Source organism: Cydia fagiglandana, chromosome 9 (assembly GCF_963556715.1).
Source record: "Cydia fagiglandana chromosome 9, ilCydFagi1.1, whole genome shotgun sequence".
NCBI lineage: Eukaryota > Metazoa > Arthropoda > Insecta > Lepidoptera > Tortricidae > Cydia > Cydia fagiglandana.
In genome coordinates, this window is record NC_085940.1 from 18,631,308 (window position 1) to 19,662,919 (window position 1,031,612).

Here is a 1,031,612-nt window from a genome sequence, read left to right on the forward strand (position 1 = left end):
GCAGGCGTGTCATCAGCCCCGAACCAAGTTTTGCGCCCCACCGATTTACATACATCTATCCCAATATTTATTTGCATTTGAACGAAAACATCTCGAGCGTCCAACGTCCCTTGGGACCAATTTCCAAAGTTAACAAGTCAAAGTTTCTGAGAAAGCCTGTCGTAGGAATTTATATGAAACCCTCCAAGTGCTTACCGAGTTGGGGCTATTACGGAGTTCCCAGAAATAAATGTACTGGGAATACCCTTATCCACTTAAGTATATCATCATGCTTGGCCTTATCGTCTATTGCAGACGATTTATTGAAACACCGGAGAGACACCTTTTTGATAGCTTTTCAACTAGAGACAAGAAAGACCGATGCGAGATCGACATGATTGGTCTAAGATCCCACGATCCCGTTTCTATGGTCGACCTTCACCAATCCGTCTGACGGATAAAACTATGAAAATATGAAAGAAAATATCTGTGGCCCTAGTGAAAAAGGGTACAAGTCTCACGCAGCTTAGGAGTAAAACGGCATAGGTGTTACTTGGAACTTATACCCATTTACAACCGCGCTGCCCGAGACTTATACCTTTTTTCACTAGGGACACAGATATGTTCCAGAACATAAATAAATAGGGTTGCCCAAAGAAATATGGTCAAGACTATTTTGAATAAATTTTTGAAAAAAAATTTTTTTCGCCAATTTTCACCGATTTGTCTGACGATCGAAATAAGTTTTAATGGAAAGCATACAACTTGTACAACATAAATCATCTAGGTTGCCTATCTTTTTCCGGTCACTATTATGTGGTTGCCGTGTTTAAAGAGGTGATTTTATATCGATATTTGCACTCATCTGTCTGACGCTTGAATTATAATTTTATTGCAAATACAATGGTATAGGGTTGCCTGCGAAAATCCGGTCACAAATAAGGGTTGCCAGGCTTTTAATTAAAATAAGAAGGGAAGACTTTTAGCGATAACTCATAAACGGCTGCACTAATCAAGTTTAATTTTATTTTGTTTGATTGAGTTTTTTAAGCACTATTTTCATGATTTTTTTTATATTTTTTGGACAGATGTTTCAAAAGTTAGAAAGAAAAACCTTTTTTTTTCTAAATGATTATTTCCGAAATGATTCACTTTGTCAAGAAATGTTGTTTAAAGACCCCTATTTATTTTAAAAGGCCTATCCAACGACACCCCACACTATGAGATTGAAACGATAAGAAAATTGTCACACACAATTTGTTTCTTTCAAAGCGATTATTTCCGATAATATTCACTTTATCAAAAAAAATTCTTCTAAAACCCCTATTCATTTTGAAAGACCTTTCCAATAACATCCCACAACACAGGGTTGTCACGAAAAAAAAAATTCTCACATACATTTTGTTTCTTTCGAGGCGATTATTTCCTAAAATATTCACATATTTTTGCGGCCTTCAAAGTCACATATTATTGCAGGTGACTACAACATTTACCTGCCTAGATATTCTGCCCCGACTTTTGAATACCATGTCGAAGACCTTGAGCTTTATTTTTCGGCGTCCAAGTCCCAAGGGCGCTATTAGGTACTTTAATGTAAACATCAGCTATTTGGTGAACCACGGCAAGCGTGTCATTTGCAATCTGTTCGTTATCTACTATTATATTCTGATACCCGTAATGATAGAGCCACAAAATTGTATATTGTAGTTGGATGCAAAACCGAAGGAATGATACATACAATCGTAGACACCTTTGTCAGCAGAGATGTGACTTATTTGAAATACTTGTATTTAAAATGCAAATACAAAATGCAAAATACCTATTTTGTATTTAAATACCTTTTGAAGAAAACTATTTTGTATTTTATTTGAAATAGTTTTTGGGACCTATTTTCTATTTTCAAAATACAAAATACTTTATAGTAGGTAGGTAATGTAGGTAGGAGTTACAATCTCTTCTGATGTTACAATCCTGGCAACTCTCTCATTCTCTCATTCTTTTAACATGGGACTGTTGAATCTGTTTAGTAACATCGCACATGACCACAAGCGTAGCGAGTGGTTAAAAAAGTGGAATCTTGAGTGTTGCGAGGGTTTCAAGGCACGAGAGGAGAACAAACTTTTCTGCCCTGGTGAAACACAAACGAGACGTTTTCATCACACTAACGAGAGGTATTATACTAGCTGTAAAACATTACAAATTAATGCTTTAAAAGTTGGCCGTTAAAAACCATCACCCATACCTACATCCTACCGGTTAATATGAGCAAACAACTAGAAATTTGCACTTAAAGGCTTGGCCACATACAAAGCGCGACGCAGCGCCGCGTCCGCGCCGCGTCCACGCCGCGCGACCGCGGCACATGCTAACAGGTTACCGACGTCAAACAGACTGCGTCCCGCCGGTATCACGCCCCGCTTCTGTCGCGCCCCGCGCCGCGCGGCCCCTTGCGTCCGCGCGGCGCGTGCGCAGCGCTGCGCCGAGTGAACGCGGCGGCCCGCCGTGTCGCGCAAGGTCACATCAGTAGGATCGGACGTTAGGCAGCGAGCGGTGCGCCGCGTTCCCGCGCGGCCGCGCCGCGTTCACGCGCGCCTTGAGGGCGTGTTGAGAGCGTGAGGCCGGCGCGATCGGCGCGCGCCCTGTTTGACCAGGCTTCGCGTCGGCATCACGCGGCGCTGCGTCGCGCTCTGTGTGTGGCCAAGCCTTTAGATAGAGGATTGATTTCAAAGAATAAAGAGAGTCCTTTCAGCTCGGAAATTCCGAGTAATACTTTTTAATTCAGACTAGGTATTCACTACTCAGAGTACATTTTATCGCAAAGTATTTTGTATTTTAAAAAGTATTTTGAAAATACCTATTTCGTATTTTGTATTTAAATACAAATTCAAAAACTATTTTGTATTTTGCATTTGAAACAGTATTATCAAGGAAGTATTTGTATTTTGTATTTAAATACTTTTTATAAAGTATTTTTCACATCTCTGTTTGTCAGTAACTGCCCGAAAAAAGCACAACTCCCGCCGTTGTGGAATTCAAAAAAGAGGAACGGCCCAGCAGTGACGAGACACTATAACGGACTAAGAAAAAAAATACACTAGTCTGACTATTAGTAATAAACTTTTATAACTTTTCAGTTGGTTAAGCATTACTATCATTGATGTGCCGTTGAAAACTTTCCAAAATCGCGAGATTACTTTAATCACCACATGATAAAATTTCCGAAATTTGTCATATTTGTCTGAAGACTCTGAAGCAATCGAAATTTTTCTCACATATTTTTGTAACGGCAACGAAATTTTTCATTTCCAAACGGAAACTTCCCTTGCTTCCTGAAATTTTTGGAAAGTTTTCGCCACTAGCACATCTGCACGGATATGATGATCGTTCTTGTCTACGTGACAGCATGATAAAACGATGTACGTCACTTTCGATCCCGCGATGTTAAAAAGTGACGGTTATTTCATCACGTGGATAAAACCCTCCATAATACGCAGGCTTTAGTTCTTATAGTACTCACTCACTTGTTCAACATGCGGCCCACTAACGATTCAACTAGTCCTACCAGCAGTGGCGTGCAGTGGAGATAAGACTTAAATCGGGCTCTAGAAGAGTCATTCTTGAAGGAATGTAACGCAAACTATAAAAATCGGCAACTTTTTTTTTGGTCATTTTGTATGGACTGCCTACCCTAGTGCCTACCTTTTTTTGTATGCACTGCACGCCACTGCCTACCAGATCACTTTTAGGAATCACACACACTGGTTCACAAGCAGTGAATGTGGATTTATTGAAACACTTGTAGTAAGACCGGTTGCATCGTTTAAGAGTTCCTTTTGAATTCCTGGCAGTTTTAAGGCATCACTAACTAATACTTGAGTGTCGCTTCAGTAGGTCATTCAGTCTTTGTATCAGGTTGGACGTCGTTGCTGTCTTCATCATCATTCACTATACATTCTTGTTTTATAACAATTGCTTCAGCATTTTCACTCACGTTTTTTCTATCATTAGTAGTAATAACTTCTTTTGGTGAATTATTAGCAACTACAATCGAATTTATTTCACTTGCAACTTGTTTTTGCACTTCAGTTCTTACAGTATGATGTTGAGTTTCTTTGTCAACTATAACATTGGCTAATTCATTATCTTCTTCTTTAACAACCAGGGTTTCAATGTCTTCCGTCGCAATGTTCAATGAATAACCTGCAAATCTGACTGCAGAAATATCTTTTCTTGCAGATTCTTGATAAATTACAAAAACAGGATTAGTTTTACTTGCCACTTTGATTCGTGTCTCACTAGATGAAGTAGTAGTATTTTGTTGTTTTTCAGTATGTTGTATTGCATTTTCGGTAGCAAACAGCTCTTCTTTATCAGCTCTATCTCCAGGACTTTCAATAATTTCTTTTTTTATAGTCACAGATTCGTAGACTTCCCTTGTAGTTTCTTTAGAAGCATCTGTTTCATTGCAATTCAGATACATGTTATTGCTCCCATTAATATCGTCACAAAATGATGACATGGAATTTAAGTCGACAGAAACTCCAAATTTCTTCCTAGATGCTAGAACTTCTTCCTTATTATTCTTTCTTTTACGAGCAGATACTGTTTTATTTGTAAATTCCTTATCAGCGATTGATAGGGAGTCGTATATAACAAGTCCCTTATCGTCATCACCGTCACTAGTCGACATATAAGATGGATTTTCATTTGGGATTACTGGGTTTTCTCTTAAAGCATCAATATTATTTACAATACTATACTTGTCTTGAGCTTTTTTGACAAGTTTGACAAATTCATACATCTCTTGCAATTTTGTATCACAACTTTGGCAAAGAGATTGTGGTGTGGTATCTTTTCTGGAATCTACTTCTACATTGATATCATTGATGGTAAGTATAATTTTGTCGGTTGTTACGTAAGGCTTATCGTGGGTGAGCTGGTGGCAGTCGTTCCTGATCTCCCAACAAAAGCAGCACCGGCCTAAGACAATCTCGATGCCTTGCAGGATGACGGGGGGCGCGGAATATTCACGAAGGTTGACCAACCGCTCAGCATCTATAAAAACGACATTTTATTTTATTAATTTGTAAAATAATATATTTTTTTTATATATTTTTTCGAGTGGAGACCACGGACTAGCAAACGCAGCGTAGGACGTCCACCCACAAGATGGACGGACGATCTTGTTAAAGCCGCCGGAAGACGCTGGATGCGGGTGGCTTCCAACCGGTACGAATGGAGGTCCAAGGGGGAGGCCTATGTTCAGCAGTGGACGTCTTATGGCTGAGATGATGATGATGATGATGATATTTTTTACGATGCAATAGATATTTGTACGACTATTCAAAAGTGCTTGTTGCTTACTTGAATAATATTACCTAGCCACGACTTTAACGGCTTCCTTGCCTAGGCGGTAGCGACCTTGTCTACAAAGCAGGAGGTCCGAATGGGTTCGATTCTATCATAATTGAGAAATTTATATTTTTAGAAATATAAATAGTTTATTCGTGGCAAAGAAATAAATAATTTTATTTATTATTGTTATTTTGAACCCATAACCCAAGCTTTATGGAGCTTACTGTGGGGCCATGTTTATCTATACCTGAGCTGTGTTCTGTAGTCAAATTGTCAGATGTCTGCTGTTGAGGCCTTGAGCTACTTTCTCCCGTCTCCGGTCCACGGCCTTCCCACATTCTCTTCCCCTTGTCCTTCCACGAGTTCGTTTCCTTTAAAAGGATGTTAATATACAACACCTGTTTTAATGTTTCCATCATTTTTTTCTTGCCACCGTCTCGGCGCAGGAGTTGGCAGGGCGGCACTAGAAAACCCACGCTAATATTATAGGTACATGCGAAAGTAACTCTTGTCTGTCTGTTTACGCTTAAACCGCCGAATCGATTTACATGAAATTTGGTATCCTGGCGAAGAATAAATATTTATCCTAACAAAAACATTTTCATGTAAAATCTACATGCTCTAACTTCACCAACTCTGTCATTTAGGGCTTGTAAAGTTACTAGAGTTACGGCGTGTAGAGTTAGAAGCTTGCTACTTGCACTGCCGCATCCCTACATAGCTACTTTTCCGTTATCTTTATGACGAATACTATCAGAAAAACAAAATTTGCCTATCTTTAAAAAAAATTACCTACCCAATAAAATTATAAACAGTATTCATGAAACATACGTACATTCTCATCATATGTTTTGGTGTATATAAAATTTGCAGTATTTTTCAAGCGTAACTTGCCAGATTTGCTTCTATAGCAATCTTCTTCAATCTGAAAAAAAAATAAAAATAAAATTTCATATAATTTCCCAAATGAAGTTTTCGTATAGTATAATGGACGAGTGGAAGGAGAGGGGGGAGGCCTTTGCCCAGCAGTGGGACACAACAGGCTCATAATAATAATAATAAGTACCTAGACTTAGCTCACGAGATAACCGCCATGTGGGATGTTGACTCGACGATCATTGTTCCTATAGTCGTGTCAGCGAACGGTCTCATAGCGAGGAGTCTCGACCAACACCTAGAGAGACTCTCGCTAGGTGGTTGGATCAAGGGTCAGATGCAGAAGGCGGTAATTTTGGACACGGCGCGTATAGTACGTCGATTCCTCACTCTGCGGCCCTGACCACCGGCAGCTTGGGCCCTGCCCCGCTGCCGGCGGCACCCTAGGTTAGGTTTTTTATAATGTGTTCATAATTTTTTTTTATTGTTTTGTAAGTGTTTTTATATTTTACTTTTATATTCATATTATAATTAACCTAACTTAAGAAGAAAAATAAATAAAGAAATAATAATAATAATTTATGTTTAAATGTGAATTTACCCTCTAGCACTAGATAAACTAATATGTAGCTGCAGTCCAATTGGGTGATTAATATAGATGGATGTAAAAAAATCTAACTAGGTATATCACAAACGATGCTGTAATGTTAGTTCAACTACACTAAAATAAAGTAAAAAATAAATAAAGTACCGACATACAAACAGTACCTACTGTATGTAATTGCATGAATTCTATAAGTAGTAATTTAAATTGTATTTTTTTATTTACTCATAATGCATGTTAACTATGTATAAGTTTTAATATTTTGAAAATATACCCTCCTCCAATAGGGAATATTAGGCAAAGCTCTGCCCAGGTGGCATTACTAGCACATACAGTATACAAACCTCATTAACATTATCAATGACACATCATGCATCACTAGGTCGATCACATGGCCTACCATGAAACACTACAATTAAAATCATCAACGTCATATAGTGAAAACTTGTGAAAATATGAATATAAACTATCTTTTTCTTAAGATAAATACTGTCACTAACACAAAATGATCCGAGTTGGTTGGGAATAAATGAATTACACAAGCCTTAAAGAACTTCTTTAAAGTGATTTTAAGTTATTAAACATCATTCCTTAACAGTTCTGATATTAGACAGTATAAATATATACAGTAGCTATGGGTAAAAAATATGTAAGTAATATCAAACAAATGAAGAATAATGATGTTAGCAAAAGAACACGCCGACTTGGTAGCCAAAAACGACCTACATTAAAGACCACAATATTATCATCATCATCATTAAGAGGGCCTGGCCCTCTGTCGCTGCAGCATTTTCCATTCCAGCCTATTCTGGGCTTTCGTTTTTACTTCCTGATATGAGTGGCTACAGCACCATTCTTTTATCTGTGTCATGTATGATATTCTGGGTCTTCCTCTTCCTCTTTTTTCCTCAATTCTGCCCTCCAGTATGATTTTGTTTAACCCTTCGTGTCGGAGTATGTTATTCGTGTATATTATGTAGATTATTATAAACAATAGGTACTTACATTGATATGGTCCTCACAGACATATAAATTTCGTTTTGGGCAATAGATCTCCAATGCTTTGCACCAAATCGCTTGTAAAGACTTTGGTACGCTTAAAAAAGCTGACGTTCTAAAGTCTCGTCTGTGCTTCTTACACGACGGTACAAAGCACAGGCAGCCATCCCTGTAATATTGTATGTCCTTTCGAACGTTTCCCGGTACTGGTTTCATGGTGTATGTGATCTTAATTTAGTCGTTTATCAGTCATCGCAGGGCTCGTCGTGAAGGCAAGAAAACGTTGACCAATATTCAGTGCCAAGTTGTCGAAAGGTGACTAAATTTTGTCCAAAAATGTCGTGGGGAATCAGAAGTCGTGCTGAGGTCGTCGAAAACTCATGACATGGATAACACTAAATCGCAAGGTAACAAAAAAGTTTCGGACGTTATTTTTCGGCAACATAGAAGGTAGCCTCCTTTATTGTACCTCAATTTTATGGAAGGTAGAGGCACTTCTACACTCCATAACCTCTATGTTCGGCAATGACAGCTAAGTGACACTGACAAATGACATCGGCTTTTTTTTCTATCTCATCACGAAATCACGAGCAAAGGCATTAGTGCCTGATCTGCCATTAAATTTCACTAACGTCATCACGGTCACATGAAAAATATACTTAATAATAAAAAATAAGTTCAAAAACTAAAACCCGACTACTGCAAATCGCGCTCTAAAAAGTATGAAACAAGATAGAATTCTTATCTAAAATTATCAAGCAGGAAATATTATAAATGTTACCATTTTTTTTATATAAATTACAACGTAATATAATTTACTGATTTTTTTATATATTTACAGAAATTCAGAGGATCGCCGTGGTCGTATGCCACGATTATAAACTTAAAAGTAATGTGGCATACGACCACGGCTATCCTCTGAATCTCTGTAAATATATAAAAAAATCAGTAAATTATATTACGTTGTAATTTATATAAAAAAAATGGTAACATTTATAATATTTCCTGCTTGATAATTTTAGATAAGAATTCTATCTTGTTTCATACTTTTTAGAGCGCGATTTGCAGTAGTCGGGTTTTAGTTTTTGAACTTATTTTTTATTTAATTAATTTTGGGGTCATGATTTCGTTACTAACTTTTTGAAGTCACTTTATATTACTTTTGCGAGGGCGTCCTCAGTACAGAAATGCACGCAGAGCGTGCCGCCTATATCGGGCTACGCCCGACTCCTTTAGTGCCTATGAGGGCGCCGATGGCGGCCGTCTTTGGAACGCGTACGTCGGGCTACGCCCAATTCATTTAATATGAGGGCGCCGAAGGCGCCCGGCTTTGGAACGCGTACGTCGGGTTACGCTCGACACTTTTAGTATGAGGGCGCCGAAGGCGCCCGTCTTTGGAATGCGTGCGTCGGGCTACGCCCGACTCTTTTAGTATGAGGGCGCCGAAGGCGCCCGGCTTTGCAACGCGTACGTCGGGCTCCGCCCGACTCTTTTAGTATGAGGGCGCCGAAGGCACCCGGCTTTGGAACGCGTACGTCGGGCTCCGCCCGACTCTTTTAGTATGAGGGCGCCGAAGGCGCCCGGCTTTGGAACGCTCGCCCGACTCTTTTAGTAAGGGGGCGCCGAAGGTGCTCGGCTTTGCAACGCGTACGTCGGGCTACGCCCGACACTTTTAGTATGAGGGCGCCGAAGGCGCCCGACTTTGCAACGCGTACGTCGGGCTCCGCCCGACACATTTGACTTTGCAACGCGTACGTCGGGCTCCGCCCGACTCTTTTAGTATGAGGGCGCCGAAGGCACCCGGCTTTGGAACGCGTACGTCGGGCTACGCCCGACTCTTTTATTATGAGGGCGCCGAAGGCGCCCGGCTTTGGAACGCGTATGTCGGGCTACGCCCGACTCTTTTAGTATGTGGGCGCCGAAGGCGCCCGGCATTGGAACGCGTACGTATCTTGTAAAAAAATTGACTGTTTCATACATTTTGGCTGATCAGTGGCCCATTTTATAAAGCTACAAGTTACAATTTACAAGCGGAAGTCTCTTTCTAACCCTATGTGTTAGAACGAGACTTCCGCTTGTAAATTGTAACTTGTAGCTTTATAAAATAGGCCACAGGACTTCTATACCTATTCACGTTATAAAATGTTGCAGGACATTAAAAAAAACACCATGTATAGCGGCCAAATTTCTTTTGCAAAAACCTTCTTGTATCGCCGTAGTCGCGTAACACACGGATAGAATCCAGAGCGCTTGTAGATTCATAGTTCGAATCACCTAACCGAAAATTTAATGTTTTATCTGGCGCATGCAAGCAAAGCCAGGTGCAAACGCTAACAATATTTATATATTTGAAATGTGCTAATTGAGCTCTTTCCAATGATGTATAACACATCATCATTACTTAATTTTAGTTTTTTGGTTCGTGACTTTATGACCTCTAGAGGGCGCAGTGTTCATTTTTTTGTGACGCCATATAGCCTATAACCAGCGGACGATTAAGACGATTCGAATGACACATCGTTTATTAAATTATAATAAGTACTTTAGAAGTTATGAGGGAACAGATGAACATACATACATACATACATACATACATACCCACATACATACCGGTCAAAATCATAACCCTCCTTTTGCGTTGCCGTAGTCGGGTAAAAATAAAGGAGCTTCATTTCCGTGATCATTATGACGAATACTATTGGATAAAAATATAGTTTGACTATCTTCTAACCCCCTTTAACTAAAGTTGACAAGCCGGTAATAATCGATTGTCCCTTTCCGACGTATAGGTATGATGGAAAGGGACAAACGATTATCGGCTTGTCAACTTTAGTAAACTTTTATGAATAAGGGAGTTAAACAACGGAGTGATTTAATTATGTTTGGGTTAAACTACAGAATAAATAATAGTACTGCCTTACAGAAAGGAAACTTCCTACAAAACCGAAGTTTGACAGCGGTTCAGGGTCGAATCATGCTCTCCATTTCTAATATATGGCACTATCTCTTTCGGCTATTTAGGGCTGTCAAAATTCAAGCCATTATCTTACCTGTGGTCGTGCACGCAAAGAGACGTCAAGTTGTGTCAAGCCTAATAAATGCTCGGAGCAATGCTAAGCCGACCGAGCGGAGCCGAGTTTGGCCGAAGTCAGGAGTTTCGCACCCCTGTTTAAACTTCATGTAATTGTACAGAATAAATAATAATATTACCGAGAAAGGAAACCCTACAAAACCAAAGTTTGACAGCGGTTCAGGGTCGAATCTTGCTGTCCCTTTCAAGCCATTATCTTATCCTTATCTTTGGACGTCAGGTTGTGTCAACCCTAATAATTGCTCGGAGCAATGCTGAGCCGAACGGAGCCGAGTTTGCAAGAAGGGAGGCCTATTTTATAAAGCTACAACTTGTAGCCTACAAGTTACAATTTACAAGCGGAAGTCTCTTTCTAACCCTATGTGTTAGAACGAGACTTCCGCTTGTAAATTGTAGCTTGTAGCTCTATAAAATAGGCCACTAGTATTGGGTTGGGCCCAGAGTATATAAATTGGCCCCATCCATTACACGATTCTTTCTTATTACGTATGTTCTGATAATCGTAATTATAGTCACGTTATTGTAATATTGTAGTTAGACGCAAAACCGGAGAAATTCAATGGTACCTACCCATATTTTTAAATATAAGGTGAATCGGTGTCAACAGGCGACATAGGGGCTATAGTAAAAAAAGAGTGTAAGGAAAAGAGTATTCTGAACATTATTAATTATTATAAATCATATATTCAAAGGACATAACATTGTTAACACTTACAAATTGATTCACAACACCTGACACGAACATTGACTTATTATGACTTCGTAAAGACGGGCCCTTATTAACACTAAGAATTGGGCCAGCGGGCCTACGGCAAAAACCGAAATTCGCAAATTGCGGGAATCTTTCCCTTTTACTCCAATGAAGGCGTAACTAGAGTAACAGAGAAAGATGGCTGTACTTTGAGAACTAACTTCGATTTTCGCGGTTATAATATCCCAGTTCAAACGTGCACAAATGGCGCTTGTGCGCATTTTCGTTGCACATACTCGCTCGCCATTATAACTGTATGAAAGGGCCTATCTTTGGACACTTATCTAACTTCTGAACTTTTGAAATCTTTGGACACGAAACTTTCATTGTATTTGTGACACTTGTATTGGTAACAGTCAGACAGATATTTTTCATATTTTCATTCACTCATTCATTTCATTCGAGCCAGTTCTCTTGTGGATCAGTACAATTTTTAAAAATAGTTCACTCTGCCTCTCTTCATCTAAGTTTCAGGCCTTTCAACCTGAAAGTTTCAGGTAAAACGTGAATAAATTATATATTTATTAATAATTCTTAAACCTTAGCTGCTAATTGTACTTATAGTCCTTAAAGATAATTGGTAGGTACATTCATGTTTCAATTTTACCTAATATTTGAGCATTTGACTTGAACATAGTGTTCCGTTCCGTTATCGGATTTTTTCCGAATTGGCCCGTCAAAAATTATTGGCTAAATAATACTAATAGGCTCTGTGAGCGAACCCCACATCTGTAGTTCTTATAGTATACACTTATGGTATAGTGTATAGTGTGTGTGTGTATTGTGTGTATAGTGTATTCACTTGTTCAACATGCGGCCCACAATCGATTCAACTAGTGCTACCAGGTCAATTTTAGGTATCACACACACTGGTTCACTACTTGGTTGATTCACTGAAACACTTGAACTATTAGGGCCGATTGTATCGTTTAAGAGTTCCTTTTGAGTTCCTGACAGCTTTGAGGTATCACTAACTAATACTTGAGTGTTTTGTACTTCAGTAGGTTCTAATTTAGTCTTTGTAGTAGGTTGGACGTCATTATTGTCCTCATCATCAGTATCATCACTCAAAACTATACATTCTTGTTTTATAATAGTTTCAGCATTGTCACTCCCTTTTTTTCTATCCTCAGCAGTATTAGCCTTTGGTAAATCCTTATTAGTAACTAAAATTGAATTTATTTCACTTGTAACTTGTTTTTGTACTTCAGATGACCGCATTTGAGTTCTTATAGTATGATGTTCAATTTCTTTTTCAAAATCATGGGTAAATTCATTATCATTTACGCCCCGGGTTTTAACATCTTCAGTCGCAATGTTCAACGAATAACCTGCAAATGTAACTGCAGAAATACTTTCTCTTGCAGTTTCTTCGTCAAGAACAGAATTAGTTTCGCTTGCCAGTAGTTTTCGTAACACACTATATGAAGTAGTAGTATTTTGTTGTTTTTCAGTTCGTTGTATTGCATTTTCTGTATCAGACAGCTCTTCTTTATCAGCTATAGCTCCAGCACAACTAGCACTTTCAATAAATTCTTTTTTTATAGTGACAGATTCATTGACTTCATTTACTTCCCTTGTAGTTTCTTTAGAAGCATCTACTGAAGCATCCATTTCTTCATCACAATTCAGATTCATGTAATTACTCCCATTACTATCGTCACAAAATGATGACATGGAATTTAAATCGACAGAAACTCTAAATTTCTTCCTAGGTGTAGCAGTTTCTTCCTTATTATTCTTTCTTTTACTAGCTGATACTGCTTTATTTATGAATTCCGTATCAGAGATTGATAGGGACTCGTATATGACATGTGCCTTATCGTCATCATCATCATCATCACCGTCACTATTCGACATATAAGGTGGATTCTCATTTGGGATTACTGGGTTTTCTCTAAAATCATCAATATTACTTACATTACTAAACTTGTCTTGAGTTTTTTTGACAAGTTTGACAAATTCATACACCTCTTGCAATTTTTTGTCACAACTCCGGCAAACAGTCTGTGGTGCAGTATCTTTCTTGAAATCTACTTCTACATTGATGTCATTCATGGTAAGTATAATTTTGTCGGTTGTTACGTAAGGTTTGTCGTGGGTGAGCTGGTGACAGTCGTTCCTGATCTCGCCACAAAAGCAGCACCAGTTGAAGACAATCTCGATGCCTTGCAGGATGACGCGGTCCGCGGAATCTTCCTGAAGACTGCCCAACGGGTCAGCATCTAGAAAAACAACAATTTATTTGATTGATTTGTAAAATAACATCTTTTTTTACCTGTAAAGCAGCGGTCGGCAACAGGCGGCCCGCGAACCTCTCACTTGCGGCCCGCGAGCCTACCTGGCTATTTTGTATGTAATCATGACAAACGACAATGTCTGATAAAGTCATAAATATTAACATAGTGTGGCCCGCGTCGACCCGTTTGTGTACAATACAAATTAAATATGTGTACAAAACGCGAGAGTTTTAAGTGTTATAGATCGATTTGTGTTAGATTTCCCTTTATTCGTACCTGAGCTGTTTTCTATTGTCAAATCGTAAGAAGTCTGCTGTTGAGGGCTCGAGCTACTCTCTCCAGTCTCCGATTCACGGCCTTTCCCCTTATCTTTCCATGAGCTCCTTCCCTTTAAAAGTAAGTTAACATACAACACCTGTTTTAATGTTTCCATCATTATTAAAGCATAGTTTTAGAAAATCCATACTAAACAAAGTTAAACATGAAACAATTCGGTCTTTAGGGTAACCTCAACTTTAACGCCCAGAAATAAAAACCAAAATATTTAGTCAGTACAGTCCTAAAAATATACCAACTTTTTTGCGAGACTCCTGACACGATTTTAGACGCTTCCGCATATTATACAATTTGTTCTGAAGACGTATAACGGTTATTTGCGATTTTAACTCTTTGTTATATTTTTCTAGCAGCTGCTTATAGCCACGCCTCCTCAACTTTGCATCCCTGTAATTCAAGTGTTCACTATCCCACAGGTATGGGAACTCTTGTGCCAATTCCAGTATTGGGTCTTCTTTTGGCCGTGATGGGCGAGCAAACTGAAACAATAAAATATATATTGGTTACTGAACAACTGAGATTTTTACTAAAAATAAATACTTAAATAAATATCAACAGTATTATCACAGAATAAGTAATAGGACTACCATACAGAAAAGACACTTCCTACAAACCCGAAGTTTGACAGCGGTTCAGGGTCGAATCATGCTATCCCTTTCTAATATAAAGCACTATCCCTTTTGGCAAAGATCCGGCTACCCGCCCCGACGACGACTGGCCCTGGTAACACACAACATACGCACTATGAGGACTGACGAAAAGATCTGCGAGCTGGAAGAGGAACTGAGCAGGTTACACTGGGACATTGTAGGGTTATGCGAAGTCCGTAGAGAGGGGGAGGACACGACAACCCTGAAGTCTGGTAACTTGCTCTACCACCGGGAGGGCGACCAACAGTCCCAAGGTGGTGTCGGGTTTCTCGTTCACAAGTCCCTCGTAAACAACATAATACCCATCGACAGTGTGTCGAGCAGGGTGGTATACCTAATACTCAGAATATCCAAAAGATATTCGCTGAAGGTCATTCAGGTATACGCACCGACCTCGTCACACTCCGATGATGAAGTAGAAGCTATGTATGAGGACGTAAGTAGGGCCATACATACTTCTAAAACCTACTTTACTGTTGTTATGGGGGACTTCAACGCAAAGTTGGGCAAGAGAAGCGGGGATGAGTTGAGAGTGGGGCAATTTGGGTATGGGCAACGGAACCCTAGGGGTCAGAGGCTGGCCGACTTTCTGGAGAGAGAGGAACTCTTCATGATGAACTCTTTCTTCCAGAAGCCGCCTCACAGGAAATGGACCTGGATGAGTCCTGACGGTTCCACGAGAAACGAGATAGACTTCATCATGACCGACAAGAAACGGATATTCAGTGATGTCTCTGTGATCAACAGGGTAAAGACCGGTAGTGATCACCGAATCGTAAGAGGCACACTGAATATCAATATTAAACTTGAAAGGTCCAGCCTGATGAAGTCTACGCTCCGACCTACTCGAGCCCATGTTCAAAACCCCGAAAGCTTTCAACTCGAGCTCTCTAACCGCTTTGCTTGCCTAGAGAACTTGGCTTCAGTGGACGAAATCAACGACGGGCTAGTGGAAACTGTCCACACAGTAGGGTATAAGTTTTTTAGACCCCGCCGTAAAGATAGACCTCAGAAATTGACCGAGCAAACCTTAAACCTCATGGCTGAACGACGCTCGCTACAGTTGCAGTCTCCCGATGACGCGGAGTCATATAGGCAGCTCAATAGACGTATATCTAAGTCCTTGAGACATGATCTGCGTCTCTTTAATACTAACCGTATTAAAGAGACTATTGAGCGAAACCAAGGCTCCAAAGTGTTCGCAAAGGACAAGTCTATTGGGCAAAGCCAGCTGACAAAGCTGAAACGGGAAGATGGCAGCATAGCGTCGAGCAAAGCGGAGGTTTTAGGTGAGATCGAGAGGTTCTATGGACAGTTATACACTTCGATCGCAAAGCCCGTTGACAGCTTGGTAGGAGATCCAAGAGCCAAGCTGTCCCGACATTATACCGAAGATATCCCGGACATCAGTCTGTACGAGATTAGGATGGCCCTGAAGCAGCTTAAGAACAACAAGGCGCCGGGCAAAGACGGAATCACTTCAGAGCTTCTGAGAGCGGGTGGAACACCGGTACTTAAAGTCCTCCAGAAGCTCTTTAATTCCGTCTTGTCCGAGGGCATAACGCCTGAAACATGGAATAGAGGCGAGGTGGTGCTGTTCTTCAAAAAAGGTGATAACAACCTATTGAAGAACTACAGACCCATCACGCTTCTGAGCCATGTCTATAAGCTGTTTTCAAGGGTCATCACGAACCGTCTCGAACACAGACTTGATGACTTCCAGCCTCCCGAACAAGCCGGTTTCCGAAAAGGCTATAGTACCATAGACCACATCCATACGCTGCGGCAAGTTATACAGAAGACCGAAGAGTATAACTTGCCATTATGCTTAGTGTTTGTGGACTATGAGAAAGCCTTCGATTCGGTGGAAACATGGGCGGTGCTTGAGTCTCTTCAGCGATGCCATATTGACTATCGGTACATCGAAGTGTTGAAGTGTTTGTATAGTAACGCCACCATGTCGGTCCGAGTACAGGAGCAGAGCACGAGGGCGATTCCATTGCGAAGAGGCGTAAGGCAGGGAGACGTTATCTCTCCGAAACTGTTTACTGCCGTAATGGAAGACGCCTTCAAGCTCCTGGAATGGGAAGGACTTGGCATCAACATCAACGGCGAATACATCACTCACCTTCGGTTTGCCGACGATATCGTAGTCATGGCAAAGTCGATGGAGGAACTCAGCATGATGCTCGATGACCTCAACCGAGTTTCACAACGGGTGGGCTTGAAAATGAACATGGACAAGACGAAACTTATGTCAAATGCCAATGTTGTGCCCATCCCAGTCTCTGTTGGGAACTCGGTACTCGAAGTTGTTGACTCGTACATCTACCTAGGACAAGTAGGCCAATTGGGTAGGTCCAACTTCGAGAAAGAGGTCAACCGCCGAATCCAACTCGGTTGGGCAGCGTTCGGGAAACTACGTAATGTCTTTTCGTCCGACATACCTCAGTGCCTCAAGACGAAAGTCTTTAATTAATGTGTGTTACCAGTGATGACTTACGGCTCCGAAACGTGGTCTTTCACTATCGGCCTCATCTCAAAACTCAAAGTCGCTCAACGAGCTATGGAGAGGGCTATGCTCGGAGTTTCTCTACGTGATCGAATCAGAAATGAGGAGATCCGTAGACGAACTAAAGTCACCGACATAGCCCACCGGATTAGCAAGCTGAAGTGGCAATGGGCAGGCCACATTGCACGCAGAGAAGATGGCCGATGGGGTCGTAAAGTGCTCGAGTGGAGACCACGGACTAGCAAGCGCAGCGTAGGACGTCCACCCACAAGATGGACAGACGATCTTGTTAAGGTCGCCGGAAGACGCTGGATGCGGGTCGCTTCCAACCGGCACGTATGGAGGTCCAAGGGGGAGGCCTATGTTCAGCAGTGGACGTCTTATGGCTGAGATGATGATGATGATGATCCCTTTTGGCTATTTAGGGTTGTCAAAATTCAAGTGATTATCTTATTTGTGATCGTGCACGCAAAAGGAAGTCAAGTGGTGCCAATCCTAATAATTGCTCAGAGCAATGCTGAGAACCGAACGGAGCCGAGTTCGACCGAAGTGAGGAGTGTCTCCCCACTGGTATTATTAAATACTTAAATAATACTATTAGGTTATGGAACCTGAAGTCGATCCGCTTGAAGTAAAGCTAGCTGTGGCTAAAATGAAAAACAGAAAAGCCCCGGGCCCAGATGAGGTACCAGCTGATTTATGGAAACGACTTGGCCCAGTAGCAGTCAACTGGCTGACCAGACTGTTTAACAGCATCATGACTTCAAGGAGAATTCCAGAATCCTGGCGCCAGAGCTATCTGTTACCATTCTATAAAAACAAGGGAGATGTGGCTGAGTGCGAAAACTACAGAGGAATTAAACTGACTTCACATGTACATATTCGTTCACATATATCTACCACTGCTCTCCAGGCCTCTCGATTTTCGGCCATCTACATAGCAACAAGCCAATCTAGGTACGTAGGTGGTAATATTAATGAATATACCAGTATTACACTGATTTAAACTTTCACGATTATTAAACATCATCAAACTGCACAACGGGACTTAATCGCGTATTTAAGTTTTAAGATTTACCTCCGACGTTTCGAGAAGATGTTGATGTCAACTTGAGCCAGTCTTCTCCGAGACCACGGGGACAACGCCGTCCTCGAAACGTCGGAGGTAAATCTTAAAACTTAAATACGCGATTATACCAGTATTGATTAAAAAATATTAGAACGGATGTGCGAATAATATAATAATTAGCATTCACTGACAGGGGGCGTGGCCTAGGAACAAACTTGTATGACGGTGGACGCACATGTGCGTCGGGGGCAGTGAATGTGTTAAAAAACAAAAATACCAACCTGACCGGCATACGCCACATCGTGCTTCATACGCCTGGTCAAATTGTAAAAACTCCTCTTGAGACCCCCCATGGTCAGTGGCACTGACGACTCCCTGTTGTATTTCTCTAAGAACTGCTTATAGCACTGCTTTCTTACACTTTCAATTCTGAAGTTCAAGTCTCGACGGTCCCACAGACATGGGAACTCTCGGGCCATTTCCAGAAATCGGTCTGTTACTGGCTCCGAGGTTACTGGCAATTGGCGACTTACTGCCTTATTGGTTCCAATCTGGAATAATAAAATAACCTATATTAGTTGCTGAACGATTGATATTTTTATTCAAGACAATGTTTTGTACGGAGCTCTAATCATGAGTCTGCTTGATCACTTTTCCTTTAGTGTATGCCATTATAATTTCGACACTACAGTATTAATTGCCACTTATTAATTTCTACTCTTTTTGTAAGACTAAAGCGTTTTCTTTGAGAGATAAGTATCTGTTCGTAAGAATTATTACATAATCAGTGGCTGTGACTATACTGTCGGATATACTAGTCTTTACCATAAGGGCACACAAGGCCCGGGCCCGAGGCCCCCATCCTATCGGGGCCACGAAGGGCAGACAGTAACAGTATATTTGATTATAGTCTTACTGGTTATGAAGCTTTTTTGCCCGAAAGCTGCACTTTGGGAGGAAAGCAAGCCGCTTTGCACGATGATAGTAGAGGCCCATTAAAACATTTTTTTTCGAAGAACCCGTCATTTCGTCCTTTAGGAGCCGAGGTGGAGCGAGGTCCCTTAAAAACAGAAAAAAAATCTACAAGTTTCCCGAATCATCCGATTTCACTAAATTTGGCGTCAATTGTAAGAAAATGACTTGCTTCATCGTAAAAAAAATTAAAACAAAATATGTCAACACAAAGATAATGTAAAAAAAATTGAAAACCTATTTTTTCAGTTTACACTTTATTTTTGCAAATAGTGTGTTCCATATAGAAATAAGTCTACAAAAAAGCACTAAATGATAAAATCAAATATATTTCTTATCGTATATTGAAAACCGTATCAAAATCGGTTAAGCCGTTTATGAGATTCAAGTTTTAGAATTTGGCTAAGTTTTATTTACTAGGCGATAGTACTGTCATATTCCTTAGTCGAGACTTTTGCTTCTATTAATGACCAAGTTTATGCACTGTAGGTTGTTAGGATAAGCAAGGATACACATGTTGATGTGTTTGAGTTTTGATGCCAGTGGAAGATGGCCCTTCGTGGACCAAAAACTCTTCCAGGCTTTTTCGATGCGTCGATCGATTTCCTTGGACTGCTTATTATCGAAGGATGTCATCTCGCCCAAGCAGGTGTATTCGTCAACGAAATTGTATATCCTGCCCATCTAACGTGACCCAACGTTTCACGCCATTGACCATTAACTGGGTTTTTGTCCTGTTCATTTCGAATCCGACTTCAAGACTTGGCTGGTCTAAGGCCTTCTAACATTTTCTCACATTTTCTCAGTGTGGGGGAAAAGAAGACTATGTCGTCGGAAAAACGCAGGTTTGTCAATGTCAACCTTATTTCGCCGACGTCAATGCCCATTGTTTACCATTTAGCCACCAGCTTCTGGACGATTTCCTGTAGGCAAGAGGTAAACAGCTTTGGAGATAGTGGGTCGATCATCCTGTCTGACTCCTTTTTGGATGCAGAATTAGGGCCGGGAACTTGCAGTATTTTTGCGGTAGATGGTTCAGATGAACTCTGCCTGCCTATAACACTGCTCGCGTTGCTTCGCTGTGTGACTAAAGATGCGCCGACCCTGGGGTCACCCCTTTTTTCACGTAGGCATCATTGTCCTAACTTATTGATAGTTTTTTTGCCTCAGCACACTAAGAACCGCTTGTCTCTTCGGCTACTGGTACCTACTCGTACTATGTACAAATTCGTAGGCAGGCTCCAACTTTGAATATTTCGCTCGTTTAAGTTTTGCTGCTTTTTCGGCGGCTGCTCCGACACGCCCTGTGGCCTGAGGTGTCCTCACACAAGGGCAAGTGTGCTTACACACGTCGCATCCCAAATGAGGCTGTGTTTTCGCGCTCACGGAAGCAGTTGTATATTTAGGCCCTGATATTCCAACACGCCTGTCGGATGTCCAGCGTCCAGTAGCATCCTGAAGTACCTGCCTTTATAAGCTTATTTGTTCCCCTAGAAACCATTTCATTAAATTGTATGACGCACATGCAGAGCACTGAACGGTTTTTTACAGTAAAGAACAAATTTGTAACTAACCTTCCCTCAACTCAAGCTGCACTTCACAAACATACCTTGCATGCAGCGTACCATGTGAGCCAAGTACGAATGACGGCGAATAGACCTTTTCAGGATTCCGTACCCAAAGGTTAAAAACGGGACTAAAACTCCGCTGTCCGTCTGTACGTCCGTCTGTTCAAACGTACAGATCTGGTAAACACCAGGCTGTATTTCATGAACCGTGATAGATAGGCAGTTGAAATTTTCACAGATGATGTATTTCTGTTGCCGCTATAATAATAAATACTAAAAACAGACTAAAATAAATATTTAGACTAAATTAAACAAACGCAATTTTTTTGCCGTTTTTTGCGTAATGGTACGGAACCTTTCGTGCGCGTGTCCGACTCGCACTTGGCCGGTTTTTTTGTGAATATATACGCATATTTTTAAAATAGATAAAGGAAATACCCACAAGATACTTAAAATTTCCTATGATTTACGTGCTTCTTGGTCTATAAAATAAATAAATAAAATTAGGCCAAGTTCTGAAACAATGATCTCTTAAACTGCTTAGCCGATTTTGATATGGTTTTCAGTATACGATAATCAATATGTTAATTTTTTTCATTTAGTGCTTTTTTGTAGACTTTTTCCTATATGGAACACACTATTTACAAAAATAAAGTGTAAAAGGAAAAAATAGGTTTTAATTTTTTTTTACATTATTTTTGTATTGACATATTTTGTTTCATTTATTTTTACGATGAAGCAAGTCATTTTCTTACACTCGACACCAAATTTAACGAAATCGGATGATCCGTGAAACTTGTAGATTTTTTTTTCTGTTTTTAAGAGACCTCGCTTCACCTCGGCTCCTAAAGTACGAAATGACGGGTTCTTCGAAAAAAAATGTTTTAATGGGCCTCCACTATCATCGTGCAAAACGGCTTGTTTTCCTCCTAAAGTGCAGCTTTTTTTTTCATAACAAGCATGACTATTACTCATAATAAATAGAAGATCATAGTAGAAAAATGTTAGTTTAATTGGCTTTCTTTGCTTTCCAAAAGGGCCCCAAATTCTTACGTGCTCAAGGGCCGCCGCATAGTGTAAAGGCGCGTCTCGATATTGCGCGGCGGCCGCGCGAGCAATGTTCGACCGCGGCACACCTGCATTTTGGCGCGCGAGCCAATTTCGACACCATCTTGAACTTATGCGCGGCGGCCGCGCGCGGCAGGCGATCCAACGATCGACCACATTATATCACAAAAATTAATTATTCGGAACGAAGTATAGCCAAATAGAAAAATGATCTGTTGCGATAATCACTACATTTACTGTTCCATAGAAACCGTTTAGTGCCATATAATTCAATTAAAGTACGACACTTTTCATTATCCATGTATGCTGCCGCGCGAGCCAACTGAAATATATACACTCCCGTCCCAACTGCGCGCGAACATTCCTTTGCCGCGCGTCGAAACACCGACAGTGAATGGTTCGTCGCGCGGCACGTTCGAGCGCGCCAATGTTCGATAGCTTGCCGCGCAATATGGAGACGCGGCTTAAAACGGGACTGTCCAAGAGGGAGGCTTACCAATCTTACCATCAGGCTATTTGTCTGATTTTTTGCCTCTTAAATAACAATACCAACCTCTTGAAATAAGGACTGTATCGTTTATTATAAATCCCACCAAAAACATAAATGTAAAAAAGGAGAGCCAAGTTCAATACAAAAATTATGCTTGGCTGTGGGGCTCGCCGCAAAAATAATGGAGATTTAAATGAGTGCCACTGCCAAGTTCTATGCAAAATCCAAATATGTATTTATAGGAACAAAATAACATTATAAACAAGTATTAAACTCTATTTCTTTGCTTTATTGGATACCTATAACAATTGCTGTTATTTAAAAAAATGTGAGATCTTAAAGTAGGTTAGATTTGACTTGGCCAGTTTTCATTATATCAATCATTTTATATATATTGTAATTCTGATAAAACCTGGCCAAGCCAAATCTAACCTACTTTAAGATCTCACATTTTTTTAAATAACAGCAATTGTTATAGGTATCCAATAAAGCAAAGAAATAGAGTTTAATACTTGTTTATAATGTTATTTTGTTCCTATAAATACATATTTGGATTTTGCATAGAACTTGGCAGTGGCACTCATTTAAATCTCCATTATTTTTGCGGCGAGCCCCACAGCCAAGCATAATTTTTGTATTGAACTTGGCTCTCCTTTTTTACATTTATGTTTTTGGTGGGATATCAGTACTTTTTGTAAAGAAAACTAGGCAGGTATTGAGATTTAATGTTTTTTCTTGTGTTTCCGCTGTATGGTTTTTACTTCTGTTCTTTGTATAATTATGTGGTGCCGCGCGCCGCCGACGACACACCGTTGGCCGGTTGTTTAGAGCGTATTACAAGTTTTTTGTATGGGGACACCACTTATTTTTTAACTAAACTTTATTTTAATATAGCAAATATAATAATACATATATTGGGGTAGTTTCAAATATCTGCTTGTAACGGTTCTTGGTTCTTGCTCTTGTAAATATTTTTTTGTATGGGGACCCCCCCTATTTTTTAACTTTTTTTTTATTTTTAGATTTTTTCCTACGCTTACACACAATAACCAAGCTGGATTCCAAATTTCATCCTTCTAGGTCATCTGGAAGTAGGTTAGGTTTAGGTACTTATATGTCAGTCCCAATAAAAAATGGTTTTTTTGTATGGGGACCCCCCCTATTTTTAAACTTTATTTTATTTTTAGATTTTTTCCTACGGTTACACACAATAACCGAGCTGGATTCCAAATTTCATCTTTCTAGGTCATCTGGAAGTAGGTTAGGTTTAGGTACTTATATGTCAGTCCCAATAAAAAGTGGTTTTTTTGTATGGGGACCCCCCCTATTTTTTAACTTTATTTTATTTTTAGATTTTTTCCTACGGTTACACACAATAACCAAGCTGGATTCCAAATTTCATCCTTCTAGGTCATCTGGAAGTAGGTTAGGTTTAGGTACTATAAGTCATAAGTCAGTCTTAAAATTTACGACTTTTTGACCTTCATACCTTTATAACCGTTTGAGCTAGCTTCATGAAATTTGGGCTTCTAGATATCCTTATGGATATAATTAAACACACGTAGTTTTATGTGTTTACGTCAAAGATGTTTTGAGTTATAGAAGGGTCAAAAGTGGCACCAAGTGGTTCGTGTAATATTACACTCGGCGCTGGCTAGCCAGTTCCTTTGCTTGAACTTGGCTTGACACGCTGCCGCGTGTCTAGATACAGATAAAACCTGGTCTAACTGTTGACCTGTGTATTATTTTGTATTACTATGTTCTTAAGGTATAATCTGGAGGTATTTTTAAGCCATATCTGATATAAGAAGGTTTTACATTTATTTTATTTTAGGGACTTTATGATGATTTTAATACCCTCTAGCAAATGTAATTCGGACAAGCCTATCGAGCTTAATTTGAGACTATTTCACCGATTCCTTGGTCCGATTTAAAGAAACAAAAGGTTAATATGCTGCCAAAATATGCCATCTAAGTGTCCTTTTCATGATTGCTCAATTGAACATCCACAGAATAAATGTGGTGCATTTTTATCTTTACATGAAAACGACTTTTTATGCAACATTTTGGATTCCCGTCAATTTCTGACGCCAGCGAAATGAGGGAAACAGCTAAAAGAATCTACGGAAATCCAAAGCCTAACGGACATTCATGGCGTTGAACCATGGCTAGAACAGGTCGATAGAAACGCTCCATGATGGTTATATTGTATACCAAAGTCGGGGTTGTCGTAAGTAACATGCCATATTCTCTAAAAGGCCACCAAGCACAGATCCAAAACTTTTTTTCCAACTAAAAGAAATGATTAGACTATGCCCAGATGTTTCGCTTTACGATTCATATGTAATTGCTGTTTACATAGTACGATTTTTTTTGTGTAATATCTCGTCTTGTTCGTAAACCGTAAATTTTCTTGTAGTATTTGTCCAAAATCGTTGTAGTTAATCGGGAGGATTGGGTAAATATTGTCTAAACCATATGCTTTACGTGATCTCCCAGGACGAAATGTTACTTATTATTAAAGCACAAATTAAACTATATGTGTAATTTTTTAATAAAAATATAATACCAGGAAAAACGGCTAAGTAAAGTTGTATTCATAACAAACGATACAGTCCTTAATACCCATTGTCATAACGGGTCATGGACTTTTTAACAAACATCTTTTTATAACAGGTGTCACAGACAGTCCCCTATGCCGTGGGTGCATGGAGAAAGAAGAAACAGCCTCTCACGTGGTGCTGGAGTGCAGCGGATTGGCCCCATACAGGGCAAAACATCTCGGATCCCCGAGAGACCTCCCCGAGGTCCTACTCAACATCAAAGGTCTGATAGGATTCCTCGAGGAGCTGGGCTGGCAAGACTAGCCCACCCCATATCACGCAAAATAGGCGCAAGACGTCGAGTTGCGGAAAATCGCCCGTACTACAATACAATACAATACAATACCCATTGAAGACAATATTATGGCTCCTCTACACCGGCGGTCGGCAACCTTTTAGCAGCCAAGGGCCACATAGTAGTTAACGGAGGTGACGCGGGCCGTACTTTGTTAATATTTATGACTTTATGAGACATTGTCTTTTGTCACTATTACATACAAAATAGCCAAGGCGGCACTCGGACCGCAAGTGACCGGTTCACGGCTCGGGCCGCAGGTTGCCGACCGCTGCTCTACACGATGGGCCAACGCCGGCCACTCCAAGGGACGCAGCCATGCGGTAGAATGAGATAGCAATATCACTTGCACCTTCTAACGCATGCGTTCCTTGGAGTGACCGGCGTTGGCCCATCGTGTATAGGAGCCATTAAATACCAACCTCACCAGCATTTACCAAATAGTACTTCATGTGATTGAGCATATTGTAAAATGTCTTCTTCAGATCCTCCATTAATTATCAAAACAAAAATACCAACCTCACTGGCATGCGCCAAACGCCTGGTCAAGTTGTAAATATTCTTCCTGAGATCCTCCGTGGTCATTTTTACTGGCGATACTCTGTTGTATTTCTCTAAGAGCTTCTCATAGCTGAGCCTTCTTACATATCCATTTCTGTAGTTCAAGTCTCGAGGGTCCCACAGACTTGGGAACTCTTGGGCCATTTCCAGAAATCTGTCTGTTTTTGCATTATTGGCTACAATCTGAAATAATAAAATATATCCTATATTGGTTACTGAAGAATATAGATTTTTAATAGTGGGAAGCCCCCAATAGTTCCACTGGTTCCATAGTAATAGTAGAATATAATATTTATATCTCTCTCTGTGGTTGCTCCCTCATGACTGAGGATTGTGGTCATTGGTGGATGTGGATGCTCCACACCTGGTCTTTATGATCTGCCTCCAACGGTGCCTGTTCATCGCGTCTCTGACAACTAGGGTTGCCAGATGGTCGGGATTTGGCGGGATTCTCCCGATTTTTAGCATGTGTTCCCGATTCCCGACAAAGTGTGAACTGTCCCGAAAAACAGCTTCACGTTATAAAACAATAATTTCAAGTTCCGAACTGTCGTCGAGCGAGCGAACTGACGTAGTGCCAATAATGTAAAATATCGTTGTTTTTAATACAATTAGGTACTTTCATTTGAATGTATTTTTTTTTTCCCGACTTAAGTCCCAAAATCCCGAAAAATTGATATTGTTTCCCGATAATAGCGCCTTTTGATCTGGCAACCCTACTGACAACCGAGCAAAAGTTAGTTGAGGATGGGGCCCCTTTTGCAGTGGCGGGACTTCCATACAAGCCCAAAAGCCGGGCTTGCCCTAAGGCAACTAATTGCCTTACCGAAATTACGTAGTGATAAGATCAATAAAGATTATTTTGAAAATCGCGCGCCAAACGAACCCGTATTATTAAATTCAAGCCACAGCGGCCTCGAACCGCGGCACGAGCGTGTTGCAAAATTATGCCGCGGCGTGGCGCCTCGTCCGCGCGAACTAAATCAGGCGGAGGATGTTCTAGCTATCCTGCTCGAACTCGCACTCGTTGGCTTGCAACCGTGCTTGCTTTTTCGTCCCGCTCTGGGCACTATCAGCCTACAAACCGTCAAAGAACGATGTAACTATTTGTTGGTATGTATAGCAATTTTATAAGACGATTTATGCTTGGATTTTGTGTGAAGTTAGCTGCATAAGTTCGCACAGCGCGCGTTCGCGTTTACTTCAAGTGTATTATTATTTAGTTGAGCCGAGTCAGTGGTCGAGTCGAAAGTAACGAAAGTTTGTTTAAGTGAATTTGATTAAATAGTGAATGTGAATTTGTTCATTGTTGTGGCGCTTAGTTTAATAAGTGTTAACAATGGATCAAGAAGTGGTTCCTTGTGACGGTTTGAAATGCGTCCACGTTTTAGTCAACCAAAACAAGGTAAAGTCTTTGACCTTTGTCGAAAAACGGGACCTAATTTCCGCGGCAAAACCAACACCCGACTTGTGTATTTCTCAGTCAAGTCAGTCGCGTAAGAGAAATTTCTGTAGGGCCGTCTACAAAACTCATTGGATTGTTGGTTGTTCCCATACAAATAAGATGTATTGCTGGTGTTGCATATTTTTTTCGAACGATATTAACGTTTGGAATACTTCTGGCTATAACGATTTGAATAATTTATCTGGAGCAATAAAGAGGCACATGAATTCCGGTAAACATATGTGTGCAGTGATTTCTTTTAGCATTTTGGGAAACAAAGGATCGAGGCCTCTTTGTCGCGACAATTATCAGAAGAAATATCAAAACATAACATGCGTGTTGACAACAATCGTAGTGTTTTTCAGAGGTTAGTCGATATTGTGTGCCATTTAGCACAGCAAGAACTTCCTTTCAGAGGACACGATGAGTCAAACACTTCATTAAATAGGGGCAATTTTTTGGAACTTGTATCGTTGCTATCAAAATATGACGGCATTCTAGAAAAACATGTTCAAAGCGACAAACCAAGCTCGAGCTATTTGTCTAACAAAATACAAAATGACATTATTCATTCCGTAGCAGACGTGCGCTATGATTAGCTCGCCTCGTCACGCTAGCAGATGCATTTGACCCCGAAGAGTGAAGATTGGACAGTTATTACGAAAACATATCTTTCGGCTTGCCCTACTCCAAAACCCTAGGCACGCTACTGCCCTTTTGTGGTTCATATATGTGAGAAAAATAAGCCATGATCAACTCCACAGCCTCAAAATTGCATATAAACGAACTGCTCTAGACGAACTATAATGAGAATGAGGTATTACTTATTCTGTGCTTTTGGGAAACTCTCTGATACTCCCACATCTGTCGCCGCGTTTATAAATTCGATGACAAGACTAACAGTTGGTATTGAAGAAAATATCTGGGTTGAAGATACATAGAATAAATAAAATAAATAAATAAATATTATAGGACATTCTTACACAGATTGACTAAGTCCCACAGTAAACTCAAGAAGGCTTGTGTTGTGGGTACTCAGACAACGATATATAGTATAGGTATACATACTTATATACATAGAAAACAGCCATGACTCAGGAACAAATATCTGTGTCTTCACACAAATAAATGCCCTTACTGGGATTCGAACCCAGGACCATCAGCTTCACAGGCAGGGTCACTATCCACTAGGCCAGACCGGTCGTCATAATTATAATTAATTTGTTGTAATGCCAAATGTATAATCAATTTGTTGTGCGACTTACCAACTGCCGCCTACTCGAGGATGTTATAAGCCCGGACACCCTTTGCTTCAGCGTTTCCATGTCCATTTCGTCACCTTCTTTGTTGCACATCTCTAAAAGCTGTTCAAGACAGCGCGCCTTCAACTCCTCATCCAAGAAATGAGGGTTATTTGGGTCATATAGACACGGGAAGTTTTTTACCAAGACCTTCCACTGGTCAGAGTGCGCCATGGCGTTATAATTTTGCTATAATTCCTCAGGCCTATTGACTCAGGTAGAAACTTGTGGACAGAACGTTAATAAATGAACATAGACCATTTGGTTTAACAGAATATTTGATATTAAAAACAGCATAAACAAATTAACTGACATAACAACATTAACAACAACAGTGAACCATCAGTGAACACGAACATGACAGACATGACCATAGATTTATAATATATAGAGATGGTGTCTCAGCGAGCTGTCACTGTTGCCACTTGTTTAATGTATGATTAACAATGATACCCACCTTGCTGTAGCCATGTCGATAAAGTCATATCGATAAACTATCGACATTTCTTGCAATTTTAATTTTACTTCAAAGGCTTAACGATACCTAAAATGAACAAAAACGCTTTTATTCTTTATTGTGGTTATCAGATCACTATTTTATAGTCACGCCCCAGCAGGGAACCAAGGGAAAGTTCAGATATTTAATTAAAATACATAAATACCTCCTAAAATAGGTGTTCCGCAATAATTGAATTATATTATTATATTATAATATATTCATTATCCATTATCATTTCAATTATGTTTATGTTTAACGAAGATATTGAAGCTTCAATTAATCGCTATTTCGTTCCGCTGTGTAGCCTTTATCGATATATAACATGATTAAAATCGACTTTTTACATCCCTAAAAGAGCACACATGTACGCTTTTACGCACACATACACAGCCTGGGCGCGTCAAGAAAGGCAACACTTGATTTGAAGTCCATCTTGTCAACAGTATGGTTGTCTTTTTTTGACAAACGGCATTTTTAAAAGAGCGAGGAGAGAGAAATGATACTAGTTGCTGCGCCGTGAAAGAGAACAGAAAACGTTGGGCCCTTGGACATGACAGTATTAGCAATGTTGCCAACGAGCGATGTGAGGTCGTGGTCTTTGAAATTATGACGTCTAAATAACACTTGCACTGCGTGGGCTATCAAATCCACTGCAGACTTTTCTTGGTGCGACTCTATTATATTATATATAATTAAAATTTAATAACGAATGCAATCGTTTGTGTGAACGCATTCAAACTTGAACGCACCATTTAGAATTGTAGTGTTGCCAACATCCACAGATTTTAAAATCGAGAGTTCTGCAGAAATTACGACCACCGTGCACATACAAATTTACACATATTATTAATTAAATTTATATTCAACACTTTAATTAAAAGTGCCTTATTGAACCATTCAGTTACTAATTTAATTACCGTTACTCATTTATTTCATATTGTATTTATAGATCAATTTCATCACGAATAATGAGCACTTCGAATAATATACTCAACGAGCACACTTTTTATATCATAGATAAGGTATTCTGATAGGTTTCTATATATTTACCAAAATAAGAAATTGTGTAAAAATATTATTTATTTCGATTTGTTAAAAACTCAAGGTAATTTTGACGTAAACAGTTGGCAACCCTGTCCAGTTCTTTTTCTCCTCAAAGTTGTTGGAGACACGTGCGTCTTTAACGCCGAAATATCTAAAATAAGCCAAAATGAGTGAAGGAACCGCGACAATTCGCACCCGCAAGTTCATGACCAACAGGTAAAACTGTAAAACATTGAACTCTATCGGAAACAATGTGAAAAACGAGGTGAAAACTCATTGCCTCGCCATGACAGGTTATGTCTGACAACGTTTGTGATTTTGCAGGTTGTTGGCGCGGAAGCAGATGGTCTGCGATGTGCTGCACCCTGGAAAGCCTACGGTCAGCAAGACCGAGATCCGTGAGAAACTCGCCAAAATGTACAAGGTGACGCCTGATGTCGTGTTCGTGTTTGGTTTCAAAACGAACTTTGGCGGTGGCAAATCCACTGGGTTCGCGCTGATCTACGACACACTGGACTTGGCTAAGAAGTTCGAACCCAAGCACAGGCTAGCGCGCCACGGCCTGTACGAGAAGAAGAGGCCTACCCGCAAGCAGCGCAAGGAACGCAAGAACAGGATGAAGAAGGTCCGTGGTACCAAGAAATCCAAGGTCGGCGCGGCCGCCAAGAAGTGATGTGACGGTTAGGCTGTAAGGTAAATAAAAATCACAAAAAAATAGTGTTGTGTTTTCTTGTTGACCTGTCATAGTTAAAGTTAACCTCAAAATGTGGACAAATTGCCTTGGTTCTTCACTTTTTTAACTAAGTGGGTATCAAATCTTTTGACATAAATGGATTACCTTTCCTTATTTTCAAAAGAAAATATATATTTTTAAGATAAGATAAAAGATAGTTTATTCAAGTAGTTTTTTCTGTTTGCATATCGGATTATGCCTCTCCAGCTATATACAATAATTGATAGAGTTCACATTTTCTTTTCATTCTTAACATTTGTCAGTATTTTTATTCAAAACTACACTTTAATGACCAATTCTAGGGTGTTAGTGTTTTTCCAGTATAGATGGAGATTCATCTTCGCTATTCGTTTTGGATTAACACTGACTACCGAGAACCCGCCTGGTAGGCACTCGTAATGTTTGCTCAGATGCCGATGTCACCAAAGTGACAGGTGCGACAATACGACAAGTCTCATTATTGCTGACGTCACAGGCACCCATGGGCTATGGTTATCGCTTACCATCGAGCGGGCCGTATTCCTGTTTGTCACTATCATTGTATTATTTTAAAAAACTTTATTATATCTCCAAAAAACAGGTATTTCTCTTGCGATGTTTATGATGATAATGATGACAATTGTCACAAGATTTCAAAGAACTTTCGGTAATTCTTGACTGCAAATGAGTTGTGTCGGAATTTCGTGACAATTGTCATATTTCTTGTGACAATTGTCATTAGCTTCGCAAAATAAGTACTTATTTACTGGCGATATAGTGGAGTTTTTTTTTTATTAACATGTTGGTGGCAAACAACCACACCGCCCGTCTGATGGTAAGCGGTTACTGTAGCCTATGGAGGCCTGTGACGTCAGTAACAGTGATGTCGACAAATGCGACATTTGTCACGTTGGTGAAATAGGGCCCTGGTTACACTTAACAATAACATGCTGTATAGATATCTATTTATATATTTCGAGGATCTCGGAAACAACTCTAATGATTTCGATGAAATTTGCTATATGGTGGTTTACGGGGGCGCATTTAGAGTTTTTATGTTTTCCGAACAAAGCTCAGTCTTCCAAATATTTTTGTTGTAATAAGAGGAATTACATGAATACACTACAGCAATTATAGTTTGTCCAGCAAAATAAAAAGAAGATTTTTTATTAGGTCAACAACTTTAATCAGTCTTAATAACTACATATGTAAACATTTTTTATTACATGAAAACAGACACTTTACACACTTAGTTGCCTGATGCCTCTAACGCCCTTTAGTTTGTAACCAACGGATGGGTTGTCTATTGTAGATTTTATACTACCACATTTCCACCCATATTATTCATTGTAGAAAACGTCGGGTGACAAGGAAATGTCACTAAGTACTATCAAAAAATTAAAGTAACAATGCACTTTATTACACTTGTAACACAGTTTATTGTCCAATAATTTCAATGGTGTTAGTGACTTGCTTGTCACCCGACGAAAATATCTATCAATCGGAAATTACAACTACTAGAATTAATTAAACTTAGGGGTATTAGGGCTCATTTTATAGATTTCAGTTAGGTACATTGCAGATTACTGTCACATCTAGAGATGGACCGTATAAGGACTTTGCCAAACTTCTATGAAATTATGATGTTTGAATAACACTTGCACCGTTTGAGGGCCTACCGCGAACCACGTTTGACGTGCTGCCTCCTTGTCACACTTACGTACGAATTTACAAGTGCGACAGAGAGGGAACTCGTCTAACGTGGTTCACGGTAGGCCCTCTGGGCTATCAAAATCGCTGCCAACATAGCTTGGTCTAATTCTATTTGAGTTATTAGTAATTGTTTTCAATTAAGGCCACAAGGTGGCTAACTCGCAGTCCTTAGAGCCGGTACAGACGGACTGCACACTGACGTTGCAGTTGGCGTGCAGTTCCCATACTAATTGCAGTCCGTCTGCATCGCCCCTTATACTTCAGTTGAGATTATTTACAAAAAAAATAAAAAATAAAAATTTATAAAGAAAATTAGCAAGTCTATTTTTTAACCCACTTTGATCTCGATTGTCTTGTTTCACATTCAAGTAGCAGGTTTGTGATTTGTCTGGGTGCTTAAGTATCTATTACGTATCATCTATTTTTACTGTTTGTATTGTTAGCAGCCATCCTAGATAAGTTATGAGTTCTATAAATTAAGTGTCTTTATTTTTTGATATATTGTAAATGTATAAAACGTGATTAGCATGTGTGAAATTGCGCGCAAAATTTGATATATTGTCTACTTCATTTCTATCTGTGAGTACCTGTAATTGGCTTTGTATTGTTACCTAAATCTATATAATGTTTTTGCAGCTGTTGGTACTCCTTACAAAATAAAATAAAATAAAATAAAAGGGCTTATATCTCTATGAACACCATAAAAAAATAAGCTTTTTGAAAAGACTCCTCAGGTATCTTCCTGTATTCGCATGTAGCTCGGAAGGATTCCAGAGCGCATTTTGGGGCGATTGTGCGCTTTCAACTCGTGACGGAGGATCATCTTCCTGCAACATGGTAAATAATATTCTGTTAGAGTTAAGACCATGAAAAGTCTGCAACGATTTTGATAGCACACGCTGTGCAAGTGTTATTTTATTTTTAACCCCAAACTTCTATGAAATTACGACGCATAAATAACTGCGTGTGCTACACAGACCAACTCTTAGGCGGTTTTCTGTGGTGCTATCAAAATCGTTGCAGAGTTGTCTTGGTCTAACATGTGGGTCCACATAACATATTGGTTAGAGGTTGTGCACAAATCACGCGAAGTGTTTTCGGCTACTTTTTGACCCCTCTTCCCCCTTGGGTGATATTTGGTGAGGTTTTTGGCTACCCCCGTCCCCCACATAACCTGACGTGTATTTTTTTGAAATTTTTCTATCCTACTGGTCAAGGCCGCGCGCACGAATATGAGTATCGTAAACTTGAGTGAGTGAGAACGATTTAATATATCATATTTAATACGCATAGCGTTGTCTCGCTCAAACATTAAGGCATAGGGGCATTTATTTACTAACTGCTAATTTCCATGGTGACCCACCTTGTAGAAAAAGCTTTCGCACATATATTGCAATTGTAGGGCTTCGCGTTACTGTGCTGAGACGCCATGTGGTTCTGGAGGGCCTGAAACAACCAATAGACAGGATAAGATAACATAAGACCACAGATGAATAGCTGCCAGACGCCTGTATATAGTGCAATACAATTTAAAAAAAACCTGTTTTTCCTTAGCCCCCTTGGGCATAGACTAAGAATCCTCTAGAGTCTCTAGACCGAGTTTAGAGCAATTATTTCATGAAACCGATGATGCCAAAAATGCGGGGGTGCGCGGGACGAGGTGAGCGAAGTCCCGTGCCGTGATTGGTCCGTTCAAAGACACGGACGTCACACAAAGACACTTTCGACTCGAACATGGAGTAAAATTACCGTATGCGTGGCAGAGGGGGTAGCGCGACTATGGTCAGTCTGGAGGATGTCTTGTCTGTGACCCTAACTGGATTGTCGCTTAGTTTCGTAAGCGACTTCCATTCTACGTCCATCGCCATATACTTATGAAGAGATTTGCTATGCGGCCGAATATAAACTCGCAAGATTTGTTTAAGATCTGGTTTCCCAGGATAGCGGTGCCGTCAATTATAGCGGCCGTCTCCATACAAAATACTACACCATCCATATTTAGCCGTATTATTTTGTATGGAGACGACCGCTATCCTAGGAAAACAGCTTTACAGACAGTCAGACACACAGCACCTCTCAGATAGACATCGGCGGGACTGGTGAAAGTAAAAAGCTTGTAATAAATTTTATTAAACTTCGGCAACGTATCAATGGATACGTTTACAAAAATTTTAAAAAACAATTATTTTTACTTCCAGTGGAATGTCGCTTCAGATTTGTGTATTAGTGGAAACCAGGAACACACACCGTTAGCGACTTATATTCGACGTCCAGCGCCATCTATGGAGAGATTCGAGTACTAAAGTACTTTGTTGTAGTTCGTGTTTAGAATCGCAATCGCATAATGAATTTGTGTCGTGTTTAGAGTAGAGATGCCACTATTATTCTTTGAAATATATTCTTGGGAAGTTGTTAATTAACCGATTCGTTGCTTGTTCTATTTTCGAAAACTTTTGGCTGTGGCGTGGAACAATCATTTCATGACACGGCAGTAATGCCATGCGCCATAGAATATAAGAATAAGAATAAATTTTATTATCAATAAAAACACATAACAGAATGTTGCAGGGGTCTCCGCACTAGGCTACGCCTGTATCGCGGGGAACCAGTTACAATTAAAATTATTGAATTAGTTACATAATAAAGTTACATTTACAAGTAACAAATTTAAAGAAAGACACTTAAATACAAGTGAGAGAAAAAAAATACAGTCTTATTGCAAGGCATGGAAACTAAACTTAAAGTATTTTAACTATAATATCTTCTGTCTCGGCATAAGTAAGTGAATGTAAAAATTTAAATAAGAGTATTTTAGCTTCTACGTTGGTACAATCTTTAAGGTTGCAGTGTTTAAGCAAAGCGTTGTAAGTAGTTACTCTGACTCTTTCCCCAAAACGTTTCCCAAAGGCGGAACGGACTTCTGGAATTGGTAAGTTAAAGACGCGTTTATTGATTAAAGAACTATAGCAAGGCAACAATTTTGAGAATTTGTGTGTGTGTAAAGCGATTTTCATTAAAAATAGCTGACGTACAGTTAAGACCTTGGCTTGGGCATAAAGATCTATGGTTGGATATCGAAAGGGTTTTTTAAGCATCACCTTTAAAACTGAGCGTTGAGCCCTTTCAATTTCCAGCATAGAGGTCTTTGCCGCACTTCCCCAAACTGTGATGCAGTAGCTAATCACAGACTGACAGAGCGCGGTGTAAACTAATTTAAGCACAGAATCATCGGCAGTGTTACGAAGCTTTTTGAATATAAATATGGATTTTCTTATTCTAGCAGAGTTTATGAATGTGGTTTTTGAAGTTCAGTTTTTCATCTACTAATATACCAAGATATTTTATTACATCAGTATTCTGTATTGAATCACAGTTACAGGAGTTAGAAGTAGGGTAGTCTGTGCATGAATGGATTTTTATAATGGGAGGAAAGGATGGTTTTGACAAGGTGGTTTTATAGAAACAAAGAAATTTCGTTTTGTTACAGTTCAGAGTTAGAAGGTTGGAGCGGAACCAGTCCGATGCAACTTTCATGCCCCTTTCTGTAGTAGCAACGGTGTCTTCCCAGCTTGCCCCATTAAAAAGTATGACGGTATCATCTGCGTAACAGAGAATTTCAGAGTTAGGTATTTTTAGATTTAGGACATCATTCATGTAAATCGTGAAAAGTGTGGGGCCAAGAATACTTCCTTGCGGAACGCCGAAATTAATATTTTCCACAGAACTTGTAAAGGAACCCACTTTGACAAGTTGCCTTCTATCTGTCAAGTAACTTGCGAACCACGACAAAGGGACGCCGTGTATTCCCAGATTTTGAAGCTTACGCAGCAAAATCGGGGTCGATACGGTATCAAAGGCTTTAGCCAGATCCAGAAACACCCAATACATTTAAGATTTTTATCTAAATAGGATGAAATTAGGTTGACGAGAGTTGAGGTGGCATCTTCAGATTTATTCCGCCTAAACCCAAACTGACGGTCCGATAAGAGGTTGTAGCTCTCAAGGTACTTGACCAGTCGAGTGTTGACTAATTTTTCTAAAATTTTCGAAAATACACTTAGCAGCGATATCGGCCTATAATTACTGGGAATGCTTTTTGGCCCGTCTTTATGTATCGGAGTGACAGATGCTGTTTTCCATTGGTCCGGAAAGCAACCAGAACCAAGGCTTAGGTTGTAGATATGGGTTAGGGGCACAATAATAGTATTTTTGACACATTTTAAAAGCTTGTTAGTAACGCCGTCTAGGCCTGGTGCACTGTCAAGTTTTAGCTGCATGATAATGGTTTCGACTTCACTAAAGTCAGCCGGCTGCATAAAGAAGGACTTATCAGTGCAAACGCTTAGTTTAAGATTATTGGCTAAATGTTCTTCTGACTTTCCGGATTGTGAAATGATATTATTAGCTAGGTTTTGACCCACGGAGGAAAAAAATCTATTACAGTTATTGAGAGATTGTTCGGCATTAGTTGTAGATATGAGTTCTGTAGGTATAGTGTTTTCTTTGTTTATATTACATATACTTTTGACGACCTTCCAGAGTTTCTTTGTGTTATGATTATTATCGAAAAGCTCATTTTTTTCGTATTGTTCTTTCAGTTTTTTAAGGAGATTGTTACAAAAGTTTTTGTATCGGTTATATGTTAGTTGAAGCACTGTATCATGTGGATATTGTTTAGATTTTGAATGTAGTTTATCACGATGTTGAACACAGCGGAGGAGTCCTGGCGTCATCCAGGGTTTCAGCGTGAATTTGGATCGGGGAATCTTTACATTCTTTGAGTTAATTTCTATAGCCTTCTTGATAATACTCATAAAGGTGTTAGTAGCGATGTTCACATTAGATTCACATAACACTTCGCTCCAATCTGTCGCTGAAAGCTCCTGTGCGACGCCTTCGTAATCAGTTACAATTTTAAAACGATCTCGCTTTTTAGGTAACGATATTTGAGAAGAGATTTCGATAGCGGCTGCTTTGTGATCTGTGATATTAAGTTCACACACCAGACCAATTACTGACCGTTGAGTTCTTACGAATACATGATCCAAACAGGCTCGTTCACGCGTAGGCAAAGTTATCGCGGGTGCGAGACCGTGTTCAGCGAGTAGACAGAGGTATTCTGTTGCGTTAGTGTGTTGAGTATGAGAAGGTAGTATGTCAATATTTATGTCACCTGTAATAATTAATTGCGTTACTTGTTGGAGTGTATCAAGAGTGTGTTCTAGGTCAAGAAGGAAATTTGAAGTAGATCTAAAAGATGGAGATCTGTAAAAACCAAGAATGGTGGCCTGATTTGGAATTTCTACTAATAGACAGCAAGCTTCACTAAAACGGGGTTCAGAAACAGACACGTTAAAATGGTCCCTGACATACACTATGACTCCGCCATTTTGATTTATATTGTGTGTGGTATGAAACGAGGAATATCCTGGAATTTGATCTATCATTGCAGAGTCCTGTAGTCTGCACTCGGTTAAAACTAAGACATCAAATTCAACTTGTGTTCTATATAGATTTAGGAGGAAAAAGTCAAAATTTTTATTAATACTCCTAATATTATAGGTCAAGACTTTAAAATTCCGTTTTAGCTTAAAAATAGTTTTACAGTGGTCCGGGCTTAGGATTTCATAACAAGGTATATTAATCACAGAGTCTTAATCTTCTGCAATTTCGGCACTATTCATAATCGAAAAAGAGGAAATGTCTGTCCTTGTTGAAAGAAAAGATTTCAGTGTTCTGATTATTTTTACATGATGACACTCCTCCCGTGTCATACGCCACACACACCAGGCGTGGCTCACTCCGCGATTTCGTCGCTTTGCTATAGTATTTAGCCCGATTTAGCATAGCTCACGATGCTAAATCGGGATTTATTCGAGCGTCATACATACCTATTGGAATCGAAATATTAGATGATAAGAAGAAAAAAAAGTTACCTATCTAAAGTTTTTTTTTCCAGCGAGCCGGAAAGCGTCTACGATTTCTTTTAAATTTCGGGAGGTTGGTGGAGGGTTCAAAAATCGTTAACCAGTTTGTGGGTTTGGTCATTTTTGCCCACGTTAATGCTATATTTTTTCTATAACTTAATATAACACTTATTTGTAGGCATTTTCTTAATCTGACGAACACAAGTTTGACGCCTAATTTTTACATTGTAACCGTCAGATTAAGGAAATGCTTGTAAATAATTATCAGATTTAGTAATAGCACAATTATAGCGTTAATTTGGACTAATATGACCAAATCCACAATCTGCTTAACAATTTGTTGAACCACCCACCAACCCCCCACCAACCAAGGGCTCAACATAGATGGCTAAAAGGGGTAAAGGTAGGCTACACGGGGTAGCAAGATGTCATTCATATCTTAATCTGACGCGCTCGAGTAAACACAAAAATCCCCTCTTGGGCTCCCCTACCACTACAAGTAGCTAAAAGTCCATTCGTTCGACCCAATTTTGGGGTTTGCCATAACCCGCGCGTGGCGCTGTCGCCACCTAGCGGCCATATCTGTGCTGATCGTGATAGACGCGTTTTGTTAGAGTGAGTCTTCTGTACCTATAGTTCGTTTTTTTAGCATTAGAAAGAACTTGCAAGAAGGTAAGCGATCTTGACATGTCTTTTAATTGAAAAACGCTTTATAAAAATATAAAACTATTACTTATGAAAGCAGAAGAATATGAATGCATGATCGTATTAGATTCATAATTGTTACATATTTGCCGTAACTTATTTTTAAAATGTGTTTTTCAATTAAAAGACACATCAAGATTGTTTACCTAATTTCTAATGCTAAAAAAAACGAAGTATAGTACTATTATTTTCTCAAACATGCAATGAAATATTGATGTTATGTTCCTTATAATAGGCTGCGAAGTATGACGTTTCAGGTGCGGCTAGGACAAAAGGTCGTTAATGGAATTTCATACACATCTTGCAGGCCTAGGCCGGCAAAGTCCTCTTTTTTAATTTTCATTTTACATATATTTGTGACACAGCATCGTGGCATTCATCCATTAAAAAAAACTAGAGGCAGTATTTGCTTTATGGTTCGTAATGACGGTTTACCCTTGAATTGCCGACAGACATTTCATCGAATGTTATTTCGAAGACAACGTTTCAAGTATTTTCATTTCATCGACAAGTTATTGCGTCGAAGAATCGATACTAGTAAATTTAAATCGGGGACTTTTAATTGGTACTTGAGTTATTTTGTATATTGTTTATATCGTGGTATTTCTTTACGGGTTTTCTTATTTCATTTTGTATTGTATTTAATACAATTTATTACGCGTAAAATGACTTCAATTTGTAATATTTCGTTATCGAAACGCAGTCATGTCAGTCGGCTCACTCTGCGCGATTATAGCTATGTTATGTGGGTAGTTTAAGATATAAAATTGTTTATCTGGACAGACATAATTTTGAGAAAGCGGTTATTTTAAGTTTGCATTCTAATTTTGAAGATAATTATAATTTTACAAGGCTGCCATTTTCATTTTGGGCAAATTATAAATAGGTTGGTAACAATAATTAAGGCCGTTCATTTCTGTGTAGGATCGCAGTTCTAACCTAACCTAAACCTACTTTGAAAGCCGTTCGTTTATGTGTGGGGTCGCAATTCTAACCTAACCTAAACCTACTTTAAAAACCGTTCGATTCTGTGTGGGGTCGCAGTTCTAACCTAACCTAAACCTACTTTGAAAGCCGTTCGTTTATGTGTGGGGTCGCAATTCTAACCTAACCTAAACCTACTTTAAAAACCGTTCGGTTCTGTGTGGGGTCGCAGTTCTAACCTAACCTAAACCTACTTTGAAAGCCGTTCGTTTATGTGTGGGGTCGCAATTCTAACCTAACCTAAACCTACTTTAAAAACCGTTCGATTCTGTGTGGGGTCGCAGTTCTAACCTAACCTAAACCTAGTTTGAAAGCCGTTCGTTTCTGCGTGGGGTCGCAGTTCTAACCTAACCTAAACTGACTTTGATAGCCGTTCGTTTCTGTGTGGGGCGCAGTTCTAACCTAACCTAAATCTAAAATTCTTACAATACAACAGAAAAATGTATAAATGTATAGTACGACATATAAAAATGTATTAAAGTAATACGTCGAACAAATGAATTGCAATGTTTAGTAGTTGTGCCAACTAAAATAATTTGAAACGAATTAGCGATTAAGTAATATTCGTTGAATAGTATTTCTACACAGTAATAAAAATTGAAGTAAATAGTATATGAAACAAAATAACGCCAAACAATATTACTAGTACTAACGTTTCGATGAATCGTTGTCGATGAAATAATATTCGATGAAAAGATTGTCGGCAAAACAAGGGTACACCCGTAATGACACTCTGCCACTACGCCTATAAAAAAAAAAACAAAAAACAATGTTTGCTATAATTTGCAGTTTTATTTGTATAAAATCAACATGAACTTAATAAATAATACATTCTATAATTTTAAATTATAAATTTAACTACACAAATAAAAACATTTAAAATATTTCATCTAAACGTTAGCGGTAAAAAGGTCTACTCAAACACGCGTAGTGTTTTTTTTTTAATTGTTATGGAGGTAAAGTTGAAAAATATTCATTCTGTTTTATTGGATTTATGGTGCGTTGTTGATTTTTTGACTTTAATATGAGTTCCGACGAAATAATGAAATTAATATTAATTGTAATCGTAGGTGTTGGAATTGGCAGCGTATGCAGAATTGATTTTAAATAACTTGCTGCCTTTGCCGCCAAGTCAAAGACGAAATATGTATATGGTTGCTTATGGCAATTTTATTATTTTAGAAAGTAAGAAACATGGCTTACAGTTTATTAGAAACAGTTTTGTGGCATATTTTAAATGAATGTAACTACAAATTCGTCAACACTGGAAATTATACTTATTTACTCCATGCATAAAGCAACGATGTATGTGAACATGATATCAATATGAAAGACTATGTAAACTTTTGTGACGAAAACGACAGTCAGACGGGTACAAGGCGAAAAAATCAAAGATACATGAAAATATACGGGTAGTAAAAATACACGACTCGTGTAAAACATACGCGTGATAATGATATAGGTACGTGTTGGTTATATTTTGGGTGTAGTTTACTTTTATTTTATTTATTTCATTGCATATTTGAGAAAAGCACTATACATACCTCGGCGGGAAATGGGGTTGCCCGCGCTCAGACCTATGTCAGACCCATGTCTATATGTCTTCGGCCGGCAACCCCTTTCGTCCCGGCCTCTGTAGTAATGTACTATTATTCTGTGGCCACACGTAAAAAACATTGATGACACGGCAGGCGTGTCATCAGCACTGAATCGGTGGAGATTTTAGCTTGCAAATGACTTTATTTCACTAGTAGTGGAACTTTACTATCAGTATCCCTACTTGACACCAGACGTCACAAGTGTAGCTACTGACGAAAAATGTACGAAAGACGCGCCAGTATAAAGTGGCAATATTGTCTTACTTTTTTTGGAATTTAATTACGATTTTCAGTTTAATACAATTAACACATCAAAATGGATGCCACTTAGCATATGCCGATGACTAATGTCCACCTATCCTTAGCTATGGCGCTGGTTTTGGCTTTTTTTTAGGGATGTACCGACTAGTCGCCGACTAGTCGGGAAAGCAGACTATCCGGCCACATTTGTAGTCGGCGATTAGTCGGCGACTAGTCGGCAAAAATGGCCGATTAGTCGGCACTTTATTAGTGAAAGAAAAACGGAAAGTAAGAAACCAACAGTCAATATTTACCATATGTTTTATGTCTATTTTACCAAAATACCTATTCAAGATGGGAAAACTTTTGTTCATATAATTGACCGTTTAATCGTTATCGTATGGTGGTGGGCTGGTGTTTTCCTCTACAGGTCGATCTCAACTGATTCTCGTGTAATTTCATGGCTAAGTTCTATACTTAAAGGATTTTATTATAATTCAGTTTTTTTTTGTAATGGTGGAGCCATAACCATGGGAAACTATTAATTTTATTGTAAAATTTAGAGACATATAAACAGGCCATGTTGCTCGTAAAGACGCTGCCCACATGGGATAGGTTCTTAACTGGCGACTACGTACGAGAAATAGAGCCTTGGAAATACCTCCTACAAGTTGTACCTACCTGCTCAGGATCGCAAAATAAAAAAAAGACAGAAATTGAACGAGGATTCTTGTGATAGGTCTTTGAACCTGTAGAGAACACCTTTTAGCCAAGCTAATATATGAATAGCGCAACCAAAAGAGCAAAACTATTGTTTTTCACCTGAACTTATACGAAAGTAATGATCTGGCCGACTAGTCGGCCGACTAATCGGCCATTCGAGCGCCGATTAGTCGGCTAGTCGGCTAGTCGGCCAAATCAATAGTCGGCACATCACTACTTTTTTTTTATGGGTCCGTGTATAGTTCGTTTTTTTTAGCATTAGAAAGAACTTCGCAGAAGTAAGCTTGTGGTTCCAAATCCGGTACTTTTAGCGGTAATAATTTGAAGTAAATTATATGTATTGACCGTGCTACATTAGATAATTCAATAATTATTAACAATTAAAGAGCCTAATAAAAACTGTACGCTTACTTCTGTGGAGTTCTTTCTAATGCTAAAAAAAACGAACTATAGAGTACTCTAGTGAACATACCGCTCTGAACTTGAACCCCCGGCCGCAGAGCTGGCAGACGAAGGCGGGCGGCAGGTGCGTGCGGCGGTGCGAGGCGAGGTTGGAGGCGGAGGCGAAGGCGGCGCCGCACGCGCAGCGCGCCGGCCGCGCGCCCGAGTGCGCGCGCGCGTGCACCGCCAGCGCGTGCCGAGTGCGCGCGCGGTACGGGCACACGGTGCACAGGTGGGGGAGGGCGTTTGTGTGGGTCAGCCTGGATAATAAGTCTCGTTTGAATATTTCTCATGAATCTAGTATTAAACTGGATTGGGCATGAGTGGTGGGGATAACTGACAGAACGGGATAGTCTTATGTGTCTTTCAGTAGGAGTAACAGCGAAAACGCTATTATTGTTTATCCTTGTCACGGTCTCACATATTTTTTGTTCCCCACCCTAAATTTAGTATGGATTATGGTGGGCAATAAATAAATTCGACCAATCATAGTGTCGCATTGCGTATGTTTTCTCCCTCACGGAGGCACGCGGATACCACTTCTATAGGATGCTACCTTCTATGATATTTCTAGATAACATGACATATAGGCCCCGTGCATGAACTAGGGGGCAGCATATAGGAGCCGTCAGATTTTTGGCGCGAGGCGTAAATGTGTCGTTTATGCTTCCGATGTAGCCCACTAGATGGCAGAACCTACTATGTATATGCACAAGGAAACGTACCGACAAGAACGGTAGATGGTAGCACTTGCTTTGGCAATGTACATGTGCACATGTTTCGTCCGATTCAGGCCACAAGATGGTAGACCCTCCAACGCGCACGGTCCCTATAGAACAGGGCTATAACCGCGAAAATCTAAGCTCGCAAATTGAGGTTATTTTCTTCTGACACTCTAATTACGCCTTAACTGGAGTAAAAGAGAAAATTGCCCGCAATTTGCGAACTGCGGTGTTCGCGGTAGGCCCTTAGGGTTAAAAGATTTCGAATAGATTTCTCGTGACTTTATTAAGAAAAATGATTAGATGAAGTGGTTTAAGGTTTCAACGTTTATTCAATTTGTTTTCTCTGCTACCTAATGACATAAGAGTCTATACGCAAATTTTAAGCGAACACCTACGTCCGAAGGGTTTTTTTAAGCGCTTAAAAAGCCAAATGGCTTTTTAAGCTTAAAGGTAAATTTGTGGCTGTGCAATGAACAACTAAGTTTACTCTATAGTACATTGTAGGAGAGGACGGAAAACCGCTAAAAGATGGACGAGTGCGTTTCCTCCTCTAACGTGTCGGCCCTCAACCCTCAATTAATACGAGTACATCTTTACTTTTTTTATCACTTTTAAGAGGCGTTTTTCTGTTATTTGCTTCAAACGAACTCTAAACTTAGAAGCGTTTTTGCTAAAAAAAAAACCACAAACAGCTACAAAAGTAAAAAACGCCTTAAGCTTGAACTGAATGGATAATTGGGTAGGTAAAGTTTTTTGAAGATAGGCAAATTATATTTTTTCCCGATAGTATTCATTATAGCGATCACGGAAATGCAGCTCTTTTATTTTTATATCATTTTATTGATTAAATATAATTTTTTAAATGATCGATATGACGTTTGTGAGGTGAAATGGCAGATTCCAGTAATTAATTCCTTGGCGCGTAGTAAATGGGACGAGATAGAAAAAAAATCGATGTCAACTGTCAGTGTCATTCTTGGAAAATAACTTGCAAATAATTGGAAAATAATGGTCGGACGAAACATTTGTGTTTTCTTGTAATTGGATGTCGGTGTGATTTCTAGAATAAGTATTTTTAACGTCCCTAGCTCGATCAACACGGATATTTTGATAATGATAACGATTGCTTTCGACTACTTGGCACTGCTTCTTGGAGAACATTTTCATTAACGCCTCCACCGCGACTCTTGGACTGCTACACGAGTCATTTTGGATCTCAGTATCAACACAATAGATGGAGACGATCCCGGAAACGTTCGAATGGAAATAGAATATTACAGAGATGAACTCAAAGTGCGTCGTACCGTCTTGTAGGAAGTACAGATACGTTACTTTCCAAATTCAGCGTATTTGAGCACACCAAAGTCTTTAACAGCGATTCGGTGCCAAGCTTTGAAGATATATTGGCCAAAATGGTAACTTATACGTTTGTGAGGACTATATAAACGTGATTGTTGTATTATACATACATAATGATTAAGATTGTAATAGTCTTATAACTAGGTCGTTATTGGCTATTATATATGGGCTCGGCAAGGTGTTCACAATATCTGAACACGCACGCCCTGATAATAGAGGCGTGTTCAGATATTTATGAGCACCCTAGCTGCACCAATATATCTGATGGCGACTGTACTTTAGAAAACTTATAATATAAATTCTTCTATATGTGAGTACCTGTAATTGGCTTTGTATTGTTACCTAAATCTATATAATGTTTTTGCAGCTGTTGGTACTCCTTACAAAATAAAATAAAATAAAATAAAAATAAAATAAATCCAAAATAATATAATATAAATCCAGTAAATTTCGTTTCGTTTTATTTTAAAATCCACAAATTATTATCCTTAAGCATTAACATTACAACAGTATATAGAATCACGCTGTGTGGCGTGCCCTTGAAGAGAGTTGAGCGGTTCAAATATGGTCAATATGGATAAGTATGTCTGTAGGGTAAATGTGCTTCACGTTGGGGCCTGTTTACATATTGATTAGTGTTGATTGCGGCAAGTGTATCAACTCGCAAAAATACTTCATTTTTGCTTCCATTGAGGTATACATAGTAAGCACTATTCTCAAATTATGTAAGGAAATAAAACAAATTCAATTTAGTAAAGCGTATTTAATAGGGGTAAAGTGACGCGAATACAATTAAAAAAACAACGCATATTCTTAGTTTATATTAAATGTATATGGCTTTTTAGTTTTCACTTGGTCACAGAAATACGCTAAAAACCACATTCAGAGTAGGTGTTTCTTGCGTTTTGGCTGTCCTTCTTGTGTCCTTCCACAGCATGAGCATGTCGTAAGTCCTGTTGTATTTGTCCCAGGACTTAGCAGGAAGCTAGTTATTCATTATTAAGTTTGCTTCTGCTTTCAAATGAGGCGGTGCATGCCGTCTATTCCAGGTCGTTTTCGTCACTTGAACTCATTTTGTTTATTACGAGTATTAAAATAACAAGCGGTAACTTATTGAGTATTGCACAACGAATAAACTTTGCCGCCTTTTATTTGCATATTTTTTAAAATTATATTACCATAGATACAAAGCATACGGTACGCGCATGCGTCAATCCGCGCGCACCGCGCAGCGCCCTTTCGCGGTGCTAAAGCGGTATCCAGACGGGACTGATCAAATCGGTCGATCTGATCAGAAATGAAATTGGCGTCAATCTCCAATTTTAGATTTATGGTGATATTAGACCCATTTAAGTTGAAAAAATGCCCCATAACGAAAATACTAGCCTCACAAATTGGTGTTCTTGTGTCCGCACCTCATTTTATTGGTCATTATCGGCGGTTGAATTCGGCGAGCCAAATTGGCGTTTGCGTCCATACGTCCCGATTCGATCGGGCAATTTAATCAGATTGGCGAAAAATTGACTAATCTGGATACGCCTTAAGCAACATCGAGTTCACGATAATTTGACATATAATAATAATAGATTTTTAGCATAAGTTGCATTTCATAAAACTTAACCCAAATCATTTGTACATTTTCAAGTCAAAGATAAAGACATGTTGGTTTTAAAATTTTAATAAGTATAGACCATAACATTGTCATGATCTTGTAACATTGTTAAAATAAGAGAGTCTCCCATTTTCATTTTATTGCATTTTTTATAAAATGTCTTTAGATTCTCGGGATATCTTGGTCCTAATTCGATTGCTCTTTTTTATGGAAATAATTATATCCTTCAGATTCACAGGATGCTCGGAGAGGCTTAGCCGAATAACACTGCAAGGAAGTATGTCATGGCTCAATGGTTCTAATTAGCCATCAGTATAATACCGCCAATGAATGTTTACATCCACCTGAAAATAAGAACAACATTCATAAAATGAGGATAACCACACAAAACTAACAGATGGTTGAAATTGTTAGAAAAAATTAGACCGATTTCTTGTTTACGAACTTAACAGCTCATGGCAATTTAATAATAAAAATCAAAACACAAGTGAAGAAAGTTTTATGTACCTATGTATTTCACGGATACGTACTCCTGTACGGCCATTGCTCCTCTAATTCAACGGCATTGTGCCTATCACTGTTATGATAATAATTTCAAATTTGTAGAATCTGCTCGCAATCTCGTATGAACTCGCTTATTTTTCTTGCAAAACTCTGTCCAAGGGTCAGCGTAGGGGCCGTCGTGTAGGGGTGGGGAAGAAAACGTTGTCCAATAATTTATGCAGTGCCAAGTTATCGAAAGTAAATTCAATCTTTGTCCAAATACGCGCAGATGTCGTGGGGAATCAGAAGTCCGTGGGTCGTGCTGAGGTCGCCGAAAATCTCAATGATAACATTAATAGCAATTCGCAAGGTAACATGAGGCTTGTCCGTTATTTTTCGGGAATGAGAGCTAAGTGACACTGACAGTTGACATCGTTTTTTTTTTCTATCCCGTCCCATTTACTACGCGCCAAGGAATTAATTACTGGAATCTGCCATTTCACCTCACAAACGTCATATCGATCATTTAAAAAATTATATTTAATCAATAAAATGATATAAAAATAAAAGAGCTGCATTTCCGTGATCGCTATAATGAATACTTTCGGGAAAAAATATAATTTGCCTATCTTCAAAAAACTTTACCTACCCAATTGTTAAAAAAAAATATCTGAATGGTTTTGACATTTCTTTTTTTGTAACATGAAATTGGTCCTACAAATAACCTAATTTAATTTTTGAAGGAAACAGTTGCGCCAAAAAAGACTTTTTCACCTCAGCAGGGATTATTGACTAGGGATTGCAGAACCGGTACTGTTTAAAAGAACCGGGATTTTCGGTACCAGGCAAAAATGGAACCGGGATTTTCGGTACTTTCGGGACTGCCTTAAAAAAATAGTTTTTACCTAAATTTTCAGTACAAAAAGCGTAAAACAACCATGAATCTTTCTCTAAACGTTGGTACAATAATAAAAAGTACCATAGTGAAGGTACACACACTTGTTTTTTATGACGTTGACGTGTCTTTAAGCCACACAATCACGCATTAACTCTGATTTGGACTGCCTCTGCGTAGTATAACTACTGCTAAATGATATCATTTGGTTTGAACCTAAACTATATTTGGTCAAGAAAAAGGCGCGAATTTCAAATTTTCTATGTTTACATTTTTTTAAATTTGCTTGACCAACTTTACATGTGAAATGTTTACTATCTTTGTTGAAAAACATCGGCAGAAACTGAATTGTGGCTCAGTAATATCACCATTTATTTTAAAATTTGTAAGCTGTTTCGTGAAAAAGGACAAAAAAAAACATTTTCGCATTTCTTCAAAATGGGACATATATAATAACAGAACTATTAATACGAAGAATGAAGAAATTATTCAGTCATAATTAAGAATTTACCAAGTACGGGCATGTCACTGTAATATTGAGAGTGTATTTTATACAGTGTTCGAATTCGTATTAAAAGGAGTAGGTATTTCATTCGTCACAAATTTCTTTTTAGTGTTTGCTCGTATTTAGTATACAAATAACTAATAATTATTCGTGTAAAATTATTTACTGTAGAAACACTTATGCCCTTAAAGTTTCAAATTACGCAATTTTATACTGCCGGCATTGTCAAACCCATTTACTATTTTTGTTTTGATTTTAATATGTAGTCAGCCGTAAAAGTATTAGCATCAGCCTTTAGATTGATAATAGTTATTTACGATACAATTGCGGAAAAGAGGAAATTCGAAACGAGTGGCGATAAATTATAACACGACTGAAGGGAGTGTTTAAAATCGACACGAGTTGCAAATTACCTATTCGCACGTGTATCGTATAACGTTTTACAGTACATATGGCCCTTTAAACTTTTGACATACGCACGAAAAGTGCTATTTTACGCACCAGTGCGGGAAATAGGACCGTATGTACTGAAAAAAAATATTTCTTTAAAAACATGATATTTCATGCTAACTAACAAAATATATAAATCTTTACGAAGAATAAAAACAGAAAACAGTCAAATATTGTACCGGAAATGTTAGTCCCGAAAATCCCGAAAGTACCGGGATTTATATATTGAAATCCCGGTTCTTTGCTTGGCTCAAAATCCCGGGAATTCCCGGTACTTTCGGTTTCGGTATTTCCCGGGAGCAAACCCTACCAATGACAGATGATGATAACAATGAAACATTGTAGTAGTGGTGGTTCAGGGGCTACAGTTATTGCCTACTTTCCAGCTTGGTTTTAGACCATCGATTGCCACATTTCCGAACAGTGGCGTGAAAAACATTTTCTTTCTAGCCTAGTCAACGGATTCCTGATATACAATTAGGTATTTACGATATAAGTGCAAAAAATAGGAAATGCAAACAAAAAACAAACAAATTTTAGGTCGTGTTTTAAAATTCGCCATTCGTTGCGAATTACATATTCGCACGTGTATCGTACGTTTTACAGTACATATCGCCCTTAAAATTTTTGATGTAGTTACGTAATGTGCTTATCATAGCACCGGTGTAATATAGCACCAGATGCACTGTAAAATAATAAGTAGTATCTTCCCCATACTTGTGTCTCTTGAGCCGCGACATAGACTTCATCTCCAAGCCGCACGTCTCGCACACATAGCCCCTGGCCTGTGTTCTGCACGACGGCAGTTTCTCGTGTTCGGTGAACTCCTATAAACAGTATCTTCCCATACCTATGTCTCTTGAGCCGCGACATAGACTTCAGCTCCAAGCCGCACGTCTCACACACATAGCCCCTGGCCTGTGTTCTGCACGACGGCAGTTTCTCGTGTTCGGTGAACTCCTATAAACAGTATCTTCCCATACCTATGTCTCTTGAGCCGCGACATAGACTTCATCTCCAAGCCGCACGTCTCACACACATAGCCCCTGGCCTGTGTTCTGCACGACGGCAGTTTCTCGTGTTCGGTAAATTCCTATAAACAGTATCTTCCCATACCTATGTCTCTTGAGCCGCGACATAGACTTCATCTCCAAGCCGCACGTCTCGCACACATAGCCCCTGGCCTGTGTTCTGCACGACGGCAGTTTCTCGTGTTCGGTGAACTCCTCCTGCAAGTGATATTACCATTAAATCATTTAAAAACATATAAGATACATATTAAAACTTACAAAATCAGGTGTCACCCAAATAACAGTTTTCTTTTCAGAGGGTCCCAAATAATGTTGAAATAATCGAGTCTTTGGATTAAATTCATGTTACCAAATTTTTTACTTTTTAATTATGTACCTAAACATATCGCACATAACGTTGTCTGATCACTACCCATAACATAAACTTTCTTGAGTTAACTGCCGAGCTTAGTTAGGTAATTTGAGTAAGAATATCCCAATGATATTTATTTCTTTCTTTTATTACCTGCGTATTAAAGGACGAACGACACTTGCCACAGATCCACTCCCGCGCAATATCCGCGTCGCCTGCCTTAAAGTAGCCGCCGTGCTGCTCCGGCACATCGCTCCAGTCTGACGCCGCGTCATCACCCACTGTAAATAATATACATGATTTTAAATTTATACAGATCAAACCTTCGAGTAACACCGGCTTCCGACACGTCGGAGGCCCAAGCGATATCTTACCATATAGGTAGTTGTTCGATTTGTAGCTGACCCCGAACGGTTAATCCTTTGTCTATTGTTAAGTAAAACCGCACGTGCTACTTACCTGCATAAAAAAAGGTTGGGTCGCTTTAACCGGTTATTGAATTACGACTCTATGGTAATTGGAATAAGATTCAAAACGAACTAATGGAAAAATATTTTGCGAGGCCGTGTGTGGTCCCTCTACGGTTATTGAGTGGCGCGTTTTCGGAGAGCGCACGTACATTGTTTTTTTGAGCGTTGGACTAGCCCGCGCTCAGGTGCCAATTAGAATTATGTATACGCCAATGACCAACCCTTTTTTTGCAGGTGGTAGCACGTGCAGTTTTTACTTACAATAGACAAAGAGATATCCGTAAAGGGCTAGCTTGAACGCTACGAGTGACGACTACTAGTATACTTAGTGCAATTTTTAGAATGTCATTCAATAGGCACGCAGAAGGAGCCGCCTCGCGAGGAATTGGCGCGAGGAGCAGCAATCTCGATGGAGGCGTGCCTCGCCCGAGGCATTACGGCCGCAAGTGCGTTTGCTTTGCTCGATGTTCCAGCGTTTTGTGTAGACCCCCACACAGAATGACTCTTATTATTTATTTTTAATTTCTTATTTTTGTTCACTAGACATGTTCCTAACATGAAAAAAGGCATATTCACCCATCTCTAATTCTTGTTGCAATCGCCATTGCGTGGTCTCCGCTGTCTGCTTGAGTCGCGATGCCTGTCGCACTGTGTGTTCACAATCACCGCAGATATGTTGTGGCTTGCCATCATCTTCTGTAATCTATGAATACAGCAGAAATATAACAAAGGTTCCTATAAAATGAATGGATGTAGCAATAGAAATATTCATCACAAGCAGGTAAGCTTTGGAGGCTCAGTTAGCAGAGCATTGGTATGAAATTTGGAAAAGGGGTAGTTGATGTAGTGTAGGGACGCCTGGCCGGAAGCAGGCGGGCTGTCAATCACGTGTCACATTCATTCAGCCCATGGCAAAGGGGTAACTTATACTTATAACTGACCTACAGTTGCAATTACTTGGATAATATGTGGCAAAAATGACCACCCTATAACACCATGTTTTTGTATTTTTTCCTTTTATATTTTAGGACATTAAGGAGGCGATGAGGCTGGAATAATGTATTTATTTATCCGGACCAAGGGTTAATGACCTTTGCAGACATAGTCTAACAAAATATACTAACCTCTATACCTAAGATGTATCTAATGTTGAGAGCAACATCAAACTCCTGATCTCCTTGGAATATATTCCTTCCATCAGACCTTAGGCACAGTCTGCATGTTTTATTAGAGGACTGATTCTCTAGAATTTCTTTTAATGAACTGAAAAATAAATATACAATTTCTTGACTCTTTTGTTAGCCCTAGGGCAAAACTGCACAGACTTTCTTTCTTTTCCACATACATGTAGACTGGGTGTGACTACCTTTGATTATAATATTTTGTTACTTGAATATGTAACATCTTACAATACAGTTATAGTTACAGTCACAGAATAAATAATAGTACTACCGTACAGAAAGGAAGCTTCCTACAAAACCGAAGTTTGACAGCGGTTCAGGGTCGAATCATGCTATCCCTTTCTAATACATGGCACTATCCCTTTCGGCTAATTAGGGTTGTCAAAATTCAAGTGATTATCTTATCTGTGGTCGTGCACGCAAAAGGAAGTCAAGTGGTGCCAACCCTAATAATTGCTCGGAGCAATGCTGAGCCGAGCGGAGCCGAGTTTGGCCGAAGTCAGGAGCTTCGCACCCCTGTTACAGTACAGCTTTATGAATACTGTAGTATAGCAAGCAACACAAAAATGTCACCACATGATGAGCTAAAAATACATCAATAGTTAAATTACACTCCTAAATAAATAGTTTGTTAGTAGTGTAAAACACCAAAGACAATAGTACAGATGGCATAGTTTGTTTTCCATCGTATTTTCTCGGAAACGTTCGTATATGCCAACCTCAGTACTTTTTGTACTGAAACTGACTGAAATAACAAGACACGTTCGTACGTTTCCGTGAAAATACGATGGAAAATTATTATGCACTACACCTAGGGTTGCCAACCGTACTATATAATATAGTATTGTACTATATTTCGGCCTTGCGTACTATATATTTTTAGGATACTATATAGTACGCAAAAATACTATATTTCGATGGGTCCTTACGCTGTGCTTTTTTTTTCATAAATATGAAATAACAACATAACTCAAAGTTCTTAAACTGAACAAGCGCGAGTGTTGCATACTTGAACGTGAACCTACATGTCAATGTTACTGTCAAGACAAGAGTGATATGTCAAAAGTGACACCATCAGTGTCACTGTCACGTCCTCATATACAACGCTCAGCCAACTGTCAACGGTTTTTTCATCTTGTGATATAAAGTTTCAGAATTTTGTAACTTTGCATTGACAAAATAAATTGAAATAATATTTCAAACTACTTAATTGAAATGGATGACCAAAATGATAATCTGATAATGATCAAAGTAATAAGGATTATAATAGGAACAATGGGTCGGCCTAAAGCAAAGGGGGTGCAAAAAAAGAAAATTTTAGACCAAAAGTGCAAAATGTATAGGAATCTTTGAAAAATTTCAATCAAAACGCTAAAATAAGCATGTTATGTAGGAAAAACTTTTCTCTAAAATCGAAAATGGCCAAGATATTTGACCCAAAAGTTGGGAAAAGTCTAGGCCTTGGAAAATTTCGATGGATGATCAGTGGCGGATTTGCAGTCTTTGCCGCCCTAGGCCCCAAGCCTAGTAGCCGCCCCTTTCTCAGCATCAGCACTCATCATATTGACTACATTTAGATCAGGCAACGGAAAGATATATTATAAAGGGAAATGCTTGGGACACATTTTTTACTTAGTAACTTTTTTGGACTCGTTATGAGGTGAACATATCAAAAGTTGGGGGGTTTGGTTTGAAGGTCACATTTTTCGGTTTTTCGCTTATTATATCTTAGAAACTATACGTCCGTGACATGATCATAGGAACATGAGCTCTTTGATTTGATATGTAACACGATATACAGTAGAATCCGGTTAGTACGACTCCGCATATAACAACCAACCGCTTATAGCGACGTAAGTATAGGCACTTGTTTGGTTTTAGTACAAGCTACTATGAAAGCACAACCGTTTATAACGACTCCGCTTATAACGACCGATCGCTTTTAACGACGGAAATTGACTCAAAATCCGTCCGTCAAGTCCGGTTACAACGACGAGCGACGTAGTTTTTACAAATAAATTGTTGGTAAGAAGCTTACTCCGTCCCGCGCACCCAACTCTCCTCCCCCTTTTACATATAGGGAGCAAGATGAAACTTTTCGTAATCTTGCAAACTAAATAAAACAATTCCCATTATTCGATTGAGCTTAAACTTCACACACATAATTAAAAAAATAAGATAAATAAGATATAATTATGTAAGTTGGGTGACAATGCAATATTTTGGTAGGTACCTTCGAGCTGATCTGTCCATGGACACAGGAGGTGGTCACAGGAACTATGTGATAAAACAACGTCATCTTGATTAGATTCCCAAGAATTACGACTTTTTATTTTACGGGATTCGAGTAATTTGCGGATGACGAGTGAGTACGCGTACCTTGATGAAAAGTGGCTTCTTCTAAACACACAAGTCTCTCCATTTAAGACAAGGTGTCGTAATACTAACGAAAATATATATTTTAAAAGAAATGTTTTATTTCTTTGATTGTCGCATAAGTATTAATAAATACAAAATGATGTAATTATTTTGATTAAAAAATATATTAAAATTGGCGGCTCGTTTTGTACGACGTCCGGTTAGTACGACGTAATATCAGCGGTCCCTTGAGTGTCGTTATAACCGGACTCTACTGTAGTTTGAAAAACTTTAGTTTTAAATTTTCTCATTTACCCCCCAAAATATGGAGGCCATATTTAAAATTCATTTTCATCACACTCGCTCAGTAAATGTGGAATTGCACGTAGGCGTAGCGGGAGTTATAGAAAATTCGTTTTCCCTAGGGAGTTATGAAGTTTCTAGTGCCATAATTAACAGTTTTTTGTCTTTAAACTTATTTTTTGTATCGCAAGTGTGAGGAAAAACATTGTGTGTATCTCGGGGCGTAATAATATTGCAAACTCGAGCCTATAAATCGCTCCGGCAAGCCGTCGCGATTTAACTTACTCTCGTTTGCAATATTCAACTTACGCCCCATGTTGCACAAAGTATTATTATTTACGTTACACGTCCATCTTTGGGTCACAAACTTACATATGTGTGCCAAATTTCAACTTAATTGGTCCGGCAGTTTCGTCATTTTTATTTGAACTATCTAGGAGGTGAACATATCGACTTTTGATATGTTCACCTCCTAGATAGTTCAAATAAAAATAGGTACAAAGTCAAAAATTTTGTTGCAAGCATTTCCCTCTATAGGTACTTTTTTGGGAATTTGTTGCCAGGAGGCCGATTTTTGAAATTCGACCACTCCATTTCGTGTATTTCGTTAAATAATATCTCCAATACTAGGCACTTAAATTCTACTACATAATAGAATTGAAATCGAGTGGTTAATAGCACTAGATTCTAAATTTCGATTGCTCGTATTTCAAAAATTAGCATTTCTCCGTTTTCCACCGACTTTCGAGTGACGAAATCGTGCGATCGAAATTCAAAAATCGGCCCCCTGGTCTAATTTTGAGTTATTTTTTGTTATCATCAGCGAATTTTTTGTCACAATTTGCCGCCCCTAATATCTTGCCGCCCTAGGCCCGGGCCTACTGTGCCTTATGGGAAATCCGCCACTGTGGATGATGTGTCATTATAACACTTATTTTTTTATGTGTTATCGTAGAGAATACGCTAAAATATGCATGTTTTGTAGGAAAGATAAGTCAAAAATGGCCGAGATATTTGACCCGAAAGTTGGGATATTCACACGAAAGTTGCTGTGTGATGTGTGCTATTACGTTTTTTGGGTTGTCGAAAAAAATTACGTCGAAGACTAAGCTTTGCTCCCGCCTTAGTCTTCTAACCTAACCATATCCAAGTCGGCTCTGCCCAGGAAGGTCTTACGCGCTCGTTTCGCTCGCTCGTTGCCACTGGCTTCAAATATTAAAATATAAAGTCCAACAACTCGGCCTTTTTTGATTTTAAAGAAAAGTTTTTCCTACAAAACATGCTTATTTTAGCGTATTCTCTAGAATAACACAACAAAAAATAGGTATTATGATGACACAACATCCATCGTAATTTTAATGTCCTAGATTTTTCTCAACTTCCGGGTTAAATATCTCGGCCATTTTTGATTTTAGAGAAAAGTTTCAAATAAAAGATGCTTATTTTAACGTATTTCTACGATAACGCCATGAAAAATAGGTGTCGTAATAACATCACTCGCATGATTTTTTTTCTAAGTGCTGCAACCCCTTTGCTAGTCCAAGCCATGATTTTACACACGCCTACTGACACGCGCGAGATTTGGTATACTTTTCATTTATTTTAAACCATCTCCTTGACTGTACTATATTTTCTTTCAGTGTACTATATATTTCATATGTAATTTTGCAAAATACTATATTTCACTCAAAAAAAGTTGGCAACCCTAACTACACCGTACTTAAATGTTATAGTATACATACAATGTAACATTTTTTGCTTACCTCAGTACTTTTTGCTTCTTTTGCTTTATATTCGCTTGCTGCAGTTTAATTCTGTCAAATTCTGCCTTGTTTAGTTTCATGGCTAACAGTTTTTTCATTAAAATGATACTGGTCATAGCGAAAATGCCATAGAGGTAGATATTACTCCAAATCCATTACTGATAACATGTTTGAGAGACACGTATGACTGACACAAAGGCTACGCCTTCTCAAAAAAACTAGTAGCAAGAACGCTACAATTTAATATATTACCTAAAATAACAAACGAAATGGGCCCAAATCACTCTTTGGCCCAAATGTACCAAAAATACCAAAATAAACGATAACAATGACATGCCAGACTGACATGAGTCCATGACAGTGACAGTACGTTATTAAACCATTCGAGCTTTAGAAATACCTGCTGGTATAAATTTACGGCGTATTCACACGATATTAGTGAAGATTCCAATAATTATAAATAGATGTCGCTACCAAGACATAGTCTACATAAGTTGAAAAGAAACTTAACTATTCCTCGCGCATTGAAGGATGATCCCTATAATATTTCCTATGTATTTTATGTCTCTCTATATACTACTACTTATAGCCTATGACAAAGACTGTAGGTTTTTTAATTAAAAAAAAATGTCAGGAAAAAACCACGCAAGACATTATAATCTCTTATTTATTGAAGAAAAATTTTAAACATCATTATTCATCATTTTATTGATCTGAACATATAGGTACTTGCATTATACACATACGGATTATATTGTATAGTAAGAACCGAACATGTTTTCTAAGCGGTAAAAAGGGTCTAGCAGTATGGAAGGTAGAGATACACTTACTTCTACACTCCATATCTAGCAGGCTAAGCGAACAAGAAGTGCCCCCAACTCGGAGTCCAACGACGGATTTGGTCATTCTTTCAGGTGGTGTACTGGCAGGTTCTAAGAACTCTCTATGCTTAATATCAGTCCTCGATCTTCTTTAGTTTTCGAGTTATTCAGGATAATGTAAAATCATCAGTGTATCATTGAAAGGGTCATATTTTGTAAACCGTTCAAGTTAGATTAACCAAACAAAATTATATTTTACAACAATAAAATAGACTACAAAATTAATATGTTTAACCTGCATCATGTCCTTATACTTCATTATAAAAAAAAAACATTTTATTTTTCTTGTCATTATTTTTTATACTATTCGCGGAGGTACACCTACAAAAAAATATGCATGAGTAGCCACTAATACCCACTATATACACATATAAAAACATTTGCATAAATCTTCGTGCGTCATGTCAAAAAAAAAACATTATCGAACAAGGATCTCGAAAACGGCTCTAACGATTTCGATGAAATTTGCTATATGGGTGTTTTCGGGGGCGATAAATTGATTTAGCTAGGACTTATCTCTGGGAAAACGCGCATTTTTGAGTTTTTTTATGTTTAGAGCCGTTTCCGAGATCCTTGTTCGATAATGTTTTTTTTTTTGACATGACGCACGAAGATTTATGCAAATATTTTTTTTTATATTTTAGTCAGCCTTATTACCAACCACCAAAAGTATTATGCTGATGGCCTCCTGCGAACACCTAAGTTCGCAAATTGCGGGCATCTTTCTCTCTAATTACGCCTTATTTGGAGTAAATGAGCAAGATGCCCGCAATTTGTGAACTTCTGTGTTTGCGGTTTGCGAACTCTGAGGGTCAAAATTGCGTTGCTTTTCTTGGCACATTTTACGAAACTATTAACCCATGGAGCGCCCTACTATCACATGTGTGCTGGTAACTAGTATAGGAGTTCCATACTACGGTAATTTTGGGACGCTCCATGGGTTAATAGGACAACTTTTACTTTAGAATAAACTGTAAGTACCTGCGTTTTTAGTTTGTATCGGTTGAGTATACCTACGTCGCTTTTCCGGTTATTTGCCGGATTGGTGTATACATGTATAAAGTTGGTCAAGCAGATCTTGTGAGTAGAAAAAGGCGGCAAATTTGAAAATTATCGGCGCGAAGGGATATCGTCACATAGAAAATTTGAATTTCGCGCCTCTTTCTACTGACACGATTTGCTTGACCAACTATAATTAGATAAATATGGTTTCAAGCGCGGTGATAAATTGGCGAAAAGACAACGCAGTAAGGAGCAACCATAGTAATAATCTAGTACATAAAAAAAAAGACAAATAAAAATTTGCTGTTTATTATTTACTAAAAAAGAATACCAAAACAACTCTTCCCCTACAAATCATCATAAAAATACTCAGAGCCCGCGCACGGCTACAGTGTGCGTTTTAAAGTTGGTCAAGCAGATCTTGTCAGTAGAAAAAGGCGGCAAATTTGAAAAATATAGCCGCGAAGGGATATCGTCTCAAAGAAAATTTGAATTTCGCGCCTTTTTCTACTGATGACTGACAGTGACAAGATTTGCTTGACCATCTATATTTATAAAGGAGCTACCTACCTCAGCGCTCAGCGCAACATAAAATAGTAGAAAATAAATGAGGGCGCCACATTCTTCGTAACTGTCACATTTTTGACGTAAAATCATAAACTTCGTAAAATGCTTACACATGGCAACAATTTTGTATCGAAATTAAATAAAATGGAACTAAACCCATTTTATTTAATTTATACTATTTTATGTCGCACTATATACATTGTAAATTACGCAAAACTCTAAGGGCATACTGCGAACACCAGCGAACACCGAAGTTCGAACGCGAACCACAGAGCTCAAGCCGGTCCCTCATCTGTATGCGCGGGGTCTATATGTAATTTAACTCACAATCTCAATATTAGCTCAGTATCTTTGGTCCAACTTGCATTTAAATGCTTAAGTTTTTATGTTGTCGATAAACCATCATTACCAATATACAACGTCCACAGCACAAGATGGTCTGAGTTCTTCTGAGTACAGTTTACGCTAGCATATTGTATCAAACATTAATCAGTGGCGGATTTGCAGTGTTGGCCGGCCTAGACCCCAGAGGGCCTACCGCGAACCACGTTCGACGTCTTGCCTCTCTGTCGCACTTGTAAATACGTACGTAAGTGTGACAGGGAGGCAACACGTCGAACGTGGTTCGCGGTAGACCCTCAGGCCCTGTAGTAACTTACTATCCGCCCCTTTCTCAGCACCCATCTATAGACTGCCTTGCGGCCGCCCCTAAGGGCTCCTCTACACGATGGGCCAACGCCGGCCACTCCAAGGGACGCATGTATGCGTTAGAGGGAGCAAGTGATATTGCTATCTCATTCTACCGCATGGCTGTGTCCCTTGGAGTGGCCGGCGCTGGCCCATCGTGTAGAGGAGCCATAAGAAGTATCTTGCCGCTCTAGGCCCAGGTCTACTGGGCCTAACGGCTCGGCCACAACATTGCGCGACTGGCGACGACGGCAACCATTGGTGGGAACGAAAGGTCCGATCGCTGTGTCTCGCTCCAACCTATGGTTGCCGCCGCCGCCGTCGCTAGTCGCGCAATGTCGTGGCCGAGCCGTTAGGCCAAATCCGCCCGCCACTCCATTAAACATGGGATAAATAACTGGAGAGTTACTTGTATATACCCTATATTTTCTAACATATCTCGTAGATCCCTAAATATCATTATAGCTATAAAACATTTTCCGATATTGCTTAAAAATCTGTAGTAGTGTAACATTCATATTTTATGTACATACTTATAAAACTCTATTTGTACCATGTAAGTATATGTACAAAGAAATGACGAATGTCAGAAAAAGAAGCGGCATGATTGAATATAATTCTACCTTCCCACTTGAGCCAAGAATTCAAAACCTTCCGTTTTAAGCCTTATTGGGATTGGCAACTACATATTTTAAACTAGGTATACAATATTAGTCACATTTCTTTCTTATATCCCACTAATAAAAAGTCACACTCAATGTATCATTATCATGTTACTTAAAGGGGCCCACTGATTCAGTTCGCCGGACGATATCTGCCTGTCAATTTAACGCAAAATTTGACAGCTCCGAACAACTGACAGGCTGATTTCGTCCGGCGAACTGCATGGTAATGCGTGTGCCCCGTAATACTCTTTAGCACAATAGTTTTACCTTCTTAATAATACCTACCTAAGTAATTTAACCTTTCAGGACTGTGGTGCTTGACATGATTATTATAAGACGCCGATTTATGATTATAAATGGTGTGCCAAACCATAGTCTGTCAAGCCATTTTCGTCAGTAGAAAAAAGCGGCAAGTTCCCCGTTCGAACGAGGCACAAACCAATACGTAGACGTTTCCGATCTACTTTTCGCAAAAAAAAATTAAAAAGTTTGGAAAAAAAGGTGTAAAAAATTAGAGCAATGCATACACACCAGGTGGTTCGGCAATCACGGCTTTACGTGGGATTTGCGAACTATAGCTGGTCAAGCAAATCTTGTCAGTAAAAAAAGGCGCGAAATTCAAATTTTCTATGAGACGATATCCCTTCGCGCCTACATTTTTCAAATTTGCCGCCTTTTTCTACTGACAAGATCTGCTTGACCAAGTATATGTCTGGAGTGGATTTCTATGTTATAGTTGGTCAAGCAAATCTTGTCAGTAGAAAAAGGCGCGAAATTCAAATTTTCTATGAGACGATATCCCTGCGCGCCTAGATGCCGCCTTTTTCTACTGACAAGATCTGCTTGACCAAGTATAAATCCATATATCTATGTGACTGTAAAAATTAAGTTAAGTTTGGTTAAGTGTAGCAGTTTAAGTATGTGTCAATTTCCATACTTTCGTACATGATTAGGTATCTAATCTAATCTACCCCGTATACCTAAGTAAATTTTCGGTAGGTATATCTACCTACCGAAAATTACGTTATCATTGATAGGTAAGTAAACGGAAAATTTATCTATTGGGACTTGAATATCCTCAGTTTAGATAAGCCAATACTGATATGGTAGTCCTAAGAATTTATCTGTTTAATGTGTAAAAGGTAATTTTAAATGAAATAATCTCGCAAGCTAGATAAATAAATCATGTCATTTGTATTATTACCTAATCTTTATATTAAAATATAAAAAAATATAATGAATATCTTTTAATGATCATGAAAGGCAGAACTAATGAAATTCAATATCTTTTGTAAGCTTTTAATCCTGTAAAGAGACGAGTATGCCGAGTATAGAGATAGAGAGTCAGTCGAAGTGGTATCATAAACGTCATACTTCTATGAAATTATCGCTTTTAAAATAACACTTGCACAGTCTGTGCTAGCAAAATCACTGTCAAGTTACCTTGGTCTAACTCTAACACCTTAGATTCACGGTTACTTCTGAACAGGTAGTATAAAGTCTTTGCCATATAAATTATAAATGCTGGGACAGTATTTCCTTGCCAATTTAGCATAAGGAGAGTCCTTATGTACTGCGAGGTGACCTGTCAGTTTGTTCCACACGTGGAAAATGTAAGCGGTGTCTTCTAATTTAATTTCGCCCGGCTCGAAGTATTCCCAGCCTTTCCAGTATTCCACCGGGTAGAAGAACTGGGGACCGTACACCTCGAAACCTGGAAAAAAAAGTAAGTCTTAAAAACAACTGTTTAAGGTTGGTATTCCACTGTCCAATTTCTTGGTCCTAATTGCTTTGCGTCTTGCTCTCTCACTAAGCTAAATGTGAGACGCAAATACACATTGGACAGGTGTAGTATAGGCAATGACGTATCATTGGCTCGTTGTTTATACAGAAAAGAAACGTCCCTTAGCAATAACATTGACTTATTGCACCGGCCAAACAACTTTTCATGGCATTTTTGCTAGTGCGATCTTAGTAATAGCTCCTAGTCCCGAGTTTTACGACCACTGTTCTAAGTGTTGCAAATATGGACACGGTGAAATATAACTCCCCAGTCATCTTATTGAGCCGGTTTCCATGCATTGTGGTTACATTCTACGAACTGATCGACGCGACGCTTGGTGTTGCCCTTGTGAATCTCGTACCCTGAGGGCCTACCGCGAACCACGTTCGACGTATTGCCTCTCTGTCGCACTTGTGAATTCGTAAGTAAGTGCGACAGGGAGGCAACACGTCAACCTCTAAACCTATTGTAGTCGGAGCTTATGTCTTACCGTTGCAAGTAGCGGCGGACATTTGGCTGAGGTTGCTGGTCGAGCACTGCTGCTTGAGGATGCGCGTGATCACGCCAGGCCCGTTGTAGCCCCACACGTCGCCTCTGTAGTTGTTCTTCATATCCCTGAAACCGAATACATTTCATATGAATAATTAAATAATTCAGCCTATATACGTCCCACTAATGGGCACAGGCCTCCTCTCATGCCCGACCGGGCTTGGTCTTTAGTCCCCACGCTAGCCCAATGTGGATTGGGGACTTCACATACACTTTTTGAATTTCTTCGCAAATGTATTCAGGTATTCAGGATCTTTTCCTTCACCTATAAGCTAGTGGTAAATATCGAATGATATCTCGTACATAAGTTCCGAAAAACTCATAGGTACGAGCCAGGATTTGAACCCGCGATCTCCGGATTGAATGTCGGACGTCATATTCACTCAGCCACTACCGCTTTTTAATATATTAAACCATTAAAATTATCGTCCATTGCTGGTCCATCAAGTATTAAACATTGACAATGACGATCAAAAATGTCCGCGAAGGAAATTTCCTAGCTGTGTAGCCGGGTCACGATATCGCTGTCGTGTAAACTCATCACTGACAAGAAATCGATAGCCCACCTGCCGGTAATTGGTTATGGAGTTCATATTGGTCGCGTGCGGCAATATCGACCCGGCACGCTCCCGTCATACCGTAGTGCACTTTTATAATTTCATTCATTCCCAAGTAGCACAGATAGCTCTATAACTACTCACTTTTAGTTCTATCTAACGCTCTGTGCGTATTAAGACACTTATAACAGCACACTCGTGGTCCTACAGCTGTATAATAGATTTCAGTGATATTTATATAGCTTAGGGCTGATTAAAAGCTGCATTACGGCTCTGAAAACTACCATTAATACGCAAAGAGTGATATAAAGGTATATTTGCTACGAACCTATACAGCTTTAAGGGTTATGAAATGCTTTAACCGTTATAAGGTCTGTTTAGTGGATAAAATTACGCCATGTGCTGTATAAGGAGGTAATTGTGGACTTTTATTACGTTGACTTATTAAGGGAGCACAAGTGAACTATTATGAAGCTAATAGATGTATAATGGAAAACATGTGGCACATTATACAGCTTTTCGCTTAACATGTTTACCGCTAAGCAGCTTTTATTACGCTGACTTTTAAGGGACCACGAGTGAACTAATATGAAGCCAATAGACGCATAATGGAACACCTGTGGCGCATAATACAGCTTATCGCTGAACGTGTTTACCGCTAAGCAGCTTTTATTACGCTGACTTTTTAAGGAAGCACGAATGAACTATTATGAAGCCAATAGACGTATAATGGAACATACGTGGCGCATAATACAGCTTATCGCTGAACATGTTTACCGCTAAGCAGCTTTTATTACGCTGACTTTTAAGGGAGCACGAGTGAACTAATATGAAGCCAATAGACCTATAAATGAAACACATGTGGCGCATAATACTGCTTATGACTGAAGATGTTTACCGCTAAAGCAGCTTTTATTTTGCTGACTTATTATAAGGGAGAACGAGTGAACTGTTATGAAACCAATAGACGTATAATCGAACACATGTGGCGCATAATACGGCTTAGCGCTGAACATGTTTACCGCTAAGCAGCCTATTTTACTACCATTGAGACTGTGTGTATAGCGGCTATTTAAACGTTCACAAGACGCCTTATAACTGTTTAGAGGTTCACTAGTGTATCGAAAGAACGACTTGGACTTTATAGTGGTTCACTTAAGTATCTTAATCAGATATATAACAGTCGTATGCTGCATATTAGAATTTTAACGGTTCACGTTGCTTTTTAACATTGACCGCCATTTTATTGTATATAACCTACAAAATTTAAATTACTTTTCCAACTTTTAAGGGCAACAATAACGTTTTGTGCATGAGTTCTTAACCTAAATCACTAGTTTAGCACTTCCTATAACGTATTATTAACTTTTTATCTCATAATTCCGTCCAAACCACTAAAGTAGTTTTTACACAATAGCTTATTTATATCATTAATTTAAATAAATCCTGATTATTCTCGTGGCGCATTGAAATTTTCTTAGATAATGTATATATATAATGTCAATAAACTTGCATTCCCAAACATCTTTCTCACATTAATATATAAAAGATCATGTACTAACATTTAACTACTTAAACACTTTAACAAAATGACTTATGGTGTTGTTGCGCTAAAGGTTTTTGCTTCAATATAAATATGTTTTTTAAGGCAGAGGTGTAAAAGTATGTTAATAATTATCTTTTATTCAGCCCAACGTCAATCTTTCCCGGTATTAGGGCGCACATGTGACATATTAACTGAATAAAGGGTAACTGGTGGTCTCTTACCCAGTCAATATACACCTCTTATAACTCCTGTTACCCCTTATAATTCCATTAAATTGCCGCTACAATGCTCTTAAACAGCTATGTGAACTTAAGGCTGCATAATTTGTGCCCATTTAAGAGTTATAAAAGCTGAAAAGAGGCTTATACAGCTCTTATGCAGCTTTTTTATTCCAGCTTCAAGCGTATTCGTACTTCATTATGCGGCTGCTATATAGCTAATTTGTGCTACTTGGGATTACAGTGCAGACTCTCATAAACGGATTATATTAGGTCAGTGGGGCGAGTGCGTCTTTTCTTACATCGCCCAACGGTAAATAAAAGGTTAAAGACGCTTCGACCATGATCAACATGGTTCTTTAATAAAAATCTACCTAAGTTTCTAATTCAGACGGAACAGCAACCTAATTTCATAATAAAAGTAGGTTCAGTAGGTACATTCGCCATCAGATCGGAGCGGCCAAGGTGCTCACAAATCTGATGTCTGATCTGAATGTCTGTATATCTGAGCTCTAGGTCTCTCTGCAATGAATACCTACCTAATACCTATACTAACAAAACTACTAATATTTTACTTTAATTATCGCCATTTATTTATATTGCACCCTATTACGACTAAACAATACACCATTTCATTAGCATAACGCACTTACGAGTATCATTAGAATGTGGAGCGCTCCGTCATGGAGTCATGATATCACGAAACATCTATTTAACAGAGCCAGATTCAGATTTAAACATTTTGTTACGGTTTTGATCTTACTTTAATTTGACCTTGAAGATCTCTTACAGTCTGACAAAAAAGACTAGAAATTAAAAAGTGGCAATACTGTATAGTGTCGTCCCGTTTTCTTATATAAATTTATTTGAAAGGGACGACACTACAGTATTGCTTTTTTTAATTTATACTCTTTTTTGTCAGACTATACGCTGGTGCATGTGAAATGAAGTCAAAGACGTGCGTGCGCGGCAATCAACAAGGTCCAAGATAATCGTCGCGGTCGTGTCAAAACCAGTTCAAAAGCATAACAAATTGAATCGGAGTCCAATTCAGCGCTAATCACTACAATTTTTCGTTACTTACCTATTAAGCTTCTACCTCTTAGTATTTTCGTTACAGGAGCACGTTTTATCACTACTAAGCTACGGTTAAAGCGATACGTTGGAGCCCAAATAGTGTATAGTTTTCTTAGTATATGTAGCGAATGATTCATAGGGGCAACACAACAATGGATGTAAGATGTAATTGACCCTTATAGGTAGTGCAATTTACTTAATGCAAACAATTAGGCGAGAGTTTAAAATGGTCTCAATTGAAGTTATCTTTAGTTTATGATGATTCATTTATTATGATATGACAAACTGACATATTATTATTTAAACAAAAGCTTAAAGGGGCCCTATTGTTCTTAGACAAGTGAACACACAGAATAGATAACAGAACCTACTTATTAGGATTATGTAGGTATACAGAAATGTGGTTTTTCATCAGAGAAGGGTCCCTACTCTATTAGAAAGCCACAAATGTATTTAATAAAACCGAAAAAGATTGAGCGATACAGGACTGGGGGCCCAGACTAGATGTAATTTGTCATCGACAAAAACGTAATGGCTCCTCTACACGATGGGCCAACGCCGGCCACTCCAAGGGACGCAGCTATGCGTTAGAGGGAGCAACTGATATTGCTATCTCATTCTACCGCATGGCTGCGTCCCTTGGAGTGGCCGGCGTTGGCCCATCGTGTATGAGGAGCCATAAAAGGGGCCCACAGATTACCAGTTCGCCGGACGATATCAGCCTGTCAGTTGTTCGGAGCTGTCAAATTTTGCGTTTAACTGACAGGCTGATATCGTCCGGCGAATGGTAATCAGTGGACTCCTAAACGAAAAGTAACAATACACTCCTTTTTTGGACGGTCGTGTAAAATTCTATATTTGGATGCATACCTACATTATTTCAGTTTCAAATTGCGTTTTCTATCTACAACTGGCATCTTGGCTAGGTCTCCTGGAAAGACATACTCGTCTAAGTACTTAATTTCTTTTTCTATATTATTCAATTATTTAGTAACTAAGTAGGTACTTAGTAAATAACTAATGTTCGATTCCTCCTTGGCCTGCCTACTATGATATGTATGATCGATATTTCTATTAGAAACGATTATGTTCAATTCAAGGCTCCTGTCAATTAAATTAATTTTATAATCGTCCACTCTAGAAGGTTCCATACTTACAAACTAAATACTATACATATAGGTAATACCTATAGGTACAGTCACCTGCAATAATATGTTACACAACGAAGACCGTAAAAAGATCTGGCGCGATCATATTTGTAGAGCCATAAGCGTGTCACATATTTTTGCGGCCTTAGAAAAGTAACATATATTGCATTGATTGTACCAGGGTTGCAACTACATTGTTGAAATACATGATCTCAATGACTGTGCCAGCGTATTGCAATGTCGTCACAGAAATGCGACCATAATAGACGCAACTCCTAGTCACAACCGCCTAATGGCTCATAAGCTGCACTAGTATATTTTGACCCCTGAATTCGCAACAACTATTTGTTAACAGAGGTTTAGTTATATTGGTTCTATGACAGTAGCCTGTCAAACAAAAGTTAATGACAGTATTGTGTTCATCTAACCATCAGTGAACTCGTTTTTCTCTATCCATCAATATAAGTTATAACTTATAACGTACGGTTGTCATACCTACTATTTGTATAGAAAAGTGGATACTTATGTTAGGGGACCGACTGTACATATAACTCTTTGCTTTTTTACCTTTTCACGGTAAAAATAATCTCTAAATTAAATTTGACATATAGATAAGCTGCCCCGGCGATAGGTAGGCGGAGCCACGTGCAAAGACTGCAAAGTAAGGTTATAGGTTCAATTCGGGATGCGCTTTTCGTGTTTATATTCTCCAGTTAGCAGTAACCTAGTCCAAATAGGTACTTGAAATACATACAATTGTTCAAATATGAGAAGGATCGGCCTGGAGGTTAAGGGAATTAAAACGGATCAAATCAAAATACTTTTACTTAATATGTCGCGAGGTCTCTGTACGGGGCGAACTACATACCTCCTAGTTTCTATATCTACCTAATGGTCAGTTGATGACAGTTGGTCAGGGCTGCGTGATGAATTGATGATCGATGACTAATCACGTAGTAAACGCCATGACCTTGTCTTGTTGCATGCCATGTACGTTTCTGAAGGAGTTTTACCACACTTTTATCGTTTTTAAAATTACAGGGTGTAAGGCTGCATTTCGACCACAGATGTGCGAGGATGTGTTTAGAGCGATGTGTTTGTTAAGAATCACTTCATTTGTTTTCCTCGCTCAGCGTATGCGTGATTCTATTGGCCCCTAAATCACATCCCTCGCAACGCACCCTTAACAAGTCAAAACTTTACTGACATTTGTAGAATCTTAAAAAAAAAGCTAAGTCCGATTTTTTCAGATACGTAGGTACCTATTCTATTTCACCATCTGTGAGTAGGTATTTCAAGCTGACTTTTGATTAAGTTATTTAGTCCATTGATTGACCGGAATAGGAAAGTACCTAATAATTTATCATAGTTCGAGTAAATAAGTACCGTGGTCTACCTACTTCAATCAACCCAAATGTTTTTCCCATTATCATTAATTATAAATAATTTCATGTTTGGCATTATTGGAACTCGTATAAAGGATGACTCACGCTAGACCGGGCCGTGGCCGGACCGGAGCGGGCCGGAGCGAGCCGACACATTAGCTGTCAGGAGCGCCACCGTGACCGGGCCGTTCCGGGGCCGGGGCGTCATCAGGGCCACCCGACACTAGTTTATTACTTTAACACTAGTGCTGTCCGAGCAATGTCATTTATTCATTGCATCCATGGTATTTTACAAAGGTTTTTAAGTTTAGTGGGCACTGATTACCAGTTCGCCGGACGATATCAACCTGTCAGTTAAACGCAAAATTTGACAGCTCCGAACAACTGACAGGCTGATATCGTCCGGCGAACTTGTACTTAAAGGGGCCCACTGATTATCAGTTCGCCGGACGATATCAGCCTGTCAGTTAAACGCAAAATTTGACAGCTCCGAACAACTGACAGGCTGATATCGTCCGGCGAACTGGTAATCCTTTTAATCTGTGGGCCCCTTTTGTTAAATAGTTTTCCTACTAACTAAATATTATAAAACGTGTAGGTACTAATATGTCAGTACGAGTGATATGCATATAAAGTACCAGACAGTTCCGTTTCACAAGTCGAGCATTGTCCTGTTATCTCAGGATGTGATGGTATACCAAACCCACTTACGCAAACAAGATAACGAATGACCGGGCTTACTTATGCCGTTTAATAATCTAATACTTTAACTGTTGGGATTATGCATAACTGATAAGTTGATAACACAACGCTAGGGTTGACAGTTATCGGAGTTTAACTAGCCTCCGCTCACCACCTTACCACAGAAGAAATAATAGTACTACCGTACAGAAAGGACACTTCCTACAAACCCGAAGTTTGACAGCGATTCAGGGTCGAATCATGCTATCCCTTTCTAATATATAGCACTATCCCTTTCGGCTATTTAGGGTTGACAAAATTCTAGTGATTATCGTATCTGTGGTCGTGCACGCACAAGGAAGTCAAGTGGTGCCAACCCTAATAATTGCTCGGAGCTATGCTGAGCCGAATGGTGCCGAGTTCGACCGAAGTCAGGAGTGTCTCCCCACTGACCTTACTTGACCACATCCGTTAACACCTACGTCCGTGGTAGTTTTAATTTTAAAGTCGGACCTTTGCCCGAAAAATTAACCGAAGGGTGACTCCGATGCCTTGGACGCGTCATGCGCCAGGAATCCGAACACAAGACACGTAAGGTGCTGGTTACATATTAGAATCCCGAAAATCGATTTCTATGGAAGCACCATACGTGATCAGTACGGTTACCATCAGTTTGTCACTGACATAAACGCCGTCGAGAACGTAATTTACTTTCTATACATCTCTCTCGCACTCGCATATTAGTGCAAACGGGATGTATAGAAAGTAAATTACGTTCTAGACGGCGTTTTATGTCAGTGACAAACTGATGGTAACCGTACAGTTGATCACCGATCAGCCGTTATAGGAAACGAGATTGCGTACGCCTCGGCCCGGGCTCGGCTAGGTCTGTTAGAGTGAAGTATTAAGAATGACTCACCTAGACCGGGCCGGAGCTTCCGGAGCTTCGTTTTCTATGGAGAGCATCACGTGATCACCGGGGCTCGGGTGTGGCACGGTGCGGGCCCGGCCCGGTCATAGTCCTGACGTCCCGGAGGCTCCTGACAACCCGGGGACTCAATTTTTAGGGTTCCGTACCCAAAGGGTAAAACGGGACCCTAGCTATTACTAAGACTACGCTGTCCGTCCGTCCGTCTGTCACCAGGCTGTATCTCACGAACCGTTATAGCTAGACAGTTGAAATTTTCACAGACGATGTATTTCTGTTGCCGCTATAACAACAAATACTAAAAACTTTATAAAATAAAGATTTAAGTGGGGCTCCCATACAACAAACGTGATTTTTGACCAAAGTTAAGCAACGTCGGGCGTGGTAAGTACTTGGACCGTTTTTTTTTTGCATTATGGTACGGAACCATTCGTGCGCGAGTCCGACTCGCACTTGCCCGGTTTTTACCACCCGTAGGTGGTATTCCTTGTTTGAGATCTTTGTCCAATATGCATTGCGTCTAGCGGGAGTCATCCTTTAGTCCTTAAAGACCTTAAAGTGCGTGCGTGCGGTTAGTTATGGTACTTACTGTGCACTTTTAAGAACTTGCAATTGCAATGGTAGTAATAACTGTGGCTTGCAGTAAATAAATCGTTTTTCAACCAATTTTCTTTATGGTTATAAACAATGAAGGCAAATATATGGCTTTCCTTAGGGGCTATTCATAAATTACGTCATTTCAAATTAGGGGGGGGGGGGTCTGGACATCGGATGACGGTAGCATGAAGTAGGAGGAAATGGGGTCATTTGAAGCATGATTTTTGGATGATTATAGGGGGGGGGGGGGTCAAAAATCCTCAAAAATCGATGACGTAATTTATGGACAGCCCCTTTATGTGATGAGTTGATGACAAGTAGGTAGTTAAATTAAATATATGACATAAACCACCACTACTCTGCACTACTCTATCATCATCATTGGCCTATAACATCAATAAGATGATGGTTTAAACAGCGTCCATAAGAGTGCGCACATAGGTTGATTTGCCCGATTTAGGCGGCCAAAATTATTTTATTGTCTAAATCATGTCTAAATAGGATATAAAATACGGAAAAATGTTTTTTTCTTAAAAGGACTTTATATTATCTTAATTAAATAAAAAAAAATGTACAAAAATTAAAAAATAAAATTAAATAAATTATAAAAGAATATATTAAAAATGTACATTTAATCTGACATGCATTTAAATTACTTATAATAAACAAAAATCAAAAAATAGTTTATATTTTCTTAAAATAATCTTAAAAATATGCTACAAAACAACAAGAACAAAACAACAAATTACATTTATCTACATACCTACATAAAAATAAACAAAATGCGTTAAGTATCAGCATAATAGAGGGACAACAAAACAATACAACTAAAGATAACTTTGTTTTCCGCTTACTGCTCCTACACTTAGATTAAAAATTGTTTTATTAAGGTAGGGCACTCAAGGTCTATTAACACATATAATATTATTATATTATTTTTGTACAAGACTGTTTGTTGCCTAAATAAATAAAAAAAGATAGTTAAACATATTCATTTTCCTCACTTTCAAAACATTCCTGATTCGGCATATATGGTTCGGCAGACATCAAAAGTTCGATTGTCTCCGGCAGAAATGCTTTGCGTGAGGAATTGAGGATGAAGTATGTTGCATTGGTTTCGTACAACTAATGAATGGATCTGATGTCAGTAAAAGTCTATTATATACATCTAAATTACACTGATTCCTTAACACCACAAACATACATCACAAAGACTGTGACTTCAGGTAAACTATCCGTACCTAGAATTAATAATTACTACGGGGATAGAACCCTTAAGAAAAGAATTCCATACTTACTTAATAGTTTGCCTGAAGCCATAAGACGTGAAAATAATAAGCCTAAATTTAAAACTATTAAAAAACACTACCATAATATATTGTAATAATTTAAACTTTAAGTACATACCATTTTATATGTTATTAAGTTAATAACTAGAGACTGATGACCCCGCAGTCAACCTCACTGATGAGTTTTGCGGGGCTATGCCTATCTTTAAGAATATCTTGTGTTTTATTAAATAAATAAATAAACTGCTCCCTCGAAAATTTCCTCGCTAAGTTTAGCCGGTACGCCCTGAAATGTTTATTGCGGGCTTCTGCTGCTTCTTCAGACAACTGTCCAATGGGTACTCGTAAAAGAGCGTTTTCAATGATTCGTCCTCCATGCATTAAAATTTTGTGCATGGTTGGAGTCATTGGGTGCCATCCATATAATTCGACGTATAATTTAGCCGTGTCATAAGCGTATTTGTCATATTTTTCAATATTTATCCTATAACCACTTGATATGGTTTCTCAGATACAGTTAGTTAGTACTTACAAACTAAACACACACATGTTACTAACTAAACATTGCTGCCGCTCCTAAACGCTTCCGGTGCAAAAGTGCCCATAATACTCGCGGCATTGCCGCGCTGGATGGCTATGGATAGCCTTTGCACCAGAAACGACTCGGAGCGGGGGTCCTCTCCCTTCTGCCTAAGTCGACGGCCTATGTCGCGCACCATGTTTTTTCGCGTCCGCCCCCCAGTAGCCCGCCGTTTCTACCGCGAAAGGGACAAAAATGTAACCTGCTCCCAAGGGGGCATACTTCTGCTGGTTCACTGCAGCCTGAGATTCGGCCGCCGCTCCAGCCGCGCGCACCGTGCGACTGATATGCGAGGCGGCGAAGGTGCTGACACACGTAGCGTCCCACACCAAGCACCGCCCTCTCTCCCACGGTACGAGCGTTAGCCCATCAGGCCTTTGGCCATCCGTGCGACTAAGGCCTGGAGGCTCGAGTACCGGCGGAATGCCCGCCGACCTGAGAGCCCTCTGAACTATATCGTTGAGGGCATGGTGACGCGGGTGCCTGCCAGCACAACGCCGGCAACTCAGAGCGTGGTGACCGTTGGCCCCCACCATGGTACCGCAAATGCAAATATGTGGTTCACATACCTTGCAGCCCGGCGGAGAGCAACGGACACCCGCAATGAGTCACTATCCAGCAGGGTGCCTAATTGTGGAGAAGGCAGCGCATGCAACCATGCCCCGGATTCTGACTGCGATACAGCCAGAAGTCTTGCGTGATCCGTGCCCACAGCATTCCCAATAAGTCTGTTCAGCGTGGCCTTACACCCCACGTCATCCCACGCCCGCTGAACCTTCGGGTTTTCCGGCACGTTTGCTCCAAGATTGAGAGCCAACCACTCCCTCAGCGCATCGGCCATGAAATGTATGCGATGCATGTATGCTCGCCCTGTCGCCGTTCAAGGATAAAATATCAGCAACAAGGTCCGCCACCCCATGGGCCGACGCCAAGAAGGCCGGCAGACTAACGTCCTGGATACGTCGCACCCCAATGCCCCCATGCCGGACCGGCAAAGCCGCCTGCCTCCATTGGTCATCGCTGAGAGAGACGTTGACAACCGCCTCAAACGTGGCTTTAATGGTGTCGTCGAAGGAAGTTATTTCGCCCGGGAACTGCCAAATTGGGGATTTACGTAGCAGGTACGTCATTTTCGGGACGGCAAAGCACTTTTGCATTAGGACCAAAGCTATATGCGGACTTATTTCTTTGAGACGCTCGCCAGCGAGCTGAAGAAGATCTCTGCTCACCCGTAGCGCTTCAGGAACTGCGGACGGAAATATCGGAGTCCCCAATAAATAAAAAGAGTTGGTGTCTAGCTGCCTGAGGCCAGGAAGTAAGGAAGAGAAACGAGGGAAAAGACAAGAAGACTCTGGCCCACAGGGGAAGAACTCACATTTAGAGGTATTCACCTCCAGCCCCAAATCCCTTAGATGCGGCAAAAGGATAAGTAAGTAGGTTTCTCAGATTACTTTCAGTCTAAAAATTAATTCGTAGCTTATTTGTGTGATTGAGATCACACAGCTAATTCTGGATTCTCGAAAAACCTTCTGCTGGTATTACCATCGTTAGTATTCCCAAAGTTAGCCTTTGGCATATCAATTAATAATCCAGTCTCAATTCTGAACCTCTGTTGTATTTCTTTTTTTCTCTCTTCCTCTAACTTTTTTCCTCTTGTGTTCTCTTCTGTCTATATTTTTATACAGGCAATTTATAGGCCATATGTAAAATACTTTCTAAAAACCGAATCCTTGCATGTAACACTGACAACCCGAAATCCAAAGCTTCAGGACACACCACATTCTTCTTGCTCAAATCATTGAAGTCCTTTGATTGAGCTCCACATGTGTAACACTTAGTCGTACATTTTGTATCTGTTGCAGCGTTACAGACCTTTCCATCAACCATGGTCATTTTTAAAATGTGACGAAATGAATATTCGTTTTCGTGTACGTTAACAGTTGATTAATTCAATAGAGCAACAGCATTTTGCAGATAATCAATCTCTTCTTTTGTCACATCTGTAGTCTCCTTTACGTAACGAAATCTAATTGGACGGCAAAATCGCGTAGAAGACGGTGTCGGGTTTGTCCAGTCCATATGACTTTTTTGTAATCTTCTCCGCAAACTATTTGTAGAGGCACAAAAGAACTCATAAATATATTACTATCAGAATCATGCTCGTTATCAAATCTCTTAAACTTCGACTGCTGAGAGCCATCACAACCCCATTTACTAATTAACTTTAACGACTTTCTCTCAATCTCATTAAGTGTTATCAGCACTTCTTCCAAAAACATTGATAAGCGCGTAACAGTTAAGTCAATCAGGGATTGCAAACTTGTCTTTGCGCAGGTAGCCGTTACCCGTAAGGATTCTTTTGGCGTATAGCATTCTTGTTTTGCTTTCAGCAAGAGATTATAACAAGGAAAGTGTTTTTTGTTTGTTGACCTTATTATATCATATTGACGTTTAGTGAGATCGGCTTCTACAAACATCTGAAGCGCTTGTCGAGGTGTCAGTGCATCGGTTGTTTCATTCACTTTCGAGGTCGAGGCAGCTCTTCTGTATCTAGCGCATGTTGGGGAATTGGTAATATCCTTGAGAGCCTTTGAGGCATCCCTTTTCCCACTTGCTTGGAGAACCGATTGCGCAGCATGAACAATGACATCATCAGATATAATGGCACGGACTTTTATATCTGATGATGACGAAAGTTTAAATCAGTGTCGAGATGGTATTTTTAGACCAGAGTTATCACATTGTTACGTAAATACTTTATTCTCATTCTAACAACTGTACCATACCATCTCACTAAATTCCTATCCCCCCTAAACCCGACTACGGGGTTCCTAATCTAATCCTACTATATTGAGTGTGTCGTTGAATCTATGAAATTAATCGACAGATTATCATTGAAAAACTAAAGTTCATATTACCTTTTCAAGTATATAAATCAACGTACCACACATATAAAAATAAACTTTTTATGAGGTTTGAACTTCGGATTTGTCCCAACTCGCCTCATTTTACGGTACTTACCTACTTTAATAAACAAACAGTCACTGAGGCCGAAATTGGTCAAGACAAATCATCATCATTCATAGACTAGGAATCCTCTAGACCGAGTTTAGAGCAATTATTTCATGCAACCGATGATGCCAAAAATGCGGGGGTGCGCGGGACGAGGTGAGTGAAATCCCGTGCCGTGATTGGTCCGTTCAAAGACACTTTCGACTCGAACATGGAGTAAAATTACCGAATGCGTGGCAGAGGGGGTAGCGCGACTATGCTCAGTCTGGAGGATGTTTTGTCTGTGTCTGCTCTGACTAACCATACCTACTGAGACTGAGTGACTAAAGGATTAGTAGGTATTAAGTGAACCCGACGAAACGACTTAAGTGCATTATTGATAAGCCCCCTCCAGACTATGCGCGTGAATCGCGGCCGCGGGCGAAGCCGCGAACGCGAGTGTGGAGTCGATTTCGCCACACTCGCGTTCGCGGCTTCGCGCCGCGATTCGCGCACGAGTGTGGTGTGGAGGAGGCTTTATAATTATACTTTTAACGGAGTCACTATCAAGCTAAGTAGGTATCAGTATGCAGGATATTTTTTTTGTTATTTTCGCAATGAACGTAGTATATATATGAATCATATTTTTTAATCGCGGTGTGATTAAGTAGATACCTACAATGCTTTATCAAATATCAGATACCGATACGTGAATGTAGGTACTTTAAGTACATTGAGTTATTATTAACTATATGTGACATTCCACGGCAAAAGGTACCTTATGGTGGCTGGCGCTTACGTCGCATAGCGCCGCAATAATATTGGTGCGACGTTAATAATAGCGTAAGCGCCAACCGCCATAAGGTACCTTTACCCGTGGAACGTCACATATATAGTATAGACTACTATAGAGTAGCCATTACATTACATACCAAGCAACGAAATTGTCGCAATCGCAAATCGCAACATGTAGCACGCGACCTTACGTCGTAAGCACCGTAAAATGTCGCCGTGACCGTAAAACCATACGTCGTAAGTGCCATTTTGACAGGAAAGTGATCGACAGTTAGGTATGACTTAAACACAACTGAAGTCATGCTTTAAAGTAAGTACAAATTAAGATGCGCCAGAATCTTTGTGAGCTGTCATACTCGAATGGCTTATTAATACTTCCCAGCAAACATTTTAAGTATTTTTTCCTAGGCTTGAAGAAGATTTTACCAATTTAAGTAAATATTACGTCCTAAGTCACCAATTATTTTACGTATTGTACACTTTTACTTCCAAGTCAAAATATAGGGACAATAAAACGTAAATTTCACTTCATAAATACACCATGAAGTCAGGGACTTAGGGGTTGAAAATAAGGCGAAATATTAGGTAAAATTAACCTTAAACCCTGACCAATTGGTCAAATCTACTAATAAGGTATTTTAGGTGTATTTGCGACGTAATTATTACTTATACGGGGACTATGAAGTCACGGACTTAATGGTTGAAAATAAGTCGAATTACTAGGTAAAATTAACTTCGTACCCTGACCAATAGGTCAAATTTACTAATAAGGCCTTTTAGGTGTATATGCGACGTAATTATTTCTTATACGGAGACCATAAAGTCAGGGACTTAATGCTTGAAAATCAGTCGAAATATTAGGTAAAATTAACTTCGAATCCTGACCAATAGGTCAAATGTACTAATAAGGCATTTTAGGTGTATATGCGACGTAATTATTTCTTATACGGGGACCATAGAGACAGGGACTTAATGGTTGAAAATCAGTCGAAATATTAGGTAAAATTAACTGCAAAGTCTGACCAATAGGTCAAATGTACTATTAAGATATTTTAGGTGTATTTGCGACGTAATTATTTCTTAAACGTAATTATTCCTTTAGGTCGTCGATTTTATGTCGATTTAGCTACAAATTTTAGGTAAATGTTACTTCAAATAGATACCAAATTGCGACCATATAGTTAAAATCACTTGTAAAGTACTATCAATACCATAAGGTTGTGCCGCCATTTTCTTTCATTATAACGAGATGCTAAATATGAAATTACATAATTTAACTTGTTATATCTTGAATGGTGCATCTGGGTTGGAAGGTCAGATGGCAGTCGCTTTCGTAAAAACTAGTGCCTGCGTCAAATCATGGGATTAGTTGTCAAGCGGACCCCAGGCTCTCATGAGCCGTGGCGAAATGCCGGGATAACGCGAGGAAGAAGAAGAAGATATGCATTTTGATTTTATAAAATGTTGAAAACTTAAATATTTCAAAAGCCCATCGATAGTTTTGTATGTAAACCTAAAATACTGCACGAAAAAATTTTTTGTGCACTAGATTTCATCGTTCTTCATCTGCGTAATCGGCCTAAATTATTTTACATGACTTAGTGTCCGCCATTATCATTGCACAACTTAAAGTTGTTTTCTTGTTAGACATTTTTGTTTCTGAGTGAAAAGAATATATGTATAAGCGTAATGTTTGTGTCTCTTTTTCTCCTCATCGCGTCTCATCTAAATATTGCATCGCAGAGTAATTATATGGATAAAAATATGTCACAATCACGTCTAAAGGTGGTAAATATTACCAAATTAGTACATTTCAACTACGCGGCAGGTCGTGGTGACGTCGAATCCACGTCGGAAACATGACCTAGTGTTGACCTAATGGTTGTAATCACTAATTTACCGTCAATAAATACGTCGCCGGCACGTGCGTTTTTTCCCCATTTATGTCGACTCGACGTGCCGACGACGTCGATTCGACGTGCCTCATTTTGGTCCCCTAAATTGAGCGACCTAGAATAGGTGCCTTTTTCGGAATATTGACCAAAAATGTTTGCTGGGTTATTATAGACCGACCGCTTAACTCAGTCCTCGCCTGCGCGGTGCGGGCGCCCCGTCGCCCCCGCACCTAGGGTTGCCATACGTCCGGATTTGTCCGGACATGTCCGGATTTTTGACCCTTTGTCCGGATTGCGGCCGGACTTGGCATGTATTTTTAGGAATGACCTTATAAAACTATAATGCGCGCCCAGGGAGGGGGCTACGATACAGTACACCGCAGAGAGCAGCGCGTCGCCGGGGCGTCGTTCAATCTAATACGCCAAATCTCTGCTACATTACGCTATGTATGGCATTACGCTACCGCCTACTTCTTTTTTATGGACTATCGGAAAATACGAGGGTTTTTGTGGAACAAATCGTTCGACACTCGTATTTTATCCCACACGTTCGACTAACGCCCACGCGATTGGGCCGCCGGTACCAGCGCTATGACCATCATTTTTCTTTCCTTCATTACGTACTTAGACCCCAGACGAACCGCCATACTGGTACAAATGACCCAGTAAAATGTGTCACTATCTCCCGGTCTAATTAGGTTTAATGTGGGTTTAATCGAGGCACAATAAGTAACGACATTTAATCTATTTTCGTCCGAAATGCAACAGTCGCATGAGGCCGGGGTTGTTTATTTGCACATCCCTAAATATAGATGAACGTTCAAAGTTCGCGCGTCAGACCCCTTATCTGTTCCCTTGAGAGTAATTAATTAAGTAAATAAATGTTCTCAAATAAATATGTTTTACTTAGCATTAGTAACTTGCCGACTACACTGCGTAATTTATCAATTATCATACATTTAAAAGAATAAGCGCCATCCATAATAGTTGGGGAGCCGACGATGCTAATTAAATGTGTATACTTGGTCAAGCAGATCTTGTCAGTAGAAAAAGGCGGCAAATTTGAAAAATGTAGGCGCGTGGGGATATCGTCCCATAGAAAATTTGAATTTCGCGCCTTTTTTTACTGACAAGATTTGCTTGACCAGCTATAGTTACTCGAGCGTTGTACAGACTTATTGGAATCGAAATATCAGATGATAAGAAGAAACAAAAGTTAAAAGTTATGTAGTTTTTTTACTTTTTTTTCCAGCGAGCCGGAAAGCGTCTACAATTTTTTTTATATCGGGTTGGTGGAGGGTTAAATCATTGTTTAACCTTTTGGAAGCTAATGACCGATATATCCGCACCGCAGGTCTAACGGTAAAGACTGATTAATCAGTTACAGACCACAGATCAACATAGACCTACGTGCATAGCGACCATAGCGTGCATATGCATAAAGTTCAAGTTTTGACACTTCGGTGACGTGGCGTCCGAGTGACAGCTTTTGACACGGCGTCGAAAAGGCTAAAAATAAATAAAGGTTTGAACCTGCCAGTGCCAATATCAGTACTGCATGAAATATTGGCTCGTAAAGTCCATTTATTTTATGATTAATAGGTATTTGAATCATTTCACTAACTTACCTGATGGCCGCCTCAGCAACGCTCCTCCCAAGCTCGTCCCTCGAGAACGCCAGGGCCCCAGCAGCCACCGCCGTGTCCGTCTCCCTCGCCGCCCAGTTCCTCACCAGCGGGTCCAGCGCCTTCGCCACCACCACATCCAAGTCCAAATACACCCCCCCAAACTTGTACAAAGACAGATACCGAAGCACGTCCGATGTATGCGATATACGCCACCGTGTCCGGTTCAAAGCACCACCCGAAACCATACTCTCCAAAGGAGTTCTTTTAGCGTAATTTGTTATATGCACTCTAGATAATCTAATATTTGTAAAGTTACTTAATACTGATAGACTTCCGTTTTTCAAAGTGTTTTTATGCACAGGAGCAGCGAATAGAACGTTTATCTGCCATCCAGGGTGAGCGCGGGCCGCGGATTCTACGGCACATGCTTGCCGTGAATCCAAGTCTCCTTTACAAGACGTTTCGTGAAAGAATATTGAACGGGATGGCGGTTGAAACTCCTCGCTCTCGGCTCGTGGTAAACTATTGTCTAGGTCTATGTAATGGCACGATATATCTTCTAAAGGATCCCAGTGAATAAAGTAAAGGTCTGGGGACAGTGTCTGTAACACTATGTAGCCACAGAGAATCACCAAGACGACGCATGTTAATATCCGCCGGCGTCTTAGTTTGATTATTATTTTGTTAATCATTCTAGCTATCTTATATGTATATAATACACTGTTTTCATACATTAGAGCTGGCAGTCCAGCATTTATATAATCTGTTTAATCCGATCAGCTGTCGGTCATTGGCCTCTTTGAATTTGTATTTACGATTGTTCCAGTATCTCTGCTGCGACACCATCATTCTCTGCAGTACATGTTGAGAGAATCTCGAAAGAAAATCCCGTAGTATTTCATAAATGCGCACACAGCACTATCTTCTTTTTCTTTTGTTTTAATGGCGGTCTAGTCTGGCCATATTTTGGTTGGCTGTATGTTTACGTTTTACGTTCACTTATCACTGCGTTAGTGTCACTGTCGATATTTGAGGAGGGGGACACGATGCGCGCGAACCGCGACCCGGCGCCTACTGGTCTCTTAGACTACGGGTTGCATTTGTTGGTTGTTCGCCGCTGGCTCAAATCATAAGTGATAACGATAAGATAAATAAATAATGATTTATTATTAATGACCTCTACTTCACCGATAATCGCGTGCGATTGGTTATGCATTGCAGAGTTACACCAAGATAAGTCTGCTATTTTGATAGCACACGCAGTGCAGGTATTATTTATACGCCATAATTTTATTGAAGTTTGACGTTTAAAATAACACGTGCACTGCGTGTGCTACAGGGACAGGAACCGGTTAACCGATTAACCGGGGTTTTTCATAGGGTTATTTTAGAAGCGGTTGTAAAAACCCCTACCATAACGGTAACCGTATGATAAGGTAACACTTTGATTCGGTAACCGTATCAGATACGGTTAACCTCTGTTACCGGTAACCGAAATAAAAACCCAGTCTATTCAGTTACCTCTTTATAAGGTTTTTGACTAGTTCAAACGATTGCAATCTTTACGCCCACTTAAATTCAACTTGTTATTGAATAACCGAGGTTGGCATGGGCGATCTATGAAGCCTCCAGCACAAACAAGTTTTTTTGCCGTTCCTTTGCTTATCTTTATACCTACCCCCTACCCGTGTGGTGTGTTCTTATTTTAAATCTTATTATATTATAAATAAAATAATTAAAATAAATAAAGTAAAAGAAATAAATAATGTTAATAAATAAATAATTTAAATAAATAAAATAAATAAAGTAAATAAAGTAAATAAAGTAAATAAAGTAAACAAAATAAATAAAATAAATAAAATAAATAAAATAAATAAAATAAATAAAATAAATAAAATAAATAAAATAAATAAAATAAATAAAATAAATAAAATAAATAAAATAAATAAAATAAATAAAATAAATAAAATAAATAAAATAAATAAAATAAATAAAATAAATAAAATAAATAAAATAAATAAAATAAATAAAATAAATAAAATAAATAAAATAAATAAAATAAATAAAATAAATAAAATAAATAAAATAAATAAAATAAATAAAATAAATAAAATAAATACTTCCGGTCCAGTAATAATAAAATTATAGGTCGTCCGTTTAAAACGAATCCTCAGCCCGCAAGTAGCTACTTCCGAGCCTCGACAATAATGTACTAAAAATGTAGCCAACCAATAAGCAACGGATAATAAAGGTTACCATAACTGAATGAAAACCTGTTAAAAACCCTTAACAATGTTAGGGTTACCGTTTCAATAAACTTACCATTACAATCAGGTAACCGTATGATAGGGTTACCGAATGATAAGGTAACCGAAACGATTGGGTTACCGAATTGATAGGATTAAACGTAGAGGGGTTTTCCGGTCCTTGGTGTGCTATCAAAATCGTTGCAGACTTATCTTGGTCTAACTATAGACATCTCTTAGGCAGGCGTGCTCCATCACAGAGAGCATCGCCCCATGGGCACTTTAGAGAGTGAGATTATGGTCAACGTGGTCAAATGAATAGAATAGAAATAATTTTATTCGTGAGCACAAACACAAAATAAAAACTTATACATAACAGACAAACATAAAAAAGAGAAAATGCCACGAAATGGTCTCACCTCAGCATGTTACTGGCGACTTCCAGCGCTGCAATGCATGCAATGAAGAATTTAAGAATACGAGTTGAACGCCCGCTCATCGCTCGTGATTAGCACCGCGTGAGGGGCAGCACAGCGCATGCGAAGTTTACGTTTGTACCTCAGCAGCCGTTCTCCCCTATCTTTATCTGACAGCGCGCGAGGGTGTTTCGGGGCCATTGCCCATTTAACGTAGACACGTGATTTTTTTGTCGCACACCTGGCCTTTTGGGGTTTTGATAATAGCACATTGAGCGCCCCGGAAACACGCTCGGCGGGTTCTCTGGTCGTAGTAGCTTTCCTCTACAATGCGGGAAAACGCTGAGATCAGCTACGAGCGTAGTTACGTTGGTTTGGTAGTGCATGAGTCAATATGGTACAGTCACATCCTATAGGTACATATACCGGGTGTGGCCTGTAACATGAGCAAATAATTAAAACATAGATTGTACTCCTCAAACGGTGACACTTTTGTTCTACAACTTTTAACAATTATGAATTATTTAGACTCCCTATTTTTAATACAAAATAAATATTATCTTCAATGGACGCCATTGCCACGCCATATCATTGTGATTGACGTTGCTTGTCACGCCTTAAACAAAACAAAATTCTAATTCGCGTCTAATTTTTTGCTCATATTACAGGTCACACCCTATATATGATGATGATATCCTGTTATCCCTCATCAGGGACATAGGGCTCTCAGAAGGGATTTCCATTCTTCGCGGTCCAGCGCGGCCTCTTCCAGCTCCGCCCAGCCGAGGCAGAGGCGTAGCAAGAGGATATGGCGCCCGGGGCAGGCACCGAATTTGCGCCCCCCCCTCCCTCCTAACGAAAGGTCTTGTGCATTTTGGCGCCCCCCCCGTTGGACGGCGCCCGGGGCACGTGCCCCCTCCAACCCCCCCCTAGTTACGCCACTGCCGAGGCCAACTGATGCCGCCTCTTTTTCCACTGTGCGCCTCCAGGTGGTACGTGGGCGACCTTGTCCTCTTTTTCCGGGAATTTTCCAGGTCAGCCCTTGCTTGGATAGGTGATTGTTTGGCCTTCGTAAAACATGTCCTATCCAGCGCCATTTCCGCAGAAGTATCTCCTTAGCTAAAGGGTTTTGGCCAGTCAGTTCCCATAGTTTAACATTGGAGATGGTCCGTGGCCAGTAGACTCCTACGATAGTAGACTCCCTATATATAACCTCTATATATCGAAATTATTTATCAACAAACCTCTGTAATTCGAGGAAATAATAAGTCCGTACTTTATGCTAATATATGTATTAATTAGGTACCTCCCTACTACGAATTTTTCATTCATTTTACCTCTGTAACTTAATACCACTTTAAGACGAATAAGAAATATAAGAACCTCTCTAAGTCCATAACCTCGAAAACTCGTTAACGCGAACTTTTTGGCATTTCCCTTCAGATTCGTGCTATCGAGGTTCCACTGTATTTATGAATGTGTCAACTGTAAATACCTACGTTTATAGCCTGGACAGATAGAAAGTGTAAATAATGTTAACAAAACCATTTTATAACTTTGTAATCTCGTACTTTTTACATTTTCAATGAACTGCACCACTGATAACACGAACATTGCTATAAAAATTATATAAAATACGTGGAGGAGGCTATAACGAAAAACCCTAAATTATTTTGGACGTTCATGAAAGACAAAAGAAGACATGGCGCGCTACCTGCCACGATGACCTACCAGGATCAATCAAGTAGTGACGGGGCGGGAATAAGTGAGCTATTTAACTCGTTCTTTTCCTCTACATTTCTGAAACCCTCACAGAGCTGTTCCAGCGTGCCAGGTAATGTCCCAGATAGTTGTTTACCCACTCCCTGTGACATTTCTTCTATTGAAGTAGATAGCAACCAGGTTTATAAATTACTAAAGTCACTTGACCCTAACAAATCGGCAGGACCTGACACAATCCCGGCTACATTCCTTATTAACTGTGCGTGTGAACTTTCAACCCCAGTATCAATCATCTTCGGTCGTTCCCTTTCTGACGGGGCAATTCCAGTTATATGGAAATCTGCATATGTTACACCAATTCACAAATCAGGTTCAAAAAATAATATAGAAAACTATAGACCCGTTTCCAAATTATGTATCTTGGCTAAAGTTTTCGAGCGTATTGTTTATAATCAAGTTTATGTCAATATCAAGTCTATATTCATTCCTCAGCAACACGGCTTTGTCGGTGGAAAATCTACCGTCACGAATTTAGTGTCTTTTAACGATTTTGTTTCATACAATATGGGGAAAGGTAACCAAATTGATGTGATATATACCGATTATAGCAAATGTTTTGATCGAATAGATCATAACATATTATTATTCAAATTACAGACTCTGGGTATCCGTGGTGATCTTTTCAGGTGGTTCTCGGCCTACGTATTAAATAGAACTCAGGCTGTTGTTCTTAATGGCTTCAAGTCGTCCTGGATAAGGGTACCCTCCGGAGTTCCCCAGGGATCATTGTTAGGGCCACTTTTATTTGTGATCTTTATCAACGATATTGGTTCAATTTTTATCAATAGTATGTTTCTGCTTTATGCGGACGATATGAAAATCTTCAAAATAGTTAATAGTGAATTTGAGGCAAAATTATTGCAAGACGATTTAGATAGACTGGATTTGTATTGTAAAAACAACAATTTAGATTTAAATGTTTCAAAATGCTTTAGTATGAGTTTTACTTGAAAAAGAAATGTTTATAAAAGTGTGTACAAAATTAAATCACATAACCTTATAACTAAAAAGTCCTGCCGGGATCTAGGTGTCATTTATGATGATAAACTTACTTTTAATGAGCATGTAGAAAGTATTACTGACAAAGCCTATAAAGCTCTTGGCTTTCTGATTCGATCTGCTGGTGACTTTAAAAAAATGAAAACAATTAAAATCATATACTGTGCCTATGTAAGATCTCAACTCGAATATGCTTCTCAAATATGGAACCCGTTCTATAAGGTGTATGCAGAAAATATTGAAAAAATTCAGAAGAAGTTTGTTAGATTCCTCTCCTTTAAATTTAAGCTATCTATGGACAACTATCTTATGTCATGCAAAAAATTCCATCTTGTCCCTTTATTTAAGAGACGATTGGCAAATGACGTAAGTTTATTAATGAAAATTGCCCAAGGTACAGTCGATTCCCCGGATCTTGTGAGCAAAGTACAATTTTACATACCTGTCTCGCAACTGCGCAGAAGACCCTTGCTTCGCCTCCCTCTTTCTCGCAATAACATTCGTAAAAAATGTTTCTTCCCTCGTACAATTAGGTTATTTAATGAACTTAATGATATGCCCGATGTAGATTTGTTTCACAGCAAGATTAATAATGTTAAAAATATTATTTTCAATAGATAGTTAACGATACCTGACTTAAGTTTGCGTTCATAGTTAGTTTATCAGGAATATTCCTATATAGTGTAATACTCTGCTAATTTGAGACCTTTATATTTATGTTATTTAGCATTATATATGTGGAAGCTTGTAATTTGCATATAGTAGATAAGTCTATTAACCTATGTATATTAGGCAGTAAGCATCCCGAATAAAATAAAATAAAATAAAATAAAAAATAACGGAGTTTACTGTTAAATGACAATTCATAAACTTTATTACAAAGACCAAAGACATAAGGTCCACGTTAGTACATCACCGATTGGCCTTTTCGGCCGTCTTTTGATTATTCAGCGCCCTATTACGCGTCCACGGCTTCTACACGCGCTCGCTCGCGTCGCATTTGCTCCCCTGCGCTTATCTGAGGTTTATACATATATATGTACTTACAACTAAAGTATTGTCCACGCTGATAACTGACAATTCATAAACTTTATTACAAAGACATAAGGTCCACGTTAGTACATCACCGATTGGCCTTTTCGGCCGCCTTTTGTTTCTTCAGCGCCCTATACGCGTCCACGGCTTCTAAACGCGCTCGTTCGCGTCGCATTTGCTCCGCTGCGCTTATCTGAGGTTTCGCTTGAGTTTTCTTTGACGGTTGAGTCTTCGGTTGAGTTTGTTGAGCGCTCGGCTTGAGCATGCCTGCTAGGAGGAGGTCGCGGCGGCCCGGCTGAAATATGTCGATACTTATACATAGAATTCATAGACTTGATAGAATCGATAGAATATTAAGTCTACTATGCATGGCTATTGCCACACACACCACAGTGTAAACATACACCGCATTATGAAGCTTTTATGAAGATCGCGTTAGCACACACAGTCGGAAAGAACTATAGAAAAACCGGACAAGTGCGAGTCAGACTCGCCCAGTGAGTATTCCGTACAATTTTAACTATTTTTTTATTATTTACAAATAGTTTTCAGATTTTTCCCAGTACTTGTAGTAAGTATAGGACGATATTACTTGCTAAATTTCATAGTTCTAGGTCAACGGATAGTACCCGAGTGTCGAAATAATTATAAGTTTTTTGCGGCATAAACGGCCGTATCTTTTTTAGGGTTCTGTGCCCAAAGGGTAAAAACGAGACCCTATTACTAAGCTCCACTGTCCGTCTGTCCGTCCGTCCGTCTCTCTGTCACTTGGCTGTAACTCATGAACCGTGATAGCTAGACAGTTGAAATTTTCACAGATGATATATTTCTGTTGCCGCTAAAACAACAAATTCTAAAAACAAAATAAAATAAACATTTGACTGGGGCCATACCTCAAACATGATTTTCTGGCCGTTTTATGCGTAATGGTACGGAACGCTTCGTGCGCGAGTCCGACTCGCACTTGGCCGGTTTTACGTTAACTTTGGAGTTTGATGATGCGATATACTGACCCTGGGTGCTCCCTGGTGCAGCTGCGCGCGGCGCGGCGCGGGCAGCGCGGGCGGCGCGTGCGCAACATCTCCGAAGGCGACTCGCTCGTAAGTCAGCTCACGTGCCGCTAGCTCGCGCGCTGTTTTCGTCTAAAAAATAAACGCTACATTGAATTTTATCAATTTAGAGGCTTGCTCAAATGATACTCTTCCTATGTCCCCTTTTGCCTCAAAAGGCCTGTACAGTCTTATCACTGTACATGCATTTCGGAATCTACTTAATTAGCTGCAATGTCGTACATGCTATTACGTGATTATAATCCGTATTAGACTCGCATGTTCTTCACGTCTTGTCGAACAGCAACTCTAGTGGCGGAAACAAGATAGTCAACGATATAAAAAGCGGCCAAGTGCGAGTCGGACTCGCCCATGAAGGGTTCCGTAACAGCAAGTAACATAATAAAATTCCGGTTTACGGTTTATGACTTATTAAAAAAAACTACTTACCAAATCTTGTTCAAACCAATTTTCTGTGAAAGTTTGCATGGTAATGTACATCATATATTTTTTTTAGTTTTATCATACTCTTATTTTAGAAGTTACAGGGGGGGGACCCACATTTTACCACTTTGGAAGTGTCTCTCGCGTAAACTATTCAGTTTAGAAGAAAATGATATTAGAAACCTCAATATCATTTTTGAAGACCTATCCATAGATACCCCACACGTATGGTTTTGACGAAAAAAAAATTTTTGAGTTCCAGTTCTATGTATGGGGAACCCTAAAATTTTATTGTTTTTTTTCTATTTTTATATGAAAATCTTAATGCGGTTCACAGAATACATCTACTTACCAAGTTTCAACAGTATAGTGCTTATAGTTTCGGAACAAAGCGGCTGTGACATACGGACGGACAGACAGACAGACAGACAGACAGACAGACATGACGAATCTATAAGGGTTCCGTTTTTTGCCATTTGGCTACGGAACCCTAAAAACTGCTGTACAGGCAAGAGAGATAGACGCATAATAGATTCCTGAGAAGGAGGGTCACCTTCTTAACTTTACAATATATCTACATTCTCACTACAACTGCTGTTTGCCGTGCTGCTCACCAACAACCCACATGAAGCTACTACTACTAGTGTACCGGCTAACTGGCTGCTACAAGGCCAAAAAAGTGGAGAATAGAAGGCCTGGGACACACGAAGCAAAATAGTTCGGGGAAATCAGCCGAAGCAGCAAGTACTCAACACGGCTCCCGAGATTCGGTCTGTACGGTGCGAGCCAGGAAAGACCATGAAGACTACTTTAGTACATTATTGTCGAGGCTCGGAAGTAGCTACTTGCAGGCTGAGGATTCGTTTTAAACGGACGACCTTGGGAGTCCGTTTAATTGAATCCGAAGCCAGCAAGTAGCCTTCCAGCCGAGTCATATATAGTGCTTTTCTCAAAAATGGTGCAACTTGCAAGACATATAAATATTATAGAAATATTTTACAAAAGCAACGTTCTTACGTATATATTTTCACAGAAAAAAGCCCTTGCCGCCTTTTTATTTTTTTAATAAAAAAATAGAAGTGTATTTTTCTGCCGGAAATGCGCCAACCTATTTGAGACACTTAAATAGTCGCGGTACTAATCATCTGTTTGGCTGTTTAACGGGCCTGTGCCTTCATTTGATATGGCCATTTCAACTTTTAAAAAGTTTGGAACTCGACAAATATGCGACAAATAATGGAATTTGTATGCAACATTGCAGTCCCAAAATCGAGACTGCAATGTTTTTAACTTTTTAATTTTTGACTGACCATAAACTACGCGCTTCGCGACCTATTTTTTAGACGGCAAAGTCGACTTTGCCGTCCATTTTTGAGAAAACTTACTTACTTACTTGGTTGGCGCGGTGACCCAAAACGAGCCTTGGCCTCCAACACAAGAGCATGGAGAAAAGAAAGACCATGGAGAGGTGGAGGGAAATGCCCCCTTTGTCCCCCTATATCTATATCTATCTATATCTTTCTATATCTTTGGCGACGGCCTGATAATGCTTCTCCTGTCACATGCCATTTGTAATTTGTAACTGACAATTTGTAAACCATATTGCAAGGATATAAGGCTGTGTTTAGACCAGCGATGAGAGAAGATGCGTAATGAAGGATGTGTTTGTTAAGAACCAATAGAATATGTCCATGAAAGCTGCGCTGGACGAGGATAGGTAAATAAACTTATTCTATTGGTCCCTAACAAAAACATCACTTGCCCAACACTATACTCTGTATCTTTAGGTATTTAAATAAAAGTAAACAGAATCTAATCAAATGGCTTCTTAAGCCTCTCCTTATAGATGAAAACATTACATGATCAAATAATGTAGGTTAAAGTCAGGTCGTTCAGTGACTGATCCAGGCAGTTTTGTAATTGGTCGGTTAACCAATAAATGTTATAACTACCCGAAAATGTACAAATTGTTTGTTTACTTTTATTAAAGGTGTCGTCGTCGTCGTATCGTGGTGATAAAAGTCACTAAGTACCACCACAAGTTCACAGCCATAGTGAACCATATTAGTACTAAAAGAAGGTAGATTTTTGTTTGATTTGTTTTTTAATAATTAGTGACTTTTACTTGTCACCTGACAATATAGACTACTAAGGTTTACCAATGGTCTTTCACCTCAGCCTCCTTAGCTTTTTGCTGCTCCTTCCTCTTAAGCGCGCGTCGCTGTGCTTTGCTCAAACGCTCCTCTCCCTTTGCCCCCTTTTGCCCCCCCAGCCCCTTTTCCTTGCCTACGGCCTGACGATGCTTCTTCTGCCGTCGCTCGCGCTGCGATGCTATGTATTCGCCTCTGGTATCCGTTTCTTCAAGGTCTAACTGGAAAAGACAAGGAGGATGTTGTTTATACTTCAAGTTGTAAATGCCAAAACTATTTCATAATGATAAAGTAGAATTTAACACATTCATTGCCCCTAAGTACTGTGTGTTACCCTCGTAGCGCGTAGTCACGTCTTTGCCGTATGTAGCGCATAGTCGCTACGAACACTATACCCGACAGTCTGTTTATTGTCCCTGAATGTGTTAAGTATGTATGTATATACTATTTATTGTACAAAACACAAATTTATGGCACACGATAGGCAGTACAAAGGCGAACTTATCCCTTTAAGAGATTTCTTCCAGTTAACCTAATAGACCGGGAGATAGTGACACATTTTACTGGGTCATTTGTACCAGTATGGCGGTTCGTCAGGGGTCTAAGTACGTAATGAACGAAATAAAATGATGGTCATAGCGCTGGTACCGGCGGCCCAATCGCGTGGGCGTTAGTCGAACGTGTCGGATAAAATACGAGTGTCGAACGATTTGTTCCACAAAAATCCTCGTATTTTCCGATAGTCCATAAAAAAGAAGTAGGCGGTAGCGTAATGCCATACTTCTCCGGTGTGACTTACAGCCCGCCATACTGAGGCGAACACATTAATTAAAAAAAAAACAATTCAATCATTTGTACCAAGCTAATTTTTGTACAGGTGATCATCGTCGAGCAGCCATTCATGGACATCACCATGCCATACTTTTTGGATGGTTCCAAATGGCCGCCATACCGCCGCAAGGGAGTACATTTTTTTTTTATTTCTAAACGATTTGTACCAACTTGAAATTATTTTTCAAGACTTTCTGTGTGATCATAAATGGAAATCTCATAATGCCATACCTGTAGGAGGTGGCAAATGTGTACTATATTTTTTTTTTATTTCAAGTATGGTGCCCCTTTTTCCCCCTATTAGAAGTATGGCAAATATAATAATGGTCACATTGCATCATATAATTTCCAAAAATCCAAATGCCATACTGGTACAAATCGTCAAAATTTTTTTTGTTTGTTTTAAGTCTTGGCTTAAGTCTCACAGTCGTCCGCCTCGTAGTTATAATCTGGAATATTTTTTTTTAGGTATAATTGTATCCAAACAAACAGAATATGATGATGCCATGCTGTAAAAAAATATTTTACGTATACATAGTCGTATTTTTGAAACGTGTCGATTAAATAAGTTTTTCAAGTATGGCAGCACTTTTTCCCCCTACTATAAGTATGGCAATTATAATAACGGTCACATTTTATCAAATACTTTCCAAAAATTTAAATGCAATACTGGTACAAATCGTTTAGCAAAACAAAAAAAATAACTCCCTTGCGGCGGTATCGGTATGGCGGCCATTTGGAACCGTCCGAAGAGTATGGCATGGTGATGTCCATGAATGGCTGTTTGACGATGATCACCTGTGCAAAAATTAGCTTGGCACAAATGGTTGAATTGTTTTTTTTAAATTAATGTGTTCGCCTCAGTATGGCGGGCTGTAAGTCACACCGGAGAAGTATGGCATTATGCTACCGCCTACTTCTTTTTTATGGACTATCGGAAAATACGAGGATTTTTGTGGAACAAATCGTTTGACACTCGTATTTTATCCGACACGTTCGACTAACGCCCACGCGATTGGGCGGCCGGTACCAGCGCTATGATCATCATTTTTCTTTCCTTCATTACATACTTAGACCCCTGACGAACCGCCATACTGGTACAAATGATCCAGTAAAATGTGTCACTATCTCCCGGTCTATAAGTTAAGGCTGATGCTTGTTATTAATATGGTTGAGAAATTACTACTTAGATGATGAAAAAAGATTTGTTTCAGAGGGCACACTGCAAACATCGAAAATAGAAGTTTTGGTATTCTGCCTCTTTATCGCTCAAACATGAGAATGTGAGGAACAAGGAAATCTAGATTTTTAATGATTGCAGTAGGCATAACCAACCTTTTTTTTTTCTTTCATTTTTTTTTGTCTTTGTTCTATTTGCATTAAGCTTTGAGCCATATTTGAAATGGTTTGAATAATACTGTTCAGAACTGCAACACAGCAGCAGATATTCCAAGCCCTAGTAACTTACAGGATAGTCCTCCTGATCGGTGTTATGCAGCGCCCGCACGGCACTATTGATGCGCATGGAGAAGGCGCGGCCTGCCTCGCCGGGCATTCGCTTAAGTGCTGCCACTGGGTTATCATCGTGCTTGGCATGAGCTGCAACATAGCATACATATATTTAAAAACAGTCAGCTACCCCTAAATCTAATTGGCGCTGTTCTGTGGAGCCAGGGCTGGGTGTATTTAGGGTTGCCATATGTCCGGATTTGTCCGGATTTTTGACCCTTAGTCCAGATTGCGGCCGGACTTGGCATGTGTCCAGATTTTTAGGAATTACCTTAAAAAAATAAAATGCGCGCCCGAGGAGGGCGATAGGGCGAAGGGAAAGGGAAAAGTACATCCACGATACAGTACACCGCAGAGAGCAGCGCGCTGCCTAGGCGTCGTTCAAGCTACGCCAAATCTCTACTACAAGAAATGTCCGGATTTTTAGGGTGATGTCCGGATTTTTATCAGGACATTTAATTCTTCCATATGGGAACTCTAGGTGTATTATGAATGGGGTGGGAAGAGGCTACCCAAGCTACCCAGGATCGGAGTCAGTGGAGGAAAAAGTTTCGAGCTCTAAGACTGTAGGGTCTTTTCCAGTGTAGCCCAGAAGGGGGTAACAGGATGGAAAATAGAAGAAGAGACAGACAGCAGTTCCCCTGCATAGAAGGCAGCGGGCCGGATAAAATCCATTCATGGGCCGGAGCTGGCCCGCGGGCCATACTTTGCGCACCTAATCTAGCTAGTAGTTTTAAGATCAGATCATAGCTACGTTTGTATTCCAAGCCCCCTTAAGTTACGACTTGTTAAATCAGAGTTTCTGCCGCGAACCATGTTCGACGTGTTGCCTCCCTGTCACACTTACGTACGAATTTACAAGTGCGACAGAGGCAACACGTCGAACGTGGTTCGCGGTAGGCCCTCAGCTTGTAGAGTGACCATAAACTCCACTTGCCTGCTATTGAGCGCGACTTCTTTTTCTTCACAATAGATGCGGGTGTCCGGGGCTCTTTGAAGGCAAAAAGACGCTGCAGCGACTTCGGTATGGGCTGCTCATCCGGATCAGTTGGTGGAGCATTTATTTTGTCTTTTATGCTGAAAATAACCCAAGAAAATATACTCCCAAAAAATCTTTGGAAACACGCACACCCTTCCAACGTCGTAATACGCAAATTAGTTATTAGTCGTTAATTTTTACCTCTGAAATCGTTGTTCTTGCTGTTTCAAAGGATCTTTCACGCCACGATGTTTTTTTGCTGGAATTTTACGGCCCATTTTTGTGTAATTTCATAAAAATATAACCTATATTATGAGTGTTTACATGTCAAACCAGTGGCACATCAGTGGCATGTGTTTGACACATGTTTGACATGTTTGACATTGACGTTGTCGAAAAATTATTACCACATTCATAAAATAATTTAAAAAGAAATTTTGTGAAATGGAAAACATTGTTGAAAGAAGAAGAGATAGAAGAAGTAATTTATAACCAAATTTGTACCCCTAACCCATCCATAACCTGTTAAATATGGCATACTGCACGACCTTTAAACTAGAAAGCAAGTAAATCGAAAATGTTTATTTTAGGCTTGTAACATAATTTTTTATTTTGACATCAACCACAGACTATATAGGATGCGTTCAGTAGAACAGTGCTTAATGAATTACTAATCACAGTGTATCTATGGCAATAAAAATAATTATTATAATTATGGAATAAATTCATTACCTTTATGATGAGATGCTTCTCGTGAACTCTTTAACAAACGAACAAATTTACAAAGAGAAGCGTGTAAACAGTAATCAATCGATTTCCTTGACAAGAATGAAATCGTTCTCGGAAATGTCAGTGACAGGCGCATCCACCAATCGGAAGCAATCAGATGATTGTGCTGCGTTTGGAGGGGCGATTGAAGGCGACTGCCATCCATCGCAAGCGGAGGGAGGGGGCTTGTTTTTAGCAGCAAGGTCGTTCTTTGTGTCAAAAAATTCTTAGTTCTGTTGTGACGATACTCAGTTTATAATAATACAGTGAGTGTTTGTGTTCCGTCGCAAAGGTCGTTGCGCGCGTATGTCGTCCGTAGTCGATAGTAATTAAATAGACCCGTACACTTCTAACGTTCCAATGAGTTTGGGAGGAGGACAAAACACAGATGGATCAAACGCAGGAGGAATATTTGTTCAATTTAACCAGGATTGCACGTAAGTGTGTAGCATACGTTAGGTGGTGGAGGCGGAAGAAGGAAGGTTGAGGTGTAGACGCCTAGGGCGCTGGCGCTGATGCTCGAGTAGCCCTTCGGGCGCGCGCACTGTTGCGGTGATGCAATATGTCATTGCCAACTGTGTCGCAACAGCGCAGCGTCCTCTCCCATAACAAACGTAGTAAACAAATATGGCGTCTAACGGGCCGCGAATTTGCGTTCGCGAGTGGGTCAAGGAAGCGCTTGGGCCTCCGCCGCGCCCGCAGCGGCGGCGCTCGGGCCGCGGGCGCTCCCCCCGCGGGGCTGCCCAAACAGCTGATGCTTGTTTTGAAAACTCCCTTATCAGTAGATCAGTTCAATGTCAAAATGAATTATTGATAGAGATGTGAATCATGTGAATGTCCTATACATTGTAGAATATGAGTGACCAGTTGCTCTGCTTGCCCTTGTGATTGCTGGTTGTTATGAAACTTGTGATAACATTAGCATTTCATTGTTCAAGTGTGACAAAGCCTTATGCACTTGTGCTTCGCTATGATTGTAGTGCATGTCTGCATTCTTGTGTTTGTTCATTAGTAGATCATTGTTAAGGTTTCAAAACTAAAACTTTTAAAGTACATTTTCAGTCAGGTTTACTCAATTAGCATTTCAGGAAGTTGGATAGACAAAATTCAGAATTTGCACAGGGTTTCCATGAGATACAATATTATTTGTTTATTGTGATTTCTCCACAGTAACTGTAACTAATTTAAATTTTGACTTACATAGTTACTGCCAGAGGCGTATTTAGCCTAGGGCCATCCGGGCCATGGCAGGGGTGGCACATGCCTCTCCTGGTGGATTGCATTTTGTTCATCTTGCTTGACTTCTGGGGTGGCAAAACGTATTGGCCCGGGGCGCCAAATTTCAATTTACGCCCTTGGTTACTGCTGCACAGTTGCTCCACAAAAGTTAACTGAGTGTGGATGTACCATTGTACCTTAAAGACTATCAGTTATCAATCAATAATGAATTAAGGAAATGTATTTGGCCATTGATATCTAATTTAAAATCACCTGATGTCTTTTAGCCAATTTAAACTAATGTTAATGATATTAAGGTAATACCTTTCATAATTACACAAACTGCATTTGTACTTAGAGAATAAAAATAAGTATTTTTCTATTTAACTTCTATATTACTATACCTAACTATATGTCTATACCTAAATAAAATGGTTTAATTGAATAAAAAGATCCTTATTTCTTCAAACATTTCAGTAATAGCAGTATTGTTCAATATTTTAGTTTCTACTTTTGCTTTCAACTAATTTAACTGCAACTTGAATTTCATTCTACTCTAAGGATTCTATTTTTAATCCCCTACTAGACTAACAATGGATTAACAGTGAAATGAATACCCTTCAGCATGGAGATTAACCTTCACTGCACTTTTGATTCCAATTACCGCTGTCATCTTTAATCTAGTGTTAGCGCCACTTGCACCATTCCACTAGCCCTGGGTTAATCGGTTAAACCTGGAGTCACCATGGTTACCAGTACAATTTGACACTAGGTTAACGGTTTAACCGCTTAACCCCAGGTTAGTGGGATGGTGCAAGTGGCCCTTAGGGTTACCGGCCCTTAGATAGTTAAGGTGACCTTAGTCTTTGTGATTTTTTCGCAGTAGTTTAGGATTAAAAACTTGTAGCAATTAGTGGTGTAATATTTTTAGAAGCAAGGATTCAAAGAATTTATTTTGACATTAAGCCACATAATTAAATACATTTCATTTCTGTAATTTCATTATGTCTTGCAGTATCTGTAAAAATAACACACAAATTGTCAAACATATTTATTATTCTAGCTAGGACCTAGCCTGTTCACATCACATGCACTTGAGACTCTAATCTAACAATTATATATCAAACATAACTTTCTCCATCATCTAAAGTAAGGACGCCAAGCATGAAGAATTTCGTACATTCTACCGCCATTTCCTATCTCTATCGCACGCACATAATTGTATTGCTGTTCCACTGGCACAGTGTCATCATTAATAACCATCCATTGTCTTCCAGATCACTGGTGGCCGGCAGCAGCCAAGGCTACCACCTGTTCGCGCTGACCCCCGACGATGGGGTCGAGGAAATATATGCGTCCCGCTCTGGCCAGGACACCTGTCTCGTCGACCGGCTCTTCAGCTCCAGCCTCGTTGCCGTGGTCACCGTCGCTGCGCCCAGGTAAGCAACTCTTTAACTATAGTAGATGCAAACCAAACTGAGGACCTCTCGCTCTCTGTTTACAGTCTTTACCTACAACCACGCGAGTGTGAATGAGAAGTCCTGTCAAGATGTTATGATGTTTGGTGTGCGGATAGTAACAGCGGTAGACCTTATGTGTTTGATATAAGTTTCACGAATTGTCAGTTAACTAGACGATAGTAGATAGTAGTAACCTTTTATCTGCTTAATTTCTGACTAGACCAATGGATAATCTTCCCTGTTAGTAACGATTAGACAGCCATTTTGATGACGTCATTACGCGGGCTTTGATTTTTTGCGTCACTGTCTCCCGTCATTATGGCTCCTCTACACGTTGGGCCAACGCCGGCCACTCCAAGGGACGCATTTATGCGTTAGAGGGAGCTAGTGATATTGCTATCTCATTCTACCGCATAAATGCGTCCCTTGGAGTGGCCGGCGTTGGCCCATCGTGTAGAGGAGCCATTACCTATACGTGAAGGCGGTGAGAGTTTTCAGATTTCTTCGACCATTGTCATAAGTTGTCTCTATATTATATTCTATGATAATAGCAGTTTCTATATTTTCTAGGATAAATGCATGCCTTTGAAAAACATTGTGGGAGTACAATATGGACTCTATAAGTTTAATTCCAATGGGTTCTACTTTTTTTGATGTCAGGACCCTGAAAAAGGATTAGTCAAGTAAAGGGTTTATGGCCTCTAAATACACCAATTCACTTTGAAATTGACGATATTGTGTTATTGTATACTTAATTATTAACAAATAACATCACAAAAAAAAAGTATGTATAAACAAATAACATATAAACAAGTTTTGATGACATGTAACTTCTTATCTAATAGGTATAATCACATTGTTTACATAGGTACATAACAAATATGTTACCTGCAAGTAAACCGAATTTTCTCTAATACCAAGTTCAATTTAAATTTACATTCAAAATGTTACCTACTATGCTTCGGCGAATATCTTAAATTTAAATTGTGTATATTTTTGGGTTACATGAACAGGCAACGGTAACCACTTATCATCAGGTTATAGGCTTTTTGACCAGTTTACCAAGATAAATTGTTGTCTAAGTCTAAACTTACCAAGATAAATCATTGTCTAATCTCTAAACTAAAACTTACTATGAGAAATCGTTGTCTAATCTCTAAACTAAAACTTACCAAGAGAAATCATTGTCCAATCTCTAAACTAAAACATACCAAGAGAAATCATTGTCCAATCTCTAAACTAAAACATACCAAGAGAAATCATTGTCTAATCTCTAACCTAAAACATACCAAGAGAAATCATTGTCCAATCTCTAAACTAAAACATACCAAGAGAAATAATTGTCTAATCTCTAAACTAAAACATACCAAGAGAAATCATTGTCTAATCTCTAACCTAAAACATACCAAGAGAAATCATTGTCTAATCTATAAACTAAAACATACCAAGAGAAATCATTGTCTAATCTCTAACCTAAAACATACCAAGAGAAATCATTGTCTAATCTATAAACTAAAACATACCAAGAGAAATCATTGTCCAATCTCTAAACTAAAACATACCAAGAGAAATCATTGTCTAATCTCTAAACTAAAACATACCAAGAGAAATCATTGTCTAATCTCTAAACTAAAACATACCAAGAGAAATCATTGTCTAATCTCTAACCTAAAACATACCAAGAGAAATCATTGTCTAATCTATAAACTAAAACATACCAAGAGAAATCATTGTCTAATCTCTAACCTAAAACATACCAAGAGAAATCATTGTCTAATCTCTAACCTAAAACATACCAAGAGAAATCATTGTCTAATCTCTAAACTAAAACTTACTAAGAGAAATCGTTGTCTAAACTAAAGATTACATTATGTTTACATAACAAATGTTTGTTTAGCATCAGCCGGGCGTAGGAACAGTAGTTTTCAAAGTTGGCAAGTCAGCAATATCGTCATTTCCACTTATAATAGTTATTTCTCAACACTGACGGCATTTTGGCATACCGCTGGACATGAAGAGAGGAATGCTGAATGAAATCTGATGTAATCGTACGGGGGTTTTGTTTTCATAACTGTTATTTATCATGGGGGATATTTTGAGATGAGGGCCGTTTCCAACCCTTGAACTAGAAATATGCGGAAAAAGCTGGAAAAGTACGACACAATATTAATTTAGGAAACGGATAATTTTAATCGAAAAACCAAATTAAATAAATTAATCACGAGTGTTAGTCCCGACTGCTTTGTACTATAGAGTTATAGACTCTACAGAGTATAGGTAAATCGGTAATCCGTGAAAGAAATTTGACCCTAGTGTAACGCTTGGCGCGCTGTTCAAAATCTCATACAAAAACAGACATAACGCAAACGCGACCTGACGAACGACGTTGTAAAATTTCTCATTCACACTTGCATAGTTGTAGCAGGAGTGAAAGAGATGGTAATGGGATCTCGGTCGTCATTTTGGTTTGCGGATAGTACAGTTGCTGTAGGCAGCGGGTTAGTAAACTCTGCATCCCCTCAAGTCATTCGACCATTGTCCTTGGCGGTATCGGACTAGAGTTCAGTGTATAAATACTAGTGATGTACCGACTATTGATTTGGCCGACTAGCCGACTAGCCGACTAATCGGCGCGCGGACGGCCGATTAGTCGGCCGACTAGTCGGCTAGTCGGCCAAATCATTAGTTTGGTCTAAGTTCGGTTCAAATGCACTAAAAAAACCGGACAAGTGCGAGTCGGACTCGCCCACCGAGGGTTCCGTACTTTTTAGTATTTGTTGTTATAGCGGCAACAGAAATACATCATCTGTGAAAATTTCAACTGTCTAGCTATCACGGTTCGTGAGATAGAGCCTGGTGACAGACGGACGGACGGAGGTCTTAGTAATAAGATCACGTTTTACCCAAAGGTACGGAACCCTAAAAACAATCGTAATAGTAACGCTAAAAAATTTAATAAAAAAATCCTACGGTTATATTTCACACGGCGACCGGACAATCGGACATAAAAAAGCGACCACAAGGTCAATAATTTCGCACAAAAGTTTTCGTGAGCACCCTACATAAAAATTTTGGTAGAATAGGTATAAAGCTTATGAAAATATGTACAGTTTATTTCTTTTTGCCCTGTTTTTCTGTCACTTATAAAAAGCCGACTAATCGGCCATTTTTGCCGACTAGTCGCCGACTAATCGCCGACTACAAATGAGGCCGGATAGTCGGCTTTCCCGACTAGTCGGCGACTAGTCGGTACATCCCTAATAAATACCTACATGTCTAGCAGTAAACAAACAACGAGTCAATGTGACCGCAATTAATCTGTCTAGAATACACATTTCAAATATATTATTTTTCGTGGCATTTCAAATAGGGTTGGTGCGAAATCGAGTCTTGTGCATCGAAATTTAAAGAACACTAATCGTTTTTCCGAGACTGCGTTAAAAAACTTCAGAGTTTTTTAAAGTCCAGAGTCCTCTTCATCCTCGCGTTATCCCGGCATTTCACCACGGCTCATGAGAGCGTGGGGTCCGCTTGGCAACTAATCCCATGGTTTGACGTAGGCACTAGTTCAAAAAGTCCAAAAAAAAGTCCAGAAAGTCCAGAGTCCTAATTGAGTTTTTTTTAGCGCAACTCGAAAGGACTCGAATCTCCGAATAAAGGCTCCGTCATCATCATCAATTTTGCAGATTGTAGATAAAATATAAATATTAGTAATTAAAATCGTCTCATTTTCAAACCCTCACATCTTCGTCCCAGATAAGATGGGAAACATATGAAAAGTCGGCCAAGCCACAAATTTTAAACCACGGTTATATAGATTATTAATTATTATTAGTCCGACCCCGATTTTTTCTTGAACATACACTTTTGACAAGAAAATATTGATTTAAATTTTCAGATCAGAAGCGTTAGGTCAGCTGCTGTGCGATTAATTATTTAATTAATATTCCAATTAGATATTCCTCGGCCGCGGCTAGCTACTGACGCGCTGTATGCGTACACGCAGCTTGCGTCACGCATTAATACGCAATTTGCTATCTACTGCAGCGATAACGATACTATCAGGGCAATTCTCACGTACACTGATATCAGCATGACATCTAACTGCATGATGGTGATGTCATTCAGATATCTTGCATTTCGCTCGTACTTCTCCGTACATGCATTGGCGCGGGCGAGACGCACGATAAGGGTCTCCCCAAATATATCGACGCGCATTCGGCAAAAGCCGATAGGAAAAAGCTTTATGTCCGCGCAATAAGAGCGAAAAACCGGTCGACGCGTCCGGCGTCGTCGGCCGTCGCGAGCCGAGCCAAACGACGACTTTTTCGCTCTTATTGCGCGGACATAAAGCTTTTTCCTATCGTATTTTGCCGATTCCGCGTCGACATATCTAGGGGAACCCTAACAAAATAACATGACTCAAATATCATTCTGATGCTAGTATACGTTCGAATTGGCCTGCAAGCCACTGACTCCATTTCGGTTCATTCGTTCTATAAGTACGTTGATTTTCGGGTGTTCCCGTTTTTAGGTTTCCGTACCCGAACCCGAAGGGTAAAAACGGGACCCTATTACTACACTGTCCGTCTGTCTGTCACCACGCTGTATCTCATGAACGGTGCAGATAGCTACACAGTTGAAATTTTCACAGATGGTGTATTTCTGTTGCCGCTATTACAACAAATACTAAAAAGTAGGACGAAACCCTCGGTGGGCGATTCCGAATCGCACTTGTCCGGTTTTATTTAGCTGTGATGGTGCGCAACATAAGAGACACCTTACATACTAAATACATATCAAAAGGCTAATAGGCGTCGACTGAGGGGATCGGGATGTTCTACATTTGATAGACATTACAATTGCCCTTATCTTTACTAGTAACAGTGTAGGATTGTACGTAATCACTAATGTCCTAATGCCCTTGGCCTGATAAGCCAGATGTTGGCAGAATCTGGGCTTTTAGGCGGTTATCAAACTAGTGCGGACGCCCCGGTGTGATTGTGGCGGGTCACACGGTTATTGTATTACGGGTACGGCTAATTGAATAAACTGCTCAATGATTGGTATATTAGGTAAATCAAAAATAATTTATTGTCAGGCATCAAAGGCCTAGTAGTAGTGTAGTCATTCGGCACCCTTTTGAAGGGGTGCGAGAGGCCTCTTCCGCCTTCCGGCTGCGGAGGCTGTCTCCGGTCGCGCCCCACCTTGTGGGGCGGTCAGTCGCTCGTCATTTTGGGGACGGCTGTGTGTCCATTGTGGGCCAGCTTTCTCGCTACCGGCCGTTTATCCAACCCCACGACCCCTAGCCCGGTGATACCGACAAAGGCCTAACACATACCTAAAGGCGTGTCTCCATATTGCGCGGCAAACTATCGAACATTGGCTCGCGAGGCAGCCGCGCGCAATGGGTACCGGGTTGGCTCGCGAGCCAACGCGATCTGATCGCTAATCGCTTACAGGTTAACATACATACAATAATTATTATAATCTTAAAACCTATGAATAATTTTGGCGAGACAGTTTTTCTGCTGCGTCTGCACCTTCATCTGTTCTTGTATAGGATTCGGCAGATTCCCACAGAACAGAACTCTATATGAAGTACTAGTCAATGCTAGCTCCTATCTTTTTGACCGAAAAAGAAAATAAAAAACTGGGCAAGTGCGAGTCGGACTCGCGCACGAAGGGTTCCGTACCATAATGCAAAAAAAAAATAAAAAATAAAAAGCAAAACAAAACGGTCACCCATCCAAGTACTGACCCCTCCCGACGTTGCTTAACTTTGGTCAAAAATCACGTTTGTTGTATGGGAGCCCCATTTAAATCTTTATTTTATTCTGTTTTTAGTATTTGTTGTTATAGCGGCAACAGAAATACATCATCTGTGAAAATTTCAACTGTCTAGCTATCACGGTTCGTGAGATACAGCCTGGTGACAGACGGACGGACGGACGGACGGACGGACGGACAGCGAAGTCTTAGTAATAGGGTCCCGTTTTACCCTTTGGGTACGGAACCCTAAAAATATAAGGAGAGAATGTCCTAAAATAAAACCCCAAAGAGACGAAAAGAGTCCATCTTCATTACTCTTGAGTTACGATTAGTATTATTATTAGATTAGGGGCCTTCAGGAGTTCACGCATCAAATTCACTTTGAAATGTGTATATTTTTCTAACCTTGCGTTGATTGACACTGACACCTACACATTTTATACTGTAGTAAAATTAATTGTCAACTTTTCAAAATTTTTCCAACTCACGCTCTTACACTGTCGTAATAAGATCGTGGTTAGGTTAACTGCACAAATTTTCACGCGATATGAAATTACATTTTCAACATCGTAAATGCCACTGTATGCCCTCGTAATAAGGTCTCGGGTTGACTGCACGCTTGTCAGCCTGTCGCGGTGTGTACCGGCCGTCTATTTCTGTGCGGTCGCGACGTGAACTTGGCCCTGGCTCTTACACAACACCGTCCCGATTCGGACAACGTCCGTAAATATTGGCAATACTTCTAGATCGATGGTAGGCTTTATGTCTTGGAAATAAGGTTCATGTACTGTCAGTTAATTATAGATGTAGATGGTATAACATGTCTCTTGCTCTGTCTGCACTGCACACAAATGTTTACTATCTCACTCTAACAGTTAGCGACTATTTCGCGTCTTCCCCATCGTTTGATGGCTCCTCTACACGATGGGCCAGCGCCGGCCACTCCAAGGGACGCATTTATGCGTTAGAGGGAGCAAGTGATATTGCTATCTCATTCTACTGCATGGCTGCGTCCCTTGGATTGGCCGGCGCTGGCCCATCGTGTAGAGGAGCCATGACATTCCGCCCTTGCCGAGTGGACTAAGGATACTTAGCAACACTCTGGCCATCGCTGGATCCTATATTTTTTCAATGAAATTCGTATACGAATTTTCAACAAACCAGTACATTGCCATGGACCATGGTAGATTAATAGCGAGGCTATAGACCATATCCGTATGCCAATCCGGAGTTAGAGTTAGACCACGAGAAGTCTGCAACGGTTTTGATAGCACACGCAGTGCAAGTGTTATTTATATAGGTACGTCATAATTTCATAGAAATTTGTCGTTTAAAATAATAATTGCATTGCGTGTGTTATCAGAATTGTTGCAGATTTCTCCTGGTCTAACTCTAGTTGGCAATGGGGCTCAAACGTAAGAAATATGCAAACCGGTGTGAATCGAAAAGGTCAACTATGAAATGAAATCATCCATAGATTTAATGCTCAGTAAAAGGGGTTTAGCACACAAACCACTGCTTCCAGTAATATTTCTTTTATTACAGCGACATACAGGATTATTTATAAGATTACAAAAGAACAAATCCAACATAACCTCGGGCCATGAAGCGCCGCCAAAATCTGACAGTTCTCCCTCAACAAACATGACCATAGATACAATAACCAAAAAGTATAAAGTCAGGTGCATACTACATGTGATTATTATCAGTATAAAGTAACATACAGGATATCAACTATTGTGATGCTTACAACTCGGCCGTCCTTTTATTTATAGTGAGTCCTCTCACTAAAAACAATTGTACATTAATAACAACAGCAATATATCATAACAATTTTATCGATATCAAACAAACATTCTTAAGAACAGTTTTTGTAAACTTCTGACTATAGACTTTTATTAGTCAACCAATGACTAGTTGCATATATTAACCTTATTGAGAAATCAGTCTTCACACTTCACAATCTTCACATGCTATAACCTGAGATCATATAAACACTAAACAGTAATTTAATACAACCAGCACCTGGTAGCATTAATAGCCTTCTTTCAATAAACTTTCAATACATATGAACTAACTTACAGTTTTGGTCTGGTCTAGACATCTGCCAAAGTATAAGCCAACATTAACATTCACAATCTGCCCTCAAGGCCTGCTCTAAACAGTATGGCAAAGTATAAAACGTCATAAACAATGACAGTCTACCCTTATAAGGCCTGCTCTAAATAGTTTAGCAAAACATAATTCATCATAAACAATCACAGTATTAAGACCATTTAGGCCTGCTCTAAATAGTTTGGCAAAACATAATTCATCATAAACAATCACAGTATTAAGACCTGCTTTAAATTATTTGCAAAACATAATTCATCAAAACAATCAGTCTGCCATTTAGGCCTGCTCTAAATAGTTTGGCAAAGTATAATTTATCATAAACAATCACAGTCTGCCATTTAGGCTTACTCTATAGTTTGACAAAGTACTTATAATTCATCATAAACATTCACAGTCTGCCCTTTAGGCCTGCTCTAGATATCATTCCAAAGTATAAATTGTTATGGCCTGCTCTAGACTTGAGTTGTCTAGACAGTCTGCCATCACGGCCTGCTCTAGAAGACAGTCTGCTATCAAAGCCTGTTCTAGACAGTCTGCACATTCATACCTAATTAATTATTTGAATTAATTTGTTTTGGCCTGCTCTAGAAGACAGGCTGTTATCAAAGCTTGCTCTAGACAGTCTGCACATTCATACCTAATTAATTATTTGAATTAATTTGTTTTGGCCTGCTCTAGAAGACAGGCTGTTATCAAAGCTTGCTCTAGACAGTCTGCACATTCATACCTAATTAATTATTTGAATTAATTTGTTTTGGCCTGCTCTAGAAGACAGGCTGTTATCAAAGCTTGCTCTAGACAGTCTGCACATTCATACCTAATTAATTATTTTAATTAATTTGTTATGGCCTGCTCTAGAAGACAGGCTACTATCAAAGCCTGTTCTAGACAGTCTGCCTAAGTATAAGTCATCATAAACAATCACGACCTGCCCCAGACAGTCTGCCTTCAAGGCCTGCGCTGGACAGTTTGTTAAAGTACTATGTATATATATTTATTTGGATCAGACAACAAGGCCCATATTACAAGAACCTAACTTTGCCAAAGCCTAAACTAACATAATAAATAGTCATGGCCTGCTCTAGACAGTCTGCCATTACGGCCTGCACTAGACAGTCTGCCAAAACTCAACGGTTATATTCTAGATTCATAATATTAATATAATAGCAATCTTGTCAGCTAAGAGTCCAAAACAACACCTGTAGATACTCTCGCTGGTCGCTGGATCAAGGATCAGATGCAGAAGGCAGTAATCTTGGACACGGCACGTATGTATGTCGGTTCCTCGCTCTGTGGCCCTGTCCATCGGCAGCTTGGGCCCTGCCCACTGCTAGCAGCACCGTCTTAACAGTTTAACCTCCTTTACTTCAGTCAGCTCTTGCTGCGAAGCCCTCGCTCATTATCAACTTCATCCATTCAGCCAGGTTACCAGCGTTGTAACATAAAAAAAATAAAAACAAATGTTATAATTATTGGCAGTAGCAACGATCATTTTAGTCTCAGTCCTCGTCAACAATTTAATTATTGTTTATACACATGGAATCAGTCAATCATTACCATCATCAATTAATCTTACTATAAGCGTCATCTATATATCGTCATCAAAGTGGTCAGTCAAGCTTTATCGCCGACATTGTCATCGAAATCATCCAGCTCCGTTTTTATCATCGATATGGCCAGTTATTGACCCTGTCATAGTCATGGAGCAAACATTGTCGCCGACATCGACACTTACTTAACTAGTAGACATGTTCAGTCATATACCTACATCATCATCATTATCGGACCTCTGTTACCTAAGATCTTCCTTAGCGTTATAAATAAAGTATTTGTATTAGACACCTACTCATCGTTACTAAAATTGTAATTAGACGTCAATGTCGTCATGGATATCAATCATTATCTTCATCAAAAATCCTCAACATTAATAAAATAAAATAATAAATATTCATCAATTTATCAACTTTGAGAAGATGACATTTAAATCATGTTTTATTTTGTTGAATTTATATAAACAGATATTTATTCAATAACCTGATGGTCCTGATGTTTCGTAGTAAACTTCGTGCAACATTTCACCATAGTAATATTCAGCCACAGGGATGGTAAAAAACGCAATACTAAACCTCGGGGTCACATGCACCCGGAAAGAAAAGGCTCCAAATAGGTACAAGCGTATACTACACCGAGTACACCGTAGCAAATACTAGCGTCATTACCCCACCTACTAAATTATTGTAACTATTGGAAGTAATTAAATTCCAATATATTTATACACCTTTTTTTTTAATAGTTAGAGCCAATCGGCTATGGCTGTAAAACTGCAACCATAAATGTTGTGTTTATGAATCATGGTTCACATGGTTAATATCACCAACCTATTTCTCTTGTCATCACTGTGTCTTCGTCATAAAATCATAAATGTACCATGTGTTAAACCTAACAATAAACCAAATTTTAAGGATACTTTCAAAGTTTAATGAATTGAAAAGAAATGTAAAATAAAAATTAACTCCAAGTTACTTCTACACAGCCTACTTTATAAGGCTTCTTTAAATTTGAATGTTATATACTTTTAGATTCGTTCATTCAACTTACCCTGGTGTTGAGTCTTTTGTTTAAGTCAGTCACAGACTTTTGCACAAAACCATACTAAAACCCTGCACTAAAACTTGTGACATTATTTGTACCCACTCATCGACCTTACTCTTTAAGTCAATTTTCAATGAGAATTCTTTAAGTCTTGTCTTTTCAAACAGGCACTGCTCTTGCCAACATTTTAATTTTATAAATGGACCCTCTTATAATTGATAATGTATACACAAGTAATCTGCTTTTGTAATTACATTCGACCGACACTATTCCTGACCATTACCCACCTCTTAGCAACCCAAATTCCACAATTTATGACCTCTAGGATCCGTCCATTTGATTAACTTAATTAGGCATCACCAGCTGTTAAGTTTTTATGCAAATGAAACCATAAAGCCACAAATAAATTGTATTTCATAGCAACAATAATTCATAGTTTCATTTGTGGTTTATTACTGGATTGTAATCATATTCATTTTTCATCGCAATCCATGGTATTACAGATGTATAACTGTACTATTTCAACTTCGCATACCTAGTCAAATTTTAAAAATATAACTGAATACTATGCAATATTATTAGACAATAAATATTGTGTCAACACCGAAAAGTAATCTGTTCTTGTTTAGCCAATCCCGTGCAACAAACGCTTTCACTAGAGTCATTATACAAGACCTGCATTAAATTTATAAATTTAGAAAAACAAATTTGAACACTGGTGTATACCTATTTTGTGCAATAAGGTTTAAATATAAATACCACTTGTCAACAATTCGAAGGTATGAAGTAGATATTCAAGAATTCCAAATTTAGTGAACTTATTCACTTTCTTTTAAATACCTACAAGGAGATCTTAACCCTTTAATTTTAATATGCAATGTCAGTATCCACAATGCGACCATGCATCATGTTCCCTGGATGATAATAATGATGCTTTGTAATTGTTACTTATATTTTCAAACTTAATTCTTTGGTAAATTGATGTAAAATAATTGTGACACCATTAATAGTACAAGTCTCTTTTACATTTTGAAATATTAATATCATTAATGTAAACTTCCTTGATTTGTATGTGAAGCGTGAGGTAAGCCTGGACAATTTCCAAAAATTCTGCACATCGTGTTTTTCATTTTTAAATTATATAAACCTTGCTCATATACAAAATTCAGGCTTCAGAATGAATTACATAATCTAATGAATTGGATTGTTGAGATGCATGACCTTTAAATAAATGTTATGAAATAGATGTGAAACTACCTGTGTCATTTCAAATTTCGAATTTATACTGTGTGTAATTTCATTCATTCATTATTGTTTGTATGTGCTTCTCTCTAAGTATCCAGATTGATAATTTCCAATATAACAATGATATGAAACTAAATGCATGTACCTAGAATATACCATTCAATATCTTCAATTAACATTTTTTTTTATATACAAAAGTTTATAAATAATTTGTTTGTTGTCAAATCAAAAACTAACTTCAGTCTTTTATCTAAAATAATTTATATGCACATCCACCTATTATAAATTACCACCTATTCTGAATTAGAGACCGGAATATAGAAATAGAGCTATATCTCAATAAGTGTGGTGCTTGGTAAAAGCCTCTTTTAACTCTTTCCACTGATAACCGTCATGGGCCAATCTACAATTCTAGCCCGCTATCAGTTTCTTCCTCTCATCTTCGCTATCCTATCAATTCATCATGGCAATAACCTTTATGATACCAATCCATAACATTTTATTGTTATCTCTTGCCATATATAGGCATTATATACTCATACATCATTAGAAATAAATACCTTTTAGTGTCATTAGACTATCCAAAATAGTAATAATACCTAGTATATATTCACCTAATGTCATTATACAACTCAGTGTTAATAACTAACTTCACTAAGCACCTATATTGTACCTGAATACTGCACAATGTCATCCTTACCCTTTTGACTTCGTTCGTAACCATGTTGGCTCTGTGTCTCACCAATCTCACTGTGATGAAGCTGATGGTTGCTTGCTTGAGTTTTCGTCGAGATCTATTCTCATTGTATTCCAACGTGTCATCTCTCAGACCAAAAACAAACAATGACAAAAAAAACAGGGGTTAGTAACTAGATCAATACATAGCAAACGTCAAGTACTTACATTGCAAATTTAAAACACCTTTTATGGTAAGCAAATGAAACCAATTGTCAATCAAACAAACTCAAACTTTTTTTTTTTTAAAACCAAGCAACATACATTGCTACGCACCTCTGATCATCCTGTCCTAGCCGGTTTCGGCCTCGGCGACTGAGTATTCACTGGCTAGTGAGAACGATGATCGTGACCTCTCAGGTGGCTGACGTAGCCTATTTTTGCAGTGAATGAACATCCACATTCACCGCAGGTCTGCACACTTCCGACAAAATTGTAGTTTATGACCGCAGGTGGTCGGGCCTTTAACTCATCTTGCGTCGAGTTCGACTCGCCTCTGCTCTTCAAAGGCTTGCACTTTTTATTCACTGTAAACCTCTACTTCTGCCGATCTTGTGCCGAAATCTCCCAGTGCGATTCTTCAATATAGCACCTCTATACAGGTGAAAACAATTAACCAATTTCTATGTGGGCATTTGAATTCACAATCCCGCTTTCTGAGTTGAAATCATCCATAGATTTAATGCTCAGTAAAAGGGGTTTAGCACACAAACCACTGCTTCCAGTAATATTTCTTTTATTACAGCGACATACAGGATTATTTATAAGATTACAAAAGAACAAATCCAACATAACCTCGGGCCATGAAGCGCCGCCAAAATCTGACAGTTCTCCCTCAACAAACATGACCATAGATACAATAACCAAAAAGTATAAAGTCAGGTGCATACTACATGTGATTATTATCAGTATAAAGTAACATACAGGATATCAACTATTGTGATGCTTACAGAAAATAGATACAAATTTGAGAGAGAATAGAAGCGAAATACTACATAACAATGTATCAGACAAGGACAAAGTCGCTCTCGTCTTTTAGATTTGGTCTAGGAAAGCACGAGCGACATTCAATGCGACCTAGAGACGAATTTAATTCGAAAACGTCGTATGTAACTATGGGGTTCATACACAGTTAAGACGTTTTTATTACGTTCGAGATACGTTAATTAATGTACAAGTTATGAACCTTATTTCTATGGATTAAGGTTCAAATTTTAACAGCGTTTTTGTCTTTTACGCGTGTAGGTGTAGATTAGACTTGCATTCTTAATAGTTTGTTATTTTAGTAGGATTACGAGTGACAACATCGATCGGTTCGCGAACTGTTTATTTTTATGAAAACGCGTATTTTTAGTTTCTCTTAAAATACTTTGGAGGACATTTCGCTGGTCGATGAAAGTACACTCAGTGATAATGATAAGCCGCATTTAGACGGTTTATGAACTTTCATGCAATAATATGCTAAGGGGCTATTCATAAATTACGTCATTTCAAATTAGGGGGGGGGGGGGTCTGGACATCGGATGATGGTAGCATAGCCTAGGAGGAAACGTGGTCATTCGAAGCATGATTTTTGGATGATTTTAGGGTCAAAAATCGTCAAAAATCGATGACGTAATTTATGGACAGCCCGTGGACAGCAATTGTGCGTAAGTAACTAAGCGCAGTTAAGAAGATGTGATTAGAGTTACGACGTAGCACAGTTGCAATTTTATCGCTTGTCACCATGCCTGTCACGTTCTAACAAGTATGTAAGTGCGAAAGTGACGGGCATAGTGACAGGCGATAAAAATGGAACCATGCTGTGCCTGTGCGACAATTTTATTGTTTGGTATGGCTTCTCTATAATAATAAGTCAATACTCAATGAATCTAAATTGGTTATATCCTGTAGAGTGTGCAAGTTAAAATGTAACATTGTTTTAGTATTAGAGAAATAAACAATGTTAATTTTGTTTATAATAATTAGCTACATACCAACAGCAATAGCAAACAGCACGTGTTACTAACATAGATAAAAACAATTCTGTAGATAAGCGTTTTCCGGTTCGTTAACACCATAAATAATGAAAACATACATATTTATAATCAAAGAGCGTCAACGGTCAGCTCTATGGAAAATGGCGTCGCTGCGCAGATGCGCCAACGCTGTGTCGCGCAGCAGCCATATGGCTCCTCTACACGATGGGCCAACGCCGGCCACTCCAAGGGACGCTTTTGTGCGTTAGAGAGAGCAAGTGATATTGCTATCTCATTCTACCGCATGGCTGCGTCCCTTGAAGTGGCCGGCGTTGGCCCATCGTGTAGAGGAGCCAATAGAGTTGACTAGACGCCGACGTGACTCTGACGCTCGCTCGGGAGACGCTAGGGCATTTTCGCGACAAGAGATCAAATGTGACGTCCCACGGATAAAGGTACCTTATGGCGGTTGGCGCTTACGCTATTATTAACGTCGCTTCAATATTATTGCGGCGCTATGCGACGTAAGCGTCAGCCGCCATAAGGTACCTTTTGTCGTGGAACGTCACAAATCGACTTTTTTCTAAAATAGGTAAATTTAATGTTTTTTCTACTCATAATCACGAGCTCTTTCCATCCTATCAGAAGAAAAAAAGCGTCCCAAATTTTGTTTTTCCAATCTGTATCTGTAACCATTTTTCAAACACTTCGTACGGCGGTTACAAAATATGGGAGTAGGTAAGTAAAATTACATTAGGGGTCATCCATTAATTACGTCACACGAATTTCTAGGTTTTTTGACCCCTCCCCCCCTCCTTGTCACACTTGGTCACATTTGGCAAACCCCCTCCCCCCTAGTGTGACGTCACATTTTGTCTACGAAATCGCCAAATCGAATTAAGTAAGTACCTCAGTATTATTAATATTTTATCAAAATATTATTATTATTAGTAATTTTATAACCCAAAACTGCTTAGGATAGAAAATTAAACGAATAAGAACGATTATCGTTTTAAAAACTTGTTATTTAAATGTACAGCGAATAAAATAATTTAAATAAATTTTCGGTTACTGATGAAGTTAAAGTGACGTCACAAAGTTTGTGTCTCCCCCCTCCCCCATGTCACAATATGTCACATTTTGTTGACCCCCTCCCTCCCCCTAAACGTGTGATGTAATTAATGGATGACCCCTATGGGGCATCTTTTTCCTCCTAGATCTAAAGAGCTCGTTATTCTGAGTAGCAAAAATATTAAATTTACCTACCTTAGAAAAAAAAGTTGATTGAATCTCTTCTCGCGAAAATGCCCGCTAGTGTGGAGTGGCCCTTACATTAGGTAACATCATATAAGATAAGTGATAATGCATAACATTGCCGCGACCCAAATACCTGGGCAAATATACTACAGAGGACGTATTTATTTACAGAGATGAGGGTCTGCAAGGTCCTTTAGATTACAATTTGCAGTATGCTTCATTTTAATTTAAAATAAATATTTAAATGGGTCTCCCATATAACAAACGTGTTTCTTTTTGCGTAATGGTACGGAACCCTTTGTGTGCGAGTCCGACTCTCACTTGGCCGGTTTTTTATTATTTAACGAAAAATGGATGAAGATGGTATTCGACCTGTCCAATTTCTTAGTCACATGTGTATTTCTCACATTGATAGTGTGAAACGCAATGCACATTGGAGCACGATTCGAACTTCCGAAAGGTCACAAGTTCGAATCTGCGCGGTGAATTTTTCCATTTTCCACAAAATATAACTCCACGCTTTAAACTGTTCAAACAATACGGAAATTCGCAAATCCGTAATTGTTATTCCAATACCATAATAAAAACATGCATGTTTATGACCTTGACTGCGATATCACAGTTTATTTGTTCCCCTTGAAATGCGTAACGATCAAAATATTGCGTATATGTATGTAGGTATACCACACCTACCATTTTAGTACCAAAACTTCCGTGAGATGAGACCTTGGAGGATATACCCAAATGGAGACGCCTTGTCTGTAATTTTCTGTACAAAGTTTCGACAGAGGGGCCTGTTAATGGCTACTCCGTTTGGTTATATCCTCCAAGCGTGAGACAGACATATTGAATATATTATAATAGGTCACTCACGTATCTACTTGTGCCGGTCCGCCAACGCAAGCTCCTGGTGATGCTACTCGATATAAAGTAGAACATGTCGAGAAATTTATGACTTCAAAATCTTAAAATACCTGAATGACCTGTTAAAACAGGTCACTCAGGTTAACACTTTCGGTGCCGGGCGCCCCGTTTCCAGTACAATATTAACATACATATGTGTTCTTGGCAGTGAATGTGTTAATCTATTTAAAACATCTACCATTACATTATCAACGCCGTGAACTGACGTAGCTCTTATTACAATTACTTAAAGTCTACCAATGGTCTGTTGAGAATGTTGTCATACTTGAGAGTTGGTAACGTGATGATGTCATACATGACTATTTGCAAAAAACGCCTTCTACTCGAGAGCGGCCAAGGTGCTCGCAAATATCTAAAACACATCTGAACACACCTCTATTTTCAAGGCGTTGCGTGTTCAGATATTTTAGAGCTTTACGGCTGCTCCTATATAGGGTGATTCAGGAGACGTGAGCAGGACTAACACTGCGCATTTTGTAAATTATAAGCAACTGTTTCGTATCAGTATTAGTGAGATTAACGTTAATTTTCTACTCGTGTTGAAAAAATAATCATAAATTTATTTTCTTCGTAATCAAAATGCTGTCATTACGGTTAAAGAGGTTTTATGTTTATTAATTAGGTCTTGTAGGGTAACCATGATTGTAGAGAGTTAAATTTGCCCTCAAAAAAGTTAAAAAATAGGAAAAAGTGTCGTTGTTTCACCTAAATACGACGGTGATCGATCAATTATCAGTAACTGAGTGTGCAGGATTAGTCCTGCTCACGTCTCATGAATCACCCTGTATATGTAATGGCGACTGTACTATGGGCAATAAAAGATATAGTCTAGCTAAATTGACCTTACAAATAAAAATTGTAACTTCAAGAAAGCCTGCTTAGTTTTTGCTGGTTCTAGATTTATTTAGATTATTTTAAAATGTCATCATGCAAGTTTTGTAAATGTTGTTATCATGCCTACAAAATGTTCTCACAATTACAAGATCTTACGATTCTAAGAAAATAAGTGTCCCACTCGAACATTTCTTTACATTTCTATATTCCTTCTGTTAACTTTATCTATTTATACATAAACCTATTTTTAAAAAAAAAGGTATCGATTGGTATCGATTTTTTCCTGCTAGGATTTGAATCATTTTTTGTTATTTGTATAAGGAAAGGACAATATTATGACTTCAATACAAATATTTGCTTGTATGCGGGAAATTTAGACTAAAATGGACCTTAGTGCTAAGGTAAAAAGGTTAGAACAACACTGTCGTATCACAGTGGAAATGTTTGGATTCATCAGCTGTTCGTCTGTTGTTGCGAGCTCTGAGTCACTGCTATTGGTCGCGCGTTCTGCGACTTCTGCGTAGGCGCCGCGTCACGCTCAACTACGCATATATGTATAAACATAATGAGTAATGACTTAGCACAGGAGAAAATATACTTTCTTGAAACGAGAAAAAACATTGGAAAATTCAAATTGAAATGGTTTTTTTCCGATTTTTAGGGTTCCGTACCCAAAGGGTAAAACGGGACCCTATTACTAAGACTTCGCTGTCCGTCCGTCCGTCCGTCTGTCCGTCCGTCCGTCCGTCTGTCACCAGGCTGTATCTCACGAATCGTGATACCTAGACAGTTGAAATTTTCACAGATGATGTATTTCTGTTGCCGCTATAACAACAATTTAGTATTTGTTGTTATAGCAGAATAAAATAAAGATTTAAGTGGGGCTCCGATACAACAAACGTGATTTTTGACCAAATTTAAGCAACGTCGGGCGGGGTCAGTACTTGGATGGGTGACCGTTTTATTTGCCGTTTTTTGCATTATGGTACGGAACCCTTCGTGCGCGAGTCCGACTCGCACTTGCCCGGTTTTTATACATGTTTTTGAAGAGGATGATAGAGGAAGAAGAGGAGATAGCTAATCGCTAAATACCCAAAAATTATCCCCAATAACGCACGTTTTCTAATCGTAGACTTTAACAAAAGAAAAATTAGTATTGTTATGTACAGTGGAAACTGGATAAGTGGAACCTGGGTTAGTGGAAAACCTCTTTAAGTGGACCGAAGTTCTCGGTTCCAGTCCCTAGGCAACGAATTACCTCTATAAGTGGCATTTTGGGACCTCTATAAGCGGAATCCATTTTTTCGAAAATTTCTTATTTTTACCTCTGTAACTGGAAGCAGCCGTCTTCGAAACCTCTATGAGTGGAATAGCTCGGCGTTATAAAATTTGTCTTTTTAATAAACCATCACAAGGAGGGTAGTTTGTTTCGTTAACATTATGGTTCGTGTTTTAACTACGTATTTTGTATGAGTATATACTGGTTGCTCTTGCATAAATAAATATTAGGAGTGATTTTGTTTAATTGATTTTATTTTTGAAATTATTAAAATTGTATACGAGTACTACTTAACTGTGCATTATTTACAGTATTGCTTTTTTGAAGTCAGAATTACATACCTATTTTTTGTTAAATACATACATATTTAATAAAAGATGATTATTTAAGTCTTGGTCTTTTATTTGACCATACTATACGTGACCTCTATAAGCGACATTACTAGCATTCAGAACCTCTGTTAGCGAGAGCCTCTGTAAGTGAGAAACGTTTTATTTGAACCTGGTTAAGTGGAAAACTGGATAAATGGAAAACCTGGATAAGCGGAACTAAACAGCCGGTCCCTTGCGATTCCACTTATCCAGTTTCCACTGTATCTAAAACGATAATTGTTGATAAATACGGCCAAGGAAAGCAAAAGTTCGTGCCCTTTCTTCACTCTCTGTTCTGTCACATTCAGGACAACTTTGCAGGTTCAACTTGGCATTGTCCTGAAAAGTCCGTTGTACAGGCGTAAGAAATATTACTATATCATCATCCAAGTAACTTCTGCAAATATAAAAAAGTATATAATAATATAATATGTATATGACTTCATCTTTGCTACATAAATTATGTAACATAATACATAACGTCACTCTGACGTCACAGCCCCACCGCCAATGCGGATATGCAGATGACAAACCCCAATTGATTTTAAACTCTATTTCAATAGTTTTTAGTCGCTTTTAGCGTAACAGATACTACCGTCTACATTGCTAAATACCTCTCTTCTTTTACCATTCGACTTTTAACTTAATCTTAAGGTAATAAAGTCGTATTTCGCTTGGAATGGAAAGTGTGACGCTCTTATATTATGTGCACGCGCAATAATCGCTGATAACGCTTCAGCCGCGCCCGCGCTACATTTGCCTTGTTTGCAAACATACCCCCTCCCCCCTTCCATTCCCCCCTCGTTCGCCACACGACACGTGTATTAATAATCACTACTGTTATGCATTTATCCAAGAAATCAACCACGGTTTTTGTGATGTCAATTCAATATGCGGTCGTAAATAATACTAACGTCAATTACAAAATGCATAACATTCTTTTGCATTTGTATTTTTAATCAAATTTCCGATACATATGCGTGTTGGCGAGATCAAAGCCACACGACTCTGCTGGCTTGGTCACCTGGATAGGATGGGGGAGGATCGTGCTGATGTGAGAAGAGCGTATGTGGGGCGGAAACGTCCGCCTGGGCGTCCCAGATACCGCCCTCGGAATACCCAACTGGCGTGAAGTGGCGCAGAATAGAATAGTGGCGCTCTCTTGTATCAGCGGCCAAGATCCTTTTTGGTTCACTGAGCCAGTGATATATGTATGTGCGGTGCGGTTTCGAAATTTCCTTCGGCGGACGTTCCGGCTCTTGAACTTCCTGCCGAGGTTATCTTGAGGGACTACAGTATAGGGTTCTTTAAAAATCTCCAAAGGTTCTATTACGACACATTGTTACACTTGTGGAGTTGCAAGCGTCTATCTATATCCTTTCAAGTGGCATACGTCATTTATGAGTTGTTGGAATTTCGATTATCAAATTTCAAATTTAAATGTCCGGGAGCCGGTTCCTGCCACTTCAAGGGCTATGCTACTGCATAGCTACTGTAACTTAATATCAAGTGGGCAGTGTGCTTGTTTGCCGTCGGTGGTATAAAAAAATAAAGTTAGAGAAAGTTGCATTAACAATAAAGTCAACGAATTTCCTGTAGAACAAAGAAAAATATCTAAGAGCATTGACCAAGAATGAGTCACATTTGTGAAAAGAATGGACAGTATAATATTGATAAAATAATAATGTCCTGTTCTTTCTTTCTTTCTTTCCTTTGATTGTATAAATATATGGATAATGTTTTAGAGGTACATAACCTTTAAAATACGATATGCTTGTTATATGATATCTCTGTGTCATTGCTCTTTAGGTTTTTAATTTCTGACACAGCTCAGAACTTTAACGTTACTTCGAGACGCTGAATTACACACAATACTTGTGTTAAATGCATTGTTCTAAATATATTAGTATGTTTAACAAAAGCATTTTTTTTATTTGTATAGGTTTACTCCGAATTTGCATCAAAGTGCCTAATAATAATCACTTTAAAAATTAGCTATATTCAAATTTAGAACTATTGTTATTCCACAAAAATATAGTTTGAATGTACGAGTATTTGATATGAAATGATCACTAAGAGTAATGTAGTTTGGGTCTCCACCTTTTTATCATTGCGTCATTTAAATAAAACAAATATTTTTAAGTACCATTTTACTCTTACTAAAAGGGTATTTGACTACTAGTCAAATCAGTTTCTTTTTTCGAACTGTTAAAACGATTGAAACTCTAGCATGTGACGTCACGATTAAACGTCACTCTTTGTAGTTTTATAGGAGTTTTAAAATATAAATTGTGTCTAAAAATGACTGCTGTCTACGTTTCTATATAAATTTTCTGGTGCTTTATATCTTGCTTGGTGTAAAATAATTTATTTTTCACCTCAGCAGCTCGAACAAGGGTACTTTGCTTCTTAAAAACAGTGAGCAAAATGCGATTTTGCTCACTGATTCATTTTGTCTCACTCAGTGAGCAAAGTCGCATTTTGCTCACTGAGTGAGACAAAATAAGTGAGCAAAATCGCAATTTGCTCACTGAGTGAGACTAAATGTCATTCAAGTGACCTTTATAGTCAAATGTCATTTCAACATGCGGGGTCTAATACAAGTTCGATATACTTGGGTTCTATTATCTCTGTCCCTCTAGGTATGTTCTCACTGCTTAGGGTGAAAAATTTTGTGTACTACACGAGATCAAAGTTATTTACACCTCGTGCGCGTTTGAATCCCTTACTACGCTCAAGATTCTAAATTATAGAATCTTTCGCTTGCACGGGACTCAAAATAAGCACTCGAAGAAATATCGAACTTTGATCTCTTGTTGTACAAATAACTATTAAGTACAGTCATATACCCTAATATGAGTAAAGTAACAGTATGATTTGTTTGTTTGCAGGAAGCTGATAGTGTGCCACTACAAGAAGGGCACGGAAATATGCAACTACAGCTATAGCAACACCATTCTTGCCGTCAAGCTCAACCGCTCGGTATGTCTCCTTCGCCATTCTTTATAATTTAAGAGCATGGCTCTTGTCGGTGGAGTATGGGCCAGTTTTCGCGGTCCTCGGCCAGGTTCTTTAGGTCCCTGTAAGCCACGACATTTGTTTTTCCTTTTAGTTGTTGTGTTTAACTTGCTCGTGGTTTTCCTCTACCTCTCCTAGCTTCGATCTTGCCTTATAATATAGTTTTAAAGAAAGCGTCGTATCTTATTAAGTGACCTATCATTTTGACCTATCATATGTCTCCTTCACAATTCTTTATTTCGTCTTGCGGGCGCAGCATGGTTCCATTTTTATCGCCTGTCACTATGCCCGTCACTTCGCACTTACTTGTTAGAACGTGACAGGCATGGTGACAAGCGATAAAAATTCGACCGTGCCCGCCGTTGGTCTCGCTACTGACACAGCTAATACTAAAAGGCAAAAGGTCCACCGATGTACAGTCAGCAGCAGAAGTTGCTAAGCGGGCCAGCTGTTCAAAAAGATATTACCGCGACTTTATTATTAAAAGAATATGAGCGTGTCAATAGTAATTTTAAACACCTCGCCCACTTAGCAACTTCTGCTGCTGACTGTACAGTTAACAGGGCTATAACCGCAAAAATAGAAGTTCGCAAATTGCGGGCATTTTTCTCTGTCACTCTAATTACGCCTTCATTAGAGTAAAAGAGAAAGATCCCCGCAATTTGCGAATTTCGGTTTTCGTGGTAGCCCCTGTGGGCTATGGTACTATGCTATGTTAATTAAGCAGACAGAGTTATTGGTATCGCGGGAGTGTTGTAGACGGCCTTAAATTCACTAACGGGCATCAAGTTACATGTCCGATGCGACGGTATAAAAATATGTAAATTATATAAAATGACTAGACGGCGTAAAGGCGTAATGTTACGTCAAGGATGATACAACCACATCCGAGCAAATATAACTTGACTGATATTATACAGTGATAGTTACAAGTTTGTGTTGTATAATTTACAAAGAGAGATGAATTATCAGTATCAAAGATTTATGTATTTGTTTTATCATGATTTATGTCTCAATAATCAAGTGAAAATATAAATAAATAGCAAAGATATCAGCTTCCAGATGTATGTTTTTATCGTATTTCTTGATATTATAATGTTGATGCTTGACCCACGTAATTAAACGTGTATATGTCACTGTTCCGCTTGAACTTTTAAAAACCTTTTATTTGTAAGGCATAGGCAATGCAAAAATACTTCTGCCGCACACTGGTGAAATCCCGCCTTTTAGGCTCCATATTTAAAAAAATCGATTATAAAGCTATGACTGTGGTAGACTCCCTAACAAGCAAAAAATTGTTTGCGTATTCCGTTACTTCATTGAAGAAATGAAATCCTTAACACTTCTGCCGTCTTTTGTCTAACCATATGAACCCAACGTTCCGCAGCGGCTGGTGGTATGCCTTGAAGAGTCGCTGCACATCCACAACATCCGCGACATGAAGATCCTCCACACGATCCGGGATACCCCGCCCAACCCGCGCGGGCTGTGCGCGCTGGCCCCGGCCGCGGACCGCTGCTACCTCGCCTACCCGGGCTCAAGCGCCGTAGGCGAAGTACAGATCTTCGACGCGGTGCACTTAAACGCCAAATGCGTGCTTAGCGCGCATGATTCCGGACTAGCTGCCTTAGCTTGGAGCTCATGTGGGCGGCGGCTAGCGACCGCGTCAGAACGCGGAACAGTTATAAGAGTATTCGCAGTGCCTGAGCGAGTACGCCTGTTTGAGTTCAGGCGTGGAGTGAAGAGATGCGTGTCGATCTCGTGCCTGGCGTTCAGCGCGTGCGGGACGTTCCTGGCGGCGTCGTCCAACACGGAGACGGTGCACGTGTTCCGCCTGGCGGAGCCGCCGACGCCGCCCACGCCGCAGCCCGGCGCGGAGCCCCCAGGTAACTAGCGTGCCGAGTGTAGCGAGCTGTGTGAGAAGCGGAGCCTTTAGGCATTAATTTTTCTATTAAGGCCTCATTCGAAACAAATTTGACAAATTCAGAGTGATTTTTCTTGCATATTTTCTAGCTTACTTTATATATACACTACGACATTATAATTATCAGAATCACAAAATTATTATACCAAAAAATTTTTTTTTTATCAATTCTAAGATGATCAAAAAAATCAAATAAACGCCGCCGTCTTTTTAATTAGGCGCCAAATTGCTGTCAAAAACTACTACTATTCACTAAACTATTCGGTGCAATGCACCTTAACACGTTTTAAGCCTCGTGCGGCGCGTGCGTCTAGTCAGCAAAAGATGCATTACCTCAATAATTTACAGTAAAATTACTTTTAGTGTACTTTTCGGGACCATCGCGACCGGGTGCATTCGAAACATTAACATTCACTATTTTTACTAACATTATAACATTCTAGACTTAACATTATTTAACATTTTAAACTCTAACATTGAACATTGTAATACAATAAACCCCTTTTGCTACTACTCTCCGGACGTTTTAACATCACCGCCAACCCGCAACCCGCACAATAAGTATGGAAGAAACTTGCACATAACTAATTTCCAACATAACCTGTTACCTAATATTATACCAATACTGAAAGGTAATTTCATTGCAATATCCATGAAACAATGAGGATCTAGACATATCTTCAAATATCTGGCGTATCAGGAATTTCGTCGATGTGGTGTCAGTTACCGGGCATTGGTTACTTTTCGACAGAGAAATCGACACCAACATCACTAAAAGAAACGGTTCGCAGCTTTAGTTTAATAATGCGGATTTCCAATATTACTTTGATAATATTTGGAGATGATCCACGATGTTTATGAGGCAATCAGCATGCTTAAGCCAGTACCCTCGAAATCGGACCAAAAAACTTGATTCAACAAAGTCCCACAGTATTGACCTATTGAACGGTATGGAGTGGAGTGTCCAAGGAATTAGTTCGTTAAAACAACAAAAACTATATGCAATATAATATTTCAAAATAAACATTGTTCTTGATAGGACTCAAACTAAGAAACTGTCAAAAAACACTGTCGGATGTATGATGGAGGGCATACAACAAAACTAACGACAGGAGCGGGAAGAAATGGAAAATGATGAATTTACTTATAAATAACAATTTTTAAACAAATTTTCAATAAATTATGGAAAAACAAATCTTGATTCAGCTAGCTTCAGTACCATTAATAGGGTTTTCAATTTGGCAGATTGAATTCGAATCAGGCCTTAAATAAGATAATATTTGTTATTTTTATTTGCTTTCCTAGCAGTTTTAAAGAAACGTATCGATGACGATCAGCCCAACTATGGCTTCATTTTATGTTACCTTATTAGTTAATATTATGATCTTGTTCTCTGCCAAATTTTATCTGAGATTGTAACTAAAGTTCGCCTATCACCGGAAAAAAGTGGTTTAGCTTGGCCACCTATTGAAAAAAAATCTACCTATTGATTCTAAATTTAGTCTCGATTGATAGTCTCAAATGGTCGCGGCTTGTCCTTTTTTTTGCGATGATAATAAGTATGGGATAAAATGACTTTGAGCCGGTAAAAATGTTCAATATTTTATGAGGAACTGCGAGTCAATAGTCATATATTATATTATATATTTTTGTCATAATATATGACGTCCCACAGGTAGAGGTACCTTACTGTCGGCGCTACTGCTATTATTATCGACGTTCCAATACTAACACGGTGCTACGCGACGTAAGCACCTAACACCTTAAAGGTTCCGTCACCCCGACGCGTTTTCCGGGCAGGGCGTGAGCGTTTTATATGTAAAAGCGGCGCGCCTCGCTCACGCCTTGCCTGGAAAACGCGCCTGTGCGACGAAGCCTTAAGACGCCGACACTTTTACCCGTAGAACAGTGACATACGTCCGACTCCGTATGACGTTATAATGTGGTGTTTCCAGTGGGCGGGGCGGCGGTGGGCACGGCGGGGGGTGCGGGCGAGGCGGAGGGCGGCGGCTGGCTGGGCTGGCTGTCGTCGGCCGTGGCGGCCGGGGCCGGCCTGCTGCCGGCGCAGGTGGCCGACGTGCTGGCGCAGGGCCGCGCCTTCGCCGCCGCACGCCTGCCCATCCAGCCCAGCCGCGCCATGGTCGCCATCACCAAGTGAGTACCGCTGCTGCTGCTGCTGCAGGGGGGAGGGCGGCGGCTGGCTGGGCTGGCTGTCGTCGGCCGTGGCGGCCGGGGCCGGCCTGCTGCCGGCGCAGGTGGCCGACGTGCTGGCGCAGGGCCGCGCCTTCGCCGCCGCACGCCTGCCCATCCAGCCCAGCCGCGCCATGGTCGCCATCACCAAGTGAGTACCGCTGCTGCTGCTGCTGCAGGGGGGAGGGCGGCGGCTGGCTGGGCTGGCTGTCGTCGGCCGTGGCGGCCGGGGCCGGCCTGCTGCCGGCGCAGGTGGCCGACGTGCTGGCGCAGGGCCGCGCCTTCGCCGCCGCACGCCTGCCCATCCAGCCCAGCCGCGCCATGGTCGCCATCACCAAGTGAGTACCGCTGCTGCTGCTGCTGCAGGGGGGAGGGCGGCGGCTGGCTGGGCTGGCTGTCGTCGGCCGTGGCGGCCGGGGCCGGCCTGCTGCCGGCGCAGGTGGCCGACGTGCTGGCGCAGGGCCGCGCCTTCGCCGCCGCACGCCTGCCCATCCAGCCCAGCCGCGCCATGGTCGCCATCACCAAGTGAGTACCGCTGCTGCTGCTGCTGCAGGGGGGAGGGCGGCGGCTGGCTGGGCTGGCTGTCGTCGGCCGTGGCGGCCGGGGCCGGCCTGCTGCCGGCGCAGGTGGCCGACGTGCTGGCGCAGGGCCGCGCCTTCGCCGCCGCACGCCTGCCCATCCAGCCCAGCCGCGCCATGGTCGCCATCACCAAGTGAGTACCGCTGCTGCTGCTGCTGCAGGGGGGAGGGCGGCGGCTGGCTGGGCTGGCTGTCGTCGGCCGTGGCGGCCGGGGCCGGCCTGCTGCCGGCGCAGGTGGCCGACGTGCTGGCGCAGGGCCGCGCCTTCGCCGCCGCACGCCTGCCCATCCAGCCCAGCCGCGCCATGGTCGCCATCACCAAGTGAGTACCGCTGCTGCTGCTGCTGCAGGGGGGAGGGCGGCGGCTGGCTGGGCTGGCTGTCGTCGGCCGTGGCGGCCGGGGCCGGCCTGCTGCCGGCGCAGGTGGCCGACGTGCTGGCGCAGGGCCGCGCCTTCGCCGCCGCACGCCTGCCCATCCAGCCCAGCCGCGCCATGGTCGCCATCACCAAGTGAGTACCGCTGCTGCTGCTGCTGCAGGGGGGAGGGCGGCGGCTGGCTGGGCTGGCTGTCGTCGGCCGTGGCGGCCGGGGCCGGCCTGCTGCCGGCGCAGGTGGCCGACGTGCTGGCGCAGGGCCGCGCCTTCGCCGCCGCACGCCTGCCCATCCAGCCCAGCCGCGCCATGGTCGCCATCACCAAGTGAGTACCGCTGCTGCTGCTGCTGCAGGGGGGAGGGCGGCGGCTGGCTGGGCTGGCTGTCGTCGGCCGTGGCGGCCGGGGCCGGCCTGCTGCCGGCGCAGGTGGCCGACGTGCTGGCGCAGGGCCGCGCCTTCGCCGCCGCACGCCTGCCCATCCAGCCCAGCCGCGCCATGGTCGCCATCACCAAGTGAGTACCGCTGCTGCTGCTGCTGCAGGGGGGAGGGCGGCGGCTGGCTGGGCTGGCTGTCGTCGGCCGTGGCGGCCGGGGCCGGCCTGCTGCCGGCGCAGGTGGCCGACGTGCTGGCGCAGGGCCGCGCCTTCGCCGCCGCACGCCTGCCCATCCAGCCCAGCCGCGCCATGGTCGCCATCACCAAGTGAGTACCGCTGCTGCTGCTGCTGCAGGGGGGAGGGCGGCGGCTGGCTGGGCTGGCTGTCGTCGGCCGTGGCGGCCGGGGCCGGCCTGCTGCCGGCGCAGGTGGCCGACGTGCTGGCGCAGGGCCGCGCCTTCGCCGCCGCACGCCTGCCCATCCAGCCCAGCCGCGCCATGGTCGCCATCACCAAGTGAGTACCGCTGCTGCTGCTGCTGCAGGGGGGAGGGCGGCGGCTGGCTGGGCTGGCTGTCGTCGGCCGTGGCGGCCGGGGCCGGCCTGCTGCCGGCGCAGGTGGCCGACGTGCTGGCGCAGGGCCGCGCCTTCGCCGCCGCACGCCTGCCCATCCAGCCCAGCCGCGCCATGGTCGCCATCACCAAGTGAGTACCGCTGCTGCTGCTGCTGCAGGGGCAATCTACTTGTCCTTCTCACTCGTTGTCAGGGTTACGGTGTCACTCTCTGGGTTAGAAGGTCAGATGGCAGTCGGCTTCGTAAAAACTAGTGCCTAATACGCCAATTCTTGGGATTAGTTGCCAAGCGGAACGCAAGCTCCCATAAGCCGTGGCAGAATGCCGGGATGACGCGAGGATGAAGAAGGTAAGATCATAGATCACGAAATTTCCTGCCTACATATGTCTGTATCTTTAGGTATTTAAATAAAATTAAACAAAATCTACCCTCAAATGGCTCCTTAAGCCCGTTGAGGGTAGATGAAAAGATTACATGATCAAATAATGTAGGTTAAAGTCGGGTCGTTCGGTAACAAATCCAGGCGGTTTTGTATTTAATTGGTTAACCAATAAGGCCCACTTGCGCCATTCCACTAACCCGGGGTTAACCGGTTAAACTTGGAGTTACCATGATTAGCAGTACAATTTGACACTAGGTTAACGGTTTAACCGCTTAACCCTGGGTTAGTGGGACGGTGCAAGTGAGCCTTAATGTTATAACTACCCAAAAATTTATAAATTATTGGTTTACTTTTATATACGTAAAGATACAGGCTATGGCGACCCTGTTTTATGGCAGTCGCAGTGCTTTTGTTTCATTTAATACCTACTTATATTTTTATTTTTATTCTCTATCAAGTGTTGTATCTTGGAATAACACAATAATATTAAGAAGAAAAAACCGGGCAAGTGCGAGTCAGACTCGCGCACGAAGGGTTCCGTACCATAAAGCAAAAAAAAAACGGAAAAAATGCAAAAAGAAAACGGTCACCCATCCAAGTACTGACCACGCCCGACGTTGCTTAACTTTGGTCAAAAATCACGTTTGCTGTATGGGAGCCCCACTTAAATCTTTATTTTATTCTGTTTTTAGTATTTGTTGTTATAGCGGCAACAGAAATACATCATCTGTGAAAATTTCAACTGTCTAGCTATCACGGTTCGTGAGATACAGCCTGGTGACAGACAGACGGACAGACGGACGGACGGACAGCGAAGTCTTACCCGTCCCGTTTTACCCTTTGGGTACGGAACCCTAAAAAGAAACCATTTATTGCAACACAAAAAACATACAGGTAAATAAAGGCATCGCACGACATGTCTACATTAATTTAGATAAAAACTGCATAAGCATAAATAACGAAGTTTTTTTATTTGAACGATATTTTATCTGTTTTAATCTTCAAATCCATTATTTACTTTACTATGGCTTCTTATAGGTTATCTGTCAATTCAAATATTACATTTATTATCAAGAAAATTAACATATTATGTGTAATTTTCAAGCAAAATTGACAAGTTATTCGTATAAAGATATAACAGATGCAAATTTCGTTCTTACGGTAAGCAACAAAGTGGTACCTTTTGCTTGAAAACGACACACATAGTGTGTTGTAATCTATGACCTCGATAAAGATTAATTAAAACCGCATCAACATAAATCATAGTCATAACAGTAACATTATTACTCACGCGTATCATGCTTACATATTGATAGCTTTTAAATAAGGAATAGTACATTACAATACAAGTGCGAAAAGTAGGAAATTCACAACGAGCTATATTGGGAGTGATTTAAATCGACATGAGTTGCGAATTAAGAGCCAACAGGAGTGGTCATTTCTCCATACAAACGTACTCGACTGTTTCCTCCGTGGGTTTTGAAGCTAGAGCAATGATTTTTTCAACACATATTAATATAATGTCAATATCTGTGTCGGACCGTTTTGCTTTTTTTGATATTTTTGTTTTTTAATTCGCAAGAGTCCTTCAAAAATGGGCAAAATGTCCTAACTGACTATGCCGCAATAAAAGGCGTGGTATTCAAAACTGATATCAATTAGCGAAAAAAGCAAAACAGTCCGACACAAATAATTTCATAATCATTTAGTTTAGATTTCCAAATTTGGTTACAGTTGGTTAAGCTTTGGAGGAGGAAACCGTCGAGTACGAAACCTCGATTTTTGAGATTTTTACGCAGGATTTTTCGCCTTGTCCTTATCGCACTAGTGTTAGGAGCCGCTTCCGTTAGCGAGACGGGTATATTTACCTAAAATATTTAAATCTCAGCATAATTATGTATGTATAAACTCTATTGTACAAAACACAAATCGATGGCACAGGATAGGCAGTAGAAAGGCGAACATATCCCTTTAATTAGTTTTCCTAACATAGGCCCCTGTAATTCCAGCGTGGGTCGCGCCCCTCGGCTGCTGGTGGCGACGGCGGGCGGCGAGTTGTTCGTGTACGCGCTGGACGCGGCCGACGGCGGCGACTGCACGCTGCTCCGCACGCACCGCCTGCTCGAGCCGCAGCAGCAGGCGCCACCGGTGGTCGACACGCATGAAGGTGAGACCTCACTCTGTAACTCTTGCTGGACGACTTCTGACGAAAGTTGAGCGAGTCAATCTGACGAAAGTTGAGCATGTCACTCTGACTAAAGTTGAGCACGTCAATCTGACGGAAGTTGAGCTGGTCAATCTGACGAAAGTTGTGCAAGTCGATCTGACGAAAGTTGAGCAGTTCAAGTAGCAGTTCTGAATGATTCACGGTTAGTTTCACTAGACTTATATCGAGCGGGATATAGACCGTGATTATTCGGGAGCTTGAAAACAATACAAAAGGTAATCACGGTCCATATGCCGGTGGATATAAGGCTAGTGAAGTAGGCATAGTTGCAATATTGAAGTGCGGACCGTGTGAATCTGGAGACGGTCATGTTGTGATGAGATTTTAGTGCCCTTGCCTAGAGCACCATTTCTATGTTAAATAATACGCGCAGATAGATGATGAGTATTTACATATAATGAGAGCAATATTTACAATGAATAATTTACAATTTGATTTGCAAAAACGATTTAGGCTTCCGTGTCGCAGAAGGAAAATTTCGTTGTGTCGGAATGACATTGACGTAGATACGTAGACGTAGACATGCAGCCGGGTTGTGGGCAGCCAGCATTGCGGTGCGCCTCAGGATTATAGATTTTTTATGCCTAGACTGAGAAAAGAAACTAGATAAACACGAAAAAAAGACATTAAGAAATTTTTCGTGATTTCAAACTTGAACCCATACTATGTGACATGCATATTTACTTTGCTAAAATTGAATAAACGTTTAAATATTGAAAAAAGTACAATTACGTTATTGACCATAATTCTATTAGAAAACTTAACATGAATTAAGTGACTTAAATAAGAAATCACCTCATTTTTTTTTCTAAACATTGTTTAATAAAATTTTCATTGTTATTATCAAATGTATTGTACTGCAAACTTAACATGTAGGTATCTTTCTAATGATCCTACATCTGCTACTATTTACAAAAACACCGAAGTTACTCAATAATCGCCAGAAGTCGTTCAACAAAACATAACCTATATAGTAAACTGTTCGCCACATTACTCGGCAGGGCTACCGCCGGGCCCCATGGCCCGCGCGGGACCCCACGCCGGACATTGCACCTTGCTTCCTCCCCACCCGGCACTTTAGTGCCACTCCCGGCACTCCAGTGCCACTCCAAGTCTCACTTGTGCTCCTACGGCCCTCTAGTGCTCCTAAGGCGCTCTAGTGCCGCTCCTAAGGCTCTCTAGTGCTTCTAAGGCACTTAGTGTCACTCCTCACGGCGCCAGTACGCTTGAAGTGCAAGCGATGCGGCCGTTCTCTGCACCCGACAGTCTCAACTATCTATTCTATATCACGATCATTCTTTCTTAGCGTAGACTGGGATTGTTTTTTTTTATTTCACTATACATATTAGACTAAAATAGCACTATAGATTCCACACTACTAGAAGCTTTTTGACCAAAAACATCGGGGTGTATACTAGTATCTTTGCCTTCTTTAGTTTGCTGTAACTTTCCATGCGGTATTCAGAATGAGTTCATTATAAATGTGGCGTCTTAAATTGAACTTTGTTCAAATAGTTAGAACGTCATAATTACAATTTACATTGCGATTTAAATAGTACGTCATAATTACAATTTACATCTCACTCTCCTTGTACAAACACATTGGACAGGTGGAATACCACCCTAAGGTCCGTTTACCGGGGTCAAATGAAGACACAAGGGTTAATGATAACTTCTTGTACCTATTTTAGACATTCATTACTTTTAATGATTTTTTTAAACAATTATAAGTGTAGATTTTGTTTGATACCTCCAAGCGTCGCTGACCAATGATATACAATTGTAAAATACGTATATACCATCGCCCACACTTTTAACTGACAGTTCGTAAAAACTAAACCTTATTGCAAAAGGCATAAGGCATTGTGTTTGTGCTTACGAATAAAAATATTTCTATTCTATTCTACTCAGTAAACTTAATTGCTATATAATATTGTATGGAGTTCTAGTGTCGGTTTTAGTTACACACCATTTTTAGGGTTCCGTACCCAAAGGGTAAAACGGGACCCTATTACTAAGACTTCGCTGTCCGTCCGTCCGTCCGTCCGTCTGTCCGTCCGTCCGTCCGTCCGTCCGTCTGTCACCAGGCTGTATCTCACGAACCGTGATAGCTAGACAGTTGAAATTTTCACAAATGATGTATTTCTGTTGCCGCTATAACAACAAATACTAAAAACAGAATAAAATAAAGATTTAAATGGGGCTCCCATACAACAAACGTGATTTTTGACCAAAGTTAAGCAACGTCGGGAGGGGTCAGTACTTGGATGGGTGACCGTTTTTTTTTTTGCTTTTTTGTTTTTTTTTTGCATTGTGGTACGGAACCCTTCGTGCGCGAGTCCGACTCGCACTTGCCCGGTTTTTATATCATTAATAATGTCTCTTTTGCCCCATCTTAAGTATCAAAATTTTTGTCTCTTGACTACTGCTATGCACGGATTTAAATAAAAAAAGTATAATTATTTTAACGGCTATAATTTTGTGGGAAACATATTGTGTATACGCAATAGATTACTTATTAACAAGATATCAATTCCAGTCTACTCTATAACTAACGATTTATTTCTTTATCTCAAGTATTTTTATAAGAAAAACAAAAGCAACTCATATCATATTCGATAATATCCCTCATACTATAATATTGTACTAAAATTCGGGCACAATATTTCTCTATTATAATTATAATTGTGTATTATATATATCCACTTTGAGTTATGTGCGTGATGTATGCTTGTTGTATGCCGAGGTTCGAGTCCGAGGCTTATGTATTTATATAAAATATATCCAAAGTAGTATCGGTCTTTCAAAGATTGCATATACTTGAGAAATTGGGACGGACCTCGCTGTGACGGGGTGGGTCAAAATTACAAGCGTTTCGAATGTCGAATTTCTTTGGGCACATTTTTCTCGAAGTGTTTTTGATGATATTTCTAGTTATTTTTTGCCAGGGACCTCCATCAGACAATTAAAAATATCATCTTAATCTCGAAAAATTCCGGTAAATAAAGTCCAAAGAAATTAGGGAGACGAAAATGCTTCGATATTAACTCGAGTGGTTTAGAGGTTACGGGCGTTCCGGTGGTATTTCATCTGTCCAATATGTTGGTGCAATATGCATCGCGTCTCACTGTGTGATTAAACTCATTAAGTAAAATGTGAGACGTAAATACATATTGGACAGATGGAATACCACCCTTAGCAACGGAATTCGTATTGAATCTCGGGCACCGGAGGTCGCGGTCGCACTTTCTTTAGTATATGCCATCCATTTCATTTTACAAAATAATCGGCACATTTCAATACGGCTCGATTTAGTTTCAACGGACTTCGGTCCCGATGTCCCCCCGTGTAAGCGTGTGCGTGTGTGTGTGTGTGCGCGCGGTAGTGTGGGCTAACGGTGTTGTCGGTGCAGCGGAGGGCGCGGGCGGCAACAGTTACGCGGGCGCGCTGCGCGGCCGCGACCCCGCCAGGATGTCAGGTCGGTACCCCCCACACCCCCACCACATCCCTTCCCCGGCTTACCACCCGAGCGAACCCCTCCCGACCCCTATCCCGGGGATCTCTAAACTTCGACCCCAACTCCTGCCTTTTCGTGGGCTCAATTATATCGAAGTTTGCAGACCCCTACCTGGTGAGTACGCTTGTATCATGGTGAACCTCTCCCGCTCGCGGCGGCCTGTGCTGTCGCGAGCGGGTCGTGTTAGTTTTAAGACTCGTACGATATGGGAGCGAGGCCTAGTGTATAGTTAACTGACCGATTTTACACCTTAATGCGATGTAGTAAGGTGTACAGTCCGGTGTCTGACGGGCGGGTGTTCCGCAGGCGACGGGGAGGGCGCGGAGTAGCGGCGCGGGGCGGAGGGGGGAGGAGCGACGCCGGAGGAACACACTGTATATACACGTTTTATACCAAATATATTCCTATATTACGCTTAGTGTGATGTTTTCATTCGTTTGCGTCCGCCCTTGCGATATGAAATAACCTTAAAAGTAAACAAAATAAATATGATTAGAAATTAGTTGTTACGATAGAATAAAGGTAGAGTCAGGCGAGGTTTGATAGGCAGCCATGTTACCGTGTAACATTTACTTAAATATTCTATTGAGTTTTACCAAAGCTATGATTAATTTCACTACTTTTAATAGTTAACTTCAAAGGTAACAGCTAACAATATTCAATAATTTTTACTGGCTGATTTATTTAAATATCTAACAAAAATCTTAATAAATAAAGGTACACAACACCCAACTTAAATTAGATTCAAAAGTGCCTGTTTAAGGCCTACTTGGATAAATAATGTTTTGATTTATTGTACTCATTTTAGATACCAATAATTCGTATAGAAAAATACCTTTTAATATTCTCGTATTTAAGCATTTAGTTAATATTTTAAACTATATTCATAAAGCGAATACTTCACTGATAAAAGCAATGCAATAGTGTGAATACTACAAATTGCTTTGAATAAATGCATAGGCGCTTTTAATTTTTTCCTTAGCAGTAGTATAAATTGTACTTATGTACACTTTTAAATAAAATACCACACATTTTGAATGGCTTATTTGTTTCTAATGGTAATGATTGTTTTTTTACACCTGTCACTAATAAAAATTACACCTTGCAAGAGAATGTACCTATGTACTAAGTATTAAAAATTGGTTGTTTCATCAGACCTCGGATTATTCATGCGTGAACTTGTTTTTTAATGTATAATAAGTTGTTACATTTACTGGTAAATACATACTTAATTTAGTGAGAGCTAGGTTGTGACTGTCCAAATTTTAAAGATAATTTTGGAGAATATTTGCAAATTTTAAACTTATTCTGACACATGGAAAGCCCTCTCCATCAAAATAACATTTTTTATTTTTTTATTATGAATGGGCTTACTCATTTGGGAATGGGTTTCCAGCAATTGAACCATTTCTACTTTATTTTTGCATTTGTTATGTTCAGTTGCTTTTGAAACTGTATAATTTATATGTTATCATAGAGTCTGTGCGGAAAGAGAAGAGTCGTGGGATTTGAGGGCGCGCCAGTGCTATTTTATGGTTTTTGCTATGCTGACAACACTGGTCACGTGATTATAGTACGACACTAAAGGTCATGATACTTGAATCCCTTTTGTTCCGGTTTTTTACCACGGCTTACGAAACGGAGCCTGGTGGTGGTGTCGGCTCGTCAACTCAATCCTCTGATTTAGCGCAGGCACTAGTTTTCTTTTTAAAACACACTTGTTTTTATATCTCAGATACTAAAAAGTGACTGCGATTGACAAAACTGCTAAAACTATTTAAGAATCTGCCCAATACAACTATAATTTTAGTACCAAACAAGATACGCGTCTCATTTATGTACTGCCTAATCTGTGCAGTCCAACAGTTATTAAAACCGGGTAGATCGGGTAGAAATTGGGCAATGAACTGTAATTTTATATGGGATATATTTCACCCATTGTAAACTTGACTTGTAATGTATGTGTACATTATTAATAATAAATATGAATATGAATAAAAATAGTGCATAAGTAGGTAGGCCTTATTGGGGATATGTCCGGTTCTCTCATCTCACGATATTTTACTTCGCCGAAAAGTCACTGCTAAATATGAAATTATAATTTCGTAACTAACAGAACCTACAAATAAAGAAATATATTATTAGAAAAAGTTTTATTCTTTGTAATCGAAGTCTGAATTAAAATATTCAATGTCACTTATGTTTGAGCAAACTTCAAAACAACCAGGGACACTCATAGAACTATCTTCATCTGAACTGGATGTGCTTGAATCCGGCACGTAGATTACGAATTCTTGTATATCACCTACTTAGCGGTCTTTTATTCGAGATACCGTAAGTACTTTTACACAATCCTGAAAAAGAAATTACATATAAATATGCATAAAATGGCAAGTATCAAGACTATTTGTCAGTTATTTTAAAGATCATGAATGACCTGCATATTTATGAAAATTAATATATTTTGAATGAATATACTTACCGATTATGTACCGGAGACAAGTTACTTAGGGGACTTATTAAATAGGTAATTATTTAATATTAAATACAACATCAATTCCCGCGAATAGCGGAAACACGTTCCGCGACTTTTTGTAAGTCGATAGTCTGCTTTTAGCCGTTTTCTTCCCGTTGACAAAACCGAACAATGTTAAATATAATTTTCCTTGTGGTTTTATGTACGGCTTTATCGTGTTTTGAAAATATTTTATACATAAAACTTGCGGTTTTTGTTAATAAAAATATACATTGACAGAAGTTTGTTTACTTTTTACAAGACAGGTGTCAAAGGTTTGATTGCCATATAAAATTTAAAATGTTAGTTCCCGTTTCTGCCACGACTCTTCTCTTTCCGCACAGACTCTAGTACTCAAATATACACTACCTGTGAAAAAAGTCATGTTTTAAATAACATGGCTTTTTTGGCACTATGGGTAAGCAACTTTGTAATACTATTAGGACTTAGGTATATAATTGTAAATACCTACTTAGATTCATTATAATTTATAAGTCTGACATTTTATCAAATCAAAATAAATAAGTATTTCAATGTGATAAGAGTAAATGTAACGAGTTGTTAATTTTATAATTTATAAATATCATTATAAGAACTAGTTTTTATAAAAAAAATATTGCTATTGGACAGGCACAATTAGAGAATATAGCACCTAGTCTAGTTAACATTTTTTCTATTGTTACGTAAGTCCTTGATTTGGAACAAATAGTATTTATTTTGGTATTTACGAATAAGCATTTCCTAATAGGTATGCATATTTGGAACTGAGCGTAGCGTAGTCGGTTTTTAGGTGTTTAAAATAATGTAAACCAAGTGACTTTGTTTATCAACCTATATTGCCATAGAACTCAAATGACTATCCATCTATTATGGTTTATGGTATTAATTCATGGGCCGAATATTTCTATACATTTTTTTAAATATCGAAAAGAACACATTATAAATCAATTTGTAATAATGTGGGTTTCCGCGATCGAGTTTTTGACTACCTAGAAGACAGCACCGTGGCGAGAGGTCTGTCATTCCACCAATCATGTTTAACCATGTTTTTATTATTGGTGGATTTTGTCAGCAGCTGTCAAAAAGACCTCTCGTCACGGTGCTGCCATCTAGTGAAAATCTCGATCGCGGAAACCCACATTAGTCGAAACGGTTTCCAATTTTAATTCCTTCCGAAACATGGACTTATTGAACAACAAATGTTCCTTTAATACAGAGTGTAACAGCGGTAAGTTAACCATTTCCACTGGACCTCCCCCCGGCACGCAGGACACCTTGGATCCCATTGTTATAATGACAGTTTGTTATATCGCAGTCATATCATAAAGTCAGCGATGTCACGACCTGTTATTAACGGTTGAAGAGGACCCCTCACCTCACCTCACTCGCTTCGGTTCTAACGCAGCCATCAACTCACAACGCGGCCTCGCTCCGTGTTTAATATACTATAACCCCCTTATTCATAAACGTTTACTAAAGTTAACAAGCCGATAATAATCGTTTGTCCCTTTCCATCATACCAATACGTCGGAAAGGGACAAACGATTATTATCGGTTTGTCAACTTTAGGAAACGTTTATGAATAAGGGGGTAAGACGGTAAACGATACAATCCAACTATACATGATCTAGTATTAGACTTTTTTTAATAATCCATGATATACTTACATTTTATTTTGTAGTTATTACTTTTATATTTAATATCTATGAATTACATGAAAAAGTGTGGCTTACCTAAAGGTTATATAAAAATCTGATCATGCGTGTTTAGGTTTTATCGTGTACGTCTCTATCCCATTATTTCGTGAAGTCTTATTCGTGCGATGAGATTCAACATGTAATATCGATTTTAAAAATGTCTATATGCCTTGCTGCCCGATTCGAACTTAAAGATACGTCAATTAATATATCTAGAAACGATATGGATTAGATGTGTCAGTGTCAAAAGTGACGTTTTTGTATGAATAATTAAAGAAATTACTCATAATTGCACCCTATCACTACGCAATAAAGTTCAAATTAATTTTGGGCAACAATATTCCCTGCCTTATAAAAGCATTAGTTAACTGCAAATAACCTATCATGATTTAAATGAAGAATTGCTAAAATTGTTTGTTTTGTCTGTCTATAATGCTACAACTTAACGTCTTGATTTGTTCATATACCTACTCTATCCTTGTCTACTGGTTTCTTCAGCATTGGACTGTGTTGTCTCTGTTATTGTGCGTGTGTTTCAAAACCCTTAATGATCATCCTTAATTTTCAAGTTAGATCTAATACATTTTTCATTGTGTTGGTCATTGCAAAAATAACACCAAATAAATGCCAAAATTGGGATTTTATAGCAAATAACACCTTATAGGGAGCGTGCGTGAACTATAGGGGACACCGCAGTAGCCTCAGATTATGTCGAATTTAAGTTTCCAATTTATCCCACAAGATGGCAGACCCTTCATCGTGCAAGCAAGCGTGTACAGTCGCCATCAGATATATCGGAGCGGCCAAGATGTTCACAATATCTGAACACGCACTCTATCGCCCAGACAATAGAGGCGTGTTCAGATATTTGTGAGCGCCTTAGCCGCTCCGATATATGTGATGGCGACTGTACGGCACCCTGTTTTGGAGTTAAAGTGTCAATGTCGCGATTATCTAAGTTTCTTTAAATGTGACGACCCACGGGTAACCTAATGGCGGTTGGCGCTTACGCTATTATTGCGGCGCTATGCGACGTAAGCGCCAGCCGCCATAATGCACCTTTTGCCGTGGAACGTCACAAATGATGTCACGAGGTGGCTCTCCAACACGCACGGTCCCTATACAAGGTGTAACAAAAATAAATAGTGGGGATCCGTTGATCCGTTTAAGGTCATATTCGGTAACGAGTCCATATCCCATAATCAATTTCCGTAGACCAAATTCATTGAATATAAAATATAAAGCAAGAGTTGGTACCGCACATGAAACGTAAAAAGTACCTACATCCTTTTATATTAGGTACAGTCATCAGCAATAGTATCTTACACAACTAGGACCGCAAAAATATGTGACACGTTCTTATTTGGAGCGCAATAAGAGCGCGTCATATATTTTTGCGGCCCTAGTTGTGTAAGATACTATTGTTAATGACTAGCTGTACCTGTAATTCATAATTTAATCAGTTTTTTATTCATAGTACCTTTAGTTCGTTGTAGTACCTAATTTAATTTAACCTCGTTGTATGGCAGAGTATATATTATTCACATTATCGACATGAAAACCTAATAATTGTATCGCGTGTTGTACATAGGAGAAGGATTTATTCCTTGAGATCAGCGATTGAAAAACAATCACTGCTTGAGATTGATTGTTTTCAAATAAGATGTGTATTTGAACGTGTTCTTAGTCAATGTTTCATTGTTCAGACTATGCAAAATGAAACAAAGTAATAAGTAATTCTTCTGTAGAAATACAGTACCAAATCTTGTGATTTCATTGGATTTGGTCTATAACGGGGTGTGGACTTGTGTCCTCGGCTACCACTAGCACGGGCGGCATCGTCCCGGCCACGACATTTCGCGAATGGCTTCGGCTAATGCGAAAACGATAGAACGAAAGGTCCGGTCATTGCGTCTCGGTCCAAACTATGGTTGTCGCCTTAGCCGAAGCCAGACGCGCGATGTCGTGGCTAGGTCGTAACGCTCGCTGGCACGCAGACTCGGAGCGCGACTCGGAGCTGGGCGCGGCGCTGGAGGGCTCGCCGCCGCGGGGGCCCTTCGACCTGCGCGACCCCAAGCACTTCCCGCCCATGCGCGTGCAGCCCACCCTCGACTAGGCCACACCCACACCGCCTAGAGGACGTCATCGTGCCGCCGTCACCGACATCAACTATAATTGGGTTGTGTCAGAAAAGGACCTTTTATTGAAGCTGGATCGTCTAAGCCAATATGTTGAGTGATAACACCATTGACGTATCTAAGGATTGGCCTTACGGGCACTAAAAATGGTATTAGGTCAGCGGTGTCACTCACGAATTCCGGCCAATCGTCGAGTCTAACGCAACCAGTTGCGACGAATAGCGCCCGTGATGCGAACTTATCAACCAGTCGCGCGCGTGATGCGAACTCGTCAACCAATCGCGTTGTAGCGGTATCACACCGCTGTTCTGGCCCCTGTCATGCCTCATTATTATTGCCCGTAAGGCCAGTCCTTGGATATCTATGTCAACAGAAAACACCTTGAAAGACGACTCACTCTTTTCAAGTGAGGATGATTTCGTTTTCATTTAGGTACGGCCATAAATATTTCGCGCCTCAACAAAATGTATTAGACGGGTTCCTTCGTCTGGGGTAAAACAAAAGTAAGGTAAACGTACTGGTGCTCGACGCGGTCCCAGTACATGCCATCTTGAAAGTCATCGTCAATAAAGGTGACAGCGTCAGCCAGGTGTCATCTATTGGGCATTAGCATGTCGAGCACTAGTACGTTTACCTATCGCTCTTTGTGGTGTGGCGGAGCGGTGTAACGCGAGCAATTTAATTGCAAATAAATCTCCAATCGACGTTGGTCTGTTTATTATACGTGGAACATATTTAAATGACAAAATTAACCAACGTCGAATGGAATTTTATACTTTAGGCTCATTTACAAAAGTCGTGACATGAAATTGTTTAGCGTCAGAAGAATAATGTATTGTTATATTTATTTATAGAATCACACCTGGAAATAGTCCTGATAGTAGCAGAGCTGTTTTAGATCACTTAAATTTACTTTGATCCAGAATCATACATAATCCATCTTGAAAATTTTACTTTAAGTAGGTACTACAAAATATTGCTTGATTTATTGACAGTATTTTTAGGAATGGATATTCAATTGTTGAATACTTTCCGCTGTGTGTTACAACACTTCTTGGAGGTACCAACTCCCTTCACTCAGAAATTTAAGTTTAAGTTTTGTAAGGCAGGTCTGTTAATAGCATTATACACTACTTACTTATACGTACAAAGTAATAGTTAAATTTCCTGACGGTTCAAAATTAGGACCGTTCTAGATAGTTTTGTTATTATTCATAATGTCAGTTTTATGAACATTGTAACAATACCCTCGCACCAAGGAAGCTGACTGCATAGCTACAGGGTGATAACATTCTCTCTCGCACTTATTCATCAGCGGATATCGTAAATTTTATGAAGGTGGAAGTTCGCGCCGCGACAGAGACAAGCGACCGTGACAGGAGACCGCGACCATCACTTGACCATAGGCAACATATAAGCGCGAGGAGACAGAGGCCTCTCGCGTCTCTGTCGCCTGTCTCTTCGCGAACTGTCGCTTATATGTTGCCTATGGTCAAGTGATGGTCGCGGTCTCCTGTCACGGTCGCTTGTCTCTGTCGCGGCGCGAACCTCCACCTTAACATTTTTGGTGCAGCGGAGTGCTGTTAACGGAATTGGTATAGATAAGATAATTCCAACTGAAATGGTAAATTAAAGTTAATATTAATTAATCATTAGGGTTGAAATGGTTCATACCAATTTCGTTAACACCACTCCCGCTGTACCGAAAATGCTATAAAATTTACGATGTATGTTCATCAGATATAGATAATATAGATTTTTCAAGTGAAAAGTGTTATTTTTTTTTGAATTCAGTTCTTAAAAAATAATCTTTAATATCTTTTAAACTCCTAAATTCCTGTGTTACGACAACTAACGCTCTAACTGTGACGATTACGATATACCTACTATATTTCTGTAAATATATGTTAGGGTGGTATTCTACCCGTCCAACCTCTTTGTCCAATGTCAGTGCGTCTCACTCTGTAATTAAAGCAAAATGTGAGATGCAATACACATTGGACAAAGAAATTGAATAGGGCGCTATTCATAAATTACGTCATTTCAAATTAGGGGGAAGGGGGTCTGGACATCGGATGATAGTAGCATGACGTAGGAGGAAACGGGGTCAATCGAAGCATGTTTTTTGGGAGGGGGGGTCAAAAATCTATGACGTAATTTATGGACAGCCCCTATGTGGAATACCACCTACTTATTGATGTTTTCTTAATATATGGGTAAGTGAGAGTCGCGAATGCTTTTATCGGCCTGCAGCCCGACTTTAAGGCATTTCATCCAAGCTTAGTTACTTTCGAAATGTCTTATGTCGCAGCATTGCAGTTTAAGTATACGATCGGCAACTATTAGCAGTGCGGTGCCTAAATACACTTAAGTGACCAATTCTAAACTCTATCACAAAGGCATAGAGTCTAGAGATGGTCACTTATATGTTTCTTCGGGCTTTGAAGCCTTGATGCGTGATTTTATGCGCCGCGAAAAAAAAAGTCAAAATGTGAAAATGAAAAAAATAGTATTAGTTAAGACAAAGGTTTTAAAAACGTGAAAAAAAAAGATGCTTTAAGACATTGTATGTATTTAGCTAATTAGTTTTTATCAAATTGCGAGTAGCGTTGCGACATATGTATTTGCAAATCATGGCTAGAAAATGCCTTGGGTTAGAGAGATTATTTGTTTCTTTTAATATGCACAATGTAAATACGACTTTATTATTACAGGGTTACTTTTTTACCGGTACAATAAATTTTACCACATCATTGGTATCGATAATAGATCACATTGCACAAATATTTTTTTTTTTCGCATCAATTAATTTATCCTTCACCAATTTAGTAACTTCTGGTTGCACTAATTACAAGGTGTCAACGGTATGAAATCGCGCGCGATGACGTAAACAAACAGTTGCCAGTTCGTGCGTTTGCTAATTGATGCGTAAGGCATCCACATTTTCTAGTACTTTAGCGGATAAGTTCGGGCATTGGTATTTTTGTTTTTTTGTTCCCAAATAGTAGTAACAAAGAATGCTGGTATTTTTTATTTTTGGCAACAATTACGTATGTTGATTTATTGTACTGGTAAAAAAGCAACCCTGTATTGTGATAGAATTGAAAACCTCATGACAATCTCCTACATTATCTCTCTGACAATGCCAACATTTAGTTGTTTCGTTATAAAAGTACCTATAGATTCCAACTGCTTTGAAAACTCAAATTACATCTTATTTGCAATAGTCCAAGGTATTTTCTTTCCATGATTGTATTTATAGTGTTAGTTGACGATTAGAAGTTGTTTTTGGCCATAGTTATTACAAATGTGAAATTATGTACCTGTTGGAATAATTTACTTAAAGTGAGGCCTGTCTTTCATCTGAAATTATTCATATCCTCTAGCCGCTCATAGACCTATAAAAAGGTCTCCTGTTCCATTCTAATTTGAACTTTCGTGTCGACAAAATAAAATTTCATTTTGCTTGGCAAGGTTTGACGTATGGGCGGCTAGAGGATATTGATTTTTACTTATAAATGTCGGTCGAAGTTATTTTAGGTAAACGATTCGGCCTCATTATTAGGAAAATGTCGCTTGTAGATTAAGTTGAGTGTACAGACAAGGATATATAATTAATCTGGACTGTACCTCCAGAGCTTAGTCTTCTTTGATGTTGAAATTGTATGAAATTCAAAATCGCACTCGTGTTCATTGTATATAGAGTATATATGTTTCGAATAATTGTATGTAAACTATAAGTATAGTTTAACGAGCGAGCAGCTCACGCGAGGGGCGACTTTGTTCTTCAAATACACTCAAGGACAATATAAATGTGTAACCGTGTATATAATTTCCGTACAACACGACCCGTTTTTATTGCTCTTGAGTGTAATAAACTTGTTAGCCGCCATGTTTTAAGTGAAACAATCATTATTTACTACGTTATCCTCTCAAATTTTGACGTCAGAAGGCGGTTTCTAATCACTGATGTCCGATTACCTAAATAATGTGTCTAAAACTAGATTTAAAGCATAACCAATGTCCAAGTAAGGCAAGGTGGGGTAAGACTGTCACCGGGGTGAGACTAGCACTTGTATGGAATCCTCACACTGTTTCTCTTGCCCCGAGCAAAATAAACTATGTTAGCCTTATCCCACCATAACTTAATTATTATATGCGAAACTGTTCTGTTGGCGGTTTTAAAGGAAAATATCTGTATTTTAAACTAGAAATGTTAATGGCTCACACTGCTACAATCTAGTATAAGAATGTATTATTTCGGTAATCTGATATTAGTTTTGAAATTACATAATAATTTGGAGAACAATTGAGTGCCCCCGCCGCCGCCGAACATGACAAATAGGGAATGCTCCCGGTACCGAGTTTTTATGGCGAGAACCGGGAATTCCCGGTTCCGGTTCTGTATTTGTATAGAAAGCCAGTACCGGGAGCACTCCCTAATGACAAACCAAACCTTGAAGCTTTGTGATCTGGAAATTAGCTGTAAGCAGGGGGCGGCACTCGCGACTACCCGCGTACTTCAATAATGGGATTCAAAGTCGCCTCAGTTGGTGCAAGAACCGCCACTGTTTAAAATCTTTCGTTTAAATATAATTTACAAGATATAAGCATACTAAAATGGTAACTATCTCGAGCACTTGCAAGATTTTAACAAGTCAATTCATTTGTCATAACAAGAAATGTCGAGCGCACGCCAACATAATTGTTTTTAGACAAGATCATTGCCAAGCGGACCCTAGGCTCCTATGAGCCGTAGGAAGAAAAATTAAAAAGGATTACAAAAACACAGTTCATATCGAGGTTTTGAGGTCTCTCTGACCCCTTCTGTAGCTGGGATGTTGGAGAAATGTGATTTTGAATCCCATTATGTAAGTGAACGGGATTAAGCACTGCCACGGCAGCTCCCGTGTGAATGCACCTTGCTTACTTTTCACGTCATGTTTCATAAAACTACTTACAGTTATAACCTTGTGATCATGATTTACCTGCATTAAAGCAGTAGCCACAAAATATTGGCAAAAGTGAACTAACTCCAAATTGTCTCAATAGATGGCGCTGCGTCCAAAGCCATCTAAACTCCTCCGATACACTTTGCCGGACAAGCATTGCCTACTTAAACGAAAATACTTAATGCAGCCTAGATACGCACACACTATCATCCTACTTACACATGACGTGAAATAGCTATGCTAGTGTGCGTTCAGCGCGGGCGCGGAGCGCAGCGTAGCGAATCGGACGATTTAATTTACTTTTTAGGGGCGGTATTTGAGTAAAAACACTACAGCACGTAAAGCAAAAATCGAGGCAAGGAAATATGGCCTTCAGGAGCCTATTTATCTCGTTCTGTAAGTTTTAAGTTTTTCATCTAGTGTTTTAAAACCTACTTGAATGATTTTACTTTGTACAGTCAGCAGCAGAAGTTGCTAAGCGGACCAGGTGTTCAAAATGATCTTGATCGTTACTTTATTGTTAAGAGCGTGTCAAGGTAATTTTGAACACCTCGCCCGCTTAGCAACTTCTGCTGACCATGGACTGTCAGATGGTATAGGTAAACTGCTGCTGCTGACTCTTGACTATTACCTAAATTAAAACTATTTTATTGCCTTATACTGTTTCCCTAAGAGTACCATATAGGTTTGGTCTTTTAGGTATTTAACAAAATGTATACCTATACTAAACGGCATTGGGTGCCTTCCCTAGTCACCTGATTCTGTTTTACTCTCTTTTGGAGCATTCCATGAAATTGTCTACCGTTGTCCCGTACAAACGCGAAGTTTCTGAAGATTTAAAGGTATAAGAGATTCCTTTACTATGACAAATGGTCAAAAATATGTACAGAAAAATAATCGCCTGCTTTAAATGCCGAGAAAAAAGTCGCAATACAGGAAATAAAATGCGTTTGTACGGGACAGCCCGTGGAATGCTCCTTTTAAAGACCTAAAAGATGAAGAATATCGAACTTCTAGCACGCTAGCATCGCCTTTAAAGTGTCTTTATATGTACCATTGCTGGCCTTATTCATTGGGAGTCCTTTGGCTGTTGACCGCTAGTGTGCTAGTCTCGTCCGTCCGCTGCGCCGTGCGACGCTTAGTTACTAAATTGTACATATTGAATAAAGTATTTTTACAAAATCTATGTTTTTGTTTTATTCCTTGCCTTAATTAGCAATAAGATGAGAGAAAACATGCCTTAAGCAGGCGTGGCTCACTCCGCGATTTCGTCGCTTTGCTACAGGTAGCTAAAAGTACATCCGTTCCACCCCAATTTTGGGGAAAGCCATAAGCCGCGCGTGGCGCTGTCGCCACCTAGTGGCCATATCAGTGCTGATCGTAACAGACGCGTTTTGTTAGAAAGTGAGTCTTCTGTACCTAGTACTATTATTTATTCTGTGCCTTAAGTAGCATAACGTGACGACACTTAGCATCTCATATATATACTTGTGAAAAATATAACAATCACTACACGCTGAGCGAGATAACACTAATGAAGTGATTTTATTGGTTCTTAACGAACATCCCTTGCACATCTCCTTTTTCGAAACGCAGCCTAATGGTGACCTGCCATTTCGGCTCAAAATATCCTGGGAGACCGAGCTATGCTCGGAAAACAAAATTACTAAAACTAAAAAAATGCGCGTTTTCCCAGAGATAAGACCTAGCTACATCGATTTTGCGCCCCCGAAAACCCCCTTGTAGCAAATTTCATCGAAATCGTAGGAGCAATTTCCGAGATCCCCGAAATATATATCTAAATAAATAAATATACAAGAACGTTTAAAGGTATATGTATAAGATACAAAGACCTTACGTCACATATTCCGAAAGCAAGTGGCAAGTCGTCATGGTCTTCGTCATACTCGAAGGAGAAACGCCACAGGCTTTGCAAATATGCGTATTGGTAGGTAACTACTCTTCGAGACATGTGACCCGACTACGACTTATACATAAATCTAATACCTACCCCTACCTATATTTTCGTGAACCTAGATGATTCTTTCCAGGTTCGATCCCTGGAAGGAATACCTATTGTTCTATTGTACAGTCGCCATCAGATATATCCCAGCAGCCAAGGTGCTCACAAATATCTGAACACGCCTCTATTGTCAAGGCGTTAGAGTGCGAGTTCAGATATTTTTAAGCACCTCGGCCGCTCTGATATATCTGATGGCGACTGTACCATGTGGTCAGGGGTGGTAAATAAAACAAGCGAGTACAATGCATTATTATTCAGCTTCTCTCTCGTATATAAAAGTCGCGGCCGCCGCCGAGTCGGCGTCCTACTCTAACCCAGCTTGCTTCATATTTGTATTTACATAGCGTTACTCGTACCCCTGCGGACAAAACAATGTTCTCACAGATGTTTATAAATAAAGCAGTGTATGTTACTGTACATAATTAGGCATTAAAACACTCGTGAGAACCTATTATGAAACTCACTTCGTTCGTTTCATAAACCCTAAACTTTTAATGCATTTCATTATGTAGCAGTCACATAAACTACTATTTTTAACCTTTTCGCCGCCACGGCAATGAAGTAATAAACTGTCATCAACGCCATATCAAAACTTGGACGTAGACAACCCGTATAAAATATCAAGTCGTGGCGTGTGGGGCATGAAATGTACTGACTTCATATCAAGCCAATGGCGGCGAAAAGGTTAAAAAATACAGTAACAAAAAGTAATTAGGACAAGAAAATGCGCAAAACTTCCTGAGCGCTTATCTTTTCGAGCGATGTAATAATTATATAACTTCATCATCATCATCATCTCAGCCATAAGACGTCCACTGCTGAACATAGGCCTCCCCCTTCTATATAACCCCATTATATAACTTACTTTGACAATATTCCTCTATTTCAAGTTCTATTTGCCGTAGAGTCACTGCAAATTACCTAGTATCAAGCTCAGTGGCGGATTTGCCCTAAGGCCAAATAGGCCCGGGCCTAGGGCGGCAAATTGTGACAAAAAACTCGCTGATAACAAGAAAATAACTCAAAATGTAGTCAATACGATGGGTGCTGAGAAAGGGGCACCTACAGGGCCTGGGGCCTAGGGCGGCAGACTGCAAATCCGCCACTGATGAAGCTATCACTCACCGCGGCATAGCGCACATCTCGCACGCGTCGCGCCGCATGGAGTTGTGGAAGGTGCAGATCCCGCACGTCCACACGCCGCTCTCGTCGCCCACTGACGCTGCCATCTGGTCGTCCTGATATACAAACACATGTTATTTACTGTTTAGAGTCAATATCAATGGACCCGGCGTCCACAGAGAGTGAGCATACGCGCTAGGCAATTTCCTTGCGCACAAACCGGCCATTATAGACGTGCCTCGCGTGTGCCGCCTCGGTCGGGGCACGTCTACACTGGCCGTTTTGTGCGCAAGGAAACTACCTCTGTCTCTTTGTAATTCACATGTAACGAGGAAAAAGTGACGCATAACTACTATAGTTCGTTTTTTTAGCATTAGAAAAAAGGTAAACAATCTTGATGTGTCTTTGAAAAACACGTTTTAAAAATAAGTCACGGCAAATATGTAACAATTATGAATCTAATACGATCATTTATATTCTTCTGCTTTCATTAGTAATAGTTTTTGATTTTTAAAAAGCGTTTTTCAATTAAAAGACATGTCAAGATCGCTTACCTTCTTGCAAGTTCTTTTTAATGCTAAAAAACCGGGCAAGTGCGAGTTGGACTCGCGCACGTAGGGTTCCGTACCATAATGCAAAAAAAAAACAAAAAAAAAGCAAAAAAAAAAACGGTCACCCATCCAAGTACTGACCCCTCCCGACGTTGCTTAACTTTGGTCAAAAATCACGTTTGTTGTATGGGAGCCCCATTTAAATCATTATTTTATTCTGTTTTTAGTATTTGTTGTTATAGCGGCAACAGAAATACATCATCTGTGAAAATTTCAACTGTCTAGCTATCACGGTTCGTGAGATACAGCCTGGTGACAGACGGACGGACGGACAGACGGACAGCGAAGTCTTAGTAATAGGGTCCCGTTTTACCCTTTGGGTACGGAACCCTAAAAAACGAACTATATCTATGGGTCATAGCGATTAAAGCGTGATTAATTATATCTTTTCCTCTCTCTACCTCTATAGGTAGAGAGAGCCTATGGGTCGCATGTATCGGTCAGCATTCTAACGTCCAATTCTAACTCTGACATGTCCTGGCGTATGGCAACTCGACGTATCTGTTACTCCGGCCACTCGACGTGTGGTATGGGAAGTATGCAGGGCAGTATGGTGTCACACTACGTCTCTGCCTAGGTATTTAGCAGTGTGTGTTTGCCAGTGTAGTGTAGACAGTAACCTGAGTGGCACACAGGTGCTCGAGCGTGGCCCAGGCGGGCGTCCCGGCGCGCCAGCGCTCGGCGGCGAGCGCGTCGCGCGCGCGCACGGCGGCCAGCAGCGCGTCCAGCGCCTCCAGCGGGATCGGCAGCGTCTCGTTGCTGGCGATGTACACCAGCGTGTGCAGGTCGGACATCGCCTGCGTACAAATAAACATTCATTGGGATTTTTTCAGAATAACCAAATTTTTACTTAAGTAAACAAGCCGTAGACTAATTTTATTCCAAATGTTTGTCAAAGTTTTCTTTGCTGATTAAACATTAGGAAACGAAAGGAATATACGATGACGAAAAAAATAACTATAGGGGGAAAGGTAATAGATACGTTGGTACCTACCTTAAGAGACACTTACCCCAAGTAAACTCTCAGAATAATCCAGATGCTTATGAAGCGGAAACGGAAACATAACCCGTGGAGCGCCCTACGTGTGATAATACTGTAAATACGGCGCTCCGCGGGTTAATGACTATAGATCAAGACACTAACCTCTAAGAAACTCTCAGAATCTTCCAAATGCTTGTGCAACGCTTCCCTCGTCTGTAGATACTGCGGCAGGGGGCGGTGCGCGGGAGGGAAGGCCGCCCGCGGGCTGAGGAGGGGTGAAGCGTTGGTGCTCACGCCGCAGGGCACGTCTACTAGTAGGTAGGCTACTGGCACCCGTCGGAGAGAGACGGACACTTCGTTGCCGTAGGCGTCTTTTTCCTAAAACAAAAGAGGGTTATAGAAGTTAGCTACTGCTTCGTAAGCTTTCAGCGTTTTGCGGTGTGAGGATAATATGGTTAACATTCATGAAACAAAATTATGTATAGGATTATTTCGCGTAGGTACCACGAATGTATTGCAAATTTACGCGAAATTATCCGTTTACATAGATTTATTTCATGAGTAACTATCGCATAACCGACGACAATATTATGGTTGATTTTGCTAACGAGAGTCAAACACAGACTTGACAATAGATAGGAGTTGGTAGGAGAGTTGATGTGAATGATTTCAATATAACACTTTAAACTCTCGCGTTTTGTACACATATTCAATTACACAGCGCAGCAGACCGGGTCGCGTGGCAGAGCGGGTAGCGCGACTATGCTCAGTCTGGAGGATGTTTTGTCTGTAGATTTCACACACAGCGACATAGAAAACTAATTTCAAATAAAATAAGTGCTTGCTACATTTGTTTCAGAGTAAAAAAATGCATAGAATAATTGAACAGCAAAACATGAATGTAGCCCAAGTAACACACGAGCAGGATAATAGAGTAAAATTATCATCTTATTCAAATTAAGATTGCATAAATTTTGTGTATATGCGGTGGAAATTACTAAATTCGGAATAAGAAAATATGTGGGCCTAGTGGGGCCTTTATACCAATAAATGCTGAATAAATTTTGCATAGTATCGGTTTTGCATATTAAAGCTGAATAATACTTATTTCTTACACGGTTACTTAGACATTATTCAGCTTAAAGCATTTGTGGTTACTAAAAGCTGCATAATAGCAGCATTAGCAGCAATTAGCTGTATATATTCTGTGTTGTATGATTTTAAGCAGACAATATTAAGAAAAATGTGATAGTGGCTACTAAATGCTGAAAAGAAGCGTCGGTGAAGACTTTCAACTGTATAAAAGCGGTTGCAGTTTCTGTTTTAACGCTAGTTTTTGAATAAAGGTGGACGCTGTTACTGGAAGCTGTAATAAAATCCACATATTATTTGTTATTCAGTAGCTGCATATATGGGTTAATTATGGCTTTTATTGGCATAACGTCTGAATAATAAATACTAAAACAACACTTATACTTAAGTTATAGCGATTTTAGTACACATATACTATATTTTCTTGCTAAAAGCTGCAAAATGAACGCAATGAGAAGCGCTATTCAAACTACTGCTTAGTATCAACAAGTGCGCAGTGGAGAGGGTTCCGTAGCTTTATACACGGTCAACAGTGCTACTTGAGTCTGATTGCTTTGAGCTTGAGCGTGTTTTTATTTTATTTTGAACGCATCAAGAATAAATACGCATATTCTTTAATCCAACCATTATTTAAAAAATCGAGGTTTAGTTTTCTTAACAATTCTCTTCGATTGGTTATTTTACACAAGATGCATAGTCCTTTTAATTAGAGATGCACCGGATATCCGGTTACTATCCGGCCTATCCGGCCACTATTTTACTATCCGGTCGGATACCGGATAGTGACCTTCTATTCGGCCGGATACCGGATAGTAACATTGCATGATTTCGGAGTAAACAAATTGGATTTAAGAAACAGACACGGTCATAATCGTACTTGTTTATTATTTTAAAACAATTTAATCATTCCACTGACTTGCACGCGCACTCATTTCGAACCTAGAAATGAGTCCGCGCGAACGTTTACTAGGAAACAGGTCAAACCTGCAGAATGCGCACCGGAAAAATCGAAATGTAGGTATAGTTCCGCCGGCCGAATATCCGGCGGCCGGATACCGGATATTCGGCCAGTGTCCAGGCCGGATATCCGGAATCCGGCCAAACAACTATCCGTTGCATCTCTACTTTTAATGACGTAAAACAATTGCTAGTTACCATCGTAAACACTGTTAACTGACCATTTTCATACCTTATTGCAACGAGATAAAGTTTACCAATGGCCATTTAAGGTTGTTGTTAGTTGGCAAACAATGTGTCAAATGCTAGTTATTCATATTGTTGCATTAAAAAGTTGTAGACTGGACTGGGTATGAGAAAAATAAAATAATCACCCTCATAGCGAAATCGATTCTCCTGTCGATTTTGAACAGACTGTTTTTAGTTTTCAAGTGGGTCTACTCATACCCATCCCACACTGTACTCGTACTCATACCTAAACAATACTGCCCATATCAAACTATACTTAATTGTACTCATACCCGTGATACCCGCTACTAATATGAATGAATGAATGATATACCCTCACCTTCGCACCTATACCATATTCATATTCATACCATACTCGTAACCATACCACTCATACTATATACATCTTCGTACTCACGTCGTACATCTTTGCGTTACCTTTACCTACTACATATTTGTCGGAACTGATAACGGAAAAAATAACTGTGTAAACTGCCGTGCCCCCAGATTTATCATATAACTTATATATTATATCGCGTTTATAATATTAGTGGGAAGTAGGATTGAATATTGCCCGTGTTACATACCTATAATGTTTTATCATCAAAGTAGTGAGGATCTATGTGGTTTTTACTATTTGTGTATAGAACCCTAATAGGCTTTAAGATTGAGAAAACAATTACTATTATACTGATGTTATTCAAAACTTGTTGTGTTAAGACTTAAGACCATTATTATCTAACATGTTGCTTAGTAACGCGAATAATGTGAATGCTTATTCAGAAATTAGCACAATAATAGCTGTGGCAGCAGCTTATATTCAGCACAGTCGGACGCCATTACGGTTGCTCACTTTCTAACCTCTACAATTATATAGGAATTGAAAATGAACTGAAAAACCCATTTTATTCATTTTTAATACTAGTTTTATCGTAGCATAACTTGTTAAAGTACATTTTCTATCACTAAAACATCTAAACACAGCAGAAAAATTACAAATTTAAATGTGGAGTAGTAAATTTTCTATATTTACTTTTGAAACGGTGCATTATTTACGCGGCGCTTTAAAATTTTAAATAAAATGCATATATATATTAACAGTAAAGTCGCATGCGCAATGAAATTGAAGTTATGTAAACATCAAATAAATATATGGGTGATGTCCTCCTTATTTTGTAAGCTTTTACTGCAGAAACTACACTTTGACACGAGTTCACAAATTAAAATGGAAGACAAATCATTGATTTAACACAAATATCTGAATATATTGTCTGTAAAAATGCACTTTGGAACCAAAAGCTTCATAACGTGTGAATAACTGATTCATTGTGTACAAAGCTGGATAACTTTGGTTTAAAAGCGGTATATAAGCTTTTGACAGCCTCTATACAAGTGTTATTCAGCGATTCAATGTGTGGGCATACACTTATATAGCTATTACATTACTGTTATTCAGAAATAAGCGGCGTGGGCACTGCCCACTTTGCGCCCAAACCTTCTGTATAACGTCTGTATAACGCTTATTCAGCTGTTATACAGCTACCTTATTCAGCATTAAGTACGGCATGCTCTATTATTCAAACAATATTCAGCTACGTTGTGTTACTTGGGAGACTCTGACCACGCTAACTTTGCACAAACTTGGCAGTAAGGCCTAATTTGGAGGCGCGCGAATGCGATTTTAGTTACATTACGGACTGTTGGTTACATCCAATTCAACCAACTTATCAAAACCCGCAATGTAATGAAACTCGCATGCGAGTTCTTGCATAGTCTAAATGAGCCCTAAGAATGCATATCGTAAAGCATACCTGTGGGAATAATTTCATATAGCCTAGATCCTTGACATCTATGGGGCCTTGGCCTAGATTTCTACTACGTCCTAAATCCAGGTTCAGAAAATATAGCCTTCCCTTTAATATTTGAGAGTTCGAGTGCTTCAGACACAAATATAACCTCGTAACGCCCAATGTGCATTACAATGTACCTACACTCCGATTCAATTTAATTAGAAACTTTCATAAACCAAAGTAGCATTTCTTTTGTTTAATTAAACGAAATTCATCCCATTTTACTTTAAAACAAGGTTCAATTTAAAAAAAAAAGTTTGTACTGTGGACCATACGAGGGTAAAGATTGTATGTCCTGTTCTCGAATGAAACAGCAGACACTGTTCACTTGTGTCTCAATTTATATAATCGCATGGCATGTGTTTTACAAAATGGGCAGAAATAGAAATAGGAAATATTTATTTGACGTAAAAACACACATTAGGTACAGCAAATTATGAACAGCACAGCACCTTATGTATTATGAACATGACTACAGTGAAATAAAGAATAAAGAACAAATTAAATAAGTAAAGAAATGTACACCAAATAGGATGCCGCTCAGCATAAGCAGTGTCTGTAAGACACGTTACATCAGATACAATTTTGCAGTTTTATTCGCGAAATAATAACACGGGTCCAAAGGAATACTATTTTAATGTAAATATTGTAAATAAATACACCTAATAAACCAAAAGTGACCTAAAACTATTTATATCATAACCTCCTTAATCTCCCTATACCAATATATTCAGAAACGATAAGCTAACAGCTAGCTTATAATAAAATTAACTTTAAAGTATCGATAGCCGATACTTTAATTACATTCAAATTTAGACGCCACCTCATATCCGCGAGATCGGCGAGTGAGCAACAATGCCCCAACGCCGGCCGTGACATGCGGTTCCTGAATATATAAAGAACTTATACAGTATGTGTCAGAACGAAAGGCCAAAAAAGAGACCCATTAATGTTTAGGTCATACTGAGCAACTTTTACTATGGGACCAACCCCGAAAACGCGGAAAAAAATTGAATGTGACATACATTTTGCTGGTCTGATGTTGAAATTTCCTGTGGGAGAGTCATTTTTAGGGTTCCGTACCCAAAGGGTAAAACGGGACCCTATTACTAAGACTTCGCTGTCCGTCCGTCCGTCCGTCCGTCCGTCTGTCACCAGGCTGTATCTCACGAACCATAATAGCTATACAGTTGAAATTTTCACAGATGATGTATTTCTATTGCCGCTTTAACAACAAATACTAAAAACAGAATAAAATAAAGATTTAAATGGGGCTCCCATACAACAAACGTGATTTTTGACCAAAGTTAAGCAACGTCGGGAGTGGTCAGTACTTGGATGGGTGACCGTTTTTTTTTTGCCTTTTTTTTGTTTTTGTTTTTTTTTTGCATTATGGTACGGAACCCTTCGTGCGCGAGTCCGACTCGCACTTGCCCGGTTTTTTATTTCCGCGTTTTCGGGGTTCATTGTAAAAGTTGCTCAGTATGACCTAAACATTAATGGGTCTCTTTCTTGGCCTTTCGTTCTGATACATACTGTATTATAAGCTGCACTGCCTTATCTACACATATATAGATGGTCAAGCAAATCTTATCAGTAGAAAAAGGCGCGAAATTCAAATTTTCTATTAGACGCTATCCCTTCGCGCCTACATTTTTCAAATTTGCCGCCTTTTTCTACTGACAAGATCTGCTTGACCAAGTATATTAAATATATGTAACTAACACTCGTGTGATCCTTTTATAAAACTCACTTCGTTCGTTACATAAACTAATTTTTTCTCAACTCGTTTTTAATGCCTTTCAATATGTACAAACAGCAACACTCTTAACTTAATTGTCCATCGGTGGACCTTATGCCTTTTGTAATAAGGTTTACGAACTGTCAGTTAACAGTGTGGGCGATGGTAGCAGTCACACTACTATTTGAGTCGCAAAGTCGAAAGCATTAAGCCTTTATAAGGCAGAGGGAATATATTTCCCGCCTGATTTTGAACTTTATTTCAAAGTGATAGAGTTCAATTTTGCATAATTCCTGACACCCGTATGCCTTATAAGGCCGCTTGTAGACGTCCGGTGTTTTCGCCGGACAATTTTCCGTGTTCGGTGACGATGTCTTGTATTCTTGGGTGCAGTTGTCTGTAGGCACATACAAAACTAGACGTAGTTGCGTAACACGGTCCGTTGTCCGGCGAAAACACCGGACGTCTACAAGCGGCCTAAAGGTTTAAGTTTGCAAACCGATATCATTATTATTTCATTACAAATTGTAATAATTTATTCATTTTCCAGCCTTCATACAAGGAACAAAAGAACTAAAACTACCTACAATCATAAATCATATCAAAAGCTAAAATCAACATCGCTCCCGGCCTTGAAACCACCACCAATACGCGTGCGCCCAACCAGGCATTCAATAAAGCCTAGGATACCTATTACCGCGAAATGCCTAGGTGACCTACATGCACGCAATCGATACGCCGGGTAGTGATAACGGACGTCCCAACAAACATTTCTATGTATATATCTTATGTCAAAAGACATAGGGGCGAGAATGGTAGATAAAATGATCGTGATTGTACAGTCTGGTCCTGTGTCGTTGTAAATATGATAACAGAAAAGGTCATAACAGTATATGAGTTTCATACTGGCATAAGACCTTTTGGTTTCGAGCAGACATTACAACCTCGCGCATCTGACAATATAACCTTGCAGTTATCCCTTTAAAGCAAAAAGTTTGAACTCTCTTCGAATCCCATACTGACTTAAGCCTTTTTGTGCCTAGAGCGTGGCCGTTGTCCCAATCTAAAAGGTCATAAGTCCCTATATTTTCATACAGACTTACTCCCCTTTGGGTGTGAGAGGTGGTAAAGTTTCGCGCATCTGACGACAACTTTGCACAAAATGACGCGATCGTGAACTAGAGTATGATAGTTACGCCCTTCTGGGGCGGGCGCGTGGGCGGCGTTACGGTGCGAAGTTGTCGTTGGTGCATGGCGGGGTGGCTTTGCCGTGGGGTAACGTATCTATTTTTTCGAGTTTTGAAACAGAAACCTGTTTATTATATTAAATAAAAGGAGACCATTTGAAAGAAAGGTCAGGAGAAAATTCGACCTAGCCTAGGTAAAGAAAAAGTTCTTGGAGGAAAACTAACTCTAGGGCCAGGGCACTACGCGGGATATAGGTGCAGAAGTTAAAGAAAACATCGTGGAAAAACCTGCATACAGCTGCAAATAAAATCAAGTGTGTGTCCGCATTGCGATAGTGCGAAGACTAAGACCCATACTCTCTTGTACAATGAGATGAGGGCCATGCCAGAAGTGGGAAACGTAGGTAGATTAGGTAGTTTATGCTGTATCAGTCAATTGTCCGAACACGCTTTACTCACGACAGTAATAAAAAAACCGGGCAAGTGCGAGTCGCACTCGCGCACGAAGGGTTCCGTACCATAATGAAAAAAAAAAAGCAAAAAGAAAACGGTCACCCATCCAAGTACTGACCCCTCCCGACGTTGCTTAACTTTGGTCAAAAATCACGTTTGTTGTATGGGAGCCCCATTTAAATCTTTATTTTATTCTGTTTTTAGTATTTGTTGTTATAGCGGCAACAGAAATACATCATCTGTGAAAATTTCAACTGTCTAGCTATCACGGTTCGTGAGATACAGCCTGGTGACAGACGGACGGACGGACGGACGGACGGACGGACGGACGGACGGACGGACGGACAGCGAAGTCTTAGTAATAGGGTCCCGTTTTACCCTTTGGGTACGGAACCCTAAAAAACCGGGCAAGTGCGAGTCGGACTCGCGCACGAAGGGTTCCGTACCATAATGCAAAAAAACAAAACAAAAAAAAGCAAAAAGAAAACGGTCACCCATCCAAGTACTGACCCCTCCCGACGTTGCTTAACTTTGGTCAAAAATCACGTTTATTGTATGGGAGCCCCATTTAAATCTTTATTTTATTCTGTTTTTAGTATTTGTTGTTATAGCGGCAACAGAAATACATCATCTGTGAAAATTTCAACTGTCTAGCTATCACGGTTCGTGAGATACAGCCTGGTGACAGACGGACGGACGGACGGACGGACGGACGGACAGCGAAGTCTTAGTAATAGGGTCCCGTTTTACCCTTTGGGTACGGAACCCTAACAAGCAAAACCTAGTAAGCGAAAAAGAGAAAGTGTCGTTAAAGACGGACAACATTTCAGGCACGCAGGGCACGCTCCCTATTATCTACTCTGTAATACATCATTTTTCTTTCAGTGATGTTAGCGTAGCGTTATTGATTTTTTAATGGCGGACCATTTCGCACGGTGTTCAGCATCCCAGTTTAGTGAAACCGCGCATGTCATCCCTCGTAAGGCCATCGTCGTCTGTGTATTATTTATTCTGTGGTAAAGCGACGTCATAACAAAGTCACAGCGCCAACTCCAACTGTTGATCGAGCGTCCAGCTCCGCTGTGTACATAACAGTGATGTGGCAGCCCTCGTCCAACTAAGTTTAGTTACGGTAGTTAGTTACGGGAATGTGAACACTAGTGACCTAAGTGTGGGAACGAGCGGAAAAGGATGGCCGGTGAAGTGAGTACTTTTCAATTTTGGGTATTTTAAATCTATATAAAAAAATCATAATTAAGGCTTTTATTACAATGCGCTTTTGTATGTCAAAAAACTATCATCTATCCTTAAATATAAACCCCGGTCCCAAAAAATCCGGCGTACGAAACTCGGCGGGAATTTTTAGTTCAAAACAGTGTACGTCAATTAAAATACTTATACTGGAGACACAAAAAATGTGCCTTTCTATTTTAATAAAGTGTCAAAAGGACGAATAATATCTGGTCTAAGTTTTTCTAACATCGGTCATCATAAGCCCACAGTAGATCAACATATGTCTGTGCCTAACTAAGCCTAAATCTGGGTAGAATAAGTGAAAGCGATTAAAAGATAATGAGTCTAACTAAAGTCATTGTCAGGGATGGTTAGTGTTCCCACAATTTTATGAGCGCATCTTCTCTCAATCCCTTACAAAAGTATTATATTTTTTTCTAGAAACCTTGCCTTTACGTTAACGTTGACCGTGTGTTGTTCGCAGATGGCACAATCCTCGCCCCCAGGTTCGATAGAGGAGCTGGCCCGCTGCCCCAACTGTCACCGCGCCTTCGACGAGGCAGAGCACGAGCCCAAGCTTCTCCAGTGCCGACACTACTTCTGTCTCACTTGCACCCGCCACGTCCTCGGCGCCGGGAGGGAGATATACTGCGTGCATTGCTGGAAGCGAACCGTACCGCCTGGAGGATTGGTTGAGCATTTACCGACTCACGCCCCAGTTTTGGCTTTGGCCCTACGGCTTCAGAATCAAGAGTCAGAGGCGCTGTCGGTCGAAGAGCAGGATGTATGCGCTCCGCATGTGATGCCAGCGCTCTGGTGTGCTACATGCAATGTGTTAGCCTGTCGGGCGTGCACCGAGCATGCCCCGCATATGCTCCGTCCAGCGGCGGAAGTCCGAGCGATGCTACTCCGAGACGCGAGGGCATTGCATTCAGAATTGACTCAGCTAGCGGAACGCCAGCGGAACTCACTGCTTCGAGCTTTAGACGCCGCTACTGCCCTCAAAGTGAGGCTAGAAGGGGAATTAGCCTCGCCGGTCGTCGAATCAGAGCCATCAGCAAATGTAGCGTTGCCGGTTATCGCTGCTGAACGTGATCGCTTGAAAGCGCTATACGATCGAACCCTGATAAACTGTCGATTGGATGATTTAGCGCGCTGCTCACTAGCGCCAGTCAATTTCGATTTGCTGCGGAATGCTTTGGCGGCGGCTGAGGTCCCGGGGCCGCCGGAAGCGGTCGATCCGGTGCTTTTCTTAGCGAACTACTGTATGGCGCAGTTATTCGCTCGCTCACTGACCGCAGCCGCGCCTCCGTCTCCTTCAACAAGACCTCACTTCTTCTTCGCGCTGGAAATAGACGGAGCTCCTGCAGGCCGTGTGGTCATTGCATTACGAGAGGACGCAGCGCCGCGTATGTCACGCAACTTTGCAGCTTTGGCTACAGGGGAGCTCGGAGTAGGCTATCGCGGCTGCTCCGTTTTCCAATGCTGGGAAGGCGAGAGCGTTATAACTGGAGATTTCGAACTAAACAACGGTCGCGGCGGACGAAGCGTTTACGCTGAAGGTTACTTCATGCCGGATGATTCTCGGCTGCCAGCTGTGCGCGGTTCTGTAGGTATGCGTCGCTCGCAGAAACGGCACGATATGCTCGGATTGGTCGGCTCCCAGTTTAGGATCATACTGCGCGAGATGCGCGGTTTCTCGGCGATCTTCGGGAATGTTGTCGAAGGCCTGGAGATTGTCGACCGGCTAAGCGGCACAGGTGACCTGGCCGGCAAGCCTCACAGCTCTATCTTTATCTCCAACTGCGGCCGCCTCTAATAATAATTTCTACCTCTACTTTTCGCAGACCAAACTCTACGGTCGGCGCTATTTTTATAGACTTTTTTGAAGTATTTTGAGCTTGTTGTGGTTCGGTTGCCACTTAAAATACATATATTTTGTTATCGATGTGACCGAGGCCCAGTCTCACGTAGCTATAATTAGTGTAAGTATTAATGTCAATGTAACGGCCCGCTTTAGGGTAAGAGATATATTTTCACGCGGCGCCGCTAAGGGTCTAAGACTGTGATGTAGGCTTTACGGAGAGGAATGACTTGATTGTTATATTTTATCGTGTTTATCGGAGTTTATCAGGGTACTTCCCATTAAACTAATAGTCGTTTAGGAGTAGTGTTTAAATTCGCATTTCCATCGAACGGAGTGTTAATGGGAGGTAGCCTTCCTAAGCAGTGTCGTTTGCATCGACCGCGAAGATACAATTCACACTGTTAACTGACAAATCGTAATCCTTGTTGCAAAGACTAACCCGCTTATTCATAAAAATGTACGTGGCTGATTTATTTAAATTATGTTTGATCCTTTTCTTACAAATACGTAAGTCAAAATGACAAATAAAACGAAACGATTCATGGCTAATCCAGGCCAGTAATGCGTTTATGAATAACGCTATTAAGGTACACCGCGATGGTCAGTTAAGTGTCGCTGTTAGTACATAAGCCGTATTGTATCGTTGGTGGGGTTCTATCAGGCCCCTGTTTCACCAACGTGACAGGTGCGACGAATTGTAAAATCACTGTTGCTGACGTCACAGGCATCCATGGGCTACGGTTACCGCTTACCATCGGGCGGGCCGTATTCCTGTTTGCCACCATCATTGTATTTTTTAAAAAAACTTTATGATATCGGAAAAAACAGATATTTCTCTTGCTAAGTTTATGACAATTGTCACAAGAAACACTACAATTGTCACGAAATTCCGACATATATCTCATTACCTGTCAAGAATTACCTACAATTCTTCTAAATCTTTGACAATTGTCAGAAACTTCGCAGGAGAAATATCTGTTTTTTTTCGACATAATAAAGTTTTTTAAATAATACAATGATGGTGGCAAACAGGAATACGGCTCGCCCGATGGTAAGTGGTAATCGTAGCCCATGGATGCCTGTGACGTCAGAAACAGTGATTTTACAATTCGTCGCACCTGTCACCGATGTGAAATTGGGGCCAGGTGGACAGTAATATGCGTCAGTACTTTATGGCCAAACATCCACCTGGTAAACCCCGTATCGTTAGCTTCGACCACGGCGATACGGTCGTCGTATCATATAGTAGTAATAAGTACATACCAAAGAGTTATTAATAGTAAAAAATTGAATAAAGTGTAAGAATAAATAGTGCCTCGAATTAACCAGCTAAACTACGCAGTAGTACTATGCCTTATGGGAAACGGTCGAAGAGATAGTTCAGATCCGGAAACCGCTATCAACTTTTAGTATGTCGTTGGGCATGTACACACTGTATAAATGAAATATAGAATATTTAATTAGATTTCATTCAATACCCCACACGATTATGTACCATGCATAGAATAGAATATATTTTATTTTTATTAATTGTACATCGTCATATTCATCATAGTTTGGGTACAATATGCAATATTCGCAACGAGACGGGAGTCGTTTTGATGACGTCATTCCGCTGAAGTAGATGGCCGGCGCCGCTGTCTCCCGGCAGTTTTGGGGACCCTATGCCATGCCCATCAACATACTAAAAGTTGGTAGCCTTTTTCGGAATCTGAACTATATTCCCATAAGGCACTACAGATGTCGCTGTAGGGAACTTTACAATATGCAGTAGGTACCTAACTCTGGTTGTCAAATGTAGATAGATAATTCAGTTACCACAAACACGTGGCGCCGTATAGCATGTGGTGTATTCGGGTAATTCAGAATACTACAGAATCATATTCCCTTTGGGATTCTAGTTTCGGATCCTACTGATTGCGCCATGTCATGGTATGCGTCAATGATAATCGAGTTGTCTTCAAAACTGTTTAATGATAATGTTGGGTACTGCACTATTCTCAACTACCGACAGGATAATGAAAATCACCCATAACTCCATTATATTAGAGTCCATTATCCAATAACTTGCAGTATTCAGAATTGCTAGAATACACCTTACATCTAGTTCGGGGGCACCATTTCTTAGGCTTTACGCTTATTCTTGCAATCAATAACTTTTGATATAGCCGGTCAAACAAGTCCGTCAGTAGCAAAAGGCGCGAAATTCTAATTTTCTATGAGATGATTAGCCTTCGCGCCTACATATTTTGAATTTGCCGCTTTTTTCTACTGACGGAGATTGCTTGACAGAGTATAGTATTATATTGTAGCTTGCCGCGGATGGCAGTCGTTGTCGTGTCGTTGTTACTGTCCACTTGTGAAGCTGTGGATTTCTGATCTGTCAATATATCTTCAAGCAGCAAAGGTTGTTTTACTGGTCCCTTTCTCTATACAGGGTGTTTGGTACATCGTTTGCCAAATTAAAACCGCAGATAGGTTGAGTCATTTGCTATCTTCTCATGCCTAGAAAAACAAAATTGGCCATGGGTTTTCTTTACTACTACGCATGTTAAAATTTGAAATTTACGAAAACCTGGCATAGAAGTGAAAAAAAAAATCTGTGCGCCAAATTAAAAATTTCTAGGCCTGAGAAAATAGCAAATGACTCAACCTATCTGCCGTTTTAATTTGGCAAACCATGTACCAAACACCCTATATTAAAGATATAGTGCATAATAAATTAATTTCCATCGTATTTTCACGTAAACGTACGAACGTGTCTTGCTATTTCAGTCACTTTCGGTACAAAAAGTACTAACGGTGACGTTACTTCAGTTCCCTTCGGCCTTTGCAATGAATGTCCACATTTCACATCCACAACGTCTACATGGCTCATTCAACTTGTTCTAATGGGGTTGTCCGGTGGAAGTTTTTAGCAGATGGCGCCATCATGGCTTGCCCTGTCCTAGAATTGTGTCAAATTTTCGTTTTTTAATACCGTGGATGCCAGCCCTTTAAGCCAAATCTCTTAGAAACCTGATGATGGTGAGAATCTGTAATTGGCTTTTTGTATCACATTTATAATAGTACATTACTACAGAGGCCGGGACGAAAGGGGTTGCCGGCCGAAGACATATAGACGGCCGAGCGAAGCGAGGCCGGATAGGTCTGAGCGCGGGCAACCCCATTTCCCGCCGAGGTATGTATAGTGCTTTTCTCAAACATGCAATGAAATAAATAAAATAAAATATCCACGAAAGCCAAGTTTTATTTATGTATAGAAAAAACTAAAAGTAAACTACACCCAAAATATAACCAACACGTACCTATATCATTATCACGCGTATGTTTTACACGAGTCGTGTATATTTACTACCCGTATACTTTCATGTATCTTTGATTTTTTCGCCTTGTATCCGTCTGACTGTCGTTTTCGTCACATAAGTTTACATAGTCTTTCATGTTGATATCATGTTTCACATACATCGTTGCTTTATGCATGGAGTACTTAAATAAGTATAATTTCCACAGTGTTGACGAATTTGTAGTTACATTCATTTAAAATATGCCACAAAACTGTTTCTAATAAACTGTAAGCCATTTTTCTTAGTTTCTCAAATAATAAAATTGCCATAAGCAACCATATACATACTTCGTCTTTGACTTGGCGGCAGGGGCAGCAAGTTATTTAAAATCAATTCTGCTTACGCTGCCAATTCCAACACCTACGATTACAATTAATATTAATTTCATTATTTCGTCGGAACTCATATTATAGTAAAAAAATCAACAACGCACCATAAATCCAATAAAACAGAATGAACATTTTTCAACTTTACCTCCATAACAATTTAAAAAAAAATAACTACGCGTGTTTGAGTAGACCTTTTTACCGCTAACGTTTAGATGAAATATTTTAAATGTTTTTATTTGTGTAGTTAAATTTATAATTTAAAATTATAGAATTTGGTTAATAATGTATTATATATTAAATTCATGTTGATTTTATACAAATAAAACTGCAAATTATAGCAAACATTGTTTTTAGTTTTTTTTTTACAGGCGTAGTGGCAGAGTGTCATTACGAACCATAAAGCAAATACTGCCTCTAGTTTTTTTTAATGGATGAATGCCACGATGCTGTGTCACAAATATCTGTGAAATGAAAATTAAAAAAGAGGACTTTGCCGGCCTAGGCCTGCAAGATTTGTATGAAAGTCCATTATCTACCTTTTGTCCTAGCCGCACCTGAAACGTCATACTTCGCAGCCTATTATAAGGAACATAACATCAATATTTCATTGCATGTTTGAGAAAAACCTATTAACATGTTAACAGCTGTTGGATCTCCGAATAGTAATAAATAAATAAAAAAGGGCAAGCTATGATGGCGCCCTCTATGCAAAGCTTTGACAGTTACCAACCCTATTACCAAATTATTTTAAGACGAACGTAAAACGTACCTTATAATAGACGTCGGGCACGGGCCGGTCGGGCGTGGGGTCGCGCACGTAGCCCAGGTCGGGCGCGTCGCGCGTGGGCAGCAGCAGGCCGCAGCGCTCCAGCGCCTGCGCCTGCGCCGACACCTGGTAGCCCTCCAGGTGGATCTGGTTCGTGCTGTCGCCTGACAACAAATATGGTATTTTACAAGCTTTTATTTAGTTTCACCTAGGGTTTGCAATCCGGATCCGAAATGTATGAAAATTATCCGGATCTGGATCCGGATCCGCGGATCTTCCCATACATTTCGGATTCGTCGTGCAAACCCTAGTTTCACCTGACCGTTGTCTGTGTGTAATCAAATCTTGCAAGTTAAATTTGATGCACTTCCCGGTTTCCGATTGAGCTGAAATTTTGCATACATACGTAAGTCGGGTGACAATGCAATATTATGGTGTCATCGAGCTGATGGCCAGGAGGTGGCCATATGAACTATGTGGTAAAACAACGAAACCTAATTGTGTTTGGGATTTTTAGAATTGTCTCGATGAGCATTAGTTGCCTGTGGAAAGAAAAGTACAGTCAGCGATAAAAGCTTGTACCAAAAATGAAATTTTTGCCAAAAACTTATTTAATTCTGTATTCTATGTCGGCAGGCCGTAGACGAACTAAAGTCACCGACATAGCCCACCGGATTAGCAAGCTGAAGTGGCAATGGGCAGGCCACATTGCACGCAGAGAAGATGGCCGATGGGGTCGAAAAGTGCTCGAGTGGAGACCACGGACTAGCAAGCGCAGCGTAGGACGTCCACCCACAAGATGGACAGACGATCTTGTTAAGGTCGCCGGAAGACGCTGGATGCGGGTCGTTTCCAACCGGCACGTATGGAGGTCCAAGGGGGAGGCCTATGTTCAGCAGTGGACGTCTTATGGCTGAGATGATGATGATGATGATGATGTCGGCAGGAAGTTTCGTAAAGGCAGTGGGGCGACACTCCTCCTTTCGGGCATTCTCGACTCCGTTCGGGTCAGCAGCTCTCCCATTATTAGAGTTGGCACAACTTGACGTCCCTTTGCGTGCTCGACCACAGATAAGATAATGATTTGAATGTTGACAACCCTAATTAGCCGAAAGGACTAGTGCCATACATAATCAATATATTTGAAATAAATTTGATCAATAAATAAATAAATAAAATAAGAATGGGACAGCATGATTCGTCCTTGAATTGGTGTCAAACTTCTGTTTTGTAGGAAGTGTCCTTTCTGTACGATAGTACTATTATTTATTCTGTAGTGAAGGGAAACAGACGATTATAGGTCAATATTTAGTCAGAAAACTGCGCGCTGGTGGCCTAGCGGTAAGAGCGTGCGACTTTCAATCCGGAGGTCGCGGGTTCAAACCCCGGCTCGTACCAACGAGTTTTTCGGAACTTTTGTACGAAATATCATTTGATATTTGCCAGCCGCTTTTCGGTGAAGGAAAACATCGTGAGGAAACCGGACTAATCGCAATAAGGCCTAGTTTCCCCTCTGGGTTGGAAGGTCAGATGGCAGTCGCTTTCGTAAAAACTAGTGCCTACGTCAAATCATGGGATTAGTTGTCAAGCGGACCCCAGGCTCCCATGAGCCGTGGCAAAATGCCGGGATAACGCCAGGAAGATTTAGTCAGAAAACTCCGAAAATATAAACATATTATGATTTTGACGTCTGCAACCCTAATCTTTACAAAAGCTATTGTTTCTTTTGTGTGAGCGGTCGGCTCCCGTTGGCAAAGTCGTTTAAAAAGCAATTGTATCATGATAGTATTAAGGTTCAAATCTATGTAACAGCTCATACGAGTTAACATGTTTTGGAAAAGTAGGACGATCGACCAGGTGGTCGATCGTCCTACCCTCGATGTAGGCAAGCCCTCATATTAATACATAGATTTGAACCTTAATACTATCACGATACAGTTGCTTTTTAAAGGACATTGTTGCTTTGGCACGTGGCAAATACTGTATTAGCAATGGCTTTTGTTAAAAGCTTAGGGTCTTAGGCGTAAAATTCATTTGAGAAAATGCATACAAAAAAGGTCTTAAAAAAATTAAATAGTAGTCAGAAAGTAACCTGTAACCGCCACGGTGACGAACTTGGATCCATAGTACCCGCTGTCCGCGTGCCGGCACGCGTTCGGGTACTCGTTCTGGAAGTGCGCCGCCATTATACATTCTTGAGCAGATAGAAAATGCGTGTCTACGCCCCTGGGAACAAAGGAAGTTAGTTAACAACACCGACAAAACATCCTCCAGGCTGAGCATAGTCGCGCTACCCCCTCTGCCACGCATAAGGTAAGTTTACTCCATGTTCGAGTCGAAAGTGTCTTTGTGTGACGTCCGTGTCTTTGAACGGACCAATCACGGCACGGGACTTCGCTCACCTCGTCCCGCGCACCCCCGCATTATTGGCATCATCGGTTGAATGAAATAATTGCGGTTTCCATCCTTGCTTGGTAGATATTCCACCAATTCGCACGAAGCGCTTTGCTTCTACTTTCCTTATGCGCACTGCCAAGGAATGGAATTCCTTGCCGGCGTCTATATTTCCGTGTTCTTATAACCCGGCAACCTTCAAATCAAGAGTGAACAGGCACCTTCTGGGCGAGCTCGCTCCATCGTAGGCCACGTCTACGCCTCGGCTAGTCTGTGGCCATGAGTAAGCCCATTCATAATTTAAAAAAAAAAAACTCGGTCTAGAGGATTCCTAGTCTATGGTTAACAATTAAGACTTATCACGAAAGAATGAATCAAGACAGAAAATGTCTATACAAATAGCGTCATTCACTAACGTAGGGCTTCCATTCCGTAATTACGTAATTCCGGATAGCTATTCATCTTTTAATAATTACGTGACTAAAAGGAACAATTGCGTAATTACGGAACTATGAAAAATAAAGTAATACAATCAGTCATCAGATAATATATGTGTGATATTTTAGTCTTGACTTATATAAAATCACATTTTATTTAACAAACGCAGCATGTTTCAGTCAGTAATTTTCTACAATTCTTTCCTCTCATTTTCGGTTCGGGTTCCGCAGCGCCATCTACTGTACGGAAATAGAGTTATTTGTACTAAGTAATTAATTGTAACATCTATATATAAATAAATAAATATTTACCTCGTACACTGCACTTGTCCGGGCTTGTCTGGCAACGGCAGCAGATCAGTGAACAGCCATCCCACCCGACGGAGCCCTAGCTTGGAGCAGATGTGGTCCACGAGCTCCCCTTTAGGGTCGGGGGCTATTGTGACGTGGTCGCGGGATGACGTTTGGGGAGGCTCGTAGATCGCTTCTACTCTCGCACGGATACCTGTTGGATAAACGCATATTTTAGGAAACTGCCAAGATAATATTACAGTGGAATATGGACCAGTGTCTGTAATAAATTATTATATTTTAAAGTAAAATATTGCCTTTAGAGATGACATTAGTGTCGCTTAACTTCAAGCTTGGGTAAATCCATTCAACCCTCTCAGAAAATATCTACCCTGTTACCTTTTCTAAATACCAAAATCGCATAATCTGACCGATGGATTTAATCATAATCATTCTTTATTGCATTACCTTTTATTACCATCTACATACTCATGTGAAATGTAGGACAATAATCAACAAAAAGTCCAACTTTAGCCGTTTATAGCACTTGTGAGAATTCCAAAAAGTATGACGGGCCAAATTTAATATACAAACACGAATGGCAGCTAAACACGTTCTTTAGAATAATTTAAACGTTATAAAAACGTACCTAGTGGCACCAGCGGGTGATGCTCATATTGTCCAATCAAATAACCAACTCGCTGATGCCCCGAAGCCCGCCAGTAGCCCAGGAACCGTTCAACGACAGCCGCTGACTCGACCAGTACGTTGTCGACGAAGCGGAACGGTTGCCGGTTCAGGGTTAGGGCTCCGGGCGCGCATTTGGAGCAGATGCCGCGCGGCCAGGGAGGGTGCTCCGTGCAACCTGGGAACAGGAATCATGTGTAAACAAATTGACCTAACAGTACACAATATCAAGACTTAGTATTGGCTATGTAAAAAAATCCGTAGTCTGAGATCGTAATTAAAAATAAAATATCAAGGCTTGTCATAAAAATAACGGCCGCATACTATGTAATTATAAATTATAAAATAAAATAGCGTTGCACATTATCCCTCTATTATCTCCCATCTTTTGTATTCTTTGTCTGGTTGCCCTTCGGCAAAGGCATACTATCTATGTAATTAGATATTTATTTAATTTAGATATTTAATTCAGGCAACAAGGCCAAGATATGCTAACCTGGTTTAATAGTAAGGTTCGGCTCGGCCAGCGAGACAAACTTGCCAGACGTGATCTTGCGCAGATAGGAGTGGAAAGACATGTGCTTGATGTTGTGCTCACGCAGGTAGCCTTCATCCCAGGGCTCCAGCGGCGAGCAGTGTACGCAGCACCCTGCTGAATTGTGCCTACACCTGATGAGAAAATTTTCATTTGAAGATGGCAGCTACCTGAGTTACCTATGACCTGTAGCTTGAACTTCCAGTGCCCCAGGCTGATATTGAACCAGCGTCCTCTGCTATCCCGGCAGCCAGTGGGCGCCATAAGCCTTCAGTAAGAAGTGTACTTAGAAAAATTCAACCTATGCCGCTGTGGCCAAATGCCATAGGCACCTGCCTCGATAGCAGAGGACGCTGGCTTGATTACAGTCTGGGGCACTGGAGGCCTTGGTCACTTAGTACATAATTATTTCAGTTTATAACTCAAAATTATATAAACCAGCTGAATGACTTACAATTTAGGATCTCTCTGGCGTTGAATATGACCAGGCATCTGATAGAGCTGCAGATCTAGTTCATCCTCAGGAGGCTTGTTTGTTTGTTTACTATTCTTAGACGGAGCCGAGGCAGCTGCGTCCATGGGTGTGGACGGCCCAGCCTCCATGTGTGATGGTCCCGCGGTAGTGGCCTATAAATTTGTAGAGAACAGTCAGATTATTTCCTTTATTGTACACTAATTTAATCCCATACCCATTGGGAATAAATAAATAAATGATATTGTCTTTGAACAAACCTTATATTCTATTGTTACGGTTTGCTGTAGTACCACGTGTTATGAAACAAACACTGTTGAATTATACTGTTCAAAACTCTACTGTAAATTGACAATTTAAAATACTTTCTTTTCAACCAATGGTTCCTTTCTCTTTTCTGTTATACAAAGAGGTCCAACATGAATATTTAGACAAATATTTGATAAAGAATAGGCACTGTACCCCAAGTTGGTATTAGACCTTTTACAAAGCTGTCTTCAGAGGAAAATCTTGAAGGCTAGGGAGTCAAATAAACATATTTGCATTGCATTGTTATTGTTACCTGTGCAGTGTCTGATGGCTCAAAGATAATAGCACCATTAACAGGGCTGAGATACAGCATATCGCCGTGGCGTAGTCCAGCGTCACAGAGCCTCTGCGACTTGCTGGAGACGAGCTCGTCCGTCTTAGCGCGGTCTCGGTGCAGCGCAAACGCGAACGAGCGCAGGTGCAGCGCGTCGTGCACGCGCTCGTATAGCGCCGCCGTCACGTCACTGCTGGACATTTCCACGCGCGTCGTGCCCTCCGCCGACTGCACGCGCAGCGTCTGGAACCGCCGATAACAAACAGTCAGAATGGTCAGACCACCGAAATTGCATCGTCATTCTCGTGTTTCTAGCAAGTCTAGAAGGACAATGCGTGCGGGGACGATCAGAAATGAAGAGCGAAAGGGTAATTTTGAATCGAAAGCGGAGAACAATAGCGTAATCGTTGTAAAATTCAAAAACAGTTGACGGGAAAGTTCTATCGGATTTAGGGTATATGGAACAGCTGTCAAGGTTTTTGACAAAGGATGAATTTTTGTGCACATCTATTTGATTTGCCAGGCAAGGTTGGAATTATCAGAAATTAACTAATAAGAAAGAAATATTACCAATTTATTTGAACCTGACATTTTGTTCTACACATACACACTCAGCAATCACATACTTCTGTCATTATCTTTTTTTTTTTCAAGACGTTCAAAATGTTTCGCACGAGAGTTTTATTTGTTTTCACCGTAGCTCTTTGTTTTTTATTTATAAGATATGTAGTAGTTTTCAGGGAAATTCAAATAAATAATTTTAATTTTATTAAAGATCTGTTAAATTTCATGGCAATTATTGCAGAATTTCCACAGAATGATATCATAACGAATTTTCCCAAATAGGCAGGTTTTCGAACATCTATTAAAGGGATCGTTCACTGGAGAAAATCTTACAAACAAAAATGAGACGAATGCGTGATGTAAAAGCGCCTTTATAACAAGTTGACAAAACTAAAGTACGTTTAGATACCAAGCTAATTTTAGTTTAGATAGATTTGTTGTTTTTGTTGTAAAGTCTGTGCGGAAAGAGAAGAGTCGTGGGATTTGAGGGCGCGCCAGTGCTATTTTATGGTTTTTGCTATGCTGACAACACTGGTCACGTGATTATACTACGACACTAAAGGTCATGATACTTGAATCCCTTTTGTTCCGGTTTTTTACCACGGCTTACTAAACGGAGCCTGGTGGTGATGTCGGCGGGGTCCCTTTGTTTCCCATAAAGTTTTAAGTCATAATGTATTGTTTGACATATTATCGTTAGTCATAAAACTGAAACCGTTAACTTTTCAGGATTTTCCTAAGGTTATGCTATAGATAGGTTAGGTTAGGTTAGGTTTGTTTTGTGGCAATCCTGAAAAGTTACGCGTTTCTGAGAAAAACCAATTATGACTAACGAAAATTCTGACAATCAATACATTATGACTTAAAACTATTTGGGAAACAATAGAGACCCGATGTCGGCTCGTCAACTCAATCCTCTGATTTAGCGCAGGCACTAGTTTTCTTTTTAAAACACACTTGTTTTTATGTCTCAGATACTAAAAAGTGACTGCGATTGACAAAACTGCTAAAACTAGTTAAGAATCTGCCTAATACAACTGTAATTTTAGTACCAAACAAGATAGAGTCTCATTTATGTACTGCCTAATCTGTGCATTCCAACAGTTATTTAAACCGGGTAGATCGGGTACAAATTGGGCAATAGAATTGTAATTTTATCTGGGATATATTTCACCCATTGTAAACTTGACTTGTAATGTATGTGTACATTATTAGTAATAAATATGAATATGAATAAAAATAGTGCATAAGTAGGTAGGCCTTATTGGGATATGTCCGGTTCTCTCATCTCACGATATTACGCCGTCACGATACGAAAAATCACTGCTAAATATGAAATATAATTTCGTAACTAACGTAACCTACAAATAAAGAAATATTTTATTAGAAAAAGTTTTATTCAGAACCTAGTAAACGAACTTACAAATAAAGAAATATTTATTATTATTATTATTTGTTTGTCCTTTCCGGATCTCGGGACCATGGGGTCCCGGACTTTTGGGAGGCGTGCGTGGGGCCGAAGCCAACAGCGCAGAGGCCCTTTAAGACAATTTAATCTAAAAGCAAGGGATACACGTGGCGGATACCATCCCCGAGCGCACAATATGATACATCCGGAGATGGTCCCCGCCAGGTGCAAAGACTATTACAGTGCAGCACTTTTGTGCTGCGATGGGAACTAAGGTCATAGGCTATTGATTTGAATGTTGGATGGACTGGATATCGGGCTATGGGATGAGACTAGCGGACACCTGCCGTGACAATCAGTCTCAATATTGTTAAAGACAGGTGGTGACTCGCCAACTCATTGAGTGGGCCCCGCAATGGCCGCACGCACAGTGCGACAACAGGGCAACACTTTGGAGTGGCTGTAAAGTTGTCGAGAGGTGAGTCTGCGGTGTGCCAGATCCCGGTAATCCGTTCAGCAGGCCGCCGGCGTTATGACATTTTACACTTCCAACCTGGAGCATAGGTCCCGCTCTTGCGACTCCACTCTGGCCGGCCGGTCAAGGCAAGCACAGAGGCGAGGGCCAGATGAAAGTGCCCTCTGGAATAGGGGTCCGCGGTGTCGCCACTCACCGTCAGCTCGCCACAAGCTGCCCCCGCGGGTTTATTATTATTATTATGTCTGTCTTTTACAAATTCTCGGGACCATGGGGTCCCGGGCATTTGGAAGGCGTGCGTGGGGCCGAAGCCAACACGTAGAGGCCCCTTGTAATAAGACAATTTACTCTAAATGTAATGTGACACCAACCGACGATTATCCCTGTTTGCACTATAGTAGTGCACCCAAGGACAAGCCCCGGTTAGTGTAGGACTATTGCAAGAAAAGGTACAAAAAGAAACCGGGCTATTGCGTTGAGTTGCTAGTGGGCTAGTAACCGGGACTATGGAGGAGACTATGGCACCTGCCCTGCTCATATGTTAAAAACATGAAAAAATGGGCCAGGTGGTGACTCGCCAACTCACAATATGGGTCCCCGAAAACGGCCGCTCGCACGGAGCGCCAAGGGGACAACATCACGCGAGCGGCTCAGGGCGTGGAGAGGTGTGCACCGCTTTCTACCCAGTGGCTGTAGGCAGCCACTGTGCCAACTCGCGTCTTAGGCATATTTCACTTCCGCCCTGCGAGCATATAGCTCTGACACCCCACTCTGGACGGCCGGTTAAGGCAAGCCAGAGGTGAGAGTCCTGCGGCCCCTGCTCAGTGTTCACTCCAGCCGGCCAATGAAGGCAAGCTGGAGAGAGGGGCCTGACCGACTCTCGGGGGTATGGGACCCAAGGGACGTCACTTCCCATTCAGCTCGCCACAAGCTGCCCTGGGGGCTTATTATTATTATTATTTCGTTTTAGACAGGCAGCTGATGCTGGTGCGTCTAAATCATAGTTCACTTAGCACGATTTCACTGTTTAGATAGTTTATCGAGTCTATTTTTAAATTGATTCACACTTGTAGAGTTCACAACTTCTGAGGGTAATTTGTTCCAAGCATTTACTATTCGGTTTGCAATGAAGTTTTTCGCGATATTTGTTTTATGTTTTGTGGTTACTAGTTTAAGGTAGTGTCCTCTTGTGCGCGTGTTTGGGTTTCGAGTGAACAGGTCGCTTAGTTCTGGACAGTCGTAATATCCATGAATGATTTTAAATGTCTCGATCAAGTCGCCACGTTCACGCCTTTTTTGCAGTGTTGTCAAGCCCAGCTTGACTAGTCTTTCCTCGTACGAAAGTGACTTTAGCTGTGTGGGAATTTTAGTAAATCTACGCTGCACTCGCTCGATCATGTCAATATCTTTTTTGAAGTATGGATTCCATATCTGAAAACCATATTCCAGAATTGGTCTTATGTAGGTCTTATATATCTTGAGCATTGTTTCGGTGGTGAGAATACGAAAAGCTCTTCTAATTATGTAGATTATAGAGTTAGCCTTTTTTACCATTTGTGAAATATGGGGTTCCCACTTGAGATCGTCAGACATGATGACTCCTAGGTCTTGTTGGGTCGTGGTTCCTGCTAATTGTACGTTGTTTAAAGTGTAGGGCAACTTGGGGTTTTTCTTGTGCATGTGGAGGACTGTGCATTTTGATTCGTTTTATTGGAAAAAGTTTCATTTTTTGTAATCGAAGTCTGAATTAAAATATTCAATGTCACTTATGTTTGAGCTAGCTTCAAAACAACCAGGGACACTCATAGAACTATCTTCATCTGAACTGGATGTGCTTGAATCCGGCACGTAGATTACGAATTCTTGCATATCACCTACTTAGCGGTCTTTTATTCGAGATACCGTAGGTACTTTTACACAATCCTGAAAAAGAAATTACATATAAATATGCATAAAATGGCAAGTATCAAGACTATTTGTCAGTTATTTTAAAGATCATGAATGACCTGCATATTTATGAAAATTAATATCTTTTGAATGAATATACTTACCGATTATGTACCGGAGACAAGTTACTTAGGGGGCATATTAAATAGGTAATTATTTAATATTAAATACAACATCAATACCCGCGAATAGCGGAAACACGTACCGCAACTTTTTGTAAGTCGATAGTCGGCTTTTAGCCGTTTTCTTCCCGCTGACAAAACCGAACAATGTTAAATATAATTTTCCTTGTGGTTTTATGTACGGTTTTATCGTGTTTTGAAAATATTTTATACATAAATCTTGCGGTTTTTGTTAATAAAAATATACATTGACAGAAGTTTGTTTACTTTTTACAAGACAGTTGGTGTCAAAGGTTTGATTGCCATAAAAATTTAAAATGTTAGTTCCCGTTTCTGCCACGACTCTTCTCTTTCCGCACAGACTCTATTGTTTAGGAAAGAAATAATACTTACAACAAAAAAAATAACTCTGTTTTAAAAATAAGCCTTATATGGTCACTTTATGTACGAATTATTTGGTCATGTACTTTTGCGGCTCCCTTTACCTAGTTTACCTAACTTGAAGTTCTGTTAACCTAACTTGAAGTAGATTCGTTAGGTCGACGAACGCACCTTATTAACTTCAAATTTGTTAATGTCTTGTCATGTTGAGTTGAGTTGAAAAATCAAAACTTGTCCAAATTATTCATATTTCATCGACCGAAGAAATAGAAACATAAACAAGCTGTAATATGTAAAATATCATTAGCCTTTAGAATATAATAATTCAAAACATCTTGCAGTCATTGTTTGACGCTTCATTAAAGTCAAATTTTAAATAAGGAGGTAAAAATATTTTGTTCTGATTTTTTTTTTCAAAATTATATTTTACAATATTACATCATTCCTTATTAGCCAATATCCAGCTAGTTATGCGAGCTTTCGCGCTAGCTGAAAACTAGCGTGCGTCGGACGGCGGCGACGTATTAATACTATTATATTTTGGGTGCAGAATTTCAAAAGTTCGTAGTATGCGTAGTCTGAGTCTGCCAATCGCGGCGCCTACTGCCGCCCGCCCTGCGCTCGCACGCGTTTAAGTTCGGTTTACGGAAATAAACGGACGATAAAAATTCTTAAAACTTAAAATACTGAGTAACAGTACCATAACTTAGTGTGTAACAGTATCATAAGCAGTGAAGTGATTGCAGGATGGCGACTGAAAGCGAGTGTCCTGGTGGAGAGCCGGTAGACCTGTATATCTATGACCTGACGCAGGGCCTTGCTGCTCTTCTATCACCGGCTATCATGGGTAACTTTTTTGGTATTATTTTTGCTTAGATAGTATAACAAATACTTGTTACTTTGATGAAGACAGAAGCTAAAGGAGAGTCAGTTTTTAGGGTTCCATACTTCTAACGGAAAAAACGGAACCCCTATAGAATCACTTGTGTGATTGTCTGTCTGTCTGACTCGCACTCTGCCGGTTTTAGGGCATACAAGGGTTGAGAAAAAACTATCAGCAATTTAATTACTGATTATACCTCCTATTCTTTGTACCTAAATCAATCCATTACTTATTGAAACCTATCTAATAACCCACAGGCTTTTTCATTTAGAAGATTATCTGCCCATTTTCAGGCTGCATGCTTTCCGCTCCATGTCGTTGCTAGAGATGCACCGGATATTTTGTTACTTTCGTTAAGGTATTACAAATGAATGTGGAGGGAAGTACGAGGAAAGGAAAACCGAGGAAAAGGTGGATGGACTGTGTGAGAGATGATATGAAACGAGCGCAAGTGAATGATGAAATGACGGGCGACAGAGAGATATGGAAGAGAAAGACATGCTGCGCCGACGCCAAGTGAATGAGACAAGGGCAAGAGAATGATGATTCAGTACCTGGCCTATCTGGCCCTAATTTTAGTATCCAGCTGGATACCGGATAGTAACTTTGCTTGATTTTGGGGTAAACAAATGGAATCTATAAAACAGGCCCAGTCATACCCCTTCGTTGATTATAATCGAAAAATCTACATGTAACATTTGTTTAATATATCCAACATATTATTTGTTCAATTCAAAAATTATGGTCAGCCGGCCGAATATTCGGCGGCCGGTTACCGAATACGGAGTGATCTCTATTGATAGGTGAAAACCGAATGAAAATCCGTTTAGTGGTTTTTGAGTTTATCGCGAACATATATTTGAGTACAGATATACAGACAGACAGACGCAGCGGAGGCCTTGGTTTTATTAGGTGTAGCGATTTTGTTATTAGTAACCTGTGTTTGTTTATGTTTGTGTCGTGTCTTTGTGTGTTCCTTTGTACTGTCTAGTGGTATTCCACCAGATTCTTTGTCCAATGTGTATTTTGTCTCACATTATGCTTAATGAGAGAGTGACACGCAATGACATTACTTACTGCTGTGGCGCAAAGACCCGAAGTGGATCTTGGCCTCCGACACCAAAGACCTCCATTCCATGCTGCTCTGTCTAAAGCCGCGCCGTTTCTGTCGAGTCGAAGGCGCCGTATTCGATATGGTCTTTTTGCACTTCGTCTCTCCAGCGGTAGGTACCTAGGGCGTCCAGACGGCCTTCGGCCACTTATTGGTACTCCAGAGTACGCCCTCCAGACTGCGCGTTCTTCACCCCTCCGGACTACGTGCCCGAGCCAGCGGAGCAATGACACTGGACCAAGATATTAGTCAGATGGAATATCACCCTGAACTACGCAGCTTTTGTTTTTAAGATGCAGACAATTTTAAACGGGGCTTCAAAGAAGACGAGGTATTTTTAGGGTTCCGTACCCAAAGGGTAAAACGGGACCCTATTACTAAGACTCCGTCCGTCCGTCCGTCCGTCCGTCCGTCCGTCCGTCGGTCCGTCTGTCCGTCTGTCTGTCACCAGGCTGTATCTCACGAACCGTGATAGCTAGACAGTTGAAATTTTCACAGATGATGTATTTCTGTTGCCGCTATAACAACAAATACTAAAAACAGAATAAAATAAAGATTTAAGTGGGGCTCTCATACAACAAACATGATTTTTGACCAAAGTTGAGCAACGTCGGGCGTGGTCAGTACTTGGATGGGTGACCGTTTTCTTTTTGCATTTTTTTCATTTTTTTTTTCCTTTATGGTACGGAACCCTTCGTGCGCGAGTCCGACTCGCACTTGCCCGGTTTTTTTACGAAAAATGTTACTGAAAGACTGCATGCCTAATAGTCAAAATTAATAGTACTGGTATAGGTACTTATAGTTTTCTTGTGGGTAAAATTCCGCGGCAACTTCAGTATAACTATTCGCTAGACAGTCTATCATTCCCCCTTTATTCATTATAGGTACAAAAGTTAACAACAAGTTTGTAACAGTGTTTCTTTTTCTATTTTTAATAAATCATATAGGTACATTACATAGTAAATACAAAGTAATCTGGCTGCATCCTGCAGGTAAGCGACACCGGCGTCCCACTTCCCGATCTGTTTCAAGGACTGTTTTGTTGGACTACTTACACACCTATACTTAGACTGCGAGCTGGGACGGAGAAAGTTTTCGTTATGTAACACTCTTTGTTCGTTATTTCTTTTTACACACTTTTATTTAGCTTCGCCGCGTATGCAATATGTGCTTCAAATCTTGTAACTTAAGAGCCAAAACAAAAATATAAAAAAAAGCAAAACGGTCCGACACATAAAATATTGACAATATTAATGTCCACTCCTGTGGTCATTTCTCCATACAAATGTACTCGATTGTTTCCTCCGTGGGTTTTGATGCTAGAGCAATGATTTTTTCAACACAGATTAATATTGTCAATATTTTATGTGTCGGACCGTTTTGCTTTTTTTTATATTTTTGTTTTTCAAAGCGCTAGAGCCCTTCAAAAATGGCCAAAATGGCCTCATTGCCGCAATGAGAGTCGTAGTATTCAAAACTGATATCAATTATCCAAAAAAGCAAAACGGTCCGACACAGATAATTTCATAATCATTTAGATTTCCAAATTTGGTTACGATTGGTTAAGTTTTAGAAGAGGAAACAGTCGAGTACGAAACCTCGATTTTTGAGATTTTTACGCAGGATTTTTCGCCTTGTCCTTATCGCACTAGTTTTAGGAGCCGCTTCCGTTAGCGAGACGGGTATATTTACATAAAATATTTAAAACTCAGCTCCTGTTCCGTCTTAAATTTGAACAATTGTTGATGATGCAGTCAGGCAGCCAAAGAAACTCCTCGGAGGAAAAACATATCGTTTTATTTAGTGCGTACATAGCATGCAACGTGAGTGGAGCCCTTTACTCCACTGCTCCTGTGGTGTCGTTGCATGCGATGTTAGAAAATTACCGGCTACCAAATTAGTTGCAACGAATTCAGTCGATCGATCAAATGCTGCAATGGTTGGTCTGTGGCAGCAATGTAACGCAAAACGCATGCATTTATCAGTGACGGCTGTGGCCTTTACTAAGTTGTTTGTGCAAATTTTCTACAAATTTTACCCAATCAACTGTCAACCGCGACTGCGATCAACCGGACAGATTTGACCAATTAACCAGTCATTTCTCTTTTCGGAATAAGAGTGAAAAGAGAGTTGATGGCATAACGGGCAATATATCATGGATCGCTGTTACTGGCCCTGTTACTTCTGAGGAGTATTTGACTCAGTGCCACGGCGGCATACGTCGAAGTTTTACGAGAATGACATTGTGCAAAGGCTAAAGGCGCCTTGCCTGCTCTTATTGGGTTGACATTAACATGATTAAATTAATATGAAGGAAGATCCAGTCACCATGTATTAATGCCCTCTGATGTTTATCTATAGTCTGTATCTTTAGGTATTTAAATAAAAGTAAACAAACAATTTGTACATTTTCGGGTAGCTATAACATTTATTGGTTAACCAACCAATCACTGAACGACCTGACTTTAATCTTCATTATTTGATCATGTATATAATGTTTTCATCTCTCCCCCAACCGGCTTAAGGAGCCATTTGAGGGTAGATTTTGTTTACTTTTATTTAAATCAAATCAAATATCATTTATTATCAGGCAACTAAGGCCCTAGATACCTTAATTACAAACTAACATCATCATTAGGCCTTGTGCATCTTTACAGATGATTTAAGCAGCATCTATGACTTATTAACTAGCGACAGCGTCGCTCGTGGCTATATAACCCGATCCTTGAACGGCACAGTCGCCCACATTTGTGACAAATAAAAGTGCATTGAGGATCCGCATCGAGGCGACCCTCATCGCGCATGTGTTTTATTGCCCGTTTTCGGGCCAAGTCTTGAAACCAGGACCTATCATGGGTTTCGCGACCTCTTAGAAGACTGTTTCTCCACTCCACGCGGTTTAGAGCTAGGTCTTCCCATGAGTCGCAGTACATACATACATACATACATTTAAATACCTAATGATACAGAGATAGTATTCTACAAGGCTATCTTGATCGTAAAACATGAAATAGCCCGACAACGCGTTATTAGATCGTAATGTATCGTAATGAATGGTTTCGCGCATTCCTCAAGCATTGTTTACGCTCGGCCAAGAATACACGTATCTATTCCCGCTGTGAGGATCGCTAATTGATACGTTAGTGTAACATGGGGCTTATAATTTAATTATCAAATAAGAACAGTCGATTTGTACTTGTTTATTAAAATGCTGAATGTGTACCTTAATCTTAAAGACAAAACTACAATACGTACCTACCCGCAATAAAATCTTACACAACGAAGCGCATAAATTTATATGTTATGCTTTTATGACTCTACAAAATATGTCATTCTTAATTCACAAAAATCAGCAATGTTGTTTTTTCTCATAAATAATTAAATAACATCGTCATATTTTGGATAAATCGGGGGGCACGGCAGTGCCCCCGCCAAGTCGAGCGCGAAGCAAACACTGCCGTACCATCCTTTACTGGAACCATTTCGCCGCATTTTCAGGCCCCTATTTGAGAACCTCTGGATAAGACCAGAACGCAGAAATTTTGGTCATCCAGTAAGCTATAATCACATACTTAAAATCCAAAATTTCAAGTCTGTAGGTCATTTAGTTCCGAAGTTAAGCGAAAGCAAAGTTTCGCATTTATGAAACTCACTCATGATCATCAGAATAGAACTAGTACTTCCCATAAACTCAGAGAGCTGAAATTTGGTACAGAGTTAGGGTTTAATGGCCACATAAAGGGAAAACCTAAAAATATTGCAATATCAGTCACGTTTTAAAGATCTAAGAACTGCATAAGTAAGTTTGTAATCCCATATAAATATATGATATTACAAAGTTACTGTTGCAGTTCCTACAAATAGTAGGTAAAGTAAAGGTACACTACGATGTACGATGTGAGTATGAATGAAGATATGTTTAGTTATGATATGTGTATACATAGTATGGGTATGAGTACCCGAAAAGAAGGACTGCCTACAAAAAGAGATGAGATCCCATCAAAAACATTACATGTAAAAAGGTGCAAGTCTCGCAACGCTTTATAATAAATAAAATAAATCAATATGCCCACGTTTCTACAAAAAGAAGTGAAATCCCACCAAAAACATTCTGTAAAAAACTAGCCAAGTCTCGATGGAGCTGCTTGTTTATCTCTAAAAAGTAATGAAATCTAGACAAAGTCGTGCCAAGTCTAAGGTTCCTTACTGCGATTTCTTTATTATTATAGTTAATGTTGTGTGACTTGGCCGTTGAAGGGTACACAAGGGTACAAAACCAGGTGCTCCATGACACCATTGCACCAATCTGCCATTGCACCAAAAAGAAGTGTTTGTTTCAGGCTCGCCCATACATAAGTATTATTGAAATACGCAGCTTTATCAAGCCTACAATTGACTGGTTATTGAATCAACGTTTTCCAAGTGGCAATTTTCCATCGTCAATGGGTAGCGGTTCTGGCGACAGATTGGTGCAATGGTGTCATGGAGCACCTGGTTTTGTACCCTTGTGTACCCTTCAACGGCCAAGTCACACAACATTAACTATAATAATAAAGAAATCGCAGTAAGGAACCTTAGACTTGGCACGACTTTGTCTAGATTTCATTACTTTTTAGAGATAAACAAGCAGCTCCATCGAGACTTGGCTAGTTTTTTACAGAATGTTTTTGGTGGGATCCTTATATACAGTAATACAGTCCTGTAGGGATACTATGATCTTGTCCGACAACGCACGCAAAAATGTCCAACTCGCTCAAATTCTTATGGCTCTCCAAGATTATCGAAGAGTGATCGACAGATTAATCATAGTCGGCCCATTCTTCATTGAAAATGCACCTTATGTCTATAATAATAACGTATGTATCTATTTTCCGCAGGTCGGCAGGTGGAGGGAGTGTGGCACACATCGCTGGTGGTGTTTGGTCGCGAGTACTACTACGGAGGCGGGGGCATCGCCTCTGCACCTATCGTAAGTACCTACAAATCACAAGTTCTTATAGTACAGGCTAAACGAACGCTTTATATTTGGAAAATTAGTCTCATTCAACTTGAAACTTGCCTGACACAGGCGTGGCTCACTCCGCGATTTCGTCGCTTTGCTACAGGTAGCTACAAGTACATCCGTTCCACACCAATTTTGGTGGCTAGCCATTAGCCGCGCGTGGCGCTGTCGCCACCTAGCGGCCATATCTGTCCTGATCGTAACAGACGCGTTTTGTTAGAGAGTGAGTCTTCTGTACCTAGTACTATTATTTATTCTGTGCCTGTAGTATCTGCAGGTACAAATAATACTAGTGGAAAAAAGATGAATAGAATAGAATAGAATATATTTTATTTGTATTAATTGTACATCGTCATATTCATAAATTATTTACAATTAGGGGAACAAACATATTATTATAATATTAAATGAATGTTACATTTATATACAAGTCAATACGCTTCAATGCAAGTTAGATTAAATATAATGATTAATGAATTATACTAAACATAATTTAAACACAATTTCATTGAATAAAGATGACATGTTAAGTGATCTTCCACACCACTCTTGTGCTGGATAATGCCCTACTTAACATGGAGTAAGTATGTGGCGCTACCTTTACCAGATAGTCGGTCAATTTTGTGGAGTATGTTAGTGGTCGCTTTTCATTTCGGTACATGGTCGCCACTCCAATGTTACGACCTCATTCATAGTCCCTTTTATCCGTTCTTTGTCTAGTTAACTATACTACCCAAGTACCCACTTCTAATCAAAATACATAGCCTAGTCTACTAGCGAACCGATAGCTCTTTTCAAACTTCCAAATCCTGTATCACATAGCTCAGCTGAGTGCATCGTTTCATTTCAACTGCATTCGTAGGAATAGCCGACACATGCAGTGGGCATTTTTGGCAACTTTTCTACTACCTACGTGTTGTCTATGTCTACCGCTGGACTCGCCAAATCCATCACAGACAACATATAATAGTTGTCTAACACTTCCATAAAAAAATTATCCCATTCGTTTTAGATTATTTACAACACAAAATAACGGAGTGGTTTCTGGCAACGTTTCTACCACGTGTTTGCCTATCGCTGGACTCGCCAAATCCTAGTTTTGTTGTTCCAACTTCATAAAATACTCGTTTTACATCATTTACAAGTTTTAATGCGTTCTCTTACGACACTACGAACAAATAATTATACTAATAAAGACGATACTATGGAACAAATAAATTTTAGCATTTTTTTTTCGAATGCTTTCACTTCTTTTATACTGTTTCTACATATACGACAACTGGACTTAAAATTGGCAACATTCAACTGAAAGTAACGTTGTACCTAACCAAGCCATTGGTCAACAATAATGTAATGTAATTAATTGTTTGACTCCGTATACCGTAAACCTAAGTAAGTCACCGACATAGCCCACCGGATCAGCAAGCTGAAGTGGCAATAGGCAGGCCACATTGCACACAGAGAAGATGGCCGATGGGGTCGAAAAGTGCTCGAGTGGAGACCACAGACTAGCAAGCGCAGCGTAGGACGTCCACCCACAAGATGGACAGACGACCTTGTTAAGGTCGCCGGAAGACGCTGGATGCGGGTCGCTTCCAACCGGCACGTATGGAGGTCCAAGGGGGAGGCCTATGTTCAGCGGTGGACGTCTTATGGCTGAGATGTTGATGATGATGATGTACCGTAAACATTCAGTACCCCTACTAGACCCTAGTGTAAATCTAAATTTCATTCGATAGCGTGACGTGACGTAGGCGTTTGCGTTAAGTGTCATTTTGTATGGGATTTAGGATTTTCATAACATACCGCTTGGCACGCTGTTGAAAATCCCATACAAAAATAGACATAATTATGCGCAAACACGAACGCAGGGCACTAGGGGTTCAGAAGTGAAAAACCTTTTCACGTGTGTACATTTGTACAAGACAGTTCAGTTTCTGTTGTCCAGCGGCCGTTACTCGGTTATTTATTCCATGTGCCCACGCGCATCTATTCTTGCAGGCATGCGTCCTCTGACGACGCATTATCTGATCGACACCGTTTCCAGATTGGAAAGGTGAATTATGTTGGGTTTACCTAATTAATGAACGATATAAATTAGGCATGTTTTTATTACTTCGAGCGCTGGTGGCCTAGCGGGAAGAGCGTGCGACTTTCAATCTGGAGGTGGCGGGTTCAAACCCCGGCTAGTACCAATGAGTTTTTGGCAACTTATGTATTGTATTGTATTTATTGCAATTCACATGGTACATTAAAGGTTTTACAAGTACTTAAGAGCCAAAACGGTCCGACACAGATAATTTCATACTCATTTAAATTTCCAAGTTTGGTTAGGATTGGTTAAGTTTTAGAGGAGGAAACAGTCGAGTACGAAACCTCGATTTATGAGATTTTTACGCGGGATTTTTCGCCTTGTCCTTACCGCACTAGTTTTAGGAGCCGCTTCTGTTAGCGAGACGGGTATATTTACCTAAAATATTTAAAACTCAGCTCCTGTTTCGTCTTAAGTGCATAAATAGGTACACAAATGACACATGAAATCCTGATGGGCGCAGCAATGTAGGTTGAGCTACGAAACAAAATGTCATTTGATAGTTACCAGTTGCTTTTCCGTGAAGGAAAACAATGTGAGGAAACCGCACTAATCCCAGCCTAGTTTCCCCTCTGGGTTGGAAGGTCAGATGGCAGTCGCTTTCGTAAAAACTAGACCTACGTCAATTCTTTGGATTAGTTGCCGGATGAGCCGCGGCAAAATGCCGGGATAACGCGACGAAGAAGACTTACTCCGTTGGGTTACAAAATGAGACTTGGCCTCCGACACAAGACAGCGCCACTTTTCTCGGTACTGTGCGATCTCTCGCCTAAAATGTTGATACGACACTTATTTTATAAAGGTATTAGGTAGATTGTATTCGAAACTTATTTTCCATGGAGATTTTCAAACGTGTTCTATCTAGTTTATGGTCCGTTTGCGGAACTCAGGTTCCACAGAACTACATTTAGCAAGTAGGGCGGGCGAGCAGTAAAACTGTTTACTTCCGTCTTCCGTGTCTTGGAGGTTAATTCGAAATCAGTAGTTTTATGTTTCGTAGAATTAAAAGTTAGTGACGAAGTAAATTGCAAAATATACATAATAAAGTAATAACGGGGTGGGCCGGTCGAAGTATTTAGCGGGTCTCTATTGTTTCCCAAATAGTTTTAAGTCATAATGTATTGATTGTCAGAATTTTCGTTAGTCATAATTGGTTTTTCTCAGAAACGCGTAACTTTTCAGGATTGCCACAAAACAAACCTAACCTAACCTAACCTATCTATAGCATAACCTTAGGAAAATCCTGAAAAGTTAACGGTTTCAGTTTTATGACTAACGATAATATGTCGAACAATACATTATGACTTAAAACTTTATGGGAAACAAAGGGACCCCGTATTTAGCAGATGGCGCCAGCATAGCTTGCCCTCTGTCAATCCCTAGAATTGTGTCAAATACTTTTATGCCCTTGATGCCTTTTAACCAAATTTCATATAACTCAACTAGAGAAAGGGGCTATGATGGCGCCATATATGCAAACCTTTGACAGTTGCCAACCCCATTGCGAGCATCTTTTTCATTTACTCCAAAGATGACTCATTTAATTTTGTCATAAAGGTGTCATTTAGGGTTTATTTTTAACCGACTTCCAAATCCCAAAGGAGGAGGTTATCAATTCGGTTGTATGTTTTTTTTTTATTATTATTTTTTTTATTTTTATTTTTTATGTTTGTCCGTCATTACTGGACCGATTTTGAAAATTCTTTTTTTGATTGAATGTATATGCATACAGATTGGTCCCGTTTTTATCAAAACCCAGTTCTGATAATGGGATCCATGAGGAATCGAGGGAACTCCTCAAATCTTAAAGGCATACATATAGTGATTTTTGGGTTTTGATCAACAAATCAAGCATATACATCCAAAAAAGTGACATTTGATGAAGTGGAACTGCTGATGATGATCAGAACGGAACTCTTCAACGACGCATAGTTCATGGTTGGCGATTTGTCCTCTTCGTTATGTTTGTTAAGAAAGTTAAGTTTCTAAGCCACATTTTTGTAAAGCTCGAGTTCTGATGATGGGATCCATGAGGAATCGAGAGAACTCCTCAAATCTTAAAGGCATGCGTATAGAGATTTTTGTATTTACATTAGAAAATCTAGCATTTTCATTATAAACTGTCGCATTTGATGAAGTGGAACTGCTGATGATGATCAGAACAGAACTCTTCAACGACGCATAGTTCAGGTTTGGCGATTTTTCCTCTTTGTTATGTTTGTTAAGCAAATTAAGTTTTTAAAGCACATTTTTGTCAAGCTCCAGTTCTGATGATGGGATCCATAAGGAGTCGAGGGAACTCCTCAAATATTAAAGGCATGCGTATAGAGATTTTTGTATTTACATCAGAAAATCAAGCATTTTCATTAAAAACTGTCGCATTTGATGAAGTGGAACTGCCGATGATGATCAGAACAGAACTCTTCAACGACGCATAGTTCACGTTTGGCGATTTTTCCTCTTCGTTATGTTTGTTAAGCAAGTTTAGTTTTTAAGGCACATTTTTGTCAAGCTCCAGTTCTCATGATGGGATCCATAGGGAATTGAGAGAACTCCTCAAATATTAAAGGCATGCGTATAGAGATTTTTGTATTATCATCATAAAATCAAGCATTTACATTAAAAATGTCGCATTTGATGAAGTGAAACTGCTGATGATGACCAGAACAGAACTCTTCAACGACGCATAGAGGACACGTTTGGTGATTACGAATTTCGATTTTGACTTGGACTGGGACCCGGACTCGGACCGAGAACCGGACTCATACCCGGATCCGGTTCGGACCCTGACCCGGACCCGGACCCGGACCCGGACTCGGACCCGGATTCGGACCTGGACTCGGACCCGAACTCGGACTCGGTTTCGGACCCGGACCTTGACCCGGAAAACCACTATGATACCCTTAACTAAATAAACCACTATGATTACCTACCATAAAATGTAGGTATAAAGTATGATGATACCAATCTTACTAGCCCCTCCCGCTTAAACCCCCGCCGTTTAGTGGGTTAGGTTAGGTTTGAACTGCGATCCTCACAGAACCGAACAATGGTTAGGTTAGGCTAGAACTACGACCCTTACAGAAGCGAAATGCTAGTAGAAAAGTGGGTGGTTTTAACTCCTTTTCTACATAGTGTGCCATGTACAATAATCTTTCACCGGCCCCCACAGAAGTCGGTTTTTTTTTTCTTAAAAATTATTCCATGAAGATAGGTAACATTTGTTTTGGTCTATGTAAACAGAAGTATATTTTCAAAGTAATTGCGGTAAGGCAAACACGAGCGCGACGGCCATATCTTCCGCCACAAGATTCTAGCTTTCATAGCTGTTGTTGCCATCTAATTGATTGACTACGCCCCCTCTACAGTCCTAATATCACGACGGTTTTAATGCGTCATGATCACAACACGGGGTCCGGCCGTATTGTGATCATGACGCATTAAAACCGTCATAGTACTCGCGTAATGCCATTCCACAATCACTCCTATTTATAACTTACGATCTATCTTTATATCGCCGTTTATGCCAAAATATAACTCGCGACTGATACGCGCATATCGCACCCTATTTATATTATGTTAGGGGCTATTTTTAAATGTGATTTATACGCGCGTAGTGGCGACATTGCGGAATATTGATTAGGCTTGTTTTTGTTTTGTCAAATCAAATCGAAGTGCGCTCGAAAAAAGTTGTTTAAAAGCTCTGTAAGCGTAATTCATAAAACAATTATTCAGAACCACAGCTGCGTAAACCGTTGTTCACATAATAATACAATTAAAACCAATACAACAATTTATTTATTCAAAGCAAAGTATAAACGCATATACTCCCTGCCCTGCTGGTTCAATTGATTGTCTATTTGGCGTGCGTGACATAATTATATGAAAGAGGAACTAAAATAATTTATATTTGACAACAACAGGTTTCGGGTCAAAAATGTGACAAAACAATCAAATATTGTTATAGTCACATAATGGCAAACTGCCAACGTACAGTAGACGCTTATGCGGAAGAACAAAATATTTAGATTTAGATTTTTTTGTTTGTACCACGTCGTAGGTATTATATTTTGTGGACTGTGTTTTGCTATCATCGTATGAATATATGTATTTTGTAATTGTAATCTGTAATTTTTCGGCAGCAGATAAACAGGTAACTGGCCAACTATAAGATCAGGCAAAAATACATTGATTGAGGAAGAAAAGTTGATGTTTGACAATTCAGTGACCGCAAAACACATGGCGCAGTAATGCGCCTTCTGTTTTGGATGTCAAACTGCGGGACACGTTTATTTCCAAAGAGCATATAATCACTACTTTATTTCTTGAACAATCGTCGCAATTCGGGAAATGTATTAGAGATGCACTAGATATGAAATAGTAAAGATATGTGACGTTCCACGGCAAAAGGTACCTTATGGCAGCTGGCGCTTACGCTATTATTAACGCCGCTCCAATATTCAGCCGTGGAAATGGTACCTTTTACCGTGAACGTCACATATCTTTACTATTTCATATCTAGTGGATCTCTAATTAATTTCCCGAATCGCGCCATTTATCTCTATTACAATCAATTCTCTTTGGTTCAGGCAGACATTCCGTATTATCATAATATTGCACGTTTGCCCTCAGCGGCGCCCTTAATTATTTTCAACTTTTTTGTCGAAGTGTAGCGACAGGAGTATCTGTCGCAGCATGTGTAAGCAGGGACTTGACACTCTATAAAAAGATGCCATACCTTGTGGTTGGACATGAAAATTTAAAAAAAAATGAGCTGAGACTTTATTGGGACAAAAAATACAAACTAAACAAATAAATTGTTTTTCAACGATAACGTTTTGTTGTCCTAATAAAAATCTACGAAATCTAGTTAGTAAGGATCTTGGGAAATTGTTCAAAACTACCCCTTTCAAAACTTACAATTCTTTATCAACCACACAAAAAGTTGTCATCGGAAGAAAATAATTCTCATGTCCCAACACAAGTATAGCGCAGTTCTCTAGTGTGACGCGGCACAATCTCGTCCAAAGAAGAATGATATACCACCGATTTGTTTGTGAGACTCATAAACACATTGCAGGATTGCAAAGTGTTGAAATATATTGGCACATCCCGCTATTTAGTCTTCAGACAATAGCTGGAGCACATGTTAAACTCTACTGACACACATTATTATAAATCCCTCTCCCAACGCACCTGTTGGGAGAGGGACACCAACGCACCAAACCGTGCCAAGACTGTAAATTACAGTGCACTGCACCTTGTGAGTTCCTTATTCCCCCCCACCTTGCTCCCCTTTGTCTTCATTGTTCCTTAACCTTTTCGACGCCGTGTCAAACACAAAAGCTGTCACTCGGACGCACGTCACCGAAGTGTCAAAACTGAAATCGAACTTTATGCATATGCACACGTAAGTCTGTGTTGCTCTGGAGTGTGTGACGGGTTAATCAGTCTTTGGCGTCCAAAAGGTTAACCCTCCCTCCATCTTTCCCCCTGTTTTACCGTTGTGTGAGATTAACCTAATCGATTTCAGAGTAAGTGGTGACAGGGAGCGGTAAAATAGTCGGTTTATTTCTGACATTTTCGTGCCGGTCTTCTTTTGTTTTTAAACCTTGTAGCTGGCTTATGTAACTTCCTGTTTCAAGACAATTGATCCATAAATACTCACTAGTACATATATTTATCCACCATATATTTTTTTATTTTTTTATAGAGCCACTGCTCTGTAAGGTTTAGACCTCGGGAACCCCATGGCTCCGCCATTTTGAAACATTCCTATAAACTGAATCAAAAAAACCGGGCAAGTGCGAGTCGGACTCGCGCACGAAGGGTTCCGTACCATAATGCAAAAAAAAACAAAAACAAAAAAAAAGCAAAAAAAAACGGTCACCCATCCAAGTACTGACCACTCCCGACGTTGCTTAACTTTGGTCAAAAATCACGTTTGTTGTATGGGAGCCCCATTTAAATCTTTATTTTATTCTGTTTTTAGTATGTGTTATAGCGGCAACAGAAATACATCATCTGTGAAAATTTCAACTGTCTAGCTATCACGGTTCGTGAGATACAACCTGGTGACAGACGGACGGACGGACAGCGAAGTCTTAGTAATAGGGTCCCGTTTTACCCTTTGGGTACGGAACCCTAAAAAAAATATATAATTATCGACCTTGATCACCAAATTTCACAAGAATCGATTGAAAAATAAAATGCGTCCTGTGGATAAGATTATCCGGACTATTCCGGACAGACGGGCAAAGAGCCATACAGACAGGTTCGAATGCATTTTTGCCCAAGCTATAACAAGGACCTTCGCTCTAGCTCCAACTAACCATTCATAAGTGCTGGTTGCTAGGCCTACATGAATAAAATATATTTTGAATTTTAGCTCGGTCAATTAATCAAATATATATAATCAAATATATAATTTGTTGATGCTAACTGATAACTAAGCATTAGACAAATGACCTTTATTTTTTGAAATTCGATCGGAATGGGTTCCTTTGTCTAGGTATTTCAAAGTCTACGGTGTTCCACGTTAGTGCATCTAGTTATAGCCCGGTCTAGATTCCGCGATTCCTGCAATTGTATCTGGAGCGGAGTTATCTAATGCACCGGTTCCTGGTCGGCGCCCGAAATACCCCGGCATCTCTCGCTTGTCCCGCTCAAACATAAACATAAAGGTGCATTTACATGCAACGAGTTTCACGGTTTATAATCGTTTATGCCCCAAACCGTGTAACCTCTAAACGTCTTTCTACTGTTGTGTGATGGAGAGGCGGATGAAAGAATAAATTCATATTTATGACAAAATAGATAAAGAAAAGAATGACACACATTTGACACATATAGTAGTGGTGTGACCAGTATCCTTACGGATCTCCAATACCTATAAACGGCCAATTCGAACGAACACTGATATCAGAATGACATCTAGATTATTTTTATTAAAATGTCGTGCATTTCGCTCGTACTTGTCCGTACATGTATTGGTGCGGGTGAGCTGTACGATAACTACATAAATGAAATCATCAATTCATCATTGACACATTCTGATGTCAGTGTACGTTCGAATTGGCCTGTTTTGCTAATTATGAATAAAAAACCGTTAGAATACTCGCATTAATTGGATTTTCTAAATTATTTTAGGTGTTTCATTTGATTTACATGAACTAAGTTTTTTGACAGGCCAACGCAATTATCAATTATCACTCTCCGTCGTGCGTTATTGCACGTATAGTTTACTTATGTTAATCTACATAGGTAATAGATAAGACACCTATTCTTTATTGCACATGTCAATAAAATATACTATTTCAGAAAACAATTGATTAAAGATAGAGGCAGACAATAATCGTATTCCATATGTAGTGCTTAATTGTTTTTCATCGTATATTCTCGGAAACGTTCGTATTTGTCATGCTACTTCAGTCAACCTCAGTACTTTTTGTACCGAGACTGACTGAAATATTAAGACACGTTCGTACATTTCCGTGAAAATTGAAAATTCCGTGAAAATTGGGAAATAATTATGCACTACATCCATCGGCGATTGGTGAAACTCGCACCATGTAAATGGGCCTTAATAGAAATAGTTTCAGAAGACCGTTTATAACGTAAAGGTGACTTTATTTATTTTTGATGGCGACGGTAGCGACATTTAAACGCGGCCGCTCTAATATATGATGTTCTTTTCACTAGAGTCGAAAATGTTTGGGATGTTTTAAATCTGGCGGCGTTCCGTCGCATCCAGAAATAACTGCTGCATTTCTGATGTTCTCAGGCAAAAGTTACGTCGTCTACTGTTATAAAGATGCAATTAGAAATTCTCCCATTTGATAACTGTATACGGCTACTACCAGTTTCACACTGTACATATTCGCTAACGTGTGCGCGTAATTTACTTTCTATGCATCTCGCTCGTACTCGCAAAATAGTGCCAGCGAGATGTATGAGAGTGTTCGGTTTGTTTACAAACTTTTAATATTAGAAACCAATGTTATAAACGTTATAATTTTCAAGTTTCGTATTATTTTGCCTCTGAATGTCACATTTAATCAATCGCGTAGCATTTTAAAATGGAGCGTCGTATTTCAAAGCTGGGATGTGTCGTCTTCACTTCGCACATTGTGTGCGGTGAAGTGTCAAGTCATGTAAGCTTGCCAATTGAAAAAAAAAATAGTTATTTACTGTCAACAAGATTTTTTACCTAACTAAACCACAGAGTCACAATTATTTCAGTCAAGAACTATTTAGAACAGTGGTGGGCAAACTTTCTTCATGGGGGGCCAGAAAGTTTAGGAAATTTAAGTGGAGGGCCAGAATTGTAGCCAAAACATAAAATAAAATCCATTGGAATGGATAAAATCCATTCGCGGGCCGCAGATGGCCCGCGGGCCCTACTTTGCCCACCACTGATTTAGAATATACTTTAAAATATAAATTATTATAAACTTATCCATAACAGCTTATTTACCGCCGTATTAAATGAAACAATCAAACCTCGTTTTTTCCAACTCTTTATAAAGTTAATGAGTTACCTGAAAATTCACAGTTAACTTATATAACAGTAGTTTAACTCCCTTTGTTTGTTTACAGGGCGGCACGATGGCGGGGCAACCTCGCGAGATTCAGCGACTTGGCGTGACATATGTCCCGGCGGCCGTCTTCCGTGAATACTTGCAGGGGCTGGCTGCCACCACGTTCGCGTGAGTACTACATGATGGCTCCTCTACACGATGGGCCAGCGCCGGCCACTCCAAGGGACGCAGCCATGCGGTAGGATGAGATAGCGATATCACTTGCTCCCTCTAACGCGTAAATGTGTCCCTTGGAGTGGCCGGCGTTGGCCCATCGTGTAGAGGACCCATGACACCGAGCCCCAGTGCCCTTACAATAACACTGCCCATGACACTAGCGGGCACGGTGCACGGCACGTACCCTCCCAGTTACTGAGCTGGAAAATGCAAGGATCTCGTCCTTGGACCATACGTACGGCATACGCATATTGCGCATTATACGCACACATGAGATTGCCGCATTATGGCATAGATCTAATATTTTTTTATGAAGTAATTTTATTTTCGTGACTTTCTCAGAAATATGTTTATAGTGAGTACGGTCACGGACTTTAATTGTTGAACCATTTAGGATTCAAGCTAATTTGGCTGTCAATACTAACGGTATGAAATGTCCAACGTAAAGTAAACCCTAAATGGCTCAACAATTAAAGTCCGTGACTGTACATTATCTGTTGTGTTGTCTAGTTAGGTACTTTTTATAATTCTGAATATCACTGGAGACAGTAATGACACTGTATTCGGGCTATGTGAATACTCTTTTAATATTGTTGTGTACGGCTGTATTGTGTGTGTGTAATGTAATATGTTACTCTCTGTATTATATATCGCTTATCTCTTTTCAGAGGCTCAGCTTATTCCCTCCTAGAACACAACTGCAACCACTTCACAGATGAAGTAGCACAGTTTCTGTGCGGCGCGCGCATACCCAAGCACATCGTGCAACAACCCGAGACGGACTTACCCGCTCCCTTACGCGCTGCTTTGGAAAATTTACTGCGGACGCCAGACGGTGGCCAGGTGAGCTACTAATTGTTAATATTATATGTTATCACAAGCACATCGTGCAAGAACCGGAGACGAACTTATCTCCACTCTTCAGTCTCTTCATGCGCTTGAGAATCTGCTTCGGACACCGGACGGTGGTCAGGTGATGTACTATGTGGTTTGTTAAAAATTTTCACGAGAAAATACCGCGTACAGAGACGGAATTAACACCGCCCTTACGCGCTGCGTTGATAAATTTGTGGTTGCCAGGCGGCTGTAAGGTAAGCTACTGCTTGCGAATGTTGTATGTATAATCAAGAACATCATGTAACAAATACAGACGACTTGACAGCTCCTTTCCGCGACGCGTTGGTAAACTTGCATCCAATGCTCAGGTAATCTACTGCTTTTGCGTATACTGGGTATGTGTGTGTGTGTGTGTGTTTTTTTAACTACTAGAGTAAGCCCTAATATGTTAGGATGCTGCATGCTTAATATGTAACAGGATATTGGATATTTTCATCGCAATACTCCATAAGAGTTATAAGGCTAATACCTGCTTTATTTTATGTAGGTAATATATGTACCTAAGTGCCTATGAAATACTGTCTTCAAACACAGCAATCGGCAAATTATTGACATTCAGTTTAACAACATAATATTATATACATTAGGTTAGTACATTTTCACAATATTGCGAAGTTCAAATCGAGATTACAAGTATTACAACAGCTGCCAAAATTGATTAGAGCGCGAAAAATCGCAAAAGTAATTAGTGACAAACGGTGCCATCTGCCGGCACACGCCAAAATTACCCAACTAGTACGTTGACGCGTTTTGTGCGCGATCTATTTCGAAAGTTCATCTAGGACGAAACGAAACAAGCATTACGCGCTAGATGTCTCTGATAGCAAAGATTAAAAAGTCCAAGAATCTAAAAAAATATAGTTCTAAAAAAGTAACTGATTTGACTAGTAGCCTCCTAAGGCTCAAGGTACAATCTCTCAATCAATATAGTACAGTCAGCAGCAGATATACCTGAGCGGGCAAGGTGTCCAAGAAAACATATACACTTCAATCGTCACAAAAATAAGGACATCTAAGATGTCATTTTCACGTAGGCTTTCAGTTCGTCACAAATACCTTAACTTCTGAGTTTTTCTTTAATACATAGACCCTTATTTAATCACAATGACAATAACGGTTAAAAAGTCAGTGGTAACTAAGCAATCAAATTCAAGCTGCTGTCATTAATACCTACACGCACTGCCAATCACGTACGTCAGCAGCCAGGGAGCCACCAGTTGCTAAGCAGTTGTTATTTCAATGGTAACTAAGCATCAACATTTTATCTGTTTAACTTTAAAATAAATACTGTAGCACTACGAATTGACACCTCCTTTCTTAAAGAAGTATTTTATCGTTAAGTGTCAAACTTATTCAATAAATAAGTAGGTTCTACTAATATTCTACTAGAATGATCGGTTTTTTTATTTTAACTGTCATATGCGGCTGTTTTTCCAAACCGTTGATCATATTATATACCTATGTTAATATATTTATTTAGCCCACTTATTGTACTAAAATATACTATACAGGGTGGCCCATTTAGATCGGCCAGTATGGGAAAATCTGATACTATACGATACGATATACACCGATCTCTTCTTAGGAATCATGTCATCGATTTTAGTAACACGAAAAACTGCCTTCATACATTAAAAAAAATGTGTACTCAGCTCGGGAATCGAACCCCGAACGTTTTGAAAAATAAAACTAAGACTATTTCTATTTAGATATCGATTGTGTAGGTCTTAAGCAATAAATGTTACTATGAAACATGATGTCTGAAATTAATAAAATGCATTGTTTTCATATCCTTTAATTTAATTTAGTCAGTTTTCGAAGAGACCAGCATTTTTAGGGTTCCGTACCCAAAGGGTAAAACGGGACCCTGTTACTAAGACTCTGTTGTCCGTCCGTCTGTCCATCCATCCGTCCGTCCGTCCGTCTGTCACCAGGCTGTATCTGTAACAAGAAATACTAAAAACAGAATAAAATAAAGATTTAAGTGGGGCTCCCATACAACAAACGTGATTTTTGAGTAGTAAATATCAAATGGCATTCCGCACAGGAGTAATCTAAGTAACGCCCACTGCGGGTTCAAACCTACAACGTCCTGATAGAAAGTCGTACATACCTACGCTACATGTGACATTATCTTCAAAAATGATATAAACTAATGCGAAATTAACATAAAACCAGAAGACACAAATTAATAATAGAAATGAAACCCAAAAAAAAAACAAAAAGCTGTATAATCTCTAGGTGCGTACGACTGAGATTTGAACCCGCGGTCTCTGCTTTGAAAAGCAAACGCCTGTTACTGAGACCACGACGTGCCTTGACAATTGGCTCTAAATTCGGCTTCAGTTAGCTTTTGCTATGTGTCATTCGTCTTGACGATTCTGTTAAAAGAAATAGTTTGCAGTAAGTTGATCGAGAGGCTCCTGTCAAATGGTTGAAGGGCAAAACGTGAGATAGATGTATGTGATGACAAGACTGTACTGCTTTCGATGATTGTCAAAACGCAAATCTGAAATTAGCATGGCTATCTTTTATTCAATATTCGACCATACTTGTATGCTTTAAAGTCTATTTTTCCATATTGCACATATATTTGACACGTTGACCGCTTAGATACCATTGGTTTTTTGACAGCTAAGGTATCAATGACTTGTTGTAAGTGTAGAAATTAATGAATAGCGACTGTTAACATATTTGTGACACGTTGAGCGCTCACAAGTAAATACTACCATGACAGTCAACAACTTTTTGACAGTTTAAACGTTTACCTCTCTTTGAGCACCTGGAGTGTATAGCGACTTCTGCTGCTGACTGTACTTAATCATTTCGATGAAATTTAAACCATATTAAAATAGGAATAGTGTTGCAATTATAATATTTTAAACTTTCGCGTTTTGAATACATATTAACTCACATTATAGACGGGTCTAACGCCAACAACAACAACAACAAATCAACAAATCAACGGGTGTCGGTAAATCAAGGTAATTGAATATAATTCGCGTTAGACCCGTCTATTATGTGAGTTAATAGAGTTGCAATTATTTAATTCGTTCAATTTTAAAATAAAACAAAATCAACTCTACTTCCCTGCATTATAGGTTCAAATTTCAGTGACAAAATTTAGATTTGTATGGCTGGGTAGGAAAATATCATATTGTTCGATTGTAGTACATATAAACGGGCGTGGTTGGCAGGGCTCGGGGCCGGCACGGAGCGGCTCGCGGCGGCAGGACAGGCCCCACTAACGCTTACACTCGCTTGCGGCCATCTTTGTGAGTTGCTAATCAAAATAACATGTACACATCGTTCTTTACACGGTGGCTAAAAAATAACTGCATTCCCTTTGCCAGGGTGGTTTTGGGATTATACTGAGCAACTTTTACTATGGTATCAACCCCAGCAAAAAAAGAAGTGGATCAGCCAAAATGTAAGAAACAGCCATTTTTTCCGGGTTGGTTCCATAGCAAAAGTTGCTCAGTGTAATGCCAAAACCTCCCTGGCAACAGGAATGCAGTTATTTTTTGCCACCCTGTATAGTACTTAGGACCCAAGCTTGTAATGTTTAAAGTATTTTTAATGACCCCGAAAAAGCTCTCAGATCGGGAGATTTTTGCTTGAAACGCTAATTTGAGAGTCCAAATTAACGGTACCATCGCCCATACTTAACTGTAAATCGGTGGACCATATGCCCTTTGTAATAAGGTCCATCGATGTACAGTTAGGCGTGTTGCTGTTTGTACAAGTGAATCGTTTAAGTGGGGACCACAGACAAGACATCCACCAGACTGAGCATAGTCGCGCTACCCCCTCTGCCACGCATACGGTAATTTTACTCCACGTTCGAGTCGAAAGTGTCTTTGTGTGACGTCCGTCTCTTTGAACGGACCAATCACGGCACGGGACTTCGCTCACCTCGTCCCGCGCACCCCCGCATTTTTGGCATCATCGGTTGCATGAAATAATTGCTCTAAACTCGGCCTAGAGGATTCCTAGTCTATGGTGGGGACTAAAGAGAAATAATATGGTGTTTTTTGTTGACAGTCGATCAATGGCGGAGGCGTGCGGTACGACCGGCAAGACAGCCCGGACTATCTCACACTGAACACTCAGATCGAGGAGGCCAGGTCAGTAACTGCAGCCACAGAATAAATAATAGTACTACCGTACAGAAAGGAAACTTCCTACAAAACCGAAGTTTGGGTTCAGGGTCGAATCATGTTATCCCTTTCTAATACATGGCACTATCCCTTTCGGCTATTTAGGGTTGTCAAAAATCAAGTGATTATCTTATCTGTAGTCGTGCACGCAAAAAGCAGTCAAGTGGTGCCAACCCTAATAATTGCTCGGAGCAATGCTGAGCCGAGCGGAGCCGAGTTTGGCCGAAGTCAGGAGTTTCGCACCCCTGCTGCAGCTTAAAATACTTGAGGTGTTTGGTAAACTAACAGTATTGGAAGGGATTTTTATAATGCTGAAATAGATAATTTCCTTTGGCCTGCCTTTGTACTGGTTTATTATTAGCCCCGCAGTGATACGCTTAATCTTTCGTATGCCTTGTCTTGTCCCGTATACGTCCCAGACAATTTGGACTGTAATTTACAATTTTAAGGTTATTAAACTCAATAGCATATTTTTGACAAAGACATACGTAGGGTTGATAGATATATTAATAATTCGGTGTGTATGTATACGTAGCTGCGTGTATTTATGGACTTCAGCTATGCTATAAAAATAAAATAAAATAAAATAGCCTTTTTATTTCGACCTTAAATCTTTTAAATGGTACATTTTGTCATGTTATTGGATATTTGTCAAATTATCTCAGCTATGCTATAGCGCCTGAATAAATTCGTAGAGCAAAATTCTAAATTTGCGTTGTTAATCGGTTTCGTGCAGGCGTCGAAACGCAAATCCTGTCTAGTAAAATCTGTCTATAGTTGTTTCGAATAGGTACATATACGTGATAAATAGTATATTTAATTTCTAACGTAAATAGTATATTTATTTTCATGATCTACCTTCCTTCCTCATACCTTGTCCCATTCGTACCTATATCTGTCCTCCTTTTGGCCTAGGGTTCCCCCGCGCCAGATCCACAGAACACGGACGTACTCTATCGGAATCGGAACGGAACCGGCGCCGGATCGGATATACAGCACACTCCTCGCCCTTCCAACTATCTACGTGTCGTTACGACAAAAACTGTCTACAGCTCGAAATCTGCTAGGGCGGCCGCATATTCTAGGACCATTATGGCGGCCGCCGGATGCGTTTGTCGGGCGGACATTATTCGCATCTCGAACTGTTCGCGCGCTGCTCATGTTTAGCCTAATGTTACGCACAATGGCGTTGTTGCGAGCAATGCGACGATTGCCGAGGCGGCGACGGACCAGTGACGTCCCAAGGCGTTGATAGTGCAACACAACCTTAACGGCTCGGCCAGGACATTGCGCGACTGGCGACGGCGGCGGCAACCATAGGTTGGAACGAGACAGCGATCGGACCTTTCGTTCCCACCTATGGTTGCCGCAGTTTTGCAATGTCGTGGCCGTGCCGTTAGATACGTTTGTCGCGCGATTATTAATCGGACGACGAGTCGCAACTATTGCGCGTATTGTGTGACATGGAATCGGCCTGATGGCTTTCCATGATGAAGGGAACAGAAAGTGTACTTAGTACCAAATACTCAGAGTTATGGGTGATGGATGAGCATAATGATCTACACAAGATCGATTGAAACGAAATATTGAAAAGTTTGTGAGTTTAAACCCAGTAAACTAGTGGCGCATTCATGTAAGAATTCCATGGTGTACTTTAGATATTGCTACTACGAAAAAAAACGTAATAGGCTATGTTCGGATCGGATCCGGTACTGCCGTTATTTCATTGAAATATAAATTGTAAAACTATTTCAAGAACTGGAATATTTCTTTAGTAATTTAGTTAAAAGTTTCCTTGTTTTTATTTCTTCGGTTGAATAAATAATGTATTAATGTTGTCAGTATCATTTATTGAAAGCGACTGATATTTGTAACCCCCAATCAAAAATTAGAAATAAAACGCTATTTTACTAGAAGTTTAAAAATTGAAATCGATACGGCTGGGCCGCCTCGGTAACATTGCAAACAAAAATCGTTATAATTTTGCATGTTTTGCTAACTAATTTCTAGTTCCTTTAGATACATATAATTACATGTTTCGTGTAAGTTATTTTAGTTTTCTACACATTTCAGAGAAATTATAATCTGTAGGTTTTAGTTACAATACAGATATATTTAGTTACAATAGGATTGTGTGTAGTATGGACAGGATTTGCGTTTCTAAAATAATTTGTATAGTTTCTACTCATTTTTCTCTCAATTAGTACCAATTTTAGTTTTTTTACAAGTAGACCACTGAACTCAACTAAATGAAGTCTTTTTTATGAATGGTGGTAGAATTAACTTAGTCTTCGTAGTCAGACCGAGAAAAGTCTGCAGCGATTTTGATAGCCCACGCAGTGCAAGTGTCATTTTAAACGTCAAACTTCTATGAAATTATGACGTGCAAATAACACTTGCACTGCGTGGGCTATCAAAATCGCTGCAGACTTTTCTTGGCCTAACTCTAGCTAATCCAGATATATCCGACGTGTAACCGACGTAGCGATGACGTAGCCATAACATTTCAGTTCCATTGAAGTTCCATTGACAAAAGTACGAGAAGCAATTGGGTAGTGGTAATGTTGCGATTGGTATATTAGTGTAGTTGGTCGTATAGTCAATTAAAAGATGTAATAGACGGTGTTTCTAAAAGAATGTTGTATACAGGGCCCAGTCAACGGTCTTGGAGCAGAGACGTACCGCACTGGCCGATAAGTTGGCCCGCAAGGAGCGCCGTCGCGAGAAGAAACGCCGCAAGCAAGGCGGGGGCGACCAGAGCAATGACCAAGGTAGGTTGTGTAGGTAGCAGTGTCAGTCAACGGTACCTACTGGAGCAGAGACGTATACCGCACTGGCCGATAGTGATAAGTTGGCCCGCAAGGAGCGCCGTCGCGAGAAGAAACGCCGCAAGCAAGGCGGGGGCGACCAGAGCAATGAACAAGGTTGGTTGTGTAGGTAGCTGTGTCAGTCAACGGTACCTACTGGAGCAGAGACGTACCGCACTGGCTGATAGTGATAAGTTGGCTCGCAAGGAGCGCCGTCGCGAAAAGAAACGCCGCAAGCAAGGCGGGGGCGACCAGAGCAATGAACAAGGTTGGTTGTGTAGGTAGCTGTGTCAGTCAACGGTACCTACTGGAGCAGAGACGTACCGCACTGGCTGATAGTGATAAGTTGGCACGCAAGGAGCGCCGTCGCGAGAACAAACGCCGCAAGCAAGGCGGGGGCGACCAGAGCAATGAACAAGGTAGGTTGTGTAGGTAGCAGGTTCAGACAAGTACTGAAGCAGAGACGTAACGCACTGGCAGATAGTTGGCCCGCAAGGAGCGCCGTCGCGAGAAGAAACGCCGCAAGCAGGGCGGGGGCGACCAGAGCAATGAACAAGGTTGGTTGTGTAGGTAGCTGTGTCAGTCAACGGTACCTACTGGAGCAGAGACGTACCGCACTGGTCGATAAGTTGGCCCGCAAGGAGCGCCGTCGCGAGAAGAAACGCCGCAAGCAAGGCGGGGGCGACCAGAGCAATGAACAAGGTAGGTTGTGTAGGTAGCTGTGTCAGTCAACGTTACCTACTGGAGCAGAGACGTACCGCACTGGCCGATAAGTTGGCCCGCAAGGAGCGCCGTCGTGAAAAGAAACGCCGCAAGCAAGGCGGGGGCGACCAGAGCAATGAACAAGGTTGGTTGTGTAGGTAGCTGTGTCAGTCAACGTTACCTACTGGAGCAGAGACGTACCGCACTGGTCGATAAGTTGACCCGCAAGGAGCGCCGTCGCGAGAAGAAACGCCGCAAGCAAGGCGGGGGCGACCAGAGCAATGAACAAGGTTGGTTGTGTAGGTAGCTGTGTCAGTCAACGTTACCTACTGGACCAGAGACGTACCGCACTGGCCGATAAGTTGGCCCGCAAGGAGCGCCGTCGCGAGAAGAAACGCCGCAAGCAAGGCGGGGGCGACCAGAGCAATGAACAAGGTTGGTTGTGTAGGTAGCAGTGTCAGTCAACGGTACTGGAGCAGAGACGTACCGCACTGGTCGATAAGTTGGCCCGCAAGGAGCGCCGTCGCGAGAAGAAACGCCGCAAGCAAGGCGGGGGCGACCAGAGCAATGAACAAGGTAGGTTGTGTAGGTAGCTGTGTCAGTCAACGGTACCTACTGGAGCAGAGACGTACCGCACTGGCCGATAAGTTGGCCCGCAAGGAGCGCCGTCGCGAGAAGAAACGCCGCAAGCAAGGCGGGGGCGACCAGAGCAATGAACAAGGTTGGTTGTGTAGGTAGCTGTGTCAGTCAACGGTACCTACTGGAGCAGAGACGTACCGCACTGGCTGATAGTGATAAGTTGGCCCGCAAGGAGCGCCGTCGCGAGAAGAAACGCCGCAAGCAAGGCGGGGGCGACCAGGCCCCAATTTCACATCGGTGACAGGTGTGGCGAATTGTAAAATCACTGTTGCTGACGTCACAGGCATCCATGGGCTACGATTACCACTTACCATCGGGCGGGCCGTATTCATGTTTGCCACCATCATTGTATTATTTAAAAAAAACTTTATTATATCGGAAAAAAACAGATATTTCTCCTGCGAAGTTTCTGACAATTGTCAAAGATTTAGAAGAATTGTAGGTAATTCTTGACAGGTAATGAGTTATATGTCGGAATTTCGTGGCAATTGTAGTGTTTCTTGTGACAATTGTCATAAACTTAGCAAGAGAAATACCTATTTTTTTCCGATATCATAAAGTTTTTTTTAATAATACAATGATGGTGGCAAACAGGAATACGGCCCGCCCGATGGTAAGCGGTAACCGTAGCCCATGGATGCCTGTGACGTCAGCAACAGTGATTTTACAATTCTTCGCACCTGTCACGTTGGTGAAACAGGGGCCTGAGCAATGAACAAGGTTGGTTGTGTAGGTAGCTGTGTCAGTCAACGGTACCTACTGGAGCAGAGACGTACCGCACTGGCTGATAGTGATAAGTTGGCCCGCAAGGAGCGCCGTCGCGAGAAGAAACGCCGCAAGCAAGGCGGGGGCGACCAGAGCAATGAACAAGGTTGGTTGTGTAGGTAGCTGTGTCAGTCAACGGTACCTACTGGAGCAGAGACGTACCGCACTGGCCGATAAGTTGGCCCGCAAGGAGCGCCGTCGCGAGAGAAACGCCGCAAGCAAGGCAGGGTGATGAACAGGGTAGGTTGTGTACTAGAACAGAACAGATAAGCTGTCTCGCGATCAGACCAGTAAACAAGGTAAGTCTGCCACTCAACTTACATTGTCTCTAGTCTATGGATGCTGGAGCGAAGAGTACTGGTTAATAACTGATCCGCAAGATTTTACACATAAAGTAGATAAAAGTTTTAATGTCCAAAATGGATAGGTCCTTTCTTTATTTCATGTATTTTTTTTGTGTTAGTTTCCAAGAACTTTCTAGCTTTTTGAAATCTTTCCGCAACTTGCACACATGTAACAACTGATAATGAAAGCTCATCGGTCGTTTCATACCGTGCAACTGCATACACACAACATCAAAATATTCATCTGCCACCTCGACAAAAATCCGAAACGCTTCCAAACAATTTGTTAAATCAGAAAAACGACTACTACATTCACGTGTCTCTGACTTTATTTAATTTCCTCCATTACCTTAGTCACACAGGAAGAATCCGAAAGCGTACAGTCGACGTCAAAGATATGTTTACACTTTTTGCCTTATTACAAAGGAGTAAGGTGCAAAAGTGTAAACATATTTTTGACATCGGCTGTACAATTTAAATTGTTTCGTATAAATCAGGGTGCGAGCGCGACGAGCGACCGCCCGCGCTATTATTGCGCGAGTTGAACGCACCGCAAGCGGGACAAATTTTTACAATTCTAACATAACCTTTCAAAAATCTCATCCATACTCCTGAGTCACGATGTCCTTTTAAAAGCACATATTCAAATTGAATTTTGAACTGTTATGGAATAAAAAAAGGTTCTAAATTCAAAACTAAAAATTACCCTGGGGCTTAGGAGGAGTTTAACTCCCATGATAACGATTCACATATTCTGTACAGTCTGATGGTACAGTTTTATTGAATATAAGGCAATTCTGCAATGATCACGAAATACAGTAGCTCGGAGTAATTAACAACGGAGACGCCATGTCTAAAAGTTTCGGTACAAAATAGTCTGCCGTTTTTTGCGGGGGAGGGGCACATCAAATGTATAGTACGTCATGTCAGATAAACGTCAGTCCATACATATGGTTGACATGTGGTTGACCATTGGCCGCCTATTTTCGACAGAGGGGAACGCCTGTTAATGGCGGCTCCATTGTTAATTACTCCGAGTACATATACTGTAACAATTTGCCAAAACAGGCAGTGTTACTATTCACAAAAGTCACATTTATTATGACTTTTGGCCCTCGTCTGCGACATGATGCGACAATGTACGAAATATTCTGCAGCAATTTGCCAAAACAAACAGTGTTACCATTAGATGGTCACCAAAGTCAAATTTTTTATTACTGCTTTCCGATTTTCCTTCTCGCAATGTCTTCGGCAACTTATTTTGTAGGCCCATTGGCGCGCAAGTAATCCCTCATAAAGTCTATAGCCAGCTTCCGCGGCTTTCCCCTTCTATCGTGACATGATCGTGACAAGAAGCAAGCGGAAAAACCCACTATTATGCCGCCTTTATGGTATAAATAGAAAAAGAAACAAAAGCTTTAGTGTAAAAGTTATTTAAAAATATACGTTTATTTTAAGAATATTATCAACAAGTCTCTTTTACTAGCGAACTTGTGGAAGGGGCATTATGCGAATGGGACAATTCCAGACGGGGCAGTATGCGAACGGGGCATTTTGTAGACAGAACTTGTTTCCATAGAACCTTCTAGAAGTTCCAGAGAAGAGACGTTTTTTGAAAGGTCTAATCGCGGTTACGGAGCTAAAAGTCCTAACAGGACCCAGTGATTAGTTGCCCAAAATTTTACAGTTAAAAACCCCAGTTAACCGGCTGATCCTGATCGTGAGCAAGGGGAGCGGGGCACATTTTATAAATACAAACACTCCGTTTGGCTTCCCTCCAGCGCCATTCCCGCACAGTTCGCCGTCCGCGCAACACCAGCTTTTCAGGTATAAAGTGCTAATAGTGTCAGTGTTGTGATATTTTTAACCGGTTAACTTAGGTTAGGTTATTTATTGCGAAAGAACGGTGTAAGTGTCGGTCTATGAATAGACGTGTGAACTTTCGTGTGGTAAAGGGAGCATGTGCTCCCGCTGATCTGATTTCAGCGCGGTAACGTGACGATGGATTGTTAACGGTTTCTAATTTGGTGTATAGTGTTTTTGTGAGATCGCTTTCAGCTTACGGATGCTCTTTAGAATTTTCTGAGGATCGGAAGCCGAGTGTTTTTTTTAGTCTATTAGTGTGTCCTGTTGGGCAAAGGCCTCCTCTCTTTCCCGCCACTTGTCTCTGTCCAATGCACACTACCGCCACTCTACACAGAATGCATCGAGGTTGTCCCGCCATCTCCGTTTGGGTCTATGTCACTGTTAAATTTTCAAGCCATGAAATATTATCAGACCAAAAATCATGGTCTATAATTTTCAACAGAGTTAAATGATTCTGAAGAGTTCTGATTCTGAAGCTCTGATATGCTTTTCAATGATGACTTATTTAATGCTACAAAATCAAAATTGGCTTATTCTTAATGCCATAGAAATAGAGTCGATAATTTGTAGACATTAAGGTACATTGACTGTTAAAAGTAAAACTGTGAGAGAAGTCAATGTCTTAAAACTGTGTCACAGCGTTCTTATACCTTTGTAATAAGGTCGCTACTATTTTAAGAGGTTGAATGAACTAGTTTCATTTCGTTTGTACTAATGTGTTTAGATTCTTCTAAATTTGAATGTACCTAATGGATATCTTGCACAATGAAACGCAAAAATATATGACAAGCTTTTATGTTTGTACAAATAAATAGTAGTATTTAGATATTTTTGTTTGCTTCATTGTGCAAAATATTATACACACAGTCTTAAGTCATTAAGATATTGACTTGCAAATAATACGAAAATTGCTGCAAATGTTTGACTCTATTTCAATGCCTTCTGCAACTTTAGGATCTGATTGGGGAGTAAAAGAGGAAAAAGTCTAATATAATATTTATTAATACTTTCAAACAATCTTCAGCAAAAAACTGTTTATATAAGATCTTCAGCAAAAATCAAACCTACAGCAAAAAAGTTTACCTACTATAGTATTCATAATTTCAAACCATCTTCAGCATATATCGAATATTCAGCAATAAAGGTTGCAATAATCTACAAGAGTTCTATTTGCATTGCTGTTGTTGATATTTTTATTTGCATTGGCCAATTGAACGGCCTAATTATCAGTTCTATCGACGTATTGGCACTATACACTGTTCAGTCCAGTTTTGTAGCGTGGTGGTTTAGATATGCAATTATGCACCTTCGCTTACATACGCCTAGATTCTAAATTAACTGATAAGTGTGAAGTACGTCTTAGCCACTCTTTAGTGGGTAAGACTGCACATTAGATAGCCCCCAAAACAATATCATCAGTAGAGATTTGCAATGTCAAAACATCGCGATTATTCGACGACAATGAAGTTAACATAAAATATCTGGGAGACCGAAACTCTGAAAACATATAAAAACTCAAAAATTCCCAGAGATGAAACCTAGCTATATCGATTTTTTGCCTCGAAAACCTCCACCTATAGCAAATTTCAACGAAATCTTTAGAGCCGTTTCCGAGATCCCCGAAATACATAAATACACAAGAATGACTCGTTTAAAGGTATAAGATAACATTTTGATCAATAACATCGAGGAAAAACACTCACAATGAACGTCTAATATCCAAATTTTCGGTTTGTCTAGCAAGACTATACATAATTACATATTCTTTACGCTCAATGTGGAAAAGGCCGACATATAAAATGTATTGCTGGGAAGACCGTCATATAGGACAAGAAGTCTCGTATTTGTACCTATACGTACTTCCCTCACTCAGAAAGATCTTCAATGTTCTAACGATCTTCTGAGCATAAGTGGAGTATGTGTACAGTGTAAGGATTTCGCCTAGTTGTCGAGGCTCCACTGTATTTGGTTTTAGGGTGGAATGTTTTTAGCCGTGTCCGCTGGAGTCAACACGTGAGTCACGCTGACGTTTATACTTAGCTGTTTATTTACCAACAGCTGCCGCCGGCTGGAAGGAGACTTAACGTCGACACGTACCAAAATATGAAAATATGTTATTTCAGATATAATACAGTATGTGTCCGACCTGACCGAATGGGGCTTTAATTCCAGGGCTTGATTTTACTCGCTAAACTGAGCTACTTTTACTATGGGACCAACCCTAAAATCGAGGATTTTTTTTTGGCTTTTCCATATAAAACGTCGACATCTGATCAGACAAAATGTATGAAAACGTAAAAAGATTTTTCGGGATATCGGGGTTGGTGCCATAATAAAAGTAGCTCAGTTTAGCGAGTAGAATCGAGCCCTGGATTTAAAGCCCGATGGTCAGTAACACCCTTTAGATTTAGGAAAGACTTTTCATAAGATAAGTCGAGGTGATGGGTAAAAGCAACTATGGGATTATTGCGTTAAGTTCCTTTTTTAAACAACTCGAATTACAAGAGCTTGCTGGAAATAAAACGTCACATAGAGGGCGGTTCCGGCGGTTTGACCAATCGTATTCGAGAAAGAAATAATAACTAGATGCAAGAACTTCATATTTGCATATATCCCCGTGACCTAATGACCTGGTAAACTTGTAGGCATCCCGGTATAGAACAACTGGATTTCGTATTTTTTTATTTTTATTTTTTTTATTTTATTTTATAGACACACCAACAGTACATAAACAAAGCAAGTAAAGTTACATAAGTACATCAGACACGTATGATATTTATGCACCAATAACAGGTGTGCAACAACATTCAAACAGTTCGAGGCTTTTACACTACTTTACAAACTATAAATATACATTAATAGGTTAAGTAATTAAGGCATGCAGGAAAGACTATATAACTACTATAAACATTACTTGTTAAAAGTTTGTTTGAGCATTCTGCGCTTTAAATTTTGTATAGAATCACTAAATATGTCTATTTCAAAGTTTTGTTCAAGAGACAGATTGTTCCATGTTACTTGCATTCTATGGACCGGAAGTGACTTGCCCAGTTTAGTCCTGGTACAACTGGGGCGAAAAGTAGTGCGACGACCAGACCGGGTGCTAGCTTTTGGTACTGTAAAGTTATTAAAATGTTGTCATAATATTACACATTTTTTTTTAGAAATGGAGAGTCAGTTAAACAAAATCAATTTTTATTTTCGTTCCATAGGACTATGGAACGGATGACGGACGTCATGTGTCTTTATCGTGAATTGGAGATCAAAACTTTCCAAACTGTGCTAGCTCTGCAACGGATTAGTAAAAGCTTCTGTACCATTTTTTCTAAACTGCCATTTAAGAAGACTTTTCGATTCAGGCATATTTACGTACCTAACAGATATTTATGTTGACAAGTCATGGAGCCAAGTAAATAAATTCTAATTTTGGATACGAGTGTTACATTGATGATGATGATTATGTATTCCTGTTATCCCTCATTTTTTTTTATTATTATGAATGGGCTTACTCATGGCCACAGACTAGCCGAGGCGTAGACGTGGCCTACGATGGAGCGAGCTCGCCCAGAAGGTGCCTGTTCACTCTTGATTTGAAGGTTGCCGGGTTATAAGAACACGGAAATATAGACGCCGGCAAGGAATTCCATTCCTTGGCAGTGCGCATAAGGAAAGTAGAAGCAAAGCGCTTCGTGCGAATTGGTGGAATATCTACCAAGTAAGGATGGAAACCGGCCGTGCGTCTAAAAGTCCGATGGTAGAATGGGGACGGTGGAATAAGCTCGTGTAGCTCTTGGGCACACTCCCCGAAGTGCAACCTGTAGAATACCGACAGGCTGGCAGTCATTAGGGACATAAGGCTCGCAGAAGAATTTTCCATTTGTCGTTATCTTGAGCGGCTACTTCCAGCTCTTTCCAGTCGAGTCCAGTTGAGCGAGCCAGTTGATAAAGAATCAAGTGTCTCATATTGTTCTTTATAAATTACTCCCTTTTCCGACTAGTTTTTCGACATCTAAATAACATTTTGTCTACAGACATGGCAGAAGCTGTAGAAGCACCCCCACAGGAAGAGCTGCGCGCCCGCGCCGGGCCCAGCAGTGAGCCAGAAGAGGACGAGCGTAGTGCTGCCGAGCAGAGACGCAGGGCCAAGGACCCTCCTATCACCTTCAAGGACATCGACGTGAGTGTTATAGTTGTAGGAAACAGTAGAAGCACCCCCACAGGAGCTGCGCCCGCGCCGGGCCCAGCAGCGAGCCAGAAGAGGACGAGCGTAGTGCTGCCGAGCAGAGACGCAGGGCCAAGGACCCTCCCATCACCTTCAAGGACATCGACGTGAGTGTTATAGTTGTAGGAAACAGTAGAAGCACCCCCACAGGAGCTGCGCCCTCGCCGGGCCCAGCAGCGAGCCAGAAGAGGACGAGCGTAGTGCTGCCGAGCAGAGACGCAGGGCCAAGGACCCTCCCATCACCTTCAAGGACATCGACGTGAGTGTTATAGTTGTAGGAAACAGTAGAAGCACCCCCACAGGAGCTGCGCCCGCGCCGGGCCCAGCAGCGAGCCAGAAGAAGACGAGCGTAGTGCTGCCGAGCAGAGACGCAGGGCCAAGGATCCCCCCATCACATTCAAGGACATCGATGTAAGTACCACATGGTAGTAGATATGACCCAGCCAGCTACACGACGGGAGCGACGCCGAGCAGACGCAGGGCCAAGGACCATTCCTTGTCCATGTCCTTCAAGGATATCGATGTGAGTACCACATGGTAGTAGATATGACTCAGCCAACTAGACGACGGGAGCGACGCCGAGCAGACGCAGGGAGAAAGACCCGCCTATTACCTTAAGTGAGTGCCTTGGCTGCTATATGATGTTCCTTTCCTAGATCAAAAGCCATACAGCAATAGAAGCTTGACCACAAACTCGGAGTTATCCGGTTAAACCGTTAACCCAGTGTCAAACTGTACTGGTAACTATGTTGTGTGTGTAACCGGGTTAGTGGGATGGTGCAAGTGACCCTCACTGGAATAGGAGATACTAGTCGGGTTATTCATTAAACGTCTGTCATAAGACTGTCGAATCTGTTATTATTTAGACTTCTCTGTTTCTTAGATAGAGACAATATTGTTGAGAGGTGTGTTAAGATTTAGAGTCAGACCAAAAAAAGTCTGCAGCGATTTTGATAGCCCACGCAGTGCAAATGTTATTTTAATCGTCAAAATTCTATGAAATTATGACGTATAAATAAAAGTTGCACTGCGTGGGCTATAAAAATCGCTGCAATTTTTTTTGGTCTAACTATGAATAAGGGGGCCGTTTGTTCGATCTCAATAACGTTTGCTAAAAAAATATTGTATGTGAAGTTGTACAGTTTTGTATGGGATAACAGATGCGTTACGGTAACCTGTCCATCAGATGCAGTTACTGCTATCTGACTTGGCTCAAAGAAAAAACTTTTTTTTAGATCCTTTAATGAGAACGCGATGATGAAACACCGAGGTTGAGCAGAACAATTGCCGACTGACATTTGCCACCAATGTGTTCCGATTGTTAGTAAACATAGTAATAATCATAACCCTTCCTGTTGCATCTGGCACGTTGCCAGCTCGCTAATGCTGTGTGTCTGCAGTTAAGACAGGATTATCGACGCGGTATAATTACGCGGCGACCTTTTGAACAGACGAGTAACACTAATAAATCTGATGGAGCGTTTAATCCGGAAGACTATGAGTTTGAGTAATGTTCAGCATAAGCACAGAATAAGTAATAGTATTATCATACAGAACGGACACGCACCGCCCCGCCCCGACTCGGATTGCCTCGCCCCGCGACTGAGTTCTGACGGACTCCTGACATACTCTCAGTTCGGCTAGCAACGCCGCGGCGCGATGACGCAACGTTCAAAATGCCGATGTATTTTGCGATGTATGGTTGTTTTTCAAATTCACGAAATAAAGAACATTTATTTTTATTATACATATATTAAAAAGTAGCGTTTTGTAATTATTTATATTTAGTCCACGCTAATTGTGTAACGACAATTCGACATGACATTTTTGGTAATTTATTGCCGCACCATACTTTACGTAATATTTTACGGCCTTTACGGGTTACGGGTGAGTTCGCTATATGCGAATATGCGTTCAAATAATATTAGCTGTGACCTGTGAATAGAACAGTTTATTATAGCAAGGATCTAGGAGAAAATACCATCTTGTAAATTATGTTTGTTTCTTTAATTTTAGGAATAAAAATGTTTGATATTTACGTTACGAGTACAACGATAACGCTCCGTGAACTCAAAAACATGTAAATAGTAGCCCTAAGCGACTTACTCACACAATGACGCGTGTACAGACGTGCCGTTCACACATATACACGCAAACGAGTTTTGATGTATGGCGTGTCCGCCCTGTGGCATAAGTTTTAGACTTTCGATGGTCATTTGCTCATTTGACAAGACATCAAGACACATGTGTCAAATTGCAATTATTGCTACCTTGCGTGAATGTTACAGCTTGGCAAAAAAGAGTTGCAATTAAAAATTGGTAACACTGTAGGTAGTGTCGATGTCGTCCCGTTTTCTTATACAAATTGGTTTGAAAGGGACGACACTACAGTGTTGCCACTTTTTAATTTCTACTCTTTTTTGACCAACCTGTATGTACATATTTTTAAGTTATTCATAATCTTATTAATTACTTAACTGGCCTCTGTTTTGCATGTTTGTAACAAACGCAAATTTTAAAGTCATATGTAATAAATAGAGAGGGACAAACGCCAGCAAATGAGACATTTCACAGACATCTATGAATTTTCGGTTTTACAAGGAACAGTCATTACTATACAGATCCACCTAATATTGTAATTATACCATGATTCAGATTCTGATTCTGAATAATTGACTAAGTACTTCAATGATGCCATTCCACGTCTAAATTTAACCGTCATAAATTGTGGATTTGGCAGACAGAGTTGTCTAGGCTGACTAAGCCCATAACCACCAACGCAAACTAATCTGGTGTCTAGTAACAGTAGAGAAAGGAATAATAAGACACTGTGTCTTAGACACGGAAAGTAAGTAATGCCAATATTATAGCACTTATAGCTCCGTACATAATGCGGTGACTAGGCAACAGGCAGAGGTATTCTATGTCGCTTAAATGGTCAGATATGGTACATCGTTTTTGAGCTAATTCCTGGTAAAATGATGAGTCTAGTGGTCTACAATTCAAATAGATTCACTGTATCTTCTATCCTACAATATACCCTAGAATATTCTGGTCTTACACGCACTGACCGATTTTTGTAAGGAACAGAAGTGACAAATATCTAGTGCAGTTTGGCTGGCAGTGATCTCACCGATGACCAAAACTCTTGGCATACCTGTTCGGCAGTATTTGTCACACGTCTATTTGTTTCCAGCACAATAATCAAATGTTTTCGAGAGCCAAAATCACGGTAATAAAGTGTTGAAAACACTTACCTAAAGTACCATTATAAGATCAACCGCCTTACTAATGGTTGATTTGATATTAATACCACAGTGGGCCAAACCAAGATTAAAAAAAATACGATGAAAAGCAAAAATTTATCGGGATCACAGATGTAACGAAAAGTGACGTGACCATCGCCATAGGTAGGTACATTATTCAGGCTTAGTTTCGCGTTTGCTACTAGGGCAGATACGCAATAGTGCGGAAACGTTTGAATGTCTAAGAGCGCACGATGATTTAGGTAATATGCATCAATGTGTTTAAGTTTCTCAGGGCAGTCAGTTGAAAATATATAGGCGCAATGTAAAAGTTGTTTTTATTGAAATTGACAAGAACCCATGGCACACAGTGAACGCTGGCACAATATTCCTGAACTGAGATTGTGTCAATCCGTCGTCGCGAGGTAAGGTAATTACATTAAGGGCGGGGTGGAGCGTGGTCATTCTGTATAAAATACTATCACTATTTTGGCAAGATAAAGATATGCTCATAGATATGTTTTAAAAATTCAGTTTCGCCGGCACGACCGACGCGCGACTGTTTTAGACGTTCCAGAGTGTTCCTCCGTGGGAGTTCGATGACACACTCGCATAAATTCCGTTTTGTTTTATAAATCAATTTAGAATATTCTCAACTTTGTTTGGCACACTCTGCAGTCAACATAAGTAACATGTGTTACAGTTGTAGTGCATAATTAATATCCGTCGTTTTTTTTACGGAAATGTACGAACGTGTTTTGCTATTTCAGTCAGTCTCGATACAAAAAGTACTGAGGTTGACTGCAGTCAACCTTATGCATGCTATGTACTGCAGTACATAGCATGACAAATACGAACGTTTTCGTGGAAATACGATGGAAAACAATTATGCACTACATACAGATGTACGCATGTTTAGACTAAGACCTCAGACCTAAGACCTCAGTCAGAAATTGTAGATTTTTCCTTGATTTGCTAAAGAATAATAAAGCCACAGTCAAACAACATGTAGGATATCTAGCGGTCCGGCTCATGGAAAGCGATTACCGTAGTCTATAGACGCGTGCAATAGCAGGAGCGTCACCTTACAATAACATTAATTTACAATATTTTATATACAACATCTGTGATGCGTTCAGTGTATGTAACGCACACTCGCATTTAAATGCCTTTCATTATGTAGCAGTCACATAAACGACTATTACTTAACATACGAGTACTACAGTAGACAGGATGCGTATGCGCAGTTTCAAATCAACAAATGTTTCCTTGATCTGAAATCCGCGGCATGGATTACACATTTGACTTCTTATAAATAGTATGATCTTGCAATCTTACAATAACATTCGGCGTGATTCACGGGAAAGTCTTTACACAACACAAAAACTGAAATAAGTGACCGTATGTAAACCCTATCTCCTTGCAATAAGATACATTTTCAGTTCACAATGAAGTCCAGTACCAGTATATCTCAGACCTCTCATTACGAATAGTTGTTATTGTACGAGGTGTCCACTTATAGTGGAGTGTGACTACATCCCAGTTTAAGAACGGTACAGGAAAAGTTCGTGATGTCACGCCGTGGGTGGGAGCGTTTCCGACAGCTGAATCCGTGATCTAATGGATTATAATGAAGTTAATGAGTTTACGACCGGCGAATGATCGTTCTTTAACCGACTACAAAAAGGAGGTTCTAAATTCGAAGGGGTTTTTGTTACTCTTACTGTGTATGTCCTGAATTTTATAAAAAGGCACCACACTCCTGCCAATAAGGTGGAATGGACCAATCATTGGAGGGGGCCAACATTAGTCCCCCTATATTTCCCGATTTCTCGTAGGCCGCTAAACTAAATTGAAATATTATTATCATATTTGATAGGGTTACGTTTCTTAGTTGATTCAATTTTGATCAGTTCATGATTCCTGGAGAAATCGACAAACTCTTCAAATAGATACATAACGTTTTCTATACACAATTATAGAGATTTACATAAGTGACTCGTTCCTTTGAGAAAACTAATTATTGGATTTGGCAAACGACTGACGATAAAGGCCTGTGCACACCGGCTTGCGTGTGCGTACTGTGCGTGACGTGCGCGTGTGCGTGCGCAAAAATGTTGGAGCCGCACACGCACACGTCACGCAAGCGGTGTGTCATCTCTCATAAGGATCTGTATACTACAACTCCGCACGCGCACGTGCACGTCACGCACACGCAGCCGGTGTGCACAGGCCTTAAGGCAAGGAGCCTATTGAAAAACCCTATTTTCTTCGAAAAATCTTCAATGGCATGTCCATTACCACTATTTTTATCGCCAGGGTGCCGCAGAGTTCGCGAAGCTGCAAGCGGCCGTGGCCAACCTCACGTTATCTCCTGAAGAACACCAGTCTTTGAGCGAGCTGGAACAGTACTTGGTGCAGGGAGAAGGCAGCTGGGCGCTTGGCGATGAGTTCCTATCATTCATCGGTGAGTAAAACTATGATTTTACAGAGTAATCCTTATAGATAATTTCATTCATTCACGGGAAGGAACGAAACGGACCGGAAAACGCGTGCAGTGCCCTGTTTATCAAAAGCTTGTAACTTGTAATACAAGTGGAAGTCTCTTTCCAACAAAAGCTGTCAAAAAGACGCGCTCTCATTTTCATAACAACAATGTTTTATTCAAAATCTCACTTCTCCTGCTGACTCAGCGAACCAAAAAATGAGACTGCCTCCGACACAAGACAGCGCCTCTGTTCTCGATCCTACCCTTCTTATGTGCCTATCTTTTGTTGCGGCGCTCAAAAGACGTATTGTGCTACCAACCGACATTTTTTGCGCGAATGATCTAATGTGATTGCGCCATAACTTTCGTTCGGTTGTCGTCTTCGAACAGAATAGAATAGAAATACATTTATTTATGACAAACAAACACAGATGACAAAAACATGTTGACAAATATACAATGTATAACATTTAGTGCAAAATGCCATAAAAGAGTCACAACTTAGCATGTAGCCAGCGCTGTTCTTCCGCTGTGACCCAGGCGTACACGCCGTTCGACGACGAGGCGGTTATGCTTTAATTTTTTTTAACTAATTAAATTAGTTTAGTAACTAATTAAAAACTAGAACTATAACCTTTGGAATCCTCGGAATGAAAGAGTTAAAGCTTTTTAGAATCCCGCAAAAGAACAAAGGTAAAAATTGTGAAGGTTTAACTTGTTTTTTTTTTGTTATAGGTCGTCTGCTAAACGCGGACAGCTCAGAAGAGATCAGGGTGGCGACGCTCCGCTGCCTGGCGGCCATGGCGCTGCGCGACGACGTGTCGCTGCTGCTGCACCAGGACCGGCGCTCCCACGCCGTCATGAACTACGCGCGCCGCATCGACCAGCTGCCCGCCGCCGAGCAGACCGCGCTGGCGCTAGCGGTAAGGACACCACAGACCATGCTAGACCATACCATACCAAACCATACAGCACCATACCTAACCATACAGATCATTAGACATATCGACCGGGATGTGAACCGTGATTATCTTTTGTAATTGTTTTGTTTGTTGTGTGATTATCAGGAGCTCGAAAACATCGATATAAGTCTAGTGAAACTAACCGTGAATCATTCAAAACTATCATACAGAACATATCAAACCATACTAGACCTTGACCATACAAGACCATACCAGATCATACCAAACCATACGTACAATACAAGATAATAAATTATATTTTATATTCTTTTTCTTTCTTTCTGTTCTAATGTTAAGTTGACGATCTTTTAGTGAAAGCCTGCATTTAATCCTTTTTTTTTATATAATATTGTGTCTTTTTTCTATAAGAAATAAATATATCTATCTATCTAATACCAGACCATACCAGGCCATACATACAATACTACATCATAACAAGACTATACCAAACTATACAGACCATAAAAAACCGTACAAGACCATACTAAACCATACAGTACCATACAAACTGCGTTTATTCGATTTGATAATGATTCAGCCTAATGTAACATATAATTGTCCGCAGCTCTGCAACCTGTTCGAGAACATCTCCTCATCAGAGTGGCTGCTGTACATCAGCGAGTGGGAGGTGGACGGCCAGCCCGTCTCCAACATCCGCGTCACCACCAAGGTGAGACCTGATGTGACATATAACTGTCCGCAGCTCTGCGACCTGTTCGCGAACATCTCCTCATCAGAGTGGCTGCTGTACATCAGCGAGTGGGAGGTGGACGGCCAGCCCGTCTCCAACATCCGCGTCACCACCAAGGTGAGACCTGATGTGACATATTACTGTCCGCAGCTCTGCAACCTGTTCGAGAACATCTCCTCATCAGAGTGGCTGCTGTACATCGGCGAGTGGGAGGTGGACGGCCAGCCCGTCTCCAACATCCGCGTCACCACCAAGGTGAGACCTGATGTGACATATAACTGTCCGCAGCTCTGCGACCTGTTCGCGAACATCTCCTCATCAGAGTGGCTGCTGTACATCAGCGAGTGGGAGGTGGACGGCCAGCCCGTCTCCAACATCCGCGTCACCACCAAGATGAGACCTGATGTGACATATAACGGTCCGCAGCTCTGCAACCTGTTCGAGAACATCTCCTCATCAGAGTGGCTGCTGTACATCAGCGAGTGGGAGGTGGACGGCCAGCCCGTCTCCAACATCCGCGTCACCACCAAGGTGAGACCTGATGTGACATATAACTGTCCGCAGCTCTGCAACCTGTTCGAGAACATCTCCTCATCAGAGCGGCTGCTGTACATCAGCGAGTGGGAGGTGGACGGCCAGCCCGTCTCCAACATCCGCGTCAGCACCAAGGTGAGACCTGATGTGACATATAACTGTCCGCAGCTCTGCAACCTGTTCGAGAACATCTCCTCATCAGAGTGGCTGCTGTACATCAGCGAGTGGGAGGTGGACGGCCAGCCCGTCTCCAACATCCGCGTCACCACCAAGGTGAGACCTGATGTGACATATAACTGTCCGCAGCTCTGCAACCTGTTCGAGAACATCTCCTCATCAGAGCGGCTGCTGTACATCAGCGAGTGGGAGGTGGACGGCCAGCCCGTCTCCAACATCCGCGTCAGCACCAAGGTGAGACCTGATGTGACATATAACTGTCCGCAGCTCTGCAGTCTGTTCGAGAACATCTCCTCATCTGCTGTACATCAGTGTCACCACCAAGGTAAGGCCTGTTCTAAACAGACCTACATTGAGAACCCCTCTTTATTGTGTGGCTCCAACGCACGGTAAATTCTTCTCTACTGCGCGAACTGGAAAATAAAGTTTCATCACCGTAACGTCACGAACGTCGTAAAATAGCGCCACGATTTTTCAAAAACTTGGCTGGCTGAACCCACTGCAGCCTTGCTGTTTCGATTCCGTAGCCTTGCTGGTTCGATGTCCACCTATTCGTAAGTCACAGCAGTGAGATACGATAAGATGTACAGTCAGCAGCAGAAGTTGCTAAGCAGGCCAGGTGTTCAAAATGATCTTGACGCGACTTTATTGTTAAGTGAATAAGAGCGTGTCAAGGTAATTTCGAACACCTCACCCGCTTAGCAACTTTTGCTGCTGACTGTATGTAGTTTCATAAATTGGTATGTTGATATTGTTGAGTGTAAGCAATACAGCAGCCAAATAAATACCAGCGGAAATACATACTAGTGTTAGCATTGTGTACTAAACTACTTCGCTTCCTAGGATAGCGGTGACGTCATATAGCGGCCGTCTCCATATAAATACTACGACATCCCTATTTAGCCTTATTATTTAGTAGCTAGCTCGTGTATACATATCACACTCGGCTAGCCATTATTTTTTCTAGCTTTTGTAGTAAATTAAAGTATTCATATTATTATTACCCCATTAGGTAAAAAATAGACAGCCAAAAAGCGACCTTAACATATTGAATCTAGAGTTGTAATTGCAGGTGGCCGTGCACGCGACGCTGAGCGAGGACGCGACGCTGCGCGACATCGGCACCGCGCTCATGTACAACATGGCCACCAAGGAGGTAAAGACCGTGGTCTGTATCTCTTGCTTACCTTTCCATTAACCCTACACATAAGCTAGTCTTACCTAATACCTTTAAACGAGCCATTCTTGTATATTTATTTCTCAGACAAAACATCCTCCAGACTTAGCATAGTCGCGCTACCCCCTCTGCCACGCCTACGGTAATTTTACTTCATATTAACTCACATTATAAACGGGTCTAACGCGAATTATATTCAATTACCTTTATTTACCGACGTTTCGACACAGGTTTCACTGGTCGTGGTCGCGGCTGACTGATTGTCCCAGCAAAATGTCAAAACAGAGATTTGTGCATCTACCCGACGAAAAGTGTATGGAAAAGTTTGGGGTAGACATCACATTTTCAAACCACCCACCACACATAATGTTAATTATTGTCAATAGTCCGACACGCAACACTCACAATATCCACGCACCCGTCCGAAGATAGATCCTTTGGCTTTAGCTTCTGTATCACTGGTTCCCAAGTTGGCGATAAGTTGAAACCATCCTCCCTATTAAAATTCCTGGGGTGTTTCTTGATTTCAATTGCTTCTCGCACAACTCGAGGATAATAATGGCGTTCAGTGGAGACAACTTTTGGTCTATGCAACTCAATCCAGTGATTTGTGCCAGATGTAAGAAGATGTTCGGCGATTGCGGATTTGTGTAATTGGCGATTTTTAACTGCCGCTATGTGCTTTTTCTCTTTTCTTTTTTATGTGAGTTAATATGTATTCAAAACGCGAAAGTTTAAAATATTATAATTTTACTTCATGTTCGAGTCGAAAGTGTCTTTGTGTGACGTCCGTGTCTTTGAACGGACCAATCACGGCACGGGACTTCGCTCACCTCGTCCCGTGCACCCCCGCATTTATGGCATCATCGGTTGCATGAAATAATTGCTTTAAAGTCAGTCTAGAGGATTCCTAGTCTAGATACTCCCAAAAATACTAGGATGCGGGGGACGAGGTGAGCGAGTCCCGTGATGTGATTGGTCCATTCAAAGACACGGGTGTCACACAAAGACACTTTGACTCGAAAATGGGGTAAAACTTCCATATATTTGTGGCGGAGGGTAGCGCAACTATGCTCAGTCTGGAGGATGTGTTGTCTGTGAGTAATATACAATATATTGTTATGAATTTAACATGTAGATGGCGCTGTACCTACAGCCTAGTACACAGCTCGTACATTATTCGGTAAAAAGTAAAACGCAAACGCTTGACAAGTTACCGCATAACCTTACAGCGCCGTCATTTTCAGCTGCTATAATATTTTGCACTACTCTACAGATGTTGTTTTCCATCGTATTTTCTCGGAAACGTTTGTATTTGTCATGCTACTTCAGCCAACCTCAGTACTTTTTGTACAGTCGCCATCAGATATATCGGAGCGGCCAAGGTGTTCACAATATCTGAACACGCACTCTAACGCCCTGACAATAGAGGCGTGTTCAGATATTTGTGAGCACCTTGGCCGCTCCGATATATCTGATGGCGACTGTACCGAGATTGACTAAAATAGCAAGACACGTTCGTACGTTTCCGTGAAAATACGATGAAAAATAATTATGCAGTATGCATCTTAGCAATCCTTCTATCTAATCGTTGGTATGATGTTTCTCAGATTAGTTTAAAAATAAGAATTAAAATTTAATTCCTATTTTCAAAATAATTGTTTAACATCATAAAAAAAATATATTTTTGAGCTCTTCATAAGTATTTCTTGGCTGCTGACTGATTTCCTGTTGTATGTCGATCTTGAAGATCGAACGCACACTTTGCACGTCAAAATGCATCACGATATAAATAAGATAAATTATATAAAAATAATATGTGTAATAGGTACATTGCGTTTCTTACATTCGTGGTTTGTGAAGCGGCGCTTTCAAAACCAAGCTCCTTCATGGCACTTTTCCGCTACTTGGTGCATACACGTATATTATACGGAAACGTGATTACACATAAGCAGGGGTCGGACAAAAAGTGCGGATGACGTAAAAATGACGTAATCTTGCACACAGGATGATGTTTGAGTTTGTATTTAAACTTCCGTGTGACATGTAGTAATAAAGTAGTATTAATGAAGTAACGGAAAATTGCCACAATATTCGAGTAAAGATGACATTTTAGAGCGTTTTCTTATACTAGTAAATATAAATTTTAGCTAAATATAATCGTGAAGATACAATAGCTAAACAATAACGAAGTCAATTTATTGTTCATCTGATTGACAATGTGTCAGTCAAAAACGTACTTACTCATTTCAAGTGGCGATATCGTTTAATAAAGAGGTTGATAAATGATAAGTGATAATTGTTTATGAAAATCAAAAATACTATTTGAAATCATCCTATAAGTGGTTTGACGTCATCCGCACTTTTTGTACGACCCCTGCACATAAGGTTGTTTACAAAGACCAATATAGCTAATACTAGGTGTAGTTTTGTGTACAATTTCTACATTTTAATAGACTGCAGCTGTTTACATATATTATACATTGTTAGTTAGGTTATTTATCAAAATAATAATCAATATGTTAATATCAAAATGAAAATTATAATTTATTAGTTATTTAGATTATTATTGTGAGATAAATGAATAAATGTATATTAATTTAAAAAAAAAAAAAAAACTTAGTAAATAAATAATATATTTCACTGCACACTCACTATTATTATTATTTAATAAGCAGACATTAGTGGGGTTGGCCGGTCGAAGTATTTAGCACATGGTGCCATCACAACTTGCCCTGTCACACCCCTGTCAATCCCTAGAATTGTGTAATTTTTTTTTAACGCCGATACCAGTCCTTTAAGCCAAATCTTGTAGAAAAAGGGGCAAGCTATGATGGCGCTATACACAGTTGACAGCTGCTAACCCCATTATAACGGATGATGGTTCTATTATTTAACCTACAAGCAGCGATCTTCTAAAAATTTAAATATTATCGATGTTGAATAATTTTACGGTTTAGACTCACTTGTTTTTAGTCACTCGCGCGACATGTTTCGGAGAGCCTAGCTCTCCTTTCTCAAGCACTAACAACACCGTAAAACCGTAAAAATATTAGTATGTCTCACATGTTGAGTAGTAGACATGTTTTTAAAAGTATCATTTCCCCTAAATTACGTCAAATTGCGGTATAGTTCATCTAAACTTTACGCCAAGTACGTCATACTGCGTAGTTCGGTAGCGCGCGTCTGTTCTGTACACATTACACAACATATCAGTGAAATACGACCACAATAAAACACGCGATGTTTGCCCGCAACATACTTTTTACTTTCATTATCTTATGAGGTGTTATGGGATTATTCCGTAAAGAGATAAATCAATCGCGAATATCGCGAAGCAAGACACAACTAAAATAACCATATCATGGAATAATCAATTGCAAAATGGCATTTTATGAAATGATCAAATTCTATGATCTGGTGACAAAATAATTAATGAATTATATACAAATACAGTTTATTATATCATATGCATGCTAACACTGCATGTGCACATTACTAGAATGTATTGTTTACAAGCATAGTTTGAGAGTTCAGGTTGTACAGTCGCCATCAGATATATCGGAACGGCCAAGGTGTTCACAATATCTGAACACGCACTCTAACGCCCTGACAATAGAGGCGTGTTCAGATATTTGTGAGCATTTTAGCCGCTCCGATTTATCTGATGGCGACTGTATAATAACATTAATAACAATCCTCATTGGTTTAACATGCAAAATCAAATGAAATATTCATACATGCTTTTTTATGCAATTGTGATATAATAAGTACTTGCCAATATAAATACATGTACATAAGTAGGTATATGTATGTTATGCTAATTTTATTATATGTTGCGTAATATTTAGTGACGAGTGGCGGTCTTTCCAAGCAGAGAATATTTTTCGCGGAACGTTATTTTCGCATATCATTGTGTAAATAAGTCTATTTACATATAATATTTATTTTTCATCTTTTACATTTACATATTTTGTTTTAAATTATGAAGCTTAAATTAGGAAACTTCGTTTCAACTAGGTAGTACAAACATACAGTAATAATATACACACGTAATTAAGTAGGTCGATGATAGTTTACTTATTTAATTCAAATCGTTAATTACTGAACATTTTTCACGTCTATAGTGATAGAAAAAGACTTTAAATCTTCAGAAAATTCACGTTTATACGGGACAACAGTACATTTCGTGGAATACTCCTCCAGTAAATGCTATGTTATGTACTGTACAATTGCCCACTGTTAACTGTCAATCGGTAAACCCTATTACAAAAGGTCCACCGATGGACAGTTAAGAGCGTTGTTGTGTGTACCTACCTAAACGATAAAAAATATAAATAAATATTATAGGACATTCTTACACAGATTGACTAACTCCCACGGTAAACTCAAGAATGCTTGTGTTGTGGGTACTCAGACAACGATATATATGATATATTAATACTTAAATACATAGAACACATCCATGACTCAGGAACAAATATCTGTGTCACCACACAAATAAATGCTGGGATTCGAACCCAGGACCATCGGCTTCACAGGCACTACCCACTAGGCCAAATTGGTCGTCAACAATTATCGAGGTAGATATATACTCGGCCCGGAGAGATCGCTACTTGCACTTGTGAAATATGTCACAACTGTCGCACTAGTCGCGTAAGTTAGGACTGGTTTAGCGGCGCGCGAACTCGCATGCGATTTTAGTTACATTGCGGACTGTTCATCATCATTATCATCATCATCACAGCCATACGACGTCCACTGCCTCGGAGTAATTAACAATGGAGCCGCCATTAACAGGCGTTCCCCTCTGTCGAAAATAGGCGGCCAATGGTCAACCACATGTCAACCATATGTATGGACTGACGTTTATCTGACATGACGTACCTATACATTGGATGTGCCCCTCCCCCGCAAAAAACGGCAGACTATTTTGTACCGAAAATTTTAGACATGGCGTCTCCGTTGTTAATTACTCCGAGTCCACTGCTGAACATAGGCCTCCCCCTTGGACCTGCATGATGGGGGGTGAATGCCATAATCGGCACGCTTAGCAGGCGGGTTGGCGATCGCCGTCGAGTACACCGAGTTTGAGGGACGCTGCTGCCCGTCCACCGGTGGTCTTGGACGTAGTTTAAGTTAACTGCGGACTGTTGGTGACGTCCATTTCAACCGACCAATCAAAAACCGCAATTTAATGAAACTCGCATGCGAGTTCCCGCACCGTCTAAGGGTGGAACTACATCTATCAGCATCGAGCCGCATTTTATAGATGTGAAATCGCTCGTTATAGTATGAAGATGCGTACGCATCGGGAAGCTAAAAGTACGCGTACGCATCTTCATACTAACGAGCAATTTCTCATGTCGTCGGGTGACAAGCAAAAGTCACTAAGTACCAAATTGACACAACGGAGTTAAACGTGTATTGATATTATTTCGAATTATTAAATCCGTATGTTACTTAAATCAAATGTAACGTATTTTTTTCAGTATTTAGAATTGTGGCAAATATATGAAGACTAAAAATGTAATAATATTATCGGTAGTTAAATAGTTATTAAGCTTAATGAGTTTTAGCTGCCGCAATTTTAGAAAATCAGTGTATATAGTGAAATATTTATATGAACAACGGTAATCTTTATTTAAAATTTTAACCAAAACTTTAAACCAACTCGGTATAAAAACTAAATAATTTATCTTGACATTTAAAACCATTTATCAGTTTCGGCTTCGGAGTCACTTCTTTCTGATTCATCGTAATTTGGCTCTGGCAAGCGATTTCTGAGCGATGTCAGCGTGTTATAGTATTTTATGCAACAGTTTTATAAGAGGGGTTAAAAAATGTGAGTGGCGTGGGTAACAATGTGAGCCGAAGGCGAACATTGTTAATAAATACGCCATGAGCATTTTTTGACTACTTATACAACGTCGCATACAATGCTTTTTCTATGAGTAGGCAATATTAAATAAAATACAAAAAATTATAAGCAAAATTTTATTTATGAAAATGTCAATGTACATTTTGGATAGTAGGTATTACTATATGCATGTAGCTCTTGTCTGCGACAAGCACCCATAATACCAAATATTACTGCAACCTGTAACAAGAAAGAGGAGAATTAAATAATATTCAGTTTCAATGCAAAAATATAAAATGTACATAAATATAGCTCGTTGTACTGTGTACCCTAAAAATGTGTATCAAAATTTATTATAACATATACCAACCTTGCTTAAAAGATAGATCTGATCCGGTGCTTCCAATTAGTCTTTGAAAATACACCAAAGACGTTTTCAGAGAATGACGAAGTTTTGTGCTCCAAACTCCACGCCATGAACTTCTCATAAGATTTGTCGTATGAGAAGAGATTTAATACTTAGGCAACAAATTTTCGGTCACTGCTTGTGCTGCAGCGGATATTTCTTCAGGTGTAGAAACAATGTAGTCCTCTTTGTCCATTTTCAACACTTTTTATGAACGCAAAACAAATAGTAACGCAAAGTACTCAAAGAATAAGAAATTACCGGGAAAGGCGGGAAACGAGAAACAAACGAGTAATGTCTATGGTTATGTTTTTTTTTAAAGCCGTTACACACTACCGCACCGCACCAGGGTCGTGGTGCTGTAGGGTATAAAAGTATTTTTTATTATGTTGGTAGCAATGAACTCAGTACAAATTTGTTTCTTTTTTAATAAAAACCGTATGCATTCAATCGTTTGTCACGTTGGTAGTAATGTCGGTATGTGGCACCTGCTACCCTGCACTAGCTTACCGTATCGTAATGTCTCTAAAACGACACAAGTGCTTTTTTGGGTAATAGACTATAGACTTTTAATGAGTATTAATAATGTATGCCCTTATATGTTCGTTCGTGACTATGTAAATGACAGATAAAAGTACCCGAGTAGAAAAAGATTTTTATACCACGGAGCGAATTCCTCAGGTATCTGCTTAGCTTTAACTAACTGATGAGATTAAATGCAACGGTGAGTTTTTGCTACAGAGTGTTATTGTAGCGCAAGTATTTAATGATTTTTATGAAACGTAAGTTGGCTTTAAATTGTTCTATTGAGATTAATGAGTTTGTCTTTAGCAAAAAGGTGAGAAAACATAACAATGTATCCAAAAAAAATGGTTTCGGCTAAAAGTGTACTTAGTGACTTTTGCTTGTCACCCAACGATATATAAAATGGGGCTCGATGCTGATAGATGTCAATGAGCCCCCAGGGCCGCCATACACGGACTGCTTTGAGCAGTCACTGCCAACAGCTTCCAGCGGTCGCCGTTGGGTGATCTGCAGTTTCAATACAAAATCGTCATTCGCAATACACGAACCGCTCAAGCTTCGGGCGGTTGGCTGCGCGGTGAAATTTCATCATGCGGTCAAGGTGCAAAAGCAGTCCGTGTATGTTGATCACTGGGTTACTGCTCGAGCAGTCCGTGTATGGCGGCTCTTAAACTCGGAGGCTGCAGCTCTCGTGTGTTGCAGCGGCTCAGCGCCGGCCGCGCGCTGCGGGACCTTCTGCCGAAGCACGCCAAGTCCAAGGTACCCAGCGCATGCCTATCGCCAAGGGCTCTGACCCGAACGGTGGTGTCCCGAAGGCGACTATTTCCATACTCTTTCATTCTAAACTACTAGACTTACTCGTTCAATACCTTATAGCTCAATGCTTAAAGTTTGATCTCAAACTTTTTGATCCGATAGCCAGGATTGAGTTTTCCTGCTTAGTTTTGCAGGCCATATTGCATGGCTCTCCCGCTTACTTTCTGCGAGTCAAAACTAAAGTCTCGTGGGCCGAATGCGGATGGCGAGCTGTAGTTTTTGACATTTACTTACCTGTCTCTGGCATTTACTTTGAAACGCAAAACGAATATGACATTCACATTATGAATGTCCACGAAATGTTCACACTCGCCAAGTTTGCAACACTTCGCCGTGTTCGCGATGGCGCCACCCGAAGCAAGGCAAGCGGTGTGTTTCTAGATCTAGTCCAGCGGTCGCGTGATGAATGGAGAAAAATTGCAAATGGCGTCTCGCAAATATTACTATACCTACTAAGATACACTGTCCCCGTAAATAAAGGTGGAAAATTTGAAAATGTAGGCGCATAGTTGATATCTAACTTCGTCCATTTTTTACTGATTTACTGATAAATTGATTTGCTACCGTCTATGTGCGTAAATGCCTGTCGACTTTAATTCTATATTGACATTATCTCTATTTATTTTATGTTTAACATTTGTTTAAAACGGTAGATAAAATTTAATATCTTATTTGTATGTTACCTAATATTATAACCCCCTTATTCATAAACGTTTACTAAAGTTGACAAGCCGATAATAATCGTTTGTCCCTTTCCATCATACCAATACGTGGGAAAGGCAAAACGATTATTATCGGCTTGTCAACTTTAGTAAACGTTTATGAATAAGGGGGTAAGTATATATATACATATTTTGTGTTATACACTAATACGCTGTATAATGTGTTCTGCAATCTAACCAGTTTTAACCGGTTAAATATAGTGCGTCAAGCAAATCTTGTCAGTAGCAATGTAAAGCAAACTAAAGCAGGGCAACACTCAAAGAGTAGTATTGCGCTAAGAAAAGCAGCAATGTACAATGTACATCGAACCAAAACTTTTTTTTCCGCTGAGCGCACCTTGTCACGTACGTCAATTCAAATTGTCACTCGCGGATTCTCTATTGAAAATGTTTGAAATTGTTATTAATACGTATGGACGGACAATTTAAAAGCGGTGTGTGATGTTGATAAAAATGATTAACTAATTTGAAGATCTCAAAATAAAATTGTAAGTGGACTATGCCGTTAAACAAGAATGTATGAATAAAATCATTGCTTCAGCAGGTAGATGTCATACTGGATTTTCATATTTTATTAGATTTCTCAGTTGGCACTGTAGGCATTGTAGGCACCTTAGCTTTAATTAAGCACAGTCTTATTTAATATATTGGTATTTAATGGTGACACAGCAGAAATATCTCTTGAAATAGAATCGATTCAGAATGTAAACATTGTAATCCATTTGTAAACAAACAAGATGATGGCTGTCATTCGCGATCCGCATTCCACAGATAAAACACAGATGACACGCGATTTTCGAATTATTCGAACACAGTGTTGCTAACCCGCGATTTTTCAAATTTGCCGCCGTTTGCTACTGACAAGATTTGCTTGACCCAGTATAGTTTGTAATTTTACACTAGGTACTCAGATCGTTTATACTCCTAGAATAAAATGTTTTACAACACACAACAGTATTACTCAAAGATATTTTTCTAAATAAATTACTTTAAATATTTAAGTTGTTGCATAATGGAAGTAAGTAGGTACCTACTAAAGTGCCAAAAAAACCGTAGATAACAGATTCATTTCCGAAATTTGCACTGATATCGTTAACATATTTAGGGTCGGTTTCACCAAACTGTTCGTATCGTTAAACAGGTCGCTAAATTTGTATGTATGGAAAGTTTCATAGTAAAGTGCCGGGGCGCGCCGGCTGACTGTGATCAGTCTGTCAAATGTGGTTGGTGCAACTGGCCCTTAAACATACATCACATTTATGACAAGATACATAACAATCACATTGATTACAAAACATGGAGGTATTAAATAGCATTAGTTTCACGTTGTGACAACGTGGTTCTGATTTTTCCTGCTTTATTATCTAACTAAAAATAGCCAATTATGTACATAATAAATATTAAAGTAAAGGTGATTGTGTACACTACGATACAGGGCAACCTGCTGAACAATGCGCACCTGACGAACCGAAAAGTAGATATAGTTCCGCTGACCGAATTCGGCGGCCGGATACCGAATATTCGACCGGTGGTCACGCCGAACATCCGGTATCCGGCCAAACAACTATCCGTTGCATCTCTAGTTCAAACCTTGTCTTCGTATAAACACTATAAACAAAAGACGCCAGTGATGTTATTTGCTAGTTTGTATTAGATAAACTTTACATTATGCAAAGGATTTCCCCAGTAGCATTATTGAGAAGTGTTATCAAGACTGAGCGGTTTATGGTCTCCCATACTACGCGACTATCTCACGCTATTGTAAATTATTGCACTGATTGTTTGCTAAAGTCTTTTTGAAAGTTGTGTGACCTTTAGTTTACCCTTGAGAGAATACATAGTAGGTGAATAGGGTTGGCTGGGGTGAATAGGGACAAAACTTTAGATGTGATTTACCTGACAATTTATATAAACAAATTGTTTCATACAAAATCTCACTATTATTTTCAATCGAATACATTACTCACACACACATACATACATACATTGGTGGTGCATGATAAGTGATAACAATAGGTAATAGTGCAGTCAGCATATTTGTGAAGAGACCAAAAATATGAATACCAAACTATTTCCAAGAGAGACATGTAAGGTACTTGCACCTAATAAGGCCCAGTTTTAAAGCATGCTCAATTTCAAAATTTCATACTTTTATAAGTGTAAATGAGTTAAAATTTCTCGCCCATGTTTGGTTAGTACCATAGACAAAATTGCAAGTTCATATCAAAAATGAAAAAAATAAAAAATTAAATTAAAGGTGGGCCCTTATTAGGCGCAAGTACCTTACTTAATGATAATGATAATGGAACTTATGAAGATATAAGTATATTTCATATTCTATCTTTGCAAATATTAATACATTATTATTACGCGTGTTTTCACTGTACTCTGTTATCAGCTACATGATTTCTACATCAGTAGAGGATTTAGGCCTTTTCCTGCGAGTCGACTGCGACTTTGATTTTATAATTTAGAAATCCTCTATAAAAATACATTTTTTTTTTAGTATCGTCTCGAAACTAACTACGATCATTTCGATCAAGTTCAAAATGATCCAAATATGTGACAATACTAATCGTTTTCAATTAAGAACGGCTACAATGCCTAAAATATCCTAAACAAAAGGGGCAATCCAACCGAAATTGTAATTACGTGACGTTACTTTATAAATTGTGTGATAACGCAAAAACACAGATATTAACATTTGATAACTTACCTTCAAATTCAACGAAATATTTCCATCAAGTCAATATTGAGAGAGGAAAATGGAGACTACTTTTTTATAGAAGCGGTCGCTTACTATCCTCTAAAGTTAGGTATATCCATACGTATCACGTCACCGAGAATGTGATTCTGATGGAATGCTCCAAAATACGAATTCTCTTATGAATTGAAGTTATACCTTGAAATGTATAGTTTGCCAAACCATTCCCATCAGTAGAAAAAGACGAAATTTAAAAAATGTAGCCGCAAAGGGTCGGCCTTCCAAACAAAATTAGAATTTTGCGCCCTTTTCTACTGACAAAATAGGTTTGCCAAACTGGGTAACCCCTTGTTCCCCGGCCGTTCTGTCGTGACGCCCCGCCGCAGGTGTTCGACGACGTGTCCGTGGAGCTGGCCATGGCGCTGCTGCAGCTGCTGGCCGGCGCGCCCGGCGAGGAGCTGCTGTTCCGCGCCGTGGCGGCCTTGGCGCGCCTCGCGCACCACTCGTCGGAGGTCGGCCAGCTGGTCGCCATGGTGGGGCCTCCGCCCGATAACTACAGGTAATATGATGATGATGATGATGATGATGATGATGTAAGTCCGAGCGGCCGGAGAACTGTTCCGGACCGTAGCCGCTTTCTCTGTATGGCCGTATCCTCTGGACATCCTCCAAACTGAGCATAGTAGCTTTACCCCCTCTGCCACGCATACGGTAGTTTTACTCCATTTTCGAGTCGAAAGTGTCTTTGTGTGACGTCCGTGTCTTTGAACGGACCAATCACGGCACGGGACTCACCTGGTCCCCCGCACCCCCGTATTTTTGTCAGCATTGGTTTCATGAAAACTCCGTCTTGACGATTCCTAGTCTATGCTCTGTACATACCTTAACATCAAGCTGGCGACGTATAAGCGAGAAAGGCAAGTCGCTATCGTACCTCAGTCGACTGAGTTGGTCTAGCTAGAGCTGTACTACTCGTACTGAGTTTAAAATTTTGGCCCTAATTTTCGTTGATGACCTACCGGCGTAGTACCGGGAATTTATAAAACGATGAATCCTTTATTAACCTTATTAAGTATATTTATATATTTGTCTAATGCTTCCTTTTCACTAAAAGAATAAGATATAAAGCAAAATTCATATAATCAACATAATTATGTCTACATCGACCATTATTGTCCACAGAGGCATGAGTCCGCGTTGCGACGAGAAGATAGACCTCATCATGCAAAAAGTGAAGTAAACCTAGTCTAGATCTTATCACCATAGCATATAGTATATTTCACCAACGCATTTTCTCGCGGTTCCATACCTTGATTATTGGTACTTAGAAATTTCTTTTTATTAGCGTGGGCCGGCCTCATTTATCATTGTTATTAATTTATTGAAATATTTATTTATGTAATATTTGCAATTTTAAATGCATTTGTTCTTTGGCCGGCGCTGCGGAGTTAGATTTTGGTTATTGTAAATAAAGTTAGATATCGGTAAGGGAATTTTAGTGTAAGTACCTGATTTAATGAGATGTATTGTATTGTTACTAATAATAATATTGCGGTTATCGTCGGATGCTGACTGACATTATATTTATGAACTGAACCTTTGTGTGTCATTTATGATTTAACAATATTGTACCTTTTAATATACCGTCAGGGATCGGAAATTCGGATGCTTTTATACCTAAACTTCGGCCTTAGTACCTACACCGCGTTGTTTTTGAGTAGTATGGAGGCGGACTCAATTTGCCTCAATTAAATAACATATTTCAGCTGTTTTTTTTTATTTATTTTTTTATTATGAATGAGCTTACTCATGGCCACAGACTAGCCGAGGCGTAGACGTGGCCTACGATGGAGCGAGCTCGCCCAGAAACTCTCACTCTACGCTCGCTGTTTCTTTTTCAAAATATGTTAACAATATCGTTGAAAATAGTCAGAAACTATGTATTTTGACAGTTATCACTAGTTCGTGATGTTTTATACGATCCCGGAATCCCGGAACTTAAATAATGAAAATAATATTTTTAAGAAGTCGACTCCATACTTGCCGAGCTTTTTCCGGGAATTTGCTAAGTTTAGGTATTAAGCATCCGAATTTCCGATCTCTGTATATCGTATAAGCCATACCCATAATGACTCGGCCATATAGTCGTCGTTTTTTTAGCATTAGAAATAAGGTAAACAATCTTGATGTGTCTTTTAATTGAAAAACACATTTTAAAAATAAGTTACGGCAAATATGTAACAATTATGAATCTAATACGATCATTTATATTCTTCTGCTTTCATAAGTAATAGTTTTTGATTTATAAAAAGCGTTTTTCAATTAAAATACATGTCAAAATCGCTTACCTTCTTGCAAGTTCTTTCTAATGCTAAAAAAAAACGAACTATAGTTACAGATGTCGAGCATAATGTTTTCCTTCGTATTTTCACGGAAACTTAAGTACGAACGTGTCTTGCTATTTCAGTCAGTCTTGGTACAAAAAGTAGTGAGCTTGACTGAAGTAGCATGACTAATACGAACGTTTCCGAGAAAATACGATGGAAAACAATGCACTACATCTGTAGTTACAGGTAGGAGCGTTTCTGCATATCGAGACACGGCCTTAAAGATGAAACTATACAGGGTCATTTTTGCGAGGTGATTAGGTAGGTTATACTGAACAACTTTTCTACCCCGAAATCCAAAAGAAATATTTGGCCTTCCCATAGAAAACGTGGACATCCACTTGACCAAAATCTATGAAACGGCCGAAAAAATTTTTGTGATATCGGAGTTGGTCCCATAGAAAAAGTTGTTCAAAATTGACCCTGTATAGATACAAATGTAGAACTACCTACTCATTTGTTAATTTGCTTATTAAATTGAAATATTCACGCTAAATACTTGACGTAAATATCATTTGTATTGAAATTTAGTTACACCTAAATAAGAATGCGTGTCGCAACGAAGAACAATGTAACTGGGTATGATTTAAACATACTTGTTACGTTTTTCTAGTAAGCAAACAACTTGTTTTTGGGACGTTGGTGTCATGGAGCATTAAGTAACTCGCCGCGGTCCATAAAGGACAGCTTTTATTTTAGATTGTAACGAGTATAACACAGTGCCCAAAACCAGATAAATAAAACAAAACGTAAATCGTCAAATAAAGGTTTCCATTACAGTTCGTACCTATTGAATGTTATGGCGGTGTATTTAAGTACATTTTGAATACATCAGACTAGTTTTTATGTTGCTGGATTCGTCGATCTAGGAACTCAAAAAAAAAACTGCCGTTTTAACTTTGGACGCCTAGATTGACGAATCCAGCAACATAAAAACTAGTCTGATGAATTCAAAAGGTACTTAAATACACAATACAGTACGTAGCGGCCCCCATTTTTCAATATCTTTCGTTAAATTTAAATAATCATGATTATTAAGCTGTGGCGCTAGTGTGCACGTTGAAGGGCTCTTAATGAGAGTGAGATGCAACGCAATGCACATTTGATTTGACAAAGAATTAAGAAATCGAACAGCTGGAATACCACCCTTAGCTATGCCATATTTTCTAACGTTACCTACTGAAAACTCTTTTAAGCACTGAATCTGCGTATATTATACTTCTGCAAGAAAAAAAAATATAAACGTGTTAAAGCCTTGTGCCATAGCAAATGGGATTTAGACCTTAGACTGACCATAAGGACCATTGCAAGCCATGAAGGAACAGCTAATAGACTTGGACCCCGTCAAGTCGAGGCGTCGATGGTCTACCTCAAACCAGAGCCGACGCACTTCGGGCGCGCACGACGACTTCGAAATACCATTCTCCACTGTCCAAGGTAGGTACTATACAAAACGTAGGTCCTCAGAGCGGCTACCGCGAAAACTGGAATTCGCAAATTGCGGGGATTTTTCTCTTTCACTCCAACGAAAGCGTAATTAGAGTGACAGAGAAAAATTCCCGCAATTTGCGAATTTCGGTTTTCGCGGTAGCCGCTCAGCACACGACTTGTTACTGCAAATTTGTTATCTGTGAAATAGCTTCATTATTATATCAAAATCGATTTGGTAATGACATTCAAATTCGAAACATGTCTGAAAAAAAGCGATTTGATTGGACCCCTATTCTAATATCAGTCGAGATGACGTTTTATTTGAAATGAAATGTCAATGGCATTCAATTTTGACAAATCTTGCATGTTAGTTGGTATCAAACGATATTGCAATCGACCCCGACTGTAGTTTGTCTCTGAATAATTTTTAAGAAAAAAAAACCGACTTCTATGGGGCCCGGTGAAAGATTTTATGGTAGATGGTGCCTATGTAGAAAAGGAGGTAAAACCAGTACTTTCTAGTAGCATTTCGTTTCCGTAAGGGTCGTAGTTCTAGCCTAACCTAACCCACTTTTGTTCGGTTCTGTGAGGATCGCAGTTCAAACCTAACCTAACCCACTTAACGGCGCATGCGGTGCGGTGTACGGGAGTTTGAGCGGGAGGGGTTTGGCATCATCATACCCACATTTTATGGTAGGTAATCATAGTGGTTTATTTAGTTTAGGTATCATAGTGGTTTTCCGGGTCAAGGTCCGGGTCTCTGCAGAGTGAGAGTCCGGGTCCGAGTCCCGGTCCGAGTCCGGGTCCGGGTCCGAGTCCGGGTCCGAGTACGGGTCCGAGTCCGGGTCCGAGTCCGAGTCCGAGTCCGGGTCCGAACCGGGTATGAGTCCGGGTCCCAGTCCAAGTCAAAATCGAAATTCGAAATCACCAAACATGTACTATGCGTCGTTGAAGAGTTCTGTTCTGATCATCATCAGCAGTTCCACTTCATCAAATGCGACAGTTTTTAATGTAAATGCTTGATTTTATGATGAAAATACAAAAAATTCTATACGTATGCCTTTAATATTTGAGGAGTTCCCTCGATTCCTTATGGATCCCATCATCAGAACTCGAGCTTGACAGAAATGTGGCTTAAAAACTAAACTTGCTTAACAAACATAACGAAGAGGACAAGTCGCCAAACGTGAACTATGCTTCGTTGAAGAGTTCCGTTCTGATCATCATCAGCAGTTCCACTTCATCAAATGCGACAGTTTTTAATGAAAATGCTTGATTTTCTGATGAAAGTACAAAAATCTCTATACGCATGCCTTTAAAATTTGAGGAGTTCCCTCGATTTCTCATGGATCCCATCATCAGAACTCAAGCTTGACAAAATTGTGGCTTAAAAACTTAACTTGCTTAACAAACATAACGAAGAGGACAAATCGCCAAAGGTGAACTATGCGTCGTTGAAGAGTTCCGTTCTGATCATCATCAGCAGTTCCACTTCATCAAATGTCACGTTTTTGAATGTATATGCTTGATTTGTTGATAAAAACACAAAAATCACCATATGTATGCCTTTAAGATTTGAGGAGTTCCGTCGATTCCTCATAGATCCCATCATCAGAACTGGATTTTGACAAAAACGGGACCAATCTGTATGCATATACATACAATCAAAAAAATAATTTTCAAAATCGGTCCAGTAATGACGGAGATATGGAGTAACAAACATAAAAAATAAAAAAAATAAAAATAAAAAAAAACATACAACCGAATTGATAACCTCCTCCTTTGGGATTTGGAAGTCGGTTAATAAAAAAAAACGGACGAGTGCGGGTTGGACTCGCCCACCGAGGGTTCCGTACTTTTTAGTCTTTGTTGTTATAGCGGCAACAGAAACACATCATCTGTGATAATTTCAACTGACTAGAGTGTCTAGTTATCGCGGTTAATGAGATACATCCTGGTGACAGACAGACGGATAGTGGAGTCTTATTAGTAATAGGGTCCCGGTTTTACCCTTTTATCGTCAAATCGTCGATGTACTCAGTTATCCCAAACTCACAAGCGGTATTGAACCTTTAAGTCTAAGACTTTGCCTGCCTTGTACAATGGGCTGTGCTCTGAAGAATTGTTTGACATGATACCAATGGCTGCTTTCTACCACCGCACCGCTCGCCGTCGCCAGGGTGTACATCCACACACCAAGAACCTAAATTCTCGTCGCGTACTGTGCGGTTTAAGAGGAATTTCCTCCCGCGGACGCTCTTGGTTATGGAATGAGGTCCCTTCCGAGGTCCCGAGGGTCTACGTATGGGGTTCTTCGAAAAAGGAGTGATACCTATCAGCTTTAAAGGTCGACAAGGCGCATAAAGGCTACGGTGACTGCTTAACATCAGGCAGGCCGTATGCTTATGTGCCAGTGATGTGTTATAAAAAAACCCTTTGAGTACGGAACCCTAAAAACTACGGATGCTTAACATGCGTGAAAAAGTTTTCATTTGCCGCCAGTTTACGTTTTAATTAGTTTGTAAGTAAAAAACGAATTTGTTTTTTTATTTTTAAAGTAACTATTTATAGCAATAGTTCCTTGTAAAATGTGCGATAAAGATATTTCGGAGACGCCACCTCATATCCGCGATCCGCCAGCAGAGGCGTAACTAGGGGGGGGTTGGAGGGGGCACGTGCCCCGGGCGCCGTCCAAGGGGGGGCGCCAAAATGAGCAAAAGACCTGTACCTCTCCGCCTTGCTAAAAGGCAGCAGGGAAACTTTTGTCAGTCATATTTACCACCACTGTGAAGTGTGAAATGCGGATGGTATTCTGGCCCACAGCGCAAAAGAGAAAGCCGATCTTTTACTCTTACTCTTTTTGCCTCGAACTCGACCTTGACAGACGACGGTAGCGCCCTACCGCCCACCATCCCGCAGTGCGAATAATCTATGCAAGAAACTTCCATCAAGGCGGGAGTTGCTATGCTTTCGTTTTATAAGGCGAGCGGGCCGAGTGCTTCAGAGTTGTGTCCCGTGTTAGCGCGTCTTTTCCGTTAGGGGTCTCCTGTCGAAGTTACCATCTTATTATGGACTCTCCAAGAGACTACCTATGCAAATGGATCGCTAGCCCTTTGTCCGGCAGGCGCATATGAGCCGTAGTAGACGGAACCTGGCCGCGTCGCCAAGATGTCAATCGCTTACGCTCTGTAGCGATCGAAACGCAACTGTCACTGTCACACTAATAAGGAAGAGTGATAGAGAGACATAATGCTTTTCGTTGTCGAAGCGATAGCGATTGTAACCTTGGCTAGGCCGGCTGCTTCAATAGCTGCTGCATATCTGTGACATGTTGTCTATCGACGACATTCATCGATATGCGGACAACAGTACTATACAAGGATGGCAAAAAAATAACTAAATTCCCGTTGCCAGGGAGGTTTTGGGTTTTGGGACTGAGCAACTTTTACTACGGGACTAACCCCGAAATCGCGAAAAAAAAGTTTACCCTCCCATAGAAAATGGACCAGCCAAAATGTAGAAAACAGCCAAATTTTTTTTCGTGACTTAGGGGTTGGACTAATAGTAAAAGTTGCTCAGTATAATCCAAAAACCTGCCTGGCAACGAAAATGCAGTTATTTTTTAGCCACCCTGTATACCTACAGGCTGGTCCAAACCTTGACGCCCATAATTTGTTTTTAGAATCCTCGTCGTGGGTTATCAGAATATACCCCATGTACCTGATGTTAGCCGATTTTTCGTAGTTTTCGAGACTTATAACTTTTGTTAAGAAATTCTGGAGTGAAGCTTTGCTTTGCTTTTCTGCCTTCTAATAATTGTTCGTGGTATTTGCACTGATAACTGAACTGGACTGAACTGAAATAGCGACGGGGAAGTGACCCCATAAAATAATAGTAGAAATAACTGTGCCAGGTATCGAGGCATTCTATCCAGAGTTTCGGTGTGGGATCAGGACAATTTAATCCGATTCAATCCTACCATGACTCAAATTTGCGCGTTTACCGCTAATACCGCTAAGAAAACCTCATTTTTCAAGGCACAACCCTTCCCATGTCAGGGAGTATTGGGAGTAAGGTTTGCAATCCGGATCCGAAATGTATGAAATTATCCGGATCTGGATCCGGATCCACGGATCTTCCCATACATTTCAGATCCGTCGTGCAAACCCTAAATTTGGGAGCCTCGATCGGTGTTGACATCTCCATCAGTGACGTCCAATAATTTCGTAGCCACCTTGCTGGGTAGGCTGCGCTCGTATCAAAAAAAACTCGGTGTGCTCAATAAAGGGAGGCCACCGCCATACTTTACTCTGGGGTAGACTGATCCCATATATTGAGTACTGCTGTCACCTTTGGACAGGAGCACCTGGATGCCACCTTGGGTCCTTCAAATCAGTCCAAAGCCGCGCTGTACCTATGTATAGAGATCTCCAAAAAAGAAGTTTATAAGTTTTAAAACGGTCGGCAACGCGCATGTGTAGTGTAGTGTAGTGGAGTGTAGACGTCCATAGGATGCGGTGACCGCTTACCATCAGGTGGGTCGTAAGCTTGTTGGCCACCGATGTACTAAAAAAACATAGGTACCTACACTGTATTTGTCTACATTAAAAGTAAACTTATTAAAGCAAAAAATAACCCTTTCGTTTCGTTAAGCAGGCCACTGACGAGCCTTCCAAATGGATGCCGTTACAATGGATTCATCCAAATGGACGGCATCCTAATATTAAACATTGTACGTTTTTGACATTCACGGACCGATTTTGGATTGCAGCCACGCTATTTGGACTGTTGGAAGGCTTGTCAGTGGCCACCTTACGTTCATTTCGTTTGGGGGGGGGGGGGGGGCGCAAATTTGGTGTCTGCCCCGGGCGCCATATCCTCTAGCTACGCCTCTGTCCGCCAGAGAGCAACTATGCCCCAATGTCGGCTGTAATATGAGGTTAGTGAATATATGTATCATAGAAAGTTAATAAAGTTAAGTTATATTACGTGTGGATAAAGCAGTGTATGTAACTGTACATAATTAGGCATTAAACACTCTTGTGTTGCTATTATGAAACTCATCGTTTAAACACTCGAGTTTTAATGCCTTTCATAGTCACATAAACTACTATTATCTTATAGGGTACGGGGATTGAAACAGGAATAATATCCCTTACTATATTAGTATGTTAGTACAGTCATTATATCCAAAAAACCGACCCTACCCGTGAATAATTAGTTCTTGGATTTTTTTTTCGTAGGTCCCTCGGGGGCGTCACTGGGAGTGTAAATTCAAAAAGTAGGCTGAATCAGGCTCCTGCGTATATTCGAAAAATGGTTTTTTTTTCCAAAAAAACGGTTTTTCTTCAATAACTCGGCCATTTTTGATTTTACAGTAAAGCCGTAAGGACGAAAATTGTAGGAAATTTGATTCTCTACAAGTTAGTCTAGTCATTATATCCAAAAACCCGTCCCTTCCCGTGAATAATCATTTCTTGGATTTTTTTTTCGTACGTCCCTCGGGGGAATCACTGGGAGTGTAAATTCAAAAAGTAGACTGAATCAGGGTCCTGTGTATATTCGAAAAACGGTTTTTCTTGAATAACTCGGTCATTTTTGATTTTACAGTAAAACCGTGAGGACAAAAATTTTAGAAAATTTGATTCTCTACAAGTTTGGTCCTCACAATTTTTCTTCTAGGATCGATAGTTTGGAAATAAAATTTGAAAAAAGCGACAAATTCAAAATATTTTCAGCATCTCGTTTATTTTCAACTTTACGACATAAATGAAGAGGACTAAACTTGTAGAGAATCAAATTCTGAACAATTTTGGTGCCCACATTTTTTCCCCCAAAATCGATATTTTAGAATTTAAACCTGAAAAACGCGACAAATTCAAAATATTATCATTATCTCTTATGTTCCACGCTTTACGGCATAAATGAAGGGAAACAAACTTGTAGAGAATCAAATTTTCTAAAATTTTTGTCCTCACGGTTTTACTGTAAAATCAAAAATGACCAAGTTATTCAAGAAAAACCGTTTTTAGAATATACGCAGGACCCTGATTCAGTCTACTTTTTGAATTTACACTCCCAGTAATTCCCCCGAGGGACGTACGAAAAAAAATCCAAGAACTGATTATTCACGGGAAGGGACGGTTTTTTGGATATAATGACTGGACTAACTTGTAGAGAATCAAATTTCCTACAGTTTTCGTCCTTACGGTTTTACTGTAATATCAAAAATGGCAGAGTTATTGAAGAAAAACCGTTTTTTTGGAAAAAAAAACCATTTTTCGAATATACGCAGGAGCCTGATTCAGCCTACTTTTTGAATTTACACTCCCAGTGACCCCCCCGAGGGACCTACGAAAAAAAAATCCAAGAACTAATTATTCACGGGTCAAAATCTATAATGACTGTACTATGTGTAAGGTTGGGATAAAATCAGATTTTTCGACTTTAACCGCGTACACTTGGGAGTACCTAATAATACCTATGTAGATACTCCTGATGGCGATGTTAACAATATCCACATAATATTATTTGTTAGGTATCTACATAATGCAAAAATAAGGTAGGTAATTAGGCTATCAGTGACTGGGCATATGTACATAGAACTCGGTTCCTACCGGCTTGCCTAATTTTCAGACAGTTGCGCCATTTTTTTGCCTGATAAATCAAAAGAAAAACAAAGTAAGCTCCGGCTTGTCAACTATAATGCACATATTTGAAGAAATTTGATTAGGTGCCTAACACAATTCACGGAAACATGAGAGCTATCTCCACTCTCTTATCATTTACAACCTTTGTTTAGGGTACGGTAGGCCAAGGAATGTCCTACCCGGTTATGTCCTTAAACTACGTCCAAGACCACCGGTGGACGGGCAGCAGCGTCCCTCAAATTCGGTGTACTCGACTGCGATCGCCAACCCGCCTGCCAAGCGTGGCGATTATGGCCCCCCATCATGCAGGAGGTCCAAGGGGGAGGCCTATGTTCAGCAGTGGACGTCTTATGGCTGAGATGAGATGATGATGATGAGAGGCCAAGGAACATCATTGAGGTAGAGTGGAACCACGCCTTAGGGAGATTCTAATATACATACACGGCTAATACCCTTGGCATTTGGCATGCTTGTAACCAAAATACTGCTTATTTTCGTAGTCCTCATCTAGCGTCAAGTAGCGGATTTATCAGTACTGCTATTTGACACTAGATGTCACGAGTGTTGAGACAAACGAAGTGTATTGCTCAACAGTTTACTTACAACTAATATTACAAGCCGACGAAGGAGTTGAAATATAGTCGCACCAATAAAAGTCTGCAGCGGATTTGATAGCCCACGCAGTGTAAGTGTTATGTATACGTCATAATTTCATAGAAGTTTGACGTTTAAAATGACACTTGCACTGCGTGGGCTATCAAAATCGCTGCAGACTTTTTACGGTCTGACTTTAGTTATTTGTTTTACAAAGGGGCAAAGTTGTTATTGTTTAACCGCTCGTGCTAATATTGATACCTGAGCAAGCGAATGATTCCAAAATTCAAAATTTCAAAAATGGAATCTTGAGCGATGCGAGGGTTTCAAACACAAAACACAAAAAGTTTCACCACACCAACCCGAGGCAAATAGGTATTACATACATACAGTCAGCAGCAGAAGTCGCTATACACTCCAGGTGCTCAAAGAGAGGTAAACGTTTAAACTGTCAAAAAGTTGTTGACTGTCATGGTAGCATTTACTTGTGAGCGCTCAACATGTCACAAATATCTTAACAGTCGCTATTCATTAATTTCTACACTTACAACAAATCATTGATACCTTAGCTGTCAAAAAATCATTGGTATCTAAGCGATCAACATGTCAAATATATCTGAACAATATGGAATAATAGACGATTAAAGCATACATGTTTGGTCGTATATTGAATGAATAATAGCTACGCTAATTTCAGGTAAAACGTTTTGACAATCATCGAAAGCAGTACAGTCTTGTCATCACATACATCTATCTCACGTTTTGCCCTTCAACCATTGACAGAGGCGTGTCAGTCAGCTTACTGAAAACTATTTATTTTATTGAATATAATCATCAAAACGAATGAGTGACACTTAGCGAAAGCTAACTGAAGCCGAATTTAGAGCCAATTGTCAAGGCACGTTGTGGTCTTGTGACTAAGGCGTTTGCTTTTCAAAGCAGAGACCGCGGGTTCAAATCTCAGTCGGACGCACCTCTAGAGATTACAGCCTTTTTTTTGGGTTTCATTTCTATTATTAATTTCTAGTTTTATATTAATTTCGCATAAGTTTATATGTTTTTTGAAGATATGTCACATGTAGAGTATGTACGACTTTCTAACAGGACGTTGTAGGTTTGAACTCGCAGTAAGCGTTCCTTAGATTACTCCTGTGCGGAATGCCATTTGATGTTTACTGCTAGGTTATACTGGTTATACTAACAATAAGTTCAAATATATACAGTATGTTGATACATACTGTATATCTTTGAACTTATTGTTAGTACGAACGTTAGTTTGAACGAAAGGCCAAGAAAGAGACCCATTAATGTTTAGGTCATACTGAACAACTTTTACTATGGGACCAATCCCGAAAAGGCGGAAAAATACTTGGAAGTTTCATACATTTTGCTGGTCTGATGTTGAAATTTTCTATGGGAGAGTAATTTTTTTCCGGGGTTTCTGGGTTGGTCCCATAGTAAAAGTTGCTCAGTATGACCTAAACATTAATTGGTCTCTTTCTTGGCCTTTCGTTCTGATACATACTGTATATAACTCCGTATACTCTATCCTCTCTGCTAAGTTGTAAAAACAAAATTCGTCATTCCTATGGTCAACAGTTAGCATATTACGTAGGTGTAAATGCATGGCAGTGATGGGTTTAACGGCTAGCCTCTATTACAAAGCCATAAGGTTTACATGTCAGATTGGGACAGAGAACGTGTTAAGTTTCAATTCTATTATTTTCTCCTTCGTTCTTTGATCGATTCGGAGCATCGTATTTTAGTACTATATAGTATATTTTAGTACAATAAGCGAGCTAAATGAATATATTAACATATAATATGCTCTACGATTTGGAAGAACGGCCGCCTATGACAGTTAAAATAAAAAACCTATCATTCTCGTAAAACCTACTTATTTATTGTCTAAGTTTGACACTTGACGATAAAATACTTCTTTAAGAAAGGAGGTGTCAATTCGTAGCTGCTACAGTATTTTTTTTAAAGTTAAACAGATAAAATGTTGATGCTTAGTTACCATTGAAATAACAACTGCTTAGCAACTGGTGGCACCCTGGCTGCTGACGTACGTGATTGGCAGTGCGTGTAGGTATTAATGACAGCAGCTTGAATTTGAGTGCTTAGTTACCACTGATTTTCTAACCGTTATTGTCATTGTGATTAAATAAGGGTGTATGTGTTAAAGAAAAACTCAGAAGTTAAGATATATGTGACGAACTGAAAGCCTATGCTAAAATGACAACTTAGATGTCCTTATTTTTGTGACGATTGAAGTGTATATGTTTTCTTGGACACCTTACCCGCTCAGGTATATCTGATGCTGACTGTACATAATTACATATAATCACGCCTATTTCCCGGAGGGGTAGGCAGAGACCACGGATTTCCACTTGCTACGATCCTGACATACCTCTTTCGCTTCCTTCACATTCATGTCCACAAAAAACGCTGATGAAGGACTAAAATTGTTATTTATAGGTGTTAGACTTATTTTAGCAAAATAACTGTAGAAATTAAATGTTACTCCTACAGAACCCAACGATCCGTTCCTATAAGCATTCCTTTCCTCAATTATCCCCTATGTACACAACACTGCCTCCATTCACCTGATAAATTCTGTGTACCGAGTTACGTCGGGACGATAACTGATCACACCGCCGCCGGCCCAGCCGCCACACAAGACGTGAATTTATCTAGTGAATTAATTATTAAAACAATAAAGCTGCTATTATTGATTCCCAAGTGGCAGTGAACGCGTATCACTTACAAGCTGATAGACCACACAGGACTTAAGTCAATCGTCATTTGACCGTGCAACGATCAACTTAGAATTTGAACATTTTGAACATTCTACATATCGTGCTTTTACTAAACTTAAGACTTAATTTCTCTTAACTGATACTTCATCTGCACATCCTCAGAATACTTCTGTGAACCTCAGTTCCATTCTGTGAAAGATAGTTGTAGTCCTTAATGTCAGAACGGACTACTTCGAAATAGTCAAATTAATTATTGAATATGGATACAGAGGAAGGAACTCCGTTCCCGACGACCAAGGCGAAAGGTGGATGGCGTCGAGTGCTTGAACAACGACTGCCTATAATCTCATGGGCGCCGCGATACAACCGGCTGTCGGCCATTGCTGATCTGGTGGCTGGCATCACGCTTGGACTGACGCTGGTGCCGCAGAGCATAGCGTACGCTGCGCTGGCGGGGTTGCCGGTGCACTATGGACTCTACTCTTCGTTTATGGGTATTTATACCACTTGCTAGACTAAGAGCCTGTTACATCAACCGCAATCGATAACCTGATCAATGTTATTGACTTTTTGCACCTCGTAGAGTCGAATCCCACGTAATATTAAATTAGTATTTATCTATTAGGACTTAGGACCCAAGAAATCGGAACAAGCATTGCTTTCTCATTTACAAGAAACACTATTGAAAACGCTAGAAAGAAACGTGATATCTGGGCGCCTAGCCAAGATGCAAATTTTTTGCGCTACGATAACGAAACGGTCTACGACAACGAAAGGCGTAATTAAGATTGTTAAAGTTAATTGCTCGAATTTTTCGAACTTGCATTTTCGTGGTTATTTTCCAGGGGGCCGATTTTTGAAATTCGACCACTCGATTTTGTGTATTTCGTTAAATGATATCTCCACTACTAGGCGTTTAAATTCTACTAATAGAATTGAAATCGAGTGGTCAATACCACAAGATTCCAAATTTCAATCGCTCGTATTTCAAAAATTAGCATTCCGCCGTTTTTCACCGATTTTCGAGTGACGAAATCGAGCGATCGAAGTTCAAAAATCGGCCCCCAGACCAGCGCCACCCCAACTCATCCGCTCGCCGCCAATTATAAAGGCCTGTGCACATCGACTGCGTATGCGTGACGTGCACATGTGCGTGCGGCGTTGTAGTATACATAGAGACGGCACACCGCTTGCGTGACGTGTGCGTGTCCGGCTTCAACATTTTAGCGCACGCGCACGTGTACGTCCCGCATACGCAAGCCGGTGTGCACAGGCCTTAATAAGACGTCAACCATACGTAACCTATAGTATAGTGAAATAACCTTAGGCGATAGATAACTGCGATAGTTGGAAATAGAGCATGTCAATATTGTGCCGAGCCCTCTGCTAAATATATGTATGTAATTATCGCAAAGTTTCAATAATAATGCAACTAGGAGTATCTCGCTAGCTTATTGTTTTGCGTTACATTGTGATTGTGAATATGACAATATTTAATAAATTCCTTAGAAATACGTATGTCCGCAATGTCTAATAAAATTATTAGACTCTAATATGGGGATGCGGAAAAACTTACATGCACTGGGGGCCGATTTTTGAATTTCGATCACTCGATTTCGTCACTCGAAAATCGGTGGAAAACGGCGAAAACCTAATTTTTCAAATACGGACGCTCGATATTTGAAATCTAGTGGTATTGGTCACTCGATTTCAATTCTATTAGTAGAATTTAAACGCCTAGTAGTGGAGATATCATTTAACAAAATACACGAAATCGAGTGGTCGAATTTCAAAAATCGGCCCCCTGGTTCTGCGTTTTCCTCCTTATGCGAGTCTCCACTGATTCGGCGGCACTTTATTATTGTTGTATGACTGAATTAGGGATCCTTTATAGGTTTAACTTTCTTCTTAATTTTCTTGCACACAATTCGTAGCGAGTTTTATTATGGTTTTATTTCACGAGCATTGACATGATATGTCACATTTTCTTTTTTATCGCCTTGCCGTTTTATTTTGAAAACCCGACAAGGAGGTCAGAATTCATAGAAGTTTAAGTATTTATACGTGGCGCAAACAAATACATACATAGGTACCTGAAGCTGGTACCTCTTGCGGCTCATGCTTTGTGTCTTTCATATAAGTAGCCTGAGTTTGGTATACGTACTATAGGTATACCTACTTATAAAAGTTACTCTAAAAAAAATCGGGACGAAGGTGTTCTTGAAGATACAGGGGTTTTAAATCAGTAGGTACCTAATAACCATCATCAGGAATATACATAACAGGCTGAAGTGATGATGATGACGAATTATACTCGCGAGTATTAGGTACCTAGCCTAAAAAATGGATAGCCTTCACGCGGGCAATATGATCAGCAATAGATCTGCGATTCAGGCCCACTTGCACCATTCCACTAACCCGGGGTTAAGCCCTTAAACCGTTAATCCAGTGGCAATTTGTAACCATTGGTAACTCCATGTTTAACCGGTTAACCCCGGGTTAGTGGAACGGTGCAAGTGGCGCTCACTGATCTAAAAAACCGCTGGCCAGAAGTGCCTGTTACAATGTCTAAATTAGTTCAATGATAATTATAAATTATATCATAACAAGGCCTCATTGGCTTTACAGACTTTAACCTATATTTTTTTAAAACATTACATTTATTTTCGAAAATCAAAGTCGCGGCGCGGCTATAGAACGTTGTGCTTAGCAATTCAATCAAAGCACACACACACACATTTATTAATACATTTTTCCCTGACAGGTACGCTCCTATACATGTTCTTCGGGACCGTAAAGGAGGTGAGCATCGGGCCGACCAGTCTCATGGCGCTGTTCGTACTGCAGGCTTGTCATGGTCTGCCCATACAGTACGTGGTGCTGCTGGCGTTCCTGTCTGGAGCTGTGGTCATGCTTATGGGACTGCTGCGGCTTGGTAAGTTGATTAATTGGATTTAGAGACCATAGGCGTACCCACGGTGGGGCAAGGTGGGGCAGTTGTCCCACCCTGGTCTCTGACCATAAGCTAAGAATTTCTGTTTCAATCGTCCCCTGTTACAACGTACCCGGCTTCCCCTACTTCTGCCCCACCCTTTAAAAAATGCTGGGTACGCCCATGTTAGAGACCCAGTAGACCCACCACTAGCCTCTTTTGAGTGTCTGCGTCTAATCAGCGCTATGGAAAATGGTGTCGCCGCGCAGTTGCGCCAACGTTGCGTCCAGCAGCACCCATAGAGACGCTAGCTAGTGTGGGGGGTTTCTAAACACGACTTTGTAGGACTGGACCATATTAGACTAGGAATCCTCTAGACCGAGCATAGTCGCGCTACCCCCTCTGCCACGCATACGGTAATTTTACTCCATGTTCGAGTCGAAAGTGTCTGTGTGTGACGTCCGTGTCTTTGAACGGACCAACTTCGCTCACCTCGTCCCGCGCAACCCCGCATTTTTGGCATCATCGGATGCATGCATGAATTGCTCTAAACTCGGTCTAGAGGATTCCTAGTCTATGGACTGGATAAATAAATTCAGTGTAGTCTGAATTTATTTTGCGTTTCGACTATTAATGGGCCTGTTAGAACAAAATTTTGACAGTTCCGAACAACGAACAACTGACAGGCCGATACCGTCCGGCTGACTGTTAATCAGTAGGCCCCTTTAAACACGCCGTCGTCTTTTATAGATTTTCATCTTCCAAAATTCATGAGGATTGGAGGCAAATTGGCATTTCAGTTTTATTTTACATCCAAGTAAGTATTCAATGATAAAATGCAAGTTTATAATTTACATATATGTATTAAGTAATTCTGAGAAAATAGCGTTTACCTACAGCTGGGTATTAAAATTTGGGTTTCAATAATAATTTTTAACAATAAGTAGCACATATTTGCATGTACAAATACTAAGTAGGTCTGTATTTAAATTTAAACTAGTTTTATATAGCCAGATTGACGTATGTAAACATTGTTGTGTGCGCCTGATAAAAAAGTGACTGGATCATTGGACAGCTGTTTGGTTTTACGTTTACGCGCAAACAAACACCTCGACTGACGTTACATTTTTAATTACATTAACAAATAATTACATTAAGATAGCGGTGCTTTATTAATTTAATTATATTATGAATGGATGGAGATGAGTAAACAATACGTCCATCAAAGAAAAATTCCGCACATAATTTATCTAAGTATTTACATTTCAATATTTCGAAATAGCTCCTGTGTGGGTTTTTTTTTACAAGGTTAATTACAAGATTAATAACGACATTTTAAACACAACTTAGGGCTTGATTTGAAATACGTCGCAATTTAATTGCGTCCTCATTGTCATAGCAAAAAGCTTTCATTAAAATTCATTTAAGTACTTCAACTAAATAATAAATTTAATTTATACATCCCAATGAGACTTTTGTCCGAACAAAACAGTTCACTTGTCCAGTAGGGCTACCGCCAATACCGAAAATCGTCAATTGCGGAGATTTTTCTCTGTCACTCTAATTACGCCTTCATTGGAGTAAAAGAGAAAGATCCCCGCAATTTGCGAATTTCGGTTTTCGCGGTAGCCGCCCAGAACACCGCAGGCAGAGCATTCGCGCCCTTATGTCGCTGATCAATGAATTTATTTAATACGAGTGCGAGTGAAGAGCCATTCATCACGGTATCGCAGTGGAAAGTTCTTTGAGACCTATAATTAGATATGTTGATGAAGCGCAAGTGTCTGCGACGCGCACACTCGGACCACGTTAACTTTGCACAAACTTGGCAGTAAGTATACAGCATTGGCATGCAAATATTTCGTGGCCTGACTGTAGGTACATCACTAATTCACTACACCTGATAAAACACAGTCCCCCGCCGTGTCTGTATGTTTGTATGTATGTTCGCGATAAACTCAATAACTACTAAACAGATTTTCGTGCGGTTTTCACCTATCAATTGAGTGATTCTTGAGAAAGGATTAAATGTATAATTTGTTAAGGTTTTGTAGCCCGTGCGAAGCCGGGGCGGCTCGCTAGTTCAATAAAAAATAATGGTTCCTCTACACGATGGGCCAGCGCCGGCCACTTCAAGGGACGCAGCCGTGCGGTAGAATGAGATAGCAATATCACTTGCTCACTCTAACGCATAAATGCGTCCCTTGGAGTGGCCGGCGCTAGCCCATCGTGTAGAGGAGCCATAAAAATTTGAATCCAATCCCACAACAGAGATAACAAACAGTTTATTAATATACTGTTTGTTTTTATGCAGTCTACTTTAATCTCAAAGCCCAATGACCAAAACCAACTACTACAGAGCAGTGTACGATAAGTTATCTTAGTATTTCGCTAGTTTGCAGGTTGACTAGGTCGCCAAGTCGGTTAGGTCAGGTAAAACCAGACTGCTTGTTCTAGTGACACACAAGTGATGTTTGTGGCACGATTATAAAGAAGTCTCAGACGACAAGCGAACAACAGTGATAGGGTCAGGTGTATAGATGCTCTGTTGCTAGAATTCTACAGCCGCCATCATTTACATCGAAGCGGCTAAGGTGTGTTCACAAATATCTAATCAAAGCCTCTATTATCAAAACGTTAAAATGCATGTTTAGATATTTTTGAGCACCTTGGCAGCTCCGATGTATGATAGCGACTGTACAAAGCGTGGGTATGCAGAATGTGTCAGGAAACTGGACATTTCCAACAAGTTTTTGACGACTTTAAACTCTCGTGTTTTGTACACATATTCAATTACACAAACGGGTCTACCGCGATATAATTTCATTGTTTTGTCTTTCCGTGACCACAGCTGATGCAACTCAGCTGAAACGTCGGAATTAAAGGTAAAAACAATGAAATTATATCGCGGTAGACCCGTTTGTGTAATTGAATAAGTTTTTGACGAGTCCTTGGTCCTGATTTTAGAGGTGCCATATCTTTTCAGGGTTACCATTTTAAAAGTCAACAAAACTTCTTTCCAGGGTTCCTAGTGGATCTAATATCACCTTCAGTGACCAGTGGCTTCACGTCAGGCACCGCAGTCATCATCGTCGTGACCCAACTGAAGGGACTCCTCGGTCTCAGCTTCTCTGCGGAGTCCATTCCTGAGAACTTGGCCAATATTGTGCAGAAGTGGGGTCAGGTGCAGGTGCCTGATGTGCTGCTGAGTATTGTGTGCTGCACGGTGTTACTGCTGCTTAGGGTAAGTTATTGTATACAATAACATCTTTCTAGGGTTCCTAGTGGATGTAATCGCCTTCAGTGACCAGTGGCTTCACGTCAGGCACCGCAGTCATCATCGTCGTGACCCAACTGAGGGGCTACACGGTCTCAGCTTCTCTGCGGAGTCCATTCCTGAGAACTTGGCCAATATTGTGCAGAAGTGGGGACAGGTGCAAGTGCCTGATGTGCTGCTGAGTATTGTGTGCTGCACGGTCTTACTGCTGCTTAGGGTAAGTTAAATTATGAGTATTGCTATTGTATGCGATTTGCGTAAGATTATCACACACCAAGCAAACTGAGGTACAATTTTAACTTGTAGATGCTATGCTCTATGCACAATTCTAACTCCATCAAGAAACATTATTTTTTTTATTTTTACATTATCAATTATCATCTTCTTGTCCTGGCGTTTTGCTACGGCTTGTGGGAGCCTGCGGGCGCAGCATGGTTCCGTTCTTATCACCTGTCATTATATAAATGTGCTACCGCCGCTGGATCTGCTCCAATACTAATCCCACGAATTTGCGTTTACGAAAGCGACTGCCATTTTTCTACGAAGTAAACAAAATAAACATAGAAATCATTATTTATTATCCTTTGCAGAAACTAAAGGACATCGACGTGGGCCCAAAACGTGCCGTCCTAAAACGAGCGCTATGGGTGATCTCCATCAGTCGTAACGCCTTAGTTGTCACGTGTGCGGCCTTCTTTGCGTATCACGCCTGCGACCATGAGAAACCATTCCTTAAACTGTCTGGTATGTATCAGGAGTCTTTTTAAATAACTTTAATAAACCCTCGTAGTGGCAGGATGCCGGGAAACGCTTACCTAACGTGATTGCTTAGACGATAGTTTGGCTTTCGACTTTACAGAGCTTCACTCGGATTTTCTGTCCCAGCATGTCTAAGTAATTGCAAGTTGCTTGCAAATTACAATAGTCGGTGTTCTAAGGTCCACCACCTTGCATTTTGGAGACAAAGCAAACCGCTTGAAACAGGTGTTCCTGGGGGTGATCTGAGCCGATTAAGCCCGGTTGCCAAGAGGTTCCCCCCAGCAGGTGGGCAGGGGAGGGGGGGGGGGGAAATTGCCTCCGGCGCGCCTCACTCTAAGCTTTATATCTGCATACATCTCGCAACTACATCAAGTTTGGTGTCTTTTTCGTGTAATACGAGGATGAAGAATTCATTTCTGTGCCTAAATTTTTACTCACCCATACAAAAAAATCGAAAAATTCAAAAATCAAAAAAAATCTTCTCACTTTTTTTTTCGAAAATCCTCTACAAAATTAAAACTATAAGGATTATCTCTAGAAAAAAAATACCTGCGAATAGCCCAGTTATCATACTATATAGAATAGTAATCATGTCAAACATTTTTCCTTTATAAATCTGTAAAAAAAATGTTTTTTGTCGCGCGGCGTACCTGCATTGTAAGAGCGGTATGCAGCTTTTAGGATTTTTAAGTATGTTTAGATGATTTCTGATAAGTCGTTATTCTTCTGATTGTAGATTACATTAACAAATTACTTCTGGAAGTGATATATATTATATACAAATATAAATTAAATATATAAATAAAGATGTTGGGCAAACTTTTGCCAGTATAGTTATTATAAATGTGATAAAATTAAAATGGTTAGGTTAGGTTAGGTTACAAAAAAAATCAGATTAAATTAAGATATTTATCTATTTTTCGCAATTGCCACTGCATGCACATAGGTCCGCGCCCACGTTCGCTTACCTACCCCCTCCCTCCAACTGTCAGAGAGCGCGAGCGCCACTGCACTGGGCTGCAACCGTGAAAATCGAACGATCGAGTGCCATCCGCACGTAAATCATTCCGAACGAACCAACTCGTCCTTACCGCGAAACTCTTTCGTTTCGGCTTACGTCTTTCGAATCCATAGAATTGACCAATGTGAATGAAATGAACGAACCTAACGTTAAGTGTGCATGACACTTCACATCCCACCCAAGGGTTAAGGGTTATATTTCCCACGTATGGTACTTCAAACACATTCACAAACAGGCGGCTAATGGGCAGAAGCTTCCTCCTCCTCCCTTATTGTCTACATTCGAAAAGATTTAGTCAGACCAAGATATTAAGCAATTTTTATAGCACATACGTGCAAATGTTATTTAAATTCATAATTTCATAGAAGTTTGAAGTTTAAAATACGCTTGCATGTCTATGCTATAAAAACCGCTGCATACTTATCTTGCTCTCACTCTAATGTCATTTACATATTATTGACTAATTGACTATGTTTATTTGCACATACAAGAGTAAGAAATAACCTAGCTAACCTTGTAAAATTATTTATCATAGGTACGTTTTTAACCGATTCGGTGCGGATGGCACGACAGGCGTGTCATCAATGATTTCAACGTGTGGCGCATGACACGACAGGCGTGCCATCATATTCTATGGTGTAAGGCACGCCTGTCGTGTCATGAAATAATTGTTCACCGCCACAGCCAAAAGTTTTCAAAGTTTACACAATTCAGGTATAACATTTAGATTTTTACATTACAAGATTTACACTTCATCTTAATAATCTGCCTGCCATAAAAGTTTAAATGCAGAAAGAACGAAGAAGTACACAAATCTGCGAACAACTCAAATTGTTTTGATTAAATATTTTGATTTGTTTTTTAAGTAGTTACACTACTGCATATAAATTACAAACTTAAATAGTTGTCACATGTAATGAATTAAAGAAAAAACAGAATCATTAGCTTTACCACTTTTTCTTTAATACAACATCTATTTAAGTTTATAACAAAATATTAGTAAAAGTCACCGCTGTTAATTTCAACAGCAGTCTTAATTTAAAAGGACGGAGTTAAAAGTGATTATAATGTAAGTAACTTAATCCTCTTATAATAAAATCTAATTTAAATAACTTGATGACAGACCTGACTTAGTAACACTGTAATGAAGTCATGGTCATCCGTTTGAATCCCGGCAATATTTATTTATGTGATGAGCACAGATCTGTTTCTGAGTCATGGGTCTGTGTTTTCCATGTGTGTATCTATTATATATTATATCACAACACAAACTTTCTTGAGCTTATTGTGGGGATTTGTCAATTTGGGTAAGATTGTCCCATAACATTTATATTTATATTATTAAATTAATATCTTCTGTATGATAGGTACACAAATATATTATTTTAATTAGATACTGACAGACACTGCAAAGCTTCCCATGAAGTTAGAACTTTGAAAATTTGAAACATACATCTTACAATGTTTTAGACCTTTTATTGTGAATGTTAAATGTTTTGAATCTAAAACGTATACCTTATCGAACAGGGTCCTACAGCTATTCCGTCGTGGAGGTGGAAATATGCCGCGTGGTATTTACAAACTCCGCGTCCAGAATTTTCACTTAGCGGAATTTTTCCCGCATTAGGCACCTATACGAGCGGCTTGTTGCCGGGTTTCTTCAGCCCGGTTCTCTTGCGACATAAACATTTCTGTTATTCACAAACAAACAGTACAATTTCACTCAGCACAGCACAATCAACTATACTAATAAGATACACGAAGGGCATGATACATGATTATGACAGTTGTGAAATTGCCAGGTCATGAAATTGAAAAAATAAGAGCACTGCTTTGAAACCGCGAGTTGATCGAGCATAATCCCCAAATATCTATTTAATAATCCCGCAGCAGTCCTCAAAAACTGAGGACATTCAAAATAATTGCAAAGTACTGGGCGGATTCACTGCCACAAAAACGGAATAAAAAGCTGAAAGGTGAGTTATCTGGCAGCACTGTGATAAACGAAATAACAACATAATAACAACGTTAGCTCTTGAGGTAACGTGTGTTTTGACAGTTCTTTACGAATTTCGTGCTGTCAAAAACTCCGAAAATTCCGTTTCGCGGTAGGTCTATGGAACGATATTCGATCCATAATCGTCTTTCGAACGGGCCGCTCGATGACGGCTGTCTTCGCGGTAAGAAAACGTGTTATAGCTGTCGTTTTTGCCCGCAATTGACGATTTTTGGTATTGGCGGTAGCCCCCCTGTATAGTAGGTAGACAACTCATTCTGCATAGGATAATCCAATATTCAGATATATCGTATTTTAATCCCCTTTTTTTTAAATATTTACTTTCTGTACCTACCTGCGTATGTAGAATAAAGTTTTAAAGCGAACGCGTGCCTAAACTAAATGCGAGTAGGTACCTACTTCAGCACGGTACGCCGCGCGACACAAAACATTTTTTTTTACAGAATTATAAAAAAAAATGTTTGACATGTTTACTATTCTATATAGTATGATAACTGGGCTATTCACATGTATTTTTTTTCTAGAGATAATCCTCATAGTTTTAATTTTGTAGAGGATTTTCGAAAAAAAAAGTGAGAAGATTTTTTTTGATTTTTGAATTTCTCGATTTTTTTGTATGGGTGAGTAAAAATTTAGGCACAGAAATGAATTCTTCATCCTCGTATTACACGAAAAAGACACCAAACTTGATATAGTTGCGAGATGAACGCAGATATAAAGCTTAGAGTGAGGCGCGCCGGAGGCAATTTCCCCCCCCCCCCTCCCCTGCCCACCTGCTGGGGGGAACCTCTTGGCAACCGGGCTTAATCGGCTCAGATCACCCCCAGGAACATCTGTTCCAAGCGGTTTGCTTTGTCTCCAAAGTGCAAGGTCCCCTTAGAAAACGGGACCTTAGAACTTCTACTACAAGTGTTGTTACCTTGTATCGTCCTTCGAGGACGTCCACCCACAAGATGGACAGACGATCTTGTTAAGGTCGCCGGAAGACGCTGGATGCGGGTCGCTTCCAACCGGCACGTATGGAGGTCCAAGGGGGAGGCCTATGTTCAGCAGTGGACGTCTTATGGCTGAGATGATGATGATGATGATGATACCTTGTGTATTGTGTATCAATATCCAACATAGACTGAGAAAGTTTTCCACAAATTATTCGATGCAGTTCGTATTGTCGGAAATCCCGAACTTACTGACGGCTTAGAAACTCTTAGCCTTCGTAAACTTGATTATGTTGATTACCTAGTTGCTTACACATTAATATGATCTTCTCAGGCACTTCTGAGATCTACAAAATATGTTAGTCAGGTCACCACAAAGTACAAATTAAGAAAGTATTTTTTAGATTAAGAAAAGCAGTATATAATCTGCCTCTTCTTTTTTTCAGGTAAAGTAGAACCAGGCCTGCCGCCGTTCTCACTGCCGCCATTCAGCGTACCTCACGGCAACGGCACCACGGGCTTTATCGAGATGGTCCAGGAACTAGGCTCGGCAGTCATCATGCTGCCGATTGTTATGGTGCTCGCCAACATCGCTATCGCTAAGGCTTTCTGTGAGTAGCTCTCATCTGCATCTGTCTCTCTTTTAGCGTCTATCTCGCTTATTCAGCGTAGGACGGCAATATCTGAACTAGGCAAGATATTTGTGACAACGTAAATTTGTGGGCACAGACAAAACATCCTCCAGACTGAGCATAGTCGCGCTACCCCCTCTGCCACGCATACGGTAATTTTACTCCATGTTTGAGTCGAAAGTGTCTTTGTGTGACGTCCGTGTCTTTGAACGGACCAATCACGGCACGGGATTTTGCTCACCTAGTCCCGCGCACCCCCGCATTTTTGGCATCATCGGTTGCATGAAATAATTGCTCTAAACTCGGTCTAGGGGATTCCTAGTCTATGTTTGAGGGTAATAAGGTACTTCGCGCTAATCAGTACCATTGCGTACACTCTGTTCCGTAACAGTTAATACGTGTTAAGTTCACGTACCTAGTAGAAAGAATTGTCTCTACTTGTAATCTGAATGCACCCTAGGTTTTAACGAAATTATTTCTCGTTTCAGCGTCGGGCGGCCGCGTAGACGCGACACAAGAAATGCTGACACTAGGCATTTGCAATATGGCGGGGTCTTTCTTACATTCGATGCCCACCACTGGCGCCTTCACGCGGTCCGCTGTCTCGCACTCCAGTGGCGTCCAAACACCGGCCGCTGGGCTATACTCAGGTGAACAATACTATACCACATTGCAGGCATACACATCGGGTCCAAGATAGAGCGGCTTCGAGAGCACTGGTCAAGAGTACCAGAATCAGAATCAGCCGGCCTAGCCAAGGTTACAATCGCTATCGCTTCGACAACGAAAACCATTATGTCTCTCTATCACTCTTCCATAAGTATCAGTGCGACAGTGACAGTTGCGTTTCGATCGCTACGGAGCGTAAGCGATCGGCATCTTGGCTACGCGGCCAGATCATTTATTTGCTTTTCACATATAAATACACATGCAAATACAGTTATAAAATTAAAATATACTCTATGCTCTAAGGTACTCCACACCCACACACACAGTCCTCACATTCCTTAGCAAGGCCTGTTCACTTCCTAAGAAAGTTATGTCCCCAAATAATTGCGCATGTGTGCGCCTTAAGCTTCTATGTGTGCGTTGGCCTCCGGGAAAAAGTTGTGAGTAATAAAAATAAAAACATTTTTCTACAGCAACATTGCTCCCAACTCTGATTTAAATTATCACGAATTTCATACAATATTAATCATAAAACGGGACTTAAAACGCTTAAAACTTAATTACATGCGATTAAGTTTTATAATGAATATTTGCTTCCAACTGTCTTTATCAATGTTCATAAAATATATGGAGGGTAGGTACGTCTACCCACCATAATAAAAAATATATTTGTCAATGACTCTGTCCAACTGCTGTGGTTAAAGTTCATAACGAACATGAGCGCTCTTACAAGAAAAGTCGAAATAATGCAAAATTGATGATACTAGTCGACGAAATTCAGGACTTTGTGCTCATTATTAGAAACAATGAGTACTTGTTCCAGTAAAAGCGTCTTCTTATCTTTTTAAATATCGTTGTATATATTAGAAAAAGGACTTATTAAATTAGTAATGAATTTTTTTCTGATGGTCGTTTCCGAAAAACCCCGTGAAGCACTGAACGGCAAGCTCTTATTTGGAAATGTTGAGAAGTTTACTCTGCTAAACCTGGCTATTTTGTATTACTAATACCCTGTACTTTAGGCATATCAAACGATATTTTTCCTACATACCTTTGAGAAAGAGAAAATCAAAGTAAAACGAACTCAATTTTCTCTCCGAAACAAGTGTCAATTTCTACGAAAATCTACTTAATATCGAAGTCATTTTCATACTCAAGCAATCTGCAACGTTTGCTTATACTGTTGGTATGCATTAGTGTTTATGAAATTCTACTATAATTTTTTGGCAATTTTTTGAAAACTACTCTATATTACCGATGACGCGCGCTCGCCAGCTCAGTGCCGCGGCAGAGCTTGTACAGGCAGGACGTGTGTCGGTCGGCTCCGCACATTTTCAACGGCGACGACGAGGTTTTTTATCATTGTGTGCGGCGGGCGCCGTGTAAAACGCTATATTGTGTGCGTGTAAACCGCAACGAGAGACTTTGATCCTCGCACTGTTTTTATAGTATTAAATTTATAATGGTACAGTTTAATAAACTACCGGACAGGATTAAAAATATTTGAAACGACCTGACATTCTATATGTATTTATTTGACTCAAGATAGTACTCAGGGTCTGATGATGGAGCCGGAAGGTGGTCACCGGTACCAATCAACCATGCAACTAAACCACTTTGTGTTTAGGCTCGTTTTATTCATCTCAACAAGATCTTTGTCACAAGATAGTACTCAGGGTCTGATGATGGAGCCGGAAGGTGGTCACCGGTACCAATCAACCATGCAACTAAACCACTTCGTGTTTGGGCACGTTTGATTCGGCTCAACAAGATCTTTGACTTAAGATAGTACTCAGGGTCTGATGATGGAGCCGGAAGGTGGTCACCACTACCAGTCAACCATGCAACTAAACCACTTCGTGTTTAGGCTCGTTTTATTCGTCTCAACAAGATCTTTGACACAAGATAGTACTCAGGGTCTGATGATGGAGCCGGAAGGTGGTCACCGGTACCAATCAACCATGCAACTAAACCACTTCGTGTTTGGGCACGTTTGATTCGGCTCAACAAGATCTTTGACTTAAGATAGTACTCAGGGTCTGATGATGGAGCCGGAAGGTGGTCACCAGTACCAGTCAACCATGCAACTAAACCACTTCGTGTTTAGGCTCGTTTTATTCGTCTCAACAAGATCTTTGACACAAGATAGTACTCAGGGTCTGATGATGGAGCCGGAAGGTGGTCACCGGTACCAATCAACCATGCAACTAAAACACTTCGTGTTTGGGCTCGTTTGATTCGTCTCAACAAGATCTTTGACACAAGATAGTACTCAGGGTCTGATGATGGAGCCGGAAGGTGGTCACCGGTACCAATCAACCATGCAACTAAACCACTTCGTGTTTGGGCTCGTTTGATTCGGCTCAACAAGATCTTTGACTTAAGATAGTACTCAGGGTCTGATGATGGAGCCGGAAGGTGGTCACCAGTGCCAATCAACCATGCAACTAAACCACTTCGTGTTTAGGCTCGTTTTATTCGTCTCAACAAGATCTTTGACACAAGATAGTACTCAGGGTCTGATGATGGAGCCGGAATGTGGTCACCGGTACTAATCAACCATGCAACTAAACCATTTCGTGTTTGGGCTCGTTTGATTCGTCTCAATAAGATCTTTGACACAAGATAGTACTCAGGGTCTGATGATGGAGCTGGAAGGTGGTCACCGGTACCAATCAACCATGCAACTAAACCACTTCGTGTTTGGGCTCGTTTGATTCGTCTCAACAAGATCTTTGACACAAGATAGTACTCAGGGTCTGATGATGGAGCCGGAAGGTGGTCACCGGTACCAATCAACCATGCAACTAAACCACTTCGTGTTTAGGCTCGTTTTATTCGTCTTAACAAGATCTTTGACACAAAATAGTACTCAGGGTCTGATGATGGAGCCGGAAGGTGGTCACCAGTACCAATCAACCATGCAACTAAACCACTTCGTGTTTAGGCTCGTTTTATTCGTCTCAACAAGATCTTTGACACAAGATAGTATTCAGGGTCTGATGATGGAGCCGGAATGTGGTCACCGGTACCAATCAACCATGCAACTAAACCACTTCGTGTTTGGGCACGTTTGATTCGGCTCAACAAGATCTTTGACTTAAGATAGTACTCAGGTTCTGATGATGGAGCCGGAAGGTGGTCACCAGTACCAATCAACCATGCAACTAAACCACTTCGTGTTTAGGCTCGTTTTATTCGTCTCAACAAGATCTTTGACACAAGATAGTACTCAGGGTCTGATGATGGAGCCGGAAGGTGGTCACCGGTACCAATCAACCGTGCAACGAAACCACTTCGTGTTTAGGCTCGTTTTATTCGTCTCAACAAGATCTTTGACACAAGATAGTACTCAGGGTCTGATGATGGAGCCGGAAGGTGGTCACCGGTACTAATCAACCATGCATCTAAACCACTTCGTGTTTGGGCACGTTTGATTCGGCTCAACAAGATCTTTGACTTAAGATAGTACTCAGGGTCTGATGATGGAGCCGGAAGGTGGTCACCACTACCAGTCAACCATGCAACTAAACCACTTCGTGTTTAGGCTCGTTTTATTCGTCTCAACAAGATCTTTGACACAAGATAGTACTCAGGGTCTGATGATGGAGCCGGAAGGTGGTCACCGGTACCAATCAACCATGCAACTAAACCACTTCGTGTTTGGGCACGTTTGATTCGGCTCAACAAGATCTTTGACTTAAGATAGTACTCAGGGTCTGATGATGGAGCCGGAAGGTGGTCACCAGTACCAGTCAACCATGCAACTAAACCACTTCGTGTTTAGGCTCGTTTTATTCGTCTCAACAAGATCTTTGACACAAGATAGTACTCAGGGTCTGATGATGGAGCCGGAAGGTGGTCACCGGTACCAATCAACCATGCAACTAAAACACTTCGTGTTTGGGCTCGTTTGATTCGTCTCAACAAGATCTTTGACACAAGATAGTACTCAGGGTCTGATGATGGAGCCGGAAGGTGGTCACCGGTACCAATCAACCATGCAACTAAACCACTTCGTGTTTGGGCTCGTTTGATTCGGCTCAACAAGATCTTTGACTTAAGATAGTACTCAGGGTCTGATGATGGAGCCGGAAGGTGGTCACCAGTGCCAATCAACCATGCAACTAAACCACTTCGTGTTTAGGCTCGTTGTATTCGTCTCAACAAGATCTTTGACACAAGATAGTACTCAGGGTCTGATGATGGAGCCGGAATGTGGTCACCGGTACTAATCAACCATGCAACTAAACCATTTCGTGTTTGGGCTCGTTTGATTCGTCTCAATAAGATCTTTGACACAAGATAGTACTCAGGGTCTGATGATGGAGCTGGAAGGTGGTCACCGGTACCAATCAACCATGCAACTAAACCACTTCGTGTTTGGGCTCGTTTGATTCGTCTCAACAAGATCTTTGACACAAGATAGTACTCAGGGTCTGATGATGGAGCCGGAAGGTGGTCACCGGTACCAATCAACCATGCAACTAAACCACTTCGTGTTTAGGCTCGTTTTATTCGTCTTAACAAGATCTTTGACACAAAATAGTACTCAGGGTCTGATGATGGAGCCGGAAGGTGGTCACCAGTACCAATCAACCTTGCAACTAAACCACTTCGTGTTTAGGCTCGTTTTATTCGTCCCAACAAGATCTTTGACACAAGATAGTATTCAGGGTCTGATGATGGAGCCGGAATGTGGTCACCGGTACCAATCAACCATGCAACTAAACCACTTCGTGTTTGGGCACGTTTGATTCGGCTCAACAAGATCTTTGACTTAAGATAGTACTCAGGTTCTGATGATGGAGCCGGAAGGTGGTCACCAGTACCAATCAACCATGCAACTAAACCACTTCGTGTTTAGGCTCGTTTTATTCGTCTCAACAAGATCTTTGACACAAGATAGTACTCAGGGTCTGATGATGGAGCCGGAAGGTGGTCACCGGTACCAATCAACCGTGCAACGAAACCACTTCGTGTTTAGGCTCGTTTTATTCGTCTCAACAAGATCTTTGACACAAGATAGTACTCAGGGTCTGATGATGGAGCCGGAAGGTGGTCACCGGTACTAATCAACCATGCATCTAAACCACTTCGTGTTTGGGCTCGTTTGATTAGTCTCAACAAGATCTTTGACACTGAAGATACACAAGGTTTGATTATGGAGCTGAAAGGTGGCCACGGGTACCAGTCTATCATGTAACTGAACCACTTCGTGTTTCGGCACGTTTTATTCATCTCAACAAGATCTTTGACACAAGATAGTACTCAGGATCTGATGATGGAGCTCGAAGGTGGCGACGGGTACCTGTCAATCATGCAGTGTTGGCATCAATCTGAACTAAATCAATCCGGATTGATCAATCGAAATTACGCGTCAATCCGAATTGATCAATTCGAATTAATTTAATTCTGATTGACGCGTCAATCCGATTGAATCAATTGGAATTAACGCATCAATCCTCAAGTCGGATTAAATCAATTCTCAATCCAGATTAACCTAGGGTCCCTTTCCCTTCCCTAAGATTAGTTTTCAAAGGTGTCCTTTTTAGGGACTTACTTACTGGACTTAAAGTCGATATCTGAGGTTCCCAGAGGTTCGAAAACATGTTCCTGATGTCAGTATTGACTGATGTCCCTTTTAGGGAAATTTTTCGAAATTGGGAAATTACGTTCATATTCGTAATCGATGTCGACCATAGGTCCCGAAAAATGTTTCTGACGTCAGTATTGAAGGATGTCCCTTCCATTTCGGGACATTTTTTTAAATTGATCGTTGGCACTTTAAAACGATATCTGAGATTTCCAAAGGTTCCGTAACATGTTTCCGACGGCAATACAGACGGAGTTTCCTTTTTTTTCTGGACATTTATGGGACATTTCTTCCAATTAACCGATTGCGTTCAAAATCGATATCTGAGGTGCCCAAAGGTTTCGAAACATGTTTCTGACGGCAATACCAAAAAATGACCTTTTTTCAGCAGGGTGGCGTAATGCAGGTAGTAAAGTAAGTATGCGGCTAAAGTGTAGAATCTAAATATTGCCGTTGAAACCATATTTTGCACCTCAGATATCGATTTTGAATGCAATCAGTCACTTTCAAAGAATGTCACTAAAATGTCCCAAAACAGGACACCTTTCAAAATTGCAGTTGAAAAAATGTTTAGAAACCTCTGTTTACCTCAGATATCGATTTTAAACGCAATCGGGTAATTTCTAGAAATGTCCCAAAAAAGGACATCTCTCAATATTTCCCTCGGAAACAAGTTTCGAAACCTTTGGGCACCTCAGATATCGATTTTGAACGCTATCGGTTAATTTCAAGGAAAGTCCCGAAAATGTTCCAAAAAGGACATCCTTCATATAGCCGTCGGAAACATGTTTCGGAACCTTTGGTAAACACAGACACCGCTTTTGATCGCATTTGGTCAGTTTCACAAAAATGGCCTAAATAAAAAGGACATTAGGTAGGTACATACAAAGTAATCGTCAATCCGAATTGTCGGTTGAGGATTGACCGATCAATTCGAATTAACGATTAGTAATCGTCAATCTTCAATCAGTAGATTTAGAATTAGTTTCGTCAATCTAATATTCTCATTTTTTCTATCTCATTTAATCTAATATTTTCATTTTTTTCATTTTTTCATTTTTCAATCGTCAATTCGAATTGATCGGTCAATTCTCAATCGTCAATTCGAATTGATTTTTTGCCAACACTGCTATCATGTAACTGAACCACTTCATGTTTGGGCTCGTTTGATTCGTCTCAACAAGACCTTGGACACAAGTTAGTACTCAGGGTCTGATGATGGAGCTGGACTGTGGCCACGGGTAACCAACTTCCAGCTCCATCATCAGACTCTGAGTATCACCTAGTGTCAAAGATCTTGTTGAGATGAATAAAACGAGCCTAAACACGAAGTGGTTTAGTTGTATGGTTGATTGCTAATGGTGACCACCTTCCAACTCCATCATCAGACCCTGAGTACTGTCTTGTGTCAAAGATCTTGTTGAGACGAAACAAACGAGCCCAAACACGAAATTGTTTAGTTACATGAGAGACTGGTACCCGTGGCCACCTTCCAGCTCCATCATCAGACCCTGTGTATCTTCAGTGTCAAAGATCTTGTTGAGACGAATCAAACGAGCCCAAACACGAAGTGGTTTAGTTACATGATAGACTGGTACCGGTGGCCACCTTCCAGCTCCATCATCAGACCCTGTGTATCTTCAGTTTCTTGTATGTAACTTGTTTCTTGTAAATAAGCGAGTACCTATAATTTCTTTCGAGTAATATACGTTCATAAGTACGAGTATGGGGCTATTCATAAATTTCGTCGTTTCAAATGGGAGGAGGGGGGGGGGGGGGTCTGGACATCGGATGATGGTAGCATGACGTAGAAGGAAATAGAGTCATCCGAAGCATGATTTTTGGATGATTTGAGGGATGGGGGGGGTCAAAAATAGATGACGTAATTTATGAACAGCCCCTATGTACATTTGCACTGCATTTAGTATTTTCGTACTTATCAAATAACAGTTTTAGGACTTTATAAGTTAAGTACAGTTAGTGTTGTTATGGTTGATTTCAATATGCTTCGCGAAGGATCAAGAATGTTTAATCCATAATTGTAGTGCGGGTGTGGTAGAAGGGATCGGAATACTGAGCTCGCACGGCCTGCCGCAGCGCGTAAAATACCTAAACTCGCTCAACCCCGAAATGTAATAGCACTCTTAATTAATACATACAACGCGTACCGCTACGTACCACTTAAGACTGTAAGTCTGTACCTACATGGATTACAGCAATTCACATAGAAAATGTGCTAAATGCGGAGCAACGGCTGTTGAAGCAGCCAGAGTGAAATTTACAACTTTAGTGGGTTCAGAAGGAACCGAGTCATAACGCATCTGGAAAGCGTATTAATTAACCGTGAAGAAATGTATGAATACAAGTTGGAAATCTGTGTAAAATGCCGTGTGTAAAGTGTAGTGTATCTGTGTGTAAAGTGTAATAGGTAGGCATGCCTAATGTTATTTGTATAAAAGGTACTGAAAACTTTGTGAATGCGCTTTATTAATGTCTATTTTTTTATTAAGTTGCCAGTTGCCAGTTTTCAGTGTATATTTTTATATGTAAAACATATTTTAATAAATAATATATATATATATATAATGTTATAAACATAAACATGCCTTTTATTTCAATCAATTGATAATACCACAAACAAGGGGTAATATTTGCATCTTGCATATATTTGTTATCTTCAGATAACAAATATGTTTATCAACAGAATTACTACCTACCAATACCCGCCAGGCTAAACCGGTTGTCAACTTTAGTTCCATTGGTACACAAAGACGGCGCCACTAGTATAAACGTATAAACGGTTGGGGACATTTTTTTGTATGGAGTTACCGTTCTTCTCCTAGTGAGTATTATATTCTTTGTTCCTTAGAGAATTTTGACAATTTAATCAAATTGTGCGAATACTTGTGGACACCTCCTATATCTGACCTTAGGTAAACTAAATTCTACCTTCTCGTTGACCTATAAAGGCTGCACTGCACGGCTGTAGGAAAATAGCAGACATAGGACCTACCTTATTGTGTTGTTAGCCAGGTTAAATTCATTAATTATTTTAAAGGTTAACTGGAAGAGATCCCTTAAAGGGATAAGTTCGCCTTTGTACTAATGACAAATGTTATTTTTCCTGTTTTGTTTTGTTTTTTGTACAATAAAGTGTTTTACTACTACTACTTAAATGTTCGAGGTTTATTGATTTATATTCTATGATATTTTATATGTAGATAAGTCATACACTAACATATCAAGCGAAAAAAATGATGCCAACCAATGCTGCCAACGACACGGCAGCATTAGTTACAATTTGTTTACAACTTCATACGCAAATGCGTAAAAGAGACGGCACAATTAAAAGAATACCTAAGTAAAAAAGAGACGGCTAGTGTTTGTCACTTGCGCGTGAATTTGGTAAATCAGTGATACCACCATAACACGACGGCAAACAGTGAATATGGCGCGAAGCGTAAAACTTATTAAGAGCCCTTCAACGTGCACACTAGCGCCACAGCTAAATAATCGTGATTATTTAAATCATAGACATAATATATATATAGACGTAGTCTCAGCGAGCTGTCACTGTTGCCACTTTTGTTTAGTGTACGATTAACAATGAGGCCCACGTTGCTGTAGCCATGTCGATAAAGTCATATCGATAAACTATCGACATTTCTTGCAATTTTAATTTTACTTCAAAGACTTAACGATACCTAAAATGACCAAAAACGCTTTTATTCTTTATTGTGGTTATCAGATCACAATTTTATAGTCACGCCCCAGCAGGGAACCAAGGGAAAGTTCAGGGCCCAGTTTTATAAAGTTACAAGTTACAGGTTACAAGAGTACAGGCTACAGGCACCTGTAATGCACTGTGTACGGCTACAGGTGTTTTATAAATACACATAGATAATTACAGTTGTAAAGCACCACGGTCAATCTCGATTACATGTGAAATTTACAGGTGCGAAGGACATCACTATTTAAAAAAAATGTCTGTCATAGAATTCATAGATACTCTGTGCTCTACTAAATGCTGTGTTATTGTTTGCTGTTAAGTATTGGAAAAATGGCCAGAAATGAAGGAGAAATCGAGTGGTTGAGAGCGGTGTTTGATGCCAAGGATATACTTTTCGGGCCGTTCTCAGATTCAGATTAAGTTAGATTTAATGAAATATTTACCTAATAAGTAAATAAGTACTGTTTCACATTACAATGTATCTTTCGGTAGTGGCTCAAAGATAAGTACGCTGTGTATCGAAAATTATGAATATATAGTACACTTTACCATAATGTGAATGCACTATACTTAAATAAAGAGACGAATGCTAATAAATCAACGACAAATATCGGCACCAATCCCTTTCCGTTTCCTAGTAGATAAAATAAAACGAATCATCAATAAAATCAATATCAAACATATTGGCACTTCATTTCCTATTTACTATATATTTCAGATACATTAACAAAAACTGATAAGGTCAGTGCATGGAAAAGTAAGCATGCCCTGGCGCAATCTTTGGCGTTAGTGCCTAACAATAAAGAGTACAGTTTAAAATATCTCAGAAAACGAATAACTTTAATTAAACTTAAGAATTACGAGCAAAAGAGCGAATCAGACACACTACAAGTAGCTGCTGTTGTGCTGTTACAGGACTCAAGACGTATGTCATTTTTTGTTACAAGTTTACCAATGTACACTTGTAATTTACAATATTTTTATAAAACGCTTGTTCGATTATGAGTTTAAAACTATTAATCTCCCATATTTTCGTCTATGGTTGAGCTACAGGCACTTGTACCTGTAACCTGTAAAATTGTAACACGGTACTTTTATAAAACGCAAATTGTAAAAAACGGAGGAAGTGTTGCCAGTAAACGCCTGTAAACTTGTAACTTGTAACTTTATAAAACTGGGCCCAGATATTTAATTAAAATACATAAATACCTCCTAAAATAGGTGTTCCGCAATAATTGAATTATATTATTATATTATAATATATTCATTATCCATTAGCATTTCAATAATGTTTATGTTTAACGAAGATATTGAAGCTTCAATTAATCGCTATTACGTTCCGCTGTGTAGCGTTTATCGATATATAACATGATTAACATCGACTTTTCACATCCCTAAAAGAGCACACATATACGCTTTTACGCACACATACACAGGGTGGGCGCATCAAGAAAGGCAACACTTGATTTGAAGTCCGCCTTGTCAACAGTATGGTTGTCCTTTTTTGACAAACGGCATTTTAAAAGAGCGAGGTGAGAGAAATGATACTAGTTGCTGCGTCGTGAAAGAGAACAGAAAAGGTTGGGCCCTTGATTTAAATTTAACGAAAGATATTGAAAAAAGGGGGCCGCTACGTACTGTATTGTGTATTTACGTACCTTTTGAATACATCAGACTAGTTTTTATGTTGCTGGTTTCGTCGATCTAGGAACTTAAAACAAAAACGGCCGTTTTATCTTTGGACGCATAGATTGACAAATCCAGCAACATAAAAACTAGTTTGATATATTCAAAAGGTACTTAAATACACAATACAGTACGTAGCGGCCCCCTTTTTTCAATATCTTTCGTTAAATTTAAATAATGACGATTATTAGTGTCCGACCGAAGGTTCGGTTTCGGTTTCGGTTTCGGCCAGTTTCGGTCAAAAAATCATGTTTCGGCTGTAGTTTCGGTTTCGGCCAAAAAACGGCCGAACCTTTCGGCCGGGCCGAAACTTACGAAATGGTACTTCGGAATAAGACCAAAAGTATGAGTATGAGTATTATACTGATTCATGTATAGGTACAGAAATTAATTGCTTTATTATAAAACACAATTCCACTAATGAGGGCGCCACTGGACGCTCGACGCAGTCTTAAGAGACTGTCAATACCTATAACGCGCACACTGTCTAATTGTTTCGGAGTGAATGAGTGATTTTACCTCAATTTACTATTGGTTTGTGTTCCACATGTCCTCTACTTCAGCTTAGCCTTTGGCCTCGCTGCGCCATGCTCGGCCTGCGGTCTCGCTTTTTAATACATACAATGGACATTGGTTGGAGTCTGTGCTCAACTACTAGTCCTGAAGCCTGAAGCACGGCTTTGACTTCGCATGAAAGTTCACCTCACTGGGGCACTTCGGACTTTTAGGCCCAGGTGAAGATTGGTACCCGGCCTTGCGATATTGTCAACAAAAAATTTCGCGCTTGCGTTTTTGGTTGGTTTTTTGGTTGACCCTGTATCTACATGTTAATAACTTGACTGGTGAATGAATAGAGTTAGACCAAGAAAATTCTGCAATGATTTTGATAGCATACGCAGTGCAACTAGTGCAAATGTTATTTATACGTCATAATTTCATAGAAGTTTTGACGTTTAAAATAACAGTTTCACAGCGTGTGTTATCAAAATCGTTGCAGAATTATCTTGGTTTAATTCTAGTAATTTTCTTAAAAAACTGCTTAAGTAACATCAATTTCAAGGATATTGGGTGTTGACAGCCCCATAATATGTGTATAAAAGGGGTTTTATGACATTTTTTCAACGATTTTAACAAGTCTACAAAAGTTTCGGTTTCGGTTTCGGTTTCGGCCGAAACTAGAGCCAAAGCCGAACATTCGGTTTCGGTTTCGGTTTCGGCAAAAAAACATGTTTCGGTCGGACACTAACGATTATTTAGCTGTGGCGCTAGTGTGCACGTTGAAGGGCTCTTAAGAAAAAAATATCAAAGACTAAGATGTTTGACAGAAGGTGCAAATCATTTTAATGCAGTTTTATGTACTCGCTACCGAAGTAAAAAGTTTTCATATTTAGTTTTTTTTATTATTATTATGAATGGGCTTACTCATGGCCACAGACTAGCCGAGGCGTAGACGTGGCCTACGATGGAGCGAGCTCGCCCAGAAGGTGCCAAGATAACAAATTAGTTATGTAAATAAAAGATATTATATTATACTCTTTATTCATCATTTTTCTTATACTATAGAAACATTTTGACAAAAAGCAAACTCAATAACAACAAAATCCTTTATTTTACTAACAATTTTATGTTATTAATAATTGTTACTGTGTGAGAAAATGAAATGCCTGACAATAAATACTAATTTTGTAGTAATCTTTGTATAAACAGCAATATACCTATTTACTTAATTGACGCGACCCGGACAATAATATGGTCAATAATAATCTTTAATTTGCCAATTGTTGTACTTAAATGCAAGAAAAAATGCGTTCAAGTAAAAAACTTCAATATTAAAGTTGAAATTTAAGTATATTTCTTTTATTTGTACGACAAGCACCAAACAATGAATGCAACTTACCATGACGCGTCTGCTATGATAATCTATGTACGCAGTTGGTGCGTCCTTGTCATTCTCGCTGATGAGAACATAAACTTATCTCGTTCTGTCAGCCGGCGAAAATGGCGGCTGGGTTTATTTAATTCAAGATTAAACCGAAGAAAAACGGGTTATTTCAGCTTTTACTTACCAATGATATGTGACGCCGTCAATTTTTTTGCGCTTCCGCGGATAATTTGAGCATTTCAACATAACGCAGGTCGGCATTTTGTTGCTTAATACACGTTATTTGTGGAAAAGTATTAACCGGTGTACACCTTCGCGCTTGCGTCAGGCATACTGAGACAAACTCGTACACATGACACGAGGTGAGTGCTTCAATTTTGGAACGTGTATAACACATCTACATATAAAATATCATAGTTTATATTATAAACTTTATTGTATTTTTCAATCGTCTTTTGAACTGATTACTAGTAGAATGAGTGAATGAAACATTTTTTTTCATTTCATTCAGTTTGATGTAGGTATTGCCATATATTGATGTTTACCCTACTTTATTCCAAAATATTGAATACCTATTCAACTGTTTAATCAAATATAATGTAGAACAAAGTAAATCAGTGTGACGAACATTTCAGCTATAATCGTGCTAATGGCGCTGCGATTCATGACATACTACTTCAAGTTCATCCCAAAAGCCTGTCTCTCGTCGGTACTCATCTGCGCCGTCATTTTCATGGTATGTAACGATTTCAAAACATTTTTTTATGTAACTGTATTTTGATAATATAAGTACACAGTTATGTATAACATTTTATTTAATAGTATTAAAAAATATTTTTATATACAAACAAAATATATACATATGTTTAAATGTTTTTCGTAAATCGATAGATATGCATAATTATCCATAACTCAGGAACTAAGCACATATATTTATTAGGCACTGCGTTAAGGATTTTTTACTTATAAATAAAAATAAAAAATAAAATAAAATAAATTATAACAACAAAACTGGGAGTGATCATCATTAAAAAAGTGATCCTAGGACGACTAATTTCGCAGGCAGTCGACTAAGGAGTAGCGGTCCATAACTTTATCAGTCATATGGGTAGACTTGGTAACATGACAATATCTGACAAAATTACATTCTTTAATGTTTCTTCGCAGATTGACTATGGTACCGTGTTGCGTCTATGGCGCACGTGTCGTTCAGAGCTGGCGGTGCTGCTGCTGACATTCGTTGTGTGTCTTGTGGACAGTGTAGAGCGCGCTGTACTAGTTGGCGTGCTGGCCGCCACCGCCGTCCTACTGCGTGGGGTTATGCGACCCGCGATTCATCGGCACACTGTACAGGTCATTCAATACCCTCTAGCGACAATTATGTTGCATATGAGATTCTTTCGTGGCAGAGATATGCTCAACATTAATAAATAAGCTCATTTTGAATAATTGTTAAGAGTTTTACATAGAAAACGCCAATCTAAACCATAATAATATATGGAAATATTCACGTGACTTTTAGTAGCATCTGTCATCCCGATACATTTTTTTTCTATTCGCTTGGCGTTTGTCGATGTACTATTGTCGTCTTTACTAGGCCCCCTGTAAGTGTAAAACACAGAAGTCGTCTAATAACTTTATTTTACAGGTGGGCGGCATAGAAGCGACGCGCGTGCGACCTACGCTAGCGCTAATATTCCTGAACGTGGAATACGTTACGGCCCGCATGACCGCGGCTGCGCGGACGCGGCCTAACGCGCCACTGTTGCTGGACTGTAGCGCGTTGTCGCTTATTGACGACGCCTCACGACAGGTAAGCTTACAAATTGAAATAATAAATGTTCTATTTTCAATATAAAACTTCTAACAACCAAGCTTCTCATCAAGAAACTGTAAAGATCGTGCTAACACAATTGAGACTATCATGATTCTAGAAAACTAGAATTGCGTACCTTATACATTAGAATAGCAAAAGCTCATGACCATTGTTCATTCTACAGGCGTTGGAGCGTTTAGTCAAAAAGTTCAAGAGCGTTGACCAGAAACTGATCGCGTACAACGCGTCTCCGGAGGTATTAAAGAATCTCCAACGAGTTGAAGGTTTAGATCAACGAGCATTAAGTGCCACCACTGCCATGGAGGCGCTGACTGCTGTTTCCGAAACAAACGAACACATTGTCGAGACTACGGCGCTGCTGAAAACTTAGTCGATTGAATGGATAATGGATAGGTAGCATTCCGAAGTGTTCTATGTGATAGATTCAAGCTTCTGTAATAAAACCTTTGATATGATGATATTTTATATGATGAAAATGCGAGCTTAAAAGGTTTTATGTATGAAGTGCGCTGTGATTATTAGACTAATATTATATTACATAATCTTAACAAAATCTCAGTATTATACAACTGAGTGGTAATATAAACAAGTATGATAAATTGATAATAGTTGTAAGTAATATGCCAAAAAAGGAATTATGTATGATACATTTTTAAGATGTAGGGTTGTGCGTAAAGCTTATTAAATTTATTTTTTATTTGTATAATCTTTAAACCATTGTACTTATAGTGTTGTAAAACTTGTAAATACATAGTATGCTGGTGAGTTGTTAACACTGTTCGAAGTAATTAAGATGATAACTATGTATTTAGGAATTGTTAATAAAAATCTTAACTTCACTAAGCCTTTTTTTTTGTACGCAATACAAAATAAAAACTATTATACGATTTTAATTAACTTTGAAATCCTTTTGAAGCGGCCTGTAGATGCGACAGTTATTTGTAATTAATCAGTCAATAAATAAGGACGTTAGTTAAAATTACATCATATTTTTCTTTCCTTCTAAGTCCTACTTAAACTACAGCGCTTTTCCGTCTCTGTTGCTGCCAATTTATTTTGTGGTAATTTTCCCAAACATTCGTCTTGCATCTTTTTCCCTAATGTAGCAAAGGACAGTAACGCAACGCAACCACACTACGCAAAGCATCATTTGCAGGGGATGGCAATTAAGTTAAAAATTGGTAGGTAGCGACCGTTTTTGGTTCTTTATTTTGTTAATAATGTAAACTCACCAAACTAAGATTTTTTTTCATTTATAATTATAAAACCAACTGATAAAGAAAAGAAAAAGTAACTTTTAGATTTTTTTGAGTATTGTTTTCATGCAAGGGGCGGTTTTTATTTAGTGTGGTTGTAAATACATACAAATTACTTATATTAAACAATTCCGTTTGTGATACGTACTTTCAAGGCGTTATAACGGGGAGTTTTATTTTTAATAGCGGTATCACTAAATGAGTGAGCGAACTCAACGAATCATTCGAATGAACGAATTTTCGGCTGGCTGGAGGGGCGAAACCGGTCGTCCACCTCGTCTCGTTCACATTCGAATCAATCTCGCTCGCTCGCTCGCGGGGAGCGCCGTGACTTTTTTATAGTCGCCGCAAACTCATCGACCGTTCCGATCGAGTCGCGGCAGTCGCGTCCCGAAACAAAGGATTCCCTTCAAAAACATGTAAATTGTGACACAAAGCACGCATATAATACAGTCTAGTGTCCCAACAGTCCTTAACAAATAGATTTGGGGCTGTAAATAGTCTTCCCATCGTCGGAACGGGGCGTACGATATTGATATCGACCTAGTGCGCTAGTGTTTATGTTTAGTAAAGTGCTGGGTATCTTTCGGTGTTTGTTTTGCAAACAGTGAGATAAAAGTATTACCAGTTAGTTCGGTTATGTAGTGTTGTTGTGCCGAAGATGTCAGTGAGGATGTGGGTGTTGGCGTTGGTGGCGCTGGCGAGTGCGGAGAAGCCAGCCGGGGAGTCTTTTCTGAGCGACATCAGCCGCACGCTGCGCTCGGAGATGGACAACGTGCTGAAAATGGCGGATGTGGTCTACTCCCGGCCCGATATCAACACGACGTACGTGGCCAGCGTGGAGTTCGATATGAGAGCCATGGGGCCGCTGTACAACCACACGGGGGTCGTCATCGACGTCATTGCCAACAAGCAGGCCTACCCTGAAGGTAAGTGTTTCAACTGGCTGAACTTTAGCAGACTTACAGCTTCAATGGCCTGGAGACAAAGCAGCTTTGGAATTCCTTTATATGGACAGTTCTTTACATTCAGTCATTTATATTGTGAATCATATTAAACACCTTATGAATGCCTGCATACACTCCAAATGAAATCATAATTAATCATGGGAAGTCGGATTTGTAACACATTCTTTAGCCAAACTTCATAAGCTTTTATGTGCCTACCTACTTATTTCATTTGATAATTTTTTGGTAATTTTGCATTAAGTATAATAATTTTATCAGTTTACTAAATTCCCATGTCAGATATCCTGTGGATTCAGGCCTGCCTTCTTCTATTTCATTTAATGGCATGCAACTGATGCAACCAGTCACTATGTAACTATTTCATCATTATGGAAATACCATTTAGGTCATCAGGAAACATACATCAGCAGGAGGATACACAGGGAAAATTACAATGTAGGTCTCTTCTTCTACGTCAAATTACTCTTGGCAGAGGAGTTGTGGTCATGTTGAGCAACGAATGATTCTAAGCCAGTTCTCCCTGGCAGATGCTTCTCTGGCACATGTGTTAAGTGGGTGTCGGTAAGGGCTTTTATCTGATCCGTCCAACGAATTGGGATGGTCCCCAATGACATTGAAATTGTAGGTAGTATGTACTACCTAATAAATAAACAAAGTAACTGTCAATAAATCTTATAATTCTTCTTCTCAGCTGAACATACATGTACCTCTTTTCTACAAATAAATAAAATAAAATTCTTTTATTTGCATAAAATATGGTACAACAAGGTGATATTGGAAAGTTTTTCCTGTACAGTGACATATTTTGCTAATAAAGCATGCAAATATTTACTTAAAGCTATATGTAGGTGGTCTTAGCGTCGGTTGCACCATGGTTGCACCAAACCGTTTGTCACCATTTTAGTGTTCACAAAATTTTATTTAAAGGTGGCCACGACACCCGCTAGGGCATAGCAGTAGAAGAAGAAGAAATTTTATTGCATGGAAAGTTTCATAGTTCTCTGTTGCTTAATTGTTGTTGATCAGTCCGTTAATTGTAGTTGGTGCAACTGGCCCGTACTCTGCATGATATTTGACAGCTTAAAGTTTAATGAATGTATACCCAAAGGTGTAAAATGCATCTTTTTGACTTTGTTGTATTCATAATTTACAATCATCAATCAATTACAATCATAATTACAGCCAATTATAGTGACTGGGTCAGTAAATTGCTTATTTCTAGCGTTAGGGGATTATTTGCATAATTTGCGATTATGCACAGTTGCACTTTGACTGCGCTTCTTGGATGGCTGCATCTGGGGTAACTTTCACTCCTGCAATATTATTCATATTGCAACAGAGTTATGAGACCTACTAACTAAGTTTTATTTTGGGATCAAGTAATTGTATGAAAATTATTTTGAGTGTTTCTTTTCAACAATTTTAATAAACAGTAGTAATTCATTACACAGAATACCAGTACAATTAGGAAAGAACCAAATTAAATTATTAGGTAAATGTAAATATCAAATCACTTCCCAATATCCGATAATTCTTCTATGAATTATGGGTAATTTTTGAATTTACTGCTCAAATTTTCAGTATTTCCCAAATACATACTTAGGATTTTTTTACGTATTCAATGGGTTTTGGGGTGTCAAAGGTGAGTATAAAACACCTTTTGAGTTGCTACATTTCTATTCATCAGCTATAGGTACTTTGATGATGGGAGGAATACACGAGTCGGCCCGAATCCACGTCCTAGCACGGAACAGGTTTGTCTGGACGGAGATTGTTAGCGTACCGTAGCATACGTCTCTGACGACGGCCTGGATCGTGCCAGCGCGTGTATTAGAGCAAGCTCAACGAGCTTCTCAATCCCTCCCTCCCCGGTGTGACCAACGCTTCTGCGTCCTTGCAGCAGAACTGCTGGCTGGCGCAGTCACTTAACGGTAACGGTATCAGCTATAGGTACTTTAAATGCAATGCACAGTATAGACTACAATGGCGGCTGGCTGTAGTTGCTGTAAGTAAATATTCAAATAATATGGATTATTATGGACCAGCCTTGAGCCAACCTCTGACACATGGAAGGTGATGAAAAAAAAAAAAACATATATTTCCTGTATAATTTGAATCATTTGTTTGTTTGAGGAAAATCACTATACCAATTGATTTTAATTATGCTAAGTACATAATTACATTAATTATAATTACCTTCCGATGAAATAATTTATGATCATGATTGGGAGCTCAAGAAATTGGTCATTCTTTTCATTGAAAAAACTCGATATACCTAACCGCTTTTTTCTATTGTCGAATAAGTTTTTGAAAATATTTCAGCTCCTTTAGATAAAAAAATGTGAACTGAATTATGAAATCAGTATTTAAATCTTTTAGGGATTTTACATTGACAATGCAAAACGGGAGACAAGTGTACAGAATAGCAGGGGGGACGGCGGATGTACGCAAATAGCGATCACCGCGACACCCATATTCTCATCACACATGCATTCAACCATTCAACCGATGCAGAGTTATTACTTTCTGATGTGCTATAGGTATGTATGTATCAGTGGCGGCGCGTCAAACATATCCATAGGCAAGTAATTTGACTTTACATATTTCCTTTACAACTCTGCTCAAACGTCCAAAATTAGACAAGCCGGTGGGAATCGGCTTTTATGGACGCGCTGCCACTGGTATGTATGCAATTATTGCATTTACTAACATTCAGCTTCGACCATTGGTAGACCTTATGGCATTGAAATAGGGTTCATGGATTGTCAGTTATGTATATTATTGTATTATGAGTATTATGACACTGCTTTATCATGCCTTAAGATAGTTAAACTTGTCTCACTTATCTACATTATCTCGCAAAAAGATAAAATGACACTGAATTTATTTTCATTCCTACACAGTCGTTACATGCCTACAGTCATTGATTTGTCCCATTTGTTAAATTAAGTTTGAATGTGTGGGAGGGCCTCGGCGCTCCCGTTTGGGGCAATTTTTATGAGGTCTGTCTGTGATCAGATCATTATTAGCTTTCGACGCATTTGAATTAGTAGATTATCAGTGATAGATTGAGATTATACTTACAATTTGTTGACGATATTGAACAGGTTGGCCCCATAAGAGTTACGAGAGTCAAAAGGTTAAATGAAGCTGAATTTTTGAAGAAGGTTGAATGAAACTCTGAAGTAAAAATTAGAGATGCACCGGATATCCGGTTACTATCCGGTATCTGGCCCATCCGGTCATTATTTTACTATCCGGCCGGATACCGGATAGTGACTTACTATCCGGACGGATACCGGATAGTAACCTTGGTTGATTTCGGAGTAAACAAATTGGATTTAAGAAACAGACACGGTCATAATCGTACTTGTTTATTATTTTAAAACAATTTAATCATTCTACTGACTTGCACGCGCACTCATTTCGAACCTAGAAATGAGTCTGCGCAAACGTTTACTAGGAAACAGGAACAGGTCAAACCTGCAGAATACTAGTGTCCGACCGAAACATGTTTTTTTGCCGAAACCGAAACCGAAACCGAATGTTCGGCTTTGGCTCTAGTTTCGGCCGAAACCGAAACCGAAACTTATGTAGACTTGATAAAATCGTTGAAAAAATGTCATAAAACCGCTTTTACACACATATATATATATGGGGTTGTCGACACCCAATGTCCTTGAAATTGATGTTACTTAAGCAGTTTTTTTAAGAAAATTACTAAGACCAAGATAATTCTGCAATGATTTTGATAACGCACGCAGTACAAGTGTTATTTTAAACGTCAAAACTTCTATGAAATTATGACGTATTAATAACATTTGCACTAGTTGCACTGCGTATGCAATCAAAATCATTGCAGAATTTTCTTGATCTAACTCTATTCAGTCACCAGTCAAGCTAACATGTAGATACAGGGTCAACCAAAACACCAACCAAAAACGCGAGCGCAGCGAGCGCGAAATTTTTTGTTAACAATATCGCAAGGCCAGATCTTCACCTGGGCCTAAAAGTCCGAAGTGCCCCAGTGAGGCGAACTTTCATACGAAGTCAAAGCCGTGCTTCAGGCTTCAGGATAAGTAGTTGAGCACAGACTCTAACCAATGTCCAATGTATTAAAAAGCGAGACCGCAGTTTCGTCGACGTTCGACGTTCGACGAAGCAAAAGTTTTTAGGAACTATATATACCTACGAAATATCATTTGATATTTACTATTTGCTTTTCGGTGAAGTAGGCCAAGAAATAAGAAGTTATAGAGGGAAATGCTAGGAACACAATATTTGACTCCGTAACTTTGTTTGGACTAGTTAGGAGGTGAACATATCAAAAGTCCCCGGCCGTAGCCCCGGTGCTGGGGGGGAGAGGGGGAAAGAAGGTCTCATTTTTCGGTTTTTCACTAATATCTTGGAAACTATGCGTCTTAGCGACATGACTACTGAGACAAACCAAAAACTGATAAAAATTGTTACAAGTTTTATTCAGTCAAGTTTTTCGATATCTTGAATAGTTTTTGAGATATCCGCTCTTGAAAGTTTATTTAGGGCTTTAAATTTTATCTTGATATCTACATTAGTGAAGCTGCTAGGCTGTGTTTGGTATCATTTTCGTATAAATCGGGGATGCTGAATTCATTTTTGGTATCACATTGATACCATTCCTAAGAAAAAACATATAAACTTTAAACAACTAACTTTTTTTTTAAATTCCTCTTCACGCTTAAACCGCTCAACCGATTTAATTGTAATTTGGTATACAGATATTTCGAGTCCCAAGACAGGACATAAGATACTTTTTATCTCAATAATCATCCTTTAAAGTTGTGAAATGGAGTATGGGGGGAATTCAACTTCATCGACGAAACTGAATTCCTGAGGTTCATACTGCTTAAGGTAAGGTTTGAAGTCATGTTAGGTATCATTTTCATCTAAATCACAGATGTATACCATCCTAAATTTCACCTAAACCGGTTCAGCGGTTACTGACTCCCCATACAAACTTCCACCCCACTTTTCACATCCTCAAAAGATGCTTTTGGTTATAAAAACTATCCTATGTCCTGTGTCGAGACAAACTATTTCTGTACCAAATTTCAACGAAATTGGTTCAGCGGTTTAAGCGTGAAGAGGGATTTTTAAAAATATATATTTTTTTAATTTTGTTTTTACTTCGGAACAGTGTCAATGTGATACCATAAATGAATTCAGCACCCCCGATTTATACGAAAATGATACCAAACATGGCCTAACAGCATCACTGATGTAGATATCAAGATAACATTAAAATCCCTAAATAAACTTTCAAGAGCGTCTATCTCAAAAACTATTCAAGATATCGAAAAACTTGACTGGATAAAACTTGTAACTAATTTTATGAGCTTTCGGTTTGTCTTAGTAGTCATGTCGCTAAGATGCAAAGTTTCCAAGATATCAATGAAAAACCGAAAAATTCGACCTTCTTACCCCCCTCTACCCCGCAGCACCGGGGCTACAGCCGGGGACTTTTGATATGTTCACCTCCTAACTAGTCTAAACAAAGTTACGGAGTCAAAAATTGTGTTCCTAGCATTTCCCTCTACAACGTTTTTTGAGCATTCATTTCCTGACCTAAAGGAAAAACATCGTGAGGAAGCCGGACTAGTCCTGATAAGGCCTAGTTTACTCTCTGGGTTAGAAGGTCAGTCTGATGGCATTTAGTTGTCTATTGGACCCCAGGCTCCCATTCCCATTGCCACGGCTCGGCAAAAATTCCGAGATTACGCGAGGAAGATGATGAGTTTTCTTATTATTCTCTTGCCCAGGGCCCAGTAACATGCGACAGTGCTATCTCATTCACTCCGATACAATTAGACAGTGTACGCGTTATAGGTATTGACAGCCTCTTAAGACTGCGTCGGCCGTCCAGTGGCGCCCTCATTAGTGGAATTGTGTTTTATAATAAACCAATTAATTTCTGTACCTATACATGAATCAGTATATGTAGATATTAATATTGTTGTCCTACTTATTCCCCAACTGTTGGTCTTTGTCCGAAGTACCATTTTTTAAGTTTCGGCCCGGCCGAAAGGTTCGGCCGTTTTTTGGCCGAAACCGAAACTACAGCCGAAACATGATTTTTTGGCCGAAACTGGCCGAAACCGAAACCGAACCTTCGGTCGGACACTACAGAATACGCACCTGAAAAACCAAAATGTAGGTATAGTTCCGCTGGCCGAATATTCGGCAGCCGGATACCGGATATTCGGCCGATGGTCAGGCCGAAAATCCGGTATCCGGTATCCGGTTCAAACAACTATCCGTTGCATCTCTAGTAAAAATGTCTTCAAACGACCTAAGATGCCAAGATACCCTAAAACCTGGATGTGAGTTGGGCAAATTCGCGCAGATTCCATAGAATCCGCTCTATGGTATAATAAAATGAAATTGTGTAGGTATTTTTTTTTTTTTTAGTTTATTTATTCACTTTATATTTTTATACAATTTTTACATGCATGCCACTATTGAAAACCTCTAGGGTTTATGTAATAGTTGGCGAGATCGCGCGGTCCACTCCGCGTTTGCTTAATACTATTATTACATCTATTACATGCTTAGTTGTGGTTCGGTAAACACAACTTAATCTATAAATATCAAAATCTCTGCTTCTGTTTTATACATTAATCTAGACTTAGGTAGTATTTTTTTAGGATTGGCATACATTTGCCGTGATTTTCAACAATGTTAATGAGATCGTACTGTAAATTCTTAGGTAAGGTGTTTAATACATATGGGAGTAGAAATTCAGTTACTCTTTTACCGTATACATTGTTACTTTTTGGTGTTGTATATGAAGGTAGATAGTCTAAGGTACGTAAATTACTGGAGCGAGTTTTTTTATCTAATGAGGGTATGATTTTACACTCCTCTGTTACTAAGGACAAACAAAACCTATCAAAGACGTTAATAACTTTGCAATGTTTAAATAGGCCTTTTTTATCATTTTTATATTTTTCTTTAATTTTATTCGGTACAATTGTTTTCAGAAGTGCTGTTTGTAGGTTATAGATTTGTTCCAAGTAGGTTTTGTATGTCCGCCCGTAGCTTGTGATACCATAACATATAATTGAGTCGGCAAGTGATAGGTAAAGCATACGTAGTGTATTGTATGGGAGTTTGTATTTGAGCAATGTTAAGTTAGCCATGACGGATCTAAGTTTTGAACATATGTGATCTATGTGCGGTCCCCAATTGAAGTTGTTATCTATAATTAGGCCTAAATAGGTGTGGTGGTTGACAAGTTCGAGCGTATCGCATTTACAGTTATTGTTAGGGTTATGTAAGCAGTAATGTGTGTGCGCTACGATGTTAGGGACCCGTATTTCTTTAGTGTATGGCGATCGTATGTGGATAATTTTAGTTTTTTTTGCGTTTATTGTGAGACCTACGTCATGAGCCCATTTGCATAGCAAGTCGAAGTTATGTTGCATGATTTTTTGAGCTTCGAGTAAATCATGATGGGCAGCAAGTAAGCACGTGTCGTCAGCAAATTGGTATACGGAACCCTCGCTAAATATATTGCACATGTCGTTAACATAAATCAAGTATTCAGTTGGACTGATAATGGAGCCCTGCGCCGTGCCTTCTTCCATGCGCAGCGGGTCGCTGAGCGCGTCGGCGATCTTCACCCTTGTGTATCGGTTGCTATGGTAATTCTGGAACCAGTGCAGTAAGGGTCCTTGTATACCATTTTGCTGTAGTTTGGAAAATAAAGTGCTGTAATTCAAAGTATCGAATGCCTTGCTGAAGTCAATAAAGGTGGTAATTACATGTTTACGCTCATTTAAGTAGTCATTAACCTCGTTTGTAAATTTGGTCAATAATTGAGAGGTACTCCGATTTTGTTGGAAACCATATTGTTTGTTATTGATTATATTATTACTATTTAAAAATCTGTTTAATTCACTCCCGATGTATCTCTCAATTATTTTGTCTATACATGGTAGGATCGTTATAGGTCTATAATTATTGCAGTCCGTATACGGACCTTTTTTGTGGATAGGGCGTATGATACCGACCTTTAACCTGTCGGGGAAGGATGACGTTTTAATACAGGTGTTTATTAGATGAGTAATTAGGGGCGTGATTTCGTTTGTGATGTATTTTAAGTCTGAAACACGAATTTTGTCGATGCCAGGGCTTTTATTATTATTAAGTTTTTTTATTATATTACATACGGAATGGTTATTTGCCTGCCTTAATCTCATAGTTACCTTAGGAATATTACTATATAATTTATGGTTCAACAGGGGCGAGTCACACAGACCACATATACTCTTGACATTATTTCTGAATTCGTTTGCAAAAATGTTGGTTAACAAATCAACATTATTTTTGAAATGTTTCGTAATAATTCTATCGACGCTTTTACTTATTCTACCGCTCAATCTGTTAATAATATCCCAAACTTTCCGAGAGTTTTTGAAATTAACACATATTTCGTTTTTTATATAATTATTCCTAGTGTTCTCTATACATTTATTAGTTTTATTCCTATATTTATTATATAACAGCCGTTTTTGTTTATCGTTCATATCTTTACGCCATATGTTATATAGTTCCTGCCTTTTATTACACATATTAATTATTTTACTATTTACCCATTTGCAGGTTGCTCGTTTACTCAAATTATTTTTTGTTACATAACTACATTTATTGTATGTTTGCGTAAATTTGTCGTAAATAAAGTTCATAATATCGTTGGGGTTATTGAATGTAAGGGCGGCACTCCAATCGATTTTTTTAAGTTCACAATGCACTTTTTTATTGTCTAATTTGTTTACTAACTGTGGCTGGTCCTTTTTGTTGTCGATATCGGCTCCGCAGGTGATTACGCAACCGGTTATCAGGTGGTCGGCGAGCGCGTTGTTGATAACGGCGGTGTACACTTCGCTGCACTTTATGCTGCGCACGAACACATGATCGATGCATGATTTCGTTATAATCTCGCCTCGTTGTTCTATTCTGGTATATTGGTTAATTCCGCTTTCCATTCCAGCTTCGTACAATTTATTGAGGTATTCTGTGGTTGCGGGAGAGCTGGACTTTAGGTCAATGTTCATGTCACCTAGTAACACGCAAGTGCTTCGAGGTTGGAACTGTGACAGAAGCTGTGATAATTCTTGTGTGAATGTATTTTTATGCAGATGAGGCGGTCTATACGTGATGACAAGGTTTGATTTCATACCATGATTATTTATCAGTTCTCCTGTTATGCATTCAAAACTTGCGGTTTTCGTTGGGTTTCTGTGGAAGTGTACTCTATTGTGTACATATAAAATGATGCCTCCCCCTCTCTTGTTAGTGCGGAGCTGAGTGTACATGTCGTAGTCTTGTAGTTCGAACATCTGTTTGCAATTATCGGAGATGTTGGCTTCTGTTATTGCTATTGCGTGTATAATATGTTGGCTGCTAAGTACTATTTGTTCGAGTTGTGAAAAATTCTTGATAATGGATCGTATGTTTACATGTAGTAGAATAAGGTTGTTACTTCCGTTAATACTTAGGTTGAGAAAGTCGGTCCACTTGTCATATGTTGCTTCATTAATGTTTGTGCTATCCATTTAGGTGTTATTTATTTAAACTAATATAAGGTGGGTTCCTAACAGTCACAATAGGTTTAATTATTAGTCGACATACCTGGCGCCTGACTGCCCCTTAAACGATTTTTTATTTTGTCGATATCCTCCATAGATCGGACACTGATAGTTTTTTCAGACTCGGATTTCCTGACGAGGATTTGCCCGTCCTTAGTCCATACATATTTGCACAAGTCGGTGTTTTTTAATTCCGTCTTGGCTCTCCATAACAAATATGAGTTGTAGGGCGTCAGTGGCTCACGTAGGTATATTTTTGGTCTGGCTCCTTCGGTGCTGTGTCCTCCTGTTGATAGGGGTTGATTTTTTGCTGCTTCGAACCACCGCGCGCGACATCCGTTGCGCAGTTGTACCATAATGATTGGTAGGTGGTGATGACTGGCAACTCCTTGTCCTTGCGCTGGTCGTGGGCGCCTTTTCTTACGGAATACCTCGATTATATCGTTCGGGTTACATTCAATTTTTGTGGCTATGTTTTTTGTAATTGTTAAAACGTCCTCGTTCTCGTTTTCTTCAATTCCACAGATTTCTAGGCTGTTCGCCAATTGGTTTTGTTCCACAGAATTCATTTTTTGTTCCATAGCTTGGTATTTCAATTCTATGTTTTTGTATTTATTTTTCATGTCTTCACAGGTGTTTTCAAGTAGTTTTGTGGTAGTTTCAAATGTTTTTAGTTTCACTTCATAGTCATCAATTTTATCGGAGTAAAATTGTAGGGTACGCTCGAGTTCTTGTTGTATGATTTCTCTGATTTCGCGGCGTAAGTCGCGGGATATGTTTTTAACTATAGCACTGGAGGTGGTGGTGGCTATGGTATCAGTGTCGGCGTCAGTATTGTCATCGTCCTCTATGTCTGGAACTATACACGATACGCGTTTAGGTTTCGCACTGCCCGTGCACGTTTTACACTTCCAGTCCACGGAATCTGTTTGGGACAGGGCACTTAGTTGTTCATTTGTTAACGTCGCACATGTTCCATGTAACCATCTGAAGCACTTACTACACTGTATGCCTGGACACTTTTTCGTAATGTTTTTCGGACATTTCGCACATTTAGTAACCATGGTACGATAATTTTACGTTTCAAGTGATAAGCGGCGTAAATTGACACGTTCGGGTAGTTTCGCATCGGGCGCGCGACTCTTTAGGACCGCAGTTGTCATTACGTATTCAAATTAACCTACACGTTTTTAGGGTTCCGTACCCAAAGGGTAAAACGGGACCCTATTACTAAGACTTCGCTGTCCGTCCGTCCGTCCGTCCGTCCGTCTGTCACCAGGCTGTATCTCACGAACCGTGATAGCTAGACAGTTGAAATTTTCACAGATGATGTATTTCTGTTGCCGCTATAACAACAAATACTAAAAACAGAATAAAATAAAGATTTAAATGGGGCTCCCATACAACAAACGTGATTTTTGACCAAAGTTAAGCAACGTCGGGAGGGGTCAGTACTTGGATGGGTGACCGTTTTTTTTGTTTTATGGTACGGAACCCTTCGTGCGCGAGTCCGACTCGCACTTGCCCGGTTTTTTGATTTAAAGGAACTGAAGGTTAGAGAAAGTAAACACTTATCAAGTCGCCGTAACATCGAAGTAATCATGTACGCGTTGTCTGACTCATCAGTTTCATTACCCGTACTGATTACATTATCTCTCGTTTCCTTTCGACTATGAATGGCTTTAATTGTTTACTTACAAATTGCGTTTTAATGAGGCCCAGTCAAGCCAAAGTGGTGTTTGTGTCATTATACAATTACACGACAAACTCGTTTCTAGATCTTATTGGTAATAGAAGTCCTAAATAAGGCCTAGTTTGCCCTCTGGGTTGGAAGGTCAGATGGCAATGACAGTCGCTTTCGTAAAAACTAGTGCCTACGGTAATTCTTGGGATTAGTTATCAAGCGGACCCCAGGCTCCCATGAGCCGTGGCAAAATGCCGGGATAACGCGAGGAAGAAGAAGATTGGTAGAAGTCCAAAAAGTTCTGACATCAATCAGATCATCTAACCGTTTCTAACCTATTCTTACGACGGATCTGCGGAAAATAACGACCCAAGTGCCATAACTGGGCGGTCTATACCCTCTTATTCCGATGTCCGGACACCGTGCGAGTCGGACTCTCCCACCGAGGGTTCCGTACTTTTTAGTATTTGTTGTTATCGGCAACAGAAATACATCATCTGTAAAAACTTGAACTGTCTGTCTATCACGGTTCATGAGATACAGCCTGGTGACAGACAGACGGACAGTAGTTAGTAATAGGGTCCCATTTTTACCCATTGGGCACGGAACCCTAAAAATGACTGGGACTAAGGAGACATTCTTCTCGTTGTGCTGACACTGTTGAAAGGCTGGCAAAGCTGTGTTGCAAAATGCGCGCACGCACGGGAGCCGGCGGGCGCAGCCGCAGCGCAGGGCGCATGTCGCGGCCGACGACCCGTCTGCTGTCGCGAACTTAGGGCTGCCACTACAGTCTTATCGCGTATTATAAGATTGTTTCAAACTGGCGCAGATTTTAAATGAGAATTTTTACAGTTCAGTATAAATCTCCCGCCAACACTTTATAAATTCACCTACTTATACCTACATATTTTTATTATATGGAGAAATAGCTAGAATAGAGAAAAATATTGCCGACGCGGGATAACAGCTCATATAATTTTTTATTTTCTTTTTTATCACGCATGCGGTAATATGTAGTAAGTTTTGCTGTGCTTGCTTTATGCATTCTGCTTCAAAATGCTTTAGGGTTTTGGCTTTAATATGAGATTCCTCTTTCAAACTTCATATGTTACAGTTGATTGTAAATAAATACATACCGTAAAACGGGGTGAATAGACACGATTTTCAACTTCAAGGACGATTTTCACCAATAATCCAAATGATAAAAGTAATAAATTAGACATCATTTTATGAGTCTTGGTTAGTTCTTCAATTTTGCATTTGTGAAATCAATTTTGACCCACCCAATTCAGAGAAAATCAAAGAAAACTGTGAGTTTTCTCCATATCCTTAAAACGGGGTCGATAGACACACGAAAGGGGTGAATAGAAATATGAAGTTTTAGTTGCTGTTTTAGTTGGCATCGAATTTGGTCATTATTATGTTGATACTCTATTGGCAAATAGTATATATTATATCTGTTAAACAGTTATTTGATACAAAAATATTTTTTCGTGTCTTTTAACCCCCAAGGCGTATTTTTTCACCCCTTTGTGGTATCTAATCACCCCCTATGACGTAACTATTCACCCCCTATGACGTAACTATTCACCGTGTCCATTGACCCCTTTTTCACGTAAAAGTGCTTGTTGATAGTTTTTTGCAAAAAAATGCTTAATTATAGAGAAAATTGGTGATTTTATTTATTATTTAGGTACTACAGATACTATATTAGCAGGTTAGCTAACTTTAACTACGTTAATGTCACTATATTTACCGCTAGAACAAAGTTCAGACAGGCTTCATTTCTTACCTCGGTAAGGCCTTCCTTTAGAGTCAAAAAAATCTAACTTTTAGGCAGTTTGATTAACTTCTTTTGGTATCAATGCAGAGAATAAATAGTCTACTATATACGTATTCCAAAAAATCTGATTTTAGAGATGTACATTTTTAAATATAACAACTTGAAAGAAAAAGTTCAAAATTTCTCTATTCACCCCGCGATTTCTGTTGACCCCGTTTTACGGTATATGAAAACCTTATCTGCTTATGACTAAGCAGAACCAATTCCAATTATAAAATGATATCGACAAATTGATAAGTTATCCCGACTCGAATAACTACATGGCGTTATCGAACTTGATGCCAAGATCGATAAGAACCAGTGTTATTTATGCTATAATGATTGCATGTTTGTTGTACGGTTGAGTTATTTATTGTTAGATTACGCAAAATAGCTAATCTTTATGATTCAGATAACAGTTGGGAATTCCAAATGTAGTTTTGTTATAGGAATATTACTCTCACAACGATAACAATTTGGTAACGGACCGTGACCAAATTGTTAAAATTGTTGAGGAGTTTTATGGCACACTTTATGCATCACAATCAGACGCACCACATATATCTACATTTGACTCTAGAGCTCCCCCATCCTCCCGCAATGATAACGAAAACATACCACCAATAATAGCCAGTGAAATCAAAAAAGCATTGTATCAGATGAAAACGGATAAATCTCCTGGAGAAGATGGCATTACATCCGATCTTCTTCGCGCAGGTGGTGACCCTGTTATCAGTATCCTAGTAAAACTGTTTAATCAGGTTTTACGAGGTGCTCGCACCCCAGAATCCTGGAAAACCGCCATAGTCACCATCTTACATAAAAAAGGAGACATTTCAAAATTAAGTAATTATCGCCCCATAAGCCTCCTTTCCCACACGTACAAGCTATTTGCAAAAGTGTTGTGCAATCGTCTAACTCGTATTCTCGACGAATGCCAACCTCCCGAGCAGGCTGGTTTCCGGAGTGGATTTTCTACTACCGACCATATCCATGCAGTCAAGCAGCTGATGGAGAAAAGTTCTGAATACAACCGGCCCCTGTGCATGGCCTTCGTAGATTACGAAAAGGCCTTCGACAGTGTCGAACATTGGGCCGTGTTTGACTCTATCCATCGCTGCTCGGTTGACACTCGCTATGTGGATGTGCTCCGGGAGCTATATAGCTCGGCAACAATGCAAGTTCGGCTTCACAAACTCAGTAACCCAATATCCATCCAAAAGGGAGTGCGTCAAGGGGATACCATTTCACCCAAGCTTTTTACGGCGGTACTGGAAGACGTCATAAAAACGCTTGCATGGGACAAAACTGGTATCAATATCCATGGTGTCTTCTTGTCGCACCTGAGATTTGCCGACGACATTGTTTTGTTTGCCGAGACCCTGGAAGATCTCCAAAGCATGATTGAAAGCCTATACCATGCTTCTTTGAAAATAGGTCTTAAGATGAATATGTCCAAGACTAAGGTTATGACGAACATCTCTAGTAAATCGATTCCAACCATTATGGTTGGGAACGAAAGACTGGAGGTGGTCGAGCAATACTTGTATCTTGGACATATTCTATCATTTGACAAAACACACCAGCAGAAGGAGATCTCCAGGAGAATCCAGCTCGGTTGGGCGGCATTCAATAAATTAGCGGACATCCTGAAACCTGCTAACATTCCACAATGCCTGAAGACTCGCCTCTTTAACCAATGTGTCCTGCCCACCATGACCTATGGTGCCGAGACATGGACGCTCACTAAGGGGGCTGTGCATAAAATCCGCGTAGCACAGAGAGCCATGGAGCGCGCCATGCTCGGTATCAAGCTTCAAGATCGAGTAAGGAATGTCGAGATCCGTCGCCGCACCAAGGTGCATGACGTGGGTTTCGTCATTACCAAACTAAAATGGAATTGGGCAGGACACGTTGCTAGGCAGAGTGATGGCAGGTGGACTAAAATGTTAACAGAATGGTGGCCGCTTTCAAATGAAAGAAGCGCCTGGCGTCCGTTGGCTCGTTGGGTGGACGACATCCGGAAAATTGCGGGTCACTGCTGGATGAGATTAGCTCAGGACCGGGACAAGTGGCGTACTAGAAGAGAGGCCTATGCTCAGCAGTGGGCGATAAAGGGCTGATATGATGATGATGAATATTACTAAATCAAAAAGTAAATATGTAATATGTATATATTTTTAACCGACTTCCATTTCATAGAAGGAGGAGGTTCTGTATTCGGTTGTGGCTATTTTTTTTTTTCTATGTACGTTCACCGATTACTCCGAGACCCGTAGTCCGATTTGAGTAATTCTTTTTTTGTTTGAAAGAAGCTACCTCCGAGTTGGTCCCATTTTAATTTGGTTCTATTCTGATGATGGGATCCATGAGGAATTGAGGGAACTCCTAAATTTTTAAAGGCACATGCATGGCGATTTGGGTGTTTTCTTAAGCAACTCGAGCATTTTCTTCCGAAAACCACCACTTTGATGAAGTAGACCTGATGATGATGATTGTTTTGATGATAATGATGATGATTTTTTAAATGTAGTATGTTCAGCGATTACTCCGGCACCTGTGATCCGATTTGAGTAATTCTTTTTTTGTTTGGAAGGAGTTGCCTCCGAGGTGTTTCCGTATTATTTTTGGTTCTGGTCTGATGATGGAATCCATGAGGAATTGAGGGAACTCCTCAGTTTTTAAAGGCACGTGTAAAGTGATTTCGGTGTTTTCTAAAGTAACTCGAGCATTTGCTTCCGAACACCGCCAATTTGATGTAGTGCAAGTGTAGCCTTACCACGAGTTTGACATTGACATATAGTAACGCTAACGTCTTCGTAACTTACTTTTTATGCATCTCGCTCGCACTAATATGCCAGTACGAGCGAGATGCAAAGAAAGTAAGTACACACACGCTAGCGAATAAATCAATGTCAAACTCTTGGTAAGCTATAAGGTTAGGAGTTAAGGGGTCGGGGATTAAGGGGTCGGGTAATGGTGGTTGATGGGCTGCTGGTTCAGGGCCGACTGGTACATGAATCAGGGGTTGATGCGCTGAGAGGTAGAGTGATCGGGCGGGTTGAGGGATTGGGTCAGTGGCGGGGCGGAGGATGGATTTAGTGAAGTGACAGGAATTATAATTTCCCAGACAGACCCGAGAAAATTCCTGATTACATATTTATTAAAGTAGGTACACGAATTTAGTGTTAATCATGATGTTGTTTTTCATTCATGCGTCGCGCTCTTAACTATGCGTTAAAACTAAAAATGGAAAAATAAAAGCTTTTTACAAAAAAAAGAAAACCGACTTCAAAAAGGATGAAATAAAATATTATCCTTTTTAAGTCTATGCGTTACTAACTGATATGTTTGAAGTCGGTGCCAAGCCAAGTAGTAACAATACCCGTCAAAAATAATCAGCTTTATGACTATAAATCCCATTAGAACTGTACTAATAACTATTATAAATGTGTAAGTAATTCTGTCTGCCTCTTTGTCGCCTTTTCATGGCTAAACAACTGAACCGCTTTAGGTGAAATTTGGCAAGAAAGTAAATTCCTTGAATTGTTTTATATTTTGAAATGTAGTCCTCTGAATAAGGGACGGGAAATAACTTCAGTCCCAATCCCACGCTTGCGTGCCGACAAACATGGTACGGACTGTGCCAAGAAGGTTTGATCGTGTGTTCTGAGGTGTGTTCTTAGGTACAGTCGACGTCAAATATATGTTTACACTTTTGCACCTTACTCCTTTGTAATAAGACGAAAAGTGTAAACATATTTTTAACGTCGACTGTACCTACAGAAAGTACGTTCATTGTCGTCGTGTAAGGCAATCTAACGTACATCCTTATCGAATCGCACCAAAATCATGGTATGCTTCAAAAGTTGGCTTGGCACCGACTTCAAACATATCAGTTAGTAACGCATAGACTTAAAAAGGATAATATTTTATTTCATCCTTTTTGAAGTCGGTTTTCTTTTTTTTTGTAAAAAGCTTTTATTTATTATTACCTTGCCATATCACTGCGTTTCTCTTCATAGTTAAAACAATCAGTTGGAAAACACAAATCCGGTTCTCACCGGTTCTCTAAGGGCTCCGACTTTTTGCAGCGATGTAAACGCGGGATCCTTTTCGCAAAAAGTGCCTCCTCCCTAAGATATTATATTTTCATCATCGTCATTATTGTTCAGAGCCTGGCTTTTTTCGGTGGAGTAATCGCCATTTCGTTCTTCTCTCTACCACTGTTTTGGGCTCCTGATACGTCACTACGTTGATTTTCTCTTAGGCCTGGTCCAAATACGTACGTCTCGGTCTTTCTCTGCCTCTCTGTTTTTCTATTCTGTCTTCAATTATATAATTATTTTATTTATTATATTCTATAACTCCCAAAATAGCTCGTGACTGATAGCAGTGATAGCCTTTGACACGCAACTGATGGGTATCGTGTATTGAACACAAAGAAAGTGTCTCACGCGAAACATATTATAGTAAAAACACGATAGTGCAAGCCCTGGCACACAATGGCAACTCTTTTTCCTCATTGGCTGCACGCAGTCGCTCTATTTTTTATTGTTTACAGACATCAGCCCTTATAAGGCCGCTTGATTCATATGCCAGCCAGCGGGTTACTTTATAAACCCCCATCATCATTATTATTTTACAACCCGATGTAAAAAAGCAGTTTCAATTATCTGCGCGAAATAATTTCTGTGTAATAAAGATTTTATGCGTATTTAACGGCCACGATAGATGTCGAAACGCTGAAATGGAGCGAGTTGGTTTTGCAATCGAAACTGTAAATCGCTTGGTGCGAGAGTTTGCGTGACCTGCATCGGATTATGGGATAAAATGGCTGTGGGGATCTTCACGCACAGACATGCTTGTCACACTAATGTATAATAAAATGTACCATATATCTTCGTTAATGAGGTGACTCAATAAAAGAGCGATTCGTGACAAAGGTTTTTAGGGTTCCGTACCCAAAGGGTAAAACGGGACCCTATTACTAAGACTTCGCTGTCCGTCCGTCCGTCCGTCCGTCTGTCACCAGGCTGTATCTCACGAACCGTGATAGCTAGACAGTTGAAATTTTCACAGATGATGTATTTCTGTTGCCGCTATAACAACAAATACTAAAAACAGAATAAAATAAAGATTTAAATGGGGCTCCCATACAACAAACGTGATTTTTGACCAAAGTTAAGCAACGTCGGGAGTGGTCAGTACTTGGATGGGTGACCGTTTTTGCTTTTTTTTGTTTTTTTTTGCATTATGGTACGGAACCCTTCGTGCGCGAGTCCGACTCGCACTTGCCCGGTTTTTTTTATATAAAATATTTAATAGTTCAAGTTGATCAGGAGTAGAAGGCAAATGTGGTTAGGTGGCAAAACAAAAAATATTGCAGCGATTCTTGCTGTCGTCATTTCTTATAGACTATAATAAAGAATATGCCGTTGCTTGATCGTGAAACGTTTACTAAAGTTGACAAGCCGATAAAATTAGTGTGTCCCTTTCCGACGTATAAGTATGATGAAAAGGGACAAACTATTATTATCGGCTTGTCAACTTTAGTAAACGTTTATGAATAAGGGGGTAAGAGTCTACGAGGCAAATGTTGACCTTTGTCGGTTGTTGAAGTGATTCCGTACTAAATCGGGTTGTGAAACTGGCTTTGGCCACTGGTTTGTCCGCACGAAACGTTATTGCACTGGTAAATAAATGGTGACCGTTGTATTTTTAGAGGAAAACTATTTAACCAACATTTTAAATGTTGTTTACAGTGTGACAACAACGCTTAGTCGTGCCAACTGCATTGCTGAGTGGAGACCATTTCTGCCTCGCATCCTTATATCTGTTTGTTTTTTTTTTCTTGATGTTTTTTAATATGTTTTTGTAATATAATAATGATGTGTTGCCAGAATAAATATTAAGTATTCTTTTCTATTCTAAATGCTAATCGAGATATTATCGTAAATTTATACAATTCCTTTATTTCACATTTCCATTTTCACGTTTGTAGTTGGATATTAGAATATTGAAGAACTAAACTCAAACCATAATCTCGCTCATAATCTCTCAAATCATAATCAGATTAAGCTTATGCGTAGTAAAACGAAGACTGACAGCCTTCTCTAAGATCTATCTAATCGTCTAACTGTGCATCAGCTGTGTAACGGTTTACCCGATCTTGAATCTCGGCTTGCACCTTTAAAGGACACCAAGTGGCCTCTACTCCCTTACTTTAATATGTCGTATCTGCATTATGAATTATGATTTGGATGTGTTTAAGCATGGTATTCCACCTGTCCAATTTCTTGGTCTAATGTGAATTACATCTCACTCTCTCACCAAGCAAAATTCGCGCGAATTTGTAAATTTGTAATTGTACCGGACCTTGATCTGCTTTTCGCCTTAAGCTTACGACGACTCGGAGTCGAGTCGTCGTCAGATATTCCTTGTTCTTCTGTTTTTTCTGTTTTTCAATGCAACCAGAAAAAACGCGGATTCCTGTATGATGCAATCATCATACAGGAATCTGCGTGACTCCATAAAATTCATAATAATTCCAATAATTACCGTTGGCACTTTTTATTAACGACTGACTTAACTTCCAATTCAAAGACACTACATGTCGTATTCATGTTTGGCTTGAAGTGTTATAATGTCTTATTTTATAGCAATAAAGTACCGAAGCATGTATGACTTATACCGCAAGACTATATTATATCGCTATCGCTTCTATTGTTTAGTTCCGCTCCGTCGTTTGCACGTGTGGTTTACATACTGCAACAGAGACAAGCGGCCTATCGGCTGAGACATTTACATCTCGTCACGGCGATTTAGTAACGAAACATGCATATCAATAGTTTTCAATGACTCTAGCCAGAATAATAGTCCACTTGATTATAAGTGGTATAAGTCTCGCAAAAGCTCGTTGGTCTTGTATACACTTAAGATATAACTAAGAACTAAGAGTTCTTGGCTTTTTAGTGAGCGGTCGCTGACATATCTAGTGGTATCCAGAAAGTTGGAAGTTAGAGAAAGTTTTTTAATTTGGCGACTTCTCGTTTTATAGATACTCATGGAGCAACATTTTTATATCTTGTTAGAAAGTTTATACGTCCCCGTAATAAACGGCTCGTAAAACTGCTGCGAGGCACATTTCTGTCCTACTAGCAAAAAGCTTTTATAAGACATAAGGCCTGATTCGAAACAAATTTGACAAATTCAGAGTGATTTTTCTTGGATATTTTCTAGCTTACTTTATATATACACTACGACATTATAATTATCAGAATCACAAAATTATTATACCAAAAAATTTTTTTTTTATCAATTCTAAGATGATCAAAAAAATCAAATAAACGCCGCCGTCTTTTTAATTAGGCGCCAAATTGCTGTCAAAAACTTGATAAGTATGGAAGAAACTTGCACATAACTAATTTCCAACATAACCTGTTACCTAATATTATACCAATACTGAAAGGTAATTTCATTGCAATATCCATGAAACAATGAGGATCTAGACATATCTTCAAATATCTGGCGTATCAGGAATTTCGTCGATGTGGTGTCAGTTACCGGGCATTGGTTACTTTTCGACAGAGAAATCGACACCAACATCACTAAAAGAAACGGTTCGCAGCTTTAGTTTAATAATGCGGATTTCCAATATTACTTTGATAATATTTGGAGATGATCCACGATGTTTATGAGGCAATCAGCATGCTTAAGCCAGTACCCTCGAAATCGGACCAAAAAACTTGATTCAACAAAGTCCCACAGTATTGACCTATTGAACGGTATGGAGTGGAGTGTCCAAGGAATTAGTTCGTTAAAACAACAAAAACTATATGCAATATAATATTTCAAAATAAACATTGTTCTTGATAGGACTCAAACTAAGAAACTGTCAAAAAACACTGTCGGATGTATGATGGAGGGCATACAACAAAACTAACGACAGGAGCGGGAAGAAATGGAAAATGATGAATTTACTTATAAATAACAATTTTTAAACAAATTTTCAATAAATTATGGAAAAACAAATCTTGATTCAGCTAGCTTCAGTACCATTAATAGGGTTTTCAATTTGGCAGATTGAATTCGAATCAGGCCTTAGTTTTAAGTATGAAAACATACATCTTCTTTCCTCTAAACATTATTCATGTTCCTTGCAACTGTTCCAAATACAATTCATACCGAAAAGGCTTAAGTCAAATGCTTTTTGCAATAGTTTTCGTCTCGTTATTTTTGCAAGGAAAAACCGATCCGACGGTTTGAAAAATGTTCGCGAACAGCAGCTGAACGCCTCCTGCAGAGTGCCGATAGAAACCAACGCCCTATCGACCACAGGTGGACTTTATGGTCTACGCAATAAGGTTTATGTACAGTGTGGATGGAAATTAAATAGGGAACTAGTATTTAATTTTACGAGCGTTGTAGCATGATTGCGGAAATGGCAGTGGCCGTTAACTTGACTTCAAAGCAGCGTCCTGGAGTTTAGTTTTATTACAATTACCGTTTATTGGCTTTTAAGTAGGCACGCTTAGTTTTATTGGCGTTGTCGAAATACTTCGTCATTTACTGAAGACGGCGTCAGTTGAAGATTACATCGGCACCAACGGAAATGGTTTGACGATGGCAACAAATACCACTTCTACCCATCAACAGAAACCTTCGCATAAATTCTTTCAATAATTTCTGTACCTTTATTACGAATTCTTAGTTACTTGCAAATACATATCTGCATGTCTTGTGATGTTCTAGCCTCCGTTCTAAAACTAACCTTGAAAACACAATAACTTCGTTGCCACGTGACAATAAAGCTAAATAGCTTTATTAAAACACTAAACCTTGCGAAAGTTTCCCACGAGCCCACGACCGTCGCTTTTATAGCTCTAGACTACAACGCAGTAAATGTATCATATCAACATGTACAGCTCTACCTTTCTCAATTATACCCTCCACGTTCACATGGGAGTATTCATAACACATTACTGTACTAACAGGAACATGTTAATAATCCGTAGGTGGACCTTATGTCTAAGTAATAAGGTATACAAGTCGTCAGTCAATTGTGTGAACGATTGTAATCGAGCCATGCTCCCACCCGTCAAGGAAACTGTATTATTTCCATAATTTTCTTTTAATTACACATCGATTATGTTCTCATGCATACATTCATGTATTTTACTGTAAACAGACCCTTGTGAATAAAAGATACCTACTGTTTGTTTTTTATTCACTTTAACAACAAGGTTCTCCATCATTAAGTGTATGCGAGCTTTTAAAGCACAGCTAGTTAAAAACTTACTGTGTTCTTCATTATATTATTACGTTACGAGCAACGGCCAATGGAGCAGTTTCAAAGATCCCGACGAACTTTATCATGCAAAGCGATGCAGCGATGAACTAGCGCTTACTAATCTGCCATTCTGAATTTCCATAAATCCGCGCTTGGGATTTGCATCATAATCGCATCGCTCACTTGACGATGATGAGTCATGGAATTTAAAAAGGACCAACCTACGCCGGTTAAGTGTGTCGAACCTCTTTCACTTCACGCTTAGCTACACATGTTCTATGCCTTTTGCAATATGTGCTTGAGCTACCTTCAAGTAATAATAAAGACGTAAAGAAGCGAGGGTGCTCAAACATGTTTGAATATGCTCTGATGCATTGAATTCAATTGATATTCTAAAAACACTACCTTCTGTCCGCTATTAGGGCTTTAAAATATCTTTCAAAACTTTCATAGACACTGTTACTAGCTGAAATAAGTCATTGAGACGATTCAAGAATCATTCTAATACGTTCCAAGTCCTGTAATAGCGATTGTATGTTCTCTGTGTATTAAACGTGTTAATTTTGTACCGCTAAGGCAATTGAGATTCCAATCTAGAGTGTTGCAACGTCACGCCGAAACAACGGTCCAGTTGCAGCAAGATAGATCTCTTTGTGCGTTTGATTGCACTGCATACTTGTCTGGTCATGAACGGTGACGCAACGTGAAGTTGAGATTTAAGGTCATTAGTTAATTTGAATAAGGTAGATGATTTTTTGCTTAATTTGGCTGATAGAGTGGCTAGATACAATTTAATTATCACAAAACAAATGCATTTAAGAAAGGATTTAATAAAGGAGGAACAATACAAAAATTCGTAGTCGTCCCGAAGGTGAGTTACTTTACACTCTTCATATATGTTCTGCTTTAAGGATACTTGCATCCTTCCTGTATATGAATCTAGCTATGTCTAGTCTAGCTATTATGAATGGCGTGAAAGAAAATACATCTAGAATACAACGGAAAGGAGAGGTGTAAATCTTGTGATTCGTATCATCATTATCATCAGGTAAGTTAATAGTGAATCTTCAGGTTATTTGCATAAAACACAGTTATGAGAGGAGGAAGTTTATGAGTGGGAGTGATGAGGAAGGATGGAATATGAGGAGAAAGGTTCTGATAACAAATTATTAATATTATTATATTCTATTATCAAAAAGCTTTTGACTCTATCGACCACGAAGCAATATGGAACTCTATGACTGCAGCAAAAGTCCACCCTACATACATAGAAATTATTAAAAACATCTATGAAAATTGCAAAAGTAGAGTCAAGCTTGAAAATACCGGTCCTGAAATAAAAATAGAGAGAGGAGTACGGCAGGGGGGCCCGCTCTCTCCGACTCTATTTATAATCGTCCTAGAACAATTGACTAAAAGCTTAAATTGGAATAACAGAGGCATAAGAATGTCACTACAGGAACTTACACATCTCTGCTTCGCTGACGACATCGTGCTAGTTGCCGAAACAGCAAGAAATTTGCAGTACATGATCTCATCACTAAGTACAGCTAGCAAACAAATTGGCCTGGAACTTAATGTACAAAAAACAAAATTGATGACAAACTTCAAGGAAACACCCGTTATCATAGAAAACTCAGAAATTGAATACGTAAAAAGCTTCGTGTACTTAGGTAAACAAATATCTTTTAACGCATCAAACAACTTAGAAGAGATAGATCGAAGAATCAAGAAAACTTGGAATATGTTTTGGAGTAAGAAAGAAGTTCTAAAAAGCAGTCTCCCACTTAAATTGAAAAAGGTAGTAATAGACTCTTGCCTACTCCCAACTATGACATACGGCAGTCAAACATGGAAATACACCGAAGAAGCCAAAAACAAAATTAGAAGCTGCCAAAGGGCTATCGAACGGAATATTCTGAAAATAAAACTAAAGGATAAGATAAGACATAGTGATATTAGAGCAAAGACAAAAATAATAGATGCGTTAGAATACAGTTTAAGGTGCAGTGAGTTCAGAAAACGGAGTTTTTTAAAAGCCGTAGCTCTTTTTTGGATCACAATACGGCTGCCATACATTCAATTAGCAAACTTGAGGGCTTTTTCTAGTGAGTGGAGTGATTAGAATCCTAAGTTTTTGACTTTTGCTCGATAGAAAACGATCACGAACATAGGTCTAAAACGGACTTTAAAGATTCGTAACAATTTGTGACAAAAACTGCTTCTATGTACGCGCAATTGTATGCTTGAACGACTACCAGGATTACTTTTTTTTTTAATTTCACATTCACTAAATAAGTTCGAAAATATGATATCAGCGGTTCCGTGCACGCAACTTCTTTGATCAGATGCCCGCTGGGCTCGGATCAAAGTACACGTATCGCGAATTTAATTAAAATGACAGTTGGTTTTCGCATTTATTTCGACATTAAGTCATATACATATACGAAAAAGTATACCAGTAGACAAATAGTATTTAAAAAAACAGGGTAAATAATTATCATCACATGGAGCTCGAGTCTCATCTTAGATTTGATTTGTTGGGGCATAATGGTTGAAAAACGCAGTAAACTATCTTAAAACAATACGATTCCAATATCATTTAAGTAATTTGCTCCTTGAAACCCGGCTTAGAATGAAAAAAGTTTGAAGACTCATACTTATTGATTGGAATTAATTTTCATTATGCTGGTATTAATATTGCATACCTATTTGACGTACTTTTGTACATCAACGTCAATGAACTGTGATGACAATGTTGTGATCTTGTATTTATGTTAGAGAACTTTTGATCTTCAAATATTACCTATTAATACGGAACATTATGTAAATATTTCGTGTACTACTTGAAAATCGTGCAGTGGTACACCTATTTTGTTGCTGTGAGGTCCGTCTAAGATAGATGTATAATGCGGTTACGTGCTGTTCTGCAAACCTTCATGAAATCAAGAATAAATAAACGGCTATGGTCTAGCCTCAGCGAGTTTTTGCGGCTTGTGAGGCCGAGATATACATTATACATACTGGCCTACGAGGCTTACAGCCCAAAACCACTGCGGTGCCTGGTTTGTGATTGCCTATGTATCGAGTGTTATACTAATTTACTATAAAATAAAACAAAGTTTTTCGTTCAATGATATTCTGTGCATATTTAATTTTATACCTCGTCGATGACAAACAAGCATACGGCCCGTCTGATGATAAGCAATCTTCGTAGCCTTTGGATGCCTGCAACTCCATGCGCGTTGCCGAGTCTAACACTCCGCACCCCTCGTTGATAACTGGCAACCATACTCACCGGCAGGAAGGACACTATGAGTAGGGTCTAGTGCTAGTGTTATTTGGCTGCAGATTTCTGTAAGGTTGAGCTCTGCTCTAGATCTGGAATGACATCCGCTGTGCTGTGCCCTACCACACAAACCGAGATGTCATTCTCAGTTCCCATTCCCATACCTCTCTTTGGACGTAGTTCAAGGACCATATATCTTAAATATGCCGATACCGATATGTCCATATATCTTAAATATTAACTATAGAGATTCAGAGTCTGAACATATAACCGTAAGTTTACCAAAAAAATGCCGTAATAGCTGTAGGTACAGTCAGATGCAGAGAGAAAGAATCCGCCAAAACGAAATTTCCACCCTGCCAGGACTTTATTTATTGATAAAGATAACGATATATTTATTTGCAAAAAATATAGTGATGAACATAGGTGGACAGTAATTTTGGATGCGTAGGGTAGAGCGGGGAGAAACGTAACACTATGTACTTTGACCTTAGTTTCTGGTTAACCATTATTATTTTGATGAGTTTAATGTAGTCATACTCGTATATAACGTCAGTGCATGTTCTGTACATTAACGTCTTGACTAACATTATAATTGTGTATTTTGATTTAAAAAAATCATCTTTTGTTACTAATGACCCCGTTGGCGTGCAGAAAGTAACACGTGGGTCAAAAGTAACAAGACACAGTGGGCTGTAATTTAATATAATATGACATATCAAATCAAAATAAAAACCGGTCAAGTGTGAGTCGAACTCGCGTCCCAAGGGTTCAGTACTGCACACATTTTTGAACGAGCGAGCAAAGCGAAGTTCTTAAGTACATTCAACTATTTATTCAATTCGTCCACACACGGCTGGCTATCTTAGGATAGTTAGTTACCCATTTTTTTTTTGTTCAAGTATTATGTTAAGCATAGTGCCTACATTTTTTTTCATTGTTAGGCGTATCTCTGTTAATTCGAGATAACAGGGCTATAACCGCGGCAATCGAAGTTCGCAAATTGCTGGCATTTCTCTCTGTCACTCTAATTACCTACGGTTTCATTGGTGTAAAAGAAAAATCCACGCAATTTGCGAAATTCGATGGTCGCGATATACGGCAGTTCAGCCTTCTCACTTAGCTACTCGTACTTAAACCAATTATTTGTTCTGTTTGAGCACTAACCTCCTAAAGCTCATGCTTCGACCTTGCGTGGAGGTGCACCTCCCATATAACCATTCCAGTCGCAGAATCATCAAAGTGGTAACTAAATGTCAGATGTGTCGTAACAGAGTCCACACAATGTGTCTAGAATTGTTTCGAAACAAAGTGTCGTCGCCGTGTGTACACTTTTCCGTAACAAGGTGTCGACACATTTGTGTGCACTTTGCGTGCGGTTTGCGACTAAATCTGACAGCAAATTTGTGACAGCAAATGTCAATATAAAATACCTCTTGAAAACCAAGGTTTGTCAAACTACTATTAGTGTCTCGTGTGCTCGTAAGTAATTCTAGTAAGTCATCATGGGCGATGCAAATGATAATAATTGACCAAAACCATATAAACACCTAACACCCGTCAACCTTTTACAGAAAAGTTTTTAAAGAAATGCAATAAGCTACTTAGGTCAGCCAACGAATGCTCCAAAAAGTTGTAGAGGGAAATGCTCGGAACAAAATTTTTGACTCTGTAACTTGGTTTGGGCAAGTTAGGAGGTGAACATATCAAAAGTCCCCGGCCGTAGCCCTTGAGCGGGAGGAAGAGAGGGGGCTTTGTTTGAAGGTGCCATTTTCCGGTTTTTCGATTATATCTCGGAAACTATGCATCTTAGCGACATGGCCATTTATACAAAATGAAAGTTAATTTCCACAAGTTTAAGTTTTGTCACAAGTTTATTCAGTCAATTTTTTCGATATGTTGAATAGTTTTTGAGATATCCGCTCTTGAAAGTTTATTTAGGGCTCTCAATTGTATCTTCATATATCTACATCAGTGAAGGTGCTAGGCCGTGTATGGTATCGTTTTTGTATAAATCTGGGTTGCTGAATCCATTTAAGGTATCACATTGACACCATTCCACAAAATTAAAAAAAATCTTTTTAGGGTTCCGTACCTCAAAAGCAAAAAACTTATAGGATCACTCGTGCGTCTGTATGTCTGTCCGTCTGAATACACAAAATAGTTCTTTACCTATAGATGACAGGAAAACCTATTAGAAATGTGCAGTCAAGCGCGAGTCGGACTTAATGTACGGAACCCTTAACACGCGGGTCCGACTCGCACTTGGCCGGTTTTTTTAAAACTCCTTTTGACGCTTAACCGCTGAACCGATTTCGTTGAAATTTGGTATAGAAATAGTTTGCGTCCCGGAACAGGACATAGGATAGATCTTATAACCAAAATCATCTTTTGAAGGTGTGAAAAGTGGCGTGGAAATTTGTACGGGAAATCAATAACCGCTGAACCGATTTATATGAAATTTGGGATGGTCTACATCTTTGATTTAGTTAAAAATGATAAAAAAACATGACTTCAAACCTAAACTTAAACAGTATTAACTTCAAGAAGTCAATTCTGAATTCCCCCCTACACCTCATTTCACACCTTTAAAGGATGATTTTTGAGATAACTTATTATGTCCTGTCTCGGGACTCAAAATATATGTGTACTTAATTTAAATTAAAACTGTTCAGCAGTTTAAGCGTGAAGAGGAGTTTAAAAGAAAGTATTTTAATAAGTTTATATGTTTTTACTTTGGAATGGTGTCAATGTGATACCATAACTAAATTTGGTACTGCGAATTTATACGAAAACGATACCAAACATGGCCTCGTAGCTTTACTGTTGTAGAAGTCAAAATAAAATTGAGAGCCCTAAATTCTTATTACTTGGCCAAACTATATTACACAAGGAAAAGGAAAAATAAAAGTCTTCGGTAGGAATATAAGACACAAATATATATTTTTTTTTCGCGTTACTATTTCAATCATCAAATATAAACATACCTTGATTATATTATTCTAGTGAGATTCTCATAGATAAACAAAAACATTTACTTAAAACCTATAAAACGCCACCCATGACGACTTTTATGACATAGTGCATGGCCGCCATTCTGGATTCCAAAATGGTCATCATATTCGAAAGCGGGGCCCCCTAAAACCTATAAAACGACATCCATGACGACTTTTATGACATAGTGCATGGCCGCCATCTTGGAATCCAAAAAAGTCATCGTTTTCTAAATCTGCGCCCCCCAAAACCTATAAAACGACACCCATGACGACTTTTATGACATAGTGCATGGCCGCCATTTTGGATTTCAAAATGGTCATCATTTTCAAAATTGGGGCCCCCTAAAACGTATAAAACGACACCCATCTCGACTTTTATGACAAAGTGTTTGGCTACCATCTGCATGCAAGACATTTCTATTATTCTATTATTTTTACGTACAAAAATGGCCCCCTGTCAACTTCCAACCGAGATTTATTCGATTAATATTCAGATTAATTCAATTTCTATCTATAGGTCGACTAAACTAATTGCGATTAAAATTTGAGGATGAACTTTTTTTATTCCATTAATTAGTCGAATAAACAGTTAATCTATTAAGTCCCATCTCTGACCACGGCATTTTTACACTTTGAGAATATCTGAAAACAAATGAACACAAGGAGCCATTTTGCAAATCCAGTAACTTTGTTATTACTTTTGACAGCGCGTGTCATGTGTCTACACAGAGTCGACACAAAGTCGAAACATTTGCGACTACTTTGTGACTGCAATATTTCTCAGCCTTAAACCATATTTATACATCATAATTAACAAGTTTCGTAGTATGTAAAGCGTTATTTCTGTTATTTAAGTATAGTATACGCATCGAAGTACTAAAAATGCATCAAATAATATGGTTATGAACACAGGCACTGAGAAGTAAACAATTTCATTTCCGGCTAAACTAAAACAATGTGGTGGCGCGTTGATTATATTACACTTAGTTTATCAAATCACTCGAGCAGTTTAATTCCCCATTATAATTTTAGTCCTATTGTAATATAAATGCAAACAATATATAATTACGTCTTGTAATCCGTTTTAGAGATGGCGTATTAATGTCACTTATTTTTATTTAACAATTTTTCCATCTGACAGTTTCCATTTGACAGGAACAAAATGAACGAATGAACGAATGATATTGGCATAAAGTAGTCGCAAACTCGAAACAATGTGTGCACACGGCGACCACACTTTATGTCACTTTGTGTCATGTGTCGACCCTTCCCCATTTCTGGTAACTGTGTCGACACGGCGACGACTCTGCGACTGGAATTGTGACCGAAACAGACGGTGTCGACACAAGATGTGTCTACACCGCGTCGTAACGGCGACTGGAAATGGTTGTATGGGCTCTCTCGGATGCTTCAGGCCTTCGGCCCAACGCAGAGCTTGGCCATCGACCTTCGCACTAGCTGTCCGCACCACGTTTCAGTTTCACGTAAACAATTGCGGCTGTGTCCCTAAAACAGCCCAACCGCGTTTTTTTTCTTAAGTCCGACTCACGCTGGACTCTAGATTTCTAATAGGTTTTCCTGTCATCTAGAGGTAGAAGGTTGTGTATTTTTTTTCAAAATTTTAGACCCAATTTTATCGGAGATAAGAGGGAGGGGGGGACGGTCATTTTTTGCCTATTTTCTTAAATAACTTTTAAACTGTTTCATATAAAATTATAAAAAATATATATAGATCCTCAAAATAAGCCCTTTTATTATGTAACACGATATGGTTTGCAAAACTTGGTTTTCTAATTTACTCATATTCCCCTTAAAATAGCCGCCTATACTTAAAATTCATTTGTTTATATTACATGTCCGTCTTTGGGTAGCAGACTTCCATATGTATACCAAATTTCAACTTAATTGGTCCAGTAGTTTTGGAGCAAATTGGCTGTGACAAACGGATAGACAGACGCACGAGTGATCCTATAAGGGTTCCGTTTTTTCTTTTTGAGTTACGGAACCCGACTCTCGAGCCGCGAACATTTAGAAACCAGAAATTTATTTGCTAAAAACATTGTCCTTACAAAGGTATACAAATGGAATACGCAGTGATAAAAAGTGAAATAAACTGTGTGAATCGTGTTAAATGTAATGTTTTGTCATAAAGGCTGCTTTTTCTACAATAAATTGTTTTATTTCCTAATTATACGTATTTTTATACATGAAAGAAAAAAAAATGGTATTATGAGATTTGATCAAGTCCAGCATAATTCACATAAATATAATGAAATTCATTGGTATACAATCAAATAAGCCATTTTATGCTGAATTCAATGATACATAATTAATATCATTCATACATATTTTTAAAGAAATGGTCATATTTCTAACACACGCCAAATTCGCGATGACCACCCATGGAGGCCACGCCACTAGACGTATATTTTTCTAAATTGGCCGCGCCACTCAACCTCAAGCCACCGTTAAATCAGGGGCGCCGCCATTCAACGGCTTGTTATGACTGTCCGTCTCCCGGCTCCCCGCCACCATAGAGACTGGGAGCCAGACAATGCCACTCTAGGGGATATGCAAATATTCAGAAAATGTATGAATTTTAATACAACATAAACATCAAATAACTAAAAGTCAAAAAACGTACATTAGATTCGAAATATCACGTTGCGTCCTCTCACACAACCTAATAGCACGTGGCGACCGTTTCGACTGAATGCGCTGACTGAGTGAAAGGGGCACCACTGTCTATCACTTAATAGCAGCGGAGTGGTATTTTGTCTATTAGATAAACCTACAGAGCAATAGTTACTTTCCACCCGCAGTTACTTTTGTCCCCGCTCTCCCCTACATTTCACTTGAAGAAGCATGCAATTTTTTCTTAGTAGCTAGGTAGTATAACTAAATATATACAAACTGAAGCTCAGCTAAGGTAAGTTATATAATAATAACATCATCGGATCGGAATACATATATGATTTTAATGAAATTGTCATTGAATTGATTTGTGCCTTATCGAAAGCCCTATTGATTAGAGTAGTACCTAAATAACGTTTTTCATTTGACGACTTCTGTATTTATTCGGTTTATTTAGTTCGAGTATCTAATGAATTCGATTATTTAGTTAATTTACATTTAAGTACGTCACATGTGACATGAACAGACAAGGAGAACAAGATAAAATATATTGTTTTGTCTTCCTTCTTTCAATGGAACTTTTTTAGAGTTTCTCTTCCTCAAAGGAGGCTAGTTGTTAAGACGATACTCAAAATACTCTCATTTGCATCTTAAAAAAAACAGGATGGGTCACTGACCTGTCCCGGTAAAGTGAGGTAGTGTGCGTGACGCGTGCTTGTGTGTGAAATGGGGTAATTTGACAGAATCTGAAAATTTTCCCCGGGCATACCTCACCTTAAAATCCAAATGGAAATGGGCCGGCCATGTAGCTAGAATGCACACCAAAAGATGGACTAAAGTGGCCAGGCTGTGGAAAGGACCAGACGGCAAAAGAAGACACGGCAAACCAAACGCCAGGTGGTCAGATGAACTTCGTGACATAGATAAGGACTGGCCCAATACTGCACAAGACAGAAAAAGATGGCAAGAACTGGAGGAGGCCTTTACCCGTGAGGGGTCCTAACCAAATTATATAATTTAAAAAAAAATATATATATATATAAGTTTAAGTGTACAAAATAAAAAAAAAATAAAAAATAGATTTTAATTAATTAATTTTTTGGTTATGGAATAAATGGGCTTTTTTATTTATTTTTATTTTTATTCTATGATCGTAGACTCGTTTTGGATCGACAGGCAATCAACGGACGTCACTTCCTTAGAACGAATTATCCACTTTCTACTTTCCACGTTCGAAAATTCAAATTCGCATCCATAATGACGGTTAGTTAAGCCTGGAAAACTTCGCACTAATGATAAAGCGTTTTAATTACGCAGAGCCTTTCCAAAACCAAGGTTTACTCATAATTTGTTGGCCAATCATATTTTAGGAAGCATTGCTAGGAAGGTTTGCGTCATTTATTTCACCTGGTCTGAGCCTTCTACTTTCGCTCATACATGCAATAATACAGTAGAGTCCGGTTATAACGACGCCCAAGGGACCGATGATATTACGTCGTACTAACCGGAAGTCGTACGAAACGAACTGCCAATTTACATATATTTTTTTAATCAAAAATCATTTTGTATTTATTAATACGTATGCGACAATCAAAGAAATAAGAAAACATTTCTTTAAAAATATTTTTTTACGTTAGTATTACGACACCTTGTCAAAATGGAGAGACTTGTGTGTTTAGTTAGAAGAAGCCACTTTTCAAGGTACGTGTACTCACTCGTCATCCGCAAATTACTCGAATCCCGTAAAATAAAAAGTCGTAATTCTTCTGTCTGGAGATCTAATCAAGATGACGTTGTTTTATCACACAGTTCCTATGGCCACATTCTGTGTCCATCATCAGATCAGCTCGAAGGTACCTACCAAAATATTGCATTGTTACCCAACTTTCATAATTATGTGTGTGAAGTTTAAGCTCAATTTAAAAAATGGGAGTTGGTTTTATTTAGTTTGCAAGTTTACGAAAAGTCACATGACTATTTCATCTCGCTCCGTATAGGCAAAAGGGGGGAGGGGAGTTAGGTGCGCTAGACGGAGTAAGCTTCTTACCAACAATTTATTCGTAAAAACTACGTCGCTCGTCGTTGTAACCGGACTTGACGGACGGATTTTGTGTCAATTTCCGTCGTTAAAAGCAGTCGGTCGTTATAAGCGGAGTCGTTATAAACGGTTGTACTTTCATAGTAGCTTGTACTAAAACCAAACAAGTGCCTATACTTACGTCGCTATAAGCGGTTGGTTGTTATATGCGGAGTCGTACTAACCGGACTCTACTGTATGTGCTAAATCAGGTACGCAAGGTTCTAAATCCCATCCTTCAACCGTTCAAGCTTATTTGTGAGATGTCCTGTTTTATTCCGCTCTCCTTGGCAGCGTGTACCCAATCAGCGTTGCTTTCGCTCCGACCCCGGCACGTACGAAAAGATCAACCCGATATTTAAACGCTTTTCGCTTTCACCTGAAGCACAAACTCTCACGGCATTTGTTCAGAAATTTCAACTAAGCTTGTGTGAAATACTTGACAAATACATACCTACTAATACTAACACTACCGACACAATCCTTTATGATTATGACTGTGTGTTAGCGCCCTTATTCCTCCGAATTTTCGGCCTGTAGGTACACAAATTTCTTAGTTTAGTGTAATCCTGGGAGTTTCTTCTAGAGGATGCCTAAGACCGTGCGAAGTGCAAGAGAAAAAGCAGGGAAGCGGACCCTGGGCTCCGAAGAAAAGCAATAGCGGAGGATATAACCGGGATAAACACTAAGATGAGAAAAGAATCCTGGGAATCCCTTTGCTATAACTTCAGTCATTGTTCACTTGGAAACAGTGAGATTTTTTTTGTAACAAACGACATTTTAAACATAACATTCACCAAATCCAGTACATTAAGTTTAACCTTCACATTATTCTTAAATGATAATGACATATTGCGTGATTTCTGCACCATCATTGACTCACCGAGTCACCGTGTACGTCAGCAGATCGTGCATTACCCGCTGACGGAGTCAACAGCCGGCCAATTCAGGCCAGTAGGTGTTCAGGCTTCGTGCCAAGGCTGTATGAGAACGGCGCCTATTGTGAACTCGAAAGTTATTTTTGTGATTTGCACACTGTTGGTTGATTTAGCAAAAAAATGTAATGCTATTTTTAGGGTTTTTACTTCTGAATTTGTAGTTTATGTACATATCTACATATTCTACAGTGTAGACGTCAAAAAACAAGGTTAAACATAGTATCTGGCGAATCTACGTGAAAGTAATATTGTGTCACTTTTTTTGGAAACACTACTATTATGAAGGAAGTAAGGTTCGTAATAATCATTTTTAGAACATATTTTTTCGTCTCCGTCTGTTACTTTTGCTGGGTGACTAAAAAACTGATACAAGTCACAAAAAATATAATGTTCCTAAATAAACTCGTTGTGATTTGTAGCTCTTGTAACGGTTACATTTTAAAAAGCAAACCGAAACTAACAACTGCATGTTCATTGCCACTAGTTAACAACCTGTCTGTCGTTATCAATTAATATATGTACATGTACTTAATTAAGGACATCCAGTTTTATGTTTAGAAAGGCCGAGTGAGAGGTGATATAACTGTTCTGTGTCATTCCGTTTTTTACCCGTTCACAAAAACGCGGTGACATTGAATTAGGAAAGTTATTATTGTTCGTTTTGCTTGGTTTTGCTGGTTTCCCACCTGCTCTGTATATTTTCTAACCTCAAAACCGGATCTCAACTTACGAAATACGTTTACCACAATTTTATTACACGTAAAACTTTTTATAATTATCATTCTTGCCTGCTTACTTTAATCAACATTAATGTAATCACAATCAATAATTACCTACAGTATTTAAACTCATGATTTACCTTGCATTTAATGTCTTTAGTATCTTTACGATACTATCTTCACGATTAAAACCTTAGGGCCGGCACTCATTAACAGTCCGCCGGACGGTATCGGCCTGTCAGTTAAAACAAAATTTTGACAGTTCCGAACAACTGACAGGCCGATACCGTCCGGCGGACTGATAATCAGTGGGCCCCTTTAGTATCAAGCCGTCTTAAATATGTATGTGGGCGGTCGGCCTATAATACGAATGAGATAACACAGTGTTCCTGATTGTAACTAAAAGCCTCCAAGGGAAATTAACCCGTGTCGCCGTGTAGTTTAAGGTTTGATTGCCGTGAAAGGATGTTTGGAAGTGTCTTTTGTCACGCCAGTACAGTAGAGACAGAGCAAATTGCATCCGTCCGAGTTCAAACAGAGCTACAGCGGATATCAATTAACACAAGTGACCGAAATACTCTACGGCTTTCTAGAGGTATACCTACCTACCTACGCAATGAGGGAATTTAGATCATGCGTGGTGGTTTAAGAAACTTTTTTTCTCTAATAGGAAGTTTGTTAGTGTTCTCACTCGTAAGAAACGTTGCATTAGAGATTGCATAGAGAACTATAAAACAAATGCATAAGTTAGAATATTTTGGATGTCTGATGACTACTGGTCAGGATCGATCGGACATCCTTTTACTAGACGTATAGAATTATTTAATTTTTAAACTTCAATAGCTGTCAATAGAGTATAATTAAATTTATAACGGCCATATATGGAAATTGAACAACATGCGGTAAAGGGTTAAGCACTTAAAACAAGACTTAGCGCCAATTGCACCATCCCACTAACCCGGAGTTTACCGGTTAAATCATTAACCCAGTGTCATTGTACTGGTAACCACGGAAACTCCAGTTTTAACCAGTTAACCCCGGGTTAGTGGCTGGTGCAAGTGGCCGTAAAGGACGTATTTAAGACTTTCAAGTAGAGATGCACCGGATATCCGGTTACTATCCGGTATTCGTCCTATCCGGCCATTATTTTACTATCCGGCCGGATACCGGATAGTGACCTACTCTATTCGACCGGATACCGGATAGTAACATTGCCTGATTTCGGAGTAAACCAATTCGATTTAAGAAACTGACACGGTCATATTCGTACCTGTTTATTATTTTAAAACAATTTAATTATTCCACTGACTTGCACGCGCACTCATTTCGTACCTAGAAATGAGTCCGCGCGAACGTTTACTAGGAAACAGGTCAAACCTGCAGAATGCGCACTCGAAAAATCGAAATGTAGGTATAGTTCCGATGGCCGAATATTCGGAGCCTGGATACCGGATATCCGGCCGATTTTTAGGCCGAATATCCGGTATCCGGTATCCTGCCAAACAACTATCCGTTGCATCTCTACTTTCAAAACATTGTCGACGCTTTTCCTAAACTAAAATTAACCCCTTGTTTCATTAACTAAGCAACAACGTTCTTCCCAACGTGTTGTTTATAGTTCCCTCTTGTTTTGATTCCAAACCACGTAACTCCTTCACATGGCCATGTTTGGACACCTGGCTCCGGTTATGAGGCGTTAATTAACTGCCCAAACTGTCTATTATCGTGCATGTATTCTCGCCACATGGTAAATTTGAGTTACAGTGAAACTCCAAAAACTATGTGTCAAGTGTCAACGAGGTTTCGTCTTATGGAGGGCATCGACTTAAAGAGGTTCTTGAAGGTTTTTGTTCGTCTTAAAGAGGTTTCGAGTTACAGAGGTGAAACTCATGAAAAATTCGTGGAAGAGAGGTAATTATTGAAATGGTGCAATGCAATGTACGGCTATATCGTTTCCAGCAATAGCTTACAATTAAATATGCATATCTTGAAGTTCAATCCGATAGCATACATCCTGTTAATGGTAGTAATTTAAATTCTGCAGGCAACAGAGCGACATGCGATGCTTGACATTATGTCCCTTGTTGATTGTTTAATGACCATTAAGATTCCTCTATGGATTTCCAAACAGTCCCTGTTGAGCAAATAAATACCTTATTATTTGTTACTAATCGTTTCGAGGTTTAACGATGCAATTAAAGATTCTTTCCATTTTATGATTACTAAATATGAAGTATCTTCGTAGACGTAGTTCAGTCGTAAATATTGATGACATACATGAATGCTTATTTGTCACATACGCCTGCCGCATGCACTTTCTTTGCATTTTAACCCTTGCATAATCTTGTAACACAGCGTAATTTTGTTAGAAAGATTTTTCTGTTATTTCAAAAATTACAACTTTTCGCAAAACGGATCATGTCTCAGATCAGTCTGTGACTCGCCAGTATAAACAAATAAAAACATACAGGCTTACTACATTTACATATGCATTGTTTCCACAATAACGTAGTAGCCAGCTAGCGAGCAACGTAGGTTAGAGAGGTCGTCGGCCGTCTTATCACTCTTCCGGCCCGCCATCTGCCGTATTCAGATCTCATCTTAGCTTCAATTGAGCTATTAAACCGACCGTCACGTGCGTGGAGACAAACTGACCATTTGTCAATCTTATTGCAATGGGATAAGGTCTTCTAACGGTGAGTTGAGAATGCACAATCGTTGACATAGATACTCGTAACTGTCCATTTGGAAACCTTAATGCAACGAGATAAGACTTATGGTCATTTAAGTGTGCCTGTTAGAAGTGTTAGTGTCACAGGATGTCGTCGATTCAGTAGCCTACTCGTACATGGGCTAAAGATATTCGATAACGTTGGATAGTTCTGTGGATGCATGAAAGATACCTTTTGCATCTCAGCGTTGAACGTGGCCGATTCCAAACACAACAGCTACATGTCAAAGTCAGTTCCACGCGCGACCTGTGAAGTCCTAGCATTTGTAACAAAGATTCTCTTTCCGAAACGTCTTCAAAAAGATAGTTTATATTTAGAAAATAAAGTACAAACAGCAATATTCTTACTCGTAATTTTCTATCGGTGGACCATAAGCCTTTTGTAATAAGGTTTACCGATGGACAGTTAACAGTGTGGGCGATGGTACCCAGCGGGTGATTTTGTCCAGACAAAATAAAAAATCACGTTCAGGGTTTCCGACTAACAGCATTTCGGATATTGTCAGGTTCCGCTTGCCTGCTTCTTAACCACTGTGTACGTTTCTAGACATGCGCTGTGTATCGAATATCTATGCAAAGGCTCGATTTCGCCGTGAACAGGACCTCCACGCTGTTAAACTCTTGAGTCTTTTGAGTGAGCTGATTCCTCACTTAGAAGCGCGCTTACACACCTCTGGAACAGTACACAACATGCCAATCGCCAACTCTCCGTAGCGAACGAAACGCATCTGTCACTGTCACACTAATATGGAATAGTGGTAGATAGCGGAAGCAGTTATAAAGTTGACCCAAAATTTTTTTATTAAGCTATGAGCTTCATCACATATGTTCCTTGAGTCATTCTAAGCATTTCAAGCCTGGGAAGCAATAAGAAATGTGCGTCTACTCGGATTTGTAATGGATTCAAACTTTCAACTCCTTTTTAACCCTGTTAGGGGATGAATTTTACAAAACGCTGAAATTACTTTTCCTGTCTTTTAATAATATCCTCAAATACAAAGATTCAAGTCCCGCGTTCGAAAAATTTTTTGATATCCATACAAACTTTCAACCACCTTTTCACCACCTTAGGGGAAGAATTTTCAAAAACGCTGAAATTAGTTTTCTTGTATTTTAATAATATATCGTTTTACGAAGTTTCAAATTCCTAGCTTAAAATAAAACTTGAACCCCATACAAACTTTCATCCCCTTTTTAACCCCCTTAGGGGTTGCATTTCTCAAAATCGCTTCTTATCTCTTGTAAACTTTATAAATGTAATCTAGTGTGCAAATTTCAACTTTCTATCTTTTGTAGTTTCGGCACCGCGTAGCAAAAATGTTCAACCAAAATTTCCACCTTTTTACGTTTTTCTTGTAAAATTACTATGAAACTGAAAAAAACAAATATCAGCAATGAATTCTACGTCTTTGGTTTATACGCAAATGATACCAAACTTGCCCTAGTAGCCACCAGGATCAGAATAGATTTTTTTTAAAGATGACCCCACCCTCCCCGACTAGACGCACGCTTCTTTTTGCCTCCCAGACTAGAAATGCTTAGAATTACTCAAATATCAGATGTGATGAAGCTCATAGCTTAATAAATTTTTTTTGGGTCATGTATGGCAGCGTTACATAACTGATTCCAGTAAGAGAGACACAAAGCCATTAGCGATTGTCATTGTCACCTTGGCTAGGCCGCCTGACCTTTTGACTTCGGAGTCAGCGAGCCTCATGTTTTAACTATCTTACTTGAATAATGTGGTATTACGCTGTGATTGTCAAAAACAAATAGCATGGCGGTAAGCGCCGGATGTTTGCGACCCGCAGCCGCTTTATCGTTGTGTGTTCACCTTCACATTGGCGGTGATTACCGGCTGTTACGTTGCACAACCGTTGTTTTATCAAGCGCCACAAAAAATAATGAGATACTTGAATTTAACGGTAAAATACTTGTTGTGTATAATCGCGGTCGAAAAAGTTAGGCGGTCTCTTCTCTAAAAGAAAGATTTGGCTCATGTTTTCTTCCGACGTCCAACGCGCTTAGGCAATTTGATATATGTGCCACTGTAATATCACTTTAAGAAGGAACATTCTTAAAGTGATATTCTGAGTACATGAAGTTCCTTAACAGTAATTCATATTGATTGTCACTATGACAAAGTGGCTAAGAAATCAAATTGCTTGACTGTTACCATTAGGGTGTACAAGAAATGAAAAAAATACAGTAAAAATTCCCAAATTGTGTATTAACTCGATTTGGGAATTTTTAAAAGCATTAGCTTTTGTGTTGTTCTTAATTAGCAGAGGCGGAAGCTTTGATATGTAAAACGTTTCTTGCGTCACGTCAGCTGAAAAAAAGGCACGTTTAATATTTTTATTATCTTTACTTATATTTATTTCTCTGTAATTATTATGTTGACATGTTCGCCCTGAACTCTGTTATCTCTGAAATAACACTACATACGATGCATTCGGAAGCTTGTCGCTGAGTCTCTGCGTCGTCTAATTATAGGTAGAAGTTTTTTCACGCGTCCCTAATGTTGAACACCTGTGATAATACTAAAAACTGAACACTTGAACATCAGTGCCGAAGGGCACGGTGCGCGGCGAGCGTGAACTCTTCAATGGATGTTAATTGTTGTACTGATTGATAATAGCCAGTTTCATTGTCTTTTTACATCGATAATATATGCGTGTTTGTTATTTTTAGCGAAGCAAGTGCTTCTTTATGAATACGGTGTACATTACGTTGTTATTTGCAAGTAATTACAGCACGTGATAAAAATACGCTACCGTTTGAGTTATCACAAAATGAAAAATTGTTAACGCATTTAAATTTCACCTAATTTACCTAAAATTCTCGAATTCCGCTGAAATTTGAGGAAATTTCACCAAGTATACCAGGCACCCATAGGCGAGCAGCTGATGTCAAGGATCGCTGCGCTTGAGCGTCGCGATAAGATACGCCGCCGTAGTTAGCACAGATGCGCGCGACGTCACGATAAGGCCGCCCCCGCGCTTCCCCGCCCTGACACGCCATCGCTGATAACAATAACTGCTCGCGACTCATGCTCGCCTAGTACTTTTTCAGGAGATGCGTGAAGGAAAGCGTTTTTCAGTGCGGCGTCATCGTGTAAAAACCGCGTTTAAACGTCACAGGCCGCTGTAAATCGCTTGACCTATTTTAGAGATGTTGTAAGATTTTTAATCGATGTTGTGGTTATGATATTCTCGTTTCACATTTCCTCATTTTCCTTTGCGTAATTTTAATATATTTTCAGAGCTTTAGCGTCTCTCATGAATTGTCTCGTTCGCAACCGTTAGCACGACTGCTCATTAGCGTTGACACATATTTGCCCCACACAGAGTTTAATGAACCATATGGGTACAGCTGCATTTGAGCAAAAACCCCCGTAAGGCGAGCTTTATGCTGAGAGTCGAGTGCTGACCCAATTGCATTTCGTTAGAGCGGGTCGGTGGGTTCACAGCGTTTGCTCATGTAAATTTCTGTCGTCTCTTTTAGTTACCATGCTTGCCAAGTTTGCTTAAATAAGAATTTCTTAACTTCCCGTATTCTTAGGCCTACTTTCGAAACGTACTGATACTACATGCAGATACAGATACATTCAACTCGCGTATAAATAAATGTAGAGATAAATATTGTTTACATTATGTACTTGGTGACTTCATCTTAAGATTCTTATCAGTTTTGACGTTTCCCGTCGTAAAACGAATTACTATTATCAAATAAGTAAGCGCGAACATATTTAGAAGTTTGCGCTGCTAAACAGCAATATGAAACAAACATTAAAAATCATTAATTGTAATCTAGTTAATCTAATATATCTAACAATTTATGGTATGCCGCGAAAGTTATTCTGATAAGGACACATTCCCTGGACCGCTTATTGGTCATACTTAAGTCATGTTGCATGTCCTGTGAGCCAAGTCCTTAAAAAGGCTTGGTTTCAATTTAGGTCGCACCTGCACTGATAGATTTTATCATCTACTCCTGGTGGTATTATGCGTTCTAAATATGCTGATAAAAGCTGAATTGAAATCCACCGGTGTTCGCATAATTCACAACAACTGCGACTGTGTACGGCTTATGTATATCGAACAAAGGACGCGCAAATCACACCAAAATCGATTACGCCTTAAGTTGATATTATGTTGGTTACCAGTTCTATAGCGAATCGTCTTGCGGCCCGATTCAAACTTTCAAATGAGACGTTTCTTCAAACAAAAACGTCACTTTTTACACTGACACATCTAAACCATATCGTTTTTACATCTATTGAGGTACATATCTTAAAGTTCGAACCGGGCAGTTGGTGTGGCACACAATGTTGCGTAGCGTCAGCGGTTAGATAGCGCGCTACGGATTAGGTTTCCGACTCTATGACGATCAGTCTCCAATAGTAGAGACATTTACGCCAAAAAATCCTGGTAGCAACGTAGAAACACTACTATCTAGCAAGAAGTTCACGAAGACTTTCCATTTATATACTTGCTTGATGTTGAACCGTTCACGTACCTTACGACTAAGGAATCTCTAGTCTTTCAATGCATTGAAGCAAGAACCATCACTGGCCGGTCCCAGTCCGCTGATTGACATTGTTTTTGGCTCGACCCAATAAACCTGCAGTGATCGGTCATGCCTTGCATGACCTGCGATTCGTAGTCTAATCAATCTTAGTCCACTGGTACCTACTGTTGGCTTGACCCGCGAACCCCAAGGGCGTGCAATCTGGGTCGCACCTGCATTGCGACGCCCGACTCCCGACCCGTTTACCATCGGTGCATTGCGTGCACTTTTCGGGAATATGAATAGGGTAACATAACAAGCTACCTAGATTTACAAAGTCGGTAAACAGCATTGTCATTTGGCGGGGTATTTGCAGTAGGTGTTTATATTAGGTCATTCATAAAATGATAAATAGTGATAGAGCTTAGCGAAAAGAAACTGCATTTTTGGCAGAAAGCAAGCCGCTTTGCACAGTGGTACTAGGGACCAATCTGAATGATTTCATCCGAGGAAACACAAATTTCATTCACTAGAATTCAAGATGGCGGACATTTTCCAAAATGGCGGCTGCAATATTTAAAAAAATTATAGACACAAAACGGCTGCACCGATTTTGGTGATTTATATATCGATCAATTCGTATTGACACCTGTAATCGAATAAAAAATATGGCATTTACGAAATTAAAGATGGCGGCCGAATATTAAGAAAATTGTGTTTTTTTTCTTTAATTTTTTTCCTTCTAATTAAAATAACAACTAAATATTCTATAATATGATCACATATTCTTTAATTTAAATGAAACCTGATAATATTATCTGCAAAATAAAAAAATTATCTTAACAATCCGTTGAGTAGGTTTTGACTTATACGCATTTCAAAAAGCGCGTCACTGCCGTCCGAAATGGCCCGCTTGCGCGGCTCGCGTCAAAACTGAGAACTTTGATGATTTAAAGGCAAAAAAAGAACTGAAAACATGTTTACTATATTTATTGAGCTATGAATTAATAAATAAATGGTATTTCCGCTAATTATTTGTGACCTTCACGGGAAAAGGTATGGCGGCTGGCGCTTACGTCGCTTAGCACCGGAATAGTATTGGAGCGGCGTTAATAATAGCGTAAGCGCCATCCGCCCTAAGGTACCTATACCCGTGGGTTCTAATTTATTCCTCTATCATCTTCGTCCGATGTGTTTGAACAGAAAGAAACGAAAATTCATATGAAATCAGAACAAAATATACCTAATATAATTAAATTAAATATATAGAGATGAACTACGCCAAACTACGGCGTGGTTTACCTATAAGTACCTTTCGTTTTTGCAGTTGCCTTTGCAAGTGCTGCATTGCACTGTGCAGGGTAGACCCACCCTTTGACACGTGCAGCGCATTGTTTTGCAGCCTTCTTTAGAGCCGCAATGGTCCAGGTATGATAATTCATGCCATATCTCCCTGGCACCAGACCGTTGCGGTTCCCAACTGCCATTAGATGACTTCCAACCCCAAGTAGTCCGATAGCAATAACTTTTGAAGTTATAAGATTATTAATGTTGCCTATTTTTTACATATAGTTTTCAGACCATATACTAAACCTAATAATAATAATTTGTGTCATCCTAGGTATTTGCTTAGGTAGAAATTTAGGTATTTCTTTTTTTAAACAGCATTCGGTAAAAAGAATATTCGAGATGAAATTCTTTGTTTCCCTGTAAAAGCAAAGTGGCTTCTGACGTACACACGCATTTTGTGTCATTTTCATCCACGGGTATAATGACATTTAATAAATACCTAATAGTGAACCTAAAATGCCTAAAATAAAATTATAGTCGGTAAGTGAAGTGTTGTACTTCACAGGATATTATAATATGTTATTCAAACAAATGTGTGTCAAATTCATCCACCGCTTTTATTTATAATCTTTTTTTTTCTTATAAACTTCATGTATCTGCCACAAAAAAAAATTCATGTTATTAAGTTTATGTCTACATTATTATAATGCCACATCGAGACAACATTCATAATTTGGGTCATTTTCAACAACGGTTTTTTACTATTTGGCAAAATAAAACTTTGCATGAACGGCGTACGCGGGGAAGGCTACCTACGCGGGTAGCGAGTACCTACTTGCTCCCTTGGAGTGGCCGGCGTTGGCCCATCGTGTAGAGGAGCCATTACAGTGTATTTATTTCATTCGGAGGCATAATTATTATATTAAGTCTTTTCATAGTGTGGGAGTAGGTATGTTGTAAGTATATTTAAAAATAAAATGTAGGCTCCTCATACTGACCAACATTCGTGACGTTCGCAATCAAAAGGTACCACTTTATCCTTGCCATAAGGACTCTCTGACAGGTTATTTGTATAAAGATACAATAAAATTTCGTCTTTATGGTAAAGGACAAAGTGGTCCCTACCTTTTGAATGAGAATGTTACATCAGCAACTTTTAAAAATAACTTTTATTCGATATTTAGTACACTTTTTAAGATTATTTTAAGACGCAATGTATTGCTAATTTGTATAAAGCGTGGCAAGCAACGCCAATTACAATGATGATGGTGTACATTGAATACAAAACTTCATAAATTTTAAAAGTTATTGAAAAAAATATGTTCATTTGAGGAGCAGAATATTTTCTGTTAGAACGATTATGAAACAATTGAATGAATGAATGATTTTATAGGACATTCTTACACAGATTGGCTTAGTCGATAAACAACGATATTATAGAATATAAGAAATTATGTATATATATAATATACTATAAGAAATTCCACTGCGAGTAAAACGATGATAGTTGCTGAAAAACACCGAGCTGAGGTTTTTAATTTGAAGAGAAATGTAAGTCCGTGTCGCTAAGTCCATGTTACTTGTTTTAAATTTAGAGTTTAGAAACTAATTCGTGGCAGTAAACGATACAAATATTAGAAAAGTCCTTTACAACCTTGTTCGCTTCATATACTTATGGTAAAATCATTCAAATCAAAAGAATTAATACCTTATATGTTTAGTTGCTAGGTAACTATTTGTCAATCAAAAATCGAACACATATCAGCTTTGGAAAGCGCAACGACGATATGATAAACCCTAATTCCGGAACCAGTTCCGGAATTCCGGAATTGGAATCCAATATCGAAAATTAGTTCCGGAATTGGAAACCATCCGATATTGCAAGCCCTACTTCTCACCTACCAAATTTAATTTAATTAATATACTTGAAGTAATATAAACAAATAAAAAAAAACTTTGTTTTTGTAGTGTGTAAAAAAACATTGTTTTCTTAAAAACGACCTTTTCCACGTTTAAGTATCCAAAATAACAAAAATGGGGAAAACTTGACAGTGAATACATACATCTCTATAATTTTTCAGATAAAAAATGGAAATTATAGTACTTAGAAGTACAGTGTTCCCTAAATGCAAGTTACGAATATTGCCATGAAATTGTTGAATTTACGCCAAATGGTACTAAAACAGTTTAATTTTTAGTATATTACGCCCTGTTTCTGATAAGATAAACATTAAAGAAGAGGCGTAAGGGACGCCTTTTTAAAAATAGTCGTGTTTTTTGGCGTAACGGACATGCTATTTTTGTAAATAAGCATTGTATTCAAGAAATCAGTTTAAAAGACCTCAAAAAGTTAGGAATAAGCCACATACAGGCATCAGTTAATTCAAACAAACAAAAAAGGTCTGATTTTTTTCTCAAAACAAAACTGATTTTTGGCTCTCCTGGAAAGATATCCTGGCGTTTTGTCAGTTAAACCCTTTGAGGCTACGGTAGTGGATATAACTCATTTTCGCCAAAATGTCCTTTACGCCAATTGAACCCAAAGGTAATTATTATCCAAGAACCTTGAACTATCAAAAGTGTTGGTAATTATTATTTAAGGTAAATGTATTCAAAACATCAGAATAAACAGGCATTAAATAACCTGAATACGTGTACATAATTAATAATATCTATTATAAAAAAATGCTAAGAACAAAAAATACATTAAAAAAATAATGTGCATAATTTACGTTAAGTATGGAAAGACTGGTTTGTGCTAATTATAAAAAAAAAAATGATTATATTAAAATTTATTAGTCCATATAATTAAGATATATTGAAGTTAGACTTGATTAGATATAGAAATCAAAATTTTGAGAACATTAATATAAATTAAGTTCAAGAAGTAATATTTTTATCAAAGAATGAAAGTTACCTCAAGTCACGGTATTAATAAGCAAATTTTACTCAAGTGGTACCTATTCCCTGTCATTGTCACAAGTATATGATGCGTAACCATAATGTGTATAGATTTATAAACAGACCTTAATTCTCGCAATAAGATGTACTTACTTACAGTTCTTTTGATAAATGGTGACATTGTACAATATTTATAAGTTCTCTTTGTAGTAGTATAACTTTGCATAAGTTGCGTTAATTTGGCGCGCAGGCGAAGTAAACATGCGTTGCGTACGCAACGTGTGGTTTTTAGAGAGAGGCCCTTACCCGCCGCCACGCCAAGGTCGCGCCGCGCCCGCCGCGCCCGCTCCCCGTGCATGGCCCGCGTTTCCCGTTAAGAGCCACCCGCTAGCGTCGTATGAAGGCGAACATTATTTTTGTATTATTTGTTTATGCAATGGATGAAACTGACACAAATTCATATTTCTTATTTATCCCGCCTTTTATATTAATAAGGTGTGAACTCTAGTAACCTTAATATTCTTTTGTTATGGTAATAGCTTGTTAGAACAAAATTATCAAAAATCTTATGAAGCTGTGCCTCAATAAGACACAAAAACATGTAATGTCCATATTGACACGATTAAATGCGACGTCAGCAATTTTTTTTTACTTTAATTATTTTTTGAGTAATTTTGAATAGTATGACATAGTATCCGATTGCAATGGACGTATTTGACACAAACTATGTTTTCACATTAAAAAAACTATCCTAAATGCGACACAGTTACATGTTTTCTCTCGAATATTCTTTTCTCCAAAATAATTCAAAATAAAAATAATTACCACAAATTAATAAATAACTTAAAAAGCAAATAATATCTGTGACACAAAACAAAATGTAAGATTAACAGCTTAAAACAGCATTCGTAAGCGAAAAAAAATTTGACTTTAATAATACTTTAAGTTAGGGCTCAAAATATAGCCAGCGCTGCAGGACTAAAGAGGATGGCAATGGCACAGAGGCATCATGAAGAATCAGGTTTCATGGGCATATCACCCCATAAGTGGCCTGCTTGATATGTGAGACGGAGCGCGTGTTTATGTAATGCTGCCGATGTTGGTGGGATGGTGGTTATCAATTTATTATTAGTAGCAAATAGCTCCTTGCGTACCAAGTTGACCAACGAATGTGCTATTTGTGGGTCATATAGGTAGCAGGTGAACTTTTCCAGCATAGCCATGATTTCTTCAGGAAGGCTTTGTAATGGCTGCGATATTTCTTTCAAAGCTGGTGTAACTTAAGGGTGTGACAACCACGTTTTGAAGCAAGACTTCTTTCCTTTTGTATGAAAGTAAGAAGTGTCACAACCTGTAAAGGCGTGAAAGTCACGAAGAGCGGTTGATCTGTCAGGACCCAAAGTATTTGCTATTTTATGAACATCGACATAACGGCCTTTATTTGCAGTCCCAGTTAATAGCCATAACTCTTGCAGGCCACTCTCAATTTAAGTTTGATGAATGATATCTATAACACCAAAACATCTGTATCGGAAGATCTAATCAAAATATGCCTAATTCCCTGTTCTCAATTGCCTGATCTTATGAATAGGAACACATGCTGCATGCAAGAAGCTGATGGCCGCATCGTACTTCACGCGAAAGATCAGGCAGAACAGGGAATTAGGCGTATTTTGATTAGATCTTCCGATACAGATGTTTTGGTGTTATTGATATCATATAACTTTAATTGAGAGTGGCCTGCAAGAGTTATGGCTAATAACTGGGGCTGCAAATAAACGCCGTTATATCGATGTTCACAAATAGCAACTACTTTGGGTCCTGACAGATCAACCGCTCTTCGTGGCTTTCACGCCTCTACATGTGACATTATTTCTTACTTCCATACTAAAGGAAAGAAGTCTTGCTTCAAAACGTGGTTGTCACACCCTGAAGTTACACCAGCTTTGAAAGAAATATCGCAGCCATTACAAAGCCTTCCTGAAGAAATCATGGCTATGCTGGAAAAGTTCACCTGCTACCTATATGACCCACAAATAGCACATTTGTCGGTCAACTTGGTACGCAAGGAGCTATTTGCTACTAAAAATAAATTGGTAACCAGCATCCCCCAACATCGGCAGCATTACATAAACACGCGCTCCGTCTCACATCAAGCAGGCCACTTATGGGGTGATATGCCCTTATTCTTGATGATGCCTCTGTGTCATCGCCATCCTCTTGGGGTTGGAAGTCATCTAATGGCAGTTGGGAATCGCAATGGTCTGATGCCAGGGAGATATGGCGTGAATTATCATACTTGGACCATTGCGGCTCTAAAAAAGGCTGCGAAACAATGCGCTGCACGTGTCAGAGGGTGGGTCTACCCTGCACAGTGCAATGCAGCACTTGCAAAGGCAACTGCAAAAACGGAAGGTACTTATACGTAAATCACGCCAAACTGTCCCGCCCTCCATTATTACTATTTCAATACTACACACATTGAAATAGTAATGGAGGGGCGGGACAGTTTGGCGTAGTTCATCTCTATATATTTAATTTAATTATATTAGGAATATTTTGTTCTGATTTCATATGAATTTTCTTTTCTTTCTGTTCAAACACATCGGACGAAGATGATAAAGAGGAATAAATTTGAACCCACGGGTGTAGGTACCTTAGGGCGGATGGCGCTTAAGCTATTATTAACGCCGCTCCAATACTATTCCGGTGCTAAGCGACGTAAGCGCCAGCCGCCATACCTTTTCCCGTGATGGTCACAAATAATAAGCGGAAATACAATTTATTTATTAATTTATAGCTTAATAAATAAAGGAAATATGTTTTCAGTTCTTTTTTTGCCTTTAAATCATCAAAGTTCTCAGTTTTGACGCGAGCCGCGCGAGCGGGCTGTTTCGTACGGCAGTTACGCGCTTTTTAAAATGCGCATAGTTCAAAAACTACTCAACGGATTGTTAAGATTATTTTTTATTTTACAGATAATATTATCAGGTTTCATTTAAATTAAAGAAAATGTGATCATATTATAGAATATTTAGTTGTTATTTTTATTAGAAGGAAAAAAATTAAAGAAAAAAAACACAATTTTCTTAATATTCGGCCGCCATCTTTAATTTATTAAATGCCATATTTTTTATTCGATTACAGGTGTCAATACGAATTGATCGATATATCAATCACCAAAATCGGTACAGCCGTTATGTGTCTATAATTTTTTTAAATATTGCAGCCGCCATTTTGGAAAAGGTCCGCCATCTTGAATTCTAGTGAATGAAATTTGTGTTTCCTCGGATGAAATCATTCAGGTTGGTCCCTAGTATCACTGGGCAAAGCGGCTTGCTTTCTGCCAAAAATGCAGCTTTCGATGTAAATATCGCCGTAAGCCCTACTACTAAAAAGCTTAAATGTTGGTGGTCATTTGTTTTTCCTGTTCCTGACAGTGTTCGTATTGACGTCAAACTTATTTATGAGTAGACGTCATAAACACGATTTAATTAAATGCTATTGGTGAAAGGTGTTCGATTGACACTTTTAATCTTATTAGGGTACTCGTAAGTCAATAGAAACAGCCCAGAAAAAATTATATTAATTCCTTATTGCTGTTTATTCTACGCAGGCCGTAGTGAAATTTTGTCGAAGTCTTCTCGAATTCTTGTCTCTCTAGGCGCGAACTAATAAAAAACTTTTTTAACGGAGACACAATAGCGAAGTTTGTGTCCGAACTGAATGCCCAAACGGTCCTAAAGATGCGTAACGTCTAACAACTAACAATGGCAGTTTAACCCTTTGACCGCCGTTGTCCGGTATACAAGACAACGATAGAACGATACGCTGGCGCCGTCGTCTTGTATACAAGACACAAATTCAACCACCGAGTTAATGTGAAAATAATAACATTTGCAATTTCATTTACACTCTTGTTCATATTTTAGGTCTTTGTTTTTTCATTTATTTGCTTTTTAAGCAGCTATATAAATCCATTCTTTTATAATAAGGCTTTTAAAAAAAATGCTACAATTTTCAATGTTTTTCATGTTCCTCGTCGCCGTTGTCTTGTATAAAAGACACCTAGGGATGGGAATGTTAACTCGATATGGGAATTTTTAAATTAAATATAAAGTCAGAAATATGTTTTTATTTAAGTATTTTAACACTTGTTAATCGCCAATTTTTTTTTAACGAATAGTAGGTAACTACTTACTAGAATACGTAGAACGAGAGTCAGATAGGCATAACTATATGTAAAGTTCAGGCAGCTTCTTTAGCTGTATAAATTAGAGTCAGACAAGTAAATTTGCCCTTGTAGATTGTGGACTATTTAATTGCAGAAGGATAAATAAAAAAATAATTGATGTTATTTTATAGCTTATTGGGAAGGGATACACCGCAGCGACCGCTTCGCACAAGAGTGGTACAGATGGACATACCTGTTTATCAGACTTAAGTTTTTTATTATAACATTGAAATTAATGTGTATTTTTATAACAAGTCGTTGAAGGTTTTTTTGGTTAGAGTTTATAAATTAATGTAAACCAAACTGATATTATAATGATAGATTCTAATTCCGGAATAATATCTACACTCATAAAAAATTCAACCCACGTGTAATTTTCACTAAAACAGTTCCGATATATTGACTTTATCGATACATGATGCGCAGCTTTAACGTTACGCCAATAAAGTTTACGTACCGACAAGCGCTTACGCCGTTGACCTAGAGACTATTATTACTTAATCCGCGCGAAAACTATCCTTGTCGGTCTGCACTGCGGGCAGTCTATGCGCGCCGTTGTCTTGTATAAAAGACTTCTCGTACAGCCTAGTGCGGCGATATCACGTCTTGAATCGACATTGTTTAGTGGTTGTTTTTTATGTTAAATCCCTATATTTTAAACATTTTCGAGTGTAAAACATATGTTTAATTTTGGCAATTTGGAATGAAATTAAAACAGGATAAGAACAAAGCTAAATTAAAAAGATTTTTACCATAAATTGTAAATATCGATATCACTATTTGCAATCCCTAAACTTTTTATTAGTTGTTTACTTAAAATTTGCTCTGGCGTGTGAGTGAGCGTCTTTGCGGACTAGGTCCGGCGGCCAAAAGGTTAACTATTCACCCGGAGGGGACTGAGGTCGAATCAATTGCAACCGGCACCGGCACAGACCCACTCTATTTATGGCAGGGAGGGGCGTTACATGCAAAATTGTGATTGGCGGGCTGGTGGTCCTATATAACGTGTTATGATTATTTATTATCCTACTAATATTGAAAATGTGAACATTGGATGTCTGTTTCTCGATAATGTGAAAACAGCTGAACGGGTTACGATGAAATTTCGCACACTTTGCGTTAACAACTGAAAAAGAACAGGATATTTTTTATTACGGAATTTATCAACTAAGCCTACCTCCTAATGAGTGGTAAAATTTAGTAAGAAAGGAGTGGAGGGCATTATACTGACTAATATATTGATTGTATTGGATGGGAATGGTTTGCAATTTTTTTATGCAGTAAAGAATGTGTTTGTAGTGTACTAATATTATTATTGTATGGCAATCCTTAAGAGCGGTTCATACGGCGTCCTTATTTTACCAGATGAATCGTTACTAATAACATCCCATGATATGTTGTTTTATTCTTACCATCAATCCGGATCGAACATGTCAGGCGCCGTTACTCACGTTAACTATATATTATATTTATTCATAATACGAACTCATGTTTTTTGTGTCGTCGCTGCGTCGACTCAACGTCGACAATGTTGATCGTTTCAATGTCTTATCGCTCTCACTTTACATATTAAGACCATCATCTTATTGTGATAAGTCATTTTTAAAGATTTGTCATCGTCACCGATCAGTTTCTGATATCGATTTTTAGTCGAACTGTCTCCATTGTTGTTGACTTATGTAAGTTCTGGCTAAATTCCTGGCATGCCATGCCACTTTATAACAAATCTAAACTCCCTGAGCACTAACTATTTTACAAATTATTAAACTAACTACTTAATCTTTTTAGGTATTAAACGGTGGGGTCGTCATTTCATCGGTGTTTGACATCACTACGATAACCGGCAAGGTCACATCACTAGAGGTGGTCGTCCATCTTAGATTGGTTTTACGCGAGAGCGTCCTCGCATATTATTTCAGAACTATATTCTCATATTTGTGATTCCCTAATAAATGTTGTTATAAAGTGGTGTCTGGTGTTTTTACTCTTACAGCTTCAGAAGTGCGATGTGAACTTTTCGCCTACTGCGATATAATTTGTCGGAAATTGGCAATACAAAATTAACCGGGCGTAGTCCTTTCTTGTTTCATTGTTATTGAACGTTATCGTTATATAAAATAATGAAACTGATTGTAATGAGTAAACGCATCAACACCACTCATCAGTTAGGGATTAAAATATACAAGGTCTTACCGTCCAAGACCTACAAGGATAACCTAACTAACCTACTAAACCACTGTCGGCTGCCGACGTACTGTACCTTTGCCTTTTGTTGTGTTTACTTTCAGATATCTATTTCAGTTTACTGTACATCATAAATGAACATGTCTGGCTAAAAAAATAAATACATATGGACAGTGTAATAAAGCTGATTCCATGATGATGATGAATATGTATTACAATATTCAAAGCAGAAGATTACAAGACATAGACTGACAGTATGGTGTAATGTATAATAAAATAAATCCTTGGGATTACAAAGTAAGAATTAAAGTTGACTCAGGTAAGCAGTCGTTGATCCAACACCTAAGAATGCTCCGGGGCCAAAGTGGTAAATATTCACTGCCTCTCTTATATGTTGTGTTATTTATGTGATTCATGTGCTTTCAGATACATAACATAATATGATTATATACACCTGACACATTAACACAATGCTATAATCATTTTCTAAGATTTGTATTCCGGTGTGAGAAGTACATTCAAGTAAAAGCCATACAAACAAGTTTGGTAATATAAATTTAGCCTTGATTGATACTATGTGTATGGTGATATTATGCTCTCACAATTAACAATGAGTGCTACTTAATACTTTCCCTTTACAGTCTAATTAAAATAGATTCCAAGTTTTCAAAAACTCAAACCGGTAAGGAAAGTGAATTGTTGTTTCACATAAGTGTGTGTGTAAAACATGCTTATTGCAACTGAAATAATGCTTTGTTAGTATGTTTTTGAGTTGTGTAATTTCCAGAAATTTGACAGCAATGATTCTTGAAGTGAATTACCATACCGTTGAAGGCATTAGAGCGCCTATCAGCTCAGATCTCTATAATGAACCCAAATCGACATGGATAATATTTCAAAGTTAGTTGGTTATGGATGCCAGTTATATTATGTTCAAGTAATTCATTATATGCAGAAAATGTTGATAAGTGACTAATCTCTGATGTCATGGAAAATGAGGTATTTATTTAGAAATAAAATGATTATTCATGTTTTACATGGATACTAATGGTTAGTATGTGTTACATGGACTGGGTTGGTAAAATGCGCTTTGTGAATAAGCAAAAGGAATTATTGGCATCTATTTGTAGCTGGTTAGTATTGTCTGTGACAGGTTTAGTCGCTCCATGTTTCCGGAGCCTCCTCGGGCTGAATATTTTAAAAGACAGTGCATACCTCATACATCTTTGCAATTCATATTAAGTTGGAGACATACTGATATATAGTATAAGGTAGTATCTCAGTAGAAGTGTCAAGAAAATTAACAAGGATAATTTCTGTCTGTACTTTATAGATTATGAATTTATGAATAAAATGTTTATCCAACCATTGCATACAACTTATAGCATGTTGACATGTTGTGATTGTTGTTTTGGTTATAGGGATGTTGGTTTAAGTTGGCATTGTAAATATTTTTCACAAAATGTCATGTTATAAAATGAACCAAAGACATATACTTAAACAGACTTACCAAACTAATGAAAATTTTATTGGCATTACATTGTCAAGTGTTTGAGTTATTGACAAAGATAATCATTTGTGTTCTAGCAGTATTTTTCAGATGCATTTCCTTATAACAAAACTTGATTGCTGGTGAAGTTTTGATCATAACTTTATAATATTTGCACCGGTGAAGTATGATTACAGGAGTTTTCAAGGTTTAAATCTTATGAAAGAGATGGACATATTGAACTAGATATTTATTTACTGAGCTGAATATGACACTGATAAAGCAGGTTGTTGCTAATGGTAAGCGAGGTAAATACTTTCAGGAGTCAATATGGACTTTGACGGTCTACATAATATACATGTCTTTTACATGCAAGTGCTACTGGACTCTAAACGTACCGGTCAGTTGAGTGTTAAATGGATGAATATTAAACGAAGGTAAATAGTTTGGTTAAAGGTTAAAGCTTTCTAAGTAACTATGTTAACCCATTCACTGCTAATGAACATTGACCGAAGGATATCATTTCATGAGCTACTGTTTGAAGTTATTAACGGTTTTCGTCTGAACTTGTAGTGTGTTATGGTACTGTTTGCATTATAAAACAGTACACTTTTATTGCTTCTGGGTTTCATAAATCAGAAGTAAAAAAAAATAATAATAATAATGTTTCACAAATTTTGTGGGTTCACTAAGTATCTATTTCATTGTTTTGCAAACTGCATAAATTGTGGTTTATTATTTTATGAACTCATTTACCTTTAAATGTGTGCTTGCATGGCATTTAACAAAATTATTTAGTTTTGTGCAGGTATAAGATGATGTGATGAGTTACCTACACATAAAATGCACACATACAGCTGAAGAAAATCAACCATGTGTGTCTTGGAATCGGAAGCTTTATGGTTTAAGCATATGTGCCATTGATTCGGTTGATTGATCATTATCAATACACACTTTCATGATGGTTGAAAAATACAATTTGTGAAACCTCGGTAAGGCGAACCTGGGTAACAGAGGATCCTCGATAACATGAACTTCTGTTCAGGGTCTACTGTAGTTCAACCGTGGTATAGTAAGAGTGTGGCCTTTATTTAGGGGCACGGAAGAGGCACGCCAAGTTGCACATGATCATTTACATTGGTTGCATAGTAGCAACTGCTTATTATCTTATATTTTCCATATTAACGCCAAATGCTGCTATTTCAGGTACCGTTTTCAGATTAAGAACTGACGACAAGTATATTCTCAGATTAAGAACTGAGATATAATTTTATTAGACACTCGGATTGAATCGGATTGAGAACTGAGTTATTATTTTATTTATATTACTTACTCTCGGATTAGGAACCGAGTTGTGACATTGTTTTATTTCAGATTTAGAACTGTGTTACTGTTGTCATACTAATGTGTTTTGTTAACGGGTTTGCCGACTAATGAAGGCAAATGCTGTTATTTCAGGTACCGTTTTCAGATTAAGAACTGGCTATATTTTCAGACTAAGACTGAGTTATACTTTTATTGAACACTCGGATTAAAAACTGAGTTATTATTTATATTTCATACTCTCGGATTAGGAACCGAGTTGTGATTTTGTTTTATTCCAGATTTAGAACTGGGTTACTGTTGTCATACTAATGTGTTTTGTTAACGGGTTTGCCGACAAAACCTAGAAAATAAACACATTGTGCTTGATTAAATATTGTAGTAACCATGGTAATGCTTGCGATATGTTATTTTATGCCACCTCACTGTTAACCATTTTACTCTAAAGGCTGGTTCATAATTCTACCGGTTGCTTCAATGTCTGCTATAGAGCTTTAATTATTGTGTGCTCTTTAAGAAAGGCTGTTACTTTTGTCTTGGCAAGGGATGCTATCCTTAAGAGGCTAGTTCCTGGCGCCGGTAATCGCAACAAAGGCTTGAAGGAGCGGTCTGTTGCTTGTCACTATCTGTTATTGGTTTCTGCAGTGTAGGCCTTAAGAGGCGGTCCATTGCTGATGACATAATACTAACCTTAAGAGGCTAGTTGTTTTTGGTTTCTGCAGTGTAGGCCTTAAGAGGCGGTCCATTGCTGATGACATAATACTAACCTTAAGAGGCTAGTTGTTTTTGGTTTCTGCAGTGTAGGCCTTAAGAGGCGGTCCATTGCTGATGACAATTATGTCATAGTATTAACTATCCTTAAGAGGCTAGTTGTTTTTGGTTTCTGCAGTGTAGGCCTTAAGAGGCGGTCCATTGCTGATGACAATTATGTCATAGTATTAACTATCCTTAAGAGGCTAGTTGTTTTTGGTTTCTGCAGTGTAGGCCTTAAGAGGCGGTCCATTGCTGATGACAATTATGTCATAGTATTAACTATCCTTAAGAGGCTAGTTGTTTTTGGTTTCTGCAGTGTAGGCCTTAAGAGGCGGTCCATTGCTGATGACAATTATGTCATAGTATTAACTATCCTTAAGAGGCTAGTTGTTTTTGGTTTCTGCAGTGTAGGCCTTAAGAGGCGGTCCATTGCCGATGACAATTATGTCATAGTATTAACTATCCTTAAGAGGCTAGTTGTTTTTGGTTTCTGCAGTGTAGGCCTTAAGAGGCGGTCCATTGCTGATGACAATTATGTCATAGTATTAACTATCCTTAAGAGGCTAGTTTGTTCCTGGTATCTGCAGTGCAGGCCTTAAGGGGCGGACCGCTGTATGTGATATAATACTATCCTTAAGAGGCTAGTTTGTTCCTGGAATCTGCAGTGTAGGCCTTAAGAGGCGGTCCATTGTATGTGTTATGAGATTATCCTTAAGAGGACCATTATTTCTACTACCGATAACTGTTTTATCTATATCGTACTATTTGTTGTTGACCTTGAGAGGTTGGCTTGAGACTGTTTACAAAAGGATATTTAAATGACCTTAAGACTGATGATCTCAAGGTTATCTTGAAAGGGTTGCTTGCACTAATACCTTCTAGAGATCGCTGGCGCAGTTCCGGATCCAGTAGACGTTGAGGTAGTGCCTGTTCAAGATGCCCAGTAGAACGAGTGCGTGCAATGGGCTCCGTGACAGCCTTATCATGAAGGGCTGACTTCTACGGTTGTTGCCCCTACAAGGGCAGTGATATTCTAGCCTGCATGTGGTATTTTAACACGGTAATGTTTTCTTTTTGTCCAATAATCAAATCTGTGGTTATATACCATTAGTCACGATGCTAGAAAGCGGTGACATGAAGTACCTACTTGATTACGTCGCCATTAAGGGTGATTATGTAATTTATTAACAATGTTGCTTAAGAGTGCTCATGAGTTCTGTCCAATCATAACTGCATCTTTCTCATGTATTTACAGAAGTAGACCTTTTGACTGTGATGGTTATTACGGTATAATTTTATGGCTATCAAGCCGGACCTGTGATCAAAGGGTCTAACTGTGCCATTTGCGCATTAATATATCGTCGAAACCTTATCATGATTATTTTGAACAACATTGTGGTATGCTAATGCAAAGCCTATCGATGGCGCTAGGGTGAATTATAACGCCTTGGTTATATTAAGGAACTGAGGCTTTTCACATGTATGTTACAGAGTTTCGTGAATAAGAGTTTGTACTGTTTACATGTGCTGTATCGGAGGGCACCTATGCACATGCATGAGACGTGTCCCACATTAGCCTCCCACCAGTTGAGGAGCCAACTCAACGGAGGAGCCAACCAGTAATGAACTGGTGGAGGCTACCGCCACCTGGTGAAGGCCCAGCTTGCTGCGACTGCGTTGGCTGCGGCAGTCTAGTGGCGGCCTTGATAACGGTGACCTGACGGGACGTAGGTCGGGTCAGAAGATGGCCGAGCTAAACGGTGGGGTCGTCATTTCATCGGTGTTTGACATCACTACGATAACCGGCAAGGTCACATCACTAGAGGTGGTCGTCCATCTTAGATTGGTTTTACGCGAGAGCGTCCTCGCATATTATTTCAGAACTATATTCTCATATTTGTGATTCCCTAATAAATGTTGTTATAAAGTGGTGTCTGGTGTTTTTACTCTTACAGTATTTGTCTAAAATTCCTGACATTTCCGTACTCTGTCCGCAGTCCTGATAAATGACCGACATTCCTGACAACGTATTAGGTTTAGGAAACGGCGAAACACATGAGACAGTCACTAACACAGGTAAAAATAAGGAGATTCTAAATTTAAATAGATTCTGACAGTTGCATATCTATTCACGACTTTGCGTGTGTGCCCGCTCTCCAAAAACCCAACCAACGTTATTCAGAAACTATCACCTTGTCTATTGGTGTTGGTGTCCTTGTAGCGTCATCAAAATGTCAAGTGGCTTTTCATGCTGACTGTAGTTCGCTATGGGTCTGAGGTGAGACTGATTGTATTGTTACAAAAACTGTCGCCTCACTTCTAACCTTTCAACCATAAATCTCTGGATTTATCGTGACGAGTAGATTCTAATGCTGACAGTTCAACTGTCCCCATTGTGTTGCAACTGATGCAAGCGCGCAGGCGCGCCCGATTGACAAATCATCAGGAACACGACAAATACCACTACAACTTCGCTATTGGCCAGTATAATATCTGGTCTCCTGTTACATGAAGTATATACAGATCCAGGGGTTCAATTGAGCTAGGAAAATCTGTTTGGTTTACACAGATGCGCTCCGCTGGTTCCCAGTGTTTCCACACCGCTCCAGAATGTCCCATATTGTGCGCTTGTCAAATGTAGGTCGAATGGATGGGGATTTAGCGGGATTCTCGGCGTTATTGGGATTGTTGATGTGTTGTTCTTTCCGATGGCCTACTTAATGCTTTTAATTAATTAAAAAAATATTGACTAAGTTAGTAAATGGAACCTTGGGCATTTCGATAGGCTGCATGATTTCTTAAAGGATTTTTCATACAAATAATCCAAATGGCTACAATAGTTGGTTTGGCGTGTCTGTTAGGTGTTCTTTTAGTTAGTGTTTTAGGTATTGGCGAACCAATTGGAAACCTTGATGAATTGTTCAAAGACGCATTCTAGTGACAATACTGACTGAAACGTTTGTATTCGATGAAACGGCCTTTTTCTTATCAGCTGACATGTCGGACATAATTACATTAATGACGGTTTAATTAGGATCTGTGGGTTGCAACATCTCACCGTCGAGACTTGCAATCTCTTGCGTCACACGCATTGTCTCGTGATGTATGGGCATGGGCCAATAAATCTGTAGTTCGGCAACTCTCGTTCTTGTTCGTTCTAATTCTCGTTCGTACTAGTTTTCGGGCGCTAATCTAAAGTATAATGCGTAATTTGTATCTCGAAGCTTGTATTTTTTAGAATAAATTTAAAAGTGGATAAATTACTGCCTTGGGTAAAGTAAGACCCAAAGTACTGCCTTGGGAGTAATTTTTCCACTTCTAAAATTATTCTAAGCTTAATATCATCGTTCGCAGACGTTTCTGCGTGTTAATAATTAATTTCATTTTGTTAATTTCCAGTAAGTAAAGTGTTTCGTTTTAAAGGTAGATCCCCACCAAAAACATGTTGGCATTGCGACGGCATTATACTGAGCGCGGTTCCCATTTTTACATCTGATACACGGGTTTATGTTAATTATAATAGGTTAGTATAACACCACAAGTAATGTGTTTTCTTACTTTCTTTTTCTAATCGGAAAGTACTCATCAGCATCACTGGCTCGCCAGCGCTCGCCAAGTGCCTGGAATGACTCGTTCTAAATAAAAAGGTCTCATAAATGTTCCCACAAACAAAGCGCATATGGTGTCTATCTCAGCGATAAAATTGGGACATGCACTTGCACAACTCTGACTATTCGCAGCTGGCACTAGTCCCCAAACTACAGTAGCAGTCGTAGTTCTGTTCTGCATCAGGAAAACAAAACAAATTGAGGAGAATAGTGTGGGAATGCCGCCGGGACAGTAACATGCAGAATTGCAGATCCAACTTCAGGGAATTGGGCTGAATGATCGCAACACGCCTACACTACATCCACACCCACAGCAGCCAGTAGCCACCCTTCAAAGTGTTCCAATTCTGTTGAATAAACAAACCTATCAAACCTTGAGTCGGCACAGCTCTGTTATGGACAAACGGTTGATGGTGGGCTTGTTAGCCATCACGGCAAATGGGGTCAGCTATAAATTGAACGGAGAAGTGTCAGCGTTCGTTGGAGCCATCTCAGACGGCCACCGTTTTATAGGCAAGCTTCTTTCAGCTTCTTTCTCGGTCGTATGGTTTTTGTAAATTGTGTGTTATAGAATTTTCGTTGTATTTTCAACCGCTTTCTGATATTCCATTAAACTGAAATTTGACTTTCTGGTAATTCAACGGTAAATATTTAGGGAGGAGGAGGAAGGAGGGTGTATTTCGGATTTTTTTATCTTTAAGGCCAGGCCACACCGGATGCGTGTGCGTGACGTGCGCGTGCACGTACGCGTCCCGCTGCGTTGTAGAATATGAAAACTCATAAGAGAGGACACACCGCTTGCGTGACGTGTGCGTGACGTGCGCGTACGCGTGACTTGCACGCAACGCAGCTCCGACGAGACAAACCGGCTGCGTGCTGCGTGCACGCGTCGACGCAGCGGAGCGGAAACGTCGCTTCGTTGCGTGCAGTGATGACGTTGTGTTTAACTGCGTTCCCTATGAGAGGGCGAACCGAGCAGGTTCGGACGCGCACAGCTCGGTGCTGCATAGGTGCTGTGCGTGTACACGCGCAGCCACTTGTATTTATTTACAACTCGGCCGGTGCGCGTGCTGGTTTTTAATACGGATTCAGTGATAAAAGAAAAACTAATTTAAATCTTTCGTTAATATGAATGTTTATTTACAACATAGCACAAAGATTACCACAAATACGTCTTAAAAAAAATTAATTTGGCCTGTGGGAAAGAATCGATTTTAGGTATTAACGATACTATTGGAAAACAAGGTTGTTGTATTGTGAACTATTTTGCGTCCGTGAACAATATTATGTACTCTCAACTATCTCGATTCAAATATGAGAAATTTTTTCTTCTAATTGCAATGGCGGCATTAGGTGAGCAGCTTCCATTTGCAACGGGAGTTATAATAACATGATGTAGATACTGTCGCAGGAGTATTTTATTTTACTGCACGCATGACTGAGCTGCAGCGTACGCCTGCGTGGCGTGTGCAGCACGTTGAGTGGCGTGCGCTGCGTGACGTGCGCGTCACCCGGTGTGACAGGGGTGCTGCGCACGTCACGCAGCGCACGCCACGCAACGTGCTGCACACGCAGCCGGTGTGGCTCGGCCTTAATGTTTCCATGTAATTTTTGGGCTCTTCAGAATAGTCTCAATTAGTTTATATGAATGTGGTGAAATAATTAAGTACAGTCAGCCTTAAAAGCTAATATCGGAAATATTTTTATGACAACATATTTTCTATGTCAACTTTATTGTAGGCATAAAAATGTACTTGTAATGTGCATAAAATATCACCCGCATCAAACATAAACCTTTTTATAACGTTTTAGCATGTGAGTAATGCTTTCTCTTTTATTTACAGGTAATATACTGCAGCTTTCTCTTCAACAAGTCGTAAGTCAACTTAAGGTATAGGTAATAAGTAGCCCTTCGGAGTTTTCACCGGCTCGCTCTTGAGCATCCAATCCATTAATCGATGGTTATCAATATCTAATGAGTACGTAACTGTGCAAAGAAAATTACAGTTGGGAATTAAGGGCCGATACAGACGGACTGCAATTTGTATGTGAACTGCACGCCAACTGCAACGTCGGCGTGCAGTTCACATACAAGTTGCAGTCCGACTGTACCGGCTCTAAGGCTCGGTAACAGTTACCTGGTTTCTTGTCATCATAGGCATGCTGTGGGCTAGAAATGAAATGAAATGAAATGAAAATCTTTATTTCAGGCAACTAGTGGCCGATACATAAATACCTTAAAACTAGCATACATATTATAAAAATATATTTTAAAACTAAGCACTACAAAACACTTTATAGCTGCGATGCATTACGCAACCCCGGAGTGTCAGGGAGCCGGCCGCGGAACCGCCGAAACTTGACACCCTTCGGCCAAAATTCCTCCTTGGTGAAGGTCGCTAGATGTTCAGCCACATGTTGTTGTTGTTGGTTGTTATGTTGTGCTAGCCTAGGACCATAAATTACAGAATCATCATTGGCAGCGTTTTAATTAATTGCTGATGTATTGTGATTGCTGCAAAAAGTCATAAAGTTCAGTGCACGTCCAATGCGATGTCTCATCAGTAAAAATGAATCCGGTCAATAGATCGCTCTGACCAATTGAACTATTTCGCCTGCAGCTGTTCAGTCTTAAACAGTGTCGCGACACAGCCATTCTAAGCTCTAACACTGCATTACCAACTCTATCATCTTCACTTTAAGTTTAAATTACACTACGCAAAAATGAAAGAGCCTCTCTGAGTCATCAGCGCTTATGTTAAGTAAACAGTTCGATGGATAATCGATTTTGCACAGCTTGATATAGGGAACGTTTTACTTTGTTTCCAGTCAGTGAAATGTCAGGTAGACAGGCCGGTTGGGGCCAGTTTGGCATAATGGAGGGCCTTGGGTATGGTTGCACTCTGTCTAGCCCATACAGGATATATGTAGACAGATATAGCTTGAGCTAGTCAGTCTAACCCATATATGCCTAAAACTTGTTTTACCTCTGTACTCCTTGAGGTTAGGCTCATTCTCCTACTATTTTAATTAATAGGAGCGAGTATTAAATGCAATGCAATGGGCTAAGATAACTCTGTACCGACTTTGACATGATAAAGTGTGGACTTGCCACAATAAACGTCATATTAACTCTGGTGTTGCAGGTGTCCATGGCCGAAAATAATTGCTTACCATCAGGCGAAAAAGTAATCAAATATTATAATTTCATTTAAATACATTAAGACCACCGATTAAGACATACATAATACATGAGTCGCTTAACTTCAAACTCGGGTTTGTAAATCCATCTGTCAATGCGATTTTGGTATTAAGAAAAGGTAATAGGGTAGATATGTGCTGAGAGGGTCGAAAGGATTTACCCGACTTTGAAGTTAAGCGACACATATATTTCAGTATTATATTTTTCCTCGTGACACCACTTCGTATGACAATTAATATAATAATAGCATAAGAATTCTTGGAATTCGTCATCACACCAGAGACGTAGTAATTAGTTTTAATTGTGTTTGCGCTGGCAATTTGCTTATTCTTACTGTCTGGCGTGGTGTGGTAAACGAAATGAGGTCAAAAACCCACTAAAGATGATAATGACACATAGTCCTTATGTTTAGGTAAAATATGGATACATTTTGCCTACTATGAAAACTACTACTACTTTATGGCGCAGCGACCCAAAATGAGTCTTGGTCTCTGACACGAGTAAACCCCAGTTGTCTCGATCCTGCGCAATCTCCCGCCAGTTATCGACCTGAGGATCGCGCAAGTCCGCTTCAACCTCATCGCTCCAGCGATGCCTATGGATGCCTAGGACGCCCGATCGGCCTTCGCCCTACCGAGCATCCCAGACATTGTAAGAAAAAATATTCTAAATAACTACTGACGATAATTTCCACTACATATTTACCACCAAAATTACTTGGTAGTGGAATTTCTTTCACAGTTTTTCTTAAAAGTGATAAAAAAATCACAGATATTACCACTGATAACGACTTGGTGGTAACTAGTAGGAATAACCCCTAGTATCCCAAACCTGCCAGGCAACATAGGCATTGTACAAACAGCAACACTCTTACATCGGTGGACCTTAAATATTACAAAATTCATAATAAGGTCCACCGATATACAGTTAACAGTTTGGGCGATGGTACAGAGCTCTATGCGTGTTCAGGTATCTACGGAATAGTGTATAAGTATATAAAGCATTACACATAATGGAAGCTTTTACGCTAGGATGGATCCCTTATCACTTATCAGATTCACTATCGGTATGATATGCCAGAGTGGACGAATATATGAGGCTCGGAAAATAGCGAGACTCGTCGGATATTTCAGAAGCTTGTGAAATATTAGGCCCGATTTATACTTTGTTATATTTTTTTTTCGTCTGAATTCGATGAATTTTGGTGGATATATAGAGTACCCTATTATGTTCTGTACAATAGATATGAGTGCTAAAATCTTCCTCTGTGTTACGAAAACGTAATGGTATTTTCGTAATTTAATTAATAAATAAATAAATTTCTTTTTTCCTAGATTCTGCCCGCGACTTCGTTTGCGTGGAATATTCATGATGATTGATAAAACTTTAACTATCTCCATACCAAATTTCATCTAAATCGGTTCAGCGTGAATATGTAACAGACAGACAGAGTAACTGTCGTATTTATAATATTAGTAGGAATTTATCTTTGTCCCAGTAAATCTTTCTAATTATTCTTGATTGTGATGTATTGAGACAGATAAAGATTCGGTACCGCTCTACCACAGTGTTCGCAAGAAAGCTGAATTAAACCTCCGCAGAGACTGGCAGCTTATATTTTTACCTATAAAAAAGTTAGTGTATCTTTTGTTTTTCTTAAGGCCAAACCACACCGGATGCGTGTGCGTGACGTGCGCGTGCACGTACGCGTCCCGCTGCGTTGTAGAATATGAAAACTCATAAGAGAGGACACACCGCTTGCGTGACGTGTGCGTGACGTGCGCGTACGCGTGACTTGCACGCAACGCAGCTCCGACGAGACAAACCGGCTGCGTGCTGCGTGCAAGTCACTGCGTGTTTAACGATACTATTGGAAAACAAGGTTGTTGTATTGTGAACTATTTGGCGTCGGTGAACAATATTATGTACTCTCAACTATCTCGATTCAAATATGAGACATTTTTTTTTCTTCTAATTGCAATGGCGGCATTAGGTGAGCAGCTTCCATTTGCAACGGGAGTTATAATAACATGATGTAGGTACTGTCGCAGGAGTATTTTATTTTACTGCACGCATGACTGAGCTGCAGCGTGCGCCTGCGTGGCGTGTGCAGGCGGCGTAGCACGGTCGCGTTTTTATCCCTTGTCACCATGCCTGTCACGTTCTAACAAGTATGTTAGTGCGAAAGGGACGCGCATAGTGATAGTCGATAAAAATGGAACCGTGCTGCGCCCGCAGCACGTTGCGTGGCGTGCGCTGCGTGACGTGCGCGTCACCCGGTGTGACAGGGGTGCTGCGCACGTCACGCAGCGCACGCCACGCAACGTGCTGCACACGCAGCCGGTGTGGCTCGGCCTTTAGTGTCAAATTTTATTATTATTCATTTATCGTAAGAAAGATTAAACATCTTATTTTATAAATTGGAGTTTTTACTACTATAAAACCCGTTAAGCCCGTAAACACACAGTGACAGTTATTATTTGACAGCAAAATGACGAAAATAAATATGTTGTGTCGTGTTGCACGTGAACCTTGAGGGTGCAAAACAATTTACTTACGCCCTGACCTGTGAAACGCGATTCATTATTGAAGTAGGTGCGTAGGCGAGATTGAATTTGATTAGTTCCGTATATTTTATTAATAAGATAAAAATAGTGTTTCTGTATTTATTAAAATAAAAAATATTAAAAATGTATTCCCGTACCGGGAATCGAACCCGAGCCTCCTGGGTGAAAGCCAGGTATCCTAGCCACTAGACCATACGGGAGTTGTGAGATTTGGTGAAATTATTTATGACTATGTACTACTATGTACACCTTAACTTGCACTGTATGCGCTGAATAATTACAACTTGTACAAATATAATTTCAAGGCTACTGATAATTAAATAATAAAGTGCGAACGTGATATAATAATTGGCAATGTATTATCATTAATTTATTTGTGTTTATCAGTATCACGAATCCTGAGTTATGGATGTTACGTATATCGTCACCTAGTACCCATAGTACAAATTTGGCTAGGTCGATCTGTGTAAGACTGTCCCCAAATAATTTTTTGCCGCATATTTATTTATTATTTTACCCCAGACGCCGGTGCCCTGCCACCTACCTCGGTGGCATTTCCTTTCTGACACACTTCTCTGCCCTATATTGTGCCCTAGTACCCTACCCTACATCTTTTGTTTGTTGCCCTTTGTTCAATTGTGTATAAAAGAGACAAGGGTAAGAATAAAGCGACTTGATGTGGGTTACTTTCTTAACTTACTTTAGTTTCTTTTATATTAGCGAGCCGCCCAGGCTTCGCACATCATCATCATCATCATTTCAGCCTATTTACGTCCCACTGCTGAGCACAGGCCTCCTCTCATGCGCGAGAGGGCTTGGGCTATAGTCCCACGCTAGCCCAATGCGGATTGGGGACTTCACATAACCTATGAATTACTTCGCACGGGTTACACAAAACCTTAACAAATTATACACCTAAACCTTCCTCAAGAATCACACTCTATTGATAAGTGAAAACCGCATGATAATCCGTTCAGTAGTTTTTGAGTTTATCGTGAACATACATGCACACAAACAGACAGACGCGGCGGGGGACTTTGTTTAATTTGTTTTATAAGGTGTAGTGATAAAGCAGGACACATTACGCCACATCTACATCCTGGCCCCAAAGAAAATCTTGTTGTTTAAGTACTTCAGTTTGTAGTCACAAAATATCTGAATTATTTGTTTCCTGTAGTATGGGTATGAATATTTTTGAGTGAATGTGTTGACATAAATAACGGAGCTAACTGTAAATTTGAATTTCAAATGTTATTCCACACGATTCCAACTGAATTCATCAAGTTTAATGTAAAACCTTATTAGCATGACACCCAATATAAAAATATGTTATGACCTGGGAGCGATGGCCGTATGTCACGCATTAATATTATTATAAGATACACAGCCTTTTTAATCAAAACGACTTATGGTGTGAGTAACTTCCTGTCACGTATGACCTTTTTCAATTAGGAGGCCCTTTATAACCATGGGATGCATTTGCAGGCGAGAATTTGCCTCAGCGGCTATAACTAACTAACTAACTAAAGTGTGATCTGCGACTCGTAGTTAATATAACGGAACTTATACCTACATACTGGTTGATCTGAGTCGGAGGTGATCGTTCGGTAAGTGGTTGGAATAAAGAACCTATTGTCATGCAACTCACGACCCATCCCGTTACCAAGGCGATAATAACCTCTTCACGTGATGTATATGCACGTTAGAAATTTTGGCCGTTTAGCTTTATCAAGAGTCAAAATGTTAGCAGTTCATTCAGCACTCCACAAGCTCTGTGGAATTGTAGTCTCGCTTTTCTCTTTCGAAGATCTATTACAGGGCTTCCATAGAAGACTATCGTCAAGGTATCCAAAACCTGGTCACCAAGCTGGGTGGAAACCTTTTCAGTGACTTTATAAAGTATTCCCAGGGCGTGTATTAACACATACGTCGCAGTTAAGTTGTCGTTTAAACGTCCTGAATACATTTTATTCTTAGTATATGTATTATATTCATCAATTCAGAAAGCTCTTTCTTAATAAGATTACAAGAAAAACATCGCAACTGAAAGACCATAAACCCCTATCACCCATATCAATTTGATTGCGAAGGCCTGAAAAACACTGTTACCAAACATGTTCGGCCTTCGTCTCCCCTTCAAATTAACTTAAGTTTACCCTACGCCGAACTTAGGTAAACGGCCTGAGTCAATCTAAACGGGAGTCTAACGGTCGGTGAGTCACAGGTGGCTCGTAATTCTGATGCATGGCCAGGGAATTCGAGGCGAAACGATATCTAGTTACAAGATATGCTGGCTAGATTGTGGGCTCTATCTGGTATAAGTTGATCCGGAGATTTACAAGAAATCTGAAGTAGAAATATTCAGATTTAGTAGCCTTATTTCTTATGTATTCAGACCGGTTAGCTGCCTGTTTTGCCCAATGTAATGGCTCAACGTTGTAGCTTTTCATATGGAGGTTAATCACATGATTATAACTGAGGAGTCTGCGACACTTGCCCTCCTCCAACTAAGGCTATACTGAAACTGAACCAGATCACTAAATTCCTATTATCAATATTTTCCATCACGAGAGACTAGTCCAGACTAATTGTCAAATCCTAATTAAATTAAAGATGCGCCTTTTACCACTCGAATCTTCGCTACCCTTGAAAAGTACGACAGCATTACGATTTTCATCAGTTTTATGACATTACATCGTTTACAACCGTGCCAATCCTCAACGGCTGACCGGAAAGTTCCAATTTATGGTCTGTGTGTAATAAAGTAGCCGTTAAGTATCATGAAACCTGTGAATACTTACCAGACTGGCTAAACTTATGACCGCGTCTTTGTTCTATTATCGAAGTAATTGGCCATTATATCCAATGCTAGACAGCTGGATTGCAGACAGTTTAGTTGCGCGGGTGTGCGAATTTAATTAGCGCTAATGGTAAGGACTGTATCGTTTATTTTAAATACAGATAAAACCTGGTCTAACTGTTGACGTGTGTATTATTTTGTATTACTATGTTCTTAAGGTATAATCTGGGGGTATTTTTAAGCCATATCTGATATAAGAAGGTTTTACATTTATTTTATTTTAGGGACTTTATGATGATTTTAATACCGTCTAGCAAATGTAATTCGGACAAGCCTATCGAGCTTAATTTGAGACTATTTCACCGATTCCTTGGTCCGATTTAAAGAAACAAAAGGTTAATATGCTGCCAAAATATGCCATCTAAGTGTCCTTTTCATGATTGCTCAATTGAACATCCACAGAATAAATGTGGTGAATTTTTATCTTTACATGAAAACGACTTTTTATGCAACATTTTGGATTCCCGTCAATTTCTGACGCCAGCTAAATGAGGGAAACAGCTAAAAGAATCTACCGAAATCCAAAGCCTAACGGACATTCATGGCGTTGAACCATGGCTAGAACAGGTCGATAGAAACGCTCCATGATGGTTATATTGTATACCAAAGTCGGGGTTGTCGTAAGTAACATGCCATATTCTCTAAAAGGCCACCAAGCACAGATCCAAAACTTTTTTTCCAACTAAAAGAAATGATTAGACTATGCCCAGATGTTTCGCTTTACGAATCATATGTAATTGCTGTTTACATAGTACGATTTTTTTTGTGTAATATCTCGTCTTGTTCGCAAACCGTAAATTTTCTTGTAGTATTTGTCCAAAATCGTTGTAGTTATTCGGGAGGATTGGGTAAATATTGTCCAAACCATATGCTTTACGTGATCTCCCAGGACGAAATGTTACTTATTATTAAAGCACTAATTAAACTATATGTGTAATTTTTTAATAAAAATATAATACCAGAAAAAACGGCTAAGTAAAGTTGTATTCATAACAAACGATACAGTCCTTAAGTACAGTTTGGAACACCTGTCAAATTAATTTAACTAATTATACCGACTAGTTTTGACTTAAGAGATATAAACAGGGGTCTTGGCCGTGTTGACACCAGAGAATGTCACCCTTCCCTATTCTGAGTACCTACGACGCCAGTTTGATATTTCAAGGCGGTTAAATCGTGATGGTTTAATCATTAAGACGTCCTACATACACTCTCGCCTTCACATTATCGAAAGCGCATATGTATTTCAGACTTGAATATACTTGTCGTCGAATCTAGCGTCCGTGGGTGGACGGGTATGCAAAGAGTTATTTGACAAACACTAAAATGTTCTACAGATTCTACACATTTAAAAAAAAACCTACATATAAAACGTATTATAGAAGTTAGAAGTCTATCACCGATCGAAGATTCATGCGTAATGTATGACCCATTTCAGGGACGGCAATAGCTCACTGGGGCCATATAAATGTAATCCCCTGACGAAACCTCTGACCTCAATCTGAAATTCTAGTTTATGATCACGGTATATAAAATACCAAATCAAATGGCGTAGCATCTTATTCGTCAGTTATCTAAAAATAGCACATATCTTTTCAACACGTGACCTTAGCGATATGATATGACCCAGCCTCAGTCTTTGAGGATTTATTTCAATAGACATGTTTTGTAAATCAAAAGTATCTTGTATCAAAGTAGTCCTTTTATTCGTCTTTTATTTAACGTCAGTGTCAAAAGAGTAATTCCTAAGCTTCAGATCCTTTTCAACGGGCCGACAACCCAGCTAAATCCACTTCATAAATTTAAATTGAATTCGAATCCTTCATAATTGAATTCTTGATGAGATTATTATCTTGCTCGAGTTTTTTGTATCTTTTTATCTTTTTCCGTAATCCCTTAATAGGCTAATTTTGATCGGGTTAATAATAGACCAGGAAATTGTAAACGCCTAATTGGACTTAAAGGTCGAGCGCGACTTCTTATAAATCTTATAAGGGGTCATCCATTAATTACGTCACACGAATTTCTAGGTTTTTTGACCCCTCCCCCCTCCCCCCCCCTCCTTGTCACACTTGGTCACATTTGGCAAACCCCTCCCCCCTAGTGTGACGTCACATTTTTTCTACGAAATCGCCAAATCGAATTAAGTAAGTACCTAAGTATTATTAATATTTTATCAAAATATTTTTGATGATATAAATATTAGTAATTTTATAACCCAAAACTGCTTAGGAAAGAAAATTAAACGAATGAAAACGATTATCGTTTAAAAACTTGTTATTTAAATGTACAGCGAATAAAATAATTTAAATAAATTTTCGGTTACTGATGAAGTTAAAGTGACGTCACAAAGTTTGTGTCTCCCCCCTCCCCCATGTCACAATATGTCACATTTTCTTGACCCCCTCCCTCCCCCTAAACGTGTGATGTAATTAATGGATGACCCGGTGACCCCTAATCATTAATACGAGCACAGAAAACTTCAGTTTGGTCTATATTCCGTGAGATTTAATAAAGATTTTTGATAGCTGTGAAACAATTTCCTTTGTCTATTGGAAAGTATCCAATTGTATCAGATTAAAACACGTGACAAAGCAAAACTCCCGATTTAATTGCTATAATTGGCCTTTACTTTCATCGAAGCTTGCGAGAGAAAAGTAGCCATTGCCACTTGCTAGACACGTTGTACCGTCCACACTGTTCATTGATACTTCTTGAACCTTATTGCGAAGAGATAAGGTCCACAGATGACCAGTGGTACATATTCGTGGAAAGTTCGTGGAAAGTGGTCCGCGATTAGATTCATTTAGCCGGCGTGGCGACGTGTGGACACTAACAGGTGGACTTGACTGAAATCGTGTCGTTTAGTATACTTGTGACGCGCTTTTCCCAGTCAATTAGTCTACTTCTTAGACTACACTACTTAATTACTACTACTTAAATTACTACTACGTACTTACTTTATTACTACTTAATTAGTACTTCTTAGATACATGGCACACCAAGAATAAGCGGGCATCTCGCTCGTTTCTTCCCAGAACTTGCAGAATGTGGAATGACTTGCCTCCTGAGGTATTTCCTTTGCGCTACGACATGGGATTCTTCAAGAAGCGGGTATTTAGGGTTCTCAAGGGTCGGCAACGCTTAAGTGGCTCCTGTGGTGTTGCTTATGTCCATGGGCGACGATCCCATCAGGCGGCTCGTTTGCTGACTATTACATTAAAAAAAAAGATACTCAATGCTTGCAATCTTCTGGATGTTTTTAGAAAATATGGTTGATTAAAGGGTTGTTCTACACGCACAGGGCAGAAGTTTCTTTTAAGAAGGTTCATCACTTTCATCAGATATAATATGAACGATTTCCTTTAGTTAACATATGCTCTATAATATGTTGGCGTTTCTAAAAGACTGGATATATTTATAATTTCCACTACCAGATTTAGGAATCGTAGGTATGTACTATTGTATACATTGGACCTATTACCTACCTAGGTAGCAACGAGTAAACAGAAGGGGTTTTACCGCTATGCTAAGCCGGCCGTCAGAGATAACTAAGACTGTCCATAAAATGAACTCATCCTGGACTTTCCCTATGCATTTAATGTACATTTGATGTACAAACTGCACAGTTCCCATCAGACATATCGGAGCGGTCAAGGTGCTCATAAATATTCGCTCGCTATTGTCAAGACGTAGAGTGCGTGTTCAGATATTGTGAATACCTTGGCCGCTTCGATATATCTGATGGCGACTAGACAATGGACATTAGTTACAAGTTAGAAGTTAGTGTATGAAATGTATAGGCCTTGATCCCAAACAGACTCGATTTCGGAAGTTGACTTAATATACTGTTTTACCCGCGGACGTTTTACACCCACCCTAGTTAGACTCGCACTAATATTTAAGTCGGCGATAATCGATAGTGAAGGTGTTAAATATTCACTGTAACGTAACGACCTGGACGCTACCGTAACCGAAGGGCAGCTCCCTTGTATCACAGATCATTCACAACTAGATGAAGCTTATCACTCTTATCAGATACATACGACTCACGGTCACCCCACATTGGCCCCCCAGTACTAAAACGTAGTGAACGCAATGAATCAATTCATTTTCGCCCTTGTTCATAGTCTTTTTCGTGTTATGATCAGCAGAAAATTAATTGACGAAGCCTGATTTGGAACATTAGCTGGTAGAAGGGCGCGGGTGCGCAGAAACAAACCGCCACTGGAGCCTCTATGGTGAGACTAAGAAAACTTCTACTGGAAGTGTAGAAGATGGCGCCAGTCTCGCAACCATAACTGGCCTTCATAGCCATCAAAAAATATTTTCACCACACCAGCTCGGAAAGTCTTATTTTCCACTTCAAAAACGGATAGCAAAGTTGTATTTTATTTACATGTGAGGCAAAGTAATCAAATGCAAATTTTGAGTTGTTTTCTTATGTTTGCTGGTAGAATTGACTTTTAAATGATGATTTTGGATGATAAATATTTAATAACAATCATTTGGATTTGATTTGGTTTGATTTTGTTTGATATTTTACATTTGATATTTGCTCCGGGTTGGTGTGGTGAAAAATTTTGTGTTTCACTCGGGGACAAATTTTGTTTAACCCTCGTGCTTTGAAACCCTCACAACGCTCAAGATTCCATTTTCGAACCACTCGCTATGCTCGTGGTTCAATTTTGGAATCTTTCGCTTGCTCGGGTATCAATATTAGCACGAGCGGTTAAACAACAACTTTGCCCCCTTGTAAAACAAATAACTATTTTTAAATTAAAACTTAACTGAACAAAGACAAAAGCAACATAGTCAAACAATGCGTATGATAGATGCAAAAAGTAAACATGGGTTTTTGTAGTTGAAAATGCGGCAGGCATGCGACTACCTATCTACATATTACCGGTGTGTTGTGAGTGTTGTGACACTCGTGAACGCGAATCGTAAACGCTTGCGGAGTCTGCGAGAGGTGATCCATTATTTGGAGCCACTGAACTGCGAGGGTCATCCCCTTACACGTCTCCTTCCCTTGCCTGTAACTTGTTCAAGGGCAGCTTAAAATAAGGGTTTATTTATAGTTTAAGTAGTTTAGGCTTTATAACGATATGCTACATTTATTAGAAAAAATTGGCTGCCGGGGGCGTACTTCATAATAAAATATTAGCTAGTATTTTATTGCAATTAGGCCCCAGGTACTTATTGGGTTTCTTTGGTGCGCAACCAGTTCTGGGAAAGGTTTGAATAAGGTTCATGTGGGGAAGACCGTCATAGGGCAAGATCTCTCGTATTTGTATACGTACTGCGCTCAGACACGGTCAGAAGGGAAGATCTTCACTCCTGCGCAACAGTAAATGCGACGAAAGAGCTTTTAGACGATCTTTTCCATATTGATCTTGGTCTGATTAAGGGAAAATTATATATAATTACCACAAATATGTCTCACGAACTACCTATGTTTAAACATCTTCATTCATCATCATCATATGGCATCAATATTTTTGAAGTTCTTCTTTAGCGGCGCTGTGCACTTTTTGTGTTGGGGAAAAAATGTTAAACTCGTAACAGGTGTCACGTGACTGTAAGACGTAAGACTGTCATTGAGTTTTCACTTCTGCCGACACTGCCGGAGTGCAACCCGTTGTTTTTTTTAGTATTTTATCCTTGACTAGTCATCCTGTAGTTGTTTGCTAGGTTAAACTAAGTAGAAGATGGTCTCAGACTTAAGCAACGCTCCCAAGTCTCCACACGTCGTCCCGACACCATTACGTTATGTGTCCTAGACAAATATGTCGGGAACATACATTTGTCAGCAAACAGATGTCGCGCGAGCCGCGTTATTTGCTCGTAAATCCACACCCTCGTCAGGTGTGTTGTCAGCAGCAGAACTTGCTGAGTGGATAAGGTGTTCAAAATGAACTAAACAATACCAAGTGACCGTCATCACTCTTCACTCACTTGGTAATGTACAACAACAGGTGGTCATCCTTGGTAATGCTAGAACAAAAGAAAATGATATAAGGTGCGGTAAGAACAGTATTCATTTTGCCCCGGTGTTCTCCAACCCTCACTCCATCTGACTTTTTGCGAATCATCAGAAATTAAATATTCACAATGTAAAGTGCTAAGGTAGGTAAATAAAGTGGTAATGTTAGCCTTCTTACCTAAATAAACCAAATGGCAAAACAGGCACTCTGAGAAGTGTCGTAGCTTTAAGAGCCAATAGGCGTGGTCATTTCTCCATACAAACGTACTCCTCGTTTTCCTCCGTGGTTTTTGAAGCTAGAGCAATGATTTTTTCAACACAGATTAATATTGTCAATATCTGTGTCGGGCCGTTTTGCTTTTCTTGATATTTTTGTTTTTTTAAGGCGCTAGAGCCCTTCAAAAATGGCCAAAATGGCCTAATTGACTATGCCGCAATGAGAGGCGTGGCATTCAAAACTGATTTCAATTAGCCAAAAAAGCAAAACGGTCCGACACAGATAATTTCATAATCGTTTAGATTTCCAAATTTGGTTTGTTATGTTTTGGAGGAGGAAACAGAGGAATACGAAACCTCGATTATTGAGATTTTTACGCAGTATTTTTCGCCTTGTCAAGACGGGTATATTTACCTAAAATATTTTAAACTCAGCTCCTGTTTCGTCTTAAGCTTTAAGGCAGTAAGAATGAGTCACTTTCTACAAATTCTGGTTGACCTTTTGAGCATTATGCCGAGATTCTTAAGCCGTGTGTCACACGCTAACTTGTGCAGTAAAAGGTCCAATTTGAAACTGTTTACATTTATCATTTCGACCTATTAGAGAGAATTTCACTCATTATGCTCTTAGAGAAAAGCATAGTACCTACTTACTTACTCCTTGGGCGCAGTGACCCAAAGTGTGTCTTGGCCTCCAAGTCTCCAAACACAAGTACTCGCGACTGATCCCGGTTCTGCGCAGGAAAAGAATAGTATTGTATATGGTGCTTAAATTAGCAGAAGTTGCTTGGAATCATTTTCTAATGATCGTCCATACTTATACTACCAGGTTTAGTGTTACCTGTAAACAGCGCATAGCCTTGATTCGACTTCAAAATAAGTCCTTATTCTACTTTTGACGAGTCTGTGAATTGCTATGCTCCCACAACACAGAACACCTTTTCCAAAACATTGCATCCTCAACATCATGTGTGAAACGTAATGGTCCGCAGGTAACAATGCTCGTACAGCTATTGGGCAGGACAATGGACCAGAATACACATTGTGAACAACACAATGGAACGTCTGCATGCGTTCTGACACCTAGACGGCGACTAATGAGTTTATATGTACAGTTTTAGAACGTTTCTGTCTAGAGCGTCATGAGTTAAGTGCATAGTGCAGCAAAGCCTCTACTCGCTTTTTCTTTGTATTATAAGTTTTAGAAAAGAAAACTAATACCAGACGTAGATACCTATTTGTCAGTTTAATGTTCATGACAAGTATAGTTTTTCAAAGGACTGTCTCATTTCATTCATAGACAGACAGAATCATACTATAGTTCGTTTTTTTTAGCATTAGAAAGAACTTGCAAGAAGGTAAGCGATCTTGACATGTCTTTTAATTGAAAAACGCTATTTAAAAATCAATAACTATTACTTATGAAAGCAGAAGAATACAAATGATCGTATTAGATTCATAATTGTTACATATTTGCCGTAACTCATTTTTAAAATATGTTTTTCAATTAAAAGACACATCAAGATTGTTTATCTTATTTCTAATGCTAAAAAAACTAAGTATATCTTAGCACCCAAAAGAAAAGGATGAGTGAAGTTTTCCTGGTTCTTACTGACTGACAAATTGGTTTGACCAACTATACCTATCATGTTATTTCAACATGACAGTATTACCTAATTAACTCATCAAAGATCGAAGTTTCCAGAACCGAGAAACATTTCCCCCTACTCAGTAGTTGCTCATTCCTTCGGTCACTTGATACAGGCGATAGCCGTTCTCAGAAGCGGGAAGAGTCTTATCAAACCACTTCAAACTGATTTCCGATATCACGCTCTTGCTTTGAGCAGCCAACAACTCGAGAGCTCTTCTTAAACTGGCTATAACTGACACACGCACAAACTTATTTCCATTTTGGTTGATGTTTGAATTTGAACCTTGTGCTTTGAGTAGTAAGATTGAAAGGAATAGTGCTGTTTGGGAGATATGCGCTTTTGAACTATACGTCTCAGTTACAGACTATCATGCTGTTCGTGTCACATGTACTTGCGAATTCCCATGAGGATGTTATACAGGTTGACATTAAAAAAAGTTTTAGCCCGGAGTAGTGAAATTACTCATTTCTGTAATGAGTGTTGCTCGACTTGCACTTACTTTTGACTTGATTAGGGCAATTTGTTGATTGTAAATTGAACTGTGATTGACTTTGAACAACGCGGACGTTCACCTGTCGATAACTGATATGTATAGTGAAAGTTACCAATCTGCATCTGGCTAGCCCGAACTCTCTTAGAGAAACAGATGATTTCTTAACAGTTACCTCGAAAAACCGAAGAAAGTCTTTCATGTATCCCTCTTGCTGTATTCGAGGACCATGAACGCAGACAGACAACGGACAGTTTTCGAATTTGGATGGCCGCATTAATCCGCCAGCCTCTAGCGGAGCGTTAAAATGGTAATTATGATGACGTTTATCAAAGCTGGCCAACTAAAGGAATGATAGATTTCGTTCATTTACTTGAATTCGCGCCAGCTTTTTGGTGAATCGAGCAAACTAAGCAGTCTCGGGGCGTTTTCAAAACTCGATCTGTCCCTGTCGGCTTGCTTGTTTCGAAAAGTCTCCAAGAAAAATCAAGATGGAAAACAAAGAAAGCAAACGGTTTGTTTAACTCATGTATTACACGTCGCCACTGGATCCTAGTTAATAAAGTCACCCTGTACGAGTCAGCGTTGCATGCGGGTTGCGGATAGGACATGTGATACGTGATCTGTTAGCCTATATTACTAACTAGAGGCAGATGATACTTGTATTGCATTACATTCCCATAAAATTGGCGATCGATGCTTATTGCCTGTCCTCCGAGTGACACAGGCAGTCGAGACAGATGACTTCATGTTACATACAGGCGACTGCAAACATATTCGTACCTTCTACGCTGCTCTGTCTTTGTTGTGTAGGGGTTTTGGTTTGGCTGTGGCTCACTAAGAAAGTCCTGGAGTCCGTTCGGAAACCTAAATCGCTATGTTTGGCGCATACAGTTTTTACTAAAGCCACTGCCAAGAGCTATCCGAATTTCCAACTCAGAGGGGAAACTAGGCTTTTTTGGGTTCTATTTCGTCACTATGTTTTCCCTCATCAAATGATATTTCGTTCGCACATAAAATCTCAACAATATTAGGCCGGAGTTCAAATCCGCAACCACCGAATTGCACGCCGTACCGCTACGCTTATAACGCGCAATAATATCTTGTCACTGACAAAAACGAGACAGTCAACATATAGGGTGCCTCATCTCCATATAAAGTCGCAGGATGTTGATTGTCTTTGTTGCTGTTCAATCGAGTGATATACGCGCCCGACGGGCGTCAGGTGGAAAACGACGACTTTTCAATTGCACATTGTCTGACTTGTAACAAGTGTAGCGCTTCGCGTTTTTCGTTTCTCAAGATATTATTCGATATTGTGTAATGTTTTCAAGCAAAAGGTACTTATAGTATTATCAGTTATTTAATGGATGGATTGCCTCGCTCCTTTCCGATTCCTGTAAGCTTGGCACATCAGGAGCGCCGCGACTACCCGCGTCCCTCACTAATAAATGCAGTAAGAAAAAGACGGGTAGTCTATCTCGCGCGCGTTTGGATCGTTCAAGAAAATTGTCGTATTAATAAAAAATGTGTAACATAACATCTCCCGTTTCCCCCGCCGCGCCATGATACCTAAACGCAATGTTCTTAGCAGAAACTAGTAAGTATATCAATTTCGAAAGCGGCTTGGCCGTGGGCTAGTGCAAACGTGAGAGTGAGACCAACTCACTGTCATTTTATTAACTACCATAGTAACAAGTTATGGGATTTTTCGTTTCACTGGCTACTTAATCGTAAGACGACAAGGGAAGTCATATTACATCAGTAAACGACATTGTCATAGAGACAGACAAGCGTCGGATTAGTGATCGATATCGAATTAATCCCTAATCCGATAATCTCCGGAATCCTTAAGATTGCTGCCATTAAGCCCCCATAGACAGCTATCTTCACAATCTTGTAAAAAATATCAATTTCCTGGTGCCGTTTCCTGTTCATGTGCATTCCGGTTATGGCTAGTCAGTACAAGGCCGCCACGGCTCTCCCTTGGCACGAATGGTCAGACTTACTATGCGTTTGTCGTCTGTTACATTACAACATTCTGTTAATGTGTTTGATTTAACGGTCAATTTGGTTCGATTAAGTGCTGTTATTAACCCAATGAGCAAGGAGCAGTCTAAGGTGTCAGGCCGCACACAGATGGAAATTGTAACGGTTGAGCAATGTCAATCTTGCTACCAAACATAACGGTGTTCTTGTCTTAAGATACTTATATTTTAATGCAATGCAATAAGCTTGCTTACATAGTTAATAAAAATAATAAATCTATTAATGTTAACGTCCGTTACAAACCATAAGATATAATGGTGTTGGACACGGCTTACAAACCGGAAGGAATCGAACCGGACCCGAAATTGGAAGGAATTAATACCATGAATGAAACCACAAAAATTAGTGACTACATTAAATCTTAGGATAAGGTAGTCGGACTTTATTGAATTGTGGGTCTTCCAACTATCGCGTAGATCAAGAGTCATCTGTTGATTTCGATTCCTTTACGCCCGGGAGAAATTCTAAGGCCAGCATGAGCAGAAGGAAACAATATCTATTTAAAGTGAACAGTCTCGTGCTTAAAACTAAAACTAATAAAGAAGAAGAAACAATGGTTAAAATTTGCGACGTGGAATGTAAGAAGTTTAATTAAACCAGGTAAAGTTGAAAACACTGTACAAGAAATGAAAAGATTAAATATTGACATAATGGGCCTTAGCGAAGTACGATGGAAAGACAACGGAAAATATACTGCTGATGACACCATACTTTACTATTCAGGGAAACCCTCAACAGAAAAACATCATTACCATGGGGTAGGAATAATGATCAAAAAGGAGCTGAACCGATTCGTCACCAACTTTCTACCTGTGTCAGAACGATGTATTCTACTACAGTTAAGCGGTCAGCCTTTTGACTTGAACATCCTGCAAATTTATGCACCAACAGCTAAAAAAGTGGAAGAAGATCCTACCATCCTAGAAAACTTTTATAAGGAGATCGACATGGTTATGAAATCATTAAAATCACAACAACTCACATTGATATTGGGCGACCTGAATGCAAAAATTGGTAAAGGAGCGGTGGGTAAATATGTAGGAAATCATGGTTTAGGAGCTAGAAACGAGAGTGGAGACCGATTATTACAATTCTGCATGGAAAATGATCTCATCATTGCAAACACATGGTTTGAGCATCCGCCCAGACGATTATATACATGGACGTCACCCAAACACACATCAGATAACATAGTGCGAAACCAGATAGACTACATATTGGTGCCTGCTAGATATAGAAACTCAATAGTCAATGTAAAAACATATCCCGGGGCGGATATTGGGTCTGACCATAACCCGGTAGTAGCTAAGCTTAATCTAAAATTGAAAATAGTTAAAAGGAACAATACACAACATGGAAAAATTGCAGTAGATAAGCTAAAAGACAGTGAAGTAAAATCAAAAACACTTGCGACAATTAATAATGAACTAAGAAGGCGCTTCCAAGATACCATTCCAAGCGATGGTACAATTATTAGTAATGAAGATATTTGGGAGAAAATCAAAACGACTGCTCTTGATACAGGTAAAGAAATATTAGGCTACTGGAAAAAGGAAACTAAAAAGCCATGGATAACCAAAGATATATTAACAAAAATGGAAGAGAGAAGACAGTATAAAGAAATAGATAGCGTAAAATACAAGACAATAGATAATGAAATCAGAACCAATATCCGGACAGAAAGAGACAAGTGGTTGGAATCTAAATGCTTAGAAATAGAGGGATTAGACCTTAAGCATGACAGTTTCAATTTACATAAAAAAGTAAAAGAATTCACTAATACAGGAAGAAAATTCACCACAGCAAATTTATTTAACAATAGAAATGAACTCCTGATTGAAATAGATGAACAGAAAAGGGAATGGGAGACCTATATAACAACGCTATTTCAAGACAATAGAACCCAAATTCCTCCTACTATAACCGGAGATTTACAAGGACCATCGATAATTCGTAGAGAGGTCGAAAAAGCCATCAGTAGCATGAAAATAGGAAAAGCTGTAGGCCCAGATGGTGTGCATGTAGAATTAATCAAATTATTAGATAATTTTGGAATAGATATACTAGTTAAACTATTCAATAACATCTATGAGACTGGAGAATTACCTAACGACTGGCTGAAATCGTCCTTCTTGCCAATCCCTAAAAAACCCAATGCAAAAACCTGCAATGAATATCGTCTTATAAGTCTTATGAGCCACGTCCTTAAAATTTTCTTGAAAATATTACACAACAGAATGTACAACAAAATTGACTACAGCATAGGGGAAACTCAATTTGGATTTAGAAATGGACTTGGAACCAGGGAAGCTCTGACAGCAATCCAGGTAATCGTACAGAACTGCCTAGAACACCAAAAAGACGTATATGCGTGTTTTATAGACTTCGAAAAAGCTTTCGATACTGTGAACCACGAACAACTGCTAGAAGCTATAAATGGCACAGATGTCGACAACAAAGATATGAGAATTATCACGAATCTATATTGGAATCAAACAGCACATATCAAGGTCGGACAATCTGCTACAAAAGAGTTGAAAATTCTAAAAGGTGTACGCCAAGGCTGCATATTATCTCCAAGCCTATTTAACCTTTACTCAGAACGCTTGTTTGTGGAAGCATTGGACGGTATTGAGATGGGCATAAAGTGTAACGGAAGATATATCAACAACATAAGATATGCAGACGACACTGTAATACTAGCTAACAGTATAGAAGAACTACAACAGCTATTGGACCGCTTAAATACCAAGGTAAAACACTACAACCTTAAAATGAACGTTAGTAAGACCAAGCTGATGGTAATAAGCAAAACAACATTTCCAACAGGCAGGCTTCTGATTGATGGTAAACAAATAGAAAGAGTTTCTAAATATAGGTACCTGGGCTGCTGGCTGAGTGAAAACTGGGATCCAGAACAGGAAATCAGGGTGAGAATAGAAATAGCCCGTAGTGCTTTCATTAAAATGCAAAAATTGTATACCAATAAAGACATTAAGCTAAATTTAAGGTGGAGACTAGTAAAATGCTATGTATTATCCATACTTTATTATGGTGTTGAAACATGGACCTTGAATAAAAAAATAGAAAAGAAAATAGAGGCCTTCGAAATGTGGCTGTACAGGCGTATGCTGAGAGTATCATGGACCGCAAGAATAACGAATATAGAGATCTTAAAAAGAATGAAGAAGAAGAAGGAAGTACTAGCCACAGTTAAGCGGAGAAAGATTGCATATTTTGGACATCTACATAGAAATGAAAAGTATAATCTGCTGAAAGTTATAATAGAAGGAAAAATAGAGGGGAAACGGGGAAGGGGAAGAAGGAGGATGAACTGGCTCGACAACATCAAAAAATGGACAAACATCAAAGACGCGGCCACGCTAACAAGACTGGCCGAGAATAGAGAAGACTTTGCAAAGGTGGCCGCCGACGCCCGCTAGGGCATGGCAGTAGAAGAAGAAGTCTCGTGCTAAAGTTACACTAAACAAACCTACAGTGTTTTGTGAATACTTCAATAGCAGAGACGTGAATAGGCGTGTTTATTTTAGTAAAGGTTAGGAGACCAATGGACGTAGTAAATCGAAGCTTCCGCTCTGAATTGCCTACTATTTGGCAATAGTGGCATTGAACCAGTTGCTTTCATTACGCTTTATTGTGCCGTAAATTGGGATAAAGTAGGAATTTACGTAAATGTATGCCTCTAAGGTATTTCCTTTGGGCTACGATATGGGGTTCTTCAAGAATCGGGTATTCAGGGTACAAAGGATCGGCACCGCTTAAGTGGCTCATCTGATGTTGCTTATGTTCATGGGACTGGGAGGGTCATTGGTTTATATTTTTAACTAAATAGTCGAGCTTTTATGCACAGAAAACAATTATCAGCAATAAAATGTGTGTGATTCATTAACATCGGGATATTACTAGGATGTTTTACTACAGGAAAAATAAAATTAGATAAGAGTAATATTCGGAGAGCGACCTAAATAATTTTGCGGTCATTATCACGATGCCTCCTACGCAACTGATACAAAGTTGAGTATGAATCATAAACTGACGGTTAATGTAAATGGAAGTGGACAAATGAAAGTAGTTTTATTAATGTGAGCACAAGTATTAAACAGCTGTTTGTCTGAATACGAAATGTGCCGAGAATTCGTTTTGTGTGATTGCGTCTGCCGTCTGCACAATGCGCATTATTAAACTCCTCGCTACTCGTAAATGTCTCTCTGTTGTGCAAACGCAGTCTGTCTGATCAAAGTAATCGTACTAATAATTTTTAGCTTGAGAATTATTAAAGAAAACTGTTATGCTAAAACAAAAAGTGAAAAAATGTATAGGGACGAGTTTAAAAGTACAGTAGAAATTTAAGTTATTCTATTCATATTTCGGACAATATATAAGAGGTCTCTTTGTTGGTTCAAGTCAATATGGAAACGACAAGTTTAAATCCGTCAATTCCTTTGTATTATACTGCTCAGAAAAATATCCACATCAAAATTCAGGCTAAGGTCAAGAAGACCCTTTCCAGCTTTGCATCTGGTTCAAGTCAGAAATAAGAATAAACTTGGAGTATCCTTCAGACGAACCCTCATTACCGGTCACGTCCTTGCGAGCTTGAGAGACCCTACAAAGGGTCAAAGGTGTTTGAGTTACATTTTATTATTTTTACAAGCTTTTATATACACTGAGTCGACACTTCACATACTTACCTAGCCTACAGTAAGTAAGTTGGGTGATAATGAAATATTATGGTACCATCGAGCTGATCTGATGATGGACACAGGAGGTGGTGGAACTCAGATAAAACAACGCAACCAATTAGTTGTCTGTAGAGAGAAAAATACAGTCAGTGAATAAATGCCTTTATCAAAAATGATATTTTTGACAAAAAATCTTGTTAATTTTAGTTCCAAAATGATGGTCGTAGATCTGGCTCGACGAGAAACGGTCAACATACCTTTTGTATTTCTAGATGTTAATAACAAGGTGGCCTACAAAAAAATCAAAAAGGTATTCCCGTACCGGGAATCGAACCCGAGCCTCCTGGGTGAAAGCCAGGTATCCTAGCCACTAGACCATACGGGAGATGATGAGAGTACCGAATTTTGTGTTTTGCTTCAGCTTATCAACTATGTATCGTGAGACGTGAAGATACGAGATCGTAGAACAACATTTTGTTCCACGTATAATTATCTAGTAATTTAAGTATTTATACAGTCAGTGTATTATTAGTCAACTCTATTAGTTACTTATTGCAAATATTTATTATTGTCCTTAAACCAATAGTGGCCAACATAATTACCAGTTCATTTCCATTAATAATAGAGTTCTATATTTTTACAATACGTATATTGGCTTCAAACTTGGCACTGATAATCGAGTTTCTATCGTTCGCAAGGTTACGCGAGGTAAAAGTCGTTCGTTGACCTAAAATCAGTAATGTTTAAGCAATTACAATCTTATGTCTATTAGTAATGAGATGCAATTTCACATGACTCTAAAATATTTTTGATCCCAAGTCAAACCTAGCCATAATATTCATTTTGATTGAACGAGACACTTATACAGGCAAAACATCAGGGATAACCATCGTATCGTGACCTGGAGATCCAAAATAATATTTGTATGCTGCATGCAATAGGGCCACATCTCAAAATTTATGATTATTGGAGATCGAAGAAAGCATGAGCACATGCAAGGGCTAGTTTTGAAATCTTTGGACTTGACTCAGTTATTGATTCAAACTAAAATTAAACAAAGATTTTATGAAAAGCGCACCAGTCCCTTAAAACAGCATGAAATTCTTCATAACGCCTACTCTAGGATAAGCCAATGACTCGCCCGTGTTCGCTCAACAATCTGAATATCACCCCTAGCCTAATAACCATTCATATAACACACACATTATACACGACTGTCCATTCTACTTGACCGTAATCTTCATACTGACTACGGGCAACTACATACATATTGGGTTGTATGAGATACCGGGTGCGTATAGCCCGGGATGCTCGTATCGATTGTTGCAGTGAGGGGGGCCCCGTCACCGTCTATTGTACAATGCTTCCATTTTTAAAATAGCATAAGTATTATCGGTGCTGTAGTGTGAAGTGTGTTATTGCTTTTTAGGGGGGAGACAGGTTGGTAAAAAATGTTCCTTTCTAATTAGCATTCGAGGAAGATTGAGCGAAATAGACAAAAGGAAAAGCTCGCCCGTTGGACGTGGCTTGAATAAATTTTATTCTGCATCTTGCAGGCTAATTGATTAATTAAGTTTTTTTATGTGAATTATATTACCTACTGGTGCCTCTTCTGCAATCTATATAGTAACGTACATATGTCATAATCCACCATCGAGCCTCGGATCGTGACGCTGACATGGCGCCGTGGCGTGACGGGCCCACGGCCAAGGACCTCGAAAACGTGTCCAGTGCTTATTGTGTTCGTTGTTTATAGTTACACATGTCATAATCAGCCATCAAGCCTTGGAGCGTGACTGTGTCGCACTTTGACATACCCACGGCCAAGGACCTCAAAATCATGTCCTCTGCGCTACTGGTCCGTCCCTGAATCCATGGTATACAAGTTAACTAATACTTACTTGTGCTAGTGGTGCTTCTTCCTGAATCCATGGTTATAAGTTGTAATCATAAGATCATAGCCATCCGGTCTCCAAGCGTCACGAGGTGATGCCCTATGGCGACCCATGGCCATGGGCTTCAAAACTCTTGCCAGTGGTCTCTTCTGAAATCCATCCGCCGCTGACGGCGACGCGCTGTGTCGCCCCACGGCCAAAGCCCTCGAAATCCTCTGACACTACCTGCTGGTGCCTCTTCCTGAACCCATGGTATATGTATACTCGTATGTCGTAATCACAACCATCGGACCACGGAGCGTGACGGCGACGCGCCGTGATGCGTCACGGCCAAGGCCCTCGAAATTGCGGTTACCGCGCTCTTGTTGCCATTGTGAACGTAATGATGAACATGAATCATGATGGCACCCAAGATTCAAGGTTAGCTTAACTGATATTCCAAGAATTTTTATTTTGCGTATGATTGAAAAGGTAATACCGGCGAAATCTGATATATGTATGTGTGCTCTGGTTTATAAATATGTATAACTTGATTTGGCCTTGTAACAATTTAAACGTATGTACTGCATCAAATATCAAATGATGATTCTATTAATCCATTTCAGTACAGATATGATATGATGGTCGTTCTTGTCTACGTGACAACGTGATAAAACGGTATCCGTCACTTTCAATCGCGCTCTGTTAAAAAGTGACGGATGTTTTGTCACGTGAATAAGGCCATCCATAATAAGCCTGCAGGCTTTATCCCTCCTTTATATCACTTGGCATCGGGTAAGACTAACAAGATTAATATAAAAAAGTCGTTATTTTCATTAGCTTTAAATGCAGTAGCCACCTTTGTATTAGTGCTCTGCGAAACTAAAACAATAAGTGCCCTCTAGCAGAGAGTTCAATAATCTATAAAGAGTAATATCAGAGTCCCACACGTACACCAAAGTTTCTTAATCAAGATTACCAGAAAGAACTCAGAACTTCTTAGTCAGAAGTCGATAATCTAGTACAGCTTATCCAGCTTTTGGCTTCCCAAGTCCGGTTTCTAAATCAATACATCAACTCAATAGAATCAAATTAGATTCCATTAAATACTTATTCATAAGTCGGCTGGTCGTTACAGTGAAGTCAGATGAATGTTTTTGTCTATTTTGAGACTGGTTTGTTATTGAAATAGACGTTGCGATTGCTAGGCGTGATTTTACGTTTGTTTTCTGTTATTATACAATTACCAAAACATAATGAAGTCATTAAATCATCATTATCATCAAGAAATGTTTAGGTTGTTTCATTCTTACTCTAAAACTAAACATATCACATGATAAATGTAACAACATTAGAAACCGGAGCTAATTTGGCTCTTTTTCTATGGGACCTTTATGATACGTTGTGCATTTTTCTCAAAACAGGCAAAATCATCTTTATAAAGGGACCCATTTTCATTGATTTTCAGTGTATTTACAGCGCCGTGGATGAACAGCACAAAATTATTTTTGTGTTTACACTAAATATGTGCAAATATTTTTGTATGATGACTTGATGAGCAACTGTTGAAACAATTCGGCATTCTTCTAAAATCATTCATTTTGGAAACAAAAGATTGGTCATCGTTGTTCTTTCGTTCATTGAGTAGGTTTTTGTAATGAGCGTCTCAATTATCATTTAATTCGTGTTTACACACGGTCTTGATTACGATTTACGGATCATATGCATTGTTTCCTCGATTGTGCGAACAATAGCGTACATTCTGGGTCAAAGTTTTGCGAACATGATTCTTTAGTGCCATTCTGTTGGTGCTCAGGGTTGCTCCGTCTTAGCACTTGAATTAGGTCATTACACACACGTGCTTGGAGACAGAGGAAACAATAAAACAAGTCGCCAGCCTGTCGGTATTCTACAGGTTGCACTTCGGGGAGTGTGCCCAAGAGCTACACGAGCTTATTCCACCGTCCCCATTCTACCATCGGACTTTTAGACGCACGGCCGGTTTCCATCCTTACTTGGTAGATATTCCACCAATTCGCACGAAGCGCTTTGCTTCTACTTTCCTTATGCGCACTGCCAAGGAATGGAATTCCTTGCCGGCGTCTATATTTCCGTGTTCTTATAACCCGGCAACCTTCAAATCAAGAGTGAACAGGCACCTTCTGGGCGAGCTCGCTCCATCGTAGGCCACGTCTACGCCTCGGCTAGTCTGTGGCCATGAGTAAGCCCATTCACAATAAAAAAAAAAAAATTCTCTGGACTGCAAGCAGATATAGAAGTTAAACCTTGCTAGGTTTCGTCAAAGAGAATTAAGTATTTTATTGTCTTTGGTTTCGTGGAGGAGCTGGAGTGGAGAGTAGCGATACTTTTACTACTTTTTTACGCAAAATAGGCACAATGGTCGTCGGCTTGCGGAAAATGTCCAGGAAATCTAACTAACCTAGTTAAGGTTATCAACTTATCAATCACACAGTTCGCGTCACGAATGTTTTCGACTTTTCTGATCAGTTTGACTTTTCTAAACATTTTTTTAATATTTATATTCTCGTAAAACTTGTTTAGTATGATGTAGGTACATACAGCCAGGAAATTCATTTACTAAGTGAGTTCGCGATTTCCCAGCTGGGTGTACATATTATCAAATATTATTCACCTACATTACATTGCAAGGTATAGCTTAATACTGAAATAACAATCTGTATAATAGTTTGCTGGAGCCATTTTGTCAGTATTATGTAAGCTACGAGTAATACAATCCTGTTCTTTTTGATTGTTCATTGTTGTCAGGATATACGTTTAAAAGCTGTAATGGTCTGTTTCATTAAGTTTCTTCCAGCGCCTTTCAAAGGAAACTAGGTCTTTTCATCGTTGTGTTCGTCTTTAATACTATTTCAAGCTAATTTTCGTTCTTGGTTCTTACGAAAATTGCTTTCATTATCTAATATTTTTTATGATTCTCCTTCTTTACTTATATCTTATATTAAATTTATAAATGTTTAAGTGTCTGTCTGCAGTGGCGTATTTGCAGTCTGTGCCGCCCTAGGCCCCAGGCCCTCTAGCCGCCCTTTTCTCAGCACCCAGCATATTGACTACATTTTGAGTTATTTCTTGTTAATCAGCGAATTTTTTATCACAATTTGCCGCCCTAGGCTCGGGCCTACTTGGCCTTAGGGCAAATCCGCCACTGTCTGTCTGTCTTTCTGTTTGTCTGTCTGTAATTCAGGTGTCTGTAGTTCAGGTAATTCATTCGATTTAGTGATGATATGATGATAAATACACATAGTTTAATCAGCGGGAAAGGATTAATATATCAGAATTGCTTTTATCGCGGAAATCATTACGTAAAGTGGTGAAGGACATAGATTTAGTGTGTGTGAACCTAGCATATCAAGTGCTAGCATCTCAAACTTTTATGAGAGTTCTAGTAGCATCCCTAATAGTTCTACAGTTCTAGATGGTTTTTTTAAATAGTTCTGCTCATTTTCGCGACAAAAATGAAATTTTAAAATGAGATGCTAACTTCACATTTTGACACTCCAGCATCCCAGCCATTACCCACTCCACAGCCTCGAAATAGCATTTAAATGAAAGATACTAACATTTCTAGACGATATATAAAGAGTTCTGGTCAAAACTGTAAAAAAAAATTTTTCATATATGTATGGGACACGAACATGAAAAATATTTCTAGGTAAATTTTGATTAATGCTAAGTTTGAGCAAAAATCCGAGTTTTGACAACCAGCATCTCAGCAGTTCTGGATAGCGAGCTCCCACGTGCACAAGAATAACCACAGTTCTATCTTCTAGAAGGAAATTTGACAGAGTTTTGGTAGAATATCTCCGAAAATATTCTAAAAATCGATTAAATGCTAAGTTCTGAGCGTAGCAGCCCAGCCATTGCAGGTCTGATACCCAGCATCTCAGCAGTTCTGGATAGGCAGCTTCCTTGAGCACTAGGATAACCACAGTTCTATCTTCTAGAAGATGATTTGACAGAGTTTTGATAGACTATGTCCGAAAATAGTCTCGAAATCGAGTAAATGCTAAGTTATGCCCGCATCCCAGCCAATGCGGGCTAGATACCTCGCATCTCAGCAGTTCTGGATAGTCAGCTCCCTAGAGCACTAGAATAACTACAGTTCTATCTTCTAGAAGGAAATTTGACAGAGTTTTGATAGACTATGTCCGAAAATAGTATCGAAATCGAGTAAATGCTAAGTTCGGAGCTGGCATCCCAGCCAATGCGGGCTAGATACCTAGCATCTCAGCAGTTCTGGATAGTCAGCTCCCTAGAGCACTAGAATAACCACAGTTCTATCTTCTAGAAGGAAATTTGACAGAGTTTTGATAGACTATGTCCGAAAATAGTCTGAAAATCGAGTAAATGCTAAGTTCTGTGCGTAGCATCCCAGCCAATGCAAGTCTGATACCCAGCATCTCAGCAGTTCTGGATAGGTAGCTCCCTAGTGTACTATAATAACCACAGTTCTATCTTCAAGAACGAAGTTTGACAGAGTTTTGGAGGATTATGTTTGAAATAGTCTCGAAATCAAGAAATAGCTAAGTTCGGAGCTTAGCATCCCAGCCAATGCAGGTCTGATACCCAGCATCTCAGCAGTTCTGGATAGCTAGCTCTCTAGTGCTCTAGAAAAACTACAGTTCTATCTTCTAGAAGGAAATTTGACAGAGTTTTGATAGACTATCTCCGAAAATAGTCTCGAAATCGAGTAAATGCTAAGTTCTGAGCTAGCGTCCCAGCCAATGCGGGTCAAACACCCAGCATCTCAGCAGTTCTGGATAGCCAGCTCCCTGGAGTACTAGAATAAACACAGTTTTATCTTCTAGAAGGAAACTAGACAGAGTTCTGATAGACTATGTCCGAAAATAGTATCGAAATCGAGTAAATGCCAAGTTCTGAGCGTAGCATCCCAGCCAATGCAGGTCTGATACCCAGCATCTCAGCCAGCTCCCTGGAGTACTAGAATAAACACAGTTCTATCTTCTAGAAGGAAACTTGACAGAGTTCTGATAGACTATGTCCGAAAATAGTATCGAAATCGAGTAAATGCTAAGTTCTGAGCGTAGCATCCCAGCCAATGCAGGTCTCATACCCAGCATCTCAGCAATTCTGGATAGCCAGTTCCCTAGTGCACTAAAATAACTACAGGTCTATCTTCTAGGAGGAAATTGGCAGATTTTTGGAGGATTATGTTTGAAATAGTCTCGAAATCGAGAAATAGCTAAGTTCGGAGCTTAGCATCCCAGCCAATGCGGGCTGGATACCTAGTATCTCAGCAGTTCTGGATAGCAAGTACCCTAAAGCATTAGAATTAGCGATTGCAAATCCGTGAACATTTTTCAAATCCGGATTTTCGGATTTTGGTTTGATCGAAATCCGAAGTTCGGATTAAATCCGGATTTTAAGAAAGGAATATGTAAACAGCCGTTTCCGAGATCCTTGTTCGGTAATGTTTTTTTTTTGACATGACGCACGAAGATTTATGCAAATATTTATATATGTGTATATAGTGGGTATTAGTGGCTACTCATACATATTTTTTTTGTAGGTGTACCTCCGCAATTAGTATAAAAAATAATGAGAAGAAAAATAAAATGTTTTTTTTTTATAATGAACTATAAGGACATGATGCAGGTTAAACATATTCATTTTGTAGTCTAGTTTATTGTTGTCAAATATGATTTTGTTTGGTTAATCTAACTTGAACGGTTTACAAAATATGACACTTTCAATGATACACTGGTGATTTTACATTATCCTGAATAACTCGAAAACAAAAGAAGATCGAGGACTGATATTAAGCATAGAGAGTTCTTAGGACCTGCCAGTACACCACCTGAAAGAATGACCAAATCCGTCGTTGGGGGCACTTCTTGTTCGCTTAGCCTGCTAGACCCTTTATATTTTGTTTCCACGTTTTGATAAAAAATGAAAACGAAGAAACATCATCGCATCAAGAGATTCGTCACTTAACCTCGTCCTCATACGGTTACAGAACACCCCAGCTGCCGAAAATGCCCGACTCCACACTTGTTGGTGGTATTGATAATAGCTGGTTGTATACGGAGGATAAAATGCTACCGATTTTTCCTCCGCCCTCGTGGACGGCCGGGACGGGATTTCTTTCTTTTCGACCCCATTGGCCATCTTCTCTGCGCGCAATGTGGCCTGCTCATTGCCACTTCAGCTTGCTAATCCGGTAGGCTATGTCGGTGACTTTAGTTCGTCTACGGATCTCCTCATTTCTGATTCGATCACGCAGAGAAACTCCGAGCATAGCCCTCTCCATAGCTCGTTGAGCGATTTTGAATTTTGAGATGAGGCCGATAGTGAAAGACCACGTTTCGGAGCCGTAAGTCATCACTGGTAACACACATTGATTAAAGACTTTCGTTTTGAGGCACTGAGGTATGTCGGACGAAAAGATATTGCGTAATTTCCCGAACGCTGCTGGATTCGGCGGTTGGATTCGGAACCAAGTTGGATTCGGCGGTTGACCTCCTTCTCGAAGTTGGACCTACCTAATTGGACTACTTGTCCTAGGTAGATGTACGAGTCAACAACTTCGAGTACCGAGTTCCCAACAGAGACTGGGATGGGCACAACATTGACATTTGACATAAGTTTCGTCTTGTCCATGTTCATTTTCAAGCCCCACCCGTTGTGAAACTCGGTTGAGGTCATCGAGCATCATGCTGAGTTCCTCCATCGACTTTGCCATGACTACGATATCGTCGGCAAACCGAAGGTGAGTGATGTATTCGCCGTTGATGTTGATGCTAAGTACTTGCCATTCCAGGAGCTTGAAGGCGTCTTCCATTACGGCAGTAAACAGTTTCGGGGAGATAACGTCTCCCTGCATTAGAATAGAATAGAATAGAATAGAAATAATTTTATTCGTAAGCACAAACACAAAATAAAAACTTATACTAAACAGAGAAACATAAAAAATAAATAAAATACGCCTAATAATAAATTACACCATTTAATATAATTATAATAGTATATTATAATATAATAGTAAATTACGCCTCTTTGCAATGGAATCGCCTTCGTGCTCTATGTGGATTAGGGTAGCTAAATCCGGGGCATCCGGTGAGGCAATCTGGGCAACTCCTGGATTATTTTGGTCGAGCAAAGACAGCTGCTGATTTAATTACTCTTTAAAACTTAGCTCTCGTTGGTCTTCTCTCTGTTGATTACCATTAACAGTTGTCATTGCACTCGCGGAAGCCACCGAGGAAAGAGGAGAAGTCGGAGTCGATGTCGCGGCCATGGTGCAGATGACGGTGACTTGGCGGGTAGCGGGCGGCAGGGGCGGCGGACGCGGGGCAAGCATGGGTGCGAGCGAGTGCGCGACGCGCAATGCCCGGCTGGCAATAGCTCTCCCGCGTTACCGCTTCATGTGCACCGCTTTTTATTTCGCATTAGCATTAATTTTGAGCAAATTAGTACTGGTGGGAAAAAATCCGAAAAACCGGTTTTTTCTTTTCAAAATCCGGATTTTAAAACGGATTTTCAAACGCTCCGAAATCCGGATTTTTGAACTTCGAATAATCCGGATTGCAATCACTAATTAGAATACATGCAGTTCTGTCTTGTAGAACGAAATTTTGCAAATTTTTGAAAGATAGTCTTTCAAAACTACAAAAAATCTATCAAAATCGAGGAATTGCTAATTTCTGATCTTGGAATCCCAGCCAATGCAGGGCAGACACCCAGCATCTCAGCAGTTCTGGATAGCCAGCTCTTTAGAGCACTAGAATAATTACAGTTTTATCTTCTAGAAGGAAATTTGACAGAGTTTTGATAGACTATACACGGAAATAGTATCGAAGTCTCGAAATCGATTAAATGCTAAGTTGTGAGCTTAGCATCCCAGCTACTGCAGGTCTGATACCCAGCATATCAGCAATTCTGGATAGCCAGTTCCCTAGTGCACTAAAATAACCACAGTTCTATCTTCTAGAAGGAAATTTGGCAGATTTTTGGAGGATTATGTTTGAAATGGTCTCGAAATCGAGAAATAGCTAAGTTCGGAGCTTAGCATCCCAGCCAATGCGGGCTGGATACCTAGCATCTCAGCAGTTCTGGATAGCAAGCACCCTAAAGCATTAGAATACATGCTTCTTTCTTCTAGAACGAAATTTTGCAAATTTTTGAAAGATAGTCTTTCAAAACTACAAAAAAGTATCCAAATCGAAGAATTGCTTAGTTCTGAGCTTGGCATCCCAGCCAATGCAGGTCTAATACCCAGCATCTCAGCATTTCTGGTTAGCCAGCTCCTTAGAGCCCTAGAATAATCTCAGTTCTATCTTCTAGAAAGAAATTTGACAGAGTTTTGATAGACTATGTCCGAAAATAGTCTGAAAATCGACTAAATGCTAAGTTCTGTGCGTAGCATCCCAGCTAATGCAGGTCTGATACCCAGCATCTCAGGAGTTCTGGATAGCTAGCTCTCTAGTGCTCTAGAAAAACTACAGTTCTATCTTCTAGAAGGAAATTTGGCAGATTTTTGGAGGATTATGTTTGAAATAGTCTCAAAATCGAGAAATAGCTAAGTTCGGAGCTTAGCATCCCAGCCAATGCGGGCTGGATACTTAGCATCTCAGCAGTTCTGGATAGCAAGCACCCTAAAGCATTAGAATACATGCAGTTCTATCTTCTAGAACGAAATTTTGCAAATTTTTGAAAGATAGTCTTTCAAAACTACAAAAAAGTATCGAAATCGAGGAATTGCTAAAGCATTAGAATACATGCAGTTCTTTCTTCTAGAACGGAATTTTGCAAATTTTTGAAAGATGGTCTTTCAAAACTACAAAAAAGTATCCAAATCGAGGAATTGCTTAGTTCTGAGCTTGGCATCCCAGCCAATGCAGGTCTAATACCCAGCATCTCAGCATTTCTGGATAGCCAGCTCCTTAGAGCCCTAGAATAATCTCAGTTATATCTTCTAGAAAGAAATTTGACAGAGTTTTGATAGACTATGTCCGAAACTAGTCTGAAAATCGAGTAAATGCTACGTTCTGTGCATAGCATCCCAGCCAATGCAAGTCTGATAACCAGCATCTCAGCAGTTCTGGATAAGCAGCTCCCTAGTGTACTATAATAACCACAGTTCTATCTTCTAGAACGAAGTTTGGCAGAGTTTTGGAGGATTATGTTTGAAATAGTCTTGAAATCGAGAAATAGCTAAGTTCGGAGCTTAGCATCCCAGCCAATGCGGGCTAGATACCTAGCATCTCAGCAGTTCTGTATAGCAAGCACCCTAGTGAATTAGAATACATGCAGTTCTATCTTCTAGAACGAAATTTGGCAAAGTTTTGAAAGATAGTCTTTCAAAACTCCGAAAAATGTATCGAAATCGAAGAATTGCTAATTTCTGAGCTTGGCATACCAGCCAATGCAGGGCAGACACCCAGCATCTCAGCAGTTCTGGATAGCCAGCTCTCTGGAGTACTAGAATAAACACAGTTCTATCTTCTAGAAGGAAACTTGACAGAGTTCTGATAGACTATGTCCGAAAATAGTATCGAAATCGAGTAAATGCTAAGTTCTGAGCGTAGCATCCCAGCCAATGCAGGTCTCATACCCAGCATCTCAGCCATTCTGGATAGCCAGTTCCCTAGTGCACTAAAATAACTACAGGTCTATCTTCTAGGAGGAAATTTGGCAGATTTTTGGAGGATTATGTTTGAAATAGTCTCGAAATCGAGAAATAGCTAAGTTCGGAGCTTAGCATCCCAGCCAATGCAGGTCTCATACCCAGCATCTCAGCAATTCTGGATAGCCAGTTCCCTAGTGCACTAAAATAACTACAGGTCTATCTTCTAGGAGGAAATTTGGCAGATTTTTGGAGGATTATGTTTGAAATAGTCTCGAAATCGAGAAATAGCTAAGTTCGGAGCTTAGCATCCCAGCCAATGCGGGCTGGATACCTAGCATCTCAGCAGTTCTGGATAGCAAGCACCCTAAAGCATTAGAATACATGCAGTTTTGTCTTCTAGAACGAAATTTTGCAAATTTTTGAAAGATAGTCTTTCAAAACTACAAAAAATCTATCAAAATCGAGGAATTGCTAATTTCTGAGCTTGGAATCCCAGCCAATGCAGGGCAGACACCCAGCATCTCAGCAGTTCTGGATAGCCAGCTCTTTAGAGCACTAGAATAATTACAGTTTTATCTTCTAGAAGGAAATTTGACAGAGTTTTGATAGACTATACACGGAAATAGTATCGAAGTCTCGAAATCGATTAAATGCTAAGTTGTGAGCTTAGCATCCCAGCTACTGCAGGTCTGATACCCAGCATCTCAGGAGTTCTGGATAGGTAGCTCTCTAGTGCTCTAGAAAAACTACAGTTCCATCTTCTAGAAGGAAATTTGGCAGATTTTTGGAGGATTATGTTTGAAATGGTCTCGAAATCGAGAAATAGCTAAGTTCGGAGCTTAGCATCCCAGCCAATGCGGGCTGGATACCTAGCATCTCAGCAGTTCTGGATAGCAAGCACCCTAAAGCATTAGAATACATGCAGTTCTTTCTTCTAGAACGAAATTTTGCAAATTTTTGAAAGATAGTCTTTCAAAACTACAAAAAAGTATCCAAATCGAAGAATTGCTTAGTTCTGAGCTTGGCATCCCAGCCAATGCAGGTCTAATACCCAGCATCTCAGCATTTCTGGTTAGCCAGCTCCTTAGAGCCCTAGAATAATCTCAGTTCTATCTTCTAGAAAGAAATTTGACAGAGTTTTGATACTTTTGATAGACTATGTCCGAAAATAGTCTGAAAATCGACTAAATGCTAAGTTCTGTGCGTAGCATCCCAGCTAATGCAGGTCTGATACCCAGCATCTCAGGAGTTCTGGATAGCTAGCTCTCTAGTGCTCTAGAAAAACTACAGTTCTATCTTCTAGAAGGAAATTTGGCAGATTTTTGGAGGATTATGTTTGAAATAGTCTCAAAATCGAGAAATAGCTAAGTTCGGAGCTTAGCATCCCAGCCAATGCGGGCTGGATACTTAGCATCTCAGCAGTTCTGGATAGCAAGCACCCTAAAGCATTAGAATACATGCAGTTCTATCTTCTAGAACGAAATTTTGCAAATTTTTGAAAGATAGTCTTTCAAAACTACAAAAAAGTATCGAAATCGAGGAATTGCTAAGTTCTGAGCTTGGCATCCCAGCCAATGCAGGTCTAATACCCAGCATCTCAGCATTTCTGGATAGCCTGCTCCCTAGAGCCTTAGAATAATCACAGTTCTATCTTCTAGAAAGAAATTTGACACATTGTTGATAGACTATGTCCGAAAATAGTCTGAAAATCGAGTAAATGCTAAGTTCTGTGCGTAGCATCCCAGCCAATGCAAGTCTGATATCCAGCATCTCAGCAGTTCTGGATAGGCAGCTCCCTTGAGCACTAGAATAACCACAGTTCTATCTTCTAGAAGATAATTTGACAGAGTTTTGACAGTCTATGTCCGACAATAGCCTCGAAATCGAGTAAATGCTAAGTTCGGAGCTGGCATCCCAGCCAATGCGGGCTAGATACCTAGCATCTCAGCAGTTCTGGATAGCAAGTACCCTAAAGCATTAGAATACATGCAGTTCTTTCTTCTAGAACGGAATTTTGCAAATTTTTGAAAGATAGTCTTTCAAAACTACAAAAAAGTATCCAAATCGAGGAATTGCTTAGTTCTGAGCTTGGCATCCCAGCCAATGCAGGTCTAATACCCAGCATCTCAGCATTTCTGGATAGCCAGCTCCTTAGAGCCCTAGAATAATCTCAGTTATATCTTCTAGAAAGAAATTTGACAGAGTTTTGATAGACTATGTCCGAAACTAGTCTGAAAATCGAGTAAATGCTACGTTCTGTGCATAGCATCCCAGCCAATGCAAGTCTGATACCCAGCATCTCAGCAGTTCTGGATAAGCAGCTCCCTAGTGTACTATAATAACCACAGTTCTATCTTCTAGAACGAAGTTTGGCAGAGTTTTGGAGGATTATGTTTGAAATAGTCTTGAAATCGAGAAATAGCTAAGTTCGGAGCTTAGCATCCCAGCCAATGCGGGCTAGATACCTAGCATCTCAGCAGTTCTATATAGCAAGCACCCTAGTGAATTAGAATACATGCAGTTCTGTCTTCTAGATCGAAATTTGGCAAAGTTTTAAAAGATAGTCTTTCAAAACTCCGAAAAAAGTATCGAACTCGAGGAATTGCTAAGTTCTGACCTTGGCATCCAAGTCAATGCAAGCCATACACCCAGCATCTCAGCAGTTCTGGATAGCCAGCTCTCTCGAGCACTAGAATAACCACAGTTCTATCTTCTAGAACAAAATTTGACAGAGTTATGATAGACTATGTCCGGAAATATTATCGAAGTCTCGAAATCGAAAAATAGCTTAGTTCTGAGCTAGCATCCCAGCCAATGCGGGTCAAACACCCAACATCTCACCAGTTCTGGATAGCCAGCTCCCTAGAGCACTAGAATATTCACAGTTCTATCTTCTAGAAGGAAATTTGACAGAGTTTTGATAGGCTATGTCCGAAAATAGTCTCGAAATCGAGTAAATGCTAAGTTCTGAGCTAGCAACCCAGCCAATGCGGGTCAAACACCCAGCATCTCAGCAGTTCTGGATAGCCAGCTCCCTGGAGTACTAGAATAAACACAGTTCTATCTTCTAGAAGGAAACTTGACAGAGTTCTGATAGACTATGTCCGAAAATAGTATCGAAATCGAGTAAATGCTAAGTTCTGAGCGTAACATCCCAGCCAATGCAGGTCTGATACCCAGCATCTCAGCAATTCTGGATAGGCAGTTCCTTAGTGCACTAAAATAACCACAGTTCTATCTTCTAGAAGGAAATTTGGCAGAGTTTTGGAGGATTATGTTTAAATAGTCTCGAAATCGAGAAATAGCTAAGTTCGGAGCTTAGCATCCCAGCCAATTCGGGCTGGATACCTAGCATTTCAGCAGTTCTGGATAGCAAGCACCCTAAAGCATTAGATTACATGCAGTTCTATCTTCTAGAACGAAAGTTGGCAAATTTTTGAAAGATAGTCGTTCAAAACTACAAAAAAGGATCGAAATCGAGGAATTGCTAAGTTCTGAGCTTGGCATCCCAGCCAATGCAGGTCTAATACCCAGCATCTCAGCATTTCTGGATAGCTAGCTCCCTAGAGCCCTAGAATAATCACAGTTCTATCTTCTAGAAATAAATTTGACGGAGTTTTGATAGACTATGTCCGAAAATAGTCTGAAAATCGAGTAAATGCTAAGTTCTGTGCGTAGCATCCCAGCCAATGCAATTCTGATACCCAGCATCTCAGCAGTTCTGGATAGGCAGCTCCCTTGAGCACTAGAATAACCACAGTTCTATCCGCTAGAAGATAATTTGATAGAGTTTTGACAGACTATGTCCGACAATAGCCTCGAAATCGAGTAAATGCTAAGTTCGGAGCTGGCATCCCAGCCAATGCGGGCTAGATATCTAGCATCTCAGCAGTGCTGGATAGCAAGCACCCTAGTGAATTAGAATATAATGCATTTATTCTAATTCACTAGGGTGCTTGCTAGGGTAGCACTGCTGCGATGCTAGGTATCTAGCCCGCATTGGCAGGGATGCTAAGCTCCGAACTTAGCATTTACTCGATTTTCAGACTATTTTCGGACATAGTCTATCAAAACTCCGTCAAATTTATTTCTAGAAGATAGAACTGTGATTATTCTAGGGCTCTAGGGAGCTGGCTATCCAGAAATGCTGAGATGCTGGGTATTAGACCTGCATTGGCTGGGATGCTACGCTCAGAACTTAGCATTTACTCGATTTCGATACTTTTTTCGGAGTTTTGAAAGACTATCATTCAAAACTTTGCTAAATTTCGTTTTAGAAGATAGAAATGCATTTGTTCTAATTCACTAGGGTGCTTGCTATCCAGCACTGCTGCGATGCTAGATATCTAGCCCGCATTGGCTGGGATGCCAGCTCCGAACTTAGCATTTACTCGATTTCGAGGCTATTGTCGGACATAGTCTGTCAAAACTATCAAATTATCTTCTAGCGGATAGAACTGTGGTTATTCTAGTGCTCAAGGGAGTTGCCTATCCAGAACTGCTGAGATGCTGGGTATCAGACTTGCATTGGCTGGGATGCTACGCACAGAACTTAGCATTTACTCGATTTTCAGACTATTTTCGGACATAGTCTATCAAAACTCCGTCAAATTTATTTCTAGAAGATAGAACTGTGATTATTCTAGGGCTCTAGGGAGCTAGCTATCCAGAAATGCTGAGATGCTGGGTATTAGACCTGCATTGGCTGGGATGCCAAGCTCAGAACTTAGCAATTCCTCGATTTCGATCCTTTTTTGTAGTTTTGAACGACTATCTTTCAAAAATTTGCCAACTTTCGTTCTAGAAGATAGAACTGCATGTAATCTAATGCTTTAGGGTGCTTGCTATCCAGAACTGCTGAAATGCTAGGTATCCAGCCCGAATTGGCTGGGATGCTAAGCTCCGAACTTAGCTATTTCTCGATTTCGAGACTATTTAAACATAATCCTCCAAAACTCTGCCAAATTTCCTTCTAGAAGATAGAACTGTGGTTATTTTAGTGCACTAAGGAACTGCCTATCCAGAATTGCTGAGATGCTGGGTATCAGACCTGCATTGGCTGGGATGCTACGCTCAGAACTTAGCATTTACTCGATTTCGATACTATTTTCGGACATAGTCTATCAGAACTCTGTCAAGTTTCCTTCTAGAAGATAGAACTGTGTTTATTCTAGTACTCCAGGGAGCTGGCTATCCAGAACTGCTGAGATGCTGGGTGTTTGACCCGCATTGGCTGGGATGCTAGCTCAGAACTTAGCATTTACTCGATTTCGAGACTATTTTCGGACATAGCCTATCAAAACTCTGTCAAATTTCCTTCTAGAAGATAGAACTGTGAATATTCTAGTGCTCTAGGGAGCTGGCTATCCAGAACTGGTGAGATGTTGGGTGTTTGACCCGCATTGGCTGGGATGCTAGCTCAGAACTAAGCTATTTTTCGATTTCGAGACTTCGATAATATTTCCGGACATAGTCTATCATAACTCTGTCAAATTTTGTTCTAGAAGATAGAACTGTGGTTATTCTAGTGCTCGAGAGAGCTGGCTATCCAGAACTGCTGAGATGCTGGGTGTATGGCTTGCATTGACTTGGATGCCAAGGTCAGAACTTAGCAATTCCTCGAGTTCGATACTTTTTTCGGAGTTTTGAAAGACTATCTTTTAAAACTTTGCCAAATTTCGATCTAGAAGACAGAACTGCATGTATTCTAATGCACTAGGGTGCTTGCTATCCAGAACTGCTGAGATGCTAGGTATCTAGCCCGCATTGGCTGGGATGCTAAGCTCCGAACTTAGCTATTTCTCGATTTCGAGACTATTTCAAACATAATCCTCCAACACTCTGCCAAATTTCCTTCTAGAAGATAGAACAGTGGTTATTTTAGTGCACTAGAAAACTGGCTATCCAGAATTGCTGAGATGCTGGGTACCACACCTGCATTGGCTGGGATGCTAAGCTCAGAACTTAACATTTACTCGATTTCGATACTATTTTCGGACATAGTCTATCAGAACTCTGTCAAGTTTCCTTCTAGAAGATAGAACTGTGTTTATTCTAGCACTCCAGGGAGCTGGCTATCCAGAACTGCTAAGATGCTGGGTGTTGGACCCGCATTGGCTGGGATGCTACGCTCAGAACTTAGCATTTACTCGATTTCGAGACTATTTTCGGAGATAGTCTATCAAAATTATGTCAAATTTCCTTCTAGAAGATAGGACTGTAATTTTTCTTCTAGAGCTCTAGGGAGCTATCTATCCAGAACTGCTGAGATGCTGGGTATAAGACCTGCATTAGCTGGGATGCTAAGCTCACAACTTAGCATTTAATCGATTTCGAGACTTCGATACTATTTCCGGATATAGTCTGTCAAAAATCTGTCAAATTTTCTTCTAGAAGATAGAACTGTGGTTATTCTAGTGCTCTAGGGAGCTGGCTATCCAGAACTGCTGAGATGCTGGGTGTCTGACCTGCATTGGCTGGGATGCCAAGCTCCGAACTTAGCTATTTCTCGATTTCGAGACTGTTTCAAACATAATCCCCCAAAACTCTGCCAAATTTGGTTTTAGAAGATAGAACTGTGGTTTTTCTAGTGCACTAGAGAGCTGCCTATCCAGAACTGCTGAGATGCTGGGTATCAGACCTGCATTTGCTGGGACGCTACGCTCAGAACTTAGCATTTACTCGAATTCGAGACTATTTTCGGAGATAGTCTATCAAAACTCTGTCAAATTTCCTTCTAAAAGATAGATCTGTGATTATTCTAGTGCTCTAGGGAGCTGTCTATCCAGAACTGCTGAGATGCTAGGTATCTAGCCCGCATTGGCTGGGATGCTAAGCTCCGAACTTAGCTATTTCTCGATTTCAAGACTATTTCAAACATAATCCTCCAAAACTCTACCAAACTTCGTTCTAGAAGATAGAACTGTGGTTATTATAGTACACTAGGGAGCTGCTTATCCAGAACTGCTGAGATGCTGGGTATCAGACTTGCATTGGCTGGGATGCTATGCACAGAACGTAGCATTTACTCGATTTTCAGACTAGTTTCGGACATAGTCTATCAAAACTCTGTCAAATTTCTTTCTAGAAGATATAACTGAGATTATTCTAGGGCTCTAAGGAGCTGGCTATCCAGAAATGCTGAGATGCTGGTTATTAGACCTGCATTGGCTGGGATGCCAAGCTCAGAACTAAGCAATTCCTCGATTTGGATACTTTTTTGTAGTTTTGAAAGACTATCTTTCAAAAAGTTGCAAAATTCCGTTCTAGAAGAAAGAACTGCATGTATTCTAATGCTTTAGGGTACTTGCTATCCAGAACTGCTGAGATGCTAGGTATCTAGCCCGCATTGGCTGGGATGCCAGCTCCGAACTTAGCATTTACTCGATTTCGAGGCTATTGTCGGACATAGACTGTCAAATCAAAACTCTGTCAAATTATCTTCTAGAAGATAGAACTGTGGTTATTCTAGTGCTCAAGGGAGCTGCCTATCCAGAACTGCTGAGATGCTGGATATCAGACTTGCATTGGCTGGGATGCTACGCACAGAACTTAGCATTTACTCGATTTTCAGACTATTTTCGGACATAGTCTATCAACACTGTGTCAAATTTCTTTCTAGAAGATAGAACTGTGATTATTCTAAGGCTCTAGGGAGCAGGCTATCCAGAAATGCTGAGATGCTGGGTATTAGACCTGCATTGGCTGGGATGCCAAGCTCAGAACTTAGCAATTCCTCGATTTCGATACTTTTTTGTAGTTTTCAAAGACTATCTTTCAAAAATTTGCAAAATTTCGTTCTAGAAGATAGAACTGCATGTATTCTAATGCTTTAGGGTGCTTGCTATCCAGAACTGCTGAGATGCTAAGTATCCAGCCCGCATTGGCTGGGATGCTAATCTCCGAACTTAGCTATTTCTCGATTTTGAGACTATTTCAAACATAATCCTCCAAAAATCTGCCAAATTTCCTTCTAAAAGATAGAACTGTAGTTTTTCTAGAGCACTAGAGAGCTAGCTATCCAGAACTCCTGAGATGCTGGGTATCAGACCTGCATTAGCTGGGATGCTAAGCTCACAACTTAGCATTTAGTCGATTTTCAGACTATTTTCGGACATAGTCTATCAAAACTCTGTCAAATTTCTTTCTAGAAGATAGAACTGAGATTATTCTAGGGCTCTAAGGAGCTGGCTAACCAGAAATGCTGAGATGCTGGGTATTAGACCTGCATTGGCTGGGATGCCAAGCTCAGAACTAAGCAATTCTTCGATTTGGATACTTTTTTGTAGTTTTGAAAGACTATCCTTCAAAAATTTGCAAAATTTCGTTCTAGAAGAAAGAACTGCATGTATTCTAATGCTTTAGGGTGCTTGCTATCCAGAACTGCTGAGATGCTAGGTATCCAGCCCGCATTGGCTGGGATGCTAAGCTCCGAACTTAGCTATTTCTCGATTTCGAGACCATTTCAAACATAATTCTCCAAAAATCTGCCAAATTTCCTTCTAGAAGATAGAACTGTGGTTATTTTAGTGCACTAGGGAACTGGCTATCCAGAATTGCTGATATGCTGGGTATCAGACCTGCAGTAGCTGGGATGCTAAGCTCACAACTTAGCATTTAATCGATTTCGAGACTTCGATACTATTTCCGTGTATAGTCTGTCAAAACTCTGTCAAATTTCCTTCTAGAAGATAAAACTGTAATTATTCTAGTGCTCTAAAGAGCTGGCTATCCAGAACTGCTGAGATGCTGGGTGTCTGCCCTGCATTGGCTGGGATTCCAAGCTCAGAAATTAGCAATCCTCGATTTTGATAGATTTTTTGTAGTTTTGAAAGACTATCTTTCAAAAATTTGCAAAATTTCGTTCTAGAAGACAGAACTGCATGTATTCTAATGCTTTAGGGTGCTTGCTATCCAGAACTGCTGAGATGCTAGGTATCCAGCCCGCATTGGCTGGGATGCTAAGCTCCGAACTTAGCTATTTCTGGATTTCGAGACTATTTCAAACATAATCCTCCAAAAATCTGCCAAATTTCCTCCTAGAAGATAGACCTGTAGTTATTTTAGTGCACTAGGGAACTGGCTATCCAGAATTGCTGAGATGCTGGGTATGAGACCTGCATTGGCTGGGATGCTACGCTCAGAACTTAGCATTTACTCGATTTCGATACTATTTTCGGACATAGTCTATCAGAACTCTGTCAAGTTTCCTTCTAGAAGATAGAACTGTGTTTATTCTAGTACTCCAGGGAGCTGGCTATCCAGAATTGCTGAGATGCTGGGTATCAGACCTGCATTGGCTGGGATGCTACGCTCAGAACTTAGCATTTACTCGATTTCGATACTATTTTCGGACATAGTCTATCAGAACTCTGTCAAGTTTCCTTCTAGAAGATAGAACTGTGTTTATTCTAGTACTCCAGGGAGCTGGCTACCCTGAACTGCTGAGATGCTGGGTGTTTGACCCGCATTGGCTGGGATGCTAGCTCAGAACTCAGCGTTTACTCGATTTCGAGACTATTTTCGGAGAGTCTATCAAAACTCTGTCAAATTTCCTTCTAAAAGATAGACCTGTGGTTCTTCTAGTGCTCTAGGGAGCTGGCTATCTAGAACTGCTGAGATGCTGGGTGTCTGCCCTGCATTGGCTGGTATGCCAAGCTCAGAAATTAGCAATTCCTCGATTTCGATACATTTTTCGGAGTTGTGAAAGACTATCTTTCAAAACTTTGCCAAATTTCGTTCTAGAAGATAGAACTACATGTATTCTAATTCACTAGGGTGCTTGCTATACAGAACTGCTGAGATGCTAGGTATCTAGCCCGCATTGGCTGGGATGCTAAGCTCCGAACTTAGCTATTTCTCGATTTCGAGACTATTTCAAACATAATCCTCCAAAACTCTGCCAAACTTCGTTCTTGAAGATAGAACTGTGGTTATTATAGTACTCTAGGGAGCTGGCTATCCAGAACTGCTGAGATGCTGGGTATCAGACTTGCATTGGCTGGGATGCTACGCACAGAACTTAGCATTTACTCGATTTCGAGACTATTTTCGGACATAGTCTATCAAAACTCTGTCAAATCATCTTCTAGAAGATAGAACTGTGGTTATCCTAGTGCTCAAGGAAGCTGCCTATCCAGAACTGCTGAGATGCTGGGTATCAGACCTGCAATGGCTGGGCTGCTACGCTCAGAACTTAGCATTTAATCGATTTTTAGAATATTTTCGGAGATATTCTACCAAAACTCTGTCAAATTTCCTTCTAGAAGATAGAACTGTGGTTATTCTTGTGCACGTGGGAGCTCGCTATCCAGAACTGCTGAGATGCTGGTTGTCAAAACTCGGATTTTTGCTCAAACTTAGCATTAATCAAAATTTACCTAGAAATATTTTTCATGTTCGTGTCCCATACATATATGAAAAATTTTTTTTTACAGTTTTGACCAGAACTCTTTATATATCGTCTAGAAATGTTAGTATCTTTCATTTAAATGCTATTTCGAGGCTGTGGAGTGGGTAATGGCTGGGATGCTGGAGTGTCAAAATGTGAAGTTAGCATCTCATTTTAAAATTTCATTTTTTTCGCGAAAATGAGCAGAACTATTTAAAAAAACCATCTAGAACTGTAGAACTATTAGGGATGCTACTAGAACTCTCATAAAAGTTTGAGATGCTAGCACTTGATATGCTAGGTTCACACACACATAGATTTACGGCAAGCCGAGCGAGCGTCGATCAATTTAGCTAGCAATTATCTTGGGCACTAGGTCAATGCGAAGCTAACAGGCTTTGTTAATTGCTGTGTTGTTTGTTATTTGTTTATGTGCAATAAAGTGACATACATACAAGTAGCTTATAACATTTAGCGCCTTACTTCTAATTTCTAACTGTTCGCTGTTAAAACATCATTAACACCTTAAAGTATGGTGTGAAGTGATATTTATTGGTCTAAGATGACGTGTCGGTTTGTTGAACCGTTTCCTTGAGGCGTGACAGCTGACGGGGCAATGACACCGTCACAGTTGATGATTCTCAGCAACCGTGCATTCGAACTGTTGACATCTTTACGTTTTGTTAAGTTTTTTGTGTAAAAAAGCTTTCAAAATGAATACTAATATAAAAAAAAGAAAATGAAAAAAAAAAGATTGTTGGGCTCGTCCGGGATTTGAACCCGGGACCTCTCGCACCCTAAGCGAAAATCATACCCCTAGACCAACGAGCCGGTTGAGAGAGACGACGAAATATCGTATTCCGTTCAGCGTGCCGCTTTGCTGTGACGAGTGTGACGTAACATCGAAATTAGTTTACATTGGGAACTTGTGTTATTTCGTTACTTCTTATTTTGAAGGTTAATTTATGTAACGGATTTAGTATTATGATAATGACTAATCTGTGACAGGTATATAGAGTTGAGGTAGGTATATTTAAGGCGATTGACATGTTATCTTTTCGTTTCAAATAAATTATTATTATGTTTGTACAAATTCCAGCTTTTTTGATTAATTACGGGCGCTAAATAACATCATATGCCTGCAGAATAATATAATAAAATAGACGTGTTTGAGGTTAAATATCTTAATTTATAGCTTTAGCACACTGTTTAGGGGCTGTCCATAAATTACGTCATCGATTTTTGACCCTCCCCCCCCCTAAAATCATTCCAAAAATCATGCTTCGAATGACCCCGTTTCCTACTACGTCATGCTACCATCATCCGATGTCCAGACTCCCCCCCCCCTAATTGGAAATGACGTAATTTATGAATAGCCCCTTACTTCATCCTATAAATAAACCTTAAGCAATAAACCAATGAAACGACCAAGTCGTGAGTAAGCACAACACTCGTGTTGTCCGATATAAATAATTGCTACAAACGGGGCATTGCCTAATAAACACAACTTCCAACCCATTCTATACCTTATCTACAGCACGTAAGGTGTAGTTTAGTGTGGCAGAGCGCTTGATGAGATGCAATTGGAGACATGATATAGCCGTACTGTATTAAGTAGTTAACTATTATTTCGATCTAGTTACGAAATGACGCAAGTGACTAATTTTTTTTACGTAAATATGACTCTGAACTTGTTGTGCTAAGAAAGCTATAGAAGTGTGGGTGCTACAGTTGTAGTAAGTACACGTAGCGAGTGTCTAAATCAAAGCTACACGATCAATTTGATTGGGCGTTTGAATGCATACATTTGCATTGTTTAATATGAGAAGTTTGCATTGTTCAATAAGATGGTAACTGTAAACTTTCCTGTTTGTTTTGGTTTAGGGAAGCTGAGTTTACATTTATACAATACATACAGGTAAAAATGTTTTTATACAATTAGACCAAGACTTGGCTCGAGTCGGCCCGAAATATTCGGAACTTTTAGCCAACCTATCATTATAGCTGTTTATACTCTGTATGTTAGATCCACGATAACGACAGACATTTATGTGTACATTTGTGTTGTTACAGGAATCGTGTCAGTGTCAGACGGGCACCTCGACATCGCGAGTCCTCAAGAAAACTGGCGCGTGCTACTCGCACACTATGCGGGGCCTACAGCGTTCGTTGTTGTCGCCGTCCTACTGGCCGCCGCGCTGCCTCTCGCCGGGTGAGTGTTGTACCTATAGTGTCAGTGTCAGATGGGCACCTCGATATCGCGAGCCCAGAAGAACTGGCGCATGCTACTCGCACACTACGTGGGGCCTACAGCAGCGTTCGTTGTTGTCGCCGTTCTACTGGCCGCTCGCTGGGCGAGTGTGTGTTGTATAGTGTTAGCATCAGAAGGGCTCCAGACCAGGAGAACTTGCGCGTGTTACTCGCATACTATGCGGGGCCTACAGCGTTCGTTGTTGTCGCAGTCCTACTGGCCGCCGCGCTGCCGCTCGCTGGGTGAGTGTGTGTTCTATCGTGTCAGGGTTAGACTGACTCCAGACCAGGAGAAATGGCGCGTGCTACTCGGACACTACGCGGGGCCCACAGCGTTCGTTGTTGTCGCCGTCCTCCTGGCCGCTGCGCTGCCGCTCGCTGGGTGAAAAATAAAGAAGATCATGATTAGAAATATTAGGAACAGTTGAAAAACATAATGCTAGAATGCCTCTGATTGTTGACTAACATTATAATCTGTTTGTTTTCAGACTGTTCTGGTGCTGTTGCTACTGGTGCCGCTCTGGTCGACGGAGGCGAACATTCGACCGCAAATACGACGCGTGCCTCAAGGGCCTGCTCGCTATAGTGCTCATCGGGTTGCTCACACTTTTCTTGTACGTATCTTTCTACAACATTAAACAGTTATAATACTCGCTTCGCTCTTATGTTTCTAGCAAGAACTCATAATTGCTTATATTATAGTGTTTAAGTAAATAGTTTTCTCGTTTAGGTGGCCTAAATTAGTCGGTATCTTGATACTAATTTTTTATTTTCTATAATTGTCAGGTTCGGAGTAGTCTGCGCGTTCGCGACCGACGAACAACTCGATCGAAGCGCCAGCGAAGCACCCAACGCTGTCCGCTCCGGCATCAAGGACACGAAGGCTTACCTCAACGCCACACAAGCCCACGTTCGGTGGTTGCTCGTCAACAACTATGCCGAACTCGAGCGGACACTTGACAACCTCCTTACAAGTAAGTGTGTTAGTTACAAGCGAGCAAAGCACCCAACGCCGTCCGCTCCGGCATCAAGGACACGAAGGCTTACCTCAACAGCACACAAGCCCACGTTCGGTGGTTGCTCGTCAACAACTATGCCGAACTTGAGCGGACACTTGACAACCTCCTTACAAGTAAGTGTGTTAGTTACAAGCGAGCAAAGCACCCAACGCCGTCCGCTCCGGCATCAAGGACACGAAGGCTTACCTCAACAGCACACATGCTCATGGTACAGTCAGCACCCAACATCATCACCATGAATCATGTGGTTTGTGAGATTTGCAGAAGTTACTTTACTCCTTTTCCACTTTCTTCTTCATTAATGTATTTTGTCAAGTAACGTAAAACGACAGTAGTTTATTCCTCATTTCATCATCATGAAGAACTCGCCTTCTATTCGTGAGGAGCAAACATATAACTAATTCATTTGTGATTTCAGATAGCGGCACGACGGTATCAAGAAAGCTTGGTGAATTCTCGCATGCTGTGTCTGTCACTACACTTTACAATATGGTGCAACAACTGGACACAGTGCAAGCAGATCTGAAAAGCGTCCACAACATCACATCTATGCTGCGGAACAACGCTGAACTGCTCAACTCTGGTACTATATATGTGTTTATTTGACTTGAAACATATGTATAACCGGCGGTCAGTTGCAAAAATAAAATGGAAGTTAGTGGAATATGCGAGACCAAAGGGTCCACTGGCAATACTGCAGAAGTGCCAAGTTTATCCACAAGGGCGTACGGTACAACACGCGTGCAACGTTTCTAGCTTACTCGATATTTCCCTCCATTAGCGTACCAAAAAGCGACTAGAATGGGAGTAGCTCTTGTGAACTCTTTCTGTCTTTAGAGCTAGGAGAAATTGGTAGCATCGCATGGGCTTTTCATGTGACGCCACGCCATGTTGGGATATGTAAAATTTTCTGGCTGTGTCTAACTACCATTGCTTCCCTTGTTTGTTGGTTTTAACTCCAAAACAATATGTTGATATTTGATACACAGGTCTACCTCTCAAGTCTGATTGTACCTTTTTTCTGACGCTAAAATTGTCTGCAGGTCTACGCAAAGTAAAGGCTCAACTGCTTCAGACCCTGGCCAAGTGCGAACAGCCGCAGTGCATCCGTCTGCAGGAGAAATACAAGATAGGACAACTCGACACCGAGATACAGTACAGCCAGGTCAGTTCACAACACCTTTATACACGAAAATCCGTGATTGTTAAAATCTAATGTATGATTCATATCCCGGGCTGGGTTGCATCGGCTAACTTCGCATTGTTGGATGCATGGGGACAAAACTTAAGACTTTGTACACAATGTTTAAAAATTATATGTAATTAATTACTGTGTTTAAGTTTCAAATTCGTTTTATGATCTAGTTCTAGGTCGGCGTCGATGTGAATCGTACATAAAAACCATAGGAGATGCTTTGCTAAGTTGCGAACCATTTCGATAGCTCATCATATCATTCGTATTTTTTTCTGTATTTTTCTGTGTCCATTTTTTCTAATGTTGTTGTACTGCACGGGTTGGATTTCACAAAGGTAATACAAAGCCATACACAAAGCTCTACATGTACAGTTTTAAAAGACTACCGCCAGTTTTACACAGACATACCCTTTGTCATTGGTCAAGCGCGTTGATATTAGCGTCGCGTCAACATTCAATGTAAATTGTAGCTTTATGAAATACGGCTCTGAATAAACATTAAGTATTTCATTTAATTTTATGTCGCTAATGGACATATTGCAATGTTCATCAATTCAACTATTAAATTACTGGCCCAATATCGCAGGATTCTATGTTCCACTTTTACCGAACTGAAATTTGAACATTGTCATTGCACCAACCACATTTGACAGACTGATCAACGTCAGCCGGCGCGCCGGCGCGCCACTATGAAACTTTCCATACATGAAAATTTAGCGAACTCTTTAACGATACGAACAGTTTGGTGCAACCGACCCTAAGTCGAATTTCAACTATCTTGAAAATGTAACATAGAACCCAATATTGGGCCAGCGAGGTACAGATGATCCTTAATATTGGTGATTACTGTGGAAGCTTACTGTGTTTCTGTGTTTTATTAAACCACCCTACTTTCATGTTCGTTTCACGCTACTTTTGGATCAGATGCTTGATAAATACTTTCCGACGGTAAGTGTATATACATACATACATGCATACATACATATAATCACGCCTATTTCCCGGAGGGGTAGGCAGAGACCACGGATTTCCACTTGCTACGATCCTGACATACCTCTTTCGCTAAAGGCTTGGCCACACACAGAGCGCGACGCAGCGCCGCGTCCGCGCCGCGTGATGCCGACGCGATGCCTGGTCAAACAGGGCGCGCGCCGATCGCGCCGGCCTCACGCTCTCAACACGCCCTCAAGGCGCGCGTGAACGCGGCGCGGCCGCGCGGGAACGCGGCGCACCGCTCGCTGCCTAACGTCCGATCCTACTGATGTGACCTTGCGGGACGCGGCGGGCCGCCGCGTTCGCTCGGCGCAGCGCTGCGCACGCGCCGCGCGGACGCAAGGGGCCGCGCGGCGCGGGGCGCGACAGAAGCGGGGCGTGATACCGGCGGGACGCAGTCTGTTTGACGTCGGTAACCTGTTAGCATGTGCCGCGGTCGCGCGGCGTGGACGCGGCGCTGCGTCGCGCTCTGTGTGTGGCCAAGCCTTAAGTGTATATTTGTGTCTAAATAAGTAGTTGTGGGTTTATTACGTATTATATTTCTTAGAATAATTTGCATTCAGTTGTTCAAGGGGATTGTTACCTTTCATGCCTCACGTTAAATAATAACGATTAGTAAATGAAGAAGCCATTATCATTTTTCTTAGTGTTATTCTTTAACTTAATGATATATTAATATTTGTAATGCAACAATATTAAGCTCGACCCATCCATCGCATGGCTTCGTGATTCATATACCTATGTAGAGTTTCGTTAACTTTCTCTGTATTATCGCTCCTCATTTAAACTTCACTCGAATTCCCTCATGGTCAAAAATCTGTACAAGAAACCAAAGAAAATATTCACGTGTTTAGGAACTTAACTTTCAATTGCGCACGAGCACTCTTTTTCAGATCATCTCTTTTCTTTTTTTTCTTATAGATTTGTGATATGTGTTGTATCGACCTCGGCCAGAGCATATTTGACTGAAACAATATATCGGTTGGTTTTAAGGAGAGTTTTAAGTCTCGCTAACACGAACCCCATATACTTACATACTTACAGATGCCGGACGTCTCCGAACTGTTGAACAATGTGACGGAGCTCCTGGACAGCCATATTAAGGCAGACGTCGAGGAAGGACAGCAGGTTTTCGCCAACATCCAGGCCGGCATCCAGCGCTCCGTGGACGACCACATCCCTAATGTGAAAGAAGCCCTCGCTGAGACCGGTATGTATAGCAACATACATGTAGAAACTACTGAAGATTGCTTAACTCCTGGACAGCTACATTAAAGCAGGCGTTGAGGAAGGACCGCAGGTGTTCGCCAGCGTCCAGGCCGGAATCTAGTGCTCCGTGGACGACCACATCCCTAATGTGAAAGAAGCCTTCTCTGAGACCGGTATCTATAGCAACATAAATGTAGCAACTACTAAAGGTTGTTTAACTCCTGGACAGCCATATTAAGGCAGACGTCGAGGAAAGACAGCAGGTGTTCGCCAACATCCAGGCCGGTATCCAGCGCTCCGTGGACGACCACATCCCTAACGTGAAAGAGGCTTTAGCTGAGATTGGTGTGTATGCTTATTGATATCAAATATTCCTGATGACCCACAATTCAAATGTGGATCGAAATATTCGAATCTTTTTATAGCTAAAGTGTTGATGATGATGTTTTATTAAATGATATTCTGGAATCTTACGCCCATACCACCTGATGATAGAACAGTTAGGAATACACAAAATTGAGTATACTCCCGAGCGGATAAATACCTTTTACTGCGCTGAGATAGATCCTCGCAGCGGTAATTCACAAAATCTACCTTCATGAAACGTTTATTATCAAAAGCTACATTAATATAATACCTCTTATTTTCACCAGGACGCAAGCTCAAAAGCATGGCGGACCGCGTAACAGCCCTCTCTAACAACGCATCCGCAAAAATACAAGAGCACAGCGCAGGCGTCGCGGATCACGTGCAAGAATACTACGAAGCGTACGGCCCGTACCGCCGCCACGCGGGCCGGGCGGCCGCCGCTTCTCTGTTACTGGTATGTTCTTCTTCGTGTTAGGGGCTATATAAGGCTCCAAAGCCTGTGTATCACTGCGACCATCCCTGATCTATTGTGATCGCCACCTACTACAACTCTCGATCCAAACCTGCAACTTCAAGCAGCTGCAGTATCTTTTTGATCTCGAGAGACTTTAACTCCTCCGGGTGCAATATGCCCAGGATTAAGTCACGAGTACGCATTAGGTGAGGACGTGCAAGGGCGTCTCCTCTACCTCCATACAGAGTCTGCGCCGTCCCATGTCACGTTTCCCCAAAGTGTGCATGTGCTTACTTTTCTTCTGGTATGATTTTTCTATTTATTATAAGTCACTCTATGTTACACGATTTGGCAAATATATAGGCTATCGGCAGGATAGAGCGCTACAATTCGTATGTACACATGCAAGTGTTACAGTGACGGTGCAAACAGGACCACGTTAAATAATTCTACTACACGTATGCTGCCACAGCTTCTCTATTACTGATGAGCCCCAGATTATAATTCGTTATTGTACCAATGACTGAACGTAACCGTGGTGGGACTGAAACCTTATTTAATAATTTGCGAGGTCGCGGACTGGACACACGCGACCGGCGGTGCGCCACCGCTTTCGCCGACGCCTGCATTCAGTCCGAGGCCTTACAGTACAGGTTTCCCTTGGGGCACGGGTAAGGGTTTTCTGAGAACGATATGTAATACACTTACGATGGTTCTTAGATAGGTTTTAACTCGCCAGATATCGCTGATACAATTTTGCCAGAAATTTTTAAATCTACTACATTACACCGCAGATCACGTGCCTGGTGGCGTGGGGACTGGTGTGCGGCGTGTGCGGCAAGCGGCCCGACGTGTACGGCGCCAGCGACTGCTGCAACAAGGGCGCGGGCTCGCGCTGTCTCCTATGGTAACTACCGTCACGAGTGAGACGGCTATTACATTACACCGCATACCTTTGCGTGCCTGCAATCGACCAGCGGCGTACGGGGTTCTGTTTCTCGGTGCCGGATGAAAATGCAACCTCTCCATGCCGCCTAAATATTTAGGCCGTCCACCGGCGCTACTTATTGAATAAAAAACAAATTTTACGCCTACAAATTAAGAGCCCTTCAACGTGCACACTAGCGCCACTGCTAAATAATCGTGATTATTTAAATTTAACGACAGGTATTCAAAAATGGGGGCCGCTACGGACTGTATTGTGTATTTAAGTACCTTTTGAATACATCAAACTAGTTTTTATGTTGCTGGATTCGTCGATCTGGGAACTCAAAACAAAAACGGCCGTATTTACTTTGGACGCATGGATTGACAAATCCAGCAACATAAAAACTAGTTTGATGTATTCAAAAGGTACTTAAATACACAATACAGTCCGTAGCGGCCCCCATTTTTGAATACCTGTCGTTAAATTTAAATAATCACGATTATTTAGCAGTGGCGCTAGTGTGCACGTTGAAGGGCTCTTAAGTTTGTTTAGTTACCTTTTATCCCCAATCTGTCATTTTAGTACATTTTCCGACAGATACATATCGGAGCGGCCGCCGTGCTCAAAATATCTCAACACGCAATCCAACACCCTGTCAACAGACGTGTTCAAATATTTGTGAGCATGTTGCCGCTCCGATGTATCGGATAGCGACTGCAAAAAGCTAGGATGATTGGGATGTACATTAGCGAATTTTAGTATCCGGGATAATAAATATTATCCTTAGAGGAGTAATCTGTGAATTTCTCCTCTAAGGTTTTCTACAATGTCTTCGCTAGCGATATTTATGGTTTTCTTCACTTCTTAAATAATATCTGTAATAGAATCGTCAATTTTATTATTCCCATAAATGATTTTAAATGGTTCATTAATTTTTAGCCTAGAAACATCAAACTAAAATGACATGGGCACAGACTAGATATCCTCCAGACTGAGCATAGTAGCGCTACCCCCTCTGCCACAAATATACGGTAGTTTTACTCCATTTTCGAGTCAAAGTGTCTTTGTGTGACGTCCGTGTCTTGGAACGGACCAATCACGGCAAGGGACTCGCTCGCCTCGTCCCGCGCACCCCCGTATTTTTGGCAGTATCGGTTTCATGAAATAATTGCTCTAATCTCCGTCTAGAGGATTCCTAGTCTATGGACATGGATAATTAATTATCATAATTGGATTGTTGTTTTGTTTTCAGCGGAATGGGTGTGATGTTCATAGTGGGCGGGGTGGTGTCCCTCGTCATGGCGATCTACTTCGTGGTCGGCGTCAGCTCGCAGCGTTTCCTCTGCGATCCACTCACGTAAGACTATTATTATACGTAAATTACGTCTAGGGGCCCATTTCTCAAAAAAATAGACTAATATTATTAGTGTGCATTGTCATGGTAACCTATATGATTTGTTAGTTCGTAGACTAATAATATTAGTCTAATATCGTACGGGAAATGGGTCCCTCGTCCTTCTACAGTTACACTAATAATGCATTAGACGACCGGTCTGGCCTAGTGGGTAGTGACCCTGCCTGCGAAGCCGATGGTCCTGGGTTCGAATCCTAGTAGGGCATTTATTTGTATGATGATACAGATATTTGTTTCTGAGTCATGGGTGTTTTCTATGTATTTAAGTATTTGTATATTATATATATCGTTGTCTGTGTACCCACAACACAAACCTTCTTGAGCTTACTGTGGGTCTTAGTCAATCTGTGTAACAATGTCCTATAATATTTATTTATTTATTTTTATTAAATACTTACAGCCAACCTCAAGGCAACCGCTTGTTTGAGGAGCTGGATCGCTTCGTGGACCTGGAGAACTTCATGTTCAACGAACGTCGTGATCCTGACTTCAACCTGTCGCGGGTTCTAACCTACTGCCATAGGAACCAGAGTCTTATGCAGGTAACAATTTTTGTGGATGATTAGTTGGGTTTTCGCCGATCAATTCAACCACATAGTTGTAAACGTGGCTTCAATAACATAGGGTCACGCCTGATTGGAGTGCTCTTATCATTTAATGATTTACTTAATCTCCCATCGAATCATAGCGTATTTCATGTAACAGAACAGAGCATAGAGAGAATATTTGTGAGATTACTCTTGCTCATCTCCTTTCGATATTTAGAAGTCAAACATATCTCCTTTCTTCTTTTTTTCTCTTTTTTTCTAATATAGGCCTTGTTGCCCGATTTAAAATGTTAAATAAACTATCTCCTTTTCAAAAATTAGTTGTCACATTTTCAAACGTCGATACGTAATTGTTTATCGCTGCCATGCCTGAGAAAAAAAACTATTAAGCCTTTATAAGGCGGAGGGAATATATTTCCCAGCTGATTTTCAAGTTTATTTCTAACTGTTAGGGTTCATTTTGCATTGACAGCCTTAATCCTTATAAAGGGTTTAAAGATCTAATTAACAGTTATAAAAATGTCTTTCTATTCACACACCTTCTTGTCACAAGCCTTCTTGAGCTTACTGTGGGACTTAGTCAATCTGTGTAAGAATGTCCTATAATATTTATTATTTTATTTTTTTATTATTATTTCTATTCCAGACACTCCAACTGTACCGCCTCATTGACTTAGAATCCCTCAAAGCACAAGCATCACAAGCGGTAGACCGCAAAGCAGCCGCCCTGAGACCGACGTTCCCCGGCCACGACCGACCCGTCACCATCCTCAAGCCACAAGCCAAGCTCAAGCTGACTAGGCTGGCCGAATCGGGATTGTCGGACTTCGACTTTGATCGCATACTTCACGCTGTAAGTATTCCACTGTTCAGACGACTAATAGATCGTCGATCTGCATTGCTGTAGAGTGTAGATCGTTAAGCAGCCGCCCTGAGACCGACGTTTCCCGGCCACGACCGACCCGTCACCATCCTCAAGCCACAAGCTAAGCTCAAGTTGACTAGGCTGGCGGAATCGGGATTGTCGGACTTCGACTTTGATCGCATACTTCATGCTGTAAGTAATCCAGATGAGTAAGTAATACACCGACAATCTGTGCTGTAGAGTGTAGATCGTAAAGCAGCCACCCTAAGACCGATGTTTCCCGGCCAAGACCGACCAGCACAACCCACAATCCAAACTTAAAGTAACCCAGCTGCCTAGAAAATTATATCTGAACCGCAGAAGTGGACGGCCACCACCCCAATGAGAAATACTTTTTAAGGAGAAAAATCAGATAACATCGTAACTCAAAATGGAGAATAATGAAGAAAACAAACAAGAAAAGTCGGCCCTGTCCAATGGGCTTAAGCTTTAAATCCTAGTTTAACATAAAATTTCTATTGTTTTAATGAAAATTCTTTATAATTTCAGCTGGAAACCAACATGACGAACCTCTCTCTGGACACATTAGCGACGCAACTCGACGCAACAGCTAACTCGCTCGTCGACCGCTCTGGCTTCGTGCGAGTTTCCATCGAGTTACGAGACGCGGCGGTGATGTTGACGGCGTATCATACTAACATCGTCACACCCATGCTCGAACACACGCGGCAGCTGAACGTAAGTGAACCCTATTGCAACGCAATAAGGGCCTTTGTTGACCTGATATTGCCATAATGTCATTTACCAGCAATGTCCATTATATTGGCTCTACAACCGTCTATATCTATCAGTGGCGGCGCGTCTAGATTGTTCGTAGGCAAGCCGTAGCTAACCCTTCCTTTTCTTTATAAGTTTAAAGAAAATGGCCCAAGAGCCTGAATATTAGACAAGCCGATGGGAATCGAGTTCTATGGACACTCCGCCACTGATATCTATTACAAAAATGTCTTGGACATTAGTAGCTAAGCAAATCATTTAGTCTTAAATGTTAAATGTCCATTATCTACTGAGCTTCGTTTAGTAGGTCCATCATCTAATTTCATAATTTTGTAAAATGTAAACTACCTCTGTGTTAATTTTCCTTCAATACAGTAACAAGACCAATAAAATTAATAATTTCAATTTTTACAGGTGACGGCAACGAGGCTGCGTGACGGTTTACGCTTTAACCACTCCTCACTGAAGGAGGCCATCGGGTACCTCATACACGAGACGTCACAGGCAGAGACCTTCCTGAACCGACAGGGGCTGGATGTCATACAAACTGTAAGTTCCAGTTTTGAATGATTCACGGTTAGTTTCACTACAAAACAACAAACGCAACAATACAAAAGGTAATCACCGAAGTCAAGGAAGGCATTTGACGTCGATCGTTTTTCGATAAAAATCTACTGAAAAGCACCCCACTTTCAGGTTGGCATTATTTATTCACAAAACTAAATTTTACCCCCGTGGCGTCAGTGGCACGGCAAATGGATGCGCCGTTTGGCGTTCAAAAGGTTAAGGAACTGTTTTTCTTCTTTTATCAATTCATGTGACGTGTCCAAATCTTAGCCAATTTTTAACTGGCTATGTAAAATAAACATTGAGTCCTGTTTTCCAGCTAATCCAAGACTTCGCGAAGGTGGTAGCTCAGAGACTGAACGAGTATCTAGACATGGTGCTGCACGCGGCCGAGCACGAGGTGGGCTTCTGCGCGCCCATGTCCAACGCCTTCAACGCCACCAGGGACGCGGCTTGCAAGAAAATACTCATGCCCGTGGTATGTATTCATCTAAGGCCCACTTGCGCCATTTCACTAACCCAGGGTTAACTGGTTAAACCTAAAGTTACCATGGTTGCCAGTACAATTTGACAATGGATTGACGGTTAACCTACTTAACCTAGTATCAAATTGTACTGGTAACCATGGCAACTCCAGGTTTAACCGGTTAACCCCGGGTTAGTGGAATGGTGTAAGTGGGCCTAATACGGTTAACGAACAACTGGGGAACAAATCAATTTTATTTTGTTTTTAACAGAGATTGTACTTTTTACTTTTTTTTTACACTTTTATTTTATTTTAAATTTTATAGGTAATACTTTGTCTTATATGGGTAAAATAAATTAATTTTTTTTAATATACTGTTGTTTTTAACAAAAAAAATAAATTCAAAACTGCAAATCCAGGCACGCACAGCCGTCTCACTCCGCTCAGAGAGAGTGGAAGAAAAACCTCAATTCAAGGAGCTTTAACCCTTTCTAAGGCATAAGGGTGTCGGAAATTATGCAAAATTGAACTCTATCACTTTGGAACAAAGTTCAAAATCATAACAACATATTCCCTCTGCCTTACAAAGGCTTAACCCATTGACATAGATATCTAGGGCCTGGCTTTACGGGCAATAATAGTGAACGCGATTGGCTGATGAGTTCGCATCGCGCGCGCGATAGGTTGACGAGTTTGCATTACGCGCGCTATTGGTAGCAATTAGTTGCGTTAGACTGCACGATTGGCTTGAATTTGTGAGTAACACCGCTGAACTAGTACCATTTTAGTGCCCCATTAGCCCGGCCTTAGATATTATACGTCAATGGCTTAACGATGTCGTTCCCCTTAGAACGGTTACTGGATGGCACTGTCGGCGGTGGCGCAGCGCCTCGCCCGCCTTATTAATGCAAAATTGAACCCTATCACTTTGGAACAAAGTTCAAAATCATAACAATATATTCCCTCTGCGTTACAAAGGCTTAACCATAGTGTTTCCCCTCAGAACGGGTACTGGATGGCGCTGTCGTGGTGCGTGGTGCTGTTCGTGCCGCTGATGGTGGTGGCGCAGCGCCTGGCGCGGCTGTACCGCCACGTCGACCCCTACCCCGGCCCGCTCGTCGAGGCGTACGTACCCTCTTGACCATTTACCACGGATTCAATAACTGGGCTATCGGTTAAAGCTGACGATGCTTGCATATTTATACACTATACCGGGTGTGGCCTGTGACATGAGCAAATAATGAAAACATAGATTGGACTCCTCAAACGGTGACACTTTTGTTCAACAACTTAAAAATAAATGAAGTATTTAGACTCCCTATTTTTCTTACAAAATAAATATAATTTTCAATGGACGCCATCGCCACGCCATATCATTTTGATTGACGTTGCTTGTCACGCCTTAAACATAACAAAATTCGCAATACATTGCGTCTTGGAATAAACTTTAAAGTGTATTAAAAATCAAACCACAAGTTATTTTTAAAAGTCGCTGAACAAATGTTGGTCAGTATGAGGAGTACAGCCTACAGTTAATTTTTTTTGCTCATATTACAGGCCACACCCGGTATGTCCCCATTATTCATAAACGTTTACTAAAGTTTGACAAGCCGATAATAATCGTTTGTCCCTTTCCGACGTATTGCTATGATGGAAAGGGACAAACGATTATTATCGGCTTTTCAACTTTAGTAAACGTTTATGAATAAGGGGGTATATCTTTAGGTATTTAAAGAAAAGTAAACAAAATCTACCCTGAAATGGCTCCTTAAGCCAGTTGAGAGTAGATGAAAACATTACACGATCAAATAATGTAGGTTAAAGTCAGGTCCTTCATTGACTGATCCAGGCGGTTTTGTATTTGGTTGGTTAACCAATAAATGTTATAACTACCCGAAAATGTATAAATTATTTGTTAACTTTTATTCAAATACCTAAAGATACAGAGTATACAATCAAAATTTTAATTAGAAAAGATTAAAATGGCAGCCATGGAAATATATTTTAGATTTAGACTAATTCACATACAAATATGTGACGTTCCATTTACCATAACGCAGATAACTTATGAAAACATCTGCTTAAACGTCAGTTTACTCTTTTTAATTCTACGAAAACACCATAAAGAGTCAGCTTTAAGTGATCGTACGTGGCCCAAATTAGAAATGTACACCTTTCAATAAATGTCGAAAAAAATGTTTACCATCTCACCCCCTTATTCATAATCGTTTCCTAAAGTTGACAAGCCGATAATAATCGTTTGTCCCTTTCCGACGTATTGGTATGATGGAAAGGGACAAACGATTATTATCGGCTTGTTAACTTTAGTAAACGTTTATGAATAAGGGGGGTCAGTACGTAAGATTCTACTAACATCCTTGTGATCAGTTTCTGATTCGATTAAATAAATTTCTTAGATAACCTAATAACTTTATTTATTTAAATGAAGGTAATAATACCTTCCATTTGTCCAAAAGAAGTACATTTCTAATACTATCTAATATTTCCTAATTAGCACCTATATGTTATTTAAAAAATATTAATCAAAAATTCTCAAATGAAACTTCTACAAATCTACTAAAAATATGAGCAATTTAGTTCCCAATTAGACTTGTTCTAGACTGATCTTTATATTAAAAACGGCACTGTTTGTCAAACAAAATGTTATCAAATCCACAATGACAACATGCGACTTCTATTTATACTTAGTTTTTTTAGCATTAGAAATTAGGTAAACAATCTTGATGTGTCTTTTAATTGAAAAACACATTTTAAAAATAAGTTACGGCAAATATGTAACAATTATGAATCTAATACAATCATTTATATTCTTCTGCTTTCATAAGTAATAGTTATTGATTTTTAAAAAGCTTTTTTCAATTAAAAAACGTGCCAAGATCGCTTAACTTCTTTCAAGTTCTTTCTAATGCTAAAAAAAACGAACTATATAATAGAAGATCAATAATTTTTATCCTATTTTCATATCGTCTTTACATTAAACTAATTCCAAATATGAACTTTGTGAGACATTCAGTGCAATTGCAAGGAATATCGAAGCTGACATGATCATAGCACTACACTAACCAACCATCAACATCTGAAACATCTCTCAAATTGTGTGCTCATCTCAGCTCCGACATTCCCTGCCATACACGCCAACATCATCACACTCAACTGGCAATTTGAAACCTTATAGCAACGGGATAAAGTCTATAATCGGTCAGTTAAGTGTGTTGGTTGTTTGCTTTAGTTCTAAGTCATCATTCATCGTCATCATTCTTTTGGAATCGTTTTTAATTTACTTTCCGTTGTTTCCGTTCACTAATTTCATATGATTTTAATTATTTTGAGACTATTAATTGATTTTGTCGTCTTTTTTGTATGTCCGTCTGAGTTGGGTTTGTTTTGCACCCTCATCCCCGTATTTAGTGGACTGTGCCCTTACCAGCGCCAAGGGAGAGCCGACCCTGTTACTATGTCGGCTGAGTTCATTTTGCCTTGTCGGTTATGTTCACGGCGCTATAAGATCGAAGAGCTTTGGACACTATATTATGTGATATTTTCTGAGCGCGAATTGAGTATGACTTCGAACACATATAAAACTGTTTAAAAATCTTTTTTGCGTAATTTTTACACGGTTAGGAGCTAATTTGACTTTTTCTGAACTAGATTGCGTTTATGTTAAGTTGTTCATATTTTTTCAGTTGTTCACTCATCGCCATCAACCCCACAGGCTGGCGCGGGTTCAATTCCCGTCTTGTATATTACTAATTTTAAATGTTATTAAAGGGACAATAATATATGAGCGTTCTTACTCCCATCCATTCTTTATAAAATATAACAGGTATATACGAAAAGTACAAGATACCATAGTGGTTGAGTATTATACTGGGTTTGATTCCCGGAATCGTCTAATGGAATGTCATAAAGACCACTTCTAAACGACATGATAATAGCGCAATTACTATCTATATATGGGTGGGTTATAAATGGACGTAGTAAAGCGAAAAGGAACCAACCTCAAAAATTGGCATTGATCTTAATGATTCATGGAAAATAAAAATGTTTGTGGTGTTGCTTGTCCCTAAGCTACGTCCATTTTATATTGTAAAATGCGGGTATACATTTTCAGCTATTAAAGCTATTATTTAAGTATCTGAACAAGAAATTTTATAAATGTTCAAAATTGGGGGTATTTTGAGATAGAGTATCTTTTAAACATTTGATAATGTTAGTCAGTGTTAAGATAAGTATAGCGGGTTGTATAGGGTTGTTAACGTTTGGGGATGTTGTTAACAGTGAGTATGAGCCGATGTGCCAGCGCCGCGGCTGGTGGCGATGACCCTACGCGCCCTCCGGTAACACATATACTGTATACAGACGCGCCAACACCGTATGCATGCCCTATACATTATATACTCGTACACACATCGCAAGGGATCGGAGGCAGAGTGACGCTAGTGAGATATGGATATGATATGCAGAATGGTACATCATAAGACTCAGTTTAACACCTTTTTTTAAATTCTCTCTTTTTTTTATAAATTCTAGTTATTAAATTTATGTAAAGGTAAACCAGAACTTTGGGAGTATTGTCAAGAGGGCGCTCGTTTTGAATTTTATATAGCAACAATTTGTATAGTGGGGACAATGGAAATTGGCAGATGATTTTCGTTTTATTCCGACAACTTTAATAAGTGCGAAGTTTGATGTTTGGATATTTCTTCGGTTTTTACCCTTAAATGACTGACTCGATTTAGATAAAATGAATAGCGTAAAGTCAATAAGTAACGCAAGAGTTATAAGTAAGAATTTATATAGATAATTTTACAAATAAAATTATTTAACGTACCAAATATGTTCTATTGAGCATAGTTGAAATCGGGATCTAAATATTCTTCAGTCATCAAGGAATTTGACTCGTTCTCAACATTATACTCAAAATCGGGATCTAAATATTATTCAGTCATTAATAAATCTGAATCGTATTCTGACTCTGACTGACTAGACTCGCTGCTAGAATCAGACCCAACCTCAATAACAAATTTTTCTATAAAGGAATCAATTGCATACTATAGTGACATTTGTCCATAAGTTTGAAACTTACCCGTCAATTCAGATGCTAATTTGGTTATGTTTTCTAATGGAAGAAATTTCTCTCCCGCACTTTTTTTTTCCAATAAATAACTATATACACTATTTACAACTTTTTTCTCTGTAAAATCTAAAACTTTCGGCATGATTATTGCAGTCTAATAATAATTCACACGAAACTAGACAAAGCAATGTTTACATTGTCAATATTGACAACTATCATAGAGGGTAGATGTTGTCTATTATTAAAATTGTTGCCATTGCTAGAAATTAGTACCAACAAATTTCCGTAACATGGCGCACCCTCAATAGATCCTGGTTCACCTATAGTTATACTGCTCATTTAAATTAAGTTAAATGGACGTATATAGTACATTCTGGCGATAAAAATGACAAAGTCGTCTACTATTTTAGTGGTATTCTTTTTAAATATTATAGGTGTTACTACTGCTGCTCCTGTTTCTTTAAGGTATAATTAAATTATGATTAATTAGAATATATTTCATTGTCAAATCATATCTCACTAACATCTTACGGTAATAACTCCGATCCGTATACATCACATGTAGGTAGGTATTTTGACCATTGAACCTCTTGGCTCATTTTGGTATTGGTGCGTCCGCTACCGTGGCGTGTGCTCTTCGACCTTATAGCGGCTTGCACGATACCCTTGCTCGCTGGATTCAACCTTAACGCATACATCATAGGGTGCATTATCCAGCGGACAAGCGTTGCTCGGTGTTCCTTCATGTTGTCGTACATTGCTTGGTCAGTACTCAGTATCATCAGGGCCTTCACTGTATTGCTCGAATGTAACCCGCAGTGTATTCTGAACTTTCTCGTAGACATGTAAACTATAGTTAGACTATTTATTAGTATATTTTTTTAATTTGATTTACTTTACTTTTATGTTCAATCGACACCATCATTAGGTATAGAGTGTATTTATGATAAGTATTAAGATTTATTGTAAGACTATAAACCCACTAGGCACACGTAGGACGATCGATGACTTATTTTGGTTCTTAGACGCTTAGAAGCGCTCATGTCATTATTTTGCCGGACCCTTTGACATTTGCTACAAGATGGCGGCGTGATAGGATTCGTTCACAACTTTTTTTTGCTTGTCCCCAACACAACCTGTATGCCCCCTGTGTTGTGAACGGACCCTAGCGAACTCGAATGTCCCATATCCAAAAGTCCAGTAAAAATGTTTTATTTCACAAGTTACGCTTACACGCTATCAGTAAATATTGACAAGTCGATAACATTAAAGCTTAAAATAACACGCTACGCACGAAATGATCTGCCTCTTTGGTATCCTAGTTTGAGCGCCAAAATGTAACGTTCTTACATTATGTGTTAGCGTAAAAATGCGAATTCGAAAAAGGTACGAGTATGGTATCACTCGATTTGATCTTATTGGCGTTCATTTTGTGCGAATTGCGTGCTAAATGAATGACTGTAAGTAGGTACACATACAGTTCGTAGTAGAGAAATCGACAAATCCCGTCATTATTACTGATAGCGTGTAAATATTGTGGTGGGACTCGATTCGCGGCATGCTGCGTACGCTGCTGGCTGATGACCGTGTGTTGTCTGTTGCAGCGAGTATTTGTATGACGCGTTCGCGGACCGCGATAACGTACCCCTTGCCAAGTAAGTGCCCCACGGACACCTAGCGACCCCTAGCCACTTTCCGCTAGCTTACCCTGTGTTCCGCCTGTGTGTCCGCGGCCTTACAACGCTCTAACTCACGTTCGACCAATCGGAGCGCGGCGGCGCTTTTGAAACGCGCCGCGCGTTGTAAAGCTGGGGCTACACGTTCGCATGATGCTTTTTTCGGTTTAGGTTTACTATTTTATTACAATTGTAAATAAACACGGTATAGGATATCTTCTAATGTAAGCATAATTTAAAGTAATATCTATCGAGAAAGTTTAATCGATAGCATGAGAAGCATGCCGACTGTAAACTAACGCACGGCCGCATGACGAGACGGACCCTTCCCCTCCGTTCCTTCCGTTTTTTTACTTCTGTTATTTTCCACGCCAGGGACCATTTTAACTCTAGCTTAAGGACCGGGTCTCGCCCCGTTTAAAGTCGTTTCGGTGTTCGAGAGATCGTATCGGAGTTTCATCGCTTATTTTCTTAGAAGTTACATTCGATTAAGTAAAACAAAGTGGCTCCAGTGAAACGATCTCTCAAAGCCGAAGCAACATAGAGCTCGCACTAAGTGAAACGGACTGCAGAGGGTCGAAGCGCAGCACGCTGGACATCGAGGGTAAGCTGGCGTCGTGGCGGGGCCGCGCGCCGTCCGCGCCGCCCGCCGCCTCCCCCTCCCCCCCCCCCGGCCGCGCGCGCCTCCCCCCCGCACTCGCGCACGGCGCTGCTGCTGGCGGGCGGCGACGTGGTGTGCGCGCTCGTGCCGCCGCCCGCCGCGCTCATCGACGACCTCAAGACTAGACTCGACGCCAAGGACGAGGACAACGAGTCCGGGATTCACGAGTCCGAGTAGACTGTGTTCTGTTTGTTTGTAATCCGGTGAAATCTGATCGAGGGTTCTGGTGGTATCGGCTGAAAAAGGTCGTGCGCTGAATTGACGTAATTTAGGGATCGGATACAAAAATTTATTAATAAAATTTTAACTTTCTGTCTAAAACAAAAAGTCATTCATTTCGATGATCTGTTTTTGAGGATAGATCCTTTTCGCTAAACTACGTCCGTGTATTTAAGTTTCTATTTAAACTTGCCAGTGTAAAAAAACGACTAAGTATTATTGTTAGAACTCTACGTCGCATATAGCGAAGTTTTATATTTTTAATTAAAATTTCTCGAAATTTTGAACATTTTATACCTCTAAGAATTTAACTACGAAAGCATTTTTATTGAATCTCGTTTATTGTATTTACTCTTTTTGCATCTGTTTTAACGAATTTATTTATTTTTTGTTTGTAATTAGTGATTGACCAATTTACTGTAGCCAAAATACTCGGGTACGAATCAAAGTTGACATTTATTGTCTTCCATGACTAAAGTCCTGTGCATACATACATCTATAAAATTTGACCATTATAGTGTGCACAAGGCTTTATATGATATTTAGAATGATCTGTATGTTTTTATAACCATCTATGTCTTTGGAAAAGGTGACCATAATATCCAAAATAGTCTCCTCTCTCAAAGACTATTATTGTTGTTATTCAACAACGCTGCGTCCAATTCGTATTTTGACCATTTACCTAAATTTTTGACGTTTTAACTATTGTTGTTTGGAACGTATAACGTTTCTCGTCAAGCTAGGGTATATTCTCATATTATTATAATAGGTTAGGTTATAATTATAAGTATCACTCGACGCTTTCGCTTGCAAACACGATACGTCCATTCATTACCTTGTTAACCGCTTATGCCTCGCTCCGCGTTTTTTGGATATTTGATCAAATATTGGACAATTTGAACTAAAGCGACTCCAGCCTTCTATAGAGAACGTCTACACTAAGTTTGCATCGACTCGACAGCGGCAAAAATAAAATCACAACATCCTTTTTTAAATACCTACAGAATTAGAGATTGCCTCTCTAAGAGGTTTTTTTTTCTAGACGACGAAGACCCGCAATGCGGGGCTCCTTTTTCTGTTCTATTTTAATTGATGGGAAGATTGCAACACAATTATTCTAATACTAATTTTGATGCCCTTCAAAATATTAGGAATTCGTATTTTTCGAAATGAAAACGGGTCACCAGTTAGAGGCTAACATCACAGCAGAGGCAGCTAATCTTTTTTCCACTGCTAATACTTGTTTTCTTTGAGCTACTGTTTGATCAAATATCCAATAACCAATCATATAAACTAAACGCAACGCTGGTACAATTTTTGACAGTAGTGTTTTACAATAAATGCGTATATCCATACTGTAGCTTGACATATCGTATGATAACGTTTTGAGCAGTTTTGCAGATAGTTTTGATAATCACATACGGTAGCATGGTTAGAATTTGTACGGATTTAGAGTAAGAATGAAATGACTGAGGTTGAAGGATAGTCTGCGTATCATATCGAAATTGAAGTAGGTAGCAGTTACATTGGACGATCACACTTGCTGTACCTATTTGTTTGGTTTTCATGCGATAATCATAATTGTTTGGATGGCTGTAAAACTAACAATTGAATGGCACAAATACATTGATCCAGTCGTTTTGGGTCGGTATTTTGAATACTACTAAAAATAGGTAATGGATTTTTGGTCTGATGATATTTCTGTGGCTTGGTAAAAAAATTAATATGTCAAAACAAATTCGGTCCTCTCGGATCCTGAAGCGGTTGTATTCGAAGCAAAAAAAAATGTTTCTCATACGATCATCTGATATCATATCTATTGTCATTACACCTTTGGTCATGCCAGGTCATGCAGTGCCATACACATATCAATGTAATTGTGTCATTAGACACATTAGGGCCACAATCCACTACCGCTATTGACGTTTCTCCAGCGATTTATATTTGAGCGCAACGCGATTTCTCGCGTTTGCTTTTCATTTAAATCGCTGAAAAATTGTCAGGCCCTTACAGAGAGTAAGTCATCGTCCTATGTAATCTACATGGAATATCAGCAACATATTTACGTAAACTAAGTGCAATGCAGTGAATTGATGTACCCAGTATACCGTTTACCATTAACTGTATTCCCTGTGTGTTGTGCGTAAGCTAAGTCTTTTCGATGTTTTACATTTATACCTACATTGTAAGGTAACAAATTTAGGATAAGAAGTACTTTTCTGCTATTTATGACGTCACTGTTTAATTTGTCATTCTTGTTAATATGGTTGTGGTGACGTTTGACCTAATATATCGATATTTTATTTCTATAAAGGAGCAGTTAAGGTGGCCACTGACGAGCCTTCCACCAGTCCAAATAGCGTGGCTGCAATCCAAAATCGGTCCGTGAATGTCAAAAACGTACAATGTTTAATATTAGGATGTCGTCCATTTGGATGAATCCATTGTAACGGCATCCATTTGGAAGGCTCGTGAGTGGCCTGCTTTAGTTTATTGATTTGATTTCTCGGTGGCAGCTTTTGAGTTTATAAAACTCTAATTAAAAAAAAACATTAGAGACGTAATCTCATTTGTAGCAAATAAGTGTCTGCACTAATGTAAGTAGTTGATAAGTTAGTTGTAAGTCCAGGCTAGGGCCGGCGTCCAGCGGCGGCGCGATAGGTAAACTATACATTTGTTTGCGTTGCTTTAGCATGCGTTATCCGCGGCACACCGAGCTTTCGGATAATTGAATTAAAAGTCGTATTATTTACTCGATATGAATTCTATACCTTGCGCGTTGGACAGACCCCAATGTGAATAAATCGAAAACATAAAGTTTGCTTTGACACTTCACGCTAAGCAGTTGCCACGCACAGATGTGCGTTGTAGAGCTTGCCATCTTGTGACCTAAATTGGAAACTTAAACGCCAATAAATATGGAGCTCCTGTGCTGTATTGCATCTTACAGTACACGCCAAGTTCACGTACTAGTGAGTTCTTGTAGATATAAAACAAAAATAAAATTACGTGATTCGGTAACTCGACCGTAGTTGCGTTAAAAAACAATTGCCTGAAACATACTTTGATGCATTGGAGACAATATCTTTTAATGTTTTGACGCGCTTGTGAATATTAAATATACATTTATAGAATAAATAGAGCACAACGGAACTAAAATGATGTCTATTTTGTTAGTAAATACTGGGCATATTTCATATATGTAGTGTTTGTTTAAAAGTCGCAGAACATTGGTAGCTAGCATCCCTGCATATATTTTAGTATGCAGGGGTGCTAAGATAATAGTTTTTATTTTATTTTTATTTATTTAACATTTTTAATCACGCAACAAGGCCCATATTACAAATACTTTACAGACTAACATACATAAGCATTTTTATAAACTTAAAAATAACTAAACACTATTTAGTTTAGCTGACTGTACTTGGACGGGTCTATAGGAATATTTAATCCAACCTGTGTTTCATATATTTATAACTACATATCGTCACTACTTTGAAAAAATCTCGTATCTCGCACTGCTACTCAAAGTTAAAACGCAGTAACTCTGTATGCATACCATACATAGTTACCACATTTTTATTTTTATTGACAGAACAAGATACGAGTTTTTTTCAAAGTAGTCACGATATACCTAGCTTTGTGTGCCGCGGCATCCTATATGTATATGTTATATGTTAACAGCTTGTGTGTGCTAACTTTCGAGATCTTTCCGTTCATGTTTACTTGTTTAGTGCACTAACTTAGGCATGTTTGTCTCCTAATAAAGTTTAATTACCTAACTTGAATCATCACTACTAAAATTAACTCCCGTGTGTCTCTTTTGTGACCAATTATTTACATTTAATAAAATTATAATAAGCATGATATCATTTCACTGTGATAAGATTTTACTGAAATACTTTTCTAAATTACGAGACTTTTTAATTGAGAGACATTGTAAAAATATGCATTTACCTTTCTTGTTTATTTTTAAACTTAAAATCAACTTTCTTTACACCATTTTTCTTACTGCAACCTACAGCTTTACAAAGCTAGAAGTTTTTCTGTGGCGTCTGTATTGCCAGTGAATTTTCCGTGCAATGTGCAGTCGGTGTCACGCTTGCCATTGCGCACGGTAGCTTTTGTGTGCAATACACAAATATATTAATGTATCGTTAAATATTGATATTATTTGGGCGACATAACGAAAGTTTACAATCGATTCAATTCACGGGACAAGTTTAGGAAACTAGAAAAAACCATAAAAGTCCGACATATTGGAATAAGGCCATGCTACACGCTGACTAACCAAGCCTTCGACAGTTCATGGCCTCCCTGAATTTAGTCGGGTCGGGTAGTTAATTTGATGGCAAACCACACGGATCTGGCAAGCTCACCCTGGCTGGAAGCCTGGTTGCTTGGCTAGCCGTGTAGTGCGGACCATACGTTAGTCCGTTTCATTTTTAGGGTTCCGTACCCAAAGGGTAAAACGGGACCCTATTACTAAGACTTCGCTGTCCGTCCGTCCGTCCGTCCGTCTGTCTGTCACCAGGCTGTATCTCACGGACCGTGATAGCTAGACAGTTGAAATTTTCACAGACGATGTATGTCTGTTGCCGCTATAACAACAAATACTAAAAACAGAATAAAATAAAGATTTAAATGCGGCTCCCATACAACAAACGTGATTTTTGACCAAATTTAAGCAACGTCGGGAGTGGTCAGTACTTGGATGGGTGACCGTTTTTTTTTGCTTTTTTTTTGTTTTTTTTTGTTTGCATTATGGTACGGAACCCTTCGTGCGCGAGTCCGACTCGCACTTGCCCGGTTTTTTTTTCAATAGTTCAGTATTTTCGGTAGCTCATTTTCGCTGTGTCGCCCGAATGAACGTTGAAGCGTGTTCGAAATGTTCGTTGCTCTAGAGTTTAAAGAGGTTTATTTAAAGTCATGATATGGCAGCAGACGGATCATGATAATGAAATGATTTCTGAGTTTAGAGTTGTGCTCAGAATCTTCAAGACCTTTGCACGATTATATTTTCCCTATCTGTGGTTTCTTAATACATTTAGGGCCAGTTGCATCAAACACATTTGACAGACTGATCAACGTCAGCCGGCGCGCCCCAGCGCTTTACTATGAAACTTTCTATACATCAAAATTTAGCGAACTCTTTAACGATACGAACAGTTTGGTGCAACTGACCCTTATTATTTTTGCAACGAATATTTCAAACGTTTCTCCAAAGTTTCTTCTACCAACTGAGTGTTATGTTATAGCGCCTACAAGGCAGAGAAGCGCGCGGGGCGAGACGCGCGGCGCGGGGCCGGCGGGGGTGGGGCCGGGGGGGCCGGCGGGGGCGGCGGGGCCGGGGGCGCGCGGGAGGAGGCGCGCGGCGCCGCGCTGGCCGCGCCCCTCGACGCACACCACGCGCGCAGATATAATGATATGGCGCCAAAGTGAGTACACACACATCACACGCACACGCACACACACACGCGCACACGCACCCTTCAAGGGATGCCCTTCAAGTCCCGCAACGGATGAATACCTTGCTGGACGAAAAGTGTACAAGTGAAAATAGACATGTATGTAAAACGTACGACTTTTAATTGACATAATATATAGTCAGTCTCCAATGTATAGGATATCGAATATGTACTTCTGTACATGTCCCACATGTGTAACGTGTTCTAAATATAACAAAGATATGGTAATTAAAACCTTGTATAACGAGATCTTTACTGAAGTGGGAACATAAATAATTTAGACAAGTTTAATTAGCAATTCACTGGTAATGTTATAATTTTATTATGAAGCACCAAAGAGCATATTGAACATACATTTGTTACTGCAAAGCCAAAAAATTGTTAACGTAATACGGTGCACAAAGTGTTTCAGCGTATTGAATGTTACTGCAACACGTATGAAGTGTTACAGCAACATACTTGTGTTACGCCTCACCTCGGTGAACATTTCGCTGGCCCAATATTAGGGTTCTATGTTTCACGGCTATCGAACTGAAATTGGAACATTGTCATAGTGACATTAAGTCGAATTTCAACTATCTTGCAAATGTAACATAGAACCCTGTAATGTTGGGGCAGCGATATGGTTCCATGTTGCAGCATTTGTTACTGCAACACCAAGTGTTAAGGGGCCCACTGATTAACAATCGGACGGTATCGGCCTGTCAGTTGTTCGGAACTGTCAAAATGTTGTTCTGACAGGCCGATACCATCCGGCGGATTGTTAATCAGTGGGCCCCTTTACAGTAACAAGTGTTCGTGCTCGCATGTTACGCGCCTCGTTACAGCATGTTGAACGTTGCATTGCGTGTTGCAGGCACTGGGAAGAAGGCCCACCCCGCTACCACGGACCCACTGAGTACGAGCGGCCCCCTCCCTACTACTATCCCGGACCAAAGTGAGTACGCTCACTTGTATCCTTATTTACGTACGCTTAGTTAGTACTTTTAGGGCCAGGCCCCGTAGACAACATGCCAATCGCTAACGCTACGTAGCGAACGAAACGCAACTGTCACTGTCACACTAGTAAGGAAGAGTGATAGAGAGTCACAAAGCGATTCGATAGCGAAGCGCAAGCGATTGTCACCTTGGCTAGGCTGCCAGTTACACCACAATTAGCGAACTATGAAACTTCCCATACTATAAAATTTTGCTAAATCTTTAACGGTGGCGTACGGTTTTGTGCAATTGACCCTTAACTCCCAGGACCGTACGGCACACGGGGCCCGAGCCCAGGGCCCCCATCCCCAGGGGGCCCTGAAGGACAAACAGTAACATATATGTTAATAAATAAATTATCGTCTGCTATATTTTCTTTTGAAAAAAAAAATCTTAAAAAAGTCTTTAAACGATTCCCTATGCTCAGATATCCCATCCCACAAATTGAATAGTCCCTATGCTTATGCTTCTAAAGGTGGTGGTTACACCTAATGTATGTGCCTAATATCATAATTAGACTATAATTCCGCTTCTTGACGCTAGATGTCGACTATGAAAATAAGCAGTGTTTTGGTTACGAGCATGTTAAGCGCGAGCGCGGTCTAGTATTATTAATCTATGCCAGTATTTACCATTCAAAACTCAACTGTATTTCACTAACACACGGTCTCTTTTCCAGTGATAGACAGTAAACTGGCCCTCACGGAACTAGACGACGACCTGCTGAAATACTGAGACCGCTCCGCGCGGACCTGAGAACAGAAAGGTTATAACTACCACAAATGATGTAGAGCGATTTGAACTCTATGCGGTTCGCGCAAGACTCAATTTAAAACGAAAATTGTTGAAGAGCCGTTGAGGTTCTTGAGACGATACGTAAAGAGTATTTTTCCAATGTAGCCAAGCCTTGAGATTACTTATATCGATATTATTACCTTTGACAAGTGACATATTAATTAATTATGCAATGATAACATATTTGATAAGAATGATAATTCGGAAGGCAGGAGTCGGACCAAGCTAACTGTGCATGGCATTTGCAATGACAGAGTGTGCCAGTGTCATCATTAATGTCAAATTTCTATGAAAATATGCCACACTTTCTTCTGTTCATAATTGCAAAAAAAGCTTAGACGGTCTAACTTCTATATTTATACCCAATGGTGGCAAACAAACCTTCTGCCAGTCTAATTTGACTACAATGTGAATAAGGTAATAATATAGATATTTAGAATGGCATTCCACATAGGTCTCCCTTAAGGGGATGTCCCCATAGTTAGTTGTTGCAAGATCTTCGTCTATAGGGTAAATATTGAAATCGTAAGTAGTACTGTACCTTAAGTGATGTTCATACACAACATTAAAGATTTTAGGCCGACATAGACGGATCAATTTGTTATATAAGTTAATATCAGTCTCACTTTTATGTCATAGACGATAAAGATCCTTATTAATAGATGACAAAAAGTGACAAGTAACACTTTGCAAAATCAGGTTTAACAAAAAAAAAAAGAAAAAACTCATTTTATGTGATAAGTGAACCAATATCATTTACTATTTATATACAAATACATTCAAAAAATTGAAAAAAAAACAAGTAACAATTTTTTTTTGACTATATTTATCTAAACTCATATTATTTTTCATTCTTTTGGCCTCAGAAATGCGTGGTTAAAATCTTTCGGGTTCCTTGTACTTACATATATTGTGCAAATTATTGGCCCGTCTGTAACCAGCCTGAAGTTTTTACTGTTGTGTCACGGACAAGTCTGCCAACTACTATGTGATGGTCAGAACTTTAATTATACAACATTAGTGTTAACGAGTCGGTCCGTCTAGCCGGAGTCTCACAGTAACTGCCATAAATTGACTGTCTTTTAGTATTTTTTACCGTTTGAGAAGGCTTTAATTTCTAACGAAATGCGCATAACTTGATACTTAAAATGGTGCGTTCACACTTCGATATTTTTATTTTGTGTTCATAGTATATATATATGTTTATAACGGCCTCCTAGCCTAGTCGGTAGTGACCCTGCCTACGAAGCAGGAGGTCCCGGGTTCGAATCCTGGTAAGGGCATTTATTTGTGTGTTCATCACAAATATTTGTACCTGAGTTATGGATGTTTCCTATGTATATAAGTATTTATATATGTGTGTATATTATATATATCGCCGTCTAGTACCCACAACATAAGCCTTATTGAGCTTACTGTGGGACTAGGTAGATCTGTGTAAAATTGTCCTATAATATTTATTTATTATTATTTATTATAGTGGCATCATACAGCTTTATTTTGTGGCTTTTCGAAAATATGACAGATCTCAAGATTTTTTGTGGTGCTGCCACCTATTGCTTAAGAAAAACATTTGTAAATCTTAAAGAAACACGGGTGTGGAAGTACGTAAAACAAATTTAAAAAAATACACGAGTACATAATTATGACAGGCCGTCCCATGAAATGAATATTTGAAAACATTTAAAAGGAAATAAAAGATTATAAAAGATTATTAAAGTTATGCGCATTTCGTGTTAGGCAATGTTGCCGCACAAATATTGGGAATTTTGAGTTATTCTCGAATATGAATTAATTATAAGTAATCTAATTTAATCGCTACAATGATTTGTTACGAAAAAGACAATATCGCCAAACTTTGTATTGTGAACGCACCGTAGCACCGCTTATGTAACGTAGTTAGTTTTATTTAGAAAAGTACTGTTTTAAAAAGCTTGAGAGCAAAGAAAACCGGTACACTTTGGATATAAATTCTATTCAAAGTAACCCTATTTCAATGCAAAATTTCCAGACAAATGTTTTCGGATTAGGTAAAGATACATTTTTAATATTCTATATCGACGGCAAAGTACCTTTTGCCTGTGAACGTCACTTAAATATCAAAATAAGTGGTGTGTCGGTGCTAGACTTCTATTTAACCACGCAAAGTCATATAGCGTACTCGATGTGGTAGTGAAGTAAGAAATGTCTCAGATCACATGGAATTGTCGGTCGAGGCGAAACCGAAGTCGACAAACATATGATGATTCTTTCTTATTTACTACCCGAGGTGTTATTTTTCTGTTCGATTAAGTGCTGAAACTTCGTTAAGTGCTGAAAGTTGACGCTTTCCGCATAGGGAACAGAAAAAAGTGATTTGTGCGTGTCGAATAGTAGTCATAGAAGAGATTCGATGCATTTATTAATAAGGTTAGTATACTCGGCCGTCGGCCGCTACTCATTTATTCTTATTGTAAGCTAGCGGCCCGCGACTGGCGAATCATAGAGAATTTATGCAACTACACATTAGTCACATCACGAATTTTAATCTATGGTCGTCAGCACGTCTGATCATCGCTCGATGACTTATACAGCTAAATATAAATTTAGGTTAAAATGTCTTTCCTTTATCCGAAATGGTAGAATTTTGGCAATAGGAAATATTAATTTTAACCAAAAGTGACTAAAGTGAGGACTCATAACACGAATAATTTCGTACATTGCCCCGCCAACTCCTATCTCTATCGTATGCACGTAATTTTATTGCTGACCCATAGGAAATGACGGCATAATGTACGAAGTTCTTCCTGCTTAGCGTCCTTATTAAAAAAATCGTCAGCGATGGTTGTAAGACTTGTAAGTGGTAGCCCTAAGAAGTCTAGTGAGTTTGTATCTTACAAGTAAAAGAATCTTAGTGTCCGCTCGTCTGTGGGCGAGGATAGGTCCTATTTAGTTAATTATTTGGTGATTATCCATAATTAGTAAGTGATTTTTTAAATTGTTGACTTGGTGCGAGAGAGTGCAAATTTTTATTTAGGTGTATTAAATGTGTCATATTGTATTCGTTAGTTAGGTTAGAGACGAAAAAAAGACTGCCAAACTCGATACGAAGTTGCTTAAATTGTGTTATAGATGGCGCCTCTTTTGCAAAGTTTCTGGGTTTGTTTTCAAGTGACAAACGCCAAACAATATGTGAAAATTATCAAATTCGTTTTTTTCGCATCTGTCACCCGGATTTTGTATGTCGCGATTGTCGTTAGCTGATAAACAATCATCACCTTGGCTACTGCTAAAGTTTTTTGATAAAAACGCCATCTAGTGAATAAACTGGGAATTTTTAGAGACCACGCTAGAGTAACACCATCTAGTACAATAGTTACGAAGGTTGGACGTTGTATGGAGCTCGGCAGTCTATTTTACGAGTCTCTGGTAAGGCGTATGTAATGCCAAATATGTCGGTGCGCCGCGGCTCGCCGCCGCTTCCCTTTCCCCTGCTCACTTTACTGTAGCGGGACCCCTGATCTATTTAAAATTGTTTTTGGGTGACACTACATAATTCCCAAAAAGTTCTAGAGCATTATTATCAAACGTCGGACTATAGCGGGCAGTTTGAGGGCAAGGTAAGGTTTACAAAAAAATCTTAACTTACGAGTATTATAATGTACCTAGTATTTGTAACATAGTTAGTTCAATTAGTTACCCGTTATCATTTATTCATCTTTAATGTGTAAATACTCTTTGAAGTGATGACTGATAGCACACTGAAGTGGCCACTTAAAAAACAAATAAATAGCTGACATGCGTCATTATGACTGTTGTTCATACTTATATTTGTTGGTAGAACTTGGTATGCCCAGTTAACTCATTTGTTTTGTTCCTTTCTCACAGCTGCAATTGTCTGAGTGACGGATAAAACCAAACGAACTTTTTCGCCATTTTGACGTCCAAGTACGTTTATAAATAACGCAGTTAGTTGCTATGATATTTGGAATTTCACATTATAAATACTAGGTACCAAATACTAAGTACAAATACTCGAAAGTGAATTGATTGATTTGCGAACCTTACCTATCTATCATTTTGACATGCCACGAAAATGCCCGCTGGAGTCCGACGTATGATTATTATAATTTCGTTTATCTAATAAGCATCTTCCGCATTTTTTTTATATTTTTATTTAATGGCTATTTTATCGGTTAAGAATACACTTTCAAGTTTGGATCTTATATTTTTTGTTTGATCTTAAAATGATCTATTTTCGTTTTGCTAACTTAGATATATATCTTTAGTTAATTTTTATTATAGCGGAAAATGGATTTAGTAACTGAAATTATGGAAATATGCTTTCGGACTTTGGGAACTGTGTGTTCCCATCTTTTACCAATTTACTGCTCAATTCCCCGTTTTTTATAAATTAAATGTCGGTGCTATGATTGCATCAAGTTTAGGTTCAACAGGGACCCTTTTTGGTTCATTGTATTGTATTTGTACAAACAGCAACACTCCTGTACATCGGTCGACCTTATTATAGTGTGCAGCTTTCAAATAGAGCTCGACGGCTAATCCTATTGTCTATTGTTAAGTAAAACCGCACGTGCCACGTGCCACAACCATCTGCATAAAAAATACGTACTTCGGTTATTGAGTGCCGGCGAGTCGAACGCTACAGAACCAGTCTAAAATGTGTCATCGAGATGGAACAAAGGCGCGTTATCGGAGAGCGCACCTACACTGGTTTTTTGAGCGTTGGACTAGCCCGCGCTCAGGTGCCAAATAAAATAATGAAGACCCTTTTTTGCAGGTAAGTAGCACGTGCGGTTTTACTTAACAATAGACAATAGGATTAGCCGTCGAGCTCTATTTGAAAGCTACACACTATACAAAAGGCATAAGGTCCCCCGATGTGCAGTTAACAGTGTGGGCGATGGTACATGTAATTCGTCACAAGTAGAATAAGATAGTGTATCAAACTCTGCGTTTTGTATGAACTAAGTAACAGTTAAACTTATTGTAATCGTCAATTTTGTCTATAAATATATCGAATGACGAGTTTCGCGACGGCGCTAATGAAATTTCGATCTTAAAGCAATGTTAGTAAGAATGAAATTTCAGTAGCGCGTTGTCGTGATGTAGAATAACTGTATCAAACTGCACAACGGGACTTAATCGCGTATTTAAGTTTTACCTCCTTAACGTCGTCGTCGTCGTCTTTAACGTCGGAGGTAAATCTTAAAACTTAAATACGCGATTAAGTCCCGTTGTGCAGTTTGATAATGTAGAATAACTGTACCACATTTTAAGCTAATAAACTTAGCATTCGCTTAAACCCTTAATTTTCTCACCACAATGCGTTCCTATAAATAATTTAACTTAAAACCTAGTTTGAGTGACACTTCGATAGCGCGATCTAGAAAATGCGTTTGAGACCACCATGCCATCTATTGGGTAATCAAGTCAAGTTAAATCGAAATCTAAATGATTTTATGGAAACAGCATTATAATCCTAAAGTCATATGATTAAAGTTCATTCTTGAATAAAGCGGCGTGAGTTTCTGCTGACAGCAAAAGGAACAGGGCCTACCGCGAACCATGTTACCTCCCAGTCACACTTACGTACGAATTTACAAGAGCGACAGAGAGGCAACACATCTAACGTGGTTCACGGTAGGCCCTCTGCACGTCACGAGTTGGCGTCTGCGTGAACTTGATCGCGTTCTCTCTATCGCACTAATTCATCAGTGCGAGCGAGATGGATTGAGATCGCACTCTCTCTCTATTGCACCAATGTATTAGTGCGAGCGAGATGGATTGAGATCGAGTTGACACAGTTGCTAAAGTGAACGTTAAGTGCCAACTGGTACGGATACTGGTGAGATTTCTGCCAAAATATTGTGTTCATGTAAGTTTCTTCTAGACTGCTATAGGTATACCCCCTTACTCATAAACGTTTACTAAAGTTGACAAGCCGATAATAATCGTTTGTCCCTTTCCATCATACCAATACGTGGGAAAGGGACAAACGATTATTTTCGGCTTGTCAACTTTAGTAAACGTTTATGAATAAGGGGGATAGTGTCTGCTAGGTTTATTAGCCATAATGTGGTACGGTCTGGGCCAAATGGTGTAACTCAAAAGATCTCTCTATTCAAAGTTTGAGTTACGCTACTACGCCCAGAGGACAGAGGGCCTACCGCGAAACACGTTCAACGTGTGCCTCCCTGTCGCACTTACGTACGAATTTACAAGTGCGACAGAGATGCACGTCAAATGTGGTTCGCGGTAGGCCTTCAGAAACGAAGCGGGTCGCTGATATTGAGCTACGTTTTTACTTTTCACTCTGGAACACTTATTTTAAGGTATTTTAGTACTTGAAAAATGAACCATAATGTGTTATAATTAAGGTCGATGCTGTAATGACATGTGACTTTTGAGTTGCGTCATTTTAATGCCTGTTTAAGGTATTTAGGATCTGGAAAATTAACCTTAATGTGTTTACGTAATATCGATGTTCTTATGACAGGTGGTATGAAAACGGAGCTCGAATCGGCGCTCGCGCAGAAGCGTACGTAGTGTAGTGCGCAAAGGCCGATTGTAATAAATAAATAAATACACTTCATTATCTCCCATACTGTGTTTTACTATTAACAATTACCTATCCTTCAAGTTTTCCTACAAGGTGTTATCGTTTGCCCCCGTTTTTGAGGGCCTACCGCGAACCACATTCGACGTGTTGCCTCCTTGTCACAGTTACGTACGAATTTACAAGTGCGACAGAGAGGCAAGACTGAACGTGGTTCGTGGTAAACCCTCTGGTAGGTACAGTCAGCATGAATAGTAACGAATAAAACAACGCGTCAAAATTATCTGACACCCTCTAATACTCTTCCAAATGGTTGGCTGGAAGATCGCTCTTTAGCGATAAGACCGTCTTTATGTATTATGTGTGTCTCTCTGTAAATGTTTTTTTGAGGTTTTGTATTGTATTGTATTCTCTATAAAGATTAGATTCTATAAATATTTTTGCCATCCTTCTATGGCCCAAGGTCCATAGTACCTACGTCTTCAGTTCGATTAAATTTAAATTATATTCAATTGGAATAGCGTCGTTTTTGCTTTGTCCCGTTCAATTTACAAACGACGCTAAATCAACTGTATTAGATTTTTCATTTGTATGGCTGGGCCTTAGTAGGCTAACTACATAGACTGGGAATCCTCTAGACCAGCGGTCGGCAACCTTTTAGCAGCCAAGGGCCACATAGTAGGTAGTTAACGGAGGTGACGCGAGCCGTACTTTGTTAATATTTATGACTATGAGACATTGTCGTTTGTCACTATTATACATAAAATTACCGTATGCGTGGCAGAGGGGGTGGCGCGACTGATAAGTGATAAATGATACAAGCAAATATAACGAACATGTCTTTATTAGTTACAATAAGAGGCACTCACTTAACATAACAATGTAACTACCTGCTTACATACGCTAGCTAACGACTAACGACACTATAGCTAGTTCATAAATACTGTCGGTGTCGACCGGAGATCAGGCTCGGCTTGCATTCTGAAACAAAATGAAATATTAACCAAGTTTATACATATACATATATAATATTAGCTTTAGCGCATGAGAGGACTGTGCCGAGCAGTGAGGTACGTATAAAGGCAGAATATTATTATTATTTTAGTACAAACAAGCCCGAGAACACGGCTCTTGGCGCAAGAAGCTGGTAGAGTGGAGACATTGGGAGAGTCGCGCTCAGCAGGGAAGCCAAAAAGGCGTGGGTATGATATCAAAAAGTTTGGGCAGTTGCACTGGCGGCGCATGAAGCATGGAACGTGGTCAAACACCTTGACACACGCTTTATGGACGGCTTCACGTTGTAGAAGATGATCGCACTACTACTACTTCATACTCACACGTGATATGAGGAGCAGGTGGGGGCGCCACTCGTCGTAGAAGCCGGTCTAGTTCAGCGCGGCACGACGCGTGGAGGAAGGAGCGTGGCCGGACGCCTTGGAACACGCTCTATGGACGGCTTCACGTTGTAGAAGATGATCGCAGTACTTCATACTCACACGTGATATGAGGAGCAGGTGGGGGCGCCACTCGTCGTAGAAGCCGGTCTAGTTCAGCGCGGCATGACGCGTGGAGGAAGGAACGTGGCCGGACGCCTTGGAACACGCTCTATGGACGGCTTCACGTTGTAGAAGATGATCGCAGTACTTCATACTCACACGTGATATGAGGAGCAGGTGGGGGCGCCACTCGTCGCAGAAGCCGGTCTAGTTCAGCGCGGCATGACGCGTGGAGGAAGGAGCGTGGCCGGACGCCTTGGAACACGCTCTATGGACGGCTTCACGTTGTAGAAGATGATCGCAGTACTTCATACTCACACGTGATATGAGGAGCAGGTGGGGGCGCCACTCGTCGTAGAAGCCGGTCTAGTTCAGCGCGGCATGACGCGTGGAGGAAGGAGCGTGGCCGGACGCCTTGGAACACGCTCTATGGACGGCTTCACGTTGTAGAAGATGATCGCAGTACTTCATACTCACACGTGATATGAGGAGCAGGTGGGGGCGCCACTCGTCGTAGAAGCCGGTCTAGTTCAGCGCGGCATGACGCGTGGAGGAAGGAGCGTGGCCGGACGCCTTGGAATACGCTCTCTATGGACGGTTTTACGTTGTAGAAGATGATCGCTTGGCCGCGCGCTTCAAATTCTTCGATTAGAGTCTTGATGCCCTGGAAATGATCAATTTACGTTAGACATACGTGTGAAGATAAATATTTTGTGAGCTGAAAATTAAGGAACAACTACCAAAGTAAATGGCTTAGGAATTATAAACGGCTAGAAATGGGTATGTTTGTACAGCAGTTTTAAGCTTCAGTTTAACACATTTTTGCATGATGTTGAGATTGCTGTCTTAAGTTGGTCATGCTCGAAATAGGTCGACTGATATGTCTGTCAGTCTATAAATATTACCGAGATACCTTTCAAGAATCCAGAATGAGAATTCCATTACACATTATTTGTGAAGTTACATTATCTGCTTATTAAAAGAAGGACATAGGTAGGTATATAAACATAGCATAAATGCGCACGAAGTCTGTCGCAGCTGGAAATTGTGCGTTGCACTTTGCCAGCTGTAATGAGACGAAGTATATTTCGCTTTTCTGAAGCTTATGTGCAGGCTGAAAATGACAATTACCTTGGCCGCGGTAAAGTCGGCCGCCTGCACGTGCGTGGCGTCCAGCACGAGCGGCACAGAGCGTGCACTGTCAGCCGCCTTGCACAGCGCACGCCGCACGAACTCCGCTGAAGGGAACGCTAGGGAGCGGTCCACGACCGCTACTAGGTGCTCGATGCCGTCGCTCGACTGAAAACATGAAAACACTGGTCGGTTTTCTTTTTTCAGACTTCTCAATATCTATAGGTCTCCCCAGATTTATTCTTGTTCCGGTTCTGGTAGTCCTGTTTGGTTTTCTTTAACCAGACTAATTTTACGCCAAAAAGCATCGTTGCAGAGTAATCCTGATAGAGCAGCACTATTCCAGAGTAAATGCTGATATGATAAACTAACGACGGCTGTTGTTTCCATTAAGTTAGAAGTAGAACATGAGTTGACAGTGATGCCAATGACGATGCCGAGCTCCAGTCTCGTTAAGAAGATGCCGCGAAGGTGATCACGGCCGGATGATGTCTAGATACAATGACGATGAACTGGTTAACTCACCACGGCTCTGGTGACCTTCACCGAAGGCCTGGCCGAAGCGTACAGCAGGAACATGAGGTTGACGGCGATACCGATGACGATGCCCAGCTCAAGCCGTGTGAGCAGACACGCCGCGAAGGTGACCACGGCTGGGATGATGTCTAGCTCTGCAACAAACGTTTACATAACGATACTAACATATTTTTACAGTAGGTTGTACCTAACACGACACAAAAAAAGCATACATAGACTTTTTGACCTAGGTGACGAACCTCTCTGTCTTAAGGGTTATATTAGACTATATCGATTTCATTGTGAAATAAGTTTACATTGGGTGTACTTAAGATATAGCATTTGGATGATTTGAAGTCGGCTATGTGATTACAAAAGGGAAAGTACAAAGTGAAGGGTTTGTGAGTTGAGGACAGAACTATATTGGAGGTTCATCATCATCATCATCATATCAGCCCTTTATCGCCCACTGCTGAGCATAGGCCTCTCTTCTAGTACGCCACTTGTCCCTTGTGCCTTGTATATTGGAGGTTACAGGTCCCTTAGTACCTATTTATTCTCTCTGCTATCTAGAACAGCATTCTAAAAATCCATTAGTCCAGTGATGTCATAGACCAAAATTTTTCCGAACCAAAAACTTACCTACTGTTCAATACAACAAAATGTCATTCATCCATCTGAACTCACTCTTAGTCCGCCAGATGGGCTTGAAGACGTGCAGCTCCATCATGAAGACTACGGCAGCGATGATCACAGCGGCCAGCGACGCCTTCGGGATGTAGAAGAAGTATGGCGTGAAGTACTGCAAAATAAAATTTATTTAGATTACCTACATGGACGAAGACTTGTCAAAAGTGCTTAAGCCTACTTGAATAAATAATTTTTGAAGTTTGAAGATCGATTGCGATTCATGAAAATTTCGGAGACAACAAAAATATTTTTTGCGAAAATCGGTTTGCCGGTATGTAGGTAAATTTACAGGATGGACGTAGGTAATTCATGCTGTTCAACAATCGCATGGCACATGGCTCTAATTGGATTGGATGGACACATTTGGCCGGTCGGTCTATAGTGGTCTCTGTATGAGGTATGAAAGGCTTGAAAAGCAAAAACCGACGTACCTGTAGAGACAGCAGCACCAGCGCCCCCGTATAAAGCCCGCCAGCAGTCGTCGCCACGCCACTAGCATGGTTGACGGCTCCTCGGGACAGCGCCCCTGACACCGGCATGGATTCCACCAGCGATGACGCGATGTTGCACACGCCCAGCGCCAGCATTTCTTGCGTGGCGTCCACGTACTTGCCCTCCGCTGGAAAGTGTTAAAAGTGGGAATGCTTTGAGTGGACCTATTAGAAAATTTAGCTGCTTTTGATTTCAATGTGGGACCGTTCGATTCGACCGATTTGTTATAATTGTTAGTGTGGCAAATGTAGAAAAAAGATCGCATCGTTTGGATAGGAAGTGAACGAATGAACGATGTGAACTCGAGATTGTGGAGCTAAACAAAAGAAAAAGCATTTAACCTGTCGCTTACGAACACATACCATTAACATTTCTGAAAATTCTAGAAAGTAGATATGTATTTGATCTCATGATAAGCCATTGTAACAACATTTTTTTAAAGCCTCATAGGCATTAATATATTTAGTTTCTAATATAAAGGCCATCTAGCGTTGAGCGTTGGTAATACTGGTTTTAATACTTGCATTGATCAACAGAGGGCGTGAGTAGCTCGCTATTGGATTTTTCTTTAATAAAATGTTTACTCTTATTAATTTACCGAAATTAAAATCTTATTAAATATTTTACAACTTTCTTCTTTCCTTTTTGGAAATTATTATTAAGTATCTTTTCTTATTGAAACGAGTTTTGGAGGCGGTATTTATTTACATCGTGCGCGCAACGAAACGCAGCGCAGCAGTGGAAGTATCTTCGGTTTGATCTGTCAGCTGTCATTTTTATTTCGGATGTGATGGAGTAGGATGTCGATCCGTTTTCTTCAAAGGCCAGTGAGCCATATTGTTTAAATCGCGGCTTAAACCGCTTAATCGTAAGTATTTTTCTTGATCTACGTATCAAATTGTTCGAGACGTGTTCAGTGCTTATTGTTTTATTACTTATTTTCAGGGAGAATATTATGTTCCTCGTACCATAACCTCTGAAGGCCCCATGCATCGACATGAAAGCACGGACTTACAAACCGGCTTCTTTTCTGCATTGGGTAAGTTGCTCAACCGTTCTGGTGAATTTTAACTCTCGTCGAGAATCGGCAAAGCCACATACTTATTGTTTTTTAAATTATTTCCAGGGCCTTCAGGCAGGCCTTCAGGAACGGTTTCAAGTAGGGGCTTTTAAGAAGAGGTCTTTCAAGATGAGGTTTTCGTTTACCCCTTCAGTACCCTAGTTAGTCGAGAGTGTCGGCATGAGCGAGAATGTGCTCCAGGCCAAGCTGAGCTGGTGCTTCCTTGGCGGCTTAACTAGCATGGACGTTCGGAGGCGGCGGCTGCGGCACCGGAGTGGTTGCTCACCACCACGAAGCTGCAGGCCTCATTTCCCATTCCTTATCTAACTGGAGGTCAGACGGTTTTTTATTATTTTATAAAGGCGCCCAATATTTAAATATTTTTACCCCTAGTTACCAAGGTCTTCCAGCCTATTGAAACACAGACTCACCCCCTGTGCTCTAAAAATTAATACCTATTTATTTAAATTACGACTGAGCTAGTTATTATTATAATATTACCACTTAAATTTCTTGTTGGTGTAATTAATATACTTGTTAATACCAATTTCTTTATTACTTTTATTTTATACCACTATAGGGCTTCCCGAACCGTTACAGTGGCGCCCAACGTGGGGCTCTAGTGTGTTCAAGCTGGAAGACCATTATCTTTTTATTATTTACTTTTGTAGTTAAAGCGGTTAAGCACCGTGTGTTGTGTATAATGGAGGTTATAAAGCAATAGCCATTCTTGTATTCTTACAATTACTTATTAATTTACCTTAGTGTTGCGGTACTGTGTAATTAAAACTAAATATTTTATTTGTACTTTTGAGGGTGTTATCTTGTAGTTATGAAGGTAGTAAGTTAAATAATTTCAAGTAGAATGTTATGAACAGGTGTTATAAGTATTTCTGTACCTATTTTAGTGTACATTTATCCTCATTGGTATGGTTGGCAAAATAATTGTTAAAATATTAGTTTAAAAATAATTAATTAATTTAGAATGTTTTGTTGTAGGAGGTTTCTTATGTATTAAAAGTACAGTCAGTTGGAATTATTTACCTTTTTTTTAGTGAGTTACCAATTATAATTATTCAGTTTTACTTATTAATAGCTAAAAGTGCTGACCATACCTACCTATTTTATTCCTTTACCGAAGTGTAAGCAAGTTATACCTAAATTTTCGTTCAAATAGTACCGCAAGCTTATCTATTCTTTTTATACTTAATAGTTGAAGATGAATTTGTCTTTTTGATGTGAACGAGGTACAGTCAGCAGTTTTTTTTTTTTTATGTTGTACTACATTTATTACTGTTTGTTCCGGAAGGTGGTTAATTTAAAATTAAATAATATTACTTACTATAGATGTGTAGGAGAATAATTAAGTACAGTCAGTCACATATTTGGTGCTGTTTTTACCTTAAATATATTATTACTAGCTTAATGATAGTGAATTGCGGTTTTGTAAATGGTGGCACAAGATATTCATGTTAAATACGTAGTACTTTTGGAACCTTAACACAGTAAGTTAAACATGTGAAGAGCATACAGGGTGATTCTAAAAATAAAAAATGTAACATCCATTTAAGTTTTGAATAACTGGTTGACCTCTTAGTTCTTTAATCGTTTAACTTAGTCCAACGTGCGCATTTAACAATATCCGGGTTCATTTCTTTGAGGTTTGTCTTTATTGTTGAATCTTATTGTAGTTGTTTCGTACGGGAGTTATGTTAATTACCTACTTTTCCTTATCTATATCTCGACTTAAATCGAGTTTTTCCTTATTGTTGTTACTTTAGATGGAGTAAATACTTACTTATTAGTTAACTATCGGTAATTGCGCGTTTTTTTGTTGATGTTCGGTAGGAGTTTTTTTTTATGTGTTGCGTGCAGGAGTTTTGTTTACGTATTACTTTCTTTCGATCGTGTCTGAGCAAACGTAACTCAGGCACGTGGTTTGTTTGTTGTTGGTGGGCGAAGAGGACGATTTAAAGACTCTTCGTGTGTTTTACCGGGGTGCTGGCGCTTTAAACCAGCATTCCAATCGGCACTGGCTGGTCGGGTTTTGGCGGATTTTAAACCGTCAAGCTCTTAATAGCAGTGCCGTCTACCTTGTTAACGCTTTGCGGTATGACTTAAATCATATGCGTGAACGTTAATGTTGATGTTAGGGGGTTGTTATGTGGTACACGCCTTAAAGCGTTGTCCGCAAACATCGGATTTTTGTGTGTCAGACTGACAGACTTGCATTGCCTGAAATGGAGCCTGTACAGTCGACTTCCTTGTGTGTCTCGTGTTGTTTCGAACGTTACCGTCTGCCTGTCGTTCAGACACAGCTGGTCAACGTATCATTGTTGTTGTGTTATTGTCTGATTACCGCGTTCAGACCTTGACGTCTGATAGTCACGGCCTGATATGCGCGTTGTATATATTTAAATTAGTTGTAGTACAGTCACCGATCTTAGTTATAGTTAATTTCACTTGGCTATATGCCGTCTTCCGCTATATCACTTGGACGCATAACCCGCGGCCTGGGCCGTTCGTTATGTCACCAAGAAATATACGCGATGCGACGTTTTGTAGTATTTAATTGTAGCTTGGAGCTCGACTTGCAAACGTTGAGTTTACTATAAAGTAAGTCTAGTTTAGTGCGTGGGTTCGATTTGGGTGGTTGTTTTTTTTATTAAATTTATTATTTTGTGGTGGATAACTGTTGTTTACTTTCTGCGGATAGATGTTTGGAGCTGGAGACCGGCTCAAAATTTTGCCTACGTCAAAATTTTATTCGGGGAGGGATGTACTGTAACAACATTTTTTTAAAGCCTCATAGGCATTAATATATTTAGTTTCTAATATAAAGGCCATCTAGCGTTGAGCGTTGGTAATACTGGTTTTAATACTTGCATTGATCAACAGAGGGCGTGAGTAGCTCGCTATTGGATTTTTCTTTAATAAAATGTTTACTCTTATTAATTTACCGAAATTAAAATCTTATTAAATATTTTACAACTTTCTTCTTTCCTTTTTGGAAATTATTATTAAGTATCTTTTCTTATTGAAACGAGTTTTGGAGGCGGTATTTATTTACATCGTGCGCGCAACGAAACGCAGCGCAGCAGTGGAAGTATCTTCGGTTTGATCTGTCAGCTGTCATTTTTATTTCGGATGTGATGGAGTAGGATGTCGATCCGTTTTCTTCAAAGGCCAGTGAGCCATATTGTTTAAATCGCGGCTTAAACCGCTTAATCGTAAGTATTTTTCTTGATCTACGTATCAAATTGTTCGAGACGTGTTCAGTGCTTATTGTTTTATTACTTATTTTCAGGGAGAATATTATGTTCCTCGTACCATAACCTCTGAAGGCCCCATGCATCGACATGAAAGCACGGACTTACAAACCGGCTTCTTTTCTGCATTGGGTAAGTTGCTCAACCGTTCTGGTGAATTTTAACTCTCGTCGAGAATCGGCAAAGCCACATACTTATTGTTTTTTAAATTATTTCCAGGGCCTTCAGGCAGGCCTTCAGGAACGGTTTCAAGTAGGGGCTTTTAAGAAGAGGTCTTTCAAGATGAGGTTTTCGTTTACCCCTTCAGTACCCTAGTTAGTCGAGAGTGTCGGCATGAGCGAGAATGTGCTCCAGGCCAAGCTGAGCTGGTGCTTCCTTGGCGGCTTAACTAGCATGGACGTTCGGAGGCGGCGGCTGCGGCACCGGAGTGGTTGCTCACCACCACGAAGCTGCAGGCCTCATTTCCCATTCCTTATCTAACTGGAGGTCAGACGGTTTTTTATTATTTTATAAAGGCGCCCAATATTTAAATATTTTTACCCCTAGTTACCAAGGTCTTCCAGCCTATTGAAACACAGACTCACCCCCTGTGCTCTAAAAATTAATACCTATTTATTTAAATTACGACTGAGCTAGTTATTATTATAATATTACCACTTAAATTTCTTGTTGGTGTAATTAATATACTTGTTAATACCAATTTCTTTATTACTTTTATTTTATACCACTATAGGGCTTCCCGAACCGTTACACCATAGAAAATAGATTTTTAAATTTACCTCAGTTTCAAACTATTAAGAATCTAAAAACTTCATATTCAACACTCTGGTGCTGCAGAACCAAGATTTTGAAGGTTAAATACTTACAGAAGACCTTAGCCAGCGCAATGTTCTCTAGGATGGAGAGCAGCGGCACCACGAAGATGGCCGAGCCGAGCGTGGATGCCATCTCCATGAACGTGTAGGTGTGGTTGCCCACTGTGGCCGAGAACGGTGGCGGTGCTATCGCCGGTAGCCCCGGCTTCACCTCGCCTGCAACATACAACGGGGGGATAAAACTATCAAGTTGTACTCTGTGACCTTAGTAAGGCGTTCGAATCTGTTTATCGAGCAATCCTTCTCATCAATCCGGTTTATATACGCGTGAGTAAATTTCTGTAGTGCTCTGAATGCATGAGAAAGAGTTATGAAGAGAGCGAAATACACTCGAAAGGGTATTTATAGTCATGTATAATTCAAGGCGTTCCACAAGGGTCGATACTAGGCCCTCTATTTGTTAATTTTATTTTATTCATCAATTTGTAAGCGATTTTTATACGATTATACTCCCACGAGCCAAGGACATTTTAAAATATGTGACGTCCCACGGGTAAAGGTACTTTATGGCGGTTGGCGCTTACGCTATTATTAACGCCGCTCCAATATTATTGCGGCGCTATACGACGTAAGCGCCAGCCGCCATAATGTACCTTTTGCCGTGGAACGTCACATATAGAGTGTTTACATGCCCTCACCAGTGAGCACGAAGGGCGTCTGTTTCTGCGTGTCGAAGTAGTACGCCAACGCGGCACACACCAGCACCACGAGGATGTTGCGCGTGGTCGACAGGAACCAGAGCGCCTGCGCGGCGGCGTGCGCGCACCCGCCCTTCTCTTCTGAGCCGCGCACTTTTATGTCTTTCACTTTCTGCGAACAGAAGTTACTTATCACAAACTTTGATCATTAGATGTCATTTTCATCATTAGATGTCACACATTGGATAATTTGTCACTAGAAAAGGCATGAAATTCAAAATTTGTACATGAGTAGGTACGAACCTTCAGGCCTAAATTTTTCAAATTTGTCGCCTTTATCTAATGACAAAGTTGCTTTTCCTAAAGTCTGGAAAACCAACTTTCAAACTTTGGTATAGTCCGACAAGATTTTTGTAGAAAATTATTGAGGGCGCCACTTCCTACGTAACTGTCACATTATTGACGTAAAATGCTTAAACATGGCAACAATTTAGTATGGAAGTTTTTTAATTCCATTTTATATAATTTCTACTATTTTATGTCACACTGTCCGTATACAGAAGATGTAAAAGTTGATCGTCGAATGAAAACCGAGCTTCCGTCGGCGTGCATTCTGTTTACCCCTGCCCATATAACATATATCTATGCCCCTGCCATTACTTGCCTTTTTAAATTACATTTTGAAATGTAGGTAACAATTTCTTCAGATTCAGAAGATATTAAAGAATGAGCAAGTGTAGGGTTGCCAGATCGAAAGGCGCTAATATCGGGAAATAATATCTATTTTTCGGATTTTGGGACTTAATTCGGGAAAAAAAATACATTCATATTAAAGTGATTATATTAAAAACAACGATATTTTACGTTATTGGCACTACGTCAGCTCGCTTGCTCGGCGACAGTTCGGAACTTGAAATTATTGTTTTATAACGTGAAGCTGTTTTTCGGGACAAGTTTCACTTTGTCGGGAATCGGGAACACATGCTAAAAATCGGGAGAATTCCGCCAAATCCCGACCATCTGGCAACCCTAAGCAAGTGTGTTAATAAGCAATGCACAAATGCTAATTGGACTATCTATTCTTGCAACAGACTACAGCCTATCTTACTAAAAAGTACGTGGGCTCGCCTATTTCGGAAACAGCCTAGATAGCAACAGGCCACGTGTAAGATTTAACCTCGAACTTGAAGCACGTGATAGACACTTAGCTATAACAGTATAGTATGAGATTAAAGTTGAATCACAAAGCGTTAATCATAGACTGAGATGACACCCGGATTTCCTGTCTTCAGTAAAACCATACATTTGCAGTCTGCTGTTAAATGTCTCTGTTGGCGTAATTATGAGGCGTACGTACAGTCAGCAGAGAATTTGCTAAGCGGGCGAGGTGTTCAAAATTACCTTGATACGCTCTTAACAATAACGTCGCGTCAAGATTTTGAACACCTGGCCCGCTTAGCTGTTGCTACTGCTGTAGCACTTTTGCTTCTGACTGTATTTGAAGATAGCACGGCAACATATTATGATATTATACATAGCTTAAAGCAACCATCTTGCTGTGCACTATGAATTTCTGCTGCTATCGGCAGATTTCTGCTATTTTTTTCATTAAATTACTGTAAGGGACACATAGAACACCTAGAGATCTCATGTTTACTACATTAACACTATTAAGCACTCTTATACTTAGTGCTTGAAAATGCAGATCTAGGCAATTCTAAAGAGAATAAAAATACGTGAATTCTACTATGTGTGATCCTCCACAGCCGGACAACCTCGCCTCTGATTGCGCTCAGTTTTTCTTGGCGAAATGTAATACGTATAGGCTTGCAAATAGAAAACTTCGTCTATTCATATTTTGCGTTAATAGAAAACTTCTTTTATAGTCACCATGATAGAGTTAGTATGTTTATTTAGGGACCTAATGAGACTTTTGCCTTTCCTTAAAAAGGTAAGTATGGGCTCGATCAGCATCTACAAATTTCAGCTCTACAATGTCTGTCATTATGTAAGTAGGTACCTAAAGATATTAGTCGTAGATGAGTTACTGCAGCCCGTTATGCATGCAATTATGAAGCATCATTTGCGCTCCATTATAGATCTTATCACATCGCGATAAAATCTATAAATCCTGTCACTTTGCAGGAAGCATATGTGCATGTAAACACGATATTTAACTTAATTGTCCGTCATTTTCACACGATTTGTTGTTTGGAATTGCGATCTTGTTAACGCCTGTTTTGACATGCCATTTGCAGTTTACACGTGATGTTACCTATATCACCACCATATAGTGACACGTGATGTGATATAGCTGCCATATAGAGAGACACGTGATGTGATATAGCGACCATATAGAGAGACAGGTGATGTAATATAGTTACCATATAGAGATACACGCGATGTGATATAGCTACCATATAGAGAGACACGTGATGTGATATCCCTATAGACAGACAAACTATCACTACCGCATAGAGATACATTAGAGAACTAAGCGTGTGGATGAAAAGAAAAAAAACCGGTTAAGTGCGAGTCGGACTCGCGCACGAAGGGTTCCTTACTATTACACAAAAAACGGCAAGAAATCACGATTGCTGTATGGGAGCCCCTCTTAAATATTTATTTTATTCTGTTTTTAGTATTTGTTGTTATAGCGGCAACAGAAATACATCATTTGTGAAAATTTAATCTACCTAGCTATCACGGTTCATGAGTTACAGACAGACGGACAGTTTTAGTAATATTAGGGTCCCGTTTTTACCCTTTGGGTATGGAACCTTATAAACTAACTGTCTCGGGCGAAATTCGTACTCGCGACTCCCGGATACCAGCTCGCCACCCTACATACGTCACTATATATGTCGAATTAAATGTACACTGAGCTACCGAGACTTGACGAGACAGAGTTTTTCCACGTTTCCGTTATTTCTAAGCATTTTGACCGAAAAATCACAAAATAACTTACCCTAAGCAGTAGTAGAACAACGATGCAGGTGACGCCTAGCACCGTGTCCCAGAGCCTCGTCTCTCCGATGTGTTCATACATTCCCGTCCACACCTGCAAAAATACGTATATTTATATACTAAACCGTATTTTTGGTTGTATTACTCGGTTATTCCAGTGCCAACCAAGACCAAGTTCGGCCTGGCCTGCCACATAACGGCTCATCCATGATGTTTATTTGGGGTCGCCGTCAAAAACGATGAGGAGAACTATATGTATATATATATATATTCCAATAGCATTTGTATTTATTTGCCTTGAAGCGTTCTCGGACGTCAGCCGCCGCCCCGGCCTGTTTGCTGGGTTAAAGTTTATATAAGAAGCCAATTATTGCATATAATTTTTCAGGGATCAGGCAAAACCACTTACGAAATATCACCGGAAACTGATAAAATTCTTCGTCAAATCGAATAGGTACCAATTGGAGCGAGTCGCATTATTATTTCTGAGGCTTTTCGGCGCGTGGGTCAGATGCTAATCGGTGTTTGCGACAAAAACCTCAAGGCCGGTAGAAAGCCGTCGGCGATCAATAAAAAATGCATAAACAAATGAAAAAATTGATCTAGTTGTTACAACGAGTTAATTATCACTTTATTACTCTTGAGATGGTTTTGTTTATGTTTAATTAAACCACTCCCAGCCCACATACTGGTGTCGTACATAATACACGTATCATAACGAATCACATCTAAACGAGTGATAACGTGACAGGTTATTTACATTGGTTGTAAGGTCGCGGGGGTCACGTGACTAGGTCCCTGGGCAAATAAATATTTGTCTACTACAAGAAGTGGGTTGTATGTTGTGTCCCCAAACACTCTTCCATATTATGTGCGATAGTGACAGTTGCGTTTCGTTCGCTACGGAGTGTTAACGATAGTCACGTTGGCAGTTGGCAGTACGCCATGGATTGATTCATGAGGTAAGTGCCTGCAGGAACTTGCCGCCAGGGAAGCTGAGGCCCAGGATGCCCTTAACTTGTGTGGTGGCCGTGATGGTGGCTGCTGACCTAATGTTACGGGCGGCCATAGTTTGATTCATGGGGTAATTAAGTACCTGCAGGAATTTGCCGCCAGGAAAGCTGAGGCCCAGGATGTCCTTAACTTGTGTGGTGGCCGTGATGGTGGCTGCTGACCTAATGTTACGGGCGGCCATAGTTTGATTCATGAGGTAATTAAGTACCTGCAGGAATTTGCCGCCAGGAAAGCTGAGGCCCAGGATGTCCTTAACTTGTGTGGTGGCCGTGATGGTGGCTGCTGACCTAATGTTACGGGCGGCCATAGTTTGATTCATGAGGTAATTAAGTACCTGCAGGAATTTGCCGCCAGGAAAGCTGAGGCCCAGGATGTCCTTAACTTGTGTGGTGGCCGTGATGGTGGCTGCTGACCTAATGTTACGGGCGGCCATAGTTTGATTCATGAGGTAATTAAGTACCTGCAGGAATTTGCCGCCAGGAAAGCTGAGGCCCAGGATGTCCTTAACTTGTGTGGTGGCGATGATAATGGCTGCTGCCGACGTGAAGCCGACGGACACCGGCCCGCTGATGAAATCGATCAGGAATCCTGCGCAACGATAAAAAAAATAGTGAACATAATACGAACAGTAAATTTAGACTTAATGTTGGTTGCACCAACCAAACCTCAATATTGTGGAGATCATTAACTAGGAGTATAATTTAATGGAAAAAAGTATCTACCTACTTCATCACAGGACTGACGTAAACTGTACAGATGTAAAGTGCATAGTTGTGTTCCGTCGCATCTTCTTGGAAACATCCGTATTTGTCATGCTACTTCAGTCAACCTCAGTACTTTTTTACAGACTGACTGAAATAGCAAGACACGTGCCTACGTTTCCGAGAAAATACGATGGAAAATAATTATGCACTACATCTGTATCTCATCTGTTCTCTATCCTATTCCCCCTATTCATCTATTCAATTCAAATGAAAAGCGTGAAATCGTGACTGTTGAGTGGTTGATAGGTACTTCATCATGAATGCAGTTTGATCTCAGTGACAAGTCTTCCTTCGTGATCGAAATCATCTGGCAACACTGCAATATGCAAATCGTAGCCTTCTTGTTAATTAGCTATTGATTATATTAATAAATTTTCCTCGAAAGTACAAAGGCCTAAGATACAGTCCTTTCAGCCCCAGAGTGAATACTCCATTGCAATATGGATCTTTTTAAATTGAGAATGAATAGACATCTTTTAGGTAAGCAAGTTCCATCAAATGCTTACCTTTTTCTAATAAAAAAAATTGCACATAAAGTGATAGACAATTACACTGTCTGCCTTGCAACACTGTCTGTTAGGCCGTTTTGGATGATTGAGTAACAAGCATTTAAACAAACTAACTAACATATCAGACATAGTTAAACTCAGTATGTAGGTTCTGTTTGGTATGTACCAGACAATGCCAGGAAACCGCCAATCGCCTACAATTCTACTTAAACGGTTTGTTTTCTAAAGTACTAACTAATACCATACTTAAACTATAGTGCCATCTTGTTCATCATCAGAGTACCTTTTAGCTCGGAAATTATAAAGAGATTATGTACCTATATGTATCTGTTGTTGTTTTGAAGTTTTGATTTAAGTAGGTACTCGGAAACCATCTCTTTAACACCAATTTCACTTAGAAATTAGAGCGAGATGCACGGGCGAACAGTAATGAGATGAAATAGTTCGAAGCGGCGTCAAGGTCTAGGTCAATTTACCGTAATCATGTAAAAACTAAATAGCCGACCAAGTGAAGTAAACAAACCGAATAAATAAAAGCCTATACATTGAATCCGTCTACTTGACATAGTCGATTATTACGACAGTATTCTGCCGGTCACGGCGAAGGCCGGCGCCGGCGCATGTGATGATATACTGGAACAGATGTTGTGACGTCATAGTAAAAGATTTCGATCCATAGATCATTTAATTCAGTTCGTAAAATGACACGTTAAGAACGTGTAGTCTTTTCTAATGCCAAACATTTAAAAAACAGGCCAAGTGCGAGTCGGACTCGCGCACGAAGGGTTCCGTACCATTACGCAAAAAACGGCAAAAAACACTTTTGTTGTATGGGAGCCCCACTTAAATATTTATTATATTCTGTTTTTAGTATTTGTTGTTATGATGGCAACAGAAATATAATACATCATCAGTGAAAATTTCAACGGCCTATAGCTATCACGGTTCATGAGATTGATACAGCCTGGTGACAGACAGACGGACAGCAAAGTCTTAGTAATAAGGTCCTGTTTTTACCCTTTGGGTACGGAACCCTAAAAAACGAGGTACTTATAGTATTAATTAACATTTATTAAGGCGATTAGTCACGTTTATTGACGGTTTTCCTAAACATTACGAAACGGTGTATGAAAGACAATAGCACAACTGGCAAAACAACTTTCCAAAGTTTGTGTCAACATTGGAAAGTGTCACGAGTAACAGGAAGATGGTAGACATGACAATGTGACACTGACAGTTAATATGTGGACAACAGAAGTTTGTCGGTATGGCAGAGTAAATATAACTTACTTCTCTTCGAAGTCTGTTAAAAAACAAAGCAAGAACATGGCCATTAATAATGTAAATAGGTAGACTGGCTTGTTTACTTCTCGTAATAATTTACTACAGGCGCACGTTTTAATAAAACCCCAACAGATGGCGTTGTGTCGTCGTAACAGAAATCCTACATCGCGCTGTTAAGATTTTTCTCGCTTTAATGACCTCGAGTCAGTGACTATTAGATAGTGATACATTTTAGGATGTATTAGTTAGGTACTATTATTGGGTACAACCTAATATAGTATATTTTTTTGACTGGACGACCACTTGAACTACTCAAATAGTTTAAGTGGTCGTGGAAAATTCCTTGTTTTTGGGGCTACGAGCCCCAACTAAAATAGCAGCATAAAATAAAGAAAACATAGTTTAAATACATTAAATTACATAAATATATTTTCGATAATGTTAAATTGTGAAAGCCCTTGCATTGCCGAATAATAAGAGAGGCAGAGGTCGTCCGCCTGCTACGTGGTGGTCCACCATATCAATGGATTTGAAACAGGCCCAGTTGAACAAAGAGACAACCCAGGATCGCCCGACCTGGCGCTTGAGAACGAGGAAGGCCGACCCCAAATAATGGGAAAAGGCACGGAAAGAAGAAGAAGAAGATAATGTTAAATTGTCAATATCCAGAGAGTAAAATGGGGACTACGTTTGTACGGAGAAGCAGTCGTCCCCTTTCCTCTTTTGAAGATAATAATTGAGACACTAGCGCTGAGTAATAACGTTTATTGAAGGTATGTAGTCTTTAACTTACCTAACTGCAGTATCCCCATAATCAGCTCCACACACCCCGACAAGAAGGCCAGCAGCACAGCGAACTCCGGCCCCAGCCCGTGCAGGTTCTCTCTGGTCAAGATGGCCGCGATGGCCGTGGGGCCGATGGCCGAGTCCTTCACGGAGCCGAACACGGTGTACACGAAGCACGCCATGAAGGAGGAGTAGAGGCCGTACTGCGGCGGGAGGCCGGCCACGCCAGCGTAGGCTATCGCTTGCGGGATGACCGTGAGGCCGACGGTTATGCCTGGGGAAGGAGTTCATGAGCTTAGTTGTAGATTAACCTTTTGTTATGAGCGCCGATAACAGGGTATTTGACTACTAGTCAAATGAATTTCTTTTTTCGAACTGTCAAAACGATTTTGCTACTATGGAATTTATAGGAAACATTAGCATGTGACGTCACAATCAAATTACGTACTCCTTATAGTATTAGAGTCTGGCTAGCCAAAAATTGTTGACAGATATTTCGTTGTTGTATCACCAATTGTCTATGATTTAAAAAAAAGCTAAAAGTCAGTTGTCAATTTATGTCATTCATTCAAATTGTTTGCGGTTTTTATGGGGTTTATTTTAAATAATATTAATAAATTATATGCTGAGTGAGGTTCACAAACTATTATTTAAGCTCGTAAATAATTACGACAATGTGCGAAGTCGACGTGTAGCGTTGTATAATGAAAAAGTGCAATGTTTACAACTTCTAACCAAATGTAAACAAATTAGGAGGTTGGTGCTCTATAAATATTTTGATACTTTAAGTACTAGTTCTAACATTTGCCGATTACTTTGATTAAGTACGTGAATTTATTAATGCCTGAATCTCATAAATAGGACAAGTGTATAAAGAAACGGATAAATTAAAAGTTCTGAAAAATATCTATAAAATCTAAATATTGGAACGTTAACATGTGTGTTTGTCGTTGACTGTACTTTAAATAGTGGTAGAAATTATGTGAGCTGACTTTGAGTGCACTTAAACGTTTATTTAGCTTATTTCCTTAGGTACCTTACTTGTGCACAGAATATCAAAGATATTGTCTAGTATCAAAACTATAATTCCTACTACACAAAGTGTGACCAGCCCAAGATTTTTTTAATTTCCCGCCAATAATTTAGGTAAAATTTCAGTAGCCAGACTCTATACGCCTATACGGGTTTTAAAATAGAAATTCTGTCTAAATATAACTGCAGTCTACGTTTCTCTATTGGTGCTTTATTTTATACACGGTGTAAATACAGCCAAATACACAATTGTGAAATAAAATACAAAAAAAATGTGGCCAAGATACGAACCACAGACACAGACGAAAGTAAGTATGAAAACGACGATTGCGATTTGAGGTTGTACTTCAACCCTTATGGATGACCCACGTTAGACCGGGCCGTGTCCGGGCCAGAGATTCTGGAGCTTACTTTCTATGACATGACAGGCAATCACGTGATGCTTTCCATAGAAAACGATGCGCCGGAAGCTACGGCCCGGTCTAACACGAGTCATCCTTTTGAAGATTAAGTGTTAAATCTGACAAGAATTACCCCTAGTGTAAATTTCATTCTATAGCGTAACGTGCGTTCGTGTTTGCGTTGTTTATTTTTGTATGGGATTTTGAACAGCGTACCAAGCGGGACGTTTTTCATAAGCGGGACGTTTTCTGGAAACTCAAAATTCCATGCAAAATGACACTACGCAAACACGTACGTCACGTCACGCTATCGACTAGGGTTACCTACTGGACTACCAGGGGTTGAATTTAACGCACTCACTGCCAGGGGGCGTGACCTAGGAACAAACTTGTATGACGGTGAACGCACCTGTGCGTCGGGGGCAGTGAATGTGATATAGGTAGTTATTTACTAGTGGCTTCGTGAGCTGTGAGACCTTGCGATATGCTTCATACCCAAATATAAAAAACGTACTGTAAATAAAATGGCCTAGGTATGTTCTGTAATACATATAATAGCCCTGCATATATATAGATATTTGCAAACATATTTATGTTTATCAAACTGCACAACGGGACTTAATCGCGTATTTAAGTTCAAACAAGACCAAGTGCGGGTAGTTCGAAAAACTCGCGCGGCTAGAAGATGTTGATGTCAACTTGAGCCAGTCTTCTCCGAGACCACGGGGACAACGCCGTCCTCGAAACGTCGGAGGTAAATCTTAAAACTTAAATACGCGATTAAGTCCCGTTGTGCAGTTTGATAATGTTTAATAATCGTGAAAGTTTAAATCAATATTTATGTTTGCACCGAGGGTCAACTATCTCTTCAGCTGACTGTTCTTGACATCAATATCACCTGACTTACTGCCTTTTACGTCATACCGCTGTATTGTGTCGCACGCGCCGGAACCGCCACAATGGGCTCAGTTCAGGTCTACACCGCTTCCGATATCGATCCATGTGTATTAGCCATTACAAAACACACAGTATGTTCACAGTACTATGTAACAGAATTCTCATTGTGGCGTCACGAATAGTGAGTGTAGTCATTCGACACCCTGGATCGATTCGAGCTTGGATCGTGTCGTGTCCCACCTTGTGGGGCGGTCGTTCGCACGTCGTTTTAGGGACGGCTGTTTGTAGACGCCTAGACGGTGTGGGTCAGCTTTATCACTACTGGCCATTATCCAACCCCGCGACCCCTAGCCTGGTGATACCGTTTGAGCGGGGCCAGGTTTCGGAGCCGCAGAGAAGGCGACCGGCAGCTTAGGCTGGCGTGTGCGTCGTGCCTAGGGTTGCCATATGGAAGAATTAAATGTCCTGATAAAAATCCGGACATAACCCTAAAAATCCGGACATTTTGTTGTAGCAGAGATTTGGCGTAGCTTGAACGACGCCCCGGCGGCGCGCTGCTCTCTGTGGTGTACTGTATCGTGAATCTACTTTTCCATTTCCCTTTCCCGATCCCGTAGTCCCCTCCCCGGGCGCCCATTTTATTTTTATAAGGTCATTCCTAAAAATCCGGACACATGCCAAGTCCGGCCGCAATCCGGACAACGGGTCAAAAATCCGGACAAATCCGGATGTATGGCAACCCTAGTCGTGCCCATGTAGGCGTCGCGTCTCGAATCATGTTGTCCCTCGCATGACTTATGCATGCTGAACGCACACGTGGAAAGCCTCTCGCCAAGAGTCTCGTCATCGCTCCGACATAATCGGAAAACGACGAGACAAGACGAGTAACAATAAGAGCGTGATGATGAGCAGTTTGTATTGTACACACTCGTTCTCGGCCTGTCTCGGGGTGTCTCGACGAGTGAGTGAGTACAGCCGGCATTAGCCCGGTACTATAGAACGAAGAGGAAGAATTAAGGTAATAGTACCGGGGAAATTCAAGGGGCTTCTGGTGGAAACGACACCACTTTTCAGCATGGCAACATCGAGTTTCTTGAAGTTCCTAACCTAACTTAGGGTCTGCCATCTTAAATTGTGGCCTGAATCGGAAACATAAACATGTACACTGCCAAAGAAATTGTTACCATCTACCGTTCTCATAACCTACGTTTTCTTGTGTACAGGTTCTGCCATCTTGTGGGCTACGGAAGCACAAACTTTACATTTACGCCTCGCGCCAAAAATCTGACGGCTCCTATGCTGCCCCCTAATAGTTCATCATACACGCTCCCTATAAAGACAAGTCAAACTGCGTTCTATAATAATGAAATGCATACGACATAGCTCTAGAGATCCTGGTCGCGTAGCCAAGATGCCGATCGCTTTACGCTCCGTAGCGATCGAAACGCAACTGTCACTGTTGCACTAATATGGAAGAGTGATAGAGAGACATTATGCTTTTCGTTGTCGAAGCGATAGCGATTCTAACCTTGGCTAGGCCGGCTGGTCTGACTGCCGCCATTATAGGCGGGACAGAAATACAATTAAGTACGCGTATGCGTTTGAAATCCTTCGTACTTGGTGTCCGTTTATTGTGTCGTATGTGCCGGATCAGTAACAATGGACACAGAAGCTTCCGTTATCGGTTTATTCCGATACGTTAGTCAATGCAACAGCCATTCAAAATTAGCGAGCTAATTCAACACGCACTGGAACATGGCGAATCACGATATAATTCAATTGAATTTAGGATGCTTGTTAAATTGTACGTAGGTTATTGTCCTTAATACAGTCGATTTAGTGCAGTGGTGGGCAAACTTTCTTCATGAGGGGCCAAAACTTGAAGGAATTTCACTTTCGGAGGAGGGCCAGATTTATAGCAAAAATGCATTTTTATTATACTGCTGGCTATATTATACATTTTTTCAAATGACAGCGGCGGGCTTTCGCGGGCCGGACATGGTCCGCGGGCCGTACTTTGCCCACCACTGATTTAGTGAGTTCTTCGTTTCCCGCTACCTAAAAGTTGTCTGGAAGAGACCTCTTTTTAGCTATAAGTTCGCCTGTTGTTCTTTTCGTGTATCTTTGGATTTAGGGTAAGCGAAAACGGAACCCTTATCATATTATACGTTCTGTCTGATCATTAAAATAAAATACTTAAAAGTCAAATAAAAGTTCAATTTTACAATAGGGCAACGTTTTTCTTTAAACTCTCGTGTTAAAATATTGTATTGATATAAAAAGAAAATAAATAAAAATAAAGCGCCTAGAGCATTGGCATTAGCATATTCATAAAATGCAAAAATAATTGAACCTTTACTCCCGATGTAAATCTTTTATCTCTGCTTTTTGTCCTTACATCGCAAGTCAGCATCTCTTATAAGGTTAAGCGATAAGAGCTATTACAACAATTAGTAACAATAAAACAATTGCTTTGTGTTGTTCGCAGAAATCGCGAAGCGTCTGGTTGACGTAACTGGGCTATAACCGCGAAAATCGAAGTTCGCAAATTGCGTGGATTTTTCTCTGTCACTTTAATTACGCCTTCGTTGGAGTAAAACAGAAAGATCCCCGCAATTTGCGAATTTCGGTTTTCGCAGTAGCCGCTCTGGCCGCGTAGCCAAGATGCCGATCGCTTACGCTCCGTAGCGATCGAAACGCAACTGTCACTGTCGCACTAATATGGAAGAGTGATAGAGAGACATAATGGTTTTCGTTGTCGAAGCGATAGCGATTGTAACCTTGGCTAGGCCGGCTGGTGACCAAAGAGCTGGCGGCTACTTCGCACAACGTATCAGCATTGCGATACAGAGAGGTAATGCCGTCAGCATGCTTGGTACAATGTTTCAAGGGCCTATTCTTGATTAATTATAAAATTAAGTAAGTTATTAATTTATTTCAGTATTTGTATTGTAGAGGAGGCCTGTGCCCAGCAGTGGGACGTATATAGGCTGAGATGATGATGATGATGATGATGATTGTAGTACTTCTGTATATTTAACAGTGGCGGCGCGTCAAACATATCCATAGGCAAGCCGGGGCTAAGTAATTTGGCTTACATATTTCCTTTACAACTCTGCTCAAACGTCCAAAAACAGGCGAGCCGGTGGGAAACGGCTTTTATGGACGCGCCGCCACTGATATTTAATTATGTGAGTAAATAAAGTGGTTTTTTCATCGAACTCGTGCAATATAAAATGCAATTGATTTAAGTCAGGTTTACAAATATGTGACATTACACTGGAAAAGGTACCTTATGGCGGTTGGCGCTTAGGCTATTATTAACGACGCTCCATTCGTTCCAATACTAATGCGACGCTACGCGAAGTAAGCGCCGACAGTTATAAGGTACCTTTACCGTGGAACGTCACATATAAAAACAAGTGAGTAGGAAATCTGCGTGGCACTGGCACAGTTTATACAGCCCAGGCTACAAAAGGCTTATTTTAGCCGCGACTCCTGGCTAGTTACGCTCTTCTGTGCACAGAGGGCGCTCTGGGCGCTGTTGCTACGGAGTGGACACAATTGACAGTTTCGCGGTTCGCTGCGCGCTGCACCCACAAGTGCAGTTTTTGCTGATTGCGACATCACTTAATTTAAATATGCAGTTTGATATTCGATCTGTGGCATCGCCCGGTAGTACCCGCCAGGGTCCATTTGTCCAGTTGTCCATTGCCTGAAATCGCGAAAAATTGGCTGATCTCTGATAACTCTATGATGTTAATACGTATTTTGTATGGGAGAGTCATCTAGGTTTGGTCCCATAGTAAAAGTTGCCCGTTGGTATGACCTTGTATATTCACCCCGTAAATTACTAAATTACAGGTAAAAACACCTTTGGCCTATTTTATAAAGCTACAAGTTACAATTTACAAGCGGAAGTCTCGTTCTAACACATAGGGTTAGAAAGAGACTTCCGCTTGTAAATTGTAACTTGTAGCTTTATAAAATTAGGCCCTTGTAGTTCTATTTGAGGTACTTGAACTTGGCACTGACATTCAAATGTCTTAAGTTTCATATAATTTCATCAAGTCATTTTAAAATGAGGCGTAGGTAGGTAGAGTTAGACCAAGAAAAGTCTGCAACGATTTTACTAATAGAATAAAACAGAATCGCTCAAAGGGAACTTTGAAGAGTGAAAATAAATTATTATATTTAATTTCAATCAGTTTAGGAAACAGAGAAAAGAAAATATTGAAGTGAAAAGAAAAAAAAATACTAGCTAATGACTGATCCTATTTATCTAGGTTCTCAGACTGCCTGGTTGCCTTTCACGGGTGAGCTAGTAGCTATATTGAATCAGGTGGCATGAAATTTCACCTACATACCGTTCTGGTCAGGTCACGGAGACACTCGGTGCCTTTTAGCATTTTTGTTTAGTAAAAACGTAGGTAAAAAGTAGATAAAAACAAAGTGCCAAGAGCTAAATAATTTAAATTCAAATAGTAAGATAATTAGTTAAAAATATTGCAATCGCAGATTGGTTAATTTAAGTAAGGAATTAAAGGTCGCGCTGTAAAGCTTAGCTTAGCTTGGTTGCCTGATATTTGATTATTTGATTTGATTTTGAAAGGGTCATATTTTTTTGTAATATTTATTTTTGGCCGAGCAGAGGGCATGTAATATCTACGTCTATAGTAGGTACTTAGGAGTATACCTACTTCAGTATGAGTAGCCTTTTTAGTCATCCTTGGCATTTTTTCTCGAGAACGATTTTTGCTGCCCTCAAGCGCACAACCGAGGCTTACTCGTAAATACAAGATTTTCGACCACCACACACATGGTATTGGTAAACGATAAGTAGTAACTTACTACTAGTAAGTACATACTTCGGTATTAACCACTCTAGTATGGGTAACCTTCTACGTAATGTTTCAGCGAAGCAGAGGACTTTCAAGAAACACACCAAGTATGAGATACACGCCAGTAAGGAATACTCAAGCAACCATTTCAGTATGGGAAACCTTCTACATAATGTTTTAGTGGCAGTGCCAGCTACCATTCGACGTAGGAAACAGATATTAAGGTACTCACCGGCGATAAGGTCTGAGACTCCCTTCCGTATCGAGTACTGAGGCAACCATTCCAGTATGGGCAACCTTCTACGTAACGTTTTAGCGGAGCAGAGCGCTCGCGCGCGCCGCGCCGCGCCGCGTCGCCAACCGCCGTCTGATGGCGGGAACACGTTGGATTCTGGAAGAAATATAATAATTATTAGTACTCAAATTATCTATGTTTATTTGTTTATTGGAGAAGTGGCAGCCTCATGGGCCTTTGCCAAAATACAGTAATAGATTACAAGTAAAATATTTCATAATACAAAGTATTAACGCATGATGTACGGTGATAGGCCTTCACGATGCACTGGAGGATAGCCGGAGCGGCAGTACAAAGCGTAATGGCGGCCGAGACCACGAACCGCCGAATGATGTCCAAGAATTAGTTAGGTACTTATTCGTATTTTCAAAAGAATTCTTCATTAACTGCACCCGTCACACTTGCTATCTATGTTTACAGTATGGATAGTTTTTGGCGGAGGTAGTGACTTGTCAAAACTGACACCTCACTCGTGGAGCAAAATTAAGTTTTTACTTTTTGATGACTTGAAAAAAGATTTTTACAATGCCCTAATGTTTTCTTAATAAAAAATCTGCCTTTAAAATATACCCGCAATTAGACCGTTTTATTCTTCTCTCAGTCATACGTACAAATTATATATAATGTATATGTTTATATGTACCTACATAAAAAAAAAACTAAATATAAGCTCTAACTTCACTCTTACGCAAGATTCAACGACCATGAAAGTATTCCGCAGGTTATTGTTCTACCTACAGTCGTCAACCGATAGTATAACAGCTACACTAATCCAAAAGGTCGTATCTCCATTAAAATCATATGGTCCCGCGTAGTGAGTTACGATCTATTGGTTTAGGACTATCTGTAATGTTCAATTTATCGTTCTGTTATCACACAAACTGTTCAAATTGACGCAGCTACTTAAACTTGCAGCTCGTGCGTAGAAATAAGAGTCCTTACTCCTACAGACGAGCGTATTTTGCAAAATGCTTCCTTTTTAAACGGTTTTATTTAGCTTGACCCCGTATCTTCTTTGTATATATCTACATATATATATATATATATGTGCTTCAAATCTTGCAATCGATTTTTCGACCACTTCTACTCAACCGATTTCGATGAAATTTGGCATCCGTATCAAGTCCCGGTGACAATGACTTTTTATAATATTTTCAACCCTGGACCTTAAACCCTGATGCTGCAGAAACACTGCTTACCATAACCGAGAGTATTACAGACTTGCTAGTTTAACTATATTATTGTTGCTATGAAACAAATCCTTAGTGACTTATTACTGACATCCAACTCTTCAGTTCTGATGCTGCACGGTTACTGCCTGCCTTATTATTAAACGGTTTTATTTAGCTTGACCCCGTATCTTCTTTGTATATATCTACATATATATATATATATATGTGCTTCAAATCTTGCAATCGATTTTTCGACCACTTCTACTCAACCGATTTCGATGAAATTTGGCATCCGTATCAAGTCCCGGTGACAATGACTTTTTATAATATTTTCAACCCTGGACCTTAAACCCTGATGCTGCAGAAACACTGCTTACCATAACCGAGAGTATTACAGACTTGCTAGTTTAACTATATTATTGTTGCTATGAAACAAATCCTTAGTGACTTATTACTGACATCCAACTCTTCAGTTCTGATGCTGCACGGTTACTGCCTGCCTTAACCACCAGGATTGATACAGTTCTGATACTAGAATAGGATTTTAAGTATTAGGCAGGGGCACTTGCATTTAATAATGGCCTCCAACTCCTCGATCGTGATGATGCAAGGTTACTGCCTGCCGTAACCGACAGGTTAGAGAATGTGTCAATTTTAAGGTAGTGCTCTATGTTTTAGAAAGAGGCATTTACGTTTAATATTGTCCTCCCAAGTCATCAGTTCTGATGCTGCAGGGTTACTGCCTGCCTTAACCACCAAGATTAATAAAGTTCTGATTTCATAGTAGGATTTAAAGTATTGGACAGGGGCACTTGCATTTAATAATGACCTCCAACTCCTCGATCGTGATGATGCAAGGTTACTGCCTGCCATAACCGACAGGTTGGCGAATGTGTCAATTTGAAAGAAGTGCTCATTGTTTTGGGTAGAAGCATTTGCGCTTCATATTGTCCTCCCAACTCATCAGTTCTGTCTCATGCTGCAGGGTTACTGTCTGCCTTAACCACCAAGATTAATACATTTCTGACTTCAAAGTAGGATTTGAAGTATTAGGCAGTAGGGGCATTAGCATTTAAAAATGACCTCCAACTCCTGATGATGCAAGTTGTGGCCTGCCCACACTATAGGTATAGCTTGGAAAATATGCGAAGTCCCAAGTAGGTAATCATTTTAGTATGAGGGCGCTTCGAGCCTTCGACCTTACGCGGTGCTCGGCTTTTGGCCTTCGCATTTAGACATGAGCACTAACCTGCCGGACGCTTGGGCCTTCGGCCCTACGTGGAGCTCGGCCTTCGGCCTTCGCGATTAAGACACTTAACCATTGTTCTCTGTTCGAACCTGCCGGACGTTTCGGGCCTACGGCCCTACGCGGAGCTCGGCCTTCGGCCTTCGCAATTAAAACACTTAACCATTGTTCTCTGTTCGAGCACTAACCTGCCGGGAGCTTCGGGCCTACGGCCCTACGCGGAGCTCGGCCTTCGGCCTTCGCAATTAAGACACTTGAACCATTGTTCTCTGTTCGATCACTAATCTGCCGGACGCTTCGGGCCTTCGGCCCTACGCGGAGCTCGGCCTTCGACCTTCGCAATTAAGACACTTGAACCAATGTTCTCTGTTCGAGCACTAACCTGCCGGGCGCTTCGGGCCTACGGCCCTACGCGGAGCTCGGCCTTCGGCCTTCGCAATTAAGACACTTGAACCATTGTTCTCTGTTTGAGCACTAACCTGCCGGACGCTTCGGGCCTACGGCCCTACGCGGAGCTCGGCCTTCGGCCTTCGCAATTAAGACACTTGAACCATTGTTCTCTGTTTGAGCACTAACCTGCCGGACGCTTCGGGCCTACGGCCCTACGCGGAGCTCGGCCTTCGGCCTTCGCAATTAAGACACTTGAACCATTGTTCTCTGTTTGAGCACTAACCTGCCGGACGCTTCGGGCCTACGGCCCTACGCGGAGCTCGGCCTTCGGCCTTCGCAATTAAGACACTTGAATCATTGTTCTCTGTTTGAGCACTAACCTGCCGGACGCTTCGGGCCTACGGCCCTACGCGGAGCTCGGCCTTCGGCCTTCGCGATTAAGCCACTTGAACCATTGTTCTCTGTTTGAGCACTAACCTGCCGGACGCTTGGGCCTTCGGCCCTACGTGGAGCTCGGCCTTCGGCCTTCGCGATTAAGACACTTAACCATTGTTCTCTGTTCGAACCTGCCGGGAGCTTCGGGCCTACGGCCCTACGCGGAGCTCGGCCTTCGGCCTTCGCAATTAAGACACTTGAACCATTGTTCTCTGTTCGAGCACTAACCTGCCGGGAGCTTCGGGCCTACGGCCCTACGCGGAGCTCGGCCTTCGGCCTTCGCAATTAAGACACTTGAACCATTGTTCTCTGTTCGAGCACTAACCTGCCGGACGCTTCGGGCCTTCGGCCCTACGCGGAGCTCGGCCTTCGGCCTTCGCGATTAAGACACTTGAACCAATGTTCTCTGTTCGAGCACTAACCTGCCGGGCGCTTCGGGCCTACGGCCCTACGCGGAGCTCGGCCTTCGGCCTTCGCAATTAAGACACTTGAACCATTGTTCTCTGTTCGAGCACTAACCTGCCGGACGCTTCGGGCCTACGGCCCTACGCGGAGCTCGGCCTTCGGCCTTCGCAATTAAGACACTTAACGATTGTTCTCTGTTTGAGCACTAACCTGCCGGACGCTTCGGGCCTACGGCCCTACGTGGAGCTCGGCCTTCGGCCTTCGCAATTAAGACACTTGAACCATTGTTCTCTGTTCGAGCACTAACCTGCCGGGAGCTTCGGGCCTACGGCCCTACGCGGAGCTCGGCCTTCGGCCTTCGCAATTAAGACACTTGAACCATTGTTCTCTGTTCGATCACTAATCTGCCGGACGCTTCGGGCCTTCGGCCCTACGCGGAGCTCGGCCTTCGGCCTTCGCAATTAAGACACTTGAACCAATGTTCTCTGTTCGAGCACTAACCTGCCGGGCGCTTCGGGCCTACGGCCCTACGCGGAGCTCGGCCTTCGGCCTTCGCAATTAAGACACTTGAACCATTGTTCTCTGTTTGAGCACTAACCTGCCGGACGCTTCGGGGCCTACGGCCCTACGCGGAGCTCGGCCTTCGGCCTTCGCAATTAAGACACTTAACGATTGTTCTCTGTTTGAGCACTAACCTGCCGGACGCTTCGGGCCTACGGCCCTACGCGGAGCTCGGCCTTCGGCCTTCGCAATTAAGACACTTGAACCATTGTTCTCTGTTCGATCACTAATCTGCCGGACGCTTCGGGCCTACGGCCCTACGCGGAGCTCGGCCTTCGACCTTCGCAATTAAGACACTTGAACCAATGTTCTCTGTTCGAGCACTAACCTGCCGGGCGCTTCGGGCCTACGGCCCTACGCGGAGCTCGGCCTTCGGCCTTCGCAATTAAGACACTTGAACCATTGTTCTCTGTTTGAGCACTAACCTGCCAGACGCTTCGGGCCTACGGCCCTACGCGGAGCTCGGCCTTCGGCCTTCGCAATTAAGCCACTTGAACCATTGTTCTCTGTTTGAGCACTAACCTGCCGGACGCTTGGGCCTTCGGCCCTACGTGGAGCTCGGCCTTCGGCCTTCGCGATTAAGACACTTAACCATTGTTCTCTGTTCGAACCTGCCGGACGTTTCGGGCCTACGGCCCTACGCGGAGCTCGGCCTTCGGCCTTCGCAATTAAAACACTTAACCATTGTTCTCTGTTCGAACCTGCCGGACGTTTCGGGCCTACGGCCCTACGCGGAGCTCGGCCTTCGGCCTTCGCAATTAAGACACTTGAACCAATGTTCTCTGTTCGAGCACTAACCTGCCGGGAGCTTTTGGCCTACGGCCCTACGCGGAGCTCGGCCTTCGGCCTTCGCAATTAAGACACTTGAACCAATGTTCTCTGTTCGAGCACTAATCTGCCGGACGCTTCGGGCCTTCGGCCCTACGCGGAGCTCGGCCTTCGACCTTCGCAATTAAGACACTTGAACCAATGTTCTCTGTTCGAGCACTAACCTGCCGGGCGCTTCGGGCCTACGGCCCTACGCGGAGCTCGGCCTTCGGCCTTCGCAATTAAGACACTTGAACCATTGTTCTCTGTTTGAGCACTAACCTGCCGGACGCTTCGGGCCTACGGCCCTACGCGGAGCTCGGCCTTCGGCCTTCGCAATTAAGACACTTGAACCATTGTTCTCTGTTTGAGCACTAACCTGCCGGACGCTTCGGGCCTACGGCCCTACGCGGAGCTCGGCCTTCGGCCTTCGCAATTAAGACACTTGAACCATTGTTCTCTGTTTGAGCACTAACCTGCCGGACGCTTCGGGCCTACGGCCCTACGCGGAGCTCGGCCTTCGGCCTTCGCAATCAAGACACTTGAACCATTGTTCTCTGTTCGAGGCTCTCAACTAAAAACTTAAAAATAAAATTAAGGTAAAAAAGTTTTAAGTTAAACGGTTTTATTTTAATCAGATGTGTACCAAAAACTAGAAAATAAAAATTATTATACTAATCGGAGTTCTATATATGTAATACCTATGTTTCTTTTCTGGGCAGTATTCATGCAAGACGTGTAGCAAAATGTAGTTTTCTCGAGTCTTATTCTAAACGCCACTTTTCGACACTATGTCAGTGGATTAAGTATTAATCGGATTTTTTTCTCAGACTAAAATAAAAACGTGGGGCGTTAGTATTTAAAAATGTTGAGTAAGATCTATAAAAGTAAAAATATACAATGAAATGTGGACCTTTCTGAGCTAGGTATAACGTAGAAAAAGATAAAATTGTGTTATAATGATTTCTAGTTATGTTTACTAATATTTCTTTTCCAAATATATGAATGTATTTTATTTCCCAACGTACTTTTATTCCAACGCCCCACGTTTTTATTTTAGTCTGAGAAAAAAATCCGATTAATACTTAATCCACTGACATAGTGTCGAAAAGTGGCGTTTAGAATAAGACTCGAGAAAACTACATTTTGCTACACGTCTTGCATGAATACTGCCCAGAAAAGAAACATAGGTATTACATATATAGAACTCCGATTAGTATAATAATTTTTATTTTCTAGTTTTTGGTACACATCTGATTAAAATAAAACCGTTTAACTTAAAACTTTTTTACCTTAATTTTTTCATTCAAGATTACGACGTAACTATTAGTATTTATTCAAAAACTGATAACGTACTTAAATAATCATTTCTTAAACTAGGGGCTGCAAACGTTCTAATTTTCATTTTCTCTTTTTGAACCTAAAATAAATGAGTTTTCTTAGAAGTCTTTTTCAAAATTTGCTGTGAGAAGGGTCGTTTCGGCTCTCAATTTTCCAGTAAACAAGAATCATTTGGTATATGAATGATTACAATTCAACTCATCATATGTTATACGAGGGGCTTACATGCTTGAAAATCGAACTTTCATTTAAAAAACATGATAAAATACCTTCCGAGTTTTCTTCATTTTTTTGGTGAAAACAGGGTTACATTACATTTTTTTATCGCTAATTGGACTTATATTTTGCTACAAAAAAAATCTTTTAACAAACTGTAACTTTATGTTTACTCATAAAAAAAAAATCATAACTATAGGACCTACCTTGCCGTAAATATATATTTTTTTAAAAGACCTATAAATCACGCTGCAGCGACGCCGCGCGCTCATTCTCCGCCGAGCGCGCTTAGGGAACGGACCTGCGCTCGATCGTCAGGCGCTCATTGCTTCGTAAACATTGAGCGAGTTCCGAGAACTGTTGTATACTATGATTAGAAAATCTTGATGCAAGGGAGAGTACATTTTTCACACCATATTAAATTTTAACAACCGACTCTCGCTTATGTGATAGATTTTCAGTGTAACTTGAATTCTGGTTAGGGTTTGCATTTTAATTATACCCGGACGACCTGCATGATGTCCAGGTTCTCTTGATGGAGTCAGGAATTGGCCACCGAACTCCTAATCTACTCATCTTAACTCCATCGTGTTTGGGCTCCATGGATTTGCCTTGACGAACACCACGGATCTAGATGAGGTCCAGGTTCTCATGATGGACTCAGGAGTTGGTCACCAGAACTCCTAATCTACTTATTATCACTCCATCGTGTTTGGGTTCATTAGATTTGCCCTGACGAGCATCATCTGTCTAGATGAGGTCCAGGGTCATGAGACCCTTCTGGTGACCAACTCCTGACTCCATGATGAGATGGTCACCAGAAGTCCTAATCTACTCATCATAAGTCCATCGTGTTTGGGCTCAATAGATTTGCCCCGACGAGCACCATTGATCTAGATGAAGGCCAGGTTCTCATGATGGAGTCAGGAGTTGGTCACCAGAAATCCTCATCTACTCATTATAACTCCATGGTGTTTGGGCTCATTAGATTTGCCCTGACGAGCACCATCTATCTAGATGATGTCCAGAGTCACGAGCCCCTTCTGGTGACCAACTCCTGACTCCATTAATGAGATGGAGTTAGGAGTTGGTCGCCAGAAGTCCTAATCTACTCATCATAACTGCATCGTGTTTGGGATCAATAGATTTGCCCCGACAAGCACCATCGATCTAGATGAAGCCCAGGTTCTCATGATGGAGTCAGGAGTTGGTCACCAGAACTCCGAATCTACTCATCATAACTCCATCGTATTTGGGCTCAATAGATTTGCCTTGACGAGCACTATCGATCTAGATGCGGTTGATAGATTATTAATATTATTTTATTTTATATACTTACAAATAAAGCTTCATTTGCTTCCTCCCTTTTCACATCCTTAAGGGATAATTTTTGAGATTAAAAGTTTGCTATGTTATTCCCTGGGACTCAAACTATCTCTGTACCTACCAAATATGAACTAAATTGAATATTTTAAACTTTCGCGTTTTGAACACATATTAACTCACATACCCGCGTTAGACCCGTCTATAATGTGGGTTTAACTAAATTGGTTCAGCAGTTTAAGTGTGAAGAGGAATTAAAAAAAGTATTTTTTTTCTTCATATTTTATGTGTTTTTACTTCGGAATGGTGACACCTGATGATGATAATGATAATGACAATGAATTCGGCACCCCCGATTTATACGAAAATGATACTAAACTTGGCCTAGTGGCTTAAATGATACAGATATCAAGATCAAGTTGTGAGCCCCCCCCCCCCCTCCACTCCTAAAAATTTACATCAAAAATCTGGGTGGCAGAGAGTTGTTACATTGTTAGTACTATCAAATTTATTGTTTTTATACAGGGTGGCCAAAAAATAAGTGCTTTTCCGTTGCTAGCAAGAAAATGGTTGCTAAAAAATGTACCCTCCCATAGAAAATGGACTAGCCAAAATCTATGAAACAGTAATTTTTTTTTTGCGATTTCGGTGTAGGTCCCATACTAAAAGTTGCTCAGTATAATCACTAAAGCTCCCTGTCAACGGGAATGCCCTTATATTTGGGTACCCTGTATATGCATACAGGTATATATTAGGGTGTTGCTTATTTCGTCGAAATTAAAATTTTCTATGTCTCACCCCCTTAAATTGTTCTCTTTCACTAAAAAACAATTAGAATTTTTTATTTCGTTTTAGGGGTCGCTACCGAATTTAGAAAATTTGAATCCTTCATACATTATGATTTTTTTTTAATTTTTAGGTTTTAATTAGTGAGACAGTGAGTCAAAGTATATGGAAGCTATTTACATGTAATTCAATACTAGGTATAGTCAATATATTTTAATTTTTATTCCTATTTTAGGAGTGCGCACTGCTGAATGAATATTTAGAACGCCTAAAACACGCATAATAAGCTTTAAAAAAATAGTGGTATTATTTTATGTTAAACTGCACATTAATACACCCTGATCCTGACCCGTTGATTCATATAAAAAAAAACAAGAAAAAAGACTAAAAAAAATAATCTTGTATGGAGGGTGCAAATTTTCAAAATTCGGTAGCGACCCCTAAAACATAATTGAAAATTCTGAAAAAAATACACATTTGTTTTTTAGTGAAAGAGAATAATTTAAGGGGTTGAGACATAGAAAATTTCAATTTCGACGAAATAAGCAACACCGTATGTATATATACTATAATTTAGTATAATATTATCTTTCAAACATTTAATTATTCAACTTCCTTGGTGAACTGACTTGAATAGTTCCTTGACTTCAATGATGAACTTGTCGCAATAATTCCATGACATAGGTAAACAATCATTATTATTTATTCGTCGTTGGTTATATATTTTCTCAACACATACACTCTATTCACTACTATCATGCTTATAAAAGAGTGCCAATATAACGTTAAAATAAATTTACTTGCAAATTAAATTGAAAAGTATCAATATTATTCTCGTCTGCGTTGAAACGCGCATAGCTTTGCCGGCGCTCGCGTATCAAGCGCCAGCGCCATCTATCGAGTGTTATTTCGCAAAATCGGCGAACGCTCTAAGGAATAAGGGCTCTTAAGTAAAATGGGTCTGGGCAAACGAATCGCGAAGCTGACTCACGTTAGACCGGGCCGTGTCCGACCCGGAGCTTCCGGCGCTTCGTTTTCCATGGAAAACACCACATAGTGATATTAGTGATCCAAAAGACTCGAGCCCTGTTAGCTCTTTTTAGGGTTCCGTAGCCAAATGGCAATAAAACGGAACCCTTATAGATTCGTTATGTCTCTCCGTCTGTCTGTCCGTGTATGTCACAGCCACTTTTTTCCGAAACTATAAGAACTATACTCTTGAAACTTGGTAAGTAGATGTATTCTGTGAACCGCATTAAGATTTTCACAAAAAAAAACAATAAATTTTGGGGGTTCCCCATACTTAAAACTGAAACTCAAAATTTTTTTTTCATCATACCCATACGTGTGGTGTGTCTATGGATAGGTCTTCAAAAATCATATTGTAGTTTCTAATATAATTTTTTTCTAAACTGAATAGTTTGCGCGAGAGACACTTCCAAAGTGGTAAAATGTGTGTCCCCCCCCCCTGTAACTTCTAAAATAAGAGAATGATAAATCTAAAAAAAATATATGATGTACATTACCATGCAAACTTCCACCGAAAATTGGTTTGAACGAGATCTAGTTTTTTTTTTAAATAATACGTCATTTATGACGTGGTTATTAAACCGCAATTTTATTATGTTACTCGCTGGTACGGAACCCTTCATGGGCGAGTCCGACTCGCACTTGGCCGCTTTTATTTATTTAATTAATTAAGAGCCTTTTTAATTTAATCATAAAAATAGGCTTTTAGCCTTTTAGGCTTCAAGGGATGAGGCGATCGAGCTCTAAAAAAGAGCTAACAGGGCTCGTTCTTTTGGATCACTAGCACCACGTGATCGCCGATCAGCCGTCATAGAAAATGACATACTTACCGGACGCCTCGGCCAAAGAGTAGAGTATAATATGCCTCGGCCCAGGCACGGCCCGGTCTAACGTGAGTCATTCGTCATCCTCAACGCTGCGTTTATTGCATAAAACGGCCGCGTGCTTAAGGAACTTTACAGTAATAGTTGGAGAACATTGGACCGCCATTTGATTAAACGACGGATGTTGCAAATCGTTATCAAATAATCATTGCTTTTAGATCTACATCTTCAAGTAATCTAGCCTTGATCTGCTGTGCGGACTTCCCTTCCTTTGTCCGAGCATCTAAGTATTATTTATTAACTAGATTGAAAGCACAGTGACGTCAATAATTATGTCTGTAAGGTCTAATTACAATTGGACTATGATTATATCGTGCGAAAGACCAATGTCAATGATTTTGACTTCGCCGTGAATGCCGTGACCTTAGTGTCTGGTCCGTTTTACTAGATAGTTGTAGTCACGTCACGGTACGTTTGCGAACGTCACTCATTGTATAAAGGAAATGTATAGATACAGAGCGGTGGCAACAACAACGCCGCAACAGCTCGCAGTTGACGTCCGAACGCCACCCTTATTGTCGTTCGATGGCCCTACTACGGTGAATAAGGCGGACTAAAAGCTAATTTCTTTTTCCTAGCCTTTTTGAGGGTCCCACTGCTGGGCAAAGGCCTATCTGCCCTTAATTCCCATGTCTCCCGATTTGATTCCTCTGGCCAGATATTCAGGAAGCTGTCCAGGTCATCCCGCCATCTCCGTTTGGGCCTGGCGCTTCCACGACCCCCTACCGGCATCCACTTGGTGGCTAAGCTAGCCCACCTCTCCGGATGCATGCGGTAGACGTGACCGGCCCAGTCCCATTTTAGCCTTGCGGTTTTCTCGCCCACGTCAGCGGTTTTAGAGCGGTGTGGTGTTTCTTATGCAATCAGTTAACACCTAGAATACTGCGCTCCATGGCGCGTTGGCAAACCTTCAGCTTGGACTTCTGAATCTCTGTGAGTATAAGGTGTCCACTGATTAACAGTCCGCCGGACGGTATCGGCCTGTCACAGTTGGTCGGAACTGTCAACTTTTTGTTCTAACTGACAGGCCGATACCGTCCGGCGGACTGTTAATCAGTGGGCCCCTTTTAATACCTACAGTTTGATTACACTGCCCGACATAACTTAACTACAGGACTTCCCGTCAAACCCATAAAGACGTCGCCAAAGGCGCCGATCGCTGATTTGTTTCCGTAGGGAGCGCAAGCGCACCGGTACGTACCAGTACCGAGCTGTCTTTTCTGTCCGCCACCTTTGTGAATATTTGTGATTCATGAAGCCGGGTCCAGACGGCTGTAACGTGTAATATAACACACATTTTGCGTGTGGACTGCACTACGAGCATTACATGTAACTGCCGGATCCATCGCCTATCGGTTCTTAGCTCGCGTCCACATGTTGACGCTATATGTAATACCCGTAATCTTACATTATAGTTTGAATAATCTCAGGTGAATTTTTCGAGTTCGGTTGCTAATCCGTGAAACAAAAGCCTTTGTTTCTTTTAAGAGCGGTCTACAGCTCGTGCCAAAGCAACCATGTCGTTTAAAAAGCAACTATCGTGATAGTATTAAGGTTCAAATTCATATGACAGCTTGTTCAGAGAACAATTAGGGTGGTCTTGTTTTTTGAGATAACAAAAACGTGTTATCCCCGAATGGACTGATTCAAGAATTTGAACCATATAATTACAATGGTAAATTTGCTTTTTAAATGGGTTGGGTGGGTGGGTATTTTAATGGGTTGTTCCCGTTACGTCGGGGCTATTAGCAGTAAGCATTGTAACCACTGCATAAAGGAAACAATATCTTTTGTATAACATATTAGGGTCTGAGCCCGGAAAATTCACCTGAGATTATTCAAACTTATACACTACAGTCTAACACCCGTCTGGATTCTGCATGATGTAAATGTAAAAAAAAAAACCAGACAAGTGCGATTCGGACTCACCCACCGGGATTCCGTAGTTTTTAGTATTTGTTGTTTAAGCGGCATCAGAAATACATTATCTGTGAAAATTCCAACTGTCTAGCTATCACGGTTCATGAGATACGGCCTAGTGACAGACAGATGGACGGATAGCTGAGTCTTATTAAGAGGGTTCCGTTTTTACCCTTTGGGTGGACGGAACCCTATCAAAGCCCCCCACCGCTGTCTGTGTGCATGTTCGCGATAAATTCAAAAACTTTCAAGACGGAAACTGATTTTCATGCGGTTTTCACCTATCAATAGAGTCAAAAATCACTATGACACTATAGTAAGATTTAAGTGTATACTTTGTTACGGTTTTGTGTAACCCGTGCGAAGCCGGGGCGGGTCCTTAGTTTAATCAAAGACATATGTAACTTCGTATAAGATGAATGAAGTCTAAGGAAAAAACGTGCCTCGGAAATCAAGAAAAAGTCATTCTCGGATAGATGGCGCACACACCTTTGGCCTACGCTCGGCTAGATGGCGTGACAATAGATATCAGTGAATGAACATGGGTAAAAATGATATAAAAATAATAAAATCATTTATCCATATTTTTTTTGTTCTAATTTTATACGTTTTCATTTTGAGTTTTAGTCGTGTGTCGATAGGTGACAGTAAATTTACTGTGACTACAAAATTTACTATGACAGGACCCCTCTATACTATCTATTCTCTTTGGTTTAATATAAAATTCGTCGTGTGTCATCGCTTGTCAATAAACTTTATACTTCTAGCACAAAATAAGCATAATAATACTTTTACGTCATTTAATTACCAATATGTATGTTATTGAACAGACGTGCCGAAATGACGTACTTATTAAGTAAAATTGTTTACTCTCATCCGTCATTAATACACTTAGGGCCCGATTCGGATTTTGAAATAGACATCTATTAGATATCTTTTAGACATCACCAAGATACGATAACGATATGTTAAAGATCTAATAACCTGTCAAATTTGACATTTGCGCGATTCTAGAGATACTCTTGAACGATTTCCACGGGATATGACTTAGAGATCCAATTCACATCTAATAGATATCATACTGTATCTAACGTAAAAGTGACATTGGTTGCCCGAATTCCGCTGCAAAAGAGAACTAGTTGATATATCTAAATTATAACGTACCTATCTAGAATGGATCTAGTACGTGTCGTCTCTTGTGGATATCTTGAAGTTCGAATACGGCAGTTAATTATTCTTTTATCCGTCATTTTGGAGTTTTCCGTTAACTCACAAAGACGAGCACCTCACCATTGTCTCGACAAGGCTCAATATTGTTACTTGAATCGTTTGTTCCAATGAATCATGCGAGGAAAATTTTAAAACGTCATATTTGTTAAGGGGCTACCCGAGGTTTTCATCGATTTTTGACAAGTTTTGAATCGCATCTCCTTTTTTTGCACTACGGATAGACTTATAAGACAAACGGTTACTGGTTCTTCAATCTTTTATCTCCGGTTTTGTCCACCGGAATTTGAAAAAAAAGACAATACTTATTTTTTTATGAATTTTTAAACATTGTCTAAAAAAACACTTTTTTCGTATCTAGTTTGCAGTGAAGGATCTTACATGTACGATATCTACATATTTGGGTTCGTCTTTGAAGTCTCGAAAATCGTGTCCAAGGTTTTAATTTTAAACTAATTAACACAAAAGTTATGGCCAGAAAACCAGATTTTTGGCCTAAAATTGTTCAATTTTGATGCCAAATATCTCGTAGACAATGAACTTTAAAGTAAATATGGGATACTAATATTGCTTAAAGCCGTTGCTGTTAATATGATAATCTACAAAAAGCATTAGAAAACTAAGGGGTTCAGATCGAAGGTCATTGGCGTGGGGGAGCCCCTTAAGTATTGGAATGTGGGAAAGATTTAAGTTGCGAAGATAACAGAGGGTGACTCTTTGGTGTACATATTTATATAAATACTATACGTGTAATACGTATGTACTAATTAAAATAACATGCGTGGGAAAACTAGGGAAAAGTAACAATGGAATTCCGCAAAGGAAGGTGCCTGCGGTAAAGAAGGCCCGGTTCTTTAAGCTTGCCTACTTTCCAAATTTCATACTTTTATTGCTAAGTGTGAATTGCCCCAATTTTTCATCCATGTTCGTTTGCAAGTTCATATTAAACATAAGAAAAATTATAATCACGCTGGGCCTAAATGCGTGATAATTATCTACATGCCTCCATAGGCATGTAGATAATAATCCCGTCCCGTGAGTTAAATTCAATTTATCCGACTGCAGCCAGAAAGAAAAGATTGTATAGTGTTCTTCACAATAGAGTCTAAATCAGCTTAGCCTAGCGTTTATGTGGTCCAGGTGTAACAGAGTTAGACCAAGAAAAGTCTGCAGCGATTTAGATAGCCCACGCAGTGAAAGTGTTATTTTAGAACGTCAATAAACTTCTATGAAATTATGACGTATAAATAGCCTTTGCCCAGCAGTGGGACACCAAAGTAGGCTAGAAAAAAATAAAAAATAAATAACACTTGCACTGCGTGTGCTACCTACCTACATCGTTGCAGACTTTTCTTGGTCTAACTCTATTATACTTATACGAAATTAAACATGAAAAGTAAAAAACAAGTAAATTATTTAATTCAGGGCTCTTTAATTTAAGAGTCTTTAATAAAAAGCATTTATTTATGTAGTTGATATGGCCTTTTTATAATCATTAAGCAAATATTGTTATGTAATAAGTGACTCACTGGATAAGTACCCAGAAGTAATATCCTGAATCGCCATCCGCCCACATATTTAATTAAGCCACTGTAAGAGCTCATAAATATAATGCATTTCTTAGGCACTAAAATAGATAAGACGATCCATGATGAATTGATCTTGGCCGTCAAAATGTTACGAGGGCGATAAACTATTGCGAATAGATCGTTTGCGGAAATTTGTATGAACAACGCCTACTTATTATAAGTCGTAAATTACTTTATGCGTGGGAGTGTTTCTTAAAACATACCGTAATAAAAAAAATGTTTATTAAGGACCAACATAATCCTATATTGTTTTTTTTTTTTTTTTTTTTTATTATGAATGGGCTTACTCATGGCCACAGACTAGCCGAGGCGTAGACGTGGCCTACGATGGAGCGAGCTCGCCCAGAAGGTGCCTGTTCACTCTTGATTTGAAGGTTGCCGGGTTATAAGAACACGGAAATATAGACGCCGGCAAGGAATTCCATTCCATTGAATATAAAACACCTACTGACATGACATAAATTTATTTATTTTCCGCTACCTAAAGGTTGTCTGGAAGAGATCGCTTTTTAGCGATAAGACCGCCTGTTGTTTAACCTCTTCTTCCTGTATTATTTGTATTGTTTTCTGTAATGAGGTGTGCAATAAAGAGTATTTGTATTGTATTGTATTGTATAATGCATAGGTGTGTCAGTAAATTTCAGGCTACATTAGCATTGGAGGGTAACTTTGGCCATTGCGGGATTAATTCGGTGCAGGTTGAATTATTAATAGGTACGGTCAAAATAATGGTTTGTTTTAGCCGTCCATTTACGTTTTTATATAGTTATATTGTTAACAATAATTTTGGACACGGCGCGTATACATAGTACGTCGGTTCCTCACTCTGCGGCCCTGACCACCGGCAGCTTGGGCCCTGCCCCGCTGCCTGCGGCACCCTAGGTTAGGTTTTTTATAATGTGTTTATATGTATTTTTTTTTGTTTTTTATGTGCTTTTATATTCATGTTAAAAACAACCTAACTTAAGATGAAAAATAAATAAATGATAATTATAAATATTACATAATATAGGTAGGCATCGAGCCGGATGAGAATACTACCACGATGCAGTAGAGTTCGTCCAGTGAAAATCAAATATTTTACATATTTGTTTGAATAATTTAAACACATGTAGATCAAACGACTCAGTTGGACTCAGTAATGGCCTCAGTAAAAAAGACGTACAAATTTTGTTCAAATCTTATCATCCTCTCCTACGTCTACGTGCAAAGGGTTCGGAACAAAATTGTCAGTACATTGGCAGAGCCAGATGCCATAATTTCAATGCAATAGTAAAACTTACACATGGTTAAATAAAAGAATAAGTAGTTAACAATTTTCTCATGCCTAACGGCCGAATGTATTAAGGTTCAGTAACAGTATTGTAAGCCATGTACCATAAGTTCTTGTGAAATTCAAAATGGCCAAAGTAACCCAACCCAGCATCTAAATCTGTGTATGACCTAATGACCTAATAGAAACACATTCCAATGGGTTGAGAACGCAAAAACCGCTCTAAAAACAATGGAACGAGTAGGAAGGCGCACTCGGTTGCCTGCCTTGACCAACCAATTATCTGAAAAAAACTAATTAGCTAACAATTACCTTTCCAAGTAAGGAAATTGAAATGACGTAAAAAGATTTGGGACCTGTATCGAATTTGATCTCTCTACGGCAGATGGGACGTTTCCTTAAAGATTGCGCCGTTTTTAGGCATTTCCGTCGATTAGGCGCGGATTTAGAGGTTTTTACCGTGTAATTCTTCTAAGATAAACCCCCCTACCCTCCAAATTATAACCCAGAAGCTCCTGAATGGTTCAAATTTAACTTGAATATCTTCATTCAGGTAAGAATTTCGCAAGTCTAAAGCAAAACATTTTCACAAAAGGAGTAATAAACACGAGCAACATCAAAAATACTTACTTACATATTGGCTGGCGCGATGACCCAAATTAGTCTTGGCCTCCAACACAAGAGCACGGAACTTTGCTCGGTACAGAGCGGTATTACGCCAGCTTTCGCCGACGCCGAGCTCACGGACAGTGGCGGATTTGCAGACTTTGGCGCCCTAGGCCCCAGGCCCTGTAGTCGCCCCTTACAAGGCACCCATAATATTGACTACATTTTGAGATATATGTCTTTTGTAATAATTTGCCGTCCCTTAAATATCTTGCCGCCCTAGGCCCGGGCCTACTGTGCCTTAGGGAAAATCCGCCACTGCTCACGGAGATGCCTTCACTATATCTCTGCCCTACGCTTCAACCATCCATTCGAGGTGGCCAAGCCATCGGAGTTCATAATTCATATTTTAGGATGACCAACAGGACGGCGTCCAGTTGGTCGACCCATATAGACCCTATTGGTATTGGCTGCCCAATCTTCACCCAGCCTTTCGAGCCAAGCCAGCATCAAAAATAAGATTGGTAAATATTTAATTACCTACGTCATTGAACTTGCGCACCATAGTTGTAAGGTCAGATGGGGTAAGTCAAACACTGGGATAAGAGTACCACTTGCAGGGAATCCTCATACTTGTACTCTTGTCCCGAGTAATTACATTACATATTCCTTTGGTCCGTTTTCATAACTATGGTTTTCGTAACTGGCTGCCAAAGAAGATTTATTTTTCCTGTTTCATAATTAATTATCAAACAAGAATTCACTTTCTGCTTTCGTAATCGAGTATTTTTTCATTGGCGTTTAAATTATGCAACGTACAAATATGTAAGACCAAATTCAAGTTTCAAGATTTTTACAAATATTTTATAGTCAAAAAGATAGAATCTTCACATGTTGAAGAAAAATTGAGAATTAAAAATTAGTGTAAAGGTGTAAAATCTGTATTGTATTCTAACAGGAATTCAAAATTAAACCAAATTTATGTTATTACTATGTCCGTCTTACCCCACATGACCTTAGTATTACCACCACCACTAGTAGTTGCCTGAAATATTTTCATTTCATTATAGTTGTGGACTGTAGGTATTTGGGTGGTTTTGGGTAGGCAATAATTTCATTACTCAAATTTTATAATTTTTATGTCGTATTTTTACTTTTATTGCGTAAGTACCTAAATGACCTACAATCACCTCGTAAATATAACTTGCTTGGTATATACCTTTGTATTTTGTATATTTATGTACTTACATACAATATACCTACCCATAATAGGATTAGTACTTGTAACTCGTAAAAAAATAAGTTGAATTAGATGGTATTATTTTTAGCAGCGGCATCTATGTCATTTAATGTACTTAAAACTTTTTTCTGGGGTTCAGTCGCCATCAGATATATCGGTGCGAACAAAATGTTCACAAATATCTGAACAAAATCTCTATTATCACATTATGTGCAGATATTTTTGAGCACTTTGAACGCTTCGGTATATGGTGACTGTACTTAGTTACGCTAGCGTTATTATTTCGATGCGAATTATCACAATTATTTGCGGACTTCCTGCTCACATTGTCAAAATTGGATCATTTTACATGTTAATTTGGCCGATTTTACTTCAATTTAGTTGACGGCTGCAATTTTGTGGGAACTTAAATTCTGGAAAGCTATTCCCCGCTAGGTGGCGCTGTAATCAAATGTGTCCTTGAAAGTCTTACGTGGATTTTTTAGTGTTCCGTACAAAACTTTATTCACGGAACACTTATGGGATCACTTCGGTCTTGTTTATTGTGCTAACGTGTCGCCAGTATGTGCCTGTATGTGGTGTGCTATTCCGTCAAGTGGACGTAAAAATTAGAGCCTCGACGGAAATTAGCGGAATGACCCTAAAAATCGTCCCACTGTATATGCTACTTTTCCCATACTAGTAGGTTACTTAGTAGAGATGCAACGGATAGTTGTTTGGCCAGATACCGGATACCGGATATTCGGCCTAACCAACGGCCGAATATCCGGTATCCGGCCGCCGAATATTCGGCCAGCGGAACTATACCTACATTTCGGTGTTTCAGGTGCGCATACTGCAAGTTTGACCTGTTTCCTAGTGAACGTTCGCGCGGACACATTTCTAGGTTCGAAATGAGTGCGCGTGCAAGTCAGTGGAATGTTTAAATTATGTTAAAATAATAAATAAGTACGATTATGACCGCGTCTGATTCTTAAATCCAATTTGTCTACTCTAAAATCAAGCAATGTTACTATCCGGTATCCGGCGGATAGTAGGTCCCTATCCGGTATCCGGCCGGATAGTAAAATAATGGCCGGATAGGCCGGATACCGGATAGTAACCGGGTATCCGGTGCATCTCTATTACTTAGTATTACGGGTACTACCCTTAGTAAAGAGTAACATAATGGTCATTTGAGGACAAACAGAGAAACAAATAAAAATAAACAAATGCAGCGAAAGCGTCTAACTAATGAAATTCAATACCTACCTAGTCTAACAATGTTTTAACTTCGCTGTCAAATTATGATTTATGCTGACAATTTCACGGACAACGACCGGCCCATGAACCATCAACATTAAAAAAAGAGAAAATTTCCGCAAATGCTAATGAACTTTGACTTTTTCCCTGATTATAACACTTTTTGGTAAAAGATAGTAACTGAGAAATAACATAAATTTGGTTTAATTTTGAATTCCTGTTAGAATACAATTCTTTACAGACTTTATTTACACTAATTTTAAATTCTCAATTTTTCTTCAACATGTGAAGTTTCTATCTCCTTTTGACTATAACATATTTGTAAAAATCTTGAAACTTGAATTTGGTCTTACATATTTGTACGTTGAATAATTTAAACGCTAATGTAATATAACTAATTTATGTAATGCAAACGCATCGCAACATCTGCAACTCACGAGGAGCCAGTCACTTATTTAACGACGAAAGTTGCAATATTTGTCATTACAACATTGTATGTTATGTCAAAACTACATACATAATATATTATTGCCAAATGCAATATTGTAAATTGGCGGGTATTGGTGAAGGTCCCCGAGTGTGACCAACTTTTGTAGGAATAAATAATAGCTAAGCCATGTATGTTAAGCCATTTACGTCAGTAGAAAAAAGCGGCAAGTTTAAAAAATGTGGGCGCGATTATTTAAAAAAGCGGCCAAGTGCGAGTCGGACTCGCCCATGAAGGGTTCCGTAGCAGCAAGCAACATAATAGAATTGCGGTTTACGATTTATGATGATTAAAAAAAAACTACTTACTAGATCTCGTTCAAACCAATTTTCGGTGGAAGTTTGCATGGTAATGTATGTCATATATTTTTTTTAGTTTTATTATTCTCTTATTTTAGAAGTTACAGGGGAGGGGGGGACACATTTTACCACTTTGGAAGTGTCTCTCGCGCAAACTATTCAGTTTAGAAAAAAATGACATTAGAAACCTCAATATCATTTTTGAAGACCTATCCATAGATACCCCACACGTATGGGTTTGATGAAAATTTTTTTTTTAAGTTTCAGTTCTAAGTTTGGGGGACCCCCAAAATTTATTGTTTTTTTTCTATTTTTGTGTGAAAATCTTAATGCGGTTCACAGAATACATCTACTTACCAAGTTTGAATAGTATAGTTCTTATAGTTTCGGAAAAAAGGGGCTGTCACATACGGACGGACAGACAGACAGACAGACAGACATGACGAATCTATAAGGGTTCTGTTTTTTGCCATTTGGCCACGGAACCCTAATAAAGGTAAATTTCAATTTCGCGCCTTTTCACAGTTTTCACTACTGACAAAGATGTCTGTGCAAATCTCGGAGTAATTAACAACGGAGACGCCATGTCTAAAATTTTCGGTACAAAATAGTCTGCCGTTTTTTGCGGGGGAGGGGCACATCAAATGTATAGGTACGTCATGTCAGATAAACGTCAGTCCATACATATGGTTGACCATTGGCCGCCTATTTTCGACAGAGGGGAATGCCTGTTAATGGCGGCTCCATTGTTAATTACTCCGAGGTGCAAATCAATGCAGCCACCGCAGTAAGAACTTTACATATTGATCGATATTATGATATATGACAAACATTGCCGCAAGTGATCTGGTTAAAATATATGTCACTTTTGACACTGACAGATCATATCTAAATCAAATCCTGATCAAATTCATAACCTGTTATTACAATCAGAATAGAGTTAGACCAAACTAAGTTGGCAGCGATATTGACAACCCAGACTGTGCAACGGTTATTTTAAACGTGAAACTTCTATGAAAATATGACGTTTAAATAACACTTGCACAGTCAGGGTTGCCAAAATCGCTGCCCGTTTAGCTTTATTGTCTAACCCCACGACGCCAAGGCTCTTATTTCGAATTTAAGCGCGACCTACCTCTATAAAGATTATATTACCGGTGTTATCAACTCATCAGTGTCATGTTTCGGCTTCAGGTTCCACTTCATCAGCTATCCGATACCGCAAACTTGATTTACAGACATTGCCGTCACAAGGAGCTTGTTTATATAAGCGCATACCTTCTTGTATTTAAATTATAATGCATTTACTTCACCCTAATATTCATTTATAACCCCCAACGTAAGAGGGGTATTAAGTCCAATGTCTGTCTATGGCTCGTAGCTCTCAAACGGATGGGCCGATTTCGACTATGTTTTTTTTTTACGTGAAAGCGAGTTTCGTTACGGTGGTTCTCAGTTATGTTTGATAGAAATCGATCCAGCCGCTCTAACAACAAATGCTAAAAACAGAATATAGTCAATATTTAAGTGGGGCTCCCATACAACAAACGTGATTTGTTGCAGTTTGTTGCGTATTAATGGTACGGAACCCTTTGTACGCGAGTTCGACTCGCACTTGGCTGGTTTTTGTTGTCACACAAACATAATAAGCCTACTATTATCAGTATTATCACATCAATTAATACCAGCAATTATTCTACTTGTCATGGGAATAATAGGTATGTAAATCAAATTACTAGGAATTCAAGCACATCCACAATCACGTTAATTGTCCCTTTGTGAAGCATCTAGAATCTAGAAGATCTAGATTCTATTTAGATCGTCTTGTTATAACATAAATTATTGATTTATAATCACTATACGTTGACGCTATAATATTTTATTTATAGAATGGTTTGTATTTATAATAAACTACAATTAGGTACTTAGATTAAAAAACAAACAATAAATACCAAAAAAATAAAAACTAACTTAAATAACAAAAAAAAACTTGACTATAATTTGTGCAAACAGTAGTAGTTAGGTTTCGTTATGTAAGTATGCTAGTACCTAATTAAAATACCTACTTAGCTTATCAGAATAGGTACGTACTGCTTTCATTTGTAGATGTATATGTTTCATATGTATACATTTAATAGTGGAAAAATTTCGTTTGTAAATGAAAAGTTTTATTTTATATATTTTACATGGAGAACCAACAGCTATAAGGGCTAATAAAAACATAAATAATGATACAGAGCCAATTATATGATCTCACATATAGCAGTTTACGGTACTTCAAAACTTTTCATGTACAAAAGAAAAATTAGCGATTGGTAAACCTCTTGAAACCCAGGATCTACCGGCGGTGTCTCACTAGGATATCCGACTAGCGACGGCTGGGACAGATATAGCTCCCGCGAACCACTAGCAACCGGCGTGCCGCCGGGTCTGCTACGGCTAGGCTAATGTATGTTGTACAGGGTGACAAGTATTAAGGTACCGTTCTATCAGTAAACGACACCTCTCTCTTTGGTCGGTCCCTCATGTCTGAGGATCGTGGTCAGTATCAGGGTTGCATCTGGAGCGGATGATCTGTCTCCACCGGTTTCTGTCCAACGCGTCTCTGACGACACCAGTGGTATCAAAACGTAGAATAGTAACTCAGGACATGCGGATTCGCGTCAGGAATGTCAGGATATCCGGCTAGCGACGGCTCGGACAGATATAGCTCCTGAAAACCACTAGCAACCGGCGCGCCGCCGGGTCTGCTACGTCTAATGCATGTCGTACAGGGTGACAAGTATTAAGGTACCGTTCTATCAGTAAACAACACCAGTGGTGTCAAAAAAGTAGAATAGTAACTCAGGACATGCGGATTCGCGTCAGTAATGTCAGGATCGGCTAGCGACGACTCGGACAGATACAGCTCCCGCGAACCACTAGCAACCGGCGCGCCGCCGGGTCTGCTACGGCTAATGCATGTCGTACAGAGTGACAAGTATTAAGGTACCGTTCTATTAATAGACGACACCAGTAGTGTCAAAAAAGTAGAATAGTAACCCAGAACTTGCGGATTCGCGTCAGGAATGTCAGGATATCCGGCTAGCGACGACGGCTCGGACTGATATAGCTCCTGCAAACCACTAGCAACTGGCGCGCCGCTGGGTCTGCTACGTCTAAAGCATGGCCTCCAGGGTGAATAACTTAACTGAAATAATAATACACTGAGTTGGCAGTGACAATGCATAAGCCGTAAAAGGCATGGCGACTTTATGAATTACCTAATTCTTTCATAATTTCCCATTCTTACTTAAAATCTTGAAAACAACAAAGTAACTAGTCCCAAATTTGGCAAAAAGATAATATATTTTCATTGTTCCCCATTCTGACCCGTTTGGATGACAACCTGTATGTCTGAGCAACACGTGCGGCTGCATGCGCGGCACGGGTGACCCACGTGCCCCGTGTTTGGAATTGACAACTTGTTTCTTGTAGGTGACAGGTTTAGTTTAGCCTACGATTGCCTACGTGTTTGAGAGAAAGCGGACTGTTTTGTTTATGTAATTGGAATAGAATAGAAACGTTTATTAGCAAGATTACGTAGATCCAAGGAGTAGGTGGTGATGGTGGCGTGTGTGGAATTGGATAAATATGGCAGTAAAATAAAAAATAAACTGAACAACCGTGGCTGACGTGAGACTTGAACCCACTCGGGATTGCCTGTCCGTAGCACAGGATTTTACAATCACACCTAAAGATCGTTCATCCTTTTTAGTCAATTTAGTACAGCGACATCTACATGCCGTTGTTTGAATACTTACAAACTATTATTATTATTGGCAGATGATATTTTGTCTCGCAGAAATTGTATGCCGCCGTTGGGCGTAGAACGTAGGTAACTTAAAAAGTAGAAAAAAACACACAATGTTTATCAGTGTTAAAAACCCCGTAACGGTGTAATAAGGCAAAACATTTGAATTTAGAATACTATTGGTGGCCGGTAACTATGCATTAGAATCTTTAGATGATTCAAAAAGACAACTAACCTAAGGAATTTCACACTGCCGACACAAAAGTGATCACATCCGTAATGTATTTAAATTTATGCCTAAAAGTTACTAAGCGCTCAGTATTATCAATACAGTACTTGGCCTTGAATCCATCGGCTGACAGCTAGGCATGCCTTTTCACCTAGCCGTCAGCAAAAAATAGCGCGTACAGAAATTAGCACAAAAACTTCACTTCTCGGTTCAATCAAATTAAAATCGTAATTCAATCAGTTTATTTTTCAAGTACCTATTTGTAATTAATTAGTAGTTAATGTAGCCGGTGGATAAAAATGTTTAGGTATACATAGAGTTAAGTCACTGAAGTGCATTTCTTTTGTAGTAAGTAGACGAAGGTAAATATGGCATGGGAAAAGTTGACATTATTTGCACACTTTTACTAAAGCGATAAAGCTAATTGCCAAATGACAATTTGACTAAAAATGAAGAATATAAGAATGTACAGCGACCTGTAAAAGTGCATACTCAATTTATGAATGAATTCCTAAAGTGGGCATTCACTTTTGCAGCTTTAATCGTAAGGGACTGTCCATAAATTACGTCATCGATTTTTGACGATTTTCGACCCCCCCTCCCCTATAATCATCCAAAAATCATGCTTCAAATGATTCCATTTCCTCCTACTTCATGCTACCGTCATCCGATGTCCAGACCCCCCCCCTAATTTGAAATGACGTAATTTATGAATAGCCCCTAAGGCTTATTGTTTGATTCGGTCTCAGCTGGGGCCTCAATAGTCATTCTCAGATTCAGAAATTATCTACGTACCTATTAATATTTTCGTCACATTAATGGGAAGATTACTTGTACAGTAGTCATATAGCGATAATAAATAATGACTATGACTAATGATGTAAGTATTAAGTTAGGTACACATTGCATTTAGTAGTATACACTTGACAAAACAACGTGCTACTTTTCATGCAAATTGTGAGCCCTTATGTTTGTTTAGCAATTCATTCGCTCTACTAAACTAAATAAATAAAATTAGGTACCTATACATATTTTTAGAAATAAAATTATCTGAGTACGTAATTTTGTACACATACGACGCTTCACAGGAAGGCAGTGCGTAACTCTAACGTAATAAGATCCACATATCCTATTCATATGGGACAATTTAATAGTTTTACTGTAAAACTATTACATTGTCCCATATGAATAGGATATGTGGATCTTATGTGTAAAACTTTTACACATGCATTTTGATTTGATGATTGGGTGAATTGGAGACTTGGGCTGATTTAAACGGCGCGCGAACTCGCATGCGATTTTAGTTACATTGCGGACTGTTGTTTACGTCCAATTCAACCGACCGATCAAAAACCGCAATGTAATGATACTCGCGTGCGAGTTCTCGCATCGTCTAAATGAGCCCTTAGCGTCAGAGAGTGAAAAGACGAGGACGACAACCTTTATCTGAGCACTGTACCGATAATTAGGGCTTTTTATTGTTTTTTGGAGAACGCAGAAAATTCTCCAGCAGTATCAATTTTTTTGTGACGTGACCCGCTAGCATGAGTTATATTTTCCCCTTCTGCGTTGAACTGTTTATGTAGGATATGTAGGCTCGACCCATAGATTGAAAAGCAATAATAAACCGGGTAACCATCACTAAACCGCCAAGAATCATCGACCAAAGAATCATCGACCAAAGACAAACTTTTGTTTACATTATAGCATCCAGGTACGGCGTAGCTACAAGGTAGAGGTAATAGAAACATGATAATAATGACAACGGAACGGTCAAGCTTCCCTGCCTATGACGCACATTCTGAAAACACACATAAATGTGTGTTTATTTATTGTAAGTACAGTACAGTGATTATCCTGAGTACCTACCTAGTTAGAATTTATAGCTTGAAAATACAGTTGCTAGGTTTATTGTCAAAGAAAAGACTATTTTAAAAAATTATGTTTAAAATGATAGCTGCGCAATAGCTCACTTGATCGGCACGTTTAATAACATATCTTGTAATTAAAGAAAAACAAGCTAATCATCAATGATCGTAACTTTAACAGCATTTTTGGTGCAGCGGAGTGGTGTTAACCGAATCGGTATAAAAAATTTCAACCCTAATAATGATTAATTAGCATTAATTACGTTAATATTAACCTTAATTTACCATTTCAGTTGGAATTATCTATACCAATTTCGGTAACACGGAGTGGTGTTACCAAAAATGCTGTAAAAGATACGATGTCTACTAATCATATATCTAAGGGTAAAACAGTATGGTATGTAAAATCATCTAATAAACTTGGTTTCATTTTCTCTGACGGAAAATTTTATTAGAGATTAATCTATGTGCAGGTGTTTTGGTCACACTTCGCTTACTTGCGCTTAATTGACTTAGGTACCTACTCGGTTATCAGTAATAATATTATTGATTAAGGCGGGAACAGATTAATAACAGATCAATACAAGACGGAAAGTTAAGATTTTAATGATATAAGTAGTTAGTTTAATTTTTTAGGTGGTTTTTAAGTTACTAAATCGACGGAAAGCATTTATTTCCAATTATACTCATATTGTTAGTATGTATTTAGTGTTCATTAATACCTTAATAATAATTAACGATCGTTTTATTTTATTAAAAACACATTAACAAGTTACATTATTTTTGTACCATATGCTCAAGTAAAACATAAAAACAACAAGTGATGTAACATATAGGTAAAACATAAAAATGCTATAAACATATTTATGTTTCAACCGGCCTATTTTATTTTACATTCGAGTTGTCGAATCACAGCTGTGCAACAACCAGCATATCGCAAAGTAATGCTTAATACATACTTCAACTGTACTTTCCAGTATATGTTGATCTTAAGTTTCATAGTAAAAATATGTAAGCATAAATCGTGCTTACACTTGTCATGTAAGGGGACGCCCTCGGCAAGCAAATCAAAGCCAAGGTGATACGTGTACATTTGTACAATACCGTGGAAATTTACAATACGGCGATTGTGTTCGGTTTTGAAATGTATTTCACAATAAAATTATCAGATATTATGGTATGGTATGGTGTATACGTATATACCTATTCTATATAAAACAAGTATAAAATATAGATATTGACTTAAGTCAATATTTGGCAGAAACTTGGGTTGAATCAAGATCGGTGGCATGACTTCATTTCGGAGGTTATAACCCTTTTTAGATTGCTGAGATAGTTAATTCAACCGTAAAATATTCGGAAATAAAGTGCTTATTTTTAAATTACACCATGATGTGTAAAAAAGTACTAAAGTACCAAATTTACGTTTTTTACGCTTATTTGCCCTGTAGAATAACAAATAGTGGACTGCCTATTAATTTTAAAGAAGAATAGGTTTTTACAGTAACATGAAAACAAAAATATAAACTAATTTTGGTATTTCCTTCTTATCTGGAAAGCTTGTTGTTGCTTGTTGTGGTAGTAGTATGTAATATGTGTGTTTGTGTTTAATAGTCTCCATATTTCACTCCGTGCACTACCTGTTGAATTTTGTTTGAGTTCTACATTTCCTGCTACCCAAAGGTTGTCTGGAAGAGATCGCTTTTTAGCGATAAGACCGCCTGTTGTTACCGCGTTCTATTGTTTCATTAAAATTTCTTTGTAGTTTTACATATATGTAAAATGTATAATTATTGGTGCCATAAAGAATATTTACTTTACTTGTTTAAAATTGTTTGATGTCATTATCATGGTAAATAAGCCAACATAAGCATGGTAATTTACCATGATAACTACCATGTTAAAAACAGCAACATCGAACAAAATGTAGCCTCCTAATCTAGGTGTAAAATTCCTGAGCTATAATCTAAGTTGCAAAGTAACACGTACCTATCTATGATGCAAAGTTATGTACCTACATATGTGTAATGTAAAGATTAGGTTTATAAACTTTGATCCAGTTGACTTTTATGGAATATTCTTTAATGGATTTTTTTTTGTGTCAACTTATCTCCTTCTGATATAAGAATATTTTATATGACATACTGTTTGTTTTGGTTTTTACTGTTAGTTGACAACAATGACAACCAAATCTCATATATATTAACTTCTAAACATCTTATCGATTTTTTTTTGTAAATAGGTACAAATAGGTAATGAAAATTAGCAACTCTACGTTGTAAACCAATCAACAACATGAAATCTATTTCGGTATTTGCTTGTTTTTTATTTTATTTTTTTCTATAGGTATGCCTCCAGCAGTTTTAAATTACACATCACTTACGTGAATGATATTTTCGCCTACAAAACGTCGATTTTGCTTAGTGTGGGAGCATAAAATAAAGGGTTAGGTACTTACTGGAATAAGGTACATTACAGGCCCCAGTACACGCAGCGCAGTCCTTCGCGTCCACACTTAGAGATAAAGTCGGGGCCAAGCTGGGCCTCGGACACAGCTTACACCCCCCATTATACACCTCACACAAACATACATTCTTGTCCATACCCTCCACTTTCAGCTCGTTCAGTCCAACCCCGAACCCATCACTTTTCACTAGAGACGTCAAACGATTCTGTATATACCCGCACGAATGCGGACATACTAAATTCTTATTAGAAACCGAATTTAAATTGTCATTCTGATTTGTGTCCAGATCTAACTGGTATTTATCTTCCTTTTTCGAATCCGTGCTCCCGGTCATGAAGGAAGTTAAAGTGACTTCTGACGCGGACCTGACGGTGTTATTAAGCTTGTATTTAGTCATGATTACGTATTATTAAAAGTATGTTTTAAAAACTGACGCCCGGGACATTTCCTGACACTGGAATGTTTTTATTCGCACTATTTACGGGTATTTATTGTTGGTGCATGTTCGCGCGAAATTTATGCGATTCGTGAGTTGGGTGCGTTCGCCCGCGACGCCTGCCGACCGCGTTGTGAAGGCGCCGAGGGTGCTGTGTTTGGCTTGGACTTGGTGCTGCTCGAAGTGAACTTATATCTATGTTGACATTGATGACTGTACTTATATCTAAGTATGTAGCTACTTAGTTTTTTTTTTGATGACAGTGTGTAATAAACATTTGTCTAAAAACTGTGGAAATGTAATTAGAAGCTATTAATGAATTAATTTCCTGATGTTAATGAAATTGGTATTCTTATAGACAATCTTTAATTTAAATTGAATTACCTCTGCTAATTTGCTTACCTAATGTTTATTTACAGTTTCTATTTTGGAATAAACAACGCATAAAAAAATAATTATTATAATGCTAATCAAAAATTATTCATATCTAGTTATTAAAAATATTTTATATCCAATAAAATAAACGTTTACACCGAGTTATACTGCATGAAACGTTGGCATTATTGAAACATTCAATTTTATATTCCTTTTTTTAATAAAGTGTAAAATAAATTCAACAAATCAACAACAAATAGGAAGAAAAAAAAAACAAAAATACTAAAAAAATAGTGCCGCCCGAACAGGGACTTGAACCCTGGACCCTTGGATTAAAAGTCCAATGCTCTACCGACTGAGCTATCCGGGCCTTGCGAGAATGGTTGAAATAGCGGTACAGTTGCTGTGACCACGTGATCCTACATTTACATGTGGCTGTGAACAAGAAAATAACACTTGTGCTATTATTTAACAGTTGTTACATGATTTATGTAAAATACTTGAATCGAATAAAAGAATGACTCATATTAGCTACGGTAATAAGTATAATTTTACTACTGTTCAGTAAGTCATTAACTATAAGTACTTTAGTTTAGTAGGTAATACTTTCTTACGTTACAAAATTAAAACAAGACTTTTATTAAAATTAATGACGACACTACATAATTATTTGTAGTGAATTGAAGGTAAAAAAATATTGAAGCGGACCAACTGATCATTAATATAATATCTATAGATACTTATTTATTAGGTACCTCCCTATAAACCTACTAAAGTTCGTTTTTTTAGCATTAGAAATAAATCTTGATGTGTTTAATTGAAAAACACATTTTTAAAATAAGTTACGGCAAATATGTAACAATTATGAATCTAATACTATCATTTATATTCTTCTGCTTTCATAAGTAATAGTTATTGATTTTTAAAAAGCGTTTTTTAATTAAAAAAACATGTCATTTTTAAATTAAAAAACATGTCAAGATCTCTTACCTTCTTGCAAGTTCTTTCTAATGCTAAAAAAACGAACTATAGGTATGTCTTCATTTCGTAATTACTCAAATACTCATAGAAATAAAACAAGAGATTTTAATACAACGTCATTTCCTAATAATAATTCCTCTCCCCCAATCTACGCAGGACAAGGGACTGCCTTCCGATCAAGGTTTAAGGAGAATTCAACTCGCTTTCCATTGCATAAGGTTCAATATTGATATATGAGGATTTGTATGCACTTTGCGCCCTTGGAAATGGCCCAAGGTTAAGCCAGGGGTGTGTTGTTAATGTACGCCATTAATTAATTTTGCTTAGGAAAATACCACCCTACCTGTTTGTTTAAATTTGAACTTTAATAGCTGTCAATAGAGTTAATAATCATATCCGCCATATATGGCTACGTATGCGGTAAGGGGTTAAGACTGCATCGACCGTCCAATGGCGCCCTCATTGGGGGAATTGTGTTTCCTCAGAAACCAATTAATAGGGAGTATTACTGCAATGTTCTGCCGCCAGAGTGCAGAACTAGTTTGTTTAGTAAACCATAGAGTAACTTATACATACTAGGCTTTAAACAGTTTTTTGACAAGATTTCTCTGTGACATTGATTCATGAAGGCGATTTGTTTAGAGGTTTATCGCGAACATACATATATACAAACACACAGACGCGGCAGGGGATCGCACTTGTAAATTCGTACGTAAGTATGATGGCTCCTCTACACGATGGGCCAACGCCGGCCACTCCAAGGGACGCATTTATACGTTAGAGGGAGCAAGTGATATTGCTATCTTATTCTACCGCATGGCTACGTCCCTTGGAGTGGCCGGCGTTGGCCCATCATGTTGTAGAGGCTAGATGTAGTGATATCATGTTCGACGCAGAAACGTGACTACCTGGAAGCAAGCTAATCGTTCGATTGTCTGCCATCGGCTCCTGATCGCTCGTTTCCGACGCTTCGCCGTAATGGGGTTAAATTGAGAATTTGCCAGAAGTCCGTAACGCGATCCTCAGGCCAGAGGTCGAGAGGTTTCGCGAAAAATGCGAATGAAGAACATCGCAGGTTGCTAAAATACTGTTCGATTGGATTAAAGTACCTAGATTATTCGCTGGTCCAATATTACAGGCTTCTTTGTTGGGCGTTTTCAGAAATAAATATTGAAAACCTGATTCTTTCACATCTGGACGTTCTTGGGCTCATTCTACTCAGAATCGACAGCATTCTCCATCCCACCATTAAAAAATGATGTCCCGAAATGTCCATTCCATTACGTCACGTCTTAGTATGAAAAAAATTTTCACTTGTATGTGCGTGACGTAGTGGAATGTACAATTTTCATACAAATTTTTGGGACATTTTATTTTATCATCAGAATTGAATATGCTAGTGATTCTGAGTTGAAAGAACCCAAAAACACCGGGATCTGTGAGAATCGGGTTTTCGATATTTATTTCTGAACACGCCCTGTTACGTTTTCAAGATAGAGTTGGACCAAGAAAAGTCTGCAGTGATTTTGATAGCCCACGTAGTGCAAGTGTTGTTTATACGTTATTGTACTTATTGTATGGAAGTGTGACGTTTAAAATAACACTTGAATTGCGTGGGCGACGTGGGCCATACTGAAAGTTTCTGGATTCTGATATATGAGACGACTTTTTTTTTTAAGTGGCCAGTCCAGGAATTTTCAGTTTGCCCTAAGTATCAAAATCTCTGCAGAATTTTCTTGGTATAACTTCTAAAGGCTCCTCTTCACGTTGGGCCAACGCCAACGCCAACGAGGGACGCAGCCATGCGGTAGAATGAGATAGCAATATCACTTGCTCCCTCTAACGCATAAATGCGTCCCTCGTTGGCGTTGGCGTTGGCCCAACGTGAAGAGGAGCCGTAAAACACTGTTCGTTTGGATCTAATTTAGATTATTGACAATTGAAATTAGGTGCTGTTACTCGTAATAGGTATTTAATACCAATTTCTATAGTTCTTATTTCAAAAATAGCATTTCATTTTCAACAGATTTTCGAGTGACGAAATCGAGCGCTCGCCATATTCACATTCACATTTTTGTGTTTTTAAGTACTTCACTAATAATTACCCGTCACTGATAAGTGATAGTGTCAAGTCAAAACTGACATAATATAATACACTAACGTCTACGTAATTTACTTTCTATACATCTCGCTCGCGCTAATATGCGAGTGCGAGCGAGATGAATAGAAAGTAAGTTATTCTCGATAGCGTTTATATCAGTGCCAAAGTGGTAGCCAAATGTCAGTGCTAGTGAAAAAAACAAAGAAAAGACATTCAGGTCGGAAATCGGTCAATGCCGGCCGGACTTGAAAACCAGCTGACAATGACAGAGTCGCTTGTTAAACATTTACCAATTCTTTCTATGTAGGTATTTATACTTAGGTAGTATATTTAACTAGTTTTAAGAGTCAGACAAACCTGCCGCCAACATAACATCAACATAACTTCTCCTGCCGCCAACATAGCAATAACTACAGCAGCTAATTTGCTCTCCCCTAAAAATCTTTACAACGTCCACCATTCATACGCTGCTTTCACTATAAGGTTCACTTCATCTGACACGATTTTATTTGCAGAGCCATAAGAGCGTGTCACATATTTTTGCAACCTTCGTTGTGTAGGTACTTAACATTGCAGGTGACAGTAGGTACCTACTGGTATATATATATCGCAGTGAACCTTTGAGTGAAATCAGCGTATGAACGGACATTGTAAAGATTCTTAGGGGAGAGCAAATAGGGTAGGTATCTGCTATAGTTATTGCAGGACTGTCTTGTTAGGGACCCTCTCGGTGGTAGTCACCACCAAAAAATACCATTCCGGGTAAAAAAAGGGGTATTGTTGGTTGTCAATAAGGCGCTATTTCCATATAGGTAGCTACAATTTGAAATGAACCTTATCGACAACCGACAATGTGGTACTTTGTGGTACCAACCTTGGTTGAAAACGTCACAGTTCTTTAGCTAAAATTACGCCCTCTTACTTTGTCATTTTCGCTTTTGCATTTGTAAGAAAGAGACAAAACTCTGACTTTCATGAACAATGGATTAATTCTGTCTTCTTTCTTCACATCTGTTTTTCTCAACATCCGAAACACGCGTGAAATTAAACAATTGCTATCCGCAGACAATCTTACATTCAATTCAAGACCTTATGAAACTGTGATAGGGTTCATAGTTCAGTTGGTAGTTGTGACGTTTTGCGCGTGTAGATGTTTTTGCGCGGGGCGCGGAAGGCGCGAGGTCGCGTCGCTTCCTACCGGCGGATGCGATGACGATGGGAGACGTCAACTTTTGATGACTTCTAGTAATTTAATTAGTTCTAAAGGGGTCCACTGATTAACAGTCCGCCGGACGGTTTCGGCCTGTCAGTTATTAGGAACTGTCAACATTTTGTTCTAACTGACAGGCCGTTACCGTCCGGCGGACTGTTAATCAGTGGGCCCCTTAAGGTACACTAGGTACAGTCTGTATCAATCGTGGCGCATGAAACAGGCAGCGAGTCAGAAGCAGGCGTGGCTCACTCCGCGATTTCGTCGCTTTGCTACAAGTCCGGTAGCTAAAAGTCCGACCGTTCGACCCCAATTTTGGGGTTTGCCATAAGCCGCGCGTGGCGCTGTCGCCACCTAGCGGCCATATCTGTGCTGATCGTGACAGACGCGTTTTGTTAGAGAGTGAGTCTTCTGTACCTAGTACTATTATTTATTCTGTGCTATTAGTTAGATTTGGAACGCTACTTTTGATGCTAACTGTACCTATAGATAAAAATTAAAAACTTAAATATACTTATTATATTGGTGTTTGAACACGCATCCTACTTCTTGGGCGAAAGTGGGAAGTAGCAAATGGACAGCCCAATAAACGCCATCTATTTAAATTGTTGAACAACATAATGAGTCGGACGGTTTAGCGCAAGATGTCGCTGCAATTTGGTAAGTATATTTAATATGAAAAGTTGCAAATATTTATTATATAAAAGGTTAATGATATATAAATAATCATACAAAAGTAACTTAAATATGTCTAAATTTTAAAATATTTTAAACTTAAAGACCTCCGCGGGCTGTAAAGTATATTTTTCTCAATATACAAAAGTATTGATTGATGAAAAAATATATACTTACAAATGACTTTCAGGCATTATTGTTATTACATTGTTTAAAAAATATATCTGATAATGGTTAATCCAATTATTAATTTCTGCGCCATCTAACGTCAAATAGTATAATTAGCACAACGAAGTTAAGGGAATTGAAATAGTTTTGCTACTCGATGCTAGATGGCGCTTAAATAAAACATTTGCATAGTGCAAAACTATTGAATAACAAGGAAACTGAAAACTTAATATATCACGCACCTTAAATGTTGCAACAACATCTTCACACACACACACACACACACACACACACACACACACACACACACACACACACACACACACACACACACACACACACACACACACACACACACACACACACACACACACACACACACACGTCTTAACTAAATATTGTAAATTAATTGTTTTGAGTGCACTAATCTTTCAACATAATATCGTAATTATTAAATTAAATTTTAATTATAATATAAATGGTATGTTAAACTTTACTTTAGCTTAAGTTCATACTTAATACCTTCACCTAAATATTTTGTAATGATATGTTCGGTTACTACTATTTTTATAAAACCTTAATAGTTAGTAGCGGGGTCTTCTGTCACAAGTATTTTACAATACTTACTAGGAGATTCCAAGCATAACTAATTGTGAATTGTGAAATGTTTTAATCCAAATAAACAATTTTTTCATTTTCATTTTCATTGTAGCCTTAAATTTGACAGCTGAAGTAGATGGCGTTGAACATAGTCATACGTTTTGTGATAATTAGTATTGTAAAACGTTAACACTTACTAAGTGCCTTAGAAAGATGAAATAATTATTCAATTATAAGTTAACCTGTGACGTCCCACGAGAAAAGGTACCTTATGGCGGTTGGCGCTTACGCTATTATTAACGCCGCTCCAATATTATTGCGGCGCTATGTGACGTAAGCGCCAGCCGCCATAAGGTACCTTTTGCCGTGGTACGTCACACCTATTACAAATATAATGCAGTTTCTTGAATACTTTAGTAATTTTAATAAAATGTAATAGACATTTTATTATTGATAAACAGCTACATCGTTCGTACACAGTAATAAATATAAGTTCAAAAACTAAAACCCGACTACTGCAAATCGCGCTCTAAAAAGTATGAAACAAGATAGAATTCTTTTCTAAAAATTATCGAACAGGGAATATTATAAAAGTTACCATTTTTTCAATAAAAAAATACAACGTAATATAATTTACTATTTTTTTATATATTTACAGAGATTCAGAGGATCGCCGTGGTCGTATGCCACGATTATAAACTTTAAGGTAAAGTGGCATACGACCACGGCTATCCTCTGAATCTCTGTAAATACATATATAAAAAAAATAGTAAATTATATTACGTTGTATTTTTTTATTGAAAAAATGGTAACTTTTATAATATTCCCTGTTCGATAATTTTTAGAAAAGAATTCTATCTTGTTTCATACTTTTTAGAGCGCGATTTGCAGTAGTCGGGTTTTAGTTTTTGAACTTATTTTTTATTTAATTAATTTTGGGGTCATGATTTCGTTACTAAATATTTGAAGTCACTTGATATTACTTTTGCGAGGGCGTCCGCAATACAGATATGCATGCAGAGAGCCGCATATATCGGGCTACGCCCGACTCCTTTGGTATGAGGGCGCCGAAGGCTCCCGTCTTTGGAACGCGTACGTCGGGCTACGCCCGACTCTTTTAGTATGAGAGGCGCCCTGCTTTGGAACGAGTACAGCGAGTCTAGTATGTCGGGCTGCGCCCGACATTTTTAGTATGAGGGCGCCTTCGGCGCCCGGCTTTGGAACGCGTACGTCGGGCTACGCCCGACTCTTTTAGTATGAGGGCGCCGAAGGCGCCCGGCTTTGGAACGCGTACAGCGAGCCTCGTACGTCGGGCTGCGCCCGACTCTTTTAGTATGAGGGCGCCGAAGGCGCCCGGCTTTGGAACGCGTACGTCGGGTTAGGCCCGACTCTTTTAGTGTGAGGGCGCCGAAGGCGCCCGGCTTTGAAACGCGTACAGCGAGCCTCGTACGTCGCCCTGCTGCGCCCGACTCTTTTAGTATGAGGGCGCCTTCGGCGCCCGGCTTTGGAACCCATTCGTCGGGCGTAGCCCGACTCTTAGTATGAGGGCGCCTTCGGCGCCCGGCTTTGGAACGCGTACGTCGGGCTACGCCCGACTCTTTTAGTATGAGGGCGCCCAAGGCGCCCGGCTTTGGAACGCGTACAGCGAGCCTCGTTCGTCGGGCTGTGCCCGACCCTTTTAGTATGAGGGCGCCGCTATGCCGCGTACAGCGAGCCTCGTACGTCTCTTGTAGGGAATGTAGGGCTGTTTCCTACATTTTGGCTGATCTGGACTTCTATACCTATTCACTTTATAAAATATTGCAGATCATTAAAAAACACCATGTATATAGTGGCCAAACAAATTTCTTTTGCAAAAACCTTCTTGTATCGCCTTAATCGGGTAATACGCGGATAGAATTCAGAGCGCTTATAGATTCGTAGTTCGAATGACCTACCCGATAAATTAATGTTTTATCGGGTTCATGTAAGCAAAGCCGGGTGCAAAAGCTAACAATATGTATATATTTGAAATGTGCTAATTGAGCTCTTTCAAATGGTATACAACACGCCATCATTACTTATTTTTATTTTTTTGGTTCGTGCCTTATGACCTCTAGAGGGCGCCGTGTTCCTTTTTTTGTGACGTCATATAGCCTATAACCAGCGGACGCTTAAGACGATTCGAATGACATATCGTTTGTCAAATTATAATGCGTACTTTAGGAGTTCTGAGGGAACAAATGAACATACATACATACATACCCACATACATACCGGTCAAAATCATAACCCTCCTTTTGCGTTGCCGTAGTCGGGTAAAAAATATTAAAAGAACTGGACAGTTTTTAGTTTTACTGAGTAGTTATTATCTACCTAAATCTTATAAGATACGAGTATTAGCTAGATTTCAAAAACTTAGAACTAGACCTTCAATTCTTCAAAAGTAATCTTTCAATTTGCTTCAAGCTATTCAAACATGTCCAACAATAATAAGCTTGATTCTGCAGAAATCATAAAAGCCTATATTATATTATTATATTACAAATCAATTTTCAAAATGGAGAAACCAAGCGCGTATAATATGGAAACAATGTCAGCTATCATTTGGGGTTTCACAGACCGCAAGAATGACGCGCTGCCATTGGCTGCCGAGCTACTGCTTATTGGCCGTATATGGTAATACTGCCGTATTCGAACTTCAAGATATTCACAAGAGACGACACGTACTAGATCCATTCTAGATACGTTATAGTTTAGATATCAACTGGTTCTCGTTTGCAGCGCAATTCGGGCAACCAATGTCACTTTTACGTTAGATAGCGTAAGATATCTACTAGATGTGAATTGGATCTCCAAGTCATATCCTGAGGAAATCGTTCAAGAGTACCTATCTCCAGAATCGCGCAAATGTCAAATTTGACAGGTTATATCTTAATCATATCGTTATGGTATCTTGGTGATGTCTAAAAGATATCTAATAGATGTCTATTTCGAAATCCGAATCGGGCCCATAGTATATAGTACGAAGCCTATTATAGACCCAATAATTACTAATTACTATTATGCCTAATAATAGCAGGGGTGCGAAATTCACCCCTTCGGGCAAACTCGGCTCCGTTCGGCTCAGCAGTGCTCTGAGCAATTATGTATAAAGCAGGCCACTGACGAGCCTTCCAAATGGATGCCGTTACAATGGATTCATCCAAATGGAAGGCATCCTAATATTAAACATTGTACGTTTTTGACATTCACGGACCGATTTTGGATTGCAGCCACGCTATTTGGACTGTCGGAAGGCTCGTCAGTGGCCATCTTTACATCTTAACGATAGCATGATTCGACCCTGAACCGCTGTCAATTTTCGGGTTTGTAGGAAGTTTCCTTTTGCGGTAGTACCTACATACTATTATTTCGTCGGGTGATAAGCAAATGTCACTAAGTACAAGTTCATATCCATAGTGAACCAATATTAGTACTAAAATAAGGTCGATTTTTGTTTAAATTTTTTTAGTAATTAGTGACTTTTGCTTGTCACTTCACGATTTATTCTGTGTTAAGGGAGAGAAAAAAGAGAAAGAAATTGTCTAAATTTGGTCTTGATAAGAAAATTTCTGTGTATATTTAATTTAATAGGTAGAGTTAGACCAAGAAAAGTCTGCAGAGATTTTGATAGCCCACGCAGTGCAAGTGTTATTTTAAACATCAAACTTCTATGACTTTATGACGTATAAATAACACTTGCACTGCGTGGGCTATCAAAATCGCTACAGACTTTTCTTGGTCTAACTCTACTGTCTTTTGTTTTTTATCGTTCCTTCAAAAAGGTTTTATGGGTTGCAAAATTAAAAAGAAACATCCTCAACTTTGGGTGTTATTACGTTGCATCATAATATTTTTAGTTCCTTTTGGGACAGAATTTGAAAAAGGTTTGAAAAACCAAACAATTATCAATCGCAGAGTGCATGGTAAATATTTTATTTCTTTTGTTGGTGATACAACAGCATGGTGTAGATAAATTAGACTTTAAGCTATTATATTAGGGTCCACTTTTAAGAAATACTATAGCAGATCCTTTGAAATTAATTTAGGTTTATAACCTTTTTTGTGCTATTGATATTGACTAATGATTGTGTCATTTTTTAAGAATCATCGCCTTATAGGTAAAGTCTACTTAGGTTAGGGTTGCCATAAGTGTGGGGGCTCAGACCGGGACATTTAACGAAAACCGGCCAAGTGCGAGTCAGACTCGCCTTCCAAGGGTTCCGTACATTACACAATTTTCAACAATGTATATTTTGATGTGAAACGTGAGTGAAATGTTTAAAAAAGACCCGTAAGGGACGATCAAAAACTAAGTAATAAGTCCGTCGCACGATTCATTTTATTTACGTTACATGTCCGTCTTCGGGTTATAGATTGAAATAATATATATATGTGTACCAAATTTTAACTTGGCTGTCAAAAATAATGTAGGTACCTAAATGAAAACGCGAGCGAAGCGAGCGCGAAATTTTTTCGAGATAATAGTAGGTAAATTTTTAGGATTTCGTACTTCAAAAGGAAAAAAACAGAGCCCAAATAGGATCACTTTTTTGACCGTCCGGCCGTCTGTCTGTCTCAATGCCCCCTACTAAATAACTATGATTTATAAACCGGGACAATTTGCTTATGGGCCGGGGCCGGGACACCGGGACATCATGCTTCAAACCAGGACATGTCCCGGCGTACCGGGACGTATGGCAACCCTAACTTAGGTACTTCTGCTTGTAAACCATATGCTCGAGAAAGGTCTGTAAGCATGTGCTTAAACCTTCCTCAAGAATCCCTCTATTGATAGGTGAAAACCGCATGAGAATCCGTTCAGTACTTTTTGAGTTATCGCGAACATACATAATACACACAGACAGACGCGGCGGGGGACTTTGTTTTATAAGGTGTGGTAAGGGTAAGTGAAAATAGAAACAAAAGTATAAGTTCACATTCATATAGATCATATATTTCTCTTTTAATTTCAAATAAAACACCTCTCAGATTGCACGTACACTTACAACTAGCTTAAACAAAACAACAGTACAACCATTATTGTAGAAATTGTTGAGAAAAAAACACGTTTATAATAATAACGACTTAAATCAAGATAATTATGACACACATGGTGATTTATTTAATGAAATCCTTAAATTGGCGGTACTGGTGCTCGACGCGGTGCCAGTACATGTCATCTTGAAACTTAAGTAATTGTCAATAGAGGTGACAGCAGGGTGTTATTTATGGGCATTAGCATGTCGAGCACTACTACCACCACCTTATATGTATTCAGTGACAATTATGGTTGTTTTTATTGAAATATATTTTAATTAGGTAACCGTTCGAGTGCTCGTCACTGTCTATGTCGTCTATAAACTTACGTTTTTATATAGCTAATGCCGAATAATGGACATCCTGTGTCCTCAACCACAACAGGGTGTCTACATTATGTTATCAGTCACTCAAAATACTTTAAATTTTCAACGTGATAATAATGTTGTTATGGTTTTAGAGAATATTGGGATATACAGAGTTAAAAGTGATAATAATTTTGATGAAGTAAGTCGCTATTATAATAAACGGGAAAACCACTAAAGATAGACCTATCTCGTGTGAGTAGGTATTCATTTTGGATGACTTTTAATGGACGAAAGAATGACAATCTCAATATGTTTATTAGTTAAATAAAATCATTTTTTAAATAATGCACATTTACATCTTATCAACCAGTTTAATTATGCCTAAGTATAAATAATTCAATATCAAAACTATTAATTGTATTTTGCGTATTAGTAGGTATACCGGTGGTTAAAATATTACAAGTAATAATTTAAAATAATCAAATAATGAAATGTAATTGATTAAGCGGCAAAAGTATTTAGTAACGCCATATATGTAATTATACTTATATGTGTTGGCACATTATATGTAATTAGAACAATATTTAATGGAACTTTTACCTCATTTTATTACCTACAGTCATGGGGAAAAAATATGTGGCATATAATTGAAAATAAACCAACTGATAGTCATGTTATGAAAAGCTATGAAATAACTATAACCAGTTATAAAAAGTTGTAGTTATCTTTAAAAAAATATATGTGTATTGTGTAGGCACGCAATAATGCCGCGAATGTAGGAGACGCAGGTTCGATCCCAGCCCTGGTCACTTTTTCTTTCGTATATGACATATTTTTCAGCTTATAATCACAACAATATCATTAGAATTGTTTCATACAATCACGATATAACATTTTCTCTTAGCATACCATTTAAATACATCCAAAATGAATATTTAACATTAATATAAGTACACATATTGCAATGAAAACTAGAAAGTGACTAACTCAGTGTCTTATGATTCAATAATTACGTATTTTTATTAGTAATGGTTTAATACAATATACCGAATGACGATTAACTTGAGCAATAACTAGTAACTGACGTCAATCGGTATTCAATACTTTAATCTGACATATAATTGAAAAAATCTAAGTATATATATTAAAATATTTTACAATACCCTTCTTTTGAAAGAAAATATTTATTTCCATTTTTCAATCATGTAATCTAATTGGCTTTAATCGTTGTATAATTAATTTTAAAATTGCAATAGAAACTGCAAAGTCGTTTAAAAAAACCTAGGAATTATCTAGTTTCTCAAATATGAGTAATTCAATATAATATATGTATAATTTCAATTACAAGTATACATTTTAATCAACGATAGACAACAAAAAACGGAACACTATTCGATTGTATTTGACACTTGATTTAGTAAACTAGGTTTTTTTATTCGTATATAATTCGAACTAGGTTTGTGACATCGCACGATAAGTATACATACATACAACTTTTTGAAAAGACACAGTTTTGTACTGTCAGTTGTCATTTTACAGTCATCTCATCAATAAATTCAAGAAAGACCTAAATCTAATGAAATAATTTAATTTGTTAGAAAAATGAATATCTGAAGGAGTTAACAAACAAGAATGATGGTGTCAAGATGAGACATTAAATTGGGGTTTTCAGAAAAAATGGTGCCATTATTTTTTTTCGAAAAACCATCAACTTTTGGGTTATTTAGACTCAGAATCACGAGTACTATTGAATGAGACAAAGAAAAAAGTGTCCCCATTTTTTCATACAATTTTTTGTAACGGTGTCAGTTTTGTGACGGTCCATACAAAATGTATGAAAATACGCATCAAAATTGTCATTTTTTTGGGATACATTTTTTCCTTTTTAAATCGATAGTCCTTTTGATTCTGAGTAGAAATAACCCAATAGTTGATGGATTTTCGAAAAAAACTAAATGGTACATTTTGAAGTGAAAATGCCCAAATGAAAAGAGACTATTTACAAAGAAATTATTCTGTTTTATCTTACATCACAGCAATCGCCTGAGAGTCGCAAAACTAACTCTAAAAATTGTTAAAAATTGTCAAAAAAATATACTTTATTGTTAACCTTAAAACACATTAAGTAATTTGTCAAAACTAATCTTTGGCTAGCAGATCTTTTATACTTGTCATAATTTCCTTATTGCACAACGGCGATTCTCAATTACAAATAATTTCATTACCTTATCTAACACTGAGAAGAAGCTTAACAACGACCGAAATTAACATGTTAAAGCAAGGACGCTTAGCACAAGGAATTCCGTACATTGACCCGCGTTTTTCTATCTCTATCGCACGCGCATAACTATATTGCCTTTCCGCTCGCACAGCGTCATTGCCCACCAGCATCATGGGCGGAACAGCATACGAACGTAAAGATACGAACAGGCGGGTTAGTGTTCGAAATTCCTTGCGGTAAGCGTCCTTCCTTTACCTTCAATTATAGTCTAATAGACCATGCAAAACTATGTAATAGATGAAACATAAAATTAAGTACATTCATTTCTTAACAACTAATTATGGCAACTTGAACCGAAATTGGAAACGGACTTAGGATACTAACTTATTCTTAAGGCTCCTCTTCACGTTGGGCCAACGCCAACGCCAACGAGGGACGCATTTATGCGTTAGAGGGAGCAAGTGATATTGCTATCTCATTCTACCGCATGGCTGCGTCCCTCGTTGGCGTTGGCGTTGGCCCAAAGTGAAGAGGAGCCTTTAGATACTAACTTATTCCTACAATTATAAATAAGATTGGAATGCTCCTTGTTCAACTGCTCTTAACTCTATCATAAAATTACAACAATTAAAACATCAAAAATACTTTATCAAAAATTCGTTCTGAACAACCATCGAGTCCGAAGCTCAATAAAAACTGTTCGTAAAAATACTTAATTACGATTAAAAATTAATTATGGACATTTAACAAGTCGGGCGTTCTATTAATTGACGGGTCAAACCACACTCCAGGGGTGTCCACAACCGGGCTTGCCAATAACCATTGAGATATTATTACTATAGAGAAGCCATACCAACAATGACATTTCCGCAATCGCAACCTGTAAGGCGAACCCTACACGCAAAATCCATATTGTGATCCGTCAATTATATTGACGGATCACAATATTTATTGACGTGAAGGGTAGTGTATTGACGGATCACAATATTTTGCTGGATTTCCGGTAATGCTTCAAATCTGATCCTAGATCCTGGATCGTGATATTTATCTTGCGTGTAGTGTCGCGTTTGATATTTATGGCGTCAGTAATTTTTCTCTGTCTAGAGTCCATCACATCTGCCTCGTACAAAGAACGCTTCGTACTGACGCGATCCGTATTGATGGTGTAGGGTGTGCTGTGATCCGGCCTAAGATACATAATAAATATCATGATAATTATCACAATATTTATTAATGTGTAGGGTTCGCCTAACATAACTTCGTAATCGCCTAAAAATTCATGGCGCTTACGCGTTTAGGTCGCAAGACTCACGGTCCGCTTCTAAGGTTTGTTGTCAAAACGACATCAACTCTAGGCGCATAATACTGGTTCTGTGTGCCGGTTCTATATATTAGTAATAATAGTTCAATGCCCATAACTGGTCTCATGAATCTCGACGTAATATTGGGACGAGTTAGTGACCGGCTGTGTCGCATACTGGCCTGAAACCGAAACGGGGAACTGTCCCAAACACACCCAAAACATTCTGAAACACCTATCTAGCAGGCTTCTACTCCTCATCGCCTAACACGATAGAAGACTCCAGTGAGTGGTATTAAAATACATCTTAATAAATTCGAAGGTGGTATTACTAAAATAAATTAATATTCGAAGTCATTTTGATAGGAGATTGTGTCATACGGACGGATGACTGGTCACAGTCGTCACAAACTTTCGATAGCACGAAATAGGAATTTAATTTGTAAAGCACCTAACACATTTTGTTTTGCTCTATAGAGCAAGACCGACTTTTGAACCCACCCCACGATGCAAATAGTAACAAACGAAGAATTAATAAATATAATTTCTCTAAATCGGAGTCAACTATCGCGAAAAGCTTCATGTTCGAGCCTCATAACCTATCACTAAACTAGCGTCACTACTCTCTAACTATTTAAACTAGGAGTACATCTCGTAACTGTCCAGCTCTGACTTCACTTTGATAAAATTCGGGTTGTCCGTCTTGAAGTCGGGACCTTTGGGGCCGAACTGGTACACCAGACGGGCGGTCGGTACCGACACTAGGACCGATTGCCGGTAATGGTACCGCATGGCTCGGCTGAACTTCTCGAAGGTCATGCCGTCGTTCTGTTTCATCTTGCCCCAGAGTTTCGCTACTTCGTCCGGCTTGACGAACCTGGAAAGAGAGAAAAAAGGTTAGGTTAAATTCTTTAACGGACCAGATTAAACATACACGATTTAAGTCTACATAAGGAACGATACAAACAGATTTAGGTCCATGGTTATGGTGGTAAGTTTTTGCTGTATAATAAATCATATAAGTGTGCACTATAATCTACCGGGTGTGGCCTGTAATATGACCAAAAAATTAAATTGTAGGCTGTACTCCCCATACTGACCAACATTTGTTCAGCGACTTTTAAAAATAACTTGTGGTTTGATTTTTAATATACTTTAAAGTTTATTCTAAGACGCAATGTATTGCGAATTTTGTTAAGTTTAAGACGTGACAAACAACGTCAATCACAATGATATGGCGTGGCGATGGCGTCCATTGAAGATAATATTTATTTTGTATGAAAATAAGGGAGTCTAAATACTTCATAATTTTTAAAAGTTGTTGAACAAAAGGGTCACCGTTTGAGGAGTACAATCTATGTTTTAATTATTTGCTCGTGTTACAGGCCACACCCGGTATATCATAAAATAAATAGATAATAGTTCTACGTAGGTACATAATTCCTACTGTGTAACAAAACTGAGTCAATACATCATTTTGTTCCTGTCTAATGCATGAGTTTCATGACGTATCTTTCTCGTTCATTAGACTGCGCCTTAATGAAGGCTTGGTACAGTCGGTGATTGAGTGAAACACCAATTGATTCGGTCAAGTTATGTTTTAATCCAGCGGTTCTCAATCTTTTTTTGGCGGAACCCTTTTGGTACTTATTCAATTCGATGAAATACTTGATGGAACCCTACATTGTACGCAAAATTTAACCTAAGCCTATATAAAATTATTCGAGGCGACTAAAGCATAGTGTTCTAAATTCTTGCGGAACCTCTGCAGGGGTGTCGCGGAACCCTAGGGTTCCGCCGAACACACTTAGAGTTTGACTGTTCTAATCTAATGTACAGGAAAGACAAACAAAAAAAAAATTAAGGATATAGAAAATACTTTGACATTTTTTATTTCAAAAAACACAATTAGACTGAATCAAATTAAATGTGGTTTGTATTACCACAATTACGCTATCGAATGAAATTTACACTAGGAGTTCTGATAAAAGTTAAAAATAAAGCTGGCATCGTCGAGGCAGAAGAAAAGTTTTAACGAAAATAATAACAAGGAAAACATAAATTAAGTTTCTCCTAAAAATACCTATCTAAGTAAATATTTTGATGTTAAAATACTAATATTGGAGGTAATTAGAACGCGATAACGAAACCATACGAATAATTAAAGAGAAATAGTGTTATCGAAGGAAATCCGACTGTATACAGCTTCCTTTAACTAAGATAAAAAATAATGAGCTTAACGAGATTATGAAAAAAATAGTTAAAACTTTTGTTTTACTTGGCGGTTTTGTTTTGAGGGTACACGTGTATTTTATTGACCGCTGATTTTTGATATTTTCTAAAGAAACAAGTCTTGTGCCTAGCCAGAATAACAATCGTTGACAGAACACGCCAAACGATATTTAAACAATGTACGCAAGTGACGTCCCATTCCGTAACATCTGTCATCATAGTACGTATTTGTTGTTATAGCGGCAACAGAAATAAATCATCTGTGAAAATTTCAACTGTCTAGCTATCACGGTTCATGAGATACAGCCTGGTGACAGATAGACGGACAGTGGAGTCTTAGTAGGTAATGAGTAGGGTTCCGTTTCTACCCTTTGGGTACGCAACCTTATAGAGCCCCAATCACCCCATAGAATAGAATAGAATAGAATAGAATATATTTTATTTGTATTAATTGTACATCGTCATATTCATAAATTATTTACAATTAGGGGAACAAACATATTATTATAATATTAAATGAATGTTACATTTATATACAAGTCAATTACGCTTCAATGCAAGTTAGATTAAATATAATGATTAATGAATTATACTAAACATAATTTGAACACAATTTCATTGAATAAAGATGACATGTCATGAAAGTTATAATTATACCTATACATACTATTCATTCATGGTTTCGACTTTCGACATATTTAGTCATTCATCCAAAAATTCTTTCACCGAGTAGTATGCTTTTGTTGTGCAAAACGTTTTGAGTTCACGTGTGAAGCGTCGTTCAGTACTCAATTCTTTTATTACCTCAGGTAATTTATTATATATTTTGGCACCTACTACCTTTAAGGACTTCCCTGACTTCTGGAGTCTATGCGTGGGTACCGACAGTGCAGGTTTTCTTCTCGCAGAGTAGGTCTTGCTTATAGGAAACTCATCAGGGTTATTTCTCACATATTTACCTATCTCAAATATAAAGAGCGAAGGTACAGTCATTACCTTAAGGTTAACAAATAGCTGCCGTGCAGGTTCGTCCTGAGGGACTCGTGATATCAGTCTAATTACCTTTTTTTGTAGGATGAATGGTCGGTCTCTATCAGCCGCCAGGCCCCAAAGGTCAATTCCTCTCGTTAGGTGTGCATGGAAATATGCATAATATGCTGTCAGCAGGCCTTGTTCCGATAACGTATGCTTTAGACGTCCGATAGCGTAGAAGGCAGAATTCAATTTTTTACAGATCGCGTCAATCTGTTGGCTCCATTGCAAACTGCTATCGAAACAAAAGCCAACATAACGAGCATAGTCTACGGGTTCTATTTGCACCCCGTTAACGGTCAAATCTAGCCGTAACTGTACCCTATTATTGAGTGAGAATTGGAGGAGATTAGTTTTCTCAATATTTAACTGCATGCCGTTAGCTTGAAACCAGTGCAGTAATTTTAGAATTATGTCCCTAGCATTCGACTGCAGTTCCTCTTGGCTACGACCGTGGATTATTGCACATATGTCATCCGCATACATGATGAATTTTGCAATAGGACTTGGGAACGGCAAGTCATTCATCAGTAACGCGAATATACTATTTCCGACATTTGAGCCCTGGGGGACAGACCTATCTCCGACTGAGCCACACACAGAATTCTCCCCGTTGACATCAGTGACTTGAACGCGGTGGGCTAGGAACGACCTTACTATATCCAGGGCCTTACCCCGGACACCGTAATGTTCAAGCTTCGCCGCTATCAACTCATGGTCTACTAGGTCGAATGCACGAGACAAGTCAAAAAATATAGCAGCAACGTAATTTTTTGCCTCTAGATGGTCTAATACGGTTTCCAGTAGCATGCGCACCGCACCTAGGGTTGATCGGCCCGCGCGATATGCATACTGGTCACCGCAGAGTACACCTTTGGTATTGAAAAAATGTGCAAGCCTATTGCATAAGCCTGATTCAAATATCTTGGACAGTGCTGGAACAAGTGATATTGGACGATAATTTTTCATTGTATCCCTACTACCTTTTCCCTTGTAAACTGGGGTAACTCTGATTTTTTTAAGGGATTCGGGATAATTACCACTGAGTATTGCGTCATTAAAATGTTCACATAGTTGGTGAAGAAAATTGTGCGGTAAACTGTGAAGTATAGCTGTGTATAGCTGTCATATCGCCCCATAAAAAAATTAATTTCGCGCCAAGGTCCAACTTAAAGTACTTATTCAATTCGATGAAATTTAAATCATATTCAATTGGAACAGAGTCGCATTTGTTTTGTTTCGTTCAATTTTCAAAAAAAACCATAATCAAATCTATTCCCTGCAGTAAAGGTTCAAATTTCTGTGGCAAATTATGGGTTATTTCATTTGTATGGCTGGGCCTTAGGAGGATACTGCAAAGTAATGCCTTATGACTTATGTCATCACCATCAGCAGTAAGCGTCGGCCTCGACCGATAGATAATCGTAAAACGAATAGGTCCTTGGACGGTGCACAATGCCATAAACGACCTCCACAACGACATACGATGCCACGTGACTATTGGACACGCTTCACGTATAACCTATGACACCTTTGAACTAAACCAAAAAAACTTTGAGGTTCAAATCCTGCTTCGTAGCCAGATACCGACTAGGCTAGGAGGAGTATATTTAAGAAAGTAATGGTCGTCACCATTCAAGTCCAGTGTTGCCAACTCGGATTTTGAAAAAATGCTAGACTAATGTCTAGATTATGCCAAAATTATGCCAGAGATTTTTGAAACACCTATGCTGAAAAAATGCTAAAATATCACTTGAATTTTGACACTTAAAACACATACTTTTTTCAAATTTACCGACTTTTTCTACTGACAAGATCTGCTTGACCAACTTTATATAGTCCGTTGACGTCCATCCGTCCACAAAAGTCAAAATTCATATGAAAATATGAACCACATAAGGCGATGGCGCATATTGTTGCTGCCAAGTTGGTGCAAACTTGGCTTAGACTAAATTATGCTAAAAAATATGCCAGATGCTAAATGGAGAATTTTGGTGCCAAAGCGAGTGAAAATATGCCAGATCTGGCATCATTTATGCCAAGTTGGCAACACTGTTCAAGTCAGCATTATTTTATCCCAACTAATATATTAAATGGGATAGCAACTCTGTCTGTCCGTCTGTTACCTCTTAATGCTTAAACCACTGAAGAGATTTAGATAATATTTATACATGGATATGGTTTGAGGCCCGTGGGGACCCCGGGCCCAGTCAATAGTTTTTATCAATCATCATAACCACACGCAGATGATGTCGCGGGCCGAAGCCCGGGACGTAATCGTTTAGGTCAGCTTTATTTTATAGCTCATAATACCAACCAATTGCATCACTGACAGCTTATAAAACAAAGTCCCCCGCCGCGTCTGCCTATTTGTGTGTATGTATGTTCACGATAAACTCAAAAACTACTGAACCTATATTCATGCGGTTTTCACCTTTCAATAGTAATTGATTCTTGAGAAAAGTTTAGGTGTTGGTTTTGTGTCCCGTGCGAAGCGTGGCGTTTGAATATGTCGCCTTGAAGAAGCCGGTAGTAGCACATAATATCAACCAATTCCATCCACAATAATATAAACCAATCCTTAGAGTGTGCTCAGATATTTTTGAGTACCTCAGCCGCTCCGATATATCTGATGGCGCCTGTTCAACTGCATCCACAATAAACAGAGTCAAGTTCAACAAGGCGATAATAACTGGTATCGTCATGTAATTTACGCGCGCCGTGGAACCGTGTCAAGTTCCGACGCAAATAAGTGTCCAGATAATGTTCGGACAAGGATTACTGGTCGCGGACTTGGCCATTTGTGACGCTACAGTAAGTTGTTGTTATAAGACGAGCGATAAAATAGAATAGAATAGAATTTATTCGTAGGAACAAAAAAACGAGAACAAAAAAATAAGATTAGAGTACCACGAAATGGCCCCATGTCCAGCGCTGCTCTTCCAATGAGACCATCAAGTGAGAAGAATCTGTTTGAGCTTTCTTTGATGGATCGTAATCCGCCTGAGAATCAATATTTCCATATAATAATATTAACCATTTCATTATTATCAGGAGTATCACGAGAGTTCGATAGGTGGCTTTTAACATACTGTATTGACTTCAAATTTCACGACTCATGCTAGACCGGGTCGTGCCCGGGCCGAGGCGTCCGACATGTCTTTTTCTATGACGGCTGATCGGCGCTTTCTATGCCTCCGCGCCTGGCCCTGGTTCGGTCTAGTGTGAGTAAAATTCTATATGCTGCAGTAAAAATCTTTGTCAACGTACTTTTGGGTCAGCCTGTACCTACTTAAGTAATTATAAAGTACCTACTTTTAGTAAAACACTAACAATCTTACAAAGAAACTATATGATGTACGTGACCTACCACAATATGGTAAATCCATACATATACAGCATATATATGTGACGTTTTCTATGAAAAGGGACCTTATTGTCGATGGCGCTTACGCCATTATTAACGATGCTCCCATATATATGCAATGCCGTGCGACGCTGTGCGACGTAAGCGCGATCGACAATAATGTCCCTTTTCATAGATAATGCCCCATATATGTACCATGCTGTTTAGTAGGTACGGTCCATGGAGTTGACGGCTCGCGACACCGCCTTGAGGCATTTGTACATAAATAATATATGGTAATCACTCCTTTTGTTGCGACCTTAATTTACATGCGTAAGGACTATTTTCCGATGACTTACGGCCTGATTCAAACTTTAATATACGTCAAAATAGTTCTCGATACGATATGGATCGAATATATCAGTGTTAAAAGTCAGGCTAAGTAAAGCTTTTGCATATTTTTGCGTAATTTCATAGAATCATTCTTTTATTGATAAAGGGCGCGCTTAATCTCGTTTTTATCGAACATAATATATGGAAGCATATGACTAGGAATTGATAACGTTATCATATCAAAATAGTATTTATGTGTATGCCATGCTTTATTATAGAAACCTTGTCTCAAAAATATGTACCCATACACGGCTGCCATTCCACTTAGGCGGAGATGTGGGAACCAACGCTATTGGCTGGTTCCCGCACGTCTCTTCTCATCTCCGCCTCAGTGGAAAGGCTGCCTAAATACAGGTTTGTAAACGGACTTTTATAAAGTTGCTTTCCATTAATAATTTCATAGCAAACAAGCATATAATCCATCAGATAATGCCCAAGTAGTAACTGTAGTCTTTAGGGTCACCCCACACTATCGTCTCCCGGTAGTCCGCGTCTAGTCAACTCTAATTAGGCTGGTATTCGACGCAACGTTGGCGCAACTGCGCAGCAACGCCATTTTCCGTAGCGCTCACTAGACGCCGACGCTCACTAGACGCCGTCGCTCAAAAGACGCTAGTGTGCAGCTAGCTCCTTTTTATAACATAAAAACATTCAATATTTGAACTTCTACTCCTCTGACTGATTCGCTAGCGTGAACGTTATTCTAAGTTTAATAGCATCGTTCGCAGACGTTTCTGCTTGTTAAAAATTAAACTGATAAAGCTACGCTTCCTATGCATTTGCATTCGTTTTCTCACGAACGTTGCTATAGTTTCAAAATAATTTATCCTAATGAAGGCCCATTGTTTCCACAGCTATCACAGTCAGTGTATCCTTATTGCGACGCAGTTGGGTAACTCGATATTGATCACTGATTATTTATTGCGGTAATGATCGTGTCTATAAATAGAGTAAGAAAGTAGTGAAGGTCTAATAATTAGATTGCATTTTGCACGCGATTTTTGACCCAATCAATTAAATAGGTCTCATAAAGAGGCTATATTGATTTAAGAGGTCGTGATGTTTTTTACTTGATGGTCTCATCGGTGGATCGAAGGGCTTACCGCGAAAATCTAAAGTCGAAATTTCGCGGTAGACCCTCAGCGCGGGATGTCGCCAGCAAAATGCTCAGATGATGCCATTTGGTAGCACGTTTTTCTTTGTAGGTTGTTCTTATATGTATTTTGTTTGACGACCGGTCTGGCCTAGTGGGTAGTGACCCTGCCTGCGAAGCCGATGGTCCTGGGTTCGAATCCCAGTAAGGGCATTTATTTGTATGATGATACAGATATTTGTTCCTGAGTCATGGGTGTTTTCTATGTATTTAAGTATTTGTATATTATATATATCGTTGTCTGAGTACCCACAACACAAGCCTTCTTGAGCTTACTGTGGGACTTAGTCAATCTGTGTAAGAATGTCCTATAATATTTATTATTACTCTCTTTATTCATCATTTCTCTTAGGCTAGGGTTTTTATAATATGAATATAAAAGTAAAATATAAAAACACTTACAAAACAATAAAAAATACATATAAACACATTATAAAAAACCTAACCTAGGGTGCCGCCAGCAGCGGGGCAAGGCCCAAGCTACCGGTGGTCAGGGCTGCAGAGAGAGGAACCGACGTACTATCCGCGCCGTGTCCAAGATCACCGCCTTCTGCATCTGTCCCTTGATCCAACCACCTAGCGAGAGTCTATCGAGATGTTGGTCGAGACTCTTCGCTATTAAACCGAATTTCATATTTATTATTATTATTATTTATTTATTATTTTGTTTCGTTTGTTTGAGTTTACTAATAAAAATATTTGTACTTATTCTATTTCTATATTGAAATCTTGTTATACCTTTAAACGAGCAATTCTTGTATATTATATTTATTTATTTATATACATATTTCGGCGATCTTGGAAAAGGCTGTAACGATATCGATGAAATTTGTTATATGAAGGTTTTCAAGGGTGAAAAATCGATCTAGCTAGGTCTTATTTTTGGGAAACAGCGCATTTTTGAGTTTTTATGTTCTCCGAGCAAAGCTGGATCTCCCAGATATTTATATCTGAAATAGCATACGTAGATTACTTCATTTCTTCAACCATAAACATCACTTTTGACACTGACATATACGACATGACGTGACATGATGATGATCTAATGTTTTTTAACCCCATTTCAATCCTGAACAATTGCCGAATGAAGCGCCAAAATGCCCACACCCACAGTCTTTGTACAATGTAAAAAAAATGTCAATTTTTCGAAGTCGTTAACCTTACTTGCGCACTGATTCACGATATTTGGATGCGCGGTGCGTCCGGGCGAGGCCGCGCGCCGGCCTTGCGCGCGCGGCCAAGGGGCCAACGTGCTGCGCATAGCCTGCGTTTGGCCAACTTCGAAAATCAAAATTCAAAAATCCTTTTCAAGTGGTATGTTGAAAATTAAACACTTACAAAGCCTTTGCACTCGGGATGTCCATAAAACCAACGTCAAGATTAAAGGGCTTATAGAACTGCTGATCGGCTACATGATTAAGCATATTTACCCTTACTGAAAACATCATAGTTTTTGAGATATCGTCACTTTTATATACCTTGTATAAACAGGATTCTTATAAAAGAACCGTCATCTAAAAAAATAGTTTTTAATTGCTTAATCTTGTAGGTAGCCCATCATCAGTTATTTCATGAGATTGTATAAGACCTTTAAGTCTTGGTGTTAGTTTCAGGGGGATAATCTGCAATTCGGAAGAGTAACGTTGCGGCAATTTCAATAAAATTTAAGATCCAGGCGTATTTGCGTAAAAATATGTATTGAGAATTTATATTTCACTTTTAAAATATTTAAGATTCAGGCGTTTGTGATGAGTTAGAGCGTTGCTGTTCAAATACAAGAGAAGACTACTATGTATCATAACTACGTATACGTATTATAAGTATTATAACCTTACTTTATTGGTCATATAGGCCAAGGTACCAACGTGTCGCGCATCATTGATCGGAATTCAAAAATTAAACTCGTGTTCACGACCATTTCGAAACATCCTTTTATAAACCCCATGGACTGGAGGTACAGTCAAAGAATTGAATTTCAGTACCATTTCGTACCTTGTCACAATGACAATCAATATGAAAGTCGCTAGGGCCCCGCTATTGCCACTGACAATGTACGAAATGGTACTAAAATTAAATTGCTTGACCGTACCTGAGGGTCTACCGCGAATCACGTTCGACTTGTTGCCTCCCTATCACACTTGCGTACGAATTTACAAGTGCGACAGAGGGGCAACACGTCGAACGTGGTTCGCGGTAGGTATTCTGGAAACGAATTCTATGTATTGTAATAACAGGTTACGGATTTTGATCTGGATTTGTTATGGATATGATCCATCAGTGTCGAAAGAGACATTTGCGTCTGGCCTATTGGGTAGTGACCTATGAAGCCGATGGTCCCAGGTTCAAATCTTGGTAAAGGCATTTATTTATGTGATGAGCATGGAATATATATTTGTTTCTGAGTCTATAAGATATCTCAGGTGTGCAATAAAAAGTATTTCTATTTGTATTTTCGTACTTTTCGGTAGGTAACTAATTAAAAATAACTCATTACAATTTGCCGCTTATGCACGATTATCCTCAACAGGAAAACATAATACATAGGTAATAAATAAATAACACATGGTTTTCCCTCACGGGAAGCGGTCGGGAATCCAATAATTAACCACAAAATGTACTGCTAGTCTCTTATCACCTGCACACCATGGTGGCACAACAAGTTCGAAAAAGCCTAAGTGCATTGGATTTTGTGGGACTTATGACGTTTTTCTATAATACCGTGGTACAACTGACATATTATAGTAGAGTCAGAAGAGCGTAAGTGCATATGTATTTTGAGGGGCTTATGACGTTTGTGGGTTTCGGTTTAAGTTACGAGTATATGGATGGTGATTATTTAGCGGTCGAAAATGAAGCGTTGGTATTAAGCTTCGTATTTATAATAAAACGAATTAACTACCTATACTCTGGCACTGTCACCGTGGCACAAAAAGGCGGCAAATTCAAAAAGATGTAGGCGCGAAGAGTATCTTCAATAGAAAATTTGAATATAGCGATTTTCGCGCCCTTTTCTACTGATAAGTTGGGTGTTTTTCAGTACCTATAGGTACTAAATACTAAATAGGTAGGTACAGTCAGCATCAATAATAACGGATGAAACAACGCTCCAAAAAGTATCTGCTACCCTGGATTGCCCTGGAATTATTTTCCAAATAGAGATACATCTCTACAGTTCGTGTTCTAAAGTATATTTCTTGTGATGTATCTCTATTTAGAAAATAATTCCAGGGCAATCCAAGGTGGCAGATACTTTTGGAGCGTTGTTTCATCCGTTACTATTGATGCTGACAGTACAAAAGGCTATTCTTAGGCTTCTCTTTTAATTATTATGAGTTGGGAAATCAGTTTTTGCTCTGATGATAAATCATCGCCTGGTTTGCAATGGGGACAATGGGGTTGGCCGGTCGTAGTTTTTAGCAAATGGCAAGTTTATCTCATCTTTGTCCCAAAAATCCCATAGAAAATAGTTTTGTTCTGGTGCCATCTTTAAAAAACTTTTGACAGTTACTATTCCCACTAAACGGTGTCAAACGGAAATTGGTTTCCTAACATTCTCATAATAATTAAAAGACAAGTATTCGGTAAGCGACACTAGTGGAATGCCCCTTTTAAAGGTCACATTAAGAGTAAGACTGCCTAAAACGGCTAAGTCAATATTTGCAAGCCCAAGAGGCATATTCTGATTATAATAAGAGGTTTTGAATTTTCATAACAATCTTCATTTTACGATGACTGGCCATTTTCGGCAGCTCTCGGTTGGTTTCGTTTCGGGTAGCTAAGTTCAAGTAACCTAAAATTTATTTATATTGTTTTAAATTACATCTGAATTTGTTATGGATATGATTTCTGGTTGCAGAAACGTCACTATTGCCACTAGATCTTTATAATAAATCCAGATAAAATTCATAACTTGTTATTATTGTTGGTTGAAACTAGAGTCCGTTGAGCCCTCTGCTTTAGGACTCGACTCAGTTTTGCAGACTCTTGTAACTAAGACGAAACTCGAAGTCTTTTCAACTTGTTTAGAGCCGAGTCTTTTGTAAAGACTTGAGTCCTTTTCAGAGAACTCTCGATTTTTTTTACAAACAATTCCGATTGTCTTTATGTAAAATTCATGCATTAGGCGTACAAATCATACAATAACGTTTATTTTCTTTACTGTTATTTAGGTAAAATAAAATTGTTGACGGAGTCTTTGTTGCGTATAAAAAAGAGTCAAAAAAGGGGTCGACTAGGAATTAAAAGACTCGGAAGTTTTTTAAGCGCCGAGTCTTTTAAAAACGAGTCGAATTCTTCAAAAGACTCGAGTCCCCACCAACACTACCTGTTACAACAGTCAGAATAACGCCTCCAGTGCTTAAATCAAGATATATTATTGTCATAACAAAAAGCTTCGAAAAAACTTGTTTGCCCGGCTAAGTCACGTTTTGCGACTTGAAAGGGATGTGGGGGGTAAGTGGGGGGAGCGAACTTGCAACAGGTTTCATGTTTACATACTGTATATAATGTTAAATGTATATGTTATCACAGTGGTGTTATGCGCCATCAGATTTGGATTTGTGTTATTTTTATGTGTGTTTACGATATGATCGAATAATACAGGGTGGCCCAAAAGAAACGTTGACAAAACTTTTTGTCTGTGGAATATTTAAAACTCTCGCGTTTTGCACACATATTTAATTACACAAACGGGTCTACCGTCAGCTGTAACGTCGGAATTTAAGTTAAAAACAATGAAATTATATCGCGGTAGACCCGTAACGGTTGTGTAATTAAATATGCGGAATATTGTCGATAATTTAAACAAACGTTTGCGTTTGTGTAACACCATTAAAGCTAAAAAAGTACGTATATTTTAGACTTAATAAATTTTGTTTAAGTTAATAGATTATAGTTTTAAATTTTAATGACACTTTGTAAAAGATATATAGGTAAGTAAAAAAAATATTTCTAAAAATTATTTATGAAATTATGAACGTCTTTTTGGGTGACCCTGTATGTACCCATACTTTTATGTTAAATGTAGGTATGTTTATCACTTTTATCAGAGATCAGAGTGTTATTGTAATGCGTCATCCGATTTTGAATTTGGTTTTTTCCGACTATCTGCTCGACTCGAACTTTAAGACGCGTCCATTAATAGATCTTTTTTTTTAGGGTTCCGTACCCAAAGGGTAAAACGGACCCTATTACTAAGACTTCGCTGTCCGTCCGTCCGTCCGTCCATCCGTCCGTCCGTCCGTCCGTCCGTCCGTCTGTCACCAGGCTGTATCTCACGAACCGTGATAGCTAGACAGTTGAAATTTTCACAGATGATGTATTTCTGTTGCCGCTATAACAACAAATACTAAAAACAGAATAAAATAAAGATTTAAATGGGGCTCCCATACAACAAACGTGATTTTTGACCAAAGTTAAGCAACGTCGGGAGTGGTCAGTACTTGGATGGGTGACCGTTTTTTTTTTGCTTTTTTTTTGTTTTTTTTTTTTGCATTATAGTACGGAACCCTTCGTGCGCGAGTCCGACTCGCACTTGCCCGGTTTTTTAGAAACGATATGGATTAGATATGTCAGTGTCAGAAGTGACGTTATTTTGTTTGAAGAAACGTCACATTTGACACTGACATATCTAATCCATATCGTATCTAGACGTAATATTTGACGTATCTTGAAGTTCGAATCGGGCCGGTAGTCTGTGTGTGGTAGATAGGCAACTAAGCACGGTTTAATGTGTTCGGTAATGCCCCGGGCCAAGCCACTGGCGCACATAGGGGTATTTCACTAGAAAAGCTGGCCAAAATGATTTATGTACATTTGTATCAGGAGTTCTATTGTGTGAATCCAAATATGCTATTTTAATTTATTTTATACAACTTTTATACATTTGCCGGTTGGTGTAGTGTTGTATCGTTTATATACCGGTCAATAGCAGAATAAAACATTCTTCAAGTTTTAATTATTTGATAAACAGCTACTATCTGATCAATCAGACGACCCTTCATCACTTTCACCTGTTGAATCTGATGATAAGTCATCTGACATCGGGTTTGCGTCTATGTTTGGGCCAAGCATCATGTCCCTAGCAGCAAGGCTAAATGGTTTCGCTGATTTTAGAGGCATAGGCCTAATGCTGCTCAAAAACGGATCTGACGTAAGTAGCAGCCGATTTAAGGCGTCCAAATTGCACTGCTCTCTCGATAACTTCCTTGAAAAGCTGTTCCTAAATTCTCGGAAGTGCTTATTTCTGGCCTCGGCTGCCTCTTCGGACAAATTTCCTATAGAGAGAAGGGCATATTTCATTACAACAGGACCATGCAGTAAAATTTTGTGCATGGTTGGGGTCATTTTATTCATGACTGCATCAAGTTTTTGTAGAAATTGGGGTTCGTTACAGTCTTTCATCATACGAAAAATGTATTCTCTGGTCACTACTCTCACGCCAGAAGGACCTGCCATGATAAATCAGAAAATTATTTTTTCCGACCGCAAACAGAAACTTTGTTTGGTAATATCGCTCAGTGTAAAAATTCTCGTAATTCGTTAATGGGCACTTCTGGGCACACTAATTTTAAATAAAATTGCTAGAGAATAAAATGTCCTGTCGAATAGAACTACAAATTTAGCCCAATATAGCCCAATAGAACAACTTTCGGCCTTTTGAGTTCAAGTCAAATTCGTAAATTCATAGTGCAAGAGAGTACTTACTGAAATTTGATATTAAATGTATATAACCCTTAGTAAGAAAATAATAATAAACAAATTAAATTAAGCATACCTGGTGAATCCATTTCCCGAACAGACATTTTAAAATATCACCTAATTTGTTGTCTAAACAACGCATAACAATTGTAATATTTATTATCGAATTTCCGCTTTCGTAGATGTGTTTTAGTAAGAGCGGTTAAATGACTCCGATTTCACAAATACCCACCACACGCAGCGAAAAATAAATATTGTTCTTGTATCTATGAATTATATGACTAAGGAGTTCGGCTACCCTTTTCCCGGGATTCTACGTTTTGATACATTCTACTAATGGCCAGCTTTTTTAGTGAAATACCCCTATGTGTGGCGGTTGATAATGTTATCAGTGCTTGCACTCTACTTAACTATCGGTAACTATAAGCAAGAAGAATAGATAGTATAGAGGGGTCCTGTCATAGTAAACGTTGTAGTCACTGTAAATTTACTGCCATCTATCGACACACGACGATAACTCAAAAAAAAAATCAAAAAAATGAATATGGATAAATGATTTAATTTTTTTTATATCATTTTGACCAATGTTCATTCACTGATATCTATGTGTTAAAATTGTTAAATATGAAACGGTGTCGTCACGCCATCTAGCCGAGAATAGGCTAAAGGTGTGTGCGCCATCTATCCCAGAATGACTTTTTCTTGATTTCCGAGGCACGTTTCTTTCTTAGACTTTATTGATCTTATACGAAGTTACATATGTCTTTGCTATAAGGTACCTCTGGCGTCGAATGATGGTCCCTACGAGTATGACAGTTCCTTCAAATCACTTGAGGTTAGACTTAAATTAAAAACCGGCCAAGTGTGAGTCCGACTCGCGCCCGAAGGGTTCCGTGCCATTACACAAAAAATCACGTGTGTTGTATGGGAGCCCCACTTAAATGTTTATTTTATTTTGTTTTTAGTATTTGTTGTTATAGCGGCAACAGAAATACATCATCTGTGAAAATTTCAACTGACTAGCTATCACGGTTCATGAGTTAGGTACAGCCTGGTGACAGACAGAAGGTCGGACAGACGGACAGTGGAGTCTTAGTAATGAGGTCCCGTTTTTACCCTTCGGGTACGGAACCATAAAGAGTATACTAAGAACTACGAGTATAAAACATAAATAAACATTAAACGCCAATTATTTACATACTTGTTGATACGTTATCAATTCCTAAGTACCAGAATTGCATTTACGCAATTGATCCACATTGTATGTACAGTCAGCAGCAATAGGTGTGCAAAACTCTACGTAGGTGGCGCCACTAGCACACACAGTAAACGAACCTCCATGATTCAACAATATCGTGTTTAGTCGTATCAAATAATCTGTGAAAACGTGTCAAATGGTTTTTATTGGCATAATGCGTACCGTAAAATGGGGTGAGTTGGGTGAAATTTGACTTTCAAACCTCGATAGAATTTTATTTTTACATGTGAAAACTGAATGGTGTATATAATAAGTGGTTCGGACGTTTGTATTTTATTTTGGGTAGTTCCATTTCATAACTTTGACGATAAAGAGGAAAACCCACCTCACCCCGTAGTGCCACGAATTTGGGGTGAGAGGGTTTTTCATACAAAGGTGATTTTGGAAGATTGTTGGATCGATTTTTTATTATTATGCGTATTACTATAGCCCCATTTTAAATTGGAATACATTATTTTTGTAGCAGTAGCCTTAAAATTCCTTCTCACCCCCCTCTCAAACCTTCTCTCCCCATTCATAACCCAACTCTCCCCGCGAAACCTACTCACCCCGTTTTACGGTACCTATCTGTTACAGTCTAATTGTTCTTCAGACAGGCATATCTCTTTTTGTTAAGTTACATAACTTTTTTTGACGATAGATGTGTAGATACTTTTGACGCGTAATCTGATCCGTTACCTTTGATGCTCACTGCATATATAATTTTACAGTGAGTCTACACGATAAGTGGCGTACATGAATAGAGGCCTATGCTCAGCAGTGGGCAACTGAAGGCTAGAATGATGATGATGATGATACGTGATTCTTAACTACCTATAAGATTAGTCACACTTAAAATGAGTCAAACTTTTAAAACAAACATAATATGTATGTAACAGTAAAACAGACAAAACATAAATATACAAGTGCTAATTGAAGGATCTACGGAGTTGGAACAATGAATTTTTTTACTACCTATATATGGCATATCCTAACATAACAAACAAAACACTTCCAACGCACACTCACAATATGTTTTTTTAGTTTACATACACCTATACACCGTGTTTTTTTTGATTTCCGTTAATTTCAAGGGTGCATTCCTGAGCTTAAATCAAGTAACTTTCTCAAAGACACCGATATTCTAATTAACTCCATTTCGGAGATAATCAATAATTTATTTTTTTCCTATAAGGCCTCTACAAGCGTGTACACTTGCCTTAGGGCTGGTTTACATATTGATTAGTGTTTAGAATGAGTTCATACATTTGCTACTAAACTTAAGTACAATCTCGGTCGATCGATGTTCGAAATGACATTGATATGTCAAAGATTTCAATTGTTTAGTTGAGTTAAATGTAATGCCCGTGTTATAACAACGCTATATGCTACATCTAATTACTTTTTAAACTTAATTTTTTTGAAAAAAAAAAAAACAAAAAATATTATTTTTGAAAATTAACTATGCCATTTAGTTATCTTAAATGTACTTAACCATACACCGAAGTTAACGGAATTCAATAAAAACACGGTGTATACGCAAAAGGAATAAAAGATAGCTATTACGAAAAAAATACCTAAGTAAAAAAGAGAAGACTAGTGCTTGTTACTTGCGCGTCATAATTAGGGGGTCCACTGATTACCAGTCCGCCGGACGATATCGGCCTGTCAGTTAAACGCCAAATTTGACAGCTCCTAACTGACAGGCTGATATCGTCCGGCGAACTGGTAATCTGTGGGCCCCTTTAAAGTGACTTGTGTCAGGCGCGACAGGAGCAATACTTATAATATCATCATATCATCGAGTCGGAGCCGAGCTGTATAGTACGCATTCAGGGTATTTCGGCCTTAATATATGCGACGTTCCACGGCAATAGGTACCTTATGGCGGTTAGCGCTTACGTCGCATAGTGCCGCAATAATATTGGAGCGGCGTTAATAATAGCGTAAGCGCCAACCGCCATAAGGTACCTTTACCCGTGGGACGTCACATACACGTTAAAGTCTCGAAGGACAGTTAAAATATTTCAGTGTCTTAAATTGGCACAGAATCGCCAATGTCTACATATATAATCCACACCTATCAAAAAGAAGCTCTTTGTCCTACAGATTAGAGTTAAAATTCGAGCGATGGATGTTTATTTTTAAAATTCACGGCGCGTGCGAGTTCGGAGAATCGGGAGAAAATATACAACAAACAAACATACGAAACTTGTTAATGATTGCGTTAGATAGTGCATACTGAAGATTTCATAATATAGTAGTGGACCCTATAATGGACGTGGAACCAGTAATGGGACAAAAAAACATAATTCCTCTAAAATAAGTATCTAAAATTAGTTTATAAACACTGGCTGTATATCATAAATAAGAGTCCTAGAGCTGTTTCAGTTTGAAGTTTTATTAAATTTGGTTGTTTTTTAAGAAATTGGCGTCAACCCAAAAGTTGTCGTGTCACTGAAAAAAAATACCACTACGAATTCTTAACAACTTCGCTAAGAGAGGTGAGTTAATTTATTAAATTTCAATTAATTAATACTTGATGAAAACTAGAATGTGTTTTGTTAATTGCATTTACCATGAGATAAGGTGTACAACACACTATGTTGTGACTCCACAGATGTAAAAAAATAATGGTATTTGGCCCAATCCCATTATAGGAGCTGTAAAACTGCGTACCTCCTATGATGGGACAAATTACAAAATGATGCTTGCCATGCCATAATTTAATGTTTAAAGAATACAGAAGTAAAATGTAGTTACGAAATATGTCAATCAGGAGGTATTCTCGGACTTCGGATAAATTAATATAGTTTTTCCAAACTTTTATATAACTTGCCCTGTTAGTTCGTGTGGGTCCAATCTTGGTAGCTGAATTTGAGCCACTTTTCGATTTCCGATTCAGTTGAAATTTTGTGTAAAGTACGTAATTAAGTATGAAAATCGGATGATAATGCAATATTATGATAACATGGACCTGATCTGATGATGGAGACAGGAGGTGACCATGGGAACTTTATCGCAATAAACCCTAACTAATTGTGTTTGGGTATATTAGAATTGTCTCGATGGATCTAATACAATAATAATTGGCTGTGGAAAGATAAATAGATTCAGCGATAAAAGCTTAATACCAAAAATTGATTTGTTTTGCCGTAACTTATTCCCTATTTCAATATTTTATACTGATAGAGCAATGTCCATTATAGGGGGCCCATTACTGGATCCACGTCCATTACCGGGGGCCCATTACTGGATCTTTGGTGTCCATGACTGGAGAAAAAAAACATAGTTTTAATTTGTTAAATATGTGGAAACTAATTGCAGTATCTTTGATACAACACGCCTAAAACATGAAAGACGGATAGGACTTTCATCTTTTAACACGCTAAGCGGTAGACCATTTACATGTATACGGGAAATATCATAAATACTCCAAATTTTCTCTTAAATGTCCCATGACTGGTGCTGTTACTATAAGTGTTTTGTTATATTTAAATTTTATAGCAGTGATGAAAGCTGTTACGAAAACTAACGGGGAAAAAATCTAGTCCCACATATATAAATAGAATCGTAAAACAAGAAACATAATCCTAATACCAGGAGCAAATATCTGTTTAAAATGTTTACAAAAATATTATAAATTATCAAAACATTTTGTTAGTTATAAGAGCTATTTTTTGTATTCAAACACAAAATGGGGCATTATCTATGAAAAGGGACCTTATTGTCGATGGCGCTTACGCCGCTCAGCGTCGCGCGGCATTGTATTAATATCGGAGCATCGTTAATAATGGCGTAAGTGCCATCGACAATAAGGTCCCTTTTCATAGATAACGTCACAAATAACTAATAGTACTAAGTACAGAAGACTCACTCTCTAACAAAACGCGTCTGTTACGATCAGCACAGATATGGCCGCTAGGTGGCGACAGCGACAAACCCCAAAATTGGGGCCGAACGGATGTACTTTTAGCTACCTGTAGAGCGACGAAATCGCGGAGTGAGACACGCCTGATTCAAGGGAGGATGGAGTAAGAACACCAGGGCAAGGAGGACTTGTATGAAATCATACTTTCTCTTAATACATCTGATTTTTACTTGCATGCCTGATAACCTTTCATTTATTATTATGTATGTGGTGGCCTAAAGTCCTGAGTACAAAGCAGAAAAAAAATTCTATCGCAAAAAAAATGTACTAAAAATTTGGCCAGAAACCTTGTCAACACAGACATGAGGTTTAACTTAGCATACAACCATAAATATATTGTATGAATACGGTTCGGCCTTGCGTCAGCTATAAAAGTCCCTATAACCAGTTCTTGTCTTCTCAGAAACAGGTATCAACACAACATAGTGACTGATCATTCATATATCTTATTGCAAGGTATTAAGGTATATTATTTGATAGTTTGCCTTAATAATTACTATCTATATTATTATATCTGCAAAGTCAAAAGTCATGTATATAAAATTAATATTTACTCACACAAACAAATAATAATGTTTATAAATAAATATGTTATATCTTTTATCATTATTATAACAAAAATTACTAAGAAAAGTTACTTCAAGTAAGTCAATATTGATTATATCGATTAATAATGTCAAATGATTGATAAGGTTGCACTGATAACGCCGATCATCTGTCATACAATTATTTCCACGTTTTCCTCATGCCGTCCCGCTCACTCGTTATATATGTGTTCGTGCCGTCCCCCTCTCTCGTTATATATGTGTGCGTGCTATGACGTTTTTGCTCATAGTAAGGTAGGCGTGGCTAAGGGCGCGACATACTGGTGATATATTGTTTTTCTAGTCATACATATGTATATGTGAATGTCAGCGACCCTTTTTCTGATTTTCTGTTAGAAAAATAAAGCAAGATCATGTGTTTTTTCCGTAATGTTGTAAAAGACGCTACGTTTATTTTGTTGTCGTATTTTACTTTTCGGCTTTAGTCGTAAATGTGTATGTAAGACTAAAATTTATAATCACACAAAAAACCTAATAATATAAATTTTATGAAACACATATGCCTAATAATAATTTATTTAGAATAACTAGAATCGTCACAAGGGATTGAATTAATTCTTTCAATAAAATTATATTACATAGTAAAGCATATGTATTGAAATTATAATTATTGAATAATCAATGCGATACAGAAACTTAATTTGCATTTTAACAACGTGGAAGTACTTATATAATTAGCATTTAAACGAAAACCGTGAGAAAATCTACACAATAACAAATTATTCATCAATGACCTACTAAAATATACAAAAGGCAGACTTAACATACCAATATCAAAATATATACGTAAAAACAAATTAAGACGTACAAATATATCAGTGTGCTCGTCACCTTGTAATTTGTCTCGTGTTAAAAAGGTAGTAAGCGCCTATGAACGGCGTAGACTGTTATGCCGTTTGGATAAGACGGTAGATTGGCCCGCAGACGGCGCCCGCGCCGGTGACGTCATCTATGTTGCAGACACTTATCTGATATAGACAATTCGGTTTAACAATATTATTTCGAGACGTTAGTCATGAGTAATGTAAATATTTTTCATCATCATCATCTCAGCCATAAGACGTCCACTGCTGAACATAGGCCTCCCCCTTTTGGGGGGTGTATGCCATAATCGCCACGCTTGGCAGGCGGGTTGGCGATCGCAGTCAAGTACACCGAATTTGAGGGACGCTGCTGCCCGTCCACCGGTGGTCTTGGACGTAGTTTAAGGACATACCCGGGTCCAAATATTTTTATCATTTGAATATTAATTTGTAGTTATTATTACTTATACTGGAAGCAGTTATGCATCGCTCCCATACATGACCCAAATTTTTTTTATTAAGCTAAAAGCTTCATCACTAATGATCTTAGAGTAATTATATCATCATACTTATAGCTCAAGTGATTTAAATATTGTTTAATTTCATTTATTTAGTAAGTTATTTAAACATTGTAATGAAATTAATAAAAGTGCCCTAAAAACTAGATATTTTTAATGTAATAGTTGAAGAGACATAATTGACATAAACAATCAAATTCGATACTAAATGTCGTCATATATATATATATATATATATATATTTCATTATACATACTTTAATGCAACGAAATAGCTTTAAAACTATTTGTAGTTATGTTTATGTATTGTTGCTATATGTAGATAATTGTATCTAGCTGTCTTATGCAACGTAAAATAGAATAGATATTCCTATAAAATATTTTTTAATTGGTCGATCGCGTAATCTAGTGCTAGTTTTTGCAATTAATCCGATTTCAAGTTTTGCCAGTAGCACGCGTTGATTGCGACACCTGTGTGTGTGGGTGTGTCTGTGTGTGAGTCTTCCATCGGGGTTTCCCGCCGTGCAAATTATTCGAGTCATTGATGCCTTTTGATAGCTAGATTGTTGATTCGTAGTCCAATTTGATGGAATCAAACTGGACACATAGCGCGATTTAAAAATACGATACATATCTTAGATTATCGTTGGGTGACAAGCAAAACTCAATAAGTACTATCAAAAAAATAAAGTAACAATGCACTTTATTACACTTTAGTAACACGGTTTATTGTCCAATAATTTCAATGATGTTAGTTACTGACTTTTGCTTGTCACCCAACGTTATAATCTTATTGCGAGGGCTACTGAGAGCTGTCACGATGAACGAACTGCTTCTTTTACGTAGATACATGTAAGGTATTTTCAAGTACGTAGGTTTAAACATTTCCTAATGTCGGCGATTTCCGAAAATATACTTTCATATGATGGAGCTATGAGACTTTCAGAAGTGATTGAAATTACCCGAAAAAAATATTATTTAAGGAAGTACCTAGTTACAATCATAATGTTATTTAATATATATTTTTTTGTTAAAATTAATACCTAAAGCCTTTTAAAAGATTATTCAGTTTTTTCTAGTATTCTGCAAAACATGATTTTCTACATAACGTCATGTTGTATCGCAGGCATTTGTTTTGATATTAGTATCGTAATTTTAGAACCTGAATACGCCTCGTTGTAGTCTATTTTACATACATATATACCTGATATATAACGTGACTCATTTAATACTAAAAATAAACGATTCCGACGAATTGAGAACTTCCTCTTTTTTCTAGACGATTAAAAACAAAGTAGTTCCTGTTATCAATATATAAGTTAAGGATTTGGCTACATTTTAATTTTTTTTTCATTACTCATACAGTTTTTGAGAAGTCGACTGCAAGAAATAATGTTGACAGGAAAGACGCACAAAGCTAACTCATACCAAAAAGTTTTTGACCCAAATACTTGATGATTTGTTGGGTTTGCATTAGGTCCATATATTTATGTAAGCCCAAAAAACATCGAGTTATTGATGTAAATACATGATGGTGAGGGTGATTCTGAGGTAAATGTTGCTGTAAAGTTTGTTAAGTGGTTAGTCTTTAAAGCATGAAAACATACTTAGGTACCGTAAAGTCGGGTTACTTTAGCCCTGGAGGGTAACTTTGGCCATTGAGATTTACTCGGTCTAGGTTATATTATTGCACTATAATTATGGAAATATGCCATGAGGTTGGGATTAGCTAAACTTATGATGTTTTCATGTTTTTTATTAGACCCTTTGGAATGAAGTTTTTATGTGGGTCAAAGTTACCCTGCATTGGATCAAAGTAGCCCGAGTTTACGGTATAATAATTATATTATTATGTGAATGTGTATCTTTGAATATATGTGAAAAATAACATTTAAAGCTCATAGTTAATTTATATACAAAAACATACCTAGTCGATTTTACATGAAAGGTACTATTTATTTACTTAGATTAGTCGTCATCTAGTCTCGAAATCCCATACACGTGTACCTAAATATAGATAAAAGAACGAAAAACAAACAAATAGGAAAGAATATATATGTAGCATAAGAGGAACATATACTCAAGAGCATTTATAACGGGTCAATCAGTCAGTATAAAAATGTATACAAAATGTACATTGATTTTGAGTGTAGTTTATTAAATATGGAATATGTTAGTGTCCATCTTGCCCCCGTGATCCTCTGGCCCCAACTGACCTTAACTTAATACCCACCTAAGCTCAGCATAGGACTCTGCTATGTTGCCGTTCATTCACATCCAAGCACGAGAAAAACAAAAGAAAGCCGAGAAAAATGGCACAAAAGACACTTCCCCCCCGGAAGGGGGCTTACTAATCAATATAATAGAGCCACTATGGGAAAAAATGTATAAGTATCTACGCAGTTGTTTATTCCAAGCGAATTTGAACCGTATTTTGTAGGGGGAAGGTGGAAATTTGGCTGAGTAACCTTAAGCACGAGCTGCCCTAGTTATAAATAGATTTTCACGAAAAAGAAATGTTACAGGGACTCTGGTGCACGCGGCATAGAGTTAGCGAGACTCAGAGATGCTTTGTTTTTAAAATTTATGTTGATTTAGTTGCAATTTTTGTTTTGTTTTTTAAATTTATCTTGATTATGTTGCCTTTTTTGTTTTGTTTTTTAAATTTATGTTGATTTTGTTACCGTTTTTTTGTGTAATAGGTATAAAGATAGAGAGATGTTGAATGTTTGAGCATTTATGTTTTGCCCTATGGTTGACTGAGAATACCTTAAGGCATTAAGTCCGCCATTTATACTTATTTTTTATTATTCAAAAAACTGTAAATAAATAGATGTGACTAGAATTTACTATATAATAAGTACACTTTGTAGGAATATAATTTTAGGTAGGTTGTTAGTACTTAGGTACATTTTTATATGCTACCGTAATGTTGACTTTTTTCATCATTAAATAAATCAAAGAACGAAACATGTCGAGCAGTCTGATAAAAAAAAAAAAACTTTAGCATACAAACTTTTAATAAATGTAGAAGAAGTGTACTAGAGTTAGACCAAGAAAAGTCTGCAGAGATTTTGATAGCTCACGCAGTGCAAGTGTTATTTTAAACGTCAAATGCCTATGAAATTATCACGTATAAATATTACTTGTACTGTGTGGGCAATCAAAATCACTGCAGACTTTTCTTGTTCTAAAGGGGCCCACTGATTAACAGTCCGCCGGACGGTATCGGCCTCTCAGTTAGAACACAATTTTGACAGTTCCGAACAACTGACAGGCCGATACCGTCCGGCGGACTGTTAATCAGTGGGCCCCTTAACTCTAGAACCAAGACAAATACGATTGCAAAGAAATAGAAATACCGAAACCGATAATGCTATATTTTGCTATAGTTTTTATTTTGTGTTTGTGCTTACGAATAAAATTATTTCTATTCTATTCTATATTCACCAACAAATGTCATACCTAATTAAACATTGTTCGTTTGTTATATAAGTTATTTCGTCTTGTTAGTTTCGGGTTTGTACTTAATAACCGCCAGATCCAAATGTAACAAATAAGCTGAATAGACGCAATTCAATTAAATTAGTTCAACCGCTAATTGGCAACTTGAAGTAAACAATATGTAATTTACAAGTATATAGGCTTATCTAAGCGTAATTAGTTTGCTTATGTATGTTTTACAATTATATGACCTTTGTAAGCACTTGACACATTTAATTGTTTTTCAGGCACTATAATTATTACAAATTGAAGTGTTGAGTGATTATTGTTTTGTTTTATTGTATTGAAAACTATTAACTATTACATAAGTACCTACTTGTAATTTCACCTAAATTGCTTAGTTTATGCTGCATAGTTAATTAGCATTAATTTATAAATAGTTTTTTTTTATTGTATGTATAAGTAAGAATAAGAATAAGAATAAGTGTGTGTTTTATTATAAGAATATAAGCGTCACTTATGTCTAGATAGTATGAAGATGTAAAATTAAAGTAACCATCCATATTTTGGCCATTTAAGGTTTTTTTTTTACAAAACCTGGTTGTTATAATGTACCTACAAAGGCCTCAAGCCTAATCGGTAGTGACCCCGTATTAAGTATGAAGCAGGAGGTCCCGGGTTCGAATCCTGGTAAGGGCATTTATTTGTATGTTGTTTATCACAAATATTTTTAAAAAATTTAAAAATATTATTTTAAACATTATAAAAACAGGACCCTCACGTTTACTATACAGTCTATTTATATTTAAAATATTTAATTTGTATAAGTACAGTGTCAATAATTTTCTTCATTGTTTTATTACGATGATACAGCGTAGGTACAGTCAACGGTAAAAATATGGGTGTACAAATCATTTCAAAAATATGTCCCATAACTCTTATGTCAGTGAATTAAGAACTATGGGACATATTTTTGAGTAAGTTGTCTACACCCATATTTTTACCGTTGACTGTACATCAATAACATGACATATTACAGGAGTCAGGAATTGAACCCAGGACTTCGCATGCACATTTCCAACCGCCGCCTCTATCCCTTCACTACCCCCGCTCTAATTTCTCCGGACCACACTCACAGACGCAATTAAGTCGCGTACACGAGCCTCCCCCCTTCTCCCCACCCCTCCCCCGCCCGGGGGGAAAAAACGCGAGAAAAAGAGCGGAAATGCCCGTGACACGTGACTGAGGCTTCCCGGGGTTGCCATGGTTACGGGGCGGAGGCGTACTACGTATTTTTCTTTTCTTGTTGCAATGTTTCGGGTGTTACGCTGTGCTTGTAGTATTTTGCGAAGTTTTAATGTACAAAATGTTATTCAAACAACTGTATTGTTTATATGTACAGTACATAATGTACCATAATAAGTGTTATTAAAAATTATTAATTACCATTAAATTTGACTACACATCACTACTAAATTAATTTAAACTAAACTTAATATTAAAATATAACTACCCGAAACAAGAAAAGATATTACTAAATATTTATTTACACAAATATCATATTTTCAGGTTTCCTGAGACATGAGGATTTTCTATGTGTCTAATTATGTATTTCCTAATTAACCGTGTCGTCTTATATCGTCTACTTATCTAGTAGACAAAGAACAAGCTTTGTTTAGTTTAGTGTTAAGTTGGTCTATGTAATTTTTTTTATGTTATTTTGAGGGTAGTTTCATATATTTTAAAGGATTAGTGGTCATAAAACGTGAAGCAAAACAGTAAATTCGCTTCGTTTTGAAAGCCGTTGAATACAAATTCGCTGGCAATGTTACACAAAGATTGAACCAACGCAGGTAAATACGTCGAATCTCTGTACGAAAAGCTATACATGAAGCATTATTGAAATAATAGATCACAAAGCATAGACTCCGTAAGCATTTGCGAAAAGCAAAGGTAAAAAACCCACCCTCAAATGCGGTAGACCTTTTAATATACGGCTCCATTCGAACTTTAAGATACGTCAGTTAATAGATCTAGAAACGATATGGATTAGATATATCAGTGTCCAATGTGATGACCCAAAACGTCAATTTTGACACTGACACATGTAATCCATATCGTTTCTAGATCTATTAATTGACGTATCTTAAAGTTCGAATCGGGCAGATAGTTTAGTTTTATTGTATGTACCTGTCATGCCTATTTACAAAATAAAGGTTAAACTTATCTAAGTTAACAGCAAGCGTGTGCATTGAATGATAACATTTAATTACGGTTAAAATAAGAGGGTAGTTAGACTCGCACTCATAGTAGACATAAGATGACCCTTCGGGCCATATTATTAAGCACTGTTGTTTGCTTTTAGACATTTAATAGATAAATGACGCAATTAGGTTAAATTTCAGGTAAATTAGGTTAAAGTTCAGACAAATACTGAACGTGAACCAGGATGTTAGTAATAATAATAAATAATAAATTAGCCTATGTACGTCCCGAGAGGGTTTGGGCTATAGTCCTCACGCTGACCCAATGCGGGTTGGGGACTTCACATACACCTTTGAATTTCTTCGCGGATGTATGCAGGTTTCCTCACGATGTTTTCCTTCACCGAAAAGCTCTGTAAATATCAAATGATCCGTACATAAGTTTCGAAAAACTCATTGGTACTAGCCAGAATTTGAACCCACGACCTCCGGATTGAAAGTCGGACGTCAGGACCACTCGGCCACCACCGCTTTTCCACCACCAGCCCAGGACCAGGAACCAGGAAGTTAACTATGTTAAATCGGAACGGGTTCATCAGAAGAGATACGACGTAAAATATAAAGTGTCATTTTATGGAACTTGCTAATTATGTAAATAAAAGTCACTAGTAAATTCATCATTTAGAGACAATTTCAATATGGCGGTTTGTTTACATAGTTAGCAAGTTCCATAGAATAACACTTTATTTATCCGTGATTGTCAAGGTCGTATCAAAACCACTTCAAAATCATAATTGTTGATTTAGAATCTACCTCCAGGTAAAGTGGCGAACTCCGAATGTGACGTCCTCAGAACGTGACCTAACTCGAAAGTGACCTCCTAAGAAAGTGAAATACTCCGCCTAAACCGTAAAATAGCTAGTGTTGTTGTTGTTACGTATGTACATAAAAGTTTTTAATAACTACTTACGTTTTAAGTAGGTAAGTTGCCTACCGATTGAATAACTTTTATCACAAAATAAAGCATCAGGCAACATCTTTAAAGAAGACTCGAAAAATCGTGAAATTGAAAAAAGCGTTATCCGCCCGGGCTGAACGAATTACGTTTCATTTAAGGGCCCTTAATTAAGATCCAAATTAATTAATGTCACTTTTTTCTGCGTTTTCGTGGAATCTCGAAAACAGGGTGGCCCCAGTGGCCCCGGAAGTCCTTGGAAGCGTAGCAACGGGCGGAAGAAAAAAGAAAATCTATACGGTGCCACTGCACCCCGCGCGCCACGCCCTAATTGACTCATTAAAAATAATAGTTTTTGAGAGAGCGCGGGTGAAGTGAGTGTAGTTTTCTCCGAAATTGTCTTATGCAGATTGATTTTATGACACGATTTTTTTTGTAGGTCAATGAAAACAAATGCGTCAAGGATAACCAAGTGACAAAGAATGCGTGGTATAAGGAAATAAAAAAAAAACTGGCCCTTGAAAGAAAGGATTGGCGGTTAATCCACCGACAAGAACGGCTTTTAAATTATGATGACAGAGGGACCCACTGGTTACCAGTCCGCCGTCGATATCAGCCTGTCAGTTAAACGCAAAATTTGACAGCTCCGAACAACTGACAGGCAGATATTTTTCGGCGAACTGGTAATAGTAGGCTGATTAGTTGCCTTTTAGTTGGCTGATTGTTTATTTTTGGGAGTCGTCGAGTAAAAGGTACCTTTTTTAACCACTGCATGTTTTTTCTCCGCAGTTAGGTAGGTATACTTAGTTTAATTTATTCTATACTAATCTCCCATGATAATAGGTATACTACTTGTTGTTCTAGTACGTGAATACGTAAAAATAATATACTTATTTATGAATGACCGTTACGAATAAGTTACTAATGTCTATTTTTTTATATAGTTCTGTATTGTTATTTATCGCATATATATTAGCATAATTTATTTTTAGGAGTAAATTTGTAGAAAGTCTACAGTGACCTACTAATTTCTACAACAGTAGGCTATTATTTTGAGTACCTAAGCAGTCAACTTGTTAGTATTTATTTTATTCTAGTACAGTTGTTTACCATACTATTAGTTTAATAATCGCTCAAGGCTACCCTATACTATAAATAATTGCTATATCCAAAGTGTTGTTGCATTTTAAGCCCTATTGCATTGTAATAAAGTCTACACATGGATATACAGTAAATTTGTGTTTTCAATGGACTGTAAGTGATTAAAACACGACGGAGACGGGGCGCAAAAACAAAACAATGTAAAAAAAAACTGTACAAAAAAGGTCGGGAAATAGTCAATGACTATGATTGGCTACTAAGTATATGAAGAGAATCTTTATAAAATGAATGGTAGGTTGAAGTCAATTCTGCGAGGAGACTTGAAAAAGAAGAAGATTATTGTTACATGAAATGAAAATATAAAGTAAAGAAATATAAAGTATTAAAATATTGAGCCAATTTAAGTTCACACGATTTGTACATCAATGAAATTATGATATTAATATGTAATTATGCAAAAAAATAAACATTCAACAATAATTAACTAGTAAATTCAAACTAATTAGTCATAACTTACTATTATACACTGAAAACCTAGAACAATGCTTTTTAGTGAATGAACAAGCTACAAATAGCAACGAAATCCCAAAAAGGCTTTTAAATGATCAAAAGGTTAAGGAATAATTAAGAAAACCACTTTTACCACTCTCCCCTGAACGAAATAACACATAATGTCAAAAGTTATCATATAGCCGACAAGTCAATTAAAAAAATTACAATACGTAATTAAAATGTGTTCAGGGTTCATTATTAATTGATCGGAGACGACTAATGATTGAAATCATTAAATTGAAACCAATTTGCACGTCACTGTGAAAACCAGATTTAAAACCGTTCAATTCCACATTATATAATTTCCTGGTTATTAATAGATATACATATATAATACTATTTGGAAGAATTAATTGCAAGTATACATACACATTCGAATAGTCATATACCTAGTTATAGTCATTATGAAGTCCTTAGTCACTGCCGAAAGCGATCTTTGTACGGTACTTATGGCCTGACAAACATTTTTCTTTCTGTGTACATATTTTTATATTTTTGTTTTTTTTTTGCATTTGGGTATCAAAGACATGTAGTAATATGTCTATCCAAAATTATTGTTTTAATTGTTATGATTACTTATGTATTTTGTAAGATAAATATTTCAATTTTTATTGTCCATGTATTATTTGGGCCACCAATGGCCACCATATATTCACAGACCTTAATCCATACCTACCCAATATGACAAAATCTTTTATCGACTAACCCCAAATGGAAAAGTAAAAATCTAATGTATTTATGTATTCATTGCCTTTTTTGAATGAGCGATGACGAAACGAGGCCTTAAGGGGCCCACAGATTACCAGTTCGCCGGACGATCTCAGCCTGTCAGTTGTTCGGAGCTGTCAAATTTTGCTTCAGATAGAAGCAAAAATTGACAGGCCGATATCGTGCGGCGGACTGGTAATCAGTGCCCCTTTGCACAACTGTTATTTTTTTTCTTTATTCAATTAGGGTCTTAGGTTAGGATTTTACGATGTGAGTATAAAAGTAAAATATAAAAACACAAAAAATTACAAAAAATATATAAACACATTGTAAAAAACCTAACCTATAGTTCGTTTTTTTTAGCATTAGAAAGAACTTCAAAGAAGGTAAGCGATCTTGACATGTCTTTTAATTGAAAAACGCTTTTTAAAAATCAGTAACTATTACTTATGAAAGCAGAAGGATATAAATGATCGTAATAGATTCATAATTGTTACATATTTGCCGTAACTTATTTTAAAAATGTGTTTTTCAATTAAAAGACACATCAAGATTGTTTACCTTATTTCTAATGCTAAAAAAAACGAACTATAGGGTGTCGCCAGCAGCGGGGCAGGGCCCAAGCTGCCGGTGGTCAGGGCCGCAGAGTGAGGAACCGACGTACTATACTATACTATTATGTTTTTTATTATTAATACATTATATTGATCCAACGCGCGCACACTTTAGTTATTCTATAAAATACGTATTGAAGTATGTGGAACTGTATATATTTGTACGAGATATGTACACATACATAATGTTAGTAAACACAGTTCTCGGAACTTATATGACCACTAACCGGTTTCGCTCGTGCAGTGGTCGATGGAGAAAAAAATAATGTTAATGATTTAATGATAATGACTATGATAATTTAGATGCCTGTCCGTCATTAGAGAACATGTGTATTGTCTCGTGTCAAAATATACCCAGGGATTTACAGGCTAGTTGGAGTCTTAAGGGGCCCACTGATTAACAGTCCGCCGGACGGTATCGGCCTGTCAGTTGTTCGGATCAGTCAAAATTTTGTTATAACTGACAGGCCGATACCGTCCGGCGGACTGTTAATCAGTGGGCCCCTTTATAGTCTGTATCTTTAATTAAAAGTAAAATTTACCCAAGTGGCTCCTTAAACCAGTTGAGGGTAGATGAAAACAATACATGATCAAATAGTCTAGGTTTAAGTCAGGTCGTTCAATGACAGATCTAGGCGGTTTTGTATTTGATTGGTTAATCAATAAATGTTAAAACTACCCGAAAATATACAAATTGTTTGTTTACATTTATTTAAATACCTAAATTCATGTTTGGTGTTTTTCTATTCAGTAGGAATTTTTTTATTTTTTTATATTATGAATGGGCTTACTCATGGCCACAGACTAGCCGAGGCGTAGACGTGGCCTACGATGGAGCGAGCTCGCCCAGAAGGTGCCTGTTCACTCTTGATTTTGTGTGTTATTGCTAAAATCTAATATGATCAGGCATATACATGCATATACTTTAATGCAAGCGAGCCAAATGATCTGATACCACATACCACAATAAGACAGAAGGTCAGTCATTATGATACACTATAATACATAATAATAATATATAAAACCACTTGGCAACTAGACGTATATCATTAAATGGCTACTGACTGCCCCGTGGATAAACGTCATAAATCCGGGGTTTTATATACAGGGTGATTTGGTGAAGAGAAAAATATTATGAGCTCCAAGTTATTACTAACCAAATAAGTCTTATAACAGATATTTGCATTTAATAATTGAAGCTTATTTTTGTCTTGATATAATTTTTGTCTAGTAATAAATTAGTTAATTTTAAGATGATTATGGTTAAGAAATAAGTATAAAACAGTTTTTTAAATGATGATATTATCGTTTTCAGACTTTCAGTCCGTAGACGCATTCCTCTACAAAGCGGGAAAACGCTGGGATAAGCTACGAATGAAGCGCTACCAGGGGTGCGAAACTCCTGAGATCGGTCAAACTCGGCTCCGCTCGGCTCAGCATTGCTCCGAGCAATTATTAGGGTTGGCACCACTTGACTTCCTTCTGCGTGCACGACCACAGATAAGATAATCACTTGAATTTTGACAACCCTAAATAGCCGAAAGGGATAGTGTCATATATTAGAAAGGGATAGCATGATTCGACCCTGAACCGCTGTCAAACTTCGGTTTTGTAGGAAGTTTCCTTTCTGTACGGTAGTACTATTATTTATTCTGTGGCGCTACGAAAACGTTGGCATTGAATTTGATTACTAAATAAGTAAACATAAGTACTTTTATTTTATTTTATTATACGACGGGCGATTATAAATACCTATACATATTAAAATGGCCACTCTGTATAGATACAGCCTTATTAAGTTATTAAAAAATCGGCCTCGCCTCTCTGCAGTCAACATCGCACCAAACCTGGCAACATTGCATCAAACTGAAAAGTAATACGAATGTTCAAAAATATGTGCACATATTTAGCCTTATCCCAAGGGACTAAGGTTCTAATTTGCACACATATTTGTGGGCTGTATGATATTGATTAATGCCTTTTTGGTTTTAAAGGCGAAATGGGTAAAATACCTTTTTATACCGGCAGAACTGGTTCTCAGGTCTACGGGTTTTGTCAAAACAAAAACATACGTGTGCTGCCAAATGCAATGTGGACAATATGGGCATGGACTCACGCAGATTTTGAAAATGTATGTATGTGTACTTGAAAGAAGGCGTCATAGTTATAAAGGCCTTAAATTCCCTTTATATATCTATACTTCTTTTGTATGCAGGAATTGCATATTTTTTTCAGCACTTAACTTGGTCATATACATTTGATTATCATAAGATTGTCTTTTCTGTAGACATCGCAGTGTTAATCAGAAACTAATTTTTACGCTGCTCCCTTACAGGCGGGATTTTTTTGTACTTTAAAATTGAACAAGGCAAAAGGTATAATATTGGTACCAGAGTCGGTAACTTTTATGGTATCGTCCACAGAAGGAGCCTTTTCTAAAATGCGTTTGACCTAACTGTACTCTGCGACTGACTATCTGATTATGTAAGTAATACGGAACAACTTTTACTCAAAGAAGAATCCAGAAACAGCGAAAAAAATTGACAGGAGACTAAAGAAACCAAGATCGTAAACGCGTCATGTTGAATCGTGATAACTATCAAAAATACTTTAAGATAATCATGTTTACTTCATAAAAACAGTAACTAGTTACCGAGCAAAAACGGAACCTTCAACTTCAGCCCAAGTAGCAACGCGTAAAGAAGCCCCCAGTTACAATTATTGCAATTGTTCGAGGAGTTACGTCAACCTTACAAACTTACACACCACCCATCACAATGCAAAGCCATCTTTATCACAACGCGTTAAAATTCAAGACGACTGCAGCCGCTATCATTGCAATGTCAACATGCAAACTTAAGCAGGTATTAAGACAATGCAAAATCAGCCTTATTAAGACAGAACAGGTGTCATGGTAGATGAAGGAGTTGAGTGGCAATGTCAACATGCGAACAGCGGACGAGGCCGCTGGGCAAGGTTAAGGCGATGAACATTGAGTAATAGACAAACTAAATCATTAGGATTTACTTCATTGCTTTGAGACAATGGTGGAAATAATGGTGGAAACAATCGATTCCTAATACGTCTTTAAAGATTTTGGCTTTAGCGACTGTGGGTTACCTACTCTTATACGATTTTAAATAAAACTTCAGATGATTACCTAAGGGACAATTTGAGATGAGTCCTGATATTACGTACCTACGTGGACATAGATGTTGCAATATTTCCGAAATATTAGAATAATAAAAACGCATCACAAAATCTTGTAGTTCTGATGTATCTGTTGTCATTTTAAATGAAATGAAATCCAAATGTTATTAAATATTTATCAATTGTCATTCAAAATTATCATTTAAAAGTCAACGCAACCAGCAAACATAAGAATACGTTTCAAAATTTGCATTTGATTACCTAGCCTCACATGTGAATAAAATGCAACATTGCTGTCGGTTTTTGAACAATGAAGACAGCCTTTTGCAGTTGGTGTGGTGAAAAGTTACTTTTAACCAGGCTTTATTTGGATTTTGGATTACCTAACCTGAACCACTTTGCACTTGCTGCTTAATGTATTGTAAAACTAGCCATCCTTAATTTAGGTGTTATCGAATATCTATATTTGAATGACGCAATCCTAAAGCAAAATATTTTCATCAATGGAAGAAAAAACTAAAAAGAACATTGTTATTGATACTTAATTACGTTTTTAACTTGTGTACCATAGTTGTAGTAGGTATTGGTTCTACCTTTTTGGAAGGTGGGTCTTTTACGTAGTTTCTTTCTGAGTTGCATCTTTAATTTTCACATCTTATGTGCCTGTTCAACGCCCTACCCTTACCATGTGATCTTGTGTGTAAAATCTACGTACAATTTCAAATTAGCACCAAGTTTCTGAGTGTGATTATAAACAAAACAATAAGTACGAAGAAATCTTCAATGAAGTTATAAATAACAAATGTAACATAACGTGGTAATTTAGGTTAGGTATCACAACTCAATATTTATTTAAGTACACAAAGGTAAACGCTCTTCAAAAGGTTAATTATATGTAGTTGATTTGATGTATGAATTCTTTCTTATACATTATCGATTAAGTTTTTTGCATGCGAAACAAATATCTGCAACCCAAACATTCATATCGTGGGCTGCACAAAAACACGCAAAAAACACCATCCGGTATATCGAATGGAGGGCCACAATTTATTAACTTCGAATTTTTTACGTCTTCAAGCATACGTATAATTTATACATACATGTGCTACACCGGTTATTTTACATAATCTGCACGTGTAACCAAAATTATTTAAAGATAACGGTTAAGTGATTATCTCGGTTCACTGATTTGAATATTTCATGTAACCTCATTGAGAATTAACTATTGTAAATTGTATCTATCACAGATAGGATCGTTCTTAATAACAGTTAGTACTGTTAGTAGGGAAGTAGTCTTACGAGACCATACTTAAAACCTAACTTAAAAACGCCACTTGTTAATTTTGGGAACAGTTTTGAATAGAGCTAAATATGACGTTTAACCCTTTAATAGACCAGATTATTAAAAAAAATACACGATTCAAGTCACATCGCCTCTTTAAAGTCCTAAAAAGCATAAGAAAACAAATACAAAAGGATCACGTTATAGGGTGGTAGTTTTTGCCGTCCTATATCTAAATATACTGCTGTATTCGAACTTCAAGATATTCACAAGAGACGACACGTACTAGATCCATTCTAGATATGCTATAGTTTTGATATCAACTAGTTCTCTTTTGCAGCGCAATTCGGGCAACCAATGTCACTTTTACGATAGATAGAGTAAGATATCTATTAGATGTGAATTGGATTTCTAAGTCATATCCTGTGGAAATCGCTCAAGAGTATCGCCAGAATCGCGCAAATGTCAAATTTGACAGGTTAGATCTTAAACATTTCGTTATCGTATCTTGGTGATGTCTAAAAGATGTCTATTTCAAAATCCGAATCGGGCCCATAGTCCGCTAAATAGTATTCTAATTATGGCTAAATTTGCTAAGTTTGTATCAATATGCAGATGACTTGCATTGATGATAATTGGAGCGAGATTAAAGGTCATCACGGCAGATGGCTTCGCGACAGCTAATCACCCCGGAGTAATTGATCTTACAATCGATGGCCAAGGAGAACCGACCAATTATATCATAATAACCAGTCTTGATTTCTTAGCACAACAGACACACAGGTAAAGTAATGACTTGGTCAGTAAAGTAGACAAACGTTATTAAGATGCAGTAAAACATGTGTGGTGGGCCACGTGCCTCGAACGTGATATGTATAAAGCTATGGATGCTGAGCTAACATCTCGGTCACGACACAGTTTTTGCTGCACTGCACAAGGACATCAGACTCACCTGAATTTGCCGTTGGCGTGGTCCTCCCATTTGATTATCGACGGGCAGTACTTCGGGTCGAACAGGAGGTTTCTGAGGAACTCTGGAACTGATACGCTTCTTGGACGCTTGCAGATTTTCCTCCCACTCCCTTTTGGTCGGCCGGGCGGCCGTTTGAACTGCTTCCTCTTATCGTCCTCATCTCCGGACTTGCTCACATCACTGCCGTAGGAACATTCAGGAGACGCGGTCTCCGAGTTACGGTATACGTCTTCCGCGTCGTCACTGGAATCGCACGCCGCTAGCAAACTGCTGTTGTTTGGCTTGTAATCTGATGCGTACATCCGACTCTTGTGATCCAAATCCAAGTCCAGCATCGTATGCGCAGGCTCCTGCTGCTGGTAGGGATCGCTCTCTGCATACCTTAGCACTGATGACTGTCTGAGTAATTCCTCGTTGATACGGCTCTGTAGTTTCTCAAACAATCCACTGGCGATTCTGGCTGTGATATTGGGATCTACGCTCGGATGTGCGAGTCTCTGCATCATCTCATCCTTTTTGATAATTCGCAACTCGTGTCCGAGGATTTTGAAGTTGTACCACGGTATGTCGTATTCACTGAAGCCCATAGAGATAGCTGTGTCGATGATCCAGGATATTGTGTCGTCCTCGTTCCAGTCGACGACGAATTTGTATTTCCACTCATCGCGCGGGTACTCGCGGGTGCTGACGAGATTGTGGTAAACGTTTGTCGAAGTGTCCTCTTCTGCGTATACGTCGTACGGGGGGTTGGTGTAGTAGTTCCCGTAGATGTAGGAGGCGGGGCCCTTGTTGAAGACTTGTTTGAAGTCGTCGAGGCGCGCGGGCGCGGGGGGCGCGGCGGGTGTGAGGTACAGGTCGCACATGGCGGGGTCGTACGGGCGCGCGTAGTCGAGCATGGCGCGTGCGACGCGGTCGGCGGTCGGGCGCGGAATGACGATCGCTGCGCAACTCCTCCTTCTATAATACTTGGCACGCTTCGGTTTGTTTACAAGCCGTGTTTTGTTTTTGTGATAGCGCTGCTATCTGTCGATTTGGATACGGTTCGACACTGATAAGGGTGACTATTTACACTGTGTACTTTGAACTAAACATATGTTAATAGCTCCCAATTTTGTTATCTATTTTTAAACATGTTAAACAAAATCGACATGTTGGCTGATTATTATGATGATTGAAGTTTGACGCCTGAAGTTTTCTTTCATTACTCGTTAAAAAAAATCTTTTCTCTCAAATTCAGTGTGTTATAGGTTATTAGGCAATGCATTAAATAAAATTAAATTGTGTTTATTTCTAATTCATTTGCCGAAGCAACTCGGTTAGTTATGATATAATAGAACTCCATTTAAGGTCAGTTCGTTTAATTATTAATTAGAATAATATTTATTTTTTATTTATATATTTATAATATATTTTTTTAAATAATTATTTTCCATGTAATTTTTTTGTTTTATAAAGATTTATTATATGATACGCGAACGACAATTCTTCCATCCAATGTTAATGGTCGGTTAGCCTCATAAAAAAGCTGTAAAGCACTAACCCGACTAGGTCACGGCTCTGGCCGACGCAAGAAGGCAGTATCTGCATTCAAATTTCAAACACATTTACTGCTTTTTAACGCATATAAAGTAAATGAATACTTATGTGTAATAAAACAATATGTACGGTGAGTATTATAATTCAAGAGGTTTATATATTGCTGCTTGGATTGTTAACTTTATTATTAATAATTTAAGATTCAATTTCAAATGCAGAATGGTAAAAGCTTAACCATTGTTAATTTTATTAAGTACCTACTTTTGAAGTCGTTAAATAATTTATATTCCTATTTGATGGCAAATCGTATTCATTTAGAAAATGTAACACTCTTTTATTTATCAGATATAGTTTTATGATGGTTCAATAAAAAAAAGATATAATCAGTAATCAGTGTTGACTGCTGTCGTATCCGCTAATGTTACAACCTTATGGTAATTTATGGCTTATGGCCTATTATATGCTGTCAAAATTATCATCTTATCCCACTTTTTGATTAAATACAATATATGTTATGATAAAAAAATGCAATTAATGTTGTGTATTTAAAAAGCCAATATAAATATCTCTATAAATAAGCCCTTTTACCCGACTACTGCAAAAGTGAGTAAGGAAAATTTTATATACCTACATATAAGTTTTAAATAAACCACGAGCGTAGCGAGACTAGCGAGTGGTTCGAAAAAAGGAATCTTGAGTGTTGCGAGGGTTAAGCAAACAAGGCACGAGGGTTAAACAAACTCTGCTCTCGAGTGAAACATAAAGTTTTTCGTTGTATTTATTGTGATATATCGCAGACAATAACAACTTAATATTGTTGATGTGCAACCAATAACCCCCAAGTGACCGTGGCGTAATGTGCGTCGTGGGGAACTACTTAAGAGCGATTTTCGCACTTGAAGTTGCAAAAAATTTAACTTTTGATACATTCATCCATCATACTATATCTCATTACCTAACGTGTCCATTAGGGTGTGTAATTTTTTCGAATTTTCGATTTTCATGTGACTTTGACCCAGACGCAGCTTTTTGGAGCAAGTGAAAGAAAAAGTGGGGGTCGTGTCGTACCAAAAAGTCAAAGAGCTGGCGCAGGATAGGGAAAGCTGGAAGATACTCCACCGACATGAGAATAACTCTTAAGTTAATGATGATGATGTGACTTTGGCCGAAATTTTGTTCTCACTGATGAAAAAATGTTATATATGCAAGAAAAACGGTCATTATGTAGAAGTTGCATAACATCAACAGAGACTATCTCGTGTAACTAACGACTCATGAGTCAAATTCAAAAGTTACTCAACTCAACATAACATAATTAATAAAATTATTAGTAAATTTGGATTTTGGTTAGGTACTTGATAAATGTTCTTGTTAAGATTACGGGTATTCAGTAATTCTACCTATTTCCAAAAGAAAAGTACTGGAAAAGGAAAAGTATTGTGTTTTAGAAGCAAAATTTAGTTTTTTTATTCGATTCTAGTATCAATCAATTATATTTTGTTATTTAACAACATATGTTTACGTTTCACGCAATGTATGGAGTTTTCACTCTACTTTTTAAATTTGTGCAACCCTTACACGTTATAATCCAGTAACTTTGTCGAATTTTGTAACCTGGCTCTTTTGTGTCAAATATTCCGCAAAAAATCAGAACTACCGGATTTAACGCAAACGCTAAATGTATAAAATTACTGTATTATTTTTTTTACATTATTTTTCTCCATACAGAACTAAAACACCTCTTAGTGTCCATAGCCACCAAGCGGGCGCCATCGTCGCACATACACCCAAACAAATTAAATTAGCAATCATTTATGATCCCTATTAATTCCATTATACACCAACGAGGCACAAAGAAAATTGTTTTTTGTTAAGAAAAATATCCGATTGTTCCAGGAAAAGCCTTGACCTATTTTTCCTAGCTGTGTGTGTGTGTGTGTGTGTGTGTGTGTGTGTGTGTGTGTGTGTGTGTGTGAGGCGCAACGACCTGCTTGCTTTATACGAATAATATATATCTTTACACGACTAAATCTTGTAAGATATTATTATTATTTATTTATCGATCGAGCGACGCGAGATCTTACAGGTTGTATTCTAATTTAATTTAATTTTAGATCTAGATTAGTTATGAATCTGTTGACACTGACATCCCTTTTGACACTGACAGATAAAATCCATAACTAATCCAGATCTAATTTATAACCTGCTATGAAAACCAGAATACGGCTGTTAAGGGGCCCACAGATTACCAGATCGCCGGACGATATCAGCCTGTCAGTTGTTCGGAGCTGTCAAATTTTGCGTTTAACTGACAGACTGATATCGTCCGGCGAACTGGTAATCAGTGGGCTCCTTTAGTGTTGACAAAGGAGCTTTTTATGTTTGACCTTCTTCTTCCTGGCGTTATCCCGGCATTTTGCCACGGCTCATGGGAGCCTGGGGTCCGCTTGATAACTAATCCCATGATTTGACGTAGGCACTAGTTTTTACGAAAGCGACTGCCATCTGACCTTCCAACCCAGAGGGGAAACTAGGCCTTATTGGGATTAGTCCGGTTTCCTCACGATGTTTTCCTTCACCGAAAAACGACTGGCAAATATCAAATGATATTTCGTACATAAGTTCCGAAAAACTCATTGGTACGAGCCGGGGTTTGAACCCGCGACCTCCGGATTGAAAGTCGCACGCTCTTACCGCTAGGCCACCAGCGCTTTTTATGTTTGACCTAATTATTATAAAATTTGGCAGAAAAGAAGCTCTGATAATTACAATGTTTAAATTTATATGTGAGGATAAGGTTGTAGAAAACCAACAACATGACCCTCTATTTACTGGCGTATTCTGATTTGAATAAAATGTTAAGAATTAGATCAGATCCATATCTAATCCAGATGAAATTCATATCCTGTTCCTAAAATCCTGTTAGGTTATGAATTAGATCAGATCCATATCTAATCCAGATGAAATTCATATCCTGTTCCTAAAATCCTGTTAGGTTATGAATTAGATCAGATCCATATCTAATCCAGATGAAATTCATGGCCTGTTCCTAAAATCCTGTTAGCCTGTTAGTAAAATAGCCTAAAAACAGTATGTTAAGAGAGAAGCCTATTTCTGCCAACAAACTGTTATACAGTGTGGCGGAGGTTGTACCTATTGTAAAAATATGCTGTTCCGTGAATAAATGGTTTATTTATTTATTTATTTTCGTTAACACTATCACTATCACTAAAACTTATAAAACAATGTCCCCCGCCGCGTCTATCTGTTTGTGTGTGTTGTACGTTTGTTCGCGATAAACTCAAGAACTATTCTGAACGGATTTTCAAACGGCTTTCACCTATTTATAAACTGATTGTTGAGGAAGGTTAAGGTGTATAATTTTGTAGAATACGTCTGAATCTCGTGAAAGGGCGGAGGCTTTCTTATACGTTGAAGCTACGCCGTAGCATGTCTACGCGCGTAGCTAATTTCTCTAGCACGTGTTGTTGTAATGAGTGTTGTGCTACGTGAAGCGGAGAGACATCCTGCCCGATTAGAACTTTAAGATACGTCAATTAATAAGATCTAGAAACGATATGGATTAGATGTGTCAGTGCCATAAGTGACGTTTTTTTTTAAGGTTATGCTTAGAGTCTGCCCTTGCAATGTACAAATTGCAGAACTTGCAGAAATGTTCTCCGAAATTTCAGAGAAATTACATGAAAAAAACTTAGAAAGTTCTCTATGAGAATATTCCCATGAGAACTTTAACGTTTTGTGTAATATATAATATTACACGCCACATAACAGTAAAGGATGACTCGCGTTAGTCCGGGCCGTGTCCGGGCCGGAGCTTCCGGTGCATCGTTTTCTATGGAAAGCATCACGTGATCGCCTGTCATGTCATAGAAAGGTAAGCGCCGAAAGCTCCGGCCCGGACACGGCCCGGTCTAACGTGAGTCATCCTTTAAGCGGGCAGGAAAATATTTAAAGTGGCATGTGTCTACGTCGGTCTTGACACTCTTGACACGATTAGATTGTTTATTAATAAGTTTTGCAACTTAAGAAACTTCTCCTCGGTGCATTGCTAGTCTGCCCTCACAAATATAGTTTAGTTTCAGAGTGTTTAATTCAACATAAAATTAAAATTTAATATAAAATCGTGCAATTTTGCGCCCTCTCTTGATACAGAATTTTTTACTCGTCATGCGGTTAAACAGTTGGATTAAACACCGCAATACTTAGTCAACGATACCGCTTACTAGTACACTATAGTACAAAGAAAATACCTAGTTTACAAACAAAGAATTCTACGTCAATGAACCTATATATCTATCTATACTTTATTGCAATATGAGTAACCTACGATTGAATGCGATACTTAAGAAAACAAACAGAGGAAATTAAATTCATTCATTCTTTAAAAATTATGGCTTCAGTCCAGTGGGACTATCTCGCCAGTATTAGAGCGTTTTCACATTGTCCGATCAGATCTATGTCGGAAGGAATTAAAATTTGTCATAGGCGCCTTCCGACATCCGATATCGGAAAGGCGCTTCCGGTAAATTCATCCATGTCTGAGCCCCCCGTCAGCTGTCGGACCGATAACATTTGTTTGTGTGTTAATGCGTTTAGCATTTCAAGATTAATTCTCCATTCACTGCACACTACCACATTATTTTACTGTATAATAAGTAGAGAAGCCCCGAATAGTGAATTTGGCCGAATACCGAATATTCGGCCCCCTCTCTCGGCCGAATACCGAATATTCGGCGACCGAATATTCGGCATAATATGCGAACATTTTCAGTCACAATTATTACGAAAACTGTTCACCAACAAAGCACAACGTTTGCTAAGATATATGTTTATGTTGAACAGAATTAATGAATGTAGTTAGAGTCAAACAAATCAGACCCATGATAAAAAATTAAAATATTTTGGAATCAACAAATGCTCAAAAACTTGCCTTCTTATGTAACCACTTTCCAAGAATAGGTACATTTTAGATATTAAATATACCTAGTTTTTGGTTATTTGTTTGTGAAATTTTTCTTTTTAGGTAGGTGAAACAGATATTCGGTATTAGGCCGAATAGTAGGCAACATTCGGCCGAATACCGAATATTCGGCAAAGTGGCCGAATAGGCCGAATACCGAATATTAGCCGAATATTCGTGGCATCTCTAATAATAAGCTATCGATATTACACTTTAAACAATATTAATGAGCACAAAACAAAGGAATTAATCACGGCGTGACTATCAAGATGGCGCTCGAACCGGAAGTTCTAAATTAAATTAAATCGTCAAAAATCCGGGAAGCGATATCAATTTTGACATTTGCAGCAGTAATGCAGTCGACAGTACCTACTGCAATATATACTGCAGCAGTAATGAATGAATGAATGAATGAAAATATTTATTTTCAGGCAACTATTGGCCCATAGATTTACCTTAAAAGTAGCATACATATTATTATAAAATATCGGCCCTATTCGAACTTTAAGATACGTCAGCTAATAGATCTTGAAACGATATGGATTAGATATGTCAGTGTCAAATGTGACGTTTCTTCAAAGAAAAATGTCACTTTTGACACTGACATATCTAATCCATATCGTTTCAAGATCTATTAGCTGACGTATCTTAAGGTGCTACCTGAGGTTTTCATCGGTTTTTGACAAGTTTTGAATCGTATCTCCTTTTTTTGCACCACAGATAGAATTATAAGACAAACGGTTATCGGCTTTTCAATCTTTTATCTCCAGTTTTGTGCACCGGATTTTGAAAAAAATGTATACTTATTTTTTTATGAATTTTTTAAACGTTGTCTAAAAAAACACTTTTTTCGTATCTAGTTCGCAGTGAAGGATCTTATATGTACGAAATCTACATATTTAGGTTTGTCCTTGACGTCTCGAAAAACGTGTCCAAGGTTTTAATTTTAAACTAATTAACACAAAAGTTATGGCCAAAAACCAGTTTTTTAGACTAAAATTGTTCAACTTTGATGCCAAATATCTCGAATATAATGAACTTTGAAGTAAATATGGGATACTATATTGCTTATCGCCGTTGCTGTTAATATAATAGGCTACAAAAAACATTAGAAAACTAAGGGATTAAGATCGAAGGTCATTGGAGTGGGGGAGCCCCTTAAAGTTCGAATAGGGCAGTATATCTTAAAACTAATAAAAACACACAATTATGGCTGCGATGCAGTCCGCAACCCCGCAGTGTCAGGGAGCCGGCCGCGGAACCGCCGGAACTTGACACTCTTCGGCCAAAACTCTTCCTTGGTGAAGGTCGCTAGATGTTCAGTCGGAACGCTTAGCACAAAAGACTCCCGTAATACTGGTACCACAGACAAAACATCCTCCAGACTGAGCATAGTCGCGCTACCCTCTCTGCCACGCATACGGTAATTTTGGTTTACTAACGAATGGGCCAAAATCGTTTCCCAAAGTATCACATCCCAAACTATGTTTCCCAAATTATCATTTCCCAAAAAAATGTTTGGCAAAACAACTTATCTCAAATTTTCAGTTAGCAATAGTCTTTTTTGGCAAGTTATTGTTTAGCAAATAATTACTTGGACAAGTTTCATTTTACCAAATATTATTTAGTCAAATGTATCATTAAGCATAACTTACATGTCCCAAAATATTGCATGGCATACAATTTACATACCAATAAAGTGGAGGCTGCAGAATTTTATTTGTCTAGTATTTAACTGATCATTACATATACATAGTATAAAATGTAACGTCAAAAAAAACATTCTTACTGCCAAAAATATATAGTAAATGACACTAAAATTAAAACTCCATTTTAATGTAAAATTACAACCAAATTTGTTACATCTTGCTATACTATTAAAGCAAATAACACCAAAGTAATCATTGTAACCCAAAAATAGTAAATAACCACCAATATTCAAACCACATTTTAGTTTAAAATGTCATGCAATTTTTTTACATCTCGTTATTCTATTAAATTAATTAATCCACTTCGATGACCTTTTTTTAGTATATAGAATTTCGTTTCTGTAAGGACCGCAGTTCTAACCTAACCTAACCCACTTTTCTAATAGCATTTCGATTCTGTGAGGGTGACAGTTCTAACCTAACCTAACCCACTTTTCTGATAGCGGTTCCGTTTTGTGAGGATCGCAGTTCAAACCTAACCCAACCCACCCAAATTACGTAGAATTTAACGTACCTATTATAACATAACAAAAAGTACTTTAAATAGAGATGCCTATTTGTCAAATTTGCGAAGTGACAATTTTGACCAAACATCTTTTTGGAATATAATATTAGACAATAAAAAACGTTTGCTAAATAAGTTTTTGTCCTAATAACATTTGACAAAGTAAAATCATGCCAAATGATAATTTGACCAAATAAATTATATGCGAAGTGTAACTTTGCTAAAGGTTCCTTTGGGAAATGAAACTATTGCGATAAGTTTGTTGGGAAGTGAAATTTGGCGAAATGTATTTGGCCGAAACGAAAGTACACCGGTAATTTTACTCCATGTCGAAAGTGTCTTTGTGTGACGTCCGTGTCTTTGAACGGACCAATCACGGCACGGGACTTTGCTCACCTCGTCCCGCGCACCCCCGCATTTTTGGCATCATCCGTTGCATGAAATAATTGCTCTAAACTCGGTCTAGAGGATTCCTAGTCTATGACTGGTGCAGTCTGGATTCGATAGAGTCTGTTCGGAAACAGGAGAGTTGTGGAATGTATTGGTCCCATACATTCCACAACTCTTCTCTATTGAGAACTTTCATTCTCTAAGAGTTCAAGAGTCGATTTAAATTTGTACTCGTTCATCCGAAATTTAAAAAATACCTAAATTTTTATCATCTACGACATAAACTAATGTATAGATCAAGCAAAACTTGTCAGTAGAAAAAGGCGCGAAATTAAAATTTTCTATGAGATGATATCCCTTAGTGAGAAGAGTTGTGGAATGTATAGTAGTTTTAATTGAAAAACATGTTTCAAAAATAAGTCACGGCACGGCAAACATGTAACAATTATGAATCTAATACGATCATTTATTATTCTTCTGCTTTCATAAGTATAAGTCTGGTATAAGTTACTGAATTTTAAAAAGCGTTTTCCAATAAAAGACATGAGACACATCGCTTACCTGCTTTCTAATGCTAAAAAAACCGGGCAAGTGCGAGTCGGACTCGCGCACGAAGGGTTCCGTACCATAAAGCAAAAAAAAAAACGGAAAAAATTGCAAAACGAAAACGGTCACCCATCCAAGTACTGACCACGCCCGACGTTGCTTAACTTTGGTCAAAAATCACGTTTGCAGTATGGGAGCTTTGCTGTACGGACAGACGGACGGACGGACAGCGAAGTCTTAGTAATAGGGTCCCGTTTTACCCTTTGGGTACGGAACCCTAAAAAACGAACTATAGTCACCTTTAAAAATAGTTTAGGTCAGAATAAAAAGTCTTAACTTGAAATATGTATACGTCTGTTGTAGAGATGCACCGGGTATCCGGTTACTATCCGGTATCCGGCCTATCCGGCCATTATTTTACTATCCGTCCGGATACCGGATAGTGACCTACTATCTGGCCGGGTACCGGATAGTAACATTGCTTGATTTCGGAGTAAACAAATTGGATTTAAGAAACAGACGCGGTCATAATCGTACTTGTTTATTATTTTAAAACAATTTAATCATTCCACTGACTTGCACGCGCACTCATTTCGAGCCTAGAAACACCGAAATGTAGTTATAGTTCCGCTGGCCGAATATTCGGCGGCCGGATACCGGCTATTCGTCCGATGGTCAGGCCGAATATTCGGTATCCGGCATCCGGCCAAACAGCTATCCGTTGCATCTCTAGTCTGTTGTTTATTGTGTGACCTACAGTGGTTTCCTACCACGCAAAACAGCCGTGTTTGACATTGGAAAATAACTGAGGGTCTACCGCGAAAATTATACATCCGAATTTCATTATCTGCCTCTCTGTCGCTCTTGCTTATTCGAGCGATAGAGAGGCAGATGACGTAATTTCTAATTTCGCGGTTAGCCCTCTGGTTGGACGGGGGCTGGGTGTAATATGTACCTATAGATATAACTACCTAGTTCTATTGAAAGATAAAGCCCGCTTCACACTCGTGCGTGAATCGCGGCGCGAAGCCGCGAACGCGAGTGTGGAGTCGAGTTCGCAGATCAGTCGATTCGCTCACGAGTGTGGAGGGGGCTTAAGAATAATGAGTAATCCCAAATTGCTAGTTTTTGAATAAACTTCAAACCTTCAAGAAAGGAGCTTACCTACTTCCATCTTAAAAGCCGGCAACGCACTTACAATCCCTCTGGTGTTTTTAACCTTCCAAGCAAAAATAAGGTTGTTATATGTTTGACGCCAATGTCTGTCTGTCTGTGGCATCGTAGCTCTCAAACGGATGGACCGATTTCTATGGAGTTTTTTTTTACTAGAAAGCGACTTAGTCGCAGTGTAGTGGTTCTTAGCTAGTAATGATAAAAATCGATTCAGCAGTTTGAAGAGTATCAGCTCTTTTCCAAAATGGTGCTCTATTCCAATGTATTTTTGGAAAAATTGAAGGGAGGGATTTTGTTTATTTTTATTTAATAGTTATTCTTAATAATTATAGGGCAACCACTATAAGAGGAAATCAATAGGGAAATAAGTATTACCTAAATAAAAACATACTTTATTTATAATCGCTATAAATATGTAGGTAAAGGAAGTTAACAGACAATACAAAATCGCTATTTCTGTTTCGAATAACGGTTTTTCCATTAACTTAAACTACTTAGGTGTTTTTGCTAAAAATATAGTGTCATAAGTACTAGGGTTTTTAACTTTTTAGTAATTAAGGTGCATTAGGGTAACTTCGACAGCCGGACAATTTTAAGGGCCCCCCCCACATCTGGCGTCTTTCGAGCGTCGGCGTCTGTCGGCGTCGGTCCAGCTATGGAAAATGACGTTGCTGCGCAGTTGCGTCGACGCTGCGTCGACGTTGCGTCGACGTCGGCCATAGAATTTTAGACGCCGACGCTCGAAAGACGCCAGATGTGGGGGGGGCCTAAATCGCTGATCAAGATAAACCTTATTTGAACAGGCCTGATGTGAAAGTCATGCAGCCACACTTATCCCGCTGCCGCAGACAGAGTTAGACCCATCTTGCACCATACCACTACCGTCGAGTTAAGCGGTTAACCAGTTAACCCAGTGTCAAATTGTACTGGTAACCATGGTACCTAACTCCAGGTTTAACCGGTTAACCTGGGCTAGTGATGGCGCAAGTGGGCCTTACTCGTATTGATTATCTTTTGCGAACTGCCTTTGTTTTTGTTTAGTTTTACGTGGTTTTACAAAATAATTATCCTAAATACCTACATCACCACACTGTTCTCGGTGTACAAATACTTTTTAGATTTATATCGACCGGGATATGGACCGTGATTACCGTGTATTAATATTGGGAGCTCGAAAACAATGAAAAAGGTAATCACGGTTCATACGAGCCCCGATGCATATGTTTTCGTCTAGTGAGACCATTTTTTGAGGTTCTCGCGTTTGTTCAAAAATAATGTTTTTGTTTAAAAATTACTAATGTTTAATGCTTATACTAATGTAATTTAATTTTATATGGTATACTCTGCAATAACTAAATCCAATTACAAGTAATGCCGTTTGTACTGAAAGAAAAATAATAATGATTTTTTATTTTTTATTGACGGGTAGGATTACAACATATGGGAAAAGGGCTATTACTAGGGAAAGCAACAGGGCTCTGCCAATGTACTGTCAATTTTGTTTCGAGCCCATGCATGCAGCAGTGCTGTAGGAGAGGACAATATGATTTGGACAACGTTTTTGAAAAGTCCTTTTTTTCAGCAATAAGAGTCTCATGCAATTTTATTATACGATCAAAATAAACTACATTAAACATTGCTATTATGGTTTCCATTACTGGGTCATTTTAGGTTCATGTGTAAAATTTATTAAAATAAACAAAATGTTTGCGTGGAACTAGACGAAATAATTTGCATCACGGCTCGTATCCCGATCGATATAAGTCTAGTGAAATTAACCGTGAATCATTCAAAACTGGTATAAATACTATACTTAAACATTTTGAACAATATGCAAATGTACAAGGAAGTCGGTATAATAATTGTGTCTAATCGTCCGACACATGCGCGTCTCGTTTCCAACGCCACGTGCGCACGAGTCGATTTCCAAAATGTCTTATAATATCCACAAATCTAAGTCACTTGCGACCTTTTTACAACAACATTTTGTTTTCTACTGCCATTTGAAATTGTGCCTTAATAATTATGTGTTAGGGAGCGTTTTTGAATGAGCGGACATGATTGGTCTTAAGCTAATTAAGTACTGATTATTTAGACCATTAGCCTTGCTGAAACTTGATCGATAATATTTAATTAATATTATGGTATGTGCCATTTGTGGTGAATTCGGCTTATTATACTTACCTTTAAACGAGCAGTTCATGTATATTTATTAATATGTATATTTCGGGGATCTCGAAAATGGCTCTAACGATTTCGGTGAAATATGCTATATGGGGGTTTTCAGGGGTGAAAAATAGCTCTGGCTAGGTCTTATCTATGGGAAAACGTGCATTTTTGAGATTAAAACGGCGCGATTCGGGAAATGAATTAGTGATTCACTAGATATGAAATAGTAAAGATATGTGACGTTCCACGGCAAAAGGTACCATTACGTAGCGTAAGCGCCAGCCGCCATAAGGTACATTTTACCGTGGAACGTCACATATCTTTACTATTTCATATCTAGTTAATCTCTCATTTATTTCCAGAATCGCGCCGAATATGTTTTCCGAGCAATGCTCGGTCTCCCAGATATTATTACGGTTTATAGACATAGACATAGACGGTCGTCAAAACATTAGACGTGTAGTTCACACACTTTCCTTAAGACTACAAAACAGTTTCATTCAGGTGTATGGGGAAAACTATTAAAATAAAAAACATTGCGTAATTTATTAATAGTAGCCGATTCGGAAATCCACGTAGGTAATGGTTGTGGGTAATTCTGTATCAGATGTATCAGAAACTGGTTTTGTTAGTCGCGTGCGCAGCGCGCATGATACTCGTATGGGGCCGCTAAAATGCCGCTCGACTGTTACTTATCAGATCGTGTGACTGGTTGAGTATAAAAAAATAAAAATAAAATATATTTATTTCAGAACATAAAATTTCCTAAAACATTGTTGGTGTATATGAATTAAATCTGGTTCTTATGATGAATTTATTAAAATAATACAAAAATAAAAGTATTAAGAAAATAATTAAACATTAAAATTAAAACTAAAACTAAACTCTAACAACTATATACACATATTTACAGCTAAATAATGGGAGCTAGCTCGGCGCCGGATGGTAGGGTGCCCAGAAGGCTGGTGACATTGCCGCGCTGAATGGCAATGCCAATTCGCTGGGCAAGGAAGTCTGGTTCTTATTGTTCAAAGTTAAAAAAAAATATTACCTAGAGTATTACACAAATTAAGGCCCACAGTAAGCTCAATAAAGCTTATGTTGTAGGTACTACTGTGCTAAATTAAATTATTCAATTAAACCGCATTGTTGCCCGATAAAAACCCCCATAATATTTAACCTAGCCGCCCAGAGACCTATAAAAAGGTGTCCTGTTCCATTCTAATATGAACTTTGTGTTGACAAAATAAAATTTCATTTTGCTTGGCAAGGTTTGACGTATGGGCGGCTTGAGGTTAATTCTGCGGATTTTCTTCTACTACAGTTGACGTAGCAATTATAAAAATGACATACATATACAGCATAATAAAACCGTAATACTCGTATGTATGTTTTTATTCCAAATCGAAAATCGTTTTACCTTTTTTGTAACACCTGTTATGTAGGTACCTACTACATATTGTTTCATTTACATTATTATGCCTTTCTGAATTCCCCAATGACGTTACATAAACCGCATTATTCCTACAATAAATTCGTGACCGTTTAACCTCTAGCCGCCCAGAGTCCTATAAAAAGGGCTCCTGTTCCATTCTAATTTGAACTTTGTGTCGACAAAATAAAATTTAATTTTGCTTGTCAAGGTTTGACGTATGGGCGGCTAGAGGTTAAAACTTTGGTATATGTTACTATAAATAATAATCAATAACGCAATAAATGGTAACCGTTCCTTGACACATAAAACAACCACCCTGTGCTATAATAAGCACATTACGTAACTACATACGTCGAAAACTCAAAGGACCATATGCACTCTAAAACGTTGTATTTACGATACACGGCGAATCTATTTTTCGCACTTGTATCGTGAACGTCACATATCTTTACTATTTCATATCTATAGTTCGTTTTTTTAGCATTAGAAAGAACTTGAAAGAAGGTAAGTAATCTTGACAAGTCTTTTAATTGACAAACGCTTTTTGAAAATCAGTGACTATTACTTATGAAAGCAGAAGAATATAAATGATCGTATTAGATTCATAATTGTTGCATATTTGCCGTCACTTATTTTTAAAATGTGTTTTTAAATTAAAAGACACATCAAGATTGTTTACCTTATTTGACTTATTTCTAATGCTAAAATAAACGAAATATAGTGCATCTTTAATTCATTTCCCGAATCGCGTCGATACTCGTTGCGAAACTTCCTTCGTCTCGTCTCGCGGTTCTCCGAGTGGATCGGAGCACGGAGACTCTCGGCGAGAGGCTCTCTTTTTTTTAAGTGGTTACACAGTTTAGTCGACACAGTGACCAGCGACTGCTATACAGTGACCAGCGACTGCTGCGAGAGGCTCTCGAGTGTGTACAGCCGACATTAGAAAGCGCGAACTTAAGGCTCTCGCACCCGATCTGCGGGGAATCCCAGAGAATTTCCAACTCACAATGTTTCCTGAGACCCAGTTTAGGCGATGTGGGCGCGGGTTCAACGACCTAATGACAGTGCCGTGACATAACTTTCTAGGAAAACCTTGCAATTTAACTGCGTATTAATATGACCGAGTTGAAAGTCTGGTATATCTTGACCCTTAGACTCGTAATAAGTATGTGTAATGATAGCTCTCGACTTATATTGGACATTTTGGTTAATACTGTGAATAACGATCCTGTTTAGAAATTGTCTATGCTTCTTTAAAATGAGCCTTATCTCCTAAACCTTAAGATTGAAGTAACAAGAAAATAAATAAGTCCTTTTTGAATATACAAAATAACCGCAATTTGAAATACCACAAAAATGCGATCATTTTCCCAGTAGAGTAAAAGTCGAATGATGCAGCAATGAAAAGTGTTAATCATGCCTTTAACACTAACACCAAAAAGTTAGTCCAAATGACAATAAAGACATAGAAAAATATAAAATCATCTTTATCTTATGGCTCCTCTACACGATGGGCCAACGCCGGCCACTCCAAGGGACGCAGCTATGCGGTGGAATGAGATAGCAATATTGCCTTGCTCCCCCCTAACGCATAAATGCGTTCCTTGGAGTGGCCGGCGTTGGCCCATCGTGTAGAGGAGTCTTTACACATTCACCTTAAACCTCACCATGCACGAAGTGTAAGGACATAATGGACTATATTTCCGTGCATGTATGGAAAAAAAAACAATATTAAATAATATGGCCTCGCCCCGGCCCGGTCTAGCGTGAGCTCCTTAAGGCACATGGCGAATACTGTATTTGATTCTAAGAAAACAAATAAATGGTGCTAATTTTCAAAGTAAACTATTAATTGCAGCATACCTAAGGAATATGAAGAACTAATACGGTGATGTTACCTACTGATGTATCTTGTTAGATCCACAGACGTATATTGTTATTCTAATACTAGTGGCTCTGTGAGCTGTAGACCTCGCGAGCTGAGCTTAAAACTGAGTAAATGTATGGCTTCGTTGTTTAGAAGAATTTAGAGAATCTAATTTGACAATTAAAACCTTAACTATCGAACCTGCTTACAAAATTAACGGAATTCAATAAAAACACGGTGTATAGTAAATTAAAGAAAAACAATACGAAATTTATGTGTAAAAAAATACAAAAAGTTATAATATCCCAGCATACAATTACTGGGGATCGAACCCAGACCCTCTGTGCAATGTCGTGAATAAAAAATAATTAGATTCTAAAGTGTGTTGTAGTGAATAAAAAATAATAAGGTTTTAAATGTTTAAATAATTAATGGGAGTGATGCCTCGGATAAGATCCGCAGTAAAACATTTCACTTTTGGAGTGCAAGGGTCCTCTTGTTACTCTAACCTGGTTAATGGGAACTTGATAGGATATTGAAAAGATAAAACCAAATGTCTGACATGCAATTTAATATACTCCGCTAACTACTTACAAGGTACTCCGCTTTAGGGCGGGCGCTACTCAAAATACAATCTGTTTTTATAAACCGTTGGCGGTTATGGGGTGACACCATAGTAAACCTTAATCTACGATCGCGAGACGGGCGAAACGCGGAGTTTTGGCCAAAACATAAAACGAAAGTCTAGTGCACTCACGGATACCGGGTGTAGCTTTCATCCTGGAACTTAGCGTAGCAGACAGATCGACATAGACCAGCGGCGGGCGTTCATCGAGCCCCAGCTGTGACAAGCTAAGGCGAGAACAACCCGCGGCGCTCGGACTTTCACGGGAAGGACCCGCACGAAGACACCTTGGAGTCGTCGGACGGCAGCATAGCCATCCGACACACGGCCTGCAGGTCGAGGCCGCGTCCTACGGCGTGGAAGCAGCGTCAGCATGACGCTCAGCAAAATCGGGGACGCGCAACAGCGCGCCTGGGAACACGATCACCAACCGTGCTCATGTCCATCGGCGACACGGGACGCACTAAGTAAATCACGCGCACAATTCACGCACAGCGATATACGCACTTTACAAATCGGTCTCCCACCAGCCGGACCAGGCGGCGGAAGGAGACGAGGCAATTCCTCTTAATCTTTAATTAGAAACCATCTACATCCTAGCGTATTCCCATTCCAAGTCCAAGTGTCGTGACAGTGACAGTTCGAAATCTTCCCCTACCGGACACGTTGCGTTTCGATTCACATCAACACATTAAACGTCAAACCAACTTAAATCTTTTTTAAATCGAATGATTCTCGAAAAAATACCAATGCTCATTAATACTTGTAATATTTTAAGTGGTTAATAATAATTTCTAATAATTACATTTATATCGTACGTTTCTACTTTGTTTCCTTTGGAATATATCCTTGCTTATGCCTGAACAAAACGCCTATATTCTTAGCTGTCACCGGGCTGTCAAACTTACGACTACCCAACGAAAGTCTTTTTTATGTTTTTATATAATTTCATAAATGATTCTAAAATACAAATTAAATTAGGATGTGACCTATTTGAGCAGTTAGGGTAGACCAGGAGGATCATTTTGATATGCGTGAAGCCAGGTTTGGTCCAATAATCTCTGCACAATCTGGGTGACAAGTTCCGTTCAAGTGGCATACTCTTTGGACTTGTTTCTTCGAAACCAGTTAGCCAGGAGGCAGTATATGCTAATCAACCTACAGCTGAGAAGGTGCATTACAGTTTTACATAAGTGTCATACTCTGGTGTATGTTATTTTGTTGGAAATGCGACAGTCATGTTGTACAGGTTATCCTGTATGGAAAAGTATGTATCTATCATAGGCAAGTATGTAGCATCGCTACAATATCCCCTCTCTCGGCAAAGAGGTTAAGCACCGGTTAACCGAGGCAGCCGGGGTAACCGGGGAAAAATAAATTAACCGGATACCTAATCAACAAGTCCATTAGGACGTATATATACATATTCGTTTAACATTAAGCTTAGAACCGTATTTACTGATCATGCTAACTATCATTAAAACTTAATTTATCTATGTCCATCTCTGGGACTGTGAGTTTTATTTCTAAATGTTAACTCTATTAGAAATCACAGTGCGTGGCCCCTACACTGTGGTTTCTGCAATCTAACTAAAAAATATATTTTTTTATTCAAGTAATCCTAAATTGACTGGTCTAGCCACTATTTAACATAAATAATAATAAGCTAACTCCCTATTCTAAGATTGACTACAGTATTTAAATCCAATTTAAATATTAAGTATTTTCAACTATATTTATAAATTCTTACTATTTAGTATATTACAAGTAGTTATATACATAATGCAATATTAAGAATTAAGTTTTAATATGGCATGCCCTACTATGTGCATGCCTATGACTACAAAATTAAATTACTAGTACCTTAATATAATGTGGTAACTAGTTGCTAATTTATATCTACAAATAATATCAATAATAGTGGAGGCTAACTTGTAGCTCACACTCAAGTCAAATCCCAATGTGTAGCCAGCGGGCTTACACTAAGTGAAAAAAAAACTTGGTTTTCTTTTTCATGTCTAAGTCAGTGAATTACATCCAATATAATTACATCACCCTGGACCCTTAGGGTGTGTAGTCACAAAAAAATTTGGTTTCCCTAGAAACGCTTGAAAAAAATCTTGACCAAATGAGTCAAGGAGGTACGCGTACTCAAAAAAAATGGGTTGTTACCTAAGTTCACCCAAATAAAAAAAATAAGTTACTAACTTGAAAATACACCTTGTAAAATATAACATTGAGCATAATGTCACTGAACCAATGCTTTAAAATTAAATGGTAACTGATTTTTTTCAGATTACCTTAACTACAAAGCGGTTTGCTCTAGCAGTCGGAAATTCGGAGGTTATGTGACGAATCAGGAATACTACTCCAAATGGAATGCAGCATGCCGTTCGACAACATGTCCCTACCTTTAGCGAATACAAATGGTGCATGTTTCAGCAGAACTTTAAAAAATGCTATGCTAAGATAGCCGAAATTGAGGTTGATTCTAAGACCAATTTCCTCAAATTTCAAAAAAACAAAAAACAAATGATATGAACATTTAAGTTCTATAAAATAGTTCTATTTAGAACTGAATAAGTCGAAAACCATGAAATTTAGAGTGTCTCGTCTGTCATACTAAGTCTGCGGAATGAAAAGTTTGAGTTGGTTTGAGAAATAAAAATGAATAAATATTTTAATACTTTTGAAATGGGTGGGTCGGGCGGGTGGGTGTCTAACGCGGCACCCCATGGTCGCGTATTAAACAATGAGGCATTAGGCATGGGTAGGGATGGGTAGATAAGGTATCCCCCCCCTCCTACTTCATGAAATTCCTCTCCTTCCCCATCCGTCCGGCATGTCGGTAGAAAAAAATGGTTTGCTTGTGTCAGGGTATGTAATAAAGTATAATAAATTGGTAACACTTCACTTTATATAGGAAGTGTTAAAATAAATTACCTACCTCTCAAATGGAGCATGGTGAAAAAAAAAATAATATGTGGCTGAGCGCTATGCTAATTGGTCATAGTGTAGCCTAATAATAATTGTAATAATTGATGAATTTGCTACCCTGTCACAAGTAAACTTACAAATTAATTAATTTTATATTTTTAAAACAAATAATTTCACTCAATTTTTAAATATTAAGTTTTTTTTTAAATGACAAAAATTTTATAAATTTATGTTATCACTCTCCCAAGCTCACGGTAACCAGGCTATATATTGAATTTAAGCTTTCTTCGGGCGCCATTGTAGTGAATAAAAAATAATTTAAAGTAGCGCTGGCATTGTAGTGAATAAAAAATAATAAGGTTTTAAATGTTTAAATAATTAATGGGAGTGATGCCTCGGATAAGATCCGCAGTAAAACATTTCACTTTTGGAGTGCAAGGGTCCTCTTGTTACTCTAACCTGGTTAATGGGAACTTGATAGGATATTGAAAAGATAAAACCAAATGTCTGACATGCAATTTAATATACTCCGCTAACTACTTACAAGGTACTCCGCTTTAGGGCGGGCGCTACTCAAAATACAATCTGTTTTTATAAACCGTTGGCGGTTATGGGGTGACACCATAGTAAACCTTAATCTACGATCGCGAGACGGGCGAAACGCGGAGTTTTGGCCAAAACATAAAACGAAAGTCTAGTGCACTCACGGATACCGGGTGTAGCTTTCATCCTGGAACTTAGCGTAGCAGACAGATCGACATAGACCAGCGGCGGGCGTTCATCGAGCCCCAGCTGTGACAAGCTAAGGCGAGAACAACCCGCGGCGCTCGGACTTTCACGGGAAGGACCCGCACGAAGACACCTTGGAGTCGTCGGACGGCAGCATAGCCATCCGACACACGGCCTGCAGGTCGAGGCCGCGTCCTACGGCGTGGAAGCAGCGTCAGCATGACGCTCAGCAAAATCGGGGACGCGCAACAGCGCGCCTGGGAACACGATCACCAACCGTGCTCATGTCCATCGGCGACACGGGACGCACTAAGTAAATCACGCGCACAATTCACGCACAGCGATATACGCACTTTACAAATCGGTCTCCCACCAGCCGGACCAGGCGGCGGAAGGAGACGAGGCAATTCCTCTTAATCTTTAATTAGAAACCATCTACATCCTAGCGTATTCCCATTCCAAGTCCAAGTGTCGTGACAGTGACAGTTCGAAATCTTCCCCTACCGGACACGTTGCGTTTCGATTCACATCAACACATTAAACGTCAAACCAACTTAAATCTTTTTTAAATCGAATGATTCTCGAAAAAATACCAATGCTCATTAATACTTGTAATATTTTAAGTGGTTAATAATAATTTCTAATAATTACATTTATATCGTACGTTTCTACTTTGTTTCCTTTGGAATATATCCTTGCTTATGCCTGAACAAAACGCCTATATTCTTAGCTGTCACCGGGCTGTCAAACTTACGACTACCCAACGAAAGTCTTTTTTATGTTTTTATATAATTTCATAAATGATTCTAAAATACAAATTAAATTAGGGTGTGACCTATTTGAGCAGTTAGGGTAGACCAGGAGGATCATTTTGATATGCGTGAAGCCAGGTTTGGTCCAATAATCTCTGCACAATCTGGGTGACAAGTTCCGTTCAAGTGGCATACTCTTTGGACTTGTTTCTTCGAAACCAGTTAGCCAGGAGGCAGTATATGCTAATCAACCTACAGCTGAGAAGGTGCATTACAGTTTTACATAAGTGTCATACTCTGGTGTATGTTATTTTGTTGGAAATGCGACAGTCATGTTGTACAGGTTATCCTGTATGGAAAAGTATGTATCTATCATAGGCAAGTATGTAGCATCGCTACAGCAAACAGAAAAAGCGAACGTTTACAAACTGAGCCAAATAGTTCTTAGATGGGTTGACGAAATTTAGCTACTCCTTCTCAAATTAAAATTAGTTAAAATTAAATATCTAAATACCGCCTAAACCAGCGATAATTTTTTTCTGCATTTTTTGCTATTAACTCTGTAAACATGTTTCAAAAAGAAAATAGGCTTATGATATCGATACGACTATTTGTTTAGGCGCCAGGTATCACGACTCCGCCATTTTTAAAAAATTCCAAAAACCGGATTGACAAAAAAATTTTATTTAGTCATAAAATTCGGTCACAAAATTTCACGAGAATCGGTTAAGAATTGCGACCTGTAGAGGAGAACATCCGGACATACGAAAGCAAAATGCCCGAGTCAAAACGTAGACCTTCGCTTCGCTTCGGTCAATGAGCTTTATGAAGATATTTATTTGGTTTAAAATAAATTGTGATGCTCCGGGTTTACCAACGATCGTTTTTTGTTTATCACATTTTTGGTTTTGATCTGACCTTGCCCAGGCGCAGGTAATGCCCAGAGAAGTTTGTTGACTAATTTATTTTTTCACCTTAGTTTTGATTATTATAAAACGTATGTAGGCAAAAGACTTACTTTATTATTTCCATTGAGTTTCAACCAAAAAAATGAAATGGACGACTTAAGAAGGTCGGTAGCCTTGACCTCGAATTAAAAAACAAAAAGTCAACCCTGACCACAGATATGATCTCGATATACGTGTGTATCATACGAAACTGCCTTTAGTAAAGTACCAACAACAAGAAAAAAAACTGAACATAGATAGACTTTATTCCGTTGCAATAAGAAATAAGAACGGTCACTCAAATGTGCCGAAGATGTCACTACCAGTCCACTGCACTGATCATCGAAATACCTACCTTATAACGTTGCGATAAAGTTGCAATTTGGTTAAATTTGTTGACGCTAGTGCTTGGCGCCTTGAAGGATCAAACGTGACCAGGGGTGTTTCAATTGTTTTAACCACTGCTCGTGGATCTATTAGAGCAAGAGACATCTATTTAGAGTGAGAAAGTAATACTGCTATCAGTTCTGTATGTATGCCTCCCTTTACCTGCGAGGATTCAAGAGCTGATGAAGGGGGGGGGGAGGGTGTAAAGGCATTGGAGTCGGACCAAGGTAACACTGCATGGACAAAGTGTGGAAATGTCAATTCCGTCACGTGACAGTTTTTGAAACTTTCCTATCATTCAGGCTTGTCAGTCGTGACCTCATTATTCGCTCCTTGAGAAACACAGTGTCATTAAGCGAAAAACGTGTTTTTTGGGTACAGAGCTTTAAAATTTTCGAAATCTTCAAACGTCTAAAACTGCCGTACTAGAGATAAAAGAAAGAGTTTTTTGCTATATTTTGTTAGATTTTAAACTAATCTTGTGAGCCATTTGAGTAAACTGTGTTTTTTTTGTTTAATTTCTAAGATAATTCAATTAAAAGAAAATTGTAATGTCACTATTCCGTTTAGTTTTGCTTAATGTCACATGACGACTTCGCAATATTGATTCAATTTATGGAACAGTGACACTATATCCAGTTATTTGATATAACTTAACGTTTATTTAAAAAAAAAAGCGCAAATAGAATCATTTTACATGAATGTTAATTAATATTTACTAAAGTAAGCGTCTTTCAGTCTTAAAAAATTAGCAAATAAGACTAGTTTTTCTTTAAAACTAGAGTATTCTTAGCTTGTTTTGTTTGGCTATATTTTTACGATCAAAAATTACCAAAGTAAATAAACAAAGGGGAGGATAATATTTGGGGGATGCGATGCAAGGGGCCCGAATGTCATGTAACGGACCCCAGACCAGCCTCTCCTGCACGTGGTCACCCTGTGGAATACCAAACAAGCCTCTGGCGATCCACCAACCCACACTGAACCAGCATGGTGGGCTTATGGCCCAATCTCATTTGACATGTACGTTACGGCGCTAAGTACCCTGTAAAAGTGGTGCTAAGAATCCCCGGGCGGAAGATACCCACGTCATCATCATCCTGCTAGGCCTTGTTCTCATTTACTTGGGGTCGGCCTTCCCTGTTCTTTTCCTCCATTCTGCACGATTGAGTGCAACGTCGGCGTCTATATTGAGGTCTTTCAGGTTTCGCTGAACCGTCGTCAGCCAGGTAGCAGGTGGTCTTCGATGTCCTCGCTTCATCGTTGAAATATTGAGCGCTACCTTAACCATGTAGTCTATAGGACGCCTCTGTACATGACCGTACCACCTCAGACGTTTTTCCGTTAGCTTTTCTGTTATTGGCGCTACTTTGAAACTACCCGGCGGAAGATACCCACACGCTTTGTCGTCAAAAAGAAGTGGCAGGACAACATTGTCGGATTATCAAATTACTCCGACAAGGTGGCTGTGTTGACGTTAAGCATATCCCAAATCCCAAAGCTATATACCTACCTTAACCGCAATCAAAGCCTACGCATCAACATCTACACATTGCGATGATAAGATTGAAGAGTATTACGAGATTATGACCCTCTAAATAAATCTACTGATGAAAAGCAGGAAACATGGACCATTGTCCTTGGTGAAGTCAGATCAAGCACACATACATAGTCGGACCACATATGGCCTTGGCAGCAGAAACGACCGTAGTTCTAGGTCTATTCCATTTGCCTTTGGTCGAAACATGAACGTAGATAAGTAATTCCTTCTTTCTCAAAAAAACTTCAAAGTCGCTGGACCTGGACTTCGCATGGCGGAATATCACACACGAAATTGACTACTTATATAATAATATTTTCATCTGACAAAAGTTTAATTAGATATTTATTTATGTAGGTATTAGGTACATCAATAGGTTTAAATTTAGTTCCGATCACAGACCCGTGAGAGCAAAAATAAAGTTTAAGACTTAAATCCACCGTAAGCAATTAATTCATAAATAGGCAAAACACCTAAACAGAAACACACTCTTATTTGTAACCACGATCAGTTTAACTTAGAATTACGAAGTAATTTTGACACCTTACAAGAAGAGATACCACAAATACACATTCAGAAGTTCAAATTCAAAATAACAACATTATAAATACTTTAGAAACAGCCAGTAGCAAAATTAAACCAACCCGGAAAAACAACAAAAAACTCACAAGCGACACATTACGTTATTAGAACTAGCTCTTCTGAAGGAGGTACGAATTCTTCATCATCATAAGTATTATCTTTATTAACAGTTTCAACTAAAACAGTAGTATTAACTTTATTAAAATTGCTTTAAACTTTTTTGTCATTCAAGACACATTGAGACATTTTCTACTGTAAGAGAACAATAGTTTTATGGGTAATTAATAGGTAAGTACCTACCTAGTGATAATAATAATTAATGTGTGTTTTGTGTCAGCTTGTCAGAAATAAAATTGGAACATAACAGACATCACCAAAATAACTTGCTAATTTTGATGAATGAAAAAGTATCACACAACACATAAATAATATTATATTATAATTAATAAATATGGGAATCTTACACATACCAACCTAGTTCCACAGTTAGATCAATAGGGCTCGTAATGTGGCTATATCTATCTAATTATAAATAGTCGTCTAGTAGGTACCCATAATACAACTCTATTTATGAACCTTATAGAAAAAACACAACACAGTGACATTAAACAATGAGTGACATTCATTAACCACACCGTTATAAGCGTTCTGTACCAGTTGTAGTGGCTTTAAGCTTAAAACGACATTTTTCACTTAAGCATGCCAACTGTCGCTATGGTAAACTAAGCTAGCATATTGACACTACACAGATAATGACGATCGACCTGCTAAAACTTCTGTCAGCTTCTTAAAATCACAATGTCACTTAAAGTAAAAGAACAGTACGTTTTTATTTTTAGTCAGCATTATGGCTTTAAGTTTTAAGCAAAACCGTCATTATAGGTATAATGTCACTTTACTTATTTCAAAACGTTATTCTATTCTATTAAATTCAAAAGTACAAGTTTAGTGTCCTTAAAGGGAAAAATACGATATTGCTTTAAATTGAGTTTTGATTTTGATACCATATTATAAGTTTAAAGTGACATAGTACGTATAGATACACTATTTCTTATGTAAATTGACGTACTTACCATTGAATCTCATAGAAAACCGTCACTAAGCAAAAAAATACAATTTACTTCCCTTTAATGACATTGTTCCTATGAGACGGGCACCTATTCCCTCTATTCGCCATAACGACATTAGCGCCCTCTGGCGGTTCTAATAGAGCTAGGGCGATAGGTGTCTTCGTATTGCGTGCGTTACGATCATACGAGCTAGATGGCGTTATTAACTCAAAAACCCCATTTTTTGGATAATGACGTTATGTTTCTCAAGGAGCGATATCATCTTTATATTACACTACATATTACTACGTAGTTACTAAGCGTACTTACGCATTTGATATAATCTCAAAACTGGTAGCATCTGTTCTTAAACAAGTTTGTTGTTGTGGCCAAGGCTTTTTGCTTTTGGTTTTTAAGCATGCGTCACGTGCCATCGGCCACGCTGTTAACTGACAGTTCGTAAACCTTATTGCAAAAGGCGTAAGGTCGAACTATGGTCAGTTAATTTTTTGTACGTGCATACCAAGGTTTCGGCGATTTTTGACTCTAAGGCACTGGTCCCACCGCGAGCTAGTAAGCTATGAGCTATCGGCTATAAACACGAACAAAAGATAAGCACTCCCGTGTAAATAAAAGAGACACGGCGATATTTATAGTTACTCGCCCAGCGGTGAGCTATAAATATCGCCGTGTCTCTTTTATTTACACGGGGGTGCTTATCTTTTGTTCGTGTTTATAGCCGATAGCTCATAGCTTACTAGCTCGCGGTGGGACCAGTGCCTTAATCGTTGTTTTTAAATCCAGGACCATATAGTATAAAGGATTAGGTATCTGTGAATTGCTAAGGCTGTATACCTTTTTGGATTGGGGTGAATGAAGCCTGATTGGAATATAAAGAGGCGGTGAAGGTAAGATTGTTGTTGTCTTCTTTTGTATGATGTAGGAGGCAAACGAATCACCTGGGCCCTATTTCACCAACTTGACAAATGTCGCATTTGTCGACATCACTGTTACTGACGTCACAGGCCTCCATAGGCTACGGTAACCGCTTACCATCAGACGGGCGGTGTGGTTGTTTGCCACCAACATGTTAATTTAAGAAAAACTCCACTATATCGCCAGTAAATAAGTATTTATTTTGCGAAGCTAATGACAATTGTCACAAGAAATACGACAATTGTCACGAAATTCCGACACAGAACTCATTTGCTGTCAAGAATTACCGAAAGTTCTTTGAAATCTTGTGACAATTGTCATCATTATCATCATAAACATCACAAGAGAAATACCTGTTTTTTGCCGATATAATAAAGTTTTTTTTAATAATACAATGATGGTGACAAACAAGTATACGGCCCGCCCGATGGTAAGCGATAACCGTAACCCGTGGATGCGTGTGACGTCAGCAACAATGAGACTTGTCGAATTATCGCACCTGTCACGTTGGTGAAATAGGGGCCTGATGGTAAGCGATTACCGTTACCCAATAGACACCCGCAGCACCAGAGGGGTAGTTTGTCAATGCCTAGAAATGTGTACCTAATTTTTTTGCCTTGGATATGCTATGATGGAGCCATCTATGCAACCTTTGACAGTTGCCAACCCCGTTGTCAGATACATTCTAGGCCGCAGCAGTAATGTCGCAGCAGTAATGCAGCTACCGTTGCTATCCGAACGTAACGTCACCATTATATAATAGGCCTTTTTATATAACACTTTAAACTCTCGCGTTTTTTACAAATATTTGTGGTCTCTTTCCGTGACCACAGCTGATGCAACTCAGCTGAAACGTCGGAATTAAAGGTAAAAACAATGAAATTATATCGCGGTAGACCCGTTTGTGTAATTAAGGCACTTGTCCCACCAAGAGCGAGTAAGCGATTAACTATCGCCGATTTTCTCGCCCAAGAAACGAACAAAAGATTAGGATCCAGTGTTAGTAAAAGAGACACATATATTAATAGTTCATCGCTGGCTGTTCACACTGCCGGCGAGAACACTCGCTCTACTAGTTTGTCGCCGCGATAAGATAAAACTAGCTCAGCGGTACTCGCTCGGCGATGCTCGCTTCGTAGTTAGAACTCAAGCTGCGAGACCAATCAGTCTGCGTGTTCGGCTACGCTGCATCGCCCGAGCGAGTGACGCGAGGAATAGCCCGTCGCACTCGAACACTCGCCTATAGCTGAGCGACAAAACTATTCCAGCTAACAGTCGCTTCTCGCCGCTCGCCCACTCGCATCTCGTTTATCGTTCTACTCGCTTATCGCTCATCTTAGGCCTTTTCATCTGTGTCAGATGTTTTAAGCAGCATCCCAGTAACGACACTTGCCTTCATGGCTGTAAAGCCCTATACGAGAGAGGATCCCTCGTCCACACACGCGTGTGTTCCCCCAGAGGGTGGGGGTTGAAGGCCTGCTCGTGGTGCCTCAAGCGATTCTTTTTTAATGGTTCCTCTACACGATGGGCCAACGCCGGCCACTCCAAGGGACGCATTTATGCGTTCGAGGGAGCAAGTGATATTGCTATCTCATTCTACCGCATGGCTACGTCCTTTAGAGTGGCCGGCGTTGGCCCATCGTGTAGACGAGCCTTTAAAGAGGTAAACCAGGCATCGTCGTGTTTGGATTGGCCATCATGACACGTCGCCACATGGGTCGATCTTATGACTAGTCACCATCATACTCTGTATGATAATATGTGCAAATACAAAATTAAATAATCACGGTCAGTGGGTCGTCCAACATAGTAATTAATGCAAGCCACCATTTAATTTATGATCTCAATGTAATATACCATCATCCACAATTAATTGGTAGCATGTAAACCTTATTAACACACACGTAAGGTCTACTTTGGGTCAAATAAGAGATTTGTTAGTATGCAATAAAATGTCAACATGACGTGAACATCCTTGAGTTTAAAATAACGTGCATTTTATACGATGCGTTTTATATTATTTTATAAGCTTTAGGTATTGCAAAAGACGGGGAAATATTAAGGCAAATTAAATCCTTTGAGAATCACAGAGACATAACCGACGCCATATAATCACATGAAATTGGACATGAACGTTCAAGTGACTTTTTCTTTTCTTTATTTCCGCGCTATCTATATTCTTCTATATTATCCTCTATTTATATACCCATTATTAATATATTTAGTTACTTATAGGTATCAATTTTATACCCTCGTGGATAAATTAAGAGGAACACAAAAAAAAAGTTTAATTACTAATTAATTTTGAAATTAATTTAACTACTGTATATAAAAATAATAGTTAATCAAACCAAATTCAGATTCCAATTTCAATTTTGTATCTGGTGCACTTTCTGTTACAACTTTTTCACTTACTTTGTAAGAAGGTTACTTCTATTTTTTTAGCCTATCTGTGTGTCCCACTGGCTGGGCAAAGGCCCCTCTCTCTTTCCAATCCTCCCTATGCCGAGCAAGATCCCGCCAATCCCGCTGGAACGCATCCAAGTCGTCCCGCCATCTCCCGGTCTGCCTCTGTCACAACTACATTGGGGATGCCAGCTATTGGCTATTTTGGCCCATCTGTCATCATGACTTCTATAGAGTTAATTTATTTTAAACACTATTGCACAATAACAAGTAAGTAAGCATATGTGCATAACAATTATTTAGTGCAAGCGAGACAGCATGTCCGATGAGCATATGGGAAATCCTTCCGTTGTTTCCAAGAACATTATTTTCCTCCTTGGATTCAAGGTCGATTCGTTAGGGTGATCCCCACTTTTGTGTTTAAAGTGTTATGCACTTTTTAGGGTTCCGTACCCAAAGGGTAAAACGGGACCCTATTACTAAAACTCTGCTATTCGTCCGTCCGTCTCGTCTGTCACCAGGCTGTATCTCACGAACCGTGATAGCTAGACAGTTGAAATTTTCACAGATGATGTATTTCTGTTGTCGCTATAACAACAAATACTAAAAACAGAATAAAATAAAGATTTCAGTGGGGCTCCCATATAACAAACGTGATTTTAGACCGAAGTTAAGCAACGTCGGGCGGGGTCAGTACTTGGATGGGTGACCCTTTTTTTTTGCCTTTTTTGCATTATGGTACGGAACCCTTCGTGCGCGAGTCCGACTCGCACTTGCCCGGTTTTTTTGGCATTCTAGAGGCATATTCGTACTTTTAAAATGGCAACTTAATTTGTTCTTGATACGACGACCGTCAGCGATGTCCCTCAGACATGAAGAAAAAACAAATCAGGTTGTATTTTAATAATCCAAATGCCGCTTCTTACTTCTAGTATGTTAATTATACTGGGTCAAGCAAATCTTGTCAGTAGCAAACGGCAAATTTGAAAAATCGCGGGTTAGCAACACTGTGTTCGAATAATTCGAAAATCACGTGTCATCTGTGTTTTATCTGTGGAATGTGGATCGCGAATGACAGCCATCATCTTTGTTTACATTCTGAATCGATTCTATTTCAAGAGATGTTTCTGGTGTGTCACCATTAAATACCAATATATTAAATAAAATTGAGCTTAATCAAAGCTAAGGTGCCTACAATGCCTACAGTTCCAACTGATAAATCTAATAAAATATTAAAATCCAATAGGACATCTATCTGCTGAAGCAATGATTTTATTCATTACATTCTTGTTTAACGGCATATTCCACTTCTAATTACCCGACTACGGCAACGCAAAAGGAGGGTTATGATTTTGACCGGTATGTATGTGGGTATGTATGTATGTATGTATGTATGTTCATCTGTTCCCTCATAACTTCTAAAGTACTTATTATATTTTAACAAACGATGTGTCATTCGAATCGTCTTAATCGTCCGCTGGTTATAGGCTATATGGCGTCACAAAAAAATGAACAATGCGCCCTCTAGAGGTCATAAAGTCACGAACCAAAAAACTAAAATTAAGTAATGATGATGTGTTATACATCATTGGAAAGAGCTCAATTAGCACATTTCAAATATATAAATATTGTTAGCTTTTGCACCCGGCTTTGCTTGCATGCGCCAGATAAAACATTAATTTATCGGTTAGGTGATTCGAACTATGAATCTACAAGCGCTCTGGATTCTATCCGCGTGTTACGCGACTACGGCGATACAAGGTTTTTGCAAAAGAAATTTGTTTGGCTGCTATACATGGTGTTTTTTTAATGTCCTGCAAAATTTTATAACGTGAATACGTATAGAAGTCCTGATCAGCCAAAATGTACGAGTATGAAACGGTCAATTTTTTAACAAGATACGTACGCGTTCCGAAGTCGGGCGCCTTCGGCGCCCTCATACTAAACGTGTCGGGCGTAGCCCGACGTACGCGTTCCAAAGCCGGGCGCCCTCGGCGCCCTCATACTAAAAGAGTCGGGCGGAGCCCGACGTACGCGTTGCAAAGCCGGGCGCCTTCGGCGCCCTCATACTAAAAGTGTCGGGCGTAGCCCGACGTACGCGTTCGAAAGACGGGCGCCTTCGGCGCCCTCATACTAAAAGTGCACGCCCGACGTACGCGTTCGAAAGCCGGGCGCCTTCGGCGCCCTCATAAGAAAAGAGTCGGGCGTAGCCCGACATACGCGTTCCAAAGCCGGGCGCCGTCGGCGCCCTCATACTAAAAGAGTCGGGCGTAGCCCGACATACGCGTTCCAAAGCCGGGCGCCTTCGGCGCCCTCATACTAAAGGAGTCCGGCGTAGCCCGACATACGCGTTCCAAAGCCGGGCGCCTTCGGCGCCCTCATAATAAAAGAGTCGGGCGTAGCCCGACGTACGCGTTCCAAAGCCGGGCGCCTTCGGCGCCCTCATACTAAAAGTGTCGAGCGTAACCCGACGTACGCGTTCCAAAGCCGGGCGCCGAAGGCGCCCTTATACTAAAAGAGTCGGGCGTAGCCCGACGTACGCGTTCCAAATCCGGGCGCATTCGGCGCCGTCATACTAAAAGAGTCGGGCGTAGCCCGACGTACGCGTTCCAAAAACGGGCGCCTTCGGCGCCCTCATAGGCACTAAAGGGCGTAGCCCGATATAGGCGGCGCTCTGAGTGCATTTCTGTACTGAGGACGCCCTCGCAAAAGTAATATAAAGTGACTTCAAAAAGTTAGTAACGAAATCATGACCCCAAAATTAATTAAATAAAAAATAAGTTCAAAAACTAAAACCCGACTACTGCAAATCGCGCTCTAAAAAGTATGAAACAAGATAGAATTCTTATCTAAAATTATCAAGCAGGAAATATTACAAATGTTACCATTTTTTTTATATAAAATACAACGTAATATAATTTACTGATTTTTTTATATATTTACAGAGATTCAGAGGATAGCCGTGGTCGTATGCCACATTACATTACATTAAGTTTATAATCGTGGCATACGATCGGGTTTTAGTTTTTGAACTTATTTTTTTTTATTTTGAGATCTTCAAATTCACCACACACCGCTTTTAAATTGTCCGTCCATACCATTTAATAACAATTTCAAACATTTTCAATAGAGAATCCACGAGTGACAATTTGAATTGACGTACGTAACAGGGCGCGCTCAGCGGAAAAAAAAGTTTTGGTTCGATGTACATAGTACATTGCTGCTTTTCTTAGCGCAATACTACTCTTTGAGTGTTGCCCTACTTTAGTTTGCTTTACATTGCTACTGACAAGATTTGCTTGACGCACTATAATCGAAATTCGAGGAAGCTTTAAAAAGTGACAAAAGGAAATTTGGATATGATATCATTTAAGTCTAAAACGTATCAAATATATCTAAGAGCCTCGGTAAGTATTATTTTGTTCCATTTGGCGTTGAAACTCTAGGTCCATGGAGTCCCAGCAGAAATCGCGAAGCGTCTGGTTGACGTAACTGGTGACCGAAGAGCTGGCGGCTACCTCGCTCAACGTATCAGCATTGAGATGCAAATTTTGAAGCCACACAATAATCGTGGCATTTTATTCTTTCCGTCTTTGGGTTGCTAACCGACTGAGATTCTGTCAATATACTTACTATCGTCTGATTTTTGGCCGCCGGTGACTTATGATGTGTCGCCACTGAAGCTGTACAACTTTAATGTACAGTAAGAACTTGTAGTTGTAGTAACTACGAGTACAAGGTTAATGCCACGACGTGTGTTACATAAAGTGTCCTTCCTTCCTCGTGACGCGACGGAAAATGTGCATTTTTGAGGAAAACCTAAGGTGGAGTTTAAGGCAAACTAGGATGTAAACAAAACAGGTTTCAGATTAACATAATAATAAGGACGTTGTATATCTATTCTCTCTCTTCTCATTATCATCATAATCAGCCAGAGGACGTCCACTGTTGGACATAGGCCTCCCGCAAAGAGTGCCACAATGACCGGTCTTGCGCCACCCGCATCCAGCGGATTCCCGCGACCTTTACCAGGTCGTCAGTCCACCTTGTAGGGGATCTACCCACGCTGCGCTTTCCAGTACGTGGTCGCCACTCGAGAACCTTTCTGCCCCAATGGCCATCGGTTCTACGGGCAATGTGCGCCGCCCACTGCCACTTAAGCTTAGCGATCTATCTCTTCTATAGCAGTTACCGTAGCCCATGACGCCTGCTACTCTAGACTCAGAGGAGATGCAAGATTACACGTTGCCGACTATTTAGAAACCTCGTCATGGAATTCATTTGGTAGTTATTAGAGTGTTAAAATATAGGTACATATATATCAAAGAACTATTTAGGAAAATATTTTTTTTAAGATTGATGACCTGAATGCAATTCCAACATCAAAAAAATATTTTTCTCTTATTTTCTAGAATTATAGCTAACTTTCTCGAAATCATTACAATTCAAAAATCCTAATTGTACCTACCTAAAACGAAATTGCAAAGAAAATTAAAGCAGAAATGTTTTTTGCGGCAGATGAGCAGACCCTATGGCAGATGGACAGACATAAAGTCAGCAGAGGCTTAACTAGGAAAAAAAGTTTCCGTTTGTTACCCCTTCGGCTCCGTAACCCTAAACGGACCAATTTTTAGTTTGTTGTCGACATTCTGTTTCGTCAGTTTTCTTTTAAATGGTAGTCAAAAGATTACCTGAAGATACATTATATCTGTGCCTCCAGTGTAAAAGGGTTAAACTCGAGTTTGTCCAAATTACAAATTTTGCCAGTACAAGGTTTATTACATGAAACTACATCTTTTGTGCTGACACCCACGGCCCTACGACTTCTAATTGCTGAGATATCGATTGTGCAAAAGGGTTTAAGTATGCCAAAAATCTTAACCATTATGTTCAAAACGATTTATTTTTATATAATCTCGTTTAAAAAATTGGTACTTAAGAATCGTGTTACGAACGATAGTTAAAGTAAAGTTTAATCATAATGAATAAACTACATTTCAAGAAACATTCGGTGTAAAGAAATCAAAATTCACTTAGATCTATTTCAACTACCGAGTCTAGTTCGTGAATGACGGTAAAACTTAAGTTTTTTTATTATTCACAAACATTTTTTAAGACGTCATGATGTGTAAAGGGGTATAAATAATTTACTTTGACCGTTTTTCACCATGTACTTTCGCTAAATTGAGTTAATGATTCTGGTTAATGTTCACTTAGATTCCTTTCCATATAATTTTTTTTAGTTGGTCAATGTTGTGCAAAACGGTGGAAGTCAAATATCAAAATGAAAGTCCTGTAGAAGAAAAGACATCTAAAAGGCTGATTATGAAATAATTGTGCAGCAAAAAAAAACAAAGATGGGGAAGTAAGACAAACAAGTACAACTGCCCTGTTGTCAGTACAACACTACTACAGTACAACAGTACAACATTACTCTGTTCAGTAACCATTCACAATTTCAACAGAGTAATTAAATATATTAAGTCACTCTTTAATTACATTGATATTATTCTCTTTGGTTTGTTTTTTGTACCATCAATCTAAAAAAAATGCAATATTTAGTTCCCAAAATGGTTTCTTTACACATCACAAAAGTTCAAAAAGATTTTAGCAACACTAGAGAAAGTGCAGTTTAACCTTTTCACACATTCATTATTTTTGTGAAAAGGGATATAAGTTGTTTTTGAAAGCCAATATTTCCGTTACTTTCACATACGTCAAGTTAATTTAAATGACAGCGTTTTACACAAAAATAAAACGCTAATTAAATAACTTACCCTATTCGGAACCTAATAATAATATTGAGAATGGCAACCCTGTTGTCGGTCGTATTGTCCTTTTCTAGCATATACGTCCCTCTCTCTCCCACACTCCCACCACACAGCAGTTTGCTTTTTGGCGGTTGTCGCAAAAACAAATTTCCAACTCATTGTCTCAAAATTACACCAGGCAGGATTAAAACTTTAGGTTCCGAATAGGGTAAGTTATTTAATTAGCGTTTTATTTTTGTGTAAAACGCTGTCATTAAACAACTGTACCGCTATTCGGAACCTAATAATAATATTGAGACGTGTTTGTTATCGCCTGGTGGTGGGAAGACGCCAAGCCAATGTGATTATACATGTACTTATTATGTATATGTAATATTATTATATTATGAGTGTTTAATTAATTATGCAGTACACCCTTTATTTTAACACCTGTGAGGAGAGAGGTATTTAGTAAAGCATACAATTTGATATTCCATTATATTATGATTATGATACTAACTTAACATTTTGTATACGTACTTAATGTACTTATAAATGTTCAAAAAGAATAAGTGAGTCACCACAAGGGTGCTATACTTAATTACTTAAATGTAGGTATGTGAAAACTAGGTAAAAGAAGATGTGATAAGTCAGTCTACTCTTCAAAGAGCATACAACATCTGTTATAAGGAGTAATGTAATTCAAGTATGAAAAGATAAAAATAATAACGTACTAGAGTAGTTTTTATTTATAAGTCGCAATTCTTATCAAATTTGATAATAATTATCTATAATAGTAAAGTAAGCAGTTGCAGGAATATAACAAGGACAGGACCTTTCTTATTTCCAGAATCCCTCGGGATTAGGTAGACGAATATTTTAATTATTCGTTATATCACTATCACCACAGAGTTAATAAAATTAGGTACTTATTCAAATGTCATAGGGAATCACTAAATTTATTTAATGACTGTAAGCCATATACTTGGTTATAGGTTATATATAGTTATAGCTATAAAATGCATTTAACCCTTTTATATGCTTTACTAACGAGAACGCAAGTCACTGTACATACATAAATAAACCTTACTTAAAAGTGTGAAGGTTAGGTACTATGAGAGCTTAAGCCACAACACTCATTGTTCACTGCGCTGTGGCACTAGTTATGACGCTTTGTGGTGTTCTTGTGTAGAATTGCCACAGAACTTTATCAATAATATTTGCAGAGTCATTCTAATTAAATTCATGTTTAGCTATCATAACCTTAATTTTACTCAATAATTTGTATATATGTAGTAAGAGTAGTTTCTTAGTGGTTTACTTTATCTGGTGCCTACTGGTAGACATAAGCCTTAAAACTTTATTGGTTCTGACCGCTAAAGTGGCTTAATTTCTGTAAACTATTCATAGACATTGCTTAATTCTGAATATTCAGTTTTCTCTATTCAGTGTGTAAATTATAAGGAATCAGATACTTAATTCGAGACCCTAGCTCATCGCATAGGTGCTTTTAACCGAAATACAAATTTATGTGCTTATTTCGTGATTTTACATTATTTGCTGTGGGAAACCAGGGGGTTCCCGACCATTTGCCGGGCGCCTGTGGCCCCAAAGCCAACAGCGCAGAGGCCCTTTAAGAGGGACCTATTTTATCCAATGCTAGAATCAACACTTTGTCGAATCTATTAGATATTTAGGTATACTTATCCTCCTTATGAACTAAGGATAATTGTTACTTGTTTATATTTCAATAATAGCAAGATTGTAAATTATTTTATATTCTGAAATATAATATTACTTAATTTGGGCCAGTGTACTTTTGTATACTATATCTCTGGCCTACTACCTACTATATAGGTTAGTCTAATAACATCCCGCCTCCTGGGAGGCAATATACAGAGTTCTTGGATATATATTCACGATATCGCTAAGTGTGTGGATCTAGTTTTCCGACACTTGACTGCATGAAATTATTGTGTACATTTTTTACAGGTCTCGAGCAAGAAGGGTACCTATATATAGGTTGAGGTCCTTAACTTGTGGATTTGGTAATAGGAGCAAGACACAGACGGGGTGTAAATTAATTGATCCTCCATGTTTCAAGAGATTCATGTGCATTGATGCCTTCAAGTTACACTGTACAGACAGACTATGTAACTCTTTTGCAGAGTTTTGCCAACATATTATAATAAATGACTGCATTTGTTTGGGTGTACTTGTTCCGCGACAAAAACATATTTATATATATATTACAATGTATTTTTGAAAAGTACTCGCCTTTCAAAATAGCTTCGCCTTTTCGCAAGGCTTGCTGCTGTTTCACATTGTGCAAAGCAAACAGTATCGCAATGCTATAATTTTGTATAAATTGAGAACTAGAGGGTCATGCCCTAGACGTGACCGCCCAGAAGTTATACTAGAATCGTTCGTGCAAACCATTAAGTCACTGTTTATTAAAAACCTTATGACTGGGTACATTACATTCCACGGTGGGTACATTTGTTAAACGTATAGTATCAAACTATGACGAATAATGTTAAGTGAATTAAGTGATAACAATATTTGGTCCGTGCATAGAAGCACGTGCCTTTGAGATTAGTGCATGGGTAGTTTAAAATAAACTTAATCTGTGCATAGGAGCACTTACGATCAAGGTGGTTCGAATCCTCAAGGTTCACAAGACAGACATAAGGGTGTAAAATAAATCATTCATAAACGCCCCGTTAGGTCAGTTTTGTACATTTTTATTTCCAACATGCTTGTGCAGCACATGACAATTTTCCTATACCATGCCAGTCGGGGATATAATAATTAAATAGGTACCTAACCTTGGTTATGTCGTGTACCTACATAGGTAGGTACTCGTAAAAATGTTAACTGAAAGACTAGTGCTCTCGAGGCAAATATAATTTATATTAATTTCTAGTCTGTCATAGCAGGCATAGACTTCAAAGGTTTTTAGATATTCATAGGGCCGCTAAACGGAACCCTTTGTACACCTTGAGCAGGCTGTTTGTGCTCTTGTAATTTTATTTTCACACCATCAGTGATATTAAACATAGCTTATTTCAGAATTGAACCGTAAGCTATGTTGTGTCGTGAGCTTAAGTGAGCCTGATTTAATTAGAGTCCACAGATTATCTGGACCTTGGAGGATTGACCACACCTTATTCTAAATATCAATATTCTGTCTGGGCTTATGGTCGAATTTAGGTGACTAAATCTCTTAGTATTATCTATGCCACCAACGTTATGAGGCTTAGCGTCTCTAGACCACAATTTTATATTAGGGTGCAAAGATTTTTTCATCTTTAAAATAAAAATGAGTCGAGATAGGCCTGGAATCTTAGGTTATTTCATATCTATTATATTATAATTTTAGAAATGTTAATTATTCCAATTTTGAGTTTAGCCAATAGGGTGTCCGGGACCCTTAAAATAGATTGGTAAACAAAAATGAAACCTCGAATAACGAAGCCTATTTCGACTGATTTTTACCCAGAACATTATTTTGTTAGAACCCTTTTCACTTGTCCTTTGTCCAAAAGGAGGTATTTACATATTCATCTTTGTTATATTTTTATGATTGTGGCCTACTCGCTCGCCTGTGTTATGACCATATCATTTAATTTCTGACATGCCTTGCGCAGGCTTATATAGGTTGTAATATCATCATCAGTAACTTGACATCAATTTGTGAATGAATCAAAGATTCTTTGGCACACCTTACGCAGGTGGAAACATGGCAGCCTTGCGCAGGCTTAATTAGGTACACAACATATTGGTATCATCACAAATAACTTGACGTTAGTTTGTGACTGAATAAAAGATTCTCTTAGGCACACCTTACGCAGGTGGAACCATAGTCCATAACAGACATAGCTTAAGAATATCATTCAAATGAAGTTTATGTTTATGGGTAATATTCCCTTAGTTGCGAGTTCTTCGCTCGACAAGGGGAAAGGATTTACTTTAATAGGCACTTTTAGAAAGTGTCATTCACGGTGACGAGATTTGCCATGACTAAACTTTAACTCTACAGTTAGCGAATATAATTTGAAATTATGAAGCAAACCATGCGTCTTCGTCAATGAATCAATCTAAACATTCCCATATTGTTAATGCCCTTTCAAGTCACAGGCTTCCGATTTTATTTAAAACGTTTACAAGTGTAGGTACTATTTATGTAGGTAGGTAGGTAGGCTTAAAGAACCGTCTTGTATGTACCTATAGTTACATATAGAATGAATAATCAAGTTATTCAAATCCAAAATAATACAAGCACATATAGCAACTACATGCAAGAGTTCTTTTAAGCTGTTAGTACCTGTTATTTATTTAAAGAGATACCTATCTACCTACATTTTAACCTTTTTCTTTTTTTTTTTTTTTTTTCAAAATCTAAGATCTAGTTGGAGAGATGTAAATTGATAAGGAGTGAAATACTTAAGGATTTCCATGTCATTCTTGCGCAGAGCCATGCTAATATATCTCTTTATCTAGTCAGACTTAAGTTTACGTACTGCCGAAGTACTCACTTTCCACAAAAATAAATGCAATTTTTGCGATGTAGGTTTGTTCGTTACCTTGTGTCCCTCAGAGCGGAAATAGAAGCCCCGCGAAGCGGGGCTTCGTCGACTCCTAAGCGGGTACACGTTATTTATCAGCAAGTTTATTACCAAAAATGCAATATTATATTTAACCCGGAACGGGATAAACCGACAAGTTGCTGATAGATACTTGGACAGATAAACCCTACACGTCTATAAGCTTCTACCTTAATACGTAGGTTCTACGTAACACGTATTAACTATCCGATCCTTTCGTATTCGAAAACACAAATCACTTGAAAACTGAAGGGTATGCCTCCACACATCACCATTTAAGTGTTATACCTAATTTCAATAGTTATTATAGACACACAAAGATTTAAAGTAATAAGTAATAAGACTCTGAAGAGACTTAATGTAGGTATAATATTAATTAAATTCTAATGGTGACAAGTGCACGCTTTACCAGCTCGATGTGTTTTCTACCATTATGTGTTTTAGTATTTTCATTAGCATAGCCACGGTGCGCGCAGGCAGCCTTTGAAAACTTACACATTACTATTCCGGATCGTTTTTATTTGCTAGATAGTTTAACGGACACTAAATTTAATTATTTATTTCGAACGGCAAAAGCCGTTAGAAACTGTTTTTCAATATAGTCAGCTAAACTGGGGTACAATTCAAAAACTCACCAGCAGTTTAGCTTCACGACCTTCCAGATGGAAAAACAGCAAGCCAATGAGTTGGAAATTTGTTTTTGCGACAACCGCCAAAAAGCAAACTGCTGTGTGGTGGGAGTGTGGGAGAGAGAGGGACGTATATGCTAGAAAAGGACAATACGACCGACAACAGGGTTGCCATTCTCAATATTATTATTAGGTTCCGAATAGCGGTACAGTTGTTTAATGACAAGTTATAATTCATGACTTAAACTATCTAAACTAAAAACAAAAACCTAATTTTTTTAGAAACAATGCAGAGAAATCACGGTTTGACACGTTTTTCGGCCATACTGAAAAATTACATTTTTTGAGTTTAACCCTTTTACACTGGAGGCACAGATATTTAATATTGGCGCATCGTTATGCGCCCTAATTGTGCCCTAATTGTACTAGATATGTATACAAGTATACATAAGTACATACATGCTACATACTGTCGTGCGTACGCACATAACTTTTACAGGAAAATGTAATTTATCCTCATATTCCCTTTTAATTATAAATCGCTCGCAGCCATCCAATAAATTGTATTTATATTTATTAATTTAAATAATTTTCCAGTTCTAAATGCCCATGTTATTGAGTTTTATTATCTAATAGGAAACTTCGACCGAAAATCCCAGAATGGAATTGTATTATTTTTATAAAAGTTAAAGTATGTAATTCAGTATGCAAAAATGGCCCTTAGGTATTTGATATATGCATATATAGACCGACAAGAAATTGTAAAAATTAAAAAGTGGCAACATCGTAGTGTCGTCCCTTTAAAATCAATCTAAGAAAAAGTGAGGACATTATTATGTTGCCACTTTTTAAAATCTACAATTTTCTATCGGTCTGAACTTAAAATGTAACTATGTATTTATTCCTCCATGATCTACCCATATATATTCTTATATAGTGAAATATTGCCCAGTTATATAGGTATATAATAATTTTACTTTATTAAACCACCATGGGACTCCTGCGCATATGGTAACTGCTTATCGCTTGACGTCACTGGCCGCAGCGCAGCCCCGATAATATTAATTAACTCCAATGTGGTCGGATTATCGCCATGTTATTTTTGTAATGGTAACAAAGCGTGATAGCCCTATGTGTTTATAACTAGCCCTTTAACAATACCAGCCAGCGTAGGTATTTAGGATAGCTTTATCCATCTTTATTCATCTGATAAAATAACTGTCACTTTTTAACACCGCGGGATAGAACGTGACGGATACCGTTATATCACGCTGTCACGTAGACAAGAACGACCATTATATCCGTACTGGCACTTTTAAACGATATATGTTAAAAGCACGTATCAATACAATACCAGCCATATCATATTTACCACTAGCTTTTCGGTGAAGGAATAAAACATCGTGAGGAAACCTGCATACATCCGCGAAGAAATTCAAAGGTGTATGTTAAGTCACCAACCCGCATTGGCCCAGTGTGGGGACTATATAGCCCAAAACCCTCTCGTGCATGAGGAGGCCTGTGCTCAGCAGTGGGACGTATATACGCTAAATTATATATATTCTCTTTATTTATTTTTCGTTAGTTAGGTTAATTATAATATGAATATAAAAGTAAAATATAAAAACACTTATATATATTATTAATAATTTATTATTTTTTGCCCCACTCAACAAAATCTGATTAGGTTCATTTCTGTTACTACCACTAGTAGCTAATATCAATTATCCATACGTTATCATGTTTCTTTTACTATATTTTATGACTGGGTCTAACAACTACAAAAAATAAGCAAAAAGTATATTATCTGTTCTAAATAATTCAATAAGGCCTCATAAAATTTTATGTTTTTGGTCGTTGTTATCTAAGTAGTGTAATTAGTAGTGTAAACAACGTATTAGCTTAGCAATACATCGGGGAAATGCTGCCAGCGTCCTCGGCACCATGCCAAAGGGGCCCAATTTCTTAGATATATGTATTTTAATTTTATTTTATTTTATTTAGTATTAGTTTTTAATTTTAATTTAGTTTTATTTTATAGATAAGTTAGTTTATTTTCATTTTTAATATTTGTATCTACCTTATCAATAAACACCTATATCTCAGTAGTGTAATTACATTATTTGTTTTATAAGTCTGAAGTAATTAATTAGAAATGTTAGATATTAATTTAATAATGGATTAGCTTAGCTTTGAGTTAGTTAGGTAAGTTATTATTACACCATTTAACTTGATTTTATACAGTATGTGTCTGACCATGGGGCTTTAATTCCAGGGCTTGATTTTACTCGCTAAACTGAGCTACTTTTACTATAGGACCAACCCTAAAATCGGGGGAAAATTTTTGGCTTTTCTTTTCATAGAAAACGTCGACATCTGATCAGCCAAAATGTATGAAAAAGTAAATAAAAAAATCGGGATTTCGGGGTTGGTGCCATAATAAAAGTAGCTCAGTTTAGCGAGTATAGAATCGAGCCCTGGATTTAAAGCCCGATGGTCAGTAACACCCTGTATGCATGTTTGATACTTAAGGTTGACCTGGTTTTTAATTCCCGATATCCAATTGTATTTAGTTTCATTCCAATGGGAGCAAAGCATTCTTATGGTATATTTAGATTTTTTAATACCTATGTCCGAGGAATAGTAAGAGGTTTTAAGACTCAGACAATTCAAAGTATGCTGAAATGAACTGAAATCATGTATACTTATAGACCTTATAGTACTTCTATAAGTAAATATTGGTACGTGGGGTGTCATTCTGAATCCCTAACAACGTTTGTCCTAAAGTCACTTGCCCTAACTGGTTTGTCATAATGGGCACATGCCCTAATAATCAATTGCCATAACGATTATTTTCCATAATGTACGGTTATGAAAAATGGTTAGGTTTTAGAACTTGCTGCCACAAAAGTAGGTAAGGTAGGGTTCGAACTGCGACCCTCGCAAAAAAGAAAATATGCTTAATAACATTAGGATAAGTAATCAATAATTAGGGAGACCAAAATTAGGGTTTTTAGTGTTAGGACAACTGATCATTATTACAAACAATATTAGGGAATGCAAAGATAGGAGAAAAGACTTTAGGGATTCAGATATAGATCCGGTACCTGTACCTATTAATACTAGGTAACTTCATAAATAAAGGTTATTTTAATATTACTACGTAAGTACATGTTTAATTAGCTAATGTTAACCATAATACCTAAGTGTTTCTGTAATCTATTTTTTCCAGGTAAAGCTAATATGACATAATTTAAATTTTGCCTTATTTAGACGCTGAAAATAACGAGGTTTAATTATTATTAAAGTTAACCAGGTTTAATTAAATGTATTGTTGTGTTATTCGCATGTTTTGGTCATATTTTTGATAGGTACATATGTGTGTACATAAGTATTTATATATTGTTTGTTAGAATCTACCTACTGTTATTTGCAGTCACAGATAAAACATCCTCCACACTGAGCATAGTCGCGCTACCCCCTCTGCCATGCATACGGTAAATTTACTCCATGTTCGAGTCGAAAGTGTCTTTGTGTGACGTCCGTGTCTTTGAATGGACCAATCACGGCACGGGACTTCGCTCACCTCGTCCCGCGCACCCCCGCATTTTTAGCATCATCGGTTTCATGAAATAATTGCTCTAAACTCGGTCTAGAGGATTCCTAGTCTATGTATGCAATAGGCGACTGCCAAAATGTCTCATTACCGTGACACAAGTAAAATAATTCCCCGTGGCCCAAAAAGGGGATTGTCGGGGATTCACCTTAACAGACGACCTTGGAATAATAAACAAGTAATCGTACAATAAACATACTTGGTACCGCTTAATATTCAGGGCGTAATCTTGTAGCGGTCTAGCATTTGCACATTTTGCACTCAAATGTGAAGACTGTGTAATAAAATGGTCCAAATTAAGGAAATGTTATTATATTCATTTTAACTATTCATTATTACCAGACATCGTAAATGTTATAGCATTTATGGTGCAGCGGAGTGGTGTTAACGGAATTGGTGTAGATAATTCCAACTATAATGGAATAAATTAAGGTTAATATTAACGTAATTAACTCTAATTAATCATTAGGGTTGAAATTGTTTATACCAATTCCGTTAACACCACTCCGCTGCACCGAAAATGCTAGACAATTTACGATGTCTGACTTAGAGAATATAACCAACGGAGTGGTCATTAACAGGTGTTCCCCTCTGTCAAAAAAAGGCGGCCAACGGTCAACCACATATATGGACTGACGTTTATCTGACATGGCTATGTTGACGTTGCGTATACATTTGATGTGCCCCTCCCCCGCAAAAAACGGCAGACTATTTTGTACCGAAAATTATAGATATGGCGTCTCCGTTGGATAAATCATCTAAGATGTCTGATTATTACATAAATATATTTAGATGAACTGTTATTAAGAAATAGATCTTATCTATTGGTAAATTAACGTTATGATGTATTTGAATGTAATTCTACAGCTATGAATAAGGAGAAAAAGGTAAAAAAGCCCAATAGGTATCTTTGCTCCTACCTACTGTAGTTTAGGCCCATCGTGTGCCAAATTAATAACGTAACCAAAACACTGGAAATAAGATATTACCAACGAAGCATACATTATGCGCGAAATAATCCGTATTGTTTTATTTCTACAATTATCGCGGTAACCGAAGACACTATTACAAATTTTACTTTTAATTTTTTTTATAAAAATAAGCTGTTAACTATTGTTTAGAGGCATAACGTCCCATTTAGTGGCGCTTTTTATTGTGCTTGTAAACTGTTTACTCAGTACATACAAAGAGAATTTGAAATAGAGGAATATTGTCAAAGTAAATTATGTAGGGCAGGGTGCCATCTTTTCAAGCGATGGTGCCATACCTTTGGCCTACTCTCGAGCAGATTGCGATACTTTTAGACATTTAACAATTTTAATATATATCAGTCAATAAGGATCAAAGTCAAATGGCGTTCTAAAAGTTTTCATCATTTGTGTCTGAATATGGCAGTAAATGTACTGACAAAGTAATTTACTTGGACAACATTCCTCTATTTCAAATTCTCTTTGGTACATAGTATTATTCCATAGTCTTTCTATCCTGCTTATGTTTCCTTATGACCAATAACATAACTTAATCACAACACGGATAACCTAGCAGTTATGTCACAAAGCGTCGTCAAAATTAAGAATTAAGGAAGGAAGGGGCCACGGAAAACTACATTTCCTTAGCGTGGCTCTACATTCCTGAGTTATAGTCATCTTTTGTTTTGTTTTACTGACCTACCGTTCGAGGATAATGCCCGTATGGGTAAACTGGGTGTTTTTCAGCTTTTATCCATACTGCAAACACGCACGCACGCATGCAAGCACGCACGCACGCACGCATGCAAGCACGCACGCACGCACGCACGCATGCAAGCACGCACGCACGCACGCACGCATGCAAGCACGCACGCATGCACGCACGCACCCAAATGTGTCTTGTCTGTGGCCTGGCCTCCAACACGACTGCTCGCCACTGATTCCGGTCCTGTGCCGTTTCTCGCCAGTTTCCAACCCGGAGCTCGCGCAGATCAGCGTCCACCACATCCACCCATCGATAGCTACCTATCGAACAAAAATGTCACTTTTACACTGACACAATACATCTAATCCGTACATTTCTAGATCTATTAATTGACGTATCTTAAAGTTCGAATCGGGTAGTATGTAACCTTTCTAATTAATTAATTTTCTCTGTAATTTATTACAATTATTACCAGATTACAGAGTAGATAGAAATCGTAATAAAATTTGATTAATTTATTGATTCGTAGATAAGAATAGGTCCGTCCGAGCGACGAGTCCGGGTAAATCTTAAAACGCCGGAAATAGGCTACTGTATTGTCCCAGTGATATGATCATGCGGTTAACCAAAAGCTACACGTTATCCTGGATCATTTCAATTATTAATACTGAGTAACTGACGAAATATTCTATTTGTAGCTGGTTACAATGATGCAAATTAAAGTGGTTCTATAAGTTGAAACTATTCTATGAATAGGTAATATACTGATATATGTATTAATTACACAAAGTAGTTACCTAAACAAAAAATAATAATAATTCAGCCTATATACGTCCCACTGCTGGGCACAGGCCTCCTCTCGAGCGCGAGAGGGCTTGGGCTATAGTCCCCACGCTAGCCCAATGCGGATTAGGGACTTCACATCACCTTTGAATTTCTTCGCAGATACCTAAATAAATATCAAACAATATTCCATACACAAGTTCCTAAATACATTTAGTATGACAGACATACTCCTAAATTGCTCCTAAAATCGGCCACCACCGGTCCACCGCCACAATAGTTGCAACACTTTTTTTATTAATGGAAAAGTTTAGGTACCTACTACTTCACTCACCGACTCACCATAAAAAAACCGGGCAAGTGCGAGTCGGACTCGCGCACGAAGGGTTCCGTGCCATAAAGCAAAAAAAAAACGGAAAAAAATGCAAAAAGAAAACGGTCACCCATCCAAGTACTGACCACGCCCGACGTTGCTTAACTTTGGTCAAAAATCACGTTTGCTGTATGGGAGCCCCACTTAAATCTTTATTTTATTCTGTTTTTAGTATTTGTTGTTATAGCGGCAACAGAAATACATCATCTGTGAAAATGTCAACTGTCTAGCTATCACGGTTCGTGAGATACAGCCTGGTGACAGACAGACGGACAGACGGACGGACGGACGGACAGCGAAGTCTTAGTAATAGGGTCCCGTTTTACCCTTTGGGTACGGAACCCTAAAAAAGACAAACATATTGCACTCATCCTAGTCATACAATTAGTCATTGAATTGTCATCACTGACATTAATAAAAATACCAACATGCAAGACGTTCAGACAAAGAGGCGTCGTTCGCGTCATACTTGGTCATACAAACTATTAAAATAAGAATTTAAAAGTCCGCAGCAAGCTCGGCTCTCCATACAAACGTAGTTATGCTCTCATTTTAAAACGACTTCTATTAGACATCTTTTAGACATCACCAAGATACGATAACGATATGTTTAAGATCTAACCTGTCAAATTTGACATTTGCGCGATTCAGGAGATACTCTTGAACGATTTCCACAGGATATGACTTAGAGATCCAATTCACATCTAATAGATATCTTACTCTATCTAACGTAAAAGTGACATTGGTTGCCCGAATTGCGCTGCAAAAGAGAACTAGTTGATATCTAAACTATAACGTATCTAGAATGGATCTAGTACGTGTCGTCTCTTGTGAATATCTTGAAGTTCGAATACGGCAGTTAGATTGCTCTGAAACTTTGTGAGTACTTACAATAGGATAAGGCATTTTGTACCTAGGTCTCTAATAATTTTATGTAGCTTCAGATACCATAAGTTAAAAATACAGCGAATTAAAATTTAAAATCAGTTAGTTAGTTGAATTATCAGTTGTCACAACTGCCTGCCTGCTTACACAATAATAATAATAATGTATCACATTGTGCGTTCGGGGATGGTATCCGCCACGTGTATCCCTTGCTTTTAGATTAAAGTGTCTTAAAGGGCCTCTGCGCTGTTGGCTTCGGCCCCACGTACGCCTCCCAAAGGTCCGGGACCCCATGGTCCCGAGATATGGAAAAGACATGTAATAATAATAAAGTTTTTCATAAAGGTTTCATAGAAAGGTGGACGGCAGACAGCCTAGAAGACCAAGTCCAACGAGATGGTGTGCCCAAATATCCGCCCAGGTGGACTTCACACTAAGCAACGCTTTCCACAAAGCAACCGACAGGGAAAAGTGGAGAGCTGCCATAGAAAAAATGTTTAGCCTCTAGCGGCCCACCATACAAGGAAAATTGGCAATCCAATTTGAATCAACGGTATTAGAAAATAGAGTTGAATTTGTTTTGTTTTAAAATCGAACGAAACGAAATAAAAGAAACTCTATTCCATTCAATTAAGATTTAAATTTCATTGGAGGTAATTTGTACTAGTATTAGGACATTGAACCCCAAGAGGTTAGAGTTCATCATCATATCACCCTTTTATCGCCCACTGCTGAACATAGGCCTCTCTTCTAGTACGCCGCTTGTCCCGGTCCTGAGCTAATCTCATCCAGAATATACATACATATAGATGTTTAGAGTTAGACCAAGATAACTCTGCAGCGATTTTGAGAGCGCAAACTGTGCAAATGTTATTTATACGCCAAAATTTCAAGAATCTTGACGTTTAAAATAACACTTGTACAGACTGCTATCAAAATCGCTGCAGAGTTATCTTGGTCTAACTCTCACTTCAATGATCTTAATTGTATTTTGCAATATCAGTTTTTCCACCTTGAATGAAAACTCGACCTTATCGGAACAGCAGGATCGCATGCGCAGCCTTGCGCGCGCATCGCAATGACAAACACAGTGCTGTTTAGTCCACCAAGGTGCTGGGTTTAAAAAAGTCTTCTTTTTAGGGTTCCGTACCTCAAAAAGAAAAAAACCGACCCCTTATGGCTTATAGGATCACTGTTGTCCGTACGTCCGTCTGTCTGTCTGTCAATACCCTCTATCACGGGAACGCGTTGACGTATCGAGTTGAAATTAAAACCATATTATACTTAGGGCTAATAGTCCCTGGAACCTGTGAAAAAGTCATACTTAATTAAGCCGTTTATGCCGCAAAAAACGTATATTTTAACACTCTCAAGGCATCTCAGGTGAATACAAATTTATAGGGTAAGTACCTACTAAGTACCTCCCAATCCCGTTGACATAGGAGTTTAAAGGTAATACTTAGTAAGTAATTATCGTCTTATACTAAAAATATTTCCCTGCTAACTTAGCTTGAACTAACTCTACAACCATAATAATCTTAAAAACCAAAATTAATCACTTTGGCGACATGCCAGGGGGCCGGTGTTTATTTTTCGACCGCCCGATTTCGCGTATTTTTTCAATAATTTCCCCACTACTAGGCATTTAAAAACGAGTGGTGAATATACAATTTTTATCGCTCGTATTTCAGAAATTAGCATTTCGCCGGGTTTTCACCGATTTTCGAGTGACGAAATCGAGCAAACAGCGAAATTTCAAATTTCGATGATCGCAGCTTAGGCACAGAATAAATAATAGTACTAGGCACAGAAGACTCACTCTCTAACAAAACGCGTCTGCCACGATCAGCACAGAGTTGGCCGCTAGGTGGCGACAGCGCCACGCGCGGCTTATGGCAAACCCCAAAATTGGGGTCGAACGGATGTACTTTTAGCTACCTGCAGCAAAGCGACGAAATCGCGGAGTGAGCCACGCCAGGCTTAGGGGCGATGTTGCGCTGTACGTCGGCCTCGCGGGCGCATTGGGATGGTGGGCACGTGGCGCGTCGCCATGAGATTCAGAGCACCAAGGTGCAGGCAAGGAGACGATTGACTCATATCGGAACAACAGTTCGCTGGCCCAATATTACAGGGTTCTATGTTACATTTATAAGATAGTTGAAATTCGACTTAATGTCACTATGACAATGTTCAAATCTCAGTTCGGTAAAAGTGAAATATGTATAGAACCCTGTAATATTGAGTTTCTACAATGACAAACAAACACGACACACACGTTCTTGAAACAGAGACGATTACGCTGGCTGGGGCACGTGCACAGGATGGAGCCCTCTCGTTTGCCACGTAAGACTCTCCTGAGCGAAATAGCGCACGCTAAACGACCGGTTGGGCGACCAATGCTTCGTTTTAAGGATAGCGCAAAGCGAGACATGTTGTCCTTCCGGATCGTTCCCACCAACTGGGAAAGGGAGGCTGAAGATCGCGACCACTGGAGGAAAACCCTGGGTGAAGGGGTAGTTGCACACGATAAAGCGTGGTTTAGCCTTCTTCACACTAGGCGAGAACTGAGACACCAACGCGCCGCTCTCCCACCTTCGTCACCGGGCACGGCATTCTCCTGCCAGCTATGCGGTCGCGGCTGCCGCTCTCGCATTGGGCTTAATAGTCATTTGCGGAAGTGCCGCACTCTTAATATAGACGCTGTTTAAACCATCATCTTATTGATGTGACAGGCCAATGATATGATATATATATGACAATGACAAAATGGCATTCTTGAGTGAAAGAGTTCATGAGGTCGGTGAGGGCATTTTTTTTGTTTGTTGTTTTTTGAATTGTATCTCTTCGTGTATTTTCAAACACAATCCTGTATTGTTCATGAATAAATACTATGACTATGACTCTAATCCCAGACTAGCGTCTCTCGAGAGTAGCGTCTAGTCAACGCTATGGAAAATGGTGTCGGTGCTTAGGGTGGTATTCCATCTGTCCATAATCTTTGTCTGATGTGTATTGTGTCTCATAATTTGCTTTAATGAGAGAGTGAGACTCAATGACATTGGACGAAGAAATTGGAAAATCACCCTTAGGCAAATGGAAAAATATTATATAACTCGTACCGCCATCTAGTTGAATAATTGCGCGTTAAACTAGTTCGGCTACTCGCCGCTATGTGTCGCTCCAAACTAGGGTTACATGACCATGTTAATAGTTCTGTTCTTTAACGCTAGATGGCTTGATTATAAAAAAATATATTTCCTGGTGTTTTTTTCTTCAAGTTTTTTTCCAAGCCTAGCGAATTTTGAAATACGAGCGATATAAATTTGGAATGTAGTGGTATTGACCTATTGACCACTTGTTTTAAATAAAATTTTATTATTAGAATTTAAATGCCTAGATAGTCGAGATATTATTGAACGGAATACACGAAATCGAGCGGTCGAAATTCAAAAATTGTCAGGTGTGGGAAAAAAGAAAACAAAAATCTTACCAGGAAATTTTGAGGTGGAAGTTTAAAAGTTAGAGGGTCGGGAGTTGGGAACACTATTATAAAATCACATGTCATTTACCGCCATCCACATAATTGAATCATTTTAGACGCAAAAGTATGAAAAAAGACGGATGTGGTTGTGGACATAATGCTTTATATATACGCCTAACGGAAATGCAGAAAATTTTCAATACCGACTTTATGCATTTTCTGTATTTCGGAAACTAAACATGATAAAAATATCAGAGCCACCTAGGTGCGTAGCCAACATGCCAATCTTTTACAATTGTCGCTGTCGCCTAATATGGAAGAGTGCAATAAGATTTATAACAAGTTACCAAATGAGATTTTAAAAATGAATGACTTAAAAATAAAATAAAAAAATGTATGATTTTTTAGTAACTAAAGCATATTACTCAATACAAGATTTTTTGTCAGATAGTGGAAATTATATAACCTTTTGATTTGTCATGTATAACTTTATATTATTAAGTTTTAGTTTTAAATGCACGCTACATGTATTTTGTAACTATTTGTATGCCATATGGTGAAGCATAGTGATACTTACTTACTATATGTATATTTAAGACCTACTGTTGTACCTACCTATGTTAAACAAATAAATAATTTGGAATTTGGAATAATTATACATAGCTGAAATGATACTGATATCGATAAATACGTACAAGAAAAATGGAACAAGTACTATCCACACTCCAAGAGATACAAAAAGAGCTAAACGAACAAAAAACAACGATTCGGGAGAGCGGAAAAAACGTTACTGAACAAGTGACCCAAAATATCAATACAATCATTGATGAAAAATTCGTAAAATGGGAAGAAAAGTACGATATTCTTAAGGAGAAAGTGGACACACAAGAAAAAAGGCTATGTATTTTAGAAAAACAGGCGAGGCAAAGAAACCTAATATTTTTCGGAATTGAAGAAAACAATTTACCATATTCTGAACAGGAGAACGCCATCATATCATTTATCGAAGAACACTTCAAAATTGAACTGGACCGCAAGGATATTCAGGCATTTAGAAGATTAGGCGTAAAAAAGGACAGACCCCGCCCCATAGGGGTAACATTCTCAACCCTTGGTACAAAAATCAATATTTTGAAAAACAAGAAAATGCTCAACAATACTGGATATTACATCACTGAGGACTTCCCACCAAACATCTTAGAAAAAAGGAGAGAATTACAAACTCAACTAAAAATGGAAAACGCGAACGGGAATAAAGCCTTCATCAAGTATGACAAATTAGTAATCGTTGGAAAATCAATAGACATGACATCCAACAAAAAAAGGAACCTCCAAATATCACCAGAGAACAATCAACGCCAGAATGACTATAGAACACAGGTTTCAAAGAAAAATAAAACCCAACCTATGCATTCACCATTACAAAGACCACAAAGCGTATCGGAGACAGTTCTAAAACCAGGAATATTAAATTATTTAGTAAATAAAAATCCAAACAACAAAGAAAAACAAGACACGAACTTATAGAATTAGTACCCTACCCCTCCTCTACACAGAAATTACTTAACAAAAATCAAGAATAGAAAAAACAAAATACATCTTCCAACACGGCTGGTCACCGGGGAAGATTATGACCAAAACCCTCCAAAGAACAAAGGAACACACACCGAATACAGATTGAAACATACAAAGTCAGAACACTTTCGTCAAGTATATGATTGATTAATAGAAATAGAAGAATCAAGAAAAGAAATAAAGTACAACATAACAGGTATATCGGAAGTGCGAAGAGTAGGAAAGTCAACAGAAGAATACAAGAATCTCATAAGCGCAAAGACCGAATTAAATAGGCATCTTTGGAGGAGGCCTTCACCCAAACTGGGGTTCTTGCAGAAACAACAATTAATCATACCTACCTAAATATAAATACTAAATTACTAACATATTAGAAATTAAGATGTTTCCAAAATGTTATATAATAAGTTACTAATTAACTAAATAACCTATACACTATTGTTTGATTTTATTTTGTTTTTTTTTTTCATGCAAGAAATAATAAAGGCTTTTTTATTTTTATTTTTTATTTTATTTATTATACATAGCTGAAAAGGTGAAACAAAGTACTGTTTACTTATACCTTTAAACGTTACCCTTTTTTTGCAAATAAATTATTGTTTATTTGTATAGTTTTGTGAAGTACCTAAGTACTAGTAGAGACCTGTGCTCAGCAATGGCCGGTAAAATAATGATATGTCATGATGATAAAGTTATTTGAGGATTACCTTGACCAGATAGTATAATGAGTTGATAACACTGTAAACAAATGTTGTTTATCGTTATCATTAATCTGTCGATAAATAATGATTAAACATGAAAGTATGTGGTGCTAATGTAATTGCACAATGATTATTAATGCTTTTTTCAAAACATTTGCACAAAAAGGGTGTAATGTTACACCACGCAAATGTAAAAGGAAGTCATCGCACTCCGCAAAGGAATGGTACTCCCATGGCATTATTGGATTGTTTAAAATTCTCCCATTAAACCGTGCAATGCCTCATATTTTTATGGTTCCGCAACAAAAGGGTAAAAACGGGACCCTCTAAGACTCCACTATCCGTCTGACCGTCTGTCTGTCACCAGGCTGTATCTCATGAACCGTGATAGCTCGACAGTTGAAATTTTCACAGATCTGTTGCCGCTATAACAACAAATACTAAAAGTACGGAACCCTCGGTGGGCGAGTCGGACTCGCACTTGTCCGGTTTTGTAGCCTACTTTGGTGTCCCACTGCTGGGCAAAAGGCCTCCCCTCGTTTTCTCCACTCGACCCAGTCATCGGCATATTCCAACCATTTGGGCCACTTATTTTAAAGTCAGGTTTTTGATTAAAAAGCCAAACCTCTGCTTCTTCAGATATTTTTGAGCATCTCGACCGCTCAAATATATCTGATGGCGACTGTACAACGATAAACATACATTTCATCTGAAATCTATCAGTATATCGATCTAAAAAACGATGGTCAAGTTTATCATACGCATCAATACAAACATGTAATAACCTACTCATTACAGACATCATGTTTATAGCATGGCAATAAACCTTTATCTTGTGGCTATCAAGAGTAAAATACACGATTATACTAATAATCAGTACTCACATTTCGCTGGCCCCAAAATTACAGGGTTCTATGTTACATTTTCAAGATAGTTGAAATTCGACCTAATATCACTGTGACAATGTTCAAATTTCAGTTCAATAAAAGTGAAACAGAACCCTGTGTAATATTGGGCCAGCGATTTGTTATTGCAGACAAAGACAAATGATGTAACTAGTTAACCCTTATCTTGGCATCGTAACACCCGTGATACATGGAACTTAAAAAAATCTAGCAGTTTCACTTTATTACCTAACAGAATAATTCTGCCATCAATATGTCGAGCTACCCTCCTTACTTATAGAAAAAAATAATTGACACGGGTGTCATTGTAAATTAATTAGTAATAATCAACATGGCGCTGCGGAAACAATAGATTTCGGTTCGTACTGGAAGTTTTGCAATTATTTCTTATGTTAGTATATATTTTTCCATAATCTATATTTTGATATCTTTACTGTCTCTTAGTGCATACATATTTACAATGCCTTCAAATTTAAAAACATTTAATACACAGAACCTTACATGAAACTGTTACGTATTATATTTGATACAATGCCAAGAACTCAGAAATGTACATATCGAAAGGATTGTATTGCATTTAATACATTGCCAAGTTATCGTCAAAATAGTTTAACATGATTTTTTATTTTTTATTATTTTTGTGGGGTTACAAAACATGCTTCAATTATTTAATATTAGTTGTCATTTTATTTAGTTATTAAACTTTGATTTTTTTAAGGACTAGATGTTATTTAACTATATATTCGTATGCTGTAGCATTATTGCTACGCCGTAGCCCGTAGCACGGAAAAATATGTGTATGGCAAAAAATGGTCCCAAAGTAAAAAAAATGTATTTTTTTTTTAATTTTAATTATTTGTTTACTTTTCATATTTTACTCAACTTTTTGCTGACGACTTTTTTGAAACTTTACGGGATCAAATTTTCCGCCCATGTGATCAGGTATTCGTAGATATAATTAATTTTTACAGGTTTAATAGTCATCTGATGCTTTAGATTGCGTTTAATTAGCAGTAAATGCTAATTTCTGTTGCATTACATGTTTTATTTTTATTAAAATCTTCATTTTTCTTCTAAAAAGTAGGTAACTATTTTGTCGAGTTATTGGCATTGTATCAAATATGATACATATGATTTTCCAAAACTGGAAAATCCTGGATTTTTTTCCTTATTTTTTAATAGCCTAGTATGCTCAATAGGTGACAAAAAACTAAAAAAATGACTATATTTAAGATATTTTGAGCCTTGCCAAGATAAGGGTTAAGTAAGGTTCTAAAATTAATATTGTTTGACATTCCGTATTCCTTTTTATTGTATTGTATATAGTATGCCATTGTATTGTTTATGTGTATTTTTATTATGGGTTAAAAGCCTGAAATAAATGATATTTTATTTATTTTTATTTAAATCATATTTTTAGACAAAAGGCCTATCGGCCCTATTCGAACTCTAAGATACGTCAGTTAATAGATCTAGAAACGATATGGATTAGATACGTCTATGTCGAATATGACGTTTCTTAAGTTTCTCCAAACAAGAACGTCAATTTTGACACTGACACATCTAATCCATATCGTTTATAGATCTATTAATTGATGTAAGTATCTGCAGTATCTATTTAATATACACAAGTAGGTACATAGGTATGTTACCTACGACTTTGAGATAATGTGCTATACCTACTGTATATGCGTATGATATACATATAGCGTGTAAACAAATTACTTTGTTAGTCCTGATTCGAGCACAGTTCGGAATAGTCGTGTCATTTTTGTTATTTTATGAGTAACATTATCGGAGATGCATGTAAGTTGTTTTAAAAATAGAACCCCTGTAGGTACAGTCATTATCAAATTGATAGCGGCTAAAGTGGCCAAATATTTAGGGACACCTTATTTCTATGGTGACAAAGATGTGTTACGACATATTTGGACACTTAAGCGGTCACTATATTTACCTATATATAGATATTTATTTTATTTTATTTTTTATTTTATTTTAATAGGTACCTACAATAACGTAATGCAGGCAAACAGCATTGTAACATATTTCTTACATGAGCAACTTATACATTACTTACATTACGATTATAATTGTACACAACATTATCATTATCATATTTATATGTATAATTATAATCCAAAAGCTCCCAACTATTATCCAAAATCAACTCAAATATCTTTAATATCTTTATTTAGGTGTGATTATTTGAATGAAGCATTTCTGAGACAAAATATTTTCATGAAATGACAGAAATTAATGAGAAAATTTGAAAAAAAAAAACATAACTGTTGATACTTTACGTTCTGGAAATCGAAACTCAGGTAGTCTTAGAACACAACTATGGTCCAGTTTTTAATGTTGATTATGAACGAGCCTTTCGTCAATATTATTTACATCACATTATTTATTTTAATAAATACAAAAATGCAATTTAGGTACAAAATACATTTTTATTTTAGTTCATAGAAACAACAACTCTTATGATTCTTATGACGACCTTAAAATAATGGCATTATGTGAGATAATTTTTCTTTTTGTTTGGTACCGGTTATCTTTTCGGTATGTTTCACAAGTTTCAATCTGGAGCCCAATTCAAATTTAACAATCTGCTGCTAATTCGTTTGCTGACTATCCTTTGAGTATTTAGTAATTGGAGACGCCATGGCTGTCATTTTCTGTACAAAACAGTCTGGCGATTTTTGCGGGAGAGGGGGTCAAATGTATGTGTTTTTGTACATGATTTGTACGTAACGTACAAATAGCCATGTCAGATAATCGTCAGTCCATACAAATTTTGCACAGTTGTGCAAGTTTCGGCAGAGGGGTAAGCTCTTAAAGGCGACTCCGGTTATTAAACGCTCTGACTATCACATAAAAAAATTTTGTTACGGTGTTGATGTCATTTTGAAACGACCTTGAAGCTGATTGGTGCACGCGAAATTAAGTGAAAATCCTGCGCGCGATGCACTAAATCACCCAGACCAAAAATAATAGATAGTATAGAGGGGTCCTGTCATAGTAAATTTTGTAGTCACTGTAAATTTACTGCCATCTATCGACACACGGCTATAACTCAAAATAAACACGTATAAAATTACCAAAAAAAAAATGGATAAATGTTTTTATTATTTTTATATCATTTTGACCCATGTTCATTCACTGATATCTATGCGTTAAAATTGTTAAATATGAAACGGTGTCGTCACGCCATCTAGCCGAGCATAGGCCAAAGGTGTGTGCGCCATCTATCCGAGAATGACTTTTTCTTGATTTCTGAGGCACGTTTTTTTCTTAGACTTTATTCATCTTATACGAAGCTACATATATCTTTGCCCAGACGGTCGGCAAGGTCGTATCAAAACCAATTCAAATCATAATTAATTGTTAAATTGAATCGACCTCCTAGCCGTGCAGCCAACGTGCCAATCGCTTACGCTCCGTAGCGAAGGAAACGGTGTAGCCGAAAGTGAAATTGTCAATAAGGGTCAAACAGATCACTGTGTTACGTTCTTTCCTGTAGACATACACAAGAGTTAAGGGCTATTAAGATTAATTTTCTTATTTAACCCTTACCCACGTAAAAAGGTCCTCCTTTTATTTACAGATCTATGATAAAATCATTACTTACAAGCCCACAAGCTGTTAACTATTGCCCACAGGAGAGAAAACTAGCGTGTTCGCGCGAACTGTACATTTTTCTCTCCTGTGCCATAAATTTGTGTTTTGTGTTTTGTACAATAAAGAGTTTATACATACATACATACAATAGTTAACAGCTTGTGGGCATGTAATGATTTTACGTGGGTAAGGGTTAAATAAGAAAATTAAGCTTTATAGCCCTTAACTCTTGTGTATGTCTACAGGAAAGAACGTAACACAGTGATCTGTTTGACCCATAAATGATAAATTTACTAGTGTCTTATGTTTACATAGGTAGTTAGCAGGTTCCATAGAATGACACTTCACATAACAATGACGATGAAGGTCAAAGATCAACGACTCGTTAATAAACAAAATTAATTCATTCGTCAATTGGTCACTTGCGTTTAGGTAATTCATGTTTCGTCTCCAGCCTAGCCAAAGGTGACAGTCTCTTGCGTTACGACAACGAAACGCTTTGTGTCTCTCTATCACTCTTCCATATTAGTGCCACAGCAGTTGCGTTTCGGAAACGTTCTTTTTGGGTACGGGTAAAATTGCTGAACATTGTCTATTATGCCAAACTCCCTTCGTTCGTGTTTGAAATTCAGCAAAGGCTTTATCGTAGTTAAATTTTAATTTATTATATTAATATAATTCGTAATTCTACATATGTGTATTTAACTCGGTTTATTAAGAAGACATCACGACCTTCGGCTATTATAGTCTCTGAGATGACTCAGAAATTGCAAAATAAATAGACATCCACATCAGGAAAAACACGGCACCTAACTCTAACTTGCACACTTGTATGCAAATTACTTAAGACAAGTAAATAATATGGACTAATAGTATAAACATTAGTGATTAACTCTGGTCACCATACATTGGTGTTCTGCGCATTGATGCTTGCTCAACTACCACGTACAGTTGAAGTCAAAGATATGTTTACACGTTTGCACCTTACTCCTTTGTAATAAGGCGAAAAATGTAAAGATATCTTTGACGTTGACTGTACATCAACACTCTTATCTGTCCATTGGTGTACCTTATGCCTTTAGTAATAAGGTTTATGAACTGTCAGTTATCAGTGTGGGCGATGGTACGTGATTCCAGTTGCATTGCATCGGCGTCATAATTTGTCACTTGGCAGTAAAAATGCATACAAATCTCTATTAAGCTCCATACTTACTTCAAGGAATTGCCTAGGTATATATTATATTACAGTGTTGTTATTGTTGTTGTTGTCCTAAGGCACCCCAGAGGTGCAAAGGGCCTTCGCAAGCTCGCGCCACGCCTTCCTATCTTCAGCGACCGCTCTGGCCTCGCTCCAGCTCAATCCGACCGCTCGTAGTTCATTTGTGACGGACCGCTGCCAAGAGTGTACAGGGCGCCCGAGGCCACGGCTTCCGTCCGGCGGTTTCCAACCGAAAGCGATGGTTGCGTTATTTGTTTCCCCTCTTCGAATAGTAAAAAAAATATAGTGTAAAATACCCTAATTGTTATGGGTGTGCCTAGAAAACCTTCCCTTGCCTTTGCGTCTGGAAGGGCGCGGGACGGGTTGTTTGATTAAGTTCTTGGTTGTGGCTTTATTTAGCTTAGTTTTAATTTAGTTTAGAGTTAATTTTAATGTAATTTATTAATTTGATAATTGATCGAGTGAAAAGTAAGCGGAAGCTCCGGCCCGGACATGGCCCGGTCTAACGTGAGTCATCCATTACTCCGTGACCTAGAAAACTGCAATTTGGCATACGTGTATAAATCAATCATGCCGTCAAAGTGGTAAAATAAAATATTTTTTTACAGATAATATTATTATATCTATGGATAGCAGCCGTGATAGCGGCGATATATCTATACTGCCGCCAAGCTTACTCAAGGTTCAGCAAATATGGAGTCAAAAATCCGAAACCGTTACCTATTCTGGGGAACATGAGTCCCATCATATTCAGAACTAAAAGCTTCGTTGATGTGGTTAATGACCTGTATAACAAATTCCCTGAAGAAAGGTTGGTAGAACTGTAGGCATCAAGGCGGGAACAGTGGATCAACGCAAGCAGTGGCTCAGTCGGCCAAATATCGCTTTACATTGGGGCACTCTTACGTGTTAGAATAATCATTGCTCGTCCAATTGTATTCGTTCAATTACTGAATGTATTTATTTTATTAGCAGAGCCAATAGCCTCTCTCATGTTGGAATTAGGTTGAGTGAGCCACTGTACCCGACTTTTTTTTCCAAGTCACTGTTCCCTCCTTGACCACCTCACATTATAATCCTTGTTTCCAATATCTCACTTGTTGTAATGTACTATTGAAGTATCCCCTACCTACGCGCGGCTGACTAGAAGTAGGTACCTATGTACAGTCACCTGCAATAATATGTTACACAACGAAGGCCGCAAAAATATCTGACACGATCTTATTTGTAGAGCCATAAGAGCGTGTCACATATTTTTGCGGCCTTCAATGAGTAACATATTATTGCAGGTGACTGTACCTACATACTTGAGACGTATATTATAGTACTCAATGATACTTCAGAAAAAGTCGTTGAAACTTATCTTCTGATATCATTGTTATAATTGTACTCTATTGAATAGTAATCATTATCGGTCGTTGATTTGATATTTGATGTCCTTATTATTGAAAATATTGAACATATTAATTTAATTAAAAACCAGTGACATTTTAAAATATGACATTGCATTCTCTTTTAAGAATTACTCTAAATAAGTGCATAATTTTACTCAAGTTAAATATAAGTACATAACAACATAATTGAAATGATTTATATATAATCGATCGATGCGTAGTAAATAGATACCCAAGAATTACGGCGCGATTCGGGAAATGAATTAGAGATTAACTAGAAACGATATAGTAAAGATATGTGACGTCCTACGCGTAAAGGTACCTTATGGCGGTTGACGCTTACGCTATTATTAACGCCGCTCCAATATTATTGCGGCGCTATGCGACGTAAGCGCCGGCCGCCATTAGGTACCTTTTTCTATGGAACGTCACATATCTTCACTATTTCATATCTAGTGAATATCTAATTCATTTCCCGAATTACGGCGCCTGCCGCCATAAGGTACCTTTTGCAGTGGAACGTCACATATCTTTACTATTTCATATCTAGTGAGTCTCTACTTCATTTCCCGAATCGAGCCGTTAGAATAATGTAAGAACCAGAAGGATATTACTTTAAAGTTCACTAATAGTTCTACATTCTATCCTCCTAAGGCCCAAGGTTACCTATATAGTACTTATTCAGTTCAATGAAATTTTAATCATATTCGATTGGAACAGAGTTGCTTTTGCTTTGTTTCGTTCAGTTTTCGAACAGCGCAAAATGAACTCTATCTCCTACATTGTAGGTTCAAATTTCTGTGGAAAATTTTGCATTTTTCATTTGTATGGCTGGGCCTTAGGAGGCTATACCCTGTGTACACTAATTAGCTGTAGGTACAAGTAAATTCTATGTTTGTCTTTTTTTAAGACAGTGACAGTGAATCGCATACAACAAGCTTCATATTTAGCTTATTGCTTATTAGAAATATCTTCCTACAGTTCCTTAGTTGCCAAAAAAAATTTGGGTATTGAGAAATAAACCAATACCTAATACTTAGTCAAATTATACTTAGCGTAGACTCCTAAAGGCCACATTTTACAAAAAAAATTGCAATTTAACTTGAAATTTGTTAGAAATATGTTTGATTTTATAATCTAGGTACAGAAACAAAATAAATGTTCTGTTCCAATCTAATTAGCAGTTACTATGAGTAGAACCAACGGCCCTTGAAGGACAGATAAAACTTTCACTTTAAAATAATCATAATTTATTTCCAGGTTTGTGGGCAACTTTGAGTTCGTAAAGCCGGTGTTACTAATTAGAGATATCGAACTGATCAAGAAGGTTACTGTTAAGGACTTCGAATACTTCCTTGATCACCGCTCATTCGTCAGCGAAGACGTCGACCCTTTCTTTGGAAGAAACTTGTTCTCTCTAAAAGGTATTTCTCGCTCTCTCTCTTTATCTCTTTCCCTGCTTATGTATCAATTGTTTTTCAATAATCTGTATCTTTTACTGAGGTGTGACAATAAAAAGTACCTATTCTATCGATCTATCTATTTATCTATCTAAGATATATTTATACTTAAACACACTCGTCGTTACTGTCACTTGACAAATTAATTCAAGGTAGTTTAGACGAACTTTAACTGCGATTGAATGACCTAATTTGTACATGAAGCTTTAAAATTAAACTATAAAAGAAAGTAAATTTGAGTCAAGAAAATATACCTACCAATTTAATGAATGCTTTCAGGTCAAGAATGGAAGGACATGCGTTCAACATTAAGCCCAGCGTTCACAAGCTCGAAGATGAAGCACATGCTCCCATTCATTGTCGAGGTGGGCAACCAGATGGTCATCTCGCTGGACCAGCAGTTGAAGGAATCGAAAAGTAAGTATTGGAGATAAAATACTGAGAGTTGACGATTAAAAAATGAAAATCGTTAATTACTAACGTGCACAATTTGAAATATTCAAGGTAGTTTCTGGTGTTACAGATGCCTAAAATTACAATCAATGCATACTGAAAATCATTTATTTACAAACAATATATATACAGTGGTACAACTAAACGAAATAATTCTAGTTATTAATTTCGTTTAGATGCATACTTATATTTAGTAACAAAAACATGTAATAAATTTATAAGCTATTTAAAAAAGTATTAAAAATGGAAGAACATATAATCACTTACCAAAGCAAATAATATTATTGATAACCTTAGATAGATTTTGGGTCACCGCGCCAACCAAGTAAGTAAGTAGTATAACCTTAGATACTACTACAATCTACAACGCTAATTTCATTAACAAGGTACCATTTCTTTCTTCTGCATTTTTCATTTTCTTTTTTCTACTTGTGCTATTTGGTTAGTCTTTGTATTGTTTACTACTTACACAGTATAAAAGGGTTCTTACACGTAATTTTTTGCAGAGGGTTACATTGATATCGAAACTAAGGACCTGGCAACTTACTACGCTAATGACGTCATAGCGTCCTGTGCCTTCGGTTTGAAAGTGGACTCCCACCTTGAGCCCAACAACCAGTTCTACAAAATGGGATACAAGGCTTCTAACTTTAGCTTTGTGGCGATTCTAAAGTTCTTTGGATATGCCTCCTTTCCTTGGATTATGAAGGTGATTTAGATTTATTTACTATAGCATTACATGATTTATTATTAAGGTATGTCAAAATTATGATTATCAAACAGATAAAAGATCCGGAACAAACAATAAAAACAAATAAATGAATGAAAAGTTTAATCAATACATTACCCAAATGTTTGATTAGAAAGAATAGAAGGAAATGTCAAAAACGGTATATACAAGAAATATAAATAAAGTCAATTCCGTAGGTAAGATAAAACGAACGATATCGATCACTTTTCATTAAGTTTATCTTATTTTCGTTAAAATTTAAATTTATATAACACTTTAAACTCTCGCGTTTTGTACACATATTTAATTACACAAACGGGACCCGGGTAGACCCGTATATGTAATTAAATAACAGGATTTATATTTAAGGGAACAGATAGAAGAATATTCAGATATATTTCAAAAAGGTTAAGAAATTTAAACAATCAGAGAAAAACTTATATAATAACTAAGGTCTATGTTCAGCAGTGGACGTCTTATGGCTGAGATGATGAACTAAGGTCTATATTTTCAGCTACTGAAGATGAATCTCTTCTCAGCTGATGTGACGAACTTCTTCCAACACTTGGTCCTAAGCACGATGAAGGACCGTGAAGTGCACAACATTCTCCGACCGGACATGATACATCTGCTTATGGAAGCCAAGAAAGGTAACACAAGTTATACATTATACATAAATACATGGATAACTATAACTACTGTCAACGAAACAGTGTCCGTACTTACACAATTAAAAATTAAAAATGTTCTCTTTAAACATACATAATTAGAATCTTTATCTATAAATTTGATCAAATATAATTTGGAGAAGATACCCAAAGCCTTGATTAAGTGTGTATTTTGATACACTAAGGGTAGTTATTTTCCAACAATTTCCCGATCTTATCTGACATATGACTCTATTTCTTTTTTATTTTCCCAATATCAAAAAAAAGTAATATAAGCCAGGGGTATGAGGTATACAATGTGTCAGGGGCCTATTTTAGATTTAAGCTAGTTATTAATTTCGTTAGTTGTACCACTGTATATATATTGTATGTAAATAAATGAATTAATTTATATAAGCCAGTAACCAAAGAGTTAAGAATTAGAATAAAAAAGTTCGTTTGTGAAAAAGTTTTTTTTTTTTACTAAAATTCACTGGTATATCAAACCGCCCTTAGTATAGACCCAAATAAATTACTTTCATATGTTATACTAAAAAATTACGACTTTTATTTTTCCATAAATAAAATAATTCAGCACACAAATTTTATTTCACAGGTGAGCTTGTCCATGAAGAAAATTCTGGTAATGATGCTGGTGCAGGATTTGCCACAGTAGAAGAGTCTAATGTCGGCAAAAAAACTACTAATAGAGGTAATATCATAATTAATTCCATTTCCGCAAAAACAATTGTAGCCACATTTCAATGTGTCAACTGTCAACATATTATGGACCTATGTTCAATCAGAGACTTTTTACTATTTTTCCATTATAGCTTTAACAAAATGGAATAATTTAGCTGAAATCTATTTCCTACTACTATTTGTGACTTCAAAATGTTAAATCAGGTTCCTGACCATTATCATAACTAAGGACAAAGTACAATTAAAACATAGGTAATAAAACATTTTAGGCATAGGTACCTATGCCTAAGCATACCATATCATACCTATGCTTATTTAATATCGTCAATCTTACCTTTTCAAGGGCTCAAAATAGATCTTTAATGCTTTAAATCAATTTTTTTAATATAATTGCGGTTAATCAATTGCAAATTTATGCTTTGTAATTATAGATAGCAGTAGGGTGGCAAATTTCATATGCAAAAAATAACTAAAATGTTAAAAATACATTGACGATTCTCGTGGCATTGTATGGGGATTGTCAGTCTTCTCTATTTACTAGATTCTGTTTCATAGATTAGAATATTAACCGTCCTTTTTAATTTCAACCAGCTTGGTCAGACATAGACCTAATCGCACAAGCAGTACTTTTCTTCATCGCCGGTTTCGAAACCGTTTCAACAGCCATGACTTTCCTCCTTTACGAGCTGGCTCTCAATCCTGACGTGCAAGAAAGGTTGGCAGAGGAAGTAAAAGAGCATGAAAAGAAAAGTGGCGGGAAGTTTGATTACAACTCCATTCAGAACATGGTTTATATGGATATGGTGGTTTCAGGTAAGAATCTACATCTAAACAACAGTAAAAAGTTTTAAGTTAGAATTTTTGTTGTTTCGTTTTAGCGAATTGATTTGTAACAATTGTATAACTTTTTGTGTTTTCAGAATCTTTGCGATTATGGCCTCCAGCTGTTGCGTCAGATCGTATTTGCACGAAGGACTACAATTTGGGCAGACCCAACGACAAAGCTACTCAAGATTTTATTGTAAGTTATATAGAACTTATTAGTCATAATATAATAAATAGGTACCTATAACTGGCAATTCATCATCTGCTGTTTTATCTTCTATTTATTCTTCTAGTATTAGATTACCAACTTGTGTTTTATTTACTCTTTATATAAACACAGGAATATTGCTTTTCAAAAACGAAAGTTGTCATAAAACCATGTTTCGCTTCAGTGCTGTTAAAACTTCTTGCGTTTTTAATTATTTATCAAATATTTTCTGTTTGGCAAGAGTTTTACTACATTTACTCTCATTTTTTAGTTGAAAAAAGGTGAAGGACTCAACATACCAGTAGCGGCGATTCATCGCGACCCGAAATACTTCCAAAATCCTAATAAGTTCGACCCTGAGCGCTTCTCTGAGGAGAACAAACATATGATCCAGCCTTTCACTTATTTGCCTTTTGGTCTTGGACCAAGAAATTGTATTGGTAAGGAAATATGATAATGTGATGAACTACAACTACACAACATAGCATAATTTGTACTTAGCGGTCCCGATCTTTAACCGATGAATATTATAGCTATTATGGGTTAATCCGAAAAAAAAACAAAGCATCATATCAATTGTTTTTAAAAACAGTAAACCACTGAAAATTAGAACCCAAATTTGGAGAAATAATTACTATATATGCTGGCGTACTCCAAGTTTCATGGGTCAGCCGCATCGTGGGAAGCCAGTGCTGTCAAACTGGTTTAACTTGATAGACATTCAAACGTACTCTTTGAGTAACCACTGTTGAAACTCTATCCATGGTTCCTGATCGGATAAAATCTTGAAAGTTTCTCTTTGATGCAATCGGAATTCTCATAACTGTGCAACGTTTAACACAAAACCTAGGGAAATTAAGAATATTTACAGTGATGTCGTTCTTCCCAGGGTCCCGATTCGCGCTGTGTGAAGTGAAGGTGATGGTATACCAGCTCGTCCAGCGCTACGAGCTGATGCCGTGCGAGAGGACCACCATACCCTGCGAACTGGCCAAGGACAACTTCAACTTGAGGATCAAGGGAGGGCATTGGCTAAGGCTCAAACCGAGAGCTTAGACTAAGGGCTGATTAATGATATGATAATGATGAATGATAATAAAGGGCGCGCAAACACGTATGCGATTTTAGTAACATTGCGGACTGTACATTAAGTCCAATTTAACCGACCGATCAAAAACCGCAATGTAAAGAAACTCCCATGCGATTGCTCGCATCGTCTAAATGAACTAGTAAATCGGTACACAGTGGAAAGAAGTTGATAACTCGAGAAAATTGAAGAAATTTGCATTTAAAATAGGATTGCATAAGGTTCAAATTTGTTAAATTTTGTCGCTGAACTTGTCAACTTCTTCCCGCTGTGTACGGAAATATGGGAAATAAAAATGTAAATAAATGTAATAAACTAGATAATAATGACTATGAAAAAACAAATAAAAATTGTCAATGAAAATAATTTTAATTTGTGTTATTTCAAGTAGAAATACTACTATAGCCGGTCAAACAACTTAGTCAGTAGAAAAAGGCGCGAAATTCAAATTTTCTATGGGTCGATAAATGTTATTAATAAATCAATATCGAACTTATTTTTACGCAATAAAATCATTATCACAGATATTTTTTTTAACAAAACAGTCTAGTTTATGGTGGCCGAAATGTGCGGTTTCTGAACGCATCATAGAGGGTTTCTTACAAAGAATATAATACTCACTAGGAGAAGAACGATAACTCCATACAAATAAATGTCCCCTTCAAAAGTTCGTTTATACTACTAGCGCTCGGTAGGATACCATTGTAATTAGAATTGACAACCCGTTTAGCCTAGCGCCCCTAGCGGGTATTGGCAGTAATCCAGTTCAGGAAGCTAATGGTCCTGGGTTCGAATCCCGGAGAGGGAATTTCTTTTTGTATTATTTTATTTTTTGTTGGGGTCAGGTTTTTAAGAGCCCATCAACGTGCACACTAGCGCCACTGCTGAATACATTAAACTAATTTTTATGTTACTGGATTCGTCAACCTACCCGTTCAAAACTAACGGCCGTTTTTGTTTTGAGCTCATAGATTGACGAATCCAGCAACATAAAAACTAGTTTGATGTATTCAAAAGGTACTTAAATACACAATACAGTAGTGGCCACTTTTTTAAATACCTGTAAAATTTAAATTTAACTTAAATAATCACGATTATTTATTTTAGCAGTGGTGCTAGTGAGCACGTTGTTGGGCTCTTAAATTAGCATATCACAAATCAATAAAGAAATACGTTATAAGATAATGATTAGGTACTATATTTAAAAATTCGTCAAATATAAAAGGTTACAAAAAGTTACGTATTATTAAGATATAAATATTTTCATTCCTATTAGGATTAGTGTATATATGTTAGGAGCAATACATATGAATACATACATTGATATGGCAAATGGTTACAAGTTGTTATTACATCTATCCGGTTATCGGACATTTCTGCTCCACAGCTCCACGCAGCGTTCTTGGTCACCGGAAAACTAGTCTGTATATGCAGCAGATACGTGCCCTTTGAGCTTTTTCCAAGAAATCATATGACGGGCCAGGATTATATTATTATCTCACGCTCAAGCCATGATTCACTTTCTAAAACAAAATAGTCACAAATTAAACAATATAATCTAACTTCCTAATTACTAACGTCGCTAATTCCTAAGGTCTAAATTTACCAGCTTACTCGTAAACAATGAGAGGTTTTACAATACATCTATGATGAATTTAGATTATAATTTCGGACGCGATATAGCGTCCGCGGGACTTACGGGGATAGTAAGATTAAATTATTATATTTGAATTTGGTAATTAGTACGCTCATTTTTATTTAAAGATTGATATATTTCTTACCTTGAAATTATCGCTGTTTCTGGTTTACTACAACGGTTTCCACACACACATTAGGGCTTTTCATAATCCGGATAAGAATTGTTGATGAAGTCGCCATTGCCGGATACATAATACAGCAAGGAAGGAAGAGCGACAACGGTTTAAATTTAACTAAGTCTGTGCGAAGACGCATTTAGATATGTTGCTCGTACATATGAATAGTTTTTATTTTTAAATTAATAGGTAAATAAATATATTTCAAGTGAATAAATCGTTTTATATGAAAATTTATATTTTTGGCGTTAAATGACTTAAATGACAGCATTGACATTAGAGACTTTTGTCTTGTCTATGTTCTTACCGGCCAGACTCAAATCAAGGCCTATCAAAGAGGCCTATTGGCAAGGATTTTTTTTTTAATTTTATCAAGGAGGGTAGAGGCACGTCTACCCTTCATAGATTTTATGAACATAGACAAAGACAAACTGAAATAGATAATAATTTACATATTTCAAAAAATAAATAATAATTTACATATGACTTTGAGTACTTCATAAAATACAAATCAAAATATATTTGATAAAATAATTGGATTTGTTCCTAGAAATCGTATAGACAAAGCCAGTTCTAGCAATGTTGCTGTAGTAAAATATTTTTATGGTAATTACTGGCAATACAGCTCTAGAAACGGAGCACACATGTACAATTATGAAGGGTCACGTCATTCCAAGGAAGTCAATACTCGTAGGCCTTGGTTTCTTATAAGTGTGTAGATAAAAGGTTTAAATAAATAAGGTAAACGTACTCTAGTGCTCGACATGCCCAATAGATGACGCCTTGCTGTCACCCCTATTGGCAATGACATAAGTTTCAAGATGACATGTACTAGGGCCGCATCGAGCAGCAGTACGTTTACCTTAAATCCTGGTTGTGTTTAGGACCTTGAGAGATAAGAGAATGATAAGGAGTTTTGATAATTATTATGACTGTTTTGTTTTATAGTAATACCTACTACCAAAGTTAAACAAATGAACATATATTCTATTAATAAAGAGTTAACAGTAATTGTAGTTATCAAGTTATCATCTCAATAGTATATTTACTATTTCGATGAATCATTTGAGGAAACCTAATTGTTTGTCTGTATATCAAAATCTTATCATAAGATTATGGTCTATTATTATAATTTTAATCTTATTATAATCTAATTAATTGTTCTGTTGTTTTTATATCCTGAATTACAATATTGATATATCTGATAAAAATAATATCTGTGTCTATCTCTATAGTTATGTTAGTGACTAACTAATTTAAACTGGTCATTTTTAGCAATTTTTTTTAAAGCAACCCTGCGATATAATAGTGGCTGTTGCGTTGGAAGGTCTGCCATCTTGTGGCCTGAATCGGCAACATAAACTCCTAAAGCAAGTGCTGTCCTCTACAGTTAAACATACGTTTTCTTGTGCATTGTAGGTGCTGCCGCCATCTACAGATCATGCAGGCGAATAGGGCGCGCAATTTGTTAAATATTAATAAGTGTCGCCATTTACATGAGAATAGGGCCATCGCTCGAAAAGATAACATCATACCTTTGGCCTATAGATGGCGACACTATTTGATATTTAACAAATTTAACATATCAGTGAAAGAATAAGGATCAAATTCAAATGGTGTTCTAAAAGTTTTTAAACATCTGTCGAAAGATGGCAATCAATTTATAATATTATTCAAACTCAAAGGGTAGGATGACAACGGTCATCTCCATATAATTTATAATCTTGAAACACCAAATCTCTCAAAATTGTATTGAAATGACAGGGTAATTAAATTTGGCAATACACCTCTATTTAAATTCTTTTTGCTGATAGTATAATCTACATTGTCATCATGACACACTACGATGAATGATAGGCCTACACCGTCGCCGGTTCGATACCTAATTTTCTTATTAGTCCTCCTTCGAACATTGTTAGGAGTGGTCGTGCTCGATATTGTTTTTTTGTTACAATTTGGCACGCACGTAAGTAAATAGAGCTCTATATTTGACATTCACGTATGTACATATTCAAAACCGATCAAGAGCACATCGAGCTATGCTCAGTCTAGTCCTACAGTCGGCACTTTTACAATCGGTTTAAACTCGTTAAAATTCACATACGTTATTCATATTTTAATTTTGTTTACGCGTTTTTAAATGCACGCGCCAAAAGGTACACATTTCATCTTTTTTCAACTTTGTTAAAATACAATATTATAAACAATGTCTGGATTTAAGTATACGTTACGACGCGACGTTCGTCGGGACCGCTAGTACCTAATTTATTTTAAGTAACGTAAGTGGCCAATTGAAGAATGAAACTATATTTGGGTTTTACGTGACAACGCGATGACCTTCCTTATCATTGTTGTGTCTGTAGTTATGATCATGGCCATCAGATACATCAGAGCAGCCGGGGTGATCAAATATATCTGAACATGCACTCTGACGCCTTGACAATAGAGGCGTGTTCAGATATTTGTGAGCAGCTCGGCTGCACCGATATATCAGATGGCGACTGTACAGTACCGCATGTGGAATCACAATATCAGAGAAAATCGCATATTACTTCAAGCAGAATACAAGTATCTGCTAAAAACTACCTACGTTGTAACTTTAGAAATGATACTGATACTGTACTTAGTCAATTGGATGGGCTGAAAAGCACCTATTTCTGACGAAAGGCTTTTGAGTCAGTAATGTCAGGCGATTGTTATTTATTTCGCCTTTTCTTTTAATTACAGAAATTCTGCCCTCCTAAGCCGAATAGCGGCATCTCAAAAACAAATGAAGTTGAAAATTGAATTTTCAGATAAAGAATGTAAGGTATATGTTTGCATTAAATTTTTATTTGAGATACCGCTAATTGGCTTAGTAGGGGGACAATATCTGATATTGTTGCGGAAATTATTAAGGCAGAATATGTTTGTCACGATGCTTGTGCGGATTACATATATATTTTTTTTTTTTTTTTATTATGCATGGGTTTACTCATGGCCACAGACTAGCCGAGGCGTAGACGTGGCCTACGATGGAGCGAGCTCGCCCAGAAGGTGCCTGTTCACTCTTGATTTGAAGGTTGCCGGGTTATAAGAGCACGGAAATATAGACGCCGGCAAGGAATTCCATTCCTTGGCAGTGCGCATAAGGAAAGTAGAAGCAAAGCGCTTAGTGCGAATTGGCGGAATATCTACCAAGTAAGGATGGAAACCGGCCGTGCGTCTAAAAGTCCGATGGTAGAATGGGGACGGTGGAATGAGCTCGTGTAGCTCTTGGGCACACTCCCCGAAGTGCAACCTGTAGAATACCGACAGGCTGGCGACTTTCCGCCGATGGGCCAAAGTCTGAAGCTTAGCCGTTAGCTTCTTGTCGCCAATCATCCTCCTGGCTCTGCGCTCCACTGAGTCCAAAGCGGCGAGTTGGTATTTAGCTGAGCCATCCCACAGGTGGCTGCAATACTCCATACACGACCGGACTTGAGCTTTGTAAAGTGTTAGAAGCTGTCCAGGTGTGAAGTATCGCTTCACCTTATTTAGGACGCCCAGCTTTCTGGCCGCAGTTTGTGCTTTAGACTCAATGAAGCTGCCGAAGCCGAGGACTGAACTCAGCTCCATGCCGAGAAGTTCCAGGCTGTCGGCAATCGGTACAGATGCACCCCGGAAAGAAGGAGTCAGGTCGAATGGACTCCGTTTAGCGGAAAATAGACACGCCTGCGTTTTGGAGGCATTGAACGTGACCAGATTGTCATCACCCCACTGGGAAACGAGACTAAGGGTCAAGTTCATTCGCTCAACCATGGCCTCTCTCTGTGAACGTATATCCTCCCTGCTGTCCCCTGCACTAGCCAAATATCTCTCAACAACCGTACTGTCATCTGCATAACCTACAATGCTGGGTTGCAGCATGTCGTTAATGTGGAGCAGGAAAAGGGTTGCGGAGAGAACAGACCCCTGAGGAACACCGGCGTCAATGGCCATGAGGTCCGAAGAGCAGCCATCAATAACTACTCTGATCGACCGTTCACTCAAGAAATCAGATAGCCAGCTACAATAATCAGCAGGGATGCCGTAAGCAGGAAGCTTGCTAAGGAGACTTGCGTGCCAAACCCTGTCAAAGGCCTTCGAGATGTCCAGTGAAACAGCAAGCGCTTCACCGTTCCTCTCGATGGCCTCGCCGCAGTAGTGCGTGACATACGCTAAAAGATCCCCAGTAGACCGACCTATGCGAAAGCCATATTGACGGTCACTGAGCAGATCATTTGCTTCGAGGTATGCCAGCAGTTTGCCGTTAAGTACCCTTTCCATGACTTTACAGAGCATGGAGGTAATGGCGATTGGTCGGTAATTGCAGGGATCAGCACGACTACCCTTCTTGGGTACTGGCTGCACGTTTGCAAGCTTCCAGGATTTCGGCACCGTTCTTGTTTGGAGAGAGAGGCGGTACAGGCGTGTCAGTACAGGAGACAACTCAGGCGCACACTGCTTTAGTACACGTGCAGGTATACCGTCTGGTCCATTGGCCTTATTCACGTCAAGATTCAGCAGAGCTCGGCGTACCTCTTTTTGATGTATAGCAATTCTCTGCATAGAGGAACTGCAATGAGGTAGCGTAGGTGGAAGTTTTGAGCCTGCATCTAGACGTGAATTGCTCGCAAACAGAGAAGCAAACAAGTTAGCTTTCTCTGTCGCGGAGTGGGCCAGTGTCCCATCAGGTTTTTGCAGAGGTGGCAATGTGGGTCGGCAGAAGTTGGATTCGACCGCTTTCGACAGGGACCAGAACCGCTTGCTACCAGGAGGGTAGGAGGCGAGTTTGGCCCCTATTCGACTGACGTGGTCGAATCGAGCCTTTCGAAGCACCCGTTTGCAGGACTTGGCAGCTGAGTTAAAGGCTTTTTTCTTCGCGCGAACCCTCTGTGCTCCAGCTTTGGTATCGCGGGCTAGTACCCAAGCCTGGTATGCAGACTGCTTAAGAGCCTCGGCTCGAGCACAGTCCGAATTGTACCATGCTCGGGTCTTGTGATCGAGCGATAGGTCGGAGAACGGAATGAAATATTCCATTCCCTGCCGAATCACATCCGCAACAGCCTCAGCAGAACACGAGGGGTCACCCGAAGAAAAACAGACCTGCTGCCAGGGGAAAGACGCAAAGAAATGCCGCATCTCATCCCAGTCCGCTGACTCGTATCGCCATACTCTCCTCGTGCCCCTAGGGCAGAGATCAGGAGGAGAGTGGATCGACACGGATTTCACCAGACAGTGATCGGACGATCCTAGCGGAGCTGAGACCGAAACCGAGTGCCTGTCTGGATCAGTTGTCAGCAGAAGGTCAAGGCAATTGGGTGTATGGTCAGTAACATCCGGTATCCGCGTCGCAACATTTACCAGCTGGGTAAGGTTTAGGGATACAGCAAATTTGCGCGCTTCCCTCCCAGCGTGGCAAGTATTCTTGTACGGGAACAGCCACTCCTCGTGGTGGGCGTTAAAGTCCCCAAGGAATACGAGTTGAGCCGCGGGGTACCGCTGTTGGGCTTTATCTGCCATCTCAGTAAGGTGGTCAAAGAGCCTAGTTGTCTCCTGGTTTCCGCTGTGCGATCGGTAGACACAGGCATACAGAGTTTTCTCTGAGCCCGAGTCGACCATAATCCACAAAGTGGAAAACCCGGCAGCTTCAAAGCAACGGAGACGCTTGCAGCAAATGTCATCGCGGACGTACACACAGACCCCAGCACGTGCTCTGAACTTATGTTCCAGTGAGTAGCCTGGGTAGTTGAGGTACGACGCGTCCGCTGGGGTTTTGATTTGCGTCTCCGTCAAAAAGAATAGGTGCGGTTTAGCGGTTTCAAGATGGTGGTGGACCGGATCGATATTTGAGGGCAACCCCCTGATGTTGGTGAGGTGCACTTTCAATGGGAGGAAGTGCAGCCGGTGTTTAACCCTATTCTTTTTTCTTTTTGTTTTCATATTTGTGGAGTGTGGGATGGGTGAAAAAATGCCTGTCGAGGTGTTGCGTTTACCAATTGGATCACTTGAGCTAATCCGGACAATGAGGAGCTCACTTGGAGACTGCGGGGACGCCCGAGCCCCCCTGAAATAACCCACCGGGTCCTCCCGTCCAGTCGCCAACTGGCACGGTGGAGCTATTCCAGGATTTTTCGCTAGGTGGCGGGGCAGCCTCTCGCACGTGGCTGTCGTACAATTGGGCCCCCAACTTCCTGCGGTCGGCCACCGGCAAGACCGTGCCTCGGATCCCGCTACCCTCCAGCGAGAGCTGCTCGGCCCGACGTCACTCAAGGATCCAAAAACCGGCATTATGCAACACAACTGACAGCAAATCATCCCCCAAAGGCACTGGTACTCCCACTCATAGACGAAACGCAGCAAGGCTGCTTGGCGCCTGACTCCGGCGGGAGGGTGGTAGCAAACCAGGCGGCCCCTTGCGGGACCTACCACCGCTGGTTTGGACGTAGTTTAAGGACATACCCGGGTCCGAATATTATGTGTCCGAATAGTATATGTTTTGACGAAGCATGTGGCGGATTACCTTAGTACTTGATTATTTATGAATAAATTGCACGGATTACAGATAATGTTAGTCTACATATGGATAGCAGCTGCGATAGCGGCGATATACCTGTATTGTCGCCAAATTTACTCAAGATTCAGCAAATATGGAGTCAAGAATATGAAACCTGTACCCCTGTTTGGGAACAGTAGTCCTATGATACTCAAAACTAAATGTTTCTGTGAAATCCTTGATGACCTGTATAACAAGTTTCCTGAAGAAAGGTTGGTACTTATTAAGTATTAACACTATTAACTTCTTTATCTATATCGATATTATAACCTCCCTCCCTATTAATATATTCAGTAACAATAAGCTATCTGCCTATAAGAAACCTGTATCTGTGGTGGTATCTTAAAGTTTACTTAAAGTATCGATAACCGATACTTTAATTATATTCAAATTTAGAAGGTCTCTGAGAAAGAAAGCAATTTGATCTCACCTTCTCATATCAGTCGAGATGAAGTTTTATTCTAAATTAAGTGTCAATTGTAAACAATTTTGACAAATGTCGCATGTTACTTGATACTGAACAATATGGCAATCGGCCCCTGACCTAAGGTAGCTGAATCAAAAAACTACGCGGATACGTGACATGCGTGATACAATCTATATATAACATAAACACTTATTTTTTTTAAATTAATCAATTTTTTTCTAGGTTCGTGGGCTTTTTTGAATTCCTAAGGCCTATGACAGTGATTAGAGATATCGAGCTCATCAAGAAGATTACGGTTAAGGACTTTGAATACTTCCTCGATCATCGTTCGTTTGTTAGTGAAGAAGCCGATCCTATCTTTGGAAGGCAGTGAACGCATATATTTAGTATGGAAACCGCCTTTAGGAACATTACCGTTCAAATTCTCGGGCCAAATTAGCACACACACACAATTACGCCTACATTCAAATAGAACGACGCGTTTACAGAGCCTGTAATCAAAGCTGGTAAACAAAATAAGAGTCATCTTTATTACTCTAATGGTACATAGCTAAGTGTAGATGAAATGCATATAATGTCAATAACTACCAATCAGCGACATTAATCCGCTAATAACCTTCTTGCTGTACGTACTGGCCGCTTAGAGTTCGCGGTTCATATTTGATTAGAATATGACTCGGACAGGGATAGGTTTATGCCATACAGTGAAGAACCAGTCAAATAATTCACGTATAATAATTTAATGCAGATTAAAAGATAACTAGTTAAAATGTTGTTATGACATGACAGACTAACTCAACATAAGTAAATATATATCATTGTTGTATAAATGTATTCCGCTATAATAAGTATTTTGTATATTTTATTATCTATCTGTATGGCAGTGCGAAGTCACGTTCAGGTATAGTCTGTCCGTTTTTCTAAGATCAAGTACGCCACAGTAAATGTATGGCGAACTTGATCTTAGAAATCGGACTGGCTATACAGCCTGCAAAATTTACATGGGTACAAGAATCGGGTCAAAAATATTTGAACAGGCGGAGTCACAATAAATCCCCACTTCCAGTTCAGAATATTTTATATGTATATAGCCGGTCAAGCAAGTTTGTCAATAGAAAAAGGTGCAAAATGAAAATTTTGTATGGGACCATAGCCGTTCGCGCGCTTACATTTTCTAAATTTGCCGCTCTTTTCTGTGTGCATTTGTTAAATTAATTCAGTGAAAGCATGATAGGAAAAATGTATCTACATATAGGAGACCGGGTATGATTATCTCACGGGTTATATCTCATGAATAGAACATATTCTAGATGGTTTACTAACGAATGGCCCAAAAACGTTTCCCAAAGTATCACATCCCAAACTATGTTTCCCAAATTATCATTTCCCAAAAAAATGTTCGGCAAAACAACTTATCGCATATTTTCAGTTAGCAATAGTCTTTTTTGGCAAGTTATTGTTTAGCAAATAATTACTTGGACAAGTTTCATTTTACCAAATATTATTTAGTCAAATGTATCATTAAGCATAACTTACATGTCCCAAAATATTGCATGGCATACAATTTACATAGGTACCAATAGAGAGGAGGCTGCGGAATTTATTTGTCTGGTATTTAGCTGATCATTACATATATGAACATAGTAAAATGTAACGTCAAAAAAAAACATTCCTCAAAAATATGTAGTAAATGATCACTAAAATTAAAACTCCATTTTAATATAAAATGATAACCAAATTTGTTACATTTTGCTATTCTATTAAAGCAAATAACACCAAAGTAATAAATGTAACCCAAAAATTGTAAATAACTACCAATTTTTAAACCACATTTTAGTCTAAAATGACATGCAATTTTTTTTACATCTCGTTATTCTATTAAATTAATTAATCCACTTCGATGACCTTTTTCTAGTACACAGTATTTCGTTTCTGTATGGACGGCAGTTCTAACCTAACCCACTTTTCTAATAGCATTTCGATTCTGTGAGGGTCACAGTTCTAACCTAACCTAACCCACTTTTCTGATAGTGGTTTCGTTTTGTGAGGATCGCAGTTCAAACCTAACCCAACCCACCCAAATTACGTAGAATTTAACGTACCTATATTAACATAACAAAAATTACTTTAAATAGATATGCTTATTTGTCAAATTTGCGAAGTGACAATTTTGACCAAACATCTTTTTGGAATATAATCATCAACTGAAAAATAATAAATAATTATAATTATAATTTAATTTGTTCAAATACTTCATTGTAATATAATCATCATTCTCTTGCCCTTGTTCCGTTCACTTGGGGTCGGCGCAGCATGCCTTTATGGAATATAATATTAGACAATAAAAAACGTTTGCTAAATAAGTTTTTGTCCTAATAACATTTGACAAAGTAAAATCATGCCAAATGATAATTTCACCAAATAAATTATATGCGAAGTGTAACTTTGCTAAAGGTTTCTTTGGGAAATGAAACTATTGCGATAAGTTTGCTGGGAAGTGAAATTTGGCGAAATGTATTTGGCCCAAACGAAAGTACACCATTCTAGATATCTTGCCAGGCATCCACTCAATTTCATGTCTCTCTAATTGGACGCTTTTTTCCATAGTTCTCTGCGAATAGCATCTTGTGGGAATCTGAATGGAAAGTAATGTAAAATGGCAATACCAAATTTGATTATTAATTTGAAATAACTAGGTAGTTTTTTTATAGCTCCATCTCATGAAATAAAAAAGGAAAATACAAATCTGTAAGAAGGAATTTATTTATAATTATATAGAAAATACCTAAACCAAACACAAGTTAATAAAATAGTCTACTTCATTAGGCATAACACCATCCCTATTATCCTCGCAATTTAAAAAGTCGTATGTTGTTATGAAAGTCGTATGCAGTTGTTACGTTTTAGCTTAGCACGGTAGTATTGAAAACAAATCGTCATGTTTTTTCCAAATTTTACTGAAGTTATCTGTTTACTACAAGTGAAAAGTGATTCCATTGTCCTTGGTATGAACTAAAATAACTTCTGCACCACTTCACGACACATGAATATATTTTTATTACAAAAACGTTGTTTTTATAAATCAATTTAGCCATTTGTCACTGACTGTCATCTCGGTCGCGTACTGAGATTGCCAATCGAGCAGTTTGTAAGTACCGCCTATCGCGGGGTAGTTTGCGTTGGGTCATAATTGAGCGGACAGAATACTTCCATGTATATCATTTCGCTGTTGGAAGGAACTTGATATCTCTAAGAGGTGTGTATAAAGAACCATTTAGATGGATCAAGAACTTGCATGCGAGTTTCGTTACATTGTGGTATTTGGTGTATCGACTGCATTCATTGTACGGTCAGCAGCAGAATTTCCTAAGCGGGCGAGGTATTCAAAATGACCTTGACACGCTCTTATTCTCTTAACAACAACGTCGCGTCAAGGTCATTTTGAACACCTCGTCTGCTCAGCAACTCCTGCTGCTGACTGTAGGTACTCGATAGTTAGCAATGTATCGAATACCTACTGCAAGATTCTGCTTTGTAAGATTGTCCCAAATATTTATTATTATTTAACTTTAATAGTTATTTTAGGCTCTGCGAGGGTCTAAAGCCAAAATCCGCGTTGGGCGGCGAGTCCGTTCGCACCATGCGAAACCGAAGGTCAAACTTCAGAAAGACCTAGTGTGAATTATAAATTAAATGATAGTTAATATGCCTACTGATTTAAATCAATTTCAGGTCAAGAATGGAAGGACATGCGTTCCGCCTTAAGCCCAGCGTTCACGAGCTCAAAGATGAAGCAGATGCTCCCATTCATGGTCGAGGTGAGCAACCAGATGGTTGTCTCTTTGGACCGGCAATTGAAGGAATCGAAAAGTGAGTAGCAATGTGGCAAATCGGAATGTATTTATTCCCTAAGGTGAATCATTTTAAAGATACATATTTTTTTTGTACGGTTTGATATATTGATTTGAAAGATAGTTCAACTAAAGTTCTTTACTGTTACCTCTTTTTATGCAGAGGGGTACGTGGACATCGAAACTAAAGAGATATCAACCTACTACGCAAACGATGTCATAGCATCTTGTGCATTTGGCCTAAAAGTGGACTCCCTCTTAGATCCGTCCAATGAGTTCTACAAGATGGGATATAAGACTTCTACTTTTGGCTTCGCGGCGATTCTAAAGGTCTTTGGACATTCAAACTTTCCGTGGCTCATGAAGGTTTTTGCACATTGATTTATTATTCAATTTATTTATTTATAATATAATAATTTTACATCACATCATAAAAATAAATATCACAATTATTAAAAGTCTCATTTATTAATAGCATTATCTATAGTTTACCCTTACATTATAGTTTGTCTTTTTCTCTTAAGTCTATTTTTAAGTGTGCATCTTCCATAAAATGTTACCTATCGGTAATTTTAAGTGCTTAAATTATTGAATAAAACAAGATTAAGACGACAAATGGCCTAGATTTCAATTTTGTTGACAAACATAAGGGCATTTCTCAGGAGGGCCGTTTTTACGTGTCCGGGGCAGTAATTGATTGAATTTACTGTTCAATAAATCTGAATTAATTTAGGCATGATCTTCAGCTTATATTCTGTCTGGAACACTATCAAATTATTTATTTATTATTTAAATAATACAAGAAAAAAAAATTCAAATGCCAAAAATGATGTTCGGTGGGCGTGTCCCGCACCCAGATTTTATGAAACAAAAAATTATTACTCAAGATGGGGCATTAGATCGGAGTTATTATGGGTATTCACGCATAGGGTATTAGTTAGCTTATCATATTCTTTATACCACAATAATGTGTTTGCTCAACACATTGAATAAAACCAAATTTACGATGTGTCCCGGGCTAGTGACTGATATCGGTGTAATTTGCAAAACATGTCAGTACTCCTTGAAAGTTGTACACCAGGAACTCAGTGTCTCAAACATAGTATGCTTTAGTTGTGCCTTAACCGTTGAATAAAGTAGAGGTACAGTCACAGTACAATAAAGTGATTTTTTAAACGTTTCTCCGTCCTTCGCAGGGTTTGGTCCTATGTTTTTTTGAGATCGGTGGTGCAATTTACTCCGAAAGTTTTAGTGCAATTATCGTTATGTAAGTGATTAAGAAGTCATCGAAAGTACGTAAATCCACCATTATTACATCTCCTCTGTATCGTTCATGCTATTTCTGTAATTGCTAAAAAGCGATTAATTTTGATATCGCTGGTGTTGATTTCCCTGGTTTCGGTGGATTTTTTGACCACCGATATCAAAAAAGTGATCACTGAATTCAAATCCTGCTTTGTAAACTAGTTTGTTGTACTAATTTATCATGTCTAAAAAGTGAAAGATACGTTGTACAAACGTAAAATTATGTTTGTAAGTAAATTATGTCATAGTAGGTACACAAAATCACTAGTTCACTGTGAGTAGTTTTTTAAACCAGACGTATAGACTAAATGTTTCTTTCTCTGTCTTGATATTCTTTTCCAACCAATTAAGTAAATTATGTTCGTTGTCCTCTGTATCACCGGAGGCCCTACACCTCGATACCTTTAAACATGTCAGCCATGTTAAATAAATGTAGTCAATTAGATCCCACTTCTTTTAAAATAACTTGTGTATGTAAGTACTATGCAAGGTGAACCCAAGGGACGGGATGTACAGAACAAGGGATTAAAAATAAAATAGCATTCTAATGTCGAGATCGCTTCAAAGGCACTGAGCGTACCTACTGATCGATATTTCTAAAGGATAGCCATAGACACAAATTGAACACAGCAAATGTTTTAACAATCCTCAATGTCTTATGTCTTTGTCAACAACAAGGGTGCTGGAGATCATAATTAATTGGTAATTGGATCTTCAAGCATTACTCGACTACTTCAAATATTAGATTAGAGTTCACGCTTTTAAACTCTTTTATTAAAAAAATACTTGTTTTCCGTATTGCATCACATTGCTTTATAAGTACATTAAATATTTAATGAGCATTGAACACCACTCAAGAGTGTATTGTTTATCGGGTGCAGGTAACATAAGTTTTTTTTAGATGCGTGTGCGGTCGGATTGCGTGAAACAAACATCTTCTCCTTCATGGATATAATAATGCAATGAATAATTGATTATAATGTGCGAATTTGTGGTCGACAATGTCGACACGTCTGAAACTCGTTTCAGGACCACACATCACCCTATTATATGAGGCCAGTCATATAGTGTGGGATATCTGCTAGAGATGTTGATTTACAAGCCGTAATTTGGTTATTTTAAAATCTTGAGTCTATATCTATTAAAGTTATGTAAGCTTTCGAGATCATTAGCCTTGTTACATCGCTTATCAACAAATAGGATTGAAAAATATGATTAAAATAATTATATAATTGAGATTTAAAACCTAAATGTGATTTTGGTGTAAGCATTATTGAATTCGGTGACGAAAATTGATTTCAGTGCCTGCACATGATTTCGGTGTTTTTAAATCTCAAATATCTTGAAAACTATAAGGTTCTAATGGAGGCCTCCACTACCAATATTTTTTATATCAAGGGTAGATTTTAGGAAATAAACTCGCATATTATATAAGTTAAAAAAAATTTTTGGCACCGAAGTCAGGCACCGAATGTCATCTCTGAGAATCGCCCATAAAGGAATTGATAGGTCTTCCGAAGTTAAAACTAAAAAAACAGGGCAAGTGCGAGTCGGACTCGCGCACGAAGGGTTCCGTACCATAAAGCAAAAAAAAAACGGAAAAAATGCAAAAAGAAAACGGTCACCCATCCAAGTACTGACCCCGCCCGACGTTGCTTAACTTTGGTCAAAAATCACGTTTGTTGTATGGGAGCCCCACTTAAATCTTTATTTTATTCTGTTTTTAGTATTTGTTGTTATAGCGGCAACAGAAATACGTCATCTGTGAAAATTTCAACTGTCTAGCTATCACGGTTCGTGAGATACAGCCTGGTGACAGACGGACGGACGGACGGACAGCGAAGTCTAAGTAATAGGGTCCCGTTTTACCCTTTGGGTACGGAACCCTAAAAAATCATCTCTGATAATAATAACTTACGATTCGTTCACAAAGACTAAAGAATTAGAGAATTTACTGAGTTATTCATATTGATACCAAGATATATAAATATATTATTTTTAGGTAATGATGATGAATCTCTTCCCGTCTGATGCGACAAACTTCTTCCGTCACTTGGTCCTAAGCACGATGAAGGACCGTGAAGTGCACAATATTTTTCGACCGGACATGTTACATCTGCTTATGGAAGCCAAGAAAGGTAATAGAGAAGAAGAAGAAGTGTTTGCACTTTGCCCCTGGCAAAAAACGGTGCTTGATATACTTTTACAATATTATGACTTACTTAATTAGGGATCTGCACTATCTACTTACTTACTAGGTACTTATCCTCATTAAGTTGATGTTCATAACTTCAGAACGATATTTTACTTTAGTTATGATTTTAATGTATGTAAAATTAAGTAGGTACCTATTGTTGTAGGTAGGCGTATGAAATCCGTTAGATCATTAACTCAGTACGAGTAGATTGACCAAAAATAATAATACTTTTTCTGAAAAGTATTATTTTACAGGTCAGCTTGTTAATGAAGATAACTCTGTTAATGACGCTGATGCTGGATTTGCTACAGTAGAAGAATCTAATATTGGAAAGAAGAATATTAAGAAAGGTAGGTACAATATTAATAAAATCCCTTTACGCAATACCAATCAAATGCAAAACATCAGATTTTTAAGAGTAAATTGCACACAATATTATTAGTTACAATTTCTTTTCACCAGAATGGACTGACTTAGACCTAGTCGCACAAGCAGTCCTTTTCTTCATCGCCGGTTTTGAAACGGTCTCCACAGCCATGTCTTTCCTACTTTATGAGTTGGCTCTCAACCCTGAAGTCCAGGAGAAGCTGGCTCAGGAAGTTAAGGAGCACGATAAGAGGAGTGGCGGCAAGTTAGACTACAATTCCATCCAAAACATGATTTATATGGATATGGTCGTCTCAGGTACAGATATTTACAAGACAAATCTTATATTTAATTAATGGTTCGGTAACTTTTATTGTATTTGTTTTTATAATTACAGAAACATTACGACTTTGGCCTCCTGCTTTTTTATCAGATCGAATTTGCACAAAGGATTACAATTTGGGCAGACCCAACGACAAAGCTACTCAAGATTTTATTGTGAGTTTACGTTACATTTTACTTTCACATGCACATTTTTACTCACTTCTATTTATAAGTGTAGGTAAATATTAGTAAATTTAGATATAGGTACCCTTGTGTATTATTTATTCTTATTTGACAAGGGGAAAGTACTTATTGCTTAGTTTGATAAAATCGGAAGTAGTTGGACCTAATAAAAACCTTTTTGCCGCTTTGCTTTTGCAGTCCAAGTTATGAAATATTTGTTTTTCATGTGCTTGTTTGCCAAAAGCTTTATTTACTATGTATGGTTTTGCCCCCTAAAATGCACTGATTGAAGTTTTGTCTACCTTATTTCGTGATTAATTTCAGTTGAAAAAAGGTGATGGCGTCAACGTACCAGTGGCGGCGATCCATCGCGACCCAAAATACTTTCCAAACCCGTTGAAATTTGACCCTGAGCGCTTCTCTGAAGAGACCAAGCATACGATACGGCCCTTCACTTACATGCCTTTTGGTCTGGGCCCAAGAAACTGCATTGGTAAAAAACTTATTGTGATAAAATCCACATAGAGTTTGTCTGAGGACATAAATGAATTCAGATGTACGTCGTGATCCCGACATTTAACCAATTATAATAAAAGGAAATCATCGCATGTTTAATTGTTTGCCAAGATTCCTTCCTTGTGGCTTTGGCGTGAAATGGACAAAGGTTTAAAGAAGAATTTGTCAAGGAAAGAAGACACTAACCACTAACTAGTTTGTCTCACTATGAGGCAACCGACATTCTAGTAACTTCGAACAAAATTACCTTCTAGAGTCTAGACTGTTACACAATAACCTGAGGGTCTACCGCGAACGACGTTCGACGTGTTGCTTCCCTGTCACATTTGCGTACGATTTTACAAGTGCGACAGAGAGGCAACACGTCGAACATGGTTCGCGGTAGGCCCATTGGGCATATTGACGTTCCTAACTGATGATATTCTTCCCAGGGTCCCGTTTCGCGTTGTGCGAAGTGAAGGTGATGGTATACCGCCTCGTCCAGCATTACGTGCTGACGCCGTGCGAGAAAACTACCATCCCCTGCGAACTGGCAAAGGACAGCTTCAATTTGAAAATCAAAGGCGGACATTGGCTGAGGTTCAAGCCGCGGATTTAAGCTCATGTGTGAATGTGAGAGTAAATGTGTGATAGTAACTTCCGTAACTATTGTTTGTTAAAGTTAAGGGTTTAAGTCCGACTCACGCTAGTGAAATAACATTTGTGTTCGCGGTCCTAAAGAGAATCGTAGTGACTGCATGTAACAGGGAAGATGCTGTGGTGAATTTTCTTATTCAACAATTGATGATATGATTTTGATTTTGAGTTATAGAAAATAGTTGATAATGTCACTGTCGTTAAGTCTAGTTTATTACATTGATCTTATCGGAATATCAGCGCTGGAAGCCACCAGCAACATGCTGAGATGGGGCCATTTCGTGGCACTTTAATCTTATTTTGTGTTTTCTTTTATGCTATGTACTGTTCCGATTGTTTGTGCTTACGAATAAATCTATTCTATTCTATTCTATTCTATTCTTATCAACTATTTTCTATCACTCAAAATCAAAATCAATTGTTTAATAAGAAAATTCGCCACAGAATCTTGTCTATTACATGCAGTTGACTGTAGCATGACTATAATAGTCATTAATCACGATCTTGCACATTGTAATTAAATTTCTAGTGAAGTCCAAATTAAATTAACATTAATAACTATTGTATCTGTCAATAAGTATTTTGTAATATTTCATGTATATTTGTAAATAAAATTTAAACAATTTTTTGGTTTCCAATTTAAGCAAAGTTCCCCGATTTTTACATTAATTTGGTCAGTCAATTTATTCTAGAAGGGTCTTTTGCTAATAGCTCAGGCTCACCGACGACGCAGAGCTAAGCTACTAAATCCCTTGCTGTTTCACGGAAAAAGTGTTAGTAAACCTTCCTTAAACTCTAAAGTAGCAGTGTTTCTAAAACACTGGCTTGGGGCACTCCGCTTGTATTTCTTACATATGATTAGTTTTTATTCAGGCTATTATTATGTACTGCTGCTATTTTATAGCATCAGCGTACATAATAATATTACTTATGGCGTATTTGTGAAGTTTTACCAACAGCCGCTTATGGCACACAATATTAAAGGCTTGGCTTATATCCAACAATAATAGGTTAATTACCTCCACCGATGAACAACTACCAGGCGCCTGGATGCAGCATTAAGAATATTATAGCAAACTGTCTAGTTTTGTTGCTCTCAAAATCAGGAACCATAATTCAGGGCCAGCTCTCCATCTATATAATTACTTACGTCTAGAGGAAGGGGAATCACCTTTATCTCGTGAAGAGGTGTTTACGTGTCTAAAGGATTTATAATAGTAATAACTACAGAATGTAAAATAAAATGTTTAATCTTCTATTGTGGTAAAAAATAATATCTGGTTTGACAAGTAAAAAAACAAACGAAGCTACACTAACTTTTTTTATAATATGTAAGCTGCCAACCTCCGCGGAGGTGTAATTCAGCTGTCTTGCAAACAAGAGGAAACAACAGATAACGTTACTAGAGTCGGAACAAAAAAAGTCTGCAGCGGATTTGATAGCCCCCGCAGCGCAAGTGTCATTTATACGTCATAATTTCATACTACAAAGGTGCATTGTTACTTTAAATTTTTATACTACAATTACGTTAAGAAGACTATTCTTGATCTGATTCTATTTCGCTGCAGACTATCCTTGGTCTGATTCTATTCTATCGCATTTATAATATTCAGGGATTTGACACATTTTTTTTATTTTACACGTTTATACTAAGCCCTCGGTTTTAGCCTCAACCAGTGCCCTCCCTTGATCCTCAGGTTGAAGTTGTCCTTGGCCAGTTCGCAGGGGATGGTGGTCCTCTCGCACGGCGTCAGCTCGTAGCGCTGGACGAGCTGGTACACCATCACCTTCACTTCGCACAGCGCGAATCGGGACCCTGGGAATAATTACATTATTTGAATTTTTCACTTGACCACACACTGAGATGTGATCATTGTGCAACACTTCTTGTACTGTTACTTCTCTGTGTTAGTTGCTAGTTAGTCAACACCAATAGTCATGTTTTTTCTATTTCTATTTAAGAACTGCAATATTGCTTACAGTTTATTTACTATCTTTTAACAACTCATTTTCAGGTACTGGATCTTCGATTACCTCAAAAACAACGATCGAGTTGTTTTTGAGGCAATGGCAGAAAACAGTGACAAAAGTGAAGGAACATCGCCCGTATCAATGAATTCCGCAGGAGTAATGTCTCAACAGTAAGTATGACTCACGCTAGACGGGGCCGTGCGGTGGGTGATCACGTGGTGATTTCCATAGAAAATGAAGTGCCGGAAGCTCCGGCCCGGCCACGGCCCGGTCTAACGTGATTCTTAATGCAGCTGTTGTTGCCATCCGTACGTCACTTTTACTTATCAATACTATGTTGTTTTATAAATTAGTTCCATACCAATGCAGTTTCTTGGGCCCAGACCAAAAGGTAAGTAAGTGAAGGGTTGAATCTCTTTCTTGTTCTCCTCAGAGAAGCGCTCAGGATCGAACTTCATGGGATTCGGAAAGTATTTTGGGTCGCGATGAATTGCCACTATTGGTACGTTGATGCCGTCACCCTTTTTAAGCTGAAATTTATTAGATTTGACAAAAGTGCTGAATGCAGTTGACTGAAGTGATAAACTTTTAAGTGTAAGATGAGATTAGTGGTGATATTGGTGGAAGTCTCGTATCACAAGCAGTATTTTTGTCAGACTTACCAAATATAACTTTTAACAAAGAATGAATCGACGTTAAAAACAGGACGCCATCATTTTATGGTCTTCTTTAACAGTTCCATTTCACAAAATGTCACTATTTTCAAAGCTACGCAGTTGCTATTAAAGAGTTCCGTTGAAATATTTCTCCAGGATTGTACCATTATATCCTGATCTACCTGACAATTGCGAAATAGGAATATTCCTTCTCAAATAATATAATAATAGTCTAAAGCGGCCTGACCGAATTCGATAAATTTGGAAGCCGGTTGTGAAAGACTGAATAAAACGTAAACCTACCTACTACTAGTAGGTGTAAGGGCTACAGTGCATAAAATCTAAGACAAAAGTGCTTTGAAATTTTCTTACAGTATAGGTAGGTACATTTAAAAGTGAAAGTTAGCTTACAATAAAATCTTGAGTAGCTGTGTTGTTGGGTCTCCCTAAATTGTAGTCCTTCGTACAAACTCTGTCTGTTGCAATAGCTGGAGGCCAAAGTCGTAAAGATTCTGAAATTACAAAACAATACAGTTGCAATAACAAAACATCTACAAACCTCTCTTGAAGTATCGCTCGCAGACTATTATTTTTCATAAAAAGTAACTTAGCGCCACTTGCACCATTTCACTAACCCGGGGTTAACCGGTTAAACCTGGAGTTACCAGGGTTACCAGTACAATTTGACACTTTTAACGGTTTAACCGCTTAACAGGCACCTTCTGGGCGAGCTCGCTCCATCGTAGGCCACGTCTACGCCTCGGCTAGTCTGTGGCCATGAGTAAGCCCATTCATAATAAAAAAAAAAAACCCCGTGTTAGTGGGATGGTAAGTGGCCCTTAGGTACTAAAACACAAGAACATGTTCCAAAATCAAACTTTTCATTTATTTCTTACCCGACACCACCATATCCAAATATACCATGTTCTGAATGGAGTTGTAATCAAACTTGCCGCTACTCCTCTTCTCATGCTTTCTTACTTCCTCTGCCAGCTTCTCCTGGACCTCAGGGTTGAGAGCCAGCTCGTAAAGGAGGAAGGTCATGGCCGTGGAGACAGTCTCAAAACCGGCGACGAAGAAAAGAACCGCCTGTGCGATCAGGTCTTCGTCTGTCCAATCTGACGAAAGAAAATTCCTTTTTTTTTCACTCACGTGTATTTAAGTGTTACTTACTATTCGAATACAATGAGTGGTGAGCAGTTTATCATTTGTAAGATGAATTTCAACTATTATTACCTAACCAAAATTATTTTGTTTCATGAATTTATAAATACATTAAATATAGCAGCATGGTTGCATTTTTATCGCTTGTCACTATGCATGTCACTTTCCCATTTACAGACTAGTTAAAACGACATGCCTGTCGTGTCACTATGCCTAGTGACAGGCGATAAAAATGCGACCGTGCTCAGCCCGCAGTACCTTTGTTAATTTTCTTTTTGCCGACATTAGACTCTTCCACTGTAGCAAATCCAGCATCATCATCTTTGGTGGAATCTTCGTGAACAAGTCGACCTGTCTATCAGATAATGCGACATGTTTAGATGAAAAATTCTCTGATAATCTGTAAGGGATTTCTTATCCTTTAGCGACATAATTGCCGCCTTTTTACGAATTTAATGTGTGTTGCATGTGGTTTGATTTGATTGAAGATTAATGTGATTTACCACTACTACTTCTAAAATCTATAAACTATTAATTTTACCTTTCTTGGCCTCCATAAGTAAATGAATCATGTCTGGTCGCAGAATATTGTGCGCTTCACGATCCCTCATCGTGCTGAGTACCAAGTGCTTGAAGAAATTCGTCACATCAGCCGGGAAGAGGTTTATGTTCATTAGCTAAAAATATAGATATTTTAGTTATTTTTTATATATCACGTGTAAATATATTATAATAATATATAATTTATAATAATATCTAGTTTATAATAATATATTATTTTGCAAGGGAGGAAAGTAAAATGAAAGTAATGAGAAGTATCAAAAACAAGGCATTTGAGTGTAAGAGCGTAGTAAAGAATTAAAGTAAGACAGAAATAATTATCCTCAATTTCACACAAAGATGTCTTAATCTTTTGAAATATTGCCATGAAGAGAGATGGAAGAGAGATATACCTTTGCCTAGCAAAGTGATAGTTGACATTTTAAATAATTACAAGAATGATGTAGCTAAGGGTAGTGAAAGTAACCGACCTTCATGAGGCGAGGAAATGACGCATATCCGACAAATTTTAGAATAGCCGCTAAGCCAAAGTTAGTAGTCCTATGTCCCATTTTGTAAAACTCATTGTTTGGCTCCGAGTAGGAGTCGACTTTTAGGCCAAAGGCACTGGACGCTATTACATCATTAGCGTAGTGGGTTGACATGTCTTTGACTTCAATGTCTATGTAATTATCTGCAAGTGAAAAGCGTACAATGATACCACGTCCTTGTTGATTTTATTTAAATCATATATCTACAAGGTATTTGGCAATGACAATGTGACGGTCAAAAAGAAAAATCTTCATCATATCTACATTTTTTTATTTTTATAAATAAATAAATATTATAGGACATTTTTACACAAATTGACTAAGCCCCACGGTAAGCTCAAGAAGGCTTGTGTTGTGGGTACTCAGACAACAATATATATAAATACCTAAATATATAGAAAACAACCATGACTCAGGAACAAATATCTATATGATCATACAAATAAATGCCCTTACCAGGATTTGAACCTGGGACCATCAGCTTCATAGGCAGGGTCACTACCCACTAGGCCAGACCAGTCGTCAAAACTATATCATCATTGGTGTTTATTCGCTTTCTTCATTAAATACCGACAAGCCAACTAAATCAGTTCACTCAGTAGCAACACATTGCAACTAAATGTTGTTAACTAACTTTTCGATTCCTTCAACTGCCGATCCACCGACATGACCATCTGGTTGCCCACCTCGACTATGAATGGCAGCATGTGCTTCATCTTCGAGCTCGTGAACGCTGGGCTTAATGTTGAACGCATGTCCTTCCATTCTTGACCTGAAAGCATTCATTAAATTGGTAGGTACCTATATTTTCTTGACTCTAATTTTTTTTAAATCATTTATTTAGTTATTTCTAGTTTTAAAGTTTATTTTTAATACGCAGGTATTTAAACTAATGGCATAATTAGGAATGAATCGTTCCACGTAAAAACGCTTTTCTTAAACTATTTTCTTTATTTATTTTCCTTCTTAAGTTAGGTTAATTATAATATGCATATAAAAGTAAAATATAAAAACACTTACAAAACAATAAAAACTATATTTTATTTTTATCAATATCACTAAACTTGTAAATCTCAAGACAATTCTAATCATTAGGTACATATTTTTATTTCGATTCATTTATTATAACATGTATAAAAAAAATATAATGAACTTAAATCAACGAGGATCCTTTTGTATTAATGTTAGAGTTTTGTTATTAGGTTCATCCTGTTTTTTACTCGACTATGGAATAAAAATAATTTCAAAAATAGGTATAATTTTAGTAGTTTACGTTTTTTAAGTACATAATTAGTTATCTAGTTACTTATGTAATTAGTTTTTAAAGTAGTTATCTTGTTTCTTATGTGTAGGTATATGTACCTAGGTTTGTGTCGTGTTTTTCATCACAGACTGACACTTCCCAACTTCTGTTTTTAGGCTCCATTTTAAACCGTAGGTACGTAAAACTTTAAAAGTGGATATGTATGCTACTACGAAAAACGTCGTTGGGTTAAACAAATCAAGTATTGATATTTAATACAATTCATTTAGATTTGGATTGTTTTGATTTTGTTTAATATCTTACAGTTCATAATACCCAAATCAGTCCAAATCGTACACCCACCTAAGTATTATCATACCTTGAATAATTTTACGGTTTAGACTCACTTGTTTTTAGTCACTCGCGCGGCATGTTTCGGAGAGCCTAGAAACATGTCGCGCGAGTGACTAAAAACAAGTGAGTCTAAACCGTAAAATTATACAATGTTAGTATGTCTCACAACAGTTTAAATTCGATTATCATACCTTTTAGAGAGAACAAGTTCCTTCCAAATAACGGGTCAGTTTCTGGACTGACGAATCCGCGATGGTCGAGGAAGTGCTCGAAGTCCTTAATGGTGATTTTCTTGATCAGGTCGATATCTCTTAGGCATACCGTGGGCTTTATGAATTCAAAGTTACCCACAAACCTAGAAATAAATTATGATAAATTACCCCCTTAAGGCCCGCGGGCCTACCCGTAGTACCGTAAAACGGGGTGAGTAGGTTTCGCGGAGAGAGTTGGGTTATGAATGGGGAGAGAAGGTTTGAGAGGGGGGTGAGAAGGGATTTTAAGGTTACTTCTACAAAAATAATGTATTCCAATTTAAAATGGGGCTATAGTAATACGCATAGTAAAAAAAAAATCGATCCAACAATCTTCCAAAATCACCTTTGTATGAAAAACCCTCTGTTGAGATTTAAAATTGCCGCATAAATGTACATACTCTAAATTAATTACTGGTCCTTCGAGCCGGATCAGGCTGTGACGCGAGTGATAGTGCAGTGCAAAGTGGACTCTATCGGATTGCACTAAGGACTATAATTGAGTAAGATCGTTCTGTTTATTTAAACTTAGAATTTCGCGAAGTGTGCTTTGGACTTGTAAAATTTTCCGCGATATTTGGGACTTAGAATATTTCGTAGTGTTTTGGACATAGTCTAATTTTCGAGTGTCCGAGACTTAGAAAATTTTCATAGAATTTAGGACATAGAAAAATTCTGTGATTAAAAGACTTTGAATATTTTTCACTAACCTTGTCTTAGAAGTTTGGAACTTAGAAAATTCTTGGAATTTGAACTTAGTCAAAATGGAAGCCTTATTCGTAGTACAAGCGGATAACTTACATCTTCTTCAGAAAACGGCTACAAACTTCAAGAAGTGTCCCAAGGCGAGACTAACCAAGTCATACTTGCAAGTCAGAGTGGAGAATTTAGACAAACTTTGGGAAGTTTTTCAAAACACTCACCGAGAGATAGTGAAGATAGCGACAACAGAACAGCGAAATAGTCACGAATATTTTACGCAAGAGATATACGACAATGGAGAAGAGTTGTATATAGACACCAAAGCGGAGATACTTGCGAAATTAGAAGGAGAGCAAACGAGTCATACATCAGGAACGGAGAAGCAATCCATCAGACCACAGAGCCAGGAAGTGAAGCTACCTAAGATTAATATACCACAGTTCAATGGAAATTACAATGATTGGGGGACTTTCAAGGATCTTTACACATCTCTCATTCATAATCAGAGTTCATTGAGCCCAGTGCAGAAATTGCACTATTTGAAGAGTAGTCTTAGTGGCGAAGCTGAACAACTGCTAAAGCACATTCAAATTACCGAGAAAAATTATGAAGTAGCATGGAATACCTTACACAACAGATACAATAACAAGAGGATTATGGTTAACTTAATCTTGAATAGATTTTTGGGTCAAAAGAAACTGAGCGTTGTATCTGCCAAAGGTGTCAAAGAATTGCTAGATATTTCTACAGAATGTCTGAACAGCTTGAAGAACAATGACATTAGTATCGATAACTGGGATCCAATCATAATACATCTATTGGTACACAAGTTAGATACGGAGTCACACAAGCACTGGGAAGAGGATCTGAAGACATTATCTGTGGAAGACTTGCCGACATTGGAACAATTCAGCAAATTTTTGGAGGGAAGATTTAGAGTTTTGGAAATGGTTCAAAATGCGCACCCAAAAGAGAAGCCTCAAGTTAGAGCCAAGACGTTTCATGCAACTGCTACGCCTAGCAGTAACACAGACTCCAACCAACAATGCGGTTTTTGTAACGAAGATCATTTCATCTACAACTGCAAGGAGTTTGCTAAATTGGATCCCGAGCAACGATCCAAGGAGGTTCAAACTAGGAGTCTTTGCTTCAACTGTCTACGGCCTGGACATAGCGTGAGATTTTGCAAGCGTAATACGTCATGCCTGCGTTGTAAGAGGAAGCATCACACACTATTACACGTTACTAAACCTAACACTGTATCACTCGAAGAAAAACCAGAGAAAGAAAACAAAGAGCAAGCTACACCAACAATCAACATAGTATCTCACTGTGCCTCTCAGAGACGGGTTACTCTTTTAGCTACAGCACTAGTGAATATTATGACAAACAGAGGAGCACAAGTAGTTCGAGCACTCATAGATCCTTGTTCGGAAGAGTCATTTATATCAGAGGAGACAGTCAACAAACTACAACTCAAACGAACAAGGGTGGAGGGTCAAGTGACAGGTGTTGCGAAGATGTCGACTCCAATCAAGCATGCGGCGGAGATACAAATTGTGTCGAGAATTAATGAGAGCTACAAGCTGAACTGCACCGCTTACGTGACGAAGGAAGTTACTGACATAATGCCTGTTACGAAGATCGATAAAGAACAATGGTCTCAACTACATGGCTTGGAGTTAGCTGATCCCACATACTACAATCCTGGAGAGATAGATTTGTTACTTGGTGTGCATGTCTATACAGACATTTTAATGAGTGGAGTCATCAAGGGCAAACCAGGATCACCGATAGCGCAACAGACGTTATTCGGATGGATAATTTCGGGCGGAGCACCCGCCGAAGAGCACGGGAAGAATGGAAGAATTGTTAGCATGCATTTGAGTGTGAGTCTAGACAACATGCTGCAAAGATTTTGGGAATCGGAGACGCTAGATAATGAGAGCAAAGACACTCTGACGCCTCAAGAGAAGAGAGCTGAAGAGATTTATGAGAAAACACTAGCGAGAGATGAGGATGGAAGATTCATTGTTGGACTACCATTCGTACGAGATACACCGATTGTTCCCGAAAATTCCCGTTCAATTGCTGTCAAAAGACTTGAATGTCTAGAGAGGAAGTTAGCACACAACAGCAAATTGAAAACTGAGTACGATAACGTGATTAACCCTTATCTTGGCATCGTAACACCCGTGATACATGGAACTTAAAAAAATCTAGCAGGTTCACTTTATTACCTAACACAATAATTCTGCCATCAATATGTCGAGCTACCCTCCTTACTTATAGAAAAAAATAATTGACACGAGTGTCATTGTAAATTAATTAGTAATAATCAACATGGCGCCGCGGAAACAATAGATTTCGGTTCGTACTGGAAGTTTTGCAGTTATTTCTTATGTTAGTATATATTTTTCCATAATCTACATTTTGATATCTTTACTGTCTCTTAGTGCATACATATTTATAATGTCTTCGAATTTAAAAACATTTAATACACAGAACCTTACATGAAACTGTTATGTATTATATTTGATACACTGCCAAGAATTCAGAAATGTACATATCGAAAGGATTGTATTACATTTAATACATTGCCAAGTTATCGTCAAAATATTTTTACATGATTTTTAATTTTTTTTAATTCTGTGGGGTTACAAAACATGCTTCTATTATTTAATATTAGTTGTCGTATTATTTAGTTATTAAACTTTGATTTTTTTAAGTACTAGATGTTATTTAACAATATATTCGTACGCTGTAGCATTATTGCTACGCCGTAGCCCGTAGCACGGAAAAATATGTGTATGGCAAAAAATAGCCCATAAATAAATTAAAAATATTTTTTTTTTTACTTTTAATTATTTGTTTACTTTTCATATTTACTCAACTTTTTGCTGACGACTTTTTTGAAACTTAACGGGATCTAATTTTCCGCCCATGTGATCAGGTATTCGTAGATATAATTTATTTTTACAGGTTTAATAGTCATCAGATGCTTTAGATTGCATTTAATTAGTAGTAAATGCTAATTTCTGTTGCATTATATATTTTATTTTTATTAAAATCTTAATTTTTCTTCTAAAAAGCAGGTAACTATTTTGTCGAGTTATTGGCATTGTATCAAATATGATACATATGATTTTCCGAAACTGGAAAATCCTGGATTTTTTTTCTTATTTTTTAATAGTCTAGTATGCTCAATAGGTGACAATAAACTAAAAAAATGTTAATATTTAAGATATTTTGAGCCTTGCCAAGATAAGGGTTAAAGAGTACCTTACGTTAAAACACATGGAACCGGTAGGCAAGCCTGAAAAAGATGAGAAAACAGTCTACCTTCCACATCATGCTGTGGTTCGCGAGGATCGGGAGACCACGAAAGTTAGAGTAGTTTTTGACGCATCCTGTAAAGGATCTAATGGAGTATCTCTCAATGACGAACTACTGGTTGGACCGACTCTGCTAGAAGAGCTAAGAGACGTTATCATGAGATGGAGACAAAACAAGATATGTTTTGTGGCAGACATTGTAAAGATGTATCGACAGATCAAGGTTCGAGAAACAGACACTGACTACCAGAGAATTCTGTACAGATTCGATCCAAAAGAAGAGATTCAAGATTTCAGAATGCTTACAGTAACATTTGGCACAGCATCAGCACCATATTTGGCAATAAGAACACTAAAACAGCTGGCCAAAGAAGAGAAAGACGCATTCCCTATAGCATCTGAAATTATAGACAGAGACTTTTACATGGACGATGTACTTACAGGATTCGATGATGTGAAGTCAGCATTAGAAGCACACGAAGAGCTGAACAAAGTAATGAGCAAAAGTGGATTTGAGTTACAAAAGTGGGCTTCTAACAGCAGAGAATTTATGTCGGCCATACAACCTGAAAAGAGAGAGAGAGTTCAAATACAGTAGACATGAATAGAAAGAGCCAAATAAAGACACTCGGAATAATTTGGAATATTGATGAAGACAAACTCAAAGTTACACAAAAAGAAATCAATACTGAGAAACCTGTCACAAAGAGAAATGTACTCGGACAGATCGCTTCACTTTTCGATCCGTTGGGTTGGTTAGCACCAGCAATCATGAAGGCAAAGATGTTCATGCAGAAGCTATGGCTGGAAAAGCTAGATTGGGATGAGGAACTACCCACAGATCTAAAAGAAGAATGGATCCAGTACCAAGAAGACTTACCTGCGTTATCAGCGATACAGATTAATCGTTGGACTGGTTCTAGTAAAAATTCAGCGATCGAGTTACATGGATTTTCTGACGCATGCCAGACAGGATATGCAGCAGTCGTGTACCTCCGAGTTATACCCAAAGATCTCGGAGTAAATATCTATGGAGCGGCCATTAACAGGCGTTCCCCTCTGCAAAAAGATCGCGGCCGCCGGTCAAGGAGGTTATATAAAACTAGTTGCCACACGTCATACGCCATTCAGCAAATGTCAGTCTAAGCGGAATGATAGGAGCCGAAAATGCCGAATTGCAGCATTTTATCATGCAAAATGAGATCGGAAACGTCTAGTCTACAAAAAGAACACGTTTCTTATCATATTTAAGTACTATTACATCTAAATATTATCAAATAGTGCATTAATTTTGCAAATAACTAAAAAACATTGTCAATCTGACAGTGATACCAGTGATATGATATTAGATCTAATTTAGGGTAATTCTAAAGAAGACTTTCTAAATATTAATTAGGTACGAGTAGAATTTCTAATAGGAAATATTATGCGAAACTCTGCGTAGGGGGCGCGACTACCACAATCCATCACAATCTGGTGGTCCGCCGCGGAACAAGAAAATTTAAATTTCGTTATCTAACCTCTCTATCACTATTGCATATTTGAGCGATAAAGTGAAAAGAGAAAATTTACTAGCTAGCTTAGTGCTACACTCTGGCGGCAGAACATTGCAGTAATATGTCCTATTTGCTATGCTTTTTGTTATATAATTTATGTAACACATTATTTTCATATAACACCTTAGTTTCATATCAACCTAATCTATTTAATCAAATTAATAGATCTATAAGAATAAAGAAAAGGGGGACGGGGGATCAAAAAGTAGTCGAAACCATCTCGCGTGATTTGTGCACAACCCCTAAATAACGTAAAATTACCGATAGACTATTTTTTGAAAATTAATTTTTCCTTTAGTTTCTACATATAGCTGGTCAAGCAGATCTTGTCAGTAGAAAAAGGCGGCAAATTTGAAAAAAGTAGGCGGGAAGGGATATCGTCCTATAGAAAATTAGAATTTCGCGCCTTTTTTACTGACAAGATTTGCTTGACCAGCTATATATTTTTATTTAACATGTCAAATATATTATTAATTTAAGGTATTTACGGCTGTCACTTTCCATAAATAGGCACTTTTAATTTATTACTCTGGTATCACCGTACCAATATTAGTGATGGGACACCATAAAAACCAAAATCGGTAAAATCGATATAAACATAATGAATAATATACAGATGGTCATGATGACTAGCGAACACCATCCATATCGTACAAACCTCAAGGTGTGATATTCCTAGGCAGATGATGATCTGCCTAGTGACCACCAGCCATATCGTGCTAACTTCAAGGTGTGATATTCCTAAGCAAATCATGAAACGCCGGCATGTCATGATCTGAAATGGCTTGACATCCTACTTATAGTACGTGTTTGGGTAGCGTATGATTTTAGTACCTACCTAGTATCTACGCATTCTGCTCCAAATGCCACATAGAATGCAGCACTAGAAGTGGCAAAAAATGCAAAAGGCAGATTATTAAATGGCAGCGTTTCATGATATGCCTAGGAATATCTCGATATGCCCGATTTAACGATCTACCGCCGATATATATACTAATTATCCCCTACTCAATATCCCTTAAATGACATCCTATGGCCGCGTTCCATCTCTGTCATCATGCAGATCTGGATGCTCGATAGTATATTGCATTGCTTTCAGAAGTAAACCAACATGTAAAATATTAACTAATGAACTGATAATAAAAAAATCATTCTATATCAGCTTGCAAGATTGGCCCTAAACAAATTGACAAACTATTAGAAATAACATCTAAACAATACAAAAATTGAAAGTTAGTAAAATGCTGGTACAAAGACTTGATATTGTATTATTATTATAATTGATAAAAGCAGAAATTAAAATTCATTGTCAATTTTATCGACAATATTATCGACGCGTCCCTCGCACTACCTAGGTTTACTTAGAACTGACGTCATCTCGTTCACGGACAGGGTTGTCTGTGTTTGTTCTTGTACTTGTGTGAATATAGTTTTTGCTAGTGTTTGATAATTTTGTCGTGTGCGTGTGTAGCGACGTATGCTAAAAATGCATTAGTGTTAACATTATTTGTGTGCGTTACCTCGTCCCCCGCGCCAAAAACGACAGAATTTTTCAGATAGAAATTAGTGCGCGTCTCTACTCCATAGATATTTACTCCGAGCCAAAGATGGATCACCATGTCAAGTGGCTCTAATTACAGCAAAAACAAAAGTTGCACCAGTTGTTAAACCATTGTCTTTGCCACGCCTTGAGCTATGTGGAGCTTCTCTACTTAGCAAACTCATGAAACACGTGATGAGAGTTCTAAATATCGAGTTGCAACAAACCTACGCGTGGGTAGACTCCAAAGTGGTTTTAGCCTGGATAAAAGGAGATCCAAACAGATGGACACCCTATGTCAAAAATCGAGTGATTGACATAAGGAGCAATTTAGACACACACTGGTTATATGTCAATACCAAGGATAACCCAGCAGATCCAGCTTCCAGAGGTCTGTCACCCAGCAAGCTGAAACAAAATCAGTTATGGTTCAATGGTCCGGAATTCTTACGAGAACCTGATTTCACCATACCCGTCGACTCCATACCTGAAACAGAGTTAGAGAAACGCTTGTTAGTGAAATGTAAGACAACAACCATAGAAACAGACTCTGAAAAGCTTACCTTACTGAAGAAATACTCGTCACTGCAAAAACTTCTGGACGTTATTTCATATTGTAGAAGATGGCTGAAGATCCTGAAAAAAGAAAAGAATGTTAGTAAACATATAACCTGTGAAGAAAGAGATGAAGCACTTACCTTGTGTTTAAAGATGTCCCAAGAGATAGAATTTCCTGAAGAGATTGATCACCTGAAAAGTAGAAAAGCTATTAAGAAAAGCAGTCGTCTACTGCAATTCACACCTTATCTGGATGATAAAGGTATTATCAGATTAGGAGGAAGACTGAAGCACGCAGAGTTGAGTATGGATCAGAAGCATCCTGTTATAATAACTAAAAACAACGTATTGTTACCTGTTTTGTTGGATGATGCTCACAAAAACACTCTTCATGGAGGGCCGCATCTCATGACACCATATTTGAGAAGCAAACACTGGATAATTAAAGGAGGTTCTTCAATAAGGCAGTTTTACAAGAAGTGTATAACGTGTGCAAGATACAATGCGAAGACGAATACTCAGTTGATGGGCAACTTACCGGAAGTTCGAGTAAAACCTTCAGGCCCTTTCCTTATCAGCGGTGTTGACTTTGCCGGTCCCATCACATGCAGAATGAGTAAAGGTCGAGGAGCTAAGACATACAAGGCATATATTGCTTTATTCGTGTGTATGTCTACCAAAGCCATACATTTGGAACTAGTCAGCGATATGACCACAGAAGCGTTTATCGCTGCCTTCAAAAGATTTGTGTCTAGACGTGGTCATTGCAAGGAACTCTGGAGTGATCATGGTACAACATTCGTTGCAGCTGAAAAAGAATTATTGAAGATGTGACAACAAGGTCGCAACGAAATCCCAGAAGACTTGCTCAAAAGTTTAGACGACAAAGGAACTCGCTGGAGATATATTCCCCCTGGAGCACCAAACTTTGGAGGACTATGGGAGGCAGGTGTAAAATCAACGAAGTATCATCTGAAAAGAATAATGCAAGACGCAACCCTGACGTTCGAAGAATTTTATACGGTACTTTCGCAAGTTGAAGCGTGCCTTAACTCACGTCCATTGGCTCCATTAGGCGATGATCTAGATTATTTGACACCAGGACATTTTTTGGTCGGCGAACCCTTGATTTGCTTACCAGATCGCAGTAATGAGCAGAGTAACATATCCAGCTTATCGAGATGGCAGTTGACCCAACGCATGCTACGAGATTTTTGGATTAAATGGCAAAGCGAATACCTTTCTCGTTTGCAATTGCGTCCAAAATGGAATACACCTAAGAAGGATTTAGAAGTTGGAGAACTGGTATTGATCAAAGATGGAAGATTTCCACCAGCAAACTGGAGAGTAGGTAGAGTACTTAAGAAGTACCCTGGCACTGATGGATTGACTCGTATGTATGACATTCGCACAGCTTTCGGGATCACACAACGGCCGATTACCAAGCTGTGTCGACTTCCTAACTAGTGATCAAGGAATACTTCCTTGGCGGCGGAGGATGTTGAGATTTAAAATTGCCGCATAAATGTACATACTCTAAATTAATTACTGAATTGATCGCTAGATGTCTCTTTTTAAAATGCAAACTAGCTAACGGTATGTTTTCCAAAAACAATGGAGTCAAACAGTTTCCATGGTCAAGTCAGTAACCAAAAATAAAGTGACAGTGATACAGTGAAGTAGTAGTAGTAAAAGTAACAGTGTTTAGTGATAGGAAAGTGAACTTTAAAGTGCAGTGTATAAGTGCGGATTTACAACAGTCAGGTGCGAACACCCTCTCACCCCAAATACGATGCACTACGGGGTGAGGTGGGTTTTCCTCTTTATCGTCAAAGTTATAAAATGGAACTACCCAAAATAAAATACAAACTAAAATACAAACGTCCGAACCACTTATTATATACACTATTCAGTTTTCACATGTAAAAATAAAATTTTATCGAGGTTTGAAAGTCAAATTTCACCCAACTCACCCCATTTTACGGTACTAAACAATTCAATTCATAGAGTACTCACTCTATACATCGGTTTTGGTACTTAAAAGACCATTATTTTCGCAGTCGACATCTAGCATCGAGTAGTGGAATTAACTGTACCGCTACTTGATATTAGAATTCTCTAGTGTTGCGACTCACGAAAATTGTATTAAACAACAATTTACAACTAATATTAAAAGCAGAAGAGTTGAAAATAGAGTTCCGGTTAATCCGGTTATAAGATTAGTTGAAAATTGTTGAGTTAGACTTACAGACCTATTCAGATTTCGAGATAATCACAAGATCTAAAGACGATTTAGAGATCAACTAGATCTAAATTAGATATCGACTAGATGTGACTTGGATATCTAAGTCATAACTTGTCAAAATCGTTCAAGAGGACCTCCAGAATCGCGGAAACATCAAATTTGACATATCTATCTTACAAATATCTTTAAATTATCCATATCGTAACTTGTTGAAGTCTAGTAGAAATCTAATTCATTTTCCGAATCGAGCCGTGAATTAGACTTTTCGGTTGTAACATCTATTGTCAAGTAGCAGTTACTGATAATTCCTGACCTCGATACTAACTAGATGCCGACTACGAAACTAATAGTCTTTATGGTACTAAAACTGATGTATGGAGTGAGCACTCTGTGTATTTTTTTCTCTATGATATTGTTTTAGCAAATCATACTGCCTTATTCGAACTTCAAGATATTCTCAAGAGACGACACGTATACTAGATCCATTCTAGATACGTCATGGTTTAGATATCAACTAGTTCTCTTTTGCAGTGCAATTCGGGCAACTAATGTCACTTTTACGTTAGATAGAGTAAGAAATCTATTAGATGTGAATTGGATGTCTAAGTCATATCCTGTGGAAATTAATCGTTCAAGAATACTCCAGAATCTCGCAAATGACAAATTTGACAGGTTAGATCTTAAACATATCCTTATCGTATCTTGGTGATGTCTAATAGATGTCTATTTTATAATCCGAATCGGGCCCATAGTCTAACATGTTTTGTATTAATGACATATTAATTAATATTAACCTTTCTTCAGGAAACTTGTTATACAGCTCACCAACCAAATCAATAAAATGCTGAGTTCTGAATATTATAGGACTCATGTTCCCCAGCAGGGGTACGGGCTTTAAGTGTTTGACGCCATGTTTGCTGAATCTTGAGTAAACCTGTCGGCAGTATAGGTATACTGCTGCCACCAGGGCTGCGGTCCATATGTAGAGCAACATGATCTGTGGGATCTAAAACAATTATCGTAATGGCTCCTACACGATGGGCCAACGCCGGCCACTCCAAGGGACGCAGCCATGCGGTAGAATGAGATAGCAATATCACTTGCTCCATCTAACGCATAAATGCGTCCCTTGGAGTGGCCGGTGTTGGCCCATCGTGTAGAGGAGCCATAAAATGGGGTGAGTTGGGACCAATCCGAAGTGCCAACCTCAATAAAAGTTTTTTTTTATATGTGGCACGTTGATTTATATATTTGAAAGTGTTCCGGTAGTGTTAACTTCAGGTTTTAGGGTTCCGTACCCAAAGGGTAAAACGGGACCCTATTACTAAGACTCCGCTGTCCGTCCGTCCGTTTGTCACCAGGCTGTATCTCACGAACCGTGATAGCTAGACAGTTGAAATTTTCACAGATGATGTATTTCTGTTGCCGCTATATCAACAAATACTAAAAACAGAATAAAATAAAGATTTAAGTGGGGCTCCCATACAACAAACGTGATTTTTGACCGAAGTTAAGCAACGTCGGGCGGGGTCAGTACTTGGATGGGTGACCGTTTTTTTTTGCCGTTTTTTTGCATTGTGGTACGGAACCCTTCGTGCGCGAGTCCGACTCGCACTTGGCGGGTTTTTTTTGTCAGAGGTGGAGGTAATCCTCATTGGATTCTGCCAGTCCCGTTGGCAACATGTCTGACTCAGCTGGAATTGCTCCAGCCGCCTACGGACTAAAACCCTCCACCCTGTCCAGTACGGATGATGATTGATGTTGTCTACGTGACAGCATGATAAAACGGTGTCCGTTACTTTCTATCCCACGGTGTTAAACAGTGACAGTTATTTTATCACGTGGATAAAGCTATCCATAATACGTCGGCTGTGTTATGTTTCCGAAAACGCGGCGCTAATATCGGTATAGGTACACGTTGTTTTCGGTCTTTACTTACCCAAACAGACAAATGCAAACCCAAACACGATACAGATACACACACACGATACAGTTACGATACAGACCCAAATGCGATAAAAAACAAAATGACAAGCACACTGAGCTATGTTAAAAGCAATACTAACAAGAAAATTATATATCATTGCAAACTCTGAGTGCATTATGACGTAATCATTGTATTTACTATCAGGCCGGGTAGCCAACTTGCCAATTGCTTACGCTCCGTAGCGAACGAAACGTAACTGTTACTGTTGCATTAATATGGTATAAGAGTGATAGAGAGACAGCGCTGCTGGCCTAGCGGTAAAAGCGTGCGACTTGCAATCCGGAGATTGCGGGTTGTTTTGTTTTTAGTACCTATTTGTTGTTGTAGCGGCTACAGAAATACCTAGCAATGTACAAATTGCAGAACATTCCCAAAAAGCGGAAACGTTCTCGAGAATGTTCTCAGAACATTCCTGCAACATGGAAATTATTGTTTAAACAAGAGAATATACTTGGAATAAAGTTTAAATAGGCATAACTTAAAACTAAATGTTATTATGCATATATTATTGTCTATTACTGTTAGCTATTTTGTTGATGTGATAAATTTACCAATAAGTTGCTTAAATTCTCACTTTATATCAGAGAACATTTCGACTTTCGACAAATTTTTCCAAATTTTTTTTTAGTTTCATTAGATTCTAGAGGCCTCTATCTCCCGCCATTCCAAATCTCAGCGCGCTCGGACCAACTTGAAAAAATTAAAAAAAAAGTCGGCCATTTTGTTTTTTTTTAATGCAGTTTGTTTTGTTTTGTTTCGGGGCCCTCTATGACATTTGGTCGAGCACCCCCCACCTATCACGCACCGTTTAAAAGTTGCCATACAAAATAAAAGTGGTCAGTTTTCCCACAATTGTAGCATTTTTCCAAAAAAAAATTTTTCATAGGTATCTAGGGGACCCCGGGATTCCGTGACCAAAATTTCAACGCGCTAGGACAAAATTCAAAAAGTTTAAAAAAAAAGTCGGCCATATTGAAAAAAAATGGCGGCGTCAAAAACTGCCAGGGTCCCTCTATGACATTTGGTCGAGCACCCCCCACCTAAGTCTGACCGTTTGGCCGGGCCGTCATACATTTTTCTGACCGGAAGCGGACGACCAAAAGTCGGAATTTTCTGGGGGTAAGGACTACACCTAGACTATCGTGAATATTCATGGTATAAACTACGATAAATAAATAAATTCTCGTTCTCGAGAACATTCTCAGAAGTTACCGAGAATTTCTCATGTGGAAAGTTTCGCAACTTTGGAAAGTTCTCGTGCGTGCATTGCTAGAAATACCTCATCTGTGAAAATTTCAACTGACAGATAGACGGACGGACAGACGTACGGACAGACGCACAGACGAACAGCGTAGTCTTAGTAATATGGTCCCGTTTTTCCCTTTTGGGTACGGAACTTTAAAAAACCATGTTATCCCCTTCAACAGCAAATGACCGTGTCTTCTAAAATGTCCATTGGGTGTGCCCAAGAATATTAAATAAATCACCATTTTTAATGGATAGGTACAGAAGAAAAAATTACAGCGTTGTATAAACTTAAACTTTTATTGTTATAAAAAATATAAGTTCAAGAATTTTTTTAAAGTAAAAAAAAAACTTTTGCGTCCGTTCTTGCTTCATTTAGAAACGGCAGTTCCTCCTTCTCTCATCCCCTAGCCTTCACCCGAATCCAGTGTCCTCCCTTGATGATCAGGTTAAAGGAGGTCTTATCCAGCTGGATCGGAATGACGGTCTTCTCGCATGGCGACACTTCCACATGCTTGAGCACCTGGTAGATCAACACCTTTACCTCGCAGAGGGCGAATCTGGAAGCTGTAGAATAATCACTAAAAATACTGAATATATCCTCTTAAAATCTAAAGATAAAAGACATTTATCGTGACGACACATAACAAACTTATGAACATGTACAGAGAATAAAAGCAGAAAAAATACAGGACATTACGAAATGGATGAATGGAATGCTGCAGGTGCACTTCACAAAAATTTGTGGTTTTGTGTTGAGCAATTCGAACACAACATCCCAAATGGGAAAGTTAGAGCAAGAAAAGTCTGCAGCGATTTTAATAGCCCACGCAGTGCAAGTGTTATTTTAAACGTCAAACTTCTATCAAATTATGACGTGTAAATATTGCACTGCGTGGGCTATCAAAATCGCTGCAGAATTTTCTTGGTCTAACTCTATGGTGCTTAAATTTGACATAGTACCTACACATTAACCATCTTTTACCTATACAGTTCCTCGGGCCACATCCAAAAGGGTTGAAAGAAAAGGGATGAATCTTGTGGCGGTTTTCAGGTGCAAAGCGCTCCGGATCAAACTTGTGGGGCTCAGGGAAGTACTGAGGGTCGAGGTGGAAGGCGCCAGTGGGAATCTTTACGCCTTCTCCCTTGCGAATCTGTGGATAGCATTAAGATAATAAATACATTTTGCATTACCTACATTTCCGAGTGCGGAAATTGTTTGATTTTAAAAAGACCAATAAAATTCATGTTGATATTCTCAAACTCTACTGCGTCTCTATTTCTTTATCTATCCTTATTACATGTAAGTCCTCATGACCGAAGTGACTATGTACTTTGAACACTCTTTGCCCAATGCTCGGCGAAACGATTATCCCTACTCTTTCTTCGCATGCGACCAGTGATAAGCTTTTCTAGACTATCTGAACTCTATCTAAAGAAGATATACCCCTCCATATCAAAGCGTGAAACCACTACCGCTCATGAAAACATCTATCAAGAAGAAAATGGAACGGTGTAAGCCTCTTGTAGATATTGAAATAGTAATCAAACGAACATTATTCAATAGGAAAAGGTTTTTAGCCTTCAAAAGACAGACAGACCTAGTAATAATACACATAAAAATCTGCTCGTTTGTTAACTTTGTATTTTGTTGAATGCTTTGATGTTCTAAAACCCTACCTGTCGCAATTGAGCGACATAGCACCTCGTCGCATTAACTTCGGCCGACTCAAGGATCTAAGCAATGTAGCATGATCTATCATTCTAGGGACCACCTCGCATTCACAGTCTAGCGTCTTTTGAACGTGGGAGTCTAGCAAGTGTCTAGTCAACTCTACGGCTGCTGGTCAACGCAACTTTGGCGCAACTGCGTAGCGACGCCATTTTCCATAGAGTTGACTAGACGCCGACGCTAGGCAGATGCTAGTGTGGGGAGGCCTTAATTGTTGAATACATTCGCTTTTATTAGCACAATGGTTTCTTACTATATAATCTTTAGTAGCTTTATCATTCGGCCTTCCAAGGTTGTAGTCTTTTGTGCATATCCTCTCAAGAGCAATGCCTGGTGTCCACAGTCTTAATAGTTCTGAAAGATAATTCAAATGTAAAACATACTCGGGCCATTTTTATTTTTATATCGATTTTTTTTTGTCGGGTTTCGATAAAATTTGGTGCATAGATAGCCAATTTCACCATATATCCCATACAATCTTCCATTAGATCTCTAGAGATCTCCTTGAGACAAGTTGCAATTTCCTATTATTTTATCCCGCCCAGAATGAGGTGTTATCCAAACGAACCATATTTTAGAGTCACATCGAATGAAAAAAATCGTCAATAAAAGAATTTCAGCCCACTTATGTACAAAACTTATCACACCGACAAATTCGTCAAAATTGTCTACCAAGCCAAACGATATTGCTTGATTTGAAAAAACGGTGATTTTCTTCAAAAAAAGTATGCTAATGCTCTCCTTCCTCTCTGATAATAAACATATTGATAAGGTACTGGACGCAGATAACCATTACCTGAAACAACCATATCCAAATACGTCATCTCTTGCACAGATGTGTAGTTAAACTTCCCGCCATTCCTCCTCTCATTCTCCATAATCTCTTGCACCAGCTTATCTTGGGCCTCTGGGTTGAGAGTCAGCTCATAGACAAGGAAGGTCATGGCTTGGGCAACGCCTTCGAAGCCAGCCACGAAGAAGATGACTGCTTGAGCTATCAGGTCGTCATCAGTCCAGACTGGAACGAAAATAATGATGGTGATTTACATAAGACAAGTATTAGGATTATTTCCTCAGCGACACAAGTCCAGTATACAAAAAGTCTTCTAAATTGGCAAGTTTAGTCTATAGGCTAATTTTATCTGACTTGCCAAGTTACCAAGATGACAATCGTAAATTGACAAACGCTAAACGAAAAGCGAAAATGGTATCAGGATGGCAGATGCTACGACTAAAGGGGGCGTGCATGAACTATAGGGGGCAGAATAGGAGCTGTCAGATTTTTGGCGCGAGGTATAAATGTGTCGTTTATGCTTTCGATATAGCCGACAAGATGGCAGAACCAACTATGCACAAGGAAACGTACCGACGAGAACGGTAGATGGTAGCACTTGCTTTGGCCATGTACATAATGTACATGTGCACATATGTTTCTGATTCAGGCCAAAAGATGGCAGACCCTCCAAGGCGCACGGTCCCTTTCATTTAATTTTATGATTTGATTGGCGTTTTCTGTTAACCTTAACGATAGTCATCTATGCTGGCCCCCCTTGCTTCATCGTCGTCAAGTAGCTTTATCCTTGTGAATTATTTAGAGCTATTTTTAAATCTCATTGGTACGTTATAATAATATGTATTAACTACCACTTTTTGTGGTTGCTGCTTTTCCAACGTTAGACTCTTCTACGGTCGCAAACCCAGCATCACTGGCTGTGTTATCCTCCTCATGTTTAAGATTTCCTGTAATAGAAACATCATTCTTTAATTCCGCTACCCAAAAGTTCTCTAGAAAGATATCGCTTTGTAGTGATAAAACCTCCCGTTGTCTGGCTGTCTGCCTCGATTTTTAAACAATTGTATCTTTTATGAAGTACGCAACAAAAAGTATAGTCTAATCTATTTATCAATTTAAGCCCATTTAAGCCCGTTAAATTGTGTCGCTTAATATCAAACTCGGGTAAATCCATTCGACCCTCTCAGCAAATATCTACCCTATTACCTTTTCATAATACCAAAATCGCATAATCTGACATATGGATTTACCCGAGTTTGAAGTTAACCGACTCAATTGTTCCCGAAAATTGTTAATTCTGACACTTCAAAAAAAACTAAGCACTTAATTATTCGTTTATGTTCTTATCTTACCTTTCTTAACCTCCATGAGTAGATGGAGGATATCCGGCCGTATGATGTTATGTGTTTCCCGCTCCCTCATCGTCTGTGTCACCAGCTGCCTAAAGAAGTTCTGAGTCGACGCCGTGAAGATTCTCATTTTCAAGTACTAAAATTATAAAAAAAAAATCATTGTTTTTAATAATGCCTAGAGTAGTTACATAGATAATTACTTAAAGCGCCGTTTACTTTTTGGGTCCTCTCCGAGATGATAAAACTATCAAAATTTACAAACAAGCGTCTAGAGCTCCATCAAATCATTTTGACATTGACCGAGACCCGTAATTGCTGATAAGGTTAACTGGCTATTAATGTCAAGTGCATTGTACAGTCAGCAGCAGAAGTTGCTAAGCGGGCAAGGTGTTCAAAATGATCTTGACGCGACTTTATAGTTAAGAGAATAAGAGCGTGTCAGCGTAATTTTGAACACCTCGCCCGCTTAGCAACTTCTGCTGCTGACTGTACCTACCAGTATACAGTAAGCTGCAGATAACTGAACTTACGAGTATATCACCCATAGTACAAACTTAGCTTAGTTTAGGGCTAGATTGATCTGTGTAAGATGTCCCCTAATATTTATTTATTCCCTATTTATATTTGTAATATATTCATAAAAAAATCTTTTAACTCTTTTGTTTCCTTTGTTATTGTTTTACAGATTATTAACACTAAGATACTCACGATGATATTTCATATTTTTCCCCACTCAACATTACAATGCTAAAACAGTTTTTAAACAAGCAGATACGTACAGAACTGAGCTGATTACAATGCTATCAGTTAGTATTATTCCCACTTACACTGCACTAGATCGTATTTGAAACGAGAAAGAAAGAAGATAAGAAAAGAAAAGAAAGAAAAGAAAACGAATGAAAGTTTATGTAAGTTTGTGAAATTACATTTTTGTTAAATGGTATACAGATATATATAATTTGGATTGACAAGCAAGAAAAAATATATCGGTAATAATACTTAAACGGATTGAAGGAGACCGAGAAGGACGCATCAACAGCGCAGGATAAAGAAAAATGGAAAAGACAGACAAGGAGAGCTGACCCCAGATGATGGGAAAAAGCTTAGGAGAAGAAGAAGAAGAATACTTAAACGGAATGATATGAAATATAAGTACCTATCTATTAATAATCTAGGACAATCTAGGCGAACCAAGAAGATGGCCGGAGACTACATATATGGGGGCATTATCTATTAGAAGACTGATTCGAAGGGACCTAATTGTCGATGGCGCTCGCACAGCATCGGCGTTGTATTTAACTATATCGGAGCAATAATAATGGCGTAAGCGCCATTGACAATAAGGTCCCTTTTCATAGATAACGTCACTTACCTTCATAATTGTAGGGATACACTGAAACCCCATGAACTTGAGCATCTGAACGTAGGTTAACTGCGCAGCCACCTTCCCCATCTTGTAGAATTCTGGCTCATTGTTCTGCGAGTCCACCTTGAGGCCGAAGGCGCAAGACGCGATGACATCGTTGGCGTAGCGGTTGCATACGTCTTTAAAGTCAACGTCGGCGTAGTTTTCTGTGGATATACTATTAATCAAATGTGGACTCAAGTATAAAAATATGGGTGCATACAATATACTAAAAAATATGTCCCAAAAATTCGCTGACATAAGAGCTATGGGACATATTTTTGAGTATGATGAGTGCACACATATTTTTACACTTGACTGTACCAATCAAAACACATTAGCTCGTTAAGTTTTTGCAAGTCTTTGAGTCGGCCACAACTCAAAAGACGAGAGAGAAACTGTACTCATGATAAAAACGCAACGCATACACTTCACAGCTTTACTGCTATAGAGTTGCTGGTGCAGCGTTGTAACAGCGATAAATGGGTGATCACTGATTTTGCTTCCTTGATATAATGTTGCTGCTTTTCTGTCACCATTGGAACTTTTAACTTCGTCACATATTTTTGACAATACAAGATTGACAATGTCATCTTTCGTTTATTTGTTTGAGGGCGTCTTCAGTACAGGACCGTCGAGCTACGCCCGTATCTGGGCTATAACCGCAATAATCGAAGTTCGCAAATTGCGGGCATTTTTCTCTGTCACTCTAATTACGCCTTCATTAGAGTAAAAGAGAAAGATCCCCGCAATTTGCGAATTTCGGTTTTCGCGGTAGCCCCTCTGTAGCCTTAAGGCGCCATCCGGTATTAAGGCGCGTGCAGCGCGCCCTTACACCCGATTCCTTCAGTATGAGGGCGCCCGCTACTGAAGCGCTCACTGCGCACTTCATACATCATAAACTCATTGCTTTTCGTCCAGAATGTAACCTTTCCTTTAATCAAGTTCTGATGTTGTCAATCCTTATTTGTAAAACCAGACAATACGTATGTACTTATTAAATGTACTTTAAACTTACTTCCAGACTCCTGTATCTCTCTCTTCAGTCTTATGGTCATGTTTTCTCCAGCTTCTTCCATGAAAGGCACCATCAGTTTGATCTTGGAACTGGTGAAGGCCGGGCTTAAAGTAGACCGCATGTCTTTCCATTCCTGACCTAATTGAAATTTTAATTAAATCACTTTTATAAAGACCAAAGAGCAATTTTGAGTAGATACAGGACATTAAGTATTGGGGGTATAAAATTTTTGACTAAGTCATTGGGGAAGAGCGTGTTCATCTTTTTTTCAAACAGATAAATTTAAAGAAAAATAGCTATTGAAATACCACCGTCCACCACGGTTACAGTTATTTTAATGGTGAAAATAAGTAAATGTACCTACGGAAAAAATCGGTTTGTAACAATCATACACCTACGGACTTTATATATACATATTATACATACGTCGTCGGGTTAGGAGTTACAATGACACAGAAAACGACAAATAAATGAACACTCAGATACATAGTCCATTAAAGCATAATATAATAATGAATGTATATTGATTATTATGTTGATTTAATGTACCTAGACCATTAACGAAAAACTTACATAATAATACGAGTATGTATATTTTACCATAACGTTAATTAAATATTGTTGTTTCAAACTGCTTATACCTTCTTATTACCTTTCAGAGCAAACAGGTTCCTCCCGAACAGAGGGTCGATAGTTTTGTCAACAACCACGGCGTGGTCGAGGAAGTGCTCGAAGTCTTTCACTGTGATCCGCTTCACCAGCTCGAGGTCTCGGAGAAACACCATGGGCCTTACGAATTCCACGTGGCCCACGAATCTACAAAAGGGTCAATTATTTTCAAATAGGCATTTTTTGCTGTCCCACGGCTAAAACTCGAAGTCCATAAGACTAAAAGACTGGGTATGTATATATTTTCATTCAATGTATTATAAGCTTTAAAAATCATGCACAACTGTAATAAAAATATTATTTGGTCCTGACAAAATCGCATTTGAAGTTCCAAAAACGGCGAAATTTGCCGTTTTTCGCGTGTCCCAGTGGCGGCATCGCGCAATAAAAAAAATCATAACTTTGGATGTAGGCAACGTATTATAAACAACTTTGTATTTCTGTAAAGAGAATTTTTTGGAGAATTGATTTAATCATATTGATAAATTAATGCGTTATTTAATAAAACAAGGGAAGCCTTTTTATCGCTGTCCCGCGCGGCACCTGTTTTGTTATGACTTAAATATACCTCCTATAATCTTCTTTGTCTATTGAATAACGGTTAGATTAAATTTACAACGCAATAGTGCGGTTAGTTGGGCATCGATTGACATCAAATGTAAACCCGGGAACAGTTTAATTTATTTAGAAACAGATAAAAATCTCTTTCGATATATTTTGGTACGAACACAACGACATTTGTATGGACGCTGAATACGTTGGTACATAGTTGGAATAAAAATGTTTCTTTTATAATAATAGTTGCAAATATGGTGTTAAAATATATAGTAAAATAAATAAGTGAATCTGTTGTATTGTGTAGGAAATATCGCAAAAAAATATTATTGGCGACATGTCGCGACATTTGTATGGCGACATTTATACGGCTATTTTGACCGTATAAATGTCGACTGTGGCATACAAATGTCGAAATAGTGCCATACAGATGTCGAGAAGGTGTTATACATATGTCGTCAGGGTCTTATAAATGCAACAAAAATAATAAATAGTGGCATATACATGTTGATACTGCCATATAATGTCGAAAAAATGCCGTATACATGTCCAAAGCGCCTTACAAATGGCTAAATAGTGTCATACAAATGTCGATCTTTAAACGTCCATATCTAGCTAACTATAAAAAGTACAGATGTGCCTCCTACAGTATATTTTTTGTTAGTAAGAACCCTTCCTAAAACGATGATTATAAATCAGATTTTTCAAAAATAAAAAATTGCCATACAAATGTCGAAAAAACACCCTCTTCAAAAATTGACCCAAAAAAAGGTAAAAAAGCGGCCAAGTGCGAGTCGGACTCGCCCATGAAGGGTTCCGTAGCAGCAAGTAACATAATAAAATTGCGGTTTACGATTTATGACGATTAAAAAAAAACTACTTACTAGATCTCGTTTAAACCAATTTTCGGTGGAAGTTTGCATGGTAATGTACGTGTGTCTCTCGCGCAAACTATTCAGTTTAGAAAAAAATGATATTAGAAACCTCAATATCATTTTTGAAGACCTATGCATAGCTACCCCACACGTATGGGTTTGATGAAAAAAATTTTTTAAAGTTTCAGTTCTAAAGAAGTATGGGGGACCCCCATAATTTTTTGTTTCTTTTTCTATTTTTGTGTAAAAATCTTAATGCGGTTCACAGAATATATCTACTCACCAAATTTCAACAGTATAGTTCTTATAGTTAGTTTCGGAAAAAAGTGGCTGTGACATACGGACGGACAGACAGACAGACAGACAGACAGACAGGCATGACGAATCTATAAGGGTTCCGTTTTTTGCCATTTGGCTACGGAACCCTAAAAAATCGTTGTCAAAAATTTCATCGTTGATATAAGCTCTTATCGCTGACTATTATTTTCTTTTAACAGGCAACTCATCATTGGCCTTTACGTCTATTGCAGACGATTTATGGTGTAACATACACTACACCGCCTGGGGCGGAATTAAGGAAACGCAGGGATGCCCAGCACCTGCATTACCCTCTCGGCTTCACTGTCTTATGCCACAGGAAAGGCGAGCCAATACGTGTGGAGACAGGTCAGCTGCAGGAATCTGCCGCATATTTCAGGTTGGACCCTACTCGCGCCTTACGGAAACTCCATTCCGGGTTTTATTTTGGAGTATCCTTCTCCTAGATGGATTGCAAACCAATGCTAAGAGGACCATCTCCCCTGTGACAAAATAGCTTCTTGCTTCGTTACTCATACAGGCAACTAATACTCATATAATACAACATATAAATACAAACAGGTTATGTCGTTTTATCACAAAGTTCTCATGTCCATGTCGGCGGCCGATAGTAAGACCAGGCATATCGTGAAATTCCTAGGCATATCGTGAAACGTGAAAATCTTTGACCCGTCGCGGGGCTCCTATTTCTGGGCAGTTTGCCCTTCGGGCATATGAAGCAACCTAACGAACCTATCCTACCTATAAGTATATTGGTTTAATGTGACTATCGTCAAAACATTACACAGGAACATTACGATCTGCCTGATCTTACGATCGGCCACCGACATCCACAACATGATCAGCTCGATGGTACACAAATGTAAAAAAATTGGTGCACAAAAAGTGTCAGCGAATTAGGAACTATGGAACGTATTTATGAGTTAGTTGTCTGCACCCGTATTTTAACACTTGACCGACTTGACCGTATCATAATTTGCATTGTCACCTAACTAACTTTAGTAAGTATGTAATTTCATATTACCTCTCTCCAGGGAAGCTATCATAAATCCTCTTAGCGTTCTCAAAGAAATGCTCCCTACGAAAGAACACTCTCGCCATGTCTCCCAATAGCGGCACTGGGGGCAAATGCTTGACGCCATATTTGCTGAACCTGGAGTAAGACTGGTGACAGTAGAGCAGAACTGCTGCTGTGATGGCCACCAGCCAGATAAGGAATATCATCTGGAATAAAGATTTGTGACGTTTTCAACCAAAACTGCCATACTCGAACTTCAAGATATTCACAAGAGATTCTAGATACGTTATAGTTCAGATCAACTAGTTCTCTTTTGCAGCGCAATTCGGGCAACCAATGTCAATGTCACTTTTACGTTAGATAGAGTAAGATATCTATTAGATGCGAATGGGATCTCTAAGTCATATCCTGTGGAAATCGTTCAAGAGTATCTCCAGAATCGCGCAAATGTCAAATTTGACAGATTAGATCTTAAACATATCGTTATCGTATCTTGGTGATGTCTAAAAGATATCTAATAGATGTCGATTTCAAAATCGTTATCGATAAGGTTGATTTAAAATTGAAGCTATATGGAAATAGCGCCTCGTTAACAACCCACAATACCCTTGACAACCCTTTTGGTTGAGAATGCCACATTTTGTTAACAAAACATCCGTAAGACACAGACATAAGTATTATACTACATTACGATACAAGTGCGGAAATTAGGTGCGACGAATAGCGATAATTTTAAATCGACACGAGTTGTGAATGACCTATTCGCACATGTATCGTACTAGGGGGATATTGGGGAACCATTAGGCAGTCGGGAGGCTCGGGCACCCCCTTATTGTAAATAAGAACGAGACGGATTTTAATTAGTTTGCTTACATAGTAACACAACTGAACGTACCGTATTTTAGTAGATTAGCCACTCAACGGATATGGTCACTTATTTTCGTCAGTCAGACAACAGGTCAATTTAACCGTTTGATTTCGCACAATATAATAAATAACTTTATATGAGAACACAGCATCAAAACATCTGGTCACTTCCTCCGCCGGTCGACTATTGCATGATATCATTTATTGGTCATAAGTGCTCGTCAAGTGGCGCCGTAGAATAGATTAATAGTTAATTACGATTACGAGAACAAAGGAATCAAGATCAACAACATAATCAACCTTGATGCTGGACAAAACAAGCCTGGACATTATTATTTAGTTTTTTTCGTAATAAAATAAGATTATCTATCGCAGCGTCGGACCGTGCTCGTCGACGTCACCATACCCCATGATGAGAATCTCGTGAAGGACAAGTCCAGAAAGTACCAAAACGGCTCACAAGATAATCGCCATGAGAGATGTTGACTCAACGATCACTGTCCCTATTATAGTCGTGTCAGCGAACGGTCTTAAGTGTATAGCGAAGAGTCTCGACCAACACCTAGAGAGACTCGCTCGCTGGGTGGTTGGATCAAGGGTCAGATGCAGAAGGCGGTAATTTTAGACACAGCGCGTATACACGGCGCGTATAGTACGTCAGTTCCTCTGCGGCCCTAACCATCAGCAGCTTGGGCCTTGCCCCGCTGCCAGCGGCACCCAAATCTTGTGAGCAGATAATATAGGTACTAGAATCATCTTGTCGATTCCGTTTTAGATATTATTCTTCAAAATAGCGAAATCAAGCGCTCGCAGCCACACGTTAACTAGCATGTAGCTTGTTTTCCTCATCTGCATGCATATAGAAAGCATTATTATGATCATTTACAGAGGTACTTACATACATCGTGTCTTTGCAGTGTGGCCGGTTGTGTACCTCTACTTGAAATGCTGCATGTATTATTTAGTTCACTATATTGAAGTGTGTAATAAAGTCTATCAAATCATTGATAAATTGATTGTCTTTTATTCATCATTTTGACATTTCTATTTTGTTAGAGAGAGACAAAACTTAACAGAGGTTGCTGACAGCTAGAAATGGGGCGGGGTTAGAAAGGAGATAACAAAATAAGACAAATACACCAATTCAACATTTATTTGTTAGTTAAAAAAATATCAAATAATATTTACCAACATAAAATCCTAGCGTAGTCGGTAGTGACCCTGCCTACGAAGCAGGAGGTCCCGAGGTATTTATCACAAACATTTGTTCCTAAGTTATGGATACCTATTTACACTTTTGCTTTTGTTTGCCATTCATAGTTACTTCTGTCCTACCCATTTCCTCAAAGGTTAACTGGAAGAGATCCCATTCAGGGATAAGTTCGCCCTTGTTGTATTTAATTGACTATGTAACTTTGTTTCTCGTGTTTATATTTCTATGTACAATAAAGTAAATTCATACATACATACACATTTTCTATGTAGCTATGGATTTTTGAAACTCAAAATCCCATATGTCACGCTATGGAATAAAATTTTAGTACACTAGCGGTACATTAATACTTATATTGAAATATATTTTGTTTAAGTAAAAGAAACCAAGGCCTCTTCGGGCCAGTTGCACCAACCACAGTTAACAGACTGATCAACGTCACGCAGCAGAGATCTATGAAACTTCTCATAGGTACAATAAAATTTTGCGAACGCTTTAGCGGTTGGTGCAACCGAACCCTAGTCTATTATCTAAAGGCGTTTATTTCCTAAGTTTCATCCGCAGGTAATGTCCCCCCTCTAGCCTCAGCCTGACGGTGTCCGTGGTGAGCTTCGCAGGGATGGTTGTTTTCTCGCAAGGGGACAGTTCCACATGCAGTAGGAGCTGGTAGATCATCACTTTCACCTCGCACAACGCGAATCGGGAGCCTGAAACACCAAGGTGTTCAAATAATGAATTGAATCACGCGTTACTTTGCGGAAATCCATATTAATTAAAACCAAAATATTACTTTGCTAATCCGCGAAAAGATAACCAAAATAACAATCTCCCGGGAACCCCGGGGCTCCCGAGAACGGAATTTCCGTTGCAGGGCGTCAGACCGTCAACATCTCCTGAGGATGCCTCGTAGAGAGGCGAAGCACGTGTCGGGTATTGCTCTTTTGGTTATCTTTTCACGGATTAGCAAAGTAATACCAATTCTGGTTTTAATCAAAGTGTTCCTTATACACAGAAAGCATTTTTATTTTGCTGTCGAATTATTAGTTCTAGGGTTCGGAACCGAACCCATATAAGATCACTCGTACATCTGTCTGTCCGTCTGTTCGTCTGCGACAACCAATCTGCTCCAAAATGACTGGACCAATGCATAGAGCCGAAAGCCCGGAGCGTCCGATCTGTGCAATTATGTATGCTTTCTGGAAATTCCACAAAAATATCTACAACAAAAACAAAAATCGGCCGATATTCTTACCAATGCAGTTTCGTGGTCCTATTCCAAAAGGCATGTACGTCGAAGGTTTGATTTTGTGTTTGTTCACTTCGGAGAATCGCTCAGGGTCAAACTTCATGGGATCCGGGAAGTATTGAGGGTCGTAGTGGAATGCCGTTATGGGGATGGTGAGGCTTTCCCCGGCCTTTATCTGAAAGTTAGAGGTGTTGGTAATGTATTAAAAATGCAAAACCCATTATGAGAAAAATGTAGGTAAGTATTAGGTAAATAAAGCATATTGAGTAGAATGAGTAGGTACCTACTCATTCTACTCAATATGCTTTTATGTATATAGTTATGAAATATTGCGTTTATGTATACATTTATCATACAATTTATTTTTTAATAAAATGTAAGGAATCGAATGGTACCAAATTCTTTTATCTTTTTGTAAGTTGAAAAAGCAACGAGACTTTGAAGCCTTGTATATATCTTTTTAAATTTCATTTTCTATCCATTTAGCAAAATTTTGTTATAATAAAAAATCTGTCAATACCCCATTAAAAATAATCTTATTTTAAAATTCATTATTTTATGCTATGTGCTAATAATGATTATGATTGACAATTAATTTTAAGTAACTTACTATGTAATCGGTTGTTGCTTCGTCGTTAGGTCTTCCCAAATTGTAATCCTTGATGCAAAGTCTGTCAGTCGCTACTGCTGCAGGCCAGCGCCGTAATGTTTCTAGAAAACATAGTAAGGGGTCATCCATTAATTACGTCACACGAATTTCTAGGTTTTTTGACCCCTCCCCCCCCTCCTTGTCACACTTGGTCACATTTGGCAAACCCCTCCCCCCTAGTGTGACGTCACATTTTTTCTACGAAATCGCCAAATCGAATTAAGTAAGTACCTAAGTATAATAATATTTTATCAAAATATTTTTGATGATATAAATATTAGTAATTAGTAATTATATAAGCAGTGGTGGTCGAGTGGATATGACGCCCGACTTTCAATCCGGAGGTCGCGGGTTCAAATCCCGGCTCGTACCAATGAGTTTTTCGGAACTTATGTACGAAATATCATTTGATATTTACCACTAGCTTTTCGGTGAAGGAAAACATCGTAAGGAAACCTGCATACATCTGCGAAGAAATTCAAAGGTGTATGTGAAGTCCCCAATCCGCATTGGGCTAGCGTGGGGACTATAGCCCAAGCCCTCTCGCGCATGAGAGGAGGCCTGTGCTCAGCAGTGGGACGTATATAGGCTGAAATGAATGAATGAATGAATTTTATAACCCAAAACTGCTTAGGAAAGAAAATTAAACGAATAAAAACGATTATCGTTTTAAAAACTTGTTATTTAAATCTAAGAATGATAAAACGCTTAAATTGAATCTTGGCTCAAGATTTAAGAGCATTTAGGCCTTGCTTGAGTTAGGCTTATTCAAGGAAATATCCACCATGATGGAAGGAAGAATAAGTTGGAGGAGATTGTTTCTCATTACGCGTGCAAAGGATTGACCATTGTCAGCAGTGGGACATGAAGGCCCGGTTGCACCAACAACATTTAACAGTCTGATTAAAGTGATTAACGTCAAATAGCAGGAAAGTATTATTTTCCCATACAAATAAAAGCGAACGCTTTAACGATGACAGACGGTTTACCTGAAACCACCATATCCAGGTAAGTCATCCTCTGTATAGCCCCATAATCGAACTTGCCAGTCTTCTCCTGCTCCCTGATCTCCTTAACCAGTTTGTCTTGGACCTCAGGGTTGAGGGCCAGCTCGTACATGAGGAAGCTCATGGCTGTGGAGACGGTCTCGAAGCCGGCGAGGAAGAAGATGAATGCTTGAGCGGTCAGATCTGTGTCTGACCAGTCTGATGGATAAGAAATCAATTCAATGTTCAAATTCAAATTCCACATATTGCAAAATTTACACATTGCAAAAATACAGAAATTTCAATAAAAGCAGTACAGTGATCCCCACACAAGGCTCAGCCTACATCGTGGGAATCTTAGAGAAATACCGAATACTGATGCTGCGGCTATTATTTTAACAGCAGCAACCGTATCAAAAAGCGAGTTTTGTAAATTTCTGATGGCTGAACTCCAGTGAGTTTCATTTGAAACAAAACAACAAATACAAATGAAACTCTACCTCGATGCACAGATTTCTTCCCAACATCAGACTCTTCAACAGTCGCAAATCCGGCGTCAGCATCTTTCCCAGAATCGTCGTGAGTTAGTCGACCTGTAGACGAAAACAAACTAAAGTCATCATCTTTATTATCTTCCTCGCGGCATCCCGGCATTTTGCCACGGCTCATGGGAGCCTGGGGTCCACTTGACAACTAATCCCAAGAACGTAAGCACTAGTTTTTACGAAAACGACTGCCATATGACCTTACAACCCAGACGGAAAATTAGGCCTTATTAGGATAAGTCCGGTTTCCTCACGATGTTTGCCTTCACCTAAAAGCGACTGGTAAATATCAAATGATATTTCGAACATAAGTTCCGAAAAAGTCATTGGTACGAGCCGGGGTTTGAACCCGCGAACTCCGGATTGAAATTCGCACGCTCTTACCGCTAGGCCACCAGCGCTTTAGATACAAACTAAAGTGTTAGGACTAAAACAATGGCTATCTAATTCTCACATCATATTGACTGAATTCTTTGATGTAAGAGATAGGACGAAATTTTGACTTATAGCCCACTCCATACTCGTGTGCGAATCGCGCCGCGCAGCTGCGAACGCGAGTGTGGAGGGGGCTTATCAAGTGAACGCTAGGGCTTACCTTTCTTGGCTTCCATGAGGAGATGGATCATGTCCGGGCGCACGATGCCGTGTTGCTCGCGTTCCCTCATCGTGTCCCACACCAGATGGTTGAAGAAAGCTCTCGTGCTGTCCGAGAGAACCTTAATACCGAATCTCTACAAAACAATAAAAGAAATTGGTCATTTTAAGGATTCCGTACCTCAAAAAGAAAAAAACAGAACCCTCATAGGATCACTCGTGTGTCTGGCTGTCCGTCTGTCACCAACCGATCAAAAACCGTAATGTAATGAAACTCGCATGCGAGTTCTCGCATCGTCTAAATGAGTCCTTACTCTTTAAAATAAATCAAAGTCTTTTAGTCGAGGGCAGATCAAAGTCAAATGTGACGGACCATCATGAGCATGTCTGAACTTTTTGGGCCCTCAGCACAGGAGGCGTAGGCGTGTGAGCCGCGTCAGCGTGGTGTGAGCGACGCGTAGAACGAGAGCGCAACAGGCGCGTACAAGTTCAAACAAGAAGTCACACGAACCGTAGTCGTGGCGTAGCGTGAGACTCTGCCGTCATGACGACAAGCGTAAGCGTGAAGAATTTGTATGCATACAGAACTCTATACCTCTCGTAACATGCCACTCTCTCGCCACCCTGACGCGACGCTCACGCCTACGCCTTATGTGCTTTGCTACTACTACTACTACTCTCTTTTTGCATTATTGGTGGCTTCCGAAGTTTTGTTATTAAAATTACTACATTCTTATCCTATCTTGAATTTATCTTTTTTGCTAACCTTCATAAGCCCTGGGAACGCAGAGTGCCCAAAGAACTTGAGTATCTGAGTGAAGGTGTAGTTAGTAGCCGCGGCGCCCATCTTGAAGAACTCGTTATCGGGGTCGGAGTGTGAGTCGACGCGCAGTCCAAACGCACAGGACGCTATTACGTCGTTGGCGTAGCGAGTTGCGAGGGCCCGGACGTCTACGTCGATGTAATCACCTAGAAATTTTGAGGTGTGGGTTAGAGGAAATTTTAGTGACGGTCACAGTTAATCACTAGTAGCAACGCGCCAAAAGTATCCGCCATCCTGCGATCGTAAGTAGATCATGTCATGCCCCTAAATTTAAGTAGACATTAGTAATTACAGTTACAATTACAGTTTATGTTTATACCTAGAAATTTAGTAGCTTAATGTATCTGCCATCCTTCGATCGTAATGCCCCTAAATTTAAGTAGACATTGGTAATTACAGTCACAATTACAGTTTATGTTTATACCTAGAAATTTAGTTGCATTAATGTAGTGGGATACCTAGGTACCTATATTTAATTTTTATGATAATATATGTGTCATCAGATAAGTGTCAGTCATATGAACGGTTTTTCGAAGTCATAAATTTACCTACTACTAACTATAATGCTGCTTTCAAACAAACTTACGTCCGCTCTCTTTAAGTTGCTTCTTCAAAGACACCATCATCTGGTCTCCCACCTCCACGATTAACGGCAACATGTTCCTAATCTTGGAGCTGGTGAACGCCGGACTCATCATCGACCGCATGTCCTTCCATTCTTGACCTGAAAGTGGATTTGGTATTAATTTAATTTTTAGTGTTCCGTACAAAACTTTGTTCACGGAACACTTATTAACTAGCAGAAACGATGCTATTAAGTTTAGAATAAATTTAAATGTGGAAAAATTACTGTCCTGGGTCCTTGAACTCGTGGCCTTTGGATCGATACTCCAGCGACCTGCCATCTGAGCCACCATGACTCATTCATAGCCAGCAAATCTTTCCACCACATTATGGGTCAAGGGTACCCAAACGACATATACCGTAAGAGTGTTACACTTGTTAAACGGCTACCATACCATACCATACGGCTACCATATAGAAATATGGGAAAGAAAATATAATTACAGGAATGTTGACGAATCAGAACAGTCGGCCATATGACAATAATGGCAAGTTAAGAAGGTGACGAAATAGGATTGTGGACGAAGCGGTCCTAAGCCAAGTTGTAAAGGGGCCCACAATCCGCCGGACGGTATCGGCCTGTCAGTTAGAACAAAATTTTGACAGTTCCGAACAACTGACAGGCCGATACCGACCGGCGGACTGATAATCAGTGGGCCCCTTAAGTGAAATAAAAATACCTTTCAATGCAAATAAGGTCCTTCCAAAGATTGGGTCGACATCAGCGGAAGATAAAGCGTGATCCAGGAAGTGCTCGAAATCCTTAACGCCAACCTTCTTCACAAGTTCCAGGTCTTTGATAAGCACTGTAGGCTTGGTGAACTCGTATCTACCCACAAATCTGCAATAGCCAGTGAAATAAACATGAGACTAAGTAATATGGAAAGGAGTAAGGCATTTCAGGTTTCTCTCACTCTCTTATACAGGGTGGAAAGATAAGTCGGGCCCTGGAGGGAAACTACCTTAAATCCTTAAGCTGGCTCATTTTACTTAAAGGAGACATTCCTTTATTAAAAAAAAAAACAAAACTGCATTCAAAGTATTTGTCTTTTTTTCTTCAATTTGGCTTGTCTAAAAAAATCTTTAGTGCTAAATATTAGATGATATGTTGTACGACAGACGAGTGTAAGACCTAATGTTTCTTGGAGAAATGCTATCAGAATAAAATTGTGAGCTTTTATTTTTTGGAATTTTTTGTCGTTTCGATTCCCGGGCGAGGCAATCGAGTTTTAGAAAATCTTTGAATGCAGTTTTGTTTCTTTTAAAAAATTAAGGAATGTCCCCTTTAAGTAAAATGAGCCAGCTTAAGGATTTAAGGTAGTTTCCCTCCAGGGCCCGACTTATCTTTCCACACTGTATAGACCTATTAATAGAATCAGTCGATCAAATTGATCGCGACATTTGTGACCTCACGAAGTTGAAGGTGTCTTGAAGTATGGTAAACAAAAAAACCGGGCAAGTGCGAGTCGGACTCGCGCACAAAGGGTTCCGTACCATAATGCAAAAAAAAAACAAAAAAAAAGCAAAAAAAAAACGGTCACCCATCCAAGTACTGACCACTCCCGACATTGCTTAACTTTGGTCAAAAATCACGTTTGTTGTATGGGAGCCCCATTTAAATCTTTGTTTTATTCTGTTTTTAGTATTTGTTGTTATAGCGGCAACAGAAATACATCATCTGTGAAAATTTCAACTGTCTAGCTATCACGGTTCGTGAGATACAGCCTGGTGACAGACGGACGGACGGACGGACGGACGGACGGACGGACGGACAGACGGACGGACGGACGGACGGACAGCGAAGTCTTAGTAATAGGGTCCCGTTTTACCCTTTGGGTACGGAACCCTAAAAATTACAATTTTGACGGTGAAATATTGCGTTTATATAGGTATATTCGCTTGACTGTAATTTGATAAAATGTAAAGATATGGAAGTTTAAAAACTCAGAACTTTGTATCATTGAGGTCTTGTATATTTCATCATTTGGGTATATCCATGACAGAGAGTAAAAAACTTCGTGTTTTTTTTGTGGGTAAATCAATATTTTTTACTGACAAATTGTGTCTTGACATTATAAAGTAATGTATAAAAAACGCCTGTCACATATGTGTCACTGTGTTCTTTGAATATAACGCATTAAACATTATCATTCGATTTTGTAACAAAACTGGGTGAAAAACGGACTAAAAGATTACAAATTACCTAAAGTATTAATAAAGGATTCGGTAAGTACTTCAATGTTACTTCTAATACTGTTATTGCTGTATGTAAAACCATAAACGGATTTTTTTTTTTGAAACTGAGCATAAGGCTATAGCAGCTGGAAAGTCTATAGTCGTTATTTGAAACGAAAGTTACCATTATGCATTGTTTTTCAATTATATTAAGTTATATTAAACTGACCTTAATAACTCTCACGCAACTCTTTCATATCGTTAAGGCGAATGATATTGCGTTATTAATTTGCTACTTATAACAAAAGTATATTTTAAATTCACTTTTAAAGTTTGTAACCCAAGTTACCGGTAACTTGTGTTACCTCAATGTAACAACAGTTACCTTAATAATATGATATTTTTAGCAGTTAAAATGCCACTCAGTGCTGCTGAAAAGATGAAGAGAAGAAGGGAGAAGTTAAAGGAAAACGGTCAATATGAAGAATATAAAAAAAAAGTAAACGAGGCTGGGCGTAAAACAAGACAAAAGAAGAAGGAGAAATTCGAACGTTTACCGCCATCAAAAAAAGCAAAAGTAATTAAAGAAAATCGAAAGAAAATCAAAGAAAGGGTGGCAAAACATCGACTTTTAAAAAAACAGATTAATCAGCAGACTCTGAATGACACTTCTATCCGTTTTACCCCACAATCGCTTGGAAAAGCCGTAGCTCGTGCCCGTAAGGTATTACCTACTTGTCCCATGAAAAAACGATTGGTGCTTGAAAAACTTTTGGCTGAGTGCCCAAAGGAAAACGCCGAACTTTCACGTGGTGCATATGGACTGGACGGAAAAATAATAAATGATATACATACATTTTACCAACGCGAGGACATAAGCCGCCAAGCTCCTGGGTTAAAAGACTATATCACAGTTGGAAATGAAAGAGGAGAAAAAGAAAAAATACAGATCCGTCATTTGTATTCCTCAGTGAGTGAAACCTATGGTCTATTTGTGGAAGAGTTTGGCAACATTGTAGGACGTAGCAAGTTTGCTGAGCTTCGACCAAAACATGTTTACCTGTCTAATAAATTGCCACATAATGTTTGTCTATGCAAATACCATGAAAATTTCTCTCTGGCAGTTAATTCATTGCATCACGTGATAGGAAGTCCATACTACGATCATAATTTTTTAAATGGCTTCATTTGCACAGTTCCAACAAGAGCATGCTGGTTGAAAGACTGTAACAATTGCAAGGAAATGCTTAAAATTAAACTTAACGAGTATTTGGAATGTTGCGAAAACGTGGGTCCTGAGGTCGAAACTAGCTGGTTTGTATGGGCAAACCACAACGGCAAACTTAGTAAAATTCAGGTAATGGGCACAGTAAATGAATTGATCCAGCACATAGTCGAAATGGGTCCTAAGTTTTTTGAACATGCTTACATCAAACGGAATCAGGCGTCCTCCTACCATAATCACAAAACTGAAATTTCTAACACAACTGATTTTGAGAAAGTGCTGATTCAGGTGGACTATTCTGAAAATTACACGTGCGTAGCTCAGGATGAAGTGCAGAGTTTTCACTGGGTGCAGCCTCAAGTTACTTTGTTTACAGTATCTTTATGGATGACAGGTAAACAACATCCAATTGTTCTTGTGTCTGATGATCGTCATCATAATAAAAAGACAGCAATGGTTTACATCGACCGAATACTAGACGATTTACCAACAGACGTCAAGGAAGTGCAGTTGTGGTCGGACGGCCCAGCTTCCCAGTTTAAAAACAAATTTGTTATCGAATGTATTCAACAGCTGGAAAAAAAGCACAACCTTCACCTGATTTGGAACTACTTTGCCACCTCGCATGGTAAAGGCCCGGTTGATGGAATCGGAGGAGCATTAAAAAGGCTTGTACGTGGAAAGGTCTTGAAAAGGAAAGCAAATGTATTAAATGCTGAGCAGTTTGCTTCAGCTGCTAAAGACTCGGCGGTAAAAGTGGCAGTAGTTCCAACGGAGGAAATTGAAGCAAGAGCAGAACTTCTGAAACTAGAAGAATGCTTTTCAAAGGCTCCAGCTATTCCAGGAGTGTCGAAGTGTCACAAAGTGTTCTGGAAGGATAATAAACTCCAAAAGAGTCTTATAACCAATAATATCGAAGAATAAAACGATAAAAATATTACGGAGGAGAAGTACGAGAACAATCGTCTATTTTTTTTTAATTTTCATTATGTTTAAGTTAGTACCTATGCGTACTTAAATAGTATAATTAGAAGTAACAAAAGTTACTATTTCTAGGTAACGCAAGTTACCATACTAAAATATTTTTAAAATTTTTGCTTGTAATGTTTATTATTATTTCTTACCACATTAAAATACTTTGATTACTGACTTAACAGTTTTCATTGAAACAAAACCTAATTGATCGTAAATATCAGAGAAATATTCAATTACAGTAAGGTCTCAAAACGATGTGTCCATTTCGTGTAACACGAGTTACCACTACATTTTAGTGTGAACTTATGTGAGACTATTGTTTGGTTTTTGCTGATGTTAAATTAAACAAAAAGGGCGGTCCGATGTTGTATTTAAACGTACAAAAAAGAATTCGGATTGTTTATTAATGTACTCAAAAAATACATTTGTTTTGCAATGAAAAGTTCTAATTGTAACGTAAGTTATCATGGAATTACCCATTTCCATTTTTGTCTTCAATTTATTGTGACAAATTGTTCATTTTCTATGTATTAAACTAGATTTTGTTATGACATTCAACTTGTGTCATCGTCCCTACGTCCCTATGTAGTAGGTACTAGGTACAAACCTTTCGTTCGGATTCTCACTATACAATTCTCCAAAGAACTGCACTAAATGCTTCTTTTTGAACACGATGGGCGCCATATTGCCCAGCAGTAGGGTCGGAGGGTTATGTTTGACCCCATATCGACTAAACCGGGAGTAGATCTGCCGGAGATATAGGTATAATGCTGCTACGACGGCGGCGAGCCATATGAAGAGTATCATCGTCTGGGGAATGATAATTAATCTTGTTATTTTATTTTAATAAAAACTATTTGTTAGTGGAGTTAGACTAAGATAAGTCTGCAGCGATATCTGATATCGTACCTACAGCCTTGTTATGTAGCAGAAAGACAATTTTTACAACTGTTAATGAGCCTTCTTTATTTCATTATTTTTTTAATGTAATCAAATTTATTTAAATTGCTACCTTGTCAATAACGATGTAGTTATATCTAAAGAAACTGTCATTGGTATTTTACTTATTGACACATTTATTCACTCTTCTTAGTTAGGTATAGTCTGTATTTTTAAGTATTTAAAATTAATGTTGACATTGACACACTTTGCCCTGCAGAGGTAGTTCGATCCGCCTGTAATCTTATCGATGTGATAAATTGATAAAAAAATTGTCACTGACAAACAGGTGATGATAAACGTGTCAATAAATAATTAATTTAGACTTCAGACCAAACTATGTTTGACCCTGGGATAGTGTCACTGCAAGCAGCAATAACGTACGTACCTACCTATGAAATCCTTATGGCTCCTCTACACGATGGGCCAACGCCGGCCACTCCAAGGGACGCAGCCATGCGGTAGAATGAGATAGCAATATCACTTGCTCCCTCTAACGCATAAATGCGTCCCTTGGAGTGGCCGGCGTTGGCCCATCGTGTCGAGGAGCCATTACGGAATATTACGCAAAAATCTGTGTATACAGGGCGCTTAGGAACTACCGCGAATCACAAAAATCTAATTTTTCGAAATAACTCTTGCATAGTATTCAAGCGGTTGTGAGAGGCAGATAACGAAATTTCGATTGATGCGTTTCGCGGTAGACTCTCTGTCACCAAACCGCTTTGATAAATAAATAAATTATCGTCAAGGTATATACAAAACAAACTCACCGTTGCTGATGAAATCAAATGGTTTAGATATATATGGTTCTAATAACACTGCAAAATCTCTTTCAAATCGTTAGTAATTATAAATATTATTACTGACGCGCTAGTTCACAGATAAGTTAAGATAAGATACGCTAAATCACTTAAATTAATGCAATTGCTAGCCTAACGTTCGTCGGAGTTAAAGGCTAGAAGACCACTGGTATTTAATCGTACGCAGATTATACAATTTATACAAGTAGATAAGATGTTTGGACAATCATCATTACACGCAACTCTACGGGTATCGTATCTATAAACTTAGGTAGATCGATAGATAATTCATTTATTCATACCCAAAACATACATCGGCATCGCATTGACATTAGGCGGTCTAGATAAACACGTGCAACCAACTTAATTACTAAAGAGAAGGCGCGGGCCAGTAGGTAAGTACATTACATGAAATATTATTATGCAACGCTTAAAATAAATTCAAAAGTGGTAGAATTACTGTGTTTGTTAGACTTGAACTCACGGCATCTGAATCGATACTCCAGCGCTCTGTCATCTGAATCACCAAGACGTTATCCTAGCATCGTTCGCAGACGTTTTTGCATGTAAAATTTAGATTATGTAACGTTTATTTTAAACACGGTGTAAAAAATATAAGAAAAACGATTGTGCAATTTGTGAATATAATATATTTATTTTTTATACCTACATATAAAGACTTTGACGTGCAATAATACTTAAACTACAAGTTCAAATTGAATGTTATTGGGAATATATTATCTAAATCCTGCCCATAGGATAGAAAGTAAATTACGTTCACGACAACGTTTATGTCAATGCCAAACTGATGGTAGCCGATGGTAGGTAGTACTATAAAGGATTACTACTACAACTACTACAACTACTACAACTACTACTACTACTACTACAATATTGTACATACTTAATTTATAACCCATCAACGTAAAACTTATTATCAATACTGAAAAAATACTACGAGTACATTCAACTTATTTTATCTGCTAAATATCATAACACGAACGTTCTTATAGAGATAGTAGATAATGTAGATATAGATTGTGTCATTAACAATGACACGTGAATTTGACAAATCTAACCTTTAACCGCATGACAATACGAACCAAAGGCACATGTCTGCGTGAATGCCACGATCTATACTGATGTAGAGCATAATTATTTTCCATCGTTTCCTTTTCCTATTCCTTTAATGGCTCCTCTACACGATGGGCCAACGCCGGCCACTCCAAGGGACGCAGCCTTGCGGTAGAATGAGATAGCAATATCACTTGCTCCCTCTAACGCATAAATGCGTCCCTTGGAGTGACCGGCGTTCGCCCATCGTGTAGAGGAGCCATAAGGTTAACCTCTAGCCGCCCTTACGTCAAACCTAGCCAAGTAAAATGAAATTTTATTTTGTCAACACAAAGTTCAAATTAGAATGGAACAGGAGACCTTTTTATAGGTCTCTGGGCGGCTAGAGGTTATGCCAACAAACTACGTCCATGGTGGAAAACCTATGCACGAGCTAGAAAAGCTTGACAGTTGTCAACCCCATTCTTCCGTGGTCTAAACCTAAGCCAGTTGCCTCCAGTCACAGTCATTCGGATGCCATCTTGTGCAGACAGAGTGATCGGGATAACCGTCTTCTCGCAGGGCGTGACTTCCATATGGAGTAGAAGTTGATACGCCATCACCTTTATCTCGCAGAGGGCAAATCTTGATGCTGTTTTAACCAAAAAATAAGTTAGGGATAAGCTTAGAATTTAGGGCAACGGAATGTTGGGGGTTAGCCAAGTGAATCATTAAAAATATGATACATATTAACAGGGGGCTAAAGTAAAATTGTAGTTTATATATTGAATCTTGACACGTTTTAAACGAAGAGGATAAGACATGAAAAAAATAACATGGAAACTAAACTATATTTGCAAGGGCAGACCCCAAACAAAACTTTAAAGGGTTAAATTTGGCTTTATAGGAAAAAATCACGAAAATCAACTTTTTTTATTTATTTTCAGTTGAATCGTTTACCAGTATACTATAGCAATATTTAATATAAAATAACTAGTCTTTTTCGCTCCTAATTCTTCTAATCACTACACCTTATAAAACAAAGATTATAATGGCCCTTTACACCTTACAATAATTATATGAATTTGTACGGTATCTTAGAGGATATCGTAAATAAAAAATTTGGCACGAAAAATTCAACGTGACTCGATTCGCAAATGCGACAACTGGTGCTAGTCGCATTTTTCATATGCCAATATCCAGAGAAGAAAACGGGGACTTTGTTTGTGTGAAGAACCTGCGTCCCCTTTTTTTATTGAGCAATGATTTTCAAATGTTTGACAAAATGGAAACTTAGTTTCTGTTTACCCACCAATGCAGTTCCTGGGTCCCAATCCGAAGGGCATGTAGGCAACAGGGTCAATTTTGTGCTTGTTTTCTTCGGAGAAGCGTTCAGGGTCGAACTTTTCAGGGTCCGGGAAGTATTTGGGGTCGCGGTGGTACGCCCACATCGGTATTTGTACTGCTTCTCCTTTGCGAAGCTGTAGAAAAAAATATATCAAGAGTTGCTGTTAGAAAGCTCTTTTTAAAAAGTTTAATGCCCTGAACTTGTCTTGTATTTATATTTACGTGCAAGCAAAATTCGTATTAAGCAATCCTGAGCTATTTGCAAAACGATCCCAAAATCCAAGACTCAGGGACAGAGATGTATGTCGAGTAAAACAGCAGTTTGTTAATTCAGCCCTGTAGGTACAACAAAAAGTGTTTCATGATGTCAGGAAAAGTATATAACAATATCCCCTAATTTTTGTACCACATTTCTGGCAAATAAACGATATTTCTATTTCTAGAAGTATGATAGAAGTTAGTAGTCAAGCTTTATTTTAAATACTTACGATAACATCGTTGGTAGCTTTGTCGTTGGGTTTCCCCAGGTTGTAGTCTTTGACACAAACACGGGTCTGCGATATACTACCAGGCCACTTGCGAAGAACCTCTGAAAATTATAGAATTTGATCAAAGTTCAAAGCAAATAGATGTTTACAGAAGGTTTTGTGGAAGCGGCGCAAACGGCGAAACTAATGCCAGGGTAGCGTAGCGTCTAGTATTTTTTTTTTATTATGAATGGGCTTACTCATGGCCACAGACCACACATGACACAGACATGAGACATGAGACAGAGATGGTATTACAATGATAACTACGATTCTTATTTACATTAAATTACTGCCCGACTTAAAAAAATAATACTTTTACTTCATTTTAACATACATATTTACGTGGAAAATGATACAATTATCTTCCAAAACTTTGTCAAGTGTAGCACCAATAAAGTTACAGTACCTAGGTTAGAGTTCGTGTCAGCTTTGCCTAGAACGTGAATGTCATGTAACACATATTTACTTGCTTACAGATTGGAAAACTTACAATAAAAACCTTACCTGATATAACCATATCCAAATAGGTCATATGTTGCACTGAATTATAGTCCATCTTCCCGTTCTTCTTTTCATTCTCCCGGATCTCCTGGAACAGCTTCTCCTGGCAGTCAGGGTTGACGGCCAGCTCGTAGAGGAGGAACGCCATGGTTGAGGCAACGGTGTCGTAACCGGCGAACAGGAAGATCACTGCCTGGGCCACTAGATCAAAGTCGCTCCAGACTGGGAAGAATAAATTACGTAAAAACATGTCCACAATGTGTCCACAACGTCAACAAAAGTCTCGGTTTCAGTCCACTTCTTAACAGCAGCAGTTAGCAAAGCAAATCATACACGATTCAAAAAGTTTTTAGCATGAGTTAAAGGTTATGCGACTTTCTTGTAAATATCAGAAAATAAACAAACTTTTAAGCCTTTTCGGCAAGATATAACATTCCACTTCTTTGAATTTATATGATGAAAGCCATATAACGAGGTATCTACTCGTTAACTTCAATAAGGTGGCGCAGAAAAGATACCAGTTTCCCGAACGTTCTGACCCACACTCCGAGCAACTCCGAGGAAGACTATACATCAAATACCAGCACCTCTAGCACAAGTTGATAAATGGTCGCAGTTTTCATAAGGCACACACAACCGTATCTATACAGGGAAATATATCTAATATCCCAACAGAATATAACTTAAAGCAACATATGGGATGTCTTTTCTGCTGAGAATTGATATACATAAGATTAGTTCTTCTGGAACTAGGAGGGTATTCATACCTGTTTTATTTTTAACTTTTCCAACATCAGACTCCTCTACTGTAGCAAAACCGGCATGGTCGTCTTTTGTAGTCCTTGTGTCATGCGTCAGTCTTCCTGAAATATAAAAAATAATACAGGGAGTCCAGCAACAGATTCTCGATTTCAAATTGGAATAATTCCCTAACTCGAAGTGCGAGGGACACGCGGGGGTAGGTATTTGTTTTGTGAGTGTTGCGGATTAATTATCGACAATGGATCGCTGGCCTAGGCCAGCAAAGCAGCGAGCATAATATTATGCTATTGAGGCGTCTCTAACCAAGAGATTTTCATTTACCACAAGACTCAAGTTTTGCATTAATTTCGGATTTGTGGGAACCATGTAGGCAATGGCGAAGGTTTGCATTAAAAAATGTGACTTTCGAAAAATGAAATCCGCATTCATCTTTCTATAATAGTTTTGAATTAATTATGTTTTAGTTTTATTTTATCAAATTTTAAAATGAATATGTAAATTGTGTGTGAAAAGCTTAACCAGTTATGCAAATACCTTTCTTGGCTTCCATGAGTAGGTGGATCATGTCTGGCCGATAGATTTTTTGCTCTTCGCGTTGTTTTATGGCTCCCAGTACCACGTTTGTGAAGAAATCTATCACCTTCTTTGAGAACACTGTCAGCTGTAGAACCTACAATAATAATATTGCTTCTTTAAAGTAACTTAGAAGTATCTAAACTATCTAATGGGCCTATTTTATTTTGTCAAATTAAATTTAGGAGACATAATGTGCCGGCGGCCGCTTAGTGCCGATGATATTGAGTTCGGCCACTAACACCTCGAATTCGGCATTTTTCCGGAATTTCCAGGTGCCGTCATCTTTCTGAATAGGTCCCAGGATCTTGCGAAGAACTTTTTTCTCCGTTACCAGGAGCTGACATTCTTCTTTCAGCGAATCGTTTTATCGTCGGTTATAAAGAAAGCCCGGTTATAAAGTTATGGACCCGGGTATGTCCTTAAACTACGTCCAAACCAGCGGTGGTAGGTCCCGCAAGGGGCCGCCTGGTTTGCTACCACCCTCCCGCCGGAGTCAGGCGCCAAGCAGCCTTGCTGCGTTTCGTCTATGTGCGGGAGTACCAGTGCCTTTGGGGGATGATTGGCTGTCAGTTGTGTTGCATAATGCCGGTTTTTGGATTCCTGAGTGACGTCGGGCCGAGCGGCTCACGCTGGAGGGTAGCGGGATCCGAGGCACGGTCTTGCCGGTGGCCGACCGCAGGAAGTTGGGGGCCCAATTGTACGACAGCCACGTGCGAGAGGCTGCCCCGCCACCTAGCGAAAAATCCTGGAATAGCTCCACCGTGCCAGTTGGCGACTGGACGGGAGGACCCGGTGGGTTATTTTCAGGGGGGCTCGGGCGTCCCCGCAGTCTCCAAGTGAGCTCCTCATTGTCCGGATTAGCTCAAGTGATCCAAATGGTAAACGCAACACCTCGACAGGCATTTTTTCACCCATCCCACACTCCACAAATATGAAATTGAAAAGAAAAAAGAATAGGGTTAAACACCGGCTGCACTTCCTTCCATTGAAAGTGCACCTCACCAACATCAGGGGGTTGCACTCAAATATCGATCCGGTCCACCACCATCTTGAAACCGAAAAACCGCACCTATTCTTTTTGACGGAGACGCAAATCAAAACCCCAGCGGACGCGTCGTACCTCAACTACCCAGGCTACTCACTGGAACATAAGTTCAGAGCACGTGCTGGGGTCTGTGTGTACGTCCGCGATGACATTTGCTGCAAGCGTCTCCGTTGCTTTGAGGCTGCCGGGTTTTCCACTTTGTGGATTATGGTTGACTCGGGCTCAGAGAAAACTCTGTATGCCTGTGTCTACCGATCGCACAGCGGAAACCAGGAGACAACTAGGCTCTTTGACCACCTTACTGAGATGGCAGATAAAGCCCAACAGCGGTACCCTGCGGCTCAACTCGTATTCCTTGGGGACTTTAACGCCCACCACGAGGAGTGGCTGTTCCCGTTCAAGAATACTTGCCACGCTGGGAGGGAAGCGCGCAAATTTGCTGTATCCCTAAACCTTACCCAGCTGGTAAATGTTGCGACGCGGATACCGGATGTTACTGACCATACACCCAATTGCCTTGACCTTCTGCTGACAACTGATCCAGACAGGCACTCGGTTTCAGTCTCAGCTCCGCTAGGATCGTCCGATCACTGTCTAGTGAAATCCGTGTCGATCCACTCTCCTCCTGATCTCTGCCCTAGGGGCACGAGGAGAGTATGGCGATACGAGTCAGCGGACTGGGATGAGATGCGGCATTTCTTTGCGTCTTTCCCCTGGCGGCAGGTCTGTTTTTCTTCGGGTGACCCCTCGTGTTCTGCTGAGGCTGTTGCGGATGTGATTCGGCAGGGAATGGAATATTTCATTCCGTTCTCCGACCTATCGCTCGATCACAAGACCCGAGCATGGTACAATTCGGACTGTGCTCGAGCCGAGGCCCTTAAGCAGTCTGCATACCAGGCTTGGGTATTAGCCCGCGATACCAAAGCTGGCGCACAGAGGGTTCGCGCGAGGAAAAAAGCCTTTAACTCAGCTGCCAAGTCCTGCAAACGGGTGCTTCGAAAGGCTCGATTCGACCACGTCAGTCGAATAGGGGCCAAACTCGCCTCCTACCCTCCTGGTAGCAAGCGGTTCTGGTCCCTGTCGAAAGCGGTCGAATCCAACTTCTGCCGACCCACATTGCCACCTCTGCAGAAACCTGATGGGACACTGGCCCACTCCGCGACAGAGAAAGCAAACTTGTTTGCTTCTCTGTTTGCGAGCAATTCACGTCTAGACGCAGGCTCAAAACTTCCACCTACGCTACCTCAATGCAGTTCCTCTATGCAGAGAATTGCTATTCATCAAAAAGAGGTACGCCGAGCTCTGCAGAATCTTGACGTGAATAAGGCCAGTGGACCAGACGGTATACCTGCACGTGTACTAAAGCAGTGTGCGCCTGAGTTGTCTTCTGTACTGACACGCCTGTACCGCCTCTCTCTCCAAACAAGAACGGTGCCGAAATCCTGGAGGCTTGCAAACGTGCAGCCAGTACCCAAGAAGGGTAGTCGTGCTGATCCCTGCAATTACCGACCAATCGCCATTACCTCCATGCTCTGTAAAGTCATGGAAAGGGTACTTAACGGCAAGCTGCTGGCATACCTCGAAGCAAATGATCTGCTCAGTGACCGTCAATATGGCTTTCGCCGAGGTCGGTCTACTGGGGATCTTTTAGCGTATGTCACGCACTGCTGCGGCGAGGCCATCGAGAGGAACGGTGAAGCGCTTGCTGTTTCACTGGACATCTCGAAGGCCTTTGACAGGGTTTGGCACGCAAGTCTCCTTAGCAAGCTTCCTGCATACGGCATCCCTGCTGACTTTTGTAGCTGGCTATCTGATTTCTTGAGTTTTTTTTTTTTTTTTTTTTATTATGCATGGGTTTACTCATGGCCACAGACTAGCCGAGGCGTAGACGTGGCCTGCGATGGAGCGAGCTCGCCCAGAAGGTGCCTGTTCACTCTTGATTTGAAGGTTGCCGGGTTATAAGAGCACGGAAATATAGACGCCGGCAAGGAATTCCATTCCTTGGCAGTGCGCATAAGGAAAGTAGAAGTGAACGGTCGATCAGAGTAGTTATTGATGGCTGCTCTTCAGACCTCATGGCCATTGACGCCGGTGTTCCTCAGGGGTCTGTTCTCTCCGCAACCCTTTTCCTGCTCCACATTAATGACATGCTGCAACCCAGCATTGTAGGTTATGCAGATGACAGTACGGTTGTTGAGAGATATTTGGCTGGTGCAGGGGACAGCAGGGAGGATATACGTTCACAGAGAGAGGCCATGGTTGAGCGAATGAACTTGACCCTTAGTCTCGTTTCCCAGTGGGGTGATGACAATCTGGTCACGTTCAATGCCTCCAAAACGCAGACGTGTCTATTTTCCGCAAAACGGAGTCCATTCGACCTGACTCCTTCTTTCCGGGGTGCATCTGTACCTATTGCCGACAGCCTGGAACTCCTCGGCATGGAGCTGAGTTCAGTCCTCAGCTTCGGCAGCTTCATTGAGTCTAAAGCACAAACTGCGGCCAGAAAGCTGGGCGTCCTAAATAAGGTGAAGCGATACTTCACACCTGGACAGCTTCTAACACTTTACAAAGCTCAAGTCCGGTCGTGTATGGAGTATTGCAGCCACCTGTGGGATGGCTCAGCTAAATACCAACTCGCCGCTTTGGACTCAGTGGAGCGCAGAGCCAGGAGGATGATTGGCGACAAGAAGCTAACGGCTAAGCTTCAGTCTTTGGCCCATCGGCGGAAAGTCGCCAGCCTGTCGGTATTCTACAGGTTGCACTTCGGGGAGTGTGCCCAAGAGCTACACGAGCTTATTCCACCGTCCCCATTCTACCATCGGACTTTTAGACGCACGGCCGGTTTCCATCCTTACTTGGTAGATATTCCACCAATTCGCACGAAGCGCTTTGCTTCTACTTTCCTTATGCGCACTGCCAAGGAATGGAATTCCTTGCCGGCGTCTATATTTCCGTGTTCTTATAACCCGGCAACCTTCAAATCAAGAGTGAACAGGCACCTTCTGGGCGAGCTCGCTCCATCGTAGGCCACGTCTACGCCTCGGCTAGTCTGTGGCCATGAGTAAGCCCATTCATAATAAAAAAAAAAAAAAAAAGGCCACAGACTTCGTTGGTTCGGTCACCTACTCAGAATGGGAGAGGATTGGCTGTCAAGAGGGCATTCTTGGGATGACCCGGTAGGTCGGCCCAGGTATCGCTGGGAAGACAGTGTGACGGTGGATCTGCTTCAGCTTCGCGTCAGTAACTAACAGAAAGTTGCGCAGGATCGGGACAGGTGGCACGCTCTCGTTTCAGAAGCCAAGATTATCTTTGGATCGCTGAGCCAAAATAGTTAGTGTTAGTGCAGGCAGACACAAAATGATGGGAAAATTCGAACGTCAGTGTTGATGGGCGAAATAGGAGAAGCTTATGCCCAATTTTGGAACCCTAAAGTATGCTAACAAAAAACTTACAGGCATAATCCAAGGAACAATATTGAATCCCAAGAACCTCATCTTAAATATAAAAGTCACGGTGGTGAGCTCCTTGCCCATTTTGAAGAAATCGTTATCTTCGTATTGGGAGTTGACGTCGAGACCGAAGACGCAGGTGGCTATCACATCGTTGGCAAAGCGCCTTGTCAAATCCTTAGCTTGGAGGTCGATGTAGTCAACTAAAACAATGACACAGTGTTGTGCGATACGACCGATAAATATCGAAATAGAACTTTACCTTTACCCTGTGCAAATAACGCGGGGTAAATATATTCTAAGGCCATCAACAATTTACCTTCAGACTGTTCGACCTTAGTCTTCAGAGCCCTGATCATCTGGTCCCCGACTTGGACCATGAATGGCACCATCAGTCGGATCTTGGAGCTGGTGAAAACTGGACTGAGGGCACAACGCATTTCTTTCCATTCGTCACCTGCACATAATATTAGCGATAAGGGATAAATAATATTTAGGAGCATTTCTATGAAGGTCAGCTTTGGTTTTTACTATTTGCTCCTAATAAAAAAAAAAAAGTTCAAAAACTATAACCCGACTACTGCAAATCGCGCTCTAAAAAGTATGAAACAAGATAGAATTCTTATCTAAAAATTATCGAACAGGGAATATTATAAAAGTTACCATTTTTTCAGTAAAAAAATACCACGTAATATAATTTACTATTTTTTTTATATATTTACAGAGATTCAGAGGATCGCCGTGGTCCTATGCCACGATTATAAACTTTAAGGTAAAGTGGCATACGACCACGGCTATCCTCTGAATCTCTGTAAATACATATATAAAAAAAATAGTAAATTATATTACGTTGTATTTTTTTATTGAAAAAATGGTAACTTTTATAATATTCCCTGTTCGATAATTTTTAGATAAGAATTCTATCTTGTTTCATACTTTTTAGAGCGCGATTTGCAGTAGTCGGGTTTTAGTTTTTGAACTTATTTTTTATTTAATTAATTTTGGGGTCATGATTTCGTTACTAACTGAAGTCACTTTTGCGAGGGCGTCCGCAGTACAGAAATGCATGCAGAGAGTCGCATATATCGGGCTACGCCCGACTCCTTTGGTATGAGGGCGCCGAAGGCTCCCGTCTTTGGAACGCGTACGTCGGGCTACGCCCGACTCTTTTAGTATGAGGGCGCCGAAGGCGCCCTGCTTTGGAACCAGTACAGCGAGCCTAGTATGTCGAGCTGCGCCCGACATTTTTAGTATGAGGGCGCCTTCGGCGCCCGGCTTTGGAACGCGTACGTCGGGCTGCGCCCGACTCTTTTAGTATGAGGGCGCCGTCGGCGCCCGGCTTTGGATCACGTACGTCGGGCTACGCCCGACTCTTTTAGTGTGAGGGCGCCGAAGGCGCCCGGCTTTGGAACGCGTACAGCGAGCCTCGTACCTCTTTTAGTATGAGGGCGCCTTCGGCGCCCGGCTATGGAACGCGTACGTCGGGCTACGCCCGACTCTTTTAGTGTGAGGGCGCCGAAGGCGCCCGGCTTTGGAACGCGTACAGCGATCCTCGTACGTCGGGTTGCGCCCGACTCTTTTAGTATGAGGGCGCCGAAGGCGCCCGGCTTTGGAACGCGTACAGTGAGCCTCGTACGTCGGGCAGCGCCCGACTCTTGTAGTATGAGGGCACCTTCGGCGCCCGGCTTTGGAACGCGTACGTCGGGCTACGCCCGACTCTTTTAGTGTGAGGGCGCCGAAGGCGCCCGGCTTTGGAACGCGTACAGCGAGCCTCGTACGTCGGGCTGCGCCCGACTCTTTTAGTATGAGGGCGCCTTCGGCGCCCGGCTTTGGAACACGTACGTCGGGTTACGCCCGACTCTTTTAGTGTGAGGGCGCCGAAGGCGCCCGGCTTTGGAACGCGTACAGCGAGCCTCGTACGTCGGGCTGCGCCCGACTCTTTTAGTATGAGGGCGCCTTCGGCGCTCGGCTTTGGAACCCGTTCGTCGGGCGTAGCCCGACTCTTAGTATGAGGGCGCCTGCGGCGCCCGGCTTTGGAACGCGTACGTCGGGCTACGCCCGACTCTTTTAGTATGAGGGCGCCGAAGGCGCCCGGCTTTGGAACGCGTACAGCGAGCCTCGTTCGTCGGGCTGTGCCCGACCCTTTTAGTATGAGGGCGCCGCTTTGCCGCGTACAGCGAGCCTCGTACGTACAGCGTGCCTCGTACGTCTCTTGTAGGGAATGTAGGGCTGTTTCCTACATTTTGGCTGATCTGGACTTCTATACCTATTCACTTTATAAAATATTGCAGATCATTAAAAAACACCATGTATATTAGTGGCAAACAAATTTCTTTTGCAAAAACCTTCTTGTATCGCCTTAATCGGGTAATACGCGGATAGAATTCAGAGCGCTTATAGATTCGTAGTTCGAATTACCTACCCGATAAATTAATGTTTTATCGGGTTCATGTAAGCAAAGCCGGGTGCAAAAGCTAACAATATGTACATATTTGAAATGTGCTAATTGAGCTCTTTCAAATGACATACAACACGCCATCATTACTTATTTTTATTTTTTTGGTTCGTGCCTTTATGACCTCTAGAGGGCGCCGTGTTCCTTTTTTTGTGACGTCATATAGCCTATAACCAGCGGACGCTTAAGACGATTCGAATGACATATCGTTTGTCAAATTATAATGCGTACTTTAGGAGTTCTGAGGGAACAAATGAACATACATACATACATACCGGTCAAAATCATAACCCTCCTTTTGCGTTGCCGTAGTCGGGTAAAAATAACAAATTAGAAACAAAATATGTTGACTGTTGTCGTACTTACGTACAAACTAACGAACGTTAAACAAAAAGTTTGTTAGTTGTTTTATTGGTATTGTGTTGTTGTGTATTGTTGTTGTGTTGTGTTATTTATTGCTGTGTGGTAATATAGTGGGTATACCTTTCAAGAAAAAAAGCATTCTGTTAAAGATAGGATCTCGCTTGGCGTCGACAGTTATTCGGTCGGCGAAGTGGTTAAAGTCTGTAACAGTGATCCTCTTCAAGAGTTTAAGGTCCTTCACTATGACGAACGGAGTCAGGAATTCATAGCGACCCACCAATCTGGAAAAAATAATAAACTCTGGGAACAATGTTACCGTAAAAGTATAAAACTATGCCCTTTAACATAACTTTGCCCACCGCGTCACAGATCAGTAAAAGCGAAATTAGTACATAAAAGTACCCAAATACACAGGTACACAAATACACTTTCTGAGGAAAGTGAAGAAACTCACACATGCGACTAGGGTTGATTTAGACGGCGCGCGAACTCGCATGCAATTTTAGTTACATTGCGGACTGTTGGTTACGTCCAATTCAACCGACCGATCAAAACCCGCAACGTATTGAAACTCGCATACGAGTTCTAGCATCATCTAAATGAGCCCTTATGCGGCAAGAAGTACCGTGCAGCGATAGGCTTGTAGTATAACCATAAGCGGGAATGCATTGGCCATCTCAACCGCTCTTGACACAGAGTTGCAACAACAATTATTTATTGTTATAGCAGCAACAGAAATACATCACATCATCTGTGAAAATGTCAACTATCTAGCTATCACGGTTCATGAGATACAACCTGGTGACAGACAGACAGACAAACGGACAGTGGAGTCATAGTAATAGGGTCCCGGTTTTACCCTTTGGGTGCGTGCGTGGGTTTTTACCTCTCTTGTGGGAATTTCTCGTACGCGCGCATGACGATGTCAGAAACGTGCTCCTTCGAGAACAGCACGCCGGCCATGTCTCCCAGCAGCGGGACACAGGGGCCATGCTTGATGCCGTGGTAGGACAGCGTGGTGTAGCTACGATAGTGGCAGGTACTTGCGCCCATAAAATGTATACATATATAAGTACCTACTTGTTATTATAAATGCAATGTGACTCTGTATGTCTGTCTGTCGATCTGTCTGTCAGTATGTCTGTCTGTCTATCTATTTGTCTGTATGTCTATCTGTCTGTCTAGCTATCTATCTGTTAGTCCGTCTATCGGTCTGATGTTTATCTATCACGACATTCGAAATGTTAAAGTAACTCTTTTTGTTATCTGCGTCTCTTTCGTAAAAACAAGCGCTTGTGCATTGACAAAAAGTACCACCATTCACCTCTCTTGTGGGAATCTCTCATACGCGCGCATGACGACGTCAGCAACGTGCTCCTTCGAGAACAGCACGCCGGCCATGTCTCCCAGCAGCGGGACAAAGGGGCCATGCTTGATGCCGTGATAGGAGAGCGTGGTGTAGTTACGGTAGAGCCAGGTGCCGAATGCGCAGACAGTGCCGATGAGGACGTAGATGAAAAACATGGCTGGAACTGCTGGAAGAACGGTGGGAATAAGAAAAATAAGACCAGTGCCAGCCACTATAGCAGTATAATTTTATAGATATTGTCCACAAGCCTTGCGTTTACCCGAAGCTGGTTCGGAGTAAAACACAACTTTAGGCAATCTTGATGGTGGCATGCGCACAAGGTGTCCACACCAACGCAGTTTAAAAGTTTAAAACAAAACTCTGTTTCGCAAGTCACGTTGCGCGTTCGAGAGATTTGTCCGGGTGTCGTCGTCGACGGGAGGACATCATAATTAGGGTTCCGTAGCCAAATGGCAAAAAACGGAACCCTTATGGATTCGTCATGTCTGTCCGTCTGTCTGTCCGTGTATGTCACAGCCACTTTTTTCCGAAACTATAAGAACTATACTGTTGAAACTTGGTAAATAGATGTATTCTGTGAACCGCATTAAGATTTTTACACAAAAAAAGAAAAAAAAAACGATAAATTTTGGGGGTCCCCCATACTTAGAACTGAAACTCAAAAAAAATTTTTTCATTAAACCCGTATGTTGTAGGGTATCTATGGATAGGTCTTCAAAAATGATAGGTGAGGTTTCTAATATCATTTTTTTATAAACTGAACAGTTTGCGCGAGAGACACTTCCAAAGTGGTAAAATGTCTGTCCCCCCCCCCCCCCTGTAACTTCTTGAACCTTTAACCTGAACGAGATCTAGTAAGTAGTTTTTTTTTAATACGTCATAAATCGTAAAGCGAAATGTTATTATGTTACTTGCTGTTACGGAACCCTTCATGGGCGAGTCCGACTCGCACTTGGCCGCTTTTTTTATAGCTAATGATACAGCCCAGCGACGTCACAAGCAAAATTTTTAATCATAAATATTTTTGGAGAAAAAACGATAAAACTCCTTTTTGTGGCGCGTGATATCCTTATCTCCTTACGCAAGTTTCACGTGGCGTTTTGTTTTTTCTAATTATCTTTTTGTCCTTTACACTTCTACTTAAACATTATCAAGCATATTGTGTGATCTAAAAGTATTCAAGTTTAGGATAAATGTGACGTTTCACGGCTAAAGGTACCTTATGGCGGCTGGCGCTTACGTCGCATAGCACCGCAATAATATTGGTGCGGCGTTAATAATAGCGTAAGCGCCAACCGCCATAACACCTTACCTGCCTGTACCGGTACCTTTACCCGTGGGACGTCACAAATGATTTTTGATTTTTAGTAAAACGTACTGCAAGTCCTTATTAGTTTCCTGCTACTGAAAGGTTGTCTGGAAGAGATCATTGAATCACTCACCTTATTTGGTCGAATAATCAAACGACACGTTTCTATCCAAATAAACGTTTTATCTATATATTTATATATCTATTTTGAGAATCCTCAAGAGGCGCACGGACTATACCGAGACGCGCCCCGTGTACACGAATATAATAAAATAAATAATTTTAATAATTTGGACCGATCGAAGTGGCGTGCTCTTGTGTTGGAGGCCAAGACTCATTTTGGGTCACCGCGCCAACCAAGTAAGTAGTAGTAAATAATTTTAATATATTCGAGTTTCACAGGAGTTTTATGGTTAAAATTCTCGTGTATCATAAAAGTAATTTTATGGTTCAACTTACGTATTTTTTATACCTCTACATATAATTATCATTTAAGTCGTATATCACGTATTCTTGTGTTTAAAGGATGACTCACGCTAGACCGGGCCGGGCCCGGCCCGAGGCGTCTGACAATTTCGACAAGTGGTGACTTCCATTCCATAGCACACGAAGCGCCGGAAGCTCTGGCCCGGCCTCGGCCCGGTCTAGCGTCAGTCATCCTTAATAATCATCATTATGTATGAGGCCAATTCGAACATACACCTGATATCAAACCGATATTTTAATAATACTGGAATCATATTCGTTAACTGTCACTCGTGCGAATCTCTCTTTCGCACTAATACATGTGCGGACATGTCTGACAACAAATGAATGCACGACAGCTGAGGGCGGTTACAGACTAGCTATTATTAGTTAACATCTAAACATGTGTTGTATTCAAATTATCTAACAATACTGTAGTATGTGTCTGACCATGGGGCTTTAATTCCAGGGCTTGATTATATTCGCTAAACTGAGCTACTTTTACTACGGGACCAAGCCTAAAATCGGAGAAAAAATTTTAGCTTTTCCATAGAAAACGTCGACATCTGTTCAGCCAAAATGTATGAAAAAGTAAAAAAAATCGGGATTTCGGGGTTGGTGCCATAATAAAAGTAGCTCAGTTTAGCGAGTAGAATCGAGCCCTGGATTTAAAGCCCGATGGTCAGTAACACTCTGTATACGAAATTCCATTCGTAGTGTTTTATAATTCTGATAGGTGTAGTTATGCATTGAAGGGCGAAGGCCAAGTGTGTGGCAAAATCGCTACTGTTGATGTACCTAGTTAACCTAAATAAAGAAATATAAATAAAACATAAATAATAAAGAACTTCGTTTATTTCAGACTTAGGTACGAGTACCTATACATTATTATCTTATACAAACTAAAAGTCATAATTTCTAATAGTTATTTATTTTATTATATTAAGTTTTTTTCATTATTCAGTACCTAAATGGCAACATACGTGATACATGATAATTCAATAATAACTTAAGACTTGCTTAAATCCTAGTCAAATATACCTATAATAGGTAAGCCATTTAGTAAGCTTTGGAAATATCAAAATTGTCTTAGGGTCATTACCATAAAATAAATATTCTGCAAACACAAACACACACACACAAATATATCATGTGATATAATTATATAATATATAGTAGAAAATAAACAACGATCAGCTTCTCTTACCCAAATATCACACAAACAATAGTAAGAATACTACTAATGAAATCAGTTTCTATTTCGAACTGTCAAAACGATTTGTCATTCGGGAATCAATACGAAACACCCTCCCGTACCCTCCCTTCAGTAGTTTTTTTTTATCGCCACTCTTTGCGAATTTTCTGCTTTTCGCACTTCTATTGTAATGTACCTACTCTTAAATAGTCAACATCCTTATAGTCTTTTTTACTCAGATTGAGTATGGTGACAGCAGTCATATACACCGTTTGTTTATTGAATTCCGTTAACTTCGGGGTATGGTTAAGTACATTTAAGATAACTAAATGGCATAGTTATTTTCAAAAAATAAAATTATTTTTTGTTTTTTTTTTCAAAAAAATTAAGTTTAAAAAGTAATTAAATGTAGCATATAGCGTTGTTATAACACGGGCATTACATTTAACTCAACCAAACAATTGAAATCTTTGACATATCAATGTCATTTCGAACATCGATCGACCGAGATTGTACTTAAGTTTAGTAGCAAATGTATGAACTCATTCTAAACACTAATCAATATGTAAACCAGCCCTAAGGCAAGTGTACACGCTTGTAGAGGCCTTATAGGAAAAAAATAAATTATTGATTATCTCCGAAATGGAGTTAATTAGAATATCGGTGTCTTTGAGAAAGTTACTTGATTTAAGCTCAGGAATGCACCCTTGAAATTAACGGAAATCAAAAAAAAAACACGGTGTATATACATACAATCAAATACAATTATAACTTTATATAAAACCAATAAATTATGCAATAATTCAATTTATGCATTGTAAGGTGTTTAGACAACAGTTGACATCGTATCCAAGCTATGTGAAAATTACTGTAAGTACTTTGTGAGTCTTAGTCATCTTATCTATAATTTCTATTAATCTCGCGACAGTATCTCACCTACGAGTCTGCTCTACCCATCTTCTTCTCACTGTATTAATTAGAGAGGGATGGGTAATATATCTTACGGGCGAGATACTGCCCCGCCCCTCCTATGCTAGGCCTAGAGTTAAAGCGCTCAATTCTTGCGAGGCCTAAACCTAAGCCAGTTGCCTCCAGTCACCGACATGCGGAAGCCATCTTTGATATTCAGAGAGATCGGGATGATACTCTTTGCACAGGGCGTCACCTCCATATGAAGTAGCAGTTGATACGCCATCACCTTTACCTCGCAGAGGGCAAATCTTGATCCTGGTCAAAGAAAAAAAATTATGTTAGGGGTAAAATTTAAGTCCAGGGGCCTATTTCTAAAACGGTATTAGTCTAATAATATTAATTAGTATGTGGCCATCGTAACCCCTACGGTTTAACAGTTCGTGGACTATTATTACTAGTCTAAAACAGTTCGAGAAATGCGCCTAACATAATGTTAGTTCGTCAAATTGTACTATTATTAATATTAATATTAAGATTATAATTATGTATGTATGTTGGGTTGGACGGGCTTGAAAACACCGTGCAGTGCTGATATGTCATAGTTCAAAGATTAAACTGTCATTTTTTGATTAACACGGCAAGGAAAATGAAAACACCAGTTTCCTTTCATACTTACCAATGCAGTTCCTAGGCCCCAATCCGAAGGGCATGTAGACAAAAGGGTCAATCTTGTGCTTATTCCCTTCGGAGAAGCGCTCAGGGTCAAACTTTTCAGGGTCCGGGAAGTATTTGGGGTCGCGATGGTACGCCCACATCGGTATCTGTACTGCTTCTCCTTTGCGAAGCTGAAAAAGAAAAAATATTCATAAAGTCTTCTCAGAACAAGCAGAATTTTTGTGGATTGAAAAAGTAGTTAGGAGTCAAGCTTCACTTAAACACTTACGATGACATCTTTGGTAGCTTTGTCGTTGGGTTTGCCCAGGTTGTAGTCTTTGACACAGACCCGGTCCACTACTGGAGCGCCTGGCCATTTACGAAGAACCTCTGAAAAGAAAGGAAATTGTAGGTAGGTTTGTTAAGTTTAAAACTACCAACTACTATTATAATAATATGGAGATATTGTAGATTGATATAATTATGTAGATTTGAAATCCTACGTGATCAAAATAGTAAAAAGAAAAAAAAAGAGTAAAAGGGTAAAGGGTAAAGAGTATTAAATAAACTAAATACACTTCTTCTTTTAATCTATATTCCCGTTGCCAGGGAGATTTTGGGATTTTACTGAGCAACTTTTACTATGCTATTTCATACAGTATTTTGGCTGGTCGATTTTCTATAGGTGGGTAATTTTTTTTTCGCAATTTATGTGGTTGGTCCCATAGTAAAAGTTGCTCAGTATAATCCCAAAAGCTCCTTAGCAACGAGAATGCAGTTACTTTTTAGCCACCGTATATTAAAATCTCACCTGATATGACCATATCCAAATACGTCATATGCTGCACCGAATTATAGTCAAACTTTCCATTGTTCTTCTCCTCATTCTCCTGGATCTCCTGCAGCAGCCTCTCCTGGCAGTCAGGGTTGACGGCCAGCTCGTAGAGGAGGAACGACATGGTTGTGGAAACCGTATCGTAACCAGCGAAGAGGAAGATCACCGCCTGGGCCACCAGGTCTATATCGGACCACACTGGAAAACAAGTATTTACATTCAAAAATTTTGTATTAAATACGTAATGTAAGTATATTTTTCTTGCTTAGTTAGCCTGTGCAAGTGTAGCAAGTGTAATCTTCTACAAGATGAACAGATCTGAATGAAGATACGTATGGTATGACTGAACTTCTATGTAAGAGTGTCTGTTAGAGATACGAGAAACACAATCACTCGACCTTTAATCGCCAGAAGGTACAAGAAATATAACATCCAGTTACTCGTATTTAGTGTGAAACGTTTATAACAGCTTATAACTGGATGCACTGGGTACATGTTTCAGTAGGTGGATCTGCACAGAAATTAAATTTATCTCTCAGATCTTTTTCTTGCTGAATTGTCTTGTGTGACTGGTATTCCACCTGTCCAATGTTATTGCGTCTCAGTCTCTCATTAAGCAAAATGTGAGACGCAATACATATTGGACAAAGAAATTGAATAGGTGGAATACCACCATAAGATACACACTTACCGGTATTGTTTTTAACTTTTCCAACATCGGACTCCTCGACTGTAGCAAAGCCGGCGTGATCATCATTTGTGGTTTTTGTGTCATGCGATAGTCTTCCTGAAATAGAAATAACATAAGCTTCTGTAAATAAGGGGTATTACTGCATTGTTCTTCCACCAGAGTGCAGCACTAGCGCATATCGTAAACCATAGACATAAATAGAGTAACTTATGCATATTGTGCTTTAAACTGATTTTGATAAGTTTTCAAAGATAGTAAAATATGACATTGATGCATCAAGGCAGTTTGTTTACTAAGGGCCTACCGGGAAACGCGAAAACCAAGATTTAGTTATCTTCCTCTTTATTACTCGAATATGCGTAATTTTGATTTTCTTGTTTCGCGGTAAACCCTCAAATTGTGATAGATTGTGGTAGTGGCGCCCCCTACGCAAAGTATTGCGTAATATTCCGTATTAAGAAACAGTATTTGATCTACCTCTAAAAGCAACCTACAGAAAAGTTTTGATATGAAATATCCTTACCATTGTAACGGTCCTTGACAATAAAATAGTGTTAGTGAATTATGAAATGTTTCCTACAATTTGAATACTTATCTTTAAAAAATAAATGAGCATAATAAATAATATACATGTGTATGTGTATAAAGTTTTGATAAAATATATTACCATAGTATAGTAAAAGTTAGTTTCTCTGAGCGTTACCTATTTTATCGAGAGTTAAATAATATTTACCTTTCTTGGCTTCCATCAGAAGATGGATCATGTCAGGGCGGTGGACGTGCTGCTCCTCTCGCTGTTTCATAGCTCCAAGTACTACATTTGAAAAGAAATCTGACACTTTTTTGGGAAATACTGCCAACTGAAACGCCTGTAACAAATTTTGATTATTTCAGAACTCAGAAATCAGAAATCAGATTTATAGAAACGATAGATTACACCGTCAAGAAAGTAAATATTTGAGAGGTTTATTGTGTACATGTTTCATCATCAGACAGTATACAAATCTTAGCTAAGAAATGCTGCTGCTATGTTCTTTAATTTATCTTTTAGAAATGTGCGGACAAGACTGCTTTTCCATTGTGTTTTTCGTGTGGTAACAAAAGAAAAATAGCAATTAGTATCCATCTACATACCTAACTACAGATTAGTTAGAAAAATCTTGTCCTAATTTTATTTTTTTCCGTTGACCCACATATTAATTTAAACATACTTAGGCTCACTTGCACCATCCCACTAACCCGGGGTTAAGCGATTAAACCGTTATCCTAGTGTCAAATTGTACTGGTACCCATGGTAACTCCAGGTTTAACCGGTTAACCCCGGGTTAGTGGAATGGTGCAAGTGGGCCTTACAGACATAATCCAAGGTATCATTCTGTATCCCAGGAACCTCATCTTAGTCTCGAAAGTTAAGGCGGTGAGTTCCTTGCTCATTTTATAGAACTCGTTCTCCGCATGTTGGGAGTTGACGTCGAGGCCGAAGGCGCAGGTGGCTATCACGTCGTTGGCGTAGCGCGTTGTCAAGTCTTTGGCCTCGAGATCGATGTAGTCAACTATAAAATAAATACAATGTTGGATGAAAAAGTGTTACATTACACAGATAATATACAAATCAATACACAAGGCGGCAAAGAGCTTTCAACACTCTGTAAAGATATTTCTATGAACTGATTTTTGATATGATTCTGGTAGCCTAAAAAAGCTAAATTAAATTGGAAACAAATGACTATCATCGTGTATCTCCAGTTACGCTCACAGAGTAAATATCAGGAACTAGAATTTGATGTCTGTTAATATTAATATGTTTAATTATAAAACAAACAAAAAAAAAGTAAAATTATGTTAGACATGAATAATTTTGTCACGAGAAGCACCATATTGTTCAGCTGTTGAAATTCTACTACAACTTTGAACAATTTAGTGCCACTTATTTTGTAATTCCTTCTTTCGTCTATGTTAAGAACTAACTCTTAACTTACCTATTAAATTAATATTATTGTTATTTACATTTAGCAAAAAATAGGTCAGGAATCTAATTAAAAATGATAAACCTTTTTGTATTTTATCTACCACTTCAATGTAATACCTATAATAATATCCTGAAACCTTGTCAAATGATGTCCAGCTAATATATTCTAAAAACGATTACATGTGTGAGTGAGTACCTTTAGACTGTTCAATCTTAGTCTTTAGGGCCCTTATCATCTGGTCTCCGACTTGTACCATGAATGGTACCATCAGTCGGATCTTGGAGCTGGTGAAAGCTGGACTGAGAGCTGAACGCATGTCTTTCCATTCGTCACCTGGAAATAATATTAGAGTCAACAATATTCTGGATTCCTTCTGAGAATTCTTCTGAGATTCCTTCTATCTCCTAGAAAGTTTGATTTGGCCATTACTTTTTATGTAACATCGTTAGACCAAAAATCGGCTTCCTAATATTTTCAGAAAGTTTCGTATGATACAATGGTTCCACACATAGCTCCTACATTTGATATTGCATGTGATTTGATCTGAGGTGCCATTTTTTGTTGATAAACTGAGTTTTTACGAAATTGACATTTTGGGGCATCATTTATATAATAAGAAACGTTTTTTGAAAAGGACATATTGATATTATGCGACTGCGATAACACTTGAATAATAATTATGAAATAGTTCGTAATGTTCATATCAAATAATGATAGCACTATCATCAGAATTATATTGATAATATTGTTATTCCTTTATTTTATGCCACAATTTATATTATTTTCAATTGCAATCCCTATATTATCATGATAGTGGTCCTAACCAGCACTTGAGACTTGGAGGATGATAAGAATATTATTGTCACATGTTGATATTTATATTAATAGGTATTCACAAGATTAGCAATGTCATCGCAGTCGAAACCATAGGGCCATGATCATCAAGCACCAAACAAATCATGAACAGTGGCACAACTCAAAATGAAATGCTATTGCATTTAATATTCTATATTTTACTGGTAAGATTTAAAATCGAACGGCATTTCATTTTGTTTTATACCACTCTTAATTATGAAAGAAACGTACTTATAAACTTATCCAGACAAGTTTATAAGTACGTTTCTTTGGTACGTCTGGCGACCTTCGAGCGGATGAATATTTCGCTCAGCCGCTAATGTCTCCTCTACACGATGGGCCAATGCCGGCCACTCCAAGGGACGCATTTATGCGTTAGAGGGAGCAAGTGATATTGCTATCTCATTCTACCGCATGGCTGCGTCCCTTGGAGTGGCCGGCGCTGGCCCATCATGTAGAGGAGCCATAAGTCTAGTCCAACGGGGAAATACAGCAAGCGATGCCTCGGGTAACTTTATTAGGATTTATAGACGAAAAATGTATTTTATGTACATTGTTATTGTTAGTAAAAGTTATAAAATAATTATTTTACATGTCATCGTTCATAATTAATCATATGTAGAAATGGCATAAACAATACTAGGAGATATACGGACTTTGTTGCTGTCTCTAAAGTAGCAATGTCATGGTGAACATCAAGTACTATAAGTACATAATTGATAAATCCCTTATCGGCTATCTTTGGAGTAAGTATGTTTAGGCATTATATTATCATTGAATACCGTAAAGTCGGGTTACTTTAGCCCGGGAGGGTAACTTTGGCCATTGAGATTTACTCGGTCCAGATTATGTTATTGCACCATAACTATGGAAATATGCCATGAGGTTGGTTTTAGCTAACCTTTGTTTTTATGTTTTTATTAGACCCTTTTAAAATGAGGTTTTAATGTGGGTCAAAGTTACCCTCCATTGGATCAAAGTAACCCGAGTTTACGGTATTGGAAACTCAATTTCGCATACAAAATGACACTTTAACGCAAACGGGTACGACATGCTATCGAATATTCACACTAGGAGTACAGATAATCATTATGATATCAGCGCACCTTTGAATTGGCCTGTCAGTTTCAATCGGTCGATAAAATATTACCTCTCAAAGAGACAAGATTTCTGCCAAACATAGGTTCAGCTTTGGCGTCGACAATGATCCTTCTGTCGACGAAGTGGTCGAAGTCCTTGACTGTGATCCTCTTCAAGAGTTCCGGGTCCTTCACTATGATGTAGGGGGTCAGGAATTCGTAGCGACCCACCAGCCTGAGAAAACAAGGTTTAAATAATATAAATAAATATACGCTGCGCTTCAAAACCTTCATTGCTGACGTAGGCGAGAAAACCGCTAGGCTCAAATGGGACTGGGCCGGTCACGTCTACCGCATGCATCCGGAGAGGTGGGCTAGCTTAGCCACCAAGTGGATGCCGGTAGAGGGACGTGGCCGCGGCAGGCCCAATCGGAGATGGCGAGATGACATGGACAGCTTCCTGAACAACTGGCCGGAGGAAGCACCAAATCGGGAGTCGTGGAAATTAAGGGGAGAGGCCTTTGCCCAGCAGTGGGACACTCAAATAGGTTAGAAAAAAAAAGAAAAAAAGTATAGAATATAAATATTAGTAGACATTACATTACACAGATCAACCTAGCCCCAAATTAAGCAAAACTTTTACTATGGCTGCTAGGCGACGATATACTAAACTGCATACTTATATACATAGCAAACACTCATGACTCAGGAACAAATATTTGTGTTCATCACACAAATAAATGCCCTTACTGGGATTCGAACCCAGGACCATCTGCTTCACAGGTCATTACCCACTAGGCCAGACCGATCGTCCTTTTATCCTTCATCATACCTTATCTTAATCTTTATCGTCGTAATACATATTTATCCTTTTATCTTTCTTATATCTCTTCGAATCCTGGCTCGTACCAAGGAGTTTTTCGGAACTTATGTACGAAATATCTTTTGATATTTTTACCACTAGCTTTTCGGTGAAGGAAAACAACGTAAGAAAACCTGCAATAAATCTGCGAAGAAATTCAAAGTTGTATGTAAAGTGTCCAATCCGCTAGCGTGGGGACTATTATAGCCCAAGCCCTCTCGCGCAGGAGGCCTTTGCCTTTGAGGCACGGAACAATGGTATTCTGGACCTTTGAGAGGCGTGCGCGGAGTCGAAGCCAACACGTAGAGACCCTTTTGACACTTTAATAAAATGTATATATGCCAATGTACTTATTATTATTTTTACCGGGTGTGGCCTGTAATTATGAGCAAAAAATTAAACTGTAGGCTGTACTCCTCATACTGACCAACGTTTGTTCAGCGACTTTTAAAAATAAGCTGTGGTTTGATTTTTATTACACTTTAAAGTTTATTCTAAGACGCAATGTATTGCGAATTTTGTTATGTTTAAGGCGTGACAAGCAACGTCAATCACAGTGATATGGCGTGGCGATGGCGTCCATTGAAGATAATATTTATTTTGTATGAAAAATAGGGAGTCTGAATACTTCATAATTTTTAATAGTTGTTGAACAAAAGTGTCACCGTCTGAGGAGTACAATCTATGTTTTAATTATTTGCTCATGTTACAGGCCACACCCGGTATATCTCTTCGCTAGGAGAATCATCAAAAGTCATATTCACCTCTCATTAGGGAAGCTGTTATAAGCGCGCATAATGACATCAGTAACGTGCTCCTTCAAGAACGTCACGCCGGCCATGTCTCCCAGCAGCGGGACAAAGGGGCCATGCTTGATGCCGTGGTAGGAGAGCGTGGTGTAGTTACGGTAGAGCCAGGCGCCGAGCGCGACGCAGGCGCCAATGAGGAGCCAGATGAAGAACATTGCTGGGAAAATATGGGAATTAGAACGTGGCCAAAGAATATAATACTCACTAGGAACGTGGCCAACGGTCCAATTCGAACTTATTAGATGTCACAGCGATGCAATACCGATCTGTCAGTGTGCTTAATCCAGAAAAGTCATTTTGACACTGACACATCAGTATCGTACCGCTGTGACTTCTTAACACATTGTTCGGATCGGGAGTAAAAAAATTTAAAACGTCACTGCCAATCCTCATCGGTATACTTATGTGTACCCCGACGCTCCGATTGTTATGGCATTTAGGGTCCTTGCTAAATTGGTTGTTCAATACTTGGGCTTTATTTAGCTAACGGCTCGATTCGGGAAATGAATTAGAGATTCCTTACCTTAAGGTACCTTATGGCGGCCGGCGCTTACGTTGCATAGCGCCGCAATAATATTGGAGCGGCGTTAATAATACCGTAAGCGCCAGCCGCCATAAAGTATCTTTAGACAAAGCCCGTTTACCCGTGGGACGTCACATATCTTTACTATATCGTATCTAGTTAATATATAATTCATTTCCCGAATCGCGCCGTAAGACTCTAAGTGCCACTTGCATCACCCCACTAACCCGGGGTTAACCGGTTAAACCGTTAACCCAGTGTCAAATTATACTGGTAACCATGGCAACTCTAGGTTTAACCAGTTAAACCCGGGTTAGTGGGATGGTGCAAGTGGGTCTAAATAGCTCAACATTCCCGTTTGGTGACTGTACAGTGAAATAATTCAATTTCAGTACCATTTCGTACCTTGTCACAGTAACAAGCAATATGAAAGTCGCTACTGTCACTACTGTCACTAGGCACCTCATACATGTCATGATGTATGTCACCTCACTTTGACAAGGTACGAAATAGTACTGACCGTACATCAAATGATTAAATCAAATAACAGAATTGATATAACCTTGACCATACCAGTGGCGATTTGTGTGGTCTGTCTGGCGTCTAAACACACTGTTATTAACCGGGCGACCGTCAAACTCACACAATCGACATTATCATTATGTCAACAAGCTGATTCAAAATAAATATGTACATCAAGAACTCGTTAGAAAAAAATAACATTACAAATAAAAATAAAAGCAAATTGACTATCGAGATTTTTAAAACAGATTTAAGTAAGTTCACGAATCATTACACAAATGTTTTCACTCATCCATAAAACTAATGCTTTTATAAAATAATACGTCTAAACTAAAGCATGTATGTATGTTCAAACTAAAGAATTAACTACCTACTGCTGCCACAAAAAGGTTTGGAAACCCTGCTCCAAGGACCGAAAATATTGCATTATTATTAAAGACATACCTTATTATCGTTATGACACAGGGGTTGTAAACATATGTTGTATAAAACTATTTATAACACGTTATAGCGTACGTCAAGTTAGATGCAAACTGGCTGTGAAGTTTCATTCTTAGTGTTGTATCATCCAATACAGGTTTGTGCATCGAAGTGCGAAGGCCAAGTCTATGGCAGAAAAACGCAGATTAAAGGTTTATAAAGTATGATGATTTCCTATCCTGATTACATTACCTAAATTAAATCTTTGATGATTTTTGGAGATAAGGGAAATAAGATAAATGTATTGAAAAACGGTTTACAGTTTTCTTTTAATATGATCGATATATGTAAACTGTCAAATCTATTGTAGGTTTAAGAAACATACCCATTCAAATTCAAATGCTACTATTAAATTACCCAGATCACTATGTGTTTGTTGTATACATTCATAATTTGAAGAGTTAGGTACGTAGATTTATCTATGCAGATTTTCATAATCAGATACGGGCATGACGACATGCAATGAAAAAAAAATCCCTACCTACTTATTTTTGAAGTCATTAAAGTTTAAACTTTCGTGGGCTAGGGTAGGTTTTCATACAAGGTATTTAATATCTATCGGGTGTCAAAAACTTATTACGAGTAGGATTTTAAAATAGCCGCCAGGTGGATGCCACTAAACAACATTGTATGACACTAATCCTAGTTTCTAATCCTGGCTACACATTAAATCTATTTTTTTTTTTCATAAAAGCCATTGCATCATGCAATAGAGCGCCAGGATAAGACAATTTTTTTGTAGTTCAATAATATGAAGAAATAATTCATTTAACTATGAAATACGTTGTTACATAGCGACTTGGCTCGTTATTTTACAAAGTAACCTATCCGGTATTTATTTCACAAACCTGACGCATACTGCATCAGTGTGTTTTCCTAGTTCGATGAACGGAACCACGCGCAGGCTTATGCAATAGTATAGCAATACTATTATAGTCAATTTAAGCCCAATGATAGTATAAAGGGCTATTAATCCAGTAAATTTGTCGAATTTTGTAACGGCGGTGATGAATTCCATATAAATTACCTACATAACCCTTATATTATAGCTAAGAACTGATGTAAAATTATAAAATTTTGAAAGGCTGTATCTCGGAAAATATTAGATGTACAGAGACAAATCTAGTGTCTTATTGTAGCAAATTTATTCTACTTTAAAAACGCCCTAGAAAGTTACTATCAAAAACTAGTACTTTAGGGTTATAATCGCCCAAATCTAAAAAAAATTGCGGTTTATTCGATTTTTGACAAAGTTGCGTTCGGCGCTCGAAGTCACAAACTTGGATTATTCATTGGGCCACCATCATAAACATGCCTGCAAAAAATCAGAACTACCGGATTTGACGCAAACGCAAAATGTATAATTTTACTGTATTATATTGCCAAAGAAGAAATTTTGTAGTCACGGTACATTTACTGCCATCTATCGACACACGATTAAAACTTTAAATTAAATTGAAAATGTATAAATTAATCAAAATATGTTTACGGATAAATGATTTTTAATTTTTATTGTTCCATACTGACCGTCAACGCCATCTAGCCGAGAATAGGCCAAAGATAATGGCGCCATCTATTCGAGAACGACTTTTTCTTGTTTTCTTAGACTTTATTTATCTTATACGGAGTTATATATATCTCTAGGACGTAGGTCGTCCACCCACAATATGGACCTTGTTAAGGCCGCCGGAAGACGCTGGATGCGGGTCGCTTCCAACCGGTACGAATGGAGGTCCAAGGGGGAGGCCTATGTTCAGCAGTGAACGTCCTATGGCTGAGATGATGATGATGATATATATCTCTGATTACAATGTACAGTACCTACCTACACCCTCGATCCCTATGGGTCGAAGTGTATCCGCAAGGGCCCCCGAAAACAATAAGATAAGATAAGATAAGACCTACCTACAATCTAATAAGAACCTTTCATAAACCAAAATAAAGTACTATCTTTTGATTAATTTGTTTCTCAAACATTTCATTTTAAATTAAGATACTTAATATTGTATGGTGGCCTTAAGGAGGTGAAAATCCTGCCAAGAACATGTCGGGCCATGGGCATGGGCAGTCATAATCAGAGATCGGACAGATGGCCGTCATTGCTCGCAATAATGTGGATATGACTCCAAATTTGATTAAATAATTAATCATTTAATTATTTTAATTAATTTTTTACCTGAGATTTAGTTTTGTTCCCTAGTCAATAAATAGCACTTAAATATATTTTTGATATAAAAAATGAAAGGTACCTACAGAAAATTAAAAAAAAAAACAGATTATTAAAAAAAAATTATTACCTGATTATTTGTGTATATTTTGTACTCATGTTTCAAAAGTTAAAGGAGTAGGACATTTTTTTTTGAACTTTCGGTCCCGGGAACTGTTTTTTTAAGACACCGATTCATTTTGAAAGTCCTATCCAAAAACATCCCACAACATGATGAAGTGAAAAAGCGCATTTCACAACCTACACTCGTATTTTAAGACGAAACAGGAGCTGAGTTTTAAACATTTTAGGTAAATATACCCGTCTCGCTAACGGAAGTGGCTCCTAAAACTAGTGCGAAAAGGTCAAGGCGAAAAATCCTGCGTAAAAATCTCAAAACGGGTTTCGTACTCGACTGTTTTGCTCCTCCAAAACTTAAACAATCGTAACCAAATTTAGAAATCTAAATGATTATGAAATTATCTGTGTCGGACCGTTTTGCTTTTTTGGCTAATTTGTATCAGTTTTGAATACTACGCCTCTCATTGCGGCATAGTCAATGAGGCCATGTTGGCCATTTTTGAAGGGCTCTAGCGCCTTAAAAAACAAAAATATCAAAAAAAGCAAAACGGTCCGACACAGATATTGACAATATTAATCTGTGTTGAAAAAATCATTGCTCTAGCACCAAAACCTACGGAAGAAACAGTCGAGTACGTTAGTATGGAGAAATGACCACTCCTGTTGGCTCTAAATGCCTTTATGTAGGTAGACTCTAGAAAGAATCTCCTGGCCAGTAAAATAGTTAGAATCGGACCAAGAAAAGTCTGCAGTGGATTTGATAGCCCACGCAGTACAAGTGTTATTTACACGTCATAATTTCATAGAAGTTTGACTTTTGAAATTACACTTGCGTGCGGTATCAAAATCGTTGCAGACTTTTCTCGGTTTCACTCTATCAGTGTATACTTACAACGATTTATAAAATTAGAAATTCCTGGCGTTATCCCGGCATTTTGCCGCGGCTCATGGGAGCCTGGGGTCCGCTTGACAACTAATCCCATGATTTGACGTAGGCACTAGTTTTTACGAAAGCGACTGCCATCTGACCTTCCAACCCAGAGGGGAAACTAGGCCTTATTGGGAGTAGTTCGGTTTCCTCACGATGTACACGATGATGTCACGATGTATAAAATTAGAAATTGAACTTAATAAATAGGTATAAAAATATTTATTGAGTTCGCACAAACAAAAATTAATGTTCAACACAATATTTTTTTTGTATTATGAACCTAACTGCGACGTGATAAGATCCAAGTTACGAGCAAGTGTGTTGTAAACAATAAACCACGTGATATAACAAATATTGTCTCTCACGATGACTTTATAATTTTGTTATCATAGGGTTCCGTAAATAACGCAGAGAACCTCTTTGTAAACATACATAGTTTTAATTTAATATTAACTAATCCATCAGTATAAATGCGTTATAATTTTTTTAGACGGTAGACGGTTAGACAGACAGACAGACGGACAGTGGAGTCTTAGTAATACGGGTTTTAAAAAATGGGTTTTTACTCTTTATTATAGCCAATCAAAATTTTTAGCGACCAATCACAGAATCTTTTTTTAGCGCCACTTGCAGCAACCCACTAACCCAGAGTTAACCGGTTAACCGTTACACAGTGTCAAATTGTACAGATTAAGCCGGTTAACCCCGGGTTAGTGAATGGTGCAAGTCGCCCTAGCGGGTAATTGTCTATTGGGTAATACTCGTCTTCGAGACAGCGTGCGGCATATATTTAATAATTAGTCAATCAATCAATCAATCAAATAATTTATTTTCAAGCAACTAAGGCCTATAATTTAATAGATATGTCGGCGGCCGATCGTAAGATCAGTATCGTAATGTTTCTGTGTAATGTAGTAGTAGTAGTAGTAGTAATCACTTTATTGTACACAACACAGGTTTACAAAAATAAATTACAGTAATGGAAGTACAAAGGCGAACTTATCCCTATAAGGGATCTCTTCCAGCTAACCTTCGATTAGATGATTGAATGTTTTGACGATATTCACATTAAACCAATATATAGGCAGGCTAGGTTCGTTAGGTTGCTTCAGATGCCCGAAGGGCAAACTGCCCAGAAATAGGAGCCCCACGTAGCGGGGCTCCGTCGACTCAGGGAACGAGTCAAAGATTTTCACGTTTCACGATATGCCTAGGAATTTCACGATATGCCTGATCTTACGATCGGCCGCCGACAGATACATACCTTACAAACTAACATAATATACATAATAATAAAAATCTTAAGTACAAGAAATCATTTTCATAATTTTTTCATATTTTATAACTGGACCTTTGGACCTTTTTTCGAAGTCAAGATGTATGAGATTTTCTCATCTATATTATATTTATTGCGTCGTTGGATGGAACCCTTCATTAAATCACAACTTACTCGTAGCCAATGTTGTTTTTCAATGACTTGGCATTTTACCCGACTATGATTTAGGCAGGTTATGATTTTGTCATTATATCATTATGTATGTAAGGGCCACTTGCACCATTCCACTAACCCGGGGTTAACCGGTTAAATCTGGAGTTACCATGGTTACCAGTAAAATTTGACACTGGATTAACGGTTTAACCGGTTAACCTCGGGTTAGTGGGACGGTGCAAGTGGCGCTAAGTGTTTGAGTAGGTATATAAATAGCTATGTATTTATATAATAATTATGTGGGTGTAGTGTGACATAAAATAGTAGAAAAGAAATAAAACAGAATTTAATAAAAATCGACACTAATTGTTGCCATGCTTAATGCTTAGGAAGTGGCGCCCTCAATATTAGTATTTTTCTACAATTTCTTGTCGAACTATTTTATATCTGTGTTTGACCCTGATTCAATTTAACAACTAATGTGTGTTGTGTATGTTATAGTTTTGATCTGGTTTTGATACTGCCATGAATCGTCATGGCATGGCATGGCAAGACGATCGCGTCTTGGTGATTAGCGCATGCGCATGGATGCGAAATGAAAGTGAAAGTCGTGCGCGAAATGGAGATCTCGCTTTCCCTTTCATTTCGCATCCACCAATCAGTATGAGCATTCTTCAAGACCGTATCAAAACAAAATCAAACCCGTAAAAACTTTTTTTTTTAATCGGCCTCCTCAGCGCCACTTGCACCATCCCACTAACCCGGAGTTAACTGGTTAAACCGATAACACAGTGTGTAATTATACTGGTAACCAGGGTAACCGGGTTAAACCGGCTAACCCCGGGTTAGTGGTATGGCGCAAATGGCCCTTAGCCGGTTTTGAGAATAAGGTGTCAATTTTATGGCCGCATGGTCAAATAGGCCACATTTTTAACCACTCTAAGCGCCACTTGCACCACCCATCTAACCCAGTGCTTAGTTACCCCGGGTTAGTGGGGTGGTGGAAGTGGTGTTAATTAAGAGCAGGAGGATGCTTTGACGAAAAAATCCCGTAGCTTTAGAGTCAGACCAAGAAAAGTCTGCAGCGGATTTGATAGCCCACGCAGTGCCAGTGTCATTTATGCGTTTAAAATAACACGTGCACGGCGTGGGCTATCAAATCCGCTGCAGACTTTTCATGGACTGACTCTATTATAGTTTTTCAAACGTTTTTATAGTCACTAGTTTAAACCTAGAAGTTTTTACAGATAATAGCTGAATTAGGAACAAGTAAATGTGCCGTTATCTGATTAAAGCGGTGGTAAACAACACTTTTTAATATAATTATTTGTAGTCCCCACCGAAACTATACGTATATGTATATATGTAAATGTTATCACCTTGTTTATACCGGTGTGAAGTTATCGGCCAAAGTTATCGGCGAACAAAAATCCGACCAAATTAAGAAGTCGAGATTTTTAATGTTTCTTTACGTCGTTAAAAAGAGCGTAAGTACATTAGTTTAAGGAAAAGTTGAATGTCATCAATTCTATTAAGAACATTTCATCATAAATTTTACTATGTAGCTGAAAAACATGCATCGTGACTGGTCGTAGAATTTTGTGCTTATCAAACAAAAAAAAACCTACTTTCTAGCCTACAAAACGCTTCAAGTCTATTATTTGTAAAAGCTATTGACAAGAGCTTTCATTTTGCTGTTAAAAAAACTTACTTTCTTTGATAATCAAAGATTTAACGATTGATAATAGTCAGCGCCCTAAAGATTCTAGACATATATTGATCAATTTGACCAACTTCCGAGTAGAAGACCACTGTCTAACTGACATCATCCGAAACTGTACACCAAGATCTTTCATAAAACGCCTTCAGAACCCAGTTAGCGAGCTAACTGTAGCTGCATTAGCTGAAATGAAGTTAGCGGCGGAACGATTTTGTAAACTCATTTTCAACAAAAGAAAATTACATAAACTGATAATTTACATCGAGAGCTTTTACTATAAGCTTTCAGAATCCACCAATCTAGGTATTCTAAGTATTTTATTTAAATAATTCATTGCAGAGTCAATGGCACCACTTTCATTTTGACATCATCCGGAACTGTACACCAAGATCTTTCATAAAACGCCTTCAGAACCCGCTTAGCGAGCTTACTGTAGTTGCATCAGCTGAAAGAAAGTTATCGGCGGAACAGTATTATATCCTTTATTATTTTTTATTATTTATATTATAATTTCGACCCACTTCTAGACGAAAGACCACTTCCATTTTGACAACATCCGGAACTGTACACCAAGATCTTTTATAAAACGCCTTCAGAACCCACTTCGCGAGCTTACTGTAGTTGCATCAGCTGAAAGAAAGTTATCGGCGGAACAGTATTATATATATAATTAATTCAGAAAAAAAAACTCTGAATCTCACAAGATTTGTGAATGTAAATCAAGAGCTTTTTCATAAAGCTTTCAGAATCGATTGTTTTAGGTGTTCTAAGATTTATTTTTTAAATAATTTATGACCAAGTCCGTGGCCAAAATATTCCAAATGAACATCACAAATTTTGACCCACTTCTAGATGAAAGACCACTTTCATTTTGACATCATCCGAAACTGTACACCAAGATCTTTCATAAAACGCCTTCAGAACCCAGTTAGCGAGCTAACTGTAGCTGCATTAGCTGAAATGAAGTTAGCGGCGGAACGATTTTGTAAACTCATTTTCAACAAAAGAAAATTACATAATTTACATAAACTGATAATTTACATCGAGAGCTTTTATTATAAGCTTTCAGAATCCACCAATCTAGGTATTCTAAGTATTTTATTTAAATAATTAATTGCAGAGTCAATGGCTGAAATATTCCAAATACACAGAACTAATTTTGACCCACTTCTAGTCGAAAGACCACTTTCATTTTGACAACATTCGAAACTGTACATCAAGATCTTTCATGAAACACCTTCAGAACCCACTTCGCGAGCTTACTGTAGTTGCATCAGCTGAAAGAAAGTTATCGGCGGAACAATATTATGTACATTATTAATTCAGAAAAAAAAACTCTGAATCTCACAAGAGTTGTGAATGTAAATCAAGAGCTTTTTCGCAAAGCTTTCAGAATCTAATGTTTTAGGTGTTCTAAGATTTATTTTTTAAATAATTTATGACCAAGTCCGTGGCCAAAATATTCCAAATGAACATCACTAATTTTGACCCACTTCTAGATGAAAGACCACTTTCATTTTGACATCATCCGAAACTGTACACCAAGATCTTTCATAAAACGCCTTCAGAACCCAGTTAGCGAGGTAACTGTAGCTGCATTAGCTGAAATGAAGTTAGCGGCGGAACGATTTTGTAAACTCATTTTCAACAAAAGAAAATTACATAATTTACATAAACTGATAATTTACATCGAGAGCTTTTATTATAAGCTTTCAGAATCCACCAATCTAGGTATTCTAAGTATTTTTTTTTAATAATTCATTGCAGAGTCAATGGCTGAAATATTCCAAATACACATAACTAATTTTGATCCACTTCTAGACGAAAGACCACTTTCATTTTGACATCATCCGGAACTGTACACCAAGATCTTTCATAAAACGCCTTCAGAACCCGCTTAGCGAGCTTACTGTAGTTGCATCAGCTGAAAGAAAGTTATCGGCGGAACAGTATTATATCCTTTATTATTTTTTATTATTTATATTATAATTTCGACCCACTTCTAGACGAAAGACCACTTCCATTTTGACAACATCCGGAACTGTACACCAAGATCTTTTATAAAACGCCTTCAGAACCCACTTCGCGAGCTTACTGTAGTTGCATCAGCTGAAAGAAAGTTATCGGCGGAACAGTATTATGTATATAATTAATTCAGAAAAAAAAACTCTGAATCTCACAAGATTTGTGAATGTAAATCAAGAGCTTTTTCATAAAGCTTTCAGAATCGATTGTTTTAGGTGTTCTAAGATTTATTTTTTAAATAATTTATGACCAAGTCCGTGGCCAAAATATTCCAAATGAACATCACTAATTTTGACCCACTTCTAGATGAAAGACCACTTTCATTTTGACATCATCCGAAACTGTACACCAAGATCTTTCATAAAACGCCTTCAGAACCCAGTTAGCGAGCTAACTGTAGCTGCATTAGCTGAAATGAAGTTAGCGGCGGAACGATTTTGTAAACTCATTTTCAACAAAAGAAAATTACATAATTTACATAAACTGATAATTTACATCGAGAGCTTTTATTATAAGCTTTCAGAATCCACCAATCTAGGTATTCTAAGTATTTTATTTAAATAATTAATTGCAGAGTCAATGGCTGAAATATTCCAAATACACAGAACTAATTTTGACCCACTTCTAGTCGAAAGACCACTTTCATTTTGACAACATTCGAAACTGTACATCAAGATATTTCATGAAACACCTTCAGAACCCACTTCGCGAGCTTACTGTAGTTGCATCAGCTGAAAGAAAGTTATCGGCGGAACAATATTATGTACATTATTAATTCAGAAAAAAAAACTCTGAATCTCACAAGAGTTGTGAATGTAAATCAAGAGCTTTTTCGCAAATCTTTCAGAATCTAATGTTTTAGGTGTTCTAAGATTTATTTTTTAAATAATTTATGACCAAGTCCGTGGCCAAAATATTCCAAATGAACATCACTAATTTTGACCCACTTCTAGATGAAAGACCACTTTCATTTTGACATCATCCGAAACTGTACACCAAGATCTTTCATAAAACGCCTTCAGAACCCAGTTAGCGAGCTAACTGTAGCTGCATTAGCTGAAATGAAGTTAGCGGCGGAACGATTTTGTAAACTCATTTTCAACAAAAGAAAATTACATAATTTACATAAACTGATAATTTACATCGAGAGCTTTTCTTATAAGCTTTCAGAATCCACCAATCTAGGTATTCTAAGTATTTTATTTAAATAATTCATTGCAGAGTCAATGGCTGAAATATTCCAAATACACATAATTAATTTTGACCCACTTCTAGTCGAAAGACCACTTTCATTTTGACAATACTCGAAACTGTACATCAAGATCTTTCATGAAACACCTTCAGAACCCACTTCGCGAGCTTACTGTAGTTGCATCAGCTGAAAGAAAGTTATCGGCGGAACAATATTATATCCTTTATTAATTCAGAAAAAATAATTTTTAAGAAAAAAAAACCGACTTCTATGGGGCCCGGTGAAAGATTATGGTAGATTGTGCACTATGTAGAAAAGGAGGTAAAACCAGTACCTACTTTCTAGTAGCATTTCGTTTCCGTAAGGGTCGTAGTTATCTAGCCTAACCTAACCCACTTCTCTGATAGCAGTTCGGTTCTGTGAGGATCGCAGTTCGAACCTAATCAAACCCACTTTTCTAGTAGCATTTCGTTTCTGTAAGACTCGCAGTTCTAACCAAACCTAACCCACTTTTGTTCGGTTCTGTGAGGATCGCAGTTCAAACCTAACCTAACCCACTTAACGGCGCATGCGGTGCGGTGTACGGGAGTTTGAGCGGGAGGGGTTTGGCATCATCATACCCACATTTTATGGTAGGTAATCATGGTGGTTTATTTAGTTTAGGTATCATAGTGGTTTTCCGGGTCAAGGTCCGGGTCTCTGAGTCAGAGTCCGGGTCCGAGTCCCGGTCCGTCCGGGTCCGGGTCCGAGTCCGGGTCCGAGTCCGGGTCCGAGTCCGAGTCCGGGTCCGAACCGTATCCGGGTATGAGTCCGGGTCCCAGTCCAAGTCAAAATCGAAATTCGAAATCACCAAACATGTACTATGCGTCGTTGAAGAGTTCTGTTCTGATCATCATCAGCAGTTCCACTTCATCAAATGCGACAGTTTTTAATGTAAATGCTTGATTTTATGTTGAAAATACAGAAAATTCTATACGTATGCCTTTAAGATTTGAGGAGTTCCCTCGATTCCTTATGGATCCCATCATCAGAACTCGAGCTTGACAGAAATGTGGCTTAAAAACTAAACTTGCTTAACAAACATAACGAAGAGGACAAATCGGCAAACGTGAACTATGCGTCGTTGAAGAGTTCCGTTCTGATCATCATCAGCAGTTCCACTTCATCAAATGCGACAGTTTTTAATGAAAATGCTTGATTTTCTGATGAAAATACAAAAATCTATATACGCATGCCTTTAAAATTTGAGGAGTTCCCTCGATTTCTCATGGATCCCATCATCAGAACTCAAGCTTGATAAAATTGTGGCTTAAAAACTTAACTTGCTTAACAAACATAACGAAGATGACAAATCGCCAAAGGTGAACTATGCGTCGTTGAAGAGTTCCGTTCTGATCATCATCAGCAGTTCCACTTCATCAAATGTCACGTTTTTGAATGTATATGCTTGATTTGTTGATAAAAACACAAAAATCACCATATGTATGCCTTTAAGATTTGAGGAGTTCCGTCGATTCCTCATGGATCCCATCATCAGAACTGGATTTTGACAAAAACGGGACCAATCTGTATGCATATACATACAATCAAAAAAATAATTTTCAAAATCGGTCCAGTAATGACGGAGATATGGAGTAACAAACATAAAAAATAAAAAAAAAAATAAAAAAAATAAAAAAAATAAAAAACATACAACCGAATTGATAACCTCCTCCTTTGGGATTTGGAAGTCGGTTAATAACCTCCTCCTTTGGGATTTGGAAGTCGGTTAAAAATAACTTTGGCTTTGAATCTTTCATGATTTGTGAATATAAATCAAGAGCTTTTTCTAAAGCTTTCAGAATCTATTAACCTAGGTGTTCTAAGATTTTTTTTTTAATAATTTATAACCAAGTCCGTGACCAAAATATTATAAATGCACATCACTAATTTTGACCCACTTCTAGATGAAAGACCACTTTCATTTTGACATCATCCGAAACTTTACACCAAGATCTTTCAAAAAACGCCTTCAGAACCCAGTTAGTAAGCTAACTGTAGCTGCATCAGCTGAAATAAAGTTATCGGCGGAACAATATTATGTCCTTTGTTAATTCAGAAAAAAAACTGAATCTTTCATGATTTGTGAATGTAAATCAAGAGCTTTTTCTAAAGCTTTCAGAATTTATTAATCGTGGTGTACTTAGATTTTTTCTTAAATGATTAATGACCAAGATCGTGGTCAAACTATTCAAAATGCAAATCACTAATTTTGACCCACTTCTAGATGAAAGACCACTTTCATTTTGACATCATCCGAAACTGTACACCAAGATCTTTCATAAAACGCCTTCAGAACCCAGTTAGCGAGCTAACTGTAGCTGCATTAGCTGAAATGAAGTTAGCGGCGGAACGATTTTGTAAACTCATTTTCAACAAAAGAAAATTACAAAATTTACATAAACTGATAATTTACATCGAGAGCTTTTATTATAAGCTTTCAGAATCCTCCAATCTAGGTATTCTAAGTATTTTATTTAAATAATTCATTGCAGGGTCAATGGCTGAAATATTCCAAATACACATAATTAATTTTGACCCACTTCTAGTCGAAAGACCACTTTCATTTTGACAACACTCGAAACTGTACATCAAGATCGTTCATGAAACACCTTCAGATCCCACTTCGCGAGCTTACTGTAGTTGCATCAGCTGAAAGAAAGTTATCGGCGGAACAATATTATGTACATTATTAATTCAGAAAAAAAACTAACTTTGGCTTTGAATCTTTCATGATTTGTGAATATAAATAAAGAGCTTTTTCTAAAGCTTTCAGAATCTATTAACCTAGGTGTTCTAAGATTATTTTTTTTAATAATTTATAACCAAGTCCGTGACCAAAATATTATAAATGCACATCACTAATTTTGACCCATTTCTAGATGAAAGACCACTTTCATTTTGACATCATCCGAAACTTTACACCAAGATCTTTCAAAAAACGCCTTCAGAACCCAGTTAGTAAGCTAACTGTAGCTGCATCAGCTGAAATAAAGTTATCGGCGGAACAATATTATGTCCTATGTTAATTCAGAAAAAAAACTGAATCTTTCATGATTTGTGAATGTAAATCAAGAGCTTTTTCTAAAGCTTTCAGAATCTATTAATCGTGGTGTACTTAGATTTTTTCTTAAATGATTAATGACCAAGATCGTGGTCAAACTATTCAAAATGCAAATTACTAATTTTGACCCACTTCTAGATGAAAGACCACTTTCATTTTGACATCATCCGAAACTGTACACCAAGATCTTTCATAAAACGCCTTCAGAACCCAGTTAGCGAGCTAACTGTAGCTGCATTAGCTGAAATGAAGTTAGCGGCGGAACGATTTTGTAAACTCATTTTCAACAAAAGAAAATTAAATAATTTACATAAACTGATAATTTAGATCGAGAGCTTTTACTATAAGCTTTCAGAATTCACCAATCTTGGTACTCTAAGTATTTTATTTAAATAATTCATTGCAGAGTCAATGGCCAAAATATTCCAAATGCACATCACTAATTTTGACCCACTTCTAGACGAAAGACCACTTTCATTTTGACATCATACGAAATGGTACACCAAAATCTTTCATAAAACACCTTCAGAACCCACTTCGCGAGCTTACTGTAGTTGCATCAGCTGAAAGAATGTTATCGGCGGAACAATATTATATCCTTTATTAATTCAGAAAAAAAAAAAACTTTGGCTTTGAATCTTTCATGATTTGTGAATATAAATCAAGAGCTTTTTCTAAAGCTTTCAGAATCTATTAACCTAGGTGTTCTAAGATTTTTTTTTTTATAATTTATAACCAAGTCCGTGACCAAAATATTATAAATGCACATCACTAATTTTGACCCACTTCTAGATGAAAGACCACTTTCATTTTGACATCATCCGAAACTTTACACCAAGATCTTTCAAAAAACCCCTTCAGAACCCAGTTAGTAAGCTAACTGTAGCTGCATCAGCTGAAATAACGTTATCGGCGGAACAATATTATGTCCTTTGTTAATTCAGAAAAAAAATTGAATCTTTCATGATTTGTGAATGTAAATCAAGAGCTTTTTCTAAAGCTTTCAGAATCTATTAATCGTGGTGTACTTAGATTTTTTTTTAAATGATTAATGACCAAGATCGTGGTCAAACTATTCAAAATGCAAATCACTAATTTTGACCCACTTCTAGATGAAAGACCACTTTCATTTTGACATCATCCGAAACTGTACACCAAGATCTTTCATAAAACGCCTTCAGAACCCAGTTAGCGAGCTAACTGTAGCTGCATTAGCTGAAATGAAGTTAGCGGCGGAACGATTTTGTAAACTCATTTTCAACAAAAGAAAATTAAATTATTTACATAAACTGATAATTTAGATCGAGAGCTTTTACTATAAGCTTTCAGAATTCACCAATCTAGGTACTCTAAGTATTTTATTTAAATAATTCATTGCAGAGTCAATGGCCAAAATATTCCAAATGCACATCACTAATTTTGACCCACTTCTAGACGAAAGACCACTTTCATTTTGACATCATACGAAATGGTACACCAAAATCTTTCATAAAACACCTTCAGAACCCACTTCGCGAGCTTACTGTAGTTGCATCAGCTGAAAGAAAGTTATCGGCGAAACAGTATTATATCCTTTATTATTTTTTATTATTTATATTATAATTTTGACCCACTTCTAGACGAAAGACCACTTCCATTTTGACAACATCCGGAACTGTACACCAAGATCTTTTATAAAACGCCTTCAGAACCCACTTCGCGAGCTAACTGTAGTTGCATTAGCTGAAAGAAAGTTATCGGCGGAACAGTATTATACACATTATTAATTCAGAAAAAAAAACTCTGAATCTCACAAGATTTGTGAATGTAAATCAAGAGCTTTTTCATAAAGCTTTCAGAATCGATTGTTTTAGGTGTTCTAAGATTTATTTTTTAAATAATTTATGACCAAGTCCGTGGCCAAAACGTTCCAAATGAACATCACTAATTTTTACCCACTTCTAGATGAAAGACCACTTTCATTTTGACATCATTCGAAACTTTACACCATGATCTTTCATAAAACGCCTTTAGAACCAAGTTAGCGAGCTTACTGTAGTCGCATCAGCTGAAAGAAAGGTATCGGCGGAACAATATTATATCCTTTATTAATTCAGAAAAAAAAATAACTTTGGCTTTGAATCTTTCATGATTTGTGAATGTAAATCAAGAGCTTTTTCTAAAGCTTTCAGAATCTATTAACCTAGGTGTTCTAAGATTTTTTTTTTTAATAATTTATAACCAAGTCCGTGACCAAAATATTATAAATGCACATCACTAATTTTGACCCACTTCTAGATGAAAGACCACTTTCATTTTGACAACATTCGAAACTGTACATCAAGATCTTTCATGAAACACCTTCAGAACCCACTTCGCGAGCTTACTGTAGTTGCATCAGCTGAAAGAAAGTTATCGGCGGAACAATATTAAGTACATTATTAATTCAGAAAAAAAATCTCTGAATCTCACAAGAGTTGTGAATGTAAATCAAGAGCTTTTTCATAAAGCTTTCAGAATCTAATGTTTTAGGTGTTCTAAGATTTATTTTTTAAATAATTTATGACCAAGTCCGTGGCCAAAATATTCCAAATGAACATCACTAATTTTGACCCACTTCTAGATGAAAGACCACTTTCATTTTGACATCATCCGAAACTTTACACCAAGATCTTTCATAAAACGCCTTCAGAACCAAGTTAGCGAGCTAACTGTAGCTGCATTAGCTAAAATGAAATTAGCGGCGGAACGATTTTGTAAACTCATTTTCAACAAAAGAAAATTACATGACTTACATAAACCCATAATTTACATCGAGAGCTTTAATTTTAAGCTTTCAAAATCCACCAATCTAGGTATTCTAAGAATTTTATTTAAATAATTCATTGCAGAGTCAATGGCCGAGATATTCCAAATACACATAACTAATTTTGACCCACTTCTAGTCGAAAGAACACTTTCATTTTGACAACATTCGAAACTGTACATCAAGATCTTTCATGAAACACCTTCAGAACCCACTTCGCGAGCTTACTGTAGTTGCATCAGCTGAAAGAAAGTTATCGGCGGAACAATATTATATCCTTTATTAATTCAGAAAAAAAAATATCTTTGGTTTTGAATATTTCATGATTTGTGAATGTAAATCAAGAGCTTTTTCTAAAGCTTTCAGAATCTATTAACCTAGGTGTTCTAAGATTTTTTTTTTAATAATTTATAACCAAGTCTGTGACCAAAATATTATAAATGCACATCACTAATTTTGACCCACTTCTAGATGAAAGACCACTTTCATTTTGACATCATCCGAAACTTTACACCAAGATCTTTCGTAAAACACCTTCAGAACCCAGTTAGTAAGCTAACTGTAGCTGCATCAGCTGAAATAAAGTTATCGGCGGAACAATATTATATCTTTGTTAATTCAGAAAAAAAACTGAATCTTTCATGATTTGTGAACGTAAATCAAGAGCTTTTTCTAAAGCTTTCAGAATCTATTAATCGAGGTGTACTTAGATTTTTTTTAAATGATTTATGACCAAGATCGTGGTCAAACTATTCAAAATGCAAATCACTAATTTTGACCCACTTCTAGATGAAAGACCACTTTCATTTTGACATCATCCGAAACTGTACACCAAGATCTTTCATAAAACGCCTTCAGAACCCAGTTAGCGAGCTAACTGTAGCTGCATTAGCTGAAATGAAGTTAGCGGCGGAACAATTTTGTAAACTCATTTTCAAACAAAGAAAATTACATAACTTACATAAACTGATAATTTACATCGAGAGCTTTTATTTTAAGCTTTCAGAATCCACCAATCTAGATATTATAAGTATTTTATTTAAATAATAGAGTACTGAACACTGTGTGACATAGGCTCATCAGCTAAATAGCTGCTCGCCTATAATTATATAATAATAATAATAATAATAATAATAATTCATTGCAGAGTCAATTTCTGAAACATTCCAAATACACATAATTAATTTTGACCCACTTCTAGATGAAAGACCACTTTAATTTTGACAACATTCGGAACTGTATACCAAGATCTTTCATAAAACTCCTTCAGAACCCACTTCGCGAGCTTACTGTAGTTACATCAGCTGAAAGAAAGTTTTCGGCGGAACAATATTATATCCTTGATTAATTCACAATATAATAACTTTGAATCTTTCATGATTTGTGAATGTAAATCAAGAGCATTTTGAAAAGCTTTCAGAATCTTTTAACCTAGGTGTTCTAAGATTTTTTTTTAAATAATTTATAACCAAATACGTGACCAAAATATTATAAATGCACATCACTAATTTTGACCCACTTCTGGATGAAAGACCACTTTCATTTTAACATCATCCGAAATGGTACACCAAGATCTTTCATAAAATGCCTTTAGAACCCAGTTAGCGAGCTAACTGTAGCTGCATTAGCTGAAATGAAGTTAGCGGCGGAAGGATTTTGTAAACTCATTTTCAAACAAAGAAAATTACATAACTTACATAAACTGATAATTTACATCGAGAGCTTTTATTTTAAGCTTTCAGAATCCACCAATCTAGGTATTATGAGTATTTTATTTAAATAATTCATTGTAGAGTCAATTTCTGAAACATTCCAAATACACAATAATTAATTTTGACCCACTTCTAGATGAAAGACCACTTTAATTTTGACAACATTCGGAACTGTACACCAAGATCTTTTACCCCACTTAGATCCCACTTAGAGAGCTAACTGTAGCTGCATCAGCTGAAATAAATTTAGCGGCGGAACGATTTCCTTTTTAAATTCAGAAAAGGTAACTTTGAATCTCACATGATTTGTGAATATTAATCAAGAACCTAGGTGTTCTTATATTTTTTTTCAATAATTTATGACCAAGTCCATTTTTTAATTGTTTTGTTTGTTTTTTTTTGTAATTTTTATAAATCAAGAACCTAGGTGTTCTTATTTTTTTTTATAATTTATGACCAAGTCCATTTTTTTATTGATTTGTTTGTTTTTTTTTTAGTAATTTTTAATTTTTTTTTTATTTGTTAAGAACAATCGTACTTGTTTTATAATTACCTGTATAACGAATTCTGATGTTTCCATGTTTGGCTGCTTAATTTTCATTTTAAACTTAAGTCTACGTTTGATCGTTTTTTTTATTTTACCAAAAATATTTTTAGTATGTATTATAAATTGAATTTTACAGTTCCCATGTTACGCTGGGTAATTTTCACTTAAAACTTAAGTCTACGATTAATTGATTTTATATTGTGTTTTGTAGACGACCGGTCTGGCCTTGTGGGTAGTGACCCTGCCTGTGAAGCCGATGGTCCTGAGTTCGAATCCCAGTAAGGGCATTTATTTGTGTGATGACACAGATATTTATTTAAGTATTTATATATTATATAGATCGTTGTCTGAGTATCCACAACACAAGCCTTCTTGAGCTTACTGTGGAACTTAGTCGATCTGTGTCAAGAATGTCCACAACCAGTATATGTGTATATAGACATATTCGTGAAAAAATGTAAAGAAAGCTGCAAAATTACATAGCCACATTATTAATGAAATTCAATTAGTTAATTTTTAATTATTTTCTAGTATTCTTTGCACAATTGGCAAGTTTTGTTAAGGTGTGTGATTTTCTCAGATACAGTTATTGATTGAACTTCCGAAGATGTAAGTAAGCAAGATTGTTTAGCGTGCGTCTTCCTGTAACACATGTGGCACTTAAAATATTTATCACCGTCAATCACGTCACGACCGCAACTCATGCACATATTAAATATCGCATCACTATTTTTTAATAGCATTGTCTGAATAGTATGCCTATACTGTGTAAAATTAACACCAATGCCGTCTAGTGGCTTATTATTAACAAGGCACCAAAAGAAATATATAATCATTGGCCCGCAATTATTGTCATCAGTTTGCTTACGATGTTTCAAAGTATGCACTTTATTTATTTTTACAGCGTACTTAATTTTTCTTAATAAAACGTTAATATAATATAAGTAATTTTTCTTATGTCTCAGCTCATTGCCTAATGGATCAATAATTGTGATGCTTTGATCGCTTAGTTTCATAATAACTAACGTAAAGTGACTTTGCAGGCAAATGGGAAATACTGTTTCCTTGTCAAATGACCAATTAAAATTGGTAACGTCATAGTTTTTGTTAAGTCCAAAGGTGATTGAAGACACTTCACAATTCTTAACATCGTAATAATTTTGTTCATTTATTATTTGAAAAGCATGATCAATAACAGTACTTATTACGTGTGTTTTAGGTAATAGCGAATGAAAATCAGAAGCACGCAATTCCTTAACTAGAGGTATGGAATTCAGTTTAGTAATATAATAGTCTCTTAACATTACTTTATAGTAACTAGGATCGGTCACTAATCCGTTGGGAAACACATCGAGATTTACGTGACTACTGCAATCAGAACCTGCTGACTGAAATGGGGATGGAGACGGAATGGGTAATGAATATTTGTTTTTACAATATAAGCAAACATATACACCTGAAAAGTCGAAATCATCTTCTAAATAAACTTTAGCACACGATTGGTGCACCCATTCCAGACAATCTCCGCACTCAACCCACTTTGTTATTGAGTCGTCATGCCTTGTACCACGCGTACAATACTTACAAACGTAACAAGTATTCTGGAGCGCTTCTATTTCAATGTCACTTTCTATTGATGCTACCTTTTTCAAATGTCGTGCGTCAAAATGACTGTAGACGGGTTTTCTCTTTCTCTGCCATAATTCTTCATCTTGAATAACTTTACTAGTTTTGGTAAGTCTTTTCTTTGGTATCTTGTTGAGTATTTCTTTCGAGATAGATATAGTGTCGCGCATCAGATGTCTAATAAGCTGTGTACATTTCAAATTGTGTTGCCCTTTTAATATCTCGCACTTCAGTTGGCCAAAATAATTTTCAACAGGAGAGTTACTTTCTCGTTTACTTCTCAATAAATTACTCCGGTGTCTATGGTTGCTTGTAAATTAATTGCTAGAGCATTAAAAAATACTACCTGCAGATATAAGTACGCTAGTCAGTTGTTTGAAATTGTCAACAAAAACAACAATTTAAAAAAAAATCACTTTCACTCTGGTGAAAAGAGTGTTGACGTGATAAAACTATCACAAAATGAATTAAAGCGTGCGCTAACTATTCATAGCTTACCATTGAAACCGATCTCGCATAGAAATGATGAATCTGTTTCTTATACTATACTAACGAATCATTTCAAACTTCGAAACAACAATAAGAATAGAAAAAAAAATTATAACTTATGGTTGGTGTTAGATAGGTCACTTAGAGAACTGTCTAACGGACAGATAGCGTCACCTGAGATTTGTGATGATGATGTGCCCTCTTGCTTGCCGCTGAAAAGCCAACATTGCACTCCAATAACACATCAGAACCCTAGTGAAGTGGAAGGCAAGGAAGTTAACAAACCTTGCATTAGGGTAAACGAGTGCAATGTTGTGTTTTCACCGACCTCCTCACCAATTTATGACTCTATTATAGAAACTCAATCTCTCAATGATAAGGCGTCTTTGGATTCAGTATGCAAAAAAATTGATTTTGAGGGTCAACTTGGTGATTACAATTTAATAGATGACAAGATAATCGAGCCTGCTGTATACTCTTCTAAGTCTTCACCAAATTGTGGTCACAATGATATTTCTACAACCACAACGTCAAATTCTAGCCATTCATTACCACAGGCCATCTTGCCTAATGATAATATAAAAGTATCGCCGGACTTGCAAAAAGTTCCCAAAGTCATACTAAATCTGTCGAGTGCAAATAACTCTGTCTCCCTACTTCCCATCGGGACAAAAAACGTTGATTGTTTAAGCGATGGAAATGATTTTGCCCTTGAAGGTTCTTGTGAAATAGAATTGCCACTTTGGGAATCAATGTTTAGCGGCGAAAAGTTAAATCCAAGCACGTACCCATACATTTTAAAGAAATCGATCGACAAATGTATAAATAATACTTGCATTTTAATTTTCATGTATAAGAAGTATTGTTCGAATAAGGTTGTAATAACAGCTCGCTGCAAACATGAAGGTTGCAAAAGATTTAATGTATATTTACAAGAACGCCGCGTGACTGTATTAAGCAATAACACAAATTTTAGTCATAAGTCGCATTTAACACAGCAAGTGAGGGGTGTTGAAAGAGTCATATTCAAAAATAAGTCAATAAACATTAAGCCACTAAATCTGAAGAAAGAGAGCCTTATTAACATTGACGATCGTTATCTACAGGATACTAATAATCTAAGGAATATTAAATCTGACTCAGTCATGAGAAAAATTCGATCAGAAGCACTTGCTAACAATGACAGGTCCAAAAATGATGTACTAGATTTATATTTATTTCAAAAAGACCACTCCAATTATGTGCAGGAAGTAAGTTTTCCACTATGTTTGAAACTGTTTAGCGAAGAGCAGATAAAGGTATTAAAATTATCCGGTTTGTCTTTACTACATTTTGATGCAACAGGAACTGTGTGTAGACCAATTAATAAAGAAAAAAAATCGAAAAAAATCTTGTTATACTCTGGCGTGATACAAGCACCCATATCCGAAAGGATCTATCCCATTTTTTCCATGATTTCGTCGAAACATGACACCAACACCATATTTAAATTGCTTAATGATTTTAAGGTGTTTTGCGCAAATAGAAACTGTTGGCCTGCGTTTTCGGGCGTTGTGACCGACTTTAGTTTCGCCCTGATTAACGCAGTTTGTTTGGCATTTAACGAATGTTCGCTGGCGACTTATCTACAAATATGCTATAACAGCTTACAAGATTGTCGGAATGTAGAAAAACCACAAACGCTGATTTTTTTATGTTGCGCTCACCTTGTCAAAGGTATCTGTAATGACATTGACAAAAGCGCTTCAAAAGAAAAATCTACCTTAAAAGATATTCTCATCAATGTTATTTTAATGGAGGATTTAAATACGATAGATGATTTTGTCTCAAATCTATACGTTCTATTAAATACAAAATACTATACAAGTAATGTTGTAAATGCCTATAACAACCTTATAAGTCTTTGTCGTGACCAGAATAACGTTGATATGTTAGAAAACATGCAAACTGTCACTTCATTGAAAATTGACCACGACAAGGGCAAATCAAACTACGCAAATAGCCCTTTTTACATAAGATGCATGTCAACTATTTCAACTATAGTGCTTGATTCACAGGGAAATTCACTAAATAAATTTAAAGACCCCGAAATGTTTGATTTATTTATTACCAAGTACATGACATATTTACCACTGTGGAGTAATTTATTGAGAAGTAAACGAGAAAGTAACTCTCCTGTTGAAAATTATTTTGGCCAACTGAAGTGCGAGATATTAAAGGGGCAACACAATTTGAAATGTACACAGCTTATTAGACATCTGATGCGCGACACTATATCTATCTCGAAAGAAATACTCAACAAGATACCAAAGAAAAGACTTACCAAAACTAGTAAAGTTATTCAAGATGAAGAATTATGGCAGAGAAAGAGAAAACCCGTCTACAGTCATTTCGACGCACGACATTTGAAAAAGGTAGCATCAATAGAAAGTGACATTGAAATAGAAGCGCTCCAGAATACTTATTACATTTGTAAGTATTGTACGCGTGGTACAAGGCATGACGACTCAATAACAAAGTGGGTTGAGTGCGGAGATTGTCTGGAATGGGTGCACCAATCGTGTGCTAAAGTTTATTTAGAAGATGATTTCGACTTTTCAGGTGTATATGTTTGCTTATATTGTAAAAACAAATATTCATCACCCATTCCGTCTCCATCCCCATTTCAGTCAGCAGGTTCTGATTGCAGTATTAGTCACGTAAATCTCGATGTGTTTCCCAACGGATTAGTGACCGATCCTAGTTACTATAAAGTAATGTTAAGAGACTATTATATTACTAAACTGAACTCCATACCTCTGGTTAAGGAATTCGCTATTACCTAAAACACACGTAATAAGTACTGTTATTGATCATGCTTTTCAAATAATAAATGAACAAAATTATTACGATGTTAAGAATTGTGAAGTGTCTTCAATCATCTTTGGACTTAACAAAAACTATGACGTTACCAATTTTAATTGGTCATTTGACAAGGAAACAGTATTTCCCATTTGCCTGCAAAGTCACTTTACGTTAGTTATTATGAAACTAAGCGATCAAAGCATCACAATTATTGATCCATTAGGCAATGAGCTGAGACATAAGAAAAATTACTTATATTATATTAACGTTTTATTAAGAAAAATTAAGTACGCTGTAAAAATAAATAAAGTGCATACTTTGAAACATCGTAAGCAAACTGATGACAATAATTGCGGGCCAATGATTATATATTTCTTTTGGTGCCTTGTTAATAATAAGCCACTAGACGGCATTGGTGTTAATTTTACACAGTATAGGCATACTATTCAGACAATGCTATTAAAAAATAGTGATGCGATATTTAATATGTGCATGAGTTGCGGTCGTGACGTGATTGACGGTGATAAATATTTTAAGTGCCACATGTGTTACAGGAAGACGCACGCTAAACAATCTTGCTTACTTACATCTTCGGAAGTTCAATCAATAACTGTATCTGAGAAAATCACACACCTTAACAAAACTTGCCAATTGTGCAAAGAATACTAGAAAATAATTAAAAATTAACTAATTGAATTTCATTAATAATGTGGCTATGTAATTTTGCAGCTTTCTTTACATTTTTTCACGAATGTGTCTATATACACATATACTGGTTGTGGACATTCTTGACACAGATCGACTAAGTTCCACAGTAAGCTCAAGAAGGCTTGTGTTGTGGATACTCAGACAACGATCTATATAATATATAAATACTTAAATAAATATCTGTGTCATCACACAAATAAATGCCCTTACTGGGATTCGAACTCAGGACCATCGGCTTCACAGGCAGGGTCACTACCCACAAGGCCAGACCGGTCGTCTACAAAACACAATATAAAATCAATTAATCGTAGACTTAAGTTTTAAGTGAAAATTACCCAGCGTAACATGGGAACTGTAAAATTCAATTTATAATACATACTAAAAATATTTTTGGTAAAATAAAAAAAACGATCAAACGTAGACTTAAGTTTAAAATGAAAATTAAGCAGCCAAACATGGAAACATCAGAATTCGTTATACAGGTAATTATAAAACAAGTACGATTGTTCTTAACAAATAAAAAAAAAAAAAATTACTAAAAAAAAACAAACAAATCAATAAAAAAATGGACTTGGTCATAAATTATAAAAAACAAATAAGAACACCTAGGTTCTTGATTTATAAAAATTACAAAAAAAAACATAAAAAAAAAACAAACAAAACAATTAAAAAATGGACTTGGTCATAAATTATTGAAAAAAAATATAAGAACACCTAGGTTCTTGATTAATATTCACAAATCATGTGAGATTCAAAGTTACCTTTTCTGAATTTAAAAAGGAAATCGTTCCGCCGCTAAATTTATTTCAGCTGATGCAGCTACAGTTAGCTCTCTAAGTGGGATCTAAGTGGGGTAAAAGATCTTGGTGTACAGTTCCGAATGTTGTCAAAATTAAAGTGGTCTTTCATCTAGAAGTGGGTCAAAATTAATTATGTGTATTTTTTTTTTTTTTTTTATTATGAATGGGCTTACTCATGGCCACAGACTAGCCGAGGCGTAGACGTGGCCTACGATGGAGCGAGCTCGCCCAGAAGGTGCCTGTTCACTCTTGATTTGAAGGTTGCCGGGTTATAAGAACACGGAAATATAGACGCCGGCAAGGAATTCCATTCCTTGGCAGTGCGCATAAGGAAAGTAGAAGCAAAGCGCTTCGTGCGAATTGGTGGAATATCTACCAAGTAAGGATGGAAACCGGCCGTGCGTCTAAAAGTCCGATGGTAGAATGGGGACGGTGGAATAAGCTCGTGTAGCTCTTGGGCACACTCCCCGAAGTGCAACCTGTAGAATACCGACAGGCTGGCGACTTTCCGCCGATGGGCCAAAGACTGAAGCTTAGCCGTTAGCTTCTTGTCGCCAATCATCCTCCTGGCTCTGCGCTCCACTGAGTCCAAAGCGGCGAGTTGGTATTTAGCTGAGCCATCCCACAGGTGGCTGCAATACTCCATACACGACCGGACTTGAGCTTTGTAAAGTGTTAGAAGCTGTCCAGGTGTGAAGTATCGCTTCACCTTATTTAGGACGCCCAGCTTTCTGGCCGCAGTTTGTGCTTTAGACTCAATGAAGCTGCCGAAGCTGAGGACTGAACTCAGCTCCATGCCGAGGAGTTCCAGGCTGTCGGCAATAGGTACAGATGCACCCCGGAAAGAAGGAGTCAGGTGTATTTGGAATGTTTCAGAAATTGACTCTACAATGAATTATTTAAATAAAATACTTATAATACCTAGATTGGTGGATTCTGAAAGCTTAAAATAAAAGCTCTCGATGTAAATTATCAGTTTATGTAAGTTATGTAATTTTCTTTGTTTGAAAATGAGTTTACAAAATCCTTCCGCCGCTAACTTCATTTCAGCTAATGCAGCTACAGTTAGCTCGCTAACTAGGTTCTAAAGGCATTTTATGAAAGATCTTGGTGTACCATTTCGGATGATGTTAAAATGAAAGTGGTCTTTCATCCAGAAGTGGGTCAAAATTAGTGATGTGCATTTATAATATTTTGGTCACGTACTTGGTTATAAATTATTTAAAAAAAAATCTTAGAACACCTAGGTTAAAAGATTCTGAAAGCTTTTCAAAATGCTCTTGATTTACATTCACAAATCATGAAAGATTCAAAGTTATTATATTGTGAATTAATCAAGGATATAATATTGTTCCGCCGAAAACTTTCTTTCAGCTGATGTAACTACAGTAAGCTCGCGAAGTGGGTTCTGAAGGAGTTTTATGAAAGATCTTAGTATACAGTTCCGAATGTTGTCAAAATTAAAGTGGTCTTTCATCTAGAAGTGGGTCAAAATTAATTATGTGTATTTGGAATGTTTCAGAAATTGACTCTGCAATGAATTATTTAAATAAAATACTTATAATATCTAGATTGGTGGATTCTGAAAGCTTAAAATAAAAGCTCTCGATGTAAATTATCAGTTTATGTAAGTTATGTAATTTTCTTTGTTTGAAAATGAGTTTACAAAATTGTTCCGCCGCTAACTTCATTTCAGCTAATGCAGCTACAGTTAGCTCGCTAACTGGGTTCTGAAGGCGTTTTATGAAAGATCTTGGTGTACAGTTTCGGATGATGTCAAAATGAAAGTGGTCTTTCATCTAGAAGTGGGTCAAAATTAGTGATGTGCATTTATAATATTTTGGTCACGGACTTGGTTATAAATTATTAAAAAAAAAAATCTTAGAACACCTAGGTTAAAAGATTCTGAAAGCTTTTCAAAAAGCTCTTGATTTACATTCATAAATAATGAAACATTCTAAGTTATTATTTTCGGAATTAATAAAGAATATAATATTGTTCCGCCGATAACTTTCTTTCAGCGGATGCAACTACAGTAAGCTCGCGAAGTGGGTTCTGAAGGAGTTTTATGAAAGATCTTGGTGTACAGTTCCGAATGTTGTCAAAATTAAAGCGGTCTTTCGCCTAGAAGTGGGTCAAAATTAATTATGTGTATTTGGAATATTTCAGCCATTAACTCTGCAATGAATAATTTAAATAAAATACTTAGAATACCTAGATTGGTGGATTCTGAAAGCTTAAAATAAAAGCTCTCTATGTAAATTATCAGTTTATGTAAGTTATGTAACTTTTTTTGTTGAAAATGAGTTTACAAAATCGTTCCGCCGCTAACTTCATTTCAGCTAATGCAGCTACAGTTAGCTCGCTAACTGGGTTCTGAAGGCGTTTTATGAAAGATCTTGGTGTACAGTTTCGGATGATGTCAAAATGAAAGTGGTCTTTCATCTAGAAGTGGGTCAAAATTAGTGATTTGCATTTTGAATAGTTTGACCACGATCTTGGTCATTAATCATTTAAGAAAAAATCTAAGTACACCACGATTAATAGATTCTGAAAGCTTTAGAAAAAGCTCTTGATTTACATTCACAAATCATGAAAGATTCAGTTTTTTTTCTGAATTAACAAAGGACATAATATTGTTCCGCCGATAACTTTATTTCAGCTGATGCAGCTACAGTTAGCTTACTAACTGGGTTCTGAAGGCGTTTTATGAAAGATCTTGGTGTAAAGTTTCGGATGATGTCAAAATGAAAGTGGTCTTTCATCTAAAAGTGGGTCAAAATTAGTGCTGTGCATTTATAATATTTTGGTCACGGACTTGGTTATAAATTATTAAAAAAAAAATCTTAGAACACCTAGGTTAATAGATTCTGAAAGCTTTAGAAAAAGCTCTTGATTTATATTCACAAATCATGAAAGATTCAAAGCCAAAGTTATTTTTTTTTCTGAATTAATAAAGGATATAATATTGTTCCGCCGATAACTTTCTTTCAGCTGATGCAACTACAGTAAGCTCGCGAAGTGGGTTCTGAAGGTGTTTCATGAAAGATCTTGATGTACAGTTTCGAATGTTGTCAAAATGAAAGTGGTCTTTCGACTAGAAGTGGGTCAAAATTAGTTATGTGTATTTGGAATATTTCAGCCATTGACTCTGCAATTAATTATTTAAATAAAATACTTAAAATACCTAGATTGGTGGATTCTGAAAGCTTATAATAAAAGCTCTCGATGTAAATTATCAGTTTATGTAAATTATGTAATTTTCTTTTGTTGAAAATGAGTTTACAAAATCGTTCCGCCGCTAACTTCATTTCAGCTAATGCAGCTACAGTTAGCTCGCTAACTGGGTTCTGAAGGCGTTTTATGAAAGATCTTGGTGTACAGTTTCGGATGATGTCAAAATGAAAGTGGTCTTTCATCTAGAAGTGGGTCAAAATTAGTGATGTTCATTTGGAATATTTTGGCCACGGACTTGGTCATAAATTATTTAAAAAATAAATCTTAGAACACCTAAAACAATCGATTCTGAAAGCTTTATGAAAAAGCTCTTGATTTACATTCACAAATCTTGTGAGATTCAGAGTTTTTTTTTTCTGAATTAATAATGTATATAATACTGTTCCGCCGATAACTTTCTTTCAGCTGATGCAACTACAGTAAGCTCGCGAAGTGGGTTCTGAAGGCGTTTTATAAAAGATCTTGGTGTACAGTTCCGGATGTTGTCAAAATGGAAGTGGTCTTTCGTCTAGAAGTGGGTCGAAATTATAATATAAATAATAAAAAATAATAAAGGATATAATACTGTTCCGCCGATAACTTTCTTTCAGCTGATGCAACTACAGTAAGCTCGCTAAGCGGGTTCTGAAGGCGTTTTATGAAAGATCTAGGTGTACAGTTTCGGATGATGTCAAAATGAAAGTGGTCTTTCATCTAGAAGTGGGTCAAAATTAGTGATTTGCATTTTGAATAGTTTGACCACGATCTTGGTCATTAATCATTTAAGAAAAAATCTAAGTACACCTCGATTAATAGATTCTGAAAGCTTTAGAAAAAGCTCTTGATTTACATTCACAAATCATGAAAGATTCAGTTTTTTTTCTGAATGAACAAAGGATATAATATTGTTCCGCCGATAACTTTATTTCAGCTGATGCAGCTACAGTTAGCTTACTAACTGGGTTCTGAAATCGTTTTATGAAAGATCTTGGTGTAAAGTTTCGGATGATGTCAAAATGAAAGTGGTCTTTCATCTAGAAGTGGGTCAAAATTAGTGATGTGCATTTATAATATTTTGGTCACGGACTTGGTTATACATTATTTAAAAAAAAATCTTAGAACACCTAGGTTAATAGATTCTGAAAGCTTTAGAAAAAGCTCTTGATTTACATTCACAAATCATGAAAGATTCAAAGCCAAAGTTATTTTTTTTTCTGAATTAATAATGTACATAATATTGTTCCGCCGATTACATTCTTTCAGCTGATGCAACTACAGTAAGCTCGCGAAGTGGGTTCTGAAGGTGTTTTATGAAAGATTTTGGTGTACCATTTCGTATGATGTCAAAATGCAAGTGGTCTTTCGTCTAGAAGTGGGTCAAAATTAGTGATGTGCATTTGGAATATTTTGGCCATTGACTCTGCAATGAATTATTTAAATAAAATACTTAGAGTACCTAGATTGGTGAATTCTGAAAGCTTATAGTAAAAGCTCTCGATCTAAATTATCAGTTTATGTAAATTATTTAATTTTCTTTTGTTGAAAATGAGTTTACAAAATCGTTCCGCCGCTAACTTCATTTCAGCTAATGCAGCTACAGTTAGCTCGCTAACTGGGTTCTGAAGGCGTTTTATGAAAGATCTTGGTGTACAGTTTCGAATGTTGTCAAAATGAAAGTGGTCTTTCGAATAGAAGTGGGTCAAAATTAGTTATGTGTATTTGGAATATATCAGCCATTGACTCTGCAATGAATTATTTAAATAAAATACTTAGAATACCTAGATTGATGGATTCTGAAAGCTTGAAATTAAAGCTCTCGATGTAAATTATCGGTTTATGTAAGTTATGTAATTTTCTTTTGTTGAAAATGAGTTTACAAAATCGTTCCGCCGCTAATTTCATTTTAGCTAATGCAGCCACAGTTAGCTCGCTAACTGGGTTCTGAAGGCGTTTTATGAAAGATCTTGGTGTACAGTTTCGGATGATGTCAAAATGAAAGTGGTCTTTCATCTAGATGTGGGTCAAAATTAGTGATGTTCATTTGGAATATTTTGGCCACGGACTTGGTCATACATTATTTAAAAAATAAATCTTAGAACACCTAAAACAATAGATTCTGAAAGCTTTGCGAAAAAGCTCTTGATTTACATTCACAACTCTTGTGAGAGTCAGAGTTTTTTTTTCTGAATTAATAATGTACATAATATTGTTCCGCCGATAACATTCTTTCAGCTGATGCAACTACAGTAAGCTCGCGAAGTGGGTTCTGAAGGTGTTTCATGAAAGATCTTGATGTACAGTTTCGAATGTTGTCAAAATGAAAGTGGTCTTTCGACTAGAAGTGGGTCAAAATTAATTATGTGTATTTGGAATATTTCAGCCATTGACTCTGCAATGAATTATTTAAATAAAATAATTAGAATACCTAGATTGGTGGATTCTGAAAGCTTATAATAAAAGCTCTCGATGTAAATTATCAGTTTATGTAAATTATGTAATTTTCTTTTGTTGAAAATGAGTTTACAAAATCGTTCCGCCGCTAACTTCATTTCAGCTAATGCAGCTACAGTTAGCTCGCTAACTGGGTTCTGAAGGCGTTTTATGAAAGATCTTGGTGTACAGTTTCGGATGATGTCAAAATGAAAGTGGTCTTTCATCTAGAAGTGGGTCAAAATTAGTGATTTGCATTTTGAATAGTTTGACCACGATCTTGGTCATTAATCTTTTAAAAAAAATCTAAGTACACCTCGATTAATAGATTCTGAAAGCTTTAGAAAAAGCTCTTGATTTACATTCACAAATCATGAAAGATTCAGTTTTTTTTCTGAATTAACAAAGGATATAATATTGTTCCGCCGATAACGTTATTTCAGCTGATGCAGCTACAGTTAGCTTACTAACTGGGTTCTGAAGGCGTTTTATGAAAGATCTTGGTGTAAAGTTTCGGATGATGTCTAAATGAAAGTGGTCTTTCATCTAAAAGTGGGTCAAAATTAGTGCTGTGCATTTATAATATTTTGGTCACGGACTTGTTATAAATTATTAAAAAAAAAATCTTAGAACACCTAGGTTAATAGATTCTGAAAGCTTTAGAAAAAGCTCTTGATTTACATTCACAAATCATGAAAGATTCAAAGCCAAAGTTATTTTTTTTCTGAATTAATAAAGGATATAATATTGTTCCGCCGATAACTTTCTTTCAGCTGATGCAACTACAGTAAGCTCGCGAAGTGGGATCTGAAGGTGTTTCATGAACGATCTTGATGTACAGTTTCGAGTGTTGTCAAAATGAAAGTGGTCTTTCGACTAGAAGTGGGTCAAAATTAATTATGTGTATTTGGAATATTTCAGCCATTGACCCTGCAATTAATTATTTAAATAAAATACTTAGAATACCTAGATTGGAGGATTCTGAAAGCTTATAATAAAAGCTCTCGATGTAAATTATCAGTTTATGTAAATTATGTAATTTTCTTTTGTTGAAAATGAGTTTACAAAATCGTTCCGCCGCTAACTTCATTTCAGCTAATGCAGCTACAGTTAGCTCGCTAACTGGGTTCTGAAGGCGTTTTATGAAAGATCTTGGTGTACAGTTTCGGATGATGTCAAAATGAAAGTGGTCTTTCATCTAGAAGTGGGTCAAAATTAGTGATTTGCATTTTGAATAGTTTGACCACGATCTTGGTCATTAATCATTTAAGAAAAAATCTAAGTACACCACGATTAATAGATTCTGAAAGCTTTAGAAAAAGCTCTTGATTTACATTCACAAATCATGAAAGATTCAGTTTTTTTTCTGAATTAACAAAGGACATAATATTGTTCCGCCGATAACTTTATTTCAGCTGATGCAGCTACAGTTAGCTTACTAACTGGGTTCTGAAGGCGTTTTATGAAAGATCTTGGTGTAAAGTTTCGGATGATGTCAAAATGAAAGTGGTCTTTCATCTAAAAGTGGGTCAAAATTAGTGCTGTGCATTTATAATATTTTGGTCACGGACTTGGTTATAAATTATTTAAAAAAAAATCTTAGAACACCTAGGTTAATAGATTCTGAAAGCTTTAGAAAAAGCTCTTGATTTATATTCACAAATCATGAAAGATTCAAAGCCAAAGTTATTTTTTTTTCTGAATTAATAAAGGATATAATATTGTTCCGCCGATAACTTTCTTTCAGCTGATGCAACTACAGTAAGCTCGCGAAGTGGGTTCTGAAGGTGTTTCATGAAAGATCTTGATGTACAGTTTCGAATGTTGTCAAAATGAAAGTGGTCTTTCGACTAGAAGTGGGTCAAAATTAGTTATGTGTATTTGGAATATTTCAGCCATTGACTCTGCAATTAATTATTTAAATAAAATACTTAAAATACCTAGATTGGTGGATTCTGAAAGCTTATAATAAAAGCTCTCGATGTAAATTATCAGTTTATGTAAATTATGTAATTTTCTTTTGTTGAAAATGAGTTTACAAAATCGTTCCGCCGCTAACTTCATTTCAGCTAATGCAGCTACAGTTAGCTCGCTAACTGGGTTCTGAAGGCGTTTTATGAAAGATCTTGGTGTACAGTTTTGGATGATGTCAAAATGAAAGTGGTCTTTCATCTAGAAGTGGGTCAAAATTAGTGATGTTCATTTGGAATATTTTGGCCACGGACTTGGTCATAAATTATTTAAAAAATAAATCTTAGAACACCTAAAACAATCGATTCTGAAAGCTTTATGAAAAAGCTCTTGATTTACATTCACAAATCTTGTGAGATTCAGAGTTTTTTTTTTCTGAATTAATAATGTATATAATACTGTTCCGCCGATAACTTTCTTTCAGCTGATGCAACTACAGTAAGCTCGCGAAGTGGGTTCTGAAGGCGTTTTATAAAAGATCTTGGTGTACAGTTCCGGATGTTGTCAAAATGGAAGTGGTCTTTCGTCTAGAAGTGGGTCGAAATTATAATATAAATAATAAAAAATAATAAAGGATATAATACTGTTCCGCCGATAACTTTCTTTCAGCTGATGCAACTACAGTAAGCTCGCTAAGCGGGTTCTGAAGGCGTTTTATGAAAGATCTTGGTGTACAGTTCCGAATGTTGTCAAAATTAAAGCGGTCTTTCGCCTAGAAGTGGGTCAAAATTAATTATGTGTATTTGGAATATTTCAGCCATTAACTCTGCAATGAATAATTTAAATAAAATACTTAGAATACCTAGATTGGTGGATTCTGAAAGCTTAAAATAAAAGCTCTCTATGTAAATTATCAGTTTATGTAAGTTATGTAACTTTTTTTGTTGAAAATGAGTTTACAAAATCGTTCCGCCGCTAACTTCATTTCAGCTAATGCAGATACAGTTAGCTCGCTAACTGGGTTCTGAAGGCGTTTTATGAAAGATCTTGGTGTACAGTTTCGGATGATGTCAAAATGAAAGTGGTCTTTCATCTAGAAGTGGGTCAAAATTAGTGATTTGCATTTTGAATAGTTTGACCACGATCTTGGTCATTAATCATTTAAGAAAAAATCTAAGTACACCACGATTAATAGATTCTGAAAGCTTTAGAAAAAGCTCTTGATTTACATTCACAAATCATGAAAGATTCAGTTTTTTTTCTGAATTAACAAAGGACATAATATTGTTCCGCCGATAACTTTATTTCAGCTGATGCAGCTACAGTTAGCTTACTAACTGGGTTCTGAAGGCGTTTTTTGAAAGATCTTGGTGTAAAGTTTCGGATGATGTCAAAATGAAAGTGGTCTTTCATCTAGAAGTGGGTCAAAATTAGTGATGTGCATTTATAATATTTTGGTCACGGACTTGGTTATAAATTATAAAAAAAAAATCTTAGAACACCTAGGTTAATAGATTCTGAAAGCTTTAGAAAAAGCTCTTGATTTATATTCACAAATCATGAAAGATTCAAAGCCAAAGTTATTTTTTTTTCTGAATTAATAAAGGATATAATATTGTTCCGCCGATAACTTTCTTTCAGCTGATGCAACTACAGTAAGCTCGCGAAGTGGGTTCTGAAGGTGTTTCATGAAAGATCTTGATGTACAGTTTCGAATGTTGTCAAAATGAAAGTGGTCTTTCGACTAGAAGTGGGTCAAAATTAATTATGTGTATTTGGAATATTTCAGCCATTGACTCTGCAATGAATTATTTAAATAAAATACTTAGAATACCTAGATTGGTGGATTCTGAAAGCTTATAGTAAAAGCTCTCGATGTAAATTATCAGTTTATGTAAATTATGTAATTTTGTTTTGTTGAAAATGAGTTTACAAAATCGTTCCGCCGCTAACTTCATTTAAGCTAATGCAGCTACAGTTAGCTCGCTAACTGGGTTCTGAAGGCGTTTTATGAAAGATCTTGGTGTACAGTTTCGGATGATGTCAAAATGAAAGTGGTCTTTCATCTAGAAGTGGGTCAAAATTAGTGATTTGCATTTTGAATAGTTTGACCACGATCTTGGTCATTAATCATTTAAGAAAAAATCTAAGTACACCACGATTAATAGATTCTGAAAGCTTTAGAAAAAGCTCTTGATTTACATTCACAAATCATGAAAGATTCAGTTTTTTTTCTGAATTAACAAAGGACATAATATTGTTCCGCCGATAACTTTATTTCAGCTCATGCAGCTACAGTTAGCTTACTAACTGGGTTCTGAAGGCTTTTTTTGAAAGATCTTGGTGTAAAGTTTCGGATGATGTCAAAATGAAAGTGGTCTTTCATCTAGAAATGGGTCAAAATTAGTGATGTGCATTTATAATATTTTGGTCACGGACTTGGTTATAAATTATTAAAAAAAATAATCTTAGAACACCTAGGTTAATAGATTCTGAAAGCTTTAGAAAAAGCTCTTTATTTATATTCACAAATCATGAAAGATTCAAAGCCAAAGTTAGTTTTTTTTCTGAATTAATAATGTACATAATATTGTTCCGCCGATAACTTTCTTTCAGCTGATGCAACTACAGTTAGCTCGCGAAGTGGGTTCTGAAGGCGTTTTATGAAAGATCTTGGTGTACAGTTTCGGATGATGTCAAAATGAAAGTGGTCTTTCATCTAGAAGTGGGTCAAAATTAGTGATGTTCATTTGGAATATTTTGGCCACGGACTTGGTCATAAATTATTTAAAAAATAAATCTTAGAACACCTAAAACATTAGATTCTGAAAGCTTTGCGAAAAAGCTCTTGATTTACATTCACAACTCTTGTGAGATTCAGAGTTTTTTTTTCTGAATTAATAATGTACATAATATTGTTCCGCCGATAACTTTCTTTCAGCTGATGCAACTACAGTAAGCTCGCGAAGTGGGTTCTGAAGGTGTTTCATGAAAGATCTTGATGTACAGTTTCGAATGTTGTCAAAATGAAAGTGGTCTTTCGACTAGAAGTGGGTCAAAATTAGTTATGTGTATTTGGAATATTTCAGCCATTGACTCTGCAATTAATTATTTAAATAAAATACTTAAAATACCTAGATTGGTGGATTCTGAAAGCTTATAATAAAAGCTCTCGATGTAAATTATTAGTTTATGTAAATTATGTAATTTTCTTTTGTTGAAAATGAGTTTACAAAATCGTTCCGCCGTTAACTTCATTTCAGCTAATGCAGCTACAGTTAGCTCGCTAACTGGGTTCTGAAGGCGTTTTATGAAAGATCTTGGTGTACAGTTTCGGATGATGTCAAAATGAAAGTGGTCTTTCATCTAGAAGTGGGTCAAAATTAGTGATGTTCATTTGGAATATTTTGGCCACGGACTTGGTCATAAATTATTTAAAAAATAAATCTTAGAACACCTAAAACAATCGATTCTGAAAGCTTTATGAAAAAGCTCTTGATTTACATTCACAAATCTTGTGAGATTCAGAGTTTTTTTTTTCTGAATTAATAATGTATATAATACTGTTCCGCCGATAACTTTCTTTCAGCTGATGCAACTACAGTAAGCTCGCGAAGTGGGTTCTGAAGGCGTTTTATAAAAGATCTTGGTGTACAGTTCCGGATGTTGTCAAAATGGAAGTGGTCTTTCGTCTAGAAGTGGGTCGAAATTATAATATAAATAATAAAAAATAATAAAGGATATAATACTGTTCCGCCGATAACTTTCTTTCAGCTGATGCAACTACAGTAAGCTCGCTAAGCGGGTTCTGAAGGCGTTTTATGAAAGATCTTGGTGTACAGTTTCGGATGATGTCAAAATGAAAGTGGTCTTTCATCTAGAAGTGGGTCAAAATTAGTGATTTGCATTTTGAATAGTTTGACCACGATCTTGGTCATTAATCATTTAAGAAAAAATCTAAGTACACCTCGATTAATAGATTCTGAAAGCTTTAGAAAAAGCTCTTGATTTACATTCACAAATCATGAAAGATTCAGTTTTTTTTCTGAATTAACAAAGGATATAATATTGTTCCGCCGATAACTTTCTTTCAGCTGATGCAACTACAGTAAGCTCGCGAAGTGGGTTCTGAAGGTGTTTCATGAAAGATCTTGATGTACAGTTTCGAATGTTGTCAAAATGAAAGTGGTCTTTCGACTAGAAGTGGGTCAAAATTAGTTATGTGTATTTGGAATATTTCAGCCATTGACTCTGCAATTAATTATTTAAATAAAATACTTAAAATACCTAGATTGGTGGATTCTGAAAGCTTATAATAAAAGCTCTCGATGTAAATTATCAGTTTATGTAAATTATGTAATTTTCTTTTGTTGAAAATGAGTTTACAAAATCGTTCCGCCGCTAACTTCATTTCAGCTAATGCAGCTACAGTTAGCTCGCTAACTGGGTTCTGAAGGCGTTTTATGAAAGATCTTGGTGTACAGTTTTGGATGATGTCAAAATGAAAGTGGTCTTTCATCTAGAAGTGGGTCAAAATTAGTGATGTTCATTTGGAATATTTTGGCCACGGACTTGGTCATAAATTATTTAAAAAATAAATCTTAGAACACCTAAAACAATCGATTCTGAAAGCTTTATGAAAAAGCTCTTGATTTACATTCACAAATCTTGTGAGATTCAGAGTTTTTTTTTTCTGAATTAATAATGTATATAATACTGTTCCGCCGATAACTTTCTTTCAGCTGATGCAACTACAGTAAGCTCGCGAAGTGGGTTCTGAAGGCGTTTTATAAAAGATCTTGGTGTACAGTTCCGGATGTTGTCAAAATGGAAGTGGTCTTTCGTCTAGAAGTGGGTCGAAATTATAATATAAATAATAAAAAATAATAAAGGATATAATACTGTTCCGCCGATAACTTTCTTTCAGCTGATGCAACTACAGTAAGCTCGCTAAGCGGGTTCTGAAGGCGTTTTATGAAAGATCTTGGTGTACAGTTCCGAATGTTGTCAAAATTAAAGCGGTCTTTCGCCTAGAAGTGGGTCAAAATTAATTATGTGTATTTGGAATATTTCAGCCATTAACTCTGCAATGAATAATTTAAATAAAATACTTAGAATACCTAGATTGGTGGATTCTGAAAGCTTAAAATAAAAGCTCTCTATGTAAATTATCAGTTTATGTAAGTTATGTAACTTTTTTTGTTGAAAATGAGTTTACAAAATCGTTCCGCCGCTAACTTCATTTCAGCTAATGCAGATACAGTTAGCTCGCTAACTGGGTTCTGAAGGCGTTTTATGAAAGATCTTGGTGTACAGTTTCGGATGATGTCAAAATGAAAGTGGTCTTTCATCTAGAAGTGGGTCAAAATTAGTGATTTGCATTTTGAATAGTTTGACCACGATCTTGGTCATTAATCATTTAAGAAAAAATCTAAGTACACCACGATTAATAGATTCTGAAAGCTTTAGAAAAAGCTCTTGATTTACATTCACAAATCATGAAAGATTCAGTTTTTTTTCTGAATTAACAAAGGACATAATATTGTTCCGCCGATAACTTTATTTCAGCTGATGCAGCTACAGTTAGCTTACTAACTGGGTTCTGAAGGCGTTTTTTGAAAGATCTTGGTGTAAAGTTTCGGATGATGTCAAAATGAAAGTGGTCTTTCATCTAGAAGTGGGTCAAAATTAGTGATGTGCATTTATAATATTTTGGTCACGGACTTGGTTATAAATTATAAAAAAAAAATCTTAGAACACCTAGGTTAATAGATTCTGAAAGCTTTAGAAAAAGCTCTTGATTTATATTCACAAATCATGAAAGATTCAAAGCCAAAGTTATTTTTTTTTCTGAATTAATAAAGGATATAATATTGTTCCGCCGATAACTTTCTTTCAGCTGATGCAACTACAGTAAGCTCGCGAAGTGGGTTCTGAAGGTGTTTCATGAAAGATCTTGATGTACAGTTTCGAATGTTGTCAAAATGAAAGTGGTCTTTCGACTAGAAGTGGGTCAAAATTAATTATGTGTATTTGGAATATTTCAGCCATTGACTCTGCAATGAATTATTTAAATAAAATACTTAGAATACCTAGATTGGTGGATTCTGAAAGCTTATAGTAAAAGCTCTCGATGTAAATTATCAGTTTATGTAAATTATGTAATTTTGTTTTGTTGAAAATGAGTTTACAAAATCGTTCCGCCGCTAACTTCATTTAAGCTAATGCAGCTACAGTTAGCTCGCTAACTGGGTTCTGAAGGCGTTTTATGAAAGATCTTGGTGTACAGTTTCGGATGATGTCAAAATGAAAGTGGTCTTTCATCTAGAAGTGGGTCAAAATTAGTGATTTGCATTTTGAATAGTTTGACCACGATCTTGGTCATTAATCATTTAAGAAAAAATCTAAGTACACCACGATTAATAGATTCTGAAAGCTTTAGAAAAAGCTCTTGATTTACATTCACAAATCATGAAAGATTCAGTTTTTTTTCTGAATTAACAAAGGACATAATATTGTTCCGCCGATAACTTTATTTCAGCTCATGCAGCTACAGTTAGCTTACTAACTGGGTTCTGAAGGCTTTTTTTGAAAGATCTTGGTGTAAAGTTTCGGATGATGTCAAAATGAAAGTGGTCTTTCATCTAGAAATGGGTCAAAATTAGTGATGTGCATTTATAATATTTTGGTCACGGACTTGGTTATAAATTATTAAAAAAAATAATCTTAGAACACCTAGGTTAATAGATTCTGAAAGCTTTAGAAAAAGCTCTTTATTTATATTCACAAATCATGAAAGATTCAAAGCCAAAGTTAGTTTTTTTTCTGAATTAATAATGTACATAATATTGTTCCGCCGATAACTTTCTTTCAGCTGATGCAACTACAGTTAGCTCGCGAAGTGGGTTCTGAAGGCGTTTTATGAAAGATCTTGGTGTACAGTTTCGGATGATGTCAAAATGAAAGTGGTCTTTCATCTAGAAGTGGGTCAAAATTAGTGATGTTCATTTGGAATATTTTGGCCACGGACTTGGTCATAAATTATTTAAAAAATAAATCTTAGAACACCTAAAACATTAGATTCTGAAAGCTTTGCGAAAAAGCTCTTGATTTACATTCACAACTCTTGTGAGATTCAGAGTTTTTTTTTCTGAATTAATAATGTACATAATATTGTTCCGCCGATAACTTTCTTTCAGCTGATGCAACTACAGTAAGCTCGCGAAGTGGGTTCTGAAGGTGTTTCATGAAAGATCTTGATGTACAGTTTCGAATGTTGTCAAAATGAAAGTGGTCTTTCGACTAGAAGTGGGTCAAAATTAGTTATGTGTATTTGGAATATTTCAGCCATTGACTCTGCAATTAATTATTTAAATAAAATACTTAAAATACCTAGATTGGTGGATTCTGAAAGCTTATAATAAAAGCTCTCGATGTAAATTATTAGTTTATGTAAATTATGTAATTTTCTTTTGTTGAAAATGAGTTTACAAAATCGTTCCGCCGCTAACTTCATTTCAGCTAATGCAGCTACAGTTAGCTCGCTAACTGGGTTCTGAAGGCGTTTTATGAAAGATCTTGGTGTACAGTTTCGGATGATGTCAAAATGAAAGTGGTCTTTCATCTAGAAGTGGGTCAAAATTAGTGATGTTCATTTGGAATATTTTGGCCACGGACTTGGTCATAAATTATTTAAAAAATAAATCTTAGAACACCTAAAACAATCGATTCTGAAAGCTTTATGAAAAAGCTCTTGATTTACATTCACAAATCTTGTGAGATTCAGAGTTTTTTTTTTCTGAATTAATAATGTATATAATACTGTTCCGCCGATAACTTTCTTTCAGCTGATGCAACTACAGTAAGCTCGCGAAGTGGGTTCTGAAGGCGTTTTATAAAAGATCTTGGTGTACAGTTCCGGATGTTGTCAAAATGGAAGTGGTCTTTCGTCTAGAAGTGGGTCGAAATTATAATATAAATAATAAAAAATAATAAAGGATATAATACTGTTCCGCCGATAACTTTCTTTCAGCTGATGCAACTACAGTAAGCTCGCTAAGCGGGTTCTGAAGGCGTTTTATGAAAGATCTTGGTGTACAGTTCCGAATGTTGTCAAAATTAAAGCGGTCTTTCGCCTAGAAGTGGGTCAAAATTAATTATGTGTATTTGGAATATTTCAGCCATTAACTCTGCAATGAATAATTTAAATAAAATACTTAGAATACCTAGATTGGTGGATTCTGAAAGCTTAAAATAAAAGCTCTCTATGTAAATTATCAGTTTATGTAAGTTATGTAACTTTTTTTGTTGAAAATGAGTTTACAAAATCGTTCCGCCGCTAACTTCATTTCAGCTAATGCAGATACAGTTAGCTCGCTAACTGGGTTCTGAAGGCGTTTTATGAAAGATCTTGGTGTACAGTTTCGGATGATGTCAAAATGAAAGTGGTCTTTCATCTAGAAGTGGGTCAAAATTAGTGATTTGCATTTTGAATAGTTTGACCACGATCTTGGTCATTAATCATTTAAGAAAAAATCTAAGTACACCACGATTAATAGATTCTGAAAGCTTTAGAAAAAGCTCTTGATTTACATTCACAAATCATGAAAGATTCAGTTTTTTTTCTGAATTAACAAAGGACATAATATTGTTCCGCCGATAACTTTATTTCAGCTGATGCAGCTACAGTTAGCTTACTAACTGGGTTCTGAAGGCGTTTTTTGAAAGATCTTGGTGTAAAGTTTCGGATGATGTCAAAATGAAAGTGGTCTTTCATCTAGAAGTGGGTCAAAATTAGTGATGTGCATTTATAATATTTTGGTCACGGACTTGGTTATAAATTATAAAAAAAAAATCTTAGAACACCTAGGTTAATAGATTCTGAAAGCTTTAGAAAAAGCTCTTGATTTATATTCACAAATCATGAAAGATTCAAAGCCAAAGTTATTTTTTTTTCTGAATTAATAAAGGATATAATATTGTTCCGCCGATAACTTTCTTTCAGCTGATGCAACTACAGTAAGCTCGCGAAGTGGGTTCTGAAGGTGTTTCATGAAAGATCTTGATGTACAGTTTCGAATGTTGTCAAAATGAAAGTGGTCTTTCGACTAGAAGTGGGTCAAAATTAATTATGTGTATTTGGAATATTTCAGCCATTGACTCTGCAATGAATTATTTAAATAAAATACTTAGAATACCTAGATTGGTGGATTCTGAAAGCTTATAGTAAAAGCTCTCGATGTAAATTATCAGTTTATGTAAATTATGTAATTTTGTTTTGTTGAAAATGAGTTTACAAAATCGTTCCGCCGCTAACTTAATTTAAGCTAATGCAGCTACAGTTAGCTCGCTAACTGGGTTCTGAAGGCGTTTTATGAAAGATCTTGGTGTACAGTTTCGGATGATGTCAAAATGAAAGTGGTCTTTCATCTAGAAGTGGGTCAAAATTAGTGATTTGCATTTTGAATAGTTTGACCACGATCTTGGTCATTAATCATTTAAGAAAAAATCTAAGTACACCACGATTAATAGATTCTGAAAGCTTTAGAAAAAGCTCTTGATTTACATTCACAAATCATGAAAGATTCAGTTTTTTTTCTGAATTAACAAAGGACATAATATTGTTCCGCCGATAACTTTATTTCAGCTCATGCAGCTACAGTTAGCTTACTAACTGGGTTCTGAAGGCTTTTTTTGAAAGATCTTGGTGTAAAGTTTCGGATGATGTCAAAATGAAAGTGGTCTTTCATCTAGAAATGGGTCAAAATTAGTGATGTGCATTTATAATATTTTGGTCACGGACTTGGTTATAAATTATTAAAAAAAATAATCTTAGAACACCTAGGTTAATAGATTCTGAAAGCTTTAGAAAAAGCTCTTTATTTATATTCACAAATCATGAAAGATTCAAAGCCAAAGTTAGTTTTTTTTCTGAATTAATAATGTACATAATATTGTTCCGCCGATAACTTTCTTTCAGCTGATGCAACTACAGTTAGCTCGCGAAGTGGGTTCTGAAGGCGTTTTATGAAAGATCTTGGTGTACAGTTTCGGATGATGTCAAAATGAAAGTGGTCTTTCATCTAGAAGTGGGTCAAAATTAGTGATGTTCATTTGGAATATTTTGGCCACGGACTTGGTCATAAATTATTTAAAAAATAAATCTTAGAACACCTAAAACATTAGATTCTGAAAGCTTTGCGAAAAAGCTCTTGATTTACATTCACAACTCTTGTGAGATTCAGAGTTTTTTTTTCTGAATTAATAATGTACATAATATTGTTCCGCCGATAACTTTCTTTCAGCTGATGCAACTACAGTAAGCTCGCGAAGTGGGTTCTGAAGGTGTTTCATGAAAGATCTTGATGTACAGTTTCGAATGTTGTCAAAATGAAAGTGGTCTTTCGACTAGAAGTGGGTCAAAATTAGTTATGTGTATTTGGAATATTTCAGCCATTGACTCTGCAATTAATTATTTAAATAAAATACTTAAAATACCTAGATTGGTGGATTCTGAAAGCTTGTAATAAAAGCTCTCGATGTAAATTATTAGTTTATGTAAATTATGTAATTTTCTTTTGTTGAAAATGAGTTTACAAAATCGTTCCGCCGCTAACTTCATTTCAGCTAATGCAGCTACAGTTAGCTCGCTAACTGGGTTCTGAAGGCGTTTTATGAAAGATCTTGGTGTACAGTTTCGGATGATGTCAAAATGAAAGTGGTCTTTCATCTAGAAGTGGGTCAAAATTAGTGATGTTCATTTGGAATATTTTGGCCACGGACTTGGTCATAAATTATTTAAAAAATAAATCTTAGAACACCTAAAACAATCGATTCTGAAAGCTTTATGAAAAAGCTCTTGATTTACATTCACAAATCTTGTGAGATTCAGAGTTTTTTTTTTCTGAATTAATAATGTATATAATACTGTTCCGCCGATAACTTTCTTTCAGCTGATGCAACTACAGTAAGCTCGCGAAGTGGGTTCTGAAGGCGTTTTATAAAAGATCTTGGTGTACAGTTCCGGATGTTGTCAAAATGGAAGTGGTCTTTCGTCTAGAAGTGGGTCGAAATTATAATATAAATAATAAAAAATAATAAAGGATATAATACTGTTCCGCCGATAACTTTCTTTCAGCTGATGCAACTACAGTAAGCTCGCTAAGCGGGTTCTGAAGGCGTTTTATGAAAGATCTTGGTGTACAGTTCCGAATGTTGTCAAAATTAAAGCGGTCTTTCGCCTAGAAGTGGGTCAAAATTAATTATGTGTATTTGGAATATTTCAGCCATTAACTCTGCAATGAATAATTTAAATAAAATACTTAGAATACCTAGATTGGTGGATTCTGAAAGCTTAAAATAAAAGCTCTCTATGTAAATTATCAGTTTATGTAAGTTATGTAACTTTTTTTGTTGAAAATGAGTTTACAAAATCGTTCCGCCGCTAACTTCATTTCAGCTAATGCAGATACAGTTAGCTCGCTAACTGGGTTCTGAAGGCGTTTTATGAAAGATCTTGGTGTACAGTTTCGGATGATGTCAAAATGAAAGTGGTCTTTCATCTAGAAGTGGGTCAAAATTAGTGATTTGCATTTTGAATAGTTTGACCACGATCTTGGTCATTAATCATTTAAGAAAAAATCTAAGTACACCACGATTAATAGATTCTGAAAGCTTTAGAAAAAGCTCTTGATTTACATTCACAAATCATGAAAGATTCAGTTTTTTTTCTGAATTAACAAAGGACATAATATTGTTCCGCCGATAACTTTATTTCAGCTGATGCAGCTACAGTTAGCTTACTAACTGGGTTCTGAAGGCGTTTTTTGAAAGATCTTGGTGTAAAGTTTCGGATGATGTCAAAATGAAAGTGGTCTTTCATCTAGAAGTGGGTCAAAATTAGTGATGTGCATTTATAATATTTTGGTCACGGACTTGGTTATAAATTATAAAAAAAAAATCTTAGAACACCTAGGTTAATAGATTCTGAAAGCTTTAGAAAAAGCTCTTGATTTATATTCACAAATCATGAAAGATTCAAAGCCAAAGTTATTTTTTTTTCTGAATTAATAAAGGATATAATATTGTTCCGCCGATAACTTTCTTTCAGCTGATGCAACTACAGTAAGCTCGCGAAGTGGGTTCTGAAGGTGTTTCATGAAAGATCTTGATGTACAGTTTCGAATGTTGTCAAAATGAAAGTGGTCTTTCGACTAGAAGTGGGTCAAAATTAATTATGTGTATTTGGAATATTTCAGCCATTGACTCTGCAATGAATTATTTAAATAAAATACTTAGAATACCTAGATTGGTGGATTCTGAAAGCTTATAGTAAAAGCTCTCGATGTAAATTATCAGTTTATGTAAATTATGTAATTTTGTTTTGTTGAAAATGAGTTTACAAAATCGTTCCGCCGCTAACTTCATTTAAGCTAATGCAGCTACAGTTAGCTCGCTAACTGGGTTCTGAAGGCGTTTTATGAAAGATCTTGGTGTACAGTTTCGGATGATGTCAAAATGAAAGTGGTCTTTCATCTAGAAGTGGGTCAAAATTAGTGATTTGCATTTTGAATAGTTTGACCACGATCTTGGTCATTAATCATTTAAGAAAAAATCTAAGTACACCACGATTAATAGATTCTGAAAGCTTTAGAAAAAGCTCTTGATTTACATTCACAAATCATGAAAGATTCAGTTTTTTTTCTGAATTAACAAAGGACATAATATTGTTCCGCCGATAACTTTATTTCAGCTCATGCAGCTACAGTTAGCTTACTAACTGGGTTCTGAAGGCTTTTTTTGAAAGATCTTGGTGTAAAGTTTCGGATGATGTCAAAATGAAAGTGGTCTTTCATCTAGAAATGGGTCAAAATTAGTGATGTGCATTTATAATATTTTGGTCACGGACTTGGTTATAAATTATTAAAAAAAATAATCTTAGAACACCTAGGTTAATAGATTCTGAAAGCTTTAGAAAAAGCTCTTTATTTATATTCACAAATCATGAAAGATTCAAAGCCAAAGTTAGTTTTTTTTCTGAATTAATAATGTACATAATATTGTTCCGCCGATAACTTTCTTTCAGCTGATGCAACTACAGTTAGCTCGCGAAGTGGGTTCTGAAGGCGTTTTATGAAAGATCTTGGTGTACAGTTTCGGATGATGTCAAAATGAAAGTGGTCTTTCATCTAGAAGTGGGTCAAAATTAGTGATGTTCATTTGGAATATTTTGGCCACGGACTTGGTCATAAATTATTTAAAAAATAAATCTTAGAACACCTAAAACATTAGATTCTGAAAGCTTTGCGAAAAAGCTCTTGATTTACATTCACAACTCTTGTGAGATTCAGAGTTTTTTTTTCTGAATTAATAATGTACATAATATTGTTCCGCCGATAACTTTCTTTCAGCTGATGCAACTACAGTAAGCTCGCGAAGTGGGTTCTGAAGGTGTTTCATGAAAGATCTTGATGTACAGTTTCGAATGTTGTCAAAATGAAAGTGGTCTTTCGACTAGAAGTGGGTCAAAATTAGTTATGTGTATTTGGAATATTTCAGCCATTGACTCTGCAATTAATTATTTAAATAAAATACTTAAAATACCTAGATTGGTGGATTCTGAAAGCTTATAATAAAAGCTCTCGATGTAAATTATCAGTTTATGTAAATTATGTAATTTTCTTTTGTTGAAAATGAGTTTACAAAATCGTTCCGCCGCTAACTTCATTTCAGCTAATGCAGCTACAGTTAGCTCGCTAACTGGGTTCTGAAGGCGTTTTATGAAAGATCTTGGTGTACAGTTTCGGATGATGTCAAAATGAAAGTGGTCTTTCATCTAGAAGTGGGTCAAAATTAGTGATGTTCATTTGGAATATTTTGGCCACGGACTTGGTCATAAATTATTTAAAAAATAAATCTTAGAACACCTAAAACAATCGATTCTGAAAGCTTTATGAAAAAGCTCTTGATTTACATTCACAAATCTTGTGAGATTCAGAGTTTTTTTTTTCTGAATTAATAATGTATATAATACTGTTCCGCCGATAACTTTCTTTCAGCTGATGCAACTACAGTAAGCTCGCGAAGTGGGTTCTGAAGGCGTTTTATAAAAGATCTTGGTGTACAGTTCCGGATGTTGTCAAAATGGAAGTGGTCTTTCGTCTAGAAGTGGGTCGAAATTATAATATAAATAATAAAAAATAATAAAGGATATAATACTGTTCCGCCGATAACTTTCTTTCAGCTGATGCAACTACAGTAAGCTCGCTAAGCGGGTTCTGAAGGCGTTTTATGAAAGATCTTGGTGTACAGTTTCGGATGATGTCAAAATGAAAGTGGTCTTTCATCTAGAAGTGGGTCAAAATTAGTGATTTGCATTTTGAATAGTTTGACCACGATCTTGGTCATTAATCATTTAAGAAAAAATCTAAGTACACCTCGATTAATAGATTCTGAAAGCTTTAGAAAAAGCTCTTGATTTACATTCACAAATCATGAAAGATTCAGTTTTTTTTCTGAATTAACAAAGGATATAATATTGTTCCGCCGATAACTTTATTTCAGCTGATGCAGCTACAGTTAGCTTACTAACTGGGTTCTGAAATCATTTTATGAAAGATCTTGGTGTAAAGTTTCGGATGATGTCAAAATGAAAGTGGTCTTTCATCTAGAAGTGGGTCAAAATTAGTGAAGTGCATTTATAATATTTTGGTCACGGACTTGGTTATAAATTATTAAAAAAAAAATCTTAGAACACCTAGGTTAATAGATTCTGAAAGCTTTAGAAAAAGCTCTTGATTTACATTCACAAATCATGAAAGATTCAGTTTTTTTTCTGAATTAACAAAGGATATAATATTGTTCCGCCGATAACTTTATTTCAGCTGATGCAGCTACAGTTAGCTTACTAACTGGGTTCTGAAATCGTTTTATGAAAGATCTTGGTGTAACGTTTCGGATGATGTCAAAATGAAAGTGGTCTTTCATCTAGAAGTGGGTCAAAATTAGTGATGTGCATTTATAATATTTTGGTCACGGACTTGGTTATACATTATTTAAAAAAAAATCTTAGAACACCTAGGTTAATAGATTCTGAAAGCTTTAGAAAAAGCTCTTGATTTACATTCACAAATCATGAAAGATTCAAAGCCAAAGTTATTTTTTTTTCTGAATTAATAATGTACATAATATTGTTCCGCCGATAACTTTCTTTCAGCTGATGCAACTACAGTTAGCTCGCGAAGTGGGTTCTGAAGGCGTTTTATGAAAGATCTTGGTGTACAGTTTCGGATGATGTCAAAATGAAAGTGGTCTTTCATCTAGAAGTGGGTCAAAATTAGTGATGTTCATTTGGAATATTTTGGCCACGGACTTGGTCATAAATTATTTAAAAAATAAATCTTAGAACACCTAAAACATTAGATTCTGAAAGCTTTGCGAAAAAGCTCTTGATTTACATTCACAACTCTTGTGAGATTCAGAGTTTTTTTTTCTGAATTAATAATGTACATAATATTGTTCCGCCGATAACTTTCTTTCAGCTGATGCAACTACAGTAAGCTCGCGAAGTGGGTTCTGAAGGTGTTTCATGAAAGATCTTGATGTACAGTTTCGAATGTTGTCAAAATGAAAGTGGTCTTTCGACTAGAAGTGGGTCAAAATTAGTTATGTGTATTTGGAATATTTCAGCCATTGACTCTGCAATTAATTATTTAAATAAAATACTTAAAATACCTAGATTGGTGGATTCTGAAAGCTTATAATAAAAGCTCTCGATGTAAATTATCAGTTTATGTAAATTATGTAATTTTCTTTTGTTGAAAATGAGTTTACAAAATCGTTCCGCCGCTAACTTCATTTCAGCTAATGCAGCTACAGTTAGCTCGCTAACTGGGTTCTGAAGGCGTTTTATGAAAGATCTTGGTGTACAGTTTCGGATGATGTCAAAATGAAAGTGGTCTTTCATCTAGAAGTGGGTCAAAATTAGTGATGTTCATTTGGAATATTTTGGCCACGGACTTGGTCATAAATTATTTAAAAAATAAATCTTAGAACACCTAAAACAATCGATTCTGAAAGCTTTATGAAAAAGCTCTTGATTTACATTCACAAATCTTGTGAGATTCAGAGTTTTTTTTTTCTGAATTAATAATGTATATAATACTGTTCCGCCGATAACTTTCTTTCAGCTGATGCAACTACAGTAAGCTCGCGAAGTGGGTTCTGAAGGCGTTTTATAAAAGATCTTGGTGTACAGTTCCGGATGTTGTCAAAATGGAAGTGGTCTTTCGTCTAGAAGTGGGTCAAATTATAATATAAATAATAAAAAATAATAAAGGATATAATACTGTTCCGCCGATAACTTTCTTTCAGCTGATGCAACTACAGTAAGCTCGCTAAGCGGGTTCTGAAGGCGTTTTATGAAAGATCTTGGTGTACAGTTTCGGATGATGTCAAAATGAAAGTGGTCTTTCATCTAGAAGTGGGTCAAAATTAGTGATTTGCATTTTGAATAGTTTGACCACGATCTTGGTCATTAATCATTTAAGAAAAAATCTAAGTACACCTCGATTAATAGATTCTGAAAGCTTTAGAAAAAGCTCTTGATTTACATTCACAAATCATGAAAGATTCAGTTTTTTTTCTGAATTAACAAAGGATATAATATTGTTCCGCCGATAACTTTATTTCAGCTGATGCAGCTACAGTTAGCTTACTAACTGGGTTCTGAAATCATTTTATGAAAGATCTTGGTGTAAAGTTTCGGATGATGTCAAAATGAAAGTGGTCTTTCATCTAGAAGTGGGTCAAAATTAGTGAAGTGCATTTATAATATTTTGGTCACGGACTTGGTTATAAATTATTAAAAAAAAAATCTTAGAACACCTAGGTTAATAGATTCTGAAAGCTTTAGAAAAAGCTCTTGATTTACATTCACAAATCATGAAAGATTCAGTTTTTTTTCTGAATTAACAAAGGATATAATATTGTTCCGCCGATAACTTTATTTCAGCTGATGCAGCTACAGTTAGCTTACTAACTGGGTTCTGAAATCGTTTTATGAAAGATCTTGGTGTAACGTTTCGGATGATGTCAAAATGAAAGTGGTCTTTCATCTAGAAGTGGGTCAAAATTAGTGATGTGCATTTATAATATTTTGGTCACGGACTTGGTTATACATTATTTAAAAAAAAATCTTAGAACACCTAGGTTAATAGATTCTGAAAGCTTTAGAAAAAGCTCTTGATTTACATTCACAAATCATGAAAGATTCAAAGCCAAAGTTATTTTTTTTTCTGAATTAATAATGTACATAATATTGTTCCGCCGATTACATTCTTTCAGCTGATGCAACTACAGTAAGCTCGCGAAGTGGGTTCTGAAGGTGTTTTATGAAAGATTTTGGTGTACCATTTCGTATGATGTCAAAATGAAAGTGGTCTTTCGTCTAGAAGTGGGTCAAAATTAGTGATGTGCATTTGGAATATTTTGGCCATTGACTCTGCAATGAATTATTTAAATAAAATACTTAGAGTACCTAGATTGGTGAATTCTGAAAGCTTATAGTAAAAGCTCTCGATCTAAATTATCAGTTTATGTAAATTATTTAATTTTCTTTTGTTGAAAATGAGTTTACAAAATCGTTCCGCCGCTAACTTCATTTCAGCTAATGCAGCTACAGTTAGCTCGCTAACTGGGTTCTGAAGGCGTTTTATGAAAGATCTTGGTGTACAGTTTCGAATGTTGTCAAAATGAAAGTGGTCTTTCGACTAGAAGTGGGTCAAAATTAGTTATGTGTATTTGGAATATATCAGCCATTGACTCTGCAATGAATTATTTAAATAAAATACTTAGAATACCTAGATTGATGGATTCTGAAAGCTTGAAATTAAAGCTCTCGATGTAAATTATCGGTTTATGTAAGTTATGTAATTTTCTTTTGTTGAAAATGAGTTTACAAAATCGTTCCGCCGCTAATTTCATTTTAGCTAATGCAGCCACAGTTAGCTCGCTAACTGGGTTCTGAAGGCGTTTTATGAAAGATCTTGGTGTACAGTTTCGGATGATGCCAAAATGAAAGTGGTCTTTCATCTAGATGTGGGTCAAAATTAGTGATGTTCATTTGGAATATTTTGGCCACGGACTTGGTCATACATTATTTAAAAAATAAATCTTAGAACACCTAAAACAATAGATTCTGAAAGCTTTGCGAAAAAGCTCTTGATTTACATTCACAACTCTTGTGAGAGTCAGAGTTTTTTTTTCTGAATTAATAATGTACATAATATTGTTCCGCCGATAACATTCTTTCAGCTGATGCAACTACAGTAAGCTCGCGAAGTGGGTTCTGAAGGTGTTTCATGAAAGATCTTGATGTACAGTTTCGAATGTTGTCAAAATGAAAGTGGTCTTTCGACTAGAAGTGGGTCAAAATTAATTATGTGTATTTGGAATATTTCAGCCATTGACTCTGCAATGAATTATTTAAATAAAATAATTAGAATACCTAGATTGGTGGATTCTGAAAGCTTATAATAAAAGCTCTCGATGTAAATTATCAGTTTATGTAAATTATGTAATTTTCTTTTGTTGAAAATGAGTTTACAAAATCGTTCCGCCGCTAACTTCATTTCAGCTAATGCAGCTACAGTTAGCTCGCTAACTGGGTTCTGAAGGCGTTTTATGAAAGATCTTGGTGTACAGTTTCGGATGATGTCAAAATGAAAGTGGTCTTTCATCTAGAAGTGGGTCAAAATTAGTGATTTGCATTTTGAATAGTTTGACCACGATCTTGGTCATTAATCTTTTAAAAAAAATCTAAGTACACCTCGATTAATAGATTCTGAAAGCTTTAGAAAAAGCTCTTGATTTACATTCACAAATCATGAAAGATTCAGTTTTTTTTCTGAATTAACAAAGGATATAATATTGTTCCGCTGATAACGTTATTTCAGCTGATGCAGCTACAGTTAGCTTACTAACTGGGTTCTGAAGGCGTTTTATGAAAGATCTTGGTGTAAAGTTTCGGATGATGTCAAAATGAAAGTGGTCTTTCATCTAAAAGTGGGTCAAAATTAGTGCTGTGCATTTATAATATTTTGGTCACGGACTTGGTTATAAATTATTAAAAAAAAAATCTTAGAACACCTAGGTTAATAGATTCTGAAAGCTTTAGAAAAAGCTCTTGATTTACATTCACAAATCATGAAAGATTCAAAGCCAAAGTTATTTTTTTTCTGAATTAATAAAGGATATAATATTGTTCCGCCGATAACTTTCTTTCAGCTGATGCAACTACAGTAAGCTCGCGAAGTGGGATCTGAAGGTGTTTCATGAACGATCTTGATGTACAGTTTCGAGTGTTGTCAAAATGAAAGTGGTCTTTCGACTAGAAGTGGGTCAAAATTAATTATGTGTATTTGGAATATTTCAGCCATTGACCCTGCAATGAATTATTTAAATAAAATACTTAGAATACCTAGATTGGAGGATTCTGAAAGCTTATAATAAAAGCTCTCGATGTAAATTATCAGTTTATGTAAATTATGTAATTTTCTTTTGTTGAAAATGAGTTTACAAAATCGTTCCGCCGCTAACTTCATTTCAGCTAATGCAGCTACAGTTAGCTCGCTAACTGGGTTCTGAAGGCGTTTTATGAAAGATCTTGGTGTACAGTTTCGGATGATGTCAAAATGAAAGTGGTCTTTCATCTAGAAGTGGGTCAAAATTAGTGATTTGCATTTTGAATAGTTTGACCACGATCTTGGTCATTAATCATTTAAGAAAAAATCTAAGTACACCACGATTAATAGATTCTGAAAGCTTTAGAAAAAGCTCTTGATTTACATTCACAAATCATGAAAGATTCAGTTTTTTTTCTGAATTAACAAAGGACATAATATTGTTCCGCCGATAACTTTATTTCAGCTGATGCAGCTACAGTAAGCTCGCGAAGTGGGTTCTGAAGGTGTTTCATGAAAGATCTTGATGTACAGTTTCGAATGTTGTCAAAATGAAAGTGGTCTTTCGACTAGAAGTGGGTCAAAATTAGTTATGTGTATTTGGAATATTTCAGCCATTGACTCTGCAATTAATTATTTAAATAAAATACTTAGAATACCTAGATTGGTGGATTCTGAAAGCTTATAATAAAAGCTCTCGATGTAAATTATCAGTTTATGTAAATTATGTAATTTTCTTTTGTTGAAAATGAGTAAAATCGTTCCGCCGCTAACTTCATTTCAGCTAATGCAGCTACAGTTAGCTCGCTAACTGGGTTCTGAAGGCGTTTTATGAAAGATCTTGGTGTACAGTTTCGGATGATGTCAAAATGAAAGTGGTCTTTCATCTAGAAGTGGGTCAAAATTAGTGATGTTCATTTGGAATATTTTGGCCACGGACTTGGTCATAAATTATTTAAAAAATAAATCTTAGAACACCTAAAACAATCGATTCTGAAAGCTTTATGAAAAAGCTCTTGATTTACATTCACAAATCTTGTGAGATTCAGAGTTTTTTTTTTCTGAATTAATAATGTATATAATACTGTTCCGCCGATAACTTTCTTTCAGCTGATGCAACTACAGTAAGCTCGCGAAGTGGGTTCTGAAGGCGTTTTATAAAAGATCTTGGTGTACAGTTCCGGATGTTGTCAAAATGGAAGTGGTCTTTCGTCTAGAAGTGGGTCGAAATTATAATATAAATAATAAAAAATAATAAAGGATATAATACTGTTCCGCCGATAACTTTCTTTCAGCTGATGCAACTACAGTAAGCTCGCTAAGCGGGTTCTGAAGGCGTTTTATGAAAGATCTTGGTGTACGGTTCCGGATGATGTCAAAATGAAAGTGGTCTTTCGTCTAGAAGTGGATCAAAATTAGTTATGTGTATTTGGAATATTTCAGCCATTGACTCTGTAATGAATTATTTAAAAAAAATACTAAGAATACCTAGATTGGTGGATTCTGAAAGCTTATAATAAAAGCTCTCGATGTAAATTATCAGTTTATGTAAATTATGTAATTTTCTTTTGTTGAAAATGAGTTTACAAAATCGTTCCGCCGCTAACTTCATTTCAGCTAATGCAGCTACAGTTAGCTCGCTAACTGGGTTCTGAAGGCGTTTTATGAAAGATCTTGGTGTACAGTTTCGGATGATGTCAAAATGAAAGTGGTCTTTCATCTAGAAGTGGGTCAAAATTAGTGATGTTCATTTGGAATATTTTGGCCACGGACTTGGTCATAAATTATTTAAAAAATAAATCTTAGAACACCTAAAACATTAGATTCTGAAAGCTTTGCGAAAAAGCTCTTGATTCACATTCACAACTCTTGTGAGATTCAGAGTTTTTTTTTCTGAATTAATAATGTACATAATATTGTTCCGCCGATAACTTTCTTTCAGCTGATGCAACTACAGTAAGCTCGCGAAGTGGGTTCTGAAGGTGTTTCATGAAAGATCTTGATGTACAGTTTCGAATGTTGTCAAAATGAAAGTGGTCTTTCGACTAGAAGTGGGTCAAAATTAATTATGTGTATTTGGAATATTTCAGCCATTGACTCTGCAATGAATTATTTAAATAAAATACTTAGAATACCTAGATTGGTGGATTCTGAAAGCTTAGAATAAAAGCTCTCGATGCAAATTATCAGTTTATGTAAATTATATATATTTCTTTTGTTGAAAATGAGTTTACAAAATCGTTCCGCCGCTAACTTCATTTCAGCTAATGCAGCTACAGTTAGCTCGCTAACTGGGTTCTGAAGGCGTTTTATGTAAGATCTTGGTGTACAGTTTCGGATGATGTCAAAATGAAAGTGGTCTTTCATCTAGAAGTGAGTCAAAATTAGTGATTTGCATTTTGAATAGTTTGGCCACGGACTTGGTCATAAATTATTTAAAAAATAAATCTTAGAACACCTAAAACAATCGATTCTGAAAGCTTTATGAAAAAGCTCTTGATTTACATTCACAAATCTTGTGAGATTCAGAGTTTTTTTTTTCTGAATTAATAATGTATATAATACTGTTCCGCCGATAACTTTCTTTCAGCTGATGCAACTACAGTAAGCTCGCGAAGTGGGTTCTGAAGGCGTTTTATAAAAGATCTTGGTGTACAGTTCCGGATGTTGTCAAAATGGAAGTGGTCTTTCGTCTAGAAGTGGGTCAAAATTATAATATAAATAATAAAAAATAATAAAGGATATAATACTGTTCCGCCGATAACTTTCTTTCAGCTGATGCAACTACAGTAAGCTCGCTAAGCGGGTTCTGAAGGCGTTTTATGAAAGATCTTGGTGTACAGTTCCGGATGATGTCAAAATGAAAGTGGTCTTTCGTCTAGAAGTGGGTCAAAATTAGTTATGTGTATTTGGAATATTTCAGCCATTGACTCTGCAATGAATTATTAAAAAAAAATACTTAGAATACCAAGATTGGTGGATTATGAAAGCTTAAATTATAAGCTCTCGATGTAAATTTTCAGTTTGTGTAAGTTATGAAATTTTCTTTTGTTGAAATGAGTTTACAAAATCGTTCCGCCGCTAACTTTATTTTAGCTAATGCAGCTACAGTTATCTCGCTAAGTGGGTTCTGAAGGCGTTTTATGAATGATTCTGATGTACAGTTTCTGATGATGTCAGTTAGACAGTGGTCTTCTACTCGGAAGTTGGTCAAATTGATCAATATATGTCTAGAATCTTTAGGGCGCTGACTATTATCAATCGTTAAATCTTTGATTATCAAAGAAAGTAAGTTTTTTTAACAGCAAAATGAAAGCTCTTGTCAATAGCTTTTACAAATAATAGACTTGAAGCGTTTTGTAGGCTAGAAAGTAGGATTTTCTTTGTTTGATAAGCACAAAATTCTACGACCAGTCACGATGCATGTTTTTCAGCTACATAGTAAAATTTATGATGAAATGTTCTTAATAGGATTGATGACATTCAACTTTTCCTTAAACTAATGTACTTAGGCTCTTTTTAACGACGAAAAGAAACATTAAAAATCTCGACTTCTTAATTTGGTCGGGTTTTTGTTCGCCGATAACTTTGGCCGATAACTTCACACCGGTTTGTTTATTCATTATGAGGCTACGGAGCCACGGGTAATATAAAAAGCAAAATATTAACCGCTTGGCTTGATTGAGATGAGATGATTTGGCTTAGATATTTTTGTTAAGCACGTCTTAAAGATTAAACAAGCCACAATTATTTTGGTATTTTAGATATAAGACAACGTTGTGTGTATTAAAACTGGCTTAAGTTTAGTTTACTGAGGAATATCGAACTACATTATTTACAAAATCGTGTTATATCAACTGGTCTTACAATATAGTTAACTGCTAAAAATCAAGTAATACTGAAAGTTATATTCCGTACCCAAAGGGTAACCCTGTACTAAGAATCGGCTTTCCATCTGCCCGTCTTTCCGTCCGTCTGTCTGTCACCAGGTTGTAACTCATGATTCGTGATAGTTGAATCTTTCAGTAGATCATGTCGACACTTTTGAGTTTGCACCACGGGCGTCATAATATATTATCATAATATCGCAATGGGAAAATGTATTAAATTTTTTTCATTTTAAACAAATTAAATATGTAGTTTATCATATTCTTTACCTTACACATCATAAAACTATATGACGTCATGATATCCCATGAATGAGATCCTCGATAAAGTCTTGGATCCCTACTTGAACATTGAGCTGTCCCGTACAAGAATATTACCGAGGTTTTCGATTAGATTTTTGATGATTTAAACTAACTGTGGTTCTAATATATTCAAATGTATCAGTCGGTTTACGAACGATAAGCAAACGCTCGAAAATTATTGCTTAGTAATCGTGATATTCATTTATACTAATCATAGACTACGCGTTTTTAAATAACAACGTAACTATATAAAAGAATGCAACATAGCATGATTCAACAGACCAGAGTAGCCATTACTAGCAGTAACAAGAAAAAACTTTCTTATTATTCTTATTCTTATTCTTAAAATAAAATTCGTTTTAAGATGGTGTTTCTTACGGTAGTGACATTGGCAGTCGTTGTAAGTGTACTGTATTATTACTTCACAAGAACTTTCTCTTATTGGAAGGACCGAAATGTTACCGGACCGAAACCTATACCATTTTTTGGAAACATGTATAGATCCGCCATGCGATACGATACAATGGGTGTAGTTTTTAAAAACATATACGAAAGTTTCCCAAGAGAGAAAGTGGTGGGAGTGTTTAGGATGACAACTCCAACGCTCATGGTGCGAGACCTCGACATTTTAAAGCATATATTGGTAAAAGATTTCGACAATTTTGTGGATCGAGGCTTGGAGTTCAGCAAAGAAGGGCTAGGACAAAACCTGTTTCACTCCGACGGAGAGACATGGCGAGGACTAAGAAGTCGATTTTCACCCATATTTACAAATTCAAAGATGAAGAATATGATGTATTTGCTCAACGATCGAGCTGATAAGTTCGTTGATTACGTAAGTGAGATTATAGCGACGACACCCGAGCAAGATATCCATGGATTACTGCAAAAGTACACAATGTCAACGATAACTGGGTGCGCCTTCGGTCTGGATATAGACACCTTTCGTGGAGATATTCAAACTTTAAAAAGAGTCGATAAGGAAATGTTTACCCCTAATTATGCTGTTGAGTTTGACATGATGTTCCCTGGTGTCCTTAAAAAGTTAAATATGTCCGCATTCCCAGCGTACATAGGGAATTTTTTTAAAGAGCTTGTCGAAACTGTAACTACTCAAAGAAACGGAAAGCCGTCAAATAGGAAAGACTTTATGGATTTGATATTAGAAATAAAGAATAAAAAACAAATTGAAGTAGTCAAAAAGCACGGTGATGAAGAAACCAGTACGATTGATATAACTAATGGTGTAATAGAAGCACAAGCCTTTGTATTTTACGCTGCCGGTTACGAGACCTCAGCTTCGACCATGGGTTTCATGTTTTACCAGCTAGCATTGGACACTAAAATACAGGACAGATTAAGAAATGAGATAGATGAATACCTTGAGAGACATAGCAACAGAATAGAACTGGACACTTTAAATGAGTTACAATATTTAGATCAAGTCTATAATGAAACTCTCAGGATGTACCCGATAGTGGATACTTTACAAAGGAAGGCTGAAAACGATTACAAATTACCAGGTATTGAGGCTACAATAGCTAAAGATCAAGTTGTGATCGTATCTGTTTCGGGCATTCACCACGATGAGAAGTACTATCCAGAACCAGAAAAGTTTGATCCCGATAGGTTTTCTCCAGAAAACGTAGCTGCCAGGCATACCTTTGCATATTTGCCCTTTGGCCTTGGACCGCGACATTGCATTGGTAAGTAAACAAACTTATTATGTATATATGTAGGTACTTAACTTTAAAAAAAACACGGATAAATTACTCATTTTTGAAACAAAATGTTTTCAATTTCATTGTGAATTCGTAGCTATGAATTTGTTTTTGCGTGTACATATAGTGCGACATACTTAAAATAGTAGAAATTAAATAAAATTGAACTAAAAAAGAATCATACTAAATTATTGCCATGTTTAAGCATTTTACGTTAAACATGTGACAGTTACGTAGGAAATGGCGCCCTCAATAATTTTCTACAATTTCTTGTCGGACTATAACTCTTGTAATAATTTTGTCGAGGGTTAATTCGAACCCGGTGCACACCTTTTGCGGAGCTCTAAATAAACGTTTGTAAGGTTTGTAACTTGATATCAAGCGTCACCGAAGTCGGTAACAAGTGTATAACTTTTTCCTTGATATCGGTCACGCTTGTGTAGGTCTAGTTTACTTAGCGACGCTGAAACGTGTTGTTAGTGACAATTCGTTCCAGCGTCGCTAAGTAAAGTTCTAAAGAGTATTTAGTATTTTACGAACGTTATTATTTTAAAATTACTTATTCGAGTTATAGAAAAACTTTCCTTTTCTTTCCTATAAAAAATCAAAGTTGCGAAAGGGAAAAAAATTAATGCATACAAAAACAATACCTAGTTAGGTAAGTTTTGATTGTGAGGTGTCACCGGATATAACTTCTTGTTTGTCATTTCGAAATGGTCCTATGTGATTATTAAATACTTTTAGTAGGGATTTTTAACTTTTTTTAATTAATTAGTATTTATCTGTTTTATTCAACCATTTCTCTCTATTTCAGGAATGCGCTTTGCACGCGTGCAGTCTTGGGTGTGCATAATCAGATTGCTCTCAAAGTTCCGCCTTGAAGCCGGCAAGAATACCGTTCGCTCCTTTTCCAACGACCCATATCGGCTCGTGATCGCTCCTAACAAGACCCTATACGTGAACGTTTACCCGCGGTAGGACCTGTAGAAATCAATTGTAAAACTATTTATTTTTATTTATTTTATTACAAGGAGATAGAACAGAAGCATGCAACTGAAGAACAATATGGATAGAATATACGTAACTAGTACAATACAGATTATGCTGTTTCCTTAAACATATCTCACCGAGAACATAAGTGGTATTAAAATGTAAACCTAGTTTACCATTAGGGCCTCTTTCACCATTCCACCCAGTAAAGCGGTTAAACCATTAACCCAATGTGAAACCATGGTAACTCCAGGTTAAACCCGTTAACCCCGGGTTAGTGGAATGTGGAATGGTGCAAGTGGAACTTAGAGTTAGACTAAGATAAGTCTGCAAAGATTTTGATATCACACGCGGTGCAAGTGTTATTTTAACGTCAAATATCATCATCAAATTCGTTGCAGACTGGTCTTTGTCTAACTCTATATTGTCATTACCTTTTCTTTAGGATTCATCGAAAATTGATTTATAAATTGATTTATGATTGATTTATTTGTTTTTTTATTGATTTTTATTGAGTAGTAAGTACTTATGTAAATATTGTAAATATTGTATTTCATTAGTTAAAGAATAAAAAAGTATGAATTATGTACCTACATTGTTTATTGTATTCACTTTCCTGTTTATCAATTGTACCGTTTTCAAAAAGACACAGATAACTAAATAATTTATAAAATACATATCTATAATATCTTAAAAATTAAATTTAGTTACGTCAAGATAGGCAATTAAATAGTTATTGTACATGTAGTAGCATTCGGAACGAAAATGTATGTTGAGCATAGTCAATAAACACACATTGCAAAGCTTAATACGTCAAATAATATTTTTATATCAGTACCTAAATATGATAATATCTAGGCTTTCTGAAAGTGATGTCTCTCAGTCCCAGTTGGTCGGCCCGTGAAGTGAATGAGTGATGAAATAGTACAATACGATACAAGTGCGGAAAGTGAGAAATGATAATGAAATGAAGAAATGAGTGGCAATAAATTGAAACACGACCGAAGACAGCGTTTTTAAATCGACACGAGTTGCGAATTACCTGTTCGCACCTATATTTAATTGTACAACGTTTTACAGTACATAATGACCCTTTAAATTTTCGGCATATGCACGTATTGTGCCAATTACCGCACTAGGGCCGTAAATATTATTTATTTGACTTTGATGAGTGTTGCTCAAGCACTAAGCTTAGATAATGTCAGTTATTATGTAATGTTAATTTAAGTAATGTCATCGCTCATTTCATTTAAGCGCTCATTCATTTAAGCGCTGGTGGCCTAGCGGTAAGAGCGTGCGACTTGCAATCCGGAGGTCGCGGGTTCAAACCCCGGCTCGTACCAATGAGTTTTTCGGAACTTATGTACGAAATGTCATTTGATATTTACCAGTCGCTTTTCGGTGAAGGAAAACATCGTGAGGAAACCTGCATACATCTGCGAAGAAATTCAAAGGTGTATGTGAAGTCCCCAATCCGCATTGGGCTAGCGTGGGGACTATAGCCCAAGCCCTCTCGCGCTCGAGAGGAGGCCTGTGCCCAGCAGTGGGACGTATATAGGCTGAGATGATGATGATGATGATCGCTCATTTTATCTTGATGAAAGGACAACACTGTATTCAATATTTCTTCTGTAAATGTATTATTTTTATATCATCTTCTTATCAAATCAATATATTAGCTAACGGTTGTGTTATAATTTACGCAAGGTTCAGTTTATATATATTAGTAGGTTTAGTAAGGAACACAAATGTATGGAACAGCATGCACTTTAGTCTCAGGCGATGCCGCTTGGCACGATTGTTCCGAGGTCAAACAAAGCTTATTTGCCCCGGTAGACACGAGATCGTAACGTGGAAACCCCCCAAAAGGGGGGGGGGGTGAAAGGGTCGGCTCCCCAGGTCCAATCTATGCTATATTTCTTCCAGTTCTTAACAACCAGGGCAAGTAATATATCATTTTCGTATAATTTAGGAACAAGGAATTCATTTTTGAAATAATTATACATAATGTTATAAATAATATTTTTTTTTTGTTATTAATTATTATATTATTATATATTAATAACAAAAAAAATATTTTAGTACAAAAGATTAAAATGTTATGTAATCTTTGTGACACTTTTGGATGTTACAATCACAGTGTGGCGATTAGCACTAAATAAAAAATTGGACAATGTAACCCATGTATACCTTATTCTGAATAATATCACTTTATAGTAGGCATTCAGACATGTTTTCGTATTAAAAATTAATTTATAGCGCGTGGCGATTTCCGTACAAATGGAACTATGCCCAAAGTTTGCACAAGAGGCGTTGGCGTTGCACAAATGTTTTCCTCGGATTTTATATAGTTTATATGACATCATGATGATATCCCATGAATGAGATCCTCGATAAAATTCTGGATCCCTACTTGAACATCAACCTGTTCCCTACAAGAATATTACGGAGCCTTTCGATTAGATTTTTGATGATTTAAACTAACTGTAGTATTAATATAATTATTCAAATTTATCAGCCGGTAATTTTTGCTTAGTAATCGTGATATTCATTTCTGCTAGTATTCGGGTTATTAATAACAACGTACCTATAAAAATAATGCAATATAACAAGATTCGACAGACCAGAGTAGCCATTACTAGCAGTAACAAGACTAAATACAATTTGTATTAAGATGGTGTTTCTCACGGTAGTGATATTGGCAGTCGTTGTAAGTGTACTGTATTATTACTTCACAAGAACTTTCTCTTATTGGAAGGACAGGTATGTTACCGGACTGAAACCTACACCATTTTTTGGAAACATGTATAGATCTACAATGCGATACGATACAATGGGTGTAGTTTTTAAAAACATATACGAAAGTTTCCCAGGAGAGAAAGTGGTGGGAATGTTCAGGATGACAACTCCAACGCTCTTGGTGCGAGACCTCGACATTTTAAAGGATATATTGGTAAAAGATTTTGACAATTTTGTGGATCGAGGCTTGGAGTTCAGCAAAGAAGGGCTAGGACAAAACCTGTTTCACTCCGACGGAGAGACATGGCGAGGACTAAGAAGTCGATTTTCACCCATATTTACAAATTCAAAGTTGAAGAATATGATGTATTTGCTCAACGATCGAGCTGATAAGTTCGTTGATTACGTAAGTGAGATGATAGCGACGACACCCGAGCAAGATATCCACGGATTAGTACAAAAGTACACAATGTCAACGATAACTGGGTGCGCCTTCGGTCTGGATATAGACACCTTTCGTGGAGATGTTCAAACTTTAAAAAGAATCGACAAGGAAATATTTACCCCAAATTATGCTGTTGAGTTTGATATGATGTTCCCTGGTGTCCTGAAAAAGTTAAATATGTCCGCATTCCCGGCTTACTTAGGGAAATTTTTTAAAGAGCTTGTCGAAACTGTAACTACTCAAAGAAACGGAAAGCCGTCAAATAGGAAAGATTTTATGGATTTGATATTAGAGATGAAGAATAGAAAACAAATTGAAATAGTCAAAAAGCACGGTGATGAAGAAACCAGGACGATTGAAATAACTAACGATGTAATAGAAGCACAAGCCTTCGTATTTTACGCTGGCGGTTACGAGACCTCAGCTTCGACCATGGGTTTCATGCTGTACCACCTAGCATTGGACACTAAAATACAGGACAGATTAAGAAATGAGATAGATGAATACCTTGAGAGACATAGCGACAAAATAGAACTGGACACTTTAAATGAGTTACAATATTTAGATCAAGTTTTTAGTGAAACTCTCAGGATGTACCCGATAGTGGATTCTTTACAGCGAAAAGCTGGAAACGATTACAAGTTACCAGAAGTTGAGGTTACAATAGCTAAAGATCAAGTTGTGATCGCGTCTGTTTCGGGTATTCACCACGATGAGAAGTACTATCCAGAACCAGAGAAGTTTGATCCCGAAAGGTTTTCTCCAGAAAACGTAGCTGCCAGGCATCCCTTTGCGTATTTGCCGTTTGGCCTTGGACCGCGTCATTGCATTGGTAAGTAAACAAACTTATTACGTATGTACTTAAATTAACTTCAAAAAAAAACACGGATAAAATACATACTTTAAAAATGTGACAGTTACGGTGTAGGAAGTGGCATCCTCAGTAGTTTTTCTCAAATTAGTATATTAATTTCAATATAGAGATATTTCTTAAGAATGTTTAATATTTTACGAACGTTATTATTTTGTCGATTATTTTTAATTACTTTATCGAGTTATGGAGAAACTTTCCTTTCTTTTCCTATAAACATTCAAAGTTGCGAAAGGGAAAACAATCAATGCATACAAAAACAATTGTTAGGTACCTAAGATGTTGTAAGGTGTCACCGAATATATGTAACTATGTTTATCATTTTAAAATGGTCCTTATCTTTCAACAGGATATGAAAAACTTTTTTTATCAATATATGTCTATTACATACAACACAACAGATATTATTATCTGTTTAATTCAACCATTATTTCCCTGTTTCAGGAATGCGCTTCGCACGCGTGCAGTCCTGGGTGTGCATAATCAGATTGCTCTCAAAGTTCCGCCTTGAAGCCGGCAAGAATACCGTTCGCTCCTTTTCCAACAACCCATATCGGGTCGTGATCGCTCCTAACAAGACCCTATACGTGAATGTTTACCCGCGGTAGTACCCACCTGTAAAGGATGACTCACGCTAGACCGGGCCGGAGCTTTCCATTTTCTATGGTTTTTTATTCCACCAGTGATCACCGATCAGCCGTCATAGAAAATCGACATGTCGAACGCCTCGGCACGGACTTAGCCCGGTTGGCCTTAGGGGTTATTCGCGGATGGTCTAGAACGCAAAATGACTAGTGTAGTATTTTGTCTAAATCGCTATTAGTCTACATCGCAAACCGTCTAGAACGCAAAATGCCCACATTATTTTTTCCGTTTTATCTTAACTTTATAGCGATGTCGACGGAGCCCCACATCCGCGGGGCTCCTATTCTGTGCTGTTTAGCCTTCGGCCATTTGAAGATACCTACCTAACGAACCTAACCTACCTATGTAAAATGTGGTGATATAAAAAGAGGGCATTTTGCGTTCTAGACCGTTTGCGATGTAGACTAATTGCGATATAGACAAAATATTACACTAGTCATTTTGCGTTCTAGACCATCCGCGATTGACGCGGCCTTAGTCGTTATAAAATTAATTGTTAAACTATTAGAATTAGACCAAGATAAGTCTGCCATGATCTTAATAGCACGCACAGTGCAAGTGTTATTTTAAACGTGAAAAACATCGTGTGTGCTATTAACATCGTTGCCGACTTGTCTTGGTATAACTCTATCTGTTACTTAGATAGTGAATGAAAATGTATATATTATTTACCTACATTGTTTATTGTGTTGACTGTCCTGTTTATCAATTTTGCCGTTTTCAAAACGACACTGACACCCAAAGTGTAGTCAGGCATATTTTCTAAGCATCTGTCTGTCTGTTATCTCTTCACGCTTAAACCGCATAACAGGTTACCATAAACCTGAATGAAGTGGGTTAGCGTAGTACAGTACAAGTATGATAAAGATAAAGATAAAAAATAGTTTATTCAAGTAGGCATATTACAATGCGCTTATGAACGTCAAATAAACCTTTACCGGCTCCAACCGTACACCTCTGCCCCGAGAAGATTTAAATCCCCCCTCAATTGGAGGAGGGTATCCCAATATGGGACCGGCAACAAACTCGGCGGGATACATCTTTTCAAAACATTATTACATCTTATAATTAACATGCATTACGAGTAATTAAGAAAAATAAAATTTAAATTACTATAGAATTCATGCAATTATACTCAGTGAGTACATAACTTTATACAAATACGTAGCTCTTTCAGAAAACATATCAAATTCTTACAAAAGGAAAAGAAATAAAATCAATAAAAGAAATGAGAATACATATTATATGTGATCTAATTGATTGTTTGCCATTTATTATCTTTAGGCGTTGTTGGTAAATTTAATATTTTTGGTTTTGTTTGATTTTTTTTTAAATAAACTAGTATAACATTTACAAGCAAGCACAGATTGGACTGATTTTTGACTTGACAAAATTGTTATCAATAGTCTCAATAATGTGAGCTATCTGCCTGCATTCGTACTTTTTTAGTGTTCCGTACAAAAAGCTTTGTTCACGGAACACTTATTTTCATAATTGTCATTATAAAATGACTGACTGGGTATTTATGAATTACAAAAAATAAATACGTAGGGAATTCGTTTACGATTGTATTGTCTCGTACAAATTGGAATATTTCTAAAGATATTTAAGTCAAAGTTGCCTACCGCAGACACAAACAATTATAATAGAACTTAAATACGCGGTTAAGTCCCGTTGTGCAGTTTGATAATGTTTAATAATCGTGAAAGTTTATATCAGTGTATATACATATTGTTAACTTTTGCACCCGGCTTTGCTTACATGAACCAGATAAACATTAATTTATCGGGTAGGTAAGGTAATTCCAACTACGAATCTACAAGCGCTCTGGATTCTATCCGCGTATTACCCAATTAAGGCGATACAAGATGGTTTTTGAAAAAGAAATTTGTTTGGCCACTATTTACATGGTGTTTTTTAATGATCTGCAATATTTTATAACGTGAATAGGTATAGAAGTCCAGATCAGCCCATAATGTAGGAAACAGCCGTACAAGAGACGTACGAGGGACGCTGTACGTACGAAGCTCGTTGTAGGCGTTCGCCTTTGGCACCCTCATACTAAAAGAGTCGGGCATGGCCCGACGTACGAGGTACGCTGTAGGCGTTCCAAAGCTGGGCGCCTTCGGCGCCCTCATACTAAAAGAGTCAGGCGTAGCCCGACGTACGAGGTACGCTGTACGCGTTCTACCCGCTTAGTGTAGATATTTTTGTGAAGCAAGTCTTAACACATATTTTTTTATTTTGGAGTAATCAGCTTTTAGTATATTTCATGTTTTTTCTACATATGTTATGTTGCTGTTAACGAAAGGTCATCTTTTGAAACAAACGACAAGCATAAGTTAATTTTTAGGGCCATATCCAACGGGTAAAAATAGGACCAGACGCCGCTGTCCGTCTGTTTGTCTGTTCATCTGTCCGTGCGTCTGTCTGTCACCACACTATAACTCATGAACCTCTTAATATTAAGGTAATTTTTTATTTTGCACAAAAGACGTCATAATACATTATAATATCACCATGGGAGGCATGCGAAATGTTTTAGATTTTTTTAATTTTAAACTCGATTATATATGTAGTTTAGCATATTCTTTACTATCTACTTTGTAAAACTAAATGACATCATGATATCCCACGAATAAGATCCTCGATAAAATCTTGGATCCCTATTTTGAACATCAACCTGTTCCCTATAAGAATATTACCGAGCCTTTCGATTAGATTTTTGATAAATCATCAAAAACTAACTGTGGTTCTGTTATATTAAAATGTATCAGCCGGTTTACGAACGATATTCGGTAGGCAAACGCTCGAAACTTTTTGCTTAGTAATCGTGATATTCATTTCTGCTAGTCACTAGATTATCAATATCAATATTAATATTAAGAGGGCCTGGCCCTCTGTCGCTGCAGCATTTTCCATTCCAGCCTATTCTGGGCCTTCGTTTTTAGGGTTCCGTAGCCAAATGGTAAAAACCGGAACCCTTATGGATTCGTCATGTCTGTCTGCCTGTCCGTGTATGTCATAGCCACTTTTTTCCGAAACTATAAGAACTATACAGGGTGAAATTTAATTCACTGGCCAAATTGAAACACCCGAAAGAACTCGAAAAAATATTAAACACGTGTTTTTTCTTTTAATACCGCTCAGTACATTTTTTTCGAAATAACTCATCATCAAGTTGTCCTAAAAACCTCGTACATTATGGTGAACCGACAACTACCCACTACACCCGCTTCTCTCTTATCAGTTAAGGTCATTGACACCCCGCCCCTCCCGCTGTTTGCAATAGCGTCACCAATTATGAACCCTATTGCAGCGAGATAAGACGCTTACCTACATAAGTTGCTAATTTTTCCTTCATACTTTAACGGGCTAGAACCGTCAAAATGCAAAGGCAACCCATTTTTAATCTAAAATATTATTTCTGACTAATGATTATTAACAAAACGTCCGTGGCTTAAAAACAATGAGTAAAAACTAGGTCAGGAATCTTTGCATTCAGGCGTATTTAAAAATTGAACTTATGTACTTACATTTGATTAAAAGTCGACGCAACTAACGAAAGTCCCACGAGATGGTACTCTTATTGGATTCAATCCTTGTCTGCGAAGGCGTGGAACTGATTCCATTTCGTATAATCTTTGTGCACCACGTAAACACTCACCACTTAATAAATAACACCGTACCATTTCCTAATATTCCCGGTTCGAAAACATTTTTTTAAACCTTAGTACGCGCGCGATTATTATTTTAAGGTTGGCGAGTGACGAGTGACTAATCATTTATGCTAACCGTTATGTTTACCGCTAGCGCGGAATGGTTTAGACTACCCTCGAAATTGATAAACCTGCCTACCATCGCCAACACTAACTAGGTGGACCCTATTGCAACGATTATAAGGTTTAGTGAAGGTCAGATAAGGGTTTTGCTGATGTTGTTGTTAAAACCTACTATTAGGTTTGTTTACATTTGTGGTAATAGGGTGACCACGACTCGTGGAAAATATTTAAAAATTGAAAAATGAAAATTAAAAAAAAATGTACTCTTTTTTTTCGCTGCATCGAGCAAAATCAGCGAAAAAGGCAGTCACCGTTTAGTCGCTAGCGTCCACATCTCTTGATAAAAAAATTTATAATAAATATCATTATTATCCCAAAGAGTGTGTTTACAACGAATCACCCTTGAAAATTTGAAAACTTTTACAATATAATAAATACACTCATGCAAAGTTGTACCTAAAACGAGATGAACGAGTGTCAGCGTTTAGTAAAATTTGTATAAAAATTTCGATGCTCATGCTATAAAATCGAGTGATTTCGAAAGCCAGATAACTGGACTACAACGAATCAGGCTTTTCCTATTTTTCCTCTTAAAGACAACAGAGAAATTCAATCGTAAACGTAAACTTTCGTAAAATTTCCATACATCCGCCATATCTGTCAAATTCTCCTTTGAATCAGATGCCCGCTGTGGGCCGTCCGGAGCGGACGCGTACTTAAAATCTCCCATTTTGACATTTCATTTATGACATAAATTCATATCCGTATACGAATGATGATACCAGTGAAAAACTGTGTTCAAAATAAATAGGGTAAATGAATAATGTCACACGGAGATCCAGAGTCATTAAAATTTTGATTTGTTTTTATTCATAAGTCATAATACTTTAAAAATATAACAAATTATTTAAAAAATATACGAACACAACCAAATCAGTGTAATTAGTTTCTTCCTAATTCACTAAAAATGAAAAAAGTTTGAAGATTTGTTTTATCTTATTGGAATAAATTTTCATTGTGCGGGCATTCATATTACGTCATTTTAAAAACATATATGACATAATGTCAATATACTAGATAGACAATTTATCAACAAATTTCTTCACATTTTAACGTTCACAATATAAATTATTAAAATTTTATTTATGAAGACGAAGCAATGTTGTTCACATAATATCAGCAATAAAATTCTTAGTTTCAACCAGTTTTGTTGCTATTCTGAGAGCTATCACGTGCTTTGAAAGTTAATTCAATGATATATCATCAAGAAATTGAAATCAAGACTCGACCTGCAGTCTCAGCGAGTTTTTGTGGCTATATTATCAGTTGAAAAGTTTACGAGTACCTATATTGGTTCCATGTGACGATTTTTATATAAATGTATGTATCGAATTAACGTGCTTTTATTTCATTGATATTCGGTGCAAAACGATAACTCAGTAACGAAAAATAATTACTTATCCGAAATGCCTTAGGGTTTTTTCAGTGAACGTTTATTTATAGGTATTTATGAGGTCTTATGTCTTATCAGCGTGGCTTTGGCTTTTGGACATTTTTGTAATGCTTTGTAATAAGGTAGGTGAGGTATCTATATCCCTAATTGTAGTAACCTTTTTTTGAATGAATTACAATTTCATTATTTAAATAAAAAAGTGGTCTACAAACATACATATCCGCTCAGTCCGCTAAAATAATTTAAGTGCCCTACATAATAGGTATATTTAAGATTAACAATCAGTAAACATCATTAATTACGCTCAAATGCTTGTTTCAGTACAAATTGGCTGAAATATTTCCGACATAAAACCTAAAGGTATAAAAGTACAATTTGCTAAGTAAACTGTCAATCTACATTAATTATAATAGATAGACTCCTAGAAGTCAGCTTACTGAAGATTATGAACAACATATATTATAAGTACTTTCTAAATAAAATACAATTTGTTTTTCCATGACTCATGTAGGCCGTATTTTACTATAGACCATTTTAAATTGAAGATGAAATTAATTCATGATAAAAGCTAATAAGGCCCGGTAATATTTTCTGTTATTCTTGAACTTATGTTCAAGTCAGTGTTTAACTGTCAGTGCAAGTAACAAGGCCCGGTTCCGAACCAACATGGTATGGTTTTTTTATAAAACGTGTATTTTTCAAAAGCGCCGGAATATTTTTATAACTATTTTGGTATATGAAGAAACATTGATTTGGTAATAATATCCTGATTATTAATAGAACTATTTCAGTTCAAATAAAGGTGGGCCTTATATGCTTCACCTGACCTTATTCGTCCACATTTAGATCCTATAGCTATATTTGGTCACTTTGGCCGTCACTCTCTATTTGATGCCGATTGTACTAACCATTAAAAGTACAGCTCATATGTACTTTTACCTGTACTGAAACTTAAGCATTTGAGCGTAATTAAAGATGTTCACTGATTATTAACATTACGTGTTAAAGAACCGTGTCCCGATTTGGGCCATGGTGCGTCCATTAATGAATCGCATACTAACGGATAGAGGTTTACGAGTACATTCAAAGAAAAATAATTATAGGCAACCCAATACTAGTGGCTTAGTATACCAAAAATAAGGGAAGAGGGGAAATGGTCGGCTCCAATCTATGAAGTCCAATCTATGCTATATTTCTTCATGCTTTTAGCAACTAGGGCAAGTTATATATCATTTTTGTATAATTTAGGGACGAGGAATTCAGTTTTTAAATAATCGTATATAGGTATAACGATTCATACAAATAAACTGATTTTTGCACAATAAATGATAATGATATGTAATTTTAGGACAATTTTGGCCTTTACAATCACAGTGTGGTGATTTGTACTAAATAAAAAATTGCAAAATCTTGCTCATTTCAAAGTAAAAAAAAAACGGAAAAAAAAGGGAAAGTATCACTTTCAAATCAAATCAAATCAAAATATTCTTTATTCATGTAGGCCTAGCAACAAGCTCTTATGAATCGTAATTAATCTTAATCTAATTATCAGAGCAATTTATTGATGTTAATATTATTCCATAATAAAATTGGATTATTATACATATCAAATTTAACACTAAGAATCTCACAGAAGGATCGTCAAACATTAAAAAGATTGTATAAAAAATACTATAAGTCTATAATTTCTAGAATAAAATCTAAATGTCAAAAAAATAAAAATAGGCACACATATATTTTTTCTGAATATTAATTAGTAGCGCGTGGCGGTGATGATTTCTATTTAAATTGAATTATGGCCAAAGTTAAACATCAAAAAAAAAAACTGAATCTGGCATTTGAAAAGTGTGAATACAATTTTTTAATATTTTACAGATAAATTACAGGTGATAATTTTACAAATGAAATGGGTTTCTGCCACCATTGCCACCCTCTTATAAAGCAGTAGGCTTTTTTTACTAATAAGGGATGCCCACCAAATACGCTCATAAGAACGATTTATTCTATCGATATAGGCTATGAATTATCTAATGATATACAGGGTGTAATCGTTAAGTGTAGCCGGGCTATAATTCCGTAAATATAACAGATATCAGAAAATTTCAAATTGATATCGAAAATGCGTTATCCAGTGAGTAAAATTACATTAATATATTTTTTTAATAAAAGCAAAAATATCCCAAACATTAACTTCAAACCCACCCATACGTTTAGTACGACTACTCACCCCTCAAAGAACGTTGGTGTTGTAAGAGATAAAACTGCTTGAGATTCATTATTTGCGATAATAAACTTGATAACGACGTTCTTTGAGGGTTGAGTCGTCGTACTAAATGTATGGGAGGGTTTGATTTGAAGTTAATGTTTGGGATATTTCTGCATTTATTTAAAAAAAATGTTATTAATGTAATTTTACTCATTAGGTAACGCACTTTCGATATCAATTTGAAGTTTTCTGATATCTGTTATATTTACGGAATTGTAGCCTGGCCACACTTAACGATTACACCCTGTATAAGTTACTTCAGGACGCGTCATGGACCAGAACCCATACTATCCGGAACACAGTTCTTTAATATTATGTAGGGCTAAAAAGGCCCTCTGTCGGTGCGGATGACAAGGCCCAGTCCCGGGCCTTATTTAACGTATGAGATGAATTAGTAAATTTAAATATTTTAATATAGGTAATTATGAGTTATTTGATTTCCCGATAAGTTTTAAGTAAGCATCACCTACTGACTTACAAAAGTATAAGTGTAGTACCTGAATTTTATTAGATGTTTTTAAAGCCTTATTATCAACAGAGCTTTAAAAATTAAGTTATAAGTGAAATATAATAAGCGTCTATAGTTGTAAAAAATGTTACAAGACCTATAACTAATGAAGGGATAATTTTAGATAGAGTCCACTTTTTTCGAGTAGGTAAAGTAGACGATTTCTTATATCTTTAATAATAAAACTCCTAGGTTTAATTTGGTCTATGTCTACAAACACATACCTACCATCGCACACCACCACACTGTTAACTGACAGTTCGTAAACCTTATTACAAAAGGCATAAGGTCCACCGATGGACAGTTAAGAGCGTCGCCGTTTTGTACCTATCTTAATACAAAAGTCAACAACGAAAATAATTAATTACCTAATACGTCACATACCTATGACATAACATGAACAAACAAGGAAAGCTATATATAAAAAGTGTTTTTTCTCTGTCTTCTCACAAAGGAAAGCTTTGACAGTTTAAATTCCTCAAAGAAGGTCAGTAGTTAACACTAAACTCGAAACAGCACCTTTAAAAAAACATTAGGGGTCACTGACCTGTCCCAGTAAATTGAGGTAGTGTGCGTGAGCTGCGTTTGTGTGTGAAATGGGGTAATTTGACAGAATCTGAAAATTTACCCTCCTCGACGCCCTCTTAAGTGTAACCTAGTGCCTGGAATGAATATGGCCAGTGATTTAAATTTCACCCTGTATACTGTTGAAACTTGGTAAGTAGTTGTATTCTGTGAACCGCATAAAGATATTCACACAAAAATAGAAAAAAAAAAACAATAAATTGTGGGGGTTCCCCATACTTAGAACTGAAACTCAAAAAAAATATTTCATCAAACCCATCTTCTTCTTCTTCTTCCTCGCGTTATCCCGGCATTTCGCCACGGCTCATGAGAGCCTGGGGTCCGCTTGACAACTAATCCCATGATTTGACGCAGGCACTAATTTTTACGAAAGCGACTGCCATCTGACCTTTCAACCCAGAGGGTAAACTAGGCCTTATTGGGATTAGTCCGGTTTCCTCACGATGTTTTCCTTCACCGAAAAGCGACTGGTAAATATCAAATGATATTTCGTACATAAGTTCCGAAAAACTCATTGGTACGAGCCGGGGTTTGAACCCGCGACCTCCAGATTGCAAGTCGCACGCTCTCACCGCTAGGCCATCAGCGCTTATTCATCAAACCCATACGTGTGAATATGTCATCAAAAATGATATTGTGGTTTCTAATATCAATTTTTTCTAAACTGAATACTTTGCGCGAGGGCCACTTCCAAAGTGGTAAAATGTGTGTCCCCCTGTAACTTCTAAAATACGAGAATGATAAAACAAAAAAATATATATATGATTTACATTACTATGCAAACTTCCACCGAAAATTGGTTTGAGCGAGATCGAGTAAGTAGTTTTTTTAAATACCTACGTCATAAATCGTAAACCGCAATTTTATTACGTTACTTGCTGCTACGGAACCCTTCATGGGCGAGTCCGACTCGCACTTGGCCGCTTTTTACTTCTTGATATGACTGGCTACAGCACCATTCTAGATTACGCGCTATTAATAACAAAGTACTTATATAAAAGAATGCAACATAACATGATTCAACAGACCAGAGTAGAGTAGCCATTACTAGCAGTAACAAGATATACGTAAAACAAAATTTGTACTAAGATGGTGTTTCTTACGGTAGTGATATTGGCAGTCGTTCTAAGTGTACTGTATTATTACTTCACAAGAACTTTCTCTTATTGGAAGGACCGAAATGTTACCGGACCGAAACCTATACCATTTTTTGGAAACATGTATAGATCCGCCATGCGATACGATACAATGGGTGTAGTTTTTAAAAACATATACGAAAGTTTCCCAAGAGAGAAAGTGGTGGGAATATTCAGGATGACAACTCCAACGCTCTTGGTGCGAGACCTCGACATTTTAAAGCATATATTGGTAAAAGATTTCGACAATTTTGTGGATCGAGGTTTGGAGTTCAGCAAAGAAGGGCTAGGACAAAACCTGTTTCACTCCGATGGAGAGACATGGCGAGGACTAAGAATTCGATTTTCACCCATATTTACAAATTCAAAGATGAAGAATATGATGTATTTGCTCAACGATCGAGCTGATAAGTTTATTAATTATGTTAGTGATACTACAGCGACGACACCCGAGCAAGATATACACGGATTAGTGCAAAAGTACACAATGTCAACGATAACTGGGTGCGCCTTCGGTCTGGATATAGACACTTTTCGTGGAGATGTTCAAACTTTAAAAAGAGTCGACAAGGAAATATTTACCCCTAATTATGCTGTTGAGTTTGATATGATGTTCCCTGGTGTCCTTAAAAAGTTAAATATGTCCTTATTCCCGGCTTACTTAGAGCTCGTCGAAACTGTAACTACTCAAAGAAACGGAAAGCCGTCAAATAGGAAAGACTTTATGGATTTGATATTAGAAATGAAAAATAAAAAACAAATTGAAGTAGTTAAAAAGCACGGCGATGAAGAAACCAGTACGATTGATATAACTAATAGTATAATAGAAGCACAAGCCTTTGTATTTTACGCTGCCGGTTACGAGACCTCAGCTTCGACCATGGGTTTCATGTTGTACCAGCTAGCATTGGACACTAAAATACAGGACAGATTAAGAAATGAGATAGATGAATACCTTGAGAGACATAGCAACAGAATAGAAATGGACACTTTAAATGAGTTACAATATTTAGATCAAGTTTTTAGTGAAACTCTCAGGATGTACCCGATAGGGGATACTTTACAAAGGAAAGCTGCCAACGATTATAAATTACCAGGAATTGACGCTACAATAGCTAAAGATCAAGTTGTGATCGTATCTGTTTCCGGCATTCACCACGATGAGAAGTACTATCCAGAACCGGAGAAGTTTGATCCCGATAGATTTTCTCCAGAAAACGTAGCTGCCAGGCATCCCTTTGCGTATTTGCCCTTTGGCCTTGGACCGCGACATTGCATTGGTAAGTAAACAAACTTATTATGTATGTAAATGTACTTAATTAATGTCAATATAAAGGTAATTCTAAAGTGTATTTAGTAGAGTCTGGCTTGCCAAAAATTGTTGACAGATATTTCGTTGTAGTATCACCAATTGTCTATAATTTAAAAAAAAGGTAAAAGTCAGTTGTCAATTTATGTCATTCATTCAAAATGTTATTGTTGTTGTCATTAAGCAGTGGTGGCCGTGTGGATATGACGTCTGACTTTCAATCCGGAGGTCGCGCATTCAAATCCTGGCTCGTACCAATGAGTTTTTCGGAACTTATGTACGAAATATTATTTGATATTTACCACTAGCTTTTCGGTGAAGGAAAACATCGTGAGGAAACCTAGTGATATCTGCGAAGAAATTCAAAGGTGTATGTGAAGTCCCCAATCCGCATTGGGCTAGCGTGGGGACTATAGCCCAAGCCCTCTCGAATGATGATGATGATGATTCAAATTGTTTGCGGTTTTTAAGGGGTTTACTTTAAATAAAATTAATAAAATCTATACTGAGTGAGGTTCGAAAACTATTATTTAAGCTCGTAAATAATTACGACAATGTGCGAAGTTGACATGTAGCGTTATATAACGAAAAACTGCAATGTTTACAACTCCTAAACAAATGTAAACAAATCAGGAGGTTGGTGCTCTATAAATATTCTGATACTTAGCATTTAACATATTTGGCATAGTACTTATGTATTTTTTTGGTGATGGATTAATATTACGGTATTATCGAGTTAGGTCTTATTTACACTACATTTCATTTTTCGCCTTGTTACAATGGTATATGGTGAGAAAATGTTAACATATGTTATATCGTTGACTGTACGTTACATAGTGGTAAAAATTACGTGAGCTGACTTTGAGTGCACGTCAACGTATATTTAACTTATATCCGTACCTTATACGTGCACAGAAAATCAAAAATATTTTCTAGTATCAAAACTATAATTCCTACTACACAAAGTGTGACCAGCCCAAGATTTTTTTAATTTCCCGCCGCTAGCCAGACTCTACTTCTACTTATGAACGTTATTATTCCGTCGATTATTTTAAATTACTTACTTTATCGAGATATGGAGAAACTTTCCTTGCTTTTCCTATAAAAATTCCAAGTTGCGATAGGGAAAGAAATCAATGCATAAAAACAATTGTGAAACTTGTGAGGTGTCACCGGACAACTTTTTAGTGTTCCGTACAAAACTTTGTTTACGGAACACTTATGGGATCACTTCGGTCTTGCAAATCAGTTAAATACGTTTTTCTCAGAGACCGTTTGACATAGATACCTAAAATTTGGAATAGTTATAGCAATTACCACCACTCATATTGTAAATAAGTCAAGACTGCTTATTTCTTATTAAAGGGGGAAATTTAGGGGGTTGAGAGGGGTAGGCTGAAACTTTTTTCATTTGTAAGAATCGTGTGGGGTACCATTAGAAAGCTTGCAAAAAATTGAGTCGATGGACTGATTTTGACTTCATTTTAGACTGCAATAGTTTCGTCAAAAAATGCATTTAAAGTTGCAAGTTTTCATACAAAAATTTTCACCTCTGTCCTGGCGATTTTCGCGAAAACTATAGCTAACAGACAGCTGACCAGTCAATACCCAACTTAAAGAAGCATGGAGACGGCGGGAAAATTATCAGCTTAACTTTATCTTTATTAGTTTTTCAACTGCAGCTTGACCTTTGGTTGCTTAGGGCTAGCTAACTGATGCTTACACTGGTCAATTCATATTAGGCGCGAAACATCCTTAGTTAAAACTTTGGCATTGAAATTTATGACTTATGTCTTTGACACAAAGTTTAATTCTGCTTGCTTATTTTTGTGGGATATTTAATTTTATCTCAATAGCCTACTATAAGTATGAGAGAGATATACAAAATACGACCTTATTATATTGCAAATAAGTTTCAATTTCGAACGGGCTTTCCAACCAATGGACTAGGCAACTCAAAAATCTGAAAAATTCAAATTAAGAATTCCGTTCTTGACTGTCGTTGTGTTTTTTTTTTCCACAATAGGACACATAGAGTTAGTAAGGCGTATAGAGATAATAAAGTCATTTAATATTTATGAACAGCTTTGGCCTCATGTATAGATTTTATTGAGAGTATCTGATTCGTCGAAACAATATACACAATATTCCTTTTCATTAAGTACCATTACATTTCTGTATTAATTGTATAATTATAATATCTATTAATTATATTCAGTACTTATGTATATTTTTGAACGGATCGGTGAGCAACAAGATTCAGGGCTATAACCGCGAAAATAGAAGTTCGCAAATTGCGAGCATTTTTCTCTGTCACTCTAATTACGCCTTCATTGGAGTAAAAGAGAAAATCCCCGCAAATTGCGAATTTCGGTTTTCGCGGTAGCCCCTCAGTCCTGTTACGAGAAAATAATTTTGGAAGACATTAATAGTATATGACAGTTAAATATCACAGTTTTTAGAAACAAAGGTAAAATTGACGAAATATTTAAAGCAACCCGATCTTGTTTTTTAGCAGTTCTAAATAATATTAAAGTCTATATATGTATATGGCATAGAACTAGAAACAAAATCAAATAAAAAATAATAATGAGTTCTAAATTCAAATTGAAGGAGTATACATTTAAGGTATTATAGGCCAAGCGCGCACAACGATATTAATTTTTGCGACACGATTTTAGAATCGCGCTGTAATATATCGCAGGAAATTCACAGCGCGCACTGCGATGAAAAAGTCGACGATTTGTTAATTCTCAACATGGATTTCGTACCAGTCGCTTGTCATGAAACGTGTCTTTAATATGCGATTGCTGTATGACTTTGAGCATTTATAACACAAAGGTGATCCCCGTCTATTTCCATAATTAAATGGTCAACATCTAGCGTCTCATTTTGAGACTCCATTGGAGATGCAGGTGCTCTCGGCACCTGCATCTCCAATGGAGTCTGTGTTGGGGTTTGGAGAGCGAAATGCCGACTGAGGTCCGGCCGGGGTGCGATTTTATTATCATAGTGCGCGCGGGGCCATACAACTCCGCATGCTGCAATTCACTTTGCGACAATCGCGTCGCGAACAATCGCGGAAAAATGTGACAAATCACAATTTTAAAATCGCTGCGATTTTTTTGTTGCATATGCGCGCACTAACATATAAACACATACGTTGCATTTCTGCGACAAAATTATCGCAGGACAAAAAATCGTGGTGCGCGCTTGGCCTTACTCTAAATTATTATAATAAATCAAGTATTCGCGAGATGCTCGACTTCGGTATTCAAACACAAAGCAATAGTACAAGAATCTAACTAAATGCAAAGGCCGAAGGAGCGATTCGAAGATCCGAAGCGTCCAACAGACGCGCGCCTCCCGTAACTTTTCCAAGTATTTTTAAGTACAAGTGTCTAAGTCGCAAGATCCAAAGGCTGAAGTCGCATTGGGCCGAAAGCCCGAAGCATCCAGGAGGTCAGTTCTAAACACAGGTAATTAATACAAGTGTCTAAATGCGAAGGCCGGAGGCCGAGCTCCGCGTAGGGCCGAAGGCCCGAAGCCTGCAAGATGTCAGTGGTTAAACACAGAACTGACAGCCTGAACGCTTCGGGCCTTCGGCCCTACGCGGAGCTCGGCCTTCGGCCTTCGCATTTAGATACTTATACTATTGTTCTGTGTTTAAGTACTAACATCCTGGACGCTTCGGGCCTTCGGCCCTACGCGGAGCTCGGCCTTCGGCTTTCGCATTTAGACACTTGTACTATTGTTCTGTGTTAAAGCACTGACATCCTGGACGCTTCGGGCCTTCGGGCTACGCGGAGGTCGGCCTTTGGCCTTCACATTTAGACACTTGTACTATTGCTCTGTGATAAAACGATGACATTTTGCTAAAGCTCGGCCTTCGGCCTTCGCACTTAGACACTTTGTACTATTGTTCTGTGTGTGTAGTTGAATACGGTATCCTAAAAATAGGGAAACAACCTCTGTAAAATGTAACGATGCGAGCGGTACGGCTACCATCAGTTTGGCATTGACATAAACGCTACCGTGGGCGTGAACGTAATTTACTTTCTATGTATCTCGCTCGTACTGACATATTAGTGCGAAAGAGATATACCTATAGGAAGTAAATTACGTTCACGATATCGTTTATGTCAATGCCAAACTGACGGTAGCCGTACGGAACACTAAATGCCTCGAGCTATCTCGGACTTGGCCAAATTATTTATTGCTATTTCGAAATAGTCCTATATATGTGATAATTAAATATGTACTCTCGGCAGGATTTTTAAAACTTTTTTTAAATTAATTAGTAGAGTGAAACCAAGAAAAATCTGTAACGACTTTGACAGCATAGTATAGTGTGTTATTTATACGTCATAATTTCATAGAAGTTTGACGTTTAAAATAACACTCGCACTGCGTGGGCTATCAAAATCCTTGCAGGCTGATCTTGGTCTAACTCTATCTGTTTCATTCAACCTCTCTCTATTTCAGGAATGCGCTTTGCACGCGTGCAGTCCTCGGTGTGCATAATTAGATTGCTCTCAAAATTCCGCCTTGAAGCCGGCAAGAATACCGTTCGCTCCTTTTCTAACGACCCATATCGGACCGTGATCGCTCCTAACAAGACCCTATACGTGAATGTTTACCCGCGGTAGGACCTGTATAAAGGATGACTCACGCTAGACCGGGCCGGAGCTTCCGGCGCTTCGTTTTCTTTGGAAAGCACCACGAGATCACCGATTAGCCGTCATAGAAAATTATACACCGTCGGACGCCTCGCTGAAATTGCTTTAATATGGAACCTCAGAAAGATAAATCTGTAATATTTTGCTAACACCAAACGACGTGTCGCATCGCCATCGCCGGTACCCACGAATCGCTTTGCAGAAATCAATGAAAGACTTGGTAATAAAGCCTAGCTAGCTTATAATTTGAGGGGACGTTCGCAGACTTCTAAATCCAGCCGGCAATGTCCACACGTTTCTGACGGCCGAGTATCTGATCTCCACTGACTGACACTGCCGGTTGGATTTGGCTGGATCACGTAACTACGTGATGCAGGTGGATCAACCGCACCGCGTATACATCAAGAGCTACATGAATCCCGCTCACGTCGGGTTGCTGTGTGTTGTTGCGGTCGTCACGCATTTAGTCATGATGAATGTTTTTATTCGTGACAAAACTTATAGATAAAACAACAGGTAATACTACCATGGTCACGAAATGGTCCCGACTCAGTAGGTGCTAGCCTAAAGGTTAGCGCTGGTCTTCCGTCGGGGCCATGGACTATTACGTCTAAATTATAAGAGAACACATTATAACTACAATATTATATAATAAAACTAAAATTATAGTTAATATGACACCCATGAACCGGTCTCTTATCTTATTCTTATTATTATTCTTATAATATCAGATTTTTTAATAATATTGCGTAGCAAGTGTTATTTTAAAAGTCAAACTTCTATGAAATTATGACGTATGTATAACACTTGCACTGCGTGTGCTATCAAAATCGTTGCAGATTTGTCTTGGTCAATCCCTATCTATTAATTAATTAGATAAAAAACCGGGCAAGTGCGAGTCGGACTCGCGCACGAAGGGTTCCGTACCATAAAGCAAAAAAAAACGGAAAAAATGCAAAAAGAAAACGGTCACCCATCCAAGTACTGACCACGCCCGACGTTGCTTAACTTTGGTCAAAAATCACGTTTGCTGTATGGGAGCCCCACTTAAATCTTTATTTTATTCTGTTTTTAGTATTTGTTGTTATAGCGGCAACAGAAATACATCATCTGTGAAAATTTCAACTGTCTAGCTATCACGGTTCGTGAGATACAGCCTGGTGACAGACAGACGGACGGGCGGACGGACAGCGAAGTCTTAGTAATAGGGTCCCATTTTACCCTTTGGGTACGGAACGCTAAAAATTAAAAATTTTAAATTATGTAGGTGCCTATATAATAAGCCACTGACAGCTAAGTGTAATCAGGCATAATTTCTAAGTATCTGTCTGTATGTCTGTTATCTCTTCACGCTTAAACCGCATAACAGGTTTACGAGTAAGTAGATGAAGTGGGATAATTGATGCATGTATAGTATAAACAACATTATTTGCGGTATTTGACACATTATGACTGACGTATATAGAGATGTAACTAACGCAAATCGATTGTCACAGCAAGCGATTACGATTGGATGGCACGTAGACTGAGGTATCGAATTGTGACGTATAATGAATTTTTATTTGAGATTTAAATAAAGCTAGAATTATATGGTTTTCCCGCAGGCTAAATGCATTTAATACACCGACCGAGTAGGTCGCACCCACTGTCAAAATTGAAACTAACTGGGGATCTATTTTAAAGTTTATTTATGTTATTTCTGTGTCAAATTTGTTGTTTGTTAAGTGACGATAAATATATCCATATTTACAGTTAATTACCCACCTTTTCCTTATTTTTATTAAAAGAAAAATGAAAAATTCATATCGATTTATTTAGACGACTACCGATTCATGACGGTGGTGTCCGGCCAACCCTAAAATTAAAAAAAAAGACGTAGAACGTAAACGTTCGCAGTGCAGTTGTTTTCCTTTGTGATTTCGATGTGCAAGACATTTTACGTAGTATTGCTGTTGTGAGTGACAGACGTCAAATACCGCAAATAATGTTGTTTACACTATAGCGTAGTACGAGTATGTGATCAAATGTAATGTTTGCCATTAATTTTCTTTAGGCGTTGTTGGTAAATTTAATAATTTTGGTTAATACACAGATTGGATGGATTCTTGACAACATTGCTCTCAATAGTCTCACTTATATGGGCTATATGCCTGCTATCATACTTTTCTTCTTAATTTTCATGATAAAACGAGTGACGGAACTGACGCATTGAACGTAGGCACGTCGCACTTTTCACTCACTACATACAGTGAGTATTATATTCTTTGCTACATACAAAATCCAATCAGTAATGTAGACAAATCTTGCAAACCTCGATCTCTTTTTGTGTATGGATGCACTACATGCGCATTGCCATAGATACAGTTGTACCTAATGTCGGTGCGAATAAAAAAATCGCCATGTACCTATTTTTAAGCTACTTTTTCTACTCCCGTACTTTTATTTGTCATTTAAAGGGTCGTGCACACCCCTTTAAAACCCTACCTTATAGTTGTCAAGACAAGTCTTTAGTCTATTCCCCAAAAAAGCATTTGTGCATACACGCAGTATCTTTTTGGCGATTTAACGATACTTCGTGTAATGACCACTTAAAAAATATTGAATGAAATACAGTGTTGCCAACCTTATTTTAAATGTCATCTCTGACAAATCATATCATATCATATCATTTATTCCATTGTAATCATGTTCATTGTACATTTGGTCTTACATTTGGCAAGTAGGTACATGATACCCTGCTAGGGTGTACAATATAGGATTTTAACTTATACCTAATTTTAATTTCAAGAAATATTAAATGTCAAAGAAATAAATAATAATAAAGTAACACTAATTCATGCATAAAAGATATTCACATAATCATTAATAATCATAACTCATAGTCATTATAAAAAATAAAATTTAACAATAAAATATAAAAATTAAAATAAAATTTATAAACTATCATTTTACATAATCAAATTTTCATCATTAAAAAAGTCTTCCATTGAATAATAACATTTTTCTAATAACATTTCCTTTAACTGTTTCTTAAATAATTTATCGCTAATTTCAAGATTCAGGAAACTAAGCACTTTATTCATTATACGCACACATCGACAGTAAGGGCCGTTTCTTACCATAGCTAATTTGGAGGGTGGCAATAATAATTGAGGACCGACTGGTTTGCGATTTGGTCTTGACAGTTTTTTTATCTCAAACAACTGAAGGTGACTTTTTACAAATAGTGCCGCCTCCATTATATATATGGAGGGTAGTGTTAGTATTTTCAGTTCTTTGAAATATGAGCGACAGCTGTTTGGTACGCGCGTGTTGGATAAGATGCGAATGCATTTTTTCTGCATAACGAACAGTTGATGCACATCGGTGCTTTCTCCCCACAGGATAATACCATATCGTAGCCATGCGTACGCATATGCAAAATATGCGGTTTTAGCGGTTTCAATGTTCGTATTAATCTTTAAGATGCTTAATGCGTAGGTGAACCTAGCTAGTTTGGATTTTATATCCTGTATGTGCGATTTCCAATTAATACTCGAGTCTAGTGTCATGCCCAATAGTTTGCACTCGTCTACTTCTTCGATGGTTTTATTATGGTCAATTTGTAAACTTATATGCAACGGATTTTTTTGATTTGGTTTAAATTGTATTATTTTCGTTTTATTAAAGTTTATATCGAGGTTATGTTCGTGGAGCCAGTCAGTAAGGGCTGATTTAGACGGCGCGCGAACTCGCATGCGATTTTAGTTACACTGCGGACTGTGGATTACATCCAATTCAACCGACCAATCGAAACCCGCAATGGTATAAAAATCGCAGGCGAGTTCTCGCATCGTCTAAATCGGACTTAACTGTGTTGAGAGTCTCCAGTAGGCGAGTATTGCATTCTACACTATTTGTACAATTCAGTAATATTGAGACGTCGTCAGCAAACATAACGCATGATGTATTTAAAATTTTTGGCAAGTCATTTATGTATGCTATAAACAGAAGACATCCTGTAACACTTCCTTGCGGTATAGAGCAAGTCGTGTGCCGCATTTTTGAAGCTATTATACGCGTTTCCCCTGTACTAATATCTAAGTGTTCTAATTATTGTACATACTGTCTACGGTTATAAAGGTAAGATTTGAACCATTCACGTGCGTTTCCGCGAATACCCATGCCATATAGCTTGTTAAGTAAAATCTGGTGGGATACACGGTCATAGGCTTTGGTCATGTCTAATAACAATCCAACGCTGTACTGTTTATTATTTATGTAATTTAAGGCATCATGTATATAGTTATACACAGCAAGGCCAGTGGATCGGTTACATCTGAATCCATATTGGTTATTATCTAGAACGTTTGATCCGGATCAGGTTGACGTTCGCTGCTTGTCAAAGGAAATCGTGGCCCTAAAGACAAGATTAGCGGAAGTTATCTCTAAGTTTGAAGCCAGCCTAGTCACTATTGCCGAATTGCGCAACGAAATCACAAGTTTGCGGAATGCTCCAACTCGGTCGGCGGCTTCAAATTTCAAGAACGATCATCGACCTGACACTCATGTTGAGTCGGTTAGTTTGTGTGTTGCTGACACGGTAAAATGTGCCGCACGCGCCGCTGCACCGCCCGCGCGCCCCCCGCGCGTGCGATCGCCCCCTGTCACCTCGAAGTCACGTCAGCGTGCATATGCTGACGTCGCCGGTCAGCCTGTCGCAGCTAACCGGGTCAACTTGCCTGTTAAGGTGAATGAAGCACGGGCTCCACTTAAGGAGAAGTCCTCCCGCACCGATGTGGATAAGGAGGGATTCACACTGGTGGAAAGGAAACGCAAGGCGCGCAGGGCGCCTCGTAAGACTCTGTGTGGCACTGCGGAGCCGGTTAATTCTGGCCTACGAGTTGCGACACCGAGTAAGGCGCTATACGTGTCACGCTTACATTACTCCACCGTGGCCGACGAGGTGGTGGAGTACGTCCGCCGGAAGACTGGCTTCACGCTGAGGGTGCACCAGCTACAGTCGCGTCACTATGTGCACTTCAGTTCATTTGTGGTGCGCGTGCCGCGGTCGCTGCAGGACACCATCGCAAGCGCGGACTTCTGGCCGAAGGGTGTGGTGTTTCGGCGGTTCCGGGGTAACCTGCCGAACCCTACGCCGAGTCAGACGACGCTACGGAGCCACGCCGTTACGTCGTCGCCCAAATCTAATGTTTAGTTAATTTAATTTTTTATGTGTATTGTTTTTCTTTGTCTTTTCTTTTACTTTGTAGTTTCATAGTGCCTTGGTTTTATACTGTAATGCTGTGTAACTTATTTGATCAATAAAATAAAAATAAAAAATATATTTCTCAAAAAATCTATACACGCGGTTTGACATTAACTTTTCAAATATCTTAGAGATAGACGGTAAAAGGGCGATGGGCCTGTATTGGTTCATATTAGTTTTTTCACCATCCGGTATGAGGATTGGTACGATTTTTGAGACTTTTAGCATATCTGGAAATATTCCGTCGTTAAAAGATTGATTTATTAAAAGTCTTAAAGGTTCCGTTAGTTCCTTGTTGCAGTATTTAATAAGTTTTGGTGGGATTTCATCTAAACCGCAGCTTGATTTATTTTTTAGATGTCGAATGACGTAGTTTATCTCGCGTTCAGTAACTTGGCCTATATAGATCGAGTTGGCGGTAGGGGTGAGCACCGGCCGGCCGACCGGTGTCGCGCGCGCAGGTACTCCGGCGCGACTGGCCTGCGGTGACTCACCGACCGATGCAAAATACTCATTGAACATATCTGCAATACATTGGGCCGATTCTACAACACGATTTCCGATTTTAAGTGATATGCTTTTGTTTTGTGGTGTTTTTTGTTGTGTCGTATTTTTAATTATATTGTATTGTATTGTATTGTATTGTATTTCTTATAATACGTAGTTATTTCTTTGTTGTTAGTGTAACTAGTCAGTATTTTTAGAAATCTTTTATTTTTACAGGCTTTTTTAATTCCAGATGTTAACCATGATCGTTTATTATTTTTACACATTATTCGTTGTATAGGTATATATTTATTTAAATTTTCCTGCAGTTTATTGTGAAAGATGTTGTAATTTGTGTTTACATCGTTACAGGAGATTAAGTCATGCCATTGTATGTTTTCTAGCCCTAGTCTAAATTTTTCCATATTTTTATTGCTAAAAATCCTTTTATCTTTGTATGATATCCGTTTAATAGGTACGCAGTCCGCTGTTTTATACATGTATATTATACTTTTATGATCAGAAAGACCGTTCTCCTCGACGCTCAATTCGTAATCTATTTTATTTGTGAAAATGAGGTCAATACATGTGGAAGACATTTTACTTTCACGAGTTGGTTCGTCAACTATCTGATTTAGATTGCAAGTAAGCATTTCGCTTGTAAGTTGCTGTGTGTCTGGCGTATTTAAAAACATGTTAATATTAAAATCACCGCCAATAACTACGCGCATTTTTTGTTCTTTTAATCTAATTTTTAGTAAGAGTTGGCGTAACTTATCGAAAAATATGTTTATATTCCTATCCGGCCTGTATATATTTACAACAATAAGGTCATATAAAGGTATTTCTATTGCACACAATTCAATTGTCATTTCCTGGGATATCTCACTTATGTCTGTCCTTTCAATATAATTTATGCCTTCTTTCAACAGAATGGCCACTCCTCCGCCGCGCCGTTCTTGCCGATAGTAAGCAGCTGCAAACTCGTAGCCGTTGATTTTAACAATATTCCTTTGGTTGTGCGTTATCAATGTCTCCGATAAACATATTACTTGAAAGTCTTCGTTTGCAATAAATGTTTCAAGAATATGCCACTTATTCTTTAAACTTTGTATGTTTTGGAAAAGTAATTTGATATCTAATTGATTCTCAGTTACGAAAAAAGGTTGAATTGTTGTTTGCGCAGCCTTGGTTTATTTCAGTCACCGTTGGCCGGGCTACGCGTTCTGGTGAGAGTTGTGAGTTGATTATGGGTGGCTCTTTGTTTATGTCCTTATCAACACTGCAGCGTTCCGTGAAGGGTTGTCTATTTGAGTCCTTTGAGTCCTTTTTTGTGGTCGGCGAACTATTCGCTACATTGTTATTACATGTGGTAGATACGTTGATACACTCCATTTGAGATTTTGCTGAGTTGTATTCCACTCCATTGATGAATAGCCGGCTATTGCGTAATACGGCATGTTTTCCGCTTTCTCGAGCCTCTCGGAGTTGATTTCTTAGGTGTCGTCTCGCGTTTAGGGCTTCGTTATCCAGGACTTCAGAGACGGCATATCCGGTGTTCTTGAAGGCTCGAGTATTTTTTAGTATGTAAGTTTTCATTCGCTTACTTATTAGTTCTATAATGAGCGGGCGACGGTTTCCTTTTTTCCCAATTCGCTTTATACTTTCAATATAACTATTTATGTTTATATTCAAAAAATCGTAGAACATATTATTTATACGGGGATACAAATCAGACTCATTTTCGCCAAAGAACTCGTCCAAGCCGTATAGTATAAAGCTCTTGTTGTTTTTCTTGATTTCAGGGTCTCCTACCGACTGTAATCGTGTCTGAATTTGTTCTAATTGTGTTTTAATTTGTTGGTTTTCGCTTTGTAAAGATGCTATTTTCCTGCTAGCTTCGTTTATTTGCTGTGTCATAATTTCTTGCTGAGACTGTAAAAACGTATGCTTGTTAGTAAATTCAGTTTTTATTTCTGCTATCGCTGTACTTATTTCTGTTTGTAGCATATTTTTCATGTCATTTAAAATGAAAGTATTATTTTGTTTAAGTTTCATATCTAGTAAGGAGCTAATTTCGTCCAGTGTTATGGGTTGTGCATGATGTTGACAGTGTTGCTGTTGTTGTGAGTCCAAAATACTGCCGAGGGTTATGTTAGGTTCATCATTCACGGGTATATTATCGAGTGACATGTTTATTTCGTCCTGTGTTATAAAGCTAAGTTGGCTTCGCACCGGTGTGCTATCGTTTCTACGGCGAGATGTTATGTTCGTACACAACATGCAACGGAAATCGCGTTTTATTGCGTAGTTTTTGGTCATGAAGGCTGCTGTAGTTATATTTAGGCATTTATAGTGGTAAGGCCTTTTGCAGGTCACACATATCAATTCTTCCATGTGGGCAATTGGGAGATCGCACGCAAGACAATTCATTTTTTACAATTTTGTTAAGTATCTGTTGATATCGATTCTAATCTAGGCCTATTTTTACGGCAAAGATGCACCGGCGGTGGGTGGAGCTTATTGCAATGCTAATTGCTAGATGTGCACAGCGGATAGGCAAAATATGATTATCTTGTTTTGTCCTATTGTTTTCCTTATTGAATCTGCTCAATGCGGTCTCGCTCGCTCTAATGGGTATTGGTTTCGGTGTGCTATTTGTGCGCAATTTCGGTAGATGGCGCGCACATGCATAGAATATATTTTAGATGAATATATTTACTTTCCTTTGGCTATCTGTAATCTGAAACTTACTTAGCCGAGTATTTTACACTATCACTGATTTCTTTTAGTCTGGTTTTAATGCCACTGAGGTTTCTTCGTCCACACAAGTACACACACTGCCCAGTTTGAAAGATCACTTTGTCCGTTGCTGGGGTTGATTTATTTTAAAAATATGCTGGTTTGAAACACTAGAGTCACTTTCTCTCGAATTTCCAAGGCGAATCAAAGGTTAATCTATTAAATTTTAAGTACTTTTAAACTTTCTTTTCACTGAATACATTTTTATTTTCACTTTAAACGCAGAGCTCATGTTTACTGCGCTCGCTAGCGCCCTCTCTCTAAATAAGTGAACCATAGACATGTTTTTTTTTTAAATTTCATTCTTTCACTCATTCGTTTCCCGCCCGTACCCTCCATTTTTGCTACTTATTGAATTAAAAAGATTTGTTAAATTTTCAAGTTTATTTCAAATTAAGTGCTTGGTCGTAGAAAAAGTATTGTATGCAACGTTGTTTAACTGAGTCAAAAAATACTCGTGGCGTCTTTATTAACAATTTTCGGCTTCGCCTCAAATTGTTACTCACGCCACTCGCCTTTTTTGACCTCTCTTAAACAACGGTTGCATAAAATACTATTTCAGGAGACAAAAATAACTGTTTATATTCCTGTTGGTAATATATTTGTTGCACCTTTATTTTTTTTCTGATAGATCAATGATTTTTACATGATACTCATGAAGAATATAAACAGTTTTTTTGTAATTTTTTACAAATTATTATTTTAACCAAATTTCGCTACATAGCGACTTAAATTTGGTTCATTAAAATCGTCATGTGTGAAGTTTGTACACATAGCGATTTGTTACCAAAGTAATATAGTACGATATATGATACATAGCGGATTTTAGGGTCTATGTCGGGTAATCCATTCTACAATAAATCGCCATGTGCAACATTATCGCCATCACCCTCGACGGAAAACAGGGCATTTAATATCGTTATGTGCTAAAAAATCACATAGCTATTTTTTTGTTTCTGTTCTGTTATTTTTTTGTACAAATGTTGTTCTGTGTTCACATAGCGGAAATTTTATTTTCAAAACTAATAACAAAAATATTTATGTGGGTCGACGGGAAATTTAAAAAGGAATTCAAATATGCCAAAATCAGAAAATCGTAAAAAAACACAGCGATTTTTTTAATTCGACGCTATGCTTCGGCAGAGGGGAAATAGTACGAATGCCGTCTCTCTTCCCGGTGTTATTCGAAGGGTAGAAGTAGAGGGTAGTTTGTTTTTGTGTGATTGATTTTTGGTTTTTATTTTGTTTTAATATTCTCCATTCAATATTGCATTAACGGCAGCGCTTTTGGGATGCTACAGGGAACGGGCAAAAACGTACGCGACACGATATACTTTCACACATTTATTTACATTATTTACACGAGTAATTTAAAGTTAATGTGAAAAGACAGTCTATCAGTTAAGACCGTCTACATGCTCTTTGTCGCTTCTAACTCATGCGTTTGTACACATAATTATACTCACAGAAGGTCGGTAGAGCAGATTAAAGAGCAAAACTCTTCCTTTTTTACTGTCTGAGCGACGTCCGTATACAAATGGGCATTATCACTTATAAGTGTACCATTTACTTTTTTTCGAAAATCCATCAACTTTTGGGTTATTTCTACTCAAAATCACGAAGTCTATCGAAAAAAAAAAGAAAAAAAATATCAGTTTTGTAACACATTTTCATATAAATACATTTTGTATAGACCGTTACGAAACTGATACCCAAAATCAATAGTATAAAAACTGGGGACACTTTTTTCTGTGTCTTATTCAATAGTAGGTATAGCCTGACAACAGTTTATTTAACCCTGAGATAGTGTCGCTGCAAACAGCTCACGTATGGCAATAATGTGTGTACGTCATGTATAGTTGGGGTAGTGGGCATTGGCTTCATGTTGATACTCGTATAATGTCAGAAACATTGCTTACAGAGAATTCGGTTCTTTCAATTTACCTGTTCGTCAAAATCTAATTCTAAATATTCAATATATATATATTGTTCGTTTTCTGACTCTGACGAAGTCTGATTTTCATCAGATGTTGTGTCGATTTCAGGACCACTAACCTCGATTATAAAACGTCCAGTCTCCAATTCGATTATAGGACCTTTATTCCTATAATCATCTTAAATTTTTTTAATATGGTCACAGCAATTGCTCCAATTTTGTTGAGTTACTTCCTACACGATACGATAACCAGTTCAATACAACCGCACTATAAAACGTCAATACCGGTCATGTCAACAACCAACTTTAAAACATTGTTTATTGGAATGCTATGTAATCCTTCATCTTTTTTAAGCTGTAAGTATTTGATTGCATTCACTACAATTTTTTTCACATCTTTGGAATATTTTTTTGTCATTTTTTAATAAAACCGTTTATATTTGAATATATTCGTAGATATTTTCTATTTGTTTACATCGGTGACATTCGATGACATCCAACGTTCGTTGTCAAAGAGTACTTGTTGCCAGTAAAAGAAATTAGTACCATTGAAAATCCGCAAAATGGCGAGGGTCAAATAAACTGTTGTCAGGCTTTACTCGTGATTCTGAGTCTAAATATAACAAAATTTGATAGTTTTTCGAAAAAAAATAAAGATTACATTTTTTCTGAAAACCCCCAAATACAGTTCTTACCATATGACGGTTTTCCCAACCATATGTACATTTTACATGCTAGCCTTATACACATTTATCTTAGACCCTTGGTTTGAGCCTCAACCAATGTCCACCCTTGATCCTCATGGTCAAATTATCCGAGGCCAGCACAGGGGGGATGGTTGTTTTCTCACACGGCATCAATTCGTAGCGCTGGACGAGTTGGTATACCATCACCTTCACTTCGCAGAGAGCGAACCGTGACCCTGGGAATAATTAATTAATATTGTCTATTTGTTTGTACTAATAAACTCATCATCAACTTCCTTGCGTTGTCCCAGCATTTTGCCACGGCTCATGCCGCCTGGGGTCCGCTTGGCAACTATTCCTAAGACTTGGCGTAGGCACTAGTTTTTATGAAAGTGACTGCAATCTAACCTTCCAATCCAGAGGGTAAACTAGGCCTTTTTGGGATTAAGCCCGGTTTCCTCACGATGTTTTCCTTCACCGAAAAGCGACTGATAAATATCAAATGACTTCGTACCTACTAATAAACTAACATATAATATAATAGTTTATTACAATTATTACTTTTTTCTGCTTTAGTACTAGATCATCAAAAAGTGCTTCCAAAGCAAAGGTTATAAACTGAACCTTGCGTAAATTATAACACAATCGTTAGCCAATACTTTGATAAGAAGATGGAATAAAATATAATAATAGGTTCATTTACAGAAGAAATATTTAATACAGTATAGTCCTCTCATGCGAGATGACATACCTAATTACTTACATTATCTAAGCGAAGTGCCCGAGCAACACTCATAAAAGTCAAATAATATTTTCATCATTCATTCACTTCACGGGGCGACCAACTGGGACTGAGAGACATCCGTTAATTGCCTATCTTGACTTACCTTAAATTCTAAGAACGTTACATATTACTTAATTTTTGGGAAAAAACTTTTGCAATTTGCGATATAGGATGCTGTTTAGCAAACATGTATCAGTCAACGCACATTCATTTTGTAATAAGATGTCAACTTTAAGCGAATTTTTTTCGAGTTAACATTTTATTGAAAAATTATTGTGCCACATTATTGCTTAACAGCATCCTATGTGCTAAGTTTATCCTTACCAATGCAGTTTCTGGGGCCTAGACCAAACGGAAAATAAGTGAAGGGCTGGATCGTACGCTTGTTCTCCTCAGAGAAGCGCTCAGGGTCAAACTTCTTCGGGTTTGGATAGTATTTCGGATCGTGATGTATCGCCGCTACTGGTATGTTGATGACTCCACCTTTTTTTATCTAAAATGTATTATTTTTTTTAACTATAGATTATTTTTAATGCAAATCATTGACGAGAAACACTTTAAAGTAAAAGAGTAAGTAGTGAATAGAATCAGGCGTCAGACCGTCAACAGCTCCTGAAGATGCCTCGTAGAGAGGCGAAACACGTGTCGAGTTTTATTCTTTTGGTGGTGGTTTGTTATATTTATGCGGTGGGTGGGTGGGAACATTAATTTGCATGTAAAAATACGCAAGTAAGTATAACGGGTTAGCACTGATTGACTAGCACGTATCTTTTCGCGGATTAGCAAAGTAATATTTTGGTTTTAAGTAAAAGAGTAAGATCATTATCAGCATGATGAAAGGAAACATGATTATAATGCAAGTCCGATTGATAAGCATAATTTTGGCTTTATTACAAAAAAAAAGCCTAACTACCTATATACAGATCTCTTACCGTAGATAAGAGCCTGTAATAATGTAAGTTGAATTAATATTTCTCTTAATTTATGACTAAAATAGATTGAACGTTTACTTACAATATAGTCTTGAGTAGCTTTATCGTTGGTTCTGCCCAAATTGTAGTCCTTTGTGCAAATTCTGTCGGTTGCAACAACCGGGGGCCAAAGTCGTAGTGATTCTAAAATTCCAAAAAAATTAAAGTGTATTCACTAAACAAAATTTTTACTTGAAACTTTGAATGGTTAGCTCTTACCTGAGACGACCATATCCAAGTAAACCATGGTCTGAATGGAGTTGTAATCAAACTTGCCGCCACTGCTCTTCTCATGTTCTCTTAGTTCCTCTGCCAACTTATCCTGGACATCAGGGTTGAGGGCCAGCTCGTAAAGCAGGAAAGTCATGGCCGTGGAGACGGTCTCAAAACCGGCGACGAAGAAAATTATTGCCTGTGCGACTAGATCTTCGTCTGTCCAAGCTGGCGAATGTAAATGGCTGTTTTATTTTATTGAATCATCCAGATTAATGTATTTAAGTAGGTTTCTTTTAAGTATAGACTTCATAACAATGGTGAGAACTTGTTAATAGTTGAAATATTATGATTGATAAGTATAATAGTTATACCTGTGTTATTTTGCTTTTTGCCGACATTAGATTCTTCTACTGTTGCAAATCCTGCATTAGCATCTTTGGTGAAATCTTCGTGTACAAGTCTACCTGCAAAAATTATATTGTTTTGGTAAAATCTATTAACTCAGCTCAGAGTTCCCTTAAAAATAAGAATATCTTCGTTGTTGGCATTTAACATTAATTTGCTACAAGGTTTTAATTAATCTATTATTAATTGTACCTTTCTTGGCCTCCATTAGTAAATGTATCATGTCTGGTCGCAGAATATTGTGCGTTTCACGATCCTTCATCGTGCTAAGTACTAAGTGCTTGAAGAAGTTCGTTAAATCAGCCGAGAAGAGGTTCATCTTCATTAGCTGAATATAGATATGAAGATGTTTTCGTTATTGTATAAACATCACAGGAAAAAATAACAAATAGGTATTTAGAATGTAGTTTCTTGTTATTGATTTGTAATGGTTCTGTCTGCAGTTAAAAGGGACATTTTTGGTTGAAGATGTACTACTACTTTTTACAGCTGACAGATCATATCTATTACAATTTTTTGCCAAGAAATTAGTATCGAAATAATCCTGTAGTTTGCATAAGTAAATTTGCAAGAAAGAAAACTGTTCTCTTTCTTTTAGGGAGATATTAGGGGGATTTTTGACGACCAGTCTGGCCTAGTGGGTAGTAACCCTGCCTGTGAAGCCGATGGTCCCGGGTTCGAATCCCGGTAAGGGCATTTATTTGTGTGATGACACAGATATTTATTTGTTCCTGAGTCATGGTTGTTTTCTATGTAGTTATTTAAGTATTTAAATATTATATATATCGTTGTCTAAGTACCCACAACACAAGCCTTCTTGAGCTTACTGTGGGACTTAGTCAATCTGTGTAAGAATGTCCTATAATATTTTTTTATTTATTTATATAGTACCTACTTAATAATTTCTGAGAAAAACAATTGTGCGTACTTAATTTAATAAATTTTATATTTTCATCTTTCGACTGAACTATCCAAATAATGCTATGAACAGAGATACCTACGTAGAATAGAGAGATATATATATTTTGCCCGGTAGTGGTACAGTTGGGCTATTAAATGAAAACAAAGAGCAACTCGTTAAGAGCAATGACAAAATACCTTCATAAGAAAAGGAACTGACGCAAATCCGAAAAACTTTAGTACGGTTTCAAAGCCAAAGTTACTAATCATATTTCCCATTCTCTGAAACTCATTGGTGGGATCCGAGTAGGAGTCGACTCTTAGGCCGAAGGCGCTAGACGCTATTACATCATTAGCATAGTGGGTTGACAGGTCTTTAACTTCGATGTCTATGTAACCATCTGGAAAGGAAAATCGTTCAATATCACTGAAGCACTACACAATAGTAAAAAAAATAAACAAAAGCAGAGAAAACCTAAAAGGGAAGTCTATGATGATTAAGATATCAATAAAATCGTGATTCTATTTAACCTCCTAAGAGTCCTAAGTCCCTGCGTACAATTTTTTGTATATATTCCAAAATCTATTTTGAACTTTTATTGTGTAACTAAGGGTTTCAATTTCAAAAACAAAACAATTGCTTTTGGGTCTCAGGAGGATATTTAACAGTGCAAAAGAAGGCTTAAAAGATAAATAAATGAGTAAGGTGGTGGTACTGGTGCTCGACGCGGTCCCAGTACATGTCATCTTAAAACTTAAGTCATTGTCAATAGAAATGACAGCAGTGTCATCTATTGGGTATTAGCATGTCGAGCACTAGTACCACCACCTTAATAAGTAAATAAATGAGTATGAGTATGAGTAAAGGGCCACTTATAAGAAGAGAAATATAATCGTTAAAATTAAAATCGATAGTTTGTATACCAGGGGGCCTAGCCAAGATGAGAACCGTTTGCAGAAAATGAAACGAAACGCTATTGTCTCTATATCACTCTTCTAATCCAGCGGAGCCTTCTGGCACAAGTATTTGTTTACTTAAAAGAAGGTTCTTGTTTTGGGTCTAGTTAAAACCTATTGTGTAAGCAATAATTAAATCATTTTTGATTTTCATTTATTTTTTATAATTAGTGCGATAGACACATATAGCGGTTTGTTTGGTTTCGTTTCTCAGCAAACGACTGTCGTCTTGTCTAAGCTTTCAAAATCGTTGTTCATTTTAACAACAATTCATAATAACAATGTAATTTTTTTGCAATTACAGCTTCTAATGTTTATTCATATATAAGGTACAAAAATATGTCAATCAATAGCAATAAATAATAACAACAGGTGACCCGAGAGCCGGCAGTTACCTCGCTCAACGCGTCAGTCTGGCAGTTCAGCGGGGTAACGCTGCCCGCATCTTTGGGACCTTGCCGCAGAGGCCTTATTTCCGATTTAGTTTAGTTTAGTATATTTTTATTTTAGAATGGTTTGTATTTAGATTAATTGTAATTTTAAGTTGTTATAATGTCATTAAATATTACGATTACTAATACTAACTTTTTGATTCCTTTAAATGCTTTTCGAAAGACTTGACCATCTGGTTGCCTACCTCGACAATGAACGGCAGCATGTGTTTTATTTTGGAGCTCGTAAATGCTGGGCTTAATCTTGAACGCATGTCCTTCCATTCTTGGCCTGAAATAATTAATCTATGTATATGTAATATACATAATAATATTAATTGATTAATGTAATTACTAACTGTAATTGTACTAAGCCAGTAAGGTTTATAAAGAATATTTTATCAAGGTTTAGTCTGATGATGGATTCCATGAGGGATATAGGCAACTCCTCAAATCTTATAAGCATACAGCGATTTTAGTATTTCCATCAACAAACTAAGCATTTACAATTATAAAGTGCCGTGTTCTTATAACCCGGCAACCTTCAAATCAAGAGTGAACAGGCACCTTCTGGGCGAGCTCGCTCCATCGTAGGCCACGTCTACGCCTCGGCTAGTCTGTGGCCATGAGTAAGCCCATTCATAATAATAAAAAAAAACCATTTGATAAAGTGGAACTGCTGATGAAGACTTGAAGTCGGTTTTACTTCTTTTATAAGATTAATTATATCAAGAACATTTACCGTGACGCTGCACGCTGCAGCACTAATTTTGCAACGGTTTGCCATCCAAATAACGCGCTGAGGTATCAATCGATTCATATTATGACGTTAGTGATATTTCAATCAGACTATGAAATAACACAAGGCATTTTTACGAATAGAACAGTCTTTTTGAAACTTAAATTCCTAAATATTAATCATACCTTCTAGAGAGATCAAGGTTCTTCCAAGGTATGGGTCCATTTCTGGTTTGACGGCCACGCGATGATCAAGGAAATACTCAAAGTCCTTAACAGTGATCTTCTTGATAAGCTCAATATCTCTAATGAATATTATCGGCTTTACGAATTCATAGCTGCCCACAAACCTAAAAATAAATTGTGTATCAACAGTTACTTACTACATATAGATGTAATGCATAACCTTTTACCGTTCGTATTTTCACGGAAACGCACGAACATGTTATGCTATTTCAGTTAGTCTCAGTACAAAAAGTACTGAGGTTGACTGAAGTAGCATGATAAATACAAACGTTTCCGAGAAAATACGATGGAAAAGGATTATGCACTACGTCTGCACTTCTATTACTCGTATGCTGGGGGCAGTTGAAAATTACTTGGATAATTTTGACATGCTAGTTTAACTATTATAGGATTTCGTCCTGCATTATCTGAATATTAGTCCTACGTGGTTCTTATGTTCTTATATTTCGGCAGGTGATACCTAAAACTCACTAATTACTACCAAAAGTTAGAGCCATCGTGAACCGTACTAGTATCAAGACTAGGTAGATTTTTTTGCAACTTGTGAGTTTTGCTTAAAACCTAATGATTGTAACATTATCAGTTTTTAGTATTTTAGAATCATCTAACCTTTCTTCAGGAAACTTGTTATATAGGTCATCAATCACATAACTAAAATGCTTTTTTCTGAATATGATAGGACTCATGTTCCCCAGCAGGGGTACAGGCTTCAAGTGCTTGATGCCATGCTTGCTGAATCTTGAGTAAACCCGTTTGAAGTACAGGTATACGCCTATTACCAGAACTGCGGTCCATATGTAGAGCAACATGATCTGTGGGAATGAAAATATAGTGTAGTTATAATGTGCATACTGCATACAACAAGGGATTAAACAATGCATATAATGCTAGTAGACTTGCAATTATTCAGATTAAAACTAGGGGTCTGAAGTTTTATTAAATATGACGTTATCTATGAAAAGGGACCTTACTGTCGATGGCGCTTACGCCATTATTATCGATGCTCCGACATAAATACAACGCCGCGCGACGCTGTGCGGCGTAAGCGCCATCGACAATAATGCCCCAAATATGTACAAGTAGGTAGGTATATAATATTTTCCGGTTGAAGAATGCATCATTAAAGTATATCTACACCGCACCTCGTGCCACCCTATGTACATATTAGGATGTACACTCAGTTTCGATGGAATATCAACCTTATTTCATTTGTCTTGTAAAATTTTCGTACAAATGAAATTCAACCTAATTGAATATACAACAAGTTTCTAACTTTCTCGGCTATAATTTTGTATTGTGGGCGGCACGAGTTGGACCGTGTTGCTCAACAAAAGCTAACTGCGCTGTGGATATTTCTTTTGGTTACCATCCGACTGCATCATCAGATCAGCTCCAATTGAGCACATTATTACACTTTCATCAGAATTACGGAAGAACTTCAAATTTCGAAAGTAATTTTGAAGTTACAAAATTTGAAGCATACAATATAGATACTTAGGGCCACTTGCACCATCCCACTAACCCGGGGTTAACCCGTTAACCCAGTGTCAAATTGTTCTGGTAACCATGGTAACTCCATCAGGTTTAACCGGTTAACCCCGGCTTACTGCAAGTGGCGCTTACAAATATAGGCGCGGTGAAGCTAAAACTATTTACTCACATGTATGGCGTTTTATGCGATAAAAAATACAACAAGCCCGAGCGATATTCGAAGCGAGACTAAAATAGAATTGTCGAGCACGTACGAGTATGATATCATTCACACTACGAGTGACATGATGACATTGTTGATCTTTTGGGGCATTATCTATGAAAAGGGACCTTATTGTCGATGGCGCATACGCCGCACAGTGTGGGGCGGCATTTTACCCATTTATATCGGAGCATCGTTAATAATGGCGTAAGCGCCATCGACAATAAAGTCCCTTTTCACAGATACGTCACATTTTATCATTCAGGAGGCCAATTCTGTTTAAAGAATTTGAATTGGAGCCGGATTCAGAGTTAAAAACTTGTTCTTCTTTCTATAAACCTATTTTAAGTTTATTCTTCACTAGTACTGATCCAGTGGCAGATTTGCAGTGTTGGCCGCCCTAGGCCCCAGGCCCTGTAGTAACTACTAGCCGCCCCTTTCTCAGCACCCATCTATAGACTGCCGCTCTAAGCCCGAGCCTACTGGGCTTCAGGGCAAATCCGCCACTCTACTGGTCACGTTGAAAATATAACTCTTTTCTAATCCTTATCATCAATATAATCATTAAAATACATATTTGATTAACGGTAATTTTAGTCTATCTTATCTTAGTTACCTTATTGACAAACAATTAGTCATTTGGATACTTGCATAAATAACAAATGAGTCATAGCTATAGAATACCTAAATATTGATAAAATGATAAAAATAAAAATAATCATTTGGGTTAGGTAGTAACAATAAAAACTCATAATTGCAACTTTGGAAACAAAGCAAATTAATTTATCAAATATTTCACCATCTCTCCCGCTATATCATATGATTCTAAAGCTGACCACTGACTAACAGTCCGCCGGACGATATCGGCCGGTCAGTTGTTTGGAGCTGTCAAATTTTTGTTCTAACTGACAGGCCGATATCGTCCGGCGGCCTGTTAGTCAGTGGTCGGCTTAATGTATGGGGAAGACAAACAAATTATAGCCAGCATGAAATGAATGTAGTATGATAGCTTTAGGTATGGTGATTTACGCATACTAGCGTTTGACCGAACCAATTAGATTAGATTAGATTATTTATTTCATGAAATAAAATACAGTAAAACATTGCCTGAGCCAAAATTATAAGAATCCAGTAAGGGTTTCGTATAGTATGAGGCCACTCCGCTGCATTTCAACACTAATTTCAGTGATTAATAATACAAGTAGAGACATTAAAATAATTATGGTCTGTATAATTACAAATCATAATTAAGAAATATGGATGTTATGGAGTACCCTGAGTGTTTTAGGTCCACTGCTATTTATTATTTACAAAATGAATACATTTCACGACGATTGTATTGTTTCGTGCATATTAGAATCTTTCTATGATATACAGGGTGACCTTAGCCATTGGACAAACGCTGAAATCTGTATACTTAAGTCAAAGTTGCCTGCGGCAGATACAAAAAATAATTGGTATCTTTAATTTGTCAATTACATGAGACCTCTAAAACCATAGGTATATTCTTGTTGTTTGTTATTAAATTGCTACTTTATATTTTTATTATAAACCATTAAAATAGCTGCCTATTTCTGCCTGTAAAATGCCTAGTTTTGAAACAAAACGCCCTCTCTCATCGCGCTGGGGTGTTAGTTTAGTTGCGATTGGTTGCGAAATGTTATGTTTCAGTCTGGTTGCAGCATGTAGGCGAGGCGTAGTAGAAGTTCATTGTCTGTCACCGAGAGGGCGCTTTCTTCGGAGGCTCATTTAGAACCGATTAATTTTGTGCTTTAATTGAAAAGGAAAGATTGATTTAAAATTTATTTTACAAATATAATTATGATATTACAAAACATTTATTAAAACACAATAATAGGTATCAAAATATATCTTATCGCTCAAAATCAAAAACAATTGTTAAATTAGTAAATAGGCTACAGAATCTTATCATTCCATGGAACTATACCAGTTACGGCAGTAAATATTTCTGGTCTCATAAAATAGAAAGAGATTACTGCCGACTGCTGCTGTAAATGTCAAAACTCTAGGCAGCAACATCGATTGTACGTCGTGCTGTAATACTGCTGCTGTGGTAATGCTATTGAGAAAGAAGATACATAGATTGCTCACTCGAATCCATATATCAGTTTTAGTACAAAAACGACTATTATTTTCATAGTCGACATCTAGCATCGAGTAGCGGAATTATCAGGCCCCTGTTTCACCAACGTGACAGGTACGACGAATTGTAAAATCACTGTTGCTGACGTCACAGGCATCCATGGGCTACGGTTACCGCTTACCATCGGGCGGGCCGTATTCCTGTTTGCCACCATCATTGTATTATTAAAAAAAACTTTATGATATCGGAAAAAAACAGATATTTCTCTTGCTAAGTTTATGACAATTCTCACAAGAAACACTACAATTGTCACCAAATTCGGACATATAACTCATTACCTGTCAAGAATTACCTACAATTCTTCTAAATCTTTGACAATTGTCAGAAACTTCGCAGGAGAAATATCTGTTTTTTTTCCGATATAATAAAGTTTTCTTAAATAATACAATGATGGTAGCAAACAGGAATACGGCCCGCCCGATGGTAAGTGGTAATCGTAGCCCATAGATGCCTGTGACGTCAGCAACAGTGATTTTACAATTCGCCGCACCTGTCACCGATGTGAAATTGGGGCCGGTACCTACTGCTACTTGACAATAGATGTTCCGACGACCGAAAAGTCTTATGGTCAACAATTTTTAGCTAATATTATAACATTTATAACCGGATTAACCGGGACTCTATTTTCAAATCCTTCTGCTTTTAATATTAGTTGTAAATTGTTATATTCAATACAATTTTCATGAGTCGCGACACTAGAGAACTCTAGTATCAAGTAGCGGTACTGATAATTCCGCTACTCGATGCATGTCGACTGCGAAAATAATAGTCGTTTTGGTACCAAAACTGATGTATGGAGTGAGCACTCTATTTTTACTATATTTCTCTATGGTAATGCTGGTGTAGTCTAAATCCAAATGGTACTTTAAGATGAAATAAGTATCACCCCTAGTTTACAGTAGGTACACGCGTGGATCTATTACGTGTCGGCGACAGATTGCCGCCACACTCTGTCGACGCCAGATTAGACGACGAGTAATCTGGGACACAACACTACGTGCTGAAGATGTTTCACTATGATCGACAAACGCTGGTTTAAACTTTCACGGTTTTTACTCATTAGACCGGGCCGTGTCCGTGCCGCAGCTTCCGGTGCATTGTTTCCTATGGAAAACATCACGTTATCGCCTGTTATGTCATAGAAAATTAAGCGCCGGAAGCTCCGGCCCGGACACGGCCCGGTTTAACGTGATCACCGTAATCTATTATTTTTCACAACGACCGGACTTAATCGCGTAACGTTACGTTAAAAATCCGACGTTTCGAGGACGGTGTTGTCCCCGTGGTCTCGGAGAAGACTTGCTAAAGTTGACATCAACATTTTCTAATAAACAAGGGCAATGTGATGAATGAAAGGTGAATGGTTTTGACCACAAAAGACTACAGCTCAATATCAACCTTCATGATGACGCGACGCGCACGATACGCGCGCCGTTCAGAAGGTTAATATGTACATATTAATCAACTTTGAGGTGGATGGTGTGGTGGTGGGTGGTGGCATTTTTGAGGTGGATGGACTGTGTGAGAGATGATATGAAACGAACGCAAGTGAATGATGAAATGACGGGCGACAGAAAGGTGTGGAAGAGAAAGACATGCTGCGCCGACCCCAAGTGAATGGGACAAGGGCAAGAGAATGGATCATACCTCGCAATCGAGCTAGCAAAACCGTAGCAGTTGCACATTAAGGTTGACGCATATATACGTATTTACTAAGTCAAATACAAAAACTATGTTTTAAATTAATTATTTAAGATCTGTTTGCGTGTGATTATGCTAAATAAGGTATTTACATCCTTGTGCTATACACATATCATTACGTTATAAGTAGGTAGAATTTATTTTGTATTTCAAATTAAGAGTAAACAAATTGAGATCAAATAAATAAAAATTTAAAGAAGTAATTTAATAATTTACTTTCCTGAAACACAAATTTAACTTTAAAATTTAAAAAATAGTGACTATGTTATCATGAGTCATGATGATGATTCATGACATATGAACGCTAACCTTTACATTCAACTGTCATTTGCTACGGTTTTGCTAGCTCGATTGCGAGGTATGATGATGATATAAATCAACTTTGAGGAAGTGCAATAGTAACAATTTACCACAGTTTTCAGTCCACTAGACTAGGCTGTTGTACTCTATAGCGCAGCTTACCAACTCCGCCTCGTCCGCACGTCTGTCAGCAACTAACGAGACGAGATAATACTCTTCGCCAAGGTTGTGTAAATGTACGTTTTAAGAGTGATAGAGGGTACAAAAAACCGGACAAGTGCGAATTGGACTCGCCCACCGAGGGCTCCGTACTTTTTAGTATTTGTTGTTAATAGCAGCAACAGATATACCTACATCATCTGTGTAAATTTTAACTGTATTATCACGGTTCATGAGATACAGCCTGGTGACTGACAGACAGATGGACGGACGGACAGACGGACAGACGGGCAGACGGACAGACGTATTATCACGGTTCATGAGATACAGCCTGCTGACTGACAGACAGACGGACAGACGGACAGACGGACAGACGGACAGACGGACAGACGGACAGACGGACAGACGGACAGACGGACAGACGGACAGACGGACAGACGGACAGACGGGCAGACGGGCAGACGGACAGATGGACAGACGGACAGTGGAGTCTCAGTCATAGGGTCCCGTTTTTACCCTTTGGGTACGGAACCCTAAAAAGTGCTTGTTGTTAGGTAAGGATTAGAAACATGTAGATTATTGTAGGTAATGAAAACTAGATATTTTCAATATCTCAGTTTTGAAAAGTTATGGAATATATGTACAGTCAACAACAGAGCTATGAATACAGGCAAAGTGTCAAAAATATGTGTACAATACTTTATTGCCTGTACATTAAGGTCGTGTATACATATTTTTGGCACTTTGCCTGTATTCATAGCCCTGTTGTTGACTGTACAACCTACAAGTAAGTATACAATGTAAAACCATTTTAAATAACAGCCATCTTCACCGAGATACATATTATCGGCGCGATTTGGGAAGTGAATACGAGAGTAACTAGATACGATATAGTAAAAATATGTGACGTCCTACGGGTAAAGGTAGCTTATGGGGGTTGGCGCTTACGCTATTATTAACGCCGCTCCAATATTATTGCAGCGCTTTGCGACGTAAGCACCGGCTGCCATAGGGTAGCTTTTGCTGTGGAACGTCACATATCTTCACTATTTCATATCTAGTCAATCTCGAATTGCGGCGCCAGCCGCCATAATGTACCTTTTGCAGTGGAACGTCACATATCTTTACTATTTCATATCTAGTGAGTCACTAATTCATTTTCCGAATCGAGCCGTATAACATTAAGGATACTCATTTAATTTCCAATACAAAACAAACATACGCGTTTGTTTGTAAACCTTCGATGCGAATTCAATTTGTCGACTCAAATTACACCTGTACACGTACCACGAGTCACTGACAGAGTTGACACTAACATATACGCTAACGTTTTGCTAAGTATATTTGAAATTCTTACAATGAGCTTTATCATTTCATACCTAATATAAAAAGTTTTTACTTTATTTTTCACATCCCCCCCCCCCAAAGTGGATGAATAAAATTCACGTTAGACCCGTGTATAATGTGAGTTAATAACTAGAAACAAATTTTAAATAATGTATTTCTATGCTTTTCAGATGCGCGGAATCATCAACAGCATTTCCCGAAATCATAATGTTTACGCTGTTGATGGACAAAAACAAGAGCTCAAAGTGTGTTTGCGTATAATTTGTGGGCCGTCAATTTGTACGATCTTAAAAGCCCCAAAAACAGGCAAGAGTTGTCCGTGGCTGCAAGAAACGGAGAATCAACCGAGGGTTCTGTAGACTAATATTTTCATAGACCATTTAGTTAGACGATGCGAGAACTTGCATGCGAGTTTCATTACATTGCGGGTTTTGATCGGTCGGTTGAATTGGACACAACCAACAGTCCGCAATGTAGCTAAAATCGCATGCGTGTTCACGCGCCGTCTAAATCAGCCCTTTTGAGAGGTAAACGAGCAGAAAAACCGGGCAAGTGCGAGTCGGACTCGCGCACGAAGGGTTCCGTACCATAATGCAAAAAAAAAAAAAAGCAAAAAAAAAACGGTCACCCATCCAAGTACTGACCACTCCCGAGACGTTGCTTAACTTTGGTCAAAAATCACGTTTGTTGTATGGGGGCCCCATTTAAATCTTTATTTTATTCTGTTTTTAGTATTTGTTGTTATAGCGGCAACAGAAATACATCATCTGTGAAAATTTCAACTGTCTAGCTATCACGGTTCGTGAGATACAGCCTGGTGACAGACGGACGGACGGACGGACGGACGGACGGACAGCGAAGTCTTAGTAATAGGGTCCCGTTTTACCCTTTGGGTACGGAACCCTAAAAATCGACTGATGGTAGGTACTAGGTAATAATAATTACCGTTGCCCACGGACATCTGTAAAACAAGAGGGGTTCCAAGTGCGCTGCCTGACTTTGAGATGGGAGTGCTCTTTCCCTGAAGGTGGTGCCGATCCGGAAACACCACACGTGACAATTCACTATCAGACCACAGTGTACACTCGAAAACACAACCGCCATGACAGTTGAGCAGTGCTGCCAGAGCGTGTTACAATTATATGGAGACCACATGCTCAAACACCGGAGCCGTGTTCCGTGTTTGTCAACTGAATGGGTGGGTCTGTATAAATAGCTTTACCTAAACTTCGCTCTGGAAATAGTGCTACCAATCGGACATAAGTGGACCTGAAAGGAAAATAGGACATCTGAGAGACGAGACGATACGAATGTGAGTTAGGTGTCTATGGATTATTTTAAACGACATTTTGAAAGAACATGAAACTTGATATAAACATTTACGTAACATTTAGATAGATATCTATGACTCGTACAGTCCTGCAATAATATGTTACACAATGAAGGCCGCAAAAATATTTGATACGATTTTATTTGAGCCATGAGAGCGTGTCATATATTTTTGCGGCCTTTGAAGAGTACATATTGTTGCAGGTGGCTGGTACTAGTTTTTGTTGCTAGAAATTGTACAATTTGCTGACCCCAAGCTCCCATGAGCTGTCGCAAAATGCTGGGACAACGCGAAGAAGATGATGATGGTATAGTAAGTAAGTAAGTAATATTTCATTTTTGAAGCAGATGACACTGAGTTGATTATTTATTTATTTAATTTTGTTTTATTAGTCAAATAAGTAACACAGCATTACAGTAAAACCAAGGAACTGTGAAACTACAAAATAAAATACAATACAAAGAAACAATACATGGAAACAATACATGAGAATAAATACATGTTTTAAACATTGGATTTGGATTTTGGTTTGATATAGTAATCTGTGATCTACCATTATAGGTGTATATATTTAGTCTTATAGCTAACTTATTATCTAAATAGCTTAGAACCAATAAAGTAATGTACTAGCACTAGCCATAGGCCAAGCCGACCACTGACTAACAGGCCGCCGGACGATATCGGTCGGTCAGTTGTTCGGAACTGTCAAGGGGTCCACTGATTAACAGTCTGCCAGACGGTATCGGCCTGTCAGTTAGAAAAAAATTTTGACAGCTCCGAACAGGACAGGCCGATACCGTTCGGCGGACTGTTGTTAATCAGTGGGCCCTTTCAAGTTTTTGTTCTGACAGGCCGATATCGTCCGGCGGCCTGTTAGTAAGTGGTCGGCTTAATTTATTCTTGTCTACTTTATCCAACCCTAACCACGGAAACAGCCATCATTCAAGATTAGCCGACGGAACCCTAAACCGCGGGTTCCGGTTTATTTTTTGCGGTTTCCCTCGTTAGGGCGGGCTTTGGCGGATTTAAAATTTATGCTTTAATGTTTTTTTAGGGTTCCGTACCCAAAGGGTTTTACCGGGACCCTATTACTAAGACTCCGCTGTCCGTCCGTCCGTCCGTCTGTCTGTCTGTCACCAGGCTGTATCTCAAGAACTTTGATAGCTATACGGTTGAAAATTTCACAGATGATGTATTTCTATTGCCGCTATAACTAACGACAAATACTTACTAAAAACAGAATTAATATTTAAGTGGGGCTCCCATACAACAAACGGATTTTTTTGGCATTTGTTTCGTAATGGTACGAAACCCTTCGTGCGCGAGTCTGACTCGCACTTGGCCGGTTTTTTCTTTTTAGCTGCCATCACGGTTGGGTGTTCGGTTTATATGTTGGCAAAGAAATGAATAGTATGTTACAGCATAATATTATACTTTGTCTAATTATTATACTGTTAATGCAGCAAACTCATTAAGGCTTGGATTATATGTAGGTACTAGAGGACAAAATTATTATTATGCCTGTAACATGTAGATTGACGCATACGCATAGCTTCGTCAGAAGTACTAATACTAATTTTATGTTAGCGTAAAAGTGTAGAACTTTGCCCTTTAACATAACTTTGCCCACCGCGTCACAGTTCAGCAAAAGCGAAATAACTTAAAAGTAGTTACAGATACACTTTCCTCACTTTCTTCAAAAAGTGGATCTGTAACTACTTTTAAGTTATTTCGCTTTTACTGAACTGTGACGCGGTGGGCAAAGTTTTATAATTTTACGGTACCGTATATTAACATGTAAAAGCAATAAAAACCAAAATACAACCAAAGTTCTGAGACAGACAGTCTCCAAGGAAAAGAGCTCAATCACGATATAATTCCAAGCTAAGTACGTCAAGATCGTAAAACGCTGCTTAGTACGCTTTTACGAGCAAAGACGAAAGACGAATTACGAATCAGAATTCGAAATTCTTGATTTCTCAAATCATCAAGTATTTAATCGTGTTACATTTAATAGAATTAAATACAACACATTTGTTTGAAAAAGATTCAGAAATGGTAATAATAACTGGATGATCCCTTCCAAAGTAAAAGTAGTCTTACGACGTTCTATTAAAGTTTGAATTCGAATGGCAAGGGTTTGGTAAAGTGAAGTTATGTTACTGTGGTTTAATATCGAGGGGTAGGTGTTATGTAATAAGGAACTGAGTTCCGTACGCAGGATGACCTCATCAGTATCAATTGTCGTGGAAACGCTCGTTTCCACTGACTCACGAAAGCCGATACGGCAAGACATAAATACATAGGTCACTACTGTTCGTTTTTTATTAGCATTAGAAAGAATTTGCAAGAAGGTAAGCGATCTTGATAATTATGTCTTTTAATTGAAAAATGCTTTTTAAAAATCAAAAACGATTACTTATGAAAGCAGAAGAATATAAATGATCGTATTAGATTCATAATTGTTACATATTTGCCGTAACTTATTTTAAAAATGTGTTTTTCAATTAAAAGGCACATCAAGATTGTTTACCTAATTTCTAATGCTAAAAAAACGATGTATAGATAAGTTTTGCAATGGACCAATATGAGACAAAGATGTGGCCTTTTGAAAATAATTTTAATAACTATATTTCCATAGACAATGATTGACGGAGTTACTGAGGCGATGCCGCAGGCCATGTCACTGTTAATTTCCTTGTTGGATTGAGTGACGCTTAAGTGTGACTAGCATTACTGCTGCAGTATTGCAGCGCGATATTACTGCGTTCCTGCCGCTAATATCAAAACCCTTGTCAAAACGGGCAGGAACATCAATTTTGACATTTGTGGCAGTAATGTCACGATGCAATACTGCTGAAATGTTGACTATTTACTAATGATTTTTTTTGTCAAGAAACTTATTAAGAATCGCAATATGACTCACGCTAGAACGTGCCGTGCCCGGGCCGAGGCGTCCGAAATGTCATTTTATATGACAGCTGATCAGTGATCACCTGGTGCTTTCCATAGAAAACGAATCGCCGGAAGCTCGGGCACGGCCCCGGCCAGGTCTAGTGTGAGCGTCGTCCTTTTAGGTGAGAGTCCATTTCCAACGACAGCTGCAATACACATGCAACTGCATGCAACTGTTCATTTTACTATGGAAATTGACAATAACAGCGACGCGTTCAGTACCAGTCGTGCAGCTGCGGTCAGAAATGGAATGTTCCCATTACTTGTAGTGTAGTGGACACGGGATCGCGGCGTAGTCGCTCGCGGCATCCGATTGATTACCTACATTATTGGTTCCCTCACGCGTAGCTATGACAGACTACTTTGTCACAGCAATATCAATGGTGTAACCATTAGGGAGTGCTCCCAGTACTGGTTTCTATACAAATACAGTACCGGAACCGGGAATTCCCGATTCTCGCCATACACACTCAGTACCGGGAGCATTCCCTAGTAACCATTGAGTTATTATTTTTATAGAGAAGCCATACCAAACACTCACAAAAACGTCGTAAACGCCATAAAATTAATGGCGCTTACGCGTTTATAATTATTAAAAAATCTTGTTTTCATACGGCCTTGACGATTGCTGACGTTGATTGATGCACTTATTGGTTCCCGTGATACCATTAGGCATCCTGCTGAGATGCCTGAGATGCCTAATGGCACCAACAACATTACATCACAACCAGCTTCCAGATTCTTATTTTGAATTGCTCTTTTATCTCTTACAAATTGCTCCAACAAAAAAAATCGTGAATAAACAAAGTTTTATTCCTAAGAGTAATAGAAACTCAAACAGAGGGTGAAACATTTTAAAAGTATTTGATTCTTTAACGACTTTTAAAATACATCAGTTTCTAAGAATAATTTAAATTGTTTGAAAGAAAGATAAATTAAACTTTGTTTAACAATTTTTCATCATTTAACAGTTACTTATGGTCGTATTCCGATTTTAATAACAGGTAATAAGTAGTAATAACCTGTTGATTCATAAATTAGATCTGGATTAGTTATGGTTATGATATATTATGTCAAAGTGTCAAAAGTGACATTATTTTCAGTTAGAATCAATAAGGATCACTCACGCTAGACCGGGCCATGCCCGGGCCGAGGCGTCCGACATGTCATTTTCTATGACTGGCTGATCGGTGATCACGTGGTGCTTTCCATAGAAATGAAGCGCCGGAAGCTCCGGCCCGGCCCTGGTCCGGTCTAGCGTGAGTCAACCTTTAACCACGTTTATACAAGGTGTCCCATGGCAGATTTCCTATTTCAAATTCAAATGAATGAATGATTTGAAAAATACTGTTGTTAAGATCAAGTAAATCCTCTGTTAAATAATACTCTGTGATCACATTCGAAAGCTGAATTGAGCCGATAAGATATTTTCATGTTACAATAGTCGTCAGACACCTCGTCATGAGAAATGAATTCTAAAACGCTGCCCGGGTTACGTGAGTTTCAACAAAATTAAGGTTTAAGGCTGGCCGCAGACGGACGGAATTTTCCGTAGGGAAGGACGTGCTTGCACATGTCCTTCCGTTCTGGCTGGAAAGGCTCTGCTAGTTGGGCCTGTTGAAGGTCATCAAAAACAGGGAGGGATACCACGCTGGTTCAACGCCATTCAAAAGGTTACACGCGAGGGGTTCCAGGTTTCCTTAAGGAAGGCAATGAATCGGCCAGGATGGAGAGCACTACAGCACAGAGCGACTTATGGTGGTCACGACCCTCTGACATGAGGATTCGATTAGGAAGATGTCCTTCCGTACGGAAAATTCCGTGCTTGTACTAGACAGCGCTATGGACTAGACGCGGACGTCCAGTTCCCACCTGTCATTCCGTACGGAAATCGAATGAAAATCCCGTGCGTCTGCGGCTAGCCTAAATACTCCTGTAAGAAATGCGTGAGACTCAGATAGGTATATTACAAGTTACTCGAACTTAGCCGCCGCCATACAATTCACTTTTAAAATGTTATTTTTAAATAATTAACATTTAATGTCACCTCTAAAAATACATATTTTATGTAGAACTCTAAGGCTATTACAAGAGTTTCATTACTAAGTCGTTTAGGTATTCTGACCTTGGTCTAAGTCTAGGAATACCTTAACCTTCTTCAGCTTCACGGTCACTGAAAACCATTTGTTTTATGACTGTTAATCATTTTTGAAGTGGGTGATTACGAGTCCTATATTTTTGACATGTTTTTAAATTACTTTATTTTTTTCCTGTTTTAACTTGTTTGGTACCGTGTATCCACTACTGCATGGACTATTCCTTATTCGCAATAAAGATATTGAGTATTGAGTATTACAATTACGTTTAGGGTTACTATGTCAGAATATGTCTGCGGTCGCGTCTAATTTCTAATTGCCACGACTTTTTTCATACATTTTGTATGGGTCGCGGCAATTAGACCGCAGACAAATTTTTTTGAGAATCAGATGATATTTCGTACATAAGCCGGGGTTTGAACCCGCAACCTCCGGATTAAAAGTCGCACGCTATTACCGCTAAGCCACCAGTGCTCCTTCCTTCAAAGTTTAACTGTAATATTTTTATGAAACGCAATATTCGTGTCAGTAAACAAAGAATGATAATTAAACCTTTGCGAAGGATTTTTTAATTAATATTTAAAAAACGTCCTTTATTAGTATCAATAAAGAAGTGCTCAAAGAAAACTGAGAAGAAATCTTTAATAAATTTTCTCCTCGTGTCTAACAAGTGAAAACGAACGCGCACCTGCCATCAAAACAATATTGGAATCATTATCACGGCCTGATTCTAATTTTAATAAACGACAAAAATGAGATCTTCATACGATATGGAACAGATCACTCAGAGTCAAAAGTGACTTTTTTAATATATTAAAAACGGGTCACTCACGTATTTTAAGTCGGAAAACGCTCGACATGCTTCCAAGGAGTTTCATCAGGAGCTTGCGTTGACAGTGAAGCTCCTGATGACACTGCTCGGTACGGAGTGAAACATGTTGAGTGTTTTTCGATTTAAAATATGTGAGTGACCCGTTTTTAGGGTTCCGTACCCAAAGGGTAAAACGGGACCCTATTACTAAGACTTCGCTGTCCGTCCGTCCGTCCGTCCGTCCGTCTGTCACCAGGCTGTATCTCACGAACCGTGATAACTAGACAGTTGAAATTTTCACAGATGATGTATTTCTGTTGCCGCTATAACAACTAGAGATGCACCGGATATCCGGTTACTATCCGGTATCCGGCCTATCCGGCCATTATTATAATATCCGGCCGGATACCGGATAGTGTCCTTCTATCCGGCCGGATACCGGATAGTAACATTGCTTGATTTCAGAGTAAACAAATTGGATTTAAGAAACAGACACGGTCATAAGTCATAATCGTACTTGTTTATTATTTTAAAACAATTTAATCATTCCACTGACTTGCACACGCACTCATTTCGAACCTAGAAATGAGTCCGTGCGAACGTTTACTAGGAAACAGGTCAAACCTGCAGAATGCGCACCTGAAAAACCGAAATGTAGGTATAGTTCCGCCGGCCAAATATCCGGCGGCCGGATACTGGATATTCGGCCACTGTCCAGGCCGGATATCCGGTATCCGGTATCCGGCCAAACAACTATCCGTTGCATCTCTAATAACAACAAATACTAAAAACAGAATAAATTAAAGATTTAAATGGGGCTCCCATACGACAAACGTGATTTTTGACCAAAGTTAAGCAACGTCGGGAGTGGTCAGTACTTGGATGGGTGACCGTTTTTTTTTGTTTTTTTTTTGCATTGTGGTACGGAACCCTTCGTGCGCGAGTCCGACTCGCACTTGCCCGGTTTTTTTTAAATATTTAATATGTCCGTGTCTCACTGAAATTTTGTTATTAAAAGAAACGACAATTTTGACACTAACAGAACGTTATCGTACCGCAGTCTCTTAGAAGCATTGTCCGAATTGGGCCGTTAGTGTAGTGTACATTCACCTGCAATAATAAATATTACTATTCCAAGGCTGCAAAAATATGTGACACGCTCTTATGGCTCTACAAATAAGATCGTGTCAGATATTTTTGCGACCTTCGTTGTGTAAGATATTATCGCAGATGGATAGAGCAAACTAAGTCTCTGTTTCTTATCAAATCTCAGAATACAGAAAAAACGTAATACTATTGTGGACGGGTACTTTACCTCCCGAGGTAAAGTGAGATAAAGCTGTTTGAAGAACAAATAAGGCAGACTCAATCTGGCGCATTTACCTTACCCACCGAGTATTTGCCTCACAAAACCATTTCGGTAAAACTGAAAATATAAATATATTATAGGTCAGGAAATGAATGCTCAAAAAACGTTGTAGAGGGAAATGCTAGGAACACAATTTTTGACTCCGTAACTTTGTTTGGACTAGTTAGGAGGTGAACATATCAAAAGTCCCCGGCTGTAGCCCCGGTGCTGGGGGGTAGAGGGGGGTAAGAAGGTCGAATTTTTCGGTTTTTCATTGATATCTTGGAAACTTTGCGTCTTAGCGACATGACTACTAAGACAAACCGAAAGCTGATAAAATTAGTTACAAGTTTTATCCAGTCAAGTTTTTCGATATCTTGAATAGTTTTTGAGATACCCGCTCTTGAAAGTTTATTTAGGGATTTTAATTTTATCTTGATATCTACATCAGTGAAGCTGTTAGGCCATGTTTGGTATCATTTTCGTATAAATCGGGGGTGCTGAATTCATTTATGGTATCACATTGACACTATTTCGAAGTAAAACCAAAATTTAAAAAAACATATTTTTTTAAATCCCTCTTCACGCTTAAACAGCTGAACCAATTTCGTTGAAATTTGGTATAGAAATAGTTTCAGTCTCGACAAAAGACATAAGATAGTTTTTATAACCAAAAACATCTTTTGAGGGTGTGAAAAGTGGGGTGGAAGTTTGTATGGAGAGTCAATAACCGCTGAACCGGTTTAGATGAAATTTGGGGTGGTATACATCTGTGATTTAGATGAAAATGATACCAAACATGACTTCAAACCTTACCTTAAGCAGTATTAACCTCAGGAATTCAGTTTCGTCGACGAAGTTGAATTCCCCCCATACTCCATTTCACAACTTTAAAGGATGATTATTGAGATAAAAAGTATCTTATGTCCTGTCTTGGGACTCGAAATATCTGTACACCAAATTTCAATTAAATCGGTTGAGCGGTTTAAGCGTGAAGAGGAATTAAAAAAAAAGATATTTGTTTAAAGTTTACATGTTTTTTCTTAGGAATGGTGTCAATGTGATACCAAAAATGAATTCAGCACCCCCGACTTATACGAAAATGATACCAAACACGGCCTAAGAGCTTCACTAATGTAGATATCAAGATAAAATTGAAAGCCTTAAATAAACTTTCAAGAGCGGAAATCTCAAAAACTATTAAAGATATCGAAAAATTTGACTGGATAAAACTTGTAACTAATTTTATCAGCTTTTGGTTTGTCTTAGTAGTCATGTCGTTAAGACGCAAAGTTTCCAAGATATAAGTCAAAAACCGAAAAATGAGACCTTCTTTCCCCCCTCTACCCCCCAGCACCGGGGCTACGGCCGGGGACTTTTGATATGTTCACCAAAGCTACGGAGTCTTAAAATTGTGTTCCTAGCGTTTCCCTCTATAACTTCTTATTGCTTGGCCTATTATATCTATTGATGTAGTTTTTAAATGCCTATAGTTATTATTCTTACTGCAACAATTGTAACTATTGAAACTAGTCCAAACAAAGCTACGGAGTCAAAAATTGTGTTCCTAGCGTTTCCCTCTATAACTTCTTATTGCTTGGCCTATTATATCTATTGATGTAGTTTTTAAATGCCTATAGTTATTATTCTTACTGCAACAATTGTATGTATCTCTTTTTGGTTCACTGGTAGAGAATGCCATTTCGCATTAAGTCAGCCATTTTTTTACATAATATATGCTACGTCCCATGGGAATAGGTACCTTATGGCGGTTGGCGCTTACGCTATTACTAACGCCGCTCCAATATTATTGCGGCGCTATACGACGTAAGCGCCAGCCACCATAAGGTACCTTTTCATATATTTTGTGCAATAAAATTTACTAGTAAATAAATAAGTAACTACTTAAATAAAACACTGATAAAACGCCCTCGAGTAAAGGTGTAGTTCGTCGTTCTGTTATGTTTTGTTCTTTTATATTCTGTTCTGATCTCATTTAGTGTCATTACATATTTCGCCACGGCCGCATAAGCTTACTACTCTACCTACATCTAATTGCACTAGAATGGCTTGTGACGGCAAAATCATTCACTTTTTTCGCCTATCCCAATCCGAAAATTGTCCGATAAAGAACTTCGTTCCAAAAAGTTTTGAGATGATCACTAGGTAAGCACTGGGAATAGTATTGAGGAATGTTTGCAGCCGCGGGACACTAAACTAACTTAGTTGTGCTAGAAATTGCTTAGACTAGTCTGGTTTGTTGATTTTCAGGTAAGATTGAAGCTTATTTGGTGCCTAAACCAAATCATTGAGAAATAAGCGAGGATAGAGTGCTAACTTCATATTACCTATATCTGCAGTTTTCTTACCAAAACGCAGGTTATTTCGTTATCGACATCTAGCGTCAAGTACCGTAAAAGTATAAAACTTTGCTCTTTAACCTGACTTTGCCCACCGCGTCACAGTTCAGTAAATTAAGCGAAGTAACTTTTAAAAAAGCAAAAAGAATAATTATATTCTTACATATCCTACGTGCAGGCTTTGAATATTAGGATGTCATATGACACTCACTTGTCACATGATAAATTTGATAAAGCTAGCCACTTAAAAGTAGTTACAGATACACTTTCTTCACTTTTTTCAGAAAGTGTATCTGAAACTAGTTTCAAGTTTTTTCGCTTTTACTGAACTATGACGCGTTGGGTAAAGTTATGTTAAAGAGTAAAGTTTTATACTCTTACGGTAGTGGATTTTATGTTTATGAATTCGACTGTACGAGGAGCGTGGGTCACACGTAGGGTGGTCCAACTTTGTAAAAATTATCACCACAAGCTGTTATTCTATTATAAAAATAGTTATCTGTGTGCGCAATTTGAATGTGAACTCATTTGATTTTTTAGTTTCTATAATTTTGTGATTTACAACAGATTACATTGTAAACTTTTGATTTGATTCATACAAAGTAACCTAAAATTAAAAATGACGACCGTCATATTTTTGTACATAAGTACATAAAATTAATAGGTAGATAAAACGTGCACATTGTACATACTGTACCTATCGGATATAATAATGAACCCAAAGGGGTTAGATTACACCAACAAAACGAACCCTTTCCCTCCACCCAGCACATTTTTATCCTAACGACCGCAGACAGCGAAAGGGTTAATAACGGATTTTACTTGAAATTTCTCAATTACCAAAAGACTAAAGTCACTTTCAAATTCAAAGTCTCTCGAGACATTTTAATAGTAATGACGTCACAGAACGGCCATCTTGTAGGAAATTATTATCATAAATTGTCACGCCTGTTAATTTCAGCTGACATTTTGGCGTGAGTGGTCTAATGTAGACTAATTATAATTTTTGCTGCTTCGTGGTCTTCTTATTTCAAGGTATAAGCAGGGAAAATTTCTTTTTGGGCTGTTTTTTAGGGTTCCGTACCCAAAGGGTAAAACCCTATTGCTAAGACTCCACTGTCCGTCTGTCTGTCTGTCACCAGGCTGTATCTCATGAAACGTAATAGATAGGCAGTTGAAATTTCCACAGATGATGTATATCTGTTGCCGCTAACAGAACAAATACTAAAAATAGAATATTTATAAATTAATATTTCCGTTATGGCTACCACCAACCATACAAAGCAAGTATATTATTTTCCGTGAAAATATTAACTTTTTAGGGTTCCGTACCCAAAGGGTAAAACGGGACCCTATTACTAAGACTCTGCTGTGAGTCCGTCCGTCCATCTGTCACCAGGCGGTATCTCACGAACCGTGATAGCTAGACAGTTGAAATTTTCACAGATGATGTAGGTATTTCTGTTGCCGCTATAACAACAAATACTAAAAACAGAATAAAATAAAGATTTAAGTGGGGCTCCCATACAACAAACGTGATTTTTGACCGAAGTTAAGCAACGTCGGGCGGGGTCAGTACTTGGATGGGTGACCTTTTTTTTGCCTTTTTTGCATTATGGTACGGAACCCTTCGTGCGCGAGTCCGACTCGCACTTGCCCGGTTTTTTTACGCCACCATACCGCAGCATTTTATTTTTACCGGCTAAGGTATACACCGCCGTAATCGGTCTTTATGCCTTTTAGCCAGATTTACCTTTTGTGGGCTATTGGCACAGTCGTAAAAGGTTTATTCGGTGGAAGATGGATCGAGGGGAAAGTAGGAACTATTTGTGTAAACATTATTGAAATTGTTATTTTATCTTGCTACGTAAATGTAATAAGGTGCCTATATCCCCCAAATAAACGCCAAAGAGTTTATTAGATTTGATTTTTTTTTATTAAAAACTTCATTTGATACAGGTACTTATACGTTTTTAGCTCCGAGCGTATTTTTCTTTGTATTTCTATAATAGCTACATACGAGTCTGAAACTAAAAAAAATACCTACACTACTTAATAACTGAAATAAAAGACGATACACTGTATAATAACAAGTTGTCAAGCGCGAGTTGGGCTAGTGGAAAAATTAAAACATTGTAAAAATTGTCACGGCCCGGAGACCTCAGGGCGCGAGATCGAAGGCATTTTTTAATGTCTTTAAGATTTTTATCTGTGAAAATTAAACCAAAAACATATTAAATATGTATTGCAATAGAATAAAATGTAGGTACCTAACTTAAAACACATTAAATATACATTAATAAACTTAGAATAAAATGTAACTTGCAAGTTCCTTATCCTTCTACGTTTCTTAGCGTTGAAATATTTCCAAGAAAATCGTCTGTACAAGCCAACAAATCGTCAGCAATTAAAACTATTTTCAACTCACAGTTGAACTACATCACTGTACACTAAACTCAACCTCTAAAGCTCAACGTTCAATCAAAACTGTACTCTATCCCTTTCAAATAAAATTTATTTTTGAATGCAGTGCTTATACCACAAGCTGCGTCTAACGGAGCATTATTTACCTGTCAAGTCCTATATTCTCGCGTATCAAAAGGGCTTAAGTCTCATTAATCCGGTATTACGATAAGACCTTTTGTAAAACAGCATCGTAGCGTGTGACTGGCCCTATGCCTAAAATACAGTATTAAAGCTAATATCTCAATATAAAACTTACATTTTCAGCAGTTAAAGGAAACTTTCCAGGTAGTTCCTAAGTACTCCAGTACTTTTCTCATGATTTTATTGAATATTCGAGGCAATGGAAGCTTAAATTACTTGGTTTCACGGTCTAGTCTTTATCACATGTATCCACTATTAAATTAATTACTAAACAACTTCATAGAAAGACAAGATAACAGCAAGAATCTATTAGAGAAAATAAACAACATATTTTTTGTTGACATAAGGATGACATTGACATCATTGACAGTTGTGTGCGAGGAGCCATCTAGGTAACATTTTAAACTGTAAAATTCAAAAAGCGTGAGGTAGATAAAAGATTACAATAATTAAATAATTAATTTCTTTTATATGTTTAAAAGAAAATAAACATTATTATGGAGGAAAATACGAAATACTTCAGTATGAACGTAATATTTGGAATCATAATGGGAAAAATCTTAACTCAAACATACTTTGGTTGTGCATGCGCGTACGTAAATACGATTTAAAACTACCCTCATCAGCATTTTATTATGGATCTTAACATGTAGGACATAAGGTTTAAGTAAGAAAATCATATATGGCACCGATTAAGGTCATCATGGTTAATCAAGAGTAAACCTTAAAGTATGAGACATAGGAACTACGTGCAAAAACATGTCGAGAGTCGGCGTTAAACGGTTTTAAGCTTTAAGTAAAGTATGTAAGACTTATATTTCGGTAAGGTAAGTGGGCATATTAAGGGACGGTGGTTTGTCTTCACTGAAGACAGGGTGAATGACCGAGAACAATGGGTTGTCTTCGCTGACGACATTTTTGTCCTTGCCAAGGTCATTTTTGTCGTCACTGACGACACTTTTGTCTTCGGTGAAGACAGGGTGAATGACCTTGGACAATGGGTTGTCTTCATTGACGACATTTTTGTCTTCACTGAAGACACTTTTGTCGTCACTGACGACAAGAATAATAGTATAAAAGGATTGAAGAGGGGCGATGCGAATTAGTCTTTGACTAGCGTCCGGACCGACAACTGACTTTGGTTTTTGCATAGTACGCGGAAATTATTGGTGAGTAGTGGGGAAGCTCTGTCCATTTTGTTCTGAGTGCTTAGCTTTATCGAGATTAAGACGCAAGTCCCAAATCTCATAGAGTAGAACTTGGAATTGTGTCTTTGTTTTGGCATGGCGGAAATATGTGTTTCTGTTATGTTTGAACTTAGATATCATTGGATAGAGTGTGTCCACTTTGCTAATAGTTTTCTATAGGAGTTTTCAATAGAAATGTAGTTGTTTGGAAAGTGTTTATTTGACTTATATCTGAGAACTCCTAATTTTATTATTTCATATGATTCAAAACCAAATCAGTGCCTAGACATACAGTTTAGTCTAGCCTTTCATCTGCTATCCTAACGGTGACAAACAGCGGATGGAAGGAGGTCTATTTTGTTCCAAGATGAGGGTTGTCTTGGGGTCTGCTTTTTATCAACATAGCAGACTTAAAACGTCTCCCTCCCTAGCTTTTCGATGTCCAGCTGTAGATGAATAGCAAGGGCGTCACGTGTGCGCCATCCGGGGTAACCTGGGCTTGCTTGAAATCTACAGTATTCGAAGGCTTTGTATTTTAAATATATTTATTTATACCAATTATATACACAATAGGGACCTGTCCTACCCGAGTAGCCACCCGGTCTTTGTACCAAATGCCTCGGGGGGGGGCAATAATACGAGTTGTTAGGTTGCAATCTCGGAGTCACTCGCCGAATGCTTAGCTTATATCTAATAGGGACACACTTGCGTATATTCCAAAGTACCAGGGTCGATGGTAAGTATGAACTGTGCTTTGGTTATACTAGAGTAGGGACTGAGGATAGGATTAATATGGTAGAATCGCACACTATTACTAGGGAATTAGGGTTTCTTTAGAGATTTAGGGTCTAAGATTGAAACGGCTGATATTTCTCCATTTATAACTTTCGAATATGTTTTCTTCATGAACTTATAATTTAACTGAGTAAAAGGGTATTCTCTATTTTTCTATTAAAATTCTGGTCGTCTGGAGTAGAGATGAAGTACTGAGTAATATAATCGGATTTTTAAGGTATTTATAAAACAAATTCTAAAATATCAAATTGAGTTGTTAGGAAATGCAGTCTATTCTGAGATGGAATATCAAAGAATAGCTGTTTTAGGGAACCTTTGGTAGGCAAGAGTAAACCAGAGGATACTTTGAGTGGAATAATACTCATTTTGATATTCATAATTCGTTTTCAGTTTTCATAGTAAATTTAGTACTTTGTTTATACTACTAAGAGACCAGAAATACAGCTTATATTTAGTTTGGGGAATGGAAATGGGATTAATATCCCTTAGCTTTTGAATGTAAAAAAGATTAATTTTGATGACTGATGAATATTTGGCACTTCTCTTCATAGTCATCTAGATATGCATAAGTTCCGAAGTGTTGGTAAAAGCCCGTCTGGCTAACAAGTTAGGGTAGGTGTTCCGTCTAACCTTGTTGACTGGACTAAGAGCCTTCTTTCCTGCATCGGGCATATGAGTAGCATTTTCGCAAGAAGCTGGTAGTTAATTTATAATCTTGAAAAGTTAGGGTGTAAATGGGCTTATCCCAGGAATGCTACTTATATGTTATCCCGAAGGCTTAATAGGCGTGGCAGGTTTTTACCAACTAAATTTTTAAACTCATTTTATCCAGAATATATAACTTTCCTAATATTTTATATACTGCATTCCATACCATTCTAATATTTTTAGCAATACCATTTATATTTTACCTTAGAACACGTTGAATATGCTGCGACAATAACTTAATAAAATATTCCTGAAAATGTTCTTTAATAACATAATAAATAATACTCTCAGTAATAAAATCTTTATTTCATGAACTAGGTAATAATAAAATAAAACAGAGTCCAAAATAAGCATTACTCATTAAAGGATCTAGGTTTCCGCGGTCCACTTCGAGGGGTCCTAACTGTTAACTAGACGATTACGAGGCCAAATATTACGAGTAGTTTATTAAGGGGATATTTGTTTAATTAGAAATATAAGGGGGAGGGTACAAGCGGACTGCGATTAATCCATGGTATTTTCTAAAAGATTTCTCACGTAGCAGATTGAGATATAACGAGATTTTCTGTATTACGTTTGTACTGTAATTGCACAGTTTAGTTCATGTAATATTTATCATTAAGATTTGCAGTTTGTACTACTCACTGCCCGATTCGAACTTAAAGATACGTCAATTAATAGATCTAGAAACGATATGGATTAGATGTGTCAGTGTCAAAAGTGACGTTTTTGTTTGAAGAAACGTCACATTTGACACTGACATAAGAGCTTGCGACTTGCAATCCGGAAGTCGTGGGTTCAAAACCCCGGCTCGTACCAATCGCTCCTTGAGAAACACAGTGTCATTAAGCGAAAAACGTGTTTTTTGGGTACAGAGCTTTAAAATTTTCGAAATCTTCAAACGTCTAAAACTGCCGTACTAAAGATAAAAGGAAGAGTTTTTTGCTATATTTTGTTAGATTTTAAACTAATCTTGTTAGTCATTTGAGTAAACTGTGTTTTTTTTGTTTAATTTCTAAGATAATTCAATTAAAAGAAAATTGTAATGTCACTATTCCGTTTAGTTTTGCTTAATGTCACATGACGACTTCGCAATATTGATTCAATTTATGGAACAGTGACACTATATCCAGTTATTTGATATAACTTAAAGTTTATTTCAAAGAAAAAGCGCAAATAGAATCATTTTACATGGATGTTAATTAATATTTACTAAAGTAAGCGACTTTCAGTCTTAAAAAATTAGCAAATAAGACTAGTTTTTCTTTAAAACTAGAGTATTCTTAGCTTGTTTTGTTTGGCTATATTTTTACGATCAAAAATTACCAAAGTAAATAAACAGTAAAAGGGGAGGATAATATTTGGGGGATGCGATGCAAGGGGCCCGAATGTCATGTAACGGACCCCAGACCAGCCTCTCCTGCACGTGGTCACCCTGTGGAATACCAAACAAGCCTCTGGCGATCCACCAACCCGCACTGAACCAGCATGGTGGGCTTATGGCCCAATCTCATTTGACATGTACGACTCCTCGTTACGGCGCTAAGTACCCTGTAAAAGTGGTGCTAAGAATCCCCGGGCGGAAGATACCCACGTCATCATCATCCTGCTAGGCCTTGTTCTCATTTACTTGGGGTCGGCCTTCCCTGTTCTTTTCCTCCATTCTGCACGATTGAGTGCAACGTCGGCGTCTATATTGAGGTCTTTCAGGTTTCGCTGAACCGTCGTCAGCCAGGTAGCAGGTGGTCTTCGACGTCCTCGCTTGACTCGCTTCGTCGTTGAAATATCGAGCGCTACCTTAACCATGTAGTCTACAGGACGCCTCTGTACATGACCGTACCACCTTAGACGTTTTTCCGTTAGCTTTTCTGTTATTGGCGCTACTTTGAAACTACCCGGCGGAAGATACCCACACGCTTTGTCGTCAAAAAGAAGTGGCAGGACAACATTGTCGGATTATCAAATTACTCCGACAAGGTGGCTGTGTTGACGTTAAGCATATCCCAAATCCCAAAGCTATATACCTACCTTAACCGCAATCAAAGCCTACGCATCAACATCTACACATTGCGATGATAAGATTGAAGAGTATTACGAGATTATGACCCTCTAAATAAATCTACTGATGAAAAGCAGGAAACATGGACCATTGTCCTTGGTGAAGTCAGATCAAGCACACATACATAGTCGGACCACATATGGCCTTGGCAGCAGAAACGACCGTAGTTCTAGGTCTATTCCATTTGCCTTTGGTCGAAACATGAACGTAGATAAGTAATTCCTTTTTTCTCAAAAAAACTTCAAAGTCGCTGGACCTGGACTTCGCCTGGCGGAATATCACACACGAAATTGACTACTTATATAATAATATTATCATCTGACAAAAGTTTAATTAGATATTTATTTATGTAGGTATTAGGTACATCAATAGGTTTAAATTTAGTTCCGATCACAGACCCGTGAGAGCAAAAATAAAGTTTAAGACTTAAATCCACCGTAAGCAATTAATTCATAAATAGGCAAAACACCTAAACAGAAACACACTCTTATTTGTAACCACGATCAGTTTAACTTAGAATTACGAAGTAATTTTGACACCTTACAAGAAGAGATACCACAAATACACATTCAGAAGTTCAAATTCAAAATAACAATATTATAAATACTTTAGAAACAGCCAGTAGCAAAATTAAACCAACCCGGAAAAACAACAAAAAAACTCACAAGCGACACATTACGTTATTAGAACTAGCTCTTCTGAAGGAGGTACGAATTCTTCATCATCATAAGTATTATCTTTATTAACAGTTTCAACTAAAACAGTAGTATTAACTTTATTCAAATAGCTTTAAACTTTTTTGTCATTCAAGACACATTGAGACATTTTCTACTGTAAGAGAACAATAGTTTTATGGGTAATTAATAGGTAAGTACCTACCTAGTGATAATAATAATTAATGTGTGTTTTGTGTCACCTTGTCAGAAATAAAATTGGAACATAACAGACATCACAAAAATAACTTGCTAATTTTGATGAATGAAAAAGTATCACACAGCACATAAATAATATTATATTATAATTAATAAATATGGGAATCTTACACATACCAACCTAGTTCCACAGTTAGATCAATAGGGCTCGTAATGTGGCTATATCTATCTAATTATAAATAGTCGTCTAGTAGGTACCCATAATACAACTCTATTATGAACCTTATAGAAAAAATACAACACAGTGACATTAAACAACGAATGACATTCATTAACCACACCGTTATAAGCTTTCTGTACCAGTTGTAGTGGCTTTAAGCTTAAAACGACATTTTTCACTTAAGCATGCCAACTGTCGCTATGGTAAACTAAGCTAGCATATTGACACTACACAGATAATGACGATCGACCTGCTAAAACTTCTGTCAGCTTCTTAAAATCACAATGTCACTTAAAGTAAAAGAACAGTACGTTTTTATTTTTAGTCAGCATTATGGCTTTAAGTTTTAAGCAAAACCGTCATTATAGGTATAATGTCACTTTACTTATTTCAAAACGTTATTCTATTCTATTAAATTCAAAAGTACAAGTGTCCTTAATGGGAAAAGTACGATATTGCTTTAAATTGAGTTTTGATTTTGATACCATATTATAAGTTTAAAGTGACATAGTACGTATAGATACACTATTTCTTATGTAAATTGACGTACTTACCATTGAATCTCATAGAAAACCGTCACTAAGCAAAAAAATACAATTTACTTCCCTTTAATGACATTGTTCCTATGAGACGGGCACCTATTCCCTCTATTCGCCATAACGACATTAGCGCCCTCTGGCGGTTCTAATAGAGCTAGGGCGATAGGTGTCTTCGTATTGCGTGCGTTACGATCATACGAGCTAGATGGCGTTATTAACTCAAAAACCCCATTTTTTGGATAATGACGTTATGTTTCTCAAGGAGCGATATTTTATATACTGCATTCCATACCATTCTAATATTTTTAGCAATACCATTTATATTTTACCTTAGAACACGTTGAATATGCTGCGACAATAACTTAATAAAATATTCCTGAAAATGTTCTTTAATAACATAATAAATAATACTCTCAGTAATAAAATCTTTATTTCATGAACTAGGTAATAATAAAATAAAACAGAGTCCAAAATAAGCATTACTCATTAAAGGATCTAGGTTTCCGCGGTCCACTTCGAGGGGTCCTAACTGTTAACTAGACGATTACGAGGCCAAATATTACGAGTAGTTTATTAAGGGGATATTTGTTTAATTAGAAATATAAGGGGGAGGGTACAAGCGGACTGCGATTAATCCATGGTATTTTCTAAAAGATTTCTCACGTAGCAGATTGAGATATAACGAGATTTTCTGTATTACGTTTGTACTGTAATTGCACAGTTTAGTTCATGTAATATTTATCATTAAGATTTGCAGTTTGTACTACTCACTGCCCGATTCGAACTTAAAGATACGTCAATTAATAGATCTAGAAACGATATGGATTAGATGTGTCAGTGTCAAAAGTGACGTTTTTGTTTGAAGAAACGTCACATTTGACACTGACATAAGAGCTTGCGACTTGCAATCCGGAAGTCGTGGGTTCAAAACCCCGGCTCGTACCAATGAGTTTTTCGAAATTTATGTATGAAACATCATATTGTGATATTTACCAGTCGCTTTTCGGTGAAGGAAAACATCGTGAGGAAACCGGTCTACTCCCAATAAGGCCTAGTTTACCCTCTTGGTTGGAAGATCAGATGGCAGTCGCTTTAAAACTAGTACCCACCCCAATTCATGGAATTAGTTGCCAAGCGGGTCCCAGGCTCCCATGAGTCGTGGCAAAAAGGGACAAAGCGAGGAAAAAGACTACTTAATAAAGCGTTTCAGTCTAAGGTCGAGGCTTTGAGGGTGTTTCATTTAACATTTGTGGATAGCTATATTAGCTTAAATAGATGTGACAAAGTGTAAGGCCTGAGTGGACGCTCGAAGCGGAGCGTTCGGCGGGGCGGGCAGCGTGGCGTTGGGCTCACAAGTGACTTGAGCAGCGTGCACTAAGGCCGCTCCTATACGTTTGCATTTGTTTAATATGCACGCCGCACGCCCCGCCCCGCCGCTCGCTCAACTCGAGCGTCCACTCAGGCCTTACACTAAGGCCTCTAGAAAAGAAACTCAAAGGTTAGTGTGAGAATACTCGAATCCACGATTTCTGCTTTTCAACACTGGGATTAGTCATTACTTCATCAGAGTGTAGGTAACAAGTTGTATAGGATTTTGAACAGTGCGCCAAGCGGGAAGTTTTCGAAATTCATATCCCATACAAAATGATACTTAACGGAAACGCGTAACATACGTCACGCCACGCTATCGAATAAAATTTACTCTTCTGCGTCGTTCTCTCATGACAGAGGATAAAATTTACACTAGTGGTATATTAGCTATGAGATTACGTTCAGTAAGTAATTAAAAAAAAGGTGAGTTGGAGGGTGTATTTTCTTTGTAGGTTTTTTTTGGTCTCTTATTAATGTGTATTATTAGAGTAAGTGAGTTGACGAAGTCTGTTGCGGATTTTATTGCTGTAGTTTTTTGTAACGATGCCTGTAGCTGTGTTTACCTAAAAAAAAAAAATTCAACTGTTTATTTTAAAAAAGAATTAACATTCTATTAGCTTAGAACTACTTAATCTTACATTTTTAAGCCTGACGAAGCCTGCGTTGCGGATATAAAAGTTTGGTCTCTGAATAAAGTAAGTAATTATAACTTTAAGTAACTTCTCATCTTCCTTAAAACCCTGTTCATAATTACCTCCGTCGAAATGACACAATTCTCATTCCGCCGCCGTACCGTAAACACGGGCCAAGTCTAACGTCTCACGGCGGATATTGCCGCGCGTGACTCGAGGTTATTGCGACTTGGACGGTTTCACTGTGGCAGATCGCCTCGGCTGCACGGGCCAATTCGAGTTTTAGTTATGTGATCTGATTCCGATACGATGTTGAACTGTCAGTGTCAAAAGTCTTATTATGTTTATATATAATATTTGACTTGTCGGTTACATTTCTCTTTATAAGTTATGTATCACCTGCACCAACATTTGTCTCTGTTTGACCCAATAGTTGACTGGTAGAGAATGCCTTTAGACATTAAGTCCGCCATTTGTAAATTTTTCCTGTGTTTGTGCAATAAAGTTTAATTAATAAATATACTTAAATGATGTTTTTGGTTGAAAAAATAGAGGAAGAATATTATACAATTTATTCTAACTTCGTTATAAATGTAAAGTTAGGTACTGTAAACGTTTATTTCCAGATTCACATACATACTCGTATACAATTATACATCCGTAATCACCAAAAGCACTAATTAAAGCACTAATTACTACTAATCACTTAGGCACAGCCGATCCATTACGCTGGACATTGACATATTAATGTGAACCCTCGAGCAAAGTCGCGCGAGTATTGGGCAGTAGTGGCGGTTACATCCTTATGTAATGCGACGGAGCCGTGAACTCAGTTATTACACATTACTCGGAAACTATGTCGGAAACAAATCAAATTTCATGTGAATATTATGATTTGTGTTATTTCGAATCGAGGAGGTTGACACTTGACTCTGATATCGCCTGCCTGCTGGGCCTCCCCCCACTTTTCCAGTCTTCCCAATCCTGTGCAGTCTCTGGCCATTCCTTTAAAAAGGAGTCTAACTCGTCTTGCCGTTGCCGACGTGGTCTGCCAAATCCTCGTTTTGAGATGGGCCACTCTGGGTGAACTTGGCCCACAGCTCACCCGGCATTCGGCAGACATGACCAGCCCAGTCCCACTTTAGGGCCTCCCCACATCTAGCGTCTTTCAAGCGTCGGCGTCTGGTCAGCATTATGGAAAATAACGTCGCTGCGCAGTTGCGTCGACGTTGCGTCGAACAGCGGCCATAGAGTTGTGCGCTCGAAAGCCGCTAGATGTGGGGGGGCCCTTAGTTTGGCCGCTTTCCGAGCTACGTCGACTATTTACTTTTATTGTTCTGGAGCACAGCGTGGTGTTACGGGCACGATCCATTAATGTCACACCTAATATGCTGCGCTCCATAGCTCGCTGACAAACCCCTAGTTTGCACCTCTGACACGCCGTCGAAGACCAAGTTGAATAATTTAATAATGTAAACAAATATGAAATAATTTGTAAGCATAAATTTTACGTATAACCTAAAAGCTTAAATTGGCATAAAGCGGGTATTTCTTAAAATAGATATAATAGTTACTGTTATATAACACAACTCAATGTTACACCCCACATACATCCCACGCAATAATCTGACATTTAAATTTCTCCTATGACCTATACCTGGATTATATCTATATTTGTACGGTAAAACAACATAAGCTTTTAATTTTCAATACGTGGGTTAGACAACAATGGAAGTATTCCTAGAAATTATTTTATAAAGTGCAAGATTACGAAGTATTAAAGATTTAAATTGGTTTGTTTACATTATTTGCCATTCCTATTTTGAACTCCATTTTATGTAAATTACGACTTATTTTTTAAATTATGAGCAATATCTAAGTTATTAATGTTTCTTTCTTTTGATTGCAAAAGTTTTAATATAATATTACTCTTTCTAATTTTCTATAGAAGCTTATTACAATAAAATTGCTTAGTTATAACTTGTGTTTTCTAATTCTAATCCGAAACTGTTTCTATATTACTGACTCTTTTTTACTGATGTTAAGTTACCATTTGTCGGATTAATTTATGTTATACCGGGTGTGGCCTGTAATATGAGCAAAAAATTTAACTGTAGGGTGTACTCCTCATACTGATCAACATTTATTTTGTTCAGTGACTTTTAAAAATAACTTGTGGATTGATTTTTTATTATTATACACTTTAAAGTTTATTCTAAGACGCAATGTATTGCGAATTTTGTTATGTTTAAGGCGTGACAAGCAACGTCAATCACAATGATATGGCATGGCGATGGCGTCCATTGAAGATAATATTTATTTTGTATGAAAAATAGGGAGTCTAAATACTTCATAATTTTTAAAAGTTGTTGAACAAAGGTGTCACCGTTTGAGGATTATTTGCTCGTGTTACAGGCCACTATAAACAGGCCAGTATAATATTATCATAAGAATTTAAATGCTATTTAATATCGTATATAATATTTCCCTACTATTTAAAACAGTTGAAAAAGGTGAAACATATTTTATTTTTACACATGTAATCTTTACCCTTTTTCTGCGAATAAATTATGTTTGTTTGTTTCTTTATATTCTTTTTTTAATTAGCCTATTGTAGTGTCCCACTGCTGGGCCAAGCCCTCTCCCCTTGATTTCCACAACTCCCACTGTAGTGCCTTCTCTGGCCAGCCACTGATGAAGGTTTTATATTCTAATGAAATATTAAAACACCGTTTCAACAGGCATTAACAGTTAACACCCGAGTTTTTAATGAAAGAGGGATTAGCATTTTTGTCTCCGTGGCGCCGCTAGGATTAATCTTTCGACTAAAACTCCGGGTGACTCTTTAAATCCGTTGTTCGGGTATAATTTAATCGGTAACACCAAAGAAAATTTAAATTAGAGGAATATTGTCAAAGTAAATTATGTAGTCAGTACATTTACTACACAAACGATTAACACTTTTAGAACGCCATTTGATGATGTATGGTGCCAACTATTCGAGCGATGGCGCCATACCTTTAGCGTACTCTCGACTAGGGGGCCGATTTTTGAATTTCGATCGTTCGATTTCGTCACTCGAAAATCGGTGGAAAACGGCGAAATGATAATTTTTGAAATTCAAGCGATAGAAATTGGGAATCTAGTGGTATTGACCACTCGTTTTCAATTCTATGAGTAGAATTTAAATGCCTAGTAGTGGAGATATTATTGAATGAAATACACGAAATCGAGCGGTCGAATTTCAAAAATCGGCCCCTAGATGGCGATACTTTTTGACATGTAACAAATTCAACTCATAAGTGAAAAAATAAGGATCAAAGTCAAATGGCGTTCTAAAAATGTTAATCATTTGTGTCGGAAGATGGCAGTAAATGTACTGACTACTGACTACATAATTTACTTTGACAATATTCCTCTATTTCAAATTCTCTTTGTTAACACTGATGAATGAACCTCAGCAGTGTTTGATTAACCGGCTTACGTCAAAAAAGCGATTAACGTCAACAAAGATTTTAAAGAATTCCGAAAAAGAAAGTTATATTCAAGTCGAATTTATGTCACTGCAATTTTTATCTTTAGAAAGGTTAAAACTTTCGGGGATAGAATACAAAATTTTATTATTGATTTAGTTGTAAAGGAGCCCACTGATTAACAGTCCACCTGGCGGTATCGGTCTGTCAGTTAGAACAAAATTTTGACAGTTCCGAACAACTGACAGGCCGATACCGTCCGGCGGACTGTTAATCAGTGGGCCCCTTAATTGGCCTGCATAATTTAGTATTATATTACTTTATTTTAGTAAATTAGGGGGAGTCCGGGAGACTTGATCAGGTGGGAGACTTTTGACCTGTATTAAAAAAAAACAATAGTTGTATATTTAAGGTGGTTCGCTTTTCATACAAAATTCAATCAAAGCTCATTAAGTAACTACACACTATTAGTACACAAATATTTCCGCATTTATCTTCTTTCGAATATTTGTTTGCGCGAAATTAACAGGAAAACAATGTTTCATACAGAAATCATGCAAAAATCATAGTTAACTTTTCATTAATTTTACGTATGTGTGTGTCACAAATGTCGTGTACAGATACATTTGCGACGTTGCCATACCATTTCCGACGTTGCCGGGCTGACCACGGCTCGAATTTGGAGTGCCGTCATGTTTAGTGCAATTTTGTTGACACTGATATTTGACAGGTAGTTAATTGACCTAAGCGAGAAGTTCGTCAGCTTAGCTAAGAACTATCATGGCGTGTTATGCAAACAGTCGCTTTTTTGCTTGCAAACGGAAGATTCCCGGTTCGATCCCCAGTGATTGTATGCTGGAACATAACTTTTTGTATTTTTGTTACACCTAAATTTCGTATTGTTTTTTTATTTTTATTTAATTTTTATTATCATAAATCGATTATTAAGTATGGGCTACACGTATTCTTTTATTTTTACAAAGATAATTAGAAATTATACTCTACCTAATCTCTCTGATTTTTACAATCAGGACATCCTCACTGCAATAAAAACCGGGCAAGTGCGAGTCGGACTCGCGCACGAAGGGTTCCGTGCCATAATGCAAAAAAAAAACAAAAAAAAGCAAAAAAAAAACGGTCACCCATCCAAGTACTGACCACTCCCGACGTTGCTTAACTTTGGTCAAAAATCACGTTTGTTGTATGGGAGCCCCATTCAAATCTTTATTTTATTCTGTTTTTAGTATTTGTTGTTATAGCGGGAACAGAAATACATCATCTGTGAAAATTTCAACTGTCTAGCTATTACGGTTCGTGAGATACAGCCTGGTGACAGACGGACGGACGGACGGACGGACGGACAGCGAAGTCTTAGTAATAGGGTCCCGTTTTACCCTTTGGGTCCGGAACCCTAAAAAGAAGTGTATAAAATTTCCTGTGGTTAAAAATAATGGATTTTGTCTATGAATGAAAAACACAATTATTACTATAGTTTGTTTTTTTTTAGCATTAGAAATAAGGTAAACAATCTTGACGTGTCTTTTAATTGAAAAACACATTTTAAAAATAAGTTACGGCAAATATGTAACTATTATAAATCTAATACGATCATTTATATTCTTCTGCTTTCATAAGTAATCGTTTTTGATTTTTAAAAAACCTGATAACACTGAGTATGTGGGGGAAGCGCTGCTGGCCTAGCGGAAAGCAATTCGGAGGTCGCGGGTTCTAACCCCGGCTCGTACCAATGATTTTTCGAACTTTTGTACGAAATAGCATTTGATACCTATTTATATACCGATACCTATTTTTCGGTGAAAGAAAACAATGTGAGGAAACCGGACTAATCCAAATAAGTTTACTCTCTGGGTTGGAAGGTCAGGGCAGTTGCTTTCGTAAAAACTAGTGCGCATGCCAATTCTGGGATTAGTTGCCAAGCGGAGATTGAATATCTGGGAGACCGACCAAAGCTTACAAAACATAAAAACTCAAAAATGCGCATTTTCTCATAGACCTAGCTAAGAGATCAAACCCCTTATAGCAAATTTCATCGCAATCGTTAGAGCCGTTTCTGATACCATCCAAATATATAAATAAATAATTATATATCTAATAATTGCTCGTTTAAAGGTAAGATAACACAAAGGAGAAACAAAAAGAAATTACCTACTCGCACCAGTCTTGAACCCCAATCCTCTTGCACGTATTTCCACGAACATACCGTTACGCTATTGCAACATACTTACGTTGTGTGAAATTGTCTACTACAAGGATCACGGAAACACTGTTTGCATGTGTGAGTAATAGTAGGAAAAAGCGTGACAGCAACACTCCGTCGAATTAAAAAGGTGGTTTTTGCACAATGAAGTATTCAATGTTTATTTTAATAGTTCAATATTTACTTAAAGAGTGCGCGAAACATACTTTTAAGTATACAAATACCAAGACCATTTCACAAAAAAATAAAATCTGAAATTTTGCAAAAGTGATGCCATCTAGCGAGAGTTAAGTTTTGAGTAACCTAGGCGAACCACCTTAAAACCAAAACTTCTTGACTCCATACAAATAATTAAATATATGTAATGCCGGGGCTTTAGTTAAGATTTAAAAATATCAATTTAGCAAATCATCACCGTTAATGTGACGTTTGATAAGCTTGTTTAATTTGGTCAAAATAAATTTCTGGCAGATACTGCTTTGAACAAACAGCAACACACTTAACTGTTCACTGGTGAACCTTATGCCTTATGTAATAAGGTTTAAGAAAGGTCAGTCAACAGTGTGGGCGATAGAACTACATAAATGTGAAATACCCCAAGGCTCTGTCTAAAAGCTCCTTGTTTTAACCGAAATCAGCAACTGTCCGTTCTGTCTTTCATAATAGCCGTAACAGGCTTTGGAAAACCCATTTAATTTTATACTTTATTCTCTAGCAATAAAATTCAAATTGAACTGATTTTCCAATGGCTCTTATGAGTTGAGGGGCAGAATTCGGTGACATTTAAAATTAAATGGAGAACCGAATTTCAAAGTACTTACTGTCAACTGTGAGTGCGGTTGTACCATCGCCCACACTGTTAACTGTCCATCGGTGGACCTTATGCCTTTTGTAATAAGGTCCATCGATATAAACTTATATAGAAGTGTTGCTGTTTGTACAGATTTTGTTGTGATCTTTAGTGAACCGCAGAATAAATTCGAGAAGTTTCACAATAATATAGCAGTCGGAGATAAATACTGTATGCAAAGGGTGGGTTTGTTATCTATGACCAAACTCTGAGGGGTTAATAAGTAGGTCATGCTGGACAACTTTTAGTATGGGGCCAATCCCGAAATCTCGAAAAAAAAACTGATGTCTTATGTAGTTCCGATTTTTAAATAACTTGATGTTTTGATATAAAAATGAAAGATTTCATATATTATTATCTAATACCTTTAAACGAGAAATTCCTGATTATTTCTTATTATATATATTTCGGGGATCTCGGAAACGGCTCTAACGATTTCGGGGTTTTCAGGGGCGATAAATCGATCTCCCAGATATTGTACTATAATAATAATATCTTACATTACATACACTTTAATGGCAGTAGAAAGTAGCCTAACGTAAACACATCAGCATCCCTAGGGGCTTAATTCGCATTCCATTTAGGAGTGAAACTTTATGGTTACTTCACGACCCGGCCTCTAGGGGGCAGTCAGGTTCGTATGCATAATCGTTTGCAGAGTGAGGTTCTTTTTATGCAAATTCTTTTGTTTTGAAAGTGAACAAAATAAAAATTCAACTGCGTTTCAATTGAAAATGTTTCAAGGTGACATTCGAATGACTGCTGCATTACTGTTGCGTCATTATTAGACATCGTAACTTTTACAGCATTTTTGGTGCAGCGGAGTGGTGTTAACGGAATCGGTATAAACAATTTCAACCTTAATGATTAATTAGCATTAATTACGTTAATATTAACCTTAATTTACCATTTCAGTTGGAATTATCTATACCAATTCCGTTAACACCACTCCGCTGCACCAAAAATGCTGTAAAAGTTACGATGTCTGGTCATTAGTTCATTACTGTGGTTCATGCCGCCAATCGTGCAATCTGTCAACTTCCATGATAGCTGTCATCCTTTTGATGTAATTTCTTTTGTTTTGATCGTTTGAAACAGAAAAAACCGAACAAGTGCGAGTCGGACTCGCCCACCGAGGATTCCGTACTTTTTAAGTATTAGTACAACAACTGGCAAATGGCGCACAGAGTCGTCACGGCTGAGAAACTCAGGTGGGCCATAGACAGCTTCCATCCCTTCAAGGCGGCTGGTCCGGATGGGATCTTCCCCGCTCTCCTACAGTGGGGTCTAGGACTCATCCAGGAAACCCTGACCGACATCATGGCAGCCTGCCTAGCCTGGGGGTACGTGCCCAGGAGATGGAGAGATGTGAATGTGGTATTCATACCTAAACCAGGTAAGAACGACTACACAGCTGCCAAATCCTTTAGGCCCATCAGTCTCACATCATTCCTGCTGAAAACTTTGGAAAAACTGTGCGACAGGGACCTGAGGGACCGGGCGCTAAAGAACATACCGATGCACAACAACCAGCACGCGTACAGCTCAGGTAAATCTACGGAGTCGGCTCTTCACATGGCTGTAAGCCGCATTGAGAGAGCCATCCACGGCAAAGAAATGTGCCTCGGCACTTTCATTGACATAGAGGGCGCTTTTGACAAGACTCACTTTTCCAGTATAGGGAACGCCTTGGAAAGCCACGGCGCTGAACCTGGACTAATAAAGTGGATCATGAACATGCTAAATCAAAGGACAATAAGGTATGTAGGTGAACCGCAGGCCGTAGCGGCGGTGCGAGGATGCCCTCAAGGGGGAGTTCTCTCACCTCTGTTGTGGAACCTAGTAGTCAACAACCTCATAACCAAACTGAACGAGGAACACTTCTACACAATAGGCTACGCTGATGATCTGGCAATATTAATATCAGGTAAATTTGCCAGTACAGTATGCGACCTCACCCAGGCAGCTCTTCGGATCGTAGAACGCTGGTGTAGAGATTTTGACCTATCAGTTAACCCCACCAAAACAGAAATGGTAATGTTCACCAATAAAAGGGCACTTGGCAACTTTACCAGACCAACACTCTTCCAGACTGAGCTACAGCTGACCGACGAAGTTAAGTACTTAGGGCTAACGCTCGACAGTAAACTCAACTGGAACAATCACATCAACAAACGCATAGACAAGGCGGGAGTAGTCTTCTGGCAGTGCAGAAGGATGATTGGTAAGAGGTGGGGACTCAACCCGAAAATTACCCTTTGGCTCTATAAGACTATAATCCGCCCCCTACTCTGCTACGGTACTCTAGTTTGGTGGCCAAGAACAAACCTAGGCAACGTACGAGACAAGCTACAAAGACTCCAGAGGCTCGCATGCGCGGCCACCACTGGCTGCACGAGGTCCACTCCGACTGCAGCCATGGAGGTCATGCTAAACCTTTCACCGCTGCACCTACACATACAACAAGAGGCCAGTCTCTCAGCGGTAAGGTTACGAACCCTCAATATATGGTCTAACACCACAGGAGCTCTTCACACAGCATGCCTGGAAAAAGTATACAGCGAATTTCCAGTGCTCATGGCGGGCACGGATCGAATTCACAAACAAGCCATCTTTGACAAAAGGTACAAAATACAATTATTTGAGGACGACAACTACGAAGGACTCAATCCCCGGGAGCTGAGAATCTTCACTGATGGGTCCAAAACAGACAGCGGATCAGGCTCTGGAACCTTTTCAGAAGACCTGAACATGTCAATCACCACTCCGCTAGGAGCCCATAACTCGGTATTCCAGGCTGAGTGCATGGGCATCATTAACGCGGCGGCTGCCATCACTGCAAGGAAGGTAGTAGGATCCTCCATCCGCATACTCTCCGACAGCAGAGCAGTCTTAATGGCCCTAAAAAGCCATATAGTCACATCCAAACTTATACACGAATGCCACGAACGACTAATGGAGGTATGTCAGAACAATAAGATCACCTTACAATGGATCAAAGGACACAGTGGATCCCGAGGTAACGACGCCGCGGACGAGCTCGCCAGACAAGGATCGGGTGCGGGGGCGATAGGCCCGGAACCGATCCTCCCGATACCGTTTAGTAAGGTACGCTCAATGCTGCTGGCACGTACAGGGAAACTACACACAGAACACTGGCTAAACCAAACTGGATGCAGACAGGCCAAGCAGGCCATGCCTAGCATGAACGGTAAGCTCACAAGGGCGCTCCTTCAACTAGGAAAGGTTCGACTGAGTATGGTAACCAGTGTCATAACAGGTCATGGACTTTTTAACAAACATCTTTTTATAACAGGTGTCACAGACAGTCCCCTATGCCGTGGATGCATGGAGGAAGAAGAAACAGCCTCTCACGTGGTGTTGGAATGCAGCGGATTGGCCCCATACAGGGCAAAACATCTCGGATCCCCGAGTGACCTCCCCGAGGTCCTACTCAACATCAAAGGTTTGATAGGATTCCTCGAGGAGCTGGGCTGGCAAGACTAGCCCACCCCCTATCACGCAAAATAGGCGCAAGACGTCGAGTTGCGGAAAATCGCCCGAGCTACAATACAATACAATACAAGTATTAGTATACAGAAACAGAAATACATCATCTATGAAATTTTCAACTAGCTATCACGGTTTATGAGATACCGCCTGGTGATAGACTGTTGTCTCATAAAACCTGTTTTCACATACACTAATCTTACTTACGTTAGTAAAACTCAGCGCCATTGTCGCCATATTCATAGTACGTTTATATTTACATTCTTTCTTTACAAAAATAACCAAGTCTATTCAATACGTTATCACTTGCTACTATGATGCTCCCTCTCATTTTGCACAATCTCTTTGTTTTCAAAATACTTTTATCTTCATCTTATACCATGTTTATCGCAATAAAGTCTTTCATTCATTCATTCATTCATTCATTCATTCGGCCTTTGTAGCGCACCTTTGAATTTAGAGTTCAAAAATTGAAGCAGGAAAATGTTTCGACAGTGACGCCGCGTTTTATATTTGTTATTTGGTCAATATCGATTACGTACATTTAACAAATGTTGTTTTGAATGAAATTTGAATGTAGGAAAAGAAATTATTTTAAGAAAAGTTATTTTTTGCTCGCACACTTTATTTAGGTATATTCGATGTTTTTTTTTATCCGTACACTATAAGGGCCACGTACACCATTCACTAACCCGGGGTTAATTTTGATACTAGCAACCAAATTTCATACCATGTTTAATGCAAATACATAAAATCTAAATCCAATAACATGTAAAATTTAGTTTATTAGTATCGTTTTTTTATTACTTTTAATGTAGGCACTTTTCTCTCTGCACCAGTGGTTGATTGGTAGAGAATGCCATTTTGCGTTTTAAGTCCGCTTTTGCACATTGATGTAAATATTTTGTGCAATACAGTTTATATGATAAATAATTACTTAACTTTATTTAAAAACACCGTATACATGGTGTGTCTGACCATGGGGCTGTAAATCCAGGGCTTGATTTTACTCGTTAAACTGAGCTAGTTTTACTATGGGACCAACGACCAACCCTAAAATCGGGGATAAATTTTTGGCTTTTCCATAGAAAACGTCGACATTTGATCAGCCAAAATGTATGAAAAAATAAAAGAAAGTTTCGGGATTTCGGGGTTGGTGCCATAATAAAAGTAGCTCAGTTAAGCGAGTAGAATCGAGCCCTGGATTTAAAGCCCCAAGGTCAGACACACCCTGTATTGTATTGTCCAAGTAACTACTGAAACCCAAAGGACATTCTAGAAGCCTCTACATTACTCTTTAAAGTTCCCGTCACCTAGGAATACACGCTACGTACATTACAATGAAATACCTACTTGCTCCAGTACTAAGTTTTCATAATGAGGGTATTGAGGGTCCAGTCTACTCCAGTTTCAGTAGTAATATTACCCTTTAGGTAATACAAGTATTTATTGACGAAGTGTATATGTTTTGTGTACAGAGTTACACATTCAGAAAATAACGGCTTGATTCGGGAAATTAATTAGACACTCACTAAGATATGAAATAGTAAAGATATATGTTGTTCCACTGAAAAAGGTGCTGGCGCCGCGATTCAGGAAATGAATTAGAGATTCACTAGATATGAAATAGTAAAGTTATGTGACATTCCACGACAAAAGGTATCTTATGGCGGACAGCGCTTACGTCGCATAGCGCCGCTATAATATTGGAGCGGCGTTAACAATAGCGTAAGCGCCAACCGCTATAAGGTACCTTTTTCCATGGGACGTCACATATCTTTACTATATCATATCTAGTGAATCTCTAATTCATTTCCTGAATCGCGGCGCCAGCACCTTTTTCAGTGGAACAACATATATCTTTACTATTTCATATCTTAGTGAGTGTCTAATTAATTTCCCGAATCAAGCCGTTATTTTCTGAATGTGTAACTCTGTACACAAAACATATACACTTCGTCAATAAATACTTGTATTACCTAAAGGGTAATATTACTACTGAAACTGGAGTAGACTGGACCCTCAATACCCTCATTATTAAAACTTAGTACTGGAGCAAGTAGGTATTTCATTGTAATGTACGTAGCGTGTATTCCTAGGTGACGGGAACTTTAAAGAGTAATGTAGAGGCTTCTAGAATGTCCTTTGGGTTTCAGTAGTTACTTGGACAATACAATACAGGGTGTGTCTGACCTTGGGGCTTTAAATCCAGGGCTCGATTCTACTCGCTTAACTGAGCTACTTTTATTATGGCACCAACCCCGAAATCCCGAAACTTTCTTTTATTTTTTCATACATTTTGGCTGATCAAATGTCGACGTTTTCTATGGAAAAGCCAAAAATTTATCCCCGATTTTAGGGTTGGTCGTTGGTCCCATAGTAAAACTAGCTCAGTTTAACGAGTAAAATCAAGCCCTGGATTTACAGCCCCATGGTCAGACACACCATGTATACGGTGTTTTTAAATAAAGTTAAGTAATTATTTATCATATAAACTGTATTGCACAAAATATTTACATCAATGTGCAAAAGCGGACTTAAAACGCAAAATGGCATTCTCTACCAATCAACCACTGGTGCAGAGAGAAAAGTGCCTACATTAAAAGTAATAAAAAAACGATACTAATAAACTAAATTTTACATGTTATTGGATTTAGATTTTATGTATTTGCATTAAACATGGTATGAAATTTGGTTGCTAGTATCAAAATTAACCCCGGGTTAGTGAATGGTGTACGTGGCCCTTATAGTGTACGGATAAAAAAAAACATCGAATATACCTAAATAAAGTGTGCGAGCAAAAAATAACTTTTCTTAAAATAATTTCTTTTCCTACATTCAAATTTCATTCAAAACAACATTTGTTAAATGTACGTAATCGATATTGACCAAATAACAAATATAAAACGCGGCGTCACTGTCGAAACATTTTCCTGCTTCAATTTTTGAACTCTAAATTCAAAGGTGCGCTACAAAGGCCGAATGAATGAATGAATGAATGAATGAAAGACTTTATTGCGATAAACATGGTATAAGATGAAGATAAAAGTATTTTGAAAACAAAGAGATTGTGCAAAATGAGAGGGAGCATCATAGTAGCAAGTGATAACGTATTGAATAGACTTGGTTATTTTTGTAAAGAAAGAATGTAAATATAAACGTACTATGAATATGGCGACAATGGCGCTGAGTTTTACTAACGTAAGTAAGATTAGTGTATGTGAAAACAGGTTTTATGAGACAACAGTCTATCACCAGGCGGTATCTCATAAACCGTGATAGCTAGTTGAAAATTTCATAGATGATGTATTTCTGTTTCTGTATACTAATACTTGTATTGTATTGTATTGTAGCTCGGGCGATTTTCCGCAACTCGACGTCTTGCGCCTATTTTGCGTGATAGGGGGTGGGCTAGTCTTGCCAGCCCAGCTCCTCGAGGAATCCTATCAAACCTTTGATGTTGAGTAGGACCTCGGGGAGGTCACTCGGGGATCCGAGATGTTTTGCCCTGTATGGGGCCAATCCGCTGCATTCCAACACCACGTGAGAGGCTGTTTCTTCTTCCTCCATGCATCCACGGCATAGGGGACTGTCTGTGACACCTGTTATAAAAAGATGTTTGTTAAAAAGTCCATGACCTGTTATGACACTGGTTACCATACTCAGTCGAACCTTTCCTAGTTGAAGGAGCGCCCTTGTGAGCTTACCGTTCATGCTAGGCATGGCCTGCTTGGCCTGTCTGCATCCAGTTTGGTTTAGCCAGTGTTCTGTGTGTAGTTTCCCTGTACGTGCCAGCAGCATTGAGCGTACCTTACTAAACGGTATCGGGAGGATCGGTTCCGGGCCTATCGCCCCCGCACCCGATCCTTGTCTGGCGAGCTCGTCCGCGGCGTCGTTACCTCGGGATCCACTGTGTCCTTTGATCCATTGTAAGGTGATCTTATTGTTCTGACATACCTCCATTAGTCGTTCGTGGCATTCGTGTATAAGTTTGGATGTGACTATATGGCTTTTTAGGGCCATTAAGACTGCTCTGCTGTCGGAGAGTATGCGGATGGAGGATCCTACTACCTTCCTTGCAGTGATGGCAGCCGCCGCGTTAATGATGCCCATGCACTCAGCCTGGAATACCGAGTTATGGGCTCCTAGCGGAGTGGTGATTGACATGTTCAGGTCTTCTGAAAAGGTTCCAGAGCCTGATCCGCTGTCTGTTTTGGACCCATCAGTGAAGATTCTCAGCTCCCGGGGATTGAGTCCTTCGTAGTTGTCGTCCTCAAATAATTGTATTTTGTACCTTTTGTCAAAGATGGCTTGTTTGTGAATTCGATCCGTGCCCGCCATGAGCACTGGAAATTCGCTGTATACTTTTTCCAGGCATGCTGTGTGAAGAGCTCCTGTGGTGTTAGACCATATATTGAGGGTTCGTAACCTTACCGCTGAGAGACTGGCCTCTTGTTGTATGTGTAGGTGCAGCGGTGAAAGGTTTAGCATGACCTCCATGGCTGCAGTCGGAGTGGACCTCGTGCAGCCAGTGGAGGCCGCGCATGCGAGCCTCTGGAGTCTTTGTAGCTTGTCTCGTACGTTGCCTAGGTTTGTTCTTGGCCACCAAACTAGAGCACCGTAGCAGAGTAGGGGGCGGATTATAGTCTTATAGAGCCAAAGGGTAATTTTCGGGTTGAGTCCCCACCTCTTACCAATCATCCTTCTGCACTGCCAGAAGACTACTCCCGCCTTGTCTATGCGTTTGTTGATGTGATTGTTCCAGTTGAGTTTACTGTCGAGCGTTAGCCCTAAGTACTTAACTTCGTCGGTCAGCTGTAGCTCAGTCTGGAAGAGTGTTGGTCTGGTAAAGTTGCCAAGTGCCCTTTTATTGGTGAACATTACCATTTCTGTTTTGGTGGGGTTAACTGATAGGTCAAAATCTCTACACCAGCGTTCTACGATCCGAAGAGCTGCCTGGGTGAGGTCGCATACTGTACTGGCAAATTTACCTGATATTAATATTGCCAGATCATCAGCGTAGCCTATTGTGTAGAAGTGTTCCTCGTTCAGTTTGGTTATGAGGTTGTTGACTACTAGGTTCCACAACAGAGGTGAGAGAACTCCCCCTTGAGGGCATCCTCGCACCGCCGCTACGGCCTGCGGTTCACCTACATACCTTATTGTCCTTTGATTTAGCATGTTCATGATCCACTTTATTAGTCCAGGTTCAGCGCCGTGGCTTTCCAAGGCGTTCCCTATACTGGAAAAGTGAGTCTTGTCAAAAGCGCCCTCTATGTCAATGAAAGTGCCGAGGCACATTTCTTTGCCGTGGATGGCTCTCTCAATGCGGCTTACAACCATGTGAAGAGCCGACTCCGTAGATTTACCTGAGCTGTACGCGTGCTGGTTGTTGTGCATCGATATGTTCTTTAGCGCCCGGTCCCTCAGGTCCCTGTCGCACAGTTTTTCCAAAGTTTTCAGCAGGAATGATGTGAGACTGATGGGCCTAAAGGATTTGGCAGCTGTGTAGTCGTTCTTACCTGGTTTAGGTATGAATACCACATTCACATCTCTCCATCTCCTGGGCACGTACCCCCAGGCTAGGCAGGCTGCCATGATGTCGGTCAGGGTTTCCTGGATGAGTCCTAGACCCCACTGTAGGAGAGCGGGGAAGATCCCATCCGGACCAGCCGCCTTGAAGGGATGGAAGCTGTCTATGGCCCACCTGAGTTTCTCAGCCGTGACGACTCTGTGCGCCATTTGCCAGTTGTTGTACTAATACTTAAAAAGTACGGAATCCTCGGTGGGCGAGTCCGACTCGCACTTGTTCGGTTTTTTCTGTTTCAAACGATCAAAACAAAAGAAATTACATCAAAAGGATGACAGCTATCATGGAAGTTGACAGATTGCACGATTGGCGGCATGAACCACAGTAATGAACTAATGACCAGACATCGTAACTTTTACAGCATTTTTGGTGCAGCGGAGTGGTGTTAACGGAATTGGTATAGATAATTCCAACTGAAATGGTAAATTAAGGTTAATATTAACGTAATTAATGCTAATTAATCATTAAGGTTGAAATTGTTTATACCGATTCCGTTAACACCACTCCGCTGCACCAAAAATGCTGTAAAAGTTACGATGTCTAATAATGACGCAACAGTAAAGCAGCAGTCATTCGAATGTCACCTTGAAACATTTTCAATTGGAACGCAGTTGAATTTTTATTTTGTTCACTTTCAAAACAAAAGAATTTGCATAAAAAGAACCTCACTCTGCAAACGATTATGCATACGAACCTGACTGCCCCCTAGAGGCCGGGTCGTGAAGTAACCATAAAGTTTCACTCCTAAATGGAATGCGAATTAAGCCCCTAGGGATGCTGATGTGTTTACGTTAGGCTACTTTCTACTGCCATTAAAGTGTATGTAATGTAAGATATTATTATTATAGTACAATATCTGGGAGATCGATTTATCGCCCCTGAAAACCCCGAAATCGTTAGAGCCGTTTCCGAGATCCCCGAAATATATATAATAAGAAATAATCAGGAATTTCTCGTTTAAAGGTATTAGATATATGAAATCTTTAATTTTTATATCAAAACATCAAGTTATTTAAAAATCGGAACTACATAAGACATCAGTTTTTTTTTTCGAGATTTCGGGATTGGCCCCATACTAAAAGTTGTCCAGCATGACCTACTTATTAACCCCTCAGAGTTTGGTCATAGATAACAAACCCACCCTTTGCATACAGTATTTATCTCCGACTGCTATATTATTGTGAAACTTCTCGAATTTATTCTGCGGTTCACTAAAGATCACAACAAAATCTGTACAAACAGCCGGGGTTAATTTTGATACTAGCAACCAAATTTCATACCATGTTTAATGCAAATACATAAAATCTAAATCCAATAACATGTAAAATTTAGTTTATTAGTATCGTTTTTTTATTACTTTTAATGTAGGCACTTTTCTCTCTGCACCAGTGGTTGATTGGTAGAGAATGCCATTTTGCGTTTTAAGTCCGCTTTTGCACATTGATGTAAATATTTTGTGCAATACAGTTTATATGATAAATAATTACTTAACTTTATTTAAAAACACCGTATACATGGTGTGTCTGACCATGGGGCTGTAAATCCAGGGCTTGATTTTACTCGTTAAACTGAGCTAGTTTTACTATGGGACCAACGACCAACCCTAAAATCGGGGATAAATTTTTGGCTTTTCCATAGAAAACGTCGACATTTGATCAGCCAAAATGTATGAAAAAATAAAAGAAAGTTTCGGGATTTCGGGGTTGGTGCCATAATAAAAGTAGCTCAGTTAAGCGAGTAGAATCGAGCCCTGGATTTAAAGCCCCAAGGTCAGACACACCCTGTATTGTATTGTCCAAGTAACTACTGAAACCCAAAGGACATTCTAGAAGCCTCTACATTACTCTTTAAAGTTCCCGTCACCTAGGAATACACGCTACGTACATTACAATGAAATACCTACTTGCTCCAGTACTAAGTTTTCATAATGAGGGTATTGAGGGTCCAGTCTACTCCAGTTTCAGTAGTAATATTACCCTTTAGGTAATACAAGTATTTATTGACGAAGTGTATATGTTTTGTGTACAGAGTTACACATTCAGAAAATAACGGCTTGATTCGGGAAATTAATTAGACACTCACTAAGATATGAAATAGTAAAGATATATGTTGTTCCACTGAAAAAGGTGCTGGCGCCGCGATTCAGGAAATGAATTAGAGATTCACTAGATATGAAATAGTAAAGTTATGTGACATTCCACGACAAAAGGTATCTTATGGCGGACAGCGCTTACGTCGCATAGCGCCGCTATAATATTGGAGCGGCGTTAACAATAGCGTAAGCGCCAACCGCTATAAGGTACCTTTTTCCATGGGACGTCACATATCTTTACTATATCGTGTCTAGTTAATCTCTAATTCATTTTCCGAATCGCGCCGTAAGTCTCATCATTTTATTATTACAAGCTTTTATTTCACTTGCCCTGTTAGTATGTTAGTTAACAAACTACACTAACAAAGTGTCGGTCAAATTCTTCCAAATACTTCTCGATTGAGATGAAATTTTTCATACCTATATAATTATGTAAATCGGATGACAATGCAATCATTATGATGAGATGGAGCTGATCTGATGATGAAGACAGGTGGCCATGGGAACTCTGTGATAAATCAACGCAAGCTAATTGTATTTGGGGTTGTTAGAATTATCTCAATGAGTATTAGTTGCTTGTAGAAAGAAAAGTACAGTCAGCGTTAAAAGCTTGTACCAATTTTTTTGCCAAAAGCTTATCACTACTATAGCTCGTTGCGGTCTGTCAAAATTGACAGACTTTATATTTTCTGAATTAAAGTGACATTCCATTTCCAACTGCAGCTGCAATACTGTTCATTTTACTATGGAAATTGACAATGACAGCGACGCGTTTCCATAGTAAAATGAACAGTATTGCAGCTGCAGTTGGAAATGGAATGTCACTCTAAAACTCCATCGTAGCCATCGAATCAACGCAAATCCGCCCTCAACACCCGAACGCTCAACAATGTGTCTCGACGTTAAGCCCCCTTTTCAAGACGAAGCCTTTGTTGGTCAATTCTACCTGTGAGCGGTGATAGCGAGGATTTTCAATATTTGTTTCAGTATGTAAAATAGAAATGTCGTGTTACTGTTCGGTGTTAAAATCATTTGTCTAACACCGACCTGGGGGCTGATTTTTGAATTTCGATGGCTAATTTTGTACCTACCTATTGATTTAGTGAGACGTCCGTGAAAACATTACACTGGCGAAAAAAGCGCAGGTAGGTAAGTAGGTTAGGTTCGTTAGGTAGCTTCAGATGCCGAATAGGATGCAGAAATAGGAGCCCCGCAAAGCGGCACACATGTAACTAGTGCGGTGGGACCATGGTAAAAATAAATAAAATTGCAAACTTTGTCTAACTCCGGTTACGTAGGCGACCGAAAGAACTGGTCACTCTACAATCTAAATAGTAGTACGATGCGGCTAAACGTAGGCCGCCTTATTGAAGAACGTATTGCAATGACAATCCGGCTAACCGTCGAACCGCCGCATTTCAAAACTCCCCTGTTTTTGAAAATGGCTAGCCGTAATATAATATAATACGGCGGATTATACGATCTGACTACGACATTTAAATAAACAAGGATTGCTCGTTTAAAGGTATATTTTGCCGATTTCCACAGATTTTTGACAGATCAAATCGAGCTTTCAATATTCAAAAATTGGTCCTCTGACCGAAAGTGGTGCTTTATTGAATAACACAGTCACTTATCTAGGTACCTATACCAGTCTCCGAGCTACCTATAAAGAGCTAATACATCTTCGCGAGCGTACAAACATCCTTAACGTTGTGTCAGTTAAAAATGTATTGGACAAGTTTATGCGCCAGTGATCCATCACTTTATATTAACGTTGGACGGAGAAAATATGGGGACTAAACATCTTATTGTGTGTACATGTAGGTACCTAAGGTTATTTGTTACTACATTTTATGGACCGTTAGTATGGTGGAATGGAAATAATTTACAATAGCCAAACTTAGTGAAATGGATAATACCAAAATTCTAGTATAATAAAATAGGTACTAAACATATGAAAAAAATTAAATATCAGGCTTCGACTCAATGAAATTACTTTTGCTCGATAGAAAAATACTATGACATAGCTCTAAATCACACCAAAAATGTGTAACTATTATGAAAATTGCTTCTACTCATATAATGCGTAATTTTATTTTTGATCGAAATCATCGACTAATACTTTTATTGAGGCCTTTTGCCTCAATATTGCTATTCATATTTTTGGCAACCGTATTATGATCTACAAAAGCGCTGCGATTTTTCAGAAAATCTGATGGCGTTACCGTACCCACGCCACGGCATGTTAATACTACCTAATACGTAGAGTGCTTTTTCCCAAGATGACCGCGCATACATTGTGTTTGTTGAATAAGTTATTGGTCCTTAAGGACTTGTGGCTACCTGAGTGAACAGACATTTTAAAGGATATTTTATTTAAAGGTGGAAGTTTTCACATATAAATAAGTAAAGACAAGGACGCGCGAAATGCCCGTGCAATTGACATCATTATAGGGGCCAACTGATTAACAGTCCGCCGGACGGTATCGGCCTGTCAGTTGTTCGGAAATGTAAAAATTTTGTTCTAACTGACAGGCCGATACCGTCTGGCGGACTGTTAATCAGTGGGCCTCTTTAGGTAATATTTTGATGTCATGAAGTAGAGGAGCACACTGATTACCAGTCCGCCGGACCATATCGGCCTGTCAGTTGTTCGGAGTTGTCAAATTTTTGTTCTAACTGACAGGCCGATAACGTCAGGTGGCCTGTTAGTCAGTGGTCGGCTTAAGTTTTGACCTTCTACTCGTATTTTAACGATACGTTAAAAATACGGTACTTTATTAGATTCGCGTAAAGTGCGAAGTGGGAGACCGATAATGCACACTGTGGCAAAAATGTGAATTTATGTATATCTTAGGCCCACTTGCACCATTCCACTAACCCGGGGTTAACCGGTTAAACCTGGAGTTATCATGGTTACCAGTACAATTTGACACTGGGTTGACGATTAAACCGCTTAACCCCGGGTTAGTGCGATGGTGCAAGTGGCCCTTAGTCGTTTAATTAAGTCACTGTTTCTCTCAAAGTTGCACACAATGACTCAACTTTTGTATTTCACTATTTAATTAAGTAACTGCTTCTCTCGCTAGAGGGCAATATACTAATAATTCAGCGTTCAAGTCCGTCTAGTCGCTCGATGACTACGGCTCGATTCGGGAAATGAATAAGAGACTCACTAGATATGAAATAGTAAAGATATGTGACGTTCCAAGGCTAAAGGTACCTTATGGCGGCTGGCGCCACGATTCGGGAAATGAATTAGAGATTCACTAGATATGAAATAGTAAAGTTATGTGACGTTCCACGGAAAAAGGTACCTTATGGCGTCTGACGATTACGTCGCATAGCACCGCAATAATATTGGAGCGGCGTTAATAATACCGCCATAAGGTACCTTTACGCGTGGGACGTCACATATCTTTACTATATCGTATCTAGTTAATATCTAATTCATTTCCCGAATCGCGCCGTAAATAATTAGCAAAGTAATCTCGGGGTAGTTAGTAGCTAACTGTGAAATTCTAGACTCGGACCTAATTTACATACATATATGGATGGGTTTATGCATGCGGGCTTTATGAAATAATTTTGAGCTTACAAGGAGTTGGAATACAATTGAGAATATTAGTATGATAATGTATTCATTTGTTTATTAGGTAGTTGTTAGCAGTTTCTTCGCGGGTACCTACCTAAATATTTTCTTGAAATACTTAATTATATCGACCGGGATATGGACCGTGATTATCTTTTTGTATTATGGTCCATATCCCGGTGGATATATATCTAGTGAAACAAACCGCGAGTCATAAAAAAATGTTAATTCCTCAAAATGTGGGTAGGCTCTTATTATTTTGCTATGTTACAGAAATTACGCTATTAAGGATATTTAATCTTCAAATATACTTCCAGGTTCCTTTAGATTTTTAGATATATAGTAATCTAAATCTGAAGTATCAGAGCAAGCGCGACGTTAAAGTATTAAACCTTATAAGGTCAATAAGGAAATATCACGCGTTCCCGAGAATCCTACACGTGCCACAAAACGAGAGCGGCGACTGTCTTTTAGCCATTCAAATTATCTCTCACTCCTGAAGGGACTGCGAATATTCGACACCGTCATTATCTGCCTCGCTATCGCTCTTGCCTCGGGCGATAGAGGCAGATAGACGAAAAAACTCAAACAAAGGGGCATAGCTATAAGTCAATCAATATTTATATTATTACCTTTTTTAGATTTTAAGATATCTCTGGACTGGGTGTTCCGGATATTTGGGAAGTGTACGGGGAGCGGCCCCACAAAAAGCGACATCTAAGATGGCTCAATCGCAACATCGGTGTGGGGGTTGAAGGTAGAGATGCGTCATTGGACTTTATTATTATAATAAAATGATGTTTGTTAGTCTGTAAACTATATTACCATATTACTATATTACCAAAGACATAAGATCGTATAAGATGAATAAGGTCTAAGAAAAAAACGTGCCCCGGAAATCAAGAGAAAGTCATTCTCGGATAGATGGCGCACACACCTTTGGCCTATCCTCGGCTAGATGGCGTGACGACACCGTTTCATATTGAACAATTTTGACACATAGATATCAGGGAATGAACATGGGTAAAAATTATATAAAAATAATAAAATCATTTATCCATATATATATACACATTTTTTTTGATAATTGTATACGTGTATTTATTTTGAGTTTTAGTCGTGTGTCGATCGATGGCAGTAATTTTACGGTGACTACAAAATTTACTATGACAGGACCCCTCTATAGTATACTATCAATTCTCTTTGATATTACTAAAGAAGAAGAAGCGCTGGTGGCCTACCGGTAAAGGGGCCCACTGATTACCAGTCCGCCTGCAGTCTCTGGCCTTATCGGGCGACCTGCCGTCCTAGACCAATAACGTCCACAAACATAAGCGATTATTGCCGGCCGGCAATGGTCTGCTGCCACCTCTGCGACTACAGACGAGTCGTCATTTTCCCACCGTACGGCCGCCTGCCGGCAATAGTCTGATATAATTTTGACAGATCCCTACAAATTGACAGTTCGCCGGACGATGTTAGCCTGTCAGTTAACCGCAGCAGGCCACACATTAACAGTTCTATTACAGATTTTGGACTGACGGCTATTCGGACTACGGCTCGTCGATTCCGGTCAGCGTCGACAGATATCTGCCGGACAGTCCGTGGCCTGCAGGCCGATTTACACACACATTATCAGATAGCCGGCCGGTGGCCTGTTGGCCGTCATCTGTTGTCAGTCGAGAGCCTTCAGTTTCGTGTTTTTCAACTAGTTTAATTTTTTCCTCAAAATGGACTGTCGACGTCAAAGATAATGTTTACACTTTTGGACCTTATTCCTTTGTAATAAGGCAAAAAATGTAAACCTATATTTTACTACTACAGTGAAACCTGGTTAATTGGTTACTTGGATAAATGGAAAACCTCAATAGTTGCAACCAAAGCTCTGGTTCTGGTCCTTTGGAACCAAAGGTCCTCTATAATTGAAATTATGAAACTTTTTTTAGTTATTTTATTAGTTACATGAAATTTGATTTTGATGTTTTTCTTATGTTTGCCTCCGTAATTAAACAGATTGCATAAAGTAGTTACCTACTCTATAATTGTAACAGTTCCATTGTTTGGTCCTATTTATTATTTCTACTAGTAAAATAGGATGTACTATAAATATTTATTTATTTCATTATTTTATACTTTATTGCACAAAACAAGTTAAAGGTACAAAAGGTGATTAAGTCCACCTTTAAGTTATTCTTTACCAGTCAATTACTGGCCCAACCAGAAACTATTTTACAAGCTTTTATTACCTAACTGACTTTCAAATCTGAGAAGGACGAAGGTTATCAATAGGGAATATTACGCGAAACTCTGCGTAGGGGGCGCCAGACCGTTACAGAAACGAAATACTACCAGAAAAAGGTGACGAAGTGGATTACTATATCTGGTGATGTACGTAATTTTTTTATTTGATTTCTTGTAGATTATAAAAATCTATTACAAGGTATCAAACAAAAAAATCACTCGTAAACCGCCCAAGTGGACCTAATATTATGTAGAAAAGGTTTTAAAGAGTAGAATGAATAAAACAAAAACATAACATGTGATTAAAACGCTAGGATTCACAATCAGCACACTTTATTTAATTACGTTTATTATTATTTTACAGATACATAGATACCATTACCTAATAGTGACACTTATTCTAGTACTTATAACACAGATTATCTGCTTGAGAGATACTACCCAGAACTTTACTTGGCTAATGCTCGACAACGACTGACGCTCGTCCAGCCGGACAACTGGTTTTTACCTCGTCTCCCCACTGTTTATTGAGTGGGAGGCCGGTAGTTAGTATTACAGTGTTATTATCCTACCCTACTTAAAAAGTAATCTTGTAATAGGGGAGGGTGAGCTCTGGGTAAGTGGTCCAGAACCCCCAAGATCTACCTACTTAAAAATTCAAAAATGCTTACGGCTAACTACGAGCATAGATAGGGTCGTGGTTTCTGCCACTATGGAGTGAGAATAGATATCCAAATATTTAAAGTAGGACGCCAGGATACTATACTCATCAAACGTATGACATATCCAAATGAAAATACAAATTTATTTACTAAATACTTTTATTCACTTTACATCACAATAAGACCTGCTGCGGCCTCGAGACTTAACATTTAAATTACGTACCGTAACTATTACTAATTAAATTTAACTTAAGTACATCTCAGGCATATTTGGGCCTGTAATACACACAAAATCCTACATAGGAATTGCAGGTTTCATATTAATAATAGAATTTACCATGTAGAAAGTTCACGTTAAAAAGAAATTCAGACTTAAATATTGTTTATCCTTTCCAGCAAAGGAACACAGTCACTAATGTAAATATAAGTTTTTAACTCACAGTTTTATCGAATAAACACTTCACCTCGAGTCCAAAAATTAAGTGGAGAAGACGGCTTCCCCTCTAGCATGGTGCGACACCACCCTAGATCTTCCAAAAGCCATAGGGCCAAGAAGATGAAGAAGGCAAGCCAAGGGACAGGCCAAGCCAAGAAGGGACCCTAGAAACAAAGAAAATGTTCTAGGTTTTAGCGAGGTTATGTTATAAAAAAATATATTATATTTTTAATTTAATTGGGACAAAGCGCGATTTAGCTTGCGGACATAATGAGATTAAAAATCCTTACCGGTTTCTAAGCCGAGTCCCTTATATTAGACACCAGACGTGGCGACGTAGGCACACGCGGTGAAACAAAATGATGCCTCATATTTGTAAAGGGATTGCTGGAAAATCACACCAAAACACGACATTAGCTAATTGCAATTGACAATAAACAACTTCGCCTTTCCTTCCGTATATTTAGAAAGTGTGGACAACTCACCAAGTTGGTTTGAAAGAGGTGAAAAGGTTATGCCGCCATTACCGGCGCATAGGAAGCTAGGTTAATCATATTTTGGGCCAAGCTGGAACAAAATATATCCACGATTAAAACATTGAACACCGAATTTAACTGAGTTTTAGGAAATACAATCTTTAAATAAAATACATACCCCATGAATCAATTGCCGACATGATGTACAAATTACGTCTTACATCTTGTCTCGAAAGATAGTAATGATGAAGCGAAATTGGAAATGGCAAAAGCCACAGACAAAGTGGTGAATGGAAAACCTCCCATTCAATGACATCGCAACTGACCGGATCCAATTTACAGAAAACCGAAGTCACCAAAAATAAAAAGAATTACTAATTTCGAAAGCTAAAAATAAGGACATTATTTATAACTACGAATTGCAAAATATAAAAGAACACATACCAAATGTTTATTCATAAATACTCTTTATGTATGACTGATTGCTTGTGCCAAACCACAGACAACAAACCAACTGTCATTGACAGACGTCAATGTTTACTACGACAGAAAACAACACCGATTCAACCCGTTTTACCAAGTTAAAGCTATTTCCACGTAGTATTTCCATGTTACAATATATTTCAATTGTGAAATGTGTAAACTCCAAAGAAAACAAGGTATTTATGTCCCAGCACAATGCAGGAACGAACAATGGATGCGCTAAATGCGACGATTTATAGATGATTGATGACCTACCATTCCGGTAAGTTTTATCCTCTAAATATAGCCAAAAGCGTATATGTGAAGATTAAAAACAACATTACTGGTCTCCGACCTTGACCTATCTACTCTAATACCCGTGTAGAACGTATATCAACCACCAAATTCTTACCAAACAAACATCTACTTTTCTAACCTATAAAGTGCCTATCTATAATAACATTCAGACGTTTATAACACTGGGTGCCTACCCTAAAGTGTTACAGTTCATAGTTCGGTAGGTAGATCGGGGTGATCGTGGGACTGTAACACTTTAGGGTAGCCACCCAGTGTTATAAACGTCTGAATGTTATTATAGATAGATACGTTATAGGTTAGAAAAGTAGATGTTTGTTTGGTAAGAATTTGGTGGTTAATATACGTTCTACACGGGTATTAGAGTAGATAGGTCAAGGTCGGAGACCAGAAATGTTGTTTTTAATCTTCACATATACGCTTTTGGCTATATTTAGAGGATAAAACTTACCGGAATGGTAGGTCATCAATCATCTATAAATCGTCGCATTTAGCGCATCCATTGTTCGTTCCTGCATTGTGCTGGGACATAAATACCTTGTTTTCTTTGGAGTTTACACATTTCACAATTGAAATACATTTGTACATGGTTACACTACATATAAATAGCTTTGACTTGGTAAAACGGGTTGAAACAGTGTTGTTTTCTGTCGCAGTAAACATTGACGTCTGTCAATGTCGGTCGGTTTGTTGTCTGTGGTTTGGCACAAACAATCAGTCATACATAAAGAGTATTTATGAATAAACATTTGGTATGTGTTCTTTTATATTTTGCAATTCGTAGTTATAAATAATGTCCTTATTTTTAGCTTTCGAAATTAGTAATTCTTTTTATTTTTGGTGACTTCGGTTTTCTGTAAATTGGATCCGGTCAGTTGCGATGTCATTGAATGGGAAGTATTCCATTCACCACTTTGTCTGTGGTTTTTGCCATTTGATTTTTCGCTTGATCACTGGGATATTCCGTGACAAGATGTAAGACGTAATTTCGACATCAGGTCGGCAATTAATTCATGGGGTATGTATTTTATTTAAAGATTGTATTTCCTAAAACTCGGTTAAATTCGGTGTTCAATGTTTTAATCGTGGATATATTTTGTTCCAGCTTGGCCCAAAATATGATTAACCTAGCTTCCTATGCGCCGGTAATGGCGGCATAACCTTTTCACCTCTTTTAAACCAACTTGGTGAGTTGTCCCCACTTTCTAAATATACGGAAGGAAAGACGAAGTTGTTTATTGTCAATTGCAATTAGCTAATGTCGTGTTTTGGTGTGATTTTCCAGCAATCCCTTTACAAATATGAGGCATCATTTTGTTTCACCGCGTGTGCCTACGTCGCCACGTCTGGTGTCTAATATAAGGGACTCGGCTTAGAAACCGGTAAGGATTTTTAATCTCATTATGTCCGCAAGCTAAATCGCGCTTTGTCCCAATTAAATTAAAAATATAATATATTTTTTATAACATAACCTCGCTAAAACCTAGAACATTTTCTTTGTTTCTAGGGTCCCTTCTTGGCTTGGCCTGTCCCTTGGCTTGCCTTCTTCATCTTCTTGGCCCTATGGCTTTTGGAAGATCTAGGGTGGTGTCGCACCATGCTAGTTGAGAAGCCGTCTTCTCCACTTAATTTTTGGACTCGAGGTGAAGTGTTTATACGATAAAACTGTGAGTTAAAAACTTATATTTACATTAGTGACTGTGTTCCTTTGATGGAAAGGATAAACAATATTTAAGTCTGAATTTCTTTTTAACGTGAACTTTCTACATGGTAAATTCTATTATTATTATGAAACCTGTAATTCCTATGTAGGATTTTGTGTGTATTGCAGGCCCGAGTATGCCTGAGATGTACTTAAGTTAAATTTAATTAGTAATAGTTACGGTATATAATTTAAATTTTAAGTGTTGAGGCCGTAGCAGGTCCTATTGTGGTGTAAAGTGAATAAAAGTATTTAGTAAATAAATTTGTATTTTCATTTGGATATGTCATACGTTTGATGAGGATAGTATCCTGGCGTCCTAATTTAAATATTTGGATATCTATTCTCACTCCATAGTGGCAGAAACCACGACCCTATCTATGCTCGTAGTTAGCCGTAAGCATTGTTGAATTTTTAAGTAGGTAGATCTTGGGGGTTCTGGACCACTTACCCAGAGCTCACCCTCCCCTATTACAGTGGCGTGCCCAACGTATGGCCTATGGAGTATGACATTTCCAAGTGAAACATTTTAAAAATATTTTAGTATTAAGGTTTTTATATGTAAAGGGAATTGCAAATTGTTGTTTGAAAGTGTTGTTTGTGTTGGAGGTTAAACTTATTAATTTAACCAACTTATAAATAAAGCTATACTTTATACGCTAAATAATTAGCTATACTTAAAGAGATTTTCTCAATATTTTAAAATACTTTAAAAGGGTTAAAATCTTATAAAATTTTAACTTATCTTTAAAAATATTATAACTCTATACTGACTTACTTCTGATATTACATATCAATCTTGAAAGATGGATTTCATAAAAGCGGGTTGTAAAATCACCCATTTACATAAAGACGAAATGTCACATGAATTAGCGATTCGCAGACTTCCGGTTAATCCCATCTCACGTAGATCCAGTCTGTGTCAAGCTTTAAAACAGACTGCAGATTTAGCCAAAAAGGGTAGTCTAAAGTTCCAGGACTTGGTAATAAGTAATGAAGCTTCCGAATTAGAACTCTGTCAGCATAAGGTAGAGGAGATAGAGTTAGAAGCAAAAGGAGAATTATCAGCAGCGGCGATCGACAGGCTATCCTCGCGTTGCAAATATCTATTGTGTCGTATTTCACGGTTGCCTCAGGAGACCGAAGCGGTACTTCTGTTGAAAACGTTAATTACTTCTTTATTGGATCGGTTGAATGAGCAAGGCTCTTCTGCGTCGTCTGGTTCGGATGATGACTTTCAATCTCCTAACGAATCTCGTATTGTTAGGGAGATTATTTACAAAACGGATAAGACTTTTAATATAAATTCTTTAAATTTGAAATTTAAAGGTGACACTTGTGTTCGTACTTTCCTGTCTCGCCTCGAAGAGTTGCGAGATGCTAGAAGAATTTCCGAAAGCCGAATATATAGAGGTTTTCCTGAGATTCTCGAAGGTCCTGCGTTGTCGTGGTTCCGGTCGCAACGTACGAAACTTACTACTTATAAAGAAGTCACCGCGGCTTTACAAGATGAATTTGATATACCTGATTTGGATCATCAGTTGTTACAGGAAATACGGGCTAGGACTCAAGCCAAGTCTGAAACTATTGTTTATTTCGTATCGACCATTCTAGGAATGTATGAGCGTCTTGCAAAAGAGGTTCCTGAACAAGAGAAGCTGGATACTATGATGAGAAACATTCGTCCGGAGTATTCCAAAGATTTAGCTTTACATGACATAGGATCGATTGAGCAGTTGAAGTCGTTGTGTAAGCGCATCGAACTAGCTCAGGTTAAGGCTAAACAATTTCGTGAACCGGTTTTATCAAACCAGTCAAATAATTCTTCATCAGAACATCCACCAAAGAACGTTGAACCTAGGAATAAGTCCTTCCAGTCTCGTTTTCCTAATTCTTCCAGAAACTTTGTTGCTACGGTAGCACAAAGCTCTTCTCAACTAAAATGTTTTAGATGTGGTAGGTCCAACCATAACACTAAAGAGTGCAAGAGCTCTAGAGATATCGTTTGCTTTAAATGTGGAGAAAAAGGGGTGAAAACTCCCGAATGTGTTAAATGTAACTCCAAGACAAAAAACTAAATAAGGTCTTTTCTGTTAATAATAAATGTCGACCTTCTGCTCCCTATCGCGCAGAAAAGACGATTTTCTTTAATCCTCCAAAGGGAGACAATAGGGTATATGCGCTATTGAATATACTTAACTTGAATTTCAAGGCATTGTTAGATTGTGGTGCCAGTGTTAGTTTCCTGGGCCACAACAGCCATTTAGTATTCGCCACAGGTGGGATTCCTATTCAAAAACATACGAAACCTGTTATGGTGAACGTAGCTGACGATCATCGAATCGTATCTACTGAATATATGGTGTTACCAGTAAATTATAAAGGTCAAGTTAAACTTATACACTTTAATATTCAACCGGAGATTGCCACTCCAATGGTACTTGGTTTAAACTTTTGGAGAGCCTATGGATTAGCTCCAGGCCTCATTACTGATATAGAAAAAACTGATTCTCATTATATTGCTAGTCTTGACGCTTTACCGTCAGAGACAGGACTTACTACTTATGACTCTTTATCTTCTGAACAAAAGTCTCGACTTGAGGCTACTAAATCTCTTTTTGATCAAATTGATACTGATAAGGTTGGTTTGGGAAAGACTCACTTAATGGAACATGTTATAAATACCGGAGATACTCCTCCGATAAAACAAAAATATTATCGACTTAGTCCTTTTAAACAAGCTGCACTAGCTAAAGAAGTAGATCGTATGCTGAAAGAAGGAATTGTCGAACCTTCTCATTCCCCATGGAATTCTCCTGTCGTTATGGTGGAAAAACCTAACGGAGACTTAAGACTTTGTTTAGATAGTAGAAAAGTAAACGCAGTTTCAAAATCTGATGCGTATCCCGTACCACATGTTCAATACATACTGGATAATTTACGCGATGCGAAATTCCTTACCTCTCTTGATTTGAGTGCGGCATATCATCAGATTCCTCTTAGTGAAGACTCCAAGGAGAAAACTAGTTTTACTGTACCAGGAAAAGGGTTATTTCACTATAATAGAATGTGTTTTGGTTTGGTAGGCGCTTCTGCGACTATGCAACGTCTCATGGATAACCTCTTTACTTCCCATTTTGATCACAAGGTTTTCTGTTATATTGATGACATAATTATTTGTACTTCCGATTTCGATGAACACATAAGATTACTTAAAGCGGTTTTTGAAAAATTAAAATCAGCAAATTTAACTATTAATATGAAAAAGTCATCCTTCTGTAGGAGTGAACTGAAATATCTAGGATATTTAGTTGATAGATACGGTCTGCGAACCGATCCATCTAAAATTGATGTAATTTTAAATTTTCCTACGCCTAAAGATGCTAAGGATATTAAACGTTTTCTTGGAATGTGCGGTTGGTACCGTCGTTTCATTAATAATTTCGCAAAGATAGCTCGTCCCTTATCTCGCTTAACGAGTAAGAAAGTAAAATTTGAATGGACAAATGAAGTTAACGATTCTTTTAACATACTTAAATCTGCCTTAGTTTCTTCTCCTATTCTTAAATGCCCTAACTTTAATGAAAGCTTCTATATACATACGGATGCATCTTCTTACGCCGTAGGCGCGGTCTTGACTCAGTCTTATAATGGGATCGATCATCCGATCGCATACTGCAGCCGTACACTCAACCAACCAGAGACGAACTATTCGGCTACTGAGCGCGAACTCTTAGCTGTGATTTATGGTCTCGAGCAATTTCGTGCATATGTAGAAGGGAGAAAATGCTATATTATAACTGATCATGCATCTTTAAAATGGTTCCAAAACTTAAAAAACCCTACTGGACGATTAAATCGATGGGCGTGTAGATTAAGTCAATTTAACTTTGAAATTATTCATCGAAAGGGCAAAGAACATGTCATACCTGACTGTCTTTCTCGTATTCATGTCAGTTCTATAAATTCTGTTACTACTCAAGACCCTTGGTATCTTGATATATATAAAAAGGTATCTGAAAAACCTTCTCTCTTTCCAAACTTTAAAATTGAAAATGATAAACTTTTCCGTTACTCTAAGAATAAGTATCGTCTGACAGCTCAATTTGACTGGAAGCTGGTACTCCCTTATGAGCACCGAAATGAAATCTTAAATAAGTATCATGATGATCCTACTGCCGGTCATTTTGGCGTGGCTAAAACCCATTCCAAAATAGCGGACTTATATTATTGGCCTACGTTGTTTCAAGACGTGAAAGAATACGTCGAATCTTGTGAAATTTGTAAAACTTATAAACCTGTTAATTTAGCTCGTCCTGGCTTGATGGGTAATCCCCGACGTATATCGTCACCAGGCGAAGCCATATCTTGTGATATTCTTGGTCCCTTTCCTCCGTCTTATTTGAGAAATCAGTATCTTTTTGTATGTGCTGATTATTTCAGTAAGTATGTGACTTTGTTTCCACTACGCAACATAACTGCGAAAGCTATAGTTAAGTGTATGGAAAAAGGGATATTCCTGATACATGGGGTTCCTAAATATATATTCTGCGACAATGGTGTTCAATTTACTTCAAAAGACTTTCGAGACTTAATGTCCAAATATAATGTCCCTCATATTTTCTATAACCCTAGATATCATCCTCAGACGAATCAAACGGAACGAGTGAACCGTGAACTTGTAAGAACTATTGCTTCATACGTGCGTTCTGATCACCGTAACTGGGATAAGAACATATCGGAAATACAATGTGCATTAAATACAGCTCGTCACGAAGTAACTAAAAATACACCGTATTTTCTAACACATGGTCGTCAGATGATTCTAGATGGTTCTCTTTATAATAGTGAAGGTCCTATAGATCAAAACGCGCTCGAATTAGATACCAGCGGTGAGTTTTCTGAAAAACTTAAAGAGCTTAAAACTATATATCAAAAAGTGCGTAACTCGTTGATCGCCTCCCATGAACGTAACGCTAGGTATTACAACATGAGGAAGCGTCACGTAGAACTAGAAGAAGGACAAATCGTTTATAAAAGATGTTTCCCATTGTCAAATGCAGCAAAACATTTCTCCGCTAAATTAGCGCCCCGTTATGACAAGTGTGTCATTCATAAAAAATTAAGTCCTCTTGTATACTCTTTAAAATCCTTAGAAGGAAAACTTCTAGGTAACTTTCATATAAAAGATATTGTACGTCCTGGTGAAGCCGAGCCGTCTTCGTAGCGGTACTCGTCTTTTCACTTGTTGGCTCAATATTTAAATTTGAAATATCCTATATGATACAAAATACTGAACTTACCTACTGAACTGAATGCAGCCTGGCGCAAGCTTGTTTTCATCAGACCGGGTAATTGTTCCATGTATTTGATTCTATATATATTGGTACCGGATGCATACGGACCAATCTTAATCTTTGATATGTCCTTATAAAGACATAAAACAATAAATAATCTGAATAAACTACGGAAACTTACTTTACTTATAAACCCTTAAGTGGGAACTACCCTATAAAACGTTATTAAATCGTGAAACGAGACTACGTTCTCAATAAACTCTGTACTGTGACTAAACTTTTGTTTGTCGTTATAGGAATTGTGTATTGGCTAGATGATGCAGCTCTTTACTTAGTTCCACCTTTGCCGGTGATAGGCAATTTCTTTAATAAAGGGAAAGTTATTTTACGGGTTGCCGTCTTTGACATCTTCTTCTAGATTTAGGTAAGTGTTCACTAGTAATAAGTAGACCCGGGTCAAAATTAGGTGCTAGTTTTCCTTGGTTGAATTGGCCATTCACCAAGTCATAGATATAAGTTTTGTCATAAGGTTTGTTTTCTTTACAGATTATCTGTGTTCTCGTGGTTAAGTTTGGTTGGTTAAGGTGTAACTTCATATTAGACATATAAATTTAAAAAAAAAAAAATTTTTTTTTCAAAAAAAATTTTTTTTTAACCCAACTAAAGATGAACTGTAACACTTTAGGGTAGCCACCCAGTGTTATAAACGTCTGAATGTTATTATAGATAGATACGTTATAGGTTAGAAAAGTAGATGTTTGTTTGGTAAGAATTTGGTGGTTAATATACGTTCTACACGGGTATTAGAGTAGATAGGTCAAGGTCGGAGACCAGAAATGTTGTTTTTAATCTTCACATATACGCTTTTGGCTATATTTAGAGGATAAAACTTACCGGAATGGTAGGTCATCAATCATCTATAAATCGTCGCATTTAGCGCATCCATTGTTCGTTCCTGCATTGTGCTGGGACATAAATACCTTGTTTTCTTTGGAGTTTACACATTTCACAATTGAAATACATTTGTACATGGTTACACTACATATAAATAGCTTTGACTTGGTAAAACGGGTTGAAACAGTGTTGTTTTCTGTCGCAGTAAACATTGACGTCTGTCAATGTCGGTCGGTTTGTTGTCTGTGGTTTGGCACAAACAATCAGTCATACATAAAGAGTATTTATGAATAAACATTTGGTATGTGTTCTTTTATATTTTGCAATTCGTAGTTATAAATAATGTCCTTATTTTTAGCTTTCGAAATTAGTAATTCTTTTTATTTTTGGTGACTTCGGTTTTCTGTAAATTGGATCCGGTCAGTTGCGATGTCATTGAATGGGAAGTATTCCATTCACCACTTTGTCTGTGGTTTTTGCCATTTGATTTTTCGCTTGATCACTGGGATATTCCGTGACAAGATGTAAGACGTAATTTCGACATCAGGTCGGCAATTAATTCATGGGGTATGTATTTTATTTAAAGATTGTATTTCCTAAAACTCGGTTAAATTCGGTGTTCAATGTTTTAATCGTGGATATATTTTGTTCCAGCTTGGCCCAAAATATGATTAACCTAGCTTCCTATGCGCCGGTAATGGCGGCATAACCTTTTCACCTCTTTTAAACCAACTTGGTGAGTTGTCCCCACTTTCTAAATATACGGAAGGAAAGACGAAGTTGTTTATTGTCAATTGCAATTAGCTAATGTCGTGTTTTGGTGTGATTTTCCAGCAATCCCTTTACAAATATGAGGCATCATTTTGTTTCACCGCGTGTGCCTACGTCGCCACGTCTGGTGTCTAATATAAGGGACTCGGCTTAGAAACCGGTAAGGATTTTTAATCTCATTATGTCCGCAAGCTAAATCGCGCTTTGTCCCAATTAAATTAAAAATATAATATATTTTTTATAACATAACCTCGCTAAAACCTAGAACATTTTCTTTGTTTCTAGGGTCCCTTCTTGGCTTGGCCTGTCCCTTGGCTTGCCTTCTTCATCTTCTTGGCCCTATGGCTTTTGGAAGATCTAGGGTGGTGTCGCACCATGCTAGTTGAGAAGCCGTCTTCTCCACTTAATTTTTGGACTCGAGGTGAAGTGTTTATACGATAAAACTGTGAGTTAAAAACTTATATTTACATTAGTGACTGTGTTCCTTTGATGGAAAGGATAAACAATATTTAAGTCTGAATTTCTTTTTAACGTGAACTTTCTACATGGTAAATTCTATTATTATTATGAAACCTGTAATTCCTATGTAGGATTTTGTGTGTATTGCAGGCCCGAGTATGCCTGAGATGTACTTAAGTTAAATTTAATTAGTAATAGTTACGGTATATAATTTAAATTTTAAGTGTTGAGGCCGTAGCAGGTCCTATTGTGGTGTAAAGTGAATAAAAGTATTTAGTAAATAAATTTGTATTTTCATTTGGATATGTCATACGTTTGATGAGGATAGTATCCTGGCGTCCTAATTTAAATATTTGGATATCTATTCTCACTCCATAGTGGCAGAAACCACGACCCTATCTATGCTCGTAGTTAGCCGTAAGCATTGTTGAATTTTTAAGTAGGTAGATCTTGGGGATTCAACCCGTTTTACCAAGTTAAAGCTATTTCCACGTAGTATTTCCATGTTACAATATATTTCAATTGTGAAATGTGTAAACTCCAAAGAAAACAAGGTATTTATGTCCCAGCACAATGCAGGAACGAACAATGGATGCGCTAAATGCGACGATTTATAGATGATTGATGACCTACCATTCCGGTAAGTTTTATCCTCTAAATATAGCCAAAAGCGTATATGTGAAGATTAAAAACAACATTACTGGTCTCCGACCTTGACCTATCTACTCTAATACCCGTGTAGAACGTATATCAACCACCAAATTCTTACCAAACAAACATCTACTTTTCTAACCTATAAAGTGCCTATCTATAATAACATTCAGACGTTTATAACACTGGGTGCCTACCCTAAAGTGTTACAGTTCATCTTTAGTTGGGTTAAAAAAAAATTTTTTTTTTTGAAAAAAAAATTTTTTTTTTTTTAATTTATACGTCTAATATGAAGTTACACCTTAACTTACCAAACTTAACCACGAGAACACAGATAATCCGTAAAGAAAACACCTTATGACAAAAATTATACCTATGACTTGGTGAATGGCCAATTCAACCAAGGAAATCTAACAACTAATTTTGAACCGGATCTACTTATTACTAGTGAATACTTACCTAAATCTAGAAGAGGATGTCAAAGACGGCAACCCGAGAAAAAAAAACTTTCCCTTTATTAAAGAAATTGCCTATCACCGACAAAGGTGGAACTAAGTAAAGAGCTGCATCATCTAGCCAATACACAATTCCTAAATCGACAAACAAAAGTTTGGTCATAGTACAGAGTTTATTGAGAACGTAGTCTCGTTTCACGATTTAATAATGTTTTATAGAGTAGTCCCACTTAAGGGTTTATAAGTAAAGTAAGTTTCTGTAGTTTATTCAGATTATTTACTGTTTTATGTCTTTATAAGGACATATCAAAGATTAAGATTGGTCCGTATGCATCCGGTACCAATATATATAGAATCAAATACATGGAACAATTACCCGGTCTGATGAAAACAAGCTTGCGCCAGGCTGCATTCAGTTCAGTAGGTAAGTTCAGTATTTTGTATCATATAGGATATTTCAAATTTAAATATTGAGCCAACAAGTGAAAAGACGAGTACCGCTACGAAGACGGCTCGGCTTCACCAGGACGTACAATATCTTTTATATGAAAGTTACCTAGAAGTTTTCCTTCTAAGGATTTTAAAGAGTATACAAGAGGACTTAATTTTTTTTGAATGACACACTTGTCATAACGGGGCGCTAATTTAGCGGAGAAATGTTTTGCTGCATTTGACAATGGGAAACATCTTTTATAAACGATTTGCCCTTCTTCTAGTTCTACGTGACGCTTCCTCATGTTGTAATACCTAGCATTACGTTCATGGGAGGCGATCAACGAGTTACGCACTTTTTGAAATATAGTTTTGAGCTCTTTAAGTTTTTCAGAAAACTCACCGCTGGTATCTAATTCGAGCGCGTTTTGATCTATAGGACCTTCACTATTATAAAGAGAACCATCTAGAATCATCTGACGACCATGTGTTAGAAAATACGGTGTATCTTTAGTTACTTCGTGACGAGCTGTATTTAATGCACATTGTATTTCCGATATGTTCTTATCCCAGTTACGGTGATCAGAACGCACGTATGAAGCAATAGTTCTTACAAGTTCACGGTTCACTCGTTCCGTTTGATTCGTCTGAGGATGATATCTAGGGTTATAGAAAATATGAGGGACATTATATTTGGACATTAAGTCTCGAAAGTCTTTTGAAGTAAATTGAACACCATTGTCGCAGAATATATATTTAGGAACCCCATGTATAAGAAATATCCCTTTTTCCATACACTTAACTATAGCTTTCGCAGTTATGTTGCGTAGTGGAAACAAAGTCACATACTTACTGAAATAATCAGCACATACAAAAAGATACTGATTTCTCACATAAGACGGAGGAAAGGGACCAAGAATATCACAAGATATGGCTTCGCCTGGTGACGATATACGTCGGGGATTACCCATCAAGCCAGGACGAGCTAAATTAACAGGTTTATAAGTTTTACAAATTTCACAAGAATCGACGTATTCTTTCACGTCTTGAAACAACGTAGGCCAATAATATAAGTCCGCTATTTTGGAATGGGTTTTAGCCACGCCAAAATGACCGGCAGTAGGATCATCATGATACTTATTTAAGATTTCATTTCGGTGCTCATAAGGGAGTACCAGCTTCCAGTCAAATTGAGCTGTCAGACGATACTTATTCTTAGAGTAACGGAAAAGTTTATCATTTTCAATTTTAAAGTTTGGAAAGAGAGAAGGTTTTTCAGATACCTTTTTATATATATCAAGATACCAAGGGTCTTGAGTAGTAACAGAATTTATAGAACTGACATGAATACGAGAAAGACAGTCAGGTATGACATGTTCTTTGCCCTTTCGATGAATAATTTCAAAGTTAAATTGACTTAATCTACACGCCCATCGATTTAATCGTCCAGTAGGGTTTTTTAAGTTTTGGAACCATTTTAAAGATGCATGATCAGTTATAATATAGCATTTTCTCCCTTCTACATATGCACGAAATTGCTCGAGACCATAAATCACAGCTAAGAGTTCGCGCTCAGTAGCCGAATAGTTCGTCTCTGGTTGGTTGAGTGTACGGCTGCAGTATGCGATCGGATGATCGATCCCATTATAAGACTGAGTCAAGACCGCGCCTACGGCGTAAGAAGATGCATCCGTATGTATATAGAAGCTTTCATTAAAGTTAGGGCATTTAAGAATAGGAGAAGAAACTAAGGCAGATTTAAGTATGTTAAAAGAATCGTTAACTTCATTTGTCCATTCAAATTTTACTTTCTTACTCGTTAAGCGAGATAAGGGACGAGCTATCTTTGCGAAATTATTAATGAAACGACGGTACCAACCGCACATTCCAAGAAAACGTTTAATATCCTTAGCATCTTTAGGCGTAGGAAAATTTAAAATTACATCAATTTTAGATGGATCGGTTCGCAGACCGTATCTATCAACTAAATATCCTAGATATTTCAGTTCACTCCTACAGAAGGATGACTTTTTCATATTAATAGTTAAATTTGCTGATTTTAATTTTTCAAAAACCGCTTTAAGTAATCTTATGTGTTCATCGAAATCGGAAGTACAAATAATTATGTCATCAATATAACAGAAGACTTTGTGATCAAAATGTGAAGTAAAGAGGTTATCCATGAGACGTTGCATAGTCGCAGAAGCGCCTACCAAACCAAAACACATTCTATTATAGTGGAATAACCCTTTTCCTGGTACAGTAAAACTAGTTTTCTCCTTGGAGTCTTCACTAAGAGGAATCTGATGATATGCCGCACTCAAATCAAGAGAGGTAAGGAATTTCGCATCGCGTAAATTATCCAGTATGTATTGAACATGTGGTACGGGATACGCATCAGATTTTGAAACTGCATTTACTTTTCTACTATCTAAACAAAGTCTTAAGTCTCCGTTAGGTTTTTCCACCATAACGACAGGAGAATTCCATGGGGAATGAGAAGGTTCGACAATTCCTTCTTTCAGCATACGATCTACCTCTTTAGCTAGTGCAGCTTGTTTAAAATGACTAAGTCGATAATATTTTTGTTTTATCGGAGGAGTATCTCCGGTATTTATAACATGTTCAATTAAGTGAGTCTTTCCCAAACCAACCTTATCAGTATCAATTTGATCAAAAAGAGATTTAGTAGCCTCAAGTCGAGACTTTTGTTCAGAAGATAAAGAGTCATAAGTAGTAAGTCCTGTCTCTGACGGTAAAGCGTCAAGACTAGCAATATAATGAGAATCAGTTTTTTCTATATCAGTAATGAGACCTGGAGCTAATCCATAGGCTCTCCAAAAGTTTAAACCAAGTACCATTGGAGTGGCAATCTCCGGTTGAATATTAAAGTGTATAAGTTTAACTTGACCTTTATAATTTACTGGTAAAACCATATATTCAGTAGATACGATTCGATGATCGTCAGCTACGTTCACCATAACAGGTTTCGTATGTTTTTGAACAGGAATCCCACCTGTGGCGAATACTAAATGGCTGTTGTGGCCCAGGAAACTAACACTGGCACCACAATCTAACAATGCCTTGAAATTCAAGTTAAGTATATTCAATAGCGCATATACCCTATTGTCTCCCTTTGGAGGATTAAAGAAAATCGTCTTTTCTGCGCGAAAGGGAGCAGAAGATCGACATTTAGTATTAGCAGAAAAGACCTTATTTAGTTTTTTGTCTTAGAGTTACATTTAACACATTCGGGAGTTTTCACCCCTTTTTCTCCACATTTAAAGCAAACGATATCTCTAGAGCTCTTGCACTCTTTAGTGTTATGGTTGGACCTACCACATCGAAAACATTTTAGTTGAGAAGAGCTTTGTGCTACCGTAGCAACAAAGTTTTTGGAAGAATTAGGAAAACGAGACTGGAAGGACCTATTCCTAGGTTCAACGTTCTTTGGTGGATGTTCTGATGAAGAATTATTTGACTGGTTTGATAAAACCGGTTCACGAAATTGTTTAGCCTTAACCTGAGCTAGTTCTATGCGTTTACACAACGACTTCAACTGCTCAATCGATCCTATGTCATGTAAAGCTAAATCTTTGGAATACTCCGGACGAATGTTTCTCATCATAGTATCCAGCTTTTCTTGTTCAGGAACCTCTTTTGCTAGACGCTCATACATTCCTAGAATGGTCGATACGAAATAAACAATAGTTTCAGACTTGGCTTGAGTCCTAGCCCGTATTTCCTGTAACAACTGATGATCCAAATCAGGTATATCAAATTCATCTTGTAAAGCCGCGGTGACTTCTTTATAAGTAGTAAGTTTCGTACGTTGCGACCGGAACCACGACAACGCAGGACCTTCGAGAATCTCAGGAAAACCTCTATATATTCGGCTTTCAGAAATTCTTCTAGCATCTCGCAACTCTTCGAGGCGAGACAGGAAAGTACGAACACAAGTGTCACCTTTAAATTTCAAATTTAAAGAATTTATATTAAAAGTCTTATCCGTTTTGTAAATAATCTCCCTAACAATACGAGATTCGTTAGGAGATTGAAAGTCATCATCCGAACCAGACGACGCAGAAGAGCCTTGCTCATTTAACCGATCCAATAAAGAGGTAATTAACGTTTTCAACAGAAGTACCGCTTCGGTCTCCTGAGGCAACCGTGAAATACGACACAATAGATATTTGCAACGCGAGGATAGCCTGTCGATCGCCGCTGCTGATAATTCTCCTTTTGCTTCTAACTCTATCTCCTCTACCTTATGCTGACAGAGTTCTAATTCGGAAGCTTCATTACTTATTACCAAGTCCTGGAACTTTAGACTACCCTTTTTGGCTAAATCTGCAGTCTGTTTTAAAGCTTGACACAGACTGGATCTACGTGAGATGGGATTAACCGGAAGTCTGCGAATCGCTAATTCATGTGACATTTCGTCTTTATGTAAATGGGTGATTTTACAACCAGCTTTTATGAAATCCATTTTTCGAGATTGATATGTAATATCAGAAGTAAGTCAGTTTCAGGTATAGAGTTATAATATTTTAAAGATAAGTTAAAATTTTATTAGATTTTAACCCTTTTAAAGTATTTTAAAATATTGAGAAAATCTCTTTAAGTATAGCTAATTATTTAGCGTATAAAGTATAGCTTTATTTATAAATTGGTTAAATTTATAAGTTTAACCTCCAACACAAACAACACTTTCAAACAACAATTTGCAATTCCCTTTACATATAAAAACCTTAATACTAAAATATTTCTAAAATGTTTCACTTGGAAATGTCATACTCCATAGGCCCCACGTTGGGCGCCACTGTAATAGGGGAGGGTGAGCTCTGGGTAAGTGGTCCAGAACCCCCAAGATCTACCTACTTAAAAATTCAAAAATGCTTACGGCTAACTACGAGCATAGATAGGGTCGTGGTTTCTGCCACTATGGAGTGAGAATAGATATCCAAATATTTAAAGTAGGACGCCAGGATACTATACTCATCAAACGTATGACATATCCAAATGAAAATACAAATTTATTTACTAAATACTTTTATTCACTTTACATCACAATAAGACCTGCTGCGGCCTCGAGACTTAACATTTAAATTACGTACCGTAACTATTACTAATTAAATTTAACTTAAGTACATCTCAGGCATATTTGGGCCTGTAATACACACAAAATCCTACATAGGAATTGCAGGTTTCATATTAATAATAGAATTTACCATGTAGAAAGTTCACGTTAAAAAGAAATTCAGACTTAAATATTGTTTATCCTTTCCAGCAAAGGAACACAGTCACTAATGTAAATATAAGTTTTTAACTCACAGTTTTATCGAATAAACACTTCACCTCGAGTCCAAAAATTAAGTGGAGAAGACGGCTTCCCCTCTAGCATGGTGCGACACCACCCTAGATCTTCCAAAAGCCATAGGGCCAAGAAGATGAAGAAGGCAAGCCAAGGGACAGGCCAAGCCAAGAAGGGACCCTAGAAACAAAGAAAATGTTCTAGGTTTTAGCGAGGTTATGTTATAAAAAAATATATTATATTTTTAATTTAATTGGGACAAAGCGCGATTTAGCTTGCGGACATAATGAGATTAAAAATCCTTACCGGTTTCTAAGCCGAGTCCCTTATATTAGACACCAGACGTGGCGACGTAGGCACACGCGGTGAAACAAAATGATGCCTCATATTTGTAAAGGGATTGCTGGAAAATCACACCAAAACACGACATTAGCTAATTGCAATTGACAATAAACAACTTCGCCTTTCCTTCCGTATATTTAGAAAGTGTGGACAACTCACCAAGTTGGTTTGAAAGAGGTGAAAAGGTTATGCCGCCATTACCGGCGCATAGGAAGCTAGGTTAATCATATTTTGGGCCAAGCTGGAACAAAATATATCCACGATTAAAACATTGAACACCGAATTTAACTGAGTTTTAGGAAATACAATCTTTAAATAAAATACATACCCCATGAATCAATTGCCGACATGATGTACAAATTACGTCTTACATCTTGTCTCGAAAGATAGTAATGATGAAGCGAAATTGGAAATGGCAAAAGCCACAGACAAAGTGGTGAATGGAAAACCTCCCATTCAATGACATCGCAACTGACCGGATCCAATTTACAGAAAACCGAAGTCACCAAAAATAAAAAGAATTACTAATTTCGAAAGCTAAAAATAAGGACATTATTTATAACTACGAATTGCAAAATATAAAAGAACACATACCAAATGTTTATTCATAAATACTCTTTATGTATGACTGATTGCTTGTGCCAAACCACAGACAACAAACCAACTGTCATTGACAGACGTCAATGTTTACTACGACAGAAAACAACACCGATTCAACCCGTTTTACCAAGTTAAAGTTATTTCCACGTAGTATTTCCATGTTACAATATATTTCAATTGTGAAATGTGTAAACTCCAAAGAAAACAAGGTATTTATGTCCCAGCACAATGCAGGAACGAACAATGGATGCGCTAAATGCGACGATTTATAGATGATTGATGACCTACCATTCCGGTAAGTTTTATCCTCTAAATATAGCCAAAAGCGTATATGTGAAGATTAAAAACAACATTACTGGTCTCCGACCTTGACCTATCTACTCTAATACCCGTGTAGAACGTATATCAACCACCAAATTCTTACCAAACAAACATCTACTTTTCTAACCTATAAAGTGCCTATCTATAATAACATTCAGACGTTTATAACACTGGGTGCCTACCCTAAAGTGTTACAATCTAAACAAATTACTCCAAAACTTAATATTATTTATTGAAATCATCACATTCGGCCATCAGACATCGTGCTGCCACTGGCGCACGTACGTAAAATACAAAGCAATATAATAATAGCAAGCTAAGCTATCCAAGGATTAACAATTTGTTAGATCATTAATTTAAGTAGTATAATTAATATACTTAAAACATACCTGGTTCAATAATGTAGCTATGAAATCATTATCATCACTAGATATATCCGGTACATCTCTAATCATCACATTCGCAAAATGAATATAATACTCGACATCGCATTTTGCTAACTAAATACTTAAAGATCACATAATAAAGAACTTTTACATTTACTCACTATCGTTGTTACGGTGGACATTATCTGTTTTTAAGGGTTCTAATTTGCAATTGTCAATATCGTGTCCAACCCTAAAACATTTCTTGCATTTAATAATTGGCTTGGGACATTTGTAGAACGGATGTCCTTTCTCTCTACAATTATAACATATTCCTGTAATCTCATTCGAAGTGGGCTGTGCTCCTTTAGTGTTACTCGAGTTATTACTTCTATTAACGTTACGATCACTATCTTTATTATTGACAAAAGATGGGGTAGTGCGTTGAGAGCAGAGGTAATTGAGCAGATCTTCCGGTTCTGTACAGTTTTGAGCCTGAGCTCCACTCCTAACTGTTCGGTCACCAATACCATGCACGATACAATCAATGGCTTTCTTTCCCTTAATTTCACACCTATTAAGTAAGCCTAGTTTTGCATAAAAGTACTCGCGATAGCTTTCATCAGTCCGGGACGTGCGTGCCAACATTTCTTCAAGAAGGCGGCCGTAATTCTCTTTTGCAATGAAAAATGAACAGTTTGTTTCTCCTCCCATCCGTATATGGTTCTACACTCGTTGACCTTATTGATCCAGATTTCGATAGTCTGGGCTTTGTTCGTGGGGTTAAATTCAGGTACCACATTGTTCATATTGTTACTGCTTAAGGTAAAGCTCTTACTTGGTTCACTTTTCCAGGTAGCGAGTAGCTTGATGACGTCTCTTGTAGTCATCCGACTCGATTTTCGATGAGGACTACTATCACTTGAGGATGAACTCGACGACCTCCTGCGTCGCTTCTTTCGTTTGCGTTTCGGTAGCCGTGGCGTATACGATGTACCGGCACGCTCATCGTCATCTGAAGCCATGGTCTTACTGCAATCATTAATCTCTACTGACTGTATCAGTTTCTTTTTAAAAAATATGGGGAAATCTGTTAATGTAATTTATTCTATTATTCCAACTACTTTGTTATTAGGTACTATGATTATTGTTTTCTCATAAAACATATTAAAAAATAAGCCAAAAATATATGTATTATAAAATTAAGTTCACGACTTAATCAAACGAGTAATTACTAGTGTCAACTATATTAAAAGCCACGAGACATGCACAGCTATTACGTAATATGTATATTGCTAGCAAAACTTTTCATTCATTCATTTGTGTATGATCAATTATACTCTCTTTATTTATCTTTCGTCTTAAGTTAGGTTTGTTATAATATGAATATAAAAGTCAATTATACTTATCTTTAAGATTGTGCAATGTTGTGTCCAATATGCTCAGCGCCCTGAGCTGACACAGATTACAGCACTCTGGGCTGAGATTACAGCACTCTGGGCTGAGATTACAGCACTCTGAGCTGAGATTACAGCACTCTGGGCTGAGATTACAGCACTCTGGGCTGAGATTACAGCACTCTGGGCTGAGATTACAGCACTCTGGGCTGAGATTACAGCACTCTGAGCTGAGATTACAGCACTCTGGGCTGAGATTACAGCACTCTGGGCTGAGATTACAGCACTCTGGGCTGAGATTACAGCACTCTGGGCTGAGATTACAGCACTCTGGGCTGAGATTACAGCACTCTGGGCTGAGATTACAGCACTCTGGGCTGAGATTACAGCACTCTGGGCTGAGATTACAGCACTCTGGGCTGAGATTACAGCACTCTGGGCTGAGATTACAGCACTCTGGGCTGAGATTACAGCACTCTGGGCTGAGATTACAGCACTCTGGTCTGAGTATAGATGGCATACTAGCCATCACAGCACTCTGGGCCGGATATCATTGGCAATACTGGTATACAACGGTGATATCAGGCATACTTAGACTGTAGCACACATGTAGTATCACATACATACTATATACACACATGACACACACGGTTGATATCAGGCATACTTAGCCTGTACCACACATGTAGTATCACATACATACTATATACACACATGACACACACGGTTGATATCAGGTATACTTAGCCTGTACCACACATGTAGTACCACATACATACTATATACACACATGACGCATACGGTTGACATCAGGCATACTTAGCCTGTACCACACATGTAGTATCACATACATACTATATACACACATGACACACACGGTTGATATCAGGCATACTTAGCCTGTACCACACATGTAGTATCACATACATACTATATACACGCATGACACACACGGTTGATATCAGGCATACTTAGCCTGTACCACACATGTAGTATCACATACATACTATATACACACATGACACACACGGTTGATATCAGGCATACTTAGCCTGTACCACACATGTAGTATCACATACATACTATATACACACATGACACACACGGTTGATATCAGGCATACTTAGCCTGTACCACACATGTAGTATCACATACATACTATATACACACATGACACACACGGTTGATATCAGGTATACTTAGCCTGTACCACACATGTAGTACCACATACATACTATATACACAAATGACACACACGGTTGATATCAGGCATACTTAGCCTGTACCACACATGTAGTATCACATACATACTATATACACACATGACACACACGGTTATATCAGGTATACTTAGCCTGTACCACACATGTAGTATAAAATCATACACGTAAACAAAACATGGCCCACGCGGCGGGTATCAGACATACTACACCTGTACCACACACGTGGTAGCATAAAATCATACAGGTAAACGAAACATGGTACACGCGGCTGGTATCAGGTATACTACACCTGTACCACACACGTGGTAGCATAAAATCATACAGGTTAACAAAACATGGCACACGCGGCTGGTATCAGGCGTACTGGGCCTGTGCCACACACATACCATTAAATCATACAGGTAAACAAAACATGGCACACGCGGCTGGTATCAGGCATACTGCGCCTGTACCACACGCGTGGTACCATAAAACCATACAGGTAAATAAAACATGGCACACGCGGCTGGTATCAGGCATACTGCGCCTGTACCACACGCGTGGTACCATAAAATCATACAGGTAAATAAAACATGGCACACGCGGCTGGTATCAGGCACGCTGGGCCTGTACCACACGCGTGGTAGCATAAAATCATACAGGTAAATAAAACATGGTACACGCGGCTGGTATCAGGCACGCTGGGCCTGTACCGCACACGTGGTACCATAAAATCATACGAGTACACAAACACAAGGGACACACGGCTAGTATCAGCCTTACTGACTTCTATCAAAAATACGTGATACCATAAACTACGAGAATATATGAACATGTACAGCGTACAGTAGAAAGGTGCATGATCCATGTGGCCGATATCAGGTATACTTAGCCTGTACAGCACACATGTCCGCATATGGTTAAAATACAACAACAACAAAAAAAAATATCCTCAAACAAAATCCAAAAGTTATTATCAAAATCATTTACAGTGGCCGCATTTTATCTCTATTTAAGCGTGAGTTATTAGTATACTTACCATAAATTTAATTCTTTCAACAATACTAATTTCTTAGTGACGATTTTTACTTACGGTTCTTTATCCCTTCTTCTGAATTGTGATTAAAACGCTAGGATTCACAATCAGCACACTTTATTTAATTACGTTTATTATTATTTTACAGATACATAGATACCATTACCTAATAGTGACACTTATTCTAGTACTTATAACACAGATTATCTGCTTGAGAGATACTACCCAGAACTTTACTTGGCTAATGCTCGACAACGACTGACGCTCGTCCAGCCGGACAACTGGTTTTTACCTCGTCTCCCCACTGTTTATTGAGTGGGAGGCCGGTAGTTAGTATTACAGTGTTATTATCCTACCCTACTTAAAAAGTAATCTAAACAAATTACTCCAAAACTTAATATTATTTATTGAAATCATCACAAACAGTAAAGTATTTTCATTTCTTTCAATTTGGTATACAAAGATAGCACCTAAATAAGAGCCGGTGTAAGTAAAAGTAGTTTGAATCCACCGCTTGCAGCTTCTAACTCCATATCCTTTTTTTGTAATAATAAGTCACATAGTAGGAGAATTGCAGGTAGGTAATATCGCCACGCCACGCTCTGTAACGCCGAACACAGTTTGCTCCAGATATTCTTTTAACTTAAAACGGAATGAATTAATGTTGTCATAATTCGGATCCAACTTGTAGCTGAAGAATTTCAGGCATAGATCTTATCTCTTGTCTAAGCAGGTACTTCGGTTAGGTTAGGTGAGGTATCTCCATACTTGCGCTAGTGTTCCTACCACGTGTCTTTATAGCGTACTTTATAGAATCAAATCGCACAATTTTTGCAGAATGTCAGTCATGAAAAAAATCAGAATTGTGATATTATGTTTTCGATTTTCTTATAAAGGTATTTTTCATAGCTAGTCTCTTCATTGCTAGCTGCCGTGAACGCCAACGATGGTATACCTCCCGGCGTTATCTTGAGAACTATTAAAATTTTAACCAGTGTTTTAGGTAATATTGGGAGGCTAATTTCCCTATTTGAATCTTTGAATGCTGGCTCCTTTTTTTACTCGGTTACACTTCCAGCAATCAATAATCATGTCTGTATTTTCGAATATATAAGCCACGCAAATACAATATGTCACATTTAAAATTAATAGAGAAAAAATAAGGTTTATGTTATAATTCTCTTTACGACATTTATTTTTGACTGACAGTAAACAACAGTTGCGAGGTAACAACATGATAAATAAAGAAAAGTCTTGACAAACTAGATACATGCAACCTTCGCATTGTTGTATTCAGGCCTTAAAATTGTATAAATTTTATACTGACATCTGGTGACGTAGTTTGCACATTCGGAATAATTTTATTTCAATTTGACAGAAGCCCTACCGTATTTAAGATTAATAAGGTCTACTGGGCGTAAATTGTGTATAAAATCACAAGCAAATATCAGCCTCAAAGAATTAAGTATTGGATCCGTGATGTTCGAAGACAAAAAGTCGTATGCTTATATTGCTTATTAGGGACTATGAACTCTTAAGTATTAGGAATAAAATAGAATTTACTAATGCTGTAACGTGTGTCGATCGCCGGCCGGCTACCTCATGATGTGTGTTTGACTGGACTCGAGGCCACGGACTGTCCGGCGGATATCTGTCGGCGCTGACTGGAATCGTCAGGCGGCCACACACGATCAGTTCGCGTAAGTCGTCAGGCCGAAAACTGACAGAAAACTGTTAGTGTGTGGCCTTTTGCGGTCAACTGACAGGCTGATATCGTCCGGCGGACTGGTAATCAGTGGGCCCCTTAAGAGCGTGCGACTTGCAATCCGGAGGTCGCGGGTTCAAACCCCGGCTCGTACCAATGAGTTTTTCGGAACTTATGTACGAAGTATCATTTGATATTTACCAGTCGCGTTTCTGTGAAGGAAAACATCGTGAGGAAACCGGACTAATCCCAATAAGACCTAGTTTCCCCTCTGGGTTGGAAGGTCAGGTGGCAGTCGCTTTCGTAAAAACTAGTGCCTGCGTCAAATAAAGGGATTAGTTGTCAAGCGGACCCCAGGCTCCCATGAGCCGTGGCAAAATGCCGGGATAACGCGAGGAAGAAGAAAGAGAGTCTGTAAACTATGCCTACGAGGAAAATGCTGCCTACGTTTATATGGAAAAGCGCGTCCACTATCCTCTTAATATAGCCCTGATTCGGGCCTTTTCCGCTCGATATGAAAGGCCCACGTCCTATCGCGGGCGCCACAGGTAAATAGGGCTGTCAAATTGCCTCGCCGGAACATGCCCCGGGCAAATTGCCTGGGAAGAATATTTAATATTTTTTTGCGCCCGCCATTGTTGTTTTTATAGTGTGTAGATGTTACTTTATTATTCACGTGCCTTAAATAAATAAGAGGACGTGTGGAGCGTATTGTTTTTTGGAATATAATATTTACAAATTTCGTGTTTTAGACACATGTTAGAGGATCCATTGAGAATTTATTTTGCGTCGGAAATAAAGGCTAAAGAAATTGCGATAGACCCGCTAAAGTTTATGAATCAATATAGGTACAATATGTGTTAGAGTTAAACCAAGATAAGTCTACAACAAGTGCTGTTTTAAATAGAAGAATTCAGTTTTATTAATTTGTCTTGTAGGAAACTTAATTTAATTGCAATATTTATGGAATTATGGATAAAATGTACCTTACTTTTTTATAACCATCTGTCATTGCCACACCCGATATGGGGTAACTTGTATTGTTTATAGTGTGTTGCATTTCCATGTTGTTACATAAAGGTGTTACAATTATTAATAGTACAGTGACATGGACCCTGTAAGGGCACAGCAATTCTTATTCTAAAATAACAAACTAATTCTAAAATTAAAATGATTATTACTTGAAGATCTAAACATACATGTAAGCAATTATAATTAAATAAAGTCAAACTTCAATGAAATTAAGACATATAAATAACACTTCAAAAACGTCACTTTTGACACTGACACATCTAATCCATATCGCTTCTAGATCTATTAATTGACGTATCTTAATGTTCGAATCGGGCAGTGTGCCTAAAATAATACTAACCTATTCTAGCAACACTTGATAAATATTAAGTACCCAATATACCACAACAATAACATACAAAAAGCCATTCTCGGGTTAACGACGTCCATTGCCCGCAGTCGGTCAACCAGATGGTAAAATTAAATGTAACGAGGGGCAACCCTAGCGAGTTCCCAATAGTTATGTAGGCCGAGAGACAACCCAGCATAATTTGACCTCGTGATATAAGATAAATATTAATTATCTGAGATCTTTCTTACACTGGTTTTCGTTACATTATGGACATAAGACGCCTAGATAAAGTGCTTAAAATTAAATAACACTCATGTTGTTTCATTTTAATCTCGTTGTTGAGAGGTTTCATAATGGTTCGCTATTGTATGTAATGCGAGGCGGAAATAATAACAATGTGAATGATGGGTACTTTGTTAGTTCAAAGATCGGTTTATTTTTAGCTTGTGTATGTATGTTTTCTACATGTTTACGTAAAAAGACAAAAGAAGAAATAAAATGATGTATTTTAAGGTATCCGTTCCTCAAAAGGAAAAGACGGTACCTGTGTATTATTTTGTTATTATAATAATCCTTCTTCCTGGCGTTATCCCGGCATTTTGCCACGGCTTATGGGAGCCTGGGGTCCGCTTGACAACTAATCCCATGATTTGACGTAGGCACTAGTTTTACGAAAGCGACTGCCATCTGACCTTCCAACTCAGAGGGGAAACTAGGCCTTATTGGGATTAATCCGGTTTCCTCACGATGTTTTCCTTCACCGAAAAGCGACTGGCAAATATCAAATGATATTTCGTATACATAAGTTCCGAAAAACTCATTGGTACGAGCCGGGATTTGAACCCGCGACCTCCGGATTGAAAGTCGCACGCTCTTACCGCTAGGCCACCAGCGCTTCTTTTTAGGGTTCCGTACCCAAAGGGTAAAACGGGACCCTATTACTAAGACTTCGCTGTCCGTCCGTCCGTCCGTCCGTCCGTCCGTCCGTCCGTCTGTCACCAGGCTGTATCTCATGAACCGTGATAGCTAGACAGTTGAAATTTTCACAGATGATGTATTTCTGTTGCCGCTATAACAACAAATACTAAAAACAGAATAAAATAAAGATTTAAATGGGGCTCCCATACAACAAACGTGATTTTTTACCAAAGTTAAGCAACGTCGGGAGGGGTCAGTACTTGGATGGGTGACCGTTTTCTTTTTGCTTTTTTTGTATTTTTTTTTTGCATTATGGTACGGAACCCTTCGTGCGCGAGTCCGACTCGCACTTGCCCGGTTTTTTGTTTTGTTATTATAATAATGACGAGGATTAATACAATGGGTTTTATATAGTATTTATATTTATATATACATTTTGTATTTGTCACTTTATTGTTTAGTATCGTTTTTACATTTGTTTTTAGTTGTCAGTAAATGCTTGATCTGAAGGCCGGCTTTTTCGTTTCGCTCTCCGCATATTAGCTATGGAAAGGTTTTAAATGGCCACAATTCTTGGACAATAAATTTTCACTTAATTTACAAAATCCTTTTTTATTAAAATCCCTTTTTTATTTAATAGAAAATATACTTTTATTATTTAATGTCTGCATTGTAGGTACGCCGTGCCGCAGGTAAATGCGACGCACAAAGCTTAATACCATTGAGTTGTAAATGTTTTTAAATTACAATAAATTATGCAGTCAAATATGATGTGTGTTGAGATGTATTTTCCGTAAAATGTTTTACCAATTCCCACACAACGGGTTTACGATAACCAGAACAGGGTTGGTGGTTTCGTGGAAAATATTTTTATTATTAATAAGTACCTATATACTTTATGTATTTCAGAGAATCGGGTTTTATAAGTTATAGGGTTATGCGTTTTGCATAGGAACGGTTATAAATACAGCCTTTAAATCCGTAAAAAAATCGTTAACTTTTGATTTTAGTATAAGATGAATAAAATTGTTAGTTTGGTAACAAAGTGTGATGGATTATTAACTGGAAAGTTATCCAATATCAAATAATACCATGTAGATCTTGTCAACTTATCAAACTTTTAATTAATAATTTAAAAAAATCAAGCGTGCGAATCTTTTTAATGACGAATGTTATTTTTCCTGTTTTGTTTTGTTTTTTGTACAATAAAGTGTTTTACTACTACTACTACTTCTTTCTATTCCTCCCTAATTGTTCACACGCCTTAACCTCTTACGAGTAAGACCCAAGCCAATTTTTGCGCTTTTGAATTTGGAACTTTCTTTTATTTCTATAAGAGTTCATAACTCGAATTTAATTTGTACTTGTACAAGTACGCGGGGACTTACTAGGATAAAAAGAAGGAATGTTAAGTTTCGCACGCTTTTGGTAAGCTTCCGTAGCTTAGTTGGTTAACCCTTATCTTGGCATCGTAACACCCGTGATACATGGAACTTAAAAAAATCTAGCAGGTTCACTTTATTACCTAACACAATAATTCTGCCATCAATATGTCGAGCTACCCTCCTTACTTATAGAAAAAAATAATTGACACGAGTGTCATTGTAAATTAATTAGTAATAATCAACATGGCGCCGCGGAAACAATAGATTTCGGTTCGTACTGGAAGTTTTGCATTTATTTCTTATGTTAGTATATATTTGTCCATAATCTACATATTGATATCTTTACTGTCTCTTAGTGCATACATATTTACAATGCCTTTGAATTTAAAAACATTTAATACACAGAACTTTACATGAAACTGTTATGTATTATATTTGATACACTGCCAAGAACTCAGAAATGTACATATCGAAAGGATTGTATTACATTTAATACATTGCCAAGTCATCGTCAAAATATTTTTACAAAAATTTTTATTTTTTTTATTTTTGTGGGGTTACAAAACATGCTTCAATTATTTAATAGTAGTTGTCGTATTATTTAGTTATTATACTTTGATTTTTTTAAGTACTAGATGTTATTTAACTATATATTCGTAGGCTGTAGCATTATTGCTACGCCGTAGCCCGTAGCACGGAAAAATATGTGTATGGCAAAAAATGGACCCAAAGTAAAAAAAAATGTATTTTTTTTACTTTTAATTATTGGTTTACTGTTCACTTTTTACTCAACTTTTTGCTGACGACTTTTTTGAAACTTTACGGGATCTAATTTTCCGCCCATGTGATCAGGTATTCGTAGATATAATTTATTTTTACAGGTTTAATAGTCATCTGATGCTTTAGATTGCGTTTAATTAGCCGTAAATGCTAATTTCTGTTGCATTACATGTTTTATTTTTATTAAAATCTTAATTTTTCTTCTAAAAAGTAGGTAACTATTTTGTCGAGTTATTGGCATTGTATCAAATATGATACATATGATTTCCCGAAACTGGAAAATCCTGGATTTTTTTTCTTATTTTTTAATAGTCTAGTATGCTCAATAGGTGACAAAAAACTAAAAAAATGTTTATATTTAAGATATTTTGAGCCTTGCTAAGATAAGGGTTAAGAGCGTGTCTTGCTGGAGGCGGTGAATTTTTCGATTAATATAAAACCGTGATAAAAAATACTAATGTTACTTTTATTTACCTCGTTGCGTTTTAGAATACATTGTTTAGAGAGGTCCTTATTAAAACCAAGACAACATTTTTAGGGTTCTGTACACAAAAGATAAAAACGGGACTTAACGGGAATGTCTGTCTGTCTGTCTGTCTGTCACCAGGCTGTATCTCATGAACCGTGATATCTAGTTGAAATTTTCACAGATGATGTATTTCTGTTGTCGCTATAACAACAAATACTAAAAAGTACGGAACTCTTGGTGGGCGAGTCCGACTCTCACTTGTCCTATTTTTATTGGATTACCAAACGCGCTTCCTCATCCTTCGACCCTATACTCAAACACACCCATCGTGTCAGTAGAAAAAGGCGCGAAATACAAATTATCTATGAGAACTCAACTCTTGGCACCAAAATTTTGCATTTTTCTACTGACAAGCTGGGTGTGCCAGAGTATAGTTTCATTCCAACAAGTTACCTGCGTCAACCCTACCCAACATCAAATGTTTCCATGCTAATATGCAGATGGTAAATTTATAGGCGCGCTGTGACCCCGTAGGACCATAAATTTACCCAATAAAATGTTTTATACGCAACAAAATTTCGGTCTTTACGCCGGTGACGAAATTTAAGTACACCCTCGTGGTTGGGATATCGCCGGTATTACCCGACGGTCAGTAATCAGAGGAGTCACCCTTTGTAAGGAGAGTCGAGGACAGATTAAGTGTTGTAGATGCGACAGATTTCTGAGATAGAATTACAATCTTAAAATACTGAAGAAGACTTTTGACCTTATACATAGACGCTACCTATCAAGGATGACTCAAGTTAAGCTGGGCCGGATCCAGGCCGGAGCTTCCGGTGCTCCGTTTTCTCTGGAAAGCATCACGTGATCATCGGTCATCTGTCATAGAAAAGTAAGCGCTGGAAGCTCCAGCTTGGACCCGGCGTGGTCCAACGTGAGTGATCCTTTAATCGTTTGTCTTCATATGTCATTTTCAATTATGTATTTGGAAGACAGGGTTTAAGGGTATGAATAAGACAGTTACTGGCGTAGGGATCCGGTCTGACCTATACTATTTGTATTGTTATGCAGGTCGTTTCCTCGCGTTGGTGTGGTGAAAATTTTTATGTTTGGCTCGGGAGCAATGCAATCATTATAATTTCGCAATCATTCGCTTGCTCTGGTATTAATATCAATACTAGCGCGAGGGTTTAAACAACAACTTAGTCCCATTCTTCTTCTTCTATCTAGCGTTATCCCGGCCTTTGCCAGGGTTTGCTTTCCAACTTGCTTTCCTCCACTTTGCGCCATCCTACCTTCGGCCCGCCGTTTCGCTTGTCTAAGACACTTTTCCTACTGGGTCGTGTTTAAGCTCCAACTTCCCCCTCTCGTGTGACGCTTCGGGCCTTCGGCCCTACGCGGAGCTCGACCTTCGGGCTTCGCAAGCCTCGACGTTTCGCCGTCGGGCCGAAATCCTAGGCGTCATTTAAGAAGTCCACTGATTAACAGTCCGCCGGACGGTATCGGCCTGTCAGCTAGAACAAAATTTTTACAGTTCCGAACAACTGACAGGCCGATACCGTCCGGCGGACTGTTAATCAGTGGGGCCCTTATTAGCCCCCTTGTAAAACAAATAACTATAACAGCACAGTCTGTGCCTATTGATTCATTAAGTGCTTTGATTCAGCAAGAGGGTATAAAGTGGCCTGTCAAGGGCTTCTCATATTTACATTCCGATTCACTTTGACTATCTAACCTTTAATATTTGAAACCTCTTCAATTTCGGGAAACCCGAAGGACAAGGATGTGGTTTCTGTCGAGTTTGGTCTAGACGTTATTTTTGGATATTCATTATTACAAGCTTTTAATTAACTTGCACTGTTAGTATATTTTATTACTTTTATTAGTATGGTTGACCCATATTTGTTAGTGGCATGGAAAGCCATGTCTTATATCTATCTAAATCATTTCCTCCTATTATTACCCTACTTTAAAAAAATATTGTCACTTTATCAGAAGTCATTGCGCCATAAACCTTACCCTGGGATCATCTCCGTCCATACCGTCGGCACGTCGGTCGCGACTTCCGCGGTGCGTGCTGTGACGGTATGTACGCTTTGTTCATTGTGTATGTGTACACTGATGCTTGATAAGAACAATGTAGTTAAATTTCCTTCTATGACACAACTTATGTTTGTATTGCTAACTTTATTACCAATTGCATTTTCGCCTCTCTGCCCGCAATATTCGCCCAAAATTACTAGACACATCCTCACGTCGGTTGTTAAATTGTTTGTACAAAAATATGCTAGATAGTTATTTACGATACATAAATTCGCAAGGAGAGCCGAATAATCGATACAACGTGCAAAATACCTATTCGCACGTGTATCATACAACGTTTTACAGTGCATATAGCCAGCCCTTTACATTTTTGACGTAGTTACGTAATGTGCTTATTATAGCACCAAATGTACTGTAAAGTAACTAATACATCATAATATCCTGTCATAATGACACATTACAAGCAATTTAATTCCTTCTTCCACCTAACAGCCGTATTCGAACAATGAGATACGTCAAATACTAGATATTGAAACGATATATGGATTAGATATGTCAGTGTCAAACAAGTGTCAAAATTGACATTTCTTCAAACAAAAACGTCACTTTTGACACTGACATATCGTTTCAATATCTAGTATTTGACGTATCTCATTGTTCGGATACGCCTGTGAGTATTTTTTCCTCTCCGCCCCGCAATGTACGCTCAAAATCACTAGGCACATCGTACGCCTGGTAAATAATTCATGGACACATGTACCCAGCTTAACGCATCATTTTTCCTCCAGGTGGCACGTACCCGTAATGTATGGCTCACTGCGCTATTCGCCTAATGTTTTATTTAAGGTTCAGAATTAGGTGTTTAGCGTTGGAAGGGTTAGGTGTGGACTGTTATGACAATTTTTTTTATCTTATTTATTTTTTTAGCCATCCTATGAAAGTAGGCTTAGAAATAATAACATTGTAACTTAAACTAAAGGAATATTTTTATAATGCTTATTTTTATTGAAAAACACGTTTCAAAAATAAGTTACGGCAAATATGTAGCAATTATGAATCTAATACGATGACTTTAGGTACCTATGTCAGTCTTTTTTTGTCCTCTAACAACACTAACGATATTCGGTTTTTTAACCGGCAAAAATGAAAGTCGATATGCACAACGAAGTCATAGAATAAAAAATGTTTAAAATTGAAAATCGTGATTGCAAAAATCAGTGAATCTTCACAACGTCGGTTCTTGGCGATGTTGATCGTTGTCGATGCAATTTCTCACGTGTGAATTAACTAGCGGCGCGATTCGGGAAATGAATTAGACATTCACTAGATATGAAATAGTAACAATATGTGACGGTAAAGGGTACCCTATGGCGGTTGGCGCTTACGCTATTATTAACGCCGCTCCATCAATATTATTGCGGCCATAAGGCACCTTTTGCCGTGGAACGTCACATATCGTTAATATTTCATATCTAGTGAATGTCTAATTCGTTTCCCGAATCGCGCCGTAGGTTGTTTAATGGAAAATCTAGACTTGGTACGGCGTAACCGGAAGTACAATATAGCCGATTCTCCCCTTAGTACTATAGCAAAATGTTAAGTGTGTTTTTGGACATGTTTTAATTATAGATGTATTAATTTTCAAAGATCATTTGATTCTCCAAATATGTTTTCGGTCTAATTGCTGCGATGTATGCTAAAAGGGTCGTGGAAATGAGACGCAACCGCGGCAAACATATTCTCAAAGAATGACCCTTAAATAAATTTGATATTGTAAAAAGTTTAGTAACTCAATTAAATAAAAATGTTTCTTGAACAACAGACACAAACAATAAGAACTATTAATGCATTTTAAAACAGTTGATCGATGGTATTCTGTCTACTAAGTTGTATTCAAATTTCAAACTAAGAAATAAACGTCGAGAAAATTTACTAAGTTTTTTGATGTGTAAGACAGTTACAAATAATTTACGAGATTGGAACTTCAAGTCTGGCCTGTCTAAACATGAATAATGAACTCGGTGGCCTAAACCTAGATTTTTTCCTTTATTATAAAAAATGATGGGACGAAACGAAGTCCTTATAAATACCTAGTGTTATTATTTACTTTATTTTATCTTATTGCACAAAAAAACAAATCGTTCAAAATGCTGACTTAATGTTGTAAGAAAACTTTGCCAATAGGTATGTACGTTAAAACGGGTTAATTACGTTTTTAAGGTCGGAAATTGCGAGACAAATATTTTACTTCATCATAATCATAACGAAAAATGGACCTCCGCATAAAACATGAACTATTCTAAATAATAGTACCTACAGAAATGGTCGTATTTGACATGCTACCTCAGTCAACCTCAGTACTTTTTGTACCTAGACTGACCGAAATAGCAAGACTCGTTCGTATGTTTCCGTGAAAATACGATGGAAAATAATTATGCACTACATCTGTAGGTACTTTAAGGTGGCCACTGACGAGCCTTCCAACAGTCCAAATAGCGTGGCTGCAATCCAAAATCGGTCCGTGAATGTCAAAAACGTACAATGTTTAGTATAAGGATGCCGTCCATTTGGATGAATCCATTGTAACGGCATCCATTTGGAAGGTTCGTCAGTGGCCTGCTTTAAAGTTTATAAACGGATAATCCACGCCAGGTGGATAGGACAGTACTCATCGTGGTTTTATGGAAACTCTTCCAAAAGTCGTATATCTATACAATAATTATAGTGACTTACGACCTTCTGGTGTTAACCGGGCTGTCGGGTAAACGTGCCAATTAGTGTCCCTACCATAATATCGGTATTATCATGCGGAATCCGTTTATATTTGTTCCGGGATAATGACGGTTTGGATCAAAGCCAGCCTTTATTGATTTTATTCAACATTTAGCTCTAAAATACGAGGGAAACGTTTTTCAGTCTGATATCTCACCGAGGATTTAAATTTTACGTTATATTGTAACAATTTCGTTCAAATTACAATATTTGTGCTCAGTTAATATAAACGAAAAACGATTTTCAAGACGTACTTACCTAAGTATTTTTGAATTATTTATATAAAAATATTGCTTAAAATATTATGGAATAAAATACTGGGAGCGCAAGGGACTTATGTGGTTCCATTATATAGCCACCATAAGGCCATTTTATTTGAAATCCTCGCTAACTGTCGCAGAATACAGCAATCGCATAAAACATGTAAGCCTCATAAACATCGCTAATTAACGGTAACACCGAGCGGCATTGGGCTCATTGTCGATGCAACGCGACCGACACTCACACCGTTACCCTAACGGCTCGGCCAGGACATTGAGTGACTTGCGATGGCAGGGATACCCATAGGTTTGGGCGAGACACAGCGATCGGACCTCTCGTTTCCACTTATGGTTGTCGCTGCCACCGTCGCCAGTCGTGTAATGTCGTGGCCGAGCTGTAAGGTCGCGTAGGTTATGGACGAATCAACTTTTCGAGTGTCAGTTTTGAGTGTCTCTTGCGTTACTCAAAATCAAAGCTCGGAAGCGGTTTTATCTTCATACAAATAATACCGGTATTATTTCGTTCTTTTTTTGTTCTTTGGTTTATTATTTGTTTTATAATGGGACAATCTAATAATACGAAGTTGATACCTAAATATGTACATGATTCAATCGAACGACAAGAGGATAAAATAATGAATAATATTGAGTTATTTCGGGTTTTAATAAAAAATTAGTTCAAAAACTAAAACCCGACTACTGCAAATCGCGCTCTAAAAAGTATGAAACAAGATAGAATTCTTATCTAAAAATTATCGAACAGGGAATATTATAAAAGTTACCATTTTTTCAATAAAAAAATACAACGTAATATAATTTACTATTTTTTTTATATATGTATTTACAGAGATTCAGAGGATAGCCGTGGTCGTATGCCACTTTACCTTAAAGTTTATAATCGTGGCATACGACCACGGCGATCCTCTGAATCTCTGTAAATATATAAAAAAATAGTAAATTATATTACGTTGGATTTTTTTATGACCTCTAGAGGGCGCCGTGTTCCTTTTTTTGTGACGTCATATAGCCTATAACCAGCGGACGCTTAAGACGATTCGAATGACATATCGACTGTCAAATTATAATGCGTACTTTAGGAGTTCTGAGGGAACAAATGAACATACATACATACATACCCACATACATACCGGTCAAAATCATAACCCTCCTTTTGCGTTGCCGTAGTCGGGTAAAAAAGAACCGGTTCCGAGCCTTGCTGAAAATGTCTCTGGAGTTACCAAGAAATCGGATAGATTTGTGTCGATCAAAAAAGTAGATTCGCCCTTATATCTCTTCACAGACTGTCCGTGGACGTGTTACCTACTTTGTTACGGTTCCTCTACACCATTGGCCATGATGGGCAATTATTGCAGGTGATCACGATTGTGTGGAGGACTTAATGGCCCATGATCGACGATGATGGAGCGTAATCGGCATTCTGTCGGTTTTCGGGCAAACATCAAAGGAAGTGGCGGCCATGAGTGTGCGCTGCCCACATGACGGAATCGTCGCCCATTCTGTAATAGACTATCATTGCCGATGGTGTATAGGAGCCTTACACTACGGTGTGATACTATCCCGCCAATTCCGCATCACAGATTCATTAGGTTATTCTGCGACGTCTCGGGCCTAGTGATGTGCTCAAAAGCTTTTGCTTTTACTTAAACTCGAGCCTTTTTGCTCAACTTCCGTATCCCAATCCCGTATCCGATTGAAACTAGTTTTCCGATTCGCTCGCCATTAAAAACGGGTTTTCAAGTTAAAATTAGTTTTACGTTAGGTCTCGGCTAAAACTAGCTTTAACTCGGATTTTTATTGATTATTTTAACCTTTATTGCGCATAAAAAATAGAAACGGATGCCGTTCTGCTGGAAACATTCTAAGACAGAAAACAACTCGAGACTCAAACGTTCGAGTGTGGCATAACCATTGAATAATGATGATGCTAAGATTCACAGTCTCATTGTTTTATTTTGCCTTCCGACTCTTAAAATCTATTAAAATTCTATTAAAAATAAAAATAAAAATTAAAATTGTGCATTATATCGAGTGTTTTCTCCTCTGACTACACTCTCATAACTTCAGAGTATATCAATTTTCTAAGCGATTTAAAAAATAACTCGAGACTCAAAGGTTCGAGTTATGACAACGCTAGTTATGATGATGCTACAGTCTACAATACTGCATTGTATTGGGACAAAGAACATCATGCTGTGTTATTTCGTCGGGTCTTGTGCTGCAAGTGGTATTTTAATTTAGACTGCCTATTTCGGGGCTGACCTAATATCACTACACCTTACAAACTGCCGTATTCGAACTTCAAGATATTCACAAGAGACGACACGTACTAGATCCATTCTAGATACGTTATAGTTTAGATATCAACTAGTTTTCTTTTGCGGCGCAATTCAGGCAACCAATGTCACTTTTACGTTAGATAGAGTAAGATATCTATTAGATGTGAATTGGATCTCTAAGTCATATCCTGTGGAAATTGTTCAAGAATATCTCAAGAATCGCGCAAATGTCAAATTTGACAGGTTAGATCTTAAACATATCGTTATCGTATCTTGGTGATGTCTAAAATATGTCTAATAGATGTCTATTTCAAAATCCGAATCGGGCCCAAAGTCCCCCGCCGCGTCTGTCTGTCTTTATGTTTGTCCGCGATAAATTCAAAAACTGAACGGATTTTCATGCGGTTTTTCACCTGTCAGTAGAGTGATTCTTGAGGAAGGTTTAGGTGTATAACTTGTTAACCCGTGACTGTCGTGTCCAGTCATAGGGAAATATAGTAAGTATTTTTTTCTCTATTCAGTATAGTATGAAAAAAATTAGTTCCAGTGAAATTCCGCAACATGGCACGTGATCATATATTCCTGGTCAGGCTTGTAATACTTTTTTTTTAAACTAAGGGTCCTGAAGGGGATAAAACAAACAACCCGATAGTGGACAGGTACAATTTAATTGCCGGCCTGGTTAAGTTTACACTTTTGAGCTTAAACACTACTTAACGACTTATTGATAGTAAACTAAATTTATATTTATCTAACCGGGTTTTAATTATTGTTGGTGATACTTGGTCGATTGCGCTATTGGATAGTTAATACTAAAAGGTGAATAGTCCAAAATCGCAGTTTAGGAAAAAGTAGTGAAAGGCTTAGCTGCACTGTAGCGACAGTCGACGGCTCTCTCTCTCGACCAGATGGCCGGAGGTTCCAATAGCTCCGACTCTGGCGGGGCCAGCTGCACAGGTCGACTGGCACAGAATCTGGCCTACCAAAGGCCGCGCCCCTAGTAGACACCTCCTGGAAAATTCCGGGTACGGGATTAGTTCCACTGGCTCAGGTCACGCCAAGAATCTGTGGTCCGGGCCACGGGAGAGTCCGTTTCACATAGGAACAAGGGTTTCCATGCGTAACCCTTTGGGGTTATATTACAGTATAGAATTCAGCGCTACGCGGGATACTTTTATGTGGCCGCATGGCACGCCATACAATTTCTGACAAAAGTATATGAACGACGCCTTACCTGTCGGAGGAAAATCGTCTTGCCGGGGTTTATGAGTGATCGAATATCAACTCCGAAGTGCCCAGGACGCTCCTGGTTCGCCCTTTCGGGAAACGGGTTAACCTCAAGGTACACCTGAGGGCAGGCTGAAATAAACGGTTCACGTCAATAATCGCATAATCCAACAACAGATTCCGAATTTCACGGTCTTCACAAACGAATGTAAGATTACTTACCAAAGATGAGAACGTTGTCCCAATTATTTAATATAAAGCCGAGCCCGGCTAGGTCGGGGAAGAAAATCCAAGTCCCAAAATGGCCGAATCACTCTCCCCTCGGTGCCTCCTCCTCGATGTTGCCAGGGTTACAATCCCAAGGCATTTAACAAAACTGACGTGAAATTCTAAATACGGAAATTAGAACAGAGCGTGGTAAACGCTGCTGGACAAGCACGGTATGATATTTTTAAGAAAGGGAAAGGAAGACTCGACAATCTATACATTCCTACCCGTTCATGGAGAATGATAATAATTATTTTGGTAAGAACTAGTTGGCGATCGAACTGGTTTCGAAGGGATTCAGACCTATCTCCCTGGCAACACGGAATCGCTGCCAACTTGACAGTCCATCGACACTATTCGAGACACAGATTTAATCGCCCGTCCGGCTTCATAGAAGTATTTTGTTATCTAAATATTTTTCCATTACAGGCTTTAGTTACAGATGAGGTTACTAACTAAACTCAATGAAGCCGTATTGGCCATACTGAGTATGCTATTGCTATATCGCTCCGTCGCATCAGTAATGCCACTATAAGCACGCTCTTGTTTAGCCCTGAGTCGCAGTGAGGGCTAGGCTAGGGTACACTATATTAATTTATACTAAAAGTTCATCTGAAGGGGTAGACCTCGGCGGACTTTCTCTGATCAGGTCGGGGAAATCCTGAAGAAAGCGATTCGCCACATGTATGACAATCTAGTTAGTCGCTTTAAAACGAGAGCGTCGCTGCAATTGTATGGAGAACCGAGCTTGATGCGGACCCTTAAGTAGGTATGATTCCCACCGAACGGGCGGAGTCGGCGCGCATTTCACATGTACGGCCGCATGATTCGGTCAAATTGTGTTCTGATGCATGGGGAATACAAACAAATTATAGCCAGCATTCAATGAATGTAGTATGATACCTTTGGGTATGGTGCTTTACGCACACTAGTGTCCCCTCCCCTCCCCCTGACGCAACCCCCCCTTTTAGCAATTTTTGAGAAAAGTATTAGAGTTAGGAATAAAGTTTCAAGGTAAGAAATTTAATAATTTAATAATTAATACATTTTAAACAAAAAAGATTACATGCAACTTTTTGGTAAGACTCACCATATTCATGCATTAACTTGTTGAAGTTGTTGTTGTTATTGTTGTTGAAGTTGTTAACTTGTTGAACAAGTTTTTCATCGGTTAAATTTTGTCGAAGTTTATCAAGCGATAACATGAATATGGTGCGTCATATAAAAAAATATATAACCTTTTGTTAAGAATTTAATAGGCATTAAGTATTTCCTATATTGTATACTTTCTTCAAAAATTAAAAACAACTTTCAACGGGGACATATTTCGTGCTAAAACGGGGGGGGGGGGGTTGCGTCAGGGGCAGGGGATGGGACACGTAAAGCACCATCATCATCATCATTTCAGCCTATATACGTCCCACAGCTGAGCACAGGCCTCCTCTCATGCGCGTCATGCGCGAGAGGGCTTAGGGCTTGGGCTATAGTCCCCACGCCCAATGCGGATTGGGGACTTCACATACACCTTTGAATTTCTTCGTAGATGTATGCAGGTTTCCTCACGATGCTTTCCTTCACCGAAAAGCTAGTGGTAAATATCAAATGATATTTCGTACATACGTTCCGAAAAACTCATTGGTACGAGCCAGGATTTGAACCCGCGACCTCCGGATTGAAAGTCAGACGTCATATCCACTCGGCCACCACTGCTTAAAGCACCATACCCAAAGATATCATACTACATTTTTCAAGATATCATACATATTTTGTTGTTCAAAAAACACAATTTGACCGAATCATAAGTACCTATAGACGATCAAGCAAATCTTGTCAGTAGAAAAAGGCGCGAAATTAAAATTTTCTATGAGACGATATCCCTTCGCGCCTACATTTTTCAAATTTGCCGCCTTTTGCTATTGCTACTGACTAGATTTGTTTGACCAAGTATATCTTCCCCGGCACTGGACGCCGGCCGGATCATTGTAGACCGAGTTTGATTGGATTGCGCCTCAATTTAATCTGCAATGATATCGAATATGCAATAGCTATCTATTCTATAACCATTATGCGAATAACTATGAATAGAGATGCTGGAATGCTGTCGTTATATTAATAGGATTCCTGAGTTTAGTTTAGTTTAGTTTAGAACTTATGACAGTAATTGCTAGTTTATTTAAGGATAACTATCCTGTGAAAACTTAGAGGATATAACCAATGGAGACGCCATGTCTAAAATTTTCGGTACAAAATAGTCTGCCGTTTTTTGCGGGGGAGGGGCACATCAAATGTATAGGTACGTCATGTCAGATAAACGTCAGTCCATACATATGGTTGACATGTGGTTGACCATTGGCCGCCTATTTTCGACAGAGGGGAACGCCTGTTAATGGCGACTCCATTGTTAATTACTCCGAGTGTGAAAAGGTTATCTGTAGCGGACTTTTGATTATAATATCTGTAAAGTGTCATTCTATGGAACTTGCTAACTATGTAAACAAAAGTCACTAGTAAATTCATCATTCAGAGACAATTTCAATATGGCGGATTGTTTACATAGTTAGCAAGTTCCATAGAATGACACTTTACATGTTTACATTCATAAATAAGAAATTTACTGAAACACAACAATTTATATTTAAGCTAGCCGTAATATGCAGTTTTTGAACGCACCGTATAGGGTTTATGACATGTGTATAGAAATAGTCTTTAATTTTTAAAATATATTATTTTAATTGTGCATTCATTTAATTACTAATAAAACAATACTTCAAAGTCTACCCGTTTAAAGTAAAGTGTACAATACTCATACAAACTCACTTTACATACAAGCAACATAACCTCGTTACAAAAGGATTCGCCGTAAGCCGACCGCGAAATAATGTCGGATTGTGCTTAGCAATTTAACTAGGTACAACTCCGGTTTTTCTTCAAGAATAACAGGCAAAACATAAATAACTCTATTTTAAATGTAGCAAAGATGAATTTCCAATGCGAATTGTTTTTGCTGTAGTGTGATTATTATTGCTGACAGAACATGAGTAAGTAGAAGGCTCAATCCGACGAATATACGTAAGCAAATAAAAATATCTGACACGGTCTTATTTGTGGAGCCATAAGAGCGTGTCACATATTTTTGAGGCCTCGAAGAGTAATATTTCATTGCAGGTGACTGGGAAACGATGGTCCTTAACTATAAAAGGAAAAACTGTATGGGGGAAAATATTTAGTATTTATTTACTCGAATTATTTCGTCTCCGATTGCTCCTGAATATCGATGGTACCTTTTCCCAAAAAAACACCGTTCTGCTTTTTGCATTCATATGAAATCTGGTAAAGCGCCGTCTACAATTAGGTGCTTCATTTCTGGGGTCCACATTGACCTGAAAGCTCATCTAGTCCTCGCTCAAGTAACCAATGAGAATAAACATTTTTCTAGTTAAAAAGTTTATGCAAATAGCAATCTATTTGGAAAGAGATTGAGTTGATATTTGTTTGGCTCGTTGTTTTTGAGCTAAGAAGCAATCCTATGCAATGTGAGTAAACAGTTTTTTAATCTTTTATAGCGTTGGAACAGAAATGCGGCCAGTGTTTTTTGTAATCACAAGATAGATTTCATAGCAATTTGGTTTTTACTAGCGACGGAATAGCTTTTAAAGGTGTATATTTTAGAGACTAAAATGCGATACATTTTTTTTCTGAAATCGGTCTTGTTACCCTTGTTTTAGGTCCTGGACCCAGGTATGTCCTTAAACTACGTCTAGGACCCGGGTATGTCCTTAAACCATGTCCAAGACCACCGGTGGACGGGCAGCAGCGTCCCTCAAATTCGGTGTAAGTACTCGACTGCTGCGATCGTCAACCCGCCTGCCAAGCGTGGCGATTATGGCATTCGCCCCCCAAAAAAGGGGGAGGCCTATGTTCAGCAGTGATGGCTGAGATGATGATGATCATGACCCTTGTATTAGGTAGATACTTATAATAACTTAATGATAATTCTTGTGAAAATTTGTTTCTATAATAACCTAATAACTTAGTGAAATACGCCTTTTTGGCTGCGACGCTGCCATTATCTGCATACTGCACGCAGTACAGGTCGTTTTGCAGAAGCTGGCACCAATTGAATGAACGAAGTTTTCATTGCATGAGTAAAACATGCATCGGTATACAGTCAGGGCTGCCATGTTACTGGTTAATGTCATACACACGTAGATATTTTCATTCATTCATTCGTTCCATTCGTGCCAGCCGGCCTAGCCAAGATTACAATCGCTATCGCTTCGACAACGAAAAGCATTATGTCTCTCTATCACTCTTCCATATTAGCGTGACAGTGACAGTTGCGTTTCGATCGCTACGAAGCGTAAGCGATTAGCATCTTGGCTACGCGGCCAGTTCTTGTGAATTGACCTGTACATTCGAGTCGCTCGCAGCGCAATACACGCCATTTTAGAGCTCTAGACTGCTACCACCAGTTTTGACATTGACATATTAGCTCGTGTCTACGTAGATTATATCTATACATCTGGCTTGCACTAATATGCGAGTACGAGTGAGATGCATAGAAAGTAAGTTACCTAGACGAGAATGAATATGTCATTGTTAAAACTTGTGGTAGTGGTACTAGTCAGAATTTTATAGTTACTCTACATAGTACGTTTTTACTTTTTTTTGGCTTCAGTTTTGATTAAATTTATTAGGTAGAAAGAAATTTTAATCATTTGTGTAGGTATGTTGCGTGTTATACTTTATTTATCCATTGGAAGCGAGGGTTATCGAAAATGTCTAGCGTATACCACCCTAACTTTGCCTTATAAAAAAAAAAAACATTTATTGCCGACCACAAAAATCCATATATCATAAATCTTATGTGCCCAACTTTGCCTTATGTGTCTAACTTTGCCTTATGTGCCCAACTTTGCTCAAATAGAACGATGTGAAATTCAATCGGAATAAAATGTATATATTTGCAATAAATAGGGTTGCACAAAAATGGTCTAATTAGAAAAGTAAAAAACTTAAAATTGTAATAAAAATTATTCCATTACATTATGTCATCTATTATATTACAGTATTACACGACACCATTTAAAAACTAAAATACATTATTAAAAAGATTTAATGAAAAAAAATCATCAATTGTTAACATTAGTAGTTACAAATAAAGTACAATTAAATGTAAGTATTACAATTTAAAACACTACACACAAATTACAATAATTAATTTAAAAAAAAATATCAAAAGATTTGATTTGTTCTTTAGTCAGAATAATAAATCAGCGTAGCTTGAGCATTTGGCAACAATTTTTAGGGTTCCGTACCCAAAGGGTAAAACGGGACCCTATTAGGGTTTCGGACCCAAAGGGTAAAACGGGACCCTATTACTAAGACTTCGCTGTCCGTCCGTCCGTCCGTCCGTCTGTCTGTCACCGGGCTGTATCTCACGAAACGTGATAGCTAGACTGTTAAAATTTTCACAGATGATGTATTTCTGTTGCCGCTATAACAACAAATACTAAAAACAGAATAAAATAATGATTTAAATGGGGCTCCCATACAACAAACGTGATTTTTGACCAAAGTTAAGCAACGTCGGGAGTGGTCAGTATACTTGGGTGGGTGACCGTTTCTTTTTTTGCTTTTTTTTTTTGTTTTTTTTTGCATTGTGGTACGGAACCCTTCGTGCGCGAGTCCAACTCGCACTTGCCCGGTTTTTTTACATAAAACTGAGAACAAATGAGCTTTTTCAATTCTTAAACAACATTGTGTTGATTAGTTTGTAAATAGTCTCTCTTAGACTTTTAATTATGAATATTAATTGCCCATTAACATCCTTAATGAGAAATAGCTTAAGAACTTGTTTAGTTTTATTTGACTCTGAACCTTTGTTTTTTGAAAGGCAACATTTTTAAGAAAAGTTAGGTGAAGCATTGACAGCAATATTATTGTATAAAAAATAGAATACTAGAGTCTGGCTACTGAAATTTTACACAAATGTTTGGCGGGAAATTAAAAAAATCTTGGGCTGGTCACACTTTGTGTAGTAGGAATTATAGTTTTGATACTAGACAATATTTTTGATTTTTCTGTGCACAAGTAAGGTACCTAAGGAAATAAGTTAAATAAACGTTTACGTGCACTCAAAGTCAGCTCACATAATTTCTACCACTATTTAAAGTACAGTCAACGACAAACACATATGTTACGTTCCAATATTTAGATTTTATGGATATTTTTTAGAACTTTTATTTTATCCGTTTTTTTATATACACTTATCCTGTTTATGAGATTCAGGCATTCACAAATTCACGTACTTAATCAAAGTAATAGGCAAATGTTAGAACTAGTACTTAAAGTATCAAAATATTTATAGAGCACCAACCTTCTAATTTGTTTACATTTGGTTAGGACTTGTAAACATTGCAGTTTTTCGTTATACAAAGCTACACGTCGACATTGTACATTGTCGTAATTATTTACGAGCTTAAATAATAGTTTGCAAACCTCACTCATTATAGAAATTATTAATATTATTTAAAATAAGCCCCTTATAAACCGCAAACAATTTGAATTAATGACATAAATTGACAACTGACTTTTAGCTTTTTTTTAAATCATAGACAATTGGTGATACAACAACGAAATATCTGTCAACAATTTTTGGCTAGCCAGACTCTAGTAAAAACATTATCACTCGTCCTATAAATCTAATAATCTTTTAGTTGGTGTGTAAAGGATGACCCACGCTAGACCGGGCCGTGCCCGGGCCGAGGCATCCGACGTCATTTTCTATGACGGCTGATCGGTTTTCACGTGGTGGTTTCCAGAAAACTAAGCGCTGGAAGCTCCGGCCCGGCCCCGGATAAACTCGAAAACCTTGTAAAAACTCAACACTCTAGTTCCACAAGAGACCCTTGCATTCCTTGCAACACTCCGGTGTTACCACAAAGCAAACAAAACGGAATGTTTAACTCTAAAACCTTGTAAAAACTAAACAATCTAGTTCCACAAGAGACCCTTGCAACACTCCGGTGTTACCACAAAGCAAACATAACGGAATCTAGGTCTTTGTCAATCGACCCTCCGCTAATTAGTGCGAAACAGGGTACGAACAACTTAATTACTAGCTACCAGAAACAGGGACAGGTTAAGGTAAAGACAGTCAAGAATTTCCTGGATAATATTTGAAGTTTGATGGTGTCCTAGCCTACATGGTACCCTGCCTATGAAGTAGGAGATCCCGGGTTCGAAACATTTTATTTATTTGTATGTAAATCAAAAATATTTGTTCCGGACGTTAAGGATGTTTTATTTGTATGTTTTACTGAAACTCGTTTTTAGTGAATACGCGTTTTCGCTACTCAATACTAGGTATTTTTGGGTCCATATTGGGTCGCATAATAATTGATTGTCCTAATGTAATGTTACGCATAAAACTCATTTCGCATAGCTGTTATTGTGCTGGAAATATTAACATTTCTGAAAAATTCTAACACAAACCTAACCTAACCTACCCTATTCTACACAACCTATGCAAAATACTTTCTGTTTCAGCTGGAGAAAAAATATGCGAAAAGAGATTTATGCGTAACATTACATTATGACAATCAATTATTATGCGATGAGATAGGATCCCGGTATTTTTCTAGTTAAAACTAGTTTTCCGTAAAGCCTTGGTGAAAACTTTTGACTGGGATTTTTTTGTCAAAACTAGTTTTCGCAAAGTGTTTCAGTAAAAACTAGATTTAAGTAAACGATAGACTTATGTCTATCTATATCAGTGGTTCTTAACCTTTTCAGTCCGGTCACCCCTATGACTAACTAGGGAACCTGATTTTACCCCTCCTCCCAATGGTAATAAAAAATAAAACGTGTACGTTTGTTGTATTGTTATATTAGGTTAGCTTATTACCCCCGTAAAATACCAGTTTTACCCCCACGGGGGTAATTACCCCCTCGGGGGTAATTACCCCCAGGTTAAGAACCACTGATCTATATGTATATGTGTGTCTGTGTATTGTGTTGTCACAAAAAGGCATTTGCGTTTAGACTTACATTAAAAAATAAATATAGTCGATTCTGGCGCTCGCCGGCGGACGTCACTGCCAAACTATATTATTTACTTGTCTCCTTACCTTTACTAACTAAGCTAAAAGGACACAGGTTGAAATGAAAAGGGCGTATGGCCCTAGAAAAGCTAAACTCAAAGTACTTTTTATTTACACTAGGGTGATTATAAAAAGCGTATCTTAGTGGAAAAATGGGAAAGTTATGACGTTTTCTTTTTTGAACATTCTTTGCCTTTTCTAACGTTAATAACCGTCGGTATTCGTTTCTAGTTTCCGTTGGAACATTTTAAAATCAGAAAATGACCTACCTATCCAATACCTACCCAATACCTACCAACCAACCTACCAATACCAATCCATTTAATTTAGGTTGACTGATTTATCAATTATTATCTGTATTATAGTTACCCTATGGTAACTGCCCGTTTCGAACTTTAAGATACGTCTCTTCAAACAAAAACGTCACTTTTGACACTGACACATGTAATCCATATCGTTTCTAGATCTATTAATTGACGTATATTTAATTTCGAATCGGGCCGTAAGTCCCACTGTTGTATGTTGGGCACAGGCTACCTCTTAAAAGGGTTTAGGCTAAAGCCCTATACGAAATAAATCACCCATTTTAAAAACACATCCTTATAAATACAATTTACACGGACGTTTTCACAAACTGAAACATTGTTAAAGCAATTCACAGCCCGTTGACACGGCAGCTGACAATTCCGACAACGCATGACAACGCCAGACAACCCATGACAAGTTCTAACGCGCCTGTCAGGTTTAACTCGATCGTGTTAGTGAGGCATTGCGGGCCAATTTGAGTTTTAGTTATGGCATCTGATTCCAATACGATATTGTCAGTGTCAAACTGATTATTTTTTAAACTTAAAAAACAAAACAAAACACAACACAAACAAAAAAAAACATAAAAATAATGTAAGGTTTAATCGGGTAATTCCGAATGTCGAAAACTGTCAGATAATTCCGAAATGAGACTTTTATTATGATGGCATTAAGGGTGATCTTCATCTAAATTTCGGAATTATCCGACATTCGGTATTACCCGAATACACCTTACAAATGGCGGACGCCAAACGCCTAATGGCCACCAATAGTTTAACCAAAAACCAAAAATGTCAATTTTGATACAGACAGACCAGTAATATCAGTATTGTATCGGAATCAGATCGAATAACTAAAACTCGGATTGGCCCGTTGGATGTTAGATAAAAATAAAAGAGAAATTGCAACGCCATATGCTGAATCGGGGATTATTTTGTGGTATTTCCTATCTATTGTCTATTTCAAGGCAATCAATCTGAAGTGTTGGAAAAGTGAAAAAGATTAAAAGAAAATTAAGGAATATTTGGGTTATCCGCAGATGGTCTCGAACGCAAAATGACTAGTGTGTTGTTTTGCCTAAATCTCAATTAGTCTACATCGCAAACGGTCTAAAACGCAAAATGCCCGAATATTTTTTTCCGTTTTATCTTAACTTTATAGCGATGTCGACAGAGCCACGCTTCCGCGGGGCTCCTATTCTTTGCTGTTTGGCCTTCGGCCATTTGAAGATGCCTAACGAACCTAACCTACCTATGTAACATGTGGTGATATAAAAAGTGGGCATTTTGCGTTTTAGACCGTTTGCGATTTAGGCAAAACAACACACTAGTCATTTTGCGTTCTAGACCATCTGCGGGTAACCCGAATATTTTTCTTACTTACTCGCCTTTTACAAAAGTTATTTACTAAATTAAAAACTTAAAACTACAATTTTTAAAGTTATACCTAGGGTTACCAATAATTAGATAAGCATGATGAGTCATGGTTGTTATATAGATTTAAGAGCATGTAAGATGTATAATCAGTTGGTAATCCTAAATAAAGTAAAAAAAACGAATTATCTTAAAAAAAATCCTTTAAATGCAACGATTCCTAATATTATCAATTTAAGGAACCTTTGTCAATTTACTTTTGGGCCTTGGGCCACTCCATTTATTAATAAAAAATATTCTACACTACGAAAAAAATTTAAATCACACATTCGCCGATTTCATCAGTTATTAGCACAACAATTCTTTGTCGGTCAAAAACCACATAAACAACGATTTTGAAACCCCTTTAAGTAACCCGATCCTTTTAAATCCGGCTAATAAATGTATTCATTTAGAAACACGAACCCGTTCGGGCTGAACCTAAAATGGCGGCCGTCACGAGATGGCGGGTAATAGAAAATTAACCGGATCCTGGTTTGCCGGTTATTTGAGTTTAAAGCTCACCGCTCACCTTACTAGTGGAATCTGTAGCAATTTCTGAACGGCGGCGGTAATGGCTATGGCCGTATTACCCAGATGATCTGTACGTCACACATAGATTTCTGTTCCACCTGTTGGACTTTTCAGGAGGCAAATTTTTGAATCCATAATTTAGGTGGAGCCCAAAACGTAGGGTTTCCCTACATTTATCGATACAGAATCTGAAATTAACCGATGGAAAAAAGCTTTATGTCTTTGTGATAAGAGCGGCGCCGGCGAGAGCTGGCGTCAACCGAGCCAAACGAGCGCCTTTTTAGCTCTTATTGCGTTGACATAAAGCTTTTTTCTATCGGCGATTCCGCAGATTTTAGGCAACCACAACATGTCGTGGTAGAAGATTCGCGATTCCAGGACGTTCCCTAAACGGCACGGTGTGGGAAACACTGGTGTTGGTTTTGTGGGTTGGCTCCTCCCTCTCTTTCTCAGTAGAAAAACCGGGAGGTATAAGAGTCCCAAATACCCCTCAAAAATAGCCCAGCTCAGGCCCGGGGCATGATGCGTAACTGCAATCCCACAACGTCAAAAAGGCAACCAGAACTTAGACTTCATTAAGGTAAGGTGGTGTAAGACTAACATAGATTATTTTGTTCGGGACAAGACAAACAGTATGAGGATTCCATACAAGTGATAGTCTTATCCCACCTTACCTTAATTTTATTTTGGAACAGAAGAGAATTTCTGCGTGTGAATGACTGACCCCAGTTTATTAAAACATGGCGATGGAGGGTAAATGTGTCGTAACCTTTAACCGCCAGAATATTGGCTTAACTTTGTTGCTTGTCAGGCGTTTATCGGTCGGCGCGGCGTCGGCTCAATTTTGTAGGTTAGGAAGGCAGATAACTGGCCTCTAAGGGGAGTTTAAAAGCTTAGAGTAATTTTTATAGGTAATTTTATGGTGATGGTAATTAACGAGAAAGTGGCTAATTTAATTTTAATAATAATTTTATTTAGTTTCTTTATTTATTTGTTTTTTCTAACGAGTGTTCGCGTTTGCATGATGTCTATTTTTGTATGGGATTTTGAACAGCGCAGACGTTTTGCAAACTCAAAATCTCGTTCAAAATGTCACTTATACGCGTAGGTACGTCACGTCACGCTCCAGAATGAAATTATAGGAATAACTATCTGGGAGTATATAAATAATAATCCGGAATACTTAATTAGAACATATATTACTTAGTACACGGCCGGGGGACAACTAAGGAACAAGCCGCGCGGTGGGCATTCCGTATAGCGCGGGGAATGCTGACCACGTAATCTGTCCCTATAGATAGAAATTTACACTAGGGTACTTACTGTTAAGACTACGCTTTAAAAGCATTACCATTTTATGTAGGCAATATTCGTTGCTAATTTTCCACTTTTCGCACTAGTATTGTAATGTACTAACTACTCTCAAGGTAGATCAAATAAACTGTTACTAAATAGTAAATACTTATATACTAAAATATAATTATATAAAAACTATTAGTCATTTTTCTTAGAAATGTAAAAAAAACAATGCAAAGAGAAGTTAATTAAAACTTTTGTTAGGTATTATTAGCTAACTAATTTTCAACTATTTATTACCAGTGTTCCTTCAACTTCATTCGTTAATAAAGTTATGTAATAATTATGTTGTGAATAAATTTAATGAAATTAACAAGAAATATAATTTACGTTTATAGCATAAGTTGTTAAATTCTTGCAAATCACTCTGTCTTCAACCTCCATACTTCACTTCATACTTAGGTTTAAGCCAAATAAGTACTTACCTAACATACAAGAAGAAAAACATATGCCTGTAAGCACTGTCCATTATCCTGTTCCTAATGTCCACAGATATCATTAACATAGTGAAAAACAAGTGAATAAATCAAAGCTCTGTGGCCGCAGCTAATTATCTGTTATCTTACGGCCGTTATGGCCCAGGGTAATGGTGGAACTTTCCATGGCTATTGTAAGGTTAATGTTACGGACAGGGAAACATGAGGATGTTTAATGTTTATCTGTGTCTATATCGTGTTATCCGTGATTGGGATTTTATATTTCTTTGAAACAGTGACAATAGTGGAGAAGCAAATATTATTTAAAATTGATCACTAATACATATTGATACTTGACAATGACAACATGCTATGTTAAAACAAACGCCTCAAGATTGCTATATAGTATATAGGTATCAATAAATCTTGGCAATCTTAAATATTATGATCTAAAAAAGCGCTACACCATTTATTGTCAAAAACTCGCTGGTTGAAACCGCTGCATCTTCCTTATAAAGGATGACTCACGATAGACCGGGCCGCGGCCGAGCCGGACGGAAGCTCGTTTCGCTTCGTTTTCTATGGAAAGCACCTGATAACCGATCAGCCGTCATAGAAAGTGGCATGTCGGTCGCCTCGGCCCGGGCCCGGCCCGGTCTAACGTGAGTCGTCCTTAAGTTAGATCTGCAAAAAAGTACTTAGTCATTTGAAATGTAATCCAAAGCCTTTCTGAATACGGAAAGTTCTATTCCGAACCGATCAGTTGAATCTTGCATACCAAGCAGGTCTAGAACAAAAGCTAGGTCTCATATCGGGGCATCTGGTTCGCTGTAATTTGAAATTGGAATAAATGAGAAAACTAACCGCCGCCTGCGCCTTCGTCCGCTTAAAAGTGTTTTAATGGGTCAAACAGAAAACTGTGTTCGCTTCTTTTCTGTAGACATACACAAAAGTTAAGGGCTAAAAAGGTCAATTTTCTTATTTAACCCTTATCCACATGAAAAGGTACTCCTTTTATTTAGAGAACTGTGATAAAATCATTACCTATATGCCCACAAGCTGTTAACTATTCCCCACAGGAGAGAAAATTGAGTGTGTTCGCGCGAACTGTACTATCTCTCCTCCCCAAAAGACGTGAACACAGTTTTCTAGTTGACCGTAATACACTAAAATGTGCCTACTTTGCTCCACACTGGGCAATTGTGCTCCAAGATTTTTTTCTATATAAAACTATATCAGTCAGATACAGATGTAGCCCCTTATTCATTTGGCCTGATTTAGTTAAATTATGTTTTATCTCTTTCTTACAAATACATAAGTCAAAATGACTGATAAGGACAAAGGATTATTACCTGATTGAGCTTTGTAGTGCGTTTATGTTATGAATAAGGGAGGTGGTATATAATTATTCACCATCGTATTTTTACGGAAACGTTATACGGACGTGTCTTGCTTTTTCAGTCAATCTCTGTACAAAAAGACTGAAGGTTGACTGAAGTAGCATGACAAATACGAACGTTTCCGAGAAAATACGATGAAAATCAATTATGCATTACATCTGTAGTAGATACCTATACCTTGGGCCCATTTCTCAAAAGCTTGTAACTTGTAATATATTATAATCGGATGTCACTTTTTGACAGCTTTTGTTAGAAAGGGACTTCCACTTGTATTACAAGTTACAAGCTTTTGAGAAACGGGCCCCTGCACTACATACTTGCAGTTTGGCAGAAGAAAAAAAGTTGTTTGAGTTAATTTCTCCTGAATAAATGATTTATTTATTTATTACTTATATCACAACTACATTTAAGTGTAGCAACATGATAGTGGCAATGGTCTACATTAAATAGACGTATATATTAACATATAACTATACCTACCACAGTAAAATAATTTCAAAATTTAAATGTATATATCCGAATTTTGGAGCAAATTTCGGAGCAATAGTATAGTTATGAACGTCATTCATTATTGGCCTCTGTCAGATCTATTATTAAAAGAACCGCAATCGTATTTCAATGCACTGCAGTCTATAGGACGTAATCTATGCTCAAGAAAATTCATAAAATATGGCACAATAGGGAACAGTCCAAACGAAATATTTATATAACCGGAGAATTATCCAGGGCGGACAACCGCTTTGCTTTTCTTTTGCTTTTCGTTTGCTTTTATTTTGCCTTTCTTTCGCTTTTTGCTGCTTCTTTTCATTCTATTGTAGCTAGAAATATAAGTTTTTGCTTCAGAAACATAATAGTCGGAGAGCTGACGCCGGAAAAAGGTAAGGGCTACCACAGACTAGCGTCTCCCGGGCGTCGGTGTCTAGTTAACTCTATGGCTGCGGCATTTATTTTATTTGTGTGGATATCATAAATATTTGTTCTTGAGCAATGGACATTTTCCATACATACATCACCGTCTAATGATCTTACTTTGGCCCCACAGACAAAACATCCTCCAGACTGAGCATAGTCGCGCTACCCCCTCTGCCACGCTTACGGTAATTTTACTCTATATTCGACTCGAAAGTGTCTTTGTGTGACGTCCGTGTCTTTGAACGGAGTAATCACGGCACGGGACTTCGCTCACCTCGTCCCGCGCACCCCGCATTTTTGGCATCATCGGTTGCATGAAATGATTGCTCTAAACTCGGTCTAGAGGATTCCTAGTCTATGTTTGGCCCTAATTCGATCGGTGTAAAATAAAATTATGTAATGGGTCTATTGCCTGAATAAAATAAACATTCAAAATAAATATTATTTTATTTATTTGTCTTATTTTTTTCGGGGCTAGCTCTTAGACTATTGAGACGATTCAATAACGGTTTGTTATTGCAAGTGGAACGAATATTACGAAAGATCAAACTTTAACTATAATTATAGAAAATACTGCAATGTCCGTTGAAAAATGGAATCAATTTCTAATAGTTCAAGCTAACAAGTTAACCGGACAAGTGCGAGTCGGACTCGCCCACCGAGAGTTCCATGCTTTTTAGTATTTGTTGTTACAGCGGCAACAGAAATACATCTGTGAAAATTTCAACTGGTCTTGCTATCACGGTTCATGACATAGAGCCCAGTGACAGACAGACAGACGGACGCTGGAGTCTTAGGGCCCGATTCGGATTTTGAAAGAGACATCTATTAGATATCTTAAAGACATCACCACGATACGATAACAATATGTTTAAGATCTAACCTGTCAAATTTGACATTTGCGCGATTCTGGAGATACTCTTGAACGATTTCCACAGGATATGACTTAGAGATCCAATTCACATGTAATACATTATTTTACCTTATTTATTTTTAAAGATAATTACTAAATACCTTATTAACCACCTCTATAACTGAAATATACTCCATTCTCACCTCTATTAATGGAACTCTCTGTAAATGAGACAGAAATTTATTTGTACCTGGCTAACTGGAAGCCTGTGTAAGTGGAAAACCTTTTTAGGTGAGACAAATTTGCTCGTCCCTTGAGATCTCACTTATGCAGGTTTCACTGTAGATATCTTACTCTATCTAACGTAAAAGTGACATTGGTTGCCCGAATTGCGCTGCAAAAGAGAACTAGTTGATATCTAAACTATAACGTACATCTAGAATGGATCTAGTACGTGTCGTCTCTTGTGAATATCTTGAAGTTCGAATACGGCAGTTAGTAATAGGATCCCGTTTTTACCCCTTGGGTACAGAGCTTTAAAAACAAGCCGGACAAAACAACCCTAAAATGATAGTACCCCAAAGTCAATAACAAACCGGTGTTTTACCAAACTTTCCCTAAAAGCTTTTCATAAGTGCTCTCAACCACTTTGTAACGATCAAACAAAACTTAAACAACCGCATAATGATCCCTTAAAGTACGCAAAAGATGGCGGTAGGTCGTACTTGATAAGTTGTGTTTAATATTTTATCGAGGGACAGGGTGAAATTGAAAAGAAAGTTTATAGGTACTGAAATAGATATCATCGTAGAGAAAAAAATATACCGGGTGTGGCCTGTAATATGAGCAATTAAACCGTAAGCTGTACTCCTCATACTAACCAACATTTGTTCAACGACTTTTAAAAATAATTTGTGCTTTGATTTCTAATACACTTTAAAGTTTATTCTAAGACGTACCTAATGTATTGCAAATTTTGTTATGTTTAAGGCGTGACAAGCAACGTCAGCAGTCACAGTGATAGTGGCGTGGCGATGGCGTCCATTGAAGATGATATTTATTTTGTATGAAAAATAGGGAGTCTAAATACTTCATTATTTTTATTTGTTGAACAAAAGTGTCACCGTTTGAGGAGTACAATCAATTTTTAATTATTTGCTCGTGTTACAGGCCACACCCGGTATAGAGTGCTCACTCCATACATCAGTTTTAGTACCCAAAACGATTATTTTTGCAGTCGACATCTAGCATCGAGAAGCGGAATTATCGGTACTGCTTGACAATAGATGTTGCAACGACAGGCGTTAACACTTGAATCCCTCATTACGCTCAGGATTCAATGTACGCCCTTGACGGAAATATATCATTTTGATCCCTTGTAACACAAACTACTATTATTACATGCACTAGACTAGAGGGTAAAGCGTAGGCTTCATTCTAGATCTGTAGTTTTTAAAGAGACAGGTTGCCGCATTCAAAATAGGCAAATGGTTTCAGTAGGCCAAGCACATGATTGCCGCGACAGTATCTCGCCGCGAGATAGACTACCCGTCGTTTTCTAACTATATTAACTAAAGAGGGACGGGTAGTCTATCTCGCGGCAAGATACTGTCGCGCCAATCATGTGCTAGCCCGGCTGGACCTCTTAATAGGTACAAACGTTTCGTCAAAACACGACATTTAGCCAAACTAGACAAAGCAATAATGTGTACCGTTTCACCGCACAAACAGTCATAACGGCCTTTGGAAAACCAGTTTGAATTTAAACTTTAATGCGTTAGAATACGGTTAATATTTGAATGAGTTGTGCCATGGCTGTTCCGAATTTTTCGCGTTCTGGCTTTACCACAACCGAGGTGCAGTCACGTCATATTGACGTATACTAAACACGTGCATTATTTATTCTCCAACTGTATAAAACGTCATACATACACTTCAGGCGCCAAGCTAATTTATATCTTAAATATGAGTCTGTTAAGTTTAAAATTGATTTGTAATAAAAAAGGTGTTTTGATCCTTTTGATTTTACACATGTTCATTTATTACAGCAACCGCTGCGTCGAGGTTCGGCGGCCAATTTTAATTCCTATCGCAAACTCCTCTTTCCTTTAAGCTGTTATTTAAAACTCAACCTTAACTGTATAGAAATTAAATCTAACTTAAATGAATAGTTGACTAGTTATGACGTTGCGTAGGTAATAATGAAAATGTTGGATGTAGAGAAAATTAATGAGGGCTTTGATTAAGTGGTATGGATGAATCAGGAAAAAGAAAATTGCAGCTGTATTCATGAATAGTATTTAAAAATGTGTAAAGCAGGATTTTAACATTAAATTTATTCTTGAAAATATCACACATGGCTTACGTAACATGAATTTCATTTTAATTTAAAGCGAGGAGTGAATGTTTTTTATTCATATGAATTTGTCATGAATAAGTATATTTAGTTGGTTGGAAGGCTTGTGTTGTGGGTACTTTATATGGTAGATTACGGTATTAGTTATATTAAATATAAAACTAGAGCTAAGTCATACTTACATACCTACATATAGTCATGCCTGTTTCCCGAAGGGGTAGGCAGAGATCACAGATTTCCACTTGCTACGATCCTGAGTGACATACCTCTTTCGCTTCCTTCACTTTCATAACATTCCTCATACACGCTCGGCAGTTTAGGGTGCTCTTGACCTGGCCTTGCTTCAGGATTTCCCCGATCTGATCAGAGACAGTCCGCCATGGTCTACTCGGGGCTTGTATTCGGGGTCAAAAAATCGATCTAGCTAGGTCTTATCTCTGGGAAAACACGCATTTTTGAGTTTGGATATGTTTTCCGAGAAAAGCTCAGTGTCCCAGATATCAACTGATGTAATCGGAGTTTCTTCTCGCTCACTTGTACAGTCGCCATCAGATATATCGGAGCGGCCAAGGCGCTCACAAATATCTGAACACGCCTCTATTGTCAGGGCGTTAGAGTGCGTGTTCAGATATAGTTGAGCACCTCGGCCGCTCCGATATATTTGATGGCGACTGTACTAGGTTAGCAGAACAACATCGTAATGCGAGGTAAGATGAGTGATGCGATAAGATTATGACGTACGACGTAAGTGATGAGAGCGCCAAGTGGATAAATTAGGTGTGGAAGGAAATTGCTGCTTTTCTCAACTGGGTCATAGGTATGTAGAAAATAAAAGCTCATACTTCTATAACTAACACGGAACTTGATCGAGTAAAACTTACGTTTATTTATGGCCAGAGGGTCTACCGCGAACCACGTTCGACGTGTTGCCTCCCTGTCACACTTACGTACGTATTTACAAGTGCGACAGAGAGGCAAGACGTCGAACGTGGTTCGCGGTAGGCCCTGTGACGTTTCGAACGTGACGTCACGTTCGCGGTCACAGACGGGCGAGGAATTGTATCAACATCTTCTTGTTGCGCGGGTTTTGTGAACTACTCGCACTTGATCTTGGTTATTCAAATATCAAACAACCCTAGCATACATGCTAGGGTTGTCACTTTGCCTACATACAACACTCACAACATCCGATGGGTATGTGATGGGATGTTTTTCACCCGTAAAATTGTTAATCAATGGATTCTATGAAGACGAAATCCCCTTTCTGGTTTCAATCGTTTCACTTACTTTCCTGCTGTGGTAAAGATGTTCCGTAGAGAGGAGTTCGGAGTTGGTCCCATAGAAAAAGTTGTTCAGTATGGCCTACCTAATCACCTCGCACAATATGGCTAACGGTTCAAAAATGACCCTGTATAATAAAAGCTGTCACTTCTGTCTTTGAATTTTTTGCGAGTATTGCTTCTGACGTCTTTTTAGCTTATCGTTTTTTACGAACAAACCTTGACTTCCAATAACTGGACTCGAAATGTTCTATGACGTGTAAACATATTTTTGAACGCTATTATGAATGTGTATTGTATAAATATAAATTTCTAGCTTATTATATGTCGTCCCGATTAACTTAACTACATAATAATTAGGTTAAATAAATTAACCTTTTCCAATAAGTACATACCTATTATGACTTATCGACGAGCAGGTATTATATACCGTCTCACCTAAGACCATCTAACGTCCGAAGTCTCATTTCCTCGGATCGGATATAAAACCAGCGAAGAGTGCTCTCTTTTACTACCACTAAAACAAAAGCGCTTTACGATACAGTGTACGTCTGTGAAACAGTAAGAAAAGTTCTAATATTGATCAAAAGGTGCATGTTTCTCTATCATCAGGCGCCTCTTGAGGTTTTAGTATGTTTGTAGAAGATTACACTTAGCCGTACTCCTAACAATACTTTGATTCTTTTAGCTGCTAACTCAATTCAATTGCTTGAAGCGCAATTTCAATAGTATGCCGCAATCAGTTTTAAAGAACATTCAGGATGTGACCGCCCTTTAACTCTTAAGCAATAATCGTATTTTAATTTGTAATGTGAATTTTGATTGTACGAATTTTCATAATTTTAATTTAATTTAATTATTATTTAAGTATTCATTTAGTTTATTTGAATTGGTGTGGGTTGTTTTAGGAATTTGTGATTAATTATTTATTTTTAATTCTGTTTGTGTATATAATATGGTATATTTGTCTGCAATAAACGTTTACATTACAATGCATATTGCGTAGCATTGTATGTTAGTACAAATAATATCAAATAAGTCACTTTTAGTATGTTATCAAGTAAAACGTTTTGTTTTCAGGTCATTTACCCGGATCCAGTATCTATCTCCTATCACGGTTTGTCAAATACAAGCCGACAAGCCGACGATCAGCGTGTAGCTACACTTTGCTTACCTACTGTTATCTACATATTTACTGTGTCATGACTTAGACGCTATAACAATATTGTGAATTATTGTCCACGATCTGGGGAATGGTTTCTCAGTTACATGGAAAACAATTTCAACTGTTTTACCGGGTTATTGAATTTGTCCGAATATCGTCAAGTTAAATGTATCAGAGGGTGTAATGTCTCATGGTATTAAGTCCGCCTTTATACTGTAAGGTTTTTTTGTGCAATAAAGGTTAAATAAATAGATAATGTCAGGAAGTACCTACCTCTCTCTTTCTATTTGGTAGTAACTTCTAAAAGTGACATTCCATTTCCAACTGCAGCTGCAATACTGTTCATTTTACTATGGAAATTGACAATGACAGCGACGCGTTTCCATAGTAAAATGAACAGTATTGCAGCTGCAGTTGGAAATGGAATGTCACTCTAAGTGACATGTACTCTGTTGATGACCTTTTTGACTTTTCCGGCAACAATTCAGATGGCAGGACTACTGCAGTAGTATTACATGTCAAAATCGATGATTTTTGACATTTGCAGTAGCAGTGTAGTTGCAGCAATACAGCAGTAGCGTTGCAGCAGTAACGATGGTGTAGTCTGAATCCGAACGGTACCATTACCAGGCGTGGCTCACTCCGCGATTTCGTCGCATCGCTACAAGTACTTGCGGCCCACGCCAATTTTGGTGTCTAGCAGTAGTAGTTGCCGCGTACCACTACGGAACAGACGCCTGCTCGCGCTTGTGCCACCTTGCGGTCATCATCATCATCATCATCTCAGCCATAAGACGTCCACTGCTGAACATAGGCCTCCCCCTTGGACCTCCACTCGTACCGGTTGGAAGCGATCCGCATCCAGCGTCTTCCGGCGGCCTTAACAAGGTCGTCCGTCCATCTTGTGGGTGCACGTCCTACGCTGCGTTTGCTAGTCCGTGGTCTCCACTCGAGCACTTTTCGACCCCATCGGCCATCTTCTCTGCGCGCAATGTGGCCTGCCCATTGCCACTTCAGCTTGCTAATCCGGTGTCGGTGACTTTAGTTCGTCTACGGATCTCCTCATTTCTGATTCGATCACGCAGAGAAACTCCTAGCATAGCCCTCTCCATAGCTCGTTGAGCGACTTTGAATTTTGAGATGAGGCCGATAGTGAAAGACCACGTTTCGGAGCCGTAAGTCATCACTGGTAACACACATTGATTAAAGACTTTCGTCTTGAGGCACTGAGGTATGTCGGACGAAAAGACATTACGTAGTTTCCCGAACGCTGCCCAACCGAGTTGGATTCGGCGGTTGACCTCCTTCTCGAAGTTGGACCTACCTAATTGGACTACTTGTCCTAGGTAGATGTAAGAGTCAACAACTTCGAGTACCGAGTTCCCAACAGAGACTGGGATGGGCACAACATTGGCATTTGACATAAGTTTCGTCTTGTCCATGTTCATTTTCAAGCCCACCCTTGCAGTTATACCTGTCGTAAAGTCGTAAAGTATGTCGAGTCTGTGTGTCATTGATTACCAGTTCGCCGGACAATATCAGATCAGCCTGTCAGTTAGCCTTTGGTATGCTTAGAAGCAGATCTGCTCTATATATATTCAACTTAAACATGTATTTATTGTGATTGCAATATAAATGATAAATTTTTGACGAAATACGAAAGGTTAAACACAAAAGGGAATAGAAATATCGTATAGCCCCGGAACGACTCGCTTGGGGCTCCACGGTGGCATTCATCCTGGTTAAACCTCATTAAGCTTAGTGATGGACTAAGAATAAATAATAGTATTAAGTACAGAACGCGTCTATATTAAGGGGCCACAGATTACCAGTTCGCCGGACGATATCAGCCTGTCTGTTGTTCGGAGCTGTCAAATTTTACGTTTAACTGACAGGCTGATATCGTCCCGTGAACTGATAATCAGTGGGCCCCTTAATAGACGCGTTCTGTACCTAGTACTATTATTTATTCTGTGCCATTACCCACAATTATGGATGCTAACTGCCGCCTCATGAAGTTTAGTACCACATTTGCTAACTTTCGGTGCTGACGTACAATATACGGTGCACGTGGCGGGAATAGTAATATCGTATAACCCCGGAACGACTCGCTTGGGGCTCCACGGTGGCATTCATCCTGGTTAAACTCTCGTTGAGCTTAGTGATGGGCACTATTGAATATAGGGAAAATTCCCGGAGATTTCCTGGAGGTCCCGGGTTCGAATCCTGGTCAGGGCATTTATTTGTGTGCTCATCACGAATATTTGTTCCTGAGTTATGGATGTTTTCTATGTATCTAAGTACCTATGTATTTATCTATATAAGTATGTATATCATCGCCTAGTACCCATAGTACAAGCTTTACTTAGTTTGGGGCTAGGTTGATCTGTCCAAGATTGTCCCCAGATATTTATTTATTTTATTCTTTAACCGCTTTCCGTGTTAATATTAAGGCTTCTGATCGAATTTTTAGCTAACTTTTTGAATTTTTGTAGGGAATGATTTTTCCGCTCTATACAGCAGTGCAAGTGAGGTTGAAACTCATCATTTTTGACACATATAAAAGATAAGTTGTTAGATGTATTCATTATAATTTTAAAAGGCATAGTAATTGACAGTGATAGGTATTATTGGTATTATATCTATCGTTTCGTTATCTTTGGACCCGGGTATGTCCTTAAACTACGTCCAAGACCACCGGTGGACGGGCAGCAGCGTCCCTCAAATTCGGTGTACTCGACTGCGATCGCCAACCCGCCTGCCAAGCGTGGCGATTATGGCATTCACATCCCATAAGGGGGAGGCCTATGTTCAGCAGTGGACGTCTTATGGCTGAGATGCTGATGATGATGATGATCTATCGTTTCACGCTGCTACAAGTGCTACAACGCAACTTTAATAGGTAATTCGCTAGTAACTAGCCACTTTTACAGGTGAAAATTTATTTTTGGTTTGAGGTGGCCAGTAGTTACTAAAAGTGGCCAGTTACTGGCGAATTACCCTATTTACCTAATATTGGTAACGGGAAATGGGGTTAGCACATCACTAGAGCCACATATTCGTAAGTAGGTCAATTTTGTTTCACAAGATTTCCCTACGATGTTCGAGGATGAGTTCGTGAAAACATGCTTTATGAAAATGCATCTTGATGACATCGATGCATATATGTCACAGATTTATCTACTAGATTGCGCATACGCGGTCCATGGTCATATTCGGAGCTTTCAAACTAAATTGCTGAAACTATTTTCATTTGCGTCTACTTTACTAACTTTAGATATTCAACAGTAGTAAAATTGTGTACATACCTGCTGCATTATATCAACAAATTGGTGCACCATTTCTCAGCTTTTCACTTATGGCCCAGTTAAATTAAGGGTTTCACCTCGGAATGAGAGATAATAAGCTGGAAACTCGTATACACCTTAGTTATGACATTTTAAAGGTTCTCTTAAAAGTCGACGCATATATCGTGTGCGCGTCGGAAGTTATTCCAGGTCAAAGGTCATAAAAACTGGTTATTCGCGGATATCAAGTTTCCTATAGCTCCAATTTTATTGACATGTAGGTAAGAATTGTAGGGCATACAATTTGCGACGAGTTAGGTATAAAACGTTTTTTCATGCCATTAGCCATTTTCAAGATATACGGCATAGAAGGCGCAGCGGCACGGGAAACGCACTATAACGCAAGGCGAGCTGGTAATCTGTGTGAATAATACGTTCTATAAAGTTTATTAATCGTTAAAATGACACTTATGGATCACATATAGATTTTAAAACAAAAGTGGCCCCTCCTGTGCACAATAGCTAACAGCTTGTGTGTATGTATGTAATGATTTTATGACATAGTTTACTACAAAAAGGGTACCCCTTTATTGAGGTTTAATCAGGAAATTAAGCTTTACTTAAGGTATTTCTACAGGAAAGAGGTAGATTTTAAGTACTAATAATACATGAAAATGTTTTCACATGCTTTTATTTAACTCCCGAAATCTCTATCTGTAGTTAAAATAGCGAGATGAAGTAGTTTCAAGTTCATTCTTATTCGTTTTCTTTGTTAGAAAGTACATTGTTTTAGTTCCAAAAATAGATTCCCCATCCATAATTTATCCGGAAATGATATATCACATGTCCTAATATGTATAGCTTTAGAGAAATGATGCTTCAATTGAAGCGCGGCAGCGTCGAACTTAACCCCCCTCCCCCCACTAAATGTGCCGTGGCTCTCGATGTCTCCCGGTCAGAATCTACTCAGACCAGCTAAAAATCAACTGTGCCAAGTTTCAGCGCATACCTAGTCACAAAATGTAAGGTCTCGTTCACTATCAAACCAACTTATAGTACTTATGTCTGATCACTGCGCTTTCTGTGCCCTATATTTTGAAAACGGCTAATCTCATGAAAAAATGTTCGATGCTTAACGTGTCACAAATTTTATGCTCTACAATTCTTCCCTACATGTAAACAGCGGTGGAGTTATAGAAATCTTGATATTCGCAAAAAACCGATTTTCATGAACTTTGACCTTGATTAACTTGTGACGCGCACATGATATATGCGTCGACTTTTAAGAGAACCTTTAAAATGTCATAACGAAGGTGTATACGAGTTTCCAGCTTATTATCTCTCATTCCGAGGTTGACCCCCTTTTTAGGCTTAAGATGACTGCGGTAATAGCTTCTGCGTGTGATTTTATTTGATGTTTGATTGATTTTTGTACAGTTGACGTCAAAAATATGTTTACACTTTTGCACCTTACTCCTTTGTAATAAGGCGAAAAATGTAAACATATATTTGACGTCGACTGTACCACATGTATCCACGGGGATAAAAGATGACAGAAAACATCGTAAAAACTTACACAAAATCGTCTTGAAAAATCGTGTCAACGCGCCAAGTATACTAGGAGTGCAGAAATTCCGTGGCGGCGATAAACCGGGAACATATTGGTGCACTTGACGGAGACATGCATCAAGCCAGTGTGCACCGCGATAAGGCAAAAGTTTCTTAAGATTTTCGTTAGATGTCGCTGTCAACATGGTGAATTTTTCATCACGCCAACGAGTGCATTAATGTTGTGTTGTCTCCGTGTTGAAAGTTACGCGAATTTATTTATTTATTGTATGTTGAACTGTCAACTACGACGCGTTTTTGCGTCATTGCTATAAGTAACTAGATACTAAATTTTTTTATTTTCGAGTAAAATAATTATGGATTGTATCGTCCGAAATAAATGTTTTTTTTTTTCATTTCTTTATTAACCCTTAAACAAATAACGGGAAATTATTTCCCACCGCAATACCCCCCTTTTCCCCCCACTAAAATTCTTTTTATATATTTTTTCGTAATCTACGCACCCAAATTACCTAAAAACCATTCTTAGTTTCAAAAATCTCATAAAAATTGTTCCATTTGATTAAGGGTTAAGATAAGATCAAATCTTGTCTTTATACCACAGAGTTTTTTTCTAAACGTTAACCGCGACCAGGAGATAAGGGTGCGTAGCCAAGATGCAAATCGCTTACGCTCCGTAGTGATCGAAACGCAACTATCTCTGTCGCACTAAGGGGGGCTAGTTAGTTAGTGCTTCTGGGCATTTTCTGCAAATCGACAACCATTGTGCTTATTTTGCGTGAAACGAGGTAGCGCTACTCTAAACCACCCCAGCTCCTCCATGAAGCCTCGCAAAGTTTTCAGGTTGCTGACTGCCTCTTTTAGTGTTCACGCTATAGGTATTTGCTCCTGTATACTTCTACCTGTTTGACGTCTAGGAAAATATATTTTATTTTGAGGGGGATTTTTTTTTTAATCTTATCGCAGAGGTGTAGGGTTAGAGCCGGCGTAGCTTCATTTAGATTTAGAATAGATTTATTCGTAAGCACAAACAATCGGAACAGTACATAGTAAAAAATAAGTTCAAAAACTAAAACCCGACTACTGCAAATCGCGCTCTAAAAAGTATGAAACAAGATAGAATTCTTATCTAAAAATTATCGAACAGGGAATATTATAAAAGTTTCCATTTTTTCAATAAAAAAATACAACGTAATATAATTTACTATTTTTTTATATATTAACAGAGATTCAGAGGATCGCCGTGGTCGTATGCCACGATTATAAACTTTAAGGTAAAGTGGCATACGACCACGGCTATCCTCTGAATCTCTGTTAATATATAAAAAAATAGTAAATTCAGGGTCATGATTTCGTTACTAACTATTTGAAGTCACTTTTGCGAGGGCGTCCGCAGTACAGAAATGCATGCAGAGAGACGCATATATCGGGCTACGCCCGACTCCTTTGGTATGAGGGCGCCGAAGGCTCCCGTCTTTGGAACGCGTACGTCGGGCTACGCCCGAGACTCCTTTAGTATGAGGGCGCCGATTCGGCGCCCTGCTTTGGAACGAATACAGCGAGCCTAGTATGTCGAGCTGCGCCCGACATTTTTAGTATGAGGGCGCCTTCGGCGCCCGGCTTTGGAACGCGTACGTCGGGCTACGCCCGACTCTTTTAGTATGAGGGCGCCGAAGGCGCCCAGCTTTGGAACGCGTACAGCGAGCCTCGTACGTCGGGCTGCGCCCGACTCTTTTAGTATAAGGGCGCCTTCGGCGCCCGGCTTTGGAACGCGTACAACGAGCCTCGTACGTCGGGCTGCGCCCGACTGGTTTAGTATGAGGGCGCCTTCGGCGCCCGGCTTTGGAACGCGTACGTCGGGCTACGCCCGACTCTTTTAGTATGAGGGCGCCGAAGGCGCCCGGCTTTGGAATGCGTACAGCGAGCCTCGTACGTCGGGCTGTGCCCGACTCTTTTAGTATGAGGGTGCCTTCGGCGCCCGGCTTTGGAACGCGTACGTCGGGCTACGCCCGACTCTTTTAGTATGAGGGCGCCTTCGGCGCCCGGCTTTGGAACGCGTACAACGAGCCTCGTACGTCGGGCTGCGCCCGAGTCTTTTAGTATGAGGGCGCCTTCGGCGCCTGGCTTTGGAACGCGTACGTCGGGTTACGCCGAAGGCGCCCAGCTTTGGAACGCGTACAGCGAGCCTCGTACGTCGGGCTACGCCCGACTCTTTTAGTGTGAGGGCGCCGAAGGCGCCCGGCTTTGGAACGCGTACAGCGAGCCTCGTACGTCGGGCTGCGCCCAACTCTTTTAGTATGAGGGCGCCTTCGGCGCCCGGCTTTGGAACGCGTACAACGGGCCTCGTACGTCGGGCTGCGCCCGAGTCTTTTAGTATGAGGGCGCCTTCGGCGCCCGGCTTTGGAACGCATACGTCGGGTTACGCCCGACTCTTTTAGTGTGAGGGCGCCGAAGGCGCCCGGCTTTGGAACGCGTACAGCGAGCCTCATACGTCGGGCTGCGCCCGACTCTTTTAGTATGAGGGCGCCTTCGGCGCCCGGCTTTGGAACCCGTTCGTCGGGCGTAGCTCGACTCTTAGTATGAGGGCGCCTTCGGCGCCCGGCTTTGGGACGCGTAGGTCGGGCTACGCCCGACTCTTTTAGTATGAGGGCGCCGAAGGCGCCCGGCTTTGGAACGCGTACAGCGAGCCTCGTTCGTCGGGCTGTGCCCGACCCTTTTAGTATGAGGGCGCCGCTTTGCCGCGTACAGCGAGCCTCGTACGTACAGCGTGCCTCGTACGTCTCTTGTAGGGAATGTAGGGCTGTTTCCTACATTTTGGCTGATCTGGACTTCTATACCTATTCACTTTATAAAATATTGCAGATCATTAAATAACACCATGTATGTATATAGAGGCCAAACAAATTTCTTTTGCAAAAACCTTCTTGTATCGCCTTAATCGGGTAATACACGGATAGAATTAAGAGCGCTTATAGATTCGTAGTTCGAATTACCGACCCGATAAATTAATGTTTTATCGGGTTCATGTAAGCAAAGCCGGGTGCAAAAGCTAACAATATGTATATATTTGAAATGTGCTAATTGAGCTCTTTCAAATGATATACAACACGCCATCATTACTTATTTTTATTTTTTTGGTTCGTGCCTTTATGACCTCTAGAGGGCGCCGTGTTCCTTTTTTTGTGACGTCATATAGCCTATAACCAGCGGACGCTTAAGACGATTCGAATGACATATCGTTTGTCAAATTATAATGCGTACTTTAGGAGTTCTGAGGGAACAAATGAACATACATACATACATACCCACATACATACCGGTCAAAATCATAACCCTCCTTTTGCGTTGCCGTAGTCGGGTAATAAAAGAAAACACAAAATAAGATTAAAGTGCCACGAAATTTGATGTTCATAAGCGCATTGTTATGCTTACTTGAATGATAAACTATCTTTATCTTTGCGAGATTTGACCCGAACATACAGCGAGGTAAATAAAAGCAAAGCTTGTAAAAATGAAGTGGGAGTGAATAAACACGTACACGTTTATGAATAAGCGATGGGATGGCCGAGTCTTCCATTTTGCCTTTCGAGTTATTACCATTGGGAAAGACTATAGCGGGACAGATAATACAGATATACACTCAGCCAGCATTATACTCTAATGATAAGGATCCTAATTGAATTTTTATTAATCTTGGGAAACCTTTTTTCTCCTATTTCAGTAAAAAAGAGCTCGTGATATAGAATAGAATAGAATAGAAAAAGTTTATTTGGTGTCAAAATAAAACCTAACCTAAAATACATCTTACTCTAATACATACTAACACCAAAATGGATGCCACTCAGGATTTGCCGATGGCTAAGATACTTAGCCATGGCGCTGGTTTTCAGGGCAACCAGATAGAAAAACACGTATTAATGGTTTATTTACCGAATACACATTAATAAGAAGCACTAAAAAACTGAGATGGCGTTCGTAGCATCTGAAAATGAAGTGGGAGTGAATAAACACGTACCCGTTTATGAATAAGCAAGGGTATGGCCGAGTCTTCCATTTTGCCTCTCGAGTTATTACCATTGGGACAGACTATAACGGTACAGATGTACAGTCAACACGCGGGATTGTTATGTCATTTAGGGTTCTTGCTAAATTAGAAATTCTATGGCGTAAGTATTGAACAACCAATTTAGCTAGGGCCCTAAATGGCTCAACAATCGCAGAGCGTGATAGTACACTTAGCCCTAATTATAAGGATCCTCATCGATTTTTTATTCATCTTGGGGGACCTTTTTTCTCCAATTACAGTAAAAAGAGCTCGTGGTATAATGGTTTATTTAATTTTACTGAATAGGTACACGTTAATAAGAAGCACAAAAAAACTGAGATGGCGTTCGTAGCATCTGAAAATGAAGTGGGAGTGAATAAACACGTGGCCCGTTTATGAATAAGCAAGGGTATGGCCGAGTCTTCCATTTTGCCTCTCGAGTTATTACCATCGGGACAGACTATAGCGATACAGACGTACACTCAGTATTAACCTTTTGTCTGTATATAATAAGGATTCTGAGCAAATGTTTAGTAATTTTTTTGCATATTTCTAGAACGACTTTTTCTTCTCTATACAATACAATCGAGGTTTAAACACTTTGAATCCACGATTGCTTACTTACACCCAGCTTATTATCTTAAGCTTAAAACTTGGTAAGAGTTATTGCAACTGAAACATTATTTGTCCGATGTTTCATTTGCCAAATTGTCATATTTAATTGTACGAGTTTTATTTTCAAAAACCGTGGCAAAAAAAAAGAATCCTATTTGGCCAAATGAAACATCTTGACAAACATTTTTCGAAGTTGTAATAACCTTGGTAACTTACGTGACTTAAGTCGAGTGGACTATCTATTCTGTTCTGTGGCAGCACTCTGCTCCAAGGAGCCGACATTGAAAAGTGTACATTTTTAATGTAATAAGCTGTGATCGCTCAGCTGGGATGCCTCTCGCGGCTCGATTCAGACCCAATCTTCTGAAAGGTTTACTATTATGTAAGTTTCTCGCGTTTTTCAAACTTTTTATTAACATACTACAAATAAATATTCCTTTTAAGAATGGCTAAATATTACGCATGATGATAACGCGATTACGATTCGTTTTCATTGTTTATAAGTGGTAAAGAGTAAGTATATGTACATTTACTATGTTTGTTATTTTATTTGCTAAGACAAACGTCAATTAATATACAGTTAAATAAACAGAGAAATTTTAGTAAGATTAAAAATAATAAAACAAACCCTATAAATATGTATACCACGTCCTACAAGTCACTGCCGGTAGGCAGTGTGCCCAGAAAGCTGGCCGCATTGCAACGTTGAATGGCAATGCTAATGCGTTGAGCAAAATACTGGCCAGCCCTCTGGACATCATCATCATATCAGCCAGTGGACGTCCACTGCTGGACATAGATTAGTAGACTGCCTCCTCCAAAGAGTGCCACAATGACCAGTCTTGCGCCACCCGCATCCAGCGGACTCCCGCGACCTTTACCAGATCGTCAGTCCACCTTGAGGGGGTCTACCCACGCTGCGCCTTCCGGTACGTGGTCGCCACTCGAGAACCTCTCTGCCCCATTGGCCATCGGTTGTACATGCAAAGTGCCCCGCTCACTGCCACTTATGTTTAGCGATTCGGTTACATCGGTTACTTTGGTTCTGCTGCGGATCCTTAGCCCTTTGGTCCCTTGTGTAAAATACAATAAATTCCGTCGGTGTTATGCATTAAATAAATGTTTTTCTATTTCCTAAAACATTATCCATAAAACGGTGAAAATGGCCGTCTAACAGTATTCCATGGCATTTTATTATGCTTTTATTGGCACTCCGCGGCATAACGCTAAAGGGTTATCGTAAACATTTAGAGTACGTAGCGTTGCAGCGGCACTTGCCTAATGATGGGACATTCCAATGTTCCCGGGAACATTCCTGTGAACATTGGAAATGATAGCTTAAGGTGACAGTCCATTTCCAACGACAGCTGCAATACTGTTCATTTTACTAAGGAAATTGACAATTACATCGATGCGTTCAGTACTGGTAGTGCAGCTGCGGTTAGAAATGGAATGTTACCATTATTGTTAACATTCCCGATTTTTGATCACACAAACACTTAAAGTACATTAAGCGGCAACATGGCTTTTGGCTTATGAAGCCGATTTGCCCGCCCTTACCCGGATTCGAACCCGGGACCATCAGCTTCATAGGCAGGGTCACTACCCACTAGGCCAGACCGGTCCAAATTAATGGAATATACTTGTACATCACTAAAGCCGGCGCATTTAGTTTGGTCGTTAGGATAAAAGCGTTGGCCGGTTACCGGCGGCATAAGTGACGGCCGCGGTACTAATGTAACTCGATAAAAAAAAATTCGCGCCGCCCAATGTCTATTATGATGTAGGTGTCTATAGTGTCTACACTCACTGCGGTATTCGAACTTCAAGATATTCACAAAGAGACGACACGTACTAGATCCATTCTAGATACGTTATAGTTTAGATATCAACTAGTTCTATTTTGCAGCGTAATTCGGGTAACCAATGTCACTTTTGCGTTAGACAGCGTAAGATATCTATTAGATGTGAATTGGATCTCTAAGTCATATCTTGTGGAAATCGTTCGAGAGTATCTCTAGAATCGCGCAAATGTCAAATTTGACAGGTGAGATCTTAAACATATCGTTATCGTATCTTGGTGATGTCTAAAAGATATCTAATAGATATCTATTTCAAAATCCGAATCGGGCCCTCAGTTTCGATGGAATGTCAACCTTTATTAAAAAATAGTAGCTCTTATTATTTTTTAAGGTAAAATAATGATATTTAAGCGCGTTAGACCTGTGTATGATTATTATATTATTATAATTAGTACATTTAAAACTCAGGAACAAATATTTGTGATAAACACACAAAAAATCCCAAAATATGGAAGAATCTGGGATCTGGAAGAAATACCATTCAGGGATAAGTTCGCCTTCGTTGTATATAATTGACTCTGTAACTGTGTTTCTCGTGTTTTTATTTCTATGTACAATAATGTAAATACATACATAAAATGCCTAACCAGGATTGGAACGTGCGTTCTGCTGTCTTTGTAGGGTCACTAGTTTGTTTATTACTTTTGCTAGTTTTTGTATGCTAACACGCTTCGAATACATTTTTAGGGTTCCGTACCCAAAGGGTAAAACGGGACCCTATTACTAAGACTTCGCTGTCCGTCCGTCCGTCCGTCCATCCGTCCGTCCGTCCGTCCGTCCGTCCGTCCGTCCGTCTGTCACCAGGCTGTATCTCACGAACCGTGATAGCTAGACAGTTCAAATTTTCACAGATGATGTATTTCTGTTGCCGCTATAACAACAAATACTAAAAACAGAATAAAATAAAGATTTAAATGGGGGTCCCATACAACAAACGTGATTTTTGACCTAAGTTAAGCAACGTCGGGAGGGGTCAGTACTTGGATGGGTGACCGTTTTTTTTTGCTTTTTTTTTGTTTTTTTTTTTTGCATTATGGTACGGAACCCTTCGTGCGCGAGTCCGACTCGCACTTGCCCGGTTTTTCTATTTTTCTAGTTATCATGACGAATCTAATGTGTTATAACACGTATTTTTAGGAGTATTATCTCTAAAAGTAATAATAGGTAGAGATATTTTTCACCGTTTTCAGTTTCTCGAACAGACTATAAGTGTCACTACCGACTATTACGCTAGAAGATGCTGTCAAACTTAATAAATTCGCTAATGATTAACTCATCATCATCATCATCATCTCAGCCATAAGACGTCCACTGCTGAACATAGGCCTCCCCCTTTTTTGGGGGGTGAATGCCACAATCGCCACGCTTGGCAGGCGGGTTGGCGATCGCAGTCCAGTACACTGAATTTGAGGGACGCTGCTGCCGGTCAACCGGTGGTCTTGGACGTGGTTTAACGACATACCCGGGTCCTGGACGTAGTTTAAGGATATACCCGGGTCCAATGATGAACTCACTTCACTTTAATTAACAGTGAGTGAGTTTCGAGTTAAACAAGTAAATAGCTTGTAGGTATATGTACCTACCTACCTTCAGTGCGCTGCGGTATCTACCGATATTAATTGGATACATTTTGCTAAAACATACTTTGAGCCAAATTAAATGTTACCGTGTATTAACAACGCGGGTAAAATTAATTTTATAATGGTAGTATTAGCAAAATAATGGAATCATTACAACAGCGTTAAATATATTATAATACTCGTAGGTACATTAAAGTTAGTTAAACCCAAAAGGCTGTTTATGAGTCACATCACAAACCCAAAAAGCCGCTCCCAGATAATCGAAGTTACGATATCAGAAAAAGACTTACAGACGTGACATGAAACTTGTCAATGACACTCAAGTAACATAATATTAGGCTGTTATTAATTTTTGTTGCCAGGAATTAAACAAATAAAATAAAGCAAGCAAGCACTAAAACCAAGGCTCTATAAATTGCTACATGGACAAACCTTGTATATTATAAACCTCCTATATTAATGAAATTTTAAATTGACGGTTCCTTTAATTAATTAATCTTAGCTTTAACATTGACATTCGAATTGTGTTATATATACCTGTCTAATTTGATTAATGTGTTGTATGTCCTAGAGTTTAAGGTGTAAATTTGCATGCTACTTTGTAGTTAATCATCTGTTACCTAATAACAATATCATAAGAACCACTGTGCCATGTTTATTGCAAATAAATGAAATCTAAATCTAAGCTTTTTGTACAGGCTGATTTCTGGGTCGTGGTCTAAAACCCGTTTTTGGGAAGCGACAAGACGTCACATTGAGTAGGGTGACCAAATTGTATGCAAAAATGATTTTTCTAGTTGTCATCTGAAAAAAAAAACATTATTGGTGATAACCAATAAATAACAACATTATTAGGCTCATCTTTAAAAGCTTACTCGCCCTATTTGCTATGTTAACAAAAAGAGTATCTTTTTGCGAGTAAATCTCTGTGCCGAGCTGTGCGACATATATCAGCCGATGATGATGATTTAAACCTAGTTGTGTTAATCTTTCAAAACAACCCGTTGTCAAACTGAAGCACTAAGTAAACGAAGTAAGACCCAGTTGATTGTAATCAAGTTTAGGTACTACAACTAAGGCGCTTGTCACACCGGGGTTTAGAAGCGGTTGCTGATTACAAATTTTAAATCTTCATATTAAGGTTTACAGTAAACATTAATAAATAGTAGTGGATAATGTCAAGAAGGATAGTAGTGGACAAGTTTTGGAGTATGAAAGAAATTTTAAAAAGTGATATACCACTAAAGCTAAAGAAAAGAGTAATAGATTCGTGTTTACTCCCTACACTTACATACGGGAGTCAGACTTGGAAGTTTACATACAAGGCTAGAGAAAAAATTGGTAAATGTCAGAGAGCCATAGAAAGAAATATATTAAATATAAAATTAATACAGAAAATTAGACATGACCATATACGACAAAAAACAAAATGCATCGATGCTCTAGAATACGCATTAAGATCAAAATGGAAGTGGGCTGGTCACGTGGCAAGAATGCACGAAGAGAAATGGACTAATAGTGCCATGCCTTATGGGAAACGGTCGCAGAGATAGTTCAGAGCCGGAAACCGCTACCAACTTTTAGTATGTTGTTAGGCATGGCATTGGGTCTCCAAAACTGCCGAGAGACGGCGGCGCCGGCCACCTACTTCAGCGGAATGACGTCATCAAAATGACTCCCGCTTCGTTGCGAATATTGCATACTGCACCCAAATTATGCATAGCACATACACGTGTGGGGTATTAAATGAAAGCCAATTAAATAAACTATATTTTATTCATACAAAGTGTATCAAAATATGCAACAGTTTAAGAGAAATTTACAAAATAATAAAAATTACGTAAAAAAATATTCGATTATTTGGGTTTTACAACCAAACCAAAAGTCGGACGATAAAGCAATGTACTACAACATTAAAGATGACGTCTCAAGCCATACACTGATATCAATAAAATCAAAATTGGACCAAATATGTGGAAATTATGCATTAAAATGTAGATATTCGCCCATACAAATGCATAAAAGTTAAAAAAATCAAAATTGGTCATTTTCAGGATAATCCACATAAGCTTCTAGTATGTTATTAGCAATATGACCTGGAGTCTAAAACTGCCGGGAGACCATCGCTGTTGTTCCTCAGTTACAAATAATGACGTCATATAAATAATCACTGCCGAATTTCGTAAAATGTAAATTATAGCTATACCACGAGTCTCACATACACGTGAGTTACATGTAACGAAAGGTTATTAAATGTATTATGATTCACCTAAACATTGTTTGTAAAAAAAATGTACGGTTTCAGAGCTAGAAACAACGAAATACCACTTTTTATGGAAAAAGTAGATATGTATCAATTTTATAGCTAAACTAAAACCGTCAAAAAAAATTTGCGTATAACATTTAAAAAACTTGTTATTCAACTATATATCACAATTTAAATTTTACATTTCCGACAAAAACTGTGGAAGTTGTGGAAAAAAAACTAAAGCGCCCCAACAATTCTACCTTAATACGCTCATATTATGCAAAGAATAGTTCTATTTATCGAGTATTAAATGAATGAACATTACATAAAATACATGGAAACGACATTTTCGAATGGAACCATAATTAAAAAAATAATAATTTACTTGATTAGTAAGCAAAATATTGTTTCTTTAAGTACCTAATCTCCTCCTTTCAAAGTCGGTTAAAATGTAGCTTTTGTGACCTGGGCTACAAAGACAAATAAATTGACACCTCATTTATCAAAATCAGTTCAGTAGTTTCATGCAAACGGTACCTACACATGCACGCATAGATAGCAAATTCTGCCGTAGTCGGACAAAAAATAAAAATTCAATAATTAGACCTTTACTATTATGGCCTGGCGTGGCTTGGCATCTAACGTTGAAACTCTCAGGCCGTAGATGTTAGCAGGCCTAGCGGGCGTCGCCTCGATGAGTTAGCAAGATGCCTTATGGAGGCTTCGAATGATCAGAGGGAGGATCAGAGGGAAAATTCTGCCAGCCTTCTCAGCTCAGCCTTGAAACCCTTGCACCACTCAAGATTCCACTTTTATAAGAAGATCCTCTTTGCTTTGGGTCACTGAGCCAGTGATGTATGTATGTATAAGGCTAATCGAGGCTTAAATATATAATTATGTATTAGTGAACTGATAGGGCATTTACCTCGATAAGGCATTTTGTATTAGGCATGTACCTACTTACTGGCATGTAACTTTACATTTCTCTAATAATGTAGCGTTAGGCCATGACAATAAGAGTCTATTTCATATTAATATTTACCGCAACTACAGCAGGAACTGCTATCTACGTATGTAATTATGTATTTTTTACATGAAACAACTGAACTGATTTTGATAAATGAGGTGTCAATTTATTTGTCTTTGTAGCCCAGGTCACAAAAGTCACATTTTAACCGACTTTGAAAGGAGGAGATTAGGTACTTAAAGAAACAGTATTTTGCTTACTTATCAACTAAATTATTATTTTTTTAATTAAGGTTCCATTTTAAAATGTCGTTTTCATGTATTTTATGTAATGTTCATTCATTTAATACTCGATAAATAGAACTATTCTTTGCATAATATGAGCGCATTAAGGTAGAATTGTTGGGGCGCTTTAGTTTTTTTTCCACAACTTCTACAGTTTTTGTCGGAAATGTAAAATTTAAATTGTGATATATAGTTGAATAACAAGTTTTTCAAATGTTATACGCAAAATTTTTTTGACGGTTTTAGTTTAGCTATAAAATTGATACATATCTACTTTTTCCATAAAAAGTGGTATTTCGTTGTTTCTAGCTCTGAAACCGTACATTTTTTTACAAACAATGTTTAGGTGAATCATAATACATTTAATAACCTTTCGTTACATGTAACTCACGTGTATGTGAGACTCGTGGTGTAGCTATAATTTACATTTTACGAAATTCGGCAGTGATTATTTATATGACGTCATTATTTGTAACTGAGGAACAACAGAGATGGTCTCCCGGCAGTTTTAGACTCCAGGTCATATTGCTAATAACATACTAGAAGCTTATGCGGATTATCCTAAAAATGACCAATTTTGATTTTGTTAACTTTTATGCCTTTGTATGGGCGAATATCTACATTTTAATGCATAATTTCCACATATTTGGTCCAATTTTGATTTTATTGATATCAGTGTATGGCTTGAGACGTCATCTTTAACCCTTATCTTGGCATCGTAACACCCGTGATACATGGAACTTAAAAAAATCTAGCAGGTTCACTTTATTACCTAACACAATAATTCTGCCATCAATATGTCGAGCTACCCTCCTTACTTATAGAAAAAAATAATTGACACGAGTGTCATTGTAAATTAATTAGTAATAATCAACATGGCGCCGCGGAAACAATAGATTTCGGTTCGTACTGGAAGTTTTGCATTTATTTCTTATGTTAGTATATATTTGTCCATAATCTACATATTGATATCTTTACTGTCTCTTAGTGCATACATATTTACAATGCCTTTGAATTTAAAAACATTTAATACACAGAACTTTACATGAAACTGTTATGTATTATATTTGATACACTGCCAAGAACTCAGAAATGTACATATCGAAAGGATTGTATTACATTTAATACATTGCCAAGTCATCGTCAAAATATTTTTACAAAAATTTTTATTTTTTTTATTTTTGTGGGGTTACAAAACATGCTTCAATTATTTAATAGTAGTTGTCGTATTATTTAGTTATTATACTTTGATTTTTTTAAGTACTAGATGTTATTTAACTATATATTCGTAGGCTGTAGCATTATTGCTACGCCGTAGCCCGTAGCACGGAAAAATATGTGTATGGCAAAAAATGGACCCAAAGTAAAAAAAAATGTATTTTTTTTACTTTTAATTATTGGTTTACTGTTCACTTTTTACTCAACTTTTTGCTGACGACTTTTTTGAAACTTTACGGGATCTAATTTTCCGCCCATGTGATCAGGTATTCGTAGATATAATTTATTTTTACAGGTTTAATAGTCATCTGATGCTTTAGATTGCGTTTAATTAGCCGTAAATGCTAATTTCTGTTGCATTACATGTTTTATTTTTATTAAAATCTTAATTTTTCTTCTAAAAAGTAGGTAACTATTTTGTCGAGTTATTGGCATTGTATCAAATATGATACATATGATTTCCCGAAACTGGAAAATCCTGGATTTTTTTTCTTATTTTTTAATAGTCTAGTATGCTCAATAGGTGACAAAAAACTAAAAAAATGTTTATATTTAAGATATTTTGAGCCTTGCTAAGATAAGGGTTAATGTTGTAGTACATTGCTTTATCGTCCGACTTTTGGTTTGGTTGTAAAACCCAAATAATCGAATATTTTTTTACGTGATTTTTATTATTTTGTAAATTTCTCTTAAACTGTTGCATTTTTTGATACACTTTGTATGAATAAAATATAGTTTATTTAATTGGCTTTCATTTAATACCCCACACGTGTATGTGCTATGCATAATTTGGGTGCAGTATGCAATATTCGCAACGAAGCGGGAGTCATTTTGATGACGTCATTCCGCTGAAGTAGATGGCCGGCGCCGCCGTCTCCCGGCAGTTTTGGAGACCCAATGCCATGCCCAAGAACATACTAAAAGTTGGTAGCAGTTTCCGGCTCTGAACTATATTCCCATAAGGCATATGACTATAAGATCGTCACGCTGTGGACTAGACCAAAAGGAACGAGAAGACAGGGCAAACCAAACGCTCGTTGGGCAGACGACTTACAACGAAAAGTAAACAACTGGCAGGAAGTAGCTCAAGACAGAGATATATGGCATGATTTGGAGGAGGCCTTTACCCGAGAGGGGTCCAAACCTACTTAGTTTTAATTTATGTGGATTCAATCAATTATTTGTTAGCTAATTAGTTCAAAATTTATAACTGTATTATTTTTTTGTGTACCTATAGCTTAAGTTGGTTATGGAATAAATGGGCTTTTTATTTTATTTATTATTTATAGTGGATAATGTCTATCTAAAAAATGAGCCCTGTGCTGAAGCATATAAGCACAAAGTAAGCGACAGAAAAAGTATTAAATAGTATTGATACTTGTGAACTATTAGGTGTGGTCAGAGTTCTGTGAAATTAAAACCTCCGTAACAAATATCTATTAGGTATACTTTCTAAATATGGTGCAAGTATTAAGATGTCTTATTCCAAATGGAATTCCTGTCATCAACATGTCTTCATGACAGCTAAAAAACACTGCCTTAATATATATTCTTTTAAGTGGTTGTCAAAGTGTCAGCAGGCGTGTCTCACTCCGCAATTTCGTCGCTTTGCTACAGGTAGCTAAAAGTACATCCGTTCGGCCCCAATTTTGGGGTTTGCCATAAGCCGGGCGTGGCGCTGTCGCCACCTAGCGGCCATATCTGTGCGGATCGTAACAGACGCGTTTTGTTAGAGAGTGAGTCTTCTGTACTTAGTACTATTATTTATTCTGTGGTGTTAGCTTGGTCTAACTCTTTGAAGGTTGATCCGACCTCGGCGTCGGTGTAACAGACGCCCGAGTTTGGATATCTTGAGAAATAATTACGCCCGGTTAAAGCCTTTGTACTTGTTTGTTGTGTTAACAGACAAAACCCACAGAACTCGAATCGGATTTCTAAAGTTAGACCAAGAAAAGTCTGCAGCGATTTTGATAGCCCACGCAGTGCAAGTGTTATTTATACGTAATAATTTCATAGACGTTTGACGTTTAAAATGTTACTTGCACAGCGTGGGCTATCAAGATCATTCTTGGGGGCTGTCCATAAATTACGCCATCGACTTTTGACGATTTTTGACCCCCCCCCCCTAAAATCATCCAAAAATCATGCTTCGAATGACCCCGTTTCTTCCTACGTCATGCTACCATCGTCCGATGTCCAGACCCCGTCCCCTAATTTGAAATGACGTAATTTATGAATAGCCCCTTGGTCTAACTCTAGAAATATAAGTATATCGAACTTCAAATTAACGTGACGTAGGTACTCGTGCCTTGTGCTTTGTATTCGATAGCGTGACGAGCGTTTGTGTTATGTAGATTTTTTTGATTTGAATGGGATTTAGAACAGCGCGCACAGCGGGAGGTTTGGAAACTCAGAATCCCATACAAAATGACACTTAACGCAAACGCGTACGTCACGTCACGCTATCGAATGAAATTTACACACGGGGTACAGATTAAAACTATAAAAGATTATAGTGTAAGTTACAGTCATCAACAAAACTGCCAGTACCATCGCCCAAACTGTAAACTGACAGTTCGTAAACCTTATTACCAATGGCGTAAGGTCCAACGATGGACAATATTGCTGGTTGTATGACCTGCCAGTATGTGCATATACGAGAGTCCAGACGATTTGAGACCAGCGTTCGGATGCGGTGCAGACGTCTCATATAAAATTCAAGTTTCATTCGCGTTTGACTGAGCACCGCCACCTGCTGCGGTCATGTTTGAATGTCAAATGAAAAAAACTGGACAAGTGCGAGTTGGACTCGCGCACGAAGGGTTCCGTACCATTACGCAAAAAACGGCATAAAAATCACGTTTGTTGTATGGGGAGCCCCATTTAAATATTTATTTTATTCTGTTTTTAGTATTTGCTGTTATAGCGGCAACAGAAATACATCATCTGTGAAAATTTCAACTGTCTAGTTCTATCACAGTTCATAGCCTGGTGACAAATAGGCGGACAGAAGAGTCTTAGTAATAGGGTCCCGTTTACCCTTTGAGTACGGAACCCTAAAAAGACGAATATTATAAGCTTGTTACTTGTTTAGTCGGTAGTACCTAATACGAAGTAGAAGATCCCGGGTTCAAATCCTGGTAAAGGCATTTATTTGTTTGTTCTATGATTTCTCTGTATTTATGTATTTATCTATATCTATTTGTGATATATATCGTCGAGTACCCACAAGACAAGCTCCTCTTGCAAACCACTTCATTTCCCGACAAATAAATTAATCGTCCCTTTTGAACCAGTTTAATGTCAAAGTTGATGTTAAAGTTGATGTAAATTAAATAAGACTTTGTAGTTTTGATCCGGTTTTATAAATAAGCATATTATTTTGTCGGAATAGCTATGATATTGCGGCATGGTGAGCTAAAATGTATAAAAGCGACATAATTTATTCAAATTTTCAAAGAGAAATATTATTCTAAGTACATTTTAGTGTTTAACTTACACAAAAACATACTTTGCTAGCTTTTACGACTTCGTTGGAAAGCCGATGGTCTATACAAACTATTTTACATCGTTTTAAAATGTTCATGAAAGTTAATCCACTCTGCGAAAAATTCTCCACTCTGTGAGTACGGTGAGGAAGAGCAGACCACTGATCATAATATATCTTCCAACAGTTCTGACGCTGTCCCCTCCACTCATACTCTGGACTTGGGAAATTTTGGAAGTTGGTTCTAGATATAAAGGATTGTTATTGTTCATAAGTTTTTTGGAAATTTTTCGAAATGGCGGAGCCATAACAGTTTTGCAGAACCATAAGACAAATATTGATTAATGTCCATAAATGTGAATTTTGCTAATTACCACATATTCTGCAAACTTAGAAATCATCGCTATGCCAGATATTGGTTCGAAATATTTGTATGGCAACCGGTATTGTGTATGGCAACTCGTGTTATCTCTTAATACTCGCCGTTACCCGACACGGCTCTTACATTCAGTTTACGGCGGCTCTAATTTAACGCTGCCAAATTAGTTTGTTTATAGTGCTACTTTTTAATTAACTTAAGAGGTCGTTAACCTTGAACAGTCTTGGTTAAGTTGTGATAGTTAACCTAATTGAACCGACTACAGTAGGAAACTACATAGGTATGTACCATAAAATCTGCAAAAATCTAGTGTTTTATTTCGTGCGCGGTGTGAAATGCCCGGGAATTCCCGGGAACGTCAGAACCCGGGAGCATGCTTTACCTATCTTTTACAATTAATACCTAGATCATTAGCTGGTACCTATAACAAAATAATAATTAAATATATGAATATATGTGCCCACATCTTCAAGACAAAGTTTGGTTTTGCGATTTCGATCACCCTAAACCGGCGAGCATGTATGAGGAATGTTATGAAAGTGAAGGAAGCGAAAGAGGTATGTCAGGATCGTAGCAAGTGGAAATCCGTCGTCTCTGCCTACCCCTCCGGGAAATACGCGTGCTTATATGTATGCATAAGGGCATTTCATAATTCGGATAAGAATTGTTGATGGAGTCGCCATTGTAGGATACAGCAAGGAAGATTGATGATGATGATGACGTATGGATGTAGGAGTGACACGTAATGTACTTGGAATACGTTAAATCAGTTCAATGGCCCGATTAGGAATAATTCAAGCCAGACGACGCAACGAACGCTATCAATTGTAGTAAAGCTTACAGACTATTCGCGATATATTGCCCTATCAAGAGATTTGTTCTGATTTTTAAATCTGTTATGGTTTTGATGTTGCTGTAATACAAACTACACGATTCGCAGTGTATCTGACGCGCAACAAAATTTAGACGTCGCCGGTTCTCAGAATGGGAGAGGATCGGGCTGTCAAGACGGCGTTCTTGGGACGACCAACTGGTAGCCGTCCGTTGGGTTGGCCCAGATATCGCTGGGAAGACAGTGTGATGGCGGATTCTGCTTCAGCTTCGTGTCAGTAACCGGCAGGAAGTTGCGCAGGATCGGGGCAGGTGACATCCTCTCGTTTCGGAGGCAAAGATTCTCTTTGGATCGTTGAGCCAAAATAGTTCGTTTAGTTAGTTAGACTACCCAACGTTGTGGTGTGGTACCTATTGTACATTCGGAAGATTGCGGGTCACTTTTAGATGGGATTGGCTCAGGGCCAGGATAAGTGGCGTACTCGAAGAGAGGCCTATGCTCAGCAGCAGTGGGCGATGAAAGGCTTATATAACCTTCAATTTGTTTCTCATTTCATCAAGGAATTTGATAGTGACACCGTCTGCTTCAAAGCTGCAGTTGTAGGTAGGTACCTTATCCTAATGTTAATTTTACGGGTTTATTTACGAATAACCTAATCATTTTTCTTCTTCAATATCAAAACCGAAACAGATTTAAAATCTGAATAGCGCTTCCAGACATTCGATTGGTGCTGATCTCAAGCTGTTTTGCATACAAAAAGCGTATGATACTGTTAATTTGTATGTATATGCGACGTTTTGGATCTTGAGGCAATATTGCAGACCGATTTAAAGGGATTTTATTATCAATAGCCATTTATAAAGCACATTATGTACACTTCACAGACTACTGCTACATCTTTGTTGGGGTTTAGTAGTTATTTCAACATGGAAAAATATCATCCACGTATACTTATAACGCCGGCTGTACACACTCGTCGATACACCCTGGCGGACAGGCCGAGAATGAATGTGGGTCGGAGCGGTGACAACTAATCCCAGGAATTGACGTAGGCACTAGTTTTTACGAAATCGACTGCTAACCCAGACGGGAAAGTAAGCCTTATTGGGATTAGTCCGGTTTCCTCACGAATGTTTTCCTTCACCGAAAATCAACTGCTAAATATCAAATAATATTTCGTACATAAGTTCCGAAAAACTCATTGGTACGAACCGCGGTATGAACTTGCGACCTCCGGATTGAAATTCGCACGCTCTTACCGCTAGACCAGCGCTTGTGTAATAAACAAAATTGCCAATGCAACTACAAAACTCGTGCTACGAGTAGATACGTCGTTTTCTAGTATGGCGGTCAGCATAATATAATCAGCGCGTGTCAATAACTTAGTATAGGTTGGAGCACGCGCTGTAGTAGTTAAGATAATGTCTGTATAGCCGCAGATTAGAGGTGTGATGTAAAGATAACAGGATGTATAAAACGCGTAGGTATGATTGAATGAATCAGTCTAAGATTACCAGTCAACGGAGCCTTTTACTCACTCTACCCAGTCCCTCTAAAGGAATGTATGTTTATTTATATGACCTCACCTTTGCACTATAAATGCATATTAATGCAAAACAGGGAATTGAATCCGCTACGTTTCGCTTGGCAGGCTGTTTGGCGCCCGTCGCCAAATTTGTACGGAAATATTTGGTCCAAATTGGCACAACGAGTCATATTTGTATAAAATTTTATGTTGCAATTTGTTCGCTATTCGTTTTTATAACTTGATCATGGTGACAATGTTGCAAACGGGTACAGGATAAAGTTAAAAACTATCTGGTGTTCCAGCCAGGGTTAAGCGACATCTAAAGCGGGTAGTGGGTATCTACCTACAGGTAGAAAACTTGGCTTATGCACTTCTGCAGCTCGTAAAATGAGATTTACTTAAGATTTTTAAATGTAATTCCTTTAAGTTTCTAAGATTCTGCCTGCTCTAAGTAGAAATACTTAAAAAAACATATTTCAAATGTCTTAATTCAGCTTGAATAGCTATTTATTAGTTACATAGGAATGAGAATAGCCAAAAATATTTAGGAGATTTAAAAGTATGAATAAGTAAACTCAAAAATGACACTATTACTATTAGGCTCATGTACACGAGTCTAATAGTATTGGTCATTCTCTAAATAGCGAATCTACAATGTACATAATATATGATCTTCAAAGTAAGATTACCTAAATATTCTAGATAATCGAAACTTAACCACCCAATACCAAACCAATCGCTACTTCCAAGCACTATTTCACTTGCTGTGCTCCCGACTCCTGACCACAAACCCAATTGCTCAGCCAATACCCCTCCCCTAATTGCCCACTAACTCTGCCCAAGTATTTTATGGCCCAACTAATTCCTGTTGGCCACAAATCTGCCAACTATTAACCAAATCCCGGTCCGAAAGTTATTTTCTTTTCCTATTAACAAATAAAACGAGATTCAGAACTATATCGCCGATTGTGCCGGTTATGGACGGTCTTTCCTTTCGGCATTTCCTTTTATTCTATATACAAAATATCACTCCATTTCGCTTTGCATCCATTGCTCTCTTTATACCACCTTTACAATATTAGTTCTCATTACAAGCGCGCATTGGAATGAGCGCATTGCGGTTGATATCGTAAATATTGTAATCGTTGTGTTTTATAGTGAAAGGTCTGTGGTCAGATAAGACTCAATGAGTTGCGACAAAATTGGCTGTGGTGTTTATATTGCCGCTTTCACATATATAAAACGTTGCGTGAGGCCATTTTGTTTTGGGCGATATTACTAGATTTGGGCTTCAAAATGTTCTGCGCTTTTAGGAATTTCGGATATTAGTGAACAAACAAATGTTTGTTGTTTTAAAAAAGTATAACGCGAAACGCTGGTGTGGAGTAAAAATTGAAAAACTATTTTGATATACTCGGGATGGTGACGGAATACGTACGTATTTGATTTGTTTTTGAAGCTCCAATGGTGTGTTTTTTTCATCCACTGTTATTTCCATTTACACAACACATGTGTAGGTATTATCTTTATAGCGTAGTCCCGGCTATTTTCAAGACTTACGAAGGTACAAACAAGAGCAGGCACTAGTTTTAACAAGACCAAACAAGGCCCGACCGGTCGGCAATAATGATGATGATGGTGATGGTCAAACCTTCTTCTTCTCTGTTATTTTAGTGGTGGTCTGGCCAAACAAGTTGGCACAAATTTGCCAATGTCATGTATTTTGATGTCTGTCCCTGAAAACTGGAGGACAACACAAAAATATGGACAGTCAACGTCCACACAGAATATGAAAGCACTAAGGTGGTGGTACTGGTGCTCGACGCGGTCCCAGTACATATCATCTTGAAACTTATGTCATTGTCAATAGAGGTGACAGCAGGTCATCTATTGGACATTAGCATGTCGAGCACTAGTACCACCACCTTACACGTTTTAATATACTTAACTAAGTAAAACAAAACATAGTCTGTTACCGTAGCAGTCACGCTCTGCTCGTTCTATCGAAACTTCAAAAGTACTAGTGAACCTACACTATATTATAGTAAAACCCTCACTTTTCACACATAACACTTAAATATTAAAATGGCCGTCAAAAGGTCAGCCCGGCAGTTTCTTGCTCGCATTATATATTACTTAGGGACCTTTTACTGATTCGTAGGAGTAGATTACCACTCACAGACTCCATACCTATAGGAGGTTTAATAAACGTACTGGTACCATCACGCTCCGCTCCGCGATTGTCACGCTATTTAGGATCCTTACTTACACTACAGAATTTTTAATTCAGCAAGAATATTATGAAAATACGGTACCACATGCTGACATTTTGAAAATTTTGGCATCTAAGAAATCGAAATTTTCCACTACCAAAATGAAAGTTTCGATTGCTTTTGGAAGAAGTTTTGCCAATTTTTTGGATAGGTACTTATCACAACAGTTTGTATGATGTGTTTTCACGGAAACGTACGAACGTGTCTTGCTATTTCAGTCCGTTTAAGTACAAAAACTACTTATCTCAAAGCACATGCACCGTCTATCACGTTAGTGATCTGTGATGCCAGGTTACGGTCCGTATCCCAGCTTTGTGAGTCTCGTGTATGGAAACACGATATGTGAGGCCTTTTAATATTTATTTGAAATAAACCTGAAAGGTACAGGAAGGAAAATACTCTGGTAAAGCGGAGCCTTTGATGTTGTTAAATACGGAAATAGTTGAAATTGTTAATTTCAAAATATTTAAGGTTAATTAAAAAACGTTATAACTAGTACCCTTTTATATATATATATTACATTGGGTCACTCACGCGCGGTACCAGTGACAGTCACTCAGGGCCACTCACGGACGGTTCCAGTGTAAATCACGCAGGGTCACTCATGGACGGTACCAGCGAAAATCACGTAGGGTCACTTACGTACGGTACCAGTGACACTCTCTCAGGGTCACTCACGTTTCCTAAGTACGAAATTGCTTGACAATGTTTCGTTTCATAACGAGGACCTTCAACTGGAGCCGCTCGCGTTGGCTGACCGACGCAGACTAGGTACATCAGTTGCAACTTGGCAAGGTTTGTTAGTTTTTTTTTGTTACACGAACTAATAAACTATGTTATTTGTTATATTGTAAAAAAAATTGTGTTGTTAAAAATTGTTAGTATAATAATGTTTAGTTTTTTATAAATATGTAATATTTATTACGCGTTGGACTATATAGTCTGTAAGTGATATGTATTATTTTAAATAATAAATAAATACATAAAATTATTGAGGGTGAATAATGTTAAAATTTGGGTCATGGTAATATTAAAGTTGGACGGAAATATATTGTACACTATTAAAACACTCTTCCTACCCTTTACTTTCCTAAGGGCTCTCATGGGAGACATTGAACCTAAACCTTATGTATGAATATACCGGGTGTGGCCTGTAACACGAGCAAATAATTAAAATATAGATTGTACTCCTCAAACGATGACACTTTTGTTCAACAACTTTTAAAAATTATGAAGTATTTAGAGTCCCTATTTTTCATACAAATAAATATTATCTTCAATGGACGCCATCGCCACGCCATATCATTGTGATTGACGTTGCTTGTCACGCCTTAAACATAACAAAATTCGCAATACATTGCGTCTTCGAATAAACTTTAAAGTGTATTAAAAATCAAACCACAAGTTATTTTTAAAAGTCACTGAATAAATGTTGACCAGTATGAGGGGTGCAGCCTACAGTTAAATTTTTTGCTCATATTACAGGCCACACCCGGTATGATGGTTAAGAGCCAACAGGAGTGGTCATATCTCCATACAAACGTACTCGACTGTTTCCTCCGTGGGTTTTGATGCTAGAGCAATGATTTTTTCAACACAGATTAACATTGTCAATATCTGTGTTGGACCGTTTTGCTTTTTTTGATATTGTTGTTTTTTAAGGCGCTAGAACCCTTCAAAAATGGCCAAAATGGCCTCATTGACTATGCCGCAATGAGAAGCGTAGTATTCAAAACTGATATCAATTAGCCAAATAATTTTATAATCATTTAGATTTCCAAATTTGGTTACGATTGGTTAAGTTTTGGAGGAGGAAACAGTCGAGTACGAAACCTCGATTTTTGAGATTTTTACGCAGTATTTTTCGCCTTGTCCTTATCGCACTAGTTTTATGAGCCGCTTCCGTTAGCGGGACGGGTATATTTACCTAAAATATTTAAAACTCAGCTCCTGTTTCGTCTTAAAATTTTAGAGTTTAACGTGTTACGGATGGTCACGGTACATGGTACGGGTGGACGGATACTCAGGCTAGACTGGTTCGGGCCCGGGCCGGAGCTTCCGGCGCTTCGTTTTCTATGGAAAGCACCACGTGATCACCGGTCAGCCGTCATAGAAAATGATGTGTCCTAAATATATAGTATGTGTCTGACCATGGGGCTTTAATTCCAGGGCGTGATTTTACTCGCTAAACTGAGCCACTTTTACTATGGGATCAACCCTAAAATCGGGGAAAAAATTTTGGCTTTTCCATAGAAAACGTCGACATCTGATCAGCCAAAATATATGAAAAAGTAAAAATTTTTTCGGGATTTCGGGGTTGGTGCCATAATAAAAGTAGCTCAGTTTAGCGAGTAGAATCGAACCCTGGATTTAAAGCTCCATGGTCAGTAACACCCTGTATTGAATACTACGGGTCACTCATGTATTTTAAGTCGAAAATTTCTCAACATGTTTGATGCCATACAGAGGAACGTTGTCGGAAGCTCGCTTTGGCGGACCATTGCAGACTGCGGGCTGCAGCTCCCGATAATGCTACTCGGTACAGAGTGAAACATGTCGACCAATTTTCGACTTAAAATATGTAAATGACTCGTTTTGAATATATTTAATATTCTACCTCTAACAAAAAAAAGCAACATGCTGAGATGAGGTCATTTCATAGACATAGACATAGAACAACTTTATTTAACATCACAAACATCACATTAATGGTACATTTGAACATAAAATCTTAAAAACTTCTAAAACAAAATTAAATTTATGTTTACATATAAACAAAACAGCGTGATATTAAAAACCGGGCAAGTGCGAGTCGGACTCGTGCACGAAGGGTTCCGTTCCATAATGCAAAAAAAACAAAAAAAAGCAAAAAAAAAACGGTCACCCATCCAAGTACTGACCACTTCCTACGTTGCTTAACTTTGGTCAAAAATCACGTTTGTTGTATGGGAGCCCCATTTAAATCTTTATTTTATTCTGTTTTTAGTATTTGTTGTTATAGCGGCAACAGAAATACATCATCTGTGAAAATTTTAACTGTCTAGCTATCACGGTTCGTGAGATACAGCCTGGTGACAGACGGACGGACGGACGGACGGACGGACAGCGAAGTCTTAGTAATAGGGTCCCGTTTTACCCTTTGGGTACGGAACCCTAAAAAGGGGCTCGATTTCGTGCGTTTTTCTCGTTTCTAGGATTTCTTTTATAATTTTTCTCCTATAAGTAGGTATGTTTTTGTTTACGAATGATGACGACTACCTAAGGGCCCCCCCACATCTGGCGTCTTTCGAGCGTAGGCGTCTGTCGGCGTCGGTCCAGCGCTATGGAAAATGACGTCGCTGCGCAGTTGCGTCGACGCTGCGTCGACGTTGCGTCGACGTCGGCCATAGAATTGTAGACGCCGACGCTCGAAAGACGCCAGATGTGGGGGGGGGCCTTAGGACCACTAGGTACCTAAAGTAAGTAAGTAAAATAATGGCAGTGCTCGCGTCATATTGTCGTTAAACATTAACCACTTCCAAGTTCCAAGAGTCGAACCTTGTGCTTTCATAAGTAAGCAAGCTTACGGCACGGTCGATATTTCTGAATCTTTAACATCACAGAACTCTGGGGTCGCACAGAACTTAAGGTTAAAATTCAATATTACTATACACCGTGTTTTTTTTATTTCCGTTAATTTCAAGGGTGCATTCCTGAGCTTAAATCAAGTATCTTTCTCAAAGACACCGATGTTCTAATTAAGTCCATTCCGGAGATAATTAATAATTTATTTTTTTCCTATAAGGCCTCTACAAGCATGTACACTTGCCTTAGGGCCGGTTTACATATTGATTAGTGTTTAGAATGAGTTCATACATTTGCTACTAAACTTAAGTACAATCTCGGTCGATTGATGTACGAAATGACATTGATATGTCACAGATTTCAATTGTTTGGTTGAGTTAAATGTAATGCCCGTGTTACAACAATGCTATATGCTACATTTAATTACTTTTTAAACAAAAAAAAATCCAAAAAAAAAACAAAAAAAATGTTTTTTTTTAAAATTAACTATGCCATTTAGTTCTCTTATACGTACTTAACCATACCCCGAAGTTAACGGAATTCAATAAAAACACGGTGTATATTGCATTGCATGTTGTCATTAATAAATTATAATTCTAGCGGCAATGCAGCCGATATCAATGCAAGACGTAAAATACAGTCAGAAATTTAAAATCTGATTTTACAGTAGGTACATTATGGTGCTGCTTTACCGCACTAGTACGATAATTAGCACATTACGCAACTACGTCGAAAAGTTTAAGGGCCATAATATGTTGTGCTGTAAAACGTTGTACGATATGTGTGCGAATAAGTAACAACTCGTGTCGATTTGAAACAGCACTCCCTTCGTTCGTGTCTTAATTTATCGCCACTCGTTTCGAATTTCCTATTTTACAAGCTTTTATTTCGTTTCACCTAACCGTTGTCTGTCTGTCTGTCTGTCTGTAATCAAATCTTGCGAGTTAAATTTGATCCACTTCCCGGTTTCCGATTGAGCTGAAATTTTGCATACATACGTAAATCGGGTGACAATGCAATATTATGATGTCATCGAGCTGATCTGATGATGGAAACCAGAGGTGGCCATAGGAAATCTGTGATAAAACAACGAAACCTAATTGTTTGGGGTTTTTAGAATTGTCTTGATGAAAGAAAAGTACAGTCAGCGATAAAAGCTTGTACATGGCTACTTCCTCAACCCACCAGCGGAGCGGCAGCTGACGTGCACGAGGCATAATTCAATTACTTTTATCTCTATTTACGAGTTATAAAACTAAAAGAAATTGCTATTAAAAATCAGCTTGGTTGCGGTCTATTTATTTCAAATCGAAATCAAATCAAATTGGGATTTCTAAACGTCAAGTTCTGACTACTACTAACTTTCTTGGATTTGTTTAGGTATCGCTAAATGTTAGTAAAAGTTGCGGACTTTAAGAAGTTGAATCTCCGAAGACTCGCTTCTGTCTAGTGAGGTGGTGCGGGAATATACTTGGGATCCTTGGGAATACATATTCTAAAATGGTACTTACCAATGGTTCCCGGGTTTGGTTACCGATGAGGGTATTTAAATATTTGTGTGTTCATCAAATTCCTGAATTATTAGGTTTTTTCTATCTATCTATATATTACATACCTAATATCGTTGTCTAGTACTTACATCAAAGCCCTATTGAGCTTACAGTCCGTCGATTTATGTAGGTAAAATTGTCCAGTAAGTAATATTATTTATTTGGAGTTGCAAACTGAATACCTCCACATGAAACGTTACAAGAATACACGCATCCAGCGTGATAGTCTTCATGTTGGGGGTACCGTCTGCCGTGGAGTTGAGAAGTTTCGGTACCTGGGATGCACTGTTACCGACACAAACACCAGAGAGGAGGAGATCAACATACGCATCCAAAACGCCCTGCGGTGCAGTGCAGCCCTCCACAAAGTGTTGGTGTCCAGGCTTCTCAGCAAACATACAAAGTTACGGATATATAAAACCGTTATACGGCCTATCCTAATGTATGGCTGTGAGGCCTGGTCCCTAACACTAAAAGAAGAAGGTCAGCTCCTGGTAGCAGAGAGAAAAGTTTTTCGCAAGATCCTGGGACCTATTCAGAGAGATGACGGCACCTGGAGGATCCGGAAAAATGCCGAGATCGAGGAGTTAGTGGCCGAACCCAATATCATCGGCGAAACGAAAGCGCACAGACTTCGCTGGTTCGGTCACCTACTCAGAATGGGAGAGGATCGGGCTGTCAAGAAGGCGTTCTTGGGACGACCGACTGGTAGCCGTCCAGTGGGTCGGCCCAGGTATCGCTGGGAAGACAGTGTGGCGGCGGATCTGCTTCAGCTTCGCGTCAGTAACTGGCAGGAAGTTGCGCAGGATCGGGAAAGGTGGCACGCTCTCGTTTCGGAGGCCAAGATTCTCTTTGGATCGCTGAGCCAAAATAGTTAGTTAGTTAGTTTGTTTGGAGTTGCAGGCGTCTATAATGTGTGTAACTTTTTCATCAGTTTTTGAACAATAAAGAAAACATTTTCGAGCTGGTGTGGTAAAAGTTATTCTTAGTAACTCCAACGAGAAACTATTTCTTGTGATAAATTCGGGAATCGTCCACATCACTACCCCGAGGTTTACAGGAAATTGAAACGCGAACTCCAATTTAATATAATTTCTATGAGTATCGGTTCATTTACTGCAGCGCAGTGAGAAGTTTTTAATCTAACTCTAAGGAAAAAGTATGTTTTTTTAGAGAAACTAGGTTTATTACAGATCAATTTTGTACATTTAGGTAGAATTGTCTGCAAACGATGAACAATGACAGAGAAATATAGTAAGAATAGAGTGCTCACTCCATACATCCGTTTTGATTCTAAAACTACGTTTATTTTCGCAGTCTACATCTAGCATCGAGTAGCGGAAATATCAGTACCGCTACTTGATAGTTCAATTCACTATTAGTGTTACGACTCACAAAAAAAACTATTTACAACTAATATTTAAAGAAGAAAAGCAGAAGGAGTTGAAAATCGAGTTTCGATTAATCCGGTTATAATATTAGCTGAAAATTATTGAATTTTATTAGCCTTTTCGGCCGTCGAAACATCTATTGTCAAGTAGCAGTAGGTACTGATTATCCCGTTACTCGATGGTAGATGTCGACTACGAAAATAATAGTCGTTTTGGTACTAAAACTGATGTATGGAGTGAGCACTCTTGACAGCCCACGCAGTGCCAGTATTTATTCATACGTTATAATGTCATAGAAGTTTGACGTTTAAAATAACACTTTCACTGCGTGAGCTATCAAATCCGCTGCAGACTTTTCTTGGTCTGACTCTAGCTAGTACGGCTAGTTCAAATAAGTCACAATCCAGGTCATCTAGGTCATCTAAAACGTTCTCTTTTAAACCATTCATCATGAAATAAACCAGCAGCGTCTGCCACCTTTTTGTTTGATACGGCATTCCAAATCCAACAAAACTTTTGCTTTGAAAACCTCATTTCTTAGATTATTCTATCAAGTTATATTAAACCTTGTTTCATTAATAATAGAGTCCAATTTGTAATAAAAGATTTGTTGAGGTAAGGGATGGCAGAGGGGACAATTTAGTCTAGTTTAAAATCAATTTATCCGCAATCTGGTTCATTCGTTACTAAAGCTTAGTGCACAAGGATGTGGCAAGTTGACAAATTTTATGCTAAATTTAGCATTTTTCAAGGTTGAATTTGCCACTTAGAAATTGTTTCGTATTTTCAGGACCGAAAAATAATGCGTTTTCACCATGCTTATAGAACAATTTTTATACAAAACATGACATTCAAATATACAAGAAAAGGGCGTACTCCCAACTCAAAGACCGGCAACGCCCTCTGGTGTTGCATGTGTCCATGGCCGACGGCTTACCATCAAGCGATTCATCCGTTTGTTTGTATGTATTTAAACACTTTATTGTACATAAGACAGATTACAAACACAATATTTAAACAATGTACTGTACAGTCAGCGTCGTATAGTAGGTAGCATCCAAAGTATTGAAATAGTTCGGTACGCCATACTTTGGATGCTACAAATAATACAAATATCTACCTACTATATGACGCTAACTGTGCAAAGGCGAACTTATCCCTAGAAGGGATCTCTTTCTTTCTTCTCTTCTTTTTGTTTTTTTTTCTATATTAAAAAAAAAACTTTTGTAAATCCTTTCCGATAAACCCCCTTTATTCTCGCTATTGCCACCAATCGGGCGTGTTCGGGCGTTCCCTCAGCGTGTTTACCGATCGATCTGTTGACACAGGATTAAAAACTTCCATTGGGGATTATAAGAAAAGTTCGTGTTTAGTTTGCAATTAAACTCATAATTTAATTGAAGATTAGGCAAAATTTAAACAAACTGAAATGTAGAAGTATTCATTTTTGGCCAGCTCTGTAAAGGCCCAGGGGTGTTTGAGTAAGTTTCAATTCATTCCGTGACGATATAAGTTACTTGTTTTTATTCAAAAAAGTTAATATTGGCAGAGGCTAGTAAATAATGAAGACTGACAAATTCCATACAACGCTCCGTGGTTAATAATTATTGTAGATGGCGCAATTTAGTTTTAAGCGTTTACATTATAAGGTGTAGTAGTGGGTTCAGCCCGAAGAGTGTTTGAATCATAAGACTGTTTCGAAAAAAATATGAAAATCTTGAGCCTTCCTTTCTCGATTAACTTCATTAATTTGTAAATCTGATTAAACAACTTTCGCTCGATAGAAAATAACGAGTTGTATGGGAGCCCCACTAAAATGTTTATTTTATTCTGTTTTTAGTATTTGTTGTTATAGGCGCAACCGAAATACATCATCTGTGAAAATTTCAACTGCCTAGCTATCACGGTTCATGACATACAGCCTGGTGACAGACAGACAGCGGAGTCTTAGTAATGGGTCCCATTTTTACCCTTTGAGTACGGAACCCTAAAAATTAAAACTGTGTAACTATTTTTGCACAAAAGCTATTAACATGAGAATTGCTTCTAAAATTGCGTAATTTTATTTTTGACCAAACTCGTTCATCAATTTTTGTGTTGAATTTAACTAAAAATAATAAGTCAATAAAAATGATATGTATGATCTCTCGGGCACGCACGGCCGTCCGCTCAGTGCTCAGCTAGCTGTTCAGAGGCATTAATCAAATTATCTAACTATCTTTATCTATCTTATCTTACTCCTCCTCCTCGTGTCGTATTCCTCATTGCTAAGGGTCGTGGCCTCCACGAATTATTTTGTGGACTAACTCCTTCCACTAATTGCGATCTTCAGCAGTGTGCAGTGTGCAGCAGTATCTTATCTAAATCAAATTATCTGACAATTAGTTTACCAGCCACTTAGACTTAGCTCAACATGTAGGCGTGAGTGATTTGAGAATTAACAGTCTCTGCGAGTGACGTGTCCCTAAACAAAATTCCTACATCGCTGGCCAAAGGAAACCCGCTCTTTAGACCATGAAATAAGGGTAGTCAGGAGTGAATGGTTAAAGTTGTGGAAAGTGCGCTGTGTGGTAATCAGGGTAGTATTGCGGTAACGTCATCAACGCAATTTATCAAGGCAATTAATAGTGACATCGTCTGCATCAATTCTGAAGTAGTAACGTTGCTGCAGTTGCTATCCGTACTCTAGTTGCCCAGAGGCCTATAAAAAGGTCTTTATGCCATTCTATTTTGTACTTTAATTTTGACAAATCAAAATTGCATTTGTCTTGGCAAGTTTTGTTTGTAACCTGTATTTTCAAGTTAAAGTAGAAGAATACTTGTTTTTTTTTTAAATATAGAAGGCAAGCAAGCATTCGAATCGCCTATTGGTAAGCAATTTTCGACGCCCATGAACACCTCTGTGCTTTTTTTGTTCGTCATAATATTTCCCACTTTTTTTTACTGTTATTAAATATACCAAGAAAAAGCTTTTTAAGTAGGTATATCACTATTATTACTTATATGAATGGATCCCTCTCCGCCCGGGCCGACCTCAAAAAAGCAGTTTTCCGTCAAACGGTTAACAGAGGCCGGGTTAGTTTATATTCCGCAGATTGCAAAAGACAGCTGAGCCATTTTATTTAAAGTTATACAGTCGCCATCAGATAAATCGGAGCGGCCAAGGTGCTCACAAATATCTGAACACGTCTGTGTTTTCAGGGCGCTAGAGTGCGTGATCAGATGTTTTTGAGCACCTCGGCCGCTCCGATATGTCTCATGGCGATTGTGCCTACACTTTTTTTATTGGACTTTTTATTGTTTCTTCTACTCAGAATCATGAGCTCTATCGATCCGAATAGAAAAAAAAAGTATCCCAAGCTTTTGATTTCTATTTCGTTGCCAACTAATATAGACTAATTGTGTTTTAATGACGGTAATGTATTATTATTCTTATGAATATGTGCAGTTCAATATTTTTGGAAGCTTCACACTTTAATTAATTTACACTTTACAATTTAAATGTTAACTGGAAGAGATCCCTTAAGGGGATAAGTTCGCCTTTGTACTAATGACGAATGTTATTTTTCCTGTTTTGTTTTGTTTTTTGTACAATAAAGTTATTACTACTACTACAATTTAATTAATTTAAAACTAACATCTGGTTTTCCACTGTCAAACTGACATTAAATTTTAAGCTGTACCTACTGATGTATCTTCCCATCCAACCTGTGCCAGCTCTTCAAAGCCAATCCCAGCTCCTAATTAAAAGCTGCTTCGTCCCTGGCTCTTTGCTGGAATCTGGCTGGAATGACGCATGCCAGTGACGGCTAGTTTACCTCTATTTTACAGTAAGGCTACCATCAGTTTGGCATTGACATAAACGCTGTCGTGAACGTAATTTACTTTCTATGTATCTCTTTGGCACTAATATGGAGCATTCCACGGGCTGTCCCGTACAAACGCATTTTATTTCCTGTGTTGCGACTTTTTTCTCGGCATTTAAAGCAGGCGATTATTTTTCTGTGCATATTTTTGACCATTTGTCATAGAAAAGGAAACTCTTATACCTTTAAATCTTCAGAAACTTCACGTTTGTACGGGACAACGGTAGACAATTTCATGGAATGCTTCATATGTCAGTACGAGCGAGATGCATATTAGAAAGTAAATTACGTAGACGCGAGCGAATCTGTCAATGTCAAAACTGGTGGTAGTCGTAAAAGTGTAAATTTGACTTGTAACTCTGTTATTAATAATAAATTTCATTTCATTCGATAGCGTGACGAGCGTTCGCGTTTACGTTATGTCTATTTTTGTATGCAATTTTTAACGGCGCGCCAAGCACGTTTTGAGAACTCAAAATGCCATGCGAAAATGAATGTTTTTTTATATTAAATACAAGACAACCAGGGTTTAAAGAGTGAACCAGGCGACCGTAACCACGGAAGAGTGTCAAGAAAAAAATAAAAAATTTCTGGATGTGCAAAATAAAAATTACAACAGAAAATACGGAAAAGCGAACTTTAAGCTCCTTAGCACGTAAATGGACCGAATCAGGGTGTGTTTAACAGCAGGAATAAAGAGGTCGGATCACTCGAATCTATGTTAAAGTGTTTTCTTCGAACCAATTAAATGGTGAAAAACGTAATAGGTAAAAGTTCTGATAGGAGTAAATAAAATAAGATTGGTTAAGAGCAGTGTGCTGGGAGTAATATCCGGGGTTCTCGCGGAAAACATGTTTGTATAGCGTAAATAATACCAGCTAAAGCACTGGACGCCTATTTTATCCGACTACGGCAGAGTCAGAAGTTCCTATCTGTAACGCAAACACGTTGGAGGATCTGCCCCCTCATATCAAAACAACAAGAAATATTTGATCCTCTATTTCGTTTGTTTTATATACTGGATCTATATTTGAGATATTTATAGCACCCTTTGCTTCTCAAAAACTTAAACCTTGCTTGCTTAAATAAACTTAACCAGGAGACATATCTTCAAGATCTTTTATCAATAATATCACTTTTTGTTTTATACAATAGCATATTGAATGAAAATGCTTGATTTATTGATGAAAATATAAAAGCCGCAATATGTATGCCTATGAGAATTCAGGAGATTCCCTTATTTCTTCAAAGATCCCATCCTCAGAAGCCTTACATTTTCTGCGGACGAAGTTGACTTTTTTTTTACAAATAAAGTCGTTTTACACTATAATCTTTATTTCAAAGTGCATAGTGGCATCGCTGCCGCTGCTATAAGCTGTGCTATAAGGCTTTTAGGAGCGGAAGTGGTCGAAGGAAGGTTCTGGAGGGTTTTGTAAATTAACCCGATTACCCGGAGCTTGCCGATAACTTCTACAGCTAAGATCCGATCTAGACTTAGCGCTCTCGTAGATTGGCTCGCTTTGTACCCGAGGTGGCTAGTGAAAAACCGGGCAAGTGCGAGTCCGACTCGTGCACGAAGGGTTCCGTACCATAATGAAAAAAAAAAAAGCAAAAAAAAAAACGGTCAGCCATCCAAGTACTGACCACTCCCGACGTTGCTTAACTTTGGTCAAAAATCACGTTTGTTGTATGGGAGCCCCATTTAAATCTTTATTTTATTCTGTTTTTAGTATTTGTTGTTATAGCGGCAACAGAAATACATCATCTGTGAAAATTTCAACTGTCTAGCTATCACGGTTCGTGAGATACAGCCTGGTGTCAGACGGACGGACGGACGGACGGACGGACGGACGGACAGTGAAGTCTTAGTAATAGGGTCCCGTTTTACCCTTTGGGTACGGAACCCTAAAAATTGTATTATTACGTACTTATAGAAAAGAAAAGAGCTTAAGTGCTTTTATAACTAACACGGGACTTAATCGCGTATTTACGTTTATTTATGGGCTGACGTTTCGAACGTGACGTTACGTTCGTGGTCACAGGCAGACTGGCGAGGAATTGTATCAACATCTGCTTGGTGCGCTGGTTTTGGGAACTACCCGCACTCATAGTCTAATAAAACATGGTCTTCTCTTCCTAGAGTGACACAAGCCTACGTCACAATAACATGGCCGCTATATAGTTATAGCGCTATCGCATATTATCATATAGCGCTGTCGCATGATGACGTAGGCTTGTGTCAGTCAGGTGACCTAGAAAAGACGGGAAGAGAGTACCAGGCGGAGTATATTATTATACCATGATACAAGAAGATGTTGACACCTTCTTGCTGCGCGGGAACTACCCGCACTTATAAGTCTAAGTAAAAACGTATTAGTTTAAATCAATATAGAACGTAAGTACCTACTTCTATCTTAAAGGCCGGCAACGCACTTATCTGGGTTTCTGGTATCCATGAACGACGGTAATTATTTAAAATAATGCGATTAGTCATTTGGCAAACAATACAAGATTAGTTTAGTTACAAATCTTTTTCTGAAAGAAAAGTAACACTTTTACTCTAGGTAGTTATTAATAAAACAAATATCCAAAAAAATACATATAATACCCCGATTCACCAGCTAATTTATTTAAAATTACATGCTATTTATTATTTATGTGTTTACCCTCGGTTAAACTTTGTTATACAGACATTTGACATTAAATAAAAGTACCGTCGACAATATAAACCTAAAACACAACCTAAGTATGCAAATATTCGCAGACCGCCATTTTCATTTCCCATTCGCATATATTATTCTTGTCTCGTAACGATGTGTTCTTCCTGCGATGTTTGTATACATACTATTAGAACAGCTTAATACGGAGAATAGAGGGATTAGGTACAGTATATACGGACTACAACCCGACTGCAACTTGTATGAGAACTGCACATCGACTGCAAAGTCGGCATGCAGTTCAACAAAATGACCCAGAACTCTGGCAGTACCTAGTGGAACTCAGGTTTGGTGCAAAAAAGGCACACGCTATTTCGGTCATTCGAGTCGTCTTGGTGAGCACTTAGGAGAGTAGTACCCGAAATAGAGCTGATGCTGAACTCGGGCTGTACCTAGTAATAAAGAATTTGTGATTTAATACTTACAATGGGCCTCTTACTGTTAACAATAGACGTGAAAAGCACTTTGTAATGGCTCGGCCAAAAGTTTAATAGACTCGTAGCTTCGAAGGCCTTCCCTGACGGTTCGGCCCTCAAAGTGACTCGTCCATCTATCGGTCATTTTCTACAACAATGTAACTATAATTCTCAAGAAAAGGCCGGCAAGGTTGACTTTGCTGGTTAAAATTTAGGTGGCGAAGCGAAGTGTGCATAATTATATGGTTAAAAACATTAATACGCGCCCTACTTAAATGTAGTAGTTATTCTTTACGAAACAATCTGCCGATTTTTATGGGGGAGGGGACGTCGATTATATTGCTATTTCTACATGACGTACAAATAGGCATGTCAGTCCATACAAAAGTTTGCACAATTGTGCAAGTTTTTCGGCAGAGGGGTAGGCTCTTAAAGACGACTCCAGTTATTAAATGCTCTAAGCTATTCTCCTTTGTGGCCCAATATACTGTCATTGTCCAGCCGGAAGCTAAACAGGCTTTCGGTAGCAGAGCACACGTTCAAATATACTTGACAGCACGAGGACCTAACGTAATTACTTCGAAGTATCCACAGACCTTAATAGGCACTGATCCCACCGCGAGCTAGTAAAAGATAAGCACTCCCGTGTAAATAAAAGAGACACGGCGATATTTATAGTTACTCGCCCAGCGGTGAGCTAGGGACCAGGCTAGCGGTGGGACCAGTGCCTTAAACCCGAATAATACTTAGATATTTTCGTTTCATCTTCGTTTTGTAACGACTGGAGACAATTTTTCATCTCCGCGCTCAGACTTAACAAAAAAAAATTGTTTATCTGTTCATCCAACACTGCATCTAATGTACAACCTACATTTATTTTGGCTTTAAAAGGTTGAAATACCTAGCACAATACGCTCTCTGTCTAATGTTTCAGGAGATATAAAACACGCTTTCTCAAAAAGTCAGGTAAAACACAAGTTTCCACTCTACACTTTTAGCAACACACTGTATCTTCCTGGGTACTAAAATTGTTACGATTTTATAAATACGAGTAGGTAAGAGAAACGGCTCAAATAAGGAAGTGCGACGACCGTTCTGGCCTAGTGGGTAGTAACCCTGCCTATAAAGCCGATGGTCGTGGGTTCGAATCCCGGTTTTAAGGGCATTTATTTGTATGATTAGCACAGATTGTTCCTGAGTCATGGGTGTTTTCAATGTATTTAAGTATTTATAGATTATGTATATCGTTGTCTGAGTAGGTACCCACAAAACAAGTACCGTGGGACTTAGTAAATTTGCCTTGCTTTATTTAAGTGCGCTAAGAAAGAGTAGTAAGAGTTACATACTTATAGCGTGGGATTAATGGTAGAGTAAGAGTATGCCGTAAAATAGCACTAAAACTCATTATAACTTAATAAATATTTACTTTACATAAGGTCCGGTCCCCGAGAGACCTCCCCGAGGTCCTACTCAACATCAAAGGTTTGATAGGATGAGCTGGGCTGGCAGGGCTAGCCCACTCCCTATCACGCAAGACGTCGAGTTGCGGAAAATAGCCCGAACTACAATAGGTCCGGTACTAGTTTTTATTGTTAAAAATTTGTTACATAAAGATAATAAAACGTGTAGAAGTTTTACATATGTCGACGCGCAGGTGATATTAATTGGTAAATTCAAATAATGAGCGCTTACATGACATACTTACGATTTATCAAAAACACTTAAGCGACGTGGGTAATAAAGATGTCTCTCGTCAAGAGGCTTGGGATCGTATTAGAGGCGTTTTTGTAACGTCTGAATGTGTTCTAGGAAATTGCTTTGTTTGATAATTAATTAGCTCTTGGTTTTTGTGGACTGGAGTGAGTGGGAAGGCCAGGCTGCAGGCGCCAGTCACTCTGGGATTGAACCCAATTCTGATCGGCCAATAGCAATAGAGACTGCATTACGCCTCGCGTACTTGTTCTCGCGTTAAATATCTACGCCCTACGGATGTACTACCTAGTGCATCTAGCCAGTCCTGCCGGCCTAGCCAAGGTTACAATCGCTATCGCTTCGACAACGAAACGCTTTGTGTCTCTCTATCACTCTTCCATATTAGTGCGACAGTGACAATTGCGTTTCGATCGCTACGGAGCGTAAGCGATCGGCATCTTGGCTACGCGTCCTGAATACCTAAACCTATATTAAGCCCTGACATATATTAATATTCTATTCGCTTTAATTTTTTTACATTGCAATTTCTAGTACCTATAAAGAAAACTGCCAACTGAAAAGTGCCATGCCTATTTAATGTTAAATTTTCCTTTTAAATACAATATACAGGGTGATTCATGAGACGTGAGCAGAACTAATCCTGCACACTCAGTAACTCATAATTGATCGATCACCGACGTATTTAGGTGAAACAACGACACTTATTCCTATTTTTTAACTTTTTGGTGAGGACAAATTTAACTCTCTACAATCATGGTTAACCTGCAAGACCTAATTAATAAACATAAAACCTCTTTAACCGTAATGACAGCATTTTGATTACGAAGAAAATAAACTGTCAAACTTGAGTGAGATACGAGTTTTCAAAAGTAACCAGACCGTGATGACAGTGATGACATTCAATTTGACACAGAATATGGGCAGTTTAGTATTCTAATTTTAGGGTGACCATGCATGTCGTAAATAAATAAATTAATTTTTTTTTCAACACGAGTAGAAAATTAACGTTAATCTCACTAATACTAATACCAAACAGTTACTTATAATTTACAAAATGCGCAGTGTTAGTCCTGCTCACGTCTCCTGAATCACCCTGTACAATGTCAATTGTTAATAAATTTCCCTAAGCCAGCAAACGCACCGTCACGGCCCGCGATTAGGCAGTCTTCAAACATTTGTCAGGCTCTGCTGACGATCGAGTGACGTCATCAATACGCAGCTCAAGGGTTTCATTTACAGCACTTTATTAGTAAACTTATAGAATCAACTCAATCTTTAATAAGAATAACAATAAATTCTAAAGGAACTGACAAATGAAAATTCAATTTGAGAGTTAGGTACAGTCACCTGCAATAATATGTTACTCTTTGAAGGCCGCAAAAATATTTGACACGATCTTATTTGTATTGCAGGTGTCGTACTAAAAGTTTTTTATTTAACTTTATCTTTTATATCTCCGTGTTCTTATAACCCGGCAACCTTCAAATCAAGAGTGAACAGGCACCTTCTGGGCGAGCTCGCTCCATCGTAGGCCACGTCTACGCCTCGGCTAGTCTGTGGCCATGAGTAAGCCCATTCATAATAAAAAAAAAAAACCAGGTTATGGAATGTCATTTTTCCAGCAACTGAGCAGTCGGCAGCAATATATACAGCATAAAAAATATACATACCTTTTATTTTTATTTTTCTCGCGAGTGAGGCAGTGGGAAGTATATAGGCTCAATTATTATTGTTTTTATTATTTATACCTCAATAATACACAATTACTATACTGCACCCCAACCCAATACAGAATTACTTACCTGCCCCCGAATGGCTGTAGGTAGTGTCAATTTACATATTGATGTTCAAAATAATTGTCTTTTTTTGTCACCAATATGGCTTTTCATCACAGAAGTGTCTTTATGCTTTAAGTGCATTAAGGTCCTTTTTATCTGAAGTTATCCTTATTGCACAAATGCACATAAAGCATTTGGACCCTGGAATATGGAAAGCCACATATAGTCTGCAGCAATTCTGCACTGCAATACTGCCGCAGCTGGAACGTTACATTAACTCTCCTTAAGCCAGTAAACGCACCGTCACCGTCCGCGATTAGGCAGTCTTCAGACATTTATCAAGCTCCGGTGACGATCGAGTGACGCCATCAATACGCACCTCAAGGGATTCGTTTCAAATTATATTGAACTCTATTGTCAGGGTAATAAGGTAGCTATTAGAAGCAAAGGATTATGTTTACAGCACGTTATTTGTCGAGTCTATTTATAAAATTAGCTTCATTTATAACGATGGTTTTACAGAAACGTGCCTATGTATAGCGCGCTGTAAAAGTATATAGACACTTTATGAATGGATTTCATTCATAAAATGTCCATATAATTTTGCAGCTGAGTGTATATTGAACCATCAGCAAAGTTTTGGATCCTTAATAATAAATATATCTACTTGTTTACGCAGAAAAACAGGCAAAATGTAAGTTACATTTAGGTTAGAACAATTCTTAACTTTATTTTTCTACTTTTTAGTTTTCATTTAAAAATGTTTTATTTTAAATCCTACTTAAACACTAGATCATATTTTCTTTAGTAGTATAGCACGTATTATTTCTCAGCTTTCAATCAGTATATCACAAAATCAAACCTTAAACATAAATTATTTATTACTTATACATAGGTAGGTAATTAACTACTGAATCAGTATAAAAGTTATTTCCCAAAATTTACTAATACAACGCAAGTTAAATAAAAATGAAGTGAATTTTATTTTGCTTGCATTTTAACAGTTTCCTTATTCTATAAACACCGTCATTAATGTCATTATGCAGCTATTAGGGTAATGAAAATTCCTAACCGATATCGGTACGAATAGCAAGCAACATTTCCGTGCATCGGCACATTTGCACGGAATCCGCACGGAATCCGTGCGCACCGTGCAATTTGCAGATTTCGTGCCACCGTGCGCTCAGATAACATTCTTTCAGTCACGGTGGTGATGTAACATATCTTAGAACAGCTTATGTACTGATTAATTATTTAATTTATTTTATTTTATTTTTTTAATTAAAGAGCTATAATTAGCTACTTTCCTACTAGTCAAATCAGCTCTTTTTTAGAACTGTCAAAACGATTTGCTAATATGGAATTTATATGAAAACGTGTGTAGTGTAGTGTAGTGGCGTCACAGTCAACTCACCTAATTTTTATACTTCCATCTGATTTATTAAATAGAAATTGTGTTTACAAATAACTGCTATCTATGTTTTTCTAATAATGATCTGGTGCTTCATATCATGCATGCTGGTGTGAAATCATTTATTTTAAGTAGAGGAAAGTACCTACCCAATTTATTAATACCATATTATTTTTTTTGGGATTTATTACCTAGAGTCAAATCGCTCGTGAATATTATAGTTATTTTGCGGTTGATTGTTTTAATTTATTCATGCTGTCGGTGTATTTTACATGACGACCGTTTAACTTCCAAGCTTAGGTTTTCCTTACTAAAAAGTGTGTCATTATAAGTATGCATGCCTGAGACTAGTCCTTTGATTTATCCAAATAACTATAGCGAAAACTAAAAGGAAATTACCGTGTTAAAGTTGTGTTTAACACTCGCTGTACGCGAAGTAATTAAAAAAACACAGGAAGCCGCCTGTCACTGGTACACACACACCTGTGACACAGAACACACTACGTATTCGCGTGCAGCGTGGGTTTGACACAACAGAACTATAACAAAATAACGTAAAACAATCAATATCAAACTCATGAATCGTCCAGTAGTTTTTTAACGACATACAGATAAAAGACAAATATTTACAACGACGGCTTAACCGATTCAAACAATTAATTATAAAGCTTTTTTTTTAAGTGACAACGCTGTTCAACTCTACGCAGACTCGACTCGACACCAATGTAGAGTTGCAATAAGCTTCGCACAGACGTTGACGAACAAAATGAAAGCGTGCGATCCGAATCTGTTGAAATCGAGAACGACACCCAGCAATATTTGAAAAACAAGTGGGAGAGTGAGCTTTATTGCATGAGAATACGGTTCAAAGTTGAATGAGTTTTTGTAGGCGCATACGTCGCTATGCAGGAGCAATACTGAGAACGTCATATCCGTATTTTATGCAGAATTTTTATTTTTCATTCGGTTTAACGAGCGTCAAAAGTCACGGCAAAAGCGTTATTCACCCAAATACGTGATAAAAAGTTGATTTTGTAATTGACTATAGGTACGTAGTATGGGTGTTCTGCCTTTTCGCAGAACTATTTTTGGCGGAATTTCATTTGCCAACCAACATTTCGCCGACGTTTCACTTTGACAACTAACGATTAGCAAATTTTTGTATGACAACGTTTCAATTGGTAGAATTATTGTAAAGCAGATTATTATAACGCCTCTAAACTTTTGGGAGACTTATCATTTGTCAAATCTTTCACTTGGTCGAACAACTCTTGGACGAATAACGTTTCGTTGAAGCTAACAGTTCGCTTTTTATACATTAGGCAAGTTACAAATAAGAAAAAGATACATACCAAAAAATCAAAAATGGCCGAGTTGTTCGACATTTTATAATGTATATTTTAATATTTGAAGCCAGTGGCAGCGAGCGAGCGAAGCGAGCGAGCAAGACCTTCTTGGGCAGAGCCGACTTGGATATGGTTAGGTTAGAAGACTAAGGCGGGAGCTTTGCTCCCTCCCGCCTTAGTCTTCGAGGTTATTTTTTTTTCAACAACCTAAAGTACGTAATTACACAGCAACTTTCGGGTCAAATATCCCAACTTTCATGTCAAATATCTCGGCCGTTTTTGATTTTAGAGAAAAGTTATTCCTACAAAACGGCCCCCCTTTGGCTCAGTCTGACCAAATGAAGCAATTTGTAGACAATAAACAACTAAGTGTATATTATGCCAACTAAAACATTCTGCGACATGAAAGTTGGCATTTTGAAAATTGGCATTATAAAACACAGACCAAACGTTTAGTTGGTAACTGTACGGTTGGCAAATAAAAAAAGACCATTTGATAAATTGGGAAATGAAAATTCGGCGTAATAAAATTCCGCCAAACGTGAGTAATCGGCCATACCATTTTCGGCGATAAATAAGAGAACCCGTAGTATGTTATACTCGCTTCAGCCCGCGACTTCGCCTGCGGGGAATGATGATGATTAATAAAAAATATCCTATGTTCAGTTTTGGGCCTGAAAATATCTCCATGTTTCAATTACTTTTTGTTTATTGTTCTTTCATTCTATTCGAAAAATAAGGCCCATAAAATTTTAGTACGTGAAAAATAAACAGATAGCGGGAAACTAACACAAATCAAAAAAATACCCACCGTTGTGTTATTGGAAAACAAGAGGAAAACGGCCCACTTTCGTATTCGTAGATAAACACGGGCACGGGGCGGTCAAAGGCAGACCCGAGGGGAAACAAGAAAAAAATAGGGTGCAACCTCGATAATATGAATCTCAAGTAAAAGTTCAAGGTTCGTGTTACTTATCGATTTTACTGGCTAATGGAGAAATTTATTCAAATATTTTATAATAGGTTCCATATCTACACTCCACCGGCATCGGTTACTACTACTAGCAGTGGCGGATTCGAAGTGTTGGCCGCACTAGGCCCCAGACCCTGTAGTAACTACTAGCCGCCTCTTTCTCAGCGCCCTCCCCTCCCCCTCCCCTAATATCTTGGCCCGGGCCTACTGGGCCTTAGGGCTAATCCACCAATGACTACTAGGGCTTAGTCACTTTTTCTTTAGTAAATGATCTCACAGATCCTGGTGTTTTTGGGTTCTTTCAACTCAGAATCACTAGCATATCCACTTCTGATGATAAAATAAAATGTCCCAAAAATTTGTATGAAAATTGTATGTTCCACTACGTCACCCACAATGTGTGCGTCGCACATACAAGTGAAAATTTTTTTCATACTAAGACGTGACGTAATGGAATGGACATTTTGGGACATTTTTTTTTATTGGTGGGATGGAGAATGCTGTCGATTCTGAGTAGAATGAGCCCATGAACGTCCAGATTTGAAAGAATCAGGTTTTCAATATTTATTTATTATTTTAGAAAACGCCCAAATATGTACCATCTATTTCGTTCACTTGTCTGTATCAAAAGTACAAGTATTGGCATGAGCAAAACGCACGTCGACTAAATTAATTATATCATTTAACTAAATTATATCTGGCCTGTCAGTTGTTCGGAACTGTCAAAATTTTGTTCTAACTAACAGGCCGATACCGTCCAGTGCCCCTTTAGATATCGTCAGTGTACGATCGAATTGGCCTCAGAGGAGTAAAAAGTAAGTTTTCGAGTTACCTACCTATATTTTTAAAGTTATAATTGTGCTAGATTATCGTGACTGGAATCAGTGGAATGGAATTAATGAAGTTAAAATAGTTCGAAATTTTACCTTCGTAGGGAAGGGAACAGTATGGTATTTAGTGTTAACGCCAATTTCGCCTTATCGAGGTTCCACTATTTAGGAAAACGCTCTTTATACGGGGCCTCATACATAAGTATACCTGTAAAAGAGTAGGTATTCTTGGGACCTTTGAAGTCAATATGGGCTTAGCGCAGAAAAATGTTTAGATATAGTTAGCCGTATACCGTAGCCGTAAACGAAATTTACCTGTATATGTAAGTGCTTCCTAGTGTACCTAAAGGTTGTCTGGAAGAGATCGCTCTGTAGCGATAAGACCGCCTTTTGTTGCCGCTGTCTTCATGTATTATGTATGTCTCTCTGTAAATGTTTTATTGAGGTTTGTGCAATAAAGAGGACTTGTATTGTATTGTGCTTTAAGGTTTAATTCTTTAGGAATGTATGTGGCCTTGATATTTTTTTTAATGGAGAGCGTTGGTGCACAAATAACGACCACAGGTGGTCCTCAGTCATGATGATGATGCTCTCCTGACCGATTTTGGCCACAGTGACTGTGTGCTCTGGACTATTTATAGGCCTCAGTCACAGCGTATAGACTATCCTGGCAAGGTCGCCATGTACGGATGGATGGTTTAATAAATAAAATAGAATATTGATTACACGGTCGTGTTTATTGGTCAAACACAACTTACAGACTATCTCGTTTACATGATTGATACATAGCTTACCTATATATAATAAGTGCATAAGTATCTCTGTAGGTATATATACCACAGCCTTAGTCATGAGGAAACGAGAAAGAAGAAGATACAGAAAGCTACCTTATTTGCTAGGTAGTTAATTTAATTAAGCTAGTTATCTGCTTCAAAGTCAAATTTACCACGTACAAAATTACCTAGTTACAAGTTGTAAATATGGAGTTTGTTCCCAACTCCCTACAGGAATAATTTTGTTACAGCATTAAAAATGGGAATTTTCTCCCACGGGCCCACGCGTCGGTCGAGAAGCCTTGTTTTCCAATTACCGGGTGAGGTTAATCAGAGAATCTTGCCGTAGATTATGATGAGAAAAGACGGCTGCTAATTTGAAATTATGAGTGTTAACATGACTTTAGAGCTGTTAAGGATGACTCACGCTAGACCGGGCCGTGCCCGGGCCGAGGCGTCGGACATGTCATTTCCTATGTCGGCTTATTGGTGAACACGTGGTGCTTTCTATAGAAAACGAAGGGCCGGAAGCTGTGGCCCGGCCCCGGCTTGGTCTAACGTGAGGCATCATTTATGCATCGACTTGTCGCCGGTGACTGTAATTTTTTATAGTTTATCTGGGCGTCCACGCACTTACTACCCGATTCGAACTTTAAGATACGTCCATCAATAGCTCTAGAAACGATATGGATTAGATGTGTGTCCCAGTGTCACACGTCACATTTGACAGTGACATAATTATCTAATCCATATCGTTTCTAGATCTATTAACTGACGTATTAGATATCTTTTAGACATCACCAAGATACGATAACGGTATGTTTAAGATCTAACCTGTCAAATTTGACATCCCACCAAAAACATTCTGTAAAAAACTAGCCAAGTCTCGATGGAGCTGCTCGTTTATCTCTAAAAAGTAATGAAATCTAGACAAAGTCGTGCCAAGTCTAAGGTTCCTTACTGCGATTTCTTTATTATTATAGTTAATGTTGTGTGACTTGGCCGTTGAAGGGTACACAAGGGTACAAAACCAGGTGCTCCATGACACCATTGCACCAATCTGTCGCCAGAACCGCTACCCATTGACGATGGAAAATTGCCACTTGGAAAACGTTGGTTCAATAACCAGTCAATTGTAGGCTTGATAAAGCTGCGTATTTCAATAATACTTATGTATGGGCGAGCCTGAAACAAACACTTCTTTTTGGTGCAATGGCAGATTGGTGCAATGGTGTCATGGAGCACCTGGTTTTGTACCCTTGTGTACCCTTCAACGGCCAAGTCACACAACATTAACTATAATAATAAAGAAATCGCAGTAAGGAACCTTAGACTTGGCACGACTTTGTCTAGATTTCATTACTTTTTAGAGATAAACGAGCAGCTCCATCGAGACTTGGCTAGTTTTTTACAGAATGTTTTTGGTGGGATTTCACTTCTTTTTGTAGAAACGTGGGCATATTGATTTATTTTATTAGATTTTCTTATTTAACACATTTTTTTCTTTTTAGGAGTAGTTTTTTTATTATTACAAATCTTTCTTTTCTTTTTTTCCGGTTCTGATTCTTGTACAGTAGCAACAGTTTTTCGTATTGCCCATTCATTAAATCTAATAATTAAATAATAATCAGTAATCCGTCACTAATCATCATATAATGACTTGGCAATCGCACATAATGCTTTACTCGTACCGTACTCGTAAATATGTGTAATGCTCAAACTGCAATTAGCGCTAGCGTTATGTTCAATTAGAATTATTTTTAATAGGTGACGATGATCCTTTTGTCATTATGCAGCCGTGCGATGGCCAAGTCATTATACGTATTACAAATTAAAGATATCTTATTGATACGGTTTTAACACCCCCTGGCACTGATTAAAATAACCGACTTGGTTTCACATTACATCTCAAAACTTTTTTGTAGTAAAAGCGTTGCGAGACTTGCACCTTTTTACATGTAATGTTTTTGATGGGATCTTTCTCTTTTTGTAGGCAGTCCTTCTTTTCGGGTACTCATACCCATACTATGTATACACATATCATAACTAAACATATCTTCATTCATACTCACATCGTACATCGTAGTGTACCTTTACTTTACTTTACCTACTATTTGTAGGAACTGCAACAGTAACTTTGTAATGTCATATATTTATATGGGATTACAAACTTACTTATGCAGTTCTTAGATCTTTAAAACGTGACTGATATTGCAATATTTTTAGGTTTTCCGTTTATGTGGCCATTAAACCCTAACTCTGTACCAAATTTCAGCTATCTGAGTTTATGGGAAGTACTAGTTCTATTCTGATGATCATGAGTGAGTTTCATAAATGCGAAACTTTGCTTTCGCTTAACTTCGGAACTAAATGACCTACAGACTTGAAATTTTGGATTTTAAGTATGTGATTATAGCTTACTGGATGACCAAAATTTCTGCGTTCTGGTCTTATCCAGAGGTTCTCAAATAGGGGCCTGAAAATGCGGCGAAATGGTTCCAGTAAAGGATGGTACGTACGGCAGTGTTTGCTTCGCGCTCGACTTGGCGGGGGCACTGCCGTGCCCCCCGATTTGCGCGATTCTGGAGATACTCTTGAACGATTTCTACAGGATATGACTTAGAGAATAACTATCTCTAGACTCTATCTTAACGTAAAAGTGACATTGGTTGCCCAAATTGCGCTGCAAAAGAGAACTAGTTGATATCTAAACTATAACGTATCCAGAATGGATCTAGTACGTGTCGTCTCTTGTGAATATCTTGAAGTTCGAATACGGCAGTATATGTATGTGGTATGTAAAAGTTATCTAAGAATCAATAAAGAACTAAGAGCAACCAAGTTAATAATTTGGCAACGCCTGTTCCAATTTATCCCAGTCTCCCCTACACGTGTTTAGTTAATAATGCAAGCGTTAGATGGTTACTTTACTTTCGTGAGTCGAGCAAAGTTGCAAATTTAAATATTAAGGAGCAAGTTCTAGTCGTGTTTAGCAACAAATCTCTTTTGTACAGTCGCCGTCAGATATACGGCGCGATTCGAGAAAAAAATTAGATATTCACTATATATGAAATAGTAAAGATATGTGACGTTCCACGGCAAAAGGTACCTATTAAACTATTGCGGCGCTACGCCACGTAAGCGCCAGCCGCCATGGTACCTTTTGCCGTGGAACGTCACATATCTTTACTAATTCATATCTAGTGAATCTCTAATTAATTTCCCGAATTGCGCCGATACACGGTGGCTAAAATATAACTGCATTCCCGTTGCCAGGGAGGTTTTAGGATTATACTGAGTAACTTTTACTATAGGACCAACCCGGAGATCACAATAATAAAATTACCCTCCCATGGAAAAGGGACCAGCCAAAATGTACGTAACAGCCAAAATTTTTTTCGCGATTTTGGGGTTGGTGCCATAGTAAAAGTTGCTCAGTATGATCCCAAAACCACCCTGGCAACGGGAATCGGAAATGCAGTTATTTTTTAGCCAGCCTGTATAAGCGCGCTCACAAATATCTAAACACGCTTCTATTCTCAAGGAGCTTAAGTTTTTGTCAAGAGTGCGTCTCAAAAGTAGATTTATTTTCCATTTCTAGATCATCTCATTACTTTCCTCCCTAGAGACCGCTATATCTATGTCATTACTGTCATAGTTTTATATTTATTATGTTGAACTTTAATATATATGACCTTTGGGTATTTGACAACGGTTGGTGGTGATATAAAATATGTATGGATTTTACCCTTCAGTATCCGAGTAGCCTACAAGCTTGAGGTTATTGGTTCGATTCCCGGCCAGTTCAGCAGTAACAATGGGCACAGAATAAATAATAGTACTAGGTACAGAAGACTCACTCTCTAACTAAACGCGTCTGTTACGATCAGCACAGATATGGCCACTAGGTGGCGACAGCGCCACGCGCGGCTTATGGCAAACCCCAAAATTGGGGTCGAACGGATGTACTTTTAGCTACCTGTAGCAAAGCGACGAAATCGCGGAGTGAGCCACGCCTACAATGGGGCAGCCTGAATCCACACATTTCGCATCATGTACCTTTAATTTCTTTATTCTTAACGTATTTTTTTTTATTTAATCGTGTTGTAATATTTTTTCGGAAAACTGACAACTAGAGTATCAAGCTAGGAAATAACATACGTCATAACTTCATAGGAGTTCGTTTAAAATAACACTTGCACTGCGTGGGCTATCAAAATCGTTGCAGACTTATTTTGGTCGAATAAATCCTTAGGGAAATAAATATATCCCAAATGTACCTGAAAGTGCCGGATGAAGCCTGAATGTTTAAAGTGCCACATGACTCGACTTGAATCCTAAGGATAAACGTGTCGGCATCAGAAATAATCATAAGAGCCGAGGGCCTACTAGCGGAAGCAGTTATAAAGTTGACCCAATTTTTTTTTAGTAAGCTATGAGCTTCATCACATATGTTCCTTGAGTAATTCTAAGCATTTCAAGCCTGGGAGGCAATAAGAAATGTGTGTCTACTCGGATTTGTAATGGATTCAAACTTACAACCCCTTTTTAATCCTGTTAGGGGATGAATTTTACAAAACGCTGAAATTACTTTTCCTGTCTTTTAATAATATCCCCAAATACAAAGATTCAAGTCCCGCGTTCGAAAATTTTTTTGATATCCATACAAACTTTCAACCCCTTTTTCAACATCTTAGAAGATAAATTTTCAAAAACGCTGAAATAAGTTTTCTTGTATTTTAATAATATATCGTTTTACGAAGTTTCAAATTCCTAGCTTAAAATAAAACTTGAACCCCATACAAACTTTCATCCCCTTTTTAACCCCCTTAGGGGTTGAATTTCTCAAAATCGCTTCTTACCTCTTGTACACTTTATAAATGTAATCTAGTGTGCAAATTTCACCTTTCTATCTATTGTAGTTTCGGCTCCGCGTAGCAAAAATCTCCAACCAAATTTTTCACCTTTTTACGTTTTTCATGTATTACTATGAAACTGAAAAAAACAAATATCAGCAATGAATTCTACGTCTTTGGTTTATACGAAAATGATACCAAACTTGCCCTAGTACCTACCAGGACCAGAATAGATTTTTTTTAAAGATGACGGGTGGCGGCCGTTTTGTACAACCCCAGGCTAGAAATGCTTAGAATTACTCAAATATCAGATGTGATGAAGCTCATAGCTTAATAAAAATTTTTTGGGTCATGTATGGCAGCGTTACATAACTGATTCCAGTATACCGCGAACTACATTCGACGTATTGCCTTCACACTTACGTACAAATTTACAAGTGCGACAGAGAGGCTTCACGTCAAACGTGGTTCGCGGTAGATCCTCTATTTTGACCTTTGAGTTCTGGAAGAGCATTGAAATACTGATTGTTCTTCTCTGTCGTTATGTCCTTTGCAAAGTGTCGTGGCCAATTGCTAATACTATAGTTCGTTTTTTTTAGCATTAGAAATTAGGTAAACAATCTTGATGTGTCTTTTAATTGAAAAACACATTTTAAAAATAAGTTACGGCAAATATGTAACAATTATGAATCTAATACGATCATTTATATTCTTCTGCTTTCATCAGTAATAGTTTTTGAATTTTAAAAAGCGTTTTTCAATTAAAAGACATGTCAAAATCGCTTACCTTCTTGCAAGTTCTTTCTAATGCTAAAAAAAACGAACTATAGGCTCAGAATCCCTAGTGTAAATTTGATTCGATATCGCGACGAGTGTTCGCGTTTGCGTTATTTCTGGTTTTTTATGCTATTTCGATCAGCGCGCCAAGCGGGACGTTTTGGAAACTCACAATCTCATACAAATTGACACTTAACACAAATGCGTAGGTACGGCACGTCGCGCTGTCGAATGAAACCAGGGGTACATACTGATATACAGTGTGGAAAGATAAGTCGGGCCCTGGAGGGAAACTACCTTAAATCCTTAAGCTGGCTCCTTTTACTTAAAGGAGACATTCCTTTATTTTTAAAAAGAAATGAAACTGCATTCAAATACTGATTTAAACTTTCACGATTATTAAACATTATCAAACTGCACAACGGGACTTAATCGCGTATTTAAGTTTTAAGATTTACCTCCGACGTTTCGAGGACGGCGTTGTCCCCGTGGTCTCGGAGAAGACTGGCTCAAGTTGACATCAACATCTTCTAGCCGCGCGAGTTTTTCGAACTACCCGCACTTGGTCTTGTTTATCAGTTTGAACGTTTTGCGCACTAGGGATGTCACTCTGTCGACACACAACACTAACGATATTCGATTTATCGACTGTCGATATTCGTTTCCGCTTACATTTACTAATGACTGGATTCCATGTGGATGAGATCTTAAAACCCTCGTCCCGATTAAAATTGCAATGTTTTTTGATTTCAATGGCTTCCCGCACTTTTCTACTGTAGAAATGGCGATCCGTGGAGAGGATTTTAGGGTTATGCAGCTCAATCCAGTGGTTTGGTCCTGACTCCAGCAAATGCTCAGCCACCGCAGACTTGTTGACCTGACGATTTTTGACAGCTGCGATATGTTCCCATACCTACCTACCTACCTACCTACCTACCTACCTACCTACCCCTACCCTATACCTACTATTACCTCCAGATTGATGGAGTAGCCATGGGTAGCCCTGTAGCACCGGTTTTGGCAAATATCTGGATGGAGCATATCGAAGCCAGTATAAACTTGCAGCCTTGGGCGGTGAAGTTGTGAAAGCGCTATGTGGATGATGTTTTCTGTATTATGAAGGGTGGGAAACAGGAGGTGGAGCAACTACTCCGATATCTAAATTCAATTCATCCGAAGACGAAGTTCACGTATGAATTGGAATCACAGCACAGTTTGCCGTTTTTGGACGTGAAAGTGATTGGTCGAGTGGACGGAACCCTAACTCATACTGTTTATAGGAAACCTACACACACTGACAGGTATTTGAACGCCCTTTCTCACCACCATCCTCGTCACTTACAATCGGTGGTTACCTCGCTAGTAAACAGAGCACATGATCTGTGTGACCCTGAATATTTAGAGAGTGAGATGTCGCATATTCAGGAGGTACTAAGGAGGAACGGGTACAAGGTAAAAAAGTGGCAACCCAGACGAAAGGCAAGGCGGAAACGTCCTGATGTCTCCAGACAGCCGGCATTTTTGCCGTATGTAAAAGGGGTAACGGAAAGAGTTAAGGAACATATCGCAGCTGTCAAAAATCGTCAGGTCAACAAGTCTGCGGTGGCTGAGCATTTGCTGGAGTCAGGACCAAACCACTGGATTGAGCTGCATAACCCTAAAATCCTCTCCACGGATCGCCATTTCTACAGTAGAAAAGTGCGGGAAGCCATTGAAATCAAAAAACATTGCAATTTTAATCGGGACGAGGGTTTTAAGATCTCATCCACATGGAATCCAGTCATTAGTAAATGTAAGCGGAAACGAATATCGACAGTCGATAAATCGAATATCGTTAGTGTTGTGTGTCGACAGAGTGACATCCCTAGTGCGCAAAACGTTCAAACTGATAAACAAGACCAAGTGCGGGTAGTTCGAAAAACTCGCGCGGCTAGAAGATGTTGATGTCAACTTGAGCCAGTCTTCTCCGAGACCACGGGGACAACGCCGTCCTCGAAACGTCGGAGGTAAATCTTAAAACTTAAATACGCGATTAAGTCCCGTTGTGCAGTTTGATAATGCATTCAAATATTTTATAAAACTCGCTTGCCTCGCCCGGGACTCAAACCGACTAAAAAATCCAAAAAATAAAAACTCGCAATTTTATTCTACTAGTCGATACAGTCAATGTTAATGATAACATTTCTCCAAGAAACATTAGGTCTTACACTCGTCTGTCGTACAAAATATCCATAAAATCTAATATTTAGTACTCAAGATTTTTTTAGACTAGCCAAATTAAAGAAAAAAAGAAAAATACTTCGAATGCAGTTTTGTTTCTTTTAAAAAATAAAGGAATGTCTCCTTTAAGTAAAATGAGCCAGCTTAAGGATTTAATGTAGTTTCCTTCCAGGGCCCGACTTATCTTTCCACCCTGTATGTTCTTGTCTATCGTTATACTTTTTGCAGAGTGTCTTCTCTGTCGTTATAGGTACTCTTTGCAGAGTGTCGCAGTCAACTGCTTATATCAGGTAATGTTGCTAACCGTACAAATTCTCGCCATTGTTCGCGGTTGAAGGTCATTCTGGCAAATTCGTTCATTTTTTTGGCAATACCTATCTACGTTGAATTACATTCTAACTCATAATTTATTTACAATAAGCAAAAAAAAAGTAAACAAATACCGCCGCCGTACACAAAAAATAAACATATTCTCATAACTCGATTCAAAAAACACTTTTGGACCGTAAAAGTTCGCTCCATTTTTTCCACGTTTTGTACGCCGAAGCAACATAGTGTTTGATAATTTTTCCAAACTCTTAACCAACTCCAATATAATCACAAAATGAACCTTTTAACCTGTAACATAAAGTCCAATTTTCCATAAAAAAATCAGGGATATGATGTTACGAAAGTAAGCATTCGAAATGCCATGTGCAACTTTGCCATGCCATAGTCAAAGAGCAAATCGAATGTTGGCAAAGAGATATCGTATATGTAGATTCGTTTTCGATCGAGCGTGCAAACAGTTGGCGAAGTTTTTTTAATGTTTTTGGCTTGTTTTCAATATTGCTATTGCCCTCTATAGCCTCGTGCCTAATGTGTATTATAAAGTAGCTCCGTTTCAATGTTGATTCAAAACTTTTTAAACAATTGACTGAGGGCCCGATTCGGATTTTAACATAGATATCTATTAGATATCTTTTAGACATCACCAAGATACGATAACGATATGTTTAAGATCTAACCTGTCAAATTTGACATTTGCGCGATTCTGGAGATGCTCTTTAACGATTTCCACAGGATATTACTTAGATATCCAATTCACATCTAATAGATATCTTACTCTATCTAACGTAAAAGTGACATTGGTTGCCCGAATTGCACTGCAAAAAAGAACTAGTTGATATCTAAAGTATAACGTATCTAGAATGGATCTAATACGTGTCGTCTCTTGTGTATATCTTGAAGTTCGAATACGGCAGTGAGTTTTTGACCATTAAAAGCTGAAGTTCTTGATCGAAAAAATATTTTTTTACCAAATGGGACTTGAACCCACTACCATAGTTTTATTGGAGACAATGTTTTTAACAAAATGAGTTATTGGGCACCTTTATAATTATGGCTACACTTCATTCAACCTTCGCAGTATTCAATGCCTTATACAGTCAGCAGCAGAAGTTGCTAAGCGGGCGAGGTGTTCAAAATGATCTTGACGCGACTTTATTATTAAGAGAATAAGAGCGTGTCAAGGTAATTTTGAACACCTCGTCCGCTTAGCAACTATTTCTGCTAACTGTACTAAACAACACAAGGCGTTCATATTGTAATTTCGAAAAAATATTGTCACCATACAAATTATTGTCACCGATAATTATAGTTCCATGTAAACATCCTTAAAAACATAACGCTTGTACAAATTACTGAACATGTGCCAAAATCAGATTTTATAATTTGTTACGGGTTTAGATTTAATTTTGATACAACCTTGATGACTTTCTCTTCATTTTGCATGCACTAATTATCGTGATGATTTTCAAGTTCATATCAAAATAGAATCAAATCCGTAACAAATAGTAAAATCAGAATTGGGCTCCACGTATTTATTATAATGTTGTATACTCGTACATGTCCCGACGTGTACGGGAAACAATTTACCTATTATTCATGTATTATCATATGCCTGTATTAATTAGAGAACATACCACGCTTGTATGTCTATATGTATCTAACTATAGGTACATATATTATGTATCTTCATTGTCTGAACATTTCGCTATTAATTCATTACTAATGGGGCTAGATTGGATATCACATTGATGAAGATATTAATAATAAATTAACTAAATTAATGAATGAAAATTATATTTTACAGCTATACCTATACTTCGTTTTCGAATAATAGAATCTTGAGGTTTTCGAGGGTTTCAAGGCAGAAGGGTATTAAAACAAACATTGCTACTGAGTAATACATTATTTTTCAAAATAACTCAAAATTGTATGAAATGACTTTGCCACACTCTTGTGCATAAAATGAAACTTTGTCATTGGTTTTTAAAGGCGTATTTCAATACTTTAGTAACCGTGTCTTAGCTAAGTAGTTTTACTTAAGTTATTCACCTATTTTTAGTTTAAGGTAAATAAAGCCATATACATGTACGAGTATTATAAAAAAAATCATGAGAGGAAAACATGAATAATAATTACAAACTCCAAGTCCACCCTTGGCCCAATTTCATTAAGAGGAAAGGGGACGGCCGCTTCTCCATACAAACGTAGTTCCCATTTTCCTCTCTGGGATATTGACATTATGGAAAATATTTTGACATAACTTGATGTATACCTACCAACCATAGCTATGCCCCCACGTTTGACTTTTTGATTCTTGTAAAAATTAGGAGCAAAAAACAGATTTCATACAAATCTTAAATGCTCCTCTTTTAATAATTAAAAATTCGAAAAACAATCAAACGTAGGGGCATAGCTGTGGTTGATATACAACTATTTGTGTCAAAATATGGGGCATTATCTATGAAAAGGGACCTTATTGTCGATGGCGCACAGCGTCGCGGGGCACTGTATTTATATCGGAGCATTGTTAATAATGGCGTAAGCGCCATCGACAATAAGGTTCCTTTTTATAGATAACGTCACATATTTTCCATTCTGGTAATATCCAGAGAGGAAAATGAGGCCTACGTTTGTATGAAAAGGCGATTTCACGCGGGTCCTCCACTTCCGTCTTAATTAAGGAACCGGAAACGGTATAATATTTTCTCACCACAAATATAAATAAGGTCCCAACGCTGGGCTAACTTGATTACGGGTGGGGAAAATCGTAAATATCATAAAGACAAACAGAATGTACAGCCGAAGTCAAAAATATATTTACACTTTTGCACCTTACTGCTTTGTAATAAGGCAAAAAGTGTAAACATATCTTTGACGTCGACTGTACCAACGACATTGCTATAGTATCTAGTAGATACCTAGTGGTAAACTCTTTATTATACAAAAATACATTTAAAAATATATATAATTAGTCTGTATGTACTTGTTAAACACAAAAACTAGTGAACGGATTTTCATGCGGTTTCGTAGTGATTATTCATTTATTATTGCATTTATTTAAACTTTATTGCACAGTAAAAATAAGTACAAATGCCGGACTTAATGTCTTAAGGCATTATCTACCAGTCACCATAGGGCGAAACAGAGATTCTCGAACGTGGGTGCAGTGAGAAAAATATTTAAGAAAACATTAACATTATTCACAATAATCACAATGATTTAAGGTTTTTTAAATAATGTAAAGATTTATTCAATAACAATACTTATAAACTATTATTGAAATTATAAATAAATATAAACTCATAAAATAAATAAATAAAACTTATCCACCTATCTCCCCCCAGATCCCCCAGATCTGCCCCTGCGGAATGGTGCCCATAACGCTGGCTACATTCCCAAGCTAAATAGCTATGCCTATTCTTTATTATTTTCTAGAAATGAGCCAGCCCTAGGTTAATTGTATAATTTGTTAAAGTTTTGTGCAAATTGGTTGAACTACCCGAGCGAAGCAAAATAAAAATAAAGATAGAGGTCCATCTTTATTTTTATTTCGCTTCTTTTGTGCAGGTATCTTAATTAATTAAAACCTTAGTTATTATTTAATTTAAATAATTCTAGGAAACTTTTTTCTTATAAATTCCAAGTTTAATTAAAGTTAGTCCGAACTAATAATTATGCAAGCGTCTGAGCGTTCAATAGCAGTAGAAATTATATTCAATTATAGTACGGACGCTTAGTTTGAACTTGGATAATAGACCATCTCAACCTACTAGACGGATCATATACCTAAAATAAACATTTTGGGACTATCGTACTCAAATCGACCTAGCCCCACAGTAAGCCCAAAAGGCTTGCGTAATGGATAAATAGACGAAGATATATTTAATAGATAGGTAACTTACCAGAAACAGTGATATGTGCTCCTTCAGTGAACAGTTTTAAAAATAGACTTGACAAACACTTAAACAACAAACAAAATTAACATTAATCCTTAAACAAACAAGTGCAGTGATATACACGCATCAGCTTTCAGCTGCTAGTGTATTAAACAATATAATATAATAATACTTAAATACATAGAAAACATCCATAAATCAGGAACAAATATCTGTGATGAACTCACGAATAAATACCCTCACCAGGATTTTGGCATGAACCCTTTTAGGTAGGAACTTAATACAGAAAAGCTGTATGATGTAAGATTTAGTAAAATGTACCTAAATCGGTTATATTGTCCATAGGAAAGACTAGTCCATAAAAGTTTTATAACTAGTATTATACAGGCCTAGTCGGATTTCGAGAAAATCACAAGATCTAGAGACGATTTAGACATCAACTAGATCTACATTAGATATCGACTAGATGTGACTTGGATATCTAAGTCATAACTTGTCGAAATCGTTCAAGAGGACCTCCAGAATCGTGGAAACGTCAAATTTGACATATCTATCTTACAAATATCTTTAAATTATCCATATCGTAACTTGTTGAAGTCTAGTAGAAATCTAATTCATTTTCCGAATCGAGCCGCCAGAGTGATTAACATAAATAAATCCTAAAGGAAATCTACCGAAAAGCGTGAATTATTCCTAAACGCGCTTTGATTCACAGTTATCAACCAAAGTTCACAACTACGGACGACTGAATTAAAACTATGGAAATTCTCGCAATTCATATACAAATTGCAACATAGCTGACCTCTGGCAGACTTTGAGACTAATTTGTAGCCAAAATTCATCATCATCATATCATATGATATGATTCATATGAGTCAAAGGACGTCCACTGCTGGACATAGGCCTCCCCCAAAGAGTGCCACAATGTTATCAAACTGCACAACGGGACTTAATCGCGTATTTAAGTTTTAAGATTTACCTCCGACGTTTCGAGGACGGCGTTGTCCCCGTGGTCTCGGAGAAGACTGGCTCAAGTTGACATCAACATCTTCTAGCCGCGCGAGTTTTTCGAACTACCCGCACTTGGTCTTGTGCATTGGTTGTGCAGTTTGATAATGTTTAATAATCGTGAAAGTTTAAATCAGTGCCACAATGACCGGTCTTGCGCCACCCGCATCCAGCGGACTCCGGCGACCTTCACCAGGTCATCAGTCCACCTTCGGGGGGGTCTACCCATGCTGCGACTTCCGGTACATAGTCGCCACTCGAAAACCTTTCCGCCCCAACCGCCATCGGTTCTACGGGCTAAGTGCCCCGACCACTGCCACTTAAGTTTAGCGATACGGAGGGCTACATCGGTTACTTTGGTTCTGCTGCGGATGGCCTCAATTTCTGATGCGATCACGCAGAGAGACTCTAAGCATAGCCCTCTCCATTGTCCTTTGGTTGACTTTGAGCCTTCTTATGAGGCACACAGTAAGCGGCCACGTTTCAGTTCCATATGTTATCACTGGCAACACACACTGGTCGAAGACTTTCGTCTTGAGACATTGCGGTAGCCAAAATTACGGGTCTTTATTGTTTCCCATAAAGTTAAGTCATAATGTATTCTTTGTCCCCTATATGTATATGATAGGTACATTCCGTTTATTGCATGAGTTCAGCGCATACCGGGTGGCTAAAAAATAAGTACATTCCCTTTGACAGGGATGTAGATTATACTGAGCAACTTTTACTATGGGACCAACCACGTAATCGCGAAAAAAAATTTAGCTGTTTCATACATTGGCTAGTCTATTTTGACCGAAGGGTAAATTTTTTTTTGTAATTTCTAGGTTGGTCCCATAGTAAATGTAGCTCAGTTCCAAAACCTCCCTAGCAACGGGAATGCACTTATTTTTTAGCCAATTTGTATAAAACACCCGCTCATTTGAATGTGTTTGTTAATTTTTGAGGATAAAAGTATACAATTACAATTATAAAGACCTTCGCTCCACTTGAATAAATATTTCGTTAAGTAGGTTCATAATAAAATTCTCATTTCACAAATAATAATGTTTTGGCAAGCATTTAATATCATTTTCCGTTTAAGGATTTCCTCAAATACAAATTAGAATGAAACGGCTTAAATAAGTACGAGTAACCTTTTTATTCAGAATAAGTCTCCAGGAAAACGATATCATCACTAATTACTGTTGAATAATTTATTTTCATTCTTTCCATTCGCAAACGGGCATTTCTGTTTAAAGTTGTACCCTTAACTTGCATTTTAGATTATGTGATTTTTATACTATTTCCACTCACGGCTCGATTCGGAAAATGAATTAGATTTCTACTAGACTTTAACAAGTTACGATACGGATAATTTAAAGATATTTGTAAGATAGATATGTCAAATTTGACGTTTCCGCGATTCTGGAGGTCCTCTTGAACGATTTCGACAAGATGTGACTTAGATATCCAAGTCACATCTAATCGATATCTAATGTAGATCTTGTTGATCTCTAAATCGTCTCAAGATCTTGTAATCATCTCGAAATCCGAATAGGCCTGTCAGAATCACGAGTTCTTTCGATCCTACTACGAGAAACAAGTGTCCCTAAAATTTCATACAATTTTTGTTGTCTGTTTTGTTACGGTCATAGAAGGAATTGTATTGAAAACCGTAACCAAACGGACCAAAAATTTTGGGGTCACTTTTTCTCGGTAAAAATGGAAAAAGCTCGTGATTTTGAGTAGAAATAATATAAAAATGCCCAATTGTAACTTCTTTGTCCTACCCTTATCCCAGTTTATCTGGGGTCGGGTCTTCCCGTACATTTGCGCAAAAGAATTCTATTTCGGGTTGTCCGTGGGTTAATGTTCTGCTTCTGGATCTCTCTTTGCACGTTAGACCACCATGTAGATGGTGGCCTGCCTTGTCCCTTCGGCTGCTCTGGGAGGTTGAGGACCCGTTTTATGGGATGAGTTTCTTCAGGCCTCATTACGTGCCCGTACCAACGTAATCGTCCTTCTTTCACCTTCGCATCTATAGGAGCTACTTTAAACGTCCCTCGCACATACTCATTGCGGACTTCGTCAAGACGGGTTACTCATACCCATCGCAGCATCTTCATCTCGTTGACGTGCAATTGCTGTTCGTGAGTCTTTTTGATAGTCCAACATTCCGACCCGTATGTCAAAAATGCCCAAATGTAACACAAACATTTTTGGTACAACTTTAAATAGAAATGCCCGAACTCCAGGATTGTTTGGGAAGAATGGTGGAGCTATCGATCCACATTACGCACAAACAAACGAAGGCAATTGGTGTGCCGAGCTCGTTTGCATTCAACGCCCGGCCTCTAATTTCAGAGTGAAATGTAGTGCGAGAGATCGCTGGTTGTTTGTTAAGTTATGTAAAAAAAATAAAAAAAAATCTATGGAGAAAAAAAACGAAAATTATAAAAAATAATAATTATTTTAACTTATTAACCATAGATATAATGTACCCATGTAACCGTTATGTTGAAATAAAGTGGCAATGTTATTGTGATGTAGGCTTGTGTCACTCTGGGAAGAGAAGACCATGTTTTATTAGACTATGATTGTTCCCTATAGTCTGTATCTTCAGGTATTTAAATAAAAGTAAACAAAATCTACCCTCAAATGGCTCCTTAAGCCAATTGCATATTTTATTGATCAAATTATCTCTAATGTTATTTTATAAAAATGCCCATTCAAACTTACATACAATAATTATGTTTATAAACATTTTGACCTCATTCGCCCGTGTGTATCGTTCGCGTTAACATGTACGGACAAGTACGAGCGAAATATACTCGCGAATAATAACTAAATGTACGTAACTGGTTGCGAAACTACAAAGGTGAAAGAAAAAATTCTGTAACAAGAATAGTCATTCGTCTTTAGCAACTGGTTGTCTAACAAACAACATTCAATACTTTTTGGCAACTGGTTACCAAACTCAGCTGCCATCGCGGCTGGAGGGGTTCGAATTGACCTCTTGGTCTTGTACGAGTAAAAAAAATGTCTAAAAATACCCCTTATCAATGAGGTAAGCCCGATTACATCCTCCCGATCTACAGGTTGCACTTCGGGGAGTGTGCCCAAGAGCTACACGAGCTTATTCCACCGTCCCCATTCTACCATCGGACTGTTAGACGCACGGCCGGTTTCCATCCTTACTTGGTAGATATTCCACCAATTCGCACAAAGCGCTTTGCTTCTTCTTTCCTTATGCGCACTGCCAAGGAATGGAATTCCTTGCTCTGTATTTCCGTGTTCTTATAACCCGGCAACCTTCAATTCAAGAGTGAACAGGCACCTTCTGGGCGAGCTCGCTCCATCGTAGGCCACGTCTACGCTTCGGCTAGTCTGTGGCCATGAGTAAGCCCATTCATAATTTAAAAAAAAAGATTACGCTCGTCTCTCGGCCTACCCCCTAAGTTACGGTTGTAAGTGGCTGACTCGGGTTACTTTTACATTTGGAGGGAGAATTGAAAGCTAACACTTATTTGTTTCATTGAATTGAAAGTCGTGCGTGAGATGAGTGCTAACCATCAAGATTGTCAAGGTTAAAACATAGTTAATAAGTTTTTGGCAAAAATTTCATTTTTGGTACACAGACACGTGTGCTGGTCACTAGTATAGGAGTTCCATACTACGGTAATTCTGGGGCGCTCCAGGGGTTAATGGTAACATTCCATTTCAAACCGCAGCTGCACTACCGGTACTGAACGCGTCGCTGTCATTGTCAATTTCCATAGTAAAATGAACAGTAGTGTAGCTGTCGTTGGAAATGGACTGTCACCTTATCTCCTTCAATCGTTCACCGTAATCTTGGGCAACGGAGTACAAGATTAAACTGGTTTCCGAATTAACATACGCTTGTTATGTTTGATAGGGCAGTTCCATGTCCCTGCATATGAAAAGCCTTAAGGGGCTCCCCCACGCCAATGACCTTCGATTTGAATCCCTTAGTTTTCTAATGTTTTTTGTAGGTTATCATATTAACAGCAACGGCTTTAAGCAATATAGTATCCCATATTTACTTTAAAGTTCATCGTCTTCGAGATATTTGGCATCAAAGTTGAACAATTTTAGGCCAAAAAACTGGTTTTTTGGCCATAACTTTTGTGTTAATTAGTTTAAAATGAAAACCTTGGACACGATTTTCGAGACTTCAAAGACGAACCCAAATATGTAGATGTCGTGCATGTAAGATCCTTCACTGCAAACTAGATACGAAAAAAGTGTTTTTTTTAGACAATGTTTAAAAAATTCATAAAAAAATTAATATTAATTTTTTTCAAAATCCGGTGGACAAAACCGGAGATAAAAGATTGAAGAACCGATAACCGACAACCGTTTGTCTTATAATTTTATCTGTAGTACAAAAAAAGGAGATACGATTCAAAACTTGTCAAAAATCGATGAAAACCTCGGGTAGCCCCTTAATTAACCCTTATCTTGGCATCGTAACACCCGTGATACATGGAACTTAAAAAAATCTAGCAGGTTCACTTTATTACCTAACACAATAATTCTGCCATCAATATGTCGAGCTACCCTCCTTACTTATAGAAAAAAATAATTGACACGAGTGTCATTGTAAATTAATTAGTAATAATCAACATGGCGCCGCGGAAACAATAGATTTCGGTTCGTACTGGAAGTTTTGCATTTATTTCTTATGTTAGTATATATTTTTCCATAATCTACATATTGATATCTTAACTGTCTCTTAGTGCATACATATTTACAATACCTTCGAATTTAAAAACATTTAATACACAGAACTTTACATGAAACTGTTATGTATTATATTTGATACACTGCCAAGAACTCAGAAATGTACATATCGAAAGGATTGTATTACATTTAATACATTGCCAAGTCATCGTCAAAATATTTTTACATGATTTTTTAATTTTTGTGGGGTTACAAAACATGCTTCAATTATTTAATATTAGTTGTCGTATTATTTAGTTATTACACTTAGATTTTTTAAGTACTAGATGTTATTTAACTATATATTCGTAGGCTGTAGCATTATTGCTACGCCGTAGCCCGTAGCACGGAAAAATATGTGTATGGCAAAAAATGGCCCAAAAGTAAAAAAAAATGTATTTTTTTTAATTTTAATTATTTGTTTACTTTTCATATTTTACTCAACTTTTTGCTGACGACTTTTTTGAAACTTTACGGGATCTAATTTTCCGCCCATGTGATCAGGTATTCGTAGATATAATTTATTTTTACAGGTTTAATAGTCATCTGATGCTTTAGATTGCGTTTAATTAGCCGTAAATGCTAATTTCTGTTGCATTACATGTTTTATTTTTATTAAAATCTTCATTTTTCTTCTAAAAAGTAGGTAACTATTTTGTCGAGTTATTGGCATTGTATCAAATATGATACATATGATTTTCCGAAACTGGAAAATCCTGGATTTTTTTTCTTATTTTTTAATAGTCTAGTATGCTCAATAGGTGACAAAAAACTAAAAAAATGTTTATATTTAAGATATTTTGAGCCTTGCCAAGATAAGGGTTAACGCTTCCGTCTCCCATTCGGTGTGTGAAATGCATAACGTAATCAATATCTGTCTTTGCTAGAAACAGCAAACTGTGTAACCAATGGTAGACCTTATGTAGTCGTCATAAGGTATACGTTTGGCCAGTTAATTGTGCCATTGCACAAATGAATAACCATTCAATTTGCGTAGCTGTGCTACGAGCTACGAAAATAGCTACGGCGTAGCCCATCGCAGACTGTGCTACGAATGATAGACTAAAATCAAAACGTTTCCGAAATAAACCTTTTTAAATTTATACCTTAATATAAACCCATAAGGTTTGATTTTGTTTGAAAAGTTTTAGTAAATTCCTTAAAATATTCTCCATTTTATCTAGAGCTTCATTACTAGTGTAAATTCTTACATTAAGGGGGTCAAATAAGGCTGGTAGTATCTAACTAAAGTGGAACGTTGCTGCATCACTATGTCCGTTTGATTTGTAGATTACAGCATTTTGGAACTGAATTTGAGTTTAACATAGACGTAAATTCAAATAAGTGACTTGACCCGTGTGATTTGTGGACAGAAAATGGACACGGCCAACATTAATAAAAAAAAATTAATACACGTTTATTTTAAGTCAGAAGCCCACGTTTTTCAACTTACACAAGCAATACTTAAGTATAAACTTTGTACTTAACCACTAAAATTATGTGATACAACAATAAATTAAATACAATTTACATTTGAGTTAAAAAACACAATGAATTGAAAACTAATTCAGCGCAAATATCGTTATATTCATTATCCTCCCATTTGTTATTAAGGTTCTATTTGTTCTATAATAATAGTTACAATTCGAACCTATTTCTTCAGACTTGATAAAATTATATTCTAAAGGAACGTCTCCCGAACATACAACGGGGAAAATCCAAACAATCTCTCAAAAGCAACTATTCCAACACGTACAAAATAAACTACCACTATTAATGTACCTTTCATAAACTTATAAAAAGCTACGTTGGACAGGGAATTAGATTCAGGAAGGGACACAAAGGAAACGAGTTCGCAATAGAAGTACTGAACCGATTTAGATTGAAATAACCTGTTAAGGTTTTGATATGACCTTGACCATCGCTTACGTTGATTGGTTGTCGTTATAGAGTTGTGACGTCATTCGCTTAAGGTTTGTCCACACCTACCAATGACATAGTATACAAAATAGTTTTCCAGCTAACCAGGAGGCACTGATCAACCACCATTATGGTTAAAATTCGAATGACGAACGTGTAGCTCATGAAGGTCAGGTAACAAGGTAGGGTAATAGAGTTAGACCAAGAAAAATATGCGACGATTCTGATAGCATACGCAGTGCAAGTGTTATTTAATATGTCATAATTTCATAGAAGTTTGACGTTAAAAATAACACTTGCACTACGTGTGCTATCAGAATTGTTGTAGACTCATCTTGGTCTAACTCTACTTACAATATTGTGCTACCCATCATTTTATAATGCTAAAACGAAGGTAGTTTCTCGCCTCACCTACCGTCCGCTTGTAGCCAGCAGTCGACGGTGCGCCAACGTGCTCTTGTTGAAGCTACTCATTATTGGGCGATATATGTCACTTTTTACTTGTTTTGAGTATTGTTAAATATTTTGACATTAGAGACGATTGATATGTTTCTCCACGTTCTGGGGTTTGGCCTCCGCTGTGAGCTGGACATGTGTTTAAAAATAAATAAATAGTAAAAATAAATAAATGAGCAATCTTCGACTTTAATAAATTTAAAACAACATAATGTTTGTTAAAGCACAATCGGCCCCCTGAATGCTACAAATTTTATTTATACCATCCCTGAAGAGATGAAGTAATTCTGAAATATGTTTTCATATTTTTTGTTAATATGACGGATGTTAAAATCGCTCGTTTCTACCGAAATTTATGATATTTACTTTGAGATTGGACGGTTAATTTATTTTATAGGGTTCTGTAGTAAACTAGGCATCTTTGTTTTGCGAAGTCTGTCTGTACAGCCATAGAGAAGTTAGAAAGCATAGAGCAGAACCACTACAACCAGTTTTGACATTGACAGATACGCTCGCGTCTAAATAGGTAACTTACTTTCTACACTGTTAAAAATTATGTAATTTTACATGCAAAAAAATTACATAATCCTGTAAAATTCCCGAAAAATCTGGGAAATTTACGGAAAAATATGACATTTTACGTAATTCTCGTAAATTTTTCATTTTTTCGGTAAAATCAATAATTTTTATGTAGTTTTACATAAAATTTATGTAATAATCACTAAGCCATGAATATTTACATAAAATCTGTAAAATTACATGGAATGTTCGGGATAAATACATTTTGGTATGTATTTTTTACGATTGAAGAGGGAATTTTACTTAGAAATCTCGCAATATTACCTATTTTCGTGAAAAATACATTTTTATGTAAATTGACTTACGTCTTATGTAATATTCCGTAAGATATCAGTAAAATTACAAAAAAACATTATGAAATTTCCCAACATTTCTTTAATTTTACATATATTCTGTTCAATTTACTGTTTAAATGGTCTTTTTACATAACATATATGTAATAATCACTAAGAGATGGAAGTTTACATAACATCTGTAAAATTACATGGAATGTTTGGGACAAATACTTTTTTTTATGTGTTTTTAACAATTAAAAAGAGAATTTTACATAAACATCTCGTAATTTTACAAATTTTTTTTCAAATTACATATTTGTGTAAATTTACTTACGTGTAATGTAATATTCGGAATAATGTCAGGAAAATTACAAACAATAATATAAAATTTCCAAAAAATTCTTTAATTTTACATATTTTCTGTAAATTTACTGTTTAAATGTGTCGCTTTACATAATAAATATATAATAATCACTAAGAGATAGAAGTTTACATAAAATCTGTAAAATTACATGGAATGTTTGATACAAATACATTTTATTATGTGTTTATATCAATTAAAATGGGTATTTTACATAAAAATCTCATAATTTTACCTAATTTTGTGAAAATTACATTTTTGTGTAAAGTTACTCACGTCTTATGTAAAATTCCAAAAAATGTCATTAAAATCACAAAAAACATTATGAAGTTTCCCAACATTTCTTCATTTTACATATATATTCTGTAGAAATTACTGTTTAAATGGTATTTTTACATAATAAATATGTAATAATTACTAAGAGATGAACGTTTACATAAAATCTGTAAAATTACATGGAACTTTTGGGACAAATACTTTTTTAATGTGTTTTTAACAATTAAATCGGGAATTTGACATAAAAATCTCGTAATTTTACCATTTTTTATTGAGAAACACATTTTTATTACAATTTACTTACTTCTTATGTAATATTCCGAAAAATATCAGAAAAATTACAAAAAACATAATGAAATTTCCCAACATTTTTTTAATTTTATAAATTTTCTGTAAACTTCCTGTTCAAATGGGTCTTTTTACACGATACATATGTAATAGTCACTAAGAAATGCCCGTTTACATAAATATCTGTAATACTACACTTGATTTTTAACAATTGGAACGGGTATTTTACATAAAAATCTCGCAAATTTATTATTTCTTTTGAAAAATACATTTTTATGTAAATTTACTTAAGTCTTATGTAATATTCCGAAACATGTCAGTAATATTACAAACAATATAATGAAATTTACCAATATATTCTTAATGGTATACCTACATATTTTCTGTAAATTTACTGGTAAAATAAATAAATAATATATGGGACAATTTTACACAAATTAACCTAGTCCCACAGTAAGCTCAATAAGGATTGTGTTGTGGGCACTTTAGGTATAAATGTATAATCGATACATTCTTGAATACATAGGCAACATCCATAACTCCTGATGAACAAATATATTACGTGATAATAGACACACAAATAAATGCTCTGACCAGGATGCAAACCCGGGACGTCCTGCTTTATAGGCAGGGTCACTATTAACTAATAGGCTAAGGAGGCCGTGAATATGTTTTTTTTTACATATTCAATATGTATTGTATAGTAATCACTAAGACAATGGACTTTTACATAAAATCTGTAAAATTACATGGAATGTCAGGGACAAAAATAATTTTATTATCTACGTATTTTTCTATATTATATAAAGCTGCAATACGACTGACTGATGACACAATTGTTCTCCCAGAAGGAGGTTCGTGGTGTGTTAGACTTTGACAGTTTCATATAGAGGGCGGTCTCGTGATCTCCAGAAAATTCCGACTTTTGGTCTACCGCTTCCGGTCAGAAAAATGTTGGACGGGCCGGCCAAACGGTCAGACCTAGGTGGTGCTCGACCAAATGTCATAGAGGGACCCTGGCAGTTTTTAACGCGGCGCTGAGCTTCGAAACCCAGCGCTGCCGTGTCACGCGCATCTCATGTAACTTTAAAAGTCGAGTTTCGAGATAATTACGTTTAAAGTTTTAAAGATTCAAATGCTGTTATCGTTGACGGTTCGTCGTAATTTTTTTATTTTATCTAATCTACATGTAGGAAATATGGTCACAGACTGGGCCCTTTAATTTTTGTTTCGCATAATTGAATAGTTTTCATTTTATTCGAATTAAATGTTTCCGCATGATCAACTCTTCCATACTATAGTGGTCACACGAAGTCATGTAAGTCAAGTTACATGACATTCGCGTGATCAGACGTGACACGTATTACTATAGGAATATTGTTGTCGTATAAATCAAGCGCTCGGCCAGTCATGCCTAACTCCGGTAACTTAAGAAACGATGTTGATATTTTGGTTGTGTCAGTCATACAACTTAAGTTAACTGAGTTGTGCCTGACGCCATCGGCAAAAAAATGAAGTTACTTGAGTTAGCCATATGCTTTTCTCAGTAAATAATGAAGATTTTCAAAATTTTCTTATAGAAGATATATATTTAATGGTTTTTAAGACGATTTAGACTGGTTATTCGTAACTCATGTAACTCGAGTTAACGGAGTTAGGCGTGACACGGCAGAGCGAAGGTCGAAGGCCGAGCTCCGCGTAGGGCCGAAGGCCCGGAGCGTCCTTTTCGATTTCCCAAACACGCGAGGCCGAAGGCCGAGCTGCAGGAATGAAGTGCTCGCAAGCGGATCTTTTTGTCCTAGCAAAAGTACAACTTTATTTCTTTTTCCCTTTGGAAAACAAACTACTACACAATTACAACAGCAACAACAACATTACCAACAACAACACATCAACAACAGCACCGACAGCAAACAACACGCGTACCGCGGGGAACTTTACATAAAAGTGTCGTGATTTTACCTACTTTCGTGAATTTTTTTTTATGTAAATTTACTTATCTATTATGTAATATTCAGAAAAATGCCAGTAAAATTAAAAACAATACAATGAAATTTTCCAATATTTCTTTAATTTTCTGCAAATTTACTATTTCAATGTGTGTCTTTACATTACATTTTTATTTATTTTATTTCAAACAAGTTAAACAGCATAAAAGTAAAAATACCAAACTACTACTTAACTAACTTAGCGCCACTTGCACCGTCCCACTAATCCGAGGTTAACCGGTTAAACCGTTAATCCAGTGTCAAATTGTACTGGTAACCAAGGTAACTCCAGATTTAACCGGTTAACCCCGGGTTAGTGGAATGGTGCAAGGGGCCCTTAGGGTGGTATTCCACCTGTCAAATTTGCATTCAATTTCTTTGTCCAATGTCAGTGCATCTCACTCTCTCATTATTAAGTGTGAGTGATAACAATAAATAAGTACTGTGTGTTTATAACTTTTTTTTATTATTTTGTAAGTGTTTTTATATTTTACTTTTATATTCATATTATAATTAACCTAACTTAAGAAGAAAAATAAATAAAGAGAATAAGTACTAAAAAGTACGGAACCCTCGGTGGGCGAGTCCCACTCGCACTTGTCCGGTTTTTTTCACATTTATGAATTCCTAGCTCTTGCCCGCGAGTTCGTCTGGTAACATACGAGTACCCATTAAGGGTGACTCACGTTAGACCGGGCCGTGCCCGGGCCGGAGCTTCCGGCGCATCGTTTTCTATGGAATGCATCCCGTGTTCGCCTGTCATGTCATAGAAACGTACCTAAGCGCCGGAAGCTCCGGCCCGGATGCGGCCCGGTCTAACGTGAGCGTGAGTTATCCTTTACCTACATACATAGAATAGAACACAAACTACTTAATGCCTAATGGTAACATTCCATTTCTAACCGCAGCTGCATTACTGTCAATTTTACTATGGAAATTGACAATGACAGCGACGCGTTCAGTACCGGTAGTGCAGCTGCGGTTAGAAATGGAATGTTACCATAAAGCTGCTAACAGTGCTAACACATTACCGCACCGCACCAAGGACATTGTCAAGGTTGTTGTCAAGGTCTTACTTATGGGTGCGTCGCAATGACCTTGGTGCGGTGCGGTAATGTGTCCAATGATATGTTTGTCCAATGTCATGGCATCTCACTCTCTCTCTCAAGCAAAATGTCAAAAGACAAAACACACATTGGACAAAGAAACAGAAACTGGACAGGTGGAATACCCTAATACAATTCCGTGAACAAGTTTTAACCTGCTGAGAATGCCGCCCGTGCGGTCGAAATTAAGAAGGTACTTAGGTACTTACTTAGTAAGTAGGTACAGTCACCTGCAATAATATGTTACTCTTCAAAGGCCGGCCTTCGAAGAGTAACATATTATTGCAGGTGACTGTACTTACCTAATTAATTTTAGGCAAAATCGGTTTGTGCTCACACCACATCGTTACTACTAATACCTACTTAAAGATAAATAGATTCATTCATATTATGTAAAGATAGAAATACTTAGTTACTTAATACGAAATCTACATACATATCTAGGTAGGTACCTATTTATTTGGGTTCGTCTTTGACGTCTCTAAAAATAAATATGTCAAATATTCATATCAGACATAGGCATTTTTGAGAAAATTTTACAAGAATAGAATAACTTACAAAAAATGTATGTGGTTTGACAGTTTTTATGTCAAAGCGAGGTAAAGTCGCTAATTCGCCACCCCCACCTGGCGGGATAAAAAGTTAGTTTTCCTCCCAATTAATTTTTAAGTAAATATGGGATAGGGTAAAATGCCCCAATTAGAAAAAAGGTAATCGATCATGACGTCTCTTTTTATTAAAAAATTAAGTCACAGCAAATATGTTACAAAAAATTATTAACTACATGTAATTAAAAACTACATAAAGCTACAACTAACTACAATATAAACTAAAATTATAAATAAAAACCTGGCTCCAGCTCTGTGCCTTTGGGCAGGGTGCCAAGAAGGCTGGCGGCATTGCCGCGCTGTCCAATTGTATTTTTCCACAGTTTTGTCTTTTCTGGTTCCACTAGGTACGGCCAGGGTTCAGCATCAGCTCAGCTCTATGTATACTAATACCTTCTCCCGAATATAACAAACACTTTTCTGAAAACCACATCAAAATCGGTTCAGCTAAACGCGAGATAATCGCGGACAAATACACCGTGTAACATGAGGAAACCGAAATATTTTAAACCGAATAATTTTAACTGCGTATTCCTGATCATATTTAGAGACAAAAATGTCCTATAAACTTTTTTGAAATTCGCCTAGTTTCAGAGATAATATTAATTAAAAAAAAACAAGTTTTTATTGTTACACAGTGTAAAAGACCTTTTTGATGGTGATGTTGCTGCTATGGGACGTAGTCTAAAATATCCTTCTTGATAGATATCAAAAAGTGACAAGTAACGCTTTGCAAAAAGTAGGTTTTACGAAAAAAAAATGTAAAAATCAATTTTAAGTGAAAAGTTTACCAATCAACATCAAATAACATTTATTTTTATGTACATGTACATTCAAGAAATTGAAAAAACAAAACAACAACAAAAATTTTTTTTTTGGTGAAGTATACCTAAACTCATCTTACATTTTTTCTTTCTTTTGACCTCAGAAATGCGTGGTTAAAGCTATTCGGTTTCCTCATATTACACCGTGTATACTTACAAACATTCCGTGTAGTTTTGGACATATTATAAAAGTTATTCAACGATTAATGCAGGTGGCTGGTAATAGGGCACTTTACCCTATGATAATAAATCTTCCTCGCGCTATCCCAGCTTTTTGCCACAGCTCATGGGAGCCTGGGAACTGCTTGGCAACTAATCCCGGGAATTGGCGTAGGCACTAGTTTTTACAGAAGCGACTGCCATCTGACCTTCTAACCCAGAGGGGAAACTAGGAAACTTGTTGGAATTAGTCCGGTTTCCTCACCATGTTTTCCTCTTCACCGAAAAGCGATTGGTAAATATCAAATGATACCTATTTCGTACATAAATTCTTTTCAACTTTACCGTATGATAAGCTCCAAAAAGAAATTAGAAAACTAAGGGATTCAGATAGGTCATTCATTGGCTCCAGGGAACCCCTTAATGTGAATTACAGCATCAAAGTTGGAAGCAACAAAACTTACGATGTTATTTATATGTACCAATGTCAGCAATTATTGGTAAAATTGTGTACCTAATTATTAATTTCGAAAAATAAACTATAAATCTTCAAATATGAATTCATATCCGTTAGCACTCGCGGATTGGACGAATTTTGTGCGGCACTAGCACACACCCAATCACGGATCAATATTATAACGCGCGCCAATGGCGCGCGAGCTACATGGATCACGCGATCGCTAGTCAGGCGCACCCCCCCCGTAGCTGCGCTGTGCGCTGCGCAGTTCATGAGTTCACATCAAAATGGCGCTCGCTCACTCGCTGTGCGTAGAACGTAGTACTTGTGTAAACGTGTAAATAAATTGGAGATAGCATACAAGAAAACAGGTAAATATAAGTATTAGATATACCTTTACTTTCTTGCATCGAATATCTAGTGAAATCTGCATTAGACCTCAAAACGTTATGTACTTCCAGAAAGGGTTCGCGGTTCACCTTTTTTGTAACGGTTTCCTCGGCGTCCTTTACAAAGTCCAGTTGATATCGTGTCCTGTCCACGTCCAGGGTGGATCAGACCTGATCTACAAAATCTTGGAGCAGCCGCTTTCGTCGTATGCCATTAAAAAAATGTAAGTATTTATTAGCTAAGTACATCTAAATTTAAAACGATATTAGTACATGCTTGATTGTGTAGGTTAATTAAATAGTCACCAACACTAATAAATTGTGTTATTCTCTTACAGTAAAACATGCCCGTTATTAAAATTTGGTCAGTAGACCAAACAATCAAGAAAGCTGTTCCAATAATGGACCCAACTTTAAAAAATATCATTGAAAAAGGTGAGTAAATCTAAATTAATTTGACTTTTCGTAATGAAATATTTTTTGTGTAATTGTAGAATGTAGTGTATTGTAGAATAGACTATAATTGGATACCTACTGTTAAGCATTAATGTGCTGACTCAAACCACATTTATTTTGCAGTATGATGTCAATTTAAAAATTTGACGCTTGAAGTTGACAAGATAGAGCTGATGCTGAACCCTGGCTGTACCTAGTGGAACTCAGGTTTGGTGCAACATAGGCCCACGCTATTTTGATCATCCGTCACATAGAGGGAGAGCAATACCCAAGATATAATTCATAATCCATTTTCTTCCAGATGAGGTACCATCCTAAATATAGTAGTTCCATTTACTAATCTTATTAACTTTTTCTTTTCCAGGAACCATTAACCAGGGTTCAAGTTGCAGAGCTATCCGAAATAGCTGCGCCTAACATTGTATTTTTAGGTGAGACTTAATTATTATTACAATGATAAAATGCCTTACCTGCGAAGCATAACACTGTATGTTTCATATAATTTATAATTAATCATAATATAATCTATATGAAACATACATTGTTAAAACGTAAATGTATTGAATAAACCTGTGGCCCTAGTGAAAAAGGGTACAAGTGTCGCGCAGCTTAGTTGTAAAAGGGGCATGGAACTTACACCCTTTTAAAACTGCGCTGCCCGAGACTTGTACCCTTACTCACTAGTAGTGCCACTTAACGTAATACGATAAATTATCTTATTTGAGGAGGAAGTATTAAATTTGGGGGCCTATTATATTACCTGTTTTAACCATTATGTTTTTTGTCCACAGATAATGAAAATATAATTATATTACTTGCTGGTAGAAAAAACGATTGTTAGCGAAACAGATTCTGCCTACGTCGTTACAACTATTGATGGCGGCTTACTGCAACTTGAATATGGAATATCCAGTGGACTGTCAAAACACATTAGAATTTATACAAAGGTATATTTTTATTAAAATAAATCCTAAAGAAGGAAGTCATAAGTAATAGTTTTTGATTTTTAAAAAGCGTTTTTCAATTAAAAGACATGTCAAGATCGCTTAACTTCTTGCAAGTTCTTTCTAATGCTAAAAAAACTAACTATAATTAATGTCAGTAACAAACATTTTCAGACAATTCGTTACTTGAAATGGTATAGGTTTCACGCATTAGATTCACATAGGCCTTATTAACCGAAACTTTTATAAGACTAATTCATAAGAAGTACTTATGTACATAAGATATAATTTATAGTGTCGTATATGTCTTCTACTTTTTGTACTCTGTCACAGAATAAATAATAATAATATGCACGTAGACGTGTATATACGCGTGTGCTCTATAATTTGAGTGTGTGAAATTCAATAAATTTATTTCTTTGTAATTTTGTTTTTTATTAAATAACCTCCAAACTGTAAATTGCTTGTTGTTTGTATATTATGACTGATAAAATTAGTTCGTTTTACATGTTATTAGGCGATATTTCCTAAAGAATTCAATACAAATTTTGTACATTTACATGCTATCGATAATTCTCAGGATTTTGCTATTAGCAAGTTGGTATTTGTTTTCTTATGTACTTTAATAAATGCAGTCTGCAGACAGGCTGCATTAATTAAAATACATAAGAAAAAAAACTAACGAATGGTTAATAACTAAATCCGGAGAATTACCGTAAATGTACAGAATTTGTATTGAATTTTACAGAAAAATATCCCCTAATAACATGAAATATTACCTAATTTTACAGGTAATAATACACAAACAACAAGTAATTTTACCTTGCCCATATTTAAAATCACAGTTTTCTTATGTAAAAATACATAAATTGTATCAGTAATATTACCGAATAAAATGGAAAAATACTTAAAAATCATTAAAAATACATAAAGTTTGTGGTAAAATCACATACGCAAACTGTAATAAAACACAATAATTTTGTAATATTACTGAATAAAAAGTAAATATACTTAAAAAAACATTAATAATAAATAAAGTTTGTGTAATTTTACAGACGAAATCTGTAACAAAATACATAATAATTCGGTAATATTCCCGAATAAAAAGGAAAAATACTTAAAAAAATCATTAATAATACATGTACTTTGTGTAAATTCACATACGAAATCTGTAATAAAACACATATTACTTCTGTGATATTACCAAATACAATGTAAATATACATAAAGTATCATTAATAATACAAAAACTTAATGTATTTTTACATACGAAATCTGTAACAAAACACATAATAATTGTGTAATGTTACCGAATAAAAAGTAAAAATACTCAAAAAACATTAATAATACATTAAGTTGGTGTAATTTCACACATGAAATCTGTAACAAAATACATAATAATTCGGTAATATTACTGAATAAAATGTAATCATACATAAAAATCATTACTAATACACAAACTTTATGTATTTATACATACGAAATTTGTAACAAAACATACAATTACCCTGTAATATTACCGAAAAAAATGTAAAAGTACGTAAGTGAAATTTTACGGATATGTAAAATTACATAAATGAGATTTTACAGATTATGTAAAATTACATAAGTGAGATTTTTACATATCTGACAGTATGATTATGTAAAATTACATAAATGTAATTTTACATAACCGTCAATTTGTTTGATTATGTAAAATTACATAAATGTAAAATTACATAATAATGAAATCAGGTCGATATGTAAAATTACATACGCCTTGTAAAATTACATAATTATGTAAAAATACAGAAAAGTTAGGGCAACGAAAGTTGCCCTAAAATTATGTAAAATTCCCTGAATATTTTTAACAGTGTATGCATCTCGCTCGTACTCGCATATTAGTGCAAGCGAGATGTATAGAAAGTAACTTACGTAGACGCGAGCGTATCTGTCAATGTCAAAACTGTGGGGCTACCGCGAAAACCGAAATTCGCAAGTTGCGGGGATCTTTCTCTTTTACTCCAATGAAGGCGTAATTAGAGTGACAGAGAAAGATCCTTTCTGTTTTCGCGGTAGCCCCTCCGGTGGTAGCCGTACAGGGATCGGATACCGGTATTCTTTGTGTGGGAACGAAAACGGTATTATTTCGTTCTTTTGTTTATTTTATTTCTAACTAGGCAATCTAATATTACGAAGTCGTTACCTAAGAACATAACTGAGGGCCCGATTCGAATTTTGAAATAGACATCTATTAGACATCTTTTAGACATCACCAAGATACGATAACGATATGTTTAAGATCTAACCTGTCAAATTTGACATTTGCGCGATTCTGGGGATACTCTTGAACGATTTTCACAGGATATGACTTAGAGATCTAATTTACATCTAATAGATATCTTACTCCATCTAACGTAAAAGTGACATTGGTTGCCCGAATTACGCTGCAAAAGAGAACTAGTTGATATCTAAACTATAACGTATCTAGAATGGATCTAGTACGTGTCGTCTCTTGTGAATATCTTCAAGTTAGAATACGGCAGTCTGGCATGATTTAAATACCATTTTGATGTCGAAATGTAAGTTGAAATTTTCCCATATATTTTTAAACCTGTCCACCCATAAATGTAATTTCCTCTCACTCGAAAAGCTCCCCGTCACTTCCTTCGAATTGTCGTTCAAGTGAACTGAATTATTAACGACTTTAGAGAATAGTTTTGCACTTAAAAGAAGGAAAGAAGTGTCTACAGCACGTATTTTTCTGACCTTTTTGCTTTGGGTGCCAAGTAGTGCTGTGCTTTCGCTGGGAAAATAGTGACATTATTATTATTTTCCTGGTATTTGATACTGTGTTTGAACGAGGGTCAAAATATAAAGTGTAAGCCCGCGACTTCGTCTACGTAGCATGAGGCGTGGCTCATTCCGCGATTTCATCGCTTTTCTACAGGTAGCTAAAAGTACATCCGTTCCACCCCAATTTTGGGGAAAGCCATAAGCCGCGCGTGGCGCTGTCGCCAACTAGCGGCCATATCTGTGCTGATCGTAACAGACGCGTTTTGTTAGAGAGTGAGTCTTCTGTACCTAGTACTATTATTTATTCTGTGGTAGCATGAAGATATCTGTGATAATAACTAGTTAAGGTATGATCCTTGGAACTCAAGCTAACTCCTTACCAAATTTGATCGAATACAGTCTAGCGCTTTGCGTGACAAATTAACAGACTAAAGTCAAAGTTACTTTCGTACTTAGTTATAATATCTATCTACAGGTGGGTACATTTTTGAATCAAAACTAAGGTTATGAAACTCAGACTCAAAATAGGTCATTTCTACATGATATCCGTTGAAAATAAAAGTAATATACGTTCGGGAACTACTAAATTTATCTTAGTTTCTTGTGCTTGTACTCACAATTATAGTATCTCATATACTATAAAATAATATATAAAAAACATCCGTCAATACAGTCCATAAGAGAAGTCTGGTATCCCTAATTTCATCGGGTGACCAGCAAAAGTCACTAAGTACTATCAAAAAATTAAAGTAACAATGCACTTTATTACACTTGTAACACGGTTTATTGTCCAATAATTTCAATGGTGTTAGTGACTTTTGCTTGTCAGCCGACGATTTCTTAAACTGAAAAGTTGTAAAAAAGTACTAACAGTCGAGTCGATAATATTTCCCCTTTGTAATTTCCCGAGAAATATAGTGGTACGGCCCATCACTAGCTACGACGCTACGAGTGATCGATGGAAAAGTCTACGTCATCCATAAACAATACAGGTCGGATCACCGAAAAAATCAGGGAACTAATGGTTCGAGGTTCCGGTATTTCGTTACCACGTTATTGCCTACAAAAATATTAAGAAAACTTCATTACCTACCTTATACAGGCTCGAAACTATCATGAACATTACTCTGTCAAATGACATTACTTATGAAATGTCATATTTAATGATAGCGTTTGTCATTTAAGCTTAATTCGAGAGTGTAGAGGGATCATTAAGAAGGGACAACTTAAAGAATCGACAAAGTGCATGTGCAGTTGCACTTGTTCATAAGCTACAGTAATTGCTTACCAGCAAACATGTTGTATACGTACTTTTTTACCGTCGACGATATAAAACGTTCACGTAAAAAAACAGGAGTAACAGAAAAAGCCGTTATACTCGGTAAACCTAACAGATTGAAATTAAACGTCCACAGCATTCTTTATGTGACCACGCGTCCGGTAAATTGCGGAAGGTCCGGAATATCCCGATAATACGCAAAAACGGGACTGTCCCGCTTGCGCCGGACGCGTGCGGACCATAACTCATGCTTGGACGCTGGGACACAAGATGGTTCTTCTTTGCTCCCGATATTTTGTATTTGCAAGAATTGTACATCCAATTTTTAAAATTTGGAAGTCGAATAAATTAAAAATAAAATTTCGTTTTACTATTCACATTTCTTTAATGATCCTATAATGATTACTTACGTGAATTTTTCATCTTGGATGTTAAAAAAAGTCTTGTTTTTAAGTATAATAAGTATTTATAACTAGCGTCCTGCCCCGGCTTTCCACAGGTTACCCTTAACAAATTATACACCTAAACCTTTCTCAACAATCACCCTATTGATAGGTGAAAACCGCATGAAAATCCGTTAAGTATTTTTTGAGTTTATCGCGAACATACATGCAGACAGACGCGGTGGGGGACTTTGTATTATAAGACTATTTTCAATATATTTTTCTCAAAAATGGACGGCAAAGTCGACTTTGCCGTCTAAAAAATAGGTCGCGAAGCGCTTAGTTTATGGTCAGTCAAAATTTAAAAAGTTAAAAACATTGCAGTCTTGATTTTGGGACTGCAATGTTGCATACAAATTCCATTATTTGTCGAGTTCCAAACTTTTTAAAAGTTGAATTGGCCATATCAAATGAAGGCACAGGCCCATTAAACAGCCAAACAGATGATTAGAACCGCGACTATTTAGTTGTCTCAAATAGGTTGGCGTATTTTCGGCAGAAAAATACACTTCTATTTTTTTATTTAAAAAAATAAAAAGGCGGCAAGGGCTTTCTTCTGTGAAAATATATACGTAACAACGTTACTTTTGTAAAATATTTCTATGATATTTATATTTCTTGCACCATTTTTGAGAAAAGCACTATATATGACTCGGCTGGAAGGCTACTTGCTGGCTTCGGATTCAATTAAACGGACTCCCAAGGTCGTCCGTTTAAAACGAATCCTCAGCCTGCAAGTAGCTACTTCCGAGCCCCGACAATAATGTACTATTACATTCCAACTTCATTTTAAATCATTCCAATTAAACAATAATGGATTAAATAGAGTGATTCTTTAGGAAGTTTTAGGTGTATAATTAGTTAAGGCTTTGTGTAAAATGGTTTAACTACCCAGGGCGGGTCACTAGACTCACTAATATAAATAAGCTTTTGGCAAAAAATTTTGGTACAAGCTTTTATCACCGACAGTACTTTTTTTTCCACAGGCAACTAATACTCATCGAGACAATTCTAAAAATCCCAAACACAATTAGGTTTCGTTGTTTTATCACAGAGTTCCTATGGCCACCTCCGGTCTCCATCATCAGACCAGCTCGATGACACCATAGTCATAGTCACCCGACTTACGTATGTATGCAAAATTTCAGCTCAATCGGAAACCGGGAAGTGGATCAAATTTAACTTGCAAGATTTGATTACACACAGACAGACAGACAGACAGACAACAGTCAGGTGAAACTAAATAAAAGCTTGTAAAAATAAGAATTCTACGCGAGAGTTATAAGTGGAATACACCGCTGCTCCACAAAACAGTACTAGCCAGAATATCACAACGACAATGCCGCAAGAGGGGATAACAGAATGCAACCCCCTCTCAATTTACTGCTTTCCCGATTACTAGGGGTTTACTCAAGGGGTTAAGAGTCACATGGACCCACTGTCTAAAAGCTGCTCCCTTAAGGGGCCCACTGATATCGATGACTGGTAAATTCTCCGTACGATATCAGCCGGTCAGTTAAACGCAAAAGGTGATTTAGACTAACTTCAGAACGGGATTTCGTTTATTTTTCTGCTGTTATAGAAAACACACTGTATATAACTTCCGACGAACTCTCAACGGACTCGGTCCCCAGGCATAACACCCGCCTGGAGAGAGTACTCTCTATTGCCTCTCTACCTTCTACAGTCTAACTCTATCAAAGAAATAGCAACAGAAAAATAGACGAAGTACAAAGTACAACGTAAAATCGTGGGCAGAAGCTAGTTGTATAATCATTAGAGATGCCCCGAATAGTGAATTTGGCCGAATACCGAATACCGAATATTCGGCGACCGAATATTCGGCATGAAATGCGAACATTTTGAGTCACAATTATTATGAAAACTGTTCGCCAACAAATCACAACGTTAGCTAACATATATTTTTATGTATGTACAGAATCAATTAATGTAGTTAGAGTCAATAAAATCAGACCCATGATAAAAATAAAATATTCTGTAATCAACAAATGCTCAAAAACGTACCATGGTATTTAACTAACTTTCCAAGAATACATTATACACCTTGTTTTTGGCTATTTTTTTGTGTAATTTTTCTTTTTAGGTAGGTGCAACAGGTATTCGGTATTCGGCCGAATAGTAGGCAACATTCGGCCGAATACCGAATATTCGTCGAAGTGGCCGAATAGGCCGAATACCGAATAGTTGCCGAATATTCGTGGCATCCCTAATAATCATTTCCAACCACAAAGGAACAGAGAGAGACTGTAAAATACAAACAAATTGCATTCATGTCTAAAATGTTCATTAATATACGTCTTATCACCGGCGTAAAAGAGTAGATAATTTTACCGGCGTACAAACAACAAAGGTGTGCGACCTTATTACAAACGCGTAAGGTCCACTGATATACAGTTAAACAGTGTAAGCCATGGTTCTATAGGCCGCTTCTGTTGCAGTAATTTGATAAGATATAAACTGAAATAGATGTCATATTAACACATTCAGAGCCAAGAATCCGACTGTCGGGTACACTGTTCGTAGCGACTACGCGCTCCATACGGCGAAGACGTGGCTACGCGCTACGAGCATAACACGTAGCGCTAGTGTAAGGCCTGAGTGGACGCTCGAGTTGAGCATGCAGCGGGGCGGGGCGTGCGGCGTGCATGTTAAACAAATGCAAACGTATAGGAGCGGTCTTAGTACACGCTACTCAAATCACTTGTGAGCCCGACGCCACGCTGCACGCCCCGGCGAACGCTCCGTTCCGAGCGTCCACTCAGGCCTTACACTTGTGGCAATGAATGAGTTAAAGTAAAATTGACGAAGCGAAGTGACCAGTGGTGAAGGCCGGATTCGAACCAGCCTGCCGTGTCACGCGCATCTCATGTAACTTTAAAAGTTGAGTTTCGAGATAATTACGTTTAAAGTTTTAAAGATTCAAATGCTGTTATCGTTGACGGTTCGACGTAATTTTTTTATTTTTTCTAATCTCTTCTTCTTAGTCGGTTCCTCAAGGCTGAGGGTCGTGACCATCAGGAGTGCAGTTCTTCGCCACCGCTCTCCAAACCCCCCTGTCTTGGGCCAGCTGTATTGACCCCTGGATGTTGACGCCCGTAGCGTCGCGTATGGCATCAGACCACCGAGTTGGAGCCCTGCCTCTACTCCTTCTCCCTTCGACGCACCCAACCAGAACGAGCTTTTCAAAGCTGGACGGGTCTTGGCGGGCCACATGGCCAAAGAAGGTCAACATTCTCTGGAAGCATGTAGTTGAAATCCGGGTGGTAATATGTAGCTCTTCGAGAATAGACGCGTTGGTGCGGCGTTGCGTCCAGGATATGCCCAACATTTTGCGCCAGCACCACATCTCGAATGCGTCTATTTTTGCTCTCACACGTGGCTTCCATACCCATGTCTCAGAGACGTAGAGGAATATGGAGAAGATAAGGGTGCGCATAAGTCGGACTTTCGTGTGGCGGTATATATTCCTGTTTCTCCAAATCTTCTCCAAGCGCTTCACTGCTGCTTTTGCGATTTGTGACCTTCTTATGACCTCCTTCATGCAATCTCCGTTACTGGATATCTGCATGTAGGAAATACGGTCACAGATGGGCCCTTTAATTTTTTTTCGCATAATTGAATAGTTTTCATTTTATTCGAATTAAATGATTTCGCATGATCAACTCTTCCACACGAAGTCATGTAAGTCAAGTTACATGACATACGTGACACGTATTACTATAACAATATTATTGTCTTAGAAATCAAGTGCTCGGACAATCATGCCTAACTCCGGTAACTTAAGAAACGATGTTGATATTTTGGTTGTGTCAGTCATACAACTCAAGTTAACTGAGTTGTGCCTGATCAAAAAAATTAAGTTACATGAGTTAGTCATATGCTTTTCTCAGTAAATAATGAAGATTTTCAAAATTGTCTTTTAGAAGATATATACTTATTTAATGGTTTTTAAGACGATTTAGACTGGTTATCCGTAACTCATGTAACTCGAGTTAATGGAGTTTGGCGTGACACGGCAGCAGCGTCTTAGCTATCGCGGCTAACGCCCTGAATCCCTTTCGAAGCGAAGCGTTCAGCGGGGCGTGCAGCGTGACGTCGGGCTCACAAGTGATTTGAGCAGCGTGCACTAAGGCCGCTCCTATACGTTTGCATTTGTTAAACATACACGCCGCACGCCCCGCCCCGCTGCACGCTCAACTCGAGCGTCCACTCAGGCCTTACATAAGACTCCACTGGCCGCTTGTCAGTCTGTCACCAGACTGTATCTCATGTTCTCGCTATAACAACAAATACTAAAAAGTATGGATTCCTCGGTGGGCGAGTCCGACTCGCACTTGTACGGTTCTTTTATTCCGGAGTTGGCGAATGCATTTACGCACCGTCCCCCCGGCTATTGGTTGAATTAGCCAGCTAATTAGACACTTAGGCCGTTCATTCAAAATCGTAAAATGTCAGCAGAATCGGCTCCAACGTGTAGATAATTTTGCCAGCGCACCTAAGCTTAATTAAAAACTTTTTTAGATATTAATCTTTTGTACGTCTGCAGGGGCAGTTGAAAGAAAAATTAATGAAAGGAAAACATGGAACGGGTGAGGGGTTTGCATTGTAGATTTTTGAGGGAGGGCTGTGTAAAAGCAACAAGTAAAAAAGGGGATTTCTTTTCTGGACTTGGTGGGTTGTGGGTTATTATTTGAGAGTGTAGGTAATAGGTATACCGGGTGTGGCCTGTAATACGAGCGAAAAAAAATTGTAGGCCTCATACTGACCCACATTTTTTTCAGCGAAAGTTTAAGCCAAGACAAGCAACGTCAATCACAATGATAATGACGTACATTGGAAATAATAATTAATAATATTTGTTTGAAAAACCGGGCAAGTGCGAGTCGGACTCGCGCACGAAGGGTTCCGTACCATAATGCAAAAAAAAAAAAACAAAAAAAAAGGAAAATAAAAAACGGTCACCCATCCAAGTACTGATCCCTCCCGACGTTGCTTAACTTTGGTCAAAAATCACGTTTGTTGTATGGGAGCCCCATTTAAATCTTTATTTTATTCTGTTTTCAGTATTTGATGTTATAGCGGCAACAGAAATACATCATCTGTGAAAATTTCAACTGTCTAGCTATCACGGTTCGTGAGATACAGCCTGGTGACAGACAGACGGACAGACGGACGGACGGACAGCGAAGTCTTAGTAATAGGGTCCCGTTTTACCCTTTGGGTACGGAACCCTAAAAATAGGAAGACTAAAAACATAATCAGCGTCGGTCCACCAACGCGGGCGCTCTGTGAAAATGCTTCTCATTATAGAGCGAAACATGTCGAGCAACCATCGACTATATAAACGTGAGTGACTCGGCTAAATACATTTTATAAATCGTTGTGATTTAATTAATAGAACCTCACCTAGTTTCAATATTATAATTGTCTATTTTCATAAAATCAAACCTAAATTTGACCAGCATAATAACAGTATCCTGAATCCAGGCATCCATTATACCGGTTATGAATTAATAACCGGACGGTACAATGCTCGGTTTATAACCGGCTCGGTCGACCGGGCATCTTAACGGAATTAAAGGGATTACTAAGGGTTATAGTAAATTCTGAGGTCCAGGTATGAATTGAAATGTCATAGGGCAAAGATAGGAAGGCCAATTCGAACGTACCGTCGCCCACACAGTTAACTGACAGTTCGTGAACCTTATTACAAAAGGCATAAGGTCCACCGATGGACAGTTAAGAGTATTGCTGTTTTTACACCGACATCAAAATATCTATACTAGACTTTTTTTAGGGTTCCGTACCCAAAGGGTAAGACTTCGCTGTCCGTCCGTCCGTCCGTCCGTACGTCCGTCTGTCACCAGGCTGTATCTCACGAACCGTGATAGCTAGACAGTTGAAATTTTCACAGATGATGTATTTCTGTTGCCGCTATAACAACAAATACTAAAAACAGAATAAAATAAAGATTTAAATGGGGCTCCCATACAACAAACGTGATTTTTGACCAAAGTTAAACAACGTCGGGAGGGGTCAGTACTTGGATGGGTGACCGTTTTTTTTTTTGCTTTTTTTGGTTTTTTTTTTGCATTGTGGTACGGAACCCTTCGTGCGCGAGTCCGACTCGCACTTGCCCGGTTTTTTAACAAACAGGTACCTATGAGAGCGATACGACGAATTTTTATAATAAAAGAAACAATGGTAAAATGTTCGATTCTAACAGAACTTAAACCCCCAACTTCTGAAATCGGTGCATTGCGTTTAACCAATTGAGCTACAGAAGCCTACCAGAACCTCGCAAATATTTCCATCCCTTCCCTTATGTACCTATACAGTGTGGAAAGATAAGTCGGGCCATGGAGGGAAACCACCTTAAATCCTTAAGCTGGCTCATTTTACTTAAAGGAGACATTCCTTTATTTTTAAAAAGAAACAAATTTGCATTCAAAGATTTCCTAAAACTCGCTTGCCTTGCCCGGGACTAGAACCAACTAAAAATTCCTAAAAATAAACTCTCTCAATTTTATTCTACTAGTCGATACAGTTAATGTTAATGATAACATTTCTCCAACAAACATTAGGTCTTACACTCGTCTGTCGTACAAAATATCCATAAAATCGAATATTTAGTACTCAAGATTTTTTTAGACAAGCCAAATTGAAGAAAAACAGAAAAAACTTTGAATGCAGTTTTGTTTCTATTAAAAATAAAGGAATGGCTCCTTTCAGTACCTATAAAATGAGCCAGCTTAAGGATTTAAGGTAGTTTCCCTCCAGGGCCCGACTTATCTTTCCACACTGTATACTGCCTATATATGTTTTTGGGGTGGCGTAAAGCTACCCCTACCGATCCATTTATTCATATAAAAAAATCTATGATCTTTTTTTAATAATTAAGAATAAGGGTAAACAATCTTGACGTGTATTTTTATTGAAAAAACCTAGGAGGCCGATTCAGATTGAACAACTTGCTATGAATATGAACAGAACTTTTGAACAGAATTTTTATCTTTTATCTTTATTAATGTAGTATTTGGAGTAACGGCCGTATTCGAACAATGCCTCTACGTATCACTACGGGACGATAATGTTCTATCAAAGTCAAAAGTGACATTTCTTCAACTAAAAATGTCACTTTTCACATTGACGGATTGCAGTGATCTCTTAGAAGTATTGTTGGAATTGGGCCGTAAGATAAAATGCTTTGTTTTTGTTTCGCGACAGATTTGTTTAGGACTTTTGTTTATGTCTAGACAAAGTGTTTACTGCTTTAGCTAGTGGCTATCACGTTCAGGCAAGTAAGTTTTATTAGGTACCTATATGCGACGTTATCTATGAAAAGGAACCTCATGTCGATGACGCTTACGCCATTATAAACGATGCTCCGATATAAAAACAATGCCGCGCGGTGCTGTGCGGCGTAAGCGCCATCGACAATAAGGTCCCTTTTCATAATAGATAATGCCCAATATAATAAACTACAGGCAATTTGTTAACGTTTAAAGTTTTCTTTTTTATCTGACCACCGGTCTGGCCTTGGGTGACCCTGCCTATGAAGCCGATGGTCCTGGGCTCTAATCCCGCTAAGGGCATAAATTTGTGTGATAAACAGATATTTGTTCCTGAGTCATGGCTGTTTTTATGTGTACATTATAAGTCAGTATGCATATATCTATATGTATACGTAGGTATATATTTTCGCCTAGTACTTACCTACCCATAGTGCAAGCTTTGCTTAGTTTAGGGTTAGGTCGATCTGTGTAAGATTGTCCCCAAATATTTATTTATTATTTTATATGCGACAACTTTTTCATCAACATTTAGAGTTGAACACATTAAATATGCGTAACTCAAGTATTAAAATATGTTGTCATATTTATTTTGCCCTTCTTTGCCTTTTTTTTGCATTTTGTTACATGTAATGTAAACAAAATTATAATTATATTGTCTTACCCCCCTTATTCATAAACGTGCTAAAAACCTCTATTAGCTAATAATCGTTGGTCTTTATCTGTCATTTTTGACTTATATATTTGTAAGATAGTGATAAAACATAATTTAACTAAATCAGATCCGTAAAGTTTTTTTGAATAAGTGGGTTAATATTTTATTTATTTATTTATTTAAACTTTATTGCACAAGAAATGAAGAGTACAAATGGCGGACTTAATGCCAGAAGGCATTCTCTACCAGTCAACCATGGGCTAAACCGAAAGATCTAGTTGGTGCAGGCTCAGAATATTGTTGCAGTAAATTTGGAAAGAAAAAAAAAACACTAAACTATAATATATGACATTATATATACATGATACGTAATATTATACATAAATAAATAAATATAAGTACGTAAATATATACACATATATAAATATAATATGTAGGTATTGTGCTAGCTATCTTATACAAAAACCAACACAGCTTTAAGCTCTACGGGTTTTCGCTATGCCATACCACCGACTAACTTCAACTTAGTTCCTATAGAAGGATTAAACGTCACATCTGGCCCTCTATTCTCAATGGTAGTCCGTCGAGTGTTTGAGCAAACCAGCATGTCGTGATCTTTTTTAGGGTTCCGTACCCAAAGGGTGAAAAGAAGAAGCAGAGAAACATAAAAAAGAATAAATTGCCATGAAATGGTCTCACCTCAGCATGTTGCTGGCGACTTCCAGCGCTGATCTTCCGATGAGACCATCCGGTGAAACAATCACGATAGGTTACATGAATAACAACAAAATTAATTTATACAAAATATATACAAAAGACAAAGATAGACATTAGTTAAAAATACATGACAATAAATTACTATCTATGTAATTACACTAAAAATACAATAAAATAAATATTTAAGTAGCGGACCTCCCATTCAACAAACGTGATTCTTTTGTCGATTTTTGCGTAATGATACGGAACCTTTCGTGCGCGAGTCCGACTCGCACTTGCCAGGTTTTTTCAAATTACCCGTTTAAATTTGCAATGCATCATATAATATTATTGTTATTGGGCATTGGGACAGAAATAACGCTGGTTTGACTAAACTATCGACTCGTCTAGGCTAAGTAAGCAATAAGAATGAGTCTCTGGTGACTGCAAGCCGTACAAAAACAGGTGGTGGACAAACTTCCTTATTAAATGCAACTTGCATAGCGATACTGAAGCTTTAGGTAAACATAATATTGCAACATTGTCATAACAAGTATATTTCGTTATATTCTAAAAGCGTTGTTGTCTTTAGTGTTGTAAAAGAAGTACCTAGAATATAGATTTAAATAGATATGGTTTCTATCGTTTGATTATGTTTTCCAGGGCTTTACGTGATACGTGTATAATGAATTCATTATAGTTGAGTCTGGAGCTTCATAGAAAAAATATGTGAGTTTGGTATACGAACTCTTGATACAAATATTAACGACTCTAACTATAAAACTTCCTTGAGTCTAGAACGTATCAATTTTAACGGGAGTCACGTATTATTAAAGGTCGAATATACGCTCAGTATATTTCGATTCATTTTTAGGGTTCCGTACCCAAAGGGTAAAACGGGACCCTATTACTAAGACTCTGCTGTCCGTCCGTCCGTCCGTCCGTCCGTCCGTCCGTCCGTCCGTCTGTCTGTCACCAGGCTGTATCTCACGAACCGTGATAGCTAGACAGTTGAAATTTTCACAGATGATGTATTTCTGTTGCCGCTATAACAACAAATACTCTGCTGTCCGTCCGTCCGTCCGTCCGTCCGTCCGTCCGTCCGTCCGTCCGTCCATCCGTCCGTCCGTCCGTCTGTCTGTCACCAGGCTGTATCTCACGAACCGTGATAGCTAGACAGTTGAAATTTTCACAGATGATGTATTTCTATTGCCGCTATAACAACAAATACTAAAAACAGAATAAAATAAAGATTTAAGGGGCTCCCATACAACAAACGTGATTTTTGACCGAAGTTAAGCAACGACGGGCTATTGGATGGGAGACCGTTTTTAGTTTTTTTGCTTTTTTTGCATTATGGTACGGAACCCTTCGTGCGCGAGTCCGACTCGCACTTGCCCGGTTTTTAACTTAATAATATTACACTACTAATTATGTACCTACCTACATTTTTTTATAGCTCGTTATAATGTCCCACCACTGTCCTACCTACATTTTTTTTTATAGCCCGTTATAACCTTTGATCTTCACAACTTCCGTTTTTGTGCTCTTCTTCCAACCAGTAAAGTTACTGATGTCTAAGTCGTCCCGCCATCCATCTGGGCCTGCCACGTCCGCGCTATGAACAATTAAATAATCTATATATATAACCATATCGTCGAGTAGAAATAGGTTCAGTTATTCACACCAACTTGTTTAATAAAAACACTTCTCGCTTTAAAAGCCTACGAGCTACACCGGCACCGCTTCGCGAAATACACGTGTAGGTAGTCAATCTTCTAAGTCTTGTACAGTCGCCATCAGATATATCGGAGCGGCCAAGGTGTTCACAATATCTGAACAAGCACTCTAACGCCTTGATAATAGAGGCGTGCTCAGATATTTGTGAGCACCTTTGCCGCTCCGATATATATGATGGCGACTGTACATACGAACCAAGTATAAAATAAGTAAAGAGGTTTTAATATTTAACAAAATCCAGAGAAGGTGTGAATATTTGATCGCACGGAGCACGAAAGGCGGTTTGTTTTTAGCAACAAACTACGTAGCATATTCTGGGATAACTTATATTTTGTGTGTATGTCTTCATATATTTATTTTATTATTGTTTCACTTTTGCAAAAGAAAATTTGTTTACATTTTTGTCTTTGATCTTTATTTGTTCAACCTGGTTGCTCTGGTTCCTACGATACATGACTTCATTGTAGACTTTAAAGCTTCAGTAGGCACATACTTTTTTCAATATTACTTTTATATGTCATCAATGATAGAACACAATACAAATAGAAAGTAATAAATGTTTCATTTTATTTTAGAACACAATACGTAGAATACAACAATAACATGTGTGTTCCTACATCAACAAATTGGAAAAATATATTAGGTTTACACGTGCCTAAAGGGCTGGTTGAATAGTGAAACATAATGGATGGTTTATAAAAGAATCTATCATATATTAAAACACAGATTATCTACCACTAGAGGGAGCATATTCAGATGACGTCGCTCATAGACGCACTGATATTATAGTATTTTTCAAATAGCTTGAGTACGGTGACAGCCAACATTTTCAAACAATTTGCAACCATCAAAATTATGTATTACGATGACAGCTGTTAACGTACCAAAGTATATGAAAAATGTTATAGGTACTGATGTATAAAAGTAGAGAATGCTTTTGGCATTAACTCCGTCCTTTGTACGATAAGTTTTTCTTTTGTGCGTAAGTTTGGTATTAAATGTTTAAAATTTTATCGCATTTTTATTTTTGGGGGTTAAGGTGCTTACTCAGCCGAAATTAAAGTTGTAACTGCAGCGCAACACAGAACATAATGATCGTTCATTTGATTATAGAAAATTCTTATTCTATTAACACCGTGTCTATGGTGAAATTTCAAAGGATGGCCTAAAATCAAATGACTTTCGGTAATATAAATATATATTATTATTAGTATAAATAGTAGTTTAAAATACTTTACTATGAGACGGCCATAACTCAAAAAATTTTAGATTTTACCTTTCTGATTATTTATAAATTATTTTTTAACAAGCAAAAACGTCTGTGAACAATGAGGACTTAATACTAACTTTTGTTCAGCGTGAGTCTCGTATCATCATATAGGAATATGTCGTTCTGAATTATTCCCAATTGAACTCTAAGAGTGCCTGACTTGAGCCATCCTACAACCTAATAATAAAATAATAAAAGTATCAAATAAATTCGAATTTTTGAACTTTGTGGCGGAATGATTTCCTTGAAATATTTTTTTAAGAAACTGATTAGATGTTCAATCCAATTCAAGCTGACGATTATAACGCGATATCTACGGGATGTAATCTGTCATGTGAACGTTTTGGCTTTGTGATATGTACCTATAATGTACACGGGACACGTGTATGATTAATTTGCTTAACAATTTAGTAAGATTTGAGTTACAACCACATGACACGTAAAAGGTATTGTATTGTGTTTCATCATTAATAATTCAGCTTCAAAATTGAAAATGGAGATAATGGAACTATAGACAGATTTTGTGCTGTGCGGTGTATTTAAAACCATCAGAGTCAATTCCACCAGCGAACGTAAGGAAATAAGTTCAAACTCTTGTGGATAATATTATGTAACTTTTCGACGAATAAAGGACTCATGCTAGGCCGAGTCGTGCCCTTCGATGCTGGGTAGCGAGAGGAAATGGGAAGCGGTGGCCTCCTTCTACGTAGAGGTCATGTCGCAGAAGGAGGAGGCGGAGAGGGAACGAGAAGCGGCTGCTGACGCGCTTCCTCTCCGACGCAGGCGGCAGGGTCGAAGGCGGAGACCATATGCTCGCCTCGAGCCCTAGTGGGGCCAGCGGGTACTTAACCCGCATTGCACGGCCCCACATGTCGTAGGGGGGGATCAAGCGTTTCTGATCCCCCTCTGCATTGTGAGGGTGCCCTGGCGATAAGCCGGGGCTGCCGGAGGGCGCCGTGGTGGAATGTCATCGATCCCAGTGCGCCCTCACGAACGTCAAAGAGGGTGAAACGCCGGAGTGGGTTTAGTGGATAGGGCCAAATTCTCCCCCCCTCCCTCTCACCACGAGAGGGACAAGGAGAGGCGAGTCCCGCACACCGTGCGTAAATGCATTCTCACTCCGTCAAAAAAAAAGGCCGAGTCGTGCCCGAGGCGTCCGACACGTCATTTCCTATGACGGCTGATCGGTGATCACGTGGTGCTTTGCATAGAAAACGAAGCGCCGGAAACTCCGGCCCGGCCCCGGCCCAGTGTAGCGTGAGCCATCCCGACACAGGAGCTGAGTTTTAAATATTTCAGGTAAATATACCCGTCTCACTAACGGACGCGGCTCCTAAAACTAGTGCGATAAGGACAAGGCGAAAAATCCTGCGTAAAAATCTCAAAAATCGAGGTTTCGTACTCGACTGTTTCCTCCTCCAAAACTTAACCAATCGTAACCAAATTTGGAAATCTAAATGATTATGAAATTATCTGTGTCGGACCGTTTGGTTTTTTGGCTAATTGATATCAGTTTTGAATACTACGCCTCTCATTGCGGCATAGTCAATGAGACCATTTTGGCCATTTTTGAAGGGCTCTAGCGCCTTAAAAAACAAAAATATCAAAAAAAGCAAAACGGTCATCATCCTCAGTCTTTTATAAGCGTGTATATATCTTTGAAATGTTGGCTTGTAAAGATATTTGTGAACTTGACTGTACACAAGATTTCCATGAAGCGACAAATTTAGTTTCAAAATCTGTCTATACTTAGGCACTGAAATCGCCTTAGGCCTCGCTCGATCTTTTGAGGCATAGGGAAACCCAATAAAAACAAAAATGTGAAATGAGAGCCAAGTTCAATGTTAAGAATATGTGTCGTGGTTGACTCGCCGACAAAAGGATTGAGACCTATATGGTGCCAAGTTCTGTGCTGTGTGCATCCTGAAATTATAAGGGATTTGTCTTGGCTAGCAGGGGCTTCAATAAATGTTCCAAATTTCATGTAAGTTAAATATATTGCAAGTTGTGTCGGAGTCAAAATTGGCTTGAAATAGTTAATAACCTACGGTTGCTGCATCGCCGGTTGCTTTTTCTTTGAGCTTGGCTGGACATGCTACCGCGTGTCTAGATACAGGGGGTTCTCAAAATATAAGCAGTCATAAACATGAAGGATCACCCTGTAGGGATCAGCGCTGACTCCGGCTTTAATAAGCAGAGATGCCACGAATATTCGGCAACTATTTGGTATTCAGCCTATTCGGCCACTTTGCGGAATATTCGGTATTCGGCCGAATATTTGGTGCATGTGTGTGTACTTAAAAAGAAAAATTACACAAAAAAATAACCAAAAACTAGGTATATTTAATATTCAAAATGTATTCTTGGAAAGTAGTTGAATACGAAGGCACGTTTTTGAGTATTCGTTGATTACAAAATATTGTATTTTTATCATGGGTCTGATTTGATTGACCCTAACTACATTCATTAATTCTGTTCAACATAAAAATATATCTTAGCAAACGTTGTGCTTTGTTGGCGAACAGTTTTCATAATAATTGTGACTCAAAATGTTCGCACGTCATGCCGAATATTCGGCGACTGAATATTCGGTATTCGCCCGAACGTGGGGCCGTATATTCGGTTTTTGGCCGCATTCACTATTCGGGGCATCTCTAGTAATAAGAGTTACCGAGTTATTAATGGCCATGTCGCGTGGACTTAATTTTTACGGCATGGGGTAAGTGCGGCTTACGGTTAAGTGTGACAGTGTGACTAGCTCTTACATTGGAGCAATTTACACTGATTAGTGTTGATTGTGAGATTTATACATTTGCTAATAGCGTTTAAGGGCATATGATAAGATAAAGATAGTTGATTATTCAAGTAGGCATATTATATTACAATGCGCTTATGGACTTCAAATATGTAAAGCTGTGGCTTCAAGCCTACACATCTGCCTCGAGAAGATTTAAGTCGCCTCAATTGGAGGAGGGTATCCCAACACGGCAACAAACTCGGCGGGAAACATCTTTTCAAAATATTACATCTTATAATTAACATTTATTACGAGTAAATAAGAAATACAATTTAAATTACTATAGAATGCATGCAATTACAGTCATACAGTGTACTAACCAACGACAATTATCCCGCAGCCACTCCTTAACCATATTGACTTTATATACAGTCAAATGTAATAATATGGGTGCATACAACCTACCCAAAAACATGTCCCATAGTTCGTAATACGCTGACATAAGAGCTATGGGACATATTTTTGAGTATGATGAGTACACCCATATTTTTGCACTTAACTGTACTACGATGACATATAAATGTTACCTTTTTACGTCTAAATAAATAACTATTTTTCTTTAAATAAGCCATATTTCTATAAATATTTTCTAGGAGGAAAGTGTAGCAAAGGCTTACACATGAGCCCTCACGGGTATAGCCAGTAAATTGACTAATTACATTGTAACAGCGATTCTAGAATTCCCAGTCGGTAGAAACTTGTGCCTAAAATATATTTTCCGCGTTTGAAATCAGTTTCCCACGTAAATTATTCCAAAAACTTCTTCATGCTTAATTATAAAGTTGCGGCATCGAACTTCTGCAGATCCAAATTGATTTTTCAATTTAATATTTCGGAAACAAGTTTCATTCGTCTGAGTACCATCGCTCATACTATTAAGAGCCCATCAACGTGCACACTAGCGCCACTGCTAAATAATCGTTAAATTCTGCTAAACTTAACGACAGGTATTTAAAAAAGGGGACCGCTAAGTACTGTATTGTGTTTTTAAGTACCTTTTGAATACATCAAACGGCGGGTCGCTAGTGTAATATAAAGATGTACAAAATGTATATTGTATTAAAGCTTGTAAACACACAAAAGGAACATTAAAAAGTCCGTTTGATTAATAACGGCTCAAAAGAGCCGTTTTATAACACCGGCCTTTGTAACACCCACACAATAATATGGCGGCATTATCTCATAATCGCACAATTACGTCCAAGTGCGTTCAGTGGGTAATGGACGGACTTAGCCGCCTGTCCGAAGGAGGCTGCTCATACAAATGTGTATTTACGCACTTTTATTTAGCTTCACTGCGTATATAAGTACCGTAAAAGTATATAACTTTGCCCTGTAACATAACTTTGCCAACTGCGTCACAGTTCAGTAGAAGTGAAATAACTTAAAAGTAGGTACTTATACACTTCCTGGAGAAAGTACTACTTTCAAGCTTTTTTAGCTTCTACTGAACTGTGACACGGTTGACAAAGTTATGTTAAAGGGCAAAGTTTTATACTTACATAGATACATACATACCTATATTTGAATACCTACATAATACATATACAGTGCTTCAAATCTTGTAACTAAAATTTAAACCACTTTCCGGTATTTTAATAACAAAACTTCCGTGAGACACAGACATATTAAATATATTAAGAACGGGTCACTCACGTGAACGGGTCAAATAAGTGAGTGACCCGTTCTTAATATATTTAACACTTTCCGGTATCTGATTCAGATGAAATTTGAAATACTAACGTGATTCCGATGACAATGCAATAATATGCTAACATGGAGCTGATCTGATGTTTAAATCAATGGACCTAAGTACATAGTAGAATAATGAAAATTTAAGTTTTTAACTATTGTATTTAAAGCATGAAGCGGTAATAGCATTAAAATATATAACCGCAAATATATTAAAATTACTCTTTCTTATTCAAAATATATCCTCATTCGTAAACTGGATCAAATTATAATCAGAGCAAAAAGAAACGATTAGTTTGCCATGTAATTTCTTTTGCTTCGTATAATTAACGATTTTCGTGTACTTTACGACTTTATCTTGTAATTAACACTCTCTTTGATCAAAGTTTGACGTAATAAGTTAATTATTTGTTGATACTTTGTTTACGAATGAGAGCTTTTTCACATTGCTTTATCCGAACCCCTAATGTAAAGTTTATTAGATAGCATGATATGCGTTCGCGGTTGCGTTATGTATATTTATGTATATGGGATTTTGATCAGCGCACCAAGCGGAACGTTTTAGTAACTCAAAATTCATACAAAATTACACTTAACGCAAACATGTACGTCACGTCACGCTATCGAATGAAATTTACACTACAAGTACCGATATCGGATATCAAATGGACTTTATAACACATGTGTCTTTCAGTATCTGTATAAAAAAACAAAATCCTAAAAAAATATAGGTAACGTAAAAATGCGGCCTTCATACCATAGGGCACTCTATGATGGCTGTCTTTGAACAACAAACAATAATTAACTGAATAATATAATATATGTTTGCCATGAATAAATGAAATTATTCTTATTCATAAAAAATATAAAAAGGCACTTACTTTTTGCTTTCTTGTTATCGTATCCGACATCTGACAGCGGATTGGATAGTTTGACAACGCTCTTAGACTTGTATAAAGTGTAGTGTTTTGTTTTGTGTGACCAGCCGGCCGCCAAAAACACTGTTTAAGTGTTGAAAAGAAAAGAAAAATTGGACCGTCCCTCTAAGTCCTGTAAGACAATGCCAATGGCCTTAGAAGCAAAAAGAACGTTAACAAGGCGAATTAGTCGAGTATTTTTTGAGGGCCCTTCTGAAAGAGGTCAAGGATTCACTAACTACACTTGTGGACAAATTAAGAGGAACGCAAAAAAAAGTTTAATTTCTAGTTTTGAAATTACTTTAGGGGCTGTAATCCAGTAATTATAGTTTGTCAAAGGACTGCCTCATTTCAATCATAGACAGAGAGAATTATACTATCTTTGTCTTACACTAGGACTAGCACCAAAAAGAAAAGGATGAGTATAGTTTTCCTCGTTCTTACTGACTGACAAATTGGTTTGACCAACTATAAACCTTTTTTTGCGTCCCTCTTGTCCATTAGTATAAATATTTAGAGTCTTTTGAAGTACTTTAGATCTTGTGTTGAGAACTTAAGATCTAACATCTAGATTGTTAGATTAACGAGTTTGGTATTAATATAAAAATTGTTTTTGGTTTAATATGAAATTACTAACCTGACCACGTGTGCCATTAGTTTTCAAATTCAACACCTTTCTTAAAAATTAGGTCACGTAAACACTCCTTAGAAAAGCTCACGTAAATAAATGCTCGAACAGCATCTAAAATATTCAGTTCTCACCATGGACAAATAAAACAAGGAGACGGACAACGTATATAATATAAAATCGCGTACCCTGAAATATTCAGGTTCTTGCCAGACGGCATCACTAACGCTGTCAGTTCCATCCTCTTAAGAGGCCCACTGATTAACAGTTCGCCGGACGGTATCGGCCTGTCAGTTGTTCGGAACTTTCAAAATTTTGTTCTAACTGACAGGCCGATACCGTCCGGCGGACTGTTAATCAGTGGGCCGCTTAACAGACCAATTCGAATGTACACTGGCGTTCAAAAGTGCATGGAGATGTTTCAACCGTAATATCAAGGCATTACGGTCGACATCTATCCATGCACTTTTGAACGCCACTTTACACTGACATCAGAATAACATCTAAATGATCATTCAGTTACGGTACATGTTGCTCGTACTTGTACGTACATGTAGTGTACAATCGAATTGTCTTGTTAGTTCGGCAATTAGACCTCTGATTCGGTTTGGGATCCACAGCGCCATCAATTGAACTGAAGTTGAGTTATTTAACTTGAAGCCGGTCTCAGTTCAATGCATTTTGTTCAATGCTCAGACCTCTAGTTAAAATTCTTCTTCCGTTCATCATATTAATTAGGCGCTGAAAATCGGAGGAACTCGATTTTGTAGGTATACAAATTGTCAGTCTTATCGTTTTATTAGTCCATGGTTCTTACTAAAATTATTTGCTCAGTTCAGATATTTATTCAAACCAACGTAATTACATGGCTGTTTTAGCAATATACAACCTTGAAATAACCTAGAGATGGTGCTAGCAATTAGGTATAGGTAACACTAGTTTAGAATTTAATTAAAAACACTAGTTGCCAAATGGTGCAGACTATTATGCGACGGCTTAAGAATTCCATAGTGAAGGTATATTTTAATAGGATGCAAACGAGCAGACGGATCACCTGATGGTAAGCGACGCGATTACCGCCACCCATAGACACTCGCAACACCAGCGGGATTGTAAGTGCGTTGCCGGCCTTTAAGGTGGTAGTACGTTTTTTTCTTGAAGGTCGTATCGGTTCAGAAATACCGCAGGCGACAGTTCATTTCAAAGCTTAACTGAAGTGTAAGTAATGAAAGTGTATACCTACGAGTTTCCAGCTTATTATCTCTCATTCCGAAGTGTAATCACAGAATAAATAATAGTACTAGGTACAGAAGGTTCACTAACAAAACGCGTCTATTACGACATTTACGACAGATATGACCGCAAGGAGGCGCAAGCGCGAGCAGGCATACGTTCCTTAGCGGTGCGTGGCAACTACTACTGCTAGACACCAAAATTGGTGTGGCCCGCATGTATTTGTAGCGACGCGACGAAGTCGTGGAGTGAGCCACGCCTAGTGTAAACCTTAATTTTACTGGATCATAAGTTGAAGACGCCGGGCGCCGGTTTGATTCCGGCCGCTGCCACCGTCGGGTCACTCTTTCTTTAGTTTATGACATCTATTTCAGTTTATAACGTTGAAGATCTGATTGGTGCGTACGAAATGTTTTTTTTTATTTTGTTTATTAACACTAAACATACAATACATTTAACAAAATATGACAGCGTACAAAGCCTCCTAGGGCTGCTGTAATCGCTCTTCTAGAGTATATAACTGCATTTTTAAAGCTGGAGTATTTCATTTCACGAAGTCGTCGGTAATCATGTTTCTTATTCTATGGTGTTTAGAGTCTACATTCCGCCTTCGTGATATGATGCAATCCTATACTTGTGACTATATCATCATTTACTAAGTGAAAGCCGTATTTGATTTCCGGGCCCAATCATAAAGACGATCGTTAAGATGTCAAAACCAGTTCAAACTATAACAAATTGTAAAATTAGAACTGTCCTCCATAGAATATTCAACCCACAACGAGCACGTTTCAAATTGAAGCCGCGTAAAGCCGATCCTTCGCCAGCCCTAAAGGCATATTCAGATTATAAAATACGATACTATATACTTATCATGATCTGCCTCGCGTTGTCCCGGCATGCTGCCACGGCTCACGGGAGACTGGGGCGGGAGCTAATCCCAAGAATTGGCGTAGACATTTAGTTACTACTTACTTATATAGGTACTAATAAATAGCTATAAAGCAATACAAGGTTTTTGTATGAGCGTTATGCGTCTTTCCTGTAAACATTATGAAATAGATGGACGCCTTGTTTTCTTGTTGAGCACTTATAATAATCACACCTTTTACTTACTGCACTTACTAGGAAAGGATTGGCAAATTGTACTAAATAATGATTAAAATTGTTTACAACAAAAAATTTAGTTGAAGAAAAATTAAAATGCCAATAATCTATTCTGAAACGCTATTGACCAACGAGCATATTTTATGATGTGAATGTTACCAAAATTTTAAAGACAACGCTAATTACGGAATTTTAGACTAGAAGGCCATCTTGCTCGTTTTCTTCAAAATTTTCGTTTAAATGATAGTGAATAGAAACTGAATGAATGATTTTTCTGAATATTTCATGTTGTATACTTATGAAGGATATGAAAAATCTCTTTCCACTTTTATCAAGATTAAAATGGCACGATAATACCTATGTCACGATTCTGAATACGTCCTCGAAGTAAAAAGGCAAGCGAATATTTCGTTATAAATCATATATTCACATTTCACATATATAGAAACGTTGGGGAGTTATCTCAAGTTTCTCTCCGAATTTTAATTACTTTGCTACACACCGCTCAGGTCAGGAGATAACTCGATTATGTTGGCTTCAGTATCGCGTTGCTTGTATAATTGTGTTTCAAAGTAAAAATTAGATTACTTGGTCCTTATTACAGGTACTTGACTAAATAATACTTGACTGATAAAGATAATTTCCTGTATACTCGTATTTCTGGGTTGGTAAAAAACGGCCAATATACTTTATTTTATTTTTATTACAGATGTAGTGCATAATTGTTTTTCATCGTATTTTCTCGGAAACATTCGTATTTGTCATGCTAGTTCAGTCAATGTCAGTAGGCACTTTATGTACCGAGACTGACTGAAATAGCAACAGACGTTTGTAAATTTCGTGAAACTACGATAGAAAATAATCATGCACTACTTACATCTGTATGTATGGGCACGAGAGTTCAAGTACACGCACGCACACAACAACAAAATTATGTAATTGGATCGATAGCAAGTTGAACCTACCAAGTCTACCAACTAGTCTTATTAAAACTGTGGTCCGCAGGTTTCACTCATTAACGGCCCATTTCGAACTTTAAGATACGTCAGTTACTCGTAATAGATCTAGAAACGATATGGATTAGATATGTCAGTGTCAAATGTGACGTTTCTTCAAACAAAATCGTCACTTTTGACATTGACACGTCTTATCCATATCGTTTCCAGATCTATTAATTGACGTATCTTAATGTTCGAATAGGGCAGTAAGTAACAAAATCATTTCTTTTGTTTGTAAGTTAGTTCTCTTATTTATGAAAACTATTTTGCCTAAGAACTGCGCCATTCAAGTAATAATCAGTCAAACCTAAATAGATATTATACAGTTCAATTAAGACCATTTTTGAGAGATTTTGGATTACAGTTTTTACCGTACCGAAATTATTAGGTAAGCTAGATAAAATAAAACCAACAAGTAAAAGTCACGGTGATTGTATTTAATGACATTTAGACATTTTATTCTGTACAGTAAATATTTTTACCCATGCGTACTCTTAGCAGAAACTAGTCTAATTTTATTAAAAATATAACAACACAACAACAACACAACAAAAATATTCGCAAAAAAGTTATAATATGAAAAAATACAGTTTATTATGCAAATACTATGTTAAATATGGATGCTATACCTATAGGTACAGTCAGCCAAGAAAATGACTTTCCGACTCTATCAATCAGATGATACGAGTCGAAAAGTGGTAGACCACTTTCTTGGCTGACTGTATCTACTTCATTGGTTTTATGAGACATGTAGTAAGGAAACCTGCATTTTTTCAAGCAACTAGTTTTACTGTTTAACACATTTTTTACTATTTTCTCTCTTCCTCAAGATTCGCATTATTTGGCAAAACATCTCTAGACCCACCTCGGTTGTGTACAATCAAACACAATTTCTCGTCCACGGTGTGTCACAGATCACTTACTAGACGCAGAGCGTTTCTTTCAACTGGAGATTTTTCGTACATAGGTACGAAAAACGTACCTATGTACGAAAAACGATAGATACGACACGACAAACGATAACGAACGATAGATACGATACCTGAGAGGATAGGTACGTAATTTTGATAGCATAGGCTATCAAAATTATTGACTTAAGGAAAAGTGCGAAATTACAAGAAAAAATCTCTGTACCTTTGTAATGTATTAATAAACACTCTTTATGAAACCACACGCGCTTTCGACACAAACACTAATACTAATTTAGGATTAGGGAATAACCGCTTATTTCTGAATATATCATGTGTATTATGACCATGTTCGTAACAAAATTAAACATTAATTTAATTTGCATACTTACTGGTTAGTTCCCGATTCGCTAGATTTTGTTTCGCCGGAATAAATTTTTAGTAAGTCACAATCCGAATAATATTATACGACAATCAAGAATCCGGTGAATCCGGAACTACCCTATACAAATACAAATTATTGAAAAGGATATTCTAACTGTTATTGTTAAAATTTTGAAATGAAAAATCATAGCACTTATCTAAAAGAAAGTTTTTGCTGTAAATACAAAATGGTTTATTTTGGGTAATGAAGAGTGGTGTGGTTAGTATAAAACTGTTGTATAATAGTGCACGAGTGATTGCGAAGTTTTGTTATACCTACATTTTATCATACGATGTTTTGTTAGGTACTTAATATATTTCACATTTCGGTGTCTACAGGAGGTATTCCCTACGCCTCGCAAATTATTCCCAGCTTGAAAAAACTTTTGAAGTTCGAGAATAAAATTACAAAGTCGTTTGCGGTAAAAAAAATGTTTCGGGATATTAAAGAAGAGGAACAGATTTTCAACTTCTTTGCTGCGCTAATTTGGATTTTCGTTTTTATCCACGGTGGCTGATTTTGGTAATGGCAATAGATTCGTGTTTCTTTTTAACCGACTTCCAAATCCCAAAGGAGGAGGTTATCAATTCGGTTGTTGTTTTTTTTTTTTTTTTTTTTTTTTTTTTTTTTTTTTTTTTTTTTTTTTTTTTTTTTTTTTTTTTTTTTTTTTTTTTTAATGTTGTTACTTCATATCTCCGTCATTACTGGACCGATTTTGAAAATTATTTTTTTGATTGTATGTAAATGCATACAGATTGGTCCCGTTTTTGTCAAAATCCAGTTCTGATGATGGGATCTATGAGGAATCGACGGAACTCCTCAAATCTTAAAGGCATACATATGGTGATTTTTGTGTTTTTATCAACAAATCAAGCATATACATTCAAAAACGTGACATTTGATGAAGTGGAACTGCTGATGATGATCAGAACGGAACTCTTCAACGACGCATAGTTCACCTTTGGCGATTTGTCCTCTTCGTTATGTTTGTTAAGCAAGTTAAGTTTTTAAGCCACAATTTTGTCAAGCTTGAGTTCTGATGATGGGATCCATGAGAAATCGAGGGAACTCCTCAAATTTTAAAGGCATGCGTATAGAGATTTTTGTATTTTCATCAGAAAATCAAGCATTTTCATTAAAAACTGTCGCATTTGATGAAGTGGAACTGCTGATGATGATCAGAACGGAACTCTTCAACGACGCATAGTTCACGTTTGGCGATTTGTCCTCTTCGTTATGTTTGTTAAGCAAGTTTAGTTTTTAAGCCACATTTCTGTCAAGCTCGAGTTCTGATGATGGGATCCATAAGGAATCGAGGGAACTCCTCAAATCTGAAAGGCATACGTATAGAATTTTTTGTATTTTCATCATAAAATCAAGCATTTACATTAAAAACTGTCGCATTTGATGAAGTGGAACTGCTGATGATGATCAGAACAGAACTCTTCAACGACGCATAGTACATGTTTGGTGATTTCGAATTTCGATTTTGACTTGGACTGGGACCCGGACTCATACCCGGATCCAGTTCGGACCCGGACTCGGACCCGGACTCGGACCCGGACTGGGACCCGGACCCGGACTCGACCATAAAATGTGGGTATGATGATGCCAAACCCCTCCCGCTCAAACTCCCGTACACCGCACCGCATGCGCCGTTAAGTGGATTAGGTTAGGTTTGAACTGCGATCCTCACAGAACCGAACAAAAGTGGGTTAGGTTAGGCTAGAACTACGACCCTTACGGAAACGAAATGCTACTAGAAAGTACTGGTTTTACCTCCTTTTCTACATAGTGCACCATCTACCATAAAATCTTTCACCGGGCCCCATAGAAGTCGGTTTTTTTTTCTTAAAAATTATTTCAAAAGTATTTGTACCTATATTACCGTACCCCCGTTTAATGACATGTGATCCGAGGCACACGCCACCGGTTTAAGTCCACCGCCAGGTGGCTCGGGTTCGACGACGGTGCCGCCCTTCCACACATCGACTGAAACCCCTTTTCTACCCTACCTACCCCTTCCCTAACCCTTTGCCTAGGTACATAACATTCACGTGAATAAATGCACTCTGCCATTATTATTTAATGACATCTGTGGTTATGTCTAATTGCCAACATTTTTTATATGACTCATCATGTCGTGGCGATTAGGCAATTAAGATATTGTTTCTTTCAGATTAATAATTGCATTAATAAATTATGTGAAAATTAGCTTAAGATAATATTTCTTTTGTGAATGAGTGTTTGTTGCTAAGCTTATTAAAAGAATTATAAATTGAAATATTGACATTTACCCACATTTTGACATGTAAATGTTTGTATTTTGTAAATGTAAATGTTTTTATTTACTTTTTGTGTTGTATTGTTAGTTATTTGAAATTAATGGAAATTTTATTTTAATTTTTATTGTAATTTTATTATAATGTTTGACAAGTATTTTTGACAATATAGAACTACACTTTGACATTGAATTAAATTAATGTTAAAAAAAGTTGATTATTACTGAATTGCTCTCGTGAAATTAATATCACACAGTATAATTGCCCGATACGGATTTTGAAATAGACATCTATTAGATATCTTTTAGACATCACAAAGTTACGATAACGATATCTTTAAGATCTAACCTGTCAAATTTGACACACATCTAATAGATATCTAACGTAAAAGTGACATTGGTTGCCCGAATTGCGCTGCAAAAGAGAACAAGTTGATATCTAAACTATAACGTATCTTGAATGGATCTAGTACGTGTCGTATCTTGTGAATATCTTGAAGTTCGAATACGGCAGTAAGACTTGGCACGCTTGTTGTGCCCAGGTGAGCCCATTCTTTTCTACTAGCGACGTTTTTCAGACGCACAATACAAGTAGGTCAAGGCACCGCGCTTAGCGCAATATTTTAAATTTAATATACTGTTAAAACTTTTTAACAGTATATTAAATTTAAGTATTACCTACTCTTTGTGACGTGATTTTTTCATGAAGTGCAAAACGTTGTATTCTGAAACCTTTGCTTTGATTTCGATTTCTAAGGTATATAAGTTTGTTATTTTTATTAAAAATGTAAAAAATATACAAGTAGGTACCTAAACAAAAGTCACATAGTTTTAAAATTGAATGAATAATATTATTTTTATTGCTTGTAATAATTTGTCAGGTAAAACTGCCCCTATGGCCTATTTGCTAAATAAATGTTTGACATTTGATATTACCGGCGTTTAATATCAGAGAACACTCTTAAATCAATTCATTTCTTCTTAAATAATTGTAATTTTTTGCTAAAATGCTGTTGCGATACAAAATGTTACCTTTAGAATAGTTTTTATTCCATTTCAGCCTCCGGCCTTGGTCACGTCAGATGTCAAGTGATCCCCAATGCGACACGGAACTGTGTTTGAAACTTATCCAATTTAAAAAGGACTTATCTGAACGGGAAATGGCAGGAATTTGTGTTGTTTTAGACGCGGAGGCGGATTGTAAGATGCTAGGTTTGGAAATGGCGTAAGTTGAATGGATACGGAGTGAAAAAGGAGACGGAGTGTTTTTTGGAGATTTGGAAGGTATGACTAGAAGCCATAGAGTTAGACCAAGATATCTCTGCAACGATTTTGATAGCTAAGACTGTGCCGGTGTTATTTTAAACGTCCAAATTCTATGAAATTATGACGTATATTAATAAGTAACACTTGCAAAGATTATGCTATCAAAATCGCTGGAGAGTTATATTGGTCTAGCTCTAGTCTATCTTCTGGCCGTATCTAATTGATTTCGTTTCTTTGTATAGTAGTAGAGTGACATCGTTTTTGTTTTCGAGGACAATATGACATTTTTATATACCTAACTATCTTTTTCATATGTATTTTTCTGACCTCTTAATGGCTTATGTTTTCCTTCAAGGAAATTAATTGAAATAACTATCTATTTAAAAAGGGGGACATCTTTCAATATACCGAAAATTAAATATAAATATGTCTGATTTGTTTCTAATTCAATATTTATCAACAGAAACAAACAGTGATTACAGTTTAATAAAGTTTTTTAATCCAATTTTACATTTTATAAAAACTGGACACATAAATACTACTAGATGAAAACCCGGCTTCGCTCGGGTAAAATAAATAATAGTAATAGGTAATACTCATTATGAATTAAGTAATTATTTACTTTTAGACTTCAAACCTTCATCAAGGCGATTACAAACCTATCTCATCTCAGAAAACTTTAAATCCGTAACATTAACTCGAAAAATTTACTATTCCGATATATCTAAAAACAAATATGTAATTAAAAAAATCTCATCTGCTTTTCTGGTAGCAGTTCGGTTCTGTAAGGGTCGCAGTTCTAACCTAACCTAACCCACTTCTGGTTGCTGTTTGGTTCTATAAGGATCACAGTTCTAACCTGACCCACTTTTCTGGTCGCAGATCGGTTCTGTGAAGGCCGCATTTATAACCTAGCCCACTTTCCAATCTCAAAAGAGGGAACCCTTTTGTACCTACCCTTCATGGCACTAAAGTGAAAGTATGGAAATTATGACTACTATTTCATTCTTTAATATTAATGCCTATCCGTTAATATTAAATTCGTTAAAAAAGAAAACTGGATAAGTGCGAGTCGGACTCACCCATCAAGAAGGAACACTTTTAAGTATTGGTTGTTATAGCGGCAACAGAAATACATCATGTGTGAAAATTTCAACTGTCTAGCTATCACGGTTCATGAGATACAGCCTGGTGACAGACGGACAGTGGAGTAAACTGAAATAAAGGTTCCGTCACACCGGCGCGTTTTCAGAGCCGGGCCTGAGCGTTTTATATGAAAAAGCGGCGCGCCCCGCTCACGCGCCGCACGCGAAACGCGCCTGTGTGACGGAGCCTGAAATATCAAACCGGTCAAGTGCGATTTGGACTCGCGCACGAAGGGTTCCATACTTTTTAGTATTTGTTGTTATAGCGGCAACAGAAATACATCATCTGTGAAAATTTCAACTGCCTATCACGGTTCATGAGATACAGCCTGGTGACAGACAGACAGACAGACGGACAATGAAGTAAAACTGAAACAAATGTCATATACCTACTAAGAAAAACCGGCCAAGTGCGAGTCGGAATCGCTAATAGGTTCCCGTTTTTAGTTACCCTTCAGGTACGGTACCCTAGTATGGTACGGTACCCTAGTCAGGTACGGTACCCTAGTATGAGTGTAATAGATTTGTAACCGGTCAGCAATGTGAGTCCCTTGGAGAAGCAGAGGTCTAGTCTAAACTCCCACTTACCATCGGCATTAACAGCCTTATATGCTTGTTTGCCACCAATATGTCATATTAAAACATATTAATAAAAATTTACTCGGTCAACAATGTGAGTCCCTTGGAGAAGCAGAGGTCTAGTCTAAACTCCCACTTACCATCGGCATTAACAGCCTTGTATGCTTGTTTGCCACCAACATGTCATATTAAAACATTTTAATAAAAATTTACTCGATCAGCAATGTGAGTCCCTTGGAGAAGCAGAGGTCTAGTCTAAACTCCCACTTACCATCGGCATTAACAGCCTTGTATGCTTGTTTGCCACCAACATGTCATATTAAAACATTAATAAAAATTTACTCGGTCAGCAATGTGAGTCCCTTGGAGAAGCAGAGGTCTAGTCTAAACTCCCACTTACCATCGGCATTAACAGCCTTGTATCTTGTTTGCCACCAACATGTCATATTAAAACATATTAATAAAAATTTACTCATTCCATTGGCCCCGCTTAAATATTTCTTTAATTTGTTTTTAGTATTTGTTGTTATAGCGGCAATAGAAATACATCATTTGTGAAAATGTAAACTGTCTAGTTAATCTAGTTATCACGGTTCATGAGATCTTGAGATACAGCCTGGTGACAGACAGACGGACAGCAGCCTTATGGCCTCCAGTGCCCCAGGCTGGAATCAAAGCAGCGTCCTCTGCTATTGCAGCAGGTGCCTGTGCCATTCTGCCACCGGGCCATCCACGGCGGCATAGGTCGGATTTTTCCAAGTATACTTATGCACTACGCTTAACTATGACTCTGAAATTTTAGCAGGAATTAATGTTTTTTTTGTTGTCACCTGTCAAATTAGAATAGAATAGGATAGAATAGCCTTTATTGCCCAAAAAATTAAATTTCAGTACATATTACATTTAAATAAATTCACATTTCATTTATATCAATTAGTTTTTCAATATTTTTTCCTTAGTAACTTTATTAAATAATTTTTATGTCATTGCTTTTTAATAATTATTTCAGTCTGCTTTCTTGGCATAGACCTCCCCCAGCTCTCTATCCCTTGCCGTCCCTATCCAATTCGGCTCCGCATGCTTCTTTTTGTCATCCGACCACCTCATTATTGATTTCCTTCTCTCCTTTCTCCATCTCTAGGATACCATTCCGCTACCTCTCTATCCCACTTATCTTTACCTTCCCTTGCCATATGTCCAGCCCAACCTTTTGCAGTCAAAAGTGTGAACTGGTCAAAAGAACTTTTAACCGACAAAAACAGGCAAAACTGCTTTTGACTAAGCATGTTGGTCAAAAGTAGTTTTACCTGAAAATCATACCTATTTCTGGCAGCAGTTTCGTTTTTAGGGCGTAGCAAAAAAAAATAACCCTAACCTACCAAACTCTGGGAACAGTTTCATTTTTTGAGCGTAGCAAAAAAAAATAACCCTAACCTACCTATCTCTGAGAGTACATTTGACTGATAGTAACAGTCACAATTACTATTAATCAATGATTTTCAGGTAAAACTACTTTTGACCAACACGCTCAGTCAAAAGCAGTTTTGCCTGTTTTTGTCGGTTAAAAGTTCTTTTGACCAGATCACACTTTTGACTGCGACATAAGTATATACTATCTATATATCTTATTATATTTAATCTTATATTCAACTTACATTGACTCCGGAGATAACTTATTAGATTTTATTCACTTTCCAATTCACCGATACACCTCAAATTTGATTCATAGTCTAAACTAAAGCACAGTTATTAAATATGTCCACAATACACTGTAGCTTTTTCACTGTTTCGCACTGTTTACAGTCAGCTGGCACTTAAACTCAAAGTTTCTTTGAACAACGTCATTTTCATCTCGCTCACTTATTAGTTTATCACAGCTGCTTCAAGGTTGGTTGCTTTCACTTGCATTTCCAGGTAGCTAGTAGTGAATTGACATGTAAGAATATTTGGAACCATTCTGAAATATTAAAATACAACTGAGAGACCGATGTTTATACTAAACACAATACTCCCATGGAACGCTTTGAAGTTCAAATCTCGTTACGTTACGATGGCGTTTGCACTTTGCACTATGTTCGGTGACTATTTTTTATTGTTAACACACACAATACACTATTTAACAGGTTTTTATCACGTATTTTCGAATAAATTAGTAATTCAAAACACCCCAAAGCCGAATTTGACGGTTTGACGTCTAGGCAGTGTTGCAATCGTCTTAAAAGCCGTAACAGACTATCGCACGTTCTGGCTTAAAAAAAATTATGTAATAATTATACCGGTATACATATCCATATGAAACGAAACTTAATGCAAATAATAACCATTATACATACCGGAGTCATCAAATAAACAGTAATATTCGTCTTGGTTTTTATTTAAAAAAAAAAACGACCAACCTAACTTGTAAGCATGTTTGCAGTTTCTAAACGCAACAAACGCTGTCAAATGACAATCAACAAATTGAACATTTGCATTCTTTGTCGAAATTTTTTCACAATTTAATACCTAATTAAATATTTTTTCCATATAATACGCGGTCAATTAACAAATTCCCAGCTGTTAGTACAAATACCGTTGCGCGTTCCCCGATTATCAACGAAACAACTCCGTACTCGCCGCCGCGATCTGTTCGGCATCCCCCCGGCGCGCGCGCGCGCGCTAGCCTCCTCTCCACTGCACCACGCGTTGAAATTGATAAATGACATACTAGACAGCGACAAGCAGCTTGACATTTTCTTTTCCTCAGAGACTAAATTTTTAAGTGCATCATCTCGGTATTTGGAAAATATTGTAACCCCAAGCTCTATTGTAGAAACTATGACAATTTAGTATAATCTTATTTGTTAATATGAATTTAATTTATAATATGTAATAATGATAATTTATTGAAATTTCGCTTGGATTATATTGTACTGTAATATTTGTTAATATAAAAATTAGTTCATAATGTGACATACATACATAATTAGGATAAGTTACTGTAATTTCATAATGACATAATTAATATAAAATGAGTATGTACCTATTTAATGACATAATGATAGAATTGTATAAAATACTAATTAAAATGTATTCACAACACTATTAGCACGTAAGGTTTATCTGTAAGTGCTGGTATGTATAAAATAAACAAATAAACAAACAAATGTAAACAAACTTTTAAATGCAAAATACTCGACAATACGAATTTTGCGGATACATGTTCTCGATTCAAAAGTGATATTTTTTCAAGCTCTTTCGATTGAGCATAATTTCATTTAGGTCTACCGTCAAACCGGTTAACGATTATTTATATAGATAATATACAGGGCGTCCCACGGCTATGCCACATGGAGGGTAAGTACCCTAAATATTGTAGATGGAACATTTTACTGAAAGAAGACATTATTTTAATTTAAAAAACAATTTAAACTGCATTCATAGATTTTTAAATAATTATATGGTTGAACCGGGAATCGAACCCGCCGCACGAGAAAAAAAATCACCCTGTAGCTTTATTATACCGATCGAAAGGCTTGATCATAAGGATTATTTTTTGCTAAAGAACATAGTGTCAGAAACAAAAGGAAGACCATGAATTTTAACGAATTAATTTTAATGAATTTTAGAGTAAAGATATGTGACGTGCAAAGGGTAAAGGTACCTTATGACGGTTGGCGCTTACTGCTGCTATTATTAATGCTACTTTAATATTATTGCGGCGCTAAGCGACGTAAGCGCTGGCCGCCATAAGGTACCTTTTTGCGTGGAACGTCACACATCTTCACTATTTCATATCTAGTGCATCTCTAATTCATTTCCCGAATCGCGGCGTCAGCCGCGATAAGGTACCTTTTGCAGTGGACGTCACATATCTTTACTTTCATATCTACTATATCTAGTGAGTCTCTAATTCATTTCCCGAATCGCGGCGCCAGCCGCCATAAGGTACCTTTTGCAGTGGACGTCACATATCTTTACTATTTCATATCTACTATATCTAGTGAGTCTCTAATTCATTTCCCGAATCGAGCCGACAATATGACGCACTTATTGTAATTTGACCATCATTGTACCTACCCTACTTCTAAGAAATAAACATTTGTATTTGTATTTTGTTTATTGTATCACGTCTGAATTCCCACCCTGTATGTTGGGTATATATGTCTTTTCTGAACTAACAAGACGGAGCAGTCAAGTGCAAGACATTGGTACGGCATTGTCTGCCCGGGATTCTATTAAATTGAATAAATATTGTATTTTGTTTATTGTATCACGTCTAAAATCCCACCCTGTATGTTGAGTATATATGTATTTTCTGAACTAACAAGATGGAGCAGTCAAGCGCAAGACATTGGTACGGCATTGTTGCCCGGGATTCTAATAAATTGAATAAATATTGTATTTTGTTTATTGTATCACGTCTGAAATCCCACCCTGTATATTGGGTATATATGTCATTTGAAACTAACAAGATGGAGCAGTCAAGTGCAAGACATTGGTACGGTATTGTCTGCCCGGGATTCTATTAAATTGAATAAATATCCTTTATTTCCGTTGCTCTTCGATTTATATAACAGTCGACTGTGTTTGTAATATTGTAGCTAATAAATACTGGGCTATTGGGAACCGGGGACTTTTTTGTATTGTTAACGTGTGTGTACACACACACACACACGTGTATGTATAGCACTTAAGACTATTGCGAGTTCGCTGTGACAATGATTCAACAAAGTAGGTATTTTAAATAATAAATAACTAGGTAAGCTTAAAAAATGGAAAAAATTAAAATACATACTTAGTTTTGCGGAAAATTCCCAGCAAAACTAACTAACTAGGTACCTATTTTAAATTTTTTACCATTTTTAAATAATAAATAACTAAGTAAGCTTAAAAAATGAAAAATATTAAAATACATACTTAGTTTTGCGGAAAATTCCCAGCAAAACTAACTAACTAGGTACAGTCATCAGCAATAGTATCTTACACAACTAGGGCCGCAAAAATATATGACGCGCTCTTATTGCGCTCCAAATAAGAACGTGTCACATATTTTTGCGGCCCTAGTTGAGTAAGATACTATTGCTGATGACTGTACCTATTTTAATTTTTTACCAATCAGAATGTAAACCAGTACAGAAGTGTAATTGTCACCTCTTTATGCATTTTTTGATAAATAATGAAAGTATAGTTAGTTAGTCTTGTGCCTAAAAGAGTATTTAATTATTCTGCTAAGAGTACGCCATTATAAAATAACCAATATAATCAACATCAATTTTCAAATATAAACAACTTTATTTATATAATACATAAATTGGCACATTTATCGAATTATTTACAAATGACAATATTAATATGTTTATATTTAGGTATATGTTCGTCATAAGTCGTATGGATAGTAATATATAATTATAAAGCTCAGTGTTTCCTAAAAATAAGGAAAGTTTTTTTTCACAGATCCATTACACACAAGTTATAGGTACATTATTCATTAATTAAGAGAAAAAATTTATTTATTATAGTAGGAAATACATGTAATATAAACAAAAAAATAAGAGAAATGTTCAAGAAATGTTTCAAAATCTGTATTAGCTTAAATGAGCTAAAAAGGGAAAAAAATACAATACTGTACCTATTTACTGTATTCTCTCTGTGTTATGTACTTGTTTGTGCAATAAAGTGTTTACTACTACTACTACTACAATAAGAACTAAAATTATTTTGTTTTCTTGTTAAAATAAAGTTAGTTAGTTAGTGTAGTTTCGAGTAACACCCGTCTCTTAGCTAACTTTAAAATAAACTATAACAATTTCTCACGTTTTCAAACTGTCGTGTGTGAGGGGAATAAAAATATTCGTTTTTACTTTGTACTGCACGGCACACCCCTCTGCACGACAAGTTTGACTCGTAGTACGAGTTTCGAGGCCGGTTCTGAACCTTTCAATATAGATTGTAAGTAGATTTAACACTCTTTTATTTCCTTTATATTTTATTCATAAGTAGTTACTATCGATTTGTTCAGATAACACTTCATTTCTTTACATGATCCTTTTTACGATCCAATTTTCTCTTAAAATATCCAACGATATATAATAATACGAACTCGTTACCTACAAAGTTAAAAACACAACTAAGTCCTATATAATGGAGTATAAAATAATTCTAAATATAATGGTTATTTCCAAATTTTTGCAAAAAACCGGTTCCGACGCTTGTGAGTTTTAGAAGATGACATGTGCCGCAATAATATGTTACTCTTCGAATTCCGCAAAAATATGTGGCCCGCTCTTATGGCTCTACAAAACAGATCGTGTCAGATATTTTCGCAGCCTTCGTTGCGTAACATATTATTACGGTGACTGTATTTACTGTAATAGGAGCACTCTGACGTTCACCTTATACAATAATAAATCACACATTGTCGAATCATCAAATTAATTTTAATACGATTATTATCGAATGATTACGACAAAATGACATGAAATAAATTGCTTAAATAAACGTATTTTAATGAGCCTTGCTTTGTTTAAAAACGAGCGATGCTCATTCATCTCTCACGCAATAATTTAAAATTAACTTTATACGTTAACAAATTTAAAAGCAGTTTATATTTTATCAAGATCGAAATGGTAATTTTAAAAATTAACGTAAGTACTTATAGATAATTAATGGTGTCATTTTCATTATTTTCCGTATTAAACATAAAAGCCAATGGTCTGGATACTCATAATGCAGAGCTATCTCAAATTTTATGCTTACGGTTAATATAATAGTTTTCTTAGTTTTTTTAAACACCACTTACATTTTTAGGAGTATTCCACGGCTGTCTCGTACAAACGCATTTTATTTCCTGTGTTGCGACTTTTTTCTCGGCATTTAAAGCAGGCGATTATTTTTCTGTGCATATTTTTGACCATTTCTCATAGAAAAGGAATCTCTTATACCTTTAACTCTTCAGAAACTTCGCGTTTGTACGGGACAACGGTAGACAATTTCATGGAATGCTCCTTTATATTAAACAATAAAAACAATTTCTACAACTTAATGGGTTTTAAGCTATAATTTCATAATAGTTCATTAAATATTATAAACAAAAAATGTTAACGAAAATTGCATCCATCATTAGCTAATTATTCCTTAATCGTACTTATTTGAATAATAAAATATTGCCACATCAATAGTAAGAACATTTCAAAGATGAAAACAATAATTGTAAAAAGTGTGATATGCTAATTTTAAGAAATAGTAGTAAAAAATATTTTAACAAAGATGAAATTTAATATCGAGTATTTAATTATACAATATTTTATTAATTAACTACGGTGATAATTTACTTGAGTGCATCACGTTAATATTTACATATATTATATTTATTTTCAAAAACATATTCACAGCTTCATTTGATCTGAGAAAGGTGTCTGTAAAAGATATTACGTATATTTTTCTCATCAGTTTTTACGTATCGTTCTATTGAAAGAAATATTTCCCTTACTCATTTGTTTTTATAATAATTATCTTTTTATATTATTTAAATTACAAAATAAAGTGACATAAAGTTATCAATCGCAAACACCTTTCTGTTTTATTTACATACTTAACCACTTACATATTGTACTCTCGCCAAGACCTTGTTATGGGCCTAGATCCTCATTTTTCAAGAAAATCTAGAACGCAAGCCTATGACTATCCCCAGGGGTCTAGCCAAACTAACAATGTTTGATAGAAAGCCCCAATGGCGAATAATTTGCTTATTTTGAAACCCGATAGAAAAAAAAATCTTTTTTGTACTTAGAATCAGATAGTGACAGGTAGGTGCTATTGATTCTCGAGAATATAAAAAGTGAAGAGAACCATTCAATTTTATGGATATTTAATAATAATTAATTAACTAAGAGCCAGTTGCACCAACCACATTTGACAGACTGATCTACGTGAGCCGGCGCGCCCCGGCGCTTTACTATGAAACATTCCATACATAAAAATTTAGCCAACTCTTTAACGATACGAACAGTTTGGTTCTACCAACCCTAAAAGTAGCATAGTAGAAAAATGGGCACACTTCTTTGTGTTGAAATGAATGCCGAATAACGCCCCTGCCCTATTTCATGCAACAAAGTATAATGTGACTTGGCTATCATTTCCACAAGTTGATTTCCTTTTACATCAATGTAGATAGATAGACCAACTAAGTCACATTACAAGACACTTTCAATTAGAGATAGATACGAGCAAGATTTGATAAGAATAGATAAATTTAAATAGGAAAGCAGTTCCTAGCAAGCCTATTCGAATTATTGTTATTGACATGATACCTTAACCCGACAGCGACGGGACGCACCATGGCCCACACTGTTAACTGTCCATCGATGGACCTTATTACAAAAGGCATAAAGTCCACCGATGGACAGTTAAGGATGACTCACGTTAGACCGGGCCGTGTCCGGGCCGGAGCTTCCGACGCTTACTTTTCTATGACATGACAGGCGATCACGTGATGCTTGCCATAGAAAACGATGCCCCGGAAGCTCCGGCCCAGACACGGCCCGGTCTAAAGTGAGTCATCCTTTAAGAGTCAATGCAGTTTGTATGCTCCAACCGTGTTTATTCGACGCTGTAGCCGGCTACAATACATTTTGTTTTTTTATTTATTATTTTTTAATTTTGTTTTAACGAATATATGGCGGTCAGCGTCTGCGTGCTTTCTACGGCCAACCTGTAAACACGACTCGTAATGCATCTTGGCGTGCGTAAAGCTTCATATCAATAACAAATTCAAACCGAGAATTTTATAAAAACAAAAATATTTTCGCGAATTAACCTAATAATTTTGTTTTAATGAATATTGATTTTAGCAATGTAACTCCTGAATCTATTAATTTTGAATTGTAATAGTGAAGTTTCCCTGGCGAGAGTGCGATATGATAACCTAGTCTCGTAGCAAAGGCACTCGTCTCCTGGCCAGCAGTAGTAGGGTCCACACGATCATCTCGGAGCGGAGGCGGTGACGCGCGCAGCCCGCGGCCGCTTCTGGAACAATTAATAAAATAAGTTGTCGGAAACTTAATTTTGGATACGAGCTTTTATGCTGACTCTACTTTTCTTTCAACAGGCAATACGAGTCAAGGCAATGAAATCCTAACAAACCCAAACACAAGGTTGGTTGGTTAGGTTAGTGATTCCTATGGCCACGTCCTGTGTCCATCATCAGATCAGCGATAGTACTATAATATTGCATTGTCTACCAACTTACATATTATGTATTTGAAGTTTCAGCTAAATCGAGTAATGGGAAGTGGATCTAATTTAGCTTGCAAGAAGATTTGACCAGAAAATAGATAAAATAGTTACTTGCATACAACTCATACAAGCATGGCAAGTAAAATAAAAGGGCTGCTATTTAACTGATCACCAGATTTAATAAAATTTAATACCAAAAAAATCTACTTTACCACCCTAAAATCATAAATGATCACCAAAATTATAACACCATTTTAATGTGAAATGATTACCAATTTTATTACATTTTACTATCCTATTAAAGGAAATGACACCAAACTAATCATTATTAACCCAAAAATTGTAAATGATTACCAAATTTCAAACCCCATTTTAATGTCAATTGATAACCAAATTTCTACATCTTGCTATTCTATTAAATATAAAAAATAAGTTCAAAAACTAAAACCCGACTACTGTAAATCGCGCTCTAAAAAGTATGAAACAAGATAGAATTCTTATCTAAAATTATCAAGCAGGAAATATTATAAATGTTACCATTTTTTTTATAAATACATATAACGTAATATAATTTACTGATTTTTATATATTTACAGAGATTCAGAGGATCGCCGTGGTCGTATGCCACGATTATAAACTTAAAAGTAATGTGGCATACGACCACGGCTATCCTCTGAATCTCTGTAAATATATAAAAAAATCAGTAAATTATATCGGCTAAGCTTCAGTCTTTGGCCCATCGGCGGAAAGTCGCCAGCCTGTCGGTATTCTACAGGCTGCACTTCGGGGAGTGTGCCCAAGAGCTACACGAGCTTATACCACCGTCCCCATTCTACCATCGGACTTTTAGACGCACGGCCGGTTTCCATCCTTACATGGTAGATATTCCACCAATTCGCACGAAGCGCTTTGCTTCTACTTTCCTTATGCGAACTGCCAAGGAATGGAATTCCCTGCCGGCGTCTATATTTCCGTGTTCTTATAACCCGGCAACCTTCAAATCAAGAGTGAACAGGCACCTTCTGGGCAAGCTCGCTCCATCGTAGGCCACGTCTACGCCTCGGCTAGTCTGTGGCCATGAGTAAGCCCATTCATAATAAAAAAAAAAAAATATTACGTTGTATTTATTTATAAAAAAAATGGTAACATTTATAATATTTCCTGCTTGATAATTTTAGATAAGAATTCTATCTTGTTTCATACTTTTTAGAGCGCGATTTGCAGTAGTCGGGTTTTAGTTTTTGAACTTATTTTTTATTTAATTAATTTTGGGGTCATGATTTCGTTACTAACTTTTTGAAGTCACTTTATATTACTTTTGCGAGGTCCTCAGTACAGAAACGCACGCAGAGCGCCGCCTATATCGGGCTACGCCCTTTAGTGCCTATGAGGGCGCCGAAGGCGCCCGGTTTTGGAACGCGTACGTCGGGCTACGCCCGACTCTTTTAGTATGACGGCGCCGAGGGCGCCCGGCTTTGGAACGCGTATGTCGGGCTACGCCCGACTCTTTTATTATGAGGGCGCCGAAGGCGCCCGGCTTTGGAACGCGTATGTCGGGCTACGCCCGACTCTTTTAGTATGAGGGCGCCGAAGGCGCCCGGCTTTGGAACGCGTATGTCGGGCTACGTCCGACTCTTTTAGTATGAGGGCACCGACGGCGCCCGGCTTTGGAACGCGTATGTCGGGCTACGCCCGACTCTTTTCGTATGAGGGCGCCGAAGGCGCCCGGCTTTCGAACGCGTACGTCGGGCTACACCCGATACATTTAGTATGAGGGCGCCGAAGGCGCCCGGCTTTGCAACGCGTACGTCGGGCTCCGCCCGACTCTTTTAGTATGAGGGCGCCGAAGGCGCCCGGCTTTGCAACGCGTACGTCGGGCTCCGCCCGACTCTTTTAGTATGAGGGCGCCGAAGGCGCCCGGCTTTGGAACGCGTACGTCGTGCTACGCCCGACACTTTTAGTATGAGGGCGCCGAAGGCGCCCGGTTTTGGAACGCGTATATCGGGCTACACCCGACTCTTTTAGTTTGAGGGCGCCGAAGGCGCCCGGCTTTGCGACGCGTACGTCGGGCTCCGCCCGACTCTTTTAGTATGAGGGCGCCTTCGGCGCCCGGCTTTGCAACGCGTACGTCGGGCTCCGCCCGACTCTTTTAGTATGAGGGCGCCGAAGGCGCCCGGCTTTGGAGCGCGTACGTCGGGCTACGCCCGACACTTTTAGTATGAGGGCGCCGAAGGCGCCCGGTTTTGGAACGCGTTTGTCGGGCTACGCCCGACTCTTTTAGTATGAGGGCGCCGAAGGCGCCCGGCTTTCGAACGCGTATATCGGGCTACGCCCGACTCTTATAGTATGAGGGCGCCGAAGGCGCCCGGCTTTGCAACGCGTACGTCGGGCTCCGCCCGTCTCTTTTAGTATGAGGGCGCCGAAGGCGCCCGGCTTTGGAACGCGTACGTCGGGCTACGCCCAACACTTTTAGTATGAGGGCGCTGAAGGCGCCCGGCTTTGCAACGCGTACGTCGGGTTCCGCCCGACTCTTTTAGTATGAGGGCGCCGAAGGCGCCCGGCTTTGGAACGCGTACGTCGGGCTACGCCCGACACTTTTAGTATGGGGGCGCCGAAGGCGCCCGGCTCTGGAACGCGTACGTCGGGCTACGCCCGACACTTTTAATATGAGGGCGCCGAAGGCGCCCGGCTTTGGAACGCGTATATCGGGCTACGCCCGACTCTTTTAGTATGAGGGCGCCGAAGGCGCCCGGCTTTCGAACGCGTACGTCGGGCTACGCCCGACACTTTTAGTATGAGGGCGCCGAAGGCGCCCGGCTTTGCAACGCGTACATCGGGCTCCGCCCGAGTCTTTTACTATGAGGGCGCCGAAGGCACCCGGCTTTGGAACGCGTACGTCGGGCTACGCCCGACACGTTTAGTATGAGGGCGCCGAAGGCGCCCGGCTTCGGAACGCGTACGTATCTTGTAAAAAATTGACCGTTTCATACTCGTACATTTTGGCTGATCAGGACTTCTATACCTATTCACGTGATAAAATGTTGCAGGACATTAAAAAAACACCGTGTACCTATAGCAGCCAAACAAATTTCTTTTGCAAAAACCTTCTTGTATCGCCGTAGTCGCGTAACACGCGGATAGAATCCAGAGCGCTTGTAGATTCATAGTTCGAATCACCTAACCGATAAATTAATGTTTTATCTGGCGCATGCAAGCAAAGCCGGGTGCAAAAGCTAACAATATTTATATATTTGAAATGTGCTAATTGAGCTCTTTCCAATGATGTATAACACATCATCATTACTTAATTTTAGTTTTTTTGTTCGTGACTTTATGACCTCTAGAGGGCGCATTGTTCATTTTTTTGTGACGCCATATAGCCTATAACCAGCGGACGATTAAGACGATTCGAATGACACATCGTTTGTTAAAATATAATAAGTACTTTAGAAGTTATGAGGGAACAGATGAACATACATACATACATACCCACATACATACCGGTCAAAATCATAACCCTCCTTTTGCGTTGCCGTAGTCGGGTAAAAAGGAGTGGACAGATTTTTGAAGGGTCACGCATGTAACACCTCTCTGGAGTTGCAGGCGTCCATAGGTTACGGTGACTGCTCACTATTGATCGGACCGTATGCTTGTATACCACTGACGTGATATGAAAAAATAATGAATTTAACCCTTATCTTGGCATCGTAACACCCGTGATACATGGAACTTAAAAAAATCTAGCAGGTTCACTTTATTACCTAACAGAATAATTCTGCCATCAATATGTCGAGCTACCCTCCTTACTTATAGAAAAAAATAATTGTCACGAGTGTCATTGTAAATTAATTAGTAATAATCAACATGGCGCCGCGGAAACAATAGATTTCGGTTCGTACTGGAAGTTTTGCAATTATTTCTTATGTTAGTATATATTTTTCCATAATCTACATTTTGATATCTTTACTGTCTCTTAGTGCATACATATTTACAATGCCTTCAAATTTAAAAACATTTAATACACAGAACCTTACATGAAACTGTTACGTATTATATTTGATACACTGCCAAGAACTGGGAAAGTAGTTTTTAAGTACTAGATGTTATTTAACTATATATTCGTACGCTGTAGCATTATTGCTACGCCGTAGCCCGTAGCACGGAAAAATATGTGTATGGCAAAAAATGGTCCCAAAGTAAAAAAAATTTTTTTTTTTATTTTAATTATTTTTTTACTTTTCATATTTTACTCAACTCTTTGCTGACGACTTTTTTGAAACTTTACGGGATCAAATTTTCCGCCCATGTGATCAGATATTCGTAGATATAATTTATTTTTACAGGTTTAATAGTCATCTGATGCTTTAGATTGCGTTTAATTAGAAGTAAATGCTAATTTCTGTTGCATTACATGTTTTATTTTTATTCAAATCTTCATTTTTCTTCTAAAAAGTAGGTAACTATTTTGTCGAGTTATTGGCATTGTATCAAATATGATACATATGATTTTCCAAAACTAGAAAATCCTGGATTTTTTTCCTTATTTTTTAATAGCCTAGTATGCTCAATAGGTGACAAAAAACTAAAAAAATGTCTATATTTAAGATATTTTGAGCCTTGCCAAGATAAGGGTTAAATGCGACGGAAGATATGGCCACCGAGCGGATATCGCCAGTGATCAGTATCTTTTATCTCAATAACACAGAAAATATAACTCTGTTTAAAATTTTGCCTTCGGTTGGTAATACAGTAAAATTATACATTTTGCGTTTGCGTCAAATCCGGTAGTTCTGATTTTTTGCAGGCATGTTTATGATGTTGGCCCAATGAATAATCCAAGTTTGTTAACTCAAGCGCCGAACGCAACTTTGTCAAAAATCGAATAAACCGCAATTTTTTTTAGATTTGGGCGCTTATAACCCTAAAGTACTAGTTTTTGATAGTAACTTCCTAGGGCGTTTTTATAGTAGACTAAATTTGCTACAATAAGACACTAGAATTGTCTCTGTACATCTAATATTTTCCGAGATAAAGCCTTTCAAAATTTTATAATTTATTAAAACATGCCTGCAAAAAATCAGAACTACCGGATTTGACGCAAAAGAGCCAGGTTACAAAATTCGACAAAGTTACTGGATTATGGAGTCTGTCCTTGTAAATATATGTATTTATGTATTTGTGTTAAGTTTCCATGTCATTGACTCTTGATTGCAGCCACAACATTTTCAAAAATGAAACAGAAAATTCTCTCATAAGTATCCAGTCTTTTTTTCCCAGATAAAATCACATCAGCAAGTTTTTTTAATACATTATCTTTAACATTACTCGTATAGCATTACCGTATCCAGAGAGCAGAAAATATATTTTCGGATAGTGATGCTAATTATAATGGATGTTAATCTCATTTCTGGAGGCTTATGGCCCGGAATATGTGAGCTAATATAGCAATGTTAGAAAACATTATTCTCTTACGGATACTTGGCAAATTAAGGTCACAGTACGAAAGGCCGAACTCCGCGTAGGGCCGCAGACCTGGAGGAGAGGCGCGCCTCCACGCGAAGCTTAAGGCCAAGCTGCGGGAGGTTAGTGCCAAATTATAAAAGTACAAGTATAAATAAAATGTAAAGTGTAAGTAAGTGTAAGGCCCCCCCCACATCTAGCGTCTTTCGAGCGTCGGCGTCTACAACTGTATGGCCGCGCTCGACGCAACGTCGACGCAACTGTGCAGCGACGTCATTTTTCATAGCGCTGACCAGACGCCGATAGACGCCGACGCTCGAAAGACGCTAGATTTGGGGGGGCCCTAAGTAAGTATAGTATAAGTAAGAGGCCGAAGACCGAGCTCCGCGAAAGGCCGAAAGCCCGGAGCATCTGAAAAATGTTCCCGCAGTCCTCCCGAGTATCTTCATTGCGAAGAAGCTTAGTCTTGGGAATCGCGTGGAAACCCGCCTCTCCCGGACGCTACAGACTTTGGGCAATACGCGGAGCTCGGCCTTCGGTCTTAGACAACTAGACTATTCAGTGTTTGAGAGATGTTGCTCTTCAGCTCCTCCCGCAGCTGATCCTTCGGCCTCGCGTGGACACGTTCCCTCTGTAACACTTTGGACCTTCGACCCATCCGGAAAAATTGTGGGAAGCGCGTATTTAAAGAACTATTTTTTTGTATTTGAGCATTAACCTCCTGCAGCTTGGCCTTCGGCAATACTATTAAAGAAAATATTACTTACTATTCTTACTAAACATGTACGTTGATATATGCGGGCGCGTCGCGACATACAGCCGCACCGACATAGCTCTAATATTCGGCGGGCGAGTTGGCACTGTCGCGCGACACCGCAGGGCGAGGTAGCCCCGGTGAGTTTCATAGTCGTCTGGATATACGCGCAGTGTCCGCCATGATGCGCGCAGGCCTTCGCTGTCCGGCCCGGATATGTGTGTTGGGTGTGTTATTAGGGGATCCTGTGAAAGAAGTGAAGTGTTAAATATGTTTTGTACAAGAAAACTAAAGACAAAAACCAAATTCACGAAATATGACTATCCCATTCAGTTTCCTTAAATATACTGTAGCCATACCAGTTAATAGACTTCCAAATAACATCATACTTGCCAAAAGCGTATTAATTAGGTCATTCATAAAAGCTGTTTGTTGCCATTTCGGGGGAAGTGAAATGTTTTGACACCTTTCCTTGATAGGAGGCTTGGCAGATGAAGTTACAGGAAATTAGGGTGCGACGGTGAAAATATCTTGAAACCATATTTGTAACTTATTATAAATTTATATAGACTCAGGGACCTACAGAAACAATAAAACCGGGCAAGTGCGAGTCGGACTCGCGCACGAAGGGTTCCGTACCATAATGCAAAAAAAACGGTCACTCATCCAAGTACTAACCCCGCCCGACGTTGCTTAACTTTGGTCAAAAATTACGTTTGTTGTATGAGAGCCCCACTTAAATCTTTGTTTTTTTTTTTTATTATTTATTTAGAAAACAAACAGCCTTTTACAAATAAATGTTACAAAAATTATTAAAAATAGGCCTAAAGTTTCATATGTTACTAGGTTGACTATTACAATAAAGGTAGTAGGTTACTTAATTATAAATTACCCGAAGGTACAGTACACTACTACACGCAAATAAAGTATGAAAACAATGCAAAATATAACTACAAACAATTTTTCAATTACTATAAAACAAAATATAATTATTTATATTATTATATTTTTAGTATTTGTTGTTATAGCGGCAACAGAAATACATCATCTGTGAAAATTTCAACTGTCTAGCTATCACGGTTCGTGAGATACAGCCTGGTGAGAGACGGACGGACGGACGGACGGACAGCGAAGTCTTAGTAATAGGGTCCCGTTTTACCCTTTGGGTACGGAACCCTAATAAGATAAATATTAAGTAAAACTAGCCTTAAACCTTATCACGCAAACACGAACAATTGTCACGCTATCGAATGAAAACACTAGGGGGTTTGTCATACCGTACCTTAAAAGGCACAATACTGAAAATTAAGTATACCAGCATTTTAAAGCTCTCTCAAAATGTAATAACATTAGATAAACCGGTGTCGACAGAGAGTGCTATAAATACGCCCTTACAGCCCAATACGCCCTTAGGGCTGCTGGTATCGAAAACGACATTGTATTTTTGACCACCTTCCCTGTTACACGGATATTAATCAAGGGTATAGTATACAGATTGCAAAAATTCAACAATAACCCTGGCCCTGTAATCCTGAGTTATGAACAATAAAGTGATTAGTACTAAGGTAAACGTACTAGTGGTCGATATGCTAATGCCCAATAGATGACACCTTGATGTCACCTCTATTGACATTGACTTAAGTTTCAAGATAACATGTATTGGGACCGCGTCGAGCACCAGTACGTTTACCTACTACTACAATAAGTGAAGATGTAAAAAATAATGATCCTACCAAGACTGCGCCAAGTCTCATAAAAACTATCTAATACTTATTTCAGAAAACGAACGAGAAAACGCGTTTTCACTAGGTAGTTAAAACTAGTTTTCCGTAAGACCTCGGTGAAAACTAGTTTTAACAGTGATTTTGCAGTAAAAACTAATTTCCGTAAAGTTCCTTGGTGAAAACTAATTTCCACTAATTATTAAATTTTTGGAAGTGACACGTGACAGGAAGGCTGTATCTTACCACTCGCAACGAATTGGCATTGCCGTCCAGTGAGGTTTCTATACACCTTGCCACAAGGCACCGAGTTGGTGACAGTTTTTTATTTATAAGTAAAGTTTTTTTTTATTCGGTAGACTAAAATTACATTTCATAGTCTGAACATAAAATAACATTTCATACTATGAAATGTAATTTTAGTCTACCGAATAAAAAAAATTGACTTTAGGTAGCTTGTTTTTTAGGGTTCCGTACCCAAAGGGTAAAACGGGACCCTATTACTAAGACTTCGCTGTCCGTCCGTCCGTCCGTCCGTCTGTCACCAGGCTGTATCTCACGAACCGTGATAGCTAGACAGTTGAAATTTTCAGAGATGATGTATTTCTGTTGCCGCTATAACAGCAAATACTAAAAACAGAACAAAATAAAGATTTAAATGGGGCTCCCATACAACAAACGTGATTTTTGACCAAAGTTAAGCAACGTGGGGAGTGGTCAGTACTTGGATGGGTGACCGTATTTTTTTGCTTTTTTTGTTTTTTTTTTTGCATTATGGTTCGGAACCCTTCGTGCGCGAGTCCGACTCGCACTTGCCCGGTTTTGAGTTTATTTAGTTTTAATCTTTCTTCTTTTTTACTGTTATGTAGTTTGGTAGTTTTAAATATAATAAATATGTTAGCAGTCAGTAGTAATGTCCAGCAAATTACTGCAAAAATCTGACCACTGCGACGTTGCCAGCATTATTCCAACGCGACGGAGGGATTCCAAATATTCCCCTTTCATGTCGCCGCTGATAAGTTCCGTGGCCGAATCCATTTGCTTTATATTTAGCCGCTTTTGAGGCCCGTGTATTTAATGAATTTCTGTCGTTTGGTTATATTACACCTAATGGCTTGAACATTTTTACCTGAAAGCTTACGCAGTTATTTGGAATTGTTAGAATTGTAGGTTTATTTGGAATTTTGAGGACGATCAATTCGAGAATAAGAATAAAGTTAGACCAAGCTGATTAGGATAGCAGAGACTGTGCAAGTGTTATTTTAAACGTCAAATTTATACGAGATTATGATTACTTAGCTTGGTCTTACTCTAAAATAATATCTGGTTAACAGTTTGCAAGAAAATTAAATTCGGAAAAGCAATGAATTTATTGTATTTCATATAAACTATATTTTATTTTTGAAATAATCGAGATTGTTGAATATTTTATAAAATCTTTTCATTGTCCTGTAGACATTAGCAATGCACGCACGAGAACTTTCCAAAGTTGCGAAACTTTTCACATGAGAAATTCTCGGTAACTTCTGAGAATGTTCTCGAGAACGAGAATTTATTTATTTACCGTAGTTTATACCATGAATATTCACGATAGTTTAGGTGTAGTCTTTACCCCCAGAAAATTACGACTTTTGGTCGTCCGCTTCCGGTCAGAAAAATGTATGACGGCCCGGCCAAACGGTGAGACTTAGGTGGGGGGTGCTCGACCAAATGTCATAGAGGGACCCTGGCAGTTTTTGAAACCGCCATTTTTTTTCAATATGGCCGACTTTTTTTTTAAACTTTTTGAATTTTGTCCTAGCGCGCTGAAATTTTGGTGACGGAATCTCGGGGTCCCCTAGATACCTATGAAAAATTTTTTTTTTGGAAAAATGTTACAATTGCGGGAAAACTGGCCACTTTTATTTTGTATGGCAACTTTTAAACGGTGCGTGATAGGTGGGGTGCTCGACCAAATGTCATAGAAGGCCCCGAGACAAAACAAACTGCATTAAAAAAAACCAAAATGGCCGACATTTTTTTTTAAATTTTTCGAGTCGGTCCGAGCGCGCTGAGATTTGGCATGGAGGGAGATAGAGGCTTCTAGATTGTAATGAAACTAAAAAAAAAAATTTGGAAGAATTTGTCGAAAGTCGAAATATTCTCTGATATAAACTGAGAATTTAAGCAACTTATTGGTAAATTTATCACATCAACAAAATAGCTAACTCTAATAGACAATAATATATGCATAATAACATTTAGTTTTAAGTTATGCCTATTTAAGCTTTATTTCAAGTATATTCTCTTGTTTAAACAATAATTTCCATGTTGCAGGAATGTTCTGAGAACATTCTCGAGAACGTTTCCGCTTTTTGGGAATGTTCTGCAATTTGTACATTGCTAGTAGACATGCATAGAATGACGCATAAAGGCAAAAGTAGGGATTTAAAAGGTTTTGTTAAAGCGCTGTAATGCTTAACGTAATTGAAATTGAAATTGAAATTGAAAATCTTTATTTCAGGTCTGTCGACCCATATTCTGTTAGTATACACGGTGCTTAAAATATGTTAGTTGAGTACATACATTGTAAAATAAATAAATAAAATTAAAATTAAATTACATTAAACATAATAAAACAATTAAAATCTAAACCACTTAAAATACATAAAAAAAAAAAAAAAAACACAAATCATTTTATTTAGCATATTGCCATACTGATTTGACTTGCCCAACCCAGTAATTTTGAATTGGACAGTCAAATCTGCCTGCAATCAATTTCAGAATGCTGTTGTGGCTATTTCTTACCCGACTCCAGATGGATGCAATTTTTTTGCGCATGATTGCATAAAAGTCATCTGTTCGGGCCTCAGCAAACATGCCTGAAGCACTGCACCACCTAGGTAGCCCCAACAGCATTCTGAAGGCATTATTGTACTGCACTCTTAGGGCATTATAAGCTCGTTTAGTATACTTGACCCACAGGCCGCTCGAGTAAAATGATTGGCTGTAGGCTTTAAATAGCGCAATTTTTACCTCTGTAGAGCACTTCGCGAACCTGCGGGCCAGCATATTACTCCTCACTGATAATGCCCTACGCTCTCTTTCTATGTCTTGGTCATCACAGAGATCCTCAGCAAGTATGTGACCAAGATACTTAAAACTTTGCACAACTCGCAGCACAACCCCTCCAAGAGTAACGGGAGGTACAAAATATGGCTTAATTTTACCTGCTTTAAAGACCATCACCTCACTCTTGGAGGAGTTATACCTCAAGCCATGCGAGTGCGCATAGTCTTCGCACCTGCCTACTAACTGCCTCAACGCCCCGATCGACGGGCTCAGCAGCACCATGTCATCAGCATAGCTCACATAATAAAAGACGTTGACAAAGCTTTATGATTCTCAAGGCAAAAATAATTTATGTAAAAGCAAGAATACGTTAAAAGGAATATACAGGGTAGATTTTTTAAACGGGTCAGTGAACGTTGACAGATTCTGTTCTGTACGGAAATGATCTAAGATATTTCCTAACCTTTTTAATGACGAACTGTATTGGGTAGTTGTTGGGGTAAAAATATATCCCGTAAGTATCTAGGTACTTCGCCGTTGGTACCCAATCGTACAGTAACCCTAATGTGAATTTCATTCGATAGCGTGACGTGACTTCCGCGTATGCGTTAATTCTCATTTTGTACGGGATATTGAGTTTCCAAAACGTCCCGCTTGGCGCGCTGTGCAAAATCCCATACAGAAATAGACATAATGCAAACGCAAACTCACGGTACGCTATCGAAAGCAAGTAACACTAGGGCTTCTATAGTAAGACGTACAAAGCAAGTATTTAAAAACTGACTGACTAACAGACTCTCCCATACGAAAGACGAACTTAGGGTATGTATTTCTACCAACCCTTTATTTCAATTAACTGCGAAAGTGACGGGGTTGCTACCTACAATATATTCCGTCTTTTCTCGGCACAATTGCCTTGACTCATACTACTTCATATATTAAGTCTCATCAATATTTTCTCGTGTCGTGGCAATATGTGCCGTGCTAATTGCACTCGACGTTGTATTTCTCTAATACCGGGTGTGGCCTGTAATATGAGCAAAAAATTTAACTGTAGGCTGTACTCCTCATACTGACCAACATTTGTTCAGCGACTTTTAAAGATAACTTGTGGTTTGATTTTTAATACACTTTAAAGTTTATTCTAAGACGCAATGTATTGCGAATTTTGTTATGTTTAAGGCGTGACAAGCAACGTCAATCACAATGATATGGCGTGGCGATGGCGTCCATTGAAGATAATATTTATTTTGTATGAAAAATAGGAATCTAAATAATAATATTCTTCATAATTTTTAAAAGTTATTGAACAAAAGTGTCAACATTTGAGGAGTACAATCTATGTTTTAAATATTTGCTCGTGTTACAGGCCACACCCGGTATATCACCTCAATTTAGGTTTCACTAACTCATACAAAGCCCCTAATTACGAAATCGTTTGTTCTCTTGTTTACCACAAAAGTCTATGCCACTTAGATCTTCGCGTGCATAGAGTACTGTTAGAGCCAGATGTTCTATAAGTTATTATAGTCTGAGAGCCGGCAGTTTTTTCTTGGTATACAATTTGTTAGGGACTCTGATTAATCAATTTATCAATCAAGTTCAAGTTTACAGCTACCTATGTCAGGACACTTATATACTGTTAATACATAGTCAGCATCATAAATATTTATACACTTTTCGAACTATCTCTAGGAACTTAAATTAAAAAATACATTTATACGTAAAAGTCGAATGAAGCTTGATATGAATTCAAGCTATTTAATGATTTTAGGATAATATATACTTGCCGCTTTTTCTTTGTGGGGACGTTACTCAATTGCATACTTGTTCGTATGTCGTTCATATTTGAATAAAATAAGACAAACAACATCTAATGACTTGGAATTAATTCATAGAAATGAGAATTCATTATTTTAATTTATTTAATTAAAATAAATTGCTACGTATTGAACGTCCTAATCGAGTCAGGAACGCATTTTATCTAGCAAAAGCAGTGACATTCTCAAATGACGCTATACTTAGTAACCCTACAATAGCGACACTGGTGCAGTCACCATACGAAAGTTTAGTAACCTGGATCAAACGAGATTTGATAAGTAAAAGGTAGTGCGTTCTTGGCGCCAATTTTAGATGAAATGCTTTTGGTGGGATAAATATGACTAATTGCCATGAAATACATAAAACATTTGATTGTGCTCCCTTATGGTAACAATCCATTTCTAACCGCAGCTGCACTACCGGTACTGAACGCGTCGCTGTCATTGTCAATTTCCATAGTAAAATTGGCAGTAGTGCAGCTGTCGTTGGAAATGGAATGTTACCCTTACTTGAACTCATCTACTATAGTCCACTAAAATAATGCAATGACATAAATTTAAATCAATTCTGTATTGTTCCTGGTTTGCGCCATCCATTTTTGTCTAACATAATCCTGAACTCACACTGATTATTTAATCTACTGGAATTGACAGACATAAAAGTTTTTTGGCTCTTAGACTAACTTCCTCTACACTGAGTTGTAAATTACAGCAGCCATTTAACAGTAAAGCACATTCAAGACATTATGGTTTGCATTCTTTGCCAAGTGTTTTATTACTATGAACAGCGTTCTAAATGTTTAAGCTATTTAAATAATTTAGATTGCGTTATTATTGATTACGTTATTTAAATACAGCGTAACCAAAAGGTAATTAGAAAATAAGCATGGATATTTTAAATGGATATGTTATGTTTGTATATAATGTAAAGCTCTAGCTACTATACATATTTTATGGAACCATAAGAGAGGTAAAAACCGGTCAAGTGCGAGTCGAACTCGCGCACGAAGGGTTCCGTACTATTACGAAAAACCCGGTAAAAATAACGTTTTTTGTATGATAGCCCCATTTATAATATTCTGTTTTTAGTACTTGTTATTATAGCGGCAACAGAGATACATCTTCTGTGAAAATTTCAACTGCCTAGTATCACAAATCATTAGATAAAGCCTTATGACAGACAGACAGGCGGACAGCGGAGTCTTAGTAATAGGTTCCCGTTTTTAGGGTTCCGTACCCAAAGGGTAAAACGGGTCCGTCCGTCTGTCTGTCACCAGGCTGTATCTCACGAACCGTGATAGCTAGACAGTTGAAATTTTCACAGATGTATTTCTGTTGCCGCTATAACAACAAATACTAAAAACAGAATAAAATAAAGATTTAAGTGGGGCTCCCATACAGCAATCGTGATTTTTGACCATAGTCAAGCAACGTCGGGCGTGGTCAGTACCGTTTTCTTTTTGCATTTTATTCCGTTTTTTTTTTGCTTTATGGTACGGAACCCTTCGTGCGCGAGTCCGACTCGCACTTGCCCGGTTTTTACTCTTTGGGTATGGGAACCTAATATAATAATAATCTATCGATAGTAGAATGGAACACTCTTAAACTAGACCAATCCATCGATCGAAGTCGATTGTTCCATTCTACCATCGATCGATTTGGTGTGGTAACACCGTTAACAATTTTTGTACAAAAAATGTAGCAACACATTAAAACAGGAGATTTATTCTAATTTTAATAACAAGTAATGTATTTGATCTGGATTTGTTAATAACTACCACAATGTCGGCTCGATTCGGGAAATGAATTAGACACTCACTAGATATGAAACAGTAAAGATATGTGACGTTCCACTGCAAAAGGTACCTTATGGCGGCTGGCGCCGCGATTCTGGAAATGAATAGATATTCACTAGATATGAAATACCTAGTGAAGATATGTGACGTTCCACAGAAAAAGATACCTTATGGCGGCCGCCGGTGCTTACGTCGCATAGCGCCGCAATAATATTGGAGCGGCGTTAATGATAGCGTAAGCGCTAACGGGCCATAAGGTATCTTTACCCGTGGGACGTCACATATCTTTACTATATCGTTTCTAGTTAATCTCTAATTCATTTCCCGAATCGCGCCGAATGACTCATTATACAGACAACATATAAATTCAACTAGTGTACGCGGGTGAACCTTCACACCTTTAGGCAAAGTACCTCTCTTCATCGTCTAAAAATCTTTCCCTTTTCTCCTGCCTACATAATTATATTCCTACAATATTCACAAAAAGACGCCACAAGTCTATCCATTATATTCTTCGGAGAAAAGACAAAAAAATCTAATTTTCGAACGTTTGTCATCACCAACGGAAATTAAACCTTGTTATCTTCATGTTAAAGCACATTTTAGACGATTACTGTCGTTTATAATAGCCATTACAGTATATAAATGTCTTTGAAGCTTGGAATGGAATTATTCTGGGATAAGAATCGTTTTCAAATTGGATGTGGGATGTTGGCAACCGTATTTGGGTTGCTCTCATTTTTAACCAACTTTCCGAAGAAGGAAATTCCCAAATAGTCTTAAATTAAGTTTGAAACGTAGGTGTAAGTACTCGTATTTTGTGAGACCTTATTTATTTAACTGGAAGAAAATAGCGTGAGAAATTGACTGCCCGATATGAACTTTAATATACGTCAAAATTATTACGTCTAGATAAGATATGGATTAGATAAGTCAGTGACATATCTAATCTCTCACGGATATAATTATCTATTGATGGATATTTTGTAATAATTTACTTTAAGTTTAGTTTTAGTTATTTTTAGATATAGTTTAAGTTTTGTAGGTTAGTTATTTAATTATGTTTTTTTTTAAGTATGTAAGTATATTAAGTACGTATGCACTAATAAATCAAGTACAAATTAATCTACTTAAGTGAACTTCGTAAGTACGGTCCTACCCGAAGTACCTACTAATTAATTCAATATTTTTAAAATTATTTCAAATTGGAACAGAGTTGCATTTATTTTGCTTCGTTCGATTTCTAAAGAAAATAAAGTCAACCCTACCTAATCCTTCACTATTGATTAAATTATCTAAATAATTAAAATTCGAATCGGGCCGCTAGCCTTCCAATGGCCGGATTGTTGTAACCTCTAAAGATCGAAAGATAACCTCGCTACAACTTATCGTTCTATTGTCCCAATACAAAAGACCCATTGCCCTTGACGTAAACCCCAACAGGACCCATAAGTCCAATCGTCCATTTCTTCCGAACGCCCTAAACGACCAATAAATCTAACGCTGCCAATTGGCCAATGACGCGAGCTTCCGGTTTAAATCGACCGGAACTCAATCGGCTGACCGTAATCACGACCAACAATTACAAACTTAACATCTGCGGTCGCAGGTGGCGCTATAAGTGCCAATTGGCTACTTTCCTACTAGACAAATCAGCTTCTTTTTTAGAACCTGTCAAAACGATTTGCTAATATGGAATTATGAATTATAATAATAATTTATATTATGAAAACGTGCGTAGTGACGTCACAGTCAACTCACTTTTTAACCGACTTCCAAATCTCAAAGAAGGAGGTTATCAATTCGGTTGTATGTTTTTAGACTTCCATCCGATTTATTAAATAGAAATTGTGTTTAAAAATAACTGCTATTTATGATTTTCTAATAATGATCTAGTGCTTTATATCGTGCACGGTGTGAAATAATTTATTTTAAGTAGGTAGAGGATTGTACCGAATTTTCAATTATCGTCATTTTTTTCCTAATAATAAAATTTGGTGGATAGATAGCAGTGGCGGCGCGTCAAACATATCCATGGGCAAACCGGGACTAATTTGGCTTACATATTTCCTTTACAACTCTGCTCAAACGTCCAAAAACAGGCAAGCCGGTGGGAATAGGCTTTTATGGACGCGCCGCCACTGATAGATAGAGCTCCCTATTATTAATCTTGGTGGTCAGAGCGGTGGTGGCCGAGTGGATATGACGCCCGACTTTCAATCCGGAGGTCGCGGGTTCAAATCTTGGCTCGTACCAATGGGTTTTTCGGAACTTATGTATGTACGAAATATCATTTGATATTTACCACTAGCTTTTCGGTGAAGAAAGACATCGTGAGAAAACCTGCATACATCTGCGAGGAAATTCAAAGGTGTATGTGAAGTCCCCAATCCGCATGGGGCTAGCGTGGGGACTATAGCCCAAGCCTTCTCGCGCATAAGAGGCCTGTGCCCAGCAGTGGGATGTATATAGGCTGAGATATTACTCGTATAACTTGCTTAAAATAGAATATGTCCTTTAGGAATCACAATGGGCATCACGAGGATAGTGTCATCTAAACTAACTTTGCACCGACTTGAAAAGTACATAGAAAGGAAGTATCATTATAAACTATACACGTCATATAATGATGACATCGCCTCAATTTGTCATTACAAATGCTATTGCAGAGTTAACATGGTCGACTCTAATCAAACAGCCACAAAAATAGTACGAGAAAATTCTGTTCAGGTTTTTGCCGACTGCATTTGTAAATTGGTCCAGTGGTTGACATGTTTATTGGAAAGTGTACTCTATTGTGTTGGCAAAGCGTCTGTTGTTGATTGTATTGTGTAGGTACGATTGATTTGTTTGGTCTGTTGATTGCGAGAATCAATTAACGAGGTGTTATTGAACCTTTTTGTTGTACATTTTGTTTTTTTTCTGATTTTTATCCCTTTGAAAGCCAGTACGGATATGATGGTCGTATTTGTCTACGTGACAGCGTGATAAAACGGTGTCCGTCTCTTTCTATCCCGCAGACTTAAAAAGTGACAGTTGTTTTATCACGTGGATAAATGTGGATAAAGCGATCCATAATAGGCTTGCAGATTTGTTTTGTTTTTATTGCCTTGTCTATTCCTATGGATTATTAATAATGAAATAAATATTATTCATTCATTCATATTCGTCTTTTCTTTAGTGTCTCACGGTCTTAATAGTAGTAAGAATGAAATTTGAATCTGTTTAACCTGTTTAGACGACAACGGTTTCACTCACTTAAATTTTTAAGGGGCCCACTGATTAACAGTCCGCCGGACGGTATCGGCCTGTCGCGGTGTTAGTAAAATTTTGATAGTTCCGAACAACTGACAGGCCGATACCGTCCGGCGGACTGTTAATCAGTGGGCCCCTTTAGTGGCTAATGGCGAAATGTTTCGGGCCCTTCGGGGTCTTTCCTCAGGCTTGAGTTTAAAATATGTCTCACGAAATTTGAATCGTTAAGAAATGAAACAGACTACCCAATTCAAACTTTAAAATACATAAAATATTACGTCTAGATAATGGATTAGGAAACTTAACATAAAATATTATAAGAAGGAGCGTGCAGACTTTATACATGACTATTTATTTGTGATATTTAACTATATGAAAATTCCTCCCTGCTTTTATCCTGTTTGAATAAAATCTATTACCTACCGTACCTACCTACTATTTGTAAAATGTCAATACCAACTGCTACTGATGTCTACAAAGGAAAAAGTCATTTAATGTCACCGTATTCACTGATACAGGCCGCGTAGCCAAGATGCCAATCGCTTACGCTCCGTAGCGATCGAAACGCAACTGTCACTGTCGCACTAACATGGAAGAGTGATAGAGAGACACAAAGCTTTTCGCTGTCGAAGCAATAGCGATTGTAACCTTGGCTAGGCCGGCAGATATCTTTTATTGACATATAAGCAAACGTATCAAAGGAAGGTAATATACTTTACTTGTAAGTACAGTATAATACTAACAATAATTTACATTTTGGATTTGGGTGTTGCTATGTCTAAATTTTTTATGGAATATTATAATAACATTTTGCTTTAAAGTCTTGGTGGTGGTTTTAGGGACACTCTGCAGGTATTTTACGTCGATTTAAAGTGGGCCGTTCGTCACTCATAAAAACTGTTGGAGCACAACCACCCAGTGGGAAGAAAAGTACATACATTTTACGGTACAGTGTCGATATCCCGGGTATACTTTGATTTTTTTAGCAGTATGCAGCAATGCTCCAAAGCTGTTACAATTAGAATGTTACCTACTAACAATAAGTTAACATGTGGCTAAAGTTTGTGATTATATGCTGACCACGGCACATGGATGTTCGTAGTTGGAAGCCAAATCTCAGATGCATACAGTTCTAAGTTAACGTTACTCGTAGTTCGTAGAAGGAAATGAGCGTAGAAATTTTAATGATACTTAGTTCATTTGAGTTTCATATACAATTTGTATGAATCTGATTCTGAGTCCAAATAACTCAAGAGTTCTTAATTTTTGCAAAAAAAGTAAATGGTACCTACTTTTAAATAAAAAAAAATTCGATCGGAACTTCCATAGCTTACAATAAAATTTAATATTGGGTATAACGAATCTGCCATTTATATGGCTACGTAGGTATGCGGTAATAAAACTGTTTAGTAAGAAAAGCCACTTCTACCGGGTGTGGCCCGTAACACGAGCAAATAATTAAAACATAGATTGTACTCCTCAAACGACAACACTTTTGTTCAACAACTTTTAAAAATTAATATTATCTTCAATGGACGCCATCGCTACGCGATATCATTGTGATTGACGTTGCTTGTCACGCCTTAAACATAACAAAATTCTCAATACATTTCGTCTTAGAATAAACTTTCAAGTGTATTAAAAGTCAAACCACGAGTTATTTTTAAAAGTTGCTGAACAAATGTTGGTCAGTATGAGGAGTACAGCCTACAGTTAATTTTTTTGCTCGTATTAGAGGTCACAGAGTGTATATTGGTTAAAGGGGGTTAATATAGGTGAAAGAAATTGGAGGAGACCTATACCCTGCCAAAGGGATCCCAATAATAAAAAACTAAACAGAGAGAGAGGACATAAAAAGGATATACCTAAGGAAAAGTCGAATATCAAAAAAAAGCTATTAGATTTAAATACATATATATAATTATTTCCTTTTAGTTAGTCTCTAAGGAAACAAATTTATAAATTATTATTACTATTACGGGAAATAAAAGGTTTTTATATTTTATATTATATATTAATATAGGTGAAAATTTACGAATACAAAACCGTATTTTAATAGAGGTGTTGACACATCACTACTTGCATACGGCACATGCAGTTTTAACTTATTCAACTCAGTTTAATTTGAACTATTGTTTCAAGTCGCCGCGAAGTTGGTAAAGTTCCAAGCCTTCATTTTAATACGTTATTTGAACAACAGGCTGTACATTTTACTTTAGTTCCTCAAAGAAAGTCGGATCTGAATATACTTACTTACCTACCTATGACATTTATAGTTTACAACGCCGAAAACACAATTATTTTCAAATTGTAAATGAATAATCTCGATGTGTATATGATATAAGTAGTAATTTTAATAACTACTTACATATAATTTATTGTATACTAACCATAGATATGCCACTTCGTCTGACTTTTTAAATTTTTTGACTATACCTATTACTAAGAGTCAGGAGCGAAAAATATATCCCAAATATTTTTTAAAAGTTCCTTGCCTTTATAACAATTTCTAAAACATAAAAAAAATCCAATGAAGAGGCTTGCCGTGGTCAATAGACATCAAAATTCGTAAAAATATATTCTATAATGTTAAGGCCGTTCCCGTACCCAAATGAAATCTACAATCGAGGCTCCCCTCACGCCACCCGTCGCGCCCCTAGATACAATGACGATACAACAGCGCCACGCAAGAAGTAGCGACTTGAAATGAACTAACAGGACACTGATTTGTAAAACGTATTGGTAAATACTGAAAAAGCATGCTGCATCTCATAGATGGCGTTAAAGTTAAAAAGGAAAAATAAATGAAACATAGTGTAAATTAAATATTCATTTTAATGAAGTCAACTCTTATTTCAATAATATTTAATTATAAGGGTAAATACAGTTTATATTTAAACAAATTAATGACTGCAAGTTTTCTATAATATCATTATTTATTAGGTATACTGTGCAGGTATATCATCGATATTTATTAAAAAGTTAGGGCATACCGATACAAGTGCGATAAAATAGGTAATTCGCACATGTATCGTACAACGTTTTACAGTACATAATATGGCCCTTTAAATTTTCGACATAGTTACGTAATGTGCTAATTATCGCACTAATGCGGTAAAGTAGCACCATATTGTAATAGTACCTACATTACGTTTACAAGTGCGGCAAATAGGAAATTCGAAACGAGTGGCGATAAATTCGAACACGACCGAAGGGAGTGTTTTGAATCGACACGAGTTGCGAATTACCTATTGGCACATGTATCGTACAACGTTTTACAGAACCTACATATGTACTAGGGTTTGCTCCCGGGAAATACCGGTACCGAAAGTACCGGGAATTGCCGGGATTTAGAGCCAAGCAAAGAACCGGGATTTCAAAATTAAATTCCCGGTACTTTCGGGATTTTCGGGATTAATATTTCAGGTACAATATTTGACTGTTTTCTGTTACTTAGCATGAAATATCATGTTTTTTAAAGAAATACATTATATAAATCCATTGCTGACGCTAATACTTTTACGGCTGACCATATATTAAAGCAAAACAAAAATAGTCAATGGGTTTGACAATGCCAACAAAATAAAATAGCTTATTTTGAAACTATACGAGTGTTTTTTTTTAAGATACGATAAATAATTTTATACGAATAATTAGTTACTTGTATACTAAATACGAGCAAAAACTAGAGAGAATTGTGTAATAATAGTCACGTAATTGCTAATTGTCGCACTAGTGCTGTAAAATAGCACCATATGACTGTAAATCAAATTTATTCATTTTACAGGGTTCCATAGGTTCGTGGAATCACTCAAGAGTCAAAACCTTTTTTCTCAGGAACGTGTAGAGGCCTCAAATTGAAATTATATCAAATAGGTACTCGGATCTACTCTATTGTCAAATATATTAGCTTTTTTTCTCGTATATCGCAAAAATCCGAATTAATATCAAAATACCGGTATTAATATTGAAATCCCGGGATTGACATGCAATATCGGAAATCAATCCCGGGATTGAGAATGATCCGATATTGCATGCCCTAACCAAGTTTCAACCTAACAACGAATAATAAATCCCGGGATCCGGATATTTCAATATTGGTCCTTCTCAATACCGAAAATGTAATCTCGAGCTTTGCGAGGGTTTCAAGGCACGAGGGTTAAACAAACCACTTCACAACTTGAAACCAATTTTACCTACTCACATGCAATTTTGCACATTTATTCAAGCCCCTTATCTTGCCTAGAATACAAAATTTCGTAAACGTAGCTCTAACAGTTATTCATAAATTAACGTTTTAAAACCGGATTTTTTATGACTGACTGACTAATAGATCAAAAACCTAACCCACTTCCAGCTGACCTAGAAACTTTAAATTTGGCACCAAGGTAGACTATTAGGAGTTTATAGAGGGAACAATCTAAAAACTGAAAATTATTGATAATTTGATGAAGAAAAACATATATGTATACTTATCGATAATAGGCTAGATGACTAATTTTCATTTATGATATCAATCGATCAGGTTTGTCTTTACGATCAAAAGTCTATATGGGATCCATTGCATTAAAGGAATACAAAAATCAGAAATTATAGTCAAAGTCCGACAGTCGTACTTCACTCGCGAAACGACCCGAACAAAACGATATGTGACCGTGACGTCAAGGTCACAAAGAGTCCATCTTGAAGTATGAACAAAACAAGAAAATTGCAGGTGAAATATTGCGTTTATGTAGTTTCCATACAATCTTTTATTGGATAAAATCTGAGGAATCGAATCGAATGGTAACTAACTGCGACAATTCTTCGACTGACGGTTTTGTCAGGATGCCCTTCTTCCACATTGAACGATATTTGTAACTGAAAATAAAATATATTGTATGTGTTAGCATTTACAATTTGTCACATCATGTACAGTCGACGTCAAAGATATGTACCTATTGCACCTTACTCCTTTCTAATAAGGTGAAAAATGTATACATATATTTAACGTCGACTGTTCATATAAAGCACCGGTGGTAAAGAACCAACGAGAGAAATAGAAATAACACCCTGTATAATAGACTACGAATCGTGTGATACATCAATTTACGATGGAATTCTGGCACACGAAGTTGAAACAATGTTATTCTAGCTAGGTAGTTAGTACAAAAGGTAAAATTGTTCTCTGCATACGATCAATAAGCATAATTAGCATGAATCACCTACCTCATGGGTATCTTCTTCCTCTAATAGACTAGGAACCCGATAAGTGTCATCCACCTGTGCAATGCGTGGGTTCAAAATGTTTGAGCCGGTCGCCTCACTGTCAAAACCAAAATTAAATAAATGTATGATGTTTTACAGCACATATGGACTTTACCGCACTAGTGCGATAATGCACACACACATTACGTAACTATGTCAAATATTTAAAGGGCTATATGTACTGTAAAACGTTGTACGATACATGTGATAATAGGTAATACGCAACATAGGTTATCGCCACTCGTGAATTTCCTATTTTTCGCACTATTTTTTATCATCAAGTGATGATGAACAATAACAGCCACATTTTGCCTCTCATTAAGCATCCGGACAAATCTGTCGGTCGAAGAATTGTAGCAGCCAGTCATTTCTTTACAACATCACTCAATTTAAGGAGTCATCCATTAATTACATCACACGTGTAGAGGGAGGGGGTCAAGAAAATGTGACATATTGTGACATGGGGGAGGGGGGAGGCACAAACTTTGTGACGTCACTTTAACTTCATCAGTAACCGAAAAATTATTTAAATTATTTTATTCGCTGTACATTTAAATAACAAGTTTTTAAAACGATAATCGTTTTTATTCGTTTAATTTTCTTTCCTAAGCAGTTTTGGGTTATAAAATTACTAATATTTATATCGTCAAAAATATTTTGATAAAATATTAATAATAATAAGTACCTAAGTACTTACTTAATTCGATTTGGCGATTTCGTAGAAGAAATGTGACGTCACACTAGGGGGGAGGGGTTTGCCAAATGTGACCAAGTGTGACAAGAAATAAAAAAGACCTAGAAATTCGTGTGACGTAATTAATGGATGACCCCTAATTAGTCCATTACTATTTCATAAATTGATCATGGACCCGCGAAACGCAGACAGAAAGATATGACGAATCCTTAAGGGTTACGTTTTTTGCCATTTGGCTACAGAACCCTAAAAATGCTCTATCACAGGTAAATGAGAAATTGAAAATGGAAATAATTGCCCAAGATTATTAGTTTTATTAAAATAAAAAATCGGTCAACACGCTCAAGAAAAGGAAATCATTTACTATTGTGTAGGGTAGGTATAATATAAAATAACTATCAGTTCATTAAAAAATACGTAAAAGAATAACGAAAGTACGGACAATCGGTAAATCCCGGGATTTTAATTTCCGGGACTTACTCAGGCAACCCTATTGTGTACATTTTTAGGGTTCCGTACCCAAAGGGTGAAAACGGGACCCTATTACTAAGACTTCGCTGTCCGTCCGTCCGTCTGTCCGTCTGTCATCAGGCTGTATCTCATGAACCGTGGTAGCTAGACAGTTTAAATTTTCACAGATGATTGAATTTCTATCGCCGCTATAACAACAAATACTAAAAACAGAATAAAATAAATAGTTATACAACAAACGTGATATTTGCCGTTTTTCGCATAATGGTACGGAACCCTGCGTGTGCGAGTCCAACTTGCACCTGGCCGGTTTTTTTTTAAATTAAGTACCTCTTGGAGAATATCAAATAACTGATGAGGGCAATGTATCTCGTACGATATTATTGATTGGCGACATTTTATTTAGTTTTCGGCGAACATTTGCTAAGTAGGTAGTACTAATAGCCATCTAGGAAAATAAGTACAAAATATGTCCAAATAATTGAGAATATCAATTCAAAGCATAAAAAGATATAAGCATCTGCACTGATAGGAAAACAGTAGGTATCTAAATCTAACTAAGGTCTTTTCGTACGCCGCCGCTGTGAGTAGGTAGGTATTTATCGCAACGCACGAAGTTACGCGCGACATAGGTACCTACATATGCGACGTTATCTATGAAAAGGGACCTTATTGTCGATGGCGCTTCCGCCATTATCAACGATGTTCTGATATAAATACCACGCCGCGCGACATGTGCGTCGTAAGCGCCATAGACAATAAGGTCCCTTTTCATAGATAATGCCACAATTAGATTTAGAACTTACTCGTTACTTTGAATGTCAGTGGTTGATGAAATCGGAGATTCCATTTCCATATTTTGCAGTCTGTAAATAAAGATAAATTGTAGTAGTGTATTGTGTTACGTAGGTAGGGCTAAAAAGCACAAGTCAAATAATTATACTCACTCGATGTAGTCTAAAGATGTAGTATCATGTTCGGCTGTGAAATTATCCAATTTTCTTCTTTTCCTAGAAAGACAAAAAAGTAAAAAGTTTAGACGCATGACAAATCACGAGCTGAGGTTCGAACCCTCGATAGGTGGATGGATTGCTAAAAGAACGCTTTATGCGTCTAATTGTGTGCGTTACGTGTATCACTGTGTGCTCATATTTATAGGAAGGCCCACTACACCGCAACCGCGTAACTACGACTCACGGAGACGCACACATACTTATAGTTCGTTTTTTTTTAGCATTAGAAAGAACTTGCAAGAAGGTAAGCGATCTTGACATGTCTTTTAATTGAAAAACGCTTTATAAAAATCTATAACTATTACTTATGAAAGCAGACGAATATAAATGATCGTATTAGATTCATAATTGTTACAAATTTGCCGTAACTTATTTTTAAAATGTGTTTTTCAATTAAAAGACACGTCAAGATTGTTTACCTAATTTCTAATGCTAAAAAAAACGAAGTATAGACGGCAATGTTTTCTGTCTTTGCCGTGTGCGGCGTGGTGTAAACGTCGCGAATCGCAATATCCTTTTAAGCTATTTAGATGATGAATTGATGACAATGTTTAACCGGTAGATGGAGCGATTATTAAATTTTAGAATGTTTTAAGTTATATGGATTACTAATTAGTACGATCGAGTATATATTAAATTAAGTAATAATTACTTATTTCACTGTGTAATAAATATACATTTTTACTTACGTTAGTTCCATTGTTTGTTGGAATCTTCCGAGTTGTCTTTTTCGAGATGTCTTCTTTTTATTCAATTGCTTGTTACCCATTATAACTTAAAGGTTTTGGTGCACACGGTATATCACTAGGACACACAACACAGCACAGTTTTTATAAGTAAATCTTATATTTGTTTTGGGGACACGTAGTACAGGTCCGTCTGGCACGAGCGCTCAGCCATCACTGTCTCATTTCGAAAGACGGACGGAGATAGAGCATGCAGGCCGAAGTCAATATTTTTTTACGATAGAATTAGTTGATGTTTATTTATTTTAAAAATATTGCCTCTAATTATCGTTTTTCTAAAGCTGTCAAATTATTGTTATAGTTATGATTGATTTTTCTCCTTTTTTTGTTTCATAGTGTCACATAGTAAAGAAACAAGTAAAGTTGGAGTATAAATTCGAATTGGAGGTTACTTTGGGAATAAATTGTATCGAGCGAAGTGTTATGAATCGTGTATCGAAAGCTGTGTTATTAAAGATAATATAATCAAGAATTATATATATTTTTCCCAGGTCTACAAATATCAACGTTTCTTAGAAAAATAGGATAATAATTGGGGTATTTTTACATTTCTGGCTCAGGGAACGGCCTTAATATTCAGGAAGGAAAATGAGGACTATGTTTGTGCGGAGAGGCGACAACGATACGCCGCTCCTTTCCTCTGAAAATTAAAACTATGATTCGTTCGCGTTAAGAATGCAGTAAAATCATGATTTTATGACGGTCTACCCACACTCCTTAACTAATCAAATCATTTTTAATTAGAAAATCAAGTTCACTGTGACCAGTTGATAGCATAAGAGGCCCACTGATCCGCCGACTGAACAGTCCGCCGGACGGTATCGGCCTGTCAGTTGTTCGGAACTGTCAAAATTTTGTTCTAACTGACAGGCCGATACCGTCCGGCGGACTGTTAATCAGTGGGCCCCTATATTTCGAATTCGGAGCGATTTGATTGGTTAGAAGCATTCGTTGGGCCGGTGGACTATGATTATTTTACTGCATTATTAACACGAACGAACTACAGTGTACCGTTACTCAGCCGCTTAACCAACCGCTAAAAGCCGCTATTTTCCGCTTTTACCACCAATTAATCTGTCACGCGCCGCCACTGACTTCCCTACTTCTCGTTTCGGAGTCACGTCGGAATTAAAAATGGCCGCCAAATTACCGGGGTGGCAACCCTGACGAATTTCGTGCGTTGACGCTTCCGGGTTGAGTTTTGTTTTCATTTTTGTATTTTTTATTCAGTGTAATTATGGCGTTGAATTATGTGGCAGCTTGAATTAAAAACAAATTAGATTTATGCATGTGGACATTGGATACAAAAATGGGTCAAAGAATTTAGGATATACATTGATATCCACCCAAGTAACGCCCGTTTGACGTCCTATAGTTCGTTTTTTTTAGCATTAGAAAGAACTCCGCAGAAGGAAGCGTGTAGTTTTTATCAGGCTCGTTAATTGTTAATAATTATTGAATTATCTAATGTAGCATGGTCAATACATATAATTTACTTCAAATTGTTACCGCTAAAAGTGCCAGATTTAGAACCACAAGCGAACTTCTGCGAAGTTCTTTCTAATGCTAAAAAAAACGGACTATAGGTACCGCTGGAACGACGTAGTAGCTCAAGACCTGCCATCCTCGGCCATGGCGACTGGCGAGAGCTAACGCAAAGTCAAGTCACGAGGCATGGCGTCATCTGGTGTCGGAGGCCAGAACTTACTTTGGGTCATTGCGTCACCGTAGTAATAGTATGTAATCTTTCTATACACACTGTTTCTTTGTTTTCGAACATTAATCCCATACTTATTTGATTATTTTATTTCTGTGTGACAAATCAGAGGTCAGAGAACACATATTAGCGTCGGTACAGACGGACTGCAACCCAACTGCAACTTGTATGGAAACTGCACGCCTATGTTGCAGTTGGCGTGCAGTTCTATACAAATTGCAGTCCATCTGTACCGACCCTTAAGAACGAATTGTAGTGTACAGTCAGCATTAAAAGCAAGTACTTAACAAAAATACTTTATACTTGGGCTATTTAGAAAGGTCTCCAGATGTAGTTAATAGACATGTAAAAGACGGGCATCATAAGTCAGCGTTAAAAGCGTGTATTAAAGATTAACAGCAAATAGTATATAGGTATAAATTATATCTATTACAAGTGGTTTTGTAAACGGTACGCAACAAAGAAGGTTTACCCTTACAAATGTTACCAGTAAAGAGCCATGTTGAGACCTAAAACCATTCCGTGAAACAAAGCAATCATGGTCGGCCCATTTGGCATCGAACGGCCACGCGTTATGCCGCTATCGAAAATTCTAGCGTTTTGCTGGTACAGTCGCCATCAGATATATCGGAGCAGCTAAGGCGCTCACAAATATCTGAACACGCCTCTATTGCCAGGGCGTTAGAGTGCGTGTTCTGATATTGTGAACAGCTCGGCCGCTCCGATATATCTGATAGTGACTGTAATACGAATGTAATAAAATGTAACGCTTACCCTAGAATTTTGCTGAAGGCGGTGGCCGAGTGGATAAGTATGACGTCCGACTTTCGACCCGGAGGTCGGGGGTTCAAATCCTGGCTCGTACCAATGAGTTTTTCAGAACTTATGTACGAAATGACATTTGATATTTACCACTAGCTTTCCGGTGAAGGAAAATATCGTGAGGAAACCTGCATACATCTGCGAAGAAATTCAAAGGTGTATGTGAAGTTCCTAATCCGCATTGGGCTAGCGTGGGGACTATAGCCCAAGCCCTCTCGCTTATGAGAGGAGGCACAGGCCTCCTCTTAATCACATGTTAATCACAATCATGTGGGTAGGCTAAGCAATATATGAATAAAGTAGTCTATGCTCGGTAATGGTCGTTGGTATATCTCCTAACATGGCGCAATCGGTTTTTATTGTTAAAAGTGATTAATTTCGCGATTGATAATACTTATCAAGTGCAAAAATAAACTGTGAGTGATTTGCGATGGAGTCGACACTTAAACCTCCATCTCCGTTTTGTTTTGAGAACGATATCGCGAGTGTAACTACGGGCAATCTCAGCAGACAGTGGTCAAAATGGCGGAAGGCCTTTGTCAGAGGGTGATTCTCTCTGTGACAAGGTACAAAATGGGTCACAAGTCATAAATTTTCTCATTTATAATATTAAGGGGCCCACTGATTACCAGTCCGCCGGACGATATCAGCCTGTCAGTTGACCGCAAAAGGCCACACACTAACAGTTTTCTGTCAGTTTTCGGCCTGACAACTTACACGAACTGATCGTGTGTGGCCGCCTGACGATTCCAGTCAGCGCCGACAGATATCCGCCGGACAGTCCGTGGCCTCGAGTCCAGTCAAACACACATCATGAGGTAGCCGGCCGGCGATCGACACGCGTTACAGCATTAGTAAATTCTATTTTATTCCTAATACTTAAGAGTTCATAGTCCCTAATAAGCAATATAAGCATACGACTTTTTGTCTTCGAACATCACGGATCCAATACTTAATTCTTTGAGGCTGATATTTGCTTGTAATTTCATACACAATTTACGGCCAGTAGACCTTATTAATCTTAAATACGGTAGGGCTTCTATCAAATTGAAATAAAATTATTCCGAATGTGCAAACTACGTCACCAGATGTCAGTATAAAATTTATACAATTTTAAGGCCTGAATACAACAATGCGAAGGTAGCATGTATCTAGTTTGTCAAGACTTTTCTTTATTTATCATGTTGTTACCTCGCAACTGTTGTTTACTGTCAGTCAAAAATAAATGTCGTAAAGAGAATTATAACATAAACCTTATTTTTTCTCTATTAATTTTAAATGTGACATATTGTATTTGTGTACATATTATATATATTCGAAAATACAGACATGATTATTGATTGCTGGAAGTGTAACCGAGAAAAAAAGGAGCAAGCATTCAAAGATTCAAATAGGGAAATTAGCCTTTCAATATTACCTAAAACACTGGTTAAAATTTTAATAGTTCTCAAGATAACGCCGGGAGGTATACCATCGTTGGCGTTCACGGCAGCTAGCAATGAAAAGACTAGCTATGAAAAATACCTTTATAAGAAAATCGAAAACATAATATCACAATTCTGATTTTTTTCATGACTGACATTCTGCAAAAATTGTGCGATTTGATTCTATAAAGTACGCTATAAAGACACGTGGTAGGAACACTAGCGCAAGTATGGAGATACCTCACCTAACCTAACCGAAGTACCTGCTTAGACAAGAGATAAGATCTATGCCTGAAATTCTTCAGCTACAAGTTGGATCCGAATTATGACAACATTAATTCATTCCGTTTTAAGTTAAAAGAATATCTGGAGCAAACTGTGTTCGGCGTTACAGAGCGTGGCGTGGCGATATTACCTACCTGCAATTCTCCTACTATGTGACTATTATTACAAAAAAAGGATATGGAATTAGAAGCTGCAAGCGGTGGATTCAACCTACTTTTACTTACACCGGCTCTTATTTAGGTGCTATCTTTGTATACCAAATTGAAAGAAATGTAAATACTTTACTGTTATGTTTTTGTTTTATTCATTCTACTCTTCAAAACCTTTTCTACATAATATTAGGTCCACTTGGGCGGTTTACGAGTGATTTTTTTGTTTGATAGTTACCTTGTAATAGATTTTTATAATTTACAAGAAATCAAACAAAAAAATTACGTACATCACCAGAAATAGTAATCCACTTCGTCACCTTTTTCTGGTAGTATTTCGTTTCTGTAACGGTCTGGCGCCCCCTACGCAGAGTTGCGCGTAATATTCCCTATTGATAACCTTCGTCCTTCTCAGATTTGAAAGTCAGTTAGGTAATAAAAGCTTGTAAAATAGTTTCTGGTTGGGCCAGTAATTGACTGGTAAAGAATAACTTAAAACATTAAGTCCACCTTTTGTACCTTTAACTTGTTTTGTGCAATAAAGTATAAAATAATGAAATAAATAAATATTTAAAGTACATCCTATTTTACTAGTAGAAATAATAAATAGGACCAAACAATGGAACTGTTACAATTATAGAGTAGGTAACTACTTTATGCAATCTGTTTAATTACGGAGGCAAACATAAGAAAAACATCAAAATCAAATTTCATGTAACTAATAAAATAACTAAAAAAGTTTCATAATTTCAATTATAGAGGACCTTTGGTTCCAAAGGACCAGAACCAGAGCTTTGGTTGCAACTTGAGGTTTTACATTTATCCAAGTAACCAATTAACCAGGTTTCACTGTAGTAGTAAAATATAGGTTTACATTTTTTGCCTTATTACAAAGGAATAAGGTCCAAAAGTGTAAACATTATCTTTGACGTCGACAGTCCATTTTGAGGAAAAAATTAAACTAGTTGAAAGACACGAAACTGAAGGCTCTCGACTGACAACAGATGACGGCCAACAGGCCACCGGCCGGCTATCTGATAATGTGTGTGTAAATTGGCCTGCAGGCCACGGACTGTCCGGCAGATATCTGTCGACGCTGACCGGAATCGACGAGCCGTAGTCCGAATAGCCGTCAGTCCAAAATCTGAAATAGAACTGTTAATGTGTGGCCTGCTGCGGTTAACTGACAGGCTAACATCGTCCGGCGAACTGTCAATTTGTAGGGATCTGTCAAAATTATATCAGACTATTGCCGGCAGGCGGCCGTACGGTGGGAAAATGACGACTCGTCTGTAGTCGCAGAGGTGGCAGCAGACCATTACCGGCCGGCAATAATCGCTTATGTTTGTGGACGTTATTGGTCTAGGACGGCAGGTCGCCCGATAAGGCCAGAGACTGCAGGCGGACTGGTAATCAGTGGGCCCCTTTAGTATGGATAATTTGTCTTTCGTGTCATCTTCCATGACTCGAGTTGTTATATAAAGAACATCAATGATCACATATTTACTAAGCAACAAATATTTTTTGCCCTTATCACCGTGTTCGCCTGTCATCTCCAGAAGACAATCCGTTTCCCTTACATCTAAAGACAAAAGAAAAGCAACAAAGAAAACTATTCAATTATTGCTATAGGTAGAATTCTGTGGCCCTAGTGAATAAGGGTACAAGTCTCAGACAGCGCAGGAGCAAACGGGTGTAAGTTCCACGTAACACTTATGCCCTTTTACACCTAATTTGTGCGAGACTTGTACCCTTTTTCACTAGGGCCACAGAATTATATAATTATATTTATTATGTGTCGAAATGCTTAGCTTGTAACGATCTTTGTAGGACCTATACGAGTATATATAAGGTAAGGTAAGGTAGGTAGGTAAGGTGAGGTGTAAGTGTTCGTCACGGTCCCAGTACATGTCATCTTTAAACTTAAGTCATTGTCAATAGAGGTGACAGCAGGGTGTCATCTATTGGGAATTAACATGACGAACACTATAGTACGTTTACCATATCTACATTTACTGTTGTTTGACATAAACAATAATAAAAAAACCGGCCAAGAGAATGTCGTGCCAATCGTCACAAGAGACGGTCTTAAAAGGAGGATTTTGTAGATTTTACTACGAAGACATAACTTCTTGCAGAAGCTTCTCCAAATGTGCTCAATGTAGTTTTCATGAAAGTCTTTATTTCCCTTTAAAAGGTACCTACATTCATAATACCGACTGCATAGGTTCAATCACCTGTACCCCTAGGGTAAATTTCTTTGGATAGCGTGACGTCATATACGCTTTTGCGTTAAGTCCGGCGTGGCTCACTCCGCGATTTCGTCGCTTTGCTACAGGTAGCTAAAAGTACATCCGTTCGACCCCAATTTTGGGGTTTGTCATAAGCCGCGCGTGGCGCTGTCGCCACCTAGCGGCCATATCTGTGCTGATCGTGACAGACGCGTTTTGTTAAAGAGTGAGTCTTCTGTACCTAGTACTATTATTTATTCTGTGGTTAAGTGTCAATTCGTATGGGATTTTGAGTTTCCAAAACGTCCCCATTGGCGCGCTGTTCATAATCCCATACAAAAAAAGACAACGCAAACGCAAACGCTCGTCACGTTATCGAATGAAATTTACACTAGGGGTTCTTTGAGTTACTAACAGAACATAGACTAGGAATCCTCTAGACCGAGTTTAGAGCAATTATTTCATGCAACCGATGATGCCAAAAATGCGCGGGTGCGCGTACGAGGTGAACGAAGTCCCGTGCCGTGATTGGTCCGTTCAAAGACACGGACGTCACACAAAGACACTTTCGACTCGAACATGGAGTAAAATTACCGTATGCGTGGCAGACGGGGTAGCGCGACTATGCTCAGCCTGGAGGATGTTTTGTCTGTGTAACAGAAATACTCTCAAGTGAACAATATGGTTGACCTGTCTTTAAAATAAGCCACGTATGGCCATTTAGTAGTCGATAAAAGAAAGATGGTATACTATAGAAAATAACACAGAACCGTTCGGTACAATAGCTGCAAATCCAATATACTCGGAGATACTACGTATTTACAGAAATGAACGGAATTTGTCCAACAATGTTGGGATATTGAAATCGGATTACGACGCAGTCGAGATATCAAATACATAGTAGGAATAGCAATATAGCAGATTCTCTTAAAATTTAACGTATAATATAATAAATATAAATTTATATAAAAATAAACCTAAAATTCATGCTCTTTCCACGTTCCGATCTTCATCCATTCTCTCAAGGTAGTCCAACCAACGGAGTCTGTGAGCTTTAGTCTCTCCCATGATGTTAGGTTCGGCCACTAACACGCGTATTCGGGAAACGAGATAATCACAAGATCTAGAAACGATATAGAGATCAACTAGATTTACATTAGATATCAACTAAATGTGACTTGGATATCTAAGTCATAGCTTGTCGAAATCGTTCAGGAGGACCTCCAGAATCGCGGAAACGTCAAATTTGACATATCTATCTTACAAATATCTTTAAATTATCCATATCGTAACTTGTTGAGGTCTAGTAGAGATCTATTTCATTTTCCAAATCGAGCCATAGGTCTTCGATGTCACGGTTCCTATGGACTGACCAGCTTTCGTCCGGTCTGTTTTTGGGCCCAGTATCACACGGAGGATCTTCCTCTCGGTCACTAGCAGCATGTTTTCTTTCTTGAGTGTCAATGTCCACGCTTCGCCTCCGTAGCACAGAATAAATACT

At 38.4% G+C, this 1,031,612-nt stretch overlaps 24 protein-coding genes, 6 long non-coding RNA genes and 4 other non-coding genes across 39 annotated transcripts; 14 read left to right on the forward strand and 20 right to left on the reverse strand.

Moving 5' to 3' along the window:
• Positions 1-11,603: 11,603 nt before the first annotated feature.
• Positions 11,604-29,080, reverse strand: LOC134667542 (uncharacterized). The gene is made up of 6 exons (XM_063524967.1): positions 28,729-29,080; positions 25,978-26,202; positions 18,744-19,013; positions 14,471-14,710; positions 14,172-14,283; positions 11,604-13,880 (listed from the first exon to the last, which is right to left on the reverse strand). Exons 1-6 carry the CDS (start codon positions 28,936-28,938, stop codon positions 12,454-12,456), a joined length of 2,484 nt encoding a protein of 827 aa, XP_063381037.1. The 5' UTR covers positions 28,939-29,080; the 3' UTR covers positions 11,604-12,453.
• Positions 29,081-30,365: 1,285 nt separating this feature from the next.
• On the forward strand, positions 30,366-31,024 carry LOC134667523 (small ribosomal subunit protein eS24). The gene is made up of 2 exons (XM_063524947.1): positions 30,366-30,523; positions 30,632-31,024. Exons 1-2 carry the CDS (start codon positions 30,474-30,476, stop codon positions 30,978-30,980), a joined length of 399 nt encoding a protein of 132 aa, XP_063381017.1. The 5' UTR covers positions 30,366-30,473; the 3' UTR covers positions 30,981-31,024.
• A 2,332-nt stretch (positions 31,025-33,356) lies between these two features.
• On the reverse strand, positions 33,357-57,156 carry LOC134667524 (zinc finger protein 70-like). The gene is made up of 8 exons (XM_063524948.1): positions 56,838-57,156; positions 52,357-52,495; positions 51,809-51,935; positions 50,916-51,043; positions 50,496-50,608; positions 43,382-43,610; positions 34,096-34,178; positions 33,357-33,559 (listed from the first exon to the last, which is right to left on the reverse strand). Exons 1-8 carry the CDS (start codon positions 56,951-56,953, stop codon positions 33,463-33,465), a joined length of 1,032 nt encoding a protein of 343 aa, XP_063381018.1. The 5' UTR covers positions 56,954-57,156; the 3' UTR covers positions 33,357-33,462.
• A 4,768-nt stretch (positions 57,157-61,924) lies between these two features.
• LOC134667525 (lactosylceramide 4-alpha-galactosyltransferase-like) lies at positions 61,925-81,370 on the reverse strand. The gene is made up of 3 exons (XM_063524949.1): positions 80,287-81,370; positions 62,913-63,037; positions 61,925-62,353 (listed from the first exon to the last, which is right to left on the reverse strand). The coding sequence occupies exons 1-3, from the start codon at positions 81,018-81,020 to the stop codon at positions 62,115-62,117; spliced, it is 1,098 nt and encodes a 365-aa protein (XP_063381019.1). The 5' UTR covers positions 81,021-81,370; the 3' UTR covers positions 61,925-62,114.
• Positions 81,371-86,705: 5,335 nt separating this feature from the next.
• On the reverse strand, positions 86,706-94,195 carry LOC134667794 (uncharacterized). Its single transcript, XM_063525202.1, has 6 exons — positions 93,928-94,195; positions 93,539-93,824; positions 92,707-92,853; positions 90,431-90,628; positions 87,778-87,906; positions 86,706-87,059 (listed from the first exon to the last, which is right to left on the reverse strand). Exons 1-6 carry the CDS (start codon positions 94,002-94,004, stop codon positions 86,853-86,855), a joined length of 1,044 nt encoding a protein of 347 aa, XP_063381272.1. The 5' UTR covers positions 94,005-94,195; the 3' UTR covers positions 86,706-86,852.
• A 431-nt stretch (positions 94,196-94,626) lies between these two features.
• Positions 94,627-137,745, forward strand: LOC134667572 (WD repeat domain phosphoinositide-interacting protein 2). The gene is made up of 8 exons (XM_063525006.1): positions 94,627-94,931; positions 96,990-97,151; positions 119,146-119,236; positions 120,660-121,150; positions 123,379-123,537; positions 127,668-127,825; positions 131,298-131,363; positions 137,612-137,745. The coding sequence occupies exons 1-8, from the start codon at positions 94,855-94,857 to the stop codon at positions 137,728-137,730; spliced, it is 1,323 nt and encodes a 440-aa protein (XP_063381076.1). The 5' UTR covers positions 94,627-94,854; the 3' UTR covers positions 137,731-137,745.
• Positions 137,746-144,965: 7,220 nt separating this feature from the next.
• On the reverse strand, positions 144,966-168,541 carry LOC134667548 (nuclear protein localization protein 4 homolog). Its single transcript, XM_063524974.1, has 12 exons — positions 168,462-168,541; positions 167,871-168,134; positions 167,291-167,463; positions 166,798-166,970; positions 166,264-166,479; positions 165,636-165,828; positions 164,585-164,718; positions 162,496-162,656; positions 147,605-147,820; positions 147,081-147,257; positions 145,853-145,965; positions 144,966-145,085 (listed from the first exon to the last, which is right to left on the reverse strand). The coding sequence occupies exons 1-12, from the start codon at positions 168,480-168,482 to the stop codon at positions 145,064-145,066; spliced, it is 1,863 nt and encodes a 620-aa protein (XP_063381044.1). The 5' UTR covers positions 168,483-168,541; the 3' UTR covers positions 144,966-145,063.
• LOC134667526 (uncharacterized) lies at positions 156,067-158,736 on the forward strand. Its single transcript, XM_063524950.1, has 2 exons — positions 156,067-156,153; positions 156,668-158,736. The coding sequence occupies exons 1-2, from the start codon at positions 156,142-156,144 to the stop codon at positions 158,000-158,002; spliced, it is 1,347 nt and encodes a 448-aa protein (XP_063381020.1). The 5' UTR covers positions 156,067-156,141; the 3' UTR covers positions 158,003-158,736.
• Positions 168,542-173,033: 4,492 nt separating the features above from the next.
• LOC134667571 (uncharacterized) lies at positions 173,034-228,937 on the forward strand. The gene is made up of 15 exons (XM_063525005.1): positions 173,034-173,172; positions 173,535-173,635; positions 179,660-179,751; positions 190,475-190,584; positions 191,301-191,475; positions 195,574-195,656; positions 198,339-198,460; positions 206,844-206,989; positions 212,599-212,746; positions 213,503-213,690; positions 214,295-214,399; positions 216,204-216,287; positions 223,802-223,858; positions 227,728-227,900; positions 228,524-228,937. The coding sequence occupies exons 2-15, from the start codon at positions 173,536-173,538 to the stop codon at positions 228,579-228,581; spliced, it is 1,641 nt and encodes a 546-aa protein (XP_063381075.1). The 5' UTR covers positions 173,034-173,172; position 173,535; the 3' UTR covers positions 228,582-228,937.
• Positions 228,938-241,318: 12,381 nt separating this feature from the next.
• On the forward strand, positions 241,319-268,658 carry LOC134667527 (sodium-independent sulfate anion transporter-like). The gene is made up of 10 exons (XM_063524951.1): positions 241,319-241,659; positions 243,930-244,100; positions 247,121-247,341; positions 247,965-248,118; positions 252,553-252,717; positions 253,227-253,388; positions 266,937-267,037; positions 267,469-267,654; positions 267,950-268,114; positions 268,302-268,658. The coding sequence occupies exons 1-10, from the start codon at positions 241,425-241,427 to the stop codon at positions 268,506-268,508; spliced, it is 1,767 nt and encodes a 588-aa protein (XP_063381021.1). The 5' UTR covers positions 241,319-241,424; the 3' UTR covers positions 268,509-268,658.
• A 906-nt stretch (positions 268,659-269,564) lies between these two features.
• On the forward strand, positions 269,565-764,300 carry LOC134667540 (prominin-like protein). 2 transcript variants are annotated; one of them, XM_063524964.1, is made up of 21 exons: positions 269,565-270,323; positions 378,158-378,296; positions 378,823-378,948; positions 379,121-379,308; positions 379,772-379,936; positions 380,397-380,518; positions 382,586-382,751; positions 383,404-383,573; positions 384,368-384,480; positions 385,754-385,858; positions 386,316-386,457; positions 387,110-387,316; positions 387,878-388,066; positions 388,520-388,654; positions 388,992-389,150; positions 390,142-390,263; positions 395,841-395,891; positions 402,051-402,230; positions 403,117-403,197; positions 403,918-405,370; positions 764,186-764,300. In XM_063524964.1, exons 1-20 carry the CDS (start codon positions 270,056-270,058, stop codon positions 403,928-403,930), a joined length of 2,841 nt encoding a protein of 946 aa, XP_063381034.1. In that variant the 5' UTR covers positions 269,565-270,055; the 3' UTR covers positions 403,931-405,370; positions 764,186-764,300. The 2 variants fall into 2 exon arrangements, with proteins under 2 accessions (XP_063381034.1, XP_063381035.1); XM_063524965.1 differs by lacking the exon at positions 395,841-395,891.
• Trnae-uuc (transfer RNA glutamic acid (anticodon UUC)) lies at positions 336,365-336,436 on the reverse strand. Its single transcript has one exon. It is a non-coding gene; the product is annotated as a tRNA-Glu (tRNA).
• On the reverse strand, positions 354,506-354,577 carry Trnae-uuc (transfer RNA glutamic acid (anticodon UUC)). The gene has a single exon. It is a non-coding gene; the product is annotated as a tRNA-Glu (tRNA).
• LOC134667574 (uncharacterized) lies at positions 373,716-466,705 on the reverse strand. The gene is made up of 3 exons (XR_010098656.1): positions 466,666-466,705; positions 373,919-373,947; positions 373,716-373,744 (listed from the first exon to the last, which is right to left on the reverse strand). It is a non-coding gene; the product is annotated as an uncharacterized LOC134667574 (long non-coding RNA).
• On the reverse strand, positions 376,844-376,915 carry Trnap-agg (transfer RNA proline (anticodon AGG)). Its single transcript has one exon. It is a non-coding gene; the product is annotated as a tRNA-Pro (tRNA).
• LOC134667544 (sodium-independent sulfate anion transporter-like) lies at positions 411,419-464,965 on the reverse strand. The gene is made up of 13 exons (XM_063524968.1): positions 464,376-464,965; positions 435,487-435,645; positions 428,091-428,357; positions 425,201-425,328; positions 423,728-423,820; positions 420,760-420,931; positions 420,113-420,277; positions 414,857-415,044; positions 414,423-414,537; positions 413,745-413,890; positions 413,220-413,387; positions 411,930-412,752; positions 411,419-411,573 (listed from the first exon to the last, which is right to left on the reverse strand). The coding sequence occupies exons 1-12, from the start codon at positions 464,779-464,781 to the stop codon at positions 412,528-412,530; spliced, it is 2,232 nt and encodes a 743-aa protein (XP_063381038.1). The 5' UTR covers positions 464,782-464,965; the 3' UTR covers positions 411,419-411,573; positions 411,930-412,527.
• Trnak-uuu (transfer RNA lysine (anticodon UUU)) lies at positions 465,493-465,565 on the reverse strand. Its single transcript has one exon. It is a non-coding gene; the product is annotated as a tRNA-Lys (tRNA).
• Positions 475,883-517,730, reverse strand: LOC134667562 (ETS-related transcription factor Elf-3-like). The gene is made up of 3 exons (XM_063524992.1): positions 516,731-517,730; positions 479,068-480,697; positions 475,883-478,899 (listed from the first exon to the last, which is right to left on the reverse strand). Exons 1-2 carry the CDS (start codon positions 517,645-517,647, stop codon positions 480,460-480,462), a joined length of 1,155 nt encoding a protein of 384 aa, XP_063381062.1. The 5' UTR covers positions 517,648-517,730; the 3' UTR covers positions 475,883-478,899; positions 479,068-480,459.
• On the forward strand, positions 568,453-569,277 carry LOC134667795 (uncharacterized). Its single transcript, XM_063525203.1, has one exon. It carries the CDS (start codon positions 568,453-568,455, stop codon positions 569,275-569,277), a length of 825 nt encoding a protein of 274 aa, XP_063381273.1.
• Positions 572,670-601,431, forward strand: LOC134667796 (uncharacterized). Its single transcript, XM_063525204.1, has 23 exons — positions 572,670-572,737; positions 576,380-576,582; positions 578,426-578,589; positions 578,905-579,042; positions 579,585-579,787; positions 580,323-580,458; positions 581,072-581,167; positions 581,749-581,970; positions 582,078-582,178; positions 582,462-582,630; positions 583,080-583,244; positions 586,990-587,057; positions 591,657-591,859; positions 592,297-592,440; positions 595,311-595,330; positions 595,807-595,944; positions 596,089-596,291; positions 599,233-599,368; positions 599,682-599,777; positions 599,890-600,111; positions 600,191-600,291; positions 600,625-600,793; positions 601,248-601,431. Exons 1-23 carry the CDS (start codon positions 572,732-572,734, stop codon positions 601,412-601,414), a joined length of 3,270 nt encoding a protein of 1,089 aa, XP_063381274.1. The 5' UTR covers positions 572,670-572,731; the 3' UTR covers positions 601,415-601,431.
• LOC134667553 (cytochrome P450 9e2-like) lies at positions 602,687-619,124 on the reverse strand. Its single transcript, XM_063524979.1, has 10 exons — positions 618,913-619,124; positions 608,123-608,286; positions 606,969-607,106; positions 606,275-606,477; positions 605,785-605,920; positions 605,502-605,594; positions 604,976-605,197; positions 604,491-604,591; positions 603,785-603,953; positions 602,687-603,268 (listed from the first exon to the last, which is right to left on the reverse strand). The coding sequence occupies exons 1-10, from the start codon at positions 619,110-619,112 to the stop codon at positions 603,102-603,104; spliced, it is 1,593 nt and encodes a 530-aa protein (XP_063381049.1). The 5' UTR covers positions 619,113-619,124; the 3' UTR covers positions 602,687-603,101.
• LOC134667798 (uncharacterized) lies at positions 621,632-671,405 on the reverse strand. Its single transcript, XM_063525205.1, has 21 exons — positions 671,325-671,405; positions 669,791-669,992; positions 668,236-668,399; positions 638,595-638,732; positions 637,952-638,154; positions 637,187-637,322; positions 636,547-636,639; positions 636,050-636,265; positions 635,022-635,122; positions 634,418-634,586; positions 633,718-633,872; positions 631,092-631,291; positions 628,303-628,466; positions 627,651-627,788; positions 626,600-626,799; positions 625,228-625,363; positions 624,727-624,822; positions 623,879-624,100; positions 623,336-623,436; positions 622,336-622,504; positions 621,632-621,917 (listed from the first exon to the last, which is right to left on the reverse strand). Exons 2-21 carry the CDS (start codon positions 669,988-669,990, stop codon positions 621,751-621,753), a joined length of 3,168 nt encoding a protein of 1,055 aa, XP_063381275.1. The 5' UTR covers positions 669,991-669,992; positions 671,325-671,405; the 3' UTR covers positions 621,632-621,750.
• On the reverse strand, positions 629,730-630,243 carry LOC134667573 (uncharacterized). The gene is made up of 2 exons (XR_010098655.1): positions 629,959-630,243; positions 629,730-629,889 (listed from the first exon to the last, which is right to left on the reverse strand). It is a non-coding gene; the product is annotated as an uncharacterized LOC134667573 (long non-coding RNA).
• Positions 640,635-643,477, forward strand: LOC134667550 (uncharacterized). The gene is made up of 2 exons (XM_063524976.1): positions 640,635-640,858; positions 641,215-643,477. The coding sequence occupies exon 2, from the start codon at positions 641,223-641,225 to the stop codon at positions 642,954-642,956; it is 1,734 nt and encodes a 577-aa protein (XP_063381046.1). The 5' UTR covers positions 640,635-640,858; positions 641,215-641,222; the 3' UTR covers positions 642,957-643,477.
• On the forward strand, positions 727,035-730,065 carry LOC134667555 (cytochrome P450 6B2-like). 3 transcript variants are annotated; one of them, XM_063524983.1, is made up of 3 exons: positions 727,035-727,165; positions 727,267-728,471; positions 729,301-730,065. In XM_063524983.1, exons 2-3 carry the CDS (start codon positions 727,274-727,276, stop codon positions 729,462-729,464), a joined length of 1,362 nt encoding a protein of 453 aa, XP_063381053.1. In that variant the 5' UTR covers positions 727,035-727,165; positions 727,267-727,273; the 3' UTR covers positions 729,465-730,065. The 3 variants fall into 3 exon arrangements, with proteins under 3 accessions (XP_063381053.1, XP_063381051.1, XP_063381054.1); XM_063524984.1 differs by having other exon boundaries at positions 727,052-727,171; XM_063524981.1 differs by having other exon boundaries at positions 727,037-728,471.
• On the forward strand, positions 732,095-734,997 carry LOC134667556 (cytochrome P450 6B2-like). 2 transcript variants are annotated; one of them, XM_063524986.1, is made up of 3 exons: positions 732,132-732,186; positions 732,288-733,492; positions 733,976-734,996. In XM_063524986.1, exons 2-3 carry the CDS (start codon positions 732,295-732,297, stop codon positions 734,137-734,139), a joined length of 1,362 nt encoding a protein of 453 aa, XP_063381056.1. In that variant the 5' UTR covers positions 732,132-732,186; positions 732,288-732,294; the 3' UTR covers positions 734,140-734,996. The 2 variants fall into 2 exon arrangements, with proteins under 2 accessions (XP_063381055.1, XP_063381056.1); XM_063524985.1 differs by having other exon boundaries at positions 732,095-733,492; positions 733,976-734,997.
• LOC134667557 (cytochrome P450 6B2-like) lies at positions 743,384-750,428 on the forward strand. Its single transcript, XM_063524987.1, has 2 exons — positions 743,384-745,186; positions 749,701-750,428. The coding sequence occupies exons 1-2, from the start codon at positions 743,860-743,862 to the stop codon at positions 749,862-749,864; spliced, it is 1,491 nt and encodes a 496-aa protein (XP_063381057.1). The 5' UTR covers positions 743,384-743,859; the 3' UTR covers positions 749,865-750,428.
• Positions 759,760-768,411, reverse strand: LOC134667554 (cytochrome P450 9e2-like). Its single transcript, XM_063524980.1, has 11 exons — positions 768,361-768,411; positions 767,310-767,512; positions 766,641-766,804; positions 765,871-766,008; positions 764,527-764,729; positions 763,621-763,756; positions 763,395-763,487; positions 763,027-763,248; positions 762,851-762,951; positions 762,161-762,329; positions 759,760-761,288 (listed from the first exon to the last, which is right to left on the reverse strand). The coding sequence occupies exons 2-11, from the start codon at positions 767,507-767,509 to the stop codon at positions 761,122-761,124; spliced, it is 1,593 nt and encodes a 530-aa protein (XP_063381050.1). The 5' UTR covers positions 767,510-767,512; positions 768,361-768,411; the 3' UTR covers positions 759,760-761,121.
• A 51,915-nt stretch (positions 768,412-820,326) lies between these two features.
• Positions 820,327-822,063, reverse strand: LOC134667760 (uncharacterized). The gene is made up of 2 exons (XR_010098682.1): positions 820,912-822,063; positions 820,327-820,785 (listed from the first exon to the last, which is right to left on the reverse strand). It is a non-coding gene; the product is annotated as an uncharacterized LOC134667760 (long non-coding RNA).
• Positions 822,064-822,108: 45 nt separating this feature from the next.
• LOC134667761 (uncharacterized) lies at positions 822,109-823,840 on the forward strand. The gene is made up of 2 exons (XR_010098683.1): positions 822,109-823,256; positions 823,382-823,840. It is a non-coding gene; the product is annotated as an uncharacterized LOC134667761 (long non-coding RNA).
• Positions 823,841-840,872: 17,032 nt separating this feature from the next.
• On the reverse strand, positions 840,873-841,403 carry LOC134667799 (keratin-associated protein 10-4-like). Its single transcript, XM_063525206.1, has one exon. It carries the CDS (start codon positions 841,401-841,403, stop codon positions 840,873-840,875), a length of 531 nt encoding a protein of 176 aa, XP_063381276.1.
• Positions 841,404-857,753: 16,350 nt separating this feature from the next.
• On the reverse strand, positions 857,754-859,021 carry LOC134667763 (uncharacterized). The gene is made up of 2 exons (XR_010098684.1): positions 858,339-859,021; positions 857,754-858,115 (listed from the first exon to the last, which is right to left on the reverse strand). It is a non-coding gene; the product is annotated as an uncharacterized LOC134667763 (long non-coding RNA).
• Positions 859,022-954,549: 95,528 nt separating this feature from the next.
• Positions 954,550-956,518, forward strand: LOC134667530 (uncharacterized). 2 transcript variants are annotated; one of them, XR_010098648.1, is made up of 5 exons: positions 954,550-954,675; positions 954,766-954,917; positions 955,032-955,128; positions 955,273-955,580; positions 955,941-956,518. It is a non-coding gene; the product is annotated as an uncharacterized LOC134667530 (long non-coding RNA). The 2 variants fall into 2 exon arrangements; XR_010098647.1 differs by having other exon boundaries at positions 955,032-955,580.
• Positions 956,519-997,056: 40,538 nt separating this feature from the next.
• LOC134667800 (uncharacterized) lies at positions 997,057-1,023,985 on the reverse strand. Its single transcript, XM_063525207.1, has 7 exons — positions 1,023,427-1,023,985; positions 1,022,672-1,022,734; positions 1,022,531-1,022,590; positions 1,020,521-1,020,617; positions 1,020,107-1,020,172; positions 1,003,683-1,003,914; positions 997,057-997,245 (listed from the first exon to the last, which is right to left on the reverse strand). The coding sequence occupies exons 1-7, from the start codon at positions 1,023,504-1,023,506 to the stop codon at positions 997,145-997,147; spliced, it is 699 nt and encodes a 232-aa protein (XP_063381277.1). The 5' UTR covers positions 1,023,507-1,023,985; the 3' UTR covers positions 997,057-997,144.
• Between the last annotated feature and the right edge of the window lie 7,627 nt (positions 1,023,986-1,031,612).

What these genes read in the sequence shown, in the direction of transcription:
- LOC134667524 (XM_063524948.1), bottom strand. Translation starts at nt 56,953, where the DNA reads ATGACCAGTATCATTTTAATGAAAAAACTGTTAGCCATGAAACTAAAC. An exon ending in AAGAAGCAAAAAGTACTGAG is followed by an intron (nt 52,496 to 56,837) that starts GTAAGCAAAAAA and finishes TTTATTTTTCAG; the next exon opens with TTCATTAAAAGAAATTCTAG. An exon ending in GCGAAAGCTTTTTCTACAAG is followed by an intron (nt 33,560 to 34,095) that starts GTGGGTCACCAT and finishes ACCATGTTGCAG; the next exon opens with GAAGATGATCCTCCGTCACG.
- LOC134667798 (XM_063525205.1), bottom strand. Translation starts at nt 669,990, where the DNA reads ATGTTCTTCATCTGGCTCCTCATTGGCGCCTGCGTCGCGCTCGGCGCC. An exon ending in CGTTCCCAGGGCTTATGAAG is followed by an intron (nt 637,323 to 637,951) that starts GTTAGCAAAAAA and finishes ATTGTTTTGTAG; the next exon opens with AGATTCGGTATTAAGGTTCT. An exon ending in TGGCCCGAGGAACTGTATAG is followed by an intron (nt 621,918 to 622,335) that starts GTAAAAGATGGT and finishes ATTATTCTACAG; the next exon opens with CTTCCAGATTCGCCCTCTGC.
- LOC134667556 (XM_063524985.1), top strand. Translation starts at nt 732,151, where the DNA reads ATGGTGTTTCTCACGGTAGTGATATTGGCAGTCGTTGTAAGTGTACTG. An exon ending in TGGACCGCGTCATTGCATTG is followed by an intron (nt 733,493 to 733,975) that starts GTAAGTAAACAA and finishes TCCCTGTTTCAG; the next exon opens with GAATGCGCTTCGCACGCGTG.
- LOC134667525 (XM_063524949.1), bottom strand. Translation starts at nt 81,020, where the DNA reads ATGTATGAAAACAGTGTATTATATACATATAAGATAGCTAGAATGATT. An exon ending in GTTGCTGAGGCGGCCATCAG is followed by an intron (nt 63,038 to 80,286) that starts GTAAGTTAGTGA and finishes ATTCGGTTTCAG; the next exon opens with GGATATGAAGAACAACTACA. An exon ending in GTCCGCCGCTACTTGCAACG is followed by an intron (nt 62,354 to 62,912) that starts GTAAGACATAAG and finishes TTTTTTTTCCAG; the next exon opens with GTTTCGAGGTGTACGGTCCC.
- LOC134667795 (XM_063525203.1), top strand. Translation starts at nt 568,453, where the DNA reads ATGGAACAAGTACTATCCACACTCCAAGAGATACAAAAAGAGCTAAAC.
- LOC134667548 (XM_063524974.1), bottom strand. Translation starts at nt 168,482, where the DNA reads ATGTCAGGTTCAAATAAATTG. An exon ending in AGCCATCAGACACTGCACAG is followed by an intron (nt 167,464 to 167,870) that starts GTAACAATAACA and finishes ACAAATTTATAG; the next exon opens with GCCACTACCGCGGGACCATC. An exon ending in TCACCCGCTGGTGCCACTAG is followed by an intron (nt 165,829 to 166,263) that starts GTACGTTTTTAT and finishes TTTATCCAACAG; the next exon opens with GTATCCGTGCGAGAGTAGAA.
- LOC134667557 (XM_063524987.1), top strand. Translation starts at nt 743,860, where the DNA reads ATGGTGTTTCTTACGGTAGTGATATTGGCAGTCGTTCTAAGTGTACTG. An exon ending in TGGACCGCGACATTGCATTG is followed by an intron (nt 745,187 to 749,700) that starts GTAAGTAAACAA and finishes TCTCTATTTCAG; the next exon opens with GAATGCGCTTTGCACGCGTG.
- LOC134667527 (XM_063524951.1), top strand. Translation starts at nt 241,425, where the DNA reads ATGGATACAGAGGAAGGAACTCCGTTCCCGACGACCAAGGCGAAAGGT. An exon ending in CGCTATCGCTAAGGCTTTCT is followed by an intron (nt 252,718 to 253,226) that starts GTGAGTAGCTCT and finishes TTCTCGTTTCAG; the next exon opens with CGTCGGGCGGCCGCGTAGAC. An exon ending in GGCCGCTGGGCTATACTCAG is followed by an intron (nt 253,389 to 266,936) that starts GTGAACAATACT and finishes CGAACATTTCAG; the next exon opens with CTATAATCGTGCTAATGGCG.
- LOC134667562 (XM_063524992.1), bottom strand. Translation starts at nt 517,647, where the DNA reads ATGCTCGACTACGCGCGCCCGTACGACCCCGCCATGTGCGACCTGTAC. An exon ending in CACGCCAACGGCAAATTCAG is followed by an intron (nt 480,698 to 516,730) that starts GTGAGTCTGATG and finishes CTCTCTTTCCAG; the next exon opens with GTTCGTCAAGCCGGACGAAG.
- LOC134667540 (XM_063524964.1), top strand. Translation starts at nt 270,056, where the DNA reads ATGTCAGTGAGGATGTGGGTGTTGGCGTTGGTGGCGCTGGCGAGTGCG. An exon ending in GCCGCGCTGCCTCTCGCCGG is followed by an intron (nt 378,297 to 378,822) that starts GTGAGTGTTGTA and finishes GTTTGTTTTCAG; the next exon opens with ACTGTTCTGGTGCTGTTGCT. An exon ending in GGAACCAGAGTCTTATGCAG is followed by an intron (nt 386,458 to 387,109) that starts GTAACAATTTTT and finishes TTTCTATTCCAG; the next exon opens with ACACTCCAACTGTACCGCCT.
- LOC134667523 (XM_063524947.1), top strand. Translation starts at nt 30,474, where the DNA reads ATGAGTGAAGGAACCGCGACAATTCGCACCCGCAAGTTCATGACCAAC. An exon ending in CGCAAGTTCATGACCAACAG is followed by an intron (nt 30,524 to 30,631) that starts GTAAAACTGTAA and finishes GTGATTTTGCAG; the next exon opens with GTTGTTGGCGCGGAAGCAGA.
- LOC134667550 (XM_063524976.1), top strand. Translation starts at nt 641,223, where the DNA reads ATGCCACTCAGTGCTGCTGAAAAGATGAAGAGAAGAAGGGAGAAGTTA.
- LOC134667572 (XM_063525006.1), top strand. Translation starts at nt 94,855, where the DNA reads ATGAGTTTGGGAGGAGGACAAAACACAGATGGATCAAACGCAGGAGGA. An exon ending in CAATTTAACCAGGATTGCAC is followed by an intron (nt 94,932 to 96,989) that starts GTAAGTGTGTAG and finishes ATTGTCTTCCAG; the next exon opens with ATCACTGGTGGCCGGCAGCA. An exon ending in CGACCCCGCCAGGATGTCAG is followed by an intron (nt 131,364 to 137,611) that starts GTCGGTACCCCC and finishes GCTGGCACGCAG; the next exon opens with ACTCGGAGCGCGACTCGGAG.
- LOC134667554 (XM_063524980.1), bottom strand. Translation starts at nt 767,509, where the DNA reads ATGTTGCTCTACATATGGACCGCAGTTCTGGTAATAGGCGTATACCTG. An exon ending in CTTGGATATGGTCGTCTCAG is followed by an intron (nt 762,952 to 763,026) that starts GTAAGAGCTAAC and finishes TTGGAATTTTAG; the next exon opens with AATCACTACGACTTTGGCCC. An exon ending in AAGCTACTCAAGACTATATT is followed by an intron (nt 762,330 to 762,850) that starts GTAAGTAAACGT and finishes AATACATTTTAG; the next exon opens with ATAAAAAAAGGTGGAGTCAT.
- LOC134667544 (XM_063524968.1), bottom strand. Translation starts at nt 464,781, where the DNA reads ATGACTAAATACAAGCTTAATAACACCGTCAGGTCCGCGTCAGAAGTC. An exon ending in CTGTAATGTACCTTATTCCA is followed by an intron (nt 435,646 to 464,375) that starts GTAAGTACCTAA and finishes TATTTCTTCCAG; the next exon opens with AATCCAACGTGTTCCCGCCA. An exon ending in CCGACTTTACCGCGGCCAAG is followed by an intron (nt 412,753 to 413,219) that starts GTAATTGTCATT and finishes GATCATTTCCAG; the next exon opens with GGCATCAAGACTCTAATCGA.
- LOC134667799 (XM_063525206.1), bottom strand. Translation starts at nt 841,403, where the DNA reads ATGGCTAGTATGCCATCTATACTCAGACCAGAGTGCTGTAATCTCAGC.
- LOC134667796 (XM_063525204.1), top strand. An exon ending in CCTTTCCTTGGATTATGAAG is followed by an intron (nt 579,788 to 580,322) that starts GTGATTTAGATT and finishes CTATATTTTCAG; the next exon opens with CTACTGAAGATGAATCTCTT. An exon ending in ACTTTCCGTGGCTCATGAAG is followed by an intron (nt 596,292 to 599,232) that starts GTTTTTGCACAT and finishes TATTATTTTTAG; the next exon opens with GTAATGATGATGAATCTCTT.
- LOC134667794 (XM_063525202.1), bottom strand. Translation starts at nt 94,004, where the DNA reads ATGGGCCGTAAAATTCCAGCAAAAAAACATCGTGGCGTGAAAGATCCT. An exon ending in CCGATCAGGAGGACTATCCT is followed by an intron (nt 90,629 to 92,706) that starts GTAAGTTACTAG and finishes TGTCTTTTCCAG; the next exon opens with TTAGACCTTGAAGAAACGGA. An exon ending in TGCACCAGGGAGCACCCAGG is followed by an intron (nt 87,060 to 87,777) that starts GTCAGTATATCG and finishes GACATATTTCAG; the next exon opens with CCGGGCCGCCGCGACCTCCT.
- LOC134667553 (XM_063524979.1), bottom strand. Translation starts at nt 619,112, where the DNA reads ATGTTGCTCTACATATGGACCGCAGCCCTGGTGGCAGCAGTATACCTA. An exon ending in AACAAGTTTCCTGAAGAAAG is followed by an intron (nt 608,287 to 618,912) that starts GTTAATATTAAT and finishes ATTTATTTCTAG; the next exon opens with GTTTGTGGGTAACTTTGAAT. An exon ending in GGGCCCAAGAAACTGCATTG is followed by an intron (nt 603,269 to 603,784) that starts GTATGGAACTAA and finishes AATTATTCCCAG; the next exon opens with GGTCCCGATTCGCGCTGTGC.
- LOC134667542 (XM_063524967.1), bottom strand. Translation starts at nt 28,938, where the DNA reads ATGGCGCACTCTGACCAGTGGAAGGTCTTGGTAAAAAACTTCCCGTGT. An exon ending in ATGTGGCGTATGCCGGTCAG is followed by an intron (nt 14,711 to 18,743) that starts GTTGGTATTTTT and finishes TTATTGTTTCAG; the next exon opens with TTTGCTCGCCCATCACGGCC. An exon ending in GACAATAGAAAACAGCTCAG is followed by an intron (nt 13,881 to 14,171) that starts GTACGAATAAAG and finishes TTGTTTTTCTAG; the next exon opens with ATGCTGACCCGTTGGGCAGT.
- LOC134667800 (XM_063525207.1), bottom strand. Translation starts at nt 1,023,506, where the DNA reads ATGGGTAACAAGCAATTGAATAAAAAGAAGACATCTCGAAAAAGACAA. An exon ending in ACATCTTTAGACTACATCGA is followed by an intron (nt 1,022,591 to 1,022,671) that starts GTGAGTATAATT and finishes CTTTATTTACAG; the next exon opens with ACTGCAAAATATGGAAATGG. An exon ending in AGGAAGAAGATACCCATGAG is followed by an intron (nt 1,020,173 to 1,020,520) that starts GTAGGTGATTCA and finishes TTTTATTTTCAG; the next exon opens with TTACAAATATCGTTCAATGT.
- LOC134667555 (XM_063524981.1), top strand. Translation starts at nt 727,130, where the DNA reads ATGGTGTTTCTTACGGTAGTGACATTGGCAGTCGTTGTAAGTGTACTG. An exon ending in TGGACCGCGACATTGCATTG is followed by an intron (nt 728,472 to 729,300) that starts GTAAGTAAACAA and finishes TCTCTATTTCAG; the next exon opens with GAATGCGCTTTGCACGCGTG.
- LOC134667571 (XM_063525005.1), top strand. Translation starts at nt 173,536, where the DNA reads ATGGCGACTGAAAGCGAGTGTCCTGGTGGAGAGCCGGTAGACCTGTAT. An exon ending in AGACCGCGCTGGCGCTAGCG is followed by an intron (nt 213,691 to 214,294) that starts GTAAGGACACCA and finishes AATTGTCCGCAG; the next exon opens with CTCTGCAACCTGTTCGAGAA. An exon ending in ACAACATGGCCACCAAGGAG is followed by an intron (nt 216,288 to 223,801) that starts GTAAAGACCGTG and finishes CGTGTGTTGCAG; the next exon opens with CGGCTCAGCGCCGGCCGCGC.